Raw genomic sequence first — 1,070,723 nt, 5'->3', positions numbered from 1 at the left:
GCACCTATAGTGCTCAGTAGGGGTTGCCATGTTATGTCCCCCACTCCTCATCCAAGTTTGGAACTAATTGCACCCTAAAGTGTTTGGGGGCTTTCATTAGTTCAAATGATCTCCAGTAATGGAAGTCTGCGATTTCCCATATATCTTGAAGGAGAAATATTTTATTGCTGGGATTTAGGGGAAATATTTTTCTAAAACAATTTAAAGCCAAATTCTTATATAATTAGAGCATTTTAATAAAAATTTTCAAGACCATCAGAGGGTCAAGGCTGGAGGGTAAAGCAGTTATCTTATCAGGGATGTTTTTTCTGGAGAAGCAGCTTGGAGAAAGCTTACTGAGACACCACAGTTAAATGATTAGCCTGTACCTTTCTGATTAGGAATAGCCTGCTCTCTGCAGTTTGATTAGTCTTGCTTGTAGCTAAGGGCTTACAGCTTATTAAAACTGACAGTGCTGTGTAGGGCAGGAAGCCTGGAAGGTCAAACTTACATGCTGAGCCAGCCCCCAGGAAGGCTTTCCCTTCACCTAAAGGTTTGGTGTAATTGGGATTCGTTTTAATATTCTTTTAAAAATCTGCTTGTTTTTCAACCTTTGTGTTGTTCCTCATTTTACACGCTTTCCTTTCTTGTGAGATTCCCAGTTGTGACCCCCAAATCCCAAATAGCAATGAGCAACAACAGTGTAAACAAATTGACAAGGTGATCATATATCCTCATTGCTCAACAACGCTGGTTTATGCCTGTGGTCCAGGTATAATCACTTATGGCATCCCCACATCCTTTTTCTCTCAAAAGTGCACAGTTTGGACAAGTTATATGGTCACCCTAATGTGAGTGGTAGAGATGATCAAACCAGAGAGCAGGTGTCGCCATCTAAACAGGACAGCTGCTACCCACTTCTAGCTAATTGCTGCTGTGGGTCTGCTACAGTCAAAAACTCCAGCCTTTCCAAGAGAAGCCAAAAATCTGGGTTCTCACAATTTTCAAATGCTGCATCAATTTTTAAAAATACTCTATTAGCCAAACAAACATGGGGGTGCTTAGTTTTTAACTTCTGGCTTAAAATCTGGAGGAAAGGCTTTGTTATCTTTAGCAGTTAAAATTTTCTCAACTGATCACAATATGCAGAAAATATACTGATAATTCCTAGCCGATGTAACTGTACAGATTCTCACATTAAGAGAGCTCTATGTTGTCTCATTTCTACTTCATGATCCCCAGGTAACTCCTGGAACCATTCTAACTTTGCCAGAAGGAAGGTATGCTTCATCCTGTTCACTTTCTATTTTATGGATGAGAAATTTTAGGCTTAAAGAAAAAAGGACTAGTAATTAGTTGTGTCCTTTCTCTTTGGGAAGGGTCTTAGTTTGCTTAGGGTGCTATAACAAAATACTGCAGATGGGGTCTTACAAGCAACAAATTTATTAATTATAGCTCTGGAGTCTGGAAGTCTTAAGATCAGAGTACCAACATGGTTAGGTCCTGATGAGCTTGCAAACTGCTGTGTTCTTGGATATCCCCATATGGTAAAAAGAGGGCTGGAACATTCCTAAAGTTTCTTTTATAATAGAACTAATCCCATCCATGAGGGCTTTACTCTCAAGAACTCAAATTTATTTCAAATCTTATACCTTTTAATATTATGAAATTAGGGGTTAGGATTTCAACATATGAATTTGGGGGTGATGCAATCAGTTAATTCATAACAAGGACTTGAAACATACACACATTCCTTTTTAGTAATTGTGTTGGTTCTCCTACTTCTCACTCCTATTTTCTGTTGGGCCTATGTTCTTCCAGGGTCAGTATCAAATTCCCAGATTCACTTTCCACTGATCCTCTCTAGTCTCATAAAACCAGCTGGTCCAAGGACAGAGGGCTCCTAATACACCATCCAGCATTCATCCTGGCTGGCACAGTGAGATCTCAATGACTATCAAGTGAATAAATATCCTCAGGATAGTTGAGGCATTATCTTCAGATTTTAGCCAGCTGAGCACTGGTTGGCAGTGACTTGCACAGCAGTATATGGTAGACCCAGGATGACTGTCTTGTCAGTGGTGGTTTTATCTCACTTTTGCTAGGCAAGCTCCCAGTGACTTGACATGTTATTTATTTATTTATTTATTTTTTCCTGTTACTCACTTCCACTTTCCACCATCTTTTAGTGCTGACCTCAAAACAATTTCTCCTGCTCTAACAAGAGGAACTCAGGGTGATCTTTTCTTTTGTTCGCATTCATCACAATCCACTCTGAGATCAGGCTGAAGTTGCCAAGGAGTTCAAACAGCCTGTGCTCCCCCCAGTGTGATTCAGAGAGATTAGCCATCCTCTCTGCACTCTCTTCCTAGCGTTAGCCTCTCTCCCTCAACTCTTCTCCCCTGCTGTCTGTGCCTTTGTCTATGAGACACATTTTCTCTTATTATCACCTAGTTCCCTGCCTGCTCTGGATAGCTTCAGCTTGTCTCTTAACAAAATCAAGATGTTGCTATAATGGTCTCTTTCTTAACAGCTTAGAGTCACTTCCTTTTATTTAGTTCTTTTCTCCTTTCCTCCCAAATCACATAATCATCTCTGCTTCAAATAAAAGTTTTATAGACATTTCATAACAACTGCTTTATAGTTGCTATCAAAAAAAGCACAAGAGGAAGAGATAAAACAAGGGGAGAGAAACCAGAAGGTGAGGGGTTGAAGGATACCCCAATAATTGAGAAACAAGGTAAGCATCTTCAGGACACCTCTGTGAAGAAATTTAAGAAAGGTTAGCCTTTACAACTGAATGTTGCAAGCTCGGTCATCTATGAGGGTTTCCTTTCATTTTTATGGACAGATGGAAAGGTGGTCTCCCCTCTGAGGATCTGTTTTCCTTCCAAATAGTTAAAATCTTGCCTTAGAAGTCTCCCAGCGTCATTTATGTTGGTCATAAATCCTTTCACAGAATCTAATCACATGATAGATACAAGTTTTTCAAATCACATCCCCCCAAAGCTAAAATATTTACTCACATTTTCCAGCATTTTCCATTCCCTCCTCATTTATTTTTATTTTAGTTCAACAAACTTAAATAACATTTCCATCACAATTCCATTTATTTCTTCTCCATAATGCCAGCTAAAGAAAACACAAACAATGCAAATATGCTCAGTTTCCACATAGTAATTACACATCAAAAGAGAAGAGAGTGACAGTATGTTTAGTTTCTTTCTTTTTTATCCTGTATCTGATTTTGGTTAAACTCTCCATTTCCATGTTGTTTTTTGTAGAAAATCCCTTCCAGTCACACAGAAAAATCAGTTCTACTTTACTTTTCCACGTGAACATTCGGTCATTACCACTAACCCAATATGTCAAAAATCAAATTTACCATCTTTCTTCAATCAAACTAGCTCTCCACTTCAACTTGGCCTGTGTCAGTGGTGCCTCTCTTCCAGTCAAATGCAGCTGGAAGTTATTCTGTGGATGAATACTATCATACATAGAAGGACTGGATGCAAGATATTGAAAGAAAAGATCACTAAGACTTGGTGACTGGTTCAGAGGAAGCAGTTAAAGCATGATTTGCGGAAGATTACTACCCGTCCTGCCCTCATATCCTTATCTTCTCTAACTCCATTCTCTTCCTCTTGTACTATTCACCATAACTAGGCTAAGCTTTCACAAGTTCCCTTACTAAAAACCTTCAATGGCTCCCTAATGCCATCCAGACAAAGAACAGCTGAGAGCCTGAATTTCTTGGCCTGCCATCATCTGACCCCATTCAGTTGCTGTGGGCTTTTCTCCTTTTTCACAGTAGTTGTATCCTAATCCTACCCATTCTTCAACATCCAGCCCAAGAACCAAATCTTTATAAAGACTTGCTTTTCTAGAAGTCTAGACTCTTAGGACTAGTCTCTTTGAATTCTCCTGTTCACAAAGGCATTAGCAACCAAGGCTCTGGTCATTTGGTTTGCTCATGGCTTCAATTCTGTGTGCCTTATTCCCCAAGCAGACTATCAAAGTGGGAGGAAAAACTATTCAATATTCTTCATGCCAGCTCCCTACCTCCAATATTCTCCCAACTTCAATATACTTGTCCAATGAAATAAAGGAAGAATATGTAACTAGGCCTATAATATGCTCCTTCATTTTTAACACATAGCTTGTCCTATTAATATTTTCATAATAATTTCTTCTATACTTTCTTGTGCTTTAGCCTATTACCTACTTAATTGCTCAAGACAACCCTCTGAGGTTAATATCATCTTCTCCAATTTACAGAAGAGAAACTGAGGCTCCAGGAGGTTCAATGACTTACCTAAGGAAACAGGATCCAGAATTTGAACTCAGTATTTTGACTCAAAAGCCCAGAATTTTACCATTTCATTCCCTGACTTCCCTAAATTGTGTTTTTCTTATGCAGAACATCTGTTCTCCTTAAAGAGTAAAGGACAGAGTAGGTGGAGGCCTACGCCCGCCAAGTGGTGCATACTTTTCTGTGTGATCATCTGTTCTTGTTCTAAGGTTGTGCTTTGGCCACCCATGATGGCCCTGGTACCATAAGACTAGTAGGTCAGGATGGCTTAGAAACTGTTTCCTTTTCTCTTTTAAGTTTCAGAAATCCACATTGCATTTTAATGATGAGAGGGCTTATGAATGACCCAGAAATGGTGATTTTGTTTTGGTTAAGGCACATGCATTTACAAATAAAACATGAAAAGGACATTTAAATTGTAGAAAGGGGGGGAAATAACTTAGTGTCAGAAATGGGCTTTTTTGGTGACACAGAAAATATGAATTTAGAGCCGGAAGGATGGTACTAAACATCTAACCAACCCCATCATCGTTCTAGGTGGAATTTGGCCCAAACAGAGTGTGACTAACTTAAGGTCCAAGGGGAAAGGAGAGGCAAGGCCAGCTTCTTTTTCCACCTCAGTCTTCTGCATGTTTGACTCTTATTCTGCCTTTATGCAGCCCGGGTACTTCAACGTAGCTCCTATGTCACATACCAGGTGCTTTACAAACGTGATTATTGTTACTTTGGGATTCACATAACTTCTCCGCCTGCTGGGGTGATAGTGATTCTTGAATACAGAGGCCATTCTGCCTATAGATACATTTTAGGTGATTTCATTTGCCTCCTTTTTATGAATTCATGGGATTTGGCAAAAGATGACTCAAGTCAGGCATGGTGGTGGATGCCTCCTGTAATTCAGTGATTTGGGGGGCTGAGGCAGTAGGATCCCAAGTTCAAGGCTAGGCTCAGTGATATAGTGAGGTGCTAAGAAACAGTGAAACCCTGTTTAAAATTTAAAAAATAAACAAATAAAAAGCGCTGGGGATGTGGCTCAGTGGTAAAATGCCCCTGGGTTAATCCCCAGTATCTCCCCCAAATGTCTCAGACTAAGATCATATCGAACAAAACTTTTCCATGTATTATGCCATTTATAAACTCCTCCCTAGCATATACTCCTCCCAAATATACCTCTATATAATTTTAATGTTTCTGGTTTTTATCAGGAAAAGGGAGGAGTGAGCATTGATGTTCATCTTCCAAAGCTCCATCTAATAATTATATTTTTTTATAGGTCCTTGATGGTCTTGAACATCTTCCAGCCAATCAGCATGTCAAAATCAACATCTTGAACAGGGACTTTTTCATATCTTGGCCACAGGGATATTGCTGTTATTGCTGTTATGTGCATCTTCCTCATCCTGATGCTCTCTGATAAATGGCATTTGTTCATTCACTCAGTTGAAAAATTTATCCATTTCCAACTAAGGGTTGGTTGCTCTCTAGACACCTGGAGTTGAATGACAAATGCCTTGTAGGGAGCACCTACCTTCTCAGAATTTACAGACCAGGAGCAAACTCTAAAGTTACATATATATTTTACATAGGGTAGAATTTTCAACTGTTGCTCCCAAATTTTGCTCAGGTAGTCTACCGAATCATATCCCAACCACAAAATAACTTGTCCTGAGAGATGAGAGAAAGTGGAAAACCACTAGATGACAATATCTATAGATAAAGAAATTTAAAAATAAGTGTGAGTGTTTACTATTCATTATCTGTTACTAAGGAATAGAACTGCAGCCAGATTAATGAGTGTGAGTTTACTTCTTACCTGGCTTGCAGATCAGCTCACACTAATTCTGTTGTAGTGTTTTTCATTTTAAAGTTTGAAACAAATCTATAGCCCTCCCAAAAGTTTACATTCTGTAATTGAGGAAACAGGGTTAGAACAAACAACTGTTTATTCTTAATTTGATGTCAGGAATATCTGGTTCCAGAGGCTGTACTCTTATTTCTGTCCTCAACTTCCTCTTATTCACTGCTACTTGGCACCAGGACAAGTCACTGTGATGGATAGAAAAACAGTACAACCTACCTACTCTTATCATGTGTTTTCAAAGTCAAGTCACTGATTAAAAAAAAAAAACAATTTTGAAGAAGGTGATTTAATCTTGATATCTAGGAAAATAGTTATGGGGATACAGATCTTTTCTAATGATACTACTTTACTCAAAACATTTTTGGAGCAACTTTTGAAAATAAATTTCAGGAAAAGAGTTCCAACTGGGACAGGTATAGCACACATGCCTGTAATCACAGCAATTTGGGAGGCTGGGGAAAAATGATTACAAGTTCAAGGGCAGCCTCAGCAACTTAGACCCTGTCTCAAAAATAAAAAGGACTCAGAATGGAGTGGAATGGTCAAGCACCTCTGGGTTTAATTCCTAGTACCAAAACAAAACAAAACAAAACAAAACAAAACAAAACAAAAAAGGTGTCAGACTGGGTAGAACATTCAGCTGAATATTCATGAGAGCATTGTCTGTATGCTTTAAATTTCAGAAAACAGCAAAAATTCATTTAAATCCACATCTGAGGCTGGGGGTTGTGGCTGAGAATGTATACTTTGTATGCGAGAGGCCCTGGGTTTAATCTCAGCACCAAAATCAAAACCAAACAAAAATAAATCCATGTCTCATTAGGAGGTCAAACTAAGTAATTCTGGTTATAAACTTTCTTTTCTATGGGTTAAGAGTGACTGTAAAGTAAGTTATTGGGTTGGGGGAGGGTTTGTGTGATTTTGAAGTCAATGACAAGATATCAGCTAAGAAGCTGCATTTTGAGTATTCATTTGGTGGTCAAAGGACTTAAAAGAGTTTCCATTTCGTACTGTTAATCTTCTTAATAATATTTGTTGAGTGGATGACTCTTCATTCCACAAACATTCATTGCTTTTTACTATGTGACACATATTTTGAATGGTGGAAACTTAGTAGTAAAGTGCTTACCCAGAATCACTGTCCAGAGAGAGAGAGAGAGAGAGAGAGAGAGAGGGAGGAAAGAAAAGAAAATGTCAGGGTCCTTGCTTTGCTTTTGAAATCACAGCTTGGTGGAAGTAATAAACATTTCACTGAAAAATAGCACGATAATGACTTTGCTAATGGGATATACAAAGTAACATGGAAAGTCTTTCTCGACATGTTTTTTGACCTAAATAAGAGCATTCAGGTTGATGAATAAGAATCTTATGGGGAGAAGAGTGAAAATAGTTGACTTGCTAATTTAATAAAAGATGTGCAGAATTTTTTATTTCAGGCCAGTAATAAAATGGCCTGAGAATTCATCCCAGATTTTGACTGTGCTCTTTCCACAATGCCATGTTGCCTCTCACTAGCCTTCTGTCATTTGTTCTGTTATTCACAATTTGCTGGCTGACTGGTATGTGAATGATACAAAACAAAGGAACAATATCTGTTTGATGAAACAAAACCTGGACCTCCAAGTTTAGAACCAGAAAAAAAAATTGCACAAGTGAATAGTTAACTGACCCTAATAGCTCCAGTCTTCCCATTCTGTTTTAACCTCTTTGGAAGTCTCATATTTGGGCTAGTACTTCTCCAGCAAGCTAGCTTCTGCAGAAATACTCTGACTCAAATTGGTTTGGAAACATTTTTGCCTTCCCTGAGAGCAGCTGAACCTTCTTTATTATTATGTTTTTCCACATATCTGAGCAGATTTTAATCCACCATCTTTTTTTTTTTTTTTTATTTCTTCATCAGTGGGAGTAATGTCGGGTGGCAGAGACATTGCCCAGAGCTGCGAGTTTGCTTCAAAGGCAGGGAAAGCATTCTGACCTACCATGAAGCCAGAAGGGACTGACAGTAGTAATAGCTAATCCTAATTCCATTATCTCATTTGCAGTGGGTTCAATGAAAAAGGCCCTCTCTGTTTTTGACTGTAACACGAACCAGCAAGCAGGTGCCATTTTCTTAGTGTCAACCCATCAGCTCATAGCCAGTCTTATATCTTCAAGATTCTCATCCACTCTCCTACTGCCACCACTGGATTACTCTGAAGCAAATACCAAACGCTTTATAATTTAATTCATAAATATCACAACAAGTATCTCAGAAGGATAAGGGCTCCTTTTACAAAAAACTTGAACGTAACACTTTATTCCACTTAAAAATGAAAAATGAGACCTTAGTATAACCAAATACCTAGATAGTATTTATATTTCCTTTATTATCTCACAAGTTTTTTTTCTATTGTTTATTTGAATCAGCATCTGGTCAATGCTTGAAGTATGGCTAGTCTGAATTGTGATATGCCAAAAATGTAAGATATATAGCATATTTTAAACTCTCACTACAAAAGAATAAAAACATTGTTTTTACTTTGATTACATGTTTCAATGATAATCCCAATGATTTTTATATATTAGGCTACATAAAATGTTATTAAAATTATTTTGTCTGTTTATCTTTACTTCTTAATGTGGCTAGTAGAAAATCTAAAATTACATGTGTGGTTTGCTTTGTATTTCTGTTAGATAGTGATGATCTAAAGGATTGATCAGGTTTAGGTTTGATTTTTTTTTTTTTTGGCAAAACTATTTCATACGTGGAGGCACAAAATGGTTGGCTCCTATTTTGTGCTGATTAATCCGTGGTCCAATTATTCATCCTGATTCATGCAGGTCAGGTATCCTGGCAGCTCCTCCTTCTCCTTCTCCTCCTCCTCCTTCTTCTCTTTAAGAGTACTGTGATTGAACCCAGGGCTTCACACATGCTAGACAAGTGCTCAACCACTGAACTAACCCCCCATCCTCCAAAAGTTTTTCAGCTAACAGTTTTAGCAGCCATTAATGATTATTTCCCATGTCCTCTACTTCATTAAGGCATGCTATGTACTGAATGTTCTTGCCCTCCTCCTCTCAACCATGGGAGGATACAGCAAGCAGGTGACTGTCAGCACACAGGGAAGAGGGTGTCATCAGACACTGAATTTGCACTCTCCTTGATTTTGGACTTCCTTGCCTTCAGAACCAAGTGATATATATATATGTTCACTCAGTGAAATATATATAGGTATTGGAAAAGCCACTAAATCCTTGATATTCTGTTACAGCAGCCTGAAATGACTGTGATGGGGATTCTAGATGATGGTATATCATACTTTCTGCATTTATTAATAGGAATGTTTCTGTAAAGAAAACTTTTACATCATTAATTATTTGCTTATACAGAGATTCAAATTATACAGAATAAATGCTTGATTCTTTACTTGTATTCACCAGTTCTCCTACAAAAGTAAACAAGGATTTTTTTTGAAATATATTTTAAGTATTATACTTAAGCATTTTAAGTTGTTTTTTGTGTTTCCAAAACCATTCCAGTTATCCTGTTGACTTTCAAATTCTTTTGATGCCATCCGTTGTCTTTCTTTCTTTCTATTTCTTTCTCTTTTTTCCCTTTCTTTCTGGAATAATTAGATGTTCCAAGATCACATTTTACATTTCCTATCTCTAATAGGGAATTAACCATTTTCCTAAAAAATTCCAATCCCCTTTATTGGGAAATGCTTTTTAGAAGTCATAATCTGGTTTGCTAAACTTATGGTCATTGCTTCCAAGTTTTTTCAATAAACAGAGCAAAGAAAAACGTACTTTTCAAAAAGAAAATACATGGGTTGGCGATATAGCTTCAGTGGTAGAAAGCTTGCTTAGCATCCATGAAGCCTGAGTTTCAATTCTCAAAATAAATTCAAAATCAAATATAGATTTAAGTGTTTTGCTTCATCCATACCCACATACATATGTCACTGAATTCAAACAAGGTCAATATTATGAGTAACAGTGCAATGTCTTATAATACTTGAAAGGTTTATTATTCTTTCTTTTTCTTGGAGATGTGCCCATCTTGGAGATCTACAAATTACTGTGTTTTAATATCACTTGAGATGATTTTTCTCTGTGATGTAGCCATCAACTCTGATCACATTCTTTGATATCATTTTACTTTTGATTTTGGGGGGTTGCTTATTAACCATAAATATTTAATTAGGATAAGGGTGAGTGTTTTTCTTTTGACACTTTAAATGTTTCACTTTACTCTATTTAAAAAAATTATAGGAGGACACAATATCTTTATTTTACTTTATGTGGTGTTGAGAATCGAACCCAATGCCTCACACATGCTAGGTGAACACTCTACCTCTGAGCCACAACCCCAGTCCCTCACTTTACTCTTTTTATTTGCTTAATTTCTGAAGAGGTATTTGTTCTAATTCTTATCCTCATTCCTGATAGGTAAGGTGGTTTTTTTTTTTTTTGTTTTGTTTTTTTACCCTGTGGCTCCTTTCAAGATTTTTACTCCTCTTAGTCTTTGGTTTTCTTCTGTTTAAATATAGTGTGCCTAAATTTAGATTTTTTTATATTTATATAGATAACCAGATAGATATAGATATTTGTACTTCTTTGTGTTCTCTGAATGTCTTCAATCTCTCATTTGACTTCTATTACTAATTTTGGAAAATTCTTAGCAATTATTATTTCAAATATTTCTGCTCTTTTTTTTCAGTTTCTCTTGCTTCTGGTACTCCAGTGACTTATAGCTACACCTTTGAAATTGTTGCATAGCTCTTGACTATTGTGTTTTCTTTTCTTCTTGTGTTATAGTTTGGAATTCCTATTGCATATATCTAATCGCACTGATTCGAAAGACTGATAAGCCTATCAAATGCATTCTCCATTTATGTTATGGTGCTTTTGATTTTTAGCCTTTACTTTTCATTCTATAAATTTCCAGTTCTCTGCTTACATTACTCATCTGTTCTTGCATCCTGTCCCTTGCTTCTATTAAAACTTATAACATTTATTATAGTTATTTTAAATTCTCCTTCTGGTAATTCCAAAAGCAAGTGCTTGATAGTCTCTAGAGTTTTCTTGCAATAGAGTATGCTTTGTAACTTTTTGTTGAGGGCTGGACATGATATATCAGGTAATAAGAACAATAAGCCTTTAGTATGTGTTTGTATGCTAACCTGGTTAGGAGCTGGGCTGAGTTTAATGTTGGTGATAACTATAGCTGTTGAAGACTTCCAATTCCTCTACGTGTCTTTGTATTTTCTCCCTCTATTGTTTTGGGCTTTCTTTAGATTTCCATCTTAAGTAAAATCTGCACCTTGCAGCTCTTCTAGCTGCAATGCATAATAATTATATCAGAGCCCTGCTGATATGGTGGCTCAGTGTGTGGGAGGTGAAGTATTCTATAAGGTGATCATTGAATCTTAGTCTTTCAGTGTGACTATGTTCCTGAACTGTGTCTTCACAAGTGTTTCTTGGTTTTTTAACATTTACCCCCACACCGGTCTTGCATGAGGCAAGAAGGCGAGAGATGATTGGATTTGGCTAATGGTTCTTTCCCTAAGTTGATACAAGATTCTGATAAAAGTCTTTCTCCTTGCAATGTAGACCTTTGCTTTGAAGAATACTTGGTGTATTTCAAAATGATTGTATTTCCTCTCCCCAGAGGGTAATTTTTCTGACTCTTCCCTATGATGAGCTGGTTTGGGGGCCCTCCCAATACCAAGACTCCTGAGAGTTTCTCATTTTTATATTAGTTCATGCATAGCCTCCAGCAATTTGTTAAAAGTACCACTTAAAAGTTCCCACAAGTTTATGGCTCCAACAATTTTTGCCCTTAGTAAGCTGATAACAACTTTGACTTTTCTGTATTTCCCCATATCACCAGATTTCTAGGAGATGGTATGCCCAGAAACCTCAATTCTCTGATAGGTATGAGAGAAGTTGATTTTTCAGTTTGCTCAGATTTTTTTTCTTATTGTATGTATGGGAAAAAAGTCATCCAAGCTCTTTACATGTTGAGGCTAAAATCATAAGTCTCTGCACATTAATTTTTAAAATATATTTGAAATCATTCTATTTCCTGGTTGATATAGTCTTATTTTACAAACCTTTCATGTATGTACAAATCTTTTATGAAAATTCCATATAAGCATTATTTTAAATATTTTATGTATCTCTGCATATGTTCTGGCCCTGCTGTTTAATAGAACTTTCTGGGATGGTGGAAATATATTCTATGTATGTGTTATCCAATATAGTAGCCACAGTGGTTGGTGAGCACTTGAAACATATCTAGAGCAATTGAGGAATTAGATTTTAATTTTATTAATTTCTGTTAATTAAATTTAGATTTAAACAGTTGTATGTGGTCAATGGCTATAGTACTGGACAACTGCTGTGGACTCATCAGCCCTCTTCAGATTTTCATTCAGAGCTTGAACTCACACTCTTTTTTTCTTCTACTTGGGACTTTCATGCATGTTCTTTGCTTGAAACAATCCCTAGACTCATTTCAAGGAGAACTCATTGCTATCCTTGAGATCTCTTTTATTTTCTCAAGAGGTCTTTTATTTTTCTTTCTTTTCTTTTTTTTTGAAATCTCCGTTGTTTTTTTAAAAAATTAATTACTAATTAATTAATTTTAATTAAGTATATATGAGAGGAGAAGGCATTTTGATTCGTTGTACACAATGAAGTGAAGCACACTTTTCACGTCTCTGGTTGTACATGATGTAGCGTCGCACCATATGTGCAGTCATGCTTATACCTTGGGTAATGATGTCCATCTCATTCCACCATCTTTCCTGCCCCCATGTTTCCTTCCCACCCCTCCCTCCCCTTTGCACAATCACAGTTCCTCCATTTTTCCCAATCCTCCCCAAGCCTCTGTTATGGATCAGCATCCACTTAATCAGAGAGAACATTTGGTGGTTTTGGGGATTGACTTACTTCACTTAGCATGATATTCTCCAACTTCAGAGAGTCTTTTCTGGTTGGCCTCCCCTATTATTTTGCTCATAAAAACCTTTTTGTGCTTTTGATCATTAGTCTAATTTATAATTATAGACCCATGAGTGAATATTTATATAACATCTCCCTCTCTCTTTCCCACAAAACTGTAAGCTCCATGAGAAAAAAGACCATACTTGTACCATTCATCATTATATTTCTGGGGCCTAGAACAATGTCTGAAAAATATTAAAATTTTTCATTAAGAAATGGCAAAATAGTGAGGGGAACTGACGCCACAAGTCTGTGCTCTGGGCCTGGGAGCAGATAGTGATATCTGAGAGTTCCTATGCTCTAGATAAAGAAAATAAAATGGCTTGGCAGGTGGCTCGTGCCTATGGTCCCGGTGACTGGGAGGCTGAAATGGGAGGATCATAAGTTCAAGACTAGCCTCAGCAACTTAGCAAGGCCCTAAACAACTCAGTGAGACCCTGTCTCAAACTAAGCAACAAGAATTTGATTCAACTTGATGAGAACCTGGCTTAATGGTAAAAAGCCCTTGAGTTCAAACCCTGGTACCAAAATAAGTAAATAAAATAAAAAATATTCTGAGAAAGACAGGGAACCAGAGCCAGGGCCTAGATTTATTTAAGGCAATTTTGTTTGGAAAATGGCTTTAATTATCTCCTAGGGCAGGAGTGGTGGAAATAATAGGCCAAATCCAGATATTTTTCTGTTTTTGCTTTTGTTTTTGTTTTTGTGGTGCTGCAGAATAGAACTCAGGGCATTGAGCATGCTATGTAAGAGTTTTACTACTGAGCTACACCCCCAGCTTCTTTGCCTGTTTTTATAAAGTTTTATTGGAACCTAGCTATATTCATTCTTTTACATATTGTCTTCTTTTAAATTGTAATTTTTTTGTCTGCTTTTGTACTACAAAGAAGAATAGTTGTGAAACACATAGTATGGTTGGCAAAATCCAAAATATTTACTTAGTATCTAGCTCTTTAAAAAGAGAATGTTTTTAGCCAGGTGTGGTGGCCCATGACTGTAATCCTAGAGACTCAGGAGGCTGAGGCAGGAGGTTCACAAGTTTGAGGTCAGTCTCAGTAACATAGGCTCTAAGCAACTTAACAAGACCCTGTATCAAATACCAGATAAAAAGGACTACGGCTATAGCCCAGTGGTAAAGCAAATCCCCAATACACACACACACACATACACAAGAAAGTTTCTTGACCTCTCTTAGAGCTCAAGTATAAACAGCAGCTGTCGAAGTACTAAGAGGACAGATAGTCTCATAATGAGGAATCAAATCAAGCCTCTGCTGGTTTGGTGTATAGGTTTTTGGGGAAAAAAATCTCTATATTATCATTGGTCTGGAATTATAAGACCCAGAGCCTGGCTAGAAGTAAATGAAGTCTGCCAGACACAATGGGAACAAAACAAAAGTATGCTACCTAAAATGTGCCTGCAAATCAAAATTTTAAATCACACAAAGAAATAAAATCAATAAGAAGTCAATGAAAATCACTATTTATAACATGAATTAATTATAAATGAAAGTCATTTTATAGAACATCCTGGAAAGTCTCTAAAATACATGTATTTCGAAGGCTCAAAGAAAAAACAAAGAACTAATCCCATTGAAAAACTCAAGAAATTATGAAACAGAATAAGGAAAAGCAAAATAAGAACATATAGATATGAGAAAGAACCAGTTAGAAATCTTGGAAATAAAAAAATATATATATCATTGAAGACAAACAAGACACAACAGGTAATAATGTTGATTTGCCTGGGCTACTATGACAAAGTACAACAAACTGGGGGGCTTAACCAGTAGAAAGTTATTGTTTCACAGCTCTGGAGACTAGACATCTGCAATCAAGACATCAGCAGGATTGATTTCTCCTGAGGGCTGTGGGGAAAATCTATTCTATGCCTCTCTCTCTTAGCTGATGCTGGTGCTTGGCTGACCATCTTGACCTCCACTGGTGTGTAGTCATATCTTTCTGATCACTGTCTTTGACTTCACATGGCATTTTCCCTGTGTGTATCTATCCCCAAACTTCCCATTTTTATAAGGATACTAGTCAGACTAGATTACTGCCCACTCCAGGAATCTCCAGTTACTTCAAAATGAGGTAACATTCTGTCTAGAAAGTAGTGCTTCAACGTATCTGTTTATGCAGGGGGAATACACTGTACTTTATCAAATCGAAGAAAGAAAACCCCTAATCTGTAGAAAAATTGAAGACTGAATTAGTAAATTGAAGATAGTATTGTGAAATTCATTCAAAATATAACCCAGAGAGACAAAAAATGTGTGTGCATTTATTCAGAATATATACATGTGTAGATTTGTTTGTTGATCTATTTCAGTTAAGAGACATGAGGGATAGATTGAAAGGGTTCAGCATCCCAGCATGTCTAATACTGTAGAAAGCATTGCCGCCTGCCTGTTCAAACACCATTGCCTTTTTTCCATCCTTAATAGCATAATCTTGATTCTCCCTGAAGGGAGGCAATGTGCTAAGCTAAAAATGCTTGACTCCTTAGCTTCCCTTGCAACTGAGGTAGTCATGTGAGCAGTGAGATACCAGCAGAAGTCCCCAGATAGGCCATTCCTGCCTTAGTACAAAGTCAGAACCCCATTAGGAGAAAGTGTTTCACTCCATAGCATTTTTCCCAGGGCCCTCATCCTAGGACATAAGTCCCAGTCAATTTTTTTCTCTTTAACAGAGTAATTAAACAAATCTTCAACCTATAATCCCTATCTTTTGAAAAATAGTGAGGAAAAGCTATTCATTTTATGAACTTATTATATCCTTGATGATAAAGCCATTTAAGAAAAAAAAGATCAGCCTCACTTATGAACATAGATGGATGTTTAAAACATCCTAAATAAATCTCAATCTCTCTCTTCCCCTGCCACTTTGCTTCTAGCCAAGATGAATTGACCCCCAGAACGCAAATGACTTCATATCAGAAAATCTATGTCTATACAAACCGATTAAAAGGGGAAAATACAATCAACTTAGATACAGAGAAAAGCAAGCACATTTGGTAAACATTCCTGCATTCTCATATTCATTCAATTGAGGAAAAGAGACTTTCAGAGTAGGTGTTGGGAGAATTGCTGCTGTATATATACAGTATGTCTTTTGTAGGTGACATTTGAGTATAGCAGGGTAAGGAAATGAGGAAGCCAGCCATGCTGATACTTTAGGGAATAATGGATAAAAACTTCGAGATGGAAGTGTGTGCAGTGGATTTTTAGTTCACAAAGAAAACAAACAACTGAACTGTTATTAGCTATGGATAGGAGGAAAAAATGCTAATTGTCAAAAGATATCTATCAAAAACCTTGCAGAATGTTAATGATGAAACTTCCTTAAACTATATTGACACTTCTGCTCTACATTCTACTGGAAATCCTAGACAGTGCAATAAATGGGAAAAAGAATAGAAGGTACAAAAATTACATGAGGTACCTGCACAGATCTTATTTGTAGTTAAGCTATTTGACTATATGGAAAATCTCAGAGAATCTATAAACTACAAGAGTTACTCACTGATGGCTTGTGGATATAAGAGCAACATAAAAATTCAATTAAACTCTTATATACCAGGAATAGGCATTCAAAACTGCAATCCATAATGATACTAACAATCTCAATAAAACTATGAAGTGTCTAGAAATCATACCCATTATATTAGTGAGTTAAATACAGATGCTTCTCAACTTATGATCAGTTACATCCCAATCAATAAGTTTAAAAATATTTAAAGTAAACAATACATTCAACACACTTAACCTAACAAAAGGCTTAACAACACAGTACATTGTAGAATATTGGTTGTTCACCTTTATGATCAGAAATGACTGGAGGCACGGCTTGCTCCTACTGCCCAGCTCTCAAGTGAGTATTACACTGCATATTGTATATTGCTAGGCCAGGAAAGGATCAAAATTCAAATTTTAAAGTATGATTTCTACTGAATGTATATCACTTTTGCATGACTGTGAAGCTAATAGGTCACAAGTTGAATCACTGTAATTTAGGGACTGTCTGTATTTAACTTAAAAAATTAAAAACAACGTGGATAAATAGAAACTTTCATATACTAGAGATAGGAAACTTAGTTAATACAACTTCTTTGGAGAGCAGTTTGATAATATCTACTGAAGTAGGAGATGTGCAAGTAGTTCTACCTGGGATGTCTCTTATTGGTTTATAATCTACAGAAAATTCAACACACACACCCAAGGATATATGTACAAAGGTATTCATTGTAGCTTTTCTTTCTTTTTCTTTTGTGGGTGCTCGGTCACTGAGCAACATTCTCAGCCATTTTTTAATTTTGAAACAGTCTCACTGAGTTGCTGGCCTGGAATTTGTAATTCTCCTGCCTCAGACTCCCATTGCTGGAATTCTAGGCATGGTGACAAAATATCAATGTTTAATAAGACCATTAGGTATAGGTATTATTCTTTAAAATATTTTAAGTCTTTGATGTATTTCATAATATTTTCAAAAGTAAAATAAGAGAATTTAGTGTTTCTGCCAGTTGGACATTCCAGCTCATCTCTTAGCTCTCTGCCTCTCTTTGGGAATTGGAATGAGGTCATATCTGTGTAATCACCAGAGCAACACCCAAAACAACTGCTGTGTTTGTTTGTACCCTCCCCCTTTTTATTCTGACAGGAATTGAAACTCATGCTTTGATTTCCACCCCTACAGGGTTGCTCATCAATCAATATAATGAAATGAATAATCCAAGAACTTTGAAGCACCTCCTATATTTTCTCAGGGAAATTGATAAAGGCCTGGTGAAGGTTTGAAGGTTGTAATGGTGGGTGCAAATGGAAAGATGGGTGGGATGGAGTTCCAGGGAAGATTTTATCTTCTTCTTGACGGAAAGGATTTCTTCTTCTTCTTCTTTCTAACTGAATTTTTGCTTTCTCACTAACAGCATCTCTCTCTTTTTCTGGAGCAGAATTTAATTGATTTCCTTTGAGAAAACTTTTTTCCATCTTTTTTTCTACTCTATGAAAACCAGCTTCACTTACCTCATGGAAACTTTTCCCTCACTTTAGCTCCCTTGGCACTCTTAAGCAGGCCCTGCCTTTATTTCCACTCTCCTCCTAGACAACCTTGGATTTACAACATTTTCAAAGGTAAAATAAACCGGGTAAGAGGACAGTACCATTGTTCTCTCACCAAGCACTCCTACTTCCTTGGCCTTTCCTTCCTCCCCATGTGGGCGAGGAGGCCAATTCTTGATTTACAAAGCTCAGTATTCCTAGCTCAAAATCCTTCCTAAGGACAATTCATTTCTGCCTAGTGTCACACTCAAAAATCTTGTCCTTGATATTTTCAGGCAACGTATCTCTGATTAAGGACAAGTAATGTATACTCTTTTATCTAGGAATCATGCTTTTCAATTTATATTTTCTTACCTATCTTCCCCCAACAACTCTGTAACGTAGGCAGCACAAAGATCACTGTCCTCATTTTATTGATGAGGAATTAATTGTATGGAGAGATTTACCCCTTAAAGTTTGTTGACCGCAGAAGGTGGATTTAATCAAACTTGATAAAAGCAGAATAGTTAAGAAATGGAAATCTTCAGCTATCAGGGCTTACAGATACAGCCAATTTCCTCCACTCAGGATTTTATTTTTCTTTTTTCTGGAAGCAGGAGGTAGGTGGCTTTGCCTGGTACAAAAAAAAAAAAAAAGGTTTGCTCCAATACACGAAGAGAAAGTATTTCAGTTCAATAAAAGCAGAGTCTAGGAGAGAAACCCAGGGGGTTTACACCAATTCTGGAAGGAGGCAGGAGACAACTAGAGGTGAAAAGGACAGAAGGAAAATGGGAGGGGGAAGGAGAATAAGTGACAGAGAAGGAAAAGGTGTGAAATAATTTGCCCCCAATTTATCTTTATGAAAATTTGATATGTGAGAATTCTTACTTGAAAATGAGATAAATAAAGAAGTAATTATTTGCATTACAAATTAACTCTTCACTTCAAAAGAGTATTTACCACAGGTGTGATTCTGTGATGTGAGACTTTAGAAAAGAATATGACTTGGGAGAGGTGGGAGATTTAAACAATAAAATCCTGGTTATAATATAATAGGAAATAATTCCAGTGTATAAAGAGGGGGTTAGATTTTATAAAAGAGAGAGAGGTGGTTGAACAGGGAGCTCTGCAGAACTCAGGCTTTGAAAAGGACATGAACAAAAGGCAGAGGGAGGGGAATATAGATAAGCTTGAACACAAAAGACTCATGAACCTTCAAGACAGAATAAAGGAGGATGAAGTAGGGATGAGCTGAGCTCTACAAAAACTGCTAACAGCTGCTTACTTAGAGTAGGGAGAAGCACAAACACGGAACAATTTGCTTTGGGGGTAAGTATGGCAATGTTAAGAGAAGTTGAGTAATTCTTATCTCTCTGTTCATTTTGCTTCTGTTTTTCCCCAAGGTACAAAAAGTAGTTTTGACAAGATGAAGAAAATGATATTTCTCTTAGAGAGGTAGCATGTTTGAGGGGAAGGTATACACTGATGTTAGCCCTGTTGGGAAGGGGATGGAGATCCCCAGATGCCGCAGTCTGGCTGGGCACAAAATCACAAGTCACTCACACCTTGTAGATTCAAACAGCAACTCTTTATTCTCAAACTGTAACCGGCAGTCTACACACACGTTCTGGGCAAAATCCACATTCTGGGCAAAATTTACGTACTCCACCAGGCTCTGAATCCCAAATACTTTCTGAATCCCGAGAGAACTCAATGGGAACTCAAGGAGCAGGCGGGTGCTTGAGGCAACAGGATACACCTTATTCCCAGCAGGGTACACCTTAAACCTGGAACTGCCCTAAACCCAAGGAGTGGGATACTCCCTAATCCCAGCAGGATACACCCTAAACCTGGATCTGCCCTGGTCCTTGAGCAAGGTCACCTTACTCAAGCATACATGCAATGTCACTGCAAATGACCTGGGTCCAAAGGCAAGCCCATTTCCACAATGGAGAGTCCTTCCTCTAAGCAACATGGAGCAGGCTGACAAAGAAGTTGCCATGCATCATTCCTACTTGGCAATGGCTCTCAGTACCCAGAGTCTGGGCATCAAGCAAAGATTTAGGAGCCCTGAAGACAAATTTCAGGAAAAGGTGATGATAAGCAGACACAAGAGAGAGAAAATCAGGAATCACGGGATCTGCAACCCTGTCACCTCCCACTATGCTCAAATCTTAGAAAATTCCACTAAAATTCATTGATTGCTTAGTGTGAGCAGATTTCTTATGGAAATGGAAGATGGAACTCAGCTTGATTCCCTTAGAGGAACTGGGGAAAATAAAAGCCAACTTCCGCATTCAGGAGCCAGAGGAAAGGGACACAAGGCTAGACCTTTGAAAGGAAGGTGCAGTGAGAATTGAAGTCCCACACAGGTGAGAAGGCAAGAAAATATGCAACACTTGGAAATGGATATAAGCTTCTAGGACTAGAAGAACTGAATGTCTACAACAGCAGAAGCACTCTTCCTCCTGAGTTTCTTTGCCTGATAGCCCCAGCAGACTTCCCTCTTGTTTTACTAACCAGGATTAAATCACAATAGCAATCGAACCTGACACATGACTGGTTGAGGCTTAAATTAGCCTTTTGCAGTAGAATGGATGTCAGGACTTGCTTACTGATCTCTAGTGTCTAGAATCTAATTTGTTCCCTTTTGAAAAAAATCACCGGCCTTCAGCCACCTCTCTTATTTGCTATTAATCCCAACAGATTATTGATAAAGGCTCTGAGAGCGCCTCTGCACTATACATGATTACAAGTCCATAGCACTGAATTCTTCTAGCTCTAGAAATTTAAATCCACTTCCCAAGGGTATGTGCTTTCTTGCTTTCTCACCTGTGTGGGACTTCAGTTCTCTCTTCAGCTTCCTTTCAAAATCAAAGGGGTATAGCCTGGTGTCCCTTTCCTCTGACTCCTGCATCTGGAAGTTGGCTTTCATTTTCCCCAGGTCACCTAAGGAAGTCAAGCTGAGTTCCATCTTCTAGTTCCATAAGAAATCTGCTGATACCAAGCGATTAATAAATTTTAGTGGAATTATCTAAGATTTGAACAGAATGGGAGTTGAAGAAGGGTTGCAGAATTAATATATTAATATATTTCTGGTTTTATTTATCTCTTGCAACTGCCCCCATCAAAACCTTGTACCCATGGAGTTGGGGGGCAGTGGGAAACCAGCTTGAGAGCAAAGTAATCCTCTGAGGCTAACAGACAGGAGGAATGATGAAAAGAGTATGAATTCACAACTACATTGCTAAACTTCTACTAAAACTACCAGTCTGAAGCTCATTCCACCTTCAGACTTCTTCATTAACAGTAATAAACATTCTCACTGTTCAATTTTTTGAAGACAATTCAATTTTTTTTTTTTTTAATTTGGGGCAAAGACAGTCTAACTGATACAATCATATATTTTAATTCAATAAAACATTTTATGAATTTTTTTTCATAGTGTCCTTAATGTGAAGGTAACTAGTAGAACAGATAATAATAATAATAATAATAATCATCATCATCATCATCTAAAGTGCATTTGTGGGTGGCTGGGAGAGCAGTGATAGTATGTGCCTGTCCTATAAATATCATACAACTGTGACTGTGAGGATCCTGGCCTCAGTGTTTTATTAGTACATGACAACATTTCCTTTAATGTTTTCTTTCCTTTGAAGATAATTCAAATCTTGAGGGAAATCTAAGACAGTAGATATCAGAATTAAAATTTGAAGGGACTTAGCAGGCTAGAATGTTAGAATAAAACCAACAAGTTGAATAGCTATCAAAATAAGATGCAGCATTGGCTCAAAAATCTATTGTAAAACTTCAAGATGAGCAAGGCATGATTTAGCAGAACAGCTGAGAATTTTAGTTGTGCTATGCAGTGGATATCATGGTCTACTGCCTAGAGTCTCCCTTTAAGACCAAAGCAGTTGTTTCTCCAGTGGCAGGGAGTATTGTGGCCAGTGACCAAAGGTTCTCTGCTGAGTCCCTTTCTAGGACTGAACTTCAGCTGAAGAGAGCTATCACCATTAGTTTGTACCATCTCCTTAGAGATCACTGCTTTCTAGAATTGATCAATATGTGCATAGAAAAGCCTGATTTAAATACTTAAGGCATGGACAAGTTTGAAGGGCCATCTCAGATGTAGAGGCCCCTCTGGGACCTACTGAAGCCTTTATTATAACAGAGTTCCACTTTTTTTTTCTTCTCTTTCAGAGTTCTATTTCTTATCTGCCCAATCTTCCTTTATCCTACATAGGTGTTAATCCTGTTGATCCTAAAGTTCTAGTAAACTTTCTACATGGGAATTTCCAGCTCAGAGACTGTATTTGTTAGGGACAAAGTGTCACCAAGGTCCCACTGTTATATTGGGTTCATACAGAAGCCAGGTAATAAATGTAATACTGGTCTAAAAATGACTCACAGTGGGTTGATTCATTCGTTCCCAAATATTATACATTCTAATTTATAATTGGAATGGACATATGTGGTAGTTGGTAAAATCTCCACTGTTTGCTTGGCTTGTGGATCAAGAACTAGTATAGTGAGGAGGCCAAGTAAAAGCTCTCATCCAATAACGGGCTGTGGCCATAAATGCCCCATGCACACCCCTTCCCCCAGCTCCTTAGTGATTGTTTGAGGTTTTGGTGTGACTCGCATCACAGTTCAACTGCTGACTCCTACTTCCTTCTCTGTCCTATAGGTGTTAATCCCTAAGTCATATCCATTAAACTTCTCCATTCTGTAGGCAAATCCTTTCTTCAGAGTTTTTATATGAGCCCTAAAAAGTCAAGCAAGTGGAGTTGGGTCATTAAAAATTGATTATTCTAGTCATGGGGAATAATGAATCCTAAACCGGTTGAACAGCATTTAGAGAATTAAATTCTATTTGGGGTCTTTAAGAGAAACTCATAAATGAGGAAAGCAACCAAGATGAATAGTGTAAGAAAATTTTACTTGAAGTAGAGAGAAAGGAATTAAAACTTTGAGAACTGTCTTTAATCCCACAAAGGCCGTCATGGGGAAGATGGAAAGGTTTCTGTGTTGGAGGAGAGAATGGGAACAAAGGATAGATTCTATAAGGAGGCAGATTTTAGATTAAGTAAGGGGGAGGAATTTCTAAAGGGCAACCTGTCACATGTCTTGGGAAGAATGAGCGAGCGTCTCAATACAGTTAGATGATCATATGTCAAAAGTGTTTGAGGGAATTTATTCTATGACTTGGGGACTAGTTTCAAGTCCTTTTCATCTCTTAGATCCTGTGATTATAGGTTGTGATAAATTACAAGCCTTTTAAGGGTCCTTAGTATGGAGAATTATGTAATCTGCTCAAGCATAATGTAAGACTCAATTATATTAGTTTTTCTTAAAGGGAAAAAACCCTCTGTCACCTTCAGTCAGTCTGGAGTGTTATGCATGGAGTAGGATACATAGGTAATATTTCCATTTAGCTTTCCCCATCCTCAGTGAGCTTATAATTGAATTCCTTGTGTAAGATGCAGAAAAGAAAAAGACTTGTTTTTGAGCAACTTTGACTTTTATTGATAACCATGTTTACAGGGTTTTAGGACTTTGAAGATAATTTATATCCTTCTGGAATTATTTTTAGCCTGTCAGCATAGCCTTAGGAATGCAGACTTAACACTTTCACTGATAAGGAAGTTAAGCTCCCGGAAGTTTATAGACCCAGACCACTAAAGGAACTATGTGCCAAGGCTGGAATCTGGCCTCTTGCCTTCCGAATGATATAACTTTTGAATATTTTTCCAAGTTCTCCAAATTCCAAATCCTCTTGTGTTCCAGACCACTCTCACCATATTTTTATGGGTTGAATTTTGTCCCCCAAAAGATAAGTTAGTACTAAACTGCAGAACTTATAAATGTAATCCTATTGTCGGAATAGTCTTTAGAGATAGAATTAAGATAAGTTCATGTTGGATCAGGGTGGGTCCCAGTGTGAAAACGAGGCAGAGACTGGAGTTGGGCTGCCACAAACCAAGGGACAATAAGACAACAAGAGTTGCCAACCATCACCAGAAGCTGAAAGATGCAAGGGAAAGTCCTTCCCAAGAGCCTCAGAGGAAGCATGGCCTCTGAAACTTCTAGCCTCCAGAACTTAGAAAGGAATTCCTGTTGTTTTAAGTCTCCTGGTTTGGGGAAGCTTGTTATGGCAGCCCTTGGAAACTAACACACCATATCCAAGATCATTCCCCCAGGCAGGAAGAGGTGAAGTGAGAGGAAGGGTTGTCAGGTTCAGACATCATAAGGGACAAAGAGATGTCTTGCAAAACAGAGGACACAAGTAGCCTTCAGCAGGCAAGTGTCTGCCATTGTCAACCTGGGTGTTAGATCATAACATACTAGGGCACGTGACATGTAAACAGGAAAGGGTGTCCTCTTAGGTGCTATTCCTCTGTCTAGCAATTAACTTACAAAGTTGAAGTATCCTGGGTGCATTTAGGGAATAAAAGACAGGAGAAAAATCTGATTTCACAAGGTGGGGGGGGGCGCAAAAAGATTGTGTCAAATAACTTAAGAGGTTCTGAGTAGACTGAACCAGAGAGGTGTGACAATAGCTGCATAGGGGAAAAAAATAACAGCAACGATAATAATAATAATCTCATGCATTTGTTAGGACTTTACAGTTGACAAAGCACTTCCATTATGGCTTGAATGCTTGTGTCCCCTGCAAAATTCACATTGAAAGTTAATCCCCAGTGCAGCCTATTAAGAGGGGAAACCTTGAGGAGATAGATGATTAGGTCATGAGAGCTCTGCCCTCATGTATGGGATTAGTGCCTTATAAAAGGATCAGAGGGAAACTGGCTAGGTCTACTTTTACCCTAGGCATTTTGTCTACAAATGCCACAGCATTTGCCCATCTGGAGGATGCAGTCATAAGATGCCCTCAGAAGAAGAGACCCGGTTCTTGCCAGACATCAACCTTCTGGTGCTTTGATTTTGGACTTTCTAGCCTCCAGAACTCTGAGTAAATACATTTCTGTTACTGATAAATTACCCCATCTGTGGTATTTTGTCAACAACAGGAAGAAATGGAAGCAATGTGAATTTGTGATTTTATCTAATCTTCAGTCTAGTAAGAAAGGCCAGGTCTTTGGATCGTCATTTTCCTCGTGGGGAAAATGGCTCAGAGAGGTTGGAAACACTTACTCAAGGTCACTTATCTGTACTAGCACCAGAACTTCAGCCTTTGACTGTCTGCCAATCATTTTTCACATAAGGTGTCAGAGCCACCTTGGGCTCAGCCCAGCTCTATGTCTGGGGAACAGTTACCTTCAGACACTGTCAGCATCTCCTCCCTATACCCAGAAGATTCTATACAAAGCAGGGACTCAATGCACAGTCACAGGGGTGGGGTGATTAAGTGAGGTTGGGGGAAGCAAGAGATCCCAGGCCTTGTGTTTTTCATGGACTCTCGGTTCTGTCTCTGCCAGTGTGCTGCAGAGCAGAGCTGACACTGGCATCACCTGCAGTGAGTCTTTGTGTCAGGAGGTAGTCATGGAAACTCACTCCCTTCCTAAGCTGATGAGTAGACAATTAGGTAGAATGGAGGAATCAAGTTAATTGCCTGTCATGCCCTCTCTGCTCTCTGTGTATTGATTCAAATTAAGCTTTTTCAGTTTTCTAATGTCAGCAGATACCAAACGATCGGAGCACATAGCTGGGAGTTAGGACATCCAGGAAACGACCAGTTCTGAGTGAATCTCTTAACCTTTCTGCCTCTCTGTTTAGTTCTGACCCAAGCATTCACAAAAACAAATCTCTTTTCTGACCTCCCTTGGTTTTGGACCCAAAGACTCTGAACCATTAATGTCAACCATCTCTGAGGCCGTGGGCATTCAACTAGCCTTTCCCTTTCTTTCAGAGAAAAGATAGAATTCAAATTTAATCCTGCATTTGTTAAAACCCAGTGTAGCTCAGAGAGAAGTAAACAAATCAGTAGTGGATGTTCTGCAGTGTGGGTTGTCCATGTCGGGGACAGGCCAACAAGATGTGAAGATCTTCTGCAAGAGGTGGCATCATCAGCTCAGCTGCCATCTGAACAGACCTGCAGGAGGTCCTCAGAAAGGAAGCCTCTTCCTGTTGCAAGAATGAGTGGGTAGACAGAATTTTCTTACCAAGAGACAGTATAAGCATTATTATAGATAATAACATTTTTAAAATGCTAGAATTAAAAGCATTCCCAAGTTACAGGTAACTAACTTACTAGAGGTATATCTATTTCCTTGTTATAAACTTCAGGGTTAGAGGAAGAAAGATGGAGTAAGGGAGGCCTTGGATTCCCTGTCAAGTTCTTGTGCACTTTAAAATTTTAACAGTATCGCAGCAGGAATCTGTCATGCCTATATACTTCTTTTTCTTTTTTTTTAAATTTATTTTTCAGTTGTAGTTGGACACAATACCTTTATTTATTTATTTTTATATGGTGCTAAGGATGGAACATAGGGCCTCGCATATGTTAGGCGAGTGCTCTACCACTAAGCCACAACCCCAGCCTCACTAATACCTCTTAAAGGTAAATTTATCAAAGTTCAGGATGACAATATTTCATAAATTATCCATAAATTTTATCTTGAGTCTACAATCAATAAAAATAGCTTCTGTAGGTGAGATGGTAAATAGTTCCTTCTAAATGCAATTTTAAATGACATTTACAAATTATTTTATACTTTTATACTCTTATACTTTTTTATCTCAGTTGTTAGAGTGATGATGTTTAGGATCTGCACTAGGATCCTAAAGTCTGCACTAGTATCATGACTTTGGACAGCCACCCTGCCCAGTACCCTGGGTTCTGAGGTCCTCTGGCAGTCTAGGTGACTTCCTAACACCCTTAGGCTTATTAATAAATGAGCAAACACAGGAGCAGGCAGTGAGCTCCTTGAGGACAGGAGCTGTGTTGGTCGTTGATATTTGTTCAAAACCTGGGAGATGACTGTCACTTCACAAACACTCACTCCTTAGTAAGTCACAGGGTCTGAAATTATTGCATCTCTGTAAAGCAGCAGATGGAGGTGCCTTAGCTAGGAACCTTCTAGTGTTATGGAAAGTATGTCTAAAGCATGTTCAGAACCACCAAATTCAACAGTGTCACCACAGTGGGAACTGTCATTCCTTTCATGGACATCCCCATCTTGAATGACTCTGGATGTTGACATGTTGAGATTGCCCAGAGAAGAAGGGAATAGAGTCAAAGAGCTTCTTAGAACTAAAATATAAAGATACAAGGATAGCAAGGTTGAAACAAAGCTCAGGTCCCAATGTGGGACAGTGTCTCTCCTTTGTAGTGAGGAAGTCCCCTCATCAAACGTAGCCAATTAGAATCTACAGAGAGGAAGAAGCACTGGCCTTGCCTTTCAAATTTCAGGATACTGTAGAGGAAAAAAGCAACCAAGAGGGAAAAGTACACAGAAGTACAAGGTTATTTGAACTGACAGTTAATTAGAGGTCTGAAAGAAGAGAGATGGGCTATTCCGCAAGATGGTTTACTGGCTGAGATTTCAAGGACCCCTGGCAAGTTGAGAAGGATGAAATCTGTTCATTTTTCCTTCATTGCGATGAATCAGGCCTCCAGTGACAACAGTGTGTCTGTGTAGAGTCATGCTTTATCAACTTCTATGAATTATTGCTCATCACTTAGGGGCTTTCAACCATTTAAAGATTGTCAGAAGGAAATCAGATGTTAGCTGGGGAGGTAGAACATTCTATTTTGGAGTAAGCAGTTGGTTACACCTGCCATGCAGGGACACCCTAGTCCAGCAATCTTCCTTTTACCACATGCCAAGGACAATGCATGGTCTTTCTGAGCAGGCTCTGGTCAGGGGTCCAACAGCCTGGTGGTTGGAGGTGGATACAGGGAGTGCTGCTACCTCTTTTTCAGCAAGACAGGATCTTGAGGAAGGCTTTGCGGAACTCTGCATTGAAGGTGGTGTAGATCACAGGGTTAAGGGCGCTATTCATATAACCCAGCCATGTTGTGGCACTGTAGAGCTCTGGGGACACGTGGCAAGCTTGGCAGTGGGTATTGAGAACATGGGTCAAGAAGAAGGGCAGCCAGCAGATGATGAAGGCTCCTAAGATTGCAAAGAAAGAAAGAGTGGGTAAGGTTTTCGCTTACCCCTTTATTATAACATGAAAATGACTTCTGAGTATCTGCTTTATGAAGCTACTATACTAGAAGTTTTAGATAACCATCTGCAATTAGCCACTTTTCTTTCTTTCTTTTTTTTTTGTACTAGGGATTGAACTTGGGGAGTATTCAGCCACTGAGCCACATCTCCAGCCCTATTTTGTGTTTTATTTAGAGACAGGGTCTCACTGAGTTGCTTAGCACCTCACTTTTGCTGAGGCTGAACTTGTGATCCTCCTGCCTCAGCCTTCCAAGACGCTGGGATTACAGGTGTGCACCACTGTGCCAGCTGTGCCACTTTTTAAGATGAGAAAACTGCTAATGCCTTTGATTCACCTCAAGCGTATGTTACTAAACCAATTTTTAGTTTGGTGGTTAGGTAATTCTGAACTAGTCTTTTCTCCTTCTCAATTCAATTCAGACATTTATTCAGTGTCTACATATATGAGACATGATTTTAGGCTCTCATACAAAGACTAAAGATGTGGTTGTCACGGTTCCTGCTGTGGGGGAGATAACCTTAGGGGGGGGTTCTAGTCAAGTCCTTCATTGGGTTTTGGTAGTAACTCTGAACAGGCTGAATTGCTTTCATTAATCTATATGGCACTTGTGACTTAGCAATTTTTAACTTCATTATTTAAATAAAGTTTATACTTTTTCTACCATAAAATTAGCCTTGATTATATACATAATGGAAAACTTGGTAAATACAGAAAAATAGAAGAAAAATTACCACCTACCACTCAAAGATAATCACTTTTGACTTTTCTCTGAATTTCTTTTCAGTCTTTTTTCTTTGCATTAAAATAATCTAGATGTTATCTTACCATACAAATGACAAAGTGTTTTGCATCCCTATTTTTTAATTTAATATTTAAAAATAAGTAAGCATTTGTTAAATATCCAACATGTCTCAGATCCTTTTATTTCATTATTATTTGATTTATACATTATAATTCCACATGACAGCAAAATACAACTCAATTAGGTAGCTTGTTCAGCTTCATAAATTTCTTTTGAATTTCCACCAGTGTTAATATTTATACAAAAGTGTTTTTAATTGTATCATAACCATTTTATAAAATTATAATCATTGAATTTCCATTTTTTGTCAAATGTGGCTACTCTAGCACCTACCACCAACTAACTAAACCTAACCCAATCTAATCTTTCCCAACCCAACACTCACCAACTTACACTTACCAAGAACAATGACTACCATCTGGGTTGCCTTCTTTTCTCGAAGTGGCACTGCCCGAGGTTGCAGGGGTCCTAGCTTCAGGGATGTTGATAACCTGCCATTACTGAGTTTTCGAACTTCTAAGCTGAGCTTGGGTGCCATAGTGGGGCTGAGGGAGTTTCGCGTCATCTCCTCCTTTCTCAACTCTCCTTCTTCTTGGAAGCCTGGTTGCCTCAAGGCAGTATCTTGGCAGATGCTATAGTAGCGCTTCAGCTCTGAATGTGACTGGCCAGGAGAGAGGGGCTGCAGGTGTGAAAAGAGAGGGTTTTGAAATTTCTGAGAATATTTCTTAGCTTCTGTATGTTCCAGAAGGCGACAGAAAATGTGAAGAAGGTAGAAGAGGGCATCATTTATGAAAGTCACAGAAGGACTATCTGAGAGTATGGGCAGGACCATGGCAAGTTAAGGGAAATGGAATTTGCTTTTGATTTTACAACTCAAAAGCCTCCTCCCACATATAGAACATTGGATGATCATAGCAATCCCTTGAGGAGGGTAGCAGAAGACTGTAGTCTGGCCCTTTTGAGTAAGAATGAGCAGATAATACAGAGGAATACAGTAAGTGACCCCACTGGAATATAGGCAACAAAACATGGAATGTGGGAACTCTACAAGAGAAATGATTCCTTTTCTTCAATATTTTTGTAACAAGAACAATAACAACATTTAACCAATTGCAAATTATGGACCTTATTTGAATTATGATTCAAACAAACAAAAAAATGTGTAAGACAGTTGGGGAAATTTGAACTTTGACTGTACACTTAATGATATTAGAGAACTATTATTAATTTTTTTGGTGTCATGTGGTATTGGGATAATGTGCTTTGTAACTGAGTCCATATCCTTTAGAGGCTCTTACATAAATATTTTCAGTTAAAATAATGTATTTGAGATTCGCTTCACAATAGCCCAGGGAGGGGTGCAAACGTAGGAGGCAGCACAGATTTGCGAGATTGACCACAAGCTGATAATTGCTGAAGGTGGTTGATTGTGACTACAGAGCTTGTTATATTTGTCTTTCTACTTTTTAAATAAAATTGTCCATAATAGAAAGTTTAAAAAAATAAGAAAAGGAAAAAAAAACCCAAGGATTTTCATCTCAGATTTCTCACTTAGTAGATATTCTTTAGTAAGTTAATTTGATATCTCTGAGCCTCATTTATAAATAAAACCAAAAAAAAACTGGGAAAAATGGGTTTGAAATGAGTGGCCTCTGAGAGTAGAAAACAGAATGTGATTTTTTTCCGATATTTTGCCAGAGGGAGGTCAGTTTGAATATTGTGCTCAATATCATAATTTCTTTTTATGTTTGAAGAACCAGACATTTGTGTCAATCCTGAATAGCAGGCAGGAGTACCCAACTCTCATTACCATAAAGCCAACTATTCACTACACATCCTCTCTCCAGTCCTGCCAGGCAGCTAGAGCTCTGGTACATGAACCAAACTGGGGCAATCATAGATTTCAGACCTGTGGCTTTGAACTGGAACTAGTGAAGCAGGGAGACTTCAGGACTCCTCTAACAGTGGTGATATTCAATGTCCTATGTGTGAGGTCTTCTAACCAGATTATTCCTGATAATGAACAACATCTTTAGGAGCTCTTCTTCAGACATCTTACTGAGTCTCTGAACTGCCTGACCAGTTTTCTGATACATTTCCTTTCTACATAAATGGTCAGTGTTGGTCCCCCTAATCCTTTGCTTTTCTCTACTTAGTTCAAGAAATCATACTCATAAACACTGAGTAAATGCAAGGGGGTCATCAAGGTGATCTAGTGTTTTAAAAACTGCTTAGCAAAAAGGAATTCTAGGAGAATATATACTTTTAAAGCTGTTGGCTTTAAGCTGGGAGGGATGGCACATGCCTATAATCCCAGTGACCTGAGATATTAAGGACAGGAGAAATGCAAGTTCAAAGTCACTCTGGGGAAGTAAGGAAGACTGTCTTAAAATAAAAATGAAAGGCTTGAGAATGTAGTTCAGTGGTAAGGTAACCCTGGGTTCAATCCCCAGTATTGCCCCCCAAAACACAAAATAAAACAAAACCCTAAAACCAACCCCACCCCTGCAAAACAAAAAAAACAAAAAATAAAAAATTTCTGTTTTTCATGTTGATGGAATTTCCTAATTAATACGAGCATATTATATTTTGATAATTTATAATCAAGATTACACTTATGATAAAGCTGGCATGTATTGATCTTTTATAATAGCAATATTTAACTTCTAATGTAGTGTTCTTTTTTGACTACTGAGTCACATCCCCAGCCCTATTTTGTATTTTGTTTAGAGACAGGGTCTCACTGAGTTGCTTAGTGCCTTGCTTTTGCTGAGGCTGGCTTTGAATTGAAATCCTCCTGCATCAGCCTCCTGAGCTGCTGGGATTATAGGTATGTGCCACTGCGCCCAGCTAATGCATTGTTCTTGATACCAGGGGTATGGCATCAAAATCTTGGAAATACCTATGAAATCTAAAACTGGAGAACATTGGAAAAAAGTGATTCTTCCAAGATATTATGTTGGTGAGTATATTTTTCAGCTCTCTCTGCAAATCCTTCTTACTACCTCCCTGATCTGAGGAAAACACTGGATTCCTGTGTATGGCTGGCAGAGATCTCCAATTCCAGATGGCAGGACAGAGCCTAATTCTTCACACTTCTGGCAATGAAGCTGCTCCGCTTTTCAATCTCACCTTTGTAGTCAACACATCTCCTTTGGCCTTGGAGGCTCCTCAGACCTTGGATTTACAATGGGCCACTTCAAGCTGCTTAACTATTTTTCAGGATTTACAACAAAAGAGTCTCTAATTGCTACATCAGACCTGTGTAAAAAGTGGTTAATTAACTATAAAGAGACTGGACAAGATTCAAAGCTTTATGGATTTCTGACATTTTATCCCTATTGTGGAGTTCAGGGAGAGGAATACTGAATTATATTGAACACCTCCAGGCTCCATTCTGATTCTGGGAGATAGGGAGGCAGGCTGGCTTGAATTAGAAGGAGAACGTTCAGGTGACCATAAAATTTTCTTGGTCTTCTTCATGTTCAGTGGCAAATATCGCACTTGAAAGTCTCCTCTCCCTACTTTCTTCGGATCTGTTCACATGTGTTTCATTGACATCCTGTTTGCTTTAATGCAAGTGGCTGTGGCATCTTCAAACCACATCTAAGAGTCATTGGCTTCAGTCATTGGGATCTAGTCCAACAGCCACATGCTTTCTGAATATTATTTGGTGAATCCCATTCTGAAGCTTAAATCATGACTCTCAGATTTTGTCAGGTAGTGCAAATATATGTGTGGAATCAGACTAGATTACATGTTGAAATGGGAATGGAATCAAGACAAATCAGCATCTTATTCTTTTCCTATGATACACATCATGGCCTACTTACCATTTTTCCTGTGGTATCTGATGGAAACCTGGACCTTATTGAAAACTGCCGAGTAGGGTGTAGCTGCAGACAGGAAGACTAGGGTAAGTTGAAGGAGAGGCAGTCAGTTCTGGGCTGAGCTCTGCATAGTTGAGCCCTGTCATATGTAATCATGCAGCCCGACATTGCTTTCAATGCAACGTATTCATATCCTTGGGACTTCAACTTTGAGAGTCAGACTTTCATTTAGGTCATCAGAAATTGACCTAGACATCCAAATTGGTTCTGCCTTTAAGGTTAATCTCAGTTCTACTGTGTCTACGAAGATTTTTTCCTGAGAATTTTTGTCTTTCTCTTTTCATAACCTCCACAGCATTTTATACCTGGATGCTTAATTGGCTGCACCTCACATTTGGCAAACATCCCGCTCAGTTCTGAGCTGTTCATTGGTTTTAGGTGGAAGTGAGCTTTATTTGTTAGATCCAAAGTTCCATGAAGACAGAGGCCATATAACATTCCCATGATCCCTTCCCTAGTAGATTATAAGCAATTGGTATTAGTTCATTCATTCAGTGAGTAACTTATGCTAAGCTACCATGTGCCAGGCACTGGAATTAGCAGAATTTAAAATCCGTACAATTGCAAGATCAACCTTTCTTTAGAGCCTAGAAAGACCCAAATCATTCCACCAATTAGTCAGTGCCTTAGGCAGATCAGGAAGGAAAAAAAGTTTCAAGAGACCCCAGTGATTCTTAGATTGAGTGGTTTAGACAAAAAGTTGGTTCTGGGAACCCACCAGCAGTGCATTGTACAAGTGCCACACTAAACTCTGAAACCCTACTCTATCCCAGCCCTGCAAAATAAAACAACAAGATAAAATATAAAATAAATCCTTAATCCTTATTGGACATCTGAACTGCTGGCCCTTTAGAGGAAACAAAAGGCTCTGAGGGAAGCAGAAGGAGCCAGAAACTCTCCTATTATCTTGCCAAGAAAATGAGTTCTAGCAGAGCCTATTAATGCACGCTTGAGATTGAATTTGCTACCTTCAAAGCATAGATAATAATACCAATGGGTTGGAAGGTGGTACCAGATCTCTGTCTCCCATGTGGCAGGACAGGCAGGAAGCCCGGAATTGGTGTTGCCACCCTCTGCCCGCTCCAGGGTGCTCACTTGTCGAGGGAAGCCGGGCCTGACAGTGATGCACTGACTGTTCTGTCGAGTGAGGATCCGTTTCCGTCTCCTTTGTCTCAGCACCACATAGATCCTGGCATAGACGAGGACAGTCACCCCAAAGGGCACATAGAAGGACACCACTGAAGAGTAGATAACGAAATCAGGGTTGGAGATGGAGCAGACGCTGGGGTCCCCTGTGGGTGAGAGAAGGGGAAAAGCTAACAGTTGGCACGGAGCTTGGACCCAGGTGACCCGCACTGCTTCCACCTTCTAATGGAGGGTGGGGACAGGCAGTCTCAGACAACTATGTTGTCAGCTCCTTGAGGCTAAGAGGTCTAATCGATCTTTGAGTGTCTTACAGTTCACTTAAAAAGAAAATTCAGCCACAATTATATGCCAGGCACCACTCTGCACTGGGGCTGCAAAGATGAATTGACACTGTATCTGCCCTTGAAGAAGGTAATGCGCAGATAGACAAATGATTCCTTCCTGGTGGTGTGGTGTCACATAGAAATCCAGCCTGGGAGTCTGGGGGTGGGGTGCAGAGCAGGAGGGCAGAGACTCTAGGAGGGGTGTGGCCCCCAGCAAAGGGCCTCCTGGTGTAGAAGCAGGAGTGGGCTGCTGAAATCGGTGGAAGGAAGCAGCTTCTTTTGAATTCAGGATGTGGGGCAGGTGGTGGCTGAATGTAAGACAAGCATCTGCTTTTTTTAGGGCATCCTAGCACTGGGCAGGGTGGGTTAGGAAGAGAACTGGAAGTATATTGTCACAGTGGAGAATGCAAATTCAGAAGAGTCCTTGTCCCTGCCTTATGTCCAAAGTGTCCCTGCCACTCTCTTTAGAAGGTCCCTCTAGCTTGCCTTCTTCCCTAGCAGATGTTGAGGTTCCTATAATACCCAGGTTAGGGCCTGAAATGGGCTCCACTTTGAAAGGGTAGCCTAACTAATTTCTGCCAGGTGATGTGCCAAGAGCCTTGAACACATTATCTGACCTAATCATTATGGCAATATTATATGAGGGAGGTTCCATTACTCTCTCTGCTCCTATGGTTACATTAAGACTCAGATGGGTTCATTAAGTGGCTTAAGGCCACACAGCCTGAAAGATGCGTTTCTCTAGCCAGTCTGACTGCAAACCCCGTGTTCTTTCTGTAATTTTGGCATTCTACATCCCTTTACCATTGTGACATGGCTCATTTATGCTTTGTCCAGAACTGTTTTCGATAACTATTGGCACACTTGGCCCAATCTTCATAAAGGGTTGGGAATTCCCCGACCCAAATGTGGCTTTGGGAGGTAGAGCCTCTGATGTGAGCTGAGAGAAAGAAACTGACGGACACATGGAGGCCTTCATTCTGCTTCTTGGTCTTCTGAGGTAGATAAAGGCCAGATGACCTAGGCGTGAGACCTATGTCTGCCATATAGTAACTGTGTGACCTTGGGTATATTACCTAACTACACCAAGTCTCACTTTCACTACCCATAAAAAAAGGATAAAAATATTTCCTGTATAGTGATTGTGACAATTAATGAGAATAAATGGCAGTGATTATTATCTTTTACTCTATAGTTTACCTACCTGAGCTTTGTGAACTTGAGAGGGAAGGTATCAGTTGGAGTGGCAATGTGGAAAGAGACTTAGAGTGGACAATATTTGCAGGGAAAGGAAGGGAGCAACAGCTAAGAATTAAAATGACAAGCGGGAGTGTGCTCAGTGGTCAGTGAGGCATTTTAATGACAACAACACTGCCACCAGAATCTTTATTCTCCTGTGAAGCAGGTAAAGACCTTATCATCTTAACCAAAGCATTTCAGCATCCCTTAGGAAATGAGTCTTATGTCCTTAGGCAGTGGTCACCAAACTGGCATCTTTTGCTATTATTCAGGGTCTGATGAGGTTGGAGGAGGGATGGGGTGTCAGTTGGTGGTCTTTCTGAATCTCTAGGGAGCCATGTAAGCAGTGAACATCCCTTCCGTGAAATCAGCTCCCCGCTGTCAGCAGCTGACCATGATGGAAATGTGTCCTATAATGAGGAGTCTTGGCTGTTTTTTTTTGCCTGCGAGAAGCAGCCAGGCAGGTGGCAGGGCTACTTTCCCATGCTTCATTTTGCTGCCATCCTTGGTGAGCTGGATATTCCCTATTTGTACCTCCACTTTATCCTCTACTGTTCTCTGCCTTTGTCTGGGTCCTGGGAACCCAACTTCTAAATTTTATAGATGAACTACAAATTACTACTTTTAAAAATCCAGGGTCAGGATAGGTGGGTATAGGATGCTTCTATTTATGTAAAAATGGACACACACACACACACACACACACACAAACACACACACACACAAACACACACACACACAAACACACACACACACAAACACACACACTCGTGAGTGTGCTTGTTTCAAGCCTGATCTTTCAAGATTATTAGTGTTTACTTCTAGGGAAGGGGCTGAGGGAGCAAGCAATCTGGGGCAGGAGGGAGACCTACATAAACTTACGTATTATGTCGTTACACCTTATGAATGTTTTATCATGTGCAAGCATTTATTTTACTGTTAAAATACTGAAAGTGTGTGTATGAGAGAGAAAGTGAAGAGAGGGCACGTAGCTTCTTCAGGGTGGCTGATCAATGCAGGCCCTCTTAGACAACCACTGAACTGGCACTGCCAGCCCTTCCTTCCTCCCCTGGTTAAGTAAACCACTGCCCACCCTTTGATCAGGTTTTGTAGCCTCTCCTGGAATTTTCCCATGCTGTGTGGTCTTGGGGCTGCACAGAAAGCCCCCGAAGTTAGGGGCCAGGAATGTGGCTCCACCCCAGCCTCCAGCAGGACTGGCCTGGGTATGGATCCTGTCAGCAGGGCAGCTAGGGACAGCACACAGCAGGGATTCTGAAAGCTTCTCTGTTGAGTCCTGAAGAGGTGGTCTGGGCAGGGAACCCTCCAGGAAGCCGAGGCTCCCCAGGAGATGAAAGCCAAACAATACCATGCAGGCAGTTATTGAACAACTACACAAAGATGAATAAATGAGCAAAACGTATAAACGAGCATTTTATATCAGCCATAAGCACTCGTTGGCTGGAGGATAAGGGGGAAGGCCAGGTAGGTGTGAAGGATCTCCAATCTCAACTAAGCTCAACATTTAAGGAAGAAAGGATGATGGTGAAGAGTCGTCTATTTACTTGACAAACTTTTATAGAGCAATTACTATGCACGAAGGTCTGTTCTATCTTACAAAAACACTAGAAAGCTCTACTAAGGGCTCTAAGAGGATTTTGTGGACCAGCCTGGGAACTTGAGAGTCCCACAGAGATGTGAATAGCAAGGCCAAAAGAAGATTGATAAACCCCTGTAATCCCAGAGACTCTGGAGGTCAAGGTGAGAGGCAAGTTTGAGGTCAGCCTGGGAAATTTAGGGAGACTATCCCTGTCTTAAAATAAGCACTAGCTGACTTATAATAAAAAGGGCTGGGGATGAATCTCAGTGGCAGAGGGTCGCTGGATTCAATCCTCAGTACCAGAACAACAACAACAACAAAAAAAAGATTCATGAACTTAAACTCATTGCAGGATTTGACCTTAACTTGATTCCAAAGACAGGAGATGCTGATGAATCTGATTTTAGGATGAGCCATTATTCTTTTAACTGTATGCTTCTATTCTTCTTTTAACTTCTGAGCAACCAAGCTCGCCCCCATCCCTAGGGTTTCAGTGTTCTGAAAGTCAGGTGAGATGTTCTGTTGCCAAAATCAAATAAATAGCACTCTTCCATTTCTTTTTGAAAGGAAAATCAAGCCAGCTGATAGGATTTTCTTAACTTTAAGTTTTTCCTTCCTTGAAGTTTTCTTAAACCCTTGTCACCATCTATTGCTTATTCATTCTAGAATTCTCTTTTTTTTCTAACACAATAGCCATCTGATTTAGCAGAAATTTGAATGCTAGTTATTTTTCTTATCTGTGAAATGAAAGGATTGAGCTACTCCTTCAGAGATCTTTCAGGCTGCTTCTAGCACCGACACACTATGCTCTGCAGTTGTTAGGGCTGTTGATATGATGTTTCAGTAGACTGCTGGGCCTCTGCTGGGAGATGGGGCAACACTGGTCAGCCAGGCCCCACAGCTGTGGAAGTCTGTGAGCCCAGATCCCACCTCCCAGTGCCGTTTCCTCAGAGCATAAAAGCAGCTGCGAGTTGGAAAAGATTGAAGTTCAAATTTTCTCTATTTTGTGTTCTCTAACAATTTACAACAGCATGGGGCAGCCCCATGTCCTTAAAAGAAGAGCTCTGCCAGATATATTTTTGTATGTGTCTGGCACTTCTTAGTGAAAGTCCAGCTACTTCCATGATTAGATGTTATTGGCAGCATCCTGCCCTTTCCCCCTCTACTTTTCACAGAGGAAATAGAAAGAATGGTTGAGAGAAGTCATTTATCTTGGACTTTCTTTTGAATGAACTTGGGAACTTCCTTGTTGCCAGAAGAATCAACATCTATCAAGATAATGAAGTTTTGCTATAAAAGTCAGATAGAGGCAGGGAAGAATGGCTGGGATTCTCTGCTTCGGATTTTGTTCACTAATTCTCTGAACTGTGTTCTAAGAAGAACAACCGGTCTCCCCTACAAATGCCTGCAGAATTATCACTGTTTAGATCTTCCTTGGAGCAAATATGTCATTAAATTTTGAGGCATAGAAGTTGGCTACAGTGATGCATGCCTGTAATCCCAAAGGCTCCAGAGGCTGAGGCAGGAGGATGGCATGTTTGAGGCCAGTCTCAGCAACTTAGAGAGACTCTTGGCAATTTAGAAAGATATTATCTCAAAATAAAAATAAAAGGACTGGGAATGTAGCTCAGAGGGAAAGAGCCCCTGGGTTCCATCTCTAATATTAAAAGAAAAACTTTTTTTTTTGAAGAAAATAAAAAGAACTTTTTTTAAGAAGAAAACTTTTAAAATAAATAATAACAACAACACCAGCTATTATCTATTAGGCTCTTACAATGCACCTGGCATTTTGACAATATGTGAATAATTGGAGGGCTTACTGCAGTGTTGTTAATAGACTTAGAGAGAAATCTGGAGAGAAGCAAGAGCAACCAGAGTACATGTGCTTAGTCACAGGCCTTTTTTGCCTTCTCTATTCTAAATTTGAAAATCCTTTTGCAAAGATTTTACTGAGTTTTCTTTTTGGAACAATAATGATCTCACTGGACAACAACTCTGCAATTAGCTCATCATTCTTCACTTAGATGCTGACATGAACTGGGATATGTGTCTAATGTCAGAATCTGAGATGTTTTCATCTGTCCCCAGGGTGTGTGTGTCTATGAGAGTAGATGTCCCCCATCAGCTTCTGCACAAGTAAGAGTAAGTCGAGTTGCTTGTGGGTAGACTCTGGATAGACTCTGCTGGGGATTTGCAGCAGGTCCACAGCTATGCAGTCCCTTGGTCTAGAAATGGTAGTGAGCTCCCCACAGTAAAAATTTCCATTTAGAATGCATTTGTGCATAGGAACAAGGCTGTAGAAGGTGACTTGGTTATATGACTAACCCATAAAGCAGTCTTAACACTCACCAAATAGGGTATTTTAGTGGGGTCAGTTTCTTCTTCTCCTTCTTCCTCATCTTCCTTCCCCTTCCCCTTTTCCTCCTCCTTCCTCATGACACTGGGGATGGAAAGAGTGCTCTACTTCTGAGCCATATCCCTACTCGTTTTTTTTTTTAATTATTTTTTTTTTTTGAAACAGGGTCTTGCTAGATAGCTGAGGCTGGCCTTGAACCAATGATCCTTCTGTTTCAGTCTCCTGAGTCACTGAGATTACAGGTGTGCACCAGCACATCCAACTAGGGCCAACTTCTTTAGCAGCATAGGGGTGCTGTTTTGCAGTGATTATGCAATATGCACATGTCTTGTGTTTATACAACCAGAGATATGAAAAATTGTGCTCTACATATGTGTAATAAGAAATGTATTGCGTTCTTCTGTCATTTATTTTTTAAAAAATAATAAAAAACATCAAAATAGCAAATGATAACAATCATATTTTGTGAATATTCTGGGTTACCTAGGGAAATATTTTTTGGTTACTTGGCCACTTAACCTTTAAGTGACAGTGAAAGAAGATTTTGAGTAGGTGGTATATGCTTGGCATGTCTACGGATGTTATCTCAATTTAATCCTTTTTTTATCCCAAAATGTCTCTATGAAGGAGGTATGGTGAAGTTATAATGTATGTAAGGTTAGATTCTAAGGTCAATAAATGAAGTAAAAATTATATAGACTTGAAATTTGCTTTGAAAAATCCCCTAAATCACATATAAAGATATGCATGATTTTATTATAACCCTGAACAGTAATAAGTAAAGATGAATGCTACATATATTAATATGTCATATGTTATAGAGCTCATATGGAGCATATAATTTTAGAGATGAAGTCACTGGACTTATTTGTAGGGGACCAAATGTAAAAATAAATTTTGAAAACTTTCTGACGAAATATACAGACTGAATCTATTATATTTGAATTTACTCAAGTTTATACTCCACCGTATTATTATCCCAAAATTACCAATAAGGAAACTGAACTCAGGAAAGTAGCTTGTTTAAGGAGACATAGCTGATAAATAGAACTGGAGATTGAACCTAGACTTTTCTGACTCCAGAACCTATTTTCCTAATATGTTCTGACCGCTAAATCATTGTCCAGGAAATGACATTTGAAAAATTATTTTTACTTTAGGATTTGCATGTACTTGGATGTACTATGTTACTTATAATATCTGCATATACATAAGCACCTGGCTATGTGACTAGTACATGTACACTAGAAATTCACCAATCTGGAACATAGTAGGAATTGAATGAATCAATCCAGATGGACAAAATAAGAAATCCAGATGAACACAAGAACTCCAGTAATTCAGTTATCTCTTAACAAGTTATATTGTCATAGCTTTCATTCATCATATGAATTTCCTGAGGCTGAGATGGACATGGGTCAGACAAAAAAGACACTGATTCATAGGAGGTATCAATTTGGAATGGTGTCATATGCTTAAAATCTCAAACATCTCACATATACACATTATGCATCCAATCCATACATTCATGCATCTACTCATCCATCCATCCATCCATCCATCCATCCATCCATCCATCCATCCATCCATCCAGTAGAAGATATATCATGTGCCAACTATCATAGCCACACTTTTTGTATATTAAAAAAATACTTCAGTAATTTTGGAATCTATACTAGTTCCCAAGTGTCAGAAATGGTTAAAAGAAACATATACTATACCCCAGGACTTTTATGATGTTAACTTATATCATACATCTGTTATGAATTGTCATCTTTAGGCGAACCTCACCTAAATTGTTAACATAGATTAGTTGTTTTTACTGCTATATGTCTTCAAATGAGTACAATGATATGTCTTTCAAAATTATTTTTCTTTTCAAAGACTTTTTCATTAATCAGGGTAAAACTTTACCCTATGCCAATGATTGATGAGGTTTGGCTTTGTATTTATTTTATTTATGCCCAACAAAGGCCCAAGCTTAGCAGTCTATAGCATACTCAATTGATTCCAAAGTACACTGACCAGGGATCAGAAATGTCAGGGTTGGCCACCATTCAAAGTCACTCAGGTGTGCTGAATTTCAGGCACTGGATGTGAAACCATCAATCTCACCTGTGGTATTGAAGCCAAAGAGGAGAGGACAGGACACGGCAAAGGCCAGTACCCACACAGCTGTAATCATGAGAGCCACACGTCGGCAGGAGCTCTGCCCGGTGCCATGTTGATAGTGAACTGGCATGACCACTGCAGTATACCTGCAAAAGGGAAGGGAGAGAGGGTAGGCATGTTGAGACAGGAAGGGGAAGTATTGCTGAGAAGACAAATTCAAAGAGGTTACTAGAGAAAGAATTAGATTGATACATATGGCAGGAGAAGAACGTTTTAATTGGAAAAGTTAGAAAAGTGTTTGGATGAAAAGTGTAGAAAGGTCAAGGTAAGAGAGACGAAGAACATTCTTTTGGAGAAGATGAGCAAAGCAAGGGAATGAGAATGAAAATGTTACTGCAGCAACATGGAGCAGCTGGGGAGCTTCTGGTCAATGCCCAGCATAACCAACCTGGCAGCCACATGCCCTTCGCTCTGAAAGCTTAGGGTGCTGCTCTGGGGGCCTTTCCTTCTTCCCACACTTTTCCAGACTGGACTATGCCCAAAGAAGATGTTTATCCCTGCTCCTGTCCTAATATGAATTTTAACCCCTGGATTGAATAACTTTCCAATAATAGAGTTTTGAGAATAGAGTTGAGTTATATCCAATGAAGGCTAAATTTAAAATTCAGTTTTTATACTTTTACATGGTCAGAGCCTAATTCTTTACTCTAGTTAGAAACTGTATTTTCTGAGGCAACTCCTCATACGTATTTACAGCTGCTCGTTGGACTTGCCTGAATGACTATTCTCTAGTCATTGCAAACTCTAGGTGTCTGAAACATCTCCCTGGCGCCCCACACCCCTTACTCTCATTCCATGTTCTGCCTTCCTCAAGGAATCTCTACGCAATACCTAGGCCCTTTAACTTTCCATTGATCTCTCCATATTTTTCCCCATTCATTCACTTACCTTGCATTCAATTTTATTGAATTTCTACCACATACCAGACCTTATTCTGGAAATATAGAACTATGCGAAAGGAACATTGTCCCTGTCCTCATTGAGCCTAGAGTCAAGCAGAGCCAATGAAACATAAAAAGCAAAGAAATATAAAATGAAAAGTACCATGAAGGAAGCTGGTTGCCACATTAGAGAACAATGGAGGAGGTAAAGAAGGGACAAACCAACAACAACTGGGCAAAGAAAAGAGGAAGCTGTCCATTTACTGAGGGCGGGGGAAAATATTCCAGTAGTAAATGAACAGGCTGGTCATTGGCTACTTTTATACCCACAGGTCAAAGTTAATCTCCTTCAACATGACTTCATTTTTTTGCCAACCTAACCCCCACTGGTTCCTGACACGTCCTCATGCTCCAGACAAACAGGCCTCGTGATGGGCACTCAACAATTGTTGGAGACTGGTGTCTTTGTTCCATCCATTATCCTTTCTCCCTCCCTCCAAAACTCAATCTTGCTTTCCTTTAATCTCAGATGAGCTCTCTAGCAATCTTCCCTGGCCTTTTTACCTTATAAAGACCTCTCCCTCTGAACTCATACTACTCCTATGCCAATCAGTTACGTTGCCCTCTGGCTTGCAGGTCTTGATTCCCTCATGTGATTGAAGTCACTCAATGGCTCAAATCATTATATAGTCTTGGTATTCCCCATAGGTCATTGCACAAAGGAAGTAGTAAGTAGCTGTTGAATAATTGCCTCATGGGCCATGAGAACAGTTCTAATCCTAGCAAAGTTCAAGGGATCTAAGATATGTCTGGTCCTAGCCATGGATCAACATTTTTTGTCTTTGTTTTCAGGGAACTTGGGGGCCAGATTTGGAGCTGTAGCCCCCTTAACCCTTGTTGGGCACCTTAAGGCTTGGGACTGAGGGAGGGAAGGACAGATGTTGGTCTGATGGGTATTGAACAATGCTCTCTGATATTTCTCCTGTTTGTTCAGCTCCTGTGCTCCAGTGCTGCTGGAATCTCTCTCTTATGCATCTAATTTTAGAATGTTAACATCTGAATTCCTAAAAGAACAGCTCAAAGACAGTTGTGAGTTCTGAGATGAAGGCAAACTCTGCAAGAGTTGTCTTTGGCAGTGTTAGCTTTTTATTGATGTGATAAAGTACCTGAGAAAATCAACTTAAAGGAACAAAAATTTATTTTGGCTCATGATTTCAGTCCATGGTTGTCTGGCTCCAAGGCAAAAATATTATTGCAGAAGAGAATGGCAGAGGAAAGTAGGGAACAGTTCAGGGACAAAATATACCCTTCTATATCAAGCCCCTAGTGTTCTACTTCCTTCAACTGGGCCCCGTCTCTTAATAGCCCTTCAGCTATGAAGACACCAATGGATGTCTTCATGATCCAAGTTGTTTCCCAGAAGTGCCACCAATGAACACTACTGCATTGGGGGACCAAGACTTCAACTCATGAACCTTTGGGGGACATTGCAGATCCAAACCATAAGAGGCACCACAGTGCATGACAAAGGTGGGTTCTTTCTGAAGAGGGAGAAATAGAGTTTTTATTAAATAAGGTCAAATTGAGATCCCAGCACTAACCCCCTCAGGGAGGTCATGACAACCCAGTTCCCTTCTTCTGAAGCACACATGTCCTCTCTTAAATTCCTGCCTTGTATGTGCAGGAGTTGGCAAGTAGCACCATGTTTCTCAAGGCCTCCCACTCTTTTAAGGACTTTAAACTGCTGGAGTTTCAAGTCAAATATAGCTACCAAGGCCTTGCCCTTAGTGGTGACCCTGAGGCATCTGCTATCATGGCCAAACAGCTAGTTGAAGGCAGTGGAAGGAAAGCTGGGACCCACTTCCTCTGACCCAGATTTGCAGTTAGGCAAAGTCTCTCCATTTCTTTCACATCACATAGTGAACCTGACCATCCTGTGCATTCAGATGTGCTAGTAATGGCTAACAGCTGGTTCTCCAGGTAAAAAGGTCCCTGCTTTGTAACACTTGCATTTTCTATGATGTAGGTGTATCTACTATTGCCCATTTCAAACCACCACCAAAGACTTAATAACTGACTCAAAAATTCCTACAGTTTTACCAATCAGTTCTTGCTGCCTTTACGAGCTGGCTCTAGCACACCAATTTCCTCAATCTGTACACTTTATTGTCCAGCAACTCCTTGGAGACTCCATTAATTCACTGGACCAACAAATATAGGGAACCCCACCCGGCTCCATTTTATAAAGTAGGGATCAGAGATATAAGGAGGTTAATGCTGGACCCAAAGTTCAGCAGCCGAGTGGGTTGTGCTAGGCCACTGTGTCTCCTGAGTGCGCCCTTCCCTCTCAAGGGCAGGGACAAGTCTCTGAGGCACAAAGGGAGATAAGGACACCCTTGTTAGAGTGACAAGGGTGAGTTGTACTTAGCAATGTGGGTACCCAGAACAGTTTCCCCAATTAGCTGATTTTTTTAATTGCCTGGGGATAACTGAGAAGAGGAAGAAGGGAGGTCCTGTTAAAATGCAGACTTCTAGGACACGTTTGTGGAGATTTTGATTTGGTACTTCTGAAGTGGAACCTAGGAATATGTATTTTTAACAAGCAAATGCATCTTATGAATTTGAAAAAGTCTGCATTAGGGAAAGTTTCTGTCAAAGATTCTAACTTGTTAACATAGGAAAGAAGAAGTGAAAGATGAGACTACAATTCACCACTGTCACATTACACTTTGTTTTTTCTTTTTCAAACATGATGAAACAATAAAAGGGGGCCCAAGCTTGCCATAAGTGTCTGAGACATCGAGGCTGTTCCAGAATCAGCCATCGGAGGGCACCATAATGCAGCAAGAACCCTGCCGGTCGGCCGGGGTGAGAAGTTCATTGCTCACCTGGGGGCTCTCCAGGCTCCGTGGGGAGGCAGAGAGGGAAAACCCGACCCCTTGATTCCTGGACCCCTGCAGGGACCCCGAATTTCCACCACGGCAGACTGTTTAGCTTTTGGTGTCCTCTCGGCCGATCCGGACGACAGACCGTGTGCGAGCGCCAGTCAAAGCCCCCCCCCCCCAGGGTCGCGCTGCGGCACTTGGCCAGAGAGGGAGAGGAAGGCTCGGCCAGAGGCCACCTGGACGGTCAGGCCTGCAGTGCTCCAGGGCCGCAGCCCTGCCGCAGACACACTCCACACACTCGGCGGGTCGTCTCTGTCGCTCGCGGTGCCCAGGCTCCCTGCTCTGTGCCCTGGCTCCTAGCTCTCTAGGCCCTTCCTGGTGTGGATTACTCTGCAGTTGAGCGCTGGCTCTGTGCACCATGGTCAAGTGCAGCCGCAGGAGAGGCAGATTGAGTGCAGGGCCTGAATCTGGGCTCTGCGGCTTACTAATGGGGCCATGGCCAGTGGTTTGACTTTCTTGATTCAATTTCCTCATCTGTACAATGGGGATAATGATACTTGTCCAATAGAGCTGTTAAAAAATATTCAAGGAGGTTATCTGTAGCTTTTAAAAGAATTTTAGCACAATGCCTGTACATATTTAATATTCAAAAGACAGTATTATTATTATTATTAATTATTGTCATTGTCATTGTTACTGTGGTACCCTAAGAGATCAGTACTTGTATCAGTGAGTTCTTATGACTGTCTTACTCCTTACGATCAGTGAATATTAACATTTATTTATTTAATCAAACAAATGAGTAGATAGCATTTTCTGTGTGCTAGGCACTGTTGGAAGTGTTTTACAAATAGTAGTGTTTTACAATTCATTAATCCTTCTAAACACCTTTGAGGTAGTTTTTATCTCCACTAAATGGATAAAGAGATCGAGTCAAGTTAAATGACTTGCCCAGGGTCACTTTGCTGTTAAATGGTAGCGCCTAGACTTTTAGCCAGGCAGTTGATTCTATAGCTAGGACCCAGAGTAAGGTTCACAGTTCCATCTCCAAGTGGGGCAGTGTGCTATAGCAGGAGGAGGGTAACTGAATCTTTACCCTTGCATCCACCAGCTGTGTGATCTTCAGAGGCTTACCTACACATTCTAGTCGCAGAAGCTTTATTTGTAAAGTGGGGATAATGCACTCACCTGGCTGGATTGCTGTGAGGGTGGGCAATAATGAACAAAAAACTGTGTCTGGCACATAGCAACAGTGGAAATAATGGTAGCATTGTTACTTTTAGACTCATGCAAGTTAGGATTAGCACAGAACTAGCCAGGGTATTCTGTGCTAGGTAGATGGATGTGCTTCACGTAGTCCAAGGGAATGGAACCTATAGAGGTGGGCTGCCATAGCAAAGGGGCTAATGATTGCAACTCAGAGAATACTAGTGGAGGACTTAAAAGACCAATTTTTCTAATTTTGGACTACAGGACTGCTGCAAGGATTGAGCACTTTGGCTACAGGACTGCTGCAAGGATTGAGCACTTTTGTTTAAATGAATTAACTGCAATGTATCTTCTGACTCACAATTCCATCAGCAGGGTCTATGTGGCTTGTCACTCTACTGAAGGTCTCAGTACCCTGGCAGAGTTTGATTTCCACCCAGAGGCCAGTCCCAAAGTGGGCGATGGGGTGGGGGGTGGAATTGACGAGGGTGCCTCTTCAGGAAGCTGACAATGGGAGGAAAGAGGCTGGCCTGGGTGGGAGGGCCTGACTCTAACTCCCGCCTGGGTTTAATGAGCCCCAGAGCTATGTGAGGGCTGCTTTTCACCACCTTTTATTTGGTCAGACAGGGGGCTCAATAAATCTTTAGTTCCGTGGACTCCCCTCGTGGAGTTGTTGAAGGAGAAAGCTTTTTGCAAATGACTGGAAAGCCCTTTGCAAATATAAAGTGCTTATTTAGATGCAAACTAAAAATCCAAGGTGCCTGTGACTCATCTGGTACCTATTGTGCTCGCTGCAAAGGCGCGGAGGCATGCCTGTGTGATGGGTGCCATTTGAGAGCCACTTAAAGAACTCCCTGGTGAATGAATTTGGTTGCATTATTCCTGGGCTCCTCTCTGAGGACTCTAATTTTCACCGCTTGGTCGTGTCCTCCTCTTCTGACACATTCTCAGCCGTATCCCCTAGTTAGCTCTGAACCAGGATGCGGTGGGAGGGGGCTGACCTACTAGGAAGGCATGGAACCCCAGGGGAGGGGGCTTGTGCTCCAAGGACTTCCCACTCTGCTTTTTTAAAAAAAAGAAAAAGCGGCTTTAATCCAAGTATCCAGAGCTGTGCCTCAGAATCTAATGACAATAGTATTACTTGCTTTCAAAAACCCTTTTATCATTTCCTTTTCTTTCCTATCTCTCTTACCACCCTGTTATTACGGACTGGGGCTTCATGACCAAAAAATACTGAATCCATTTGGTCAAGTTTGTCAGACTGGTGACTGGCATTGTGTGAAGACCAAAGGTCTGTGTGAATGACTGCATCTTTAATGAATTGACCAGCTATTTGGCATCACATGAACAGATTTTAATGCTGTGTACAGCAAACTGCTGTGAAGGATAATGGAGACAGCTTTTCTGAGACCTATTTTCATTCCTAAAATTGGGAGGGGGCTATGTTTTGAGGTTTGGTGAGGATTGATCTGTAATGAAGTACAAGCCTAGAGGAGCCTCCTCTGCTGGGATTCAAGGCTTAGCTCATCCTTGCCAGGTTTCAAGTAGTGAGTGCTATGCATTATGGGAATTTTCCTATATGGGACAGCAGTCAATTCAAGGTTTATTCTTGATGATGTTTTCAGTGGCATGTGTGTTAAGCATGGCTGCTGCTAGCAAAATGGCGCTGTTGGTGCAAATTAGAGACAAGTACCCCCTCCTGGCTAGCAAATTACAGAAAGGCATCCTCTCATGGCATGCCTCAGGGCTTGAGAAGGGCTGGCTGCACTCTGTTCCCACACCCTTGTGCAGGGCACAGCCTCCTCGCTGCACCCATACCACTTGTGTGTGTGAATGTGTGTGGGCAAGAGGGGTGGGAGGGGCTGTCCCAGCTTCTCTCCAGAATTCTCTTTATACTCTCTTCTCCCTCCTTCCAAGGTTAATCTTCTCCCATCCTTTCATGTCCTTTCCAAAGATGCTTATTTGTGGTATGAACATGTCTACTCTCAGCCAGGGACCATTGAATTCAGTTTAATACTCTTTGTTCAAGGTTCTCCAATAGGCACAGCAGGGAGATTGACAGGTGAGAAGGACCTAGGGCTAAAATGGTGGAGGCCATGATAAAGCAAACCAGCTGCAGCCCACAATTTCTATAAATAATATATTCCCTAAAACATGTAACTACGTGTCCAGAAATTACACAACGGACTTAGATGTTCGAGCTAAAAATATTATAAAATACCTATCTCTTCACTTTTTAACAGCTTTATTGAAATTTAATTCATATAATTAATCCACTTAAAGAGTAAAATTCAATGTTTTTGGTATATTTACAGAATTATGTAACCTGTCTTCTATTTTAAAACACTCTTAAATGGCATTCTTTCGAGCATTATAGACTTGTTCTTTAATTTTCCTTCTCAGTTGACTAGTTAATCAAATGTTAAAAAAAAAAAAAATCCAGTTGGCTAGTTGGTTTGCGGTATCAGCATCAGCAGGGATTTTCATATCTGTTCTTTGGTTATTGTTCAAAGTTTCCCTTCAGCACACAGAAGCAAGTTGAGGGCCAGTGCTGTTGAGGACACAGCATTGAGCCATGTGAGAAAAGGCAGGCTGGATATGCCACAACAGTTACACAGAAATCATTATGAAGTCTCAGGGTGACTCAGTAAAATGATAGGAATTCAGAAGGGTTTTATGGAAAAGGAGGTTGTTCTGATAGACCTTGGAGCATGGGAAGGATAGAAGGAAACCCCAAAAGAAAAAAAAATATTGAAAAAGTGAATTGAGACCATATTGTGGAAAACTTTGAATCTTGGTCTGTGGAGATAATTTTAGTTTTTATTCCATAGATCAAGGAGACACTGAAAGATTTTGAGAGGGCAATGGAAATTAGGGCTCTACTTCTGGGGGAATTCTGATGGCATGAAAGACCAGTTAGAAAGCTGTGAAGTTCAGGTGAGAGGACATGGGTGTCTAAAGTAATTAGGGGGCAGTAAGAAAAGAAACAGAGGCAAATCTGAAAATTGTAGAGTCTCTACACATGGATTGCTTGATTATGGGAGATTAGGAAGAGAGAGGAGTGAAACAAAACCCAGGATTCTAGAACAAAGATGGTGTCAGTAAAGTCAGTGAGAAATCACTAAGTCAAGATGGTTTGGTGTTTTAGTTTTTTTTTTTTTTTGTATTATAGGAGCCATTGGGATATCTGAAATTCAGGAGAAAAGGTAGGGGTATAACTGGAGATTTGGTGAGATTAACACAAAACTTAAGAGTATTAATTTGGAATCAAAGAGACATGAATTCAAATTCTGGCATGACTCTAACTAGATGCAAGTCTTTGGCAAATTTTTTAAAAGAAGGAAGATTAGAATAGTACCTGAGTCATCATTAAGATGAAATAATGCTTGTGAAAACTTGGCACAATGTGGTAAATTCTCAATGAATGCCAGATCTTATTTGGGGTCACCTGTTGGAACTGTGGAGTAGATGGGAAAAAAAGAGTAGATGAAAAGAGAGGGAGGACATTCAGGACTCAGAAGAGAACCTTGGAAGCTCTTGACTGTCAGCATTGGGCAGAGGCTCAAAGACCACCTCCTTCCCACAGAGCTCTCAGGGGGCCTGCTAATGCCTGATAAATCTAAGGCTTGGGTGGGGGAGAGGACAAAGAGAAGAAGAAGACAGAGAGAGAGAGAGAGAGAGAGAGAGAGAGAGAGAGAGAGAGAGGAATCAAGGAACAAAGGACCCAGAGTGAGGGCAATGAATTCAGGTACTCTTAAGCATAGAAAGTGGTGTTGCTCAGATGGAATACACAGAGAGTAGGACCAAAATTCCAGCAGCCAAAATGCTTCTTCTTTTTTTTTTTCCTTTTTTCAGTGCAAGAATTTGAACCCAGGAATGCTCTGCCACTGAGCTCCATCCCCAGCCCTTTTTATTTTCTTGAGACAAGGTCTTGCTTAGTTGCCAAGGCTGGCCTCCAACTTGCCATCCTCTTATCTCAACCTACCGAGAAGCCAGGATTACAGGCATGTACCACCTTGCCTGGACAAACACCAAATCTTAAAAACCTATCGTTCTTTACTTACTTTTCTTAAACATTGTGAGGAAAATCTATAGGTCATAGCCCTGTTTTCTAAAATTCCCTTTCTCCTGCATCCACCTTTCTCTCCCTCCTGAAAATACTCCCATTCCTGCCTCTTCCGCCCATCTTCCTTACCTCTTTCACCAAAAACAAGTGAACAAACAAATAAGTCAGCTACAACATTTCCTACCAACACAGCTCACCTCTGTCCTTTTCCTCACTCCTCCCTCCTCCCTTTCCTTCCAACTACAAATCACAAAAAGCCCCCAAAGATGGTCAAAAAGCAAAACCTCTTTATGGGTCTGGAGGAGAGGAAAGGCTGGGAAAGCTTATAGAGTAATAATTTCTCTCTTGTTTCTTCTCACCTGCAAACCATAATTTAAAAGAAAATGAGCAGGCCCAGTTATACATTCCTGTAATCCCAGAGATTCAGGAGGCTGTAGCAGGAGGTTTGCAAGTTCAAAGCCAGCCTGGGCAATGTAGGCCCTAAGCAACTTATCAAAACCCTGTCTCAAAAGAAAAAATGAATTAGGGATGTAACTTAGTGGTGAAGCACTCCTGTGTTCAATACTAGTAATACCTCCCCCCCCAAAAGCCCCCAAAATAAAATAAAATGAAGAGATGAGAGGGAAAAAATGTCCCAGTGGCAAGTACTATTTGGAAGTAACCCCAGGACTTTGAATGCAAAGCCTGTGCCTCCTCCCCCCAATTTTGGGCACCTCTCTCCAAAGCATGGAAGGGGAGTCCCAGCCTTACCTGTCTATGCTGATGGCACAGAGGTTCAGGATGCTGGCTGTACACATCATGACATCCAGGGTAACAAAAATGTCACAGCAAATGCGGCTGAAATTCCAAACTCCACCTGTGACCTGGATGTCATAAATGAAAAGGATGTTAATTTTTCCAGTTTAAGGAACAACCACCCAACCAACTCTTCTGCCTCCCTTGTGTTTCTCAGCACAGATGCCCATATCCCTCCCTGCTCCCTGCCTGTTGTTGGTACCATTGTTACCGTAAGGCAGATGAGTGCCGAGGGAATGCCAGGCTGTCCAAGACTGGATGCTAAAGAAGGGACAAATTCACAGAATGTTAGGATGTAATGCTGGAAGTGATCTTCCAAATAAATTAGTGCATTGTGGTCCACAGTGAGTTACTCATTAAGGATGAGGATTTCTGAATCCTCCATAAACCTAGTGAATCAGAATCTATGGTTCAGGGGCCTGTGAATCTTCATTATTAAATAAATACTCTTAGACATACCAAGGTTTGAGAATCACTGATCAAGTCAAAAACAGGAACACTCCTGGTGGTTTAGTGATATGTCCAGAGATGCACAGCTGGTAGCCAAAGAGCTTGGCTGCTGGATGTGTGCATTAAGCCAATATTGCCTCTCTGAGCTCTCTACCCAGTAAAAGAGTTAAGAACACATTTTCGTAAAAGATAACTCCAAAGCAAAATCTGCGTGGCTTCTGGTTTGAAATCTTGGAAGCATCCTGAAACAACACCTATAAGAACCTATATAAACTAAGTGTATATCAGCATGGCTTCCTTTGACCCCCACTGCCACATCCCAGTCACCAAGAGGTGGGGGAAAAGGCTGGTCCAGGGAATTGGAAGGGAGCATGAATTCTCTCTATCCCTCGTGGATTTAGCAAGGATGGCTCTGACCTCATGCCTTTACATGTGTTCCAAGCTCCATAACCTCGCCTTCATACTTAACAAAAAGTCAGGAATTTGGTAATTTAATTTACATTCTAAAGAATTTCCATTTTACTTTTTAGACTTTTACATAACCTAGTTGAACCAGGAAAATGTGCCAGGAAGATTCTCATTTTCTAAATGTCCACAAACTGCCGCTCATGGGGCCTGAGGATTTGGGCATTTGCCATCTTCCTGCCTATTTGGGGACCATGATTCTCAAGGAGAAGCCCATGAGGCACGGTGCCTCTGGATGGCTGTGTGTTCATGATTCCCTTCCTGAGCATGCCTCCTGGCTTTTTAAAAGGGAGGAAGAGTAAAAAATAGGCATGGTGGCCTCTGAGATGGCTTCTCAAGAAAAAGAAAAATACTGACTGAATGTGAATAAAGATACTGCTGTTCTGCTCAGTGTTTCTCTTCAAGACCCTTCTGATATAACCAGTTCTCTTTACCCTTCATTTCTGTTTTATCCCAATAAAGCAAGGACCTGAAAGTCTATCCTTCTCCTTCCCAACAATTTCTTCCCTTTGGATTCATTTCTTTCTGAGCCTCCCATTTTCTCTATATTTGGTCATCTGCAGTATATTTTGAGAAATGCTGACCAGAGGGTTTTAGTTTAAAAGCAACAATGAAAAGTCAAAACATATGATGAAGTCATCATTTTTGTTCACTTTGGTTATGGATTTACTTTCTTTTAGTTCGGTCATTTTACTTTATATAAATAAAGTCCTAATGTGAATTTACAGGAATTCTGAGAATGAAAAACTTTTAGAAAGGGAGATGGAAATATTCTGATCTAAATAGTCATAATCATACAAGGATTTAAGTGAGAGAGAAAAATGAAGGATGGCTTTGCTTACCACAAAGGACAGTTACGTGCTATAAAATCTACTCCTCGAAGTTGAATTTTATATCCTAAATTTCATTTCAACATACGTCTACTAGGCAACTTAGGTCTTAAATGGGTCTTAAAACTACTTTTTCTCCCCATAATTGTGTTTGTGTGTTGGGGGGAGTGTTGATGAGAGAGGATAGTTAGGACAATACCCAACCTCAGAACTTGCCGGGTGCTCATTCATTTACTCATGCACTAATAAAACAAGTACCAGTAAAACTCCTAATATTTATTCTGTACAAGGAGGGGACATTATGTGTGTTAATAAGTTAAACAAAATGTATTACAGAGTCTCTCCTTGAAGAACTTCCAAGATAACTGGGAAGCAAGGCATTCTGGAATACAAAAACTATAGACCAGCGTGAAAGCCTTATACTGTTAATACAAACTTTACATTTATTGAAAAATTATTCTACATGAGTCATCCACCCACATGACCCATTCCAGGAATTTCTATAACTGAAACTTCAGATTTTGAAAAATGAATTTGTTTTTTTCACTGCATATGCTCTTAGTGCTTTTTGAAGAATGTTTCATTTGATAAGAGATTAAATGGCAGTTTCTTAACCATCTCCATAGTAGCAGAGACATTTACTTGTTTACTGTTGCTTGCCCAGCTCTTAGAGTGGGGCCCAGGCATGGGAATATATTTTGGAGGATCGAATGGTCTTGAACATACTGTGTATTCATTCTAAAAACTAACATTTACTGAGTGCTTACTAAGCTCCTGATGTTCTGTTAAGCACTTTCCATATATGGCCTCTAGTACTGAATGTAATCCCATGAGAGAGGGCCATGAAGCTGAAAGTCGCTGAAAAAGCCACATCTCTCTTAAATGTTCTGCAGACTGACCTTGACTGAGTAGAACATCATAATTGTGAATAGATGGAATGTTGCAGGTCAAAAGCTACATTATCTTGGACTATCTTAGACCCTTTAGAAAAATAGCCATTTACTTTCAACCTCTGTAACTGACCTAACAGTCTTGTGACTATTAGGTAAGCCTTTTGGAATGTATCACTAACCTTAGCTGACCTCTAGCCTCCATCAGCCATAAAACTAAAAAGCGATTACATCTGAAACCTATACGAAAGAACTTCCCATTTTATTTTAGCCCACCTAATGATGTTCCTACCAATGTATTTGTTGAATGTGTTGATTTGTGACCTTCTTCATTCTGTGGCTATAAAAAAAAAAAAAAGCGCATGTAACTTCTTCCACCTCAGAATGTGTCACTCATCGTAACTTGAATCCATATTCCCCGTGTTATGGTCACTCATTTTGCTCAAAATAAACTATTATTCCTTTAAGCAGAGTTGTTATTTTAAATGGACAGGACTATTATTACCTTCATCCTAGAGAAAGAAACTAAAGCTTAGAGAGATTAAGCACATTGGTTGTAAGGCCAGTTGAGGCCAACAGGGCATTGGAATGTAGATGGTTAGTATTTGCTATAGGGAGGCATCAAGCCCTGGCAGGCAGCTGTTGCAAAAGGGACGGAAGTGGGTAGACACGAGAGGTAAGGAGAAAATCAAGTGCTCCTCAGGGATTTGTGTGTGACAGACTGTATCATCTCTTTTCTAGAAAATGAGATGCCTTCCTCATTGTCTTTCTACGAGGGTTGCGATAAACAGTGTAAAAGACAATGGTGGCTGCTGCCTTTGGGAGCCAGGTGAAAGGACACTCACCACAGCTTTCTTTGGAACCCTCTTAGAGGCCAAACCTCTCACTGTTGTCCTCTGGCTTACAGGCCTCCACCAGAATGCAACTGGCATTCTGGCTGTCCTCTTTTCCTGTCTCCAGAATATGCTATCAAAATTCTAATTCTCTCCTTGATCTCAGCTGAGTGCCAAGAAGAAAACAACCTGATTAGCTGATTAAAGTAATTCCCACTAAGGTGCCATCACTTAGCCTTCCCTGGAGCTTACTCATTAAAATGAGCCTCTAATTGGTGGGCTTGTAATAGAAATATATATTTTACTGTAGTTCTCCATACCATGTAAATAATAGTAAGGCGTTAACAAAGAGCAGCAGAAACCCTCACACACATGATCTCATTGCAACCCAGTGAGCTCAATATGATTCCAATTTATAGAAAATGGAGACATAGAGGGGTTATTTTCCTTAGGACACAACTAGTAAAAGGAAGTGGAATTTACCCCCTTAATATCAACCATGATTCCCTTCTGCCTCTTGGAGATCAGCATCTTGGCACATCACTTCTGAGAAGTGTACAATTTAACTCCTTTCTAATATCACAGGAAGGAAAAGAGTTGACATTTGTCCATTCACTTCCTCATATACCCACTCTTTATTGAGTGCCCATTATATACTGGATACTTGGTTTGGGAAAGTGTATTGAAATGAATTAAAACTGTTTTTGTTCCCAGAGTCTCCAAAGACTGTGTGTGTGTGTGTGTGTGTGTGTGTGTGTGTGTGTTTTAGGGGGAGTAATGTGTGAGTGGGTGTGGGGAATGGAGGGCCTAAAAGATAGATACTAAGAAAATAATAATGATGTAATATGCTAAGTGCTGACAGTGAGATAAGTACAAAGTGTTGGGAGATCATGAAAGGTAAAGCAACACTTAAATTTAAAGCAGAAAAAAAAAAGTAAAAATCTGATTGATTTAAGTAAGGCTCTTTGGAGACCTGATGCTTTCTTCTAAATTCTAATGAATAACTCACTTCAGAATTATAGGCAGCCAGGTGGTGTTACTCTTACTTGCTAATGAATCTAACTAACTCCCTTTGGCAATACAGAAGGTGGGAGTAAGCAAGCAGAGTCCTCAGGTACTGAAGTTGGCTATTGATTTTCCACAGACACAGCCTAAGGCAGCATTTCCCAAATTTACTGATTATAAGGCAGCATTTCCCAAATCACCCAAGGCTCTTGTTAAACAAATGATTTCAGACCCCTCTCCAAATAATAAGTCCCTCAAGTGATTCTTACTGCCTGGAAGGTTTGGGAAACATTGGTCTGGGGGGGTATAACATTATCTTCAGAATGATGTCCCTATAACAGAGCTAATTATGCATTCCTTATGCCATTGGTCTTTTGGCTATATGATCTCCTCACAGGAATGTTTTTTAAGGCACAAAGTAAAAACATACAACGGATCACAAAGGATACCAATGATATCGAATACAATTACCACATAAATGTACTTTTAAAATAATTCACTAAATAACAAGATCTAGTGGCAGGCCCCAAATCCCTCTAATTTCAAAGTAATGATGAATCTAAATAATATTTTAATATGTCTGCAACAACCAGAATGTGATTTGAAAATGGAAATATCTGTGATTTCTACTGGTGACATCGAGGATTTCTTCTGCTAGGGGTTGATGCCTACATTCATAATTGAAGGAAGCACTCAATTTCAGCTTAGTGAGAATAAAGAAGTAATTTTATTTACATTCAAGTGGATGGCATCCTCAGGTTAAGAATCCCTTTTCTGAGGGAATGGAGTTTACTTGTTTTAGGGAGCTAACCAAGGGGCAAAAGATACAAGTGCTTCTCTAACTAGCCTCTTCACTCCATTTTTTTTTTTCAGAAAAATCTCTACCTTCTCCTTTTTTCTATTGTTGTTGTTGTTATTATTATTTTGAAATGGGGAAGGGCTTGCTGCAGGACAAAATGGGGTATAAATAAAACATTTTCACCTTTTTGAATTCTAGTTTTCTCATCTATAAAATGGGGTTTTATAGGTTAGCGGTTCCCAAATGTTGTCTTGGGAGATGACAAGCTGTCTGTACAAGTCATTTGGATTGGGACTGGGACTGGAGCTTATTACAAATCCAACAGACTTCTGGGGCCACCCTGGAACCCCTGTGTGGTAGATCTTGGGTAGACCCAACAGTCTCTGTGTTGAACAAGCCACTCCCACGGCAGCAAAGGGAATCCTGCAGGAGCTCATTGTAAGTTCAGACTCCAGGGCCCATCCCAGAGAAACCCTGTCACTAGGATGTGGCCAGCAATTTCTTGTGTTTGAGTCACACTTTAGAAAGGATGATAGAATAATCAGTAAGCCTTTCCAGCACTAACAGCCTGTAACTTTAATCAAAATCCAGAGTTTGGTGAAGAATTTGTGACAATCTCATTTTGGTTTTCCAGTGGGAGGTCTTCAAGAGCTATCATCTTATTTTTTTTTTTTAAACTATGGTAAAACTCTCCCTTTTAAAAAGACTTTGCTATTTTCATTAATATCATTACAAGCTCCAAAGGTGCCTCTGTTTCTAAACATCATTCTTTCCTGCATCTCTGTCTGACCTTGATCACTTTGTCTATGGTGCGTTTCTCTGACTAAACCCATCCTGTTCTATTTTGCATATGTACATTTCTTATTCCTTAAGGCTTTTCTCCCATCCATATTGAGTCCCAACTACTCTGAATTTAGTACAGATCCTCCTCAATTCAGGCTGGCCTTGAATTTGTGATCCTCCTGCTTCAGCCTCCTGAGCCCTGGGATTATAGGCATTGTGCCACTGTGCCCGACCAGAAACTGGAAACGTCGTAAGTTCAAAAATACTTAATACATGGCTGGGGGTATGGCTCAGTGGTAGAGCACTTGCCCAGCATGTGTGAGGTCCTGGGTTCGATCCTTAGCATCACATAAATGTAAATGAATAAAACAAGCACATCATGTCCATCTACAACTAAAAATATTTTAAAACATACTTAATACAGCCAACCTGCCAAATATCATAGCTTGGCAATACTGAACCCTGTGGGAGTAACAGGATCCTGTGGCTGACTGGGAGCTGGGGCTTGCTGATACTGCCCCCAGCATCACTGAGATTATTGTACCCCATATGGCTAGACTGGGAAAAGATCAGAAGTCAAAATTTAAAGTACAGTTTCTACTATACCTGTATTGCTTTCACTCTGTTATAAAGTTGAAAAATTGTAAGTTGAACCATTAAAGTTGGGGGCTGTCTATGTTTCTAATGTTCCCCTGGCTACTTATTTTTCCTTTCTGTTCTGATGTAAGTGCATTAAATATCACAAAAGGTGCTTAACCAAGTGGAACAAAATGGGATGTTTGTGCTTGAAGAGGGAGCTCCAAACAGACTGCAGCCTGTAAAGCAGGAAATTAAAAACTTGAGAGGAAATCTGAGATAGAACTATTTGGTATGGCATTGAAAAGAGTATTCCAGAAAATGCTGCAAACTGAATTAAACAGACAGACAAACCTTCAAACCTCTGAAATATAACCTGTGAAGTCTCCTGCTTGGTTTTTGTTCTGAACTTCTTTGCTAGGCCTGGGGACACAGAATGTTGAAGTGGATCAGCAACTGGCCCCTGTGAGTCCCCCATTATGTACTGCCCAAATGTGGGTGCCTGAGTGACTTAGTGATGTGAACACCATCAAGGACAGCTGACTACAGTTCACACTTAGAATTGTCCTATGCCTTCCTTTCAATAGTTTCTGGATTCTACTGAGAATCCATGAGATTCTGGAGTCATAGATATGATCTAAAGAAGGAACACATAACCTATGCTAAACTGATTCCTCTAACTGATGGTTAGTTCAGAAAAAATCATATGGCATAAACCAGTCCATCAGAGTACATCTTTACACTTATAGAAATTTTGGGGCATGTATTTTCTCTCTTGCTGTTAATGGTATAGTGTGCATGAAAAGCCTGTGGCTTAGCCTTTGCCTATTGATAAAGCTGATATATGCTTGAAGGCAAAACAGGGAAAATTATAGAGAAATGGAGTTTGGAACTCTGATCAAACTGTGCCTATAGCTCACTACACCATAGGACTTTTAAAGTTCCTGAGTGAAAGCCAACTCATTGTTTATAACATAAGTCAAATGGAGTTGTGCTTTCTTTTACTTACAGTTGTGTCTTAGCTGAGTTATTTATGGAGTACACCTTTTGGTTACCAAAGTACTTTCTCTATTAATGATGGTTGAGCCTAACATCACCCAATACAAGAAGTATTGTTTTTGTCTATTTTATTCACTGAATTTCATGTGATCCGAATCTCAGTTCTGAGTTGTTTTCATAAAATGACCCTGTATTGGAATGACATTCATCCCAGAGAATTCCAACTCTGTATTGCATATGTACATTTCTTATTCCTTAAGGCTTTTCTCCCATCCATATTGAGTCCCAACTACTCTGAATTTAGTACAGATCTTCCTCAATTCCAACTCTGTTGGAATTCTCTGGGATGTTATGTTGAATGTTATATTGAAATGCATTGCCGACTTCCCAGCTATTCCTCACCCCATCTTTTCTTTTTAAATAAAATCTGAATTTTAACATTTTCTTTTCTATCTTCCTTTGCTGCTAAAGGTAGCTTCATGATTCTGACCAGTCAGACTTAAGACTTCAAGGAGTGCTTCAAGTTAAAATAGAGCCCAGGGCTCTCTCTCTTTCTCTCTTCTCTCCTCTCCTCTCTTTTCTCTTTTCTCCCCATTCTTCTATTTCCATCCATCCTATCTTTGGATACTACTAAGATCCTGGGGGCTTTGTTATCCTAGGATAGGATGCAGAGATAGGCCACCTTGCCAAGAAGAGTGAAGAGGGTAGATGGAAGAGTATGGTCATGATGATACTATGGGGCAGCTAAATTAACACCAAGAACTACTTTGTTCCAGAATTCTAGTATTTGAGAAAAGTAACTCCCCTCCTTGTTTAAATCACAGCTAGTCAAGTTTTCCAATATTTGTAGTCAAACCATTTCTACCTCGTACATACTAGTATCTGGCAAAATGAACCATTTCCTTCATAGAAGATGGATGTATGCAAATTAAAGAACATAAGACTATGGACTTGGTGAATTATTTGGCCCCCAAATGGTGTTCTTCTCACAAATGTCCTGTCTTCCTGGTGGTCCTTAAACCCACAGAAATCTTTGTGGCCAACACTGCACCCTTTCTATCATTCCTAGCAGCTCCTCAAACTGCACCATCATTATTATAAATTAGTAAGAGTACCACTTTGCTCTTCTCTGAGGCACGTGGATTTATATATTCATAGTCCTTGTAAGGGCTCAAAGTGCTCTTATTTTCTTATTAAGGTACCTCATCTGCCTCTAAGGAAAAAAAGGAAAACATTTAAGAAAAGCTCAAACTGGTTAAGATAGGACTACCTGGTCTTCAGAACTAGAAACTTCTAATATCTTAACCAATTGTCCATTTATGGTATCTGCTCTAAGTCTTTAATCCAAATGGATCCTCAGTTGAATTTTGGAGAAAGTGATTTGAAGATATTGACTAGGACTTTGAGGAAGGTTCATTAAGACCCCAAAAGAGGTCTCTAAAATCCATTTTTCAGTAGAAAGATATCTCTAATTCCCATTTTTTTAAATGAATATAGATTTCTTTAACCATGCTCTTGGTTAATGAACACCTACACCAAATAACCTTGCAGTGATTTTCTTTTTTTTTTCTTTTTTTGGTGGAGGACAGAAAGAGTAGAATCAAGAGCTGCATCAGAGTTTTACTCATTATAGCAAACCCATAGACACTACTATCAATTCCATTAAGGCCTCTGGGCAGATTTCATGTAGTTCTCTGTAAACTGGGTTGCTCTTCTGGGTTCCACTGTTGAGAGCCATCTATGAGCTGTGTGTGGATTATAGAGCCCATCACAGCCTGATGTATAGGAGAATCTGGTGCCTGGGAACTTCTAGTGGACATTTCCTCTGGTTGACAGCCCAGACACATTGTGAGCTCTATTCATCCAGGTCCCACATAGCACAGGAGATGGGGTGACATGCTGTAGCCATAAAGTCTCTCTGAGATGCATGGCATGTGACTTGCCAAGATGCCAGTCAACCTGCTGACAGTAAGAAATCTCGAAGCAAGACTCCACCCCTGAAACCTTATCCCTGCTTTTGATGTACCCCTTGAATAAGCCACAGGAACCATTTTCTATTTGTCTAGCTGCAGCTCCTGTGTGGACTGGACCTATCAAGGTCTCCACCTTTTTGAAACTATCTTTCTGACTTTGTCTTTTTCACTAATTATTCTATACTTTAATTTCTTAAGTGGCTTACACCTTCCTTGGCAGGAAGAAGAACCCCCTAACAAGGTGCTGGCCACCTCCCCATATTTCTACAGTAGAATGCGGACATCATCTCTATTGGCAGGTATGTTTAGAAGGGAAGGCCATGGGTTTCTAGTTTGGAAAAGTCACAATGACTTTCTTCTAAGCCAGTACCTACAGGGGTTTCCAATGTGGTCCAACCACAGTCCTGGAGCAATCACAAATGGATGGCCAAAGCATGCTTCTGAGTGACTTTATCATCTATACCAAAACCCAGTTTTTATTTCAGAAGGAATAGAAATGATCATTGGAATGAAGATCCTATGCCTGCGTTTCTTTTTGATATTTATCCTTTTAGCCAACTAAAGAATCCCTATCATGTATAGAGACAGACAGGCATTTTGAGGTGGCAGTGGAAGTACTATGAAACACTGACCAATCCATGCTGGATTTTAATCTGGTAGTATCTAAAGTGCCTCCCTCTCTCTTTTTTTTTCTTTCATTATTGGAGATTGAATGCAGGGTGCTCTACGACTGAGCTGTATCCCCAGTCCTTTTTATTTTATATTTTGAGACAGGGTCTTGCTAAGCTGCCCAGGCTAGCCTTCAATTTGTGATTCTTCTCTCATCTTCCTGCTTTGCTGGGATTACAGATGTATCCCACTGTATCTGGTTAGTGCCTCAGTCTTGAACAGAAATACCACATGCTTCTAATCTCTTTCTCATTATTATTGGAGATATATATATATATATATATATACATATATAAAACTTCATTGCCCTCCCCACTAAGTTGGCCTGTAACAATGAATGTAGATGCAGATGGTGTAAGTAGAAATCGTCCATATGATATATACATATCAGAGCAGGTTCCTTTAATCATTCATATCAAATATTTATTTAGCACATGTTATGCACCAGGTAGTATGTTTGGACTAAGGAAAAGAAGAACAAAGGCATAGCCTCTGACTTCAAAGATGATTCAGCCTATTTGAGTTGACAGAAAACTCAAGATAATTACAAGATCCTTCACCATCAGAATTATCCTAACTGGGAGGAATAAATAACATATTTTCCCCCAAGTTTCCCCATAGCTTTTAGACCTCTTCCAATCAGCCTATTTATTTTTCTTCTTTTCCATTTCCTTATCTATTTTATTTATTTCTTTCCTTTATGTACCCCCCACCCGAGATCACAGTCTAATTTTAGTTCCAAGCCATTCTTTAATATGGGTACTAGCATAGCAGTCTATGTTCAAAGCTTTTGCTCTCCCGTGATATGTCATACTTAATTAACTGTCACCTTTACTATTAATATTAACAGAAATATTAATTTGATGAATCTTAATTTCTCTTAATCATAGCATCATTTTGATCCTTCATTGGATATCTCTTTAGGATGACACACAGAACAGAGGAGAAATATTAATAGCATATTAAGGAGTTTGAAAAAAACCCTCTTTAGTAATTGCATGTTTTCCTGGTAAGAATATCTATTTCTTGAACAGTTGTAGGTACCTGATTTCCTTGCTAGAAAATGGATGTTTTGTCTTGATCACCTCCTGACTCTATTTTGCACCTTTAAATGAAAATACTTTCAAATTTAAGAAATGTTTCTCTGCAGAATTCTCCAGGGTCTGTTGCATTCTGAGTGGGGAAGATTCTTCGCTATTAACAGAGGCACAGAAAACATAAATAAGCAGGTTTAGCCTGTTCCTTCAGTAGCAGAATCTATGGAGTCAGTACCCAGGAAGAAAGAGCCAAGAGGGAAGGCAGCTGAACCATGGAGAGAAATCTGATCTATTTGCAGACCATTCTTTCTCTTCTCTCATTCATTAATGCTTTTTCCTTCTTGCCCTGTATTGCTACCTCACACCCTCACTCCCATAACTGTTGAACCTAGATGAAGATTCACATCAGACTGCTTCCCCTAGCTTCTCACTTCTCTGAGATATGGCTGGCACAGAGAATCATTTTAGAAGAGTCCTACCACTTATGTCCAGTCATCTGGGTGTGGGACACACAGGAACTGAATCATTCACAACTCCCTGGTTCTGATGTGGATGGATGGTGGCCACCTTTGAGAGTTTCAATTCCTTCATTATAGGGAGAACAAGAGTTCTCCCTCCTTTTCCAGTTCCTAGACTATAGCAAGGAGTAGTTTGAGCCCTAAAGCTCAGGTACTCAGGAAAGACAGACAGACAAACACAGTCATTATCAGCAACACAGCCTGGAGCCTACTCACCTCCAGGTATACCACCCAGGGCATCACCAAGGTGGCCACCAGCAGGTCTGCCACAGCCAGGCTTACCACCAGGTAGTTGGTGGTGGTCTTCAGGGCTCGCTCCTTCAGGACGGCCACACACACTAGGCCATTGCCAAAGACAATGACTAAGATGAGCGCACAGTAGGACAGGGCATAGTAGGCATGTGGGCGGGCCCGGTTGGCACCTGTGGAATTTTCTGCCCCACAGGTGGAATTTATGTAGCCACTTAGATGGTTCAGAGGCGCCATAATCCAGAAGAAAGGATGTGTGACCCCAAAGAATTTCTGAGAGGAGACAGAAAACAATGTTGATAAAACCAGACTGTTTGAAACTTGGATGCTCAGATGTATTTTAAAATTTGTTATGTCAACAAATATTTATTGAGTCTTCTTATATGCCAGCCACTGTTGTAAGAACCAGAGTTCTAGCAATGAACAAGATAGACAAAAACTCCTCCCCTCTATTCAGAATAAGAAGGCAGATTAAGATAAAAGGTGTGATATATTCAATGATGGTATATATTTTGGCAAAAAATCAGAGAGGAGAGTAAGAAGTGGGTGAGAGTATGTGAGGAGTGGGTGTCTGACAACAGTTTTTAAACAGTATAATCATGAAGTCCTCATGGAAATATTGGCAACTGATTCAATACCTGGAGGAAGTAAGGGAGCAGATCAGATATCTGGTGGGAGAGTGGTCCAAGCAGCGGAAATATAGGAAGATCAGCAGGCTGAAGCCAATTGAGGCTGTGGTAGAGTGGAGGTTATGCAGTTCAGAGGTTGGGCAGAGCCATTGAAAGAACCACGCTTGGACTTAGAGTGAGATGGGAAGCCATACCAGGATTAGAATCCTAGCTCTGCTGTTTCTAGCTCTGGGACTTTGGGCACGTTTCTTCACCTCTCTGAGTTCCAGTTTTCTTCTGTATAAAATGGGGAAGAGGGGGGATAATGGAACTGGCCACATAGGGTTTATGGGGATTAAATGAACTGTCACATATGTAAGACTTTGAAAGCCATGCCTGGCACATAGAACACCATGCAACTGCTCTATTCACTAGTTCCCCTTATCAGTCTGTTTCTTTGTTTCCTTTCCCTCCTCCTGACCTCTGCAGCTGCACTTGCCTTTTCTATGTCTCCCTCTGACTTCACTTTCTTTTCTCCAGGTCTCTCTCTTAGACCTTACATAGGGCATGGAGGGTTTGGGAGACTAGTATGTAGAAGAAAATCTCCATTACTGGGGACGAGTACAGTGGTTTTTATATTTAGGGAAAAACCACGAATGGGATTTTATTTGAAACTTCCCAGTTTTTAAAGGATTGGTTTACTAACTGAAAATGTTTAAGCCCTGTGAAGTTCTCCCTTTCCGTTCAACTGAAATTCCACGTTCATGGGCCAGTGACCCACCAGTTTTTGACTTCTAACCTAGTCTAATGCCCATACTCTTCAAACAGGGAAACGGAGACCCAGGGAAATGAGTTAAGTGTTTTGAATCCAACAGCTTATTAGTGGCAGAACTAGCATGCAGGTCTTCTAGTTCTTTGAATACCCTCCTCTGGCATCTGAAAGCAATCACAACTCCACTGGGAAGAAATGGCCATCAAACTGTGGAGATTTGGGACATAGGGTGGGACAGGTATCAGAGCCAATCAACTCTACCAGTGACACCAGTCTGTAGGGTCCAGCCCTGAAGAAAGCACTCTGGGCTCTCAAAGCCAGGTTTGCAGGTGTTTGGGGTCACAGAATTCACAATTTCTAAGGAAAATGCATGTGTGTCAATGACAGTATGCACTGAAGTTACCTTCTAGGAGAAGACATGAATTCTGTGCCTTACAGTATGGCCCTGAAACCCAGAGAAGAGTGACTCCTTCTCCAGGCTCTGTGCTTTAAAGGACTCCACTCTGGTCTGAATGTCTGTATACCCTCAAGATCCATCTGTTGAAATCTTAACCCCCAAGGTGATGTGTTAGGAGGTAGGACCTTTGGAAAGGCCTTTGGTATTAGTGCTCATGTAATAGAGACCCTGGGGAATAAGCTAGCCCTTCCCACCACGTGAGGGCACAGTGAGAAGCTAGCTGCCTAGGAACCAGACACCAATTCTGCTGGCACCATGACTTTATGCTTTTCAGCTTCCAGAAATATAAGAAATATAATTCTGTTACTTATAAGTTACCCAGTCAATAGTATTTTAAAAAACTTATTCTAATTTGTTACTTATTCTAATTGCAGCAGAATGCATTTCAGTTCATATTACACATATATAGCACGATTTTTCATATCTCTGGTTGTATACAATGTAGAGTCACACCATTTGTGTCTACATACATGTACTTAGAGTAATGATGTCTGTCTCATTCCACTTCCTTTGCTACCCCCATCCCTCTCCCTCCCCTTTGCCCTGTCTAAAGTTTGTCTATTCCTCCCATGATCTGCCCCTATCCCCATTATGAATCAACATCTTCATATCAGAGAAAACATTCAGCATTTGTTTTTTTGGGATTGGCTTACTTCACTTAGCATTATATTCTCCAACTCCATCCATTTACTTGCAAATGCCATGATTTTATTCTCTTTTAATGCTGCGTAATGTAAATATACTACATTTTCTTCATGCATTCATCGGCTAAAAGGTATCTATGATGGTTCCACAGTTTAGCTATTGTGAATTGTGCTGCTATAAACAGTTGATGTGGCTGTGTCCCTGTAGTATTCTGTTTTTAAGTTCTTTGGGTATAAACCGAGGAGTGGGATAGCTAGGTCAAATGGTGGTTCCATTCTCTGTTTTCCAAGCAATCTCCATCTGCTTTCCAGATAGGCTGCACCAATTTGCAGTCCCACCAGCAAAAGTACAGAATAGAGGACACAGAGACAAACCCACATAACTACAGTTAAATTATATTAGACAAAGGTGCCGAAAACATACATTGGAGAAAAGATAGCCTCTTCAACAAATGGTGCTGGGAAAACTGGAAATACATATGCAACAAAATGAAATTAAACCTTTATTTCTCACCATGCACAAAACTCAGTCTATGGTATTTTATAAGAAGTCTGAATGGACTAAGATTCTCTCTTCTAGCCATATCCTCCTGATAGCACCTAGAAGCTGGTCCACTAAGAGTCCACACCTCCATGTAGACCACATTCCTGATGTCAAGATCACAGAACTCCCAGCTCAATTGCTTGATTCCAGTGAATCATAGGCCTCATTCTGGATCTGTCACCCTTAGGACACACAGTGATGTGAATGTTTGGGCTCTTGAGCCCAAGCAGTGATTCTCTGTTGGAGCTCAGATAAATAGTGTCAATGTAGCTGAGGTGAGGACAGAGGTGAACAGAGCTCCTAAGTGGGATGGGAGTATATTCCATTTTTAATAGAATTCCTAGAGGCCCATGGATACTAAATTTAAATCTAGCCTATTCGGTTGTTACAAATTTATATTTGTCAAGGTAGGAGGATAAAATTTTTATTCAGTGATTTATTGGTGTATAGGGACTGCCATGGGAACTCTTGATTCACATCCTAGCAGAAGCAGAGGCTGGCTTGGTGGCTAGAATTTGCTCACAACCTCAGTATTGGCAGCTTTCCTTGAATCAAGTGATTGGCCATCATTCTGTACCTTGTTTTGAAACATTTAAGCCTGGAATGTGAAAATGTTAAAATGAACAAATGATTGGAAAGGGGTGACCAACTTGGAATGAATTCAGAGAATTGTTTTTAAAAATGTTCTTTATCTTGGCACATTGTTTCTAGTCAACATATTTTAAACATAATAATAATTCTTCATAATAATTTTCTTATTTGGAGAAGGGTAGCCCTTACCCTGGAGGTAGCATTGTTATTGCCAAGAACTTTTGGAAAAATACAATGCTTTCTGATTGTTCAAGGATAATTTCACCTTTGAGGGGGACCCAGGCCCAGAACACCTTCCCTTTATAACCAGGCCACCTGGAAAGGCATGGCCAGAATCACTTTTCCTGGAGTCTATAGCAGGCTAGTGGTCTCTTAGACTCGCCTCACCTGTAAAGTAAAAGGAAAGCATGAAACATTGGAATGTGTATTATCATCTCCTGGTGGTTTCACAGCTACTTAAAATAATACAACCAAGGGTCAATGATTTATTATAAGAAGATTAAGTCCTCAACTCTGAAAATCAATTCTGAGCCTAATGTTGGAATCTCGATTGTATGAATTTCTGATTTATTTATTTATTTCACATTGTACTGTCTCGGGTCTTAGATTCTTTATAGCAGCAGGTGGGTAAGCAGTGGCTGTCCAGGCAGTGCCTGATGAGTTGTGGGTGTGGGAGATGAAAGCAGAGATGAGTGAGATGCTAGAATGCTCCCTACCTCTCAGCTAATTATTTCAACATTTTTTTCTCCTTAGATTTTTCTTTTAAACCAGAGTTACTTATATAACACAGAGCTGGGCTGAGCTCCCCCCCTTTCTTTCTGATAAATATGCTAATAGAGTAAACTGGTCTCAGGTAGGGAGAAGCTGAGAACCTAAAGAATTCATTAACTCAATAATCACTCTCTAAGAATTTATAATGATAAACTGTTTTAATTAGCAAAAAAGAGAATAAATCATTCTTACTTCATGGGGTTATTGTGAAGATTAGATTAAATTATATATGTAAAACCTTAGCATTACTGAAAATTTAGGCTAGATAATTACTGTGGTGTTGTCTTGTTCATTGTAGAAAATTTGGCAGCTTCCCTGACATCTACTCACTAGATGCCTATAGCACTCTTCTCTCCCCAAGTTGTGACAACCAGAAACGTCCCCAGACGTTGTTGAAGGTCCCTTGCGAGAGGGGGCAAAATTGCTATCCCCATTAGGATTACTTCTCCAGCATAAGGTCTGGTAGACAGCACTTGAAATATGGGAACTTTTATTGTTCACAGGAAAGTGTGACTAGGTGAATGGGTCAAATAAACTACAATTGCAGACAGTCTAATGGACTTGGAAATTAGCAGATTTCTGATGACCTCAGCAAAGAACATTTGAAATGAAGAGTGGATGGATGGTGAGGAAGTAAAGAAGGCAAGGAATAAAAGATTACTGCTGGCTTTATTCTCTTAAGATTCATTACATATAAACTTACTTACAAATTTTAAGTATCCTTTAACTTTCTCACAAAATGTTGATTTATCTTTTTTTAAAAAATTTTTTAGAATGAGTGCATAATCTAGTTTAAGAAGGAGACAGAGGGATCAGATCCCCATCAACTATGATATATGTCCCGTTCTGGTGATATTCAGTCCCTTAATGTTGAGTGAAAGTCTGCCTAAAAAATTTGTTTGACACCTCCATGGTATCTGGAAACTCATTAAGAGTTATAGGGCTTTAATTATTTGTTCTTTAAAAAAGGGTATTGAATTGAATAAACGCCCAATATAATGGAACCTAAAACACCCAGAGTCCTCAATCTCCTTCTGAAGACAACCACTTCTGGGCTACTTCTGTGTGCCAAGTACTAGTTCTTCACGTGTATCATCTCATTTTAATATACATAGCAGCTCTCAAGGAGGTTATCAATATTCTCCTTTTGTGGATTAAGAAATGGATGGAGAGAGGTTCAGTAACTCTCAAGATCCCACAACCTGTAAGGAATTGATGTGAGCCAACCTTCAATCACAGATCTCCCTGACTCCCAGATCACATGTTTAGTGTGTCTGTGCTGGGAAAGCTGATTTGGGGAGTCAATCGCAGGTTGATATGGGTTTTCCTCCACCAGAATAAAACACCTTGGTAGCAGGTTCCATGACACGTCCCCCCTTACATCACAGGCTCCTGGCTGTTGCCATCTATTATCTTTTACTCACTCCCATCCTAAATATCTGTAGCTTTTTGGTCTGGGATTCAATTCAGACTTGCTAAATTTCTTGATAAAGTTAATAATTATAAAAACTAACATTTATAAGCATTATCTTCTTTAAGTCTCACAACAGCCAGATGAAGAATGGAGATGCTATAATTATCCCCATTTTTGTAGATGAAGAAAGTGAGTCATGGAGAGATGAGGTCATAAGCCAGTAAATGATGGAGCTGATTAAACTTAAAATCTGTCTGAGTCTAGAGCTCATGTTCTTAACTACTTCACTAGTGGGATGAGGTGGACAAATCTGTGACAGGGGCAAATTTTAAGATCTTGTTTGTTCAGAGTATTTTGTGCACCTTACCTTACCAACTTCATTAAAGTCAATGCAGGTGCATTCTGCTCATAGAACCAGTGGGAGTTACATTGTCATTATTATTAGAGGTAGTTTTTAGTATTTCTCTGGTACTTAATTCTTGCAAATTGCTATCTAGTTTATTTTCCTAATGAAGATTCACAAGTGCAATGAAATAAATAGCACATTTATATATTTGTGTATATTTACATTGTTGGTAAGTATACAAAGAAGAACCCTAACTGGTAACTGAAATCCAATAAGTAAGGTAAGAAATTTTTTTTCCCTCATTAAACCTGCCCCATAAAGTTAAGCACCCTTATTTTCTTTGACAATCTCTAAAGACTGAGCATTCTATCATTCTAATCAGAGATAAAACAAGATAAGTCAATAGATCAAGCAATCAACAAGCAAATATTACTTGATGACAAACTCAATGCATTAGAAAGGAAATTTAATATTGGTAAAAACCTACTGGCATTTGCTTTAATGCATATTTCATTAAAATCCATATTATTTGGATACCATCAGTATTTTCCTTACTCAACCCCTCTCTGCTCACTACTAGCCACACAGACCCTTGAAGATATTCAACTAATAAGTAAATAATTTCTTGAGTAAGAATCTTTCTCAAACATTTACTCTCCTATTTGGTTATAAGAGATTCCAAGGCCATTTCAAGTAGCTATCCTGCACTCCTACTCAAGGACAGACATTTCACTGACCTGTAAAGTGCAAATAGGCATGCAGAATGAGTTTAAAATCCAAGTTCCATTTTGCTATTCTGCATGCATTTTGGTGGCATTTGATTAAACTAAGTGCCTTAACTGGAAAAATCACCTAATTGCAAAAACTTCTGTTGATTCAATAAACTACAATAAGTAACGGAAGTCTCACAATTAAACAAAAATACCCTCAAAATCATATACCCTCATTGAAGAAAATATACACAATCATTATCTCAAGTACTACATATCTCTGTTGGGAATAATTGGATTCTGACTTGGAAACAGCCTGACTTTAAATAAATCATTAAAAATATTGCCTCTCCAAACCCTCAGCCCTGTATTACTAGGGTGCTGAATTGGGGAGTTTCAAATAACAGACCTTTACAATTAAGTAAAATACTTAAGAGTAATGCCCATCAACTTCCATATAAATCCCAAGAATAATTGCAGACTGCTGTTTTCTATCTTTTATTTCTGTCTTGATACAGCTTCTAGAGCCCATGAAGATACAATTTTGGACAAAAAAGAAAATAAAAAGAGAGAGAACAGGTTTTTACTGTCCAACTACTTAAGAAAAATGAAAACAGTTTTTCAGTTTTTTAAATCAGAGTGGCATGAAATTTTGATATGTATTCTTAAAGAACCAAAGAACTCCAAGCTAATCAAATAATCTTCCAGTAAAATTATGTAATCAATTAGAAACAAAAAGAAAAATTACTTACCCTAAAAATTTCTTCTGATTTCTGAAGATTGTGAAGTTTAGTACGTCAGCTGCTGCAGCCATTTACTGACAGCAGAGAAACCCAAGCAATTCAAACTTTGCCTTTCCCAGGACACAGAAACTAAGGAAATGAACAGAAAGATAATCACCCATTTTTGCCTCTAAGGTGAAATTGTGTGCTGCTCTTTCAGCTTTCCTGTTAGACCTTACTGCATGTCTTATAGCTGCTTTCTAGTGCATCTGCTTCCCCCAGAGAAACTGAGAAGGACCCCCAACGGAATGCTGTTTGGGTCAGCTGCTCAGAGCCTCTGTCCTTGGTGCTGAAAGAGAGATGGAGTAGGCATAAGCAGGATCCTTTTCTACCTCGCGCTCCTCTTTTCCCTCTGTCTCTATCTGCTTCTGTACTGTGCTTTTTAGTACATGGTATTTTCCCCTCAGTTCTCTCTTTAATCTCAGTTTTTTTCCACTTTATTTATCTTGAATAACTCTCAGCATCTTCCGTTTACTTGCTTTTCCAGCTTTTGGTGGATGTAAAGATGATTGGTTCAGAAGGGCTAGATCATCAAATTGATACCACAAGTAGTTAATGGAAATGAGTACAATTTAAAACACAATTGACAGAATAATTGAACTTGGAGGTGTATGCCTGTCTGGGAAAAGAAGGTTAAAGGAAATATATTACAGTGGAAGCAAAACTGAGGCATGGAGTATAACTAGTGATAGAGATGAAATAAGCCTATATTATAAGAAATATTAAATTTTTATTTAGCAGCATTTTTTATTGTCAGTGACCTTTACAAATATTTGCCAAATTTTTTCTTACTGCTCCTCTGTGATATATATGGGTTTTATTAGTTTTAGCCTAGCTTTAGAACAGGCTAAAATGAGATACAACAGAGGGCCATGTCAGTGGAAGTCAATACTAAAACATAGACAATCTTAACCTGTGCTCGCCTGCTCATGTAAACATTTTACCATGGAATCCTGGCAAAATTGTCATTCCCTGTTCTCTTATTTTCAATTTCTTCTCCTACCTTTAGACAAGGCAGTGAGTCTTTCACTATTTCCTCTGCCAACCGTAGATGAGCTTGGCAGCTGCGATGCCTACTGTCATGAAAAAGCTAGTCCTCATTTGATTATGATGGGGACCTCTGCTGGCTGAGAAAGAGGCAGCAACAGGACCAGCAGCAGGGAGGTTTAAATGCGAACAATAACAATAACCATCATTTATTGAGCATGTACTATTAGCCAGCCATTCTGAAGTATTGCCTCTTTTAATCATTTCAAGAATTCTATAATTTTGGTACTATTTTTACCTTCCTCAATTGATAGATAGGGAAATTAAGGCTCAGGGAAGTTAACTTAATTTCTGGAGGTCACACAGCTAACAAATGGAGCTGAGCTTTGGATCTAGACATTTTAATTCTCTTAATCACTTTGGTATAATTCTTCCAAAGGTAGAATATTTAGATTTCTCAGGAGACTGACAATATTTCAGAAAGAATAATAATTAGAATGACAATAATAGTGTAACCAATAATACAATATTTGTGTGGTGACTTAGAGAGCATTTTCTAAGTCGTGTTCTTGTTTGCATCTTACATTAATCCTCATGTTTATTTTTATCAAGGCTGTTATTAACTGAGTTGTGCCTCCAAATTCATATGTTGAAGACTTAATCTTAGAATAAGACTATTTGAAATTAAGACTGAATTAAAATGAAGGCTTTAAGGCATGCCCAATTTCAGTAGGACTGGTGCCTTTATAAGAAGAGGTAGAGATACCAGGAATGCATAGAGGCCACATGAGGACACAGAAAGATGGTTTCTGTCTGCGGTCCAAGGAAAGAAGACTCAGGAGGAACGAAACCTGCCAACCCATTGATCTTGGACTTCAAACCTCTAGAACTTTGAGAAAATAAAATCCCCTTGTTTAATCCATCCAGCCTATGGATATATTGAGCAAATCTTTTGTTTCTATGGTATTTAGTTGTGGCAGCCCTAGCAAACTAATACAGAGGCGTAGAGAATTAGGTGCCGTATCCAAGGTGCTCATGATTTATTGGGTATAAATGTATTAGTAATGTGGCATAACTATATTGAGACTACAACTCCCCCGCTTGAGTGTAAACCCCTAGGATGTTCTCCCCCTAATTAAGGGACCAAGAGAATACACAAGGCTAATACATTTTGTCTGATATAAACAAGCAAGGAGGAACTGGAGGATAGAGTGCAAGCAGAATGAAGCAGAGGCATTCCAAGGAGTTCAGGGCCTCATTACACTTGTGTTCAGCTTCATGGTTCCAGTGTCTTATATTCATTTTCTTCATCATCAGAAAATATTGTGACTAATGATAATGCTTTCCTGATAATGCATTAACATAGCAGGAAAGGCTCTGTTTCTAGACTTTCTGTGTTGAGAATGCACAATGTATCCTGACAGCAGGTATAAAAGATGGCAGGATTTCCCCCAGCATTTTTGTAATGACTTTCTTTGCAAAGTTCAGAGGAAGATAAAGAGGGATAAAGACTCTTATTCTATGTGGAAGCACCAGGGAGGGAAAATAACTAATGTACCCTAAGCCATATACATCTAAGCAGACAACGCAGGTCCACCCAGCTATCTCTCAGTGGGCTCCTTGACACCTTGGGAATGAGAAGGGTTTGATACAGGAAATAGAAGAGGAGAGCGTGAATGAGGTGGCTCTTTCTCGCAGCACCTCAGTGTAGGTGAAGATCAGCAATTTCTTCTTGTAGCCTGTTACTGTTCATTCATACCACACTGAACAGGTTTCATTCTTTAAAGTAGATGGAGCTCTTATTCATGATTGGCATTGAAGATTTGAGATCTGCCTTCTGGGAAGAACTCCAGAACGCCTACAGAACAGACATGCCTGGGCAGAAACCAAGAAAATACACATCCTTTTTCCTCATCTTTCCTCCAGGAACCCAATTCAATAGCATGATTGGAACATTCTCATCTATCAGCCAGCGGTTGCTTCATCCCAGAAGTCTTTAACTTTGGAACCTGAAGTGGGAAGTCAAAGCTAGAGTGCAAAAATGATGGGATTCTGATACACAGGCATGCTTATGATTTTGTTTGAAAGAAAATGAGTGTAAAATTTGTGGTGGAAATAGCCTCTCTGGGTCTTTGAAATGCTGCCTCTGGGTAACAGCACAGGAAACACTGTTTGAGTACCAATCACTGAGTACAATAGGGACATTTTGTTTCCATGTCTCATTGTAACTAGCATTTCTCACTGTAAACTGGAAGATAATCGTGGTGATGGTAAATCAGGGAAACTGATTTAGTCTAAAGAACACCCCCCCAGTGTGTTTTTCACTGAAGCCATCTCAAATTTTAAGAAAGCAAATATAAGTTGGCAAAGTTACAGTTAGTGAATGAGTCAGTATGGCTACTTTTTCCCAACTCTAGCTCCCATCCCTCTCAATTGAGGTCTTGTGATAGATGAGAGCTGCCTAAGAAAGCCCTATGTTCTCCATTCAAATTCATTTTCCTGTTGTCATTCAGTTTTTGAAAGAAAAATAGCTCAACTCAGTTATTATCGTCCAGTACCTACCAGTCACCAATCTCACCTCCTTTTTACAATAGAATGGCAGCAAGTAACAAAAGGAGCTTCTCAATCAATCAGATTTGTACCCACCTACTCTTTTATAGGTAGCAGAGTAATATAGTAGGGAAGAAAATGAACAAATATTTGTCTTGATATTTATACATACTTTTTTGTTTGCTTACATTTTACCTCCTTTTTTTTACTTTTGTCATCATTTTTCTTCTTCCAACTTTTCTTCCATTTCTTATCTGTTTTATGTTTCTTTTCTTCTTCTCAAGATACACACAAATATGAGTGAGGATGGGCTAGAATTAAAGAATTTTATATCTTAACTGATTTATCATTTGTTCCCCCAAATATTTGAGGTTAATAGGTATAGCATATTGCATTTTTCTTTTCTTTTTTGTGTTTTGAACATGAGGATGCTTTACCAAAGCAATTGAGCTACATCTCCAACCATTTTGATATTTTTTATTTTGACACAGGGTCTTACTAAATTGCCGAGGCTGACCTTAAACTTGCAATTTCCTACCTTTTCCCCACAAGTCACTGGGATTATATATTGTATTTTTTTTCTGGTACTGGGGATTGAACTCAGGGGTCTTTGGCCACTGAGCCTCATCCCCAACCCTATTTTGTATTTTATTTAGAGACAGGGTCTCACTGAGTTGCTTAGAATCTTGTCAATGCTGAGGCTGGCTTTGAGGGGGCTTTGTGATCCCCCCCTGCCTCAGTCTCCAGAGATGCTGGGATTACAGGTGTGCGTCACCATGCCTAGCAACAGATTATATTTTTAAAAGATGACTTCAGTTAAATACCTCGTCTTTCATATTCTTCTAGAATTTTGATATTCCACCATCAAAATGTAGAGTCAGGTCTTTGTTCTTGAATCTGGTAAAGCTTTAAAATTGTATTAACAAAAAAAATATGACAGAAGTGATACTATATAATTTCTAAGACCAGATCATAAAAATGTCCTGTCTTTGTTCCCTTGAGACACTTGCTCTTGGAACTCAGTCACTATGCTACGAGAAAGCTTAAATAGCTGATGGAGGGGTGTTATGTAGAGGTACTGAGAATGTTGTCCTCCAGCCTTGGCTGAACTCACAGCTAAAAGCCAGCAATTTGCCAGCCATAAGAATGAGGCATTTTGAAAGTGGCTCTTCAGTCCCCAGTTGAGCTGTCTCAGTTGGTGCCATGTGGAACAGAGACAAGCTATCTCTGCAAAGCTTTGCCCAAATTTCAGATTCATGAGCAAAATAAATATTTGATGTTGTTTTAAGCCAATAATTTTGCTATGTAGCAATAGATAATAGATAACCTGAGACTCAATCTTTATAGAACTTGTCATATTTAGTGTTCAGAAAAGAGCACATCTCAAATTCTATTGCATCCCATCTCATTTTGAGGCAACTGTCATTTAATTATTTAATGTGTTTGGTTTGAATCTCAGATGCTGTCTATCTTACCTTTACAAATTTTATAAAACCTTGTTACTCAAAATGTGGGTCATGGCTCAGAATCAACAGCATCAGTTTCACTTTGGAAGTTTAGAAATGCAGACTTTGGGGCTCCACTCAAGACTAACTGAACTTACCTCTTAGCAAGATGTCTCATTATTTAATAAAGTTAGAGAAGAACAAGCCTATAAAGCACATGCAACCATAGATCCTAGACAAGTAATTATTTTCCAGTTTTTTTATTGTGCTAAAATATACATAACATAAATCTTCCATTATAAACATTTTTAAGTGTACAATTTATTGGTATTAAACACGTTTATAATGCTATCTATCCATCACTACTATTCATCTCCATAGCTCTTTTCACCCTATAAAATGGAAACTCTATATTCATTAAGCAATAATTTCTAATTCTGGGGGAGTGGATCTTTTCAATAAAAATAGTAGATTTTCTCAACTCTCTTTATTCTGTTTTGTTTATGTCTGCTTTAATCTTTATTATTTCCTTTATACTACTAGCTTTGGGTTTAGTTTACTCCTTTTATAGTTCCCTAAGTCAAAGAGTCAGGTTGGTGATTTGTGATCCTTCTTGTTTTTTAATGTAAGCATTTACAGCTATAAATTCCTCCCATAGCATTTCTCTAACTGTTTCCCATAAGTTGGTATGCTGTGTTTCAATTTTCATCTAAGTATTTTCTAATTTCCCTTGTGATTTCTTCTTTGATCAATTGGTTGTTTAAGATTATGTTGCTTAATTTCTACAAATTTGTAAAATTTCCAGTTTTACTCTGGTAGTGATTTCTAATTTTATCTTATTGTGATCAGAGAAAGCACTGTTAGGTAGGTCTAGTTGGTTTCTCTCAGTTTCTTTACTTATCTCCTATCTGGTTATTCTATGCATTATTTAATAAGTTGAAGTCTCCAACTATTATATAGAGCTATATCTCTCTTAAATTCTTTCAGTTTTTGCTTCATTTATTTTGATGGTCTCTTAGTGAGTGTGTAAATATTTATAATTTTTATGTTTTCTTAATAGTAGTGCAACTTTTGCTAACCTATAATGTCGTCCTTTGTCTTTTATAAACATTGCTGATTTAAAGTTCATTTTGTTTGGTGTTAGTATAGCCTCCTCTGTTGTTGTTTGGTTACTATGGATGTGAAATATCTTGTTAAAAATTCTTTTATTTTCAACCCATTTGTGATTTTGGATGTAAAGTGAGTCTCTTGTAGATGGCATATAGTTGATCATGTATTTTTTTATCTTTTCTGTTAATTTACACCTTTTGATTAGAGACTGTAACCATTTATATTAAAGTAACTATTGATAAGAAAGGGCTTACTTTCTGACATTTTCCTCTTTGTTTTCCATATGACATATATATTTTTGTCCTTCATTTCTGCCCTACTATCTTCTTTTGTGTTTAGTTGATTTTTGTAGTGTAGTTTAAACTCTTTTCTCATTTTTTTGGAATATTCTTCAGCTGTTTTATTTTTGGTTCCATAGGGATTACATTTAACACCCTTAAGTTATCACTCTAATTTGAATCTGTACTAGTCTAACTTCAATAACATAAAAATTCTGCCCCTTCATAGTTCTATTCCTACTCTTTTTGGTTGTGTGATGTCATGATATTAAATCCTTATATATTATGTGCCACAAATCATAAATGAATAATTCTTTTAAATGCATTAATGTTTTAAGTTATATAGAAAACAATATGTAGAGTTTCAAACTAAAGTTACAGTTATACTAACCTTTTAGACTAATGATTACTTTATTAAAAATTTATAAGTATCTTAAATTATACAGACAATAAAAAATGGTGTTAAAAACAGTTGTTACAATATTACTAGATTTTATAATTGTATTTACCTTTATTGAACTCTTTATTTCTTCATATGGCTTCAAGTTACTGTCTAGAGTCCTTTTATTACACTTTGTAGGACTCCCTTAACATTTCTTGCAAGGTAGGCCTAGTGGCAATAAACTTCCTCAGCTATTGTCTACCTGGTGATGTTTTAATTTCTCCCTCTCTTTTGGCAGATATAGGATACTTGGTTGAAGGATTTTTTTTCCCCCAGCACTTTAAATATATTGACATGTTGACTCGTTTCTGGTGAGAAATTTGCTGATAATCTTATAGAGATAATTTCTTTCTATTTCCAAGATACTCTATCTTTCAAAAGTTTGATTATTGATAGCTATAGAGGTACAACTTCCCTCCAGACAAAAGGACAAAAATAAAGAAAAAGTATATACTGTTCCACTGGAGTGTTTGAGACAGAGTGCTGGGGTATACTGGAGAGATGGAAGAGATGTTGAACACTGAGATACACGATGGCCGGATAAAGAAAGGAGCTAGGCACAACACTTACTGTCCTATCTTCTCAGATGACATCAATGCTGAACCAAGAAGGACTTTTCCTGGCAGAGTAAGTATATGTAAGAGGTCTCTAGAAATCCCCAGTAATGCCAGATATATCTGAAATATCTGCTTCTAGAAAAGTCTGTAGCTCTTACAGTCCCCGAGCTTAGTTTGGAGGAACTGCCAGTGCTAGAAGAAAAGGCCAGATGCTGCCCATCAGGTATCCTGTGAAGTGGTTGACTGGTCACCCCCAAAGCTCAACTCATCAGACCCTGTGATGTTCAGGCTTTATCAACCAGCTTGCTGGTATTACCCACTCACCCTTGGCTCCAGAAAGCAATCAGGCATCCCACCTTGAATGGCTTGATCCACATGAGGCCCCCAGCAAATGGGCAACCCCACTCACTGACCTTTGGCCCTTGTAAGCAGTTGGGAGGCCTTCCCTCAGCAGTTCTACCCACTGAATGTTTCAAGAAACAGCCAGGTGGACTCACCTACTCTTCTGTGGCCATGAGAAGCAGCCAGGCAGCCTATATTGAGAAGCTTGGCTCACCAAGGCCCATAGGAAGAAGCTGGGAAGCCTGCCTTGAGTGCATTGGTCCCCTGAGTCCCACAAAATCACCTGAGTAACCATAAGACACTGATGAGTGTCCCACCTGGGCCTACCAGTGTGTTTTAGGGTCCATTCCAACATGGCCTGTGCAGAATAACGGGATCCATTCCCATATAAACTGCACTCAAAACCATCAATTACAGTTGTAGAAGCTAGATGGGGATGATGCTACTGCACCCAAATGGAACCAAAGCCAACACAGTCTGCCAAACTGACACACTAAGAAATATCTTGCTGTAAAAATTATCCTATAAAACTGGTAGAGATAATGGGGCTGCTAGATGTTTAAATATCAATTTAGGGATATCAGAAGTTTAAAAGAGCAAGATAATATGACATCTTCAGAGAAGCACAATAATTCTCTAGCAACAGACCACAAAGAAAAGGAAACTGAAGAAATACTTGAAAAACAATGAAAAACAATGATTCTAAGGAAACATAGTGAGATCCTAGGTAATACAGAAGACAATTCAATTAAATTTGGAAAATAATTTGTGATCTGAATGAGACATTCAGCAGAGACAGCGATCATAGAAAGGAGAATTTTTGAACCTGAAGACAGGTTTTTGAAATAACCTTGCCAGAAAAAGGTGGGCGGGGAGAAGAAGGAGGAGGAGGAAAAGTTTTCCAAGTCTAGGGAGATACCATTTAGCAAACAATTAAACAATGAAATCATGTGCTTCTAAAGGAAAAGGAAAAAGTCTGAGAAAACCTATACAGTGAAACAAAGCTGAAAGCTTTTCAAAAGTTGGGTTCAGGAGACACTAAGGTTCCAAATATATTTGACCAAAAATGTCCTTTCTGAGGCATATCATAGTTAATTTTTTAAAAATAACCTTTTTTAATATTTAGTTTTTAGTTGTAGTTGGACACAATATCTTTATTTTATTTATTCATTTTTATGTGTGCTGAGAATCAAACCCAGGGCCTCGCACATGTGAGGTGAATGCTCTACCGCTGAGCTCCAGCTCCAGCCCCAGCCCCATAGTTAAAGTTTCAAAAATCCAAGACAAAGAGAAAATTCTGGGAACAGCAAGGGGAAAGCTCTGAAAGAAAAGACTGCCAACCAAGAAATGATACCCAGTGAAGTTATATTACAGACATAAAAAATAAATAAGTTCTTTCCAAGACAAGCAAAACTGAAGGAGCTTGCCACCGCCAGACCAGCCTTACAAAAAAATGCTCAAGGAAGTCCTGTATCCAGTAGTGGAAGGAAGATAACTACCAAAACGAAAACATGAGAAAGAAGAAAAGTTACCAATAGAGCAGATTTTCTTTCACACACACACAACACACACACACACGCACACACACACACACACACATATCCTACTAAACAAAAATATAAACAAGAAAGAAACAAAGGATATACAAATGAATGGGAAAACATTACAAAATAGGGAGTAAGACCTTCACATATAAATTATAACCTTGAATGTAAACAGATTAAATTCACCAATTACAAGATTTAGACTGGCTAAATGAATAAGAAATCAAGATCCAGTGCTATTCTGCCCAACAGAAACTCATTTCACTAGTAGAGACATTCAAACTGCAAATGGAGGAATAGAAAAGACATTCAGTGCAAATAGAAACCCAAACTGAGGAATTTGTACTAACATCAGATAAAATACACTTTAAGTCACATATATTTTAAATGGAAAAAGAGACAAAGATGGTCACTACATAATGATGAAGGCATCAACTGAGCAAAAGGATCAAACCAACTTACCTAGTGCTAGAACACCCAGTTATATAAAGCAAGCATTATTAGATCTTAAAGGAAAGATAGAGTCCAGTACAATAATAGTGGAAGACTTGAGCAACACCCCACTTGCATCAATATAGATTATGCAGACAGAATATCAATAAAGAAAGGTCAGATCTAAACTATATTATGGACCAACAGGACATAACAGAAACAGAACATATTGCCCAACTGCTACACATACACATTTTTCTTGCTAACACATGGAAATTCTCCAGAATAGACTCTATGTTAGGACACAAAATAAGTCTCAACAAATTCAAAAATTCTTAAATCCTATCATGTATCATCTCCAGCCACAATGGAATAAAACCAGAAGTCAACAAGAAGAACTTTAGAAATTCTCCAAATACATGAAAACTAAACAATATGCTTTCAAATGAACAATGAGTAAATAATAATAATAATAAAAACCACAAGGGGAATTAAAAAATTTCTTGAAACAAATGAAAATGGAAACATAACATGCCATAACATAACAGCAAAAGCAGAAGTGAGAGGGAAGTTGATAGCAATAAATGCCAAGCAAGATCTCAAATGGATAACCTAATTATAGGACTCAAGAATCTAGAAAAGCAAGAACAAATCAAATCCTAAATTAGTAGAAGGAAAGAAATAAAAAAGAGCAGAGAAGAAATAAACAAAATAGAGGCTAAAAAATACGAAAAAAATTAATGAAATGTAGAGTTGGTTTCTTGAAAAGATAAACAAAATTGACAAAACTAACTAAACTAACCAAGAAAAAAAGAAATGAAAAATAAGACAATCAATATAACAGAAGTTCAAAGGATCATTAGGGACTATTATGAACAATTATACACAAAAAAATTGGAAAACCTAGAGAAAATGGGTAAATTTTGGGACATATATAACCTTCCAAAATTGAATCATGAAAACATGAGAAAGAAGAAATTTACCAGGTTGAACCAGTAATTAAAGTCTCCAAATAAAGAAATGCCCAATACTATATGGCTTCACTGCTGAATTCCACCAAACATTTAAAGAAGAACTACAATTTTTCTCAATCTGTTTCAAAGAATTGAAAAGAAGAGAATTCTTCCAAACATATTCTACAATGCCAGAGACTGACTCCTGATGAGGACACAACAGAAAAACAAAATTACAATTAATACCCTGATGAAGATGAATGCAAAAGTTCTCAACAAAAGCTAGCATACTGAATTCAATAGCACATTCAACAAAACAAAGCACTACTACCATGATCAAGTGGAGGTGACCCAAGGGATACAAGGATGTTTCAACATATACAAATCAGTAAATGTAATACAACAGAATAAAGGACAAAAACCAAGTGGTCATCTCCAGAGATGCAGGAAAAAGCATTTGATAAAATTCAACATCCCTTCATGATAAAAGTCTCAACAACAAAAAAAATGTATCTCAACATAATAAAGACTACACAAGACACACCCACAGTCAATATCATATTGTCAGGGGAAAAGCTGGTGGCATTTCCTCTGAAATCTGGAACAAGATTAGGATGTCTACTTTTACCACTCTTATTCAACATAGTACTGGAAGGCTTAGCTAGAAAAATTAGGACTTGAAGAAATAAAAGGCATATAAACAGGAAGGGAGGAAATAAAATTATCTCTGTAGATAATGTGATTCTATTTATGGAAAAACCTAAATACTCCACAAGAAGACTTTTAGAAACTATAAATGAAGTCAGGCATTGTGCACATGCCTCTAATCCCAGCAGTTTGGGAGGATGAGGCAGGAAGATTGTGAGTTCAAAGTCAGCCTCAGGAACTTAGTGAGGCCCTAAAAAACTTAGTGAGACCCTGTCTCTAAACAAAATAGCAAAAGGGCTGGGTATGTGGTTGAGTGCTTAAGTGCTCCTCGGTTCAATCCCTGGTACAAAGAAAGACAGAAAGAAAGAAATGATAAATAAATTCAGAAAATTCCAGGATAAAAAATCAACATGAAGGGCTGAGGAGTTAGCTCAGTGGTGGAGTGCTTGCCTAGCATTTACAAGGTCATGGGTGCCCGGGTGCAACCCCCAGTATTGCAAAAAACAAAAGACAAAAACTAAGGAAATGAATGATATCTATAATGACAATTACAAAACACTGATGAAATAATCTAAGAAAACATCAAAAATATTGGAAAGAGCTCTCATTTTCATGGAACATAAAACCTAGTCTTAGAATGTTCAGCTTACTAAAAGCAACTTACAATGAAGAATTCTTTCATGATGGAGAAGCAGTCCCCATCAAAATGCCAATGGGATTTTTTTGTTTTTCCATAAATAGAAAACAATAACAGTCCAAAAATTCATATGGAACCAGAAAAGCAAAAAGAACAAATCTGGGAACATCACTGTACCTGATTCTAAGACATACTACAGGGAAGAGTAACCAAGACAGCATGGAATTGACATAGACTAATGAAAAAATGATATAGACTAATGAAACAGAATTGAGAACTTAGAAATAAATCTACATATATATATAGCCAATTGATTTTTGACAAAGATGTCAAAAACATACAATGTGGAAAGGACAGATGTGTCAATAAATAGTGCTTGGAAAACTGGATACCCATATGAAGAAGAAAGAAACCAGACCTTACTTCTTGCTATATATATATGGTGATCCATTGAAGTGGATAAAAGGTGAGACTGGAAACTATGAAACTGCTAAGGGAAAGCACTTTAAGACATTGATATAGGCAATGACTTAAAAAATACTCAAGACCCAAAATGCATAGGCAGCAAAAACAAAAATAGGCAAATTGGATTATATGAAAAATAAGAAGCCTCTGCATAGAAAGGAAATAATCAACAGAGTGAAGAGACAATCTAAAGAATGGAAGAAAATATTTTCCATCTATTCATTTAAGAACGGTTTGATATCCAGGATACACAAGGAACTTGAAAAACTCAACAAAAAAGCAAATAATCCAACTGAAAAATAGGCAAGTGGTCTGAATAGATAGTTCTCAAAAGAAGTACAAATGGCCAAGTGTATGAAAAGCAACATCAAAGCAGTATGGATATTCCGTAGAAAACTTGGAATGGAACCACCATTTGACCAGCTATCCTACTCCTCCATCTATACCCAAAAAGACTTAAAATCAGCATCATATAGTAACACAGCCACATTACTGTTTATAGCAGCTCGATTCCCAATAGCTAAACTGTGGAACCAACCTGTATGCCCTTAAATAGATGAATGGATAAAGAGACTGTGGTATATATACACAATGGAATATTACTCAGCATTAAAAGAGAATAAAATTGTAGCATTGCAGGTAAATGGTTGGAATTGGAAATGTCATGCTAAGCAAAGTAAGCCAATCCCCCAAAATCAAAGGCCAAATGTTCTCTCTGATAAGTAGATGCTGATCCATAATGGGGGCGGGCATGGGAAAAATGGAGGAACTATGATTGGACAAAAGGAAAGGAGTGGGGAGGGGAAATGGGGGCAGGAAAGATGGTAGAATGAGAGGAACATCATTATCCTAGGTACATGTATGACTGAACATATGGTGTGACACTACATTGTGTACAACCAGAGAAATGAAAAGTTATGCTGCAATTATGTACAATGAATCTAAATGCATTCAGCTGTCATATATACCTAATTAGAATAAATTAATAAAGAAAAATTTTAAAAGCAACAACATCAATAGTCACTAGGGAATGCAAATCAAAACCAAAATGATATATCATCTTATTCTAGTCAGATCACTGTGATCAAAAAAGGGAAAAATAAATGCTGGCAAGGATGTGGAGAAAATACCTGTATGTCTGTACTATGTTTATTGCAGCATTATTCACAGTAGCCAAGATATGGAATCAACCAAGGTATCCATTGGCAGGGGAATGAAACAAGAAAATGGGCTACATATTATTATTTAGCGATACATATATTATTTAGGAATGAAAAACCAAAAGCCTGTCATTTGTGGTAGAATGAATATCACTGGAGGATATTACGTTAAATAAAATAAGCCAGGAACCAAAAGACAAACATGCATGTTCTCATTCATATGTAGAAGTTAAAAGGTTGACCTCAAAGAGGAAAGTAAAATAGTGATGACTAGATTCTGGGACAAATAGGGAGGAGGGGAAGTGGAGGAAGGCTGGGGAATGAATTCTTGATTCTACAGCAGAATAGGCCAACCATAGTTTAAAACAACCTGTTATAAATTATAGGAAGAACTAGAACAGAGTTTAAAGACTCCAAACACTAAGAAATGCTAAAAGGTATAAGGAGATGAAAATGCTAATCATCCTGATTGGATTACTACGTATTGTATGCATGCTAAATTATCAGATCATAGCCTATAAATATTATAATTATCATGTGTCAACTAAGTAGAAAATAAATTTATTCCTTAGAAAAATGAAATATTTAAGAAACTTGAAAGAACAGATACCAGTTTGATTATAATATGTCGCTCTGAGTTCATCTTACATGGAGTTCATTGAGCTTCATTCTTGGATGTTTATAAACATGTTCTCTATCAAATCTAAAGTTTGAATTTAATAATGTGTAAGGGTGGAAATCAGATTCTTTCTTTTCCTTATGTTTGCTGTTTTTATTTATTAGTTTATTGTTGTTGCTGTTGAATGCTGTCTCTGTGTCCAGAATCAGCCTGAAGTGTAAATTGAGGATTTCTCAAGTCTTTTTATTTGTTTGTTTAGTTTGGTAACTTTCCTTAGCTATCTGCAATATGTATCTGCAATTGGTTCTCTACAGGTTACATTTTCTTTCTTTCTTTTTTTAATTTGTTCTAATTAGTTATACATGACAGTAGAATGCATTTTGACAGATTGTACCAGATGGAGCACAGCTCCTCATTCCTCTGGCTGTACGTGATGCAGAGTCACACAGGTCCTGTAATCATACATGTACATAGGATAATAATGTCTGTCTCATCCCTATAAATATTATAATAAATATAATTATAATTAATATAATATAATGTCCTTCCCATTCTCATTTCCCATCCCCTCCCCTCACTCTCCTCTACGCAATCAAAAGTTCCTCCATTCTTCCCTATGTCCCCGTCCGCCATTAGGGATCAGCATCTGCATCTGCTTATCAGAGAAAACATTTGGCCTTTGGTTTGGGGATTTGGTTTATTTTACTTAGCCTGATTTTCTCCAGCTCCATCCACTTACTTGCAAATGCAATAATTTCATTCTTTCTTTAAAGCTGAGATATATTCCATTGTGTATATATACCACAGTTTCTTTATCTATTCATCTGTTGAAGGGCATCTAGGTTGGTTCCATAGTTTAATTGTTGTGAATTGAACTGTTATAAACATTGATGCGGCTGCGTTACTATAGTATGCTTATTTTAAGTCCTTTGGGTATATATCGAGCAACGGGATAGCTGGGTCAAATGGTGGTTCCATTCCAAGTTTTCTGAGGAATCTTCATATGGCTTTCCAGAGTGGTTGTACCAATTTGCAGTCTCACCAGCAGTGTATGAGTGTGTCTACATGTTACATTTTCTAATCCTCAAAAATTTTAATCCTCATAAATTCAGTTCTCCTCAGCAGGTAGAACTTGTAGAACTGTGTATATTAAAGTATGGTCACTTTATAATTTTTCCATATATAGAGTTGGTTTTAAATTATTAGGCTTTAATGTTTGCCTCCCAAAAGAGGGGAAAGGGAAAAATGAGTGAGATCATTAAAAAAGGGCAATCTCCTGGAAGTTACCTCATCTCAAGGGGAAGGTGCAGCGACCATGGCTGTGTGCTCTCTGCACTTTGCTAATTAGACATAGGACCTAGTTATTTGGAGGAAAGGTACCTTTTGCTGACTCTGGTTCCTGTATGTGTGCTTAGCATCTTCAAGGACACATGCATAGCCATTTGCCGCAGCACTGGGGGTCAGGCCCAGGTAGCTGCTATGGTTTGAAGAGCTAAATGGCTTAAATAAATCTCAACTTATCATATAAGCCTTTCCCTGGAAATTGCAAGTCTTTCATAGGTTGCAGAGTTCCAAAATCATTACATCATACAGATTCTGCCAATGTAGGTAATGTTTAGGTGGGCAGACAGATGCCTGGTACTTCCAACTTCACCATCTTCCTTGAATAATCCCTTCTTTTTCACTGGCTTTTATTGTACCCCAGACATCAGAAAGCCATATGAGTGGGGGTTGGAGGATGAGGAAGATGAGGAAGATGGAGGAGATGACAGAAGTTGTAATGGCTAGAAAATTGAGAATCTGGGAACCCAAAGGTTGCCTGTAACCTCTAGTTTGGGTGAGGCCTGTTTCAATTGTTTTACTCTAGAGAGTTTGGGAGGTGTATCATAGAGAATGAGATGAAGGGGTAGAAGAGACACTTTAATTTTTTCATAGTTGACAACATTCCATCATAGAATAGGTTGTGTATATGTGTGTATTTTTAAATGGCTAAATATATACGGAAATATATGTGTTTATCTTGCAAATAAATAGTTTTAAAGCACTTTAAGGTTTCCTGGGAGGAAATGTTCTCTACAATTGGAAATTGACTATTATAATTTTTGCCACAGGTAGGGTTTGCATGTTCACACACTGTGCCTCTCTTGGGTAAGTGGCTTTATAATGGTTTGATTCCTGCCCTAGAGCACAAAGGAGTTGCTTTGTCGTCATATCTGGTTTTTTCAAGATACTCAGCATGTATAAAGTGTATCTGCAATCCGTTCTCTACAGGTTACATTTTCTAATCCTCAAAAATTCAGCTTTCCCCAGCAGATAGTACTTGTAGAACTTTGTATGTTAATGACAATAACCTTGAATTCAATGGAGATTCTGTCTCCTCCACAGTCCCTGTGCAATCTTGTCATTGATGCTCAGATATCCTACTGCACTGCCCTGATTGAAATATGGTCGCTTCTAGAATAAAGCAAAATGACAGACGATTACAAAGCAGTTGGCTTGAAAAAGGACAAATAGAACCATCCAAAGAAGGGCATTGGTGTCACTAGAACTCTTGGGGGAATTAACAACAACAAAAAAAGACTCCTCATATTAATTTGAATGACATTGCTCTTCTTGGTAATGCCCATTTCTTCCTTCTTCCTATTTTATTTTCTCCTAAGAGAGAAGGTCTCTCTCAAACTAGTCCTAACTCTTATGTTTTAAAGCAGCGTGTAAACATATTGGCATCTATCATGTTCTGGTCATCTCAGGGCACTTTATCTGGTAGCTCAGGCAAATGGATTGTACTCACATCATTACAGCCCTGAGACGAGACTCCAGAGCATTCAACATAGTCAGCAGCCCATGACTGAGGAAGAGGAAAGAACATATGTGAACATCTCCCCTCTCCATAAGGTATCCAAGTGTGGTTTCCAAAATACAGAGGGGAAGAATCAAGCTCATTATTTTGGCTGGGGCTTTGGCAAACAATGGAAAACTGCTTTCTGAACTGAATTACATGATAAGAAGTTGATTATCTCACACAGGCCCATTAGCAGGTGATTTCACATTAATTTGTTAGGGAGGCTTTGTATTTTTCTTTTCTGCTAATCTCAGTGTATAGGCCTTGTCTTCAGGCTAACTAACTTCATGGTCACAAGATTAATTTGTTAGGGGGCCTTTGTATTTTTCTTTTCTGCTAATCTCAGTATATAGGTCTTGTCCTCAGGCTAATTAACGTCATGGTCACAAGGTGACATGGTCACAGCAGCTCTAGGTGTTCATATTCTCACAGCAACATCCACAGGTGGAGAAAGAGAGCTGATTTTAAGATTGAAGAAACCTCTTTCTAGAAGTTTCCCAGCAAATTTTCCTTATGTTTTACTTGCCAGATTTATAACCCAAGCCAATGCTTGAACCAATAACCAGAGAAGGGAATGGGAACATTGCTACGTGATAGATGGATCAAAACATCCTACTGGACCACAACGGAAATGAGTGGATACCTGAACAAAACATGGGGTTTTTGCTAGCAAGACAAAAGTAGGAAGTGACCAATGGCTATCCTTGAGATTAAAATGAACCCCAGTAGTGTTAAAGTTAACTGAAATCCTCTAAAGAATAATATAGTAACATTAAAATGATTTGTAAAAGAATAACAACAATCACAACCCTCTAATTTTGTAGATTTCATTCGAGAGTTTTTGTCGACTTATGTACTTACTTTACATAGTTGAAATCTTTATTCTGTAGTCTATTTACTGTGTAAAATAATATTTGCACACATTTTACATTATTGATGTCATCTTTAATAATTCAGTTGTCTTAGAATTTGATGTAACATTTTAATCCAGCCTCTATCATTTGAATTTTTTTTTTTGTACTAGGAATTGAACCAGGGGAGCTTAGCCATTGAGCCACGTCCCCAGCCCTTTTTAATTTTTTAAAAAAATTTTATTTGAGACAGGTTCTCACTAATTTGCTAAGAACCTGGCTTAGTTGCTGAGGCTGGTCATTTGAACCTTTTACTGTTATTAATAATCATTGCAATAAACATTTAAAGAAGATATCTGTATTAAGCCACACTGAGGTTGTATTAGCATCCCATTAGGAAAAGCATTGGCAAGTGGCTGACAGACCACTTGGCCTGGAATTGTAGCCTGAAGTTTTGTCTTAACTCTCCTATATCCTTGCTGTATATGCTTTCACTGGTTGATTTGCCTCTGGGGCCTCGGTTTCCATATTTTGAAAAGATGAAGTTAAAGAAACTCTATGATCATTTCCAGCTCCAGTTGTCTCTGATTTTGTGAATTCTAGGATCTTTAAAACACTTGTACTTGTGTTTTAGGCTCAGATAGTGACTTAATAAATGCATAGATTGAAAACAATGGCCACATTATGCCTGTAGAAAACTTGTGCTTAGCCAGCACATTTTTATGTACAGCAAACATACAAGCTTTTTTGATAAAGCATGCACTATCCATTTCCACCACAGTGTTGTCCCCTCCCTGTTATTTTGTGCGAGCATGCTTCGTACTTTTATAGAACCTGTCTCATCCTTGAAGGGCTTTGAGATTGCAACCCCTGGAAGGTGGGATTGTGATGACTGAATCACTCACCTGAACCTGGCACCTAGGTTTCCATGGAAGTCTTCTTTCAGAGTATAGTTGAAAGGCAGCCTTATTTGTTCACAAGATCTAGAGATGGTTTCCATGTAAGGCACATAAACACCTTGTCAGGCACCAGAGACAGGTTGGAGAGGATGATTGATGGGAGTGGGCTTGTGAAATCACACCTGCTGTCACAGCAGATGGGGAAAAAGCCGGAGTAACCTGTGGAATTGCTGATCCTTTTTGAAAATTCACTCAGAAAAAACATAATTTTAGCTCTTTAACATACTTTAGAAATAGCCATTATCACAAACCAAACTCTAGGGGAGCAACTACTATCTGAGTTTTCAGCAGTGCAATTGCAATAAAATAGCAAGAAGCCTTCACCAAGTCGGGGAACTGGTGTCTGAACACTGGGGTGGTGAAGCAACTCTTTCTTTGCCAAGCAAAAAAATGTCATTCAAGCTGCAATTGCTGGCTGCCTGCCCAATGGGCATATAAGCCTGTCCTCAATGAATGTTATCCCAATTCGTGTGCGGCTACTGCCTTTGGAGGACAGAATGCATCTTAGGAAAAGACATGACATAGATTTTGAACAGAGGAAACCAAGAAATGGGCATTGGGGAAGATGGGCCATTTAAACAGCAGGGAATTCACATTCACATGAAGTGTTCTAAAGTCTCCATTTTGACCTCATTTTATTGTTGGTTCCATCCTGAACAAATTAGCAGCAAGTTATCCTAATATGAATTTTAAAAATGTATTCGAAAACTAGTTATTGAATTTCTACTGTGTTAGCTTCACTGTTTTACTAAAGATACAAAGAAGTGTGTTTGGGTGGGTAGAACATGTACATGTGCTAAACTAAAGCAAGGAAAGAATTCAATAGCATTAGGCAACAAGTATGAGAGAGGCTTCATGGAAGGGTATGATAGAATCTAAATGAACCCCTGAACAGTTGGAGCTGTGTGTAATAAAGAGGGAAAGTCATGTCAGCTGAGTTTTAGGAAGATTTTCCAGAGACCCTAGGAATTGATTTAGGTCTCACAGTGGACAGGAGTTAGATTCCTGCTAGGATATGGGAAGAGAACAGTTTCACCTACCAGAATCCAGTGTCTCCAATAGTTCAAGTCATTCATTCTTCATCAAATACTTTTTGGGAATTGCTTCTATGCTGGTCCTGTTTTAGGTCTAAGGAATACAGTGGATAAACATGACAGAAAGGTAGATTCCTGCTCTGGTCCAGGGAAATGGGGGAATAAAACCACCCATTAGGGGAAGTCTCAGATAATGGTGAGCGGTATGCAGAGAGGTAGAAGAAGGTGATGTGATAGTGAATGGGTGACTATGGTAGATTTGGTGCTTTCTTTGTGTCTTTGTAGAGAGGATGGCTAACTCAGATCTGAATGACAAGAAGCAGTCAGCCATGTAAAGATCAAGGGAGAGAGTATTCCCAGGAGGGGGAACAGCTGGTGAATTGGTTCAGAGGCTGTGAGATGGGAACAGGACTGGCACATTTGAGAAGGCCAGAGTTGTCCTGGTGTAGCAGATGACAGGAGGGCTGGAACAGGTGAGGTGGGAGAGGGAGAACACCAGATGGTGCAGGAGTTTGGATTTTATTCTGAGATGGAAGCCCTTTGAAGGTGTAAGCAGAGAAATGACATATTTGCTATGTAGATCCCTTTTGTCTGCTGTCATGAGACTGAATCACAGCAGAAGTAAGAGAGGAAGTGGTGACAATGAAGAGGCTACTGCCGGACAGAAGCAAGTGGGTTCTTTAGACGCTCCAGTGGTGTTACCAGAGATGGGGAGAACACACATTTGGGTTAGTTTTTGGATATAGAGTTGAGACGATTTACTGATGGATTGGCTGTTGGCAGGAGGGAAAGGACACTGAATTGGACTCAGTTGTTAAGAATGTGCTGTTTTTCTCAAAAAGCTTAAGGAAGCCCTACCAAAGCATTGAGCTTCACAAATGAAAATAAGCATGTTGTGGAAATGAACAGAGACAAACCAAATGAGAAAAACAAAGGCTTTTTACTCTGAGCTTGCTAGAACAAGGAGTAGGCTATCATCATTTGTGCTTTGGCAGAGACTCAAAGGCAGACAGGGGGAGGGAAGGGGAGAGCCTCACAGTGAGAACTGGAAGGCTTCAGGTGCACCCTGATTAGAGGTTGGCGGCAAGGGGAAGCCATAGGCGGGAGTATCCTGTGCATTTGGTTAAGGGTAAATATTTCACTTTCACTGATTGGTCCAAAGTTCCAGTGAGGACAAAATTAGGGAAGCTGCTATTATTAACGAAGTCCTGGTCATTTGGGACTGATTATTATGTAAGTCATTGTTTAGCTTCATGGATTGCCACTAAATTTAGCAATCTGGCTCCTTGCAGGTTGGCTCCCTGGGTTGTTTATTATAGACAAGGGGTTGGTTTCCTGGGTAGGTGGCTATAGGTTGTGGGTCAAGATTTTATTTTTGTATTCAATCTCAATGTCTTGATAATGTTTGGGTTTATTTTTTGAAGTAGGTTTTTACTTTTCTATAGATTTCTTTCTCTAACCTTTAAATCCATTCCTCATGACCTCTTCATGGTTCCCTGTCTCTATCTCTGCTCCAACCTTAGTTTCCATTGGTAACTGAACTTTCCTTCAGCTCTTACCTCTCCCAGGTGACCATTTTATGATAGACTGAACTTTCTATCCTAAGATCTAGGGTTTCCTGATGATATTTTATGTCTGTGTATTCCAACTGCTTAAAGAACATTTTCTAGAGTTTAAGGTGTAATTTGTCAACTGGTGTCAATAAACAAACTTTGTCACCGGTCTGGTATAAGATAAATAGAGAAACTGAAAGTAAGCATTCAGAGATATTTATTAGCACTCTGACAAAATGATTTTATAGATGTTGAGGTTAGTGTTTAAATTTTTGGCTTATACGTTCCTTTTTTCCCCTCTATCATCCGTGTATGCAGGTGGTTTAGAAATTTTTTAAAAATCTGGACCTTCATAATGCAGTATGAGAAATACCGTGCTAGATTCACACTCTCAGTGCCCAGCTCTAGAACAACTGGAATGAGAAGAGGCAAACAAACTATTAATGCTTACACTGGAGTTCAGAGGCCATGGCTGATGCGACTGAAGAAGCTGCTTTTGCACCTCTCAGAGAGGTTCCTTAGTCCAAATGGGACTACACTGACTTTTATCTCACCAGAGCTGATGCAGAGTATCTCTCCTGCTCATGTAATCTCTTCTGGTTACAGGATGGAGGACAGAGGGGATGAAGAGGAGAATCACACCTAACCAGATTTTTTTCCCCCTACACCTCCCCTTCTTGAATTTATGTGTATCTAATAATGGGACTTGAATTCTTGAATTTATGAGTATCTAATAATGGGACTTGAATTTATGTGTATCTAATAATGGGACTTGAATTCTTAAATTTATGTGTATCTAATAATGGTACAAAGGAATGGGATATCAAAGTCTAGAAGAGGAAATCTTAAAATAAGTCCCATAAATTCTATTTATTGACTTTTTCAAGTACCATTGAGCATACTCACATGGTTTGAATATATGAAAAATAGCTTCTGCCAGCATTTTTGTAGAGTAACTGAGGAGATATAACTTCAACTCTGTAATTTCCCTCTTCCATTGCTACTATATATTCTAGAGTCTCCTGGTCAGATCTAATTTACAATATTTCATCAGATAAGTAAATTCACATTTGGCAGATCATGTGTTCTGATTTATGATTCCTAAAATATGGTCAAGTTGCCAGCAACTTCTAGTCCTGCTCACGTCATGGATGGAGTTGGTATGTTCTAAATGATATCCCGAAAGGATGCACCCAAAGTGATTTCTGTAGTCTTCCAAGTCAGTGTTTCAGACTCAGTTTCCCCCTTCTGTTTCCACACAACCTGTGGTTTTCCTGTCTAGTACTTCTGAAGGCATACCCCAGCAAGACCCTCTGAATCCTGAATCCATTATATTTTGTATCCTCTACATCTCTAAAGATGTCTATTTTTCTGTTCTTCTAGAAGCATGGTACACTCTATCATCAGTTTTCCTTTTGATCAACTTGGACTTACTACCCTCTTTCTCTGTTACTTTGAAGGCAAGTATGCCACCTGTCTCACAAATGTCACTTCCTACCATTGCATCCTGCCATAGGAAAGGCTGATACAGACTTGGAGCATATTACAAAGGTTTTCTTTTTCTTTTTGAAACCACTTGAGCAAAACAAAGTCTTCTTTTACTTTCAAGTCATTTATCACTAATATCCAGAGCAAATTCTGCTTTTCTTAGTCCCAGACAGTGAATGAGGAACAACTTTCTCAAGACTTAGAGGAAGCATGTGGGCTTTCGATTCTTAAGAAATTCCCCCAGGCAGGTATCTCCAATCAGCTCTAATCTACTCATCAGTGATTTTCTTTCAAAAGGAACCACTTGAGGCTGAGCCAGAGGCTTGTCAAGTACTTTAGGCCTTGTGGGGAACTGGGAGGAATGGAAAAAGGTGGGTGAGGAAGGAGGGCTCTGGAGGAGCTTTCAAATCTGCTACTAAATATCAGTAAAACCTTTCTTGGAGACAATGCACCTGAATTCTAAGAGGGGGAGTGTTATTTCCTGCAAGTTGTTTTTGTTTTATTTTTGTCTTATTTGAAGTTATTGGGAAATATGTTAAAAAATATCTCCATAAAATGAAGGTTAGGTACATTCAGGTCTAGTCTAATTAAGAAATGTCAAGCTGACGTGATCCAAGGACACTGACATGCCCTTGTGAAAGTATGAATGTCCAAAAGGGAAATTGTCAGAGGTCTGCAATCACATAGCCAAAGAATTGTATACAATTTGGAAAATATTGCTATTATTCACAATTTAGGTAAGCAAAAGTAACTAAATTCCATTGCAGTCTTTAATATTCATGTAATAAGTAGACCAGTAAATAGAGATAAGACGTACATTGACTTATACAAGTTATTAATGTTGTGGTTGAAAATCGAGGTAGTTTTATTTTCAGGTTTGATGTGGATGTTCAAAGTGGAAAGGGATAACTAATATATTGCAATGTTGGGTAGTGCAATTGGGATTTGAAAGGGTTAAACAGAAAACAGTTATATTTACTACACCATGTAAGAGTTTAAAATTATAAAGCATCTTATTCCTGTATAAAACACCAATTTACATAAGTAGAAGTTGGGGAAATTTGGCTTGACAGTACTTATGGGACTAAGACTTTGGAGAGAATAGTTGATTGGATCTTAAGCTTAAAGATTTAGCAGTCTGATTAAAATAGAGGAAGCACTCACACAACTTCAAAGCTGTGCAACTTTAGGCTGTATAAACAAAAGTATACAAACCCAGATGGAGAATATTCCCTTTGTACTCCAGACTGTCTAGGTAACTTTTGCACAATAAAAGCACATTTTGAGCAGGATGGCCATGTTGGTGGAGGGATTGGAATCCATACCAAGGACCAATGAAGTGAGTCATGCTAACTGTGCCTCTCAAAAAAAAAAAAAAAAAGCTCTGCGGATGATTAATTGACATAAAATGCACAAAAAGTAAACTGCACATGCTTAAGGTATGTAATTTGATAAGTTTTGATGTGTTTGACACATTTGAAAACTTCACTACACCAAGATAGCAAACATATTCATCATCCCCAAAGGTTTCCTTATGCCCATTGGCAATCATTCCTAACTACTCCTTTTTGTGTCTTCTTCCCATCCCAAGGAAACCACTTATCTGCTTTCTGTCACCATAAATTAGTTGGCATGGTTAAAAATTTTATTTAAATGGAATCATATATTAAGACTGGCTTTCACTCAATCTGGTTATTTTACATTTATTCATGTTGTTTGCATCAATAATTCATTTATTTTTTAATCTTAAGTAATATTCCATTATCCATTTCTAGTTTTTTTATTATGACAAAGAAGGCAACTAGGAACGTATGCCTGCGAATCTTTGTGTGGATATTTGCTTCTTTCCTCAGCCACCTAGAAGAGAAGTGGCTGGGTGTTGTGATTTCTGTAAAACAGTATCACTGGGAATTCCAAAGTGGTTGTACTATTTTACATTCCCACCAACAGTGTATGAAAATTCCAGTTCTTCTACACTGATCCAGTTGCTTAATGGCTGCCACTTGTGTGGCTAGTACTTAAAAAAAAATCTTTGTTAGTGCACAATAGTTACACATATAGTGCATTATAGTGGGTTTCAGTTTGATATAATCACACATGCTTGGATATAATTCATTCCACTGCAGTGCCAGTGCTTGCTCTTTTCCTACCCATCTCCCTCTCCCTGTTCTCCTATGTTTACTCTACTGGTCTTCTGTCCATTTATTTATTTTTTAATTGATGCTTTGTAGGTATACATAAAGGTAGAATTTTTATAGATATACCTAATGGTGGTGTATTCATATATGTATGAAGCATAATTTTGTCAATTTCATTCCAGTTCTTCCTTTTCCTGTTCCTCCTCCTTCTCCCTCAATCCCTTCCCCTATTCCCCTGATTGCTCCTGTTTTTGCTGACTCCTCCTACCCACTCCTCCTTTTCCTTACTCTGCTGTATCTTGAGAGAGAAAACAATTCTTGACTTTTTGAGTCTGGTTTGTTTCACTTAGAAATTCTCCAGTTCTATCCACTTACCAGTAAATGTTACAGTTTCATTCTTCTTTATGACTCAGTAAAATTCCATTGTGTGTATATATATCATAATTCTCCATCCATTAATCTGTTGACAGGCAACTGGTCTGGTTTCATAACTTGGCTATTGTGACTTGTGCTGCTATAAACATTAATGTGTCTGTATCACTATAGTATGCTGATTTTAGTTGTTTGGGATAAATACCAAGGAGTGGGATAGCTGGGTGGTATGATGGTTCTATTCCTAGTCTTTTGACAGATCTTCATAGTGCTTTCCAAAGTGGTTGTAGTAATTTGCAATCCCACCAACAATGTATGACTGTACTTTTCCCCACATCCTCACCAACATTAATTATTATTTGTATTTTTGATGACAATATATACTTTGCTATTCTAACTGGAATGAGATTAAGCTTCAATGTAGTTTTGATTTGCATTTCTCTGATTGCTAGGAATGTAGAACATATTTTACTCGTGTATCTGTTGGTCATTGTATTTCTTCTTTAGAGAAATGTCTGTTTAGTTCTTTTACCTATTGATTGATTGGGGTTTTTTTTTTGGGGGGGATGCTAAGTTTTTTTGAGTTCTTCATATATTCTAGATATTATTCCCCTGTTGGAAGAGTAGCTGATGAAGACTTCCTCCCATTGTGTAGGTGTTCTTTTCCTACTCTTTATCAGTTCCTTTGCTGTGCAGAAATTTTTTGATTTGATACCATCCCACTTATTGATTCTTGGTTTTATTTCTTGGGCTTTAGGAATCTTGTTAAGGAAGTTGGTGCTTGCACCAATATGTTTGAGTGTTGACCTGTGTTTTCTTCTAGTAGTTGCAAATATTCCAGTTTAGTTCATAGGTCTTTGATTCACTTTGATTTGACTTTCATGTAGGGTGAGAGACAGGGATCTAGGTTCATTATTCTACATATGGATATCCACCATTTGTTTAAAAGGCTAACTTTTCTCCAACATACATTTTTGGCACCTTTATTGAGTATCGCATGATTGTAACAATGCAGATTTGTCTCTGGATCTTCTCTTCTATTCCATTGGTCTTTGTGTCCATTTTTAGGCCAATACCATGCTGTAGTATAATTTGAGATCTACTTTTGTGGTGCCTATAACATTGTAGTTTTGGTTATTCTGGATCTCTTATTCTTCCAAATGAATTTTAGGACTGATTTTTTCTAGTTCTGTAAAGAATGTCACTGATATTTTGATGAGGATTTTATTGAATCTGTATTACACTGTATTGACAGTATTTTTAATATTAGTCATACTAATGGATATGAGATAATATCATGTGCTTTTTAACTCATTTTTCTCTAGCGAATAATGATATTGAACATCTTTCCTTGTGCTAATTGCCATCTATACATCTCTGCATTAGTGAAGTGTCTATTCAAATTTTCCCTCCATTTTATATGGAAAGTTTGTTTTTTTTATTACTGAGTTTTGAATCTTCATTTTATATTCTGGATACCTATCCTTTAACCAATATATACTTTGCAAATATACTTTTCCAGTCTGTGCCTATCTTTTCATTTGCTTAATAGTGTCTTTTAAAGAGCAAAAATTTTCAATTTGGATGAAGTACAATTTATCAATATTTTCCTTTTAGTGGATAGTGTTTTGGTGTCTTATATAGGAAATTTTGCCTAACTCTATGTCACACAATTTTTCTTCTATGTTTTTTCCTGGAAGTTTCATATTATCAGGTTTTTCACTTAAGTTTATGATCCACTTTGATTTTTTTGTTTATGGAAAAAGACTTGAATAAAGTTCATATTTTTGCAAAAGGGTATCCATATTTCCTAACCCCTTTTGTTGAAAAAGCCACTCTTTCACCATCCAATTGTCTTAGCAGCCTTGTCAAAAAGGAGTGTCAATATATGTTTGGTATATTTTCTGAACTCTTCTTTTATTCTATTGATCTATTTGTCTACCTCAGTACCAATACTGCATGATCTTGATTACTATAGTTATAGAAGCTTTGAAACCAGGCAGTATAGAACCTCCTTAACAATGTTCTTCTTTTTCAAAGTGTCTGACAATTCTAGGTCCTTTGTTTGTCCATATAAACTTTAAAATCAGTTTGCTACTCCAACAAAAAAGTGTAGGAATTTTTACAAGGTTTGATGTATTTTATAGATCAATTTAGATTCTTCCCTATAAATCCATATTGAATCTTTCTACACACAAGGAAAGGTCTATCTCTTTATTAGTTTATTATTAGATTTTCTTCACAATACATTTTAGTTTTTAGCATATGGGTTGTTTACTTCTTTTATCAGATGTATCTCTAAGTATTTCATATTTTTTCCATTTTGTTATTATAATAATTATAATTGTACATATGGGAGGATCTATTGCTACATACATTATTTCATATTCTTAATGCTATTGTAAAAGTCATTGTTTTATAATTTAATTTCTGATCTAATGTTGTTAGTATATAGAAATAAAATTGCTTTTTATATGTGGATCTTATATACTGCTATCCTTGCTTAAATTCACCTTTTTTTTCTGTAGCTTTTTTCCCCCAGTATCAATACTTAATTTTTTCCCTATTTTATTTATTTATTTATTCTAATTAGGTATATATGACAGCTGAATGCAGTATAATTCATTGTACACAATTGCAGCACAACTTTTCATTTCTCTAGTTGTACATTATGTAGCATCACACTATATGTGTGGTCACACATGTACCTAAGGAAATGATGTCCATCTCATTCTACCATCTTTCCTGCCCCCATACCCCCTCCTCTCCTCTCCCCTCCCCTTTCTTCCTTTTGCCCAATCAGAGTTCCTCCATTTTTCCCATGTCTCCCTTCCCATTATGGATCAGAATCCACTTAACCAAGAGAGCATTTGGCCTTTGAATTTTGAGGATTGGTTTACTTCACTTAGCATGATATTCTCCAACTCCATCCATTGACCTGCAAATGCCATAATTTCATTCTCTTTTAGTGCTGAGTAATATCCCATTGTGTATATATACTATAGTTTCTTTATCCATTAATCTATTGAAGGGCATCTAGGTTAGTTCCACAGTTTAGCTATTTTGAATTGAGCTGCTATAAACATTGATGTGGTTATTCACAAAAGTATTTTGATTTTAAGTCCTTTGGTATAGACTGAAGATAAGACAGCTGGGTCAAATGGTGGTTCCATTCCAAGTGTTCTAAGGAATCTCCATACTGCTTTCCAGATCGGATGCACCAATTTGCAGTCACACCAGCAATGTATGAGTGTGCCATTTTCCCACAAACTCACTAACACTTATTGTTGTCTGTATTCTTGACAACTGCCATTCTGACTGGCATGAGATAAAATCTTAGAGTAGTTTTGATTTGCATTTCTTTAATTACTAGAGATGTTGAACATTTTTTTCATATATTTGTTAATCAACGGTATATCTTCTTCTGAGAAGTATCTATTCCTTAGTCCATTTATTGATTGGGTTATTTGTTTTATTGGTGTTAAGTTTTTGAATTCTTTATATATCCTGGAGATTACTGCTCTGATGTCTGTGTGGCAAGGTTTTTTTTTTTTTTTAGTTAAAAACTTTTATACAGATGATTATATCACCTGAAAATAATGACAGTTTTATTTCTTTTTAGTATAGTTGACTCTTCTCTCTCAATAGGTAAATGTACTTATTAATTTATAAAAATTGTATACATCGTATATAACTTAAAAAATCCTTACCATTTTATTTTTTATAGTTTCTGCTTTTATGTCAAGTTCACTAATCTGTTCTCCAGTGATTTCTAATGTGCTTTTAATTCCATCCATCAAATTTTTTTTATCTTCTATATCATAATATGCATGTCTAGAAATTCCATTTGTCTTCCTTTGTATGATTCTACTTAACTTTTTCAATATAAAGAATACATTTGTAATAATGGTTTTAATATCATTTGCCACTTCTAATAACAGTATCAGTTCCATGCCACTTTTGATTGATATTTTACCTCCTTTATGAGTAGTTAATAACAATTGGAATAAACCCCTGAATTAGATAAAAAGAAATCCTGGTGTAACAATTGATTAGCAGACCTTCAATTAAATAGTTCAAATTGTAATATAAAATTAGATAGTCCATGAAAAATATCTTCAAAAAGAAAGGTGTGTGTGTGTGTGTGTGTGTGTGTGTGTGTGTGTGTATAGTGAAGTGATCATTAAGAACTTGAAAATAGGAAATAATGGGGCACAGTGGGACAGGTCTGTAATTCCAGCTACTTGAGAAGCTGAGGCAGGAGGAGCAAAAGTTTCAGGACAGCCCAGGCAACTTAGTGAGGACCTCAGCTACTTAGTGAGTCCTTGTCTCAAAATATAAATAAAAAGGTCTGGGTATGAAGTTCAGTGGCCAGTGGTAGAACACTTGCCTGCCATGTATAAGTCCCTGGGTTCAATCACCCAGTACTATCAAAACAAACAAAACCCTAGAAGTACAAAGTACATTATTAATAAGAGGAAGGTGAAACATGAAAGAAAGACACCAAAAACAAACCACCAAAAATCTCTGTAAATGAAAAATAAAAATAGCAACAACAATAAAGAAATACAATTAGAAACTCAGAAAATTGAAAGTGCACATGAGAGAGTTGTGTTAGAAAAATGAAGTAAATTGTATGACATAATTAGAGCAATTGATGGAAATGAGAAAAGCAGCAACTTCTGAAATAATGAAACAGAACTTCAGATATTTCAGGAAGATGAAGAATGTTTGGCATTCATGTGTACTTTCTTTAGACTTGTCAAAATTAGTAATTTTAATCATATTCCTGTGATGTATTTAGTTTTCTTGTACTCTGAAATTAGTTTGTCTTTTTTTTTTAATAGGTTATTTTTCAGAGCAGACTGTCTCTATTTATTTCCTCCAAAGTTTTGAACTTTGTATTTTTTTTAAAGAGAGAGAGAGAGAGAGAGAGAGAGAGAGAGAGAGAGAGAGAGAGAGAGAGGAAATTTTTAATGTTTATTTTTTAGTTTTCGGCAGACAAAAACATCTTTCTTTGTATGTGGTGCTGAGGATCGAACCCGGGCTGCACGCATGCCAGGCGAGCGTGCTACCGCTTGAGCCACATCCCCAACCCCTTTGTATTTTTTTTTAATTAAAAAAATTGTTGTTGCCTTTTAGCTTCGGTGATATCTTCAGATACTTAGACAATCAATTAAGTATTACTTGTTGCAAACTTAAACTTATGCTCATTCAGAAACACATTTTGGAAAATAAAAACAAACTCACACAATCACTTAAACCTCCTCATGTGTTTAAAAACTTTTTTCTAACTTCAAAGAAAAAATTGGGGATGTAACTTGTTTCAAAGAAATAATTTTCTGAAGTTTACTGACACCTATGATTTCCTTTTAGTTAGGTTTTTTTCTCAGATTAAAACAATTTTGTATCGCATAGATTTATTTCAAAAGAAAAGAACAAATGCATATTGATGGTCTGTATGCTGGATAAAAAATTTATCATTCATTTACTTTCTATCTCCTCTCTCAGAACTTAGATTTCACTAATAAAATCTGAGATTTTATATAAAGATTATTTTTCTTATTTTAGATTATTTATCATCTTTCTAGTTAAAGAATTACATTTGGCATTATTACTACTGTTTTAAAACACTGTTTTAGTCAGCTCTTTTTGCTGCTGATTAAAGGATGGGACCAGAACAATACTAGTGGAGGAAGAGTTTATATCTCTGTTTCAGAGGTCTTAGTCCACAGAAGGCCAGCTCTGTTCCTCAGGGCTCAAGGTGACGCTGAACATCGTGGCGGAGTGTGTGGCAGAGGGAAGCAGCTCAGATCATGGTGATCAAGAAGCAGAGAGACTCCACTTGCCAGACACAAATATATGCACCAAAGCCACACCCCAATTTCCACCTCCTCCAGCTGCACTCTACCACTTCAGTTGATCCCATCAGGCATTAACTCGGCTATATAAGGCTATATAACCCAATCATTTTTCCTCCAAACCTTCTTGTAGTGTCTCACATGTGAGCTTTTGGGGGACACATCCAAACCATAGCAAACACTGAGCGCCATTATTTTTCAACATAAGTTACTGTACATAGTTTTCCCTGTGAAACAGAAAATGAGAGGCATCTCATTCAGTTTGTCCTTTGCCCAATCCTACTTTCTAGGACTATTATTATTCCCAGATAAGATCTACCAGTTCCACCCTCCTATGCTCTCCGGATCCCCAACAAATGTTATTGCTCTGTTTCTGCTAATACAGTGTTTTCAATTCTGTCCTTCAGTTTCGTGTAGTATTCAATCTATTACTCATTTAACAAGTCACTATTGTGACTTTTTAATTCTCACTATAATGATTTACTTATTATAATTCTCCATGAAATCTTTCCTTCTTTTATATTGCCTTTTTCTTATTTTTATTGGTTTTAATTTTATAGATACAATGTTCTTTCTTGAGAATTATAAAAGGAGCTAGAAAATTTGGGGAAAATTTCTCCTTTAAAGAAGATTTTTTGTTTTGTTTTATGTTTTCTTTTATGTTGATACCATTTTAGGAGATTCTTTACATTTAAAAATTCATTTGTATTAATTAGTTGTTTTTTTTTAACTTTGCTTTTTTGGTTTACATTTTAGTATTTGCTACAGAGTTTATAATATATATTTGTAAACTTTCATTGTCTCCTTAAATTTATGCTTTACATGAGATGTAGAAAACTTTAAATTATGTAGGTACATTTATTTCCATCCCTATTTTTGACACTTTAGTTTTTATATGTATCACCTCTACACACATGATAAGCCCTAAACAAAATGATGCTATTTTTTTGCTTTAGGTAATTTATTTAAAGAAAGCAAGAGAAATAAGTAGTTCTACGCATTTGCTATTTCTGCTGCTCTTTATTCCTTCCTGAAAATTTGGTTTCCATTTGGTTTAATTTTCCTTCAACCAGAAAAACTTCCTTTAATTTCTTATGTGCATATCTACTGGCAATGAATGTATTTAAGATTAAAATTATTGACCTCTTTCTTAAAAGATGTTTTTCCTGAATAGGATCCTGGGTTGATTTTTTTTCTTTTAGAACTTCAAAGTGATTTTCTCTTTATCTCTCCTATTTAATGATTTGACAATGATGTTGCTAGGCATGGCTTTCTTTGTACTTATTCTGCCTATGTAAATTTATATTTTTCATCAAAATCAGCAAAGATTTTGCTATTGTTTTAAAGTATTTATATGTTCCTATTTTTATACTTCCTCTCTCTAAAAACTCCAATCACACATGTCAGACCATTTGATATTGTCCCATAGGCCTTCGAAACTCTATTTTGTTTTCAATTTTTTAATCTTATTTCTTCAAATTGGACAATCTCTATTAGCCTATCTTCAAACTAATGGATTCTTTGACCTGTCATCTTAGTCCCATTAATTCCATGTAGTAAATATTTGAGATGTTGAATTTTTCAATTCTTGAATTTATATTTTATTTTAAAAACGTAGTTTCAACTTCTCTGCTGAGATTTTATATCGTTTCATTTATTGCAAGCATATTTTTCTTTACCTCATCAAGTATAGTTTTGATAGTTGTTAATCCAACACTTGGCTCATTGTTTAGTGGTCTCAATTAATTAGTTAATTAATTAATTTCTTTCCTTTGAGCATAAGCCATGTTAGTCTTTTGTATGTTGGGTAATTTTGCATTTTATTTTGGACATTAAGAATTGTAGGTGTGGCTGAGTGTGGTGATACACACCTGCTTAATCCCAGCCACTAGGGAGGCTGAGTCACGAGAATCCCGAGTTCAAAGGCAGCCTGAGTGAAATCGAGGCACTAAGCAATTCAGTGAGACCCTGTCTCTAAATAAAATACAAAATAGGGACGAGGAAGTGGCTCAGTGGTTGAGTACCTCTGAGTTCAATTCCCAGTACCAAAAAAAAAAAAAAAAGGTAGGTATGGATTTCAGAATATTTTCCAAAAATTTTCTTTGCTTTTGTTGTTAGGCAATTAATTGACCTGATTGCACTCAAAATGCTAACTTTGTCATTTAGGTGGCAACTTAAATCTTGGTTCATTTATTGTGTCTTTAGTTGGAACTTGCTCCATAATTTTGTGGCTCAGGAGTCAAACCAGAAATGTGGCAGGATGTATATATAGAATTTGAGGCTCCCACTTTCTGGCTTCTTTTGTGGGATTCACCTCTCAATTATCAGTGGCTATAGTTTCTCCAACACTATTCTCTGGTCCTTCAGACCAAGTGGATTGTGATTTTTCTATTGGAGGCTTAGCTCCTTTGAGCAGCTGTTAATGCAGCTTGCCTTTAGGCTACATGCCATTAAAAATGGGGGGAAATCCCCCATGCTCATTCCTGTTTACAATTTTCAACATTCCTTCAGAAGCTACCTGCTTTTGTTTATTCTCCATTACCTTCAGATGATAGTTTACTTTTTATATTTTGTACAAAGTTTATAGCTGTTATCTGAAGGAGAGTCAGTCTGGTGGGAACTTTCTTTGCTATTGAATTTTGAATTGCAGAAACTTTGTAAAATTCTAGTAATTTTCTTCTGCTTACTCATCCTTAGGAAGACAATTTATGTTTCACAACCATTAACATACTGTTAAATGAGAGTTAGAATGGGTTCATCAAGAGATTGAGACGGTCCATTTCTCAATCCTGCAGTACAAACTGAAAAGCGAAAACTGAAAAATTTACCTATATTGTAAATCTATAATCTCAAGGGAGTGGAAAGACAGCTGAAGCCAGGAGTGAGCTCTGTAGGGAATTTTGTCTCTGTGCCAAAGAGTTTCTCTTCTATATTTGAAATGGGATAACCTTGGCAGTGTCCCTGATTTTCCCTGGCAGGGCAACCTATGCCAGATGTTATGTTGGAACTAAGCCTCACCAACACTCAGCTCAGTATGTGAAATAACTTTCTAACAATTAAAGCTGACTAATATGGAGTTCAGTCTCTCCTAATTATTAAGTTGACTGTCACTGGAATCATGCAAGTGGAAGTTTGTGATGAACCATACTTTGGTTGTATTATCTCTCTTCTTACTTTGAGGAATGGTGGGAGAATCTATTACTGTTTTGTCCCTTCTACAGTAGTTACTTAATAAATAACTATCGCATGCATAAACAAGTATTTAATTCATTGTAAAACAGATTAAAAGAGAATTTTCTCTGTGACATATATGGGTATATTTTGCATTATAAAACATAGGAATTAAAGAGTTAAGGTAAATATTTTCAAATGTCTTTAATTGAGAATTATTTAAGTGGGAGGAAGCATGGGTAAGGTATTTGAATATTTTAAAAGAAATGTGACAATTTGGTTATGATCTATTAATATGAAAGAATCTGTGCATAGGACTGTTTTACAATCATTTGAAATTACATTTCTAGGAGAAATTTGAACCAGGATGGGAGGAGAAATGGTGGACCCTCAGAACCTAGGAGGGTTCAGATGTTCAACTTTGTGTTCTTAAAGACAAAGCTGCCTGTTAAATTATTGCAATTTGGACATTTAAACAGGTGTTCCTTTGCCTTTTCATCTAGCTACAAAATGATCATCATAAACAGTACCCAAATGAGTCTCACTTCCTACCAAGATGGGTTAGAACAGTCTTCATAATTAGTCATGCTCAGGAAGCAGTATGCATTTAAATATGTCAACACAGTAATATTGACTTTTCAAAACCATTTGTAACATAAGGTGAGCAGGACACTAGAGTCTCCCTGGAAGATTTTAATGACTCCAGGAATATCATCTAGTTCTCAAAATGATTCCATTTATGACTATTGTCTAGTTCTCACCTCCTACCCTGCTCTTACTTCATCCCTGGAATGAACCTGAGCACATAACAGAACAATGGCAATTACAAAGTACACGTCCCTTCTATAGTTGAATGGATAAATTAATGATCTATGTATTTATTGAATACCTGGAAACTAAAGTTAAATAATTCTTTCATATAAAGTTCATAGACATGTTTGTTAGGTTTGGTAGAAAAGTGACAGTGCTTTAAAATAATATCAACTGCCATTTAGTGCACATTTGGATATGTTCCAGGCAACTCCTTAAATCCTTTATATGGACGATTTCATTTATACTTTACGATATCCTGTAAGCCGGCATTGTTATCCTCATTTTTCAGAGAAGAAACTGAGGCAGAGAGAGGTACGGTAATCAGCTCCTGATCTCTCTCTCTCTCAAGAAGTGGTAGAGCTTACATTCAGCCTGAGTGCTTGGCTCAAGTGCTGAGCCTTTATCTGCTGATCTAGACAGCCATAGAAAAGAAGCCATTTTAGATGGGCAGAATACTTCAAGTCCTGAAGCGATGTGAGGTAGAAGGAGGATGATCTAACAAAGATTTTTGTATATTTTTCCTGAAATCACAAACATCTATCTCCCAAACTATCTCAGGGACTATGGTAATCTCTCTCTTAGTTTCTTCTCAGATTATTAGCACCAAGAATTTGTGGAAAATGTGGTATCCCAGAAATAACAACCAATAAAGAAACTATTAGTATAAGCAAATTTGACTTTCTCCACCCCCTTCACTATTTCTTTAACATCTCAGATCTGGCAGAGCCACAGTCCAAGGCATACAAACTAGTGCCTGCCTGGGTCTTTGCTGATGATTAAGTATGTAATCCTATTAATTATTTAGCATCTACTAGATTTATTATCTTTTAGAAAACTGTGGATACACACACACATACACATACAGCACAAAATTATATATATAACACCAAATTTGCTATTTTAATCATTTTTAATGATGAAATTCAATGGCATTAATTTCATTCACCATGTTGTTCAATTATGGCTATTTCCAAAACACTTGCATCATGCCAAACGGAAACTATTCATTAATTAATTCATTTCTCCTTTTTCCCAGTCCATGATGACTGCTAATGTGTCATCTCTGTAAATTTTCCAATTCTAGATCTTTCGTATAAATGAAATCATACAATTTGTGTGTGTGTGTGTGTGTGTGTGTGTGTGTGTGTGTGTGTGTGTGTCTGGTTTACTTAGAATAACGTTTCAAAGTTTATCCATGTTGTAGAAGGTGTCAGAACTTAATTATTGTTATTTTTGTTACTTTTTGATGTTGGGGATTGAATCCAGGGCTGATTTACTCCTGAGCTACTTCCCTAGTCATTTTCATTTATTTATTTACTGTTTTGGATGGGTTTTACAGAGTTCCTGAGGATCCCACCAAGTGGCTTAGGCTGGCCTCAAACTTGGTGATCCTCCTGCCAAAGCCTCCTGAGTCACTTGGATTACAGCCATGGGCACTTTGTTTCATTCTGTGGCAGAATAATATGACATTGTATGGATATACATATTTGTTTACTTACTTATCTGTTGATATAAACTTAGGTGGTTTCTATCATTGGCTATTGTGAATAATCCTGTTATGAAGCTGGCATAAAATTATCTGTTTGAGTCTGTTTTAATTCTTTGGTGAATATACTTAGCAGTAGTTTTCTGGGTTTTATAAGAAAAATTCTGTGTTTGACTTTTTGAGAACAGCCAAACTGTTTTCCCACAGTGCTATACAATTTATAATCCTTCCAGGGAGGCCCAGTATTTCTGTGGATTTTCTCTACATCCTCACTAATGCTTATGATTTTTCTTTTTAAAAAATAACCATTTTAGTAGACGTGAAGCAGCATCACATTGTGGCTTTGATTTGCATTTTCCTAATGATTACTATTGAACATCTTTTTTTGTGTACTCACTGGTCCTTTTTATATCTTGTTTGGAGAAATGCCTGTTCTAGTGTTTTGTCCATTTTTGTATTAAGTTGTCATCTTTGCATTGTTGAGTTGTAGGAATTACATTCATTATCTTCTTTTTTTTTTTTTTAAAGCTATACTGGCGAACCCCACACCTCAAACATGCTAGATAAGCACTCTATCACTGAGCTTGATCCCTGGCCCTTTCTAAACATTTTTAATTTTTTTTTTTTATTTTGAGGCAGAGTCTTGCTAAATTTCTCTGGCTGGCCTTGAACTTATTATCTTCCTGCCTCAGACTCCTGAGTCATTGGGATTATGGGAATGTATCACTGTGACAAGCTGTATTCCTTATTTTTAATTTTTACCAGGACCCTTCAAAGTAGGCATTGTTACCCTAACTTCATAGAGGAGAAAACAAAGGCTGAGAGAGGTTGAGGCACTTGCTTCAGGTTCTACAGTAAGTGGCATCAGAATTTGAACACTGTGTCCTATGCAGTCTCTGGAATGGCTCCCCACGATGTCCCACTCATGGTATTCATGCCCATGAGCATGAGCTAAATGTTAATGATTCATTGATAAGAAACAGAATACACAAAAGAAGATAAGGTGCCATTTCTGAGATTGAGCTATTTGAGATGGTGACTTTATCTGGCTTTCTTTCTTTCATTCTCTTGTTTCTTTGTTCTCGGGGAAACTGTCTTTCATGTCGTGATCTATGTAATAGACAAACTTATGTGGCAAGAAACTGAAGGAGGCTCTGGTCAACAACCACTGAAGAAATGAGACCTTCAGTCCAGAAGACTGTGAGGAACTGAATTCAGAAACTATGTGAGGAGTTGAGAAATGGATCCTCCCTCTGATGAATCTTCAGAAGAGATCCATAGCCCTGAACCAGCACTTTGATAGTAGCTTTGTGAGAGACTTTGAATTCAAGGCATTTGACTAAATCATGCCCAGATGCTTGACTTAGAAAAAACTGTGAGATAATGAATGTTTGTTATTTTAAGCTGCTAAGTTTCGGGGAATATAATAAGTACCAATAGATCCCAATACTCTGTGTTTACTGCTCTTTGGGTAAGAAAATTGAATTAGTTTATATGTCAGACAAAGATATTTTAAAACAATATATTGGGGCTGGGGTTGTAGCTCAGTGGTAGAGCATGTGTGAGGCACTGGGATCTATTCTCAGCCCCACATATAAATAAATAAATAAATAAATAAATAAATAAATATCCATCAGTACTAAGAACCTGTTTGGGTTTAGCTGCCAGGGGCCAATCTAAAGGAAGAGCTAAGTTGGGGAGTGGGACTGGTAAATCTTTCCATGACTATGATGTATTTTCTGGAAATGTCTCTGAGTATTGACCTATTGAATGGTTCTTGAGTTCAGAACCCGATGGGGTCATTGGGTTCAGTATACATTGTTGTTTCATCTAGGGGCATAGAACTATCTTCTAAAATATCTTTACCTTGTTTCTGGCCTCTTTTTGTTCTTCTACTGGGGGAAAAGTTACCAGGAAGAGGAATAAATAGATTATGACTCCTTCCTACTTTATAATTTTCTGGATTATTAAAACCATATTTTTACTTATTAAAGTTTCTCAAGCTTTGGATTTATACAAGAAAGTTTAATACATCATCAGCAACAATAGTATGTGAATTGGTAGTGCCTGTTGTTCTCAACCTTTAGTTCTGTATGGATTACAAGGGATTCAAAGAAGCCTTTAAAATTATAAGCACAATTGTGTTTATTTCTGAAAATGTACATTTTTTTTCTTCAGAAAAGGATCATACATTTTAAAGACTCTTCCTGGTTGCAATTGTACCCATATCTTGAATCTCAGGTCAGGGATGGACATTTTCTGCTGTTCAGAGTTTCCTGTTGCTAGTCCTACTATCACCTTACTAAACAGCAGCTCACCTTGGGCTCAGGGTAGCCGTAGCCTCTTAAGATACTGTGCTTAGGATGGCTAGGCACCCTTATAATGGGACCCCTAGTCCATTCAGTGTAGTTTAACTCCTTCTCTCTGGTGGCCCATTGTGAGCCTCCTCTGTGCTGTTATTTCTCTCAGAATAGTTTGCTCTTTGGCAAACTAATTAGAGAATCTTTGGCAAACTAATATCTTCTTTAATGTTAAAATAATAAATAACAAAAACCTCTAGTCTAACATCTATATTACCTTGAAACTCTCTCATGCTAAAGAACTTCTAACATCTTTGGAAGGAGTCCATTCCATTGTTGGGCTATCTGGTGGGAAAACTTTTTTACTTTTTTCTTCTCTGTGCCTTTCACTCCTTGATCTTTTTTCTCTCCCTAAAACAGGGTTATTCTACTTTTTCTTCCACATTGACAGCTGTTCCAATGACTGAAGACAGCTCAAGTTACTTTAACGGTTGTTCAAATCATGTTTTTTGAGCCCATCTCATTTAACCTGAGAGCATTTGATTGTCTACTATGAAGGAAAGGATTTTTCTCCTTATCTCACAAGCTTCTTGAAATACGTTTCATTCCCTAAGCCTGTCTTACCGTGCCACCATCAGTTGAACTCTTATTGGGGGACAGTTTCTAGTTGCTGGAGATGTTGCTAATATTATGTTTACACATTATATTTATATATGTATTATATTTATCATCCCATCCACAAAGTTGGTAGAAGGGAGAATAATGAACTTGTATTTTCTGGTCCAATAGGACATGGTTAATCCATGATTAATCAGAGGACATCAGAGAGAAATGTCTATTCTTGGAGTTGATCAGGATAAACCTAGTCTGACTGAAAGTGAATGTGCTGCCTCTTACGTCAGCAGAATCTTAGAATATTCTGATTATATAATCAGAAAAATGAGAGATATAACATTATTTCATACCTGGATTCTGTGGAGAAAGAAACATACCACTACATGTGGTTATTTAGTAATATCTTGTTTATGGAGATTTTCATACCAGATTTCCTAATTGGACTTTCAACACTATATCAAGGAGCTTGTCCCTTTTAGACTTGTGACTAAACAGTTATGATCTTTTTGAGATGGTATACAATCTGTATTCCTATAGCTCTTTGTAGTTTATATAATCATTATTTTTGTTTCCTGTGGTGAGCTTACAGTGTAGGCAGGGATCATTATCCTCCATTTTACAGATGAAGAAACAGAGTCTTGGGGTGATCATGGCACCTTTTAGAAGGCATGGTCTGATGAGTGTGGGCAGGGCTTCAGATGCAGGTGTTGAGATTACAAAAGAAAGCTAGATGCTCTGTTTCTGCACACAGTGGGATACAGAAAGCCAGGAATGGAACTTCTGGGCTTTCATTTTGTTAAACTAGAATGAGAAGGATAAGTTGGAGGTGAGGAGGGTTTGCATTTCCCCTCTCAAGGCCTCTTCTGTGAGAAATAGAGCAGCTTTTAAAAAATGGAAGTATAATTTATATACAGTGACGTGCACAGACACTGGTGTACAGTTTGATCAGATTTGACAAACACAGAGACACATATAAACCACATATGATCAAGAACACTTCCATCACTCCAAAAATATTTGCATCACTTCATGTCCCTTCTTAATCAGTCCCCACTCCTCTTCTGTTCTGCCAAATAACCGCTCTTCTGATTTCTGTCTCATGGTTTTGGAGAACTAGTTTCAAATGTTTCTGTTTGGGTTACCTGTGGGAAAGGTCAGGTGACCAGCAGTGACTATGTCATCCCTTTTGGTTGCCAGGGTCAAACTGGAATCAGGCTACATGTTAGCCTCTTGGATGGGTCTGCTAGCTGATGTCACTAAACAGAGGCAGTATCTGTGACAACAGCTCCCTTCTGCATTCGGCAACTAGTGAGTGACATTTGAGCAGCTTTAAGACCTTGCCTGAGGGTCTTGTTGGCTTGCACATGACATACTGGAATCAAGTTTAATGTTGACATAAAGTAAAACGGCAGCACCATCCCTTTCTACCTCTGGGGAGAAGAGTATAAGCACATAAACATCTACTCTGGGGTTCTCCCTTAGGGATAGACTCTCTCCTACACACAGGCCTGAGAAGACAGAGTCATGTCCTTAGTCAACAACATTATTGTCATAGTTTGGATTGGGATGTCTCCTAAAGGCTCTTGTGTTGAAGACTTTGCTTCCAATACAACAATGCTCAGAGGGGGGCTTTTGGGAAGTGATTGGATCATTAAGACTCTGGTCTCTCAATGGTACATCTATAATTGAATGAAATATTGAGAGATGGTGGAGACTGTCGGAGGTAAAGCCTATTTGGAAGAAGTAGATCACTGGGGGATGCCCTGGAAGGGTATAACCTGTACCCTGTCCCTCCTTCTTTCTCTTTCTCTCTGCTTCCTGGCTGCCTGTGGTGAGTAACTCTGTTCCACCACTCCCTTCTGCCATGATGTACTGCCTTACCACAGGCCCAGGCTTGATGGAGCCAGCCAGCTATGAATTGAAACCTCTGTAACCATGATCCAAAGTAAATATTTCTTTTTCAAAGTTGATTTTGTCCCATCAATGGAAAGCTGATTAACACAATTATCATCTTCAATGGTTATCACTCCATTTCCATTTATTTGTCACCATTTCTTTTTGGTGGCTTGGTAAAGATAACCTGTATGGGGCAGCCTACCTCCCCTGCTTTTGGAAAGAAATGGATTTGGGAAATCATACTATCACCAGGAGGTAGGCAGGTAATTGACTGGACTCAGAGTCTGAAGGCAATTGTAAGGAGAAAGACTCAGCTGCCCAGTACTGTGCCCCGTATCTGAACCCCATTTCTATTCAAGGGAAGGTCTTTCAGGGAGTGGAGCTACCTGAGATGGTCCACTCCACTCCCCTCCTCACTGAACTAACCAGTTCCCCGAAAGGCCATTTCTTGTCTCACACACGACTTCAACCCCTCCATTTCCCATTCTATGCTGAGATGGCCCTCTGTCTTGGTTAGGAAAAGGTGCTCAGAAAGGCTGCAGAGAGGAGCACACTGCCATCCTAGGTGGTGACAGCAGGGTTGGAGGCCACACCTTTGGAAAGTGTCTACTTCATCCTTCTTGCTCAAGCCAGTGAACTACAGGAGTGGGGACCAGCTCACCTTTCTATCCCTGGTCATGAAAGAGAGAATAGATGGAAACAATAACATGTTTTCATTTGTAACCAGTTCCTTTCATCGCCAACTGGCAAGCTAGAATGGAGTTGGCACTCCAGTGACAACAGTGGGGAGACTTTTCATAGATACACAGAAATGTGACGCCTCCTCAGGTCCGGGTCCAGCCAACCATGGCTCTAGTGAGACACCGGGATTTCATGATTAAAAAAAAAAAAAAGGGTCTGGATTTCCTGTTCTCCTCTCCAATGCCCAGTTTCCCCACTTGCTTCTTTATTTACCCCAATCTTACTCAAAACTGCACAAATCCACTTCATCTAAACAAAAGGCATAAAAAGAAATGACAGTCAATCTAGATTCAGCTTGATTAACATCCTGGGAGAAACCTCACATGAATCTTCTGGGATGAAATTAAATGGCTCTGAGCCTCGGCTGTGGTCATAAACCTGACCTTGTCACTGCCTAAGTGAGGAAGGAAATGGGAGGACTCAAGAGTTCTCGTGCCAGTGTGATTACAACTGTACCCTTAACGGGACATGGCAATGCTTTTTGGCATTCAATTATGTTTTGCGATATGTGTGTGCACACACTCACACACGCAGAGCTGGAATTGAAATCATCTCAAGTGAGAATTCTTGTGATGCATTTTAGGGGCCTGCATTTGACAGGTTGCTACCTAGTTATGGACTAAAATCTCACCAGGCACCCCATAGCTTATCGCCTGTCATTTCAAAACAAAGACATCCTGCTTCCCCTTTCTGTGTCACATCTCATCAACTCATTCTCAGCAGACTCTTACTTTCATTACAAGCTCCGTGCCACCTTCCTGACTTTCATCAGATGAGAACTTGAAAAAAAAAAAAAGAAAGAAAGAAAGAAAAAAATCTCATTCTATGTTTTGACTTGGGCTCTAGGTGTTATTCTCTCAGTCCAGCTTGAAAGAGAAAAGCCCACCCCACGAGGGGGCAGGCCTGCTTTTCTGTCTTCTGCCACCACACGGTCTCTGAAGTGTGTGAAGAAGAGAGGAAGAGACAATTAACACTCAGCACCAATCTGCATTTCCTTTTTAGCTGCCATTTACACGCTGCTCAGGTTTTGAAAACCAGCATTTCATGCTACTCCCTAGAGAGCCAGCACCAGCTTCAGCAGGATCCATCTGCACAGCAGTCACATTGCTGAAATCTTCAGCCAACCCAGAATTCATTTATTTATTTATTGGAGAGAGAGAGAGAGAGAGAGAGAGAGAGAGAGAGAGAGAGAGAGAGAGAAGCAAGAGAGCACCAGTGAGTGAGCAGGCGAGCTGGGTGAAAAGAATAGAATCTGGTAATATTTAACATACATGCTTGACCAATCTCTGGGCTGGTCCAGGCAGGGGTGAGCCAGTGGAGGTTTTCTTTGATCATCTTCTAGATTAGTGTTAGCAGTGAACGAATGAGCAAGAGCCCGGTGACAACAGGGGATGACAGGCTGTGAGGTTCCAGGCAGGAAGGACACACTCGATAAGTTTCGGTGCTGCTCATCAGCCTGTGTGTCAGCACGCTCTTGCTGATGGGGAACAGCAGGGAGAAAAGCCATACTGTGAAGTCACTGCTGGTGTGGGACAAGTTACAAGACACTTCTGGAGGAGGAAAATGTTTCTCATCAGCTCCTCGGTCTGGCCAACTGGCTTTATTTCCTGCCGACCCCAAAAGGTTGAGCACTGAAGCATAAAAGCTTCCGTAAACCGTAAACCTTTGTCATTTTATCATTATTATTTTTAAAACTGGATTCACCACCCCAGGAGGTCAGTGAGTCAATGGTCACAGCTGGCTTTTAAAAAGGGGTTGAGTCATTCTGTGATTGGTAAAACAGAGACTCAGCCTGAGATGAGGGCAATCAAATTTCCTGCTTGGAGGCATTGGTTGATCACTACAGGGGTCAGAAAGAAGTGTTTTTCTCATGCACATTCTGGCATGATAGACTAGGTGAATGAAAAAAAAAAGTTTGTTTTTTGTTTGTTTTTGTTTTTAAGAGTAAGCAGGACTAAAAAATCCCATCCTTACTTTAATAGACCAATGAGTTGTCTGATTCTATCTAGCTTTGCTCAGGTGGCAGACATGATGATAGGAAGATAGCAGTTCTATGAACACATTTGCTAATGAAGCAGTGTACACCAGCACTCTGCCTGGGCATAGATTACCCCTGGGTAGGCACAGGTTTGCTCAGATAGGAGAAAATGCCTTAGGGCAGGAGCAGGAGGTGAGGTGAGCACACAGCAGTTGGAATAGAATTTAGTGAATAAAAAAGACTCACAAGTAGCCCGTCTTATCTACGGATGCAGTCATGCAGTCATGCTAAGCCATGCCCTCTCAGCAACAGGAGCACTTTGAAGCTCTCACTGTAACACAGAGATATAAGTTTCTCAGTCCACAGAGACGGGGTACAAATAGTGTAATAATATATGACTTTTGTTTTCTGGCTTTGTTCTTACTAAGTATGATCTGGGATCTGGATCTTTCAAATTTTCAGCTCTGAGAGACCCTGATGATAAGAATAGTCTTCCTTTACTGTTAAGTTAATGCTGCTGGAGTATCACTGCAAAGGTTCAAATCCCAAACACACCTGTTTATGGAAATTATATTTAAAAGGAGCACCCAGTAAGAACTTGGCATCCTTCTAGAAGCTGAGCCTGTTGATTTTAGGAGTGAAGGAATACAAATATAAATTAATAAACAAGTAAATACATAATCTTCCAGATAAGAGATAAATGCTAGGGTGGGAACAAAAGCTTACCTGTGATGTGCTCAAGAAAAGACAAGGAGAATTGGAGGGAGAAAAGACAACCATTTTAAGAAGTTTGCTGTAAGAAAAGAAATGGAGTCATTTGAGTTAGATGTAGATTGAAGGAAGTTTTCCATCACTGCTGTTGTTTATGGTTTTGATTGGAGATATAACAGCATTGCTTGCATACTGCTGCATGAGGAAGGCAAAGGGATGATGTGGAAACAGTGTCCTTGCGTTGCATGAGGAGATAACATCTTGATCAAGTGGAGGTTCGCTTTAGATAGAAAATGAACAGGTCATCTGCAGCAACAGGAGGGAAAGCACAGGGCATGGACCTAAATGCAGAAAGATGGTAGAGAAATTCTTTTTTTCTGAACACTTCAGTTTTCTCTATGAAGTAGGAAGCAAAATTATTATCTCAGGATGCAGAGGAAAAGGTATTGGAAGTTTGAAGATAGAGGAGGATTATAAACAGTCCTGGACAAGTGAGTAGAATTGGGAAATTCAGAAGGCTTCCAGGCAGTACTGAGGGTCCCTGGAGGTGTGTGATGATGACTTTAAAGAGAAAACCATTCACATGATTATTTCCTTTGGTCAAGTTTAGGTGCTCGATTGCAGGCAGTGGAGTGCTGGCTTGAACTTGGCTCAGGGTTTTGTCCACTGAGAATGATGGAGGGAGGGAAGGTGAGACGGTTGAAGGTGTATGCAGCAAGTAACACATAATGGCCCTGGAATCTAAACCAGGGAGGGGGGAAAGGGTCAGGAATGTTGGGCAAACAATGAAAAGTTGCCAAGAACAGTGGTGTGTAGGCCCTGGTGTGGTCCTAGAAATGGGAAACTGGGAAGATAGTGAAGCCGTGCAGCCGCGGTTGCAGGTGGTCAGCTTTTTCACCACCGTGACCAAAAGAACTGACAAGAACAATTTTAGAAGAGAAACAGTTTATGTGGTGCTCATGGTTTTAGAGGTCTCAGTCCATTGCTCTGGGACTGATATGAGAAAGAACATCATGGCAGAACAGTGTGGTGGAGATAAGCAGCTCAGGAAATGGTGATCAGGACACAGAGTGTTCTGCTCACCAGGGACAAATTATATATGTCAAAGGTAACAACCCCCAGTGACTTATCTCCTCCAGCCACACCCTACCTGCCTACAGTTACCATCCAGTTATTTCACTCAAGTGCATTAATGCACAGATTAGGTTAAGGCTCTCCTAACTCAATCATTTCACCTCTAAACTTTCTTGCTTTGTCTCACACATGAGCTTTTGGGGGACACTGCATATCTAAACCACAACAAGTGAAGGAAGTAGAAAATAAATCCCTGGAGCAGAGGAGGTGAAATCATTGGGGGTCAGCACTTGAGGAGCAGCATCCTCCTGCAGGGCCTGAACATCTCCAGGGCTGCCTTGCATGTTGTGTTTTATATGCTTGGCGCCCCCTAGAGCCCAACTCCGGGAAGTCTAGATGGAAGTTGAAAACACTAAGAATTAGGATAGAAGATCCCACCACACTAACACCTTCAAGTATTCAGTGGGGAGGAAGCAGAGTTCGGTAGGTGACTGGAATAAGGGATGAGGAGAGACAATGGCTTATCAGTGATGAGGAACAGTGGGAGGAAGTCCAACTCATCCCCCAGCTCAGGGGTTCCAGAGGAATGCAAGGAGACACTTGAGTGGCGGCAGGTCCTCCATTTTTTAATTATGTGACTCTAGGGAAATTATTGAGCCTCCCTGTGCCTGATTTTTCCCAAACATCAAATGGAGATAACAATTATACCCCTTCACTGATGTGTCCTGTGAATTCTGTGACACAATGTCGGCAATGTGCTTATCACAGTGCCTGGTCCAGCGTGAGTATATATGTATAACTAAAGCACTTTTATCAGCTCTCTAGGTCACCAGAGATCCAGTCTTTTCAACAGGACAGATGAGCCCTTGGCAGGTGCTGAGGAGCTTTTTAAGGAGGCTGAGGCACAGGGCTGAGGCGCAAAGATGCTGACTTAGCGATGAGGCGCCGTTCAGAGAGGAGGTTAAGGAAAGCAGGCCCACAGCCAAGACAGAGTAATTAACTATGTAGAGGGCTGAGAGACTTGACAGAAGAAATGGAAGCAAAGCATGTTTCTAATCAGAGCCACGAGGAGGGTTGCCTGGAGGCTCTATGAGTAATTGATGTGCCTCTGACAATAATTAGAAACAATTTCTGGGGACTTACAGGGTAGAGTCACCTAGTGATATTATTTACCACAGAGAGTAATGTCTGGAGTGAAAATGGATGTTATTGTTTCCTGAGAACACATTAGAAGGTGACTTCACGGTGAATAGATTTTTCAAGATATTTGACATTCACTGACTTTCTGTTTAGCTCCTCTTAGTCACAGAGGCCATTACTGTAATGACAATACCTGGATTTATCTCTGTTAATGGCAGAAGACTTGTGAGAGATAAATCCTCCCTCTGTGGGCCTCCAACACATGGACGTGACAGCTTTGCCTCCCTGAACTATAGAGACACCCGAGGAATTCTGGGAGCGCAGTGGGCCCTGGGCACGGCTTCAGCCTCACCCTGTCCAAACTTACCAACCAATGCCTGAATGAATCACCATTCTAATATGCCTTTTCCTAATATGAGCTTTGTTTTATGCCACTTAGGATGAAGTAAGAAAAAGTACATAAAACACTTAACACCACTCATTAATTATTATTATTATTATTTTGGTTCTTCTGGTAGACATAGGGGCCTTTTATATTGGGCATATTCCAGGCCCTGGACATGGAATCAGAATTTGGGGAGAACCAGTCACAGTATTGGACCATAGTGCTAGAAGGCCATATTCCCCAGGGAAGCTTAAGGTTCTGGAGCTTGAGTTTTTCCTTGGGCTGGCTTTTCTTTAGGTATAATTCCAGAGGCAAGATGCTAAATGGGCACCACCTAGGGTTTGAAGTGAAGCTTTATAGATCAGATGGTATCCATTTGCCTTCTGCCCTTGAAGTCAAGTGGGAATTGAAGTAGAGCCCAGGGAAGAAAGTGTGAAATTGGGCATCTTTAACTATAACCTAGTCCGCAAGCCAATGGGCTGATAGGAGTCCTGATAGCTTAACCCATGCTCCAGCCCCAGTTCTCCCAGAGTGAACTCAAAGGCTTGCTGGAGTCTGAGTCATACCGATGGTTCCCAAATTGGCATTTTAGGAGAGATCAATCTTCACTGGGTGGGATCGTCTTAAACCGTGCAAGCTATGTAGCACCTATGGCCTCTGCACACTAAGTGTCGAGACTCTCACACCTCACAGGCACTATAATAAACAGAAAGACCACACGTTTCATAACTTCCCCAGGTAGAGGACCTTAGTATGAGTGACAAGGTGCTTGGAGTGTCCTCAGTGTGAACATAGTCTGTGCAGCTTTGTGTTCATACTAACTGGTCGGCCACCTGACCTCATCTGGGTTACTTCCCCATCCCTAGTAGGGAATGGCGGAGGCTGCAGAGTGATCTCCCAGGGATGAACAAGTATTCAGAGATTTCAGATCCTGGCTGTCCCCTCCTAGGGGTGCGACCCTTTCCAAAAGAGGAAATTGCCACCTCCAGCAATGCCTAAGTTTAGTCCTATTTCATCACATGCCACCAGCAGAGGGAGATTTATTCCGACTCTAACAAAGTTTAAGATTTGGAGCCTCTTCCAAAGTTCATATATAGGTGAAACTTGAGAAAATTACCAAATCTGAAACAATTCTAAAATTTTATATGACCTTACCAATAATGCCTCATCTAAGAAGTTTGGCTGTGGAATGATATTAAGAATAGCTACAAATTATTGCAAGTCTGTGTGTGCCAGACATGCTATACCAGGTGCTCCCAATAGTCCTATAAACTTGTTTTTTTTTCATTAATCCTAGTTTATAGTTGGCAAAATTGAGGGGCAGAGAGGTCAAATTTGTCTTACCTAAGATCACACAGCCAATGAGGAGCCCCTCATTCTCTGTGTGGTTACCCTGTCCCTCAGGCAGGGGAATAATTAACACACAGAGATTTTTAATTCAAGCAAAGGTCTAAAGAGCAGGGCATCCTGGGCTTGTCTGGGACAAGGCCCGAGTCCCCGAGGTAGTGGGCACTTGGCTAACAGTATAGAGTGGGAGCTGTCTGAGGAATCGCCCTGGAGGGCTTAGTACTCCAGAGGAAGGTAGAAGAGTTTGACCAGGAAGTGTCAAGCTATCTGTATTTAACCCCAGCTCAGTCTGGAAGTCACTCTTTCTAAAGAAAGAAGTGGAGCTGTTCTTGTCCTTGCCGACAAGAGGACACTGAGCCCTCAGATTCACAAGTTACAGAGCAGAGGTGCCAGTCTAGGAGGGCAGACTGAGATCAGCAGTAAGCTCTTTGCTCACTGTACTAGAGGGAGTGGCCATTTGAGGAGAGTTGTTAGCAAATACTTGGCATTTAAACTAAACTGTATTTTAGACATTTTCAGAAAATAGTATATAAATCACATACACAAGAAGGAGACACCAATGGGAAATGGTGTGGACAAGAGCAGCACCCAGCAGAGAAAAGATGTTATAGGAGGAGAATTCCAGACACGACTTTGGAAGGAGACATATTTTCTTATGCTTAACCAAGCAAAGGGTGTTTCTCTCATTTCTTAGTGAGAAAGAGTTTGAAATATACACGAGAGAGCCCACTTCTATCTTAGGTACATTTATGCTTAAATAAGCTACTTGTTTTTGGCATCACATTGTGGACCCATTATCAACACCCCCTTTCCTGCCATCATGATGTAAAGAGTTAAAGATGCCCTTGATAATTTTTCGGTTAGCAAAATGAAGAATGCACATGTCCTGTGAGTTACTTATTGGTATGTGTCTTACACAGCTTCTAGCATAGGTACATAAAGATATGTGGATAAAGGTATTTGTTTTAGTCAGCTTTTTCACTGCGGTGACTGAAAGACCTGACAAGAACAATTCTAGAGGAGGAGAAGTTTATTTGGGGCTTGCGGTTTCAGAGGTCTCAGTCCATAGACAGCTGGCTCCATTTCTGGGGGTGAGAGGTGAGGCAGAAGGGTGTGGTTGAGGAAAGCAGCTGGGAGCATGGCTACAGGAAGGAGAGAGACAGGAGAGAGAGAGAGAGAGAGAGAGAGAGAGAGAGAGAGAGAGAGAGAGAGAGAGAGAGAGAGAGAGACTGACTGACTGACTCCATGCCCCAGATACAAAAGATGTACTCAAAGGCACGTCCCCAAAGACCCACTTCCTCCAGCCACACCCCACCTGCCTTCAGTTACTACTCAATTAATACTATCAGGGGATTAATCCACTGGTTGAGTCAAGGCTCCCATAACCCAATCATTTCACCTTTAAGCTTTCTTGCACCAATTCACACATGAGCTTTTGGGGGACAACTCACATCTAAACCATAACAATATTCATTAAAGAGGTTGAATAAATTATAGTGTAGCAGACGGTGGATTACATGAACTCATTCAACAAGGCTTGGCTATTAAGTGAAAAGTCAATGTGCAAAATCATCTTGTGCAACATGCAGTTCTATTAAAAACATTATAAGGGTATGGATATGCATATACATATCTATGTAAACATCAAAGAAAAAAGTCTGGAAGGACAGTGTATACCCCTGAGAGCTGAAGTTAGAAATAAGAAAGGATTTTCACTTTTTACTTTATTCTCTTCCCCCAAAGCTAGAAGAGGAGGGATTTTTATTTCTCTCTCTTTTTTTTTGCCTTTTCAGATTTTTCAAAATCTCATATAAAGAACCTGTGTTGCTTTTAAAAATCAGGTCTCATTTCTTCCTGGGAAGCTTCCCAGTACAGCCAAGCAAATGGGTTCTGGAGGAGCACCTGACTCCCCATCCCAGCTGCATGGCCGTGCAGTGGACGGTGACCCTGGGTATGTGACCCCCACCTCTGTGTGCTGGTGGTTTCCTCATTTGTAACCTGGAGATAATAACAATGTGAAGTCTATGGGATTGCTGGAGGGATTGAGTGAGACCCTTTGTGTAAAGAATGTGATCGGGGTTCAGGAAGCCCTGGCCATTATTATTGGATGGGAAGATCCAGCTCAGGGGCACAGGTAGACAGGTTCATGTTGAGCAAAAGCCTGTGCTTTCCTGTCTTCCTCTGAAATTGGAAGGAAAGGCTGACACTGGAAGCACTAGGAAACCCCTGTGAAGATGAGCAGTGGCGGAACCCACTCGGCATGCCTTCCTCTCATTAGGATCAGGAGGGAGAGCCACAGAAGGTCCAGAATGACCATTTGTTTTGGCTCCTGCCCACTTTTCCTTGTAGCCCAGCAACCCTTCCCGCCTCCTGCAGGAAGGCTTTCCTTTGGCCTGATTTCCCGAGTATGAAATCTGAATGTGGATCAGAGGGCCTGACCACCTTCTTTCCCCCAAGGTCTGTAATTCCCTTAGCACGTCTGGCCAGGCTGGACTTTCCCCTGAATTTGTCATCAGCCTTTTTCATTCTGAGGCTTGGACAAATGATGACACTAGGAACTGGATCTGCCCACAGTGGAAATTGGTTTCTCAAAATTTACCGTTCGTCTCTAAAGCCGTGGTGGCTGAAAATGACTCATGGCCCCGTTTGTGACTCCTATTCAGATAAATCACAGGCCAGACAATGCAGCATGTTTGAAAGTCACAGCGGCCAATTCAGAGCTCAGCATGTTTTGGACCTTTGACTTGACTGTTTAATGTACCAGAAAAGGGCCTTGAGTAACTAGAAACAATCACCAGGTGGCCATATAAGGACAACCACACACTGACAAATAGCTGAGCATTGTGAAGCTCCATGTCTGAGAGCGGCCCTTCTCTCTAGGTTAGACCCTGCTGTGCCGCTTGACCTCTTGAGGTCACACAGGGCTCTGAGAAGTCAGGCCCAGACACATGAGCACCACCGCCATTCAACATGAGTAAGTCTGACCTCAGTTGTGTGTTACAGCCAGCCTCGCCTCCCACCAATCTCCCTCCCACCTCCCTTCTGCCCACTGCCCCTGTCCCCCAAGCAATCAGGGAAGACTTGCTTGGATCCAATACCAGTATTTGACAGCCAGGATACCTTTGCCTCTCCAAGCCTGCAGCACTTTGTGTTATTTTTCTGACTTGCTAATTCCACAGCATCCCTAAGGATCCAGTTCCACTGTGACATGCTCTCTAATGTCTTTCTAGAGACTTTTACACAGAATTGCTTGTCTTCAACTTTCCAACATTTTGCTCAAGTTTATCTTCCTTATTTTCTTTTAATATCCTATTTCTTTATTTTTATTTGTATAAACTTAGTTCCCTCATTGTGCTTTGTGATATAATTGGTCAGTAGCCCTCAGACTTCAGTGGGGATAAGATTTAAAAGCAGCCGGGAGTGGTAGGGCACACCTGTAATCCCAGCAACCCCCGAGGCTGAGATAGGAGGATGCAAATTCAAGGCTAGCCTCAGCAACTTAAGGAGGCCCTAAATAACTTAGTAAGAACCTGTCTCAAATTAAAAAACAAATTAAAAAATAAAAATGGCTTGTTAAATTAAAAAACAAAAATGGCTTGAGATGTGGGGGCACAGTTAATCCCAGTGCCTTTTTGTTTAAGTCTTCAGAACACCCTCTCCAAAAAAAAAAAAAAAAGAATTTAAAAGCAGCAGTGACAACAATCTCTAGACACCTGAGATATGCAGCCTAGGACTGCCAAATAGACTCAGTCTCAAACTATACGTTATTGTGTCCCCTCCCCAAAGTGAAATCTCTGATTTGGTAGCTCTACCATAGAGGCTGGGTATCTGCATGTTTTATTTCATTAAACCCTGAATGATACTCTTCTGATGTCAGAAACACATTCTTTGGGTAACAGTGTAGTAGCCTTATAGATTGTCTGAATGTAGTCAACATTTATAATATCACTATTGCATATCAGACATCAGGGGGAATAAGAATTTAAAAACAGTGCTTTTAAAGTGCTTTGAGCTGAGAGTGTAAGAGCCAATCAGTTAACTAGTAAGTGATGTTAACTAACCATTCGGAAACCTTAGCTGAATGACAGTGACAATTTTCTACCAGTTTTTGAATAAATGACGTACCAGCTCCTCAGTCAGCATACGGGAAAACTCAATTCTGCAGAATATTAATGAGTGAGCCACAAAAAAGATTAAACAAAGCTAAACATGTCTTTTTACTATTGAATTTGTTAGTCTCCGAAAAGCAACCTGGATCGTGACTCTTTGTGAGGAGCTTACTTCCCGCTTCACAAAGTTGTGTAAAACATAACAAGCTTTGAACATAAAGGCCTGAACTTGAGTCTAGACTTGGGTCTCTTCTTGTTCATTACCTACCTACTGAAGCTGAGATTTTTACCTTTCCAGACTTTGGGGTTTGTGTTCTGTCCAAATCACAGGCCCACAGTGACACTCAGAAGACCTAAATACAATGTAAATTCTTTATAAACTGTGAAGTTCTGTGCAAATAATAGTTTTGCTGTACAGGGGAAAATGTGCTAGGTGATATAATTGCAGAATAAAGTACAATTGGGCAACAGAGGGGGGATAAATTAATTTTGACTGGGATAATTAATTTATAGCTAGCAGTTGAATGAAATGCCAAAAGCAAACAAACACACACAGGTGTTCAGGATTGTTTTTCTGACACCATTTGCTATTCATTTATGTGTTGCTTGCTATGAGCAGGAACATGGGTGTAACTGGAGATCTGTGAATGCCAATCTTCAAGAGAAAGAGCTGCCAAGGACTTTGGTCAAAGATTTTATTTTGGATTTTAGAAATCTCACTATAATTATGCCTTAATAGGTAATAGTGAGACATACTCAATTCTAAACCCAAGAAATCATAACCAGGGAAAGAGCTTTAGAAAGATTATGCAATAATTTCCCTTTATAGAATTTTGACATTACCCAGAGAAAACGCGAGATCATGCAATTTTTATGTGATTTGTCAATTCCATAACAGTCTATTTGTCCAAGCTGTAGACTTTTGGCAGTTCTTGCTCTCCCTGTTGCAGGTTGGCTGAAAATTTAGTCACAGGAACTATGAACATACTCTTTGGATTTAGCAAGAAAACACCACATTTACACCATATATTATGTCTACATTAACATTCTAGATCTATTGAGCACCTACTATATGCCAAGCACTAGGAAGTCAATACTCCATAAAACAGGCCCTGACTTCATGTTAGACAGTCTAATGGAGTTGCAAGAAGCAAACAGGTTGTGATAACACAATGACAAACTATATTGAAATGTGTACAGAGTACTGTGTAGTACATAAGAGGGGCATTATCTACATTTTATGTGATTGGTAAAAGCAGCTTAAAACTTTGTTTCAAGGCCCAAGAAGTAGGGCTAAGGAGGATTTTCTTGAGATAACCATAAACTGACTCATGGGATCAATGAGAGAGAAAGTACAAAGTCAGTAAATAGGGAAAGCAAAAAAGACAATCAGAGTAGCCAAAGCAGGCCTGGCTTCTGGGTGAGATGACTCATTCTCAGGGAGTGATGCATCAGTCTGGTGTTGCTAAAGGCTGTACATCAGTTTGCTGTGTGGCCTTATGTCTTAAGGGAGCAGCCCAAAGACTCATGCTCACAATTAAGAAATGGCCTGGGCCTGGAACAAGATCACCAGGTAGCTGAGCAAGGCTATGCCTTATGCCCCAGAGACTTACCATTGACTCATGGAGTTTTTATTGGTGGATTCATCTTCAAACAACAGAAACCACTGTAGCTAATATAAGCAGAACAGGATATATTGCTAGATAAGAAGTGTCTATGAGGGATTGAAAGATCTGGCTTGAGGATGTGCTTCCAAGAATTCCCAGCTCCCAAAATTATGCAACCTCAGACAGACTCAGGATCATTGCACTTCTGCCACAGGAGGTCACAGGAGATGGATGGAAACTCCTGCTACAGAAACTGGTGCTTCTGCCTCAGTCCATACCAGCAAACCAATGCATGCTCTCTGTGTCTCTCCTCCCTTGATTTAGTTCTGAGTTCTGAATTCAAGTCTCTTTCCTAGGTATCAGGAATCTTTCTTCAATCCAAGCAACAAGGGAGTCTGGAAAATGGGCAAATTGGGCTTTCTGGTCTCTTCAGCACAGGATATTAGGAGGAGGTCACAATAAATTTTGAGGAAGCCAATCACAGTATTTGTCACCTGTATCCCTTCTCAAGTCTAATGAGGTGCTACTGTTAGAGTTGAAACCCAAAGAACATAACTGACTCCTACTCTTTCAACTAATAGGATGAGGGGTCTGGGTAGAACATTGGATCCTGCTGGACCTGCAGGGTTGGGGGGAACTTGAGTACTTCTTCAAAGTTTGTGGGAGCTGGAGAAAGACAGTCATAGAGTTGATGACAATATAATGGGAAGAGCCAGGCAGCCAAGAGAGCTCAGCTCCCAAGAGTAGGAATGCAGGAACGGTCGCCTCATTATTCCAATTAACTCTGGTAGAAATCATGATGCTGGCCCATTGCTGAATTAAATTAGGAGGGCAAGTCTCACCACCTGCCCCACGATGACAAGATGAGCTAGGTTTAGAGGAGCTGGCTGCAACATTAAATTAGAAAATGGTGAAGAGATCACACAACACACAGACTTGAGTTTCTCAGATCGAGGGTAGGAACAGCTCTGCGACCTCAAGGGTTACCTAGGAAAGAGAGTGTGCGCTCAGAATCTCCTTATTTTTATAGGGAGGATGCACAAAGGAGATTTGATGGAATGTTCTTCACCAAATAAGGCAGGGGATAGATTTCAAAAGTGGAGTCTTGCTTCATGATGTCTTTGGTCAGCAGATTGACTGACATCTTGGCAAGTCACACCCATCTTAGGTGCTTTGTGGGATCACAAGCAGAGCAAGAGGAAAGGTGCACTTATATGGCACAGCCCAAACAGTGTGCAATGCCAGACCTGTCCCCTCATATAGCTCCAATGTGCATAGCTCACACACACACAGCCCATGGATGGCTCGTGACAGGCAAGAGCACACCTAGTGTCTTTTGGGTTTTATGTTGATTTTAGCCTTGAGATTTCCTGAGATACGGATCACTCAGTATAATTGCCTCGCTAAGCAGTTTTCCTTCTTAAGTAGGTCTCATTCCCTACCCTGGTGGCACTGGGTCATGAGACGACCCGCAGGCCCAGGTCTGACCCAGATCCTGAGCTAATGTGGCAGAGGCAGAGGTGGAAGACTTCCAGCTGCATCATTCAGGAGCATAAGAATTACAACCAGACCTGGTATGTGGACCACTATGGAATTATTCCCTTATTCACCCACTTAACCATGTCTACTAAGCCCCTATCACATAGAAGGCACACACGCTCTCTATAAAGGTGAGGTAATGGCAAGCAGCCTGCAAGAGAGTGAGCCTCCCGCGGGTGAAGATTGAAGGAAAAGCAGAGAGAACAGTATGTGCACAAGCCCCGGGGCTGAAGTAGAAATTGCAAGAGGCAACATGGCTGGAGGGTGGACAGGGGATGGACAGGAAGGGCCTTGATGGCCCTATTATAGACTTTAGCCTTTGTCTGAAGTATGAAGAGAAGCTTTAGAAAGGGTTTTAGGCAGAAGGATGGACATAATGAGATCAGTGTTTAAAAACTGCTCTGGCACTTTTTCGAGCAGCCCATACTTTCTTTCTTTCTTGAGGGACTGAGGGCATGGGGTGGTGTGAGCAGGGATGGGCAGAAGTGGGTTCAGGGAGACCAGTCAGGCAGGCTTTGCAGTAGTGGTGGAGGTGAGAAAGAAGAGGAGAAAGGACAGGACTGTGACTCTGGGAGGGGGATGAGGTAATTTTGTCACTCCAAATTCCATTTTCACTTTTAGACTTAATTTTCTTTTTTTTTTCTTCATATTTGTCTTTTCAACTTATATCCTAGTATAAGAAAATCAAAGCGAATAGATTTTTTTTAAAAAAAGAAAATTTACATCACAATATGGATATGCTTACATATAACACATGCCAAAGACTTTAGAGTGGTTTAAAAATCTGTATTTTCATAGTGCCGTAGTCTTTTAAGAGCATAGATTTTTGTAGGGTATCATCTGTGTTGATAAGACATTTCACCTTTCCAAGCCACAGATTCACCTCTAGAATATGGAGGTGATAATAGTACCCAACTTGACAGATTTCTCTGAGAATTAAATGAGATGATACATCTAAAACCATCAGTATAGAGCCTGGTATAATGAGAAGACTCAATGAGTATCAACTAGTATTGTTGGTCAGAGCTCCTCACTGACCATCCTCTAGTCAGTTGCTTGATGCTCCTGAAGGGCTTCAGAACCACCACTGTGCTCTGTGCAAAAGTTACTGCATGACAGACTTGTGCACAGATTGCAAGGACACTGAAAAGATGGGTCTGCATATTGAATTTAATTCTGTCAGTTTCCTCCCAAAGCCAGGTTCTGCCTCAGGGACTGTACAGAACTTGTTGGAGAAGTCTGCATGGTGGAAATGATGGGGAGGAGGAGACGGGGAGACGAATGAAGAGGGGGAAGACTATGCAATGAAATAAAGGGTTTCTGCTCTTGCTGGATAACTTAGTTGTAATTTTATTTTGACTCAATTTGTTCTAGGGCTCTGACTTGTTTTCTTATTTTTTTTCATTTATTGAATATCTACAATGTGTTAAGCACTGTTATAGCTATCGGGTATAAAGCCGTGAGCAAAGCCCCAGCTTCCGTGGAGTTTAATATTTGGTGGGGTGATCTCTCTTGCCAGCAAATTTTATTCTCCTGAAATTCTTAGCTGGTCAAAACTTTTCTTCCTCCATGATAGGAATGAAAGTAACCAACTGAACACACTTCCTGTTCTAGAGTAAAACAGAAGAGAAAGTCCTGTTGTATGGAGTTTGGAGCTTACTCCTTTTGGGAGTCCCTCCCGCCTGGGGAGGGAAATAATATAAAAGTTAATAATCCCAGTGAATGCTTCTCTTATTAGTTCTCAAAATGTTCATAGGAGTGATATATTGTTTTTACACACAAAGAAATGAAGGCTAAGAGGTTAAGTGATTTTCCCAAATGGAGATGGGATTCAAGGCTTGGACTGTACATACCATACTTCTTTTACAGATTGAAAGTTATTTTCTTAATTATTAATTGTACACATATTTAATGGCTTCATTCCAGTTCACGTTGGCTTGATGTTGATGGCTGGAATCTTTGGTTAATAGATTTTACAGTGAAGTATATTCTCAGATATACCAACTGCCTTTCGTGGCATATTACATTGCTTAGTGGTTCCCAAATGCCAGTCCATGGGCCAATGATGGTATGTGGCAAACTTGTCACCAATCTCAGCAAAATGCAGAGTAAAGTAAATTTAAGTTAAAAGCTATTTCTTTTATGTCTCCCCAACTTTTCATTATGCAGTGATGCTGGTGACAGTGGGAGGTAGTTTTTGTTTTTGTTTTGCTTACTTCAGGGTAATTCTTATTTTTTAAAATAAAAAAAGGTGGCCATGCTATGTCTGCCAATTCTTTTCTGTTAAAATTTAGTGTTTGGTTTAATTCAAAAGGCTAGGGAAACTTGATATGCTAACTAAATGAAAAATAGAAGTTCTGTTTCTAGCAATATGAATATTAGATATTCAAAAAATCCTTCTGGTGCAAAGCACTTAAAAAGAAAGCAAGATTGAGAAAAAAAATGTATAGTTTTATTGGCAAGAAAGAAAAATTCTTAGAGGCCAAAAATGACAAGAAGGCACAAATTCAAAGAAAGCCATATTTGGCAGGAAGGAGACAAATTTCAGGTTTTGAGCAAGGTGGGAAAGAGGATCAAGGAACCTCCCCTAAAGCTGGAGCTCCTAACAGTTGACATCTGTGGTGAAAAAAGGAAATAAGAAAAGAAAAAAGTGATTCTCAAAGAGAGCCCAGGGAGTACAATTGTCTTACTTTTGGAATGCTGGGAAGGATAATTTTCCCCTGAGAAATTCATAATAGTGAGTTACTCTCATTGGATTTAAGGCTAGAGTTCCCATGACTAATATGAGCTGAGAAATCCCAAACTGGGAACTGAAAATATTCTGGGTTATGTAGTGCCTCCAGGTACCATATAGGAGCAAACACACATCCTCCCTCAAGGTAGGACTTAAAGAATTTCTAGGATATAGAACTTAAAGGATTTCTAGGACTCAAAGAATTTCTAGGATAGAATTCAATTAACCTGAGCACAAAATGGAAAAATATATATATATATATATATATCATGAAATAAATGAGGAAACAAGGGGTCATAGAAAGAAATAAAAAAGAAAATAACAAAAAGCAGAATCAGATTGCAAAAACTTTAGGTATTAGGAAAGTTGAATACAAGATATAAAATAAGAGAAGTCTGAGGAGTTAGATGGCAGATTTAGTCAAGAACCAATTAGAGCCTGTACAAATGAGAAATATAACCACTGCCATTTTAAAATCTCAGTTATATAGGTGAAGAAAAAGTTAATGAACTGGAAGATAGTTAGGAAGGAATTACTCTGATTCATGGAGGGACAAAGAGATTGAAACTATGGATGGTAAGTTGAGGGAAAGGAAGATCAACATATATCTATAGATGTACAATATATATCTATAGATGTATAGATGTTAACATTAAGTTATCCTCTAGCCAGTTACCTAATGCTCCTGAAATCCTTCAGAGCAACCACTGAGCTCTGTATAAACAGAGTTAACAGGAGATTTGTATACCTAAAGTTTCTAGAAGGAAAGAAATAAAGGAATCCTCACATTCAGAAATCTTTATGTATACTAAGCAGGATAAATTACAAGCCCACACTTAGACACAGCATATTAAAATTATAGAAAAATCAAAGATAAACAGGTCTTGAAAGAAGCTGTAGAAAAAATAAAAATTACTTGTAAAGGAATGAGAATTGATAGCTGTCTTTTCAATAGCATTAGTGGAAATGAAAGGATAGACATATAATCAAATCTTTCACTGAAAAATATTTAACACACCAAATAAAAAAAGGGATCATTTCTTTTTTTACTTTTTCTTTTTTAGCTTTAAGAAAATAGCTCTTCACCTGTAATTGGATTGAAATACCATACAAACTTGGAATTTAAATACAGACATTTTCCCCCTGCTTTTCAGTTAACCACATGAGCCCTTATGTGTCCTCCATGCCTTGTTATTGTGAAGCTTAGCAACTTCTTCAGACAGTTCCTATGCCCTGGATTGAATTATCTAAGAGCATTGGGCACTTAGTCCAAAGTGGTTGGGTCTCCTTCAAATGATAGATCCAGAGGAAAGAAAATTTGGCTAGTTACTTCTTCACTGCTATGTGTGTTGCAGCTGGATATTTTTTACTTTGAGGGCACTCTGACGAATTCAGGTCACTGCATAATCACACTGAGACACCACTTGGGGCCTCTTAAATTATAACTCTCTTGAGTTACAGTCATAATCTCCTAGGAAGCAGTGGGTCACATCAACCAACACATCACCCTCAAATGTAGAATCACTGACCTGATTTATTAGGGTGACCACCTTCTTTCTAAGATTCACAGGAAACACCAAAGGTCTTATATTCATCTTTCCCAGAACAAATGAAACCTACTATTTACATTTCCATAGCTTGGGAACACTACTCAATGACTCTTATAGGGAAGAGACCTTCTGAAGGAGTAAGGCTCTCTTGAACCAATGAAGTCTTCTCACTCACATTTCACTTACAGGAACTGGCCCCAAATGGGCAGAATAACAACATAACTGCCAACTTCTTTTGCTAAGGCAGGGACAAAAGACTCATAAAATCTATCTCTTGAAGGGCAGCTCTTTTGGTTAAACCACTACTGGAGTAGTTTGAGTAAACTACTACTTATGCCCAAATACAGTTTTTTCTAGGTGGGGTTGGGGTGGGGTGAGGTGGTGGGTGCTGGTACCAGGGATTGAAACCAGGAGCAGTTGAAAATTAAGCCATATCCCCAGCCCTATTTTATATTTCATTCAGAGATAGAGTCTCACTGAGTTGCTTAGTGCCTTGCTTTCTCTGAGGCTGGCTTTGAACTCAAGATCCTCCTGCCTCAGCCTCCCAAGCTGCTGGGATTACAGGCTTGCCCGCTTCCCAAACATAGTTTTAACTGGGTTATAGGTTTGCTTGTGTGAAAATCCTACTCCTTGCTCATTTCTAAATAGAGGAAGTATTTCTGATGGTATGTGATTTCCAATGAAACGATGTTAACAAATATCTACATTGTTTGTGAAGAAGAACACAGGCAAATTATAAGATACAATCTGTAGGTGTCAAACTTGTTTTCCTTACTGGAAAATAGAACTGAGGGCTTGGTGTGAATATGCTGGGAAAAAGCATCTATGCTTTTCTTCATTCAGACCATAACATACATCATGAAGTCAGGAAGCAGATCTAGTGTAACTAGTCCATATTCATTCAGTAGCAAACATTTACAAATCAGCTGTAGCCAGCAACTCCGTGTGTGTGTGTGTGTGTGTGTGTGTGTGTGTGTGTGTGTGTAAACACAAAATTCGTTAATGTTAGCAAAGAGGACTCAAAGCGCTTTCCTTGTGATCAACTACAAGGAGATAGAGACCTGACACTTAAAATCTAACCACTTGCAAAAGGATATTTTTAGGGCTGGGGTTGTGGCTCAGTGGTAGTGCACTTGCCTAGAACATGTAAAGAACTGGGTTTGATCCTCAGCACCACATAAAAATAAATGAATAAAATAAAGGTATTATGTCCACCTATGAAAAAAATATAAAACATTTATAAATTAGTAAGCTTTTAAAGGAAATGAAGGTTCACTGAAGAGTAGCCTATGCTGAACTCTCACTTTTTACATGTATTATTCTACACATACATTAGCTTATCATTTTTAAATTACCTTATCATTTATTAAATTTGCCAACTTCTTTTGCTAAGGCAGAGACAAAAGACTCAAAAAAATCTATCTCTTGAAGGGCAGCTCTTTTGGTTAAACCACTACTGGAGTAGTTTGAATAAACTACTACGTATGCCCAAATACAGTTTTTTCTAGGCAGGGGTGGGGTGAGGTGAGGGGGTGGGTGGTTTGGATCCTTGGTCTCAGTTATTCTTTTAAAGATATAAGACCAGAATTTTTAAAAAAATTCTTTAAAACTTAGGCTTTATAAAAGAAATAATGGAAGTCATTTTTATTCCTAGGTTCCATCTTTATTGAAATATTTTAATCATTTAATGCAAAAATAATACATGCTCTTTATTTAAAAAGCAAACAATACTGATGTAAAGTAAAAACTGAAAGATCCCTGTGTTAGTCAACTTTCCAATGCCTTGATAAAATGCCTGAGAAACACAACTTAAAGGAGAAAAGATTTATTTTGGCTGATAGTTTCAGAGGTTTCAGTCCATGGTCAGCTGGCTCCATTGCTTTTAGGCCTGTGTTGAGACAGAAACATTATGGTACAGGGTGTAGCAGAGAAAAGTTGTAGACCTTATGGTAGTAAGAAAATAGCAAAAATAAGGGACCAGGGACAAGATATATACCCCAAGGTCATATCCTCAGGGACCTACTATCTCCAACTAGGTTCTACCTCCTACCATTTCTACCAGCACCCAATAGGCCATTCAGCTATGAACTCCTTAATGGATTAATCTATCGACAAGGTCAGAGTCCTCATGTTCCAATCACTTCCCCAAGTCTCAGCCTCTGCCACTGGACACTGAACCTTTAACACATGAGCCCTTGGGGGACATTCAAGATTTCTATAATCCTATCCATAACATTCTGCATAGATAGCCATTATTAACAGTTATATGTATATCCTTTCAAATCTAGGTTTTATTTATTTATTTATGGGTGGTGCTGGGGATTGAACCCAGGGCCTTGTGCATGCTAGGCAAGCACTCTACCAACTGAGCTATATCCCCAGCCCTCTAGATTTTATTTATTCTTTTATGTAACATTGTATATTTTTTTTTGAAAATTTGTTCTTATTAGTTATATAGGACTGTAGAAAGCCTTTTGACACATCATATATAAATGGAGTAATAACTTCTCATTCTTCTGGTTGTACATGATGTAGAGTTACACTGCCCAGTAATCATGTATGCACATAGGGTAATAATGTCTGATTCATTCTACTATATTTCCTTCCTCTATACTCCCTCTCCTTGTCCAATAAACTTCTAACCTTTCCCTCCCTTGTTATGGGTTAGCATCCACACATGAGAGAGAACATTTTGCCTTTAGTTTTTGGGGATTGGCTTATTTCACTTAGCACAATATTCTTCAACTCCATCCATTCACTGGCAAATGCCATAATTTCATTCTTTAAAGCTAATATTCCATGTGTCTATCTAACATGTTTTCTTTAAATTCATTTGTTAAAGGGCATCTAGGTTGGTTCCATATTTTAGTTATTGTGAATTGAGTTGCTGTAAACATTGATATGGTTGTGTCACTGAAATATGCTGTTTTAAGTCCTTTGGGTATAAACTGAGGAGTGTGATAACTGGGTCAAATGGTGATTCCACTCCAAGTTTTCTGAAGAATCTCTATACTGCTTTCCATAGTGGTTGCACCAATTTGCAGTCCCATCAGCAATATATGAGTGTACCTTTTCCCCCACATCCTTACCAACATTTATTGTTGCTTGTATTCTTGATAATTGCCATTATGACTAGAGAGAGATGGAATCTCAGTGTAGTTTTGATTTGCATTTCTCTGATTGCTAGAGATGTTGAACATTTTTTCATATATTTGTTGATCAATTGTATTTATTTTTTAAAAAAGACATTTTTTATTTTTTGGAAGTAGTTGGAAACAATACCTTTATTTTATTGATTTATTTTTATGTGGTGCTGAGGATCAAACCCAGAGCCTCACATATGCCAGGTGAGCGCTCTACTGCTGAACCACAATCCCAGTCCCCAATTGTATTTCTTCTGTGAAGTGCCTGTTCAGTTCCTTTGCCCATTTATTGATTGGGTTATTTGTTTTTTGGTCTTAAATTTTTGAGTTCTTTATATATCTTGGAAATTAATGCTCTATCTGAGGTGCATGTGGTCAAGATTTTCTCCCATTCTATAGGCTCTCTCTTCACATTACTGATTATTTCCTTTGTTGTGAAGAAGCTTTTAGTCTGATACAATACCACTTGTTTATTCTTTTATTTTTTTGGTGGGAGGTATCAGGGATTGAACTCGGGGCACTTGAACACTAAGCCACATCCCCAGCCCTATTTTGTATTTTATTTAGAGACAGGGTCTCACTGAGTTGCTTAGTGCCTTGCTTTTGCTGAGACTGACTTTGAACTCATGATCCTCCTGTCTCAGCCTCCCGAGCTGCTGGGATTACAGGTGTGTGCCACCACACCTGGCTCCATTTATTCTTTTTTAAAAAAATTTAAAAAATTATTTATTTGTTTTAATTTGTTATACATGACAGCAGAATGCATTTCAATCCATAGTACACAAAGCAGCACAATTTTTTTATTTCTCTGGTTGAACACAAAGTAGAGTCACACCATTCATGTCTTCATACATTTACCTAGGGTACATTCATTGATTCTTGATTTTATTTCTTGTGCTTTAGGAGTCTTGTAAAGGAAGTCAGTTCCTAAGTTGATGTGGTGGAGATTTGGACCTACCTTTTCTTCTGGTATGCACAGGGTCTCTGGTCTAATCTCTAGGTCCTTGATCCAGTTGAGTTTTGTGTAGAGTGAGGAGAGATAGGGGTCTAATTTTGTTTTATTATATATGGATTTCCAGTTTTCCCAGCACCATTTTTGAAGAGGCTATCTTTTTTACAATGTATGTTTTTGGTGCCTTTAGTATGAGATAACTGTATTTATGTGGGTTTGTTTCTATGTCTCCTATTCTGTACTATTGGTCTTTAGGCCTGTTTTGGTGACAATATCATGTCATTTTGTTACTATAGCTCTGTTGTATAATTTAAGGTCTGGTTTATGTTGCTTCATGCTTCACTTTTCTTGCTAGAGATTACTTTGGCTATTCTGGGTCTCTTATTTTTCCAAATGAATTTCATGATTGCCTTTACTATTTCTGTGAAGAGTGACATTGGGATTTTAATAGGAATTGCATTAAATCTGTCTAATGCTTATGGTGATATGGCTATTTTGACAATGTTAATTCTGCTTATCCAAGAGCATAGGAGATCTTGCCATCTTCTAAGGTCTTCTTCAATTTGTTTCTTTAGTGCTCTGCCGTTTTCATTGTAGAAGTCTTTCTCCTTTTTTGTTTGATTGACCCCTAAATATTTTTATTTTTTTTCAGGCTATTGTAAATGGGGTAGATTTTGTAATTTCTCTTTCAGTGGATTCATCACTGATGAATATCAACACAGTTGATTTATGGATGTTAGTTTTGCATTCACTTTGCAGAATTCATTTGTGAGTTCTAGAATTTTTTGGATCTTTTAAATATAAAATCATGTCATTAGCAAATAGTGATAGCTTGAGTTCTTCTTTTCCTATTCATATCCCTTTAAATTCTTTCTTCTGTTTAATTGCTTTGACTATAGTTTCAAGGATGATGTTGAATAAAAGTGGTAAAAGAATCTCCATACTGCTTTCCATAGTATTTGCACCAATATGCAGTCCCACCGGCAATGTATGAGTCTACCTTTTTCTCCACATCCTTGCCAACATTTATTGTTGCCTGTATTCTTGATGATTACCATTCTGACTGGAGTGAGATGAAATCTTAGTTTTGTTTTGTATTTCTCTAATTGCTAGAGATGTTGAACATTTTTCATATATTTGTTGACCAATTGTATTTCTTCTTCTGTAAAGTGTTCAGTTTCTTAGCCCATTTATTTATTGGGCTATTTTTTGAGTTCTTTGTATATCCTAGAGATTAATGATTTATCTGAGGTGCATATGGTAAAGATTTTCTCCCATTCTGTAGGCTCTCTCTTTGCATCATTGATTGTTTCTTTTGCTGAGAAGATTTTTAGTTTGAATCCATCCCATTTATTGGTTCTTGATTTTACTTCTTGTGCTTTAGGGGTCTTGTTAAGGAAGTCAGATCATAGGCCAACATGGTAAAGACTTAGGCCCACTTTTTCTTCTTCTAGTTGTTAAGTCTTAAAACTCAGAATGGAACTACCATTTGACCCAGTTATCCCACTCCTTGGTTTATACCCAAAAGACTTAAAAAAAGCACACTGTAGTTATTCAGTTACATCAATGTTTATAGCAACTCAATTCATAATAGCTAAACTATGGAACCAATCTAAATCCCCTTTAATAGATGAATGAATAAAGAAAATGTGGTATATATATTCAATGTAATATTACTCAGCTTTGAAGAAGAATGAAATTATGGCATTTGCCAGTGAATTGATGGAGTTGGAGAATATTGTGCTAAGCAAAATAAGCCAATTCCAAAACCCAAAGGCAGAATGTTTTCTCTGATATGCAGATTCTAATTCACAATAAGGTGGTGGGGTGGGTGTTGGGAAGAACAGAATTACTTTAGATTAGGTAGAGGTGTGTGAAGGTAGGGGAGGGGTTATGGGGTTAGGAAGGATAGTAGAATGAAACAGACATTATTATCTTATGTACATATATAACTGCATGACTGATGTGATTCTACAACATGTACAATCATAAAAATGAGAAATAATACCCTACTTATGTATGAGATATCAAAGTGCATAAATGCACTCTATTGTCATGTATAACTAATTAAAACAAATGAAAAATTTAGACACTTAAAAAAAAGTGGTGAAAGAGGGCATCGTTATCTTGTTCCAGTTCTTAGCAGAAATGGTTTTAATTTTTCTTCATTTAGAATGATATTAGCATTGGGTTTAGCATATACAGCTTTTACAATGTTGAGGAGTGTTCCTATTATCCTTAGTTTTTCTAGTGTTTTGAACATGAAGGGGTCCTGTATTTTGTCAAATGTTTTCTGCATATATTGAGATGATCTTTAAGTCTATTAATTCAATGAATTACGTTTATTGATTTCTGTATGTTGAACCAACCTTGCATCCTGGGATGAACCCCACGTGATCATGGTGCACTACGTTTTTAATACGTTTTGTATACAATTTTCCAGAATTTTACTGAGAATTTTTGTGTCTATATTCATTAGGGATATTGGTTTGAAGTTTTCTTTCCTTGGTACTTGGTAACACTCTATAATGAAGATGTTTTAATATTAGTATGCATAGCACTTTTTATTGTTTCACTGTACTTCATTAGAACAGATGTACCATAATTTATTTCTTATCAATGGGCATTCAAATTGTTTTCAGTGTTTCACATATAAACACCAACTTGCAGTGATTATTCTTTGTACACAGATCTCTGCATAGTTTTGAGAATATTTCTCTAGGATAACTTCTAGAAATTGAATTACCTTGTGAAAGGATCTAAATATTTTACATTTGAATATATTATTAGTTAAAATTTAAAAAAATTTCTTGAGATTTTTAATGAACTATATCTGTGTTTTGCTTGCTTGTGTCCTAATAAGCTTCTAGAATGCAGGTGATGTGATGTTGGTGAAGTATGTCTACAGAGGGTCAAAGAAGCTGAGAAACCAAGGAAAGAATGGAAAGTCACCTGGGGAAGTCACACTGACCAGCATCCTTATGTCCTTAAGAAAATGAATCAAAACCAACAAAAATATCAAGGTCAAGAAAAAATGAGAATGTTGAATATTCAAAATCATGTGAAAAGATTTTTAAAAATCAAAACCTTGTTGAGCCTTAAATGATGCAGCAGAACATGATCATTTGTATGTGAAATACAATAATAATTTTATTTGACAGCATTTTTATAATCTCATTTCAGACAAGATTCAAGTATTTCATGATTTAAGCTTTCATTTTTCTCATAAAGACTTACACTCCTCAAGAGCAGAGACTAGGTTTGGAAAAAAGAATGCTTTAAATAAATTTTTACAGAGCTGCTCTCAACTGTCTCCAGGCAGAAGTGAATACATAAAGGACAAATAAATGGGTAGGTCCCTTTACCTTTCAGATATCCCCCAAATAAAGAAACAGATTTACATTTTCATTGGTTTATCTTTTAGACAGCTCACTGTATTTAGTGGCTTATCTTCCTAAGAGGGGTCTCCTTGTGGGAGATGGGAACTGACTTCAAATGTCCTCCCTGCATTTCCAACAGTCCTTTCTGATCCTTGTTCATGCCAACCTGGAAGACCTTTTTGGTTCCCTGACTCAGTCTTAGAACAAGACTCTCTAGGACAAGGTTTGCTGGTCTTGTCTGCCATGCGACCAGCACGCTAGCTTCATACTAGAGGTTCGAAACATAGAAATTAACTAGTGAGATCAAATTAAAGACACATTAAAAACACTCAATTTACCTTTATTCTTGCCCAGCTCAGAGATGGCCCCTCCCAGCTCCTGCCTCTAGCCACCTGGCTGTAGTGAGGTTTACACAAGAGACCAGCAAGAGAGAGAGAGGCACGCCAGAGAGGGAGCTTTTATTGGGGAACAAGAAATTCAGGGGGAAATTCCATCCAATGAAGGTCGAGGGGGACAGCATTCCAAGGTCAGGGTCAGTGATTGGTTTTCAGGTCAATGGTCAGTCACACCCCCACACAGACAAGCCCTCGCACCTGGAAAGGGTGGGGGAAAGCTCTGACACAGCTGGTCTGAGTGCCTCACACCCAGCCAGGGAGGTAGTTCAATCACGTGTAAGAACGGCTTCCCACAGTCTTGGGTTTTACTTTGTCTTTTGGACAGATGCTTTGGTAAAGGCCTCTCTTCCTTGTCTTTTACAGTGTGCTTCAGCTGGTAGATCAACTCTGGTTTGCATGGACCAGGGAGGAGTCTACGGACGGACCTCCAGTATCACATCCAAATACTATCTTCTGGGTCTGGTCTAGATGCACCTGGTAATTTCTGGTGAAAGTCACAGAAACCTACACTGCTGCCTCCAATGCAGCTGCAGTAGAGCAAGAGAAAAGATCTATACCACCTGTGCAGAGAATGCCTCAGAATATAGATACCAGAGAGCAATGCATGTTGCTGAGCCTGAGGACCTAAAAGTCCCAGAGGCCTCATTTCCATTTGGTCCATTTATGGAATTTTAACCCTCTATATAGTGGAAAGAAGTTCACACCATTGGTGTCAGGAAGAAACTTCAACCTTGCATTTGAACTTGCACGTGGAAAGTGCAATAAAATGAATTTAGTCATGCATGATATGGGGACAGGGAGCTATTAAGCTTTATTTTATTGACTGGCCCCACAATAAACTATACCCAGGGGCTGGGTATTAAATTTGGTATAGTCAAAATGCTGTGTGTGGAGAAGACATGGAAATTCAGGATCCCTTTTAGATCACTTGAATAAGTTTGTTCCCATCTCATAAAGGTCTTCTGAAAGCAAAGTTTTCCCAAGTGTACCAGGGAATATGAAGAAATACGAGCATAGAAAACTTAAATAGACCAATAACTAGCAATTAAAAAGAAATAGTAGTAAAAAAACACTTCCAAAAGAAAAGCCTAGGACCAGATGAAGTCTCACCTGAATTCTACCTTTAAAGAAGAACTAATGCTAATGTTCTCAAATTATTTCATGAAATAGAAAGGGATGGGACACTTCCAAATTCATTCTTTGGAGCCAAATATCACTCTGATATCAAAACCAGGTAAGGACACATTAAGGAAAGAAAAATACATATCAATATCCTTAATAAACTTAGATACAAAAATTTTTAATAAAGTATTGGAAAATCATATTTAACCACACATTAAGAAGATTTTACATCATGATTAAGTTAGTTTTATCTGAGGCTTGCAAGGATGGTTTAACATATGCAAATCAATAATTGACAGACATTGTTGCCCCAGATGCCGCTTTATACTAGAGGTCTCTTCTTTGGGCACAGTTGGTCACCTTGGATGCAAATTCCAAGGCTACCTCCGTGGTCACCACTGAACTGGAAGTCTCCTGTAAATAAATGGCTGCCTGCACTGCTACTGCTATTGCTGCTGCCTCTTATTCCGCTGATGCCAGCCTGAGATCACCTGGAAGTCTTCTTTCTGGGTGCTTTAGCCACAGAAGAGACCACTGCCCTGGATGCAACTGAAGCTGACACTGCTGCTGACCCTGGAGAGCACCTGGTAACACTGCCCCCACAGCTGCAATTGCAGTTACCACTGCAGCCACTGCTACTGCTGACCCGCTGCCTACTGCTAACAACCATCGCCACTACCATGGCTACCACCGCCTACAGGTCAGCTTCTGGGGAGACTCCAGGTTTGGTTGCACGTGGCTGCTGCACCCATTCTGGGACACCAGCCAAGGCCTGGGGCCTGGGTGCCAGCAGGCTTACCACCGCAAGAGCCTCTGTCTGGGGACTCCAGCTGGGACCTGCAGGTCCAGATTGGGGGTGCCTATGGGTTTGGAGGACCTGGGATCTTCCTGATGAGAGTGCTGGTGGCCCTTGTCTTGCTGCTGCATCTTGGGATTGCTCCTTTGCATGAACATATCCCTGATGGTCTCTCGGCAAGGAGAATAAGCATTGAGATCTTGGGACTTTAGTGTAGCTGAGCCTGAGATACCTGAAGCCCAGATTGGTGGGATAGAGACTGGGTTTGTGAGGGCTGATCTGGGTTTGGTACTCCCAAGAGACGTAGAGACAGGGCTCAGAAACTGTTGAACTGACAGATACAGTTTGATTTTCCAGCAAGATTTATTTATTTATTTATCTATCTATCTATCTATTTATTTTTTGATTCATTAATCTCTCTACCATATTTGGAACAGGATATTTTTTATTCGTCAGTATATGGAGGACAATGATCTATAAAAGGTATTTTGCATTTTTTTGTATTCTTGTCTTTAATTTTTTCTCTTTGTTTGTATTTTTTCTCTCATCTATTTTCTTTCCAAATTTTCTTCAACCAACAGCCAATCTCTGTTGGCTACTCTTCCACTGTTCCTGTGAATTTTTATTTCCAGCTTCTCTCTTCCTCCCTTGTGAATATTGCATACTATACTACCTCTGTTCTCTCATCCACCATTTGAAATTTTAAATCATTTAACAAATATTCTGTTTGTACTATAGATAGTTATTGAACTCATCATTTTGGTATAATTCAAGAAAGCAGTAGATGACTTAGTGGGAGCTATTAAGTCTAAGGCTATATATATTGTGTACACTGGGTGCTGTTGATATTGGTCTCACCAGTAAATGTGAAGCACTGGAAACCTTCAGGGACACTATAGATCTACAGGGTAGAATTTATCCTGCCTTAGATCCTGCTTTTAGATGGGAAAACACACTAACAATATGAAAAAACAAGGGAATAAAGTGCCCCAAACAAAGCAAGATGCTTCAACAACAGAAGTCACTGATAACACAGCAGAAGAAATGTCCAAGAAGGAGTTCAGATCATATATAGTTAAATTGACATGTAAAGTAAAGGATAGTATAAGGAGTGAAATCAAAGAAAAATCAGTAAAGTAAATTATAAATTCAATAGAAAGCTTCACCAACAGACTAGACCACTTGGAAGACAGAGCCTCAGACAATGAAGACAAATATATATAATCTTGGAAGTAGAGTTGGACATGGGGAGAAGATGGTAAGAAACCATGAATAGAACATCCAAGAACTATGGGATAACATGAAAAGCCCAAATTTAAGAGTTATTGGAATAGATGAAGGAGAAGAGGTACAAACCAAAGGAATGCACAATCTTTTCAATGATTATAATAACAGAAAATTTCCCAAACCTAAAGAATGGAATGGAAAATCAAATACAAGAGACTTTACAGGACCTCAAATGTGCAAAATTACAGCAGACCCACACCAAGACACACTATAACGAGAATGACTAACACAAAGAATAAAGATAAAATCTTAAAGGTTGTGAGAGAAAAAAAAATCAAATTACATATAGAGGGGAACCAAATCAGATGTCAACTGATTTCTCAACCCAGACCCTCAAAGCTAGGATGTCCTGGAATAATATATTTCAAGCTCTGAAAGAAAATGGATGCCAAACAAGAATTTTATATCCAGCAAAATTAAGTTTTAGATTTGAAGATGAAATTAAAATATTCCATGATGGGGCTGGAGTTGTGGCTCAGTGGTAGAGCACTTGCCTGACATGTGTGAGGCCCTGGGTTTGATCATCAGTACCACATATAAATAGATAAATAAAATAAAAGATATATTCACAACTAAAAAATTTTAAAAAATATTCCATGATTAATAAAAATTAAAAGAATTCACAACTAGAAAGCCTATACTACAGAGCTTTCTCAACAAAATATTCCATGAGACTAAAGTGAAAAAAAAAAGTGAAAACAAGTAAAGGGAGGATCTATACTAAAGAGACACTCAACCAAATGAGAAACTAAGACAAATCAAAAACCAGAAATAAATCAAAATGACAGGGAATTTAAATAATATCTCAATAATAACCTTGAATGTCAATGGCCTAAACTCATCAATAAAAAGACGTAGACTGACAGATTGGATTAAAAAAACAAGACCCAACAATGTGCTGTCTCTAAGATACTCACCTCATGGGCAAAGATGTCCACAGGCTGAAGGTGAAAGGATGGGAAGAAACTTATCACTCATAAGGATTATGTAAACAAGCAGGTGTTTCCCTTCTCATTTCAGATAAAGTAGACTTCAAACCAAAGTTAATCAGAAGAGATGAAGAAGGAGATTTCATACTTCTTAAGGGAAATATATATATAAGACGGACATAACAATTACAAATATTTATGCCCCAAATAATAGAGCATCTATGTACATCAAACAATTCATTCTCAATTTCAAGAGTCAAATAGACCACAACACAATAATACTGGGTGATTTTAACACACCTCTCTCATTACTGGACAGATCTTCCAAACAAAAACTATATAAGGCAACTATAGAACTAAATAATACAAACAATAATTTAGACTTAACAGACATATATAAAATATTCCATCCATCAACGAGCAAATATACTTTCTTCTCAGCAGCACATGGCTCCTTCTCTAAGACAGACCATATCTTATGCCACAAAGCAACTCTTAATAAACACAAGAAAAATCAGAGATAATACCCTGCATTCTATCAGACCACAATGGAATGAAATTAGAAATCAATGATAAAATAAAAAAATAGAAGCTACTGTAACAAATGGAGACAAAATAATACACAAATGAATTATGAATGGATAGTAGAAGAAATCAAGGGTGAAATAAAAAATTCTTAGAGGTAAATGAGAACATTGATACAACATATCAAAATCTCTGGGACACTATGAATGCAGTACTAAACGGAAAGTTTATTGCATTGAGTGCATTCATTAAAAGAATAAAAGTCAACAAATATGTGACCTACACTACATCTCAAAGCCCTAGAAAAAGAAGAATAAATCAACACCAAAAACAGCAGAAGACAGGGTATAACTAAAGTCAGAGCTGAAATTAATGAAATTTAAACAACAACAACAAAAAAAAAATTGAAAAAATTGACAAAACAAAAAGTTGGTTTTTTGAAAAAGTAAATAAAACAGATAACCCCCTGGCCATGCTAACAAAGAGAAAAAGAGAGAAAACTCAAATTATTAAAATACACAATGAAGAAGAAAATATCACAACGGACACATCTGAACTACAGAAGATAATTAAAAACTATTTTGAAAATTTAAACTCTAATAAAATAGAAAATTTGGAAGACATCAACAAATTTCTAGAGACATATGACCTACCCAAACTGAATGAAGAGGTCATACATGATTTAAACAGATCAATATCAAGTAATGAAATAGAAAACACCATCAAAAGCCTACCAACCAAGAAAAGCCCAGGATAAGATGGATTCTTAGCTAAGTTCTACAAGACTTTTAAAGAAGAATTAACACCAATCCTTCTCAAAATATTCCATAAAATAGAAAAGGAGGGAACCCTTCCAAACTCATTCTACGAGGCTAATATCACCCTGATACCAAAACCAGACAAAGACACATCAAGGAAAGAAAACTTCAGACCAATATCCTTGATGAACATAGATGCAAAGATTCTCAATAAAATTCTGGCAAATTGCATACAAAAAATATTAAAAAGTTAGTGCACCGCAATCAAGTGGGAATCATCCTAGGGATGCAAGGTTGGTTCAATATTCAAAAATCAATAAACGTAATTCATCACATTAGTAGACTTAAAAACAAGAATCATATGATCATCTCAATGGATGCAGAAAAAGCAATTGACAAAATATGGCATAGCTTCATGTTCAAATCACTAGAAAAGCTAGGGATAGTAGGAAGATACCTCAACATTGTAAAAGCTATATATGCTAAACCCAAGGCCAGCATCATTCTAAATGGAGAAAAATTGAAAGCATTTCCGCTAGCAACTGGAACAAGACAAAGATGACCTCTTTCACCACTTCTATTCAACATCATCCTTGAAACTCTATCCAGAGCAATTAGACAAAAGAAAGAAATTAAAGGGATACAAATAGGTAAAGAAGAACTCAAACTATTACTATTTGCGGATGACATGATTCTATATCTAGAAGATCCAAAAAATTCCACCAGAAAACTTCTGAACTAAAAAATGAATACAGCAAAGTAGCAGGATATAAAATCAACATCCATAAATCAAACACATCCTTATACATCAGTGATGAATCCACTGAAAGAGAAATTAGGAAAACTACTCCATTCACAATAGCCTAAAAAAAAAAAAAAAACACCTGGGAATCAATCTAACAAAAGAGGTGAAAGACCTCTACAATAAAAACTACAGAACATCAAAGAAAGAAATTGAAGAAAACCTCAAAAGATGGAAAGATCTCCCGTGCTCCTGAATAGGCAGAATTAATATTGTCAAAATGGCCATACTACAAGCATTGTACAGATTTAATGCAATTCCTATTAAAATCCCAATGACATTCTTCATAGAAATAGAAAAGGCAATCATGAAATTTATTTGGCAAAATAAGATACCCAGAATAGCTAAAGCAATCCTTAGCAAGAAAAGTGAAGCAGGGCATTAAATACCAGATCCTAAGCTATACTGCAGAGGTATGATAACAAAAATGGAATGGTATTGACACCGAAATAGACTTGTAGACCAACGGTACAGAATTGAGGACACAGAGACAAATAAAATACGGTTATCTCATACTGGACAAGGGTGCCAAGAACATTCACTGGAGAAAAGATAGCCTATTCAACAAATGGTGCTGGCAAAACTGGAAATCCATATGTAGGAAAATGAAATTAAACCTCTATGTCTCACCTTGCACAAAATCAACTCAAAGTGGATCAAAGATTTAGGCTCTAGAACAGAGAACCTGTGCCTAATAGAAGAAAAAACAGGCCCAAATCTTCACCATGTTGGCCTAGACTCCAAAAGTGCAAAAAGTAAAATGAAGAATCACTAAATTAGATGGATTCAAATTAAAAAGCTTCTTCTCAGCAAAGGAAACAATTAATAATGCGAGGAAAGAGCCTACAAATTGGGAGAAAATCTTTACCATATGCACCTCCAATAAAGCATTAATCTCTAGGATATATAAAGAACTCAAAAAACACCCCCAGACAAATAACCCAATCAATAAATGGTCTAAGGAACTGAACAGACACTTCAAAGATGAAGAAATACAATTGATCAACAAATATATGAAAAAGTGTTCAACATCTCTAGCTATTAGAGAAATGAAAATCAGAACTACTCTAAGATTTCATCTCACCCTGTCTTTAAATCAGTATATTATAGTGACTATAGGACTGTAAATCAGTATGCCACATCAATGTTTATAGCAGCTCAATTCATAATTGCTAGACTATGGAACCAACCTAGGTATCTCTCAATAGATGAATGGATAAAGAAAATATGGTATATATATTCAATGAATATTACTCAGCTAAAAAAAAGAGTGAAATTAATGGCATTTGCCAGTAAATGGTTGGATTTGGAAAGTATGATGCTAAGTGAAATAAGCCAATCCCACAAAACCAAAGGCTGAATGTTTTCTCTAATATGCAGATGCTAATTCACAATAAAGCAGGGGGCACCAGTAAAATCAAGAATCAACAAATGGGATGGATTCAAATTAAGAATAGCAAAACCTTAGATTATGTAGAGGGAAGTGATGGAAGGGGAGGGGTGGGTCTGTGGGGATAGGAATAATAGTAGAATGAAACAGACATTATTACTGTATGTATATATGTGACTACATGACCAATATGATTCTGTAACAAGTACACTCAGAAAAGTGAAATTATATCCCATCTATATATGATATATCAAAGTGCATAAATGCATTATACTCTCATGTATTACTAGTTAAAACAAATTTAAAAATTTTAAAAATATCAGTAATTCACCATATAAATAGAACTAAGGACAAAAATCACATATCCTCTCAATATATGCAGAAAGAGTCTTTGACAAAATTCAGGCATCCATTCAGGATAAAAAACACTAAAGAAACTAGGGATAGAAGGAACCTACATCAATATTATAAAGGCTATGTACAACAAACCCAAAGCTAAGTGATGGGGAAAAAACTGACATAATTTCCCTTAAAAGCCACAACAAGACAAGGATGTCCACTCTCACCACTGCTATTCAATATAACACTAGAATTTCTACCCAGAGAAATTAGGCAAGAGAAGGAAATAAAAGAGATAAAATAGGAAGAAGTCAAATTATCAATGTTTTTTCTGTACTTGGAAGATCCAAAGAGTTCCACCAGAAGACTGCTAGAGCCAAGAAACAAATACAACAAAATAGAAGTTTACAAAATCAACACGAAAAAAATCAACAGCTTTACTATACAACAATGAATCTGCTGAGAAAGAAATTGGGAAAACAATTCCATTCAGAATAGCTTAAACAAACAAAAACAAACAACAACAATAACCCCTCCAAACCAAAAAATAACACTAGGAATAAACATAACCAAGGAGGTCAGAACACTGAAAAAAGAAGTTGAAAGAGACAAAAGAGAGAAAGACCTCCCATGTTCAGGGATAGGCAGAATTAATATATCTGATAAAGGATTAATATCTAGAATCCATAGTGAAGTCCTAAAATTCAACAACAATATTGATAAAAATCCTGATTCAAAAACAGGCAAAGATCTTGAATAAACATTTTTTTCCCCAAAGAAGATATATAAATGGCCAATAATCACATGAAAAAAATTCTCACTGTCACAATCATTAAGGAAATCCAAGTCAAAACTATGAAAAGATGCCAGTCACTTCCATAAATATGGCTACTTAAAAAAAAAAGAAAAGAGAAACTATAAAATAATAATTGTTGGTGAGAATGTAAAGAAATTTGAACCGGTGAGCACTGTTGGTTAGAATGAAAAATGATGCAGTCACTGTGGAAAACAGATCCAGAAATTTCATTTCTGAGTAGATTATGGCCTGAAGAATTACTATTGTTAAAACGGCCACTTTACCAAAAGAAATATACAGACTCCATGCTATCTCTATCAAAATACCAATGGTGTTCTTAACAGAACTAGGAAAAAAAAACAGTCCTATGATTCATTTGGAAGAATAAAAGGCCCAGAATAGCCAAAGAATTCTAAGTCAAAAAAGCAATACTGGAGGCAACACAACCGACTTCAAACTGTACAGAACTATAGTAACAAAAACTGCATGGTATTGGCATAAAAATAGATTCAGGGACCAATGTTACAGGATAGAAGACAGAGACAAACCCACACATACAGTCTGTGTTTCTGTTGCCAAAAACATACACTGGAGAAGACAGCCTTTTTAACAAATGGTGCTGGGAAAAATGGTAATATGTAGAAGAATGAGACTAGATCCTTATCTTTCAACCTGCACAAAAGTCAAATCAAAATGGATGAAAGACTTAGGAATTAGACCAGAAACTATGTAAATTCTAGAAGAAAATGTAGGGTCAACATTTCAACATATAGGTACAGGTACAACTTTCTCAATAGGACAGAAAAAGCTCAGGAAACAATACCAAGAATTAAAAAATGAGATGACATTAAATCAATAAGCTTCTGTGAAGCAAAGGAAAAAATTAAGAATGTGAAGAAGAAATCTAGAGAATGGGAGAAAATCTTTGCTAGCTTACTCTTCTGACAGAGGACTAATATACAGAATACATAAATAACTCAAAAAATTTAACACCCAAAATCATAGAACCCAATTAATAAAATGAGCAAATGAACTAAACAGATACCTCAAACAGACAATATATAAATGACCAAAAACTACATGAAAAGATGTTCAACATCTTTAACAATTAGGGAAATGCATGTCAAAACTACACTGAGATTTCATCCCAGTCCAGTAAGAATAGCAGACTTCAAGAACACAACAGTAACAAATGCTGAAAAGAATGTAGAGAGAAAGGAACACTTTGAATCAGTATGGAAATCAGTATGGAGACTCCTCAAAAGACTAGGAATGGCATTATCATATGACCCATCTATACCACTACTCAGTATATATCTTAAAGAATTAAAGTCATTATACTATACTGATATATGCATACTCATGTTTATATGCACAATTTACAGTAGCAAAAATTATGGGATCAACTTAGATGTCAATAAATGCATGAATAAAGAAAATATGGATACACACACAAACACACACACACACACACACACACACACATATATATGAAATGATGTCTTTTGCTGGAAAATTGATGAAACTTGAGAACATTATGTTAAGAGAAATAAGTCAAACTCAGAAAGTCAAGGATTGTGTGTTTTCTTTCACATGTGGAAGTTAGAGGGGGACAAAGAATAGAACTGTGTATAAAAGTGAAAATTGACAGGAGATCAGTAGAGTAGAAGAAAGGGAAAAGAGGGAAGGAGGAGGGAAGGGCAAGGGAAAATGCTGGGGAATAATACGGATCAAATTATATTGTTATAGCATGTGCATCTTTGAATATGCAAAACAAATTTCACCATTATGTATAATTATAACGCACCAATAAAAATATGGGAAATATGAAGATGGCTTCTTACAGAATGCAACATCTTCTGCAGCCTGGAGTGCTCTAGTCCTCTGCTGTTCCAGTGGAACCAGGAAATCATCACAACTTACATTGCAGAATCTTCAAAAATTGAGATCACAGCAGTGCCGAGGCCTCTTTAACTGGTGAGGAGCAGAAGCCATCACTTGGAGTGATGAGAGGGATTTGAGCAAGACCCTGATCCACTGCCCTCTTCTGCCCCAAAGAAAAAGGATCTTCAAATTGACAGGCCAATTTGAAGGTTCTGGTGAATACTGGCAAAAGAGCATTGATTGATAGTTACGAACAAATGCTAGAACCTCCAGCCCTCTTTGCTCTCCTTAGCAGCTGTTTGAAATGTTCTTCTCTGAGAACCCAGCTGAAGAGGAGAGATGTAAAGTTATTGACACTGCAGTTCTCCCAGTGAGATAGCTGGCAGGTTAATTTTTGGTGAACATTTAAACTTTGTTTTATTTTCTGTCTTCTGTGCAATCATTGATTTAGGCAGCTATGCATGAGCTAATCTGAATAGCATTGGATTAGCTCATGCATAGCTGCCTGACATAGGTGCCCCCATTGGTCTTAGGATGCTTCACATTGGATGGCAAAGATCTCTTCATCAGTGACTTTCAGACTATGGTCCTTGGTCTCAATTGTATTCATGTTTAAGATGATATGTGCAATTACAAAAGGAGGTAGGTTTGCTTTCTGGAAAAGTCTATTTTCTTTAATGAATTTGTCTTTCAGTATATACAATCAATCAACAAGTACATGAAAAAATGCTCACCATCTCTAGCAGTCAGAGAAATGCAAATCAAAACCACCCTAAGATACCATCTCACTCCAGTAAGATTGGCAGCCATTATGAAGTCAAACAACAACAAGTGCTGGCGAGGATGTGGGGAAAAGGGTACACTTGTACATTGCTGGTGGGACTGCAAATTGGTGCGGCCAATTTGGAAAGCAGTATGGAGATTTCTTGGAAAGCTGGGAATGGAACCACCATTTGACCCAGCTATTCCCCTTCTCGGTCTATTCCCTAAAGACCCAAAAAGAGCATACTACAGGGACACTGCTACATTGATGTTCATAGCAGTACAATTCACAATAGCAAGACTGTGGAACCAACCTAGATGCCCTTCAATAGACGAATGGATTAAAAAACATGTGGCATTTATACACAATGGAGTATTACTCTGCATTAAAAAATGACAAAATCATAGAATTTGCAGGGAAATGGATGACATTAGAGCAGATTATGCTAAGTGAAGCTAGCCAATCCCTAAAAAACAAATGCCAAATGTCTTCTTTGATATAAGGAGAGTAACTAAGAACAGAGTAGGGAGGAAGAGCTTGAGAAGAAGATTAACATTAAACAGGGATGAGAGGTGGGAGGGAAAGGGAGAGAGAAGGGAAATTGCATGGAAATGGAAGTAGACCCTCATGGTTATACAAAATTACATACAAGAGGAAGTGAGGGGAAAGGGAAAAATAATACAAGGGGGAGAAATTAATTACAGTAGATGGGGTAGAGAGAGAAGAGAGGAGGGGAGGGGAGGGGAGGGGAGGGGGGATAGTAGAGGATAGGAAAGGCAGCAGAATACAACAGACACTAGTATGGCAATATGTAAATCAGTGGATGTGTAACCGATGTGATTCTGCAATCTGTATACGGGGTAAAAATGGGAGTTCATAACCCACTTGAATCAAAATGTGAAATATGATATATCAAGAACTATGTAATGTTTTGAACAACCAACAATAAAAATTAAAAAAAAAATAAATGATAGATAGCAGCTTCTAAGTTGATAGTCTCAGTCATTTGAACTGCTAGTAGTAATGCTTGAAAGTAGCTTGGCTATCTCAGCAGGAGTTGGTACAAATTGGGTTATAACAACAGTTCTACCCAGAATCTACAATCTTGGAGTTTTCAGGGGGCTTCTCATGAGGGCTTCTGTGTCAGCTAGGCTATTGCAGGTGACTTAGCATTGTGGCTGTAAACTGTTACCTTCAATTTTTGGTCTCTGGATTCACCCATGGGCAGAGTGGCCACCCTTCTTCTGCTCCCTTTTAGCCCTGTAGTTTGAACAGAGACCTGTTCTCTCATGTTAGACCAGCTATGAGTTTAACAAGATGCTGCAGTTGCGTAAAGCTGGAGATGGCAGAAGAGTTTCCACACAGAGTGAATTGCAACTGGCTACTAGATAGAACCCTTCATCTCAATCCATTTTTCTGGGCTCACAGCATTGCCCTCTTCTCAGAGCCCATTATTTCCCCTTAAGGAAGATGCCAGGTTTTCTCTGCCACCCAGAAGCACCTCCCACATGTGTCTAGGACCAAGGCAAGGCTCAGTCTGTCTGTCTATCTATCTAGTGTTATGGGTTGATTTTTTTGCCCCCACAAATATTGTTGAAGTCCTAAACCTTTGTACATGAGAATATAATCTTATTTGGAGATAGGGTCTTTGCAGATGATCAAGTTAAGATGAGGTTGTTAGGATATGCTCTAATCCAGTATCAATGTGTCCGTATAAAAATGTTTCAGAAAAAAAGAAGGCTACTTCCTTGAAAAGAACCATATGGTGAGTATTTTATCAGATTTTTCACTGCTGTGACTGAAAGGCCTGGGCAGAACAATTATTTGGGGGCTCACAGTTTCAGAGGTCTCAGTTTGTGGACAGCAGGCTTCATTCCTTGGGGCTCAAAGTGAGGTTGAACATCATGGTGGAAGAGTGTGGTAGAGTGAAGTGGCTCACATAATGATCAGAGAGTAGAGAGAGAGACTCCATTGGCCAGATACAAAATATATACCCCAAAGGCATGTCCCCAGGGACACACCTCCTCCAGCCACACCCTACCCACCTTCAGTTACCACTCAGTTAATCCTATCAGAGATTAACTCACGGATTTGGTTAAGGATCTCATAACCTAATCATTTCACTCTAAGTCTTCTTGCATTGTCTCACTCATGAGCCTTTGTGGGACACCTAATATCTAAACCATAAGAGTGAGGAAAGAATAGTGTTTTCAACATATGGTGCTGAGACAACTGGATTTGCTCTCAAAAGAAAGAACTTGAGTCCTTATCTCATAATATACAAAAAATTAACTGAAAATAGATCATAGATCCAAATGTAACAGCTAAAAATATAAAACTCTTAGAAGAAAACATAGGTGTTAATTTCTGTGATCTCAGCTTAGGTAATAGTTTCTTAGATATGACACCAAAAACATAAGTAACAAAAGAAAAATAGATGCTCTGAGCTTCATCAAAATTAAAAACTTGTGCTTCAAAGGAGACCATTGTGAAAAAACCTACAAGAGAAAATATTTGCAAATTATATATTTGATAAGAGATTTATATCTAGAATATATAAATAACTCTTACAACTCAATAATCAAAATGCCAATTAAATATTGGCAAAAGATTAGAATAGACATTTTCTCCAAAAAGTATATAAAAATGACCAATTGAGCATATGAAAAAGTCAGCTCATTTGCTATTAGTAAAATGTAAACCAAAACCACAATGAGGTTTCACTTCACATCTACTAGAATGATGAAACTGAAAAAGTAATAAGTATTAGCAAAGATGTGGAGAAACTGTAAACCTGGTACATTGCTAGTGAGAAACTAAAGTGAGGCAGCCACTTTGGAAAACATCCTGGCAGTTTCTCAAAAATTTAAACATGGAGTTACCAAAGGACCAACAGTTTTACGTACAAGAAAAATGAAAACATATGTCTATGCAAAGACCTGTATGTGAGTGTTCATAGCACCTAAACGCTGTGATACATAGATAAGTAAATATGGTTTGTGATGTAAATGGATTACTACTCATCCACAGGGAACTCAGCACTAATTCTACAACATGCATAAACCTTGAGAACATTATCCTATGTGAAAGGAGTCAGTCACAAAAGAACATATATTGCATCAATCCATGTATATGAATATTCCAGAATTAGTACTTCTATGGAGATAGAAAATAGGACTAGAAGTGAAAGAAAGAAATGAGGATTGATTGCTAATGGTTATGGAACTTCTTTTTGAGTGAAGAAAATGTTCTATAATTGGGTTGTGAAGATGGTTGGACAATTCTGTGAATATACTAAAAAGCATTGAATTGTATATTTTAAATAGGTGAATTTTATGTATGTGAATAAAATCTCAATAAGGCCTTTTTTTCTGTTATTTTGAGAAAAATATTCAAATGTTCGAAAGAAAATTTCATTTAGGCATATACACAATAATACAATGACTACCCATATATTTCCATGCAGCTTAATAAATAAAATCCTTCAGATGAAATGAAAGCTTCTTGACTCAATCTCATGCCACTTCTGAAAGAAACTAGAATGTTCATCCTTAAAGGGAAACTTGCTATTATCATTTCCTGAACATTTTTTAGTCTTTTGCCACATCTGTAACTATATATGTACATTTAGAAAACATATATTTACTTGCAACGTGTATATTGATCTTCATCTATTACTTTGAACTATCTTCATCTATTACTCTTCATCCATTCCTCTGAACTCTTCCAAAGTCTAGGTTGTTCTGTAATCCAGGCTGTATTTCCACAATCCTTGTGAAGATCTTCCAGGAAGATCCCAAGGAAGCTGAGGATCATTCTACTTGCAACTCTCTGAAGAGTCTAAATCCATTCTTATAAAAGAGACATTCCTCTGGAAGGGTCTGAGGAGGAATGTGCTATGCAGATCGAGTGCCACAGGATCACACAGAAAATTTAAGCTCTCTCACCTCTACTTCTTTGTGTTCCCTACTCTTTTAGGAGGCATTTCCATATGATAACTTTCCACCTGTTTTTTAAAAGTATGTGTTTTCAATAACCTAAAAAACCGGGTGTTAAACTAACCAAAGAGGTAAAAAACCTCTACAATGAAAATTATAAAACACTGAAGAACTTGAAGATGGCCTTAGAAGATGGAAAGACAACCCATGTTCTTGGATAGGCAGAATGACTAATGGTCAAAATGGCCATACTACCGAAAGCACTATGCAGATTCAATGCAATTCCCATCAAAACACAAATTACATTCTTCACAGAATTAGAAAAAACAAGTATTAAATTCATTTGGAAGAATAAGAGATCTAGGATAGCCAAATCAATACTAAGCAAGAAAAGCAAAGCAGGAGGCATCAAAATATATAATCTGAAATTATACTACAGAGCTGTAGTAACAAAAACAGCATGGTACTGACATCAAAATAGACATGAAGAACAATAGAATAGAATAAAAGACAGAGACAAATTAACATGCCTATCATCTGATATTTGACAAAGTTGCCAAAAAATTATCTTGGAGAAAAGATGGGCTTTTAACAAATAATTGGGGAAACTGAATAGCTATATGTATAAAAATGAAATTAGACCCCTATCTCTCACCCTGCACGGACAAATTATAATGGATTAAAGCCTTAGAAATTAGACCAGAAATGTTATAACTGCTAGAAGAAAACATAGAATTAATCTTTCATTATATAGGTGCTGGCATCAATTTCCTTAATAAGACCCCCAAAGCACAAGAAATAAAACCAAGAATCAATAAGTGGAATGCCATCAGACTAAAAAGCTTCTGCAGAGTAAAGGAAATGATTAAGAGTGTAAAGAGAGAGCCTACAGAATGGGAAAAAAACTTGGTCAACTCCTCTTCTGATAGGCGATAAATATCCAGAATCTACAAAAACTCAAAAAACATAATACCAGTCCCCGCCCCCGAAAAAATAACCCAATCACTAAATGGGCAAAAAAAAAAAATAAAATAAAACAGAAACTTCTCAAAAGAAGAAATATAAGTGGCCAACAAATGTAGAAAAAAAATCTATTCAACATCTCTAGCAATCAGGGAAATGCAAATGCAAATCAAAACTACATTGAGATTTCATCTCACTCCAGTCAGAATGGCAACAATCAAGAGTATTAACAACAATAAACACTGTGAAGGTTATGGGGAGAAAGGTACACCTGTACATTGTTGGTGAGATTGCAGACTAGTCCAACCAGTCTGGAAATCAGCATGGAGATTTCTCCAAAAACTAGGGATAGAACCACCATATGACCCAGCTATCCCACTCCTTGGTATTGTCCTAAAAGATCTAAGATTGGCATACTACAGCAATGCAGTCACATCAATGATTACAGGAGCACAGTTTACAATAGCTAAATTATGAAATCTGCCCAGATGCCCATCAATAGGTATGAATGGATTAAGGAAGTGTGGCATATGTATACAATGGAGTTCTACTCAGCCATAAAAAAAAGAATGAAATTATGGCATTTGCCAATGAAAGGATGGAAATGAAAAATATGCGAAGTGAAATCAGCCAAACTCAGAAACTCAAAGGTGGAATGTTTTCTCTCATTTGTGGAAACTAGAGTAAAATAAAGGAAAGAAGGAGGGAAGGGTAGAATACCATAAAGAACCAATCGAATAAAAATTAATGAATGAGTGAAAGGAGTCTATTAGAGGAAGGAGAATGTGGGAAGAGAGGGAGGTCAGGAGGAAAAAGGGGAAGGGAAAAGGGAGGATTATGAACTAAAATTGAATTCCATGCATGTAAGAGTTTGTTGGGATGAACCCAACTACCACGGGTAACTATAAAGTTCTTAAAAAAAAAAAAAGAAGTGTGTTTTTTGTTGTCTAGATTGTTCTGTTGCAAGTCAACAGAAACAGAATATTCCCATTATTTAGCCTTTAAAGCTGGTCTCTGAATCCAGCTACAGCTGTGAAGGATTCTGTTTCTGCAACCAAGACCTAGAGTAGGTCCCTTCTACCTCAGGGTGCTCTTGGACTTCTTTTCCATCCAGCACTAAGTCCTTCATGAGCTCATCTGTGTTGATATGCCTGGAGTCTTGCCCAAACTCATCCTATAAAAATGCTTATGTCAGAGAAATGCTCCCTTGTTTTCTCTGTTGACCACAACTGTATAAAGCACAGAAAAAAGGAAGGAGAGGGACTCAGGCATGAGCAGATATACGGCCACAGTTCCACAATGCAGGAAAGAACCATCTAGAAGACACACATACATGTAACCTATCTCAGGGTAGGTGGGGAATGTTAGAGAGAACATGCTCTTAGGAGCAGAATCTATGAATTTACAGAGCCATGATTATTATCTCTATAATTCCAATTTGAGATTTAAAACATCAGATGGAGACTGTGTTCATTTAAATTCAATGTATTCCCCACTACATTCAGAATTCCTCACCACAAAACTCTCAGGTCCCTTGCTAAAAAGTGAGATACAATCTTTGTCTGGATATGGAGGGTGATGGCTTCTCTAAGAACTTATTGAGTAATTCCTCCCGTTACCATCCTTTCCAACAAATTACTCCAGCCACAGAACATGGACTAAGATGTGGGAGAAGGAATCCTGCGTCTAAGCAGGAGATCTCCCAAACTGTGCCTTCCATTCTGGGCTCTCCTGGCTCAGAGCTGCTTCTCTCTCTCTCTCTCTCTCTCTCTCTCTCTCTCTCTCTCTCTCTCTCTCTCTCTCTCTTCCATTTAAAAACTGCTCCATACTCTTGCCCCAAAGCTCTGACGTGTCCAGTTTGAACACTCTTCTGTTAGTGACTGAACAGGTGTTGCTATTATCATTTTAGGACTTTAACTAAAGAATCTTTGAAAAATTTTTTTGGACTCCTCAGACAAAAGGGGTAAACAGAACTCATGACCACATATGTACTAGTGCTTTTTTAACCTTGATGCTGAGCTCTGGAATTAGCCTTGTACATCACAGACTGATTATTTCAGCCCATTCTTCCTCTCCACAGATTCTTTATAAGTGCTCAGTTTTATTGGTTTTTATTGTGCCCTACAGGTTCCAAAATGGAGGAATTGTACATCCTTCAGAATGCCCAATGGATCTGATCCCTAAGTATTTCCCAAACAGCCTCTTTTATTGATTCATTGAAACTTAATCGATGGACTCTAGTTCTAGTCAAGATTGAATAGCCCCATTTTTCACTCATCTTCCTTTTTACAACTAAAAACTCCTGGACATAACAAACACAAGATGAATGCGAAAAGTGGAGGGAAGAGGTGGACTGCCTGGAGCCTCTGGACAGTGGAACAATGCCCTGGTGCCCTTCCTGGGTTTTCTGTCACTTCCGATACATCCAGAACTACAGGGTGTTAGAGAGGTCTGCATTCTGGAACTGCCCACGGGCAGAGAGAAAAGAAACCCCAAGAGCAGAAAACCTTTTTCTTTTCTTTTTCATACCTTTTTGATAGCACCTGGTTTCCTCCAGGCAAATGCCAAAGTAAGAACAATGACTAATCTGCGGTGACAGCTGTATAAAGTGCAAAAGTAAAGGAAGGAACATGAAACTGATGACACAAGCAGGGCCCGTATTTGAGGAGGACCTGGGAACCAGATGAAGCATGACTGTTGAGCATCTTTGGACTCTGTTGTCAGATTAGGGGAACTATGGAGATGACTTAGGGGAAAAACAACAAGTTCAGATTTGAGTTTTAGGCAGATCATTTTAAGGGTTAACGGAGGCAATGGCAGCTTTCCAGGTGAGAGGTAGTGAAAGCTTCCATTTTGGCAGGGACACGATTCCAGAAATTGGCAGGCTTGGTAAAGATAATAGATGATGGTAAAGAATAAGGATGGGGTCAAGAATGACTTCTAGGTTTCTCCCTTGGATGGCTGGGTATAGGCGATGCCACTTAGAGAGAGAGAGAACACAGGAGAATGATATTTGGGGGTGGAAATGTTGAGTTCATCTCTGAACATGGTGAATTTGAGGTACCTGTGAGTCATTCAGGAAGGGAATTTCTTCCACGTCACTAGTGTCAAGTTTAGATGGAAGAAGTAGATTAGCACCCAATTATCATGTATTGACCACTTGGGCTTTCTAGTCCTACGCAAATGAGTCTGAGTGCATGGTCATGACTCACCCATAACTTTCCCCTGGAGTGTGGAGTCATTTGGTCTAACCAGGGTCTTTTAGTTATTTTCTTTCTATGGGCTACACATTTCACAAGAAGCCCAGGGCAGCCAGTATCTGCATAGTATGTTTGATTAGGGGAACTCTCAGGGAGCTCTTATTTTAACTTGAACCTTTGAAACAAAATGAGCTTTTTTAAGATCATCTAAATGGGATCACCTGAAATATCTCTCTAATTTTCAGCATGAGAAAGAGTGAGTAACTTTTGCTGACATCTTAAACAAAAACTGGAAAGGCCATCATGAATGAGTTACATGTGAAAGAAGTGTGGTAAACTTTGCAAACCCCAGGGCTCTCATCGCTCGGGATGGTGGGGACAGCCATGTCAATGTGTCTTTCTCTGAGGACCCTGGTCCTCTTACCAGATGATCTTCAGTTAGCTTGAATTAACAGGGGTCTCTGCAAAGGCATCCAGCAGCACACTGATCTGCAGCTCTGCAGACATCCAAAAAAGGAGCCCAGGGTCTCTGCATCTAAACCTTGTGGGAACTCTGTGCACAGGAGCAGGGAAAGGATGATTCAGACTCATAAACCCTGGTAAAAAGTCAGTTGTTGGGAAATGACATAGCCACAAGCCAAGTTAAGAAGAATGCCCCCACAGTCCCATAGAGGTGGTTGTGAATTAATGAAGCACTATGCTACACTTTAATTTGGAGAATAGATTAGGCAGGTTATGTATTTAAGAGATGCTTCCTGATGAGGGGAAATGGGGTAGGGAGATTTTATATTGTTGTTAATTAATGACTGATTAAGCTCCAATAATTTCTGAGGCACTACAGTTAGTGTGTTAGAGAATGTGAAGATCTTGATGAGACACTGTGCATACATTCAAAAAGTTTGCAGTGTGCTTGGAAATATACACACAGGTGGAGGTAAAGTCTAGAAGTTTTTGGTCAGTGTCTCCCTTTGGAGTCACAAAGGAGACAGTCAAGACAAATGGGAGTTAGAATACTTATGTTTATGCAGTGATCCTACTTACTTTAACTCATTTAAAAGTTTGGTTCAGACAGGTGGTGTTGCGTGCCTGTAATCCCAGCCACTCAGGAGGCTAAGGCAAGAGGATCACAAGTTCAAAGCCACCCTGGGTAACATAGTGAGACATAGTCTCAAAATTAAAAAAAAAAAAAAAAGAAAAAAGAAAGAAAGAAAGCTGGGGATATAACCCAATGGTAGAGCACCCCTGGTTTCAATCTCCAGGCTGCAAACCAAACCAACCAACAAAAAATTGGTTCTTAAAACAGCTCTTTGAAATGAATGAGTAGGTGGTATAACTTGAATTTTACAAATGAAGAATTTTAGTTCAGAAAACTCCTAGTGTGTGAGGTTTCCAGACTTAATAGTGGTAGGATCTAAGTAAGAAGGCATGCCTTCTCGACTGGGCCTCGTGGAAACAAGTTTGTTGTAATATGCAGCCATCCCCATACCCTAGGATGCTGAAGGAGAGAAAAATAAGAAGGAGCCAAGTGGTGACGTTTCTGTTGTTGCCTGAGTTTCCCAGGCCTCCCCTGTAGCTATAAGAAGAGGATGATTAATTTTATAATTCAAATCACATTTTCCTTTGCCCCTATCTGCTGATGTAGGCTTCCTGCTCTTGAACCATTCTTACCAGCTATTTCTTGGAGCCTCCACAAGGAGTCAGTATTCTTGGCCTCTATGTTGGTAAATACAGACATCTCATAGGATAGTATCAAAGAATGGAGTCCTGGAGCTCCTCTTTTATGGAGGGATTCATGCATGGAGGCGTAAAATAAGGAAGGGAAGAGATCTTTAGTTTTTATTTAAATCCCTGACTCTCATCAGGGTCCTGAATTCAGATTATGTCTGAAGGATGGGAGCTAGGATAGATCCAGTGACATATGTCATTCAGGATCTGACAGGAGAAGAGATTCTGAGAACCTAGACTTTGTTTGACTACAGGGTCTCATGGTGGCTTCTCTTAGAAAGACCACTCTTCCTGGACTTTACAGTCCTCCAGAAAACAGGGTTTTGGCAGGCCTGCCCCATCTGGGACACACATACCCAGATTTATGTTTTTATATCAACAACAAAAAAGGGGATGACAATGGCATTCTTTATAAAAATAGAAAAAGCAATCATGAAATTCATCTAGAAATATAAGAGACCCAGGATAGCTAAAGCAATCGTTAGCAGGAAGAGTGAAGCAGGTGGCATCACTATACCAGACCTTAAATTATACTACAGAGAAATAGTAACAAAAACAGCATGGTATTGGCACCAAAACAGACTGGTAGACCAATGGTACAGAATAGAAGACACAGAAACTAACCCACAAAACTACAATTATCTTATATTAGACAAAGGCCCCCAAAACAAGCATTGGAGAAAAGATAGCCTCTTCAACAAATTGTGTTGGGAAAACTGGAAATCCATTTGCAACAAAATGAAATTAAACCCCTATCCCTCACCATGCACAGAACTCAACTCAAAAGTGGTTCAAGGACCTAGGAATTAAATCAGAGACTCTGTGTCTAATAGAAGAAAAAGTAGGCCCTAATCTTCATCATGTGGGATTAGGCCCCAACTTCCTTAATGAGACTTCTATAGCATAAGAATTAAAACCAAGATGGATTCAAACTAAAAATTTTCTTCTCAGCAAAAGAGACAATCTGTGAGGTGAATAGAGAGCCTACATCTTGGGAGCAAATCTTTCACCCTCACACATCAGATAGAGCACTAATCTCTAAGGTATATATAAAGAACTCAAAAAGCTAAACACCAAAAAACAAATAACCCAATCAATAAATGGGCCAAGGACCTGAACAGACACTTCTCAGAAGAGGATATAGAATCAACAAATATATGAAAAAATCTTAATCATCTCTAACAATTAGAGAAATGCAAATCAAAACTACTCTAAGATATCATCTCACTCCAGTCAGAATGACAGCTATTATGAATACAAACAACAATAAGTGTGGGCGAGGATGTGGGGGAAAAGGTATACTCATACATTACTAGTAGGACTGCAAATTGGTGCAGCCAATATGGAAAACAGTATGGAGATTCTTTGGAAAACTGGGAATGAAACCACCTTTTGACTTAGCTATTCCTCTTCTCAGTCCCAAAGGACTTAAAAACAGCATACTACAGGGACACAGCTATATCAATGTTTATAGCAGCACAATTCACAATAGCTGTGAATTGTGCTGCTATAAAAACTGTGGGACCAACCTAGATGCCCTTCGGTAGATGAATGGATTAAAAATGTGGCATATATACACAACGGAATATTACTCAGCAATTAAAGAGAATAAAATCATGGCATTTGCAGGTAAATGGATGGATTTGGAGAAGATAATACTAAGTGAAGTTAGCCAATACCCAAAAAATAAATGCCGGATGTTTTCTCTGATATAAGGTGACTGACTCATAGTGGGGTAGGGAGGGAAGCATGGGAGGAATAGATGAAATCTAGATAGGGCAGAGGGGTTGGAGGGGAAGAGAGGGGGTAGGAGGTTAGCAATGATGGTGGAATATGATGGACATCATTATCCAAAGTACATGTATGAAGACATGAATTGGTGTGGACATTCTTTATATAAAAACAGAGATGTGAAAAATTATGTTCTATATGTGTAATAAGAATTATAATGCATTATGCTGTCATGTGTTTAAAAATAAAATCAATTTAAAAAGGGGGGGCTGAGATAGAAGGAGGGTGAGTGGCATGCAAGATACAAAGTGGTAGCTCTGATGTGCAGTAGGGAGGGGTCTGAGCCCAGAAAAATAGCTCAGGCATCACAAAATGTATTCTAGAACATGACAAGGAGATGGAGTAAGAATGGAGACTGTGGGAAGTCAGGACTTTCTGTGGCAGCCTCTGCAGCCAAGTTAGCAAGGACTGGTCCATAGTGTCAAAGTTGGAGTATTTGGACCACTGGGAAACAATACAAAAGATTAATGAGATCAGACCACAGGTGGGGCCCTGAAGGGGCCATTCAATTTTTATGGACTGGTCACCTCCATCAGCTCTCAGGAAAAGAGAGGTACCAGAGGATTGCAAGTTAATTGTAGTGTTCCTTGACCTCTTTTCATCTGAGTGAAGGAGAGTGAGTGGCAGGAAACTTCATGTATGCAATGACGTTCATCCAAACTGTAAACAGAGTGCACGAATTTAGAAAATGCCCCAAATTCCTTTAAGACTCCTTCCTCTGAAAGGTGTGGTCCATATCTCCTCCCTCAAATGTAGGCATGTTTGTGACTGCTTTGTAAAATCAAGCATGGTGGAAGTGGTGCTCTGTGACTTCTGAGGCTAGGTGATAAAATGTCAAGCTCAGTTTTCATGGGACACCAGCCACCATGTATAATATCTGACTGCCCCAGACAGCCAAGATGGAGAGGCCATGTGATAGCACTCATCAAGAGCCATGCCGAGCTAAGCTTTCAGTCATCCCCATGGGCACCAGACATAGGACTGAAGACATTTTAGATTCCCCAGACTAGGTCATCTGCCAACTGAGTCCCATTGAATGACATCAGTGAATGTCATGTAGGAGCAAATAAAACTCACCATTATGGGCTGAATTCTGATCCTTCACCCCTGCCAAAATTCAAATGTTGAAATCCTAAACCCCAGTACCTCAGAACCGTGTTTGGAGACAGGGCTTTACAGAGGCGGTGAAGGTAAAATGAGGTCATATGAGTAGGCGTTAATCCTATATGACTAGTGTCCTTATTAGAAGAGGAGATCAGGAGGCAGACACACAGAGGGCATGTGGAGACACAGGGAGAAGATGCCAAGGAGAGAGTCCTCAGAAGAAACCAATTCTGCCAGTACCACAGTCTTACACTTCTACCCTCCAGAACAGTGAGAGAATGTATTTCTGATTTTTGTTACTTTAGTTTGTAACTGTAGTACTTTGTTATGCAGTCCTAGCAAACGAATACACTCACCCAATTAAGACTTTGTCACCAATGAAATAGTAAATGATAATAACATGATTGCTGCTTAAGTTTTTGGGGTAATTGGTTACACAGTGACAAAAAAAAGGAAACAAGCTTGGATTTCTAAAGTTCCTCTTGCTTTAGGGGTTGGGTTTTCTGTACAGAATGGACTGAAGTGGGCAAACCCGGAAGAATGGATACAACCCAACAGAGAGGATGGGGCCAAAAGTCACACCTCAGGGCTTTTGTGGCATTTGAGATACAGAAAATTAAAAGATTTAAAAACATATTCTCATTAGTTTGAGAAAAATGGGGGAAAAACCTGCACACAATGCATCTTTATGCAGCTATTTTATGGATATGCCATTTGGTCAGGTGGGATTCCTTGGGAGAGGAAATTACAGTACCAGATTGCAGGCCCAGGGCCCCGGCTGACCTAGATTCTGGTTTTTTAAAAGAGTGATTATAGCTCTGGAGGTAGGGGTTAGGTCTCAGGGCCTCTACCAGGAAGCACTTTTCTTAGCCATGGGGGATATTACATTACAGCTAATTACAGGCTGTCTGCTAAGATTTTCTAATTACTTCATTTGCATTACTCTTATTTTCTTAAGGAGCCTATACGCTTTTTGAAAGCATCCTGAGGACAGGGACACACTTCTCTGGGTTTACTACTCCAGGCAGAGCCCACCTTTGTACCAGATGCCACAAAGACATTGATTGACTAGTAGAGGGAGGCAGTTGATCACCAGTCTTTATCATCATGAGTTCTGGGGTCAGCCTGGGTGGTTTCAAATGCAGATTTTACTTCTTTCTAGATATGGGACCTTGGGCAAGTTGTCTGACCACTCCACACAAGTTTCCTCATCTGCCCAATCGAGATATTAATAGTATCTGCCTCATAAAGCACTTGGAACAGTGCCTAGGACCTCATAAGTGCTTATACCATGTCATCAAATACTTATATTAATTAACGTTTAAAAAAATACCCTTTCATTTGGCTCTAAAAGTTCAGGAGCTCCTGGGGCTGGGGTTATGGCTCAGCAGTAGAGCGCTTGCCTAGCCCATGTGAGGCCCTAGGTTTATCCTCAGCACCACACACACACAAAGGTATTTTATCCATGTAAAACTAAAAAGATTTTTTTTTTTTTAAGTTCAGGAGCTCCTATATAGTCACCACTGTCCAGTTTGGGATTTGCATTTGGGGAGGAGAACAGTGAGGCAGGTAGGCAAGTTCTTCTGGAGTTGAAAGGCATGGCATTTGGAGAGACCTGAATCCCAGCTCCCCTTTGTATACAGGCTGAGAGAATTTTGCCCAAGCCTCTGTCTTGACACAAGTCCAGGTGTTGATTTCCAGGGCATGGCCATCACTGGTTCTCTCTCTCCCACTACACTATACCTGTCCCCAAGTGGACCAAACCCAGATGACCACCTGGCTTCCAGACCTACCTGGCTCCTCTGTCATAACTATCCGCATCCTGTGAAGACCAAGCATTCATTCTAGCCATTAGCAGTCATTCTAGCCATTTTCTAGGTTTTAGAAAATTAAAAGGGAGCAAGTTAATTAGAAAATACTTAATTAGAAAACCAGTTCCCTAGAATAAAGGGAATTGACTGAAAGGTAGACCTTAATCAAGAAGCTTTGGGTACCAGAATTAACAGGTGGAGCTAGCTTATACTGGACTAGGTATCACAGAGATGCCCATTTTTTTTCCAAACTCCATGTTCGGTGCTGTCATATAGATCGCTTGAAATTATCCACAGTAGGAGTGTTTACACCATTAGCATTGATGAATGCTTCAAACTTGGTATTTCTCCCCTGCCCCCCAGTGATCTAAGTATTTAATGTGACAACCCTATAAAAATCTGATTTAGACCCCTAGTCTGGAAGCCTGAATCTCTAGTGGGGCTACCTGTTTAGTAGATCCAGAAACTTATAGTGAAATCTCAGCCCTCACAATGTCTCAACTCCTTCAAGACTGATGTCTCCAAAGTGATTTACACGAGTCATTGTAGTGCATAAAGAAAATATCCCACATTTTTTTTTTTTGAGACAGAGTCTTGCTAAGTTGCTAATCCTCCTGCCTCAGCCTCCTAAGCCACTGGGATGACAGGTGTGCATCATGCACTTGGCAATACCTCACCTTTTATTTTACCATTTTTAACTTAATTTCTATTCTTAGTTTTTATAATATGTAAAATAGATCACCATGGACATATGTGTGAAATAAAAAGAAAAAAAAGACAGGAGATCATCATTTTAGGATAAGAAAACAGAATTAGCTCTAATAAATTCAGATAACACAATTCAAGAGTAAAGCTTATCTGTGTGTGTATGTATGATATTAGAAGTTAGAGGTGAAGATAAAAGGTAGAAAAGGTGTTTTATTTGCTATTTTAGAATGGGGTATTTTAATTAATATGCAAACAGGGAGCTGGGTCCCTGTAGCGATCAATGCAATGGATCAGCTGCTCTTCAGGGATCTTGGGAGGAGAGTCCTGGCTAGGTGCCTCATCAACTACTGAAATGGTTGGAGGCTTGTTACAATGCAGACACTGGGAGCTGGCCCAGAGATTTGGAGTCTTTGGGTCTAGGATGGTGTCTGAGAATTTGCTTCCAGATTATTTTTCAGGTTCCATTTAAAAAACTATTATTAGGATCAGGAATATAGATCAGTGGTAGAGCACTGGCCTAACATGACTAAGAACCTGGGTTCTATCTCCAGTTCTGCTGAATAAATAAATATTTAAAAATAAAATATATATATATATATTTAGCAGACATGAAATCACAGTCAATTTGCGATATACTTCTAAACCTTTTCCCCATTTATTTTTTCTCTTCTCTTGCCATACACTAGTAACAAACAGCTTGCTCCTAGCACTGATTCATGATGCTCACTGGAAGAGAGATGGGATGGGGTAAGTTTTGCTAGGGTCATAATGTGGTATTGCTTAGATAATCATTACCTTCTTTGGATCTCTCTTTCTCTCTCTCACTTTTTCTCTTTCATTCACTGGTTTTTATTTCTAAATGAATTGACCAAAAACATGACCAGATGGCAGCAGAGGGAGAACTAGCAAGTTTTTAAGTGATGTGATGTGGCTGGTCCAGGCTTACACTTTGACAACCAGTGATTTAAAGAAAAATTTGGAAATAAAAGAGATTTTTTTTTTTTTTGCTGATGACAAATTATGAGACCCAAGGGGCAGAATGGAGGGCATTTGGGGTAGCAGATTGGGAAGGATAGAAAACTGGGACAAATTAAAGTCACAAAAGTAAAGGGAACCCAGGTGCCCAGCATTGACTTAGGAGGCTTGGACTTAGGGCACTGCTTTACATAATCAGCAATGGAGCTCATGCTGGGCTGAGCCTGGCATGAAAACTCCCTGTCAGCATTAGTCTTTGTGGCAGATTGTGGTTGGGGGTCGGGGGAGAGGGGTAGGAGGTAGATTGGGTTGGTAGGACGGATGGGGAAAGGTCTTATTGGGAGACAAATGGAGATATGGAGGCCACACATGTACTTTGATCTGTGTTTTTTCCCCTTGGAGGATTCTACATGCTCTTTATTACTCATACCTCCGATCATCTCTCCCTTTTTGAAGCCTTTGCTCAGGTACTCTGAAAGAGTAGCTTCATTTGAATAAGGCCAAGAAGATGTGTGTCTGTTTTGAGAAGGACCGTTGTGGGACCAGAGTTTGACATCCCCTCTCTGTCCAGCCCACGAGGGTCATGGCTTCCCTATCCACTTTTACAAGAGCATCAGACATTTGCATTTACCACTTTCCCTGTCTGAGCAAAGGAGCAAGTTATGCACATTAATCCCTTTGGGATGAGGTGGGGGTGAAGAAACAGCCCTCTCTTTTACTGAACCTACCTTTCTTTGACCTATGACGCCACCTACATCCATGTTTTCCCCGCTATAATATATGTTTTTAAACATTCAGCCTAAGCATACCTGTTTTGTCCCATCATGTTTCTGAGATGTTGCCTAAGAGCATGGGAGACTGGATACGAGGATTGACACTGCCATCACAACCTTCCACAAGGATAGCCTGCCTGTCAACGGTCTTTACCACCTCCACATTGCTTTTATATTATTTAGGTCTATCTTCTTGCTCTGAGACTAGATATCTTTGCTTCATCCACACAACTACTTACTTCTCCTTTTACCTGATAAAAAGGACTCTCCTATAAATACACCTCCACTTGTCTGTATCATTCATTCACTCTTATGATTTACCTAATTGCTAAATTATTTTTATTTGAATATAAAATTTCTAAATAGATGCTAAACTCCTAAAGTTTTTCTTCTTTGTAACAACACGATGCCTAGTATAGAAGTTTTGCAAAGGAAGTTCTCAATGTTTGTTGATTGATTGACACGAAGAAATGTGTTAGGGCTGTTAAATTTGTTATGACAGAGAATCAAACAGTCTTAGCTCAGACTAGTAACTGCATATCCAATATCAGGAATTTGGCTACATATTGAAAAGCTCTTTTAATTGTTATGACATTTTAAATTAATTATATATTTCCAGCTGTATTTTTTAAGTTGTATGCATAATTATTATTATGCTAAACAGTATTTATACTTAAATGTTTAGTAGTTCATGTAAGCGACTGAAATGAGTAATGTTTTACTACCACTCCAAATTCATTTTAAATTGTTCTGCTCTCTCAGCCTTACCATTGGTAATTCCTCTGATGTGCAATTTAATTCTAATACAGATGTTTTAAAAGGTAGAGACCTTGAATCAACCTTGAAGCAGGCTGGACTTCCTTGTAAGGGTCTCTTCCTTCTGGTCTCTCTTCTTCTGTGCCCTCCCTGCCTGGATATCCAGCCTGATGCTCACTGTCTTTCAACTCTACTTGAAGATTTTCTTTCTTTTCATTTTGATTTTTTATGATGAATTTCAAATTCATAGAGAAACAGAAAGGTAATACCTGTATTACCAAATACCTGAATTTCACAATTAACATTTTATCACCTTTTCTTCATTTATTTGTTAAATATTTAAAATTTATAGACTATTAAAGTATTTCTCACTTAAAAATTTTATCAGAAGGCTCTAAATTTTTTTTCTGATATGCTGTGGTTTGTACATGGAATGTCCCCCAAAGGTCCATGTGATAAAGACTTGGTCACCAGCCTGTGGTGCTATTGGGAGGTGGTGGAATCTTTAGGAGGTGGGGCCTAGTGGAAGGAAGTTAGGTCTTGGAGGAGTGGCCTGAAGGGGGATACGGCCGGGGCCCTGGTCGCTTTCTGTTTCTCTCTCTTTGCTTCTGAGTCAACATGAGGTGAGCAGCCTCCTCTGCTGTGTGCTTCTGCCATGATTTTCCACCTTGCCACAGTCCCAAAGACAACCAGGCCAAGTGATTATGGATTGAAACCTCTCAAACTGTGAGCTAAAATAAACCTTTCTTCCCTTTGATATCTCAGGTATTTGTTATAGTAATGAAAGCTGTACTTCTGTCTTGGTGTCTCTCTGTGTCCAAATTTCCTCTTTTTTTCTAAGGACAATAGTCAAATTGGATTAGGACCCACCCTAAATCGTTCATTTTCCCTTAATCATCTCCTTAAAGGTCCTATCTCCAAATAGAGTCACATTCTGAAATCCTGGGGATTAGAATTTCAACATATGAATTCTGGAAGAACACAACTCACTACCCAACAAACAATTAACAAAACTGACATTAGTTTGAAAATGCAATTTAACAACCAATCCATATGTATTTCCTAGAATTGTCTTCCCTGCCCCATCTCCTTGTTGGAATCAAGGGACAACCAAGGACTGTGAACTGGATTTGGCTATTGTGTTTCCTAAATTTACATCAATCTAGAATAGGTCTCCCCCGCTCTGTTTTTCCCATGACATTGCCTTCTTAAATTAATTGCCCCAATTTTTGCTGTTTTCTTTCTGCTTTGTAGTGGTCATTTAGTTTATCTCTGCTACACTGAGTTTCCTGCAAACTAAAAGTTATGCCTAGAGAACTCATTAGATTTAGGTTAAACCTTGAAGGCAAGAGCATTTTATAGATGCTATTGTCCCTGGGGTCCCGTTAGAAGGCATCAAACCTCTAGTTGTTCAAGTTTAAGTGATGTTTCGATTAGTCACTAGGGGAAAGTGCTGACAGCCTGATCCCTCCTCTGAGCAGTCATGGTTTTGCCCCTGTGACCAGCAGGCAATCTGTGGGTGCTGCTTTAGTCCTTGGAACATCTATCCCACCATCATATTTTTGTGTAATGGTTTTGGTGTTCACTGATGATCCTTAACTAAGCCAACTATTTCATTAAGGCTTACAAAATGTACTCTGAATTTGTTAGCTGGAATTATTTTGCAAAGAACTGCTTTCCCTCATCAACTGGAGTATTTAGTTACCCTGAAATACAGTTCTGTCTGGTGAGTCAGGATAAATGATTTCTACCTTTACCAATTTTTAGGACAGGGAATTGGAGAAATACCACCTCCAGGGGGGACATACCTGGGTTTTTTTTATTTAGGGGGTATCATTCTTACATATGTCTTTAACATGTTCTCATAACCACTTTTCTTTTTCATGTTTGAATTGACCTGATTTTGGCCAGTTATGGCCAAAATCCAATTGATTTATCTTTCTGACATGCTCCCACTGATCTTTCAAAGCTTCCTTGTTTCCTGCAAGATGAAAAGTCTCAAGCTGGCTTTGTTTATTCCTTGCCCCAGACCTGGAGTGAGTAATTTCTTTAAGAAGCCCTGGTTTCTGAAATACCAGAATGGCATTTAGAAACCATAATCTGGCTCTAGTAATATTTGTTTCCACTACAATTTTTTTTCTCTTTTAATAGGCAGAGCTAGATTGTATATACATGTGTGTATGTACATACACATATATTATTTAAAATCATGAGTTTTGCAGTAATAGTTTATATTATAATTGTTTGGATTTATACTTCTAACTATTTTCTCTTATGCTGAGAATCTAACACTAAGGTAGTTATTTATTATATTATCATTTTAAGAAAAATACCACAACTGAATGAATGGAATAAATGTACATTTTTATCACAGATTACAAATGGACCCTATCTTAGAATGGTTTGATTTTTGATTTCTTGACTTTATGATGACATGAAAGCGCCACACATTTATCAGAAATCATACTTAGTATTTTGAATTTTGATCTTTTCCCAGGCTAGCTATATGTGACAAGAAATTCTTGTGTTGCTGGACAATGACAGGCTTCCACAAGGCCCAGTCAGCCTACTGAATCTTGAGAGCAAACCGCAGATACTGCACAGTGCTGTGTGTGGCTAGGATGTCATGTGGGGCAGCTTAGGGGTATTACAGCATTTTCAATTTATGATAGCAGGAGGTGACCCCCACAATAAGTGGAGGAGCATTTTATATCCCACCAAAGAAATAAAAAGAGCTAAGTTTCAATCTTTACTGAAATAATTATTATTATTATTTTTTTTTTGTGTGTGTGTGTGTGTGTGTGTGTGATTCTACTATTAATTTTATAGGCAATTAGATTAATTTGTGTCTTTTCCCCCCTTTGATTGTAGGGATGGTTTCTCTCTCTCTCTCTCTCTCTCTTTTATCTTATGTGTCACAGTCTGGCTGTTATAATAAAACACCTTAAACTGAATATTTACAAACAACAGAAATTTATTCCTCATAGTCCTGGAGGCTGGGAAGTCCAACATCAGGGCACCTAAAGATTTGGTGTATAACGAGGGCTTGTTCTCCATAGTTGGTGACTTCTAGCTGTGTCCTATATGGTGGTAGGAACTAATAACCTCCTTCAGGTCTTTTTAATGAGGGTGCTAATCCCACTGAGTGCTCCATCCTCATTACTTTCATCACTTCCCCCAAAGCCCCAATCTTCTTTCTGGTTTTATTTGTGTTTTTGTTTTTTGTACCAGGGATTAAACCCTGGGTGCTTAACTACTGAGCCACATCTCCACCCCTTTTTATTTTTATTTTTTATTTTGAGACACCGTCTCACCAAGATGCTTAGGCCCTCTCTAAGTTGCTGAGGCTGGCTTTGAAGTTTCAATTCTCCTACCTCAGCCTCCCAAGCTGCTGGGATTATAGGAATGTGCCACCACACTCGTCTTGTGGAGGTACCAGGTTCTACTCAACCATTCTCCTATGGGTGGATATTTGAATTGTTTCCTTTTTTTTTTTAATTGCTAGTATATATAATGCCTCAGTGAATAACCTTGTGCAATTATTTCCTTGGTATTCCTGGGTCAAAAGTAAACACAGCTGTGATCTTGACAGACATTGATGAGCTCTCCTCCAAAGAAGTTATCATTTTCCACCCTAACTACAATATATAGCACCACTTGTTTCTCTGTAGCTTTACTAATACAATATATTGCCAAAAATTTGACTTGTCAATTTGGTGGGAGAAAAAAAAAGGTTTCATAGTGTAGTTTTTATGCTCATCTCTCCATTTATGACTGAGGTTGAGGAACTTTCCATGTGTTTGAGGACCATTTGTATTTATTTTGCTAGATACACTATTAGTTTAGGTGTTTTGATGTGTTCAGGCTTGGTCTTTTTTTCTAGATTTCTAGGATCTCTTTATATTAAGGAGACAAACCATTTGAGTGTGAAGTAAGTTCCATCTATTCTTTCTTAGTTTTTCACTTGTCTTCTGTGCAAAAGCCCTTTAAAAAAAAAACTTTATTCATCACCAAATTTTATTTATAGATTCTTCTAGATTTTGATTCACAGTTTAAAAATTACTTTCCGGTTTTAAAGGAATTTATTCGTTTTATTTTAATATTTGTAGGTTATGTTTAAAAATATATATTTGTATATATTTGGATAGCAGATTCTTTAGAATTTTTTTCATGTGACTTTTGCATATTCCTTGTTAAATAAATTTATTCTTGTTTTGTGGGGGTTTTTGCTGCTATTATATATAGGGGTTTTATTCTAAAACAATTCTAACTGGTTGGATTACATATAGAAGGATTATTTATTTGTATTAATTTTATATCCTGACAATTCACAAAATTCTTTTATTGTTAATATTATTTTTACTATGGACTTTTTTTGAGATAAATATATAAACATATATATATATATACCCATAAGTGATAGTTTTATGCCCTTATAAATTCTTATAAAAGATGATTCTTATTCTTTTAACTGCTTCTCTAACTTAATTGAATTGAATCCAGTAAATCTTTTATTTTTGGCTTTTGTGGGAATAACTCTAGTGCTTTGTCATTAAAAGAGATATTAGATTTTGGATTAACTCACTCTGTGTGTGTGAGTGTGTGTGTTTGTGTGTGTGTGTGTGTGTGAGTATGTAGAGAAATAATTTTTTGATTCTTACTGTTTTTTTAAAAAAATTCAGTCACGGTTACTGACTCTTGTCAAATTTCTTATCAGAATCAAAAGAAATGACCACATCCTTTTTAAAATATAGATCTATTTTTTACTATTAATGGATTTCCTAGCTTTGAAGCATTCTTGCCATTCTGGAGTAGACACTACCTGGTCATTATATATATATTTTAATATGCTACTGGAGTCCGCGTGATGATATTTTATTTAGAATTTTTCTCAGTAATTTGGAAGCAAGATTGGGATCTGTTTTTCTTTTATTGTATACAATCTTTATCATTTTTACATCAATTTCCTTTTTGGGAGGGGCATTACATCAATTTTCAATTTACTTCATAGAACTAATTAGGAAGTTTTCCATTATGCTGTCTGTGTATTTTAAGCAACATTGAAAAGATCTGCTCTTCAAATGTTTGCTGTAGTCCCCGTGTGAAATCATCTAGGCCTGGCAGTCTTTCTCTTGATGATCTAGGGGTGATTGGAATGATATGCTCACTTGTACTTCTGTTTTAGTCCTCATTGTCCTAAATGACTGAGGGCTGCAGGTGTCAGAAAGTAGAAATTAAGCTTTCAAGGGTAGAGAGTACCTTTCCCAAGGCATATTGGGGCAGGGTTTGTGTTGATAATGTAAAGAGTTGACAGTAACAAATATTCTTCACTTGACCAAATTTAGTCAGGCTCTGAACTTCTAGGCCCATCTGTGTACTTCTTGTAAAATCCACTTTTCACGAGAAGTCCTGCTAAATCAGTTGAGCAAGAAGTCCCTGACCTGCTGGATCTGATCATGCTTCTCCTCTGATCAGGTCCTAACATTCACTATTTCTCAGGTGATGTCTGGTCATCCCGGCCTGTCTTCAGCAAGAATCCCATTAGGTTGGTTTATTTGGAGTTCTCTATCCCTGATGTTTCCTCTTAGTAATTTTTAATGCACCGAGTGCCAACCAGCTCCATGGTTATAAATTCCCACTTGCCCATGCTATATTGAGAGTTGAGCTCCATCTCTTTCCTCCACTGCAAAATCCCATTGCCTTGGTGCCTATACCCCTCATGATGAATAAAATCTGCCTTACCAAGTGTCATGAAATAAATTTTCCAATTATACAATAGTGTAATCCCACCTAGGATGGAGGCAAAGGATGGAAGCAATGTTGGTGGATGGGAGGTCTAAGAGGAGGCAGGATCAGCTGCTTTTTTCCCAGAGAGTTTTTATCTGACTCTACCTTCCAGCCTATCTTGGAGGACTCTGTCATGTTTTCACAGCTGGAAAGGCAAAGAAAATCTTCCAGAGTCCACTGAACTTCTTGGCAGCCTTTAGGGTTGGATGAGGTCCTCAGAGTCATATCATCCAAGGGAACTTGAACAAACAAAAGTCAGAGATCTGACCCCAAATTCTCCTCACTTGTTCACTGTGAAGCTCTGTTGTCCATAAGCCCTGCGGCTCACAGACTTATTACTACACCTCAGATCATAGGCATTCCTTATGGGTTCAATCTTTGGTTTGCTGAGACAGCTTCCTCTGTAGCTTTGGAACGACTGTCCCATTGCTGAGTTCTCTCTCTCCTGTGAGGTGACTCTGCAAGGCAGGTAGGGGTCAGAGGACATGGGATGACCAAATTTGACCCCAAAGGCTGGGTCCTTTTTCCTTCTTGGACTCAAAATTAAGTTCCAGTTGAGCAGTGGAGACTTTTTATTCTTGGCCAACACAGAAGAACTGGAAGATAAACTTAAAAATGAACTTCCTACCCTTGGGGGTCAGGAGGTTATTAGACATAGGGTAGCAAAATAAGGATGATGGATAGGGGAGGAATATCTTCTTATAATGAAGTTAGAGGTCGTCTGTGTCACTCTGGCAGCCATCTTAGATCTGACCAGTTTTAGCCGGTTTACCTGAAGAACTTGTGGCCTTCAGGCATCCTGTCCTTAATGTTAAGCAAGATTCGGCTAGTTTAAAAGTTCAGCTAAGGCACCTGGGTTGTACAAGATCAGGGCAAGGTAACAAGAGTGGCTTTGCTCTTCCTGGTGCCTAGAGTGGTCTTGTCCTCCTCGTTCCCACTGCTTCCTGTCCCCCATATTCCCTCAACCCTCTTTCTTGCTGCTTTCTACCACAAACACGCAGCCATCAGGAAGCACTGGTCTGTGGAGGGGGGGTGGGAGTGTGGGATGAGAAAGTCACTGCCCCCAGCAGTTGCAGGATGTCCATTCTCTGTTAGAGGCTTGGACGGGATGGAGTGGACAGCGTGAGAGCCCTGGAGCTCCTGCCCCTACTTCCAAGCCAAAGAGAGGTCTGGAGAGGCCGGAGCACATAAACTCTGAGAAATTGGTTTGTCTCATGAGAGGACACCGAGTTGCCCCCAGTTTTTCACAGGCCTTGTGGAAAGTATGACCAGACTCAGCCCTCTTTTCTCAGAACTGTGGTCCCTGCCAGCCACATGTTGTCAGGACTTGGCTTGAGGAGTTGGCTGGGGGGTCTTGGGGGGCTCTCAGCAGGCTGAGCTATGGAAGGGTGTCCTGGAGAGTGTTTTACATGCTAGGTGTGCACCCCTTCCCCTTTCTAGGCAATATGAAATCTGCTCTCCAATACCTACACCCACCCAGCTGCACCAAGGCTCACCAGGCCTGTCCAGCCCATAACCTCCAAAGAAAATATGAGTCAGCACCTGGCTGGCCTCAGAGGTTCCTGTGGTGTTGCAGGGGCTGCTGACTGGTCCCAAAGCACGGGATGGTCAGTCTTAGGTGCTCTCTGCCAGGCCACTTCTCAGAGCTGTGCTTCTCACTCTGGCTAGGTGGATGGATCCGCCAGCTCCCCACCTGGAGTCCCTGTAGGGGTTTCACAGAGGGCCTTGCAGAGGTCTCCATGAAGAGATGCTTCTGCTCTTTACTTTCCATCAGGGCAGCCTCAAGCTCTGACTGCCGCAGTGACTCCTTCCCTAAAAAAACATCGTATCATCTTCTTTTTATCTCAGATCCATAGGAATGAGAAGATGCTGCAGAACCCTGGCTTTGGAGTCTGGAGACTGGGGTTTTACTCATGGTGAAATACACTAGATAGAAAAAGGTTATCTTCCTCTGATTATCCTCAATATCATTTTCAAGGTACCTTACGGGACATTCATTTGTTGAATCCATATAACAACCCTCTGAGGGAAGTATTGTTATTCTTATACGCAGATGAGGAAACAGGGGTGGAGTGGCTGAATAATTTTCCCAAGATCACCAAACCAGGATGACTTTGGTCCCTGGTATTACTCCATACTCTGTTCACTGTCACCCTTGAAGGAAGAGCACAATGGATCAAAATGGACATGACCATATCCCTATGTGAACTAGTTGCTTAGAAATAAATAGGAAATTTCTTTAAACTTTTTTTTTTAATAAAGCAACTCTAGGTTTCTTTGGATTTCTCATTGTGTAAGATAAACCCACCTTTTTGGACCTCACCTGCTCCACTATAGAAACTTGGGCTGTGAATCTGAGTATCTACCTTTGTCTGTGCTGCGTTCCCACTAGCTGATTGTGGCTCTCCCACCTCTGGTACCTCTTGATCTGGCAACTGATTTGGACAAAATGCCTCCTGTTCAACCCAGCACTTCCCCTTGGACATAAGTTTGGCTTTATCACTTCTTCAACTGATGGCACTGTGGCTGTTGAAAGGTAGTGGAGATGTCTCCTGATGTGAGCCTTAAAGGAGGTCGAGTTTGGGTGGGCAAAGAGAAGCTGGTAAGGTGTGCATTGTAAAAGGGTCTGAAGGGGGCTGCGACGGTCATGTATAGAGTGAGGAATGGGAAGAACCCAGGGAGGGGAAGAAGCTGGTCTGAGTCCCCTGCAGGGGAGAAGGAGGGCTGGAGACTGAATGTGGCTGGAATGAAGGGGACAGGACTAGGCTTTGGATGTTTCCCCTGGAAGAGATGCAGATTTGGGGTATATCTACCAAGGAGCGTGCCCAGGATAGCTGTTCTGAGAGTCTAGGAAGCCCATGAATATGGTCCTCCATCTCTTCTCTCAAGTAGTTTCACCAGAGAGGAAGCTTTGTAAGACCATAATTTCTCACCTTGGTATCTTCAGAGCCTCCGAGTCTGGTACTTTGCAGGTACTCAGGGACTTTTAAATGAATGAAGGGAGGGGAAGACAGAGAAGGAGAGAAGAAGGAAGGGCTAGTCAACAGCAAGACCTAGTGATGAGCCAGGAGCCCCAGAAAAGCGTCAACCAATGCTTTCCCAGAGTTAGATCAGCAGGACTCACTCTTCTCCATACTTCAGACATTCATGGGGTCACTGTGGACAGGAGAACTTGCTCTTGTAGCGTCTCCTGAGTCTACTGCATCCGAGGAACTAATCCAAAGTTCAACAAGTCTCAATTCAGGTACACAAGACCAAAGGGATAAGATTTGAGGAGAACACGTCATTCAAGGGAGAGTTGCTCTGTTGGACCCTTGTCCCAGACCGTGTCTGACCTGTAAGTACCCACACTTACAAGTTTTCGTTAGGTTGCAGACTCTTCAGCAGGGCGAAGTCAAGGGAGCCTAGTGAGCTGTTCTGGATCAGTAACAGGTTCTCCAGAATCTTAGGTACTGCTCTGGTGCCCTTGAACTCTTTAGATACTAAAGTTTGATTTTTAAAAACTGCCTTAAGGCAGAATTTAAAGTAATCAGTTGACTAACAGTCACCAAAGACTAGTATACCTCTAACCACATTTTTGTTTACTTTTCACTGTGTTTCCTTCACGGTCTTTCTTGTGGCTCACCCTATGTAGATTGTGAGCTTATCTGTTTCTGACATTGCTTTCGTGAGCTCAGTTTTTCCGAGACCCTCTTTCCTCACAGGCTCGGTTTCATCTTGCCATCTGCAGTCGGCCAGTTTCAGTCACAGAAGAGGACACATCTGCTTCCTGTAGGCCCCCTGGGCAGAAGCATGCACTGGTGCCTGCTCCTGATCTGGGCCCAGGGCCTGAGGCAGGCTCTCCTCCTCGCCTCAGGTAAGGCCTGGAAAGCTATTGAACTTGGGGAGGAGGAAAGAGCAAAGTTGAGCTTGACCTAGAGACCAGGGCACTCTTCAGGGAACTGGTGCTTGCCACCAGTTTGAAGCAAGAAAACATGGTTCTCAGAGTCCTGTGTTCTCACTTTCGAGTGAGAAAAGACCTTTGAGAATGAGATGCACCTGTATTGGATGGCTGAGCCTCAGGGCTGTGGATCTTCAGGGTGGGGGGTTGCAACCAGCCAGCATTAGAACGGAGGCAGGAGAAGGAGAGGGGAGTAAGAAGGAGGGCAAAAAGGAAGAATAAGCAATTTGCTTTTAGAAGCTCTCTCCTGCTTCTTTTTCTATTTTTGAGGAATCTTCCAGGTTGTTGGTAGTAGTTTCCTATGGATCAATAATATCTTCCTCATAGATTCCAGAAGTATTGACCATTACAGACGTAATTTTTTGTTAAATTGATTTCTTATAGACCAAAAACCTTAGACAAATATTTCTGAGAAGGGGGGAACAGAAATATTTTTTAAAAACTGTAGTGCCAACAAATTAATGTTGCTTTCTGAACCTTTTAAGACTGGAGAGGTGCCCTGGGATGCTGGGGGTGGTGAGCATTGGAGAGAATAGTTTTGGTTGGGAGAAGCAGAGTTTCTGGCTAAGTCTCCTTTCCCCTGAATTTCTTGGCTTCCCCAAAGGATTTTCCAGAAACCCCCAATGTCCATCAATGAAATAGCCAGGCTTTGCTTCAAAGGAACCCAGCACGGGAGCAGGCTGCTGGAGTACACAGAAAAGTCAAAGATGTGGTGCTGTCTCTGGGGGAGACAAAATAAGGATGTGAAAATAATCAAAGAGCTGGTCATGAGGCTAGACGGCAGAATGTCCTGAGAGGGCGAAGTGCTAGGTCTCACAGCCTCAGCCAGGCCCTTAATAAAGTGCTAATTATACAACCGGGGCAGTGAGTGTGAAAGGACAAGGGAGGTGTCTCTGGGCTCCGGTCCTCAGGGATGCAGGGGAGGAAATGCAGATTTGACAAGGCGCTAAGTGAGTGGGGGCGGGGGGGGGGGGGGGCGGAGAGGTGGGGAGACAGAAGAAAGCTCTGGAAGTAGAGGTGATGGAGGAAAGGAGCCAGGCTGGACAGAATGGAGGCGTATGAAAAAGGGCAAGAGGACCGGAAGGAGCCAAGGGCTGGGGCTGGGAGACTTAATTGACAGTGAGGAAGAGGAATGCCTCTCGAAATGAAAACAGAAACAATAGTGGTCTGTTTAGAGGAGGGACAGGATGGACTGGAGAAACGATCATTCCTAAAACCAATTCTGGCCCCCTTGGAATTTCTATAGGGAGGTTATAGGCCCACGGGTGACCTGGAACTTACGTGTGCCCCTTTTCTCTTTCCTAAAAGTTACGACAGGCACAATAATGATGAAGGGGAACATTTCTGCAGAGGAAGGTGGCTCGGTCATCTTACAGTGTCATCTCTCCTTCACCATGACTGAAGTGACCCAAGTCAACTGGGAACAGCGGGACCAACTTCTAGCCATTTGTCATACTGAATATGGGTGGTACATCAACCCGGCCTTCCGTGAGCGGGTGGCCCCGGGCCCTCACTTTGGCCTCACTTTCCGCTCACTGACCACGAATGACACGGGGGAGTACTTCTGCATCTATCACACCTACCCTGATGGGATTTACAAGGGGAGCATCTTCCTGGAGGTCCTAGGAAGCTCAGGTATTTCCTCAGGAGCAGCATAGAAAATGCCATCCTGACACAGTCTGGGGAGCAAAGCTCGGTCCTGGAGCACATTCGAATCACTTGTGGAGTTTTTAAAGCATTCTGATACCAGGGCCCTCACACAGACCAATGAAATCAGAATCTCTAGGGGCAAACAAGGATGTGATGTGATCCCTAAGCATCCTGGTGATTCAATTTGCAGCTAGGACTGAGAGCCACTGCTCTTGAGTGGGAAGCAGAGCTTATCTATATTACAAGGAAGAGCGATTGGTAAGGTCATATGCTCATTTATTGATTTAGTGTCAATCATGCACATTATAATTAGCCCTTAAGTTTATAAAGATCAGAGCTAGTTATTGTACAATAATTGGCATTGGTTTTGCATTTCAGAGTTTCCAAAATTCCTTCAGTCCTTACCCCCTTGGATGCTTAAACCATTTCTCCCAAAGTTGGAAAGGATTATTATCCTATCTGAGAGATAGTATAGGGAGTGGTTCAGAGCTCAAACTCTGACACCAGACAGCCTGGATTCAAATTCTTCTTTGCTGTTGACCTCAGACAAGATTACTCAGCTCCTCTGAGCATCGTTTTTTTTTTTTTTCATCTGTGCAATAAGGATGTATGTAAGACCTTATGAGGTGCTAATGTGGGATTGGATTACCTACTGCAAGAAAATATCCTTACATCAGTGCCTGGATCATGGTAAGCACCATGTAAGCGTTGACTGTGAATGTGATTCTTATTTGACTGTTTGATGAGGGTGAAAACTTAGGCTTGTATCTAGTTGCACAGAGTGGTAGAGCTGATGTTAACACAGGTGTTCTACTTCCATGGACCTCCAAACTCAGAATGTCTACTTTCTGACATTGATTATGTTGGGGATTAATTTTCAGGAGTTTTCAAAGTATGTGTATATTGAGAAAATGAAAGTTTACCTTAAAGTTTCCTTTCAAATGTCACTTCTTGGCTGGTCCCAACTGAGGCCAAATGCCATGAGTAGTTAAGTGCCTAGGTTCCAGAATCACATTACTGGGGTTTGATATTGGAATGGGTAAATTATTTAGCTTTCTCTCAGTTTTCTCATTCATAAAATGTGGTGAACAATCTCATGAGCTGTTATGAATCAGGTCTTGTAACAGTGCTGAGCACATAATAAGCTTAACTTAATAAACACTTGTTATTATACTATTTATTGCCTTGTGGTTAGAGGAGATCTAGACAATAACAGAGCAGAGGACCAGCAAGCATAACCACCTGATGGTCTTTACCATTTTGGGCTTTTGTCATAAGCCCAAGGGCTCATCAGCTACTGCAGGACTGGGGATAGGGTGGGATCCACACAGATCACCTCCTACCCCCATGGCATGGAGGCCCCAGGAACTGGAGCCCACAGGGGAACTATATTATGTTTGCTCATGGCTAAAACATGAGAAAATATAATATAGGCTAAAACATGTCCAGGGACTGATGCTCCTAGCTAGCATACTTGTCCCTGGCCACAGCGGCACAGCTATTCTCCATGGGAAAATGGAGAAATGAAGGGGCAAGTGTCTTCCCTGTATCTCATGGGCCTTCTGGGGAGGAGCATTCAGAAGACATTCTATTGGACCCCTGATCCACTCCTGCCCAAGGACCACACATTTCCACTCTTTTTGCCCTGGCAGACCTCAGGGCCACCACTGGTCACATGTAGTTTTCCTCCTGTTTCTCAAGGGCTTAGTTGCTTATCTGGATTGCAAGACCTTTATAATTACTCGCACTAACTCCAAACCTTAACTTTTTTCTGACCCTAATCTCAAACCTTAGTCCAAGTTTCTAGTAACTACCACATGTAAGCTATTTCTAACCTTAAAGCTAGAACTAACCCTACAGCTCACCTGATACTAAGCACGAGTCTTAAGTATCCTTTTTCAGAGTCCACCCCTGCTCCAGCTGCATGTTCTGGTGCTTGCTCTATGGCTGCTTCTGTTCCAAAGACCTTGAAGTCTTTGATCATTGAATATGACTGTGAATGGAAGAATTGGAGTTTTAACTTCAAACAGAAATTTCCAATGAAGGTGATATTCTTAATATCCAAAATACTTTCTGGTCCTAATTATATCTCTAAACCTAAACAAATTCATTATCATAACCTCCCCTTAAACGTGGCCGTGGTATTAACCTTCTGCTTCTATCATCAAGATGGAAGAGAATCCAGTCTCAATCCTGTCCCCCAGGCTGGCTCTGACCTCAGCTATGAGCACAGATCTTATCTGGGCTCTGTGGGTAGCCCTCTGCAGCCCACCCTGACTCCTGCAGGGTGTCTGATATCTGGTTCCTATCTGCCTTCTTTCCCACTGTGTGAACTTCATTGCTGTGGTCAGTGATGCCTGGCTTGGCCTATGGAGACTGAGTCCTCAGAGTGGGAGGAGCATGGCATTTGGCTTTTGGACAGATACTGCCCTTGTCCTAGGGAATTGGAGACCTTAGCAGCCATTCTAGCAATTTCAGACCTTAGAAGGTAGCAAGGCCAGGCCTCTGCTAGACCCTTGTTTTCCAAGTCTGCCCTGGACTCTTAGGTCCTTCCTAAGGTCCTGGGGTGGAGGTAGAAGAGGGATGAAGTGGCCTGGAAACTCTTCTACCCATAGCACAGCATGCATCAGGACAACTGTTTGGGTTCTCTCATATTCTCCTTAAATCAAATACCACTCATGTCTTCAAAACTTCCCTCTTGCCTCTTTTTTCTTTCCATTATATTTTATGTCTTAAAGAGATTGGCTTGTTCATACTCTCCTTCATGCTACAAATATTTCATATCTATTATGTGTCAGGTGCTGGTAAAACAGCAAAGGATAAGGCTCCAGAGCCTTCCTCCCTCCAGAGTTTCACAGCTGAGCTGGAAATAAGGGTTAAGGAGAAAAGTCACATGGCTTTTCTTTTCATAATTTGATATTAATTTATTGCATTTCTAATTAAATGGATTTTAATGATATGGTTATGTATATGAAGTGTAATGCAAGAAATTGCTCACTTTTTGGATTTTCTTCTGATGGTATTAATTCTTTCATTTCATGATTACTGAAGATGATCTTGTGGGATAGAGGAAAGGAGTGCTAAGAAGAACTTGCTCTGGTTCAAATACAGGAGGCATGACCATACTTGGAGATGAGTCATTGATTTCCTGATAGTCCAGGTGGACTCTTTGCTGTCCAAAGAGTTGGACTTAAAGATTCCAGGCCTGTGGTTGGAGAAAGGCACTTGTGTGTCCCTGGGCCCTGAAGCTGAGGTTTCCCTGGGAAGGCAGCTTCGCTTTGGGTCTCTGCCACTCACCTCTATTTTGTCCTCCCTCTAGAGCGCAGCGTCGGGTTCCAGGTCCCATTGCTTGCAGTGCTGGGGGTCATCGGCATAGCAGTCATCGGGATGGTGGCAGTGGCTAAAAAGGTAATGACTCTGGCTACACACTTCAGTCAAGAACATCTCTGTCCCTGCCACCTGGTGCTTTCAGTCCTTTCTGTCCAGAGAGAGACAGAGAGAGCCAGATGTGACCTCCCCTGTTGCCCCTTGTACCTTTTTCTTGGCATTGTTCTGCCTTTGAATGCATTTAGGTTCTTCCCTTGTCCCTCTTCCAGGCTGGAAGCTCCTGGAAGGTGGAACCGAATCCTACCTGTCTTGCTGTCTGCAGTTGCTGGTTCCTGCCTGACCCTTAAGCCACTACTCTGGGAGTTCATCTACTCTAAGTTTCATGCATCTTAGAGGATGTCTACTGTGTGCTAGGGCTTTCTTTATAGTAGCTCATTTAATTTTTCACAACTCTTAGCTGGGGCTGAGTAGCCCAGCACTTCTGTAGAATGGGAAATGAACACTAAAAATCTGGGGACCACAGATGCACGGCAAGATCAATGGGTTGTAAATCCTCTGCTGCTTCAGGTTAGAGGTCTTGTGGTGGAAAGAGTAATAGAGGGAGAATTGAGAGATCTAGTTTCTAGTTTGGCACTGAGTGTATGGTTTTTTCCAGGTCTTCGCTTCTTCATATGTAAAATGGGGTTTGTCATTCTGTGTGCTCTATATCACAAAGTTGTGATGAACGGGTGGCGTATGTCACGTGAAAGCTTTGTCATGGTGAAGAACCATGTCAGTGTCCTTGCTGTTACAAACTGGAAGCTCTTGCTTGGAATGAGCAGGGGAGTCCTCACTCCCTGGTCTGGCTGATCTCTTGGGTTCTTCTGGTAGCCCAACTCTCCTTTATTCAGTTCACTACACAAACTTTTTGGGGAATGCAGCCTGTGTTCCCAAACTGTTTTCCTTCTTTATCCCAGAGCTTCTTCCTAGATTCTGACCCACTCTTCCTCCAAGGATGGTTGTAGTCAGTTAATAACTCATCTCTGTAGTCCAAAATTACTCCCTCTGGACTATGTACTTGGTGCTGTTGTTACTGATGTGTGTGGATTTATACCTACCATCTTTTCTTCATGTTTGCCTTCCCCCCATTCTACCTGTCATCTTTTGAATTAAGGTTCTCTTTAATTCAAAATAGTTTTCTTTATTATTAAAAAAAAAAAAACTATTTGTAGTCCTACCAGCAATGTATGAGTGTGCCTTTCCCCCCACATCTTCATGGAAAATAGTATGGAGATTCCTTGGAAAACTTGGAACGGAACCAACATTCAACCCAGTTATCCCACTCCTCCGTTTATACCCAAAGGACTTAAAAACAGCAAACTACAGGGATACAGCCTTATCAGTGTTTATAGACGCACAATTCACAACAGCTAAAATGTAGAACCAACCTAGATGTCCTTCAGTAGATGAATGAATAGGGAAACTTTGGTATATATACACAATGGAACTCAGCATTGAAAGAGAATAAAATCATGGCATTTGCAGGTAAATAGATGGAGTTGGAGTATATAATGCTAAGTGAAGCAAGTCAATCCCAAAAAACCAAAAGCCGCGTATTTTCTTAGATATGAGGATGCTCACTAACAATGGCCATCCAGGGCTGGTGGAGCGGGGGTGGGGAGTAGGAGGGGTGGGGTGGTGGTGGGGGGTCATGGGAGGAATGGGAGAACTTTAGATAGGACAAAGGGGAGGGAGAGGAAAGGAAGGGGCAAGGGGGTAGGAATGATAAGTTAGACATCATTACTCTAAGTACATTGATGAAAATATGAATGGTGGGAAAAATAGTTTGTGTACAATCAGGGACTTGAAAAATTGTGCTCTATATGTGTAATATGAAATGAATTGCATTCTGCCATCATTGTATAACAAATTAGAATAAAAAATAATTTAATTTAAAAAAGAAAAAAGTTGAAATAGTGGGAAAAAAACCTATTTGTTAGCTATGTACCCCTGACTAATTAATATCTCTATTAGTACTAATAAATTAGTGCTTTTATCATCTCCTAGGTTATACAAGAATCTTAGAGCATGTTAACTCTTTTTATCTCCCCCCTTCTCCAACTTATTGCTGTTATTACTATGCCTTTAAATTATCTGTACATTTTTTTTTTGTATTGAGGATTGAATCCAGGGTTGCTTAATCATTCAGCCACATCCCCAACCCTTTTTTTTTAAAAAAAAAAAATGTTTAATTTTGAGGCAGTTGCTGATTCTGGCTTTGAACTTGTGATCCTCTTGCCTCAACCTCTGGAGTCGCTGTGATTATAGGTATATGTCACCACACCCTGCAGTTTTGTCTACATTTTAAATCCCCAAAGAAATGGGTTTTATTGTTTTATGAGTCGATATTCATTTAGATCCACCCTTTCTGTTGCTCTTTACTCTGTCCTGTATGTCCTGTGTTGTAACTAGGATCATTTTCCTTGTGCCTGAAGTAAGTCCTGCAGTATTTCCTTTACTGCAGGTCTGTGGGTGAGGAGTTATTTTGGTTTTTGTTTGTCTAAAAATATTTTTCCTCCGAATGTAAAAATAATACATTTGTTTTGCCAGGTATAGAATTCTATGTTGGCGATTATTTTCTTTTAGGACATGGAAAATATTATTCCATTGTCTAGCTTCCTATATTTTTGTTGAGAAACCAGGTCTTGTTTTTGATACTTTGAAAATGTCTTTTTTTTTTCTTTCCTTTTGGTTCTTTTAAATTTCCCTTGTCTTTCTTCAGCAATTGTACCATGATATAATTAGGTGTAGTCATCTTTGTATTTATTGTTTGGAGCTGGGGTGGAGTGCCTTTTCAATCTGTGTTTTGATGGTTTTTGTCAGTTTTAGAACAATCCTGGCCATTAGTTCTTCCTATCTTCCTTCTCCAATCTTGCTTTCTTCTGCTTCTGGAGCTCTAATGACAGGTATTTTTAGACATTTTCACTTTTCTCCTACACTACTCTGAGTCTCTCTCTCTCTCTTTTTTTTTTTTTTTTTTTTGTATTTTCCATCCATTTGTCTCGTTATATTTTATAGTAGATGTTTTCTTCTGACATACCTTCCAGGTTCCTAAGTATCTCTTCTGATGTATCTATTCTTTGTTTAAATAGTTCATAGTCTGTCAAAATTCCCAATCTTGTCTTTTAAATTATTTGAAAATATTAATCAATTATTTTGAAGCTTGTGCCTGATCATTTTATTAATCGGATCCTCCTTTAGTCTTTTTCTATTGCCTATTTTTACTTGTTTATGGGTCATAACTTATCTTCTTAACTAGTACTTTTCATTAAGGGTGGTGAATTCTACATGAAAAACGATAGCAATAATTCGAGGCTCTGGTAATATCATCTTCCTCCAGGGACTATTCCCTTTGTACCTGGTGGGTGGCAGGTCTAGAGGCACTAACAATCCCGGGTCACCCTAATTAAATCAATGTTGAGGGGCTTTTGTGCTGGATTTCAATTTCGGCTACTCTCTTGCTCTTGGTCCTTTGGGATCCACTTAAAAACCCATAATATTTTCCAAAGTCCTCCCTTCCAAGGAGGTTTCGGAACCCAACTTTTGTCCCTCTTGTCAGAAGCTCTCTGCAGCTTATCTGCCTCTCAGCTATAACTTTCAGACAATTCTCTCCAGGGGAAAATGTCCCCACATTCTCACCATCTGTCTCTCTGGGTTTCTTCTTTCACCCCTAGATTCCTCATTGATCTTTCAGATCTCTAATTTCTTCAAGCAGATGTTTCTAATATTTCGTTGATCTTTTCTAGTTTTTCTCAGGAGAAGGTTTGGTTCAAAGCAACACAGTCAACCGAGGTCCACCAGAGGCAGAACTCCTCTTTAGGATGTCATGTTTCACATTTGCATTTGAAACTTGACTCCTACAAGCAGGCAGATTCAGCCGGCTCACCTTTGTTATGCCTTGGGGTCTTTGGGGCCAAGATCCTCACAGGAGTCACTGCAGCCCCTCAGTTCCTAATTCCTAACCAGCCACTTTCCCTCCATCTGACTAGGTCTTCGCTAATCCCAGTGAGAGAGGAATTTGGTCAAACTTTGTGTCCTTAGTCTCTGGTTCCATTTTGTTTTCCTGTTGTGAGTTCGTTCTTTCTCTCTCTCTCTCTCCCAGAAAAGAACCACCCTCTAATTTTTCTCTTTTTTTCTAATTTAACTTCTAGTTGAATTTTTGTTTTATTTTGCTTTTACTCATGTTGATCTTTTGAAGACCACACACTTGATTTTCTCCCCAGGTCTCAGATTTTGGATGAATTACATAAATAAGAATTGCTTAATAAGAAAGTATCATTATAATATTCTCTAGCTTAGACCTCAAGGTATTTTGCATTTTAAACAGTCTTAATTTTATATCCTTGCCTTGACCTCATTGTATATGTTTTTCTACTGTTATTAATGCTACTGATGAGATTACACTTTTTCCTGCATATTAATATCTGTTATCAGGGACTCATCTTGGACTTTTAGCTTAATATTTAACATCTTAAATTCTGACAGTTTTCATAAACCTACTCTGTTTTTCTCAATCTACCACCAATATCAAGGGTATAATATAAAAAATTACATGTTCTATTTGACATATGTTGTCTTCAACCTGATTCATAAATGATGAGAGCCCAGGACTCCTCACCCGAATCTTACCTGACCAAGAAGAGATTGAAATGAGGATGCAGAAAGATATTTTGGTGGCAGAGCCAAAGTCATGCATCCTCAGAGAGGTTCAAATTGCCCAGGTCTTCCCTAGTCACAGGTCCAACAGTTCAAAGGCACCTGTAGGGACCTTGCTAATTTGGTCCTTTAGGAACTAAAGATTCTTCAAAGGTAGGAAAAGCTCACACCATGGTGATTTCCCTGTGTAAATTACAGGAGGCTTTATATTACAGTTGATTTCTTGGTACATTAATTTGTTTGCAAAAATCTCTATTGTGTCACAATTCAAACCCTCTCTTTGTGGTTATAAGACAAGCTTTGAGGTTACTGATCTGCCTGGTTCACAGGGATGATGCCATGTATATTTAATCATTCACCAGAGCTGGTCAGCCAGACTGTGGGGGACCCAGTGGGGGCTGAGATGTGCCTGGTACTAACAAGGAAGCCCACAATCTATAGTATTTTCATTTATGTCACAGGTGTCACAACTGACATGGTCAAGAAATGAAACCTCTAAGGGAAAGTGAGAACGAGAGGAGTGATAGGCTGGTGGGAGAGGAGGAAACACGACATTGATCTGCAAGCTGGGAAGGGAGCTGCTATGGTGGCTGGTGAACAGATGTCCTCTGCTGTCACCAGCATTCTGCAGCTCTGGAATGGAAGGATTAAAGCCTCTTCAGAGGCAATGGAACACGTTTTTTTTCTGTTAAGTATTCAAGGCTGGTTCATTTTCATGCCAGGCACCCAGATTAACTTTGGTCAACATGGAGATCGAGAAATAAGAAAATGTGCAAAGACAGTATCTATCAAGTCCCGGTGTTCCCTGTCTGCAGTGTTTTACTTCCCAGCCTGCTTTTTGACGTTTCTACTGCTTCCTCTTTAGTTCAGGTCCTCTCTGCTTTTGTCCTGTGTGTTGACTGTAGTCTCCAATGCTCTCTCTCTCCTCATTCAAAACATTTTTTGCATGCATTATTCAAGCTTCCCCATGGAACACATAGTTTGAAATTGGGTTGTTCGAGGACGCTTATTGTTGTGATTTGGATGGGAAGTGTCCCCCAAAAGCTTATGTGTGAGACAATGCAAGAACACTGAGAGATGAAATGATTGGGTCATGAGAGCCAATCCCCTGATGGGATTAACTGAGTGGTAATCAAAAGCATGTAGGGTGTGGCTGGAAGAGGTGCATCAGTGGGGGAAAGCCTTTGGGTATGTATTTGGTGAGCTGAGCTTAGTCTCGCTCTCTCTGCTTCCTGATCGTTATGTGAGCCACTTCCCTCCACCACACTCTTCTGCTATGATGTTCTGCCTCACCTCGAGCCCCAAGGAATGGAGCTTGGTCTATGGACTGAGACCTCTGACACTGAGCCCTCAAATAAACTTTTCCTCTTCTAAAATTGTTCTTGTCAGGACTTTTAGTCACAGCAGTGAAAGAGCTCACTAAAACACTTATTAAGGGGACTTACAAAGGAAACTATAAAGGGGGATGTAGCAGTGTGTTGTAACCACCTCTTATACTTTAGGGGAGATCATAGGGCACTACTGGAACTTGGACAGAGAGTTATATGGAAGGGCTGCCTTGAGAAATGCTATAATCAGTAATTGAGTGTCACAACCAGTCCAAGGCCACCCTGCAGAGAGAATGCAGGGAATAGAAACCACTACCTCAATCTCTTTTCTTCCATCTCCCTACTGTTCAACATTGACTGAACCCAAACTTAAGATGGAGGCCAAGAGAACCCACTTATGCAGTATATGTAGGGCAGTTTTCTTAGGGCACAGAAGAGGGTGGAGAAGGTTGGAGACCAGAGCTCAAGGACAGGTGGACCTTATCTATACCAATACTGATTAGATAGCTGGAAACTGGGCAAGGGATCTAAACTTTCCTCAGGGCTGACTGACGTCAGCCTTCTCTTGTATATTCTTAATGTTCTTTGATTAAATATCTAAGCAATGCTCTTGTTGGCTGCCCATCTACATTTCTCCTGGGAATACTGTGCTCCGTTATCCATCTTAATATCCCCTGAAACAGGCTTCTTTGGCTCCCCCTGCAGTAATTACACCCAGTTCGTTTCTAAAGTGCTGCCATCTGCACCTTCTTATTTTGGGGTGTCCGCATCCCATTGCTATTAGGGATCCAGTTCTGCAAAGCATCTCCTACTTCAGCCCCTGCCTGTCGAGGAGAGAGATCGTGGACTTCTCAGTGATGCTAGTATGGCCCTCCCTGGCACATCCATTCCCACCTTAGGACAAGAAGTGCTCCCTGGATCTGCCCTAGGAGATCCAACAGAATCAACTCTTGGATTTTTGAAATTACTTACTACAGGAATTGGCAAAGTTTCTCTGTAAAAGGCCAGATAGTAAATTAGGCTTTGTGGGCCATATGGTCTCTTGCAAAAAATCCAACTCTGCCATTGTAGTGTGGAAGCACTATAGATAATATTTAAATGAATGAATATGGCTTTGTTCCAATACACCCTTATTTATAAACACTAAAATTTAAATTCCCTGCAATTTTCATGTGTCATGAAACATTACTTATTCTTTTTTTTCTCTCCCTAATCACTTGAAAATGTAAATACAATTTTTTGCTTGTGGACTGTACAAAAACCAACAGTGGGCCAGATGTGACCCAGGGATTTTAGCTTCCTCCATCTTGAGTTTGGTAGGTTCATTGTACCATTCTCCTTTTTCTGAGCATTTTGTTTTCTTCTTGCACTGTCTGCTGGAGCAGTGTTAGCATCTCCATTGAAAACAGTATGCTCTTACTTTTCTCTTGTGGCCCTTGTGAAGATGTTAAATCTTGTGTCATGAGATATGTGCCCATATTGGCAAATTAGCCTTTATCTAGTCCATATTCTCACCCACCTCAGGTCCCTCACCTTTGGGATCCACTCCCAGGCAAAAATCTCCTAGTTCCTGCTAGTAGTACATTGAAGCCAAGTCCTTTTCTGTATAACCTTTCCCTTTCCTTAGCAGAACCATCACTTCCACCATGAGTGTAGACCAACATTTTACCCTGTCTGATGGTGGAGGTGGAGGCAGATCCGAGCAGGGATTATATTCAATCAGGAAAAAGGGGACCCCCTTCTGTAGCTCCTGGTGGTGCAAGTGAAGCAGGTGTTTCAAAGCTCTCACTGCACCTACCCAGAGATCTACCTCCCAGGACTCAGAGTCTCCTCCTTTCCTATTAAGACCTTGGTTTTGGCATGAAATCATTGCCCAGTCTGTGAGTCCTTTGAGGTTCTGTCACTCTTAACAATTAACTCCTGGGCCTAGTCTTCAGCTGCTGAAGACGAGTGTCTCTTTAGATGCTGCCAAGGAAGAGCTTTGACTTCCACACTTGGTTGGAAGTTGGTGATGTGTCTGAGCCTGTCACTTTCTCTGTTCAGTGTATCAGAGGACCTTATCAAGATCCAGTCACTCCCAGAGTCCTAAGAATTTCTGTTCACCCCATACTTCTCAAATACCAGAGCTAGTGCACCAGCTCATAGTCCCCTTCCGTCTGGGTCTCACCCCATTTCTTCACAAGTCTTGGAGTCAGCATTGCCTTCACCAGGAAGTATACCCTCCCCAGTCCCCTCCCTATGGCTACCTTGCAGCATCCTTCTCAGGAGCAACTGGGAAGAATGATTTACTGGGATGGGCCCTCAGATGAAGGGTAGTGAAGGTAACAATACAGGGTAAGGGAAGAAAGCTCAGCATGAATGTGACCTCAGCTTGAGACTTGACTGAAGCAAGAATTATATACAAAATTGGTTGCCCATTGAAGGAAGGAGCTGGCCTTTTGAAAACCTGCTTCAGCCAATGACCACTGACTGCTCACCAGGAAAGGCCAAGAGCAACTCACCAGAGAAGAGGCAGCTCACAGCCCAATGCTCCCAGTTTCTGGGGAATGGAAGAACCATTCAGATGTAGGAATCTGAGCATGACATCAACGACATTTCCTGCAGACCCTAGAAGCCAGCAGGTTGCACTCTTTGGGATCCTAGTCTTTGGAATCAGGCAGAACTAGGTTTGGGTCCCAGCTCTTCAGTAACTTCAGTAGCTGAGCCACTACTAAGCCTCATCTGTAAAATCTGGATAATTATGGCTTTCCCTTATAAAGATGTGGGAAAACTTTAGTCAAACAATTCATTTAATAAGGCATTTGGCATTTTTTTACTGGCAAATATTAGTAACCATTATTTATTAGGTTCTTATAATTTTTATAAATTTTATTTACCACAGTACTTCATAATACCTTGTGTTTCAAACTGTTTACAGTCTATGGATTTAATATGAATAAATGTTTTAGGCTAGCAGATACTGGGAAAAGTGCCCCCTGGGGAGTGAGAGCAAAGAAAGGTATATATGTCCAGATCCTGTGCAATGGCTCAGCCAACCAAGGTGTTCACTCTCACATTCTCCTCGAGGCCAGTGTTTGTCCTAGAGGGACTCAGCTGCCATCTCTCTAGCTCCCTGTGGTCCTCTAGGACAACATCAATGCATTAATCCCAGACCTATTTTTTATACCAATTGTAATTATAGATCCCTCACAGAGGACAGAATGGAAATGGAACAGCTGAGGGACCCAGCTCAGGAATATTTGCATTTCTCAGAGGACTCTGGAACTCAAAATAGTTTTAAGATCAAAAGGCAAGGGTGGCCATTCTTACCAAGAACACATAAGCATAAAAGGTCATCATTAATTCTTTGAGAAAGAATTAAGGGTTCATATTTTTAAAATGGATTGGATTGCATCAAGGGATGTAGTAGTTCTTTTACATACATCATGAGCACTGATAACCATCTTCTTCATATTTATGTTAAGGTTTAGCAACTTCTACTGGAAAGGAGTGATCACTGATGTGTCTTTGTGCTTCTGAGACTATGGCGTCTCTAGGTCCAACTCCTTCAGGCCTGCAGTGAGTCACCATCCCTCATTATTTTTTCCCTTTATTTTATTTATTTATTTTTATGTGGTGCTGAGGATCGAACCCAGTGCCTCACATGTGTGTGGGAGGCACATGCTCCACCACTGAGCTGCAACCCCAGCCCACCCTCCCTCCATCCCTGATTTTTGACATTTGTTCACTGTGCCCATCCCCACAGCCTTTACCCTCCCTCTCAGCCTCGCAGCCTATATTTGTGCCCTGCTGGGCTTGACACTAGATGATGCCTGGGACAGTATTTCCCTCCTTGGAAACAGTGGTTGTGGGCAGAAGGAAATTCGGTGTGCATTTGTTGCTGTTATTTTCCAAGTCTGTGTGGCTCTTTGTGATCCTGTCATTCAGACATATGGTGGGGTCGGTGACCTGCATTACAGCACTCTTCAATAAGGCCGAGGGGGTGTCAACTTTGCACTGAGATGTCAATAAGCATTTCTTTTGTCATCCACTTGTGCCTGCTAGTCTTCAATTTCCTTGTCTTAACACAACCTTCATCTATGATGCTCTCACATGGAGGTAATGGCTGACTTCACATCCCCGATTTTACTAAACAAATGTCACTGTTCTGCCCTAGTGTCCATAAGTATAATTGTAGTTGTCTGGTAATGAGACTCTGCTTTGATTTAGAAAATCGGGTTCTTTTAGATATGAGACTGTAGAAGTGTGTGTGTGTGTGTGTGTGTGTGTGTGTATGTGTGTACATGTATGTGCCCGGGGCCTGCATCTGCATTTCAGTCCCTAAGACAAATATCAAGCATTTGTTAGGGGCTCTGAGGTTGCCAAGAATAGAGCCAGACCCTTCCTTCAGTGACGTCACATTTTGGAACATGGAGAAGATAGAAGGATAAATAGATAAATCTGAGAGAGTATTGAATGTTACAAGAGAGAACACCATATTCCAGCTCACGGGATGAAGCGGGTCAGAGAAGGCTTCTTGACAACATGGCTGCGGAGCTGAGTTGGGGAGAATAAATAGAACTACCTGGGAATGCACAGTGGGCACAGGGTACACAAAATCGAGAGGCAAGAAAGAGTGTCTGGCCCTGTGCAGCTGTGAGAGGAGAAGCCGTTTGGCTGAGGAGAAAGCATGGCCTGGAATCAGACTAAGCAGGGTCAGTGCAGGATTCATGCTGAGGCACAGAGCTTTCCCTTGTCCTTTCAGTGCATCCCAAAGTAGACACGATAGAGTGGTTTCTGAGTTCCATGCATGACCTAGTCCAAGTGGGGCTCAAAGAAGATTCTTAATAAGTGGTGGCTCTCTGGCACCTAGACCCCAGGAATTGGGGTATGAGGCAGGAGAAGAAGCTGGAAAGGTGGGTGTGACCAAGTCACAAAGGTGTTTTGGAGGAATCAGTCTCCAGTGGGGAAGGTTTGAAATTATGGATATTCTTCCCCAAAGAATGCATCTTAAAATAAACTTTTAAAAATGTTTTATTAGTTGTTGATGGACCTTTATTTATTTATTTGTTTACATGTGGTGCTGAGATGGACCTTTATTTATTTATTTGTTTATATGTGGTGCTGAGAATCAAACCCAGCACCTCACACATGCAAGGCAAGTGCTCTACCACTGAGCCACCACCCCCAGTCCCCTAAAATAAACTTTTTAATGCAATTTAAGGGTATTTGCAAACGCCCTAAAGTCCAACTGTGCATGCCAGGTGAAGCACCCCTGCTGTAGGCAGTGGGTGCTATTGAAGAGTCTTACACAGACGTATGGATGGATCCAATTTTCATGTTCACAATATTACTGCTGGTGGCTGTGTGAAGTTGGGTTAGAAGTAATAGGGAGTCTAGAGTCAGGAAGGTATGAAGTGCAGTTGGCAGAGAAGACCAGAAGCAGAAATGGAATCAAGTTGGATGGGTTTTATGGATGATTCGAGTTCAGCATTAGCTTCCAGGTTTCTGGTGCCATAAATCAGAAGAAAAAATGTAGGGGCAGGAGCAGTTTGTTGGGGAGGGAATATGATGGTTTCTTCGGGACAAGATGAGTCTAAACTTGCCATCATCAGCCAGTGATGCACACTTAGCAGGTGGACATTTTAGAATATCATTTCCATATACTCACTTTTTAATTTGTTTGTTTCTAGAAGACATCTTTCAGAATCCCTTCGGTGGAAAGTGACCTCAGGAGATCACCCCCTGCACAGCAGGAGTGGAGCCCCAGCATCTCCTCATCCCCTGGAAACTATGTACTGGCAGGAGCTACCCCTGCTGTCCTCTGCAGTGTGCAGAGGGAAAATGACTATGCTGAGCCTCATGACTACTTTAATGTCCTGAGTTACAGAAGCCTGGGCAGCTTCAGCTTCCTCACAGAGACTGGTTAACAATCCGAGGCATCTCCTGGGAGATATGTTCCTGGCTTTGTATTATGGATGAATGTGTAAGCCTCTGTTCTCTCCATCCATCCTCTCTCTCTGTCTCTCTCTCTCTCTCTGTCTCTCTGTCTCTCTTTGTCTCTCTCTGTCTCTCTCTGTCTCTCTCTCTCTCTCTCTCTCTTTCTGTGTATGTGTGTGCTCACTTGAGTGAATAGATGTCATCCTCTTCTCCACCTTCACTTCCTCTGTCCTTCCCTTCCATTCCCTTATTGCAGACCAGAGGTGAATAACTTGCATCTTGGTCATGAATGTGAGTTTAAACAAAACAGAACAAAACAGAAACCAAAAAACACACACACCCCAAAACCCTTGACCTGGCTTTGCATCTAACATTTTGAGCAGACCCTGTGACTCCAAGAAACACACTCCTCATGATAGTGCCAGGCAGGATTTTGTGCTTCAGGGTGTGTGGTAGATGATGAGAATGAGTCAGGTACGAAGCCACCCTTGTAGCATTTCTCCTTGTCATTTTCATAAATATTCATTCATTCAAGGCAATTTATGAATGAGACATGGTACCAGCCTCGATGGTGAGGCTCAAGGGTGACTAAACCTTGTCTCTGCCCTTAGGAACATACAGTAAAATGGGGATACAATGTTTACATTAAAAGGTTATAAGGAGATGAAGACACAGGATGCAGGTTTTCAGGAAGAGATATCGGGTCTGGGTGAGGTGTTAGGGTGGGTTTAGCTGTGGTGAAGTGGCTTGGGGCACAAAGGGATCAATGAGGCTGGACTGGTTGTGGAGGACAAGTTTTCTAGGGAACGGGCAGGAACTAAAGTCTATGCAGGTAAAAGTTCCAGGCACCAACGGAACCAAGGCATCTCAGATTTTATTCTCTGGGCAGGGATTCAAGTCTCCCTTTTTTTGTGTGATATATTCAAAGTCCGAATGTGATAGCCTGATACAGAGGACCCCAGGCTCTTTCAACCCCATGTGCTGGGAAGCCCCCAGGCAATATGTGTCCACTGAAGAAACTGAGTCCTGGCATCTGGGTCAAGATACACCTTTTCTGGACCAATCTACCAGTGATCCACTGAAAATAGAACCCGTTTCCCACCAAAAGGAAAAATCTGGGTAAAGAGGGGGTAGATAAGAGTATGTGGGTGATAAAAGGTTTCAAAAGTAAACACCATTAAAAACCGGCTTCTTTGAACACTTTTATCTACTCTCGACTTCTTTGTGTCAGGGATGGGGCATCTGAGCAGTTCATTTCTGTTGAACTGTATTTAAACCAAATTTAAAAGACTTGATCCTTCTACCAACTCTTCGAGGGAATTACCAGTGAATGATTTCCTTTCATGGCACTGGAATTGAGAAAGACTGTGAAACAAGGCTGTCTCTCATCAACGACTAAAACAAAGCATATCCTGCTCTCCTAAGAAACAGCCTGGGGTTAAACAAAAAGACAATTCAACTCCTATTCCTCCTTATATTTGTATTTTTCTCACCTTCCTTCCAAATGGGTTTGTAGTCAGAAGCAGCGGATTGGAATCTGTCCCAAGCTCTGATCCTTGAGAAGAGAGATAAGTATAAAATGCTGTTGTTTTCTGTGGCAATTCACAGTATTTTTCTTGCAGAACTAGGAATGAAAATTGATTGGGAGTAGAACACAATTCATGAATTAGAGATGAACTAAAATGACTTGACAGAGAGGGAGTGGTGCTTCATTTTGGAGGAGCTGTATATTGAGTGGAGGTTGGACTGAGAGTTGGTCCTTACTTAACATAGTTTTGGTCATTGGGAGATATTTCCAAACCATTGAGATGGTGATAAATTACCAAAGAGCCTATAGATGTTGGAAATGGGTCAGACTACCAAATGAGATTCAGTTGGATAGAAAATCAATTTCAAAATATAATTCACTAAACTAGATTGTCCTCTGAGAACACAATCCCCTCACAGACAGATTCCTGGGGACATGTGATGTCTAGGACAGTAGCCATTTTCTATGTGTAGCTTTCCAGCTCTTGAGGGAGGTTAATCCAACCTGGGATGAGCTGTGCGCATGAAACACATGCCCAATTTTGAAGACAATAAGAATCATAAAGATATAAACTATCTCATTTGGATTTTAAAAACACCGATTACATGTCAAAACAATAACATTTTGGATTTATTGGGCTAAATAAAATGTATTATTAAAAGTGATTTTTTTTGTGTTTTCTTTTGTTTTTTAAATGCGGCTCCTGGAAAATCCACAAATGCATATGTGGCTGCCATTATATGTCTATTGGACTCTGCAGCTCTCGACTCTAAACCCAAGCCATGCTCGTTTCTGGGAGGGTATCTATCCATGTCAGTTTGTCTCTGTCTCTTATTCAAAATAGTGTTTGGCGAAGCTTTTCCCTCTTATTGTCTTCTGAAAAGTACAGAGGGAAGGATCACAGGGGAGATTGAGGGAGGGGACCACTAAGGGCTGACAAAGACGTCCCAACATCTCCTGAATTCTTCTTGGGATCCATGACAGGAAGTGAGAAGAATAAAAGAATGAAGGAGAGTTCAGGAAGTTATGCAGTTACTGATTCCCTGCTGACATTCTGAGCCTGGGCTTATAGAGTATGAGCTATAACCCAGAAAATCATACTTAACAGATGTGAGAAATTTCACCATGGAACTTTGAGATAGATGGTCTTCAATGTGGACAGGACCTTATCATAATACAACTTTGTTTCAAAATTTGTTTCTTCTCATTCTCTGAGCCCCAGAAATAAATGATCACAGACTCATGTTTATACAGAGGCCATCTGATCAAGGCCAAGTATGAAGTCAAAAACAGGCTGTGCATTTATTTTCTTCCAGCTCTTCCCAAAGCTATCTGAGGTAGCTTAATGGTCCAACTCATGTAAACAAGGCTGAGCTGGACAGGCAGGAGGCTGTGTATGCTAAGTGGGAATGGAAGTATTCTGGAGAACTCATCATGCCCCGCAGAGAGGAGACAATATATAGCTTGGCTGTGGGGTGGCTGCCAACTGTGGTGTGTGAGTTTTTTTCAGTCGTCTGATTCTTCCCAGTCCTGCTTACTGAGTATAGTAGTAGTGCCCCCCCCCGCGCCCCCCCCCCAAACTCCAAAGCATAACTGTCAAGAGGCCCAATGGCAAAAGCCCACGTTTCTGGAAGTCAGAACATATGTGATGTTTGTGAGAATTATTTGCATAAGGTAGCATATAGGATGGTGGTGTCCAGTAGAACTTTCTATGATTCTAGAAAAGTTCTATGTCCATGCTGTCCAATATGGAAGTCACTAGCCACATGAGGCTATACAGAACTTGAAATCTGGCAAATGTGACAAAGGAAATTCAGTTAATTTTAACCAACTAAAATTTAAATGTAAATAATGATACAGGACCGGTGGATAGGGATATCACAACAATAGTAACTACCTTGCATATGGAAAGAAACACAGATAGCTGTGTTTATAGACATTTGATGACTCGACAGTTATTAAGCTTTTAACAGGGTACCTAGCAGGAAGAGACATCAAAATTCCCTTATTCTTCTGTGTCCTTTCTCTGATCAAGACCAAGTATGAAGTCAAAAGCAGGCTATGCATTTATTTTCTTCTAGTTCTTCCCAAAGCTATCTGAGGTAGCTTAATGATCCAGCTCCTGTAAACAAGGCCAGGATTGTTGGGAAGTTTGCAATTCAATGGTGTTAGCAGGAATATATTTTCATCATAGGACTTTTGAGGACAGTAGTCATTCTGATTTCATGTGGGTTGTAAAGAACATCTTTTCTGGAACTAAAACTCTAATAGATTATATAGAGATCAAAAAGAAACCACACTGTATATTGGGCTAGACACTGGACTACTTGGTCCAAATACGGATCTCTGCAGTTTAGCTTCATGAGTTTGGATGAGTTAACCTTTCAGAGTCTCAGTAACTTCATTTGTAAAACGGTAATCATTATACCTACTTTATAGGGTTTTTAAAAGGATGAGGTTAAGAATGTGGTTGACTGCTTTGTAAGCTATAAAATGCTACGTTAATAATTAGTATTGTATTGTGAGCCAAGGGCATGTGCGTTGTTCATGCTATAGAAGTTTCCAAGGGGCAACAAACCTTTTGGGAATAACCAAGGAATCTGGAATCAATGTCCTTAAAACCTGGGACTTAAGGAAACCTAAGAGTTTCACATAGAGCATGGGTTCTAGAGGCACCTGTAAGTATTTACAAATCTTGTTTTTTAAGTGAGATGATGATCTTTAAAAAAAAATCAAACATATCTTGACTATCGATGGACTTCTTATAACAGGGTGCTGCATTATTTTCAGTCTCTGTGTTTATAATCAAGTTGATTTCAAGGTGCAAAGGCGTCATTCATAAATGATTCACTTGCTACAGGTGGTTGGAGCAGGGAAAGAGTTTGCAGTAGCTGACATACTGAGAAAGTGGAGGGAGGATTGTCTTCACTTTGCACACTGTGGAGGAGGGATGCTGAATTCAAGAAATATGTCAAGCTAGCAGCACACTTTGTGAGCTGTGATGGAGTCAGCAAAGCATCATCTAAAGCATTAAATTAACTTTATTGAGAATGTAAATAATTTTATAGCTTTACTTGTGTTTATTTTGTAACTTAGGTTATAAAATTCTGTTTGAGCTATAAGCATAACGGGTTTATCTGATATCACCTTTGAGTCAATTTAAGAATATTTATAATAAAAATATAATTATGCATTATATTATAATTTATTAGTAAATAACAAAAATAATCAAACTTCCTCCCATGAGTTCTTGGAGAAATTTTTTTCCTAGAAGTATATGTATTTCTCAAGTTTAAGAAATACTGGGGTGTGTAACTACCATTGATTTCAGAAAAATCTTGGTTTAAACTCTATTATATAATTGTTTTACATTAGCAAAAAATATTTCTGAACCTCTGTCTTAGAAGTTGATATAATAATAGTTCCCTTACAATGTTCACAGTGTAGTTACGACTATGGATGAAATTATAAACTATTATTAATTTATTAAATTATAAATTATTACAGTGCCATTTGAATAGTGTATGCATTATTTACAATGACCATAGCCCATGCCTAGACCACACCATGATGTGTTCATGTGTAGAAGAGGTTTCCAGAGATCTCTTTTGGAATTCTCTGCAGGCCCCTGAGCTCAGATCTGGAGATTGTTGTGCTCCTCACACCAGGGGAAATGGCTGACCACACTCACTTCCTCCAACTCAAAGCCTAATGTCCTTCTGAGTCACCAAACTAGATTGTTTATTTCTTAGATACGTCCTTGATTTACTCTAGACATTGTCATCTTTTGTTATTTTATAAATTCCCATGGCACTGAGAGTCTGAGAGTATAATATACCTCTTGATTTTATATGAACCTGTATTTCTAGCTGCTAGATCTTAAGGTTTATTAGAATGTAATAATTTCTTCCTTTGCATTCATGCACTGCATGGTGTTGAGTGAAATACAGGTGCTCAATGGGTTGTCTTCACCAGAAACAAATAAAGATGTGTTTGCCTCCTCACATTAGCAATTTCTATGAGAACAGGAAGACTAGAAAGCACCTATGGGGATAGTCACGTATAGGAAAGGGTGTAGGGAACAAATAGGAGTCTCTTAGTCTCTTAAATCTTTGAATAGAGATATACTTTGTGCCATAATGTTTCTATTTTGCATATAGATCCAAGAACCCCAAAAGATAAAAAGGAGGCTCTGTGATAGATTCTCAGCATAACAGTGATGAGGGGACATGAGGGTAGGGGGGCATAGTGCCATGTGGGATTGGTTATTTCCACAGCAGATAGATGCTGGTTTTCATGTGAGAAAAGACAAAAATGTGAATGGGTTTATACAGTAGTAAATGAGCCTTGTCATCATTTTGAAGTTTGGACTGGTGTAGGATGATGCCCAAATTTGTCTGGTATTTTCCCAAAGTGAGTTCAGTATCACCAGTCCTGTGATTCCTACTGCTTGTATCAAGAGGACTGATATATTGATTTATTTTTTTTGACCTTCCAGGTACAGTCCTCTATTTGCATAATCTCAGACTATAGCTAGACCCAAAGTGTAAAAAACATGTGGAGAGCTGCCCCAAACAGACTATATGCCATGCCCACCACATGAAGAAGGCACCAATGGAAACCAGGAGAAGAGTTTTTTTTTTTTTTTTAATTATTCCTTCATATTCAAACTTCACAAACAGTGTGAACTTGTACAATACCTCGGAAAGTGAAACTTACAAAAAAAGTGCTGGTAACATTTAAAAAAAAAAACAACAAAACCCCAAAAAACAAACATCATTCTTAGCAACATCAATTACTCTTCCACACAAAACAGAAACCTTGTAAAATTTATTTTCGTATTTTTAAGGCGTAATACTTCCGTATAAAGTATATGCAAGAGATAAAACTTCACAGTATTCCAAAATGTCACAATAATAATAATAATATAATAGTATAATGAAGCGCTACAGTTAATTTTTCTTTTTTTTTTGAATGTTTTTTTCCTGTTTAAATAACAAATACAAGTCACAGGTAAATATACGTGAGAAAAATACGAGGCTAATATTAAATGGCAGGTAAGGATACTGTCACTGTAAGAAAAAACTGGCAGGATGTGTGTATTTAGTCTATATTTTAAAGCACTTGATAGAAAAGGCGTATGCAAGGTTTTTCAAAACAATTTTTTTTTCTGTTTGTTTGTTTGATAACTGACAACAAGAGTATAATGAGAAAAAAAAAAAGGAACAAACTCCCTCTCAAAACTATTGACCTGCTCATCCCAAACCATGTACATATTGATGGATGGATGTGTGAGTTCATGGATTTATACAGCACACAGATTGGTACCAGCAATGTTCCATGCCCGCCTGCAAAGATTGAAGGGTAGAGTCTGCAGTCATTCAGCCCAGCCTCCTCTTAGAAAATTATTCTTTCAATTTAAAGCTCTCTTTCCTTTCCTCTCTTTCCAAACTCTTCCCCAATTCGTTGTTGTTCAGTCTGAAAAGACATTCTGATTAGAAAAGTTTCTCTCCATTCAAAATGCACTGGGAAATGGAAGCTGCATATACAGTGCCACCCACACGGACATTGGAAATATCACTTGGACGAATGAATTGTGTATGTGTGTGTGTGTGTGTATTTTAGGTCTGAATATACAGTGTGTGTGTGTATTTTAAGTCTGAATATACAATGTGTGTGTTTGTGTGTGTGTGTGTGTATGTGTGTACAGTAGCAATTGCAAAAAAAGGGACCATATTCCATTTCATACTAAGATACAATGTGACAAGAAACATTTCTGTGCAGGGAAAAGAGTTTCTTTGAATCTTATCACAACACTGTGGTGGGAAAATCAGGAAATGGGTTCCCCTTTCAGCAGTCACCACAGTAACCTTCATTGAGAACACACATGCCCAGGTATCTGGTCTGTGCACATGTGTATGTTAACAGCTAGCCATTCAGCCAACAGGTAACAGAAAGACAGCAGATAGCAAAACACGGCGATAAGGTGCTCAAAGAAAAAAGTGGCACCCACTCCTCAAATGGATGGCCACATTAAGGTGCTTCGAAAAGTTTTTTTTTTTCTTTTCAGTTTTTATTTCAAACATTAAGAGAGTACTGATTTGCACATGGTAGTTCTGAGCCAGGCCAAGGGTTTTGAGTTTTCTGACATCTTCCTCTGAAAAGGGCTTTGACTGTAGTTGTTTTGTTCAGTTGGTTGTGGTCACTTGAGTTGATAACTTTTTTTTTTAATAGCCAAGAACTGAAATCAAATCAACATGACTAAAAGAAATAACTGATGAAATGGTATAGAACATTACTGCATTCCCATTGGATCAAGATGGTTTCGCCCATTTTTCCTTTTTCACTAACACTGTTCCTTTTTTCTTTGTTACAATCCATTCCTTATGAACCTACAGAAATGACCAAAGTCACTGCAAGTAGCTGTTTTTATTTTTTGTGATCTGTTGCAAGAGTCCAACCTTGTTTCCTCTGCTGCTGTTTGTGTAGCATCTGGTTTTGTAATGAGCATCTGGATTTGTAATGAGCATCTGATTTTGTTATGTGCATGTGTGTATATATGCACATATACACACCTATACATGTATAATATATACACTATATATATGTGGATATATATAGGAAATGTGTATACATTTATACATAATATAGTGTATACTGTTTCAACTGGAGATAAACTGAACTGGGTTCAGACACTAGCACATGGTTATTTTTCCCCTGCTCCCTCTGTATATTTTAAACAGTCTGGAGCTTTTATTTATTTTTTTAAAGTGCATTTTCAATGCAGAATAACTGTAATCCACTGATTCCTTGGAAAACATTTTTGATGAGAAAAATCTGAAAGTTCTCAGCCCCAAGCAAGAGAAACCTGGGTTTGTTCATGCCAGGGGCTGACGTGGCAGTGCCAGGCTTGTGCCTGAGTGATTACTGGGCATTCTGGACTTCGGGCACCTTAGTAGCAGCAGCAGCAGCAGCAGCAGCACCTTTGTGAGAAGGTAGAGATAGAAAAGGAAGAAGGAAGGAAAGTTTAGATGAGAAAGAATGAATGTGTTGTGTGTGCACGCTGGAATTGTGAATTCTGACTGTAATGGGTTTGTGCAGTCCCTGGTTGGCTTCAGCTAAGAAAGGCCTTTTAGCTTCTTCCCCATCAACTGACACCAACCTCCTTGTGGCCCCCCGCGTGCTCTAGCATCACCCATAGTCCCCACTCCCGAGGCTGACTTCTCTGTCAGTTTCCTGTGGGTATGTGAGTGCCAGCATCAAGTAGGAATAAGGCACCAGAGAAATCAAAATGTCACAAAAAGATGCAAAACCCCATTTCAAAGAGCCTCTCCCATTGCTCCATTTAAATATTGCATGTGATACCATTCATTTGTGTGTACTTAAAGTGTGTCGAATACAGTCTCTGAAAGGAACTTGAGGCCCTTCAGCACCAAAGGTCTTAGGAATGCACCCTTTGTCTAAACATACCCACACTCCCACTCCCCTGCCCACCCCACCACAAGCAAAAGCACCAAGTCGGGAGAACAAGGCAGCCTGCCATTGCTCGCCTCATTTTGATAAGATTAAAGTCTATAAAATAGAAATTTCAGGAATTGCTCTAAAATCAAATGGATTTAGGCTATCGGGTATCTGATTACTTGATGCTCTAAATGTCCAAAGAATGTTGTGAAAGGGTTGAAATGTTTGTGTTTAATGTGCTAAACAGAAATGACTTCTCAAATGATGCCCAAGTCCTCCACTAACACTTCAATCTCTGTTATTAAAAAAAAATTTAAAAAGACATTGTATAAAGAAAGAGGTTCATCTAACTATAAAAGGAAAAAAATGAAGGCACGTGATTTTATTCGGTCCCACAATCCTTAAGAAAAATGGTATTTTGCAAGTGTGTGTGTGTGTGTGTGTGTGCGTGTGTGTGTGCGTGTGCGTGTGTGTGTGTGTGTGCGTGCGCATGTGGAGGGGTGTTTGCACACATGAAGTGGGAGGCTGAGGGCCATTGGGACAGTAGTCCAAAGGAAGTTGGAAAAGAGAACAAGAGAGAATTTTGAGACAGAGAGAAGAAAGGAGAAAGGAGGAAATGGAGGCCTCTCTTCAGCTTTCTGTCATTGACAGTCTCAAGATTTGGCTGCTTTAGGGTCCAGAAAGGAATTTGTTTGTCTTGGTCTAGAAAGTGCCCCAGTTAAATATCTCCAGTTAATCATGTTACAGCTTTTGGTGTTTCCCTTTTCCCTTCCCTCCAGCCAAATGATTTTTTAAAAAAATATCACAGTTTTTAAAAATTATTTTTTCAATGTTGAAAAAATATGGAAAAGCTATTGTTCAACCGAAGGCCCACTGCCTCTTCATCTTCACAGTGAGCAGATGGATGGACAATCTACAGAATCAAAGGGGAAGCCGGCAAGGTCCCTTGTGCTGAGTGGTCCCTTGCCTTGCCTCCCTTGGGCAGGGGTGCTTTCACAGCACCCACCCTTCTTTCATTTGGATCCTTGCCCCCCTCCCATCCATGGAATGTGGGTTAGTGAGAAAGGCAGAGCCATTCTAGAGAGCCATGGTGACAGGAGAGTCTTAGAAGCAGAAGGTGAAGGAGCCTGGTTAGCAGTGCGCTCTCCAGCAGCCTCATCTGGGGATGGGACAGCGTGGCTGCTCCTGAGGCTGAGGTCCCACTCACATTTTACTTCCGGAGACCTCAGCTCTCAGGTTCACCACCTTTATGCCTCTCTTTGTATCAGAGCTGGCCCCAGTCCTTAAGAAGGCGATGATCCAAGATGAAGAGGCAGAGCCAAGCGGCTGTGTCATACAAAAAAAGGGCTATGGACAGTGGGATTTCAGAAACAAATTTAACTTTGGTTTTCCAACTTTTTCAAACCATAAAAATTAAAGCAGGGCTTCGGTGGCTTCGATCATCTGAGAGCTGTTATATTTTTCTCATTTGGCAAGGCTAAGGCGGAGGGGAAGAGAAAAGGGGTTTCCCATAATTGGTTGAAGACACAGGGTGGTAAATGCTTCCACACTTAAACTCACAGTCCAGTGTTTTTGACATTTCATAAATAGCTTTTTTTTTTCTCTAAAAAAAGAATAAAACAAGAACAATCCCTTTACTTACTCATCTGAAACAAAATAAACAGCAGTGGGTACAAACTTCTTCTTGTAACAATTACAAAAAACAACAATATAATCCCAACTTTTAACACGCATCTTGAATCAGTTATTTTTTTTAACCTCAAAACTGCAGCATATCCTTAAGGGCAAACTTTTCGATTAGTTTTTTTCTTTTTTTTTTTTTAAATAATGTCTTCACCAAAAAAACAGTCTTGTACCAATAAAATGCATTCAAAAATAGAAAATATTACACAACAAAAATATGTATCCTTCCTTTCCAAAAAAGATTCTTCACAAAAAAATGTAGAAAAAATTCCAACAATTATTTTCCTCTCCTAAACATTAACTTTCAGTCTAGGGCACAATTATTTATTGATTTAAATGTCTGTTTTTGCATAAAACATGGAAGATGCAAAACATTTACTGTATTAAGATTGTGAAGTTACATCCACTCCCACCCCTATTCAAAAACAAAACAAAACCCAGAAAAACCCAGCAAACATTAAACAAATAATGTAGCTGGTAGATTAAGAGAAATATCTCTGTCCTTCCTTCCACGGCACACTCATATGGGTTATCTAGCCCTGTTGGTATTGGGGAACGCTGAAGAAGATCAGGCTAGATCAAGAACATCTTTAGCATATATCAATGCTCAATGAGTCATTAATGGTCTCCCATGTTGCAGGACCTTCCTCTGCAAAATCCTCACAAAAGAGAAATGTGTGAGGTAGTGCATAGGCAGTCAAAGGACTGAAGTGTGTCCGTAGGTGTATGGTACACATACATACAAAATACTTTATCACACATTGTATGTGTATGTGTGTGTGTGTGTGTGTGTGTGTTGTTGTTTTCTTCTCAAAATGGAGCTGAAGCTTATGATAAAAAGTAACTCAGAACTTCAGTGGTATGAGGAAGGCTGAGGTTATTTCCTTCATAATCTTTTCCACATTTAATCTGTTCAGGTATTAACTGGAACAATGACAAGATTTCTGATTGCAAAGGAATGCCCTATTTTCTCCACTCCCATTGAACCCAGGTTCCTTTAATATTTTTAGCATTGTAGTTTAGACTATGTGGTTTTCTTTCTTGATGATATTTACTGCATTCATGTGGGATGCAGTTCATATGCGTATTCAGTACGAACAGATTTTTTTTGATACCTTTCCCCCTGTTGCTTATTTGCTTGCTAGTTTTTTCTTCATGGTTTTGTTTTGTTTTGTTTCTGATTTTTAAACAGTGAAATGTGTCCAATTTTATTTCCAGTGCATTAAACAAATTTTAAATTAAAGAAGAAATAAAATGTTTCCCCTCATTCTTCTAAAAGAAATGACTTGATAAAAGTACAATATAATAAAATCAGGCATTGCCAAAAATAGCATGATGTACAACCTCAATTACATCAAAGAAAACAGACAAACAAACAAGAAATTATAGAACATAAGCATGAAGAAGCCAAGATAATATACTCCCAACTATGGTATGATTGGCAAGCACTGTTTAAAAAATAGGTAAGGCTACTCTTAGATTTCTAACTCAACATAGTTGACCACTGCTCTTCTGTCTTTTCTTTCAATCCTTAATCTCTTACTCATTAGTTATTTATATCTTTAAAATGAAAAATTTTGTTTTTATATTTTTGGTCTACAGTAGAATTACATATTAATAATATAATAAAAAGATATTTCATTAACAGGTTGGTACTGCATCCATGTGGGGAAAATAGAAAAAAAAAGTACTCAAATAGACATAGCAAATGGACTCTATTCTTACAAAAATAACCACAAATGTAGTAGAAATGATGATCAGGGCAACAGATTAAACCAAAAACAGGTATAGAAGGATATATTTTGGATAATATAAACTCCTGACACGCTATGCCCTAGAATTGCAGTCTCCAAACCTTTCCCATGATTCCCACCCTTCCATAGCCTCACTCAAAATTCAAATAGAAATGAAAACAAAATGAAAATAAAGTAGACAGGTGGTTGAGCCTGTCAAAGCTTCCAAGTCATCTTAGCTGAGATATCCACTGCTCAATGAGACCAGGTGGATAGTATTTGAGAAACTGGCTGGTCATGGGGAGCTGCTAATGCTATTTCTTTTTAATTTTGGAGGAGTTCCCAGCCCACTGATAAAGAGAGAAACCAAGGAACCAAAGAATTTTTCTGGTAATACATATGAGATGAAACTAAGTGTGATAGAGAGGGCACTGTGGTAAGATGGGAAAGAACACAGAGGGGGAAAATGGCCAAACCTTAGGCACTACCTTCATCTGTTTGCTTTGACACATTGTTTTCCTTCTTTATGAGCATCTTTTAGGATGAGTTATAGGCCCCAATGTCTTCTGACCAAATACGTGTCCGCTCAGCTGCTGACATAATATTCATGCTTGCTGGCCTCCTAAGAACGGGATGGCCATGGGTGCCTGCACTTGATGAGCAAAGTTGTAATGGCAAAGGCTCTTTACACTAACTCATTCTAATTGGTGGTTGATTCACACTGATGGAGCATTGCAGGAAAAAAATAAAAGAAGGAAAAGAATTGGTAAGAATTTAGCTTGGTAATCAACAAATGTGAAGTTTTCTTCCAGTAGAAGGAGAAGGAAAAGAGAAAGAAGATGAGGAGAAGAAGGCGAAAGGGAGGAGGAAGGAGAAGAGAAGAGGAAGGGGAGAAGTGGCATTAGTCAGAAAATACTGCTTTTGGTATTTTTAAACTTTTGAGTTGTCCTTGGTTTTTCTCTCATTCAGTTGCTCCAGTTTAAAGGAGAGTTTAGAATCTAGTGCAAATATTAGCAAATCACAGCATTCCAGGAGCAATATCCTATCCCTTCATCTTAAATGGATACTATCCCTTCAGACCTCCTCAGAAGACTGGGGGCAATGGTCCAGAAAAGCATAAGTGAATAAATTATTAATCTAGTACTTGCTACGACAAGAAAGGCACTATCACAACAGATCAGCCTCCAAGCATTTCCTTGCCACGGGCTTGGGCATTTCAATCACTCCAGCAACCACACCAAAACCTAGACCCAGGTTTTTCAAGACTTGCATTCATTGGCCACTACTATTGGCCCTGACCATGCAGAGCCTCGACCTGTACATACGCACATGCTGCCTTATGTTTCACTAATGATCCAAAGATTAAGTTCACTCTCTTCCTTGGAAGTTTCTTTCTCTCCATCAGTCTCCAGGTCATGACTACTAAAGACAGTGAACAGTGTCAAGTACTAGCTTGTTTTTTTTCTTCTATTTTTTTAAACCCCTCACCAAACCCTAAGTCATAAAGACAATTCAGTAGCTCCTCCAGTGACAGGGTCTCCTGTTAATAGCACTATGAATGAAAGGAAAACCAAAGTAGTATCCCTTGACCACCAAAAGCCTATCCCTTGAGCCTACTGTAGTACTTTTGTCTGTGAGAGAGAAGGTTGGGTTCTGGAGATTAAAATCTTTGGTGACAGAACTGGAGTGGGTATGCAAGATTCAAGGAAGAAGTTATTCCCCAAAACCTCAAGAGAAGTATCCTAGAACAGTTAATATGAGTCTATCTTAAAAGGTCAACTATTTCTTTCCATAGCTTTGGTTTGGTGTAGTCATGTCCTCTTAGTGCTTACCCAGTACGTATTTGTTAAGGGCTCTGAATTGAAAGTTTCTTATTTAAAACTGAGATAATGCCTTGAATTCTTAAGGGGTTGCTAATGTTAGTTCTGAAAGATCTCCAGCAAGGCTAACAACTTCTTTAAATTTTTTTTTTAACTTGGAATGGTAGACTTGGACGGAAGGTAAGAAGGAGAGAGAAAAAGACAGATATCAATGTTGTTATTTTAGGAAAAAGGCCTCAATTGAGAGTTTTCAAAATTGATGCCTTCCCATGTGATAGTGTTCAGAGAAATTCAATGTTAGCTGTCAATACAGGTTGTGATCTTTTCTTCCAGAACCAGAAATTCCCAAAGCTGCCACCCTGGGTTCTGGAAGAGTCCCTTAGCATCTTCACTCTTGTATCATTATTCCCCACACAATCTATTGCTTTTTCTGTGATGAAAGATTCTTTTATTAAGAATTACTAAAGAGCTGTCAAACTGATTGCTTCTAAGATTAAAAAAGCCAATAAAAATAAATCCAACAAAGAAAAGTTAGGAAAAAAAGGAAACCTCAAAGCTAAACTTTTAGGCACTGTTAAGGTCTCTTCTTACTAAGGATAGTCTGTGATGGAGCATATGGTTGGTTCTGATCAGTCCTCCAACCCTTTCTCCAATATTAAAGTTGGCCTAGCTTGTTTCAAAATAAACCTTTCACCTCACTGTTCTCAGTGTTTATTGCACTGTTCCCTTACTGTCATCCTAAAGGACTCTACCACATGCATGACCTTCCTCTTTGGTTAGCCTAATCTAGGTTTCACCCAGGGATGGAAAAGTATGCTTAGGGTGAAAGGATATCCTAATGTGAACAAGATTATTTATTTATTGTAAGGAGCAGGTACCACTGCCCTCTGTCACACTGAAACATGCACCAGCCAAGGCTTCGTGATGAAGACTTCCACATTCAGCTGGCCAGCTTCCTTGCTATCTCAACTCTTAATGAAAAGCTTAGCTGGAAACAACATTGGGTAAATTTCTTCTTGAACACCCTCCGTTTGCTGTACAAACCAGCTTTTTTACAATCAGAAAACAAGTTTTTATCAGTGTGGCAGTTTCTAGGCTTGAACAAGGGTTGGCAAAATTCCACAGATTCTCACTAATCCTCCTAAGACCAAGCATGGAAATAACCCTCCATTTTTGCGATGTTTCTCACTTTATACCTTTCCTCTTTCTTTCCTAACACACTTTCTCCCAGCACAAGTAAATACATTTCAGTAGTGCAGTGCAGTGCAGTCAGTCATACTTAGTGCAAAAAAAAAAAAAAAAAAAAAAAAGGACTCAAAGTTCAACCCAAAACAGCTCTTCCTAAAAGATATCAGTGCTACAAAAGTGGGAAATTCAGACTTCACCTTACACTTCTGTGAATCATCTCTTTTGTTGTCCCTGTTTTCAGTTCAAAAGAGAGAAACAACTAGCATGAACCTATGTATTACTCTGTAAAACATGAAGCTGATAGCCAGAAAATAAAGGGAAGTAGTCAAATGAAATCAAGGGTATTATTTAGAAGAGGAAAAGAGCTATTTAATGCAAAGGTCAGTAGTGGTTTTTATTTAATGGTTTTTATCATGTCAAATGGCTCCAATACTAAGGGAAATGGGTACAGAAAAAGACAAAAATTTCCTGTTTCCCAAAACAGGTGCTAAATTTAACAATGCTGGGCTCTTATTTTTGAATAGTGCAATCAGCTCCTCTTCAAGGGTTATAGGCAACAGTCACCTTACCTAACACAGAGAGCACTAGGAGTGCTCATTTTCCTACATTGACCACTTTTCCCCTTGTTTAATTCCCCTTCTATTCACTTTTTTCCCTGACTACACACAGATATAGATACACACACATACACAGAAATTCTCAAGTCCCCTCTCAGGATAATGGATTGAAAACTGGTTCAAATAGCTCAATGACACACTCAAGCAAAAAGTACAACTATTAAATATGAAAGAGAATTATTACACCAAAACGAAGATATAGTATTGTATCACTTCTTGTATTTTTTAGCAAGAAAAAAAAAAACATTCATAGTAGGATTTCTTAAGGAGCTTACTTCTTGCTTAAGATGAATCTAGAATCAGTTTGAGATGTGACAATATGTGTGATTCTGGAGAAATGTTTTGCCTTTGACTCTGTCTCTTCACTTTATCTGAATTGCTACTCTGTGAATGTGAACCTGCTTGTCTACTCAGACCCACACATGTGCTGGGAGTTTCAGGTGAATCGTTGTGCAGTTTAGAATAGATTGTACAAACAAAGGAGCATGGCATACTGGGGTCAGCAAAGTATCACTGATTTTCTCTATCATCAGCTTCTCAACTTCGTTTGCCACACAGGATGAGGATTACTAAAAGTCCTTCCTTTCATGTACTCTGAAAATACGACTCTTTCAACAATAGTGCAAATGCCAATTTTAATTAGATATATGCAAATTACCCTTAATTTATAGCTTAACAGTTCCCTCAGGAAAATTGAAGTGTAAATCAATGGGACTTAAGGAAGAAATTCAACTGCTGCAAATACCTTTGAGAATTTTCTATGACAAATCTACAGGTGATTCCAAATCAAGATTTGTCCCAAGGATAGCAAAAGTATAGTAACTATCTTTGTTTTGCAAAGATTCTTCTAGAATACACCAAATACATTTCAGTTTATAGCAAAATCTTACTTCAAATTTAAGCCATTATTTTCAGTTATCTTCCTGAATGCTCCTCATGTACCCTGGAAAGCAGATTAGGTATAGGAATAGTCAAGGGTTTCTACAAAATTTTTAGATGAGTTTAAAAGCATTCAGAGAAGTCTTGAATCAATTAAGTGTAGTTATTATACTAACTCATCATACCATGACAGGCAGCCATGACAAGGAAGAGTTTCAACAAGTTCCTCTGGTAATCCTGAAAGCTGGCTTTAGCAATCCAGGATGGTATAGAATTTGATTCCATCACACTGTCCTGCTTCTTCTCTTTGCTTTGTCTCTGCTCTATTTTAAAGATTGAGCCAAGAATGTAAATTATAGAACAATAAACAGGTTATTAAAATGTTGTCAGCCTATTTGTAAACTGGGTTGAAAAACAGTATGTATTCAAATGAAGACTAAAATTTCCTTTTTTTAAAAAAAAAATAGTTTCTCACTTGAATGTTTCTTCTTCTGGGATGATGGGATGTGGACAGGTGAAGTACTAGTGATGCAGTTACAATCTCCCTCTTATGACCATCTCCAGTGCCTGGGTGGTGGGTGAGATGAGAAGCAATGGAGAAATGGAAGTTTCTATTTCAGACCTCATGAACACACAGAGTCTTAGAATTAAGATAAAAGAAATCCATATAATTATAAAAATCTATAGATCAACCAAGTTTGACATTTTATTAGCACCCTTTCTTTTTCTTTGCTGGGTATTCTGTACTAGTTGCTAATAAGAAACATCTGCAGGGCAACTGAATTAAATTAATTTATCTCTATCCTTATTCCAGAAAAGATTTGAGAAGGCAAGAAGGATTTGTAGTATAAAATGCATGACCTTCATCTGCAATCAATTCTCATTCTTTGGCGGGAAACCTGTTAGTTTGGGCAAAAAGGATTTCTTCCTCAAGGAAGAAATAGTTTTTAACTATTCTATGCTCAAAGCATAGAGAGAATTTCTGTCCTCAAAGTTCTCAAGTGCCATTAGAAAAACAAAGATTTTTCATGGAGGAACAATTCCTTGATGGTAAGATGGAAGGCTTTTTTGCTAAGGGGAAAATAACTATGGTGGTGGTGGGGATTCATTAGACTACCCATGGACAGTACCAAATTAAAGGATCAAAATTTTTCACTAACTTGAGAAGAAAAAGGTAAAGGAAAAGAAACAAATCAACAAACAAACTTTACTAAAATACACATTCCTCCAGTTTCAGAATCTAAAAAAAATATAATTATGCTTAAATCAAGGTTTAGAGATAGCAAACAACTGTTTTAATGTGTAGAAGTATTATCCCTTTGCTTTACCATGTTTCACTTTCTTTGAAGGAATTGTATCTGTGCACACTTGTCCTAAAGTCCAGTGCAGAAAATAAACTCGTTTGCTACCAGTCTCAATCTCCTAAGCTATATTTGCAAATACTAAAACTACATATCTGTAAAATGAGATGCAGACTTTCTGAAAGGCATTGGGGGGGGGCGGGGAGAAGCAAGCTTTTTATGGGGAAAAAAAGAAAAAAATCCCTCCCTAATCTCCCAAACACTATATACTATAGTGTTTCTGACCATTATTTTGCTGCATTAGTTAATGTTAGGGCTGTTGGTGCTCCTGACAGGTGTCAGCTTGGAAAAATAGGAGGCTCACAAACAATATGAAATTCACATCTTGGAGCTCTAGAATATTAAAAGGGATTTAGACATTAATCTTCGGCTAACACAGGGTTTGTGGTGAGAAGTCCCAGGTCTCAGGGTTGAAAGTTTTCTTGGGAAGATGGAAGGAATAATGTCAAAAAGGCAACCTGGCTTAACTGGACCAGATGGGATAGATCAGGACCAGATCCCTTCCTACTACACATATACATGATAATAGTTAAGAATTTAGAAAAGAATCTTTTGTTCCTTCACACAGCAATGCCTGCAAAGAAGGGTAAAGGGTATTTTAGATAAAGAACATTTTAAAAACCAATACTAGGAGTCAGAATGAACAAAAGAAGAGAAAAGAGATAAAACTGGTTAGAAGAACATGACAAATCAAAGGCATAGTTTTAAGCAACTTCAATATTGGCTTTAAGAAACATTGTTTTCTTGCTAGATGCATGCCTCAGGAGGTCTTTTGGACCTTCTATTCATTTCCTTGCTCTCTATGGTGAGTTGATACTACAAATTAGTTTGATTAAGACAAAAGCTGGGTCAAGCCTAAAGTCAAGTAAGAATACATTTATCATATTAAATCTTGATTCTGTTTATTAGTGGGTCAAGCAAGACCTGAAACTATACGCCCTGTACATTTAAAACCAGGCAATGCTCTACCTGTCACAAGATTTGTCTTTGTATGAGCTGAGGGGCAATGTGGTACCATGGCAAGGACATCAGACTGAAAAGGGAAGACTGTTAAAGGGCTACTGTGAAGAAGATATTAAAAGCATCTGGAAAGGGATATACACAGAATGGTATCAGTCTTCTGGAAAATGATCTGAAGATCAAACAGTTAAAGTTCATTGGAATGAGATCTAGCACAATGATAAAATTACATGGTTGAGTATTTCGGAATTGGGCAGTATATACTGTACAACCAACCCTTAGAGTATCCATCCAGCCTTATTAATATTTTCTTTAAGTACATATTAAGTGTATGTTTAAGCCACCTCTGGTTGCAAAATACACTTAACAATCTTTATTGATCTTTTCATACTTAAGTAAATTACTACTCAAATTTCTAGGCTAACTGATAATTGTTTTTTCAAAAAGGTAATAAGTAAAGAAATTCTTCCTAATTTTTTTCTGCAATACATTTAGGTAGAAGTGGCTTTACTTGTTTGAGAAGAGCTTCAACAGTTACCAAAGTTATTTTGAAATGTTACCCCTTTCTTTAGATTCCTGTAAATCTAGTCTCTGATAGACATGATGTTTGGCTAAGTATTAGCAGGGGTTGAAATAGTCAACATTAGTGATTTTTCTCTCTCAGAGATGGTCTACTCATATCAAGAATTTGAAAACTGTGGTATTAAAAAGAAACACAATAATACTTTTCTCTTTATCTTTGGCCAGATGTGAAGGTGAGAGGAATTAATGATCTCAGCTAGTACAGTTGACATTTAAAACTGTGACTCAGGTCCTCCCACTCTCAAAAGAATATTGACAACTTTTAAAATCTGGAGCTAAAATGAAGACAGGTTTCACTCTGCCTACGAGTTTCAAGTTTATGAACTCATTGCAAGAAGGACACTCAGAATGGGTAGGGGGAAGGAAGAGAAATGAACAGTTAGGGATCAGAATTTAGTACTGGAGTTTTTGAGGGGTCAGTGATGAGACAAATGGTAATTCATAGTAGTCTTAAAAAGAAACAAAAAAAATAAAGCAGGTTAGGAAAAGGAAAGAGAAATATAATGTGATACAAATTGGATACAATTTGGAGAGTATGTGCTCTCTGGAGAATGAACAGCTTCACTAATGGTCAATTCATAATCATATTTGTCTAGTAGAAATGTGTTTAGTTGAAAATGAAGAACACATTGTTGATTTCACTCTTAGACTCAATGTACGCCCTTTCAAAGCAGACTAAGAGTGGGTGGTGCCTTAATGCGTTTCAGGACACTAGGGAGAGCTTGGGCAGGGTAGGGGAAGACACTGGCTGGTCAGGTATGGCAGGCTAGGATGGGATCAGAAATAATCTCTGAGGGAAGACAGAAGAAATGAATTGGTATGCTCACACTGAGAAACCTTAATGTTGGTCTGAGGAAAGAGTTTGATGAATAGCTGTTTTGTTTTGTCCTGAATATAGAATGGCAGGAATTAGACAGGTCTCATGAGCCCAAGATAGATGAAAAGCTGATCCAACTCTGACATTTCCCAGCCATTGGGTTGAAGAGCTTAGGGAAGCTGAAGGAACTCTTTAATCTCAAAACACTATCTAAAAGTAATTCTTATACAGGAAGACAGGATGCCTGACTTCTGAAAGTTCCTTGGGCCTGTTCAAGAGGAAAGGCACCAAATCCCCATCTTACTGGGCAAGAGGAGATTCTGAGGACCAGATACCCAAGAGCCACTATTTTATGGATTCTGAAGATGGAAAAATGTGATATATATTTCTGAGCTCTGTATTAGCCTCTGTCAATAAAAAGTTCCTCAAAGTCTGGCTTTAGTTTAAAAAGAAATCTCCTGGGAAGATGAACACTATATTGCCAAACTACCTCCAGGGAAATGTTGAAGACTTGTTAAAATAATTGTAAGCATATTGAAAACAGAAAGTAGTCAGTAAGGAACTGGTATTTAAAATCAATGTTTGAAAATACAGCTGAGACAACTAGGCATTTCCCTGTCCTGTGCTTCTCACAAGAGCAGCCCTTTGAAATGCAGCCTGTGTTATTTGGTCAGGTTATTGAAGGTTGTGCAGCCCCTTGGTCATATTTTTAGAAGCAAATATAGACAATGACAGTCCTAGAGGGGAAAATCACAGATACATTCATATGCACTTTTGTTCTTCAGATATTGAGAGGGTCAGCTCAACAAGATCACTTAGAATATGAACCCTCTTTGCATTAGCCACACACAAAAAAAAAAAAAGTTTTCACTTTCCTACATTTTGCTAAGTCTGAGCTTTAAAAAAATCCTAAAATCCTCTAAAGACAATACTGAAGCTGATAATATAAAAAGCAAACTAGAGCAGTAATGATTATTATTAAATGCACCAGATTAACTGCAGCAGGTTGGTGATGGGTGATATATGCAAAGAAATAATATGTCAATCAACTCATGATCATAGGCAGATTCAAAAGTCAAAATGAATATAATGTAATATATATTTCAATATAGAGTTGTTATATATAGTGTGTATGTTTCTAGGTTTCAGAAATACTGCAATGTAGTGTACTGTACTTAAGTAAGCATACCTAAATAGTAACTCATATTCTTCCACAAAGTCACTAGTACTGTTAATTAAAAACAATAACAAAAACAAAACTCATTTTTTTTCCAGTAAAAAGAAATACCTGTGGTTACAGTCACAGACTTCTTTTGGATATAGAAAGACAATATACATTTTTTAATAACAAAAAAGTTGCAATTGTAAGTAGCCTTACTTCATGGGGTGGGGGAAGTCACCAAAATAGAAGAGGAAAGAAAAATGTCCTCTGAAATCTGTAAAGTAAAAATAATCTACATGTCATAAAAAACAATAAACCATCTAGTAAAAGGAGGGCATGAAGTCAAAAAACTGAATCTGACTGTTTCCAGACCACCAAGCCATAAGAGTCAGCTACAAGAGCCAGGTCCATTTATCCAGTATATTACACTAGAGTGACATTCTACTTTAATGTTTGAGATGGACAAGAGCCATCAATTCTTAGAGATTTCCCTCAAATATTCCCCTGATAGTCTATTGGTTTGCTAGACATGGTAAACAACCCACTCCTGGAAAGACTTTGGCAAAGGCCACACTGGTTTCAGGAGACAGTTTGTGAATGATGACAAGATCCTGCAAATGCAGGCAGCATTAAGAAGGTTTCATCTGGGAGTCAAAATGCACATGTGGGCTCTTGTGTGTGAGTGTGTGCATACACTGGGTTTCAGAAAAGAAAGAAATGGAGGCCTCTGAGCCATGGATGGCTCAAGCCAAAGTTTGCATGGGCCTTGCCTGCCTGACTCCTGCTCCAAGAGACCTGGTAAGGTGCCCTCATTGCTACTCCCTCTGTTCTGCTCCCCAGTTGGGTGCTTATGTTCCTGGAGGAAAACAGCATGTCCCTGTGGGTTTTCTGTGGGTCAACAAACTACTTTTATTTCTTCCAATTCCAGAACACTGCAAAAGGCAAGAGTGGGCAGGTGACTACTTCCTGGGAAGGGAGCCACAAATTTGGGCACAATAGTGGGAAGGGACAACTGCATCTATGTACCAAGACCTCTGCTTGTGTGTGCTTCTTTTGAGAGGTACACACACACTCCCAGACAACAATAAATATAAACAAACACACACATGCACACACACACATCAGTAAATCCAATAGAAGTATAGCATTTTTTTTCAAGTTTCTCATCAAAGGGCTAAGTAGAAATTATTGATGGTTGGGCTCCTTCAGAATGCCCTTAAGCCTCATCACAGATACTGATGTACCCAACTAAGGCAATAGAGCAGAAGAGAGTATGTGAGATATGTTAGACCTTTGACTTCTAACTGGAATTCCAAAATCTCTCTGGCTGTCACTAGAGAATATGAATGTGGAATAGTTTTGAACTAAGAGCACCTCACACTGCATATGCACATGCATGTGCACATGCATGATGTACAGACATTCTGGACAATAGCTCTGCCACACTGGATGAGTTAAGACCCTTTCATTACTAGAATCTACATATAAACTGCAATGATGTTGTGGGTACCTGTTGAAAATGGGGTTAATTTTTTTTTCTGTCTTAGGTGTATCAGCCTCTCATTGAGGCATTCTGAACCAAGGAATCTCTGAATCTGAAGAGGGTTAAGTAGGGACTCTTATATCCCAAACAGATATCCCAGAAGCTGAGACTCTCAGGATGGTGGCTAGATTTTGTTCATGATCTGCAGATTATGCTCTGTCACTGAAGATGTGCAAGTTCAGAGTTTGCACTTACAAAGAACCACCAGATAAAACAGATGCACTCCAAAACCCAAAGGAAAAAGAGTTGAGAGATATACACCAAAAAGAAAGCTTTTTGTTGGGATTGTTCTCCCTGTTAAGAAAATATTTGAAACCGGCATCCCAGGGACCTGTGATCATGCTTTATGGGAGTCACTATTTAACAATATGATGTTTGTTTTACATTCAGTCCAGACCTATCAATGAAAATGAGTAGAGAGAAAATACCAGCCACTTCCTGAGAATGGCCAACTCTGGACAACTTTGGTGCCTTCCCAAGAAGTCACTGCTTCTAGAGTCCTCAGTCATGAAGAGGGCTTATTTTTGCCATAATGCAACTACTAACAAGCAAGAAATGTCCATTTCTTCACAGTCTTCCAATTTCTGTGTCTTTTGTCCTCTTCCCTGGGAGTTCTGACTTAAGGCAATAATTCTGTACTGTAAGTGGCTACTTGTGAAAATACCTTAACTGAGGTCACTTCAGATTAGATATTTCAGTCTGAAAGTATTCCGTCTAAGGAGCAACAGGTGGGGCCTAAAGAAGCTACTGGAATGACAGATTGTTTCAGTGGTGTGGAAAGATGATTTCTCTTGTTTTGACCCAGGGCATTTTTACCTCTCATTCAGTGAGGAAACACTTAGTTCTGGAAAAGAACTAGTGCTATGCAGCAGTCAGCTTCTACCTATTTGCCCTAAAAAGAATGGAAAAATACTACTGTTTCATTGTCACTTCCTGGGATCTGCTCATATACACCTCTGACTACTATGGATTCAGTGTTCAAGGAGGAAAAAAAGGTCTTCTGAGACTTAAAAATCTTTGGGGTATTGTGGTCAGGCTGATCATCTTGATACCCAGTGCTAGAAATGATGCTTTGGATTAATAGTTTCCACATGCTGTGTTTACAGGAACACGAAGTCACCACAACCTTTCCTCTTGGAGGGGTTTAAATGGCATCAGAAATAAGAATGTTATACAGAAAGCCTTTGGAAATAAAAAATATATATTCTCTCCAAAGGCCTCTTTTTTTGTGCCCCCTTTCTGTCCTCCTATGTAGTTAGAGCACTGGGCAGAGATTGCTTTGGAAAGTTTGCCCCACGTAATCTATTTTCTGTGTACCTAAGGAAACAACACTTTTCTTTAGAAAAACATGTAAAGGAGAAAAAGGTTGTGATGGTCCCATTGGGAAGTGCTGTCTAGTTTCAGAAAGCCCCGTGACTGGGTCCATTCGAGGCTTTCTGATTCACTGAAGACTGAGAGGGGGAACCTGGGCCACTGGGTCATTTTGCTTTCTCTGTGGTCTTAAGGGGTCTATTGAAATTCTCGTGCACCCTCTTTTGTTTGTGACTATGTCACTTGGTTCTGTCTCTGGTGTTCTATTTTTTTCTCCCTTTCATTATTATTTTTTAATTTCTTTTTTTCTGGGGAACAAAATTGATTATTTAAATAATGTTCTTTTCTAATGAGTAAAGAAGTTTTTGAGTCAGAAATCACTCAAAAGTAACTCTGTTGACCCTACCCAAGGAAAAACCCAGAGATTTCTCTAAGTACCTCTTGCCAAATTTCCTAGTTTTGCTATTGGATGTTTCCTGGTTTAGTATTGTCAAATTCTGAATATATTTTGCAATTCTTTTGTTCTCTTCCCCAGAGCTTCCATTACCCTGGACTTCAACTCATTACTAAATTAATAAATTCTTTTAGAAGATTTCTTTTAAGAATCAAGTCACAACAGAAAGAGCCTCCTCCTGTTCTCGGTCCCCAGGGCATCTCAGGTTGTGTCTGCTTCTGCATGTCACCTTCCTTTTGTTCCCTGTCTGCAGCATACACTAGCTATATCAGAGGCAGGTCTGATGCCACCATCTGATGTCTTTTCTGCAGAGTCATATATCCCCTGCCCCCAGCCCCAACTAATCAAATAACATCTTCAGAAACAACAGAGGAATGTTCCAGGAGGGGCACATCTATTCTGCCCAGCCAGATCTACCTCACTTCCCCCTTTCCTAAGGGCAAAAGGTGTTAGAAGCATCACCGAGTTTTCTCTACAAGTAAGCAATGTGAGCCTTTATTATGTTTTCCTGGGGATCTGAGGGATTTGATAAGGGACACACCTCATTTTTGATTGTGTGATGAGAGAAAACACTGATTTGGTGGCATGAGCAGGGTACATAGTGCTTATGTGTTTGCATGATGGAAGTATTTGTGGGGCAAGGTGTTAGAACTTAAAGTGTCACAAACACAGAGGAAGCCTCTTCGTTTTTCATTATCAGAATGCACAAATTCTCCCTGTTCATAGGTTTGAAAAGGTTTTCTTGGTTCTTATAGAATATTATGATGATACAAATGAAACCTCTGTGACTTCTTAATAAAGAAACCCCAAGTCTTTCTAAGGCTAAGAGCTACTGTTACCTCTTAAGGTGGCTAGGAGAAGTGAATGGTCTGCACCTGTGAATGAGCTGGGAATTCACTGCGCATACTCCAGTGACACAAATAAATTCAAAGTATTAGGAACTCGGGAAGGGAGAGGTCTATAAAAGTATTATAAGGAGTGAAAGTTTACAACTCAATTAAAATATATAGTAAAAAATAATTCAATTTTTTCTGGGGGGAGGGTGCTGGCTTGTTTTTCAATCTTTCCCCATTGTAGAACCCATGTGTTATAATTATTTCATTTTTAGGGTTACATTTTATATACTTAGGGGGTCTTTTATGCACAAATATTGGTATTTAATAGGAAAAAAAATTGCCCACTATACTGAGATACTACCAATGTTTTTGGTGCGAGAAGATTTTATTTTTCATAGAGTATATCTTAATGTCTTGAGATAAACACTCCCTTTGGACTTTTTCCCTTTCTTTTGTCCAGCAAATTCTTTTCAAAACTATAAATTTCTAAAAAAAAAAAAAAGTTCTTTCCATGCCAGTTCTTGTTCCCTGTACTCCTCTTAAGAGGTCTTAAATTTGGAAGATCTGCTTCAATCTTATCTTTTTCCTGGCTATTAAAAGGAATTTTCTTTTCTTTTAGTACTGATAGCATTCTAGGTTCAAGGTCTAAATGTAAGAAATTATAGGATTTAAACTAAAAAACAAAAAAACAAAAACAAAAAAACTAAAGAATCCATAATGATTCTCTGATCTTGAGGCCAAATATGTTTTTCTATTGCCTGAGATATTTGTGATGGTTTATTTGTGATTGTGGGTTAGCAATCTGAAAGCATCTACATTCTTTTGAAATAGGTACAGACTCGTTTATTTTCTAAATGTGGGTCAATCTGGAAAGCAGCTCTTTAGAGGCCAGACATACAGTAATAGCCTCTCAGAAGCTTCTTTGCTCCCCCAGGATAGAATTCCCAATCCAATTTAGTTTCCTCCTGTTCTCAAAGAACAATTTGTCAATTATTTTAGGCTGCATGTTTGGGAGGAAAAGACACAGTGGGAACAAGTCCATGCCATCCAAACCTGGCAGTCCATTTTGTGGTGATTAAATCACCTCACTAACAATTCTTTTGGGGCCCCCAATATTTTTTTTAAAGAGCTACTTTCTTTACCAGGAAAGAGTGAACATTAGGGCTTCAAGTCACTTGTAGTTTTTTCTTTACATGCTCTACAACAAAAGGTGGATTTTAACCCACTTGCTTACCTTTTTTAGAACAGCAAATTAGCATTAAGGCAAATGGGTCTCCCCCAGATTTGAGAAGCAGTCAGCTAAACATGACCCAAACAGCACTCAAAATCAGCTTTTCTGGAGATATTATGATTCTGCCTACTAAGGTGAGCATAAAGACACTTTTTAAATCTATTACTGTCAAATAATTGAAAATATTTTAAAGTGTCTTTTGGCCTTCTTTCATTTGAAAGATGCTGAATGATTTCACATCATTTTCCTTTAAAAATTTTTCCCTTCAATTTTAATCTTTTATTTTATGGGTTGAATGACTTGTTTTCCAAAATATCAAGCAATTCCATGGCATAGTTAATTAATGCTCCCTCTATTGGTGGCTAATGGAAATATTAGAGTCAATATTGATATTTTAAAAGGCAAAATTGGCAATAGAAAAATGGACTTTTCATATATCTGAAGCCGTTTCTCATGGACTTTTACAGGTCGGTTTTAGATACAGTGTCCTTGGTAGAATTCCTCTTAGAAATCATAATGGGTGATTCTCAGTAGCCAGTTTACCATCCAAGTCTACTTTAAAACTTCTAGCAAAATGTCTACTGTAGGACAAATCAAACTCACAAATATTCCAGTTGCACGAATTCTACTAAACATCACAAAGAACTTATGGAAAACATCCAAGTTAAACAAATGTCTAAAATATATGAATAAAACCAATTTAGTCATTATAGAGTTGCTTGCCTTGGAAGATTTCCCCTCATGTGCTGCATGGACTTTGTAAATAAAACACAGGAAAATTAGAAGAAAAATTAAATTAAAATGTAGAGTAATTTTGAATCTAAAATATCCTCCCCTTTCTTTTTAAAGTTGTAGTTTAGTGTTTTTGCTTTGTTTCAAGATTGATTTTTCCCTTTAAGTATGTTAAAATATGCCTGTTGTTCACTTGGGAGTATTATTAGGTTTAAAAAGTTCTATAGAAAACCATGGAAAAATCTACCATGGAAAAATCTCTATGATGATATCTTGATTAGACCGAGGAGAGAAATCCCAACTAGGAAGAGAGAGTGGCACCTGGAAAGATGCAGTAGATTGGTGGTCTTTTGAATGGTGGATGTCGGCATCAGGAAAATGGTTGATTTCCCTAAGACTTTTCCAAAAAGCAAAGATTAATAACTCATCTAATGAATTATCTTCTTATTTAGCCCTCGTAGCCATGGTGGAAAGAGTCAGAAGGTGACATCAGAAAGGAAGAAAGTAATTTTGGCATCAACGTATCATATTTTGTAACAGGCTTCTCATAGCGGTGCTTGTAAGATTCTGAAGGGGGAAGGAGGTATGGGCTCTGTGAAGTCCTCCTCCTGGCTGACCACAAAAGAGACAAACCCATTTGTCAAGACATCTAGACTACTAGTGTTTCATCAAAGAAAAAAGCAGTCAACAGAAACTCCAGATTCATAAGAGCTCAATGAAATATTGGAGAAGCAAGAAAACTGCTTCTAAAAGATAAAGTCCCTCCCATGAAAGAGAACAGAATTCTAGATGGATCAGTGAAAAAAAATATTCAGTGGAGCAACTTAAGCTTGCTAAAAGTCAAAAAACTACATATCAAAATACAAAGCAGCAGTTCAAATTACAGCAGGGATGGGCGGGCTACAGAGGCCCTCATCAACCCAGGCAATACTTAAAATAATAAAAATTAAGAAAAATAAAAAAAATATGAAGAAAATAACCTTCCTCTCTTTCAAATATAACTTTAGTTGCCTTTAATTCTTTCTATCTGGAAGCAGTATCGCTAACCTTAACAGTCTTGACTTACCAAAAAAATATATATATATGTGTGTGAAATAAAATAAAAGAGAAGGGATTGGTGGCAGTGTATGCAAAATCAAAATGAAAAACAAAATTACTTTTAACAATCTTACTTTTTTGTTTTTTTTTTACACAAATACTGTTGTAAATATATTAAAAAAATCAGCATTCTATCTGGTAAACGTCACTTTTGCCCCTCTATAAAATTTTGAATTAAAAAAGCCTCGAGAACTTTTTATTGTTCCCCCCACCCTCCATTCCTTTCTTTTTCTCTTCCACAAGAATATATCCTGACACTTTTTCTTTTTTCTTTTTTTTTTTTTTTTGCAAAGATTGTTGGAAATAATCCTTCTCTTGTACCTAGAAACATAGGTGCAAATCTCTGATATCTTTGTTTTATCTGCATTTCTGCCTTTCATGAAAGTCCCTCTTGATTGTGCTGAGGCTGAGGCTCAGCGAAGACACTGAATAAATACGATAGCCACTGTTGCTTGTTGCTTCTCCAAGTCTTCCTGGCTTCTGCTGAGAGGGGGGATGTGGAGGAGGTGAGCCAGGTGTGTGGACACGGCAGAATCTGGGGGAGAAGGCTGCCATTCCACGTTCTTTCCCACACTCCTGAACCCACTTCCCCCTGCCACCCCCACAGCCCTTTTATGAAATCAGACAACGTGGTAGGTGGAAAACAGCAGGGCCTTTCCTCTGGGTTTTCAACCAGAAGTGATATTCCACAGTTTTAACTGGTTACTGTAAAGTCCAAGCGGCCAGAATTGTGAAAATGTCCACTGAAACACTGCAAGCGGTGTACTTAAAGACAGTAGGCCTTTTAGATTTTGTTATATATTTTGTAGTGCTCTTCACAAGTGAAAAAATTTTTTTCTTTTCTTTTTTTTTTTTTTTTTTTTTACTTTTTTAAAAGATTTTTTTATTTTTTTTTTGTAAAGAAGGGTTGTATTTAGAGGCCAGTAGCTAGAGATCCAACCAGTGGACCTCCTGAAGTACTACCAGGCCTTAAGGCCACCATCCGAGGGAGACTGGGAAAACTATTATTCACCCGGCCTCCGGAAATGTAATGTACCAGCAGGCAAAAAACAGTTCTTCATGTAGTACAAAATGAAAAGAAACAAAAACAAAAACAGAAAGTAAAAACGAAACCAAAACATTTCTTAAATTCTAGTGCCATAGCTTTTTTGTTTGTTTATTTCTTTTTGTTTGTTTGTTTGTTTTGTTTTGTTCATAAGAAAGAGAGAAAGATACTACTTATCCGTCAGACACATGCATCCTCATGTGGTCGTTGAACTGCTCGATTTGGTCAAACTTTGCTGGGCAGACGGAGCAGACGTAAGTGGTCCCCTCTGTGCAGGCCACCACGCCTGGGGGACCAGCACGGACACCTGGGGGTGTGCCCGCTGGAGGGGTCCCGTTGCTGGCACTGTGCAGGGCCACATGTCGCTCCAAGAGGGTCTTGTGGGAGAACTTCTTTTTGCAGATGTAGCACTCATAGGACTTCTCCCCTCGGTGGAGGCGCATATGCACATTGAGGGAGCTCTTCTGGGTGAAGCGCTTGTTGCAGATACTACACTGGTATGCTCTCACTCCTGTGTGTGTCACCATGTGCTTGATAAGGTAATCCTTTAAGGAGAAAGAGCGCCAACAGATGCTGCATTGGTGGGGCTTCTCACCTGTGGGTGTGGGAAGAGACAGCAAGCAGGACAGAGCGAGACACAGCCAAGGTAGGAGAATGAGAGACAGAAAAACAAGACAACAAAAAAGAAAAATAAAACAATTATAAAAAATAAAATCTGATTGTCGAATGGGTCATCCTTGACTGGAAAGATCCAGGCCTTCCTGGGCTTTCCTGTTCAGAGAAATCTTGTGCTAAAGGATGCCAGATCACCAAATAAATTTTCCATGTCCCCATGCCAAAAACCAGCTGTCTTGGAAAGCTACAAGATACTCCCCACTAAAAGTCTTCAAAGTCATTCATTCTGTGGAGAAGAGGGAGGGTTGCTTAATAAGGGCTCATTTTCAGTGTCATCATTAGGGATTTAACTGTTTACCCTTTAACATTATCAAACAAATATAAGAAATAAGAGAAAGATTCTTGGAACAGGGGGCTCTAGAATCTCTGGGAATTAGAAATATTGATCATATAGTTTGGATCTTTTGGGAAAGATTCCCCCTCTCCCCTCTCCACTGTTTTGCCTAGTAAATGTTCCTATGACAAATGTAAGTCTGGAAAAGATTTGCCAATATAGGAATATGTTGTTCTGAAGAGTTAGGCTTTCTCTTTTATCTCTTTTAAGGCAGAAATGTTCCTAAAATGTAACTAAAGAGTTAACTGGCTCTTCTGCACTGACTATACTGAGCAGAGATTGGCTTTGCCAGGGGTGGAAGTTGAGGGGGTGCTGGAGAACACCATGATCTTAGAGTCAAATGGCCCTGTTCAAATCTAGGCACCAACACACTGTATGCCACTTGACAAATCACTATATGCCTCCGAGGTATACAGTTTTACTTACCTCATTGTGCTGGTGTTGACATAAAATACATATGAAATCACTTTGCAGACCACCAAGGGTGGTGTGGGAATACTTGCATGGTATTCTTATTACAAGGCCACCTCCTTCCCCATTAAATGGTTCCATATGCTTTTTGAACTCTTAGGTCAATTTCTAAAATAGTTTTTCTGTCTCTTTCTTTTTTCTGAGCCTATTGGCAGAGGCTCTTTCCTCCTGTGTTTACTGCTTTGGTTTGTCATTGGCTTAGAAACCAAATGATCAAGCTAGTTAAAAATAAGGTGTGTAAGAATACTCAGTCACTGAATGATGACATGAGGTATTCTTCTATAAGTAAAGTCCATGGGTCTGTAACATCTCCTTGGATCATTACTTAAAGACTTGTTTTTGTTTGACCATTCTCAACTCTTGTTCTCTGCTCTTAACAGGTAAGATAAACTGCACTACGGTGTTCGATCTCTCTCTCCCATCTCATTTCCGATTATCAATGTGGGCACCTATCTCAGAGCAGAAAGTTCCTTCTACATACTCTTCCATGACCCAGTCTAAGGCCCAAAGCCTGAAACTCACTAAGGTAATATTTTTACAACTAAACTATGTAGCAGGACAAGGAATTTACTTTTAAATTTGAGTTAACTTCCATTTATAATATATGTCTTGATTGTGTTTCTGTTTTCTCCATTAAACAAGACAGGAGGTTTGACGTGGTAATAACTGCAATAAATACAATCACCATATACTGAGTGCTTACTATGTGTTAGGTTTGGTTTTTGGTGCTTTATGTTCATGATCCATTTTGTGAAACTTTCTCTCATTGGACAATTTGTTGTTGTTGTTATCATTGTTGTGTTTTCAAACAAAAGTATTTGTTTTGATGCACACTGATGGGATAAATATGATGCATAGGATCTCAGGGTTAGAAGAGAAGAATTTCAGACTAAAATAGGAGAAGTTAGGGAAGGCTCATTGCTAATAATCTCAGTTTGCTAAAGAGCTCAGTCTATGCATAGTGTTTACGTTGGTAAATTTTTTTTGAAATGAGAGATTCCCTAAAAGAGATAGTCATGCATGTTATTTTTAGTTGAAACATTTCTGTCAGCTGTAAACATGCTTGGAACTCAGCTGGTCTTTGCTATCCTTGTGCTTTCAGTACAATTTATAGCAGCTATGATAGGCTGGCCAACTATCTTTTAAAACATGTCCACCTGTCACCTTTAATGGGAAGCGTGCCTTAAGTTCCAGATGGTATTTTGGCTGCTAGGAAGCTGAAACTTTGTCTGTGTTAAAACGCTCTTGCTATTTGAAACTTTCACCTTCTAACTGTGTGCTTTGCCTCTAGGCAAGGTCACTGGTGAAAGCTTTTTACTTTCACACCCTTCTAATCTGACTATAAATTGATTCTTCACAGTTGTCATCTTCCCTCTATAGCATATATGTGTATGCTGTTTGTATGCTTGTAATATCAGTTCTGCCATTAATTATCCGCACGACCCTGGGCTTCTTAAGTGTTTTCATCTCTCTGGTTTTGTTTTGCCTTCTGTAAGTGAAGAGTTGGACCAAGCACTTGCATGGCCCTTTGCCAATTTCCTGGTCTTCTGCTTAGAGTGGCCCACAACCCCTGGAAGAATCCAGTTCTGGCCTTGTCATTAAATGACCTGAGGGCAACCTGTTTAATCCCTCAATGCATTTGCAGCCCCACATTTTAAATAGGACAAAGTATTTTGTTCCCTTCCCTGCACAGAATAAAACGGTATGCTAGTTAATGAGGAAAAATGTTTGCAAAGCACTTGGGAGCTCCCTAAAGGAAGGTGCTCTCTATAATTACTAGGTGCTGTGTGATGGTGAGCATAGGCATTTCAGGAACTGTCTTACTAAATGGAGTGTGTTTTCAGATTAGTCAGGTGCCCACAATTTCCTTTTCCAAATATATAGATTTGAAACAATATCACTCAACAGGAATGTAAATATTTTTCAGTCTCAATATTTTTCTGTATGTGATAATGCAGTCCCTAGAGGGCTTTAGACACTATACACGAAATGGATGTGGCCTGCTGACTGTTGCTTTCCAAATGAAGAAATGAAAAGTGAAGACAAATGGTAGTAGATGGCTTTCCAGGTTTGAGCCTATTATCAAAAATGGCAAGTATGGTTTGTAGAAAGGGACACAAGGTACAAAGTGGATACTTTTGAATTATAACACGAAAGGCAAGCTCATTCGAGCCCCTTCACTTTTAAAAGATCCATTTAGGACCTATACAGATGCACAATCCAGATATGAAATCCATTTCCCTGGCTGGGTGACTTGGGCATGTTATTTACCCTCTTTAATCCTTGGTTTCCTTATCTATAACTTGAGAATAATGCAGAAAGTACCTGCCTTGAGAAGTTGTTTTGAAAATTAAAGAGATAAAGTACTTTAGCACAGAGTATGCAGCATTTTTAGAAAAAGTAAACTGTTCCATTCTGCACAAAGAAACTGAGGATAAGTGAAACCAACTGAGAAATGACTTGCATGACATAGGAATCCAATCCAGAATTTAAAAAATCATTTCTGATAATCAATAATGCAAGTCATTAGAAAAAAGAAGAGGTACCATGAATAAAATGTTAGCAAATAACATAGACAGAGAATTCTCTAGCAAGCAGTGAACCGAACAGTGGAGGCAGACAAATTAAACAGCAGGTGAAGAAATTGAGGGCAGAGGCTGTGTCCTTCACTGCCTTTTTAAGGATGAGAGAGTGGTGAGAGTTTATATTTTTCAATACCTGCTCTACAACTCCTCATGGACCAGCTCTGATACTTACTTACTTGACTATAACTGACAAGTGGGGGGAAAAACAAAGAGGGAAAAGAAAGACACTACTTAGGTTAGTAGTTGTAGAAGGCTCTGCCCAAAGCTCACAAAGTTCTAGTAAAGCCATCCTGATGGGCCAAGACATCCTATTGGAGGCTCAGCAAGAAGTCACTTATTCTACTGATTCTTTCTTATTCTTTCCAGGTTTCTCCTGGGCTGTAAAAAGGACAGCAAAGGCTATTATCAGGATATTTTTAGAAATACTGTTTCTACCTGCCTCTCCCACTCTCTCTGCCTCTCCTCTGTTGTAGCACAATGCTGTCCTCTTAGGATGAGCACAATGAGGGGTCAGAAGACCAAGACAGGGTGCTTGATGAGGTAGCAGGGAGCAAGGAAGGAAGAGGAAGAGAAAGGGGAGAGTAGGGGTGTTCTTGAAAGTGCAGGTCCTCTGAAAGGGGAAAATCAATACTGGACCAGAGAATGAGAAAGGCTCAGCATCAACAAAAGAAGTCTACCCCAATGGAATTATATGCAGCTTTCACTGAGTTTGCTCTCCACCCAGAGAAGTCTGGTCAGAAGAGGGCCCACACTCCTGAGATACAGATAATATGATTGCCTGCCAGCTCTTCTGGCCTGTTATTGGTGAGACTGTCTAAGGGGGATTGCCTACTGGGGACACACTGCATTCATAAAACATCTGTGGCTTCAGTGATAGCTAAAATATTTTGGTGGTAAGCAGATGTTTAAAGATCTCATGGAACTCCATCCACATCACCTGACCTCTTTTACAACTTTATGCATGGGGTAGATTTTAACATCCCCAGAAAGTGGTAGCTACAATTAGAATAGTAGTAACATCCTGAAGATCCCCTGACAAATAAATCATAGCAGAGAGTAAGATGCTAGCCCCACTAGATTATCTCCTTCTCCCTGTTAATAATTTCTTGCTTTCTAGTTTATGTTGCAAAATATATCATGTTGTTGTGACATAACATATATATGTTCCTAAATGGCTTTGATAACTTTACACTATTTATACTTAAGTGCTTTCACAAAAATTACTTAATTCTAAGAGCAACCATATAAAATATATACTATTTAAGATATGAAAAACTGAGGTTCAGGTTGAACCTAGATTTTTGTCTAATGTCTCTTGCTCAGAAAATGGTAGAAACAAGGCTTTCTTACTCCAAAATTTAAACTCACTCCTTTAGCCCCAATGGTTTGATAAAACTAATAGTGCACGTTCTATATAAGGATTATTATTGTCTTGGCATCCCTATTATTATCCCCCTGCAAGTACTGTTTTGCTACTCCTACAACTTTATCTATTTACACTGAATTCATGACTGAAATAGCCAAGCTTCTCAAAGCAACAAGCAAAATTATGTTATGTGCAGAGGGTATCAGTAGACTAAAAACTATTAATAATATGATTTAGAAAAAGCAAAAAAACATCTATCTTTTGTTGCGGGGGGGCAGTGGGAACAGATATCTGTACAATATATTCTGTAGTTAATTTTAAAGAAAGAAAAAGGGAAATTAAGAAATCTAAGAGTCTTTCTGAGAAAAGAATGCATTTATGTATAAGTCACTTGAATTAAGTTCTCCTGGAAAGCATGCCCACATTTTTAAATAGTCATTTACATACTCACTCAACAAACATTTGCTAAGTAACTACATATGCTAGCCCATATTCATTTATAGATATTTATAGCAGAAAGTCCAAAGTTTGGATCTTAAAAGAAAGTTCCACCTGCAAAGGGTTGCCAGCTAAAATATATGACACCTTGTTAAATATTTATTTCAGATAAATTGCAAATAATTTTTAATATAAGTACATCACAAATTTTGCAAGAAACATATTCTAATAATCTACTTCTTGTTTATCTGAAATTCCTCTTTAATTAGTTGTCCTATTTTTTTTAAAGTCTAGCAATTCTATATCCAGAGGTTAATAAATAACCCAGATGCCATACTGGTTATTCTGATTATTACATGTGCTATTTTATTACCTAAAGCAAGGTAAGAATAAATGGAATATGATATCTGAAATGTATCTAGGCCCTTGGAAAAAGTATTTAATATATAAATCTGCAAGGTATTTTCTGCACTATTTCTGTGGAGGTACATCATAAAATAAATAAACAACTCTGTGGAAATAGACCACTAATACTTTTGGAAGTGGTTAGACATCATTAGAGAAGGGTTTGATTCATCCATTGACTAAGTATTATTAAATATTTTTTTTATTTGTAAGGTATTATTTACATATATATGTATATTGTGTGTGTGTATATATATATATATATAAAATGTGTGTATGTCTTTCGGCTCTCACAGAGTTTACATTCTAATGAGAATGTTCAACAATGCCCACATAATGATAAAACAGGTCAGTACTTCTAAATACTAGAGGGTTATATTTGCCATGACATCTATGCAGTTTGAAAATATGAGCTCACTGCTCATATTTGAGAGATTTACTTTTCTATGCACACAGGTTCTTCTTAGTTGAATTTTAAAGAATAATGTTATGTAATAGAAGCAACCAAATGCTATCCTAATCACCCAGGCTCAGTCCTCCATAGGAATGATTCTCAACTTCAGCAGGAATTGGGGCTTGTTACAATGCAGATTGCTGGGCTCCATCAGAAACTCTGATTGGGGAGGCATGGAGGGCGGAGAGTAGTTGGGAGAGACTCTGATGCTGCTGGAATGGAGATCACACTGCTGGAGGGTGATTTTTGAATTATCCTATTGTGTGCCTTCCATAACCATGCTGAAACCCTGCTATAAATATCTAATATTTCACTTGTATTCTTTTATTTTGACCTTTGTTTCTTGATGGTGGAGACATATGGGAGAGCCCTACTTTGTTCCACAACAGGAGGGTTTGTGTTTTATTTTTCTAAGATTCTCTTGCTTTCAGACATGTCTTAAATTTTTGGTATCATTTTTTCTTAACTCTTAAAAAGCTGCAGTAAGGGACCATGAAAACTCCTAAAGTAATGTCTTACCATGTTTTGTTGGGCAGTGGCTAAAGAGTGATTAGGTGATGTTATTTCTTTTCACTCTTATAAAAATTGTTAAGGAATGAAAAACATTCTCATTATGAAGTTCAAGAGAAACCCAAGGAATTTCACATTACTTAGGTATGTGAATCTCATAGAGAAAGGAAATGTACTCAACATGTATTACTCAAAAATGAGAATCAGAACAGAGAAATTCAATGTCTCCTGGGTGAGGGGGGCTAAAGTAATAATGACAATGACTCTTCAAAATGCTTTTATGAAAGCTCTCACATGTGTCAAAACTTTCAGCTACTCAAAAAGTAGAAACTTATTTTCATTTTGAACTCACAGAAACTGAGGGTAATGGAATCGAGTTACTTGGTTAAGGCCACACTGACATTTAGAGGACCTATATATTCTCTAATTCCAGTACAGTCATCTTTCATTCATGTACTTGCCTTAAGTTTTTAGTGTTACAATAATTATGGAATATGCTTCCTAACTAGGGCTATGTCAAGCATACCTCAAAGTCAAAATGATGAACTATTTATTGGTCTCCTACATTTCCTAGTATCATCTACCTTAAACTTCAGAGTTAATAAAATGCAAAGCCAGTTACTATAGCCTATTTGTTTGCATAGTAGCTGTGATGAAGAAAACCCAAATTTATTTCCTTTCAGTTCTGCCAAGCTACTCTTTCTTGGTAGGATTTTTTTTTGGTTAGCCTATGAGTAAAAACATCAAGTCTATTTCTGCTCTTCCAAGTATCCTAAGTACTGTCTAGAATCTTCTTATACCAACATCTAGACTTTTTTTTAATCCCTTTCCCTGGGCTCCTGTAAAGCTGGGAGGCTGTCCTTTTTTTTTTTTTTTTTTTTTTTTATGTTTTCCCAAGAAAGTGAAAAGATCTTCAGAAGTGTGAGCCACAGCGAACCAAAGTCTTGAATTGCCTCCACAAGCTCAGGTGGTCTTTTCTTTTGAAAAGAAGGATCTAGGCCAATTGTTCTTAAACCTTGTTACTTTAGAGACTTTTTTTAGACAAAAGTTTTGAATACTGATGGCCATTCCAAATTGTCATTGCCAAATAATTGTAGCATGCAAGGGAATGTGCTGCTTTTAAAAATTGAGGCACCTAATTGATTTATTTATGTGACTAGTCATTTACAGATGTGGCCACACTATGAACACTAATGCAAACACCTGCAGAAATTACTGAGGATCTCAGTAATTTATTACCATTCTGAAGACCACACTGTGAGCATAATGAAGATTTATAAAATAACTTTACCTATAAATTTTGCATCTATGAAGTCTTAAGTGTACCAGTCCATTGCTGGTTTTCTTGTGGGCAAACCTAGTTATTTGGGTTTACCACAGAATCCTTTGGAGACATATATATCAAAAAGATAATTTTTGGCAGTGCGCTGAAGATTTTATGTTAATTTAAAGCTTTGTTCTACTATGTCATCTAATAGAATGTATGAATTTAATATCTGATAGGTCTAGTGGAAGAGATGCATCAAAGGGGAAAGTAGATATGTTTAGTGATCGAAGACGGGAAAAGTCAACTTTGGTTATGAAGCTACATCCACAAATAGTCTCTTTTTTCCTATTAATCCTTTATTTGGTTGGCTTATAAGATGGCTGTTTAGAGATAGAGGTTATAAGCTATTTGAGAGTATTTTGCCATATATTGCTACTTGATTAATTAATCTTGATTGATCTCAGGTCTTTATTGCATTCATATTTACCCTCAGTAAACATAGTGACTTACCACTTCCTGAATTCAGAAGTGAGTCATTGTGTTTATCTGGAGGTGTGAAAATAGAAATCTTTAAGTATAACTGATTTGCATTTGGATGCATACATTGATTTACATAATGTCCTGACTTACTCTGAACTGCAAAGAAGACAAAGTTCATCCTCAAAGTTCAATAGTAATTTGTTCTTTCAGTTATTTACTTCCATACTGCTATCATATCTCTATGTCTATTGCTTCCCTTCTTTTCTAGTCCTCAATTTAAGTATGTTTTATGTTTTATGCCTTATCTCTCAGATCACTTCTAGCCTCACTTGAGAAAAAAGGCTGCTTTGAGAAACTAAATTTTTTCCCATGGATTGGAATTCAAGTTTGTAATTTTACCTCTGGCAAATTATTTGTTTTTTAGTAGAGCTATTCTGGCACCAGAAGTTATCAGAAGACTCTCATTACAATTTCAAATATGATGATCACTGCAGAAGATATTTTTAGGTATAAGAGAATCTATGTGAAATCTTAGTCATATAGTTGGTCACTTATATGGAGGCATATCCATTGAGTTCCCACTTCTAGGTCTGTCCCATTGTGGAGCTAGGAAAAAGTACCAGTGGAGATGTCAGGAGAGCTTTGCTCTGGAGTCATAGAATCCAGAGAAACACCTATCCTGCCCATCTTAGTGACTGAATCCTCTCTACAGCATCCCTGTGAAATGATCATCCATTCTGTCCTTAAATAACTCTCACTACAGGAACCAGTTCCTTCGGAGGCAGTCTGTCCCATGTTAGGGATAACTATATTTCTTTTTCTAGTTAGTTGAAAGACTCCTTGGAGCTTTCAATCATGGGCCTAGTTCTATTTTTAGAGCTGAAGAGAATAAACTTAATGTCTGCCTCCTTTGAGCCATCTTAATAATGCTAATAATAACTACCAGTTATATAGTGCATATTTTGTGCTAGGAGTTTTTCTAAGAATTTTATATATACTAATTAACATAATCCTCAAAAAGAAGCACTATAAGGAAGGTGTATTGATATTATTCTCATTTTATAGACAAGGAAACTTTAGAATAGAAGGGGATAGGAAAGGTAGCAGAATACAACAGTCACTAATAAGCCATTATGTAAAAATGTGAGTATGTAACAGAAGTGAGTCTGTATTATGTATTTGGGGAGTACAAAACCCAATTGAGTCAAATGTATGAAAGATGATATGTCTTGAGCTCTGTAATGTTTTGAACAACCAATAAAAAAAAAAAAAAAAAAAAAAAAAAAAAAAAAAGAAAAGTTATTTTTCCAAAGTTGTCACCTTTTAGTGGTGGCTAAGCCTGAATCCAAATCCAAGTGTTCTGGCCTCAGAGCTCAAGTTCTTAACTACTGTATTATGCTGCCTCTGAAACTTAAATACTTGACTATGGTCTATATTATGTCCTGATTCTTCTCTTGTGCAGGCTGCACATCACTAGGACATCCCTACTATACCTAGAGTTTCTGTGAGTTTGTCTTTCAGTGGTAGAGTACTTCATTTCTATGTTTGGGCACAGCTAGGGCTTCTAGAATGGGCTTGTGGTGGAGTTTCTTTAAAATCTGAAAGATGACTTCAAACCTTCTCTTCCACCTCCTGTCCTGTCCTTCCATTCCCACAGCTCCCTCAGCCCCCCTGTTGCTAGGCCTCCAGGCAACCAGCACTCACCTGTGTGTACGAACATGTGCTTGACGTAATTCTGTTTGGCGGTGAAAGTCTTGTTGCAGAGAGTGCACTCATAAGGCTTTTTTTCGCCTTGCCCACTGGCTGTGCTGTGGCCTGCAGATGAGGCCAGGGGCTGTGGCGCTGGCAGCTGTGCAGTAAAGGTTGACAGACCAGGTTGGGACACTGTCACAAACTGGGTCTGCTGGCCCGCCAGGGGCTGTGGCAGGCTGAAGAGGAAAGGCTTAGGGCCACTGCCTGCAGGCTGGGTAGTGAAGAGGGCCGGCAGATAGGTGTTGCCCGCTGTGCCAATGACCTGTGTGTTGCTGGTCAAGGTCAGAGGCATCCTCAGGTTGCTGGTGAGGGTTTCTGTCTGGCGTAAGTAGAGCTGGGTACTTGGCAATGGCTGCCCGATGGACGTATTGACTGAAGGCTGTTGCAGGACACTTTTCTCTGAGCTGTTGCTGACAGTGATGACCCTGTTGTCCATCTCCACCTCATTGCTTCTCTCTGGAGAGGAGGCACCTGTTTCTAGCTGGTTTGGCTGTGGGCCGCCATCAGCGGGGGTTTCTGCGACCTGCTCGGGTTGGGTGGGCTCTGCCTGGCCATCCCGGGCCGCCCCTGGCCCAAACTGCTGTTCCACTGAGTCTGGTTCGGTGCCTATGGAGGAGCTGACACCAGAGTCGAAGCTTTCTCCTTTGGGTTCACTCTCGGTACCCTCAGCCTGGTCGGTGTCTTCTGTGCACTCCTCGGATTCATTGCGCTCCAGGATCTGCACCCTTTGCTGCCCATAGTAGTCATAATCGTCCTCCATCTCCTGCTTGATGTGGATGTTGCCCACCAGTGTCTGGATGCGCACAGGCCGGGGTTGCTTGCGGCAGTGCGTGGTCTCAGGGGTGGTGGACAGGTAGCGCTCCATCTGCTGTGAGCGCTCATGGATGCGTGTGATCCAGCTGGGGTCTTCCATGTGGTGGTCGCGGGGCAGGCCCAGCGCTGTCTCATGGTGGCTGACCACTGCACCGCTGTAGAAGGAGCGCTCGCCGCTGCCGTTCTGCATGGAGCAGGCATAGAGTGCGGAGTAGATTCTGTCCACACTGTGCTGTGAGTGGCTCTGCAGGTAGCCTGATTCCGTGTCACTGCTCTGGCCTGACGTGCCTGACTCAGGAGTGCCCCGTGGTGTGTCTTGGCCCGAGTCCTGGATGCCTGGGAACACATCGCCCACATTCTGCGACACGATGCGTGTGCACTCATCTATGACTGTTTTGATCTGTAGGATGCTGGCCGCTGTGAGGATCTGCAGAGCTTCTGACTGCGAGACTCTCAGCACGCCGCTGTACATGAAGTCAATGAGCTTTTGCACTGACTGCACTGACACTACCGAAGGGATCTCAATGTCGCTGTAGCCCAGTAGCAGCTTGTCCTGGAAGAAGGGGCTGCCGGCTGCCAGCACGCAGCGGTGTGCCCGCAGCATGCTCCCGTGGATGCGCACCGTCACGTCACAGAAGTGGCCACGGTTGCGCTGCTCGTTGAGGGTCTCGAGCACGGAATTGCTGAAGTTGTGAAGGTTGATGCTGTGAATGCGCTCGGTCATCCCCTTGCAACTGATGTCACCTGCAGTACAGCAAGGCAGACACAAAACAGGGCACGTGTCAGATCTAACTTAATGGTTTTCCTAAAACCTAAGTCTCAGGTGAGAAATGCTAAAATCACCTTTCTTGCAGACACAGGCAGAGTGATGAGCAGACTGTACATAGAAGCCTAAAGGTACAAGGCCTGGAGCTCTTTCCCAGGTCCTGCCTCAGTGCCCTAGATATTGGATATTGAATCCATCTTGGTCCAGAGCTTCAGCTGAGATTGTGAGTTGAATAATGGGATGCATCTTTTGACTGCTATTTCTATGAATTCAGCAAGGAAGAACTGAGAGGCAAATGGAAGACTTGTTCTCAGGGAACACTCTACTTTCATTTTAGACAAGTCTAAGCCTAGGTCCTTCAGAAAAGTTTCTGTTTCTGCCAATTTCTCAAACTTCCTTTATTCCTAGACATACCAGTATTCATAGTTTAGAAATAAATCCCCTTCCTATTAGTTTATATGTCATATACTATAGCCCACAACACATAAGTGAAAATTCAACCCAGGCTACAATGTCTACTGAACAGCTGCCACCATGTTTTCTGTATGATGGATGATTATAGAAAGTAATCTGCTAGCTAAAGGATCATTGTTATCTCTGAGAACCTGTCTGAGCACTCTCTAAGATGGTTATGTAGAATATGGGTGGTTTTCTGAGGCTTAATGTAAAGGGAATGTTAAAAAAGTAAAAATTGGGTATGCTGATCTGGAAGACAGGATTATACCAGGTGATCACATTTACACTGGGCATTTTTAGAGTGAAGGGGAACATTAGAGTACTTAGGCCAGAACAGCAAGAGTAAACAATGGGTGGGATATACATTTGCCCTAGGTAACAGAGTACCCTATGCATATGCTCCAGGGAACTATTAAAACTACCTGAGGAAGACAATAGTCAGCAATGTGGAGGCCATGGTAAGCCTGATCCATTGTTGCCCCTGTATTTTCAGGTTGTGAAAATGAGGGATAATGATGATAACATTTAGATCCACATTAATGGCTTTCCTATTCTTCTATACCACCTCTCAGATGGCTCTCAAGAATTCCTCTCTCCAATTCATTCTTCAGATTCCTCATTCTTGGAACAATGTAAGAAATAAAACAACTCATCATGATACTAAAATGTAGAGTTTTCTATATATAATTTTACTATCACTAAGGTCTTTTTTTCATTTAAAATAGTAGGTAGTAAAATCATCACCTCTGAGTAAAATGGGCTAATTAATTTTTTTTTTTTTTTTGGTGATACCAAGGGTGCTCTACTACAGAGCTCCATTCATTTTAGTGTATTTCAACACAGAATCTTGCTAAATTGTTAAGGCTGGCCTTGAACTTGCCTCAGCCTCCTAAGTAGCTGGGATTGCAGGCTAAAACAGATTTATCTAAACAGGTGAGAACAATCTTTAAATCATAGCATAACACTGGAGATGTTGAGATGTCATGTATGACTGAGATGACTTCTTTCAGATAATTCTGGGAAGTGTCTTTATCACAATTATTTTAACAATGAATGCCATGTAATATTTTGGTGTATAATCTTATTTACTTCTGTTATGTTTTCAGGATATGTCTTATTATTCCTATTTGCTATAAGATGAAGTTGGGTTCTCAAAATGTGTAAGTGACTTGCCCATAGTTTTACATAACTAATAAGTGAGAGGGTTGGGATTAGAATCCATTCCTCTTGATGCTCTTTTCACTGCATATACTGGATTCTGAGTAATGGAACTTGAATTGACATTTAGATTTAGAGCCGTCCTTATCTCAGTAGGATAAAAAAATACATTGAAAGTTATGGATATTGCTTTAGAGACAAGAAATGGTCAACATCAAAAGCTGTTGTATCACACAGATACACACACACACATACACACACATTCCATGAGAAAAATTCAAACTGCTTGTTTGACTAAATCAGATTGTAAGTCAAGTAAATCTAAACAATCAAGTTATCTGCTAAATATTCTGAGTTATGATTACTGCAGCAATGTTGTCACCAACTTCATTAAAAACTACAGAAATGTAAACTTATATACATATACATGCTGATCTGATAAGCCTAGCTGGATTTTTGCAGACATAATTCTTAAACATCTTCCTAAGTATTCTGGCCCCACACTGCGATGAGCAGCCATGAAAGGCTGAATCGCTTTTTGCTGATATGGGTACAGATGTGAGGGAGGGACTCTGCCTCTCCATTCAAGCGCACCTCGTTTCTCCAGCACACAATGTGGAGGCAACTCCTTTCCCAGGCTTTCTTTCATTTTTAACACTAATACAGTGGGAAAAAGTTTCTGCCACAGCAAGGCAAAGTCCAGGCTTTTGTGAACATGTCCTTTTCAGCCAATGGGCATTAATGTATAGATTCCAATGGAATAAATCTGAAATACTCTACTGTAGAAGATTTGTCCCCATTGAAAACACATCTTGATTAGATGGTTATTCAAGGTCTGTATAGGAAGGAATGGTGTGAAAATGCTAACTCTATTCTTTCCTAGATTGGCACTGAATAGGCATTTGAGCTATTCAAAACACACACACACACACACACACACACACACACAAAACAACCACCCCCCTCCCCCAAAACCCAAACCCTGTCAACTCTATAAAGCTACACAACTTTACATACATTTTGTGTATTTGAGGATGCCTCCCCACCTTAAAGAAAGAAAAACTTGGAAAAACCCACCATAGTATAAACGTGAAACTGATGCAAAGTGATAAAAGAGAAATTGTGTTTTAAAATAATAACCTACTCCTTTCACCAGAGTAAAAAACATGAAGTCAGCCTGTGATGGCATTCACTAGAAACATGCTGAATGTGGTGATGTATTCTAAGTGACTATGTTGTAAGAGGGAGCACAATGTATGGGGCTGAAGCAGGGGTTAGTACTGAAGGGGAAAATCTGCCTGGTGAAGGTGGGAGAGGGCCTGGCTCTCTGTTTTGTAGGAATTCAGCTCCTGCCAGTCCCTTAAACTGCAGGGGTCCAGGGATAGGACTTAGCATGAGAATAAAAAGCTGCCTGGGCATAAGAGAAAATGAACAAGAAAGGAAACAGCAGGCAATACAATCTCTTTTAATTAGGTGTGAAATCTAGTCCTTTCTCAGTCAGGAGAGCAAAAGGATATATAAAATGAGACTAGTGCAAGAATAAGGTGCTGCAGAGGGGGATGGAAACTGGAGTTTCTATGACTTGGGAGGAAACTCTAGCTATCAAAAATAAAACCAATAGGAATTTCGGTCAAGTCAACAGGTCTAAGTCAAATGGCAGGTCCGAAAAACCCTTGGGCTTTCAATCTGGGGCACCAGGCTCAGATGAGGTAAGTAGGGCAGCACAGGAAATAGGGCTAGGGTAGCCAGGCCTTCACAACCCAGTCTCATACATCACACTCTTCTCAACATTGTATCTTGATACCTTTAGCATGCTGAGGTTGATCTTTCATATATGAGGTCATTAATGATGACCTTAAGCTATTACTTTGGTGCCACTTGCCAACTTGGTCATACTAGGAACAAGTCAGTGGACTCTGGGGAATGCAGATAAGCATTTTGGTCACTCAGACCCCTTACTCCTTAAATTTCCTGCAAAGAAATTCAGTAATGCCTACCTCACCTAAATGCCAAAGGGCCTTTCTGAGCCCTTGTACTATAGGACATACAGAGGTTTTAGCTCAGTTTCCCCATCTAGAATAAAGGGCTCTGTGCCTTCCCATCCTCTCTTTCTATTTCACTGCTATTTTCACATTTTTGGAGGGTGGCTGGGAGCACTAGGGAAATCAGCTGTGCAAGAGGAAGGCAGCAGGCAGAGCAAAACCTCTTTCTCCTACCTGGCTTCTACCTGGTAACCTTATTCCTATAGTGGGACCACAGAAAGGCCATCAGTCTGTGGGAAGGAGAGTTGTAGGGTTTCAATTATCCATTCTTGGGCCAAAAGGGGGAGGCTTGGGCCCTTTCCTGATGAGGGTTCTTCTCTGTCTTCCAGGGTACCTAAACCCAGTGTTCAGAAACCACCAGGGATTTTATTATTATTATTAAAATTATTAACTTTAAATTATTTATATAAGCATTCTACATATGTTTTTACAACTGTAGTTAGGAATGTCTTTATTATTACTTGAATTTTAATTCATCTATGAGACATTTTTAAAGAGTACTAAATATTTAAGAGTATTTAATTTAATTGGTGGGTATGGATAGCATCTACAGTCTTCATGAATGGACATGTTTTCACTTACATAGAAACAAGATTAGTAGCTTTCATTAGAATATCAAAAAGGTATGCATTCTTCCCAAATTAATACTCATGGATTGAGATTCAAGTATCCCTAAGCTGATCTTTACTACTTTCAATAATCAGAGCCCTGAAACTCATGGCAGCCTTCATGATTCCATCTAATGCAATAGGATTTTTGATAAGCTGATAGTTCCCACTGCTTTAATTGATATTATTTTATAAGATAAGGTAAATAATTTAAATAAAAATTTGGATTGAATCTAGGTTTTATCAGAGTAGATTCCATTTGATAGTTAACACAAATCCACAGAAGAATTAAGGGAACACCTTTTAAATTTTTTGACCATTAAAATTAGATATTGTGGCATATAATTGGAAAAAAACCTAAGTACAAATTCAGTACACAGTTTTAATCCAGCCAGCAAAATCTGATTCACTTGAGAGCTCTGCAGGACTACTAACAGGTACTCTTTCTTTTCCCTTACTGTCCTTGCCTTCCTTTGCCTTCTCCCTCTCTCTCCTTTCTTTTCCTCTCTTTTCTTTCATTTTCTTCTCTCTTTCTTCCCTCTCTCCATTTCCTTCTGTTGTTATACCTTTAAATTTTATTAAGTTTCAAGTATGGGGAACAAGAAGGCAAAATTTGAACTAGGAAAGCATTTGCCCTATGACCCTCAGCCCCATTCACAAATCTAGATTTAACATCCATCACTGGCTGCGTTTTCTTCTCTTCTCTCTTTATATTTTGTCTGAATGCTGAGGATACATTTACATTACTAGTGGGATTTTCAGGTCCAAAGGAAGAAATAATCCCAGGGAAGACTTTTACAGTTGGCCCTAGAGACTCTTGCAGAGTCTAAAGAGTCTAGAGACTCTTCCTGTCAGTTATCGCAGGTCTTTGGCTTACCAATTTCAACTTAAGTCTGCTGTCACATCTAAGAAGGAAGAGGACATGCCTAGTCAGATGTCTAAAACTGCAATATAACTATCTTGTGGATAAAGTTGCTTTTAGGGTTGCTTGAATTGTCAACAGTTCATTAATGGAATGTTTACTGTGACTACTTCAGTGTAAATGGACCTATAAATAATATAGAAGAACTGAAATCTAAAAAAAAAAAAGAACAAGAAGAAAGAAATTCATCCATAAGGACGTTTGATATTCAAAACATATTAATCAGTCAACTTCTACCAGAACTCAGTGCTCAGGAAAAGCTGCATTCTGCTATTATCTTTTTGGATCGTACAAATAACATAATTGATCATATTTCTTTCTTGGCTTTGTTTACTAGGGAACTCTAAATTAAAATTTAGTCTACATTTTAGCAACTATATAGACTTCCTGATTTTTTTTCTATATAAATATTTCCTCAGTTTTATTCTATGGTTAATTCCTTATTTCACTTGTACACTGTTTTCTTCATTATAATTACATAAAATATATTTCCTCCATATTTATTAATAATTGAATATTCTTTTAAGTCACCCCATACCCTTTAGTTATGAGGTGAGGGTATAATCAAACAATTAATCAATTAGTTATTCAGCATCAACTTTATGAAACCAATTTTGCATATAAGTTATAACTTCATTTTGAAGTATTATCAAGCTACATATATATTAGGGTTATCTAGAGAGAATCAATAGGATGTGAATATAGATACATGAGAGGGGATTTAATACGGAAATTGGCTTATGCTATTATGGCATCTTATGTTATAAGTCTTATGACAGATAATCTGCAGGTTAGGGACACTGAAATTCCAGTAGCAAGGGTCATTCAAAATACAAAGGCCTTAGAACCAGGGAAGCCTAGAGTGGCATTCTCAATTCAAGGCTGGAAGCCCAAGGGCACAAGGAAGGAGCTATTGATATTAAGTTTCGGGGTCCAAATGCCAGCAAGTCTGAAGTTCTGATATCCAAGGCAGATGAGTCTTTCTCAGCTCCCAGGTGGAGATATCAATTTGCCTTCTGTATTTTTCCTCTGTGAGCCCTTAATGTATCAAAATGAGGCAGAGTCTTCCCTACTTGTTCCACTCATGGGCTTGCCACTTCTCACAGACAAATCGAAAATGATGCCTATCTGAGTTTCTAGGGGTTCCCTAATCCAGTCAAGTTGGTATCCAAAACTAACTATCACAAGTCCATCCTTTGTCAACTTGATACTCATACACATATCCTCAAACCATTCTTAATTTTCAAATAAAGAAAATAACAAGGTAATAGTTTTGCCTTACAAGATACAACGGAAAATTCCCTAATTCCTTCCCCAGAAGAAGAGGCAAAAATTCCTGGGTGATATTTACTCATCTTTTGATATTCTATGATTTAAACATTAAAATGTACAATGAACAATAAAGAAAATATCTCTTATATGATAAAGAAAAGAGAGGAATGAAAACAAAGACATTGCTTAATATATATGTGTATATATATAAAATATGTGTATATACATATATAAGAAATAGGTATGTGTGTATATATGTATATGTATATACATATACACATGACAATTACAGTCTCCATTTCTGTAGTTGGTCATGTAGTTCTAACAGATAATTATTGTATTTTCTACTTCCCATTTTATATTGCCTTTGTGTTAAACAAATACCTCAGATGGTCATGGTTCTTTGGGATGGCTCCAAACTTCTTTCCTGAGAAATCTGGGCCATTTGTAATCTTTCTCAGTTGTTGTAATTTCCCATTGACCTTAATCATAGGGCATGGTAATACTGAGATGTTCAAGAGATCTCCACTGTTTCAGACATGTTTTTCTTTACCTCCATCATGGAGTAGTAATTCAACTTCCATTTGGTTGTTTAGATCTACTACCCCAATCAACATCATAATTCCCTTCTTAGCCTGTTGACTCAGAGGCATGAAGAAATCAAAGTGGCCACGTGGCAGTTTTAACTTCTAATTCAATGGAATCATTGTTGTGTCTCTTGTGGAAGCATTCTTTCTTTTGGAACTAAGACTTCTAGGCTAGCAGAGCAAAAGTTGTTGAAACAGAAATAAAATTTTTTTTAGTCCATCACTAGGATGATACCACTCCCATTTTCATTTTTGATTTCTGGATCCATGAATCCTGGCTCTTGTGGAAACAGTACCATACACTGGATGTTGATTTAGAGCACATACTGCATTCTGGAGAACCTTGCCCCAGTCCTGCAAGGTACTGTCACCTAGCTGGCACTGTTACTGCAACTTTGAAAGGCCATTTCACCATTCTATCAAGCCAGTTGATTTAGGATAATGGTGAAAATGGCAAGACCACTGAATTCCATGAGCATGAGCCCATTGCCATACTTCTTTTACTGTGAAATGAATTCCTTGGTCAGAAGCAATGCTGTGGGGAAACCATGCTGGTGGCTAAGGGATTCTGAGTCCAGAGACTAGTTTTGGCAAAAGCATCATGTGCACAGAAGGCAAATCTATATCGAGAATGTGTATTCCAATAAGGGTAATATGCTGCCCCTTTCATGACAGAAGCACACCAATGTACTCAACCTGCCATCACGTTGCTAGCTGATCAACTTGGGGAATGATGCCACATCAGGGACTCAGTGTTGATCTCTGCTGCGTGCAGACTGGGCACCACAGCTGTAGCCATAGCCAGATTGGTCTTGGAGAGTAGAAGTCCATGTTGCCAATCCCACATATATCTTCCATTCCTGCCATCATGGCCACTTTGTTTAGGAGCCCTTTGATAATAACAGGGGTGGGTAGGGAAGGAGGCTGATTACATTCCCACATTAAGTCATACTATCAAGCTGATTATTAAAGTTCTCTTCTCTGAGAACACACTTTGGTGGGCATTCATATGGGACACAAGTATCTTCATATCCTTTGCACACTCAGATAGGTCTATAACTCCTTCCTAAATCTCTTTGTCATCAATTTTCCAATCATGTTCCTTTCAAGTCCTTGACCTTCCAGCTACTGGCTACAGGTCATATACTGCTATATAATCAAACATCTAGCCATTTCTTCTTTCAAGCAAAGGGCATAATGAGGTGCATTGCCTGAAGTTCTGCCAGTGAAAAGATTTCCCTTCAGGACTGTCCTTCAGGGATGCTCCAGAAAAGGGAAGTAGTGCTGTAGCTGTCCATTTTCCAGTGGTACCTGCATATTTTGAATAACCATCTCTAAATGAGGCCCTAGTCTTTTTTTCCTCACAGAATACTCCCCATGAGGCCATGTACAGGTTGGGAGAGAGTAGATGGTATAGTAGGAGGAGGAACTATGGGCATTTGGGTTCCTTGTTCTTTAACTTATTTGTTCCTTCAGGACCTGTTCACTGGGAAAAATCCAAATAAGGCCTTTTAGGCACTGTGCTTCTTTCTTGGCTATAGGAGGTGCCAGATGCAACAACTTATCTTTTACCTTATATAAGGGATATCTCGACATGCTCTACACCATAGGACCCTTAAGAATTTCACTGAGGCATAAGACCCCAAATTTTAGATTTATATTCTACCCTCTGACACACAGATGTTTTTCCAGTAAGCCCAGAGTAGTTGCTATTTCATGCACACTAGGTCCAATCAGCATAATGTCATTAATGCAATGAAACAGTGTGATATCTTTTAGAAAGTAAAGGTGATCAAGATCCTTGGGAAATAAATTATGATGTAGGGCTGAAGAGTTGATATACCTCTTAGATAGGACGGTGATGGTGTATTGCTGGCCTTGCCAGCTGAAAGCAAACTGCTCCTGGTAGGCCTTGTGGACCAGTTTGGAGAAAAAGCATTTTCCAGATCAATAGCTACACACCAAGTACCAGAAGATGTGTTAATTTGCTCAAGCAATGAAAACACATACAGCAACTGCAATAGGAGTTATCACCTGGATAAGTTTATGATAATCCACTGTTATTCTCCAGGATCTTTTTTTTGCATAGGCCACACAGGAGAGTTGAATGGAGATGTACAAATCACCATACCAGCATCTTCCAGGACTTTGATGGTGACACTAATCTCTGCAATCCCTCCAGGAATGTGCTATTTTTTTTTTTTGATTTACTATTTTCCTAGGCAAAGGAAGCTCTAATGACCTCCATTTGTCTTTTCCTACCATATCAGCCTTCACTCTGTAGGTAAGGGAACCAATGTAGGTATTCTGCCAGTCACTAAAAACACCTACTCTAATTTTATGCATTTGCAAACTGGGGAAGTGGCCACAGGATGGATTTGGGAACCCACTTTAAGTCAGATCTGAATTAAAACTCCAATAACCTGATTTCCAAAAGCCTCTACTCTGACTGGAGGGCTACAATGATGTTTTGAGTCTCTAGGAATCATTGTTAGTTCAGAACCACTGTCTAGTAGTTTCTGAAAGGTCTGTGTATTTCCCTTTTCCCAATGCATACTTACCCTAATAAAAACCATGTGTTCCTTTGGGTAAGGATGGGAAAAAGATTAAATTTTTGACATAAATTTTTGGTAGTGTACTGGGGTCCTTTTTCAAGGGGACCCAACCTACCCTTCATTCTAGCTCTGGATCTCTGAACTGGCTCATATTTGGGAATCAATTGAGTGGTTTTTATGCTTTGAGTTAGATTTTTGTTTACTTCACCTGAGTTTTCTGTTTATATGGATCAAGTAAGAATTTGGTAGGCTTTCTATCCAATCCAATTCTAGAAACACTATTATGTGTAGCCAAAGTTATAGATTATGTGAGTCAGGTTATTCTGATTGTGGCTTTGACCCTGCTTTCCGTTATGGTAACTACACCTACCTTGCCCTTGGCAATAGAGTAAAACCATTGGCCCTGCCACTGCAGAATCTAATTATTCATTGCAGTAATTCTCACTACAATGTCTGGGCTAAGAAGAGGAGCAATCACAGATCTTTTCAGGAATGGTGGGGCTTCCTTCACAAATTTGTTTTGCAAACCCCTGTTGAAAGGTATATTTTCAGATGCTGCAACTGTGGAGGAGTAGGTTTTATGTGGAAAATCCATTTAACGTTCCAACCTTTGAATTCCTTCTTCTATGGTAAGCTAAAGAAGATTGGGCATCTCCAAATCACTCAGATTGGTCCTCTTTTGATCCATGTTTCAGCCAACAAACCAAACAAACCTTAAGGCCTTTCTTAACTCCTCAAGCTGCAATATATAAATGCTGCTCAGTGGGCTCAAATCAATAAATTCAGCCTATGGTAGTCAGGCAGACATTTCACAAAGGTTCTTGGCGCACCAATGGCCTACAGGTACCCAGCACACACCATATTTGTTGCCAAGGTGCCAAGAGAAAGATCAGCTCAGTTGAAGGGGTGGTGAAGGAAAGATCCAAGAAGAGATCAGTGAGGCTGTTGGCTAAGCCTGCTTCTGTAAAAGTGAAATAAAAGTCAAAAAGGCAGTGGGAACGGATTAATCTTCAGACAGAAAGTGCAGTCAAAAGGAAAGAGGGAGCAAAGGGAAAACTAGCTGACATAGCTAAGTAAGAAACTAAAAAAAAAAAAAAAAAAAAAAAAAAAAATTTACCCATAGAAAACAGAGAAACTGAAAACCAGCAGAGTCCAGCCTCTGATGAAATAGAAGAGAAAGAAGCCAACTCTGGGTAATGGTACACTATGTCATGTCACTGGTCCTTGTCTCCCTTCTTATGTAATCCAAAGGAATATTTTGATCAACTATGTTGTAAACACTGATTTTCTGACAGGAAGGAGGGAATCCCACTTCATTCCATTTTTAAATGTAAATTATTTTTTAAAGTGAAATCCTTTACTGATTGTTTAGTTTTTGGTACAATCAGAAAATAGGGGGACATTGAATATAGGAAGCTTAGACTGTCTAGGGTATCAGCTAAATGTTCCACAGGTGAGGGATTAATTTTATATTCTATAATACAAAGCATAAATCGCAATTTGGAGTCACAGTCATACATTTAATATGTCTTAAACATTTTAAATTACTTCCATTCCCATATTTGTAGAATTGTTTCCTAGGAAAACCACTCCTCTATTGTTGCCCTGTCAGAACTGTGTGCACTCTGCAACATGTTTGGTTGTGGTAATCCAGTTTTCCTAATAATTTTGTTAATGTATTGTGAAAGATTGAAAATTGGGGTATGTAGTGTATATGATTTAAAATTGTAAATTGGTGGGACTTATGGGATTCAAAGACATTTGAACATATTGGTACTTGATATCCTGTTTAGGAAAATTTGCCTTCAAAATCAAAGCTGGAAAGTCACTAGAATAACTATTTAATAAGGAATCACAACCCAGGGACTCTTAGATTTTTGGTATGTAAGAATTCTGGTATGTACAAATTGAAATGTCTGTGTACTGATCCTCAACACAATAAAATCTCAATTATGAAAGAAAAAAGTAAATTCAGGCTAATCCAACTTTATGTCCCTTCCACCACTGTCCTATACCTTTACTATCCAGACTCACTATGTTCCCCAGATTTCTGAATTTATAAATTAGAAAACTCGTGTAGTCTTTTGGAATATAGTGTACCTCCTTATGAGTCACACTTTACATGTCATCTTTATGGACCTTCTGGGACTAGTGAGAGGTCTAGAAACCAATAGGGGTGGCCCAGGAGAATCAGAATTGTCTTAGGGGAGGCCATTACCCTTTCCCAGCACAACAAATGCTGAGTCAGTCCCCTCACACAGAGGTGAAAGATTGGTACCACTGTGAGTGGGGCAACCATATGCAGGAAGAGATGTCATTTCAGCAGAATGGTGGTGGATGGTAGGTAAGGAGACCCCTTCTGCTGCAGGGGGGAAGGAAAAAGAGAAGACAAATTTGTTTTTGTTTTTGTTTTTTTTTTTGGCATGGGGTGGACACATTTTCACTGTCAAACAAGTCTCATTAGAACTTGGGCCTTAATGTCCCCTGCCTTATGAGGATCTTCCAGCACATTTCCATTTCAACTTACAGTGTCCCATTCTTTCTCAAACAGTGTCCTTACTTTAATAATAGGAAATACCCAGCAAGGCAGAGACTTCAATGTTTTTTGTGATTCAACCAGTTGCATGATGACAACTTGTTTTGGCTTTCATCAATTTCAGCCTTGTGGCTACAAGAGAGAAATTCTGAGCTGGGACACTCTTAGAAACTCTTTGGTCATTTAAATGGAGTTGGAGCCAATAAACCATATCCTTGATCATTTTTGTATTTTATTACTTTTTCCAATGACAATTAGAGCAATTGATCAGCATTATTATATTTCTTGGTTCTCCCTAACTGTTCTAAATTATAATATATAGAGTCACTAAATCCATTGTCTCTTATGGTGATGAGTCAGGAGTATCAAACATGTTTATCTTTCTTATCTCTAAAAAGAGTTCTACCATGGATTATTGGTGTTTTCTGTATTATTAGAAGTAGAGTCCTTAGCATTTTTAGATCTAATCAGATTACAGAGATAATTCTAGAAACCCCAAAATCAATTAAAGAAACTCATCTTTAAAATTCTGCTCCTCTGGAACCACTCCTGGTCCCCAAATCTATATTAATCAGGGTTCTAGAGAGACAGAATCAATAGAGAATATGTATATAGATACATGAGAGGGGACTCATTAAGGGAATTGGCTCATGCAATTATGGCGGTTGAGTTCTGTGACAAGAAATCTGCAGGCCAGGCATACTGGGATGCCATTAGCATGGCTGGGAGCAAATCTGAAGACCTCAGAACTAGGAAAGCCTACAGTGTGATTCTCAGTTGGAGGCAGAAAAGTTAAGTCACAGTGAAAGGGCTGATAAGAATCCAGGAGTCCAAATTCTAGCCAGCCTGAAGTTCTTATGTCCAAGACAGATAGATGAGCTTTTCCCAGCTTCCAGGTAGAGTTATCAATTTGCCTTCTACATTTGCTATCTTGGACCCTGAGCCAATTATAAGGAGGATGGCTCTTCCTTATCTATTTCACTCAGACTTATAAGCTTACCTCTTTTAAAAATACCCTGACAGACACATCCAAAGACATACCTTTCTGGGCTTCTTGATATTCCTTAATTCTGTCAAATTGGCCCCTAAAATTAATCATCACAACATGCTTTATGAAAGTCTATACTTTGAGCATCTGATTCCAGTAGAATAAAACATTAAAATCTATTCTCATATACTGTAATTTGTGAAGTTTTAACTCTGTGATCAAAGGTATAGACAGAAGATTCCAGACAACATTCTGAAAGATACCTACACACTCATTCCAGAATTGAAATGAAATGGCTTCTTGAGAAGGAAAGATCTGCTGGGACTAAGGATAAAAGTCAATGCAATTGGACTTGATGCCTTTAAATCATCTTACATTGTAAACCTTTAGAGACACCTTTAGGAGTTTCTTTCTTTCTTTTTTCTTCTAAAGATTTTTCTTTAGATTTAGTTGCTGCCCTATTGTAACCTTTTCTTTTGTTCACTAAACTTGGAGAACAAAAATACAGAGATGCTATATCTGTGGGTGGGATACAAAAATGAACAAAAGGATCTACTTAAATTCAGAGTTATGCAGTTTGAACTTGGCTTTGGATAGCCCTTAAAGAGGGCTGTATATATTCAAATGTGCAGTTAAGTTAGGTTCTTTATTTTGCTTGAAAATAAATTGGAAATTTTAAAAGTGATTATATTAAAAAACTATTACCTTCTTACTATTCTGTTCTCCTTTTGGTCTCTACATAATCAAATACTTATTTTTTGGAAAAAAATTAAATTTTAACATCCAACTAACTAAAAGATCCAACTAACTCCCAATAATAGCATTCCTTTGGAAAATATCATCAAGTAGTGATGAAATTTAGTTAGGTAAGAAATTATTTTTTTACTTTGGGGAAAACTTTTGCCTGAACTTCAATGAGTGAAAAAACAGAACTCTGTAGTACCACTTAAAAAAACTTCCTGACTAAAATTATCATGGAGTGTCCCAATTCATAGAACTCCCCTCCATTCTGTGTTGCTGTGTTGTTCTGAAACTGCTTTTGATGCAGGTCTTCAGATTCATGCTCAAATATTTCTGTGCTTGGGTCTTCTTGAAAAAAAAATAATTAAGTTGGTTCCAGTGTGACAACTGTTGGCAGGAGACAGCAGAAGACTTCTTTATGGAAGGTATGGATCTGAACATGACAGATTGTTTTACTGAGGAGTAAAAGCCTTCTATTCCAAAGGACAAAGGATATGATCTATGCCAGGGTTTCATAAGTCTTGTACAAATCTAGGGAGAAAAAGGGAGCCCTGAAACTTGACTGTATTTTTTACTAACTTGGGGGCAAGAGGCCTCAGGTTTAATTTTCTTTAGAAAAAGAAGAAAATGATTCTTGTACCTGAAGTGTGAGGGTTATATCTGAACTTTCTGCACATTTACTACGTAATTTATTACTTAACAGTATATGAATATCTCATTTTTCCATTTGTGCCTGTCTATCTTTATAAGAAGACTCTATGCCTCCTGAAAGTGAGTACCTTACCTCATTGTATTCTATAACTACAACTACAAATACATACAACTGGATTCCTGACACTCCCAGCATTTTTCTTAATGATGAGTAAGTTATATCTGAGAACTCATTTGGCCACTTCTCCATTGTAGTTCCTAGACATATGTACAGTTGTGGGAATGTCAGGACATGTTTTTTCTCTGAGGTGTATCTACAGGTTGTCACAAGAGATCTTTCCATGCACTGAAGGTCTATGTAATGTTCTTGTCATTTATTACTCTATCCCTCCCCTCTTCAGGAAACAGCCATGGTTCTATTTTTTATTATAAATTTAAGGCCTAAGGCAATTTATTTTTTTAGGTGTTCATTGAGTTTCCCATAAACCATATCCATTCATTTATGATTCCTGACCTATGCTACATTGTCCCCTTCTCCCTAATTCCATTTCTTCTAAGAGACTGCTCACTGGGTCCTCCTGTCAGTTGATTTTATTTCTTGAGCTTTAGGAGTCTTTTTAAGGGAATTGGTTCCTATGCTGATATGTTGAAGTATGATATGTTTTCTTCTAGCACTTTCAGTGTTTCTGGTTTGACTCTTAGGTCTTTGATCTACTCTGAGTTGATTTTTGTGCAGATTGAGGGGATGTAGTTCAATTTTACATGTGGATATACAGTTTTCCTAGCATCATTAGTTAAAAAGGCTATTTTTTTCTTCAACATGTTTTTGTCACCTTTGTCAAGGATCAAATGACTGAGTTGATGTGGATTTGTCTCTGTGTCTTCTATTCTATTCTGTAGGTCTTCATAACAGCTAAAGATTCAGTAGAACCCAAAGCTGAGCCACACTTCGTAACCAAATATGAGATGACCAATCTGTGATGTGATATAAAAATGATCAAGCCAAACTCTCATGACTCTTGCCTGACCTAGGGAAACTAAACTGCTTGGTAACAGATGCTACAGATGTGTCTATCCAGCTGATAATTGGTATTTATATTTGTGTTAACACTGTCAGGGACTGTTTAGAATATTTTCACTTCGTGGCCACTGGGTGTCCTCATTTACAAAGTAAATATGCAATATTTAGTGCAGGTCTCTGAGAGAATGAAAGACACTAGATTTCTCTTTTGGCCTTTCACATATTGGCTATAAATTTATTGCTAAACTCACAACCAGGTTATATATTAGTATGTTTTAAAAAATCTTCAGGTCAAACTGTTAAAGTTTATAATCCAAAGTAACCTATTCAGATTTCAGACATGAATTTAAAAAGCTGTACCTTCAATAGAGGGGACTGTGACCCAGCTATTAGAATGAGCCCTTATTCATTTGAAAATTGGCATGGGATTTTGACTATCTGCAGTGAGAGCCAGCAGAGAGGAGCAGAGAAGGTCTTAATTTATTCTTGAAAGAAAAGAGAACACCAAATATCTCCATGGGATATTTGTTATATTCTGTTTTTATCTCAACTTTACTGAAAACTAATTAAAAATAATAATGAGAAAGATAAAATATATTCTTTGCCTGGAAACCCAAAATAATGTGAAAAATAGTATGATAAGCTGGGTCAGTATAATGATTATCAATCATTTTACATTTAAAGACAAAGAACTAAGCTATTTTTTGGTGGACCATTTATCCCATCTATAAAATGAAGATGTTTATGCTTCACAGGAATGTTATAGGGATAAAGAAAATAGAATATGGAGGCAGGCATACAGGGTTCCTTAAAAGATAAACCATAAAAAATAAAGATTTAAAATATTATCAATACTCTATGGTGGAGTCACAGTTGTGTGTGACTTGTCCCTAATGGCAGGCAAGAGTCAAGGCCAGAGCTCACACAGTCAACGAATATTTACTGGCTTGATCACTCCAAGGCACTAAGTGTGACACACGGCTTGGGAATCATTTTGTTCTCCCTACAGTGACTTTCTGCATTTCTAGGATTGTCATGGTCTATAAATTTATACTTATATACATCTTGGATGAAATTCTTTTCCCATGTGGCAAAAAAGGATTTCTTCCTCCCCACCTTTCAAATTCTTCAAACTTGAGTTACAGAACTACAAATGAATACATATTTGTTTTTAAATATTATACTTAGCAAATTAGCTACTCTTTTTCAAAAGCAGACTTTACTGGAAGAATTTTTTTCTTTTTTTTTTTTTTGCTCGTGTACATACCAGCTTAATTATTATTCTCTGGCAGGTCGTTTCACTATATAAATTATCAACATGATTCAGTGCCATAACCAATAATTTATACAGATAATATCAGGGAACTAGGAGGCTCTGTGAGCTATTCACCTTTCAGAGAGTTCTATGGCCTGACTGGCTTTGCTTAACAGCCTGTTTTGTTTTTAAAGGACCACCCACCCACCCACGCCTCCAGTACCGCAATCTGTACCTCTTAATCAACAGTAAATCCGTAACAATGCACAGTAGCCAGGTCACTTTCACCCTGAGATTGTACAAAAGAATCACAATGCATTTTCAGTGTATGGAGAAGTGTCTCGTTTCTTCTAAAGATCCTTAAGTTCCTGGGATTTATAGTATTTTCCAACTCTTTAATTAGTAGATTCAGTTTTGAACTACTGTAACCCCGAAGACTCGAATCTACAGAGCCTTTCTGATTGTATTTTACCCTAAGCTTTTTCTCCTTTTGGTTCCCTCAGTTTGCTCCTTTAATTTCACTTTGAGAACTTCTTGAGGCTCCGTGGCTGCACAACTACACAGCGCAGGCCTTATCTGATGTGCCGGCGCCTGGTGTGGTCTGAGACACACTGGTGTTTTGTTCTTAAAGTACAGGACTGATGTTCTGAAACCTAGACTCCAACACAAAGGAGATCATTAGCTCATTTTAAGTGTCTCTTTTCTTCCCTCCCGCCTCCTCCTACCCACCCCAATACTTCCTCAGTCCTGTGCACTGGCAGCAGATGGCAACCATATTCCAAAGCTGAGTATATACAAAATCGTGCCATGGAGAACAGAGTGGCTTCAAAGTTAGCCTTTCTATTCAAGTGGGATGGCGGGGACTTCTGGAGGAGTGAACTCATCTCTCATTCATTTAGTTCTCTGTTCATTCAGCCAGGAATATTTTTTTCCCCCTCCACATCCTTCTACTGTCCAGCCAGTTGAGGGAGGGTGGGCGAGAAGCAACTCTCTTGAGGGCCCTTCCAGCAGGAGGGCACTAAGATTCTATGCCAAGCTCCTGTTTCCCTGGGCCAGCTCTGCCTGAGGCTCATCAAATCCTGCCTTTCCCAAGGGAGGAGTTTGGGAGCACTGTGTGGGGGGCGGATTTCTCAAGAACAGTCTCCTTGCTAGACTGACAGTCACATGCTGTATTCCCTAGACAGAGATTAGACTCGGGAAAAGGATGAAACAAGGAGGAGGGGGTGGGGTTGCAGAAAACTGTGCAGGATGCTGCAGTAGTGGGAGGTGGGAGTGGGAAAACCTTGCCTTGTTGTTGTTTCAAGGTTTGCTGGAGCTTTCACCTAATCATCTGTTTGAGCATCTTGAAAATAAGTATCTATTTCTATGATATCTATCAAAAACAGGCACCAGATTATACTACAAAGTTGACCTTAACCCTGCCATATTGCTATTAGAATCAAAACATGTAGCAGCCTACATGCAACAGAAAGCTCTTCTGTTTTCCCAGCATACAAACTGGAGGGTATCTGTGATGCACTTTGTTATGTAGGTTTGCTGAATGAAAAATCATGTAAGAAATCAGTAGCTATAATTTTACAAATGGACAAAACACTTTCAAATGCACTGTAATTGTATTTTGCTTAGTTCTTCCTAACACATTCATTCATTCAACAAACATTTGCTGAGAACCTACCATGGCTAAGTACTTTTCTGGGTACTCTAGATTCCAGATTCATCAATGGACAAGACAGACAGGACTTTTGCACTCAGAAACTCAAAATAAGCATCTAATGACTTAAAGACGGCTGGGAATATAGTTCAGTAGTAGAATGCTTACCTAACATGCAAGAGGCTCTGGGTTCAAACCCCAGCACTGCCAAAAAGGTAAAAACAAAACCAAAACTGCTAGACTGTCATTTGAGGAATAGGAATAATTCATTTTACCTTGTATTTCTTCTGACTCTTTCTCAAACATATTTCTTCAAGGTCCAAACTCCTTTAATCAAGAAGTTCTGACTTAAATATCTCTTTCTACTGTTATACTCATTCCCTTCTTGGCTACAATGTTGACAGTTCAGATTGCAACTGCTACTCTTTTTTGGGGGGGCGGGGGTGGGACTTTAACTCTGAGGATCGTTACTTTTCAAGCTACACATATATTTTCTCTGTAAATATTGTACCATCTAATTTGCGTCTTTGGATTCTGCTGATTAGCCATCAACATGTGATTTAAGGAATACTGCATATGAGATGCAGAAATCATGACTCAGTAAGTTATCATTTTAAAGCTCTGACTTGGGATTTATACAGACTTGCACACAATCTAGTTTGGCTTTCCATCTGCAGCGATTACTAGGAGACTTGTAGATCAAGTTCTGTAACCATGTGTCTCTGGAATTCTGTTCTCAGCAGCAAAAGTGCTCAAGAGTTAAGAGAAGCAAATGTCCAAAATTATCTCCATGTATCACCAAAAACACGGACAGGAAAGGCTTACTAGGGACAAAGAGCCAGTGAAGAGACTTCACTGAGTTTCTTAAGATTATATCTTTTCTCCCAACTACTGAAAACTGCTTCAGAAAAGAAGAAGGAAAGTGAGCCAGGTGACTAAGAGCAGTCCTTAGGGCCAGGTGCAGTGGCACACACCTGTAATCCCAGTGGCTAAGGAGGCTAAGGCAGAAGGATGGCAAGTTCTAGCCCAGCCTCAGGAACTTACTGAGGCCCTAAGCAATCTAGCAAGACCCTGTCTCAAAATAAAAATAAAATAAAGGTTAGGGATGTTCCTCAGTGGTTAAGTGCCCCTAATTCAATCTCGGGAAAAAATTAAATATATAATTAAGTAAATAAATACATAAACTTAAGGAGCAGTCTTCATCTGTAGTGAAACACATTACTCTTCTAACTTAACCTCTACTTTGAATTCTTTCAAAATACTCTTTAGTCATCAGGCAGAATATCTTTCAAAAAGATAAAAGACTTTTTATTTTTTTAACTTGTGCTTCTTTTTGGAAAGGCCTCTCAATGTGATGGCACAGCAGTCTGCCCATTCTAAGGACCTGATGTTTTGACCTCTTTGTGTCTTTGGGCTACAGAGAAAGGACACCAAAGGGTGTACATAGGGAAATATAAAGATTTGACAACCTTTTCTGAGGTGAGATCTTACACAAATTCATTCTCTACGAGTTGAATATCTCTTACTGATTAGAATATACTTCTAGACAAGAGAGACCTTAATTGATTAATACTATAATATTATAGTATGAAAAATACTTTAAACCTTCCCTTTGCCAGGAGGAAAACATAGCAAAGGTTTTTTTTTGTTTTTGTTTTTTAAACTTCTCTGAGCTCTAGTTATTTCTTTATCTATAAAATGGGGTGTTCTGTAAAAATAATGACAGAGTATTTGACACGGAGTAGATGCTCACTAAATATTTGTCCTCTTCCACTTTTAGGGGAAAAAAACCCATGACAAATGGGGGTATGAAAGAATGCAAAAAGGTAATGGAGAGGCTTCCCCGTCTACTCAGGCCTGAATCCAGAAGGGACAAAGGAGAAAAGAGGAGGGCACTGTTACTCTGAAGTGAAGCTGGTAACTATTTGCTACCCCCTATTAGATCTATAGGGCTTTTGAATCTCAGTCATTCTTTAGAGGGGTAAGGGAGGGTGGACACCTGCTAAGGCCATTATTTATGTTGTATCAATTTTAGTTTAACATTTACTTCATGACTTAAAACATTTAAACTGGAACTAATGCTCAAATTCACTGAGTGCTGGCTGTTTGGCCCTGTTTGGGGGCTTCACATATAGTATTCCATTTAATCCTTATACTAACCCTATGAGTTAGATACTATTTTTAGTATTATTACATATATAAGGAAATGGAAGCAGAGGGACATAATTAAAAGTAAGTGTAGTGCATTCATAGGCTGAAGTTCACATTAAGAAGAGCAAATAACTAGGCTATGGGGGTGAGACAACATTTTTGCAACAACACAGGGTCCAAATCTTAGTCCATTATCAACATGTTCAAGAAATAGTCTTAGGAGTCTCTTATCATATCTGTCCTGCCCTGCAGGCATACTAAAGGGGCCTGAAAGGGCATGGGGAATCGGTCTGCATTTGAATGTTGCTCATGAGATCTCTCTTCCTTGCTTCTTAATTTACTCTTGGAAGTTAGGTTTGAGGATACAGATTCTGAGTGGCTGTGCCCTGGGGATGCCAATCTTTCTTTCTTTTAATTTTCTGATCCAAATTTAATGAAAGTTTTAAATCTGTGTCCCAGACCAACACACACTGTCAGAAATACCAATATCTTTTCAGGAGGTTCACAGACTCTGGGAGAGGTCCAGTCACGGTATCAGTGGAGTCTAAGTGGAGTCTAAAGCTTCCAGGTCAAGACTTATTCTGGAGTGAAATTGGGGACCCTGGTACCCTCTGTCTAAAGCCCCTGCCTATATCACTGCCCTAGAACCAGGCATACCTAATGATACTTCTCAGCATTGACCCAGGATTGCTGAGGCCACTTTAGGAGTGTCAGGATTCAGACTGTAATACCTTTAGGCAGGTATAAAACAAAATAGACTTGATTCCTGTGGTTTCCTCAAAATTGGAAGAAAATATCCAGGTCTACATCCAAAGACCTTCAGAATTTCCCTGAGAAAAGAACAGTCATTCTTTTCCCTGGCTTTAACTTTTAAGGGTTTAAGTTCAGAATCTGCTTGTGTTTGTTTTTTTGTGTCTGTGAATCATGGCATACAGGGTTACATCTTGTAGATTAAGTGCATATGCAACTTTCTTTCATTATTTACTTTATATATCCAAATACCTGGTCAAGATATAAAGCTGAGACAATGAGAGTATACAGGACAGGAAGTGATTCTAGCTAAAAGATGAATGACAAAGATGACAGATATCACTCCTAGAAGTTCTTTGTGTGGTATTATATGTGCTGTACCACACTTTCTTAAAAATTCAATATGTACTGACTCAATATTGCATGAGATCTTGGTAAAAATGTGATAATATGAACCAGGCTGAAACTACTGGGGATACATGAGTAGGAAGAATTTCCATTTTAGAAATGGAAAAGAAAGGAAGAACTTCTCAAGGTCAATTTGGTACCAGCTATGAATTTATCCTGCTCTATGATATTATAAAGACTCATGTTCAAAATTCTCTCATGTGGTTGTTCATATAATTTTTAGGACTGATAAAATATAAGTTTTATTCATAAATTAGTAGCAAAGTAATATATGCTTTAGTTGGTTCCAGATCGTCATCCTGAAATAGAAGCTATATCAGATATTGTATATGGCAATGTCCTTTGGAGTGTCTTTAAACATTACAGAAAGTAAAATAGTCTAAGTAAACAGGTTTAAATCCCCAAGACCAAATAGTGAACCTGAACATGTCTCATGACGATGAAGAAAAACATCAGAGCAACACACAGCTACCTGAATTGGACCTATCATGAAAGAAGCTCACAGAATGTGGCATTTTAAAAAAAGATTACACTTTGAAATGACTTGTTTTAGAAATTGCTAGAAAATTTAAATGCTGAAAGTATGCTGTCTGTCCTCTGCTTAATGTTCAGAAATTACTGAGAGTAATTGAGTGAATATTTATGAAACCATCCAAAGAAGATATGTAACAGTTCTTATAAAGCATTAGTTCTTGTTAGCTAAAAGTAAGATAAAGCAATGACTAGGGGAAGTTGGGAAAGAACTAATGTAATTCCTGATTCTTCAAGTTTCTTTTATATATTTATTCTATTTCTCTCCTATGAAATGGGAGCTCTAATTCCCTTTACCTTGCCTATTTAATCACAGAGTCTCTCTTAACACTGTTTTTTATTTCTCAGTTTCTAGATGGGCTTAACACTTCTGTATTATAAAAACATTCAAGATATTACTTTTGCATTACTCATTACTGTTTCTTTTGAAACCATTAAACTTCTTTTAAAAAGTAGTTTGCGATTATTGCTTTCAGAGCCATCCCGTTTGAGCTCCTCTGGATGGTATATATTTGAATGAATGTATGTGACACATCTGTTTCTGCTTTTATGACAACCACCAGGAAACTACCTATCCCAAAACCTAGGTGAACTTTCCCAGTCCTCTCCTCCTTGTGTCTGCAGCACCTGACACTGCAGGTCCTTTCTCTGTCTGATGGCTTCTCAGCACTATCTTGGTTTCTCTTATCTCTTAGATCTTCTTTTCTTTTTTTCCTTTGATGGTTCTTTCTTCTCTTATCAATCAATGTAAACATTCCTCAGGGTTCTATTTTATGTTTCTTTGTTAAAAACAACAACAAAAACCCCACAAACTTTTCTTTGAAGTTTATTCCCATGTTTATGGTATAAAGTATGGCCTCTTGGCCAAAGTGTTTTCTGGCCAAAAATTTCCAATGCTCCTGTTGTCCTAAGTACCCTACTGATAACTTAATGTTAGTTGTCTCCATTGGAAATGCCTGTAGGATATTATCCTCAACACAGTATAAAATGGGACACTTTTCCTCTGAATTCTTACTTTTCATCTTCCCTTTTTTTGTACCTCGGAGTTATCTTTGATAATTTTCCTTCTCTTACCCAGCAGTCAGCTCCTGGAACTGTCAATCTTCACCCCCAAAGTCTGTTGAAACTGCCCCCACTTCCCTTCCTCCTGTCACCAGCCCCCTTCAGATTACCAATAGTGTGAAGGAATGACACTTCCTGAACTGTCTCCTTCCTCCATGCCCTCTCCCATCCATGCACACTCTACAGATTTGCTGCTAAATTAGATCTTCCCCACACAAAGTTTGATCATGGCAGGTCCTACTTAAAGCCCGTCTACATCTCTGAGGCAAAGTGAAATTCTGTCTTTCAGAAGAGCTCAAATGGAACTTTCTTGATAAACTTAACCAGATGCTGCTGTTCACTGGGTTATAAGTATTTTAAAAGCTTTCTAAATTCCAAAATAATGGTGACTTGAGCACATGTACTGAGTTGTGGGATTCTTGGTGTTAGGGACTGTTTGTTTCTACCTTGGTGCACCCATGAACTCAGTGTTGTGTGAGGTACGTGGATGTACTCTACACATTTGCCAATTGTGAATTGAGTGAACTGGTGGGTCCTGGTGTGTGGAAATCCTTAACCACCCTGCGAGGCAGCTGTTTGTGAATGTGTCTACTCTTCTCTATTAGACTCTTAAATCTCTGAGCATAGGGCTCCAGTTTATAAAACTGCATCCTATAATACCTATCCTGTGGTCCTCCATTTTCAAAGCATCCAGTAAATTGATATATGAATAGTCTTGACTCCTTTCTGTTCAGAAACAGACTCAGAAAAGGCTCCATGTACAGTGGGAGCAAGAACAGGATTCTCTTTTTGACTCTGTCAATCACTGTGTTGGAAACCCTTGGTATGGTATTTGCTCTCTTTGGACCTCAGTTTACTCATTTGTACAATAATAGGTTAAGAACAAGTAACAGTGCTGATAAAAAGTTCCAACTGGCACATGAAGGGGGGTCGGCAGAAGAAAACAAAAAAGGAGCTGATTCTACTGATGAATGATAAGGAGTTTGACCACTGCACCTAGTGTGAGGTGACTGTGGAATGACAAAATTTCTTTAAAACCAAAAGTCTTTAAAGAATCCCTATGCATGCTCTCAGTTGATCCTCAATGATTCACCTTCAAGGGCTATAATGCATGTGTGCTTTCTAATTTTTTTTTTTTAAGTTAAGATGTGAGAAGCCATGACAGATACTGAGAATCACTAATTTCATACAATGAAATTTGCCATGAGCAGAGGAAGCACATGTAAAACTGTTACTAGCTGCTACAGATAAAAATTAAGGATATACTCCAGCAAGGATGAGATAACAAGATGAAGAACAGGACCCTGGTCATCAGCAGTCTAGACTTGGATGATCATAAGCATACCCATGCAATGTTTGGGAGGACAATATCGCATGGTGTGACTTGAGGCAATGAGGAATGAGAGCAGATTTACCAAGGAACCTGGGAGGATTCTATAGAACAACAGATTTCTGGGGCCTATGGAGCACAAGAGTCAGTAACAGAGATCCAGCAATGACATGTATGGGTGATTCTGTGGCCCCAGAAATACACCTTTCTTAATAAGAAAAGTTATTTTGAGATGCTTTGAAACATCTTCAGGTCTCTTAGAATACTATCTTACGTCTACTGACTATGTGGAAGGAAGGGCACTTTGTTTATTAGAAAATAAATAGGGATCTTGTTTGATTATTTGAGAAGCAAATTCTCTAAAAGGATACACAATTCATCCCAGCTTAATTACAAGAACAGGCAATGTTACCCAAATACAAACTTAAAGCCTAAGAAGCTGTCAGCATCATAATGAAGTTCCTGGTTTCTGAAAACACGGAGTTCTTTGTGGCCTCTGTGGGTTGCTTCTGTCCCTTCTCCTTAGAATGCCATTCCTTCCCTTGTCTACTTCACATGCATCCACTTCTTCTGATTGGTTTTAACATCATCTTTCCTGTGGAGCCCTTCCTGCTGCTACAGGCTTCTTCCTGGGGAGCCATATAGCATTTTGTGCAGAGGCAAACATTTCCATACTACATTTGTGTTTACCCGTTTACCGGTTAAGTGGAGTGTTTATGTAAAGTATTTGGGAACACAAGGTTCCTAAAGTGAGAGACAGGTTCATAGCTTTCTCACTAATCCTAGTGAGGATTTGGGCCAGAAGCAGGGGTTCTATAGCATTTAATCAATGACTAAATTAATGACTAAATAAATGAATGTAAAAATGGATGAGGTAAGAGTGAATACCAGAACTTAGTGTATTCTGTGGCTATGGAAGACACTCAATTAAATTAGCACTTCAGGGAAAGGGCAAATTCTATTAAAAGGGACCAATGTTATAAGATTAAGACATGAGACTTCAAAAATTTTGTTTTTAAAAAATAAATGTGGTCACAAATACACTACGTGGAAACTAGGAAATTAGAGCAAATAAAAAAATCAGCTGGGCTTCTAATGTATGCACTAAGAACTCAGATCTGTAAATAAGAGGGTATAAAAGGTAATAAATATAATTCTAAAGAGATTATATATCAATTAACTCAGAGGCAGAAATCTAACTTTTTAGGAAGAGAAATAATATAAAATCCACATTTAACAGATAATAAGTTTTTCTGGTTGATTGAAATGGCAGAAAACCAGTTGAAACTGTTAGCAATAGAAAAATAGATATATAATTCCATATAAAACTTAGAATGAAAAGGAATGCAAGACACGTAGGAGGCAAGAAGAGCACCTAGTTATATGAAAGATGCTCTATTTACTGCTTAACTCACATGGAGTTTATTAGAAAATTAATTTCCAAGCCATAGGATCTTAAACGTCTGTGATTATTATTCCATCCCATTTGGACTATATTTCTCCTGCAAATTAGTGTGACCCCAAAATGTTTTCAGGATTGTCCAACTTGTCCTAAATTCCATAAATAAACTCTTTCAGAGGATGCTGTTTTTTGCCATGTCTCTATTACGGTTCTACACAGATGGACCATTTTTGTCCTTCCAAAGTCTAAGAATAACTCTTTCAGTTATCAAGACATACCAAAATCCAGTTCAGCTGCTCCTGTGGGATTCCAGTTAGTTTAGACACATCTGCTGAGATACATGCATTTGAATCCAAATGAAGCTTTTGTTTGATTATACATTTTGAACATTTATGGAGGTTTTTTGGGGCCAAAATGTTTTTCATTTTTTGGCACACCAAACAGAGATCTTCAGTTATAAACACTGCCTTCTGAGCACCTCCAACAGAAATTCAATCTTTTCATGTGAACAGGTGCCTCAGGAAGTTTTTGGAAGGTTTTACACTGAATCAGCTTTCCGATTGGAAACTTTCTGAACGCACAGTCAAATTTGCCAAAGAGACCTTCAAACTTGCTTGAGCAGTTTTCACTCAGACAGACATACATTCACACATAGAGACAGCCCAAGGAAAAGCAAATCAGAGCTCTGTAAAACTGAAGTATCTTTCTTAAAGGTTAAATACCATATGTAGCCCAACTGAACAAAAAGGAATGCATGACAGAGGAGAGAATGAACAAGTAGCAAGAGGATCTTCATGAGCATGTCCCGCAAAAGCCATATCAGAGTTTAAGCTACACATTCCTTTGGTAAAATTTTTATCTCACTCAGTTTCTGAGTAGATACTCAAGCATTTGCATTTTAAAACACTATCTCAGAGTACCTCTACTAATTCCTTTCAATTGCAAACCCATTGAAGCAGTTTTGAGACACTTCCTTCTCTAACACAAATGGGTCAACCAGATTCAAATGTAAAGGAAGAAAAAACACTATTCTGAAGTCAGGGGTTCTGTGCTAAAGTCCACATCTTACCTGATTTCCCTGCAAGTTTTCCTTTCCAGTTTGAATATAAACTGGAAAGTTGTTATAGAGTAAAATAACTTTTTAAGCAGTAAGCCTAAAAAAGTTATTAAGGAGTAAAACTGCTCCTCCACTGGGCATGCCTGGAATTCATGGGGAAATCTGCTTTCAAGTTGTTCTTATGGCCCTAGACCAGATGCTCTAAGGTGGCCAGAAACCTTTGTCTACACCCACTTAGCAGATTTCTGGCTCTTTATCAGGGACTAAGAGGTTTATTTGCAGAAATGAATCATTTCCTTCAAAATATCCCTTACCCTATTTACATGCTTGCATATTCCTTCCATTTTGTTTTCCCCCTACAGCTTTACTAAGGGAATTAATTATCTAGAAGAACAGGAACATACAGTAAGTACATCTGAGATACAGGATGAGACACAGTATGTCATCTATTAGGCCTGGCTAAGACCAGCAGCTGATGCTAAATGGGAAGGAACATGCACCAAATGTTTTTTAATCACAAAGTTAGTAATTAATTGCTCTTTAAAATACATTTTATGCTTCTTTCTGTCTGTGTACATGAAATGCACATTTATTACATGCCAAAAATTACAACATTATGGTTTAAATGTGACTGGCACGGAAGTCCGGAAATCAGAGTTAATGTTCCCACAGCAACTTTAATTCTGTCCGTGTGCACATGTAGAACTATAATAGTCTTCCGTTTCAGGATAATACATATAGATGGTTTGGGGAGAGACGCTAAGGACCCATATCTTCAACTGTAGTTACAGGAAAGAAACAAAGGATAAAAGCCCTGCTCCTTTCCACATACGTGGATAAAAACAATGTCCCCACGCCCCATGTTGTGTAATCAGGGAATGAAAGACTCTGCTGTGATGCCGGCACTCAAGGGGACAGTTTCTGTTGCTGTGGGAACCTGAACTTCGCATTTCCTGACTTGGGGGTAATTAAAATGTCAGCCTTAATGTGGCATTAATGGAGTTTGCCATAAAAATCCTCTTTGTTTTGTTCTCTAAAAAAATGGCTTAAAAGTTCAAAATGAGCCAAGTGTACTAAAATTTTTAATCACAGGGAGTTGGACGGGGGAGTGAAGGGCTGGGAGGGGGAAGGACAACAAAGAAGGTAGATGGGAAGAGATAGAAAAGGAAGAATCCACAGTCTCCTCGACAGCCTTCAGCCCTGCAGAACCACACTACCTACAGAGCTAAAGTTAAACCCACCCACATAACAGTTTGGTAATGTGTAAAGGTTAAATTAAAAATAAATAAAAACTGTTAATGCGTAAGTGCATCTTGGCAAAGACACAAAATATGAGACAGTCTGATGAGTCCAGCGCAAAACACAGGGGAAGTAACTACAGATAGCAGCTTCCACAAAAGAAAGACATCAGACTAGGTGGATCTACCGCCAGAAGTAGGGAGGACCTCCAGGAAAGCAGAATCAACTTCTCCCTTCAATGGGAGCCTTATTTGGGGGAAAACAAAATGGAAGAAATATGCAAGTGAAAGTTCTGGTTGCGTCTATCACATGAATATGACTGTGATGTGCTACAGCTTGGTCGTTGTCAAGAAAGGTTTTTTCATATGGAGAGCTTCGTCTGCTCTACTGACTTGGTTTAGTCCTGTTTAAGCATTTATAGGGAGAGTTTGGCTCAGCTCCTACTCAGCCTGTCAAGCACCTAGGATTTTTGTGCCCTTTGCATTCCCGGACTCATCTTAATGCCTTCCATTATCATCATCTGAATCTGTTTACCATTAGGTTTAAGAAATGGCACAAAGGTGACAAGCTAGGAGGTAATGGGGGAATATTGCTGAGAGGAGATTGTGCTAGTGGGTGCACTGCAAAGCAGCACACATTTCTGGAGCAATATGAACTGCATCAGCTCACACAGAGAGCCTATCTCGACCATACTCATGCTTGTTTTGAATATCGTGGGGGGAAGTTTTGCTGAATGTGAAGTGGCTCCGCAGGTTAAAGAGCCAACTGAAAATTTAGGGTGTCAGACTTAGCATCTTTGCTCTAAAACATGGCCTCTGTCCTTCATATGCAAAAACACTGTGGCTTACCCACCCTTACTAGCAGAGCAGACTTTTCTTTTGTGGGATGTTTCTAATCCATCCTGTTTTATAATCCAATCATCAATACAAGTAGTTGCACATATTCAAGATGTCTGTTTAGAGCTATGAATGCTATCTTTGGGCTTTGATCAGAGAATTCTGGCTGCTTACAATGAGAGCAAACACATAAACACCCCTTAGTACTCAAAATGGGTTAACTGCAGGCAAGTCATTCATCAATCTGGGTGTCATTTTTCTCAGTTTTCTCATCTGTAAATTGGGAAGAATCCTATTGAATGATAGGAAACGGGCATTAGGGTGAGACAAATAAAAAGGTGCTATAAAAATTCAGGCACTTGTGAAAGCTTCGAATACCACACACTAGTGGAATGTTTCTGAAGTTAAAGAGACTAACAAGTCAAGGGCACTATTTTTAAATGTCCCAAATCTGTTGATTCTAAATAGGAACTGAATATTTTACCTTAAAGAAATTAGGCTTTTAAATTAATCTATGGTAAGAATGACATTTGAATGTAAAAAAAAAATCCTCTTGAATGCAAGAAGAGCATCCAAAAATTTTAACAGCTTAAAATAAACCTCTTTCCTGTCTTCTCTCAAGCAATCTCCAAATGGACAGATTTCTGTGAATCTTTCCTAAAAACAATTTTCTTCTAAGTGTAGGCTCAAATCAGGACAAACTACAATCCAAATATATTTGGAGAAAAGTATAATCAATTTAAACAACAGGTTGGAGCCGAGAAGACTTACACATCTTAATGGCAAAATCAGAATGACTTTCTAAACAGCTGGAGATTAGGATTCTCCTCCCAATTCATTCTCCTTCCAAAGGCATTCAGACACCCTCCTGAGCTCAGATCTGCTGGCTTCCTCAGGGTCACTGAGGAGCTGCATTGTGACCCTATACTCCCACTGCTCCTTAAGTCCTTAAGTGCCATGCCAGTGCTGAGGCCAGACGGGAGGATGCTTGTAGTAAAGGACAATAAATGAAGCTCAATGCTTTTTCTATTCAACAAACCATTCCTTTTGCTCTAATAGAAGATTTCTGGGCTAAGGCCATTCAATGTAATCTTCCCCATAAGGTGTGGCAGAAAGCCAAGCAATGAAGGTCTGCATGCAAAAGCTCTAGGCCCTTCACCACAGGAACAGGCCACCTTCCTGGTAGGTAGGGACAGTGTGCACATGTCTGTGGGCATAGTGCCATGCCATTTTCCAGTTCTTCCTGTAATTACTATTAGGCAGGAGACTACCAGGCAAGAAAGTCCGAGTCCAAAGTCCTATTATGATAGTTCACAGAACACAGTCCCTGCTCTGACCCCTTATATTTCTCTACAGAAACTTCAACTTTGTACAAATCACAATGGGACTACAGAGATTGGGATCTTGTTATTTCTCTTTTCATTTTCTAATGACAGCTAAAGGCAGTCACAGCCCCACTATATGTAGAACAAGCTCTCTGCACTGGAGCACCTGCCCCCTACCCCAAGGTCTTATCCCTTTATTTAGAGACAATTAGGATGAAGCAAGCAGGGAATGGAATCTCCAAGACCCACCCTCCTCTCTTACCTTCTTTGCAGAATTTTACATTGGTTCTATCAGAAAAATAACAATAGACGGTATAGAATCTCATTCCCCAATTAATAACATTTGTCTGTGAGAGCAGGATAAATAGAGTCCCTTTCTTGAAATAAAACTTTCTTGGTTTTATCTTATTTATTCTGTAAAAGAACATGCCAGCTCTTTGCCTGTAGCCATCCTTTCTGGAAATCAGTTCAGAAGAGTTGCTGGGTATCTTAAAACCAAAAGGAATAATTCTTGGACCCCAAATTTACTACAATCCTTTCCATTGTCAACACACATTTCTCTGGTATCAGGTTACGTTTTAGAAAGAAAGAAAGAAAGAAAAAAAAAACCTCCTAAACATGATTTATCAACTTTCTTAAAATAGACTTTGAAGAAGTGACTTCCAGATTAGTGAGAAGACAGCAAAAATAAACAGCAAAGAGTGGTTTCAATAGTGACGATCTCATTAAGCTGCCCATTTCCAAATTTAGCCCTTAGGCAGTTTTTTTTAATTAAAAAATATTTTTAACCTGAATTCTTATTGGCTATGTGAAGTCTGGGTGGCTTTTGAATTCTTGGAAGCCATTCTCTTTTCTTCTGTAAATTTATGCTATCCTTTAACCACTTCAAAATAAATTAAAAACTGGAAAGACAGAAATTCAGCCAAGCTACAAGAGACTCCAATACTAATGTGAATCTGACTTGTGTTATGTAATTTCAACATGCATGTTTTCTTGTGTCTAACTGGCCTTCTGAGGTCCATGTTTTGTTGTTCCATTTAGTAATGGTGGAAGAGCTGTTATTCTGATCAAGAATAATTAGAAAGCAGCAATGCAATTCCTTTTTCTGAGTTACTGTTAGGAAGAAGAATGTGGCTCATGTCATTAATCAGTCTTTTGAGACCACATGGCTAGTTACCTGGCTTCAAAATATATTCTAGCTTTGAAAATAGAGAGATGTTGGCTGAATCAAAATGGTGGCGCAGCACTTTTGGCTACTTCAGAAGACCAAATGCAAACAGCTTGCTCCAAATGCAAAACAGCCAAACCCAGGGGAGAAAGCACTACTCCAAGCACCGCGGAGACACCATCACCGCCTCACTGGTGTACTCACAATCAGATGACCCGGTGTGAGCGTGAGAGTGTGTCAGTGAATGTGTTGAGTGGATGAGGGTTGGGTCTGGAGACAAAACAGCTTCAAAGTTCAGGCAGGGAAGGCCCGGCTTGGCGCTGGATCCACCCGGCTGAGTAATCTCATTCTCCTCAGATGCCTTCTGGTTTTCAGCTGTCTTGGGTTTCTTCCTGAAAATAAACAAAGGGCCCTTTGAAGGAACTGACTGCATATTTGGGAAAAGGCATTTTTAGAATCTGTTAAAGATAACTTGATTTTTTTTTTTCTGAAGGGGGATGGGAGGGAGTCCAGTATGTCCCTTGTTTTAAAACAAGCTGATTCTTGTTTCTTTCCCTCCAGTAATGGCCTAACTGGGAACACATGAAAGCATATGGGCCAAGCAAACAGCACCACATTTGGACTCTGTTGGCTGTATAAAAAGACCCTGTCCCAGAACTTTAGACAGCTTGAGCTACGTATGGCTGACATTATCCAAGAAAGCATCCTTTCCCCCCCTTAAGAGTTTTAACATGGTCTGGAAAAATACTAGTGGAGGTTTACCGTTCTAGCATTTGTCAGGAAGCTTAGACACAGGACCCGTGGAGTAATGGGAGGAGCACTGGACTGGGAGTCAGGAGACTTGAGCTATGGTACTAGCTGTGCCTCTAACTTGCTGTGTGGCCTTGGGCACCTCACTTCACCTCTCTGGGCTTCAGTTTCCTCATCTGTAAAATAAAAGCTTGGATTAGAAGGCCTTAAAGGTCCCTTCCAGCTTTAAATTTCTATTCAGGAACCCATTATGGAACATTTGACTTTCTTAATGTTTAATTAGAATTCATTTTAAGTCAATACATAATTTCAAGTCACAATCTAAACTCAGCAGTCTGTACAGATGAGAGGGGTAGTGATGAAGATTGTTGTTAAAATAGAAAGTGAAAAGTGACCAGAAGAGCTTAGGTTCCAGTAGGCGGAGAGGGAAGGTGTCACATAGAAACTCTTGGCCCTGATTTTTTACTCATCCTATGCTTCAGATTCTCAATGTTTTGTTTTTTTTTTTTAAATTTTATTTAATGTATGCTCCTGGAGTTCAGGAGTTTAACTGTGTGTTTGCTGTGGGACGAAGAGATAGGTGAAGGGAATCAAAAGAGACCATAACTAATTGTTATTTGGGGTCAGGAGTAGAAAGTCAAATGATTCTTCTATCACTTAACTCATGACTCCTCTCCCCAGGACAATACAATTGATGTTAAATTAATAAATTAGTTTGTAATACATGTACACTAGACTGAGATTACTAGTCCCCGACAGGTCCCTAGTTTCTTAGATTTTGTGTCTTTTCCTGTCATTGTGTGGACAGTAACCAGATAAAGGTTATTTTTGTTTGTCTTTTTGCAGTGTAGGGGGCTGAACCAGAGCCTTCCACATGTGAGTCAAATGCTCTACTATTGAGCTATATACCCCAAGCTCTAGAACGCCTTTTCTTTTCTTTCTTTCTTTTTTAAAAAGAAGATTATATGTGGTGCGTAATTTGTTGTAAGTAGATTTGTTTCCATGCTTCTCTTGTTTCTGTGGGCATGGCTTTGGACTTGGTATACAGACTATTTCATATTGAAATTTGTTGTACTGGGTAGTTAAATCTGCCCTCGCAGAATATGGTGTTATGATTAGTATGCTGTGTTTTTAGTCCAACAGGTTGTGAAATCAAATCTGTTTCTTCAGAGGGCAGAAGGCAGAAATAGCATGGTGAAGATTAGAATAGAGGGGGAAGCTTTTTCAGTATGGAGAAAGTCAATATAAGACAAACTGTAAAATTACAAATCTCACCCATTGTTTGCTGAGTGGGTACTATGGGACTAACCCCCAAATCTTGTGTGTACCCAAGGAATTGGCAGTCTGGTTTTCAGTGGAAGAAAGTGTCCAAGATCAAAGTCTACCAAGTCCAATTCCTCTTCTCCATGAAAACGAATGCTTCCTCTAGCATTATTATCTCTTTGCCTCACTGTTTGTCAGGTTGGAAAACTCAGGCTCATTATACACCTTTATCTGCCTTAAAGCCATCATCACCACTAAATTCTGACAATCGGCTTCCTTCATAGTTTTCACATCTGTGATTCTTTTTCAATTCCATTGCAACTGCCTTATCACTTTTTTGTTGTTTTTGTGTTTTGGTATCAGGGATAGAACCCAAGGGCGCCTTACCACTGAGCCACATTCTCGGCCTTGTTTTTATTTTTTATTTTGAGATGGAATCTTAGTAAGTTGCTTAGAGCCTCAATAATATTGCTGAGACTAGCCTTGAACTTGCAATCCTCCTGTCTCAGCCTCCAGAATTACTGTGACTACAGTTGTGCACCCCCATGCCCAGCTTCTTACCACTTTTTAAAATCTGTGTGATTGTTTATCAGCTGGCTTCCTATCCTCTGATTCCTCTGGTCCTGTTCTTTGCATTCACTAAAGCTGAGATGAGTGTGTTAGCTGGACACTTGAGGTCAGTTCCTTAGCTGCTCCTGCTTATCTCACACATCCTATATGTTGGCCACATTGGACTTTCCAAAGTCCTAACCATTCCCAGAAAGTCATGGCTTTACATCCTTACTCAAGTAATTTTTATTGCTCTGATTACCCCTTCTTCATCTCTGCCTATTGAAATCAAACTTATTCTTTGCACTTATGCTTTCCATCTTGATATTGTCTTGATTCCTCTTCACGAGACAGGAACTTCTCTCCATTTCTTTCTCTAAAATCTTCAGTTTTTACTAATCTTATTTTACTCACCCAATTTTATTTCAAGAATGGCTATTTATGTGCTTATTCCTTCTATGAGACAGTAACTTCTCTGAGGGTAAGGAAATATTTGTTATTTTTATATTCCCTGTGTTCATCTACTTTTCGCTTCTTCTTTCCCTCACATATTCATTTTACAAATATTTACTATGTGCCTATGATGTGCCAGCACGGGTTAGGGAAGTGAGCCTGGCTCCTGTCCTCCCAGAGTTTACTGTCTAGTCTATTCTGTTAAGCAGAGTAGCTTATATAAAGCTGTCACTCAAGAATTATTTGTTGATGGAAAGAAATGGAGCTGAAATCAAAGTGTATTTGAGAACAGTCACAGTCTGAATCACAATTAAGTTTCTACCTCTTTATGCAGCAGTGAAATCTACCTTGATGGGCTGCTTTTCCTTTGAATCCATGAAGGGCATTTAAAAAGAAGGGGACCATTTTGCTTAGTAGAACAAGGCTGGTCTTCATGTTTCTTTTAAATATAGCGAAGAAACACCAATGACAAATAGCACCTAGCAGAAAAAGTTTATCTCTGATGCTTACTGACAAGGCATTCACTAGTTTAATATGAGTGGTTCAGAAAATTAAGGACACCCTCTTTCAAACATGAGTACATGCCCAAACCACCAACATTATCCTTTATTTTTTGCATTGTAGAAACTGTATTGTTCTTCATGTCAAAATCCTTTGCATCCTGTCCTAGATTTGATTCTGCTTCCTACCTGACATCCTGCACCACACCCTGTTTGTCATCTCAGGGGTCACCTCTGGAGACCATTCTTGGCATAAAGACATTGGAGCCACCTCTAGAAACAGTAATTGCTGAAAAAAAACCCCTTTTTGGCTCACTCTCTCATTTGCCTAATGTCACATGTCTTATCCTTTTACACCAGCCTGCTTTCCAACTGCACAAATAACAGTCCTTAACTTCCCATCTCATTCTCTCTCAAGAGTTCATTTGGATTCCTTTTTTTGGAGTTGAGAAACAGTAAAATGCAGCACCAGTTTATGTCTGACACACAGATGATGTTATTTGGCCCATTTTTTTGCAGTTCATAGTTTTTTTTTTTAAGTAGGAAAGAGCAAGTTTTGTTGTAATTAATTGAAAATACCTTGTTTGGTTTTGGTAAAAGAATTCTATAAACATGGCCCATCTGAGGCCAGACTCCACAAGCCTCTGCTGCTGTGCACTATTCCCTGGAGCCTGCAGAGGGCAGCAGCGCACTGGCCCACTCCAGGCAGCACTTGAGAGGGGCGAACTCCCTACCAGAACCTTCCTCCTGGTCACCATGCCAAAGGTTGGTTTGCCAAGCTCTGGCCTCTCAGGCTCTTTCTTTCTTTTCAGTTTTCATTCTCTATTTCTCTCTCTCTTTCTTTCTCTCTCTCCCTTTCTCTTTTAAAATTATACACTCTGATGAAGTCGCCCTTCAACCGGAAAATGAAAGCTCCAATGAAAAAGTTAGAGAAGCCAACAACAACAAAGAAAGAAACCAGGGAAAAGGGGAAAGGGGACTGGCGAGGGGGAAGGACTTAAGGAGAAGAAAAGGGCAGATGTTTCGTAAATATATGCAAAGCAAAACTGGGTGTACCCTGAACACTTCTACAGAGGAACAGACCAATCATTGTGCACTTCCTCCCGCCACACTGATGGAGCTCTGCATTCAAAAAAGAAAAAAAAAAAAAAAAAGTGTGGCCACAGGCACCGCCTTTCAACGGTCAGTTTTGACATTCTGACTGAACATCTCCCAATTGTCCACAGAGAACAAAAACATTTTCATCTCCCCACTGCGAACATTTCTGTTATTAAAAAAAAAGGGGGGGGGGCTTGCTTCAAGAACTGGGAAGGCACTTTAAGGTGACTGGAGGCTGAGTTAGCCAGAAGAACCTTCTGGTTTTTAACTCTCCTTGTGCTGGCCCCAGCAACAAGTTTTGGGCTGAAACATAGCAGTGAGTAAGGCTGAGGAGGATGTTGGCTCTTTCCTAACGAGACATATTGTATGTGGAAAGAAATATGCATTAAAACATATGGATGAGATGGTAGGTATTAAGCATGTTATATGCATGGAAATTAACCAGATCGGTGGCATTTGATGTATATATTTCACACTCCTTTGCACATATTGCACACATACAGTGATGGCAATGCTTTCTGCAACATATGGAAAAATAAATATTTTATCTGTGTGAGCTCTTATCAGTCTCCAGGGTCTGTTGAAAGGAGAGTGCTCTCTTCTATCTCCCTCTCCCAATTTTCTCCCTTCACTGACTGGGCTCCCACCCTCTCCTGCACATTAACATGCTTTCCACTTATCAGCCTGGTTGGATAGGAAAGAATTAGTCAGAACCTCCTTTTGATAAATAATTACTCAGTCATTGGATCAGGATAATTTTGAACAGTGACGCCTCCCCCACCCTTTTGGAGTGGGAACCATTTTCCTACACTACTCTGTGGTAGTATGAGAAAAGGCTTAGTTGAGCATCTGGACATGGAGAAAGGGGAGGTGGTGACAAAGCATCCCAGCCAGAGAAGGGTGGGGGGCATTACAGAACTGAGCTCTACTACCTAATGGCTGTGTGTCTTAGGCAGTTTGCTCTGTATCTCTGAGCCCCATTTTCCTCATCTGTGAAATGGGAACAATAATATTTACTTCCTTCTGTCATGAGGAATAAATGAGATCAGCTCTGTAAAGTGATCAGCATAGTGTAGACACTGAGGAAGTACTCAATAATGGTAGCTTCTTTCAGAGTACTACTTTTCTGTTTTCAGCATATTAGCTATATAATAGGACATTTTCTTTATCTTAGTAATCTTTTTAATATTTAGAATTGGGGTGGAGACGAGTGGGTTGTTATTGTAGCAAAGGCAGGAAGAATGTGAGGATAAGTGATCTCATCTTCCACACTTTGATCTCTCTGCAGCTCCCTCCCGATGCCCTGCTGTTCACATGTTTGTCATTGCTGTGGCTGTCCCAAGAGCTCCTTGAAGTTGAGGGTCAAGCAAGCTATACTTGGCCTACAGAAGCTCATCAAGCCTGAACACTGCAATCCATTCATCGAAACCAACCTTCGGCCTCTTGTCTCTCGTGTTTTCTTACAATTTATCCTTTCACTCCTTGGCCCAGTGTTCTCATATCAGTTTAAAATGTTTTCATGATCAAAGCATTTTTTTTTCTTTTAGTCTTGGCAAGGCTGGTTTATAGTGTTTTCCAGTGTATTCTCCCTCACGGTATCAGTTAGAATTAGATGGCACATGCAAAAATTTTAATCAAAGAGAGTTTAACAAAAGGACTTATACAGTGGTGGAGATGAGGTCAAGGGACCTTCAAGTACCACGGACTGGCAACCATGAAGAGTTGTGAATTTAAATAATTTCAATTCTAGGAGCGAGGGAAAAGATGGGGTTTTCTACGACTACTCAGAATTGAAGTTGGGAAGGAGGGTGGAATCAATAAACACTTGACCTTTCTCCTTCCATGCTCACATCTTTTGCTGCTGTCTCTTTTTGTGCCAAATTCAAAGTGAAGTCAAAAGACCAGAGAGGCTGGCTGAGTTGGTCCAGAGAGGTTTCCTGGGCCATGTGTCAGGGAGAGAATCATTCTGGGGATGGGGTGGGGTGGGGTGGGGTGGGGTGGGGGAGTGGGCAAAACTCATTAACGTACTTATTCTTTCTCTTTTCCATTTCTTTCACTCTTTACTCTCAACTTTCTGGAAGGAAAGAGCAAAATAAAAATAAAATTAGTTATCTCTTAGCTTCCATGAGTAATATTGTCTATTTGCCATTTATAAATCAAGAAAATTGAATGTAAGCTTATGAGAATGGGAATTTTTATTTTGCTTGCTACCATATTCCTCATCCCAGAACAGTCCCTAGCACATAGTAAATGCTCAGTAAGTTTTAGTCATTGAGTGACTATACTCTCCTCTGCTGTGCCTGACACTATATAATTATCTCATTTAATAATCACATCAGTCTGGGTAAGTAGGTAGAACCCCTGAGCAGGCAGTGAGATAAAATCAAACACTTGCTCTTACCCCTACTCCCAGGCCTTGAAACAGGCCTGGAACATTGTCAACCCACAGGAAGGGACACACTCTTGCAAACAGTTCACATTTTTTATACTTTCCCCACCTTATTGATTTGCCTTGTATAGCAAGTCCCTATACATTTCATTAAGGTTTCTCTCTTATGTGTAAGGAAGCTTGGTTTATGAATAACAGAGACAATCTGTCCATTTTCTATACCCATGAGAAGCCAAGGAAGGCACTGGAATTGCACAGGTGAAATGCTTCCTAGGCAGAAGCTGATGCTCACTTGAGGGCTTCCCTGAAGATTTCAAGATCCTGATTCCTATGTCAGGATCTTGGTTGCTCTGCAGCACCAGAAGGAAGGAGTGTTAAGGACTCTTGCCTCCCAAAGGACACAAAAGGACTGAAACCAGTTTGCTCCCTGGTATGGCTGTGCTAATGTAATGTACCAGTATTGTTACTGTGGAACAAAGAAAAGCACAAGAAACTATTCAGATGTGAAAATTCCTAAGGTACTTCTCACACTTGAACTTCAGGATGAATGATGGTACCATATAAGTAAATTCCTTGTGATGTATGGACTAAAGAAACTAGGTTTTTTTTTGTACTGGGGATTGAGCTCAGGGGTAGTCAACCACTGAGCCACATCCCCAGCCCTATTTTGTATTTTATTTAGACACAGGGTCTCACTGAATTGCTTAGTGCCTTGCTAAATTGCTGAGGCCTGCTTTGAACTCATGATCCTCCTGCATCAGCCTCCGGAGCCATTGGGATTACAGGCATGCACCACCATGCCCAGGTGGAGAAACTAGTTTTGATCTTCTCTCATGTCTTTAGTTCCCAGTCCTTTGGATCCTGTTTATATCGAAGAATACCCTGACAGTTACATCCCATCATGGCCTGGCAGGCCTGTCTATCACCTATACATCAGTTATCATCAATTACCCCCAGGAGACTGGAAGCATTAGGGATACAAAGCAACACAAAATTAAAAAACAAAAACAAACAAACAAACAAACAAACAACTTTGGCTTCATCCCTTTGGGTTCCATTTATGCCAGAATAGCTAAAAACATACAAGATATGAATGTGAAAATCCTACCTGAAGCCTAAGAGGGATGTTAGTCTCCCAGGTTTAGCGTTTTCCAGTAACAGAGAAGTCTGTAAAACACCATCCCATTACCTGCCTCACATCATATAGGAAAATTTGTAAATACAACAACTAGAACAGTTTTCATTTTTAAATGTATAATTAAGGTATTTTGCATGCATAACTAAATTCACATTTCTGGCTTAATTCTTAGTGGAAAAAAACACATATTCACCTGTTAGTTTTAGCAATGATTAATTGTCTATCAATCTTTGTCATTATTTTCCTATAAGTATTATATCTCCTACCTCAACTTATGTCTGCACCTTTCCTTTCAAGGACTATATTTCTCCTACATAAATACAAAATATGGAAGGAACAAAACCAACTACACAGAGCCATGCACCCAGAGGCTTGGAGATGTAGTAGAAGGAACCCAGAGCCCCCAGGGGAGGGCCTTAGCTCCCTATACTATCAGAGAGGCAACAGCATGAGATGCAGCTCAGACAACAGGTAGACATGGCAAGCAAAGCTGGCTCACAGATTTGGCCAGGGTGACATGAAATGACAAGCTTCCATGAGATTCAAGATTGGCACAGAAGGGTGATGAGAAGCAAAAGTTTGGGAGGAACTTCCACCACTTTGGAAAACAGTGACCAAGGTGACCAAGCAGAACAGCATCAGTCCTTGCAAGATGTGCTTACATCTGGCTCTACACAGCCACCAGGCAAGGAGGGAAGGACGCTGCCCAGAGCATGCACTACAGGCTGGAAGCCGAGAACCACTGCAGGCACCTCAGGACTAAGGCTGATTGCTTTGTGACATCCAAGAGATGAAGCCATCTATAATTCCACCTGCTTTTACAAGTGTGAGTGTGTGTATGTGTGTGTGAGCATGTGTTTAAATTAAGCAAAGTAAACTAAGGAGGCTTTTATTGGAGGCATAATATACTCACAGTAGTTTCCAAATCAATGGTGTCACTCTTCAGGTAAATCACTCCAAGGCTTGGGCCTAGTGCTGATGTTCATTGGGGCAGGGAACAGAGAGCGGCTGCATCTAGCACAAACAACAAACAAACAAACAAGTTTGTTAAATGAGCATGATGGTGATGTGGTCATTTACTTTGATGGAGTCAGAAGTGTGGGACAGGGCTGAGAGGCTAGTTCTGCATCTCTGCACCAGATAGTGCCAGGTCTGGGGATGGAGAACAGAGATGATGTCATATGGGACTCCGTATTCAGTGTTCTTTCCTGACTGCCCAAGCACTCTGAGACACCACAGCACCTATCTGTGGCTCTGACCTGGAGTGGATGAAGTGGGGACAGTCTGCAACCTGGCCACAGTTTATTCTCCTGATGCTGTCCCTGATTTACAATGGTTATTTGTTCATTTTTAATTGAAAAAAATTATACATATTTATGGCATATAGCCATATAGATTTTTTGATATATGTCTACACTGTACAGTGCCTAAATCAAGCCAGTTAACATACACATTACCTCACATATATAACATTTTTATCATGAGACTACTTAAAATCTACTCTTCCAGCAATTTTGAAGTATACCATATTTCATTATTAATTATAGTCCACATGCTAAACAATAGATCTCTGAACTTATTCCTCCAGAAATTTTGTTGCCTTTTACCAATATCTCCCCAGCCTCTGTTAACCACCATTTTATTCTCTGCTTCAATGAGTTCAATTGTTTTGGAGTGAATCATGTGGTATCTGCCTTTTTTTTCTTGGTTTATTTCACTTAACATGATGTTCCTTAGGTTCATCCAAGCTGTGGTGAAAAACAGCATTTCCTCCTTTTTAAAATTAAGCTAAATAGTATTCCACTGTGTATGTACATCACATGCCTAGTATTTTTTACTCCCTCCCTCTCCATTGCTTAGTTATTATTCTACGCTCTGACCTGGTCATGTTCTGAGTTCTTGCCTTCCCTTTGTTCTCCCTTGCAAAGTTTTTATTTCCTTTCCTATCTTCTGGTTCTAAGGAGTTCAGCCTGAGAGGCTACAAAGTGACTATTGTCTGCCTCAGGTCCCTGATTTCACTGGTCTTTTCGTAGGCCTGTCATTTTGGCCACATTGGGCTTCAGTGACCTTTGTGTTCCTGAAACTCTCTTCCTTATACAATGGGTGGGACACTTTATTATTTTGATTTTTCTCCTACAATTCAGGTTGTTCTGCCTCCAACACTGATTTGTTTTCCTTCTCCCATTCCCTTAATATCAACATTCCTTAAGATTCTTCACTCGGGCTTTGTTTGGTCCTGTCCTCCAGGATCTCAACAAGTGCTTCTCCATAGAGAGTGTCCACATTGCTATTTCTAGTTCTTGCTTGTCTGAAGAGTTTCAGACCCACATTTTACATAAGAGCTGGTTACTGGTACATTCATTTTTTTGTTCATTCTGTGTTCATATAGCGTATATTAGACACCTGCAAAAGCTGAATAACTTCTAGTCTCTAATTTTGAGAAGCTTACATCACCATCAAATATTAGATAGGTTCTTCCAATACAAGTCAAAAAAGATTAAGACAGAATTCATTGCCTTTCTCTCAAAATTTGTTCTTTTGCTAGTCTTCTCATGTCGTGTCATTGGTTCCATTTCATCCATTTTTGGGGGACTACAATGGAGGCATCATTTTTAATTCCTCCTCCTCCTTCTCTCTCTCTCTCTCTCTCTCTCTCTCTCTCTCTCAATACACACACACACACACACACACACACACACACACACACACACCTCAGTTGCCAAATCCTGTGACATTTTATTCTAGTCATTTCTTCAATACTTGTTTTCTATACCTAATACATATGTATCCCTTTGCCACCCACTACCATGACTTCAGTGAATTGCTCTTAACTGCCTTCATTTTTCCAATTTCTCTTTACCTTTATCCCATCTTCACACCAGCATTACATTAATTTTCTAAAGTACCAGTCTAAACACATTCTTCCTTTGCTCAAAATCCTCTTTGCCTGGCATTCAAGGCTGCTGTATTGTGTTCCCAACCTAATTTTCCATTCTTATCTCTGCAGTCCAGTGATGGCCCACTCTTTTCCACCATGTTTGTGGCAACTTCTTTCATTTTCCAATGTCTATGAACATCTTCTTTATGGGCCATTTAAATTCCAATGCCTTTAGGAAGCACTTCTCAAAGGGAAGTGCCCTTTTGAACACTTATGTGTACCACTCCCTTTGCACATTCTATAAACTCTAATAATTATTTGTGTAATTTGAGTTCCTTTGAAAGCAGAGATAGTTTTTACTGTTTTCTGTTGGGGCTCAGTAAACTATACCCCAAAGTGAAGGCCTCCAAAGCAGCCGATGAAGCACGGTTTCCCTTTGAACCCCTTCTTTCTACCTGTCTCCTGCTCCTCTTTCTCCCCTGAGGCAAGCCACAAGAACTAGAATTTCTCTTCTATGAGGTAGATCATGGAAACCAGAATCCCTTTTCCAAAAAGCAAGCTATAAAGCCTAAAATTATTACTCTAAACTCCCCTGCCTTTGTGTCTTGGAGCTGGCCATAGAGAAATTTTCTGACCTACCTTGTCTGATAGTAGATCATAAACCCCGAACTCAAGAGGGGTCCTGTCCATGCAGAGGAAGGACTGCTGCAAAGAAAGGCCAACAAGAATCTGAACAGACAGGCCTTGCGGGGTTTCTGCTCTCAATCTACTACCATTAGGTCATTCCCCTTTGTCCAATCATATTCCTACACAGCTGTCTGTGCTTCCTTGAACCTAAGCATGAAAATGGACACCTTACCATGAGTCTTCACATCTTTAATCTGAAGGCTCCATGTCATGTTAAGACTACGATCAAATAAATTTCTTATGCTTTTTTCTTCTTAACCTGTCTTTTGCTATAGAGGTGTTGGCTATGTTGCTTTATGATGGTTGGGATAGGAATCACTTTTCCCTGCTTCTATCATAGTACTCTGTAGTGTGCACGAGTTTGTGCCTAGCTGATGTCTGCTGAACTGCATTAGAAAGCAATAAAGAATCTTGCTTAGAGTCATGGAACCTAAGGATAAAATGGAGACACCTTAAAGCTCACCTAGAACACCATCTTAATTTTGCAGATGAAGAGATTAAGGAAACAGGCTTGCTTAAGGCCATATTCTTACTAGTGGCTGAGCAAGGAAAACTAAAAGAAAAGACAACATGCCCTAACTATCTATCAGTGTTTACTTGGCACCAACAGGTGGAGCAGACCATCAATAATGACGGGACCAGAGAGAGTGAGAGGCTTGGGTAAGTAACCTGCAACAATATATTAGCTACCAAGAAATAATTATTTTTCATTTATTTGCTTTGATAAACTGAATAGACATCTTTTTTTTCTAAAGAGAGAGAGAAGAGAGAATTTTTTAATATTTATTTTTCAGTTTTCGGTGGACACAACATCTTTATTTTATTTTTATGTGGTGCTGAGGCTCGAACCCAGCGCCCCGCACATGCCAGGCGAGCACGTTACCGCTTGAGCCACATCCCCAGGCAGCCCAATAGACATCTTTTTATAGTTAAATAATGTCTTAAAAATGAGGGTGGGTTTAAAAAAACAAGGAAGCAAATTTTTCTAACATTACCAGCAGAAATAATTATGACAATATTGTAAATACCACTGGAGTGATAAACTCAGGCTGAACATCAGAATGAAATTTCTCATGCTTTGGGAAAGCTGTGGATTCAACTGCAGCTCTCAGAGAGAACAGGCTGCAATAATTCTATGGATAAAGTTGTTAGTTACTTAAAAACATAGAGGACTGGCAATCTTGCTATTTGTCACATTAATTAACACTTCGTTTCCCACCTAATTCTGCTCAATAGTCATGCTTTAGGTTTATTTGGATTTTTGCTTTTTATTTCCTTATTATACTAATTTCTGTAGAAATATGCAGATGACTGCCCCAAGTCTATTCTTATTTTCTTGTCTTATTCTCCTCTTGCGATGGAAGAAACATTAATTGTTTAACCTCCTTTCTATCCTTATCTTCAAACAGAATCATTTTCTCTTACTTAAAGATGAAAAGCCCAACAGAACATGCCTTGGGATAACAGTGTTCACCTGAGTGAGGAAAACTGACTCTTCCAGGGATCTCAGTCATTTTTACTTCCCAGAAAAGCTCCCCTTCCCCCTTAAATGCTAGCCTACAGTTCAGACTTCATCTGCCTCTCCCAGGTGAGCGCTTGACTTGCTGTGCTCCTGGGGAAAACCCTGGTGGTATTAATCAAACTCTTTTTGGCTGGTGTGGTGGAGCCATGCTATGCATTGAGACATCCATTAAAGAGCAGCACCCCAGCAGCCACATAAACAGCAAACTGGGCTTCAGAGCTCGTCATTGTTCTTTCTAACCCATCATGTAGCTGGAGATTATCAACATTTCGTCAGACAGAACTTCCTTCTCTTCCCCCCACCCACCCCATAAGTCCACTAAAATGATAAAGGGAATCACTGATCAATATGTCTAATACAGTATAATGAAATGTTTTCTGGCAACATACTAATACTGTATGTAATTAGGCAAGCGGACATTTTAAATATACCTAACATTTTATTTAACTTGTGCATTTTATAATTAGAGCCACACTCTTTCTGTCCTTTTAATCAAACACTTCTTTCTCGCCCCCCAACCTGCTGCTATGATCTTACTTCCATTTTTGGCTAATTGTCACCTATCCTCACTTCTTATTTCTCCTCTTGCCTTAGTACCCACCTGAGGGTCTGTTAATCAGCGCTACTGTATTACTGCATGGTGTGGCATGTTTTATTGCTTAAAGGGTTGTTAGACTCTACAAAAGACCCAGTGGAAATGACTTCATGGGGTTTCATATTTATTTCCTTTTAATGACTTTCATATCCAATGTAGTCAGTTTTTAAGTCAAAAGATAATTTTGAGGGGCTGCTGGTGCCACAAATCCTCCCTGGAATCTGGAAATCCAGCTGTCCTCTCTGCCTCTTACATCATCACTGTAATAAAGAATCTGCTCTTGGAACCCAGCTGGCAAGTTGCTCGATGGTGTCAGAGACAGAACAGACAGAGGGTCACTTCTCTTCAGCCTGTTTCATTGTTGATGTCTCTGTAGATCTGTCCCGGAAGCCCTTAGAGAGCAGAGCTGTTATGTAACACACCACCACATATCACTGTAAGGAACTTTCTGCAGAGGTCTTATTTCAGCATGGCCTTTCCCATTCCTTAGAAATTACACCAAATCATTCTACAATTAGAGGTTGCTTTCATGATTAAAGCCACACACACACACACACACACACACACACACACACACATACACACAAATAAAATAACAGTGACAATAATAGCTAACACTTATTTTTGCCTGAATTTTATCAGGGACTGCACTAGGTATTTTTATATATAAATATATTCTAATTTAATCCTCATAGCCATGCATATGTGTTAATATTATACCTGTTGTATAGATAAAGAAGAGACTCTGAGCTCATATACCTTAAGATTAGTAAGCAAGAGGATGGTGAGGCCAGATTCTAAACCCAGATCTTTCTGACTCTAAACCTATGCTCTTTTTACTATATAGTAATAGTTCCAACATGGCGGGGGCACATTGCTAGTTCCCACTGTGATCTCAGCAAAAGGAAGATGCTTAGTTAATTCCATGATAGTTCAGAGCCACCAGGAGGATTTGGAAGCATACAATTCAGGTGAAGGAACAGTTTCAGAAACTATCAATAAGTATATTTCCTTCCTACTTCCTTTCTAAATGAAGACAAGCATGTCTTCTATCAATCTTAAACTCTAATAAGCAAATGAATCACTCAGGATTTCTGATTCAGCATGTCTGGGGTGGAGTCTGCAATTCTGCATTTATAACAGGCTCCCAGGTAATGCTAATGCTACTGGTCTGGGTACCACAGGTCTTAGGTCTGACACTCTCCTTCCTGTTGGGGGTTGTTTTTGAAGGAGTTGAAGCCAAATAACTTGGATAAAAGCTGACTGACATGACTGGCTTCTGATTCTGGGCCAGTTTGTCAGGTCATGAAACATTAAACAGAATTCAAGGAGTTTCTGGTTTTGAGCACATTATGGGGGGAAAAAGTGTCTAGGTCCCCTTGGGTTCCCACCAATCTTTAGAAATTCAAAATGAAAATATCTCTAACATGCAAAGTACCTATTTTTTACATTATTGTTATTTTTAACAATAATTATCTGGTAATAATTCAAATAACACCTTTCCTCTGAGAAATTCAATGAGCTTTACTAACCTTAATTGTCTAACAGCAATTCCCAGGTGTAGATAAAGCTGTCTCAAAGATCACAGTAAATTTAAAATTGTTCCACTTCCCTCATTTCTTTGCCCCAAATGTAGTGGCGAATTAGTGGTGAGGGGTTACTAATTGGCAAAGACCCTCCATCTCATAATTGGAGGCACAGGAGATTTCATAAAACAAGGGTAAATGCAAGAAACATTAGCAGAGAGGTAGTTGTGGGGAATGCAATGTTGAGGGGGGAGGAGGAAGAGTTAAAGGGAGTAAGACTAAGAAACGGGAAAATTACAGAACTAGTTAGATGACCTTAGACAAGTCATTTAACCTCTGTTTGGCTCAGCTTTTCCATCTGTAAAAAAGAGGAGGTAGTTTTTATAATTTTTAAGGTCCTTAAAATTCTAATAGTCCCCAGAGAAGAAAATTGTGGGCATTAAGTAGCTCATCAACCTGTTAAACCATTAAACCTGTTAAAGAAATCTATTTGACTTTTCACTTTTTAACTAATTACCTGAAGCGAATTCCCAAGTCTCAATCACTAATCCCACCTCTGGTGAAACTGGTGAAAAACTATTTAATGAATAAGGCAGCAAATGCATCATGACCAGACAAACTAATCAGGAACCCGATCTTCAGCTCTCTGATGCTGTAAGAACTGTTTCACTTTAAAAATTTTAGTTCCTTAATTAACCACTGGTTAATACCCGTGTCCAGAAGAAATACCTCTGCTGGCTTGAAGACCCCTGGGATGGCCCTGCCAACAGAAAGTGAAATCATCGTCCTACTGTTTGTCACAATAAATCTATGTTAATTTTCTCCATAGAGACCTCTTGATTCCTTTTTGACAATTCACAAACTCTGTTAATAAGAGTTGCACATCCCAAGAGCCTTAGCGTTTCAGGTACAGTTGATTCTTGCTTAAAATAAAAGATCTTGGGGACCAGGTGATAAACAATGCCATGATGATTTCTTGGTTTTAATGAACACCTGGGGATGGGACATGTCCAAGTCATTTTACACTGAAATCATCCCCTCCAGAAAGTCTGTCGAAGTTCCTGATTATAAGGTCACTTTATACTTTGTAATAAGGATTCCAACATGAGTATGATTTATGGCCCAGTATATTTTCTGGTATTATCAAAATTTTCTGTTCCTTGCTCTTTGCATTGGGTATGTGTCCTGGACTAAACATTACAGTTTGTGGCTAAATGGAACAACAGGTGCTGAGAAACATCGCAGTGGTGTTGCCCCTAAAACTAACTCAAAGTGAACTTTACTTCCCTTTTCCTGATTGTATTGGCTCACAGACATTTGGGCTGCCATTAGCTGAATGTTTGCTATGTGACAGACATTGTGCTTTTTCATCGATTGCTTAACTTTATTTTTTACAATTACACTTTGAAGGTAGAAATTACACTGCCATTTTATAGATGAGAAAACTGAAACTGCTTAGGAAACTGATATAGATCATGAAGCCAGAGGGTAGCAAAGGAGGGATGAGGGCTAGGTTTTAATCACCATGCTCTAGCGCTTGACATGTACCTATCCTGAAATCACTAAGCCATTGACCTGCCTTCATTCTGTTCCTCTTCAATTGAGCTACTCACCATAGGCTTGTACCAAATTCTCCATCGTGACTATCTAATGCCTTCTTGAGCTTTTTTGTAATTTCTCAAAACCTTTAAGTTGGGTGCATGGCACATAACTGCATTCTCAGTGGTTTTGGGAGGCTGAGGCAGGAGGATCGAAAGTTCTAAGCTAGTCTCAGCAACTTGGTAAGACCCTGTCTCAAAAATAAAAAATAAAAATGGGATTGGAGATGTGGCTCAGTGGTTAAGCCTCCCTGGGCTCAATCCTCAGTACAAAAAATAAAAAGCAAAGACAAAAAACCCTTCAACACTTGACCTATGTTTTCCTATTTACATTAATAATTTAATCCAAAGCCTCATTACTAGTTCTTTCAAACAGATCTTTAGCACTCTTTTTCTTTAGCTTCCACTAAGTCCTCATCCTCATTCTAAATTACTCTTCTCAGGCCTCACATTTGACCCCAAGTGTTTCATCCCCAGTTTGTAATTCACCTTCCCCAATGCCTAAGAAGCCTACTCATTTTTACTCTTTTTTTTTTTTTTTTTTTTACCCTGGTTGGCTTTCCCAGATATCTTGGTCCAGTCTGTCCTGAATAGCCCTTCAGATTTCATTTCTCCTCTTTCTATGTGCAGGGTTTTCTCTTAATTTCTTCAACTGTGAGTCCATACTACCATTCTCCATTTACTTCTCTGCTCAGTACAAAACCCTACATGCATGCTATCTTGACCCTCACTTTTGCCCGTTGTTTCCAAGTGCAAGCCTGAGGTAGTTTTTCTTAGTATGTTCTACTTTTATCAAGTCCCATTTTCTATTTTCTTTTTTAGTTGATGAGCTTGCCTCCCACTTTAGTAAGAGAAACCTGTGCTATGCTATGTGGTAAGCTTATTAGTTCTCATCTTCTTTAATAGCTCTGAATTTTCATAGTTCTGTTTCCTCAAGCAAGAGCTGTACCTGTCCTACACTCCCTTTTCTTTCCTAGAGGCTACCTATTTCTGATCTTTTATTTTCCCGTGGCTTCCATCAGTGGCTCCTTCTCTGAAATTGATGGCATGTCCATTCCTAATGGTACTAGCTTAATTATCACAACTTAGTTTAGTATCCTGTTTTCAACTCCTGACCTTCAAATTTCTTTCAGATGGTATCTCAAATTGAGTTTTATAGGATACTAGAACTTTAAGCTGCATCTCAAAGTTCTCTGGTCAAGTAAGCTTAAGAAATATTCCATACTGTACCTTCCTCTCTCAAACTTAAAATGCATATAAGGATATTAAAGGTCCTGAAGACCTCATTGCTGTCCAAGTTTATTGGAATACAGACTCTTTCCCACCTCCCTTTTAATGAATGATTATTAATCTTAGAACACACTTAGGGAAAAGATAGTTTTTAATGGCTCTCCCCTGGTTCCAAATTCTTTAGCCTGGGCATGCAAATTCACTGAATTTATTTTAGGTAAGTCCTCTCAGATTTCCTTTCCATCAATACTGCATTTGGTCTAAGCCAGTTAACCTATAGGGTATCAGAAAGACTAAGAACATTTATATCTCTGAATTCCTAGTCATACCATTTAGGTAGCTACTAAAACTTTAGGCCTTTATCACCTTCCCCCCGCCCCTTACCTAGGGCTTTCTTCTCATTCAAGATCCATATGTAATAATGTATTTATTATAAAACTTTTCCTTGTGAATACTGTCTTGGCCTATATTGACCTCTGTCACTCATTTAACACTTAGATAAATGGTTATCATTTAATACCTGTTTTGGTGAGAGTGTAAATCTGTTAGGGCACAGACCTTGTCTTATACATCCCAGAAATGCCAGTACTTAGTGAGTGTAGCCCTTTGTTAGGACCATCCATAGACAGAAATGGATGACACTGTAGCATAATGAAAATTTTATTTCAGGGTTGGGAAGAGTGTTTAGAATTGCAAAAACTCAGGTGGAATGTCCACCGTTTTTTGGGGGGAAAAAACACCACACACCCATCACTATTACCACCCCCATGAATGCTATCATGTATGCCTAAGTCTTCAGAAAAATGCTTGACGTGGAAGATCAAAGGCAGTTCTGCCCTTGGGTGAACTTAAGAATCTTCATTACTTGACAAAAAATGGGCAAAAGGGCAGAATAATCTAGGAACATCAAAGGACCCATGATAGGAACCACTGGAATAAATGTCTCTGCCCCAGTGATGAAATTCCCATCCACAATCATTAAATAGATGGTAACTGGATAGGGTCGGGGAGAAGCCATTCTCCTACGCAAGGGAATCAGGCAGAGTTTTGTGTGGGATCTGTTGCTTACTACCATGCCTGGTATGTAGCAAACATCTGCAGAATGTGCTGCTGCCTTCCACCCGTATTCCAAACCTCTATCTCTTTGAATCAGTCTGGAGACACATCACATTTAATAAGTCAAGATAGCTCTCCATTAGCCACTTGCACAACATGAAATCCCCAAACAGCAAATTCTATCTTTTCCATAAAAATCTTTTATGCCATAACACAGAAGAGCAAGAGCAGGTTTTCTCAGGCTAGTGTGCAACGACTAGATGCTAAGGGGCTTTAAATTTTTCATATTAGATGTTATCTGAAGTTGGGACTTCATAGGCTCTCTAATAGTGAGTTTGTAGTGATATTAGGACTAGAAATTTAGACTCTTGATACCTCGTAAGGGAGTATTATTATATGCAAGAAAAGAGTATAGCTTTCTTCTTAAAACTACAGTAACAAATGACTTTTATATATTTTAGCAGAAGAGAAAATACATTTCATTGAAACATAGTCTGTGAGATATTTACAATCCTCTGAGATAAAAAGAGGTATACAAACAAAAGAGTTAATTAAAAACTATTTTGTAAATGAGAATGTTTGCTTATATTTACCTTAAAATAGATAGGAATTGTATTATGTAACATATGAAACTGTAGGATCATTTCAAAAATAAAATAAAGAAAAAATTATATGCCTGTCCTTAGTTAAAATTCAAAACAACATATCAGAATATTGATTATTAGTCATGATCAATAGGGAGTATTTTTAAAACTGCAACTTTTATTGCAGGAGATTACTGGCTTCATAATGCTAAATGGCTTAGATATTTTTCTGTCATATTTATACTTAGAGTTATCTTTCTGGACAATTTACACATTTGAGAGTGAAAATGAAGAATAGTTTGCCTACTGGATGTGTGACAGGCTACTGGGGCACTGCTGCTGTTTTCTGAGAGTCATAGGCAGTTTTTGCAATAAAATATCTGAGTTTCTTCTTTTACTTTTATGTTCTGGGTGAAGTCTGAGATTTCTGCATCTTGTTCTGGGATGTCACCCTTGTAGGGACAGGGAGATAGTACTGGCAATGCTTTGCATTGGTTTAGACACTTGAAAAGTTATGCGGTATTTTCATGGACCCTCTCTAAAAATATGTTCTCCCCATCATGAATCACACAGAGGAGAAGCCTGGGGCCTATGTGGGCCAGTCAGGGGGAGGAGAGGGAAGTTTAAGCTGGCCAGCTAATAAGAAGTAGAACTTAATTTAAAACCAAGGTTTTCAGCAGAAAATTCCATTTCTTTTTTTAAAATGCCACTGTTGGGGATTGTGGCTCAGAGGGAGAGTGCTTGCCTTGCACGCGTGAGGCACTGGGTTCGATCCTCAGCACCACATTAAAAAAAAAATAAAGCAAAGATATTGTGTCCACCTGTAACTGTCTTCCAGGCTCTGGGATGACCTAGCTGTGGTCAACTCACTAAATTTTCCAAGTCTTGTTTTTCTCACATATAAAATCATGGGCAAGCAATCAATGAATAGCATAATACCACCAAGCTGTAAAATCTGTCACCTGTAAATGGTATTGATAATAATGTGTGCTTTGCCTAACTCATAAAGTGGTAAGGCTAAAGTAAGCTGATGCATGTGGAAATGCCTTGAATATTACAGAGCACTGAGTCAATGGAGGGATCAGGAAAATCTCAAGTGTGTGTGGGAGCTGACAGCCAGTCCACTTCCATTGGGGTTTTGGGAGAAGCTGTAATAAAGCTCTGGCACCAACTCAAATCTCACCCATCCTCTCCCAGCATGCTGCAAAGCATCACTTGAGGAAAGTTACTTGAGTGGCTAAGCCAAACACTCAAATTCTATCCTTTCTGAGTAGAATCACAGAAAATTCTGAGGCTCAATGCAGGTGGCAATTGCTGTTCTTCCAGGTGTGTCTGAACACTGGAGAGACCTTAGGGAGAGAGGTCAGACATCACTGCCCCTGAGGGCCAGCTTTCCCCTATACACAGCTCCAGCCCATATGACTTCACCTGGAAGCCTCAGGAGACAGAAAAACCCAGAATTAGCAGGAGCCTCCTCTCCTGATAACTTAAGTGCTCTGATGGAAAGGCAGAGGGTATCTGGAGAACGGCTGTACTGAGTCGGCATTGATTTCTCCAGCCTTTGTCTGTGTCTGGTTTCTGTCTCGTTCAGAGGTGGTTACTGTTACTACAAGCAGCATGAATCATGTCTCTGTTAAAAAACAGAGCTTCAATTGTCTTACATAACCCCTGGTAACTGAATGTCTAATAATAGCAAGCCATTTCCAGGTAGGGAATCTGTCTACCTCCCAGACACACACACACACACACACACACACACACACACACACACACACACACACACTACTCTTAATGCCTCACCATAGAGTACGGTAGACAGAGAGGATGCAGAGAGAGAAAGGAGCAGCACAATTGAATTTTCTGTATTTTAAAATGTATTGTACAATCATGCATCATAGGCTCTGATGTCCAATATGTTTGAACTAGTTTAATAAATGGTAAGAAACAAGTATTATTCTTTAAAGTATTTAAAACAGCAGAGAAGTGCAAACACTCCAGACACTTTCTCTGACACTTTACTACTGTATGAAAACCCAACCCAAAAGATAGAGGGGGTGGTCATTTCGCTGGATTGGATACTAGCATAGTGCCTAGATTTAATTTTTGAAGGACTTTTTTTTCTTCCTTTTTTTTGTTTGACCAGAGAGCATATTCCAAAGGTTCATGACTACAGTCATTACACAAAATTCCAGTCAACGAGAAGCAACTTAAAACATGACTGCAATGTCCCACTTGCAGGCTAGTGTCAGGCACTGTTACCTGAGCCATTTCTTTGAGGGAGATGACTACATTTGTGCACATGTGTTTTTCCCATGAGTGTACTCTCTGACTTGGCATACCTGATGAGGCTTTTCATACACCCTCTCCACTCAGCCCTCTGTTAAGGTGATTATCAGAAAGCAAACTAATAGAAAAGGTTGAGCTATGCACAGTGGCGCATGTCTGTAACCCCACCAGCTTGGGAACCTGAGGCAGAAGGATTTTGAGTTCAAAGCCAGCCTCAGCAAATTAGAGAGGCCCTAAGCAACTCAGTGAGACCCTGTCTCTAAATAAAATACAAAAAAGGGCTGGAATGTGGCTCAGTGGTTAAGTGCCCCTGGTTTCAATGGCCAGTACTGGAAGGAAAAAAAAAAAAAGGCTGAAAAAGAACTAAGAAAAAAAAAAAAATCAAAAGGTAAGTTTCTCTTTAAACCACTCATTTGATTGAAGAAAAAAAAAAAGATAGGGAGTGCCATAGAAAAAAAGGGATAAGGAGGTGAGAAGAAGGAAAGGAGCAGGAGCAGGGAAGTGCTGAGAAGTAATATTGGCCAAATTATACTGTTATATTGTGTGCATGTACAAATGTGTAGCAACATATCCCATCATTATGTATGACTATAATGCACAAAAAAATGTGGAATAAAATAAAATAAATATATGTTACATAGTTAAAAAGTGTTTATGAGGAAAAACTTAAATGTATAATATATATGCCTCCATTTCTTCATTGTCTCATCACATCCATCCTAAGCCCCTGCAAGACCATGTTTTTGAAAGTACATTCCCAGGAGCCAAGTAGCTCTAGAAATCATGTAAATTAGATAAAAGGAGGGCTTTATAGAAAAATTACAGATGGAGGTTATATCCTGCCACTCATTTGGGCAAGGACCACAGAAGGAAAACTTCGGTTTAGATTGTTCAGTAACATGAAACAGTGGACTAGACTAGTTCCAACCAAAGAATGTCCTAGGGTACACCTACTCTGAGGACCCACACCTACATGCTATCCTACATGGTCCTCAATTGTTTAGGGATATAAGAAAGACCTGATGAGATAGATATATGTCAAAGTGATTGTGTGTTCCCTCAAAATAGAATTTACTCTATTCCTTTTGAAATACCCTCCAAATCCATAAGCAAAAGAGTTGTGATTGGGCAAGGAAACAGTAGAAAGAGAAAGAATAAATGAGAGAAGAGGAAGGAACAAAAAAATCCTAATGTCCTATTTTTTTCTACCTGCAAACCTGGCTGGATTTTATCCCCAAACCTCTACCACTGTTCTCTGATGGTCTTTGCTACATGATATATGGACAAGACTTTTAAAGGAAATAAGTCCTTTAAAAGTCCCCTCCCCCCACAACACACAAATGCAGAACAGTAGGGATGGATCCTGGCCACTAAATTACCCTGCATCACAACAGGATCACAGAGGTGGAACACAGCTGTTGGGATTGGATTCTTCTGTTTATATAATGTGCTTTATGAGTTAATTTGTTCTTAGAGCTGGTATACTGATGGACTAAATGTTTTAATAAAGACAGCCCTGAGATGCCACAGTTTTCTTTGTAAAAGGCTTTGTATGCCTTCTAACTACTGAGAATATATTGCTAAATGGTTTGTACTTATGGAAGAGTAGGGGATTTGCCTCTTCCCCTTCTCTTGGCCTCAAAAACTAGGCTTTTTCTAAGCATCTTGGAGGTGATTATACCTACCTGGAACTTCAGGGCACTAGTCAGCCAGTTCCTTCACAGTTGTGTCTTTGGCACCTGAGCAAGGATTTGGTGGTTCAGACACATTTAAAATGTAAAAATGGGTTATTATGTTATTTTGCATTGCAATAATAAAGAGTATTTCTGGATTGTTGCTGACAAGTAGATCATAATAACCATATGTGGTACAACAAACCACATGATACTGTATCAGAAGCGTGCAGTTAGTTTTTGAATGACCCAGATTGTTTTTGTTGTTGTTGTTATTTTTTCCTGGCCCTTTCACAAACCCCTTATTGAATGTCTATGGTCAGTGATGGACTTTTTATTCACAAAAGGGAGCTGGGCAATGCCATCCTCTCATCAAGTTCTTCCTTCTCTAACACTGAACAAAAAATATTAGTAAACACTAAGTGCAGCTGGTTTTGAACCTGGCAGGTGAGCAGTTTGTAGTAACTAGCCATACTGACAACAGAAGGAATTGGTGACATTGCTGGTGGTGAGAATGACTTCCTTATAAAGGCACAGCCCTTTAAAATATCTCAGGGATAACTTGGAGGAAATGAGCAATTATGGTGTTACCCATTCATATGTTCCAACAAATGTCTGGAACTCTAGATACTAGAAAGTCAAATATTATTATACCATTATTATAGGTATTATAGGATTCATATAAAAAGGAAGCATTTTTGTTGACCTAGTGAGCTCCTCTGTATTTATAGAATACTCAGGATACTTCTGAGTACCATCTTAATTTTTAGCATCATTTATAGGAATCCAGCAATTATAAAATAAACGTCACTCAGAAGCAATCAATTGAGAAGTCACTTGGTAATTAAGATGCAAAAGGCAGGGATAAGAAAAGTTAGAATTTTCTAAAATGATTATGGAGAAACTGATTACACAGTGGTTTTGCTGAAGGCACCTGATTATTGGTCGACAGAAGATCTGGATCTCTAGCTGTGTCTGCCAACTGCTGTGAGCCCTTAGGCAAGTCACAGAACTCATGCTGGATCTGATGGTTTTTAAGATTCTTTCTAGTTATAGCATTTGCTAATTCTAAAGTAAGAGACAAGAAAAGAGTGATTCTCCCTTTTTCTTGTTTTGTTGAACATTTGTTTTCCCCTGATTGGTGTCTATGTGGTTTGCATCAGGAGTTAAGTTTAGGGGCTCAAGAAGTCACAGAGTAAATATTCAGGTGACTTTTCCATGCATACGTGGGAAAATAAGAGAGAGATATTTTCCCTTTCTTTCACATTTCAATGTTTTTTCTCAAATCAGACTTATATATAAGATTCTGGCATTGATAAAGATCCCCCTACCCCCAAAGGAGCTCACCCATGCTCATACAAGCTTATCTGATTGAGTTATTTATGTCCTGGCTATTTTTTTCTCCTCAGACTTGTTTATAAAATCACTGGTAAGCATAAAGCTACAAAAACAAAATAAAACAGCTCTGTTTGAGTAATTTACTTCAGTTAAAGCAGTGTAAGAAAATATCCTAATGCTCAGGTGGAAAAACCCTTTGAAAAATACTCAGGTGTCTTAGAAAAGACTAAATGAAATGTTGTATTAGTGATAGTTTCATATGTTGTTACTGTTTTTCATTGCTGGAGTTGTGGCTTAGCGGTAGAGTACTTGCCTAGCAAGTGTGGGGCCCTGGGTTCGATCCTCAGCACCACATAAAAATAAATAAATAAAATAAAGATATTGTATCCATCTTCAACTAAAAAATAAATGTTAAAAAAAAGTGAGCTTACATATTGGCTTTATAATCTGGTGTGCAGATGTGGATCTTTTCTCCAGATAGCTCAAGCCAGTACTTCCTCAAAGTAAAGAAAGCCCAAAAGCCTGGGGAGCTAGCTTTACATAGACAAAGGGGCCACACAGAAAATCCATTATGTGGGGCTTATATCATATGCTGAACAGGCACTCGGGTTACCCACGACTTGCTCCTTTCCATCTCTCCCCTGCTTCTTTGCTGGTTTAGTTCTTTTTACCTAAAATGACCTCTGTTTACTTGCCTTTACTGCTCAAAACCTCATGGACTCACCTAGTGTAAGCCTCATTTCTAAGAAGTAATGCACACTGACCCAGTTTGGGACCCAGTGATAATTTTCATGTACAGCAAGTGACACTTAGTTCTTGTAGTAACTGCAGTCATTAAGACTACATATCTAAAAGTGTCCAGAGTCCACCAGAAAGAGTGTCAAAGGTTGCAGGGACTTCATAAAAGAAAAAGTGCTAGCTTTAAGAGCAGGCTCAATATAGAAGTTGTGGTATGTAAAAAGAAAGTTGTGGTCTGTACAGAAAAGCTGTAGCCTTGTACTGAAGGGTTTGTTTTAGGATGGTCTTTTTTCAATGAAGGAAAAAAGACTGTTTCTTAAAAGGAGTTGAGACATGGGTTGTCGTGACATACGGTGTCGTCAAGTTTGACCGTATTAATTAAGGAGGTAAAATATTAAGATTTTAGTAGGGAGAATATGGGGCACAGTTACATGAAGCAAAGTCAGAGGTAAGCATATTGAATCTAAATTTCACTCCTTCTAAATTCTTCAAACAGAGTGTCCCTTGCAGTCTGATCATCCTACCATGCATTATCACAAACTCCAACAATGCCTAACCAGGCTTAAGTGAAGGGCCAGGATATATCCTGGTAGTAAAAGATGAAATGAAGCTCAGAAATGCTGGATGCTGCTATATATGTATATAATTTTATTTATGTGTATATTTATATATCAATATATATAAACATATACATTTGTATGATGTTTGGCAACCTCACTCATGGTATTCCTGTGAAGTAGGCATGTGGTAAACATAATTAGCCCATTAAACAGATGGTAGGGCTCTGGCATATCTCACCATATTCTAAAATGGTGGAGCTGTGAGCAGGGACTGAAGAGAGAGTGCAGTTTGATATGCGGCTAACTGCAAATCTCTGTGAATTGCTACTTTCCTAAAGACAATCTGGGTAGGCTGCATTTGGCTGAGAACTGGGGATAGTTTGGGAAGCTTTAAAAATATACAAAGGGACAACTTTTCACATTCATTCAGATATAGTATCTTCATTTTTACTTACTAGAGACATTTTTTGAAAAACAGCTTTTTATCTTAACTCATCTGTGTTCCAAGCAAACTTCCAAATTGCTGAGCAGATTAGGAAAAAAAGAAAAGAAAAGAAAAGAAAAATACACACAAACACACACACATACACACACACACACACACACACACACACAACAAAAACCTACATGCCAAGTTGAAACATTGGGTAAATGTTATTATACATGTATTATAAATGTAATAATAATACTACTAATGATAATAATTTTAAGAGTCCTAAGAAAGTGCACTATTGGAAAATACAAAGTTGAAAACAGGTTTGGCACCATAAACAAAACAGTTTGCACAGCAACCCAGTTTATCCAAAGTGCTTGTGATGAATTTTTACCTGGCTGAATTATATAGCAATGACATTGCTGCTCTATGGTAAGTTTGACTTCAGAGGCCCTGTAATTAAATATTTGAGCCCATTTCTTTGTCAGTTGAAATACAACCTAGCAGAAATGAAAGGGTTACTAAAACTAAGACTTGAATTTACAAATGTATTTGAACTGGCTTCAAGAAGACATGAAACATCAATACATCTGGAGAATAGAACTTGCAATTGACTGTTCTTTACCATCTGGTCTCAAGAACATTTTCTGCTTGGAAGTTGCATAAGCAATGAAAAAACACACAAACAACTTCCTGTACCATGTTTTTGGTCACTCATAATGACGCATTAACAAAGTAAACCAGCTAAATATGAGCAACCGTGCCTTACTCCAGATGACAATATACATTATATAACTAAGATCAATGAAAAAGGACATCTTTATTTTAAGAAAGCTGGACTTCAAACAAAGTATTCAAGAATAAACAGACTTCCAAGGTGTTTATCCTGAGTAGTTTGGGCTATAGTGGTTTTTAGTGTCACTACAAAACCATCCCTAATTTTTTCCAAATTAAAAAAAGACCAAAGGAAAAATTGAAACTCTACTTAGGTATGAAATGTTCCATATATTTTTAATGACATAAACTATAAGCACTAAAGTACTTTCTATTTTTTTATAGCAATCTTTTATGTAGGTCTGTTTTCTTAAATAGCGTATGCTAATACCATTTAATTTTTTCCTTATGCTACACGGTCATCTTTGTGAATATCCTGATTTTCAAAAACACTTTTCTTCTTTCTCTTGAGAACTGACCTCCTCCCTTATCGTTCAGTCCAACAGCCATAGACTGAACTGTATGTAGCCCTCTATCTCCTGCCATTGCTAACTAGCATCACTGTCTCAGTTTTTCACAGCCATTTCCTCTCAATCCTGTGTGCTAAATGTATTTTCTAATCTACTTTGGATTGAAAAACCAGATAAATGAGAGATACTAGAGATAGTACTGTCTGAAAGCAGGTTGGTTGGAGACTTGGGGGAAACCCATTTGGACATTTGAAGGTTTTCATTCCATTTTCAGGGTTGTCATTCAGAGGTGTAAACGGCCAGAGTCAGGCTTCCAGGTATTATTGTGTAACAAAGTGTGTGACATTTATGCACTTTTATTGCAAGGGCTCTCATTTTAAATGGGGCTGCCCAGAAATTCATTCTTGATTACTTTACTTGGTAGGTCTCTAATTTATTACACTTCAATCCCTTTATTTCCTGAGGCAATGTAACTAGCAGATGACACTGAAAAGTAAAAGCACATTTTTTTAGGATAGGGTGAGAGAATCTTGGCAATTGACTTGGTTATAGGGACAGAAGCAAAAGTATGTGGTAGTAAAGTTAGAAAATTTCTCTGGACTTGTATTTTTTTTTTCCTTTGACTTTTTTTTCCCCTTCAACTTTGAGCAGTATTCTGGCCTTACTGGACACTGGAAAAACAAAATCAATTATAAAGATATTTATATTAATTGAAGTGTTCACAGAAGTAATATCTGTTTGCCTTTTCTCTCATTTCCCCAAAGGGGAAACTAGCATAGTTCATGCTCTGTGATAGTTAGGATAGGGGCTGTATTGAAATTAACCTCTTCACCATCTCTGAAAATGAGATTTCTAAGCAAACTAATAATGTTAAGACTTTTATAGGAAAAAAAGAGGGAGGAGTCATGTTTAACCTAGAAGAGGGTGAAAAAAACAAAATATTTTAAGTTACTAATAATTCTTATTTATTTTGAAGTTATTGATAAGAAACCATAGGTTAACACTTTGAAATCTCAGTTCAAACCGCATAAAAATATTCCATGATTCATACTTTCAGCTAATTCAGCTCAGTTATTTCTTTCTCAGTTTGTCCAAACCAGTGGAGTTTTACAAAACAAACATTTTTAGCTTCCTAGAGTTATACTTTTTTCTTGTCTGACTTGTTAATTTTTGTAACTTGCTTATGTGATAAAAAATACTAAGTAAATGCTAGGTCTACTTTGTATATATTATTTTTTGATAAAGAGTTTGAAAGAAGCTGTCAATTTTATATCAGCAAGGTTACTGCAGACTAAAGCAAAAGTTCAGGCATAAGCTGGTCTCCTACCAGTTTCCCACAATTTGGGTATCAACAGCATCTGAGGACATGGTTAATGAGTTCTGAAATTCATTCACAACATCGCTGATCTTTCAGGAATCTCATAACCTTGCCTGCCCTTTCCCCAATCACGAGAGGAAAACCTTGACAAAATTAGAACCAGTCCTCAGGCCCTCTCTTCCTTCTTGTACTTATCCACATTTTTTATTTAAAAATTTTTTTTTTTGGTATTGGAACAATTGAAATACCCCATGTTTTTAAATTCCATAGAAGACTAACGATTGAATAATTTTCTCACATCTCTGTTTGCACTTTCACAGTCTGGTTGCATTGATTTGTGTCTCATAAGTAGACATTTCCTTTGTTGGTCACAAATCAATGCTGCAGAACAAACCTGCCAGTACATTCCCACCCCCGACTCCCCAACTTTCCTGTAGACTTTTTTTTAAAAGCACCACTTCCAGTTTTTTCTTTTTAAAAATCATTTCATTGGTTGATAATATGCTAAAGAAGAGAACGCTTCAGAGTTGAAAAAAAAAAAAAAATCTCTGGGAAAAGCAGCTCCTCCTGAGCTGGTTCTGCTTTTCCTGCACTGCCTAGAGCACAGCCCTGCCTAGGGGGAGAGCAGACCTCCTCCACCTCGTGCCCCTGGTACGCTTTGTTAACCCAATTAAGATCCTCGCTTCATACATCACAAGGTTGCCCAAAGCAGCACACTGTGATGTCACAGTCAGATATGATTTCATGGCAGGGAAAAAACAAAAAGACTGAAACGGTTAAATGTACTCTGCTTTTATTCAAATCTTCTAAGAAGGGGCAAAGAGGAGATCTCCTGCCCCCCAGAGGGAAAAAGCACAAGCTTTCTTATGTGAATGTGAAAACTTAGTTCTGAAGATACCCTGGTGCTTCTACCCAAGTGGATAAGCATGAATGAGAAGCACAAAGAAATACTATCATCAATCCAAATGCTCTTGCCTACATTTAGCTACAGGTGGAAAGCAAGCAGGCATGGTTTGATTTACCTAGATTAAAAGAGCAATTTTCTATCCTCTTTTTTCCTTTTAAAAATAGCCAATCGATTTTGGCCTAGCTATTGCTGACTGTACCAGGTCCATTTTAATTCGCCACTGATTAAATGGTGTATGCGGGGCTGAAGGCTCTACAGCTGGAGCAAGCAAGGCTGCAGAGGGGTGTGGGGGACCAGAAGCCAGAGCTCCAAAAAAGCCCGCAGGCTTCCGCTTGTTCTGCACTCTGAAGGCCACGAGTCCTTGGCACTCACCCTGGACTGTTGATAGCACATTTTAAGGCTCAAACTGGATGAAATATAATTCTGGAAGTTTAAAGCTTAGAATTCATTAAGCTTTTTAATTCTGACCTTAAGAATTAAAGAAAAAAAATCAAAGTCCTTTGATTTTTGTTTTTATACATGGATGGGGGAAATACTGTGTGCTAAATTGCAATGACATCTGAAATGAAGATGCTGTTCAGAAACCAGCCTGTTTTACTGTTATTATTTTAAAAAGTCAATTTTTCATAAGTTACAGAGTTAAGAGTCATCTACCAAAAGGAGATGGAGTTTAGACATCTTGTTTGGTAAAACCTCATGAAAAAGAAATACAGAAATAATACAGGACTTTTATATATAGGGTGACTATGTTGGAATTCCCCAAGTGGCCCCCAGAAAAGTGAAAATATCCCTGTTGTGGGAAAGAACCTTCTGGATTATTATAAGAAAGTACAACCTTAACCAAAGTTTCTGTGGCTATAAAAACAAACCAGGAAGGAACTTCCTCATGGCATTCTTAGAAAGATCCCAAATCCACAGAAATTTCTTCAGAAAAAGGCAAAGTCCATCTGGCAGGTGAGGCTATAGTCCCACATATGTTCTAGGCCATGGGAATTCAAATCTGAAAATCAGTGAACTTACTTTAAAAAAGTGATCCTAATTTTTTCCCCTTTCATTTACTGCTTCCTCTTTTTCCTCTCTCCCTTTTTCTCTCTCCCATTATCATTTACTTAATTTGCATCCTGGCCTTAATGGGGACAGAAGTGTATCCAGAGGTACTATTAAGATAAGAAATTTCAGGAAGAAAGATTTAATGAGGGGCTTAGGAGTTTTTGGAGGAAGAGTAGGAAATTATTTAGAGAGAAACGAGAAAAGCTAAGAAAATTAAATATCAGAATCAGCATGGTGGTTGTGGAAGAAAAGCGTCTGAGAGACACAGATGGTCTGCATTCTCCAGAACAAAACAAACAGGAAGTAACAGGGCCAGAGCCCCTCTCCCCTTCATCCCTCCCTCCAGTGTAAACTGGAAAAAACCCTGAAATGTGTGCACATCAAAGTTTTCCTTCAAACACTGGAAAGTGACCAAAGTGAAAGAAACAAGAGATAACTGGTTCTAGCAGGTAAAATGCCAAAGGGACATCTCTTTGTGGGAGTGGAGGAGAAATTAGAGATTAAACACGCACTGTTTGGAGAAAAATCCGTCTCTGGGGCTCACTAATGATGAATGTAGCAGACAGGTGGCAGATCTGCAGCCTGAGGAGAGGGAGGGCTTCCTATTGAGCAGTTCATTTTCTGGAGGAGGATTGCGGGGGCAGTGCTGTGCAAAATGGCTACTCTTGGGGTGCAGAGGAAAACCAGGGACTTAGTGGAGTGCAGGGGCCACTTGCAGGTATAGTGAGTTTTTTGAGTTAGAGATTCAGATGGAGTGATAAGAAGCTCTTAAGAAATGGTCTCTCACAAGAAATGTCGCTGAAATGGATCGCTATTTACAGGGTTAAAAGCAAATTAAGAGCTCTTCTGTTTCCAAATCCAAATGCCAAAATACTGCCTAGAACAGCAAGCATGTACACGCAAAATGTCAAAAATCTGCAAAACAGGGGTTCAGGGCCATAGAGGGGGGTGCACTATGTACCAGTCTCCTCCTTCCCCATTGCTTGGAGGGTACAGACTTCTGGCAGGGTAATCACAGTCAAATCAGAGACTTACAAGCCATCCCCACAGAGATAAACTACCCAGATACCCTATGACTCTGGGAACCAATAAGAACAGTTTCCATGTTCTAAAACTAATTGGACAGTAAGGAGTGTCTGTAAGAATAAAGGGGGGTAGGAGTGGAGGATGGAAATAAAAGGGGGAAAAAAAGTTGAAAGTTTTAAATTACAGGCTCAGTAAAAAACTGGCATTCCACCACATCCGGTCTAGTTACCAAATGGAAAAATAGGGTCATTAACATGTTTATTTGAATTACATTAGTCCTTCTCTTTCATATTTAATTTATTCTGTTTGGGAAAAAAAAAAGAAAGAAAAAACGGTCTGAGGCTGGTGAAAGGCAGGGGTGTAATGGATCCGGAGCTGAAACACAGCATCTTCACCCATTATCTACCCTGCCAGGGCTTTTCACAACTTAGTGGATCATCAGGGATTCTTCCCCTCAGGAAGAAGGGAAGGGCAGGCACAGAGAGATGGAAGGTACCAATGCCACAAGTTAGTTAAAATAACACGGAAGCACATTTGGATTAAGGAGTGGGAGGGCTATTTTAATATGGAAAGGAAGTTCAGAAAAAGAAGGTCAAGATAAATGACCTTTTTTGACTGAATGTCCAGACACAAGGTTGGTGTTAGGCTTATTGAACATTCTCCACGTGATATGGACGTTGTGGGACATAGGGAAATCTCTGTGTTATTAGTATTCTGGGTATTAAAAGGCCAAGTCTGCAAGATGATCTCATGAGCCTTGCTGTCATCCAGAACAGGTCAGATCAACTTCAGTACAAACAAATATAATACATTCTGGGAAAATGAAAGAAGGTATATTTTTAGGAATATGTCTGGAAATGACCTTGTTATTGTTATCTTCAAGTGGTACCATGAAAAGAACACAATATGGTATCATAAGACCAGTCCCTGCCCTAAAGTTTACAATTAAATTCATACAAGCAATTTAATCAGTTTTCTCATCCATGAAATGGGAACATGAGCAGTTCCCATACAATTGTGAGGATGGATTGAGGTAATCTATGCAAAAGTGTTCTAGAAAACACCGTACCACTGTAAGACATTTGTTTTCTGAAGATGGTGGTGTCAAGTGCAGGCCGAACAGTGTGAATATCATCAACAGAATTGCAAACAAAGCAGGGAACATTGTGACAATGGTGAGGAGGACAGGGATCTCCTTTTCAGTGCTGACTGGCTGTATCACTCACTACCTGAAGGATTTCTCACTGGGATGTTGACCTTGGGTTCACAGATTGCTTCCACAGTAGGTTGCCACCCACTCATAATGAGTCACTTAAAGTTCAAATCTTACTTCGTGCTAGCAATGCTAATAGAGAGGCAAGCAGTTTGAGGCTCTGAAGTCACAGATCTGCTGTACTGTCAAAATGGCAGAACCAAACTTCTACTGTTGCACAGGCCAGCTAAGGCAGCCTTGGTGGGTGGGTGTGGGTCTGGGCACTGCAGTGCTCCAGTTCAAATCCAGGTCCAGTGTGACAAGCTGGCTAGGAAAGCGAGGCTTTATGCTCATTCTTTGGGATCTCCAGAATGCGGAAAAATTTCAGTCTCTATTGCTATTCTTTACAGCAAGTTTTTCACTTTGCTACAGACATAATCATGCTTTTTGTTATGATTCTTCCTCTTTGGTCCAGTTTGTTGAACGTTTTGCCAGCTGTCTCCAAGCTGAACCTTGGCTCAGATACAACTGCATTCACATTAAGATCATTCTGTTTGGAGCCCAGAGAGTACTTAGAACGTAATTTTGACAGAGGAAGGGGAGAGTTAAATCACAACAACTCGAGTAGACGATAATGGCAACACATGTGTGGGATATTGTTTCTGGATAAAGTACTCCAAAAATAAATAAATAAAAAAGGAGAGAAAATTCAGAATCAAATTAATCATGATATATGATGATTTCTGTTTGTAGTGATTTGATAAATGTCTGTAAAGAAGTAAAAGATCTGGGAAAGTGAAGATGGATTTCTTTATCATATTCTAGTATGAATAAACTATAAGTCATCTTACCACTCTTCAAAAAGAACAAAGCAAAGAACTACTTTACACAGTAGGCATTAAACTTAAAAATTTCATTAAAGGTCAATGAGAGGAATATTATTTAGTTAAATTCATGGATAATAAGACCATAGTGGGTTATTCAAAGAAACCACAATATCCGAACTCTGATTCTTGAAGTTAGCAATTGTATCTGATATAACAATTTCCTGGTCTTCTGGTTAGAAACTGAATGCTCAGCTGAAAGAACTTTAGGCCTGACCCAGTGGGGCTTTTCTTACAACCATATGCTCATAAAAAGTAGGAGTCAAGTGTAGTACTGATACTAGGCATGTTGGGGCCAGAGGTCTACAAATTCTCCAATCTGCAGACACACGTCATCCTCCCTAAGCCTCCTTCTATGTAGCCACGATATGGGTGAGAGAGCTACAGATCAGAGAAAATCAGGGAGGAAAAGTGAATTCCCAAGATCACAACTGGTAAGTGACAGGTCTAGGATTTGAACTCAGGATATCTGCTTCTAAGCTCTATTATCACATTGCTGCAGTTTTTGCCCAGTAGCCTGATATTCCAACAGTTTTAAGATGACCAGTTTAACATGTTGAAGTGATTTGAGGTTTTGTTTTTTTCATTTCTCCTGATATCTAAACTATATAGCAAGCACATAGTTTAAATATCAGGAGATATCAGGAGAAATATCAGGTGCACATCTATAGCTTTACATTAAAGATGTCTACAGTTCTCAATAAGAAGGAACATAGGCAAGCAGATCATGTAAGGTAACAGGCAGATGGCTAGGAACAAAGGATGCTATGGGTTACTAGAGTTCTGCAGACTAAAATGTGCACTAATGGCAAATCCTTCTTCTCTAGCTGCTAAAAATTCAGTCTCAGTTTTTATAATCTAAACTCATGTCTTTCAATACAAGTAACATCTAAGAAATGAAGAAATATCATGGACTCCATGTCTTATCTTAGTAATTCTAATGTTGAATGGATTAACAAAATAGAAGGTAAGAAACATAAGAAATATTGTGGTGGGTAGAAACTTGATGAGGAAGAGAAGAAAAATTTAAAGAAAAACCCAGAATTTATTTTCCTATACTCTGGTGATTTAATCGGAATGAGCTTGGTTTCCTCATATTTTCCAGAAAGTTCAGTTTCAGGTGATCATGTGATATCAGGATGTTGCTGGCCTAACAGCTATGATAATAGGTTTTAGGAAGTTTCTATCTCTTATAACAAAAATAACAAGCCTATCAAAATTATTTGTGGCTTTGAATATGTTACCAAGTATCTGTATCTTAATGTCTGTCCTTATAATGGGGTTAGTTACTTTTATATATTCAGATTTATTGTGTATGTTTCAAGTGAATAGGAGAAATTTATGAATATTATTTAAATCTAAGTAAAAAAAAAAGTAAAGACATACACAACCCTTTTTCTAGGATTCTCTTCCTTTTCCTTTTGTACATTTTTGTTCCCTTTTCTTTCTTCCAGGATTTTAGCCAGGGGTGTAATGAGTTTCTGTAACTCTGTTTGGCAACTTACAGCTCTCGCAAATATTCCCTTGGAGATGGAATACTCAAAAAGTGCCTGCCATTGGCCAATGAAAAACTCAATATGGCTTGCTATCATTAAGAAAGGGTTGAAATAATTCTCTAAGCAGAAATTTTCTTATTATTGAAGACATGCCCTACACGAAGACTTACATTCCCTCCACGCCAATGTGACAATCTTATTGCAAACAAGGCCTGGGGATATGGCATTACTGAATCTGGCAGAGACATGTCATTATTTAATTGAACTGAAGGAACTGATCAGTGCTTGAGAAGAGAGAGGATTAGAGAAAAAGTCAGGGATGATTGTCTAAGTCCAGAGAAAAACTTCTTGATAAAGAGGCATATTGTGGATAGCATACATCATAGAGAGATGACTGGCAGCTTTGAGTCTGGTTCTCGCTCTTGATATGAATTAGATGTGTTAAGTGACGGAAAACAGCTAAACTATCCAGGTCTAAATGTCTACATCTGTAAAGTGAAAGACACCTTTCAAAAGTAAAGATTTTGTTTTTGATTCTGTGAGTTTATTCTGGTGGTTTACTTAGTTAGAACATGGGTTTGATGTGTTTAACATCAGAGAGTCAGTTCACAAACAAACAGATGGCCCTGTATGGTGCTTTGCATATAGTACCTGCTCAGTAAATATTTGTTCAATGACTAAATATCTTGGAATAGAGAAAACTATTTTTTTTCCCACAGCAAAAGTTCTAATTTAGGTTAAAATGGAGAGTGGCCAAAAGAAAGTGTGATATTTAGTACCAATCTATCTGAGTTCATGGGCAAAATATTTCAAAACATGGGACTCACTCAAGTTGAGGCCATGAATTGCTATAGCTAGCTGTGTTACAAGAACCATATGACCATTTGGCATCCTCACATCTGCTGAGTGTTCTTCCCAGTACCCTATTACTAAAAGAGATGATTGATCCTGAGAGAATTCCTTGAATCTAACATTACATAAATAGTTCATCAAATTCTTACAACATTCCACTAGGTTATAAAAATTATAAAATTTTTCCTCTCCATTTTTCATATGGGAAAAGAGAAATCTGCTTTTATTGCAATCACTCCAGTTCCTAGAAGGGTAAAAAACAAGTTAACCAGTACTACAGCTTGAACAACTTCCTCTTTGTAAAATATTGAGCATAGACTTTGCCCATGTGTGGGATGCCCAGTGATTTAGATGGCAACACATGCTGGAATTTTATTTCAAATAATGAGATTGTGTTGTAAAGGAGCACATAAAAATATAAACCAAAACACTTCATAGTATCAACCACCTGATCATATATACCATAATTTGAATTCCTTAGTAATACTTTTTTAAACTAACTAAAAAGATCGATGAGAAGTTAGAAAACAAAGGATCAAACATTAGAACAAGTAACCTGGGGTCATAAATGTTCTTTAACATCTTCAACTTGCTTCCAACATCTGGGGTTTTGTTTCGTTTTGGCTTCATGAGTGTATTGTTATCCTTTTCTCTCTTCTAGAATCTGGCCAAGTCTAGAAGCAGATGGTGACAGCCAATCACAGAGTGCTGACAGAGCTACTCTCATGGCCTCCAGAACAACCCATGGAGGCTCACATCTCCTGGTCAGTAGTGACAAGTAAACACTGGTTTTATTTTAGTAGCTCAGTTATAGTTCCATGGGCAGCTGTCCTTACTGCACATAATCAGTCCCTCTTTTCAGGGGATTATAACTCAACCATCAAAATACCAAAATATGCTCTGGTTTGTAACTTGGTGTACAGAGTCCCAGGTCCTGGAATTACTGTGGTTTACTTCCAAATTTAAGAAAATATTGAGTTTGGTAGGTTATTTATTTACTGTTTTCAAATATGTTTGAAGAGTCTTCTAAACCTTCCATAGAAAAATGTAGTAAAATGACACACCATTCTATTACCTTTGGTAATTCATTCTGTATTTCTGCACACCAGTGAAAGGACTAAATGACGCGGGGGGAGCAGTTTGTTTTATTTTCTTACCAAATACAGATGTTTTGACCACTTGGGTCCTCATCAGTGTTCAAAATATTGGTGTTGTAACCTAATGAAATAAAGCATGAACTTCTTTGTTGTGTTCTTTTCAGTGATGTGCAGAATGGATTAATGAGTTCTTGTTTTTGGCCTTTGTATAACTCAAAAACTCATTTCAACTTAAATAAATTAAGTAAGTAATTAGTCCATAATATGGCCTAATCACCTCTGGTATTTTGAAACAAACAAAAACACAAAAATGGCTGTTGCACATTTGCACTTAATTACTTCCATATAAAATACCCATGTGGATTTTATTACAGGTGACACAAATTTCAAATCTAAGCTTTGTTTGTGATATAAAGTCTAAACTATTGTGTTGGTTAGACTCACATGAAGATTCTGTATACTTCCCTACTCTTTTGTTAAAAAAAAGTCTATAAAGCCACATTCTTGCCCTTTTAATTGGCAAAAGCAAGTACTTTATTGCAAAAACTCCAGAGAATAGTTTACTTCCCAAAGGCTCAAAGGAGGTTAATAAAGAAAAGTCAGTAGTATTTCCAGAGTTTCTGCAATGTTCAATTTTTCTCTTAGGACAGCCTTATGGAAATCCTTCCAGTATACCCAACAGGGAAAAAAAAAATACTATGTCTCTAAAGGTAAAAGGGACTTTTTAGCAATTGTGTAATTGTGAGTTCTAGCCTTAAAGGAACTTTCTTGGCATGGGTTTCTTCTACACTCCCCTTCAGATACTTAATAATCAAAGTATATGCCAAGAAACTAATGATGCAAACCAAAGTATCACATATGATCTTGGATTTCTTTCCCATTGTATCGTGCATGTAGCAGGACAAATTGAATCCAAAAAGTCAATGACAGAATAGACAATGCATTCTGCCTGAGGTGTACCTATCTTGGGGAGACTTATGATCCCATTTTTGTATTCTTCATAAATATGTACAAATAGATTTTGAACTTCCAGGCTAATCTGACCATCGGCTGCAAAAGGAAGAAGGACTAACTTTCATTAGTGAACATCTAGGTCATCTGCTCGGCAAGAACTTACTGCCATGTCAGCTCCATACTTCACAGATCTTTGGGTGATAGCTGACATCACCATGCATTCTAATACCCTTGGGATTTCCATATAGAAACTGAAGTGTGACTAAAGATTTTCCCAAGTTGTGAGAGCTTTATGGATATCAGTCATTTTAGAACTGAAACCAACATTGTTTTTTGATGTTTGATCTGGAAGAGCTTCTTCTTAGCTTTCTAAGTCATGGGAATCCATTCAAATATAGTGTAGGTACTCTGTCAGCTGTAGACATCATCTCCCTCAGTGTTGTCTTAAGGACAATAGGCACTCAATAACCACTGGCTTTCAAGAATGGAACCAGCCTTATTGGAAGGAAAGAATAGAGTATGAGTATGCACTAAAGTGCTAAATGAACCTGAAGGCAAAAGATGAATCTAGATCTTGAGTGTTTTTGTTTTTGTTTTTTTAAATCAAGCCACCAAAATAAGTGGGTTTTGATAAGCTTTCCAAGGGAAGTAGTAGAAGTTTTCATTATTCAGGGCATTTTAAACTAGAATAGACAAAACACTAGTGGGATATGTTGAAATAAAAATATGTGTAGTCCGTCTGTGAATTAGTGTTTACTTTCAATATAATTATAAGTGAAGCAACACTGTAATGGGAATTTTTCATACACAGGAAAGCTATGGCTACTATGTTTCCACATCGACCATATGTTGCACATATTGGTTGGTGTGGATGCGTATCCCTACTGCCCTCTAGTGGATGAAATGTAAGACCTACCTGATCAGAGAGATCTATCAAGCTACTGTGGTTTGGGGGATATCAATCCTGAATCATTTGGGGTAGAAAGAAAATAACTGTGTTGATGCATTTTCCATCAAATTATAAAATTGAAGGGCATTAAAAACAACAGAGTCAAACTCTGTAATTAAGACTGCCATTTAATGTTTGTTCGCACGCGGTATTCATTTCTGTGTATCCCTGCCAAAGATCCATTGTGTAATGTTGTCCTCACATGACATTAAAAACACCAGTTCCCTGGAAAATGTAAAAAAGAAACCGTGCTGCCTTGAAATACATGGAGTTTACTTTTGGAAACAGAAAATTAATACAGACACAGTAAGATAATTTGGAACACAAATAATGACTAGAAGAAACTTGAAAATCAGTACTGCTCCTTAAATCTAAGCATGCATATTAGCAATCTATGGGTTGCTGGCTGAAACTCAGAAAAGGGCAGACAAAATGGGCTTCAAAGAAGGAAGATAATTTAAGGAAGGGCTGACCAAACACGTTCTTTTAGTAATGGGGCAGGAAAATAAGTTCAAACAAACATTTGGTATTTAGGTATATATTTAATGCTATTAAGTTTAGACTACTTTTCAGGTATAGAATCCAGTTGCTCTGCTCCAAATAAAGAAAGATATAAATCTGTATAGTTCTTTAGCATTTGTCATTAAGTTACAGGATAAATCTGAAGGCACTTCTCTATGTATAACTTTAATTATTTAAAAAGATTTAGAATTTAATCACTAATCTTGAGTCTCACCCATAGCATGTTAAATAATTCCCTTAAAATATCTAGAAGAAATAATTGTACAACCTGTGTTGCCGAAACAACTGATATTCCAGGTAGAATAAATAAAATTTGAACAAAGAAAAGCATATTCAATGCCCACTGAGTGCAGAAAGCCAATGACTTACTCCAAATGTGGGGAAAGAAACTGACTGATGTCAGAAATTATTAGACACTGGTGATATGTGAGTAGATGTACATTGAGGGGAGAAGGATCTGTGGTGGGTATGGCTCAGAGTGAGTGACAATTTTAACAGTACACAAGTTGGTAAAGATGTGATGGTTTAGCAATCAAATGTAGATTCTAAAGTACTTCCTTTCAACTTAAGTGAAGCAAAAGACCTACCTAGATAAAGGTACAAACCAAATGAAATCTCTCATTGCCTGAGTGATTGAGAAGAAAATCTGACCAATAAATATCCTGTAAATTTTGTGTTCATCTCAACCAGATGTACAGTATAGCAATTAGCATCTGTATAGATAGATGACTGGAGGACTCAGGAGAGTTGGGAGTAAGCAGTATGGGCCTCAAGGAGAAAATACAGATAATTTCCTACTTAGCACCACGGACAGAGCTGTCAGAAGAAAGAAACATCCTTGGAGTTATCCTTGGTGTTAAAAAAACACAAAGAAATCAGTGCTGCATTTAAAAGATGCTTCTTATCCCTATTATGACTGGCAGTTGGGTTGAAATGTGCTCTGCTGCCTCCTCACAGGGAAGCCATTGGAGCTGAACAGGACTAGCTATGAATAGAAAGGTGTCTTGCCCACCTGTGCACATGGAGGAAGGAAAGGCTGAAACAGAGAATGGTGTTTCCTTGGCCTCTCTCTGACAGTTCTCTGGTTTTTGAAAAGTCACAGTATTCCAAGGAGTAATATTCAGACTTCCCTATGACAAGATGGGTCCCTGTGCAATTCAGCTTTAGGATCTCTAGGGCAAAGAATTTGCTCTGGGGCCTAACTAGGAAAAGAACAAGTAAAGGCAACTTTCAAAATAAGTCAAGAACCTCTATCTCATTCCTGTTAGAGAAGATTTCGAATCACACTTTCTTTTCCCTCTTAGTTCTTGTCTTTACAGGGTGAAGTCTCTTTAGATTATGTAGCTGAATAACAGATTCTGGGGAATCAGAGCTACCCCCTAACATTTGAGCAATGAGTGGTCCTTCTTTTCTGTCCTGCTGAAGCTTGCTTTACAAAACAAGTCTGATGAAAAGCATCTCAGCACAAATTATGTGGCATTAAATCTTACTGTCACTTGCTAAAAATTTGAAGTCAAAGTTTTTCTCATTTGATCTTTAACAAGAAATGTCATTTCTGAAAGAACTTGAGGGCTGGTGGATGTGGCTCAAGCGGTAGTGTGCTCGCCTGGCATGCGTGCGGCCTGGGTTCGATCCTCAGCACCACATACAAACAAAGATGTTGTGTCCGCCAAATACTAAAAAAATAAATATTAAAATTCTCTCTCTCTTTCTCCCTCTCTCTCTCACTCTCTCTTTAAAAAAAAATTAAAAAATAAAAGAACTTGATTGTCACAGAACTTCTGGATCTCAGTTTTGATCAATTTTAAGGTTTTTCCTTTCAGTCTTTTGTTTCTTAGGCCTCTATGTCCACAAGAGAGTTTAGGGAGAGTATGAGGTGAGTTGAGATCTAGACTTTTTGCCAGCTCACTACACATGTTCACCAAATGGTAAAGTCCTCACTTTAAGCCCCAGCAAGACAAGATGAGCTCTGTCTGCCCAGCAGCCTTTCAGAGGCATTAAGGGTAAGAGAGAAGGTAAGTAATTCACTATGCGTCCCCATTTCTATAATGGGGAAGGACGTCTTGATACATTTACAATACTCCTCTGGGGATATTTCATCAGTTATACCTAAACTCTAATGGACAATAATTGATTTGAACTTTCCACTTAGCACAGAGCTGTAAACAGCTTCACTGCAGACAGCAGCAATGAGCCGACGTTTTGTAAAGTGGAGAGAGATTCAGAAAACTTTTGTACTGGGTCATGCCGTAGCCTAACAGCTTTTGTATCCAGGGAAGAAACAGTTTGTCCTCCTGGTTTTAATAGCTGGGCTAATAGAGTTTCCAGCCTGCAGTAGGTCTAGGTTATCTTTTGAAGGCATTCCATTTTAACCCCTCACTATTATGATGGTTTGTAACCCAGCCATAAAGATGCATTCCCGATTTAGATGTACATCAGGACACATTCAAAAACATAACTTTCTGAATGCTGATTTTCTGAGGAAGAGAAAAATAAGGTATTAAAGTCATTTTAAGACAATAGTTCTTTTTTTATTAACTCTTTGTGGTTGTTGAACTATTTTTTTTAGGAAAAATATTCCATCTCTGCCAGTGTCCCTTATCTGGTTGACACCTCCCATCTATCCCACTCCCCAAACTTTATTTCATTTCTGGAATATTTTATTGCACAATCCTATGGAATGACCTGAAGACCAATCTGCCGTACGGCATGGACTGAGCATGAATGTGAATCTGTTCCACAACTTCCTTCTGTTGTACCCTCTCCCTGGAAGTCCTGTTGATCATACAAGGTGAATGAAGTTTAGAGGAATCTATAGTCCATTTAAATCAATTTCTCTGTCTCCCTCAGGTATGACAGCAGGATAAAGAATGAAAGACTAGCTGTACTTTACTCAGATTACTGCATCTTCTGGTCAGAATGTGGTTTTCCTACCTGTCTCATGCTCCTGGGGATTAACTAGCAATGGGATGGATACAAAGCTTAGCCGGCAGCTGCTTTTAGACAACAAAAGACAAAGGCCCCTTTGGAGTTGTTGCTGACACTTCTCTGGTGTCAAAGATCTATTAACCTTGTGACTGTAAAGTAGGACCTTTTGCAATAATCAGAAAGAGCTTTGCCTAATGTGTGAGGAACACACAATAAGAAGGTACATTTTATGAATATATTACTATTACTGACATTACTCACCTTATGGGAATTTGACACAGAATATGAATTTTCTGATGAGATTATAAGAGCAAAAACATTTCATTGTCAGAAAATAGATTTACTCTCTACCCCCAATTGTAGCACCCTTTCTAGAAATCTACAAACAGATATTTTATAAGATTTTGTCCAGATTCCAAATGCATTAAAATCAAACTGAAAAAGACTTGCTCCACTTAGTTCTGAAGATTACATTCTGTAGATTCTTGACATAAATGTAGTTATGGTTTTGATTCTGCCACTGGTTATTTAGGCAACTCAAAGCAAGGTAATCAACCTTATGAAATCTCAACTTTTTCATTTCTGATTTGGGGAGAATGATTCTTTATATTCATATTTATTTACTATTGATATGGATGAAATTTTATCATAAGATACTGGAAAAAATGGTGATATATATATATATATATATGTGTGTGTGTGTGTGTGTGTGTGTGTGTGTGTGTACACACACATTATATATTTGAGCCAATTATCTTCACTGTTATAGTGCCCTGACCAATGCTGTACAACAGTTGAGGTGCACTTTACCTCACTTGGATAGAATGCAACAATGAAATGGCATTTTCTATTATTTGGCTAGAAGGACCTAGACCTATTCATGTTCTTCTCTGGGCAAATCCCTTCCCCCAAAGGTCAAAGGGCAAAATTTTAATATTTGATCTTTAAATCAAGTGTGACATCTTGAATTTGGTTTAAATAATGTTTAAGATTTATTTAGCTTTCAGTTAAATTACTATGGACTCTTGGAATATCCTTTTACCACAAAGTTTGATGCTATGGTACCTTATGACTTCAAATTATTTTTTCAATGATGAACAGATGGTTATCAGTCTGAAAGGTGTTTGTTTTGCAGACCACTACTCCAGTGTTTGAGGTTCAACATTCATAAACTTTATCAAGCATAAAATCAACTTCAAATATAAAATGATGACAAAAGTTATCAAGGAAGCATATACCTTAAATTCACTCCCTCATTTCATATCAATCTTGGGTTTCAAAGTTCCATAATTAGTGAAAATGGGAAAATCTTTGAAAGGGTTCAGAGCGAGGACCAAAGAACCTTCCTTTCTTCCTTGCCCAAGGTATTGAGAGGTAATATGGTAGTAAAATGGTGTTTTAATAGATTTTTCCTCTCTATAACAAACTCAACATTCTAAAAGGGGGCTTTAGAAGCCTGATGGATTAAGTTTAGTTATAAAATTCTGAAATACTTCAGGAGATGCTAAATACTCATATGAAATACTGTGATGCTGTATCATAAGTTTATAAAATATATTTGATCCCCTTTGTCTGTGATAATTTAAGTGAAGTGCTGCTAGAAGGCAGGGCAAGTGAGCCAAATGAACTCTAGACTTCGGCTTTTCATAAAAAGTAAAACTAGATTGTAGAAGTTATCTTGAAATACTCTTTCACAAAAAGTAAATGTAGGATACAATGACAAAAATATCCCACATGATATGTCGACTATTGTCACAGGGAAAGAATCATACATGAGCTGTTTGGTCTCATTATTGATCAGTCTTTATAAATGCTTGACAGAGGTCAAGGAAGCAAATCTAACACCTATACAGCAAATTAGAGATTTTCTGACTTGCTTTTGAAAATGTCATTTACCGAATTTTTTCTCTATAGTAGTCAGCTGTATGCAGCCATATTATAATTGTCATATAAAAACGATACATTCAGGGACACCTCTTTTAAAGCAATGTATTATTCAGTAACCTTAGGTAAACATGCAATTTAGGAGTGGAAAGGATGCACACAGAGACAAGTAATCATAGATAAAAAGCATGGTGAATTTCTGTGCCACGCACTTCACACCCCAACTCATCTCGCAGGGAAACTAGAGAAGGGGCAGAACCATTTCTATTATGATAATTCACAAAGGGAGGCCATATAGATATGCATGCAAAGTCTCTCCCCACCTCTCCATTTACATGCCAGGATTTCAACTCTGCGACACTGAGTCCCTTCATTTAGCCAATTAGTCCTTCCAACTTCATGTAATGCACGCCAAGAAGAAGGAGAAATAGAAGTGCTGACGTTCACTGCTTTGAAAGTTGCTATTCTAATGCCAAAGCTGCCTCTTGAGCAATTTCCAGAATGTATTAACATGGGAGCAAAGCTCTATTCCTAAAGACAGGGATCACATTATGCAGGGGAGCCCCCTTCAACATGTCACAATTGCACAGAATCTCCTCCATGCCCTGCAAGATCTTACAATTGTAGTTAGCATGGTTCAAGTTTATGGTCCTTAGTCAGGCAAAACCTAGGAGGTCTTCTTGAAGCAAAGGGGCCAATTTACTGATATTTAGCAAGCAGTGCATGGCACATTTTCTAGACTGTAACATTGGCCAAGTCTGCACTGTTGTCCTGACGAAAACCAGTCAAGTCCAAAGCAAACTAGTATCTCAGTCTAGGTTAAAATTAAGAATTCTTCAGTTTTTGTTTTTCTTTTTCCTTAATAAACTAAGTACAGAGTCAATTTTAATTATTTTTATTCAACAGACACCGCTAGAATTTTTCCTTAATATTAAGGACCTAGCTGAAAAGAGCTGCAAATTGTGAGCTATATGTCTCTGAATGTCCTCTTATGCAAGTAAATCTGATACTTAGCGAGCAACAAGGCGTTGCTCTGAAATACTCACATCCATTCATTCTTCTGCTCACCATCATGTCCACAGCTTAAATGGTGGTAGAGATCTGAATCTCTCTCTTACTCTCAGCAATGGATGTAGGAGTAGAAAAGATACAAGCAGAGACAAGTACTCATAGATACAAAGTGTGAGGACTCTGTGCCATGCACTTCACACCTCAACTCCCACGGAATTTGGAGAAAGGGCAGGGCTGTTTCTATAAATAAGTTTGTGGAGCCTGGTGACTCAAATTCAGTCATTCTTTGGTGAACTCAAGATATTTGCAAGAGGTTTTTGGAGTCCTTCATTGGAGGAGTATAGCACAATGGAAGGAGCCTATGGTCATGATCAAAGACCCCCATGCCTGTGTCCCAGTTCTTCTGTGAGTTAGTTCTGCTTTCTTGGACCTATCAGCCACTTCTCTGTACTAGGTCTCCTTTTACCTTATCCACAAAGTTTGGGTGTTAACTGGAGGGGACCATGCACTCATTCACCTTTTCTCATAACCTACCATTCTTAGTCAGTATTAAGTAAGTTAATTTCATTAACACTTCCTCTCCAGAATATCTCTGATTATATGTTCTGCTAGCATCTTGAAGTCCATATAATAAAAAGAGCATTTTCTCTTTTCAATCATTCTGCTATTCAAATTCTGGATAATCAAAGGCCATGACACATTCAATGATCAATCCTTTGCTAGCATTTCAAATTAAAAAATATTACTTCTCATATATAGCCAATTATCAAGTCTAGAAAATTTATTTGAATAATCTTAACTCAAATATGCCTTTTTATACTATTATTCCTGGCTGATTCCTGATCACATTGTACCTAGGATATGAAAATTGTCTCCCCACTTCAAACACTTCTCAGTAGTAGCTTGACTGTCACAGTTCCCTTGTTAGTCCTCCAGTGAACTTCTATCCTATTTCAGACTCCCTGCACTGAGAGCTTCTATAGGTCTGTTTGTTCATCTAACCTCTCAGCAACTGGTGCCACCAGGCCTCACCTTAATCCAATAAGCAAGTCACCTTTGCTTTTTGGCTTCTCCCCACTGATAGTCCTCTTTTTCCATGTCTGAACTTTTCTCACATAAGCCTGAATCTCTTGAATAATTCCTCACGCACTGAAGAATATTTGTCATTCAAATTATAATTTAACCTCACTTGTGTGGAGAGATTTCCACAATTATTGCTGCTAGTCTTCTAAAGCAAGGCAAGAACTATTCCACCTACCCTTCTACATGATTAAAAAATTCTTGCATTATAGATGTATATTGGAGTTGCTTATAAATTACAATGATAGTGGGAAAAATACAGTGGATACCCAAAACACTTTATTATTTTAATTACTATATAAAATTCCCCAAACTGTCCTGTTTCATTATCTGATGTACAAAGACATTTAAGTCTCCTGATTTTTGAGAATTTTTAACCGCTACACACATTGTAAGTATCAGTTAACACTTGTTGAGTTGAGGAGGAACTCTCTTACACAGTTTATTCATGAAAGAGGGAATAATTAGAAGAAGGCTATTAACATAAATATTCCATAACAGCATCTGAGTGCAATAAAAAACAATACTGAATTAGGAGTTTCTCAAATTTCACCCACCATCTTGATTGTTTAATACTATCTTGATAAAAGTATGTTTTAAAAAATAGCTTTGATTTTAAAACACTAAATTTACACACCAAGAATTAGACACAAGCAAAGTCTCACAGTTTGATTTATTTCTCTGTAATATATCTGTCTTGAGAACATCAGCAGGAATACACCAAAGAAATATTTCCCTCACGGGATCAACTATATAAAAAGACAGAACACATCATCAGCTCAAAAATCATTATCCATCTAATTTCTCCCATTCTAGATGGCTCCGGTGAGCCCGTTGATCATTACTGACTAGGGTTAAGACAGACCTTAATGGATTAATTAAGCTAAAGCAGGACTGCATTGCAGACTGAGGAGGAGGTCTTGACAGAAGAAGCAACACCTCTGTTCCTCCTTCATTCACAAGTGCAAGACTTGGCTACCCCCAGGTGCTGTACGTTTATGCTATAAGGTAATCTCCAAAAATAAGATTTGTTGCCTGTTGCCTGGGTCTTCCCCTTACCACTCATCAAAACCTAGTACTTTGGTGTTTATCAAATTTTATCATGTAAGACATTACATGTTAAGAATCTCCTTTCTTTTCTTCAGAAATGTGGGGAACATTTGAGAGACAGGTTCAACAATAGAGGCAGTGGGCTCATTTTGGTGAAAAGAAGCACCAATCAGGGGAACAGGGTGTGGATACCAAGGCTAAAAGGAAGAAGTGCCCACAGCCACAAAGTGGCAAGTGGGGTGGGGGTGGTGCTCAAAGGCAGATGATGTCTTGGAAATCTTGGGAAGGGCTCTTTAAGGAGGGTTTTCAAACTCAAATGAAAAAGTGAACAGAATAATCCAAAGGACACAATTTTGTAAAAAAGAAGAGAAAAACAGGAGAGGAAGACCCCAGCAGCACCACACTACTGCATCATACTGTCAGTTTTCTAGCTCTCTCATGAGCCACATCAGCACATTAATGGCATGAAAACCTACTTATATGATGGAGACAATCAAGCTCTATCAGACACAGTGTTAAATATGCAGGTATTAAAAGAGAAACAAACAACCAGAAACCTCTCGCTAGAAATGGTGAGGCTGAGTAAAGCAGACAGTGTCATCTGTATCACACACACACCCTGTGAGTCCAGAAAGCATCTATGGAGCTAGGCTGGGACTGGAATCCTCATTTCCACCAAAGAGGACATACCCCAAGGATTCCAGAAGGTGGAGACTGGGAAGATTTTTAGCCCTTTTCTTTTTTGGAACAACCGAAAAGGGGCAGACTTCTCTAGCCATCAGGGTGGTCCCACTATGCTGGGTCCCAGTATCTAAATGATAAGTAATTGAAATGGAAAGACACCTATTTCAATGGTTGCCCCAAAAGAGGTTTAAAAGCAAGTACAAGTGCCTCTGCCCCAAGCAGATTTCATTTATGATTCTTATATTAGGAGAAAACTTGCATTAATTTCAAACAATAGCATACTTCTCAAAAACACATGCCATTTCTCATTTTAGAGAAAGAATAGAATTACAGAATTGAAAGGGTTTCCAACCTTAGCAATCATTTAATATAGTCATTTTGTAAATGAGGAAACTGAGGACTTGCCAACGGTCACAGAGGTAATTATGCAGCTGGCAATTTTAGCAGTAATGAGCCCACAGATAGATTTGGGGTTATCAGTGATCCAATAGAATTGAGTCCCTTAAGGCATTCTATTTAAAAGATCACACACACACACACACACACACACACAAAATACCTACACAAATGCAGAGAGAGGGAGAGATCTATTGACATAGATGCTGCTAGGTAGTAAAAAAGGATCCTATGTTGTACCATTGTTACTATAATGGTCAAGAAATCACTGACTAATTTCATTTGATAAACATTTATGGAGCCCCAGCTGTGTGTAAGTTTTATCAAAGCAAAAGTATATGATTAGACATAGTTAGTTTGTGCTGTTTCAAATTATTTACAATATAGTTGTTTAACACCTGCAACGTAACCACCTAAAAGAATCAAGTAGACAAACTCATTCCCACTGGATTAATACAAATCATAACCATTAATTTTCAATTACAAGAGAAGGCATTAACCCTATATTATATTTTCATCAGACATTGAAAATTCCAGACTGTGAATGTTTCTGGTAGCTCAAATTCAAAAGCTGAACTGTTGTTCTGTGCATTTGGACATGCTTCAGAACCTATTCATGATCGTCTGCCCTAACTCAGTAGCTCCAGAATAGCTCTCTGGGTCTTGCTGCTCTCTTGCCCAGCCTCTGAGAGGGCTTTAGGTCAGTGTGGGAACAGAGCTGGGAGCCCTGTTTCTATCAGCTCCAACACAGTCCTCAGTCTCCACACTATTTTGCTTAGTTATACCTTTATATGTGGCAGATGAACAAAAATCAAAGGGTGCAAACCTAATGAATAGGATTGTCTCAAGTAATCTAGTTACTGAGAAAAATTAAAAAATTGTGAACTTAAGATCAAATAAGTGACCATGTTATTCAAGTATTCCTCTGTAAAAGAAGGGAGAAGAAAAATAACTTGTGAGTACCTATCATGTTTTAGGCCTCATGCTCAGTTCTTTACTTACATGATCTCATTTAATCCTCATAAAACCTTCCACGACAGAAATTACCATTTCCATTCTTCAGGTAAAGAAACAGAGGCACAACAAAACATGCTTTGATCAGACTACAAAACTAGAATGAAATTTATGGCACTCATATTTAGATTCAAGTTTTTCCATCTACAAAGTCTAGTTCTTTGCCTAAATCCACTAAAAGGGAAACTTAAAGATGAAACAATGATAAATGACATTGGCAATATTTTTAGCTAATATCTACTACATGGTGCTAAATTATGTGCGGAATATAAATACAAACACACATTTTCTTTCACTTTGGCATTTAAATCTGGTAGCACAAATTAACACTGGACGCACCAAACAGAATATTGATGTAGAAAATTCAAATGATTCATGTTCAAAAGATTATTTTTCAATTATAGTAGACTAACAGTTTAACTGACATTGCAAAGTTATTGGGCAATTAATACCTTAAAACAACAACAACAACAACAACCACAACCTCCTCTGATCCTCTTTCAACACCAGAAAAACAGTGCACTATCTTCACAATATTCTGGCTCAGTCAATTCTTCATGAATTACCAACAGATAGGATTTACTCTCAAAAACATTGAAAGGTAAGTACATAGTCTATTACATTTTAAATTCAGGGTTGACATTCTCACTGCCTCTACTTACCTTGTCCTCTGCAAAGTAAGTAAAGGAAAAAAGGTTTGAGTTTTTCTTCCACATATGAAAGTCTGGGTCCAGGAAAAGATCATTAAAGAAAAAAAATCCTGATTTTCTTTCCTAGTGATAAGCTGGGGCATTTGGAGATCCTCTCCTCTCTGAGTCCCTCTGTCCACATCCCCCCCACCTTAGTTCAAAATTCCTCACTAGATCCATGCAGGGTAGCAAAAGAAAGTGAAGAGGAAAAAAAGCAGGAAAGAATATAGAAGAAAAAAGAAAGAGACAGGGGAAGAAAGGTAGTAGTTAATTCTCCAGAGTGTTCTAGAAAGTGAAAAGATTAAAAGAAACCAAGACACCTTCCAGCAACCCAGGATGGTTCTCTCCAACAGCTCCAGAACTAAAGTCCTCTGTGGCCAGGAAGGTGCCCAAAGAGGAAAACTCAAGACAGGGGTAGAGATTCACACTCCAGAGTTTTCCAGTCTCCTCTATACCCCATATAGAAACAATTATTTCAGAAATACTATAATTTTCCAGAACATATTAAATGTAAGAACAAGGTGTGTTCTAAGATTATATGTAATATGAATTAATTTAATTTTATTATAAAGCTTATTATTTATTACTATTATCTAGGAAGCCAGTCTTTCGTTGACACTTGATAATCAAGAATTGACAAAGTATCAATCCAGTCCTTTTTCTAAAGAAACAAAAAGGACTGAGCTAGACAGGAATTGTAACCTCTGATAGTCAAAAGAACACATGACTTGATACCCAATATCAATGGCAAAAACGTCAATAAGAAGGCCCTAAAACACTAGGTATTTCTCTATTTTTCTATAATCAGACAAAAGATGACAATAGCATTGAAAAATAACTACTGTAGTTTAGTCTTTTTGAACAAAATGTGTGGCTGGGATTCCAAAGATTCACCATGTTGAAAATAGCATTCACAGTTGCTTTTTGGGCAAGCTGTACCAGGGAGGGAAAGGGTAGAAAAGCATACATCAGCAACAAAAATCTCCAGTCATCTTCTACCATCTTGAGGTGGGCCAGCTGAAGGCTGTGGAGAATAACGAATGTGCAGTTTTCTCTTTCCTACACAGACAGTGGGCGGGGGTGGGGGGGGAACCACACACTTGTATTTTGCTAATGTAAAAGTCCCAGTGGAAACATTAGCACTCAAAGACATTAATGTGGATTTGGGACACTCCCTGAAGGATTTTGATTCCATTAGAAAAAAGAAAAAAAAAAAAAGACAGTGACAGATATAATCCTGCTTTGATATGTTTAATGCCATTTAAAGAGAAACTGCACCCATTTACCTCAGGCCAGGACACCAGGAGTTCAAAAAGTGAAATATCATTTCTCAGTGCAAAGAAAAGGCTTGGAAAATATTATGTTAAAATTAATTTGGCATGCGTCTTTGAAATTTTAGATTTCTGGGATGAGCAAATGGGTACAGTTTTCTTTTAACTGTTTTTGAACACCATGTGTTGAGAAGAAAACAACAGAATGGCAATTGCTCATCCAAAATGCTAACTTGTGGCATGGCACAGTCAAGATGGCCTGCCACAGCCAAAAAGCAGGTGTATGCTATGCCTCTCACTTCAGTCTCATGCACGCCACATGTCCCTGCATTCGGCAACCTCTTGCATTTGCTTTTGGAACCTTTCAGAGGGGGACAGTAAACATGACTCAACAGAACGTCTAGCTGAGGAAGGACTGGCTGTCTGAGCTTGCTGTGAGACAGACTGGTTGAGAAAGAACCTAAGAAAATCTGGAATAATGTATCTATTTTGGAATTCTCTGCTATCTCATTTCCTGTGACCTGACACTGGGGTGACTGGTTTCAGATCATTTTGTATGGATGAAATTTAGGATCTAATCGGTTGGAGAGTAATGGTGAAGCTTTTGTGTGACTGGAGAGGCTCTGTTAAATTAGCTGCCTCATTTGGACTGAGGACACAGTTAATAGCTAGTATGAATCGTATGCGCCTAACCTAAAAGCTCAGAGTAATAAACCCCTCTCCCCTCAGGTCCACTGATGAGCATGAAAGAGAGGATATACAAAATTATTTGGGGTGCAGTGATGCCAAAAGCTTTCTCAATCTGGCATTATGAATATAATATGCATTTATTCTGAGAATTAAAAGATTTTTGTACAGATACAGGTCTCATTCGACTCTCAGCAATCCTAAGACAAAAACAGACAAAAAAAAAAAAAAAATTTCCCTTCTTCCCTGTAGAAGCCTGTTTCAGAAGCCAAATTAAAACTCATGGCCACTTCTAAGCTCAAGCCAGGTGTCACTGGCAAGGAAGCCCCAGGGTGTCTGTGTCTCAGGGATAGATGAGGTCTGCAGACAAAGAAGTAGATGAGAATCAAAATGACTATTTTAACATAAAGAAGTGGGGGAATGTCTTATTTATTCCATGACTTGAATTAATAAATATATAACCATTTATTAAAAACCTACTATGTGCAGATGTCAAGGGTGAGGTAGATCATAGGATATGGTGGTGCATACTTATTATCCCAGCCACTCAGGGGGCTGAGTCAGGAGGTTCATGTGAGCCTATGATTTCAGCCTGGCCTGGGCAACACAGTGAGACTTGCCTCAGAGGGTGAGAAAGAGAAAAGAATAAGAGGAAGAGGAAGAAGAACAAGAGAAAGAGGAGGAAAAGGGAGGGGGAGGGGGATGATGATGATGATAATGATGATAGGGATGATAAAGAATGATGATAAAGAAGAATGAAATCTGTAAATTCTTTTTTTTGAACTCAGAGGCACTTGACTGAGCCATATACCCAACCCTATTTTGTATTTTTATTAGAGACAGGGTCTTACTGAGTTGCTTAGTGCCTTGCCATTGCTGAGGCTGGCTTTGAACTCAAAATCCGCCTGCATCAGCCTCCCGAACCCCTAGGATTATAGGCATGTGCTACCGTGCCCAGTAAAACCTGTAAGTTCTAAACTGAAAATTAAAAACCCTTAAATTTTAAAAATATAGTTGAGTGATGTTCTCTGTAGGCTAGGATCTTGGTAGGCATAGATTTCAGAAAAGATAGTTTTGCCAAATATTCACATGCCACTGTTAATTTCATTTATTCAATTTCCAGCATTCACTATGTACCTTTATTTCTGAGAATACATTCTAGGTGGTGTGGGATACAACTGTGTGTAAACACAGGCTCTGTATTTATGAAACTTACCTTGCAGTGACAGGAGGGATGAGAAATACTGACATACTCTGGTATAGAACAGTATGTAGTCAGTGCCACATGAGATATATAAATAAATGCTTACAGTTCAGAAGAAGCAAGTTCTCCTGGGTATGGAACAACTCTTCCACAGACATACTAAAATGGCTCTGTATACAAAAGTAAGTAACCATCAGTGTGCATGGCAGGTGGGTTGGGGGTAAATAAGCTGTGAGGAAAGAGAAAGCACTCTGTGTCCACAGCACCTCCTACACTGTGTTGTCCCATAACTGATGTTTAGCAAAGCGTGCACACATAAAAGTGCAAGCCAACTGAATGAAAGGCCAGGCCAGTACAATGTCTGCATCAGCCCTAGATATTTAGATGATTATTAATACCTTGTTAGAAGTTGGCATTATCATGACATCATTTTCTTCCCATACTAGTGTGAAAAGTTCATTCTTTTACCCATTCCAGAATGATGGGAGGAATAATTCAGGGCTTCATCTTTCCAAATGAGGCAAACACTGCCCACACAAAGTGCCCCTGGTACAGGTATCAGAATGTCTTTCAAAAAAGTAACAAATGTATTCCCCTCCCCTAAACCCTAAGGAGAATGAGTTAGAACCCATGCTCCCTGAAAGGAGTGACAATAGGGCTGGGGATGTGGCTCAGCGGTAGCCCGCTCACCTGGCATGCATGCGGCCTGGGTTCGATCCTCAGCACCACATACAAAGATGTTGTGTCTGCCGATAACTAAAACATAAAATATTAAAATTCTCTCTCCCTCTCTCTTTAAAAAAAAAAAAAAAGGAGTGACAATAGAGTTAGGGAGGGGCAAATATCCTGGGATGTTCCCACTGGTAGGAAACTAAATTTGGATGCTCTGACTTCTAGTTCTGGGTTCTTTCTACAGAATCACCATCTTTTTCAATTTTTACTCCTCTTGGACACTTTGGCCCTAATTTACATCATGAGTAGTAATCTTCTATAGTTGTGTGTGTGTGTGTGTGTGTGTGTGTGTGTGTGTGTGTGTGTGTGTGTGTGTGTCTTTAAGAGAGGATGGCATTACTGATGTGCTTTTGTAAAGGATTCAAGGTTGTCTGGATCCTCAAAGAATGCTATTTAAAAAAAATATTGTTTCTTTGATTCCATGGTGCTTACATTTGGGCAGAGTTTTCTTTTTCCATCCTCAAATACGGTATTTGAGACAATCTGCCCACAATGGAAAGCTTTTAGAGCGTCAAAAGTGTAGGCGAACCAAATCAGAATTAATCTCTGTGAAAATGGAGACACAGGCACATGGAAAAAGTTTAGAGAAAAAATCCATGCAGGAGGCAGTCCCACAGAATGGTGTCTGACATCTCTCCTGACTCAAGGGGGAGGTGGAGTAGGGCAGGTAAAGAAGAGAAATGAAGATTGCTCATTGTCTCATCTGTGGCCATGCAACCTGGAACTGTTGTCAGGGGCTCCAGTTGACTTGGCTACAATGGACACTATGTTGTGATTGCACGAACCCAGAAGAGACTAATACAGGCAAGTCTAGGCTTCACTGAGGCTAAAATGAAGTGGCTGACAGCTATTCACTTAAAGAGGACTGAGCAGAGCAGTCTACAGGGTATCCAGCAGGGTTTCCCACTATTACCATATTAAAAACTGTACATTTTAATGGAAAAATTAACTACTTAAAGCCGGGCACAGTGGGGTATGCCTGTAATCCCAGCAGCTCGGAAGGCTGAGGCAGAAGGATTGCATATTCAAAGCCAGCCTCTGTAATTTAGTGAGGCCCTAAGCAAGTTAGTGAGACCTTGATACAAATTTTTAAAAAAAGGGAAATAAAAGGGGCTGGGGATATGGCTCAGTGGTAAAGTGCCTCTGGGTTCAATCCCTGGTACCAGAAAAAACAAAACAAAACAAAACAATCCCTTACAATAGAAGCAAAAAGGGAGAACAATGACCACTTTTGAACACTTAGTAGATGCCAGCAGTGTCTAGTCTCCATATGTGGATTTCTCTATACATTTTCTCATTTGAGCCTCATACCAACCAAGAATGATTGATATTTGCCCATTTTCTATGAGAGGAGCCTAAGGTTCAGAGAGGCCAGGTGACTATCCTTTGGTCACAGAGCTAGTAGCGGCTAAGTGAGATTCAAATCCGAGCTGTAGGACACAAAGCCTGTGCTCCTCGACATTCCTTGCCAGGCCAGACTTTGCGTGCTTTTCATGGCATGAAATCAGTGTTGGGGGAATTCTGCCCAGCATCTCTGGTTAGCAGAGTGAATCGCTTTTATCATTTGCCAACATGTCATGGAAAAAAAACAAAACAACAAAAAATTTTTAAACTCCTGGCTCTAGATTTCCTATCAACCACCTGAAGTTTGTCTTGGTTCCATATTATTTGAATATCTGACAATCTTATAAAAAGTCTAATGAGAATAAAGAATTTTTCATTTATACTAGCTCTACGTTAGTTAAAAATCTCCTACTCCTCTGTACAGTGTGCCGAGGGACTCTCTCACAGCCAGAAAATCATCTGAAAATGCTGAAAAGTCAGAATTTGGGGCCTATATACTGAATAATGTTACCAGCTGTGAGTCAGCTCGAACATCAGTAATACGATATTTCCCACTACAATTTGATTTGGTTAAAATGTGTTTGAAGCTCACCCTTTTATTAACTAGAATTACCACCTCCTGTAACTGGAGGGCCCCTGAGAACAGGCTGCTAGTGCAATCTAACCTCCCACCCGCCAACGGTGCACTTCCTGGCAACAAATATTATTAAATTGATAACTACAGAAATAGGTCAAAATGTCTTTTCAATAGTTGCTAATGTTCCCCTAATGCTCCACAGCCTCCCTTTGATTTTCATGCTAACATTTTCTGACTGCAGGAACAACAACTAGTAAAGTGAAATGACTAGAAAGGGAAAGGGAAAACTGGTTGTAGTAGATGGAAGTGCTCTTAGGATTCCCCCTCACTACGGAATAGAATAGCTAGACTTCTCTGGGGTCTGAAAGCCCCAAACTCAGCTCCACTGTTGAATTGAGCAACATGAAAGAAAAGCCACATCCCATCTGAGCCTTCAGAGGACTCCAGACTGCTTTTTCAAATTTGCAAAATGCTCAGAGTTCACAGGAGATAGAAGCCTTGACTTAACACAAAGTATCTCTGGATTTTAAACTTATTTACATTACTCTTATAACCTGACCTGTTAGGAAGGGCCTTGGCTAGCCAAGATAGAATATATATATATAGTTTTTATAAGAGAAACCCTGTGCAATCATGCAATCATCCTGGGCTTATTATTCACTATGTAAACCTATTTTTCCTCCCTCTCTGTCTCCCAGGAAATAGTTTGCTTCTCTGAGTTTGTATCACATGTGTGACTAGAGCTAAAGAAAGGGGATCAGGTTGGTCCAGCCACATTGGGGACCCATGGCATAATTCTAGGCAGACTAGTTTGGCTCAGAAGGAATAGCCATCTATTGTAGGAAAGGAGCACAAGAAGCCCACTTGTTAATGAGGTACATTTCAATTGCTGACATTCTGACATGCAAACATCCCATAGAGTGCTTAAGTATTCATAACTTGATGCTGTAGTCACTGAGTTCCAACAAAGTTACCTCAGTAAGCAGCAATTTTGAATTGAAGCTGGGGGAAGGGAGAGGGACAATTTTGGAAAAAGCGAAGTTGAAGGAAGGGATACGATTAGTACAGGACCATGGCTCTGCTGGCAGAGAAGAGGGTGAAGGGGGTGGCCAGGACTGGAAAGAACTTGGTCTCCTTTTAAATTTTTGCCCGTGGCCTTGTGTGGGGTTGGTGAGCCACTAAAAATTCCCTCAGGAGATGCCATGGTTCATCAGTCATGCTTTTGGCCCCTCTGCTGTGCCACGGTGTGCTTTACTGGACAGGAGGTTAGCATTCATTTAAAAGCTTGCCAATTTCAGCCTACTTGGTTCAGACATGGGTAGGTTAATCTAATCTACAATTTAAACTCACAAAGACTACCCAGTCTGGAATCTTTCTATCAGGTTCCTCTTGTTTTCCTTCCTTTTCTAGAGAAGAGAGAATATATGTGTGGAAGGAAGTGAGGGAGAAGGATGAGAGGCAGGAAGAAAAAAGTTAACCCTTCGTGAGCTTTCCAGTGAGTGAAACATCTTGTCAAGTGAGCATCTTTCCAGATCTTCCCTCAACCCTGGAGATATTAGTAAGAGGAAGTGTTTCATAGGTTCAGAGAGGCCAACTAACTAACTCGAGTTGACCAGTCAGGCTTCTTCTGGCACAGGATTATTTTTCCTAGCTCCAATAACAAATTTTCTCCTCCTCTCAGTAAAGAGTGCTCAAAACCTGTTTATGGACCAGTTTTGTGTAATTTAGCTTTCGGGAATGAAGTCATTGAAAACATACCTGAATAGTAGTAAGGAGACCTGTATTCTTCTTGTTAAGTCTTGGTCCTGACAAAGTGTCACTGTGGACAAGCCCATGCACCTCCATGGGGTCTGGTCCAGACCTTACAACTCTATAATTTACACTCACCACAGTGGAGGCAGGGGTAGGTGAGTACACTCAAAAGGCAGCAAGAATTATTCTCATTAGTTGTCAGATGGTTCCCTAATGATAGTTATTTTGAGTAAAAAGGATGATAGGATTGATTTAAACTGAAGGCAGAAGGGACAATAAGGGGAAGGACACAGAACACATAGACATCAATAGCATAGCTAGGAGTCTAAGAAGCACAGAAAAGCCCAGGGCTGGGGCTAAGAGATCAGTTTGTTTTTAGAATATGCTGATGTATTTGATTACATGATGATCAGGAAGTACCAATACTGAGAAAATATGAGTGCTGATGCTCTTTGAAATCTCAATCTAATGGCTGGCACCTATTTATAAAGATAGAATAAAGGGTAAAGCTCTCATTACTAGGACATAACTATTTTTCCCAACTATTAACCTCTAGTAAAAGATATATATATATATATATATACACACATTTGTGTGTGTGTGTGTGTGTGTGTGTGTGTGTGTGTACACATGTGCGCACGCATGCTAGGACAAGCACAGAGTTTTTTTTTAATTATAAAACAAGATCACCTCAATTATAATCATCTCAAGGTATTTGGAGGAAGGAAGGAGATGGGTTCTTTTTGTCCCTCCCCCCTCTTTGTTTTTTGGTACCAAGGATTGAACCCAGGGATGCTTAACCAGTGAGCCACATCCCCAGCAATTTTTATATTTTATTTTGAGACAGGGTCTTGCTTAGTGCCTCTCTTAGTTGCTGAAGCTGGCTTTGAACTTGTGATCCTTTTGTCTCAACCTCCTAAATTGCTGGGATTACAGGCATGAGCCCCCACACCCAACTAGGAGATGGGTTCTTTGAACACATTTTTTTTTTTTTTGCCAGAAATCTTCAGAGAGTTTAATGGAGGAGTACGTTTCTGAGGAATCAAAAAAGGAGATCATTTTCAGAAAGAGAAGACATGTGAGTGACACCTTCCGTTGACAGGGAAAGATAAATTCCAAGGAGGACCTACAAACATAATTTGTGGAGCTCAAAAAAAAAAAAAAAAAAGAAAGAAAGAAATAAAGAAAAGAAAAATGTGGATCTCTTCATTAAAAATATTAAGAATTCCAAGAGGGCAATAGGAATGCATTAAGTCAAGCACAGGGCGCTTCCCAGCAGGGGACCCTGTGCAACTGCACAGGCTGAACACTACTGATGCAGGCCTGATTCTAGTGGTAATATTTACCAAGGCATTGCAGTCCCACAGTTCCCAAGACCCATGTACCACTACTCCTGTCTTCCTAGAGTAAGGATACAGATGAATTCTGCAACAAGGACCAGAAAAATATGTGGACTGCCAGCATCTTTGATAGATTGTGATTGAACTGGTTTCTGCTACATTTGTCACATTCACTAATCCCCACTTCTCCTACAACCTAAGGAAGCCCAGGATATCAATGTCTAGGAATCAAAACACATTTTCTAAAAACACAAATTTCCCTGAAGAAACAAAACAAGCAGAAGTTACTAAAAAGAAGTGAAGTTTCCTGAGTCTAAGTCCTGCCCTGCTCTTCTAGTCTTACCTTGAGCTGGTCTTGGGCATGTGCACACAGGTTCAGAAGCACAGGTGAGTTACCACAATAATGCTTTTCAGTTTGGGAGAAAATAGAGGAAATAGGAGAACCTGGTCTGAGCCCAGCAGAAACTCACTTGCTTCACCAACAGAATGCCTGCTTCCTCGTTTGCCTCTCATTATGCTAAGTTGGAGCTATAATTTCACTATCCAAGGAAGCCAAATTTCTTTTTCCTGGATGCTTGGAAGGGGCCAGAGAAAAAGCTATTAGAGGGTAACAGTCATGTCTAAAAAATCACATTTGTTTATCTTCACCTGCCTTCTTTGTGTCATTATCATTCCACTGAGCTCTCTATGGAGAAAAGAGAGATTAAAGAGCCAAGACCAACATCAAAAGAATGACAGCAGTACAGAGTAAGATGAATGTGGCCTCTTTCCCAATGATCTAAGGGCCTTATATATACTGAGCCTACTTCTTGTTGAGACAGACCAGTAGCTAGTACAGATGCCTAGGATGTTTGTATAGGCTGAAGCTTATCCTGTCCTTTCTATATATGTATGTCCCATTTTCTAAAAATAAGTTTCTAATGTAGAGAACCAGTTTACTCCTACAGCCAGAATTACACTTTGGTACTGTACTGGACCAATTGCTACATCCTTGATTTATCATTTTAAAAAAGATATCTATTGGCAAACCTCTTCTTTTATTTTCCTTAATAGGTTTGTACTGCTTGAGTAAAGGTACTGTGGTCCTTATATATGTAAATGTGTTTGAATCTCTATAACCATGCTTAGATTTCAAAAGCCTTCCATTTTTCTGAGGTGATAGAGCCTTGGTCATCATTTTCAAGTATTTTAACAATTGGTAATTAAAAAGGGAGGTCTTAAATTAAAAAAAAATATGGTGGGGACTGACCTTCACAACAGATGTATATATCAAACCCTGATTCACTTATTTTAAAATCATTCTCCCCTGCTGTAAATAGATAGCTATAATATATACATTTATATATGTGTGCACAATCAGCCTTAGTAATACCGCTGTGAAGTGGATGAGGATAGATGGTTTTCTATTTATTTGACAAATACACTATTACATAGACAGGTTAAGCAATTTGTCCTGTAAGGAAGGGTGGAGTGGGGAAAAAACCTGCCACTTCTGCTCTACTGTTATACCACTCTGGAATTGGGGAGCCATTATTGCTTCTACTGATCTAAATGTTGGGCAATGCAATTTTCCTGAAAAACATTATTTCTATCTCTCCCTGTCTCTTCTGAGATTATTATAAACTATTGGCAAATGTGACTGCTCTCAATTTATACTTGCTCTTCATGGGCTCTGATGGATTTTAGCTCTTAAAGAGAGCAGAGAAAAAAAGATGATATCTGAAATATATAATGACAAATAATGTTGGGAAAGTTAATTTGAGTTAATGTCACTATAAAGTTGATGTTGGTACCAGCAATGTTTTGGACCCTTCTCTCACAAGAGCTAGCCCATTGGCTCTGAAGTGAAACAGTGGGAAGCAAAGGCTTCTCTGAGGCAGATCCTGCTCATCAATACCCGCTGTTCTCCTGAGACCTCAGACAAAGGTCAGAGCTTTCTGTTGCACCTTTTTATGAAACTGCTTTAACTTGAAAATGTTCTGTACTGCACATTCAGGCTGCACTCTCTTAGCCCCTGACCTTAGATGTCTTCCTCTATTTTGGCATGTATTTGCATGTCACTTATGGTGTTATATTTAATAAATAATGAGCTCCACTCTTATTTGACCAGGGAAAGGCTATTTTGGTATTATGTTAGCTCCTTATTATCTCTTTTGTCAATTATCTAACTTTAAAACAAAATCCTAGGTTTCTCACTTTTTACCATGCTTCTGGTTAATTTTTTCCAATGATATCTAGCAAATACTTAGGAAACAAAATTTTATTTCAATAAATCCCAAATACAAGGTAATTAGGAAGAAAAATAAGAGGCAAAAAGCATAAAATGAAGTTTGAAATTGTATGTGGTAAATATGTAGTTTTGATTTTTTTCCAACTCTTGCTCACTTACTTCTGAATACAATATTATCAACAAATTAGTGATCCAACATTTTTTTAAAAAAATAGGAGCAAAATTATAAATTTCTGATGACAGGAATACCAGTCACTGCAGCATGATTGGATTTGAGTAATGCCTGCTATTGTGCAACTGGCTTTGGTGATTCCTCATAAAAGAGACTGCATTATCAATACCTTCAATAAAACAGATTCTGCTTAGGACCCAGACTCCAATGTGAATGTTTCTGTGTCCGTCAGAATCTTGGCTGGCTGTCATCCCACCAGGTACCCTGTCTACAGTTGCCACTCAGACATGTAGAGCGTGTGTTTGGGGATGACACACAGTGGAATAGGAAAGGATACAGAGCTCTGTTGTACCAGTACATGTATTGTAAGGAAGCAGTTACGCAGCAACTGCTTTGCTCTTTTATATTCTAGGCAACACACTGGTGAATATAATTCATAATGAACATATTCAACATTTTTCCCCATCAGTTCAATACATTATTCATAAATATTAGAGATGGAAAAGACTTAGTAGATCACTGAGTCCAGACCTCCTTTTTTCACCTCCCTTTCCCCCAACTGTTGATGCTAGCTCAAAAACCAAAACCAAAACCAAAACCTTCACCGATACCAAACAAAACAAATAAAATCACACACAGAAAACAACAAATTCCTAAATTTTAAAAGTAAAAAAGGGAGTTTGAAAGTCTGTATTGTGGCAGCAATAGGGGGTGTTGCTGTATTTATGATGATAGAACCTTTCTGAAGACTATAAGTATCATTAGTGACCAGCTCTTACTAAGGAGGCAGGCCAAGCCAGGGCAATGCCAGTTTCCTCCCTAGAGATGGCAAGTCAACGTAAAGCCCTAAGAGGCAATGTTAAGTTCTGGGCCGGGTGTTTACTATTGGACTGTCCAACCTGGTGTGGACTCAGGATACAGTAGTTTGTCTCTCCAGTTAGGACTTGAGATACTGGTGTTACTGATGAAAAGAAAATATACAAATGAATAGAGAGTTAAAACTACTAGAGAATGCTCTCTGGGATTATCTGTACTATCAAGATAGGAAAACTTTGCAGATGCTACTGTCTCTCTAGAGGAATAAATGCTTGCATTTTAATATTCTCAGCAGCTGGTTCCTGTTGAATGCCATCAGGATGATTCAGCCACCCACCAGGAACACCAGTAACAGCAAGTGCACACACAGAAATCTGCAAAACTTTCATCTCTTGATGCCAATACCATTACGCTGGCAAAGTCAAAACCCTTTATTGAATTACCAGTTCTACTAAATGTGACTTTATTCCCTCACAAATACCAGCTCAGTACAATTAATGGAACTTCTGGTTTATTAAAATTCAACACTCTTCCTGACTTGAGCACACCCTGCTGTCACCTTCTCCTCTGCCATGTCCACATGTAATCTACATCTTTTTTCTTTTTTTTATTGGTTGTTCAAAACATTACATAGTTCTTGATATATCATATTTCACACTTTGATTCAAGTGGGTTATGAACTCACATTTTTACCCCGTATACAGATTGCAGAATCACATCAGTTACACTTCCATTGACTTACATATTGACATACTCATGTCTGTTGTCTGTTGTATGTTGGTGGGACTGCAAATTGGTGCAGCCAATTTGGAAAGCAGTATGGAGATTTCTTGGAAAGCTGGGAATGGAACCACCATTTGACCCAGCTATTCCCCTTCTGGGTCTATTCCCTAAAGACCTAAAAAGAGCATGCTACAGGGACACTGCTACATTGATGTTCATAGCAGCACAATTCACAATAGCAAGACTGTGGAAGCAACCTAGATGCCCTTCAATAGATGAATGGATTAAAAAAATGTGGCATTTATACACAATGGAGTATTACTCTGCATTAAAAAATGACAAAATCATAGAATTTGGAGGGAAATGGATGGCATTAGAGCAGATTATGCTAGGTGAAGCTAGCCAATCCCTAAAAAACAAATGCCAAATGTCTTCTTTGATATAAGGAGAGTAACTAAGAACAGAGTAGGGAAGAAGAGCATGAGAAGAAGACTAACATTAAACAGGGATGAGAGGTGGGAGGGAAAGGGAGAGAGAAGGGAAATTGCATGGAAATGGAAGGAGACCCTCAGGGTTATACAAAATTACATACAAGAGGAAGTGAGGGGAAAGGGAAAAATAATACAAGGGGGAGAAATGAATTACAGTAGAAGGGGTAGAGAGAGAAGAGGGGAGGAGAGGGAAGGGGAGGGGGGATAGTAGAGGATAGGAAAGGCAACAGAATCTACATCTTTTTCATTTTCTCACCATTCATGAAAACCTCAAAGGATCAACAAAATTCATATGAAACTGGAGTTCACCTTCTATGCCATCCTGCCTACTCTGGAACCCATACATTTAAAGTTATATCTCTACTCTTATCTGTCTCATGTTATTATTTCATTTTTTAAAAAAGTATTCAATTTCCACAGAATGTGGTTTTATGCCTGGAAAAATAGAAATGTGAAGAAACTGCACTGACCATAGACAACATTTATACAAAATTACCATGCCATATTATAACTCATTAAAAATTCTATACCTGCCCCTTCTTCAAGTCTAGACCGGATTAGACACTTAAGGAGAAAATGCCAAGGATGAAAGCTAGCTATCAAAAATGTCTTGCTGTCTCATTTTCAGGTCTCCAAAGCAAAATCTAAGGACATTCAACACAGATTCAGGTGCTCTCAATGGCCATGAAAATATATGGCTGAAGAGGGAATCTATAAATGTAATGAATACACAATTGGCTTATAACAGATGCAACCAAAATTAAATTCAAGATCTTGACCTGCTCTCTAAAGTGAAAGTTTCTAGTTCAGGCTACAGAGAGAGACATAACAAGCTCATTAATCACATAAACTAGGAATACAAGCTGACACTTCTAGGGATGCTGCAGAGAGCCATCCTAAGTGGTCCACAGTCTGTGGGGAACCTGAAAAATAATGCAGCACTGACAGTCTACAGTGAGCAACTCTGATGTTTTTCACATCAGGCACTGGCCATGACCAGTCCATATTATGTAAAAGTTATTGTGCTCATTTCATGAGCAGGTACTGAACTCAACTAGGTCAATCTATGACCTCCAGAAGTATATTAACAGGAAAGCACTAGAGGCAGGGGGCTATTAATAATAGTAGTAAAACAACAGTAATGATATTGGGTGATAACCATGAGTCAATTATTGTACCAAGCAATTCTATTTCATGTAATTCCTTTAGTATTCCAGCAAGGTAGACATAACTTTCCTGCTCAGAGATATGGAAAGTGATACCTAGTAAAATCAAGTATATTACCTAAAACTATATAAAAATATTCTTTATATTACAAATAAATACACAAATAGCTGATCCATAAGATAGAATATGACAAGGGTCATTAAAAGATACAAATTAGTGTACAAATAAAGGAAAGAGAATTGGAAAAGGAATCTGAGGGGTGAAGAAAAAATGGGAAACTGCTATGCATGCTTAGGGAACAAGAAATAGTATGTCTGAAATGTGTGTAAGCTCGTGGAATCAGTACCGTCTAATTAGAGTTCATGCTTTGGTAAGATAATAAAATACACTGATCTGTACTAGAGATTTCTGGGAAGGATTTCTTTCCAAAAGAAAATTCTGACTACAATTTCTTTTCTTTCTTATTCTTCTTACTTTCTTTCTTGTTTGGGGGTGGGGTTGGGAGAAGTAAAGAGAAGAAGAAATACAAGGATATGGAGTCAGAGAAGCAGTGTGAACTCCAGAGAGCCTCCAGGGAATGCAGAGAGCTCCCTGCAATTTCTATCATTCCTCAAAACACCTTACACCCACCACACAAACTTGCCTCTGCCCCATCTAAGCTGAGGTTATTGATACAGAAATAGGAACCCTAAGATTTGGTTCCTTTGTTCTATTCTTCAGTAACTCCTGGAATATCATTTACTTCTTAGTTCTAGAAATCTGTTTTGGGGTCAGCCTTATAGTGTAGGAATATACTGCAGTTAGAAAATGACTTATATTTCTAATTTTGAATTTCTTATCTTAAAGTTTTGTCACTTAGTTCTGTGTTTTAGTTTTCTTATTGGTAATGTGAGTGGTTTAAGCCTGGTAGTATTTCTTAATCTGTTAGCCATCCTACTTTTGACAAAATAAAACCTTTCGATAAATTTTCCCTATTTTGAATTCCTGGTTCAGAGAAAACAATGTACAACACCACTGGTCCAGATAAATTTATACAGCTTTAATTTCTCTGTTTAATTTTTCTCTTAAATTCTGTTTTCCAAATATAAATTGTTATAATACACACAAAAAATATCTGTTTCAAATTTTACATGGTCCTGTACCAGATATTTCAATATTCTTTTCTGGAGAGCAGGTTAATCCACTCATCCATATTGAGATATCTAAGGCTATTTCAAGGTTTAAGATGCAGTGATTATGATTCTATGATGCTGACATTTGCTTTGTTGACATTTAAAGCAGAGCTTTTCAACTTCAAACAATAGCATAAGTTGCTATAATAGATACACTTATATGAATTTTAAGCATTATCACACCGGACAATGAAAGTTTATGATGTTGTTATAATTCCTGTGACAGTGATTCTATAGTTGATTACACCCTATAGAGAAAAAATACAGTTTTCCTATCAATTTTTAAAATTGATCGGCTCTTCTTTCCTATATCTGCTAATTTTGCACCCAGCCACAAGCTTTAAACATCTCCAATAACTAATCATTAGTCCCTACTCTGTCATGGCTTCTCTGTTGTGCCCTTCTGACCTTGCCTACTGAGTTCACTCTTACTGATGTAATCACACATGCTTCAATGTAGTTACATTCGTCACAGTGCTTGTTAGAATTATCATCATTGCTACTGCACCTTAGTTCAACAAAATTAAATGTGCTTATGCAATTTGTTGTCATTTTAATTTCTTCAGCTAGGATTTATTCATCTAGACAATTTTATTTTATCTGATCAACAAATACCTAGTCAGCCAAATGACTCTGAAAAATTGGTAGAAAATCATTCATTGGAACAAAATCTTAAAGTTTAGAAAGATTTTTGTAAAGCTAGATAGTGGCATTTCACTGACCTTGAATCCACAGGTTAAAAAATTATTAGTGTCCACTTAGTATGTCAAATCAATCTATTAAAAAATAGGCATAAAATAGGTATGATTTGTATTTATGTGTTGAATTTTATAAATTAGTGAAGTCAAGATAGTTTTAAAGAAATATTAAATTCAATCCACACTGACCAATTTGTTGACTTTCTGATCTATTCTAAAATATTCTTTTGCTGTAATTAGAACCTTTTATTTAAATAAGGAAAGTACACAGATTGTAAAGTGTCAATGTAGTTCACTATAATGATCTATATATCCCTAACTTTGCTCTTTTATGGTCATAGCATATACAAATAAGTAAATGCACAATAGTTTAGCTCCATGATTTTTTTGGCTAAACTCTGAAAACAGAGCTTAAATAAAGAATTGAATGCTTGGCATCTCATCATTGTTGTTTATGCTATACAATGTCACTTCATAAAAGATACATTCGTTTATTTTCATGTTCAATCAAAAGTGTAGGATTTCAGGACTAGGAATGGGTTACAGATTGTTCTCTCCTGGTTATTTTTGGCTTTAAGTATATTGATCATTTTATCATTTTCTTGTTTTAAACTGCTTTAAACACAGCACAAATGTTATTCTCATCATGCCAGAAATGGGTTTGGAATTGATTTTGAGTTTCCATCAATTTTACTCTTTGCTCTCTGTGAGAAGTTTTTCACTTGCTTAAATTCGAAAGGATAGTTTTGTTCAAAATATGTGAGAGCAAAACATTTAGAGAGCCTTCACTGGCCAAGAAAACTCAGATGTTCTACTTTACAAAAGAATAAAAATCATTGAATTTATTACCACGGACTTTACTGAAATTAGTGAAGAATCATTCATACGAATGCAGTTTCAAGGACTTCCTCCCTCTTTATCTTCATGTAAGTGTTCGACAAAAGCATGTATCTTCTGAGAAGGCGGCCTGATTGGTCCAGGTTGGCACTGTTTCAGTGTTTGGCCTACGGCGGCTGCTTAGGAATAATTTTCGTCTCATCCTCTCTATTTTCCTGGACTGTATCGGACTCAGACACGTGGTGTGCAAAGGAAATCCAAGTTCTTTAAAAATGCTATTTCTTTTGGTACTAAAGCCAAGACCAGTTCTAGTTTGGCTAAATGATCTTATCAAGATTTAACAATAGATAGTTAGTAATATCTCCAATCTGTGAGAAGACACTAGACTAAAGAAGATAATTTATCACATATAGTATCATATATTTTCCCTTCTGGCACCAGGGAAGGGCACCATCATATTTATTCTATTGGTATTAAAAATAATATAATGCTGACAGAAATTTGGTGGCATTTATTCATTATGATAATTTTAAAAAGAAATAAACAAGTAGTTCTTTCCACAAACAGATGCTGGAAATTTATTTCAGTGATTGTTGAAAATATTTTGGCTTCTAGAAAGGCACCTTACTAACAGCCGCTTTGCCCTCCACAGCGTTGTCACAATTCAGAATTTGTAACATTTCAGCCAGGTTCTCTAAACTAATTAGGTGAAACAATTGCATTAAGGTATTAAGATTCCTTTGCAGAGTCAAATAGAAAGATATTTGCATAGTTCAGATAGCCTAAAAGATTTGCCATGCATACAAACATTTTATGTGCTGTATATTTTTCTATGTTTACAGTACTCATCACTTCTATGATAACTGCTAAGATTTAACTTCACATTGAAAAATATCAACAAATACAGGCAGAAATCTAGATAGGTATACTGCATTTCCCACTCTACCCTTACTGCTCCCCTGCAGTTTTGTGCTGCAGAACAAATGCTTCATGTCTTTTGAAAAGTGCCAGGAAAACCTCTTTTCTCCAGCTATGTGGGTCTTGATTTTATATGTGTAGTATGACACACCTTAAAACAGAGAGCCCACAAAGTAGAGTGGGACGTTAATTTAAACACAGACTTAGGGGGAAGAGCTCCATCTACTGAATCAGTTAGATCATAGTTTGTACCCTATAGTTATCCCATTCACTACTTTCAACCACTTAGAGGCCCTGGTGAGAACAGAAAAGTAATATACCTGAGCATCCACAAAAAAACAGCTATGAGCCTGATGCTATTTGGGATATTTTCCAGATGCCCTTAGCCCATTTTCCTTTGCTTTTCCCAATTCTCAAAGCTTTCCATGTTTCAACATAAAAGAAAAATAGGATGCTCTGCTATATGTACCATCCCTTGGAAGAAGCAGAGAGTCATTGGTTATTGAAGAAAATATCTCAGACAGTTGAAGTGGAAAGCTTCAGAAAGAAAATCTTTCTACCTGGCAGGTTGAGCAGACTAAGAAAGATGCAAAGGGAAGAAGAGTAGCCTAATCACTCCTCCTACCTTGTATTACTGCTTGGGCAGTCTGCAGTCACCCAGGATCAGCTCTTCTGGGCTCTCCCTGGCTGCACAGTGTTGTTGTGGCATTGGGAATTTGCTGTGGCTTTGTAAGATTATGGGGATATGCTTCAGCAAGCCAAAAAAGTCACAAACAAAATTCAGGAGAAAAAAAAATGTACAAAAACAGCTGATCTTACTGGAGAGGCTCTTGGTATTTTCATACATATGCCACAATTTTCTTTGGTATTTCCTGGTTTTGTGATCAGAAAAATTATCATATTATGCTTATTACTGTTGTTTCTTTTTAGGATTGCTGGTGGGTGGTACAGTAATGGCAAATAGACCAGGGAGAAGCAAGGTAAAAATTACTTCTCCCACTTGTTTGAAAGCTTTCCAGGAGATCACAGGTTAAAAAGAAGTTTCTTCTTCAGAATACTGAAGACATATAGAAGTCATATAAAGAAAAAGATGGCCATGCTCTTCTAGAATAAAACAGTAAAAAATTTCTTAATACATTCACAGATACGAAACAAAGCAAATTGTGTCTGAATAAAATTGAATGTCGATAAAGCAGCGTAAAATCCAGGAGTGTTTAATACATACAAAATACTTTAAAAATTAAGATGACTTATTAGAATAAATATATAGATGTTCATAAGAATATTTACATTAAATAATGGAATATAAGCAATAGTTTATTGGGTTTTTAAATTACAGAAACATATAATAAATTAACAAAAGTTTTGCATTATTGCTAATCTTTATTTTTGTGTAAAAATATAATTAATATAAATGTAAAGTGGCTTTGTGTCTTTCTCTGTGCATGTTTATATGTATGATATATACAAATACCTGAAAAAAGATATTTATCTATTTGTGCAAAATAATACTGACATTGAAAGGTGATGTGTTGAATAAAAACTAAAACTTTGAATTATTCCAAATTGGGAATTTAAAATACCAGCATTAAACTAGCAGGACTTGCTCCCCTCCCTTTCCTATTTTTTTAAATACATTTAATTTTCAGGTTCTGTTTTAAAGCATGAAACGAAAAACAAATTAGAAGAACATTGCATATCAATAAGTATTTTGTAAAAAAAATTCATTTGCATTTATTAGAATATTTAGAGCTCAAAAACACCCCAGTTAATTGGATTTTCTTAAAGCCTTTTCAAGACAAGTTCAGTTCTGAGTCAAGAATAACTATGAGAAATTTTACCTCAAAAGGTAATTTGTTTGGATAGTTATAAAGACCTGAAAAACAAGATTATCTCCACCATAACTATAACAAAACACCTAATGAAGAAGTGTATTCTGGCAAGAATCAATAAGAATTGCAAAGCCTGAGAGGGTCATCGCAGACCTCAGAAAGGTAACTAAGTGAGGAAATATCAAACGGAGTTAATGGCGATAAAGCATTCTGAAAAATGGAAAGTGTTAACAATCACTGATAGGAAAGAACATACTTCAACAACGATGACAACAAGTAGACAAAACAACCATGAACAATTGGAAATATATATCTGCAGAAGTAAAGTAAGACTACTTATTAAGCAAGAGGAGAACCTACTTCTTTGTCATTCCCTTTGGAAGACTGGCTAAAAAAAAAAAAAAAAAAGCTTGCACAAAAGATACATGTGTTCCTTTTCTGGTGTTATTACAGGCCCACCTAGATTTAGCTTTCGATTCCAGATGAGATCAGGCATGTTCAGACTAGCATATCTTTGCTCTGTAAGCACAGAGCTGCTATCATTTCACTGGCAAATTCTCGTATCTCTAAATTTATGCACAATAGATGCCCTTAAAAATCTGCAAATTTTTTTGTTTCAGTCAAATACCTCATTGAGTTAAATTTTTTTCTTCATTTACTCTGCTAGTAATAAGCCGAAAAGTTAAGGCAGGCAACTCCTTTAAGAAAGGAAAGTTGAATAGTACTTACCCTAAGTATAAAGTGCAAGCCTTCATGGGGCAATTTACTTTTGCTCTATGATATTTAGTAGGGTGTCCAGGTCTGAACTCAGCTCTTGTCTTTTTCCCTTCTGGAAAACTGAGTAGACTTACTGAAGGTGCCTCAGAGACAGATCATACAAATCAACAGCCTTACCTGTGGCCATTCAGAAGACTGCACTTTGGTGTGTGTTTAAAACTATGAATAAAGTCAGAGACAGCGCATGCTCAACAGGCAATTTAAAAATATTTATAACATTGTTGTTTCAAAACAAATTTCCTCAAACAAAGCAAAACTCACATTTCTTATCCATGCCAAGTTTAACATTCTGAGACAAAGCTGTTTTGGAGTTTTCCGATGGGGGGGAGAAAGGTTTCTAAAATTATTTGTTGAACGAAAAATAGTTCTCCCTTCCTTTTTGGTACTCTTAAAGGGGTGGAATAAATTTTCTTCCAAGTTTTAACAAAATTCACCTCTGGCTATGATAAGGCATTACAAATTTAAGGTCTGCAAAAAATAATTTCAGAGAAAGTAACAAGAAACTAAAAACTATGGATTTAAAGAACGCAAGGCAGTCTTGTAAGTTGCTTTACAAAAATATATCTTGATACAAAACAGGTTATATTATGTCATATGTAGACAAGAATAATGTATATGCAACCATATGTACACCTAGAGAAGTTATGGTTTTATCTGCTAATTAAAGTTTGAACTCTTCTAAACCGAAAAAGAAATACATCAACATTTTAGGAGAAAGCCAGTAATAACTGTCAGTATAATTCATCTCTTTTTCATAGCAAGCATGGAGGGGAAGGCAATTACATGTCGACTGGTTAAATTTTGAGATCTACAAAGTCAAAATTTGATTTAAGTAATATTTTAAAAGTACTAATTACAACAGATATGCCTGTGAATTTCCTGTCTGGAAATTTCTCTTTTTCCTCTTTAAGAGCCTTAACTATTCCATTTTACCATCTATCACCAAACCCTGAACGGCCCACAGATCTCACAGATCTTATTTAAATCTCTTACTTAATTCTTAAGTCTCTGAATGAATTTCAGCTCCTGTTCTACTTTCCAGGGGTACTCAGCTGGCCTCACAAAAGCTCCACAGACACATCGTTCACTATCTCTGATGTTTTCAAGCTCAACAGAGGGTGCCAAAAAAAAAAAAAAATCAAGGATTAAAAAAAAGTTTATTAAAGTGAAACTAGGAGTACAGATTTGAAGAAGTTGCCTCTACTTTTATTTCCCTCTTAACTCAGCACAGGTGTTTCCTAACTTACACTGCTGTGCATGCTGAGGAGGAGGAGGGTTAAATTAAGGTAAGGGAGTGGGCCAAGGACTGGCCAGCAAGCATTTAGGATCTCTAGTCTCATGTGTTAATGGATGTGTTTAAAAATGAACCCCCCAAAAGCCTAGAATGAGGTTTCTTTTTGGCAAATGATTAAACCAGCATTCTGAAATAATTAAAGCTTTGTCCTTAAATAAAGCATCAGATCAACAGAACAAAAACAAAGATAAAAATTGCACACACATATGCATGCGGGCACACATACTCTCTGACACACACAGATACACAAAACTAGCCGGTGAGGGGAGAAGGAAATTAAATAAAAGAAAACAAACAGAGTCCTAACAGGCCATTCTCCGAAAAAGAATCTAAATAAAAAGTCATATGATATCTGATAGTGCAGGACATGTCGCCAAGAACTGGAGCGGATTGCCTCCAGGAAGAAAGGGCCAGTGTGTTCCAGCTCAAAGAGCTTTTCTTTCCTCCTCCTCTATTTTTTTCCCCTTTTCTCCTCGACTGTGAATGTGTTACTCTCAGGTCAGATCCACGAAGAATCCCAGAATGACAGCTATCACCTTTCACTGGACTCTTGGCGGTACAACTAGCTGATGGGAGCTGCCTGAGCTGGGATCAAGAGAAGCCACTGCAAGCTCTCAGTAAGAGCCTCTTCTGGTCACACTGCCCCTTTTGAAAACCCCCTTGGTCACATAAAAAACAGACCAAGAAAAAACAAAAAAGAAAAGAAAGAAAGAAAGGAGAGAAAGAAAAAGGAAAAAAAGAGGAAAAAAATAAAACAAAAACCAAAAATATAAGCACCAACAGTCACACAACAAACAAGTTCAAGGGGAAAAAAAATTAAAAAGGGGGGGGAAAACCCTCTTGGCTTCAACATAAAACTTTTTAAAGATCCAGGTTTTTTTATTTTGACGACTTTCCTTTTAAAAGGGCTTTTGCTCCTTAAGCACTATTAAAAGCATTAAAAATCCTACAAAAATGTATAAGTCTAAAGACAATACAGGGATTTTCCTTAAGAAAACGTAAAATTATAACAAGTGAGCCCCTCTAGAAAATTTTGAATTTGCCAAAACTTGCCCTACTTCTAGTATCTTTCAGTGAGTTCAAGTGCTAGTGCTGACCACCTAGTACTTGTTTTTTCTTTAAGGGTCATTACTGAGGCAACACATACATGGTAAGATTTCCGAAAAGACTCCTTGTTATCAAGTTACTTTAAATATTAGGCATTCACACCTCCCAACCAGAAGGGTTTCCTGGTGAGGAATTACCCTCTACCCAGATAGGTACAAATGCATTTCATAAATATGGAAAAACATATACCCTATAGTTTCTTCTAATAGTTTTCTTCTCCAGGGATAGGAATAGAATATATTTTCAGTGAATAGAGAGGGAAAAAAAGAAAGAAAAGAGTTTCTGACTCTTGAAGGAATTGTTATAGCTGTTTTCCACTTAGCAAAATAGTTATCTGCAGTTAGGTACTGCACATAATATATATTTAAGCATTTTTGTGGTACTTGTGGGTTTTTCCCTTTGCTCAGTTTAGTGTCTGTTATGTACCTTAAAAAGATTTCCAAATGACAATCAAAATACAAAATGCGTTAAGAGAACTTTTAGAAAGAAAACATTTCCTTAGGTTTATAATTCAAGGATATTAGTATAAAAATATAAATGTACAGTTGGTACAAAAGATAAAATTGCTTACTATATTTTACACATAGTTTACATCTTGATTTCTTTTTTCTTTTGTTGAAATATTATTTAAAAATGATAAACATTCTGGAATGTTTGCTACAAACACAAAATTCATAGTAAGAATATACATGCATAGGCAAAAAATCAGAGAACACAAAGCTACGTGGCAATCAGAATTGTTAAAAAAATCTCCGTCTAGACTATATTTTGCTTGAATTAGTATATCATAGATGGGGTAAGTAATCTCTCTGGGGGTTTTGTCATTTACATAATAGAAACAAAAATAAAAAACAAATATCCGCTCCCTTACTACCTATTCTTAATAACTGACAAGTGACACAAGTGGTACCTTTTAAACAGATGGATGCAAAAACTTGTGAGATCGAATGAACTAATGTACCCTATTGGCATTTTGGGAGCCCAAATTCCATAATTAACTTTTTACCCAAGTGGCAAAAGTAGAAGGTGTTCTCGCCACTAAATTGATTGTTCAATGGACCCTTGTTCTTTTCTCCACAAGATTTTTGGGACCCCCGAAATGGTAAAGAGATGATAAGAGAAGATGCATCCTGAACAACTTTTATTGTAAGTAGAAAAAAAAATAGCACAGAGTGAGCATAAGAACAGTTGGATTTAGAAAGATTAAAAGAGGAGAAAAGAGCAACACATCCAACTTAGTCTTTTTCCTTTTAATTTTCATGTATACATATTGGGGTGATGGGGAGAAAAGATAACTGGATTTCTTTTGAATGTCTTTGTGTCTTTATAGAGTGAATGTTCTGTTCCTGTCTCTTTCTTTTTAAGCGAAAAACTAATAAAAATAGAAAAACATATATCAGACATTAAGCTCACTCCCCCCCCCCCTTTCCCTTTGTAAAGAACTCTTTGTTCTCTAGTGAAAATGCTGAAAAATCCCCGGGCAGCTACTCCCTGAAACAAGTGCAAAACACTTAGAGGCTTTTGGGCTGGCTAGGAGCCAGGAACCCTCCCGCTGTCTGGTTAGAAGAGGAAAAAAAGAAGAGAGAGGGAGAGGGAGAGAGGGGAAGAGGGATGGGGGGGGCAGAGAGAGAGGGGGAGAGAGAGAGAGAGAGAGAGAGAGAGAGAGAGAGAGAGAGAGAGAGAGAGAGAGAGAGAGAGAGAGAGAGAGAGAGAGAGAGAGAGAGAGAGAGAGAGAGAGAAATTGGAGCTTCCTTTAATAGACATAGGAAGCAGCGTTTTTTTTTTTCTTTTTCTTTTTTTCAAAACTGGCGGTCAAGCGTTAAGTAACTCCCGTCTAAATCCACCTGCTAGAAATGAACTTGGGTAACCCCCCAGGGGTGCACAAAGACAGGGAAGACAGTAACATACTCCATACTCTTTCCCACCCCCGTTGTACTGCTTCCATTCTTTCTGCTCCCATACACAAATGCCCACAGCTTCTCACGCCGCCCCTCTTACCCCCCAACAACAAACACAGCAAAATACATGCTCTCTCAGTCTCCTAAAAAAAAAAAAAAAAAAAAAAAAAAAAGGCTTTTCCATCTCGGTTGCGACACAGTGATAAGGGGTAGCGAACATCTCATACCTGGTGTGAATGCTAATCAGTCAGGAGTTCTCCTTTTCCCAAGACAGGGAACTGTTTCCTTCCAAATTTATTAGAACCTCCTCCACTGCCTCTTTGAAAAACCTTCTTTGTCACCCTCTCCCAAGTCCCGATACTTCTTTAAAAAAAAAATGGCTTCGGAGCTCCTTCTATTCTTGATATTGATTCTCTCTCTCTCCCCCCACCCCTCCTCCTCTCTCCTGTCTGTGTCTCTTCTGAGTGGTCTATTGATAAGTCCCTGGAGGCACTGGGTCAGCCTGCCCGTAGGAAACCAGACACAATGCACAAATCTCCGAGTGCCATTCTGCCATCAGCAAGCAGACCACGTTTAGGAGAGAGAGAGGAAAAAAAAAAACAGTAGAGCAAGAGACAGAGAGGAGAGAGAGAGAGAGAGAGAGAGAGAGAGAGAGAGAGAGAGAGAGAGAGAGAGAGAGAGAGAGAGACACCAACCGAGGGAGGGAGAGACTGAGAGAGAGGAAGAGGGGGGAGAGGAGAGAGAGGGAGGGAGAGAGAGAGGGAGAGAGAAAGAGAGAGAGGGAGAGAGAGACACGGAAGGAGAGAGAGAGAGAGAGTGTGTGAGAAAAAGACTGATTGGAACAGGAGGGAGGGAGAGAGAGAAAGGGAGAGGGAGAGAGAGCGAGCGCGAGAGGGAGAGCGACACTGCCAGTCAGGTTAATCATCCCTACTTTAATTAGCTGTTCGGCTTAGACATAAAACAATTGAATTTGAATGATCTGTCAGCAGGCTCGGCTGAACCAAAGGGGAAAAGCGAATATTACAAAAAGACTGTTGGTGTGTTCTGATAAGCAATACTGCTCCTACTGACAAATCCTCAAAGGGGGAACTATTAAAACTTACAACTAAACAAAAAGTGCAAATACAAATGGCACTAGATAGAGGTCTTTTTTAAAAAATGGAGTTTTCTCCCCTAGTTTTATGAACCGTAGATGTTTATGTGCAGGTGCCAACATATTAGGGGGTTGCGTGTAATGTGTGAAAGTTTATTAACGATGGTCTAGGAGTGTAGCAGACAGATGCTGCAGAGAACAAGACAGGTACAGTCGGATGCCGAATCTAGATCTTGGAGGGAGATGGATGCTGGAAAAAGAGGCACCATGGCAAAAGATCAGCACAGACAAAGTCAGTGGGCAGACAGGCAGACAGATTTTAGGCACGGCATGATTGTGTCTAAAAAGGCAAAAGTTCTGATGCAATAATAGGTGCAAAACAATCCATCCATCCTCCTCTCCCGGGTGCACTCCAAGGTACAGTTAAAATGGATTAATCTTTGTGACAAACAGAGCTGGCAAGGCAGACTATGGCAGACACTGAAGGCGATTTGCAGACCCAGAGAATACAGCGCTAGAAAAAGCCCTGGAGATCAGTCTTTCCAGCCTTTAATTTGGCAGATGAGGAAACTGAGGCCCACAGACTGAGAGCAATACATCACAAAGGCAATAGCAATGTCAATACTGGAACCCAGGGCTCTAGCAGCCCAACAGGCTCTTTCACATACCAGCCAATTTCTAGTATTCTTTAAAGATTATGGCCCAATAGGTATAGAAATTACCCTTGTCTCCAGAACAAGAAGATTTCTAAGTCTATATGACTCGCACACAAACCTCAATTTTTTTCTCAAAATGTCTAAATAACCAAGTAGAATAATTTTAGGAGTCCATTTTGAATGCTAAGGGTAAGGGATTTAAGTGCTTAATTCATCCTCAGTGAAAAGCAGAAAAATATAACATTGTAGAGGTCCCTTCTCAACCAAGTCTAGCTTGTGCCATGTTCCAAGAGAAAGGCCAGTGAATGGATTAATCTATGAAGAATATATATATGTGTATACATATGTGTGTGTATATATATATACACACACATACACACAATATATATATTGTGTGTATGTATACAAATATGTATACACATACACACATCACCATATAAGAAGACGTGGCTTTCTCATACAACACATTTCTAAAATATAGGCACACTGTGGGTGAAAGAGATTGAATATTTCAGTTTATGATGCAGTTTTAAGTCACTGATGAAATTTTCTACCTGGAAGATTAGCCATGGGCAACTTTCCTGATAGATTTCAATTGAAAATGAGCTACTAAAATAGAAAAGGGAAATTATATTATCTACCCATGAATTTGATGGTATCTTTTTGGGGACATATATGATCACATTCAGTGAGGAGCTTCCTTTTCACAACAGATAATTGAGGGTGCGTTTTCTTAAAGAAGGAAAGAAGTGCTTATGAAAAGAACAGTGCCATCAGATGCTATTGGAAAGATTAAGCCTCTTGTCCTAAAACAAGAATCATGGAGTACGTAAAAGCAAAAACTGTCAGTCATGCTCCAGCAACAACGTTGCTACTTCTGGTGAAAGAAGAAAACTGAAAGAATTGTCAGGCACCTGGGAGCCCATTCAAAGGCAAGTAATCTGAGAGAAGTCATAGCCAAAGTAATTCAGTTTATCTACCGACCAACCTCTATAACAATGGCTGCTGTAACATGCCTTTAACACATGGTCCATGTCAATCAATTTGGGAGTTGGGAGAGAAAGCAGTGATTTAGGACATTGACAGATCCTCCAGCAAGTCCAAAAGTACACCTGCTGGGACACAGCCCAAAGCAGAGAAATGTTTACAAATGCACGCTGGTGAACTGACTAAAGAGGGCATGAACTTGGAACAACAAAATTGCCTAAGTCACAGCTACTTTCAGAGCCTCAGTTTCCCTGTCTCTAAAGGTGATAGTGTTGATCCCATAAGTAGTTTTGAGGATGACATGAGCTAACATATGCAAAGTACATGGCTAGTATTACATATAAGGAAATCATAATATGAGAATGTAAAAGAACAAAATTGCAAATTATGGATGTGCTGAGTGCATTACATTCAAAGAGTGCTACTCAAGGAAAAAAACATATATATAGTAAATCAAGGATTCAGTATACAGATTTCTATTAGAAAGGTCTTACAGAGAGATTATAAAGTTTAGGACCCCAAGTTTCTAGACACTAAACTTATAGGTTCTTAAATCATCTGAAGGTTGTATTATCTTTTTGTTCACAAATTTGAGAATATTTACTGGCTCATAATAACAACAATAGCCAACAGCCAATATATTACTGAACACTTGATTTGTATTAATCAGTGTACAAAGTGTTTTGCATTTTTTAATCCTACTTTTATGTCACAATCCAATACCCCCATTTCATAGAAAAGGAAACTGAGGTCTAGAAAGGTTATGAAACTTGCTCAAGATCACCCAGCTAGTGAGCATGGAGCCGGGGGTTTAAATGCAAGCAATCTGACTCTATATCCTGCATACTCTATACTGGCACATAGTAGATATTCCTTAAATGTGTGTCATAAAGGAATGAGCAAATGAATAAAACACCAGTATTTGGATTTCATAAGAAATTAGTAAAAATTCATGTGTAATCACTGTGAGAGCCTAGTGCTTGAATTATATAATCTGTACCTCTTCTGTAGTTTACTTTAGGTGTGGCCCTTCTTCAGAAGCCAGGTGAGCCATGTCCCTGAATGGTGTTGAAAATGGATGAGGCAAAGATTGCTGACCAGGACCACCCAGGACATTTAAATATCTGACAGCATTTGCAGCACTTTGAGGGCAGTGTTAGCACACGGGTTATTAATTGGCTTAATTCCAGTTCAGATAATTACATCGTGTCTCTTTAATTTTTCCCCCGACTCTGCTATTCTTCACTTCCCATCACACATGTGCTCTTTTAAAAAGCATATGAACACACATAAACATATTTAAGGTCTGCATAATCATTTAGGGTGTTTTTTCCCCTTAAACGATTAGTGTACAGTAGCCACGTAATAAATGAGTGAATGGGCAAAAGGATTAAAGTCATTGCAAAATAAAGATAACTAGTTGAGGCTAAGATTTTTGTTTGGCATTGAAATAAACAGATATTTAAACCATTTCCTTGGTGATAGGATTCCAATCAAAGATACATATTTTCTTATGGACAGATATTTCAAGAATTGATGACCTGCTTAAACCGATTTTTTTTTAAACAATGTAGATCCAAGAATAAAAAAAAACAGTAAAAACTCTGATCTTTTAGAGTAGAAAGGAAGACTAGTTCCTGAGTGGCATAGCATGCAGAACTCATGGGTGTTAGAATAGTTATTAATCCAGTTATTAGACCCTGACTTATTTGGCAGGTTTTTTCATCTCCAAACATATTACTAGAATAATCTTCAAATTATAGAAGAAAGGATAAAGGATCTTAATTTAATAAGCTTAGGAAAGTTTGACAGTCATAAACAGACACAACTCCTCTCCTTCTCCCAAAGAATCCTTGGTCCAAGAAATACTGTGTCTACATCATACCGAAGAAATCCTTGCGGAGGCATGCATGCTAATTATGTGAACAAATAGATGTGCCTATGACAGAGCATGTTTTACTATCCTACATTTTTATGAACAAGTCACCAAATATAGGACGTATGCAAAACAAAAGAACACAGGATTAATTTATTTACTATGCACGACAGTTTCTAGACCTTTACTTCTTCAACTTTTAGCTGAAAATTCCATGCATATTCTACACATAATAATAAATGCCATAATTCAATATATGCCATGATTTGATTTACTCTCAAGCACCTTTTCTGGTTTAGCTCTCATAGCCTTTCTTCCTATAAACTTCCTCCAGAGTATTTTTTGTTGTCCTCTGTCATTTAAAAGCTGTGTTTATGTCATTTAAGAGGTGTTTATGGACGAGCCTAATAGTACTGAGAGATTTGTATCAAACTAGTCCTATTTCCTTCTGAGAATCAACGGTCAAATTCCATGCCCTTATCTGAGAACAATCCAAAATAAATAAATAAAATCCTTTCCCACTACTTTGACCCCATTAATGATGACAGCAGTCATTTGGTGTGTGTCCTGTAGTTTGAGAATGAGCCTTGAGTCTGAGCTCTTTGGGGACAAGGTCTTTCCATTTTTGCTTGGCATATTTAATATACTGTTCAGTATCACACCTGCCTGTGGTGGTAGATGATATCCCAGAAAGGTTGAAGCCAACAAATATTAATTTTCTTGGTTCTACATGTAGACATGCAATTTTTCTTTCTGTGCCTCAATTTTCCAACATGCAAAAGGGGTATATATATTATCATATGACTAATGATTTGGTGATTAAAGAATATAATTTGGTAGGATATTTAAGAAGTAGATAGTAAAAAGTGCTTGTGTTGTTTATGTTCACAGCCTCACCATTATTTTTACAATAAGAAGTGCTTGGATAATACATTCTAAACTTAAAATTTAAGTGATTTTTTTTAATTCAAAAGAAAAGTGGACAAGATTTATTCTGAATATTAGAGATGTAAGTAAGCTCTTGGTTTTAAAATGCCATCTATAGCCTTGTAAATTTTATAGAAGCAAAAGGTTTAGGAGATTTTCTGATTCTTTCAATTTAGAGAGAAGACCCAAGTGGTAGATATTTTATCTCATATGCTTAAGGTCAAAAAACTAGGTAGAAGTCCTGATACTGAAATTAGTTCACTCTTCCCACCCATACTTTGCAAATGGCTTTCACATTCTTGCTTTGCATAATCCTGACTACCCCAACCCCCACCCTTTTGGATAAATTTTATTAAAGGACCTCTTAACTGTGGTGCTAAAGAAGAAGGACCATATTCCTAATGTAGTTTGATAAACATACCATAGATGAACTGTGGTAGGCAGAATAACCCTTCAAAATGTATCCATGTCCCAGTCCCCAGAGCTATTCGTTATCCCTAACCCCTTTACCTCCTTTGGCAAAGGTGTCTTGTGAATATGATTAAATTAACACTATTCAAATGGGAAGATTATCTGGATTTCCTAGATAGACTCTATATGTAATCATGAGTTTTTATAAGAAGGCAGAAGGAGGATCAGAGTCAGTTGGAGGTGTGCTCATAGAAACAAGAGGTTGGACTACTTCAAGGAAGGTGCTATGAGCCAAGTACTGGAGGGGCTTCTGGTAAATAAAGGCAAGAAAACAGATTGTTTGCCAGAGCCTCCAAAAGGAAACAATCTAGTCGATACATTGACTTGAGTACAGTGAAACTGATTTCAGGCTTCTGGCCTTCAGAACCACATGAGAATTCTGCATTTTAAGAAAGCAACTTCTATGTGGTAATTTATTATAATGGCCATAGGAAATTAACACAGGAACAATCAGCTACCTGATCTGGATATTATCTTTCAACACAGTTGAATATTTCTTACCTCTTTATAAAAAAATTTTTTACTTTAGCAGATCAGATACATCACTTTGTTGGTTGAAAGTGAGTTTGTGATACCAGACCCTTACCAATCTTCAGAAAAATAGTGCCAAGTTGTTAAGTCAAGGGTGAGTCTTTCCCTTTTCCACTAAGAACTTCTTTCTAGGTTGACAGGATGTAATCCACCTGAAGATTGTTGGTTAATGGATCAGTTGCCTGTACATTCATCTAATAACATTTGCCCACATCCAGTTTTATAGCAGCTTTTCACTGGGGGTGGTGGGCAATCACATCTCGCAGTTACCCTCCAAAAATAGTTCTAATTAGAAGCAAACTGAAGGGTTTCAGTGCCCAATTCTTAAATGCTGAAAGATCTGAACTCATTCAAAACACTGAGGTTTTTTATTGTTAGCTCTTCACTGTACACTAGTTTTCTTTCTTAATGGAGGTCAGAAATGGGAAAATGAGCAGCCTGAGGTAGCATCTGCAAAACAAACTTCCTTCATAAGACCATTTTGCCTTCATGTGTCATTTCCACTCAGTTATTCCATATGATGTTTAAGGACAATGCTCCTCAAACAGTGCTCCATGGACCAGCAGCATTAATATTACCTAGAAACTTGTTAGAAATGTAAATTTTTTTTTTATCTTACTCCAGACCTAATGAATCAGATCTCAGAGGGTGATATCTGACTGCCTGTATTTTAACAAGCTCTTCAGGTGATTCTAAAGCTCAGCTGAGAATCAGGGCAAATCCTCGAGGCTCAGCAAGGTTAGTGAAAAAACATGTTGGACCATGAGTGAGATCATCTGCCTGCATAACTGTGGCTCTGATGCCAGCTACGTTACTTTAGGTCATGTTCTTAGTCTGTTTGTCTCCTCATCTACAAGATGAAAACAACAGTAATAATAATAGTGATAATAATAAATATGGAAGAAACATCAGTTTGGATTGCAAGTGTCTTAGGACCATGGCATTAGGGACATCTCTTTGATATTTTGCAGTAACTAGTAAAAAAATCAACAGGCTTCTCATGTCCAGTACTTGTAAACCTGGAAATCTAAGACATTTAAAGGATGTGATATTGAATGGAAGACCCATTGACTCTATTAGTCTCTAGAACCAAGTGCTGAATCTCTTGATATGAAACTCTACCTTTCTATTCTTGTGGTAGCAGAATTTAGTGACAGTTTTGGATTCCATGCCACTGAAGAAACTCTGTGGCTTTTGGGATTCAGAACTACAATTCTTTATAAATTTCCATTGACACTGAGTTTTATAAAGTGGCTCATGATCTCTCTCATTTTCACACCACATTCTTAAGTTTGTAAAAAGCTCCAGGAAAGAGGCTGGGGCTATAGCTCAGGACTTGCCTGGGGTGTGTGAGGCACTGGGCTCAATCCTTATCACCACATAGAAATAAACAAAATAAAGGCATTCTGTCCATCTAAAGCTACCAAAAAAATTAAAAAAAAAAAAAAGCTCCAGGAAGGTAGCTCAATGACAACTGAGTATATTCACATAACTTTCAGTGGAAAAGATATAAATCCTGGTAAGCAAGAGGACTGTTCAAATCAGGATTGAGACCTTTTTAGGTTCTAAAGTCCACATTCTTAGCAGGCTGAAAAGAACTCTGGTGCCAGATAGATGCAACCGTGATTTTCATGGAAAATCATCAGGTTTTTCTCCAATCTCGGAGTAAGAAAATTCATAGTATTTATTAAGGGTTCTATGTAAGCAAAGGGCGTGGGGAATCTCATACAAAATAATTGACCATCTTTTTTCCTTTTTGCATGAAATTGTAGTGTGCATCCCTTTTGGCTCAAGGGCTCTTCTTTCCACTGAAGAAAGATTAAATCTACACATCACATTTTGGTACCTTCTCTGTGCCTTGTAGGAGGTTGGGGTAAGGCAAAGATTCTGATGGCTGTTTCTGCTGAGCCAGTTACAATATGTGCATCAGGAGAAGCAGCTGCACCTTTTAAGAGCTCTATGTCCTTAAGTAAGTCATCTGTCCTTTTAAATTTCATAGATTTTTTGTAATTTGTAAAATGTGTATAAAATGTACCTAACCAATCTTACAAGTTGTTCTGAGGATCAAAATGGATGAAGTATCCAAAATGCTTTATAAACTAAGGACTCCACTAGCTTGGTGTTACTGACGTTTTTATTATCTACTCTTTACTCTTTGGTAGGAGAGTAAAGGTATAGCTTACATACTTTCAGACTTGTAAATCACACATAACTCTATAGTATACCACTAAACATATATTTTTTTTGCTAGATTATAAGTAAGGTGGTGCTAAAGTTGTTATTTCCTTTAAGTTCCTATATAATCTCTATTTCGATCATGATAAATTACACATTCAATAGACACTGTTGCAGAGCTTCCTATGGCTCTATTTTGGCCATTGACTTGACTTTGAACAGATTCCCTAAGTAAGAATGAATTCAATATTTAAAAACTAAAGAAATGAAGGCACACAAAGCTGGTACTAAGGAGGTAAAAAAAATCTTTAGAGTTCATTCCTTGCTCCCTTAATTCCATAAGATCTACGTAGAAATGCCAATTAGTTCAACAAGTATTCCCAAAAGAAAATTTGTTGCAAATCTATTGGGTATTCAATATTTAAAGGAACAGGAATGTGTCCTCTGCCACAAAGCAAAGTATTATTGCTTGAAAAGCTCAAACTTTGTTTAAACAAATCTGTGAGTTGAGTTTAGGTGAAGAGCTCATGTGTTACTGCTATTTAGGTAGTCATAAGAATACATGGTACCTACTTCGTCCTGTATATGAAGGGAAATTGTGATATATATATATACATACATATATACATATATAAAATATACACACACATATTTTTGGTACTAGGGATGGAACCTAGGGCACTTTACCACTGAGCTTTTTGTTATTTCTTTTTCTTTTTCTTTTTTTTTTTTTTTTTGAGACAGTTTCACTAAGTTGCTTAGGACTGGCTAAGTTGCTGAGGCTGGCCTTGAACTTTTTTTTTTGCTCCCGAGACACTGAGATTACAGACATGCGCCACTGCATGTAGCTCTGTGTGGTATATTTTAAAATAAATCTCTAAAGCAATTGTGCAAAGAATACATCTGAATATCTTAAACTGTTTTTTTGAATCTTCAATTGTGTATAAAATTCCACCTTTTTGGCTGTGCATCCCTAACTGGGAGGATAAACCCTGGCTTAACATGTCTCTGGATTTTCCACTGCCTCTAATATAGTGGTTTATATCTAGCATTTGCTTCCAAACTATCTGCTGTTTAATTGGATTCATTTCTTATTGGCTTTTCTTGGGGGCAATTAATGCACATAAAATGTCCATAGATAAATGCATCATTATCACTGAGGTGAAAGTTGCATTTCTTAATTTTTTAAAAAATTATGCATTGGGCCACTTATTTTTCCCATGTGACACTTAACCTGACTAATTATAGAAGTGAATGGAAAACATGATTCTCTTTTAAAAGACTCACTTTACATGCGCCATTTTTAGAAATTCAGTTAATGTGTCAAGTAGCGTCATTCTGCACGATGATGGTGAAGATGAGGCTTCATGTATTATAATTTTGATGGAAAATATTTTAAGTTAAAATAAGCTACTCAAAAAATTACATAAATATGTACTTTTCACTAGACATAAATTTCCACATTCCTAAACTTAAAATAATGCAAAGGAAATATACATTCTTTTTTTCTTGTGGAATACAAATGATGAAGACTAATAAATGAATAAATAAAGCACAAGGTAACCAAATCAATGTCTGTTCAATTCTGGTCAAGGAGGTGAAGTGAAGTTTCCCTTTGAGTCACAGAATGTAGTGAATAAAAAGGACGTGAATAGCTGGGGGGATTTCCTGAGGCCATTGCAGACCAGCTCACACGCTATTAAGAGGCTCATTTTCATGAGACTTTTGGTTGCATTTGTAACACTTGCTCTGGGTCCCCTAGAGCATTAAGTGCCACATCACAGCACTACAAGAACACGGCTAAACTGAGAAGGTATGTTACAGGGTACTTTTTCTTTCAGATCCAAATGTCCTGAAGTTTGTAGATATTTTCAAGACTGCTTTTTTTTTTTATGCTTTGTTTCTCCTTTTCCTCAAACCACCAAATATTCCTTCAAATAGGACTAAGTACAAAGGACTTTTTGTTTTCAATAAAAACCTAATTTCTTGTACTTTAAAAAGTGACCAACTGTAAAACCTGTGGATTAGTATAGTTAATGATTTCCAAAGATAGAAGACGTTTGATTAAAAACAATCTGATCTGACTGGGAAGTTTGTTCTAGATTAAGGATTTAGCTACAGTTTGGTGAATATTTGTTCTCCATTAGGCTTGGTGCATATTAATTGGTACATATTTTAACATTTCACTATTATATTAAATTATTAATAATTTGAAATTAGTAGCTGGTACTGCTACCATTTTTTTTTTCTGAAACAGTGCCAGTAGTTTCTTCTAAGTTTGTTCAGAACAAAAAGTCTAAAACCTAATTTGTTGAGAAAAGAAATGTGAAGTTCAGGAAAAGGACAGGAATCACCAAAAAAAAAGAGGTCCAGTCTTAGAACAGATACAGAGAATAGAAGCTCATTTAATCAAAACAAAAGTAAAAGACAGGTGTTCTCCTGTTTTACAGATGAAGAAGCTGAGGCTCTGACAGGTGAGGTAACTTCCACAAAGTACATAGTTAAGAATGGCAGATCTGTGCTTCAAACTAGGTCTGTCTGATAATGCTTGAGCTCTTCTCTTTTACAATCTCTATCCCAACATTTAGGGTCTCTGGATTATCAAAAAGTTTCTTTGGAATCTGCCATTAGGTTCATTGGTGAAATAACAACCCAAACCATTATTAAATAAATATAATGTGTTTATGCATGCATTATATATTAAGTATAGATTAGCACATATACACTCTATATCCTATATATGTATGTCATATATAAAATACTTAATAATAACTGACCATATTATTCAAAGTACTTTTAAACCTACTTAGTTAGTCCTCATAACATCTTTACAAGGTAAGAAATTATTATTATTATCATCCAGTTTTACAGATGAGAAAAGTTAGGGCACATGGAAGTGAGTGGCACAGCCCAAGCTCCTATGCATCACTCTAACTCTTTCATGATCCTTTTCTCCCTCTTGAGAGCATAATTCGATTTCCAGCCTTTTATTTTATTTTTTTAAGTCTTTGCTTCCTCTTAAGGGATAATGACTGGATCTTAGAAGGTAGCAGAACCCATATATTGCCCAGCCAATAGTTTACCTTCTAGGGAACAAAAAGACCCAATTTTGTAGAAAATCCCTACATCTATAGAAGAAAAAGTCTCCAAAGCAAGATATTATGGACTGTAAAGTAGGAGAGATACTTGGAGCATGTGGACGTTTTGCACTCTCAAATCATAATGCATGCACAACCATCAAAACATAAACCCAGTTCAATTCAATATATATTTAATGACCACCTACTCTGGGCAAAGGATGCTTCTAGGGCAGAAGCTCTAGAATGTAGCCCCTCCTCCAAATAAGTATGATGCCATAAACCTAGTATTTGGAATATGGGAGAAAATAAATACCATGTAACTACAACATAATGTAATAGAATGAATAACATAAAGGTTACTAATAAAGTTCTGATTTCATTGATACAGTGACTTGAGGAATACTATTTGATGATGGACACTGAAAAAAGTTACCTAAAGAAAGCAGTGTTTGATGGACGCTGGAATATAGGAAAAATCCCAACATTTAGAAATGGAAGCGATAGGCTTTAGGCAAGGGGTACAGAATGAATTAAAACATGGGGATCAGAAAGCACAAAGTGCATTTGAGATCAATTTGATTACCTTCTGGAATACTTAAAAGAGGTGACCTACATGGAACATCCAGTTGGAAATCTTCAGTCTACTTCAGGAAAGTACCAGGGTCTAGAGGTCAGAACGAGATACTCAGTCTCCAGAGAGGTGATCCAAAAAACTGCCTATAGATTTTAAGAATATAGCAAGAGAATCATGAAAACCGAGGTTATGGAGCTCTAAGGTGAAGAATGCTTCCAGAAGTTGAGCAAGTTGGTCAAGACAATGAAATCACAGTGAGGCTAGTGCTTCTGGGAGGAAGAGGTACAGTAAGAGCTGGAGTTTTCACAACTCTTCCTTCCTTGAAAAGAACACCTCTTATTCCTTTCTGCTTTTTCCCTAAACTCACACATGCACAAAACCACACACATAAACATTTTTTTCCCTAGGAAAAATTATGGTATTATTAACTCTGAAGCAACTACACTGAAGTGCAAAGAGCTAATCAGTAAAATCCTAACTTTATTGTTTGGCTTTTATTTAAAAGACAAGTGAATTTTTTGATATGCAGGTTAATTATTCCTTGGTGGGAGTGTGAATTTATTCGAATTTTATTCAACAAGTATTTTTTTTTTTTGAGCTTTCCTATCTGCCAGACATTGTGCTAAGTGTTGGGATCAGAAGAATTTCCATAATGCTTAGATGATGTTTACCTGGGAGTCTTGCTTCCTACAGTTGACACAAAGTTGATGCCTTTGTAAGGATGAATTTCAGTTTCAGCCCCTAAGAGCCTCTGTCTGTGTTAGTGCAAAATTATGAGTAATTTTTCAGTTCCAAGATGTTTTTAAAAAGATTTGAATATTTTTGGTGTCATCAAAAGGTGCTTTAAAAGAACAAACCATCTATAGGAAATGGATCTCTTGCTTTGACATGGTAGCAGTCTAGCATGTGGGAAAGCAAGGATGTTTTTTAAAAACATTTAAAACAACTATTGAAATCTTGACTGTATACTCTAAAGAATAAAGGCAAGAAGGATAACCAGTTTTGGCCAGAGAATTGAAAAATAGCTTCAGAATATGTTACAACTATTAGATCAGAATGAAGTAAGGAAGCCAGACAGAAGGAGACCTATGAAAGCTACTCTTGAAACTTATTAATTTTGTGTATGTATTTATGTATATGAATATATTTTCTGATATTGTCCTATTATATCACTTTATTTGCCTTTTCTCATATGTATATATATATGTATTTTTTCTCCTACAAAATTGTAATTCTTGCTATATATATTGTTCTGTAACCTGCATTCTTTCCAGATATATTTTTAAATCCTGTAGAGTATACTTTCTATGTATGTATCAAAATATATTTGAACAATCCCTTATTTTTGGATATATTGGCTATATTCTGATTTTCATCATTTTCAATAATGCTTTTGTGAATATCATTGAGTATAGATAGCCTTTGCAATGCTACCCATTATTGGAAGGAGATTTTTGGAAACTTTAACAATAAGACAAGCAAGGAAGCAAGGGAATGTAAAACAACTACCACAAGCAAAAAAAGAGAAATCAAATGTCGCCTTAGCCATGGTGGTAGAGTAAATGAGTCTAGTCGTGTAGCATAAAATGTGGGGTGATAGGGGAGTTGTCAAGCTGAAGAGAACATGGTTTGTCTGAAGGGAGCAGCTGCTACACGGTTCTAGTACTGGTGCCACTGAAGGATGCAGGTCCAAAGTTGTCAGATCGCCAATGTTTGAGAGGAGCCAGAAAAATCTGGATTTTTTTTTTTTTGTGTGTGTGTGTGTGAAATTTCTTTCTTTAAAAAAATCTGGCTCAGATTATTTAAAATTATATTACAAACAGTAAATAAATACATCATTCTATGAGCTAGCTAGTTGCAGCACACAGGCCACTTATTTATAACCTTCACATTTAAGAAAGGAAAACATGGCATTTGGGAACAATGTATATAGCAAGATTTCTATTTTGTAGGAGAAAAAATATACATACATATAAGAAAAAAGCCAAAAAAGTGATATAGTAAGGAAATATCAGAAAAATATATTCATATACAAAATTAATAAATTTCATACTAAGTATGCTCAGTAGTTTGCTACGCAAATTTTCGTATTAGCAAGGAACTCGATATGAGAAACTGAATGTCAACGCACAAATCTTGGAAAATGGGTAAATATTGCTTCCTACTTAATACTAACTAAAAGAAGTAACTAGAATAGGCTTCTAAAGTGTTTTGGACTTCTCAAACATGCTTTAATGATATAAAACTTTAACCTACTGTACTGCATGTTGACATCTAATGATAATTTCCCTTCATTTTCCATCTGAACAAACATTTCCCATTAGCACCCACCTGCACTACTTCCTTTCATAAAGAGGAGGTGGTATTTGGCTATGTACTGGTTCTGATTCATGAGAAATCAGCCCAAGCCCAACATTTCTGTTCTTAACAGATTTTGGTTTTTAAATCTGTAGAACACAATGTTTCCCTGGGCTGAGTTCTAGCATGCCAAGTTTTGGCTGGCCACAGACTTTGACATCTGAGTGAAAAATCTTTCAACAATGGCATTTAAACTGAAGAATCAACAGACCTTTAATTATAACACTGCTTGTAATTCCCCCCCTCTTATCATGATGTTCAAATTGCCTCAAATCACTAACTGCATGGACAGCATGTTATTTCATTTGCCATTGGAAATATCATAATTTGGAAACTTAGTGGCTTGAGAATATGTATTAATTTTTGAAAAATCTATTACTTTATTCACCATAAATTAAAGAGGCATATGGAACGAAGGTCAAAATTACTGATTCATTAGAAATAAGAAACAAAAAACACTCAGCACATAATTTCTCAACTTATCTAAAATGCTCAAGATTTATTTCAATGGAAGCAATATTTCTACTTGGAAATTCAGAATTGAATATTTTGAAATAGGGCATCTATTTAGTGAGGTTTTAGTAAATGCCTCTGTAGTTCTTCATAAAATGTGAGGTGATCATTTCTTATGGCTTTTTTTAATGACACAGCCTCAGATTACCCTATGTTTCCCTTACATAATAACAAAAGACACTTCTATACTGCTAAAGCACATTAGGAATCCTTTCAAAACTCTCTCTTTAACGATGTTGAAAAAAGTATTTGATTTACATCCGACCTGCCTATCTGCATATATTTACTAGACAAATTGGGATTAAAATGGCAAAAGTGGAAAATGTTTATTTCCATGTTCTATAGTGATTAGATAGGCTTTTGTTTGTTTTTAAATTATAGAGCTTGGTTATATGTGGAAAATGGGCATAATTTTAGTTCCTTTTTTCATCTTGAAGAGAAACTTGGCTCTAGACTTCCAGGAAATACATTTATTTAGACCAAACATTATGCTACTCTTTTATACATAATTTCTAATCTACATAATATGTCTGCAAGGTGAGTATCATTAATCTGTTACTGATAAGGAAACTAAGACTCAGATAAATTAAATAATTCGACCAAGGCAATTAAGCTAGAACCTTTTTATCCATGGATTTTAAGTGGTGTTTGCATACAAACCAGATAACTTCAAAGTCTCTGTTGTTTCCTTTAGCAGGGAAAAACACCTCCCTGAAATGGAGACAACTTTTCTCTGTGTAATCGACCGTGCTTTCTTAGTACAATGAGTTATCAGAGAGATCATATTCTTAATTATATTTAGCGTTGCCTTGTGACTGTGAAATTCATCTTTGTCCAGTATAGAGAATTTGCATTCTAAGAATAGGTACAGGAGCCATAAGCCTCTGATTTCCTGGAACAGACATGGTTTCAAATCTTACCTTTTATTATCCCCACAAATCTGCTTGTATTTATAAAATTGTCTTCTAAGTCTTTGTTCAGAAGATATGCGGTCTCTGTCATTACCTACTTTGTATATCAAATGCAGCTGCAAAGGTCACATCCAGAAAATTAGTCCTGACCAGCACACACTCAAATTATTGTCCTCTTAATTCTGTAGAACCAATAGAGGGAATCCAAATCAAAGTCATTGAGGGAAGGGGAGATAATAAGAAATAGTAGCAATTATAGTTTATATGTGTTGAACTCTTAATGAAATGTTCCTGATCCTGTTTATGTATCATATTTAATTTCACAATACTCCCATTTTACATATTAGAAATCAGACACTTAGAGATGACAAATAACTGGCCCAAGGTCACATGCCTAGTAATGGCATCTATGGAGATGGCTTATGCTTCCTCTGTTTTATTAAACTATCTCCAAACTATGGGAACAAAATCTAAAGAGATCAATTCAAAGAGCAGTATTAAGATTATAAATGGAAGATGCATCCAAGACTTAGGAACTAGAATGGGAACAGATTAGAACTAAGGTGGTGGGACCAGGATGGAGGAAGCAGTCAGGTGTATGGTACATAGGCGTGCTGTGTTACATGCATATCAGGGACATAGAGCTGAGAAGGGGATGGTAAGAGAGAGGGAGAGGAAGAAGTGAAAATATGTAGGAGTGCTAGATAGAGGGATGCTTGGCTGATTTCATGTTTTTCTCTTTTACAACTGTAAATATAGTTTTGAGTGTTAGGAGACCAGGACAAAGTGGATTTGTCTGAGAGCCCAGCTAAAAAGCATCTCTTTCACAAGTCATTCATTAACTGAAAGGGGAAAAACATGGTTGTCTAGCAAGATACATTTTTAAAATATAAATTTCTCCAAGAAGGTAAAACCTCATTCACACATGGGAATAAATTACTTTAATGAGGTTACCAGACCACCTAACTGAATGCAATTAAAGTAAAAAATCCACAGTTTGACTGGGGAAAGGAAATGGATAACTGTGGAGTTGAAGACTGAAAGATGGGTGATGGGGTAATACAAATGAGGATGAGGGCAGGGTTTCCTTAGATAATGGGAGGGTGCCAAATATAATTCAGTGAAAATACCATTAAGGGCTAACTAAAGGTGAACTAACTAAACTAACATGATTACCTTAGTCCTATTCAGCACTTATGTCTAGAAATTGGTAGTACCACTACAATTGGCTTCTAAACCCCGAATTAAAAAATGAGCAGAATTTTCTACTCATGGTACCTCCTCAATAAAAACTTGTTGAGCAAACAGGATATCAAATTATTTTGGAAGTTGGTAACTTTCAGATTTCTCAAATTCTAACCTATCTTTACAGTCTAGGTTAATCCAGTCCAATTTGTCCAAATTGTCCACACTGCATCATCACTGGAAAGAAGGGAGAAAGAAAAAATACCTCAATCCTCACCTTCCCTCCAGTCCAGCATACTCTAGATTCTGCAGGGTCTTCAGAAAGCACATTCTATGAATATTGAATGTCGAAGGACTGCTGTCTCATGAAAGCTATGTAAAAGTTAAATTAGGAAATGTATGATGGAAACTGAACAAAACAAACAGGGTGTGTTAAAGATGATCTTTCTTTAGAAAAAGCTGATCTGCCCTACTGGAATCTTAATGGGATCTTTTATTCCACTCTAGACCTATGCTGGGTTCACACAGAAGTTCTTCTGAAATATTGATATATAAAATGTGAGAGGTACAATCAGAAGCAGCACAAGGACACTGCAATAAACTGTAGAGCACAGGCACACATGGTTGTGGATGTTTCTGGGTACGACTGGGAAAGAGGACATGTGCATGTGTTCCACCTCCTCGACTGCCTTCTCCTTCCACGCTACTCCAACAGCTTTCTCACATTTTATAACATCACAGGAGGTTTCTAAATTATAGTGCTTTTCAAATATGCTTTAAATATATAGATCATCCTTTTAACCTAAAGGGGAGAGGGGGAGTATTTTGTTATAAATCAACTGGATTTGACAGTAAATTTGCATTTTGGATATGTTTTCTCACTGATAAGTTGTGGAAAAATGCACATTTGTCTAAATATTGATATAACTTTAGAATGTAAGAGACAGAATAAAATGAACTGAAGAGGCTATGTAGCCCAGTGGTTTCCAACATAGGTTCTGTGTCAGAATCATATAGGGAGTTTTAAAAAATACAGGTTCCCTAATCACGATCCTCTTCTTCTCCCCCAAGTGATCCTGGCTCAAAGTTGGTCTGCTGTTTGTAGCCAGTTATGGTGTCCAGGATTTTAGTGGACTTCTTTATTTCTCTGACTATAGATCTAAGAACCAGAAAGGCAAGAGGCAGGGTGAATTTTCTAAGGTCATGTAGGAATATATTTTATGGGAAAACAGGGACTATATATAATGTGAAATTGATACCATTAGCTATATTCTAAGTTATATTAGAATATATTTTGTGTTTGTATGAAACAATGCTTCTCTTGCCTGAAAGCCACTTGTGTGGCATTTCTTTCTGCTAAGAATGGGGAGGGGGTGGGGGGATTATAAAGAGCCAAAACAGGCATCAACTAGGCCACCCATAAATCCTGAAAGTTACTTTGATGAGATCTGCCTCTTGCCTCTGTTCAATGAGACAGAGACAACTAAAAAATCTTCATCTCCAAGCCTGGCCTTTCTATTGCACTGTAGTCTCAGGTCTGCAAAAGCCCAATGGGCCTTTTCCAAGTACCCAGTCAGCATCTTCACTCAGTGAGTTCAAAATTAAACTGGTGCTTTCCCCTCCCAAACCTGCTCCTCCTCTGCTGCCCTATGTTTCTGTTTATGGCTCCACTCAGGTTCAAAACATGAAGATGTCTTTGGTGCCTTCCTCTCCCTTGCTCCCAAAATATAATGGATTAATACTCTTCTCCCATGCATCATAAATCAGTTCACCATCTATTCAGTCCCTCTGCCCCTGCCCTAGTTAGGGTCCTCATTGCCTTTTACCTGGACCATTGTGTAGTCCCTACATGATCTTGTGTCCCCTGGTCTTTTGCGACTCCAATCCATTTTATTCACTGTTTCCAGATTAATCTTTTGGAGGCACAGCTCTGATTATGTTACTCTCCCACTAAAAACTTCCAATAGCTCCCCATTGTCTACTGCATGAAATCCAAATTCCTTGACCTGGTAATCAAGTCCTTTCCCTTTCTGGTCCCAATCTACTTTAACCACTTTATTTCCCACTACTCACCTTCCCACACTCCATGCTCTAGTTAAACTCAACTACTTCTTTGCAGATTCTTTACCCTTTGATTCTTCCAGGCTTTGCTTAAGGTTTAAGAAATGTGCTTCTCTTTTATCTTTGTGTGCTCAAATCCTCCTTGCCTTTTAAGGTCCAAATTCAGTGTCACCTCTTCTGTGGAGCCCTCAGCCCTCCTCTGAACTCCAAGAATACTTTATTTGTACTTCTTTTATGGAGCATGTATCACTTTCTATTGTAGATTCTAGCAAAGCAGGCACAGATTCAAGCTCTCTTGCTAGATTAAAACTTCTTTGAGGACAGGATTTGTGTCTTATTTACCTGTATCCCCCCCACTCCCCCCAGTGCTGAGTAAATACACAGCTACACTGCTTGCAAGTATTTGTCAAGGGAATGAGTTAATGCATGCACTTTATACACAACCAAAACATAGGTGTTGTTTCCTGTCCTTGCCCAAAGCAGATTAGAAGTAAGCATCAGAGAAGGAATGAGGAGTTTAGATTCTTGCACAACAAGAAGTAACTTGATAGCTAAAGAAGAGAAATGAAAACTATAAAAAGAAGATATGAGAACTAAAAATATTATAGCAGTTAAGTGGTAAATAAGCACAGAAGCAAATAATCTTATAGAATAAGGACCAAATGGTTAATGCCACATGGAACAGCTTGGAAACCACAAAATAATATTCAAATATATCGGACTATTTTTATACTTCCACACCCCTATCAGCAGCAGCAGAAACACAAAGCAATTGTAATTCAAGATGATGACCCTAAGTCAGTCAGAGAAGTTTGCAGGATAGTAAAAAACAACAACAACAACAACAACTAGATATGCATACAAATTTAATATATGCATATCAAAACTTAAAATTAATAAGATGAAAATATCTCTTGATAGTTAAGAAGAGATAATAAAAGAATTTTATGTAAAACTGATTTCCATGAAAAAGTCAGGTAAGTAAGTTTCCCTTTCATATATATTTTTCCAAATATTAGGGAATTATTATTTTTTCCCAGTAAAATATGCTTATGATATGCAATTTAGAGAATACAGGAAAGTAGTAAAACAAAAACTAAAATTCCTATATTTCTAAGATTCATAGTCTCTTATATTTAGAAACTGGCTATGATTATACCATATGCATAGTCATGTATGTTTTCTTTTAATTTAATATGTAATGTAAATTATCTATGCTATTATAAGATCTTCATAAACATTTTAATGTCCCCCAAATTATATCTAATGGATGTTATACTATACTTAGGCAGTCCCCTGAAATTGAGCATCTAACATTTTCAATTTTATAATACAAATATATGTAATAGGATTTGCCATGAGCAGTAATAATTGTTAAAGCACAGTGAGGAACTCATGAGGGTTCACTATGATATTGTTTCTGCTTTTGTGTATGTTTGAAATGTCTGCAACAAAAAGGTGAAAAATATGTATCTATGATAAACATCTTGCATACAATGTTTTTTTTGTTTATTTATTTGTAATTATTTTCTTCTGTTATTGTTGAGGACTAGACTCCCTGATTCAAAGTGTGATCCCATTTGTACCTACTTATCTAACTGTGGGCAAACTGCTCATGCTGTCTTGGCTTCAGTCCCTTCATCTGAAAAAAGGGCATATTAATGGCAAGGTACAGGACTTTTATAAGGACTTGATGAAATCCTGTTCACTGAGTGCTTTCCACACTGCCTGGCACATTGTCAGTGCACAATAAATGTCACTTTGAAGAAGCAAAATAACTGCTGTTTGTGTAATTACATGTGTTGTAGTTATATAGAAACATCACATATAAACAAAACATGCCAGAAATAACATACTTAAGCATGCCTCATCTTTATCTCCAGATTAAGCACTGATTCCAAGGATACTACTAATGCTAGAAAAGTTTACATTCACTACTTCAATCAAGGAGCACTGTCATCAGAGTTACTATTCATTTTTAAAAATGTAAACAGCGTAGGAAACTGTGGCTTAAAATGAACTAATTTGCCCCAAAGAACAGAGGAATAAGCAGATCCTATTCTCAAATGCAGGTCTGAATTTCTGGGATTCATCCCTGAGCAACTGGAAAGAGCCTTGTAAATTGTACTCCTTGACATAGACTTCAGTCTACCTAATATTTATCCCTAAGAAGCAGATTTAAATTTTCAACCAAAGTTTGGCTCAAGTTTGGATGTTTATCTGGACCTTTGGAGCATCCTTTTCCTTTTTTAAATTTAATCAGTATTATTCATTAAACTTTTTCATGATAGAAAATAATTTTTTCAGAAGAAAAAGGGGTACTCCATAAAATAAGCTTGCCCTTTAAAAATACATATCTCATGGTTCAGGAAGATTAGTATCATATTGACTTTGAACAATGATATATATCTGGTTTGATTATTTTATGCCTATTGTGAAAGAATTCATTACTAAACACAGCCAACCCCCACATTTTAGAAAACCTTTAAAGAAGAGGTCTAGATTTACATATTTCACTTAAAAAGATGTAGTCTGTAAATGTGTATGCATGTGTATATGTGTGAGAGTAAGACAGACTCTGGAAGTCTGTATTTGGAAGAATGCTAAGAAAGTCTGAAAATGATAGTTTTCCACAAACTTTACGAAAAACGAAGTCACAGAAGGCCACAATTAAAAAAATATATGGTCAGATGGCAAATTAAGTCTTTTATTCTGGGGTTGGGAGGCTACTCCTGTGCAATATACTTACGACCAAGACAGTCAGGAAACACCAAAAGGGGAGGCTGCAATTCCTCTGCCTCAGACAGTTCATTTATGCATCTGTATTATAAAAAATGTGCCAGCTCTAGCAAGCTCACAGTACTGAGCAAAGCGCTAGAGGTACAGCTGGGAATTTGTCTTTCAGGGCTGGCTTTATTTACTTGTTGGGTTTTTTTTTTTTTTTTTTTTTTGGTCTGCTCCTCCCTGGTGGTGGTGGTGGTGGTGATGGGGTGGCACAGTGGGATGTTTCTTGAAAAGGGGCTAGAAGGAAGGAGTTTTTGTGAGTTCTATTTTGGTTATTGGTGAATAGAAAAGCAGGGAATTTGCCAGCCGGTTACTCAGTTATACTGAAACATGAGGCAAACTGACTCAATTTGGAGCACAGAAGGTGCTGAAAATTTTTTCTAAGAGGTCTTGAAATATCTAAAGCTGTCTTCAAGGAAGGACCTATAAAAAGTTACCACATCAATACCAGAGGTAAGCCATTGCCTCTGCTCTCATCTATGACCCCCTAAGTCACTACCCATACCATTACACTGTCAGAGTAGTTAGAATGATATTTTAAAAATTGCTTTGTGTCCTCTGTCCCCAGGAGAGTGTTAAGAGGAACATGCTTGTGTGTAGACACACACAGGTGGGTCTTCTTTACAAAGTCATTTCCACATGTATACCCTGTTGGGAGCACAGGTTGTAAATGTGTGAACAAGTTATATCCTTCTATTTGTACTGTCCAACCTATTTTCTTCTTATTTTCCCCAATATGCCTGAGCATATGTGACCAGTACAAACATCCAGCTGCGTGGATGTGTTTATGTGTGTTTCTAATTCCATACTATCTTGAAAATGGTTCAGCTTTCTAGAAACACAACCACATAATTTTGTTTTGATTTGAAAAACTGCTCAGTAAATGCACGCAGGTCATAATGGCAGGTAACAGACCATTTATTGAAGTGCTGAAACAAATAGAAAACAAAGTCCAGGACACTGTCTCAGAGCAGCACTTCCCTTGTGAGACACTCTCAGCTAAGTAAGGACTAAGTGAGACAATAATAAAACAAATACCCGTAGGCTTTTCAAATTATGACAACCAGCTCAGGGTTAGCTGTTATTCCAGACCTTGATGATACAATGATGTCCTCAACTTTTGCTTTCAGACACTGGATCACCGCTTAAGTAGCCTTTATCTTCCCCCCTAATTTTTGTTGAAGATGCCCTTGAAATTAGGTTTGATGAAAAATCCTTTGTTCCTGACAAAGCATATGTATATTGTGGTATCACTCTAAAACCCACGATTGGTTTTAGCTCTATGAAGAGAAAAAAAAAAAATTCCAACAACCTTTCATGCTGAGATTTCTCATGCTAGTTCTCAGCACAGAAGTGATTTTTTTTTTTTAAGTTGCATAAAGCCTAGCAAGGTTTAAGTTTTCCCAGCAAGGAGAAAGTGTTTTTCAGCTGTTAAATTTTTCAGATGCTTTTTTGGAATTTGGATAAAACTCAAAAACATGTTTGTTTTAAAATGTAAACCTTTTTATGTACAGAGGTTTGCATATAGAGAAATGCTATTACTCTGTTTAAAGGTGCTTGCTTTTGAAGGAAGTCACAGGCATTTAAATATAAAAAACTACATGTTGCTTTATGAATGTCTTATTAAGCACTAACATAAATATGATGCTCTGGAGGATCACTAATGCACACATTTGCTGAAAGGATCACTTGTGACACTGCTAGTGGATGTATTTCCATGAGAGAGCAAAGGGTGGCCAGGTTTGAACTAAAGAGCATCCTTTAGTCAGCTAATATGCTTCCTAAAGACCTTTAATTCTAGTTGCAAGACACTTCTTTGCCCTAAGCCTGCTTGATTCTTTGGCTTGTGGACTGGGCCAAAGCTGATACAACATCTGATACTTCAAGCACAAAAATGAGAGCCATGGTAGCACATGCCTGTAATCCCAGTAACTCAGGATGCTGAGGCAGGAATATCACAAGTTCAAGACCAGTCTCAGTAACTTCATGAAACCTTGTCTCAAAATAAAAAATAAAACGGTTAGGCACTAGCTCAGTCCTAGAGCAACTCTGAATTCAATAACAGTACTGAAAAACAAAACAAAAAAACCCCAAAAACACATCAGTAAAGAGAGAGGAGGATAAGTCATTAGAAGGCCTGCCATTTATAATGGGTTAAGTCATTTTCAATTTTAAGAAAATTGGGGTTAGAAATGTAGTTCAGTGGTAGAGTGCTAGCTTAGAATGTGTGAGGCCTTGTATTCAAACTCCAGCACTGGGAAAAACAACAACAACAACAACAAAAGCAAAACAATTTTAAGCCAATTGTAGAGATACTAAGTGGAAGAAGATCCTATCTTGATCTACAATTTTTTTTGTTTTCATCCATCTTTATCATAACCCACAGTAGAAAGTATATTTTATTTTGTGATCGAGTGTCCATTCACATAAATGTGTATGTGTTCCAGAGGCAGAAAGTAACTTTACCCAAATTTTAGATCTTCAGAGTTTACACAATTCTATGAGTAGTTTACTATTTGGAAAGTTGAAGAGCAACATCTAGAAATCCAGTAGACTTCTAAATATTAGAAGGAGTTTTCAAAATCAAGAAAAGAGTGCCTACTTTTTGCTTTGATCTTTGAAATGCCAACACAATTCATTCTTTTCTTATTCTTTTATAATTTATAATTCTTCAAATATTTATTGAGATTATACTATATGCCTCATAAAACTGCAACACACATCTAGTCTAATTATTATAGCATTGTTTTAGGATTTATGACAGCATTGGTCTTGAAAAGGAAAAAAAGCCTTCATAGTACAATAACCTGTTCAGGTTTTCTATGGAGCTACCAAGAGCCCTGATAGCATATTTTTTAACCCTTTATTGTGGTCCTAGTATAGAACTGTAAATATTTTATTTACTTTTCATATTTAAGCTTAATTAAACATATTATGAAGGCAACCATGAAATTTTAATGCCAGACTACTTGAAAATAATCTTTCTATAATATGGAGTTCCTCACATCTTTCATAATAGAGAGAATATTTGCACAAAATTTATCTTGATCTAGAAATATGGAAAACTGACCATCACTTACATTATGGTGATTTTAAAAATAAATATGCTATAATACAGTGTATGGAAATGCCACAGTGAACCTCATTAATTTATATGGACAATGTGATTGAATAATTATAATAAAGGAAAGTTAATGCACCTCATCACTTGAAGTTCTAAGAAGCAGAGTTAACGACCAACCTGTAAGTTCCATCTGAGACAGTATGGCTGCTCTTGCCTAGGTGGACATTGTGTATGTACCATGAAGAAGAGAGGTTCTAAATATTCATTACTGACCATATTTAGGTGGATGGGTTCTATTCCACTGGACAGTGTTATATAATTGTATGCTGAAGCCCCACTCAATTATTTACATGGCTTTTCCAGAAAATAACTAACAGTGAAAAACAGAAACTTAGAAAATCTAGAATATTGAATGATATCCAAGTAAGTAAGAATATGAGACTCTCATCACAATGTAGGACATGTGTCAAAGTCACAGAAGTAATAGGAGGAGTTTCTATTTTCTAAGAGTTAAATATTTTCAGGCTGTTTGAAGAGAATTTTAAATGCTTGAACTTTTTATTTTACAGATTATGATTTGGACAGTATTAAAATGTTACAATTGGGCATTGTTTCATAAACATGATTGTAGGCCACCTTTTCAAAAGAGCTTAATAACTCTTTCCATTTTTATGAGTACAGTTAGTTGTCTGCATAAAGTTATTCCATCTTCCAAAGCTTCTTACTGTCTCCACAGATGACAAATTGGCACATGCACATTGGCACAGGGAAACAAATAACTACTAAGGTCACTTAAATGGGGGATATTGTAGTCTTCAGCTCTGGAGGGCAAAGGTACCAGAAACATAAACAGACAACTTAAAACCATTTCTCCTTATACTTTTGCATAGTTTCTATATGGAAAATTACATTTCTCTGAGAGTATATGTGTAAATATGCATCTGCTAGTGTTTTGGCAACTCTAAGTAACCTAAATTAGTTTTGATCAACACTGTCGGATTTTCAAACCCACCAACGTAATAAAGGCAAGTTTAAAAAAACACAAACAAACCCTACAGTACATTGTGTGCTCTTCTGTTCCAAGCCTAGGCTTCAAGACAAAAGGAGAGCGAGACTTTGTCATTTGCTAGCTGTTAATAATCAAGAGAAGATCTGCCAGACAAGCTCTTCGAGGGCTCTGTCTGTCTGGACCAGGTATATACTGCAATACACAAAGGGCTTTGCAGGGGGAGAAAAATGAGTGTTCCTGGACAATGATGCAGCTTTCTTAATTAAGATTTTCATTACTGATACATACATTAAGTTCTGCAACTGCAAGAGCCAAAGCACTGTCATGTGCAGGTAGATGTCCCTGATTCCATCTTTAGGCAGTAAAGCTAAAACATATTAAATGTGCACCCAGCAAATGTTGTGGAAACCAGGAGAGCTCCAGAAATATTTCTGTCAAAATGCAGACAGGCCCCATTAAAAGAGATTTTTAATGCATCTAATAGGCAGGGGGAAAATCCATACTAACAGACTGTATGTGGGTATTCCTATGTGGCTGCATGTGTGTTCAAGCGTGGTTCTTTGAGGTCCTGGACCAAATCTGACCTAGGGATAATCCCTCTATAATAATATCAGGAGCTCTTAAAAGGAATTTTTATCTTTATATTTACTAATGCCTGTTGTTGAGAAAGGAAATAAATGACTAAACTTGGATAGCTTTTGGAAGAGGGCAAAGACTCATGTACACAGCTGGCCCTGACTCCACACCTCCTGGGTTACTTAGTCTGTTTCCCTGGTCCCCAGGCAGTCTACATATCAGTGTGGTCAGACAAGGCATCCATAAATCATTCCCATATAATAATCTGATTGTGGTGTGGGGAAATCTTTCTTCTTAGACCAAGTTATTTTTACAAAAGTAATTTTACTAAAGTTAAAAGAAAATGAAACCTTAAACAATCTTAAAATAGATAAATAATTGGCGTGCATGTTTTTGATTCCATCTTAACTGATGCCTAATTCATTTTAGGGTGACTGATGCAGTTAAGGTACACACAGTTCTCAGTTGTTTTTCTGGCTTCTATTTGCATCTTTTTCTATTTCAAAGTTTATATCCATTTGGGGGGTTACCATATAGAGCTCCTGTTTCTCCTCTAAAGAATACCCCTCTCTCTGTCTTGTTACCAGAGCAGAAAAGAGAGATGGAAGAACGTAATGAAAGATTATTTTATTACAAGAATTAAAAATTATAAATTCATTTCTTACTTTGTGCTATGGTCTCACATGTCTGCCTGAACTCATATATTGAAACTTAATAGCCAATGTAATAGCATTAAGAGGTGGGGCAATCAGGAGGTAATTAAGGCATGAGAGAAGAACCCTCATGAATTGATTGGCATGCTTATGAAAGAAGTGAGAGGGATCTGCCTCCCTTCCTTTTGTGTCTCTACTTTATGCCACATGAGGATATAGCATTCACCTCTTCCATCTTGGGAGGACATAGCAAGAGGTACCATCTTGGAAACAAACAAGCTACATCAGACACTGAACTTGCTGGTGACTTGATCTTGAATTTCCTAGCCTCCAGAACATTAAAAAATAAATTTCTTGGGCTGGGGATATGGCTCAAGCGGTAACGCGCTCGCCTGGCATGCGCGAGGCGCTGGGTTCCATCCTCAGCACCACATAAAAATAAAATAAAGATGTTGTGTCCACCGAAAACTGAAAAATAAATATTAAAAATTCTCTCTCTTTCTTTCTCTCTTAAAAAAAATAAATTTCTGATTGTGAATTACTCAGTCTCAGTTATTTTGTTATAGTAGCAAAAACAGACTAAGACACTAGATAAAAGTATTTATCTGGAATTTAAATGTAACCCTCCTCACATTCTATAAGGAGGAATAAGCCAGGATCCAACATTAAAATGGCTCAAAAGGAATTATTCTTGTTGATTGGATAAAGGGAACAACTCCAAATAACAGTAGTCAATAAGAGTTCTCTTAGATCCTGAACTTGGATTCAGCTCTGTGAAGCAGATTTCTGGATATTAGCCTATGTGTCTGAAATTCTCTTGCTGGGTGTAGCAGAGATTTGGGATGGAATGGCAAAGAAACAACTTCCTGTAAAGTGACTGGCCTAAGTACCTATTCTAATGATTGATAGTATTAAGATGATAAAGCAATTGGTTCTTTTAAGTAGATGGATAGGTAGTATATAGACACCCTGTCAACAGATGCTTCATGCATATTAGAAAAGCTGAACAGTGTTAAGATTCTAATCTTCAGTAGAAAGTAATAGTTATAAGACTGGAAGAGAAATACTTGGAAGCTATTGGTAAAGGACCAATGTAGTAGACATTATTCAAGCTCAGCAGTGATGGATAAAAGCAGGGGGGGAAATTTCAGAAAATCATTGTGACTGTAGACTTCTTATTACTTCTCTTCATGTGCCCTTTGTCAGCTTGTAACAACTGACAGAAGGACACTAATAAAAAATTTAGGCATATCTTTTACTCATATTCTTTCATGAGATATGTGCTTCTTTTACCCCAAATATAGAGCCAATTATAAATTAGAGGTGATAATTATTTTCTTTTTACCAGTAAGCCTTGAAACTTATGAGGAAGAATAAGGTAGACCCCATTTTATTTTTCCACAATGTAAAAGGCCAGAAGGCCTCTTCTAAATAAATCTGGAAGTGTCTCTGTGGTAAGGGTAAAGTAAGGTATGCCTATTGCCTAATTTGTATTTAATATTCTACACTAGAAGGAATGATGAAGAGTATATAAAATAAGAACCTAATGAATCTAAGATCTTAATTTTATCAGTATAAAGACTTCTTATACAACTTGGCCTTAGTAGAATTACTTTGTGAATATGTAGATTGCTTGTATATGGGATCTCTCTCTCTCTCTCTCTCTCTCTCTCTCTCTCTCTCTCTCTCTCACACACACACACACACACACACACACACACACACAGCTTTGAACAGTAATCATGTTTAAGGAAGAAAAAGAAATGTGCAAAAAGAGCACTCATAATGTTATTAACACTCAACATTTATCATCTCTCCTGTGTTCCTATTTGGCCTATGAATATCAGCTATGTTATAGAAGCACATACAAAATATGTAAAGTTTCCAAGGGCATCATTAAGAAGTGAGACATTCAGCACTTGGAGCCCTATGTATCTTGAGCCAGCCTTATGGTCTCTAGCAGTACCACTAGCAGCACTAAAGCCTGGCTCCTGACCATATCCTCAGACCTACCTCATAGGGCATTTGACTGCTCAGGTGGAGAACAAGTCACTTGCTAAGCTTGGCTCCTACCATTCTCACCAGCCTGAGGTTGGCCTGAAGGTTTTGCCACAAATCTTTGACATGTTTGCTTCTCTTCTGCTTCTTTTCTGGACACTATTTTAGGAATTAAGGTGTACACTTTCATATATATATTTTCCTAAATAATTTTCTACCAAAAGGGGGAAAGAATGCCCCGAGACTCATTCCACCCCTTATCATCAGCAACTGAACTTCTTGTGCTAAAGGAATGCTTCAATTACTATTATGAACAGCTTTGTTCAACAGCTCCTATCCCTTTGAAAAACTCAGAGAAATGACTCTGAGAGCCCAGATGCTCGCTTCCTAAAACACAAGGAAGATGCCCTGTCACAGTTTGTCCTGTGAATGCTAGGGTGATGCTGTCAGTGCGGCATTTCTGTTTCTCTAGTGTCTTTCACTTTCCCTGAAGTTGCTGAAAAATATTCTATTTCATTAAGTATGTAGTAATACACATGGGAGTTGGTGGGGGGAGGTGGAGGACACTGATGACATGGCCTCTAGCACTTTATTTATGAGAACATTCAGAAATCTCTATCTACATCTGCTAGAAGAATAGCGTCAATTCTGCGTTGGAGACAGGAATCAGGCAGAGTTGCCAGTGCGTATTTTTCTCTTCCTGGTAATTTACTGATTCTGGAGTCTGATGGCAGAGTGGGAATAAGCATTTTTACATACACATGAGTGAACAATTCACCTGCTTGTTTGGAGGATGGTGACACCAGATAAACATAACCATACGTAACCAAGAAGCACAAACTACCCTTACCCAGAAATTCCATTGGTGCCTCCACCAGCACATTGCTCCTCACAACACTCCAGGGGAGGGCAGTGAGAGTGGTTGTGGCCATAGAACATTAGAAGCAGAGCCTGAGATGGTCTTATAGGACTTAAGGGAACACTGTTTTTGCAGTAAAGAATGTGACTAAGCAACCTGGTGCTTGTTAGATTGCTAAAGTGTTCTTTCCAAGTTTTTATTTTAAAAATTTGTATTAATAAACTCATTTAAAATGACACTAACAATTAAAATTATTTTAAAATGATAGATTTAATAATCAAAATAACAGAAATCTACAAATAACTGAAAATACTAGTAACAAATAATAAAATTTTGGGTGGGGGCTATGGCTCAGTGGCAGAATGATTGCCTTGCACGAGTGAGGCACTGTTTTTCACTTCTCAGCCCACATAAAAATAAACAAATAAAATAAAGTCATGCTGTCCATCTACAACTACAAAATTTAAAAAAAATTTTAATCTTTTCATTATTGATTTAATAACCACTCCTAAGGTATAAGGGGTATGTCACAAATATTTTTCCCAGTTTAAAAAATATTTTCTGCCATAGCAATTTTTATTTTCATGTGATATAGTTTAAGATAGTTTTCTTTAAGTTTTCAGGCTTTGATTATATACATGGAAAATGTACCTTTATACTTCCAATATGAAAATATTCATATGTATGGTAAAAATTACAACTGAGAATTACAGAATTAGTAAAGATGTGGAGAGCTGGCTAGTCCTTTTCTTTCTAGGGGAAATGTAAATTGATACAACTTTACTGGGGGGACGGTTTAGCAATGCCTGCATCTTACGTTGGTAGTTCTACCACTTTAAATTTATTCTGAGGAAGTAACCAGGTAAATGTCTTTTAAAATACACACAGGAAAGTTTCATATATAAAGATGGTCATTGTAGCATTATTAAGAAAAAAGTTCTAAGTGTCCCAAATGTCCATCAATAAGTGATCAAGTCAATATATTATCTATATACTGGAGTACAATGTTGCTGTAAAGATGATGCCAATGTATATTTATTAATATGAAAAATGGCTATTACAGTGTTAAGTGAAAAGAGCAGATTATAAAACAGTAGGTCCCTTTTTATTTCATTTTAGAAAGAGAAGGAGGGAGAAAAAAAGAGATAAACAGAGAAGTATGCAAATATATTTCCCAACTATACACAGTGCTTATCTCTAGGCTGTGAGATTTTGAAGGAATTTTCCTTTGTTCTTATGCATACTATCATTGTAACAATTTCAAGGAAAACTAAATGTATAGCTTTTGGAATTAAAATTTAGAACTTTTACTTTTAGGGGAAAAAGAGCTTTAGGTAGAATTCCAATATGATTTTCAAAGTCTTTCACAATTAGTAGCTCTCTTAAAGAATGCTATTATTGCCTGACCAGTTTTTTTTGGGTGGGTAGCATTACTGCCTCGTTTAAGTTTCCTTCAAGTTTGACAATTTGATGTGCTGTATAGTAGTTCTTACTCTACAGGATTTTAAAATATAAAAGTTTAATTACTGGAAATAACCTAAATATTTATAGGACATAGATCAATTCTAGGAATTTTATATGACAGAATACTATTCAGAGATTACCAAGATATTTACAAAGAGTTTATAATTATACCAGGAAGTATTTATTATACAATATTGAGTTAAAAATAGGACACAATCTTATACACAAAATGTATGCTCCATTATGTTATTATCTAGAAAAGAGACGAGAGTTATCTAAAAATTTGTTAATAAGTTTCTATGTGGTGGAATTGTGGATGTTTTTGGCTTGCTCTATACTTTCTTAATATTTTACAATAAGTATGAATTATAGAATCATGAAAGAAGTAAATATTAAAAAAATACAGCTGCATCACTCAACAGCTGCCAAATTTTACCCCAGATGTATCTGCAATTTAGTTTTGAGTCAAATGGTCCTAATGTCATTTCCTAAGGGAATCTAATAGAATGGAATGTGCTTAAATAAAGGAAAACTGTAACTGCCACCACCTCTTTATAAGCTACTATTTTATAAACTGGACTACAGGATCTGATGTCTATGGGAAATTAAGAATTTCCACCACCTTTAGGTTCTCTTTACATCTTCCTTACATTGCCAGCAGCTGGGACTTAATTAATCCTTAGGAATATAGGTCTGGAAGCTGTTTGTGGAAGCTGATGGTATAGATCACCATTAGGGACATAGGCTAATATATTTATTTCAAATGGGAGTTCCCTTGAATATCAAGGATTTGCTGCTACCTGAGTTCTTTCTAATTAGTTTTCTTTCCCTTCTTCTCCACTTTACCTTCCTTCTTCTTCCCTTTCTCTGTAACCCACCTACTCTTCCTCTATCCTTCCCTCATTTAAATAACTGACCTTTCTATAAAGTCAGACACCAACTCTTACCATTTAGGGAAAATTCACACCATACCACACTTCAAGTTGATGATCTGATTGTTCCTAAATGATCATATTTTTTTGCAAAATGATAATGAAAGAAATCAAAATAGTCACTCATATGTGTATGATGCATATTAGAGGCTTGGTTGGCAATAAGGCAAAGAATAGTCTTTTTGGGGAAAAGCAACACAGTGACGGGCAATGAAGAGATAAGATGGGGAGAGAAGGGAAAGGAGCTGGCGAAAGAAAGGAATAATACAAGTGTCCTTGTTTTTTTTTTTTCAAAGTTTATCTAACCAACTGTTCCTGGCCTTTTGGACCAAATGGTAGCCTTCAAACCATCCCAGACTGGGAGCTACTTGAGGCAGGGATAGTGTTTTATTCATTTCAGTATTTTCTGTACCAAACACAGAAACAATGCTCAACATGTGCTTGAAGAATTTAACTGACCCCTTACACGCTCTGCTTTCCCCTTCTATATTAGTCTCAACCAGAACAAAAACAAACAAACAAACAAACAAAAACCAGCAGCAGCAGTTACACCTGTAATGCTGTTTTACAAACATTAGGTAAAACTCTATCATAACTTGAACTCAAATACCCATTTCTTCTGATTTTCCACATTGGAAATGCTGGACATATGGGTATCAGTGTTAAGCTACCGGACTCACCTGAGCCTTTCACACTGCCAAAGAAAGAGAATTCTACTGTTTCTTTGATCAACTTGCTGCTCCAGTTGTGCTCAGAGCTATTTTAAACCACTATTTTCATCAGATCTTCCCCTCCCCACTTATTCTTGGCAAGACCTTGCACTTTAGGAGTTATCACATGAAAAATCTCATCACCTGCTAGTACCAAACCTACATGTAGACCAGCATCTGCCTCTATTCTTTAATTTTTCTTCCTTGTAAGGATGGAAGAGGTGCCCATTTTTCTATGCCTCCATTTATACTTATGATGCCATCTTTCTAGCTTTATCAGGAATCACCCACTACCAATCATCCTGTCTTCCTCTCTCTTGTGTACACTGAATCTCTCTTCCTCTATTGAATTCTTCCCACAAGTGAACTAAAGAGTCAAAAGTTCCCATTTTTCCTCAAACTTTCTTTTGACCTCACTTCCCCTCTCAAGACACTATGTAGCTCATTTTCCTTTTCTTCACAGGAAAACTTCTAAATTGGTCCATGTGTGCTGCTCTATTTTTTCACTTCTCACTCTCTCCTCAATCCATTATAAACAAGTTACTGCTTCTACCACTTCAACAAAACAGCTTTGGCTAACCTCAACAATAATTTACAAATTAATATGTTCAATGGACATTTTCTAGACTTAGTTGGCCTCTCAGAGCACTTGACACCGCTGACCCCCAAATGCTGTCTTCTCTTGGTTCATGTGCCTTTGTTTCCTACTTTTCCTGTGACCATTTCAGCTAAAATACCCCTTATTTTGAGGGTATTTTACAGATTTCATTTTTCTCTAGCAGATGATTAGATATTGAGAGTTCTTCAAGCTTCTGTTTGGGTCTTCTTCTCAATCACACCTTGTCCCTTGGCAGTGCCATCCATGCCAATAGATTAATTTACCACTACATGTTAACTACCCTGAACTTATCTTCCCAGCCTTCATTTTATTTCTGAATTCCAGTTGTGTATATTTTAACATCTATTTCAATATGCTCACTTATATCTATCAAAAGCATCTCAGACTCAACATCTCAAGAATGGAACCTACAATCTTCCCCTCCACTCTAGTCCTCCTTTGATATTTTATATGACTATAGATGTCACCATCTCCACAAGGTTTTGTAAGCTTAAAACTGGGGTCAGAGTTGCCCTTCTCTCTCCTCCATCTACCAGAAACAACCCACAAGAAAGTTGTGCATATTTTACTTTTGAATTATCTCTCAGTTCCACTTCTTCTTCTTCTATTTCCTTTGTCATGTTCCTAATCTGACTCCTGTGTGGTCATGATAGCTTCCATACTGGTCTTCCCATATTCACTTTTTTTTTTTAGTTATAGATGGACAAAATACCTTTATTTTGTTTATTTATTCTTTTATGTGGTGCTGAGGATCGAACCCAGTACCTCACACATGCTAGGAGAGCACTGTACCATTGAGCCATGACCCCAGCCCACATACCCACTATTGATCTTTCCAAATCATTCACCACAATGAAGCTTGTTAGATCTATTTCTGTCTATGGCATTTGATTTCAGATATGTAGATTAACATATGATTATAAGAGACAATACAAAGAGATCTGTTATTCCCTTTAACTACTGTTTTCTAGTGGTAACATCTCACTTAACTGCAGTACAATATCACAAAAAGGAGAGTGACTTTTGTATAATCCATTTACCTTATTCAAATTTCAACAGTTTTATATTCACAGGCATAAGTGTGTGTATGTGTGTGTGTGTGTATAAAATTCTGTGCAACTTTATTACAGGTATAGATTCATATGAACACCATCAAGTCAAACTACAGAAAAGTTGTTAGGATCTGTGGCTTCCCTATTATCGCCAGTCACCTTGACTTCTACCCCAGTCCCCTAACTCTGTCAACCAGAAATCTGTTATACATTGTTAAAATTTTTCATACCAAGAGTGCTATATATGGCAGTTTGTAATTTTGGGATTTTTAAAAACTCAGTGTAATAATCTTGTAATTAATCCACACTGTTGTGTGCCTCAATAGTTCATTCTTATTAGTGTGGAGAAGAATACCATAATATGGATGTATGGTGGTTTGCTTAATCATTAACCCACTGAAGGTAACTGAGTTGTTTTCAATTTTGAGCTACTACCAATAAAGCTGCTATGAACACTGGTGTACATGCTTTGGCTATGTTGCCACCTCTCTAGAATAAACGCTCAACAGTATTTTGGGGGTCAGGACAGGTACTGAGGATTGACCCAGGAGTACTTTACCTCTGAGCTGCATCCTGGGTCCTATTGTGGCTCTTGCCTATAAATATTTGTTGTTTTCAGGTGGTACATGCCTGTAATCCCAGTGACTCAGGAAGCTGAGGCAGGAGAATTGAAAGTTTGAAGCCAACTTCAACAATTTAGCAAGACCTAAAAGTATATATTTTAAAACACTAAATTGATCACGCCCACTCCTTCATAAGTTTGTTTCCCATTGTCCTTAGGATAAAGATAAAAATCTTTAATATGGCTACAATGGGGCCAGCATCACAGATCCTATGTATCTCTTTAACCTCAACTTGGGCTGCTGCTTGATTCCTTCTTTCTCTCCAGCTGTATTCAGGGCCTTCACCCATACTGTTCCCTCTGCCTGGAATCCTCTCCCACTTCCAACCTCATTTCTTCTTTTTTATTTTCAGATGTCAGCTCAAATGTCACTTCCTCAGGGAAACTTCCCCTAAACTTCTAAACTCCATTGGATACCCATCTTCTATTTGTTCTTAGAGCATCTGCTTCTTTTATTTCATAGTGGAAAGCACAGTTTGTGAATTTAAGTTATTTTATGTGAACATTTTATTAATCTCTCTCTTAAATTCCCCAGGTTGTAAGTTTCAGGAAGAGGTAGACCACGTTTGCTTCTCTCACTATTATCTTTAGCATTCGGTAGATACTCACTTTGTGTTTACTGACATTTGGCCAAGGTTTTTAAAAACAGTCTTGCATTCAAGTTCTATCTCTACCTATATATTAAGTGTTCTTGGAAAATTTACTCAAACATGCTAAAATCTCAATTTTCTCATAACTAGGACTATAACAGCAACAGCATCTGCTTAATAGGACAGTTTTAAAAGTACTTATACTTCAGTATCTAAAGCAAGGAAAACATTCAGAAATATTAGGTCCTATTATTATTAGTTTAAGAACACGTACAGCTAGGTGAAGGTGTGCAAACCTGTAATCCTAGCAACTTGGGAAGGGGAAGCAGGAGAATTTTAAGTTCAATGTCACCCTCAGAAACTTAGTGAGACCCCCATCTCAAAAAAAAAAAAAAATGGAAGGCTACAAATGTAGCTCAGTGGTTAAGCACCCCTGGATTCAATCCCTGGTACCTCCAAAAAAAAAAAAAAGAATATAAGTGTTCATATTTTTATTTCTAATATTATCTTTATTTTTTTCCTGTTCTTTTAGGTTCTGTCTCTAGAAACTTTGAGACTCTTTAAAGGACCCCTTAGTAGAGATCATGCATAAACACTATGACCACCATAGGAGCATCCCCTTAGATAGACGAGAGTTTTGTCTGGCCTCTTGGCTCAGGTTCCCACTTTGATCTCACTCAGTAATTTCTCCACTTATTTCCAGGTAGAGATATCTGTGTTGGTAAGAATGCATCCTTTTCATTCTTTGTGTCCAGAAGGAAGATTTTTAAACACTCTTGCTTCATTTCTTATACTTTCCCATGGAGATGAATTATCCTGTTTGTAAGGCATCTATTGGTTCATATTTCTCAATTAGACAGAACTGATTTGTCAAAACTCCTAAGTGCAGGAGTTTATACTTTGTCTTCTTCCTTTTCTCTGCAGACAGTGGAAGTTAGTGACCTCAAAAAGTGTTGCACCTATGCTGATACAAATTTTCCTTGGGAGGGGTTTCCTAAAGACCAGAGTGAAGGGAAGGGTGTCCATGGGTGCATTTTGCCTGTAGCACTAAGCCACACTCTTCAACCAGCATTTATAAAATATTTGGTTTACTTTCTATGAATTATTTTGTCTTATTTTCAAATGGGTTCATAACTTGGGTGGGGAAGAAGTGTGCTAGTTATGAACCCCTTCAAAGATCCCAGCACTCAGGGGCATACTTTTACTTGGAATATGATCCTCTAACTGGATGACCCTCTGTCTTTCATACCTTCTAGCCATTTTTCAAGACCCAGATGAATCACAATTTACATGAAATTTTCTAGACCTCAAGATTCTTTCAAGGATGAAATCCTATAGCATTTCCTAGACTACATCATTCCTTTTGGAACTTAGTCATTTATTGTCTTATGTGCATATAACACTCAATACTATAACTTGACTAAGTTTTAAGTTCCTTTAGAGCATGGAAGGGAAATATCCTATATTTTATGTTTTAACTCTCCAATAAGCATGCTCAATAATATCTTCCAGGATAAATGTGGTTGAGGTTGGTCTACTGACAGGATGTGATATGATGCCCCATGTTATAATTGATATGGGTTGGTAGCTGGATGGTTCCTGAAGGGGCTGTGGCCATGGCCAGAGAACACTGTGATTGTGTCCCTGAGGTGTTAATCAGTGGAAGTGTGGGTATACACATAGGTAGTGGAGCTTGTTACTATCTTGTGCTGGGATTTCACCTTAGTAATATACTCCTCTTTCTCTTATGAAAAATATCTTGAACCCATGGTTGGATAGTTTGGAAGACTAAGAGAAATGCAAAAAGACAGAGATAAAGTTCCTGGCTCGTTGGTCTGCAGAGTAGTTAGATTCTCTGAATTAGTTAAAATAATTTTTTTTAAATTAGCCACTACTGTCATAGGGGGAAAAAACAAACAAAGAGGAAGGGTCCTGAAAATGATGTCTGAGCAATGAAAGACAGTGAATATTTTAAAGATCACTGAATTTAATTTATTCAACCTAAATGCATAAAAGTACAGGTGGGGACATTATTTATGCAGGTATATGCAAATCACTTTATAAAATAGGCAAAGCCCTTCTGCTTTTTATAAGTTGCCAAGGTGGTTCCTGATATTTTAAAAGCTATGCACCTTTAATGTAATTTCCTAAGAGCTGGAATCCCTTGTAGGAATCACAGTCATTGTCAGAGCAAGTTTATTTTTTCCCCCTCTCCTCCAGGACATTTACAAGGCTCTCATAACCATCACAAAAAGACTGGTTTCCACAGAGATGTGACTGGAAAAATCCCCTGGAAATTGCTGAGGAGCAAGTCACAGTGTTCAAAGCGGAGAACATAGGCTTTGAAAACATGAACCCATCTGACCTCCTGAATTTAGTACAGTGAATTCCTGAGCTCTGAAACATGGGGCCCGGCTGTGCATGCCATATTGGTGCTATAAGACTGGCAGTAGGTTGGCTGTGGCATGGTCTATTTCAAACTCCTTCACAGTGCCCAGTGTTGCATGTTCCCAGATGACATTTGGTTGGCAGAAGCTGGGCCTCCAAAGCTGGCAGTCTGGAACGCAGCCCACTGTGTTTTGACAAACACATAATTGACCATCTGATCACCAGCCTACGTTCTGCACTCAGGTCACTGGGGGACCTGGGCTTTCAATAGGTCCCTGCTCCTCATCTTGTTCATCTTCTCAAACCTTTCTCTAGAAAGCAATATAGAGAAGACTTAAACACACCCACACAGATCCTCCCATTTGCAAAAAAGAACATGGTATGTGAAACATAAGCTGTTGAAAATTTCCTTTAAATTGTCCTGGCAGCCCAAAGTGAACAAGAGAAAAGCACACTTATGGTGAACTCTAATTCAGAGAGAAGAAATGAATATACTGAATTGTTTCAACACCCGGCTGTGCATAAGTTGCAATTCAGTTCAATGGCTTGGAAATGCTGCTTAGAAAAAGGCAGCAATGGGAAAATGATAGGAAATTGGGACATTGATTGACTTTAGGGAGACATTATTAAGAAATGATTTCATTTTTAGGCGAACAAAAGCAGGACACTGTCAATGTCATTTTCTTTTCTGCTCCCTTTCTTCTTGCCCATGACTGTTGTGGGCAGGAGATACACACCCCTGGGGACCAGTAGGCAACAGATCAGTGTAGGGGCAGATTCAAATCGAGTTCTCCAGTGAAACTCCCATAAGGATACGTTTTGGTCTGAAATTTATTGGCCCCACACAACAGCCTTTCTCCTAAAAGGCAGGGATTACGAAGTAGGCCAAAGTATGCTGGAGTTATGCAAATGTCAGTATTTCTGTTTGGGTTTGGATATGAGATGTCCCCTGAAAAGCACCATGTTCAGCAATGCAGGAACATTCAGAGGTGAAATGATTATATTATCTGAATAGTATCCTCATCAGTGGATTAATCTATTTGATGGATTAATAATTTGAATGGATTACATATGGTAACTTCAGGAAGGTTAGATTAAATAAAATGCTGGGGGTATACATTTGAGGATTATATTTTGCCCCTGACTCCTCTCTCTCTTTCTTTCTATTTACTGGTTTCTATAAGCTGAGCAGCTTTCCTCTACCATGTCCTTTCACCATGATGTTCTGCCTTATCTCAGGTTCTAAGCAATGATATCAGCTGACCATGAACTTAACCTCTAAAAACACGAGCCTAAATAAACTTTTCCTTTTATAAGTTGTTCTTGTCAGATATTTTGGTCATAGTGACAAAAAGCTGACTAACCCAACTCCCCACTAGACTTTCCTCTCCACTTGACCCCACTGCACAGCTAAGGCCATTGTTTTCACCTTGACCTAGTTTCTCTATTCTCAATCAGCCATCTCTATCACTGGAGTGTTCTTTATAAAACACAAAGTTGGTTAAATTATTTAAGATCTCCCTAAGTCTGCAGGAGCAAGTCCAGACTCCTCTGCAGGACCTACAACAGACCTGTGATTTGCCTCTTGCCTACTTTCCATCTTTCCATCCCTGTCTCTCATGTTCTTCTTTTAGTCCCCATGCTTTAGCAGCACCAAACTGCTCAGCCCCCTGAATATGGCTGCCTGATGTCTCCTGACTTCATAAATGTTATTGCTTTTTTCTTGATTATGAGCCTTTTTTCTTTCCCCACCTTTTTTTAATCCACCTTATTAACTGTTCTTAATTTTTTAACTTTAAGAACAAACTTGGGTGCCTTTTCAAATATAGTTGAGCATTCTTTTCTCATTCTTCTCTATACATCTTATACCTGTATTCATTCCAGTGCCTACCATGAGGCAATCTTCATTTACTTATTTATATTCCCTATCAGACTATGAGATTTTTAAGAAAAGGGAGCATTTCATATTTATTTTGGAGTTCTCAGAACTGAGTCTAGTAAATGTTTGTTGACTGAAAACTAAATAAAGAGCTATAAATAATAATTAATCAAAACTAAGGTAAGCAGTAGTATTAGCTTTTATAAGCATGGTAGGAGACTATTAGCAATCTAATGAAGGCAGGAGATCCCAGCAGTACTGCACTTTCTGATGGTTATCACAGGGGCTGATGATTGGCTGGGCTGAGAGTAAGAGGGAGGGAGGGGTGCTGTGATGGAGGGATGTCTTTTTAACAGAGAATGTCACTAAGGCAGTAAAGTATCACGTTTTCAACATGTAGTTTTCAGTACTGAAAGGTATTGTCTTGAGAATGTATTTGAGTTCGATTGTAAAGAGGCCTAACTTACAAGAACTGGATCTCCCAAATAGGACAAGTGTGTGCCACCTGCTTCAAGGCATCAAGGCATCATGAAGGATCCTTTTTGTTTCTACTAAAGAGTAATGGAATGGAAAACTCTTGGGGGAAAGTCTGGAAGCTATTCAATTCCTATTGAAATCTGGGTCAAATCCAGATTGGGGCACTGGATTAAACACAGTGCCAAGGAGAGAAGGTCAATTAGGCTGGATTCTGCACCTGTCCAGAGGAGGCCATTGAAAAGGCACTTGAAGCTAGATGGAGTGAGGAGATAATGTTCTGATCTGTTCCCAAGGAACTTTTCCTTTCCTTTTGACAGGCCTCTGAGGCCCCATTCTTAGGGGCATCAGCTGTGTCCGTGGGGTACTTGAAGACAGCAGAACAGTCATAGGCTCTGTCACCCTGCTGATACAAAGGCAGCCTCAGGATTTGGAACAAGCCTAAACAAGCAGAAAACCTGGCTCAGGGGTGGGACAAGATCATGGGCACATGAGTGGACTATTAGCTCACTATGGGTCTTTTCCCTCACCTTATCTTTTGGTTGAAAAATAGGATCTCTTTAGAAGCTGCTTGATTGATGGTTGATGTAGCATAGAGTCAGTTTCATATTTTCCTATGAGCCAGAGACAGCTTTTTAATTACGTTTTTATCTCAAAGGTCTCCCCTTTGATTTCTAATAGGTGACACAGGTTTCCTATACTGCTTATGTCTGAGCCTTCCCCTCAAGCACTGACGTCATAATAACTGAGCCGTGCAGGCAGGAGTGCATGGTGCTGACTCATCCTGGTGATGTGGGATTAATGCCTTGTCTAACACAGAGCTATTATGTGAACTGTTTTTACACAAAAGAACTGTAACAAAAATGATTTGCCAGTCAGAAGACTAGAAATATGCAGTGCTAGGTAACTGAGGGGAAGGATGTGAAGACATAAAGTGGTAACCATGAACAGGCACATCGACATCCTCCAAAGCATCAACAGACATACCCTATCAACACTGAGAACAGGGAATAACCAGACTTGTCAGGGACAGAAAGGACCCACCCCTGTTGTATAAATGCATTACACATAGCACCAGTCTTTGCAGAGTTTAATCAATCTCCTTTCTCTGTCAAATAAATGTCACATTTGACTTTAGTCTTAGCCTTCTTGGAAGGATTTTGTCCCCCTATATATATTTGCCACTAGCTTCTAGGAATGTTAGTGAAAGGCACACACAAGCAAAAGAGCCCTGGAGTTGCCTTTCTGTGCAGATGATTACAACACAATAAATACCTTAGGTCAGTGAAGTAAGATATAATGTTGTAAATAAGGGACATTGTGCACCAGAGAGTGAGAAGCAGTCAGAAGGATCATGATTATTTATCATAATAGGTGACTGTCACTCCCTGCCAGATTTCTTGGGTGGTGTCTCTTGTAGTGACTTGATTATTTGGTTTCACTGCCCCCAAATCTCTTTCAAGCAGCTCAAAGTAATATTTATCTAAATCCACTCAGTGCAGACTGGTTTGGTCTTTAATAAATGTTCTCTTTTTTTTCATTTGAAATCAAGCTCCCTCTGCCCCACCAACTTCCCATCTTTTCTAAAAAAGAATGCCACCTTCTATAAATCTCATGGAATGTGTGAATCCTAGATTTCTTCCCCCCACCAGACTTAAATTTTGCAAAAAAAAAAAAATTAGCCTATTTACTTATCAGTCTTGTATTTCTTAGTGAAAGGATATTATAAATTTAGTCAATAAATGAAAGCTGTGATCTAGAAGTTAAAATTAAAAACTGTTGGATCTACGGAAGGGTGAATAACTAAAGAATAAACAATTGCCATTGATTGACAGCAGATCAAAAACCCAACTGTTGCTGAAGGCTGGCTGAAGAACATAAGCTATAGTTTAGAAGAGCAGAGAGTTTTGCAAATAGCAGCTGTGGTCAAGTAAAGGGCAGTCTTTACATAAACATGGTGGCTGGGGCTATGATCTTTTCAACTTTCTCATGAATGGCCACTTACCACTATGGCCAACAGCATTACCTCCAAACAGGAAAGAAGCTAATGCATACTAAAGAAGCACTAGAAACCATAACAAAGACATCTAGAAAATATGCCAACAAAGTCCAAAATATTCCAAACTTGACGATTTTTTTTTAAAGGTAAAAAAAACCACTTTTACTTACCTAACGAGAAGGGGCAGGCAACAGACTGATGGTCAAGGAACTGAAAATTAAAGAAAAAACATGGAATTAAATGCAAATTTAATTATATAAAGAAATCTAAGATGGAATTTTAGCCATTTTGTCCCCTATTTCCTCAAATGAAGGAGACCCAGACTCACAGAAATTTTCCAATGGGCATGACTACTTGTTATGATGACCAACATAGTACTTCTCAGCACAAGGGATGGCAAGATCTTTCTTTGTCAATTTCATCCTGATCTGTATCATATAGAATTTTCTGGAGCTGTACTATTTTTCAATACAATAGCCATAGCCTTGTCTATTTTGATATAAATTATTTAAAATTTAACAAAAAATTAAACTTTTGGTCATTCAGTTTTACTAGCCACATTCCAAGTACTTAATAGCCACATGGTGGTGAGTGTCTTCCTTACTGAATTGCACAGGCATAGAACATGCCATCATTATAGAATATTCTGTTGGGCAGCACTGATAAGAACAGTTTTATTACATAGTGTGTCACAAATTTTAGCTAATTCTGGCAAAGATAAGTTAAAACCTGAGGACTTTTGGCTCTTGCAGTATAAATTTAATGTGCTTACTGCCTGAATGTCCCTTTAGACAAATTTCATATTTCTATGCATTGTTGAACTTCAGTAACACAGAGAAGTCAACCAAATCAGGCTCAATGCCTTGACTTCCCTTTCTAATACTGTCTCCTCTACTCTGCTGCACCAGTTTAAGAATGTCTCTTTAAAGCATCTCCCCCCACCCACAACATATCTCTAATGATGAAAAAGTTAAGTTTGGGGGAGAGTTGATCTCAATAGCTCCATATTCTATGTTTGCAATGTAATGATTCTCCTTTACAATTTTTCAAGCACATGCCAAATAAACTATTAGAGGACTGGTTTGTCTTCCATTATTTTGATACCTGCTGTTAAAGAAGGATAAAACTAAATTAAGAGAATATCCACAGAAATTAATAAACCAAACAAGGATGCTGAGAAAACAAAGGCAAACCTCCCTCACAGACCCAACTAGAACATATCAAGGATTTAATATATGCTGAATAAATTCTTGTTTCTGACAGACAATTTTAACCACTTCACAGAAGTCCTCCAGAAATATGCAAACAAACTTCACTAAAGGAGCTCTAGTAGAAGGGCCTGATTGAATATCTTTATATTAGGGCTAAAGGAGCACACCCACAATTATTCAGAACTCACATTCCAGACAGTTTTCTGGACAAATGCATAACTGCAGACATTTTCCCAAAGAAATGGTTCCTAATATGTGGTGGATGGGAAACCTATCCATGTATATGTAGATGTAAAAGGTGGTGGTCCCCTCCTGGGACATGAAGAGTTAAGAAGAAAATCTACAGCCTTGATCATAATGCATGCTAATGCAAGAGAGGTTGGGGGTCTCCCATGCTTTCAAACCACAAAATTGATGAGTTTAATGAAAAATTTAAGCAAGATAATTAGATTATGTGTGATTTATTGAAAGTATGTACAAATTTGAAATACAAAATAATAACTGACTAGTCTTCACAGATCTTAAAGTTCTAAGTTTTACTACATTCTTTTCTTCCCTACAGGCCAAATTCTAGACTATTGCCCTGGTGTATCTTTTTCACCTTTTCCTCTCCCTCCCTCTTTTTCTTCTTTCCTTTCTTTCTGCTGTGCCCTCCAATTCCCTCCACACACCAACACATACTCTTTGAGCTTTCTTTCTTTCTCAACCTCTGGGGAAAATGGGAAAAAATTAGTGATTTTCTATAAAAGTGTCCAATTACACTTTTCTATTGCACATTATAACCCCAATTATTCCTCAATAATACATGGTGCTCTTATTATACTATACCTAGTGCTTCTGTTCTTATATCTATGCAGGTAACTTTCCTACTTAAATTTAAAGGAGCATTTATTCACAAAATTAGTCAAAATTAAATTTTTGATGTGACCAAAAGAGATCAATGGAAATTTTACCCAGATTGACTAATACATCTGTGGTCTGGAACAAAAAACTATCTTTCCTGATGTCAAATGACACATAGGCTGTCAAAGACAGTAATCGACTACAGAGAGAAAAATCACAGTGTATGTTACCATCTAAGATAAATTAAAGCCAAGTGAAATTGAAGATTTAATTGAATATAATTACTGTCCTTAGATATTAATGCTAAATAATAATACTGATCCTAAGTTTAATACTAAGGCTAAAAATTTAATCTTATAGTTCTTATATAATTCATAAATGCTTATAAATGTCAAAAGACCCTTGCATCTTGATTGACTTACAAACTGCTATGCAATTTTGAGAACACATATTAATCTACATAGATTTATTTTTGTTCAATTCAAAATGCTATGTTATTGATACATGTCCCTTCTACCTCAGTGGTATTTACCTTATATGTTTGTACATCGTTTTTGTCTAAAATGAAAAGAATTATCTATAATCATTTTGCATAAGAATGAAAGCATTTACATTAAGCAAATTCCAGGTCCAATGTACAAATATGTAGCAAAGAACATAAAACTGTAAAGCTCTCCATCTCCAATTCAGGATACTGAAACAGTGAGTGGGGGTATGAATATAAAGAGGGGCAAGAAGGGTGACATGTACTGAAATCTATTCTTAGTTTCATGATTCCTTAGTGGAAATTATTACCAAGTGTCAATCTCTAAGGAATTGGAAGTGTTATCAATTGTAACTTTAAAGATCAGTCAGTTCTAATTTCAATTTACATAATGTTCTAGGGCAGTGGTTTCCAACATTTGGAGGTGATACAGATTCCTAGAAGAAACTCTCTCTCCAGAAAACTCCTCAAAAAACAGCAAGTTTCAAGGAGCTCTGGGACCCCATGAAGGCTAAGAAGGATCTCAGGTTACTTATCAGTGGCCTTGGCAGAAAGGAGAGAAAACCCTCCTTAAATCCCACTACTTATAACTTCTAGGAATTTTAACAACACACGAAAAGCTGAAGCTAGGAGCAAAGAAAACCTATAAAAAATAGATTTCTAAAGGGTGTTTGGCTAGAGATAAGTGGATTCTTTAAAATCTTCCAGACTTGCATCTTCCTAGTCCTTTATAATTTATTTTAAAAAATGTCCATAGAGCCTTATTCACACTGAGGTAAAAGAATACAGAACAGAAAAATGATAATGCTAAGAAGAGTTACTATTTTCAGGGTATCTTTTATGGTTTGAAGCATCTTGGTGAGTAAAATCTCCATTTTGGATATGGGTATAACTGGGGTAGTGGAGAGCATAAAACTGTTTACACAAAGACACAAAATACTAAGACAGCTGTCTTCCTGGAGGGCTAGTTTTCCTTGTGGGTAACTAATTTAAATTTTATTTGTACATGCATTCATGTATCTACTAACTATTTCTTGGATGCTATAGAAGATATATATGCTATAGAAGTTGTTCTTGTCCTCATGGAACTTCCAATTTAGTGAGACAAATGAAAATATGCTAGAGATTGGAAAGCAAAATATGGATGCAGTTTTAGGGTGACACCTGAGATGCCACTGAAATGTTTGTGGCAGAGAGTTTCCTGTAATGCCCCAGCAGGGACACCAAGTATTGGATCATTCTAGCTTGAGAATCACATAAGTAGGAGAGTTGGAGAAGCACTAGTAACAGTGCTCATGTCATCCTTACTATAAGAGAAAAAACACCATGACTTCCTATTTATATGAGAGAGAGAGAGAGAGAGAGAGAGAGAGAGAGAGAGAGAGAGAGAGAGAGAGAGAGAGAGAGAGAGATATTTGAGAAATTAGGAAACTTATCCTTATCCCAAATCACACAGCTTCTGGCGTCTGAGTAAGTGTGTACCATTCCAAAGTCTACATACTTTGACCATTAAATTATACTACTTCTAGGTGTTTCCCACTTTATGTTTCCCCCTGAAATTTAGGCTCATTCAGGATTCTGCAGGCTGGTTTAAACTTCTCTTTGGAAGCAGACAGGTTTGGCTTGATTTGCATTCTTAATATTTTACAGTGGTAAGGGAAAGCTATTATTATACCCATTTTATGGTGAGGAAGCTGAAGCTTGCCAGCTGAGGTATTTGGCTGGGTTAAAAACAGAATTCAGATCCTTGGTCTCTCATTCCTTTTGACTAACCCCAAACCTAGGCAGTATGAGTGTCCAAGGGCTTTTCTGCACATGGAACTCACACTGGATGATAAAGAGTGAGATGAACTTTGCCAAGAGAAAACAATAAGAGTGCAATAAAAAAGTAAGTAATCACAACCCATAAAATTGGTTACTTTAAGCACTGTGAATAGAAAAGGGAAAGCTTATTCATCAAATGAATCAGAAAATTAGGATGTGTCACAGCACTGATGACAGAGCTGAGGAATTTAGATGAACTGAAGTTCAACACTTCTACCTGAAGACGTTAAAAGGTATGACAACAGGACAGGAATGACCCCTTAGGCATGCCTTTAATTTTTTCAATTCTTTCTCTTTAACTACTTTCTCTAGAAGTTAGGTGGTTCTTATCTTTGTTTTTTCTGAGTCAGGAGATAATATTTTAATATTCTAGAAGTATTGTATTAGTTAAATCTTAATGTGGGAGTCATTCTAAACAGTAGAATGAAGATTTTTACCTTACTGATTTTCTTAGTACCTTTCTCACTTCTAGTATTTTCAAAGGCTGAGGCACTATTGGATTTTTGGATTCATATGTCTTTCAGAATACGTGTCAGCTTCATAGATTCCTGTCAACTGATATTCTGTCTTCACTCTGGATACATGATTTCCTTTATCTGACAGATTCAAGAAATTTTATGCTAGATTTAATGACACTTCATGCACCCTACATTTGGGAGGTTTTAATTCTCTATTTTCTATTCTGCAAAAGGTTTATAAGTTAAAGTCAGAATGAAAGGTTGTTCATATGTGCATATAGAGCATTTGCAGTCTCTCACTAGGTCTTTTGGAATCTCCCATGGATCAATCTATTGTAGTATTTTTATTTCTTTTGGTCAGTCACCGAAGATTATAAGTACTACCTGTAGTCATTCATATCTTGAGGTCTGCTTTTTAAGATCATATTATTTTGGATCCATCTCAAGAATGACACAAAACTCATGAAAATGTTATGATAACAACCCTGAAAGAAGTCTACGTTCAAAAGTTTAATGATGAAATTAGATAGTGATCAATAAGAGAGAATATTTTGAAATTAAAATCCACCTATTTGGTCTGGGACCTTTTCTGAGCCTGAGCTATTACCAAGACACAATTGAATACTCTACCATGCCCATGCAAGTCTTCCTGACCTTTCCTGATTCTTACAGTTACAGGTTCTGAGAAACATGAATGAGGTGAAAGCAGTGGGCTGGGAAGAGTGGCAGGGTGAAATTTTTTTACATGTAGGATGGTTTCTTATAGCTCTACAAGTAGACTCAACTCTTCAGCATTGTAATTTTTAGGAATACCTTAAAGTCTGCTTCCAAGTAAGTCTTCCCTACATATCTCAAATTCCTGAAATTGTAGCTCTATAGATTTAAAATGGGTTGAGGAATTAGGACTTTTGGTCTATAGTAAACTGATACTTCTAGGGGATCTGAAAAGGTCTGGCACTCTTATCATGTGGTCTAATCAGAGTCACTTGGTCATAATGCTGCTCAGAGCCTATCATTAATGTCAGAGATTACTTGGTGTGTGAACAAGAAAGTAAACAGAGGGGCTTTGGAATAACTGTAGGTATGGAGGAATGAGAAAGAAACTTCCAGATTAGTGTGAACAGAAGGCCATCTTTACTTAAGTGGTTAAAAACCAATAAAAGAGAAAGATTATATAAAGTTATGTATCATAAGATATAAGTTAACCAGGTAATTCTACCTAATGATCTGTTAGGTATTAAATCACAAGGATAACATGGGCAAGTCTGAGTTTTAGAGACTTGGAAAGAGCTTTCTGTAATATAGACTGGAAAATATTACTTTTGTCCTTGTCACTACCAACTATTATCTTAGGAGAGTCCAAGACCTTTCACAATCTGGCCCCAACCCATCTCTCCAAGTTTTAAAAATGTTTTCCCTCCACTGTTTCTCTATATCCTGTGATAATCTATTATTTGCTCCTCCCTGAGCATGCCTAGGTCATCTATGTCTTGGGGCTTTTGCTAACAGTTCACACTTGAATTTTCCAAGCCCAGCATAGTGTGTTAAACACAGCATGACACTCCAATATTTGTTGAATAAATGTCGTCTATTTTAGGAGACAAAGATGATAGAAAAAAAGTTGTTAAATCAGTAAATAAATAGCACCAGAGAGAGGTCAAGGAAAAGTTAATTTTAGTTCATTTTAGGAGTGGGGGCAAGATGAGCTTTAAGATTAGGAAAACTGATGCTCTTTATTCTTGGGTCTCGCCAATGCTATGAGTCAGTTACTTTTTTGGGAACAAGTTTAAACCTCAAGGTTAAATGAACACAAATGCTCTGTCCATCAGAATATAATGAAAAAGTTGTGGCTATTTCCATATCGGCACAGTAAAATTCAAATATGTAGTGCATATTTCAGAGGCATCATATATGGACAAACTTTTTAAAACAGTCCACTTTGCAACTTGGGTACAGAAAAAGCTGTTGAAAACAAAAGTAAATGTTTAAAAAACTGAAATGATTTGGTTTAGGGAAGTAAAAACTGAGGTGCCTTCTTCATCGTTTTCTGACTATAAGAAAAGTCTTTGCAAAGGGAATAATGATCGGCATTTTTGTCCTAGGGTAAAACAATATTAAACTGTACAGTGAAGAATTTAAGACTTAAAGATGAACATCCTGAATATGCAAGGGGTAAATAATCAAATAGATTGCTAAGAGCAGTTATGAATTTATTTCTTCATAGCTCTTTAAAAATAGGAAAGATTCTTATCTATTTTGGAAGGAATAAATGCAGCTCTGCCTCCAGCCAGGAGGATGAATTCAATAACCTCTCTAAACTTGCTTTGCTCTATATGATTCTACAAAATCACATATAAAGTTGACCCTAAAAATCATTCAGAATCACAATACAGTTTAGTTAAATACATTCTAAAGAGAAAATAGGATTAGGCAGTACATATTATAAGTTATTAAATTTGAAAGAGTATATATGATGCCTATATATTGATTCAATTTGCCAAGTGCACATGACACAAATAAAGTTAAAAAAATGTACTTAAATCTACTATAGTTTTAGCATAATAATTAGCTAGAGAAAAACATTCTAACAATTCATTCCTTTACATCTAAGAAATGTAACTGAATATTTCATAGACTGGGTATTGAATATGCATATAAACTCAATTTCCAATTAAAGAAAAAGTTAGAGAAAAGTTCCAAACATAATATAAAAACTCACTATTGTTATTCCCAGGACTGTCTTCAAAGACATCAGGAGAACCAGTGAACGACTCCTTTAAATGACCAAACTGGGCCCCATATGATTAAGAATACACATCTAAGAAAAGAGACTCAAGGAGAAGCTCCAATAGGGGTGGCCAGTCAGTGGCTGGCTTTCTCATCTATTTACCTTGCAGCTTTGGAGCTCAGCAGAAGTGTCCATTACATACAGCTCACAGGGTCAGATGAACAGTTCCAGTGACCTTGTCTGAACCAAATTCATTTAAAGCAGTTTGCCACATTTCTTAAATAGAAGATGAGCCCATTCTATCTATGGCTGGGATTTGGACTGGATCACTAAACTATTGCCCAACTCTTATAAGCAAAGCACTTGCATGTACCAATCAACAGGCAGTCCATAGCAAAGGCTCCAGGAAGGTCAAAATACACACACATAAGAAATTGGCAGTACATTATAGAAGAAAGCTATTTCTAAAGATGGACTTTGGCTACTGAAACCTTTGAGCATTATTCAACCTTTGTTAGGAAAAAAACCAAAGCTTCAGTTCCAATGTAACTTGTAAAGATCTAGTTTTTTTTTTTTTAAGAGATTGGGAGAGAGAAATGTAGTTTTATTTTTCAACCCATTATTTTCATAAGAACATGAATCAAACAGACAAACTATGCCAATTTCTTCATAGCTGACTTGTTATAGGAGGTTTTTCTAGTCTTTACTAATGATTTCTTGAGGTTGGTTATTACTGTGATCAGGAGTTGGGTGGATAGAGGTCTAAGACCTTTCAAAAGAAACATTTTGCTCAGTATCACTACAGAAAATAAAGTCAGCATTAAGCTGACTTTGACAACCTAACTAGAATAATGGTTAGTGCATGCATCCATTGCTTATGCTGTTGAAATGACAGGAATGAACTGAACAGCAAGGGTGTCAAGCTAACCAGCAGCCTGAATTTTAAAAATCTGTGCAACAATAAGCTGATAAGGTAGATTGCTAGTATTTATAAAGTTTGCCCGTGCCTCCCTCCTGCCAGCCTTCCTTTTTATTTCCACACCCACATTCCCGTCATCAGGCAGTTGAAAGAAAAGGAACAAATATTACTAGGACTCTTTCTTCGGGGACATTTTCAGCCTGTTCCCTGTCCTCCCCAACCACAATTTGTGTTCAGTTTTCTAAAAATATATTAATTTAATTGTTTTAATACTTCCTCTTAGGGGAATTTGCATTTTCTTAACTGTCTCAATGAGGTTCAAATTTAGTTCCCCCTCCTCCCCAGGTAATAAGGGAGGTATCTGATGATTTTTTTTTTTTGTGTGTGTGTGTATGTGTGCGTGTGTTGTGATGGTGTAGGTTCTGTCCTGAGTCTTCAAATTTACCAGAGTTGTTTATATTGCTTCCCTACCTCAAGAAGCCAATTTTGCTTATAATCTTTCAAATAAAATTATCTACATAGATATGTATACATTTTATATATATGTACATACATATATATTATATATACATATGTGTGGGGTATATATATATATATATATATATATATATATATATATATTTGTTGTTGTTGTTTCTTTTTAGAAATTAAAAAACATTTGGGAACTTTTGGTCCATACATTCTATGAGGACCTATTCCTAGTAATGTCAGAGTAATTTAGGTAGAAACAAGAAAAAACAAATTGGTTTGCACTGAAACTTTATTAACATATTCATCATCAGTGTTTTCCTCACTGCTAACCTCCATTGGTTCCTGGCTCTTTGTTAGCATATTCTCACGGAGACTTTATAATATCTTTCTGCCCTAGAAAAGGTGGCCTGAGAGACTTCCCTCAGTTCCCGTAGTTACCTATTAAGGATCTAGGAAATGAGAATGTTTTCTGTCTGCTCTTTAACCTCCCACTTCATGAAAGGATTAGACTGTAAACAACCTGGTGGGAATCCTTCAGGCCAAACTACAGCCCATCTCAGCAGGCAGAGTACCCCTAGCAGTGTGAAGCACAGTGATGAAAACATAAAGGATTCAGCCATAGCTTCAGAAAGAAATTATATTCCAAGATGAGAACTAGAAAATAAGCCACATTAAAAGAAACTGAGAAGATAAAATTTTTAAAAGTGTTGGCAGAGGTAAATTTTAAAAAGTACCTGTTTTCCTAGGGCTTTCCCAAACCATGGATTCATTTCTCGTGTCTGACAGTGGCCTGCCCATTTGTCTTTGACCAATGAAGCCCAAAGTATTCCTTGCACAAAAGGGTTCCTTTCCTTTCTTGTCTCCAATTTGTGCCCAAAGTGTGAGGGTTCATAGCTTTCTTTTGATTTTGTACATGTGCACTTGCATGTTTCCTCCTGTATGATTTGTTCCTAAGGAAGTGACCCACCTACAACTCCAGAGTTAATTACCCCATCCTGAGCATTTTTTTTCTCATTTGGCATATCTACTCAATGCTTTAAACAACCCAGTAGCAGTGTGATTATATGATTTTTCCCTCTCAGCGAGGAAAGCATGGTGTTGGGAGGAAAGGAAATATATCTGCCCTAATTCAGAACAGCAGTGTGACCCTAAAACATTGTCAAATAGCATATTATCCAAGCGTGCCAAGAGTCAAAATCCTTGAATGAAATCCTTTCATATCATTTACTCAGCTATTGCAATGTCTATTTTAAGTAACAAACAGCACATAATAAATACTGAGATAATGAAGTTTGATCTATATTCAGAACATTTTTAAAAATTTCCATTTTATTGGAGGAAAAAAAAATTAGAAAGAGCCATAGTCTCCTTCCCTATCTTGAACAATTTCAAGAGAAGTGCGGAGGAGAATGACATTACTCATTTTTTTTTCTTTTGCCATTTCAAGGAATGGAACTCATGTTTTTCTGGATTTATTTTTTTGCTAAAGTGAATGCCTTGAAAACTCTATGATCACTGTTTTCCAACTTTTCAAAAAAGAAGAAAAAGAGTGAACATGATGATGGTGGGTGATTTAATGGAATCAGCTTGTCAGTGTGATGAAACTGAAAAAGATTTTACAGAATGTCGAATACGTGCACATGCTAAAAAAAAATAACTTTAACATAATGTATATAGTGTAGAGTGGTTTTTGTCATGGGAAAGAAAGGGATATCATTAATTTAGATGGTAAATGTAAGTTTCTGCTAAAAATCTCCTTGGATAAATCAGAAATGCATCCTGGCCAGACAAACACCGTCAGGCAAGTTCTAGGCCTATGTCTTGGCAGAAGCTTTTGAAAGAGTCATCAGATTTTTAGTTTGTCATCTCTATAAATGACAACAAAAAAATTCTAGGCTATTCCCCTTGGTCCTATTAGTATATGATTTCAGAGTTTTAAAGATTTAGACAAAAAGAGATGAGAAAATGACCTCTTCTGAATGTCCCATCTTTGACAAACAATCAGATCTCTTCTATCCTCAAAAGTATCTGTGCTTGGTCAAAGAGTGAAAACTAACTGTCTGCATGGTGCAGACAACATATGTTATGGAGATGAATTCGGAAAAACAGAAACCACAAAGAATGAAAACAGATCCTATGTTGTATCATGGGGTAATGGTTTTTCACACTTTGAATAGTGAGTGACCTGTTGATGATTTATGAAATCAATTTCATGGATTGCAACTTTATTTTTAAAAAAACTGATGAGCACAGAAAAATTAAAAATAAAAAGGGATATATGCTAAATTGGTTTACTTTGGTAGGACTTGGTCAGAGAATGTTCATGTCTTGAGTGAACTTTCTACCTTTATTTTCTGCAAAGTGACTTGAGTACACAATATTAAGGGCCCAGGGATTCTATTATTGGACAATTACAAAGAAAATCTACCTAATATATAAATTTTTTTTGAATTGTCTAAATACAGTATTTTAGACTGAAGACCTTATGAAAGTTCTAAAACTCACTTGCTTTCTTCATTCTCTTAAGTATGGCTTGCTAACTGGAAGTGCCAGGTGGGCAAAACTGGCTCAGTAGGCACAAAAAGAAGGTACAGAAAGGCACAGTTTGTTTACTGGTACAATGGTCAGAAATTTCACATTTGACACATATCCTAACTCAAGTTCTTACATCTGTGCCTCCAGCCTTAGGCTAAAATGCCCTTATCTGGTCATTCTGCAATATCAGGGTTACTGGGATTTCAAAGACCCTCCCGCCCTTTAGAATTGTTCAGGCTCTCTGATGCTTGGGATTCCAAAGCCCATACCTTTCTGTCTTCATCTTCCATTGCTTTCTTGCAAACTTGTTTCAATTGACAATAAAATTTAGTTACCTATGGGGGTGGACAGGATTGGCAATGTGAATAAGAATTTAAAAAAAGGAATATATTATAAAAACTAGTGACTTTATGCTTTTCTTATTTTCAAGTCTATCTTAACTGAGCCTAATAATATTTTGGAAGTTACCATTGAGAGTTGGTTTAGGTGAGGGAGAATATGAAAAGTATTTTTCAGAGGTGCCATGTATTCATTCATTAGTTCAACAGATAATTTTTCAGAGCCTGTTATTGATTAGTCTGACAATCAGATTCTACTTCTATCTTCAAGGCCATTTTTTGTCTCCATGAAAGTAGCTCACCTCAGATGAGTTATCACAAGTACAACCTGCCCCAGAAAACTCCTATTTCTCTTACTTATTTTCTCTTTTTCAATTACCCTGTGAAAACTAATCTCTCACGGATGACTTGACCTTTCATGGCCTAAATTATCAATAGAGCTAATTTGACATAGATAATAAACTTCTTCCCCACTCTCAAATACTATAAAGGTCTACCTAGAATATTTAAATTTTTTGAAATGGTTTCTTACAAATGAATCTGAAATGCCATTTTGTTGTTGTTGTTATATTTTCTCTTTGAATAAGCAGGTTTTAGCTCTGAGAAGCACATCTCAAGTTATAGGCAAAGTGAATATCATTGGTCTCCCTGACACAATATGCCATTCTCTATGACAGAACAATTTCAGCATTTAACAGAGGATCTTAGTCTTACTCAAGTAATTTTTTTTTTGTACCAGAGATTGAACCCAGTGTCACCTAACCACCATTCCCAGCCCTTTTAATATTTTATTTAGAGACAGATTCTCACTAAGTTGCTAAAGTTGAACTCAGGATCCTCTTGCCTTAGCGTCCAAAGCCGCTGGGATTACAGGAATATGCCACTGGTTCTACTCAAATAATCTTAATCTCAGACAGCAGTTTCTGAAGTAAGTACATGACCTCAGTCCCTATGTTCCTTTATAAGGAGGTAACCCCTCCATTATAGTTTAGTATTTTCTGAGCCTAGCCACCTTAGGTAAACATCAGTGAACATGATATAAAGAACACTAACCTTTTCTCAACTTGTTAAACTTGTTTTTCTTCTCACATACCTTATCAACAAAAATAGGAGAATTAATGTATGTAGAGAGCAGCAAATGTTCTCTTTTATTTCTTTTCAGATGTTTTCATCTTATATAAACAGTGGTGATGAAATTATAAATATCATTATTCCACCTCCATGTTAATACTCTTATTATCTTGCATAAACAAATACGTACATGACACCAATCAATCCCTTTTTAAAAAATGTAGTTTTCATATTTCTAAACAGTGGAGGAAGAATTTAATGAATTCAACATGTAGTTTACCTGTTTATGTTTTGTATATTAATAAAGTAAAACCAAATTATTGCTTAAGTTCTTTCAAACTTGCATCAGCCATTAACACTCTCCATGCCAGCGTGGGGTAAGGGGTGGGCAGAAATAAAGGCAATGGGTCCAAGTGCCCTAGATCTATGAGTAAGGGGCTAGGCAAGCTGGAGAGAATTCTAAGATTATAGGGAGGAGCTTTCAACCTGCTGGGCAGGTAGGAGATTATTAATGGTAGTGAAAGGAAAAAAAATATATATGTGCATATATACATACATATATATATACATACATATATATGTATATATACATACATTATATATAATATATATATGTGTATTATATGTATTCATGACTTGGAATATATGTGTGTATATATCTACACTTTTTTAGTAGAACAAATTGCTAGGAAGAAGAAGAGATTATTTGAGGGCATTAGGTAAAATAAATATGAAAACCAAACCTAAAAGTGTTCTGAGGGGACTAGCAAAAGGGAAATCATTACTTTTTCCACTTAATTATTGGTTTCCCTTGTTTCCTACTGTATTTTCTCTTTCCATTTTCCATTTCTTCAAGCTCTTCCCCTATTAGTCGGGTTCTTCTTCTACCTTTTTATAACAAGAAGCATTTAGGAATAATTTTAGAAGACAGACCAGAAAAACAAAGAATTTAGAGAAAACTATGATAATACACTGCGCGTGCACACACACACACACACACACACACACATATTACCTATATTTGATTGATGAAGAAGGAGAAACTGGGACTTGAGATTTAAAAAATTCATGGTATGTCTGGTCATATTAATCTCTAGACCAGCTGGGGTTTAGCATTGCTGGAAAGAGCTATAATAGGATCAGGAGTAGGGGGAAAAGCAGAAAAAATGGAATTCTACAAGGATTTATATTTGCAAAGAAAAAAGGACTTCTTTAGAATTGCTTATTGAAATTCCCCCAAAGCTATTTTTTGAACGTATATATAGACAGCACCAAGGGAAGGAGCTTAGGAATTCTCACAGGGTTTAGAAAAACTACTAAACCCTGCATATTATGTTCATCTCAGTCCACTCAAGCAAGTAAAGGATAACTAGAGCATGGTATCTCACAGTAAATAACATGGTTGGTTACTTTGCTAGGCTGACATATGGAGACAGGACCCATAGGAACAGAGTTCTCCTCATGAATGTCATAGAGAGACACTCAGGTTCATCTGAATGCATCCGGCATTGGAGATTAGCTGTATAGGGTCATCTGTGAAGCACCTAAAAATATTCTCTAACCAAGCACCAACTTCTTAGCCCAGTCTTCTTGGAGAAAAAAAGAACCAATATTTGGCTTATGGGAAACCTTTATTTGGTCACTGGGTAGGGGAATGTCGCTGAGACTTAGGACAACATTCAATGCCTAAAGATAGGAGGAAGCAAAGAGGAAGAGGAAGCACAGAGAGAATGAAGGCCAAAAGCAGGGTTCCAGCTCTGGAAACTCTTGATAGAATAAATTGAGAATCTTAAAATAAAAGAAAAAAGAGAGCATGCCTTTAGGGCCATATCACTAGACTTTTGGAATCCACACAAAAAGTAAAAACATTTGCCTGTTGTCAAGATGAGTGCTATTGCCCCAGGGGAGGTTACATTTCTTCCACTCTTACATAACAGGTAACATTCTTTCCCTAAGGATTAGCAGTCTGTGATAACAGTGGTAATGATAGCTGCTGCTATAGTTTGGATCTTGAATGTCCCCAAATCATCCATGTGTGTGGATCCTAATCTCTCCTCTTTCTCTCTCTTTGCACCCAGCTCTGAGAGGAACAGATCTTCTAGCATGTACTGCCTCCTTGATATACTACCCTCCAGAGGCCCAAATCAATGGGACCAATTAGTCATGGATTGAAAGCTCCAGAACTGTAATTCAAAGTAAATCTTTCCTCTTTTAAAATTGATTATCTCAGGTAACTCTATCTTCTTACCATGACTTTTTGGTTTTCATATATATGCTCTTTTCTTCCAGACTCTTTATTTTCAATTTTTCCCCCCAATCATCATTGTTAAATCTAAAGGAATGTACCATCTCCATCAATTCCTTCATCTCAATAGTACCTTCTTAGCTCTTGAGCTCATTTACACTTAATCAAGTGTTTTTTCCTCAGCTCCTAGACTGCTGAGCAATGCTAAAGAAAAAATCACAAAATGGTACAGCCTGGTGCTCCTCAGAATTAGAGTTTCCAGCTTGAGCTAGAGCAGCAGAACTACTTTGCAAATCTTTATTTTTTGTTGGTTTCCTTTTTCATTCCCCAGTTTCATTTATTACTGTAATTCCTTATAACCAGTCCCTACCCTCCCTTCATTTCCAGCTATTAACCTTGCCTACTTTGACAAAGAGCAAACTTAAGTCTTCAAATGGCACTTTGCAGCACTTCACCTCTGATGCTGAACCCACCCACCACATCTCAGAGACCCTTCTCTCCTGCCCTGATGATCTCCTCCAGGATATTATTGTATCAATTTCTCCTTCTCCCTTTTGTATTTTCAATTTTCCTACTGCCTGTCAACATGCTTTAGCTGCTCTCATATTAAGTAATGAATACAAAAGCAATCGTAATAAACTGACAGGCAGGAAACTTTCTGTGGACCTTAGTTTTCCCTGCTCTGTGCCAACTTCAAGATTCCTAAATTTCCATTTATTCCTCTACCCATTAAAATCTGATTTATCTAGCTGTATTGCTCATTAAACTGTTTTTGCCAAGGTTACCCCAAACTATCTCTGTTTTTGTCTCTCTTTTGGCAAGTAGAAAATGCTTGTTTTATTTCAATGACTGATCTATGTAATTACTGAGACCTTTATGTGCAGGCAGAAAAAGGTTTATATGGTCTTTCCCTCCTTGGGCAGGTTTTGGGGAGGCCCTTCTTCTTGACTTGTGGGTGCTTCTCACTGCATTTTCAGGTTTTTTTGTTTTTATGGGTCTTGTCTGCCAGCCTGTGTATGTGTTCCATGAGAATGTAGTTGCTTTTGAATATGTGGTAATCCACTTTCTTAGATTATCAGTATTTTTTAAGCAGCCAGGTTACCTTCTCTGACTGGCATCAGGTACTGGTCAACCCCTTGTACTTACCTTGCTTTCCCAGTAGGCCATGGTGTTTTCCAAAATCATGTATAAAATAAAGAGTCACAGGCTTATGGATGATCAGCCTATCTTTGATCAACTTCCTGATCTGATAAGGGGAGATGGCACTGATAATTTCATTGGTCTCACTGGGTCCAATCAGACTTTTTTTCTTTTTGCTACAGGAGAAGACACTGGAGGTGAGCCCCTTCTAAAGTCTGAGCAGACTTATGACTGCTGCTGAGGGGGCAAAATGGCACCAAAATTCTGAGTTGCTTTTCCCTAAGGTCCATTCTTGGACTGCATTGTTTTCTTTCTTTCTTTTTAAAGCTAAGTTCATTGAAGCATAATTTATATCCAATAAAATTTATCCTTTTAATATTCTTTTGCCATTCAATAAGTTTTGACTTCTATGTTGATTCTCTGAGGTCTTTTAAATAAAACCCAAATCCCAAACCTCTTTGCTTCATATAAAATCCCTCTAGGATCCCTCTGCAGTCTTCCCCACATAACCATTTTCCAGTCACATCAGGCCACTCAGCATTCAAGAAAATATGCTCTGTATATCCAGGCCTCTTGGACTTTCTTCATGCTTCCTCTCTATAAATGTGTGAGTTTTTGCCTTCATAATACATGCTATTTAATGCTACCATATCAATTTCCATATTGAATCATAAAACTAGATGTTATTTTAAGAAGCTGATGTTTTTCAAATAGAAGTCATTCATCAAAATATTACTACCGGAAGATCTCTATTATTTTAGTATTATGGATTGAATTATGCTCCCCCCTTCATATGTTGAAGCCTCAAGTACTTCAGAACGTAACTATATTTGGGAATAGGGTCATTGTGGATATGACTAATTAGATGAGGTTGTAATGGAGCAGAGTGAGCCCCTGATTTAATATGACTGGTGTTCTTATATAAAGGAGGAATTCAGACATAGATGTACACACAGGGAGAAGTTCATGTGAGGATGAAGACAGAGATCATGATGATGCTTCTGCAAGCCAAGGGGTATGAAAGACTGAAAACAAGTCATCAGGAGCTAAATGAGAAGCATGGGACAGAGTCTTGCCCACACACACACAAAAAAGGTGTAGCTTAAACTACCCATTTTGTGATACTTCGTTATAGTAGTTCTAACAAACCAATATGCTTAGTAAAAAATCCATCCTTGAGCATACTGGATTAGTAATTAGTTCCTTTACTCATCAAATACTTATTGAGTGCCTACTGTGACCCAGGCACTGCTCTAAGATGTTGAATAAATGAAGAAGAACTTCATCATGTTACTGCATTTGTAGTTCACTTCGAAGCTATTAACCTATCATCAACATAGAATTGATGGAATGCCTACCATTTAATCATTCAACAAATATTTACAAATATTTGCCTGTTTTGTGTCATGCACTATTCTAGGCACACAAGATAGCATTATTGACAGATCAAGTTCTCCATTTTCAAGGAACTCAAATTCTAGTAGAGGAAACAAACATTAACTAAGAAAACATGTAAATAGTTTTGCAATTTTACTCTGTACCTCCCACAGATAAACATAAGCATATACCTTCTAAATACTTTAACTCTTGATAAAAGCTCATGTCATTAGAAATACTTAGAAATATTCACAAATCTCATGCCCTATTATTTCACTTACATTCTTGAAATCTCTGTATAAGCCTGAAATTGCCTTAAGATTAATGAACCTAAACTATTCTCTAGAATTTCTGACTTTGGGAGTTTCATTGGTACTAAAAAGCAAATATGTTACTTCATACTCTATAAAATAGTGATCAGACCAATGAAGACCCAGAGTTGGGGCAGGATAAACCATAGGCAGCTCATAGGTTAAAAGTGTTTAGGCAAGACATCTTCAAAGCTGGGTTTCTCAGTCATGAGACATTCAACATGTATTCTTAAACACTTCCTGTGTACTGAAAATATTAGAATTGTGAACAGAGTGGATGCAGTAAGAATCTCACTAAGCTTACATTCTGAAGAAAAAACTTGAACAATGAATTTCACATTTGGCTCCTTAATTGCAACCAAGATGGGGCACAGGGAGTACGCACAGTAACGATATTCGAAGAAGTACTTAGAGAACACCTGGGTCAGGGGCTTGCTGAAGAGGGGTTTCTGAGGAGGCTTTCTTGAGGAGGTGGTATTTGAGCAGGGATCATGTAGTCTAAGGTTTTTTTCTTCCTCATTTTCTTCACCCACGTGCACACATTGCAAGTACTTAAAAGCATTCCTTAAATATAATAAGAGCACCAAAACTAATCAAAAAAGAAGGGCTCTCCAGAGGAAAGGGGCCAAAAATAGAAGGGGGGAAAACCTGTAATCTCACCATTTGTTTTGAAAACACCCAAAATGATTAAAACATACTATAAACTAAAACATATGAATTAATCACTTGCCAAGCTTCATTCTTAAATCAAAGCCATTTTTGAGGTTCATAAACTGAAAAAAGGGTTTTCAAATATGAACTTGTGTTTTCTTTCCTTGGTCCTTAGTTGGTTTAAAGCATTTTCTGTTTGGCTGTTTGGAGGGAATGTGATACAGCTGGTTAGAAACATATGGCAGACATCCACTAGAATGTAAGTTCCATGAGATCAAGACTTGCTCATTGTCCTATTCCTGATAAACAGAAGAGAGCCTGGAAAATAGGAGTGGCTCAATATAGACCTCCTGAGTGACTTGTTGAACAAATGTTTTGGTTTCTAAGGAATTCTCAAACTCATTTCTTACCTAAGCCTCACCTTTCTTTGGGCCAGTGGTTCTCAAACTGGACCTGTTTTTAACCCCACCTGGGGATGTTTGATTTTTCAGTTATTATAGTTGGAGATGCTACTGGCATCTAGTGGGTATATGACAGGGATGCTGTTAGCCATCCTGCAATACACAGGATGGCCCTGTACAACAAAAGTTTATGTGGCCCAAATGTCAACAGGGCAAAGGTTATAAAACCCTGCTTTAGGCCCTGTGTTTCTATTGGGAGTCTGTCCTGGGAGTCTGTCATTTCCTCTATCTGTAAGGAAGGTTCAGTTCTAGAGGAAGCAAACCAGATGAGCCTCACTGCTTAATCTTCACTCCTTCCTGACTCAACAGGACTGCCTCTGTTCTCAAGCATACTCAGACAGGGCCAATTTTGCTTTTTGACCTTACTGGGGCAATAGCTAGTTGCTGGAGAAACCACCTAAAAAAATTGTGTTCTTAAAATGCCAGTGAATAATTTTTTTTTCCAGTGAATAATTTTTACTGTGCACTGGTAATTTCCTTGAGCTTACTAAGAATATATTCTAATTTCAGTAAAATTAGATTGTTTAGAGACTAGTCATGTATCTGTAAGAAAAGGAACCTTCTTCTTGAATTCAACCAGTTTATTCATGTATGGTCAAGATCAGCACACCAGGCTGACTTTCTTCATGAAAATAATATCAAGAATGCCATCAAATCCTAATAATATGGCTTTAGAGACACTGGATCTGTAGCCTCTGCCACCTTGTTTGCCCTGCTTATTAAAATACTAGTATCTGATTTCAGTTTCACCAGGGAAACCTGCGTGGTGCCAGAGGAGGGCTTGTGCCAATTTCCCCACTATGATGGTGGCTCCAGTAATCTTGGTGTTGTGGCCTATAACCCAGTTACCATAGAGACTGCATACACTAACAGTGTAGCGTTGTGATTGGTGGGGAAGACACGTTTTGCATAAGCTTTTTTGGCGAAAGACAGGTAAGACACAAGAAGGAAAATGAGACTACCAATAGAGAGGCATAGCAGGGGGAAGTCCCAGATGATCACAGATTCTAGAAAACTGGGACTATAGAGATTACAACTACTATGATAAAACCAACTAAACCTTCCACTCAATGGCTGCCTCTGTCAGGAAAATTTCAAGTATGGGAGGACAGAACAGTTATAAGATACTCTAAAATTAAAAAGTAAATAAATAAATCTACTAAGGCATAGGGGTGAAAAAGGGTATATCTAGAAAACATGTTTAAAATGATTCAGGGCAAGACAAAAGAACTTCAAAGAACATTAAAATGAAAGGTTACATTCTGTAGGCAAGCTGACTTCTCAAAGGCAGAAACTTAGAGAACTACTTCTCAGTGGGCCTCTGTTTCTTTCCCTGAGAGTGGAAAATAAAAAATGACTCCCCATAATTTAATAGGGTTCTACTTAAATTTCCCAATGATTTGACATTATGAATGAATATCATGCACAACAGAAATGAAAACTGATTGAAATCCTTATATAATAAATTAATTAGGGGTACATTTTTGAGGGTGCAAATTCATTTCATAGTTTCTTAAAGTAATGAAATTTTATAGTTTAGTAAGGGTAATCTTATGTAAATAAACTTTTCCTGCATACATTTTTGAAGTACACAATTATTACAGAAATCAAGGCATATCTATCTACAATATAAAAGGTCCTGGTGGTGAAGTTCAGTTTTTAAATAGAAAGGAAGACAGAGAATAGGATGTGTGTTAGTGCGAGGGAATTTAAGAGAAAACTAGTTGACAAAAATATCAGAGAAGTGATTATATAAGTTCCTGGATATCCAGGACTGTATCTTGTAATGTTGCATTACACATACTTCAGACTAATGTATCTACTTGTCTACTGGACACTCATATGTCCCTGTTTTAAAATGCCTTCTAAATCTATATCTTGAGTCATCAATTCTCTCTTGACTTCTAACATTCTATACAAAATGACCTATTGAAAAATTCCAATTGGATGTCTAAAAAGCATTCGCAATTCAACATGCCCAAGGCTGAACTCATGTTCTCCTCCACATTTTTTCATCTTCTTTTGGTCCTCGACTGAGTGAATAGCATTACCCCTCATCCTCCTTTTAGATGCCATTCCTGGGAGTCATCTGTTGCCCCTTCCTTTCTTCCTGCTTTGTAATGCTGAGCATTGAACCCAAGGCTTCACATATGCTAAGAAACACTCTACCCCTGAGCTACATCCCAGCCCTCATCTGTTGCTTTTTCATCACTCTTCAAATAATCATCAGCCCATAATGATTTCCAATTCTAATGAATTTTCTTTAATATCCAAAGAAGACTTTTGTGTATAGAAAGCAATACTTAACAGTAAATTGAGTTTTAAAGTAATATCAACTTATTAAACATACAAATTTAAAAAAGCTAATTTTCTTCATAACTTTACTTTTTTTTTACAAGCACACACATACACACACACACACACATATATATATTCATATATTTCTTACAAAATTCTTTAGATAAAATAAGAAAAATTGCTTTCAGGAAGGGTAAGATTACTTTCTAGGTAGAAAATTTGGGAACTTAAACTCTTTCAACTGTCATTTGTTGGAATGGAAGAAAAAAAAAGTTAGGGTTTAATGTGGGAGCATCTTCTACAATAATTTTTACCAGGGTCAGAAGCAAGCATATTGAATACTTTTATAGTCACTATGACAATGAGGGGTTTTTAAGTCTATATACTATAAAGGGAATTTTACAACCCATGTCCTCTATGTTCAAGTTTCACTCTAATGTTTTATAATCACTTTCCACTTAATAGCCTGATAAAGGTAGACAATATTTTGTGTCTTCACTAGTCAGGTTTCTTGATAATGATGACCTTTTACTTCATGATGTTTCTCACATTTTCACCTCCTTTGCCCCACTGTACTACATCAGCACCATTAGCCGTCACTTGTAATATTGCAAGTCAGTTGCAGCTTCTTCTCTACTGCTTCTGAGCCCTTGCACATGTCACTACATGTGTCTAGAGCACCCATATTCCCTGGTAAACATTTACTGAATGAAAAAAGATAATAAATACTTTGGATGTTGCTGCTTTGGGTACTGAACAGAAATAGTGGCCTATCTTAATATTCTGGATATATTTACATAAGTGTTCTTACTTTCAAAATTAATTTTAAAAAAATCTGAAAATTTTGCCATGGAGAATCTTAGGGCCCATGCCACAATATTATGTTTTGCATTTAATAAAAATACCAGGAAACTCAGTGAAAGGAGCATTCATTCTCTTCTTTGATTTACCCTACAACTATTTACTGAACACTATGTGGCAGGCATGGATTTAAGCACTGGGGGTTTTTCAGAATACAAAACAGACAAAAAACAAAAACAAAAAGCTCCTACAATCAATCAAAAACAAAATCAAAAAGCTCCTGCTTTCGTGGCAAGTAGAAATAAACATGTAAATGAACATATAATGAACATATATCATGTCTGAAAGTAGTTAAGTGTTATAAAGCAAAGGAGGGGGCTACAATTTTAAATATGGAGGTTATGAAAGGCCTTAATACTTAGAAGTAAAAATTGAGCAAAGGCTTGAAGATGATGAACAAACAAGCTTTTTCTTGTTTGTAAGAGTCACAAAAATGTCTATAATCATAAGAAGGCTGTAAGAAAAGCAAGTGCAAAAGGCACAAAGTGAAAGCATGCTTGTGGGGTTTAAGGAAAGCAAGGAGGCCAGTGAGGCTTGAGAGGAGTGAGTGAGGGATCTAGAATTAAATGAGAACACAAGGGTCATAGGGGAGACTAAATGTGGATGGCCTTGTGGGCTATTGTGAAGGTTTTAGCTTTTCTTCCAAGTGAGATGGAGAGTCATTAGAGTTCCTATCAGAGGAGTGATATGATCTGATGGCAAGTACATTACATACATTGAAAACAATCAATAGCTACCTTTGGAGAATAGATTGTAAATCGTAAGGTCAGAAGCAGGAAACATAATTAGGAGGCTACTGCAATAATCCAGGTTGGATATGACAGTACTTTGAAACCAGGTTGTAGAAATGTTGAGGATGGAAAATAGTAAGATTTTGGATATATTTTGAAGGCAGAACTACATAAGTTGTTCATTGATTGTATTTGTGAGAGAAATAAAAGTAAGGGAGGAAAAAAAAATTTTGAATTGAGCAACTCTAAGAATGGAGATACTAAGTTACCAAGATGGAGAAGTCAGCATATTTATTGGGTAAAATAGGATTCCATTTGTGGTACATTAAGTTTGGAATACTTAGACATTGTGTTAGTTAGCTTTCTGTCACTATGTCAAAACAGCTGAGAAAATCAACTTAGAGGAGAAAAGATTTATTTTGGCTCATGGTTTCAGCACTTTCAGTCCGGAGTGGCTCCATTGCTCTGGGCCTACGGTAAGGCAAAGCATCATGGTGGAAGGGTGTCACAGAGAAAACTATTCAACTCATGATAGCCTGGAAAAAGAGAGGAAGGAAGGTGCCAGAGATAAAATATAGTCCTGAAGTTCATGCCCCCAAAGACCCACTCCTTCAACTAGTTCCACCTCCTATGGTATGTAGGACCTCCTAGTAGTCCATTCAGCTATCAGAGTCCTCATGAGCCACTTCTCAATGCACCACATCTGAACATTGCTGCATGTGGGACGGAGCCTTCAACATGTGAGCCTTTGGGGTATACTTTATATCCAAAGCATAACAGAAATAGTGTAGATGGTCAGTAGGCCATTGAATATGTGAACCTAGAATTTTGAGAAAGCTGGGACTAGAAACACAAGTTTGAACCATAGTTAGGGTGTGAATCTTTAAAAAAAAGTACATGGAGAAAAGAAGGAAAGAGGTTCAAAGATTGAGCCCTAGGACCCTCTAATGTTTTCACAATGAGAAATGAACTACATGAGCAAATAAAACTGAGAAGTAGTAGGCTGGGAAGAAGTAAAAGGAAACAGGAGAGTTGGTAAACTGAATGCCAAGCGAAGAGAATGTTTTAGTGGTAAAATAATAATGAGCCAAGTAAAATGATGCTGAGAGATCAAGAAAAATGAAGACTACAACATGGTTAATGGATTTGACAACACTGGAGACCTTGGCACGAATAGTAATACTAAACTGGTGGGTGAAAAAGATGATTGGAGAAGGAGAATTAAAGAAAAGGATTAAGGGAATGTCTATAGTGACTATTAGAAGTTACCTTGTTCATTTATTTGTTAACTTTTTTGTTTGGCAGCTTCTGTTTTTCTTCATTGGAACATAAATTCTGTAAGGTGTGTGTGTATGAAAAAATATGGAATATACTACATATTTCTTGTGGAATATATAATTCCATAAGGGGGCAAGCCTTGTCTATTTTGTGCCTTGCACATAATAAACTCTCAATCATCACTTCTAGAATAAATGAGTGAATGATCCCATAATATGTCGATAAGCTCTTACTTTCTCAGGTTCACACAATATAGCCTCACTCCACCATCCTACCTGTTTTCTTCCTATGCTCCTTTTCAAACCATCTATTTCAATCAGGGAAGTCATTTTGATGCTCCCCCAAACCACCATACTAATTTCTGTATTGATGAATTTCATCATATTTATAATGTTGATTCCCCATACACCTCTTCTTAAAGTACCAGTGGTGGGCCTTACTTCCTGAATGGGTTTCCATCACTATGTGGGGTCTGCTGATTTCCCCCTTCTCTAAAGCCCTGCCACCTGTCCTCAACATCATCAGCTGCCTTATATTTCCTAATTGTTTCAGGTGTGTTAATCTTACCTTTTACTTTAAATATGGGTTTAATTTTGGCTCAGGGGTCCTAGCTCACATCTATAGTAATCAGTATAGTTGTCAGTATTACAATAGTGTAGACAGATCATGGATGCTTGAAAAAAAAAAAAGAAAGAAAAGTATTATGGCCCTATTGGATAGCTTCATTGACTTCCATCTTTCTCAACAATTTGGCAAATTCTACTCCTTTCTTGCCTTTTATTCTGCTGTTAGCTAAATCTATTCTTCTAGCTCTGTCAATACTGTCTTCAATACCAAAACCTACCACTTTGTCCATAACACAAAATTCTACACACTTGTGTTGCAATTTCCATTATTAAATCATTGTCCTTGCCATTATTGTTCCCAGATTCTCTTGGAAAATTTAATGTATATTTAGAACATAGCTGCCAAGGTCATCCTTCTCCTTGGTTGTTTTTATTTTTTATTTTAGTTTTTTATCTCTGCATTTCTTTTCTTTCAAACTTTATATACCCTCTTTGGTTTTGTTTTCCCTTGGGTCCTTCCTTGGCCTGGTTCTTCTCTACTTTCTTCTCTTCACCTCATTTCTCACTCAGTTTGCCCTTTGTCTTTTTAAGGGAATTGGCTTTCACACCTTCTTTTAAACTACCCTGTATATTTAGAATAGTTTCTCAAATAATATAAAATTTATAATATTTATGAATAAATGACACAATGCCAAGATATTCTGTCTCTTCTTTCAAATAACATCTGAAGATGCACCTGCACTACTGAATTCTATATTTAAGATATTGAATAAGTATCATTCACCCATCTGTTTTCATTCTGTCTTATATTTTCCAGGACTTGCTTCAGAGTTGTATTGTGAGGTCTTTTGGACTGGGGACTGTCTGGCATAGTTCACAAACTGGCCTTTGCTCTGTAAATTCATGTTTCTTTGTTAAATAATAAATAATAATAGTAGCCCACTGTGCATTTTTACGTTCTATGAATAAACCCCTGGTAAAAGTAAAATGAACAACCAGGGATTATAATAGAGAGAAAAAAAGAGAGAAAACTAACCTCTTACCAGGTTTTGCTATTGTAACATATATTTCCATAGACCTAAGTTCTAATACATTATTACCTACTTAATTCATTTGTAAATTGTTCCTTTGCCAACACTATGCATAATATCAAATGCCTATGTGGTTTATAGGACAGGGAAAAACAACTAGAACATTACAGCTATGTGGGGGATCAGAGAAAAGCAGCAAAATAAGAGGTTTACTCTGTTGGGTGCACAGTTTGTAACAATTAGTCTCACAAGTAGAGCTACTTGACACAATATATGCCTACTCTCTAGCTTCCCCTTCTCCCCCATCCCTTTTCCCTTCACCACTCCAGATCTTTAGATAATGGAAGACTTTCTTTTCTTCCTTCTTTCTCCCCTGCCACCCTTTCAATTCAGGTGCGAAGTGTATCATTTTGCATGGAAAAAAAATCTGTTTTTCTTGCACATAAACAAATGGTCTGATTGAAGCTCCTCTATGAAAGTGGCATGTATCTAGTGAAAGAGGAGGGGACTACAGCTTCATCAGTGGAGCACCTCCATATTTACAGATGAACTGCATTTAAACCCCAATTCTGAAATGAAGACCAAAATGTAATGATTGCCTTGTTATTTCAGTGGCCACTAGATGGCAGGTCCAAAAATCTGATTGGAGTCTCACAGGAGGGCAAGTCTTACATAGGAAGTAGAATGTTTCTGGCCCTCAGTCCAGAAACATTGGTTTATCATAAGCCTTTGCTGTTTGCCAAAACATCACTCAAACACTGTCATATACTCTGTCTGCATCCACTATTACCTCTGTTTGGGCCTATAGTGATGGAAGCCCTTTGAGAGTTGTAGAGCATTGTCATCATATACACAACCAGATACAGGGGCATCATTTTCAGAGAGACATTCTCAAAGATGGGTTTGATAAATGTTCAACTGTATTATATACTCATCTTTGCAATACCTTGTCATAACCTTAGGGATATAAAACATAGTTGACTAATCTTCCATGAAAACAAGTGGAGGAGTCTGTCAGGTTGTAGTGAGAGTACAGACAGGTGTACTTAATACAATCATTTATCAGTAATTCTAATTTAGTATCATATGTGTTTATTTCCTATCCTGGAGGACTTCATATTCATGAATTGTTTTGAAAAAGAGAATGTTGACATATAAGAGACCTATTATTTAATAGGAAAAAATAATTAATCCCTGTGATTGAAAGTAAAATGAGTAAATTTAGAAGAAATTCTTTGTTATGCATTGCAATTTTCACTTTCTTGTACTGTAATGGGAGATACCTAATAATGGGTCTTATGAAACTTTAGAAAAGTTATTCTTGGATCGATTATTATGAAGATAAGATGGTATCTTCTTTGTCTCCTATTTATTTATTTATTTATTTATTTATGTTACTCGATTACCCTGATTCTAACTATATGACTGAGAACTTTTCTTTATCTTTTAATTAAAGAACTGACCTTTGATTTTTAAAAATAGAGAATGATGAGCTCTGAGATAATTTATCATTCTCACTAAAGAAAATGTGTTCCAAAGTTAAATTTATTTTTGTTTGAAAGCTGTGACATGCATTTTGATATACATTTAAGTATCCATGCCAATTAAAATTTTATAACAATGAAATCAACACACACTCAATTATAGCCATGCAATTCACTCATCATTCACCTTTTGTTCTCTATTTCTTTTTAAATTTAGGTAAAAGAATAATAGTAAACACGTTGATTTCATCCATCCTTGTTCTGTATATTTAGACATTAAATGCCTACATGAGACATCAGAATAAGAGGGTATATATACTGGTCTTCATAGTAAGAAAAAACAGTGTTTTTGTTCCAAAAAATAAATATTGCCTATGTTGATTACCATAGAAGAAATTTTAGATCAGCGTTGACTGAGTTCCTTTAGTTTGAAGGTAGAACTTAAAGTAAGATGACCAAAATAATTTATGATGAAATTACACAGTTATTTCTATATAATTGTGGTTTTAAAATGTTCAATCTTGTACTTTCATCACAGAAAGAGCACTGGAAGAAAAGCCAGAAGACCTGGGTTCTGTCCTAGTTTTGACACTGACTGTGAGATTCTGAGAACATGACCTCAAAGATGAGAGCCCAGGGAGGTCATCTCTCTGCTCTAACAATATCTAATTAAGTAAATTGAAATGTGTTGCAGACTTTTTCTTTGAATTAGACTAATATTGTCAGGTGAGAGAACAACATTATCAAAGAGTTTGTGTTCAAAGCTAATGTGATCCCACCAACATGGGAGGTCCTATTCAAGCAGATAAAATAGTATCGGTTCTTCCTTGGACACCAGTTCCCAATTCTGCAACATTCTCTTGCATGTCCTCATTATCTATAATTCTAAATCCTACCCAAGAGGTCCTCACTGGCAGGTAGTCACTGGTATCACTGGCTAATTATTTAAAAATTCTTTGACCTTTCCTCTTGGTATATAACTGAACTCCATTTCTCAGCCTTCTCTGAAGATAGAGTCTTGTGACCACATTCTGGCCAATGGGATATTGGTAGAAGTGATAGGTACTGCTTTAAACCTGACCCATAAGAAAGCTCCTGTACTCTCACTAGTCTCTCTCTTTGCTGATCTTCTAGCTGGATGTCATACTCAAGATGTGCTGTGGATGATGGAGTCTCTGCAAACCTGGATCCCAGACCACTCTACATAAGCAAAAAAGAAACATATTATGTGAAGCTATAGAGATTTGAATTTATATTTTAGAGAAATTTGTATTGCCTTAACTAAGATCCCTTCTAACCCAGAGATAATTTTTCCTTCAAGACACCATTTCTATCTCTCTCACCATACTTTCTATCTTGTATTGATCTCTCTGTAAGGTACTTGAAGATAGCACATGTATTTTACTCATTCCCCACAGAACTTTAGTTTGTTGAATAATTGCAAAATAGAAAATAGCTAGTTTGGAACATAGAGAAGGTAGTAAAAGCAGTTTTAACTTAAAAAAGTCATTCCAGGTTTTTTTTTTTTTTTGGTCTTTAAATATACAGAAGATAAGGATGATGAGTTTTATTCATTCATTTTTTTGTGTGTGTATGTGTGGAAATATACTGTGACAACCATAGCCCTTTAATATATTTCATGCACTACCATGTTCTCAAAATAAAATACAAATTAAATGTTTTGAAAAATTGTGAAATAACAATTGAAAGAATAAGTGAAAAGTCAAATAGAGAAATAGAAGAAGTATCGGACTTTAAACAAGTGTTTTTAGTTTACACAGGTCTTCTACCACCACTACCACAACTTCAAACTATTATCTTAAGTAGATCACTGCACTTGTGGTACTTTACTTTTAGTACTTTACCTTCAGTATCAGTATTGGCCTCTTTTGAGCCAAATCCTTAGGACATTTTCAGTTGTGCTCCCCATTGCCCCTGCATCTTTGATTTCCTCAATATTGGACTGATTTTTCCTTTTTTCTGTCTATCTAGTCCTTTCTTATTTTTTCTTTGGCTCCCTTTTCTTCTGGTATTGGCATTTCCTATTATTTGTCCTAGGTTTTCTTTGTTTCCTACAATTTCTCCTTAAGCCATCTCATCTGATCTTATGGCTTCACCAACCTTGTCCTCACAAATAACTCCAAATTTGTATCCCCAGCTCAGACCTTGCTCTGGAGCTTCAGAGCTGTATTATCTATAGTCTCCTACACTTTTTTGAAAAATTAAAACATCTGGCAGCCATCTTAGATATCAGTCCCAAACCAAGAAGATTACTGGCCTTTTTAGAAAAATCCCTTTTTCTTCCACTGGTATCCTTGTCATTGGAGGATAACATCAATTTTGAATCATTAAACTCTCTTTTTCCTCTCTTGTGTCTTTTTTCAAAATTAGCTAATTCAATTCTAAATTCTACAGTGTTTTAAAGTCCTTTTGAGCTTTTTAGCCTAAGTTTGAGAATTAGTGAAGGCAGATTAAAAATAGTATTTCTTTTAACTCAATGTCAGAGACCTACTAGTAAGAATTTCTTTACACAAGCATGTAAAAAAGATAAGGATTACAGAATGAAAAAACAAAAATGATTTTCATACCCTTCTATCATACCAGAGTTCCATTCTAAGCCTGCAGAGAACCATAAGAGCTATGCTGAGAGGGAACATTCTTACATTATGTTTCTCAGAATCAGGACTGCTTTGAAATACAAAGAAATCAAGGGAAAGGAAGAATTTTTCCGGAAGTGAGAGGAGCTTTTTTCACTATTGGTATGTCGACACTGGCTAAACCTATAAAAACTTCAGGCTTGCAGTTTCCATTCTTTCCTGACTATAATTACATGAGCTCACATTTATTTGAAGTGTTCTATTTCTCATTGATATATGAAGGAGAACCACACCCCCATCTAATCATTTGCCCTAACATTCACTCTTCAATGTTTTTCACAATTCTTTAACATTAGCAATAACATCCTTTAGCAATTGTGGTCCTTTTTCTTTCTGTAATGTGATATATTTATCATCTATTACACAAACCTCCTCTTTTGCTTCTTCCCTTTCCACCACCAGCTCAAACATCTTAAATTTTCATTTGACATACTGCTTACCTAAATTATTTCATGTGTGTTCCCATCCATGGAAATTCATTTTTGTGTGACATAAATCCCTACCCTATTCTATTTCACAGTAATAAAACTTTATACTGAATTGCCAAAGAGATAGGTAACCAACCACGCAGTTTAAATTAAGTGCAAGATACACATGTTTGAATATTCTGCTCTCTTAAGATGTGTAGAGACAGGTCCTGTTTGTGTCTGAGCATTCTGTCATCTTACCCAAACTGTTAGAGTTAAATCACCTAAGAACAGCTTTCTCACTTTGAGTCAAAAGTAACTTCTGCTATGCAAAAAAAAAAAAGCACAGTTAAGAAATAATGTGTGTGTTAAAAAAGTCTCTTATAAATAATGATTATGGTCGGGTTCAGTCTGTGAAAGAAGCAGCTCCATCACTTGAGCACATGCCAATGAGATTAAGCCTCATCTGGGTCTGGGTGCCCTCATTGATTGTTGTCCCTTAGTACCTTCAATGGTTTCCAGTTCTTGTCCAAGTTAACCTTTGCTAGTTGTTGTAGCCATGGTAAATATTCTGTTTATTGGATTTTATTAGCATTTTAAATTTTGACATTTGAAAAGCTCAATCCTACTTCTTTCTCCTCCTGTCATTTTTAATGTATAAGTGTCCAGGCTCTTTCCCATTTTAAGTTTCTCTCTCCTAGCTTTAGAAGATTATAATTTTGGAAAGATGCAATTATTCTGCTAATCTGTGTCCAAAACATATCGATTCTCATGACAAAATGTTAGTCACAGGCATCTTTCATACAATTTAAGCATCAACATTTTACTTCTTCCACAATTATTTGGCATTTTTGGTGAATGAGTTTTAATCTGCATCACCCACTTAATTAAGTTGATTCTCCACCATTTTTGGTGATACAGTAGTAGTAATATCAGACTTCATATAGTGCCATAGTTTTTAATGCACTTTCACATACATGATTCTTATTTGATGCTCAGTATACACTGTGGCAAAAGCAACATCACTGAAGATAAAGATAAAGAAGGACACAGAATACTACTTTGGATCATGCTTGGTAAGCTGCAAGGCCAGACCGAACTTCCACCTAGTCTTCATTCCACAGTATCACATCACTGCTATGATTTACTTAATAACATGGGGTATTTATTGCATAGTGCTTTGTAAAGATCCAGCCATCACTTCCTCCTCTGCACCACTCTGATATCATTCATGCCACGACTGTACTGACCCACCCAGTTCCCCACAGTCCTCATTAGAACACGAGCTGCTCAAGTACAATAATCTGTCCATTTTGTGTGTTTAGTCCTAATAAGATTCTACATATGTGTGTTGAGTTCCTTGTGCTATAAATGTTTATTTTCTTTTCCTTGCAAACTGTTTTCAGCCATGATTTTAAATACTATATTATAAATATTAGTATTATCTTAAAGGAAGGCATTTCACCCAGAAGTAGAAGAATGAAAAAATCAGGGGAGCAAGTGATTTATTTGAGAGAACCTAGTTTGTTAGTGACAGAGTTATAAAACAAATCCAGACTTTCTTATGCTGAGGCTATATATGTACCACCACAGTCAAATGTCCAGGGACCAGACTGGCTCTTGTGGGAGACCATGTATGTAGCATGAACAGCATTTCCACATGCATGTGCAAAGTAGAATTGTTTAAAGGAACTGTGGAATAATGGACATTTTGTTCCATTCTAATTTATCAGTGTTCTTGTAGCCAAGTCTCCACTTCTAAACACTAATCACTTCTCTAGGTGAGCTTAAGTGCCTAATTATTAAGAGCCCTCCAAATTTCTAGTGTCATCTTCAATATAGTTAGTGCCCTTTCTGTCCCATTTGCCCCCTGTGCTTGGAACTGAATCAGTGTAGCAAATATCCCTAATGAAGAATCATGATACAGGGTTAAATTTACAAATTAAGCAATTCCTTTCATTTTTGTGTCAATTCCTTTTATCGTTGAATCTCCACCCTCCATTTGCTTAAAATCCATCCCACTGTGAAACTAAAAAAACAATGATATTGTGGCAATTCAAATAGAACTAGGATATTTTCAGAGGTTCTTGTTACCTGTGAACTCTGACATAGAGCACAGGATTACCTGGTGTCCAAGGAATAGTCGGACAATACATTAACAGATTTAATGTTAATCTCTAGAATCCCAGATTTATTTCCTGTTCAGGTTAAATACCCTTTTGATTACTACAGCAAAAATAAATAAATAAATAAAAACCCCAAATAAAAAGTTGATTATAACCATTAATGGAGGCTTAAAATATTAACTTCCATAGTTTCAACCCAATATCTATAATTAAATGTGAAAAAGATAGGTTAATGTAATGTTAAGGTTGATCTTTTAATTGCACAAAAGTCATGAAATTTAAAATTAATGTTTCTAGTGCTACAACATTTACAACATTCCTCAAATGGTTATCTACAATATATGTTTAATTTAAATGTCTGTCTCAAAGTTCCTGGAGAAAAATATAAAGCACAATAGGTTAGAACTCACTAACTAGTTTCATATTGTCAACAATACCAGAAATGTATAATTCTTTTTAAATTACAATGCCCTATTTGAGTGATTACCATATTCCTGTTCAGTCATTTGCCCATTTCTCCCAAAGTCCTATAATCTTCACCTCTGATTACAAACTAATCATCCTATGGAAAATGGAAGAATATTCATGTAACAGATAATACAAACAAACAAACAAACAAAAAACAAACAAACTGTAGATGGTGATAGATGGGACTATTCTTTCAACACATGATGAAATAATATTCTTTTGAAATTAATACTTAGTAGAATAACTCAGAAAATGTGTTGGGTTTACAGGTACATTCAGTAGAACAAACAAGGCTTTAGAGACAGGGATGAACAGGGATTCAAATCTTATTAATGGTACTTCACCAAGGTGGTTTTTACCTTAACCTCTATGAATCTTTTTTATCAGAGTAGTAATATCCATTTCATAGGGTTGTTATGAAGATAGTATGAAGTAATAGATGTAATATAGACTCTGCAAAGCTCTCTTGGAGTTTGTAGTAGTATATCAACTATTACCGTTGAAAAATGAAAAACCACAATTTAACCATCATTCAGTTGTCTCTAGGTGTTTCTGAACCACAAAACAATGATCATTTGAAATTCAGTTTGCTGAAAGGTATTTATTTATTTTTTTCCATAGTAGTTCCCTAAGTTAGGCATTTGTCCACAGATTATTGCAGAATGCTGGTATGTCCAATACGTGGTGCATTGAGGTATATCAGCAAACAAGGCAGGTGATTTAAATGAATTCTACCATGCCAAATATTTTCTTCAAATTTTATCAAACATTTGTGTCTAAACAAAAAATGTGCTTGAGAAATTCTAGTTCAACATGCTATTTAGAGAGAAAGTTATAAATCATAAATACAAGGGCTTAAACCTAAAGTGCCACCTCATCCATAACTATAATAAAAACTTCTAAGTGCATTCTGGCAGAAATAAATAAAAAATGGCAAAGCCTGCTGTGGAAGGTGCGGAGCCCAGGAAGGTAACCAAGTGAGTAAACAGCTGAGGCAGGATTATCCTCATTTGAGAGAAATCCATTCCAGAAAGGAATTAAAGGGGAGGGGTCAGGGAGGGTGAATGGAGATGGGGGTAGGCAGGGTTTTCTGAAAGCAACTAAATTACCTTGTAGAATGAAAAGGGAAAAAATTTTTCCTCTGTCAACAGTAATCTCATTTGAGGTCTAGCAGACAGGTACACAAAAGGTACATGTGTTCTACTTACTTGGTTTTTCTCCTCTGGCAGTGAGGTACACAGGCAGGGTTTAGGGGAATCGGACCCACTTAGAATAACTGCCAAATTCCCTTCCAAAGACATAAGTACCAATTCTTTAACAATGTTCTTCAATAAACAGATAACTTAATACATGGTTCCTGGCAAATTCACAGCCAGGATTTGTTCCTGGGAGTGCTTCAATGCAACAAAGGGATTGAAGTGAAAGGTGGAAAACTTTATATAGAAACTACGAATCACAACTGATAACTACTGAAACCAAAATCTCACACATATGTGGTACCCAGAAAAATACATATAATCAATAATTTTGAAGTCCTATTTTGGATTCCTATGTTATGTTAAATCGGTGGCACAGATGAGATTTCTCTGACCAGGGTGGGACAGCTGGGCTAGTGAGCTGGATATCATGTAGGAGAATCAGGACTATCTCCACTGATCCAAGATTCAGTTGCCTCCTTCTCGATAATTTAGTTTCTTAACAACTATGAAATTGACTAGAAAGCTTTTGTTATTAAAAATTCTACTAGAAAATGGGCTGTTTCCAGCATGAGCCAAGAACCCTAGCTTTCTACATGCAGAGAATTATAGTCCCTAAGCTTCTCAACAACAGCATGTATTTATCTAGTTTACACTTTTAAGACCAAGCAAAAAGTTAGGACTTCAAAGGTCATAAAAACTAAAATGAAAGCAGTTGCATTTTTTTTTAGGATGGAAAGAGTTCTTTTTTTCATAATAGCTTAAATTTAAAAACTTTCAAAGTCCTTTCTTTAAATTTTACATGCAAAAATTACCTTTGAGAGGAGTCTGAAAAAAAATCTCAAGAAATAGATAAATATTGTGAAATTAACACCTCCCTTTCACTTCAGGAAACATCAAAATGAAATAACCAACAAATTATGTATAATTCATTCAGTAACTATGCCCTCAGCACCTACTTTATTTCTGGCACTGTGTTAGGCCCATGCACTGTGAACAAGAGGGCCCAATTTCCACTTTCACAAGTATGAACAATATTCTTATCTCTTATTACTATTAAGGAAAAACAAACTGGAGTTAGGTTTTGTGGATTTGGTCATAGAGATGAACAAAATTCAAAACAGTGATCAGTTAAGTCCAATTTCATTTAAGGAACTTTTGAAACAATAGTTTATTTAAATCATTTAAGTGTTTGTTTACGAATTATTGCTTTCTTGCTAAAATGCTAAGAATTGCCAACTAGAGTCATTTTTGAAATTATGAAAACAAATCAATAAAAGCACAATGATTTGGAGAACAAATCTATTTTACATAAAAGGCATATTACCTAAAGCCAATACAATTACTGTAGTGCTCTTAAAAACTAGATTTTTCTATGTGTAGAATATCTCCCAGCAATGTCAAAAATCCTAACCATGGCTTCTTCATTCAGTCTGTATTTACTCAGTGCCAACACATAGAAGATAGTATTTCTAGAAACTAATTTTACTCTATCAATAAATTTAGAAGAAGGACTACCTATTTCATGTGGTTGTCACAAAGAAACCCTGTCAGAAAACTAAAATGAAATGGCTCATGAAGTTGATGCATATATTGAAATATAAGAATTCTGCTCACATCTCTTATTTCTCCTTGGGATGGCATTATCCATGAACATTACTGTATAGGAAGGAAGGAAAACCTGCTGTGGATATTTATGTTCCTGGCTAGGCTAGTCAAATAGGAATATGACCACTGTTGTTTCTGGGTGCTTTTGGATGCCACAGAAGAATAACTTATAGATGTTTGTATGACTAAAAGAGATGCTAGAGCCTTTAGAGTGTTCAAGATAAAAGCCATTTATTCCCTCTTCAGGGTGATCTGAAAATTGCCCTTCCCAAGACTTCCTGTCTCCCACATAAACTACAATTTGTATAACATTTTAGAGTTTCCAAAATGCTTTCACATGCATTATGCTATTTAGTTGGAAGCCAGCAGTGCATAGGGATTAAGAGGTCTGGCTGTGGTACTAGGGAGACCAGGGTGTTTACCCAAACTACTTACTAGTTGTATGTCATTCCACAAGCCACTTGATCACTTTAAGCACTGATTTTTCTCATTTGTAAATTAGGGTTAATACCCACCTTGCAATGAGGTAGAGATTGGCAATAATGTAGTTAAAGTGTTATTATCATTAATAACCCACAGCAGGGACAAGAAGGACTTCTCAATAGTCTGTTTCTCCTCATCAGCTTGGAGGAGGAAGGTCTCCACAGTTACTTAAGAGCACATAATACAAGCTTCTGGTTAGAGTAATGGCCTATTTAAATCTTAGATTCAAACTGTCTTCATAAAATGGTTCTTAATTCATGTCCAGCAACAACAACAACAACAGCAACAACAAAACCTTTCTAGACACTCTTTTGGAGAAAGATATAAAATTTAATTTTAGATCTTCTTTGGCCCTTAAAGTATTTTCCCTGAAGCAACCCATGTGCTTCCATCAAATTTTATTAGGTGGGCTAAAATAGGGTCAGAAGGGGAATTTTACGTAATAGCTGTCCCTCAGGAACCTTGAATTTTCAAGATCCGTAAGCGCAGGAAAACACTTGATGGTCTCTCTCTCCTACAGACTCATTGATAATTCTCAAACACAGGGCTGACACAACTAGAGCAAACTGGTACATTTTGCACAGTGTAAAGTGGTGGGTGTAGATGTTTTTGAAGCCAGTCAGTCTCTGGCAGCTGATTGACTCACACTTGTGCTTTGTTGCCCACTTATATCTTCAGAAAGCAGCCTGGATGAGGATACTCATCAGATGTGCTCATTTAAGGATCAACCCATTTGAATATTATAACAACATTTGGCAAACTTCCTCTACCGAATGGTGAACCTGGCCCACTGCCTCTGAAAAGAATTGCTTGGCCTGGCATCATAGGTTCTTTGACTTTCTTCACATGGTGGGGAACACACTCAAGACCTCCCACTCAAATACCCAGTATGAGTCCTGGCTGCTTAACCCGTTCCTCAAATGTTCTCAAGCTCCTGGCATGAACCAGTGGGTTATGGATATATCACGAGTCCTTTTGCAACATACAACTGCACTTTTTAAATCAGGACTAGAGATACAAATGTCTTGTTGATATCTACTGATCACCTGAGTCATGAAGAAGTTAGCAAATATTAACTGAAGAAATTCTACATGGACACTTCCCTACCATACTTAAAGAGATGCTCTCCATTCCCTGAATATGTTTACAATCTTTGCTGCAAGAGAAGAAAAAACAAAACCTACATAAGCAAAACTGCTTAGCAGTCACAGATGAAAATGCAAAGAGGTATGCACAGAGTATGGGCATAATAAATAGAATAATATAAATAATTTGGAAGAGAGTGATGGTTAGAGTGAAGAGTTTCATAGAGTGGTGAAACAGCATGAGCAGAAACATGGAAATGTTAAATGGCAAGGGGACTGGCTTGGACAAAGCAGAGAAAACAGGGCAGTGAAGAGTAGAGGGTTTCTGCAGGCGTGTGGAATCTTAGGATCTTTAAGGGGAACAAAAGTTGATGAAAACCCTGGAGGTAAAGGAGAGACCAAGGAAAATAATTGCTAGGTTAGCAGAGAGGGTTCATAGTCAGATGAGGAACTTGAATTTTAATCTAGAGGTGGCAAAGAGACAGAATCCTAGGCTGAGAAAAGAGTTGTGGGAAATGATGGGTGGGAGCAGTTATTACAAATAGCCTAAAGGAAGGGTGGCCTGTTCCCAGTGGTTCAGAAAGGAGATAAGGACCACCCTTTTCAAGGCCACTGAACATAAAGGGAAGAAAGAAGTCAACTGAAGAGATACTGTTGGGAGAGAACTGGCAGAATTTAGGCAATGGCTGAATAGAAGTAAGAGCAAAAGAAGAAAAGACTTTTCAAAGTATCCTAGTGGTGGAAACTGAGGTAAGGGTATCAAGGGTAACTGGAAAATAAAATGGATAGCTAGAGTAAAAGCTGCTTTAGTCAGTATGTGTGTGCTCACACACACACACACACACCTTTGTCAACTACAGACATGAGAGTTAGGAAGTAATGCCTCTTTTGCCTTAATGTTATATAACAGCTTACAATTTTATTCAATTACTCAATTTTTATTATACAAGTATTCATTAAGTGTTTACTGTCAATATGATTTACAATAAGACTATATGCAAGATTTACAATAAAGAAACATAAAAGTTCTATCACTGAATGGAAAATAGTTTAAATCCCATTGTCACATTATTTATATGGTACATTTTCATTTTTATGTTAATTTTCTGTTTTTAACTCTTAGGTCATTGCTGATACAGCAATGCTTTCATCAGTGATAGATATGCCATCTTGACACAATTTAAAATCGAGCCATTTTTCTTAGTATATTTGTATATCTTCTGTTTTTTTTCAAATAGCATTTATGCATTTAGTTGAAGCCAGGGAATAGGATGACTTTTGGTTATGGCGAGTTGGAATTTCTGCTCAGATTGGTCTTGATGGAAGACCACATGGTTCCCTGGAAGGGATACACATACAGGTGCATTTTCTATGCCTCCCTCAGATTTTGGCCTTGTGGCCATGGCATCAGAACCACAATAAGTTGTATTTGGATTCCTTTTTGTTTGTGAAAGAAGAAAGGAAAACTCATAGTTTATTTTGCACAAAGCACTGTGTAGGAATCCAATGACAGTGGCCTCTGTTCTGCTCTCAATTTAGGTGCAATGGAAACCTATGGGGAACTGATCATCAACACTGACCTCTTACATCATCTCAGTGTTCCCATGCCACTCACATCTAAGGAACTGAAGAGACATAGAAGATTAATAAGTTTTAGAATTAAGTTCATCTATAAGTGTGTCAAAATGTATCAAATTTGAAAAACATGGCTGGGCTATTTCTTAAATATTAACATGAAGCAAAGGGAGCACAAAAATGGATGTGGTGATGTCATTTCTCAAATTATTAAGCTGAATGCCAACTTTAAAGAACAATAATCATGGATAAGAAAATAACTTCTTCACTGTGGTTAAAGAACCAAAGTACCCAAAGAAATAAACAAACATATGAAAGCCTCTTAATATACTAAGGTGTTACTAAATTTATTTCTGACCTTTGACTGCTGAGAAAATATGAAGGATGACAATTCTATAGCTATTCTATCTCATGGCATATGTTCCTTTTAACTCAAAAAAATAAAACACTTTTGTGAGATTTCACTAAGCATCTATTCAACCAAGAAGTACTTTTTGTGCTCACTTTAGAGAATTTCATTTACCAGTTCTTACAACTTAAACTAAGACCTCTATTACACAAGCACTTTGTGTATTAGGTATGATTAAATATTTCCTTTGGGATGGATTCAGTGATAATTTTGCAGTGCATAACAATTGAGTGGGACAACTATATACAATAATTCATCTATCACATTTATATTTTTCTTCATTTATGGGGGAAATGTTAAAGATAATAAATCGCTAAGTATGTTCCAACTTTCTGAGTAATGCTTACTTTGGGTTGTCTTCACTTGACAAGAAGAAATTTAAAATTTCTTGTTTTCTGGTACCATCCTTGATCTCTTCATTTTCTTTCAGTTTGTGAATTTTTTCTACTTTTTGAAAGTCATAAGTTATAATGTATCTTTTGAAAACACAGAGCCTAAAAATTTTTTTAAAAAAGAACACTTGGAGTAAAAGATGTTTGAGCATCTGAAACAAAGATAGTTTATAGACTCATAAGGACTAAAAATTATTTTAATTGTCTTCTTAATTTTGAATAGTGATGCTTTTATTTATTGGCCTATTTTTCTGTAAATAATATAAGAAACTCTGAAAATAATCCTTGTTCACAATAAAATAGATTCAATTTGAGTAACAATATTTATTGAGTATGTACTATGTCCTAAGGTACAGTGCCAAAGTTCTTACACTTGAAGAATTCACAATAGCAAGATTAGACAAAGTTATAGTGATGCAAACTAAGTATTAAATTTTATGAAAGAAGTGCACAAAAGCTTATTGGTAGGCAGGTCGGGGGGCTTCTAGGAAGAACCAATGGCTTTCCTTGCCTGGAGAAGGTAAGCATAAAGGGCTTCATAAAGGTAGTGAGTGGCATTTGAGATGTGCCTTTAAGACAGATAGCATTCAAGAAATGGACATGAAGATAATGATACATAGATAAAAAATGAAGAAAAGTGTGTTGATCAAGAGCAAGACATTAAAAAATGCTTTCTGTGGAAATCATGGATAGTATATTTTATTTTCTATTCTTTTAAATTGTTGTGGGTGAAGTTGCCACTTATCATGATCCTTGATATAAAGTATTGTCTCACCTATAAGATACTTGTGACTTTTTCAAGTCAGAAAGAATGTATGTACCCTGATTGTGCCCTAAATGTTTCTGTAGATTTATCAATATGGTCCTCAAAGAAATAAAGCTCCCCAAATTTTATTGTTTAGGAACACTTTTAATTTTGTAAATAAATGGCAACTCATCTTCAGCTAAAAACATGGAGATTGTAGATATCAAGTTATCTACTCACTGTTACATACCTTAGCTATATTTCCTCATTATTTGTGTCTATCTGAAGTTGTCTGGGAATGGTCATCAGTGGTCATCAAGGATGAGGTCAAGAGTTATGAAATCTAGTCCAAAAAGATCATGAAATCAAGGACAATGGCATTCTTTTTTCACTTGATTTTCCTGGTTTTTATTTTCCGTTTTTTCCCCCTTAGTCATTCACTAATCAATTCTTCTTTAGAATCATTAAAAATAACAGAAAAAGTTACTAAGATTCAGGAAACGTTCCAATGGCCTGATTCCTTCTAAATAACCCAAAATTAATGGAGAAATGGTTAAAGTCAAAAGAGCTTTTCCTCTGACATAGATTTCTAAACAATATAATTATGGTTTGCTCCATGGTTATGAGCTTTGGGAGCTCCCACAAAAAAGTGTTCACTGCAGATGTGGCCACTGGCTGCTATACCAAGCAATTCAATCTGTGTTTGTCATTGTTAAAAACAATACACAAAATCCTCTTGTGTTTGGTAGATTAAGATGAAACTAATACCATGCTGTTTTGGGGTACTGGCACCAAAATAGACATGTAGACCAATGGTACAGAATAGAAGACACAGAGACAAACCCACATAAATACTGTTATCTCATATTAGACAAAGATACCAAAAACATACAGTGGAGAAAAGATAGCCTATTCAACAAAGGATACTGGGAGAACTGGAAATCCATATGCAGCAAAATGAAAATAAACCCCTATCTCTCACCATGCACAAAACTCAATTCAAAGTGGATCAAGGATCTAGGAATTAGTCTTGATACCCTGCACCTAACAGAGAAAAAAGTAGGCCCAAATCTTAATCATGTTGGATTAGGTCCTGACTTCTTTAACAAGACTCCTAAAGCACAAGAAATAAATAATTAATAAATCAATAATTAATAAATGGAATGGACTCAAACTAAAAACCCTCTTCTCAGTAAAAGAAACAAATCAATGAGGTGAACAGAAAGCCTACATTTTAGGAGCAAATTTTTTCCACACACACGTCAAATAGAACATTGATCTCCAGGATATATAAAGAACTCAAAAAACTTAACACCAAAAACAAACAAACAAACCAACCCCAAAACAACCCAATCAATAAATGGGCTAAGGAGCTGAATAGATACTTTTCAGAAGAAGATATGCATTCAATCTACAAATACATGAAAAAATGTTCAACATCTCTAGCAATTAGAGAAATGCAAATCAAAACTACTAAGATTTCATCTCACACCAGTCAGAATGGCAGCTATCAAGAATACAGACAACAATAAATGTTGGTGAGGATGTGGGGGAGAAGGCACACTCATACATTGCTGGACTGCAAATTGGTGCAACCAATCTGGAGATTCTTTAGAAAACTTGGAATGGAACCACCATCTGACCCAGCAATTCCACTTTTGGTCTATACCCAAAGGACTTAAAATCACCATACTATAGTGATGAGGACATCTATGTTTATAGCAGCTCAATTCACAATAGCTAAATTGTGGAAGCAACCTAGATGAATGGATAAAGAATAGATAGAATGGATAAAGAAACTGTGGTATACATACACAAGAGAATATTACTCAGCATTAAAAGAGAATAAAATTACAGCATTTGCAGGTAAATGGATAGAGTTGAAGAATATCATGCTAAGCAAAGTAAGCCAATCCCCAAATACCAAGGGCCGAATGTTCTCTCTGATAAGTAAGTGGATGCTGATTCATAACAGAGAGGGGGAAGACATGGGAAAAATGGAGGAACTTTGCTTGGGCAAAGGGGAGGGAGGGTGCATGGGGACAGGAAGGATGAGGGAATGAGATGGACATCATTACCATAGGTACATGTATAACTGCACATATGGTGTGATGCTACATTGTGTACAACCATAGAAATGTAAAGTTGTGCTGAAATTGTGTACAATGAATCAAAATTCATTCTTCTGTCATATACACCTAATTAAAATTAATTAATTAATTTTAAAAAAGATGAAGCTAAGCGAAAAAGCCAGGTATTCATACATGGTATCTATTTGCTCATCCATGAGCAGGGTGGAAGTTGAGGATTTGTGATGCACTTGAAGAGTGTGTCTAATATTTTTCTCTGACATTTTGCCCTCAAAATTGTTTTCAGCCACACTATTTTGTATAAATACATGGAAAAAGAGTCTAAACTGGACTACTGTTGCTGGGGCACTCCAAGAAGTATCCCCACTATAGCTTCAAAAATTCATCCTCTCCTTTTCAAATCTACATGTTTTTCAAATCTACATGGGACAGTTACATGGCACTTTGCCAAGAGAGCATCTGGGAGAAATACCTTATGTGTAATTGGGGTTTGAGATTTGAGTGACAATATAGTACATGTCTTTACTATAACACTATTAAGACAATTGTGTATTAGTGACATTTAAAGTGGTTCAACAACTCCACCATTTTGCTTCTGTAAAAATACACAGTGTAGTACATACAGAATTAATACTTTATGAGCACAGTAGTGAAACCTATGGTAATTTCTGGCATGTGTGTTATTTTGTAGGAAAACTGTAATAAATAAAAGTACAATTCAACTTCTACTTCCTCACTTAGCCTCTTATTACCCTTCTTCCTGAAGTATTTCTTCTGTCTTTAAAAAAATCAGTAAAAAAACAAGACTTTGTGTTTTCTGTCTACATCTATTATACTTACACAGGGATTCTCTTTTAACATGCTGTAGAGATGAACTATACCTTTTCTAACTCAGTCTGATTATTAAGACTGATCCAGTTTACATTAATTAAAATGAACATCATATGTTTGAAGTTTGAAAATATAGTTTGAAAGTATACTGTTCAGGACTGAAATGACTCAAATATAATCAGATTTTATTTCTAGAAAAACAAAGTCTAAACTTGTAAAGTTCTGTGACCCCATCAGCAATTAACTCTGTCCTGGTGGAATTAATATAATGCATACGTACAGGATTTGGGTAGAAGAGAAGGAGGAGAAGAAAAATCATTCATTCCTTTGCTAGGTGCTGGAAAATAGCTTCCTTATTCCTACAATGTGATAATTTATCTTCCTTATTCTAGCATAAATCTAGCAGCTTAAAAAGTTTTTACCAAAAAGTTTGTGTCTTTTCCTCTAGAAACATACATACAAGCTTGTGATAAAAAGACTATGTCTCCTGCCAAATTGTAGCATCACATAGACCAGATCCCATGCAAAACAGTGAAGAGGTAATCATAGCTTCACACTCCCTTTCTATCCCTGTCAGCCTCATAGATTTCAGGATGGGGGTCACAGCTAGTTTATCCCTTTTGGTTAGAAAGCCTTTGCAGTTGAAGTCATCATTTTCATTACTCTGTTTCTTTCTCTCCCACTAGAGTGTCTTTCCAAAGGCAACAAAGGACCACTTCTGTGAAATATTGAAGGCAAGGGATGCCTGAAAATGATTAAAAGAAACAAAGCTTTCCCATAGCACTTGTCCTTTTCTATGTAAGGAGATGAGGTAATATAGAATCTCCTTCCTATGTTACTACCACAAGGGCAATTTGTGGGAGGAAGAGATGGATTTCTGGGAGTGAAATCTCACTAAATAGATTCAGAAGGGCATACCTCAATATCCTCATTTCAGAATTGGTCTCTGCTCAGATCAGTACCTTGAGCAACACCAAGACCCTGCCACCCCACATCTTTGCAAGGTAAGAATAAAAGTTATTTCCTTATTGTTGGACTATCTGATGAAGAAAGAAGATAAAAAAATGAGATTCTGCTAATAAAAGGCAATGCATATGAATAAATGTCAAGTCCTGCTGTTTCTCATGTGGTTTGTACACAAGACTTCTATTTGATCTTCTGCCCCTTAATGACCCATTTATATAATCTGGACAGACAACTTGTGTGCTTATATAGAAATTAAATAGCCTCTAGTGCCAGTAGACCTCTGTATCTCTCTAATACTCCAATAAATGCTTCAAGTATGAACTGCTACAAAGAACCTTACAGTAGGACATGGAATTCACACTTGCCAAAGAAATCACTGCACGTGTAAATTAGAAACTAATCATCACTTCCTCTCTGTATACAGTGGCAGCTTTGCCTCAGAGTTTATGTTGAAATATACATTCTTATAAAATATTTCTCACTGTAGTCAGCATCAGTTTAGGATTATCAAACACTGATTCCCAGTTCCAGCTCAAGTAAAGTAGAGAGAGGAAAGAACAGAAAAGGGGAACTGACAAGGGCCTTAATTTTCTCACATTATTAGAAGCTAACTGTATTTGTAAATTCTTGGTTAAAAACCTGACAATTACCAGATTTGCCACTGCAAGGCTATTCCTGGGTTTCTTCATCATATATTTTTCCCTGAAGTCTCTCAAAGAACTAAAGGGTTTCCAGAGATGAAAATGAACTTGACAATCATGTTGCAACTCAAACTGATCCTGATTCTTTTCGTCACTTTTTAATTCACTGCAGATGGTGTAAATGGGATGTTTACTGGCTGGCAGGTAATGAGTCCTGTTGCAGATAATAGTGATGGACAGAATCTCATGCCTGTTGACATCTTCACATCTCAGCAGCTATATATGGCTCGCACCATTTGCTTTGCAGCACATATAATATCATGACAGGATGAAAAATCCAATACATTTCCCCATAGAAATGCTAGTTGATACATCTGAATCTCACTAGTTCACATGTGAGTTGTCCTGATTCCATCCTCACTGTTCATATGGGGAGACAGTCTAAGATGTGATCTAATGTCTACTGCTCTAAAAGGAAAATGTAATCTGTTTAAACATCCAAACACTTCTCTTCCCAGGTAGCACCATTCATCACAACTGTCAGTGCTTCTGTGGAAGAGTAATGACCCTCAGGCATGGGATAATGCTCCATAGGGGACTTATGAATGCCACTGCCAAGTGCAGAAATTGATCGGTTTTCAGTGGGGCGGGTATGCTCATCATGAAAGACCTGCACTTACTAAATTACAAGTGGCTGTTTACCCCATATACAATAAAGCCTAGGTTAGGTAGATACAGACGCTGCTGACTTTAATTGTTCTAAACATGTAAGCACCAGATTTGGACCTGTCAGTGAGAAGGATTTAAGAAGCTTGAAATGATAATCTGGATCAGAATCATCCAAAAATATTGGGAAATAACATAGGTATTGTTACCTTCCACTTTTCTTTTTCATCATTTCTATCAATGGAAGGCAGCAACATCCCATATCCAATATTCACACTTTTTTTTTTTGAAATATCAGAATAAGCATGCTAGTTAACTGCTTGCTTGCTTTCTGTGGACTTCTCTTCATCTCTGGATTTGTTCACACATAATTTCTGTAAGGTATGATGAAAGCTGAACATCCGTGTGGTATAAACTCATGATTTCCAAGTATCTCCCAAGAAGTCTATTTCTTTGTGTAACCAATATTGACTTTTGCTCTTAAATCTCCCCAACTTCTCAGTCTCCTCTCATTTACTATTTAAATCTTAGGAGATAGAATTTCTTATATTCTGTGGATTGTTCATATGTTGGTAAATGCTTCATTGTTATGAAAATTTCATCCATTCTCCTTTAGTTCTAATAGCAATGCTGTATGTTTAGGGCTTTTAAATTCTAGAGGGGAATGCCACTGTATTTGTTTCAGCAATATACTTTTCTAATGTACCCGTGATTTTCAATTTCTGTTCCATCTTTTTTGCTAATGACCTTGAACATGAAACATTTAGTAACTATACTATTTTCTTTCAGTAAATAAGTTTTGAAACTTCTGTGACCCTATTTAATCACAATTTTTTAAATGCTTTTCTCCTTTAAGAGTGCAGAAATAGCCAAAACTGAAGGGAAAATAAAAGATACAGCATCCATACTAACTCACAAAAGACCACTATTCTTTCTGTGGAAATTGTTTTTCAATGTACATAAGTTGAATGATTCAATGCAGAGAAGTGAAAGAAACCCTATCCTTTATAGTGATTCATTTCATTTTAAGAAAATTTACTGGGTAATGATTGATCTTCATGAAATCATTAGAATTAGGAGAGCCCTTTCCACTTAGGATTCCTCTTTTCCTTTTGCAGTTCTGGGTTATGCCTGAACTTAACCATACTTAACCATACATTTGTTGTTCCCAATATTCTGATTATTAATATCACTAATGATGGGACTTAGATACTTTTCCTGGGAAGAGAAATTTACAATTGGATAGATCTTAATAATTAATGAAATATACCAATGAGATAATGAAATTAGAAGTTCTTAGTATATTATTGTGGAGGAAGGAATCCTTTTAAGAATTAGAAATGTTCTAAAAAATAATAAAAAAATTAGATAGTGGACTGAGCAAAATGACCTTTGATGTAAAGTGTCAGCTAGAAATGTCAATCCTATTCAGGACTCACACAAAAGGACATTGTGTCTCTGAGCAGAGAGGTATGAAGTTACCTGATCATCTTTTCTGAAAGAATGCATTTACGGTTTAGGCACTTTTATTATTTGAAAGATGTAGACAAATTGGGGAAGAATAACAACCAGTTTTATTGGAAGTTAGCAGATGAGCTGGTGTGAATTGTACTGGTTGGTAAGAGTTCTGTATTCTCTTGTCAGCTTCCATATGATTTCACATGGGAATAGTCATTCTTGAAATTTAGATAGAATAATTTATGTGCTGTTTCCCAGAGGAAGGGAAGTTTGGAAACAGAAAGGAGGGGGATGTGTTTAAGTCAGCATCAGAACCTAGGGTAGCAGTAGGGGAGGAAATGCTAATATGGAATTTTTCAACTTCCATTAAAGCAGCAATAACCAGTTGTTAAGCCTTCATTAAAATTAAGCTTATTACATTTAGTATTTGCAATATGTTTTTTTATATATAGTACTTAATTGTTTTTGGTCTACAGAATAAGGCTAGTCCATGATACTGTACTTTTATGGTCATATTTCCCTAGAAATATTATTTATGAGGTCTTTCTAGGAACTCTGATTATAAAATTCAAGACCACTTTAAGTAAGTTACTCTTAATTCTAATGTAGTCTTTCATCTTTTCATACTTAACCTGGTTTGGTAACTTGTAGTCTCACAAGGTCTCTTTGAAAAAGGGTCCCACTCCTTGCCTTCTGAATGATTGTTTAGATACATTTCATGTATAATTGTGTACTTTACGAATTTGTATTATTTATGAATATCACTGAGAAATGTTTAATACAATTTTTTTAAGTTTATTAGTGAAAAATTATCTATAAGCTAATAAAAAATCACTATTTTCACATAAGCTATTATTCCTGGCTTTTTTTGTTATAACTTACCATTTATTAAAGCATTTCAATTGAGCTGACAAAGAATAATTGAACTGAGTTTCTTTTAAGTAATATCAGTGACTCACTAAAGCCCCAACTTTAATGAGTTTGAACTAATAGGTATTGCATAAATTGCTATCCCTAGACTTAATCTTTTAATTCCATTGAGAAACACCTGTAAACATAACAAAATTTCATTTTTCCTGATGTTTTTTCAAATTATATGACATATCCCTACCATTTACTATAGTGATCTTCTCCTTGGACTACTTTGAGGGGTGGATGGTGTTGAAAGGACAGAACATTTAAACCTGTATTAAAAAGACAGAAGAAGGATCTAGATGACACGTGATCTTAGATAGGTTTTAGAAAACAAGAGTAGATAGATTAGTGATGAACCTTAGTAAAATGGGCCTGTCTTCTCAATAATTCTCTTACCTATTGAGGTTTCTTCTGGTTGCTGGTGACTTTCCTCCTTCTTCCCCCTAAATAACACTGCTTCATTTGCAAATATCATTGGACTTTGCTCATATTTCCTTTTCCTTTCAGGAAGAACATTTTTGGAACCAAAACAAAAAGCTATCCATGACCAAAAACATAGGAGACGTTACACTTCATAGATCAGTCTCTGTTCTTTTGGCTGCTTAACATGCCACACCTCAAATTCTCTACAAGGCAGTACATTACCTTGCCATGAGTCCATCTTCAGCAATAGACTTTTTAAAAAGCTCTTAGATGGGATTGCTTCCCTTTTGATCCTTGATATCTCATTGTCTATACAGCAACTACAATGATTTCTTTAAATGTGAAATCAGATCTTACTGCATAAATCTCAAAAGGCTGCCTATAACTAGAATGAAATTAAACTTCTCCCCATGACATCTGCACAGTCTGTCTCCTGACTCCTTTTCTGACTACATCTTCAATACACTGGTTGGGTAGCTTTGTTCTCTTCTTCAGCGTCAACTCTGAGGTATGCTGGGCCACACAGGTTGGCCAGCCTCTCTTGGAGTTCATGGGGAAAAAGAAATTTGGATCAATGAAGAAGAAAAGAAGAGAGAATTATCTTTGTAACCATATCTAAGTTAAAGGGAAGTTCACCGTGTTCAGTTAACATTGGTAAGTATTCTTAGTTTAATTTCATTTAGGTTATTGTAGTCTTGATGATTTTATAAAAGTCAGAAAAACTGATTGTTAGGTACTAGATAGACAATGTGAAAGAAAATATATAATTCTTAGTTGTAGGCTTTATATTTATCAGCTTTGATGGAGTGTTTTTGTGTTCTTCTTCTAAATTTGTTTTCCTTTTTCTATAAAAAAGCAATGAATAAATGCAATAGTATTCTAAACAAGTGGTTAAGACATGACTGATACTTTCCCACACTGTCAGAGCAGTTAAGGGTAGATTTTAGCATTGGAAATGCCATATTGCTATGGTAAGTACAAAGATAAGTTTTGTATGCTTTTCTAAACTTCCTAGTTAATAATAAACAAGGCCCATTTTCCTACATAAAGTGTCTATCAAGTCTGTTAGGTGATGATAATGATGATGATGGTAACTGCAACGGCACTAACATTTGCTATGCACCAGGTCTAATTCTAAACACTTTAGGTTTATTATCTCATTTAATCTTCCCAGCACTGAGTCCACAAATTAGAAATTTTTATAACCAGGTTAAAGATGTAGAAAGTGAGGGACAGGAAGATTATTTAACTTTCTAGTAAGTGGTAAAACCAAGATTTGCATCCAGACTGTCTGATGCTAGATCCAAGTCTTTCATGACTATGCCACCCCATCTTCCTCTGTAATATTATTGCACTTTGGAATACAAACATACTAGGGGAAAATTTCAATTATATTGCTATATTTGGTTATACTCATTTCCCTCTACAATTTTCTGATGATTTGTATACTGTCACTTCTCGGGATACATACCTACATCCTATAATTTGCTATAATGTTGGAATTTAATCCCATTTTTAACTGAATATGTTGAAAACAAAGTACTTTTTAGCTTAGTGTCTTCATAACGCTAACATTTATTAATCTTAGGAAAAAAATTAATCTTAGTTCTAGAATCCTCAAGAAGGGTCTTAGAAGTAGTCAGATGTTAACTGCTACTATTTTTAGAGAAATTATTCATACCCCACAATACTCTCTCCTTGGAAATATTTATACTCATGTGGAATGTTCTACTGGTAAGTGCTACAGAAGGATGGGATTGAACTTGCCCTTGATTTTACTTAAAATACACAGGCTTTATTCACACTTATCATAGCAGTTATCTCCAAATGATGCCTCAAAGACAACCTGAAAAAATGGGCCTTAGAAGATTAAATTCATATAACTTTGCTAATTCTCTCATACCTGGATGCACTTTTAACTAGGCAACTTTTAAACACATTTACAAAGTCTGTGAAGGAGGAGACTGTATTAGTTTCCTACTGCTGCTATAACAATCACCAAAAACTAATGTCTTAAAGAATACAAACTTGTCACAGTTTGGGGGGCCAGAAGTTCTAAAATCAAGATGTCAGTTGGGCCAAAATTTTTGGAAGAACTAGGTAGGGGAGAATCCCTTTCTCTGACTTTTACAGCATCTAGTGACTGCCTTGGCTCATGCCTCCTTCCTCTATCTTCAAAACCAACAGCGTAGCCTCCTCAAATCTTTCTCTCTCAGATCCTTGCTTCCATCATCACATTTCCTTTTCTGACTCTACTACTCTTTCCTCCCTCTTTATTTTAAAAAGACCCTTATGATTATATAAAGCCTATCCAGCTAATCTGGGATGACCTTCAGACCCCAAAATTCTTAAGTAAATCACACCTGCAAAGTTCCTTTGCCATGTAAGGCAACAACATATTCACAGATTCTGAGGTCTAAGATGTTGACTTCTTTAAGGGCCACTCTATTCGATCCATCACAGGGACCAAAATATTAAAGGTCCCAATTTCAAATGGAAAGGAAGACAGTATCTTATTTCTTTAAACCTCATATTATAGTAAGTTGAATAGACATTTTTACAAATACCCTTATAATATTTAAAGAGATAATAACTTATAACTCTAGTTTCTCTCTTGGCAGAAGTATATGAAAATCATAAATCTTAGCTTTGATTTATAGAACTGTTACCCCTTTGCCCAGTTTTACTTAATCCCTTTTATATTTGAACTTTGCAGAATTCACTACTGCTTTTCACAGCCACAGAACTAAAAACATGGTAATGGCTTTCAGCCCTTCCTTCTACCAACTCTAGGAGTAAAAGGCATGTGTTTTAGCCAAGTCCCAACCAGATCAGTGTTCTGGCTCTTCTCACCACATCTTTCTTGTGCCTTCCTTTCATGCTCTGTATACAACCTGTCTTAATAAGTAACTGGCATCTGCAGGTGCTGACATGAATGACTATACTATGAGAAATTTCCTGTTAGCTCCTTGGTTGGGTAAATTAGTCTCAAATGCTTTTCTTCTTCCACCTAAAATATCTGCTTCTCTGACCTAATCTCCCCTGCCCATTGTTTCTGGTGAATGTTAGCCCTTAAACATTTATGCCTCATCAGCACAGGCCCATCCTAACGGCGTAACATCCTTGTCCTGCTGGAAACTATTCAGCATCCAGAGGACCATCTTTATGCTGATAACACTAAAATATAAAATAATGCCAACAGCTGGTGCTACAAATGGCTTTTAAAAACGATGTTCATTCACTAAAATTCCTCTTGCTACTTTTGACATGAAACACGCAGTCTCTAATTATTCTGATCAAGACGGTGAAATACAAAAACAAACTTTAATTGTGTTTAACAGATATTTAATCAGGACTCACTGAACTACAGATTAAAGCTGAAATTCATAAACCATAATTACCCGATTGTCGCAATCTTTTGGTCCACATTCTCCTTCCGTCTGGGCGTCTGGCACCTTGCCCCGAATTTCTTTTACTGTCTTCTCAGCTTCGTTACTGTTCATGTTTTCCAGCAGAGATTTAGCACAGATTACAAAATATCTCTTCTTGGCAACTTTCTTCATTAGCTTTTTTTTTCCCCTTGCAAAAAAGTTTATTTTCCCCCCTTACTAGAGTAGCTGGAACAAGCATACATTTAGGGTGATGACACAAACTGATTATATAGTTATCAGGAGATAATATAGTAGTGATAACTAGAGTTACTGTAGTTATCATGTTGGTTTCATGCAATTTTTCCAGTATACCATGGGGTATGTACCAGTCATCATGTAATTACCTCAGGTCACTAGTGCATTGTTTTATGGAAAATGCCCATCTCTTACCCTAAGAAAACAACTCTAGTTTTTCCTGCCATATTTTTTGGGAAAAAGTGGAATTCTGAGTTCTCATTTCCAGTGCTGTTTATTCTCAGTAAGATGCTACATGGGGATTTAAGGGAAATACCTGTCCTCTCCGGAAAAATGTTTTAACAGGGGGCAAAAAGAGGGATTGTTTCTTTTGCTTCATCCTCCCAGGTGAGACCAGTGATTACTAACAATACATACATTTTCCTTTCCTTTTTTTTTTTTTTTTAAAGCAAAGACTGTAATGAAAAACTCACCACCACCACCCCCAAAACCACCCTATTTACTTAGGATTTGTTTGGTCTGGCACTTCCCCCCTACTCTTTCCTTTCAAATCTCAGTCACTCACATTTGTTTTTCCTAGAATTATGGTGTAAATCATTCTTAACAAGCTAGCTTGAAACTTCTCTCAGTAGAAACACAAAACGCCACTATAATTGAAAGATAGAACTGCAAGCATGAAACTCTTTCTAACCAGTTCTTTTGGGCCACTCTTCAGAAGCTCACGTTGAGTTTCCCTTGTAGTGTGTTAACCCCTAGGTCACACAGTTTGGATAACATCATAGACCAAGGCCAGAGGATAAAGAGAAGGCATTGGCGAAAGAAGAGGTGGGTGGTTCCTTTATTCCTCCCAGAGGTGCAGACAACCCTCTGAAACAAGGAGTGTAGTTGCTACTTATTTATCTCAAGTTGATGGCTTGAAGTCTGACCTCACTGAGACCTTTAGATATGACATTGCTGAGAGTTCCAGTTTAAAACAGGATGTAGTGGCTTCCTTTGCAGCACTAGTTGAAAGCTATTTCCAATTCTGCTTCTATTAGTCACCTCCCAATCTGAGAGCTACCTATTCAATTGTACGTTTCACTCAAGTTGGGGTAAAAATCACCTCCAGATTTAGAAGGGCTAGAAAAATTGCTATCCTACCCTGGAGCATTGTTCTTCAATCACACAGTTCCTCTAAATACAGTTGACAGCCTTTGAGATGCAAAATGCATCACTTTAATGTAGGAGAGGTCCCCTTCACTGCATTGCCAAATCTATTTAGCAGAATCTTCTTGGAATAATCTGTCCCTAGACCTGAGGATGCGCAGTGATTTTAAGCATTTTAAGCTAACGATAATGGTTAGTGCTGAGAACAGATGTACCTGGCTGTGATGTGATCTATTCCAGTAGGCTTTTATGAGCTGTTCATTCCTATTGACTTAGCATTTTATGTCTGTGCTTTTGCCTGGTGTGATGGTTGCATAGGGGTGTCATGTGTGTATTTTCCTGATGTGTAATGGCTGCACAGGGAGCTATGTGTATTTTCTCAGTGCAATGGCTACACAGGGTGCTGTGAGTGTGTGTGTGTGTGTGTGTGTGTGTGTGTGTGTGTGTGTGTGTGTGTGTTTGCCTGGGGTTATAGCTGCACGTGTTATTGTGTGACTCTCCTCCTCCCCATTTGATGCTTGCTTGCAGGGTCCTATGTGCATCTTTTTCTTAGTGCAATGGTTGCATTTGTTGCTGTGCTAATGATGGACATTTCTAGCAATTATCTATCTACAGGGTCCTGGGGAAAAATTGCAGTAAAATCAATAAACAGTGCTAGACAGACCCTTGTAAACATGAAATGACACCCATGCATAAATGCCTTTTCCTACTATCACATGTTAAAATCCAAGTGCTGTTACCTTATTGGCATTAGGATAAAATTTCTATGGTCTCTCTATCTCTTTCATATATTGCAATCGTTTGGGAGGGATTGAGATTACTGCTGGTTGGAGAGCTTTTACAGAAGAATCTATCTAATAACATTTTTCACTACATTGTCCTACACATCACCTCTTAAACTCCATCCTGACTTGCTCTGGTATAATAGCTGATGTTCTGAAAGTGAATATGCCTTTCATTTATTCCTGCAGTATCACCAAGCTTTCCCTACATGCTTTCTACATCATACACACACACACACACACACACACACACACACACACACACAGACACACATACACACACACCCCACAACCCCCTCTCTTGATTTCTCTAGTCTCTCTGTATCCTTCCTGTATTCACCAAATGGAACTGACAAAGGAAAGAACCAATGAGGTTAAAGTCTTTTGAAACCCCTGGAATACAGATGAGCTGGGAGGCATCTGGAAACAAAACCAGACACTTGAAATCAAAGAGACAAGTAAATTACTATCCTAATCTAGGAAGAATAACTAAAGGTGTCAGTGGGGTTCCATTGATAGCATTTGGCCCTGGGCCAGAATGCCAAGGGTTCAAACTCCACACCAGCTTTGGGCTCAGGCCCAAGACTTGCCACTGCAGGGCGCAGCAGCATGTGCAGCAGTGTTAAAGGTGTCAGCCTTCTGCAGAGAGGTGATGTCCAACTCCTATTTGTCATTGTACCCTGCAAGGATGCAGATATCACCCTAGCTTCTTTGCTGGTGCCTTTCTCAATAGGACAGATTGTAGAGAAACTAGTGCTCAGCATCAGTGCTTGCTAATATCTGTATCAGACAATTACTCCTTTTCTGATGAGACTATTTGAAAGAATAATATATGTGCAAGACAAGCCAACTGCCCCTCCCCTGAGAGAGAGGGGGAGAGAGAGAGAGAAACAGAGAGAGAGAAAGAGAGAGAGAGAGAGAGAGACAGAGACAGAAAGAAAGTAAAAGAAAAAACCTGATGTCTGTCCTAAAGATTCTTCCATCAATGCAAAGAGCTAAGTTTGGAAACCTAAAACCATGTGTCTAAAAGAAAGGAAATGTTTTCATTGGAACAGCTTACATGTCTGGTACACTTGCATAAAAACTATTGCATAGCATTTTAGAGCTAAAATTGCTATAAAATGCTTAATACAGTAAGAATAATTATGAGATTTTGCACGCACAGCTGGTATACAACTAAAATCTAAGCCACAGATTCAATGGAGCATGGGAAAACCATTTATAAAAATTCCTGGTATGCCAGTTTAACTCACCATCAACACCCTATCAACACTTCCTCCATTCTTTAGGTGGGTAGGGAAGATATTTACCTACCAAATGCTGTATTTCTTCTCTCATAAATGACATTAGTACTTGATTCAGGGAATTCTAATTATTACTTGATAGTAGCAATGTTAAGTTGTAACAGGACATGAGCAATGTGGATACAAGGTTTCCTTACTGGGCAAAGGAATTCTGAAGAGATTAAATGATGCACTGAATGACCAAATAATTAAATCTACTGGTACTACCCACCTTCTATTTATTTAACCCTTTCTTTCTTCTATTTATCCACTTCTTTTGACCTCTTCTCTACTTTTCTAAGATCCAAGTCCTTATGTGACTTCCTGCCACACAGCCCATCCTGCTTTTCCTTCCTCTGGGTAGCACACTGAAGACAGAACTCTCCCTTCACTTATCTCTAATCAAACTATGGCATCCTCCATTCCTTCTAGATCTAGTCAACAATCAGTTGAAAAGGAGTTAAGCAATTTGTATGAGTTGCTAATGGTTAATAATAATTTGATATATCTCTTTTTTAATGAAAAAAAATGAACTTGATTCAAGTAAGCCTTGTTGGCTCTATGGGAAATGCCATGACTGGTGATATGATTACAATCAGAAGCATCCCTGGATGCTTTGCTGCACCCTTTTGGTCATAGGAAGAGAAGCTACTTAAGTCATATGGGAATCCCCAGGGCACCATACAGCCTGGAACACAAGGCAGCATGGGACATACAAAATGAACTAGACTGGAATCAGAAAACTCAAGTCTGAGAACCATCAAACTTGACCACCACATGTTTTAGCATTATTCAGTTTCTTCAGTTGAGAAATAAGGCCCTCAGAGTAGAAAAATCTCTATAGTTCCTTCCAGCTCTGATATATCATGGTTCTCTGACTAAAGATCAGTCACATTTAGTGGCCTTGCTGCTTCTTTTAGTGAGGAACTAGTGGCCCTGGAAAAAGATGGCTATCATTTCACATGGAGTCAACTAACTAACAAGGCATTGGCTCCTCCAGAGTGAAGTTTTGAGCTCTCTGCTATAGTCTGCATAAACTATTTTTTGAGCTAGCTCTTCTATGCTATGTAGATAATTTCTTAACATTTTGTTATTCCTCATTTATTTAATAGGTGCTTTCTGTATATGAAACACAGGGGTGAACAAGCACCCTCTCTATTTCCTAAAAAGTACAAATCATTCTGTTATTCTTGTTTCTGTCTCTCTTCTTCACTTCTATGAATAGGCATGTATACTTCTAGAACTATCACAATGTAAGAAAATAGAAAGAATTAGGACTTACTGGAGCCCAGTAAAAAGCATTGTTTTTCTTCAACAAAAAATATGATGATTTTTATTTGCAAAGTTTACTCATTCCAACTGTACTTGAAAAGTATAAAGGGTATTTTTCAATGTGTATATTGAGGTCATTAATTTGTACTAAAGGAAATAATTTGGTGGGGGAGAAAAGATAATAAAAGTCCTACTTCTGTAGGACTTTTGATAAAGTCATAGGATAAAATTTGTGACTCATGTAAATAGCCTCTGGGAAAGTGAGATCATAGAATATTTTTGTTTAGTTATGTTTCCTTTTTTCTCTGAAGATTTTGAGATCTTTTATTTTATTTCCTGAATTAGTAATGACAAGTGTCACTTATTGAGTATATATTAAGTTCCATGCACTTCAAATATATTATTACACGTTGTTACAACAACTCTGCACTATAGATATTATGACCCTCACTTTATGTATGTGAAAAATGAGGCTTATAGAGGTGAGGAAATTTGTCAAAGATCATTCAGATAGTATGCAGAGTTGGGATTTAAATTGTCTGTGTTTGTTTATGCTACATAGCTCCATGACCATTTCTTGGTTCTGCAAATCTAACTTTATTTAAAACATAAATAATCTTGCTTGAAATGCTTTGTTAGCAAGGAAAGAAAGCACCCTTTATACTCTTTCTTCACATTCCTTCACTGCATTAGATATAATATAATGAAAACAGGAGATGGTTAACATTTTTTTCAAGTAGAATTTGCTTTCTTTTTCTATATATTTGCATTGAAATGAATAATTAAATTTGGGGCTCTCAATCAAAGTAAAAGAATGAGTTATTTGCTATCTGAGTATTTGTTATTAATTGATCAGACATGGATAAGGTATATTATTACAACTATATTTGTGAGGTATAATTTACATTGTTCTACTGCATATTGCTCTGTGCTGGTTTTCATTTTCTTGCACTTTGGACTTTTTGTTTTGTTTTTATGAATTTAGTCACAGTTGGTTGTGTTTTGAACTTTGTAAAAATGTAATACTAAGGAAATTAAAAAAAGAAAAAGAAAATATTTTCAAAATGATGTAAAAATCAAATCTACCCCTCACTAATTTGATTTGTAGGAAATGGAGAACAAAGTATTGCAAACAGAATGCTTTTAAATACGTCCTAATTACTTCAATGTGCAAATGCATTGACTAAATCGAAACATGCATTTAACACTTTGCACTTCAATTGTGCTTATTCATCTATGTTCTATAGATAGCAAGTCCATAAAAAACAGGAGACAGACTTCACTATAGCCAGGCTTTCTACAGTTATAGGGGGAAACGATTATTCTAAAGTTCAAGCTTTCCTCTCAAATCAGCACACTTTTGGACTAATGCAGATCATTAGTCCAAATAATACAAAATAACTGATAATTGGCTGTAGCTACTCAGGTTTTCTCAGTTGACCCTGTCTTCCCTTTTCTTCTCCTCTGTTTTCAATGGGTTAGGGCGAAGGGGTGGGGCAGCAATGCTTCCCATAGCAAAGCCACACAGCCCTGAGCAGGGTGAATTCTGGGGAAGGAGGGTATGGGTTTAGAGATGATTCATGATCAAGTTACCCCGATGCCAAACCTTGGTCTGGGACTAGTCACACCAGAATTACCTGGGAGCATGTTAAAAAGATGTATATCAGTGTATTACCCCTGAGAAAATCGACTGAATTATTATCTCTCCATGTGGGACTCAGAGGGCTCCATCTTAAACAAGCTCCCCAAGTATTTCTTGTTACTGAAGACTGAAAAACACTGGTTTATGCACTGAATCTGTATCAAGTGAGTGATATACCTGTTTGCTCTGTACTAGTCATCAAGATGTGTGTACAAGTACAACCATCTGTCCTGGAAGTTATTAAATCTAGTAATAATAGCCTTATGGCTTAGCCAGGTATGTTGCTTTTGGATGTGCACTATCTCAGCCAATCCCCACTGCAAAGTGCACCAGGTAAGGATCATTACTATTCCCATCTTTCAGATGAGAAAATTGAGATTCAAAGAGATTGAGTAACTTGTCATGGTGTGACACCAATAACTAAAAGAGTTCTTAAGAATTACACTACTTTAACTCTCAGTCTTGCAGAAAAATAAGTTTTTGAGAGATATTTACTCCCATAGCTTCATATCATTCTAAAGGCACTTACCTAAATGCTAGTAAGACTGGTTATAATACACAGAGAGAGGCGTTTATCTCCAAGTAACTTTTTTTCTTATATTATTTTATAGATACTAAAATCAACTAAACTAAACTGCTTATCCTTCATCAATACCTTCAAAAATCACTCACTTTGTCAGAACCAAGGTAATAAGATACATAGTCTCTGTCTTCATGAGACTTACAGTTCTGAAAAAGAGATAAGCTTGTGTAAAAATGGTTCTGAATTAACTTTTGCAGTCAGTGGAGGGGTGAAGAAGGGGGACTGGTTCATTCTCCTAGCAGAAAGGAAAGAAGGTGAAGTCTGGAAATTTTTACTCTAGCACTTTGCCACTGGATAGTGAAAGGAATTTGGATTTTAAAGATTATGTTTTTACTTATACAGATTTTTAGAAAAAAAGCAGACTAAAGTTATTGTTTATTTTGAACAATTAAAGTTTATGTGATTCATTCTCACCAAGTGGGTTTCTTTTGTCCAAATTTCTGGATACAGAGCCAGGTAAGTTATTGTTTATTCATTTTTACATAGAAAAGCAACAGGCTGAGAGTCTATTTTGAGAATGGTACTTAATAAATTTATCGGTAGTACCCAATTCTACCCAATATAAGTGATTTTAAGCAACATATTGTCCGTGTTTCTTGCTTCATTTTCATCTTTTTCAATTACTAAAAATGCTATTAAGATTAAAAATTCTTTATAATCGGAGAAATTAAAAAGTTAAAGACAATTGGAAACATGGAATTATCTAGAAAGACTACTTCCTGTGTGATAAGACAAGATGATCTCATATTCGTGCAAATATGGTTTGAGCACATTAATGGCAGAAGTGATAAAATGAAGTTCTAAGGAAAATGAGGTTTTGGAATGTCAGAGTGGAAGCTGGTCAGTATGGTGCTGGTACAAAGATCCAAAGAAGAAAATGAGAGACTAAAAAATCAGTAGGCTATGAAAACAAAATCATACAGTTTAGGTTGGGGAAACTGAAAATCTATATATCCTTCTATTTTAGAAGCTGAATAAATTGGAATTTGACATGTATTCTTTTCTCAAATTGAATTATTATCAAATTTGGGATTCATTATTTAGATTATTTGCTGTTTGCTGAAAATTTTCTCACCATTAGGATATTTTTAGAACATCTAAAAGTCCAACAAAAGAAGAAATAAAATATCAATTCCACCATTAGAGATAACTGCTGTTCATATTTTAATGTATTCCCTTTCATCATAGTCAAATTCTTTGATTTCTGTAACTTGAGACCATGTTATATATACGTTTGTTTCTTTTTAACCAGGTATTTTACTTACATTATTTCATAAGCATTTCCTAGTAAAAAAAATTCTTTAAAATATGTTTAAGGACTATCAAATTTATGTATAAATGATGTGCAATGATATATGGATGGACAATAATTTGCTTAATAATACTTCTGATTTTGGATATTTAAAATTATTTTTCTCTTTTGAATGACATTGTGATGAACCTTTTTGTACATAAATCTTTGTTTGACATCCCTTTTCTACAGATAGGATGACTAGAAGTGAAATTATTGGGTCAGAAAATGCATTTTTAAAGACAAGTTCTCGATAATATAATGCTGGATTAATTTGCAGAATTTTGTGTCAATACATACCTCCCACTATTATATGAGTGCCGGTTTTACTGCACACTTACCAGCATTGAATTTTTTTTTTAAATAAATCAAGTCTGAGTGCTAGTGAGTTATGGTACTTTTTCATGTTTGTTAGAAATTTTTATTCTTTCATAATTAAAAAATTCTATTTGAGCTAATACGTATCACAGTTTCTTTGAATCTTCTGATTCTACTTCATCTCTGATTGTAACACTATGGACTGAACTTTCCTTACCTTACCATGAACCATAGTATCAGGTCAGCCTGGTTTGTATTTCGGATTTCTTCCATTGTGATCCATTCTACATAAAGGTGCCTAATAATGCTTTTGAAAATAATGCTCTTATCATGTCTATTCTAATCCCAGTTATTCATTTTTTGGCAAAATTCAATCTCCTTGTTCAGAGAAACATTCATCCCATTCTTTGGTATGTCCTTATAAGTCTTGTGGAATAACTTAGGTTATTGCTATATTGGACCTATAATCAGTTATGTTTTTATATGTGGGCATTTCTATATACAGACATACAGACACAATGCAGAATAATGAAACACAAATAATGGAAGAGGGTTTACAAAGCATGAATACCAACTCTACATTTATTAAAGAAAAAAACTGGTCTAAAGAGTTCAATATATTACCCATGGGTACAGAGCTGGTTAAATGACGGAACTAGGACTAGAAACCAAGTTTCCTGATTCTCAGTTCAATGGCTTTCCAGTAGAGAATAATAAAAATCATTTTTATAATTTAAAGAATAGAAACAGCTAGAAAGACAGTTTAATTTCAATCTGTTGTTATGTATAAAAGATCATTAAAATCATACCACATAGAGGCTTGAGTGTTCTTATAATACAAATAATATGTACTTCTTATAAATCAATCAATCAAATATGTCATGTAAATTTCCATAAAATCTGCACATCAGCAAAAGACCCAGTTTATACTTTGCTTTCCCTCAGTCTATACTGTTGTATTTAATCTATTTTTGCTACAATAAAAGCACAATATTTTTATTCTAGCATATTATAGATCATCACTACATTTCTCGATATCAATGAAAAACTCCATTTTCAAAAAAAAAAACTCACATAAAGAATTTCCTTGGACTATAGTTGAGGATTTAAGAACTATACTCAAAAATAAAACAAGAATTACTTCAAATGATTCTATTTAAATAGTAAGCAACATGAGCTATTCCAGAAGAATACGGGCTAATAGCCATTTAATTATACAATTATTACTATTTAATCACGACTTCATATTCAAAAATCTCATAGCATTTGCCAAATGAAAACTTAACAGTAAGCACTAATTTGGAAATGGAACTCACTAAATATATTTATTATATGTGGGGGTGGGGTAGGTGCAGGAGGAGCAAATGTAGAAATAGGTATGCATGAAATTAAATTGAATGGAAGGTCATTGATTACAGAGGACTGGCTCACAAAGTATGTGTTTGTCTGATGAAAGAATTGACAGAGTATTTATTAAATTTTATGGTGGTTCAACATTTTACAAAATACAAGTTTTAAATAAAATGGTAGGTTGTCCAGTAAAGACTAAAGAGATTGTAGCTACATTCTCATTCTCTGTGTGCATGGGTGTCTACATGAAACATGTCCATTCATTTGAAGTTCAATAAATATTAAGCATCTACTTTTTATTGGAAGCTCTCTACTATCACAAAAAGTGACCTATCATTTTGTGGTCATCCTCTTTATTGCTAAATAAATAAAATTTAATAATATTTTATACCTGACATGATGTATTAGAACAAAAAATGAGAAGTTGCGTGATAGGAGGAGATGAATGAAGAAACACCATTTTAAATTTCTCATTTAATACAGTATACAATTTATTTAATGCTGAAAAATAAAAACCTAGGCCTTAAGTAATTTTAAAGAAAAATAACAGTAATCATTACTAGAAGAATAAATTATGCTTTAAAACTTCCAGATCGTTAGACTGATAGCAAACAAAAAAAAATAATTACGGTCATATACTAAAAGCAAAAGATGAGAGCGCAAAGGAGAGTTGGAAGAGAGAGAAAAAGAAAAGACCAGTGAAGCATCAAGGCACAGAAAAATATAAAATAAAATTTGAGGTAGAAGTAGATATAGTTTTTAACAAAATAGTAATAATTTAGTAATTAGTTCATTTAATTTATCTACTAAATTCAATATAAGTTAGACACACACATGCAAAGACATACACAGAATTTCATCATAGGCTAGCAGTGAAAGGGAACTAATTTTCATAGTAGGGAAAACAGAACTGAAATGTTATTCCTGCCATTTTCTAGTTATAACCTTTTTTTTAAATTATTGGTTGTTCAAAACATTACAAAGCTCAGCTGCTATGTAAATTGAGAGGTGGAAAGTTAGAGATACATCTTAAGATCAAATGTTCTTAAAGAAATGAAGATGAGAGTTGCTGCTATTAAGATTTGGATTGGGCCTAGGAATTAAACAATACAAATACAAGCAACTGTAAATCACTAGAAAGGGATGTGTGAATAAAGAAAAGGGGAAAAGGAAATAAGAGACAAAACAAAAAATGTCTTATGATCAACAGTAACTGTAAGATATATTTTTTTCTTTTTTTTTTTTTTGGTACTAAGGATTGAACCCAGGGACACTCGACCACTCAATCACTGAGCCACAACCCCAGCCCCTTTTTTATATTTTATTTAGAGACAGGGTCTCACTGTGTCGCTTAGCACCTCACTGAGTTGCTGAGGCTGTCTTTGAAAACATGTTCCTCCTGCCTCAGCCTCCTAAGCTGCTGGAATTATAGGCATTTGCCAGCACATGACTACACCACTTTGTAAAAAAAAAAGTTCTAAAATATAGCAAGAAATCTAATGCTAAGAAAACCAACAAAATCAATAAGCAGAACATTTACTCCTAAGGAATTTGATTTTAAGAAATTAACTTGAGTATGTTTGAGATGCTAAGAGATAAAATAATCATACCTATAAAATGTTATTATTAGACAAAAATAGTAATAAAATAAGAATAGGCAATTAAGACCAATCAATCAGAAAATTTCAAAGGATGTTCCTTGACATTAAAGGTGCAATAATGGGGTAACCTAAAGTAGTTTCAAGAAGAGAATTGAATTAAAAAGTAGTTTAAAGAAATCTGTTTAGAAAAATCACAGAAGGTAAACTAGATTTTTAGAAAATGAAATAGCTATTGAGATATGGTAAACTGATTAGGAAACATCCATATATATTTTATCAGAATTCCAAAAGAAGAAAATGGAGGTAAAGACAAAGAAACAATCAGGCAAAAGACAACAGCTTAGAATTTTGCAGAATTGGAGTGCTGTCATTCACAAGTATATCCTGAATACATGACTAATAATCCTAAATAAATTTACAACCAGTCACATTTAAGAGAAACTACACGACAAACTCTTAAGAGCTTCCAGAGGAAAAAGCAGATTACCTATAAATAGATAAGAATAGGTTGATAGCAGATTTATCTAAGGTAAGAGTTGACAGAGTAAGGGTTACAGATAAAATTGAATATCATCTTCAAAATTCTGAACAAAAATATTCATATAAATTGTTATTAAAGATAAAATACAAAATAAAAGTTTTAGACATCCAAAAAGATAGTACTACCCAGGGTCCTCACTAAAAAAAAAGGGTAATTTAACAATAAAAATAAGTGGACCCTGAAAAGAAGCTATAGGATTCAAGAGTAACAGTGGGCACAGTAATACCTAAGTTATGTAACTATATAATCAAGCGTTGATTTCAGAAATCAATGATAACCACTTTTCTATATGATTAAAAACAAATAGATAAAACTAAAGCTCCAATAATTATTTGGACAACATTGATATTTAATAGGCAGATAAAAAACCTAAGCATCTTGTTTATATTGAGTGTCCAAAATATTAAAAAGTAGATTTAATTTTTATTAGAAATATACATAATTAAAATACATATAAATATTTTATAATGAGCATTACAGGAACAAGTAAGCCACCTAAACATTTCAAGACCAACAGTAAAATGTAGATACTAGATAAAATCATAAAAGAAATTTCAAAAGACATTTTCTCCAATTAAAACCACATAAAACACATTTTCTCATTGCAATGCTGTATTTTTCCCCACCTTTTGGTACTACGGACTGAAACCAAGTTTGTTTTGCCATTGAGCTATGTCCCTAGACTCTTATCTTTTACTTTGAAACAGGGTCTCACTAAGTTGCCCAGGCTGACTTGAACTTTGGATCTGATGCTTTGCCTCAGCCTCTTGAATAGCTGGGATTTTAAATATGAGCCACACTGCCCAGCTTCATTACAGTGCATTTAAATTTAGAATCAATAATAAAAATTGAGCAAATATGTTTAGAAAGCAAAAAATACACTTCCAAGTAACTCAAACATTAAAAACAAATTATAATGGTCAATAAAAACTATTTAAAATATAACAAAACTACACATCAAAATACAATATACAACCAATGAGAAACTTAGAGTAATATTTCTGAAGTTCATTTTAAAAGCTACTAACACGTATTGAAATAAATGAGTAATAATTCAACGCAAGAATCTAGAAAAATAAAAATGATCTAAAATTGTTATAGAAGAACATATGTTGATAAAAGCAAAAAGTAATGCAAAATCAAATAAGCAAAATCAAAACCAGTTTTTGAAAAAAGTAAATGAAATATAAAAATATCTATCAATTAGATAAAGAAGGGAGAAGTTTCAGATAAATAATATTAGGGATAATATTTTTACTACTTTAATCTCTAATTATGAAGCCCCTCTTATTGCTAGGTAATCCCTGTAGTGTAAAAATGGTTTCAAAATTATAAAAAACTGAAATGTTACTCAACTTATTTTAAAATGCTAGTATCACCCCAACACCAAAATTGTTCAGTAATGATTTTTAAAAATGAAAATTAAGAGATAATCATCAATGCAAATATACTATGTAAAATATTTAAAAATTATTTTTTTTCAATGAAAAATTCTTCCAAGAATGTAAGAATATAGGAATGTTAATATTAATTTTCTTAATATAGAAAATATATTAATGTACACAATATTAGCATACTAATGGAAAATATTTTATATTATTGATGTAGAAATGTATTTGATAAAATTTAATTATTATTGCTGATTAAAAATTTCTAGCAAGGTATAAATGGATTATGGGTTCTTCCTTCACCATAGAAATTTTGATTTCTGTTTCACAATGTGGAGGAAAAGTGCCAAACAAACATTACAGTTCCAAAATAGTTCCATTAAACTAAGAAACAGAATAGATAGCTCTAATATTACTACTTTTATTTAATAAAATGTAAAAGTTTAATAATGTAATATGACAGGAAAGATAAATTGAATATTTATGAATTGGAATTTAAGAGAAAAGTTGTCATTATTTGTTAATGATATACATGTTCATGTAGGATACTTACAAGAATTACCAGAAGAAATAAGATTGCTGAATATATACCAATAATAACCATAATTAATAATTAGTGAAATGGAAAACTGATTCTGTACATAATAGCACAAACTTCTAAGTTATATAGGACAACACTTAACAAAATAGGTTGAACACCTTTATGGTGAAAATTACAAAACTTATTAGATAACATGAAGGAAGATGTGAATAAGTACAGGGATGTAGTCAATGGGCAGAAAGAGACATTACAAAAATATTAATTTTCCTCTCAAATTATTCTCTAAAATTAATGTAATTACAAATAAAATTCAGCAGGGCTTTTGACAAACTTGACTGACTCTGAATTCATACCAAACAGCAAATTACCAAGAGGAGCTAAGAGAACTTTAAAAAGAAACAAGGTAGAGATATCTTAGGGGATAGGAAAGGTAGCAGATTACAACAGTCACTAATATGCCATTAGGTAAAAATGTGAGTATGTAACAGATGTGAATCTGCTATCTGTATTTGGGGTAGAAATGGGAGTTCAAAACCCAATGGAGTCAAATGTATGAAAGATGATTTATCAAGAGCTCTGTAATGTTTGGAACAATCAATTAAAAAAACAATGCAAGAATATTATAAAATAATGGTAACCACGGCACTATGGTATTAATACAGGGATAGAAAAACAGTACAATGGATGAAATAAAGATCCTAAATATAAAGTGCAAAACTTAAAAACTGTTAGAAGAAAATATTGGAAGTTTGCTTTATGACCTTGGCATATGGAAAGATTTCTTAAATGACATAAAAGTACAAACCATAAAGGAAAATATCAATAACCATTAAAATTAGAAGTTTTTAAAACATTAATGTTATTAAAGATACATTTAAAATACAAACTACAAATTTTGGGAAAAGATATTTGTCCTCTCTAAGGCCTAAAGGAAAAAGAATCTGGAATACTATAACAACAACTGATGCCAAAACAAAACAAAGCAAAAACCTTCAAAATAGTGACAGCAAAACTAATAACTCAATAGAAAAATAAGCAAGAGACATACATAGGCAGCACATAAGAGGAAATCCCAATGGCTTATAAATGGAAAAAAAGACACTAATCCCTATTAAAACGATAAAAGTTTTTATATCTGACCATTTCAGATGGGAAATCTCTCAGATTGCTAATGAGAATATAAATTGGTACTATCCTATCACTTTGAAGAGAATGTTTTAATACCTAGTAAAGTTCAAAAAATGCATATTTCTTAATTTTTAGCAATCCCACCTTGCTGTATATATATGCATAAAAATATTAATTTGTTTGTCAACAGAAAACACTGAAAATAGTGTCCAACAATGAGAGAATCAATAAATTAATTTTAGTAATATAAGTATAGCATGTAACTTACATAAAACTAACTCATGATAATAGAGATCAGAATAGTTTTGCTTGTTTTTAACTTTTTGTTAAAGCTTTGGAGAATATCAAGTAGAAGAGAGCACAAGGACTCTTCCTAGGTATTATAAATGTTCTATATCTTGGGTTTGGAATTGTCACATAGGCATTATCTTAAACTCAGCAGTCTACACATTTAGTTTGTCACACTGTAACTTAGGATGGAATAATAAAGGATGGAAACAGATTCAGAAACAAATATTCCAAATAATTAAAATTTTTTGAACCTGGGTTCTGGATCTTTATATGATTCTTTATACTTTTATGTGTTTGAAATATTTTGTGTTAAAAAAATATTTTTTAAGACAAAGACTGCATTCTTCCTTACTAGAATTAGGTAAGGAAAGCAGTAGTGTCATCTTTTCTCTACTGTCACTAACAATAGATCCAAAGTAATAAGTACTTCACAGCAAGTATATTTACAAAGTGAATCAAAAGCAAAAGTTTCAATTCATTTCTTAGCATTGTATAGAATTTTAGGCTTTCTTAAACAAGTGACCAGAAGTGTAATTTATTGATATAGACAGATGTTACCACTACACAAAGATCATCTATTTAAGTTTTTCAATTGATGATATCGGAGATGCATTGCCAAGGTCTTTTCTGATATAAATCAACAGGTGAATTGGCATTAATATTTCTGTTTGCTCATGGGTTTCACCTCTGGGTTCTGAGAAGAAAAAGAGACGATACCTTTTCAATGCTGCATTTCAAGTTGACCATATGGAAAGCAAGGTTTTATTCCAGCCAATTCTCTTTCTCTCACAATGTGGAGGAAAAGTGCCAGCCACTGCTACTCTTGCCACCAGCCACAGTACAGATGTTTGGAAAATGCAAAAACAGAGAAATGAAACAAAAAGAAAACCCTCAAAAATAAGTTTTGCATAAATTAAAAATAGAGTATATAATTATCATAGCTGTGATAAGGTAAATGTGTATTTTATTTTCTTCTGGTGTTAAACAAAAAGAACCTAAACAAACAAACAAAAACATTGATGTTTTGACTTAATCAGTGTTTTGTTGAAACTAACAATTACAAGGACCAATTCAAACATAGCTAAAAGTGGGAGAAATAAACACAGATTTCTGCTAATCTGATAATTTTTTTTATCTCCAAGAATGTTAGAATATGACCTACTTAAATGAATACTTATTAAAAGAACAGACCTATTTAAAAAAATGTTTTCTTGTACAAGATGGTAACAGAATAAGTGTTTCATTGAAGTCTTTTAAAAGAAAAAAAATAATTGAAATAATAAAGATTCCTTACACTACTCAGATAAAATACAACTAAGAAAAAAAAAAATCTTCAGTCTGTTCAAATGTACATTCCTTAGCTTAGCCGGTACCAAGTCCTAGTTACTGTAACAGCAACTGCCCTATTAGACTTAAGCACACAATGCAAATTACTGAAATGAGACTTTGTTTAAAAGAAAGGTTTAAAAATGTAATGTAATCTCTGAGGGGTGTTGCATGAATTGAAAGTCAGCCCTTGTTTTAGGCCTTGCTTTGCCACAAGCCTATTGTATATGTTGGTTCATTTTATTAAATATCTTTGGATCTTAGTATCCAGATTTCTCAAGTCAGAGTGTGATATAAAGTCAGTCTGCTCAAAACACTTTTATGCCCGAAATTTCTATGAATCCAATGAATTTACTTTAGTATAAGAGGTGTTTTTCTTCTTTTCTTACTTTCTTAAAATAAATACATAATCAAATAAATAAATAAATATTAAAAACACAAGCATATACACTAATTAGCTCTCCCCTGAATAGGAAGAGAAAACACCTCCCCCCATTATCTATTTCCTAATGTGTATTTAAAAAGAGAGTTCCCATAAAAAAGATTTTTGTTTATTTCTGAATCAAAAATAACATATCATTTCTTTGCCATTTAAGTTCTATTAAGAAAGAAAACACAAAATCATTATGGAAATCCTATTAGGAACTTTAAAAAGAAAGAAAAAGTCAGTAAAACTCTATTTAAAATTCAAATTGTTCATTCACATATTTTCTTTTGAGAAACCTTCAATTGCTGCCTCGAACTATCCTCACTTCCTTTTCCAGAGACAATGTCCTTAACTGTATGAAGAACTGGGCCCTCTTCTCACACCCTTTCCACCTGTCCTTTGAGGTAGTTGTTCCATAAAGCGGAGGTATAGATTACAGCATGAGATATTTGGGATGGGAGTAAAGCATTCATCTGGGAGACAGTATTGTGGTCAGTTTGCCAAGTCTAAAAGAAAATTAAAGCCTACACCACTTTGGCAAGAAATTTGGCTCTCATGGCTGAACAATGATAATCATTTTTACACAAGACTTTTAAAAATGAAAGCATCTGTGGTACTAGCCAAAACTTAAGTCAGAGAATGAAAGTTTTTCATGTTAATATTTAAAATAGACCAGACAGCATCAGTGTACCCTGAACAGACCTGAAGGGTCTAAAAAGAATACAAGGCACCTGACACCCTGGTGAATAAGAGAAGCTCAGTATTATGAAAAGGCCACAGTCTTAGGGCAAATGCTCCATTGTTCCAAGTGCTGATATCCTATGGCACCAACAAAAGCAGAATGTTTAGCAGGGTGGGCCATAGGCAAGCTCCTATTACAGGCTCCAGCCAGGCTCTGTAGGTTGATAAGGCTGGGACCCACTGAGGGTGGGTCCCCCAGGGGAGGAGGACTCTTCAGACAAGAGTCAACAGTTACACAGTGTGTGAGCACTCCCTGCTGGCAGCTGAGGTTGGGATGAACTAGGGAGGTCTTAGGGAGGGCTGCCTGAGGTTTCTGTGAGGGCGCTACCTACTTGCCTTTCAGGAGATAAGGGCATGTCTCTGATTAGATTAAGATGTTCTAGATACTATGCCAAATGAGAAGTAGGGTAGGGGAGGCCACCAATAAGGAGGAACAGCAAGAACTGGCAAAACAATGTATATAGTGGGAATATACAATTTTCATTTAAGTGTCCCAGCCATTAACATTTGATAAATGTGTATGTGCATGCACTTGTGTGGGGGTATGGAGTAGAAAGAAAGCAAAAGAAAATGAACTTTTGTGTAGTTGATTTTACCCTTCCAAGAGCAATCCTTGGGATAGTCCAATGTATTCAAAACATCTATATTTTACTAGGAAATCCCATTCATAACTTGATGGAATTGCCTAGTATGCTCACTATACCACCACACCTATGACCAGATAGGTGGTCTTTGTTGACCTGCACAAGCCTGGGCCAACAATGCTGGTATCTTCCCAGTGCTTTGCTCTGTTAAGGTTCTTCTTTATAATAAAATGAAGGTCAAAATGGCAGCCTGCTAAAAAGCAGCAGTATTTCAATTGCAGGAATAACTTGCTTGTCATCAACTTGTTAATGCAATAGTCAAACATTTCTTTGACATGTACAGTATCAGCTAACTTCAGCAGATAAAGGGTCTAGAACAGGAAGATGCTGCAGATGCTTTAGCTTGGAGGAAGGCTTAACAGAGCCAAAACGTCAGCAGGGCCTGTTTGTTCCATACTTTCCGTCGGGCTCTGTGAAAGAAATGTTAGATTACTGCAATGACAAGTTTGTGACAAGCAAGTCATTTGTGCAACTGGTGCGCTCCTGTTTTTATCTGTTTACCATTCAGACTTGTGAATGCCATTTCAAGCACTCATAGGATTTCTGGCTCCCATTAAGGGGAAATGGTTCCTCCATGTTTAGAATTTTCTGCCTCAAAAAGAATTACTAAGCAATTATTTATCCTTGTGGTCACAGTGTCACACAACAGCACTCTTGAGTTGTTTTGTTGGACTCTGAATCATGAAATGGAGTCCTGAACACTGGATGGCTTGGAGCATCAGAAATTTCTCATCTAGTTTATTGGAACAACTACAAAGCAAGCTTGTGAGAGTCAATAAAATTGTGGCCAGCTTGAAATACCTTGCTCTTTTGCTCTGGTATCATATATCAAGGCCATATGCTTCAAGGCACATAAACTCACTTGTAACAAGTAGATCCTGAGAGCTAAGGCCTGGCTAGGTTGCAGACACTGACATGTGATCTAACATATGATAGTTTTGGTGACAGGATGGCTTTGGCTATTGAACAAGGAATTACAGATTTCTCCCTGTGTTATAAGGGTAATATTAGGGGGTCAATACAAATCCAGAAAGCATCTTAGCTGTGTAATAAAAATGAACATATAAGAATAACACTTAGTATCATCCTCTTTAGGATGACTTTGTAAAATGAAGGGAAAGGAGACCTGGCAGGTTTGGAATCAAGAATTCAAGATTCTTGGGCTGGCATTTTAGCTCAGTGATAGAGCACTTGCCTCACACGCATAAGGCCCTGGGTTTGATCCTCAGTAACACATAAACTAAATAAATAAAAGTAAAGATATTGTGTCCATCTACAAACTAAAAAAATAAATATATTTTAAAAAGAATTTAAGATTCTTCATGTTAGGCCATCCAGTTACTTTTGCTAAGTCATTTTAACCTCCTATGAGGCTAGAAAACAATAATACAATCCTTGTTCCCTCTTCACTTGACATGCATAGTCTCAGGGTTAGTGTCATAAAGGATAAAGAATATCTTTAGAACTTAAGAACCGTGCTCTTCAAATGTCATGTATTCTTTTTTGGATTTAAAATTTTTGTCTATTGTTGGTATTGAATTTGCAAATAATTCTAGGTATAACAAAGAACATAGGAGCCAAGAGTTTTTGAAGCAGGGGCAGTATTATCTGGGAAGCAAGTCAAACTGGAACCCGAATGTGAAGAAACAGACAAAAAGCAGCAATGTAAGATGAGGCAGAGCTTTGAATGGATGATTAGAGAATATTACAGCAAAAACTAATAGTCCTTATTGAATAAAATTTTTATTGTTAATAATCCTTTGCCAGATACCACACATGCTGCACAATCTACATGTGTAATTCAATCTTTTCACAACAGCTTTATGGTATATCCATTCTCATTTTTTTTTTCAAATGTGGAACTAAAACTTAGGGATTTAAATACTTAACTATAAATATGTGAGTTGCATAGATTCAAAACTAGTTTTCCCTCACTCCAAAGCCCATATACTCTTAACCACTAAAGAACTAGAGTGATTTTCACTGCCTTCAGAAGCTTTTCTCTTGGATTTAAATGGAAAACATTTTAATTTGTAAATGTAGAAATTAAAGAATTGGATATAAAAAGGCCAGCAAGAAGAACCTGGCTCTATCTGTGTTGCCCTCCTTCTTAGGCCTCTGGAAAAGCTGAGCTTTAAGATGTCAGGCCTGATCCATTCCTCTCTAATGCACTGGGGAAGGGGTAAAGTGACTCTAACCTGATCACAAATCTCTGTGCAGGGTGTTGGGGGCATTGCCTGTGTCCACAACAACTCTCTCCTCCCTCTTTATGTGTATAGCATTAGTTTACCCTTCTCTTAATTCCCATGTTACCAAGAGCCTCCTTTTGTCACTTGTCTGCTATTCTTTTTAGGTGGTAGTGGTGGTGGTGAGGTGGACATCTTTCTTACCATGACAAGGACCCTTGAAACAGTCTAAACTTCAAACTTTGCACAGAATATATCCTTTGTTCAGTTTTCTTCTTTGTTCCTCTTTAATGATAGCTTTGCCATCAGTCCCATTTGTATAACTCAGAGTTATGCAAATCAAACTGGTAGGAAAGACTTTGCAGCTATCCCATCTTAAAATGAACATGTGCCCAAGTGGTGAAAACCTCTAAGTGAGGCATGTCTCCTGAATATTATGTGTCTAGAGGCTGTTTACCTTGTATGAGTGGCAAATTATGAGCTCAGTGAGATCTGCTTTATGTTCCCTGGATGCTTTTTAATGTGTGTTCAGAATATATAACAAGAGATTTTAGCTCAAGCAGCTTTTTTTTTTTTCCAATGGCATTTCTTCATTTTTAACTTTTGGAGTCTCTATCCCAAATACAGAATTTTTAAAAGCTACTTAAAAATACCTGATGCGTGTAGAATCATAAACTCACACGGTAATGACATGGCAAAGGACATTACATAATCAGTGGTCTGAGTCATGATCTGGTGCCCAAGACTGCTCCATTCAGCATCTGCTCAACATTACCAAGGGCATGGCATTCCATGTCACAGGTAGTTCCATAACACTGTCAGACACTTCTCTTTGTAAAAACTCCTTTTCCTTATATTGAACCTTAATTTCTCCCTGGCCCCTTATTGCTTCTAGTTCTTTCTTATCCTACTTTTCAGTCTTGAGCACCTCAGGGAATTAATAGCTTAATTGTTCATTTAATGACAATCTTTGTTCATACCACATATCAAAAACTGGGTATAGATGTCCTGTCTTCTCCCACTCCCCTTACCCAATCTGTGCCAAATTCTGACTCTACCTCTCTCTAAGAAAAAGGAAAGCTAGTCAGTCTTCCCTTTTTCTCTCTTCTATTTGGATAGAGGGAATGTATATGGCAAAGCATTCTTAATATTTTTTATTTTTGTCCCATTCTGCAAAAAATCTTCCCTGACAACCACAGGCGGATTTTTATTTGATATGGCTATTTATAGGCCATATAATTTATTGTTCAATCAGGGACATTTTTGAAGTTTGCAAGGGCCTTATGATGATTTTACCAAGACTATGAGGCTTAAGCCAGAAATGTTCCAGGCAATCCTACACAGCATCTTGCACAGATCTCTTTCTATAACCAATCACTCTGTATGGTAATTATCTGTTTCCCCATCAGTTTCTCCTCCTAATCAGTGAGCACTCTAGCAATAGAAATGTATGTACCTGTGTACCTTCAATTCCTGGAAAAGAACTTGGCAGTTTAGTCTAAATAAATATTTGAATTTAGGCTTTTTCTCTATTTACAATCTGTGGGCCTCTCTCCTTATTTTATAGCAAAATACCACCAACACAATTGGCTTCATAGTTTCAGAGATAAATAAAAAATATTTAATGCCATAGGAAGGGAATGGTTTGAGTATAATGGTAATTGGTTTGACTCCAAATATTGACAACAAAAAAACAATGAAACATGATGAATTTTCCACTAAAAGTCTACTGCACATTTTTTTAAAAAAAATCTTAAACAAGATGTTCTAATCCTTTCTTCATAATTTTTTTTTTTAGCAACTGCAACTACAATTTCATGTTTGTAGAAATCAATTATTGTGGGAAACGATGGAAATGGTGTTATTCTCCACTAAAATGTTGGTGGCATTTCTATTACCCTCACTGTGGTTAAGTACATTTAAAAGTCCTGGTGACTTTGGGCAATTTTTTTGCTTTTTAATAAAGTGGCTTTAGGGAAGACGGGGAAGAAAACAAAAACACTACTGAAAAATGTCATTTTTTTTCCCTTCTCCCTGCCACATTTTAGGCCATTCCAGAAAGATATGAGTCTATCTTCTTAAACTAAAGAATTTCATAGAAGACAATCCCACCACTCTCCTTTTGGTGTTTAGAAGCCCAAGTACCCACCTCACTGTCAAATTTAAAGTTTTTCTGTTGCAGTATAATAAGCACATTTTATTACTATGGAGCTTCTATGAAGAAGAGAGAAAGTCTCATTCTTTCTTTCCATAATTTGCTTGAAGGTTGGGAGTAGCTCACTACCTTAAGCCTCTTTTTTTTTTCCTAAGATAAAACAAAAACAAACAAAAAACCCTCAGTGTCTTTGATTCTTTCTTAAAGAACAGCATGATTGTGTCTAATCTACGTCCAGATGAAACAGGAGAGATGTCTATATTCTGTATGTTTCTTATACATTCCACTTTTGCAACTGTTATTAAATTTTAGTTTTACATATCATACTCTTGATTAACCTTGTGCCCTATATCTAGATGCTAACTTGCCCTCAGAGCTAGATACACTTTATTTTCAATTCATCAATGACATTGACTAAGCCATCATGGGCAGTGGAAAGTACAAGACTAGCAAGAAGATTCAAAGGAAACAAAAATACATACCTACTCTTGGAGTGTCTTAAATTTGTTGAAAAAGAAGACAATCTCACATAAAAGAAGCAAAGTAGGCAAGCATGTGTGGAGTTAGTTTAGCAGCTATTAGCACATATAAATCAATATAGCTATATGAATTTTTCTACATAAATGATAGTGAAGTAGATGAGTTGCCACTTTTGAGGTTTTCTTTCCCCCAAATAAAACTAACAATAACTCTTATTTAACATCGTTCTGTACATGCCCCCATCTCTGTTTTTACTGAGTATTCATTTCAAATAATTGTCCTCCCTCATTATTGCTATTTGAACATTGTGCATAAGAGCACTGCACTTTGGAAATGTACATTCCCTATGGTCAACATTTAAAATTGTGATTTACAGCCCTTTAGGCATTCTGTTATCCTGTTGTTAATGTGATTTTGTGTCACTCTTCCCTCTCTGCTCCTTAAAATATAATTTCAAATTAAAATTAATTTTGTTTTGTAATTTTGAAATGCCACACCAACGATTTAAAATACATTGGGTTCGCCAATGTTGGACAACATGTATCTAGATCATCAAGGTAGAAAATGTAAGAATCCAGGATTGACTCCAGTGGTATACCACTTCTGTATTTCTCCATATTGATTCTGATCCACTGCTAGTCATTTCTTGAGCATTCTGAAGTACTTGGCATAAAATAAGGAGGTAGGGATTTTTTAATATATTTTGTCAATTGAGGGAAAATTAAATTAAAACTCTGCTAGTGGTGTGGGGAAAGCTCACAACCCTAGCTTTGCCTCAGTTCAGTTGAGCTCTTGTTGGGCTAAGAGAGAAAAAGGTATTAGCAGGGCATCATGCCCTGGTATTGTCAAAGGACTGGCAAGTCAGTTTTACCAGGGCTATCCTAGGATACTTCATAGAATGGGAGCAATATTTCCGTGTCTTTAACTTGCAAGAGAGGTTTTTAAATGGTTATATTTGGGTGTATTTTCTCATATAGTGAAGTTCCATTCGACAGAGAAGAGAAAATCAAAGTAATGTGAACCACAAACTAGTGAGCTGAACTTGAGCATGATAGCAACCCTTCCTGGGTACTTAGCCATACGGCATCTTTGAGGCATGAGTTTTGATTTCTATACTAACTTATCTTTAAATTGCATTGAATTTGAACCCAACAGTGCTATTAATAAGCACTATTTATTAATTTATAGAGCACTTTCCTCTAAAGACATTATTTATTCCAATCTACTTTTTTGTCTAAACTTTCTTCTATTTTTGTCCAGTGTAGTATATTTTCTATAGATTTTCTATAAAAATCCATAGTATACATTTTCTATCAGGTTTATTGGTTCTTATCTTCCCAGTCTATTTTATTCACAGTTTTATAATTCTAAGAGACTCACATATCTAACTCAACCATCATTTTTCTAGTAACTGGATCTATGACTGGTTAAGCAGATGGTTTCCAGGCTATTATTACATCATCAGAAACTGAAAAGTATAGATTTTACACTTATTGGGGGGAAAAGGGATTTTATTGTAGGGAAGTATATAGCTGTTTTGAAGTTCATTTCTTCACAAAGAACAAAGGCAATGGTTTCTATTGTAAGATATGTGCATCAAAAATTTAGTTTCAACCTTTTTTACAAAGTAAATCTTAGTTATTGTTGGTTCAGTGGATCCAAGAAAGAGACATTAAGAGTTACAGGATATTCTCTTAGATATCTGGAAACCTAGGTTACTTGGTATGAACATGACCTGATGTCTTAGATAAAACTGGTATCTCAAAATTAATAAACACTTAGCCACACTAATGAAGAGAAAGAAAACACAAATTACTAAAATTTGTAATGGAAAGAAAATACCACAAGGGACATTATTGGAATACAGAAGATAATTAGAAACTATTTTGAAAATTTATACTCCAATAAAATAGAAAATCTTGAAGATGTAGACAAATTTTTAGAGACACATAACCTACTAAATCAGGAGGACCTACACAGTTTAAACAGCTCAGTTTCAAGCAATAAAATAGAAGATGCTATCAAAAGCTTACCAAACAAAGCCCAGAACTAGATGGATTCTCAGCAGAGTTCTACAAGACCTTCAAAGAAGAATTAACACCATTGTGTATATAAATATCACAGTTTCTTTATCCATTCATCTATTGAAGGGCACCTAGGTTGGTTCTACAGTTTAGCTACTGTGAATTGAGCTGCTATAAACATTGATGTGGCTGCACCACTATAGTATGCTGATTTTAAGTCCTTTGTTTATAGACCAAGAAGTGAAATAACTGGGTCAAATGGTGGTTCCATTCCAAGTTTTCTAAGGAATCTCCACAATAATTTCCAGAGTGGTTGTACCAATTTGCAGTGCACCAGCAAATGTATGAGTGTACCTTTTCCCCCACATCCTCGTCAACACTTATAATTGCTTGTACTCTTGATAATTACTATTCTGACTGGAGTAAGATGAAATCTTAGAGTAGTTTTAATTTGCATTCTCTAATTACTGGAGATTGGAACCAACCTAGATGCTCTTCAATAGATGAATGAATAAAGAAACTGTGGGGGCTGGGGTAGAGCGCTCGCTTAGCACATGTGAAGCCCTGGGTTCTATCCTCAGCACCACATAAAAAAAAAAAAATAAAGATTTGTGTTCACCTACAACTAAAAAAAAAAAAAAAGAAAAAAAAGAAAAGATTTGTGTTCACCTACAACTAAAAAAAAAAAAGAAAAGAAAAGAAAATAAAAATAAAAAAGAAACTGTGATATATATATATGTATAATGGAATATTACTCAGCATTAAAAGAGAATAAAACTATGGCATTTGCAGATAAATGGATGGAGTTGGAAAATATCATGCTAAGCAAAGTAAGCCAATCCCCCAAAAACCAAAGGCTGGATATTCTCTCTGATAAGTGGATGCTGATCCATAATGTGGGGAGGGGGCATGGGACGAATGGTAGAAATTTGGATTGGGCAAAGGGGAGACAGGGGACATGGGGTAGGAAAGATGGTGGAATAAGAAGGACATTATTACCCTCGGTATATGTATGATTGGACAAATGGTGCGACTCTATATCATGTACAATCAGAGAAAGGAAAATTTGTGTTCCATTTGTCTACAATGAAACGAGATGCATTCTGCCATCATGTATAACTAATTAGAACAAATAATGAATAAATAAATAAATGATAAATGTTTCAATAGATAGGTATGTTTGTCCTGATTTAAACATTACAGAATGTTTGTGTGTGTGTATATATATACACTAAAACATCACATGGGTATCTCATAAATATTTATAATCTTTTTATATATCAGCTAAAATAAATTTAATACAAATACAAATTTCAAAAAAAAAAACAGATTAGGCAATGATGCACACCATTCTGAAAGTTTACAAATACACATCACTTGGCTATTAAAATATTATGAAATAAACAAATTAGTATAATTTGAAAAAAATAATTAACACCAATACTCCTCAAATTATTCCATGCAACAGAAACTGAGGGAACCCTTCCAAACTCATTCTGAGACTAGTGTCACCCTGATACCCAAACCAGACAAAGACACATCAAGGAAAGAAAACTTCTTTTTTCCTTTCTTTAAAGTTCATATACTTGATGTATTATCATATTGCCCTAACATTGGTCTCTCTATAGAGCTTGAAAGGCCAATACACTGTTGTTATCTATCGCAGTTCATGGGAAAGTTGATAAAATAATACCTTAAGGATTCAACTTATAAATGTGCCATTTCAATGAAATATTAGAAGAACAACTGAGAAATGTCTAAAAATAGTAAATAGTTTTGTTTCAGAGAACAATTTATTTTTCTTACCAACTAATATTTCTTCTTCATGCATATAAATCATTATTACACTAATCTGAAACTTGAGCTAAGGATACATCACCTGAAAAGTCCCAGTGGCTTAAGAAACATATAAAATATGTTAAATCATAAAATACAAATAAAAATTGGCCCAAATATCATAGCCTAAGGAAGAATAAAAACAAAACAAGCAACAAATAAAAACCACCTAGAATATAATTTTAAAATGTTTTCCTCAAACCTGTTTTACTATATGCATACTATCTTTCCTAACCTCCCATATGTATAATTGCTGAAAGTCTTATTATGTTTTCTATTTTGTCCTTTATTAGTTTGCAAATTGGAAAGGCAAAAGTGGTTCTCTCCATTTTGATTATTAAAAATGAGACTTAAAAAATATGCTGCCAATAATCCATCACCTATGTACTATAAAATCTACCAAATGCAGATTGTATAATGTCATTTACTTCAGTTTTTGTAAGAGTACTTTAAAAAAAAACTCTTATTTTTGTATATAGTTTGAAAAATGACATATAAACGAGGCAATCAGAAAGGTGGAGACACATGTAAGATGCCTATAAACTGTCTACCAGGTGTTGCCACTTGTGAAAGGATCTGACATGCTAATATCCACTCATTGGGACCTGTTACTGAGGCACAGAGAGCATGAAGGCTGGCAAGCCCCGCATTTAAGTGCAGTTATCAAGGCCCCCAAATATTGACAGAGTGCCAGATTCTCTGAAACTATTGATGTACACAGCCGGCCACAGCTCCAGACACCTCTCAGACAGAGTCTTTAAATGTCACAGATAAATGAATTTTCATGAAACGGGAAGAGAAAGATTGAGAGAGGGTGGGGGGAGAGGGAGGGAGGAAGGGAGGAAGAGAATGAAAGAATAAGAATGGAGAAAGAACATAGAATGAGAGATAGGAAAAGAGAGAAGGCAATCACTTCCATAATTCTGATTGGGAAGGGCCTGGCATCTTGCACCTAAAACTCAGTCAGAGATCCTTACTAAGGAGGTGAGAGCTAGCCTTCATGAGGCCTTGTTACCTGTGTACTCAAGTACCATTAATCAGTTCACTGTGTTGTATTAAAAAAAATTAAGGTAGATACATAATACAGAATAGCTTCAACAGACTTTCTGAACAAAATGTGGTTCAAATATAAACACTGCCTAACTCAGTCTGAAAACAAATTCAAAATAAAGTAAAGTAAGGGAGCCACAGACACAAATAAACATGAAGAAAGTCTCCTAAGCAGTTCTCCAAGTATATTCAAGGTTAAAAGCCAAAGAGACATGACATCTATTTCTTGCCAAGGCACAGATGTGTCCTCTGACATTTTCTTTCCAGTCCCCCTGAAAGTAGTGACATCTAGTGGGTTTTCACAAGATACTGAGGAATGCCTTTCTCCTTCATTTTTTTGCCAGCATTTCTACAGAAAACACCTGCCAGGCAAGTATGTAAGAGGTAAATCAGTTACTTGACACATGATTATATTAGATGTGAGCCATGGTTATAACTAGAACAACCAAGTAGTCCTTAGAAATCACGTGTAACTCGGTGTATTTTAAATGTAAATGATACTTTTTTTTTTTTACTTTAAAAGTCTTCCATCTGCTGAGAGCACCTTGTCTTGACCTTGATACACTTTGTCATTAAAAGCAATCATTCTTTCAAGGTTCAAATATGGCTTAGTTGTGCGTTGACTTTTCTGTATTAAGAACTATATAATCTCAACATTTTATATACAGTAATCATGTCAATGCCCACAAACAAAATTTTTCCTTAGATTTTAAAGTTTATGGGTAAATAAAAAAATCTGCAGCAAAATGGTTTCACAAAGCCCTAATTGACTTTTTATTAGAATTATAATAAGCCTTGGTATAAATTATTTTTCTGCATCTGGCCCTCTGTGTCTTGGGTACTTAGGATATTAACAGGTACTTCAAGAAAAAAGTTCCATAGATCACACATTCAATAGAGCTTTTGTTTTTGCATCAACTTTTCAGAAAATCCTTTCCTTTTTTTATGTTAGGAGATAAAATGAAAGGATTTAGATTTCCTGCCATAGGAAAAAATAATTATTTTCCCTTTTCTTAAAGGCTTTTATTTTGAAGACAAAATCAGTTTTAACTCAAATGGAAATTGCAGTAAAATCTCAGACACTGTAATCAGTAACTGCATTAAAACTCTCAAGAAGTATGCCAACTTCCATGTGAGGCCACAATTCAGCCAGGATCACAAAGAGACATTATCCACTTTGCCTGTGGCCATACTGCCATTTTATACTGCAAAATTTTTATACTGTAAAATTAAGGTTCAAAGCAATCTTCTCTAATATGTTACACACACATATGTATACATCCATATGAACACATATAGTGACTTTTCTCCTGTGAACATATAATAAACAGAAAGGTTTTGAGTTACTTTAGATTAAGGTCTAGCAAACACTTTAAAAAGGCTGTTAGAATTCATCTATTCCTCCCATGCTCTCCCTCCCTACCCCACTATAAGTCAGCCTCCATATATCAGAGAAAACATTTGGCATTTGATTTTTTGTGATTGGCTAACTTCACTTAGCATTATCTTCTCCAATGCCATCCATTTACCTGCAAATGCCATGATTTTATTCACTTTTATTGCTTAGTATATGTGTATATGCGTATTTTTTTTAACCATTCATCCACTGAAGGACATCTAGGCTGGTTTCACAGTTTAGCTATTGTGAATTGTGCTGCTATAAACATTGATGTGGCTATGTCCCTGTAGTATGTTGTTTTTAAGTCCTTTGGGTATAGACTGAGGAGAGGGATAGCTGGGTCAAATGGTGGTTCCATTCCCAATTTTCCAAGGAATCTCCATACTGCTTTCCATATTGACTGCACCAATTTGCAGGCCTACCAGCAGTGTATGAGTGTGCCTTTTTCTCCACATCCTCGCCAACACTTATTGTTGTTTGTATTCATAATAGCTGCCATTCTGACTGGAGTGAGATGGTATCTTAGAGTAGTTTTGATTTTTATTTCTCTAATTGCTAGAGATGATGAACATTTTTTCATATATTTGTTGATTGTGTATCCTCTTCTGAGAAGTGTGTGTTCAGATCCTTGGCCCATTTATTGATGGGATTATTTGGTTTTTTTTTTGGGTTTAGCTTTTTGAGTTATTTATATACCCTAGAGATTAGTGCTGTATCTGATGTGTGAGGAATAAAAACTTGTTCCCAAGATGTAGGCTCTCTATTCACCTCAAAGATTGTTTCTTTTGCTGAGAAGAAACTTTTTAGTTTGAGTCCATCCTATTTATTGATTCTCAGTTTTAATTCTTGCGCTATAGTAGTCCTATTAAGGAAGTTGGGGCCTAATCCCACATGATGGAGATTAGGGCCTATTTTTTCTTCTATTAGACACAGGGTCTCCGGTTTTATTACTAAGTTCTTGACCATTTTGAGTTGAGTTTTGTGCATGATGAGAAATAGGGGTTGGGGCAGGGGATTAGCAAGGATGGTGGAATGTGACATCATTATCCAAAGTACATGTATGAAGACATGAATTAGTGTGAACATACTTTATACATAAAAAAGGTATGAAAAATTGTTCTCTGTGTGTGTAAGAATTGTGATGCATTCCACTGTCATGTATTTAAAAAATAAAACCAATAAAAAATAAAATAAAAAGGCTGTTAGAATTTTGATTATATAAGTAAAAGTGTTCACCAAATATTCCATAATTAGTTAAAACAAACTGTGATAAATACCTACAAAATATTGTGAAGTTGCTAAAAAACAATAAGGCAGATTTAAATGTATTAGATTATAAGGTAATAAGACATTATATATGGTACAATCCCTCTTGTATGAATACAATTAGGAGATACCTATATGTACCGGCATACACATGAATATATTTTTTTCTGCCAGGAAATGTTGAAGCAGCACTTTCTACATGGGCATTTCTCAAAACTGTACATATTCCTGTATTGTCCCTATAAAACATGATCTCTTTGCTACATTATAATAGAACATGGCACCTCATGATGGAAGCTGTGGAGTTGGAGGCCAAAGTGGCCTTATGATATCCCACAGCAATTATAGTATTTGCACTTAAATAGTTTCTGAACACTCAGAAATGTTCTCTTTTGAGTGCAATAGAGATGCTTCCCAGTAAGGTGAGCTGCCTTAGATGTTCTTAAAATACTACAAAAATCGAAGGAAGAATACAGACAGGTGATATAGTTGGTGTTGTATCTTGGGGAACTGATTTGATTATAACACCTTTGAATACTTGTAAGATTTGTTAAGCATCATTTTCTGAAAAAAGGTAAAAGTCCTCACAGCTCAGCCCTACTATTCATTTTTTAAATATCATATTCTCTTTTCAGCAAATTTAAGAATTTCCCATCATTGTTATTGCTATTATTGAAAAGAAGATAAAAAGGATAATAATTTTATTGACTGCTTTTTGTGGGTTGGGTTTTACTTCCATTATTTTCATTTAATTCCCAAATGCCTCTATTATTATTATGGTTGTTGTTAGTATTACCATTTTATAGATGAGAAAACCTAGGCTTGAAATACTGAACAACTCGTCACATGTTACAGATCTAGTAAGAAGCAGATGAAAATGTGTATAAATCAGGCTGATTCCAAAGCTTTCTTTTCCATTTTTATTTTCCAGATTAGGTTTATAGGGCTCCCTACTTTGGGGTCCCAGAGCTTTCTTATCTTTTGTTAACCATGTGTTTGAGAGAGAGAGAGAGAGAGTGTGTGTGTGTGTGTGTGAGAGAGAGAGAGAGAGAGAGAGAGAGAGATAGATAGAGAGGGAGAGAGAGAGAGAGAGAGAGAGAGAGAGAGAGAGAGAGAGAGAGAGAGAGAGAGAGAATACAAATTCAAGTAAAATATCTCTAGGACTCCATTTTCCTCACCTCTGAAATGGATAGCACCTTTCATTGCGAGGACCAAATGAGATAATGTAATGAAAGCACTTAGTATACCTAAAATAAAACATTATCATTATTGCTATACAAGTTTCCCTCCTTTGCATAATGGATGTGTTCTGAAGAAGGTGATTATGAAAATGTATAGGCTTAACTTCTATTATCAAATCACAGAGCAATTACATTATAAAATAACAGAAAAAGATTCCTAACAGATAGAGATGAACACTTGACGGAAGGCAGGGGTTTGGGTGGAGGCTGAGTCTGTGGGGGCTTTCCTGGGAGCAGTCTGTGGGTTGGCAGCATTTTTAGATCCTCTTATCTCCCTCTCCTCAGACTCCCTGTTCCGCAACTCTTGAATTCACTCCAGCAGTTTCCAAAGATGATTCCCTTCTTTTCCTTTTGTCTGGTTTTGAGGTATAAAGGAATGTTTATGCAACAGCAGTACTTCACCTGAAAGCCCGCACTTCCTATATAATAGTTAGAAAATTTCTCTTTGATGTGGGATTCCCAATTAGGTAAATTAATCAGTGCTCTATTTACACTCCATGTCTGGTTACCAGTTTCAGTTATATGTATTAGTAATAATACTGGCATTAGCTGCAACATATTCATTACATGGAAAGGTTTCTGGGCCAGGAAATATGTCTTCTAGTTTCTTGGAAACCCGACACTTACTAGTGAGGCCTATAAATAAAATGAAAACTTAAATAGTACTGACTTCACCTTCAACTCATAACTAAACTAAACCTGACTCTGGGACTGAAGAGCTATTTTCTCCTTCTGGTCTCATCAGCTACAAGTGTTACTAACTGAGGTCAAGCTACGTGCTCCCACCATGCATATCAGGCCAACAACCTGGTGCATCTTGGGGTTTGCCTTTTCTTGTGATACCAGAGCTTTTACTTAAATTAGTGCTATATTTTTTTCTCTTAGGACATCCTTTTATTCGTGGAAAATATTCAGAATGAATGGAATTTTTAAAATAAACCATCTGTTGCCCAGACCTTGGGAAAAGCAGCAATGTTTGAAAATACCAGATTCTACTAATCAGGGGAACAAAAGCCTTATTAAATGTACTCATTTTCTTATCTGTAGAGCTCAGGTTGGAAACCAGATCCAACCTCAGCATGCCAACAGGTATCAAGTAAGAGAGGTCAGCATAGTCTATACCCTTATAATCTAGTCAGGGCACATCAGCTCAGAAATACTCTTCATAAACTTGAAAAGGAGACCTTGTTCCAGATAACATTGCAAATGCTTGGAGCCTGGGAAGCAACCAGGCATCCTCTCATCTTCATTTATATTATATTTATAATTTGGCCATAAGCAGACTATACGGTCTACTCAAAACTACCTTAATCTTACTGTTATGTTTATTCCTATTTTTGTCCTCTATTCCCCCACCTTATTATATTTTTCTCATTTCTAAAGATCAGAAAATTCATTAATTCATTTACTTATATAATAAATATCCAATAACCTAGGGAAAGATGGATAGATGATAGATGATTGATAACTAAAAACAGACAATAGATAAATAGCTATGTAAAACAAATTGAAGTCATGGCCTCACAAAATGGTTAAAAGAAAGAGATTCCAGATGGAGGATGCTTTAAACTAATTACTTGGAAACACCTGAGATTTCAAAGTATAGAGAGTAAGGAGAAGTCATTTCAAGCAGAATAAACAGCATGAACAGAAAGGTTATCATGCATTGGAAAAAACAAAATCATTTGGTTTGTGAAAGAGAGTAATGAGAATAAAAAACTGACAAGGGAAATGTGGTCTTGATAGATCACTAGAGCATGTGAGTATCAACCAAAGAATAGTATTCTGTCAATAATTAGGTCCAAAGAAAGTATAATCCACAACTCCCTGACTTTCATAATTTCAGTAGAGAGTAGTATAATTCATCACAATCTCTGATTTTTTAGGCTGTACAGGGAAGATGCTACATTAGTGGTGGAGAATAAGTCCTCTTATATATCTAAGATCCCCACTCCAGCTGAGATTATCACAACTCATCTATTGAAATTAATGATGTCATGTGATTTAGACAAGAATTTCACCAGCTCCTAATCATATCAACATTGGTTCTTCATTCTCAAAAGTACATTCTAGAGTTGCCTACAGGCTGATACTGAGTATGGCTAATATGAAAGAGGTACCTTGAGCACATTCGAGATGGCTATAAAAGTTTGATAAAAGCTGTCATTTGATTTTGACTAGAACCAACATGTTCATTAATGGTCAATTTGGTTCTCCCTATGATCCAGAGGTCATTTCAGTATATGTGGAACTATGATATTTTCTTACATATCCTTTAAGGTTTTCTGATAAATGTTTAGAATTCTGTGACTCTAGTCATAAAAGAAACACACCTTTCCTAGCATTTCCTCTCAGGCTCCCTCTTTATTGTTCTCTATTGCACCTATCAACTTCTGGAATGCTTTTGGTTTCATGTGTGCATTTGTTTATTTTCTGCCTCTCCTCTCCAAATGGTAGCTCTTTTAAAACAAGGAAGATTTGTATGGGTTTATTTTGTACACTTTTTATCCCTAGTACCTAAGACAGATACTTGTTGAAAGACTGATTTTGAAAATGAAGGCAAAATATAGAGAAGGGGAGTTTGAGGGAAAAAAGCTTTCTACATAAAACTCTCTCCAAAAGCTTATTATATAATTCGAAAATATCACTAATTACTTCATGAACTAATTTTCTATAGACTTCAAAACACTTTTAAAAATCTATCTATTTTTTTCTTACCATTACTGAAATAGCAATCCTATTTTTTTTCCGTATTCTATAGATAGGAATAATGGCAGAGGTGTGTTTTGGAGCTCAGCAGATGAGTCCAGGTCCCCTGATAACAAGGGCATCTTGTAGGCACTATTTCATTTCAGTTTGTATCTCACAATCAGTGAGCTTTTAGTGCTGAATTGTTTAGGATACTACAAGTTGAACAAATAAATAATATCATTAACTTAATGCCCTTCCTGCTAGCATATGACCTTCTCACAGAAACAAATAAATAGGCAAATAATTTAGCAAACAAAACAAGAAATATAGAAACAGAAAGAAGAACAACATAGAAGAAAGGAGAATATCTCAAAGGGCTGAATATGTTTGTTCTTAATTTTATTTTTTAAACCCAGATTATTCTTTTCCCTTGTTATTATGTTGCATCTTACTTGCAGAAAGGAATGAGATTTAGTGCACTGTCAAAATGATAAGTCAGCCACAGCTCATTGAACTTGGGAACATTATGGCTTCTGTCTCTTCAGATCCTCTTTTAACCTGAAAATATCTTTTGGATTAAAAATTGAAACTATGAAAATACTAAAAGAAAACATTGGTGAATTATAAATTTGGCATCAGAAAGGACTTCTTCTAAAAGAATATATATGTAGAAGTCATATAGAAAAGACAGGTAAATCTAATTATACAAAAAACTTCTATATGGCAAAAATTACAGGCAAAGTAATAAAAGAAGACAAAATAGGAAACATTTTTTTGCAGCTGATGTAGATAAAGTAACTGTTGCTTTAATATATAAATAGCAGAAATCAATAACAAAAGACCCACAATCCCATAAAGAAAATGCAGAAGAGATAGATATCTTATAGAAAACTAAAACACTAATACCTATCAAAAGATACTTAGCATCACTTATAATAAGAAAAATTCAACATAAAACTGGACTGAGACACCATCTTTTACTGATAAAATTGACAAAAATCCAAAAGTCTAACAAAAATACTATTTCACTTAGACTGAGAGTAAAATGGTACTTGCATATGTTACTAATGAGAATGTTAAATGATACAACCCTTGTTGAAATCCATTTCTCAAAATCTAAGAAACATGTATCCTTTTAATCAATAGTTTTGCTTCTGTAAATTTATCCTGAAGATAAACCTGCAAATCTATGAATTGATTTATGGACAAGGTTCTTCACTAAAATACTGTATAAAGTGACAAGAAGTTATTTATTCATAGGGAGTAGTAGAACAAACTATGATATATTTACATAATGAGATAGTGTACAATGGAAAAAAAGATGAATGCACTAATATGGAAAGATTCCCAAGATATACAGGAGAATGCAAGACTGAGATACACTGAAAAGGTATCAAACAATGAAAGATTGAGAACAGTGTACAAAGTGGATAAACTTTCATGTGAGAAGGTGAGGGGAAAATATAATATTTGTTTTTCTGCATAAAAAGATCACAGTAATTTTCCTAAAACAATTAATTAACACAAGTGCATACTAATGGGGAGAGAGAAGTGAATGGAGAAAAAGAGAGAAAACTGTTTTATGTAGATTTGTTTTTTTTTTAATCCTGGAAATCTATTGCCTATGTAACTAAACAAATATATTTGAAAACTAATTCAGGAACAATCTCATATAAAAATGAAATGAAAGACAAAGCAATGATGAGATGGTTCCTGAACCCCATAAGCTTCCTTCAACTTTTAGCTACAGGTATAGTCACCCCTTTTGGACAAATGTGGTAAAACAGTTTGGCATCTTTAGAGCACAAATGCTTCAGCATTCTTCCATCTCTAGCTTTGTAGCTGTCTAATGATGTTATTAGTGGATCTACCAGTAAAATGCATTAAAATGTTGCAGCTGTGAACTAACTGGGAGGAATCCTCTTGAAAAGAGAATGGTGATTCCCTTATGTTTCCTTTCATTGTTGCATGGAGAGGACCTAGTTGTCCATTCATTGCTAAGAAGAAAATGCATTTGAGGAGTTTAAATGTATGCAGTTATTAAAAATAATAATCATAATATCTTCCTTCATTAAAAGATATTTATCAAGATCCTAAAGTGCTCAGGTGATAGATTTCATATGCGTAAGATTATTAACATGAGGCAAAATAGGGAATTAGGCCGATGATGTATATTGAGTATTTAGGAGTTTCTAAAGGAGAAATCTATATAAATAGCACATCATAATTAGTAATATTCTAGCGGCATCCAAAGTTTTATAAAATAAGCCACACATTCATTCACTGATCAGAAACTGTAGTGCAATAAATCCAATTGGACTATTGGTCCAATAAGTTGTTTCTGCAAAGGTTTATGTATGTTATAGTCAGAATGCTATCAGGAATGACCTAGAAGTCACACAAAAGAACATTAGCAAAAGCTCCTAAATCTCATTTCCCATTTCTTTTGTCTCACTGCTTTTTTTTTTTTTTTTTTTTTTTTTTTTTTTTTTTTTACTAAACAGTGAACCAGTGAGTTAAAAACTTCGTGCAAGAATTTCTTCTTCTGGATTCATTATTTACTTTAGGCAATGGTTTTAAAACAAGAAAGTAAGTAGGTTGAGAGTGTTCATCCATCCATCCATTCATTCATTCATTCATTCATTCATTCATTTATATTAGCAAAATACTCAATATGTTTTGCATATTTTGCCACAATTAGAGATACAGAGATAAGAGACACAATCTCTATCCACAAATATTTCTATTTCAGTCTAGTGGGGAGAAAGGCAAGTAAATATTCAACTAATTATAACACAGGGTGATAAACTGCTGTAATTGAGTTAAGCATAAATAACTGTGGGAGAACAGAAGCATGGAACCCTGACTTTTAATAAGGAGACTCCATCACAAGTTTAAAGGAGATGATGTCATACCTAAAAGTTGAAAAATGGAAGAAGTAAATCAAACAAAGATCATAGAGAATGGAAAAGGATATCAGGTAGAGGTAATAGCAACAAAACAAAACAAAAAACAAAAACAATAAAAAAAAACCCAGTGATATTACAGAGGTCTATTTCAGGAAATGGCAGGTAGAGCTCAGGGTGCTATTTGAGAATGACAGTAATTGATTTTTTTTTTGGCTCACCCATGTTGGTATGGAGGTGCCCTACCCCACTCTAGATAAGATCATTAAGAAAGTCTAAGAGAAAGATTAGCCAAGCAGAGCTCAGGGACAAGAATATTCCCAGCAGAAAACTGCATTTCTTGTACATATATGCCTATTTCAAGGAATGGTTAAGAAGCTGGGGGCACTGATTCCTGGTTGTCAGAGAAGAGCAGAACTATTCCAAATACTATTCCCCTGACTATTATCTAATCTCTTTTGTTGTCTCTGGAACCATGGCTCTTTCCCATCAATGAATTCATTCAGTCCCTGTAATCAACTCTGATTAGTGTTGTTTAACATCAATCTTTTCTACTTTTTTTTCAAAGAAAGATACCAATCAGCTGCTGCACACCCCTGCTTGTTAAAAGCAGCACCTCTCCTGCTGACTTACCGTTCTCTTAATCAAAAGGGCAGGAGGAAGCAGTTGGGATTCACTTTTCTTTTTTTTTTCTTTCAAAGTACACAAATGTCAACTTCCTCAAGGATGTTTGGCATAGCTGAGTTCAGTCATGGAACGTACAAAGTCAGCTTGATCAAAAGGTTGCAGGCTGCCCACTGCTAAAATGGAGGGAGAAAAGGAAACCACAGGCTTCCCTGAAGTGTGAATGAGTGTATAGGCCATTGCCACATGTGTATTTACACTGAAGACATGCTGAGCTGACAAGGGAGTTTAGGAAATGTGAACTCCCCCCACTGTACTTCTCTATCTTCACTTTTGAGCTCTAGGAGCAGGGATTTCTTGTATTTTTTCTACTGTACCCAGCCAACTGGTTACCACATAGATTTAGAGCAACCCTGAGTCATGGCCGTTTTTGTGTATTTAAAAAAATATTTCACTACTAGTCTCCCACTATTTAGCTCAAGAATACATTCATCCTTTTCCCCATATACTTGAAAGTATTAGTACCTAGAACAGGTACAGAAACACACATTCATTCATTTTCTTACTGTTTTAAGATACCAGTATTTACTATGTGGCTGTCAATATGAGAAACTTTTGTTAATAATCCCCTGAAAGACACTTCTAATAGTCTGATGCATAAAATAAAATTTCATAAAAGTTATTTTAAATTGTGAGTCACATTGATTTTAGAAATAGGAAACAATCTGTAAATAATACTTATGGACTCATCTCAGCCTGAATATATAGTCCATCATGCACAAATGTCATCATATATGGTGATCTACAAACAAAATTATGGAAGATATTTGGTATTTGTAGCAGTGTACAGCTGGCATGGTTAAAAATAATATTTTTTTACAACTTTGCATTGTACAAATGAAAACTGAGGTGATGAGAGGTAAATATTAGTATAAGGTCACAATGAGTTCTGGCTAGACCCAGGACTCAAGAATACAGAGTCTAAAGGCCACTACTATGAATGGACAAGGAAAGGGATGAGATACTTTAACAAAGACAGGGATACACATCTAGAAAAGACTCTTATTTCACTTGAAATGCCTCTGAATTCCTGGAAAGAGAATAGGCAGAAATACATCCATAGGAAGACTTGTATATGGAATAAAGTAATACATAGTATCTCTTCTTTATGTAGTCTAAAAAATTTTATCTGAGCAGTGTTTCTCAAACTTCCTAATCATAATGACAAACTTCCTTAATCATAATGAGATTTCTTGTTTCAGATCCAAATGCCAAGGCCCTTCCATGGAAATCTCTGATATTTTCTAGGTCTGGGTAGACTCAGGAATGTGCATATTTCACAGGTGACCCTGACAATTCTTAGGATCAAGGATGTTCAGTAAACACTGTCCTAGAGAAACTTGGCCACATTGGTTTAAATAGTCTTCATTCCTAAGGAATCCTGCAGTTTCAATGTTTCTATTGTTCCTTTTAAGCAGGTGCAGACTCTCACAGCAAACCATGAACTCTATATTCCTTTAAAACAACTATAGGCAAATTTACTGAATTTTAGGGAATTTAGCATTAGCAAAAAGTCAAAAGGAGCATTAAGTAGCTCATTCCCAAAGAAACCTTAACCTGTAACTTTCAAGTATCCATTTCTATTTTTTAAAATATAGGCTCAGTTGACATTCTTTAATTGCATGGAAAGTTTTATTTTTAATTTTATTTCATTGTCTTTCAGTCTGGTTAATCAGATTACTAATTTCTGCCCTATTGAAGGTAATCTTCAAAAAAATAATTTGCTTTTCTAAATCCAAAGAATATTAATATTAATAATAATAATAAGACAAACCAAACAAAAGTAATCAAGAAAAGATACCTCCACATTTGAGCCTAGCCCTTCTCTTTCTTACTGAAACATCTTGTACCATTTAAAAGGTAGAAATAAGTCTATTCATATTATCAAATCTTTATTATAAGTTAGTCACTTTTCTTACAAATTCAGTCTGAGGCAAAACTCTTCTGCTCTTCCATTTTCCTCTATTGAAAGACACTATGATGAACTCACTTCTGGGTGTCCTTCGATTAGACTCTTTTAAATGAATACCAAACAATCTAACCAAGAAACAAAAAATATTCTTGTTACTTCTTTTACAATAATTCCATAATCTGGAAGAAAACTAAATTTTGTGGGAAAGAATTGCCCATGCCCTCATATAAGCATAAGAGAAGGGATAATAACTACAAAGAATATCTGTCATTTGTGGTTGTACTGTAGTTATAGTAAGAATTGCACAATTAATTTCCACTATCAAATTAAACTGGTAAATGGGCCTAGATTAAATAAACAAGTGTGCTCTGCTTGCTTTGCTCTGTTATACACAAAGTAATCTTAAATTCAGTTTATCATCACCAGCATGTTTTCATTTTGGGGCAAAAATAATCTTTTTCTTCATAAGGAATATTGTACAGTGAGACAATGAAAGTCAATGATGTATATAGTTATAGGAGAATGACTGCTGCTAAAATAAGCACCTAGTTTAGTAGACTATTTTTCTTAGAAGCTTGAAGCACAATAATTTTTCCCACTGGGAGAGAATGTGTCTCTTGAGTGGGGTAGAGTCTAAGTGACAGTGAATGGTGTAACCCTGCAGCAGGAAATATACTCTGCAGGGCAGCATCCATGAGAGTTGGAAAGCATCAGCAGAGTTTAACAGACATTTGGAAAGAGCAAAGATATGTACCCTTTGAGGCACAATTGAAAGATTACAGATTATGGTTAAGTGAGCATAGTTTTGAGAGTCCATCTCTGTTGGCCATAAGAACATTGGTACTCAACACTTGATAGGTCTCTTTAATTACATCAGAGACCAGGGCTATTTTCCCAGGTTAGATGGGAGCAACAACTAACAAGCTGTCTCCAGCTTCTATCAGGACCCAGATGGCAAAGTCCCAGCAACCACAGCAGCAGAAGCAGCAGCAAGAGCATGGTTTTATCCTGTAGTTCCTGCCCATGGAAGAGCTGTGCCCTGTCTGCTCCCACTGACAAGCAGATAAATACAGAGGTCTGTCAACAAGTACATATTTATATATATCTACAGCTCCCTCATGCAGACCTTCACAGAATGCAGAACAGCTTCCATTTTTATAACACATGAACCCGCTAATGGGGTGAAACCCATTTCTCACAAGTGGGTGAAAAGAAGCATCAATATGCAGTCTTAACCCCCATTTGTGGGCAGAAACCTATTATTCCATTGTAGGCCTATAGGTCTCTTACTCACACAGTCCTTCATTTATTTTCCAAATATTCTTCCCATAAATGGTGCTACTCTGCACTGTGCAAGCAGTTTTGATAGGCAAAACTGTCAATTTCTCACTCACTATCTCATGGGCAAAATTAAGTCTAGTATATACCTGGAGTTGAGTGACTGGGGAGACAGGATATTTTCTTATTTAGGAGGCATTTTCCATGTTAGAGACTCATAACTTAGAATGAAAAAAATCATAGAAGTTTGTCCATGTTAAAAAAATCCTTGAAATCAGGGGGATTCACTACTGTGTACTATAGTCTACTGTGGATAAACATTTTGCAGAGCTCAGAAGATAACGAGAAGAATAAGGCATGATCCTATCTAACAGGAGCTTTGAGTAGGCACAGAGTAAAAAGCACTCACTCAAATAATCATATAATAAAATGGGTTACTTGCCTTAAGAGGAACAAAGCAAAGTATATATGCAATTCATGGTCAACAGGAGGTTGAATATAGAGGTGGTATATTGGCCAAGTTGTTTTCCTTTAAAAAATATCAGAATTGTCCAAAGAAGGGTCAACTGTATGCATGTAGATAATGATGGTTGAACTAAGCATAAAACAAAAGCAAGTCAATATAAGCACTATTTCTTATAATCAAGGTCCAGAATACCCTTGGGATGTCTGTCTGTAACTATTTTACAGGGATAAACAGAGCTTGGAATGGTCTTGAAATCTCAGCTGAAATATAGCATTCCTGAGTTTTCTTTTTGTTGCTAATCTGGTTGAATTAAAGAAAGATGGAAGAAAATGTAGGGGAAGATTCTATAGTTTTTTAAGATACTGACAGTAGCATTAAGAACCTTGAATGAATGCCCCTCCAGAATCCCTCTGTGCAGATCAGTACTCTGATATGTGAGCTCTCCCATAGATTCTTACATAACACGAGCTCATGGGTGTCCCTTGTGTTTGTGCTTTAAGATGTCAAATATCGAGAGTTGTTTGGGAACATGTAATAAAGCCCTCACTGAGTGGAGGCTTGAGTAAGCCTGAAAGCCTTCTCCCAACCTCACCCTGCCCAATAGGAGTAATGGACTTCATTAAAATCACATTAAAAAGCAAATGGGATCAGGAATGTAGGAGATATTTTCCAGTTAAAGTTACAGTTAGGTAGGATTAGGGTTGGGAGGGAAAAGATATGGAAAGTGCTATTAATATTCATTGAAATATCTCCTTTTATCTCCTCAGTCATGACTGAATTTTAGTTTTTCTCACTTTACATCTGAATAATTGCAAGTGCTTCTCAGTCAGCATCTCTGACTCATCTCAACCCTCTCAATCTGCCCTGCAAACTGTAGTCAGGTTAACTCCTAAAACACCCCTTTCATCATTTTTCCTTAGCTCTAATATTTCAATTATTCAGTGAACCCTTGTTGCATTCTAACTGTATGAAAGCCATTGTTCTCATCACCCAAAAAGAATAAATTCTGAACTCCACCTGACTTTCCAAGTTCATATTCTAATATTCTACAAAGAGGATCTCATTTCTAATTTTACTACTTTGTCTACACACCAACTTCATTTCCACTGATTGAATTTTCTCCATCTTACCTACTTTTTCCCCCAAATCTCTCCACTGGATGCCATCTTTGCTTTTCTCCAAAGAATTTTTTCTTTCATCCTTTAATACTCCAGCTTTTAGATCTATAGCTAAAGTTCTCTTTCTATTATCAAGCCTTCAATGTACCATTGCAGACCACCATGACATGGATTCTTGGAGTGCCATTTTTTATTATTCCTCTGGTACAGAATAATAGACTAATAATTTTCATCTATTTAGTCTTAGGATGTAGTTATTCATCTCAGTACTAAGACTGTAAAAACTGCATGATCCTTATAAGCAAGTATTGTGTCTATGATAAGCAGTAACATTGTTAACTATCATGACAATTACAAAGTTTAGTGCCATACTTTTATCCTAAATAAATTTAAGTTATATTTCTTTTTAAAATCTTGTCTCACTTTCTCCATGAGTCCACAAAACAAGCCCCTCCCCCCCAAAAAAAGGGAAAAAAAGAAGAGTGACAATAAAAGGAACACAATACATATCAACATGTCAGTCTTTTACTGACTACAACAATGGTGCATTTTGCTGTTAGCTCCTCTTTTACACGTGAGATTTGCCATTACACACTACCAACCTGATGTCAACTTTGTCCAGTTAACTGATATTAATTTAGCTTTAGATGCTTTTAGCACCAGCCTGTCATTCAAACAAATATAAGGCATCAGAGATCAAGTTTAGGAGACAAGATCTCTGATATTCATCAAGGAGCTAATATAAGACCATTATGGGAGGCAAAACAAATGGTACAACAGATAGTCTGCCACAGTAGCTCAATGCTATTGCTTACAGCTAGGACTTGATTATCAGATTCTACTTACTCATTAGTAATATATTTTCTGAAAATATAATAAATGAAAAAAGAGGTATCGAGTAACATGGTATGAAGATCTGAATCAAGGTTAAGCATTTTATTAGAGATGCAAATGGATAATGAACCACCCGTAAGACTAAAATGGAAAGAAAATGGGTTCTATAGTGGGGTTCATGGTTTCCTGAAGGAATAGATGAAGTAGAGGGTAGGCATACTATATTGATTGGGTATTGGTATTTAGGGTTCATCTCAGGCAAGAAGGCAAAAATAATGAAAAGAGTTTGGACTGGAAGACTGAGAATGATAATTAAGAATAGTGAATGGAGTGGCCTAGATGGACAATGAGGTCAGCATTTAGCACACCACCCAGCTAGGACTAGGACTAAGACTTAAGTTGAGAGTCTAGAAATGAAGAACGTTCATTCATTCCCTCATTCACTGTGCATTTATCTATTGAGCTGGAAACAGAATGGTGAACTTATCAATGAACCTAAACTGGACCACAGTTTAACAGAATTTTCAGCTTAGACGTAAAATAGGCATGAAGGACTTAGGCATTTGGATGAAAGCAGACAAAGTGAGTAGCTAATAGGAATGAGGCCCAGCAATGCAATAATCTTGTAAGAAACACTTGAAACCTGTGCTGAGACAGAACTCAGCATGAAGCCCACCTCACCAAAAGCATGGATGTCTTATATTGAGAATAACATATACCTAAAGCTCAAGATCTCAGATGGGCCAGGCAAGCATACCTAGGTGAATAGGGTATATGCCTGCGTGTTTGTTTGTGCAGGTGGGATTTTTTTTCTAACAGGTACAAACCATGATTCTCTAGCATAGGAATAATGATGATGAGGAGGAGGAGAAAGAGGAGGAGGATAATGGTGATTATGGTAAAGGCAGCTGATGTTGATGGAGTGCTTATTATATGCCAGGTATTGGTTTAAATTATTTACATTTACTAGATCATGCACTCTTCACAGTAACTTTACAATGAAAATAAATTTCTGATTAGCATCCTGATCCTTCTTCTGTTCTCCTTTACAGACAAAGAAACAGAGACACTGAGAATTAATTTTCCCAAAGTTAAACAGCTTGTAAGTTTTAGAACCCAGGAAGTCTGCAGGTCTAATAAAATTGCTGTGTTAAACTCTGGAGAGCAACAGCAGAGTTGTACTCCCTCATCTCAGAGGTATCTATATCCGAATACTATATATGGTTTACATTCCCATGGGTAGAAATGATATTCTTACCAGAGAAGTATCCCTTCTCAGAAACATGAAAATAGCATATTATGTTATTTAGACATATAATGAAGGTTTTTAGGGTAACAGATGAGATATTTGGCTTTTATAAATTTTAATTTCTAATTGTACTAATTAAACAATAAAAAGTATCATGATGAAGCACTAGAACAATAGACAGGCAAATATGGAAATTAAAACTCTAGCCTCAAGTTGATTCTGTCTTCACTTGTCTAAAGGATAGTGTAAGGATTAATAAAATTACTATAAAATAGTTATCTTATGAAGAATCATATATTTCATTATTATGATGATTTTCTGAACCATGATAATTCTGCTGGGACTTCTTATTAAAACAGTACATAAACGTGAATCCAAAACCCAGGAAAAAGAATCACCAAGTTAAAACATCAGAGGTGGGGCTGGGGCTATGGCTCAGCAGTAACGCACTTGCCTGGCATGTATGAGGCACTGGGTTTGATTCTCAGCATTGCATATAAATAAATAAAAATAAAGATCTATCAACAACTAAAAATAAAAAATATTTTTAAAAAATCAGAGGTATAATACCTGAAGAAGGTTGAACTGAAGTATCCAATTTTGTAGTATCCACTTGAGACAAAGTTGATTGTTCACATGGAGGGATGAACATGAGATTTTCATTTAAATCCAAGGAGAAACATGTTTAACTTTGACTCTTTCCATATTGGTCTCCTGGAGTCATGTCCAAAGCAGCATCTAGTAAACACTATTTGACAATATGAAATTCTATATAAATGTATTTTCCTAAGAGTATAAACATTCAACTTGGGTTCCTGTTTTCAGTTTGAGTGTATCTCAAGATAAAATGCCCCTGTTAGATATCTAGGAAATCACTTTAATGGGGTGCTGCATTATCTGTATTTTACTGAACACCAAGACTATAGTTTCTGTTATTTTCACAAGTAAGCATGTGTCAAGGTAAAGAGGGGAAGGAATGGGGCAAGTATTTACAAGCTGTAACCCTGTTGTACAGGTAAATATAAAAGGTACTTCTTTTTCTAGCTTCAGAATGCTGGAAAATCCTGACCTGAAATTGTTTTAAATCAGAAAAACAGGAACACCTGTACAGTGAATTTGGTTGGGGAGAGGGAGGATTTGGGGCTCCTTTTATCATTTGACCTTCAACGAATAATATAACTGCTTTTAGCCCTTAAGCCTGTAAAAGGTGACAGATACCTGTCATATTTTAGGACAGCTTATCACTTCAGCCCCTGGAGTGATAGAGTATTTATAGACACAAAGATAGAAACATAAAGCATATATGTATAGGCAGGAGTCCCCTGGAGGTGGCGATTAGGACCAGGCAGTAATTTTAGCTTGAAGTTCCTATGACTTAAATAGCCACTTGAGCTCTGCTCTTGCAGTTTACGATGTCAATAGAGCCCCTAAATGAAATTACAGCCTTCTGATACGCAGCAGGATATCCTTTCTTTGCCATGCAATGTACACGGCCAGGAGAAATTGCTCTGTATATGGGGTTTCACTAAAGCAGAATTTATCATAAGGCTGCTCTGCTAAAATATCATTATGCTGTTATTCACTGGATAACACATCTAATGACTCGGGGTGCACTTGATAGCCATGTTTCAGTGAACACAGACGCACGCCCTGATGTGAACTGGGCACTCCAGTGCTTCAAAGTGCTATCGATTTCAATTCTACCATAATTTACACCTGGCTTGTTTTGCCAATAGCTTGAACCCATGCTAACACTGGAACATACACATACAAGCATTAGAGAAATCAGAAATGAACTGTATAGCAAAAAATTCATGCAGCAAAACTTTCCAAGATTCTGCCTTTATAATAATCTCCCTTGACGCTAATTAAATATTCTGCACTACTTTCTCTGTTACACTTGGGCATTTCCTCTGTTAGCATCGCCCTATGGTCGGTGGTGATAGTAATAAAAGCCTCTTATATTTGTACAAACTCATCTGGGGCCAGTCATTTTGGCTCCCCCCACCACCCACCACAGTGACTGGAACATAATAAATAGTTGTGCATAATGATCTTCTCTGAAGTCCCTTCTTTCTCTCTGTTCCATAAATGTGGTGTACTCTAAGGATCCGCTCCCTTTTACCTTCTTTCAAAATATTTTCCTTGAGAAATGTTTACTCCCTAATTCTAACTACTAACATACTTCAGAAGCCAAACTTATATATATATATCTTTACTGTCATATCTTTAGTATACCTGACTAAATCTAACTACTATCGGTCATCAGTTGGATGCTCCCTTAGGTAATTAGATTTAGTCAGGAACACCAAAATTAAACACATTAAAAAGCAAATTTATTGTCTTCTTCCAACCTGCAAGAACCTAGTTCTCTCACAGCTTTTCTAGCTTACGTGTATCAAAGCAGAAGTCTGTGAGCAGTCCAAAATTCCTTCTTCTCTTGATGCCCAGTCCAAAGGTTATTAAATTGGGTCTATTCTGCCTCTTATCTCTTGAAGATGTCTCCTTCTCTCTTTCTATTCCCATAGTTATTGTCCTAGTTCAGGGCTTCATTGTTTCCTGTCTGCACAATTTAAGTGGCCTCCTAACTCATTTTCCTGCCTCTATTCTCCCATTTTTATAATCTATCCTCCACTCTGCTGCCAGGGTGATCTTCTGTAAAACAGTGTGATCATTAACCTTCTCTACTTAAAACCTTTCAATGGCTCCCCAAATGCTACAAGATGAAGTTAAAACATCTTTGCATGGCAATCAAGGCCCAACATGATTGTTCCCTGCCTACATATACAGCCTCATTTCTTCCCACTCCCCTACTAAACATCACGGATACTGTTCCTCAATTCTGCCATGCTATTTCCTATTTAAGTGTCTTTGCCCCTGCTGTCCCTGTTACTGAATTCTCTTTCTCCCTCTGACCATTGGGGAAAATCCTTCAAGGCCCAGCATGGATTTATTGTCTCTTCTGTAAAGTTTCCCCTGACTCTTCATTCCAAGGTATAATCATCTGAATGCTCACTCTTGTGTGCCTCTAAAGCTCCTTGAACAACCTTCAGTTATGTTATTTAGCCTATGGCATTCTCCCAACCAGTTTGTCTATCTGTCCTTGCTGTAGTGAGGAACTTAAGATCCTGTCTTATTTAATCTTTGTGTTGTCAGGACAAAACCAGCTTCTTCACTATAGTACATAAGGGTCCATGTGATCAGGCCACACTGCCTCCATTACCTCATCTCCTACTGTTCGTTCTCCTGCTTGCCTATTCTGATCCTGCTACACAGACTTGCAAGATGCATTGGTTTTTTGTGTGTTGTATAGCATTTATTTTTATTTTTATTTATGTAAGGTGTAAAATTTATTTAAAAATTTAAATTAAATTTAACAAATACTCTAAAAGATAAAAAGTGTACATATTAATGGGGTACCATGTGATGTTTTGATAAATGTATAAAGTGTATTATGTTTCAATCAGATTAAACATATCTGTTTCCTCAAACATTTATCATTTCCTTATGAGGAAAAGAGTCAAAAATCCCTTCTTCTAACTTTTTAAAACACATAGTACATTATCATCATTTATAATCACATTACTGTACAGTAGCATATCAGACCAATCTTTCCCCATCCTTCCTGCCCCTCTACTCTTTCTGGTCTCTGGCAACCATCATTCTATACTCAACTTCTATGAGATCAGACACAATCTTGTCCAAGGCCTTTGCTCTGCATGGGTCTACAGACAAAATGTTTTTGCCTAGACAAAACTTGCTTTTTAAATCTCATTAAAGAAGCCTTTTCTCAAAAGTCCTTTCAATGAAGCTCTCTCTTTCCACATATTTAAATTTGCAAACTTATGTCTCTTGCTCTGGCTCTCATTCTCTCTTTCCTCCTTTAATTTTTTTCCCCGAGTACTCATCACTATCTAACATGCCTGGTCTCTCCTAGAAAAAGTACTATAAGAACAGAGATTTTTCACTTGTTGTTTACTATAGAATCAATCCCCAGCCCAGGGAATAGTATCTGGTACATAATTTGAATTTCTCAATAAATATTTGTTACTAAGTAAATCAATGATTAGCTTCTAAGATAATAACTGACACAGAGTAAGGGTTCAAAAATGTTTCATAAATGAATGAGTAACTGAATGTTAAATCCATGTTCAAAGAATGTAATGAAGAAACAGTCTTTGTACTCTGATCCTAATAACAAACTGGAAAGTCAGTCAAATGGTACTATTATCCTTCTTAGACAAATGAAGTATGCTCCTTAATTTAGGAGTCTAAATAATGTCTACATGGGTAGTTTAAAGTTTGCACTTCCCCACCCCCAATTCACTATTGAAAGATACAGGCAATTCTTTGCATTCTGATCATGATGTAGCTGTAAATTTTATTATATTATATTGGTTCCTCTTGACTGGGAAGGCAATTAGCAGAAGGTGCAAGGTGCTAATACTTTTTATTACAATTTATGTCTTTCCATATTTGGTACTTTTCATAAGAGATCCTTTTCTTTCATTTTCAAAAGTGGATTAGGCACTCATACAATTTTGCCCCTCAGAGTGATTTGTACATGACTACCCAAGAGGACATCATACTACAAATCCTGCCAGAATGAACTGGAAGGTGAGTGTGGCTTTTATAGCTTGAGGATGAACAGGTTGTTTGGTGCCAAGTTTGTGCTAATGAAAATGTCCTTTATGTGTTAACACCCAGAAGAGAACAAATTCAGCAACAAACATTCCACTTTTTGGCATGTCTCAGAGAGTTAACTTTCCATTGTTGAAGGGTTAATTATCCATTATGTGAACCACGTCTTTGTCCCTGTGGCTGCTTACATCTAGGAATTCAGTTTACTAGAGAGTGAGTAGGAAAAATAAAAAGAGACAAAAACAAACACTTCATTTATCTATCTATCTATCTATCTATCTATCTATCTATCTATCTATCTATCTACCTATCTATCTATCTATCTATCTATTGGAAGCTCAGGAAAAGAGACAGAATCAGAAGTAGTTTGGAAATTGGCAAGTTGATTGACCACTGATATAGATGAGATTAAAGCCCAGTTTACACAATATTTTGGTTTCTTTTCATTATTGTTTATTAGGTCAGTTTGTAGTCTACGAAGTTATTTTCTGGATGCGATTTCTATCCACAGGGTATCATTTAGAGTGCTGGAATGGGGAGACTTTGCAAATGGAACTTTAGGGGTGGCTCAACTTAATGTCCCTCTCCTCTGAAGATGTCTTAGTTTGCTGCAGCTTAATGACTGAAGCAACACCAAGCAATTCCACCAGTTTCTCTACTCATCGATCAGAAACAATTGAACTTGGCTATTTTCAGCTATTATTTACCTCATCCAGGGCATTTAATTAGTACTCGTTAAGACAGCAAACGATTTGGCTGCCTGTCTTCTTGCCCCTGTTCTTTGTTGAGCTGTCTGTCTGCCCCTTCCCTCCCTTGTCTACTTCATGGGACATTCACAGCCAGGTTTCATGCATTTCTCCATTTGACATCAGCCCAAGCTCCTCAAATGTTGAGTTTGAGAAAAGGGAAGAACCACTAACTTACTGTAAGCAAACAGTTGAGCTGGAGAGGCCTCCATTGATATGATACATTTAGGTCAGAATGGTATTTTCAGACTGAACGAACTAAGCACAGTAGGTGTTGGGTCACCTTCATAAGTCTTGGAAAATGAATGAAATTACAGCAAATTTGACATTCTAGTGTCCCATCAGAAATTTCCCATTCTTTGTGGTGATTAGAGAAAGCACCTCAGCAAAAGGCTGGAGATGATGTTCAGCTAGCTGGAAGATCTAACATAGGGGGTTAAAGGCTCAGATACAAAAAAATTTATTGATTTATTTTATGAACATGTTTCTTTCATTATGAAAAGCAAGATATGTTAATTGTCAATGCACTGACATGTAGATATTCATTCCTTCATTCATCATCTATTCATTGATCCACCACTAAGATTGAGGCAATTTGTTGGAAGAGAAAGAAATAAACAAACATAAAATATAATACCTGCCCTCTAATCACTTTTAGTTTCATATATACAAAAAATTTCAATTCAAGGCAATGTATGATAAGAAACATACACTGATTTTAAAAATACTGTCAAGGTCAAATCACTCTTAGTTTGGATAATCATTGAAAGATTCAGAGAAAAAAGTGTGACTTCATAGAATATGATTTAACTAGATATTTTGAAGAGTATCTGATGCTCATATGTAAATGCAGTATCAAAGTATTTAATACACAACTAAGTAGCTGAGAAACTAGAATAAACTGGGTTATTTGCATATGTATTAATTCTTGCAAAAAGTAAATTCATTAAATATATTCTCAATTTTAAGATAATTATTAGAAATTTGATTGCCTTCTATTTAATTTTAAACTACTTTATACATATAGCAATTCCTATTTTGAAGTTGTGCATAATAGAATTTAGTTTTATAAACTGACATGTATATTTAATGAAGGACAATAACCAAAGTTATCAGTTAACAAAATCTTTCCTTTTGAAGATACTGTTCATAAATGTTTGTACAAACTTTCTGTGTTCTCAGTGGATAAAATATCCACTTTGCTTATAGTCAGTTAATAAAACATTTTAGTGAATGAAAAGGCAAGTAATTCCAGCTAGTATTTGGTCATATTTTTAATATTTGAATATAATCACATGACTTGCAAATATATACATCTATTATGCGTATTTGAACAAAAATACATACCAAACAAGGAGTCAACTCCTTTTAAAGTTTTTAAAATGTGCCTTCCTTGGGAATCACAAAAATACCAAAATACATCTCTGTATAAATAATAAAAACCAATTTCTTAATAAGATAATCACAATTCTGTTATTTAGTAATTTCATTTGTGTATAACTGTGACTGCCTAATTAAATGAATATAACATATAGGAAGTATTTACATCTAAAATTTGTGTGCAAAACATATATATTTTAAATTATGCATATTCATTAATTTAATAAAGATAGAATTTCCAGATGAGTACTGGAAAACTGAATTTTTATAAAGATACTATGAAGGCTTGTAACACAGGTATTGAAAAAAAATCAGGTAATACTAATACTAATACAGTCAATTAAGTTAAAAAAATACACTGTTTTGTCCTTCTATCAAATTCCAACTTCTCATATTTCTTAACTTAGCCACAGAGTTCTTCTCTGGCCATGAGAAAGTCCAGATCTTAGCAACTATAAGAAAAATCTTTGGCAGATTAGATTTTTTAAATGTCATCTCTTGGGACATACTCTTAGATATTTGTATTTTTCTAGAGTCAATTATAAAATTTTATGACAATTATAGTTTCAGAATAAAGTGTTTTCAAAGTGTTAAGAGATCCAGATTCCCTTCCACATAGTCCAAATCGACTGTGAGTTCTTACCTGACCATAGAAGACCTTTCTCCTGGGAGTTTGTGTAGTCTGTTAACCAACAGAGGCAGAGCCTCCTATATAGCTCTTGGTGGTAATGGTGTAAGAGCTAGGTACATTTTTTATACCATGTTTTAATTTTTTTTTTAACCATTTACCCCTTCAAATTCTTCCTTAAAGAAAACAAGAAAACTGATGGATAGGCCTATAAGCCCAGTAACTCAGAAGGCTGCGGCAGGAGGATCTCAAGTTTGAGGCCTCCCTCAGCAAGTTAGTGAGTCCCTAAGGAACTTAGAGAGACCCTGTCTCAAAATAAAAAATAAAAAGGGCTGAGGATATGGCTTGGTGAGTAAGCATCCATGGGTTCAATGTCTGGTACCAAAAAAAGATAGATAGATAGATAGATAGAGAGAGAGAGAGAGAGAGAGAGAGAGAGAGAGGAACTCATGGGAAATACCCAAGAAACATTATTATATATATGAACAGTATAGTAATAACTAACATAGGCTAACTGAAATGGGCAAACTTTACTATTATATAAAGTTAATATGCTTTAAGCATGTTGGCCCTAATAAAATTCTGAGATTGCTTCCTATCATAATGATGGATGAGGAATTTGATGAGTCTCAGAAACTATAGGAATTGTGATAGGAAGGTTTATCTTTTTCCAAGGGATCCCTGACAAATCTTGGTGCGGCTATAGCAGTGGTTAGTCTCTGTAGGGAACTTTAGATATATAAGTATGCATGAAGTATATGTTTAAGAATCTGAACTGTCTAGAGTAGCAAACAAGATTCCAAAGCTAAGTATCAATGTTATATGTTGGATCACTGTGCCAGCTTGGACAAGAGTACACACAACAGGACCATTCAATACACATCTGGTTAGATGTAAAATCAACTACTGCTAAAACATTTTTAACTCTAGGAGGAATCTACTGGCAACGTGTTAATAGCAAAGACAACTAAAACAATAAAATAGCATCTCTTTCCAAATATTTAAGAACATCGAGTAACTGCCCCTTAGGCTGGGTTGTGGTTCTGGGAAGTTTTAGCCCATGAGAACCATATTGGGGACATCAAAGATTCCTTCTCTATCCAAAGAGCAATTCACTTCAGATGCTGCCACACAGCCAAATGCTTTTATGGCTACCATGTTTTTTTGGTTTTCATTTTTTTTTCTCCCAACTCAGTATTTCAGAACATGCCAGATTCTTAAAATTAGAAAGAAGATGAGAAAGTACAGTGAGATCAAATACCTGTAGAAGAGCAACTAAGTAGGGATCAGACGGCAAAGGATGAAAATATATTCCACCTGAAATTTCACTTCCAAGAAGAGTGTGAGTTAATATGAAGGACATGAAAGGCTCTCATTGGCTCTGAAAGCTGGGATGGTGGCTGATATGATAGTCTCACTATCAGATAGGATGCAATCTCCCCACTCCCACACCATTCCTTCGACAACTTCCCAGAGTCTACTCAATCAGAATCTTTTATATTGAGGACAATACTATATTTGGGTTTAATACCAGGACAGTCATCTAGTTTTCCTATGTCAGGATGATGAATTTCCCTGGAACCAAATAAGGATTGTCATTGAATTCTTCTGCTCCATACCATGAATACAGAAGAATAAAGAAAAGGGTATGACAAATAAGAGTGGGTGAGAGGTTTCCTAACATTTAAAAGCAGCAGTTCTTAGCAAAGTGATCTTTAGAAGAACATTATTAGCAATATTCTTATGCTAAACATCCACTGTAGAATTTCTTTCCTGCTTATCTGGGTATGTAAGCACTGTGAGTATAACATAAATGCTCAGAACAAAGTTGCATGAAAAGTTGGTAGAGGGAAACTTCAAATGAACAATTAATTCCACTTTCATTTCTCCCACCTACCACCCTGGATACTACTTTCCTGCCCCCACTCAATCACCTATCTTCCTCCTCCATAAGCATGTTTGCTAGGTATGTCAAGGCCAAAAGCCATCTGTGGAGGCACAAAACTTATGCCTACAGGCTCCTCCTGAGCACAGACCCAAGGCTCTGCCATTGTCCATCGGGTGCTCTCAGCTGTGCACACTGAAAATCTTCATCACTCTGATTGTTTGGTAGCTTTTTTTTAAAAAAATGTATTTTTTGTTGTTGTTTTTTAAAACACCCTTTATTCCCTGCCTGCCTCAGAGACACCAAGAATAGAATCCTTGACACATCAAATTCTGGAACCTCACCACTCACCAGGACTGTGGTTCCTGATCCAAGGAGTGACGATTGAGAATCAGCACAGTCTCTTGAGAGCGTCCAGGCCTGGCTGTTAGCTCCCTGCTCTGATTAGTGTGTCGAGTTCACAGTGTTCCAGAGTGCTGAAGCACAGAAATTAGGGAGGGGAGGTGGAAGGAAAATCACTGGAGCCTCTTACGATCTAACTTCCACTAACTGGGAGGAAATGTCTTATAAATAAACAACAGCAAGAGAAACAAAAAAAACCCACCCCGTCCTGCCAGAGGAATGTACATTATTGTCTCCTGACGGAAAACTTTACACCACACCAGAATGCGGCCATGTCTCCTGAAACTACCTCCCTTAAAACAGAAAGAAAAAAGAGGATCAAGAAAGAAAGGAGAAGAAAGAAAAAGGAGGAAAAAAAAGCTTTTCTCATCCTCTTATCCTCTTGAATTCTGTTGGGAAGTTCATGTGAGTTCCCAGTAGACAAACTAAGCAGTTTCAGCAGTGTTACTGTTCCAGGGTTTCTGGCGGAGGCTGCTTATTAGCAAAATTTCATTTCTGCCCAGATCATTGCTGTACCATCCGGACATTTTCAGAAGGGAAGTTCAGGGAAGGGGGGAAGGGTGCAATTGTGAAGGAGAGGAAGAAGAGAGGACAAAGGAAAACTCCTGATGAACCGGAATGCCCTAGCCACGGCCATGATAAAGCAAGCCCCCGCCCGCCACCCGTCCACTGCGTGTTGAGGACTTGGTGATGCGGTGTGTTTAATCTACTTACTCTTTCTGCTCGGGAGGCTGAGGTTCCTACATTTCCAGCTCATGCTGGACTGTACTGTAAGCAACAAGTGAAATGAGTTCAGTGATCTCATTCTAGTCCTTCGACTCCTGTCCACATCACTAAGCGACTGCACAGCTTGGCACAGGCCAGGATGAGTCAGCAGTCTCTGGTCATGAGAGGCCAGGCCTGGAATAGCAGGGGGGTTTAGGTCAGGAGCAAAATGAAGCAGAAAGGCAGTCTGGATGGCAGGGCTCAACTCTGCAGTCCACAGGGATCCTGCAGGTCAAAATGTAAATGCTTCATCAGCTCTAGGGGGAAGATTGTAGGACTAGAAAAAGGGGTAGCAAGGAGAAAACATGCTTGCAAAACAGAGTACCACAGTCAGAAAAAGAGGATACTGCTGGAGCCTTGGAGGAGAAAAGATGCTCCTTATATTTCTGGACTAGCTTTTCTCCCATGTGTTCTCAAACTTGAGGTAAGAAATGGTGGTGATCAATATACTCTTCTGGCATCTTGGTATTGCTTTCTCAATTTGGCAAGTAGCAAAGCAAATAAAAAGCAAAGCACTGCAGTTAGATAGCAAGAGAAGTCGCATTCTTCATAAATAATATTAGTAAGAGCCTAATATCTCAAAGTGGTGGGTCAGTAGCATGCTTGAATAATCTGCATAAAATGGTTAAAAAGGAGCACTCTCTAAGTAAAACTTGGGAGAAATATGAATGATGAAACACAGAGGAACTTTGAAGTTGTGTTCACATTTTACTTAGTGGAGTCAGTACAGGCTTCCATTAAGAAAGTGATGTTTACCACCAATAGGATTTTTAAAACTCTCTCCTTGTAATGTGTACTGCAATATAGCTAGAAGAGAGTGGAAATGAAACTCTGAGGGAAATAACCAGGTTCAACATACAAAAAAAAAAAAAAATAGTGCCACACTTTTTGTTTCAGAGGAGGCAATTGCCCTGTAAGTCAAGTTACAAAAACTCTTGGTATTTCAGTCATAATTAAAGGTACCATTATCTAGCTAACGATGCTAGAGTGGAGACTGAGAATTATTGCAAATAATGGTGGTGACACTGAAACAGGGAAGAAAGCAATACCCAATCAAATTGTATGAAGAAGAGTGGCTTGGAAAACAGAATAGGATCAACAGATCTGGAAAGATGGGTACAAGAACTCTTCAATGTTCTTTGAAGAGAGATAACAAAAATTTATGATATATTTCTAATTGTCATCTTTGGGATGCATAAATATATATGTTTAAGAAAATCTAACTTGACTTAATCATTTGGTTTTCATCCCATAGTACTGAATCATCTCAACATATCTTTATTAAATGTTTAATGAACTTTCTAGTCTCAGTTGCCTTCTCTTTGAAATGTAAGTAATGTTCTCATCATCACTGAAGTATTATAAAGACTGACTCAAGGTTTATCCATCTCTGTCATAGCAGTATCAGTCTCATAGTGAATACATCATGAGTTGCTATTATTGTTATTGTTTGATTATTATATCATCTTTATAAGTTCCCAGTAAAAGAATCCCTTGCATTGTTCCATTGGATTGAGTGGAACCAGTTCAAAGACCAGTAACATCAGTCAAATAACACTGCTTACAACACTGCTTTAAAAAGCCTATTTTTGTGTGGTATGTTAATCATCATAATTGAACATACAGGATGGTGATAATCTATTATGTGAAAACCTTGATTTGGGGTCTCTATGCTGTCAAAGCAAGTTGGAGCCTAACAATGTCCAGTAACTAGAGGCCTGAAAGAGGAATTTTTAGAAGCTTCTCCAAAAGCAACAGGATAAAAGTACTATTGGCCTTGACCGCATGATGAGGGTTTTTTACCAAAGGGGAAAACTTAGTTCAGTTGATCATCCCAGCCTAATTGATTAATTGTGGGTCTGACCATCTGGCTGATGAATGCTGACACCCAGCAGTGATTACTGTGTAACACGAGTCCGGATGTGTTCTCCCTGATGCCTCCCACAATAATGGCAACTCTGAACTTAAGGTTAGTTTATTCAGGCCTCTTGGCTCAATCTCTTCATGGAACAGTGGTTGTGGCAGAGAATATTTTACTAGACCTGGTCAAGCATTATCTTCTCTTGTTTCAGTTACCCCTCCTTTCCCACTCCATCCCTACCCACTCCTCAGCCCTCTTTTGTATATAATCACTTTTCATGCAAAGTGTTCCATCTGTAGTTTTCATCATATACTCTGATTCTCTCATTTCTGGTTGCCCTATTCTGAAAAATATTTGACTGGTTTGAAAGACCTGTACTGCTATTTCACAAGGAATTCTATTGAGACACTTTTATTGTAACTTCTGTGGTACTGGTACTTCAAACTACTCTATGCTTCCAAAATAAAGAAAAATTATTTAACCAAATTCATGAGCCTGAGAAAAACTCCGCAAAATGTTCCAAGTTATTCAGGAGGCTAGCAGAATACAAGGGTTAAGAGAGGATAATTCTTACATCTTAAAGCTACTCTGATTCACAAGAATGTCTCATGGAAAGAACAGCTCCCCCCCAACACACACACACACACACACACACACACACACACACACACACACACACACCACTATGACTCTGAAGCAATTTCACAGCTAGAGAAAGAAAGTCTCAAGTAAATAACAGGGATCAATAGCAATGCCACCCACAAGCTAGTCTATACCTGGAGGTAACTGGTATGTAGAAGAATTCTCCAAACAAATCAAACCTGAACACATACTTATAAACCTTAGGGGATTATAACTAAATTCTTTTCTTTCATGTTAAGGGAAGGCCTGGAAAGGAAACTGACAAAATGGCTTACATAAGTTTGGCCAACTAGTCACAACTGATTTCCACTTTTAAATGCATTTCTTTTTCTTGCTCCCCACAGATGCTGGATTCTTCTATGTTCCAGGCTGGGTTAGTGTTAATTTATAGTACAGGATGGTAGTAGCAGGCTGAACATCAGAGTTCCGGATTGGGAGTTGGGAAATGTTTTTGGCATGACTGTCAATAAACAACTATGTGTCTTGGGCAAGTCAAGTCCCTTAACTCCCCATGTCTCAGTCTCTTCATTGAAAAATGATAGGGTAGGACTGCATGAACTCCATGGTCTCTGCCAACACTAAGATCTGATGGTTCTATAGCTCATTTCCTCCCCCCTCCTCTGGCATCAAATGTTCAACAACTCAGCTTATAGCAATTTTTCTGCTCTTAGTTACTGATGGAAAAATATCTCCTTCATTTACTGCTTGGTATTTTGTATTCGTATCCTCTCTCTCTCTTTTGATGCTAGTAGTTTGAATCATAAACACTAACATATCCAGATAGTGCTTTAAATTTGAAGGCATTTAAGGAGAATAGCTTTCCCACATAGAACATTCAGTGTAGCTCTGCATGGAGGAAGTCAGCCATCCAAAAGTGGAGCAAAGGGGCCAATTCACAAATGAGAGGAAGCCTTTCATAATAAGAGTCTCCAGACTCTTCAATTTAGATAAAGCTCAAAAGCTATCAACTTCTAACTACTTTTCCAATCAATCCCAGACACCATCACAGACACTTAGGACTACAAATTTGAGGACCAGCACTGGCAGTGATGCAGTTCTTATTTCACCTCCACCATCCATTGCCAAGTAGGATTTAGGATGGCATAGTAATAAGAGCCAAGAGGACAATCTGTCATTTATTTTCCTCCAAACTTTTTGAAATTTCCCATTTGGGCTCTGTTTCCCAGTTTTAATTTGGTAACTGCCATTTTTCAGCATTTCTTTTAACAGGTTACTAATAATTTCTGATACAGGATCTCATATTTCATTTTGTGCTGCTAGAACTGCTGTTAATATTTCATCTGCCTTCAATTCAGCTCTGAATAAAGGCTGCTTCATTTCTGATACACTGTTAACACTTTGATTCTGGGGATTTGATAGCCAGTGTTCACTGTTTGTCCATATCTAGTTAAGTAAAAGTAATAGGCTAGCTAAATCAGAAATATTTCAGGGATGCTTCAGTTTTGTTTTGGTCTAAATCTTTGATGAAAACAAACAAAAACCGAATATTCTGTGTTTATTTTTACAAGTATCTTGTCATTTGCTTCATTTTCTGGAAACAGATACTTACGGTCGAGGACTTATAGGTAGATCCATGTGCAAATTGTGGCTCTAAATATTACTATATGTATTACCTTAGGTCACTTCTTTAACCTTCCCAAATGTCTTTTTTCCCATTTATAAAATGGGGGATGATAACAGTATCCATTTGTATTGCTATGAGGATCCAATAAATTAAAGTGCTGAGAATTTTCTGGGTTCTCAATATATGATGAATATCATTCTTACTCTAGCATTAATAATCTACAAATACACTTTATATAATTATTATTACACAGCACATTTTCAAGATCAACAAATGATTTGGAGTTCATACTTTTGCTGTTTAATTGGCTTATGTTTTAACAAACACTGTAAAATCAAGTAAAATATTTTTAATATTTATTTTTTAGATGTAGTTGGACACAATACCTTTATTTTATTTATTTTTATTTTTATGTGGTGCTGAGGATGGAATCCAGGGCCTTGCACATGCTAGGCGAGCACTCTACCACTGAACCACAACCCCAGGCCCTCAAGTGAAATATTTTAAAAAATAGATCTTTAAAGTTATATGTAGGGCTGGGGATGTGGCTCAAGTGGTAGCGCGCTCACCTGGCATGCGTGCGGCCAGGGTTCGATCCTCAGCACCACATACAAACAAGGATGTTGTGTCTGCCGAAAGCTAAAAAATAAATATTAATATTCTCTCTCTCTCTCTCTCTCTCTCTCAAAAAAAAATAAAGTTATATGTACAGCTAATATATTGCATCATATTATCTTACTACCATTAAATCTAGTATCAAATTCTCAAAGCATTTTGTCATCGAAGAGTGCACTCTAGATAAAGCACATTGTACCATTACTAACCCGTTTTATTAAGACATGACTTGTCATATTTACTTTCTCTTACTCCTAAAGAATACAGATTGTTTTAATACTCTTTTGGTATATATCAGCCAAGGTCCATCAGGAGGGAGAAAACACACAGCAATGTGAACATAAAAGTTTAGTTTAAAAATCATTAACAATAGGGGGCCCGCGTTGTGGCTCAGTAGTAGAGTGCCTGCCTAGCAAGCATGAGGCACTGGGTTAGATCCCTGGAACCACATAAAAATAAAAACAAATAAAATAAAGGTATTGTGTCCATTGACAACAAAAAATTTCTTAAAAATTAAAAAAAAACAATAATAGAGTATTAAGGTAATGGGGGAGCTAGTAAGAAATAGAGAGAACTCTAAACAATATAAGAAAAGCAAATAACAAAGAAACTGCTACTTGTACTTCTAGCCCTGGATGGGGATCCAGACTTTGAAGGACAAAAAGAAGAGCCCCTGCTATCTCTAGGCTGGAATCTAGACCTTGTTGGATAAGGCATGACCATAACTCATTGAATGCCAGAGATGCTGCTGGGAAGCTTCATCAACAGAATTTTCTGGAAATCTCTATGTAAGGGTGCAGGAAAAGCTATCTAAAGGGAGTTATCTCACACATGTACATACCCTGGTGTGGGTGGATGTCTGCATGTGAGGTAAGAGCTAGGGGAAGCTGCTGAGTGCCAGATACTGGTGATACTAACTGAGCTTTAGCTGCTAGGCACCAGGGTAGCTTGTGTGGTAAGGAGCTGGATGCCAGAGAAGCTGCTGAAGGTACAGAAGCCAGGCTCTGGATGAACCATACGCACTGCAGGAGTCTACCAAAGGAGAACCTGGGAACTGGGAAGGAAGATCTTTTCCTTCTACATCCTCATTCTATGGCCTGTACTGACAAGTACCCTCATGCCAGCTGGCAAAGAAAAATACTTAAAAGACTCAAGATACATTTTTATAGAGCAAAAAAGGACTGGCAAATTTAGTCCTGAGAGACAAGACACTGATAACTGGCACAGGAATTATAATTTTCTCACATACTTTATGAAATAACTCACTTTGGAAATTACAATCCAGTGTTCTCAAGTTATTGCACTGTTGTTCACCTTTACTAATAAATTAACTCTCTTTGCAAAAGTCAGAATTAAGGATAATAATAAGAGGCTATTAAACAAAAATCTACTTAAGACATTTTAAAAAGTCACAGTACTAATATTTGTATAATAACCCTTTCCCCTAAGTGCTGCTTACATATGTTATATTTAAATGTTTATAATGTACTTAAGAAAAAGATGTACAGAATACTATTGACCTAAATTAATGCATCAGTGATCCTAGTCCAGAATTTCAACTAAGTGGATAATCAGTGGAGTTGTTACAAATACCCCCAAATTTTGAGAAAAGTAAAAATTGCCCCAGTTATCATTTCTCTTTCTCTTTCTTTTAAAATTGACTCTAGAACCACTATTTGCTTGTTTTATGACTTTTTCCCCCAGAGGGCTTGGGAGCTGTTAACTATATGTTACTATTTTTTAAATAAATGTATCATATATTTAATAGTGAATTTTTCCTATGATGCCTCCCAATATTGTTTTACCCTCAATATTAAATAAACAATCATCCCTGTTGTGATCAATTTGGCTCACAACTCAAGGTACATAGTGATCATTTCCAGAATTAGTTTTGTATATACAAGTGGGGAGGTATACTCCAAAGTACCTCCCTCTTTCTGCCCAATTTCTTTATTCTTTTAAGAAAGAGACAGAAACTTTCATTATATAATTAGAGGTAGATTTAAAAACACAAAGCCCTTACTAGAGAAAAAATAGGCCAAAATCTCCTTCATGTCAGCTTAGAAACAAAATTCTCCCACAAGACTCTGAAAGCGCAAGAAGTAAAATAAAAAAAAAAATCAATAAAATGGGATGGTATCAAACTAAAAAGCTTCTTCACAGCAACGGAAACAATCAAGAACATGAAGAGAGAGCCTACAGAATGGGAGAAAATCTTTGCCACCTGAAGCTCAGATAGAGCATTAATCTCCAGTTTATATAAAGAACTCAAATAACTTAACACCAAAAAAACCAAATAACCCAATCAATAAATGTGCAAAGGAATGGAACAGACACTTCACAGAAGAAATATGAATGGTCAACAAATATATAAAAAAATGTTCAACATTACTGGCAATTAAAGAAATGCAAATTAAAACTACACTGAGATTTCATCTCACTCCAGTCAGAATGACAATTATCAAGAATACAAATAACAATAAATGTAGGTGAGGATGTGGGGGAAAAGGTACATTCATATATTGCTGGTGGGATTGCAAATTGGTGCAACCACTCTGGAAAGCAGTATGGAAATCCCTCAGAAAACTTGGAATAGAACACCATTTGACACAATTATCCTAGTCCTAGGCACATACCCAAAGAACTTAAAATCAGTATATTATATGGTCACATCAATGTTCATAGCAGATCAATTCACAATAGCTAAACTATGGAACCAACCTAGGTGCCCTTCAATAAATTAATGGATGAAGAAAATGTGATATATATGAATGATACTATAGCACTGGTGATATTACCTGAGCTTTAGCTGCTTTGGCACCAGAGTAGCTGTGTATACATATCATACACATATGTGCGCACGCACACACACACACACACAATGGAATATTACTCAGCCATAAAGAAGAATGAGATTATGGCATTTGCCAATAAATGGATGGAAGTGGAGACAATAATGCTGGCTTACAATGTGCCAGGTAGGAGGAGTGTAGGTTCACTGGACTGAACAGGGGGGAATGAGGGGAAAGGAGCGGGGATTGGAATGGGAAAGACCGTAGAACAAATCATACATAACTTTCCTATGTTCACATATGAATACACAACCAGTGTAACTCCACATCATATACAACCACAAGAATAAGAAATTATACTACATGTATGTATGATATGTCAAAATACATTCTACTGTCATGTATAACTAAAATGAAAGAGTTTAAAAATTGATATTTAAAAAATAAAATAAAAACACAAAGCCCTGAAATTAGACAAGGATGGTGGTTGTGAGAGGCTGAGAGCATAAAAACTAGTTGGTAGAGAATAGTTAGGGTTAGGGTTAGGGTTTGGGTTCGGGTTAGGGTTAGGGTTAGGTGAGGCTCAGATCATTAAAACATCTGTCTTACCCATCTATCCATCTGCACCTAGGCCTGGCCTCACCATTTAGAATGGATCTTCTTGTTCCACACAATTGTGCTTTCTGAAAACTAGTGAAATTCCCCAGCAAAGCAAGTCTTACTGGTTCATCTCGAGATCTTATTGTAGGCTCCTCTGCCAGCTGCAGGTGGTTGTCCTTAGGATTTTCTTTTGTTTGTTCTGCATGTGAGCACTGAGGACAAATTTAACGACCCTACATTTGATCCCTCCCTCCAAAACATGCACATGCCTCTTCCCTTCAGTTGCTGAGTCCTAAAGGAGAAGATGACAAAGGAGAGTCATAAATCCATGTAAACCAGGCAGGCAAGTCCATTTTATTTTAGTTCACCCTTCTGTTCAGCTGGCTTTTCTGCAATGACCCATTATACTTACCCTGTCGGCTGCTCTTACTAGCAACATGCCTTTTTAATCAGCCTTCCTGGGGTCTGCATTTGATTACAGCATTTGTGTTCTATTTTGATTCTTTTGTACTGTGCCCTGTGGTGTTAGCTTGAAAGGTGTTATTTATAAAATGAAATTCTATTGTATTGCCACTTGGATTCAAAGAGGACATATAATATTAATGCAGAATGTATTTAATAATATCTTGAACCTATTAAATCAATTTCTTCATGAGAACACAGAGAGGAGGGAAGCAAGTGGTTTGGTAACCAGGTAAAAAGACTTAAGCATCACCTGACATTTCCTTCGTAAGCACTCCTGAAAGTTGGCACAAGAAGCATTCTCTTAATGTCGAAGTTTTCAAAGGAGAAAACTACCTTTCCAGAGCCAGGCCAATGAGGCACACACCTGTTTAAACATTCAACTGTGCAGGCAGAACATTTTCCTAGGCTTTAGATGCAAATTTTTTGACTAAGGAAACCACAAGACCAAACACAAATATGACTTCTTTACTACCCAGGAAGATTTAGATAAAGAATAAAACATAATATCTGATTTGTAGGGATCTTCTTTCAAAATTTGTAAAAAGAACTACATTTGTTCTCTTTCTGATGCTTTTCAAAAACAGGCTAAGAAAATTCTAGTGATATTGAGAATTGATGCAGTTTCCATGTTGGCATATTTAAAATGATGTTCTCACCTAGCAAAAGAGCAGGTTTATTACAGTTGCTAGGTCTACGGTCAAATATTTATAGATTAGACTGATAAAGGAGTACATAATTTTTTTTCAAACTGTAACCTTAATATAAACCAAAGACTGAAACATGACATCATTTTATCACTGGTTGCATAAGCACATCTGTTGTTACAAACATTTCATTCTTCCACTCTTTTTTTTCCTATTGAAATCATCAATGGGTAGGCTGCTGTTTGGACAGAGGATAAGAAAGGATCAACTGTGAAAGATGCTTTAGCAATCAGATCTATAGAACTTGCTAAAAGAAATAATACTAATACGCAAAGGAAGCTGGCTAAGCAATCTTGGAGGTATGGTTCCTAGATTTTCACCTGTTCTCACTCTCTGGAACATCATCTAACTCCAAGAAATTCAGGATCAAGATTTCTGAGGAATGACTACATAAAGAAAGTTATCCTTTCCTAGCTGTACTTGGTTACTTTTGGGATGAGTGAGATTAATGGTTCTAGGATAATTTAAATTATTGGCAATGAAGGTAAGATACATATGAACAATATTATAAAAATGATAGTTCAGGCACCATGTTTTCTTCTTCAAACCTAGATATAAGAAACACTAACAAAGGAGTGAATTTCCTTCCCTTTAGGAATAAATCATATGCTCTCATTCCTAAATGATACATCAAACATAAGGAGCTAGGATGTTTTGGGGAATACCTATGTCAATCTTGAATGTATCAAATTATCAGCTATTTGCATGAAAAGATTACATTATGCACCTCTATATCCTTTCAGGTTTTACCTCCTTGGTTTGCACTTAGTAAGTATTCCATTCATTAATATTTTATTGAAGTGAACTGAAAAATGAGATCATACAATTTAGAGCTGAAAGTAGTAACTAGAGACCATGTTCAGTTACCTCATTTTGCAGATGATAAAACTGAGGCTCCAGTAAATTAAGAAACTTATCGAAGTTCAATATTAATAAGTCTTTGGAAGAGTGGTTGTAAAGATCTACCACTGAAAATGATATATTTTCATTTAGAACAAGATATATTTTCTTTTGTCTAAAATAAGAAGCACTATTCAGCTCAAATTATCTGATATATTCTAACCTAACCCAGAAAGTTGAAGTCTAAATTAACAAGTGAATTTCACTAAATGTCTATAGACCATGGGTGTGCTAGAAATGTCAAGCAATGGAGGTTACACATCTCAATATTGTGCCTATTGGCTAGTTATTGGCATATTTTTCAGGTAAAATTTAGTTCTTACAAACAATAGGGATGACATTAGGATGATGGAGTAGTACAAACTCTACTTCTCATTCTGTCACAGAAATACATATACAATAATGATATTGAAACTAAAATATCCTGAAAAGAAATTCAGATTCTAGCTAAGAAGAAGTACTTTAGAAGAGACATACCAAGAGCAGATGCATTTATATGCATAAAAAGAGCAACATCACTATGTTATGTCATTACCTCCTCCAAACCAGTTTAGCTCAATACTGAAAAGACAGCTTCAGCCCATGATTTCTCATATGGGGCAAAAAGTGAGATTTGAGTGTGTGGCCAGCTGTTCTCCTGGCATAACCAGCCAGAGAACTGCTATGGAACTGATTTTGGTCTTCCCTTAATACAGAGCTGACCCAGAGATTCCTCTCCTGGGTCAGTTAGGGACAAAGGAGAGGGAAAGTGACTTTCTACAGCTGGTTCTACTTTGCAAGATTTGGAATATGTGCAAAAGTAAAGCTTTTCACTCATGAAGGAGAGAAGGAAATGAGTGGATCTCATCTCCAGCATTTTAGAGAACCCTCTGTGGAGTTCCGTTTCCTTTTCATCCCATAGTGATCCCTGAACAACCAACCATATTCAGTCCCCTGAAACAGTTAGCAACAAAGAAAAGGGACAGGCATCCCTTTAGAGATGACACTGCACTGACTGACTGGAGGAAAACGAAGAAGCAAGAATTTCTTCCAGAAAGGAAGTGAAAGGGATCTCATTCTAGCTTTAGAATATGCTTCCTGAGGGGCTGGTCTCTACTTTGCTTTATATGAAGCACTGCTGAATGGTCAAGGTATCTCCAAGTCAAAACTGGTCCATAAAGACTGAGAGAGATAGCTGTTTCTTCAGATGCTGAAATTACAAAGCAAACCTACAAAGAATATCAACAATAAAGAAAACATAACACAAGGCAAGGAAGAAAACAAATCTCCAATAACCAACCTGAAAGAAATGGAAATCTGTGAATTGACTGACAAATAATTAAAAATGATTATCTTAAAGTAGCTTAGTGAGTCAAAAAAGAATGAAGATTGATAGCTAAATAAAGTCAGGAAAAAGAAACATGAACAAAATGAAAAATCAAATAAAGAGATAGCATTGATTTAAAAAAGATCCAATCAGTATACTGGAGCTGAAGAATACAAAAATTAGAAAAATTCACTAAGGTGGTTCAAAATCAGACTTGAGCAAACAAAAGGAAGAAACTGTGAACATGAATACATTTGAAATTATGTAGTCAGAAGTGCAAAAAGGAAAAAAGGGTAGAAAAAAGCCCAAGGGACTTATGGAACTCCATCATGCAAACCATGAATACATAATGGGAGTCCTGGAAGAGAGGGAGGGAGGCAGAAGGAGAAAAGGAAAGAGGAAAGGCAGGAAATAGATCTATACCAAAGCAACACATAATCAAAGAGAGAATTTTGAAAGTAGTAAGAAAAAAGCAACTCCTCACATTCAAGGGAGTCCCTGTAAGAAGTTCAGAGGACTAGCTCAGCACATATCTTCCAGTCCAGGAGAGAATGGGATGATATATTCAAAGTGTTGGAAAGAACAGTTGCTAACTAAGAATACCATACCCAGCAAAGGTGTCCTTCCAGAACAAAAGGGAGATATGGCTTTCCCAGACAAACACAAGTTGAGGGAGTTCATCACCACTAGGCCTGCTTTATGAAAAAATGCTAAATTTTTTCTTTAAGTTGAAATGAAAGGATGATAATTAGCATGAAAATGTGAAAGTTGAAAACTCACTGGGAAAGGTAAGTAGAGTAGGTCAAATACTGAAGACTGCTAATACTATAATGGTAGTATGTAAATCACATTCATCTACAGGATAAACACTAAAACACAGAAGTATCAAATAACCATAACTACAATAATTTAATAATAGATACATAGTAGAAAAAATCTAAATTGCAACACCAATTATGTGAAGTGTGGAGAACTGAGACATGAAAGAAAAGAATTTTTGGATGAGATTGAATTAGTTATCAGCTTTAGAAGTAGAGTGACATAATTTATAAGTTGTTTTACATAAGCCTCATGGTAAATACAAATAAAAGACTGTAGATACACAAAATACAACAGAAAAGAAAGAAAGCATACCACTAAGAAACAATAGCAACAAACATAAATCCCATCACAACGGAAAACAAGAGAGGAAGAAAGGAACAAAGGAAGAACAAAATAGTCAGCAATTAACAAAATGGCAAAAATAAATCCTTAGCTATTAATAGTTAAGTGGAATTAAATTTTCCAAACAAAGACTGGTAGAATGGATAAAAATACAAGATTCAACAGTATGTTGCCTGAAAGAAATCACATTAGCTTTAGGGATACACATGGACTGAAAGTGAAAGGTTGGAAAGTATATTCCATGAAAATGGCAACTAAAATAGACTTAGTAAATCAAATGTCACAAGTGAGAAAGAGCATCATAAAATGATAAACGGATCAATTCATTAAGATAATAGAACAATTTGCCTACCTAGCACCCTCTTGATTAGAATTCTCTGGACTAAAACAGAAACTTGAGTAAATGTAAATTTCAATTATTGTAAAGTAGTAATCTGCAACAGACTGCTTTTCATTTTCCCAAAGCTCCTTTTAACAATGGGAATCTCTAGAGATTACAAAGAACAGAATATGGAGAAAGGGGAGAAAGTGACAGATACAGGCATGATGCTTCTAATGGCTGTTGGGCTTGTTGGAGGGTATTCTTGTGTATTAACAAAAACTTGATTCCAGGAATATAATTGGGGTTTAAAAGATCAAGTTCAAATTACTAACTTGGTATCCCAACCTTTATTCCTCATTCCATCTTGCTTAGGCATCCTAAGATCGAGTACTTCCCAATAAGTATTCTGGGAAGTAATGCCAGACTACATTAGTTTCTCTTTATCATGATATTTCCAAGTATGCCCTAGTTTTAAGTGCGTTGTCCTATCATTTCTATGATTTGTTAAATCATAGCTTAACTTCTAGATTGGAATCTCACTTATAAACTTATTATGATTTAATAAGTATCTACTATGTGAGACAGTAGGGGAAAATTGGAATAAACCTTACTTCCTATCTCTGAAAATTAAAGGAATTCAAAAACTAGTGGCTACTTATTATATATAACAAAGGTGTTTTTGCTTTTAAGCTTTTATTATTCCCTCAGAGTGTACTATCATTATTCTTTTATCAAGCTGATTGTTTTAGTTATGTTGTAATCCAGTTATGTTCCACCTTCCTCTAAATTCTATTTTAGTTTTTGTAGTACACAATAATTTCCATTTTTTTAATTATTATAGCTGGAGTAGACAGTATTGTCTACAGAATATGTATTCTTTCCAATATTCCTAGCAACAAGACTTTTTTCTCTGTTGCTTAAAGGGTTGTGTGATTGTGACTCACCCAAATGCTACAGACTCCTTAGCAATGCTAATTAGCTTCCAAAATCTCTCACCTGAGGTTTGAACCCATGAGTGAGGAAACTATTATAGCATTTGCTTTTGGAGAAAAGACTACATAAGTTGAGACAGAAGCTATTTTCAAACCTTCCAAATATTACAAGTACTAGGGAACTGTTGAGGAGAGAAATAAGTAGCTTTGGGTCATTTTAGGTTAGTGACCTTAAATACAAGGTGTGATTTAATCAGAAGCCAGAGTAATCATGGCAGGAGGTAGGAAAAAAGACTCAGAGCTGCCCGGAGTTAGGCAGGACTTTGGTGGCAGCATTTAGCTTGAGCTAAAACTGCAGGATTCTGTCAGAACCTCCACAAACAAAGGGCTGTATTATGTAACACATCTTGTATTCCTTTGTGAACTATTCCACAACAAAGTTTCATTAGTCCCCTCACTCCCCCCCTCCTCTCCCCTCCCAGACATTTTACTACTTCCAGGATGCAACTTGCTCTCCAGCAGGGAATTTTTCTACCTGGAATAAAAGTTAAAATTTCAAGAAAACTGACATTATTTTTTTCAGGAACAAACCGAATTAACTTGAACTTTTCACCAACTGAGGAAATACTTCTGAAGTTACGTGGACAAGGAGAAGTAATCTTATTTGAAAGACTGCCAAATAATTCAGCAATAGTTAGCAATAATTGGTAAATTCTTTATCATTTTTCTGATAGTGTTACTCTGATAAGTGTAACACTCCTGGGTCATCTTTCAATACGGCCTTTTATAGGCAGAGTTGGAAGACAGCATATTAGATGAGTGGCACACAGCAATATGTTCTCACAAATAATATCTGTTTTCAAAGAAAAAAAATGTTTGTTATGAGGACATTAGAAAATTAAGCACAGTTGGGCACTGTCAAATTTAACTTTGAGGTATAAAAACCCATTTTTAAGCAGTTTAATTCTTTTTATCAATTACTAATTTAAGAGTCTCCCATTATAAAATATTTTTCTGGTCAGCTGTAAAGATAGTTTAACTACCTGAATGCTGAACAGATTTTCCTTTCTAACATTTCAAATACTGGTTCTATAGTTTTCATGGAGATCCCTGTGAAGGTGACTGAGGTCCCTGGGGAATATTGTTTAGAATGTGTCTTTTGGTCTGAGAATGTGGGTTGTGAATAATCAGTTCTAATTGGAGTCCCCAAGTTGTACAAAAATCTGGGGGGTTGATTCTCAGCAGGTGGCACTCTTCCTTCTGATTTGATCTTGAATAGATGCCCCAGTATTCTGCTATCTTGTGGGCAGAGCATGGAAATGAATTTTAAGATTGTTCACAGTGCTTAGGAACCACATTCAAAGGGTCTGTGGAATCTGGGCAAGTTACACAGAACATATGGATTTTCATCCTATTGAATTTACTTCACTTGAAACAACCTCATTCTCAGACACAGAATTATGTCTTTTAAGTTGGGTGGTCAGATCTCTCAGTTTACCCAGGATAGTACCAATCTCAGTTGTAATTGCCCAGGCACACTTATTAATAGTGGCCACTTTCACTCACAATGCTATGCTGGTTTAGATGATAAATTATGAGATTACCCTGTTTACAAGCTCAACAAAAGTTATTTATAATAACATTTACACTGATAACCTTCTCTTTAGGAAAAAATCAAAATGCCAAGATTGGTCACCTTTGTAAATAGACATAAGCTAAAACCTTATTACTTTAATCCCAATATTTTAAACTAGGAGAATCTCATCATTTAAAAGTTTTAAGATTAGAATAATTCCGGAGAATCATAGTCTATGAACTCTCAATATCTAGGATTTCTAATTTTAGGTAGTATTTTTTTAGCCCAATTTCATACAAGCAGGTATATCTTCCCTTAAGATTTGTTCTAATGAGGAAAGAAAGCACAAGATTTGACATGAAATTCTTTCTAGGTTGTGGATCCTAATTCCATTATTTGTTGGCAAATTCAAATTATCTCTGTGAACATAATTATGGTTAACACCTAAAATGACTTTAAGGACATTTTAAAGACTAGAAATGAAAGAACTATGTACTGTGGAAACTAAGTCACTAATGGCTACTATTATTTCTTTTCATAAATAAAGATAACTTTTCCCTTTTCAACTTCTAAGAAAACTTGTATGAACAGAAGAAAGACTTAGCCAAGCATGGGGGACTAGGGGTCTTTCACTATAGCCTTCTTTTAACACAGATACAGCATATTTCTAGGTGACACCAGTGTGTGGATATTGGTGGCCCACAAATTCTAGAAAAAAAAACTATGAATGTTCCGCTTTGAGATCAAGGGATAAAATATCGAAATTTAAAGTACAAAACTTTGTCAAAAATTAAAATAGTCAACATATTATGGTAAAGAGAAATTCATCTGTAAAGAAAATTTTTGTCAGCAAATAGTGCTAATTTGAGTTCTTCTTCTTTCTCTATGTGCATCACTTTAATGTCTTTCATCTGTCTAATTGCTCTGGCCAGTGTTTTAAGAACTGCATTAAATAGAAGTGGTGAAAGAGGGCATCCCTGTCTTGTTCCAGTTTTTCGAGGGAAAGGCTTCAATTTTTCTCCATTTAGAATGATGGTGGCCTGGAGCTTAGCATAGATAGCCTTTATGAGGTTGGGATATGTTCCTGTTATTCTTAATTTTTCTAGTGTTTTGAACATGAAGAGGTGTTGTATTTTGTCAAATGCTTTTTCTGCGTCTATTAAGATGATCATGATTCTTTAAGTCTACTGATGTGATGAATTACATTTATTGATTTCCATATGTTGAACAACCTTGTATCCCTGGGATGAATCCTACCTGATCGTGGTACACTATCTTTTTGATATGTTGTGTAATTGATTTGCCAGAATTTTATTAAGAATGTTTATATCTATGTTCATTAGAGATATTGGTCTAATGTTCCCTCCCTCCCTCCCTCCCTCCCTCCCTCCCTTCCTTCCTTCCTTCCTTCCTTCCTTCCTTCCTTCCTTCTTTCCTTCCTTTCTTTTTTTGATATGTCTTTGCCTGGTTTTGAAATCAGAATGATATTGTCCTCATAGAATGAGTTTGGAAGTGCTGCCTCTTTTTTATTTCCTGAAATAAATTGAAGAGTATTGGTATTAGTTATTCATTAAAGGTCTTGTAGAACTTGGCTGTGTATCCTTCTGGTTCTGAGCTGATTCTATACCTAGAAGACCCAAAAAGTTTCACCAGAAAACTTCTAGAATTAGTAAATGAATTCAGCAATGTAGCAGGATATAAAATCAACAGCCATAAACCAAATGCATTCCTGTATATCAGTGACAAATCCTCAGAAAGAGAAACAAAGAAAACAACCCCATTTATAATAGCCTCAAAAAGTTGAGGAATCAATGAAAGAGGTGAAAGACCTATATAATGAAAACTTAACAACCCTAAAGAAAGAAATCAAAGAAGACCTTAGAAGATAGATCTACCTTGCTCTTGGATAGGCAGAATTAATATTATCAAAATGATCATACTACCAAAAACACTATACAGATTCAATGCAATTCTGATCAAAATCCCAATGACATTCCTCATAGAAATAGAAAAAGCAGTCATGAAATTTATCTGGAAAAATAAGAGACCCAGAATAGCTAAAGCAATCCTTAGTAGGAAGAGTGAAGCAGTGGCATCGCTACATCAGACCTTAAACTATACTAAAGAGTAATAATAACAAAAACAGCATGGTATTGGCACCAAAACAGACTGGTAGACCAATGGTACAGAACAGAGGACACAGAGACTAGCCCACAAAATTACAATTATCTTATATTAGACAAAGCTGCCAAAAAACATGTATTGGAGAAAAGATAGCCTCTTCAGCAAATGGTGCTGGGAAAACTGGAAAATCATATGCAACAAAATGAAATTAAACCCCTATCTCTCACATGCACAAAACTTAACTCAAAATGGATCAAGGACCTAGGAATAAAACCAGAGACCCTGTGTCTAATAGAAGAAAAAGTAGGCCCTAATCTCCATCATGTGGGATTAGGCCCCAACTTCCTTAATAAGACTCTGTGGTGAAAGAATTAAAATCAAGAATCAATAAAGGGGATGGATTCAAACTAAAAAGTCTTCTCAGCAAAAGAAACAATCTGGGAGGTGAATTAGAGAGCCTACATCTTGGGAGCAAATTTTTACTCCTCACAATCAGATAGAGCACTAATCTCTAGGGTATATAAAGAACTCAAAAAGCTAAACACCAAAAAAACAAATAACCCAATCAATAAATGGGCCAAGGATATGAACAGACACTTCTCAGAAGAGGATATGCAATCAATTAACAAATATATGAAAAAATGTTCACCATTGCTAGTAATGAGAGAAATGCAAATCAAAACCACTCTAAGATTGCATCTCACTCCAGTCAGAATGGCAGCTATTATGAATACAAACAACAATAAGTGTTGGCGAAGATGTGGGGGAAAAGGTACACTCATATACTGCTGGTGGGACTGCAAATTGGTGCAGCCAATATGGAAAGCAGTATGGAGATTTCTTGGAAAATTGGGATTGGAACCACCATTTGACCCATCTATCCCTCTCCCTGGTCTATACCCAAAGGACTTAAAAACAGCATAGTACAGGGACATAGCCACATCAATGTTTATAGCAGCACAATACACAATAGCTAAACTATGGAACCAACCTATATGCCCTTCAGTAGATGAATGGTTTTAAAAAAATGTGGCATACATACATAATGGAATATTACTCAGCAGTAAAAGATAATTAAATCATGGCATTTGCAGGTAAATGAATGGAGTTAGAGAAGATAATGCTCAGTGAAGTTGACAATCTCAAAAAATCAAATGCCAAATGTTTTCTTTGATATAAGGAAACTGATTCATAGAGGGCTAGGGGAGGGGAAGCATGGGAGGAATAGAAGTATTCTAGATAGGGAAAAGGGGTGGGAGGGGATGGGAGGGGGCATGGGGTTAGAAATGATGGTGGAATGTGATGGATATCATTATCCAAAGTACATGTATGAAGACATGAATTGGTGTGAATATACTTTTTATACAATCAGGAATATAAAACATTTGTGCTCTATATGTTTAATATGAATTGTAATGCATTGTGTTGTCATATATAAATAAAAAATTAATAAAAATAAAGAAAATTTTTGTCAAAATTTTGTGAATGGGTCATGGGTTCCTGACATAGATAACTTTTTTTTCTCAGAAGGAAGGGATGGGCAGAGAAAAAACACTAGTTATTAGGTTTGCAAGATTTTCCATTTACTAGCCATATTTTAAAAATAGATTCCATAGAAGGGAGACTGGTAGATTAGAAGAAGGGGCTTGGTGAGCACGGAGGAGAGGGAAAAAGGAGGTAATGGATGGTGAAATTTACCAAATCATGTTATGTGCATGTATGAGTATGCTATAATGAATCCATGAATCCCACTATATGTATAGTTAGTATGAACCAATAAAAATTTACTTTAAAAAGTAATTAAAAATGTTGAATTTTAGTTAGATGTTAGTGAAAATAACTTGTTTTCTAAAACACAAATGAAAACCAGATTCTTGGATCTCAATGCTCCTCTTTTCTTGCTAATATATATATATATATATATATATATTTTTCCTATCCTCTCTCCCCAGAAATCCTAAATTCTTTGGTTGGAACCAAATCTGGGTAGTCAGACTTAATTCTCCTAGTCTACCAGACATCAAAAGTAATATGGAACATAATTTTAATTTTTCATATATAACAAAATAATTTTATTTAAAAAGAACTCTATGACATTTATTTAGTATTTTTGGTAATTATGAGAAAAATTCTCATAAACTATACTTCATCCAAATAATTAACCAAGTAAAAAAGCTAGTCCTATTACATATGGCATTTTTGTCTTTTTGAAGTGACTATTCTGACTAAAGTGACTGGCTCTAGACATAGGTTTTGACAAAGGTAAAAAGTTCTATCACCTAACTCTTATCTGATGAGCCTGCTTTTGAAATATACTCCCATGGCCAAGAAGGTAAGGTAGATTGGTTGGCAAGAAGCTGTGAGGGAGGGGGTGTGGGGCAGGGAGAAAACCAACCAGACTGTACTTGATGTCTCAACAGGGCTGGGGAAAAAAAAAACAAAAAACAACTCTCTCACACATTCCATCTATTAGAAGTTCATTTGTGCTTAACAGGCCCCTCTTTAAAAATGCAAATTTCCCTTGTGAACCTGTAAACCTCATTCACACCTTATTGTTAATTACTTTGATGTTCTAGAATATGATCAACACTTAACTGATATCGGCAATCTAGGAATGACAAATAGCTCAGGGTGGAAAAAAGGAAATTTTGGAGAAATGTGGCTGGAGATGGTAATGTAGAAACTTCATTTGTGGGAAGTAAGAGCATAATGGTATTCTGAAGTTTGTCTAGGAGAGTGGCAGTAGCAAAGGTACCACAAAATGAGCACTTTTTCTGATTGACAATGGCTTGCTAAGATCAGAACAAGTCTGGAATCCCACAAAAGTCAAGTTCTTAAATATTTAGCCATGACTAGTTAATTGAGCTTACTTCTTTTTGGAAATCTTTCTAGCTACTTTCCAGTACAACTTGATGACCCTGGATTCTTACATTAATCTAGTTCAACCTCCAAGGTTTGAAGCTCAGCTGGTAAATAAATTCCAAGAGGAAGAAGCAAATGTGGCCCAGTCCATTTTCATTGTCTCACTAGTCATTCACTTCAAAGATTTTGGAATATAATCCTAGAACATACTGTAAGCAGTTTCAGAAGAACATACCATTTCTCCACATGTCAGTGTCATATGACTTGACATCAAAAAGTTGCTGATTCAACCCTTTAGACAATGTATACAGGTATGGAAACATCAATACATATAATTATTATGTATCAATCAAAAATAAAATTTGAAAAGGTTGCAAAATTTGTATTAGACTTCAGTTGACTTAAGTTACACATCTTAGCTAGGCAGAAATTCAAGGAAAAATATTTTATGACATCTTGTAACTTTATTAATCACCTCTCCTTTCTTATGAAAAATAAATATGCTAAACTGTTCACTGTTAAGGAAAGGGGTCATCTTTGCCGCCAAATGGCTAATTTTAGTTTTTATGTGGTTGAACACATTTGTAAACTATTACATGAAAACATATGGTTGGAACATGCTTATTCTTTTAAGCATGTTCCTCCTTTGAGGCTGCAAAATTTTCCTTAGTTGTTCCATGTGCTATTTTGTTGTGCTGATGGCTTCTTGTTCTAAATAATTTTCTTCCTTTTCCATTATTAGTAAAATGAGTCTAATAAGGAAAAAAGAAGAAAACAAACAAACAAACCCAACCCTCTGCAGCAAACTTCTTCCTTGAAAGTGTGGGCTGGCAACTGACATAGGACCCAGGGGGGGCAGTGAACATTATGTTGCACATTCTTTAATCAGTTGATCCTTTGGGGTTTATTTACCTGAATGCATTTTGACAAGTAATAATGCAACAGAGGGAAAGGGATTATTTGTGTGGCAAATTTTCAGTTACCCACAAAGTACGAGGTAAATTTTGCTTATTGTTAAACATAAATCTACATACTTTTAGATCATATTTTAGGTCACACATTAAATCAGTTGAGTCACCATTTTAAGGTATCTCACTCATAAGGAGGAGCAAAGAGTTTTCCCAGAGGTGTTGAAATTCCATAACTCTTTCCTTAAAGACTGGGCATTTGAGTCTCAGTTGATCTCTGAGTATAATGTTCAATTATTAAATTGGCATGGTTGAAGCACAGTTTTTTCAAATTGAAGGGCATTTTTTTTAACAGATGAGAATCTTTCCAATTCTTTAATTTGGTTTCCTATTTTATGTTTTGCCCTTACCTCCTCTTATAAGACTTCTTTCTCTCCACATTTTTACTACTATTCCTTCCACTTCTGCTTCTTGAAAATGAGATTCTACCGTTCAGGCAAATGATTGGTTCTCTATAAATATTTGTGGAATTCAAGATTGACCATCTGGACAAATATTAAGTGAACAATATAAAAACTTTAGTTATGCAAATTGATAAATTTACTTTAAATTATGCAAATTAATAAATATTTTGGGAAAAAAATCTATGACAGTAACAAAATGACTAATAATTCCAAGGATATTTAGGAAAAATGAAGCCTAGAAAGGTAAAAATGAAAAATTCTAGAATCTGAGAACAAAAATAAAAACCAAAACAACTCAACAAATTGAAAGCACATGCAGGAAAAAGCTAATGCATTACTTGTAAAAAATTAAATGGAAAGCCTGAAATTAGAATGCTAGTGTTTTATTATATCAAAAGCAGAAAGTCATTCTTTTCTATTCCAACTCTAGAGAAGAGCAAATTTGCCAGTGCCATTAAGAGTAGAATAGGAGGGCTATTTGGAATTTAAGAGGTAAGTTAATAAAAAGACTAGATGTTCAAGGTAAGGTGAATTGGGTTCTACGGTAACTAGCTTCCAAGGTGTCCCAGATTATCCATTTCTTGTGTTTGCACTATTTTGTAATCCTACCTACATTGTATAAGGGTCAGTCTGTGTTGATGAACAAAATACAGCAAAAGTAGAACAGAATACAGAAAAAAGTGATAAAATGTTATGCCTGATACCAAGCTACTGAATACATTACTGCTTCTGCTTTACTCTTTGGATCACTCATTCTGGGGAAAGCAGAACAAATGCCATGAGGGTATTTAGCCATCCTATGGAACCAAAACCAACAGTCAACACTGACTTTTGAGCCATGTGAATGAGACATCTTGTAAGACTACTTCAGGCCCCATTGAGCCTTCAGAAAACTGAAATCTCAGATCACATCTTGATAGTAACATCATGCCAGATCCTAAACCACTGTACCAAGCCACACTTGAATTCCTAACTACATGAGATGATTTCTGAGTGATAACACACACTTATTTTTTAAATCACTAAGTTTTGAGGTAATTTATTTTTTCTGTAATAAGTAACTAACATATTGAGTGTGGCTATTTTGTTGTTGTTGCTGGTACTCTGAGTGCAAAAAATTGGATTATTCATCTTTGGTACCTGTTGCATAGTCATTCTGTATTCATGTTTGGCCCACTTTTATTCATGCAGTTTTTTTTAAATAAAGTAATAAATACCAGAAAACTAAGTCCATGAAATAAGAGCTAGGAACTCTACAATAATCTAACTGTATAGTTTGTCCTACCTTATATTCTTGCCTCTCCTCATCTAAAGTAATCATCATCCTGTCTCATTTTTATTATTTCTTTGTTTTCCATTTCATGTAGTTTTATCACTTCTATAGGTGTTCTTAAATTTATATTTTCGCGTATACATACATTATGTATTGTATATGTACATGTATTTTGATTGCTTTTAACTTTATAAAAGTTATGTTCTATGTGATATTTTAAAATCATTTTTACTTTATATTGTTATGATTCATCTATATAGTTGTCTATCATTGTAGTTCATTCATTTTCTGTCTAATGATTGATGTTTCTAAGGTGGTCAGTAATACATAAAGATGGGACTAATAAGCCCTGATATCACAGAATTATGTAGTTGTGGGTGGGCAGAATAAAGCATACTTAGGAAATAATTTAAATGATTTAACTAGCTCTGGAAATGAAAGAATATACCAAAACTAATTTAGAAATTTAATTTTTTTCTTTCCCTAAGGATAATGGTTATTAAATAGCATACAATAAATAATATACATTTATTATTATCATAATACAGTGTATTATGTATAGAGACATCATAAATCCCTAAGATGTTTGTTGAAATGAATATTTAAGCTCAAATACCTGTGAAAATACAGTAAGAGCTGCCCATATAAAAATAAAATGATATTATTTGGAAAAATAAATTGTGGGAGACTACAATGGTGAGTGAATACCAAAGATTGTCCATTGTTTTAGGAATTCATGTATTTTTATGTAATTCATATTTGCTTATAGAAATTTTCTTCACTATTCACTGTTCTCTAACACATATATATATTAACAAAGCATTCCTATAAGTGTTTACTTACTATCTACCTCAAAACTGTAATGATAATCTAAAGCATTACTAACAAATAGAGTCAATTATACAGGCAAATGGTGAGAATAGCATTATCCAGAAACTGGTCTCATTTGTTAATTCCAGAGAAAACTATAGTTTTAGCAATTTCTCTCTTGGTATCTTTCTGGCTAATATCAGCTTATAATGGGGAGAACTGCTGAAGATCAAAGTTATTTTAAATATTTTGACTGAAGGAGAAATAATGAGTCATGTAAATGCAGTGTGTCTCCTTAAACTAGATTTTGAATAATAGTAGACTATTTTACAATGGATAGTATAACTGAAGAACCAAACCATTTTATTTTGATATTATTATTATATTTCCAATATATATTTATTCTTATGCTTCAATATTATTATATATGGAGAAATCAAATTATTTATCCATTAAGTGAGAATTTATTTACTTTTTGTCTTTACCTGGCAATTTCCTTAGACACAACAGTTTTCTTTGACTTGACACAACATAGAAAATTAGAAGAATTAGCAATGGTGATGGGAAATATTGATAGAGGAGAATCACCTTTTGCTCCTTAGGCACCAGCTGAGTCCCTTTATAAGAAATAGGACATAAACATTTTAGAAATGAATTATTTTTCAAATTTTTTAGATTTCTAAAATGTCTCCATGAAAAAGAAAGACTATATGAAAAGCAGCAGAATGGGAATCAGGTAGGCATCTGAGTGACAAAGAAGGCCACCACTGCAAACCCTTCCCTGATACACTATCAAGAGGATTGTGTTGGGTCAAAGTTTGGAAGACTTTTATATGGGAACAAAAAAGTAGGATGAAAAGAGAATGAAAGACATATTTTTTCCTCTCTTATACTAGAACTTGTATTTGAAAGAAGGAACAGGTTCCTTCCTTTTAATGAAAACTCCTCTTTTCTGGTTATAACTCCATTTGAAATACTTGGAATAGAACAGGCATAAGGTGACAGTGGCTATGGCAATGGGAGGCAGAGTTTAGACATAAGGTTTGTTTGGGGGATTGAACTGAGGGAATGTAGTGAAAACAAGACTCATTGTAGATTAAGCCAAAAAATCTCTTTCTTTGAGCACACTATATAATGGAGAGCTAGTTGACTTTTCTACCGTAAACCTAAAACAACAAAAGTTTCATTCAACCTCCTGTAATGATGCCAATCTAATTTGCTATTAAATTTCCATTCGAAAGCTCTATTTTCTTTAGTTATAAGGGATTTCATCCCCTTAAACTTTCCCAAGCAGTTTGTATGGAAAGGCAGTTGCTAAGGTATTCCTAAGGGAACTTGCAAAACATAGGAAGATAAATAACCTCAGTACAATATGCAGATGAAGTAGAAGGGAAGGTTTATGAATTACCTTTTTAAATAAAAAAAAAGGATTCTGAATACTGAGATAGAGTTACTAGTTAATCACTGATTTACAGGTACTTGGTCAAGGTGGTTTTTATATTTCCCCAAAAGGAAGAACTTATAAAAATCAGACCTCACTATTTATTTATTATTGGTGTGACCTTGAACAAGTTAGTTCACCTCCTGAAGCCTCAGTTTAGTCATCTCTAAAATGGTGATTACTTATAGAATCTGTTACATATAGTATATAAGTACTCAGGCACTTACTATGTAACACATTTTGCTTAGCATTCATGTGTTTTAATAATTAATATTTTCAAAGATTTAATGAGCTAAACCCTTATTAGATAAAATGAGAAGACATGGTGTTCTTTTCTTATTAAAGTAAAATTCTCTATATCCAGTCTTCTAAAGCACTGATAGAACAGAACAATAATATCTTATATTTAGAAAGTGTTGTTTATAAAAGTGTACTGTTAACAAGTAATCTGTGCTATATAAAATAATAATGTTACATTACACAAGATAGTAAGGTTGTCCCTTAAAAGATAGCATTTGATAAATTATAAACAATGATCCAGAGGAATAGCAGCCTAATAGCAGCCTAATGAAATTTGTTCTAAAATACAGAGAAAATTTAGAAAAACAAAACACCCTAGCCTGACTGGAATTTAGACCAATGTATTTCAAAGTTCAAGATCATTGACATGGTTAGGAGATTATCATTAACAATTCTAAAGGCAGCAAACTTGAACCATACAGATAGAGAAAGTAATGCCATCTGAAAAAAATATTAAAAAAAGGATTAATTCCAGTTCCTATTTTTTGACTATTCAGCAGGCTCAGAAATTAGATACTCAAAGACTTAAAAATAATACAACTTTAAGTAGTAACAAGTGTCACTAAATGGTCCATTTTAAGTTCAAAAATTTAACCTATGCCCATCCATTTCCTATCCAAATAATGCATTAAGTTAATTATGTGCTTATTCTGGCAGAGAATGCAAAGAAGATACATGGGTCGTTCATTGTTAACTTTATTTCAGAGAGAAAAATAGAAAAATGTGCTATAAACTATATGGGAAACTTTTATTTTTGTGTTTGCCACATGCTTTTACAACAAACTCTCAACTCTTTACTAAGCCATTCAATCAGATGAGTCTCCACCAAGTTAGAAACATTCAAGTGAAACTCATAAAATAAAGAAGATAAATAGACTCCAGAAATTCCAGTTCTCGAGGAGCTGATTACGCACAAAAGGGCCATTAAAAGTGAAAGGGTCAGTAGAAAACCTTCTGGGCTCATTTAATAGAAGAATGTGGAATTCCAAGCAATTCTTTTCTAAAGAAACCACTAACAATGTAGATCTACAAAATCTAAAAGGGAGCACAGTGGGCTCAAGTCTCTGCTTTGTGACTCACAGGTGTACTTCACTGGGATGTGCCGCCTCTCTTAGAGGGTCATATATGTGAACAAGCCCACAAAGTATTCAAAAAGAGAAATTCCACATGCATCATAGAGATAAAAGTTACTTGATACATATAAAAAGAGTTCTTCCTACATAGAAAAAGCTAACTCTAATACAAACCTTAATAAATTCAGTACTGCGGGTGGCAGTTGGCCTCTAGAATGTGTTTTTTCACTCATTTGAATTACTTTAAATTTACTCTCCATGAATTGTTTATTTCCTAAATCTTTCATAAAAGGATAGACTCAATGACATAAGTTCTAATAGCTGATGGGAGATTTTCTTTTCAAAGCAGTAATAATAACAGTAATAGTAATAATATACTGATGATAAAAGAATACATACAGTGTATCAGTCACCATACTTGGGGTTCATATACACTAATAAATTAATAAAGCAATCAGTACTCTTGACAGCATCTTCCAGACCATACAAATTCTGTTGTGTGCAAAAACAATTTTAATTATACAACAGAGCTAGAAAATAAAATGGATTCAAGTATCCTGGGTGATATTTGGTAAAGCTGAATAGACCTTTTCACGTTTCTCTCTTTGAATCTCTCCAAACATCCCCAACATCTGCTTTTAAAAATAAAATGAAAAAAAACTACAGCTTAGAAAAAAATTATTCACAAAAAATATTCCCACTCATTTTATGAATCACTGATTTTTAATTTATTAAGATAAATAATATTCTATACTATTTCTGACTACTATTTTTGACTAGCAGCCTAAAAATAATTAAAAACAAGCATGGAAAAATAAGCATAATTGACTAGTAGCCTAAAAACTTAAATTATAACTGAAAATAATCTTCAGAGATCAACAGACCAGGAAAAGTTCTCAGCATATGCATTGGCCTCCACCCACATTTTTTAATGCCATCTATGTTTATCTGTCAACATTTTCTTCTGTCATTTTTCATATTCCTAGACTAATAAAATATTATCATCTATTTACAGAAAATATCCTGAGAGTTGTTCATGCAAATATATATTCCCATTAAGATACCAAGAAAACATGAACTAGAGTCAGTATTCTGGGACCTTTTAGCCTTCTTCCTATCATTATTTTGGAAGCATTCCACTAACTGAACTATACCCCCCAGCCCTTATTTTTTAATTATTTTAACCATAAATACTTTTAATTTCCTGAATATCTTTAAGTCATCTACATACAAACATATTTCTTTACCAACATGATTATGTCATTGGGGTCAAATTTCATGAAAAGTTATGAGGGAAATTAGTATATTATTAACATTAAAAATTGAGCAATATATATGATATTCATAGGGCATAAGATGTAGTCAGGCCTTCAGAACTTCTGATGCACCATTTAAAAACATCATTTATCACTTTGATAAAGCTGAGGTCAAGTTTCTAAAAATGCAACTTGTTAATAGCAGGAACAAATGAATGAGAGATGAGTCAGCTCATTTGATGGAAAGGGTATAAAAAATACTTCAAAAGCATACCACATGACTTGGTAAATATTCAGTGTATCAAAATGTAGTTGCCATCTGGCGTTGAGAGACTGGGCTAAAACATGTGTTAAAAAAAAAAAAAACAAGAAAGGAAATAACTCAGCCAGGTTAATGTGCTTGTGTCTCCATTTCATAATTTAGGTATTAAGTGCTTTAATAAATATTCACTATGAATGAAAGCCTCCATTACATTTAGACTTGGGCATTATTTGTTGAGAGTGAGTTGGGAGGAATAAAATAAGACCTGATGGCACCTAAATAAGCTAAAAACAAAAAAAGTGTTTTAGGTGAAGCAGAATTTTCAGTTTTAAGATAATCCTGCCAGAACACCAGTTTCACAGTTAAACACCGAGAGGTGGCAAGCCTACATTTAGGAAGAAATGGAAATCTTTTCTATTTTCAGCTTTTGATATCCTATTATTCTTCTCTGTGGCTATGACTATTTTAAAGTATAGAGAAAACCAGGGAATAAACAAAAACACTGGTTGCATAGTGGAAATAAGGAAAAGGAAAAATTTTAAAGTCCTGACATTTTTTCAAGTTTTTAAGCCAGAATTGGCTATTAATTCTACAAACAATAATCAGACAAAAAGTAAATGTGAAGGACTTCTTTTCCTCCTTGCTCAAGAAATGAAGCATATTTAGAAAACATTATGATTCACAAAAGAGAAAACTGAACATGATCAGTGAAAACTTGCCTGAAGTAGCAGCCCCTATCCAAGGCCATCTCCAGGCTTTTTTTTTTATTGGTTGTTCGAAACATTACAAAGCTCTTGACATATCATATTTCATACATTAGATTCAAGTGAGTTATGAACTCCCATTTTTACCCCAAATACAGATTGCAGAATCACATCGGTTACACATCCACATTTTTACATAATGCCCTATTAGTAACTGTTGTATTCTGCTACCTTTCCTATCCTCTACTATCCTCCCTCCCCTCCCCTCCCATCTTCTCTCTCTACCCCATCTACTGTAATTCATTTCTCTCCTCCAGGCTTTTATTAGGCAGTTCTTGTCCTTAACATTGAACATCCCCTGAATTTCCAAATCCTGACAATTTATGTTCTATCACATTTCTTGGAGTCAGAGCCATAAGCAAAAAAAGAAAAGTTTTAACACAGCTTTCAAGGTTAATTAGGACAGGGTCCAGAGAAGCTGCTAGCGAAATGGATGAAGTGCTTCAGGTGAGAGTTGATTAGGTTCAAACATGCACTTTAAAAAAAATTGTGGTAAATTTGTATGCAGCAAAATTCATAGATTTTTTTATTTACACATAAAACATGCATATTTGTGGTGATATTTTAATATACGCATGCATACACACATGCACATTCTATAATGTTCAAATAAGGGCAAGCATATATATCTCCTCAAACATTTATCATTTCTTTATATTGATAATATTCAAAATAATTTCTTCTAGTTTTTTGAAATACAAATTGCATTACCATTATCTATAGCCATGCTACTGTGCAATAGAATCCCAGAGCTTATTTTTCCTATTTAACTGTAACTTAGTGACCTATTGACTAATCTTTCTCCATTCCTGCTTCCCCCTTCTCTTTGCAGCCTCTGGTAATCACTATTATTCTTTGAAATTCTATGAGAACAACTTTTTTAGATTCCACATATGAGTGAGATAATGTAGCATTTGTCTTTCTGTACCTACCTGATTTAATACATGGTCCTCCAATTCTACCCATGTTGTCACATATTACATTCTTTTTTTAATAACTGAATAGTACTCCATTGTGTATATACCACATTTTATTTATCTATTCATCAGCTGATGGATCTTGTGTTAAAATTTCTTGGTGACTGTGAATAGTCCTTCAACAAATCTGGGAGGGCAAATGTCTCTTCAACATGCTGATTTCATTTCCTTTGGATATATACCCAGTAGGGAGATTGCTGTATCATATGGTAGTTCTATTTTTGAATTTTTAAGGAACCTCTAATACTATTTTTCCATATTGATTGTAATAATTTATATTCTTCCAACAGTACACAAAGGTTCCCTTTTCTCCCCATCCTGGCCAGCATTTGCTATCTCCAGGTTTTTGATAATAGCTCTTCTTTCTGGGGTGAGGTGCTATTTCCTTGTGGTTTTGATTACATTTTCCTGATGATTAGTTGAGTTGAGCATTTTTTTCATAGACTCATTAACCATTTTTATATCTTCTTTTGAGAAATACTGATTTACGTCTACTACCCATTTTTTAAATTGGATTGACTTTTACTATGGGGGTTTTGGAGTTCCTTATATATTCTGGACCCCCTTGTCAGCTGTACAGTTTGGAAATATTTTCTCCAAATCTTTAGGTTGCGTTTTACTCTGTTGATTGTTTCCTTTACTGGGAAGAAGTGTTTTAGTTAGATGCAATTTCATTTGTTTATTCTTATTTTGTTTCCTAAAATTCACATATTTTAAAATGTACATTATAAAAATTTTGTTAAATATAACCAACACCTTGGTAGAGATAGAAGTTTCTTTTTTGCCACTTCCAGTTAATTCCTACCTTCCATAAACAACCAGTATTCTAATTTTTTTTATCAGCATAGCTTAGTTTTGTCTTCATGTAAATGGAATCAGCAGAGTGTACTGTTTTGTGTCTTGCTTATTTTGCATATTTCTGAATTCATCTACATTGCTGTGCATACATATTCCCTTGTTCTATTTGCTTATCAGAATCCTATTCTATAATATTGCACAATTTGTTTATCCATTTTCTACATTTGAGAGCTACTTGCTTTAGACAATTATCAATAGAGTTTCTATAATCATTCCTGCACAAGTCTTTTCAAGGGCATAATTTTCATTTCATCTTGGTAAATACCTATGAATGTGATCACCAAGTCATAGGTATATGATGTTTAAGTTTATAAGATAGTGACCCAGTATTCCAAAGTGGTTGTACTATTTGACATTCCCACTAGCAAAAGAAGATATCTCCAAATATCCTATATTCTTGCCAACACTTGAATGTATCAGTCATTTTTTATGAGTCAATCTAGTAATTATGAAATATAATTATGCTATAGTTTTAAATTGAATTTCCCTGATGTATAATGATGCTGAATACTTTTTTATGAGTTTCTTAGACATTCCTAGACCTTCAATTGTAAAGTGCCTAATCAAATCTTGTTCACTTTAAATTGTTTGTCTGTTAGTTACTTGCAGGCACCACTCATGTATTCTGGATTTGAATTATTTGTTGATATATGTATTGAAAATATTTCTTCCTAGTTGTTTGTTTATCTTTTCATTTTTAACAATGTCTTTTGATGAATAAAAGTTTTAATCTGGATGTAGTCAGATTTATCATTTTTTTCTTTTATGTTTAGATTTTTCTGTGTCTAAAAGATGCTTGCCTACTTCAAGGGCATGACATTTCTTTCATTCTTTCCTAGAAGTATTATAATCTCCTTTTGTTGTATGTACGTATTTAATGTATCAAATTAATTTTAAAATGTAGTGGAGAGACAGGTAAAAGTTCAATGTTTTTTGATATGTTTATCTAGTTGATTCAGTATCATTTGTTAAGAAGATTTTCCATTTCTGAATTAAATTGCTTTGGCACTTCTGTTTGCATTAATTGGCTAGATATTTGGAGTTTTTATGTGGACTCCCTGTTCTGCTGTAATGACCTATGTTTTGGGGGAACAGAGAAGTTTATATTGGTTTCATGCTGTCTTCATTACTGCATATTTAGAGAAGAAAATTAGGCAAGATGAGTCCTTCAACTTTGTTCTCTATCTAGGTTCTTTGCAACTCCTTATAAACTTTATAACCAACTTGGAAATTTTTCTAAAAATTGGAAAAACAAAGCTAATTAAGATTTTGACGAGAATTGTGTTGAATCTATAGATTGATTTGGGAGAAATACCTTAAAAACATTGTGTTCTCCTTTTTAGTTCAGCATGTAGAGACTTTACATTCCTTTATTAAACTTATTATTAAGTAGTTCATACTTTTATGCAATTATTAATTGATTAATTTTTTAAAATTATTTGCTATTACATTCAATACATTTAATAGCCAGGTGCAGCGGCATATACCTGTAATCTATAGGCTCAGGTGGCTGAGGCAGAAGGGACTGCAAGTTTGAAGCCAGCCTCAAAAACTTAGGGAGTCACTAAGCAACTTAGTAAGACCCTGTCTCAAGATAAAAAATAAAAAGGGTTGGGGAATTGGAGCTGTAACAGTGGTAGAGTGCTTGCCTAGCATGTGTGAGGCTCTGGGTTCAATCCTCAGCACTACATAAAAATAAATAAAACAAAGGTCCATGAACAACTAAAAAAAAGTTGAAGGAGGGGTGCTGGGGATGTGACTCAGTGGTAAAGTGCCCCTGGGTTCAATCCCTGGTACCCACCCCCCCAAAAGAAAGATACATTTAATATTTTATATTGATCCTGTGATTTTTCTAAATACATTTATTAGTTTCAGTAGTTACTTTGTGTATCCCTTAAGATATTTCTAATAAAAACAATCATAGTGTATATGCATAAAGACATTTTCACTTTTTTCTTTACACTTTTGTTTTCCTCACTGAATTGTTCTCTCTAGAATCTTTAGAACAGTGTTGAACAGAAGTAGTAAGAATAGATATACTTGTCTTGTGCTACATATTAAGAGTAAAGCTTCAGTCTTTCATCATTAAGTATGAGATAAATTATAGATTTTTCATAGAAGCCCTTCATCAAATTGAGGAATTTTCCACATTTCCAATTCTCTAACAGTTTTTATTCTGAGCATCTATTAATTTTTTCAAATACTTTTTCTGTATCTATTGAGACAATATTTTTTTCTTTTATTCTAGCAATTTGGTCAATTTACATTGCTTTTTTTCAAATGTTAAATTACACTTGCATCCCACTTGATCATAGGGAAATATAATTTACATATTTCTATATTTTTGCCAATAATTTATTAAAGATGATTGTATCTAGAACCATGAATCTAGAGACACTGGCCTAATTTTCTTTTCTTATAATATCTGTCAAATTTTGTTAATAAGATTATACTGATTCCATAAAACAAATATGGAAGTGTTTTCACCTCCATATTTTCTGAAAATGTTGGTAAAGGATTAACATTTTCCCTCTTTAAATGTTTTATAGTATTTTCCAGGAGAACTATTTGGGCCTAGGGCTTTCTTTTCAGAAATGTTTTTGGTAACAAATTCAATTTCTTTATTCTTAATTTAGATTTTCTGTGTTGTCTGTGTCTATTGTAATAACATTTTTAAAGCAATTTATGTATTTCAAAGTTGTTTAAATTAATGCTACAAAGTTCTTTTAACACAGGTCTAATTAAACTGCAATGATGAACTCTCTTTCATCACTCATCAGTAATTTGCATCTTTTTACTTGATCTTTTTCTTAGAGCTTTATTGATTATATTAATAGTTTCAAACAATAAAGTTTTGCCTTTGTTGTATTCTACTAATACTCACTTTAGCCCATTTCATAAATTTTAGCATGTTGCTTCAACATGTAGTCCATTCCATAAACTTTAATATATTGCATCATTTAACTTAGCATATTTTATAATTTTCTCTTGACCTTTCAACCATGGATTATTTAGAAATTTGATGCTCAGTTTTTTTCTAGATATTTTATCATTTTTTTATTTCTAATTACGCTATGATTTTTAATTACACTATAATCTAGGAAAATATTCTGTAGTATCTCAATCATTTGAAAATGTCTGAAAACTCATTTTATGGTTTAGAATGTGGTCTACTTTTTTTAAAAAAAGTTCCATGTCATGTTGTAAAGAATGCATATTCTTCATATAGGAATAGTGTTCTATAAATGTCAAGTAGGTTGAGGTGGTAGATGGTGCTTTTAATATCTTGAATATCCTTATTGATTTTTATGTCTATTTTTTCTATCAAGTATTAGGAGAAGAATGTTAAAATTCCCATTTTTTTATTGTGGATTTCACTTTCTCTAGTTTCTTGTCATTTGTACCTACATATTTTTGGTGTATATTCATAATGACTTGATATATATATATATATATATACATATATATATAATTATGAAAAAGTCTACTTTACCTCTTGTAAAACTTCTTGTCTTATAATCTGTTCTGTATACTACTAATATTGTCAATCCATTTTTTCATGCTTGTATATATATGCCCATTCTTTTTCTCTCAAGATGTTGTCATTATATTTAAAATGCATATCTGCAGTCCTACTTTTTGATTCTCTCTGATGATCTCTGTCTTCTAATTGAAGCATTTACACCAATTACACTGAATAGAATTATTGCTATAGTTGGATTTAGATTTAACATTTTATTATTTGCTTTCTAATTTTTCTTTTGCTTATTTTTCCTTTGCATTTCATCCCTTTTTAAAAAATATTTATTTATTTATTTTAGTTATTGGCGGACACAACATCTTTGTTTGTATGTGGTGCTGAGGATCGAACCCGGGCCGCACGCATGCCAGGCGAGCGCACTACCGCTTGAGCCACATTCCCAGCCCTCATCCCTTTTTTGAATGGGTCAAATTAACAATTTACTATTGCATTTTAATCTACTATTGGCCTCATTGTTTGTCTTAGTTTTTAGCAGTTGTTCCAGGGATTACTACATGCCTGCTTAACTTACCAGTTAAGTACTATTATACCATGATAAATTATTATAATTCATGCACTAGTCAGTTTTTCTTTTAAGGAAGTTAAAAGAATATAAAGATATTTTTACATGTACTATTGGATATTTGAAAATTTTAGTGCTCTTTATTCTTTCTATAAAACCAATTTCCATCTGTATCATTTCCCTTTAGACTCAAAAACTGCCTTTCACATTTCTTGCAGTTAGTTCTGCTGACAACAGGAATTATTTATTTCTTTATAATTGGAAGATATTTTTGCTGTATATTCAGCTCTTGTTAAGCAGTTGTTTTTCTTTTTTATCAGTTAAAAGTGGCATTTAATTTATAATGAGGCATCAGTTGATTTTTATTTAATTGTTTCCCTATAGGTAATATTCTTCCTTCCTATTACTCAAAGCATTGAGATTCTTCTCTGTATGTTTGGTTTTTAAAATTTGAACACAATGCATAATGATTTTCTTTAATTTATTTTTCACCAAATTTGGGACATTTTCCAGCTATGATTTATCAAATATAATTTCTACCTCATTTTTTCTTTCTGCCACCTATAATCTGCTGGTAAGTCTCTACAACTATTTTTATATCACATACTGCACTTTAACCTTTGCTTCTTTTTAATATTTGTATTTCTTTTTTCCTATTATGGCCAAAGACTCTTAATAATGATTTTTTAATCCCTCTGCACTTATTTACTCATTTTATTTACTCATTTTTCTGTGTTTTTTTTACATTATTTTCTATTGATCTGTATTTAGGTTCAGTGGCATTTTCTTCTGCCATCGCCAATCTTTTCTTTACGTGTCTTTCATGATTCCTTTTTAAATTGCGGGTATTATATCTCAACTTTCTGTTTTTTTTTAATAGGTTCCATTTCTTTGTTTATTTGTTCACCTATTCTCTCAGGATAACCACATTTTCTTAAAGTTCTGAACATATTTGTATATTTGCTTTGAAGTCCTCATCTGATAATTTCAACTTCTAGATCATCTAGGGATCTACTTCTATTAACTGCTTTTTTTGTTTGTTTTCTTTTCTTTCTTTCTTTTTTTCTTTCATTACAGGTCACATTATCTTGTACCATGACCAATAATTTTTTAATTGTGTTTGAACATTGGGTATGATATGATATGTTGTATAGACTCTGGATTCTATTATCTTTCTCTTCATATAATGAAATTTTATTCTAGCAAATAATTAAATTACTGCTTGACATCTTGGTAGCTTGGTTGTATATTTCAGAGTTTCAGTTTTTCCCTTATTTTTAGATTAATTTCTTCATCTTGGGCAATAATTTATATTTCTGAGGTATAACCCTTGTAAGTCTTAAGGAAAGCCTTGAAACAGTTATTAAACCAATGTAACTTAGTAAAACTCAAATCCTTTTACTCCCCTTTATCAGCCTTTTTAGCCTCTTAGTTGTTTTGTTTCTCCAGGTCTTTATAGTACTTAGAAATCGATACTGAAAATTACTTTAGAATTAAAGTGCCCATAGATTTTCCTCTCTAAATAGACTGCATGTTCCTTATGAAACTTTTTTTCCATTATAAAAAAGTTCACTCATAACATCTAAGAAAATGATATCTATTGCACTCACTAAATATAACTAAATTGAACTGAACAGTTTCTGTGTTAAATAGTTATAAATAAAGAAAACAACTTTTAGGAATCTATTTGGGAGACAAAATAGCCAAAACAATTCTAAGCAATGCTGAGGGCATCACAACACCTGACTTCAAGTTATATACAGAGCTATAGTAACAAAACTGCATGGTACTGGTATAAAAACAGACACACTCAGTAACAGAACAGAAGACAGTCAAAAATCCACACAGATATAGACATCAAGTGCCCAAAACATACAATGAAGAAAAGACAGCCTTTTAAACAAATGGTGCTGTAAAAATAGGTTATCCATATGTAGAAGAATGAAACTAGATCTTCATCTCTCACCCTGCACAAAAGTCAATCCAAAATGAATCAAAGATCTAAGAATTAGAACAGAAAACTGAAATTCCTACAAGAAAACATAGGATGAACACTTCAACATATAGGCACAGACAATGATGTTCTCAATAGGTCCTCTAAAGCTCAAGAAATAATACCAAGAATTAACAAGTAGAACAGCATCAAATTTAAAAGCTTCTTCACAGCAAAGGAAAAAATTAATAATATGACAAGAGAACCTACAGAATGAGGAGAATATTTTTGCTAGTTACTCTTCTGACAGAGGATTAATATCTAGGATATATAAAGAACTCAAAAAACTTTACTCCCCACCTCCAGCAAATAACACAATTAGTAAATTGGCAAATGATCAAAAGACACCTTTCTCAAAAGAAGCAATGCAAATGGAATCAGTTTGGGAGATTAGTAGTATGTGATATTTTCAATTGTGATAGAGCCACTGAACATGAGGTAAAGATAGAAAATGAATAACTTCTTACTCGTCATTTTTTAGGCCTATTCTAAGACAGGTGTTTGCTAAGTAACTTACATAATTTTCATGGCAATTAAAAAATAGATAATATCATAATCTTGTAGATCACAAAATTACAAATCTAGGTAGTTGAACTCCGGGTTCAGCTCTATTACTCCCTACTCTCAATGAGATCAGATTTATTCACAGTGCTTATCACTTATTTTAATAGTATGCATCTTCTTAAATGTTCTCTCCTATCTCTCACATTAGCAACTTGCTTTCTATGTCATATCAATTTGTTTGACATGACATCCTTCCATAAAATTCTTGCTCATTTCATGGAACAGCAGCAAAATGGAGATCAACAATGGAAGCATTGAATAATCAAAAATATTTCTGGAATCAATGAACCTGAAACCAACTGCCCAGTTCTAACCATCATTCTTGCCCTTTAGAATTATTTCCAAATTCATCTGTTCCAGAAAGCCTCTAGTGTTTAACCTGGAACCACCTATCATTCCACTGGGCCAATTACCCTAGCAAACTTGTATAACAGACCAAATATTAATTATTTGCTTTTATGTCTCAACACTCTAGGTGTGGCAAACAAATGAAGAGCAAGACAAGGTCTTTAGCTACAAGCACATTACACTTTGGTTAGGAAGATTCTTATCTCACAGTTGAAAATCATCCAATGTATGCATGCATATATTCTGACACACTGTTTTGCTTTCCTTTCTTCTTCATAATGATTTCAGGCTATTAATTTCAAGAATCTAACTGACTTCCTATTGGTACCCAACCCTTTAACGCTGAGAACTCCTGGCTGACTGAAGCCCTGTGACTTGTGGCTGTGTTCTTGACTATTGGGTCCTTTTAGACTAAGTCCTCACTGAGTCTTATCCAACCTTACTCACTCATCTTGTAATCAACTTAACTTTTATTAAAGTCTTTGTACACATTAGGTAATATTTGTCCTCCAAGCTCCCAGGGGGCTGTGGTAACTGCCCAACGAGGAAGCCCTACCCTTCATTATTCAGCAACAGCTTGAAGAGTATTCTAATTCTAACCTTCCGCCCTCCACAGACCAGCTGCATCAAAGGCTGTGTTCCCCTGTTTGTTTTTTTCCTGAAGCAGAATCACCATTTCGAAGTAAATCATTATTAGGAAACTAAGGACATTAGGTCCAAATTTTTAAAACATGTCTTTTCTATGAACCACTGTGAATCAAAGCTGGATAATGCCTTATACAGAGTCAGGACTCATGTGGTCCATTTTTCTTTACCCTCTGGATCCCTCCATGCTGTTCAGGGGAAGTTGCTGGCTTTTGAACTGACGGTTTGAAAATGAAGGCATTTTTCTTTTAGGAAGAATAGTCCTTCAGTGATTTAAACAACGAGGCTTGTGATCAAAATAATTCATAAAGGAAAAGATTTATGAAGTGACTTCACTAGCACACAATGCATTTTTTAAACTTTGTTTTTTAAATAAATCTGTCAGTACACAAGCCAAGACAACACATCTGAATGCAATATCAGTGGACACACCCTGAATCTCTTCTTCTTTGCTTGCCCAAGACTGTGGTAGAAAAGGGAAATGCTTCTCATTGTCTTTTTATTTAATGTAAGTTAAAAAGTATTTTAAGTGTTAGTTCTCTGAAAAGACTTTAAAAATGTGTGCATACTGCCCTTTCATACAGGAAAACCTGCCTTTAAGAAATGCTCTTTCCATCTACCACTTGTGCTTCTTAAGAAAATAAAAAATAAAGAGCCTAACTTATAATGAATCCCTCTGGCATAGGGGAGCCCGTTCTAATCTGCCTTTATCAGGTTTGAGTGATAGTTCTGCTCAATGAGTATTGACAGGCCCTCCTGTTTCTCAGGCTTTCGTTTCCTTCAGTTGGAGAAGGATACAGTGCATTTTCACATTCTCAAAGTCTGCAGTTGTTTTTATATAAGAAGCAATTTGCTTGGGTCACGTCAGGTCGAATGGGATGCCTGCCCAGCTCTTGGTTTTAAAGGAAAAACATACAGAAAGACACAAAAACACAGCAGTTTCCTTCATTAAATTCCACTCTACCTGCCATGGGCTTCTAGCCACAATGGAATTTCCCACCCTGGCCTAGCCTAACTTTTATTTTTAGGGATTTTTTTCCCCTTTAAACATTATGAGCTTTCTTTCAAGTGAACTTTGAGGTAAGGTTTATTAAATGATAGAGTAATTGCCTGATTTAAAAAGAATCAGATGCAAGAAACAAATGCCTAGTGACCTTCCACAATATTGCTGGATAACCTCCTCTTGAATAATAGCTTTCCAAAAATTGTTCATAACCATTACAGCAACACCGGTCACATGATTTAAAATAAAAAAAAAAATGAATCATGAATAGAATAGGGCATGGCATCGTTTCAGCAGTACCTCTGTTTACCTAATCACATTAGATAGAATTTTGGAGGGAAAAAAAAGAACTTGAATAACTAGACAAACAAAGAAATATAGAGGGGAGTAGGGTGGGGGGAGAACATACACTTTTGGACTTCTCTCTCCTGAGAGTCATTTATGCTTTTGCCCATTGCCTAGGGGCAACTGATTTAATCAGGATTGTTCATGTGGATTATCTAAAGTATGAAAAGCAACAGGAGAACTTCCCAAGAAATCCAGGCTGGGTCTGCTACAAAATACTTGGTTTGGGGCCTGGAACTAAGTAGACTGCTCACATTGTACTCAGGGTCCTAAGAAAAGAAAAGTGGCTGAATGCTTTTATAATTCTTTGTCCCTTTGATCTACTTCGACATTTGGTGTCTCTTGGCATTGGGAAACTCATGAAAATGACCCTGCCTAGTTAACTGATTCATAGTCTGGAGGGAAAAAAAAGTAAGATAAGAAAAAAAAAAAAACAGGTCTAGCATGAGAGAGAAAAATGTGTCTTCTTGCTATCTTTGTTCCACATAAATAAAGATAGAAAGATGTGATTTTGGGGATGTGAATCCCACCCTCTCTGAACTTAGTAATAGCCTTGTCAAAGCCAAATGGAGGCCTAATGTCAACATATTCTCTTTAAGATAGCTTGTTGGCTCCCTCCTCATTATTTTCAAGCTCTGTTTTGCATAATTTCACTTTACATGAAGAAGTTTACTTCTTAGGCATATCATTTGCTCTTAGCACACTTATTCTCTTTCACCTATTTCAACTTCTTATCCTCAAAACTCTGATTCCTTGTTAAGGTTCATTGTCAAAGCAGCCATTCCATGAGCATCACGGCACATTTATAAACCAAAGATTAAAGATTAGTTCACTCTGCCTGGCTTCCAAAACTATTTGCTGCTTGAGACCATTCCTTGAGTATTCTACTCTTGAAAATAAACAAAAACTTGCCTCTAATGTGAACTTAGAAAAGGAAGGCACAGCTACATATAACAAATTCTACAGAGGCCAAAATTACTGTCACATTACAGGCAAGCTTTTCTTCATGGATGCTGCACAAATTCTTCTCTGCCTACCATGGGCTTCTGGCCACAGTGGAATGGCTTCATGGATTTCATGGATGCTGCTCTTGCATATGTTATCACTCTTCATCTTAAGTACAGGACTTTGCTTTTTAAATGGATGCCAATTTTCTTCCAGTAAAACCAAATGGTTTACCCTGACATTTAACTGTGATTTGGTGACTTTAGGAATTCTTTTCAACTCTAAAGTAAATGTTCATGAGACTCATGAACTCCATATCTAGACAATTAACCTAAACATTTCAGCCATTCCCGGAGGCTGCATGTGATCTCTCAGGATCCCTTGTAAAACGTGAGATATTTAAACCACTGTTCAGTTCAGTTTGTGGTTGTGCTGTGAGTATAAAGCAACATCATTACTTATGGTGACTCCTCCTCAAACATTTCAGTGAACTGGAGTACAAGGAAACCTTTATTATACTTCAGAGAGAGCATTAGGATTACTCCTAGTAACCAAAGAGCTAAGAGCCTGCAAACACACCAACCTCCAGAAGGAAAACTGGATTAGACAGTACTATAGTTTAGCGATAACAGGAGTACAATGCCAATCTGTTACTATGCAGCCAATCATTTTAATAAAAATGAACAAAGGACACCCTCAACACAGAGAAGCTATATTTGTGTATCATTTTCCTGAAATGGAGCTTGAACTGAATCAGTTGGGAATATTTCTCATAGGTCTATTATTCGTCTCCCTTGCCACACACACATACTCTTACACATACCTACACGTAAGCGTACACCTAGATATACTATGTTCAATTGCATCTATGAGCCACAGCATAGTTGCTTTATTTCTTCAATGTACAGAGATAAAAGTGAGAAAACTAGGTAGCTATAGTTTTTGTGTAATGTCATACACACAGAAAAAGAAAGAAAACAGGTTTAGAGCAAGTAAAAGATAATGGACAGTGGTAAATATACAAAACGACACAGGATTACTTAAGAACCTGTAATGGTGCTAATTTTGACTACTAATCTTATAAATTATTCATTTACCCTAAGTTTTTACACTGCCTGGCAAAGAGTAGTAGCTCAACTAAATTTGGGCTGAAAAAAAAACAATGGAGAACAAGCTTGAACAAGAATCCTTCAATAAATTATCCAAATGTGTGGACTGAATTAAATTTTCTGAGCACAGAAAAATTAAACTGAAAGGGCACAGTGTTTGTTCAAGGATGCAGAAAGGTGGTAATGTAAATGAGTACAACCAAAATATTAAAATACATGAAAAGAATACTTGAAAATCTTAAACAAAAAGCGATTTGAAGGTCACAGTCTTTAAGGTAAAAAGGCCTTCAGAATAATGAAATAATAAAAATAAAATTTGTACTTCTTTATGTCACCCTTTGTACTTAAGTAAAACCCTCTGTACTCAAGAATACTATGTTCCAGAAACATAATAGCCCAGGGTCTCTTAAATGAGACAGTCATTAAATAATTCAAACTAGATTTAGTAGAGAACAAATTATTTTCTGATACCATAACAATGCATTGAAAGTGAGAAAATACCAATGAATGTGGTTGTCAATACATTTTATTTAGCAGGACTGATGCTGCCATGTCTTAGCAACTGGCTGCTATGGCAGCTTGCTAATATGTCTAATCTTTCCCACGATCTGAGCTAGTGATCTTAGAACTTTAGATATTTACACTAATTTATCCACTCAAAAAACTTTCATTAAGTGCCTCCCCCAGCTGTACTAGTTTTATAAGCTCAGACTGGATCCTTTAGATACTGTGACTACCCTATAGAGACCCCAAACTTCCTTTGTCCCTTGTATTCTTTGATCTTCACTGGAGGTTATCTACCCTGACCACACATCCACAACCCTGATCCTGTCCCCTTTCCCACCCATTTGTATTGATTAATTTCCCTTCACCCTAGGGTCTATCTCCCTGAGAGGAGCAAAGAGGTTGTGTCATTTTAGTAGTGGTCATAGTGCTCCCTGGAGTGAAGCTATATCAGTCCCAAACACATTGTCTTGTTTAAGAAGTATAATGTGCTTTCCATAAACAAGAAACGGTTTGATGTCCCTTGCCTCAGTAGAAATATTACAAGTTAACAGCGGTTCTTCTGTTATAAATCACAATATTTCTATAGCATCATGAAAGAACTCTAACATACTTGTTAGACTTTCTTTCTACAAGTAGCCTATTTCCTCTGAATATATTTCATTCACCTGGCAACAATGAAGATTAACTATTTCCTTTTATATTCAGACAGAAAGAAGTGTGATCTTTGCTTACAAAAATTTGGGGTAAGTGATGATAGGTTTCAACCACCTATCATCTTACTTGGCAACCATGGTTCAGTTATCAAGAACTCTAAGTTCAGAATTTAGGAAAATGATTCTTTAATCCTGTGATTTTACCAATGTTGGGGATCAGTAAATGTTTGAAGATTTCTTAAAATAAAAGAGAAAGCAGTGTTCCCTTCATTTGTAAGCAAAGAGTCAATATATTAAAAGGGGTTTTAGAGCACCTGAGTACGTGAAAACCATTGGTTTTATTTTTAAAAATTTTCCAAGACATTCTCTTAAGAAATGAAACAGACTATAGAGAATATGGTGTCTCATATTCTATATTTTATTCATGTTCTATAGAAATTCCATAGAACAATGCTTTGCTACAGATATATTACCAAAACCTTTTCCTGTGAAATGTAAATTCTGAAAGTAGATATAGAATAGGCAAGATAATTTTTAAAAATTTGCAGAAAGCAATGCCAGCTTCTATAACATTATAGATTATGTATGAAATGTGTAAACTTTAATAAAATGAATAGTTGTCTACTTTTTAAAAGATGTGTTTGAATTTCCCTCCTAAACTGTAATCATACCTCTTCAAATGTGTATTAGTTACTTAGCTAGATTCAAGCATGGAATAATTTTAAATAAAATAATTTTAAAACAATGAGTAATATATATAATTATATATATATATATATATATATTATTTTATAATTTTTAGAAACACAGTGTCATTAGACTTGAAGACAAACAGTGGATTGAATCAACTTATTATAATATTAACCATAACAGGATCACACCACAAAAACAAAAGACATTTAGAAAAAAATGGGTTATCCTGTATTTCTTAAGCTGACCAGCCCTTTACTTCTCCTCTACAATAGATTTAGTGGAATCTCACCTGTAGTCAACAAGCGAGAATATAAAGTGAGATACCATTTTGTCATTATGTTACAAAAGTTTGAATAATAAAAAAACCAACATAAAAGCTTTAGTGGATACTATCACAGTATAAATTAAAATTAAAGGTATTTAATGACCAGCTAATATTGATGCTCAGAAAAATTTAAGTGCCAAGAATGCTCTTTCACTGCTATTCCAGCTATGAGAATTTATTAGTGGGCATAATAAAAATGTGCTGAGAAATAATATTCTTTTTGAAAGAAAATAATGAAATTTGATTTGTTTATTATCAAAGTTATTGTGTTTCCTGGAAATTTCATTAATTAGAGGTAGCATTATCTGACACCTAATGAAGAGAAGGAATCCTCTGTTGCAGGCCAATCATGCTTATGACCAAAATAATATCTCTCAACATTCAAATAAAAATGGGATTATAAAATACTTTGAGATTCTATGAACATACATGACATATCTATGAATATTCTGTAGTGTATATTTTAAGTTACATATTGCAATTATAACATAACTGAATATTAAATATGTGAACTCTCCTTTTCTCCCCAGACAATTCCCTTTCCTTAAATTTAAAGGGTAGATTATTTTCTTCATTTGTATCTATTCATAGATGCTTAAAATCTAGGATATCAATTTCCTCTTAAATTCTAACATAATTTAAAGGACTTGAAGGGATGATGAATTGTAGAGTGTGACATGATATGGCTTTCACCTTTTACAGGCTGTGGCTTTGAGCTAGCTACTTCTAAGTCCCCCCGTTTCCTCATCTGTGAGAATGAAATAATAATAGTATCTATCTCCTATGATTACTATGAGGATTAATGGGTTCCTTTTCCTTTCTTTCTTTCCAGTGCTGGGGAACCCAGGGTCTTCCTCATGCTAGGCTAGGGCTCTACCATCTCTTGCCCTGGATTAATGAGTTTCATGGTCAATATTAAATTGTTTTTTTTAGTCTTTGGAAGTAGTTGAAATCAAAAGTTTAGCAGAGCTTTGGTTTCTTTGTTTGGCAAGTAATCTCTAATTTTTATTTCTGGGCTCTGGTCCTTTAAAATCTGAAGCCTTGTTTGGGTAACTGCCATCTTTCTGCCTCAAAGCCCATATGGGTTTACCTGTTGGTTTTAGTTTTCACAAGGTCTCTCTTCAGCGAAGTGCTAAGGGTAAAATATCAACTCTTAAACTATTTGAGGCAGGTAAATGTTGAAAGGGGAATTTAGTCAATAGCAGTGTGCTGGCATGGTCTGCCTTTCAGAAAGATCATCATAAGTAGACCAATCAATAAATAAAATGTATGAAAAATACATCTATGCAGAATCTTAGAATCCTTTCTCTAAAACAAAAGTTATTAAGGGAAACTCTGAAGCCCACCTATGTAATTTGACATTTAAAAACAGAACTCATCATAGTTCTTGGGAAGACCTTAGCTTTGTTCTCAGCTGGGAACTACTGACTTTCTGCAGGCCAGATTTAATTTTTCTCTACTTTACTGAAAACAACAACAAGCAAACAAGAAAGTGAACAACAACAACAAAACAACAATTCATGTTCATGCCAGTAATGTCTGCTAATTCAGTTGGGTACAGGTCACATAGATGACAATACACAAGAATTATTTACTACCAAGTCAACAAAGCATTATCAGACCCAAAATATCAATACTGCTGCTATTTAGAAACTCTGCTAATCAGATGTCCCAGAATTACAGGCCCTAAACTATGGAACACATGAATATTTAAGGTACCCAACGTATGGGATGGTCTGAGTTGAAAAATATGCCCTAGAGGGAACATAACTTCAAATATCTATCCAGAAAAATCTGTATACAGTAGCTAGTTATGCTAAATAATACAAACAGATGATTTTGCATTATTTAACCATCCAAACTTTTTGAATTGCAGGGAGTGTGTGTCTAAAATATGAAGTCATGGACTATGTAAAATTATCCTGTTATGGAGATATTTTGAAACGCTTTATAAAAAGCAATGAACACATTAAAAAAAAAGAGCTAGCCCAAATGAGTTATGAAAAGTTACAAGTCCTTTTTTTTCAGACATATTTTTTTTCCACACATAGAATTTTCCATATGTATCATAAACATTCATGTGTGCAGAATATAACACTACACTTCTAATATCACTCCTCTCTGAGGGTGAATCAGGCTAAAGCTATGAGTTTCAGACCATTTCTGTACAAGTCATTTTTAGCTAGGGGAGTAAAGTATAAATTCTAAGACAGGTATGAAATATATGTTTTAAATAAGGCACAGCTATTCTGTGAACATTGAAACTAGCACCACTTCACTGTTAAAGAATTTGGTTATATATGCAAGGGAAGAAATTGAAAATCAAGAAAATCCAACTTGTGAAAATCATTATTAATATGGCTAAAATTCAAATATGTGACATTTTATTTTCTTAAGGGTTTCCCTGAAAAAGGCAACACATATTTTCCTGATGAAAGAGGATGCCTGAAACTGACATTTAGGAGAGCTTTTGGACACCACCAGTGTATGATGATGCCACAGAGTTACTTATCTCTCTGCAGTTACCTTTTTGCTTTTGAATTTTACTTCAGTTAATGGTATCAGAATTTAAAATGTATTGAGGGCCGCAGAAAAATTGGCTTTTATTTTGTTATACATAGAACCCTTTGAAATTGCTTTTAGGTGGGCACTATAGATACATGTCTTATTTAGTGGAAAAAGAGGTACAACACCTGACTTGGCCACACAGGGGATGGAATCTCACAAATTTCTGAGAGGCCAATATCTTTTACCCTCTATTTTTCCATTTAACTGTCTATATTTTAGCCCTAAAACATCTGCTACTTTAAGGGGGAGTTCTAGTATCAGAGGAATAGGGTTAGGGAGGGTAGAGCTAGGTTTAAGTTTTCAGAGCAGTTCAATTCAAAACAGTTAAGCACCTCCTACCAGGAGATCACCACTAAAAATGATTTCTGGGCCTAGATACAGGGAGAGTTTCAGAAAAAGAGAAAAGAAAATGAAAAGGAAGCAACAATGCTCTGGCATTGTGAGAGATTCAAAAAAATTTTGATTTCTGTTCTCAAGATGCTTACTTACAATCTTGTTTTAGAGAGAAAGATTAATGCACTTAACTAAAGAACAATAAGAAAAAATATTAATGGTAAGGATGGGTGGTGGAGGCAAAATGCTGTGGAGCAGCCATGTCTCTTACATATTTTCCAACTAAGAGAAAAGAGACAATAAAAGAGACAATGGGTCAATGCAACCTACTCTAGTTTCTCTATTAGTCTCATAATACAGTTACCATCCCATTACAAAAAACTTCAAGGAACTTTTGACATTTTTTGCTGCCACAGTCTATTGTCTCAAGTATAGCTCGAAACACCAGGCTCCACGCAGAGATGTCTGCTCTAATGGTATTTGTTAACCTGCATTATGTTAGTCTTAATAAATGAAGATGAACACTACAAGGAATCGGTTAGATTATTGGTAAGTAGTTGTCCATTATTTTCACAATGTTTTGATTTTTTAACCTAAAGATTACACATTTAAAGTAGAACATTATCCTCAAATAATCTTGTTACTATATAAAACAATAATATTTATTAAAAGTGCTTCTTTAAAGCCCCAAATAAGGATATGCAGAGGTGGATTCACTGTGAATTAATTAGAGCAGCAATGCTCTGGCCCTGTGAAAGGGCCCTTCACTTCAGGGGCTTTCAATTGATAGGCCCCCTTCAAGAAGGCTCTGTACTTAAATTTAGAATCATAGTTTTACATTCTTTTTTTCTTTTTTAAAGGGGGGCCAACCAGGTAGTTTAAGCTTCTGGAAAAATCTTGACCCACTTGGATGTGAAACAATCTGCAAGGGATCAACTTGACAGTTCTGAAAGGCCAATTCTGAGGATACAAAATTACTTTCATAAGGATACTTCAAGTATATTTTACAAAAGTATTCCCCTTATTGTTACCATCCCCACCTCTGCCAATGAATAAATGCTGTTCCCTTCACTGTTACAAGATTGTTAGACTCTTTAAATAAAATCTGCTATTCATTGACTGGGAAAAATCATAGTATTTAGAAAAAAAAATGTTGAAAGACTCAGAGGCAGAAGACAATTCCCAACAAGAAAAAGGAATACTAGAGAAACTCTCAAAATGTTCCACTAGAACAGCAACAATTAGTATCTGCAGCTAAGGAGTACATGCTTCTGAAAAAAGGAAGAGCATAGAAATTCTCTCAGCACCATTTATAGTAGTACTGACTGAAGAGTGTGGTAAGTTTACGCAGAGTGTGGGAATTTTTACCACTAGTAATACCACGTATCTGTTTTTCTGGTTTCTGAAAACCCCAAATAAATCCCACAAGCACCTCTAAATCCCACCATGGAATTCTCACACTTCTGAGTAAGAAGTTCAGAGAAGAACAAAAATTTGGATCCATTATGTCCGAGTGCAGTTTTTCCTATAATGCTTTGCCCCAATTTTTTAAGAAAACTGAATAAAAATTAATTCAAGAGAAAAATGACTGAAATTGCATCAAATGGAATATTCAATTGAAAAATAATAGTTAAATTGTTCATAACCATTTCCTGTTAAATTTTTTCCCCTTAGAAATGCAGTAAGAATCTTTAAAAAAAAAAAAAAGTAAGCCCCATTCCATCTCATAAGGGATCCATCCTGTAAACAGAAAGCTTATTAAAGAGAGAACTCAGTTGGGAGGTAGAGTGAAGAATTAAACCTTACACTCTACCTGTGTAAGGTTACAAATCCTGAGAGTTACATTTCCTTGAGGAACTTGTTAGCTAGAGGGAGAAGGTGGCTCTGCAACCTAGGAATAGGCTCAAGAAATAGTTCACCTGCTTTGCAGGTGATGGTGTTTCATGCCCAGGCATCGCAAATCAACTTAAGTCTTCAAAGAAGCCAGGGGATGCCAGTCCATAATAGGGCAGTGAGTCGCATGCATGTTCAATTATTTTCTCCATTCCTTCACATTTAAACCTTGTTTCATTTGTTTCTCTACTTGCCTTTCCTGGAAGCATGGTAGTATAACAAGATTACAGGTTCTGGGCTTTTCACATTTGGTTTCAGGGTCTAACAAAATAGTGTGACTTGTTGCCTTCTTGAGCAACTGTTTTTGGATGTATAGAATATGTTAACAATTCTTCCTTAGCTCAGATTTTTCAAAGCATGAGTAGGAATGGCCTGGGGTGAAAATACAGGGTCCTTTCCTGACCTATTACATAAGAAATCTCTATGGGCTAGAAAGTCTTGGAAACTGCATTTTAAATATACTTCTTAGTGATTTTTGTACACATAAAAGTTTTAGGACTATATCTTCACTTGTCCTGTGTCAGACTAAATAAAATAAGGAAGCAGAACTGACTTTTGATCTGCACATCAACACATATGTCTACCTGCTCCCATTAGCATTACTCTGCAGGTAACTCAAAGCACTTAAAGCAAGGACACAGGATCATTTTTCCAAAGATCTTGCTTCTAGCCATTCCCTACCAGCATTCCACTTTATCTTCAGGTAGGCAGGACAGGTTCAGTGGGGGCTAGGACAAGAGCAGAGAGTTGCAGCAGAGGTGAGATTTCTGTAGAATTTCATTTATGTAACTGTGCCTAACCCCACAGGGTGATATAAGGATTAATTCCTATTTGGTAATTTACTGTGTGTAAAATGCCTTGAACCCCTTGGAGGAAAGTGCTATATAAATGTAAAATAATAATTATAATAATAATAACCTCGACTATTTAACTTATCAGTGAATTAGCCAGAAGATTTAGGCTGCCAAGGGACAAGGCTGAAACCATTATAAGTAGAAACACTTTACATCATCATATCTCATAACTGTTATCACAAAAAGGGGAAACAAAGGGTGAAAATTAAGATAAATCCATGTTCTCAACTGATTTAAATGACAGAGGATCACAGTAATGTTTTATGAAAGCCAGGAAATGCAAAAATGACAGCTGCATTGTAATTCTAACTCAGCCACAAGTCCTGAGGTTTTATATACTTTGCTCTTCTATTTGTATGGAAAATATCTCATCAGTGCAACATCTAAAATTTAGCAATATTAAAAAACTTGACTAATGCTTTTGCTTAGTTGAAATATGTTCATAATTTACTCCTATAGTAGATAATGCTTTTTCTGTCTGAAGAATGAAGTTCCAGGTAGTGTTTGAATTAGTTGTTTATAATCAATTTGGCTTCCCAGGTATATACCCTAAGAAATGCACGCTAAGAAAACTGGGTGTATTTTTAAATCTGCATTTAGGAAACTAAACTAAAAAGTACGAGAGATACCTTTTCTCTCCAGGAAGAAAAGATGTTAGTACATAAACTCACATGTGTTCAGCTGTCCTCAGTTCTTACATTATTTGTTTTATTTATTTATTAGTTCCATGGAGATCCTTCTACCAAAATCTCAAGGGGCTGAACCCAGAACTTTCATATACTGAATGTGAATCATTTCTTAAACCACGAAAAGCAAAAGAAAAGGCTATAGAAATCTTAATGGGAAAGCTCCAGATGCTCAAAAGCAATTGTTTAGTTACTCTACTTAGTTATGCATCATTCAAAACACTTTCTAACAATCCGGCAAGAAAGGTTCTTTTGTAAAGAACAGGCTTTGGGGCCTTGGACAAGTTTTAATTCTAGTTGTTTCATAGCTCACATACAAAATAGTCTCGGTGTGTGTGTAAGGAGGTACTGTATTTCCATGCAGTAACGTTTGCAGTTAAGTATTTTTAAAGGGAAAGAAAACAAAACCACAAAAGCATGTGGTACCTTGCTCTATTTTAAATTATTAACTCCTAGCTCCAAAGACTTAATTTTTAAAAATCCAGTCTTGAATGAGTAAAAACAGGTGTAAACCAACATGAACGAGTATTAGGAAATAAAGTTAATCAGTATAACTCAAATTATCGTATAAAATCGAAAACTAAACTTTAACCTGTCTATTAGGTTTGGTGATGAATGAATATATAAAAGAATGAAGTGGGAAAATAAAAAAGCCACAGCTGTAACTGATTTACTTTGCTTGAAATAGTAAAGATTAGAAGTGTCTTGGTTTATAGAAATCTGGCATGGGATACATAATACTTAACACTGAAAAGTATTCCAAATATGATGTATATGCATAAACACACACATCAAAAATACAAAAATATGGGTGTTCTGGTAGAGTTTTCTGGCTTTAAAGGATCTGTGAGAGAGAAAGAAGCAAATGGGCATCTGATAAACTGCTTCTGTGGGGGTCACTAGCAGAGAGCACATCCACTTAAGTGCTTCCATAATAATTTTTATTAAAAACATTTTAAAAAGCCATCTTTCTTGGCAGATAGTTTTTCTTCTGTATCTCTAATACCAAAGCCAATGCCCTGGTCTTCTAGTCACATTGGAATTTCTTGCCCTTGCATCACAAACCCAGCTGTACTCATCAAAGTGGAGAAACTGACAGCATTGTCTGAAAGACACAGCTTGGGATAATTGCTCCTTGTAGTTCCCCTGTCAATGAATATTATCATATTCTTCTCACGAATAAGGTTTACTGTACTTTTTGGGGGGAGATTTCTACACACTTAGCTACTAAGCACATTACAGTTCCTTGAATTAAAGGGACTAAATGTGACAGTACAACTACGGCTTAGCATTCCCAACATTCTGTTTTAAAGCCTCTGTGGGCATCTTTTAAAAATAATTCTTTATGTGTCCAGAAGAAGTAAAAATTACAATAATTTTTTACTTGACATTACTGTTTTTATAAGAAGGCTAACTGGGAAATATCAATGACAGTCACAAAGGGAAATTGAAAAATCACATGAAGCTACCAAACATATTCTCTTACTGAATTCCTTTCACCTAAGTATACAATAGAATCCTCTGACATAAGGTGTTTTCCATCACGATAGGCTGAAGCATAGTTCTTAGGTTGAAAGAAGAAAAACTATGCTTTAAGTGTGCTAGTGAGATCCAAATCTTGACATATTAGATTCTCTTTAAATTTCAAATGTAACTCAAGAAGGAAAAAAAGCTCAAAGTATTTTGGTCACTAATAATAACAAAATTAGCAATGAAATGATAATATTAATGTCAACTATCTTTTAACTCTTAGATATCCTAGGTACCATGGTAATTGCATGCATTAATTCATTAAAACGTTATAACACTCTGCCAGCTTATACTATTATTGCTCCCATTTTATTGATGAAGAAATAAAGGCACAGAAGGATTAGAAATTTGCTCAAGCACACAATGAGAACATGGGGGAACAGGTGCAAGCCCAGGAAGCCAGCCTCTGCAACATGATGAACACAGTAAGCAGTCCCCTTTATCTGTATAAAAGGAAAAGTCCCCTTCACCTTTTATGCTCCAAAACCCTCAGGGGATAGCTGAAACTACTGAATGTGCTAAACCCTATATATACTACTCTTTTCCCCTTATATGTACCTACCTATGATAAACTTTCACTTAAAGGAATCACTTTATGGCTTCTCTTGGAATATCTGAATTGCCAGCATCACTACTTTTGTTCTTTGGGTCCCTTATTAAGTAAGTTTTACTTGAATATGAGCACTGAGTACCAATATTGTTGATCTGATAGCCAGAGAGCTACTAAGTGACTAACAAGTAGGTAGCATGGATGCGCTGGGCAAAGCACTTCCTAGACAGGGCACAGTGAAGCAGGATAAGATTTCATCACATTACCCAGAATAGTATACAATCAAAAATTTATGGATTTCTCATTTAATATTTCCTGATAACTGAAATTACAGAAAACAATAGCACAGATAAAGGGGGACCTACTATATTTGGATCCTTGAAGATCTTGGCTTCCTTACATCCCTGAAGCTCTTCCCAGCTGATTAGCTTGTGGTGTCCATTATTTTCTTCTGAACACTTACATACACTTGTTAGCATATAGCTTACTTTGAATAATATAGTAGTTAAAACTCATGCTCTGGAGTCAGATATATATAAAAGTTAAGCTCCAGATATTAGCAGTGTTTAACTCCTCTATGCCTGAGTTTTCTCTTGTGTAAAATAGGAATAGTAACACAAATTTCATGTAGGTGTTGTGTTAAATGAGATAATGCATGTTAGAGCTCAATGTAAGATTAACGATTAATACACTTTAATTTCATTATTACTGATTTTTATCTCTTAATACATATAATACCTTCCCCAGTTAGACTACATTTCTTCTTTGAAAATCTAACAATATGTTTCCTTATTGTTTAGTGTAAGGCTTGCCAAATGTTCAATATATTGTTGAATTCTTAGGTATCAGCACAATAATGTATTAATTACTTTCATCTTTATCACAACTCTATCAGGCAATACTTATATTTATTTATAATATTATGAATAATATAATATTTACATAGATATCTAAAATTTAGTAAGCATTTACTACATGCCAGGAACTCTGCTAAGTACATTATGGCATTATTTCCTATATTTCTCCCTACCAGTCTTGGACTTAGTAGACTCTAATAATCACCACTTTACGCAGCAGGAAATAGAGGTTCAGAGATGTCACTGGGCTGATAAGTGTTAAAAAATGTGATTCCTTAAACTCAACCTCATAATAGCTGCTAAAAAATGAATTTATGGTAGTTATTCAATAAATATTTGGTTTGATGATGAATCAATCAAATTCTTAATTATTTCTGTCACCATAAAATCTGTGCTTACAACAAATTAAGGTGGCCTATTCAATATCTTATATTTATTAGTTAACTTTTAAAAAGAGACTATTGTAAGCCAGACACATTCCAAGTCCTGGGAATTAAAAAAAAAAATACTATGAATCTAAAACTTTTTCCTCAAAAGCAATTAAGGATTTAATGTCATTTCATTTACTATCATTTTTATGTCTACTCTTACAAAAATCAAACATCTTCCTTTCCCTGCCCACTCTTTCTTATTTCTTTTTTTAAGCCCCTATTTTATGGTATGAAATTTTTTATACAGATTTTTGCCCATAAGAAGCTTATATGTCAAGGCAAGGAACTGTTTTAATTATATTTACTATTCATTTTGAGTATATTTCTTTTTCATATCTGACAAAGACTTTTGAAGTGACTAAAGAGAGGCAAAGCAACCTGATTTTTTTTTTAAAAAATTCTTTCTGTACAATCTTTTGTCTGCAATACTCTCATAATAGCTTAGAAATTTTAAAAGAAGGTTTTAGCTGTTTTTGTTCTTTTCAAATTGGCAAAATTTGATTTTTTTCTTCACGTTTGGATTGGCTTTAAAAATTAACAAACAAGAAAATAAAAACATATTCAACTTAAAAATACTGTCTTCATTGGTTCATTGGCATCATCAACTAATATCAGCGTCACTCTGAAAACTGTTTTCATTTTTTTAAAAAAAAGGAGTTTAAAAATGAACACACAGAACTTAGAAAAAGTCAAGACTGCTTTTTAAGCAGAGAAAACGTTCAAGGGTCTGGGATACCTTAGCCATTGTCATAATCACCTCTCCAGTCAACTATCAGATCCTGTTAGGGGCTCCTTCACTTATTCACTGATGGGATGAGTGGTATGTTGTCTGTAATTTTAAACAATATCTATTTAAGCATCTGGAGTGGATAATTTCAAAGTATGTCTGTAGTTTTCAGGTACATTCTACAGAATCCTTATATCTTACATAAGTTGTGTTGAGTAAATAATTTCAAAAGGAAGGACTTGCAATAAAAGAAAACTTCTGAAATTCTGTTAAAGTCCAAATTATGTGAAATTTACGGTGAAATTACAAAGATTATTTGTATTTATCTGGAATACATGAGCTTAAAAATGATTTTAGAAAGTTAACATAATTTATAAATTCATTAAAGACACATTTATTACATACCTACTATATACTAGGCATTAAAATCGATGACCAAATTACAGAGAACTATAAATTCAGTCTGAAAAATAGTATTGAGGGTGTAGTTAGGACTAGTGAGAGAGAACAGAGACAAAATAATAAAATGATAATAATCATGAGTTGAGACCCTATCATCCATGTAGACAATGTATGAGGTGTTTCACATGAGCCACTTCTTAATAACTCTGTAGGATAGGTAAATTTTTGTCTCAAAAATGATAAAAGTCCATTTATAATAAAATAAAACAAAGACTAGATCTTATTGTATATTCTTATAAAATATTTTTAATATGAGGAATGATATGATCAATTTTTTTTTGTTTATTTCTTTGGTGGTTGGTGCTGGGGATTAAACCTTGGGCATTTTCTTTTTTCTGTTTTAGAAAGGTAATGTTAGTGTTGAATTCATTTTAGATATAGTACATCTTGGCTATAGTTTGGATCTATAATGCCCCCCAAAGGCTCATGTGTTAAATGCTTCTTCCATAGCTGGTGGTGTTAATGAGAGGTGGTGGAAACTTCAAGGGATATAGCCTAGTTGGAGAAAGTAGGACACTGGAAGCCTTTGAAGACTTATTTTGTCTCAGGCCCCCTCCTCATTTCCTCTCTCTATTTCCTGGCCACCATGATGAGGTGAGCAGTTTTGCTCCACCACAGCTCCTACCATGATGTTCTACCTCTCCAACAGGCCTAAAAGTAATGGAGTCAGCTTACCATGGACTGAAACCTCAGAAACTGTGAGCCAAAAGAAATCTTTCCTGCTTTAAGTTGATTTTCTCAGGTATTTTGTCACAGTAATATAAAGCTTACACATTCTTTCACTGACTAAAATGTCTATCCTATAAAGATGGGGTTGAATTGTTTAATACTTCAAAGTATATCTCCAGTGGAATCCTACAGGAATAAAGTAATATCTGGTTTCTAGAAAACAGACTAGATCATGTCACTGTTTTCTAAGTTTTAAAAGACATTTTTAGTGATTCCCATTAACTAACCAATAAATTTCACACTGACGTGACCATGATTCGCTCCTGAAAACTGAAGAGCTTCATTTCCTACTTAATTCTACCATATTTTACTCCCTTAGTGTCCTCACCATTCCTAAAGCTCATCAGATTTGATCATAGTTTCAAGCTCCTATTCTCTTGATGTTCTCTCAGCCCAGACTGACTCACCTTTTTTCCACCAATTGAAAAACCCTATTCATTCATCAATATCTATTTGAAAGGTTACTTCCTTTCCAAAGTTTTCCCTCTCAATTGCCTTAAAATCAACCATATCCTCTGATTTCCTACAGCACCTTGACTTTTCTTCTATAATTCTATAACAGCTTCTGCTGTTATATTGAAGCTGTTTGTTTCCAAGTCTTTCTCCTTCTAGAATCTACATGGTTAACAATCTGATAGCATTGGCCTTGAATGGTTCTTCTGAGTTTTACCAACAAAAATAAGAAAATCAGCACAGTGTTTTGATGGACTTGGCAGGTAATGATGTTCAAACATTACTCTGCCATAACCAATTCTCAGCAACTGTAAGATAAATGAGAGAGTTATTCAGTCATTTGCTCCTCACTTTTATTCATTCAATAATTTTATATGCTTATAGAAGGAACTAAAGGCTGCTTTACAAAAATGTTCTCTGTTCTTCCAAATAAAAGTCCTAAATCAATGGGATAATAAAGCAAAATCTGTTGTATGACAATGGCTGTTATTGAATAAAACAAATAATGGGTACATGTACATACAAAGTACAGATCATGCTAGAGTCAGGAAAACTGGTCATAAACTGAGAAACCTGAGAAATGTACCAGCTCACTACTTAGCATCACTGCCACCATATAGTCTTTAGGTATTTATTGATAGTCTTACACAAGTGTATGCCTCCAGTACTAACAAAACATATGCATAGCCTGCTTAACCATAATTGGTGCTAAAACAAAGCAATTAAATAGCAATGAAAGGGATAAACACCTAACAAACATTTAAAGATAAATTGAGTGTCTAGGCAAGGTAGAAGATTTCAAACATGTATTTTCTCATTTAAATCCTCATAAGATACTATGATGGCTCATGTTTATTCACATTAAAGAAAAACGTAGCTGAGTCTGAGAATACTGACTAAATTCTCAAGGGCCACATTATTAGGAAGCTGGGGAAGTAGGATTAAAAAATGTAAAATCATAATTTTTTTGAATTTATAGTACCTTGCCTGTTCTTAGATCCCACTTGTACACTGAAGTTAAACCCAATATGGATTTGTATTTTAATGGAAGGGCTAATGGGGAAGTAGAACTTTAGACTTTGAAAGATAGACAATCATAGCTATCATTTATCGAGTACTTACTACTATTCTAAACAGTTTGCACATATTCACTCACTCACTCCTTACAAAAATCTTTTGAAGGACAGTGTTGTTGTTATCATCATTATGACTTTCTAGCAGAGAAAGGAAGCCAAAGGGAAGACAAACTTTCACAAAGTAGCAAAGCTAGTTAGCAGCTGTGAGGATGGACTTCACAGACTGAAGGCCACAGAGTTTAACCATTCTGCCATTCTGCTTCTGTGTTTTCTCTGACACCTATTTTCTATTCACTGGTTATCATTATTGAGGAATTAAAAAGTAATCCAAGAAGAAAGTCTGTGGAGGAGGTTAGAGATGCTAACTTCAAATGTGCTGTTAGCCTCTACTGAAGAGTTCCTATCCCACATCATGCTTCTTAAGTTGTTCATTCAGACCATTTGTTTCTGAGTCAAAACCAATACATATATGGTAGATTTCATTGTTTCCTGAAATTCTTTATTTGCTCTGTATAATAGAACTTTACATCCATACACTTTACCATATGACTTTCCTGTAACTCTCAAGATAGTATGTGTTCGTGTGTGTGTGGTGGGGTAGGGGTGGGGGTAACATCTGTCTCCTGGCTTGGAGCTTAGTTTAGTGACTTCCTTTGACAAACAGAATATTAGACATGGAATGAGCAGACTTTTAGATACTTTGGTGGAAGACAAATTCTGAAATTATCAATAATTTATGTTCCTGGATTAAGGATTGATAAAATTTTCAAAAGCAAAAGAGGAAAAATTTTTTCACAGAAGAATACAGCTAGCACATAGCATCGTGTATTTTTATACAAACCTGGCACCAAAATAAACTACTCAAAAAGTTAAGGGGACTTTCTCAGAACATTTCTAATCCTTCTCCTTGTTCAATCCAAAGAGAGACATTATGTAAACAGGAGGATGCTTGTGATGTCAAGGTGATCATCTTGGTCCCCACACCCTGGAAATAACCTCGACATATCCAGTGTTAGCATTAAAAAAATTTAAAGTTTTAATTTTAATATTTAAATATAAGTTTAAATTTAATGTTTAAAGTTTTCAACTTTCTATATCTCATTGTCATAAGCATTCTGGAACTTCATTAGTCTGTTTCATTGAAGGTGGACTCTTCCTTGGTGCTAGTTATGGCTAGAGTGCATAATATATTCATCTTAGAAAACAGGTACAAATAAGAATTCATCATGTCATTCCAGGTTAGCTTCATACAATCATAGCAATACTCAGATTGAATTTGATTTAGATACTTCAAATGGTGGAAACCACCATCATTCCAGCATTATGACTCTATAAGTTCCCAACCTCTTTTTCCTTGTCTTGATGTATTTTAACATATTCTCATGGTTTACCCAGGGTCATTTGTAATTTCTGGAGTATGAACTAAAGTTTTACCCATTTTCTCTCATAAGGCATATTAGAAAATGCAAATATGTAAGTGTAGCTTTATTGTAGAAATAATCTTGTATTTTTTTTTTTTTTTTTTTTTGCACCAGGGATTGAACTCAGGGGCACTTAACCACTGAGCCACATCCCTAGCACTTTTTATATGTTGAGACAGGATCTCACTAAGTTGCTCAATGCCTTGCTAAGTTGCTGAGGCTGGATTTGAACTTGCGATCCTCCTCCTCAGCCTCCAAAGTCTGGTATTATATGAGTATGCCACCGTGCCTAGCTGTTTTAAGTTTTTTTTTTTAATGACTTTATTTATTTTTGTATGTGGTGCTAAGGATCAAACCCAGTGCCTCCCGAGTGCTAGGGAACCTGCTCTACCACTGAACCACAATCCCAGCTGCTGTTTTAAGTTTTAAAAGAGTAACCCATATGCACATACTTCAGAAATTATTTCTAGTAAAAATGCTTGTAACACATTTCACAACTGATTAATAACACAACAATGTTACTTATTATTATAAAAAAATCATTGGTTTAGAGACTATGTATGCATCTATTCATTCTTCCATCAAACAATTGAGCACTTACTATGTGTCAGGACAGTGCTAGATTCAGGAGACTATAGATGAGTAAAATGCTGTTTCTCTTTCCAAATGTTATAACAATTGAGGTGAGCAAATGGGCTATCTATCCTTGGGAACCAGGCTTCTAATGGGCAATAATTCACTAGGAGTAGTAAATAGTAAAGATGAAGGTGCTATGAAGTAACTGATATAAATAAACAAACAAACCTGAATACTTAGCTCCTTTGGTGTTCCCTCCCAAGAAGTTTCAGACAAAGAGCTGAGTGCAGGTAGTAATTCAAAAGGTGAATTCAGAAGACAGGAGTGAGTAGGGAGATTGAGTCAGAAAAGAGGAAAAGCTATAATAAGGATGTGTCAATAAGCATCCAGTGTAGCAACTAGGGCTTAATTCTCCTAAAATCTCTGAGTCTTGTAACAAATGCCTCAGAGATTTCCTTCCAAAACAAATGGACAGTAACTTCCACTTTTCTAGATCCTCCTTCTCTACCCACTATTGACTTATGAGCTCTCATAGCACTGAAAAGATGCCATACACCTGGGGTACAGTGCATGGAAACATATATCAGTTAGGAATCTGAGATAACAGAGAATTGCTTCAGGGGCTGCTGAAATTAGAGGGGAACTGAGAGACTATGCCAGGAGCATCAAATTCTTATGCCAGAATAGCCTATAAAGGTCTAGTAGGAGTATAATATGCAATTGGATGTATGTAGCACCATCACAGGCTGGTTTAAGGAAAAAAAGACTGCCATCTTCTTGACTGAATTATATTCTACAAAAGGTGTCTCTGACTTCTGCAGGAAGTAAATTCTGACACTGTTCAGCTAAGAAATGAAGTTCTTAGGAAAATCCTGACATTCATTCACCAATTGTTATTCTCAAGAAGTCCTATATTTATTAGTCTTCCTGTGTTTCTAGGAAGAAATGTTTGAACAGCTTTAAGGAACATTTCCAAAAATGGTGATACATTTTTGCATCATTCTGCCATGATTGGGCCTATTGAAAAATTTCCTGAAATTCTGAATTCATGGCAATGAGCTTTTTAGTTTGTATTTTTTTGTTTTGTTTTTATTAAAGCAGAGGAAAAACTGAAACCATTTAAGGGTTGCACCTAAATGTATTAAGCTTGAAAGCTATCAACATGGAGTCCATTTTCTAGAACGTTATTAAGACTTTTAAGCTTCTCTAAACATTTCATCACTGCTGACAATTTCTACTTTGGAAATCCCTGCTCAAGCAACTCCTGTGTTGCTATTGCAGGAAGGCAGCTTTATTTTGTAACTCACCAAGCCAGCAGATAAGTTTTCTAGACAATGTTGTTTTGGGGGGTCAGAGCATCAGGCTGAACAATAGATACTTTTATGGTGACAGAAGAAGAGTTGATGAACTCCTCATTCTTCTACTATAAAGTATAAAGGAAATGATTGTATTATTAATCCCTAAAAATGTGATGAAGACAGCATTGGGTAGGTTACACCTTCTTGTATGAATATATGTGGCTTCCTTATGACAATGAGTGGGAAAGTCTTTTTAAAAAAGGAAATAAAGAAAACCTAAAAAAAAAGTCATAATAATAATAAAGAGCTTCAGGGGCCATTTAAGTTCATCAGTGAGTCCCATCTCCTATCCTGAGATATCAAACTCAATAGGACAGAAATCAAATGTCAATATTTACAAAGCTCTTTCCATCCTATACCCTGCTTCCTTTTTCTTTTAGGTCCTTTCTTCCCTTTCTCCTTCCTCCTTATTCCCTAGATCATCTACTTCAGTCTTTCTCCCATTTGCTCTCATTTCCCAATGCCTCCCATCTGCATTAGTCAGTCCAAAATCTGTTCACCCTGCAATAAGCTTCAGTGCTGGAAAAGAAAGGGCCCAGACAAAGGCCCCGTCCAAGACAAGGCCCTTCGAATGGTGGTGAATGGTGAAGGGGTACAGCCTGAACTGAGAAGCTCACTGCTCTGGAGGCTCTCAGCCCTGCAAGCCATTAGGCTTCAGCAGGCTTGATAGCTGTATCAAGACTTGTGATTTCAAAGCTTTCATGGGCTGACAAGGACTTGCTAATTTCAAACTTTCTAACCAATTACAATCACAAAGAACTCAGGACAATAATCAGTGAGCAAAATGAAACTGCTGGAGTGAAGCAGCCCTCCGCAGGTTTCACTCTAGTGGCTCTGCCATGCAATGTGCAGCTGGGACTCTGCTTCAATAAGTAAATAAAAATACATTATAAAACACAAACATACACAATGGATTCCACTTGCTGTCTTGTTCCTGGTAGTGGGGTATGTTGGAACCCTGTCTTGCATTCAGCCCATTAATTTTTGATGGTGTTAATTAAAAACTTTTGATGCTGGTTTGAATGGAAAATACCTCAAACAGTGTTTCCTTTATTGAAACACTGAGTTCCAAGTCTTGGATTATTAGGTTAAGCTCTGTCAGCAGTGAGACCAACATAAATGCTTTTCATACCATCTGCTTTGACAAACATGAATAGTAATAATAATAAATAAATAAATGAAAAGGAAGAAGAGAAACCATTTAGGTTGAGAACTCCCTTATTTCAATTTGTTTTTAAGGACTAAATGAAAAATCCAGGTCCCTGAATGTAGAACGTATGATTTTCTTTTTTAAATCTTTTCTCAAATCCTTTCAGAACATTCAAATCACCCAATGTTCCAAGACCTGAATTTTTTATATTTTAAAATGGGGAAAGCTGCTTAAAATAAGTGAATCTGCTGCTAAGTGATTTCTCTCTGTCTTTTCCTCTACTCTCTTTCGAAAGGCTGAAAAAAATGCTTAAAATGGTACATGCAATTGATATGTGTGGCTTAAGAAGCTTAATATAATTACTGAGGACTCAGACTTTCTATTTAAAAAAAAAAGATAGGACAGGGTAATAGAAACACTGAGTGGTGAGTATTCATCCCTTGTGAGACGTGGGAAATGTTTCCAAATGTTTAATCCACTAAGCAAGGTAAGGGGTACAAAGCAGTTATTTAGACATCTCTGCCTTCCTGGAAACCTAGAGAAGTCTGGGGAATCCAGAGTCACGGAGAGGATAGTGTGAGAGATGTTGTGCAGGAAATGAGCAAATAAAACATTCCTCTCCTCTCTCCAAGGCGTCTGTGAAGGATTAAACAAACCAAGGAAACATTCTCCAGTTTTTTGATTTAATCATTCCTTCCTTGTGTATGAATGGGACCTGAGGCTTTGGGTATCTATTTTTGAGAATCCCAAAATGTCTCACAGATTTCCTTTTCTCTATTGTGTTTTAATATACATACATTTCTCTATCATTTTTCATTCCCCAAACTTGTTTATTCACACTGCAACATCATCTGAATCCTTGAAGACCACAAGACTTTCCTTTTTCCCTCAAGGTCTTCATCACTCTCATTCTTTTTTTTTTAAATATTTTTTTAAAGTTGTAGTTGGACACAATGCCTTCATTTTATTTATTTATTTATTTTTATGTGGTGCTGAGGATCAAACCCAGCGCCTCGCACGTGCTAGACAAGCGCTGTAACGCTAAGCCAAAACCCCAGCTCCTCTTTCTTGTTTTGATCTACATATCTTTAATAAGGAGAAAGAAATTCTCCAGAAACGCTAATCAAATCATTTTATTTAGCAGGTCTTCTTTCCTCCCCTCCCTAATGACAGTGACAATGACCCCACTCTCTTGAAACAGTTTATAGAATTTAATGTGACGTGATAGTGATCTAAAAGTGACAACATCAGCAATAACATCAGAAAGACCTCATTACAAAGCTTGTGAGCAGAGTATGCAGAGTCATATAGCTGAAACTCAAGGGAAATAGTTCTGAGCAAACCACAACAGGAACATATTTGTTCACAAAATTTATGAATTTCCTCCAGAGTAAATTGATAGGTGATATTGCCTACAAAGTACCAGCAAATGTAAATTAACCAACAGATAAATAGCAAATGAATGCATTTAAAGATGATTTCCAGCCGAAATTATTTTTTTTTTCCTAGAGACCAAGTTTTTGTTAAACTTAATCCTTACTCTTTTCCTCTCCAGCAGCAGAAACATCTGGTCGGTTTTAGATTCCCCTTGGATTTCCAACTTCAAAGGGAATTATAAAGAATAACAAATTCATGTACCGGCACTAAAAAAAATTAGAGCAGCAGGAGAGAATGGTAAAATTGTCCTTATTTGACTGCTAGTGACAGGCGCCACAGGCAGAACTATGAGAAAAGACAAAGGCAAGATCACTGGTTGACAACCAGATTTCCTGCAAGGGACAGAATCTTTGGCTACATGCAAATATGCACAGAGCTCTTAGCAATCCATCAGGAGATTTTCCCTTGCTTAAATGAAAAATAATAAAAACTAAATTTAAAAAATGAAACAGCAAGTGCATAAAAAGAAATGATTTATCTGTCACAAAATTTCCTAAAATAATAATAGATAAATCAATAAAAGTTTGTTGAAACAATGACCTGGAGATGATCTAAAGATCCACTTAGGCATTGGGTTTTTATTTGATCAGAGAACATTGTGTGTGGGTTCTGACTCTTGGAAAGGCTAGATAAAACATTCAGAAATAATTTAGGCTCCCAAAGCCACTAGGCCCTTCATGTTCTGGTAAAAGCTTGGTTCTCCAAGGGCCTCAAAAGTTGTTTCTGTTTCTTTCTTATTACCAAAGGATGAACAGAAATCAATGTCTTGCTTGAGAGGAAGAATAGGATTTGACGATATTGTTGATATATGTAATTGTGTCAAGTTGCATTTGACATTACTCTATAAAACTAAGTTTATTTTTCTCCTCTATCATTTTCCTAGCAAATCTGAAATACACTTCCTAGAGTGCAGGTCTTGATGTAATCAAACACGAGAAAATGAGAACAGCTAAAGAAAGTACAATTTTGCCATTGTAATTACCTCTTATAAACAGCCTTTCCTCTTTTGAAACTGTTTTATGTGCAATGTGTACAGCAAAAACAATAAAAATAAACAAAGGCATGATTAACCAATCAACTTGTTTGTGGACAAAGAAAGAAATAGTTAAGGGCTAAAATGTCTTTAAATAATTAATTACTAGAGTCTTTGAACTTAGTATTCAGAGGTTACAGATCCCCATACCACAAGTATATTAGGTTGATTCACAGGGTGGCCATCAACTATGAAGAAAGCAAATTACTTTTGACCAAAAGGTCTACATCAGCAGCATGTTCAGAAATTTTTTAATGGTGGAAGACAGAACACAGACCCAGGCCTCAACGGATCTAGTACTCCTATGAAAGAATGCCCAAAGAAAACACCATCTTCAAATTATATCCTACACACTATAGACTGTAGTTAAAGAGGAAAATATGAACATTTCTCCTCAGCATTCTACCATGTAAGGGATGAGCTGGCTACAAAATCATTTCCTTGAATATCTGCCTTGATTGGGATTTTCATTCCTCCTTCACCACTGCAAGGGAAGTGGAGTCACTGCAGTTACCTCAGTGAGGAAATGTCTTGATTCTTATCCGAGTAGTAATAGAGCATGATGATGTGTTACATGTGCAATACAATTTAACCAGAAAACATCCTAGCTCCATGGAACAGAGACCTGATGACTGAAGAAGCTTTTTTATTATTATTATTATTTCTTAATTTTGTGAATATCAGATTCTTTAAATCTAAAATGAAAATTCTGACTTGGTGAGGGTACTTAAAAAGGATTCCCTGCTCTAAATAAATAGAATCATCCAACTATTGTTCTGAACTTACTGAGGAAGAGGAGGTAGTGGGTGTGGATTACTAGTTTATTCTAAGAAATGGTTTTTTTTTAACAGTTTGAGGATACATAAAGTCACAAATGTAATATCAATTGAAAAAATACTGGATCCCAAATAGGCCAACTCCAAGGAAATGGGTGTTTTTCACACACACCTAGAAGAAAATACTATCTATTATTATTATTATTATTATTATTATTGCTATTATCATGATAAGGTTTTGATGTTTCACTTGGATATAGTGTGTAATGCACAGGTAGAAAGAATCATTTATTTTAAACAGAACAGCAAACTATTTTCTTTAAAAGGCAGTTAATAGTCTAGGTTTAATAACACAAGGCACACAATCCAACACCACATATAAGAAATGAATGCATGAAGAAGTAAAGGAGCATTATACCTTTATTTTAGCCATTCTGTTGATAATATTAATCTTACAGATAAAAAGCTTAGTTGTTTTACATATAGACATTTGGAGTAAAATACCTTGGAAGCTTTAAAATAGTAAAATATTAGCTCCTACCTATCTTTCCTTGTGATACCTTCCTGAATGCCAAGAATTCATATATTTCTGACCTTTTGCTGATATTTTAATGATGGTGATGCTGAATCAGGGTAAAGGATAGACAAAAATGGTTAGAAGAATAAGGGGGAATAAAAACTGAAAAGAAAAAAAAATGTTTGTATTGTTTATATCATTCAGTCTACCAAATTTTACAGATGCTCTCTGTTTGCTTGGGATAGTTTATTGCTTGTGTTATTACTTTCTTTTTTTTCCTTGTGCTTTTCTCTACCAGCTTTTGCTGAAAATATTTTGTATGTGTCCATACTGTAAACCGTCATATTTTTCTAGAGATTTAGTGTGGTGGAGAAGCTCTTTTTTTACTTCCCCAAGGGTTAGACACATCAATATTCTAGCTACTCAACTTTCGAGGCCAATGGAAAATGTGCTGCTAAGATTAAATAGACCAGAGTAACACATAAATTCAGTTTATACCAAGGCAGTATGTTACTTAGTTACTCACATCCTGAATTTTTGATGAGTGTAATACACCTGTTGGACAACACATTGCTACTGAATAGTCACTGACCTACAATTCAAAGACAGTGAGACAAGACCAAATTCTGCAGAAAGGTTTTTTACAAAGAGCCTCATTTGAACAGAGAATTCCTCATCTGTGGAGTTCTTTGTGTGAAAGACCTGGTTTAGCCATGGCAAGCTGGCTATATATAGGGTCCTCTAAAACATTATAAGAACACACTAGCGTGATATACTCAGGCATTGTTCTACCATGCACTTTCTCCTTCTCCTCAAACATGGTGTTTTTTAAAGAATACAACTCAGACTATTATTATATAATTCCCCTCTTTACAGACTTCCTAAAAGTTCCATGTACCCGATACATATTTTTCATTTCTATCAATAAATTTAAAAACTATAAATTTTTGAGTACGCAGTACATTTGATTTAAGTATGTTTGTTATATTTAGTATGGTTTGGCTGCAGGAAGACTGTAGTAATCAGAAGACTCCTCAATAGTCAGAAGACTACATTTTCCTTTTATCTCAGACAAAGAATTGTACACATACATGCATATGTCTACTAACGAGTATAATTAAGGCAACACAGGTTTGGCATGATAATTCTCATCTTAAATTTGAGTCAAGTTAAAGAAGTACCAAAAGAAAGACAGTTCTTTCCCCCAAGAAACCTAGCCAAGTCTGTGAAATGTCTCTCTAGTCAACCAAACTGCCTATTGGCTTACAGATGTGCCTAAGAATATTATGAAACACACAAATGAGATTTTATAATCAACCGTTACACATTAGAAAATATGTAAATAAGAAGGAAAAATACTGCTGTATACAATGATTAAAATTATTTATCTGAATGTTTGAACATTAACATGTAAATATGTCCTGATGAGCCTGAAATAGTAATGAATTAAATGCCATGATGTCTGGAGTTGCTTCAAAATAACTTTGTGGTATAGCAGGAAACTGATAGGTCCTGAGTCAGTCACTGTACAGGAGTTAGTTACAGTACTCTGTTTACATTCATGTATTTGAAAATTTTCATAAAATAAACATAAGTGTATTTACTGATTTGAGCTTTCATTTATTTATTCATTATTTATGGACTCATTCATTTAGATTAATTTTGGGGGCATAAAAAGTAAATAGCAATAATAACACTCTTATTGGATATTTAGGTTAAATGAGCTATTCCTCTTCAGGAAAAGTAAAAATTTCTATAAGGTATATGTAATTACTATAAAATTCTTAGGTTAGATTTTGAAATAAATACAAAATTTATATAGAAAGTATGATTATGGCATGTTTAATATATATATATATATCCTCAGGGAAAAAGAGAGTAAAAAATAAAATAATTTTTGATGACTGAATTTAAATTATAGAAATCATTACTTTAATTTTTCTTCATTTTATTCCTATGTATTTTTCCAAATTATTTTTAATGAGCATGTATCATCTGAAAATGAAAAAGATGTGGAAAATATGTGCTCTCCTTTCCCAAGGAAGTTTTTGTTTACTAAAACAGAGAAACTGCAAACACACAGCCTTGCCCTGATAGCTTAAATCTTCATACCTCGAAGTGAAATACACCCAGAAGAAAAGAAACATCGATACAGATTTTATCTGATCATAGAAACATAAGGAGCTTTCTGTGCCTTGGAAGAAATAGGAGAGGAAATGGCTTCTTTGCAAACCAGCAAGAGGGGGAAATTCAGGCCCTTTTGTGATGAGATCTTTTTTGTGATGAATGCAAAGGGAGTTACAAATTAAAGTTACCAAAATAAGCCTGTCCCTTGAGTTTCTGAGGCTCCCACTGATAGGAGTTTCTTTCTGGGCAGTGTAACAAGTAAAGCATGGGAGTGGGGAGAGAGAGGGAGTTAAAATCCTGAAGCCTTGTGGCCTTCAGTGGCGAGATGGATATGCTCAGAGAGTCAGAAATAGATGAGCAACAGAATTATAAACAGCAACATAGTGACAACTATGGATCATGTGCAATGGATATGGAAAGTCCTTATTACAAAGCTATCTTTATTACCCTAAGAGATTATTTTCCTCATTTTATGCACATTCATATAAAATGAAGTCAAGAGTGTAACATTTAAAGGTTTGGATGAATATGATGTTCATGACAAAATAGCCCTGGTTGGAGCCAGGCACAGCATAGTCAGATGCCAGGCAAGTCACTCCTTCCCTCCTTTTCCCTCTCCAGAATATTTGCCAGTGCATTTCAATGCAGGCCAAGCTCTAGCAAACTTAGATCTTCAGGCTATATCTAACTTGAGGATGATTTACCAATATACCCTCAGTTTTGACCAGCACTTTCCTCCTAGTCACTGAAATATCAAGAATTCTAGGAAGTCACAATGCCAACCTTTTTGAAATTTTACAAATTCTCACTAAAAGACAGACAAAACCTAAAAGTGATGCTTACTTGCAGCTCTGATCTTGGTCCTCTTCCTTAATTAGTAAAGATTGGTGGTGTATGTGTGTGGGGGGGTCTTATTCATGTCCCTAAGGGTATTCTTTCCTTCTGTTTGTGGGCATATGTAAGAATAATCATATCTGCTTTTGAGACTGAGCCAAATGAAGCAAATGCACTTCAAATTTTCAGAATATTATAGAATATTAATGAAAAGTTTAAAGAATCACACTTTGGAGGGGTTTGTGTGTGTTTGTTTAATGCCAAAACATTCAATGTTCTACATAAAGATCAGTTCCCATATTCACCCTCTCACCCTTCCTGCCTATAGGAGTCTCCTTTGAAAAATATCTCTCTGGAGAGACTTTAAACAAGTCCTTTGGCTACTTCCAGCCCTGTGTAGCAAAGTCATTCAAAAATTTTTGCCAGTATCTTTGACAATGGTTTTGGGGATCAAGTTTCTTATCTTTCTAAATAATCGTATTTCAAAATACAGCAGGATATAAAAATTCTACCTGTCAATAATGCCAAAAGGTGTTCTGTTCAAATTTAGTACTTAAGGCGGTAGATGCACCACAGCCATTAGGTTTCATTTTTTTTTCTGAAATTGGTAGAAATATATTTTTCTTTTCACCTCAATATTTTGGACTACCTTCTAAAGATAATGAGCATTACTTACCAGCCAGCAGTGTTGTGAGGAATATCCAGTTAGTGATGATAGAAGATTCTGAAATGAAAAGAAAAAAAACCACAATTTAAAAATAAAAGTAATACATTTTAATAAATTTTAATAAATGTATAACAACATGGCAGTCATAGAAAATAATCCATTTGTTACTTGATTTCGGACACTGACCCAGTGATATTTTATAGAAAGTAAAAGATGTTTCTGTTTGGAAGTGAAAATAAAATTGTGTACTAAAAAAGTAGCTTTTGTAACCATCTGCATGGTTAACTTGAAGATCTCTAACCAGTTGCAACCAGTTATGAATGACTTGCTGCCCATTTCTGCAATTCACTGTAACTTGTGTTGAGAAAGTTATGTTTTATGGTTAATTATCCATGGTCTGTTAAAAAAATAAATCAAACCATTGTGAACCACTAGGATTTGCAGCTCCATTTGAACTCTACTCTACTTTTGATTAAACATTTTATAAATAAAAACAAACTGGTTTTTCCTTGTTTTTGGTTGTTTGCTACTGTGTTCTGGATATAAATATTGTGGCAATGGTGGGAGAACAAGCTATGGGTTATTTACCCCTGGTTTCATGAGCTGTGAGTTACTGGCCTTATCCTTCTTCATGAGTATAAATAAATGTATAGTATTGTATTCTGAGTTTGGTAAGACAAATGGAACGAGTGAACTGAAACCTTTTAAAACTAAAACCTTTTATGCTAAGTCACAGAACAACAAAACAAACTCCAAATTAACATTTAAAAAGCTTCTACTGTTGAGCAACAAAGTCCTCCAATATTATATAATCTGCATTTTAAAAATTGCTTGGCTAACAAGCTGCAGCCTGTTAATAATTCCCCAGGCTTTGCTTTTCAATGCCTTTAAAATTATGAGCCACAGGTGGTTTTACCAAGCGATGCCCCCATCTTCCTATACTACCACCACAATGGAAGTCTTGAAAATGAATAACAAGATGACAAAACGGATTTAGAAAGATCAGGAATTTCTGTAGCTAAAAGTAATGAAATACTATGTAAAAGAATCAATCCACATAAAATTTCTGTATAGATATCATCCTAGGACCTATGTAAATAAAAGAAGTCCAAAAATAATTGTTCAGAGGAAATGAGAAGAGCCAAGATTCAAAGGACCCTGTGGCAGAGTGCAAGAGGAATATATTTGAGAGCCAGAATCTTAAGTATCTAACGCATTTGCATATGAAATTTAATGAGGATAACCAAGATAGCTTGCCAAAAATTATTATTTTAAATGAGCCAGTAGTCTATGTAGTACTGACCGCTAAAAAGGACCTTTATGAAAGATGGAAAATTGCCGTCAGAAACTCACTACTTTTATGAAGATAAAGATGAGATAAGGACTTAATCATTAAATGGTATAACATGTCCACTTCTAGGATCTGAAGACCTCCATATCCAATTTTCACTTACCCTTTTATTACTCTAAGGGCTTACTGCTTACCTGCTATAAGCTCCGAGGGAACAGCCACAGCAGGTCCCTCATCAGCTCACCAAAACAGAAAATATTTATGAAGCTGCTACTATGTGTCAGGCACAACTGAAATGATCCTGCTTGAGAAGGGAAGTCAGTAACTGAGGTTCTTGTTGAAACATTAGGAAACATCTATCACACTGCCAAAAGCAAGGAGGAGGGAAAGGAGGTTTGAAGAGTTTTGAAGGACTGAAGAAAAATTAGTGTTTAAAGCTCTCCCTAGCTTTTGAATGCTTTGGGAGGAACAAGTAACCTATATGTTCCCAGGATTGTGGTTACAACAGAATGAGGGCTGAATTTGTGTATAATAAATTGAAGGGCATTCTGCTGTCATGTATAATTGATTAGAATGAATGAATGAATGAATGAATGAATGAATGAATAAATAAATAAATAAAGTTAACTGCCTCTCCCCCCAAAAAAATTAGGGCTGAGTAGATGCTATTGCCATACATTGGATTTTGAAAGGTCAATCCTGCCTTGTCTGCAGGATCAGAGTCTGAAAAACAATTAAGATGGAAATGGAAGATATTCTGACAAAGGGAAACAGGGGATAACTTCAGATATTTCCTCCTCATCTTTAATATTCAGATGCCTCCAACTGTTTTTGATAACCACAAAAATGTGGATCCCTTTGTTCTTTAGAAATCTAGGTTTGTTTTGTTTGTTTGTTTCAAATCTAGGCAACCCATTTGAAAATTAGGGTACTTAGAATAATTTCCTAAGTAGAAATAATTTTGTATGTAGAATTACACACAAAAATATAAGACCCTATTTAAAGATTATTAATCATGGTAAAATTACATAACAGAGAATGGATTTTACATTTTCTAAAACACAAACATATTTATTAAGGTACTATGTATGTGCCAGGTACAACTGAAGTGATTCTGCTTGAGAATATAAGCCAGTGTCCAAGGTTTTGTTGCAACATTAGAAAGCACCACTATGCCAACAGAAATGAAAAATGAGGCTGAATTTTTTTTGATAATCAGGTGACAACATAAAAAAAAAACATATTGAAATCCAAACTAAGCTATATTACATGTAGAGGGACATTTACAAAAAATACATGTATGAATATGATTTCCTGGTTAAACACTAGACTATTCTGACCAATATTCATTTCATTATTTTTCCACAAACAAATCTCTGAGTTATGTATTCTGTTAAAAAAAGGTTGAAAGGAAATAAATTAATAAAAAAATTTAAAGCATACGCTAGTTTAGTTATTATTCATATTAAGGTGACAAAATATGTCTCTATATCATCATAAATCAGAGACATGATAATCCCAATGATCTTGAATAGTCAGTTGTTGGAAGCCAGAGCCACCACACTACATTGAGGCAATGAAACTCATAATACCAGATAAAACTATTTTGGCTTTATAGCTAACACATCAGAAAAAGTTTTTAAAAATTATGAGATAGTCTAGAACTTTAAAACAATAAAGGAAAAACACTTCACACCTTCAGAAAAATTAAATTAATTTCTCACAGCTTTAATGTCCAGAAGTAAAGTACGATTTTAAAAAGTGAAGATGATCCCAAATACAAGGAGAGGAAGTACCTCAATAGTTCCTACTCATACATGAATGATTATATTTATCCTCTTTTCCACCCACCTTCTACTTTCTATGATTGCATTAAAAATAATCGAAACCACTATTACACACAATTCCTTCTAATAGATCTCTACCAGTGCCTAGTACTGGGTTCTGTATCATTTTATATCCATTTTATAAGCAGTCAATAGATAATAGAAAGGAAAAACAAAACTAAACCAAAAATTTCTCCAACCTTCTTTATCAGACAAATGCCTGGTTCCCAGAGGACACTATTCAGTTAAGTGAAACAAAATATTATAATAGGGAAGAAAGACTGATAAATCTCACAGTGTTCCCATTTAAGCTGGGAAGGGAGTTACTTCAGTGAAAAATAAAGTGGAGATTGTGAGAAGGGGGTGAAAAGTTAGAGAGAGAGAGAGAGAGAGAGAGAGAGAGAGAGAGAGAGAGAGAGCACTTTTATTATACATTTAAGATTTAAAGAAAGTCAGTATGAAGAATCTAAAGGTGTTCCAGGGAATAGAGTGACAGAAAGTTCTAAATGAGAATTCCAGAAACCACAGGTTCTTAGATAGAACTGTCGTTTAAGGGAGGAATTCTATAGGGAGTTTGAATTAAGTGTCCCTGTTGTAGCATCTAAATGTTTTCTCTTTCATTAAGGCTTTGGGGTTTGAATGTACTTTGCCATGAGAAAAAAACAAAAATAGAGCTTTATACAGAGAAAGTAAAAATGCAAGAGAAAGACGAGTTTATATAACTGCCTTTTTACATAAATATTACATCAGGATACATTTCAAGTGAAAACTCATGCGCTCTCACTTTCTCTCTCTCTCTCTCTCTCTCTCTCTCTCTCTCTCACACACACACACACACACACACACACACACACAGACACACACAATCTTTCTTATCCTCTGTTTTAAAATTAATTTCATGCTTAGCATATTTTTGATTTTTCATAAAATAAATGAAAACACCTCAAAATTATTTCAGTCTTATATTACCTGGAAAATCCATCACATCACAGAGGGTCAAAAAGTCTTGTTTTAAAGCCAGTTAAGGCACTGACAATTATGGGATGTTTTGCTGCAGCCTAGGGCAACTAGAAATGGCCCTAGATGTTAACTAACTCCCTTCTAAACAGTCTGAGAAAAGGGAAAAAAACTGTAAGTTTCCCCATCTGTTATTTCCTTTTTTTTTTTTTCTTTTTGGCTGTGGAAAAGTGAAATTATGCAAGAGCTCGTGAATGTAAAGGCTGTGTGTGCTTTTTCCCTTTTTGTCTCTGTGTACCGGTTATGCGATGTTGCGTAACTGAGTACAGAGTAGGCGGTTAGCGTTTACTATTGATTTACACTATGCTATCTAATGAATTCAGAACACTAAAAAGAACGGAATGGGGGGTAGAGTAAAATGAAAAAGAAAAGGACAGGGTGAGAGGGGGGGATAAAAAAGGAAAAAACCAAGGGGAATGAGAAAGAGCTTACTTTGAAAATTCTGATGTTTGGGATAGGTTTATTTTTACTTCCTTTAGCTCTTACTTTGGGTTATTATTCAGGTCTCAGAAAAATGGATTTGAGCTGGTGACCCCAATATTCCAATCCTATTTCTAATGAGGATTACTGGCTGGTAAATGTTTGAAAGTATAAATGTGTCAAATTTCTTGAAAGCAATTCCACTAAACTGTCAGACTTCTCCATATGCACCTATTTATTATTTGAATGCATTTGTGAATCTGTCTCTGATAGCCAATGCTTTGGTCCAACTAGTTTACCTATTTGCAAATATTGTTTGAGAGATACATAGGGCTATTGTCAGGGCAAAGAAAAGTATATTTTATTTTACCTGTAAGAATACATAAGGAATATATTTAGAAATCTTTGAATAAATCACATACTACTTTGAAGGAAATAATTATTTGGCTGATCAGAACAACCCAATATAGGATAATAAGACAGAAATGGAAAAATTAAAGAAGAACCCTAAACTAATGGACAATACTTGTACAATAATTTCTTATATTTTGTCTATAGAGGGCATTTAACTTTTCCATCAGGACCAGTATAGATATTCCCAGTCATCCAAGGATGAAGTGCTTCCTGTGCTACAAACTGACTTTTCAAAGGTCAGGCCAGAAAGTAGAGGAGAAGTCATTTCTACCTCTAGGTCTGGATCTTCCTATATAGAAGAGCCCTCCTAAGGCTGAGAACAAAAACAAAAGTGAAGGAAAGAAGCACAAATTCTCTTTATTTATCAGCTAGCTACAGAGATAGATAAGAACTTGTTTCTTTTCTGAACATATGTTATAAATAGTGACTGGGGAATATCACAGGAGTTAACCTAAGGAAAGAACAAGAGTTTAGTTTTCTCTTTTTACTTATTTCAGTAGAAAATGTTAAAGGAATGCCTACTCCATCCATTTGCTAAACATGCTTTAAGTGCCAATGGCAATAGCACACATTTGTATATCTAGCATCCAATACTAGCTGACCCCTTTTGTGCTCAATAAATATTTCTTGAAACTGTTGAGTGGTTCTGGAAGAAACATCTCTGTTGGAAAGGTACTCTAAAAAAGTCTCAGAAAACATATTCCAGTATTTTACAGGAAATCTTACACAGTACTACTCTATTCTTAATCTGCAGGCAAAATAATGATGTAAAGGATATTTCAGCCAGTTATTTAGTAGGAGTCAGTTGACTTCAGTTCCATTTTGTTAGGAAAAAATGCTTAACAAAAATTATAATACTGATAACATCAGCAAAGTTTTATGTTCATTTCCACCTGCCATTTTGGGCTATGTTTTTCATTTCAATCCTGGGCACAGAAAAGTCCATTTTAATTTCCATGGACACATTATAAAGGAAACATCATGGGATATCAACATAATTCATCTTTTAAAAAATACTGAGAAGAATGTAGCCATTTAGTAATGGAAGATAATATGGCTTTTGTCGAGGGGCAAGGCAGGTTGAGTTTTGATTAGGTTATGCAAATTTAAATTAATAGAAGGGCAACCGAGAATGTACTGATTTCCATTTTCTTGGTCAAACAGGAGTTTTATGAGAAAAAATAAATTCTGAATTAGAAAGTGTCTTCTTTCGGTTAACTGAACAATAAGACCTTTAGAGAAAGTATCACAACTGCTATTTCTCAAAAATTTCAGCTGAAGATTCAACTAAATATGCTTGACAAGGTGACCATATTACTTTTTACAAAGAAGGGCCATCATTTTGTTAATAGTCTAGGACTAAGTATTCACATTTCAGTCAAAACTTTAAAACATTTTTTTTTAAATTTGGCCATCCATTTAATGTAATCAGATTCAACAACTTCAATAAGCATTCTGGCAATATGTCATCAAGATCATTCCATGTGATTTTGCATCTCAAGGATTCTTGAAACTGGAAGAGAACTTGCCTGTCCCCCTCATTTTATATATGAAGATCATGAGGCTCAGAATTAATTTTATCAGGATCATATATATATATATATATATATATTGATATAGAGCTGGGACTAGTATCTAAAGCTTACAGTTCATTATTTCACAGCCTAGACTAAATCAAAGTATATAAACTGAATCTTATTTTAAATGCCATAGGGAAAGATTTCAAAGGATTCTTTTATAAGACAAGAAGTCCTTACATTATGTAAAATGTTCACCTCAAAGCTATCATATACTTAATTTTTTATCTTAAATGTGAGTCTGCTGTTAAAATTGTTGCTTTTCCTCTTCCTCCTCTTTTTTTTGGATCTTTGACTACAATCTTTGCCACCTGATCTTGAACTTCCTTATCTAGCTCATATCTATCTTCTTTTCCTGACTTCAAATTCTTTCTTTTCTCTCACTTTTCAGCTGTTTAGTCAATTTTAGTTTTTCCTTTTTCTAATAATAATAATTATTTTTTTGCTAATGTGCTTTGATATCCTCAGAAATTATAAGGGAGGAAAAAATTGTAAATTCAGTAATATATAATAAATAGGCTTTTGATATGTACTAAAAATGAACAAAACAATTGCAGCATGATATTGATGACTGAGGGTGAACAACAGCTATAGGATTCCTTCTAGAATGCTCTAGCCATCTAGACCTCTGTGTTGTCAATAAGGGCACTGTGTAAAGTATCTTATCAAGGAGAACAAAGGCTCTCTAGATCACTCATTTTTCCACTATGCCAGGTCACCTATCTTTTTCCTCTTACTTTTTTCCCATTGCATGGGTACACATATTTGAGACTGATTATGCCACAAGAAGAGACTGGCAGAAATCCCAATGGTTTAATGTGGCTCAATGATACAGGCCAAACTCTCAATTCCAAAAAGTCAGAAAAGACATGTACACTAAAATTGTAGTGGGCTGGGGATGTGGCTCAAGCGGTAGCGCACTTGCCTGGCATGCGTGCGGCCCGGGTTCGATCCTCAGCACCACATACAAACAAAGATGTTATGTCTGCCGAAAACTAAAAAATAAATATTAAAATTCTCTCTCTCTCTCTCTCTCTCTCTCTCTTAGAAAAAAATAAAATTGTAGTTACATGGAATATGAAGTCTGAGAAGGGTAAAGGGTACTCAGATCTGAGAAGTAAGTCTCTGGATAGCAGGGGCATTGATCCCAGAATCACTGTTTAAGATTGCACATTCTTTCCATTAATGAACCTTACTAGTATGGGATTTAGAATTTAGTTAAAATGGTCAGCTCTGGGCTGAAATGCACCTCCAAATATCTTACAGTAGGAGGCATTTCCCCTTCCTATTCCATAAAAAAAAATACAGCAAATATTCATCAATGTCAATGACACTTCTAAAAGGATTTTTTTTTTGTAGTTGTAGATGGACAAAATGCATTTATTTATTTATTATTTTATTTTTATGTGGTGCTAAAGATCAAACCCAGTAACTCACATGTGCTAGGCAAGCGCTGTACACCGAGCTACAGCCCCAGCCCTCAATGACATTTTCATTTGGACCTCACACCTTTCCCTAAAGGTGGCAGGTGCTAATCAACAAACAATCTACAGGAACCAGAGTGAGCAACATATACTCTAGAATAAAGGACATTAACATATAACCTGGTATATGAATGGGCAATAAAAGGAATTCTTATTATTTTAAAGGCTTCATATACATCACTTCATTACACTCTACTTTGTTGAAAGCTCCTCCACTCCTGTTTGCTAACTCATTTTGTAGAAAACATTACAATTACAGGAGAGAGGAATTTCTGATGGTTTCCTTAGACCTTCTTTTCCTCATAAGCCCATTCTCTGGTGTGTATTAATCTTTACAATCTCTTGCTTCTATTTCTCTAGCATTGGCTACAGGGTCTAACACCTCCAGTATGACACTCTGCCATAATGGTGAAGAAAGGAAGTAGGAAAAAATCACAAACATATGTTTCATTAGTAGACTAGAGGAAACAAGTATTTATTGAGTATATACTACATATCACATATTCTGAATAATATTTCATTTAATGCAAACACATTGTGGATTAGCACTGGCCCAAGTTTTATAAATTAACAACCTAGTGCCAGATCTGGTACTATTCTGTCTAAGGGCACATAGCTAATTAAAAAGGTGGGAGTGAGGTCTGAATCAGGGTTTGTGTCACTCTGGGACCCACATGTACTGCAAATATACCACAATGCCAGGAGCAGGAGATAAAGCCATCTAACCTGAAATTCTCCATGCTGATGGTAAGAATTACTGAGTCTCCAAATAGGTGGTGGGAAGGTAAAGGACTCCTAGGAGAGAATTAGTCCTTGTTTTGCTCTTGGTTTTGATAAATCCTTGTTTATTTAGAGGCAAATACCTGAACCCTTATTTGGAAAATATTCTTTGTCTTGGAAAAGGAAATACACAATCTCCTAGGACTCTTTAATTTTAGTGTTTTTAAAAATTCCTTTAAAGATTTATACTAGATAAAAATTTTAAAAATATGCATATAAAATCACAAATGATTGATACAACATTAAAATTTCAGTCTGTGTGTGTGTGTGTGTGCACATGTGTATAATTTTTTTCTCCTTGCCAAAATTTCTGGCAATTACTATAAAGTACTAGACTAATGTAAATATGTTAAGCCAGGAGAAAAGGAAGCAAATAAAAAGCAAAAATATGTATGTACATAATTTCCTTATACTTTAAGTTTAAAATATTTCTTAAGCAAAATAGGTCATAGTGCTTTAGTTGAGATTGTGTGTGTCTGTGTGTCTGTATAAAGATAAAAAAGTTTTACTCTCTTAATTTGGTAAACAATTATTATTTTTTCAGAGTTTTCTTCACTTGCTATTTAATATATTATTTTATAATATTCTCTTATATATAAACACTTGTTCCAGATAATATTAGAACTCATCTGGTAAATAACAGAAGTTTTGAAAAGTCTGTAGTCTGAAACCTTGTACAATTTATAAATTTACATCTTAGTAGAAAGCATTCTTTCAAAATAACACAAAATAAAAAGTATACTCCATTTTATTCACACAATGAAATTTTGAGGATGAATCTTATATAGCTGTGTGTGTGTGTCTGTGTCTGTGCGCACGCACAGGCGCAGTATATTATGCTCAAGACTACTGGGACACTTTTTTAGAAAACATATTTAAAATCATAATTTGGCAAAGAAATCCACAACAAAGTAACCATAGCCAAAAGGATTTGAGAAAAGAATGAACAGGTCTTTAGGCAGTACCAATTCATTCACCTTTCAGGGAATTCTTATTGCTTTGGCATTTCTTCCTCCCCCTCCCTCCTCCCCAAAGTCTAAACTTGGATTCTTAGCAGGACAGTAGAAACATTAACTCCTGATTTGGAAGACGCATCAAAGAGAAAACTGGAACACACTGCTGTCTCTCTTGTCCCATCCCATCAGGAAAAGCCATGGTAAACTAAGCAACAGCAAACACTCTGTAGTACTGGACAAAAGCAGGCTATATATCTGTACACATCTAGAGATCACTTCAAATTTTAGCCTCCCTGGGTGCTCTTGCAACAAAGCCAGAAAAGAGAGAAAATCTGTCAGAGAAATAGATGTAGGTGAGAGGAAAAGAGGGGATACTTTCCTCTTGAAAATCAAATTTAAACACATGAGTAAGATATAACTTGCAACATTAAAAAATAAATTATCCAGTTTACTTGAACCAGCTAAAAATAACTCACAGTATCCTCCTTACTAAAACAAAACAAAATAGAGCAAAACTCACAACCAATTATTTTGACTGGTGAGAACAGACAGTGATATGAAAGTAACAGATGGGAGCCCATTTTTACTCACACAACACACTCACTGAGCACAACTGCAAGCGTCCGCTCAACAATAACTTAACAATGGGGACTCTAGCCTTATGCTTCAAAATATCTCCTTCAGGTGGGTTTCCTTAAAAACTTTCGAGGGGCTTGTTCTGTACAAGCCCCTCTGAAGAATGTAGAATGAAACCAACCCATCTGTCCAAACCTAGAAACAAGAAGAGTTGCAAATCATAGCCTGGGGACAAAAGAAATCCAGGTGTCACCTTTGCCAAATCTTTTCTCAAGAATGAAACAGGTTTTCTTTTCTTATTTATTTTTGTTGTCTGATAGTACTTTTCAGGAGAAGTGGTATATCTATACTCTTAAAAACACTACCTGATATCTAAAAACTTTCATAAATCAAATAATTAAAAGTAATAAATCTCCCTGCTAATTTCTCCTCAAAGTTGAAAGAAAGGTTATTTTCTTACCTTACATAGTGCCTTCTGATCTGTCAGTGTCATTCAGTCAATAATTTCAATGTCAGTTACTGATTTTCAACTCTTTTATTACAAAGACTTCAAGCAATAATGAAATGGTGCTGATCTGCTTGCTTTCACGCTATATAACGTCTATATTTATATGCTTATGCTTCTATTTGGATCTATATTTATCTGCTTTATCTGCCTACAGTGCATCTGTTTCTCATACACACAGACATATATTTATATATATACACATACTGTATATATATATATATGTGTTATATATAAACACACATACCACAAAAAAAGTATGAATGTATGCTAGTGTGCTTACTTCAACAACCTTGTAGGTGCATAAATTCTCAGACACATGACAAATACACGAAGCACATAAATGTACATGTAAACATAGTTGCATGGGGAAAAGCATAGCTTAACCACAGTCCTGTCTGCCAAACTTGGCTGTTGGCCTTGAGACTTATACACTGTTGTACGATGTGTCATTGACTACTCTGAGAAAAGAAAAGCCTTCTGAAAGCAAAACTGAATGAGTAAATAGAGACCAGGCATTCTCACTCACTCATTTTAGAGAGGAGGAAACTGAAATACTAAGAGGTAAAATGCAGAGTTTACAGCTTTATAGTTGCAGAACTGGAAGTAGAATCTAAGAATTGGCCTTCTAGACAAAAGTTCTTTCTATCATGCCTAGTTGAAGTGATGAAACATCATTTTTTTCAAACACAATGCTATTATTATCTAATTGCTATTCTTTCCTATTTTCCCTTTCCTTGCTACGTATAAGCAACCAATGTTCACTGAGCGTAAGATACTAATCTAAGTAATATACATGTACTATTCCATTTAACCCATACTATATATCTATAAAGTACGGATTATTACTCATACCTATTTTGCAGATTTAAAAAAATAGGTGTAGTGACTTAAATAACTCACCTGAAACTACATAGCTAGTAAGGAGAAGCCATGAGCTCCTGTGATGCTAAAGGGCCTACTTTTCCAACTAGACTAGGATGTCTTCTTAATATGCATTGGAATGTCATATCAAACCCCATACCACCACCACAGCCTAACAATCTTTTTATTTTTATTTTTTGTACCAGTGATTGAACCCAGGAGTGCTTAACCACTGAGACACATCCCTACCCCTTTTTATTTTTATTTTGAGACAGTGTCTCACTAAATTGCTGAGGCTGGCTTTGAACTTGGGATTCTCCTGCCTCAGCCTCTCAAGCTGCTGGGATTACAGGTGTGCACCACAGTGCTTGGAGTAACAATTTCATAATCTGACATCTGATCTGTTTCAGGATATATAACAAGCCTAAAGCAGAGGCTCTCTCAGACTGAGGGGGGGAAAAAAAAAGCCATGAGGGATGCATAAGCTACCTATGCCCAGAAAGTATCCCATGCACTCTAGAAAACTGAAATATGCAAAATTCAGGCCAAAAACCTTGCTCCAAGTGTTGTCTTATGTGATTTAAAGTCTTAATCATTTGTAGTTTATGAACATTTTATGTCTTTTTCATTGAAGGATCAGAGTAAACTGGTAATACTGATTCAGATGGGAAATCAAGGCACAAGAAGTCAAAGAGAAAAAAGCAAAAGGAACAAAGAACCAAAGCCCAGCTCTTCTTCTTCCTCTCTTAGAGCAAACGAACACCCATGGAAAAAAAGTACAAAGCCCATTTAGTCCCACTCGAGGGTTAAGGACATATTCAGAAAAGAAAAGATATCTACATATGGCATGTAATTTTATACAACTCTCTTCAGATAGTAACAAGTTGAGTCATCCCAACACAGGGGAGTTTTACACTTTGGTCGGCTAAAGCAGAACCCAGTACCAGGAGATGCCATGTGGATTTGTGAAACTCCCTGGGGCACACTGCAACCATAAGCCAAGGCTGGGAAATTACACTGATCCATACATGCAGCTCTTCATCTGTGACATATTGATAATTACTCTTTATTTGTGAATTAAATCCAAGTTATAAAAATAATTTTCAGACATTTGTCACAAATGGTACATTTTACTTAACTCTTTCAGATCATCATCTAACCCATGTCTATAGGAAATGGGAAATATCATGCTATAGGGCCTGAGAGTATCGAAAGATTATGACCTTGAGGGAGAGAGACAGGTTTCCCACTTATTTACTATATAGCTTCAATCATGTCACTTAAATTGCTCTGAATCTTCATTTCATCAACTGTGGAATAAAGAATAAAAGCATGTATTTTGCAAGAACATCATGAAGAACAGAGATAGTCCCAGCACAATGTCTTCCTCATAAAGGAGAGCATTAAATATTAATTGTTATATGTTTAGGAAGGCCACTTGGCTGTGACTTTCTATTATAGAAAGAGTATGAAACTCTCCCAGGAGTAACATGAGATGTGAGGTACTTTTTATCCTGGTTTAATCAAAGATGAACTTTTTGGTGATCAGGTATGTTGCAAGTAAAGGCAGAAATAAAAGCATTTCATAGTGTAACATTTTCAGTGGAAGATCTGAAGGCACTTTGCTTTTGTGAATACTGGTGCTATCATTTAACAACAATTGGGTAAAATGAAGCTCAGGGATAGATTCCCCCAAATCAATAATAGTAATAATAAAAAAGTCACTAGCAGGGGTGAATAGAATTTCTGTCTTTTAACATCTAAATCCCATAGTGTCCAGCTGAGTAATAACTGATTCAAGGTCATAGATATAAAGGGCCATGTTTTCCCTGAAGCTCTGTGAGATTATTCACTGAGGCCAAAAAACATTAGGTAATGCTGTGTACATCTGCTGAGATAACGAGGGCAAGTCAGGGTTAGGTCAGGGTTTAGGTTATGGGGTGGGGTGAAGAGTGGCTTTTAGATCAAGTGATGAGAGCAGTTTAATTTAGGACAAAGAACAAGCTATACAATATTTAATATAAGAGGAAAGAAAAGGGGAGATAACAACAACCAAGAGAAGGTGGGTGGGAACTGAGACCCTGTGGGGCTGAAAGGGGTAACCATGCCTCAAAGAGGCAACCCTCCCACTTCACATACACTGAGAAGTGAACAAAAAAGCCCAGGGTGCGGCATAAATCCTGCTACCCCAATAACACACACAGATGTTCCACCATTGTTTTCTTTTATGCACATTTTAATTAAGAGATCAGAATCAAGCATTAAAATGTTATTAAGTGGCTTGTTTACATTTTCACTATGTCATTTATTATGAATTTTCAGGACTATTTGAAACTTTTGTGTCACTGCTACAATTGTCCCACTAACTTTACATCCCTTTAGCCAACTAAGTTAATTGTGGGAGAACCTTTTCAGTCAAAGCACTAGAATAGGCACACACATTCAGTCAATTCCCAACTACATCCCCTGGAAGCCTGACAAACTATAGTCAGTTAACACAGCCTCAAGTCCCAGGTCCATGCAACCTTTTAAATTTTTCATTCCAAGCCCAATCTCAAATATTCTCCCATTTTCCTCCAAGAAAATAGTCTGCCATGCCTTTTCCTAAACAGTCTGAAAATCTTAGGAACTCCAAGATACAATGGAGGAACCTGCTAGGAGATTAACAGACTCCCCCAGAGGGCACACAGTGGGACAAGAGGTAGAATTTTTCTCCCGCCACCCCTTTGTTTATTTCTAGTCTACATATTGCCCCTGTTTATGCCCCTCAGAATTCCCTTGCCTTCTCTGTGTTACTCTAGGATTGAAGTAAATACTCACACTTCCCCTTCTCCCAGTTGTCAGGGATATCAAGACTTATTCAGAGAATCCACATGCATGTGTGGATCACAGGTGTCCTGTAATCTGTCTACACCACATGACTTAAATATTTAACCATAGGGCATTGTCCTGAAAGTCCACAATTATTATTAGGCCTTATAAATCATGAGCATGGGATTGTTAAAGAGCTCAGAGGACAGGATTCAAGTCTCACGAATGCTCAGTTCAGTGCCTAGCATATTGTGAGTTCTCAATTAGTTCAAGTTAGAGAGGTAAAACTTTTTCTTTCTTTCTCTTGTCTGTGATCCAGGATAAGCAGAATGCTTGCACACAGCAGGCATAAGAAATGAACACATTTCAATCTTACTGTCACTTTATATTACTTTAAACTGTCTCAGTTACAACAGTGTTTTGGTAACTCTAGGTATAACTTGAGGTAGGAGTAAATTAAGTTTCTGCTACAACTGGTGGCCTAAACAGGACACAGAAAAGAGCAATAGTTTTGAATCAGTTCCTTTGGGAAACATTAAGATGTTATCATAGAAAGAATAAAATTGGTATAGAGCTCTGGAGAACATCTTATCAATATGTATCATAAACTTAAAAAGATATGAATACTGTTGACTAGAAATTTCACCTCTAGGAAATTTCACCTCTAGGTACTAAAGGACATAATCAAAGATCTTTGCGAAAATTTACAAGCAAGAAGATTTCTCATGACATTAATTGTAATGGTGAAAAACTGGGTATCTTATCTGACAATAAAGGGTTGATTAAGTAAATGATAGAACATTAATCTACTGGAATACTATGCAGTTATTAAAAATAATATTTTGAGTACTGCTTAGTGACGTGCAGACTTTTAAAAATATTGCTAAGATAAAAAATTTATTTATTTATTATTTATTTGGGGAGGTACCCAGGATTGAACTTAGGGGCACTCAACACTGAGTGACATTCTCAACCCTATTTTGTATTTGATTTAGAGACAAGGTCTCACTAAGTTGCTTAGTGCCTCACCATTGCTTAGGTTGGCTTTGGACCTGCAATCATCCTGTTTCAGCCTCCTGAACCACTGGGATTATAGGCAAGTTCCACTGCACCCGGCAGCAAAAATGTATTTATACAAGCCTTCCTTCCCATAAGGTTTAAAAAGTGACTTTCTCTAGGCATTTTTGTTCCTAGCAGTCTTCCTTCTCCTGTTTTTATAAAAAGTCAAATTCTAAAACCTTGAATTTTTTGAGTATGTAGTTATAATAGATACTAGATCTCTTAAATAAATAACACTTCAATAGCTCTGTATTTTAACTTTAGACTTACCCTACAAAAAAATCAATGGGCTGTGAGTTAATAATAGGGAATATTTTAATTTGGAAAGGGCTTCTGAACCTATTTTTTATAGTCCTAAATTTTGCTTTTAATTCAGGCTCCTTAGTATAGATTACTATTAATATTAACAATATGTTATATTATTTAGGCCCACAGCATAATATTTTGGCTCTTTAAAATTTTCAAACTGTTGGTTTCACTAATGTTCTATCACTTAATAGGTGTTGATGCTATAGAGAATAAACAAGGCACACAAAGTTAGTCATTCAGGAAAATAAGGATGAACTTAGTTTAATGCAATCTAATTCCCTGAGTGGTATTTGATGTAATAATCATGGTACTTTTCATTCCTACAGTTCCTTGTAAGATAATCACTCCTTTCCAGGGTTCTTACTACCCCTATACTATATCCACCCATACATGATTGTGCAGCAGACTTTAAAGCAGAAAGAAAATATAGGAACCATGACAAACTATAGGTGGTCCCAAGTTATAAAACAGGAAAAGGATACATAATAAATTAGTACTAAAATAAAATTAGGCAGAGATTTGAAAAAAAAAGTTGAGCCATGATTCTTCAGAATGTGTTAAAAGTCCAGGGGCTCCTGCTACAAGAAACAGCTCTACTTATAGCTCCAGGATATGTGGGAATATTAATCCTAATAAGAAATCATAGCTTTAGGAAGGAAGAATGTTCTGAAACAGGCTGCCTGTGGAAAAAACAAATGCCATGGCCACTCCAAGACCTATACAAAAGATTTCCAGAATGATACTCAGACATTTGCAGTTTGAACTCCAAAAGTGATTCTGAAATACACTAGAGCAGAGAACCAATGAGCTACAGAGCAAGTTCAAATCCTTTAACTCTAGCAAACTTGTATAAATTCATGCTGAACTTTTACTTCACAAACACAAATTCTGATCATGCTGGGACATCTTTACTTTCCATCCTTGCTTCTCCACAAAGAGAAAGCTAGTTTTTAGCTTTGTATATCTGCTATGACTTCTCCTTTTCTGGGATGCCATAACTGCTCCTACTTCAAATCTTCCCCAACTTCAACTTTTACTTCACTATAATGCATATGGATTTCCCCTACATTTAAAATATAGAATATTTATCTTCCCCCTGTCTTATATTATTATGCAAATAATAATATATGTCTGTTTACAGATCATAAAACATGTGTTCTCAGGAAGTAGTCCTCTTGGTACATGTTTGCCATACATACCAGTGATTTTCCAAGAATGGCAGAATGAAATAGCATTTTCACATCCATTAAATAACATAGGGCATGTGTATTTATATACCCAAACTGCTCACTGTCCATTCTTTGCTCCCTGCACCCTTACATTCTAAATAAAATTCACACACAGAAATAAAAACACTGAATCTCCAACTCTAACCCCTCCTCTGAGTTCCTGTGTCACATATCCAACCACTTATTACATCACTTCACTTGAATAAGAAGCTCCAAGTCAATGTGCCTGTATTTTAGTCAGCTTTTTCTCTGCTATAACTAAAGTCCTGACAAGAACAATTTTAGAGGAGGAAAGTTTATTTGGGGGCTCACAGTTTCAGAGGTGTCAGTCCATAGACAGCTGGCTTCATTCCTCAGGAGTACTCAAGGCAGAACATCATGGTGGAACAGTGTGGCAGAGGGAAGCAGCTCAAGTGAAGATCAAGAAGCAGAAAGAGACTCCATTTGCCAGATACAAAATACATACCCAAAGGAACGCCCCCCAGGGACAGACCTCCTCCAGCCACACCATACCCTCTTCCAGTCTCTACATAGTTAATCCCATTAGGGGATCAACTCCTTGATTGGGTTAAATCTTTCTGAACTCAATTATTTCTCCTTTAAATCTTGCCTTGTCTCACACATGAGCTTTTTGGGGACACCTCACATCCCAACCATAACAGTGTACTAGATCTAAATCATAATTATCTCTCCTCCCAAATCTGTTCATCCCCTCCTACCTCACATACTCCATGAGTTAAAGATTTGCCCTTTATCCAGTGGCTCAAATGAAACACATGAGACTCATTGCATCTCTTTCATCTGCATCACATCAAGTTTTTTTAGCAACTGTTATCAAGCCTACCCTCAAATAAGGCAGGATTGAACTACTTTCCAGTCCCCACTGCCATTGCCCATGAAATACCTGGGCTACCATAATAATTCCTAACTTCTCTTCCTGCTCCACCTGTGACCCTGTTAGTCTCTTCTCCATAGAGCAGCCACAGATCTCATTTGATCCATAAACAAGAACACATAACCTTTAAAAAACCCTCTTATGGCTTCCTGTCAGTCTCTGGGGTGGCCTACGTGTTCTGGTTCCTACCTAGCTACAGGATCATTTCTCACTTCACTCGGTTTGAGCTACAGATTTCTTCTTGCTCTTCCTGGAATATTTCAAATTTTTCTTACTTCAAGGACTTTACAATCTCCCTTTCTTCTGCCTAAAATGTTCTCCTTCCTGGTCACCACATGCTTAGCTTTCTCTCATTATCTAACCTTTTTTAAATTTTTTCAAATATATTCTGCTCAATACTATTTTCCCTATCTCCTCTATCAATTTTTCCATAGTTTATCCCTATTTTCTATCTACTTACCCCGTGCTATTTTCTTCCTAGATCTAACAATTTCTTAGGATGACTTTTTTATTTACTTATTTTTTTGCTGTCTTTCCTTTATTATAAATTTTCATAGGAAAATTTGTTTAATTTTTTTTACTATATTCCCAGTAATTAGAACAATGTCAGAAACATTATAGGTGCTTGACAGCTACTAAATAACCAAATGTATAAGTTATTTAGCATAATGTGTAAGTGAATGAGTAAAGTATGGCAGCACTTACAAATCTCATCCCAAGCTCATAAACTTTGATAGAAAATATTTTTTCTTCATAATGCATGGATCCTCTGGATTGTTCCAGAGGCCTATATTCTTTACATCTGACAGTGTTGGAAACAACCTAGATAGTATAGCTCAAGTCCTAAAATACAATTGTTGGAATGGATAAAGTCAAATTCAACAGTTATAAATGCAATCTCCTTCAATTTTTCTAAAGGAGAGGTTTTCCCATGCAAACTTTGGTCCTGGTAAATTAGGGTATGAGCCTGTGCTTAAAAAACTCCCAATCTTGGGGTGGAGGGGGAGGATAAGTTATCTTTTTGTGCTATTTATTTTGTAAAATTACCAAGTATAGCTCATCTTTGTATCTACAATGTTCAGAACATTGCTGAGCAGAGAGCAGAACTTCAATAAATGTTTATTAAATAAATGAACAAACTGATCCATGAAACAAACAACAAAATTTTAAGTGCTTTTCTTCTATCCCTAAGCTTTGTGATAGTGTTAACTAATCTCAGTGAATAAAACAACTGCCTTGATTAGACATATATATATATATATATTTCACTGAGATTAGTTAACAATATTATATATATATATATATATATATATATATATATATATATATATATATATATAATTAATCCTTACTGATTTCTTTTATAGATTGAATTTAAAAATCATGGTGAAGGAACATTTATTATATCTCCAGGTTTTAGTACAGTGTCTGGCTGTAAAAGAGGGGAAAACTCCAAAGCAAAGTAGAGAAAGAAGTTAGAAGTCCTGGCATCAATCAGTGAGTCTTGAAGAATGCCAGTCTGCCATGATTATCAGATGTTAGGTGATGAAAATCATGCCAGCTAACATATGGATTCTTACCGTTTTATGTAAGACTTGAGCTCTAAAATTATTTTCTGAACACAGAGGATCAGAGCTGATGGTGATTATTTATTTACTAGGAGACTGCTACTTTCTGGAGTACTGCTAATCAAAGCGATAGATAATGTATGAAAATCTACACCTTTTACTCAACCCTCTCTCTCAGAGTTAGGTAAAATTCTTTAGCAAGTGGATGTTATGCAAAAGGGTTCCCAGCACCAGTTTGTTCACCAAATATGAAATTCTTTTAAATATAAGAAGCAAACACAGAAATGATAAAATATATAACATAAAAATTAATTCAATATGCCTTGTGAGGATTCATCAAAGTTAGAGCCATCAACTGCCAAGGTGTGCCTGAGACTGAGGAGGCTCCTGGGACATGGGATTTTTCACAAAGTTCCAGGCCAGTCAAGACAAGTCAATCACCTTAATAATGGTATAACTTGCTAAGTTAGTTATTGAATATTCATATTTATATATATGTAAGTTCTTTAGCTATATGTAGAATACATAACAGACAAGTAAGCATTACTAGGCTATAAATAAAAGAAGATTAGGAATTAATCTGCTGTGTTGTCTTAGTACCATATGAAGTACAAATACCTTCTCCTTTCATTTCCTCTCCATTTCCTCCTACATTTTAGACTTCTTATTTATGTTTTAAATCTGTTTGCTAATATTGATTTTATTATAGTCAAAGACATTAATTTGGGGGTATCAAGACAACTTCCTTTTCTTCAGAGGAAAGGGAAAAGTGAAAAGCAGTAGCAGAGGCTGGTCTCCACACATAGGTTCATCTATTTTTCACATCTTCCAAATGTGGTAATTTATGATGACGATGTCATTGTGAGGAATTAAAATTTTCCTAATTCAGAACTAAACCCATGCAGATTAAGCTCCAAAAGCAAAGGCAAGATATATGATGCTATCCCAGCCTGAATTCTTCTGAGATACTTATTATTATAAGAACAACTGTGACAGACACTTGTGGTCTCCTCATGATTCTTAGGCACCCTTACAAGCGTCATCTTGCTTTAAGGGGTTTCCAGAATAGTAGCTGGTCTTTGGGTAAAGAATAACCTTCAAATCTGTATTACTACAATGTAGAAAAAAATACTGGATTTTCCAAAGAGTTTACGATGCCAGATTTTAAACAGTGAAGGATAATATCTTTCTAAATAACTCTGGTCAGTTGTAGCAACCAGACCTACTTTTGAGGCTCCATTTCTTTCATGTCTTTTAAATTTAATGATAAAAAAGAAATATCTAAATATATAATACACATGAAACAGTGAAATTAGGAAAAATATTCTATTTGATGTCTGTTTTTTTTAAGCTCTCATGACTAAAAAGATCAACAGTTAGCTACATTTGTAATATTTATGCCTCCCAGACTCAGTGTAATGAGTTTCATCTCTGATCGAATTTTTATAACTGACTTTCATTTACCTGTGAAATAGGTAATAGAAAGGCTTGGTAGGCTTTTGTCCTAAAGAATCAGATGCAAAAGTTAGTTCCATCACAAGGAATATAAGGAGCAAAAAAAAAAAAATTGTTCCTCTAATATGCTTTTTGCAGCAAAGGAAAGCTACAGTTCTAGATACAAACACTGAAATAAATGAAGTATAGAAGACTGATTAATCAAAACCTGAAACTTATATTCTTTAGCTTTCTGCTTCATGAAACCCTGGTGTGTCCTCTTAACTTTGGCCAAGTGCCCAGCTACGAGAATTCTTCAACAAGATGAACATGTTGCAGAGCAAACCTTTATCCTAATTGATGGTTTTTAAAAAACCCAACCCTAAATGCTGTTTAGGGCTTTGGTTAAATAGGTAAGCAAAACAGAGAAGACATGACTTCCTCCATTAAACTGGCTGGAACCCAGGTTGCACAAATTCAGCCTAAATAGAAAACCTCTGCTTTTCAATCCCTTTGTTCTCTTGGATGTCACAGCTTCCTGCTCTATTCGCTTCCTTTTATAGTCTTCCCTCACCAAGCATTTCAGGAAAAAAAAAGCTAAATAAAGATCACAGCCTGTTCCATTGTGTCCCCTTCTTCTTCATCATCTTCTTTTCCATTTGTGCAATGTTGTGGCACCTATTAACTACCAATGTTTTCAGAATGACATTATACAAGGTGCAGGCTGTACCACTGTGCCCTAAAAATATCAACAACTGCATTAGTCTCACAATAATTAATGGCAGGCATTATGCAAATGACAACTTTTTCGCTGCAAAATAATGACATTTCTTCATTTTGAGCAGAGTTATGCAAAACAATGAATTTAGGATGATAAATCACACAGGAGAATTAAGAAAGCCATAACGTTCCTGCCCAGGCAGGCAGAAAGATAGACAGACCAACAATTTAGAAGACATTGTTTGTTCTCACACCACTATAAAAAATCATAGCCAGTCGGCCATTAATGTGTGTGAGTTTTTTTCCTTCTCCCCTTTAGGCAACAATGCATAAGGGGATGCTAAATTCTAGCAATTGGATCATTACAAGTCACAAGCAAATTTTTCTTTATTAACCTTAATAAGTCATTCACTCAGAGACTATAGTCATCAGGCAAATAAAAAGTATCACATGCCATTCTGCTACACATTAACTAATTCCTTATGCAAACATCACAACATATAGCAATTACTGCCGCTCAAAAAAACAAAGTCATTTTCAATTTATTTTATTGCTTTTATACTTGGCCATTTCCTGTAGCACATTATCGTTTCTTTCCATAACAACCCGAGGTGGAATGGAGAATTTCAGTAGCAATGAGCCCTTCCTCTAGCCATGTTTGTCATACCTTTTTCCCCACATGGGGCTGCTAAGGAAAGTTAGGGATAGGGTATTCTCCTTCACAGTAAATCTTTAATAAGCTCTAACAGGAATGGCACATTCAGCCCTTGTCCCTCTGGCAAAGAGTGTAGTGGGGGTAGGCAGAAAGGCCCAGGTCTGACTGTCTCCTACATTTGCTACCATAATGCTGGCAGGTTTCCTGGATTCAGTAAAGCAGGGTAAAAATGCAGGTCTAGCTCTGCCACTAACAGGTGAACATTACAGTCAATACATGCAATATTAACTTGAGAGATGCACATTATGGGCTAATGAGAATTATGAGGCTAGTTCGTCTTGCTTCACTCAGCACATAACTTGTCCCTTCCAGAATTTTAAGTGAAAAGCAATAATAGATATTGACTACCTCTTGTCTCCCCACATTGTTAAAGATAATCTCTTTTTTATTTTGTGTTTAATTCTATACCATCCTTTATCCAAAACTCCCAGGATGTGAAACAAACACTAAATGAAACTTGCACATCACCAGTAGATTTTTTTGGCCCATTTTACAGACTGATAAATGGATTCTGAGTAACTAGGGGCTTTACATGAAGTTGTACAATAAAACAGATTAGATCGACTGTCTCTACAATATTCTAACCTCGGAGGCCTGTGGCCTCTTTCTCATAATCATGAGCACTCTTTCCTGCTGGTAAACAATTATGTTGAAAACAGCCTGTACATGTCCCTTTTCACACAATAGGATGATCATCTCCCCCTGTTCTCTTACATTCACAATCCATTCCCTTTTTAAGGTAGAACATTTCCAAAATACACACAGGAAAAGCTCCCTTTTCAGTTTCTCTTCCTGAAGGTAATAACATTTTGCAGTTCTCCTTAAATAAAATCCAGCCCATGCTGGATCAATAAGAATGATGCCCATTTCCCTAATGGCAGCCGATTGCCATTTGCTATTCAAATCAGACTAGATAAATTACAGTACATGCCAGGGAACAGGCCAGTGAATTAAGACAGGCCTCCAGAGGACCAGCGATATTATTAATCTTTTAAGACACTATCATATTTCTTCTTGACAGTGTGCGTAGACTCACAGACACACTGCACCCAGATTGAAATATCAGCTGCTGAAAAAAATCAATAGTGTTAGAAACACAGTAATTTTTGGTCTGCAGGGCCTACACTTAGCAACACTTGTACCCTTCTGTGCCATTTCTTCTCCCACTTCCCATTTCCCATTTTCCCCTCCTGCTTCTTTGCTCTTCCCTTTCTATTCTCTGGTTTTAAAAGCTTATAAGCCCAAATGACAAGATATTATGAAGGAGTTTCCACTGCTAATACTAGCCATTGTGGTTAGAGTGTTGGTTTGCTGTGGGTTGTCTGAAATGCAATTTCACTAGTGTGGTAAAATGTTTTGGTATGGGATTATTCTTCCTTTGCCCTTAATACACACCCCCAACTCTTGTGTGCTTGGTTCTGCTTTATAAAGACTTACAGATAATTAGGGAAGTGTTCATAAAAAAAAAATTTCCAGGGAAAATGGAATTCAGGGAAGAAAATATAATGGAAACCTGGATCAGAAATGAAAAGGGGATTCATCAAAGAATGAAGGGAAGAAACTAAACAAAGGACTACAAGGGAGGTGGATGGAGAGCAATCCAGGCTGAGAAGAAACTTCCAATATATTAGGAAACTTGTGTTGGACTTTGTCTCTGCTGTCTGCACACTGTGATTCTGCCAGTTGCTTTATCTTTTAGATTCTTGGTTTCCTTACCTGTAAATGAAACAGTATAACCACCTATTTGATAGCGTTCTTGTGAGAGTTAAGAGTGTGCTTTCTAAATAACACTGTGCTTTGTAAATGGAAAAGAATGACATAAATTCTATTTCTACTAGAGAGGGATTTCTGTAATATGCCTTATTATTTCCTTTCATAGCACTAGAATTATCATAAAGGAACTTTAGATGTTATCAGTAAATAATAAAACTGATAAATGTTACTTACAGACATACTACTGGTATCTGGTAGAACCTTCACTAGACCAAGAACTGTTGAATCTTAGCCAATATCCTTTATATTTTACCAGATGGATTTTACCTTTTCCATATCTTTTTCTACTCCAGAATTGAAGCTTTGATTCCTGCTCATGTTATTTTTCAACTGGAGAAGCAGATTAAACAAACAAATATAATACTCCCAAATAAGTAAAAAATATAAACCCCACCATTCTTGGTATGTCTTCATAGGAGAATCTCTTGATCTCATGTCTTTTACCATTTATTTCCCATTTTTATTCTTCCTTTCATAGCAAAATTCATTGAAATAAACTGTCTGCATTTGCTATTACACCTTCACTTTCTATTCTTTCCCCAACCTTCTCCAGTGGGTCTTTTATCCATTCCACTCTGCCATATCTATGATTGCCAAATCCCATGGTCACATTTTTATTCTCATCTTACTGAGCTTCTCAGCAGCAATTTAACATGGTTAACCACTTCCACTCACTTAAGGCACTGTGGCTATCTTCTGGGACACCTCTCTTTCCATTTTTTTTCTTATCACCTTACTGGGCACTTAAAACCTATTTAACTCTCATCAAATTTGAAATCTCTTACTAGTAATTCATTCTCAATATACTTCTGATTTGGGAAATCACAGCATATTTGTCAAAACAATGATTTCTTACAAAGTGATTATGAGATACCCTCATTTTGAATGTCTAGCTTTAGGACTTTCAAATACAGAATAGAGCAGAAAACCCAGTTTTGAGTTGATGGTTTGGATTGATGCTTATTAATTTCACATATCTCTTGGCAAAATTTATTAACTATCTCTGAATAAGTGGTCCATTATCTGGAAATTTCCCAAATGGATGTATTTCTACATATAGGCAAAACAAAGTTATCTACCATGTGTCAAAATACAGTGAGGACACAGAGTACCTTTATGGTATAGAATATCAGAGAGATGTCTATATTAAATTTGATACATATATGTATCTCTTTGTAGGTCTACCGGATTTAATTAACTCCTCTATCCAGTTTCTTGCAACAATTATTCTACATGGCAAGAAGTCAAAATGAAAATCATTCCCAAGTGAACCAAAGTAATCTCATTACGTTTTCAGGGCTAGGTTATACCCTTGACTTCTGGTGAAAGCATGAATACTTATTTTAAGAACACAAGATGACCACTTGTATTCTGTCTTCTCATGTCAGATGGAGCTAAAGTTCATTTTTGTCTCAGGAGAAGAAACAGTCATTCCTGACTTAGAAAATGAATGGAGAGCATTACCTGAACACAGTGATTTCTTCCCCTATGTCTGAATCGGTTTTGATCACTTTGTAACACATAAAAGGTCACTGACATAATAAAATATCACAAGCTAGCACAGGGCTGATCAAAGACAAAAATTATCTATACATTGCAGAGAATCCCAAGAACTTATTTTCAGTGTGATAATACCAAGAAAACAAATAAAGGCCATTTTCTTAAGAACATTGTCATCATTTTCATGCTACTTTCCACCCAAGGGTAGATTCTAGCTTTTTTCTCTGCTTAAGTTCTTCCACAGAGTTAGTATGCAAGGCCCCTTACCCGAAGTTTTCTTTTATCTAGACTAAAACAAATATTTCATTTGAAAACCTATCAGCAAAATTACCAGAATTAATACTTCAAATACATATGTTGTTGTTGTTGTTGTTGTTAGTTTATTGTGTGAGCTGTTCACCACATTAAACTTTAACCATATTAATCCAGGGGGGAAATTCTCTGATTATCAACTAACAGTTTTGTAAACAGTTATCTCATGGGTTAAATATTAACTCAGAACTCCAAACAAACAGGCGGGGCCAGAAAGCCAGGAGGAAGGAGTAAAGATTTTTCTGCCTCTGGTTATGCAAGATAGAAACCCAATAAAGAAAGGGAGAATTTTGGTGGTAGCTGGAAGATGCATAGAAAACTAGGGATAGGTCGAGCGCAGAAAAAAGCAAGAATGGAGCCTGAAAAACACTGGTTGCTTATAATCACAATCTCAAAACAGAACAACAAGGTCAGATATCATGGGAAAGAAAATTTAAGGAGATAGGATAATGTCCATAAGAATAAAGGGATAATAAAGGTGTGTGTTTCAAGAATAAGGACACCTCTATCATGTTTTAAACCAACAAAGACACTCCTCCGCTGCCTACCTTCTCCTGAACCTCACAGGTAGCATTCTAGAGTCACTTTCCTACTAAAAACAGTGAAAGGAAAGCTCATCTGCCTGGCTTGTTTCCATTTAATAATAAGACAAAGTCAAAATGTCTTCCCGCAGTCATGGCTTGTTAGAGACTATGATTTCAAGTTCTAAACCATCATCTAACTGTTCATCAGTTTATAGAACTACATCACCTAAGGAGAAAAAATAGTTATAGGTAGTAGGCCAAGTCAGAAAGGCTTTCTGTACCTTAATTGCTTTCATAAATATTGTCCTCTGTGTAGGAGTTTTGATTCAGAATTGTTAAAAAAATCCACATATGTTTAGATAATTTGCACAATCATGATATCTTTGATGTAGTATATAGGTGATCTATTTTCAATGCTGTTTCAGATATGGTTAAGAACTATTAAGATTCTTGCTGTCAGTATGTTAAATATCAGAAAAAAAATAATTTAAAAAATCCCAGTGACAATCTTTTGAGGAAGATTCTCATTTTCTCTATAAATGTACAGAGTGAGGCCAAATAATATGTTACTCATGAAAGAGGTGGTATTAGAAGAAAAAGAACAACAACAGCAACAAAGATATATGGTTATAGCTGGAACAATCCTTAGATATATATGCATATATATCTAAAAGCTTGACTATGATGAAGACTGTGTGGTTTAAATTTGTTTAAATTCAAGAAGTATGATACAATTCATCATACAATTTTCATATTTTCCCTACATCTTTAATACACAAATTCATACTTATTAGAAAATATTTAGAAAATACAGACTATACCTTACACTTGTAAAACTTTTCACAGTTTACAAGATGTTTTCACATAGTTACCATTTTCTTTCAGCAGGTCCTATAATCTTTGTTCTATAGATAAATAACTATCACTCTAACATAATAGAAGTAAATGTTGCAGAATGAACTTGAACAGAGGACATGGGACCCATTAGCAGTCTTGTTATCCAACTGAATAGGCCACATATGATAGACAAGCAGGGTGAAAGGATTTATGAAGTAGTAATCAGAGGAGAGAACCACAGAGGGAGAAATATCAAAATAATTTGAAAGGAAATATAGATAAGCATTAGAAAAACAAGGCAAGATCCAGAGTAATTCATAGGATAAAAAAATGATTTAGAACAAAGAAGAAACTCCAAATTCAGACTAACTATGCATTTGACATATATTAATTGTATACCAACTATGTTTATGCTTCTCTAATAAATGCCACTGGGCAAATAATAATGTGTATGAAGATTCTGATCTGTGCTTGAAGTACTAATTATTGAGAATAATTATAATACAATGATATTGAGATCTTTAAAATGAAGGTTTAGAGAACTATCCATCATTTCTACCTAGGCTGACAATGGAAAGTTTTACTATGAATGATGAAGACTGTGTGTTTGGAAGTTTGAAATTGTGTAAGATCTGGGAAATGGTGATATGATTCAGGTTGTGTGAAGAGCATGAGAAAAAAGCATGGAAACAAAAAACTAGAAGATACATTTGGGAACAAGAAATAAGCAAGTTTTTTTGGAATTGTAATAGGAAAAGTACTGGAAAGATAGTTGGAGTGGGGAATGTTAAGGGGGTTCTTGGTACTGGACTGAAAAATCTACTTAGTTCTGTGGACAAAAGAGTCCTATTAAAGTCTCTAAGTAGCACTCACTTGATCACAGTCATATTTTGGTATAAATAATGGGAAATGGTGGGGAGAGAAGGAAAGAGAGAGCACAATATATTGCAATAACTCAGGAATCACATGATAAATATCTGACCAGTTAGATATTGTTAGTTTAAAAGTAAAAGAAATTACATGTTCTAGGAAAGAAATGATAATATTTATTAAACTTCTAGTTTGTGGCAGTCACTAAACTCTGAGCTTTACATAGGTTAACCCACTTAATTTGCATACCAATCCTAAGAGTTAACTTTATTTCCATTCTACAGATGAGTATTAAGCAATTTTTTTCAAGGTTATATAGTTAATAAGTGTAAATCCAAGTTTTAAATCCAGGTAATCGGACTCTACAGCCTGTTCTCCTTTTCCCTATGCTTACTGTTTTTCCTACGCCTAAAGCCTTTAATGGTAGGTCTTCTTTGACCTAATTTTATAGAATTTGATGACTGATTATATGAGTCATAAGAACCTCAGATTCTTGGAATTCTTGATTCCGGTTTTCTTTTTTGGGGAGTAGTGGGGGGATGGATACTGTGAATAAAAATGAGAAAATTACAAAAGACTTTCTTGAATTCATACTATACATTTGTTCTTAATGGTCCAATTGCTTTTTGGAATGAAAATATCAATTTGTAACAGAATTGACAAAAGCAACTGAACAGTCGAACTTCAACACTTCTGAAGACAGATACTGGCAGACTCTTCCTTCCCAGCTTTGCTAATGCTTATCTTGAGTACAGCGTAGTTCTTTATATGTAAAGGATGCTCAACAATAATGTATCAAATGACTCAATTGAAGGGATAATAAGAAAAAAAATAAGTGAGAATAAAGTGGTCATGGGTAGTAGAGTCAAAAAAGTATAAGCCAGAGCCAGACAAATCTTGGTTCAAATTCTGGCACAGCTACCTCCCAACTGTACAATTAGGGAATCCAGTTGCTTTAAACATTCTTTATAAGATGAGGTAATAATTCATAGAAAAGTCATATTTTCAGATTCAGTGCTTCTTTGTAAAGGCAGTGCATCTATGAAAACCTAGAAAGCAATGCTCCCAAAAGCTGTTATCTGTGACAGAAGAAAATCTGCAACTCTCTTTTCTTTTTTTAATTTGCAAAAACTACATCGAGACCTAAGGAAAAAAAAATCTGCCAAATAATTGCCAGTTTTAAAAGAAAAATAAATTATGTTCAGAGAAGCAAAAATATAGAGTTAAGGGAAGATTTTAATTGCAGGGAGACATATCAACTGAATGGTTTAGCTTGGACTTGTGGGATCAGTAGCAGCCAGTGGGACACATATTAAAGAAAAAAAACAAGTTTAATTAAGCCTTAAGATTTTATACAGTGTGGCTCTTCCCTCCCACACCCTGTCTGATTCCAACGGGTCATCCGCCTTTTCAATCAGGCTCTCTCCCATCCTTTTCTCAGCTGCTGTCATGACAAGCCAATGGAAGAATGACATACAGATGAAAACAAGGTTGAGTAATTACTGCACTGTGGCTGGTTGTTGTCTGAGCATCATTTTATTTCTTCCAATCACACAGGTCCTTGGACTTCACAGCTCTGTGTTTCAAATGGGGGTGATGCTGATTATATTATGACATTACAGCAAAGACAGGCAGATCAGACAAAGTGAATTTCACTAGTAATTAAACTGCAGTTTCTTTCGTCTAAAGTCCAGGGCAGGATTAATCGAAAGGTAGCTCTTTATCATGCCGATTAGTGCTGGGATTTGAAGAGTGAGCTCTGATTTGATAGCTAGCCCTGTCTCAGGCTGACTGGTGGCCCCACATCTGTCTAACTTGCAATAATAACATCAGATCAAGATATATTTACAAGGTTATGCCCTTCACTTTTATTTTCTTTTATTTTTCTAAAGGAAATGCAAATAGATTCAGAAATGCTGCCATTTCCATTACTCCATTTTCTATTAAAAAACTGTCTATTAAAAAGAACAGGTCCTTCCACATCACACAGCATTTTACAAATGGTTTTCCATAATTCCACTTAGCACCATGCTCTAATGCTTCTTATTTTTTGCCTTTTCATTATCTCAGACTCAATCTGAATATTAGGATGGCCCATGTAACAGCTTTTCAGACTGCTCACAGGTTCTACTTTTGTTTCAGAGGACTCATTGTAGGACTTACAGCAGGATTTGGCTTCCTTCAAATGCTCTTTTAATGTACAAGATATCCTCAAATTCTTCATCAAATAATGGGTTGGTCCACAGATTCTCAATCCTGGAAGATTCTTATAGAAGCAACTGTGAGGCTTTGTAAACAATAAGCCACCTAGTCCCAGCTGCAGATCAAATGAGTCAGAATCTCTAGGATAAGGAGGCAAGAATCCATATATTCTTTAATCAAGGTGATTTGAGTGTATAGCCACATTTGAGCACCATTGAGTCAGCTACACAGTATGCCAGCTGTATTTGCAAAAAAATTACCAAAACAAGCCATTGTTGAGGGAAATTATGCCTGATATTTTGTGGGAAATCTCCTAATAAAAAGATAAAAAACTTACTCTAGTAGCAGTTGCATAGAAAAATATATACTCAGTTCTTTAAAGGGCAATGCAAAACAGATCTATATTGAGGATACTTCCATTGTTCTATCTGATAATCTTGAAGATGATGGTTTACTGATTGAGCTCATCACATAGTAACACTATAGCTACCAAGCATATAATTTAAGATGACTATTGCCTAACATAATAGAATCTCAAGAGTTTGGAAACAAACTTGGAATTAGCTTTCATCTCTTTTAACCCCTTCTTTATTAAGGTATGATTTTAGAAAGAAAGAGGTAGGATTGAAAGGATCTGACTTCAAATTCTGACTCCACCTAGTCTTAGAGTTTAAGAATATACATTCTAGGATCAAATTGAATTTAATTACTAGTTGGGCAGCCTTCAGATATTTACTTCTGTAAGCCTCAATTATCATATCTTTTAAATGGGGTCAAGAATATGTACGCCAGAGAACTATTTGGGTTTTGTGTTAATTAGTTTAGATGAGTGCCTGGCACACATAAGTGTCGAACTCAATAAAAGTCTGTTTAAGAAAAATACAATAATTACTTAAGGATGTCATTGAGTCTCTCTGCCTAAAAATCATTAGTTTTAGGTCTCACAGATCAGTTTTCTGGAAAATCTGATTCACCAGGGAAATAGAGAATGAATCCAATGAGAAAGGGCTTTCAAATTTTATTGAGCATAAGCATCACCTGGAAATGATCATTAGACATGCAAATTATTGGGCTCCTGTCCCAGAGATTCTAATTCAGAATGTAGGGGTGGAATTTAGGAGTATGTACTTTAGCAACCATCCAGGTAATTCTGACCAGGGTTGAGGAGCCTCACTTTGATAAAGACAGCAACATAGGAAGAGAAAGTAGCCAAATACTTATTTTTAGAATAACCATACAGTGTTGACCTGACCTGGAGGAGACAATGCTTTCTATTCCTTAGGTCAGAATCCATTTACATGAATGTAAGTTATGTGCAAATATAGTGTGTTCACAGAACACAATTGTGTTCAAAGTAACAAATCTATATTTCTTCAATTAAATACAACCCTAGAATAACTATCATTTAGTTACCAATGTTATCTTCAATTTTTTTGCATCATCACTAGGTACACTGTAGTATATAGGTATGGGTCAGATTAATTATCAACTCATCCTTTTTACTCTTAGAAAATGATAAGTAGCTTTCTGAAAATTGGTAAATTCTTTAAATAAATAAAGAAGCTATTTATTCCTTTAAATGCATTGTAGAATAAAGTATTTTCAAAATTCATTAATGAAAATCAATAATAAAAAGGTATAATTGTGAGTTTAGTATTTAAAATGTATTGATAAATTACTACAATGAATATATTTAACCTATTGATAGAGAGTTCTGGATCTAAGGAGAAATTTAAACATTTAATTCCCATGATTTTCCTGAGAAAAGAGTGGTGAAAAAATGTTTAGAAATGTGCTTAGAGTTTGTAATACAATTTGCCAAGAAATATGCCATTATCCATTAAAGAAAAGAAATAGTGTGCCAACATGAGCTGAGATAGTTTGTGAAATATTGGTCAGTCAGTTAAGTGTCACCCAAGTTCCAAATGGGTTACTATTAACTATTGTCATATAGTTATTAACTATAATCTAAAAGCTCTTGTGTAAGATACAACAAAGAATTATTGTCTCTAATTTCCATTGTATATACATTTAAGCTGGTGGGGCAGGGGAGAAAACAGATGAGAAAAGTTTATCACCATTACAAGGCAATATAGCCTAGTGGTCAAGTGTAATGTCAAAGAAAATCTTTTTAGTACATACTGCATTAGCTATGATTAGCTATGTAAGATGTCACAAACTCAGGTGCAGTAACTGTCTGAGTAGACTATGATGACTACTTTGGGTCCTGAATAAATACATCCTATTGTTTATTATAACAGTTAGAAGCTTATTACAATACACACAAGATATATTACAGGTAAGACTATATAACAGATAAGACCAAAATGAATGCTATAGACACTGATGGGTATAGGAAGACAGAATTAAACAAATGTTGGTATGACTAGTAAGGGTTATGCAAGGGGGAAGTATTAGAGCTGGATAATTCAGGTTGAGTTAGATTTGGCTACAGAGCAACACAAAATCATTTTCAGTAAAGTGAGGGATGGTGCTATGGGCTATAGGTTAGTGTTCAAAAGTGTTTAGGGACTGTTAAATCAATAGTTTATGATAAAATATAAAGATAAATTTGGAGTAGAGCAATATCAGATTCTGAAACTTGAAAATCACTTGTAATTTTATGGTAGAACTTTTGTCAAAATATTTTTTTTCAGTGGAATTCAACATCTCTTTAGTAACAGTAGATCTCAAATTTTAGCATGCATCAGAAGCACCTGTACAGCTTGTTAAAATACATATCGCTGCTCTGTGCTCCAGTTTCTTTTCAGTAGAACAGAGACCAGAGAATTTGCATTTCTAATATATTGGTAGGTAATGCTAATGCTGCTGGTCACTTTGAGAACCACTGCTTTATATGATGGTAAAACAGAGTTGGAGGATTAGGGAAATTCACTACAAGTAGAAAATAAATGAATAGCTGATAAATTTCATCCCCACTTTCATATTAAGTCATAGAACTGCCTCCATGGAGGTTACCTAGGGAAAGAGAAAATCTTACCTTGACCTCTATTGGGTTCAAGCCCCTTAATTGTGGGAATGTGCAGACACGTGATGAAAAGGAGCCCAGACTAATCAACTTAGAAACTTAAAGACAACTTAATCACTATTAAGGATAATTAAGAATTGAAGATAATAGTGCCCAGAGACTGAAGAAAGAGGGTGGAGTTTTTATTCCAAAGGGTCTCTATCAATTTGTGCTGGACATTTGGAACTTGGGTGACACTTAACTGTGTGACCAATAATTCACAAACTATCTCAGCTCATGTTGGTTAACTATTTTTTTTTATTTAATGGGTAATCATGAATGAGTAGGGGATTAAGATGTCTCTGCTTAAGAATAGGCCACAATTTACCCATCTCCACCTCCTGCTTCTTTCTCTAAAACAAACTTCTACTATATAGTAACTATATTGTAAAAGATATTTTAAAGGGCAGAGAGAAAAAATAAAGTGCTATGATAAAATTAAGTACCTTACATGTTGGTACTTTATTTTAATGGAAAATCAAAAGGGTATTTGAAAATTCATGTTCAAGTCTTTGTGAAAAGGGGTCAAAAGTGGATTTAAATATTTGAAATTCCAAAAAAACTCTCAATAACAATGACTTGTTTATTTCCTAACCATTTATCTTTCCTTAAAATAAGAAGTTATGTAATAACAATTTCTATAAATACAACAGAAATTATTATCATAAGCACCATAGGCTCAGATCCCCATAGTTACAAAGGATAAAAAATTTGTCTAAGATTTTTTTGTTGTTTGTTTGTTTTTAGTACTGAACCAAGAGCACTCAACTATTGAACCACATCCCAAGCCCCCCATTTTTAAAAATGTGAGACAGGATCTTTCTAAATTATTGAGGCTAGACTTGAAATTCTCCCTGCCTCAACCTCCTGAATTGCTGGGATTACATGTGTGTGCCACCTAGTTTATCTAAGTATTTTTAAGAACAGAGATCAACCTAATGATACAGAAAAAAAAATGGAAAAAAAAAAACCTTTCTTACGCTCTCTAGAAAATAACATGGAAAAAAACAGACATGAACTCTGATATGGTTATTAAATATCTTCATTTTGCTGATCAAGTCAAACAATTTAAATACACAAGAACATGAGGCTTCTAATGTCTTCAGCAGTTATCAGCGTTAATTCCTAACTAGTCCCAATTCCACTTCTAGTTAAACATCCTTATCCACTTATAAGCAGAGAAATAGCATTTGTAAAGTGTTTTACAGTTTTCCAAGTATTCTCATGAATATGGTATATTATTAGATTGTCTCAAAAATCCTGAGGGGTAAGTAAGCAGGGAAAGTATCAATATTATTCCCATCAAAATGTGAGAGAACTAATGACCAGAGAAAAAGAAAATTAAGTAAATCTCTGCTAAATATTCATATTGGGTCAAACTATACAGATATGAAAAGAAACCCAAGTATAGAGGTTTATATACTATAAAATAGGCTCAGATAATTTAATAATTGCCCAAGGTGGAAATGGCAGAGCTAGGACTCCAGTGCAAATAATCCAGCTCAAACTTCCAAGTTCTTTCCACCAAACCAAAAACTAAATTCTCAATTATAAATGTCTAGCTACAGGAACTGCCTCTCAAGAGGAGACTTACTGAATTGCCAAGAGTACAACCACTAATAGTATTTGGGTTTTTTGTTTGTTTTTAAATTAATTAATTTTTTTGTGGTGCTTTGGATCGAATTCCAGTTCTCATGCATCCTAGGTAAGTACTGTGCCACTGAGTTACCCCAGCCCTTTTGTTCATTTTTACTTGTCCTTTAGTTAGTTCCTTAAAATGTGCATCTTTCTAATATTATTTAGGCAAGACAGTAAGAGAGAGGATGTATTATTTCATTAGTTTAGAATACTGACTAATACCTACCGAATACCTACCTCACCAACAGGAGAGCCAACAGCCCCATTTTCACCAGTATACACTGCAAGAAAGATAAACTAGAAGACTAACTAACCTCAAAGGCTAAATTCTGGCATAACCTTATAAACTATTAGTTCTAAGTGAATGGTAACACACGTTACCATTAAGACAAGTAGTAATAATAGAGTGTACAAAAAAATAAGTTTTCCATTCATTTTTCTGAATGCAAAAAAATTTCAAAGCTGTAAACTTAGACTTTTCAACCCTTTGGACAAATTAATATACCTCTCTTTTATTTTTACTTTTTACATGCATTTACTTGCATGATTTGTGGTGCAGTGCTTTTTGTTTGTTTTTAAGATAATTATTTTCCCCTCCATTTTTAAAATACAACTTCTGACTTAGAGCATTTACAATTTTGGCAAAGCAATATCTTCCCACAAGAGACAGAGGTTTCACCTAGAAGCCGCATTGAGAATTTGGGCTGTAGAAGTCAAAGGAGGTCTAGTACATAAGTAAATATTCATAAAATTAAGTTGAAATTTTGAATCTTAAAAAAAGATTATTAAAAGAAGATTGTTTTACATCCTGAGCAACTACCTTGCCTCTGAGCATTTTTAGAGAATTGCAGATTTAGAGTTGATGCCATATAGAGGACTTTATTTTTATAATGACAGAATATAAGTGTTAGCAGAGTTACCAAAATTATATATTAAAATCATCTAAGGCTTGCATATTCTGATAAACATTCCTGTAAAGTCGTTATCTATGCTTAAACACCTTGGTCTTAGGGAACTGAGATTTAAGGACATTAGGTTCTGTTATCAATTGATTGTGTCTCCCAACATTCATATGCTGAACCCCCAACCCCCAATGTGACTTTATTTGGAGATATGGCCTTTGAAGAGGAAATCAAGTTAAATGAGGTCATAAGGTTGAAGTCCTAATACAATAGGGCTAGTGTCTTTATGAGAAGAGGAAAAGACACCAGATGTGCTTGTAAGAGCACAGAAAGAAAAGGGCATTTGAGGACACAGCAAGCAGAAGGTCATCTGCAAGCCAAAAGACAGTCTGCAGGAGAAAACAAACTTGTTGACTCCCTGCTCTTGGACTTTCAGCCTCCAGAACTATGAGAAATAAATTTCTGTTGTTTAACCCATCCACCTTGTGGTATTTTATTATAGCAGCCCTAACTGATTCATATAGACTCTAAAATTCTCACAACAGTCTGCAAGATAGGAAATGTTTAAAGCAACTTTACAGGTACAGAAACAGACTATGGAGTCGGGGGATGTTCAGGAAATGTCCCAAGAGACAAAGAATCAATAAACAGTATTTCGAAAATTTAACTCCTATCTATCCTCCTGGGAATTATTATTTTTCTTCTGTTTTCCATCTTTCAGCACATAGGCTGTTACAAAGTTAGTTTTTATACTGACTGGACTATTCTGTAGATTTATAACTGCCTCATGTTCTACTTGTTGCAGTAACAGAAACCAACATAATTTATCTTTTATATAACCATTATATGCTTGAAGATAGCTATCACATTCTTTCCTTCTGAATTTATAAACAAATCCCTTTACCATTCCTCATATCACATGGTTTACTTTTCTAACACCTTCCTCACTTACCCCTTAAGATGTTTCTATTTGCTATATTTCTTGTACTGAATTGTTTATTCATAGTTAATCCCATATCTTTTATGAGCAGTCTTCTTGAAATATATTATTTCATTTGTTCATTTAAAAGAATGTTTTCTGGTTAGATGGAGACCATCATTCCATTCTTCCAAGATGTCTTGGGAACTTGATTACTTTGTTTGTTTGTTTGTTACTCTTTTCTGTATCTGAATTCATGACATCTGCAAATCTGATGAGCATACTTTCATCCAAGTTACTGAAAAAAACTGGTGAGAAAGATAAGGCCTAGGATATCCACATAATATGCCATAGTAATCCTCTCAACTCTGAGTGATGTTTTTGCATCTAATAGTCTAGTCATTCAACCAGTTCCCAATCTATTTGTACTTCGATAGTAACTAAACTATCTCTACACCTAACCCAGGAGAGATCAAATCACATGTTGTAGATGTGTTTTCATCGAAGCCATTCTGCTTTCTGGCAAGCACCTCTTTTTTCAGGAAATCACAATGCATTGCTTTAAGCTTTATTTCTTTTATAATCAATTCTAGACTTTTGCTCAGGGCTGACAACAAGCTGCTTTGTCCTCACCAATTGCCTTTTTATACTTTCTGAAAATTTGAACTATTTCACATCTCGAGTTGTCTAACATTTTTCTTTTCATCCCAAATACAGTTGTAATAATTGATGATCTTATGACAAATCCTCTCACTATCTATGAGCTCTTTTTCTTGTTACCTTCCAAGGAGAGTCACTCGTGTGTCATCATGAACTGCACCCAGAGATGGCATGCTCTTCAGAGATAGATCTGCAAACTGGAACTGTAAAGAAGAGGTGCTCTCCTGAGTCCCTGAATATGCTTGTAGAGAATGGATTGTAAGGACATGAGGCTGAGCTCTCATTGACACACACATGTCTCTGCATGACTTTAATATTTCATCTCTAGCAGTGCTCCTGGAGAGGGTGCCATTTTCTTTTTTTTTTTTTTCTGTTTACTCTGGACGATTTCCTTTGCCAAAGATTCAAGACAGCTTTGTGTTTTTCAGTCTTTAGCTGAAAAAGGTTGAATAATATATAAAACTTTTATTTTTCCATGAAGATTTTGTCTGAGGCTAGTATGTCCCTTGACCTTTACCTAATCAAGAAAAGTTGTTGGGTTGTGGGGGATGGGGAGGCAGGTTGGACTTTAAATGCACAAATCAGTTCTAATAAAAACACTGAAATTCAGGTGCCTGGGGTTAGAAATACTGGAGGGAATTCAATTACACTAATTAATATTTAAGAAGGGCTAGAGAGCACATACTGAATGTGGGAAACTAGGCCAGTCAGACATGAGCATATGGGGAGGGCAAGATCAACAGATAAAAGTAACAAACAAATCATACATAAATGCTCCAACAGGAATGAAATAGAGAATATAAAATAAATGTTCCAACAGACACTGAAGAGGAGGTAAAGTAAATGGTCTACCAGACATAAAAGCAAAATGTTCCAACACACACAAGACATTTTATTGGTTTTATGTAAACACATATATTATAAAAATGATTTTTCCAAATAAGTTAGTAGGAAATGTTACCCATTTATAAAAACAGACTTAGTCTAGGTTGTGCGTATTCATAGCATACTATATTTGCTCTCATTTCCTCACTGGCTCATCACATAGGAGACCCAATATGGCTTGACTTTCACAATAGGTAGTTCTTAATAACTAAGCCCACATGGATACTCAAAACTTGAAAGAATGCCAAAAAGCTGTAGAGAATTCCTGGTTCAACACAAGTTTTTCTGGTTCTGGCTGTAATGTGATTTAGTTGGTGTCACAGCTTATGCCACATTCTCTCTCTGGACCTGTTTTTTCATTTGTAGCCTAGTCAGTCAATTGCAATTTTTGGTCAGTCTTTTATGTACTTGAAAGCTTTCCAGAGAAGGTATAATAGTGCCAGAACTATGTTGCTTCCACTATGTGAGTGGTTCAACTATCCTTTCTCATCTCTTTTCTACCTCAGCCCTCTCTCCTTCCTCCATCATGGGAACTTTAAAAACTGGAAGCCAAGAGATTTCACTGAATTGCCATTTTATATTGTGTATCTTCAGGGTAAAACATGAAGTTTTGATATATTTCTGGTTATTTTTGCTATCAACATCATCACACAGAGGTGGAAGTAGCAGCATGGAGTAGATGAAGGAGGATTAAGACTGAGAATTGAGCTCCTCTTCAAATTCTCTAATACACAAATGGTAACAAGTAACTTTGGACAAATCCTCTGTGTCAACCTGTAATATCAGGCTCACAGAACAAAGCGAAAAACAAAATTCTTGCTCTTCAGAATCTTAGCTTCTAATTGAAGAAATATTTCAGGTATGCCAAAACTCAAAAGACAAAACATCCATAAGGGTTTAAGTTATTCATAAATAACAAAGGAACAAAGAGAGAACATAAGGCCATTTCTTGAAAATTGACTTAAACCATATTACTGGTTTCCACACTGTTATATAGTCCCTAGACTTACAAAGATATGGTTATAAAGAGCTACTTGAATTGTTAAATATTTAATTAAAATGTACTTTAAATTTTTATTTTAATTTACAATTATGATTCAAATGGCATACAGATTGATATATGTAACTTTTAAAGACACATTGGATATCAATGTGTTATTATAAGTTAAATACATATAATAAGGTTAGCTAATTTTCATGCAGGCCTCAAATTAAAGCTCTGAGTTTGGAAGACAAAGTATTTGTTTAAAAAAAAAACTAAAAAACCCAACTATTTCTACATGTGTTATAGTTTAGATGTGAGGTGCCCCCCAAAAGTTCAATGTGAGACAATGCAAGAAGGCTTAGGGGTAAAATAATTGGGTTATGAGAGCCTTAACCGAATCACTGTGTTAATCCCATGATGGGATTACCTGAGTGGTAACTTTAGGCAGGTAGGGTGTGGCTGGAGGAGGTAGGTCTTTGGGGTGGGCCTTTGAGGTACATATTTTATTCCTGATGAGTGGAGTGTATCTATCTCTATTTCCCCCCCCCCCTCTCTCTCTCCCTCTCTCTCTCTCTTTCTTTCTCCCTCCTTGCCTCCTTCCTGGCACTATGTTCCCAGCAACTTTCCTCAGTTACACTCTTTCCCTGTGTTCTGCCTTGCTTGGGACCCTGAGGAATGAAGCTCCATCTATGGACTGAGACCTCTGAAACGTGAGTCCCCAAATAGACTTTTCCTACTCTAAAATTGTTCTTGACAAGTCTTTTTGTCATAGCAGCAAGATAAGCTGACTAAAAGAATATTCAACTGCTATGTGTCTCATGATTTTTCTGATACTGCATAGCACTGCATTCCCCACAAAAATACACAGAATGCTGCAGACGATATAATAATTCAATAAGTTTTCATTTCCTTATATATTCATCATAATTTTCTTACTGATTAATCATATTCAATGTGATAGCTTGAATTTATAAATTAAATATATTTTAATAAAATAATACTTATTATTTATTTTTAATTTTTTATTGTTCCTTTTAGATATACATAATGGTAGAGTATATTTTGACATATTATACATACATGGAGTAGAACTTAACCTAATGTAAAGGCTCAATAAAATTTAGTTAGAAAAGAGAATTTTCCTTATTGTAAAAGAAATATGACAAATCTCTAGATCAAATAATCCATATGACTCTTCTAACTCAAGGCAGTGTGATTCTCATGTTTCTGTCTCCAGGCTGCTCAGTTTCTGAATTTATTGATTTGCTGGCTTAGGCTATTACATACAACAGATGTACTGGGTCCAAACTGAATTTCACAGACTGTTTACTAATTCCTTTAGGTTTAAGAATGATTTTTTTCTTGAGGCATAGATTATCATAAAACTATCACATCAAAAGAGATTACCTTGTTTTAAATTTATGTAGTACATGAAATTTATCAGAAATTAATATATTAGTCTAACTGGTCATAACTAAAAAATAAATCAATGGAAAGTCCTTAATCACCTAAGAAGGACACATTGTTTACATTAACAAATAATTTGGGGCATACTCAGATAGTTTTTCATTTACTCAAAATAAATTACATTGAAGATTTCAGAAGACTTTTTTTCCTAAGGATAATCAACCATTACCTAAAGTTAGGAAAAGAGTAAACCACAAATGGCTTTCTACCATTAAAGAGACTGAAAATTGCAAACTTAAAGAAAGATCCATTTTCCAAACTCTGAGCTCCTCTTTTCTATGGTAACATTTAAAGGATTCATAACTGATGTGTAAGCCAGGACTCAGTTGAGTGAGGTCTTTCACGATTTTTCTGTAGAGTAGTTCAACCAGAATTATATGTGTATTTGCTTATTTTTTAAAGGTTGTCACTCAAAAAGTATCACAGTGTGAAGGTTCAGAATACACCTGAGTTTCCATTCCAGCTCCACATTCTTATTTACATAACCTGGGCAAATCATGCAAACTGGCTAAGCCTTAGTTTTCTTTTCTGTAAAATAAAGGAAATAATACAACACCTATTCTCCTGGATTTGTAGAAATAAATAAATGAATAAAATTGTGATTTAATGTTGCTTACAATGTTGACTAGCAAATGAAAAGTTCTCAATAAATATAAGCTGCCGTTATTAAAAATTTTAAATATCTAAAAGCCAGTTGTTTTCTTCTGGTTAATTTATCTATGATCTAATTTTACTCATGACTGTATGTTCTCCTCATCTGGAATGATGTTCTATTAAGTTTTATTTTTCTTACGTTCTAGAATGTTCTCAAATATTTCTTCATCTATGCTTCATCCATCAGAATTATACTGCTTATGATATTTTCTCATTCCTACTCAGCAGTTTAAGAGAAAAACTCAAGAACTAAATGCTATGAGAATTTATTGGGAATAATGACTACCACAATTGGGCAAAAAAGGACGTTATTAAAAATAAATCACACCAAAGGAGAGCAGTTGATGACAACAGCTGGAAAATTCTGTACATGGTGGGAATCAGTAAGCCCCAAAGAAACAAAAGAAAACTAAATGAAAAGCCATGAAATGTACATGATTTACAAGGGAAGCCCAGGCTTAATGGACAGGCTCTGAAGACTACAGGAGCCAAGAGAATCACTTTTGGATGAAAGTCTTGAGAGGACAGTAATACAAAAGGAACTGGTGTTCTCTGATCAAATGGGAACTACAATTAAGAATAGAATGAGACATAAAATAAATTAAAATTTTTATTGTATTAGATTTCTTTATTGCATATCCTTAATATTGCATATTAAGGGGACAATACCTACTTATAGCAGCATAGATGGATTGTTTAAAAAATCCTTTGTGGTGATGGCAAAAGTAATGAGGATGATATGTTTTTAAGAGTCAAAGTTAGAAATTCATGGCCAAGACAAATTAAAATTAGAACCTGTGTTGTCAGACATAGGGCCAAGTTAATTTATGACACAAACATTTCTCTTAAATAGAGTACTAAGAACTTAGTGGTTTGAAAAATATTTCATGCAGGTAACAAAACCAAAACAGTTGGCTTAGTGCAAAAATGACTGCAGATCAGATGTGTAACTTTTTGTCTTTTGCCTGGCTGGATATGGAACTCTCTCAACTTCCATGAGCACTAAATTCACTTAAAAACTAAAACGAAAGACACTGCCAAGGAAATTGAGATGGTAATGTAACATTACGCTTGAGAGTATAAACTATCAAGACAGGATGAACAAAACCAACTGAAATGGAAAAAGCAAACTTAACGCAAGTCAAGGAAGTTTTCTACAGTGTTAAAATAAAATACTGCAAAACAGAACCCAAACTGCTATTCACAGGAATAGCAAAGAATTTTTCTCAGAATATATGTAGGTAACTTCTGTGAGATTATTTAAAACATGAGGAAATTTTTCATAATTGCCTTTTGTTTCCAAATAAATTTTTAAGACATTTCCTAAAACAAATAAAACTTTATCAGATATAAAACATTTAAATTACCAAAAACAAAAAGCTAATATCTGAAGTATCACAAATGGTGTGTGCACACGTGCACACACACACATCAGTCACAAATATTATGAAACTGTCCTCGGAAGACAAGGCGAAATATTTTCATGATATTCCTAACACCTTAATTTCTTGAGAATAGATCACTCTACTTTGCCAAAAACCTGCATTTCATTATCAACTGATACTTAATGTGTATTTGTTTCAAATCTTTATTTAGGAAAAAGAATTCATTCCCATTAAAATATAAACTGTGCAACATTCTAAAAGTCCTAAAAAGAAAAACATCATCCTTTCTACTAATTAGGTGCTCTTGCTTTTTCCAGCAGTGAATATTTGAAAAATAACCTATTTAGGAGTATGATGTTATAGTGAATATAGTCATCAAGTAAACGTGATAATTTAATATATGATTTTAAAATAATGTTTCCATTTTATGCTACTAGTCTGTAAATAATTTTTAAATTTTTCATTAAAATACCTTTTCATCAACTTTGATATTAGTTTACTAGATATGGTAAATATATTTGTGATTTAAAGTAACAATAATGCATTTCTATGATAAAGAATAAATCATCCCATTTTATTTTGATAAATCTTTTTAGTTGATATCATTTCAAGTTAGGCTTTTTTGTGCTGCTTAATTTTATAATTAATAATTCATATTTTTGTCTTTCTTCTCTCACTCTGACAACTTTTATTTTTAATCGGTGGGCATGTGCCAAATTGGTTTGTTACTTATTTATAAAGTAAAATGACAAGGGAATTGAATATGTGGAATAAGAGAGAGATTTTCTTTCAGATGACAAAATTTCTTAGTAATGGGGATGTTTCTTGATTATCCTTATGGACTCAAGAATTTTAGAGCAGTTAGATCAGATGTCATAATCTTTGTATGACAACATGTGATAAATACATTAAATGAAACTGTTCATTTGTTTTTAAAAAAATTCATTTTAGTTTTGCGAGGACATCTGGGCACATGCAAATAAAAGAGAACACAAAATACCAAAATTTGTAAGATTATCTATTCTAATAGACCCTATAATTCCAATTAAGTAAAAATTCTGACAAAACAGATCTATATTTGTGTTCTTTCCTAAAAGCTAAAGCATGCAAATTTAGTAGGAACAAATCGAAAAAAAATTCAAAGATATGGGATTTCTACTGAGAAAAATAAATTGTTTTGCCTGTGGGGCTTTTTAGAATATTAAATAATGTCTTCAGTTCTGCCTATAACCAGAAACCACATATCCTGAATGATAGTGCAATGAATGACCATGACAGAAAATTCATAGTGTGGTCTCCAGAACATCAGCAACCAAAGCTTAAGGGAGCTGGGTCTAAAAAGAATCACAGACTGCTCAGGAATTACCATGGAATAAGAATCCACAGGGATATGGCCCTAGAACCTGCACTTACAATTACATTTGAGAATTAGACTGTCACCACAAAATTCTTCTATCCCACCACAACTTCCCATTGTCAGAAAAGCTCCTTAAACCCATCCTTTGTGTCAAACACAGAGAATTCAAGTAACATAGCAATTTTGATCATGATATTTGCTTCCTCAAAAATTCCAGTGTCTCCCCTCCCTTCTATTAGTTTAGTCCACCATTACTGGGCCCTACTTAAGTCAGACCCTTCCCTTAGGCTCTGTCTTTGTGGTAAATTTGTGCAAATCTTTGAAGCTTTCATATTGTTTTGGCAGTGTTCAGATAATATCCATCATTTGGAACTAGAGAAATTTTTTAAATAATTGGCTCCCAAATCCCACTTAAAATTTGACCAGTATTTAGAGATTCTAATTGTAATATACTATTTAAGTATTCAAAATAATTTTATAACCTTAACTATTTTTATAATTTTTAAAAATTAGGAGGTTGTAAGTTGTCATTGAGTCAGATGTGGGAACTGGTGCATAGGGAAGTAAACCATTTAGTGGCAACTCAAATTTGAAGGCAACCTGAACTAGAACACAGGCATTCTTTTGTCGAATGACCAAGCCTTTCAACCTTCTCCTTGAGGAAACCTTCCCCTGCCTTGTGGAGCATGTGCACTTCATGGGCTCTTTACCTATGAGATGTTTCATCTGAACTTACGCACACATGGTATTTATCTTTCGAAAACAGAATACAGAAAAACCTAATTGTACAAGTGTGTAAGATTATGCAATCTGAAGTTGTTAAGTTAAAAAATAGTAATAATAACAATGCTAATGCCTATCTTGTGATGTAATATTTCTGAAGTGGTAAGAGTTATTTTTTAAAATCATTTAAAATTTTCATAATTCATTTTAAGATTTGGTGTTAGTGTAGGCACAAAGAAGACAATTTACTACATATTAAAATTTACTGCTAAGCATGACTACTACTTGGTTAGCTGTATTTCACTATTTATAACAATGATGGCAAATGCCTTTTCTAGGATCTTATACATAATAATTACTATATCATGAAAGAAAATAGAAACAATTAGAATAGAAATAATGCTCATAAAAATGGCAAATTTTCAATGGAACTTTACTGAAAAGATTATTTGAAAGATGTTCCCTGTGGTTAGGAAGGATACACACACACACACACACACACACACACACACATGCACAAACACACATCAAGCATGCATCAAAATGTGCATATTTCAGTTTTTAAGGAGGAATTCCAATATATTTAGTAAGCACTTTCACTTAAACGACTTTATTGGATTATTTAAAATTGGAAGCTAATTTAAAATTTGTGTTCTGGGTTTCCAGAATTTGGAATGGGGAGTGAGCAGAGGGAGAGTAGAATGATGGAGGATATATGTGTATTTGTGTGTGTGTGAATTTAAATGCCCCAGATTTAATGAAGAAAAATGTTAACATTCTGTGTTTACATATTTTTGTTTGTAAAAACTATTTTTCTGTATAACTGGAGTTTATGTGGTCTCTATCATGACATCTTTTAAGAATCCCTGTAAATACCAACATGGATTTTTCCAAATGAAATCTTCCATGATTTAGGCTTATTAGCATCTAAATGAATGGTTTCCATTGATTTGTCTAGGAGAAGGAACTTGGTACTGTTTAGAGAATGATCTTTTTCATGATGATTGCCAACAATGTTTCCCTATCATCAGAAAGAAAACTACAGAAATACAGTGCATCAGATATGCACCTAGATAAAAAATAATATCATAGATTCCAACTGGTATCTGAGAGGTGAGGACAGGCTGAGATGGACTCCTTGGTTTCCTTCTGTCCAAAAATTTCCTGTTTCCCTATTTCCTATGGTTACCACCACTGAACATGTTAAAATCTCAGTAGGGACTCTGTTTCAACTTTTCCTTTCAAAACAGAGTGAAAAAGTTTAATGGAAAAAAATGTCCTTCTATCTCCATGCCAGGCACAGCGTAAGATCCACAAACTTAAAAGCCAGGCAAATAGTCTTTTATGTGCCCTAAAGCTCAGCAAATGACCTACTGCTACAAAAATCCCCAAATTTCAGGCATGTGACCTGACTAATGTGTGTTGTGAGATGAGTCAAGGAAAATGGAACCATCTGTATTATTGGACAGTCAAATAATTCCTTTCTGTCCATTCAAAAACATAATTTTTACTTCAAGAAAGATACACAGTGTAGTTTTTTTTTTCAAAAAGGAGCTGAGTTTTTAAATTGATAATATAGGATGATATGAAGGTATAACCTAGCAAAAATGAGTAGAGATAATCAAGCAGGCTTATAAAACCACAATTGCCTGGAAAAAGAAATGTTACCTACACATCTGTGCACAAAGACTCATAGGAGAAAATCAGGGGGAAATGAAGGAATTAGCAGGTTTCAATCATCTTTAACCAGTAGGGTGTGGCACCTTTTCTTCTCTTGTATGAATGCTATCAATAATTGAACTCTTATTGTGGATAATGACAATAAAATAGCAATCAAATGTAGCAACATGTTAGTTTTGAACACATTTGTAAAGCTCTGCCTTTTATTTCTTAAATCTACACATTAACTACCTATCATAGGGAGATTTCAGTGGACTTGTTGTATTTTACAAGTTTCCAAATTCATGGGCAGGTGAAAGACAGAGTAGTAACAGTTGGTAAAATATCATAATAATGGTTGAATCTGTTGATGATTGTACTTAACTTAAGAACATATATGTATGAAGAAGGACAAAAAGGCACTAAGCAGGATACTGTGGACAAGGTGACATAAAATTATCTATAGAGGATCCCAGGCTATTTTTCCTCCATTTCATAAATTAAATATTCCCCTCACTTTACATAGAAAAATTGAGATGAATAATAATAGAAGCTAACATGAAATGGATGCATACCATAAGCATACCTACTACTATGTCAAACATTGCAATGTACCATTTTATTTAATTCTCACAAATATCCTGCAAGTGTTATTATTTGATTTTTGCAGATGAGAAAACTGAAGCCAACAGAGATGAAATAACTTGAACAAGTTATACCTACATAGTAACTAAGTAGAAGAGCTAAGATATAAACTTAGGTCTGATTTCAAAACCCAGACTCTCAAACACTAGGCCAATGGTTTTTAATTCTGATTCCACATTATAATAATCTGTGCAGCCTTTTTAAAACTCAAACCCTGTCCCAGGACAATTAATAAATCAAAGTTTCTTATACATGGGCCAAGACATGGATATTCATCTCAAAGCTCTCTGGGTCACTGTGATACCCAGCATAGGTGGGAAGCCACTGCAGTATGTGTGAGGATGCAATAGAACCTGATTGTCCTCAGTTCTTTGCAATAGCTTTTCCCTAGCCCTACCATGTTCACCTTTTCATGCTTTTTCATTTTCACTATATGGAAAAGTAGTATACATGGGGAAAATTTTTACAAAATTTTATCAGGATTTGGTCACAAGTCCAAGAAAAGAAAAACCTGTTCACATTCAGCTATAGACTATGATGAATAAGAAGATTCAGGTTAAATCTTCTTATTCCCTACAGGGAAGTATAAGGCTACCTAAACTAATCACTAAAATTTGGAATAGCCTCTTCCTCTCCTTTCAAAAATCCAATAAGAGTAACTACTAGTTCTAAGAAGAAGAGACCCAATTACCACTCTCTGCAGTACTGTTCTACTTAGGATCTCAATGCAACTGACAGTCATCCAAAACACAAAGGTAACGTGAAAATGTCTCTAGTAGAAGTGAAGAAAAGATGTCTGAAGTGGGAAGACAGTAAAATTTGAAGTCAGAAGGTCTAGGTTTGTGTCTATACTCAGCTATTTTACTGCCATGACATGAAGGAACACTAAACCTTGATTTCCTTTTCTTGTACATCTCCCTGAGGGCAGTTATTCAAAAAGTGTGGTCCCTGTCAGACTCACTGGGAACTTGTTAGAAATGAAATGAGCAGTTTCTATCCTAGACTTAGAATCAGAGTATGTGTATGGAGGCAGGGGTCGTAATGTTCATTTTAGTAAATCCTCCAAATGATTCTGATGCATTCACTTCCATAGGGTTGTTTTATAAAGATACAATGAGATGGTACATAAAACGTTAGTTTTGCTTACTATCTACTTAAATCAGAAATTTCAACTTCTCTCCTAGAAATATTTAGAGAACTAATGTCACAGCCTACTTTCGTTAGTTAATAACCTCATTTCTGAATTTCACTTTGAATGTGTAGATGAGGCACAAGTCAACCAGAGGTTATGCAATTAGCTTGGAGTCAAAGAGAAAGCAAGGAGTAGAGCTGAGAAAGAAACCCCATTGTGAACTTGATTTTAATTCAATCAAATTGTTAAGGTACCAACCACTCACCTTCCTCTATAATCACAATGAACCTTTTAATAAACAGTTTCTATCCTCCATATCCTCTTAGCCTAAGAAATAAAACAGTAGTCCCCCCCCACCCCTGCCTCAAAACAGATTAACTTCTGTAGCTCTGGACTAAACAGCTCAAGAGTCAACAGGAATGACAAGCTCTGACAGTGAGAAGGTGCAATTGCCCCCACACCTCTGTATATGAAGTGCAGACAGTATCTGTTCCTGACCTCCCACTCCTGATTACTGCAATTGTGGAAACCATGATAAATAAAAGTGCTTACCTTTGGGTTGAGTTTCTGTTTGAATATATAGACTTCTATAATATTATTTGGATACTATAAAGCATAAACTGAATTTTAGTAGATGCTTTGGGATGGTTTTCCCCCGCTCTCCTGTCAGAAGCACTCTATCTTTTTACTGTAATTTATCTGATATAGCTACTAAGATGCCTGATACTTTTACATGCAAGGGTGCCGAAAAACAAAGAGCAAGAGAATGGGTTGTTAATGAAATTCTCTGATTGTAAAAAGCACTTTGGAATGATCAGGTGGTAAATAATAGTAAGAGGAAATAACATAAAGTGCTTAGGTGTTACAGCAATAGACACCATAATAAATGCAGAAGAGATCAGACATGAATAGAATTTGCATTTTATGCAGCTGCTGTGTGTGTATATAGAATATACAGAAGCTAATTTTTCAATAATACTGGTAAAATATTGTACAAAATCTATTCTTGCTGTCTTCTCACTTTAAAAGGCATTATATAGAAAAACACCCATCTGTCCTAGTGAAATGGTGAATGTGTGTAAAGAGGCTGGAAAAAGAGCCACTTTGCATGCATGAAATAAAGAGCTCAAATAAAAGGAGAGAATGAAGAAAATAGTAACACTATTAGAACAGCTATGCAGACATGCACAAAGGCGATCTTTGAGAAACATCACAGATAAATAACTCGGTTAATGTGTGACAGCAGAATTACAATAAAGATATATGATCATATACTAAAAATACGGACATGTGTTCTCTCTGTTTGCTGGGCTATTTTTATAGTGTTGCTTGTTTTTTTAATGGAGACAGAGGAGGAATAAGAAGTATGGTTTTGCTGTTTGTTGTTACTGTTGCTGTTTAGTTTAGCTATAATACTAACATTAACTCCATACCAGACTCTTCCAACAGTTCCATGAGCTAAATATTTACCATAAATTGTCCTCAATTTTCTTATTTTCAATGTTTGTTCGTAACCCAAGTGCCTGTTCATTAAGTATGCTAGTACCTAGTCCATGGTTACTCCCCTTTGGAAGAGATGAAGAATGTGCTGAGAGTCAGGGAGATTCCCTTAACCATTTGGGAAATGTCTGATTGGGATTCTGAGAAAATAGAGACACTATAAAAGACTATCAAGTAAATACAATAACACTGAATACTGAAGATCGAATCAGCCAAAAGGTACAATTCTTTCCCTTCCTTTGTTCTGTTCCTTTATCAAATAAAAGATCATGTCCAGATTTTTTCTATAGTTGGACTAGCACATCCAACTATATTTCAAAATATCTCAGATTCCTATCTTAGAAGAAGAAACAAACTTCCTTAGAGAAACTCAGAAAAAACAACTCTGCATATTCACAAAACTTTCATGTATTTCTAGCATAGGAAAATGAATAGAGAACGACTAACAGATGAAAAGACTAATAATATAATAATAATAACAACTACATTAATAACAATGCTTTGGGTTCTAGAGCATGATTATCACAGATTCACCTGTATTGGAGACTCCAGGACAGAAAGGCCATTAAGCTATATTTCCATTTTCAGGATTCCTCCTAAGTCAGACTCTCCGGAAAGCTGTAAATACTCTCAGAACAGACTTCAGTAATGAGATTGGAATGAAAACTGGGACTATGGTATAAAAGCATCTCCCTGCCCCTTGTTCTAAAAGTTAACTATTAAACCATGTGTCGTTCATCCTGATTTGGTTTACTCAATTCTAGAAACAAGGACTCCTTGCTCATATTGCCCTGGGCTATTGAACACCTAGTGAAGCCTTAGTGAAGACAATGTTCTTCCCAGCAGCCCTACCAAAAAGGGCTGCTATTATCACACCATCAATCCTCTGCTGCTAGTGAAGGAAGGATGGAAAGCCTCTTCTTTTGAAGAATAGGTTCTTTCCCTCTTCTAGATTTTTAAGTTTCAGTACACTCAAAATTTTCAGGGCTTAATTATTTTTCCCTCCATTCTGTTTTTTCTACTCTAGTTTATTCTTTTAATTATTTACAGGCATGCCTGTCTGGACACTTTCGTTCTAGTGGAACCTGGCTGATTTTTTCAACACCTTTTAGTGGAATGTGATAATAGATGCATGGAGAAGGGGAGCTGGTCTTAACAGTATTTTTTGGTTTCATCTGTGACAGAGCTCTTTTCCCTTTATTGATTTTTCTCATGCCCTGTCCATTCTACAGCTTAAAATGCCTTCAACAGGGTTTGAAAAATTGGTGGTTAGTCACTGTGCAAACCATTTCTCAAAACAGTTGTTGCAAGCTTCATTTTACTCTGTTACAAAGAGAGTTTTGTTAGGATTGGTTTCGTTTTCTTTGTGGAGTCATGCTAGCAGAGAAACATACTCTAGAACATTGCTTCTAAACGTGGTAAGATTGGGACTATGATCATATTGAATCTATATTCAAAATTTATTAGTTCAGCCAAGTGAAGATAAAGGGAATAAAGAAGTCGTAAGTCTTCAATATTTTTCACAAACATGATCAATTCACGCAAATGTTAAAATTTACCAAGCAAATGATTCCATACTTTTGGAAATATATATATATTTTTTCTTGTCAACAGTTCAGGGGAGTGGTGAGGGGATGGGACATATATGTAGAATTTTCCTACATATTTTTATAATACTATCTTATTACCTATACAATACTTGTGAAAAGAAAAGGTTACAAACAGCATGACAGGAAGTCAATTTTGAATAGATTCTAGAACAAAAAAATTTGACTTTATCTGCTAATTTTTAGATCTCTTGTCAAATTTCACTTATATTTCTAGGACTCATTATTTTTTTTTCTCTAGTTTGGTACTGGGTATTGAACTCAAGGGCACTTTACCACTGAGTTACAACCCCAGTCATATATATATATATATATATATTTCTTTTCTTTTTCTTTCTTTTTTTTTTAATTTTGAGACTAGTTCTTGCTAAGTTGCCCAGGTTGGCTGTGAACTTGTTATCTTTCTGCTTCAGCCTCCTGAGTTGCTGGAATTAGAGGCATATGCCACTGTGACTGGCTCAGGATCCATATTTAAAGAAAAGAATAAAGGTTGATGATATTTGGGATTAAGAGAAGAGTGAAAATACCTAGTAAAATTCAGATATGTAAAATATGATTTTTTTGTTTAAACATACATAATTTGTGGCAGTTCCACAGTGATTTTTTTCTTTTCTTATTTTGACACAATTAAAAAAGCATGAAATATATTTAGCTCAAATTCAGTCCACAGCATTTACTTAGTATTTCCCCTTTCCTCCTCCTTCTTCATGTTCTCTGTCCTCTTCTTTATTGAACTTTCTGCTATTTACTATTAGAGTTTTTTTTATTGGCTTGTATCTTGTGGATATACATTATAGTGAGGTTCACTGTGGTATATTCATATATGTACATAGCAGTATTAGTTTAGATTCATTACTCTCACAGTAATTTTTGATACATATACAAGAAAAGTTTTTGAAACTTCAAAAGGTGAAAGTGAAAAACATCTAGCTTACTTTAAATTTAGAGCAATAAAAAAAATAGGAAAGACATATCAAAATTGGTAACTGTCAAAATCTGAGAGAAGGAAATTGAATATTCATTGTGACCAGAGGAAGGGTGAACATGAGAGATGCAGCCCAGGAAAAACATTCCTGATGTGTAATCCAAAAGCCGAACATCTCACAATAAAGGTTTTATGGTTTTCTTTTCAGAAGACTATTTGAAGAAAGATTGTCCCGGGATTTTTGTTACAATTTCTTTCCTGTCTTTCTTTGCTTTCTGTTTTTTCTTTGTCATAGTTAAAATTTCACTCTAAATTCCATAGAAATTTCAGGACACAAATGAAGTAAACAGTAGTGACAAAATTACAAACTACGGTAATTTATACAAACTCCCAGTAGTCCTTGTTCAAAGCAAAGCTCTTGGGATCTGGAGTGCCAACTGGTGAATTCAATGGTGCCAATGAAGAAAGGCAAAGCAGGACCAAGCACTATCATGGAAAAATACTTCCGATTTGAAGGACAGTCTCATCACTGCTTTACTCTTTGTGGCAACAACTGATGAATGATATGTCCCTTTTCTCAATCACCCTGAAGAAAAAACAATGATTCTATTTTTTTTGGCATGTGTTTTCTAAACTATAAAGTGCTATATAAAATGGCATTAATGCCCCATAAGAGAAACACATAGGTTGATGCTGAATGGATTAAAAATGTATTGTGTTCACTTTAAAAAAGTAGTGAACAATTATAATAATTATAGTTCTTCATAAAATTTGATGGGAAAAAGGTCTACAGGGTGCATTTGCTGTTAATCATGAGAATTTAGTTTTGGAATAAAACATGGAGACAAATGATAGGAGGCTCTTGTAAGAAGGAAGAAACCCTTGGTTTTGGAACCAATCATTTCAAGTCCCAGTTTCTTCAAAATTTGTAAACATGTTCCCTGAAACCAAAGGGAGAAGCAAAGGAAGTTGCCTATTGTCATTTGGAGATCTAGTGAATCCAAAGCTGTGGATTCATAGTTCAACAAAATGACAGCACAATAAAATCTCACCGTCAGTTTGTTTTCTTTATTGAAATGCGCTATGCTCCTTACTAAATTATATCACAAACTCCCCACAGCAAATAATGTAAATCCATAACCAGACATAGGCCTATAGTAATGGAGAAAAGAAAATCTTCAGAGTCTTAGAACTTTGGCATCCACCATTTAACAAGTCACATAACCTCTAAAGGTAAAGATTTTCTGATATATTAAATGAAGATAATAGTAACCATTTCACTGGATTGTCTTAAGAATAAAATGTAAAACTCTTGCCAAAGAGAGGTCACTCAACAAATGGCAGCCAAATCACCACATGCAGTAAAATCCAAATAAAAAATATTTAGCCAGGACTGTTAACTTGTGAGGTAGATTGGGTATCCATGCTACAAAATCCATTAAGGCTAAATAATTTGGTCATTTCAGTAACAGTCTTTAGAGACTTTTTTTTAAATGACATTTCCCAAAGGTCAAGCTAGCTTACGGTTATGTGGAATTACTACATTTAAAAGGAAGCTTTATTCGGTTCATAAAATAAATCTGGTTCCCCAAACCCAGGATCATAAAGACCTTCTACCATAAAGGATAAGAGTGACATTTGAAAAAACAGACTTTAAAGAACTATAGTAGGAAATGAATGCAAATTATCAGAATGACAGCAAGTGCCCCAAGTCAAAGCCACATGGAGAAGAAATATGTCCTATACAAACAGCCTGCAGATCAAGAAGAATGGAGTGACACTTTAAACACTCAAGAGAAATGGAAGAGTAAAGAGAAATATAGAGCTGAATAAAAATATTGGTTAAAAGTATTAAAAGCTTGGACTTTATAGTGAAAAGTTAAAAAAAAAAGTGATTCAAGAATAAACATTTGTGGGGAGAAAAGCAAGAACAGAATTCCTAGGCACTGAGAAGCATTTAGGAATAAAATTCTTAAATAATATATTACAAGGTGGTGCTAGCTACAGAAAATACAAATATTGATGGGTTAAATCAGGACTGAGGAAAATATGAAGCCAAATACGGGCAGCTCTGAGGGGAAAAAAATAGGCAGCTTGGTATTCAACTGTCATCACAATTCATTTGTGTTTCACATCCCACTGTTTGTGACATTAACAGAATTTCGAATTTAGCAATGAACTATTTTTATATTGTGAATCTCTGCAGCCATTTTCCATATGTAGCTACAATTCCAACTAGCAATAATAGCCTTTGATCTTTAAAATGCTTCCAATTAATACTATTCAAATTAGAGGTCACCTAAGAGTTTTCCAAGTTAATTCCCTTTTCTTACTATTTGAAGTAGAGTGTGGTCCCTGTTATTTATTTGCTTTAATTCCATATTATTTGGCCATTTTGGTAACAAATCCTTGGGCCATCTTTGCTTTTATTGTCATTTTTCAAAAGATTAAGTTAGTTTTGGATTTCTGGATTGCATTTTCATTTAACTAGAATAATTAAAGCAATCTTTTCATGCAGGCATTTAAATAGATCAAATTTATATACACACTTCCTACTGTGTGTCAAACATTAAGCAATTTCAAGTGTCATTATTTACATACTCATATATATTAATGAGCTTATGGTCATTGTACACAGGGCTTTTGTATTGTATTGTTGTGGTTACTGCTGTTGGTAACAAATATCATTTATTGAGTATTATATACCAAGAAGCCTACTAGGGGCCATACACATACAACAATGAAGATATTATTGATCCATTTTCCATTTTAGGACTTAAACACACACATACATACACACCAACTTGTCTATGCTTATGTAATTTGTAAATGGCAGAGCAGATAACCAAACATGGAGCTTACTCTACGTAACTAGCGTCCATGCATTTCTCATGATATAGTTGTGCTTTCCATACCAATGTAAAGTTGCAATTCTGAAAAGTTAACAGAATGTGTTGTCAATTGCTTTTTAAAAATACATCGTTATGGGCTGGGGTTGTGGCTCAGAGGTACAGCGCTTGCCTCTCACTTGTGAGACACTGGGTTGGATTCTCAGCACTGCATATAAATAAGTAAATGAAATAAAGGTCCATCAACAACTAAAAAATATTTTAAAAATATAAGTCAATTTAATAAACTAGTATGTGGCACCAGCTAGGTTAGTGATCTTCGACTATCATGAACAAGACACAGATCTGAAATTGAAACTTTTCCTGAAGATGTTCTCCTAGATAAAATTATATTTCTAAACTATCTCATCATCAATGTATAATTAAAGGTGTGGCACTATCTGAAAAACATTGGGCTTTGGATTTAAAAGTTTCTTTTAATATAACAAACTTAGTTAATCATGGATTATTGAAACAAAATCTGTGACATGAAGGGCATTGAAGTCAGATTTAGACATCATTTCTACCAAGAAACACGAATGTAGTCTGCAAAATATCATTAATATACTGAGGTAAATCACATTATAATTTTCATCTATAAAATGAAGATTCTTAATATGTATTACAAAGACAATATCTCTGACCCATTCTTAGTAGAAAATGTGTTTTGAATTGTTTTGTCAGTAGTAATAATGGAGTTGTACTGGACAAAATATATTTTCAGCAAGTTTCCCTGGTAATAAAGTAATTGTAATAGTAATAATCAAAATAGTAATCACAGTATTAATGATGACATTTATTGAATATTTTGCTATCCACCAAGTACTATGATTAACACTTATATGTATACACTGTTTTATTCATTTCACAAAATATTGCACACAGTAAGTACTATTAATAATCTAATTTTATAAAGAGATACACTGAAACGTGGAAGCCCAATAACTTGACCAAGATCACAGATAGAAAAGAAGTATAACCAGGATTTGACCCCAAGGAGTGTGACTCTCATGTCTACTCTTGTGACAGGTGTTATGATGTTTGCTCAGAATACTGCATTCCTACTCTTCAATCTACATCAGTGGAGTTGGGGCCTATGTAGTTTGAAGCCCAAATCTGAAGACAGCTTAACTCAAAAGTTTGAGTCACTGCTATTCATATTTTCTGCCAATTAAAATGCTCCCTTCTGAGAAGCACTGTCTGGCTGGCTAAACCCTAGAACATAATACATGCTTAAAAAAAGTGTCTGATGAATGTTAGCAATGGTTTTGCTAAGCAGTGAGTTAACAAGTAATCCTCCTCCCCTTTTAAAAATATGTTTTCCTAATGTCTAAAATATTTTCACCATGGTTATATATTACTTTGTTGATCAAGGGAAAAATTAGAACTTTACTTCAAAAAAATTTCTTTTTGTTTTGTTTTACTATTAGGTTGTTAGTTTCACTTTAAATCTGCCCTGGGAAGCCTTTCCTGTTGCTCTGTTGGCTAGCCCTTTCTGGCTTCCATGTAACCTTATCAAAGCCATATACTATAGTTAATTATCAGTTTTCTCTATCATAGGTTAAGTCCCATGAAGACTGCATAAATTGCCTCTAAGACCTCTCTGTGTCTTGCATCTCCACCACTCAGTTCAGTGAAAAAACCCAGAACATAAATTCACTAGAACAAGCAAAAGATGAAGAAAAATCTTATAGGCAACTATGCATGCCTTGTTGTCCTCCAAAGTAACTTTTGTCTTTCCCTTATATTATCTTCAGGTCCCCATGATAAGGAGCTGTGAAATACCACAGTGTCCTGAATTGACTGGTCTATATTTGGAGGTCATTACTGTTGGGTAAAGGAATGTATATATTTATACACACACACACACACACACACACACACACACACACACAGGAAACATGTTTCAAAATGAAGTACATCATTTTTATACTTATATTATTTTGTCTTTATTTAGTAATTTTATTCCCATTATACTATCAATATCATGAAACTAGAAACTTTATTTTGCTACTACATTATTACTTCCTAGAAGAATTATAGCATAAATTTTCAATTAGTATATATTGAAAAGAAAAAAAGGAAGGAAATATATATAGAAGTTCTCACAATATTTCTTATATTCTGGAAATTAATTGCTTCATATATAATATATCCCTGTTATTCTGTCAGTACCCAATTTCTTGCACTTCTATAACCTGTGGAACACAGTTCCAAGTCAGATGCTTGGGCCCCTGCATACTGTGAGTCATCTGCCAACTAGAAAGGATGCCACCATTTAGGCTACATACAGTATTTCCTATAGACCAGCTGAGCCATCAGAAGGGCAAGGGAAAGAAACATGTAAATCCTCATAATGCCTACAGCACCCAGATATTTCTCTTTTCTTCTCAGAAAGGACCCTGGTAATACACCACTGATGGATGATGGGAGAAATGGAATTAGAAGGTTTCATGACACTTCCCATTCCAGCTTTTGGGGATAGAGTGTCCCATTGGGGAAATGGAATTTCTTATGTTTTGCACCTTCCACATTGTAGTCGGGAACTACAATATATACTGCTATCAAATGTATACTTGTGATGATATATGGAACCTTGAATTTTACTTAAAGAGATTATGTGGCAATTCATAGTTATTCTAATTTAGATAATATCCCAGCAATAAAATTGTCTTACTTATGAGTTTATTAAAACAAGGAACGGGTACTCTTTATCTTTGTAGTTATATTACCCAGATCCAACATATAACTTAGAAAATAATAATTTTCAGTAAATGATCGGTAGAACAATTAAGAAATATTTTTATAAAATGGCGAGATGTGGCTTGAAGAGTTCAAACAAATCTAGAATACTTTGCTAAGCTAGATTATTCTGTTTTTATTAGCAGCGATCATAATATATTATTGAATATACATTAGTGTTTTACTTAGTGTTTATATAATGAACCCTCACCAACTGTGGGAGGGAAATCCTACTGTCTTACATTCATGTACTAGATATGTACATGAATGTAAGACAGTTCCAAGTCAGATGCTTGGGCCCCTGCATACTGTGCATTGAATGTAAGTCACAATTTAAAAACACTGGTTTTCTAATTTTGATGTATACAAATAGCATGAGTAGTTTCTAAACTGCAAATCCCTAGGTTCCATCCTCAAGGATTTGGATTCAGAAGTTCTCAAAAGGGCTCCAAAAATTTTTATTTTAACAAGTGCCCTAGAAATCCTGATATAGGTGGTCCTTGCATTACTTATTGTGGATAGACTACTTATTATGGATTAGATAATGTAGAAAAAATATTTATGCTTCACTTTTTCAATGTGGAAGAGAATATTATTCTATTAAATGTGACTTAACCAAAAAATTACCCCTGAAAAGACTAGACAGTATGCTAAGACTTCTGAAAGTGAAGCAAGGCAGGATGCAAGGGTGATAAATTTTAAATATTATTATGAGAAAGGACTCTTTTTAAAACTTCAAAAAGACTGACAGTATGCTTGAAGTAAAAGTGGAATAAGAATGGCAGCAACACAACAATCTTTTGTGTACAACTCAGGAAAGTAATGTTGATTTGAGAATTTTATTTGATAAAATGTGTTTTACTGGTTATTATAAAAGTGGGGGCCTTCTAAATCTTTGATTTGCTATTATAATGTATATGTATATATTTATATGAAGTAGTTTTGAAAATTACCCCTTCACTTAACTCCTTATTTTTCATAATATCTTGGTGTTGTCAACAGTTTAACACATATTTTTTCTTTTTCTTCTTCTTCTTGTTCTTCCCCCCTTACCCCTGAAGTGTATGCCCTAGAATTAGAAAGAGATTGCTCTAGTCTACTCCTATATTCACATGCCATGGAAGGTGATGTTTCTGTGTCTGACCTGACCTTTAGGTCTCTAAAGCCTATAATTATTTTCAATGGGAGTTGTTTTAATATCTTAGCACAGACTTCCCCAAAATTCAGAGTCTATCATTTTTCAAGAGCTTTAGTGATGAATGATGGAAATTATTTTATTATTCTTAGGGATGTTGTAAACTGCATGACTTCTATCACGATTTTCTTTTTGACTTGGCTGTAAGAAAGTCTAAGGCAACTCTTTATTGAACTTAGTGTGTGTGCTGACCTCATTCTTGATTGCATTTTTATATATTTTTTTAAAATAATTATTTTTTAGGTGTAAATGGACACAACACAATGCCTTTATTTTTATGTGGTGCTGAGGATCAAACCCGGGTTCCACCTGTGCTAGGCGAGTGCTCTACCACTGAGCCACAATCCCAGCCCCATATTTTTATATCTTTATCCTGGCTTATTGCTTTGTTTTATTTTATCTTCACTACCTACTTACTTCCAATTCACATATTTTCCTTTTTTATCTGTTTATTTTTCTTCATCAGCCATTTTAATGCTTTCTTGAAATAGGGTGTCAGAAATAAACCTACCCCCATAAAAAAGGTGTGTGCATGCATGCACATTTGATATATATATATATATATATCTCATACACATCCCAAATCAAAAATTAAAACTAACCTTATAAAATAAAAGAGATATCTCATAGTTTTGGGGCTAACACATTATAGATTCACCTGACTATTTATAGTATTGTAATTCATGGCAGAACAAAATTAAAATACCATCATGAGAAGACCCATAGGTAATCCAACCCAGGCATTCACAGTACCAAATAATTTTGACATCTTTTAATTCTGAAAATCAACTGTAGCTATTTAAAATCTTTGTTTTCAAAATCTATACTAAAAAATTCTTGTCTTAATCCATCTATCAAAATGTATAATTCTGAAAATATTTATTACAAATTATCTATACATGATACATATTTTTTTACTTAGATTCTTCAAACCAAACACATCAGTTCTTAATTTACTATTTTCTTTCAATAAAATAATTTTCACTAAACAACAAAATCTGATGTCATCTAAATACTGAAAACTTACATTGTGTTTGAGTTTGTCTAGTTTCTGCATTTTCTTCTGATAATGAACCAGCCAGTCTCAGGACAATTCTAGTAAAACCCAGATAAGATAGAATAATCCTCCTAGGCACTAGACACCTTACATATAATAATCATCTTGAATTGTTCTCAAATTACCATTCTGGGGCTAAAATGTTACTATTTGGGACCTAAATATGATTTTTGTTCTTTTATTAATTTCTGAATTGCATATCCTTCCAGATACCAAAGGAATATTATAGTGCCACCTCGGAATAATGCCAATTTGCACTTGTTATTTGTTTTCTGTGACCCTCCCCCACCAGTCTGGGCAACCAATAGCCAATTCATATTTCCATTACATCACAGTTGGATTACAGAAGTGCTCTTTACTCTGGCTTCTGCATGTCTTTTGCAATTCATTTGTAGATAGTCCAGAAGCTAGCAGCTGGACTTCATTTTTGTTCCAACAGTCACCATTTTATTATGTTTCCCTAAGTCACTGTGAGTTTCACTGATGACAAGTCCAAAACTGTAAAAAGTATTTAGATATAATGGGTTAAATTAGAGAGAAAGGATTACCATTAACTTGCCATAGATTCATGTCACTCAACTATCCATTGCCATTTATTCCCTATATATCAAAAAGGGTAATGATACTATTCTCCCACAGAAGACCAATAAACTACATTGCAAAAGTAAGTGACTGAAAAAATATGTTTTAAAATCAGAGTGCTGTGTTCTTAAAATCTTTCATAGGACTTTGTTCAGTGTTTGAGCCTTTCCAAGTTCTCATAATTCTGTGGTATTCATAATAAAGCAGGCAGATGGTTTAGTCTCTGAACATATGCTTTAAATGCCCCTTTTGCTATTTCAAAATAATGGACCAATTTTTGCCCTCACATAGTCACAAAAACCTTTAAGAAGGCTTGCCTCTTGAAATTTGAGGACAGAATGTAATCCAGTGGGAATTAAACCTTTAAAAATATATTTTCTAAACTTTCTTTGGAGCTCTATTCTACATATTAAGACAAACTTATTTAATCAAATAAAATAGAGTAAGGAGAAACTACTAACTCCTACAATATTGTATGGTTCAAAGGATAGATTAGAAGGCAAAATGTTTTATTTACTTATACTTTAAAATTCTGATTTTTTAAAACCTTATGAGAGTCACCTAACTTAATTCTGTGATTGTCCAATTTTCCATTTTTATTATGATTCCTATTTTTATTACTATCATGTAGATGTTTTATTGTTAAAGTACTTTGCAATTATTAATTAGTTAATTTAGTGTAAATTATGTTTATGCCTTTGTTTTAAATAGATGCTATTCATAGTTATTACAACCCTACCATGTTATTTCACCAGCCAATTATTCTCATTTCAAAAGCAGTTTGTAATTGATAAATGCACATTTTCTAGGTTTTCACAGAATATGTAATTCATCCTCAGAGGATATTTGTATTTTGATAATGCTCTTCACATAACCTAACTGTACTTATAAAAGTATCCCTGTTTTTTAATGTCTACATTTTATACATGAGCCTTCATTTCCATACTCATATTTTTCTATGTATTTAAATTTAGTTTTGAAAAAGCCTCTAAACTAGTCTCTCCCATCTTACGATACCCACAAACTCAGTATTCTGATCAACATTCTAGATAAAAAGACCACACAACCGACAGTAAGGACACTAGCTATTAAAGAGCCAGAAGTTTAAGTAACTATTCTAAAACTTTAATGCCTCTTTACAAATTGTTAACAAGGACTAGCTTCATACTGGTGTAAAACAGTGTTTACTTTTAAAAATAAATGCATTAGTTGTACCCAAATGTGTTTGAGACACTTAAGACGCGTCATAACCAACAATGTTAAAAATACAGATCTTAAAGCAAGTGACCATTTTTACATATTAACATAAATACCTGAGAAAAGTTGAAAACTATTATTGAAAAAAAGTTGAAAGCTATTACATATTCTTCAACTGATAAATAACTTTTAAGAAAAACCTCTCTCCTTCTCATGTCTCTAACTTTCACAATAAATGCAGCACTGAAACTAAATTTTCAACTTAGAAATATGCTGAGCAGTATTCCAATAAACAAGTTGATTAAAAAAAAAAAACTCACCAGACTAACAGTCATGCTTCCCCCCTGTCTTTCCCCTGCTTCCCCTTGTTCTTTCACTTTCCATACACACACAATCACACTTACCTGCACAAGTCTGAAACATCAGTCTATGTATTTTTTTTGAAATGTACTCTGTACCGATGCATTTTTCTGTTTCTTTCTAACCCTCGGGAATGTTAAGAATTTAGGAAGAGAGCCACAGCTTAAGAGAGCAATTATTTGCCAGTAAATACTCAATTTGCTTGTCCTGTGATTTTTCTTCTAACTTGCATATTCAATAATCCGTCCCTGACTGCGTCACGAACACAAAAAGTCTTTTCTCCAAAGAAGAACACTTTCGCCAATCAACCTTCAGCCATGCCAGGGCACAGCTCGTCAGGGTGATTTGTTAGCTTTAATTAATAATTCCTCATGCTGGCCATTTTCACAAATAACACAGTGAGACTGGGACGCTGGATGGCTATGATTCAGGCTGATAAAAATACAGTGGAAAGGGGGTGGGGAGGGTGTGGGGGAATTCAGACGCCGTTTATAAACACCTCTAATCATACTCTTTCAGTTTACAATATAAAGGACATCGCAGCTGAATTACCACGTTATGTCCACCAATTTGTCTTCAGATGGAAGCCATATGTTCCTCCACTTTATCTTCTGGGGCCTCCCTGGTGCCAACACCGTCACTGGGCAGAAAACATTTACAAAAGAGGTCTCTAGCCTCTGGATTGCAAAAGTTTATTGCAGAGTGAAGTTGAGAAATCAGACATATACGACACTTCTCAGTGAGCTTGTGTAACAGTCTGGAAACACAGAAGTATGAGTTGTGAGTGTCAGATTTTTCTCTTATCCTGCTGTTCGATACTGGACATTTCACTAAGCCTTTAAAAAAAGTCTCAAACCTCATCCTCAAAACAATGAGTAACAATGTCTCATTTGTTCAGGCATTCCACAAACATTTACTGACACCTACCTATATGGCACATACTATATTAAAGGCTGAGAATTTTAACTGAAAGTAAGACTTTTTCTGTTAATTGACACAATCCATCCACTTTAAAAAAATCTATAGATTATGTGCTTGAACAAAACCACCAAACAGGTAGTGTGTAAACAAATATAAAGATTCATAACACTTTCTGTATGATTCAACCAATCAGTAATCAACAGCACACTTGAGTCCACTGTGCAAAGGAGACTGTCAAGAGTGAAAACAAAGAACAAAAACAAGTAGGAAATTTGTTTTTCCAAAGATTAGAAAATGTTCCTCAAAGTGTCTAGCACACTCAGAAGCATGTTAATATGTTCAGAGACATTTTACAAAAAGTTCTCAAGCACCCGAGAAATATGTAAAGACTAAGAAATTGTATACATCTCCCTGATCACATGTGTATGTGATTGAAAATTTATTAATGTATTGGATACATATTTATTGAGCACCTACTCTACCTCAGGAACTGAATAATACTAAGTATGAAGAGACGCATAATGCATGGCTTGTCTTCAGGAAGTTCACAATTTAATCACTATCCTTGAAAAGAAAAAATTACTAACATAGCAAAGCAAGGGCAAAGACATGAATATTCATGAAAGCATGAAATTGGGCTCCTAGAAGTGATGTATGAACTATTTATAAAGTAAAGCAGAAGCTCTGGTGGTAGGGAGAATATTCTAGGGAGAGGCAAACCTTTGAACCCTTTCTAAAACTATTACTAGAATCAGATTACAAATTCTAGGAAGTAGGGGGGTTAATGCACGATAATTTCAGATAAATGTTTCAGGTGGCATATATTTCAGGACCTAAAAACAAGTTTATTAAGGAAAAAATGCCTCCCAAAACTATGTCTTAACATCATTGGAAAAGTATGTTGCATCACATCATGAGTGCTGGCACAAATAGTGACATACATTGTCTTTTTCACTTTCAGTATGTTTCTGTTGTCTCAGACAAATAGGAAGCATGCAGGATACACTCTGCCTTTTTTATGTTTTCCAGTCATTTATCTTCTTTTTACCATGTGCATACTTGTATAGCTTCTTTTTTTCATAGCACCATAAGATAAATCATATCTGTTTGACTATTAAAAGAAGCAGAAAATCGATATCTATTTAGTGGTCACACATATATCTTGAGCCAGAGAGAACAGTATGCAGTACTAAGGGTGCAAATGATAAGCAAGGAAAGAAATGATACCCCTAAATTCCCAAAAAGTGTCTTTAAAGCCAGAAAGTACTTTTGGAAAGTGAATACAGCTCTTAATCATATTAAACATTATGGTGTATATTATATTCAAAGTATGATGCAGCAGGCAGAATACTGCACTTACCTTAGATCGGTCACACCAAGCCATTTAAATAATTTATATACTTCATTAACCCATTCAATATATATTTATTTAGCTCCTGCTATTTAGTAAGTACTTATCAATAATTATATTTTTTATTCCTGTAATGCTCATGTTAACTATTATTAATAGCTAACACTTTTTGAATGGTTACTAGATGCTATATACTATCTCATTTAATCTTCACAGTGACATTATGAGGCAGGTATTATTGCCATTTGCATTTAATAGATTATGAAAGTTACAAGTAGGAAAGATGAATATGCAGTGTGCAGATTCATTTTAAATAATGAGACACTACAACTAATACCGTCCCAAAGCCAGTTTCCTTACATTATACTTACATAGTCACACATAATATTTATGTTATTATTTTTAATTTATGAAAATTCAGGTGGTTTGAGATTATTTTGAGAGTTAAGCTAAACATCTTTATCTCATAAGAGCTGTGTCTCACAAAATATGTCTGGGAAATAATGTCACATGGTGTCAACAGGCTAGTAGGCTATGTTGGGAGACAAGCTGACAACTAGCTTGGGCTATGCATATTTTTAGGTGACAAAAACTAGCACCAGACAATCACATGCTATGGCAGTCCCCTTTCTCCTTATTCAAGCTAAAAGACTTTTCAAAGGCAATTCAGAATCCACATTGTCAGAAGCAGAATGAATATGATTTTTTTAATTTTTATTTTTTTATTGGTTGTTCACAACATTACAAAGCTCTTGACATATCATATTTTATACATTAGATTGAAGTGGGTTATGAACTCCCAATTTTTACCCCAAATGCAGATTGCAGAATCACGTCGGTTACACATCCACAATTTTACATAATGCCCTATTAGTAACTGTTGTATTCTGCTACCTTTCTTATCCCCTACTATCCCCCCTCCCCTTCCCTCCCATCTTCTCTCTCTACCCCATCTACTGTAATTCATTTCTCTCCTTGTTTATTTCCCATTCCCCTCACAACCTCTTATATGTAATTTTGTATAGCAATGAGGGTCTCCCTTCATTTCCATGCAATTTCCCTTTTCTCTCCCTTTCCCTCCCACCGTATGTCTCTATTTAATGTTAATCTTTTCTTCCTGCTCTTTGCTCATACTACAGGGATACTGCCACATCGATGTTCATAGCAGCACAATTCACAATAGCTAGACTGTGGAACCAACCCAGATGCCCTTCAATAGATGAATGGATAAAAAAAAAATGTGACATTTATACACCATGGAGTATTACGCAGCACTAAAAAATGACAAAATCATGGAATTTGCAGGGAAATGGATGGCACTAGAGCAGATTATGCTTAGTGAAGCTAGCCAATCCCTAAAAAACAAATACCAAATGTCTTCTTTGATATAATGAGAGCAACTATGAATATGATTTTAAAAGAGGAGAGGGAGGCCAGATGCAGTGGAGCATGCCTATAATCTCCATGACCTAGGAGACTGAGGCAGCAGGATTTCATGTTTGAGGTTAGCCTCAGCAACTGAGCAAGACCTTCAGCAATTTAGTGAAACCCTCTCTCAAAATAAAAATTCTAGGAAGGACTGGGGATGTAGCTCATTGTCCCTGGGTTCAATCCCTAATGCAAAAAAAAAAAAAAAAAAAGGAGAGGGGGAATCTGAGTCAGAAGAGGTAGCTTTGTCACTTACTAGCTGTAGGACCAGGGTCAAATTAATTAGGTTCTCTGAGGCTTAATTTTCTTCTCTCTAAAATGGCTTGTTGTGAAGATTAATGTGAAGACTAAAGGAGCTATCATTTTAAAGGTGTACAGAATCTAGCCCATGCCAGAAGAGGTGTGCAATATATGGCATTTAAAGCACGCACAGTTAAAGCTTAACACATATGGCCAAGATTTACTATTTCTGAACCAAATGACACATATACTATCTACACCTGCCTTCAATAATAAACATAAATAAGTCTTAAATAAAGCAAATTAGACTTGGTAGTCTGGTCAGTTTTCCTTTTAGGAGAGTTAATAGTATACCTGGAATGGTTATGCTCAAGAAGACAGAGCTGATGGACAAAACAGAGATATACAGCATAGGAATTATCAGTTAATAATAAATAGATTCTTACTTTTCAAGTAACTGATACAATGTTGGACTTTATTTAAAGGAGACGGAAAAGATCTTTTGGAATTCACTGGAGAGGCCACCACACAGGACTAGCTAATGCTCTCCTCAAGTAATCCCTGCTGTAACTTGGCTACTAACTGTAAGTACTTATCTAACTCTGGGCACTCTGATGTCCTCTCTGATGCCCTCTCCATATTCTTCTTTCTAGACATTGACCAAGTCCAGCTATCTCCAATTCTTGACCTAAATCATGAGTGAATATTCATGGAACACAACATTTACTTATGGTTATAAAGATACTTCCTGGTGAAATGGGGGTACTTAATCATGGAGGGATCATTGGAGGACTTCATGAAGGCACTTACATGTGTATGTAATTTTATTTTATTTTATTTTAGATTTCCTCTGGGAGAGGGACTGCCTGGACTCTCCACAATTGGTCCTTATTCTATGGCTCTTGGCTGAGATTAGTTTTGATGGGGATACCAGCAGATGACTAAATGAGCATAAGTATTGTCTGAGGGACAGTCACCTAAGTGGGTCTCATTGGTAGCTGAAGCTTTATAGGATCTGCTTCTTTCTCAACTGCAAATCCTAATTGGTAGAAAGTAAAAGCATGTAAGACTACTCTATGTCCCCTTTCTCTAGGATACCTGGATGGGTAATAACAATTTAGTAAAACTCTGGCCTGGTTGGGTATCTCTTATTTATTAGCTTTCTCAGTGTAGCATTATTTAGGGAAATCTCATCTTGGTTGTTTTTTTTTTTAACCTTATTTTTTTGTTTGGTGGGGTTCTTTTTTTTTTTTTTTTTTTTGTCTTTTTTGGAACTGGGGGTCAAACCCAGGGCTTTGCAAATGCAAGGCAGACGCTTTGCCACTGAGCTATATCCCAGCCCGGAAATCTCCTCTTCTAGTCAAAAATAATGACAAGCAGAGGCATTTCAAAGGAGAGTAATTTTCATAACTTTTTCCCAGAAAAATTCCATAAATCTAAAAATTTTCAAACTCATGTATTTTCATATATATTACATATATAAATATCCAGCAGTAAATGTTTTACTAAGTGATATATATACACACATGTATATATACATATATACACATATATATGAATATCTAAGAAAATGCTTTACTAAGTGATACATATACACATATGTATATGTATAAATATGCAACAATAAATGCTTTATCAAGTGATAATATATATCTAGGTAAATGCTTTACTAAGTGATATATATTATATATGTATACATATGAATATTTAACAGTAAATATATATGTGAATATGTATGTATGAATAATTGTGTATCTGTGTGTGTATGAATATCTAACAGTAAATGCTTTAACAAGTGATAATATATATCTATGTATCTAATAGTAAATGCTTTAATAAGTGATACATATGTCTATATATATACATATGAATATTTAACAGTAAACCTATGTGAATATATATGTATGAATAAATGTATATCTCTGTGTACATGAATATCTACAGTAAATGCTTTACTAAATGATACCTACCTAAGAAAGAAAGAAAAAGGTAATTTAAAGCCAGTTTCAAATTTAGATTTATGCCTAAACAAGAATTTTAGAGCTCGAAAATTCAAAATTGTTAAGTGGCAATCAAAAAACTTAGCTGTATACTTAATTGAGGGTTAAAAACATAAACTTCAGAGTTCCTCTTGAGGCATTGCTTTCTTAGTGAAAGTCAGCAAGCTTCACAAATGTGAATATCAGAATTCTCTAAAAGAGAAAAAATGCTCCTTGTCAAAAAATTAGTCACGGCTAGTTCATAGGGTAAAGAAGTCCAGATTGTATCAGTTTCCCTGTGACCTTGCTATGTGTTCTGGTACAAGTCATTTAATATCTTCTTACATTTCAGTTTTCTGTCTTTTATCTATGATCCTTAAATGATATTATCAAGAAAATGTGGATCAAGTATTTTGATCATCTTATAGAGCATATGCTAAAGCGCTAAATTCCAGAGTGTCAGAATGAAAAATTAAGAAGGTAGAATGACACTAATACATTCTGGGATCTTAAGTAACAGATTTAGCACTTAGTATCTCCATTTTTTAAATTATAAAGTGGGAATAGTCTTCTTTATGTTTTTTGTTCAATAGTGTATTGGAATGAATAGAGAATATTGCAAAGTCTATTCAAAAATTTCAAAAACATTTCCTATAGGCAGGTGATGTGATGGATATATTAATTAGCTTGATTGCATTTTCTGAAAAACTACATGGAGATAAAAACAACGAATTGTACTACCAAAATATGTACAATTAGTCAATTAAATATAAATAAATGAAATAGAAAGCCACTGAAGGTGATTTTCAAATATAGTAGTGAAACTGAATTGAAAATGCCCAAGTATATGATAAACTAATGCTTCAAAACATATTCAGATAGTTATGAAGTAAGACTACTAAAAGGTGAAGGTGAAGTACTGCCTTTTATTTGTGTGGCTGGCTACATTTTATGGTGGATCCAAGACCCCAGTAATGAGAAAACATAATCAGGAGAGATGATTTAAGTAGACTATTGAATGATATACAAGATAAAATGCATTCATTAATGAGTTGGCAGAAATGCTATATATTGCTCATAGAAACAGAATTGTTGAAGCAGCTTTTCATACTTGGCAGAGCCTTGTTCCTAAAGTGTGCCCTCACACCCCGCCCACCTCTCCATTTTTGTCCTGTACTTACAGGTGGGAGTAATGACCAAAGGGAGGGGCAAAACAAACAGAGGCACTGACTGTGGCAGGAGCATTCCAAGGATCAAAGAGCCCATTAGGCTGTGACTGCCAAAATCAGAACTACAGTGGGTGGCTCATCAGTATGGTGCCCTCAGAACTACATGGGTCACCCCCGATAAGTCTTACATATAAGATCACATTCTGGGGTGCAGGGTACTCTTTCTTCTAAGGAGGACTCTCTGCTAAGAACTGAATGTGCACATTTCCTGAAGCCACTCACAGTGTTTGATTTTACTCAATTCTGTGCTAGTACTGTGTTTACTAAATGACCTAACTGATAGACATATAAGGTATAATCTCTGATAGACATATAAAGGTATAATTTCTGTCTATTCCAATCATACACCTTACCAAATTCTAAGAAAAACTATGGTTTTCCTACATTAATGTGTAAAATCCTGGGCAACTGGTAGAAAAGATAATTAATTCCTAGCATTTTAATCAGATATTTCCTTAGTATTCATATTTGTCATGTGAAAATAATATACTAATACCTCAAATAGCATTCTCATATTCACTTTTAGGCTTATCTCAATTTAACATGATCAAGATCCCAGAAGAGAGAAAATAGAGCTTTTGCAAAACTAAGTGAAATACGATAAAGTACACACTATTGCCCAAACTGATCTTTACTTATCAGGGAGACTTTAACGTGGAACCAATTTATTCTTCCTTAATATGTGATAACATCAGTGACCTGGTCCCTCCATTCATGTTACATGGGAGGGTAGAACACTTTCAGAAGAAAATGACTACTCCTGTACCTCAGAATGCAGAGGAGACACAAATTGAGGTAATGATAAAGTATCCAAGGCTGAGAACTCTGTACAGCTTGCAAATGGCTTATAATTGAATCCTACAGAAATCAATGTGATAGAGATGTGCTGAAAAGACAGTATTCATGATTGTATGGGTTGGATTATGGCCCCAGAACCTCAGAATATGATCTTATATGTAATTAGTTAAGATGAGACCATACTGGAGTGGAGTTGGCCACTAATCCAATACAACTGGTGCCCTTGAAAAAAGGGGAAATTTGAAAATAGTAAACACAATACACAGGTACACATCTTTACTTGTGAAGATGAAGGCAGAGATCGGGGAGCTGTTTCTATAATGCTGAAGATTGCCAACGAACTACCAGAAGCTAAGTGAGCAGCCTGTGACTAAGTTGTTGTTCTTAAGGCTTTCAGAAGGAACTAATGCTTCTAACAACTTGATCTGAAACTTCTAGCCTTCAGAACAGAGAGAATAAATTGCTGTGACTTAACCACCAGTTTGTGGTACTTTGTTACAGTAGCCTTAGGGAGCTAATACACCAATGATGATCAGGTAATCTGCATGTAAAGACCAAATCAAATTCAGAACACTTGGTATAAGAAGGTTGAAAAATATGAGATTCACTGAAAAAATTTTGTCATCAGTATGCTTTAATATATACATTTGAGTGGTATCTGGATAATTTATTACACAGAGCATACATTTTCAAATTTGCTAATTCAGTAAGACCTTTACAAAAATGACAAGCTGATATGCACTCTACAAAACGTATCAAAGAGTCTTCAGCCTCTAAGAAGCAGTGTAACTAGGAGAAAGATAAGTATGTGCTTTTATTTGCTTATTTAAAATGTATAGCTTTAGTAAGGGTGAAATAACTAACAAAAGTTATCAGTAGAGAAAAGGCTACCTCCTTAGAAGAAAACCACTAAGGAAGGGGATTTGTGTCTAGATCATAATTAAAAGGCAATTATCCTGATGAGAAGTTAAAGACAATTTTAAGTATGAGGAATTCTGGAGACAAGTTTGAGGACTGAGGCAAAGTGAGAATAAGAGATGGTAGAAGTAGACACAATGGGAAAGAAAATACACAAGGTGAGCTGGTACTGAGAGTGAGGTCAATCTGAAATGGGCAGAGATAACGACAAAAAGTGCTGCAAAAGGACCAGGTGCAGTAGCACATGCCTGTAATCCCAGGTTTAGGAGGTGGAGACAGGAGGATTGCGAGTTCAAACCCAGCCTTAGCAAAAGTGAGGCACTAAGGAATTCACTGAGCCCTGTCTCTAAATAAAATACAAAATAGGGCTAGAAATGTGGCTCAGTGGAGTTCAGTCTCCAGTACCACCCCTCTCCAAAAATAAATCCCGTAAAGACTGGGGCTGTAGCTCAATGGAAAAGCTCTTGCATAGCTTGTATGAGGCCCTGAGTTCTATCCACAGCATGTACATAAATAAATATACTTGCTTATATTTTCAAAGGGCTCTTATCCCTATACCCACTTATCTACATTAGCTTACTGTGAAGAACCATTGCCTCTAGAATTTGGATCAAGCCAAAATAAGTGGGTGGAAATAAGCATTTGGAGAAATGAAAATAGGATATAAAACCAATCAACCAACCAACACACAAACCTAAAAAAAAAGTGTTCCTCTCCAAGTCAACCTTACACTTCTCACTCTCTTCATTGTTTCTGGAACTTAGAACAAGAAAAACCATGATTCGACTAATGACCTATTTAATTAGCAAAAGTAGAGAAATCTATAAAGCAAGAAATGTAAATTACATAAAATTTTAATCATTAACTTAAAATTCCTCTATGTTAATTGCTTTGATGGGACACAGATACCTAATACTGTTCTGACTTCTTTCTTTCTTTCTTTCTTTCTTTCTTTCTTTCTTTCTTTCTTTCTTTCTTTCTTTCTTTCTTTCTTTCTTTCTTTCTCTCTCTCTCTTTCTTTCTCTCTCTCTCTCTCTCTCTCTCTCTCTCTCTCTCTCTCTCTCTCTCTCTCTCTCTCTCCCTCCCTCCCTCCCTCCCTTTCTTTCTTTCCTCCTCCTCCTCCTCCTCCCCTTCCCCTTCCTCCTCTTCCTCCCCTTCCCCTTCCTCCTCTTCCTCCCCTTCCTCCTCTTTCTCCCCTTCCCCTTCCCTGTTCCCTTCTCCTTCTCCTCCTTCTTTTTACCAGAGATTGAACCAAGGACCAAGGGGCATTTAAAAACTGAACCACATCCCCATCCCTTGTTAAAAATTGCTTATTTTAAGACAGGGTCTCACTAAGCTGCTTAGAGCCTTACTAGATTGCTGAGGCTAACCTTGAATTTTTGATCCTGTTGAATCAGCCTCCCAAAGTGCTGAGATTACAGAAGTGCAGTACCATGCCTGGCCTGTTCTGACTTTAAACATTAGCTCTAACACATTGAAAACCACATGACTTAATAATATGATTAGTGATTCATCACATATATAAGAAATGACATGGAGACAGCAACATAAGAATAAATTAATTTCAATATTTTAACTAGTTTGCATGTATCTGAGGATGCAGACCAGGACTTAACTATAGTAGTGGGAATTGCTTATAATTATTTAAGACATAATGATGTTTTTCATAGTATTTCATAATCTTTAAATGTACTACATTATCTCATTTGATTTGGATACCAACCTTGGAGTGCAAATGAGAGAGATAGCTTTATCTGTATTGTACTGATGAGGAAACTGAGGTTATAATGATTAAATAATACTCTTAACATTATATAATTAATATGTGGCAGGGCAAAGACTAAATCTCACAAATCCTAATACCCTGTAATTATTTATTTATTGTTTTGCCATCCTATACTTCACTCAAATAGTTCATTACACGTAGCTTGTTGAGACACTCATATTATCTTATTTTGGAAATCAGGATAATACTATGTATCCTTGAGGGAATTCACACTTGTAAAATGTGTCCTCCTACAACAAGGCTTTGCACATGGCACACAATCAGACTATATTAAGAGGCACAAATATATATATTTAAATTTATATAGCAAATGTTATAGATAATTTGTATATATGCATGCATATGTATGTGTTTCCATGTCTAAGAATTCATGTGCATTTATTCATGCTGTTAGAAAAAAATGTTAAGTTTGTACTTCACTATTAAGCTTGCATTTTGTAGAACCACGTATTTGCAAATCATTCAGAAATCAAATCAACAAAAATACATGGATAGCACAGTAGAACTTTTTTTTTTTTTTTTTTTTTTTTTTGTACCAGGGATTGAACTCAGGGGCACTTAACCACTGAGCTACATCCCCAGAACTTTTTTTGTATTTTATTTAGAAACAGGGTATCACTGAATTGCTACACCTCTCTATAAGTTGCTGAAGCTGGCTTTGAACTCATGATCCTTCTGCCTCAGCCTTCCAAGCTGCTGGGATTACAGGCATGTGCCACCACACCTGGTAGCAGAACATATTTTGTGAAAAATATAAACACACAAATACCTACCCTCAACAATTTTCCTGTTAGTGGATAAGTGAAAATATAAAAGAGGCTTATTAAATAAAAACTATAAACTGACTTTAAAAAGTATATGAGTGTATTTCCTGGTTTATATTATAATTAGAGGTGTTAAAAATTTGCAATTTGTCCTTACATCTCCTGTTTTCACTGAGAAATCAGTCTGTGCTGCAAAATTCTCCTTCCTATTTTTTAACTTCTGCAATGTATGTAGTCTTATTTTAGTATGTATAAAGTAGTAAATTGCTGGGATGAGTCCATTACTTCTTCAAAGAAGGGATATAACAGAAATTACAATTCAGTAGATTTACCTATATTTCTTTCTTAATATTTAAAGTTACCCTACATCTGAAATGTTTAAACCAACCTTGAGCAAAAATTGTGAAGTGTAGATGAACTTTATCCCAATTTCTCTCTTTATACCACCTTTGTTCATGTTTCCTTTTGACCTTCTTGGCCCTCTCTACAACCTTATCTCAAGATTTATTTCTGGTCTCTTTTCCCTGGGTATTATTACATAACTCTCTTTAATTCTAGATGTAAACTGAGGTCCTTGTTCAACTTGCATACTTAACTATTGCATCTTTATCCCCTTTTGTCAACTCCTGAAGTGTGATGTTGTCATCCTTCTGTATGATTTCACAATGTTTTGTATAATGCCATCATATACCAGATCATGATCTCTTCAACATTAGTGAGAGACCTGAGAGTTTGTTTCCTGGGGTGTTTTAACAGCATTTATTTCAGTCCTCCATGTGAATTACCTCTAGTAATATTTTAATAACCCCCTTTCTGGTTCATTTGATCTTGGCTTATTTGTCTTTCCCAATTGAGTTTCACTATGTATGGATATAGTATTCTTTGTAGGCAATGAAAGTTATTGGTGAAAAAAAAATCTCTACTATATGCCAGAAAACCTCTAGCCTAGGTCAGGCCTTAATGGTCAACTTGATTTTCCCTGTGTCACAGATGTTTTATTTATCAAGTGGAAGAGAAAATAATTTTTACCAAGTTCATATTAGGAAAAAATAGATTGGTGATTCATGTGAGTGTTCATACTGTGTCTTTTCTTCTACCTTTAGACTGCTACATCCCAATTAAAAAGGAACAGAGTACTCTGGAAACACATAATGGAAATGGTTCATTCTTTGGAAATTCATCTGTGATAGGCAAAATAGCTGTACCCATGTGTGTACTTCCTAATAGCCAGAACTTCCAGTACATGATAAAATGCTATGTTACTTGGAAAACTAACTGAAATATAAATAAGTTATATTTAAATAGGGGTACTAAAATTACTTAAATTAGGGGTACTATCCTAGGTTTTGCAGGTGAGTCAAATCAAATCACCCCAAAAGTAGATAAACAGTTTTGGCTAGAGTTTGGAAATGATATGTGGTCAAAGAAGTCAGAGAAATTCCAAGTGTGATAATGATTCAAGGAGGCATTGCAGGCTTTGTGATGTAGGGGACACTTGCAAGGAGCTGAAGATGGCTTCAAGGAATGGAAGGAGTTTAAAAGTGAATTCTTTCAAGTCTACAGTTAAGAGACATCTGACATCTTGATTTCAGTCTTATGAAACTTGGAGCAGAAAAACTGTTATAGCCAATTCAAACTTCTGATCTATAGAATAGGAAAATAATAAGTTTGTGTTGTAAGCTGCTAAGTTTGTGGTAATTTGTTATAGCACTAATAAAAAACTAATATGCCATCCAATATGCCATTCCATTTCAAATGCCAATAGATACAATATTTTAAATTCATACAACAAAGAGTTGGACCAAGAATCATTATTATAAAAGCAGAAAATTCTTAGTACTATAAATATTTTTTTCCGAATTTTCCTTTTTCCATTTTTTGGCATGTTCCCAGAAAAAGTAAAACAATACAGGACTGAGAGACAAAGATCATGATATCTCTAATAACCTTACCAAGGAACTTCACATATATGCCTTTCCTTTTTAGACAAGAATACTACACTAATAGTGCTACATTATTCACCACCAACTAAGTCCGGTTTGAAAAATAAAAATAAAAATCTGAAAATACTTCAAATAATTAAAAATGCATTGATCATGGACATTTAAGAAATAAGGAAAAGAAGCCTCCTCCCCAACCCAAGCAAATGTATTCAAATTCACAAATCCCTTGTATACTAGGGTGTCCTTTTCCAACTCTACAAGCTGCCTTATAATCATACATCTGAAGGAAATACCTTCAAAACTTTCAATTACCTTTATATAAATATATTTGGCATCAATATATACCTAACGGGATGATTTTCTTTCTTATTCACAATTTTTGCACAGTCAGATTCCAGCCTTAATAGAAAAAAAAGAATATTGGAAGAAAAGCAGTTGTTTTCAATGATTTTGGGGGAAGGTTTACAGAACTTGACCTTTGAAGATTTGCATAAGTTCAGAAACTAAGACTTTTTGAAGTATAACCAATAACAACATGCAGAAGATAGATACTTTTGTAATCAACTAGAAATAAATTTTACAGTAAAGGATAAATTCTCAGCAGGTTGTACATTTTCTACTTTATAATTATATCACAGTATGAAATAATACAAAAGAAAATTTAAAAAAACAAATATAGTTATTAAAAAGTCTTAAAGAAACACAATAAATACAATTTTTTTTCTGTAGAGTCAGAAATAGACTTGAGGTAAAAATTACCAGCACCACACTTTGTATATTTCTTGTCTTCCATGAAGCCACAAAGAAGGATAGCTCTTCTGGCTAGGCTAAGGGCACAGGATGGAGAAGGCCATATTAGAAAAAGCACTTAATTTTCTCCACTTTTGAATACAGTTTTCTGCTTCTTACAGGTCTCTGTAAACTTACTAAAAACTTCAGTCATTTTGTAAGGGGATATCATAATTTTGAGAGGCTTTAAGGCTCATACATAGCAAATTAATCCCCATTTTATGTCTGTCCCCATTTAGTATTTCTAAAGGGGGTGGATAATAAATCCCGCCAACTCTATTTTTAAGGGCTATTCAAATACTAAATAAACCAAGAACATTTTAAAATGCAATCTCACAGAAATCTGCTTTGCTTAACCTTCACTCCTTCTTGAAAACATAAGAAAGGCATGATGTTCTTTTTTTGTTAATTAATTCATTTTAGACAATTCCTTAAATTTTCATTTTAATAAATTTTTGTGTGGGTGCATTAATTACTTTCAAAGATGCTTTACAACTGTTACCTATTAAAAGCCTTTGTTAGTGAATAAAAAAAAAAGGAAGAAAAAAAAAACTTCCAGTATGCCCCCTCCCTTCTCCATTCTAAGCAGGTCCTTGCTATCAACTGCTGGAGTATGCTCGCTTTGCACCTAGAGCTATAATTATTTTGCTTTAATTTTACAAAACCTTTTGTTCCATTCCCACGAGCCCACCTGATCCTTATATTACACTCGCTCTATTAAAACACTCATGCAGAACAAAGCATGACTGTACTGATTCATAAGTAACTTTTTTTTTTTTTCAGTAAAATGCCACTGGCTAGGGTTTGGGACACAGTCCTGGGCTTCTTCCTCCTTTGCCAGTTTTCATGTATTAGAGCAAAGAATTCATTGTTTCAGAGTGCTGTATTTTTTCCCAACACCCTTCCTTTGCCCTTCTTGTTATTTTTTTATTTTAAAAATATTGTGTGTTAATTTTACTCTGGGGCAATAAAAATGTTACAATGTTGAGGATGGTGAGTTTATTAAAAGATTGTAGTCACATTGTGATTTCTTTATTCATATGGTAAAGATTTTTTTAAACTGCTTTTGTTGCCTTCTTTAATTTTCATTCTCTCTCCTTACTCCACCCTTTTCCTTGAGATCTTGCAACACATGTGGGCTTTTGGCAGAAAAAAAAATTGCAGTGACTCATCAAGAGAATTGTTTGTTTGCTCTAAGGAGCACCCTGAGGACCCTCTGGGCTGCACACGGAGCCCTTTGATCCTAGGAAATTTATTTCTTCCAGATGTTTTCCCCATGGCCACCTTTCTGCAATGTCCCTCTTCATTATGTAGCATAAGAATAAATACTCAAGACCCACTACTATGGCATACAGTTTTCCTGAATGTAGAGTGACAGGGAGTTGACATCTGATTGAGCCATTGGATTCTCCTTGCCTTAGGCACAATGATGGAAGAAAGTTAACACAGAGGAAGGCAGAGCTGAGTCTCTTCAGGTGAGTGTCTTTAATTAAGATGAAAATTATGTGAACGAGGTCAAAGAAAATACATAAAATATATAAATCTGTAGACCACTGCTCATAGATCTAGCTTATCTTATCATATAAGATCTTAAAACTTGGATCTGTCATGTTATTTCACCTAAATACAAAGTGTAGATAGGAAAGTGAAGCCTTTGGACACCTCTTGTTTTTTATCGATCTGACACTGCTAGTGGAAATAAGATGGAAGGTCAGTCAAAGCAGGAGATATAGAATAGGTACAGAGGTAAAAATTCTGTGGTAGGCTGGATCATGCCACTCCCAAAAGATATTCACAACCTAACCTCTAGTGTCTATAAATGTTATTTTATAAGGGGAAGAAGAAGATGATGATGACGATGACAGTGAGAAGGAGGAGGAGAAGAAAGAGAAGGAGGAGGAGAAGAAAGAGAAGGAGGAGGAGAAAGAGGAGGAGGAAGGGAAGGAGATAGACTTTATAGAGATGTAATATAATCAAGGATTCTGACATGGGGAGATTATTCTAGATTATCTCTATAGGCCCTAAATACAACCACATGAATCCTTATCAGAGGAAGATTGCACACATACAGAAAACAGCAAGTCAATATGACCATGGAACGTGAAAATGAAGTGATGCAGCCACAGCCCTAGACATATTGGTGGAGAGCAGGGCTGGAAATGTAAGGAAAAGGACTGTCTTCCAGAGGCTCCAGAAAGAATGCAGCACTGCTGATATCTGATTTTGACCTAGTGATACTGATGTTGAACTTCTGACCTATAGAACTATAGGAGAATAATTTTTTAAAAAATTTTTAAGCCATCCAGTGTAACAGCTTATTACAGCAGCCATAGGAACTAATACAGATGGTAATTGTTCCAAGAGCACATTGCTCATATCATTCTTAAAATAATAAAATCTCAGCTCAGGCATGGTGGTGCATACCTGCAATTCCAGTCACACAGGATGAGGCAGAATGATAACAAGATCAAAGCCAGCCTCACCAACTGAGTGATGCGCTAAACCTGTCCAGCTCAGTGGTAAAGAATCCTTGGGTTCAATCCCCAATTCCCCAAACCAAAAACCCCGAAGTCTCAAGTTGAAGACAGGATGGAAAATAAAGTGCCAAGACTTGAAGACAAAATTTGATTTGAAGTGGCAGTATTGGAGTTATAAAGGGAAACTATAATCTAGAGAAAGTTGAGAAGTAAAATAAACAGGACAAAGTAGTAAATGAGGGACTTGAACAGAAGAATAAAGATTGTAAATGTGAATGTCCTAATTTTCAAATGCTAAATTGTGAGGTAGAACAAATCTTTCATATTTTACCTTTAAATGTTTACATATAATGTATTTCCAGCCATTTCTCCTCCAAATAAACTGTCAGTACAATTAACATTAATAGCAATTGATTTGGCATATATATATACTGTATTTCACATATACTTGTGATTATATGAAAGCTAAGATCTTCTATCTGTACTTCAAGAAACTTTCCTTTAACTATTCAAGAGATAATCTGTTTTTAAACATTTAACCCAAAGATAACGTGAATCCTAAACTCAGGACCTCTTTGTTGAATTTTTATCTTTAAATTTTAATTAACATGTAATAATTGTACATATTACAAGTAAAATGTGATCATTTGATACTGAATATAATGTGTAATGATCAAATCAGGGCAATTAGCATTTCCATTTTAAACTTTTACTGTGGTTTTGTGTGTGTGTGTGTGTGTGTGTGTTTGTGTGCACACATATGTGTTGAAAGGCTTTAAACTCCTCTCTTCTAGTTCTTTTTTAAAAAAATCTTAGTTGTAGATGGACACAATATCTTTATTTATTTTTATGTGGTGCTGAGGATTGAACCCAGTGCCTCATGCGTTCGAGACAAGTGCTCTATCACTGAGATACAACCCCAGCCCTCTCTTCTAGTTCTTAATGAAGTTATGTAATAAATTGTTGTGAACAATAGTCATCCTATTGTGCTGCAGAACAGCAGAACTTATTCTGTTATGTAACTGTATTTTGGTGCCTTTTACCCAACTTTCCTCAATCTTTTCTTTCCCTTCTCTTCTCAGCCTATAGTGATTGATATTCTATGAAACAACTGTTTTTTAAGCTTCCATATACAAGAAAAAATATGTGACATTTATCTTTCTGTGCCTGGCTTAATTAATTTATCAAACAATCCTAAACCCAATAATTCTTAGATGTATTAAAATAATAAATTTAATCTGGAAAATTCCCATAGCAAAGTGACTCTAATGTGACTAAATCACTCATTTTACCTTTTTCTCTAGTATCATTAAACATATGTAGCAGATGTATCATTTAAAAAGGACAAGGAAGACACCTGAATTCCCATGATTCTTTTAAGCTATTGGTCTTTTCAGAAACCAAACCATTATTTTGATGATCAACATGAAACCAGTAAACAGATGAAGAATCAAAGTTCTGAATGTTTAAGAGATTGGCAAATGAGAACTGAGAAAACCAATTAGAAATGCTGACTATCTCTAGAATTTGAAAAGCAATCAGAGATAGTGTTCCTTGTTGGAAAAAAACAGGCTAATGACAGAAGATATCAAAGATGATTGTTTATTTTTCCTACTTTCTTATTAATGCAGAACATTGATTGAATAATACACTGAAAAATAGAATACTTTTTAATATAAAGAACAGATTAACTAATGAATAGTCCAACTATATTGCACCCAAAGGAATCTATTCCAAGGCATGTTCTGGTAGGTATAGCTATGCATCTTCATTTGGGGAACCATGAATCATGAGAATCTTGGTGTGTTGACTTTTCCATTTTTTCTACTACCAGCCTGAACTAAGGCAAATATGTGACTGTAGAGGCATTTTGAGTTCTACTGTATGATATGAAAAGCAGTCTATGTAAATTCCACTGTCATACTTTCTGTGTCTAATTATTTTATTTGCTTTAGCGATATATGTAATTTACCTGTGGGAGGATAGAATGCTTATCTATGCAGGTTTCATGGTGCCATATAATTAGAGTTATTCCTTACCTATCAACCATTTTAATAGCCCAGGAGGCAATGGTTAACATTTCCATTTATCAACATTTCACCCATTTCTAAGTTCCTAGAGAACAAGAGACATGTTTTTCCTTAACTATCTTCCTTTAATATATCACTCTCACTAAATATTTAAGAAGCAACTAGTTAACCTAGAACTCAAGACATAAGGGAATGGGTGGAAGAATCAGCTGGGAATGGTCCATCTGGGTTTGCAATCTAGGTAATAAAGCACTTAATGCTGAAGAGATGAATCACAGAAAAAGTTTTAAACCCTAATACAAAAGTGCCTTAACTCCTTCAGCATAGATTATGATCCTGAAAGCATCTGGACTGTGCTATAACAAATATAGAAGGATTAATTTAGTATGATATTGTTTTCTATGAAGGAGAAATGGTTGAAATGAATGCGGCTTTAAAAATCAATAGCCAAGGACATTTGGGAAGATGTAAGACATACCTGGGTACCTTATAAATGAACAAAGACTTGTCTCTAGCTTTTAGTCACTATGTTTCTGAGACTTGAATTAATCAAAGTTCCAGGTTATCAGTTACTCAGTATAAAATTTCCAATAAACACGCCTTGATTATGTACTTAGGTCTTCAAAGTCGATAGATTTATACATCTTCCTCCACATAGACAAATTAAATACACAAAAATATGGAGTTCAGTTTTTCCTTTGAAGCAGTTTAATGAATTAAAAAAAATCGGTAATGAAGAAAACTAGACTTTAAATCCTGGATAAAAAATATTCTACATCAATTACTATCATGATGTGTTTTTGTTACAGATTACTAAAAAATATTTCTTAATAAAATGGAATCTCCATCAAACATATGGATCATAGGCTCTCTCCAAAGTAATCTTTAAGATCATTTAATCCAATCTCTCATTTTACAGATGAAGAAACAATATGTGAGGGTTTTAATAAAGACTACTTTGGGATTTTCATTGAGACAAAATGGCTGTTACATGAAGAAAAATGGAGTAAATGAATTAACAGTAGAAGAATGGTAAGGTAGGGAAAAAAAATAGAAGTGAAAGACTAGAGCACTGAGCAGAAATGGATTCTCTAATACATATCTAGGTCATTATTGGAAACTAGTTTAAATATTATAAACTTGATAACATCTATTTTTAAAATACTTATTAGATTATAAACACAGAAATAGGCTTGCCTGTAGGAAATCACATGACTTCTAATAAAATAAACAAGTTTGTCTTTATGACATGATAATTCTCCACTCACTCTTACCCACCTCTCAGTTCCCCAGTATATACAAATTGAAAGAGAAAACAAAAACCATTATAGTTTTGATCTGGAATATCCCCTAAAGGTTCATGTGTTGAAGGCTGAGTGCCCAGCACGTGTTCTCTTTCTCTCTCTCTTTCCCTGCTTCCTTGCTACCACCAGGTAAGCAGCTGTTACTCTACCGTGTGCTCAGCACCATGATGTTTTGCCTCACCTCAAGCCCTTAGGTAGGAGGCCAACTGATAATGAACAGAAACTCTGAAATGGTGAGCCAAAATGAAGCTTTCCTCAAGTTGTTTTCTCAGGAATTTTGTCACAGTGACAGAAAGCTGACCAACACAATGCATATCATTTGTATCTATTTTACAAGAAAGATTATCTTATAAAAACAGAGAAAACATGATTGCTTCAAAAGTATAAAAACGAACTTTAATTTGGATACTTCTTTCTAAAGAGTATGTAAACTCATTAAAAGTACAGGTTCTGGAATTAGAAACTTTAGCACTTAATCTTGACTTTGCCTAACATATAATCTTGGACAATCTTTTTTTTTTTTTAATCTCTGTGCTTCAGTTTTTTCACCAATAAAATCAGGATATGATTGATTATTTAAAGATATGTTATAAAGATGAAATGATATTAACTTTATAAATCTCTTAGAACATGTACCTGGCACATAGAAATTGGTTAATAAATATTAGCTATTATTATTAACATGTAGAAATCTGTTAAATATTTTTGAGGTAAGGGTTTTCTCACTAGTAAGACATGTTTAAGCATTCAGATTTTCAGTTTGTTGCCTAACAATTCATGCCAAAAGTCTATCTCAATATGACTAACATAATAGTATGAAGAAAAGTTTGTTTGTTTTGTTTAGTATGTGCTTGAGACAGAGATTATCATCCTTTTAAAAAGAATAAGCTAAAATGCTTCCCTTAGACCTGGCTTAAAACAACTTTAAAGTTATCTTAAAAGGCAAAGGAGAAATAAGGAAGCAGGAGAGGCTTAGCAGGATGCAGGCAACTTCTTAACATAAGAGAACACTCATGGAGGAAAGTGAAGGTGGTGACTCTTCAGCAAGCAAAGCACCTATGTGCTCTTGCAGAATCATATGCATGTCTCAAAGCAGTTAGCTTTGTTGCTAGGTAATCATTTGTTTACATGTTCTTTCTCCCCTATCATACAATGATCTACTAGGGAACAAAAATCATCCCACTCCTTTCTAGTCAATAGTTCATCAGTAAAATATTCACTGATTGAATGTCTTAACTGGTTAATTAAGGGAAGCTACAATAATGGGTAATACAGGTTGGCAATCCCCCAAAGGACTTCCATTTAAGACTTTGGCAGGCATGCCTATCCAGTGGAGAGCAGTGATGAGATAGAACTAACTGGACATTATGTTACTAGCAATGGATCCCTGAACTCTAGAATTGGGACAAATACACTAGGTGAGTATATAATATTTTTATTGGTTCTTTATAGTTATACATAACAATAGGATGCATTTTGATATAATTATAAAAGCATGGAATATAGTTTGTTCTGTTTCAGGCCCTAGTACTTCCCCTTTCCTTTCCCTTCTCCCTCCCCCTGTTTTCTTCCCTATATTCTACTGAGCATTCTACTGTTTCAGATTATTTTGTTAATTAGTGTCTTCTGGATGTACATGGTAATGAGATTCACTGTGGTATATTCATATATGTAAATAGGACAGTTAAGTCAGACTAATTTCACTGTGTTTCCCTATTTTATCCCTCCGACTTTCCCTTCATTCCCCTTTGTCTAATGCACTGCTCTTTCTTCTATCCTTTTATTTGTATCCCCCTTATTTTATATTAGCTTCCATAAATAAGAGAAAACAGTCAATCTTTGGCTTTGGGGTACTGGCTTATTTCACTTAGCATGATAGTCTCCATCGAAAACCATCAGTTCACTGGCAAACATCATATAAAGTCATTCTTCTTTATGGATAAGTAATACTCATTGTGTATGTATATATAGCACATTTTATGTATCTATTCATTTGTTGAAGGGCACCTAACTTGGTTCTATAGCTTGACTATCATGAATTGTGTTGCTATAAACATTAATGTGTCTGCATCACTGTAGGATGATGATTTTAAAACTTTTGCACATGTATCAAGGAGTGGGATAGCTGGGCCATATTGTTTGGGGGATCTCCATAGTGCTTTTTAGAGTGGTTGCACTAATTTTCAGTCCTACCAACAATGTATGAATGTAGCTTTTTCCCCACATCCTTGCCAATATTTATTGTCACTTGTGTTCTTGATAATTGCCATTCTGACTGGAGTGAGATGAAATCTCAATGAACTTCTAGTTTGCATGTCTCTAATTGCTAGAGATGTTGAATATTTCTTCATATATTTTTTGACCATTTGTGTTTATTTTTGAGAAGTATATGTTTTAGTTCCTTCTTCCTATTTATTGACTAGATTTTTATTTTGATGTTAATTTTTTTGAGTTCTTGGAGCATTAAATATTTTTGAAGTTTAAATAAGTATTATTTGTTTTCTTTAACCATAATACTTTTATTTTAAGAAATTAATCAATATTTGAGAATTTAGCACTTTATAAGACAGAAGAACCAAGTAAGACTGATAAACCATGGAAAAAAAAACCTGAAAGTAAATTCAGTAAAGAGTCTTAGATAATATGTTATGAGCAAGCAGAGAAAAAGCAATTACTTATATCTGGGGAATAAAGGTAATTTTAGTGGAGGGGTAATATTTAAGCAAGGATCTTGATGCAAATACTTAATCTCTATGAAAACAGAACATTATACCCTTAATTTGGAAACTGACTGATATACTAAGTGCAAATATCTATAAGTGAATGACATAAGCATCAAAGGCATGGCCATTCTGATATATTTGAAAAGTTAGTTATTAGTTGATGCTTGTTACTGTAATGACAATCAATTTGATAAATAAAATAATAATGTGCTTACAAAATTATATGTTTACGAATATTTATTCATCTATTAATTCTTTCAACCTAAGGTAAGGACCTACTGCATATCAGATTTTGAACTGTGATGAATGCATTGGATACCTAGGTAATGAAGACAGAATAAGCCCACTACTCAAGAAGTAGATTCAGACAATAAGTTAATAATAATTGCAGTGTGATACATACTATGTCAAGTGAAGTATTGGATGCTATGGGAATACATAATTGTAACCTATTTATCCTTAAATTCATTGCAAAAATAAGGCAGAAACAAATTTCGACAAATACAGAAAGCTAGTGGTTTTTATTGACCTTGAATTTCTTCTGATTTGGTTTTGTTTATCTACGGAGTAGCCTGCCACATATGAGTCTGCCTTATACTATTTCCTATTTAAAAATTTGCCTTTTGAACTACCTATTTAATTATGTATGCATCAGGAACAAATAAATTTAAGTTCTTAATTTCTTTAAAACTAAACATGGCATCATTTTCCCCTAACCCAGGATTTCTTTTTCTGTTAAAATAAATCTTTTATTTTACATGATAGAAAGCTCAGGAAGATGATGGTGAGGATATGAAGCAGAAAAAAAATGTTCTCTTTTGTGAAATTAGATCTACAGGACTGAGGAGAGTAAAATCTTGTTTGGACCAGTAAATTGAGCAAACACAACATGGGAGTCAGAGAGGAAGCAATTACAGGCAACACCAATTCTTATAATTTTATAAGTGAAGGTTAGAGTTGGTCTTTTCACTGTGATTATTCTTTAAATCCAAGCTATAACCTCTAGCCTTAACAAACACTTTCCTAGAAATTGTCAGCCACACAGTGGGTCTTCTTGAGACCCAGTGAGAAACCCAAACTCTCGATTTCTTAAAGCAAAAGACATGCTGTATTCCTTTATTTCAACTCTTTAGGATAAAAAGGTGAATAAAACTGCCTTTTTTTTTCTTGACATGAAAAAATACAGTTAACTAGAACTGCCACAGACTAAAGGACTAATTGGGTAAAATATTAAATGATGATATATAGGACATTTATCTCACTGGATTTCACCTAGTGCAGCAAGATGATTTTGTAGTCTCAGTACTGGATAAAGATTACCAATAAACTGGACAAATAATTTCATTTCTTAATCATTACAAGTAGTTTTAAAAATGGTAGACATGGCCTCAGGATAGGCAGGACTATAGAATTGGAGGGTTTTAACTCGGGCAGATATGGAGGTTGGACTGTTATTTAAGGGCTGTTTCAGTTTTCCCATGGATATTATAAATTATGTATGCATTTTAGAAGTGTATAATTTCTTTGTATTAGCTTGTAGAGCTATTATACAGAAATATGAACAAACTATGGTACAAAAATGAGAATGTTGGGCTGGGGATATAGCTCAGTTGGTAGATTGCTTGTCTCACATGCACAAGGCCCTGGGTTCAATCACCAGCAGCACAAAAAAAAAAAAAAAAACAGAATATGGATAAATGCCAAATGCCAATTTTTCCTCAGATTTTAAATGAGATAACCTTACTTCTAATACAAAATAAAATGAGAGACCGGCTTAGATAGGGATCTTCATCCCTTCTTTTTAGGATATTCTATAAATTGAACATATTGACACAATTATAATAATAACTGACAATTACTAGAGCACTACTCATGTGCAAAGCACATTTCATGTATGTTATCTCATTTAATGCTCACAAGAATTCTATAATTTAAATAAGGGTAAGGAAAATAGAGGTTAATTCACTTGTCCAAGGTCATCAGGCTAGTAATAGTTATGATTCAAATCAGAGCTCATACAACATTAGAAAATTGAGATCCAAATAGAGGAAAGGAATATAGTCAACACCTTGGGAATATCATTTCCTGAACTTCAATTCTTCATCTAGAGTAGATGTTGATAAACTTTTTCTATAAAAGTCAAGTTCATAAATATTTTAAGCTTTGTGGTCAAGAGAGAAAATCAGAATGTTATGCTATGTATATATTTATATAACAAGAAAGAAGAAATTACACAAAATTTGTATGAACAAATTTTGAAATATAATAATAAGCACGTTTTTGGAATACAGGTCTACTAATAATAGGACAATGTTCTTTTCCAGAGACAATATTTTGTAAACTGAAATTCGAAGGCAGTGTCCCTGTTATAAAACCAAATGAAATGTTCACCTATAAAAACCATATTTAGCTCACAGGCTTAACCAACAGCAGGATGGCTTTGTCTCAAGAGCCATCGTTTACCAACCCATGGTACACTGATGTCTGAGAACTCTTCCAACTTCAAGATTTTATGGTACTGTCTTACTTTATAAGCATAATAATTTTGATTTTTCAATGTCTTCAGTATATTTGGATTAAAAATAAATCCATGAACCTCATACTCCATATGTCCTAATAATTAAAGGAATAGATGAATGTAATTGTAGCATCAAATATTTATATTCATCTTGCAAAATTTTATTTTTTAGGATAATTTAGATTTTATTGCACTTCTGCAGGCACCTTTGAATGTCATAACAGAGGAATGATTTATGTTGAAAAGACAATTATGGATGGTATGTCAGAGGCAGGGAGGAAATTGGATGGCCTTAAAGTGAAATAAGGCAAGAGTCTATATAACCCACAGTCTCCCTACTGAAGGAAATCTTTATTTGACTCAATTTTACATTCTATCCTAATATTTGTACCTTAAACTTAAATAGTGTCTACTCACATTTCACATAAATTGGTGAATTTGCAAACCAGGGCTTTTAAATCACTTTATCATTATTGTTGTTGTTCTTGAAATTCCTATGGTTAGTTATGAGAGTTTTACAAGTAGCTCCTAAATTCACTAAAAATTTTCATAGGATGTGGTGAAAACAGGTGGCTTCCAGCATACATAATTTTTTTCTACACATACAAACACAAGTAATTTTTTTGTTCTTACTTAGAACATAAGTATCAAGAAATTATTTCTATACATTCATATGTACCTAACTGCCTACTTTTAAAAATATGAAAAAGTTCATCTAATTAAAAAATTTTTTTTTTAGTTTTTGATGAACCTTTATTGTATTTATTTATATGTGGTGCTGAGAATCAAACCCAGTGCCTAACACATGCAAGGCCAGAGGTCTACCACTGAGCTACAAACCCAGCCCTTCATCTGTGATATTTGAAATCAAATATCACATATTTTATCTATTATGTGAGGAAGAATTGAACACTTTTGTAAATTAAAGTAATAGAAAATACACTAAGATCTATAAAATAATGTCATTACACAGATTCCTTGATGGTCCTAAATAAGGTTGATCCTAGTAAAATTGTTAAGCAGGTATAATTGTTTTCCAAAAGTCTTACTTTCTCCAAATTATATTTTATACTGTCCCCAAATAATAGATTTTATTTTCCAAGTTAAGAGCAAATCAACATTTTAAGTTTTGGCAAGGGATTTGCAATGCTACATTTTTAAAATTGAAAAATGATAAAAAGTTGTTGAACATCACTAATCATCAGAAAAATGAAAATCAACAATCCAATGAGATATCACTTCATACTAGGATGACTATGATCAAAAAGACAAGGGAGGAAGCTGGGGTTGTGGCTCAGCAGGAAAGTGCTTGCTTAGCATGTGGGAGGCACTGGGTTCAGTTCTCAGCACCACATAGAAATAAATTAATAAACAAAAGATCCATTGACAACTAAAAAAAATGAAACAAAAATAAAAAAGGGGGATAACAAGTGTTGGTGAGGGTATGGAGAAAAGGGAGCCCTGTACATCACTGGAAGGAATGTACATTGGTGCACCCACTATGGAAGACAGCATGAAATTAAGAATAGAACTACTATGTGATCTAGCAATCCCATTTCTGTGCTTACATCCACAGGAAATAAAATCAGTATGTTGAAGATACAACTACCACATTCACCACACCCATATACAGAAAAATGGAAACAGCCTGAGAGTCCTTGAATAAATAAAAAAAGTGAGATAGAGATCTCATATTTTATGTGCCTGTGTGTGTATATATATATATATATATTCATATGATTATATATATAATCATATATACATAATTATATATAATAGAATATATCATGGCATTTGTATAATGGGATGTATTATATACATACACACATATACATGTATTATGTATTTAAAATGGAATATCATTGGGCTAAAAGAAGGAAATCCTGAAGTGTGTGATAACATAAATGAACCTAGAAAACATTGTGCTAGAGTAAGACAAATATTATATAGCATTCAACTTATATGTGGCATCTAAAAATGTCAAACTTATAGAAGTATGAAGTAGAATGTGGTTACCTGGGGCTGGAAGCATCCTGGACAGGATGTTGATTCTGGTCTCTACAATGTGGTGTCTATAGCTAATAGTAGTGGATTGTATATTTCAAGCTTGCTAAAAGAATGGATTTTGAATATTCACACCACATACAACACACAATACAAAAGGTAACTATAGGGTATTATGGATGTTTTAATCAACTTGATTTTGACAATAAATTCACATATACCAAACAATCACATTGTACATCTTAAAATATATAATTTTATTTGTCAGTTATACTTCAACAAAGCCAGAAAAAAACCCTTAAACAAAACAAGTTAAAAAGGAAAATAAAATAAATCACAAACAACCCATCTCTTAAAAATAAAATTTAAGGAGAAGGGAAAGATCTTCCCTGTGTCTCTGCAATCTGTAACTACCTAAGACAACCACCGTCAACAATTTGGAATGCAGTGTTGCTAGCCCTTGTAGATGGTGTTTCACTCTGTATCAACGTAAGATAAGACAATTATCTACAACTTCCTACAGTAATGTAAAATATATTATGAAATTCTTTTCAGACTTGTTACTATATGTATATGGATCATTTTATTATTTGTGGTAGCTAGATACAGTCTAATACAGCAATGTATTAAACCATTTGTTTCTTGGTAGAAATCTATAATGCTTTAAAAATTTTGTTACTATGCATAAAGCTGCAATAAAAATTGTTGTAATACATGTGTACATATTTATTATGGGATGATTTAGCATACATTCCTTTATTTGAAAGGCAAATTCTTTAAATATTTAAAATATTTAAAATACTAAGTAGTTTTGTTAATAAAATAATTAACATTATTGAGCACCTAACATTCTAGGCAATGTGTAGGCCCTTTAATTATAGTATTCAATACTATATATAGTTGTTATATGTAGAAATTCTGATTGTACAATTATGAAGCACCTTAGTTGTTATACTTTGACCAATGTAGAATCATTTATTGAATGTTTCTGACTAGGGGAATAGTCCATCTTTCCCATCTGAGTAAATCATTCCTAGAGAAGAAGAAAGGAGATGATCTATTTTTCCACAATAAACACATTGAATAATATCTAGAAGACTTGGGCCCAGACAATGGAGGGCAATGTTTGCATTGGGCTAACATCAGAGCAGCTTAACACAGAGCCACCTTCTTCTGTGTCCAAAACTGAAGCAAAGGGGGCAACCTAAGCAGGATATTAACATCTCCATTCAAGTTTTACCTGTCAGACAGAAAATGGCAACCTGTTCAGAACAAGAGAAGATTAAGGACATGCTTTCCCACACTATTGTTTCAAGTGGCCTCAAGGCAGTGTAACTATTAAATAAAAGGAAGTATAGATAGGAAATTCACAGAGTCAGTTAAAAAACAAACCCAGAGTTTTAGGCCTTAAAACTATGTCTAGCTCAGAATTTTTGGCTATGGTTACTTATATATGGTAGTGACAAACAGACCAGAAGACAGCCATTTAAATAACTAAATTGGCAGAAATATAAGAATAAGACAAAAAAATGTGAGAGAATACTAAGGGTAGGGCTCTTCCAGTGTGATGGTGCTAATCACACATAGAGAGAGTACAGAATCCAGATCTTTTATTAAATTTAAGATGCCCAGTGGACATCCAATAGACAACAAGAAAATTGTTGCATTTATAAGTCTGGATTCAGGCAATAAGTTAAGGTAATCTATGATAAAAACCTAGGAGTCAACAGAGGAAAATGATAATCTGTTGAGGAGCACATATACAAAATTCAATAGAACAGAGAAGGAGGAACTAATAAAAGAGACTGACAAGTCAGTAAAGTAGGAGGAAAACCAGGAGGTCATTGAAGTTAAGAGGTGATATTTTCACAAGAAAAGGCAGTAGATATGATGTGCTTCTGAGAGGTTGTGTAAGATGAAAATAGGCCTCTATGTCAGGGTATAGACAAAGTTCTGTGGCAAGGAAGGATAATGTAAATTTTTAAATTGTAAGGAATTGTAGAGATTATCTAGACCAATTTTCTAATTTTATGGAGATGAAAACAATAACTTGCTTGAGCTCTAATGCAAAATGGCTGAAATGGGGCTCTGTCACAGGTCTAACACCCAGGACAGTGTTTTCTTCTGAAAAAGAATGAATGTTCACTGCCACATATTTATTTTAATTGAGTCAAAAAGCCATTTCAAAGTAGAGACCATTCAACACCTAATGTGCTAATCTCAAAGAATTTTCTTTCAACTACCATAAGTTCAATATAAATAGCTTCAACATTAGAAACACATAGAGAATTATCATTTAATATTTTGCAGATTGTGTTGTATTATGTATTTTTCACTTAACTGGCCAAGCTACTACATGTGTTCAATAAACATGTATTGAATAAATACATTAATTCTCTTATACCTGTTATTTAGCATTCATATAGGTATATATACCACCATAAGCTATATTAGAAGGTAGACATAGATGATGATTTTAGGTCTTTAAGAAAAAAAAACATAAAAGATGAAAAACTAAATACACTAAAATAGTAATTCTGAGAAGGTTGGGGTGGGCAGGGCAGGGGGAAGCAACAGCGTTAGAAAAACAAAAAGAAATCCCATTTTCCCCCCTGAGGAAAAAAATAACATAGGAGTAGAATAACTCTAAAAATGGGAGTCAAGTAAGATTATAGTCTCAGAACCACATTATTTTCTATAGATTAAAATAATGAAAAAAATGTTTTCATCACATACCTATTACAATGACTAAAATAAAAATACTGACAATACCAAGGTGATGACAGGGATATGGAACAACTGGCAGTCTTACATTGGTGGTAGGATGCAAAATGGTACAGCCACTCATCAAAATAGTTGGGCAATATAAAGTTATACATACAGTATCTGACCCTTGGGTATTTATTTACGGAGAGAAATAAAAGCATTTTTACACAAATAAATACACAGATATTTAAATCATTTCTATTCATAATTGCTCAAAACTGAAGGAAAAAAACCAAATGTCTTTCAATGGGTGAATATATAGACTTTGGTATATTTGTTTACATATAGTCTGTGATATATATTTGTTTCCTTGTATATTTAAATAAGGAAATGCTACTCAGCAACAATAAGGAAACAAATCATTGATACATATAACAACATGGATACATCTTAAAAGCATCACACTGTAAATAAACAGTCTCAAAATGCTACATATTATTAGACTCCATGTTTGATGACCATTTTCATAAGGAAAAAACCATAGTGATAAAGAAGAAACCAAGTGTTTCCTGGGTTCATGGTGGAAGGAGGGATAAAGAGAGAGAACATGGGTTCTTTGGAATGAAGGATCTATTTTGTTACCCAATAGTGGTAGTGGTTGTTATGTGGATCTGTACATGTGTTGAAATCCATAGAACTGTATACCAGTACATTTATAAAAGTCAATAGAAATATTAGAAAAAAGGAATCAACTGATTACACATTGAATTACTGGAAAACAAATATATATGTTTCATATATGTATATATTTTTATACATGTGCATACATACACACACACACACACACACACACACACACACACACACACACTCTTTTAGTCTGCTTGTCATTGTGGTGGCCCAAACAAAATACCTGACCAGAACAACTTGGAGAAGGAAAAGCATGTTCTGGGGTTACAGCTTCAGAGTCTTATTTAGTTCATGGCCATCCAATCCAACACTCTGGACTGAAATGAGGCAGGACATTGTTGCAGAAGGGCATGGAAGAGAAAAGAAGCTCATCTCATGGTGGTTAGGAAGCAGAGAAAAGGGCAGGAGGCAAGAGTCCACAAGGAAGATGCACCCTTGCAGGGCACACCCCCCGTGACCTATCTCCTCCATCTACACCCTACTTGCCTACGGTTACCACACCACACAGGTAGCTCATTCTAACTATTATAGCTCTTATAATCAAATAATTTTACCTCTTATAATTCCTACATTAACACAGGAGCTCTGGGGGGACTGGTTATATCCAAACCACAACAACCACATTTTGCTTATTTGTCCATAGATGGACATTTGGGCTTCTTCCACCTTTTGGTTTTCAACTGTACATTCCTTTTGACATTGTTGTCAGCCACGTTCTGCCCCAACTACTAGTCAGATTCAAGGCATATTTTGATACCCTTGAGAAAATTTCATTTAGGAGGATATTTCATTTACCATAGTTAAGTTTAAAGAGTACTTTTTAAGTTTGGTCAGCTGCATATAGAATCTGATTACTTTGTAATAACAATTCTATATTTATCAAATCACCTCTTTATATGTGGTCATTAATGTGTGTGTCAAATGAGTGTCTGTCTGTGAGATGATATATAGAAACATATTGGGTATAAGGTTAAAGCCTTATTATTGTCTGGTTAGGAAGTCAGTCATTACCCCAAAACACGGTTTTCCAATACGAAACAACAAGTTAAATTTTAAATAACTGAATTAAAAAGTTTGAGGTTTAAATAAGAATTTAGTTCCCATATGGATCTACCATGAATTTTGATTCTACCACCCTTGATGAATTAAAGCAGACTATGTGGATGAGGCCAATGCAATGATATTTTTTAAAAAGATATTTATAGATGATTTTATCGTATCTATAATAAAATTAGGGGAGATCCTGAATTAGGGGAAGCTAAGAGTAAATAAATGAAGGTAATTAAAAAAGGTAGTTACAGCCTGGGGCATTAGAGAAGAGAAGAGAAATTTAGAATGATAGATGGCAGAACCACCAAAACCAGAAGAAATTAAAATCTTTTTAGAGTTAGGAGCAGAAAGTTATCAATTATATGGATTATTAACACCTAGAGTCTAAAGAGCTGCTATAGAATATAAACTAGAATATAAACCATAGAAATGGTTAAGAAAGTCAGGTGAGAATAAGATGAAAAGGTAATCTTATAGGTGCAGATTATAGAGTCCTGAAAATATGAAATTTCTTGATTTATGTATTTTTATTCAAGTTAAACACTTGTATTAACTGAAGTTTTAAGTGCAATATGAAGTTATTATTTAAGAAAGCATTTATTTCATATATATACATATAAAAGTATGGTTGGCTACTCCTACCTGAAGTGACAATAATTTTCTTTGGGCTATCCTAATCTACCACCAGTAAATCAACAATGAACAATTTACCCTACAACTTCCTTCTTCCAATTACTCAACTAGAAATGATGGGCTACTTGAGCATAAAAATGCCCAAAACATTGCACCATAATAGCAGTATATAAAGAAAAAAAAAGAAATTCAGCAAGAACATCATATCACATCACTCAAATGTCAGGTTTAATCTCTTCACTACCTATTTAAAAGAGATTCCACTAAAGTTAATTCACTGATTCAAAAGCAGAATGGGGAAAGACATCCCAAGAGATAATTTCTTTCATTTTTCTCTTTTTATTTATTTGTCTTTTCCTTTCCCTTCCCTTCCTTTGACTTGCCTCCTCCTCCTGCCTCCTCCCCAGACATTATTGAAAATACAAAAAGAATGGAGCAGAAATTGGCAATAACTATATATATATATATATATATATATATATATATATATATATATATACACTTTTAATATTTTATGTAAGTTTTATCTTATTTGTTCACTTTATATTATGCTAGCATTTTCTCATCTCATTAATATCTCTTCATAAACATTCTTTATTGTTCCAATCACACCCCACTGTTTGACATCTTTCTAGCTTAAGTTTCAGTTCTTGCCACACTATTGGGGCACAGATAGGAGTCACTAATATAAACAAGGATGTGCTCTTTCCTGCACAAGTCCCATAATCTGAAGACACATGGTAGAGAGAGACAGGGACCTCCACCTTTGGCAAGCTTGTCTGGATCAGACACTTACTGACTTCCTCAGCTCCTTGGAGTTAAGAACATCATGTAATTATGATATATTCTAAAGAGTTTCCCACAACTGTAAATGGTTTCCTCTGAGTCAGCACTTTCTCAGTGGAAGGAGATAATAGCTAGCTGGCTGACTACAAGTGGCAAGCCTACCTGCCCCACCCAGGGAAGAAATCCTGAGGAACAAGGGAAGACTTGTGAAATGTAAGGAAAGAGTTGAGGTGTCAAAATGGGTTTTCCTTTTTCTATCTTTTTTTTTTAACTTGGAAGGAGAGATGCTTTTTCTCTCTTTCCTCCCCCTTCCTCCATCTTTCTCTCTCTTTTCTTAAAGACCTGTTCATAACTGGCTGCAACATGGAAAAAAAGTATATGGGTGGTGGGTGGGGGGGCATAGTTAGATATGTCTGGGCACATTTGGATCATATTGTTGCCCCTGCAGGATAGCAATCAAATATGCATGGAAGTAGCAGGAGCAACCCTTGATCTCACACAGAGGAAAGGCAGTGGGGAGTACAGTCCTCCCTCTGTGTCTATAGGGGATTGGTCCCAGGATCCCTGCAGACACCAAAATCTATGGATGCTCAAGTCTCTTGTATAAAATGATGTGATATTTGCATATAGCCTAACTATAATCTCTTTTTAAAAATTTTTTTAAATTTATTTTATTGTTTTATTCTGATTTGTTATATATGACAATGGAATGTATTACAATTCATATTACATATATAGAGAACAATTTTTCATATCTCTGGTTGTATACAAAGTATATTTACACCATTCGTGTCTTCATACGTGTATTTTGAATAATGACGTTCATCACATTCTACCATCTTTTTTTTAATTTTTTATTTTATTTTATTTTATTTTTTTATTGTTGGTCATTCAAAACATTACATCTAACTTGATATATTTCACAGTTTGATTCTGCTTGTGGTTATTATACTATAATTTTGCTGTGTTTTAATTTCTCTGTCTTCTACTCTATAAATATCAGGTCATTGTCAAGATTACTCTGTGATGGATCTAGAATTTGTCAACTCTGTAGTTCCTCAAACTCTATGGGCTTCTCTTGCCAGACTCTGGTTTAGATGTTCTGCATATTTCCTTGCCTCAAGTCTATTTGAACAGGGGACATTTGATAATTGTTTTTAACTTAAGGCTCTGGGTCTGCCCCTTCGGTTACATAAACTCTTGTGAATCTTCTACTGGGAATATAGTCCTCCTGAAATGCCTTTCAGAAATGTTCCTTTTTTATTTTCCCCATTTTTTTTAAGTGAATGAAAGAAGAAATCAGAAAATCTTGTGATTTACAACAGAAAGGAAGGTGAAAAAAAACACTGATCCATCAAAGAGATTAGAAGCAAACAGAAAAATTAACTGACCTGTGCTGCAAAGGGTTAGTGGGAATTCTTAGATAGGAGGATGAGAAAAAGATAGGAGAAATATTCCTGGTAGTTATAACTGGGAGATAATTTTTTGGTTAAGAAAGATAACAGGGGCTGGGGATGTGGCTCAAGCAGTAGTGCGCTCGCCTGGCATGCGTGAGGCCCGGGTTTAATCCTCAGCACCACATACAAACAAAGATGTTGTGTCCGCCGAAAACTGAAAAATAAATATTGAAATTCTCTCTAAAAAAAAAAAAACAGATAACAAAAAAATAAAGAATTTTGAAAAAGTTTTCTTGTACATTGTACAGGTTGTATCCAGAGAAACTATAGTAGTCAAATTTAATTACTTTTGACTGTTATACACATATGCTTATACACCCATCCATACATATTCTATATTTTGTTCACGAGAAAGCTAGCATCAGCCTAGAACTCAGGAAATATCTGTTGAATAAATGAATCAATCTAGACTATGTACTGTTACTTTGCATTAAGGAAGTAAGGTAATACAAATTAAACTAAAACTTCTATGTGCTGATTATTGTTCTTAGCCTATTTTCCCAAGAAATAAATTTAAAATATGTATTTATTCATATTTAAATGTCCTTAGTAATCAATGTTCATTGTAACTAGTAAAACAATAAATATTATATGAAGAAAAATTTCATAATTTTTCATAAGTCCTTTCACTTTCCAATCCTGTCGGATGACCAAGGTAAAGAACATCGTATGGATTTTTGTAAGCTTTCTTCATATTTATATGATCATGTAAGACATATTTATTCATAAATATTCATTATGATGAAAATTTGCTCTTTTCACTTAATAACTTATGATCATTCTTCCAGATCAATAGCTGTACATATAATTCATTCTCCTTCTAGTCTTTGTATAATCTTTAAAAATATGCAGGTTGTCAAATTCATGAAATCAGTATTTTTACATGTTTTAGCTAAAATTTTATTAAAATTTTACAAAATTTTTACATAGGATACTTAGCAAGCACTTACTAAGTGAATATGAGAAAAAAAATTGGGATAGGACCCCTAAAGAAAGTCATTGTCTAATATAGGAGATACAACAGTTAATACTTTCAAAATTTTGAGATAATCCCCTCAGAGAATTTATAGTAACAAATGCTTTAAAAATTGATCTTTAAAAGAAGTAATGTATCACTGGCAATTCATTCTTAGTCATTGTTTTTAATGTGTGAACAGTCCCTCTTAGAAACTCACAAACAAACTAATTTTAAACCATTAAGAGCTCTGATAAAATAAGTACCTTATTTCTGAAACTTCAAAATGATTTATTCTTCTACTAATACTTGTATGGTAATACGTGGTATGTGCAAACTGTCGGTATTACATGGAACTTCATATATGCAATTTGCATAATATGTCTGTACAATGGGAGAAAGTGTCCTCTACCAATACAGAAAATGACCTTAAGAAAAAACTGTTTACCAATGTTGGAGTCAAGTGTTCAGAGAAGTGTCAGTACTATACTTTCTCCTTTCCATTACACTTGCTATCTCCCTAGTGGTTACTACAATGACAATAATATATCATCAATAAGTGAGTCCCATAAACTTGATAGAGTCTGTTATTATTCAAAAATAAGAATTTTTTTTGCACACACTATTTTTTCCTAGCCCCTTAAAGACTTTGTGAATAAAACTTCACAAGATTTCTAGGGAAGATGAATCTAAGTCAACTTCCTGAGCAGCCAGCATGTCTAGTTAGGCCCTTTGCACTTTCCAGTGCTACAGGAGACCAAGACAGATGTAGGGTGAAATGTGTAACACAGGATCATAGTTGTTCCCAACAACTCTAATTTACACATAAACAGAATGTTGAAAGTAACATGGCAACAATAACAATGCTATACAGGTACTGATTATTTAATAAAATCCTACAATGTTCAAATTATATAAACTACAATTCAGCAAAACTGTGGCAAAAGTTAGGGACTTTTATATGGATAAGTTAGTACATCTGCAAAAGTAAAAGATCTTGGCAAAAATCTAAATCTAATAGTAACTTTCTTGTAAATAGAAACTTTGTTGTAAATCTAATAGTAACTTTCTTGTAAATCAATTTGTTTGCCTTTATCTTTGAAGGCAAATTATCTACAAGAGCTTCAGAACTCTGAGAATTTGATACCAACGAGAATACTGATCTTTCATTCTGTGTTCAGTGTCTCATGTGCCCTGGCAGAATCTGATCTCAACATGGCCCCTTCTTTTTTTCTGTTGTCTCAGAATGGTAGGCTTTCAAGATGCCTTTTGGGATACTGAAGGGGTGCCTTGAGAGCCAATGCACAGCAACCTGAAGTGTAAAGCTCTATTGTTCTTTCAAAATGTGAGCTTAATTCCTTGGAAATTTACTGTATCAAAGAGTCACAATGCTCCTTCCTAATTGTTTCTCATCAGTCTTGAAGAGATTAGATAAACTTCCTCCCTCTCACAAAAAAAAAAAACCAAAACCTTTTTTTTTTAATTCAAAATTCTTTTGAGAACAAAAAATTGAACCAGAATTGGATTTTTAACAAAATACTATAAAATTGTTTAAAATTTTTTTTTCCTCCTGAGGAGACCCAATTCAAAAGATCTATTAATGCATTTTCTGATTTAGTGTTACTGGCAACATACTGCAAAGAGCAAGACTGACCCAAAGAACAAAGTCCCCTCTGCCAAGCAGAAGGAATAATTTCAACTTATTTTAGAAGATTTGAATGGACTGCTAAGGGCTTTCACAGACAGACTTGAAAGTCAAGCTCAAGAAGAGGGGGTAAGAGGTGGGGAGGACAACAACTTCAGAACCCTGACAGGTAGAGTTGTTTCTAATTATAATAAAACTGGTATACATACTGATGTCCCCCTACGTCCCATTCCCAGATGCAGCTAATTATTCTACAGTGACAATTGGTTTCAGGATAGTTGTTTAAGTGTGTCAATGATAGAAAATGGCCTCCTCAGAAATGGGGGTGTTTATATGCTCTGATACTAAACTGATACATGGAAGGAAATTCAAAATCATGTTTGCAGTAGGGTCTGTTATCAGCAAGAGGGGTGTGTGTGTGTATGTGTGTCCTGTTTTACCAAGGATTTTATTCATTTCTAATGTAGTCTTCAGTGGTCACTGGAAAACAACACTAGTGACTTGTCAATGTGTTTGGATTTTCCAAGTTTTACATTTTTATAGAAGCAATAAGATCAATCAACTTGGGCAAAATTTTACCTCTGGTCTTGTTATAAGGCTTCAATTAAGTTAGTCTCGAGAAGGAAAACATAAACCAAATCTCAATTTTAAAACATGTAAATTATTCCTTCTTATAGTCTAATAGATACAATTAGTTTATTTCTCAACTACTTTTTGAAGGTATTTTAAGTGTGATCTACATTACTTTCTGGGACCATTACATTTGATATGATTGGGATCTTGTCTAGCACAGACATTGTGAGTCAAGATAAGGCATAGACTGGATTTGGACACTCTTGCTAGTTCCTAACTTCTCAAAGTGACATATAAAGGACATTATATTTATTTCCAGATATGAAAACATAATTCAATTGTAAAAGTAATCTCTCAACACAGTCTCTTTTTTCTTAGGAAGTTCATAAATGCATGTATTACAATTCTTCTTTGCCAGTTTAAGAGCAAGATGTGTGGACCATAGAAAACTGTGTCAAAGAGCAGAGCAGACTTGGTGGTAGGTGGATCAGTGGACAGATCACTTGAGATCAGACAATGTTCGGATGCTGGAGTTGACTTTTACTAAGATTTAATTTAATTTAATCCCACTGAGCCTCAAATTCTGAAACTATAAGCTATGCATCATAATTTTTATCTTGGGATAATTTTATAAAAATTAAATGTAAAGAGACTTAGGCACGGAAGGCATCTGCTAAATATAAATTTTTTTTCTTACTTTCCTGAAATTTTTTCCAGTTGTGTAGACATTTAGGATATTAAAGATCTAATGACCTGCATGATTCCATTGGTAAGAAGATAACAAAATGAAACAGATAAAAACGTCAAGCAGGATATGGCCTGGGAGTTAAAATGTTTGGTCTGGTAGCAACATAAACTCAATTTGTGATCTTGGATGCTACTTAAACTTTCTAGGGTTCAGCTTTTTTCACAATAAAATGGAAATGATTCCTATACTGCTGAGCAGTTGCTGAGTGTGGGTAGCAAGGATTAGAGACAACTTTTATAAAGCATCTGGTACATTAAGTAAACAGATTGTGAGTAATATATATTGTTCAGATATTTTTTATTAATTGAAGCTTGTATGCAGACTTCTTTTATGTACTTAATACTCTTTTTCCCACCCAAAACCTTCAAAGGGTTATGGTTGGGACTTTGATCACCAGTTAAGTGATCTGGCTTTATAATTTGGCTGAGACTGGGGTTATAGTCTTAGTCTTGCCATTTGGGATATTAATTATTTAATTGTATGACTATATAGTTAACTGTTTAATGATATGACTTGAATGTGAATTCTAGGCCAAATTTTGTTCACTTGAAAAATAAGCAGGTTTGAATATGTAATTTCTAAGAGTCTCTGCTCTTATAAAATTGTGATTCTAGTGTCTTTTTACTGAGTTACAGCAGATAAATTCTCATATCTTTAGAGCTTAAACTATTACTCTGTGATTTAATTTTCACATTGCCTTTATTCTATTTCTTCTTTAATTGCAAAAGGGGATAATTTTCATCACTTTGCAAACAAACCAATATCTATATTCTGATGTAGTGGCATTTCGGGATATTAATGCATCATACTTTAAAACAGTCTAGATTATACGTCAATCCAGAAATTCAGTAATATTGTATCTTGTAAAAATGAGAATATTAATGATTAATGATAAAGCTTCCTAAGCCTACAGGCCTCTGGTCAATTAACATAATAAAATACAACAAAATTTAAAATAAAATAAAGATTTAAGAGTTCAAATACAGTCTAAAATATCACATTTTTATATGCATTCCTCCCTTCCTTCCATTATGAGCACTTAAAAATAAAAACAAAAGATCCATTAACCAACAACAGGATTTTAATAATTATTAACTAGAAATGAAATAAAATTAATTTGACCTTATTTTAGAAGGTTGTCAGAGATCTACTATTCTATTTATGCAGATGGGAAATAAGTTCTAATGCATTCAACCTCAATTTCAGAAGTCTAACCACTTAAAACTCAGAAGTAAACATTTAGTGAGGATTCAAAATAAATGTATGGATTCCATAGCATGTACATACTATTTATCTTTTATTTGATCTTCATCTATTCCAGAGTTATCCTTCAATTGATATTTTGTTAAGTATCTACTATGTGCTTTCTCAATGTATTGGGAATGAAATTCAAATTCCTTACCCTGGCATTTCTCTGTTGTCACCTCCATTCACTCTGCTTCTTGGACCACTTTGCCTTAGCCACCCTGGAATGCTTTTAGTTTATTGAATACTCACTTTTTGTACTTTGTATTTGAATACAGGGCTTTGTATGTGGCATTTCTATTTGGAACTTTCTCCCTCCTAATACTGCTGTCTGCATCTCAAATTCTTCACCTGGCTGATTATTCTTGTCCTCCAATTCTCAACTCAAATGTTGCTTTCTTTGAGAATTCTATGCTCAGCATTCAATGAATATTACAATAAATTACCACCACCCATTGTTGTCTTTCATATATAGCTCTTTTCAAGGGCCAAAATTGATAATTTTGGATTATTTGTGTACTTATTTAATATCTGATAGTCTGAGGTGACTAAGTAAGGCCTTAGGGATCATTTCTACATTCCCAGCAGTAAGCACAGTTGAATAATAAAATTAATTATTCCATTGTAGTAGATTATTTAGGGCTCAGAAATGTCAATTAAATGTGGACTCTACCCTAAAAATTTATTTTCCAGTAAGGGAATAACACATGCACACAAATAATGTCATAAAATATGGAGAATAACTTGCATCTCAAAAATTGTATAGATGAGTGATGTATTAGTTTTCATAGAGCTTCTTTAAAAATTTAGAATAAACTTTGGCTAAAAATAACACAAATTTCTTCTCCCACAGTTTTGGAGATTAGAAGTCCAAATCAAGCTTTCAGCAAAGTCACTACATATGCCAAGTGAATTTGGTGGTTAGTGGAGAGTGGATATTTCTGGATATGTCAAGTAGGGAAGAATTCGTGAAATTAATAGCCTTTCAAACAGATTTGCATGGACTGATTTGAATATTTTTAAAAAACAGAATTATGCAAAACTCAGATGTTAGAAAAGATATGAATAAAGGTGGGTATAAGGATTTGGCCTGAGTATATGGTATATCCATCAAAAATGGGGTCAGGGTTAGATTTTAGAACCCCATGATATTGAAGAATTTTTTGGTAGTGAATATAAAATTATTGAAAGTTTTGTCTGAGCAAAGGAGACATAATTTTAGTGTTTCTGCTTCAGGAAAGTTAATGGGGCAGCAGTATTTATGATGAGCTGATACCCCTGCCTTGTTTCTCCCAATTAAGAAATTTCCACAAGTAAGAGAAGATGAAAGCCTCACTAGAACAGAGGTATCAAAGAAAGAGAATTAACAAGACCTAGCCACTTACTGGACATCTAGGAGCAGGAAGAGGTACGAATAATATATTTTGAGTCAAGGCCCTAGAGAGCTAGGGTAAGGAAAATTAGGATAGTTGAAAGGTGGATGATTTTTAACTAGGAGAATGAATTCAGTTTTAATATACAGACTCCAAGAAAACAGTGTGATTTCTATTTGAAGATTTAAATACAGATATTGAAAATGTAGGCCTGGTGTTTGGAGAGGTATTAGAACTAGAGATATAAACTTGTGAATTATCAATGGTGATATACTTGAAGTTCTATAAATCTGGAAAACAGTGTCAAGTCATGGGAAGAGTAGGCATATAGAGTTTGACAGACATGTTCACATTCTGTATCTAAACCTATCAGTCACATGACCTGGGACAAATTGCTTAATGCCTCTACTTTCTCATATAGGAAAAGGGGAAAATAATTTTATCCTTAATAAGGATTACATGAGTTGAGTAATTAAAGGGTCTTTTTATCTTTAAAGTTTCTTCCATGGGCTGGGGATGTGGCTCAAGTGGTAGCGCACTTGCCTAGCATGTGTGAGGCACTGGGCTAAATTCTCAGCACTACATAAAAATAAAATAAAGATATGTGTCCACCTAAAACTAAAAAATAAATATAAAAAAAGTTTTTTTAAAAAAGGTTCTTCCATATTTGGAGGACAAAGTTCCTAGTAAGAAAGCATTTATTTATTTAAAAGACTTGTTCTTTTAAAATTTTTTAGTTGTACATGCACACAATAAACATATTTATTTTTATTTATTTAATTTTATGTGGTGCTAAGGAAACCCAGTGCCTCACATGTGCAAGGCAAGTGCTCTATCACTGAGCTACAACCCAGCCCTGTATTTATTTTTTAATCCACTATCTTAAAAATATGTGATTCGCTGTCTTTTGATATTTAACTTTCTTTGATTGGACTCCATGTTGCAATCCCTACTTTTGTAAAACTGATGCTCCCATACATTCTGCTTCCCTTCTACTTGCTTCTCTTTAGTCACTGACACCAATAAGCATTATACTGTCAAATCACACTATTAGTATTCTCTGTTCCATTGGCTTTCATTTCATTTCAATTCCTGATGGCCCAGAAAAAAATGGTAACAATTTACTCCTTGTGCTTTCCTATTTAACATTTTATTTATAAGAAAGATGCATCCATTTCCCAAATAGTTTACAAATTTCTTAATGACAGGAAATAAGTATTATTTTGCTATATATCCTGATGGCATTTTGCTTATTGGTGGCATAGAACTAATATGCATTAGTGTAGAGCAAAGAGACAAAAGGTTTGAGGAGTAAGTCTTGTTGAAGACCTCCATATGGGATCCTCATTTGACATTTCTATGCCTCAATTCCCCATTTTTTTCAATATGCCAATGCTTCCATGTTTTTTGTTTGTTTGTTTTTGTTTTTTTAAGGAAAGATTAGTCTCTTTATATTTGTGCCATAAAAACTTGGCACTTTTGTACATGGTGACTTGAATTTCTTCATGTGAGGAAGGGGAACGTTTAGATGGAATAAAATAATTTTGAGGAAGAATTTACACTATATCCACGACTTAACTTTGGGTAAAATAATACAAAAAAATTCTTACACTCACTTCTCTGGATTTCTAAATGACAGAAACCAATAAAGGCAACATGAAATAAGTTATCAGGGAAATAAATTAATTTTAAATTATTAAACTTTATTTCATTTTTTTTTCAGACTCTGAAAAACTTTTCTCTGATGGAAATGACCCCTTGCTACAGTGACTTTCTGACACCATGCATGATGCACACTCTTGGAAAGTCTGAATTCCATGTCACAATGGCTCTGTTCAGATTACTGATTTCATCATGCCTGTAAGCCCAATTAAACTACTGAAGTTTCTAATGGTATGGTCCTCTGTCTACTCTGTAAATCATCATAAGAATCATAAAGAATATTAATTCAACCAATAAATTTGCCTCTGTACCATTCACTGCACCACCAAAGGCATGGTATCAAGAATACAGGAATAATTTTAAAAAATAAATGTTTTGATAATAGTGTTTTCAGAATAGCCCTTTAAGTATGAATTTTGGATAGCTTGGTGAAGGGGACTGTAGTTCAACATGTCTCAAAACTGAGCCCCAAATGATTTGCTCTTCAAGAAATACTGCTCATGCCATAAGGATAGAGGAAAGATTGAAGCCTGTGCATCTGCATTTGTGTCTACTCTCAGGTCTACATGTCTAAGGATGATTTGCATGGGTGGTCAGTATGATTTGTGTAAATGCATGTGCCAAACTAGACCTCAATTTATTTATTTCAAAGTGGGTTGATGGGACTTTCAATTCCTACATCCTTTGCAGTTGTAATGTTTGATGATATTCTACCCTTAAATCCTTTCCACCTCAATTTTTCAATCTTAAAAAATGTGAAATATTCTATAAAGTTCTTTGATGTCCTTAAATGTTACTCAACATGGTAACAGTCCAATTCACTAGGCCTAAATTTTATCATTTTAGTTTTGCCTCAGAGGCGAAGTTTTATGAGCACCTTAATTTGCATCACCAGAAGCTGATTTAATAAAAATGAAAGGATTCCTTTTGGAAAGAAATCTTTAAAAGTGTTGGTGGGAGGAGGGACAGAAAAATTTATGTCAAATAGTTCTGGGTTCTAAAGAATATTGTGGACTTATTGTTTAGAAACTGGTCCTGAATTTTTACGTAATGAAAATAATTTCTGCTTATAGTAACTTTCTAATTTTCTGCTCTTGTGAGCCAATATCTATTCTACAACTTGACCCACTTCCTTGAAGCACAGTCTACTGTATGACAACTAAAAAAACTTAAATGGCAGAGCACTGTCCACCTAGAGTCAAGTCAAGTTTAGGAGACATAAGACACAAGTTAAATGGAAAACTACTGAAGACCATTTCACAGACAAAAAGGATGTGGTATGAATAGGTACTCCTATTTCGTCAGGAAAAAGAAGAGTAAAGTCAATGAGGTATATGATGAAAAGAAGATTTATCTTTAGAAAATTCCTTCATGAGTGTCTTCCCCTAAAAAACTTTATTCAATCTTTCTTTAAAATAAATATTCTCTGGATGAATGAATCCTAAATTTCTGAGTTTTTACAAATGTAATGGTACTAATAACAATAGCTATTTTGTGATCACCCATTATTGTATCAAGTACTGGGGAATTATAAAAATGAACAAGGAGGGATCTTGCTTTTAGAGACTTTACAGTGGGTTTGAACTTTTGTAGATATGACAAAATCACAATAATCATTTATTCTCTAATGCCAGCCAAGAACTGTGCTGAGTTGGCAACACACATAAGCTGCCAAAGTCCCTCTATTTCACCAGATGCCCCGACAGGGTGGTGATCTTGGTTGGCCCATGCATCATCCCACCAAAAAATAAATAAATAAATAAAATAGAAGAACTTATAAAGAATTTAAACAAAAGACAGAGACATTTAAAACACTCCAGGACTGTCTACAGTCAACACACAAGAACTACAGTCAATAATGAAAGAGTGCAGTTAACCAAGGTAAAAATGGAAGAAATCACCTTTAAGGCTCTCTGCTGGACAATGACTGTGGCACTCTGAAAACCACGATGCAGCAAAAACCGCATCTGGCATTCCAACAAGGAAAGTTAAGTGTTCTAAGACTCTCTAGCAAAAGATCTTGCAACACATTAAACTTCAAAACTGAGGAAGATGTCATAAGCTTCTGGATTTCATTACAAGATACACATTTGGACCTAAAACTTATAAAAGAAATGATTGACTTTCCTTGTAGTATTTCACAACCTTTGAGTACAGCATTAAAATGATTTTCCTTTTTTTTTTCCTCCACCAACTATAAGCTTCTGTTTTCTTACCCTGGGCATCTGAATCTTTTATGTGCTCCAGTTCTATTCACTGCCTGTTATTCAGACATTGAAATCCCAAATGTTAATTGTTCTTCCAAGTACATTGACAAAACAGCAGCTAAATAAGGGTAGACCAGACTGTGGTAGACTCTGACATGCATTTATGGAACAATGGGGCTCTGAGAGACAGCCTTGTAGCTCACGGGAAGACAGAAGATGTGCTATTTTGACTGCTTTGTAGCAGAATGGGGAACACGAGCACACAAGGGAATTATGCATTTTACTTAGTTTTGCCCAAAGTCCTCAAGGCAACAGGATCTTGTGATGTCATCATGAACTTTCCATTTCCATTGACACAAAGGCTAAAAATTTCTAATGACATCACAAAGGAAAATGGAATCTACTTAGATTCAACAAGAAATCTTCTTTTACCTTTCGTGAGTCTGGTACAAAAAAATGCAAGAGTCTTTCCAAACAGGGTGTATGTCACTGTGCTGAAACACTGTGGGTGACACCCTCCCTAATGAAATTCAAACCAGCCAAAAGAAAGAATCCATACTTTCGGTTAAATAAAAAAGATATACTGAATATTGAGCCCACCAACTTTTTTTTTTCTTAAAAGAAGGAAAATTATTTAAAGATATATTTCTTCAGGGACTTTCAAAACCAATATTTTTGTCCGTTTTTGAGGATAGTCACAGAAAAACAGAGGAAGGTACAGGAAGCTTCTACTTACAGGAATACAGTGCAGCTCAATCTTTTGTTTTTAAGGTGCAGTGATTTCAGTCTCTAAATGTAACTTCAGGCAGTCTGAAAAGAAACAGGTTAAAATCTCTTTCAGTTATAATTGGTATTTCAGATTTAATTAAAAATTAAACTTTCATAATGTTTCACCATCCAAAGCAATGCATTATCAGTCAAGCGTGGCTTTTTTTTTTTTCCCTGTTAAGGAAAAAAAAGAAACCTTCTTCCCAGAGTAGTTTTTTAATGAAAAGAAAAGGATCTAAAGAGTGAAGAGAGAAAAAGCAATTCTGAAAAACAAAATATGCCTCCATGTTAAGGATTTTGTAATGATATGAATAGAAACTTAGTGTTTTTGCATTTTAGCTATATTTTTATCTGATATTTTAGAAAATATTCCTAAACAACAACTTTTCAAAGATTACATAAAATTAACACTCAGAGAATAAATAAGAAAATCTATGGATTTGAATATACACATTAAGAAAAAGTATGAGTTCAAATGGAATTGGGAAAAATGCTAGATCTATTTGTTTCAAATGACTGAATTGAATGGGTGGTGGGGCAGATGGTGAAGTAGAGGTAAATGAACATATTTAGTAACACAAAATGGTCATTGCACTGTATTATGGGTTAGTGTGCCTTATTTCACATCATATTGTATATCTTGTCAATGCAGTCCCGAGTCATCATGAACAGGAAGCATCACAGGAAGATCACCAGATTTTAAACCAGACCTTCTGATTTAAACTCCTGGTTCAAAAAACATGTATCTTTAATCTTCACATTTAAGAGTACATGAATTAAGATCTGAGCTTAAAACATCATACTATATTTTTCAGTCCCTTTCTTCTTCAAACAATATCATCTATAAATAATAGTTAAAAAACAAGTACACACTAGATTAAGTCATGTTTATTTTTAGCTTCAAATTGTTATTTGAAGGGATTTAGAAAAAGTTTTTAAAATGTAAAGTGGAGCTATTATAATTATCCTTCTTTTATTTTACAGCAGTATTTTTGAATATATATTTGTACCACTAAATATGGTATGTTTATGTTCAACCTCATATAATACAAAGTAATATTTTAATATTTCCACATATGAGAGTATAATCATAAATTACCCCTGAAACTGCACCTATTATTAGAATATGCATCTGGTTCTCACTTGTGAATCCTGTTTTCTTTTTCCTTTGGAATATATGGAAGAATAATTTGGGTAATGCGTCTATTTGATATACATAGATTTTAAATGCAAACTTGCTCAGCTTCACACTAAATTCACCCATGAATGGATTAGGCTTTTAAAAAATCACTGACATTGACTAACTAAACTTTTCCCCTGCTTCTCAAATGCCTGAATTAGACTGAAAATGCACCAGTGTAAAGACAGAAATTATGGAGGCGTCACCAGGGACAACTGAATGAGAGGAGGGGAGTGCACATATATCCTTATAAGGCAACAAAACATTCGTAAAAGAAACTGACAAAAATAACTGCTCAGAAATTATATGGAATAACAATAATCCCTGATAAATGATTCCAAAACATAAAAACTGCCCACCTCTACATGAATCCAAATCACCAACTAGTATTGTTCTACTCACCAATAAAATATGGTTAGTGAAACTGATTCATTGTCTAGCTCAGACAAGAAAAGGTGATAGAAACTGGGCTGGATATTTATATATGAACTATTTAACTGACAACTAGCAGTTCAGTTTAATCAGTCAGATCTCCTTTTTCTCAATTCACCAGATGTTGACTGAATTGAACTATCAGTTCAAAATAATAAAGTCTATTCTGTGAACAGTCTACTAAGTTACATTTCCCCTGCCCCTTATGTCCTTCCTCTTTGTCTTCTTTGACCTTTGTTTTCACTCCATTTCTGTGTGTTTCCTCCCTACTTTCACTTCTTGATTTCTCCCTCCCCCTTTCTCTCTCTGTCTCTGTCTCTTTCCCCCCTTGGTGAGGGTAATGAAGCTCAAAAATAACATCTTGTATCCTGTTGAGGAAAACTTGGTCACAACTATCCTTCCAGATGACAAACTCATTCTTAAATGTCTGTTTCTCAATCCAAAGAAAACAGAGCAATTGAGAAAATAGAGACACAACGTCACTTACCACCATCACCACTACCACCACCACTACTTTTAATTCCTATGCTGCATTCATCACAAGGGGGACGAAGTTTATTTACATTTTACCTAACCTCTAATAGGACCACAAATAAGACTAATAACAGGACTATTCTGTGGCACTCAGGCAAACGGCTGGGCAAAACAGATGGATCTTACTTTGCGCCAGGACTCAAAAATACAGTCGCCAACTCACTGTTGGCGACTACGTATCTTGGCCCAAAGATGGACCTGGAAATGGGACCAGTTGTCTTTGATATGAATTCTGCTCCTCTTCCTATCTGCCTCATGAACAAGTCATTAACTCTGTCACTATGTAATGGGACTCAGTATTGGGTAAAAACTGCTTGGAAAGCAGGTCATTAAGGTGGTAAAATATTATGAGGACATGTTGATAAGATTAAGGAGTAGAAAGTTAGGACAAGGACTTTCTTACTGGAACTACTATCTACTTTTCAACTTTCTGGTTTTTGTGTGTTTTATTTTTCCCAAATTCACACTATGTACAATGAACCCACTTTAAAATAGCAGACTAACAGAGTATGTGTTATCAATAAGAATAACTTGCTCCTGACATTTCAGGTTACAAAAAATTTTATTTTATTTTTGTTGTTGTTGTTGTTTTGTCAAACAGATCAATCTCAGTCATTATCAGAATTGATAACTAGTACCAGACTTCTCTAATCAGGACAAAACTATATAAGGTTTTATAGATTACAGTCAACATCCAATGATGCACTGAAAAACAGCTCAGTAATCAATGCAAATTACAAAGCCTGGAAGAATACTTCCTTCCAAGAGATCCTCTAGCAAAAGAGTTCTACATTTTGCACTAGTTAAAGATTCTGAATGGCTTTCCAGAGAAGTAGCAAAAGCTTTATATTACTGTAACCTATCCTGTGCTTCACAAAGCGACAGACAAAGCCACCAGTCAATTAAAAAAGAACTGAAGGGGGCGAGGAACTATAGATCTGAACATTGAGTAAGAAAAAAGGGTTGGGTTGTTTTTTTTTTGTTTGTTTGTTTTTTTGTTTTTTTTTACTACCTTCTACTTTTAAAATCCTCGCTTAGGAGTTTTAGATATCACCAGGTCACAGAACTTCAAGGAAAGAACAACAATGCACTCCAGTTTAGGAGGTCTTTTAATTCAGGCACTCCTTTTCCTTTTCTCCCAACCATTCAGCCCTAATTATATCTTACTCAGATTATTTTTGAGAGTTCATTCACCTCTCTATGATTTATTCATGTTGACACTGTTCAGATTTGATATTTAAAAGATACAAGCTCTGTCTGTGGTCAATATAGAAGGCTAATTATAATACTTTGGGGTTTTTTAGATTTTTTTCTTTAAAAATCTTTATTACGGAAAATTTCAAACATATGTAAAGGTGAAGTACATAGTAAAAATGAACTCCTACATACTCACTACCCATAGTCAATTTATTTTCTAGCCACCCTTTTACCCACTTTTTCTTCTACGAGATCATTTCAAAGACAATCATAAATAGCATGTCATTTCATCTGCCTTAGTATGCTTTACTGAAAGCTAACAACTTTTTACAAACATAACTCATTTCATCCAATTTCAAAACTAAAACTAATATTCAATACCTCTTCAATGGTATTGAACATTCTGTCAATGTCAAAGAATTGACTTTTAAATATTTTTATTTTTTTTTCACTCTCCCTCCTTTCCTCTCTTCCTTCCTTCCTCACTCTTTCTTAAGGTAGCTACCTAGAATCAGGATTCATGTAAGATCAACATATTATATATGGATGATTTCCCTTTAATTTTTTATTATTTTAACTTCCTATTATGAAACAATTTTAGATTTATGAAAAGAAAGTTCAGAAGGTTCTCATATTTCCTTCATCAACTTTTCCTAAAGTTAATGTTTTATATAACTAAGGCAAATTTGTCAAAGTTAAAAAATTAACATTGATACAAAACTATTAATGAAACTGTAGACTTTATTTAGAGGCTACCAGTGTTTCTACTAATATCATTTTTGTGTTCCAAGAATCAATTCAGGATACCAAATTGCATTTAGTATCATGCAATCATGTCTACTCTTCTCATCTGTGACAGTTTCTCAGTCCTTCCTTGTTTTGCATGACCTTGAAAGTTATTGGTCAAGTATTTCATGTTACTGAATTTAAATTTTTTTGATGTTTTCTCCTAATGAGATTGGGATTATGAATTTTAGGGAAGAATACAGAAGAAGCAGAAGTTCCCTTTTTATAATATCAGATATTATGATATAACATCACACATCACTGTGGATGTTAATACTGGCTCCTTTGTTATGATGGTCACTGTCAGGTTTCTCTATATTTCCTTCAGTTTTAATAAACATAGCTTTGTTTTTAATAGCATGCTGATGTATAATTTATATAAGATATAATTCACCCTTATTAATTATAATACTCAATAAATTTAAGAAAATTTAGAGTTGCATAGCCATTATCACAATCCAGTGTGAGAACATTTTTGTCAACCTTACAAATCTCCTTCCTAACCTGAGGCAGTTAAGCCCCACTTTCAGCCCTAGACCCATGCAAATAATCTGCTTGCTCTCTCTAAAACTCTGCCTTTTATGGACATTTCCTGCAAATGCAATGATATAACATGCATTCTCTGTCATGTAGCTTTTTTTCATTTATAATAGACCTTTTATAAAGATTTATTTCTGCTGTTGCATGTAGCAACAATGTATTCCTTTCTGCTGATGGATGGAATTACATTGTATGGATGTAGCACATTTTGTTTATCCATTTATCAGTTGATGGACATTTGGATTGTTCCCAGTTTTTATTTCTGACTATTATGAAAAATACTGCCTTGAACATTTACTTGTGTACAGGTCTCTGTGTGATGTGTTCTCATTTCTCTCAGGTATATAACTAGAAGTGGAATAAATAAAATTTATTTTAATTTGTAAGGAATTTGCAAACCACTTTCGAAGAAGCTGTACTATTGTATGGTCCCACCAGCAATAGAAGAGGATTCCAATTTCTCCATATCTTCACCAACACTTGTTACTCTCATTTTTAAATTATTGTTGCTATATTGGGTTTGAAATAGTATTTCCTAGATTAAATTTACATGTTATTAAGTATTAATTATGTGGAGAATCTTTTATCTGCTTGTTAGCTATTCCTACTTTTTCTTTTCTGAAATGACTAGTCAAAAAAATTCCCAATTTTAAATTGGGCTGTTCATCTTTTTATTATTGAAGAGGTCTTTGTATGGTATGGATAGAAACTCTTTATCAAATTATGATTTACAAATCCTAATCTTGAAGATATTTTTTCCTGTCTTCAGACTGTCATTTTATTTCTATAATAATAACTATTGAAATGTAAAAGCTTTAAATTTAAAAAAAATACCCTTATTTTTTTTTTTTTAAATCAAGTTCTTGGCATGATGTCTATGAACTTTGTTTATCCCCAGGTTGTGAAGATTTCTCCTATGATTCTAGTAATTTTATAATTTCACTTCTTATTCTTAGGTCCACAATCCACTTTTAAGTAATTTTTAAGTATAGTGTGAGGTAAGAATTTAAAATATTTTTCTCTGTATCTTAGTACATGAATATAAATATATATTTCATATAGTCCTAGCACCTAAGAACCTAGCACTATTTATTGTAAATGATCTCTTCCCCTTGGTACTTTTGTCAGTAGCTACTCACCAAAAATGTAAAGGTTACTTTTCTGCACTCTCAGTTCTATCCCAGTAGATGCAAGCACCACATATTTTTCCTTACTATACTTTTAATTGTTAGTTTTAAAATTAGGAAGTTTACATCATTTGATTTTGTTTTATTTTTTCATAGTTATTTTAATCTGAGTTTTTTTGCTTCTCCATTTAAATTTTAGAATGAGTTTTTTTATTCTGTAAAAATGTCTTTATTCTTTCTGATGTTATTGAAAACGAAATTTTTTTCTTAATCTCAGTTTTGTTGCTAGTATATGAGAATAAATGATTTTTGTACAATGATCTTTTATCTAGTTAACTCACTAAACTCACTTATTAGCAAATAAAAAGAGTTTTATTTAATTCTGTTCTATCTTCCCTTTCCTTCTCTTCAGTTTCTTTTCCTTCCAACTCTTCCCTTTACCTTTCCTTTCTTTTTTTAAATTAACCTCTCTCTCTACCTCACTCTCTCACTCTTTCTCTCTAACATTCTTGGTAGACATTTTATTACAATGCTTAATATAATAGGTAAAATCTGATAATACTGTCCATTTCTCAATTTTAGAAGTAAATAAGACACTCTTTCATCATTATTTATACGTTTTTCATAGATGCCCTTTATCAGGTAGAAATCCCTGTCTGTTACCAGTTTATTGAAATTTCTATTACAAATACATATTGGATTTTCTCAAACTTTTCTGCATCTATTGAGATGGTCAATTTTTCCTTTTATTCTATTTCTATGGAATATTACATTGAGATTATTGGATAGCAAGCACATTCTATGTTCCTGGGATCAATCCTACTTAATCAGGTTGTTTAATAATTTTCAATATTGCTCATATTTGATTTTTGAAATTTTTTGAGGATTTTGATGTCTGTTTTCATGAGGGTTATTAATCTGAAGTTCACTTTTATTGTGATGTCTGTGTCTGGCTTCAGTTGCAGGGTAATAATCCTCTCATAGAATGACCTGAAAAGTTTTATTTTTCTCTATTTTATTAAAATTTTGTGAAAGATTGATTATTTTTCTTCTTTTGGATAGAATTTACCAGTGGAGCAATCTAAATCTACCATTTTTTAAAAAATTATCTCTTTACTGTTATAGGCCTATGCAAATTGTCTATTGTTTTTCTTGAGTCAGTTCTGTTAATTTGTGCATTTCTAGTAGAGTTTATTTTGTCTAAGTTGTTGGACGTCTTGGGATATACATTTTACATTATTGTCTCACAACTCTTTCAATCTCCATGGCATTAATAATTTCTATGTGACTAATAGCAATGTCCCCTCTTTCATTTCTGATTTTTTGATTTTCATTAATTGTCATCTTCTCTCATTTTTCTTTAGTCAGACTAGCAAAAAGTCCAACAATTTTGTTAATCTTTCAAAAAACTAACTTTTGATTCCATTGGTTTTCTATGTTACTTTGTTTTCTATTTAATTGTTTTCTGTTGCTTAGTATTTTCTTTTTTTAAAATTATTTTTAGTCACATATTTATAGTATCTATGTTTACATACACGTTAGTTACCTTTCTGTCATTATAATGAAGTATCTAAGGCAATTAACTTATAAAGAGAAAAGAGGTCTATTTTGCCCCACAACTCTGGTGTTTCCAGTCCAAGATTGAGTAGCCTCATGGATTTGGGATTTTGTAAAGGGCAACACAGCAGGTTGGAGTGTATGATGGAGCTAACCACTCAGGTCAGGAGTCAGGAAGCTGAGTAAAAGCAAGGATCAGTAGAATCCCATCTTGTTCAAGAACCCAACTACCATTAGGTACCACACTCATACTAGGCTCCATTTCCTAAAGGTCCACAGTACCTCCCAGTAGAGTCACCCTGTGGATCAATTCTTCAACACATGATCTTTGGAGGACACTACCCATATTCAAACCATAACACTACATAATTACATAGCCAGGTTTTCTTCTATCCCCACTGCTTTGAGTGAATTTTAATTACTATTGGTTGTAATTTCTTCTCAGTTAAAATAATTATCTGCAGTATTTCTTTAAGACAATTCTATTAGCAATAAATTATTTCAGCCTTTGTATATCTGGGAAATATTCATTTTTATCTTCATTTTGAAAGAACAGTTTTGCTGGATATAAAATTCTCGATTATATCTTTCTTTTCCTTCAGTACTTTGAATATGTTATCCTTCTACCTCTGGTTTTAATTGTTTCTACTAAGAGGCAAGCTGTTAATTAGAGTGTTGTTCTTTCTGTCTACTAAGTCTTTTTTCTCTTGCTGCTTTCAAGATTTTCGGTTTCTTTGGCCTCCAAAAGTCTGAGAATCAAACTCTTGTGTTTGACTTTTGTGTTTATTCTACTTAATGCTTTTGAGCTGGAATATTTAGACTGATGCTATTCCTCATAGTAGGGAAAGTTTTGTCTGAACTTCTTCAAATATTTTTTCTGCCCCTTGTTTCTGTCCTCCTTTCCTCCTATTTCATTATACATGTTAGTGTGTTTAATGATTATCTCACAGGTCTCTGAAGCTTTATTCATTTTCTTCAATTTTTTTTCCTTTGGATTAGATAATTTCTGTTGCTTTATCTTCAAGTTCACTGTGTCTTTCTTCTGCCATAGCACATCTGCTGCTGAGACCCTCTAGAAATTTTTTAAATTTCAGTCATACATTTCAACTCCAAAATTTCATTTCTTTTCAAACAATTCTTATCTTTATAATGAAACTCTATTTGAAGAGTAATTATAGTAATGCTTTTATTTAATAATTTAACATGATTTCCTATTTATTTGAACACATTTATAAGCACTGATTTCATGTCTCTCTGCTAAATATTCAACATCTGCTCTCCCCACTTCAACTCCGAGTCTGTTTCTTTCAACTGCCTTTGTAACTGGGTATGGATCATACTCATATTTCTTTAATTTCATAATTTTCCTTGAAAACTGATATTTTATATGATATGACAACTTTGGCTTCTGATTTTTCCCTTTTAGGGGTTGTTGCTGTATTGTTCTTTGTTTCTTTGGGAGTTGTTTGATCTAGCTCTGTGGAGTCTGTATCTTCCATGCTGTGCAACTGCTGATGTCTCTGTTTAATTTTTGTAAAAACTATTTTCATTTTTTAGGTAGGACTTGCTACTAGGTCCTCATACTTTATAGGCCAGAAACTCATTCACCAGACTTTGTGCACAACCACACTGAATCAATAAGGTAATATACCTTGCTGATGAATATGGGTATGGGGAAAGGAATATATTCAAAATTCAGATAGTTTACAAGTCTTCCTTGACTTTTACTTTTCATTTGGGTTCTCCACTACCTCTTCTTTGTATGCCCAAAGCCCTTAGGTACAATCAGAAATATATGTAAATCTTGCCCATCTTTGGTCTTCCTTGACTAAGTATGTAATCTTCCAGAAAATTAGTGCTATGTGGCAGCTTATTAAGGCACACTATGGTAGTCTCTTTTCCCAATTCTTCTGTTGAATTTGTGGCTAATCTGCCTTTCTATTGCCTGCCTCATTATGAACTGCAACTTTGTGCTAGATATAATGGTTGTTCTCCCTGTTTGTTTGCCATGGAGATTGCTGTTGTTCTGACAACACATAAGATCATGGATTTCTTCTATATTCTAGTCTATCTAATCAACCTCTTTCAAAAGAGAATTTGTGAGATTTTTCCATCCTGCATTGCTCTGGTAGAACTATTGTTCCAATGGAGTTTTGGGGAAGAGTGAGGGATAGAAGAAGTTGTGGCTAAAACAACACATAATCCAATTATGATATTTGTTCCATCACCCTTAAAAGTACCCAGTTTGGATGATAAAATTTATGATCTTTTCTATAGTAAGCATAAGCAACTTAATAATTTCTTCAATAAATTAACATTGTCTAACTTTTGTCCTTGCAATGCAGGAGTCAAAAGCCCAGTGGCATGCATGTTTGTGGGTGGGGTGGGGTGGAGGGAATCTGATTGCCATTGAATGAAAACTTTCATGATGATTATATGTATATAGGAAACTCTCTACGGAATATCCTGCTACATATATAGAAAGTTTTGAAGTTTGGGGGGATAAAGAATGTCTATCAATCCTGAAAATCTTTAATTATGTTGACTCATAGAAACTGGGAGGTAGATGAGGTTGCCAAATTTCTCCCATGAAAGATAAAAATTGTGCCTTTCTTTACAGAGATGAGAGAAACCAATCAATGAGAAAGAGCAAGAATTACATTGGTTCATAATTGGTCGACAAAAAATTTGGAGCTGGAATAAATAAACTTACTCCAAACAACTATGGAGATCATGTCACCTAGATTTAATCTCAGACAACACAACAGTCAGCAATCTCTCTAAATAGTTCCAAAAACTTCTTTGGATCACATGAGTATTCACCATTTTTTTCTCTCTCAGTTCTTGTGCTGGCCCATGTGATATTTCCTCAGAAACATGCCAAGAGGATAAGCTCCTCTATAAACTTAAATAAGTCTTGTCATTTAGAAAGTTCCCATATAGAAGCAGGGAATAATAGTCACTGTAAAAAATGATTTGTCCTTTACATGATGATAGACAATACAATTCTCTTGAGAACAGACTTTCTTAGAGCATTTAAATTATGAACATTTACAAAATCACCCCTTTCACACAAAATCAAATAAACATGTAGTATCTGTTTCTAGAAATTTTAAAACTTCTATTTTTCTTCAAAGCTACTAAAAGAGATAGGAAAAATAAGCAAACTTTTTGTCATAGATATTCAGAGTCTATGAAGATTTAACTGTGAATATCTTACTAATGTCACTGTATCAACATTAATGGTTCACATTTGTAAGGTGTCAAATCAAACTATTCACCAACCTTCATCTTACTGAAGTGTCATAAGAAGTCACCTTTAGCTTATGAACCTACAACAGGCAAGGTTACTGTTTCTATTTAGAAAATAGAAGATTTGATTCATAAAATAAAACCCTGAAGCACCATGTAAATTGCTTAAAGACAAAAGTAAGCCTGATCATGTAGTCTAATGAAACTCCTCTCACCTTGCAGTATGTGTTTATCACTCAGACAATATCCAGACTGTAATGAAGAAACTTAGATTCTTCACCTCCCATTTATCTTTAAATAAGAGTGGATTTAAAATAAATATTTAAATTAATTTTTAATCCTATGTAAGGGTCCTTCTCCAGCTAGTCTCTCAACTGAACACATGAATATTTTTTTGGCTGTGTGTTTTGGGTGGGCTTTACAATTTATAAAAGAGGATTCCAACTCAATTCCAATGTTATTACTATGTTTGCTATTAACAAAGAATAGCTGCATTCCAATGATATCTAGAATTTGCTGTCATGCAATAACAATCAAAGGCATAACTTAGAGAAATGTTATATATGAAAATTTCCTGCAGGATATGCATTCTTTCCATTTGAATTGCCTAGATAGACTCTGAAATTCATCTTGGACAATCACAGTTTGATTACCCATTTCCCCTGAAAAACAGTGAATTGCCTCCTTTTCCTACTACTTGGTATGTGCTCAGCAGCTGAAAGGTATTTATAGTAATTATTTTCTCCAAAATTAATTTAATAATTATTCAAGTAGTATTGTATATCACTGGCTTCCTATTAACCATTATTCAGTTTCTTATTATCCTTGTAATTGCTTAACTTTACATGAATTTGGTCTCACCAAATTATTTCCTATTAGGGTTTTCCATTATATTCATAGTAAAATCTGCTATTATACAGGTATTAGACCATCCCTCTAAAAAATTAAGAGATTATAAATTGCTTCTAAAAAGAAACAGAATAAATTTTATGCCAAATTGTAAAAAATAAAAATAATGTATATCAAGGGCAAAGACAAATTATTTTAGATAAAACCCTGACTTATTTAATTTTATTTTTACTATTTCTACGCTAATACTATGACATGAGCATTAGTATGAACAATTAAGAGTTAGATATGCTTATAAAGGTAAAGTACCTTAAAAGCCACAATGCATATCTCTCAAGACTCTAATCCAATTCTATCTGAGGAGCTATCCTCTTTCTGTGAACTCTGGCATGTAGAATTTCATTATCTCCCATAGCTCAGATTATCTACAATTCATAAAATACTTTAACAAAAACTTATAAAGTGAGTTCTGTTACATATCCATATAACTGTATCTTTGGTTTAGTATGGAAATGCACAATGCATCAATATGTGTTTCATCAAGACAGTTGTTTTAATGTAGCACAAGGCTGGGCAAACAGAGGAAATGTGTTGGTGTAATTTATTTACATTTTAATAAGACTTCATATAAATGATACCACACAGGAAGCTCATGGTGAGGGTTAGGAGAAATGGTGGCTGAAAAATGCTTTGAAGTTTGAAAACTGTATTACTTAATCAATAGTATTGTTTCTGAATTAAAATAGGATAATAGTTCCATAGAGACACATGTTGTGGTCTATGACAAACACTCTTCAATATAAGTATTAAAAATTGGGAGGGAATAAAAATTTCACAGAAGAGGTTAAATTTCTAAGGTTGTAACTTAGAATATATACTGAATGCTAAAGTTTAAAATGAAAGGACTCTATGAAAGAAAAATCTCATGAAAGCCCAAAGGATATGAATCCTGTCCTTTAATATACCAAAATTTACTGTTAAAATTCCCCTTTCGTAGATATGCTAACTATGTGTTAGCGTTTGGATTTCTCCTACTTTGCATATTAATTCTTTTGTGAATGGTTTTAAGAATCTGGACAAGTTCTTTAATAAAATTGTCTGAGGAGATTCAGAAAGCAATGATTTTTAGTCCACACTTGTAGTAACTAGCACTATGCCTGTTTCCAAATTCTGAGCAGGGTCATCTTTGTGTAAGATAAATTACCACTGGTAATATTTTACAGATTAATGTGCATGACATTTGTCTATCCAATGTGTTCCAAAGAGAATTTTGAAAATATTGCAAAAGAAAATATAATTTTTAAGCAGCAAGTGAGGAAATTTTTGTAAAGGCACAAACGTGGTAGGAAAAGTATGAAGAGGCCCAGGGTGAGATAAATAAGCAAAAGATATTTTCTAGGTTCTAATACTTTTGCTAAAAGAAAGAACAAGAACATGATGCTGTGTATATATATATAATATATAATATTATATATATATTATAATATATATTATACATGTTATCTTCTATAATATTTCATTAAGATTTGTTATTTTGCATTTTTCCTTGTTCATCTCTATCTACAAACCAGAAATCTGTTCTTTGAAAGTATGTGACATAAGCTTTTCTGTACTATTATTCATAATAACTAGCATAATATTGAGTAGAAAAATTAATTCTCAGTAAATATTTGTTTGATTTGCATAAAATACAAATAATCTAGTCAAAGAGGGTATGCAATAAAAATATTAAGTGTTATTCATCCATACTGTGTAAAAGACCCAAGATAAAAAAAGGATTTCAAAAAATAAGATATTATATCACTAGATAGGAAAAGCAGGATAATTATGCTGAACTACAATGAAACCATAATGTTAATTTTTTTAAAAAACCTTAATTGAAAATAAATCTATATAAATAGATACTGAAATCCTACAGATAATTAGACTCTCAGAGAAATAAAGATAAAATGACAGCATAATAAAAATGATTTGCCCCAAAACATTTCAGTCATATTATACAAGAACTGATAAAGTATGATTAGACTTTTCAATTTCCCAATCATATGGAATACAAACAATCTATAATATTGAGGTCTATAAATTTCCTGAGGCATTACTAAGTTTTATCGATGTTCTTAATTAGAATTTGGACACTATTATTTTGATGGTAAAACTCATAATTTCTATTATAAATCATCATTTTACATTTAAATAATTTTTAAAATTCATACTGTGCCATGATATACAATTAGTTTTTTAAAAGTCTTCAGGCTGGCACAGTGCTGTACACCTATAATCCCTGCAGTTCAGGAGGCTGAGGCAGGAGGATTAAGAGTTCAAAGTCAGCCTCAGCCAAAGCAACTTGTTAAGGTCTGTAAACAAGTCAAAAATAACACCTGGTATTTTGCCAGGGGAATGTTAGAGTTCATAAACAAGTCTGGATGGTGCCTAGAAAAATGTCAGAGGGAGTGGTTTGAGAAGTAACAAAAGCAAGCCATTAAGTGTGGAGATTCCTTATTGGTTGACAGATGTATCTAGTTTATGCTAATTAAGATAAGCTGTGCAGAATGTATAAATAGTTCTGTTGTCCTACAATAAATGGCTCCCATTCCTGCTGTATGAACGCGCACAATTTAGTCGTCACCACCCCCCCACTCTCCCATTCTGCCGCAGCCAGACTGCAACTCAGTGAGACCTTGTCTATAAATAAAATACAAAATAGGGATGGGATGTGGCTCAGTGGCCGAGTGCTCTTGAGTTCAATCCCTGGTACACCCTCTTTTTCCCCCAAAAAGCCTTTAAAGTTTTCTCAATGAAATCCTAAACATAAATTGTTTTCTAATAATGCAAAAAGAATTTAATAATGAAAAATCAAGTATTTTAAATCTTTTGCTGAATTGTCATGCTCTGAATTATTCTAAAACATTTTTAAGGGCTATGCAGCTGAATTCTAATGCCTAGTGAAGAATGTCTGACACATAGCAAGTGTTGAATAAATGTGTGCTAAATTGATTTGAATTAAGAAATATATTATAAGAAAAATTCTTTTTCCTCAGTTAATTGGACAATGTTTACCAAAAAAAAAAAAATGCACAAAACTTCAATGCTCAATCCTAGTAATCAAGAAAGTAGAATTTTAATCTACTTTATCAACATAACAAAGACTATCTGCCTCAAATCAGCAGTTAATATCCAACTTAACTATGAAAACTAGAGACATTACCACATAATCCAAAACAAGACATATACTTCCTTATCACTGTGATTATTTAAATTATTTTAGAAATTCTGGTCAATGAAATAGGACATTAGACAGAATTAAAAGGGAAAAAAGTAGGCAGATTTCTTTGTTGGCAAATAACCTAATAGTCTTGAAAACCCAAGAGAACTTCTAAGAAATTATTAAGAGAGTTGAGTAAAATAGCTAGATAATAAATGTTATAAAGAATAGACACAGCTTTTCCACTGAATATTTAAAAAGTAGAATGTAACTAATCCAAAACAATAATGAGAACATAATATGCCTATAAATAAGTATAGAAAGAATTTGTGAAGACAGGCAGGCATTGTGGCTCAGTGGCAGAGTATTTGCCTTGTACATGTGAGGCACGGGGTTTGATTCCCAGCACCACATACAATTAACAAACAAAATAAATATGTGTCTATCTATAAGTAAAAAAAAAATATAAAAAAGAATTTGGGGACTATAATAAGATGACACAATTTATGAATGAAAAATTATGTAAATAAAAAACCTGTGTTTCTGATTATGAATATTGAATATTACAAAGATACTAATACTAATTTATAGGTTTACTAAAATTCCAATGAAACAATTTTACAAACTAAATAAATTAAATGAATCTTGAATAATAAATAGGTGATAATTGTAAAACCATTTTTGATAAGAGACAAACAAGGAAGGATTTGACTTAAAATGTAGATAAGGTTACTGTGATGCTGTAATGGTTACAATATGGAACAGTGAAAAAAAAATAACAATAAAACAGATCATTAAAAGATAAAAGATAGATTCTAATGTTAATAAAAATTAGTATGCAAAAATAAAAGTATCAGAATTAGTGAGGAAAGGTGCTAAAACACTTGGTTAATCACTGGAAACAAAATTAAGTAAGATGCTTCTCTCATACCTTAGGCTAAGATAAATTTTTCAAGGAATAGAAAACTAAAAGTACAAAATAAAACTACTATCATACTAGAAAAAAATGATGATTATTTACCAAGTTCTAAGTTAAAAAAAATTAAGATAAAAGCAAAGATCAAAGTAATTGGGAAAAAAATAGAATTGACCATACAGATATTTAAAAAGTTTTACACATTTGCAATAGCAAAGTTAACTGGTATATGAAAACTAGGGAAAACATTCTTGCAACATGTTTGACAAAATTAAGGACTTAATATTTAAGAATTTTTACAAATCAGTTAGATTATATGAATAAAGGACATAAGCAAACAGTTTGTGAAAAGAAGAAAACAAAGACAGATAAGTATATAAGAGACATTCTAGCTTATTAATCAAATCTGTGCAAATTAAAACAAAATAAACCAGGTTTTTGCCTGCTAAATAGACAAATATTTACGATACTATTCAGAGCAATTGAAAAAAATATTTAGAAAAGTACTTTCATATACAATTTGTGAAAAGTTACCAAAAGAACTGTGAGAAGTTCACATTTTTTAATCCGGAAATTTAGTTTCTAAGAATACATTCTAAAAACACAATTCAAGATGCATATCAAAATTTCTATGTAAGAATGATCTCCAAGAAAATAGGTTATATATCAAATATGAAGGAGTTGATTAAAATTTATTGTACATAAATAAGGTATAATATTACCCAAGTATTAGAAAGCACATTTTATAAATATAATACAATTAAAGTTGAGTGAAGAAGGCAGATAACAGATTATATGATCCAATATTTTGTTTAAAATACATATATCAATATATAAATATACACATATATACTTGAGACATGCACATAAAACTGGCAGAAGGCAGAGTCAAGCCTTGGAAATTTCATTCCTTGTTTGTGGCAATAACTAATTTAAATTTTACCTACTATTCTGAAATTCTTTTCAATAAGCATACTTTACCTTTTAACTGGAAAAGAGAGTTACTTTAAGCTGAAAATTAATTTGCATGCATTCAGAATCCATTCAAGGTAAAAGATCAACACCAATAAAAGTCACTTTCTCAGGGGCTGGGGTTGTCGCTCAGTTGTACAGTGCTCACCTAACATGCACAAGGCACTGCGTTCAATCCTCAGCACCACATAAACGTAAATTAAAGATATTGGGTCCACCTAAAACTTAAGAATAATTTTTTTTCAAAAAAGTCACTTTTCCTATACATATATAATTACTGTGTTGTTTAATCTGTGAATACTCAGATTTTTGTCTCTACAGTACATCTACTAGGATATTTCCTTTTCTTTTTCTGAAGAACAAATTGTTATCCTAAATTAAAAATCAAAGAAAATAAGGTCACTCTTAAGTACCATCTTGGACCACAATGTTCTCTGTGGTCTGATGGCCCTTTTTCTGTCTATTTGTAGATAAAATTAACCTTAATAATAAAATTAACATTAATAATAAGTATTCTGGTACCACATTCAAGAACATATAATCTGAGGATGTTTATTTGATCCATTTAGCCAAAATCAAGGAAGTCACTCCAACCAACTGTGCCTAACACAATGAACAGTGCATTTATTGTTTTTAAATTTTTTCTAATTGGTTGTTCACAACATTACAAAGCTCTTGACATATCATATTTCATACATTAGATTGAAGTGGGTTATGAACTCCCAATTTTACCCCTAATGCAGATTGCAGAATCACATCGGTTACACATCCACAATTTTACATAATGCCATTTAGTAACTGTTGTATTCTGCTACCTTTCCTATCCCCTACTATGCCCCCTCCCCTTCCTTCACATCTTCTCTCTCTATGAACAGTGCATTTATTTTTCACATTTCTTTTACATGGAACACCAACCATGTCTAGTATTCCGAAAGTAACAATGGGTAGGACTTGGATTTTCATCAGTGCTTAAAAAATAGCTGCCAAAGTCAAGATGTGCAATAACCTTCTAAGTAAGTTTGCTGGCTCCACATTGTGTTTGAAGGCACACCCCCTCCAAACGTCTGCACTCACCATCTGCTACTCAACCACAGAATAATGTACTCAAGTCTGGTATTGCTTGGCATAGGCAAAGATCGTCAATGTCCAACTCCATTCAGATATGTGCACCATATCAGGAACCTTATGACACAGTCCTCAACATCAATGCAGCACATTCAAGCTCTACTGCAAATCAATCAAATGTGTATGACAGTCAAGCTGATAGACAAAATCTAAGCCAGCCCTGAATACCTACTGAGCATGGATCTCTCCAGTTTGCCTGCAGCTCACCTTCTATTAAGATGATAGCTTTGGCCTAGTCTTCCATGCCAAAATAAGTCCATGGAGTCACTCTGGCAAGAAGAAGGGTCTATATCAATGTCAACAACCAACTTCCTTGCTGCCGACCCTACCATCTGTCCTCCCGCTTCCCACCTACCTTATTTTATGTGGACCTTGATGAATGGGATTCTAATAGTCCAAGATTCTAGTTTAGCCAGCCTTTGCAGATGGGGTCAACATGACTGCCCTCTGGCCAAACACCCAAGGTGACAGAGCTGATGGAATTACTTGGAGAGTGTCTTTACGCAAATCTGATACCATAAATAAAACAAATGAAGGAATTTGGAGTTTTGAGTTTATGAAAAACAGTATGTGTTCAGTAATTTAAATAAAGAGGATTTCTTTTTAAATTATTTAAAATTCTTATATATAAAGATAAATTCCATTTCAACACTGGTTTAGGGAAATAAAATGAATGGATTAAAAACAAAAGTCAGGTTGTTTTAAAGTATTTTCAAAGTAGGTTTGAGAGAAAGACTTGAAAATAATCTTAAAAATATGTAGAAATAAGACTTTATAGTGTAACATTTCATTCTACATTAGATGCAACAGTGTTAGAGAATATAGCACATGCTAAATGGAAAATAATAGCTTTTATACCTATTCTCCAAATGTTGTATAGCACTTACAGACTTCAAGTACAGCAGTAGAATTTAATATAATCTTAAGTATAAAGAATGAATAGTTTAGGGAGGAATAAAATTTTCTGGTCACAAAAAAGACATATGAAAGGGAATAAATTAATATTGCTTTAAATGTAGTAAATAAAATTATTTTGTTTGGCTGAACATATTGACAAACCTTTTCAATTAGGTCATTAAAAGTGCACTTAAGACTGAGTCTAATGGAATATGAAACAAAAAGAAAATTTCAGGAAATGTTACTGTTTCCAACCCAACTCAATTAAATATGATGATATGTCTTTATTTTTCCTGCAAAGGAAGCTAATTGTATTTCTAGAATGGTGTCTGAACTCACCAAAAATAAACAAAAACAAAACAAATCTCTATCCCAAATCTGAAATATATCATCTGAAACTCCAGAAAATTTAAATAAGTAATAATTAGAAGATAAATCTTCAATGCAAAGATAAGAAGCTGTGAAAATACGGCATATACCATAAAGCACTAAACACAGAATTATTCAGAGCATCTGCTGTAGTGTCTTGTACATAGTAAAAACTTACTATATGTTTGTAAGATTACCATAATTTAATTGAAAGAGATATATAATGAGACTTCTATAAGTAGAATTTAGATTCTTTCAGGACCATGGGAAAAAGTTTCAATCAAATTATTTTACTAGGTATATCAGTTGTCTTTGATGCCATGAATTGTGATGAGTTTTTATTGTGTCTAAAGAAAAAATACCATTGAGGTTTCTTTGGAGAAATTATGGTGGAATAGAAAGCTATATTTAAATTTCTAAATATCTCCAAAATTTCTAGCATTATTTGGTCAACTATGATAATGCTATAGAAATCCTTCATAAAACTTGAACTTACAATGTCCTGGCTTAATCATCTGACTAATCTCTTTGAGTTTTCCTGAAATATGCTCCCATCCCATTTTCTATGGGAATTCTCCCACTGATTAACACAGAGAATGAGAATTTGGCCTGTGATCTATAGGCACCATTGAAATGTGGCCACCTGAGGCATGTAGGGAGGGCATCCAGCTGGCACACCACATGTTGCCCTGGAGTAGTGTACAATGAGAGGGATATTTTGGCTAAGAATACCTGGGCAATCTCTACAAAGGTTCTGATTATGAAAAGGACTCCAGCATCATCATTGTCTCATGAGTGTAATGTGAGCCAGGGAGACTTCTATTTCTAAGTTTATATATTTTCAAAAGAGAAAATCTCTTACAAGAAAAATCAAAGAACTGTATAAAAGAGAAAAGCTGGACCACTAATACTAGATTTTGAGTGTTTTCCATATCACTGAAAGAAAATGTTTTGAAAACTCCAGATAGTTTTAAATTGATGCTAAAGCACATTGTAGACTTGACCACAAACTAAAATGTAATAAACTCTGTAAAATATAGAAAAACACAGAATGAAAATTAATATCTGTAGTACAATTTTACTGTATATTATAAAAATAAATTAAATTCATATACTACTCATTTTAAAAATCTGCTGTTTTTATTTTTATTTTACTCAACTTGTGAAAAAGAAAATCCATGCATTTGAACTGTAATGCCAATGAAACAATTTTGTCAATTTTGAGCCTAGTTTTTCAAAACACCATACGTGATTAGAACACATAATGCACTAGTATTTTTGCCAATTTTTGTTTTTAAACTAAAGCTGTTTTTGAATTACATAAGAACAAAATCAGAAATTCAAAACCAGTAAACATATTTAGGGGTGAATTTTAAAATAATCCCACTTGATTCTTTGTTAAATCAACTTTGTGCGCCAGGAACATTTTTTGTCAAATTCCACTGGGGTAAATAGGGTAGCTAGGAAACACTCCTCCTGGTGAAAAAGCAGCATATGCATTATTTGCAATAAGTTTTGTTTAGAGTTTTCACCCTCCTCCTGAGTGATTATGATGATATTTACAATACAACATGAATATATATCTTATGATTTATGATGTCACCAAATGTTAAGAAACAATTACAGCTGGGTTTTACACTTGTGTTTATATGTTATTTTGCATATAGATTCCAAAAACGAATGAAGAGACAATTTGATACAAAACACACACTGGAACTGAAAGACAGATTCTATCTATCAATATAACCAGTTGATAGTATTTCTAAGACAGAGTTTGACAGTAAGTGAAACAAACAAACATAATGGTTTAAATATGCCACTTCAGCCACTGAAGCTGTCATTCAAGAGTATCTTCTTTGTATCATTAATTCAGTGCCACATGAATAGGAATTCTGCTTGCATGAATTTTTGGTGATAAATAGTACAAAGGGAACTAATACTTACATGTAAACTTTTAATCTGTCATCATATATGTCTGTTTGAATTTTCTTAAAATATTATAATTGTATGCTTAATTTACATGTGTTTTTTTTTTCTAAAAGCTCAAGAAAATCACAAAGATCACAGTGTCCCAAGACTAATGAGACCCAATTTATACCAGAGAAAATAGAAGCTCAGAAACTAAAGAGTATTGGCAGAAGATCATACTGCAAGTCTAGCAATATATTCAGTGTGATCACTTCAATGACAATAAAACTAAAAATTACTACCTCATGTTTTTTACAAAATTACCTTTTTACTTAATTCAAAATATTTTGCACAAGACTCTTATTGGTAGCTAACTAACTATATCATTTTTATTAATTAGTTTTGGTAATATGTGATCAGTAATAGTTTGGCTTACATCATGTAGTTTTTTTCAGAAATTTACATACTTTAGAATCTTAATTTCCTAATGTTAATTTAATGTAAGAGGCCAGGAAATACTAAGATTCAAGTTGGTCTCTTCCATCTTTATTGATATAGAAATCCAGAATGCCACAAGCCAGCACTGCTGGTTGCTGATCATATCTAAATATTATTCTCCTAAAACTTGTATTTTGAAACTTTCTTCATTTTAGAATTACAGGTAGAAAGTCATTTTTCTTTGATATAAACTGCATGCAATAAAAAAGAGGCAGTCCTACACAATAAATATGTAGGGAATGGTTTTCCACCTCTGCATGCTGCAGAAAATCCCACTGAGTTAAGTAGGGTTCTACCAAGGCCACTTAAACATATTAGCCTATTATGCTCCACATTTCTTTATTGTTCTCAAAAAGCTAATGAAATGTTCCAGTGTAATGTTTATGCTGGAGTACTTTTAAAGGCATTTTAGAAGTGATGTTTCTCTCAATACTCCAGAAGGGGGTTCCACTTCCTAAAAATATTTAGTAGACCATGCAGAGACCATGCAGTCTCATTAATGAGACTGTTTCGACTCATAGCTGGAGAAGAAAATCTTTAAAGATAGTCACATGAATATTTCAGAGTGGGTCATCATTTAAAAGTAACAGAAATTAGAAAGCTGACAAACATACACACTGTACTGTATTAATGAATAGTTTTAAAATACTGTGTATAGCCTATTCATAGATTCATTGATTTTTATTGGTCAATTATTTTACAATATCATGTAAAATTGAGCAAGTGTTTCTCCAGATGCAACTATTTTTCGAAAAAGAGAGAAATATGACCTATCACTGAAAGTCAGTATGTAGAATGAAACATGGCCGGTTTTCTTCCACATTGGTGTACCTGTTTCTTCATCTTAAAGATGAAGGGATGAGATTTGTTGATATATATGATCCCTTCTAGCACTAATATTTGCTGACTTTATAACTCTTAATATAAACAGTGTATTTTGAAGAATGGTACAGTAGGCAAAGACCTGGGAACAAAACTAACTAAATTACTAACTTTTCATCAAAATTAAAATTGTATCAGTGTGCCATAAATTGACAAAAACAACTACCTTGCCTTCTGAACATAGACAAGGAATGAATAAATGAAAGGTTGGATACTAAGGTTATATGTAGTAATAATATGGTTAAAGGCTAAACTATGAATATAGTAATAACTTGAGAAAAGAAGGAATCATGTACTTCTATGGAACTAATATGTGATTTGCCTTGACAAATGCCATTCTGTATTCAATGATTCTCAACTGGAAGCAATAATGACTGGGAAAGGCTGTGGGATAATTGTCTATATTTTTAAAAATTTGACAATAATCAGAAAAACTTTTTAATACTTAGTTCATATCTCTGACCTCTATTGCTTAACACCAAGAATGTGTGTTCTTTTTTTTCCCAATATTTTATGCAGTATAGTTATACATTCATTTTGACGTAGTCATAAAGGCATATAAAATACTTTTCTCCATTTCAATCCCCAGTACTACCCCTTTACCTTCCCTCTTAGCTCCTCACATCCCCTGTTCTTTAGGATATTAGATATACCAACATTCAATACAGACACTGCAGTTAATGAATGTGCTTTACTTGCATTTGCTTATGTAATCCTTCTATGAACACTGAGAGGTAAGTACTCTTAGAACACAGACATAATTTTCAAGCACAGAATCTTAGAAGTGATAACTAGTAATATTAGAAAATCAATCCAATTCATGGATTCCTCTAATTTTTGTTAGTGTATAAAGTAAGCACAGTATGACACAGCATTTTAATAATAAACATGTCTCATATCAATTGAGTATGTATTCATTTTTTTCCTAATAAAGTAATCACAAGAGGATGCAGAAAGAAAAAAAAAGAGATGAAATTGGAAGGTACACACTTGCCTTTCACTATAAATATAAGGACATGTCCCTAAATTATTACAGCTCTAAAAACCAGTAACCAATGGGAATGAGACTGTGAAACTATATTACAAACTCTTTAATAAGAGGGTCCTTGTAGTACATTGAACACTAGAATGGGCACAAGGGACCTACATTGTAACCCCAATGCTGCCATCATCCAGATTTGTCTTCTTGAGCAAGTTACTTAACATTAGAGTTTCTGTTTTTGTTTCAAGTGGAGAGATTTAGATTTCCAAATTCCTTTGCAACAATAGCGTTTACTTTTAATGATTTACTTTGCTTCATTTATTAAGTAATGGTTACTAATCTAAGTGGCATTATATTCAAAGGTTTAACTGACTTAAGTATAAGACAAAGACTGCTTTGTAGATATATCTCTAAAAACCCAGGAATGCATAAATACTATGGCCTTTTCACCTTTCCTACTTTTAAAAATTATTTATTAACATATATTAATTGTACAAGCTAATGGAGCTTTGTCTGATATTTCAACACATGCATAGAACATACAATGATCAAATACAGCCTCCCTTAATCCATCCCCCACCCTTCCCAACCTTTAATAATCACCTGTTACCTTTAATCTTATTCTATTCTTGCATATATACCAGTACAGTTCCTGGATGTTATATACATGATCCAAGTGTGAGAAACATGACAAAGGTAGAGACAGAGGCAAAAGTACTATAATTTAGTTACACACTTTTCATGCTTCTCTCCCTTTAGTTATATTAGTTCCAAGAATTATTTTAACAGATAACAACAGCATAGGTCACAAAAATGATAAATTACCATTATTTAAAAAAGAAAAACCAAACCCATGCAAATAGTGTGATACTAGACTTCAGCACTCAAGCATTTATACCACTAGAAACACTTGACAAGCACACCACCTTCTTTGTGGTCTGGAAATTGTCTGAAGATAAGACCAGATGCTTTGAAATCAGCTTCTATATTTTGGGCAAACAAAGGTCATTTGAAAGGGACAAACCAGGTCAAGAGCAGGCCCTTGGGTCTACTCCAGAAGTTTCACTAGAGGGTGCTCTTGGGCTTTTATGAGGTCTCCATTCTCCAGTAAAAATACCCAAGAATCTTAGAAAATATATTCTGTCTTAGCATAATTTAGACTTCATAACAGAACCTAAACCTAATACTTCAATATAGATATAAGGAAACCTCCAGCAGACCTTGGGCCTACTTCTTATTTTCCTTTGTAATTGCTTCTTTCTACTGGTAGTACAAATGCAGGCTCTATAAATTTAAGAGCCATAGAGACCTTATGAGTTCTACAAAAGTCTACACCCAAATTAGATAAGCATAGAAACTTCCTGACACGAAAGTGAGATTAAATGAGGCTAACTGATGTAATTATTTTTTTGCAAACACATTTTAATCTTGTAATAGGTTCCTCATATATACATCTATTGGGAGAATTTTCATTATTACATAGGATCCACACAGGTAATCTTATTGTCAGTAGGTCCAATATAAAATAATTCTTTATGTAAATCATATTATTCATGACATCAATTATTGAATTCTCAATATGTGCTCAATAATTTTTGACCCTTTACTGCATACAGAAATCTTTTTTTATCACGTTCCTCACAGAATGGCATACAATGTATTAGAATATCCATTCTATATGTCAGAAGTATCTTTTATAAATTATTTCACCTGTCTTAAACTTATATTTAATGACTTCTTCTAATTATTTTACTGATAGTTGTTTTGTGCATGCTTCCTAATTTTGCTACAGTCTTAAGAGAGAATGAAACATTGAATCATTTTTTATAAAAATCAGGAAGTTTTTTTGTGTATACATTAAAAAAGTGAAAATGGCATGTGTCCATGAATATCGTTTTCTTAAGAATTGAAATGAATAACTGAGTAAAGTTCTTCTTCTTTAGGATGTAAAGATTCTTCTGAACCCCTTATGGCCACTAGTATACATAGCGCCACAGTGACCTCCTCATTGTTCATGCTTACAAACTTGATTGCTTTTGGGTCCTTAAGTTTCATAGTATATTTCTTAAGATGATAATTGAATACTTATCTTTGGATGGATTTCTAATTTGGTTATAGTTTCATTATTCCTTATTTGAATTAAGTTTATGAGTTTCTCTTAAAAATTAACTTGAAGTTTTTGACAAATAACTCAGGACCTGAATAGTTGCCTTTTACAATGCATAAATCTACATAGAAATGTTTTAAATTCTCATTTTATAAATGATAACTCTGGCCATTTATAAGTTTCAGTTCCATTCCGTTTAATAGCCTATGTGGAGTGAAACCAGCATGAAAAAATTGGGAAAATTCAAAGTGATCTCATAACTCTTATAAAGTAGTCACCTGAGCTCTTAAGAAGCCCTCTTTGAGAAGCAACATATAGGTTAAGTGCGCACATCTGATACATGTTATTCCCCCATTCAACTTACAGAAGATTAAGTCACAAGCATATATTCAAAGTGTACTTCATCCAAGTTAGTTAAAAATGAGCTTAAATCGCTCTATGAAGAATTGGCAAAATTCCCATGGATACTGTGAAAATAAAAAGAATCAATGAAAAGATATAATTATTTCAGTCCCAGATATAATTAATTCGTGGAAGAGGTCATTTTCTCTAAAACACATTGAAGTTTCTCCAAATACAGGTCAATGTTTGCTGGCTAATGGAAGAAAAGATTCATTGGTTTGAGTTTACCCATGTTCATATTCATCTATATCATAGCTAAATAAAATGTTTTCTAAATCTTTACATCTGTAAAAAAGAAGGTCAAGTGAAGGCAGAGTGACAAGCATTGTTGATTGGGATAAGAAAACCTCTTAACTATTCATAAGTGTTCTTTCTATGATTTCCTGTTGTAATCTTTTTATTGGGAGAAAGAAACAACAGTTTCACCTCATTTTATGAATTAAATAATTAAAATTTTTAGCTACAAGCTGAATCAAAGATGCAAATCTGACTTGATTATTTTACAATCAGGACATGAAGGAAGAGAAAAAATAAGCAAAACCCTACCCATGCTGGGCAGTTAACAGGTAGCAGCTCTTGGTTATTGAGTTTCAAGTTCCAAATACAATTTTCTTTCTACTACATAACTTCTCATATTATTTGGATTTTCTTGGAGGATATGTATGGCATGTCATAATTTCATGTTGATTTTCACTGAAGTTTCAAAGAAGAAAAGGTGACATAACACAAATTGTTCTTCAATATCTAACTCTTCAACAGGCAACACTCTTATGTGCAATGATCTTTCCTGTAGTTTAGATCAACTGACCTGCATGATTCACAAAGTACAATTAATGTTTAACTCATGATAGGGATCTTGTGTGTTTCGACAGTTACCTGGCCTATGCCATCCTGAATCCAAGAGGCACCCTGTATTTCTCTGAAAGTCAGCTCAGCATGAAAGTACTGCCTGCCTTTAGGAACAAGAGTGCAGGTGTACTCTTGGCTTTAAGAAGACTCAGTAAGCCCAATTCTGAACTTACCAAACAGATAAATTAGGGGGTGATTATTCACATTATAAAAGGATTCACCACAGGATGCTTTTAAATCATAAGCTGCTCTACTGCATGCAAAATCAGTTGATTTACAAAGCTTCCTTTATAAACACTTTTCACAATTCGGAGTTCATAGTCTCTTATCCAAAGGCAGTGAGAGATTGGTGGGGATAAAGTCCTATTCCTTATTACCTGCTAGGCCCAGTTTTGTTTTCCATATAAGAAAATAGTTAGCACTATAGCCCATTTTTGAAAATTAATAAACCTCTCACTCCTGAAAAATTTAACATCCTTTGAGTACTTATTGTACCTGGCACCAGGCTAGAATTTCACGTATTGATCTTATTGCCACAACTCTAGGAGATTAGTCCAATTATCCCAATTATAGATGAGAAAATTGGGACTCAGAGAAGTTAGGGTTAAGTAAGTTGACTAAATTTACGAGGCTAATAAATGAGGGTGTCAGGATTCAAAACTGTCTAGAGCTCTGGCCCTTGCCTGGCTTACAATATGGTTTCAGATTTAATTTAATGATGTCTCTTACCTCTGACCTAATTGAGCATAGTTGTGCTCCAATGTGCTACCCAAGTGCAGTAATCCTGTCTATACCAACAGGGACCATGCAGCATGAATGCACAAAAATAGAGAACACACTCACCAGATTGCCTAGTCCGATTCCTGCACTGCAAGAATAAGAGAGGACTTATCTCCATATAATCCCCACTCCATGGGCCTAACTAGCTCACAATCATTGAGGACAATTAAAATTCCATTTTCCCACAGCTATCATATTTGTTTCATGGTTTCTTCTTTCACAGGTAAAAGTGTCCAGTTCTTCCAACTTTTTATATTGGGTTTGTCTGCTATTCATATATATTTTGTACACTCATGAAACTTGCTTTTGTGGAGCATAGAGAACTTATCCGTGTCACTTCTTAGTGATTACATAATTTTAAAATGACTAGAAAGATGAATAGCTTAGTGATTAAGGGTACAAGCTGTAGAACCCAGATGGCTGGGTTTAAATACCAATTTTACTGTTTTATGATTGATTCCTCAGTAGATTTCCTTAAACTCCCTGTGCTTCAGCTTTCTCCTTCAACATCAAAATGAGGATAACAATAGTATCTAGTTCATAAAGCTCTTAGAAGATTTAAAAGAGATGCTATTAGTAAAGCAATTAGAGTAAGTACCATATGAATGATTCCCAACATTATTGATGCTATTGGAGTGGATGAAGACTAAACTGCCTTAAAAAATGACCTATTATCATTTTATGAGATTGATTTTAATGTTCACATATAAAGAAGTCAAGTTTTACTAGAAAACACACTTGATTTGAGACCAGAGATTTTCTTCTAGTCCTAGCTTTTCCATATGCCCTAACTGAAAGGTCCTGGGCCCGTTGTTCTACCTACGTCAGCTATTAAAGAGTAGAATGGACCCATATTTCTACCTCCAAAATGAAATGATTCTAGAATTCTGGGATTCTATGATCCTATTCCCCTAGGCCCTGCTTAAATTTCATTACTAATTATGTTTGAAGACTACCATTAAATGACTAACTTTTTATCTGAACGTTTATATTAAATCTGTTGAGATTTCAAGCAGCTTAACCACATTATTTCCATGAAAGAGAATAAGCCTCTGAGAGTCAAAGACAGATCTCCTGGAAAATGAAAGCCATTATAATTGCATGGAGAGAAATTTAATGTTACTATTGAGGCAACAGCCCAAATCCTATTCCACCAAGTCAGCAGAATTCTGCTCTCTGTCTGCCACACCTGGCCTAGGCCTACCTATCTTGCTGAATCTCAGTGCAACCCATTGTGTAAACATGAATTCCAGGTTTGGATAGAATGCCAGATTGATAAAACAATCACTAAGTGTTTTTCTATTTTCCAACAAAAGTATATTTAAATTGGACTACTTTTTCCCTACCAAATTTATCTTTTTCTTTGAGATACATGTATATGTGTATCTATATCTGTTTTGTATCTGCATTTATATCTGTATCTAGATACTTCAGGTAATTTTATTATGACTTAATGTGCTAGGACTCCTCATGTCCTTTATTGTCTATCTCTAGATCTGATGAAGGGATAGTGAGTGGTATCAATATTAAGGCAATTATCATCAAAAGTATGACAATCTATTCTTATAAATTCCACAAGGGTCCAAATGGATAGCTACCCTAAATTCATTAATGATAAATTTTTGCCATTTTATAAGCATAATGCTTTATTCTATAGAATAAAATGGCATTACTGTATTCCTAAAAGCTACAAAATATAATCTTTTCTATTTCTAAAATTCTCTATGCCCAAAGGCAACATATAAATTTAATCTCTTAACTGAATAGACTGCTATGATGTTTAAATCTTAGATATTGCATTTTTGCATTAAATGAACTTGCTTTACCCCATTTTAGATATGATCATTGTTGTTCTTACATAAAAAATAATTATTTAAGATGAATATTCTGCATTTGATGATTGACTTAAAGAATCAATCTGAGTAGGTGAAAAGATGATTAGGCTTATTTTAGGACTTGCACACTTTCATAATAATAATATGGGCTTAACTAATTCTCCTTATATGATGTTTAACTTTTCCTCTATCTATCCCTTGCCTTATGAAGAAAAGCCTAATGCTGAAGTAAAGCTAAGATTTTAGTAAACAGAATCTGAGCTTTATTTTCTAGAAGGTAAAACATCTTTAAAACATCAAAGAAATTCAATTAGAAACTTTGGAATTTCTTGTTCTATTTCTTTCATTTTTATTAGGCTTCTAAAGTGATATGTCCATTTTATACAGATGAAAATACTCTGGCCCATATACTTTGATTGATAAAATATCCTTATAATATAACTCAGGTTGTCCATATAATATAACTCAGCATTGCTACATATACCAACTTTGTTTTGATTAATGTTTACATTGCAATTCTGTTTATATTACAGCAAAACAGCAGAAATTAAGTCACTTTAAAACATATTACATTACATATGCAAAGCCACCCCTTAAAATACAACGTTGCCTTTGCAAAACAGTATTTATTCATTAATAGGATAAATCAACACTTTTATATCATTCTAAGCTTTCCCAAACTTCCCTACTATTTCAGTGACTGTTAAGATAATCTTAGAGATGGGTATTGTTAACCCCATTTTATGGGTTAAAAAGAATAAGACACAGGAAAGTTAAAATTAGTTCTACAAGTTCAACAACTTGTAAGAAGAATTCAGCTACATGTTGAACTCAGTCATTCAGTATTGGAATCTCAGTGCTCTTTCAATTATTCCCAAGGCAACATTGCAAATGCCCACTTTAGACAGCACCGACATACTAAGGATAAAGGAAACCCATGATCTCTTTATATCTTATTGCCTCTAGAAAGTGCAGAAAGCTACTGAAAACACCTCTTGTATCAACAGTTTAGTAACACCTATTGAACAATTTAAATCTCACCTATATTGTGTTTTATATCTTGAAATGTTACATTAATCTCAGGTCCCTCAAAATTTGTAAAACTTCAAAATCTAAAGAAAATTTCTAGCTCCTAACTTATAACCTATTAAGATGGAAACTTATAACAAAATCAGAGACAAGCTCTTTGGACAGTGCCTATAACATTGTAGTTATACAAATCTACCCCATTTTACACTGCACAAAGAGGAGTGGAATTTAGCTGTTATCAGAGATAATAATAAACTTCTGCTGGTGAGTAAATCTCTTAGCCTTGATTTACATTCCCACTGTCAGCAAGAGTTTTAAAGGTAAACATTTTTTAAAAGTATAAATTCAATAAATAACATTATTTTGTTACTAAGAGAATGTGTTTTCATTGCTTTGGGGGCAAAATATTTAATTCTTTAGATTTTGCTCCCTTTTCTCTCCTTTGCTCATCCCTAGTTCCCTACCTACAATCCCTGATGATTTCCACATTTGTTCTTTCCCTGAAGCTTCAAAAAGGAGGACAGCAAACTGCCTGGGTACCTGGCCCCCTCAAACTCTGAGGGTAAACCCAGAACTACCCACGGCACAGGTCCTGTTCTTTGTCTGATTTGAGTCTGACATAGAGTTATTATCACATTGAACTGCAAGCTTGGATTTTTTTTTTACTCTTGGTATAAAAATAGGTCTGATATTTGTATAAAAATGTCCCACAAAAAAACTCTCCCCAAAAAATAGTTTCACTATATTTTCACCTTACTTTCTTATTCCACTCTTAAAGCCAAAGTGAAAGGAAAATTGTTGTGGTGACTTAAAAGTATTCTTTTTCACTTCTACTCAAGCTCTGATTGGGACAAAACTAAGCATTAATTTTTAGTTTGTATTTAAGGATAAGAGTTACTGTTTACCTAGAAGTGCTATTTAGACTAATAGGGGGTCCCTGAAGTGATACTTAAAGCTTGCCACTTGGTTGGCATTATGTTGTAGGTATAAGGAGGGTTTTTATAAAGTTAATTTTCTCCCAGTACTCCTTTTCTCCACAGAAAGTCAACAAGATGGGAGGGTTCTTTTTACTCAAAATAAGGCATAAAGCATTGACCAGGGCATTTAAATGTATCTTTACAATTCTCAACTTGGTCTCTCAGGAGCAGCTTTCATAGATTTAGAATTTTTTGTCATAAAGTATTCTATTTATTTCCTAGCAGCTGGTGTCAAAAAAGTTGTTGTTGTGTTTTTTTAATATTCCTTTTAAATAAATAAAATCTGTTTTCATATTGTGTAAAATTAGTTTTGCCTGCTGTGAGTTTGTGGCATTATGAAGTGATCATTTCTCCCCATGAATTATTTAAAGTAAGGATATCAAAATTTGACGGAACAATGCAATGAACTATACAATACGTTTTAATTTTATAATATACCAGTTCATACTAGTTCATACTAGTATCTCACAATGCAACAGCAGTTGCAATACATTAGCTCAGAATTAGCACATCAAATCTAAGCCCCTTCGTTTCTCATGTTGTTATATATAAATTTCCCAGTGGGTTAGAGAATCACTCATATTTGGCAGCATATAGATATCTAAAGACATTTTTAACTAACTACTCATGCCGGGCACTGATGTTCAACTAGGTGACAGTGACATTAACCTTTTTTTTTTTTTAAGTTTGTTGAGACATTGAGTTTGACAGCTGTTCATTCTCTTATTACAAAACCCTATTGGCATCCAAAGCATTTCCTCTGGAATTTTCTGATCAGAACAAATGCACGTATGTTACCATAATTATTCATACTAATTATTCTTGCTATAAAGTAAGTAGAAGAAGGGAAGTAATGATCCACTCAAACTCCCCACTGCCTTTCTAGGACTTGTATGGAAAGGTGCCACAAATTTTGAATGAATGAATGAATGATCTATTAATGATTAGGGAAAGGCATAATTAGAAGTACTAAAAAAGTCTAAATAAAGAAACAAACAGAAGTCATCTTATATTTGATATTTATGTCTTAAGTATAATCAAACTCTTTAACTTTTTCCTCAATGGATTTTGTAGTTTTCTATAAGAGAAATTATACATGACTAACACAAATATATTGAATAGAGAAGGTCAGTGTGCATTATTTAAACATTCAAATAGCCTCCCAGCATAATTTCACCATAAAGCTGAAGAAACTAGAAGAAACAACATACTATGGGATGTCAGAGATGGTTTTTCAAGCAGGAAACTATCTCAAAACACAGAATCAGGATTAATGAGCACTTTATTTGCAAGTTCTCTTATTAAAGGCTAACATAACATGCTGTGAACAACAGTCTGGATTCCATAACACCCATGTCAACACTTCTTCCTCCAATCAAGTTTTTCTTCCCTTATCTCAGTGAAAGGTACCACCATCTGCTAAGTTGATTAGGGCAAAGCACCAAGGGCTCCTTTTGCTTCACCTACCATATCAAATTCATCAACAAACACCATTAATCCAACTTGCAAAGCACTTCCCCAAACCAACCATCTCATTGTATTGTTGCCATCATCAACCCAAATCACAAGGATCTCTGGATTTATCTAGTCTAATTGATTTCTTTGCTTCCATTTTTGCCCTTTATAATCCATTATCTAAACAAAAGCTAGTGTATTATTAACCTACATACAGGGCACATCATATCATGCCCTTGCATAAAATCCTACAATGTATGTATAAGAATGAAACATTAGGGGCTGAGGTTGTGGTTCAGTGGTAACACACTGGTCTGGCATGTGTGAGGCACTGGGTTTGATCCTCAGCACCACATAAAAATAAATAAATAAAATAAAGGTACTGTGTCCATCTACAATTAAAAATATTTTTTAAAAAGAATGAAATATAAATATAAAACCATAACCAATACATTCCTTTATTAACTATTCATGCCCATCTCTCTTATCACCTGTGCCACTTCCCTTATTCACTGTACTCTGCCTATTTTGTACCTCAAAGCCAAGCCTATGTCTTCTAGTTGCTGTCTAACAATTGCCTCTGCCTAGACTTTCTTGTTCCTATATCTTCAAATGCTTCTTAGCTCAAACATATCCTCCTCTTAGAAAAGTCTTTCTTTGCTTGATTATGGTATCTAAAATATCCTTAACTTATTCTATCCTGCTTTATTTTCCTCTTAAAACAAATTTCCAGTATCTTACTCATTTATACCTTGGGTATGTATGTTTGTATATGTGTACTGTCTCTATTAGAGTGTAAATTGCATGAGGATAAGTTTCTTTTATGTATTACTATATTAGTTTTCTATTACTAAATAATAATATACCCCAAAAGTTAGTAGCTTAAAGAAACAAACAATTATTTTATAGTTTTAGTGGGTCAGAAATTGGCATAGAAGAATTGGGTGCCTCTGAATCAAAGTTTCTCATGAGGTTGTGTTCAAAATGTCAGACAGAAGAGTGATCTCATCTGAATTATAAATTGGAGTTGAGAATACATTCCAAATTTTCTTTCTTAGTTATTGGTAGCCTCAGTCTCTTGCTCTGTGAATATCTCCTCAGTGCTGCCTCATGACTGGCATTTGGCTTTCTCCAGGGAAAGCAATCAGAGAGAGAAATTGAGAGAGAGAGGCACCCAAGATAAAAGCTAGAGTCATTTGTTTAAGCTTAAACCTGAAGTGACATACATCATTTTTATTCTTTATTAGATGAGTCTCTAGGTCTAGTCAATAATAAAGAATAAAGCACTCATAAGAAGGTGTGAGTATAGGATGTGGAAAGCATTGGATTCCATCTTAGAAGCTGCCTATCATAATTGCTTATCAGTTTATAAAATAATTTCTGGAAGTTAGTAAATAAATCAACAAAACATTGATTATAATCAACATTAGTAAGTCATTTGTATTTATCTATATCTATACATTAACAAAATTTTAGTTTTCTGCAGTTTATTAAATAGTCCAAAGATATGTCTACAATGTATCTATATGTCTACAATGTATCTATATGTCTACAATGTATAGATATGTCTACAATGTATAGATATGTCTACAATATATGAATGGTAACGTTTTTATGGATTAGTATTTCAATTGGGACCCTTAAGTGTATTAAAAATAAGCTAGAAAGGAGTTTATTAATTTGTATATAGAATTTTCACATCTTTGAATGGGTATAATGATAATTTTGTCTCCATGATCTGTGATGGTCTAAACAGAAAGGGATGTGTATAACTTTGGAATTGGAAGATCCACAGGGTAACTTACGGTTAAAGTCTAAAAGTTAAAGAAAGATAATGCATTAAATTCTAATATATTATGAAATTTATAATGAAATTTAGGGATGGGTAATCACAGAACTATTTATAAAATCCTAAAATAGTAATGTTAGGGGTCAAACTTCAAATTCAGAAAAGTACAACTAGGATCAGGGAAGGAAGCACTATTCCATATTTTAAAGAATGCCTGCTTGATAGGTAGCAAAGATTAATCAGTTGGAGAAATACATGGGATATATACCATAATAACTGATGATGGATTTAGAGACTTGAGGTTGTCATCAGGAAAGAAAACAGAGATGTTTTCAAGTTTTTTAATTGATGTTTTCATTTATAAACAAATAGGCAGATGGATCTCAGTTAATGAAGCCATTCTAGGACATGAGCAATTTTCCTATAAGATGTTATCATTTCTGTCCTAATAATGATAGCATGACACTCAATGATAGTACCTATTATAATCAACATTAGTTAAGTCAATATAGATAATTCAACATTAGTTAATACAATATAGTCAACATTAGTTAATACAACATTAGTTGTATTTATCTATATATATATATTTAAAAAATTGAGCTTTCTGAAGTTTATAAATATTTCAAAGATATGTCTACAATGTATAGGAATCTTTCAAAATGGTTCCTAGACAATTCAGTATAGTGGGTTGAATGGTAACCCCAAGGGTAATGTTCACATCTGAACTCCCAGAATCTGCACATGTAACCATTTTGTAAAAAGTCTTTACAGATTTTTTAATTAGGTTAAGGATCTTAAGATGAAATTTTCAGGTGGGCTCCAATCTAATGATAGAAAAGAAAAAGACACACACACACAACAGAAAGCCATGGGAAGATGAGGCATTACTTGAAGTCATGTAACCACAAGCTAAGGAACCTATGGAAAGGCCACTTAGAAGAGCAAGGTAAGATTCCTAATGAAGGAGTGTGGCCCTGACAGTGCCTTGATTTTAGTCTTATAGCTTTTACTATTTTAAGAAAATCACTTTCTATTGTCTCAGGTCATCAAAGTTGTAAGCATTTGTTAAGGCAACCCTAGGAAACCAGTATACTTAGAACAAGGTCATGCTTCTCAGAGAGGTAATGGGATATAGCAGAAACAACATTCACATGAAATAGATTAAGGTTTAGATCTGGGATTTCACAAAATTATTTGTGTGTCTTTGAACAATTACTTTATATCTCTCATCTTCAGGTTCTTCACAAATAAAATGATGGTAAGCTATCTTGTAGAATCCCTGTGTGATATGAATATATGTAAAATACCTCCATTATTGTAAGGCGTTCCATTAATATTCTGCTCAATATTCAATACCTGATCAACCTGTTAATAATAAATTCAGAAATGTGTTATATGTCTATAAAAGTTAAAATCTGTTGTTTTTCTTGAGAATCAACAAATATTTTAGCCAGGTATCAATTAAAGTATAAAGGACTGATTAATATGGAAGCTAGTTGTGTAATTCCAAATGTTTCAACAAAACTTTCTTTCAAACTGATTCTTTTTTAAAAATTTTTAAAAATTCTTTTTTAAAAAATATGTATTATTTTTAGTTTTAGGTGGACACAATACCTTTATTTTATTTTATTTATTTGACCTGAGTATCAAACCCAGTGCCTCATGTGTGCCAGGCAAGCTTTCTAACACTGAGTCACAGCCCAAACTGCTCAAACTGATTCTTCATGACATTTTTAATCAACCTCTTGGTTTTTTGTGTAAGCACATTCAGAATGATCCTTTTAATGTGTCAGTTTTAATATTCTAGGTGGTTTTTTTACAGACAAATAATGAAAAGAAAGATAAGAGTGGAAAATATTTGCAACTAACTTGGGCTTAAGATAGCCAGATATATAGAAGCAATAAGATTTCTCCTAAATATTAGTCTCAGAAAACTAAAAACAGGCCAGGCATGGTGAAACACACCTGTAATTCCAGCAGCTTGGGAAGCTGAGGCAGGAGGATCACAAGTTCAAAGCCAGCCTCAGCAATTTAGTGAGGCTGTAAGCCACTCAGGGAGACTCTTTCTCTAAATAAAATATTTTTTAAAAGTTGGGGATGTGGCTCAGTGATAAAGCATCCCTGGGTTCAATCCCTGATACCATAAAAAAAGAAATAAAATAAAATCATAATCTCTGCAACAAAGTAGTCAAATCCATAACAAGTAAGAATACCATCAGCTATAACTAACATTAAAGTGTCCAAAAGCTAAAGGTGGCTCTAACAATAATTTTCCCAGAAAAATAATATGTAGAAATAGAGTAGTTCAAGTATTTCTTATTCTAGGATAAATCTTAATTGTAGGAAGTTGTGAATCTAATGACAGATATTTAAAATATATACCAGAAAATGATAAATAAATTTTCAAGAATATTATTTTTTTTACTTTTCCAGGAACAAACTGAAAATATTACAATAAAAAATTAAAGTTAAATTGTCACTGTTTACAGATGACCTGATCTTCATATAAAAAAACCCAAGGACTATACCAAAAAACACTATTATATCTAATAATGAATTCAGAAAAATTGCAGGATGCAAAATCAGTATGTAAAAATCAATACCACTGCTATATATCAATAGAGAATTATCTGAAATAGAAGTAATGAAAGCAATCCCATTTATAATAGCTACAAAAATATCAAGGGATAGATTTAACCAAAGAAGTTAAACATATTTATAATGAAAATTATAAAATGTTGGCAAATAAATTGAAGAAGACAGACAGACACACACACACACACACACACACACACACACACACACACACAATAAAAAGATATCCCAGGATTGATATAATTAATATAATTAAAATGCTATAGTACCCAAAATAATCAACAGGTTTAAGAAATCTTTATGAAAATGCTATGACATTTTCTACAGAATTAGAAGAAACAGTACTAAAATGTGTATGAGTAAAGACTTGCTCCCAAAATGTAGGCTCTCTATTCACCTCACAGATCGTTTATTTTGCTGAGAAGAAACTTTTTAGTTTGAGTCTATCCCATTTATTGATTCTTGATTTTAATTCTTGTGCCACAGGAGTCATTTTAAGGAAGTTGGGGCCTAATCCCACATGATGGATATTAGGGTCTATTTTTTCTTCTGTTATATGCAGGGTCTCTGTTTTTATTGATAGGTCCTTGATTCATTTTGAGTTGAGTTTTGTGCATGGTGAGAGATAGGGGTTTAATTTCATTTTGTTGCATATGGATTTCCAGTTTTCCCAGCACCATTTGTTGAAGAGGCTATCTTTTCTCTAATCATGCTCTTGACACCTTTGTCTAATATAAAATAATTAGGGGAGGGGATATAGCTCAGTTGGTAGAGTGCTTGCCTTGCATGCACAAGGCCCTGGGTTCAATCCCCAGCACCACATTAAAAAAATTGAGGTATTAATATGAGATAATTGTAGCTTTATGGGTTAGTCTTTGTGTTCTCTATTCTGTACCAATGGTCTACCAGTCTGTTTTGGTGCCAATACCATGCTGTTTTTGTTACCATTCCTCTGTAGTATAGTTTAAGTTCTGGTATAGTGATGCCACCTGATTCACTCTTCCTGCTAAGGATTGCTTTAGCTATTCTGGGTCTCTTATTTTTCCAGATGAATTTCATGATTGCTTTTTCTATTTTTCTGAGGAATGTCATTGGAATTTTGATTGAAATTGCATTAAATCTGTATAGTGCTTTTGGAAATATGGTCATTTTGAAAATATTAATTCTGCCTATCCAAGAGAAAGGTAGATCTTTCCATCTTCTAAGATCTTCTTTGACTTCTTTCTTTGAGGTTCTGTAATTTTCATTATATAGATCTTTCACATCTTTTGTTAAGTTGATTCCCAAGAATTTTTATTTTTTGAGGCTATTGAGAATGGGGTAGTTTCCCTTATTTCCCTTTTTGAGGATTTGTCACTAATATAAAGAAATGCCTTTGATTTATGGATGTTGATTTTATATCCTGCTACATTGCTAAATTCATTTACTAGTTCTAGATGTTTTCTGGTGGAACTTTTAGAGTCTCCCAGGTATAGAATCATATCATCAGCCAATAGTGCCAATTTGAGTTCTTCTTTTCCTATATTTCCTTCTAATTTCTTTCATCTGTCTAATTGTTCTGGCCAGTGTTTCAAGAACTATGTTAAATAGAAGTGCCGAAAGAGGGCATCCCTGTCTTATTCCAGTTTTTAGAGGGAATGACTTCAGTTTTTCTCCATTTACAATGATGTTGGCCTGGGGCTTAGTATAGATGGCCTTTAGGATGTCAAGATAAGTTCCTGTTATCCCTAGTTTTCTAGTGTTTTGAACATAAAAGGGTGCTGTATTTTGTCAAATGCTTTTTCTATGTCTATTGAGATGATCATATGATTCTTTTCTTTAAGTGTATTGATGTGATGAATTACATTTATTGATTTCCGTATGTTGAACCAACCCTTGCATCCCTGGGATGAAACCTACTTGATTGTGGTTCACGATCTTTTTGATAGGGTTTTGTATTCAATTTGCCAGAATTTTATGAAGAATTTTTGCATCTATGTTAATTAGAGATATTGGTCTGAAGTTTTCTTTTTTTTGATGTATCTTTGCCTGGTTTTGGAAACAGAGTGATATTGGCCTCACAGAATGAGTTTGGAAGTGCTGCCTCTTTTTCTATTTTCTGAAATAAATTGGAGAGTATTGGTATTAATTCTTCTTTAAAGGTCTTGTAGAACTCAGCTGTGCATAGGTCTTGTAGAACTTGGCTGTGTATCCCTCGGTCCTGGGCTTTTCTTGGTTGGTAGGGTTTTGATGGTGTCTGCTATTTCGTCACTTGAAATTGATCTGTTTAAATTGTGTATATCATCCTGATTCAATTTGGGCAAATTATGACACTAGAAATTTGTCGATGCCTTCAATATTTTCTATTTTACTGGAGTACAGGTTTTCAAAATAATTTCTAATTATATTCTGTATTTCTGTAGTGTATGTTGTGATATTTCCTTAACAAATCTTTACCTCTCACACATCAGAGAAAGCACTTATCACTAGGGTATATAAAAAACTCAAAAAACTGGACATAAAAGAAATAATAACCCAATCAATAAATGGGCCAAGGACCTTAACAGACACTTTTCAAAAGAGAATATACAATCAATCAACAAATATGTGAAAAAATGTTCATCATTACTAGCAATTAGAGAAATGTAAATCAAAACCAATGTAAGATTTCATCTCACTCCAGTCAGAATGGCAGCTATTATGAAGACAAATAATAAGTGTTGCCGAGGATGTGGGGAAAAAGGTACACTCATACACTGCTGGTGGAACTGCAAATTGGTGCAGGCAATATGGAAAGCAGTATGGAGATTCCTTGGAAAATTGGGAATGGAACCACCATTTGACCCAGCTACCCCTCTCCTCAGTCATACCCAAAGGACTTAAAAACAGCATACTACAGGGACACAGCCACATCAATGTTTATAGCAGTACAATTCACAATAGCTAAACTGTGGAAACAACCTAGATGCCCTTCAATAGATGAATGGATAAAAAATGTGGTATATATACACAATGGAATATTACTCAGCAATAAAAGAAAATAAAATCATGGCATTTGCAGGTAAATGGATAGAGTTAGAGAAGATAATGCTAAGTCAAGTTAGCAATCTCAAAAAAACAAATGCCAAATGTTTTATTTGACATAAGGAAGCTGATTCATATTGGGATAGGGAGGGGGAGCATGGGAGGAACAGATGAATTTTAGATAGGGCAGGGGATGGGATGGGGAGGGAAGGGACATGGGGTAATTAATGATGGTTGAATGTGATATCAGTATCATCCAAAGTACATGTATGAGGACACAAATTGGTGTGAGTATACGATGTATACAACCAACAGTATGAAAAACTGAGCTCTATATATGTAATAAGATTTGTAATGCATTCCCCTGTAAATATAAAGTTTAAAAATGTATATGAAACTATAAAAACACTGGAATATCTAAAGCAGTCTTGCACAAAAATAACAAAGAGGGTGGTTTATGCTACCTAAATTCAAAATGTACTGTAAAGCTATAGTAATCAAAACAGCATGGTATTGGCATATAGACACAAAGATCAATGGAGCAGAATAGAGAGCCTAGAGATAAATCCATGTTCTTTATTAACTATTTTTTACAAAAAGACTAAGAATATGCATTGGAGAAATGGCCTTCTTAATAAATGATGCTGGGAAAATTAGATATCCACATATGGAAAAATAAAACTAAAATAAACTCAAAGAGTTTAAAACTCAAATGGACTTGAAATCATGAAACTACTAGAAGAAAACATAGGTAAAATGCTTTTGGACATTGGAATGGGAAAGGAATTTTAGGGTAAGACTACTTAAACAGAAAATAAAAGCAAAATAGATTAAGTAGAATTATACCAAACTAAAAACTTCTGCAAAACAAAGGAAACAACCAATAGAGTGAAAATAAAACCTACAGAAAGGGAAAATATTTGCAAACTATACATCTGGTATGAGGTTAATATCTAGAATATATAAGAAATATTTAAAAAAAACCTCAATAGCAAGGAAAAAAATCTCATTAAAAGATGGGAAAGAGACCTAAATAGACATTTCTAAAAAGAAGATATACAGATGACCAAAAGATATTTGAAATAAATGTCAACATCACTAATCATCAGGGAAATGGAAATCAAAACTGCAATGAGATAATTACATCATCCTAGTAAGAATGGCTAGTATCAAAAAGTGCTGATGAGAATATGGAGAAAAAAACCCACTATTGGTAAGAATGTAAATAAGTATTGCTGTTATTATAATTTCATGGAAAACAGTATGGAGGTTCCTCTAAATATTAAAAATAGAACCACCATATGATCTAGCAATGCCACTACTGGACATATATCCAGAGGAACTGAAATCAGTAGAACAGAGAGACATCTGCACTCCAATGTTTATTGTAGCACTATTCACAATAGCCAAGAAACAGAAAAACCAAAATGTCCATCAACTAACGAATGGACAAAAGAATGTAATACATGCACAATGGAATACTATGGAGCCATAAAAAAAAAGAAATCTGTCATTTGTGACGATGTAGGTGGAAATGGCGATGGTTATGTTAACTGAAAGAAACCAGGCATAGAGAGACAAGTATCTTGTTACCTCATTCATTTGTGGAATCTAGAAAGTCTATCTCATAGAAGCTGAAAGCAAAATGCAGACTTCCACATGCTGGAGAATAGAAGGGAGGGAGGGAAGGGGAGAGGTTGATCAATGAGTATTATAGTTAGGAATAAGAAGTTCTGGTGTACAGTAGGGTGAGAATAGATAAAAATAATCTTGTCTGTGCATTGAAAAAAAATAGAAGAAAGAATTTTGAACATTTTTACCATAAAAATGATAATTATTTGAGAAAATAGATATGTTTAACATGATTTAAACATTACACAGTGTATAAATATATCTAAACATCATGTTATCCATTCATGTGCATATAAATTTTTATATTTTCATGTGAGTCAAAAATGAATTTAATTTAAAAAATCTGTCATCTTAATTTTTTAATTAAGTAAAAAATGTAAAACTACTTAGTCATTTTCATTATTTTTATCTATAAAAATTTCCTTTTTTCCTTCATTCAACAAACATTTTTAAATGCCTAGTACACATCAGGCATTGTGTTAGAAACTAAAAATAAAATTTTGAGCAAGATATACTATCCCTACCTTCAATGGGATTTTGGCAAAACAATCAATAAAATAAAACACACTTTGTAGAAGTATAATGTAAGAAAATTTTAATTAATCAGAGAAAATTGAGTTTTAAGATGAGACTTGGTAAATTGGTTTATTTCCATGAAGATAAGCAAAAAAAGGGAAGTAGGAAGTAATGCAGAGTGTTGCAAATAAAGAGAAGAACATATGCAAAGATCAGAAATAAGAATGAGCATGGTGTACTAAAGGCTGAAAAGAAGTTCAGTATGATTGACAGGGGAGAGGCATGAGTCAGACTAGAAGAGGAGACAAAGACTAGATTGCAAGATTAATATTGAGGATATCAGGAAAATATTGCAGGAATTTAGGTGAAACAGGATGGCTCCCTGGAGTGGAGTGATAACTTTGGTATAGACAGGAGTGAACAGATTAAAGAAAAACTTAGGAGGAGACGAAAAGAATAAGGTGTCTGACTAGATATGAGACAGTAGTAGGTATGGAAAAGCTAACGCCAGGCTTCTACTGTGAGCAATTGTGTGACAACATTGGAAGGAAGAACAAGCTCAGGGAAAAGAATTTAGTGTGGCATATACTGAGTTTGGGATACCTATGTGTTATACAAGAAAAACATCTAGAACTAGAAGTCAGTGTTCAAAAATAAATCTGAACTGGAAAAAGATGTGGCAATCATTTAGATAAAGATGCTGATAAGGCTATGGATGAAAAATAGGTTCCTAGGAAGGATCCAAAGTGAGGAGGAAACTTAAAAGAGAGTCCTGAGAACATTTACTTTTAATAAGGAGAGGGTAAGGAAGACTAACTTTATGGGCATTTTAACCCCCTTCAATAACAAATACTTTTTTTCTTCTGCAAATAAACACTCATATACTATAATTTCTCTTTTGACTAATATGAAAACCTAGGTTTCAAAAGGTTAGGCCTGAGGTCACTGCACCCTACTAGTTAAGACTAGAAATTGGGTCACTATTTCCAGTTTAGTTTTCTCTGGTCCTAAGACTCAGCTTCATTCGGTGTATTCATTGCCAATAACCTCTGAAGGCAGTCAGCACTTTTCCATACATCATATCAAGAATCTCTCCATCTGGAACTACTCTAAGGAGAGAAAAACTAATTGTGAAGATCGAGAACTGTTTGTTAGAGCTTTCCACCTTCCCCATTTACTACCATTCTTTAAAAATATGTGCTTATTTTCTCAGTGATAATTATTATGATAGATACCTTGCCAAAACAAAAGAAGCCACACCCACTCTATTCCCTCATGGAGCACACACAACAGTAGGGTAACACTACATAATAGCTAAGTCACTAGTGGTTAAGAAAGTGTGGAACTAGAGGAGCACACAGCAGGCAGACCAACCTACCCTAGAGAGCCTAAGGAACATTTCTTGGAATAAGTTACATTTAATCTGAGACCTACAGGATGGTTGAAATCAATTCTTAGTCACCACTATAATGAGCAATTTAGTCAAGTGATTTAGAAAATATTAAAAGAAGCATATAGGTTAATGCGCCACCCTTTTGTTTTTTTTCAAAAAGAAAACTTCAGAACTTGTAATGCTTGATCCAAAAGAATGAACCATTTAACATCCAAGCATAGGAGACAGAGGGCATTGCTCTCACACTTGAACTCATGTAGGTAGGCACTTAATCCATCTCCTCCCAAGGCCAGACCTGAAGGCAAAAATTTACTTAATACTCAGAACTCTAAAATTATGTTATCCCCATTTTACAAGACAGAAAACCAACTGGAAATTTGGGTAATCTGTCCAAGTTTTCAAACCAGTAAATGGGGAGCTAGAATGTCAAACCAACGTGTTGCTTTCCAAAGTTTCTGATACTTGCAGTAAACGGTGGTTCCAAAAACATTAAATGGAAAATTCTAAACATTTTAATAAGTTTTGAATTACATGCCATCCTGAGGGTTCTTGAGCCTAAGCACTGTGAGACATTAGCAACGATCTTATAACCAAGATACCACTAACTAATTGGTTCTGGACATATCCAGAACTGCTGTCTGAGGATCTATGGAAGTTAACTGAAGCTTAACGCTAGCTCACAATGCCTATACCATCCATCTTACTTCCTCTCATCACATACACACTGTATCATCTCACTTTATCACAAGAAGAAGAGTGAGTACTATACAATATTTTTAGAGAGACATGTTCATATAACTTTTATTACAGCATATTATTACAATTGTTTTATTACTAGTTTCTTTCTGTGCCTAATTTATAAATTAAATTTTATTATAAGATGTTTTATATTCTGGGAAAAAAGTAGTATACATAATGGGTTCAGTACTATCCATGGTTTCAGGCATCCAGTGGAGGTCTTGGAACATAGCTCCCACAGATAAGGTGCAACTACTGTAATTGCTATGTGCTTGTGGAAAAACTACCTTGGGAGAGGTTTCTTTCACCAAACAGTGTGGATAATGCTTATGAGTTTTTAAACCAACTTGACTACCCTCTTGAATTTATTACCCATTCATTTCTAATTTATAATTTTCATCTATTTATCTTTTTTCTTTTTAAAGATACCTTTTTGTTGAGGTATAATTGACAGACAATAAATCACATGAAGTATACAATGTGATATGTTCTGACACATTAGACATAAAACAACTATTATAAAATTATTCATCATCCGCTAAGTTTCCTTATGCAATTATTGATTTATTTTCTAACTATACTTTTCCTAGAATTTTACATAAATAGAATCTTATGGTATATATTTATTTTGTTTCTCTTCTTTTACCAGTATACTATCTTTGAGATACATCCACATTTATCAATAATTCACTTCACTTTATGGTTTTGTAGTAATCCACTATATGGATACACTGCAATTTGTTTATCCATTCACCTCTGGATGGCTATTTGGCTTGTGTAAAACTTTTAGCTAATACAAATAAAGCTGCTATGAACATCTGTGTACAAGTCTAATAAAGACATGTGCTTTCATTTCTCTTGTGTAAATACCTAGAAGTGAATTTGCTGAATCACATGGTAGATGTATATTTAACTTTTAAAAAACTATCAGACTGTTTCCAAAGTGACTGAATCATTTTACTTTTTGCCAGCAGTGTATGAGGGCACTAGTTTCTTATATCCTTACCAATACTGTATGATCATTCTTAATTTTGTACATTTTAATAGGTGTGTGTAGTTGTATCTCATGGTTTTAATTTACATTTCCATCATGACTAATGATGTTGACTATCATTTCATGTGTTCATCAGCCATCTTTATATCCTTTTTGGGTGAAGTTTCTGCTCAAATCCTTTGCTCATTGTATAAAAAAGTATGGTTTATTAATGATTGAGTTTTGAAAATTCCTTATATTTTTGGGATGCAAGTCCTCATCAGAAATATTCTTTGCAAATATTTTCTTATATTTTTTTGCTTATCTTTTCATTCTCTCAATAATGTTTTCAAAGAGCAGAAGTTTTTAAATTTGATGAAATATGATTTGTTGTTTTTATGGATCATTCATAAATTAGTCATGCACTAATGCTATGTGATTTATCTTTTTCACTGATGAATTCCAAGTGCCTAGAGTAGTACCTGATACATTGTAGGTATCAATAAATATCTGATGAATAAATAAAAATTTCAAGAAGTGAAATGAAAATTACATACACTGAGTTCATTAAGAACATAGAAAATAAAATAGCCTAAGTGCATATTCAATTTTGTTATCTGATCCAATACAACATTTAATTGATACAAGGACACAAATTTATTAAATCCTGTTGGCTAAAGAACCTGATGTTCTTTTTCTAGACACAATTCTTTCTCCCCTAAAATAAAAATTTGAAATCATGTAGAACTTAAATTTTAAATAATAAATCTCCTGCACACCTCTGTCCCCATCTCCCTCCTGACTCAAGTCCTATATGAACCCTTGTAAATAAATCAAGGCTGCTGAATTCTCGAAAACCCTAATTGTGCCAATTATAAATAAGCCTCAGGATGGATTTCAACCAGCAGCGTCCCCAAAACCATTATCTGCTACTATAATCCATTATTTTTCTTTCATAATTAATTTTTCTAAGTAGGTCAGTACTATCATTTTAAGTGCTGTTCCAGCAATTCCATTTTCCCAACAACCAAAGTCAACTGTAACCATATATGTATTTTCTAATAAAGACACCAAAAAATTCTTAGGCAAAAATACTAACTTAGGAAGTGAAAGTTTTTCTAATGAGTAATAATGCAATGCGCTGTACTGGTTCTGCACACATCTTGACCATAGAAAGTAAAAGTCTAATGTAAACTTAAAAGCACTTTAAGGACTTCCAAGTACATCATCAATTCCAGAGGTACTTAAAAGCAACAGCAATAACAAACCAAACATTGTTAATTTTCATAAATTTCAGCATCTAAATCACTGGGAACAATACCAGAGCTATAGATTGGTGCTAGATAAACACGCAACAGACATGTATGTGATAGTCACATATATTACAGAGTATAGTGTAATAGTATTTTATGCACATCTATAGATACCTATTGTGTGTGTGTGTGTGTGTGTGAGAGAGAGAGAGAGAGAGAGAGAGAGAGAGAGAGAGAGAGAGAGAGAGAGAGAGAAATTAAAATTCACCTCACTGGAAGACGAAAGACAAAATGGTCAAGCAACTGAGAAAATTAACCACACTGATGATGTTTACTTCTAAGCAGCTTGTTGTTCAGGCTCTCCTCAAAGCTTATTTATTCTTCACTTAGACAATGCTATAAGCTTTTGGAAATCTGTGTTACCATTCATAAAATACTATAAAAACTCAAGTACACAGGTGAGCTTGTGAGTGATATTAGCTGTGGCAACCCAACCCAAAAAGAAAGAAAAGGTCAGAGAGCTTTTCTAGGGCATGTTTTGGTGGGACACTGAGACCTGTTGGTTTGAAGGCCAACTGGAAACAGGCGAAATTGCTTTGATGAGGGGAATTCAGTCTAAGTCTAGTTCCTTTGGAAGAACCTTTTATAACTCTGTGACATGGGATATGGATTCAATAGGAAACTATGAGTGACTATGGATTCATTATTTTATTATATAATGCTTATTATTATTAAAATAATTATTTTCTTTAAATTTTACAACTACACTATTCTGAGTAAATTCAATACAGTCTGAATTTTTAAAACCATTTTTGACATTGTAAATTAACCAATTTCTCCTTCAAAGATGCTGAGAAGATGGAGCCTTGCATTCCTCACAAAAGGAAAACGATGAACAAAAATGTGTCCATTACACATTGGTGAGGCACAAGTTCAGGGAAAATGAGGACAAATATGAGCTTGCTACCCGAACTTTTGAAAAAAAATCCTGGGCTGTCACTAGAGTTCTTATTTCAAATATTTACTCTTGATCTAAAAATATCCTAGTCAAAGAAACTGAATGATTATGCTAAAGTTAAGAGCCTATTTAGCGATCTGAGAAGGAAATTTCATTTCACTCAAGCAAATGGTTTTGGTATCCCAATCAACGAATAGCTTCATCATGTGGGAACCATCATTATAAAGGAATGCGACTGAAAATTTTTAACAAATGGGTTATAACAGGCTTCTAACAAGGGCTATTTTTCACAGTGGTCACCTTGGAAGAAACTTACTCCGGGAAAACTGTCATTATTTGAAAGTTGGACTGAGGCCTTTATAGTTAGTTCATAAGAAAAATCAGTCTTTTTGCCTCCTAGTTACCCTTTCCCTACCACCACATAGTCCTGATTTGCCCTACTTGAGTGCCTCATTTTCACTAATCAACCAAAAGTTCCCTTTCAGAGACTGGTATAATGGCTTTGCTGGGGGTTGGAGAGAAGTTTTGGGAATTAAGATAGTCTATTTTTGACCCTTGCATCTGTGTAACATATGAAATTTCTTTGGCGAATAAAGCAGCATAAAACTGAAATTATCAAGGGCTTTACCCTGGGACCAGTGAAATTGGGAAAAAAAAAATTTCCATGACCACATAGTGGACTTTTACAAATCTTTGTTTTTTTTCTTCTGAAGTGTGTGTGTGTGTGTGTGTGTGTACGTTTCTGGTTTGGCTGTTAATTAAATGGTTCAACTATAGTAATTTGGTATCTGGAATCTGAGAGAAAACTCTGACCTCACCCTGGCACTTGTCACACAATTACACAGTGCAACACACCAAGTCGAGTGTAAGCACCTGCTCCAGAGTTCTTTGTACCCTGTAGGCAAGTAAGTACTTGTGGACTGACTGAATGTCTGACACACTATCAATGTGAATAAACCAAATACATCTTTCAGTAGAGTAAAACAATCAATCAAAATACCTTTTAACTTCTTGAAGTAAAGCATTTAATTGGCAGAGCAACTCTTATCCTCCCTAATCCCCATTCCCTCCAAATCCAAACCAATTCAAAGGAAGAGAAAGAATATGAAGAAGAGAAAATGAACATAAGAAAAACAATTAGCTAGTGCACTCTGCAAAGACTGTAATATTATCTAGAATGACAGCACAGCCATTGTTCCTGCAGCCCAAGCCCCTCATGTCTGCGAGCTCACCCGAGGTCCTGAGAGAATAATAAACTCAGCAGATTAGATGGAGACTGATGCCTCCTCGCCACCAGCACCTCACCCAACACGCACACTGTTCTGAGTATCTGAACACATGCGGGCAGGTAAACCCAGAAAATGGGCACTCCATGTTGGCAGGAGGGGATAAGGCTGCCAACAAACAGGGCCTGTTTATTATTTAACAGTTGGTACTGCTAGAGGCCTGGCACGGCTATAGAGCACTCTCTGTTTCAGTGCAAGTCAGCCTGATTATGAGAGCGTGTGAGCCAAATCGTGTTTACCATAGTCTGTGAGAACCTCAGTGCCCCCAACAGACATGGAAATTCTTACAATAGCTCTCATCCAAACAGAGAAAATCATTCCTGAGATGGAAGTAAAGGGCTCCATGTGCTTAAATCTTGTCTGATCAGCTGGCTTGGTGTCTCTACATGTATTTGCTTTTCCCCTGCTCAAGACAAGTCATTCCTTTCTAATGATATAGCTTCTAATCCTCTGCCTTCCGTTGCTTTAATTTGGGATCTAACTCAACCAAAAAACGTGCAAGTCACCCATATACTCGTATTGCTCATGCTGTCCTGCACGCTTTGGCTTTCCAGCAAATGAATTTGCTGCCCAGGAGGCTGCCTCCTCCTCCTACGCCAGGGCTGCCTCTGCAGTAAGTCTCTTCCCTGCCAACCTGGGCCACAGGTGGATGCCTTCCTACAAATCCAATCAGCAGGATAATGCGCTACTATCACAAGAGTGGACCTTAATGACAGAGAGCCCTGCTTAGATGGTCACCCCATTAACTTTGATTTGATTATTCTGCCCCAGCAGAACACTTGGCTTCACAGCCACACATGGCACCAGCCCAACAGAAAACCTGTAGAGAAAGTACTCACATTGGGTTCATACATTTTCAAAATATTAAATTTGGTGTACAAGAAGTATTGAGATAGTCCCTAGGAAAGCACTGCATTTTTTAAAAATAAACTGAGGTCAGAGCACATGAGACAATTGTGATAACTAGGCAACATGGAAAATCTAATCAATTCCTTTGAAATTCAACATAAATCAACATTTCTTTTAAGTGTAAGAACTTGGCTTTTATCTTCCATATACAATTCAGTCAGTCGGTCTTTGATATTTTTTATGACTTATTCTATACAACTGTTTATAAATTCAAGATAAAATTGACTATAAGCTAGTTCAATTTTTGAAATTGAATTGTACCTCGGACACATTTTCTCTTTAACCATTAATAAATCACAAAAAAGCTCTCTACAAAATGAGGATAAAGGCAAACTATACATCATACTGAAATCACATATGCATACATACACACATATACACACGTGTGTGTGTGAATATATATGTGTGTGTGTATCTATATCTATATATAGATATATATAGATATATATATATACAATTGTTTTCTAATTCACGGTTGATATTTATATGTGACATCAAAATACTGATTGTTTTTATTAATTTCTCAACTTCAAATGCCACTCAAAGTAAACAATATATGCTAAGAATTGTTGACATAATTTTATACTTTCAATGTTATTGTGGTTTTCAAAGAAATTAATTATTCATGGGTTGTAAATTATATAATATACATAATAAGCAAAAGTTATAAGAACAGGAAAAATAAAAAAAAAATAATTCCCAAACTAGGAACAAGTTTTTTCACTAGTTTAACTGGTCCACTTCCTCTACTGATCAGAGATGCTTAACCTCAAATAAAGGTAGTTAACTCTGAAATCAGGATGCTTCTCCCAAAGCATCCTGCATATAGCAACACTTATAATTACAAGCTTATAGTAGAGCAGTGGACCCAATCAGAGACTCAGGAGTGGAACAATGATACTTTAGCCATGACCAAAATATGAGCAGGGATCTTTCACAGTAAGTAGATTAAAGACAGGCGAAACATTTCATCTTTGTGCTACGACACTTCATCATAGCCATTAGAAGATATTAGTAAATGCTCACAATTTTTGAGCATTCTTCTAAGACCTCTGTACGTATATGCACATTTAACCTTCACAAAATCCCATGAGTACGGTTATTTTTTCTCCATTTTACAGAAAAGGAAAACGAAGCACAAAGAGGTTACTTAGGTCCTGCCATGCCCTAGGTACTGCAGCACGTAAATAAAGGGGCTGAAATATAAACTAAATTGATGTGAATCCGGAGTCTAATTGTAACCTCTGTGTTCTGCTCTCCACAGTGATGATCACTGTGTCAGATACTTCTGTTCAATTTAAAACTGTGGGGTCCTGAAGCTGTCAAATATTAGAAATAACATATTAGAAGTACTGAAGTTCATGGCTCTAGAACTACAGGTGAGAGAGGAGGTTTGGGAAGATTGTGTAGTCTCATAATTTTATAGGATAGACTTTTCTGGGGAAAAAAATATGAGCCACCTATCTAGTCCAAATGTTTCAGCTGAGAGGTCAAAAAAAAAAAAAAAAAGAAAACCAGTAATAACTGTAAATGTCGAGATTATGGGTAAACAGAGAAAGAACTAGGTGCAGAAAACATGGCTCTTCTCATAATTCTTCTTCCCTAATTCTCTTAGGTGGTTTGCCTTGGAGGTAGAAGATATCTAAGTGAGGGACAAAGATTCCCACTTGACCTCTGCTTGGCCCCACAGGACTAGGTAAAGCAAAGCAACAAGATGTTCACTGATGAAGAGATGAACAGAAACTTTAGTGTCATACTGTCTTGACTGCTCACATCAGAAGAGAAAACATTGGGGACACATTTAAGAGGTGAGAAGAAATAAAACTGTCTCTTCCAAGGTTGAGCCATTCATTCATGTAGCAAATACACACAGGTAAGAACATACTCACATACAAACTATTTATTTATTTAGTGGCAGCTTTGAAACTTTTTAAATTTCTTCCTGTTTCTACTGGGTCTCTTTTGGCCATGTATATTTACCAAGAATTATTTCTCCATTGTATTTCTAATTTTGTGCATTTGTGGGCTATTTTGTTTATAAATTAAATCATGTGATATGGGTATGTTTATTGCTTCATTATTGTTCTCTTTGAAAGAAAACCAATTCTGATTAATTAGTATGTTTCCCTTTTGATTTTCTAATACAATTACTTTCTGACCTTACCTTTTACTAATTTCTTCTAATTTGTAGATTTTTAAAATTCTTTTAACCAATTTCTTGAGATAAATAGTAATATGTTTGCAGTAATTTTTTTCCTATACTAGTAGTTAAAGCTATGGATTTTCCTCTAAATGCTGCTTTATCTATGTCCACATGTGGTTATTTTCTATAAATTCTGTAATGTTTCTGAAATAAAAAATAATTTAAAAAGTTTATCTTTTTGCTTAATTTGCACAAACCCTTCTTTATTAGGAAGATGCATATTTGTATAAAATATAAGTTACCAATCATAATTTTCACTTTCTCATATCATTTTTAAAACAATTAACATTTTCAAAAATTTTGTTCAATTTTTCTCATCCATAATTTTGTTACTGCCCTCAGTAACTTATTTCTAGTGTAGACTTTGGTCCTCTAATAGTTTTATTTTCCTCTTCTATTCCTTTTTTTGTTCTCTCATAGCCAATTTTATTTCTCCTTTTATTACCTTACAATCCCTTTGATCCTGCATATCTATCTTTTGTTCTTTTATTTTAAGGAGGTCACATTTCTTCTATTCCTTTACAACAGTGGAAAATATATACTATTCTCTGATCAAATTCTGGATTTTATCTGATCTGCCTTTTTATATGTTTCTTGTGTTTTGTTAGTTAAAGATGGATCCAATGTAGGTTCCTTTCTATTTCTCATTTTTCAGTGAATTAATTCTCTCAGTTGTTTGGCAAAGAAAGAACCTGGTAGAATTTTGAGGAACCAAGGAATTTTCATTTTGGTACCATATTTGCTAGAATATTTTAGCATTTTTTAAAACAATTTTTTTATATGTTGATGGACCTTTATTTTATTCATTTATCTATATGCAATGCTGAGACTCAAACCCAGAGCCTCACACATGCTAATGCTAGGCAAGTGCTCTACCACTGAGCCACAATTCCAGCCCTATTTTGGCATTTTTAATCAACTTGACCATCCATGTTGCTTAAGGAATTGCCTCTGTTCTGTGATCTCAGTAACCTGCCTTCCCCACTTAGGTTAGTGGGAGTTTTAAAAGATTTGCATGACGTTTAGTATATCATAAATTTTATGAATTCTGATCTGATTTTTTAATTTTTTATGGAACCTAGGGCCTCACATGTAATAGGTAAGTGCTTTACCACTAGGCTAGACCTCCAGTCCTCTAAAATTTCTTCATTTCTTTTCCTCTGAATGTGATCAGTTGGTGCAAAATCTTGTTTATTTTATTGTCTCGGCCTTGCACTCTCACTCCTGATTCTACTACAAGAGCTAAACTGGTGTCAGTCCTCATTCATCTTAACCCTTCTGTTACCCTTTGTTATACAATAAGCTCAGCAACTCTTCCTCAAACCACTTATGGCCTCAGCCTTTTCCTGCTTCAGACAATTAATTGCAGCATATGCCCCCTTAGAGTCCATTCAGTCTACTTCTGGTGGGTCTGCCTATTACCTATGTTTAACATACTGTCAGTGTCTTCCTTTGACTTGGACTCAATTTCACAACACTCCATAGTTTGTGATTTGGAATTATACCTGCCTTCTAAAGGAAAAGGGTTTCAATGTGTCTCACATTTGATTAATTGTCATACAGGAAGATGTGGGAAAGAATTGCATTTACTTTTCTATTTAGCCTTAATTGGTAAAAACAGAATAGTACTTACTAACCTTTCTCCATCCACCCTCAGTAAAGTGCTTGACCCTGTATCCTTCTTAGATCTGAGCTAATCCATTGTAAGGTAGAACTACAACACTCACATGCCTTGACCACTGCATAGCTCTCCTCATAAACATATTTGCATTTAAATAGAGGATTTTTAAAACTTCACCTTCCAAATGATGCTACAAAATGAAGATGTGATTGTAGAAGGACAAGTAATAAAGTAGATGTAGGAAAGAAGTTAGAGGACCCCAATTAGTATCTGTAAATTACCTCATGTGAATAATAAAGTCATGTCTGACTTACTTTACTCTCTAGAATTTACTATTTCAATGCCTTATTTTTTATAATAAGAGAGTTATAGGAGAACAAGGCATCCTACATAAGTAAATTTTCTAGTTAACGATTTAAACAATATTCTTTTAAACATTAAGTTGAAATCTTTAAAATGATTTCCTATTTTTTTTAAAGAGAGAGAGAGAGAGAAAGAGAGAACTTTTTTAATATTTATTTTTTTAGTTTTTGGTGGACACAACATCTTTATTTTCTTTTTATGTGATACTGAGGATCCAACCCAGCGCCCCATGCATGCCAGGCAAGCTCGCTACCACTTGAGCCACATCCTCAGCCCCATGATTTCCTATTTTCTAAAAGAAGTGATTTGATATAAATACACACTGGAACAAAACATTCTAGATTCTTAAGCTTTTTCTACAATTATTATTAATAAAGTTTTGGCAAATCATTTAGTCTACCCATACCCCAGTTCTCCCATCTCTAAAATAGGAATAGTAATATTTCCTTTATTACCATATTGATTATCTGCAAGTTGCCAATGAAATAATATATGTCAAAATGCTTTGTGAACAAATAAACAGAAAAGTATAAGTTTTTAGCAATAAAATATGATCCAAATAAAATAAGGCATTGTGATACTAAAGAAGATAACAGAATTTTAAGTTTAAACTACTCAATATGGTATGCTTTCATGATTCCTTTTTTGTGTTTTTCTAGGTGTTCAACTAAGCTCTGAACTGCTAATTCAGTTCTCACTTCTTTCAGTAAGTCTTCCAGGAACACTTTCTTCCCACCTCCTCATCCCCAGCACTTTTGTATGGTCCTTGGTTTTTGTTTGTTGCAGTTTATATTACTTTACTTCTGCTCTGAAAGATCCCATAGAGTAATGAAAAGAGAAAGCAGCTTTAGAATAAGAATGGGTTTAAATCTTGGCTTTCTGTCATTGTGTTCATTACATAACATCACTGGATTTGTTTCCTCATCTGTGAAATGAACTGTATAAATATTTTTATGAGAAAAAATTAAGACAGCATTTAATACACAATCTGGGCTCAATAAATATATTTTAAAATCAGAGTTAACCTGAGGAGTACCTAATATATGAAATTCTTGGATTTCCTCACATCTCATTTGCCTTCTTAAAGGTTCCTTTTGCTGGGCTTGGGTTGTAGCTCAGTAATGAAGCAGTTGCCTAGCATGTGTGAGGCAATGGGTTCAATTTTCAGCACCACATATAAATAAATTAATAAAATAGAGGTCCATCAACAATTTAAAAATATTTTTTTAAAAAGTACATTTTGCTTACTTCTATATTCATAATTGAGGTTTTATGGCACTTGACAATTGGTATACTTTGATTGATAATTCTTCTAATTAATTAATCATTTCACTTTTTTTCTAAGAGCTACCATAGGATATACCTTTTAAAAATTTACTTTTTGTTGATTTTCTCTACTAACTTATAGTTCTAACAGTTTCTCTGTTTCAATTAACTTCTTTTAATCTTAATTAAGCTCTTTTGTCTTATAGAATAATATATCCTAATTTTAAAACTTCAGGACAGAGACCATATTTTCTGGTCATCATGCACTGAATAATTTGTAAAAACCATACTACTATTAAGTAATGAGTATGCATGTGAATATTATGGATTATATACAATTTACACACTTTGCCTGAACTCATTCCTAGATTGCAGATTACTGGTATTAAGTTGTATTTATATAACTTTTTATCATTTACAAACATTTCATAATTATTTAATGGAGATCTTCAAAATATTAGATTGATCTTCTTATTGCTATTGGCAAAAAGAGAAAACAAAGATGAATAATGAGAATTTATCAGATATCATATCCCTTGTCACCAGGAAAATCAGAACTGACAATCCATCTCCCATTCTCTGATCTGCTATTATCCTGTTGAGCTAGAGTTGTCTTAGCGTTGAAAGGAAACACCTATTCACTTCCAAGCATTATTATATGGAAAAGGTAGATCAGTACTACAGGTTCTTCTCTCTATTTCCATGCAAATAAATAGTAAGACCAGGTGATTTCTGAGACTTGGTGGTAGTAGGATCAGGAAAACCAAGGCAAGGTAGGGGCCAGAGAGGAGGAAGAAGGGAAGAGATAAAATTCATGGTGGGTGTGTGCTCATCCACCACGACCCCAGAGAAATATTTAAAAAGGGAAGGCCTCTGTCTCTCACATCTGAGGTTTCCTCCAGAACCCTGTAGGAGAGGAAGATACACTGCTGAGTCTTCATTTGGGGAGCAGCAGGAGAAGGCAGTATCTCCTATGCTAAATGAACTCTTTGCTGACAGCTGTGGGAATATGTGTTTGTGCCACTAGGCCCCATAGAAAATTTTCCCTAAAATGACTAATGCTCTGTCATTCAGAAAAACAAAAACAAAAACAAAACAACGAAAAAAAATAACATTAAAAATTTAGTTTTAAAAAGAAAACAATGTAAGGAAGTAAATAATTTACCAAGCTTGATGTGATATTTCTGGTACCTTTTTAAGGTAGAAGGGGGGCATTAGGATAGAGTGGAAAGCTCCTTGTGTTGGATTTAGAAGTCTTCATTTGAGTTTCAGTAGTTTCACCATCTGGCTGTGTAGCCTTCAACAAGTGGCCTAACCTCTCTGGACTTTGGATCCTTCATATTTAAAATGAGAGGGTTGATTACTAAGTGATGTCTGAGAGCCCTTCTAGAGATAAGAATTCCCCAATCTATTATAATAATAATTAACATTTGATGGTGCTTTACCACCTACAAATGATTTCTACATGCATTATCTAATTCGATCCTCATGCTAGTTCTGAGGTAGTATTATTATGATTATGCCTGTTTTTAGAGACGAGATTAAGAAACTACAAAATGGTAGAGTTGGCATTGAACAGATGTTCCCAAGAGGAAAATACCCCTTCAGTAAAAGAAGCAGCTGATGCTAACAAGGATAAGTAACAGCAGACAATTTAGACTGTGAGCTCTTCTTTAGAGGTACAACAATTTCTGGATGCAGCGCTGGGGTAATGATAATCCACCATGTGGAATGTTATCTGATGATGTATTTATCAAAAAAAAAACTAATAAAAAGAAAATTAAAAAAAGATACAATAATTGTTACTGCACTACACCCTAATGAATTATTGTGTTCAAGGTTCCTACAAAAAAAAAAGTAATATTATACTCGGCTTATGTTTTAATTGATTTATTAATATTTTATCACAGGAATGTAATTTAAGCTCCTCATGATTTAGATCTCATAAACCTTTAGCATTTTGCAAATTCAAATTCCAATTTAAAGCCAGGGCGAGCAATTAACTTTTCTATCATCTTGTCAGGGGAGAAGGTTCGTGTTTAATTTGAGACAAAGTGACAGAAATATATATACACTGTATGTATTACTCCAATTTAATTTATGAGTCAGCACCATCCACCTTCAAAATGTAGATTTAATAGAAGGGGAGGAAGAAAAGGCCGTGCTGTCATGATAGGGCTGTGATAGCTGCCCTGAATTTCTTACATAGAAAAAAAGTCCCTGGTTTGTTGAAATACCAGGCTAGCTTGATTGCAGGCCTATTTTCAGTTCTTTTGTTTTAAAATGCATTTACTAATTCTCTTTTCACATAGCACATGATCTCATAGATATCATAGGGACCTCCTAACCCGACTCCTACCCTGTCCTCCACTGTCAGCTTTATGCACAAATGCCTCCTCAGACTCATCCTAAATCTAGACTAGTGAGATACACTATGGTAAACAGTGCTCTGAAGTCACTTGTTATCAGCATTCTCGATTTTCCAAAGCAATCATTTAAGAGCTCTTTACCTAAAAGAAACAAATAAACAACAACAACAAAAACCTCCCCACAATTTGCAGGATATATACAGCAAATTAAAACAGTGGCACTTTCCAGTAATCCTTCAATAAATATGTAAGGACAGGATAAGAATGAACGAGCTAAAACCGAGAAGGTAGTCAGGTAAACTGTAGGGAAGTACTTCCCCTTGGAGGTTATTAAACACTGGAACAGGGCTGCAGAGAGAGGTTAAGGAATTCTTCCTAGCTCTGTTATCCTATAATTCACCAAAGGCGCACAATGCTCTATGCTGATGAGATGAGTTACATGACATCTCCTCCCTGGTTCAATCAAAGGGAAGCAATTTACATCTCAAACCAGTTCTCTCATCAGTGGGACATAAAAACTGCAGAACAGAGACACAGCAAATGTGCTTATTTATACAGCATCAACTCAGTTGCCACTGTTCTTTATTATTTTCCTTCGCTCCCTCCTCCCCGGTATGGTGGCCATTTTGAATAGAATGCTTTAAATTCTAAAGTGAGAAAAAAGATAGGACTAAGAACAATTCAGGAACAAAATTAAGTAAAGATTCTATGATTCTGACAATCACTGGCCCTTGTGGGGCTAGGCCAATTCCTTTGTTCCATTTAAAAATAAAATCAGATTCCCTTTGCAACACAAGAAAAGAATTAGAATACGGTTAATGGAAAATTCTGGAAGGTAGCCTGACAAATGTTTATTTGCTTTCCAGGCATACAATGCTGTGCTACGTAAGTGAATATAGTGCATTTGTCAAAGGAAGGCTATGTTGAATTAGTGTGAGGTCTTCATTCATAAAACAAGCTTATTTTACTAATAGTCTCTATTAATCTCAGATTAATTATGTCATGCATTTTGTACTTGCACAAGACAGTGAAAATGGCCCAAAATGCATTTACTGCACCTGCTTAAATGCAGTCATATCCCTAAAAACTATTGCAGGGAAAGGGAGCAAGCTCTTATAGACATGGCTTTTAGGCAGAATATGAGATTGTGGCAAAGGGGTTTAAATGCAGGAGGTAAAAATGGTAATCATATTCATCAAGTACACAAAGAAGTAAAAACAAGAAGCTCTAGATAATTCTTTTTAGTGGACTCACTAAAATAACAATAACAGCTTGATGAAGAGAACATGATTGTTGAAAGCTTGTCCATTTTACATTTTCTCTTTATATCATGCAATAAAAAGGGAGCACCTGCAGTTTCTACTTGTGAGTGTGTGTGTGTGTGTGTGTGTGTGTGTGTCTGAGAGAGAGAGAGAGAGAGAGAGAGAGAGAGAGAGAGAGAGAGGGAGGGTGGGGGGATGTTAAATGCAATTGTGGGATATCATATTTGCTTTTGGAGCTCCTACTCTAATCTCGAGTACACACTCCCTACCATAAAGCCACGTTTGAGCCCTCCAGGAATACCTGTGCAATGCACAGACACTCTTCAGCTTCCAAAGCACAGTCTTTCTTCACACTCTTTTTCTTCATTCAAACACATAAACACTTTATCATGTTGGACAGTCATGTAAAACAGATTTCTTTATCTTGAGTCTTTTAAGACAAATTACACCAAAATATCTTGTACTTTCCATGACTTGGTGGCAGCTACATTACTGACAGATACGCCCCTCCTGCACATTGCTACAACATCACTTCTGTGGTGTCTTACAACTTATCCAAAAAGAAAAAAAAAAAAAAAGTCACTACACATTGTAGTTATTTGAAGTGCATAAGGAAACCATAAACTTAATTACATTGGAAGACTGATGTGATCTCACATGAAATTTAAGCTATCATTATTAAAAATAGAAATTACATTTACTAAATGCTTCTAACAGTAAAGCAGCCAACTTAAAAATTTCAAGGTTGTGTGAGGTAAAGAAAAATTTTTTTAAATGCAGAAAACAGATGCAGAAAAATGCATGAAGAATTTAACAGAAGAATTCCACCTGTCAAAAGAAATAGTCTTCCTCCTTCACTCCCTATATTCCTTACCTTCCTCCTTCCTTTTTTTCTCCCTTTCTCCCCCTTCTTTCTCTCTTTTTTCTCTCCTATTTCTTTTCTCTTTTACCCTCCCCATCCCTCCTCCCTCCTTCTCTTAAATTTGGAGGAGGAAGTAATAAAATTTGAGGAAGGAAATATTTTTGTTTCAGAATCCGGATGCTTTTAGTGCTCAATCTGCTAAATTAGGGGAAATTTTTGGATGATATTTCATGGCCCTTTTTTTAAATTTTGTTTTCTTGTCACGCTATTCCTGAACATTTCTATAATGGCCTCTGATATTCCTTCCATTCTACAGTTTATAACATGCTCTATGGAAAGGTCACCTTATAAATAATTGCAATATTTAGTAAATAACTATTTTTAAGTGATTTTTGCAAAGACACAGGGTAGATGACAGTATACTATTCATATAGGTGGAACAAAGAGTCGGACTGTTTTACAACAATGTCACCAATAGACACAATCTTCCCTGTAATTCTAGATATGGATATCCAAATCTGAAGCCTGAAACAATCTTTTACAGATAAAAGAAACCAAAACAAGACAATAAAATGACTATCATATTCCAACAAAAATTATTGTAGAGAAATTAGATTACTACAGGTCTTTTTCACTATGAATTTCTGATTTATAAAATTCCAAAATTACAATAAAGTTAGGATCTGATTATGTGATTTATAAAATCATTTGCAACAGGCCTCCATTGAGGAGACAGCAACTCCACATATGTCAAAAGTTGAGGCTTAATTTTTTTTTTAATCTTCCTATAACTCTTCAAGAGCAGTTCCCATAAAATAAGAAGTGTCAGTGTATCAGAACAATTAGATAGTTCCATAGGCAGAACAACATTATGAGTTACAATATTATAAGAGATATCTCTCTATATCAATGCATCTGATGGGATCAGTTAAACTGAAGAGTGACAGGGACAAGAGGTGACTGAGAAGTGACCAAGAGTGAGTGCCTTCTAGGCAGAGGAAGCTGACAAGAAGGACCACCCAGGTGCTTCACTTTCCTTTCTTGCCCTTGCAGCTTTACACTGCACTCTCACTAGTATGCTCGATTTGTCTTCTGTCTTAGGACATTCCCACTCAAAAGCATTTCTGCAGAGTAAACTTCAGGTCTTACTAAAAGAGATTGAGTCCTGTGCTACTAGACTGAAGGCATTTATACATTTTATGATTTTACAAAAATCAAAAGGGTCAAGAAAACATCTTAAAATCTTAAACTAGTAATTGCTTTGTAAGAATAATGTCCTCCAGCCCTACAGGTCCTATGAGGCAAGTGTGTGTACACTGAATGCCCCATCTCCACCAAGTTCTTCAGGGCTTTAAAGGTTTCCAGAACTCATAAAGTATTTCTCTTTCCTGGAACATATCATGCAAAGTCCCACCTCACAACTATAGGTCTTCTTGTTTCTCACGCCTGGAGTGCTCTTTATCAAGAGTTTAGATGCTTCTTTCTTTACTCAGATCTCTATTTGAATGTCACCTTAGCAGGCACTGCCCTGATCACCATATCTAAAATAGCTTGCCATCTCCACCCTATCATATTCCATTTTGTGCTCTTCATAGTGTTTATTCTTACCTTCAATTATGTACTTATCATTGATTATCTTTCTGTTTAAAATAGAAGCTCTGCAAGCCAAAGACTTTGTCTTATTCCATATGGTATCGTTACTGTCAAGAACTGTGCCAAATACATGGCTGGTGCTCACTATCTGTTGAGTAAATAAAACTTAGGGTTAATTTACTCTTCCCTAAATTTTACAGATTAAACTCACTTTATTTTCTTCTAAGATGAGAAGGGATTACACACAATGATTCTTCACATTCAGCATGATATATGAAGTCAACATGTAAGGATCATATACTAAGAAGATCCTGCAGACCTGGTTTTAAGTCACAGCTTATCGTTATGCACCATTTACTATCTGCCATTTTAATTAGAGCACTGAATGGATGGGGTTAACCAAGGAGTAAATAAGAAAATTCACACACACACACAGAAACACTCCCAAAATGAACATTTCCTTTAACTTCCCACAATCCTCCTTCATCTTGGATTTGGAGTGCACTGCTGCTTTACTCCAAGCCAATCACAAGCTAAAGAAGACAGGCAAAAATCAGAAGAACTCTGGAAACCCTTTCACTGGAGCTGCCACCTGTCACTTATGTAAGAAGATGCAATCATCCATCTGTCCAGACTGGTGAATCATAAGGTCTTAAATGCCATTTACCTTCCCCCAAATAGTGATTATCCAGCAAAATTTATATCACATAATAATGAAATGACATAATCTTTGTTTTTTCTTTAGAAAGACATAGAACATTTTATTCAATGTGCATACAACTTTTAAAATACAAAATTCACTGAGGTCCTTTTTTTTTTGGTAGAGAAAAAGATGTCTATCATCATCATTTTAGTGGCAATAATAGTTCTGTACACTTCTCTTAGCAATTTCAACCTCCGAATTCTAAGCACTGTGCAAACATTAATTTACAAAGTTCTGCTGTATTGTCTGTGTGAATTAGAATATTACCATATCTTCATTATTTTTAGGTGAGCACACATAGCCATGACTTGGCAAGGCCACATAGCAATCTTTTTAAAAAGAGAAAGATACTTCCTTTTGGAATGTGGGTGCCTAGGAAGGATTATATCTAATATAGCAGCTGTTTTTCTTACCTGGTACTTTCAGCTGAATTTTGTTTTGGGAAGTGAAATAAGCTGATCACTTAGTTCAAAAGCTAAGGGTTCTGAATAAATATCACCAAAAACAATTGGGTCATTCTCTAAAAATATTAGCAATTATTGATTGCAAACGGTGTGTCTTATTCTCCATTGTCTCTATCTCCAGTGACTAGAACTGTCCCTGGGCTGTAGTAAGTGCTTAATCAGTATTTGTTGAGGTAAATGTTTGAATGGGAGAGGTACTCATGGTTCCAAATGACTAAACAGCTTAATTTTGAAACAGAATCTGTTTGTAACTTAGGGAGATCCTATTACACATTTGCTCTTGGAATTAGAAGAAAAAGGAAGATTCATGATTTGACCTGGTATATAACTGATTCTAGGATAATAGTGAACCTCTTTAAAACACAGTTCATTATTTAACAAATATTTATTGAACACCTACTATTGCCAAGTATTGTAAGAAATTCTAGAAATAAAGAAAGGGTCCTTGCTGTTTTGAAGCTTAAATTGTTTTTCATGTGTCTGAGAGGAGGGTGTCTTTGCAATTGTGAGCAAAGATTTTTTTGTTATTCTGTGATTTGGGTTTGTTTTTACTACTTACCATCCTAATTTAGCAATACCTCAAGGATTCAGTTTGTTTCTGACTACTCATGAGGAAAATATAGCAAAATGTAATCATAGTGATTAATTGAAATATATCAATGGAGCAAAGTGGCTATCTGACAATTACATGGATAATCCAATCAGTTGCTCAGGAATTAATTTCTGTTTCTGGGTACATTCTGAAAGTTCTGAGTTATTTATTTTAGTTATCCATATTGTCAATTATTGTCTTCTTTTATACAGCCATACTCTTGAGCTTCATCTAGGCTGACTCAAACTGGAATCTAGTTATACATCTTGTTAGATAAGTTCAAGAATGATGTCATTCAGTGCAAAAGATAGGAAGAAGTGCATAAAGTATTTGAATATAACTAAGGCCTTGCAAACTCCCTAACATGGATGGGTTAATTAGAAGAGGCATTGCTGCAAAAGTTTGATGACCTCATCTGTGGTTACTCTATGGGACTGTAAGACATGCTTACACATACACTGCACAAATTCTCTCACAACATAACTCATAAAAGTATGCCTTGTTGGGGAGTATTCATATCCAAATTTATTTTATTCTGATAATCCACCTGAGATATATACTTACTCAAAAACAACTTCAGTTTTTTTGCCTTTACTTTTAGGACACAAAATACAGCTTTTATAAATATTTCTGCTTGAAAAATTATTCTTCAGACATGCTATAGTGGCTTCATTTATTAGAAAACGAAAGAGGTTAAGGAGCCCTAAGTTTGATGCCAAACCATTGCTAGCAGTGCAGTTAAGTTTTATTCTTCTTATAAATATGAAGCTGAAATATATATCTTTTAGCTGGGAGTTCAGCAATGTTGGGAAAACATTCTGAACACTTATCGGCTAAGGAAAAACATGATACCAATATATTTGATTTCCTAGTATATTGAAATAATGGTACAGCTGACAGATCTACCAACTATGTAAATTTATACAACTAAAATTTGACATCTGAAATCACTAGTATATTCAGAATTACTTTTTAGCATTCCTCTTCTGTTTTTGCATGTTCATGACCATGATGCAACAGTCCTAGACATCCCACTAACAAACTCCATGTATATATCCATTGACACGGTCTCTGTGGAGTGCAATCCAATAAGATTAAATGGAGTTAAATAATAGAGTCTTTTTGAACCTCAGTATTTCTCACTCATCATATTGTGCCTTTTATTATTTCTTATTTATTTAGCCAACGCAAAAATGGTTCCCAGACTCAATTACATTTTCCTTCCCAACATCTTACTTCTAAATACTTTTTTCTTTCAATAATGTTGTTCATGTTGATTGCCAATAAATAAAAATAAAAAAGAAAGTAATTCTTGTGACAACAAATTAAATGTATATAATAATTGCCATCTTATAGAAAAGAGGACATTTCTATCTAATGCTTACCAAAACATTTTCATCTGACTCTGTTTTTCTATATTAATATCCGCAGCTGCTGCTTGCTATTAAGAAGATTCCAAATTGCAGGAGGCAGATAGGCTATTCAGGTAATTCAGGGAGGAATATGGAATGGACAGCGGAATTCTAGGTATGGAAATCATGAATTTCAAAGGAAACTGAGGTATATACACAAGTGTTAAAATAACATATATACCATTGGCTTATGATTTTTTCCAATACTTTTAGGCAAGAGGGTAGCTACATTTCTCCCCTTCATTACCACAGTTCCTTCAGCCTACGTTTGAATGTTATGTTTCCTCATCAAGTCTACCCTTAATATTAATTTTAACATTATTATATATGTATAAAATTTTTTGGAGGGAAAACTAATATATAAACTATGATTTTCTCTGGAGATGTCTTTCCATAATCAACAGCCAAATGACAACCAACCTCTCATTAATCTCTGTAAAAAATCGGTAAGTTTTTTGACTTTCCTACAGAATCATGATTATTATAAATAGCTCTGAAAGACCCTACACACAGCAAACTGAAGCATGTGGCATTTAATCCATCACACAGAAGGATCAAGGACTGAGTCAACACTTCCAGCACTTCTACACCCCAACTATGAATTTCCATGGTGCCTATTTCCATGGTGTTTAGACCTTCAAACAAACACATTTGTCTAAAAACAAATACATATGTAGGAAAACAGTTCTCCAGGGCTCTTGCCTTTTCAGCTGCTCTTGGTTGGCAGATGAGAAGTCAGATAAAACATTCTGAAATTCTGGTCCTTCTCATTTTACATACTAGAGAGGGTAATATTTGAACCTGGGTAGTGGTTCTTATATTGTTTATATTAAATGGGCGAGAGAGAATTACAAAAAGACTGAATGTTCTTATTCTATAATGGATTCCTCCTTCTCCTCCTTCCATATCTTGTTCATTACTTTTAACTTCATGTTAAAGATATATACAATTATTCTGGGCTAAAAACATTGTTTTCATTCTCTCACTTACAGACTGTATGACCGCAGGCAAGACTCTTAACCACTATGAGCCTTTCCTTCTTTATGTATTAAAATAATAATTATCCTTCATTGAGTACTAAGCAACAAGGTTTCTGGAGAAATTTGTTGCAAAATAAGACTATCTGTAACAATGAGAATATGTTAATATATTTTCAATACTTCCCTGGAGTTCACAAATTTTGCTTATCTATCCCAGTACCAATCAGTATAATTTGAGGGGAAAATGAAACGTTTCAATTCTGTCTGAAATTCTATCATTTAAAATTCATGGATGAATGCAATATATCCCTAGAAATCATCTGATTCTGCTTTACTCTCAGAAAGGTACTATTTTATTTTTTATTTTAAAGATTAATAAACAAAAGTACAGAGACGTTAAGTAACTTGCTTAAAGCCTTTTGGCAAGTGATAGAGTCAGGACTTTAATCCATGGAGTCTAACACTGGAGGCTTAGCCCTTAAATTATACAGCTTCCCTGTGGAGGTTAATAAAGGGGAATTATTAAATGCATGATTCTGAAGACAACAGCACAAATTCAAATCCCAATTTTACCACTTACTGGTTATGTGACGGTGGAAAAGCTTTTAACCACTATGAACCTTTACTTCCTGAGTATTTAAATCGTGGCTTGACTTCACTGAGTAATAAGCTAGGTTCCAGCCATCAATGATAACCATTTTACATGCATTATTTCATTTAATCCTCCCGATAACTTAACATCCAGTTTTCCATAGCCTTAGGTTCTGCATCTATGAATTCAACTAATAAATTTAAAAATTGAGAAAAAAAATTATCCCACTGAACACATACAGATCTTTTCTCCTTGATATTGTTTCATAAACAATCCTACACAACAACTATTTATATAGTATCTATATTATAGGAGGAAGTATATAAACAATCTGTATGCAGGCTACATGCAAATATTATGCCATTTTATTTAAGAAATTTGAGTATCAATGGATTTTGGTACTTGTAGGAATCAAACCGATGCCCCACAGATACTGTATGAAGTATTATTTGAGAAAAATGAGATTAAGTAAATTACCTATTGTTAAACAGTAAGTGGTAAAGAAGGAATTTGAATAAGAGAAATTCCACCTCAGAAAACATACTGTTAATGTTTAAATTGGTGATCATAAACAATAGCATGTACTTTATGGGGTTTTGGGTGTTTGGTTAAAATTAAGAAATACATGTGTGGTGGTTAATTTTGTGTCAATTTGCCTGGGCTACTGGGTACCCAGACATTTGGTCAAACATTATATGGGGTGTATGAGTGAAGGTGTTTTGGAATGAAGTTAACATTGGAGTCAGTAACTGAATAAATATTGCCCTCCCTAATGCCTCTGGGCCCATCCAATCAATTGAAGCCCTGAGTATAGCAAAAAGGGCCATCTCTTTTGCAAGTGAGAAGGAATTTCTCCTGCTCAATGGCCTTTGAGCTGAGATAGAACAGTTTTCCTTTCATCTGCCTCAAACCTAAACCTTAGCTGTCCCTGGGTCTTGAGACTGCAGGCCTTCAGACTGGAACAATGCCATCAGATCTCCTGTGTTGCCTCTGGACTAAGACAAGCTCTATACCATTGGCTCTCCTGAGTCTCTGGCTTGCTGACTGCAGATCTAGGGACTTGTCAGACTCCATAATCATGTAAGTCAATACCTTATATAATATCTCTTTCTATATATATATATATACATACCATTTTTTCCATTCTCTAAAAAACCCTGAGCAACACAGTATGTGAAATGCATTGTGCTTAACAGAAACAGTCAATTCATGTTTCTTCAAGAGAATGAAAACAATGTTTTTCCTAAGAAAAGCCAACATAAAAGAAATTACAGGATGACAAAGCCTCCTTCTATAAGAGTAAAGAGAGGCCTAGAGGAGGACAATAATATTCTGAGGGCACTGGATTCTTGAGAGAGGAGGGAGCCAATTTTAAAACATAACCCTCAGTTATGTCAGATGATCATCTTATTTGTGTAAAATAAGAGGTAGAACTATGAAGTTGACCTGGACATCATAAAGAAAAACAACTTCATCCTCCTTGACCCTTACCCAGAGTGGAATTTTGTTTCTTTCCCATGATGGTGAGCTCACTGAGAATACATGCGACCTTCCATTTTGAGAGGTAAGAGATTAGAGAGGAAATGAAGGAATTACCAGGAAAGGTCAGGCTTGTTTAATGCCTTATGTGCAGTAACCCAACCAATTCCAACTCCTATATACGTCCTGACTTCCCAGCTATAAATCACTGAGGAATAAACAGAATTCTCTACAGCACAGGCTGGGTCCCCAAAGTTTTCAGCTAAAAAATATTCCAAGGGTAGCAAGTTAAAATTTTCTAATACATACGAGTTTTAGTGATAGCCCTGAAATATTGATTCAGTTACTCCAGTTTATCACCCGTAGACACACTCCCCGCCAAATTGCCTTCTGAATATCTTTGTTTAGTTAGGATTAGGGTCAGTCTCATGACTTCAAGAAGTTCACATAAGAAAAATATTAGTGAGCTTTCCTCTGCATCTCAGTGAACCTGTGTTTCTCTCATCATCTGAGCAAAAATTCAAAGAAGCTGTGACAGCTGGCAAAGGAAGAAGAACAAATTTGATTCTTAAAGAAAATAGAAAATAAAAGCAATTTGTCCAATTCCAATGTGTGGTATCTATGCTGATTTTTCTCAAGGAAAAGTGCTTATCATTGCCAAAATCCCCAAAGTAACCACAGCTGACATACTTCTCAGCATCAGAGCACCAAGCAACTGACAAAAATACCTGCTTCTTACTCAAGCAGATGAAAAGCCAAGCACTCCCCCACAAAAAACCAACGTAGCTTTTCTTGACTCTTAATTTGTCTTCATATCTCCTAAGTACAGATTGTGTTTCCTGAAACTAGAGGTTCAAAGGACAAGTCTATTTTACCCAAAACAACAAAGCAAACACAATGAACTTTTATATTTCCTTCTGGCCACATTGACAGAAAAAAATCTCCCCTCATTACACACCCAAATGTATGCTAGTGATGTGTACATTATAATTGTACAAAGGTCTAAGGAGTACCACCAATAAGCAGAAATGAAAGTCCTATAAAGAACATGCCAACATGCTAATAAAAACAAATATAAGCCCTCTACCATATACAGGAACTTTGTCTACACTATAGTTGCATATAATCAATGGAAGAGGATATTCAAAACACTCTTTAGTAAACAAATTGCTTTATTCCATTATCATGTACCAACAGGATTCTTCAAATTATGTGTAGATTGGTTTGATTATTTTTTTTACTCTTATTATGGCAACTCATAATGAAAATATTGTGCAGGTGAAGAAGGAAACAAGAGAAAGAGGCAAAGTTGCAAATCGCCAATTTAATACTTTAACGGTCTCTTTTTATGCAGTCAAAAGTCTGATATACTATGAATGATCTGATTAAGTATCTGTATTATATCATTGTTAGGTGAAACTTCCTTCAGTGTGAAGCTAAACTGCTTCTGAGAAGCTATTGTTACCTGCCTTTTTTGGGGGTTGGGGGGCGCCTAGAGATATCTGTGCTCTAAAAAACTGAAATGATTTCTGCTTAGGAGGTTACTGAAGATATGTCAATGTCAAAAAAAAAAATAAACAGAAGATTTATAAATTCCCAATTTCTGCTCATTTTGATGTAACTTAAATACATAACTAAAAGTTAAAAAAAGAAAAAATTCCCCAAAGCTCCTTAGAATCAAGCTCAAAATCTTCCTTTAATTAAGTCTACTGAACTCAAATCAAGTTCTGTTGTATATCTCCTCAATATTTGTCATGATTTTTCACTCAGAATACTAAAATAATCCTTTATTCAGCCTTTCATCATAGTTTTCCTTGACTACTAAATCAAATCCAAACTTTTCAGCTTCATTTTCATCACTATCATTTTATCAATTCAACTTCACTTTGGCTGATACTAATCTTCAATAGAATGGCTTATTTTTCTCATACAAAGAATATTAATAACTTATAGATTTCTTGTCATTTTAAATTAGATAATATACATGGAGAGTTTTGCAGAATGATTCTCACACAATGTTATTTATTACAATTTTAAACCCCCTCCCTTTCTTGTATTCATTCATACTTTTGGTTATAGGATCATAGTAGGTGCCTTTCAAATATTCTTAACAGGATGCCTATTAAGATAGAAAACTATTCTCTGGGCTGCACTTTATTGGTAAATGTCTCTACCTCAGAATATAAGATAAAGTTCTAGAAATTGAAAATGTGATTTGAATTATATCCAAAGAGTGTGAATATCAGAAAAATGTTATGTAATGGCTTGAGTAAACACCTAAGACATGGGTAAGACCAGTGACAGTTTCTCTACAGTTTTAGAGATATCAGACTATCTTGTCCTATATTTAGGGTAAGATGAAGAAAATTAAACCATTCCCCATCAAAAAATCCCAAATAAAAAACCCCAATAAAACCACCTAACTACAACAAAACATCCACAACTATGCTACTCTAAATCTATATAATTTGTTGCTTATGTGTTTTTACATTATGGAAGAGTTTGTAGCATAATACAATCTGCTATTAGGAGATACTTTATTGATTTAAAATATGTGTTTGCCACACAAGGTTAATCCAGTAATACTAGACTAACTACTGTTAAGAAGCATAGGAAAATTTTCCTCTAACTTAAGTATTTACTCTAAAGGGGAAGCAGAAAGTCAAATTTCAAAGGCTACCATTTTAATATTAAATGTCATTTATATTCCCATTAAAAAGCCAGCCTATTTTCTTATCTAAGTTCTTTACAAGTCTTTTTGCTTTTCTCACAATAAACTATATGTGTGAAATTCCATCAGTGTTATTACCAATATTTATTCCTGATGGCCACAGCTTTTCTAATCTTTGTGTAGCCATATGCTTAATATTGCATTACCCACTCACAGCTCCATTTTAAAAACAATAACATGAATGTAATTTTATGAAGTATGCATTTCTTTTTTTAATGCTAACATTTAAATAAAAGAAAGTTTTTAAATGGACATTCAATGATATATAAAATCTGTTTCATAAAAAGTGTGTAATTAATGTCAGAAAATCTTCTAGCACTGGGTTGGCACCAAGTTCCTAGACATACCAAATGAAGCATATCTACATATTGATAGTAGTTGATTAGTCTTACAGAGAATAATTTCATGATCCAAGAGCTATCCTTGCTGAACGTTAATTACTGAATAACAATTTTGGCTCATAGTGTTTTAATGGGTAATGTTTTAGTTGCTAACATTTCTTATAGGAATCTTGACTCATTGGACATCTAATATTCTCTGAAGATTATTCTAGAACATGTCATTGCCTGAAAAATAGAAGTATTTTTTTCTAACCTCAGCACAAATTTGTCATGGTTAATATGAAATTCTCATTTGACCTCTAACAAGTAAAAAATATCATATAAGTTAAGATTAGCATAGAAATGAAAAGCACCAGAAATTAGGGCCATCTTGAAAGGACTGTCAAGTAATATGGTGGTCCTCCATATTTTTGTGGGCTTAAACTTAACATCAGGAAAGGCTGATAAATGGAACATAAATCACAGAAATCTATCAACTACTTATGAAGCTTTGAAGATTAAGGAGCTTCACTTCTTCACTGCATTGTGTTGGTGATGGTGGTTGAAGTGTTAGAATGGAGTTTTTTGTTATTTTATAATCAAGACTATCTTATTTATCATGACTACAATTAATCAAAAATTAACTCAGAATACGTAGGGCAGAAGTCAAAGTATGTAAGAAGAATAAGAAGAAATAAAACTGTGACAATGTACTGGGAGAGAAAATACTGAGTTAACTGAAGTACAGGCTGAATGAAGGAAAAAGCAATCTGAGAAAAGGAAGCTGAATTTATTCAGGACATTTCTCCTACCAGGATCAGGTACCTACAATTGCCAGAAATAAAACAGAACTGAGTATAGAGCAAAGTATGGGTTCTAGTGTACCACTGGATGTTGAGCTCAGTGATTTATATGGTTTATTTCAAGTAAAACTCATAGCTACCATTTGAGGTAGATATTACAAGGAAACAGAGTATCAAAGAAGTTATGACTTGCTCAGCTAGTGACTGAAAGAGCCAATGTTCGAACCAAAGGATATTCAAAAGTTCACCCTTTCTACATTAAAACAGGCCTAAATCCAAGGAGAAAATGATTAGCCCCCAAATCACTTATTTCTGAAAAAGATCAAAGTCTAAAAGAACTTTGTATAATTCTAAGGCTTTTCAAATATTAACAAAGATAAATCATTTTATGGTCAAATCAGCTAATAGACTTTAGCACAGTGTTTATGAGATGAAGACACCTTGGAAAGTTTCTATTTCAGCTTTTTATTTCTTTAAATAATTGAATACACTGAAGCCCAGAGTTGAATCATGTAGAGTCAACCACATGAAGATAAATTCTAAGGACAAGTAAAATATAAGACTTTGTTCCTACAGTTGAAGATCATGAGAATAATACAGTGTCATCCTGTGTGGGTGAGCTCCATGATGTCAAGTAAGTACCTTCTGTCATTTTGGGCTAACTGTATCTCCAGTACTGAAGAGAGTCCAAGGTACTGTTACTAAGACATAGTACACATTTTAGAAAATCAGGTGCTTAGGGCTGGGGTTGTGGCTCAATGGTAGAGTGCTCGCCTAGCATGTGTGAGGCACTGGGTTCGATCCTCAGCACCATATATAAATAAATAAAATAAAGGCATTGTGTCCATCTACAGCTAAAAAAAATTGTTTAAAAAGAAAATCAAGTTCTTCAATAACATTGGTTTAATGAAAGAAGTAATTGTGTCCAAGAGAGTCAATTGTGTGGGTGTAGATGTGTAATTAATCAAGAAACTGGCTATGTTAGTTAGTTGTTGCTAAATTAATTTTCACTTGCATTTTGGATTGCATGATTTTCTTCCTGAAACTTTCCAGTAACATTATAAAAGCTTTATGTAGTAAGGTCTTTGGCTTCAAATGACTATTAGGAATCCAGAATTTAGTATTCCCTCTCTGATATGTGGATACTCACTCACAATAGGTGGGTGGCAGGGGGGAGGGAGTGGAATTTCACTGGTTGGATAGAGAGGAGTGAGGGAAAGGGAGGGAAGATGAGAATGGGAAAGACAGTAGAATGAGTCAGACATAACTTTCCTATGTTCATACATGAATACACAACCAGTATAACTCCACATCATGTACAACCACAAAAATGGGAAGTTATACTCCACGTACATATGGTATGTCAAAATATATTTTGCTGTCATGTATAACTAAAAAGAACAAAAAAAATTAAAAGAAAGAATTTAGTATCCCATCAATGAGTGGAAGTTACAAAGTGTTCTTTTGGTAGAATCACGAAGAAAGCTTGTTTTTCTTTTTGTTGTTGTGTTGTTTTGTTTTTAGGTAGTGTCTGTGGATATACATGATGGTGAGATTCACTGTGGTATATTCGTACATGTACGTAGAAAAGTTGGTCAGATTCATTCTCCTGTACTCCCCTTATCCAGTCCCTTCTCCCTCCCACTCAGTCATCTTCATTTAGTCCACTAATCTTTTATTTTGATAAAACCTCCTTCTCTTTTTTCTCTCTCCTTTTCTATCTCCCTTCCCCCTATTTTGTAAGAAAGGTTTTTAAACTTATAAAAATAACTTAAAATATTTTTATAAAGTGTTAATATGAACATTTCAACTTTATCTTAGGTTTTGGGGGGGTGGGGAACACTGAAGCAATGTTTCATTTCTAAAACCATGCTTTCATGAAACTGAGCAGAAGGAACTGCTTATAACAGAATTTTCCAGCCAAATTCCCAAAGGGCCCCCAACAGGCTTTCTCAATTTGTGGGCGCTGTCCTCTAACAATCTATTTCTTTCCAGACTTTCCTTGGAAACCAAAGATTTGTCATTCTCTTCATATTTTAAATGAAATTGGTCTTGGCTTTAAGGAAAAAAAGAAAGAAAACTGAAAGCCTATCTTTATCCAAGCACCAATGCTAGCTGGACAGATAACTTGCATGCCCTATTTTGGAGACACCACCAATGACTCTGCCTTTGAAGTACTCTTATCATTACTTGAACATTTCCAGAAATCAAGTTCACTTAAGGCATTTTTGAAGATGATTTGTACTTAGAAATAGGATTAAAAAAGGAAAGGAAGGTAGTTAAACACGCTGTCATATTAGAAAGGGGGAGGCTGACCCTCTTTTTATAAATGATATAAATCTCCTGCTCAAATTCCATAGTAAAGGAAAAATGACATAGGCTGAAAACATGTCTTTAAAAAATGAATATTCATTTAGTATCCCAAAATGTTTTCTGTTCTTTGAATACATTCAAACAAGTAGGTACTGCAGTATTCCATTGATAGCTTATCAAACCACAGACGAGAACAGGAGGACTGAATAAAAAAGGATTTCCTAGGGGAGATCCATGGTCATTGTTCTATAAAAACATATGAACATATTGCTATAAACTCATCTTCACAGGAAGTCACCCAGCTTAATAAGCACAGACCTGCAAGTTAATATTAAAATTCACTTTGATTTCAGCAGCAACAAAGCTGATCCAACTAGGAGCTATTACATAAAACCCTTATTGTCATATTCGTCATCACCACTCTCAGTAGAGATCACTGCCAGCACCAAGAAGCCAGCCCTCAGTTCACTTCAGGAAATATGCTACACAGACGGCCATCCCAATAACAATGCAGTAGTGAGATGGCCCTGTTTATTTTATCAGAATGGCACTCCTTTAATTTTTCAATTCTCTTTTATTGATGTCCTCTTTCATGTATAGGTCTATTAGATTCTACTTCCTCTACTGTCCTCTCAGGAATTGGTGCTTGCCAACTACAATAAGTTGTTTTGACAACTTGTCTAGCTATACAATACTCTGTTTCTTTCCCTCTGCAGTCTTTTTGGCTTCAAATGAGTGCCTTCAAAATATAGCAGAGACTATCCAACCAAACTCTGCAACAGGGGGAAAAAGCTTTCTATGCATAAGTGTTGTCCTGCCAAAACCATAATCTTTCGTGAGGTCATAGTTCTCTTTCTTTTCCTCTTTATTTTTATGATAAATCCCCCTTGCTATCTTGTCTACTTGTATCTTAATAAGGAATGACTGCCGTGACTACCCCCATCTAGCTACGCCATTCACTGCCAGCACCTCTGCTCTCCTCGTGTGCTTCAAGAAGAACTGATTAGCACTTTGCATAATTAACCTGATTAGCACTGTGCATAATCAAACTGATTAGCACTTTGCATAATTAAAAAGAAATAATAATAATAACAATAATAAGCACTAAGTAATATCAAAAGCTGTTAGTCCCACAGCCCTTTGGTTACCTCCAAGATTAGTTCAGTGCAGTGTATTTTGCACCTTCACATTGAAACCTTTAACTTAAAAGTCAAGAAAATATATTAAAAATTCTTTCAATCCTTAGACCCATATGGTTTTTTATATCCATCCTCAGCTACCAAAATAATCTGGTTTTGGTCTATACATGACTCCCCAAGTTTTGGTCTTAGACATCTTACCCATGCAAAATGGAAAAAAAGGAGAATCTAACACCAAATCAATAGAAAATTCTAGTAAGAAAATTACAACCCAAGACATGTGCTGCTTCTGTAATTATATAACTATTCCACATGTTGCTTCAGGGTGACAATGAGGTAAATGGAAAGAAATGGACAACTTATCAGAAAAACCTGCCTTGGAAAATTATTTTGTGACCCTGGCTAAGTGATTCAACTTCTCAGAACCTCAGTTTCCTCATCTGTAAAAGGAAAATAAGAATGCCAGTTATGTTACATCAAGAACTATTATTAAAATAACATAAAACAAAAGAATAACTTAGGAGGGTGCTCTGTAAAATGTAAGATACCACATGCACACACGAGGTATTCCAGTCTAGGTTCTTAAGCTTCTTATCCCCCCCCCATTTTTATTTCACACCATGGACAACTTTACAAATTATGAATAATAATAAAGTTTTGTATTTACAATGCCTTCAAATTAAAAACTTATAAAGCCCTTTCCATACTTTGCCTTATTTCTTATTCAATGGATGAATATGATTAAAAATTTCATTTGGAGTTATAATTTTACTTTAGTAATTATTGTATCCATCACAGCCCTCATTTGTGTTTCCAGAGAGGTTAAAATCAAGCTGTTGCTGGAAAGTCACAAGAGAATAAAAGAAAATCTAGCACATTACTATTAATTTGGGCCTGCAACATAAAGAATTATGCAACTCTGCTTTCCTCCACCTTACCATAGCCAAACATCCATTCCTTACTACCTCTTAGTTCAATTATATTTTCCTCTAAGAAAACATCTCTGATACCCTACAATCAGAATTCCTTTCTCTCTTATGCTCCCATGATACTGTATCTGTAGCCCTATTTTTTTATAGTTTGCCATTTATTAGGTATCTGGATATCCGTTTCCCTTAGTAGACTAGTAACTCCATGAGACAGATTACTGTGTCTAGTCTTCTTTTCCCTGAACATAGCTGCCAAGGGAGTGATGCACGTGATGAGTGCACAACACTTGTTACAGTTGACTTCAGGAAATTGGACAGCAAAATTTTTATTTTCATTATTCATTTGCCATATGAATGCTACATGCAAGCCTGAGGAATTTCTTCACTAACTCTATGCAGGAGAGCACAAAGGCGTTTGAGATACCCATAACCACTTTCCTGACCATTAAAATAAATTATTCACCTAATGGTTTATAAAAACAAGTCTAGTAAATGCTAAATATTGTGTTATACATTGAATATAGCACTGATCAAGTTCAAAAGGAACTGCTGATTCTTCTTAAGGAACTTACAATCTAGTGTCTTTTAAGGAACTTAATTAGCCTATAACAGGCTGGGGTAGAGTAATATGGAAAGGGAACTTTAAAGTAACTAAGGTGACCACTTGCAAGACACCTACCATGGAACCACCAGGTCTTAATCAACCAGAGGAAAGGAACTCAAATAAGCAGGCAGTGTTCCTGGGGCAAACATCCATTTTACAATTCATTTAATTCAAGAAAGAAAATGCTGCTGTGGAGATTATTCAAGTCCAAATGTTCCTGGTGAAGGTGCTTCCAGTAATTCTGGGAAAGAAGCCAATCCCCTAGTTTTATATGTAAATATTTTAAAACACACACATATATATAAGCACAAAGGAAAGGTCAGGGAGACGTAAGTCTTTTAAAAATCTATTTTAATATTTTTTTCTATAACTGTCCACAAAAGTTTGGGCTTTTTTGTAGCCTTACATTTTCTTTTACACAATACACCTGCTTTTTTTTCTAAACTAAATATTTCTTCCATCTAATGACTCTCTTTATTAGACAGCATCTAATTTGCATACATTTACATACAATTTAACTGCTAGCTTGTGAGAACAAAGAAATGGCTCTGTATTGTACTGAAGGACAATACTCAGTAAAGGAAGGTATAAAAACCAACCAGCTCAGTAACTGTATAAGCTCTTTGTTTCAGATATACCAAGCACTCCCTCTCTTTCTCTTTCTTTTTCTCTCTCTCTTTTAACATGCTTCTTAGAAGGGGCAAAAATTATTTCATCAAACAATGAAAGAAAGAAACTGTTTTGTTTAACTGTCCATCCCCACCCCCAGCATGGTTACTACAATTCAGGGGTCCAAGTTTCCTGAATCTACCACAACTTTATTACATTTGATAGATTCAATTCCTTCACCTATTTTGTTTTGTGCCTTATTCCTAAAACAACCTGGAATTCTACTGTGATAAAGCTCTGTTCTAATGCTAATTTGTGCTGCCACTCTTTCTATTCCTGAACAGACAGAACAGATATCCTGAACAGATATGGCATACTGTTCTGGAGTGAAAAATGCATGCCCTTACCCTTAACAGGTTAATAGATTTTACTGAGATCTCAGGTCTTCATCATACAAACCAGCTCTTCAAAAAGAAATGTTTTTCAGTGTCCACTAGGGAGTGGATGGAAAAGAAATCCTGAACATAGGGAGGGAGTATCTGGTAAAAAAGAAGTTGAGGTAAAAGAGTACTTGATACAACTGTTTCTTCACTCAGCCATGCTTTCCCTTTGTAAGGCTCCAAACCTGCATGACTCATGGGAGATTAAAAAAAAAAAAATAAGCAAACCTGAGAAGCAGGGACCCTTGATTTTCTTATGAAAGTGAATTCACATACTCTGTGACACAGGGTGAATCACTATGCCTCCTTTCTCAGTTCCTCTCATCCTTAATGCATGGAGGGGGAGATTATGGAAAGCAATCTTGAAGAGTTTGTTCAGTGTTTTGTAAATATTAACCATTGAAAACACATGAAATAAGTAATAAAGCTGCGGTCAAAACCAACTGAAAATAAATACTAGGGGGATTCAAGTTTCTCAAATGTCACGTGTAAAATAACACCCCCCAAAAAAAAAGTATGGTATACAAAAATGCTTCAGAAATGATGACTTATGATATGAATATAAGGTGGGACATGAGGGCAATTAAAAAATCATAATGCCACATATAAATTGGCACCACAGGCTAAATGGAAATACCTCTCACACCCAGGTACAAAAATGGTCATGGAAAATGCATTGCCTAAGAAATATATTTCATATCATTAATTTGGCCTGTTTTCTGCATCTGATAATGCATATTTACAATTTTAATGACCAAAAGAGGTGTGAACTTGTCAGTGATAAGTGAAGAAATTCTACCACTCTGTGGGACTGCAGAATGCCCACATGATTTGGAACCTTGCACAGCCAAACAGATTGCACAATCTCTACTAGCGATCTTGAAGCATGTCTGATTTTCCACCTGGTGAGAAGAAGCCTGAGTTAGAGACAGTATCAGTGCTGGAGTGCTGGCATAGACCAACTCTGCCAACTTCTTCTTAACCCAGAAGCGATTATGAATATTGATCAAAAATAGCCATGAAAAAGAAAAGATTACATACTGTGCTTTAAAACAACTCTACCTGTTGAATAGATCCTAGGCAATGTTCACTAGAGTATGCAGTCAGGAAATCAATGACTATTTAAAAATTCTGGCTTATTTCTAAAAACATGCTTAAATTCTAGAGAACCTGACCAGGGGACCTCTGACTCCATTGCTCCATGAGGAAATGAGATCACTACCTCAAGACTGCTGTAGTGTGTGCCATTCCAGAGATTGTCAGTTAAGTTTTACATGGAATTTCTGATTCTAAAGGTTACTGGACTTTTTATTAATACAGATTTAAAGGAGTACTTGTTTTCATGTTAGAGTATTAACTGTTGGTACCCAGAACCAGACTGATATTTTACATTCAACATATTAATTTCTATTGTATCTGTTTCTAAAGCAGCTCTTAATACTAACTCAGCCAACATCACCTGTGCTGGAGATGGTTAAGATCTACCTCCCCAACACATGTTACCACGGTGACAAAGTAGTGACCTAATTTACACACACCTGCTGGATTAATTGGGCCAAAATGAAAGATGATATATATGCTCAAAATCCAAAACTGATTTTTTCCTCAAAATTAAATATTTGATTTTTTTAAATTAGCAATTTCTAAAGCTAAGTAACATATTCCAGGTGTGCATTTGCCAGTTAATATACCCTGAATGTTTCATGACACTTGAGTAGCAAAACATAGTGAGTGATGAATACAAATCTTTTATGTATTTTCTGTGTGCAATGATTAGTATGAGTAAGTGGTTGCAATCAGTGAATACATGGGGTGTGCTCGAAGGGTTAGGCCACTGCCTTAAAGAAAACAAGGATATTTCATTTGTGCCAAGCTAACAGGCAGGGTCTGGGCCATCTTTGAAAATACTAGTTCACTTTTGAGAAAGCTGTTCTTCATAGCCTGCGGCAGCCTGCAAAAACATCACTTACCTCTGCTTGACCTCTTTCCACCTCTTTGTACTCATTACCCTCAGACCACTGAGAGCTTTTCTTTGAGCCACACAAAGTTTTATGCCCCAAACTGATAGGGATATGACCAAATACTTTCAGAGACTGCTGGCACGGAAATAGCAACATGAAAATGGTATAGCTTAAATGCATCAAAGGGCTCAAAATGGACTTATCTTTGACCCATCTACTTATATAAATTTATACAAAAGATATGACTAAGATATTTATAAAAATGTTTTCACAATGATATTCCTCAGAGGTTATTTTTAATGGAGAGAAAAAAAAGGAACCAACTCTCATGGGCAAGAATAAGAGACTGACTAGGTAAATTTTAACACATCCGCTCTATGGAATACTATATAATCAATAAAAAATCAGGTCACAGAATATTATTAGTATACTAACAGAAACAAATGTTCATAGTATATTGCTAGTTGTAAAATTCCAATTCACATCCATGTGTGCAGCATAGTCCTATGTTTTTCCATGTATACTTACACATACACATCAAAATGTTAACAATAAAATTTTCAGTGATTCAGTGATATTTATAATATCGAGAATGGTTTCATTGTCTTCTTTCTGAATTTTAGGATATCCAAATAGTGTTACTTTTAGAATATAAAATCACTCATTAAAAATAAAGTGAAATTTATAAAAAAAGTTAAATGACATTCTTTATCTCTTACCCCATCATATTTCACTTATCCTTACTTCCCTCTTTTATCAACTGCAATCATAAATATAATAGATATTAAGCTGGATAATGTTCTTTCGTTGCTAAATATTAAGCCTTTCAAATGAATGGAACCTTCACTTATTTACAGCCCTTACAAACACATCAGTTATCAGAATCCTTAGTCTCTGAGCTATTTTTTAAGCTAACAAAAACCATATGAAATAATTGCCTTTTAATAATGATGACTACTTGAAGTGAACTTTTCAAGATAACAAATAAATTTACTTATCACCTGGCTATAGCTTCCTGCTTAAATTACCAACTTTCACACTTTGATTTCATTTGTATAGTTATAGGGTCTCACTGATAAGTAAGTGCTTCTCTTAAGTAAGTAAAATTAACATTAACATATGAACTGGATTTACTGTTAAAAGTATCTCACTAGGGGTTTGATTTATTCTATGATGCTTTCACTGATTTAATCATTGCTTAGACAATCAAAATATAATAATTTATTCTTATAAGTAAGAGAGTTTCTTGGGATTTTCCTATGTCTTAAACAATAGGCATTAGTGATTGATAAATAAAGAAAAAATATGTCAATTTTGACATTTCAGTTCTCAGTCTAATACTTTTTTTGGCTGATCTCTGCCTTCCAAAGGAGTTCATGGGATAATAAAAGAATTATTTCAAATAAAAAAAGAAAATTTTTCATTTTAATTCTCAAAAAAACCCTGTTAATGATTTTTTTAAAAAATATGCAGCATACAAATTAAGTTGAATCAAAGACACAATTACGAAATGAGACTAAACCATAAATGTGCTAGAAGAAAACATGGGTTTACTTTTAATATATATGATTTTTAAATTCATATATAGTAAATGCTTGACAAATGCAACTACATAAAAAGGCCCTAGAAAAAGTTAAATTGCAAATTAATCACAGAAATCTTTTAACACATATTACAGAAAAAAATTACTTTCTATGCCAGGCCAAAGATTACAAATCAATAAAAAATTTAAAAACAGTTTAAAAAATCAAAAAGTACTTAACAATCAACTTATAGAAAAAGAAACAAAAATTGCCAATGAATTTTTAAAATGTTATTTAATCTGATTCATAATAAGGAAATCCAAATAAAAACAATGAAATATAGTATTCATTTTTCCATATAGAAAAATACTGGTTAAAACTCACTATTGATGAAACTTGGGAAAACTGCATATACTATTGTTAGAAAAATATATTAGAACCAATGTTCTTAAAAGCCAAATTTTTATAGCTATCAAAATTTTGATTATATAAACATGTAAGAATTATTCTATGAACATATTAAAATAAATACAAAGCTATTTACTGTATTTTTTGAACAGCAGCAAAATTGGAAATAACCAAATGTCAATAAATGAGACAGTGGTAAATACATTATTTTATATCCATAAAATAGAAATATTAGGCAGTTGTTAACAAAAAGAAGATATAATTTGCTATAGTATAAATCTCTATAATACAGAAAATATTTAATATACAGCACTTAGAAAAGAAAATAAATCAAACAATTTGATTCCTTATTTTTAATATAAAGTAGATAGATTTCTCTACATGCATACTCTTGAACCTGTCTATCTCTGTTGAATTTTATTATAAGTTCATAAAGACAATATTTTTTATTTTATAACTTTGCATATCATTTAAACTTTAAAAATAAAAACGGTAGGCTGGGATTGTGGTTCAGTGGCAGAGTCCTTGCCTCAGCACCACATCAAAATAAGTAAATTAATTAAATAAAGGTATCGTGTCCATCCACAACTAAAAAATATTAAAAATAAAATTAAAACATCAAAAAACTGTTTGGTGTAATGTTAAATGGTGAAGAGTACACTGTAGAGAAGTAAAAGGTACTCCACTCTTCACTCTGTAGCTTTAGAAATTATTTGACTTCACTGGGTTCCCACTTCCTTATCAGTGAAATAACTGAATTAATTGAAAATATAATCTGTAAGTTTTCTTATAGTCCTAACAGTATATTCTTTCATGTATAAATAATCCAACATGGAATGTTTGAAACATTTTTGGGGGACTTAAGTATTAATTTTGGGCAAATAGTAATTTTTATAGCTACTAAAATGAACAGATTTCTATTTTGTATGCAGGCTATAGCCATGTCTTTAAAACAAAAAGCAAATAACATATTATTGTGAAATTTTAAGCAAGCTGAATATATTAAATAAGGACAATAGCTCTGCACAAGTAGTGCTTCCAGGTCTCTGCAGTTTAGCTTTGTTAATGTGTTGAAACATGCAAACCACGACTAAATAGAGAAACTTTGCTTATATATTTCACTCTCTGACAGTTCACAAGCACAGCCCAAATCAGGGGCTGATTCTATTCTTCTGTATGCTCTCCTTTATATGACATAATTAAAACAATAGAACAATATGTCAAAATTACTTTATAATTCAGATATATAATTAAGGTATATATTGCCACAGCACACCTAAAAGGTTGATGGTGTTCTTTCTTACATGTTATTAGAAATACTCAGTATCTTGTGTTTTGTTGTTGTTGTTTGTTTGTTTTGTCATATTTGAGGCTTTGGTGTAATGGCCTTTTTTCCATTTTGAGTTAATATTCTTGATATATAGATTTAAAAAAACACAATATCTCTCAGTTACAAACTGGATGACAATTTTTATGGCCATCTAAATTACATGGTGGAAATTGTACATTGTGGTATTTTTGGGAAAGCAAATAGTCCTTTCCTCCATTTCTGTTTTCCATTTTTGTGATAAGAACATAGTCAAAGGAATTTCCTTGGTAAGATTCAATGGCGTAACTTTTAACAATGGTGTGTTGTTAATAACTCCATAGTTTGGTTTGTAAATTAGTATGTCAGAGAACTTTTTAATTTCTCTAGTGAAAGAAAATTAAAGCCTCTCACCTGAAAGCTTAACCATATCTGAAAATGTTATTCATCTCTGTTTTTCAAATGCTTACTAGACTGTCTATTTACTCATGCACTTCTTCTTATAGTACCAGCTAGGATCATAGTAATACTGTCATCTTTTATAGCATCAAGAAATCAAAAAAATAATAACAAGGTGAATGCAATGTTGATTAGATATATTAAACTCAAGAAAATTCAATAAAATTTCATCAATTTCAATAATTTACCACTACATATTTTTGTCTAGATATGGATAAATAATTTAATTTTGAATGAAGCATTTGAAGAAATTTCTGTTTAAGGATGAAAGTAGACATGGTGTAACAAATTTTCTGTGTTCAATTCAAATGGATAGGTAATACATGTTCCTAAAGTATGTTGAATCTTGGGCTACTATTAAGATTAATACTGAAAAACACCCTACAAATTAAAAAATTAAAATAAACAAAAAGAAAAAAATCCTAAATCAAATAATATTCTATTGGTCTTTCAATTTTCATTTTCAGTCTTGATATGCATTAAAAAGAGAAAAAAATAATAATACTATTACTTTAAAGGATGATTTACCTTAGGGAGAAAAGATGATTCAAAAATCACTGTGGTTCATCTAACAATTCCTGGTTTCAAAGTAGACAACAGAATTGCCATAGAGAGGTAAGAATAACAATTAATCCAATCCCACCATTTTGGTCAAATTTATTTTGCTTTCACAAATAAGAAGTTCATAATATTTCAAGGAGATATGGCTAAGCATCTTTAATCCATGCCCACTTGCTTATTATTGCCATGTTTACCATTAGGAAAAAGAGGAGAATCAACTGTTTGCCCCAATGTATTAATCAACAGATAGGACATGCCTCCTTTGCCACAGATACTCTAACACATGCTCCTTGGATGTACAATCCCCAACCTGTGAGAATCTAGACATGAGATTTCTTATATTCTAGACCTTCCCTGGCTGGTTAATTTATTTATTTATTTATTTATTTATTTATTTTTTTAGAGTGAGAGAGAGTGAGAAAGAGGGAGAGAGAGAGAGAGAACTTTAATATTTATTTTTCAGTATCTGGCGGACACAGCATCTTTGTCTGTATGTGGTGCTGAGGATCGAACCCGGGCCGCACGCATGCCAGGCGAGCGCGCTACCACTTGAGCCACATCCCCAGCCCTGGTTAATTTATATTATTCATGTTGTGGTGTTTGAATAATATTTCCTCAGAAAGGTCAGTCATTATTTCATTCCCTATTCCCAGTAACTCTCTATCCTGTTTTTTTTTCTATTGTATTTCATGACTAGCACCTACCACTGTCTACACATCTTATTTATAAATTTGTTAATTTGTTTAGTGTCTATACATCCATTAAATGATCCCTGGAAGCCTATGTGTCTACAAAGGATTGGAAGGGCAAGGCCCATCTCAGAGAGGTTACTTTCTAACTTGATGTAGCCAGGGAACAGCTGAGACAGAATTTAAATTCAGTTCTGCCTAGCTCAAACATACACACGCCCATATATACACACACTACCATCCCTACCACCATATTAGCACTATAGGGTACAGTATCTTTCTTCTCTTTCATTCTAGAACAAGAAAACTAGAATAGGTCAATTTCATTAATGTGTTTTGGGTGCAAAAAAAGTTTTGTATTAAGAAAATCACATTTTCATATTTAACTATACTATTTCAGACATTATTTAATTTTAATTTTAATTTTTGTTTTATTCAGAACAGAAGTGCACCAAAAGAGCTACAAACCTAAAGGAATTATTCAGTAGATAAGACTTATAATAATTCATATAATCACTTTATTAATTATCTATTTAAAAATTCAAATTATTGGTTTGTTTTCCATTCTTAAAGGAAACACTCTGTAATATTCCACAATCATGAGGGAAAGGGCCAACAAATACTTCCAATTATGTTCTAATTATTTTAGAAATGATTCTACTTCACTCTGTGTTCCTTCTGACCATCTTTGTCCTAATAGAAGTCTACTCATTTTTTTTATAAGACAAGAAAACATTTCCAATAGATTTAGAATCAACTTTGTAGAAGTAGAAATCATCTTTCAGCCATTCCCCTGGCTACATAAAGTTAGAAAGTAACTTCTTGGAGACAGGCCTGGCTCTTCCAATCTTAAGTGGACACATAGGATAGGCTTCTAGGGATCATGTAATGGATGTATACTTGCTTATGTAGTCTTTAATAAAGACCTGGCTGGTACTAAATACAGAGATTAGGTTACCTCATTGACTCAACAGGCAATCCTATAGAACAATACTTTTGACAACAAATTTCAGTTGCATAAGTTACAGTATCAAAAGATCATTATGAAAAATATTTTCTGTAACTTATGATTTAGGTAAAGTTATCTAAAATACTATGGACTATAAAAGTATATTGAGCGTCTCAACACACATGAAGTCACAGAAAAGCTGGAGAATACCAAGGTCAGTTTTTAATTTACCACTGCATTGGCAGAGTGACTAGAACTCTCTTAGTATCTCTTTGATGTCTCAAGTCTATCACCTGTGATGAAAAGAAGTTTCAGTAGTTTTAAAAAGTATTAGGGAAAATGACTCATAATTCGATTAAATACACAAAAAATACCAAGGTTATCACACAACAGGTATTCTGTAAACACAAATCAGAATAAGCTTTTCTACTATAGAGAGAAAAATGAGGTATTAGTATGTAAAGAAGTCTTCCATAGTTAATTACTATAAAATTAAATTACCCTTCAGAATAGGTTGAGTGTGACTAGGGTTCTAAAACTTGCATATCCACCCTGGATCTCATAATATAACATTGTTGTGAAATAATGTCTTTGCAGATGTGATGAGATTAAATTATTCTTGATTTAAGGTAAGTTCTAAAGAGAACTTACCTTAAATCAAGAATTTCTAGTTTGCAAGTTTCTAAGAGAAAGAAGAGGACACAGAGACACACATTGGGGGACATTCATGCAAATGTGAAGGCAGAGTTTGTAGTGATGGTGCCTAAGGCCAATAAAAGCCTAGAATCACCAAAAGTTTAAGAAAAGATTCTCATCTAGAGTCATCAGAGGGAATGTGGCCCTACCGTACCCAGATTTTAGATTTATCGTATCTTGAACTATGAGAGAATAAATTTCTGTTCTTTTAAACCACTCATTTTGTGATAACTGATTCCAACAGTCCTAGGTAACTAGTGCATGCTCAATACATTCCCCAGGGCCAAAAAAATAGGAAGAGGGTATAACATTTTCATAGGTATGACTGGTGACCTCAACTTCTCCAACTGATCTGAGCACACAGGGCAAAGAGCAATCAATGAGAAAACAAAGAGGTTGTACTGAGAGGTTGCTGGCAGTAGTAAGTCAGCCTTGAAAGGAGTGTACTGCCCTCTACTTGGAGTTGTTCCTCTAAAGACCAATAGAGATGTCCTCAAAAAGTGATATAACTTCTTCTAATTGCATATTTTCAACAAAGCAAGAATGTGTTCTTAAGCTAGTATTAGTCATTTTTAAAAACTTTTATAAAAATAGATTTATATTTAAAATACCCCAAGTTGCACATTGATGTGAATAATTAATAAATATTTTATAATGCCATATAATCAATAGCAAAGTTATGCCTGAAATTATTTAATTGGACATAATTCAAATCAGTCATCAAATGAAAAATTATTTATGTTGCTGAACGACTGTACTGAAAAGTGAATACACCTGTTTTTGATCAATAGAAATTTAAATATGATATCAAATGACAAATTAACAGGAGAAGAATCAATTTTTTTTTTGGCCTGGGGTATACACTATCCTGACACTGGCAAAGGCTCTAATAAGTATACATTGCTTTGCCTGGGGCATCAGACTAACATGATTAAAGATTATGCTTGAACTGTTTCCTGATGTACAAAATTAACCATTTCTTAAATAAAACTGAACTCAGCTATCCTACTTGCTACATAAATTTAAGGCATTTAAAAGCAACATTTTAATTTAATTTTCAGTTCACCTATTCATGTTCTATATTTATCATAAATATCATCATGAGACACAATCACTTAAATCTAAAAATTTGGAAGGTTTAAATTTATTTAATTTTTTAATCTTTAAAAAAAATCATCACCTACCTAGTATAACCCTGTTTTGATGAGTGTAATCAAAAAATGAGTAAGAGTGTGAAAAGATAAAATATTTTAAAGAAAATATGTTTTGTGCGAAGAAATATCTAGTCACACATTTTTACCCTAAATATATAAGAATTCATGTAATTTAGAAAATTAGAAATTTATTCATAAAGTTTCTTAAATATCCCCAAATCACAAGGATGATAGAGACATTCATAATTACATATTATATGTTTAAAGAAGGAAAGAATGAAAGAAGGAATTAACCTTCTAGAAAACTACAAATATCAACTATTATTTTTTTCTCTTGGCTTTTTAACCTAAGAGGTGACTATTAATATGTGACATTGTTTCTGCAGTTAATAAATTTTAGTCAAACTTATGATCAAGTCCCCAAATACTGTGAATGTGGGAACAAATAGTTCTTACAAATCAGAGAATGTAATCAAATTTTATTTTATTTTTCTGAAATATTGATCTCCTAACACTTTGTAAATTCAGTAAGATGTGGACATAGGCAATTGCCAAAGTCATATATACAACTAGGTGGAAAGCGAATGCAGTTGTGTTAAGAGCTAGAACAATTTGCATTAAATGAAGAAGTGAATGAATAAATAAATGAACCACAAAAGGCAATATTTTAATTTTGGATCAGTTTAGCAGATACATTAAATATATAAATTATTAATATTCAGCAGTTATATTACAAATGAGAGAATTATTATTGAGGAGCAAATGACTCAAAAGCAAATATTAGCAAAAACTAGAATATGGAGTCTTTTTTGAATTCTTTCTTCCTTCATTTTAGCTATGTATATTGCTATATTCTAAGTGAAGAGTAAACCTGCAATAGCTAGAGAAAGTAATAAAAGTGATAGTGAAAAAGGATCTATACAGTAGACAATATTTTATTATATGTTTCAGAACCAAATTATGATAATGATTGCAAATAGAAGAGAAAGAGTTAATTTTAACATCAGAATGCTTTTGTATAATGTCACCTCTAATTAACAGATGAGGAGACTTAGCCTAAAAGAACAAAGAGGGCTGCTTACCATTTCATAGACATTTTGATACCTGGTCTTATTCCTCAAAACAAGGGATATGTAGAAAATTCTTATAAACTATGGTTAAATTAGACTTTATCCCAAGTAAGCGTTGCTAGTGCCATAGTATTCATAAAAATACAAATCAGCTTTTAAAAAGATTATTATTTATATAAATGTATAAAAGCACAAAATCCTCCTTGAATTCCCCATCAGTTCTTCACAAAGACTATTGGCAGTGAGAAGATCCTACCAAATTGGGAGGTGCATTGTCTACAGAAAGGAAAGAAATAAGAACCTATAGAAACACATGGAAGACCAAATTCAGACAGTAGTCACTGATAATGATATCTGAAAAGAGATATTTTATGTAAAAATTAATATAATACTTCACAAAGTTTATAATGTAGCAGAGGAAATACTGAACTAATAATTACATAACCATTTATTTATTTACAAATGAGACCAATTCATTATCTTTGTACCATACAATTCCCATCATTTGCTTATATTTCTCCCTAGCTTCACAGTGCTTAACCTTCTCCTTTCTAATAGCTTAAGTCCTATATTTCCATGTATATTCAATACATTTCAATGTATTCCACCTCAAGGTGATTCACTTACAGTGGTTCACAGAGACTTCTGCTTCAACTAAATAATTCTAGCACTTAATGATTTTTTTAAGCAATAATAAATGAGCTTCATCTTACCTGGAACGTCCATCAATTGATAATGTTGTTGAAAATATCTTCAGGATGATTCAGAGGTCCAGTTCTATTTTAGTAGCAGGGAGTAGGGAAAATCACAATGGACTGGTCCACTCTCCCTCCCTTCCTTCCTTCCTTTCTTTCCTTCTTTTCCTGGTAGGAGCTATTGAACCTAGGGCTGCTTAATCACTGCGACACATCCCCAGCACTTTTTATATTTTTATTTTGAGACAGGGACTCACTAACTTCCTAAGCCTGGATTTGAACTTGTGATTCTCCTGCCTCAGCCTCCCCAGCCACTGGAATTATATGCATGTCCCACTGCTGGTGCTGTCTTTCATGAGCAGTGAAAGGGGGGTGGTACCATCAGTTCTAGGGCATTTATTTAATTAAATTGCCTTATTTTCCTATTTTAAAAAAAAATGTATATCATGTGCCTTCAAGTATACTGTAAAATTCTTGTATCCAGGGACCACGGATTCTTTTCTATATCCATTGCATCTAGCCATGCCATGCAAAATAGGCAGCTGCTTTTGATAATGAAATAACCTTTGTAGAGTTTGCTCTTATTACTATTACTTAACTTTTCTCAAAATATTATCAATAAATTAAAACCTTTTCATAGAAACTTTGTAACATAAACCATAAATTTCAGTAAATATGTTCTTTATCATCCTAATTCAAATTAAATATTAGGATACTGACAACATTAAGAGTTAAGTATTTTATCCTATGCCATATGACAAAATGTAACAAAAAGAAAAGGTGGTTTTAAAATAGATTTAAACCTTTTTCAAAAAATATGTCTTTTAAGATATATCTTACATATTTACATTCTTGGATTATTATCCCATTTTATAATATTGTATCTTCTTTCACATAGTATGTGTTGAAGAAATCCATGTCAATTAGTTTTGAGCTTGCATTAGAGAAACAGGTCCATTTTACATTCCCTCCTGCTAAAGAAGTGTATTTATCATATTCCACAACAGCTCACAGTTTGTTATACATTAACTACTCATTCTCTGTGCCAATAAGACTGTGCTGGAACAGCAAATGAATTTGGTGTGTTCATTTAAATGATTCTGCAAACCACAGGCTATCCAGTTGTCTAATGATAAGAGAGCCCCAAAGCCACCTGATCATCATTATACTACTTATTTATTTATTTACTGAAGCATGGTCAATACTGTCAGAATTTGAATACTGAGAAAAATGGGAAGGAGAAGTATACCTCAGACCTAACTATAAAAAGGGGGTTTTATTAATTCAGGCACCAGGATGATGTGGCTAGACTGGGAGGAGAATAGAATGTAAGATATGGAGTGCTTTATCTGCTCCAAGACCAATGCTGGTTTTGGCACTTTTCTCACTCTAGTGAGTTGCAAAAAAACAAGCAGGTGCTAGCAATCTGAGAGACCACATGCCAGCTACAGCTGCTTCAAACTGATTCAATTACATCTGCCTGAATAGTCCCAGGACATCAAACCAGTTGAAGAGATCCATAGGTTGCAAGGAAACATAGTCTATCCTGATACACAACTCTCCCTGAGATAACTACATTCCAATCTCCAGGTTTGATGTAAGTGATCATTCCATTGCCAGGCATAGGAGAAGACGGGGGAAATACAATTTTTTATTCACTGTAAAATTAAAAATTGGTTAGAAAGAGCACAAAAGTTAACTTTGATTTTTTTTTAATGTTTTAAATTATACAGGGACTGAGGTCTTCAGGACACTTTGAAACAGCCTGATTTTGTAAGAACGTTTCCCAAATCATTGGGTACAGCACATTTACAGAACATGCTCTTGGGATCCGGACTTCGCTCCAAACCTTGTTTGTACAAAAAGGGGCCAAGCAGCTGGGAAATTCTGGAGTGGAGTGTGTCCTCATTAGTTCCCATCTGCCACCAGAACTCAGCTCATGGCAAGTTTGGCTAAGTCCTGGTGTACTCAGGTCCAAATGTGGGTCAGTTTTAATTACACTATACAGAATTCAGTGTGCAGTTTTTAAATCCTTATTATACAGCACAGAAGAATGGGCAGTTCTCCAGCTAATCAATTTTTTAAAAGTACATATATAAAAATTTTAAACCAGGCTAGAAGACAGTGGGTGGAAAAAAACCTTATAAATGAATACAAGGGTTACTTTAGAGAATTATTAGTGAAATTGGGTCATGAGTTGGTTTCACTTTAAAACTTAAATGTGAGAAAAAAAAATGTTTGTAAGATGGCAAACTTATACAAGATACACAATGCCCCTTGTTCCTTAGAGCAAATGAGTAACAATAAGGCTGTGGCCAGGTGATACACCTACAAGAGCACTAGCTTGTGCATAAACAGAGATTTTGTCATTCACACCCATCCCCTTTCAATGTTTATCACTGTGGCAAGAATTGCATAAAAGCAAAAAACACAAACTACCTGGTAAAAGTGAAGAAATAAAATAAGATGACGGTAGGAGGAAAGAGAGAGAGAAAGATTGGGGGGAAAGGAGAGCAGAAAGCACATGTGCTGAGTAGCAGACTCTGAGCATGACTTGGCTCTCAGTGCCATCCACATAAATGGGGGCCAGAATCAACTCATGCAGTCTATGTTCAGAATTCATCCTATCCAAAAGCTTCCTCAGGTGCAGGAGAGCTTAAACACTAAGCTTTCAAAGATAACTGTCAGCAAACAACAACAACAACAACAAAAAAAAAAAAAAACATTAGGAGTGAATTTGTAGAATTTATAGGCATTCAATGATTGGGCATTTTGGCAATAATGTAATTTATATAATGTACCATTTTTAAAGGGTGAAATGTGCTTTGGCACAGCCCTAATAATAAAACAAAACAAAAATCCAAAACACAATCTTAAATATTCGAAATATTTTTTCCACTTTTGACTTTGGACTTGTTATGAAGCTTATCCATTAAAAAAGCAGCATGGAATACTGGGTTCAAATGCCAACATTTAATATTTACTAGCTGTATGACTGGACAAATTGCTTATCTTCTCTGACATGCCATTTTATCACCTGGAAAATGAGGGAAATAACATCTAACAAATGTTATAAGCATTATCAATAATATATATAAATGTCTGGAATATAAAAGTCACTCAAATGTTAACTATTAACCCAGTCATTATGTATCAAATCGCACCCTACACCCCAAAAAAGTGCTGGAATCCCAATCCCCAGTACCACAAAATGTCATTTTATTTTGGAGAAGGCAGGCCATTTTAGACTTAATCAAATTAAAATGAGGTTATTGGGTGGACCTTAATACAATATGACTGATGCCCTTATAAAAAGGGAGATGTCTGAACACTGAGACACTAAGGGAGAAAGACAAAGGGAAAAGACAGCTAACTACAAGTCAAAAGGAAAGTCCTAGACCAGATCCCTCTCTCTCAACTCCCAGAATGCTGATTTCAGACTTCTAAACCCAAGAAAGGATGTGTCTATTTAAGATGCTTAGTTTGAGGTACTGTAGTACACCCTTAAGACTGTGATAAAGCTTTAGCATGCTGATGCCCAACTAAGTAAAAATTTAACTATCATTGTCTGTCTTGGTTCATCATGTCAAAAACTGTTGATTTGACATTATGTACATCACCTCTATAACTTTTGGTAAGTAATGATCAGATCCATGTACCTAGTGCTATTCTCCTTACTTTTAAGGAATCCTTTTCTGATTGCTGTTCAAGAAGGTACTGCTGCAACTTAAGCAGCCTGGCAGAGGAAAATGGTTTACTATAATTTAGATCATCTAGATTTTATTAAAGATAATTAAGGGAAAATCATACATATAAATTCACAAATCCTTTCTCCTGTTAAGGGAGTTTGCGTTGTAGGGCATCAGGATATTTTACCATGCTAATTTCCTTCTCAAGAAAAAAGAAACCTTATATAGCTATCTAGTCATTGGCACTTAAATGCACTAAACTTGAAGCTGCTTAGATTGTGACAACCTTGCCAAGAGAACCATATTTAATGAAAATATGGGTTCTTTGATTGATTATTTTTAAGAGATTGGTTTTGAGAAACCAAAGAGGGGTGAAAGCTATCTGGGGTTGCATCAACAGAACTTCCATTGGAGGATATTCTTCCATAGTAAATAGACACTGAGGTGAACACAAGCATAGCTAGACATTATGAGTCTACATGATGAACTGAGATATTCCACAGTATTTATAAAAGCCACAACATTACCAAAATTAACTGCCAAAAAATGAATACCAAATTTCCTTCAAATTCCTATACTGCCTATTATAACAACTTAATATTTTAACAAGAAAGAGAAAAAAATTATCATGCAGAGAATATTAGTAAATATTGCACTACAAATATTTTTATACCTAACTACTTTAATCCTTACATACATCAATATAAAACAAGTGTTTTTCCTACCATATCATAAATCTGAACACTTGAAACTTAGTAAGCTTAGGCAACCTTGATCAGGTCACACAGCTAATGAATTTTGGAGCTCAGATTTCAGTAGCCAGTTAGAATTCAAAACTCCTAAGTTCAAACATGATCAAAAGAGTTAAAATCCAGATATTCTAAAAACATCATTAGCATTTGAGATGTTGATCTATTTAAGGCATTCATAGGCTCCTTTAAAGCATGAGCTCAGCTAGTAGATATTTTCTTGCTGAACCTAACTCATTCTATTTTCCTTATGAAGAAACCAATGTCATTCACAGACACAAATTAAAATATTCCAATCAATTGAGATGAAAGTAATCTCAGCATAAGAATACATGGGAAAGAGAATTACCATATGATCCAGTAATTCCACTTCTGGGTATATATTTAAAAACCACTGAAAGCAGGTTCTCAATGAGATATTTGTACACTTGTGTTCATAGAAGAATTATGCATAATCAAAATGTGGAAGCAATCCAAATATCCACTGACAGATGAATTATAAGCAAAATATGGAATATCCATACAATGAAATATTATTCACCCTTTAAAAAGGAGGAAATTATGACTTGTACTACAACATGGATTAACTCTGAGGATATTACACTAAATGAAGTAAGGCAAATACAAAAACATAAATACTGTGTGATTTCCCTTATTTAATTAACAAAAGTCAAAATCATTTGGATGAAAAGTAGAATGGGAGTTGCAGCACACAGAGGGAGGCCAGAATTGGGAGTTATTTTTAAATGTGTATAGCATTTTCGTTTGACAAGATTAAAAAGTTGTGGAGATGGATGATTGTGATGGCTGTACAATAGTATGAATGTATTTTATACCATTCAACTAAACATCTAAAAAGGATTAAGATGGTAAATTTTCTGTTGTGTGTATTTGACCATAATTAAAATTTGGGAAAAATGACAAAGAGAGTATATGAGAGTCTTTTAGATTTAGTATACTGATTGACAATTTCTAAAATTTCTTCTAAATCCATAAAAGCAGTTGTAACTTTGGGCAGAATTTTGGAGGCAATCTATGCAAAAATGTTCAGAATACAATGTCTGCTCCCAGACATTGGATGGAACTCTTCAGTATCTTAGAGCAGTCTTCATGTTGGTAGTAGTGGCAGTGATAGAAAATTTAGCATAGCTAAGACTTATTGAGTGTTTGCTATGTGTCAAACAATGGATTTTACTAGTAGCATGTTATCTATCTCTCGAGACATTAAAATATACGGTAGATAATGTTTCTAGTTTCACAGATGAGGAAACAAAAGAACAGACATGTGACCAGTTCCATACTAAATAATAATTGGTGATGCTCAAAAGAATCCTCTTGACATATCTTTGTCTTTCTCTAGACTGGTTGATCTTTGAGAACAAGTACTTTTTTTATTCATTTAGCCTGTCACTGTGTCTAGCAAACAGTAGGCATCCCGTTTACCTTATACAGTAAAAGAAAGACAGGAAATGAGGCCAGGAGGGAGGATGGAAGGAGGAAAGAAAGAAATTATATTTAGGCATGCTATGTTCTCAATAAATGTGGATTGACTTCCTTTATTTCTTTAATCCTGAAGTCACACAGAAACCTGCAATTAGGCTGAGGAATTCTAGGGCTTGGCAGTTTATCTTTGAGATTCCACACAGTTATTCTGGTACAGACCACTGAAGCAGCTGCTAATATTTGTCTGGTTTAATGATAAATATTCTAGCTAATACATATGGTGGCTTAACTGTTAAATTCTCATGTTGAGACTAATATAGTGATATAGCTTAATCAACTACACTAGAATCAGAAGGAAGAAATGATGTCCATGATATTGACTTCTTGCCCACTGGTTTAAATTAAGGGTAAAAGAAAAAGTGTTCCCAGAGGAAAGGTACTTCCAAGCATAAAAGTGCTCATGATTATCATCAGTCAATGGTAGAAAAATTTTTGAAGCCTTAACAAGATGTTTACCTACAGTAGTTATTGCCTCATTTTGCAACATGGGCCATTCTTAGGAGAGTGAATCACGCTACCAAAATGGAACTCTAGAAGTGCCTATCTAAAGCAGGTCTTATACATTTATAAATTTACCTTTGTATGACTTTATGTATTTATAGTTGGAATTTGGTGTATAATTAGAAACCATAATTATAAATATGTATACTGTAAATAAAGGATACATTATTTCTGCTTAGTGAAACAGCTACAAATGTTTTATATGTTCTGATCTTACCTAATCGAGAGAGTCAACACGGATTTTATTTTTTGTGTTTTAGTAAGACAGAGATAAGGAGAGGAAGAAAGCAGAGTGAGTGTTCAGGAAGGTTAGGGCATTAGTCACATAACACAGAAGATTTGTTTATCCCTATGCTGCAAAGAGTTTCCAAGGTGACAAGTAACTTAACCATTAAGGCCTCAGCCTTGTGTGTATAATAGGGATAATAAAAAGGCTTTTCTCATTCTGAGTAAAAATGAATATAAAGCAAATATTATTATTCTAATTCTTTATAAAAATAACAAAGGATCAATTCTGATATATTAATGACTCATTTTAAGAACAGGATTTATCAGTATTTTCATCTCTATCTATCCACCAGTATAAAAACTAAAGTAAGTCCATCAAGGCTTATCCAAAATGTATAACAAGTAATAAGTTTCTAGGACATTATCCCTCTATTTCTAATAGAACAGCAGAAATGTTTTATTCATATATGCATTCATTCAACATTTATTGACCAACTACTATGTTCAAGGCATTGCATTAAGGGACTATGGCCAATACTCTTTACTTTTGTATCTCTATTCTTACTTCCCAAGAGGTTAAATTCATATCATGGTTATTTATTAAAAGAATTCTAAATGGATCAATGAAAGTAAAAAAAAATATCAGCTTCAAGAAAGATTTCTGTTACTAAATGTTGATAGGAAACTGTTAGTGTTTTATAATAGGTTAAGGAAAATAATGCAAACTGTCTAAACAAGTTTTCGCTATCTGGAATATAGGACTACTGAATAAATTTACTAAGTATTTCATTTATAGAATTTTATCTAGCTAGTATAAAATGTGGCCTACAATAGCTTGCCTGTTTTGAAAATACAGATATTTGTCAGAAGATACATAAAACCATTAACAAATAATAACAATCTCACCACTAGTAACACTTAGGAAAAATACCAGGTATCTAGCATTTGATCCAAGGATAATATCCAATTCTCAAAATCTGCATCTGGATTTTTAGCCCCTTTTCTAGGATTGCTGTTTAATTTCACTTTATTTCTCCCTCACTTCTGCCCCAAATGCAATAGAGACATGCACAAATCAAGAAATCATCTTACAATATACCCTTAAATTTTCTGAATATTCCCCATGTGTCCACTAATATCCAAATGCTTTCAAATCTGTTCAGCTAAATGGATCAATAACTACATCCAGCCTCACATAGTGGGGCTGCCAACATGATGAAATCGAGCCAAACACAAAATGTCTCTACCAGGACAAAGATTATTATCAACACAGTCATCACAGTTATCTGGAGAGATCTAGTCTCCCAGGTATGCTTTGAAGATGCCAGTATACACATTATCTAGGGCAGGGCAGTCATATATATATGACTATACACACATACACACTCACACACACACACACACACACACACACACACACACACACACACACACACACAGAGGATTCAGAGGAAATATTTTGGAAGCCCAAATTAGTGAGTTTTAAAATAAATGAATGTACTAGTTCAAGGTCTACATCAAGGAAGTATCTTTCAAAATCGTAGTACAAAAATACAAATACATAACAGCAGAACCAAACTGCTAACAAGCTTCTCTGTGCACTTACTCATCTGACACAGCTGCAAGCAACAATTGAGCAGGTGCAACCAAGCTTTTGAGAATTCCTGCCTGTTGCCCAGGAACCACAACACCGTACGGTTGAGATTTTAAACAGGTGCAAACATTTTTTTTCCCATTTGTCTAGTGCTTGAGACAGTGCAGCAGACAGTACATCTGCAACCACTCCTTACCTAAAGCAACCTCCATGGAAAATGAATTTGAAAACAGCAAAAAAGTTTGAAAAACAATAATGTCAAAAACACAGTAGTTCCGTAACAGTCTGTTCCCACATCATCAGTTGCTTTAATAGTTCAGTTCCATAAAATACTATCTAATCTTCAAAGATGAAAGCTTTGTAATTAAAATTATTCTGCCTCATCAAATTTTATAAATGTTTATTTGATTCTTACAATAAAATGAAATACAACGTATGAATGAAATATAATGTTCTTTGAAGCTGTGAATATCTGTACGTACAATATTAAAAAATTAACATTTTCATATTAGGAAATCTGTAAGAATTTTAATAAACAAAATGTAGTAATTTTTCAGTTAATACACAGATTTACTTAGTTATAGGTAAATCATATACATACCTGCTATGGGACACAACAGACTTGCAATTTATCTGGTACTCTGAAATGCAAAACAAATATGTCATATAAGTAAAATTAAATTACTGAGTCACATCTAGTATCTTTGTTGAGACAATTTATGCAAAAAAGTAGGAAAGACTGCAGTGAATAGAAAAGGTAAATTATGTATGTATATATATATTTCTCATCAGATATTTCAGATCATACTAAATTCATGTGTGTGAATACACACAAATACATATAGCCTCTTAGAAATGTTATCAAAAACAGGCACCAGCAAGGGACTGAGACTCACCATGGCCTCTGAAACGCAAATGCTTTCACTAGAGGACGAGGCAAACACTTAAAAATGATTTTTTTTTTTTTGGTATTCATCCAAGACTATTGCCTTCCTAATACAAATATGACTGCTGCTCTCTAAAATGAAACTACTCTGACTCATTTGCACTCAGTTTGGCTAGAATATTGGTACGGAATGAAGGTGCTTTTGTACAGCAGTCCACACACAAAAAAAATGCATAAATAAACATAACTAAATTTTGAATGCTCATTAAATTTGTTACAACAGAGAAGAGAAATGAGACAGATTGATACAAGAAGGAATGTTAACACTACATCAGATATAATGCCTAATGCCTCAACCCAAAACACTGACTGACAAAACTTCCAGTGAAGTAGTTATCAATATAGAAAACTAAGTCCAGTTTAAACAAAAGTATGTAGTTTATAATCAGAACCAAAAAATAATTTGGTTTAGGAGGAAACTATTGTAAGCTGCAGCCTCCAAACTGAATTCTCTAAAGCAAGAATTCCATAATTCTTTCTGAAAGCAAAATACAATATTTAATTTATATATTTCTGAGCATAGTTGTCAAGAGCAACGTATTAAAGTGAGTATTTCTACTTGACAACACTTGCTTAAAAGTACAGATAGATAAATGATTTTGACACTGGCTTAATGAAATAGTATTATATATACTTCCAATGATAGTGCAAATTGTAAGTTTCTAGAAAGTATATACATATCAAGACCTCAAAGTTCAAAATTTTTACTCAGTAATTTTAGTTCCAGGAATCTATCTCATGTAATATAAAAACAATAGAAATATCTATAAAATGATAATTTTATGATAGGGTATTAATTGCATAGACAGTATGAAATTATGTAGATTAAAAAATTAAAAACAGAAATACTAAGGGTGATTATATCTGGATGATAGAATTATGGGTGTCTAATTTTTTTCTTTTTACTTTCATATACAGTTAATTACTTTTATCATAGGAAAATATAAGTTGGCGAGTTAAGGGTAAAAGATAAACTTATAAAGTGCCATATGGAAATCATAAATCTAACCTTCCTAAGAGAAATAAATTAATTCAATCACACATAAAATCCACTAGGTGTACCTACAGTGAGAAACACACTCTCATTGCTTCCTCATAGGGGTATATTCAGGTTCTTTTTTATCCCACTGCTTTAGAATCTACACCAGTAATTCAATAACACATTTTTAATCATCTCAGTAAAACTTCTTAATTATGCAGAGTGAAATGATGGCAAGAACAATTTAGGACTGCAAATCTGTTCAATCTAGTACAGACTAATTTATTCATCAAGCCAACAACATTCAATGAGCATCTACTATGTGTAAGGTCAAGTTTGGCACTCTGATACACTAAAAGATAAATTAGGATACAACTTACCTTCATCATGTTAGCAATTTAAAAGTGTTAAAAATATGAAGAGATAAACATAATACAGTTCATGGAATTTGTGAAAGATCTGATATGTTTTCAAGCAAGAAAATACATGTCAGGTTTATTCTTTTATTTAAGATTGGACAAAAACTTATATTTAGGTAACACTGAAAAAAGATTCAGACTTATTAGTCTGTATCACTTATACAATATACTGGTAAATTATTTTAAATACTTAAGCTTTTCTTTATGTGATTTACTTTTTGTTAGTGGAAATATAGTAAAATAGAAGGTTAAGTATAAAGGAATATTGATCCCATCTAGGATGCCAGAAATGTAAGATTGTCTCAAATATACACAGCCACATAAAACACATGCACAATTATTAACAGACTACAGTTATTTATTGGCAACCAAAGTAAATAAATTAGTTACTTGTTAATCCTGTATAAAGACACTGTTATGACAACACTACCAGTTAGACAAAAGGAGATATGGCAAACCCCTTTGGTTGTGCAGATAAATTGATACAGCATACAGATTCAATAGCAGGTCTATTCTTTGTGATCTATAGCCATAATCTTTGCCCTTCTGAAGTCAGTGCCACAAGATGGTTGTGAGGTTGAGGTCCACAAGGTCAGCCTGTGTGAAGTGGTGACAAGCACTAAGAAAAGCTATTCATGTGATCAGTGACCCATAGACCAGGCTCTTTGAGTTCTAGGCAGCCGTAGTTATGATGTAGGATAACAGTTAAGTGCTTAGGTTTTGCCATCAGACAATTCTAAAATAGAAGTTCAGCTGCTCCTCTTCAATTTCTGATCTTGAACAAGTTATATTTTCCCTGTCTATAAACCATGATCATGTTACCTACCCTACAAGGTTGTTTATGCAGAGATCAGGGTCATAAGAATGTAAAAGAATTAGAACAGTTCCAGCCATTAAAAAAGAATTTATGAAAAAATAATTATGATCACATTAAGCTGAGAGGATAAACTAATCAGGTGGTAAGAAAATTAAAACTGCTTGCTCACAGTATCATCCAGTACCTCATCCAAGCACCAGTCCTGTACTGGCTGTTCACAGGACATGTCTGAATCAAGAAACACTCCACAACAAAGGTAACAGCCCCCATTAAGAACTCTAACTTTAAAGTATTTTTAAGCACCATTCCAATCACTAGGCTGTAGGATCTAAATAATATGTGTAGTTATATTGACTGACTTTTCTGGATGAAAATGAAGGATCATTAGAAAATATTTAAATATTTCCTAATTTACAGAAACAATCAGAAAAAGGAAAGTAAGGAGAAATAGATGTAATTACTCAATAAATTCAGACCAAGGTGTCATGGGCTCCTTAGCAATCACATGTACACAATATCAATTTTCTATGTATTCTAAAAGGACCTGAAAATGACTGGAGTTCCCACATAATATAAGTTTGCAAATATAGTGAAGGATACTACAGTCAGTTTTTCTCCTATGGCTTGTAAGACAGAAACAGATATATACTGATTTTTTTTCTATATTTCATTTCTGTTTTGATCTGAAGGACAGCAGAAATTCCAAGTTGTTAAATGATATGTCTTCAGATTCTCAAACAGATTATTAATACCTAAAGGTGTTTTGGTCATGTGGGATGAAGTTACTATCAGTACCATTATACATGGAGATATCCTATCCTATGGAGTGTTTTGTTGTTTTTGTTTGAAGACTAAAAAACACTTCCCCATGACTAATGAGCATCCTAAGGAATGCTTTTTTGGGGGGGTGGTACCAGGGATTGACGCCAGAGGAACTTAACCAATGAGTCACATCCCATTCCTTTTTAATATTTTATTTAGAGGCAAGGTCTTGCTGAGTTGCTCAGGGCCTCCCTAAGTTGCTGAGGCTGACTTTGAACTCATGGTCCTCCAGCCTTTTAAGAAAAGCCTGTGATACAATGTAATATTATTATTATTATTTGTTATTATTATAGTTTTTATATTATTGACTTTAATCATGAATAAAGCCAATTTTATTTTTGAAAAGTGAGGTGTTGTAACTGCTGTAATTTATTTGAACAAAAAGTACTATAAAGAATAAGAGGGAGCTGGGGTTGTAGTTCAGTGGTAGAGCTCTTGCCTAGCATGGATGAGGCACTTGGTTCAAATCACAGCACCATATAAATAAATAAATAAATAAATAAATAAATGAATAAATAAATAAAAAGGTAAATTCTTTTAAAAAGGGAGTAAGAAGAATTATAATTTTAATGTAGTCTTGAAAGACTAGTTAATTATTATTTTTATGTAAATTACTGAGTTAGAATAGCCCTTTTGTGCTTAAAAACTATCAATTTATCAAAAAGAGGAAAATGAAAAGCAACAGTTATCTATTTATCAACACTGTGAACTGCAAACAAATAAAGGGCAATAAGTTAAAAACAAAATTCGTAACAACAGTCACCGGTTAGCAAAGGCATGATTTGTCTATCCAGATAAATCACAATAAAGCTATAAAATGTATGAAAACCAAAATTGATATTTTTTAAAATGTGCTAAATTTGAATTTTCTAATATTGATGGCCACTAAAATGAAACAATTTAATATAAAATTTTATGTGTAACGTTAAGAATTTGCACTCTTATCTAGAAAACTCATCTACAATACAATGGATGCTTTGTTTAATAATCAACACTTCACAATGTATTAAGAAGGAAATCAAAGTTGTTTCTATAGATGATTTTGTTCAAACTTATCAATGAACCTTTAAGAGCTACTTAAATGAACATTTAAGAGCTCCTAAGTAAAATGACCAAAACCAAAATTTATGTTAAGAGAATTATTTTCAAAATACTGTCAAATTGAATTATGATTATTGAAATGAATTATTCCCAAGAAATGTGAACATGTCTACTTGTACATAAACCTGTGGTCTTAGTTTATATGCTACCTTTTCCAAAATCTGATTTCTATTCTTAAACTTGTACTAATAATCATCACATTGCATTGTAATTGTCTTTCACAGAGTCTATAAACTTGAGGACAAGGATTTTGTCTTATTCGCCTTTACATTTTATTCCTTAACATAATATCTGATGTGCAGTAGGTATTCCTTAAATATTGGTCAGAGGAATCCTTAGTGAATTATTTTGCCATCTATTCTTGATGATTAAGAAAATTCACATTGCATAAAAAATTAAGCAATCACATTCCTAAACAAACTCCTTCCAATCTTTAAAGGACTAAATTTCCAGTTTCTTTTCTTGTGCATTTTCCTCCTGCTTTTCATCTTCAAAAGTTCAAATCTCAATTTTCAGAATCTGTGTCCAAATGTTCACACCAGGTGAGAAAACCTAATTGACTTGTGCCTACAATGGGCAAACCTACACATTAACAGATATATAACATACTAGAAGTTATGACATAGAGTTCATTGAGCTAATTCTTCAGTACCTTACCAGGTCTCTCTCAAAAAGACCTCTCTGACTATAAATCTTGAAATAGATCCCTTCATTATGTTATTTATTTTTTATTCGTGTCAAATATAACAGTTTAAATTATCAGTATTGATTTTTGTATTTATTATCTCTCTTTCCAACTAGATTTTATACTAGATAGAAGCCATGTAATTTTTGTTCTGCATTCTATACAAAGGGTCTGGTTTAGTGCCTGATATATAATAAAGAGTATTTGTCAGATGCAGGAGATTAGGGGTAGCAGCTTCCATTCAAAAAAGACTAATATTGGGTTGCAAACAGCTATTCCAACTGATGTTTTCTTCTTATTCCAACTATCTAACACATGGAAACCTAAACAGTATGGTAATTTTACTGTAAATTCCATTCAATCAAAGGCAAGCTAAGAAATTTTTGAAATTAATTTTTGGTAGGTTGAGGGTAGAATATATAGGAAAAGCAATAAAATCATAATGACAATAGCAACCATTTCTAATCAGAAATTTGAAGCTTGAATTCCAGCTTATTAGCTATGTTTACTAGGGAAACTAATAAACCCTTCCTAATATTCATATTCATCATATTTAAAATGATAGGCTGTTATCTAAACATTTAGGTTCTTATATTGATTCAATGGGATTCTATATGAAAGCACATGATAATATAATTTATGTTATTTAGAAGAAAGAGCTCACTATACATTAGTTCCTTTACATTGGTCAGTCAAGGTCTGCAGAAAAAAAAAAAGACCTAATATTACCCAAAATCAAGGATCAGACATTTTAGGTAGGGAATAATTGGAGAAACAAGGGCTCAAAGGCAGAAAAACAGTAATCAGGTGTTAAGGATAATCAACTTTCAAAAAAAATGTTTAAGGCAGAGTCGTAGGACTATCACAGCAGTTAGACATGGGAAAAGATTTCAACATGATAGAAAAAGAAGTCTAGCTTTCCTCTTGAAAAGAGCTTCTCCTTACAAAAATAAAACAATTGCTACTATTATAATTGGGAAAAATCAACTTAAATGTACATTAAACACACATACTAGAGGTTTAACATTCTTCATATGACTTCACATACTAGAAACACAGACTGTGTAAATATAGCTATAAACTTTATTATTTACTGATAAAGTAAAAGCATATCATTCTCCATGAACTGCCTGCAGAGGTATAAAAGGCAAATGTGTACTTGCTCATTAAATTACAAGGCAACAGGATATAAACTTAGGGTAAATCTTTGCATTTTGTGCTTATCAGACAGTTCCTACTAATAATGGAAGAAAATCTTGGTACAGGCTGAGTATCCTGTATCCAAAACACTTGGGACCAGCAATGTCTCAGATTTACATTTTTTTTATGTTGGACCATTTGCATATACATAATATGATATTTTAAGTATGGGACCCAAGTCTAAAAACAAATTTCATTGTTTCAAATACATCTTATATATGTAGCATAAAGGTATTTTTATACAATATTTTTAGTGTGCTTGTGTTTTGACTGTGTTTAGGTGTGCGGTTTTCTATTTGTTATCATGGTAGAGCTTAAGAAGTTTCAGATTTTAGAGCAGTTTGGATTTTGGATTTTCAGATTACAGATGCTTAACTTTTATCATAAAATTTTTACCAGAAATTTTTTCATATGTAGTTGCTTTCAGGAGTCAAGTTAATTTACTCAAACATATTAGCTCCCTTATTAAAATTATTTCCTGTCTAAATCATTATCATGTATGTGAATGTGCATGCATGCCTGCATTATTCAGTTAGTTCTTAGAATAAATCTTAGATGCACTACATATCAAAAGTAATCATCATAATTCTTGGAAGAATACTTCCTGGTGCCAAAAAGCCTATCAGGAATTCAACTGTATAGCCTTTATCCACCAGAGGTGGGAAACTACCTTTTTAATAGTCTATACTCCTCCCAGACCGTGGTCATCATGAAGGCTAAAATACTATCAATTTTGTTTCTTATATCATCATCACCTAGTTCAGGGACACACAACACACAGTTATTAAAGATTTCATTCATTTATTTCAATTTCAGTACTTATGACTTATTAGGCATTATGCAAAGTGATGGACTTACAAGTAAACAAAGTAGATGAAGATTTCTAGCTTATGAAGATTTTATTTTTCTTTGAGGGTGATTACTGCTGTTTCAAAATTCTTTAGCAAGGATATATTTGGAATGATAGATAATGTTCTTTGCTAAAGAATTTTTAAACAGCAGTAAAGGGGAAAGGCATAGGCTGAGACTTAGAAGTAAGGGTTCAAATTTTATATAGTGTTATGATTTGAATTTGGAAGGTTCAGAAAAAGCTCATGTGTTGAAAGCATGATCCATTGTGCAGCAAGATTCAGAGGTGGAGCTTTTAGGTAATGATTGGATCTTAAGGGCTCTGACCTCATTAATGGACTAATCCATCCATAACTGAATGGAGTACTGAGAGATGAGACTTATTTGGAGAAAGTAGGTTATTGGAGGCATGCCCTGGAAGGGTTTATCTTTTCCCTGTGCACCACCCCTCACACCCTCATCCCTGCTCCCATGAGCTAAGCAGCTTTCCTTCACCATGCCCTTCTGCTATGGCATTTCTGTAATGAAATTGTCCAACCATGGACTGACACCTCTGAAACTATGAGACAAAAAATGCTCTAAGTTGTTCTTGTCACCATATTTTGGTCACCATAACACAAAACTGAGAAATACAGATAGGATGATTAATGAAGAAATTATTAAAAGATGACATTTTACTGAAGTCCTAAATAAAAGACAGTGAGTTAATGGCTCGCAGAAAAGGTATTTAAGCCAAAGATACAGGAAATACAAGTTTATCAAGCAGGAATATGCTCCTTTATTTCCTATAAAATGTCAGGCTAGATTCACACAGAAATATCACTACTGAAACATTGAGGGCTTATATTAAAAAGAGAAAACACACACACAATGTTTTAAATGTTTGATCTCATGAAAAAAATAATAAAATTCTAAGAAGACAGAGACAAAGCATTTGGCATCATTATGAGGTTACTGTAACACCCCTTGGAGAATTTCCAACTCAGCAATCATCAGGGAACCATAAGTGGAAAAAACAGGTTTGCAATAACTGCAATAATAGAGAATGGCAACCTGAAATATCTAGAAGAAGCAAATCTACTTTAGCAAGATACTTTCAACAATGAAATACATGTGGGAGTCTCATAGAAAAACAAACTCCAATGTAGAGCTCCAAAAACAAAAATATCAAGTACATCAGGAAATGTTCTTCATCAAACACTTTAAATTAAATATGAGCATTAAGTTAAAAAATGAGCCCTTAAGAATTGAAGTAACAGAATATTAACCTCAAATTTTTGTGGGAATATGTTAAAAATAATAAGAAAAAATTTTAAAGAAAATGTAAAAAGTAATTATGAAAACAACATTTGATTAGAAAAGATTTATAGAAATAAATTTGTCATTAAAATTAATGCTAAAAGAGACTACAGTACATTAAATGTAGCTAGAGGATAAATTACTGAACTGAAAGATAATTCTAAGGAATTTATCCAGGATAAAAGGAGAAATAAAGAAAATATTTTAAAAGATTAAGAAATATAATCAAATTAGAAAGCTGTAACACATGTTTAGTACTTGAGAATGAGAAAATACAGACAAAAGCACAATATCTGAAGTAATTATGGATCATTTACAGAGTTGGTGAAAAATATAAAACCTCAGATGCATAGTGCACAAATGTCAAGTGAAATAAAATAAATACAAATCTATATACATTACAAAACTATAAAATCTATAACACTATATCATTCTGGATCCAACTGTAGAATCATAAACCACTCAAGAGTGTAAGACAATTTAAAGTGCATGGTAGAAAAGTTTGATAAGCAAACCAAGGGACAGCAACACAACTTAGAGATTAGCAATAGTAAGAGACAGAAGAGAAAAATGAGAAGTTCTGGTGGTCAAGATCAGCTGGAGCTGCAATTACAGAAGACATGAGATTGTCATCAGATATGTCACTCAGGCTGACCTTGGAGAAATATTTTCATTTCTTCTCTCCTTCTATCCCTTGATCAATCATTAATTATTAATATTGGCTGAACCTCACCAGAAGAAAACAGATTTGTGGACCGAATAAATTCAGATTGCAACAAAGGCAACAAAGTAGAATAACACAAAAGAGTAAATCTGAGATCCAAACAGTTCAGAACTTCTATAAATATTAAGACAAAGAGGGAAGCTTGATTATCTACAGGGGAAACTCAACTAAATAATTAGCTGACTTCTTCAGAGCAACACTAATATACAAAAAATAAATAATATCCTCACAGTACTAAAATAAAATAAATACCTTAAGTTATACATTCAGCTAAACTATTACGAAAAAGTGAGAATGAAGTGCAGTTTCAGGTAAAGATTGTTTGCTTATCATTGCCTGCATTAGAAGAATATTAAAAAATAATAAGTAAATGTAACCCAGAATAAAATATTAGATTAAAAATGAGAAATAAGGATACTGATAGTGGTGTAATGGTAAATATTCAATAAATTAGTTCCTTAAAAACATATGGCAAAGAAACAAAAGACTCATTTGTAGTGTTAACTGAATTCAGTGATATAAGTTCTCCCATCAGGCTAATTTCAGCTACAAAAATTGTGTAACTGAATGTGAAGTTGGAAAGAGACACACATAATTAGCTATTGCTTGTTAGAGCTCACTAGTCAACACTAGCTCACTAGTGAGCTCCAACATATCACTGGATATGCCACTGGTGTGGCACCACCTATGAAATCTTGAATAAGTTTTTAGTATAAAATATTAAATAATATCAATTATTAGAATGGATATAAAAACAAGTTAATACTAATATTAGATAAACTAAGATGTAGGATAGGGTCAGGTGTCATTGAAAGAACAGAGATACATGCTCAAATAGAATTATTAAATAAAGGATGATTATTAAATATTTAAAGGTCATTATTTTTAATTAGAAATTAAACTATAATATTTGATCTTTAAGAGAGTAGTGAACTTGAGCAACCCCAACTATACAACAGAGGATAATAAAGAATGAAAAATTAAAGAAATAGCATATTAACAAGAGGAACAAAATAAATTTTTAGTAGTGAAGTGTATAAGTAATCACAATAAATAGAAAGCAATTAAATTTCTGATTAAAAGTAATAGTTTGGATTTTTAAAATGTCAGTGGCATGCTCTCTACAGGAGAGAGAGCTAAAATATAATAAGAATGTTTTCATGAAAGTACAGGAACAGGAAAACTGAAGTAGTTATATTAAAGTCCAATAAACTGCATTCTACATAAAAGAATTATTAAGGAATAAAGATAGTCATTAAATAATAAAAATGAAATAATTCATCAATAAGATTTAATAAAATGCCTCTCTAAGCATCTAGTAGCATGAATATAAAATATATGAAACACAAAGAGCAAACTTCTCAGTCATAATGGAAGGTTTTACCATATTTCTATCATTAAATGCCAGAACAAGTGGCCAATAAAAAAGTAATAATAATAACTTAGCAACTCAATAATGTAATTAACAAATAATAAGGCTCTAAAAAAGCTATGCATCTAATGACTATAAGATATACATGCCTTCCAGACATGCATGGAAAATGTACAAAAACTGATCTTATATCAAGCCACACAGTAAGTTTCAATATACACCAAAGAATTAGAATCATTTTATCATCTCCCCTAAACATAAGTTAATTTAGACCTTAACAAAAATATGTCCCTTTACTAAAAATGTTCCAAGGATATAATTTTTAAAACCTAAAAAAGTTATATATAAATCAGGTCAAAATTAATAAAAATTTGAACATTCAAATACATACAGAACTGAATGAATGACAATGTATATAATACATACCAAAACTCATGGAATGTAGCTGAAGCAGTCTTAGAAATAAATATCTTTAAGTTACACCAAAAAAGACAAGACATAAGTTAAAACTAAGTAACACTAAAAAATGTGGTAGCAGAAAATTAACAAAATAATTAGCAAATATAAGTGAAATGAAGGATGCAAACATAGTCAACAAAATAAAATGTTATATGTTTTTGAAAAATCTAATGCAGTGGATAAATCACTGGGAAAATTAATCATTAAAAGAGAAGGTAAAATAAACAATCTTAAAAAGAAAAAAAGGAAAAAATCAATTTGGACATTTAAAATTATTACTGAATACCATGAACAACTTTATGTTATTTTAAAACTAAAATTAAATGGATAATTTTGCAAAAATATATAATTCAGGAAGAACTAACAAATCTAAATAGTTAAATGCACGCGTGCGTGCACACACACACACACACACACACACACACACAATCAGATCCAGAAAGATTTAAATATAAATTTTAATAAACCTTTAAAACTCAGTTAATATCTACATTAAAAAACTGGACTGTACAAAATAATAAAGCACTTCATTTCTTGTATAAGATCCTTGGATACTGACATCAAAACCAGATAAAGGATTATAAGAAAGGGAAACTATAATAAATAAGAGTAAGAAGAGGCACAAGCCAGCAGAAACACTCAGAAAAATAAAATATCTATCATTAATTTAGCTGCTATTAAGTGCTTTACTAAGTTTATTATTTGTTAAAAAATAAACTGCATTTTTTATTTAATTCAGTATATATATCAGCCTTGTGAGGTAGTTTTATCTTCAATTTTATTATAATTTTAGTGATGCTCAAAGAAAGGAGATGGGCTCAACCCCATGGAGTTAATATGAGGCATAGATTGATATATTTACTCATATATTTAAAGAGTATGCTCATACATACAGGAAATCATGCAGACTGTCTAACAAATTTAATTTTGAATGTAGCATAATTTTTTATTTCTAGAAATTTAATTATGATATTCCTAGGCATTATTTTCTTTAAATTTACTATGTTTGATGTTGATCAAACTTCAATATGTGTCACAAAATTTGGAAAGTTTTTACTTCAATTTTAAAATATTTATTCTTGTTCTTCAATTATTGATACATTAAACTTTCAATTACTGTACAAAGAAGGTAAGAGGTTGGCTAGTTAGTAGAATAAGAAGTTCCTGGTTCAAATTTCCCACCATACCAACAATAATTTTGCAGCTCTGCCTGGAAACAATGTTCCATGAAAACATTGGGATTCAGATAGGAATCTGTGAAGCCACCATGGAGCCTAAGATTTAAGAATATCGGGCTGGGGTTGCTGCTCAGTGGTACAGCAGTTGCCTAGCATGTGTGAGGCACTGGGTTGGATTCTCAGCACCACATATAAATAAATGAATAAAATAATAATCTCAACAACTACAAAGTGAATTTTTTTAAAAGAGAGAGAGAGAGAATTTTTTAATATTTATTTTCCAGTTTTCGGTGGACACAACATCTTTATTTTATTTTATGTGGTGCTGAGGATGGAACCCAGTGCCCCATGCATGCCAGGCGAGTGCATTACTGCTTGAGCCACATCCCTAGCCCAACAAAGTGAATTTTTAAAAATATAAAAATTTCAATATGAGAAAGTTGAACCACACCCAGGTGGCAGACCTGCCAATGGTAGTCTCAAATCCAACCTCAGCACATTTCCCTGTGAGTTCATTACAACTCTGTATTGCCTTGGTCCTGCTACCAAAACCATTTAGCAAGAGACCTTGGAGGAGTCAGGTACAATTAATGCCAACTTTGGTCTTAGTGTTGATCCTGAAAAGGTTCTGGAAATTGGGTTCTACCTCCTCCCAGCTACAGTGTGAGAACAGTATGTCATCATCATAAATAAATAATAAATAAAACAATCAGATTAAAGAAGCCCAACAATGTGTAGAAATACATAGATAGTTAATTAAATTAAATTTTAAAAATCATGTACAAAATGAGGATTAAAGAAGTAGAATCATAGAAGAAAACTAAATAAAAATTCTGGAAATGATTAGTACAATGACAAAAATTTTAAAAAATTCAACAGTAAGCTTCAATATACAATTCAATCATGTAAAGAACTGGTGATCTCAATGATGGTAATTTAAAATTATCCAATAAGAGGGAAAAACAGAAGATTGAAAAAAATAAAGAATGCTTAAGGGGTCTATATGACAATATCAACTGTATGAATACAAGAATATGAAAGTCTCAGAGAGAAGAGGTAGAGAGAAAAAAGGAAAGAAATATGGACTGAAATATACCAAATCTTGGGAGGGAAATGGACATCTATATTCATGAAATAGTATACTTCAAGAGAGATCAACCAAAAGAAGACTACTCCAACACAAGTTATAATCAAATTGTCAAAAGTAAGTAATAGAGAAAATCTTGAAAGTTATAAGAGAAAAGATAAATGCCACATATAAGGAAATGACAATAAAACTATCAGTGATTTCCATTCTCAGACCAACAAAAGGTAAGGGGATTCATCCCCATAAAATATGTCTTACAAAAAATGCTAACAGGGGTTCTTTGAATGTAAACAAAAGGCCACTAAGTGACAAGAGAAAAAACATGAAAAGATAAAACTAACTGGTGAAAGTAAATACTGTTAAATTCAGAATACTCAAATATTATAATGCTGGTGTTTAAGTAACTTTTTATTTTAGTATTAAGGTTAAAATACAAAAATCAAAAACTAACTATAATAATTTTTGAATGGATACCCAAAAATAAAATTTACAAAATATGATATTGATAGAATTAAATGTGGAGATTGGAATAAAAGTAAAGTGTAGAATACTAATATCTAAGAGAAGTTCAGTTGTACCCCCATACTCATGCAGCATTATTTACAATAGCCAATATATGGAAAAAACTATCCATTGTAATTTTAAAAACTGTCCACTATAATTAAAAAATACACTTACAAAATTAAATATTATTGAACCACAAAAGTAAGGAAATTCTGCCATTTCCAAGAACATGAAAGAACCTGGATCACAATATAAGTGAAATGGGGCAGGCATAGAAAGACAACTGATGTATGGTGAACTCACATGAAATCTAAAAAGGTTAAAAAAATAAAACTTCAAAAAATAAAATTAGGATGGTACATTCTAGGGCTTAGGGGTGAACTAGTTCTGGGTATCTGATATACAGAATGGGTGGTAATAGATACAGGAATTAATTTGATCATGATAATCATTACTAAATGGATATATCGAATCATAATGTAAACATTGAATGTATATAGACTTTGTCAAGGGAATATTTTTAAATCAAAAATAAATGAAAACATAAATGAAATTGTACTTCAGTTTTCTAATGCCCTACTGTTTGTTTTTGTTTGTTTGCTTGTTTGTTTTTGCTGCTTTGAGATTGGAGAATTTCTATTGATCTACATTCAAGCATTCAAGTTTACTGACTTTTCCTTCCAACCCACATCTATTATGCTCTTAATATTATTAGGTAATTCATATATTTAATAATACATAGATTTTTATTCTAAATCCATTTGGTACCTTTTATATTTTTTTTTCCTTTCTCTGGTGGGATTTCCTATCTTTTTATACATTTTGACCATGTTTTTCCTTCCCCTCATTAAACACAATTTTAAAACTGTTATAGTTGAGATATGAGGTGTTCCCCAAAAGTTTATGAATTTTCAGAGTTGAAATTATCAAATTATGGGAGACATAACAATCAATGGAGTATGCACTGATGGATTATGGGTGATAACTGTAGACAAATAGAGTGTGGCTAGAGGAAGTAGGTCACTATGGGTGTTCTGTTTCTTGTTGTCACGTCCAGATCCAATTTCCTCCAGCATGCCCTTCTACCATAACTTATTCCCAGGGCTATGGAGTCTGCTGACTATCCACTAAACCTCTGAACCCTATGCCAAAATAAACTTTTCCTCTTCTACATTGTTCTTTACAGGTCTTTTGCTCACAATGGTGCAAAAACTCACTAAAAAAAGGCTTTCTTTAATTTTTTTGCCTCATAATGCCAACATCTAGTGATTATGGTATTGCCTTCTGTTGATTTTCTTCACCCATGATAAAGGGCAACATTTAAATAGGGTTTTATACTTGAAGTAATTTGGGATTTTTTCTCAGACATTGCTGATATTAATGGGAATTCTGTATACTCTGTTAAATTTAGCCAAGTAATGCTGATATTTTTGTTGTAGCAGGCCATCATCTTGGCTACTCTCATACTACAAACTCTGACTGTTGAGGTTTCATTTTGTATAGTTTTCAGTCCACCCTGCACATGTGTGGTTCAGGGGTGAGCCAAAGACTTAGATAGAATTTATACTCACAATTTGAGCCTCTCCATCTCTTTATCTTTCCTTTCTGTATTGCCTCTCATTCTCTAACTGTAGGTATCCTGCTTTTCAGGGTTTCTTTCAGAATTTAAGTATGTCATGTCACTACAATTGCTGATACCTTCAGGAAAAGTCACAAAAATGTGAAACTCACCCACCTCATTCCAATTTTTAATAAAATTTTGAATCTCTAATGTTTTCATAATCTTTGTCATTCTCAAAAATTCTCACATAGTTGTGTTTTGTTCTGTTTGTGCCCAGTTTATAGTTTTGGTTTTTTTTTTTTTGCAGGTTTTTTTTGTGTGTTTATTTTGCCTGAAGTTTATTTTTTCTACAACAGAGCAAAAAAACCTGTCTTCTTATTAGTTCTGGGAATAGAAGGCTATAAAGAAACAGAAAAAAGAAAGTTCTAAAAACATACCAAGAAATAGAGTTTTTAGTGGAGTAAAAAACTAGAAACATACAATCTGCTTCTGAGAGAAACTTGGACAAAACAGATGAAGGAGCAATGAATCAGGCAAAAAATAGAGTTACAGAAATACTTGCCACTAAATAGATAAGAATGCAAGTGAAATTTACATATACCAACTTCTCAAGAGTTTCAGAAATGAAAAATCAAAACACTGGTCAAATGCTTAAAGACCATAATTCTTCATCAGATCACATAAGTAAAGTGGAAGAAAATAATTCTCTGTCCAAAATTTTTTGCCAAGATTTATGGTAACTTATACTTCAAGCTTGAAAAATTTTCTCAATAATAGACAATAATTACATTTCAGATTAAATTATAATTTCTGAATCAAAAACAAGCACACACTCATATATAAAATAAAAGTGAAAGCACATCTAATTTATGGATAAATGTAGAGACCATACACCTCCATCACTATAAATGTTTTCTGGGTTGATGCATTATAGGACATGGTAACCTCAAATGGTAGGAAAAACGTTATTTAAAACAGTAATAACCTAATCTCTGCAAGACATTCATCACTTGAAATTATTCCATTAGACAGTCTTCTCCTGTGATATACCTCTATATATAATGTTGTTATATTATAGTGAAAAACATCCTCATCATTAGAAGGTAAAATTCTACCAATAAGTAACTATGAGACTTTTGAACAGTCCCTTTATCCACCCAGCTTCAGTGTATTCATGTAAAATATAAGGTTAGACAGAAAGCTTCTACTTTCCAATTGCAACATTCTACACAAATATCTTATTTCTGAATTCTTCAATGTCTGAAGCCTTATTATACGATTTCTGCAAAATAGGTCTGGCAAATTCCTCTGATTTCAGGTCCCTCCAAATAAATAAGTACGTAAATAAAGAAAGAAAGAATTTTGGATAGCGAGGTTATATCTTTAATAAAAGTACAAAATAATAATAATAATAATAATAAAGCAGACCCCTTCACACATAATCTCAAGTAAGTTGTTTAACTGATATCTGAAATTGTCTTTCTTATGGAGATAAGAAATTTTTTTATATTAGTAATTCAGGTGAATGGGAATTTTTTTAAAATAGATTGTGGTAAATTATCTTAAATTTGAGGATTAAGCAATAAGACTTTTGAATTTCAAGAAAAAAGATGCTAAAATATTGTCTTTTAAAATTCTTAGAACTATAGATCTATCTTATAAAAACTTCGGCTCAGAAATGAAAATCAGGGTAAGTAATACAATACTTTTTCCAACTTCCTGGGATGACATTTATTCAAATAAGCTTAACAAACATTTCTTAAGCACCTGGATAGTACAAGGTACTGTGCTGTCCACTGTGAGATACATAGATATAAGGAAGAATTTTGAATCTGCTTTTAGGTAGTTCATAATCTACCATAAGTTAAATGTACTAAAATACATATATACATGAATAACAATAATATATAGTGGGAAGAAGCAAATACTATGAAAGAGGAGCAGAGAGAACCCTGTCCTTTGGGCAGTAAACTATGCTACTTTGAATCACATTGCAGGAGATTAGTAACCACATAACAATTAGCCTGGGAAGCAGGAGTAAGGATATGGATTTAGAAAACTAATAGTCAATTGAATATCCAACATAAGTCCACCTGGAAAATAGGATCTAATTTCTGAGCTAACAGCCAGGACCCAAAGATGGTTCTGTAAAACTGGGAGAGAGGAGAAAGAAGAGAAATGGAGTATTTTGTTATGGGAAAAAAGGTACTTCCTGGATGACAAACATCAAAGGCAAAACTCAATCAGAAGGAATTCTGAATGTTCCCATTTCATGACCATGTGAGTATAAAAAGAAATTATCCAAAAATACTATAATTTATATTAGTTTAAATATAAACTGGTAAACTAAATTAAACACAAAGATGAGGAAAAAAATTACTTTCCATTTCTTACTTTCAGCTTCTGTCATTTAAAAGGTTACACATATAGTTCAGATGTACAACTGTGTTGCAACATTTTAAAATCATTTAAAGTATGAAATATTTGAAATCAGGTACCACCAGTCTTTATTTTGTTTTGAAAGGCAATAAGAATGAAACAATCTATGACCATACTAATGATAAGGATTTTTACTTTTTCAAGTGAAATTTTTTTTAGCCAAGAACTTCCAAGTTTCATTCTAGTAAGCAAAGAGATTTTCCAGTAGCTGGTTTGGAGCAACTTCATTCTGCCAGAGACTTTGCCCTGACTACATTAATGACCACCTCCTCTCCAGATTTAGCATCTTTAACTTGAAAAGCTGTAGAAATGTTCACCTAGTGTAAAATCCACAGAAATTATTTCAAAAGTGGCAAGTCTGAATAACAAGGTGGTAGCAGCAGGCTGTCTGTATGCTCATCAACAAAATATTTGTTCTAGTGGCTTCTCTTTGTCATTCCCTAGGAGCATCACACCATTGCTGGATCTATGACCATAGTCTCTTTTCCTTCTAGGTTTCTCACTTAGATAAACTTCTCATATCTGGTTCTTTAACATTATGGAAGGATTTTTTCAATATCTAGGCCTCTCTAAGTTTCTGCTCTTTTAACTCCTCTTATATTATATTCTTTCTCTCACCCAATCCATATACTCCAACCCATCACTTTATTCTGTTAGTAATACTTTCAAACACTTCTTGGTTTCCCTCTGTCTCACTCACCAATATCTCTTAGTTTAGATGTTTGGAAAAAATTTATTAAAAGTAGTTAATTTGAGAGATGACTCTAGGAAACACCATTCTTTGAGAAAGAATAAGAGGCAAAAGGGAAATAAGATAGAATGTCTACAAAGAACCATCAATGGTGCCATGGAACACTGTTCTGGTACACTGTCCTTACCATCAGAAAGCAGAGCTTGTTACCCACTCCTGAATCAGGGCTAGCCCTGAACCATTTTTTGCCCGATAGTTGAGGCAGAAGTAACTGTATGTGAGGTTGGAGTCAAAGAGTTCTGGCAGCTTCTTCTTTTTTTATCTTGGGATGCAGACAACGTCAAAAGAAAGTATGAATGCTGAGAAGGCTGAGAATGCTGAGAAGCTATGTGGAGACAGAAAGGCCCTAGAGACCCCACCATGCCCCTCATTGCATTGAAGCTCGAGGCCTATAAGTAAAGTCATCATGGACAGTCTTGCCCCAGACAAACTTTCACACAAGTGCAGGTACATAAGTGACCCCAGCTGTTACCAACCAGAGTAGAACTGCCTAGTTAAAATTGGCCACACCACAGAAATGTGAGAAATAACAAATTCTTGTTATTTTAAGCCATTGAGTCTTGGAGTATTCTGTGAAATGGCTATAAATGAAACAGAAACAAAGTCATTAAAGAGAACATTTATTAAGCAATTTACTGCTATTGTAAACTGGAGTTCAGTCCTACTGGGATGTTCTGAGAAACATTATAGAACATGCTTCAAAATTAATTATTCCATGTGAAAGCTAAGTAGGCTAAGGAACTTATCCACTAACTTCTTACCAGTTATTTTCTCAAGGCTTCTTCTAGTGACAATAACTTTTTGTCAGTTAAAGCCTGATTTAAACTTGAACCAAACTTTATCATCAGCCACCCCTGCCATATCCTCAAAGAGTCATAAGTATCAGTCTAATACTCATTCTTCAGACAAGAAGTAAGTGGGGAAAATAGGAAGAACACTAGCCAATCCTTGAGCAGTCTATCTATGTGCCATTTCCTCCATTACAAAAGCTAAAGTGGATCAGACAAGCTCACAGAAAATAACTACTACACATCCACAACCTTCAAACTTATCTGGGTCCTAAAAGTTGCTTACTAAATTTTTCTAAGAATCCTCTAATCAATTCTCTTTTCTTTTATATTGGACATCTATTTCAAAACTTCCTTCTTTCCTTATATATTCTACTCCATCATTCATCCTTTGCTAGGAGCAAAGAAATCTGCTATCTATCCCAATGAGATTATAAAGGCCATTAGACCATCTTTTTGCTAACTCACTTACAAATAACTCACTTACACCTTCTCTATAAATACCATTTTTAGAAATCAAGTTATTAATCCAGTGCATCTCTATCACTGGAGCACCCTTCAGCAATTACCCCTATCTCTCAAAGTCTCTGACACTTGAATCTGATCAAGCTATTGCTCTAATGAGACTATATTGTTGGCCCTTGAATGTGCTATTTCCCATTGCCTAAAATGTGCTGTCTTATCTCTCTCCATTCCCAGATTCTTCCCTGGAAAACCCCCTTTACTCTTTGGTTGTTAACTCATCAGGAGAACCTTCACTAGCTTTGCTGCCTACCACTCCTCAAATCTATGCTGACTTCTGTCACAGAACTTTACTCTGTACTGAAATTGTCCATTCCATTTTCTAATACCACCAAACCTTTCCTCCTACTGAATATAAGTTCTCCTAAATCAGGTATTTGTATTATAAATTTTTGAGCCAAAATTTCTATGTCTGTAACACAGTAGTACTTAACAAATATTTTTCAATAAATAAACAATTGAATATCCAACATGAGTCCACCTGGAAAATAGGATCTAATTTCTGAGCTAACAGCCAGAAATCTTCCCAAACCCTACTCCTCATTCCAGAAGACTTCGGTGGAAGCTACCTGCAAGATTTACATGACACCTTTTATGTGTCCATCCTCTTTTTTCCTTTCAGTTCTCTAAGGTATTATCAGACAGGGCATGATAAACTGAGTCCCTTTTAGTTTTCCATTTAGTTTAGTAAAAAATAACAGAACAAAATGTACTTGTTTAAAAGCTTAGCAATTGGTTGCTAATTTGAAACTTCTTTTTTTACCTTGTTATAATACTATGGTAAAACAGATTTTGATATTGACTTTTAAAATAAAATTATTATTCTCATCACCAAAATGTCAGAATTTTTTGTTTTAAGGGAATTTCCATGGCAAAGCACATTACGTGCATATGCTTATATAAATCTATGTAAGCATATTTGTATGTTTACTTAAGAAAATATTTCTAGAAATGCAAAAAAACCCCTCTTTTTGTAGTTAGATTGATTGACCTATCAAAAATCAGTTTTTATGGATATAAATTTTACTTTCATCAAAGATGACCTGTCAACTTTAAGAGAAATGAAAAACATCAAAAATTTGGGGTCATGGTTACTTCAATGCTTTACTACCCAGAACTAGGATCTTTAAAAAAGTGGGGGGCAGACTCCCCAAGAAAGTATTTGAAATAAATAATATATATTTATTTGTCTCCTCATGTTCTTAGTAACCAGAGAAGGTGGGGCATTTTAAATCTTTAAATAAAATTCATCCCAACATCTCAGAATACTAAAATCTGCTCAGAGTAATTCCCACCCCCCTTTCCTATCATGCTGTCTTGTGGAAGAGGTGACACAGAGGCGAGGGGGCTTTAGAGGGTGGTCTTCAAGGGAAATAGGACATTAAAATTCTACTCCAATTATTTTTTATTTCCTCTCACCTTGAATCCAGAATATACAATATGTTATGAAGTCTTTGTGTTCTTCACTAAAAACATCCTTCCAATTAAGATTGTAAACAGTTTAGATTAAAGAAGGATGAAATTAGATTATCTAACTATCTGAAAAATACTGCACTTTGTAAAATTTGGTAAAAATGTATAGAGAAGCATGTTTTCTGGTCTTTTTTCTTGGCTTGTGAATAACCTAGGACATAATTTCGTTTGCCATCCCCTGTTCCCAGATCAGTTCACTCTTTGTTCAGCTCCTTCTTCAGTCTGGCATATAATTACTTCTTCAGCTCCTGTGCTATTTGGTTTTAAGCACCTCTTACCCCCAAGGTCTCATAGCTCTAAGGGCTTGTTGAATTTAAACAAGCACATTTAAATCTTTGTCTTTAAATGAGTAAAATAAAAGTCTTAACACCTAACACAGAGTACTCTTCTATCCAACTACACTCTAAATGTGCATGTTATAATTGTCTACCATATCATAATGAGTGTCTATCCATCCTCAAAATCAGAGCAAAGAAGGACTCATTCTAGAGGTAAATTTACAATAAATGGTTTTATTCTTGATTAGCTATGTGTGTTTGGGGACACAGAGATTGGCACGTGCATAATTTAACTACCTAATAAGAATTGGATGATCAGGGACACCTTGGAAATGAAGGTGGAGAAAAGAAAGTGGAGGAAAAACAAAAGAAAAAAAGGCAAGGTTGTTAACATAAAATAATATAATACAACAAAGAGAAGAAATGCCAATCCTTACCTTTCAGGCCACAAACTGAAAATTCACACACATTCTCATGTGATATATGTGCATTTTCATACATACACACACAGGTTATAATTTCAGGAATGTTAAAACTACCTGACTTCCTGAGGAGACAGATGATAAGAATTTTTCTATTGCTGCTACTGGCAAATCATAAATATTGTCTATGCTATTAGTTTGGATGGAGTAAATGAGTGATCATTATATGTGTTCTGCACATCATTTATTGGTGGGTTTTAAGAGAAAAAAAAGAAATACGCATAAGCTAAATAATAGAGGTATGCATCACATCTTGTATGTCATTCAAATAGACCTGGAAAATGCGTTTGTCTAGTTAGGGAGCATGAGTGCAATCTATGAAACCTGAGAAGGTTTGGCCGACTAAGGAGGATTCAGGAATCTTTCCATGGCCCTAAGAAAGTCAGAAATAACTGGATAATGTCCTTATTTTTTAATTTACATGAATTAATCCAATGGTAATCAGACTTTTTCATTGATATGTGAGCAGATAAGTCAAAAAAAGTAATGAAATGCCCTTCATCAAAGGACAGGTATTTTTAGGACATGGCACATTCTAGTTTGAAATATTCACTCCTATAAATGATTTGAAATAGATGGCTAAACCATAAGTCTTATCCCATTACACTGTGACTTTTGATTTGCTTGCACAGAGCCTAAAAGTATGGTGACATTCATAATAACTATTCAATTTTATATTGAAAGATGAACACACTAATGAACACACACAGTACATAGGCAGAAGTCATACCTTAGAGTGTTGCTAGAATGTGTATACTCAATAGTCAGAGAAAAACATATAAAGCATCAATTTCTATTCAGAAAACCTAGTACCAGGGCTATGGTTGTGGCTCAGTGGTAGAGCACTTTCCTAGAATGTGTAAGACACTGGATCCAATCCCCAGCACCACATAAAAACAAATAAGCAAAATAAAGGTATTGTGTTCATCTACAAGTTAAAAGAAATTAACAAAAACCCAGTACAATGAATAAAATGTTTTTTTTTTCTTTTCCATTCCTTCCATTGGCTCTGTTTAATGATATGTTGCATTTATAAAACTGGTTTTCAGAATTCTTAAAGATAATATGTTTCAGAATTTTTGTCTTATCTTTGTTTTCTCTGATGTATCTGTATGTTTCTATAACTTACTGTCCACTCTAACATATTTAAATATTTTATTTCCTTTCATTTTGAATACTTCATTTTCCAACTAAGGGTCATATATTTTATTTAAAAATTGGAAAGTTCAAAAAACAATTTTCTAAATTGATTTGCTTTCTCCAATCCTAAAAAAATGAATAATTTAAAAGCTTTTCTAAATATAAACATCTATACTTTGTTAAACCTTAATTTTTTATTTTACTTAAAATTATAATAACTAATTTTTCATTTTAATAGATGCAGTATTATCTATGGAACAAGACACAGTTTTTAATCTAGTCTTATATTTGGACATTTACATTTTTCCAGTTTCCAATTATTTTTTTAAATATTTATTTTTTAGTTGCAGTTGGACACAATATCTTTATTTTATTTTTATGTGGTGCTGAGATTGAACCCAGGGCCTTGCACATGCTAGGCAAGCACACTACTGCTGGGCCACAATCCCAGCCCCTCCGATTATTTTTTTAAGAAGATTACAATTATTCACACACAATACCTTTATTTTATTGTTTTTTTAGTATTCATATTATTTCTTTTACATGAATTCCTAGATTCAGAATGCATGTAATTCCCTAAATTAGAATGCTTCCTTTCAACTAGGGATAACCAACTTTCTTTTAGAAAATAATATTATTTTTGGAAATTTTTGATTTCAGAACCATATAGTTTTTCTGGGATGATGAATATTAAATTAAAATGGAGGCTAATCCACTCATTAAAGAGAAATCAGCTTCAGTAAAAAGCTCTTCTTGTATTTTAAATACTAAAGAATAATATTTATGTCCACATATATAGAGAGAATTCATATAGAGGAAAATATAAAATATATATAGAAGAAGTAGTATGTCTTTAGAAATTACTTTGTAAAGACTCATAGTAGTAGTTAACTACCACTCTCCCTCACATATCAGGTTAATCAAATTAGAAATGATAAGAAGACTTCCATTTCTACTATGATAGAGTAGCTTTCAACAAGGAGAAAAAACTTTAAAAACTGAATAAATTAAAATAATTTTAAAAACTGTTTGAAGACACAAGGTTCTAACCAAAGTATTTCCAACTTTAAATTCAAAATCTTATAAAGAATGAAAAAACAGTGACATAAGCTTTATATTGTTTACCACTTTTTCACTCAAGACATCTGCTAATTCCTATGCCACATCAGAAAATGAGCCTGAGCACAAAGCTTAGGATGAGAGCAATAAGAAAGTTCTTCCAGAGAAGACAAAAGTTGTGCTTTGGAGCTGCATCAGGATAGCTGATTTTGGACAAAACCTAACTAAAAGTTAAAAAAATACAATTAGCAACATAAAAGGAAGAAATGAAATAAAAAGACTAATTAAAAATAAAGAAGAAAAAAGAAATAGTAAACATTAAAGAGCCAGCAAAAGTAGAAAAACAGAGAAAATGATAGAAGTAAATTCACAAATACCACTAACTAAATGCACTACAGATTGACTAAATGTGCAATGAAAAATTTAACGAACACAACAACATTATGACTGTTTACAATGATTACACTTGAAATATGACCATCCAGAAAAGGTGAAAGTTATAGTATGAAAAAATTATCTATGGAACATCAACCAAAGGAAAAATGGTATAATTATAGAATTTACCTGTGCAGGTCTACATCTTTAAAAGAAACTGAATATCTTATCTAAGTCTTTCCACAAAGAAATCAGGTGCAGTGATACATGCCTATAATCCCAGTGACTTAGGAGACTGAGGGAGAAGGATCACAAGTTCAAAGCTAGCCTCAGCAACTAATCCAGGCGCTAAGCAATTTATCAAGCTCCAATCACAAAAAGAAAAAAAAAAAAAGAAAAAAGAAAGAACCATAAAAGGACTCAGGATGTGTCTCAGTGGTTAAGCATCCAAGAGTATACTACTACTAAAGGCTTTTCACAAAGAAAATTTCTAGCCCAAATAGCGTGCAGGTAAATTCTTTCCAACATATAAAAGAAAAATAATATAAACTCCCGTAAGAGAAGAAGTAGAGTTGGGCCAAGTGGCACATGCCTATAATCCTAGTGACTTTAGAGGTGGAGGCAAGAGAACCCCAAGTTTAAGGACAGCCTCAGCAATTTAGGGAAAAAAATAAAAAGAAATAGGGATGTAACTTAGTGGTAACGTGTCCCTGGGTTCAATCCCAAGTACCAAACAAAAAGTAAAAGTAGAGGGAATATTTTATAACTCATTTTTAAAAAGTATAGCTATTTCACCAAAAACTTTAAGATAAGGAAAAAATAATAGGTCATTCACCCTTTCTAATGGACATAAAAAATACCTTAAAAATGTTAACAATCTAATTCTTCACAAAAAGCATAATATATCAATAACAAGTAGAATTTATTTTAGAAAAGTAAGGGTGGTTTAACATGCAAAAATAAATTAATTGAACTTACTTTGTAAACACGGTAAAGGAAAAATTTCTATAATCTCAATAGAGAAATGTAAACTAAAGCCACACATACCAAAAAAAATTAAAATGAAAAAGAGAATATTAAGTGTTGTCAGATTAGAACAATTAGAACTCTCATACAGAACCAAAAAACTAGAAATTGGTATAAAAACTTTAAAAAAATGTTTGACATTATCTTTTAAAACAAAAACTAATCATATCAACAATATCACTCTTTAGTTCATGTTCAACAGAAATGCTTAGATTTGTACAGCAATGTGTATTGGAAAATGCTTATGATCACAATTATTCATAATAGCCTCAAACTGAAAGCAATCCAAATGTTTATTTACATTAAAATAGGTTTTTTTTTTAAGTAACAAAATTAAAATGTGTTTGTTGTGGTTTGGATAGAAGGCCTCACCTGAAAGCTCATGATCAGATTATGAGATTTGTGACCTAATCAGTGATTCGTTCATTTGATGGATTAATAACTTGAAAGGACTGCTCTAGTAGGTGATACCTGTACACATTTAAGATACAAAACAGGTTGCTGGGGGGATGTCCTACCTTTGAGGTTTATATTTTGCCCCTACCATCTTGTTCTGTCCCAGTGCTTCAGTGATATGAACAGCTTTCCTCTACCATGCTTCTGCCAGGTTCTGCCTCACCTTAGCACCAGAGCAATGGAATCAGCTGATCATGACTGAACCTCTGAAACCTTGAGCCCTAAATAAACTTCCTCCTCAAAGTTGCTTTATTCAGGCCATAGTGACAAAAATCTGACTTTATATAGTGTTAATATATAGGAATATTATAAAATAGTGATTTTTAAAAAAAATCTGCAACTACACACAGATGTGACACAATACAAAGGAATCTCACAAGCATAATGTTGAGCAAAAGAAACCAAATACAAAAGAATATATACCATATGATTCTATTTCTATGTTGTTCAGAAATAGTCAAAACTAATCTATTATATTAGAAGTAACAACAGTGGTTATCTGGTGGGAATCAAGACTGGTAGAATGGATAATGGGTAATGGTCTGGTATTATATTGTTTCTTGGTCTGGGTGCTGCATATACAGGTATGTCCACTTTCTGAAAATTCACTTATTTGTATTTTGTGATTTCTAAACTTTTTATGTGTGTGTTTTTTTCAATAAAATGTTTAATTTAAAAAATAGTTTTAAAGATATTTAGGGCCCATAAGGGTTGGATGAACTCCCATTGGTTATATTTCTCTCTTTTTCTCTGTCCTTCAGCAACTTGGCCTTAAACATGAGAACAATCGCAAAAAAAAAAAAAAAAAATGTGCACCAGAGTAAAGTAAATAAAGCCACAGCTTGCTGACTGTAGGATCATAAGAAGGAGTTTCAGGGAACTGGAAAACTCTGGTGACATCATGGAGGAAAGGGGGGCTCAAGAAAGTGACCTTATAGGAATATAAAATTGAGGACTCACCTTGACTTGCCCATCAATTGATATGATGTTAATCAGCATGTAAAATACATCACAAACTAAATTAACAGAAAGACTAATTCATAAGTTCTAGGCTGGCCAGTGACATAACACACAAGGCAGCTCTACATAGCACTGAAAACAAAACTGACACTGGAACTACAGACAGAAATTTGTAACTTGCAACTAGAACTTCATATCCATTGACTGTTAAAACAAAAATATCAACATTCTCTAAAAAATTTAAATAAGACTCAAAAGTCTCTTAAGATAACATTAAAAATGTCCAAGATAACAATTTGAAATTACTAGGTATATGAAGAACCAGGAAAACCACAACTTGCATGAGAAATTATTAACAAAAGACACAAAAACTGAAATGACATAGATGTTAGGATCATTTGGCACTTTAAATTAGTTATTATAAAAATGCTCCAATAAGCAATAAAAAAGTTTGAAACTGAAAAATGAAACAAAGAACAATGACAGAGTCACCAGATATTCTAAATCAACAAAACAAAGATAACAGAAAAAATGATTCAATGAACTTTAAAGTAGATGAATTGAAACTATTCATGTGAACAAGAGAAAAAAACTAAACAGTGGTTCAGGGACCTATGTGACAATATCAAGAAATCTAGCATTTATGTCATGAGACCAAAATAAAGAGTATGATACTGAAAAAAAAAACATTTGAAAACATAATGGCTTGAAACTTTCCAAATTTTTGTGAAATTTTTGTTTCCAGAAGCAAACCCCAAACAGGATAAAAAACAAAAAAACAATCTATGTCCAGATACATTACAACTAAAATCTGGAAATTGTGGACAATGAAAAATATCTTGAAAACCTTCAGAGGAAAGGTTCACTCATTATCTACAGAGGAAAATGATTCAAATGACCATGGATTTCTCATCAAAAACACAGAAGTCAGAAGGAAATGACACACCTTTTTTTATAAAGTGCTGTGAGAAAAGAACTGTCAACATAAAATGCTAAGTTCAGTAAAATAAATCTTCCAAACAAAAGCTGAACAAAGAAACTACAGAACTCAATAACACAATAAATAACTTAGACTTAACTGACATATATATATATATATATATATATATATGTATATACACATAATATATCGTCCTTCAACTAATGAATGCACTTTCTTCTCAGCAGCACATGTATCCTTCTCTAAAATAGACCATATATTATGCCACAAAACAATTCTTAGCAATACAAAAAGTAGAGATACTACCCTGTATTATATCAGATCATAATGGAATAAAATTACAAACCAATGATAAAATAAAAAATAAAAGCTATTCCAACCCCTGGAGATTAAAGAATATGCTACTGAATGAACAATAGGTTGCAAAAGACATCAAGAAGGAGATTAAGAATATCTTAGAGGTGAATAAGAACACAGATAAAACATATTAAAATCTCTGGGACACTATGAAGGCAGTACTAAGAGGAAAGTTCATTGCATGGAGTTCATTCCTTAAAAGAAGAAAAAGTCAAAAAATAAATGACTTAACATTACATATCAAAACCCTAGAAAAAGAAGAGCAAATCAACACCAAAGGTAGTAGAAGACAGGAAATAATTAAAATCAGAGCTAATATCAATGAAATTGAAACAAAAGAAACAATTGAAAAAATTGACAAAACAAAAAGTTGGTTCTTTGAAAAATTAAATAAAATTGGCAAACCCTTAGCCATACTAAGGAAGAGAAGGAGAGAGAAAACTCAAATTACTAACACATCTGATGAAAAGGGAAATATCACAACAGACACTACAGAAATACAGAAGATAATCAGAAATTATTTTGAAAACTTGTACTCCAATAAAATAGAAAATATCAAAGGCATTGATAAATTTCTACAGTCCTATGATTTGCCCAAATTGAATCAGGATGATATACACAATTTAAACACATCAATTTCAAGTGATGAAATAGAAGACACCATCAGAAGCCTACCAATCAAGAAAAGCCCAGGACCTGATGAATACACAGCCCAGTTCTATAAGACCTTTAAAAAAGAACTAATATGAATAATATTCAATTTATTTCAGGAAATAAAAAAGAAAGAACACTTCCAAACTCATTCTATGAGGCCAATATCACTCTGATACCAAAACCAGGCAAAGATACATCAAAGAAAGAAAACTTCAGACCAATATCTCTAATGAGCATAAATGCAAAATTCTCAATAGAATTCTGGAAAATCAAATGCAAAACATATCAAAAAATAGTACACCCCGATCAAGTGGGGTTCATCACAGAGGTGCAAGGTTGGTTCAACATACAGAAATCAATAAATGTAATTCATCTCATCAATAGACTTAAAGATAAGAATCACATGATCATCTCAATAGACGCAGAAAAAGCATTTGACAAAATACAGCACCCCTTTATGTTCAAAACACTAGAAAAACAAGGGATAACAGGAACATATCTCAACATCATAAAAGCTATCTATGCTAAGTCCCAGCCAACATCATTCTAAATAGAGAAAAATTGAAAGCATTTCCTCTAAAAACTGGAACAAGACAGGAATGCCCTCTTTCACCACTTCTATTTAACATAGTTCTTGAAACATTGACCAGAGCAATTAAGACTGATGAAAGAAATTAAAGGGATACAGATAGGTAAAGAAGAACTGAAATTAGCACTATTTGCCAATGATATGATTATATACTTAAAAGACCCCAAAATTTCCATCAGAAAACTTCTAGAACTAGTAAATGAATTCAGTAAAGTAGCAGCATACAAAACCAACACCCATAAATCAAGGCATTCCTGTATACCAATGACAACTCCTCTGAAAGGGAAATGAGGAAAACTACTCCATTTACAATAGCCTAAAAAAATTAAAATACTTGGGATTAACTTAATGAAGGAAGTGAAAGACCTCTACAACAAAAATTACAGAATGCTAAAGAAAGAAATTAAAGAAGACCTTAGAAAATAGAAAAATCTACCTTGTTTGTGGATAGGCAGAATTAATGTTATCAAAATGACCATACTTCCAAAAGCAGTATACAGATTTAATGCAATACCAACCAAAATCCCAATGTCATTCCCAATAGAAATAGAAAAATCAGTCATGAAATTCATCTGTAAAAACAAGAGACCCAAAATAGCTAAAGAAATCCTTAGCAAGAAGAGTGAAGCAGGTAGCATCACTATACCAGACCTTAAATTATACTACAGTGCAACAGTAACAAAAACATCATGGTATCAGCACTAAAATAGACTTATAGACCAATAGTACAGAATAGAGAACACAGATACTAACCCACAAAATTACAATTATCTTATATTTGACAAAGGTGCCAAAAACATACATTGGAGAAAAGAGAGCCTCTTCAACAAATGGTGCTGGAAAAATTGGAAACCCATATGCAACAAAATGAAATTAAATCCTTATCTCTTACCCTGAACAAAACTCAACTCAAAGTGGAATAAGAACCTAGGAATTAAACCATCTAATAGAAGAAAAAGTAGGCCCTAATCTTCATCATGTCAAATTAGGTCCCAACTTCCCTAATAAGACTCCTATAGCACACGAATTAAAATCAAGAAACAACAAATGGGGTGGATTCAAACTAAAAAGTTTCTTCTCAGCAAAAGAAACAATCTGTGAGGTAAATAGAGAGTCTACATCTTAGGAGCAAATTTTTACCCCTCACACATCAGATAGAGCACTACTCTCTAGAGTATATAAAGAACTCAAAAATCTGAACACCAAAAAAAAAACAAATAACCTAATCAATAAATAGGCCAAGGACCTGAAAAGACACTTCTCAGAAGAGGATATACAATCAATCAACAAATATATGAAAAAAATGTTCAACATCTGTAGCAATTACAGAAATGCAAATCAACTCTACTCTAAGATTTCATCTCACTCCAGTGAGAATGGCAGTTATTAAGAATACAAACAACAATAAGTGTTGGTGAGGATGTAGGGAAAAAGGCACACTCATGCACTTCTGGTGGGATTGCAAACTGGTGCAGCCAATATGGAAAGCAGTAGGGAGAATCCTTGGAAAACTGGTAATGGGACCACCATTTGACCCAGTTTTCCCACTCCTTGGTCTAACCCAAAGGACTTTAAATCAGCATACTATAGTGACATAGCTACATCAATGTTTATAGCAGCACAATTCATAATAGCTAAACTGTGGAACCAACCTAAATGCCCTTCAGTAGATTAATGAATAAAGAAAATGTGGTCTATATACCTAATGAAATATTATTCAGCATTAAAAGAGGATAAAATCATGGCATTTGCAGGTAAATAAATGGAGTTGGAGAATATAATGCTAAGTGAAGTTAGTCAATCCCCCAAAACCTAATGTTTTCTCTGATTTAAGACTGCTGATTCATAATATGGTGGGAGTAGGGCATGGAAGGATTAGATGAACTCTAGATAGAGCAAAGGGGAAAAGGGGAGAGTGGGAAGGGTGGGGGGATGGGAGTAGGAAAGATGGTGGAATGAGAGGGACATCATTACCCTAAGTACATGTATGAAGACACAAATGCTGTAACTCTACTGTGTACAACCAGATATGAAAAATCATGCTCTTTATGTGTAATATGAATTGTAATGCATTCTGCTATCATATATAGCAAATTTAAAAAATGAAGAAAAAATATGGATAAAATAAATAGAAATGAAGACATTGTCAGATGAAGGAGAATGAAGAAAATTTGTTGCCAGGAGACCTCCTTTAAAAGATTTGCTAAAGGAAGTTCTCCAGACAAAAGGAAAAAGATACCACAAGGAAACTTGAACTTCATCAATTCCTCCCATGCTCTCCCTCTGTACCCCCACTATGAGTCAGCCTCCTTATATCAGAAAAAACATTCGGCATTTTTTTTTGGGGGGGGTTGGCTAACATGGGGCAAGGGGTGGGAGGGAAAGAGAGGGGGAAGGGGATTAGTAAGGATGGTGGAATGTGATGGACATCATAATCCAAAGTACATGTATGAAGACATGAATTGGTGTCAACATACTTTATATACAACCAGAAATATGAAAAGTTATACTGTATATGTGTAATAAGAATTGTAATGCATGGTGCTGTCTTTTATTTTTAAAAAATATCAATAAAAAATACAGAACAAAAAAATAAAAGTATAAACCTTGACTACAAAAAAAAGGTTTCAAAGAACTTGAGGTTTCATTAAACATTAAGAATAAGGAAAGAGCAAAAGGAATAATATAATAAAAATAATATAATAAAAAATATCACATGAGTAAACATAAAAAGTACTTTTCTTGAGTTCTTTAAAATATTTTGACAATTTAAAGTTGAAAAATTATAGCATGATCTAATGGGGTTTTCAATGTATATACATACAACATAGAAAACAACTCTAACGTAAAATTGGGATGGAAAAAGGACTTACATGGTGATGAAATTTGTGTATTCTACTTAAAGTGATAAAAAATTGTGTATTCTACTTAAAGTGATAAAATATATATAGTGAACACTATAAAAAATTAGGTACATATATTTCAACTTTAGAACAACTCCTAAGGAAAAAAATCTATACAAAGAGAAAGAGTCAAAAGCATAACAGACAAATTTAAATAGAATAATAAAAAAATCAAATACATTAAAACAAAGCATGAAATGGTAAATAGAATGAAAAACAGAAGGCACAGACAGAAAATGAAATATAAAAATTGTAGACATAAATTCAAACATAGCAATAACAACTTTATTTATTTACTTTTTTAGCAATAACAACTTTAAATGCAAATTGTCTGAGCATATCAATTAAATACAGAGATTGTGGATAGATTAAAAAATTATCCAACTTATAGAGTTTACCAGAAAATACTTCCAATATAATGATATAGTCAGACTAAAAAAAAAAGGATGAGGAAAGATATAAATTTATTCCTTGATATCTGCAAATGATAAATTCCAGGACTTCCCACAAACATCAAAATCCATGGATGCTCAAGTTCTTTATATTAAAAGACTTAGCATTTGCATGGAACCTAGACAAATTTTCCTATACACTTTGAATCATCTCTACATTACTAATAATACTTAAGTATAATATACATGCTATGCACATGGCTGTAATACTGAATTGTTTAGGAATAATGACAAGAACCATCTATACATGTTCACTACATATGCAAAATACATAAAGCACAAACTGACAAAGCTGAAAGGAGAAAAAGACAAATCCATATGTATAATTGGTAACATCAACACTCCTTTCTTTGAAATAGAACCAGCAGATTGAAAATTAGTAAGTATATAGAAGAACTTAAATATTGGAGTTATACAGAGGCACATGACCATTTAAGAAAATCCATTGCATTTGTTTTACTATATCATGTTTTTCACCAAATTTTTATTCAATATGGGTACAATTAGTGATCCATTAATATAGGCAACTACAGTTTTCAAAGAGTAAAGGTTACTCACTTAAAGATAATACCTTTATTAGCAAAGGCAGAAAGGTGAGGGTAGGAGTAGATCATACCTTTATAAAATGTAAATTGGAAATAAAACTTTGCAGAAATAAAGTTCTACTGATCTCACTGTGAAAGTGACAATAGTTTATCATAATTTTAGGAAACAAGCTTGCTACTTTGTTTAAACATCTGTATAATACAAATAGTTTTCACTGCAATGAAGCTGAGTATTTGCTTTAAATATTTGTTTTGAAAACCCATATATTGATATTTTATATTCTATATAAAATATGATTTGGGGTTAGGAAAATAATAAAAAATCAGAAACTAATCATTTTTTAATTATGTAAAAGGATTTTATAAACAGAAAACAAAATTTTCTTGCAAAATTAATAAGGTGATAGGTAGGTAGCTATAAGAATGTTGCTATTAAAAATTCATCCTTAAATCAAGAGGTGAGTTTGAAATAAGTATAATATCTGTCTTTTTTCTGTTTTACACACACACACACACACACACACACAATCATATATGCTAAGGAGGAAGCATGTAACTGTGAAATTGATTAACAAGATAGCCTACATTACATAGCATGATCTGAGGAAATTGGTTTAGAGAGATATAATTTAAGAAGGACCTAACAAAGTAAAAATGAATTGAGAAGTGTCAGCATCACTGGAATATTATTCATCCATAAAGAAGAATAGATTCTTGCCATTTGCAGCAAGATGGTTGGAACTGGAGGACATTATGTTAAGCAAAACAAACCAGACATAGACAAGTATTGCATGTTCGGTCTTATATGTGGAAGCTTTGAAAAGTCCACCTGAATGTAGAACAGTGATTAACACTGATTGGGAAGGGAAGGGGCACAAGGTAAAGAGTAGGAAAACAGTGATTGAATTTGATTACTGCATGCTCTATGAATGAATTGCAATATCACACTGAAGCCTATTAAAATATATAACTAATGCATGTTAATAAAATATGAAGCAAATAACTATTAGTGCCAGCATGCTCCAATAAGAACATTGAGAGTCAGAGAATTGTCATAGGTTTCTTCCAAAGTAATAGATATGGGGCACTTCAGGTGCATTCAATAGCAAATACTATTAGAGGCCAATAACCCTCTAATGGAAATATGAGAGGCACAGAAAACTTCACTGGGTATAAAAACCTCTTGTGAACTAGATAGCTCCCATCCTACACCAGGTGGTATTGGGGAACAAGCTTCCCTCATTGCAGCTGCCATTGCTGGGGAGCAATCTCCTCTACCAATAAATGGGCTAATCGCCATTCCAAAGGAAATCACTTGACTTCCAAGCCTAAGTCTCAGGTTCTGCTTCTCAAACACAGAGCAAGTGTCTCCCCAAGTCAACAGCACTACTGCCACTAAGCTTGCCTGGAAATTGGAAATCAAGTTTTCAGCTTCTTACCAACCCAGAATAACCAGCTCAATTATGACTTTTGTGATTATGATTATGAATGAATTTTTAAAATTTCAGGTCCAGAGACTCTGTGTAAGTTCCTAAATGGCAGTAGACAGGAAGAGGGTAGCTGTGCCTCCTACACCTACCTAAGGACTCTAGCTAAAGTCAGACATATCTATACATGTACCAAGCATCTTAGGACCGAGAAAAACTAGATACAAATGCCTGAATTTTGTTCAAAAAGCTCACTCAAAATTGTCTAGTTTTTTCTCTCCATATTCTATTGCTACATTCCTAACCCTTGGATTGAACTCATTTGTTAGTTGCACTATTGTGCAAGTCTTCTGATTTGGCCTCACCAACTTAATGACAAGCACTCCCTCAGGGTTTCAACAAAAAATAAATAAAACATTGTTTAGTTTTGTTTCTACTGCCCAGCTCAAGTGGAACAAGTCCTCAAATCTTAGCTCTTGTACTCAACTCTGAAATCAACCACTGTGATGTCTTCCAGGTGAGGTGTTTCTCACTGAAAGGGAAGGTCAGGGCACTGGTAAGTCATCCTCTTCAAAAAGAAATGATGGCTCCAAAAGAGGAAATGAAAAAACAATCACCACTCCACTACATCTCTGACTTTAGCTTTCTCAGAAATCTGTTCTTATGGCTAAATTTCAATAAAAAAAATGGAAGTAGGAATGTATTTTATTTGTTTAGTTTGTTAAGGAAATGGGTCTATTTCAATAGATGGAATAATAGGAGTGGAAAATAACTGGGAGAGGGTTCCAGTAAAAGTGGACCAAGAAAGGGAAAATTTTGCAGCACATTTGTTTAGATACATTTTAAAGTTCAGTGTCAATTAGTGGGTTTTTTTTTAATGTTTATTTTTTAGTTTTCGGCAGACACAACATCTTTGTTTGTATATGATGCTGAGGATCCAACCCGGGCCGCACGCATGCCAGGCGATCGCGCTACCGCTTGAGCCACATCCTCAGCCCTCAATTAGTGTTTTTTACATTTTATATATATAATGATTTAATACTAAATGTTTTCTACTACTGGAAAAAAAGATCCAAGTTTCTGAACAACCAGATAAGCACATGCTGTATTGCAAAAGTATATATAAATGTTCATCAAATTCAGCTCATAGGAGGAGATTATTGAATTACCTCCCAAATATAAACTTCCAACTCATTACTGAGGGCATTATGCAATTGTTACTGGAACAAAAGAAGAAAGAGAGTATGAAGTTAAGTCCTGTTCTTTTCAGACTAACAGTTGGACAAATACTCAAGAGAAAAACACATGGACAAAGATGATGACACTAAAAAATTTCCAATGCTCAGTTCACTTCTCTGACTAAACCTGGTTCTGCAAGTCTGATGGCATAGATTTTAAGAGAACTGGGTAAGTACCAAGGAGATATGCAAATAATGGTCCTAGGAGTACCTACTGAAATCACCAGGGAAGTTTCTTTCAAATTAACTTTTGCCTCTCTCAACTGAGAACCATGGACTAGATTTAATTGTATAATCCTTTCAGTTTGAAGTAGGTGAATGGTGAATGACATGACAAAAATTAAAGTATAATGTTAAGCTTGCCTTCAACAAGAATGCTCCTTAACAACACTGTAACAATCCAGTGGTCTGGAAATGTTCTGACAAACCAAAAGTCTTGGTTAACTTTGTACCACCATGACAAATTGGGCCCTACATCAAAATATGCAGGCTACTTGATTGTGCATTTAAATCAATCAACATCATGCAAGGGAGAGGCCCAATATGGCAAATCACCCTCCTGAAGCATAAGGATGACTCGTTTCGATAGGAAGTGCAGTATTTCAGTGTAATCTCAGTGAACCTTCTTCATTTTGATATAGTACCACCTTGTTCCTAATATGAACCATGAGAGGCAGCCCTGAGTCATCAGATCCAAATTCTATCAATTTCTCTTTCCTTGTTGTCTTTGCCACAGAGGGCAAAGGTGGCAGTAAGGCCTTATGTGGGGTCTGATGGCATATGGTTCCACAAATCTCTCAAAAAATAAAATACAATAAAATAAAATTTGGACCAGCTGTACTAGGAAATTTTGGGCTTTGATTAAGTTAAAAGAAAACTAAGTCATACTAGAGGCAACACTTGAGTCATTTTCTCTTTTATTCTGTTCTCACTAGGATAGGTAAATAACTATAAAACTGTTTTGCAAACTTCATGTCATAGCATTGACATTCTTGAAATTAAGATATTAGGCTAGAGACTTTGAAAGAGAATGAAGGAATTTCCATCCCTAAAACCCCCATTCTCTCAAAAAGAAATAATTAGGATAGGATGGGATATGATAGCATTGGTATTGTGATGCCTCCTAGTTCACTCTTCTTGCTAAGGATTGCTTTGGCTCTTCTGGGTCCCTTATTTTTCAAAATGAATTTTATGATTCCTTTTTCTATGTCTGTGATTAATGTTGTTGGGATTTTAATTGGAATTGCATGAAATCTGTATAAGGTTTTTGGTAATATGGGCATTTTGACAATATTAATTCTGCCTATCCAAGAACATGGGAGATATTTTCATCTTCTAAGATCTTCAATTTCTTTCTTTAGTGTTCTATAGTTTCATTGTATTTGTCTTTCTTCTCTTTTGTTAAATTTATTCTCAAATATTTTTTTGAGGTCTTTCTCTTCTTTCGTTAAATTGATTCCCAAATATTTTTCTTTTTCAGAGGGTTCATCACTGATGTATAGAAATCCATTTGATATGGGTACTAATTGTACATCCTGCATCACAATACCAGATTTTAACATAAACTATACTACAGAGATATGCTAACAAAAACAGCATGATATTGGCACCAAAATAGACATGCAGACCAATGGTACAGAATAGAATACAGAGAGACTAACCCACATGAATCCAGTCATCTCATACTTGACAAGTCATGGAAAACATACATTGGTGGAAAGATAGCCTCTTCAACAGATGGTGATGGGAAAACTAGCAATCCATATGCAGCAAATTGAAATTAAAGTACTATCACTCACCTTACACAAAACTCAACTCAAAGTGAATCAAGAACCTAGAAATTACACCAGACACCCTGTGCCTAATAGAAAAAAAAGTAGCCCAAATTTTCATCATATTGGATTAGGTCCTGACTTCCTTAACAAGACTCATAAAGTGCAAGAAATAAAATCAAGAATTAATAAATGGGATGGATTCAAAATAAAAAGCTTCTTCTCAGCAAAGGAAACAATAAGTAATGTGAAGAGAGAGCCCACAGAGTAAGAGAACATCGTTACTACATGCACATCAGATAGAGCATTAATTTCTAGAATATATAAAGAACTCAAAAAACTCAATACCAAAAGAATAAATAACCCCATCAATAAATAAGCTAAAGAAATGAACAGACACTTCACAGAAGAAGATATACAATTAATCAACAAATATATGAAAAAGGTTCAACTTCACTAGTATTTAGAGAAATTCAAATCAAAACTACTCTAAGATTCCATCTCACTCCAGTCAGAATGGCAACAATGAATGTTGATGGGAATGTGGGGGAAGAGGCACACTCATACACTGCTGGTGGCACTTCAAATTGATGCAACCACTCTGGATAGTGGTATGGAGATTACTTAAAAAAAAAAAAAAAAAACTGGAATGGAACCACCATTTGACCCAGTTATCCCACTCCTTGGTCTATATCCAAAGGACTTCAAATCAGCAATACTATAGTGACACAGCTACATCAATGTTTATAACAGCTCAATTTCACAATAGCCAAACTGTGGAACCAACCTAGATGCCCTTCAAAAGATGAATGGATAAATAAACTGTGGTATATGTACACAATAGTATATTACTCAGCTTTAAAAGAGAATAAAATTATGGCATTCACAGGTAAATTAATGGAGTTGGAGAATATCATGCTAAGTGAAGTAAGCCAATCCCACAAAACCAAAGGCCAAATGTTCTCTCTGATAAGTGGATGCTGATCCATGAGGGGGAAGCATAGGTAGAATGGAGGAACTTTGGAATGGGCAAAAAGGGAGAGGAGGAGAGGGGACAGAGGGTGGGAAAGACAGTGGATTGAGATGGACATCATTACCCTAGGTACATGTGTATGACTCCACATATGGTATAACTCTGCATCTTATACTACCAAAGAAATGAAAAGCTGTGCTCTATATGTGTACAATGAACTGAAATGAATTCTGCTGTCATGTATAACTAATTAGAACAAATGAAGAAAAAAAAGATTGAGTGATTTGGGGTAGAATGAAATTAAAGGGGTAGAATAGAAAATGTGCATGTGCAAGACCCTTAGGGTAAATATTATCTTATGAAATTATTTGTTTCAATTATATATGACTATATGAGTACTATCATGCTTTAAATGTATTTCTCTTTGTAAATTTTTATGAAAATGTTTGAAAATTAATGTCAAAAAGGATATCTCTCTAACGACTCTAATAGTTTCTCCACAGGAATATTATGGACTCTAGGGCTAGTCAAGTCTTCTTTCTAACGAATCCACCATTCATTTCAGGACATAATGTCATCTTTTACCACCATCACTCAATTCCTGTAGTGCTTCCTGCCCACTATGACAACCACACATTTTAAATGCTATGTAGGAAAGAATGAAATCACCTTCTAAAGAGAGTATCAGTCCATAGATAAAAGGTTACTACCTATGAGAGGCAAATGTTTCCAAGTATCCTTTTGTATCCAGAGATTGTCTTCCAAGTTGAAATGGAGGTCAGCTTCCTAGGCCCTCATCTGACATGAGTACACTGCTCCAACTCCTTGTTCTGCAAATTGTCTTCTTTCCTAGCACCCATCAATCTGATACTAAATTCATTGGCAAATGAAATCAAAAGTACACAACATACATTGCTATTAATGGAGTTCATGCATATCACCCCCCACACAATGTACTAAAAATGGACTCATCTCTGAGTGTCTTCACACAATTATCTGCTTTTCAATACACAGAATTTTAGGAGGGAGGTTTTCCTTAAAGCTACAAAAACATTTACTTGAAAAACAACTCCCACTTCAAAGAAAAGCTTTAGGAATTTTTACCATCAATTTATGTTGATTGAGTATTTACATTAGATCCTCTGTTCTAGAGATAAGATCCAATAAGAAGAATCCCCAATTTCTAGTCTAAAGAATTTGTTTCTTAATATTTGTTAGAGTCCAGAGATTTCTTAATTGGTGTGACTTATTTTGTGTGACAGCAATAATTATTTCACAGGTTCACAGTACATTATCTACCATCTTCATCCATAGAATCTGGGAAAAGTATGTGTGTGTGTGTGTGTGTGTGTGTGTGTGTGTGTGTGTGTGTGTGTGTGTGTGTGTGTCTGAGTGTGTGAGGCGGGTGGGGGCAGGGAGAGAATGAATATGTGAATTTCTAAATGTAGACAAAATTAGCTGGTAACTTTCTATTGGACCACAATATTCTCACTGCATTTGAATGGGGTAATATACTTCACTCAGAGCAGAAGAGTTTCTTATGGATTTCAAAAACTCTATCTCAAGTTTAAAATAATAGATATTTTGATGATACTGAGAGAATAGCCTGAACTGATAAATTACCTAAAAATTGTTAACACTGTACTTACATTTTTTTTCACATGTAAACTCACTCATTCCTGGATAGCTTGGGAAAATTGATATATAACCAAGATTTGAGATGATTAAAACTTAAAATTTATAATACTCTGAATTACTCAGCTATTTTCATGCCAGAACTCCTCTAAGAGAAACTGATTTCTTACTTTTCTAGTAAGCCCTAATGACAAAGATGGACAAGCAAACCTTGAAGATGAGTTTTTAAGACAGATAATCACACAGATTATTTAAGGTAAATTTCAAACATATTTATTGAATAAAATGTAAAGATTTTTAAAAATAGACATGAAGGAAGGAAGAAAAAGTAATAGAGTATATCATACAGTATGTTTAAATACTAAAAATGAAGAAACAAACACAAGAGAAAAGAACATTTTTTAAATGCAGATTCTTTAAATGAGGAAAGAAAGGCCACATAACTGTGGAAGAGGTGGGGATGCAGGTTGTAAATATTCAGTTAAATTTATCCAAAGGAAGAAAGAAAAGCTGTTAGATACAAGGTAAATTAAATAAAGAAAGAAGAAAAATTAATAAAGACCAATTTCCAAGGAACACTAATAGTAAATGTTTTTTTTTCTTCTGTTTTTGATGTTATTGTTTTTGTTTGACAAAGTGGATAAATCAGCTAGTAACAAGTAGGGAAATTCAAGCATTAGTTTTACTAAATTAAAACTGAAAACAATATGCAAGTGCACATGCGCACACACGGCCATGTAAAACAAAAACATTAAGGAATTTCCCATGCTTCATATTTATTTTAAAGTGTATAAAATGTTAGGTTCTAGATTAAAAACAGTGACAAATATAAAAGTACTTTATTAATAAGCTAAATGCATATGAATCATTAGCATCAAGTGGGCATTGATCAAATGTAAAACTGTGACCTAGATGGCTAACCTGTCTTTTAAAATAGCCCATTTTCATGAAATAATGAAAGACTGGCACTGTGATCAAAAAGGGGTGGGGTTTAGAAGAAGTCTTTTTAACCAAAGGCAAACAATGGGAATATGTGTAAAATACTCATTTATTTTTTGTTGAATATCCCTGAGAAGCTTATGCCTACTTGGTAAATGAAGTCTCTCACATCTGTTTCTTGTGAAACTAAATAAGCATCTGTAAATGCAGTAACAAAAATACATAAAATATTCAGATTTTCAAAAATGTTTTAATTGCATAGTAAATATGACCAAAATTTTTGAGACATAGAATATATATTAATAAGCATGAAATATGTTGGATATAGAAAATAAAATACCAAGAGTAAAGGTGTAAAAGATAAATAAGTTCTGTATTAATGTTTAACTTATGGAATTGAAAGTGTCATGTGAACATCCTTTGGATTTTAGTAAGCACTATCTCTTCAGAGAGAAAAACATCAAAGCACAGCATCATGAAAACATAAAAAGTGGGAAAGGCTCTCCATGTACTACAGATTAAGAAACTGAGATTCAAGGAAGATTAATAATACAAAAGCATCAGAGAAAATTTATAGCTTTACAAATCATAACCAATGGCACCATAGAATTCTTCTGTGGGCATGTGTTAAGTATTATATATCACTAGTGAAACAAAACATAGACTATGTATTTAAATATAACCTCTGAAACATAGCTTAAAAACAATAATTATAGTATATTTCCTATAAATATCTCCATGTGTTGTGGCTTTAAAGATTCTAAAACACTAGGCATCATAAATATTTTGACTCTACCTTGAGAATGTCCAATGTTTAATGGATATCAGGGAAAATGACTGCTAAGGACATACTGAAGAAATGTCAAATATATAGTAAGAAAATCAGTAAAGCTTGATGCTATGAAAAAAAGAACACATTTCAAAATGGAGAAGTATGCAATGTCAAATGCTCCATGAGGTCTCAATGAGGTCTTGGATGTAGAAAGGGGCAAACTGGTGAATGCATTGGGAGTGGAAATGAAAATAGAGTATAAATACCTCCTTGGAGACATTTGAATGCATAAGGAAAAAGAGAGATGTAGTAGTAGCTAATAGCATTTTCTATGTGTAAAACTCACCAGCTGAGTCATTCATGATTCTGTCATTATCTTCTACATCTATTTGATCATTATGTAATGTAGATTATATTTTCAAACTATTGAATTACCATTCTAAATGCATCCTCTGATTCTCACCAAGAGTGATGGCATAAAATCCAAGCTTGTTAGCATAGGATTTATAGCCTTTTGTAATATGACCAACCATACCAATTCTGTCTTACTTCTCACTTCTGCCTGATTCAGCAGCCATAGTGATAACTACATGCCATTTCTGAATGTCAGGATTTCATATTACTCTAGGTCTTCACATATATTTTTACCTTTTCCTAGAACTTTCTTTTTCAGTGCAACCATTTATTGAACTCTGACTCCTCTTCCAGTTTCCTTAAACCATTATATTCTCTTCTGAATACTTTATTAATTCCCAAAGTAGAATTAATGTTCCCATAGTAACTTCTTTTTAGGCATTTATTAAGGCATTAATACTTATAAAAACTCATGGTTTGAGATCCCTGCAGCCTTGTAGTTTCTTGAGATTAGATATCCTGTATTTTTATTTGTATATTTCTAGGCTTGCCACATAGTAACACTTATGAATGTTTTTAAGTGAATGAAAGGATAGATTTGTTACTAAAGACATAACATAAATCCAAGGTATAACTAGCTTAGGTCATAGGTAGTACATACATAATTGACTATTGAGGTTATTAAGTGATTTGTGAGTCACAGGTACATTTATTTCTCTGAAAATAAAGATGAATCAAATTCTGATGTAAGAAAGTCTACTGAATTACTTTCCAATGTGATGACTCTTCTCACTTACTGCAGCTTGTCCACATTTAAGAAGAATTACCTTAAAAAATACGTTGAATACAGGTAATATCTAAAGCTCTAAAAAGGATATGAAGATATATTTCCTGTTCCCATAGTTCATAATCTGACAGATGAGTCAAGATTTTAGTGTTATTTGGACAAGTACGTTTTAAGTAGCAAACAGTATATGGAATGAACTTTTCTTAAATGGTTTAATTAATGCCCTAAAGTAAGAAGATACAGGATTCAAAGTCAAGGAATCTTCTGACTTTAGAACAGGATGATTTTTCTCTCCAATTTAAAATATATTATTAGTGTCCACCTATTTAAAGACAGGATAAAGACCCCAAATAAAATCACTTTACCTATCTAATGTCCGATTAAAAATGTGTACAGCAATAAAAAATTAGAAATTAAAGACAAATAAGCAAATAAATAATTTCAAAAATTTTTCAATTTATGTATTTCAAGGTACAAAACAGTTTTGATTTTTCTTATTGCTCTTCAGGAATGAATGGTTGATCAGAAGTTTAATGATTTTTCATGACTCATTAGAAAATGTAGCTTGCTTTTATGTGCTTAATTCCAATCCTGACGGTCTTTTTGGAGGATTTATTTGTTTTTATTTAACTATCAAACTGTGTATCTTTTAACATAAAACTTGAGAAGATTAAAATAGGGGTACAAAAAAATTCTGCAATTATCATCACTCCATTGGCACCTTAAAAATTAAAAGCAGCTAAATTTTCAGTGGTCAAACTGTATTCTAGTATCTTTTGCTCTTAGACAACAGTCTACACTAATGCCTGTCATCTTAGAGGATACCAAACAAATATGTGATATTGGTCAATCTCTGAAAGTATAAGGCCAGCATTTGTAATAAGAAATTCAAATTATCCATGATCACACTTGTTTTTTTACCATAATTTCTAGCCAGATTTCTCATAAACCTGGGAAGAAGAACTCAATGGAACTTCTGTTAGCTGTTCTCTTTTAAAACAAAAAAAATAAAAGGCATCTGGTTTGCAGTAGGGTTGTAGACCTTGTAAGATTCCTGCATTTTGGTGTAATCAAATATTTACCAGAAGTCTAAAAATATTATTCAACTTTGAAAGAAATAAGCAAACCACACAGCTATCTAGTTCTGGAAACCAACAGAAAAACAATTACCTTAAGAGATAGCGTATGAGGCCATCGTTTTGCACCATAAAACAAGCAGTTCAGGAGGACAAGTCTGGGTTATAAGTCTTGGATTACTGTAATTGTTCTAATTGATGAATCTTCTCAAGGAAAAAAGTGGGCTCCATTTCTGTTTTTAAAAATCCAGAGTGTCTTTAATAGTGCAACTAATGACAACCTTCCCGTTGTTCTCACTTAAGAGGAAACCCTATAATAAGAGCTTCCCAAAATGTCAAATAATACTTGTCTCATAACAGGGCTTCTTTGTTCATTCACCATGTCTCTTTTGATATGCACAGATAATAAAAGTTCATGTAAAACTAAAGGTAATATAGAGCAGAAGCCAACACTAATTCTGTATAAATATGTCTGATTAATAAGAATGCCATTGTTATGGTTATTTTGTCATGTCAGGATTGTTAGGAGAACAGAGGATAGAATACTCTTACTCTGACTGTTTTTGTTCATCCTCTGTCATCCAACCAGTTTGAGAATTTTTGTTCAATGGGGGAAGTGAAGGATAGATTTTTTTTTTTGTCCATTAACTATTTTGGTTGCATTAGTTCATATCAAAAGCTGTGAAACTAGCCTTAAATTCCGAAGAAAAAAAGTAAGAGTTTTAATATAAAATTAAACTATGCATTCATTAGAAAAACTGAATATATGTTCCAGGCTTATTTTCTAGGCTCCCTTCTTCACATACACAGTTATAATGCTACCCTGGTGCTTTCTCATGATCATTTGAAAAATAAAATTTATCAGATTAGCACTAAGACCTGGGTGCCCCAGAAGTTTGATCTCTGTTTGGTTTAATGCCTTAAACATATGCAAGATTGTATTTGTGATTTAGTCCCCCTTGGTGGAAAGTAATAAGACAGTCCATACTGAGTATATGGTTTATTATTGGAAAGGAAATATCAAACAAGTCATAGCTAACAGCCTACATTCACTGAAAACAGCCTGATAGAGTTGGAAGAAAATTGTGAGGCTAGTAGATGTAGGTATTGTCATTACTTTGCTTTTCTCTTTAAATTCTTATCTTCTAGATCCTGGCCTTCCCCCTTGGGGTAGGATACAATATAAAAACTTAACAGTGGATCTTAAATTTAGCTGACATTTTTATATCCTTCACAACATACTCTTTAGATTGCACCCAAGAAGGAGATTATTAAATAGTAGCAGGAGACCAGTTAGGGACCATTTTGATTGAATAAAAAACAGCACTGTGCTTCTGGCTGACAAACCAAACAACATTTATACAACCATTATAATCAATTTCATAAATAAAGGGCTATTAATGACTGGGAGAAAAAAGGAAAGAAATTATGCTTCTCCAAAGTCTCTGCATCATCTCTCAAATCCCATATTACTTTCAGAAAGTGGTAGAAGCTGTGCACGGAAAGGAGTGTACTCAGCTGAGCTGAAGTGGCCTGTGAAACAGGTTCAATCCCTTAGAAGACAAAGATATATTTCTGTAATTATTTTAGCCTATTTTTTGTTGTAATGAACCAGGGTTCCATTTTGTTGAGGCTAGTACCACTCACAGCTCACATTTTTTTGTCTAAATTTTTTTTTTCATCTTATAAAATAAATTTACATATTTTCAGACTCTCAATTCCTCCTATGTTTTATTTATGAATATAGCCATTCTTGATAGTAACTTTAATGTGAAATAGGTAGTAATTAATGTCCCAATCTGCTGGGTTAATCCCTTTCTACACTCTCTACAGAGAAGTTTAAGGTAAGTAACCGTTTACAGTCAATATTAGGTTTAATTATGCTTAATGAGTCTTAGTGTCTCTGTTTACTAACTGCATTTAGGTGTGTGGATCCTAGATGAGTTTTCCCTTGGCCTCATTCTGATTTGTTAATAGTGCCACTGTGTACCATACACTCAGTACTTAAATCTATAAAGCTGTTTCTGCAGAACAAAGCAAGTAAGGCACCTGTTTCAGTTGAGACACTATTAAAAACAAGTAAGTATAGTCTTAACACAACTGCAGCTTTCTTTGGAAAGGGAACTATCATTTTATACTTTTCAAACAGATCCACTTATGAGGCTAATTATTGCCTACATTCCAGATTCTGGGTATCTACAGCAGTCAAGATATGAAAGCAACCTAAGTGCCTACCGGCAGATGAACAAATAAAGAAAACCAAGTATACATACACAATGGAAAACAACTTTAAAAGGAAAGAAATGTAGTTTATACTGTTTCGAACTAAGTATAATCATCAGTTGTAATTATATCAAAATATAGAGCATTAGCATTTCTATAATATCCTGTATTAATCATTCAAATTACCATTTCAAGTACTAAGATCAAAAAAACTACTTCTGATAAGTTATTGTCATTGGTTTAGTCCTTTTTCTTTTGGGCCTAAAAATTCTCTATTAAAACTGCATTCAACTTTATTGCAGAATATAGGGCAAAATTTTGTTTCCTCATTGCTACTATAAAAACAAGCATTAAAAATATCCAAACATAGGGGCTGGAATTGTGACTCAGCAGTACAGCACTCACCTAGCATATATAAGGCACAGGGTTAGATCCTCAGCACCATATGTAAATAAATGAAATAAAGGTATTGTGTCCACCCACAACTAAAAGAATATATATATATATTAACAAAAATATCCAAACCTATAGGAAATCAAGTAGTGAATCAAGGAAAATTTAGTACATCTTTTTAAAGAACCTCTCATTGCTGTTTTTGTTATGTGTATGTCCTGTGTACAGTTGATAATGTAGTTTCTCTAAGTCTATTCATAGTCTAATCAATTCTGTAATTGATTAGAATTAAATAAATATAACATATCAAGAAATAAATAAATTACATTTATTTATTTCTTGATATAAGTTAAGCACAGAAAGAAAGAAAATATATCCCCTTTCCTCATCCAGGAAAACAAAGCAAAACCTAATTGTGACACCATATGGTGAGTGTATGCTTATGTGAGGAAATATTAAGGGGGCACTGAGAAAAGATCTGTTGATTCTGTATTAGAGGATAAACATGTCCTCAACTACAGAGTAGAACAAAACAAAATCATTAGAACAAAACAAAACCTGGCCATGGTAAGACAACAGCAGGATAACTATTGTAAACAAAGGCACAAAGTGTGGCAGCACACAGAATGTTTAAAAGAGCAAGTTATTAAGAGGATAGAAAGAGCTATGTGCATAGGGAAAAAGGTAAGAACAGTTAGGAAGAGAGGTGAGAAGTTTGGAAGTTTGGACTAAAAAAGTAGATTTGGGACCAAATTAAGAATTTTCTATGTCATGCTGTATTAACTTTAAAGTAATATGAGGAATAAGAAAATGAGGGCTGGGTTGTAGCTCAGTGATAGAGTGCTCGCCTCAAAAATGTGAGGCCCTAGGTTCAATCCTCAGCACTACATTAAATAAAAATAACGATATTGTGTCTGTCTACAACTAAAAAAAAAATTAGAAAAAAAGAAATAGGAAAGAGTGAAAAGGTATCTTTAACAAATAAGGATGACATCTATATAAATCCTGAAAATTATACTGAATTTGTCTAATCTGTTGATCTAGGAAAACTGTTTTCAAATTTCAACACTCCATAATATTAGTATTTAAAAGTTCTTACATTTATAACAAAGAATTTGTTTGTTTCATGAGGGAAAAAATCTAGAAGATTGGATGGTATCATAATGGGAGCTAAGGAAGACAAACCATTTTATTTATACCTCAGGGAATTCTAGGAAGTCTGAAAATGTTTAAATGTACTTAGTGAAATAAAAATTTATTTACAGTTAATTACAGAAACTTTCTATTCTTTGAAAATCCTACCTTAGTATATCCTGAAATTACTTTTGCTTTAAGTTTGTTAAAATTAAATTTATGTAACTGACAAGTAAAAACATTATGTAGTTATGATGTAAAACACAATGTTTTAATACATGCATTATCTCACATACCATTTTTGTGGTGAGAAGACTTGAAATGAATTCTCAGCAGTCTTCAAGTATATAACATTAACTATAATCATCATGATATACAATATATAATTTGAATTTTTTTCTCCTAACAGAAATCAACATTTCCTTCTTACTCTGTATTTCTGAGTTCAATATTTTTGGATTTCATATATGAGTGAGATCATGCAGTACTTGTCTTTCTGTGCCTGTCTTATTTTTACTTACTGTAATGTCCTACTCATTCATGTTTGAAAAAGCATTTTAAATGACTATATTTCCTTCTTTTTAAAGCTCAATTGTATTAAAGTGTATATATTTATCACATTTTCTTTATCCATTCATCTTATGGACACTTATGTTGCTTTCCTATCTTGACTGTTGAGACTGGTGTTGCAGTGAACATTGGAATGCAGATACCTCTTCCACATACTACTTTCATATCCTTTGGAAAACAACTGGTTATACTATTTACATTCTCATTCACAATATACAATGGATCCTTTTTCTTTACACTCCCACCAACACTTCTACCTGGAAGATGACAGCTCACTGTAGTTTTAATTTACATTCTCCTGATGATTACTGATGTTGGGCATTTTTTATTTATCTTTTGACTATTTTTATGGCTTCTTTTGAGAAATATTTATTTATGTCCTTTGTCCATTTTAAAATCATTTACTGGTTATTGAGTTGTTTGAGTTACTTACTTACTTTGGATATTAATGCCTTATCATATATATAGTTTGCAAATACACTATCCTGTTCCTTAGGTTATGTCTTTAGTGTGCTGGTTGCTTCCTTTGTTACTTTTACTTTTAGAAAAACAAAATACAAACATTTCTTTAAAACTCACAAATGAATGAGTTTAAAAGGAAAATAATGCAATCCAAACTATATAATCAGAAAAAGACTTTCTACTGTTTGTTTTAATAGTATTTTAGAAATGACTAAACATATGGACTAAGATAAAATTTTATTCTTTTTGGAACATCAATCACTCTCTTGTAACAGTACACTGACATCCTTTTGGGGAGCAATTTCTTTCCTGTCCAGGGTATTCTGGATGCAATGGTAATTCCAGGTGCAAAGATAAACATGGGAAAATTAGGTAGGTAAAATAGAGAACAGAGAAAAAGAATGAGCACATGAGGGAAATGAAGAAAAATATAGTAAATTTATCAGAAAAATGTAAATAACTAGAAAGATATGCTTTAATTTTTAAAAAGTGTTTAGCTTTGTTCCAATTTAAATATTAATTAACTATTAATAGCTTTCTATATGCAGACACTGAATTCAGGATCTTATTATTAATATCCCATGAGACAAACAGTATTTTTACATTTTCCTTTATAAGTGTATTTCTAGACTTAGATTCAAAGAAGGAAAGTTACTCTAACTCACTTTAAGAAGTTGAGCCAAGACTGAAACTCAGTTTAAACTTTAAATTTAGTGTTATTTCCATGTGGATAGTACAAAATATATATGTCAAATAAACAAAATTTCCTATATAACCAGGCACTCCAAGTCATGCTAACTGCTAATGACACAAACCATTTGAAACTCCAGAGTTAATTAAGATAATAGCATGATCCTGAAAGTAAAATGAAGATATTTATATAATGTTAATTTTTAAAAAATTCTTAAAATAGTATACTCAAATAAACAGGGAAATATTTTTCATAGGGAAAACTTCAGGAGCAATACTATCTATTCTAGAAAAGAAGAGTTGCTTTCCTATGGTTCTTTGTTTTTAATTCTGTAGCCTAAATAACTTTTTGCTAGTAAACTCATCATGGTAGAGAATAACACATTAGACTAGAGAATAATTTGAACAAAACCAATCTAATGTTTCAGAAATACTTGAAATACAAAGGGAGTGATTATGTACCTTTAAGAAAATTACTCAGACATTTTTAAGTCTTCATCTCTCCATAGTATTTTAGACTTAAATTTTAGGAATTTAGTAACTAAGAATACAGTTGAGCACAAAATGAAGAAACTTGCTTTATAAGTTAATGGAAAATCTAAATATTATTAGATTTGTATTAAGCAGCAACAGAAAACTATGTCCTGAGTTATTTTCAGCTATAGTAATATCTTATTTTATCCAATAAAAAACACATTAAATTCCTCAAATTATTCAAATACTGATGAATCAGCAAAGTGTCCACACATCTGGATGTCTTTCTGAGCTTACCCAAACTGACCTTTTTCCAATGGATTTCCTCCAGGTACCTCTAGATGCACATTTGCAAAAATCACCTGAATAGTTTACATTCTCCCATGCCATTCAAATTCAATGATCTGTCTACAGGACTTTCAAATTACTGACAGACTCTAGCCATTCTTAGGCACCTACTTTGGTTTCTTGCTTAAAGGAAAGAAAAGGGAAAAGCCTGGGTTCAAACACTAATAAAGAAATTTTCTTCCTGATAATTAATATTTAATCATATATCAGTTATATAAAATAAGTATGATCTATGATCTAAGTGTTAACTCAGACCTTATAGTAAAAAAAAAATTCCATAGGTATGTCTAATAGATATAATGTATGCTATAAATGTGCATAAATACCTTTCAATATAATATGCATGTGCATTCCAGATATCATTAAATTTTAATGTACATATTACATATAGATAAAGATGCGTCTATATTTATGCATTTACATTTCAGCATTTATTCCTGAAAGTTAAAGGGAAAATACTTAAACTGTTTTCATAACACGAACTCTAACTGAAATAAAATGTCCTTTAAAAACTATAATTAATGGCTGTTGTGTCAAAATGTGAACCAAAGGGTCAAACCTTATAATTCACAGTTTGAGAGGTCATAGCTCAAATTATAACTTTAAAAAAGTGATTATCTGTGAGTAATTTGACAAATCCATCTACCATAGACTGAACACATATAAAATATTTTTGAGAGTAAAAAGAATGTATGTCCAAGTGGACAGCTGATGGAGGAAATGGCCTTTTACTGAACAAGGATGAAGTCCAGCATAATGACTTGGAATGCCTTTGAATGAGCATACAGGTTGGAAGGCCAAACAGTATGCACATCCAAAAGGAAGCATAATGAACAATCTGATCAGAAGACAAAAATATTCCACACACATGTCCAATGAGAAAAAATATATATACACTGCTATCAACTGCTTTTCATTGAGCATTACTACAATCCAATTCAAAGAAAAAATCGATTAATTAGAAATCGTGAAGAGAAATAATTTTCTGTAACTTAAAAAATACTAGATATTCTTATGATATTTCAGTCTGAGCTTTGATACAAAAGACATATATAAACTCTACAGGTTTGAAACACTTCTTTAAACTCATCTTACAAGCAAATATTATTTCATCTATTCTCATTCAGAAGTCATTTAAACATATTCTGAAACAATTTGGCTTCTCTAAAATTTTTTCATCTAGAAATAACCCACCATTAAGAAGGCAGGCCATTGAAGATAATTCTTCCACTGTACCCCAAATTTCTTTACCTTTGAAAGAATGAGAAAGTCAGCAAAATAAATCATTTAATTATGTACTATATTTGTAATATTTATTTGTGTGTTTATTATATTTCCCTATCAGATTATCAGTCCTATAAAAGTAAGGGCTATATCTCGTGTTCAATAGTTACATCTAACACCTGCAAAGTTCCTGGCACAGAGTTGACATTCCACAAATATTTGCTGGAAAATAGAAAGAAATGATGAAGGGAAGAAAGGCAGAAGGCCTAAAGTTAACCATTCTTGTCAAGCATTATTTGTATGCCTGTGGAAAAAAAACTTCCAAAAATATATATACCCTAATCAGTTTACCTATCCAACAACTCATTAATCCATGTATCTATCATAGAAACCCAAATGCTTTAAGTTTCCCAAAGTAAGAAGCTATAAAATAAAATAAATTAAAATAAATGAAAAATATGGAGGAAAACCAGGATAGGAAAACAGGATGGATATATATATATTATGTATAAGATATATATAAATAATATGTGTAATAAAATATATATTAATATATATATATAAATATAAAATAAAACCTGGTACCTTATATCATGAGTTATGCAGTCTATTGGAGGAGACAAATACTCAATGCAATAAAGTATAATAAGTATTTTGTAATACTACAAACATAGATTTTTAATTTTTTTGGGGGGGGAAGAGAAAAAGACAGCATTCTTCTCAGAGCCATCAAAAAATGCTTCTTTGGTAAATTCCTTTATTTTGCACACCACCATGTCAAATGAATAGTCTTTTTTGATACATGTTAACATACTTGGATTCTGATGCATAAGGGTATGGCTCTCAAATAATGCTAGTGTAAATGTGACTACCCCACATGTAAATCAAAATACCATCACAAATTACATTTGAAAGCATTCCTTTTTTTCTAAGTAAAAGCTTAACTCTGGTTTCACTTAGCCTGGTAAACGTTTCTGTCATTCCGTTGGGCCAGCCCACACGTACTGGGCGTTTGATAGGTCCTAGGCTCAACCATCTGGCCCTTTATTTACTTAATTCTTTTTTAATACTGACAAGTGTATTAGTAACACTTCCTTGATCACTAGTAAATATAGAGCTACCACACAACTAAGATCTTCTCTAATTCTGAAAGTCACTAATTAGTTGTGGGTAGGAGTTAGTATTACAAAGATATGTTGAGAACTACTACAATAAGTAATCTAATCCCCTCTTTCTCCCAAAAAGCATGTTAATTTACTTCCTACTTCATTAGGGGAATAAAAATCATCTTGTCATCAATAAAGGATACAAGAAGAGGACCTTGATATTTGTAGGAATGGTACATATGGAAGAAGAATAAATGCAGCAAAAACAAAACAAAACAAAACACAAATTCTTTATATATTAAACTTTATTGATATCTTTGTGCTATTTTTGTGATTCATTATTACATTTTATTCAATTAGTAAACACAGGTTTTCAAATGTAACAACAAGGCAAATTACTCATGCTTTCAAAGACTAATCATTCTACTGGTACTTAAGTTACACATTAGGGAACTTTAGAAGTCACATTGATATTTTCATGTCAGGAAGACCTGGATTCCTTGATCTTGTGGAATAAAATATAAGCTTTAAAGTGAGAATTCACTTTATAAATGATTACCTTTTGGTAATTTAGAAAGAACATGTAGTCTATATACAAGAATCACAACTGAGTATTTAAGTTCAGTACAATACATTCATTTTTAGTTTTTTCCTATTGGAAAAACTAACACTGTTTAGTTTTCCCTAAGATTTAGATTCTTTAAAGAACATCAGCGGATTGTTATGTGTGTTAATTCAAGCATCAGGTTTAAAATATCACAACTCAACTTGCTGCAATTAAAAATTCTATGTAAGGTTGACTCAATTGTCCTCTTTTCTAAGACCAAACAGTATAAGACCAAGCAAATGCCTTTTTGAGATCATTTTGGGTTTCAGTCTCTCTCCTTTGTTTATAGACATTTTTGGGGAAGGACAACTTTCTCTTAAATACTACCCCCTCAATGGAATTTAAACTAAAAACTTGTAAGGCTACAGATTGTAAAGTATTTAGTAATTCATTATAAAATCTTGTAACTAAGGAGAAATAGTTAACTGATCTATGTGTAGAAGTAAATTGGTGAAAGGATAAAGTACAGAAAAAACAAGGGGAGAAAAGCACTTTGTTTAATAGTAACTTAAGAACAGTCAAAAAAGTGGGGCATGTCTTATTTACTGTTATATAAAAAGAAGAAGAATGGACTATTTTGCATACAAGGGAGGTATAGAAATATAATATAAGCCTTGTATTACAATGGAACTTAAATTCCTCTGGGCAGTGATTAGCTGAGATGGAACAGAGACAGTTACAAAGCAATGATTAACTAGCTGACAGAGCTATTATTCATGGCAGGTACTGTAAGCAGTCAGGGCAGCAATGTTGGTGGTCTCTATCATCAAGCAGCTTTGCCAGTACAGACTGGATGCTTGGAAGCAGGCAAGACATAAAAACAATAAAACCTAGAGCCAGCTAAGAGAAGATTCAACACAATCCATTTCCAATTTTAAATATCACTGGAAATCTATACTGATGATGTTTCACCTTGGGATTGGCATATATTGTGTTTACAGAATGTTGATGAATACTTACATCTATTTATCTTACTTGTAGAGCAATATGTTTGAAATACCTAACTAAAAATACCAAATATATTATAAAAAGAAGTGATTCTAACATTAGTTGGCCAAAATTTCTGTTGGTAGGTATGACCAGCACATCATGTGGTTTCATGAACAGATGGTCAAATTGAGTCCATTTCACTGACATTATATTATGTGGGTCTTTTTATCCTGGACAATCAAGCAAAACAAAAGCACAACAGAAGAGGTCACTTAGCCCTCCTTCATTAGGTTGATAGTTTTATAAGTGAAATGTGAAAATAGAAATTTAACACAGGATATAATTATGCATGGTACCATTTCCAAATAACATTTAAGTTAATATTTAGATATTCATGTTAAAAATCCTGATACTTGTGAAGATAAAAAATTACACAGGATATTATTATACTTCAATCCATAACTTCTAGTAAAAGGAGTAAAATAAAATAGTCATATTTATCATTCTTTAGTTTTTTGAGCTGATAAATTGTTTAAAAGCAAAAAGTAAGGCTATAACATGTATATCTGTACTTGGTTCTTTTAATGAAAACTCAGAAAAAAAATATAATTTTTTTTTAAAAATCCTATATTAAAATCATTCTTTGAAACGCTATGCTCTTGCTCTCCTTGTCTCTTTCTCTCTCTCCTTTCTCTCTCTGTTATAAAAAGACATATATATATATATAAATTATTATATATAAATTATAATAAATTATTATATATAAAAATAATAAATTATTTATATACATATATAAATTATTCAGTAAAAATAATATATATGTAATTGAATATACTGAAAAAAATTAAATTTAAATATAAAAGCCAAAATACTCATAACCAACTGAATTAGTAGTCTAGCAGATATCAAGTCACCAATTACTAAATTTTACACCATGATACTTCTTGAAACACATATAAGTGTTGGTGTGTTGGCACATGCTCACGCATTGCTAACTGTATTCTTAGTATGGTAACTTCATTTCTACAATAATCCCAAAGTATAGTTTACTTTGATTTATGGGGCAAAAGAGATTAAAATTATGAATATATTTCTAATATATTAAAATATATTTTTAATATACTACTAACTAATAGTTGGTAGTAAAAACAATAGCAGAAAATTGCTGAAAGTTGTATCACTTAAACATATGACTGTGAAAACTTAGGTGCAGAAAGCATTGTGGTTACCTATCTTCAAGAAAGCACTGATAAAATATGAGGTTTAAAAATACATCTTTATACAAAACTCAACTCAAAATGGATCAAGGAGTTAGGAATAAAACCAAAGACACTGTGTCTAACAGAAGAAAAAGTAGGCCCTAATCTCCATCATGTGGGATTAGGCCCCAACTTCCTTAATAAGACCCCTGTGGTGCAAGAATTAAAATCAAGAATCAATAAATGGGATGGACTCAAACTAAAAAGTTTCTTCACAGCAAAAGAAACAATCTGTGAGGTGAATAGAGAGCCTACATTTGTGGAACAAATCTTTACCCCTCACACATCTGAGAGGGCACTAATCTCTAGGGTATATAAAGAACTCAGAAAGCTAATCACCAAAAAAACAAACAACCCAATCAATAAATGGGCCAAAGACCTGAACAGACACTTCCCAGAAGATGATGTACAATCAATCAACAAATATATGAAAAATGTTCATCATCACTAGCAATTAGAGAAATGCAAATCAAAACCACTCTAAGATTGGATCTCACTCCAGTCAGAATGACAGCTTTTATGCATAAAAACAACAATAAGTGTTGGCGAGGATGTGGGAAAAAAAGGTACACTCATACACTGCTGTTGGGACTGCAAATTGGTACAGCCAATATGGATAGCAGTATGGAGATTTCTTGGAAAATTGGGAATGGAACCACCATTTGACCCAGCTATCCCTCTGCCCAGTTTATACTCAAATGACTTAAAAACAGCATACTACAGGGACACAGCCACATTAGTGTTTATAGCAGCACAATTCACAATAGCTAAACTGTGGAGCCAACCTAGATGCCCTTCAATAGATGAATAGATTTAAAAATGTGCCATATATATATATAATGGAATATTACTCAGCAATAATAGCGAATAAAATCATGACAATTCCAGGTAAATGGATGGAGTTAGAGAAGATAATGCTGAGTAAAGGTAGTCAATACAAAAAAAAAAAAACCCAAATGCCGAATGTTTTCTCTGATATAAGGAGGCTGATTCATAGTGGGATAGGGAGGGGGAGCATGGGAGGAATGAGGAATAGAGGAGCTCTAGAAAGTGAGGGGAAGGGAGGGGGCATGGGGGTTATAAATGGTGGGATGTGATGATCATTATTATTCAAAGTACATGTATAAAGACACGAATTGGTGTGAATATACTTTGTATACAAACAGAGATATGAAAAATTGTGCTCTATAGGCGTCATAAGAATTGTAATGTATTCCACTGTCATACATAAATTAAAAAAATTAAAATTACTTCTTTATTATTTCTGTACCTTAAAATATTGCCAAGTATTAATTTTTCATCAAGTTGTCATTTTCTCTGACATTTGGTTTTATTAATCAAGCCATTTATCATTAATTTGTAGAAAATATCATAATTAAGCCAAATAAAATAAAGTCCTTAAAAGGTTAAAATTAGAAAACAGGTGAATTAGAACTTTGACATTACCCTGTTGACATACAGAAGCTTTTTGGAAGTATGGGAATCAAGTTTTTTTTCAGAGTTTGGTGCCTACATCTTAGGGCTGGCTGGTTTTTTTTTAAATGTTATAAAGATTTGATTTAAAGCTCTCTGACAGTTTTGACATTCAGGTGAAAGTACTGCTGCTGCATTTGGAACAATTTGCATATCCCACAGCTAAATGGAATGTTTGAGGTGTGCACTGGTGTAAAGAAATTAAAAACAAGCTATCACACATGCTTAAATGTATGTATTCACAAAACTGATAGTTGGATTGCACCACCCCATCCCCCTCCAATGTAATCTGTGATTTATTCTTCTATAATAAATTACCCTACCATGCTATTCTCACTGGAAGATCTAACCATGCATGTAAGAAGCAAAGTAATTACAGCCCCCTCTTGTCTAAGAAACCTCCTTCAAGCCCTATGAGCTCTTTATACACAATGCAGCAACACAAATCTATTGTAAATCTCTTACCTGAAAAAATCTGGATTTTTGACTATCAGTAGCCATTAAACATCTTCTGAATAGTTTCACTGTCCACAACAAATGTATTTTTATCTCTTATAGTAAGGTGTTAAACTATTCCCAAGGAGGAATATGTACTGACTTCTTGCCAATATGTCTACTTAAGGAAACGACAAGTTTTTAAATTTAAAGAATTCTAAACTAATTCTAAACTAACAAATAATGGCAGGAGAGGGATGATACATTCCTACATAGAAATAAGAAGGGGGTGAAAACAATATCCAACTAGACTGAAATAGTTTGAGATGACATAAGGTTTCTTCCCTTTTATTTATCATTTCAGGTTATTTTTAGATAGACATAGAAAAGTTATTTAATGTGCTAGGGAATAATAACAATAAAGAAAAGACGATGTAATAAATTCAAGGCCTTAAATATTATAAAATATTTCAAGAAGATAACCCATTCAAGAAAATGTCACTGGTCATTACCTTTGGCCTTCAGAGTCTCAATGGGCAATTCATAACACTTCTTTATGCATACCTTTAAAAAAGAAATACTTAAGATTAGAAATATGCTGAGGAAACAATTTGTATTTCTTTGATGTCTTTATGATTAGCTGTGAGAAGTAGGTAACGAGTTTGTTTATGCCAACTGATGTCTGTAGTTTTAAAAGAAAAATTAAAGCTAACACATTCAAATGCATATATGCAGCAGAAGTATTCAATCTAAACCACTGTAAGCACATTTCTGAGAAGTATGTCAGATAGCAGGGTATTATTAGACACTTTCTTAATTCATGCTAATAATGTATTTATATTTTTATTTTCATATTTTTAAAAAGTTAATCCCAAATAGCTTTTGACCCATCAGTTTGCTTATCCTTATTTAATAGAAACCTTGCAAATATCTATAATATATAATGGATTGATAAGCATGTTCAGTTAGGAAATATAAACAATAAGACCAAAGTCCTGTCCTCAAAATAGTAGGTAAAATTGAAAATTCTGCACAATCACAGATAATCCAAAGAAAATGGGTAGAGAAAATTAAGGGAGCAGAGGGCAATGTTTCCAGCATAGGGTAAACTGGTCTATGGCAGCTAAGGCATTGACATTAGGACATTGCTTTATACTTTCTGTCTTAACAGCAAGACTATACAGATCTGGAGGCAGAGATACAAACAAATGGATTAGTCACTATCAAATTCCTTTGCATCCAAATGCCTTTGTTAGTACACAATCACAATCAAGGCTGGCAGTTGTAGAGCAGGAAGGAGACTGAGATGCCTTTGCAGACAACTGGTGTATTTGACTTTAAAAAGATTTAACTATAAACAACTTTCCCATTAAAAATTATTGGAGGAATCTCCATACTGCTCTCCAAAGTGATTGCACCAATTTTCAGACCCACCAGCAATGTATAAGAGTACCTTCCCCCTACATCCTTGCCAACATTTATTGTTACTTGAATTCTTGAAAATTGTCATTTTTACTGGAGTGAGATATAATCTCAGTTTAGTTTTAATTTGCATTCTATAATTGCTAGAGACTTTGAACATTATTCCATGTATTTGTTGACCATTCATATTTGACCCAGATATCACACTCCTCAGTATATATCCAAAAGGATTAAAATCAGCATACTACAGTGACACAACCACATCAATGTTTACAGCAGCTCAATTTACATGAGCTAAGCTATGAAACCAACCTAGATGCCCTTCAAAAAAGTAATGAATAAAGAAAATGTGCCATGTATACACAATGGCGTATTATTTAACTATAAAGAAGTATGACTGTATGATATTTGCCAGCAAGTGGATGGATCTGGAGATGATTATGCTAAGTGAAGTAGCCAGTCCCAAAAAACCAAAAGTCTTATTTTTTTTTTTGATAGGTAAAAACCAACTCACAATAAAGGTAAAGGATGAGGGAAAGAATAGAACCCCAGTAGATTAGACAATGTTGAATGAGAGAAGGGAGAGGGAATAATCAAAGACAGTGGAATGAATCTGACATAGTTTTCCCATGTACATATATGAAAACAACACAGTAAATCCCACCACCATGTACATGCGTAAAAATGGGGATCTAAATAGAATAAGATATATTCCATGCTTGTATAATTATATCAAAATGGATTCTGCTGACAAATATAACTAAAAAGAACCAATAAAAAGAGAAAGGAAAAAAAATAAACAAAAAAGAACTAGGGATGCGGTTCAGTGGTAAAGCACTCCTAAATTCAATTCCTAGTATCAAAAAAAAAAAAAGAAAGAAAGAAAAATATTGTATGATTCCTTTTATATGAGACATATAGAAGAGTCAAATGCATAGAAATAGAAAAGTGAGTATGGTTGCCAGTATTTGGGGTATAGACAAAGAACAAATTTTAGTTATGTAAGATGAAAACTTCTGGTTATTGGTTGCTCAACAATGTGAATATACTTAACACTGCTGAGTTGTATTCTTACAATGGTTATGATGTTAAGTTTATGTTATTTCTATAACAATTAAAAAATAAAATATATCTCTAAAAGAAAAACTAAAAATAAAAAAATTGTGTTTGATATTGTATGATCTTAGAAAGTGATCTCTCTAAATTTGCTATGAAATCCAAATGATGACCTTGATGTCATATTTATTAATAGTCTCCACAGAGATTTGGCCCAAGTCTCAATAGCAGTGTTACTAACGGAAATACAATACATAAACATAGCTAATCCTATAAGCCAGTACATTCACAGTGAGAGACACCCTTAAAATATTTTTTTTAAGTCTGAAGATTTTGATTGACTGGATTTTTAATGTGCATATGTAATGTTTCTGCAAAGGGAAAACAAAGTAACAAACATCAAACCACACTAGTAAACCAAAACAAAAATTAACTTTAAGCTGTATCAATAACCAAATGAGTTCTAGAAAAGGAAAATGACTGTGCTGTTTTATTCAGGGTATTGGCAATATCACACTTACTCTGCAAATGTAAACTTGAGGAGAGGAACTGAAAATTAGAATCAGGTGACATAGAATCTGAACCAATACAGATGAAAAAACAGAGGGTGATTAGGAACAAGAAAGAAAACCATGTCCAGATTGTAAAGATAAGGTGAGGAATGATACCTTTGAGAAATTTTATTTGGCCATTATAACATATATTTTAAAATAATTTAATTAAATTATTTTCTGTCCCACTTATTAAAATGAAAGTACCACCAGGGCAGGCAGTTGTTCTTTTTTTACTGTATCTGCATTTCTATGACTATAGCCTTCCATAGACTAAAAGATCAATGAGTATTAACTGAATAAAACAATGAACAACCTAACCAAACTATAAAACAAGAACTTAGTCAAATCTATGTAAAGAATTAAGTTTTAAGCTATTATGCATTATATATTAATATATGGAGTTTGCCCTTTTTCAACTTCAAACTCTCATGACTTATTATTAATTCTTCCATTTAACATTCATTCCAGCAAGGGAAACAAATAGTAAACAAGGAAATTACTAGAATTATAATGTTATGTAAGTAGTACAAGGAAGGTAAACAAAACAAGATGGATAGACACGTGGGCTGATAGTTTAGATAGGCTTGCATAGGGAAGTTTCTTAGAAGAGGTGACAATATGAAGAAACCAGGACGAAGTAAAGGAAAAGGTAAAAAAAAAATGGAACTATCTGAGCTGTTGTAGGATTAAATGAGATAACACATATTACCTTGCCTACTACAATGGCTAGTATCAAGCTACAATGTACACAACAACTATTATTATAATGTTCTTATTCTTACAAACTGAGGATTTCCCCATTAGATTATGAATTTGTGGAATGTATTCATTTTTATCTTCCAAAGGCTTCTCAAATAGTGCCTAGCATGAACTCAATAAACATTTAAAAAACTGAAAAGAGGAAGACATAATTATAAGTTCATTAGTTAGAAAAACCAGACTATATAAACAAGAAAAATGTCACCATATTTCATATGCCAAAATCAACCTATCTCTGTTATGTCTGTATCATGTAACAATTTTTCCTAGATTAAAAGGAAAATATATATAAAATTATTAGGACCAACAAATCATGAATAATAAAAGAAAAAGAATGAATCAAAAAAGAAAAAAAAAAGAAAGTTATTGATATTAGTCCACTACCTCAATGATTTACATATTGTGTTCACCTTTATCAGACTAATATATTTCTAGAGCACAGAGGTTGATCTATTAAATATTAAAATACTAATATTAAAATATTAAAAACATCTATTGAATGGAACTAAAATTATCTTTAATATTCTTGATTTTTTAAAGTTATCTCAAAAGAACAAAACCAAAAGGCCAGGAGATTGACAAACTTAAAAACTACATTTAAAAAGTAAAATTATCAAGTGTTAGGTCTCAGCCCTTTGACAAAGGATAAAGAATAAGGCAGATTTTTACCTATGATTGAAATACAAATTACAGTATGATATTATCACTGAAAGAGACAAATAAGTAGGACAAGCCAAAACAATTCCATTATAAGGTACATACTACAGGCAGCATTTCCAGGGACCATGTTGATATAACTGACTGATTATATGGGGAAAATTCAATTCCATTTCCTGTCTCTTTTCAGGTTAATATTTCTAAATATAACAAATAAAGTATTTAAAGACCTCTAGATATGCATATGGTTTTCTGAATTCTACAATGAGAGACTTTTAAGGCATAAACACAGTGGCATATAACATAAAGATTTTTAATTTTACTATTTAAAATTAAAAATTTTCACAAATTAAAAATGTCTTTAACAAATGTAAGAGACCAACAACAAATAAAGTTAAATATTTTAGTGTGAATGATGTTCATATAATTAATATTCTTTATGTGTAAATAAACGAATCATTCTATTTTTAAAATAAGCTAAATATATGAATGTGAAATTCACAATAGAATTGTAAAATATAACATACATTAAAAAATATGTTATTATTTATAACATATATTTTAAAAATATATAAAACAACAAGATTAATAATGTAGTGATAAATAATAAGCTAAAATATAGATGAAATCATATCAGTCTGCAATAGTGATAAAAGAAATGCAAATTAAAACTATAGATATTCCATAATAATGAACAGGTTAAATAAATTATATGTGATATTAAATTAAACATAAGTGAAAATTTATAATTAATCATTAGGCTTAAAAATAGGTAATAAAATGACAATAATAATTTTAAATTTTAACTAGTTTTTAAGAATTTGTATATATAAACATAGGAAACCACTAAAACAAAATACCTAATATACATTTTGAAGACAAAATTTAGATGTAATATTATTAGTCTTCTTGAATGTTAAAAAAGTCAGTTGAGAATGTCTGAATGTCCCCAATTTTGGTGACTACTTTCTCCATTAACAACAGTATTTTTTTTTAAGAAAAAAAAAAGAGGAAGGAAAAAAAAGAGCAGATGTTGTAAGGAAGGAAGGAAAGAGAATAAATAAGAAAGAAAATGGGAAGAAAAGTATAACTTGTCAATATAACAGCATCTACCTATAATGATAGTGATTAGGTTCCAAAGAGACAAAATTTAACACCTTTATTTAAACTTCCAAAGGAAGCATGTATGTAGAATGTTTCACAAGTATATAGTAAGCACAACATAAAAAGAGAAAACAGACAAAATATCCACCAATTTTAATTATAGAGCCACTAGGGAAAGACAAACAAAATATACCCATGAGAAAAACTGACACTGCTCCAAATAAGTTTTTAAAGTAGGACTGGTATGAATTTCAAATAAATAAAAGTTAACAATAAGTAGATTTTGATTAACTATCAACTCATACTGTCTGTAACCACATAAGAAATGTTTTCTCAATCCATAGTATTTATCATGCCATTTAAAAGTCACCTACAACAAATGAACCATGACTTTTCTGGTTAGTCAATCAGCTAGTATTAGTATTTTATATGGGCCCTCCCAATTGAGGACAAAGTCAATAAAACTGCTAAAGGCCTTTCTTAACTAACATTTATAGAAAACAAAGCATCTTTATTAAATAAATATTTAAATAGGTTTAGTTTTAGCTTATTAAAAATGGATAAATGAAAATCAGCTTATGATCCTCAAAGAACATCCAAAAGAATCTGCATTTATGTGATGAAGATAACTTAAGATGCTTTCCCTCTTAAGTCTCAAAGAGAATAACTTAGTTCTAGTTTACCACAACACTGCAGGTATTCATTCTGGTGCAGGTATTCATTATTAGAGTTTTTAAAACTCCAGAGAAATCTGATAAGTTCTGTTGTAGACTTCTCAGATAATCCTTCATAAAAGTGGCCTAGCTAAATCATAACTAAAGCCATCTAAAATCAACTCAAATTCCATTGAGCCAGAGCTCCAGGGCAACAACAAAAGATGGTTCACTTAACTCAATTATACTTGTTAGTTATTGCAGTTTCCTTTCCAAATAGAGGGGAAAAGTTCAGAAGGATTGTGTACTTAATACTACTTTTAACCCTAAAATCCAATTGATTTATTTTTTTTCTTACTTGTCCCTTTGGAGCAACCTAAACCCTTCCATTTATTATGCAGCTTCACTCTGGTTTTATTTCTCAATAGCAGAATGCCTTAAATAAATTCTTAAAACCAACAAACCAACAAATAAATAAATTAAAACTCAATGACTATAAAAAGTACACAGTCGAACCTGCTTAATTATTAACAGGTAAACAGAATGCATTTCTGAGTAATTTACTTAATCTCCTTAAACTAAAAACTTTAAAGTTTTTGAGTTTGGAATGTGTACCTTTTCTAAGGATCCAAAAAAATTATTTAAAAATATTCTGTTAAGCCATTTAGAAATATCCTATTAAGCCATTTTAATAAAAGCAATTTAAAAACACCAAATAAATGTGAATGTAAATATTTGCCAAAGAATATAAAAAACAGAACACATTTTTAAGATTTCAGAGGTCAGTGAAATTCCTCTCCTTTCAATTTTCCCTGTCCTCTTTCAAATAATTTATTTCATACTATATTTGGGCAAAAAGAGTGGAAATATTCAGTACCAAGTTATATTAATTAAATTGATATAATAATGATTTTAAGCAAGCATTTATAGAATACCTAAGCAGACCATAAGAAATATACAATTATGAAACTATAGAAAAATATTAAAATCCTGAAATTAGAAGAAATAAAAGAACGAATGAACAGTAGACAAATTCACCATTTTCTCTGGTTGAAGCACTAGCTCACTGGTATTGAAGAATGATTGTTGCTTAACACAAGAAAACATCAATTACCTATAATGATGGTCAATTTAATTTTCCAGTTAGCAAAGGGTGTTAAAAGGTTTTGTTTTGATCCTTTTTTATTCGAAATCTAAGACAAACTAGTAGATTTTTCTGCCTTGGTAAATAAGGTATTATAATTTTATCTTTCATTAAAGATAAAAAATTCACATTGCCTTCAGGAAGATTCTTAATCTTTGTGGGTGAATGCTCAAAAGACTCTCTGGGAAGATCATAAAAACCAAGAATCTTTTCCTCTAGAAAAGTGTACATGCTCACAAGAACACCAGAGTATAGGGACCCACATAAAATCCCCTTGCCTTCTGGTTTTGCATAATTCTAAATTCTTAGACCCAGAGATTGTACTGACTATACAGTGCTCTGAGGACATAAAAAGGATTTGAATTTTCTTTTTGAAGACATTTTTAATATGAGTTATTTTTTGTAGATTTGTCTCTTCTAAAGGGGGAGTATAAAACAATTCTGGTTAATTTAGTCTTTGTTAAAAGTTAAATATCTCCTTTTGGACAACTGTATGTACTACCAGTTCTTTGAGCTTTAACATAAAATAGTGCTGCTTTCACATCATTACATATTTTAGAAGAGGAAATAATATTTTCTTAAATGTTCATAATTCTCAGAGGAGACAGAGTCAGAGAGAAAGTTACTTAATTTTTATCAGTAATTCTAAAAGTTTTAAAGATTATGGAGGCGCTGGGGTTGTGGCTCAGTAATAGAGTGCTTGCCCAGCATGTTTGAGGCACTGGGTTTGATTCTTAGCATTGCATATAAATAAACTAAATAAACGTCGATTGACAACTAAAAAAATAAAAATTAAAGATCAAGAAAACACAAAAGTACTTGCTATAATCAAAATCTGTTCTAAGGGCTTTTAAAATATTTTTTATTTATTTAAACCTCAAACTCTGGGGGATAGATAATATCATAATACCCATTGTATTGATGTGTAAAACAAGACACAGAGAAACTAGGCAATTTGCCAATGGACACTCCTCTACTGAGTGGCAAAGCCAGGACTCACACTCAGTCAATCTGGCTGCAGAGTCTATACTTTTCATAAGCCACACATTTCCAGTTTCATTCTTTCATGAACCGAGAGGATTTCATTTGTGATTTGGTATTGAGCACAAGTTCACTTCTTCACAACCATGCAAGAAACATTCATATCATTTTGCCCAGACAAATTTATGTGGGGAATTATTTGTAAGTTGCTGACAAAACTGGCATCACCATTGGGTAGCTGGCAGCTATATACCATCGTAAATTTCCCAGAGCCAATGCCCCAGATGGAAAAATAAGACACCACTAGCTCAGTAAATGTGGAACCATACAATAGAAGCTGACCCCTCATTTCCTTTTTGGAAATAGTTCTGATGGGATTGAAAATTGAATGATTATACATTAGAAGGGCCAACTAACACAACAATGCAAATGGGCAATATTATCATAATAACAGTTCCCAAAGGTGGGAATGTCTGCTATTTCTGATTCGTCTGAAGAGAGGTTAAAACCACTCTATATAATTTTTACTTTCTAGACTTAAATCATTTCCATGAAGTAAAATATTAAAGTAAAAATTCATATTTACTGAGGGCAGGCAAGTTGCTTCAGTGGTCAAAGCTGGAGCAATATGAACATTTTCTTGGCATGTCCATCTCTCTGACAGATTGAATGTTTCCAGAGATAGCAACCAATTTGTAGTACAAGATTTGCTTTTAGTGTACCAACCTTTATATGTTGAGCAGTTCCAAAAAAAGCAAAGGCTGACACCAAAGATAAATAAATAAATAAATAAATTAAATCCCATCTTTATATTTTGTATAGAAGAGGTTTTAGTTATAAATTCATCCCATTTAATTTTTATTGAGTTACTCCCTATATGTAAATGCAAATAAGCAGGTACTAGTGAGATACAAAAATAAAAGGCCAAAAGAAAGCTGAATATTCAAAGTAATGAAAAACATTAAGGAGGGCTCAAGCCAAATAGATAGACAGATGCAAAACAATAAAAGAAAGAAACTTGATAACTGAGGCAGCTCTTCTACAATAACACCTGGGGATTTTTATGGCATAATTGATTATAATGCAGCCAATCTGGGCTGAGAATGAGAACCTGCTTATAATAGCAGATTCATTGGGTATTCAATGTTAACCTTTAAATCTGACTCTAAATCATCCTATACACTATAATAAAACAAATGTTTTGAAACTATCTAGTTATTAGCTGATTCCCTATAATAATTTTCAATCACTTATAGCATTAAGTCTTAAATACTTCCTTTTCAAAGTCCTCCACAATCTGGTTCCATTATGTATTGCCACTTGCATATAATGCACAAGTTATATTCCAGTCCAATGCGATAAAATTTTAAACAGAGTGCACATTGATTCAGTGAACTATTGTGTCTATAACAAGTCGTGCAATGTTCATGTAGCCAAAATATTTTTACATGTCTCAAGCTTTTCCTAAGTCCACAACATGTCCTCAATTATGTCTCTTCTATATAGTGTAACATGAGGTACTTTTGTCTACTCTGTCATTTTCTATTAAGTTTATAGTGAATAAAAACTAATTTTAACTTGAGAAATTCCAGATAGAGAAATTAAATTCTGATGTAATGTAGTAACGGGACAGCATTGCTACTCAAGTTGTTCTGGTCACTATATTTCAGGGATGTAGTCAGGGTTGAAAATGCTGATAAAAGTTAATAGTAATACCATAAGTCTGTATGTGACCAAAGCACCTGATTAGCACTTGATCCAAGCAAATTGAAAAAAAGAAGAAGTTTGTATCAGCTTAATTTTGGGCTTCAGATTATTATCAAAGGCTCTCTCAATTAAAAGCCAAGAGTGGCCTATCTACTATATAAAACATTTTAGCAGTTAAGTAATAGACTAGGATTTTTTATTTTCTAACCAAAATATGGCTAACAGAGTTTAAACTTTAAGTAATTTGTTGAATTAAGTTAATCAAGTTTTCAATTACATGTTTTAAATGCTTAGTAATTTCCTATGTTATAGATCTCCCATTAGTCTCTAGTTTCAAAAATATATTTCTCTCTGCATAAACTCATAACTTTCATGTTTTTTTTTACTTTTGCTTCAATTTCCATTTAAGTAATTCATTTTCTAGGGTGATTATTTCCTTTGCTATTTTATTGCCCTGTTGACTCTTTTCCAGAACTAGTTTTGCTCTCTGAATCTGCCTTTTTTTCTTCTTCCAAAAGGTGTATTGATGTGGAACATGCTCCTTTCATTTCTTGATATTCTAATTTCAACATATCATCCTTCCACACATTATCCAGCACATCTTCCTACAATGCATTTTTCCCTCTGTGAGGCTGGCACTGATGGAGACTGTGGAGTTTGGGATGTCACTTATCACTTGAATCTGGACATCCCCAGTCCTAATCTTCTTGTTAAATATCATTATTTTTTAAATCTATATTCTATTCTCAAATCATGCCATCAGAATGATTTGAGAATAGAATATAGATTTATATGACACTGTTTTCTTTAAATGTTCCTGTTCATTCACTGCTTTCTGGGTGGAAGCTTCTGTTCCATCAGGATGAATGACAGACCTAGCCCCAGATAGTGACATTGCAAGTAGCTTCCTCTTGGTCTTGACGCCAAAGAACCAACTACAAATCCTCAGTATCTCCCAAAGTCTCACAATCTCAATGCCATCTCCCTTCTCACTCTTCTCTTAACTCTTATCCAGACACCTGTGCAGTGGCTTCTCTTTCATTCACAGCAATTGACTTAGAGATAATAAGTTCAATCACTCAGATACCTACATTTCTGTTTAGAAATATATTGACAAATTTAGTAATTAGAAAAATGTATAGGGAAGTAATCTTGTGCTCTGTTCACACTAACACTATCACACAGAAACAAAATATGAAGATCCTAAATTAACCAGCACCCCTACCCCATACACATAGACACACACACACACACACACACACACACACACACACACACACATACACACACATACACACACACACATACACACTATTTTACTAAAACTCAGCAACACTGATCTTCTTTTCTTTTATTTATCAGACCACACTTGTTTGAGGCTTCTGGAATTGCTCTTCTAGCAGTCTCTTCCCCTAGACCACTTTATAATGAGTTTCCCTTCTCATTATTCAGTTCTCAACTTAAATGGCACCTCATTACTCTTTATCCCACTACCCAATCTCTTTGAACCAAGTCACTCATCAGTCCACTCTCCAGATTTTTTTTTCCTCACAGGTTATCACTATCTGAAATTATCTTATTCCTATATAAACTATTCACTATCTATCTCCTATATTAGATACACTGTCTGTCTTGTTTACTGCCAAATCACTTAGGTGTTATGCCTGACACACAGTAAGCACTCAAATTTCTGAGTAATGAATAAATGAATACATAGAAATCATTAGGAAGTTAATATTCAAGCCATAAATATTTATCAAGCACCTACAATGCAGTAGGTTGTTTTTACTTAATTAGGCTGACAAATCTACTATCCCTAACATAAGTATATATGAGAGAAAATCCAAGATTTTTCTGATGACATTTATTTTGAAAGAGTTCTAAAAACATAGATTGCTGTAGAATTACACCTAAAGTGTCTTGATGCATTAGAGTAAAACATGGTTTTCTCAGCCATTGTTTCCTTCATGTGCCCCTACTAAGCCCTTGATGTGTCATCATCTCCTTTTATGATAACAAAAACAACTGAATGAAAGCAGTGATGTTGACACATCTTATTTAGAAACTTTACTACCAAATGGATGGGTTAATCCCCATGAGCAATGTAATATTACAGGGGAGATGATTCCATCAATGTAGTTACATGTATAAATCCAATCCTTCCTTTATGCCATATAAAAATATTCTGCTTACCTAGACTTAACATTTCAAATGCTTCTACAGGTTTAAAACAAAAAGAACCATTCTTTTAAACCATGGTTCAGTAAATTTTATCTGTAAAAGGCCAAATAATAAATATTTCAGGCTTTGCAAGTTCTATAGTATCTGTCTCAACTATTCAACTGTGCCTAAATAGTGTGAAAGTAACCATAGGTAATAAATACATAAACAAATGAGCATGGTTTAAATTAAAATTTTGTTTAGACAAACATAAGATGGGACAGACCTGTGGAACTCTTTATCGTATCAGTGAAGACTACAGAATTTTTCTATTGGGATTTAATGATAAAATTTAACTAAGTGGGAGTATTGAGAGAGTCTTTATTAGAAGCTGCCTTCATGTGATATGCATACTGTTTTATATGAATTATATGAGTGTTATGGTTTGAATCTGGAATGTCCCCCCAAAATTCCTGGGTTAAAAACTTTGATTCCCAATTTAGTAATGTCCAGGGTGAAGCTTTGGGTAAGTAATTGGATGGTGATGACTCTAACCTCAATGGTGATTTAATCCATTTGATGGACTAATCATTTGAATGGACTACTGAAAGGTGGTTCAAACTATTGGCAGATAGGGCATGGTTGGAGGAAGTAGGTCACTGGGTGGCATCCCTTTGAGGAATATGCCTTGACTCTGGACCTTCCTTGCTGCTCTGCTTCCTGGATGACATGAGGTGAGCAGCATTTCACTGCTATGCTCTTCATCACAATATGCTGCCTCACTTCAGGCCCAAAGCAATGGAGCCAGTTAAGGATGCACTGAAACTTTCAAAACCAGGAGCCAAAACAAATCTTTTCTCCTCTAGGTTGTTTCTGTCAGGTGCTTCGGTCACAGCAAACTGACTAACACAATGAGTATGTGGGGGTTGGATGAGATTATGGGGAACTTGAACTCCTCTGGTCGCCCTTTTCACTGCTTAATCCCACAATGAAGTTGAGACTCAGTTACTGAGTATTATATTTTGTCCTTACATAGATTCATTATCTTTCCATAAATATTCTATCCATCACATTATTTATATCATAATTTTAAAATTATTTTTGAAAAGCTACAACAAACATTTGGTTGAAGTTCAAAAAACACATTCCCTTTATCCATGTTAATTCTGCAGTTCTATTTTAAACAACTATTAATTTTGTCAGACATGATTTGTTTGTAATGAACTCATCTTGTTCACTGCTCATGATTTCTTTGTCTTTAAGATGTTTACTGACTTCTCTTCCAGTGTTTTTCTGAGAATGTTGTCAGATATCCTGTAAGTCCATTTCAAATTACATTTGCATTATATCTATTATAAGAATTGTTTTCCTTCAAAATCTTTCAGGTCTTCTAAATTTCCCAGTTAGAATATACCTTTATATATACAAAAATAGACTAAATATCTCTTTCCTGTTTCTCTTTGATGGCTATTTTCAAAGGTATTTTAAACTCATTACATGCTTTTCAAAATTGCATTCCAAAACCAAAACAGCTACACAATTAAACTAAAATTTTGTAAAGATTCTAAATGATAGTGCATTGATCCACATTGTCCTGAGATACATTATTTATTAATTAGTAACACAATCATTTTATATTCTCCATCTTACAGTTGCTATAATAAATTCTACTGCCAATCAGCTTTCATTAACAAATCAGCCTATCTATTCATGATAACCAATAAATTGTACTCCATGTTTCTGACATCCAATTCTGCTTTATTTGCTCTCATAACATAAATCTCTAAAATGTATATAGTCAAAACATGTTTTTTTTGCTTCAATTAGTGTCTTGCAAAAATGCTAAAACTATAACATCTAAGTTTACTATTAAGTTACATCAGCATATCATACAAACAAGATTTTTAAAATAAAATAAGGATATAGTAAGTTTTTGATAATATTATAATGTCTGCTTCAGTTGTATTCAGTGTTCAACAAATGAAAACACTTGAGAATCCTAGTAAAAGTAAACCTTGAGATGGCTGAAATATCCATTCTAAATAATGGGAACATTTAGGTAATTGTCTGCACAAAACAAGGATCGGGCTTTTTGAGGTCATAAAATGCTTGACCTTCCCAGGTATGATGAATGCAAAAAGCTTACCACTACACCACACAATAGGGATAACATTGTTGAACCTATCTGAAAAATAACATTTTTCAGAAGCTCCATAAAGTAACTGATTCATTAAAGAAATAATTATAAAGATTCTTTCTTTATCCTGATATGAAGGAAAATAAAAAAATGTTGCAACATTTGCAAAAGAGGATGAAGTGTTCACATCTCACTTGTGAAGCTTGAATAGTTTTATTACCTAGGCTCTTGCTATGTATTCAGCATGCCAAAGAAAAGTATTTCCAAAAGAACACAGCTTTGCTGATCCTGGGTTCCTGAAAATATCACGTGATAGAGCAAAGGCATTCACACACAATCAAACTGACAATAACTTACTCTGTACTCAGAAGAACCAAACTACAGCACAAAACAAAGTGCCAAAAATTAAGTGCAAGTGTAAACCTCTCAAATTCACTTATATTTCAGCAAACAGTACTAGTTAAGCTACATGTTAAAAAAAAAAAAAAGGTTGAAGGGGAGAGCAGATTGAAATTGGAATAATGCATCTACCTCTGCTACAGTTCAACTGCCTCAATGAAACCAAACTTCCCAAAGATTTATCTTTTCTAGATGCAAGCTATATTACCGATGCAATTTCACTACTTCCCATCTTCTTCCTATTTCTCATTTCCTAAACTACTTTTTCTTTGTAATAATCTCTCTCTCTCTCTCTCTCTCTCTCTCTCTCTCTCTCTCTCTCTATCTATCTCTATCTCTATCTCTATCTCTATCTCTCTCTTCAACTCCTCCCTTGTAAAGTGAGAACAGGCTGATTCATTGGATGTGGTTGTATCTCCCTTTCTTTTCAAATACACAGATATTCAGGATAATTTTGCTAATTAACAAGTGAACGAAGTTAGAAAAGATAGAAAGGATAATCTCTGAGTGTCAGAAAACAGAGCTCAGAGGTATAGCCCATGGTGCACTGGTGACTCATGGCCCCAAAGGACATCACACACACATATACTGAGATACATTTGGATTGATATATAGAGCATTAACACTAATTGGACAAGAGACAAGACCTGAAGCCTTTGAAATGGATGAAAGTACCTAAGAAAAATGTTTTAATAGACACCTCGCCCATAAAATTTGAATTAGGAGTCGACAGACTAGCTTAGAAATACAGTAAGAAAGCTGATGTCTACTTAGGACTCTCTGGTGAAAAATAGTCAAACCCAGTAATATATCATAGGCACCTGAGGAATCAGCATTTAAACTATCTAGTTGGGTCAGAAAACCCAAGGATAAAATTAATATCAAAATAGTAAGGTTTTCTGTAGACTAGAACAAATTCAGATCTTGGATCACAGGATAGAAGGAAGTGCTACATCACTCTGGAAGAACACACAGAACTCACACAGGAAACAACCTCCTTCAATTGAAAATAAACCCAACATAGTATCAAAACCTGCTATTGTTTTGTTCATGAACTTAATATCCATAAAATGCATGTTTTAGGTAGGTACTATATTGGACCTTAAAGATATAGTAGTCAATAAAACATATTACTGTACTCAGAAGTTTATATTCCAGTAAAGAAAACAATGGACACAAATATAAAACATAATGTATAAATGCCATAAGGAAAGTGCAAGATACAGGAATATAGAGTAAACAGAGAAGTGGTATTTAGAGACATATTTTTGAAGAAGGTAAGACTTGAGCAGAACCATGAACAAAGTAAAGGAGTCAGAAGGCAGAGATATAATAGTAAAGAAAAAAATACTAAAGACACAAAAGTTTTAAACCATATAATTAATAATTTTAAACTAATCAGTAGAAATTTTTCAACTCAAAACTAATGTCATGTATATCTAAAAGGAACAAATACAAATTTTTTGAAATGAACTTATTATATTTATATAATACAATAATTATTGATCTAAAAAGGAAATCTCAATATTAACCAAAGAATTGGTATTATAAAAACAAGGTATTTGAAAATAATGCAATAAAATCAGAAATTAAGACAAAAAGATGAAAAATTCCTATATATTTGTAAACTAAAAATACATTCATAAATAACCTATGAGTCAATAAAGAAATCATAATGGAAATATTAAATATTAAAACTGAACAGCAACAGCAATATATATCAAAAACCTGTGGGATATAGCTCAAGTGGTACTTGGGGGAAACTGTATGACATTCAATACATATATTAGATTTGTAAAATGTGTAAAGTTAATTGGTTAAGGATCTAAATCAGCAAGTTAAAATATAATTGGAGTAAAGTAAAACAAAAAAAAAAGGAAAAACATACTGATTAGAACAAAAATTAATGACATGAAACGAATATACCATGGATATGATCAACAAAATAAAAATTTGTTAAGAAGATGAATAACATTAGATACATGAAAGTGCCAGGATTCAACCTAATGGTAAAATTTATGCTAATCAAAAATTAATCATTAAAAAATTTGGCAAGGAAAATGAGACATTATTTTAAAACTTTAGGAATAAATAGAATGTATCTCTAAAGATACAAAAAAGGTTTCAATTATCACAAGAAAATATACTAAACAACTAAATGGTAATCCATTTACAAACACCAATGAAGTGGGAAATTTCCTGGAAAAGTGTATCATAGCAAAGCTGAAATAATACTAAAATAGAAAATCTGAAAAAATGATTAATATTGATTGTGAAAACAATTTACCTACAAAAGAGTTATATCTCATATGGTTTAAAAGGTAAATCCTTTCACACCTATTTAAGGAATGGAAAATTCCAACTATATGAACTATTCCAAAAAGAAAAATAAATATCCCAAACTAATTTCTTGAAACAAATAAAATCTTGATACTAAAATCTAGAGATCATGAGAAAGGAAATCATATGAAAATCTCACTTAAGAATATAAATTTAAAGATTCTAAATAAAATTAGAGCAAATCTAAAAAAGGCAAAGCATGTGTGTATATATATAAATGTAAACATATAAGTATACAATTTATCCCAGAAAGGTAAGAATTATTCAGCATCAGAAAATACGTCAAGTGATATAATAATATTTAGAGATAATTTTTTAAAAAAATCAATTCTCTCAATAGCAGGAAAAAAAACCAACAATATAAATGTAGATAAAAACCACGCAATAGACTAAGAGAAGATATTTACAAAATAGGTAACCTGTGAAGTATTTATATTCAGAGTACATAACAAAATGAGTCAAAATAAAAAGCCAAGTAATATTATTTTAAAAACTGCTGTGAGAACAAAAAAAATAAAGAAAATTAAATTTCATTTGCCAACAAGACTATGAAGAGATGTTCACCCTTACTGAAAACACATGAATAATTAACATTAAAACACTATCTAGATACATTTTACTCCATTCTTTTGATAAAAAAAAACGTATAATTCTCTCAATATATAAAGCTGGAGAGAGTATGGAGAATGGGAAACTCAGATACATTTGGAAAGCTCTTTTGTTATATTGTAAAGTTAAAAAGTACATTCCCTAAATCACGTAATTCAAATACTGAAGCTCTCCCACATTTATAAAGGTGTTTACTATAATATTGACTGTAATAGGAAATTTTCAAAGAAAGTAAGAAAGAAGATAGGAGGAGAGAAAAAATAAGATGGAGAGAAAGGGAAAGAAAGAGGAAGAAAGGGGGTAAGATAAAGAAAAGAGCAAAGGAAGGAGAGGGAAGGAAAGAAACATCCAAATGCTCAATATTAGGAAGTGGATGAACTGTGGCTCAATCACATAATGGAAAAGCACAGAGCAGTATATGTTTCAGCTAAAATAAAGTACCTGAATCTATATATACTAACATAAAAACTTTGAATGAATGTAACGTCAAGTGGAAATCAAAATGTGTTGCAGAATGACTCTAAATTTCTCAGTTCTCAGAGCCCTCAGCATTTTATATACACACACACACACACACACACACACACACACACACGTCGTTTTACTTATTTATTTTTATGTGGTGCTGAGGATTGAATCCAGTGCCACACATGTGCTAGGAAAGTCCTCTACCACAAAGCCACAACCCCAGCCCTCAATAAGCATCTTAGTAACTGTTTTCAACACAAATTTGGCTTAACAGATCGTTTATTAAGTAGGTAGTTCCAAACAACTCAGTAAGTATCTTAGTCCAGCAATATAGCCATATAAAAATAATAAACATAAATTAATACAAAAACATTGTTTTCATTTTGTTTGTTTAGCCTTTTTATTTGGATGTGGTGCCTGGAGGACACTGCCACTCTTATCCTGTTCTATATTGTTTTCCATAGAGTACATGCATTTTATGACAGCAACCACCAAACTCAGCAAATGCAGGTACCATTAAGAGAAATATATTGAAATCAAATGTTGAAATTGTGAACTACTTCAAATTAATGTTTCTGACAAATGTTGAATATTGCTATGTTCCATTTGAAATTTTTAAATATCTTGTGGCACAGCTGTGGCACTCCTTGGGATACAAATTAGAAACCATGGAATTATGATGAGATATGATTTATGTGTATTTGTAAGCATACAAAAGTGCACTAAATGTTTATGTGTGTGCCTGCATGTGTACACATGCATGAAATGAAATTAAATGAAAATATAACAAAATATGGACTGCAAGTATACATATTAACCTCAAGAAAGTGATTACCTCTAGGAAAAAAATGATGAAATTGTAAACAGGAGGTGACTTCAACAATTTCTGCAATGATTAATTTGTGTAAAAAATATCTCGACTAAATATGTCAGATGCTAACATTTTAAAATCATGTATAATGGATACTTGGTGTTTATTTTATTAATTCTGTGCTGTTTATAATAAATGACAAGCAATATGCGTTTTCAAAATCTTTATATAGGTTGCTAGTTTTAGCATGCCATTCTAAATTCCAGGACATCTGGTTACTGTTAGACCTACTTTTACACAGTTTCCATTTAGAATTACTGAACTATCCAACAGGACTAGTCTAACATTTAAAGAAAAACAAAAATAAAACAACAACAACAACAAAAAAAAATTCAGTGCAAAGACCTCTATTTCAAGACAATCTATCACTGTATTTCATGGAACTGGAAAAAATAAGAACAAACCCAGCCCCAAATTAGTAGAAGGAAAGAAATATTAAAGATTAGAGTAGAAATAAATAAAAAGAGACTCAGAAATCAACAAAGCACAGAACTGGTTCATTGAAAAGATAATCCCTTAGCTAGACCATCAAGAACAAAAGAGAAAGATTCAAAATCAGAGATCAAAAAGAAGATATTATAACAATACCACACAAATAAGAAGGATAATTGGAGATTATTATGAACAACTATATGCCAACAAATTTGATAACACAGAAGAAATGGTCAAATTTCAGTACACATCCTGCTACCAAAATTGAATCATGAGGAAATAGGAAACGTGAACAAACCAATAATAAGTAACCAGACAGACTCAGTAATAAAAAAGTTTCTTGTCAAAGAAAAGCCCAGGACCACACACGGGTTCACTACTAAGTCCTACCAAGCATTTAATAAAGAATTGATACCAATACTTCTTAAGTTATTCCACAAAAATGGAGAGTAGGGGATTCTTCCAAAAACATTCTATGAGGGCAGAATTACCCTGATATCAAAACCAGGAAAACACACACAAACACACCAAAAAAGAAAACTATAGGCCAATACCCTTGATGAACATAGATGCAAACATCCTCAATAAAATAACAGGAAGCCAAATTCAACAGTACATTTAAGAGATTATTCACCATCATCAAGCAGGCTTGATCCCAGGGAAGCAAGGATGATTCAATATATACCACTCAATAAACATCATACAACACATCAACAAGGTGAGCGTATGGTCATCTGATATATATACAGAATAGGCATTTGATAAAACTACACACAGCTTACTGATGAAAATAATCACAAATAAGATATAGAGGGAACATAACTCAACATAAGAATAAAGTTGAACAAAGTTTGTTATGTTCATGTCTGAATATAACAATTCATTCTGATTTATTGATTGATTGATTGATTGGGGGGGTACTAGGGACTGAACCCAGGGATACTTAACACTGAGCCACATCGTCAGCCCTTTGTATTTTTTATTTTGAAACAGAGTCCTGCTAAATTGATTAGAGCCTGGCTAAATTGATGCTGAGACTGGCCTTGAAGTAGTAATCCTGCCTCAGTTACCCAACTCACTGGGATTATAAAAAAGGCCACCATTCCAATTTTATATTTAACAATAATACACCAATATTAAAAAAATAAATAAATAAAAGAAAGACCTGTAGAATATAGATGAAAGAGATCAAGGAATCTGAAGAGAGGAGACAAAGAAGAAATACTGGAATTGAAATGGAACAAAAACTATGTTATATGCATTTATGAATATGTCAAAATGAACTTCAGTATTATGAATAATACTAAAATTTAGTAATAAAAAATTAACAAAACGTATGTATTACTCTAATGCCACAACAATGTTGCAAGTGAAAGGCTAAATGCCATGTAATGGGTAAGAAATGAAATAAATGTTGGGGAGGACAAAAAGGCCATACCCAATAAGCCAGCACTCATATACTGAAAAGGGAAAAACTGAAGGCTTTCACTCTCAATTCAGGAACCTAACAAGGATATTCACTTTCATTCCTTGTATTCAACATAATGCTGAAAGTCCTAGCCAAAACAAGTAGGCAAAATAAAGAAATAAAGATTGATCAATGTATACTAAGTTACAGTTAGATAGGAGTAAAAAGTTCTGGTGTGCTGCCGCACAGTAGGGTGATTATAGATAGTGATTGGGTTCTGTATATCTCAAAAAGCAGGAAGAAGGGACATTGAATGTTTTCCATAAAAAAAGTGATAAATGTTTTCGTTTTACTTTTTGGAATATATTTGAGGTGCATAACATGTTGTTGTCATATGCAGGGTGAAAATGATTACTTTAGTCAAGCAAATTAACATCTTTTTATTTTGAACTAATTATAAAGACACATGAAATTGCCAATTAGTATAGATAGGTCACGTACACCCATTGCCCAGCTTTCCACATTGTCAACACCTTATATCACTATGTATATTATTGAAACAAGGAAATTGATATAGGCACAATAAAATTAACTAGACCACAGACTTCACTTAATTTCATCAGTATAGGCATACACTTATTTTCTGGTTTCTTTTTGTATATAACTCTACAACTTCTTACCATATGTATGTACATAACCACCACCAAATAGAGATACAGAACTGTTCTGTCACAAAAAAAAACTATGCAACCTTTCTATAGTCATATGCTTCTCCTTTTGAAACCCCTGACAATGACCAGACTTAATCTTAAGAGTAGTAGGGGTGGAGGTCAGGTGGGCTGCTACTGAAAAGTATTAAGTGATAAAGTCATATTGCCAGATTCATATTTCATCTCCTTATTCCCTCCACTTCAAATAGGAACAGAAAAGTATAGTACTAGAGAAAAAAGAGGCATTAGAATACTATTACAGTAATGAAGGTAACAATAATGTAGTGATAAAAAAGTAACAAAGCATATGTATTACTCTACTGTCACTACAATGTTGCAAGTGGAAGGCTAAATGTTATGTAATGGTAAAAAATAAAATAAATGCTAAATGTTGTAGAGAACAAAAAGGCCATACCCAATAAGCCATACCAAATAAATTCAAGGATGTAAAAACAAAACAATCTGATAATTGATCTAATAGGGAATTGGACAGACAGGTGGAGTATAAAGAAGTCATGAGATTATCTGACTTAGATTTCTAGGCAGATGGTAGTATCATTCGCTGATATGGGGAAAATTTGTTTTTGTTCTTACTATTTTGAATTACTTATGGGTCATCTAAGTGGAGATATCTCATAAGTAATTTGGTACTGGAGACTGAAGTTCAGGAAAAAGGGTCGTGATTATGACTGTTAGTAACTGAGACCATAAGAGTGGACAGAATCAATAAGGAGAATATGGGGTAGAAGACAAGACAGTGAAGAAAAAGGAAAGGAAAGGAGAGGAGAGGAGAGGAGAGGAGAGGAGAGGAGGGGAGGGGAGGGGAGGGGAGGGGAGGGGAGGGGAGGGCAGGGGAGGGGAGGGGAAGGGAAGGGAGAGGAAAGGAGGAGAAGGGAGGGGAAGGGAGGGAGGAAGGATGGAAGGATGGAAGGAAGGAAGGAAGGAAGGAAGGAAGGAAGGAAGGAAGGAAGGAAGGAAGGAAGGAAGGAAAGAAGGAAGGAAAGAAGGGAGGGAGGGAGGGAGGGAGGGAGGGAGGGGATAAATGATGCAGGCAGAGAGCGGGGATGGAGACAATGAACTTGTTGTACACTCTGTACATATATGAACTTCAAATGTCAACTGACAAACATAATTATTGCTAAAGAAAATGTAATGAAACATTTCTTTCTTTTTGAAACTTTTGGTTTAATATAATATCCAGTTTCTCAAAAAAGAACTAGGTTACTCAGAAAGAACTTGCTCTAATACTTATATTTTGAATATTTTTTTCAATATAAAGCATTTATATTTACTGTCTTGGCCCAAGAAACATGGTAACTATGTTGATGAACTTAAAAACAGTAATATGTCTTTGTTAGACTAGGAAAAATAAAGTTGGAAGTATTCTTTTTCCTATAAAGTTCCCACCTGCATTTAAATTTTCTCTCATCTAATACCCACCCAACTAGTCTTTCTATTATTGCTTCTTATGTGCCTCTACAATACATGATATACAACCAAACATTTGGAGGTATTTTGGTGAAAAGCTATGTTAGCAACAACAACAACAAAAATAAAAACTGTCCAAAGATAATTAAAGTTATTGTGGTAGGGCTGGGGATGTGGCTCAAGAGGTAGTGCACTCGCCTGGCATGGGGCCGGGGTTCGATCCTGGGCACCACATACAAAACAAAGATGTTGTGTCCGCGGAAAACTAAAAAATAAATATTAAAATTCTCTCTCTCTCTCTCTCTCTCTCTCTCTCTCTCTCAAAAAAAAAAAAATAAAGTTATTGCGGTAATTAAATAAAACATAATTGAAAAAGTCAGCTTCAACTTTGAATTCACTGGTATTTGTTAGATTGCAATTTTAATTTAAGGCACAATGCTGAGTTCATTTAATGACCTAGACTATTTCCTGTTAAACATTTTTTAAAAAGTACAAACATTCTGACCAACATTTCCTTCTCCCTTCCTCCCACTATTCTCTCTAGTCTAACAACACTGGTTATATTTTCTGCTTCTATAAGATCAAATTCCTTAGATTCCACTTATGAGTGAGGTCACATTTTTTTTTTTTTTGGTTTGGGGGTATAACTTATTTCACTTAACATAATGTCTTCCAGCTATCCATGTTAGTGCAAATGACAGGTTTTCATTATTTGTATGGTTGAATACTATTCCATTGTGTATATGTGTAACACATTTTTTTTTAGTTGTAGATGGACACAATGTCTTTATTTTATTTATTTATTTTTATGTGGTGCTGAGGATCGAACCCAGTGCTTCGTGTGTGCGAAGCAAGCATTCTACCACTAGAGCCACAACCCCAGCCCCTAGACCACATTTTCTTTATGCATTTCACATGAAGATGGACTATTTGATAGGAGGAATAAGTTTTGGTTTTATGTGGGATTGCAAGGTGAATATAATTGAAAATAATACACTATACATATCAAAGTAGTTAGAAGAAAGGAATTAGAATGTACTCACCATAAATAAATAGTAAAATTTTGAGGTGAAGGATATACTAATTACCCTTAGTTGATCACTACACAATCTATACATCAATCAAGACATCACACTGTAACTCATAAATATATACAAAGAGTATTTGTCAATCAAAATATTTTAATAAAAAATAAATAGTACAAAGTGCTATCTCAAAGATGGCTACTATCTATCTGAAATCCATCTGACAATATCATCTACTATTTAACTTGGAATGTATTGTTACTGAGCAGTTACTCTAAAATGCTTGTAGGAGGCAAAGCCTTCTGTTTTTACTTATAAAGTAATATTGTATTTCTAATGATTCTAGGATAACAAATTTGAAAGTACATAATTTAAAATGTCAGCTGTATATTATTTTATATTTTAAATATCTACTAATTAATTTTTTAAAGTTTTGTACATTAGCAGATATTGAGTTTACAAAACTAAGTATCTCTAGTCCCCCATCTCCAAAAAGGCTTTTAACAGAAACGTTAAATGAAAGATTATAATTTTTAAACATAAGATTGAAGTAGAGTTTAATTCTTAGCCTGGTGGCCTGTTTTCTTCTTCAGTGAAGTTTTTTGTGAGCCTTTACTTATCAATATCCTTTCAAGTTTTAAAGCCCTGGGAAACAACACAATACTTTTTTTCTCCAGGTAGATGGACTAAATTCAAAAGAAAAATTGTCCTGTCAAGGACCATTCAGTATTGAGCTTGTGAAGATTCCCAAAGAGAAGGCAACACTTTGGAAATAACTATACTCTACCTTCTGTGTAACTCATAATACTTCATTCACATTCAAATTGGTGTCACTAAGGGTCATGATGCCAAAAAGAATTTACCAGATTCCAAATGATATATCCAAGAGTGAATGATTCTCAAAGAAAATGTACTCACATATTTCTAAAGAAAAATATAGACTCTACAAATAGGTCAATAGAAAATTCTGGGGATAGTTAGCAAAACCTGTGATTTCAGTCCCCAAAACTGTGGCACAGGAAAATAGAATCAACTTCCTCCAGTGACAGAGATCTTCTATCAATACTAGCAGTGACACACTTATGTATACATTTAGGTGAGCTAGCATAAACTTTCATCTTACATTTTACTAATGCTTGATCATTACTGGGGGGAAATTATATTTAAAGTGACACTCTCTAAGCCAGATGTTTTTTCTCACAAATCAAAAAAAAAAACCAAACACAAGATCCTTCCCCAAAATATTATCAGTATGTGGGCTTCTGGTAATTTTTTATACTCTTCAGTGTTTTCTAGGTTTTTTTAAAACAAGTTCCTCAAAAAAAAAAAAACAGATAAAAATAAAATATTACCTGATAAATTCTAACCTTCTAATCTTAAAGAAAAAAACAGAACTACTCTTATTTTCAATGGACTAAATGAAACAGCCTTATAATTTGGTAGGGAATTCTTCATAACACATTTGGTATACATTCCAGAAAAAACCTTCAAAGAAAACACACTACGAGTTAATAACCAAAAGTAATATTATAAATTTATTTTGGGGAACTTTTTGTTTTCCAATTACATGTAAAAAACTGAGAACCATATGGAAGCAAAGAGCAATTTAATAAATTTACAATAGCTAAAGGGTTTTTTTTAAAAAAAAAAAAAAGAGAAAGTGACAGGCATTAAAAGTAAACAAATTTCATTGCTTTCTTAAATACTAACAATTAACTTGTGAAAATTGAAATTAAAAGCACAATACCATTTACATTAGCACCAAAAAATTAAATAAATTTTAAGACATAAATCTAACCAAATATGTATATAATCACTGTAAAGAAAAATATAAAACTTTGACCCAACATATCAAAAAGTAATTAAATAAGGAAATGGTCCATGTTCATTAACAGAAAGACTTAATATTGTCAAATGTTAAGTCTTAGATTGATTCCCATTTTTTTTTGAGACTATTGCAAATGGGGTAGCTTTCCTAATTTCTCTTTCAGAGGATTCATCACTGATGTATAGAAATGTCTTTGGTTTATAGATGTTGATTTTATATTCTGCTACTTTGATGAATTCATTTATTATCTCTAGAAGTTTTCTGGTGGAATTTTTTGGATCTTCTAAATATAGAATCATGTCATGAGCAAATAGTGATAGTTTGAGTTATTTTTTCTATTCATATCCTTTTAATTTTTTTCATCTGTCTAGTTGCTCTAGCTAGAGTTTCCAGGACTATGTTGAATAGAAGTGGTAAAAGAGGGCATCCCTGTCTTTTTCAAGTTTTTAGAGGGAATGCTTTCCATTTTTCTCCATTTACAATGATGATGGCCTTGGACTTAGTATAGATAGCTTCTACAATTTTGAGGTATTTTGAATATAAGTGGTGCTGTATTTTGTCAAATGCTTTTTCTGAATCTATTGAAATGATCATATGATTCTTATCTTTAAGTCTATTGATGATGAATTACATTTATTAATTTCCATTATGTTGAACCAAGGTTGCTTCCCTGGGATGAACCCCACTTGATTATGGCACACTATCTTTTTAATATGCATTTGTATACAATTTGTCAAAATTTTGTTAAGAATTTTTGCATCAATGTTCATCAGAGATATTTGTCTGAAGTTTTCCTTCCTTGATGTATCTTTGTCTGGTTTGGGTATCAGGATGATACTGCCCTCATACAATGAGTTTGGAAGGCTTCCCTCTTTTTCTAGTTCATGGAATAATTTGAAGAGGATTGGCATTAGTTCTTCTTTGAAGGTTTTGAGAAATTTGGCTGAGAATCTGTCTGATCCTGGGCTTTTGTTGGTTGGTAGGCTTTTGATGCTGTCTTCTATTTCATTACTTGAAACTAATCTGTTAAATTGTGTATGTTCTCCTGATTAAGTTTAGGCAGATCATATGCCTCTAGAAACTTTTTGCTGTCTTCATTATTTTCTATTTTACTGGAGTATAAATTTTCAAAATAGTTTCTAATGTATTTCAGTAGTGTCTGTCATGATATTTCTCTTATCATCACAAGTTTTAATAATTCAAGTTTTCAGTCTCTTTCTCCTTGTTAGTGTGGCTAAGAGTTTATCAATTTTATTTATTTTTTCAAAGAACCAACTTTTTTGTTTTGTCAATGTTTTAAAACATTTCTTTTGTTTCAATTCATTGATTTCACCTCTGATTTTAATTATTTCCTATCTTCTACTACTTTTGGTGTTGGTATGTTCTTATTTTTCTAGAAATTTAAGATGCAATGTTAGCTCATTTATTTGTTGACTTTTTATTCAGCAAAGTAGCAGGATATAAAATTAACACCCATAAATCAAATATATTCCTATATATCAATAACAAATTCACATAAAGAGAAGTTAGGAAAACTACGCCAATCACAATAGCCTAAAGAAAAGAATTCACTTGGGAATCAATCTAACAAAAGAGGTGAAAGACTTCCACAATGAAAACTAAAGAACACTAAAGAAAGAAATTAAAGAAGACCTAAGATGGAAAGATCTCCCCTGTTCTTGGATAGACAGAATTAATATTGTCAAAATGACCATACTACCAAAACCATTATACAGATTTAATGCAATTTTTATTAAAATCTCAATGGCATTCTTCAAGTAAATAGAAAAGGTAATCATGAAATTCATTTGGAAAAATAAGAGACCCAGAATAGCCAAAGCAGTCCTGAGCAAGAAGAATGAAGCAGGAGGCTTCACAATACCAGACTTTAAACTATACTCCAGAGCTATAGTAACTAAAATAGCATGGTATTGTCACCAAAGCAGGTGTGTAGACCAATGGTACAGAAAGAAGACATAGAGACAAACACATCTAAATACAGTTATCTCATACTAGACAAAGGCGCCAAAAACACAGGTTGGAGAAAAGATAGATGCTTCAACAAATGGTGCTGGGAAAACTGGAAATCCACATTTTGCAAAATGAAATTAAACCACTGTCTCTTACCCTGCACAAACCTCTACTCAAAGTGGATCAAAGACTTAGGTACTAGAACAGAGACCCTGAGCCTAATAGAAGAAAAACTAATCTAAATCTTCATCATGTCAGCTTAGGACCTGACTTCCTTAACACAACTCCTAAAGAACAAAAAACATAAAATAAAATAAAATCAAGAATCAAGAAATGGGATGGATTCAAACTAAAAAGCCTCTTCTCAGCCAAGGAAACAATCAATAATGAGAACCTACAAAATGAGAGAAAATCTTGACTTACATGCACACCAAATAGAGAACTAATCTCCAGGATATATAAAGAACACCAGAAACACCCAAGAAACAAATAACCCAATCAATTTATAGGCAAAGGAACTGAAAAGACAGTTCACAGAAGAAAATACACAATCCATCAATAAATATATGAAAACAAGTTCAACATCTCTAGCAATTAGAGAAATGCAAATCAAAACTAAGATTTCATCTCACTCTAGTCACAATGGCAATTATCAAACATACAGGCAACAATAAATGTTGGCAATGATGTGGGGGGAAAAGTACACTCCTACATTACTGGTGGGAATGCAAATTGGTGCAACCACATAATGGAGATTCCTTACAAAACCTAGCTATCCCACTTTTCTGTTTATATAGCATACTACATTGATGCAGCCACGTCAATGATTATAGAAGCTCAATTCACAATAGCTAAACTATGGAACAACCCTAGATATCTTTCAAAAGATGAATGAATAAAGAAAATGTGGTATATATACACGATGGAATATTACTCCACCTTCAAGAAGAATAATAAAATTATGGCATTTGCTGGTAAGTCGATGAAGTTGGAAAATATCACACTAAGTAAAATAAACCAGTCCCCCAAAGCCAAAGGCTGAATGTTTTCTCTGATATGTGGATACTAATCCACAATGGGAAGGGGACTAAGGAAGAAAGGAGGACCTTTGGATTGGACAAAGGGGAGTGAGGGGAGGGGATGTCAGGGTGGAAAGAATAGTGGAATGAGACGAACCTTATTACCCTATGTACATGCATGTTTGCATGAACGGTGTGACTCTGCATTATGTACAGCCAGAAAATGAGAAGTTGTCCTTCACCGGTGTACAGCAAGTTGAAATGCATTCTGCTATTATGTATAACTAATTAGAACAATTTTTTAACAAAAAATTAATTCTTCCCAACTCAATCTAGAGATTGAACATAATCTCAATAAAAGTTCCATTATTTTGTGGATATCAATAAATTAATTCTAAAGTTTATAAGGAGAAGAAGAAAGACCCATAGTAGTTATCACAACACTGAAGTAGAAAAAGTCCAAATATTGACACTACCCAACTTCAAGACTTACTTAAAACTACTATAATGAAGACAGCACACAGCACTGGTGAATAGACAAATAAATACATGGGAGTGTCCAGAATTAAACCCACACAAATATAGTCAAATATTCTTTGTCAAAGGAATAAAAGCAATTCCATGGAGTAAAGACACACTTCTCAACAAACATTCCAATAACTGGATATACACATGCAAAAGGAAAAAAGAAAAAGAAACAAAGAAAAAGAAATTAATCTAGCCACTGACATTATAGCTTACACAAAAATTAACTCAAAATTGATCTCTGACCTAAATGTAAAATGCAAAAAACATAATATATGCAAAATCTAGGTGATTTGGGGTTTGCCACTGAGTTTTTAGCACAAAACCAAAAGTCTGATCCATGAGAAAACTGATAAGTTATAATTTATTTTAATTTAAAATGTCCATTAAATTTTTATAGGCTGTTAGTTGGAGTAAAGGGGAAGATGCAGTCATGGACTGCAGGGTTTTTGTCTTTTAGTTATTTTTTTTCTACACATTAATGGACAATTTACATCTTGTGACCAAAAGCAACCTTAAATTTTATATGCTACTTGAGTCTTTCCTAATTTTTTTACAATGCTATTTTTAATTTACAGTATTTTAAAGGAAATTCATAATTATTCTTTTTCTGAATAATAGCTTGATGAGTTCACAGAACTTGATATTTGATGAATTCTGCCCTTTACTCCATCTAACAGTCTATACAAATTTAAAAGTAAAAATTTAAAGTAACTAAAAGTTCTGTAGCCAATAAGATATCCAACCATACGAAGATATGCTGTATCAAGAATGCTCTATTTTATTCTATTAAAAAATTTCATTTAATAGAAGGAAATTTTTCATTAGCAATAAAAACACTTGATGTAAAATCAATATTCCCCCAAAATAGTTCAACTAATGTATAAAAGACCATAATATGAGAATAAATGGAAGAGGAAATTGTGTATAAAGAACATATATTATACATAAAATATGTTTTTACTTCAAGAAAGGGATAAATAAGCATGCAAAGACAAATTAGATTTACACACTGGACAGAGAATATAATGAGTATAGTCCAATGAATTCCCTAGATTTCATTTTGTTTATCATCCTCAAAAAAAGATGATTAAATGTTTTAAAAAAGAAAAGAAAAATATTTTTTATTGAAGTGCATTTAAGATTCCTTTACTCATAGTTAAAGATTGTGGCTGCCATCAACTAGTTGGGTTATTAATTTATCTAAATCTGTCTACACCTGACTACAATGTGTCCCACTGTATGTTTCTGAAGTCATTATTATTTGCAAAGATCTGAAACCTTTGTTTGAAAACTACTTTCATGGGATTTAACAAAACATTTTTAAGTGTTTTTAAAATACTAAGGCTAAATTAACTATACAATGGTTGTTATTGGCCTTAGTTTCAGTAATCTATAGGTGTGGCATAACCATCCTAACAAACATATCAATTTTAAAATATAATTTATCTTTTTTCATGTAATCACTAAAACTCTAAAGGTAATGTGGTAACAAAAGAATGTGGGTACTTCAGGTGGCTCAAGCACAAGATATTTGGCTTTCAGCTTTTGCTTAAAAATACATTTGAGAAAATGTAATTAATTATTGCAGTGTCCTGCACTTCAATTCTTGTTTTCAAGTTTTTATTTGTTTTTTTTAGTTACACAAAGCAACAGAATGTATTTTGACATATCATATAGACACAGAGTACACCTTCCCATTTTTGTAGTTGTACATAATGTGGAGTTATGCTGGTCGTGTATTCATATGTGAACATAGGGAAGTTATGTCTGATTCATTCTACTGTTTTCCCATTCCCATCCTCCCTCTCTTCCCTTCAACTTTTATAGGAAGGAGCAAATACTTCATTTCCAATCATACAGTATCTTTGTTGCACACACAATTTGAAAATGCTTTTCTGTCCTCTGGGTTGTTAGGCATTAAAATATCCTGAATTCTTGTTCCTATTTTTGTTGAGACATTTCATTTCTTCTCTAATTATTTCTAATTTTTCCCTTCTTTTTTGTATTTTTTTTCTTATGTGTTCATTTTTTTCCTTTTACTTCTTCAGGATGTCACCTCTTTCATGCTCTCTAAAATTTTATCTTTGCTGTTTTATATAACCAAGTGACTTTCTGAAGCTTTTGGATGCCTGTACCTTAGTAAGGAGAGACTGCACTTTGTTGCCTTAAATTTTTCCCAGACATCTTCAACCTACATTCAGTATATAACCAGAATTATTTCACTTTCCTTCAAACTGCCTTTCTACCACTAGTCCATTAATTTTGTAATATAAATTTTATATGAAACTAATGTTCCTAGGCACACCAAAAACTAAAAGAATGAATAAGGTACTCAGATATTCTCTAATTGTTCATGAATCTAATGTTAATATGGACATTTATATTTCTATTAAGTGTGTAACTTCTTATTTTTACTGCATATACAGCATGAATATTTGCTGGTGTAAAAAAGTTTAACACAGATAGGGCATGTACTAAATGCTGCAGGGAATCCCATATTAGGTAATTTCATACACCAAATGCAAGGCAATTCTCAGCCTTATTTTGTTTAAAATACTATAATTTCATTTGGTATATCATAATTTTATTTTCACGTAAACTATAAGCCTTGAGTATGACCATAATTTATGTTAACAAACAAATTATGTTTAAAAATAACCAATCTAAAATGATTTTCTCTGTCAAGAAGGACATATTTAAATTGTTATCTAAATAGATACACATAATCAAAGCATTAGGAAAAATTAGACTTTTTGTGACTGTACTTGTAAAATATTTAATCAGGGTAGTTGAAATATAACAGCAAATGGCTCAAGTACAAACTAACTGTAATTTGACCGCAGCCACAAAGGACAAAAATCACACAATCTTGGGGGGGGGGAGAAAGTTATCACTACATTAAAATTGTCAAGCAACTTCTAAACTAGATCAATTGCCTTCATAATATTCTGAGAACAAAATGTTCTTTAAGAGCAGATCTGATATGAAGAGCCAAAAAATTGGAAAACATTCGCTACCAATTTACTGCAGTCACCCATAAACTATTACAAGAACATTATGTATCAGGGTTCAAGCCAGCAAGCTATTAAAGCACACTGCCCTGGTGTCTTTTCATTTTACTTTAATGCTACCGAAACATTAATAAGTCTTCAGGGAACTGTAGTTATGTTGAAATGATCTTATCATGTAATCAATTTTTCAAATATTCCAAGTCTTTTGAGGAGAGCTGTATTTCTTTTTGTTTCCCCTTGGTCACTGTTATTCCACTTTTACAAATGCCATTATCATTTTTTTTTTGTTTGTCTGGTCCAAATTACGCTTTCATCTTGGAAATATATCAATCTAAGTGGTGCTAATTGCCATAGTTAATGAATGCCAAGACATCTAGCACCTTTGGCCCCAGTGCTACTTTACTTGCCTCTGTTCATGTGGAGATCCGAGAATAAAGAATGCAAAAAAGAGTCATCTTGAGAAAAGTAAGATGATGCTATATATATATCTTCTGGTCTGTTTTTAGAATTTTATTTGAAGGCATAAGTAATCCTGTTGAAATTACTTTCCTTCAAAGCCCTGATAAGTTTTACTTGTTAAAGCTTTCTAACTTGACCTTTTTTCACTGTCCTTAAAGGACAGTGATGATACTCTGGAAAAATGTGATTAATCCAATGATGTAAATGCTACTTCTATTTTACTAATCACTGTTTTCCTTGGTGCCAATAAATCTCTGGCAACTGAAGCATTTTTCAATCAATACTTCTAATGGAAGATATTAGTTCATAAAACTTTTCAAAAAATAAGGAGTCCTAGTAACATTTATGGGGACAATTTAGCAATTTTTAAAATTTTAATTGAAACTCTTAGAGAAAAATGAAAAAAACAAAAAACTTTAAGTATATAAGTATAAACAGGATTACATTTGGTAAAAGTCATTGAACTATGTAGATCAATGAAACAGATACTCTTTGCCAACAGCAAAGTAACCATAATTTATAATTTATAGCATTACTTGAAAGTAAATATTTTTATATTTGTGATTTTTGGTATATGCAAATGTGTGTGTATGTATGTGTATGTGGGAGCAATGGTGGATGGATATAGAGAAAAATTTCTACTTAAATTGGATTATAAAACTCATAAGCCATTCTTCATTTCATTATCACAGTATCCTCAAATCCCAGCAGAATCTATAACATAACATTTGCTCACTATATATTTATTGAAGAAATTATAAATTGGGGATGATGTAAATGCAATAGCATATAACTTAAAATTTAAATTCTTTAATATGAAAGAAATCACAGGAAGGTATTAATGTTAGCATATTTCCATACTTTCTTAGGTGTAGTTCAATGTATATCTTTCTGTGACAGCACATTACACTGTTTCTATTTCTTTATCTACTACAATAAAAATTACCAAATTAAACTATTAATTTGTATCATAACGTTTCTTGAAGCTATTTGTTGACTACTCAGTATAAAGTAAATGTATTTACCCATTGTATAGTAATAAAATAATGTGTTTCCTTATCTTTGCAAAAATCATCTTATTTTACTTCATACTGTTTATATAAATTTACAGATCTAGAATATTCCTGTTCTGTGTTTCTTGTATAACTCTCCTATGTAATTAGTTATATTCCAATCAAACTTACTTTAAAATAATTAGCAATGTTTTATACCTGCAATAGTGTATGAGGCACCTCAGACCCATCACACAGCAGGTAAGCAAACAGAGTCAGATCTCTTCCCACTCCTTACATGCTGTGTCTTCACAACAGAACTACAAGATGTGATGTCATTAAAACAGCCAATAAGGTTTTCATTAAAATGTTTTTTCTCAGGCTCTTATAAAGTGACAGCAACTTTATAAGTTTATAAGTGAGGCAATACAATAAAGAGCTTGCTTTGTATTGTCTTATCTTGTTTTGTTTTGCCAGAATCTTTGACATGATGCTTAAGCCAATGTTTTGATGAGCTCACATGAAAAAACAAAAACAGAAAGACAAAAACTGAAAAAAGACACTTAGATTTACAGACTTTTCTTTCTTTCTTTCTTTCTTTTTTAATAAACAGATGCTTTGAGTTTAATATAAACCCCTTATGGCAAACACTAGACTGTAAGCTCTACAACAGCAAATTTTCAATCCACTGCTGTATCTCCTGGCAGACAGAAAGAAGCTTGGGAAACTGTATGATTCACAGAAAAAAATTCATTAAATACTTATTGAGCAGAATTAATTTGCATAATACTTTAATAACAAAAATATAATAGACCAGGGCCTAAATGAGGCAAGCAGTTTGAAACTTTGCAAATATGTTCTGTTCCTATACTTTTGTTTTTCATTAAAGTCATAAAACAGTACACAAATGAATAGGAGAGGTAATCTAATTTACAGAAAGTCAACAAAGTTTCTATAGAAACCCCTTCTTAGGACCAAGAGAAAACTGTTAAAAATATATCAGGGGACTGGTTGTATAGCTAAATAGGAGAGAACTCGCCTTATATGCACAAGGCCCTAGGCTCAATCCCCAGCATTACAAAACAAATAAATAAATATAAAAATTTTAAAGTGTATGTATGTGTATATCTGTATATAAACATAATATGTAGGCTATACTGACATTTTTGTGAAGATAACTTTATGTATCTTGAGTCTGCTTCAGAAAACTGGAGTAAGAGTATGGTCTATTGGACATCTATTGATAAGAAAGCTGAGTGATGACAGATTTACTATATTATTATCTCTTATGCAAACTTGAGTTTTCCCATTAAAATTTAAATAAATAAGAATATAAACATATTCTGTATTTTATTATTTTCAAAATAAAATAAATAGAATTCTGATGGAATTTTTCTTATTTTATCTTCCTGCAATATCGTTAGCAATAATTAGTAAATGGAAGGGTCACATCTTCCCTTCATAACTTTAGAATCATCACAGGAAATAAAGTAGAAATACAATGAAAAATCTAACTCTTAATTTGCAAGATTCTCTCCCACTAGAAATAGTTCTTTTAAAAAGAAGATTGGGCAAAATCCTTTAAAAACTAAAACAACAAACTTTAGTCCCCAGTTTGAAAAAACATTTACCAAAAAAGTATGACAATCTTAAATCTTAATATGGGAGTAGAAGTTTTCTTTTTTTTTTTCTTTTTTTTTTTTTGTTGTTGTTGTTTAATACTAGAAAACCTTCCATGCTTCCTTCCTAGGGAAAGGTGAGGATCAATGCTCACTGTTTTGTTTATTCTTTAGTAGGTGAAAAATTTAAGAAGGAAGACGAAAACCATGATAACTTACCAAAGTAAATAACCCTTACTAATAAATAAACAGTAAAATGTACAACAAAGAAAAATAAATAATACACAGTCATCTAAGGAGAGAAAAGGCTAGAGTAAATACTCATACAAACATGCACACATTTATTCTGTATTTATCAGCTCTAGACTAGTACTGTCGCAGCAAACTCTAATGACTTTACTACTTAAAAGGTGGTAAGAAAGCAAGGAAAAAATAGACAAATAGAAGAAACAGCACCTCAGCTGATTCGCTCTGTTAAAGCAAAATTTTAATCCTTAAATAAAAGCTCAGAAGGAAAATTAAACTGTATTCAGATGGGGTGAAAAGAGTGACAAGGAGCTTTTTACTCATAGTCTTTAAGCATATATTAAAGGCTACATAGTGACTTACACAATCTAAATGAAATTAAACAACTATGTATAAATACTATGGAAAAATATTATTTAGTACAAAAAAATATATCTTAAGATTACATTCCAGAAGAAAACCTAATACAATAAATAAGAAAAAAATTAATCTTAAAAATAAAAATAACCCAACAGAAAATGGTCAAAGGAGGGGCTGGGGTTGTGGTTCAGCACTAAAGCCTTTGCCTAGCACATGCAAGGCCCTGGGTTTGATCCTCAGCACCACATAAAAATTAATTTTAAAAAAAATTATAAAATTTTAAAAAAAGAAAGAAAATGGTTAAAGGATAGGAAAACATGATGCATAAAAGCATACATAATGTTTCAAGAAATGTATGAATATTTTTTTCATTTTTATATACAAACATACCATTCTATTTCACCAGATTGACAAACTTAAAAATTAGATAATATTCAGGGTTGATGAGCATATAGGAAATAGATACAATACATGGTTGGTGGAAAAATAAATAATAAAACATTTTGGATGGCAGATTAGAAACAACTCTTAAATTTCTATATAGAGGGTAAATTCCACCTGCAGAAATTTATATTATATAAAAAAGCATATAATTTATAATGCATTCCATGTCATAAATAAACTAAAAAATAATTAAAAAGATATAATTCCTTATATATTATCTGATCATAATTGAATGAAATTAGAAATTAACACTAAAATTATTACAGAAACTATATAAACACATAAAAAATTAACAATATACTTTTGAATAATGAATGGGTTATAGAAGAAATAAGGTGATAAATTAAGAAAATTCTTTAAATCATATGAAAATAGGGATACAATATACCAGAACTAGATACTAGGAAGATAGTTCTAAGAAGAAAGTTTATGGCTATGTATGCCTGCATAAGAAAATTAGAAAAATCCTAAATGAAAAAAAAAATACATCTCAAGAACCAATTTAAAAACCATTTTCAAAACCAATTGAAGAAAGAAATAAGATCAGAGCCAAAATCAGAAAATAAAAAAATACAAAGGGTCAATGTAATAAAGAGTTGGTTCTTTGAAAAGATAAACAAGATTGGTAAGCCCTACCCAAGCAAAACTAACCAAAAGAAAAAAAGAGATGACCCAAATTAATAAAATTGAAGATAAAAAGGAGAAATCACCACAGATATCAGAGAAATTCAAAGAATGATTAAGGACTATTTTTAAAACTTATACTGTAATAAATTGGAAAACCTAGAAGAAACTGATGCATTTCAAGACACATATGACCCGCCAAAATTGAATCAAGAGGACCTAGAAAACCTAAAAATGTAAATAACTAGCAATGAGACAGAAGCAGTAATAGAAAGTCTTCCAATTTAAAAAAATTCCAGAAACAGATAAATTCTTAGCTGTAATCTACCAAACCTTTAAAGAAAAACCAATTCTAATGCTTCTCAAATTATTCCATGAACTAGAATAGTTTGTAACTTTCAAATTCATTTTATGAAACCACTATCACCCTCATACCAAAACTACATGAGGAAATATTAAAGAAAGAAAATTATAGACCAATATCCTAGATGAACATAGGTGTAAAAAAACTTAATAAAATACTAGAAAATCATATTCATAAACATATTAAGAGGATTGTACATCATGACCAAATTGGTTTTATCCCAGGGTTTCAAGGACAGTTTAATATACACAAAACAATAAATGCAACTCACCACACAAATAGAATTAAGGACAAAAATCGCTTAGTCATCTCAATAGATAGAAGGAAAGGCTATGAAAAAAATCAGCAATGATTCAAGATAAAAACATTGAAGAACCTAGGGACATAAGAAACATACCTTGATGTCACAAATGCTACATACAACCAACCAAAGCAACATCATGGCAAATATGGTTACTGGCAGCATTTCCTTTAAAATTTAGAATAAGACTTTTACTCTTTTATTCAATATAGTATTAGAAATTCTAGCTACAATTAGAGAACAGAGGAAAACAGGAAAGGTAGTCAAATTATTATTGTTTGCAGATGATATGATCCCATTCTTAGAATATCCAAAAAGCTCCACCAGATAGCTGCTAAAACACCTAGGAATAAATCTAACCAAGTAGGTAAAAGAAGTCTACAATAAAAAACAGAGAATATTTAAGAAAAAAAATTGAAGATATGAGACGGAAAGACTTCCCATGTTTGTAGACAAGCAGAATTAATATTGTTAAAATGGACATGTTGCCAAAAGTAATATACACATTCAATGAAATCTCCATTAAAATACTAATGACATTAATCATACAACTAGAAAAAACAGTCCTAAAACTTATTTGAAGAAATAAAAGAAAGACCCAGAATAACCAAAGCAATTCTAAACCAAAACAGCAATGACTGGAGGCACTGCAATATCTAACTTTAAATTCTACAGAGCTAAAATAACAAAAACTACAGAGTACTGACATAAAAAAGGACACATAAACCAATGTAATAGAATACAAGACATAGAGATAAAGCCACACAGACATAGACACAGATCCTTGACAAAAGTGCCCAAAACATAACTTAGAGAAAAGATAGCCTTTTAAACAAATGGTGATGTGAAAACTGGTTATCCATATGTAGAAGAATGAAACTATAGCCTTATCTCTCACTCTGAATAAAAGTCAACTCAAAATGGAACAAAGATCTAAGAATTAGACCAGAAACTGCAACTCCTAGAAGAAAACATGGGGTAACACTTCTAATGTGTAGTTGCAGGCAACAACTTTCTCATAAGGACCCCTAACACTCAGAAACACCAAGAATTAATTAATGGGATGACATCAAATTAAAAACCTCCTACACAGCAAAGGAAACAATTAAGAATGTGAGAAAAGAGCCTACAGAGTGGGAGAAAATCTCCATGAACTATTCTTCTGACAGAGGATTAATATCCAGAATATATAAAGAATTAAAACAAACAAAAGATGCTTAACACCAAATAAATAAATAACCTCCTTAATAAATGGGAAAATAATAATTAATAATAAAAAGTAATACAAATGGCCAACAAATATATGAAAAAAATGTTCAATATCATTAGCAATTATGGAAATGAAAATAAAAACTACAGTGAGATTTCATCTCACTCCAGTTAGAATGGCAGCCATCAAGAATACAAAAAATAATAAATGCTAGAGAGAATGTGGAGAAAAAGGAACATGTTTACACAGATCAAGGGCAGTAAAGAATTAGCTGTTTTAAATATCTAGGAAATTCAAAACATATTTCAGAAGTAAATCTAGATTTTAGTTCATATTCTTTCATTGACTTGCTTTTATATTGAATACTGATCTTTCTTCATAAGGAAGATTAATGTTTGGGAATTTTGGGACATCCAAGGATACTTTTACCTCTTAAATATTGTTACTGAGTTTTCCTTTATTTTTCAATCAGGATCATTCAATGGCTGTTTTTTCAATATCAGTGGAATACTGATAATGCATTTCATATACCAGAGATATATATATTTTCTCCTAGCTCTGCCTCTAATCCTTTGCAGATAGAGCTACAGGAAAACTCTAAATGTATAAAGGTCAAAGGGCTTGAAGTCAAGATTCTTCCAGACTTTCATGGTAAATGCTGGTGCCATTTACATAAGTAGGAAGAACAGGAGAAATAATCATTTTTAGCATGAAAAAATTGCAATTTAAGACATGTTAAGCTTGAAGTGCTTACAGGGCATTCAGTTGTAGACAATCAGTGGTCATCTGTGTGTCTGCAGAGATATAAAAGTGCTAAGAAATGGATTGAAGCTACATGTCTGAAAGTCACCAAAATATAGATTATGTTTAAAATCAAAGATATAAATATAATCACCCAAGGAAAAGTATTATGTGAGAACAAGAGACAGTTTTTAAAAAGAGGAACCAGCATTAGGGACAGAAATGAGAAAAACCTGAAAAGGAAGAGACCCAGTCAAGAGAAGAACCCACAAATATCATGGGCCAATTGGAAGAAAAATAATTGTAAAAGAAAGTGGTGATCAAAAATGACAGTACATCCAAGATACAAACTAAGGTCAAGATGAAATCTGTTTCATCAAATTTGACAGCCGTATGATTTGTGGATGGAAGTCAGTTTTCAATGGGTTGTATGTAGGGAGGTTGAAAGGTAAGGAAGTAAAAATTATTATCAAGGTTTTCAGTAGGAACAAGGGAAGAAATGATAACAGAGTAAATATTCAAAAAGAATTATCTTTGGTTTTGTTTGTGTGTGTGCATGCCTGCACATGAGCATGCGCGCACACACACATACACACACACATAAAGAAAGTATATTTGATGAGAGATATATGTGCATGTTTTTTCTAAGAAGGAGCAAGTAGAGAAGAAAATATTGAACATGTAGGCAAGAACAAGAAGACAGAACAAATGTAAAATAAGTATTCATTAAACAGCTTATTTTAAGTTTGCAAAGTCCTAGAGAATATAAGCATGATGGCATTCAAAACACATGTGATATACTTTCCTTAAAATTTTCTCTAAAATTCCTTTTCTTTTCCTTTTTTGTTGTCTGATTACAGAAAATTGTATTCCTCCCTTATTCAAAATTAGCAGCCATTAATTGGTAAATTTAATGATGATTTACTTGTAAGACATACACTTCTAGAAGTCAAAAATGATATTTCACTTAATTTGATCACTAAAATTGAACGGTTTTGCTTGGCATGCTGGTGCATGCCTGTAATCCCAGTGGTTCAGGAGGCTGAAGCAGGAGAATCATGAGTTCTAAGTCAGCCTCAACCACTTACAGAGGCCCTGAGTAACTTAGCAAGTCCCTGTCTCTAAAGAAAATATATATATATATAAAAAAATAAGAGCTGGGAATGTGGCTTAGCTGTAAAGTAACCCTGTATTCAATCCCTGGTGCCAAAACAAAAACAAAACAAAACCTGGAAGGTTTCTTAGAAATGTCAAGGATATAATAAGATAACTGGATTTCAGAATTTTACTTAAAACATTATACTCTGATGTAAATATAATGTCTAGCTGAAAGAACAGAATTGACACAAAGAGAAAGGGAAACAAATAAAAATGGAAATACTGTGCAGAAAAATCCCAGGTTCTCCTACTCTCATCATTAAGGTTACTAGTAATCTAAAGGACTAATCCTAAAAGGAATTTTCTGGCATTGCTATATCAATTTGGAGAGGAAAAAAAAGTTTCCGTGAATTTCTAAATAAACAACAAAATCAGGCTAAACATATATGATTTCAAATGAATTCAAGGGAATAAAAAGTGAAAATTCAAAGGACAACAGAAACTTGGAATGCACTAATAACTAAAATTCTAAACATATACAGAAGGCTGTTAAAACACATTAATAATTAGATATAGTACTTTAAGAAAGGTGGTACTTACTTCCTTGAGCCTGGTAATGTTTGACTGACTACATAAGAGAGAGAACAGACTCGAGTCTCAGATAGGTAATAGGAATAGTTGAGGTCTAAGGTGCCCTTGACCTTTATGATGCTATGATTTTATGATTCATTGATATACTTTGCTTAATACATAAGGCCACAATATATTTTGAGTTGGTCAAGCAGAAAGATGAGATGTTCTGACCAAGGAGAATATTCAACAGAAATAAAAACATTTTACATATTCCATACTTCAATAAAGGACAACAAAAAATGGTAAAGAAGGATATACATTGCCATTTGGATCATTTTTATGACTTCAACTAATTAACAGAAGACCATATTAGAGGCTTCGTTCATCTATCCATCAAGCATTTGCCCAGTGCATATAGTGCTGGACACTATATGAGAGTAATGAATGAAGTATAATATTTCTGTCCTCATATATATTTCAGTTTACTACAGGGAGGGAGTAGGTAATAGATGGTAAACAGTAGGCAAAATAGTTTATTGCAAATTAAGGTCCTCTGACATAGCTAACAGAAGTCTAGGCAAGGGGAGAAGGTGATAGTTATAAAAAGTAATTGAGACTTCAAGAAAAAGAAGGATCCAATAATGCAGGAAGCCAGAGCAGGGACCAGCACATATGAAGTCCCCAAAGAAGAAAAGCATTTGACAATATCTGGGAACAAAAATTACATCAATGTGGCTAGAATGCAGTGAGAGGAAAATGGATTGAGATAAGGTTAATGACAAATGAAAAGACAAACCATAGAGAATTTTACTGTGGGTGAAATGGGAAGTTGCTTCTTCCTAAAACATGGACTGAATACAGCAAGATAGTATAAAATCCAGTTATGGCCCAAGATGGCTATCTCAGTGACTTCCATTAAGAAGGCAGTGGTTTGTGGGCTACAGTTGTGGCTCAGTGGTAGAGCACTTGGCTGGCACATTTGAGGTACTGGTTTGATCCTCAGCATCACATAAAAATAAATAAAATAAAGGTATTGTGTCCATACTCAACTAAAAATGTATATTTTTTAAAAAGGCAATAGTGTGGAGAGAAGTCAACTGAGAGATTTTGTCACTTCTCTCATGAATTTCTTTGGTTGTTCTAAGCTCTCTGAGCTTTAATTTACTGACTATAAACTAGGGTGAATTGTATTAATGCAAAGAGATGTTCAGAGCATTATGTGAGACAAGACATGGAAAGTACCAGACATACGGAAAACTGCAATAAATCTCATTTCTTTACAAATATTTTATTTTAAAATAATGTCCACTCCAGTGATAGCAACTAAATATCTACTGATATTAACTGTTTGGTTTTCAAAATGTATATATAGTTATTTACATAACCAAGTGAATGTTTGGATATTTGATTTATGAAATATTTAAGATTATAAAAACTAGATCTTAAGGCAGTATCCAATTTACTACAACAAAAAAACCTACAAAACATGAAAAATTCTATTTAGTTTTGAGTATATTGTATTAAACCTTTTTAAAATGTATTATTATTATTCTTTTGTGTGTGTGGTGCTAGGGATTGAACCCAGGGCCTGTGTATGGGACACAGGCACTCTACTAACTGAGCTATATCCCCAACCCCCCTAAAAATGTATTAATTTAAAAGTGATGAATTAAAAACAAATTTTTCAGAATAAAATCCTTCTCAGTTAAAATGGGACTACTGACTTAAATGCAATGACTACTGCCTTTTTCTGTGCCTACATGCCTCCTTCATATGCACACACACACAGCTTTTAGCAACCCTGTTTAATATTTGCAAAGGAATTACTGAAGAGAAGAAAGAAAGAAGTTTCATGGACTGCATATAATTGAACATTCTTCAAATTCTTTAAACAGAAATTTCAATACCATGGAGATCCTTGAAATGAAGACAGATAAATGTGACCAATTATAGTGAAGCATCTCTTGCCAAAATTATAGAAAAACCTTCCACAAAAATTATAAATAAATAAAAATCTTACTTTAAAATTATATTATAAATATGTGTCCTCAGTTCAAAAAGTATCATAACCTTTAAAATAGAACAAAAGGAAAACTGGCTGAGTGTTCTATGTAAGAACACAGGGAATCTTCACTTCTGAACAATGGAAGGAATGGCATTTAAGGAAGGAGACTGTGGCAAATGAAAGACTCTTTTGTTTTTGTCTTCCCTTTATGCATGTATAAAACTAAACAACAGCAACTAAAAATTACAAATCCCAAGGCTTAATTAAACTGCCGAAAACTTGTTTCTGAGAGTTATTGTCAAATCTTGCTCTAAGTCTCCAGATAGCTATCTTTTAAAGGAAGACTACTTACTCCTTCCTTTAAAAAAAAAAATGCACAAAAAACAATCAACTTAAATATTCTCAAAAGAGGAAGTATAAGACTCTCGATCACACAATATTTCTATATACTGGTGTGTTCAGTCCTGCATATACAGAGATTATATCTAAAGCATTTTAAAAATAATTTAAAACCTCAGTGATGCTAATATTTTGCTTTCTCACTCATTTCAGAACCAAATTTGCATGTTTTGAAGGCGGACAACCTAAACTGAGATTTGATTTTGGGAAAAAGCACAGAATTTAATGTCTTTGGAAGACTAAGTAAAATATGGACCCATGATCCAGAGACTGATCCCCAGATTCTTATTATAATCAAAACTCTGCTGAAGTACTGAAATAGGCTGTGTGAAAACTATAGGAACTCTTCGCCTTCATCCCAACAGCAGCATGAATTTAAAATGAAAATAATCCTAGATACAAATGCATCCCTAAAACTTTTTAAAATAACTATAATCCTTTGGCTATGTCAATACAAGTAAGAAATAATATTGATAGACAGCCTTTGGCTATGTCAATACAGCAATGAAGAAATAATATCAATAGATATAAGTTAATGGTCCAGACTTTTTAAAAATACATGTTGATTTCCAAAAGGTTCGTTTCCTCTATTGAAAGAGGAAATTGAAAACACCAAATTATTCACAATAAGTAAAGTTCAGCCACTTATTTATCTTTAATTCCATTAGGCAATGCTGAAAACTAAAAAGATGCTTTCAATCAGACATTTGAAAATACTTCTCCTAGACAAACACAAATTTGAATAAAATCTCATACTACTTAATTTTCAACAACTCATTTCTTTCTTTGTACTTCCTTCTTTCCTTCATTATTTTTCTTCCTCTCAATTTCTTTGTACTCTCCAAATTTTATACATCACCTCTGCTTTCTCCCTTTTCTTCTTCTCCATTTTTTGATTTTTACATTACGCTACTGGTAGACTCATAGGAAAAAATAATGCAAAAATACAGCAAATCTTTTTTCATATCAGAAAAATTCTTTAACTAGTATTTCCAAGCATAAGTAGTTCAATCACCATAAGTTCAATTTGGATTTTAATGGTTCTAAGTTATATCTCTTTACCTCTTTTCTGAAACAAATATTAAGTGACTGGTAATTGGGAGATGAATATATTTTACTCTATAATTTCTTAAGAATAGTAGTCATTTATATTTGATATCTATATCTTATTTCCCTATTATATTACACAGTCTAATTTGTAGTGCATGGGATGTTTTGTAGCTCACCACTTCAGCAAGATTAAATCAGAGGATTACCATTAGCAGAAGGCAAAGTTGGTCCAGGCAAAAATGGAAATTGTAATATTTTTTAGTCTCCCCTTCTTTTCTTCCTTGTAATAAACTCAGACTATTAAATTCCATTTTTTCCTTTACTGATTCAATAATTGTTTACTGAATACCAACAATTTGCTATGAACAATGGTTAAGTGCTATTGATAAAGACATGAATTAGGCTTTCTCTGACTTGGAAGAGCTTACAAACTAGGTGGAGCAGCAGAAATGTAACTGCAATATAATGTGATAAGGCCCACATAGGAGTAACAACAGATAGCTGTTCTCATTATACACCTGCTGCTCAAGAGTCCTCTACTTTATTCCTTGAATTCTCCCTGTAGTTACAACCTCTCTCTCTATCCTCTGCATTAGAACTTACCTGTCAGTAAATCCCATTTTCCCTAAGGCCTATCTCTTAGATAGGTGTCTTGGGAAAACAACCTACGAATTAACTTACATGAATATGAAAAGAATAAAAGCTACACATTACATCTCTTCTATTTTAACAAGTCACTTCATTTAAAAAGAACCAATTGCCAGTGGTAGGAGTTTCAAGAAGCATATAGTACATACAGCAAGTTGTTAAAAAAAAATTTTAGTCAGTCCCTAAACACCTTTAGACAGTCCTTACATACCTTATATACCTTTAGATTGTTCTTATACACCTCAAAATCAAAACAGGGAGGAATTACTATTCAACAAAAAATTTCCATTTATATGTCTGGATATTATTATTATTAATATTATTATTATTATTATTTAAAACAACACGGCATATTATGTACTTAGTAAGAAAATAGAAACTAATTTAATTACTTCTGTTAGCAGTAGCAGTTGCTATGAATAACTAGTTATTGCATTGATTTTAAATTATAGAAGTTTGTCTTATTCATTAGTTTATACAAAGATTTGCCTCAGATACATAACTAGGGATTATTTTCTAGTTGCAAAAGCATGATTCCCATAATTAGAAGACTAAAATATAATCAGAAATATATACATATATGAAGAAAATAATTCATGGGATCAAAAATTGCAATTGTATATACTGAGGAAAACAGATTATTTAATAAAACCTTTAAGAAGAAATTAATATCTGTAAGACCTGGGTTGCCTCCCATGTAAAATGAAGGGTTTAAATCATAATAAACTTTGCCTCTATTTATAGGCTTGATATATATGTGAATAATTTATATAAATATTTCCCAATTTTCCTATCACATTAAACTTTACAAATTCCATCATAATTAGAGAGTATGCATAGATTAAAATCAGCTCATTTTATACTTATTTCCTCAGACAAATGTTTAAGCCAAAATGAGGACATTAGTAAAAATTTAGTTGGCTGTCTATATGGATTCAAGATTGGATAAATAAAAAATCACATTGATGCAAATGAATTTTATGAAGTCATGGGCATATCTATGTCTCTGAAGATTGAATGAGAGATAGTGAAGACCTAGAAATAAGGAATGAGTGTTTGGGGTTTTATGTATGTTTTTTGCTTTTTTAAATCAGATTTTGAGACTCTGAAAAATTAATAAATAACTAGTATTTATTAGGGGAGTCAAGAAAAAGTTTTAAAATGGATTAAACTGAAGTTAAGTTGAATAAAATCCATTTCAACTAGGATAATTTGTGGCATTTCCCTTTATCTACTTTCTGTAGATTCATGAATGTTCTCTAGCCTATGCTTACTGATTTACTCTGTCCCAAATTATGCCCAGCAGTTTGAAATCATTTCATCTATAATATATAAAGATTTTGCTTGCTTCTATGATACATATCCTAGATCTTTATCTCACAAAATTTTTCTAGAAATTAATTTGTTCACCTTACTTCTTTAAAACTCAATCTCCTTACCTATAAAACAGTAAGATCTACATTATAGAGTCATCATGATAATCAGACGAACTCAATGCATGACATAGTTCCAGTTATTTATCTACCAATCCACTATCATCATCCTTCTGAGTTCAGTTCCTCCACTTAAGTACTGGATTTTGTAATCTTCCAAAGTTTCTGCGATGTTGCTTTTATCAGTTACCATTTCTCTCTCCTTATCTTCAATGTTTATAATCTTCCATACTTGTCACCTCTATTGCCTCTTTATTTTTCAAAGCATGTAAATCACGTTCATCCTAATATCAACTGCCTTTGGCTCTTGTATCCTTCATTAGCAACAACTCTCCCTCATTTTCCCTCCTGTCATTGACTAAATAAGAAAGAAAAAAAAGTCAAATTATTTCTTTTTCTACATGAAAAAAACTTGTGATTTTTTTAAAAAAAAGTATAGAGAATGAAATGCAATAATAACAATATAAAAATTACCTGTTTTTAACCATGGGCATTTATTTTCTAGCATAATAAAATTATGTAAATTGTACTCATCATTTTAAGTTTTGAAACTCAATATTTCTACTGACAATATTATACTTTGTGAAAATTATACTAAAATAGTATTTTAATGACTGCATAATAACACTATCATCTGAGTTAAATATAATTTATCCACTGCTACATTTAGATATTTGGGTTGTTTCAAAATTTTTGCTACTAAAAAAAAAATGGTTCAAAATTTTCACTACTAAAAATGGTATTTAGGCCTGGGATGTAACTTAGTTGTTAAGAATGCTTGCCTTCAATGCACAAGGTCCTGGGTTTAATCCCCAGCATCACAGGGGCGAAAAAAAGGAAAAATGGTATTGATAAACATGCTTCTACATAAATCTTTACAAATCTCTTATAGTTTTTTTCTATAAATAATCCCCACATATTAAAATTACTGATTAAAGATAAACAATGTAAATACATTTTATCTTTTTAGACACAAGCTAAAAACGTATTCTTTACCCAAGCGAAATTTGTCCATTTACATTTGTATTCAAAATTCTGTGTTACTGATGAAATGAGTAAAGAAAGCAAATGATTTTTACTTAATCGGGGTACTTATACGTATACTCTAGCCCTTCCTATTCCATACCTTATCCTCTGCCAGTCTCCTTATGAGCTTCACAACTAACCAATTTATTGGTGACTTTCAAATCTCTGTCTTCAGGTTTGACCTCTCCATTGAACCTCAAAGTCTGATGTCTAAATACTCCTTGACTGTATTCTATCAAGTGCCACATAGCAATGTCAGATTCTAAGTGAATAAAAAAGTAAACTATTCTTACCTCTCAACATGCTTTGAATTACTACATATTACCCAATCCTCTGAATCACGGTACAACCATACCCTAAATCTCCCAGGCTGGAAAGTGAAGATTGATCCTCAACAACTTTTTATCCCTCACCCTTATATCCAAGCCATTAATAACCATTAGCAAATTCACTCTCTATGACAACTAAGATAACCATGTGTTACTGGATACCTGATTCTAAATAGACTTTTAAAATACTTTTCCATACTGGTACCGGGATGACATATTTAAAATATAAATTGCCACAGACTGCTCTTCTGTCTTAGAACATTTAATGGAAAAAAAAAGAAATAGATATGATAATAGTATTTTAAAATTAAGCTTAAAAATCAATGATAGTTCTAACCAAATAATATGGAAAAATGCTTAAATACACCAAATAAACAATACATAAAAGAATGAAAAAAGAAGATAAAGAATAAGAAAAATACTATTAATGTCCATAACATATTAAAATACTTGAAAATAGCATTGAGAAATATATACTAGTAAAATTGAAAATTTCAATGAAAGGTATAACATCTTAAGAAAATAGAAATTTTCAAAACTGATTTTATAAGTAGAAATTTTAATAGACCAGAAACTTAAACAGATGGTTTTCCAAAACTAATAATTTTAATGGTGAATTCCTTTAAATTTTTTTGTTAATTGAACAGATAAAATTATGTATATTTACCATATACAACATGGTAAGTATACATTCATTGTGCAATGATTAAATCTACCTAATGAACTCATACATTACCTCACATGCTTATCTCTGTTGTGTGAGAATACTTTACGTTCACTCTCTTAGCATTTTTCCAATATATTATTAAACATGGTGAATATGTTGTAAGATGAATCTCGTAAATGTATTCCATTGATTTCACCCAAATTTTGAAATTTTTGACCAACATCTCTCAAACCCAATTTTAATGGAAACCTAAATGCCATTAAATTTTCAAGAATAAAAATAAGTCAATAGAATTTTTTGAAAAGGCCTCCACATTCATTTTCTGATTACAGCACAACTCTGATGACACAACCTCACAGAAAAATATATGAAGCTATTAAGCAATGCAGGGTGGTTCCTCTGAATTGAAATATGATGAAAGTGTAAAATACACTAGGTTGTTAGAACTTATTATAAAACCAAAAGGAAAAAAAAACAAATCTGAAGTATTTATACTTTATATTATTAATAATAATTAATCAAATAATTATTTATAATAATAATTTATAAAAATCAATAATTAATAATACTTTTATTCATAATATGTTAAAATGATATAGTTTGGCTTTATTTTTTAAAGAAAATATATTATTAAAATTCATTTCATCAGTTACATTTTACTTTTTAAAATGTCACTACTAAAAAAAGTTTTAAATTACACGTGTCGCCAACATTATATTTCCAGTGGACAACTGTTACTACAGACCATCTCATTTATAAATAAGTATATAAAACTCCTATATAAATTAATATAAGCAAAATATATAATAATACATAATGACCAAGAATGTTTAATATGGCTCACCATTTCAGATATTTATTCACATAATTTTTACATAATAAATTCATATATAGATATAAACAATGATATAGAAGAAAACCAAGCATTTTTAAATGCATCTGATAAAAATTAACCAATATACTTGATTTAAAAACTCTCAAAAACTGAGTAGAATAAAACCTTTCAGCATAACAAAGAATATTCAACTAACAAATGGTTGACACTGCACTTAGTGGTGAAAACACTAGACATTCTCACTCAAGCTGAGAGAAAGGCAGACACTTACTTATAGCTATTATAACATGAAATCTCTAGCAATACCATACAATAAAACCTGAAAATTGTAAATATGAGAAAGAAATCAACAGAATAATCATTACTCAAGTAGATACAAGTTATATTAGAAACCAAATATAATAAACTAAGAAACCACTATACTAAGAGAAGTTGCTTATTTGCAATATATAATATATATATATGCTGTTTGACATCTATATATATGTATATATTTTCCACTATACTAAGGGCAGCCATATAAAAATATAATAGAAAAGCACAGTCTTTTATTATTATTATGGTAACACATTAAAACGATAGAAAAGAACACTAGAAGTATTGAACCTATATGGAAAAAATTTCTAAAAAATGTTTATGTGTCTTAAATATATTTAGACATCCTGTAAATAGAAAACATATATATTAATTCTCCCACAGACACACACCAAACAATTCATAAATTTAATGGAATTCTTTTCAGATGTCAAGTGAAATTGAAGGCAAGTTAGGGTCAGGGGTCCTTGGTTAAATTATTCTAAAGTTCTCATGAAAGATTCTACAAATAAGAATAGCCAATAACCCTTTAAAAATAATAAAAGGAAACTGATTATGGGTTTAAACTGCATTGCAAAAGTCACAATAATCAAAATAGCATAGTCCAAGTAAATAATATAGAAACTGGTAGAAATTAAGAGGAAAAAATAAAAAGGCTGGAAATCAAATAGAAAGGCTAGAAACAAACCAATTTGTAAATTCACTATTTAGCATATGATAAATAATGCATTTCAAATCAGTGGGGAAAACATAGATTTTTCAATTGATGGTGCTGGGACAACTGGTTAAATATTTAGAACAGAGTAAATTTAGAGCCTATCTCATACTGTATATCAAAATAAAATCCAGATGGTTTAAAGAGTTATATGTAAACAATGAAACCATAAAAAAACTAGAAGCAAATATAGGAGAATTTTTAATCTTATCTTGAGTTAGAGAAGGTTTTTCCTAAGCACAAAAATAAAGGTAGAAGTCATAAAGGAAAATGTAATAGATTTTTAGAAAGTAGTAAATTTGAACATACAAAAAAAACAAAAAAGGTCTATATAGCAAAACCAAACAAAATTTAAAAATATGCAATAAATTCAGAAAAACACTATTTGTAACATATAACAGAACACTATGTATCAATTAAAAATAATGTCTTTTGAAAAATAATTAATAACCTCAGAAATATTATAACCAGATACTGTTAGATGAAGAAAATTTTATAAAACAGTGTATATATATACATATATATATGAATATAGTCAACATGTATTCACTAGTTTTAAGTTTTTGAGGTTATTAGCCAATATATAGGTATACATATTTTGACAGTGTATATAATGTTTTTTGACAATACACCCAAACATACATATATGTACATATTCATATAAACATATAAGTATGTGTGGGTATAATGGTGTCCCACATACATCATACTGTTTAAAATCTCCATACTTTCATGCACTCTCTATTGACTAATGAGATCTGTCCTCTCTGGATGTCTGTTCACTTCCTATTCATCTTCCAGTATCATTCCAGACATCTCTTTAGGCACCAAGAAGTTTCTCCTGAATTACCAGGCTTGAATATGTGCCCTTCCTTTGTTTGCCTATAGTACACTGTTGTACACTTTGAAATTAGTACTATATATTATTAATATTATCCTTTTTACATATATTACCCTACCCTATGATTAAAGTTTCTCAAAAGAAAATATATTACCTCTCTCTATATGCCCAATTTCTAGTACTATATTTGTCAAGTAGTACACATTCAAAGGATATGAGTTTGAATTATTGCTGAATTATCTTCTAATTAAAATTATTCTAAAATGGAGCTATCATCAATAGAAAGCCAAACAGTGTAAGAATGATCAAACAGTACAAGAATGCTGAAGGAGAGAGAGAGAGAGAGAGAGAGAGAGAGAGAGAGAGAGAGAGAGAGAGAGAGAGAGAGAATAAGAATTCCTTCTTTCCTCATTTCCAATATATACCGAAGCTTCCTTCAGGATACAGCTCAGTCAGTTACCTTCTGTAGCCTGAGTTTGTAACCATCTTTTCAAAAACCTAAAGACATATATCACTTAAAGACTGTGTCCCACAACTTAAAATATATAGTTAGTTAATCACTTCTCATCTATGAGTCTATATATGAGTCTTTTCTCTCATCACCGGTTGAACTGCTTTATGCATTGAGGTCACCACATGCATAATCTGGGTAAATACCTTAATCTTTTAATATTCTATAAATACATATATTACTTATAGCATTGGATAATCTTCTGTGTGTATGTATATGTTTGTGTGAAGATATATATCTTCATAATTCCTTAGGACAGGGAGGCTCAACTCCAATTTCCTCCTTTCCCCATCATCATCCAGAATGGTAGATAGGTACCAGGTATTATAGGTATCACATAGTAGAACAAAAATACTTTGTACTTGCTGAATATACCCAATACTACATAATTATAAGAACTGTTTTGCCTGTGCTTCTTCTAGCTATGCTAGTTCACAGACCTATCCCAATTTTAGTGCAACAGAGGAGATGATGTTGCCCCACTTTTCTAGTAAGAGTATATATCAGTGAACTCATTCCTCCACAAAAGATAGAACAAGTTTCATTACTCTCCAATAGTCAGTCTTCTGGAGCTAAATCAAGATATGTTAAGTTTTTGTTTTTGTTTTTGTTGTTAGTCAAACATTTTCTTCATGTAGCTTAGTCTATACAATGTCCCAAAACACATAACCCTATTTACCACTAATGTCAATTTATTACCACATTGCTTGTTATAGTTCAAAGTTTTCCAATAAGATATCTGACCTCCTTTAGATGAAAAATAAAAACATTAGAATTGAATTATTTAATGCCAAGAAGGAAAGTCCTCTTTTTCTCCTTATGTCTTTGTTTCACAAAACTATTATCAGACAGTCATCGCAAACAACTAAAAACAAAAAATTATATGGTGTAGTTAATTGAAAAAATGCTTTTGCTGCACAAAGAAATTGACACTAAGTGCTGTATTAGCAGGAAATCAGTGATTTTCAATTGACATTGCACAGGAAATCGTTTAGTGTCAATTGATATTAAATGGGCAAAATTGTACTGAATTAGTACAAAATGATTTGGTAGAAAAAATGTGCTTCCATTAGGTGACTTGATATTAAGTGGGCTCAAATGTAATAAGTTTTAGAGGTCACTAGTCAACAAAAATTAGGGCATGCTATCCAACCCTGAGTACATCAGACTGCTTGCTCTTAACACCCTTATCAAAAGATAAGTTAGTGTCACATTATCATGACAAAACTGTCTTCCTTTGAGCTTTCAGGGGATGTGGGAAAATTGGAATTGCTTAAACAAGCAAAATTAACCAGTAGTAAAAACCATGACTTCTTGGGACTATGTAGTGGTCCTGATCCTTCAAATTATTTTTTAACAGGGAAAATAGGGAGTAATGGGGAAAGAGAAGTGTGTACATGCAGGGGACATGGGAAGCAGAAGAGGCAGGAGTGGGATTTATGAAGTATAGAAAACTATGAAACTCACTTGTTAGTAACATAAAAAAAAAGGTGCTTAATCAGACATACAAAGAATAGTCTACCTAACGATGTAATACACATTCTTCTCAAGTACACATGGGATATTTACTAAGATAGACTATATGTTAGGTCAAATAAGTATCCATAGATTTAAGATATCATAAAGTGTCTTCTCTTACCACAATAGGATATAGTTTGAAATCAGTAAAAAGGAAAACAAAAAAAATGCACAGATTTGCAAAAATTAAATATATTAAAGAAATAATGATATAAAATTACATATAAGAGAAAATGAGGGAAAAGGGAAAAACAAGGGAGAGAAATGAATTACAGTAGATGGGGTAGACAGAGAAGATGGGAGGAGAGGGGAGGAGAGGGGGGATAGTAGAGGATAGGAAAGACAACAGAATACAACAGACACTAGTATGGCAGTATGTAAAAATGTGGATGTATAACCCATGTGATTCTGCAATCTGTATACGGGGTAAAAATGGGAGCTCATAACCCACTTGAATCAAATGTATGAAATATGATATGTCAAGAGTTATGTAATGTTTTGAACAACTAATAAAAAAAGAAATATGTTACTATTCAAGGGTACAGCATTTTAGTTTTACAAGTTTAAAATAATTATAGAGATAAATGTTGGTAACGGTTTCACAATGATGTAAGTATAGTTATGTCCACTGATCTGAACATTAAAAATGGTTAAAATGGTGGTATCCCATACGTATGTACAATTTTTATGTTTTATGTATCAATTAAAAATGAATTTAAACTTTAAAAATTGTTAAGATGGTGAATTACACATTATATATATTTAATTACAACTTTAAAAATTAAGAAAAATTGTCGGAAGGATTTATGACTTTTTACTTACCTTTGTCCCACAATATACATTTGTGTGTGTGTATGTGTGTGTGTGCGCACGCACGCACATGCTCGCATAAATATGCTTTTAAATTTTCTGGGGAACTCATCATGGTAATCACTGGGCTTGAAGAAATAGCAATTACCTTTCTTTATCTAATTTTGGCCTTGAGACTGAAAAAAAAAATTCTCTGCAAGACCCCTAGACCTCAAAAAACCCATAGCCCACAAAGTAAACTAAGAACATTCCTTAGAATCAACAGAAAGCATTTTAAAATAAAATCCAGCTTCATCCGCAAAGGAACTTAAAATTAGTCTAGAGCTACATTATGGAAAACCTACGAGAGAATGATTTTGCTTATTCAGAAGAATAACAGGAAAGACTTTGGTTGACTAGTAATGTATGTTTTAATAATTACTATTATTAACTAATAAATACTAATTACTCTCATTATAATAAGCATAACAATCATCTTACATATGACAGTTACTTAACAATCTGATAAAATTCCTCTATTTTAGAAGCAAAGATCACAAGATGAAGAAAACTGACCAGAACCAAAAGTAGTAAGTGGCCAACTGGATGTTGGCCACTTACTTAGTTAATAAGTAAGTTTTTCAAAACTGGGAAATAGTTAGTAGTTTAAAATAAAAATTATCTCACCAAGAATATTTGAAACTAAAATATTCTCAAGCTCAATGAAGCTGTAAACAAGGTAACAGCCTGTAGGAGGAAGTATAAATACACTGGATGAATTAGGATTCAGTGAGAAAGATATTTAAGCAGTGATCAACAGGTAAAATTAGTTAAAACAAAAACAAAAAGACACAACTGAACCTACCTTTAAATTTTGCTTTGAATGTTATTTTACAATGAGCTTTTAATTTTATTTTACAATGAATATGCCTATTAGATGACATTTATTTTTGTGGTCTTAATAGAGAATTCTATTTGCATTTCTAAATAGCCTAAATAAGTTGAAAAATATCATTAGAAACGATCTCACTTAACCTAACTATAGAAAACTTAACTATTCAAACAATGAAGTTTCACACAAGTACCACTACTACCTATATAGTCACACATTACCAAATTATAGTCATAATTTGTTTTGTTTTTAAAAAAGCCAGCTTTTTAGCATTAAACTTTCAGTCTCAAACAATCCATGATGATAAATGGTCACAAGGTTGAAGACCTACAAGGAAAATCTATGTAAGCTCTCAGGTGGGTTATCCAATATGCATAAATCTAAAATATACTCGTTAAGAACAAGACAAATATTATACACCCTTAATTCTGAAGCTACTCACAGACACCCAATTAACAATTTTTAATAACAAAGCTTATTCCTTGTGTACAAAGCTCTGAACTGAAATCTTTAATGTAATTGAGCTGTGGATATTTTTCTGATAGTACCTCATATGTGCATTATTACCAACCTATTTATAATCTGATTTCTATTAGCAAAATATTAAAATGTTGTTCATTTTACAAATTTTATTTCCCTCCAGCTAATTCAATGTCCATTGCTTTTCAGAAGTTGTTTCAAATGGTAATTACCATACTGTGGTGATTACCAGGGACTAGGGTAGGAACCGAGTAATAGATATTAGTCAAAGGGTACAGAGTTTGGGTTAGACAAGAAGTATAAGTTATGGAAACCTATTGCATAGCTTGGTGACTATAGTTAATAGAATATGTTATATACTTCAAAATTGCTAGGGCCAACTGATTGTAATTGTAAATGTTCTCAACAGGGATAAAACAAGTATATTAAGTGATGGATTAAATATATTAATTATATACTTATATTATTTAATTATATTAATTAAATAAGTATATTAATGGACTGGATTTAATCATTTTCAAAAGTGTATGTATATCAAAACATCAAGTGCACACCATAAACATACATAATTTATATTTGTTAATTAAAATAATACCAAAAGCTTTTACTTATTTAGTACTGGGGATTGAACCCAAAGATACTTTACAACTGAGTTACATTCCCAACACTTTTTAATTTTGAGACAGGGTCTTCCTATGTTGCCCACATTACCAAGACTGGCATTGAATTTATAATCCTCTTGCCCCAACTTCTGGTAGGTGGGATTATAGGCATACACTACCACACCTGGCTAAGAAAGACAATTACAAAATTAGAAGAAGAAAATTTTAGTACATTAGGAAAAGGAATGAAACAGAGTGAGGGTGATGGGTGTTGGGAGCTCGCGACCGCACCCTGAAAATGGCGCTGGTTTCCTGCTTCTGCTTCTTTAGCAGTTAGAGTTGTTAGAGGTAAACAACTCCTTGTAAGGCTGTGGGGCTGGGCTCTGGCCTGCTTCCGCTGCACTGTACCTATTAGACTTTTCCACGTGGTGCTAGTTCATTGGCGGGGCTGGGTACTTAAGCCAGGGCAGACCGACCACTCGCGCTCTTTCCTGTTTTCTTATCATGCTTCAAGGGTCCTGAATAAACTGCTGAAAGAAGAATCCTGTGTCGTGTTTCCCTTGCTGGCGAGGGGTCGCGACAGATGGGAATAGTAAAGACAGTAGAATAAATATAACATAGTTTTTCTATATATACTTATGAAAATACCTAAATGAATCCCACAATTGTGCTCACCCACAAGAATGGTGTACAAATTAGAATAAGATATACCCCATGTTTGTATAATTTTATCAAAATAGACTCTACTGTAATGCCCAAGTAAAAAGAACCAATTTTTTAAAAAGTTGCTATAAGAAAACACATAAAATTAAATTATTTTGTACATCTTTACTCTAGGTTTTATAGCTAAACCAAGTGCTGAATGATCCACTGACCACATTAATCAATGACTCATTCCCTCAACAAACATTTATTCAGAGAATAATATGTGCTAAGGACTGCAAGGCTGCAGACTAAATGGGACAGGGATGGCAAGAGAGGGCCTATACTTGTAATCTTTTGGGGGAAGTAGACACACACAAAAATAATGATTGTCCAAGTACTGAATCTTATTCCAGAAGCTGGTGCTCTGGGAACACGATGGAATGGTGTTTAACTACATAAGGAAAACCAAAAAGACTTCGCAGAAGAAGTGATAGAAGTTGGGCTTTAAAAGAAGAACTAGATTTTAACAGACAATAAGGGAAGAAAATAATGTTTCAGGTAGAAGAGTCATGCTAAGAGGCATGAAAATACAAGATGTGCTTTGGAAGAATAGCAAGATACTTGACAAAACCCAACTGTAAGCATAAGGAAAGAAAGAAAATAAGACTGAGAAAATAAACTGATCAAACACATGAGGTCAATATATAAACCGTACTAAGGTGTTTGGGTTTAACCTTGAGCACAAAGGGAAGATATTTTCAAATAGAAGGGTGAAATAGTTTGCTGTGGATTTTATAAAATTTATAGACACAAGTGTGAGAAATTTGCATCTGTAAAATGTTAGTTTTTGCTTTAAATTATACTTTGGGGGAAGCTGAATCCTTCAGCTATTGGCATCAGTAAGCATAAACTCATAGGTACCTAACAGCAGCATAGAATGCCTAATTATTTACAATACCAATTACTATTTCTGATCCTATATTTTTTCCCTTAAAAAATTTCTTTACTAAAAAATTCACTTAAATGAATAAGTACTATTTTCACTGATTATCATAAAGTAAATTACTGGAAAGGGCAAACACATTTTTTAAAGAAGTAAGCCTATGTTGATACACTATTGGGAAATGTTAGCTCAAGGAAGGAGAAAATATTTGAATAAAATTAAAATTACAACTTTGAGTTCAATGGACTTTTATATTTCTCCATTTTTCTTGGAATAATATTAGTATATATGTGCATGTAAGACCTAAAATTTACAGTCATTTTATATTCCCCATCTCTCCTCTCTGCCTTGATCTCTACCATGACCTTATGAACATATCCTCATTTTACCAAGAATAAAACCAAGGCTCATATAAATTAAATAACTTGGCTACTTTCTATGGTACTTTTAACAGATGATAGTGCCTAAACCAAAACCTTAATTCTTTGATTAGAAATCCAGTCTTGGTTTATTGTGTCATGTTGAACAACTGAAAAGCAGTTAAGAATTTGAACAGATTAAGAAAAGGAGTTAAAAGAACCAAATAATTCCCATGCAACTCTGTGGAAAATGGTGAGAAAGAAAAGACAAACACTAAATCAAATCGCATATTCATTAAGTGGATGCTTTTCTGAGAATTATTTTGAAAAAAACTTGCATCCCAAAGAAAATAACGACCAATATTTATTCAGTTCCACTAAGGAATTTACATTGGAGAAGTTCTGAACAATTTTTATGATTAGGTTTGTAAAATTTTTGACACGATTATTAATAAGAAACACAAAAGCAGTTTGTAATTGAGAACCTAAAAAATTCCAAATGACTATAATTTCTTATGGTGAAATCAGCTCTGCTTATACCATGTTATCATACCTTTAAAATTAAGCACAAAGTTCAAAAACTGAATTAAGCACAAAGTTCACAAACTGAAAATTGTTTATTTAGTAGTTTGGAAGGTCTCCCCCCATTTCCTATGGGGAAGGAACTATAATGATCCTGCTTGGATTTGGAGAATTAAGACCTTCTGTTTTCTCAGAGTTTACTTATCTTTCCAGTTTCCATAAGAATCCATTGTTTTTGTCTCCATTTTCCAAAAAATGGCATGAGTTCCCTTTGCTTTTTAGTTAAAAATCTTCACCAAGATATCCTTAGGTAGACTGAGACCAAATTGTTCAACCATTATGAAACAAGAAAGAGGGCAAAAATCTCAAGTAGAGCAGTACAGAAATTTGAGATACACAAAGCATTGAAAAAGAGAAACTGATACCAGCAGCCTCTTAGAGCTCAATTTATTGTCCCAAATACTTAAAATCCTATCTCAATATTTTTTAGGCCATCAGTAAAGTAAAAATCAATTTCAAAATATTATGTTCACATTTTATAAAAGGTAAAACATGCTACAGTCCATATGCTAAAACATTTTAATGGAGGAGTTCATCTGCAAATTAGTAGCAGAAGTCTGTCAAATACAATGGAAATTTATTTAAATATAAAGGGTCTTCAAAAAGAATAGAGTTGATTTTAAAACATCTTTATTTATGCAACAATGAGTCTAAAAAAACAAAGTATCCAGTGTATTTTCCTAGAGCTAAAAGAAAACTCATTTTCATTGAGCTTACTCTATAAACAATTAAACATTCTTTCTTCCTCCTTCATTCCCTGAATCTTTTACTAGTTTATAAACTGGACAGATTCAGCATATATATCCACACCTGTACAAAAGACATTTCAATTTTCCCGTTTGGACCAAAACCTAAAATTGTTTTTTATAATGAAAGCAAAGTTTGTTAAGTAAGATTCTGTAAGATCAAGTAAGAAGGCCCTATATTTGAATTTGAAAACAAAACAAAACAAAACCAAAAAAAAAAAAAAAAAAACATGAGATCTTCACTAGGATGCTGTTTTCCATGCTTGGTCATTATACTCCATTTTTTAAAGTTAAGCCAAAAAAAAAAAAGTATGAAAATAAGGTAGACTAATATTGAAATCCAAAGTTAAAACTAGAGATATTTGGTTTTAACATAAAGGGAGAAAATAATTAACTGAAGACATGTAATTAGTAAAATTTTCATTAAATTCTGTCCAAAGAACTTTCAGTTTTCTCTGTTTTGGGCTGCTTCTATCTAGAAATGAATGTCCTTTTCCTTACCTTAAATCTGAAAATATTGCTTCATACCCCTAAAGTCTCATGTTAACAATGTTTTAAATAAAATTGAGTCATAAGTTCTCTATAATATCAAAATGGATCAATACATTTAATGTTTTAATTCTGAAAACATATTCTGTAAAAGACTTTATAATTTCCTTTAAAAATTATTTTTAAGAAAAAAACTGGAAGCAGTAAAGAATAGATCATTTACTACATAGTAACTGAGTTTTTAGATACAAAGTTTTAATTCTTGTTTTCTTTATTATTTCTTTATTATTTTTACTTCCATGCATTCATATACATTTATTTTTAGGATTCACTCTCCAATTAAATTTCAAATTACTTAAGAATAAATGGTAGCATTCTCTAGTGAGAAGAAATCACTAAATCCTTACAGCTGCTTTTTATTTTTAAATGAAAACATTCATTGTATTTATAGGTATCATTTTTACTTTTTTTCCAAAACTTCAACTCTCATTTGAGAGGTGGCTCATCCTATTACTTGGCTAATCTAAAAGGCAAAATTAATGATAAAAATAGATAAATAAAATCTAGATAAACAAAAATGATGTTGCTTTGTAGATTTCAATGTTCATTTTTTAAACTTTTGTAAAAAATATATATACCTAGTAATTTTTTCTACATCAGTGATTTCTAATCACAGCAAAGCATAATAATCTCTTGAGAACCTTCTAAAATATGCCACTGCTATAACCCTACCCTATACTGATGAAATCACAAATGACAGTCCCAATTTTAAAGCATACATAGTATTGCACTTTTGTTTAAATTGTTTAGCTAGTTACCAAGAAAACAGGTTACTTTTATCTACCTGCTTCTCACTTTCCTCATCTCCAAAATGGGCAAAATAACTAAGTGTATGTGGATATTATGATCATTGGAATAATACTTGCAAAGAACTTAGAACAATGACTAGTCCACAGCTGCACTCACACATTTGTGTTCCTATTAGAATTCTTACTACTCTGCATGGATGGAACCTTATGTATTATAAAAGGGAGATGGTATGTCTGTGAATATGGACAAGGGAGAACATTCTTCCTACATTAACCTCTGCCCACAAAGTGAGAATAGGAAAAAATCAGCAAATGATATATTGGCTTCCTCTTATAGGTTTTAGTCTTAATAAAGTGTATCCCTATGCCACATATACAGCACCACAATGGCTCTGATGGACCCTACAAAGAATTTCCTGGAAGGATTTATAAATCTTATTCATTAAGTTAAGTCATATTGAACATTCTTATTCAATTTCCTTAGATCTAATTCCAATCAACTGCAAGACATGTACTCTATCATTCAGTTTACACACACACATACACACACACACACACACACACACACACACACACACACCTCTATATCTATATGCTACATATATTTATTTAAAATACTAAAAAAAACTAAATGATTTTCTTTTGTTGATATAATTTCTCTTCAAGGGCTGAGTTTTGTACAATAAGCATTCATAATTTTTATGATGACTAAAACTACATAGGTCTTTTTATTTGAATTAGACAAAAAATCATGTGCATTAAAAAAGTACAAAGCTAATTTATACAGAAGTTTGTTTTTTGATATTGTTATTGACATTACCTTTTCTTAAAGGAAAAAAATGGAAACAACTAAAATGTAATCAAGTTGAATTCATGGTGTTATAATGTTTTCCAAAATCACCAGCAGGGAAGAACCTTACAATATGAAAGGAAAAAAAATTAGAGGAGACATGAATATAGGTATTTATATCCCTTTCAAAAAATGAGGGGAAAAAAACGTCAGTATAAATTATTTATTTTTCTCTACTACTTATTTTTCCTAAATTCTAACTGTTCTCTCTACTTTGTTTTCTTCTCATATTCTAACAACTTACAATTGTTTCTCAAATTGTTTGTATCTGCTAGATTACTTGAGAGCTCAACAAACAAATGCACTACCAACTTCATTTGGAAAAATGCACTTGTTTGCAATTTTTCATCAAGGTATGTCTATCCAGCTCAATTATATCTATGTAAACCACAGATTAGGGAAACTTTTTAGTCAGGAAAAGAAGTGTTTTAAATTCTTTGTTTTTACTGAATAAAAAACCCCTAATTTATAATATAAACCTTTGAGATTAGTAGTAAATTAAAGGTGGCTGTGTAAGACAGTTCTAGATAATTTGCAAAAAAAAAAAAAAATACTGGCCCAGAGTTATGAAAAGCTTTCTTGTTACTTACCTTCAGTATGTGCCAGATGCTAGGTCAACAATTATACCAAACACATACCTAAAATCCTGAAGGTTTCAACTTAAAGAAAATAGGTTCTTAATCCTGCTACCATGGCAAAATTCAGTCCTATAAAGTCATTACAAGAAAAAGCATTTCTTTATGTTCTGCATGTGAAAATCATTTTCAAATGGGCTTAATAACATAGCATCAGTTCCTTGTCCTTAGAATAAATAAACACACCAAATGTTGAATAAGAGTCAAATTCTTAAAAATCACTGATCAATTTGCAGAGTTTATGTTCTAAAGAAATCATACTATTTTATTCTCAATTAAAAATTACATTGAACTTAAATAAATAGGTCAAGTACTTAAATTTACATATATGTTACATATATATTACTTAATACACACATATTTTCATACATATGTGTGTATATGACTTGATGAGGCTACTTAAATTATAGAAAAAATGTTTCAGGTATTCTAATTTTTATTTGAAGAAATAGTATTTCTCTCTTTCCTCACTTTCACTTGACAATGTAGTTTTCTCCCTTTGCTCTGGTTGGGTTAGGCTGGCTCTCCATACTGTAACAACTACATTCTTTCAGCCAACATCACAACTCAAAAAGGAATTATGAAAAACAAATGAACAGCCCGGTGCTGTGACACACACCTGTTATCCCAGCAGCTGGGGAGGCTGAGAAAGGAGGATCACAAGTTCAAAGCTAGCCTCACAATTTAGCAAGACCCTAAGCAACTCAGGGAGACTGTCTCTAAATAAAATACAAAAAGAGCTGGGGATGTGGCTCAGTGGTTAAGTGCCACTGCGTTTAATTTCTGGTACCAAAAAGAAAAAAAAAATGGACACAAATGTCTATTGTAAAGTTTGGGTTTTTTGGTGAAAAGCAAGATAAAAGTCATCATACATATTTCTCAGTTATTTACAGCACAAATACCAAGAGGTGATTTAGACTTTCCAACTTAAAATTTAATTATCACTAGCACATACATTAAATGGTATCTATATTTTCAGAATGCACTAAAAAGTCAATATGATAAAAAATCCAAGAAGGTGGTAAGATAAATTTTATTAGTAGTTTATTTTGCTTTTTCCTTGGACATTTTTGCCATCAACATTGAGGTTGATTTCCCAGTTTTGAAACTATCTTAACAATCACTTGTATCAGGTTTTGCTATGAGGAATAGGACTCTGAATAAAGACTTGGTAGTTTTGATCTTTTCACCTTTGGCAACAAAGTCATCTATTTAGTATCAGAAAGCAGTAAAAATAACAAAAAAAACTTCAATAGCTCCCTTTGATTATTCTACAAGGTTTGAGAAAAGACAACACATTAGAAGCTAGGAGGAAAAAAGACTGCTGGTATTCATCACTGGGCTTTATGTTTGTACTTTTTTAAACTGCTTATATGAAATCCTCACATTGAATGTTCACTTCCCCTAATACATATTAAATGTACACTATATTGCTCCAGAACATTGTTTACTATTTCTAACACTACTGGTAATTATTTAGTTAAAATTTCACCACTTCTTATATATTTCAATGAATCTATTTTTAACTATTAATGCATTTTTGTGAATTGGGACTATAACAGAAATGTAAAAATGAACAATGTAAAATTTAATAAATTACATGATCTGTAATTTATGTAAAAACATGTTAGTCAAATTATATTACATACCATATCCTGTTAACTAATGTTGGTTGAGATAGTCTTTGCAATACAGGTGTGAACTTTAGTTATAAAATATTGTGGAAAAAAATTATCTCACACATCGAAAGATTAGAAATAAATGAGGACAAAATTATTTCATTGCTTTTTTTCTCCCTAAAAACACCCAAAGCCATGGAGTTCTTCCTAAATCGCCAAAACCACAGATAATTGTGAGAGAAACTGTTACACTGGATAAAAACAGAAGTTTGAGTTAGGACAGGTGATAAAGCAAGGTAGTTTTATTACAAATAGGCAAAGGGTCATTATTTTGAGCAACAGTTCAAACAAGTAAAACAGAATACCCCACTGAAGATATGATTTCAGTACATTTTCTTCCTAAATATTAGAAAAATTCAGGTATGTGTGAGACACTTTAAGATAAAAATCTTTATGTAAATCTCCACCTTTTAATATCCATATACTGTATTTATAGTACCACAACTTCTTGAAGCATATGTATTAGTCAGCTTTTGTCACTGTGACTAAAATACCTGATGAGAACAATTTAGAGGAAGGAAACATTTATTTTGACTCTTGGTTTCAGAGGTTCAATCCACGGTCAGCTGTCTGAGGTAAGGCAGAACATTTGTGGCAGAAGGACATGGCATAGGGAAACTGCTCAGCCCATGAGAGTCAGGAAGCAGAAAGAAAGTTTCCAGGGACAAAATATAAACCCCAGAGATATGCCCCCAGTGACCTACTTCCTCCAGTCACACCATATCTGCTTACACTTATCACCCAAAACATTAGTTCTTTCAAATTATTAATCCATCAAATGGATTAAACCATGTTAAGGGCACAGCTCTCACTCATGATCTAATTATTTACCTCTGGTCATTCTGCATTGTCTCACACATGAGCTTTTGAGGGACTCCTCATATCCAAACCATAACATCATATTTAAAAATGAAAGGCCTAGGGGAGAATTCAAGATGGCAGGCCAGAGGGAAGCAACATTCTGTGTCGCTCTGTGACCTAGGTCTCAACTAACTAGTGGGAATACTGCTTCTCTGAAGTAATAGAGGACCCCTAAAAATGCTCTTATGCAGAAATCACCAGGACTGTGACCCCATGCAGGGCTCTGGGCCTCAACATTCAAGCAGGACTCCCCACTCCCAACACCCAACTCCCTAAGTTTTAGCCCACACAGGGCTAGGGATTGCCTTAGCAGGATTACCTATCAGCACTGCTACAGAACTCCCAGGTACTGCTCCACTCCCATACAGGACACTCAGCTGATAGTTCCTGTGGGTAGCCACAGGAACTCTGGCCTCCATTCCCCTGTAAACCCCCATCTACCAACGAGGGGCTCCCTCAGTTGCCTACATCTTGTGACTCGACTATGCAGCTACTGCCATAGTGCCCTATGCGATGATCTTCCTGCACCTGGAGGTATCTCACAGGCTGTGAAGATAGCCAAAGCCAAAGTACTGAATATTACAGAGCTCATCGCTGAACACATTGCACAATGCCATGGTCCGGATCCCCCCACTCCACCCGACACCCCAGCGCTGGAAGCAGACTTCCTCCAACTTAGCTCACCTTCCTCATCATATTTGGTGGGGGCAGTTCCATATTTGGAACTTCAACTGGTCAGGTAGACAGTTTTCAACTCCCCCCTCTCCCTGGTGGCAGTTACCCAGCACAGTAATGCCCAACACAAAACAGCTCTCAGTGGGACTGGTGCACAATGCCACCAGGGCACCCCCATGGGAGACCTGGTGAGAGAGATCTCTCAATTGGAACTGCTAAGGGAGAGGGAGATGGGGCAAAGGTTTAGAGACTAACAGAGAGATCAGGAACTGGGAAATCTTCAGGCAAGATAGGGAGAGAGATGCTCAAGTCATATGAGGGGACCCAAAAAGAGATCTTTGAGGTGCAGTCTCCCTGCAAGGACTGGCAGGTGCCACACCTCGCTTTCAGGCACCCTGCACCAGGACCAGCCATCCCACCCTGGTTACCTTCACCATCCTGAGGGCAGAGATACCAGCTAACAACAGGCAACCCCACCTATTAGATGAGAAGGGAAGCAAGAAAGTAACTGATCTCTAAAACTATCAATAATCCTAGTTTCTTCCTTCCAGACTTTTGTTTGTTTGTTCATTTTTCTCTTTTTCTTCTCCCCATCTATGCTCCTTCCCTCTCATTCCCAACATATGTGAAACCAAGTACTTTGTATGAATTATGATTTTTGAGGACGGGAACATTTGAATAATACACTGGGTATTATTATATGACCCCTTTTTTCTTTTCTTTTTTTCTCTTTTCTCCTCCAATTTTTACTATTTTAGCATCCTTTATTTTTCTGAATACATATGTGTGTTTGTTTTATGTACTCAACTGTCTTTCCACGTACCCGTCTACCCAAAATTGCTTCCTATGTATTCTATTACTACTAACCTTCTTCATTAGATTTCTCTTTTACACTTTCCAAGATGTATTAACCCTGTATCCTCACATCCTACCTCATCAGCAAATCATAGTATGGCTCATGCCCAGTTCATTGTCTACCATCAGAAACTGTAAACCCTTTTACAAACCTACTGATTACATTATAGATAATTATCAAATTCAACATTTCTGTACATTGTGACAAAAGTATAAATGTCCTAATAGCAATGAATTGTTCATAAGTAATATATAGTTGATTTTGGGATCTGTTAACATTATCCTTCCTCACAAAGAAGAGGTGTTAGAACCATACAGAAGTACTATGTCTATGGGGTAAAAACAATAACACCCTGGACCCACAGAGCTAGAAGGGAAGACACAGAAGAAACATGAAAAGACAAGGGAAGAAAGTGCCCCAACAAATCAAGATACCATGGCAAGCACAACAGAAGAAATTACAGAGAAAGAGTTCAGGATGTACATGATTTAAATGTTTTGTGAATTAAAGGATCATATGAAGAGCAAAAATAGGCAGCAAAAGATCATTTTGACAAGGAGCTACATATACAAATACAGGAAGCAAAAGATTACATCAACAGGGAGATAGAGGTTCTAAAAACAAACAAACAAAAATCCTTGAAGTGAAAGAAACAATAAACCAAATTAAAAGTTCAACTGAAAACATCACCAATAGAGTAGACCATTTGGAAGATAGGACATCAGAAAATGAAGACAAACTATATAATTTTTTTAAAGAGAGAGAGAGAGAATTTTAATATTTATTTTTTAGTTTTTGGTGGACATAACATCCTTGTTTGTATGTGGTGCTGAGGATCAAACCGGGGCTGCACATACACCAGGCAAGCGTGCTATCGCTTGAGCCACATCCCCAGCCCCAAAATATATAATCTTAAAAAGAATGTAGAACACATAGTGAAAATGGTAAGAATCATGAACAGAACATTCAAGAAATATGGGATAGCATAAAAAGACTAAATTTAAGAGTTATTGGGATAGAGGAAGGCATAAAGTTCCAAACCAAACAATCTATTCAATGAAATAATATCAGAAAACTTTCCAAACATGAAGAATACATTGGAAAACTAACTCAAGAAGCCTACAGGATGCCAAATGTGCAAAATCACTACAGATCCACACCAAGGCACATTATAATGAAAATTCCCAACATACAGAATAAGGAGAGAATAGTAAAAGCCCCAAGAGAGAAAGGAATCAGATTACATATAGGGGTAAACCAATTAGGATAACAGCAGATTTTTCAACACAGACCCTGAAAGCTAGAAGATACTGGAACAACATATATCAAGCGCTAAAAGACAATGTATGCCAACCAAGAATCTTGTATCCAGAAAAATTAAGGTTTAGATTTGATAATGAAATAAAAACTTTCAATGATGAACAAGAATTTACAGCTAGAAAACCGGCACTACAAAACATCCTTGGCAAAATATCCCATGAAGAGGAAATAAAAAACAATAATAAAAATCAGCAGAGGGAGGGAGTATCCGAAAGGAAAAACTAATCAAAGGAGAAAACAAAGTTAAATAAGAAAAATAAACAAATATGACTGGGGATACAAACCATGCTTCAATAGTAACCTTGAATGTTAGTGACCTAAACTCACCAATCAAAAGACATAGGCTAGCAGATTTGAGAAAAAAAGACCCCACAATATTCTGCCTCCAGGAGACTTGTCTGATAGGAAAAGACATACACAGACTGAAGGTGAAATGTTGGAAAAAATCATACCACCACATGGATTGTGGAAGCAAACAGGGGTTTCTATCCTCATATATTGTACACTTCAAAGTTAATCAAAAGGATAAAGAAGGGCATTTCATACTGCTCAAGGGAACCATACACCACAAGACATAACAAATATAAATATATATACCCCCAAACAGTGGAGCATCTATGTGTATCAAACAAATTCTTTTCAAATTCAAGAGTCAAATTGACCACAATACAATAATCATAGGTGACATTAACACACCTCTTTCACCACTGGATAGATCTTCCAAACAAAAGCCAAAAAGAGAAACTATAGAACTCAGTAATATAATCAATAACTTAGACATAACTAACATATATAGAATAGTTCATCATGCAATGAATGAATACACTTTCTTCTCAGCAGCACATGGATCCTTCTCTAAAATAGACCATATATTAAGACACAAAGCAACTCTTAGCAAAATAAAAAAAAGGAAGACATATTATCTTGCATTTTATCAGTCATAATGGAATGAGATTAGAAGTCAATAACAAAATAAAAAAAGAAAAATTACTCCAACACCTGGAGTCAAAACAATATACTATTGAATGAACAATGGGATGCAAAGGACATTAAGGATGAGATTAAAAAATTCTTAAAGGCAATATATATATATTGTGTCTATATTCTCAATCTGAGAATATAGACACAATATATCAAAATCTCTGGGACACTATGAATGCTGTACTAAGAAGAAGTTCATCATATGAAGTTCATTTCTTAAAAGAAGAAAAAGTCAGCAAATAAATGACATAACATTACATCTCAAAGCCTTAAAAAAAGAAAAGCAAATCAAAACCAAAAGCAGTAGAGGGCTGAAAATAATTACAATTAGAGCTGAAATCAATGAAATCAAAACAAAAAAATGAAAAATTGACAAAACCAAAATTTGGTTCTTTGAAAAATTAAATAAAATTGACAGACCCTTACCTATGCTAATGAAGAGGAGACAGAAAACTCAAATTACTAACATACGTGATGAAAAAGGTAATATCACAACAGACACTACATAAATACAGAGGATAATTAGAAATTATTTTGAAAAATTGTACTCCAATAAAATAGAAAATATCAATGGCATTGACAAATTTTTTAAGTCATATAATTTGCCCAGTTTGAAACAAGATGATACACACAATTTAAACAGACCAATATCAAGTGATGAAATAGAAGCTGCCATTAAAAGCCTACCATCCAAGAAAAGCTCAGAATGGGATGAATACACAGCTAGGTTCTACAAGACCTTTAAGATGAAATAATACCATTACTCATTAATTAATTTCAGGTATTAGAAAAAGAGGAAGCATTTCCAAACTCATTCTATGAGGCCAATATCACCGTGATTCCAAAACCAGGCAAAGACACATCAAAGAAAGAAAACTTCAGACCAATAACTCTAATGAACATAGATGCAAATTTTTTCAATAAAATTCTGCAAATTGAATACAAAAATACATCAAAAAGATAGTGCACCACAATCAAGTGGGATTCATCACAGGGATGCAAGGTTGGTTCAACATATGGAATCAATAAATGTAATTCATCATATCAATAGTCTTAAGGATAAGAATCACATGATAATCTCAATAGATGCAGAAAAAGCATTTGACAAAATACAGCTCACCTATGTGATCTAAACACTAGAAAAAAATAGGGTTAACAGGAACATATCTCAAAATCATAAAGGTTATCTATGCTAAGCTCTAGGCCAACATCATTCTAAATGGAGAAAAATTGAAGGCATTCCCTCTAAAAAGTAGAACAACTCAGGGATGCCCTCTTTCACTACTTCTATTTAACAGTTCTTGAAACATTGGCCAGAGTAATTAAGACAGATGAAAGAAATTAAAGGGATACACATAGGAAAAAAGAAGAAATTAAATTTGCACTAATTGCTGACAATATGATTCTATACCTAGAAGACCCAAAAAGTTCCACCAGAAAACTTCTAGAACTAGTAAATGAATTCAAAAAGTAGCAGTATATAAAATCAACACCATAAATCAAAGGGATTTCTCTGTATCAGTGAAAATCCCATGAAAGGGAAATGAGAAAGCAGCCCCATTTAAAATAGCTCAGAAAATAACGTAAAATACTTGGGAATCAACTTAATAAAAGAGGTGAAATATCTATATAATGGAAATTACACAGCCCTAAAGAAAAAAATCAAAGAAGACCTTAGAAAATGGAAAGATGTACCTTGTTCTTGGATAGGCAGAATTAATGTTATCAAAATGATCATACTACCAAAAGCACTATACAGATTTAATGCAATTCCAATCAAATCTCAATGGCATTCCTCATAGAAATAGAAAAATCAGTCATGAAATTCATCTGGAAAAATAAGAGACCCAGAATAGCTAAAACAATCTATGCAGGAAGAGTTAAGAAGGTGGCATCACTATACCAAAACTTAAACTATACTACACAGCAATAATAACAAAAATAGCATGGTATTGGCACCAAAACAGACTGGTAGACCAAAGATACAGAATAGAGGACACAGAGACTAACCCACAAAATTACAATTATCTTATATTAGACAAAGGTGCCAAAAACATGCATTGGAGAAAAATAGCCTTTTCAACAAATGGTGCTGGGAAAACTGGAAATCCATATGCAACAAAATGAAATTAAACCCCTATCTCTCACCATGCACAAAACTCAACTCAAAGTGAATCGAGGACCTAGGAATTAAACCAGAGACCCTGAGTCTAATAGAAAAACAAGTAGGCCCTAATCTTCATCATGTTAGATTAGGTCCCAACTTCTATAGCACAAGAATTAAAATCAAGAATCAATAAATGGGATGGATTCAAACTAAAAAGTTTCTTCTCAACAAGAGAAACAATCTGTGATGTGAATAGAGAGTTTACATCTTGGGAGCAAATTTTTACTCCTCACACATCATATAGAGCACTAATCTCTAGGGTATATAAAGAACTCAAAAACCTCAACAGCAAAAAAAACCAAAAAACCCAATCAATAAATGGGCCAATTACCTGAAAAGACACTTCTCAAAAGAAGTGTCTTTTCAGGTAATCAATCAACAAATATATGAAAAAAATGTTCATCATCTCTAACAATTATAGAAATGCAAAGCAAAACTACTCTAAGATTTCATCTCATTCCTGTCAGAATGGCAGCTATTAAGAATACAAACAACAATAAGTGTTGGCAAGGATGTGGGGAAAAAGGTAAACTCATATAAAATCAACACCATAAATCAAAGGGCTTTCTCTACATCCGTGAAAATCCCCTAAAAGGGAAATGAGAAAGCAGCCCCATTTAAAATAGCTCAGAAAATAACATAAAATACTTGGGAATTGTTGGTGTTGGTGCAGCCAATATGGAAAGAAGTATCGAGAATCCTCAGAAAATTGGGAATGGAGCCACCATTTGATCCAGTTATCCCTCTCCTTGTTCTATACTCAAGGACTTAAAAACAACATACTACAGGAAAACAGCCACATCAATGTTTATAGAAGCACAGTTCACAATAGCTAAACTGTGGAACCAACCTACATGCCCTTCAATAGATGAATTGATTAAAAAATGTGGCATATATACACAATGGAATATTACTCAGGAATAAAGAGAATAAAATCATGTCATTTGCAGGTAAATAAATGCAGTTGGAGAAGATAATGCTAAGTGAAATTAGCCAATCCCCAAAAAACCAAAAGGCGAATGTTTTCTCTGATATAAGGTGACTGACTCATAGTGGGGTACAGAGAGGGAGCATGGGAAGAATAGATGAACTCTAGATAGGGCAGGGGGTGGGAGGGGAAGTGAGGGGGCAGAGTATTAGCATGGAATGTAATGTCCATCATTATCCAAAGTATATGTATGAAGATATGAATTGGTGTGTATATATTTTGTATACAACCAGAGATATGAGAAATTGTGCTCTGTAGGTATCATATGAATCGTAGTGCATTCCACTGTCATATATTTTTTAAAAATTAATAAAATAAAAAACAACTTGATTTACCTCACCCCCCCCCTCAAAAAATTGAAAGGCCTAAGAAGATTTATGGATGGAATCATGGAAAATAAAGTTTATAGGTATGTAAGATAAGTATTTGTAATACCTTTCACTAGTTTTTTATTTTTTTCTATTGAAGCATTTAGATACTGCTCAAATGGTAATAATTTTGTGTCTATTCATTAAAGGCATATTATAGGGATCTCTTCCAAAATTGCCATATATTTCTGCCCCAAATATGTATCTTCTACAGGTCTGTATGGTAGACAAATGTGGCATGGAGAAGTTATCCTCTGTTTCCCAGTGGAGCTTTTTTACTCTATACATGTTGCAAAATTTATTTTAAAGACACATTAAAATGAATGAAAGATGATATTTCTCGTTATTATATTTTGAAGAAAACAGAATGCAAAGAATTTGAAACTGTCTGAATTTTGCCACAAATTACTAAACATAAATAAATCAACTTCAGGATTTTTGGTGCTGAAGAACTCTCTCCAATAAAGTTTATTCTATGTGTGGTGAAATTAATTATTTACAAGGTTTGTTCTCTGCACACTTTACCTGTAATTGTGATAATTCCTTGATCCAAGAAATGGTATGACCATGATGCTGTAATAAAATTAATAATTATAAGGGCTGAAAACCTTTCCATATTAAATACCAACTCTGTTCTTACTTGGATTACATCTTCACAGAAACAAAAAGCATAGATATAATATTGCCATGACTGAAAGATATGGTAATCAATTCAATTAACTGCATATATTTCTGAATTGCCAAAATAAAAAAGTTCCACAGAAGCCTGCAAAACATACCATTTTGAGAAGTTCTCAATGTTTTCTATTTAATGCGGTTTAAATCCTATGCTAAAGTCAGGGTCTTGGGTTCATATGATTTATTTTGATAAATTATAATGGTAATCATAATAATATCCCAACAGAAGTGTCTGTCATTTCAGATAAGATAAATAATCTTGGCTGAATTAAAACAAATGTTGAGGTGATTATTACTGTGTACATTTCAAAGCAACCATAAGCTCCACAAAATGAATCAAATTCACAATTGCTAGTCTCACAAAGTTTATGTAAGGACTACTATAAAAGGTCATCCATCAGTCTTTCCTTACACACATAGGAAGTGAAACCAATGATCTGTCCTTTATTTATAAAGATGTGACTATTTTTGAATTTTTATTTACATTTAAAATGGGCATTTCTTCAACATTTGACTTAAATAGTAATTTTTGGATGATCTACAAAACTGTATTTATTAAAGATTTCTATCTTTAAAAGGATTTATAGTAATCCATGTATGTTCTAGCTTACTTTTACAACTTCATCTTTCATAGGTACAATATACACACTTTCACCAGTCATACTGAACTGTCTGCAAACTTACTCTAGCCATACTGAACACATGGACTCATTAGCCAGTCACACAGTTTTTAAAAAAAAAATCTCCATGCTTTTGGACAAGCTGTTTTTCTACAATACTCTTAACACTTCTCCCTTTGGCTAACCTTACCAGTGCCATCTTGTCCTATGGGAAGCTTCCATCAACTGGGTTAGGTATCCTTACTATCTGCCTCTATACCTCCCTATAGTAACTTGTTTTAATAGCAATTCCTGTATAGTCTGAAAATTCTAATAGTCTGCTTGAATCCCCCTGCATACCACATGTTCCTTGAAGACAGGGAGTATTGGATGACTGCTTTTCTATTTCTAGCTCCTAGACAAACATCTAGAAATAGATATTTAGAAATAGATATTTTGCATTAACTAAATTTAATATTATCAAAATATAAAGGCATACAATGAATCAAAATGCATTCTGCTGTCATAGATACCTAATTAAAATAAACAAATTAATTTTAAAAAGATAAAGGCAAACTGTTTATTCAGTATTATTTTCAGGGAAAAAAGGCTTTCATATTATGGGGCATATACCCTATTTATTTGGAGTAACAAAGTATTATTTAGAAATGATTTATTAGCTAGAAATGACCTATATCAGTACTGGTGTTGTGTAATCTTTTTGGGGGGTGGGTTGGGTGGTACTGGGTATTGAACTCAAGTGCACTCAACCACTGAGCCAGATCCCAGCCCTTTTTATATTTTATTTAGAGACAGAATCCCCTCGCCATTTCTGAGGCTGGCTTTGAACTTGCAATCCTCCTGTCTCAGACTTCTGAGCTGTGGAGATTACAGGCATGCACCACCATGTCTGGCTGGTTTTGGGTAATCTTAGAGGATGCTCTACTAAAAGTAAAAATAGAGACAAAACAATTTAATAAAGTTTAGATTTTTCTCAGATATAACTTATTTATGTTCATATATAAATATACAACTAGCATAACTCCACATCATGTACAACCACAAGAATGGGAAGTTATACTCCGTGTATGTATAATATGTGAAAATACATTATACTTCATGTATTACTAAAAATAAAAAAATAAAGTTTAGATTCTATTTCTGATAACTTTATTCACAATTGTAGGTATAATATGCCAATATAAATCAATCTTTCAATGATCACACAGAAAAGCAAAAGATTATATGGTTACATCACAGAGGTCATAAACATATATTTAAGGAACAAGTGTTAATTCCTCTAGTATTATGCAAATGGTATTGTATCTTGTGATATCTTCAGTGATAATATCAAATGTATTTAAAACATGTTATGATGGACCAAAGATGAAATGATGTGTACTAGTTTAAAAAAATGTATGTTAAGTATCTAAAAACTTTCACAGAATTTTAAAAAGTCAATAAAATATTATTTTATATAACTTTAGTTTTAGTTATGCATGTATTAACAAATTAGTATATTAAATAAGTAAATGTGCCCATCTTAGGTTACCCCAACAGCTTTGTTTTTCATTATAAAATATGAAATATATTGACTTAATAATTAGAGTTAACTTATTTGTAAGTATATATGGAATCTGATGTATGCTTGATTAACTGAGTGAGTAAATTAATCTGTATTCAATTTTCTCTTTTTTAAATTTGTTCTTTTTAGTTATATGTGACATTAGAATCACTTTTGACATAATCCTAAAAGCATGGAACACATTTTGTTCTAATTCAGGCCCCTTCTCTTAGAAGGCAAAGCTGGTATTACATTATCAAACACTTGTTGGAAGAGCAATTTATAAGACATTTTCCAAGTTAAGATTCCTTGAGAATATGTGGTTTCTCTAGGATTGGTCAGCTCTATTTGTCAATGATTTCTGAAGTTTTATTTCACTTTCTATAATACCTACCATAAATATATATCATCTCAGAAATATAGGCTAATTAGCATGTAAACTTAGAGAATTTTTCAACATTTTTTAACATACAGATACCAGTTCAGATCAATATGGCTAGAATATCACTATGTAGTTTTACCTACAGAAAATGGTAACAAAAGAAGGATGGTAATACAAAATCTACTATAAAACTCAATTAGAGTAACAGAAAATTAAAATCAATGCAAAATAATAAAAATATAAAATTATATAATTTTATTTTTAAATGATGAGCTATTTTTCAAGCATTCTTCAATTTTAATTATATTGTCCCAGGATTCAGAAATTCCAATCGGGCTATACCTAAATTATTATTGATTTAGTTGAAATTTTATAATGCTAGAGCATCTTTAAATAATTTTTTAAAAATATTCTTGGTTGTAGATGGACACAACATCTTCATTTTATTTATTTTTTATTTTTATGTGCTGCTAACTATCAAAACCAGTACCCCACATGTAAGAGGCAAGTGTTCCACCACTGACCTATGACACCAACCCCATCCTATGCTTAAGATATCCCAAATTTTCTACTGGTAATATTTATTCAACAACTTATTCTGGTATTGATTAGATACTAATTCATAAATAAATATTGAGAGCCTACTAATATTTTAAGTACTATGTTAGTTCCTAAAATGACAATGAGAAGAAAAAAACAGAAACAATCCTTGTTTTTATATAACTAATGAATAATGAGAGCCAGGCTCTTTATCAATAGTCACAGAAATGACTATATAACCACCAATAGATTTTAGAGGGGAAAAAATGAGATTCTATGAAAGAATTTGAGGAAAGACTTATATGCATATGAACATTTCATTCAGGAAGTGATGTTTTTAATCTAAAATGTGATGGATGGGCAGGATAGGGATCAGCAAATAAAAGACAGTAGGGGGCCAGGATTATGATTGAGCTTCTGTTTTAAAGGAATACATATGCTAGTGTGTTAGTCAGCTTTTTTTCCTTATGGTCATACCTGACTTAGAGGGGAAAAAGTTTATTTTGGCTCATAGTTTCAGACATTCAGTCCATGGCTGGTTGATTACATTGCTCTAGGCCCAAGATGAGGAAGCCACACCATGGTAGAAGGGCATAGTGGAGGAAAGTTGCTCAGCTCTTGGCAGATGGGAAGCAAAAAAAACAAGGGAAGAGCTGGTGGGACAAGATACAGTTCCCAAGTGCACACCCCCAGCGACCCACCTCCTCTAATCATGCCCATCTGCCAACAGTTGCCACCCAACATAGAAGTCCTTTCAAATTATTAATGCATCAAATGGATTAATCTATTAATTAGGAAACAGCTGTCATAATCTAATTATCTCACCTCGGAAAATTCCCACATTAACATAGGGGCTTTAGGGGAATAACTCATATCCAAATCATAAGAGCTGGTTAAGAGTTACTTGTTAATTAATTATTGGAATAGACATTAATGATGGTGAGGTAATAATTTAAGGATAGTTTGTTCTCTTAAGTGTTAGATTTATTCTAGTGATGCTGGTCATAATATCAGTATGTTTCAAAACTCCTTTGAATAAAACAAATTCCAGCAAGTTCTTTTTCCAATTATAATACATGTAGAATTAGTGATAATTGATGAGACTTAACCTAGATTTGATTACAAATAAAGTGTTCTGAAAATTAAAGTGCCTAGGCCACAGTATTATCCTGTGTCCTGAAGAACTATGTAGTCAAAGAGATAAGAATTATATTGTACTAATAAAAGAAAATCCATTACTCTTTCTTCTACAAAGTTTAAGTAAAAGGCAAATAAACTTGCCTTTTAGGAAAAATCTTGTCACATTTTTATTCCTATCACTGATTATCCTATACAAAAAAAAAACAATTTAAAAATTAACAAATTTAAATTACAAAGAGTTTTATTTTAATTTTGAAGTATATTTAATTTTAAATATCCATCTATAAATTATTTTGTAAGAAATTGGAAAAAGAAAAAAATGAGGGCTGGGGTTGTGGTTCAGCGGTGAAGCACTCACCTGGCACGTGAGGGGTGCTGCGTTCGACCCTCAGCATCACATGAAAATAAATAAATAAAATTATTGTATTGTATCCAACTACAACCAAAATAAATATTTTTTTAAAAAAAAAAGAAAGAAAAAAATGAAAATTTCAGGTCAACTCATTCAGAATTCCATCACTGAAAAATGAGGACTATAAACATGTTGGTGTTTAAATTATTTTAATTAATATTAAAAGTAATTTTAATTCTTGAGTTTTTAGTAATTTTTAAAATATTTGTAGTCAACCAATCTCTTCAATTTTTCTTACTCTATAGTAAAATCCACAATAAAGACTCATATTAATGCTAAACACTCTGCTCGTGATTCTCTCCTTTGGGCTAGCCAGTTTAGCTCCCTTTTCAGGATAGCAATTTTTCCCGAACTTAATATTTTTAAAACAGATAAATAACTACTAAACAAAGCTTATCTTATTTTTATGTGAAATCCAAACAAGAAAAAAAAAGTTTTTAAATTGCTTCATCTATTCCATATTGTAGACTATATATCTTTTCTCTATAAGCCCAATAGAGTTTTTCTTTTTCTTCATAATTAGAACTATGGGGGTTTTGTCATTTATTTTATTTTTCTTTCAATTCTATACCACATAAAGTAGTTGGGTTGGTTTTTGATCCTATGCTATATTTCTTTAAAAGCTTCACCAAGTATTAGAATCATTCAGAATAGTAAAACATTCACTTCCTGAAAGGTAGACAGGAATGGAAGTCAACCATGTTTCATCTCTCTCAGAGCGATGAGTTTGTATATGTGGAATAATAGCAAGGGTACTTATCCAATTTTTATGAATTAGATATGCTTATTTCAACTTATATTTATTGGTGAGATTCCACATTTCATCCTTTCATGAGTATATTTATTCATCCTATAATTCAAGAATTTCCATATTGAAAACTAAGAACATTTTCTTTTTCATTCTGCTTATATCATCTCTAAGCCCTGGGAAGCAGTGTATCATTCTTAAATTCTGAATCAAACTTCTAAGAGATAAAACACCATAATACCCACAAAAAAACAATGAGAAACAAAGCATTACATAATGTATCAATATTGGGATATATTGCAAGTTTTTATTTGGATTAGTTTGTGGTTAGTTTGTAAACACACACTTTTTTCCCTAAACTACTAGTTATTACAAGTTTAATTAAATTGGACTTTTACATTACATTGTTTAAATTAGTTATTTAATCTGCAGGCACAATCATAATCATTTTCTCCCATTAGTCAATATCTGCTCTGCAATACTAAATATTCAGAATTTTAACATGAGGCATGAAAATGTAGTTTTCCACATAACCAAAACATAAAATCTCTGAGTCAATCTTTGAAGGAACAAACTGTAGAGAAATAGCTATGAAAGAAAATATTTCTCACTATGAAAAAAATATCAAATGATCTTTTCAGAATGAGCATACAAAGGTATTTTCAACATAGGATGTCCTTTTTTAATGTGTTTTTCCAGAAAGGGCTGAAATAACCAAGTATAATTATTCCTTAAACTTTGTTAATTTAAGTTCAGTGGTTGAAATCATAGCAAGTTTGTAGCTTCTCATACAAATTCCTAATGTTAAAAATGAAAAATTAGCTTCAGAAAGAGTGTATAAATTATCTCATATTTTTACAGTTATTCAATGGAAGCCTTACAACTAAACCCAAATCTTTTCCCAGTCAAGCACTCCATTAGAATACTACAATGTTCTAATTTTAGTCTCTCTGAGCTAAATCAACACAGTTGAAGTGAAAATTAACAATGCATAATTAATTACTTGCCAACACAGCAGTGATATTTAATATTATCCATATCATGAAAGCAACAATTACTTAGATAAGTCAAAATTGGTTGATTTGACACTGATCTATACAAATCCTAAAACAAACAAAAAACTAGGATATGATCCTAGGTTGACTCATAGCACTACAACTATTCCTAAAAGTAACATTCATGTTTTCTTATCATTTTATAATTTTTTGCAATCAATAATTTACTCTCATAATGCACCAGAAAAATGTAGAAACAATTATAAGAATTATTACAACTACCTCAGTTCTCAAGCTAATTTATGTTAAAGATCTTTAAGTCAGATCTCATAGAAATCAGATCTTTTACTAGATTTTATGTTTTCCTCACAGCACACATTTCACAGGTTCCCTGAGACCAGAGCCATGTATATAGTACAGGACTCAGGTACTGAACTTCCTTCTGTAATTATTACTATCTACAGTCACAGAATAATTTTAATCCTAATAAAGAAAACCTTTGCTGCTTCTTTGCATGTTTTCTCTCCCTATCTCTCTCCCTCTTTCTCTCTTCCCCCACTCCCTCTCTCTCTCTGATTAGGGAAAAACAAGAAAGCACAAGTAGCCCTGTGAGAGGCCACAATAGAAAGAGACCAATAGGCAGCAAGGAAATGAGACTCCCTACTAATCATCCTGAGAATATGCCATCTTGGGAGCAGGTCTTCTAAGATTCAGATGACAGCTACCTTGCCAAATTTTTCACTGCAACCTGTAAAATACTGAGCTAGAACTCTCTAGTTAAGCCTTTCCTTTAATCTTGAACAGTGAGATAAATATTTCTTGTTTAAAGTCACCAAGTTTAGGTAACATGTTATATGTAGCAGGCAACAAATATCCAATATGAGAAATTATTAAAATAATCTAGTTATCTGAATCTGTTTCTTCACTAGTACAAAGGGATAATGGAAAAATTAATATCTAACTTACGCTGTTGTAAAAATAAACAATGTAAAAAAATTATTCCTAGTAAACAACAAAAGATCAATAAATGTCACTTATTATTTCCCCATTAACATTGTAATCAAGTAATATTATTAATCACATTACTTTAACATGTTTCATAACTTTTTTGGCTTATGTTCACTTCCTTAGCTAAGTAGATGAAATTCATACACTAAAAAAGTACAGAAAATTAAAATTTATATAAAATGAAACAATAAAAGTATTAAAAGAAGATACTAAGAATAATTTCATAGTCTTGGATAGGAAAACTTCCCTTACCATAATGCCAAAGTTAATTCAACAAAAAAATATTGAAACACAAATTTTATAAACATTAAATATAAAATGGAAATAATACACAAACATATTTTCTATAGGTAGTCCTATAGAAAATATATGTTGAGTAAATGATTCTGTATGTCAAAAATCAAATGCCAAAAGGGTGAATAATAATAAGATAGATAGATAGATAGATAGAGATACATACATACATACATATGTATGTGTATTACAAAAAAGAATATATTAACAATACACATAAAGATTTATATGTGAGTTGTAGGGGAGCAGAGGGTATAAAACAGAGTTCTTACAGAAAAAATAATTCTTTTAAACAAGTAACTAATAGAAAATTCACAAACACTTAAATGATTAGAAAACATCTAAAGAGATGCTCAAAAATAATGGAAATTTAAAAATCAAGATGTCATTGTGGATTTCTTTTTTACCTAGCTTAACAATATTTCTCCTGAAAATATCATGAGAGAGTAGAAAAACAACCACAGGAATGGTTGAGCAAGGATTTCTGAAGTATACTCTGACAATATATCCTGTAACTTTGTGAACCACCCCTTATCTGGAAATGTTTCTATCCTAAAGAAATAATCACTCAGTGTGCAAAGAGCCATGTACAATTATATCCATAAGTTCTTAAGAAAAATCTCTCTTTTATATGCTATATCTTTAAAGTTAGTTGTCATTTTTGTTTTTTAAAAGTATCTTCTCTTCAGTGGTTATTACAGGACATTTAGAATTATAAATATAAATATAAATAATAAATCATGGGTATGAAGAGATTATTAGGGCTATCCCAAGTTTATAACCAGATAATAAATTATAGAGCTATTTTCCTCTAGTTTCATTTTTCAAATGCCAATATTTTGAAATATATTTTATATTTTATTTTCTTTTGTGGTTCATGCTTTTGTTAGCCTGTTCAATAAAAATTTGTCTATCCCAAAATTGCAAACAGTTTTTCCTCTCTTTTTCAAGAAAATTTATAACCAGTTGTACAAGTACCATTTGTTAGGAAAACTTTTCACACAAAAACATGCTGAATTATATGGGCACCTTTTAAAAACATTTACTCATGATAAATGTGAGTCTATTTCTTGGCTTCTCTATTCTTACATATTGATCTGTAGGGTTAATTCTGCTTTAGAGTAAATCCTGTAATCAGATAATGTTATGCTCCTCAACTTTGTTCATCATTTAAAACAAATTATTTGGACTACTCTAGATCACTTAAATTTCCAAATAAATTTTGGAAATATCCTGCCAATTTTTATAAAAAGATCTTTTAATTTCCTGTGGTGAAGAGGATTGAATTTCAGCTTTAAAGATTAGTACACATCCTAATTTCTAAAATAAGTAAATATTACCTCAATTGGAAAAGGGTAAATCTTACTTTATAGGGCAAAAGATATGTTAGAGATCTTGAGAGTAGTTTATTCTAGATTGTCTAACTGGGCCCTAACTGCAAACACACTGACACAAAAATGTGAATAAGAAGGACAGAGAAATGGCCACAGTCAAGTGATGTCAACAACCTCCAGTGTCTAGAGCCAATGAAGAATAGATTCTTCTTATGAATTTCCATGTATGGTGAAACCCTGCAAACAACCTGATTTTGGTTTAGTAAAACTGAGTTAGGACTCTGGTTTTATGAACTATGAAAAAGTAAGTTTATATTATTTTAAGCCATCCAATTTGTGGTTAATTGTAACAGCAGTGCTGGGAAAATAGTACAACTACTTGTTTGACTCTTGATCTAAATCTATAGGTCAAAATATATATAATCTATAGGTCAAAATATAAATAATCTAATTTAGAAATATGTTTTTATTTACAAATATTTGAAAAATTTCCAGATTTCTTTATGGTTTTGATTTCTAACTTAAATCTGTTGTGTATAAAGAAAATATTTGAATTGTTTCAATCATTTAAAATTTATTGAAACTTGTTTTATTAGTATTTGTTCATCTTCGTGAATGTTCCATGTGGACCAAAAGATAATATGTATTCTGCTACTGTTGGATATAGGAGTCTATAGATATCAATTTAGTCAAATTGGTTCAGTTTTAAGTATTCTTTATCTTTATTGCTTGTTTTGCATATTCCTATCGCTTATTAAGAGCATTAATAAGTAAGGGGAATTTCTGTCTGTACTTGTATATTTTTCCTTTTCTTTTAATTACTTTTTTTCTAATTTTAGAGTTCTATTAATAAAGGTAAAAAATTTTAAGTTGTGTGTCTGTTAGTGTTTGGACTGAGGATTGAACCCACACATACTTTACCAATGAGCCACATGCCCAGTCTCTTTGGCTTTTTTATCTTGAGACAGGGACTCAATAAGTTGTCCAGGCTGGCCTAGAACTTGAGATTCTCCTGCCTCAGCCTCCTGAGTTGCTGGTATTACATGTATGCATCATTGTTTCCAGCTATATTTTCTTGATTAATAGACCTTTGGGTTTGTAATTTATTCCTCTTTATCAATGTCACAAAGTATATTTTTTCTGATATTAAGATATATCCAGCTTTCTTGTGATTAGCATTTATATGACATATATTTTTCCATCTATTTATTTTAAATATATCTCTATTTTATACATAGCATATAATTGGGACTTACATTTTTATCCAATCTAACAATCTCTATGTTTTAACAGGACTGTTGAGTGTGTTTAATGTAATTATGGATACAAGTGAGCTAAATTCTACTAATTTACTATTTCTTTTCTCTTAGTCCCATTTGTTCCTTCTTTTTCTGACTTCTTTGTAATTAGTTGAGTATTTCATTTTACCTCATTTTGGCTTATTAGTTATATCACTTTGTTTTACTTTATAATGATTGTTCTAGGGTTTAAAATATGTAACTTTAAGTCAATTAAGTCTACCATGAAATACATATGCTCCTTAACTTAGAGTTTTGCCCCCATAAACCCATTATAAATTAAAAATATTGTAAGCTGAAATTGAATTTAATATACCTAACTTACTAAACATCATAGCTAGGAAATACAGTACACTGTAGAATATGGGTTATCTTCATGATCATGTGACTGACTTGAAGCTGCAACTCACTGCCACTGTCCAGCATTTACAAAAGAGCACTATACTATGTATCATTAATGCAGAAAAAGATCAAAATTCAAAATCTGAAGTTTGATTTTGATTGTCTGTGTATTGCTTTTGCATCAATGGTGAAGTCAAAAAATCACTAGTTGAACTATTATAAATGTGAGACCGTCTATAATATTAATTCATAAAGTCAGAACCTTTCAACAACATATTTCTGTTTCCCTGCTCCTATTATTTATGCAATTCATCTCAAATATCTTATACATATACCTTATAATACTTTGGGTTTTTTAATTCGTTCTTTTTAGACATGAAAGTACAGTCCATTTTGATATAATTATAAAAGCATGAAATATATCTTGTTCTAATTCAGTCTCTAGTACCTGTCCTTCCCTTACCTCCCCCACCCCCTGCTCCCTTCTCTATAGTAATCTTTTTGCCATTTACCCATTTATTTTTTATTTAATTTCATCTGGATGTATACAATGGTGAGTTTCAATGTGGTATATTCATCCATACATGTGTATAGAAACTTATGTCAGATTGATTCCACTGATTTTCCTTTTCCCATCTTCCATCCCTTCCCCTTACTCCTCTTTGTTATGTTTACTCCATTGAACTTCTATTCCCTCCTCCACTTATTGTGGGTTGGCTTCCACAAATCAGAGAAAACATTTAACCTTTGGGAGAATTGGCTTATTTAATTTAGTATAATACTCTCTAGATCCATCCATTTACCAATAAATGTCACAAAGTCATCATTCTTCATGGCTGAATAATACCCCATTGTGTATATATACCACCTTTTCCATTCATCTGTTGAAGGGTGTCAGGGTTTTTAAGTCCTTGTTCCCTCCGACCTGCAGGAGAGATAGGGAGAACATGCCAGGGCCAGGATGAGCCAAGACAGGAGAGGGCCGACTGACACCCCTCCCACCCCGGGCACCCAGCCCTCCCTTACCAGAGGACAATCAGACACCTTAGGAAGACCAGTCAAGGCTGGAGCTCTTTATTGAGGAAGCATACACAGCTAATATAAGGCACAGGAGCCAATCAGGATAAAGGTCAGCAGGGTGAGGAGAGTTCATGTGTACACCCATTCTACAGGGAGTCAGGGGAGACACGAGCTGTCCACGAGAGCAAAAGGGTTCTGAGCATATCCTAAAGGTGGTCCGATTTTTCATCACAATCCACAGTACCGCTTTCTGGCTGATTGCCAGGTGCCATCTTAGCCATGTGCAGCCCCAAGACCAGTCTGCAAGTTAGGTTTCCTTTTCTCTATTTCTCTGATATGACGTGCCCTACAGAAGGGCACACAGGTTGCCCTTCAACCTAGCTTAGCTATTATGAACTGCACCACTATAAACATTAATGTGGCTGATTTACTGTAGTATGATAATTTAAAATTTTTCAGTTATTTCCTGAGGAGTGGGATAACAGGGTCAAATGGTGGTTCCATTCCTAGTTTTTTGAGGAATCTCCATACTGCTTTCCAGAGTGGTCACATCAGTTTGCAGTGTAGTTTCAATTTGCATTTCCCTAATTGCCAGAGATGTTGGATGTTTTTTAATATATTTGTTGACTATTTTTTCTTTTGTTCCTATTTTTTGTTTAGTTCCTCTGCCCATGTATTGATTGTTTTTAGTATTTTTAGTGTTGTTTTTTGTTTTTCTTTGTTTGTTGTGTGTGTGTGTGTGTGTGTGTGTGTGTGTGTGTGTGTGTGTCTGTTCTTCATATATCCTGGATATTAACATCCTATCTCAGGAGCAGGTGGCAAAGATTTTCTCCATTCTGTAGGCTCTGTCTTCATACTCTTGGTTGTTTCCTTTGCTATGAACAAGCTTTTTATTTAAATGTCATTGATTATTAATTTTTTATTTTACTTCTTGCACTTTAGGAGTCTTGTTAAGAAAGTCACTTCCTGAAATGATATGTTGAAGTGCTGGGACTACATTTTCTTCTAGAAGTTGAAGGGTTTCTGGTCTAATTCCTAGGTCTTTGATCCACTTTGAGTTTTGTGCAGGGTGAGAGATTGGGGTTATATTATATTCTACTATATATAGATTTCCAGTTTTACCAGCACCATTTGTTAAAGAGGATACCTTTTCTCCAATAGAAGGTTTTCGCATCTTTGTCAATTAATGAAATAACTGTATTTATATGGGTTTCTCTCTGTGTCCTCTAGTCTGTCCCATTGGTCTTCACACCTGTGTTGGTGCCAACATCGTGCTATTTTTTATTACTATAGCTCTGTAGTATAATTTAAGGTCTAGTATTGTGATGCCCACTGCTTCACTTTTCTCGATGAGGATTGCTTTGGTTATTCTGGGCCTCTTATTTTTCCAAATAAATTTTATGACTGCTTTTTCTATTTCTATGAAGAATGTCATTGGAATTTTGATGAAAATTGCATTCAATTTGTATTTTGGTAGTATGGTCATTTTGACAGTATTAATTCTGCCTATCCAAGAACAGGAAGATGTTTCCATCTTCTAAGGCCTTCTTCAATTTCTTTCTTTAGTGTTCTATAGTTTTAGTTCTAGAGTTTCAGTTAGTATTCTATAGTTTTCATTGTAGATGTCAAACACCTCTTTTTAAAATAAACAAAAAGTATATGGGTCTCATTTTAAAGCTCTATCAAGGCAAGCCTGGGATGCTTGTTAGGTTCTACTGAAAAAGGGTGATCCATTTGGGGTCTCTCATATATATATAGTTACTTTAAATAAATTTTAAAAGATAAAAAAGTATTTATCTATCTATTTACCATTCCTGATATTCCTTTTTACTTTGTCTTATTACAACTTTCCATCTCATCTGGTATAATTTTTATTATTCCTCAAGAAAGTTTTTAACTCTTCTTGTAGTAAATGTCTGTAGATGATTTTTCTGCTTTTCTTAAACTTAAAGAGCCTTCATGTTATAAAATCTACAATTTTTTTTTCTTTCAACAAAATAAAGAACCAGTGTCATTCTAGTTTCTTCTAGTTTGGACTGGGTTTGGCAAGAGGTCTTTCATAATTATCTCTTCTCCATATATGTAATGCATCTCTTCCCTATGTCTCATGTTGAGATTTTTCTCTTTATCATTGGTTTTCAAGAATTTCAATATGATATGTCTTGATGTGATATCTTTGTTTTGTCTATGTTAAGATTCTCAGATCTTTAGACATATAGCTTTATTCAAATAATAATGGCAATACATTTAGGTAGATTCATAGCTTTTTGAAAAACTTCATCTGATATTCACACTTGATTTTGTTTTCTTAAACAAATATTTGTTAATGACCTACTAGACATAAAACAATTTACATGTACTATGAGTAATTTTGCTAAAACTAAAAGTGAAGTATGTAAACTTCCTTTAAGGACCTCACTGGTTAGTACAGAATCTAAGAAAAAACATATATACCCCGTGATGTGTATTTTAAGAAAGCATACTCTCAGGACCTATGTGACAGCTTCCTGTAGAGGTGACATTTTAATTGGAACTTAAATTATGATTATGATTTGCATATAAAGAAATAGGAAAAAGGTCTATAAGTGATATCATTAGCTCACATTAATTACTTATGTACTCTGATTCTTTTATTCTCTAAAAAAATCCTGTTGAGGTGTATTTTGTATATATTATTCCTAATTTTAAAATAATACTATGAAGGCCCAGGTGGTCCTAGAATAACTTGCTCTATGAGTTAGAGTTCAAACTTAGGCAGTTTACCATAAAGCCAATCTAGTCAATATTTCATTTGGAATTTTATGAAAGTTTACACTGTAGGTTGCAGAATTCATCTTTATCTTAACATTTTATATAGTTGCTTTTATCCATTATTTTATATCTTTCAATTCTGCATATGTGAAAATTATGAGGTTCAGTAGAAAAGCATAAGCTTAGTAACAAAAATCCTTAATATAGGATTTCAGTTGCTCTGATGGACATCTGAGTGGCTTGAAAAAGAAACAGGTAATTTTAGTTTAAAAATCTATAGGTGAAGATAATGTTATCTTTTGGGAGTATGATAATTGTTAAATGAATCTAAGTGATACTGCTCTTTAGTTGCCTGCTTTTCTGTGTCCTCACCTATATGAAAATAAATATCCCTCCTTAACTTTCAGGATCATCATTCGAATCCAGTAAAAATGTATATTGGTATTGCTTTGAAAACTGTTGCCTAAATGTGTAGGTATTTAAAATTATGGTTATTATCATTCTTGAATAATGTTTGCCAAATTCTGTGGACTTTGATTTTAAATTTGCCAACCAATTCATCAATTCCCATTCTTTTCTTTTCCAATTTGAAGACTATTTTTCTTAGCAGAAAAAATATAAACAATAAAATATTAAAAATTATAAATGTTTATAATCTCTGCCTTCTACATATTACCTCCTAACATTATGTCATAGCTCCCAAGTAATTCAGTAGAATATGAATTTTCAAATTACTCTTTTGAAAGTTAAGAGTAAAAGAGTACATATATAGAAGAGAGCTAAAAACATTGAGGGACATGTTGTCAAAATAGCTAAAAGAATTTGATATGGGTATCCTTAAAAACAAGTATTATGAACAGCAAAAGCCAGTATTTTCATTTTATGATGGAACTAATTTCAGAGTGGTTACATCTTGAATTTATTTTTTTAGTTCAAGCATTGTTCCTTTCTACCAAGCACTAAACAAAAACTAAATAATATGCACCCTACGCCATAAAAAGAAAATATAAATTATATATTCCCATCTGCATTAATTAACAAGAAAGTACTTTCTGACCCTCAGCTTAGACTATCCACAATACAGAATTTATCATTAAGTGTTCAGTTCACACACATATACTCAAAACTGGTCCAACAACTTCTATTATGCCAGTTACCAGCGTTGCCAGCCCTTTTGCCCTTCATTGCCTGGAGGATGTCCATCAGAAACAGGGAAGCAGAGCAAACTGCCACAATGCACCATTGATGTTTGAGCAAGCCTGCCCAAGCAGCTGCAACAACAGGGCAACTCTTCAAAGTGTAGGCATTGAAACTTACAATTCTCCCTCCCGTGCTCTATCAATGAAAACCTTTACAAATCACAATCAATCACAAAATAAATCTTTGAGACAAATCTTGCTCTTTCTTTATTTCTCCTTTTCTCCTCTCAACACCAAATGTCCTTGGCTAAAACAGAGAGTGAGAGCGAGAGCGAAAGATTGAAAGAGAGAAAAAAATAAAATAAAGGGGAAATTTCTCCCTTTTCTACTGTGGTCTCTGCCTCTGCATCTGTTATGTTCTAAAAAATTCTCTCAAGGAGGTTTAAGGATGTCTGCTAAACACTTTTGTTTACAAGACCTGTTTTTGGCTCTTTTTGTTTGTTTGTTGTTGGTTTTTTACTCTGGAGTTGTTATTTAAAACCTTCAAAAGGCACTTGATATTTTGAGCACACTCATACAGAATTTTTTTGGCAAAGCATGTTTCCGATTATTGAAGGATAATATAAATTCTGAACTACATGCACTGAATCACATAACCTCCATAATTTGTAAACCATAAGAAAAGTAATTTATATTAGCTATAGATAAATAGGTAATGGGTTAGTGAATAGTTAAAAGCATTTGATGAGAAAGCATGCACTTACCATGTGAAGTTTTGATAGAAAAAAAATTCAGTATTTAAACATTACTTAGAATATGGGGAAGCTATCTGTTTAACAAATGCACCATTTGTTTTACAAAACTATACCTACCCAAATCAAAATTTATCAGTCTTTTTCTATTTCTTCTTAGATATCAATAGTTAATGCCAGTCTTTTACTTGGAACACATACTTAAGATCTGTCTGAGAATTGCAGCAACAACTTTAGATTCCTCCGATTGCATTTAACATGAAAGCAACCATGTGTACCTTATAGGAATAAGAGGAAATCCGTTCAAATAATATTTCTTTTCAAAAGACAGAATGTCCAAATTTCAGCAATGTCAACCTATAAATCTAATTGCTCCAGATAACTAAAAGTGGGACATTTTATCAATAGTCACTCTTCTAGCTGAAAAATCAAAGTTCAATATATTTAGCATCTTAGACAATTCAACTAAAACAACAAAAACAAAACTCCCATAGACTGGTTGGTTTAAACAATAGAAATTTATTTCTCACAGTTCTGATGTTTGGGAAGTCTGAGATTAGAAGACAGTGTGGTAAGGTTCTGGGTGAGTGCCCTCTTCCTGGTTCGCATATGGCTGCGTTCTTGCTGTGCCCTCAAATAATGGAGAGCAGAGAAGCACAGGAAGCAAGCTCTTATCTATAAGTGCACTTAGCCCAACATGAGTGCTTCACTTTTATGATTTAATCACCTCCCAAAGAACCCGTGTCCAAATACCACCACCCTGGGGATTAGAGTTTCAGTGTATGAATTTTGAGGAATCCCAAACACTCAGTGCATAGCAGTCATGTTCTTAATCTGTTAGAATTTTTAAACTACAAGTTTTCATTATTGTCAAAGCAACACATCTGTATAGTTTGAGTTAAAAAGTAATATAGGTCTATATGAAAAAACAGAATCCAATATTCCAACCTTTAAGGATTACTGCTAAAACTAATTATAGGGTTTATCTCTCTTCTAAATTAAATGCTTATAATGCTATTATTATTTGTAAATTTTTGACACATCTATTAATTTCCTATCATGAAAGATAAAGACTTAGCTTTCTTAACTATATCATTCTCCTTCCATCCTCCCAATATTCAGTCAAGTAACATATTTTGAATACATTTCTTACCTTAAGTAACAACTTTTCCTTCCTAGAGTTATTATCATTTTTGCCCTGCCATTCCTCAAGTCTATAGGAGAAACCTAAAATTAAAAATATTATCTTAATGTAATATTTCACAAAATTTTTAAACTTGAAGAATCCTTTCCATTTCTTTCCTCTGAGGCCATCCTTTCCTGAAAGTTTTCCATCTTCCAGCTCAATTTAAGATCAATGCATGGCTGTTATCCAGGAATTTCCTTTCACCTTTTTCTTTTCATTTTCAACATTTATTTTCTGAATACTCTGTCTTACCCTTTTCTACTTGGTTTTCCTCATTTGTATATAGAATAACCTACAAATAATTCCTGATAAAGTAAGTGTAGGAGATATATGTGGTGGGACACACATATATCTGATTGTTAGGCTGGGTAAAGAATCATAAAAGTAATTTTCTCTCAAAATTAATTTTAAAATCAGATCTTCTAGTTTTGAATGTTGCTATTAATAAATCAGATCCATTTGGATTTTCTCTCTAGAAGTTTCTATCATCTACTTCATTGATGACATTCTAAAAATTTCTAATTATGTACCTTGGTGTGAATTTGCTTTGCATTTTTATGGAAGCAGAATCTTTCAAGTTAGAAACTCATATCCTTCATTGCTAAAAAATATTACCATATAGTTTTATAATTTCTTCCCTGTCATTTTCTTTACTGTCCCTGTTTTCTTATCCTACTAGTCAGATCTCCAGCTTACTGTATTGTTTGTCTGGTTTTATCTTTTCTCCCCAATACTCCATTTTTTACTTTTTACTCTACTTACAAAGAAAAATTTAACTCTCCTATAAATGTATTATTTTAGCTATTATGATCTATTATTTAGCTATTAATAATACTACTTTAGCTATTAATATATTATTTAGCTTATTCTTTGATTATTCCTTCTTTATATTGTTATATTTCATTGAATAGTAATTCTACTGAAAATGGAAAGAAAAAGGTAAAAGGAAACCTCTGGATAACAGCTGTGTATTGATCTTATATTGAGCTGGAATCTACTAAATTAATAATTCTAATTGTAATTTATTTATTAATTATAATTTATTTTTATGTAAGCTATTTTCATCCATGAAATATACTGCCTCTAATTATTACATAATTTCTGGAGCATGAATTGGTTTGCTTGTCATCAACACAACACTCTCCAGTCATTTTATTCAGTTTCCTCAGTTACACTAATTGCTCTTTTACATCTTTCAAAAGTTGTAACTCTTTCATGTTTCTTCCTCTTCCTTGTGCTTGTATATTCAAGTATTGTTTTAGTCTTTACTTAGATCTTTAATACCTTACTAGAAAATAAAAAGAAAAAACATAAGTTCAATCATCAAGTTTAAATAGAAGTCTGCCATTAAAATTTTCAAAAGATATTTATCCTATATGTATAACCATACTTTCATAGGACCATAAAATCATAGAGCTTTTACTATCAGAAAGCATCACAGAGATAATCTGATTCAATCTCATTTAATAAATGAAAATCCAAAAAATTATGTCATTTGTGCAAGGTTATTTAATTTAACAATGCATAGATCTGGAATTTGATATTATCATCTTTATCATCCTGGCTCCTCACATAGAAAATCTCTTAAAGCAGCTACTTACCCAGTACTCCCAGACTCATCCTAAGGTTAAAACACTAGAGTTAGCCAGTTTAGTTTGGGATAGCAAAATGGCAGAAATCTGCCATTAAATAAAATCTGTTAAACAATAACTTCAAAAATAAATATCAAGGGGCTGAGGTTGTGGCTCAGTGGTAGGGCACTTGCCTCACATGTGTGAGGCACTAGGTTCAATTATCAGCACCACATATAATTAAATGAATAAAATAAATGTTCATCAACAACTAAAAAAATACTTTAATAAATAAATAAATAAATGTCTGGCTCTGACCCTCCTATTTTCTATAGAAATCCCCTAATTGATACTCTCCTATGAAACTCACTCTCCTTAGCCTGCTTCAGCATGCCAGACTTACCCTAATTTTCAATCTTTCAGACTCCAGGATAGCCCAATGTTTTCTCAAAGAAAAGCATATTTTTGTTTGAAATTCAACTTTTCCCCCATCTGCTCATGGATCTCTATCTGGTTAATAATGTACTTCTAAAATAAACTCTTTCTCTCTGAATGGCATTATCCAGGTACATAATCAAAAAGCTTGATAGTAATCCTAAATTTCCATTTTCCTCAACAGCATTCAACTCCTACCTTTCCACCTGAACAGTCCTCACAAATCTAACTCCTAATAATCTCTTAACACCATCTTTCATAACCTTCCTCACAGATTCACAGTCACCATTCCAATTCAGGCCCTCAATGTATTTCATCTGGATTACTATTAATTGCCTTCATTACCAAAAGCACAGACTTAAGTCTAATTTCTTCATACCCTTTCTTCCACACTCTATGGCTGAGTGGTGTTTTGTTTTGTTTTATTTGTTTATTTTTTTCCTAAACAGAACTAAGGAGAGATTTCCTTACTTTAAACACTTTAGTGGATCCTATGTCATTTGTAACACCTTAGTATGTCACATATAAGGAACTTCATGATAGAAACCTGTTTAATCCCTTCAGCTTCATTTCCTATGGCTCCTCACTTTGCATTTTATTGAACTAGGAATCAGGTAGAAATCAAAAGTCTCCTGTTAGGTTTCTATTCCAAATGGATCTTCACCACCAAATGTCAATTATCCTTTTCCTTCTCACAAATAAAGGCAGTCAAATGAAAAAGAATTATATGATTAAAAAACAGTATTGCCATATAAAATCATTAAAGTTCTTTTACCATAATTTATTTATTATTTAAGTATTTTATATTATGTTTTAGAAATTATAATCTTTTTAAAGGTACTGGCAATACGTTAAACTAATTATTCAGAACACTGAAGATGCAAATTAAATATGTGCACATAACAATAATAGAATGTTAGGGTATAAAATAGTTTAAGGATAATATATTACTATAGTACAGGACAAAACAAAGAATGCTTTCTACAGTACCTCTAGACTATACACTTTTAGTGAAAAGATTCCATGTTCTAATCATCTCTTCTTTCCCTACTGTGTCAAACACAACCCCCAACATAATTAAGTTCACAGTGAATGAATGAATGATCAAATAAAATTATAAATAATGTCATCTACAAACTCAGGCTCAACAATTATGATTATTTTGATTATTATATTATAAGCTCAACAATTCCATTACATTTATTATTGTAGCTATTAAACTTAGTCAAAATACCATGTGTACATATTCTAAAATTTGTAGACACACATTTACTCATCAGATCTTTATTTTAGCAAATTCATAGAAAGAATAAACATAACAGAAAAACATAATATCTGTCAATAAAATATTTTAAATGAAAGAAAGATGTTCTCCTGTTGCTAACATTCTTTAGATTATCCTCCATAGCAGATCCCCCCATAATAGAGAAATAAAAACCTTTTTAGCTAGAAGTTTGGTCAAGTTACTGCCTTTCACACCACTGTATTGCTATCCAAACTGCCTTCTAAGCAAAACAGAATAGCACCATGGTACCCATATATGTACCAGAATTGTAGATTTCTCCTACTGCAACTTCACATTTTGCAATTGATCCGGGGCCAGAAATGCCTTAATCACAAACCAAATCTCAAATACCAAGGAGATGGTCCAACACAGAGATATAAATCAAGAATAGAGAACTCTGGTTAGATATGGTGGCCCACACTAGCAATCTCAGCTACTCTAATTGCAAGGCTGAGATAAGAGGATCACAAGTTCGAGTCCAAACTAAGCAATTTAGTAAGACTCTGTATCAGCATAAAATTTTTTTAAAAGGAACAAGGGATGTAGCTCCTTGGTTGAGCATTTGCCTAGCATGTGCAAGGTCCTGGCTTCAATCTCTAATGCACAAAAGAAAAATAATTTACTAATTAAATAATAATTTTAAAAACACAGAGAACTCTAAACATCCAAACTGAGGCTCTTTTCTTTCTCTGCTGAGAAAGCTGATTAACAAGGAGTTCTGAATCAATTATGTTCACTGATAGAAGTCAAATGAAGGAAATTCTCCTGACCTTTTCCTCCTTAAATTTAACAGATTTAACAAAAGGGTATTATGGGTAGAGACTCACTATGTAGAAGCCTAAATAATCTATCCCATTGTCTAAATAGGAAACAATAGTATGTAATATCATCGAAAAACATGAAGATTGCTATTTTCTGGGATATTGCCTACTTTTTCTAAGTTCTAGAGTTATCCTCATATTCAAAACATTTATAGAAATGGTATATCTAAAGAAACAAAATAGCTGAATTTTAAATTGGTAAACTAAGGAATAAAAGTGTGGGCTAAAACGAAGTATACAGGTTAATAAAGGATGTCATACAGAAAAACAAAGAAAGTATATGAAGAAGCCATATCTGACAGGAAATGGCTGAGGAGAGTCAAAATTAATATAATATATAATAAAATGAAAGCACAGCAAAGACAGTAGATGAAAAATCTGTTATACATGACAGTAGAGTATATTTTGACATTTTTATACAAACACAGAGTACAACTTATTCTAATTAGGATCCTAGTCTTGTGGTTGTACATGATGTAGAGATTTAGTGTGATATATTCATACACACACACACACACACACACACACACATATACACATTCACATAGAAAAGTCAGACAATATTTCTTTTATTCAGAGTTTATGATAGGTAAGTACACACTAAATGTGAAGAATAAACAGACCTAAATTCTACAATAAGTATAGCATGTAATCAATGATGATACATACAATATTTAAGAAAACAAATGAGTACTTAATAACTTTCAACTACACCATTCAAAATTGTTTTACAACATTACAAAATGTCTCAAATTCCACTTTGCTAATGACTTGCTTTATTTTTGAAGATTAAGGAAGTCACGTAAACACCTATAGATAGTAGATAGTATCATTTATTTTTTTTTAAAAAAGCTAAAAATGGCTTATACTGCATTCATTCTTATGCTACCAGCAATGAGTACTATACCATTCAACTAAGGGGAGACTATCAGCTGTACCAATGTCTCTAACCCTGAAGCTTGAGCCTCTTACCACTGGGGAACACATTCCTACTGGAAAATAGGAAGTGAAATTATATAAAAAGGTCTGTGCCAGAATTCAGAAATATGGCAGGTAAAAGCTTAATTATCTACCCAAATATCAGTTTCTAAATAAGGATTCATTAATGAAAACTTGTAACCTTTCACTCAGCAGGAGCATTTAGGAATTGAATGCATGCAGTATAATGTCTACCATTACAATCAGTATTCTAAAACACAACTATTGCAGTTTAGCTACCAGGATTTTTGTCAAGATCTTTTTTTTTCTTTTCCTTTATTTATTTTCTACTTATAATTGGGAGCAGACTGTTGAAGCTTAGTTCTCATTTTAGTGAAAAACATTTTAACTAGATCTAGGCTCAGTGTGGGCGGGAGTTGAAGGGGTGTGTGAACATTCTACATACCTCTACCTATATACCTTAAACTGTAGATCCCAATATTTTTGATAGGCTTCAGCTGAGAAAATCATAGCTGTTTCACTAACATCTCACACACTATTTCAGATCTCAGAATTTCCTGAGAACAAACAGTGTTGGTCAAACTTCCTGTTCTCATGAATACTGAAAAAAAAAAAATGAGAAAGGTGGGGTGAGGAAATAGAGATTCTCTGTTAACCCAAATAGAAATAGTTAAATCTTGGTGCTAAAATATTCTAATAGTAGATGACACTGATCTATAATATTATAATTTAGAATGTATATCTTAGAGCAGATGATCTCAGATGATGATGACTGTGACAACAAACATGTTTTAGTACTTATGCAAGGCATTGTTCTAGGTGCTATACATTTCACTTAATCCTCATACACTCAAAAAAAAAAAAGATCCTTGCCAGGCAAATTTTTTTATCCCCATTCTACACAAAGGGATATTAAGAAAGAGAAGTTGGCTAAAACAATTTAAACATATTTAGCTTATTTAAAACTGAAATATAAAACTTTATACTTATTTACCAACTTTATGATTCAAGACCAAGGGCTATGAAATTTCATATTATTTTTATTTCTTAAAGCATACCATATCATCTATTATTTCCAGTTTGGATTTATTTAAAATCTGCAAAAGCATAAAGGGACTTGGAAAGCAAGGTGAATGAAGAATTTGGAGTTTTTACATTCATCTTCCACTTGTACCCAAGGCAATCTTTCACAGTTGTATAGCCCATATCTATCTAAACTGTAATTTGTTTTCATGATTCACCTTTCAAAAGTCTCTCCAAAGCATTCAACTTAACTTGCATAAAATAATAACCCTTTATATTTGTACTCATATTTCATCGATTTTCATATTTAAATTATAATTGCACATTTGGCACATACAAATTTGAAAACAAATTTGAAATACACATCATTCTTGGTAAACACACCAGCAAGTAAACAGATAAATAGAAATGTACCATATTTTCAGAGCATATACCACTGCCCTGAAGCAGTGGCTAAGAAGGCTTCTGCAGTATTATTATAATTTCCCAAATTACAAAGAGGACAATTTAATAAAAATATTAAGTTTCTGACAGAATAGATTTATAATTTAAAAACAAATGTGATAGAATTATAATGACACCAAAATTCTTTACAGAAAAGTAAAACATTCCTTCTTATCTTTCTTTAAAGAAATTCTAGGAAAGTCCTTCACTGATAAAAACCAGATCACAAAACTCTACCCCTAACTCAATAAAGCATTATGTGACACCTTCTCAAAGCATAAAATATATACTCACATGCAGATTGAGCATTAATTAAAGAAGAAACTTACGTTTTTAAGGAAAAAAAAAAACACTTTCTCCTTACTAGGGGAAACCACACCTTCTATGAAAAAAGATCTGAATTTAAGATCCTGGTTCAGCCAGTTACTATTTACTTCATGTGGGGTATGTTGTTACTCCACTTCTCTAAGCTACAGTATTACTTAATGAAAAAACAGACATTAATACCAGTTCTCTCCATTTCACAGTTACATGATCAGAAATGCATACAATATATGAAAACTCTCTGCAAATGATCAATCATCATATATACGTATAAATTAATATTACTGGAAGTCCTGGTTTATATTTTGGACACAGAACTTTAAAATCAAAGAAGGTCATTTTTAAAATTACAAGACTAAAGTTTATTTGTTTGTTTGCTGTACTGAATATTAAACCCAGAGCCTGTGCATGCTAAGCAGGGGCTCTACCACTACATCTCCAGCCCAAAGCTATCATTGAAAAGCCTAAATTTAGGGTTGGAGCTATAACTTACTGGTGGGACATATGCTAAGCATAAGTAAAGCTCCTAGTTGAATCTCTAAGCACCAAATAAAAGGAGAAAAATAAAAGCTAAATCATTTTCCTCCTTACAGTGGCATCAATGACAGAGAAGAAATAAAGAATTATTGATGGATCAATAAAAGAATATCATAGGCACAGAAGTGAGATCCATTGGAGATTGAAAGAAGCAAAAGTGCCCAGAATGAACTAACACTTAATGTAGACTGTGAAGAGAGATAAAATTTTGACATCATTCAATTTCATACAAAGAGTCTTCGCAGTGGCTTTGGCAAAGATATTAAGGAAAAGACAAAAATAGCTTAAGGAATAAAGAAAAATTTCAACTATAGTATACCTAACAATCCATGTTATTAAAAAATTTTGATAGTTTTAACAAACTAAATAAATTAGAAATTTTAATGTAATTGTTATGTCTATAATATTCCTTTCTACTAGTCAGAATAATTAACCAAAGGTTAGGAAGTTAAGAAAACAATAGGATGGACGTCAGTGAAGTTCAAGTACTTTAATTGGATTCCTTTGGGAATAGTTTATTTCTCTTTTTCTCTGACCATTAATCCAGCAGGGGAAAGTGATCTACACAGCACCATGGCACGAAGGGACAGACCCTGAGAGCCTGTCTCTCTATGATGACTATTCTTGTGCATCCAGGCCGCCTATTGAAACTAACAATGCCTGCTGCTGCTGCTGCCGAAGAGGATCATCCAAACTCTGAAAATGAAACACATCACACAAAGGGATGAAAGAATTCTTATTCCACAGGGTTTAGCTTGCAGCTGGTCATGCATGCCAGAGGGATGTGCCATGAGGATGACAAAGAAGCTTCCAAAGAGAATGGCCAGGGCATCCAGCCGGACATTTTGAAATACTTAGGAAACTATTCTTTTGAAACTAAAGCAATAACCAGTATTCTTTACTGCAGAACTTGAGAGATTCGGTGTTCTTTAATCTCTTCAGTTCACCCAGGTGTGAATATTCTTGCAACTAAAATACACTTGGAGAATTTCTAATTGGTTATGCATTTTAAGGATTTCTCCATTTATGGTAAGAAATGATATTATGTAATTGATTTTCTTTTCTGGGTTGGAGCTCAGTGTTACTCCAGAGTTTAAGACTGGATGAAAAACAGGTGTTGGGCTTTTCTGTAATAATAAATAATGCTTGTTAAACAAATAGCACACTGGTTAAGACCACATACTTTAAGGCCAGATCAGTGGTAAAACTGATGTCCATTACATAGCTTTAGGTCTCATGGGATCTCACTATCTAATTTAGTTGTGCCAGATAAGAGTTTGTTGACAAAAAGTTCTCAAAATATGGGGTTGAGATTGTGGCTCAATGGTAGAGCACTTTCCTAGCATGTGTGAGGCATTGGATTAGATTCTCAGCATCATAGATAGATAATAGATAGATAGATAGATAGATAGATAGATAGATAGATAGATAAAGGCCCATCGATAACTAATAAAATGTGCTCCAAATAGAATTTACAGCCAAAAGAAGCTTCTCTGAAACCACCATCACTTCTGGCCCCTTAATGGGCCACAGCAAGGCACAGTCCATTTCTTCAGTTCTATCTACAGGGGTGTCAACAGCAGCATCTAGGTATTTAGAATGGTATGCCATAATGAGGCATCAACTTCTCTAATAATCACTCCTCAGTCAAAAACAGAAAAAATTTCTCTTCCTCCCTCACTCTCTCACACTCCTTGTCTTCCTCTATTTACAGGGTAAATATGAAAGAATGTTTTCATTGCCTGTAATGGTGCACATATTAGACTTAGCAATCACTTTTTCGATTGTATCACTGATTCAGATGAACTCTGCAGTAACTAGATGTGTGGGCTTGTAGAATTGAGTTAATCTCATTTAGCTGTGATTCCTTGCTGTTAAAATGGAAATAACATTTGCCTTATGAGATTGTTGTAAAGAATCATAATATTTACCACACTATTTAGATATGAGCACAAAAGGTGGGTGATTCAATAAAGGGTAGTTATTGTCTGTGCCATTCTCAATAACAAAGAGTTCATATAAGAAACTGAAATGATAAATGGAACATAGTATCAAAAATATCCACCATCCTTCCTGGATGTTATTATTGATTCAAACACTATATCATATACTTCAGGTTAGATTATACTTTAAAAGAACCATTGCTTCTTTAGATTATGCCAAAGTGAAAAAAATCCACTGGGAGAAAGATTTCTTTTTCACATATTTACTCCATTCATTCCAATTAATCTCCTTTAGAACACTGAAAGTAAGCTCTTCTCTGTTTGAAAAATTAAGTGTTTGAACTTATAAAACTTACTACAAAAGCAAAAATAAAATATATTTGAGAAAAATTAATTCTCACTCTGGCTTATGCTATAGGTGCTAAAAGTGAACTTTTAGCCCTAAATCCATTATCAACATATTTAAAGACTTAAGGAAGCAATCTTTCAGAAAAACGTAAAACTAACAGGGAAAGAAAAATATAAGTTATATAAGTATATAAAATATAGTAAGAAAGGGGAAATAATGAAGGAAAATATATGACAATGATATTTGTAATGTAATTGAAAATTATAAAACCCAGAATTCATTTCTCCTAAGAATTATAAAATATTTTAAATTCAATATTTTAAAATAAATCCCTATCACTATTTACTTCTTTTCATTATGAAATTTTGATTTCAAGTATTTATGCTAAAATACATCATTTAGATGGAACGAAAGACAAAAGAACCTCATAGCTCATTCCAAAGAAACTGGTCAACAATTAGTGAAAATATGGGTCATCATTTTGTTCACCTTTCCAATTAACAATCAGTCACTAAATCCTGTCAATTCTTCCTTCCTTTTCTCACTATTATATCCTATAATCACAAACAATCTATTATACTCCTTATTTTTAAAGAATCCAGGGTAATAGGAAGCAGGTAAGTAAAGTAAAAATTGCAGTGCAGTGTAGAAGGAAAAAAGTAACTGCAGGGTACTAATAGATAAGTACCAAACTCACTGAAAGCAAAAGTATTAGTGACAGTTTAGTCTTCTGCTTCTGAAAATGATGGAGTAATAAAAATAGTATTTATCCTCTTGCCTTAAACAGCAAAATATCTGAATAAAATATATGTTGATTTGCATACATTGGACAATAGGCAGCACAGAAGAGCAGTCTCTCATAAAAGAAAAATGAAGAGTTATCCCCATCACTGCTATAGCTTACTGCCTGGAAAGAGTTAGCAGATCATGGTTCAAGGGGAACCCAAATAGGAGCTGTTTTACCCAAAGCCACACAACTAATAAAAGGAGTAGAACTGGGCTTTGCCTATGAATCTTTTTTAATACAAAGCCCCAGAAGTTTTAATTTTTACTCACCTCTTTACTTCTATTTTTTCTTTTACCTGCAGAAATCATATTTCAAGGTTTATTTTAAACATTATTCCATAAGGCTCCTCTGATTCCATTGTACCCAACCACATTAAAAAACAAAAAATAAAACAAGTTATAATTCTCTATAATACTGTATTGCCTTATTTTTATTGTTATTATGGCATTAAAGTTATTCTACTTTATCTAATACTAATACTGTTAACTAACATTTATTGAGAACTTACTATATTATATGTGTTTTATATTATTTTGGTAAGAATACTTAATACGAATTTTACCCTCTTAGTGAAATTGTAAAAGTATGATTTTAAGTACTTATGACTATAGCTCAATGTTGTATAGTACATGTCTTGAATTTATTCATCTTGTTTAATTGGAACTTTATGGCTATTGATGAGTAATTCCTATTTTCTTCTTACCCCCAGACCCTGGAAACAGCTACTAAACTCTTAATTTCAATGTATTTGACTATTTTAGATATTCCATATAAGTGGAATCGTGTATAATTTGTCTTTCTGTAATTGATGTATTTTAATATACTTAAATTTCATATATGTAGTTCCACATTGCAAATGTTTCCTTCTTTTTTAAGGCTGAATAATATTCCATGTGTGTATATATATTAAATTTTCCTTATCCCTTAAAGAACATTTAAGTTTTGTCCATATTTGACTGTTGTGAATAGCACTGTAATGAACATAGGAGTTCTGATATCTCCTCGTGATACTGGATTACTGATCATTCAATAATTTTGGATAAATAACCAAGAAAATCATCTCAAAATAATACAGGCCATATGTGAAAAATCATGTATCAGTTTTCAACAGTGAAAACCTGACAACTTTTCCTTTATGATCAGGAACAAGGCAGGGATACCCACTCTCACCACTTCTATTCAACATAATACTAGAAGCCCTGGTCGGAGCAATGAGGGGAGATAAAGAAACAAAAGGTATCAGAATCAGAAAGAAAAAAGTAAAAATGTCCAGGTTTGCAGATGACATGATCTTATGTATAGAAAATGCTATAGAATTCATGCTGGGTGTGGTAGCACACAACTGTAATTCTAGTTGTGTAGCAGATTTCAAGATCCAGGCCAGTCTGGGGAATTTAGTAAGACCCTGTCTCAAAATAAAAAATAAAAATGGCTTGATATTTAGCTCAGTGGCAAAACACCACTGGATTCAATCACCAGCATTAAAAACAAAATAAAACAATAACAACAACAATAAAAACAAAAACAGCACTAATAAAGTTAGTGATATTTCAAGACAAAAAAAAATATAAATACAAAAATCAGTTGCATTTCTATATACTAACACTAAACTGTCTGAAAACAAAATTGAGAAAATGATTCAATTTAAAATAGAATTCAGAAGAATAAAATGCTCCAGAACAAACTGAGATGACAGACTGTGCACCAAAAATTGCAGAGCACTGATGAAATTGATTAAGGACACACCTAGCGAAAAGATATACTATGTCCACAGACTGGGAGTCTAAATATTGTTAGCATGTGCAAATTAACCAGTGATCTACATAGACCATTCTACAAGTTTACAATTCATATGCAACCACAAAACACCATGAATATCAAAATCAACTTTGAGAAAGAAGAATAAAGCTGCAAGCATCACACTTCCTAATTTCAAATTATATTACAAAGCCATAATAATCAACAGTATGATACTGAAACATAAAGACAGACATAGACCAAGGCAATAAAATAGATGTCTAAGAAATAAATCCACACATATATAATCGACTGATCTTTGATAAGGGTGTTAACAATACACTATGGGGAAAAGATAGTCTCAAAAGAATGAGAAAGAACAAAATTGGACCATTGTCTTATACCATACATGAAAGTCAACTCAACTCAAATTTATTAATGATTTACATGTAAGACCTGAAGTTGTAAGGTTTGTAGAAGAAAACTTCTTGACATGATACCAAAATTATAGAAAACAAAAATTAACAAATGCAACTGTAACTGCATATCAAAATAAAAATCTGTACAACAGAAAGGTAGCAGAATACAACAATTACTAATTGGGCATTATGTAAAATTGTGGATGTATAACCGACGTGATTCTGCAATCTGCATTTGGGGTAAAATTGGGAGTTCATAACCCACTTCAATCTAATGTATGAAATATGATATGTCAAGAGCTTTGTAATGTTGTGAACAACCAATAAAAAAATTAAAAATTAAAAAAAAATAGAAACAGTCAAAAGAATGAAAACCTAAAGAATGAACCTATAGAATGAACAAAAATGTTTACAAATCATATAGCTGATAAAGGTTAATATCTGAATATATAACAAATATAGAGAAAAAAACAGAAAAAAGTGAAAAACTAACTAAATTTTAAAAAAAGGAGCTAAAGACTGTTTTACTCTGAATGTTGAAACTTAATCACTGATGCAATAGAAATAAGAGGTGGATTGTTAGGAAGTAATTGAATTATTGAGGCACAGTCCTTGAGAATGGGGAATTTATAAAAGAGGTAAAAGGGTTTTGTTGTTGTTGTTGTTGTTGTTGTTGTTGTTGTTGTTGTTTTGCCTCTACCACCTTGTATGAATACAGAAAGTTCCATCTATGAAGAACAGGGACTCAAAAGAAAACAGTAAATCTACTAGAACTTCAATCTTGGATTTCTTAGAGAACTGTAAACAATGAATTTTCGTTATTCACAGATTACCTGGTCTAAAGTATTTTCTTATAGAAGCCCAAACCAATTAAATGACTTCAACAGACATTTCTTCAAAGAAGACCAACAAATGGCCAACAGGTAGATGTCACTAACAATCAGGATAAAGTACATCAAAACCACAATGAGATATCACCTACCACCTATCAAGATGTTCATTAATGAAACAAAATGTTGGTGAAAATGCAGAAAAATTGGAACCTTGGTACACTATTGATGGGAGTACAAAATGGTATGGCTGCTAAGGAAGATAGTACGGAGGTTCATCAAAAGACTAAAAATAGAATTATCACATGATCTACCATTCCCACTTCTAGGCATTTATCCAAAATAGCTGAAATCAGGATCTCAGAGAATTTAATATATTATTTCTTTAAATGCTGTACATGTACCAAATTATTTGATCCTCATAACAACCTCATAAGATAAGTATTGCTTTGAGACTCACTTTGTAGATAAGGAAATTGAAACACAGACAAGCTAAATAACTTGCCTGAATTCACACCACTTGTATATTTTAGAAAACAAATTCAAACTAGAGAATCTGTCTCCAAAATCCATGCACATAATCTAGTGGTTTTCCTGTCTGAATCATCTACTAGAATTCTTAAATTGAGACAATTCATCTAACTAATCTTGCTATTTGTATATGCCACACAACCCAGAACAATGCTTTATGTCTCATAGATACTCTACATTATTTTTGGTATGAGTGAATGAATGAATGAGCAAGTAAGATAAAGTTGAAGAAGAGTACTTAGATCAAGTGCTAAATCAGAACTCTGATAAATCCTAAACTATAAACACAATGTACCTACAATTCTTTGACATAAATTATTTTTCATCCTCACAATTCCTCAGAAATTTCATCCAGATGCCACTAAATCTTCCACATATTCCACTGGTGTAGTTTCATTTCACTTTCATCTGATTTCAATATTAGCAAATTATTGATGTATTTTTTAGATCTATTTTTAATGAAAATTAAGAGGGATATTCACATATTTATTCTAAGCATACAACAATAATATTAGAAATATATACAGATGCCAGACATGGTCATAATAAAGAAAGAGAGAGCAAGAGAGAGAGCTCAAAGGAAGAAGGAAGGAAGGAAGGAAGGGAAGAAGGGAGGGAGAGAGAGAGATAGAAGGAAAACAGGAAGGAAGAAGGGAAGGAGTAAGGAAGGAAGGAGGAAAAGTGGGGAGGAAGGAAGAAATGAAGGAAGAAAGGGGGAAGGGAGTAAGGAGGGAGAGAGGGAAGGGGAGAGAGGAAGAAAAGGGTAGAAAAATGTCTGTGTAGAGAGGAAATGAAGAATTTGCAATGGTAATAATAAAAGAATAGAAACAAAAACAAGTAATATTTATGAAGTACTTAAAATGAGCTAGGCACCTTAGCAGGCATTTTAAGCACATTATCTCACTTAACCTTCATCACAACCATGAGGAAGGAATAAAATGCACCCTGAAATTCTGGAATTCTTATTTATAAACAGTAGATTATGTCAAATGAATTAAAAGAATGAATTTGCAGAGATGATATCAATTTTAGTAAATTAGAGTAGAAGCTTAAAAGTCATCAACTACTATATTAGAGTATCTCGTTATTAGTTTTTTCATTAACATTATCAAAAAATCTTATAAAATTTCCTGACAAGAACTATTATTCTACTGACATTAATAAAACCAAGACTTCAATATTTAATTCACATGAATCCATTTACAAGTTAGTATTTTATTTACCAAGAAACTATAGTAAAGTTTCCAGATTCTTGAGTTAGGACAAAAGAGTTACAGGACCATAAATTAATGTTCACATCCACTTATGTAGTTAGCAAATGCCTAAATCAATATACTTTAAGAATTGCTTTGAATAATCCCAAAGTGATCAACGAGTTCCCTCCACTTACTCTCCAGAATTAAGAAATGTTGCAGACAATAATCATGCTTAAAACAGAAGTAATGGAAATGTATGTGCATGGCTATAAAATAACATAATCTTAAGATTAATTTTCAATTGCTAGTATCTTAAATCACAAATGCTTATCATAAAGTTTACATTTTTTGTTTGATTCCCTTCATCTTAGCAAAAAGTCTGATACTTTAAAATAATAATGATAATGTCATATTACAAAACATCACATTATATTACATTATTAAGAGTTACCAATAATGAAGTGCCTATTATGTGCCATGTAAAATTAGATGCTTTACCATGTAATATCATTTATTCTCCATAATTCTGGGAGTTTGGTTTTGTTATCTGCATTTTACAGATGAGGAAAACAGTTTAGTGTTATGAACTTATAATTTGTGTGTCCCCCGACAAAAAAAAAATCACATTTGAAACCCTACCTCCAATGTGATGGCATTATGAGATGGGGCTTTTGAAAGATAATCAGGATAAGAGGAGGTCATGAGGTTGAGCCCTCAAGAACCGGGACAGTACCCTTAAAAAATCCCAGATTTTCTTCTTCTACTAGGTAAGGGCACAAAAAGTTAGCTATCTGAAAATTACAAAGAACACTCCCCAGAACCTAAGCATGCTGACAATCTGAACTTGGGCTTCCAGTTTCCAAAACTGTGAGAACTAAATTTCTATTGTTTATAAGCCTCCAGATCTATGTTACTTACTTGTAGCAGCCCAAACTAAGACCCTCAAAACAACTTATCTATAGTCATAGATACAAAGCACCATACTAGAATCAGACTCAAATTCTGGGCTAACACAAACAATAAAACTATTTTGCAAAGTAGGAAGTTGCAAAATTAGCACACAAAAGTCAACAGCCTCTGACATAGAAGAAAAAGCCAGTTAGAAAATAATATGAAAGAAAAGACTCTGATTAGGATAGTAAGTACATAAGAAAGTAAGCAAATAAATGAATAAATGAAAGAATACCCTGGAATAAACTTAATAACAAATGTTTAAACCTATAAGAAAACTATACAACACCTTTTAAAGACGCAAAAGTTCTTTAAAAATGGAAAGAAAGAAGGTTCTCTTAATAAAGATGTTAACTGCCCCTATGTAGATTCATGAACTTCTTACAATTCCAACAAAAAATACCATCAGGATTTTTTCCCTTAAGGTCTTCTAGACAATTATAAAGTTCATTTAGAATAATATGTAAACAAGAAAACTCAGGGAACCCAGGAAAAAGAAGAGTAATAGTGGGAATGGGGAAAGAGGATGATAATCTTATATATTAAAACATGTTATAAAGCCTCTATAATTAAAATAATATAAAGGCATATGAACAGACTAATGGCACAGAATATAAAATCTAGAAATATATCTATTATTAGAAAAATTTACTATAGGATATCAAGAAAGCACTAGGAAAAAAAATTAATGCTTTTCTTTACAAAGTGAAAGTAGTAAAATTGTTCCTAATTATGCTTCAATGTAATAAGGCCTAAGAAAGTCAACTAAATAATATTAAAGGAAAATGTCCCTTTTTAGACAGAGGATCGTAATTCCCAGAATTCTATGGAAAGTAAAACCTAAAATACCTCTGGGAATCACAGAAATCTCAGTATTGTTGGAAAGCCTAAACCACACTTGTAGGACTAGTTAGAAGTAAACTACACTGCCTCGTAGCTCTATTCAGATCCAAAACTTTTCTTTGCGTTTCAGTATAATGTTTACTTTTTAAAAAGGATTACAACCTTCAAATATCTCAATCCACAATTTATATTAAAAGGCATAAGGTAGCACAAGGTCCCATAATAGATATTTAGATACATCCCATAATTAAAAATAATAATAATGCAAATATATGCCAAAACTCTGTAAACAATATTTTCAAAAAATTTGTTGTAGAGAAGGACCCCTGGTGTCCAGCTGGATTTAAGCCAGTCTAATGATGTAGCTGTTGACTGCAAAGCATTTGAATTCATTGTGAGATAGCATCTTGCCTACTTGGAAATATTTTACTTTATCATACAAGACATCAAGCCTTGAAAATTTCTAAAGATTATGTTTAGGAAAAAAATTGGTCATTTTATATCATTTCAAGAGGCAAAATACATATTTTTTGGACACCAAATATAACATCACTGACTGGCAGGAATGCATCTCAGACACAATAGTTACACTGTCTGATTGGTGTCTCTGGAACATATAGATAGCATCTACATTTATAAAAATAATTAATGTGTCCACAAGTGGCTTCTGAAAAAGATTTTTTAAAAAACAGTAAAATGGTACATTGGCAAAAGACATCACAGCATTACTGTACACTAACACTGCCTTGCAAATGAAAACCTGCACTATTCCTTATGATCAGGGTTTCACCCATTTATTTGGTTAATCATTCAAATGGCTAAACAGACCTCTAATTTGAAAATAAAAACCAATTGATGCAATCACAAACAAGTTCTAAAATTGCGGTTTATAAAAATTGAAATCTTGTTCTAAGCCAAAACACACACACAGTTACCTTTTCCTAATCAGAGCATTCATTTCTCCTCATTATGATCTCACAAGCACATTAAAATCTTATTAACATTAATTACTTCTGAGCGCCTATGCATGAGCAGTGACAGTCGTGAGCGTGCGCGTGTCTGGATCATATCTACATTTATATACCTTGCTGCACTTTGCTTATAAAACATGTGAAAATATTTCTACTAACACCAATTAGCTAATTTCACACACACACAGATAGTAAACTGCTGTCTCACTGCACAGCCTATCAGAGACCAGCAAACATATGGACAAACGGACGGGAAAGAAGGCAGAAATACTTCTTGAATGTGAGAATTGAAATGCTTTACACTTGAGCCTTCATTCTTGGGGCAAAAACAAGCTAAGGAAAAATTTAAAATAAAAAATAATTTTTAATGATAAAACCAAGCATTCCATTTTCTATACAGATGGATTCAGTAATAAAAAATGATACAGACAAAGAAAAACTGACAAGGAAAAGGCATCAGACACAGGAAAGCTAGAGACGACAGTGTGCTTCCTTAGATGTAGGCACACACATGCATGCACACACATGGACAAATACATGCGCCCCACATAAATATACTCATAATAATATTTGAATAAAAACAATATATATTTTGACCATAGGTAAGAATAATAGCATGCTACACTTTAAAATCAAACAGGTCTATCTTCATAAGCAAATAAAATGTTTGCTCAATCCAAATGATTTATGGGTTATATTTAATACCACAAACATTATATAAGAGAGCCATTCATCCCTACAATAGAAACTCAATGTAAATGCAGAAAACTAGACAGTTACAGCCAGTTATATTAAACGACATATAATCCTTATCTCTACCCCATGCTCTCCTCTCAGCATCCTTATACTTTATCATTTGTACATATACTCCATTAAATTATGTCCTTTACTCCCATCGTATCCTTTATTAGAGAGATTATTTATAAAGAATAAAGCACTGGGCCTAGGGATATAGCTCAGTTGCTGCAGTGCCTGCCTTGCATGCACAAGGCCCTAGGTTCAATCCCCAGCATCACAATAAAAAAAAATAAAGAATAAAGCATTGATCATTACATCAACATTTTCTCCAATTCATGTGCCTATCTTCTCCTTAGTCTATAATTTATATTAAATCCAAAATTCTGTGAGATATTAATGTATTTATAGCCACATATGCTAGTCTGAATTCCTCTGCCATCTTTAATTATTTATTTCTGTTGACCACTATCCCAAACCCTACATTGTTTTCACAAAGAAAATATTTTAAAGCCCTTTATGAAAAAGACTAGGCGTCAGCCAAAAGAGTTTGTGCTTAATTCCATAATGAAATTTTCAGTGAGAAAAATACTTAACCTCATTGGGTCAGAATACCTAGATTTGAAGAAAACAAGTAAAGAATAAAATTTCATCTTAAAAGTATTTTAACAATTGATTAAATTATTTGAGAATATTTGACGGTGAATGAAATAGAGAATATGAGAATATCAGCCATCCAGAACAATTAATGCTCAAGTTGATTTAAGCAATTATAACTTATTTTACAATTCCAATTTTCTATCTTTTGTCCAACAGTCTCATCATCCTATATGGCAGAATAAAGGTCAATAACCCATATCAATACAGATGTGAACCTTTACAGATGTACTATGTAAGAACGGTCTAAGTGTTCTCTCCTATGTATAATAAGTATTAGAGAAGAAGTGGAAAGAAGACTTCTGAATACTTATAAAATATGATTTAAAATATATGACACTGATCTCAATATAAAGTTTAAATGACAGTCAAGAATACACTAAATTTTTAAAATTTAGCATTATTCAACATACTCATAACTGGACAAAATTTAGCAGACATTCTCTGTGAAACCTAAAAATGCTAACAGGCATTTTTAGCTAATTGAATGTCAAAAGTTGTTTTTAAAATATAACCTAGAAGATATACTAATGTTATTTAAAATGAGCAATAAAATGGCATTTCAAATAAGCAAAGTTTATTTCAAATAGTTCTTAACCCTCCACACAATTTTTAATAAAACAAATTATCATTTTCATGGAGTTTATATAGACTTCATATAGGTAAGTAGCAATTATTACAGTACTACTTACTACTTGTAAATATTCTAACATAACCAGATTCATGCAGAACCAAAAAAAAAAGCCTACACAACTATGAAAATTTAAATTTGAAATCATAATTGTGGGTAACTGTCATAACACACAGTACTCTAACTTTAAAAATATGTTCATTTTAATTTGTGAAAACTTAAATAGTTGTTTATAGGTCATTAATGGCTTAACAGAATTTGGAAAGTAAAAATTAAAGTGTTAGCAACTACTGCCAAATGAAGAACAATCAGAAATTTTTAAAAATATCTAAATTTGTAGATCTGTGAAAAATAGAAGATTTCTTTTAAAAATTAATTTACATTGACAGTTTCAAGAGTACATTGTGTATAAATACAAAATTATGGAAAAGGAGAAAACAACAAAGAAATATCATCAGAATCACAATGTTAAATTTTCAGTTAGTTACATTATAGGTAACTTCCCAGAAATCCATTGACATATGACCACCAGAGAACTAGTAAAAAGTGCAAAAATAGGTTGAGATTTAGAACCCATCTACCCTCTCATAAATACCACATCAGAAACTGCAAAGATTAGGTGTCCAAGATTTCAACATCAAAGGTGCATTGGGCATTTGAACTAGATCTCTTAAGAATCATGGTCTTTATTTTCCAATAAAAACTAATAAGCTAAGGCTTACTTAACTCTTTCCTGGTTTTTTTTTTTTTTTAGCTTCTCAAGGATTACTGAAATTGGAGACTACACATGAAAACGATAGTTTATCATTTCCAAAAAAGATATTCATCCAGATTGCCCTCCAATCCGTGAAATCTGAGATGCCTAAGGATTCTTCTTTGTGAAAGCCTTACAAATATATCCAAAGATGGTGAGTCCCATATGGCTCTGATAAATGAAACCCGTTATTGTGAATTTCAAGCTCTTCTTTAAAACAAAACACTACTGGGTGAATTTGGTGCTCATGAAATAAAGCACTAATTGCGTGGCCTAACAACATTGAATCCTCTGCCTAGCAGACATTTTAAGTTGTGCCAAATTGGTTTTGGGATGTGAACAAATATCCTGGAGCCAGACTCTCTCACATGCACGCACATCTCCCTGGAAGGAAGTTGGGCACTCTTGGAAACTGCATTAACTCTTTCAGGCCACCAGGGAACCTAACTCTTACTAAAAGAAAGACCTCTTTTAAGATGAAAACATGTCTTTCCTCCAAAGTTAAACCTACTTGGTTTAACTTTTAAAGGTAAAATAGTGCAAAGTGATTTGGGCTAGTTTAGCATTAAAGTGTCTTTACATAACAGCCCATATACCTCAATGAATGCTTTTTTCATTGTATCCAGAAAATCTTATTCTCTTTTCCTACGTGTGCATTATTTCCAAGACATTAATAAGGGTTGTGTGCATTCAGGAGAGGAGAATTCATTTTAAGCTTAATATGCCACATTTGCCTCAGGCCAAGTGACAGGAAACTTGTTTCTTTGTTAACCACTTTCACCTTATTATGACAAGAAACTTCTTAAGGTTTTTGTTTTTTTGTGTGTTTTTTGTTGTTGTTGTTTTGTTTTGTTTTAGCCAAATGAAACATAATTTCCACACCAGGTCTTTCCATCCTGATTCAGAATGATGCCTACAAACCTGAAGTTACACATTTAAATGGCAATTAATCGGATCCCCCCGTCTCTGTCTGTCTGTCTGTCTGTCTCTCTCTCTCTCTCTCTCTCTCTCTCTCATATGCAAATTTAGGAATTAATATAAACAATTTTTAAAAATATTTAGATATAAGAAAAGTTTATAAGTACAAATTGTTTCTTTTTTTCAGTCTCAAATTCTTCACAAGTAATTTCTTAGAATTAGTTGTTGATTTTTCTAGGGAATTTTAATTAAGTACTTTATTTACAGTAGGTGAAAGCACAGTCCTTTCTCATCTAGTTCACTGATAAATATCCCAGATTATATTTGTCCCTAAGAATACCCAAATTCCACCTACTATAATTTTACACTTTTAGGTTCCAGTCATTTTGTGGTTGTCACTCTTGTCTTCCATTTTAAAGGTTTAATAAAGATATAAATAAAATGGAAATTACATTTTGGGGTAGAAAATAATAAAAAAAAACTGTAAAGATGTTATTTTTTTAACCACCCCTAGTGGTTAAATACTTCTTGACAGCCATATTTAATTTCCTGACAATTGCTGTGAATTTAAGTGGACTACCAGAAGCCTGTGTTCATTTTTTTCTAAAGCCTTATATCCTAACAATTAGCCTGTGCGTGGTTCAGCTATTGACTCTATTACTAAGATTTAAAAAATAGCAACAAATTTATCAGACCCTATTGCAAGTAGACAGGACACATTTGGTGAAATCAAAAATATAGCAGCTTCTGGCCTCAATTAATTCTGTCCCTAATTAATCACAATTCTTAAAATGTAACCCCAACACTTCAGATGTGTTAATATAAAGGTCATCTATCTGATCTGCATTGGGATTTTGGAGCTCTGAATAATAATATAATTATAATATTTTTCCTAATCAAAATTTAGAGGATCTGTTAGTGCACTAGACTGTTTATATCATGCATCACCTATAAGTTCTGCTGCATGTTCATTTACTTAGCTACTAGTAATCAAATTAAACTCATATTCTAGTTCAGTTTGTTAGGTTTCTAGAATCTTACTAATAGCATTAAGAGGTAAATGGAAATGCTAACCAGATACCGCAACACAAATAATTTTCACTATTTTTTAAAGCAATTATATATTCTATCAGTGAGAAACTGACAAGACTACATACAACTTTGACAACTAAGACCAAGAAGCAATTTTTCTAGAGGCTCAAACAAACAGGATGCTAGGCATAAACTATTTTTAGAAGACAAAAGTTCTGATTAGTATTTCTACCATGGTCCTCCTTCCCATCCTAAATCTAAATGATGACATCAAATTAGCAGAAAAGGTACCAAATTTAGTTTATTTTCATTTCAAACCCCTCCAATCGACTGTAATTAGGATGTAAAAAATAAATGTCTATCTGGACCCCACAATATTTTATGTTTATAACTTTGCCATGAGCTCAGAACCAATTTATTCAATACCATTTTTCATTTCTGGTTCTGTTTATTACATAATCCAAATAAAAAAGAGGCAGAGGCTTAAAATGTGCAAACTGTCCTTACAGCTCAACTAATTTCAAATTGTGTGAATAGTCAAAATATATTTGCTAATCAGACTCTAAATCTGAGGCTATCATCAGACTAGTTTTTTAGATGTTAAGACAGCAGTGAAAAATGAAAATGGAGGATAAAGTGGTAAGGGGCATTAAAGGAATATCTTGATGGACAGAGGAACTGGACTACCTAATTTTATTATAGAAACACTGAGTAGACTAACTTCCAGTACCAAACCAAACCCTGAAAACTTCTGGGTAACTTTAGGCAAGTTATTTTCCCTCTACTGGCTTCTATTTCTTAATCTGTAAAACAGGGAAATAGTTTCAGACACCTATTGCTTTCTGCATCTCTGTACTAGCTTGAATTTTTTAAAATTTATTTCCTGCGCCAAAACCTCACTCACATGCCATCAGTTATTTTCCCTCCTTTTTTCCTGTCTCTTTTGCTCTGCAAGGAAATAAAATTAGCAGTCAAAGTTAAACATGCCCAGTGGGCAAGACAGGCTTTGGTTTAAGGAATGAGATGAAGTAAGTTGTGCTAAAGTGCTTATTTGGCCCCAAAAGGTTCATTGTTGGAATATTACCTCCCACAACTAGCTCTACTGGAATTTTTCTCAGGAAAATGGAGAACTGTTTTAAGATAGACATGCCCTTTAAGCTTGTCTCAAATCAAAATAAATTTAGGATATTCAAAAAACACCCTACAAGATTTTCCCTCTGGAGCCTAAATAAATCACTGACCAAATTTTCCAATCCATGCTCTGCTGCTAAATGGGACTTTCTACAAAATCATGTTTTATATTCTACTTCTGAAAAAGGAGCATAAGTAAATTTCAGTTTATGTTTTCATCTTTATCTCTTCACTTGATAGTATTTGAAAAGTATGCCATGTGAGAAAAGATCACTTTTTTAAAGTAGAAAACTGAAAAATAACCCAAATGTCCAAAAACTTTAACAAGAAGTCTGCTAAAGATAAGATTATATCCCCTGGTTAGTGATTTTGTGGATCTTTTTAAAAATTTACTTTTTAATACATGATTATATAGCTATATCCCCCAAATGTATGTGTTTCTTAATTTATAAAATCATGATTATTTTCACACCTCAGGTATACATTTCAGAGTTCCTTTAAGTTGTGAATAGCCCTACTTCATATAAAATATTATAATATAAATATAATAAACCTATAAAAATAAACATTACATTTTTAGCTATTTATTTATATTTATATATATGAGTGTGAATTGCGTTAATTTGTACCCTATAGTTTATGCATAGGCTGTTATTTTATACTATGTGTTTTTTTCTTTTCAAACAAGATTAGGAATGATCAAGAATAAGTTTGGGGATTTTATAAAACAATAATACATTGATTCTGATAACACTTTCATTGTATTTTCAATGCAAACCAATTATTTTAAGACTCATAACAATTGCTTATTATGAAATTCCTGTGTTTCATGGCATGTTATAATAGATAGGAGTGAAGATTTTCATTCAAATAATCTGTCTCAAATAAGCTGCAATATTATTAGAATCTATGAGGTAGTTTTTGTACTATACAGAAGCCCACATACTACTCTAGATATTCTGATTTAAGATATCTGAGAGTAGAACCTAGAAATTTGTGCATTTGATTTGTGCATCACCCAGCTGGTGATGATATATAAGAACTAACTAAAGTTTCTAAAGTGTATGAATCAGCAAAAACTTGGGATTCCTGAGTTCCACATAATACCTACTAAGAAAGGAACTTAGAAATTGAATGTTAACAAACACCCAGGGTGATTCTTTTTTTCTCCTTTTTCTCTCCCTCCCTCCTTCCCTTCCTCCCTCCCTCCCTTCTTTCCTTCCGTTTTTCCTCTCTCCCTCCCTCAGAGGACTTAACCTAGAGTTACATCCCTAGTCTTTTTTATTTTTTATTTTGAGATAGGGACTCACTTAGTTGCTGAGGGTCCTGATAAATTGCTGAGGCTGGCCTAGAACTTGCAGTCCTCCTGCCAAAGCCTCTCTTCCTCAAATTGCTGTAATTACTACATGTGCCACCACATCCTGCCCCCTAAGGTAATTCTTAGGTACACTAAAGTTTAAAAACCACTGAATTAGTGTATAATGCCATGATATTTAAAAGAAATGTTTTCATCTTTGATAATTATAAAAAATTTAAAATTATCATGGTCAAAATGAACATATACATACATAATAGATCAAAATTGTTATCTAAAGAAAATACTAGTTTTAGTCTAAGTATTATAATTATTAGCAAAGGTTTTAAAGCCAAATATAGGAAATTGAGCTACCATTTCAAATCATTTCCAGAGACTAATACCATAGAGAAATACTCCAACTAAGAAATGCCATAAGTTTTAATAACTTTAAATTTGTGTTTTGCTTTTACTTAGATTTTATTATCCATTCTATCTTTAATTACAGCAGTACTAATAAGTAGTTATAATATTTGTATATTTTGTATACATTTAACTCATTTAATCTTCATAGTAATTTTGAGAAACAGAAAGGTGACATTTATTATTACCTTTCTGCAAATTAGAAAATCAAGCTTAAAAAGTTAAGAGACTTGCCCAGTCCTAAGTTTGTTAGTGTTTATAATCATATGTGGGCTAAAACTCCCAGAGGTAAATTTCATGCAAACAATACTGAAATTAAGTTAGCCCTGAAAATGCAAGTAGTCTATAGTTCTATACTAAAATATGGCTCATCTTGCTATTTAAATTTAGTTATTTTATGTTCAAAGGATAGAAGTGGAGCTCAATTAATCAAACACATGCAAAAAATTCCAAAAATAAAGAAAAATTGGAATACCCCTGAATTTTAATACTATCTACCCTGTCTATATACAATTCACCTAGTACAAGAAAATCAATTTCTAAAACATGAGATAACAAGTAGTACTCTTAAAGGCTAGCAATTCAATTTTCAACTACAATGGTACTTTAAAAAAATGTGAAACCAAATATACAACTAGAATAATATTAAGATTAGTCCAGCCTCCACAAAAACCCTCAGTCAAAACCACCTTCAGATCAAGTAGCCCAGAGCACTCCTTTTATGCACAGAAAACAGACCTAGGAAGGCAAATTATCTTCCCAGATAAGAAAGCAAATATGCTGTAAAGCTAGAATTAGAAATTTTGAGTATCTTTACTCCAGAGTTAGCTACAAAACACACTGGTGTACAGATAATACATTGTTTTCCTAATCAAATGAAGAAAAACGTCATTTTAATGTAAAAGGAAGTAAATTTGTAAAGAAATGTTTGGGAAAGAGATGGTATTAGAAGATATTTTTCCAGAGAAAATGCTCTAAAATTTTAATATATATTGTGTATGTACACACAAATTATACAAAGTATTTATATATAATTGTAAATTTGTACAGAAATATACATGTGTGTATGCACACATGTATAGTTAAGTAATGAATGAAAATGTTTAAAAACCAGTCAGACATAATCATTCATTCAGATCTCAAACATTTGAGTGATTCGTAGCTGAATGCCATAGAAAATTCTGGAGGCAGAAGGATGAATAAGACACAAACACTCCCCTTGAGCTCAAGGCTTAGTTGGAATATATGCTTAGAAACAACAACATTATCATGTGAGAAATGATATTACCAAGTATGCATATAAAAGTTGCTGTGAGAATCTGAAGAAAAGAAGTACCTCACTGTCTGCAATGACTGAGCTGAGGTTTTATGAGTGGTAAGAATTAGGTGAATATTTCTGGTGATCCTGCCTTCTCCATTTCCAATTCTAAACTGAATACATCTCTGTTTGTGCCTAGAATTTTTAAAGGATTTTTAATATTCACTGTTATGAAAGAAGGGATAAAGTACACACATCCTAATTTTTCCTTGAGTAATAGAATTTCCAAACACAAAAGTATTTTATAGAATTTTTTGTAGAACAACTGCAAAATCAGAGATTAAACCAATTTGTCAAATTATTGCAAATGCCCTGTTCTTTCCTTTTCACTGGCTCATGCATTAGTTACTCTCACAGTAAAAGGGACACAAGGTGGCACTGTCGTGCTGACATTCATTTCAGGGCCCTTTCTAATGGACAAAATTGATAGAGGCAAAAGGCTCTTTTGTGACAACTAAAACCAGAGTTCTCATACTGGCCTTCTCCTCCCATTAATAGTGGCCTAAGGAGAAGCAAAGCATTTTGCATTTCATGAATATCACATTCCTTTATAAAAGAGAATATAGTTTCTGATGATTTATCCAAAATGTCAGGTGTGTGTTCATAAAATGTTCAAAAGCATATAGTTCTACTTTGCCAGTAGAAACTCAGAACTGTTTACTGTGGGGCAAGCTGTGGCATGGACCATCTCTCCATCTAGTGGCCAGGGGGGAAGAGTGGAACCATAGTAACCATGTTCTGCTTCACTTAGTTAAAAACAGTCTTTTATCAAATTCAGTAAGTAAGTCTGACAAACAATAGGATCATTAAATAGACTCAATAATGTATTGTGACATCTCCTTACACATAGAACAACCATGTCAGAATTAAAGTGCTTGTGCTCTCTCAAACCATATGTACTCTATTCCTCTATATACTAGCCCAAACTTCTCTCCATAAGTTTTAACTCGTAGGTAGAGAATGCAAGCAAATATAACTACATATGTAGCTATATGAAATCATACATTGTTTAAGGTAAAATCTGCTTTCCCCCTCATTTTAGAGGCAAAGAAACTGAGGAAAGAGGGATTATGATTCACCTAAAGTCACATAGTACAAGAAGCCAGATATTTAAATTTAACTACTTCAAATTCTTTGAGGTATTAAGTAATGCCTCCTGATTGGCAAGACAATGCTTTTTGTACTAAACCATAGGGTTTTTATCAGCCTGGAAAATAATTAATATTGAAAACTTTTGTTCATATATTTTCATACTTAGTTAATATGACTGTAACTTTATGTACAGGTCCTAGCATATCTTTATATTCATGGGTATATTATTTTGTTGTTGTTGTTTTATTGGTACCCAGGAGTGAATTCAGTGGCGCTTAACCACTGAGCCACATCCCCAGCCCTTTTATATTTTTTATTAAGAGACAGGATCTCACTAAGTTGCTTAGGACTTGCAAAGTTGCTGAGGCTGGCTTTGAATGAACTTGCGATGCTCCTGCCTCAGCCTCCCTAGGATTACAGGTGTGAGCCATTGCACTTGGCTCATGGATATATTCTGAATGTAAGAATATAAGTTTTTAATCCTAAAAATCACTTATATTCATTCAACATTTAGAAAGTAAAACATCAAGGGGACAGGTAACTGGATAGAATGTGCTATGTACAAAATTGGTTTCAGAAGGTCATGTGAAACCGAATGTGAATCCATTCTGATAGATGAAAAGTTTTAGAGTTTTCTGTTTTGTTTTATATAGAAATTATCTGACTTTAAAAAAAGAAACACAAACTTACTCGGTTGAACATTTCATCCTTTTTAATTCAGCTGATGATGCTGCTTTGGCCAGATTTTGGGAATGCTTTGTTAAGAAGGCTTCTTATCAAAACAAATGAAATCTGCCCACCAACTATGAAAATCTGCTCACAACTCCAAACTTAAGGATTAAAGGGCAAAAGTTATGATAGAAACCAGGCAGTACCTGTACCACTAATGTGAGATGTTTTGACCTTTTCTTCTGTTAACTTTTGGTGGTGCAATTGTGTATCTGTCTTGAAATGGAAAGGGAATTTAGAGTTGCTTTAGTCAGATGAAAAAGTTAATGCTATATAGATAGGTCAAATGGCTTTTATTGGGGGTTGGGAAAAATCGTTTTCTTTCATTATACTTCTAAATACAAAAGCCTCAAAAGTATCCTCCTTTCCTCCCTTAGCATTATTCAACTTATCTCCAGTTTTTTTTTTTTTAAAGAGAGAGTGACAGAGAGAGAGAGAGAGAGAGAGAGAGAGAGAGAGAGAGAGAGAGACAGAGAGAGAGACAGAGAGAGAGAGAGAGAGAGAGAATTTTTAATATTTATTTTTAGTTTTCAGCGGACACAACATCTTTGTTGGTATGTGGTGCTGAGGATCGAACCTGGGCCGCACGCATGCCAGGCGAGCGCGCTACCGCTTGAGCCACATCTCCAGCCCTTAACTCCAGTTTCTTGTTAATTATCTCTCTACTTTTTCCCTTTAGAAATAAAATCTCTATTCCTCTACATCACTGTTGATTAAAGAATCAGAAAAAGTTGAACTATTCCAGTTCATTTTGTCCTACCTAAAGCCAAGGAAATAGGTACAAGTGATCAAGAAGATGGAGACTTTAATAAACATAGACATGACCAGAGTATATTTATTGGGCCAAGTGTGTCCAATAGCAAAAAAAGAAAGTCAAAACAATCAATAGACAAAAAAACAGTATAAAATTACCCTGGTGATACTATTTGCTTAGTTTCTACTTAAACAATAAAAGAAACTGCTTATTGTTTAAATATCTTGTTAAGTATTTTTGTCCAAACTAATAGTCTAAGGAGTTTTCATACATGTACATATATCAAACAAAATTTAATTTTCCTTTAATTTTCTTCAGTTACATTTCATTTACCTAAAAAAAGCTTAGAGTGTTAAAGGAACTGCAATAACAAATCACAATTTGGTTACAACAGTAATTCATGGAACATTTTTTAAAGAAAGATAAAAATTGTGAGTATCCAAGCTAATTTAGGGGAAAAAATTTTAAACTTTGAGAAAATTAAATTTTAAATAACTTAAATTTTACTGTTTAAAGAAGTTTAGATTAAGAATTTCCCTAAGAATAAACAGTAATAATTATTGCCATTTCTATCCTTCTACCTTTAGAGTTTTAATTTATTGGGCATCTTTTTAATTTCCCCAAATCCCCAAACTCCATCACACAATTTTTTTATTATACAATTTGTATTTATTGAATGTAAATCCTTATATTAGTAGTTTAATATGGAAACTTTACAAATAAATTTTTAATATTTAAATGCTTAATGTATAAATTCATCATATCTTGAGAGCCAAAATTTCTTTCAAATATCAAGAAGGTAAACATATAATTGCCACTCTTTCCATCAGAGTTTCAAAGGTAATGCTAGATACTCAGAATTAATATTAATGTATTCCATTTCCATCTGAGAGCTAGAGGGTCAATGAGAAAGTCTTTGCACCTTGTCTTAATATTCCCACTTGTATGTCTAACTTTGTCTAAGTAGCTAACTTTGTCAAAGTTAAAGTGATTATATAAGGGTTGAATTGATTAAATGGACTATAAAACACCTGTCAAGAGTTTCAGTTGAGTATCAAGATATTCCAGAAAGGCAAGCTTCATGTCCTCAAGCTGATTACTTTCAAGTGAACTGGAGAATAACCAAAAGGCTTGATCCTGGAGTAAAAGAGAGGTTAGGAAGCCAAATTCAAGCATGATTTTTTTCCATAATTTAGTGCAGAAATAGCACATGACTTATTCATTATCACAGTTGAACAGATAGAGTGGCAGAAAAGCCCTTTTTTCTTCTAAGCCCTTGAATGCTGTTTCCATCATCTGCTATAGTGGTTACTACATACATAAGAGTGACAATACATTGCATTATTTCTTTCCACAGCCTCAGAAACTTGCTTGTGCTGTAATTAGAAGAGAGTTTAAGGATTTTTTTTTGGCATCAATATTATTTCATGATTAATTGCATAATATATACATAACAAGAAAACATGAATTCAGGCATTCTCTAGAATTTCTAGGATATGGTTATTGCCTCCAGGTTTTTGGTAAAGAATGAAAAGGACCTACTAGTTATTTGACATTGACCATAGTTTCTTGGAATTCTGCAAAATTCTATAAATTATTTTAAGGCATGAAAATATATGAAACAGTTTTCAGGAAAATTGTAAGTTTCAAGTTTTCTAAAACACCTATGGGTAGATTTGACTTGAAGATTTAAAGACAAGTATCAAGTGGTCAATGCTGACTCCGGTAGCATTGTAAATACTCCTTAGTAATTGTATAGGACAGCCAATTGTAAGGACACAATATGAAAAACTCATTTAAAAGTGTTTGGTTTCTAATTGAATAACACACTTGCACAACTGCTAGAGTTTTTGTCCTTGATGTAGGGTAAACCGTTCCTTTATAAGGAATAACTGATGTCTATAATTTACTTGTAATAAATAGTTACATGGCTATGCAAATGAAAATACAGATTTCCTTTTCAGAGCTTTGTGACTTCTTACACTAACTCACTAGTTAAGAAAGATAAAAGATGGTCATACTATTTTACTTTTTTTGCATAAGTTTAGAAAAACGTATTTTCCACTTAAAAAACACAGTTAATTAAAATATACTTCTACAGTGGCCTCCAAAATAAGTCACTTTTAATGCCCATTGTCAACATTTATACCTAAGAGGGCACCTTTGGGGTTGAAGAAGGCTGGAACTAACAGTATTCAAAGAATGTCAACACCAGTCCTTCCTTTGCCAGAAAAGATCATTAGTTAGCAATGAGTCAGATGCTGCTTCTACACACCTTGCCAGACCCTGAAGCAACACATTTTCTCAGAGCCTGAATTTGGCTTCCTATGTGGCAGCATGACTGGCCACTACTACTCAGTGTTGGGCAAGTCTATGAACACATCCACTGATAATTTCTATATTTATAGAAAGCCAGAACATGTGTAGATAATCACACAATTGGATATTTATGTAGTGCCAGATTTTATGAATACAAGAATTTGTTAATTAGCACAAGGACTAATCATTAAAATTCAAAAATAGATAAATAAACAGGAATGCCATTTATTTGTTAACATTTTGGGGGAAAGTATGCAGCTGCTATCCTTTTGATGAATATAGGCTTCTGCAGAAAAATAAGAAGAAAATGTATCTGCAATTTTTGAGACCCTAATGAGTAAGATCCAAGAAACCACTATATTGTCTTTGCATTAAAAATAATCATAGTGATTCGCCCCTTAAGTTAAAATAAAAATAAAAAGTTTAAACTGGCATGTGCTTAGCACTTGAATTATACTGTTTGGCATTCCACTGTTTTGGTCCTTTTCAAAGAGCCAAAGCTGATTTTCATCGGATAGGAGTTAAAAAGCATACACACGTCACTCAGTACCAAATTGTTTTAGCTACAGGGCATGGCAAAGCATGAAATAACTGCTTTAGAGCACTTCCTCATGTGGGTGTGTTAGATAACTGTCTGCTCCAACATTAAAATGAAACACACTGTGACCTGACCAAAGCTTCAAGAATCTAAACAGGCAGATTTCATGTGCTGATAGGAAGAGCCCACCATAACCAGCAAGGCTGGTTAATGAATTTTTCTGGCATCCTATAGCCCTCCTGTGACGCAGGCCTTTCAGCTTTCCAAATCCCTATAGAGCAGAACACACTGGTTTTAAGTTTACTTATGCACATTTTACAATGTCCTGCTGTATTTGGATTGTGATAGTTCCTTCCAGAAAAGGGCAAGATTACTTTTCATACTAAAAATATCTTAAATCTATCCAAGGCTAAGAATTATGATGCAAAAGAAAATATATACACATTCTGAAAATTAAAACAACCACAAACCAACTAAAATCTTGCTTATTATTTCTAGAAAGTTAAAATAAATTTTCATTTTCTCATGAATTATCTCCATTTTGTTTGCTTATGAGTAACATAAATATACTTAATGTGAAATTTTTAAAAACTCATATCAGCAAAGAATCTGTGATTCTTTATCTGTATACACATCTATGAATAAAGGCACAGAAATGCACACCAATATTTCTACACATACATGTGTACAGAAAAAAAAAACTTAGTCAAGATATGTAACAATTTTCTTTAAAAATATGAACAGAATCTTAGATAGTTTTAACATATGAATATAGAAAATGACAGGTGCAAGAAAACATGTACATTTTTTACCTCCTTAGCTTTGAAAGCAAATTTTTGGGTCAGAGTCTGAAATGGAAGAAATCAAATTCAAAACACCATTTACTGTGTGTCATATTAATATGCAGTTACAAAAAACTTCCCCCAAAGTTCCCCTTAAACCTTTGAGGGGGAAAAAAAGTCTCTAGCAGGACCTGATTGAGTGTACTTTGTATTTGTACTATTGTTGGTCAAATCTGGTTTTCCCAGCTTAAAAGACACTTTAGGAAAAATAGCAAAAAATCTAAATGTTTTTTAAAAAGTGGTAAAAAGGACTACTAGCAGCAAAAGTTCACCACCCTCTTGCAATAATGGATTTTTAATAAACATTTTACTAGATTTGAACCTTGAGAATGTGTTTGGGAATCTGTTCTAGCCTCCCAGGTGGGTTAAGAATATTGCTTATGCACTTCTTTGTGTTGTTAGAAAGGCCTAATGGAATTAAGAAGGTGGGGGGGAGTCTGCCACTTATATTAAATAAATAATTTATTTTAAAAAAGGTGTTATTATCAAAGATCTCTACAGATGAGCATCCATTTTCTATCCTTAGTCTTTTACATACTGAAAACATTCACTGTGTCTTAATTTTTATCAAATGAATAGCAGTTTTGCTTTCAGACAATCCAAATAAAAATTAAAGAAGTCTGTTTCAACTGGACATTACATAACTACTCCTTTGAATTTTGGAGAATACTGTTCTGGGAAAACTGATCAATAATATCAGCTAGTTTGAAACATAACTTTCCCTACCACAAAAAAAAAAAAAAAAGGAGAAAGAAAAAGAAAGCACCTCAAAACTGTATTTGAAATAACAAATACACTATTTATGGTCCCAAAATGTTAATGAATACTTACAGTTGTTGCACAAGATGGCCTGATACACTTCATAGCTTCCACTTTGTAAAAAGATGGCCAACCCCCCTCCCCTCTTTCCCCAAGCATAAATAAACAGTAACATACTAAAAGGAAACTATCCTAGGATAAAAACTGCTTGTTAAGAAAGTTTTCATTCTTCTAACCACAGTGATAGTCCTATAAATGCAAAAGTCCATTTGTAAACTAAGAGTTAGAAAACAGAGCACCCTATTTCTTTCAAAATGTAACCCTGGATGAAATATTTCCATGTATGTGATGATAAAAACAATTACTTATTTCTTGCCTACCCTCAGCAACTACTACTCATTTTATATACGACATCAAATAAACATGCTGGCAAAAGTATTCAACCTGCTTCAAGGATTTAAACTGTAAATATGGACTTTAAACTTCAATGTAAAACAAAGAACAAGTCTCACTTTAGTAATACCCACACTGGCACTGCAGCTAAAACTCACTGGCAAATAACTAACAAAACCCAGTTAGCAATAAATAAGGACAACATGATATATAGACAGACAGATGGAATTGCATAAACAGACAAGAAAAGCAAAGAGACAAACATACGGAGGAGTCTGTTTTAAAAAGAGTGAAAGATTCTGATTTGTTTGGTACTTTAGTGAGAAAATAGGTTTGCAATTATTTTTAAAGTAATAAAACTGAATCACAAGGTCACACCCTTAAATAAGTAACAAGAAAATTAGTAGAGGTTAGGCCTCCTATGTATGTTCCAAATTTTAAGCTAGCATTAGCTCTGTCAAATTTAAATATGGAAATTAAAATTCAAGGAAGAAAGGATAAAAGCATTAGGAACTAGAAGATGATAGATGGAGAGGTGATTGAGGCAGCAGGATTTTTTTTTTTTTTTTTTTATGAAAGTTGTCTTCCCTACCTTCTTCCCCAGCGCTGAGTTTCTCTTCTCATAATCGGTGTCTCCCTGGAAGTACAGTGTGAGTGGTAATGACTGCCTGCCTCCCTAATGAGTCCATTTTCCTGCTCTTGATGTTGTGTATATACACACACTGCAACCTACCTTACAAACCACAGAGACGGGAAGAGAGAGAGAGAGAGCAAGAGAGAGGGAGGGACAGGGGGGCAGAGAGAGAAAGAGAGACAGACAGCAACCAAGCGAGTGAGAGAGGGAGGAGAGAGAAAGAAAAACAGAAAGAAACAGAGAGAGAAAGGCACAGACAAAGCCCTCCTACCAGACAGCAGACAGCCCTCCTTCCCCTATCCAGTAAAATGCAACTCGTCTAATGCAGCAACAGGTTCAGTATTGCTAGGCTAACAGAGTGAAAAGGTATATTCTCTATATCATTACTGCTTGCAAATAAACAGTTTAAGAGCAGCTGGCTCCACCTTCTTTATTTATGCTCCATTATGAGGAATGTATTGTTTCAGTTCTGGCACACAGTACGTGTAATTATCATAAATACATTTTTCACATATTAGCAAGAAATAGTGAAATGCACAGCTTATTTTTGCAATCTTTTAAATTTATTTTTTAATGTGAGAAAAATGTCAACAAATCTGTTCTGACAAAAGCCTATTATTAATGATTTTAAAGTCAGGGCAGTCTTAAAGGAGACTCTGTGAGAAACAGACTCATACGATAGGAAAACTGATCTCAGACAAAATTGATAACTGCAAAGAAGAAATCATTGCTCAGTAAATAAATCAAGACCATATAGAAAATTGCAGACAAAAACAGAATTAAGTTTAATTAAGTTACTAATAGGCTAGTACTCTAGAAGAAGGCAGACTGGCTTCTCATTTGAAGGATCTAGCTATACAAACATCACAATGCAGTGTACTCTGTATGAACAGGTGCGATGCAAATAAGTACATAGTACATAACAACAAAAATCCCTTAAGAAGATACCATCACAGGCAGAAAAGATTTCTTAGAATATGGATCTGAAACTATCATAGATATAACTTGATCTTTTATTAGGAGGAAAAAATTAAAATAATCAATGCTTCTAAATAAACTTCCCTTAAAAGAATAAAAATGTTTTGTCTGACATCTCTAATCAAATGTTTTTTCACATTCGAGCTCCAAAATAATGTTGTTGTTATGTTCCTCACCTATCACATGTTCCATGCCCTTTCCTAACTCCTAGGTGCCTTTTTTCCCTTAAGTGACATATTTGCAACTTCAGAATTACAAACACCAGAAAATAGAACTTGTTTCAAGCCATTCTCCTCCTCCTTCAATTTTTCAAAACTAGACTCTGCCTGATGAGTTGCACTTCATTCTAGCACTGTATCAATCTAGACACCCACCCTCATAAATGTTTCTATACAGTTTGCTTGTGTGGCATTCAGATAGGATTAAGGAACATTAGAAAAGAGGTAAATTTTTCTAAAGAAATTTTTTAATAAATAAAAGAGTACATTTGAATTATTCCAACCCTGCATTTGGGCACCAATAATCTTAAGTATATTGATTATAAAAATCATCCTTTTATATATCTTGGCATATTACTGTGCTTCAAAAATGTGTTACTTTGTATAATCAAAACTACCATATTATATTATGTAAGCTTCAATTCCTTTGCTTAAAAATTAGTTTTCCATTAAAAGGTAAATATCTTAAATACTTCAATATGTAACTCAATTCACTTTCTTTATAAATCTTTTAGAATGTCAGGTAAATCCTGGATCATGTTCAAAACACAGATTAAGAGTATTTGAGCTATTTTAATGGTTGAGAACCTACAACATAAAAAATTAGAAGTTAATGTCTACCCATACAAGTTATCCTAAGAAAACTCTAGTGAGAAGCCAAGTGTTCAGGACCCCTAGTCTCATTGTAAATCCAATTCTACTTCTCTGATGCATCACTAGCATCTTATCCTCTAAAGAGTGGCTGCTTAAAAAGGAAATAAACCCACGCTAAAATTGACTACCAGACCCCTACTTTGGTGAAATATCTGGAGAAAACCCTTTATAAAGGACACTAGGTGTATCCAAGGTACCTGCATGCTTCTCACTTCTTATTGTTCTGGTAGCAGCTCTGTTTTTCTATATTGCCTGATTGTCTCTCTGAAGTTTTATTCAAATGTATCAAGAGAAATTATGTTAACACAAGTACACAATCCTTATTAGTTTGTATGTTTTGACTTTTGAAAATAAGGTTCAAGGTTTTTGTTGCTGTTGTTTTCTATTGTTTTAATCATAAGAAAACAAGAAGACAGTATTTGACTTTTGAAGGTAGGAATCAAAGGAAATGTAAAAGACCAAGAAGGCTTTTCACCTTTTCTAATGAAAAACTAGAGAGATGAATTTAAAAGAGAAAAACAAGCATTTTGGCCTAGTGAAAAAGCACAACATTTCCAATACTTTCCCCATATCTACATACTTCCAAGTATAATAAGTATAAAAATAATAAACTTTGTTACTATTTTCTGGACCTTCACATATGCTCTTTCTTGCTGAGACTAGAGAGTGGGAAGACTTCAATTAACCAGAATACTAAGTGAAATGATATAGCCTTCCCTGGGTATCTGAGAGGAATTGGTTCCAGGGCCCCTACAAATGCCAAAGATGCTCAAGTCCCTAATACAAAAATCATATTATTTTCATATGATCTACACATATCTTCCTATACACTTTAAATTCTTCTCTAGATTACTTATGATACCTAACATAATGTAAATGCCATGAAATAGCTATTATACTATACAAAATAATAAGAAAAAGTCTGCACACAGTAACAATGTGATTTTTTTCCCCAACATTTTTTTATCAGCTCCTGGTTGAATCTGTAGACACAAAACCAATAATATGGAGTACTTACAGTAATCTTGATTGACTCTCATACTGTGGAATTTATAAACTTATTTAATTTTTTCCTATGTAAATATGTCATGCAGGCAATTTGGTTCTGTTAAAATATCCTAAACAGGGATTTAAAAACTAGCCCACTTCTAAATGGACTTAAGATTCAGTGCAATCCAAACCAAAAATCCCAGAAAGCTATTTTGTAGACATTGACAAATTGATTGTAAAATTTATATTGAGAGGCAAAAGATCCCAAATAACCATATGCTATTGAAGAAGATAAACAAAGCTGGAAAAACTACAGTGATCAAGTATGGTATTGGCAAACAAAGAGACAGAACCATGGAAAAAAATAGAGAGGTGAGAAATAGATGCACATAAATCTAATCAGCTGAACTTTAACAAAATAGAAAAGGCAATACAATGGAGTAAAGACAATCTTTTCCAACAAGTATTGCTGGAACAACTGGACATTCACATGTACGGAGAGCAGGAGGAGGAATCTAGAAACAGACCTTACCTCTTTCACAAAAATTAACTTAAAATGGATCACAAGCCTCAATGTAACACACAAAACTCCAAGACTCCAAAGGTATTAAATCTAGATGGCCCTGATTTTGGCAATGACTTTTTAGATGATATACCAAAGACATGGTCCATGAAAGAAAGAACTGGTATGTAAAACTTCATTAAATTAAAAAATGTCTTCTCTAGATTACTTATGATAAGAATTTTAAATTAAAAATGTGAAAGACAGTTTCAAGAGAATAAGAAAAGCTACAGACTGGAAAATATAATTGCAGAAGACATATACTAGAAAAGATTGATCCCAAATAAGCAAAGACCTCTTTAAATTCAACAATTAGAAAAAGAAAAAACCTGATTAAAAAGTGGACCAAAGAGCTTAACAGACAGCTTACCAAAGAAGATATATGAATGGCAAATAGGTACATAGAAAGGTATTGCATATCATATATCATCAAAAAATGCAAATTAAAAGAATGAGATTAAAACACTGACAATACCAAATACTAGTGAATATGTGGAGTAACAGAAGCTCTCATTCATTGTTGGTGGGAATACAAAATGTTTTAACCACTTTGAAAGACAGCTGATTGTTTCTTAAAAAACTAAATAGACTCTTATCATGTGATCCAGCAATCACATTCCTTGTTATTTGTGTAAAGGAGGTGAAAACTTATATCTACACAAAAACCTGAACAGAGATGTTTACAGCAGTTTTATTCATAATTCCTCAATCTTGATGTAATCAAGATGTTCTTTAGTAGATGGATAATAGATGAACTGCAGTACAGTCAGACAATGGAATATGTATTCAATACTACAAAGAAATGAGATACCAAGCTCTGAAATGACACGGAGAAAACTCAAATGCATATTACTAAATGAAAGAAGCTAATGTGAAAAATCTAAACACCATATGATTCCAACTATCTGACTTCCCAGAAAAGGCAAAATTATGAGAGAGTAAAAAAGTCAATGGTTGCCAGGGATTAGGGTACAAGAATGATGAACAGAAAAAAAATCATACAATATTTTTAGGGCAGTGAAAGTACTCTGTATGATCCAGTGGTGGCAGATATATGTGATTATAAATTTCTTCAAACCCATAGAATGGGGCTGGGATTGTAGCTCAGTGGTACAGCACTTGCCTAGCATGTTTGAGGCACTGGGATGGATCCTCAGCACCACATAAATAAATAAAGCAAATGTATTGTGTCCATCTAAAACTAAAAGTAAAAAAAAAAAATTAAACTCATAGAATGTACACCCCCCAAGAGTAAATAAATCTAGATGTTAAATATGGATTTGGGGTGATAATGATGTGTCAACGTAAATTCATTCATTGTAACTCATGTAGCACTCTAGTGGGGGATATAGATAAGGTGAAGGGGCGATGGATAGGTGAGAGCAGGGAGTATGAGAAATCCTTGTACCTTCCTCTCATATAAGCTATGAATCTAAAACTCTTTGAAAATGAAGTCTATTATCAAATTTTTTAAAAATCCATTTCAATCCCTACATTGCCACTAAACTTTGCATACCCTGGCAAGTCCTGTAACCACCCTCAATCAGCTTCAGTAAATATAATAAAAAACAAAATAACTAAAAGTAGCTCAATGGCAAAGCACTTGCCTAGCATGTGTGGTGCACTGGTTCAATACTCAGCACTACATAAAAAAAATAAATTAATAAACAAAGATATTCTGAGTCCATCTACAGCTGAAAACATTTTTTTAAAAAAGAAAGGAATTTGATTGGATAACATAGAAATAATGATGATAGACAGTGCTTACGTGCTTACTATGTGCCAGGAACTATGCCTAGTACTTTTCAATTATAAACTCATTAAATCCTAATAATGACCCTATAAGAATTTTTTTTAGCTTCATTTCCAAAATGAAGAAACAAGAGAGATTAAGTGATTTGCATGAGATCACACAAATTAGCTGTAATGGAATCTGAACCCAGACTCTCTGAGTTAGACCTCATGTAGTTAATACCTATACAATGATGTTTCCAAATATCTAAGGATAGCTAAGGCCCCATCCAGTTATAAGAATCTGTACCTGTGAGTCAAATTCAACACATCCTAATGACTCCTCCTAAGGAATCATTCCTAAGTTGCTTAATAATACAGCACAGTCTAAGGAATCATTCCTAAGTTGCTTAATAATACAGCACAGTCTAAATTCTTTAGCACCCAGAGATTTCAATATATTTGGTATAAAAGTACAGCAACTCTATATAAAATATATACTCTTATCAAGTATTCTTAAAAGTTGTATAATTCAAGCATCAAATATATAATACTAATGTGAATAATTTTTTAAAACTAAATAATACATAAAAATACAATAAACCATTTTTTATTTTTATAGCCTGAGAAAGGAATGGAAAAAAACAAGTATTTAATTATAAAAAATTTATAAGAGACACTGAATGAATAACACTATCATGTGATTTTATACAATAGGTTTAACTTTGGATTATTTAGAGATATATTCTGAATTACAATACTAACAACTTGTTCTCAAAGAAAAAATTTACCCTGGTTCTGATTTTTAGCATTAACATGTATTGTATGACCACTATGGCATCATACTCTATAATTGGGATTCAAAGTGAAGATAAAAAGTACAATGTAATTACTCCCCTTGAAAACCTCAGACTAGTGAAGGACAGGCATGTAAATAATCTAGCAAGTGCAAATAATCTTGCCACAACATAATGTGACATTTGACATAATGCAGTCCCTTAAATTTTGTGTTCCCTTTTCTGATAGCCAAAAATTATATCCAACAAAACAAATAAAAATTCCTAAATTTTAAATATGGTTTATGGAATAGTGTGCATATGCATTTGTGAGGGAAGGGGTAGGTACTAAGGTTAGAGGTGGAAAGAAATTCTCTAACAGTGTGGTTTATAGATGAATTGAGTATACTTTATAAACTTTCCCCAAAAGAGCACAGTACATTTACCTAGTTGGCTATAGAAACCAGCAAAAATATTCCCCTGGAGTGGAAAATTTCATTATTTTTAGATTTACAATATACCTCATCAGGGTGATGTTGACAAGTGAATACTTCCAAAAGAATGTGAAAGATGAGACTTTTTTAATTTTCAAAAGGAAGGAAAGTAAGATAATTTCAAAAGCATCTGCTGTTATCCCAAGTTATACATTTACTGAATCCATTAATTATTAATGTTCTTTAATGTTTTTATAATATACAAAGCTTAACAAAAGAACAATATTGTTATATTTAAAGATTGTTTACAGGGCGTTTTTCAAAACATACATTTTCTGCAAAGAAGAAGATGGAAGGGAAAAAAAGTCATGTTGCAATAATGGACAGTTTTAGAAATTGAGTAGAAAAGTAGTGTGTGGGACTGATAGGTCAAAATGAATAAAGAGTACACTAAGCAGATGACTCTGTCATTGAGGCCACTGTCATAACATTAATTCTATGTGCCTAATTAGATAATAATCCTTATCATATCTGTTTAAAACTTGTGTCCCATTGATCTCAAGAAAAACTGAGACTGAAGTAAATCAGAATTTACCAATACCTACCAGTAGTATGATCCTTAGAGGAAGAGATACATATCTAATTTTAATTTTAATGTTAATCAACAAATATTTCAGTTTTTAAAGTGAAAACAAAGCATTGCATGTAATCTATACCACTGGGAGTACCTGTATTATGGCTCTTTGCAGCACTGCAGGATTTTATACACCTACCCTCCACGCTCGACACAGAGACCCCCCACAACAAATATCAGAGCAGGGGCCCTACTTATTATGTTTGTTAGTCAAGCACCTGGCAGTACACCTGTTATACAGTTGAAGCCAATAAAGTAGTTTTGAATGAATGAATAAATGAATGAATGCATGATTACACATAGCAAGGATATGTAAGGTTTTCAAACCTTAGTTAATTAAAACGTTAATAAAGTCCATTAGGATGATATAAACAACCTATTAAATAGTACTTCTAAAACTATTACATATAAAACATATCCTTTTTTAAAGGTCTTATAACAAAAATTGTTAGGTAAAAAAGTAATAACTTTTTGATTTTTCTGTTTTTAAAAAATTTTTATAATAAAATAATGTTAAATGAAAAAGATAATGCCCTATAACTAAAAGAATTTTAATTCACATCAACTCTGAGAATAAACTCCAACTTGCATTTACATTTCATTTATTATTTCTTTCACATCTACAATGTTAAGTGTTCAAGTAGATGTCAAAGTTGGCCTCAGAGTTCTTCATTGGAATGGAGCTGTCTAAAAAAAAAAAAATACCTTGGAAAACAAAGATATGAGGAAGAAATGAAAGAGGAGCAGTGCAGAAATTCTAATGTTCAGGTAGCTAAAAGATTAAGAGTGATGCCTAATATTGAATTCTAAGAATTTGAATTTTTGCAATAAAAATATGCTCCTTCTCTCTAGGCCTTTGGGAAAATATTTTCACTTTTGGGAAAGAGTGAAGGTACTGTCCCACATTCACTCACATACTGTAGCCTTTGCAAACATGCCAGTTTTTTTCTCGAGAGAAAACACCAAGAGTTCCAGGAAGTAACCAGTGGTAGTATAAGCAGTGGCCAGCAAAATAGTGAAAAGCCAGTAAACAGTGAATAGTAAAAAGTCAAAAAAGTATGTTTAACATAGAGTAACTCAGATATGGAAATGAGTCAATCACCTTTGTCCACAAATATTCAAGGACAATTGGAAAGAGTTAAAAAGATTAATGTTTGGATTATATTATTATTATGTTATTATTGTTGTTTTTACTATTTCTATAAACTGATCCTAAAAGATATTATTATCTGCAGAAACATAGGGGAAGAGTATACCATCAATCAATAAATGTAAAAATCAATGAATTAAAAAACAACAAACATCATACTATGCATACCCTTCCTGATCCCTGATCAACACTTTTTACTTAACAATCTAGGACAATGCTTGTGACTATATTTGTTACAACATGTACATAATTTATTCATATGTGCAGCTTATATTCATTATACAAGAAAAAGAAAAGAAACTACAGAGTTACATTCTATTGCAAAAATGAAAGCCACATAAAATACATAAAAAAAGGTATCTTAATTACAATAGATATTGTTTGTCCTACAGACTGGTTGAGATCCCCACTATAATGCCTGGTGAATGTACACTCAACAACTCAATTGTCGCCTGATGCAGGGACACAAGCATCTTGGGAGGCTGACGCAGGAGGAGTGTGAGTTCAAAGCCAGCCTCAGCAACTTACCAAGACACTAAGCAACTGAGACCATTTCTAAATAAAATACAAAATAGGGTTGGGATGTGGCTCATAGTTAAGTACCCCTAAATTCAATCCATGGTATCAAAACAAACAAACAAACAAAACAAAACAAACAAAAAAAACCCCTCAATTGACTACCTGTCTCTCTAGTTGCTTCTATTGACAAGGATACTTTTTAATATTAAGTTATCACTGCTATATGTTTTAGGTCTGCTAGCAGAGCTAGCACTAGTATAATATCCAGAACACTATGTCATTTAAATTCTCCTAACAGCATTATAAAACATTTAGGAAAAAAATTAAGATAGGGAAAAGATTGGAAAGCATGTATGTTTCCTGGAAAATTGCAATCCTTATTTCAAATATGCTTGAAGAAAGGTACATTAAATCTCTAAAGATAAAATTTAAAGAAAGTAAAAAGAGAAGTAGCATATAAAAATAATTTTCAAACATGACAAAGGAAACATACCATGAACCAGTTTGATTAAAGAGTTGGAAACATTAATAACAATCTGTCCAGTAATTCTGAAGCCAGTTATTAATAATAGAGTCAGCATGATAGCAGCCTGCTAAGTCCTCTGAGGCAACAGGCCATAGTGATGATTCAAAATGGGTAAAATCTATCATTTTTTTTGTTGTTTAGGAAAATTTCATTTAATGACAATAAGTTGTACATATACAGCCATAAATTTTTAAAATTGTATAAGTTAATAGAAAAAGTTATAATCTAAGCTTTCAATCTCCATGTCTATTAATAAGTACAGAAAAAATAACATTAGGGTATATATATGTTCAAAATGTATATCAGATACCTTTTTACAGTATTCTTATAAAATAAACATTTGAAATAAATTTTAAATCAATCTAAATTTTAATCTGAAGTAATTTTAATAATTATATTGGGTATTTCAAAATTATAGTTTGCTTAATCTTGACTAGTTTATAAATTTATGTGTCAATTAAGAGTATTCTATACAGGGTTGAAGTTATAGGTCAGAGGTAGAGCACTTGCCTAACATGCACAGTTCCTGTGTTTGATCCCCAGTCTAGGAAAAAGTATTCTGTACAGAACAAATTCTACTTCATAAATTTGGACTTGTCATCATATTAACATGTCATACTCTTATTTCAAATTGATGACATTTTGCCACTTAAAATGTAATAATGGTACAACACAAATAATATCCAACATCATTTAAACTTTTGTGAAATAGAAACATAAGTATCTCACCAGTTAAGGAAAGTTTTATCAGTAATAAATAAGAACACCGCCCAAAATGAAATCTGTGTTAATTGCGAAATGAACTGTGAAAGAAATAAATCATCATTATTTAGTTCATTTTAGAAATATAAGTGTCTATACACTGACACATGCCTCTTATGATGTCAGATCTAAAGGTATAAAATTGAAAGTTACTGCAAACCACTCTAAGGTAACAATCTTAAAAAATTCATGAAATTTTTGCCTAAAATAACAAAGATTTTCCCCCTCATATCCCTCCACCAATAAATACATTTAGTTTAGCATGTCACCCATAATTAACTTATGCTTTATCAGTTGAATTAATGTGTAAAATACATGATCAGGAAATATTAGATATTATAAAATATATAATATTAAACATCATATTTATTATCATATAATAAAAATTTTAAAATTTTCCAGATGCTACACTTTCACTATTACTATTACTTTAAAAGTTACCTTAAGAAGTATATATAAGCAATAAATTTGAGAGTTTGAGAGAATGGTGATAGTCAACATACATATAGCTGACAAGGCATAGGTATTTACCAGTAAGAAAGGTTACTAAAACCTAATCAAACCAGATGCTGACTGTAAGCAAGTGATACATTACCAGTGAACACTCCCTGAATATTAACTCAAGCTATAGTAACAGAATTCACCTCCTAAAATAAATTAATAAGAATTGAAGATGTACTTTTACCACTGTTACTTCCTCTAGAGCAATTGATTCTCCAATTGTTAAAATCTGTACCCTCCATCAGTAAAATAATTGAAGTCTGCACAGATCTTTATCTGTTGGTTTTAAACTTCATTATCATGCAAAATTTTAGTTAAGATCTTAAGCTTTTCCCATACGTGTTTGTGTATTTTCTATTAAATTTTAAAGTTGAATTAAAAATAAAAAGCCACATCCATGGTATCCTAGAATATTTGTGTGTACCTTGGCTTCAATTCATTTGCTAAAATAACATGCCTATGAATGATGAATGAATTCTCTTTACATGCTTGATTCTGTGGTAGAACTTGCAAAATACGTTTCTGAAATTGCTTTGCAAGAATGGGAAAGACTGGGCTGGGGTTGTGGCTCAGTGGTAGAGCTCTCACCTAGCATGTGCGGGGCACTGGGTTCAATCTTCAGCATCACATAAATGTAAAATAAAGATATTGTGTCCACCTAAAACTAAAAAATAAATAAATATTTTTTTAAAAAAAGAATGGGAAAGACTGGCATAATATTAAAGACAAAGTGAGATTTTTTTTTCCTCCTCTTTTGGCACTGGCAGGCCCAGCTATGGTGCTCCAGCATCCTCTACAACACAGAGCTCTTGGGAGTTAGCTCTCATGACTGCTAGCTACAGCAATGGTATTGTGAAAATAGACATCAGCAGCCACCACAGTGGCTTGACAAGCACAATAGCATCAGTGGAACAGTGGACTTCTGGGCTCTTGGAAGGTCTGCAAGAGTGAGGCACCTAACTGCTTGCTAAATAGTGATAGTGGTATTCTAACAGTTGCAGCAGCAGCACTTCAGTTGCCTCAGAAGCACAGCACTTATAAACTTGACAACAAAACTTTTCCCTGCTTTCTGTAGGCACCTAATGTTAAATAACATTGGTATCTTGTTTTTGTTTATACCAGACCTTTAGATACTTTTGTATCCAATTCCCTGGATTAGAATTCCTGTTTTGAGTCACTTCCCGTTTGTATAACCGGTATTCATTACCATTAAGCCCACATTCCAATATAGGCATAATTGTTTATAACTTTCACAGACATATAATACTATACTAAATACATTATAGAACACATACTAGTAGATATTTTGAAGGATGAGATCAACAAGAAATAAACATTTTAAAATAAATTTTAATTTGTTCTATTTATCAACAATTTAAAAATACATACTCTTAACAAATAATAAGACAAATTAAATTAAATATGTATAATTCTTTATGTCTTGCCTTGGTATTGCATTTTGTGAAATGGTCATTTGAAAAATGATACTATGTTTGTTCCTACAATATTTAACTGTAATGGTTGTCATAAAGGGGTGAGGGAGAAAGTCTCAGAAAATAGGACCCAAATGGAAGAAAAGTATAACTTCTGCTTACCAAATCACAAAACTCTATTTTCAACCCCAATCCCAATTATGTAAAAGAACTTTGTTAAAATTTGACTGGTAAATTTCTATCTTCCTACCAATCAATAAGTCATTCTGATAAACTAATAAAAAATTTATCTTTCATATTATTTTTAACAAAATATCTTAAAACCTATGTAAAGGTTGCATTTAGAAGACTTTAAAACAAGTTATAAAATTAGGTTGCAAGTTTTCAAAAATATGTGGATGCATTCTTTTTACAGTTTTTAATGTTTACAGAAACCAGTTTCACAATGAAATGGGTTTTGGCAACAAAATCTCATTATAATGAAAATAATTAAAAACATTAGAAATAAAATGCTCTCACCATGCCATGGGTCTTTCAAACAGCAATTACCTTTTTCTTAATTATTAGTACCATTACTTTAAAAAGAGATATCAAATACAATTTTTTGGAAAAAAATGTTAGAAAGGACCAATCACCTGACATTTCAGAAAAGGTATACAGAACGAGAACCCTTGTCACAAAGTAATAGAAAAATGTATAACTTCCATAATTTGATATTATTTCACAGTACTCTAACACTGGATAACCAATGAACCTCAAATGTACAAATGAAATTCATGACCACTATCTCTTTATAAGAAGGTATCATAATGCCTCTACTAAAACATTATGGTTTTTCCATATTTGCTAATATATTTTCTCCAAAATTTTAAAGATTTAAGTAAAAAATAAATTACTACATTAAAGACATCCTACAACCCTTGTGGTGAACTTTTGACTTCAATTTGTTAAAATAGTTTGTCTCTAAATGGTGAGTGAATGACTTTCACGTTTATGTAGTTGTGTAACATGACCCAGAAACCTCTTCTCTCTTTCAATCAAAACAACCACTCCAATACTCTAAAATTATGTTAATACACTTAACATAGATTTTCCACAATGCATCATTTAACTAAGAGAGTATTTTACTTCTTCACAGTCATCTTCTCCAGTAATCCCTTAGTGATTTGTAAAAACACAGTTCTACATCTTACTGAAATTGAACGTAGCAAATACCATTGACTGAAATATTAGAAATACTGGGACTCGAATTTAACTACATAATGCATAATTTATTCAATATTTGATTCTTCAAATCTTTAGCAATTTTTTCTATGCATCTTCTAACAGCATTTTCTGACAAATGTGATAAAGTTTGTTGACATCATTTTTCAGCTATGTTTGCTCTGGAAGGAAAAACAATGTTTTTAATGATATATCTATAATATATATAAATGATATAATTACATGCAAATACATATTTATATATTTACTATTAATTTAAAATCCCCCCAAATCTTCTAATCATTAATTTAATGACTCTGTAAAGTCCAAACTGAGTATCACATAACATTGAACATTATTTGCTTCATGATCTGGGTAGTTACATTTTACTGCATTATCAATGAGATGGTCTTGTGTCATCATTCAAAAATATCTCAAAGTACACTATATATCTAAGTGAGATTCCTTTGAACAATAGTGAGTATTAATCAACATTTAAAATAAACTTCTCGTTAGTTATTTTGGGTTGACCTATTGCTAACTATTATTATACACAATTTTTATATTATAACCAACAAAGTATCAATGGTATGCTTTAAGGATATTCTTGTTCAAATGTGCTAGGAATATTAGTATTATCTTATGATTTTTATTGAGTATGACTTTGTCTATTTTATAAGTTAGCTAAAACTAGATAATATAATCCATGACTCCTTATAACAAGGAACAAGTAAAATTAAATACCTTCAACTCTTCAAGCATATGAACTCTAATTCCCCCTTCAGTATACTTTGCATAATTTAAAATGCATGTAAATGATATTCTGACATTGCCAACATATATCTGCATGTTAAATATTAGTATTTTATTATAACTAGTTTTTAATATATATATATATATAAACATAAAAGTTTTGATTTTTTTCTCAAACTCTACTATTCCCTAGAGTACATGGAATCTATTTTTGAGAACATAGTTCTATAAAATTGGCCTTGGATCCAGATTTGAAAAATACTTACTAGTTCTGTATTCTTAAGCAAGTTACTTTTCATCCAGTAATAGCTATATCACACAGCTATTTTGATGATTATATTAGATTGATAATGTGACAACACTTGTTATGAACACACAAAGTTAAAGGCACTGGACAAAACACGTTAAGTTTATTAATTCTTGAGTCTAGTTTCTAGATATAATGAGCACTTGATAAACATTAGTTTTCTTCCCCAGGAAACAAGGTTAATTGTACAAAATAAGGAATATCTGTTATGGTAAATACAGTGGGCTGTTTACATATCTATGTCTCACAAAACTTCAAGGATTCCAAAGCAAAGCTGTTATAGTCATCCATATATCTTAATAGAGCATCAGTACAATTTTCTGAATGTATCAAGTGCTCAATAATTTTTAAAATGTTAAGTGAATGTACATAGGCACCACCATAACTTGCTTTTTATTATATGTAAAAATTACAGCAACCCCTGGATCGACATATATAATCAATTAACTGCACAAGCAATGCAAAACATGTTATTATTTTTATACATATCCTATTATACCTTTGCAGGAAGGATAGAACTTTTCAGAGCTTTTCAAAGTGCAATATCTCTTTATTATTTATACTGGAGAAATTACAATATGGAAATCCAAATAATTTATAATTGAATTTGAAATGTGTTTTCATATTTATATTTGCATACTGGCATGTCTAATCATTCTATAAGAAAGAATATACTTCAAACAAAATGAGCTACTCTATTAAAAACTTATTCAGAAGTAGTTGAACACAATATGTTTATCTGATCTTTACCCTTATTTAACACCTCTGTATAGCCTACACTACTATGATTATTCAAACTACATGGAACTTGCCTTTTCTCAGATAAAAATTCTTTAAATGTTGATTTCCATAAGGATATTTTGCGTAGAAAGCCAGGGGATTTTTATTAATGAATTTGAAATCAAGTTTGCCTAGGTATTCTCAAAAATCAATTGAAATATATAATGAAACATAATATATCATCTGCTTCACTAAAATTAAGAATTTTGATTTTTGTTAAGTATTTTATTGCTATAAATAATAGGCATTTTTATACCTATAATAAAAGGCATCATTGTATCTTAGTGAGAACCTTATTATTTCATCTAATTTTTAATTATTCATGGATCATATACTCCATCTTCAGGTATATGGAAAGCAGAGTGAATTGGCAGGGGGAAAAATGGGCTTTAAAATCAAATAAACCTCGATTTGTATCAAACATCCACATTTCTTAGTTGCGAGCCTAAATAAGCTAAATTTTTCCCTGAATTTCAGTTTCCTCATTGGAAAACAAGGGGGGAAAGCATTAAATGTGAATAAATACAAAGTGTTTGATCCATAGCAAAACTCATTAAATAATAATACATTTACCCCTTCTCTTCCCAAACCTGAAATTCTCAAATTTTACTGTATTATGAATTTCTTCTAACTAGTAATGATCTGCATCAACAATTTACATGTATCAAATAACAGCTTAAAATTTTTTTCACATAAACTATTAAATTTAATTTGTCATTATCCTAATTTTTCATAGTAAGAAATTGAGCTTCAGAGAAAGTAAATGATTTTTCACAAGATCTTGAAAGTAGGATATTACAAAACCAGAGTTTAATCTAGGTCATCTAGTGTCTTCCTATTCTATCCAGGCTGCTTCACTAACTAATAATAAAAAAAAGTTCCCACCAGGAACTTTCCTAACAGAAAGTTTTAAACTAAGAAAGTAATACCTAATAAGAATATTATTAAACTATCTGACTTGGCTCAGTGTGAAGTAAGAAGTAAGAACATAGTCACAATATTATCATCAGCAATTCTAGATTTTACTTGACACAATATTTTAGTAATATATTCCTAGAAAATATCTTTTTTAAAGAGAGAGAGAGAGAGTTTTTTAATATTTATTTTTCAGTTTTCGGTGGAAACAACATCTTTTTATTTTATTTTTATGTGGTGCTGAGGATGGAACCCAGCGCCCCATGCATGCCAGGCGAGCGCATTACCACTTGAGCCACATCCCCAGCCCATAGAAAATATCTTTATATGAAAAATATTAAGAAGATATATGCTTGTTCAAGATGGGGAAACATAAACAAACAAAATTTAAGAGTGTAATTTGTATTCTTCTATGATAAATTTCTCAATATCATTCTATTTTTTTGAAAATTATATCAGAAAAATAGGAATGTCTAAAATATTTGGTAGTCTATTAAAACAAGATCCTCACTTCATATAACTAATTTTGAAAGAAAAGTTGATTCATCATTTAGATGACCCCAGGAGCACTTTTCAAGACACAACTGAAGAATCTTTTTTTTTGAGCACTTACCTTCTTTTTTATATATTTTTTATTAATTAGGAGAAAATAGAGCATAAAAGTTAAAGGTCTATGGATTCCAGATAAGTTCAAATCTTGGCTCTACTACTTTTGACAAATCCTTTAATGTATTAAAACTTTTGTCCTCATCATTAAAGAACCTATATCAGGGGCTGGGGATGTGGCTCAAGCGGTAACGCACTCGCCTGGCATGCGCGGGGCATTGGGTTCCATCCTCAGCACCACATAAAAATAAAATACACATGTTGTGTCCGCCGAGAACTAAAAAATAAATATTGAAAAATTCTCTCTCTTAAAAAAATAACCTATATCATATAATTTTGTGATGCCTGAGATAATCTAAGTATTTTTAATATAAGTAGTTTACATTTATCAAGCATTTGACCATATTCAAACACCATGCTAAACATTTTATAATATCTTCTACTTTCATCAATCATAAACCCTTAAGTAATATTATAGTATTGGTATAGCCTTTGTATGTGTGTGATATGCTGGGGATTGAATACAACTCCTCTGCACATGCTAGGCAAGCAGTCTATCATTGAACTACATCCTTAGCCCTATTTTTATCTTTTATAGATAATAAGAGTTCTAAGGTCCCCCAACTAAACTCAATCCAGCACCCTAATTATAGACTATAAGCTCTTAAGATGCTAGGTATGTGTGAAGTCAAATGTCTGGCATGGAGAAAGCATTCAATAAAACTTAGCATGTATTTGTTTCTATTTTATCTAAATGTCAATATATTTAACTGTTGTAAACTGAATAAAGTAGTACTCAAATACGTTAATTTCATGATTATTTTCTACATAACATGATCATTCTAAGTCAGAGAGAAAGAGTAAGCATACTAATTGTGAATCACTTATTTGGGATTACTATTAGGGACCAGATTGTAAATGGCACTTAACTAATAAAAGTTAATAACTAAGGCAACTTAAATACAAAAGAAACCAGTCTGAAAAGGGCATATAACCTATGATTACAACTATACTATATTCTGGAAAAGGCAAAACTTTGGAGACAATCAAAGAGTCAGTGATTGGGGGAAAGAAACAAGAATAAAAAGAGCACAGAGCAATTTTAGGGCATACTCTGTATGTATACTACAATGGCGGATACAAATCATGCATTTGTTCAAAACCACAGAAAGCTCAACACCAGATGTGAATCCTAATATAAACTATGATTCTGAGTGAGGATCATGTGTCAATGTATGTACAAAGATTGTAACAAATGTACCACTGTAGGAAATGTTATATGTGGGAGTAGAAGACATGTAGGAATTCTCTGGACATTATGCTCTTAAATCAAAATCTGCTCTTTTTTTAAAAATCATCATACAATAGATCTTGAATAAAGTCTCACTAAATCTCAAAGAAACAACATCATACTAACTAACTCTCAGCACAAGCATTTAAACCAAAACTCAATAGTAAATAGATTTTAAAAAATTAATGGGAGTTGATTTGGGAATGTAAACATAAAAAGTGAAGACACGAGTGGGATGAAACCATCAAGATGCACTGAAGTCAGATGAGGATAAATGACAGAATGTCACAGTGCCTTAATCTAGGAAAGACAAAAAAACTGAATGGTTACAAATTCCCAAATGAGAAACTGGAGATAATTTAAAATTAGGTTTTAAGGGGTGAAAAGAATTCCCCAAAGGCCTTGGTTCTAAAAACTCAAGCTTAAGACTAGAAACTCATGACTCCCAGTACAGAGCTCTTTTCACTATAACAGAATGGCACAGTCAAAACATGTTTGACTCAAAGCAGTAAATGATATTTGGCCAAGGAAAAAGTAATGGAAAGTCTTTGAGTCAGACTCAAGTATTCTAGCAGGTATGTCAAGGGATATCTATAATTTCAAAAGAGTTTTAATTAGAAGACAAAGAAATTTAGGACTTGAAAAGGAATAAGATTCTAGAATTAATGAGAAATGACCAGACTCTATAGCATAAATAAATTTATGTAGAAATCAATAAATTACTGAAATAAAGTCAGTTTTACAATACATGTCCTAAAATTTCCTAAATTCACATCTAGTCCTAATTGGGGAATGATCCCATCTCTTGGGACTGATTTATTTTATATAAATTTTTTTCTGACTGGATTTTAAAAATCTTTTTTATGATGAAAAATTTCAAATACAAAGATAGTATATAATGACTTAATTCTTTTGTACTCATTATCCATTTTCAATAATTAACATTTTACCATGACCATCATTTGTTTTTTTTCTGGAGTGGTTGAACTGACTTAAGATGAAGAACAGAAGCATCACTGTGATAAGGGAAAAGAAAGGACGGAAGAAATATTTTTGGACTGTCACTGAGACTTGAACCAGGAAGATTACAGATAATGAAGTCTAATTATCCAAGAGGCAGGGATAATAAGTGAAAATCTGTTAATGACATGGTTCAGATGTTGTTTGACAATCATTAGAACTATCTATGGAGAAGAGTGTTTTATTATTTTTAAACTTATTTTAGTTTCACACCAAGTAATATGGCAGGAAATGTTGCAAAGCTTGACTTATAGAGATTATAGTTTCCTAAAAATAGGTTTATCTTAAAGGAACATATAGGTTAATTTTATCATGTTTAAATTCATATAATAACTAATCTACCTACTCCAAAAAGTACCCATTTAAAGAATAGTTTATACTATTTATAAAATAGCAACATCACCAAGTCTCAATTTATTTTTAATGCTTAAAATTTATTTTTATGCCCTATGTAGTTGTTTTTGTGTACTTAAAAAACCTTCCCCATTTTTGGTTTTGAAATTTTAAATAAAATGTAAAGTTCCTTTTATTAAGTTCAATGTTTTTTGTGTTTTTTTTCATCTTTGTCTTTGTTTTTTTTTTTTGTATTGAATAAACTATTTTTCTGGATCTTATGGAGTCTTTTGAGTATTTAGAATCTCACTTCAATTTCTGATCTAAATGTTGAAAGCAAAGGCTGCTAGAAGCTGACTATGCAGCAAATACAACTATATCTAAAACATGTAGATTAAAAAGAAAATGTAAAGAATGTCATGCTGAATTGTCTCAGTTTTCATCATGAAACAAGAGGCAAGAATTGGCAGGTAGAGATAAGAGAGATGAACTTCTAATTGGCAAAAGGGAGTTTAAAAATGAAATAACTAGCAAGGCTCAATTCGAGTTTTAAAGCATTAATTTAAGTACCAAAAACGTGTTCTTTTTTTTTTTTCTCTATTTGGGTCCTCCAAATTAACTTTCAATTGCAAATCCAATGAATGGAACCTAATTCTTTCCTCTATCTTCTGTAGCAGATGTTACCATAAAGCTGTTTCATGCTCTCCATTCTCCCTCAAATATAACAATTTTCCTCTATCAATAATATTCCCACTTGCAATTGATGTGAATCAAGCCACATAATAACTATACAATCCTATATCTCTGATGAAGTCCTTCATTCTTCATGGATTTTTAGTTCAGTCAAAAGGTATCACTATCCCACAATGCCTTTATTTGCCCCACTTTTACATAAGATCCAAGATCCTACTTTTCCAATGAACATTTTCTATAAAATTTTCTACATATTGATTCTATTCATTTTCTGACCAAAAATTTCTAAAATGGCTATTCCTCCTGATTACTATATTTCTATTATAGTTACTCATTTTAAGTACCTTGGTGTCCGCTAATCCTCATTCCCATTCACCATCATCTTCCCACAAACCTGTATTCACACAGCTAGATCACTTACCAATTACCACTTACCTGTCCAAAATTTACTTTCTCTAATTTCCAGTGTCAAACCTCTGTCTTGAGACAAATATATATCAGTCAAAAGGTCAGAACCTAGTAATTTATTGTGATACTCCAATCACTAGATGTAGGTATAGCTCCTTTCCAAATGATGTCATAGCCTAGTTCTGTGTGTTATGGTAACACACATCCCTTTCTGTGAACACTCTAGGTTCATGATTGTGTGAGGGTCTCTCATCTACTTTCTCGATTTATAAACGATCCTAAGATATCTGACCAAGACACAAAAGAGTATTAGGAGTCTTATTATATATAAGTTTTGTCATCATCTCTTAATTTTGAGAGCACCTATTTTCATTACATTCATAAAAACTTCTTTCTCCTTAATGTCTGCCCTTCACAAAGCTTAACAATTAATATCTAGGACAGATTAATAATTGAAGATATTCTAATATATAACTTATGAAAAGAGCAATTATTAACTTATCTGATCATATTAATTTATTTTAAAAATCAAAATAGACACAAGAGATTAGAAAACAAGAGGTAAGCATTCTAGAAACACAAAAGATTAATAAGGGAAGCAGATTAAATTGTCAAAGAGTGTTTCTTTACCAGGAACATTAAGCAGAATACTTGTCAAAAATATACCATTATTCATGCTCTGGACACCTGAGAAGAGAAAAAGGCAAATCAGTGAGGGAGGTTCCTTCAGCTAATGCTACATGTGATCTGAGACTTAATGTTTGTCACATACATAATCAATTACTCAAACCAGTAACCACACATTTAATCCACCATTTCCAAGGCAATTTTACATACTTCTCCAAGATTATCTATTTTATATTTTTTACTCCCTTTCAAGATTGGCTGTGATGTTAATGTGTAACTTTATTCTCCTGAATAAAACTATACTGGGACAGGATACATGGAAGGCTGAATTCTGTAAGTGATCACAAAGTTAGTTCTGTTGAAGGATAACAGTGAAAATTTCACAAGGCAACATTCCTTAGCATTATCTGCATATACCATCTGAACAACTCATAAACAAGCTACTTACCCACTCTCAGCCTTTGCTTCCTCAACTATAATATGGGGATAATGAACTATCTCAGGGAGTTGTTAGAAACAAATGAGTGAAAATATGTTTAAGTATTGAGTTGTTTGGCAAATAGTGGTAATATAAAAATAAAAACAAAAATTTCCTAAATGGATAGGATTCCATTGGGTAATTTATTTTTAGATTAACAAAAAACGACTAAAGGTGATAAATTAATAGTACATGTTTTGCATTTTGTTAATAAAGTATTTATCAACTTTGAATCAAAATAAATAAATGGGTCAAATTTGGTACACTAGTCAAATTCCTTTGAATTTTATAACATTCACAATATATTTTGTTTTCAAATCTAACAGACTGGTATCATCAAACTGCAAGCCAAAATAAGCAGTTACTATAAGATATGCTTTGGATGAACTTTTAGATATTAAAAACATGCACCAATAAGCAGTAGTTTTTAAATTAAAAATTAGCAGTCGGGGGGGGGGAGAACAGACATTCAAGGAAAAGATAGAATTAAAAAGATAAATTCTGGGGGACTTGCCCTACCACACACAAAGTTTTATTATAAAATTTTACTAATTATGAAAAGGTATAACTTGTATAGGAATAGTTAAACCAATCAAAATGTATAAGAGAGAGTTTGAGCAGACTGTTACCTAGATAACAGCCTAGCTATACAAAAGGTAGGATGGCAAATCACAGGAATGACCACAACATATAAATATAGCTGGAAATTTATTACCCTTCAGAAACAATTTGAATTTTTATTTCTATATAATATAAATTTCAGAGAATAAACTTCAATGAGTGATAAGTACCAGCCATAAAAGAAAATAATAAACATAACCACATAAAATTAAGATTCTTCTCCTCATTAAAATAATAAAAGAAAGTGAAGAAGTAAGGTACAAATCAGGAGATAGAAAAGGTATCCAGAATATAAAAAGAATTCATGAAAATCAATAAAAACAGCCATAAAAATTAAAATAAAAAATAGTTAAAAGAGATGAACAGTCATTACATACACACACACACACACACACACACGTTCACAACTTCACTGCAAGAAAATTCAAATCAAGACCACAGATTTTATTTTTTATATCAACTCAGGGAAAAAATTTTAAAATCTGACATTATGCTAAATAGAATAGAGATGAACAGGTATAATATATTCATTGCTTGTGGAAGTGCATATGAATAATGTTATTTTAGAAAAACAATTTAACAATGTCTTGTGTGGTTAAGCATTAACGTATATGACACGCCAAGTCCAATCTAAATATACACCCAAGAAAATGTCTTAAGTCACCAAGAGACATATACATGAATGTTTATACCAGAACCACTGGTAGAAATAAAAAGGGGAAGAAATCCAATAGCAAGAGAAATTATTAATATAATATGGGATAGTTCAAATATTATATAGAAAAGTGAACTCTATAAATTACAGTTACAATGTAAGTAAACCTTGATAACGTATGTTTACAAGCAAAAGAAATCCAGATGATGATAAATACATAATAATTGTATGTACACATGTATATGTAGTAAATCTGTATACAAAAATTTCATTTTTTGAAAGAACTATGAAAAATAAACACAAATTTTAGTTTAATGGTACCTTTTGTTAGGGCATATTGAAGAGTACATAGATTGACGTAAATAATTCTTAATGTTCAAATTCTTTGAGACTGGAGTTCATAGGTATTTATTTTGGTTTAAAAGAATGGATGAATGAATAAATGAAATGAGGATAATGCATAAAACAGTGACTATGAATCATGTTATGATTAATTCTATGCACTCAAACTTTAATTTTTTTAATTGACAAATGTTTTAGAAGTACTTCTCAAATTTTAATGTAGATATGAATGATGTGGAATTTTGTTAAAAGGAATACTATGATTTATTAGACCTGGGATAGAGTTTTAAATTCTGTATTCTTAGCTCCCAGGTGACATGAAATGCTGCTCATCTCATAGAATCTATATTATCCAGTCAATTACAAATATGAGGTCGTAAAAAAACTAAAAAGAATCAAAATAAGGGAACAGTATAAAACCTCATTAATTAAAAGTTTTAAAAAGTATTTTATTTGGATAGCTTAAAACTTGGTTAAAATAAAAAGTAAGAGAAAAAACCCACCACCATAGTTTTAAGATTCAACATCACTGAGTCAAGAAATTCAAAGACTTAGGGCTGGGAATGCAGCTCAGTCATAGAGTGCTTCCCTGGCATATATGCAGCCCTAAATTCAATCCCAAGTACCTTAAAAAAGAATTCAGAGACTTGAAGGGCAAACTAATTAAACAGAACTGAATACTAAATAAGATAATAGAGGCTACACTTAGAGAAATTTATTTTAGTGCTCAGAAATGATGATTTTGTTATAGCCCATTTCAAAAAGAAGCAAATTTTGATAAAAGATTTTAGGTTTCAGAGTTAACTTTGAAGTAAAAGTTCAATCTTTTGTAAATTACAAGAAACTAAAAGGATATTAAAAATAAAGAACGATAACTTTGTTTTTTTGAGGATCTAAATGAACAGATCACTTGAATTTTCCATTTCCTTGGTGTTCACTAAAAAACTACAACTGTTTAGAGAGAAAATCACTGGTGGTTAGAAATTTCTTTTAAAGAAGGCATAAAAGGAATAGAAGAGATGACTGACAATGACATATGTATCCAAGAATGTATGTTGCATATAATAAAAACACTACTACTTTAGTAACATTACTATCTTTAAACAGGAGTCCAAAAATATATTAAAAATACCAACACAATTGCTATTAATTTCATATTTAATAAAGGTAATCAATACACAAGAAAGTGAAAATGAGTTTATTAAAAAGATTTTAATAAATGTACAACATCAGAGAGAATTAATTCAGGTAGTTTTTACTATTTAAAGAAATGAAAAAGACTGTTGTCTTTTAAAATATTTTTTTTACTCTCTTATAACATCATATCCAGTAGTAGAAAAAGAATAGTTTAGTGAAAGAGCAAGTTTATGATGAAAGCAAAAATCAAATAGGTGAGACAAGAAAGTTTGTTTTTTGGTGGCGCTTGGGATTGATCCCAGGGACTTTTGCATGTGAGGCAAGCACTCTATCACGTGAGCCACATCACCAGCCCCCAGATAAGAAAATTTCAAGGTAGGGGTCATACTATGATATACTACTGGAAAAAAGAGTCAAGTATAATATAATTTATTAGACTTAAGACACATTTGTTTATTCTACTTTCTCCAAACCAGAATCTAGGTACCTTTAAGAGTAAGGTATGTTAATATTCTATCCATTTTTGTAATAAAATATGTTTTAAATCTTTTTGTAGTGGTGCTCTTAAACTACTAAATACTATAGGTATTTCCTGGTTTTCCCACATCCAGAAAACTAGCCAATGGCATATTTGGTGTTTGGTAACTAAGATATTATAAAAGATTTTACTATATAGAATATTCATGCTGTAGTCACTATTAACTGTAGGTATAAATTAAAGAATATCCAATGAAATATAACAACAAATTACAAAATTGTGCTTAACTGCCCAGGGCCATTTGTTATGTCAAAATAATACAGCATTATCATTGTGTCCAGATAGAATAAAGGCCTTGATTTCCCCTCAAAAGATTTCCATATTCCTATAATGGAACAAGAGATCATCAGGAGATGTACCTGGATGAAAAATGTCCTTCAATGACCAGGAAAAGAAATAAAGAAATTCTAAAGATCTTAGACTTTAAGCAATGGACCATATTCATAACTTCCATAGATTTCATTGATTAGTTTGGCTGAGATTTTGAAAGCTTCATTAGTAATATTTTCTATTTCTAATATGTTAAGAGGTTTAATATCAAGCATGCAACTGGAAATACAGATAAATAATCATTAAGGGAAAAAAATTACTCCCTTCAGAGTTTCATCATCATAATTCTTTGTATAATGCATTATGCTTTTTAAAGCACATCAACATTTATTAATTTAATTTGACCCTCACATAAGTTGTGTGAAGTAAGCAAAATACAACTATGAAGATTTTAAAGATTAAGAATCTGAGACACAGAAATCAAGCATTTTGCCTACAATAATATTACATTTACTTCTATTTTTCCTTCTGATACCTTTAATTTCTTCATTTTTACATTTTATTACCTTGTTGAAATCACTATTATACCTATAATTTATGGAGTCAAATCAGCAAGTACTTAACAGCTAAATTCTATCTGCAAGGCACTACTTCATGTACACTTGGCATTATAATTAATTTGTAATATCAAAAAAAATGAACACTGAACAAACTGAAACTTACGCCTAAAATTTTACCAAGGATATCGGCTGCATGTCAGCCCTGATACAGGTTTGGCCTATAGAGTTTCATCTGATCTCAAACTATACATCATTTGTAGATAAGTTTTTCTGACATGAAAGGCTAAAAGATCATCTGAAGATTTAAGAGAACAGTAGAGATGTCTGGTGGCAAGTAATACAAAATTAAAGAAAATGTAAATGTAAAGGAAAAAAGCAGTCTTCCTGGATGCCAACAACATTCAGAAATAAGAACTCATTAGCTTCAAAAGTAGCCATAATATTTTAAATACTTAATTTATTCACAATATATATTCAAATATCCTGAATTTTATTATAATCCATAAGTAGAATTTTTATTGTTCTTAGTATAACTTGTCTTTTGCATTATTTGCTTGGCATTTTTACTCTCTTTTCACAATTCCTCCCACAGTTAATCCATTTTAACAATTTAGTGTGTATCTTACTATATTCTTCTCCCTTTGCAAATAATTCTACTATAAAATGGACACATACATAGATATCACATATAAATACACATATTTGGGAATTTTGTCATTATTATTCAAAAACTGAATGTTTCACATACTTTTCTATCCAGGGCTCTTCACACTCAACAGTAATTCCTGGAAATTCTTTCAGATCACCTGAAAGAACTTTAATTCACATCTTTAAAGACTACATTGTATTCTATGATCTGATTTTGCTCATAAATACACCATTTATTATTATAGTACCACTTTTTGTCTCTTTTCAAAACTTTTAACCTTAAATCCTATCTTGTTTGATATCAATGTTACCACTCATGTTTTCCTGTTTTTGTTTGCATTGTCTTTGTATCTTTATACCCATCATTTTATCATCTTTTCTTTATAACTTTTTCTTGTAATGTCTGACTTAGGTTTTTAATGTAATCTGACATCATCTTTTAATGGGAGAATTTAGTCCATGTTTATTAAATGTAATAGTTTATAACACCTAATTTTATAATTTAAGACAATTACTTTATTTTTGTTATTGTTTTCTCATTCCTCTTTGTTTGAAAAAGTGCTTATGCATTCTATTGTTTTCTTAATATGGAAGTTCTAAGTGATTTTCTATTATCTTCCCTTTTCTAACTCTATAAACAGATATATGTGTCTGTTCATTATGTGACAGTTTTCTTCCACCAAGATTCCACACCTTCATTTTCTCCTGTGATCTTTAGAATACATTCCTTTCTTTTTTTCTTCCTTTCTTCCCATCCTTATCATTTTCCTCCTCTGACACTTCAGCTACCCAGCCCCTCCTGTTTCAATAGGACGTGTACTACACTTAAATTTTTTCTTACAGAAAAAGGATTCTTTTATTTCGAGGCCCTGAAATTGCTTATTTTAAATATTGCTTGATACCTTTTTAAGATGAAATTTTACCTACATTCACACATGCAGAATTATATGTAAATGTTCATTATTATTCACTATTTTCTTCATTGTCTTCATCCTGAAGACTTCGTTGAGGTTCATTTGTTGCTTGCTTATAATCTATTCTCAGGCATTTTCTCAGATGGGGTGTAATCATTATATACTCTCAGCTCCTGCATATGTCTAAATGTATTTCACCTTAGGTCCAATTGATGACTGAGATTTTTGGATTATATTTATTTCCTTTTTGAAATCTGCAGTATTTTATCTTCTAATTTCCAGTATTGTGGATATGTAGTCCTATGACCCTTTGGTATACTATTCTTTACAGGAATTTGTTCTACTTGAGAGTTATATTTCAACTGACATGTAGAATTCCGAACTTTATCAGGATATGCCTGTTTTTTCTTTTGATCAAGACCATAAATTAGTAAACCCTTTAAATTCATGAACTGATTTTTCTTAATCTCAGATAAATTTACTTTTAACATTTTTAATTATATTTCTCCTTATTCTAAGTTCTTCCTCTGTAATTATACTATTATTCATGTTTTGATTTCTATATTTGCAAAAATCTCACCTTTTTATTCAAGATATTGTTTTATTTTATTTTGTGCTTTGATATGTTTCTTGCATTTGTCTTTTAGTATATATTAATTCATATTTCTTCACCTTTTCTTTTCTTTTTTTTTCCAGTACAGGGACTCTCTACCACTGAGCTACATCCCCAGTCCTTTTTTTCATTTTTTAGTTTGATACAGGGTCTCACTAATTGCCGACATTGACTATGAATTTGCAATCAATTACTGGCATGTGCCACCATGTCCACCATATTTCAACAGTAACCATGTTTTCCTTCCAGTGTCCACTAAGTTGTTCAAATGAGGGTTTTTTTGTTTTGTTTTGTTTTGTTTTTTAGTACCTTAAGTTCTCCTAATTTGTTTATTTACTTGAATTTCAAGTTCCGGTTCCTTCTGTATTAGTCAACAATAACTAGATGTCTTGGGTGTGTATTCTGATTTGCCTAGATAATCTTTCTATCTCATTTTTCACCTGGATCTCCACAATGGATTGTTAAGTTTTCATTGGTAACTTATTGGAGCTCAGGTATGTTGTGAGAATCCTAAATGAAAGAAAGCAGGTTGTACAAAGCAAATATTGACTGTCAATTCCCTGCCAAGGCACATGAAGGAAGAACTCCATATTGTCCTATCTCTATTTCTTTTTAGCCGCAAAGACAAAAAGGAATCCATTCAGCTATTTTGACTTTATACCTATTTGGGGAGACCTGGATTCTTAAAATGTGTAAATATTCATCTTCTTCCTTAGGGTTAACAGACTTCTGAAGCCCAACTTCATCCCAATGTCTGCTGCTTTCTGATGCTGACTATGGACTCCTATAGTTTTTTTCCTAGTTACTTGCCCAATTGAAGGTATAAAATTTCCAGAGCAATATTTCTCTTTCAAGGTTTCATGTTCACAGATTGCATCAGCCCTTTCATACAGAAAGGTAGGAAGCTTAGAATCAGAAGTAAAGGGAAAGAGAACAATATATATATATATATATATATATATATATATATAAATTTGTTTTTAAAATCCTCCATTTTAAAATAGTCTGTCGGTGGGATGAGGTATATAGGTCTATGTTTGAACTTTATTATTATTATTCCCCAAAATCAACAGTTTCTTCAGAAGACATATTCCTGAATACAGTATATAAAAATTACAATATTTTTGTATGTTCTTAGATACTGATCTCCAAATAAACTACAGCTATTAATCACTTTATGTAAGCTTTAATGCAATTCCAGTTTTAATTATTTCAGAACATAATTATCTTTTTTTTACACAATTTCAAATAAATTTGTTTTAGTTTCAGTTAGTAGAAAAACAAATTATGATTTTGGACAATCAAGTAAAATTCCCAATATGTACCAGCAAGTCCTATAAATATGAAAATGATGTCACTATTATTCAGGGAAAAAACATGTGTCCAATATGTGGTTTACATGATATTGCCTTTAATATTGTTTATAGTCCAATTATCTTTTTTACTTTCTAGAAGAGCTATGAAAATCATTAATATTAAAATATTTAACTTGAATTGTTTTCTAAATAACTCAGATGAGGTAAAATTAACGAAATATTTTTAATGATGTTAAATTTCATGAACTTTTAGGAATTAAAAAGCTCATATGAAATGTTCAAAATCTCAATTGCAATCTACAAGGTACAAAAAGGACTGCGGTTTGTTTGTCCTAGTATCCAGATAGGAATCACATAGGATATGAAATTTGGGTTTCATCTTTGAATCAGTAGGTAATATAATTCTGTGTACTCTATTCAACACAATATCCTGAATTGATTGTAGTAGATTTGCTTTACCATTGATAGATGATGTCTGATATATTTCTTTTCTGAATCACAATAAATATACTTTTTTATTGAACTTCTGCCATGATAGAATTTCATTAAGTATCTAAAAGGATAAAAGATCATAAGCTTGTGTAAAAATGTTTGAGTCTTGGAAAATTACAGAAAAGTCTAAAACAGGTAATAATTTTCACAATACTAAATCTGAACCAGAGTTAGCTGAAAATAAGGAAATGTTTAGGCTAAAAAGCAAAAACTAAAATCATATTCCTCAGATAGACTTGAAAAACAGCTTGACAACAACATTTATTGAATCCCTCCTGAGTGACAAATATCATACTAATACCATAGCCACCAAGATGAGTAAATTATGGCATCTGTCCTTAAAAGACCACATTTAGGGTTGGGGTTGTGGCTCAGTGGTAGATCGCCTGCCTGGCATGTGTGAGGCCCTAGGTTCAATCTTCAGCACCACATAAAAATAAATAAATAAAGGTATTGTGTCCGTCTATAGCTAAAAAATTTTAAAAAAAATAGTGTGGTATAAGTCTGTTACGTTTCCTAAGTGAAAAATCTCAAAGACTTTGAGTTGTGAGTTAAGCTGCACACAGAACACCAAAATGAATCAAATTCACTTTATACTAGAACCATCTATTTTTGCATAATAAAACTCATCATCACACATAAAATAGAAAGTGTCATCATTACACATATAAAAGATATGCATAACCCAAATGTACAGAAAAAACACTACTATTTATTTTTGCCTCATATACACTTTGTTTCAAATTGTAACTTTGCTACAAATGTTGAGACTGTCATATAGAATATGTGAATTGGAAGGATCTGGAATCCTGTTCACTTTTTCCTGTTTTGCTTCTCAGCTCAAAAGACCCCTCTATGTCATGCTCTAGAACAAGAAAGATTAAGAGTACAAGTTTTCAAGGGACTATATCTAAGGGCCACATATATAAAGGATGGTGAGATATAAACAACATAGCTGTTAAGAAGACTAAGTACCATAGGATATCAAAAGAACAAAAATAAAGATTAGATCTAAAAATGAACCTGAAGAGGAAAACTTATCATGCTAGAATTGAAAGTTGATGACTTTCACAATATAAATTTCACAATATATTTTTTCAGTGATATAACCATATGAAGCCTGCAAAATCATCCTTGCACTATATACCACAATGCACTAAAAATAAGTCTGAATAAAATATCAGAGATATTGTGACAAGTAATGTAAGTGATGGTAAAGCATTTTCATTCTTTCATATTAACATATGTAACATAGTTCAAAAATAAATATTATCTCTTAAAAACCTCTGAAATCTTTAGTACCTTGTAGATAAAGGATACACAACTATAAATACTTGCTTTGAGATATACTATCAAATAAAATTAAACTTTTCTTTCATTATAGTAACATACTAAGTTTAAAAAAAAAACTACGTGAGCAAAGTCTAGACTATGTTCCATGCTAATCTTGGAGGAGCCTGTTTTAAAATCCATACACAAGGGAAGAGATCAAAGGCTAAATTACATAATGAACCAATTAAAATTAAGATATAAGTTATTTCTTCCTCATATCCATCAAACCCTCAGGAAAGCTAACAAATATTCTCTTGTATTTGAAAGCTAAATTCCGAATAGACATTTTTAAATGCCCCTAAGAACAGTTCAAAATTGGATGGCACAAAATAGGCACTCAAAAATTGGTTTACCAGTTTGTTGTACTAAATTAGAGACTTTGTAATATGCTTAAACATGCATAAATTTAGGCTACTATTGATTCTTGTGTTTTCTGTGCCAAAAGCATAGCAATCTCTGTACCACAAACACTACATGGCCCATATTTATGCCAGCTCTTGGTTTTTGAAACAAATAAAAGGGCACAAACAACAAACAATAAACATAAGGGCCTTCCAAAGTCAGTAGGATCTACTAGTTTGAATATGCTATTTCTGTTCTACCACATCCTGTTTCCCTATGATACTTAGTTCTTGATTATTCAGTCTGGTTTGATTTAGTTTTTCTTTTTGACTTCTACCTTCCCAGTACTCCCAGAATTTAACCTTTCCTTTGACCTGCTCCTACTCACAATTTCCATAGCCTGCTTTAACATGTTACCCAGTTCTACATTATCTATGGCACCACATCAGAAGGCAGCTACTGAATCCATTCTCTGTAAAACCTTTGCACAAATTCCCTCAGCATTTTTAAATCTAGACTGGAGAGTTAAATTGTAAAAACCAGACTCTCCCATAGCAACCCTTCTTCCTCCCACTTTAAACTCTCTGACTTTGTGCCCTTCTCTAGAATCTTCTCCAAATCAAATATGCCTTTCTTTAAATAAAATTACCAGTACTAATCTGAACAAGTTCTGAGGGAAAACAGACCCAAAATAGTGTCTTGATTGGGAAGTAATTAAATTTATGTCCTCTAGAGCTGGTCTTGAGTTTGAATTCCCATCTGTTACATACTAGCTATGTGACTTTGAATAAGACATTTAATTATTCTTTCTAAACCTTAACTTATCATTGAAATTGGCATAATAAAGGTATCCAACTACTATGATTGTGGAACTAACTTTAAAAAATACAGATATAACCAATATTTTATTCAATGTAAGCTCACAATAAAAAGTTGACTACTGTTTAAATGCATTTAATTTTCTTTTCACTGTACTTCCCTCTAAAAATGGTGCTAGTGTTTTTGACACCAAAGTCTGTAGAAAACAGTCCACAGGAATTCCTCAATACACATGCTAGGTTTCAGTCAACACTCCCAAATCAGTTTCACTTAAGCTCATTTAGAATATCTTTCTCATTATGTGCATGTACTGAAACACTCATACCACTTTTTGTCCCAAATGAATTGATCTCAAATTTTTTGCAACTTCTATTAACTAGACACTTAATAGGCTAGTTTTATATTCCCTAATATATTATAGAATTTACAAAATATTCTGTGGGGTGATTTATAAAATGTTGTATGATCAGTACCAGGAACATCTGAGGCTGTGGGTAGATGTCGGACAGATGTAGGAAAGGCAGAGGATCCAGATTTATATAAATTTCTGCAGATTTCTGTTTCTACTTGTGAATAAGTAGCATTTGATACATTTTAGCTTCTCATAACCATTTATAATAGTAAAAGAAATGAATCAATTAAAATAACCTAAGTGAAACTTTAACTGAAAACATTGAGGTTGTCATAAATATAGATCCATAAAGTATGTCCACACAAATTGCATACAGTTGTTTTTTCTATATATGACAGGACAGTGTGTGCAAAGTCTATTCTAACACAGATTCTTTCCAGTATCCCATATCAAAATAAATAGGCAAATTTGTCTGCATTACCATTCCTTCTAAGAGAATCTACTTCTGAATGGGTATAATATAGAATCAAAAATCAAATCAGTAGTTAAAATTCCAAATTCCAAATTTTCTAAGATCCATATAGAGATAGTTCTTGATGACTCAAAGTATATTTACTTACCACCTAAACAAGAGAGGTACAAAAACCAAGTTCACTTTCTTCCTTTGGAGACATATTTATTGAACTATGTATTTTATGGAATTATAAAATGAGTGAATTCATTATTATCATTATTTTCCTTAGGCAACTTTATGCTGGATGAGATGCAAAGTATTAAGTTTATAAATTCAGTTACTAATATAGCTTCCTGAGTTAAGGTGAGTTGGTGAAAAATTCATGTAAACTAATAAAGTTATTATATTTACCAAATGCAAGGGATTATAAGCACTTAATATTGTATCTGCAGTGCATAACTATAGATAGTTATAAATTATGCTTACTTTATTTTTTATTAGTTGCTCAAGACAATACAAGGATCTTGACATATCATACATTTGATTCAAATGGGGTATGAATTCTCATTTTTCAACGTGTACAGATTGCAGGATCACATTGGTTATACAGCCACGTTTACACATACAGCAATACTAGTGTCTGTTGTATTCTGCTTACTTTAAAAGCAGGTATCATTAAAATAAAAACTATCAAAAAAACTAAAAGAAAAAAGCAAAGTCAAATATTTTACATGTGAATACTTTAGTTTTTCCTGATAGTCTAAACTTCACCAACCAGTATCACTGCCTGCAACTAAAAAGATTCAAATGTTGATGAAAACATCAGGGACATATAGCAGAGATCCACACAACTATATGACATGCCCCAAATCATACCACTAGTTAGTGGCACCACTCAATTTAGATCAACCTCTACTAACTCACTCTTACACCCAAGATTTTGACAATGTGCAATAAAATGAAAGAATTCAATTTAATATATGAGATTAAAAAGATGTTTTACCCTCAAGTTAAAAATTTACGTAAAGACTTCTACCTCTTTAATTACATAATCTTAGGAAAGTAAGTTTAAAATACAATAAAATTTTTTTTAAAAAAAACTGATTAGAAAAAATAAAAACTTAAAAGAAAATTTGAAGTTTTCCTTGAATCAAACTATGGTAAAGCACATTTTTTCATATCTAAAGGAAGCCAGTGATTTATTTTGGTGTGTGTGTGTATGGGGGGGAGGGAGAGAGAAAGAGAGAGAGAAATAGAGATAGAGAGAGAAGGGAAGTAGAATATGGTAGCTATGTTTTTTATTTTGTAAATTGTTAGAGGTTCTTTTGCAATGGTAACCTGTGTTCCAAGAATAAAGGTACACATAAAATGAATTTCTGATAATTTATAAAGCAGTGCAGTATAAATAAGTAAATCTTTAGAAATTTACCAATGACAGTAAGATAATGGATCCCAAGAATTTTAAAACTACAAACCCAGATCTTTTTAATCTTATGTCGAATTAGAAAGAACACCTCTAAAAAAAAAAAATGTCAAAATTGAAGAGATTAAATCAGTACACCTAACTCTCTAAACTGTGTGTATATTTTTCCTGAAGTGTATATTCATGAGCTGACAGTAAAGACAGGCTGCCTGCTTTGACTATAGCTTTGTTTACCTTATACTGTCAAGAATGGATTTTGACACAGTATTAATATTGCTATTTTTATTGATATAATTAGCGCTGCTATAAATAATTCCATGGCCTGCCATATCTAACTATATTATTGCAATCAGCAATATTAGAACTTATTCTTGTTATATAACATCTTAGAAATAAACTTCTGGCCCAAAGAACCAAAGTAACCTCATAACATGGAAATTACTGAAAAAACAACAAAAAAATTGCTCTGTCAATAGAGACTACTGTTTTGTGTACAACTTCACTAAACAAACTAGTTTATATTTGTTTGAAACTAAAGTTTCTCACCAATCTGCTGTTTCAATTTCACATCACACCATATTGTACCTAAAACAGGCAATCTGGAATCCTGTTGCTACATTTTTTCCCCCCAAACAGCTCAGGAATGAGACTGAAATATAAGGCTTGAATCTATAAAGCACAAAAATTAAGACACCCAAAATCAAGAATGGGACGATAAAATAAGCTTGCCTGAAACTGTATAATTGCTAGTGGGTGGTCAGTCCACTTGTGAATTTTTGATCATTACATGAAAGCAAAATCAAAACATATTTTAACTTGCATCTAGAACCCATCAGCTGTGACAATAACCTTATCTAGACCTTGAATCGTTTGTTCATTAAACAAAGTGGGGTGACTGACCCAGTGCATATTCAACATAGAGTATGAAGGCCAAACAAAATGACAATACAGTTCAAAACAAGTTTGTGGACATTTTAAACTAGTATATTAAAACCTTTCTTTGTCTCTATCACCAGTTGACAGATGGTTAGCCCTCACACAGCCTAGTATCTCTGGCAAAGAAATGACTGTGTCTAGCCAATAACACCCCAAATTTTGACTTAAAATGCACTGTACACATGCTTAGACTTACCTTACAAATATGAATATTAATAGAATTAGTCATGCTTATTTTATTACTATAAAAAGCTTGACAGATGTCAGGATTTTATCTTTTGAACTATGAATAACTCGTTTTGAAACATTCATCTATCTTATGTGGATTCAGGTACTATGAACTTCTCATTTCAGATCGTATTTATTTATGCACAGCTTGGTAATCACACTTGAAGAAAACTTCCAAAATAGCATGCTAATCATCCTCCCAATAAAAAATTTACAAAGATTTTACTAATTTTTGTTTTATGTTACTCATAGGAAAGTTCTGGTAACAAAGCATGTTAAACAAAATTACCTGGGAACTTTGAACACATTCCATATCAAGGACCACAGGGCAGAACTGAAATTATTTATTCAGTACCAAAATATCTTTATTTAGAAACTGCTCATTTATAAATATATTCTCATACATACATAAACACACATTGTTTAACCACCCTTGTTATAATTAGGTAACGTTCTTAGTTTTTATCATTCTATTAACCATTCTTCCACTTTGCCTTTTAAAAAAAAAATTCAGCTAAAGCAATTCATTTCATGTTGTAAAGTCTTCATATCCTCCTGAATCTTCATATTTATAGCTTTCTTATGATGACAAATCCTCTAAAATTCATTAGTATGGAGGTTCATTCTGCTACATATTAGCATAAGGAGAGATCCTAATATACACATGGAGATACAAACCCAGCATCAGAGGATGGGGGAACTGGGAGAAGGAAGAGTGTGTATAAAATAAACTATCCCATTTAAGAACTAAACTTGTATTTGGTTAACAAAGTAAGACTCTCAATGATAGAGAAAAATAAAAATCAGTACTTGTTCTTTAGGAAGAGTGAACTACTGCCCTGCATGGTGAATGCCTGTAATCCCAATAGCTCTAATCCCAGCAGCTCTAATCCCAGAGGCTCTAATCCCAGTGGCTCAGTAGGCAGAGGCAGGAGCAAGTTCAAAGTCAGCCTCAGCAATTTAGCTGGATGCTATGCAACTCAGTGAGACCCTGTCTTTACATAAAATACAAAATTGGCTAGGGATGTAGCTCAGTGCTCAAGTGCACCTGAGTTCATTATCCATTAACCAAAATAAAAGCATGAACTAGGTTTTAGAAAGGTGAGATACCCACTACATGAAGCCACAAACTCACATACACTCATTTGTGAGGCACCAAGTTTCCTTCTGTTAGAACCTAGGATTTTTCCACCTACAGATGAAATGATTAAAGTAATGCTAAAATCTTCTGTAATGTTCCTCTTGCATTACAAATGGTCTATTAAATCAGAGATGTGCCAATCAAATGCTTCTGGAGTTTTTTAAAAAAGGTTTAAATAACAAAGTTTCTTCTTTTTTTTTTTCTTCAGTCTCTCTTTTTCTAGCTCTTTAATGCCAACTGTAAATTAATTACAATTTTCATCTTATTTTGTTTAAACCACAACTAAAAAGATTGAGGCATTTGATTTTTCAGATATATTCCTAAAACAAATCTTAACCAAAAATTAAGATATTGTAGCAGTTGTTTTACCAAACTTTGCTAACAAGACAATGCTACATTTGAAATTTACAGTAAATTTCAGGACACAAGATATTTTTAAATATAAAGCAACATTTTTATTTATTTTTAAAAAATGGTTAAAATTGTGAAAAATATAAAACCCCTATCTGTCAAAAAGACTTACTGAAATATATGGAGATGTTTCATGACAATAACAAAAGGTACAAATATAAATAAACTAAACTCTCCCTTTCCTATAATTTGCAATTGGTATACACCTTTCTCTCCTTGAAACTTCTCTAAGATCTTTCAAATCATAGTTCCTAAAATAAGAAAGCAGCTAGAGTTTAAAGTTCCACCCAAAAACCTCACCTCCTAGCAAAGCAGAGTACACAAACTGTATGTAATATTACAATGTAAGTTCCACAAGGGCAGGCAATTTCTGTATTATTCACTGTCAATATCCCAAGTGTCTAACAATGTCTTTAACAATTTGATGATTTAACCATCCACTACAGAAAAACATGATTATTTCAGAGAATAAAACAGAATCCATTTTGTTACACTTCCACATTCCAAATGTTTTAAAGTGTCTCCTTATCACTTATTCTGAAGATATTTGGGATAATTTGAAATTCATTCATAAATTATAGATCCTTCACAGGAATTTGGTTATAGTCCTATTGCTCTTCTAAATTAAAGTAATTATTTGGTCTAGCCATTTTTCTAGGAAATCCAATTTTATCAGAAAGCCTTCTGAAGACTTTCGCTAATGAGACAAAAATAATTCATTTAAAATTGCTTTTCCCTTAGATTTTCTTCCTTATCCAAGTAGTCAAATTCTTATTAAACTGACAGAAAGAGGAGCTGGATATTGGTGGGTCTCAACTTTCCATCCTAACTATGTAGGAAACTGACATCACAATTATCCCCCACCACCACCACCAAAAAATTTCTCACATGCAAATTTTCTCCTTCCTCAATTATTTACTTTAATTTCATCTTGCTTCTCATATAGCTAGTGGTGTAAATGATCTATATTTGTATCTTCTTGGTATAGTAGTAGTCTTAAAACACTGGCCTAGATGGGTAAGGATTAAGACTTCTTCCTGGAAATGAATAAAATTTGACAATTTTTAGTCTCAAATTTTCTTTAGATCTGTTAAAATTGGAACCTCACCATGAAAGGGTATGCTGATTTGAAGGCTGTTAGACAGTAAGTTTGCCACCTAATCCTCATATGCAAAAGCCTGTATTTCACTGTCTTTTAAGATATGAAACCACAACACCAGAAGTATCCAACTGCCCAACTCATTTAAATAAGCTATTGCTTTTCTTAAAAACTCACTTTTCTTCTTCTCGCTTGATTACTTCAGCACCGTGTTCTCAAATCTAAACTTTTTCAAAACTGAGCCCAATGGAAATCACACCCCCAATCTGGGAAATTTTTTTTAATATTTATTTATTTTTTTAGTTCTTGGCAGACACAACATCTTTGCTGGTATATGGTGCTGAGGATCGAACCCAGGCCGCACGCATGCCACACGAGCGCGCTACCGACTGAGCCACATTCCCAGCCCCCAATCTGGGAAATTAAAACTTGAGCAAAGAACTGTAACATCAGAACATTTTCAAGGACATCTTCAAACCTTTCTAGGGAGAATAGAAGTCAAGAGATGGCACAGGAATATTATCATGTACTGTTTGTGTTTTGATATGTGATTCTGATATATTCTGGCTAAGAATGACAAAGATTAAGTGCATGAAAATCAACTTAAGCAGTTTTTTTTCTTTTCCTAGAAATATAGACAGTCCCAGTTGTAAAGCAAAAATACACAAAAGTCAAATCTTGACTGGTCAAATCTACACGAGGGTAAGTAGGGTAAGGGTGGAGTCTATTTCCACAAGATGGCAAAGAGATTAGGAGCAGAAACAGAATGAAATTGAATCGTTTACGAATTTAAGTTAAATTCAGTATTTGCATGTATAGAATTTATTTACAAAAAGATAGTTATGTGCCTAAAACTTTCAATGGCAACAAGTTACAACAGTAACTTTAGAACAGAGTTCACTTGAAAACACTGGGGGAATGAGTGGCCTCCAATATTAACAGCTGAAATTTACACTTGGCCTCCAGCTAGAAAATGCCATTTCAGCATTTCTGTATTTTTAATGATAAACATAATGAAGATAATTTTCACATTTCTAGAAAGGTAACACGTTCAACTTAGCTTGGGCCAATGCTGACTCTCAGAACAGAACTACACCCACAAGCTTCAAAATTACTTCCTGTTTCATTCAGATTTTTATTGTGAGAGCTGTCATCCTGCTACTGACCTCTTTCAACCTGGTTGAGAGTAAGAGATCAGCGGATTACCGCGCGCTAGGTAGTGTAGCTGTACGCCATATTGTGTTTTTCGCTAATGTTTATAGTTTGTGTGTGTGCCTAGCATATGCTTCTGCAAGTGTGTTTATCAATAGAACTTTTAGAAAATTCCTGCCTCCTGCCTCTCTAGCATCCTTAAAAAAGGGTAACGGCTTCGCGATTGGGGAAGGACCTGAAGAGCCACACAGACAGGAATGCATTAAACAATGTAAGGGAGCGCACAGAAACTTTCAAAAGCCTTCAAACCGTTTTATCTCAGATATCAAAAAGCGTCAACGTCTTTTAATGTTTCCAAAGTGGCCCAAAGAAGGAGAAAAAGGAAAGATGGGTCTCCCTTTCCCAAGCCCCCTCCACTCTCTAGTCCTGGAAGCGAAGCAGGCGAGGGCCGGTAGCTCCGGCGTCTGGAGAGGCGTCCAGCCGCTCTGGGGCCAGGACACCTCCCGCCCCCCAGTTCTCTGAAGACGCTCCAGAGACCGCGAGAGCCACGGCAAGCGGGGGAGGGCGAGGAGGGAGGGGACGGAAGACAAGCGGGCGCCTCTAGCAGCTCCGGAGCCCTGGCTAGTCCCCCTCAGCTCCTCTTCTTGGAAGCGGCAGCTCCAGGCGCAGGGAGTAAAGAGAAGAAGGCAGAAGACACGTTTCCAGATGCGGGACGCCCCGCCCGCTCCAGGCACCCAGAGACCCTCCCCGCCGGGTCGGGTGAGGCCGCAGCTGGGCGCGAGGAGGGGCGTCCGGAGGAGGGGGCGCGCTCGGGGCGGGGCGCGGGACGCGCGCTGGGCCGGCGGACGGCCCGCAGGCTCGCTGCTCCGTAACTCGCTCCCCCCAGCCCCACCCCGCTCCCTGCCTTCTCAGTTCCGCCGCCCCCCACTCCAGCGCCTAACAGACGCCTGGCCCCCCTCGGCACGCACACACCCATCTCTCCCCCCGGCCCCACAACAAATTAGAGTTTTTGGCGTTACCTCCTTGCGCTCTTTAATCTTCTTTCCTCAACTCCTAAACTTCCCCCCGCCCCTACTTCTTCGGCAGAAGGCCCACATTGGGCGCCTCATGCCGCGAACCTCTAGCTTTCACCACTATTTGGTTGCGCTCATGCCACTCTTAGCTTCAGTGAGCCAATAAGAATAGGACGCCCCTCGTGAGGTTGCCGCCCATAAACAAAATGCACTCTTCCTCCTCCCCTTTCTGTCCCCGCCCCCAACTACCCCTTCCCTCATCTCTACCTTGTTCGATTGGGCTAGGAGAGACCCAATCCGCTATCTTAAACATCCATTGGGGAGCGGAAACTTCGCTCAAAGTATTGTTAGTAGACGATTGGCAGACAGTCCTCCCACTCCCTCCCCGGCTCTGCCGCACCTTCGCCCACTCTGGAGAGGTCAGTCGCATCTCGTCGTTCAGTGATCCGACAGATGGAAAACTATTGGTCGACAGAGCCCGTCAGACGGGACTGGAGTGAACCCTGATTGGTCAACACTGACACAATCAAGTTTGGTTGTTTACTCCTCCGCCCCGCCCCATTTTCTCCACGCCCCCACCCCCTCCCAACTGCTTTTACTTTCTACGCATTTCTATTTCCTCCTTTATTTATTTATTTGTGATAAACTTAAATGACCCGAGGATGGAGGCGGGACTCGAGGAGAGGCCCGAAGATGACGAATGACGGCCTGGGGCCAATTGTCGAGGGGACTGCGGGGTGAGGGGCAGCGGCGGTGGCCAGTGAGAGGCAGGTGTCTGGAGCGCTTTAGGCCTACGGAGCCGGGATGCCCCGGCGGAGGCGGCGGTTACCCGCTGTCTGGCGCGGCGAGACGCGCCGAGGGGGGAGCCGCGGGAGGGTTGGAGATTGGAGGGGATGTCGCTGTCGCAGACGGCTGAGGCAGCAGGATGGAATCCTGATCCTGAGTGGTGGAAGGGAAAGCAAGCTAGAGGGTCTGGCGTGGTGGCAGCATTACAAGGCCACACTGGGTCATCTGGATTCTTGAGAAATGGGTACGGGTTGCCAAGGCAGGTCACCAGAGGCCGCCTTAAGCAACAGCAACGCCAGGGCTCAAAGGGAGAATTTGTTTAGAAAAATACTATGTAAAACACTTTCGAATTAGCCACCCTTAATATAAATGAGGATTTATCATCCTACCGGAAAAAGCAGATTATGTTTCTTATTACCAAACGCGTGAAGTTCCAAAGACCCAACTAAAGCCCACAAAATTCAGTAACCTGAGAGCTACAAGGAACAAATAAAGCGGACACGAAAAATTAAATGCAGTTCAGATGCTTCAATAAAACCCTCATTCTCTATGACTTGTCACTCAACATAACACTCCCCAGAGCCATATTCTTACAAATATTGCTCCAGTACTCAGGCATTGGGGTGAACAAATGAGTCTCAAGGCCAACAGGAAGGCCTGGATAGGTTAAAAAAAAAGTTTTTCTTCTTGAAAGGACTAAGATGGAAAAAATAATTGCCCTTCAGTTTATAAAGGAAAATAATTCCTGCCAAAATAAGAAGTTGAAATGTTTAGGGAACTTAAATAGTAATCTATCACAAAAAAATAAAAATAAGAGACTTTATCAAAAATACAATGCATAAAGAATGTACTGTATTTTCAATTTGAAAATGACATTGTTTATAAGACATGAATCTGATATACAGTTTCTAATAGACTTTAATTTAAAGTCTTGTGGATTTTAATTTATATTTCCTTGGCACGTGCAGCCTGCTTTCCACACTAGATGCCTTACTTTGACTAGATAGAAGTCTTTGGCAGAATCTAAGCAAAATAGGTTAGTCCTAATGAAAAAAAAAAGCGTAAAGCCTTGACCTCATTAAACTTTAAAGCTACCTTAAGGATGATATGTAAGAGACGTTCAGAATTAAGAAAACTATTGAATCAGGTATCTAAACACCAGTAAGGTGTACAAATTGCTATAAACATGGAAGCGGAAACATTTTTAAATTTATACATGAATCTTATGTAAAGTGATGTAGCGACAACTAATAAGTATTCCATACAGATCAACTTCACATAAGAAAAATAGTACAGGTTAACAGTGTTCCAATAGTTAATCACATATATTCTCCAACAAGCAGTGGCCACTCGAAATAAAGATGTTGTGTCCACCGAAAACTAAAAAATAAACACTAAAAAAAATTACTTCTTAACACTTAACTCTTTCAACACATTTTTAAAGATACATTTCCGCAAATTGATATAAATGTTGTTGGGGTTATAAGGCATTAGTAGTAAAGTGAGGTCTTGGGTTTAACTGCCCCTATTTAAGAGTTGTTATGCTCTATTCTGCCAGTATTAGAATGCTTAAGTCACTAAGGAATGCCTCAGTCTTCATATTTACATTACACCCTACATATCTTCACTACCTTACCACTCCCCCCTATACAAACACTCCAAAAGATGTAGCAAGAATTTCATAATTATGATAGAAAGCAAGAGATTTTTTTTGGTTAGCAATTAACAGAACTGAGGAAAAAGAATAAGAACAGCATGATAAGAAAGTATGGGAGGACAATGGGAAAAGCAAGATAGAAAAGGAAAATAAGAGCAGTCATTGCTTAGAATAGGATTTTATGAAAAACTTCTGTTCTATAACGTGCTTTCAGAAATTTAAAGGATAATCTTCCTACTTACAAATGAGGACACTTAGACTTTGAATATACTGCATCACAAGTGACAGACTTGTGTTCGAACTCAAGTCTGCCTGCCTCCTTCCTTTATACTATACCCATTCATTCAACAAATATTATGTGTATATTTTTCACAACAAATATATTTGATGGACATTTAAAATCAGTAGGTTCTTAGAAACTAAACAACCAAAAAGATTTGACAATTTTCCTCCAAAAAGTTCTCTGTTTTCTGAGAGATAAATAAAGGAATAACTTACTATGTCGAGTATACATGTGTCATGTACAGTATTAGAATACAAGAGAAAGAATGCCTAACTCCTAAGAAATTGGGAATATTTATAACACAGTGAAATTATCACTATACAGAAATAAAAAGTTAATCAAATCAGATTCTGCTCTCAAGGAGCTTAGATTCTAATAAGGGAACTAATTATATAATGACCATATATAACTATATTACATATATTTATATATATAGAGAGAAGTAACTTTTGGTTTTTAGAGACTGTTTTTAGAGATCCATTAGAGAGCTTACCACTTTGCCTCACACAATCACGTGCAATATATATCACTTTATATTTTTAGCCATTTGAAAACTGATACTATTTTTCTATAAATGAACTCCCTAATAACTTGGGAAAATAATAACTAGTGAAAGAATGTTAAAATAAAATCTCTTTTATAGTGAAATAAGTTGAGTTAGACACCAAAATTTGTCAGGATAATATGCAAAGAATTAAGGTTAAACAATTTACATTCAAAGCAACTTGGGATTTTTGTAAATCCACATGTAACCCAGATGAGAGGCAAGTTATTGTGTCTCTGAAAACTTTATATAAAATTTGCCTTTAACCTCCAAATTTACAGTATAGTAGAATTCTGAACCCCTTTATAATATTTCACTGGGATTGCAAATCCTTGTTTTCCTGCTATGCATATAGACTCTCCATTGCCTATTCTGTTCTATACTAAGCTTTGATTGGAATAAGAAACTCAAACCAGAACCATAAGAAGTTTTCCCAAAACATCACTCACTTAATGAGAATATAAGAGTTTTAACTAAAGAATATAAGACTAGAGAAATAGTTGGAAAAAGGGGAAAGAGGAAATCTATTAATGGTGTAATTAACTGATTACTGAATGTAACACAGGAACACAAGAGAAACCAGAAAGAAGCTCATGCAAAAAAATTTAATTTGAGATTGGCAATGCAGATTATGGGGAAAGGGGAATACTCAGTAAATGATATTAAGGAAATAGGGGGGGAAGAAAATGGATTTCTTTTTTTTTTTATGCCCAATACACCAAGTCAGAAAGCTACTTATTCACAAACAGATGCTAATCACACAAGCACACTAGAGTATACAGTACAAATTAGTCATATAAATTTAAGTGGTAGTAGAACCATTTTGAGTCACATTATTTTAATGTCCATGAGACTCCTTCCAGGGTCAGAAGGAGTGGGCACCCTGAGTTCCCGCTCCTCAGTGCTCTGCGTGCTGACATAGTCTTATAGAAGTACCTGCACCTCTGCCCCGCTGGCTCATCTTGGTGGCCTTGCCCTGGAAGCGGCCTTTCTTCCCTGCTCTTTTTGCCTTCCAGGACCTCAGCCACCCTGGACCTCAGGTTTCCACAGCCTCCGCTGGCCCTGCCAGTAAGAAGAGCCCAGCACCTTTCTCGTCTCCCACAGTTAGGAAGAGGAGGGTCTCCTCTGACCCAATTTCACTGGCAATGATATTCATGAACTCTGAATCTCCCTCCTTCCTGTATTGTATGACCGCACCTCCCTAGTCTGGGCTATTCCTGAGACAGTGAACAATGTGCACAGCCAGGTCTCTGAGCAGATTCAGGTTATTTTTCTGCAAGAATTTGGAGTAGTTCTGGAGCTTTTTCACTGCTTCCACATGATCTTATGTTCCACACTTAAGCAGAGTGGTCAGTGCATTTTCAGTTCCGTGACTTCTCTCCATTCACTTGAGCACCTGGTTCCCAGCCAGAAATATCAGGTTGGTTTTATTCTTTTTCCCCTTCTCAGTAACCAGAATCTTTATGATCTGAAGGTAACTGAGATTGTTTACATGAGTCCCACAGCACCTGTTAGAATCAACACCCTCAATGGTAACATCTTGAATGGGTCCAGCATGATCATCTGGTAATCCTGAGCCTCTCACCTTCTCCACCTCAGGATCATCCAGGCTCAGTTCTTGAACACTCACAGGCAACTGATCTCTGATTTTTTCATTGACACTCTGCTCAATGGTAGCTACTTGTTCTGCAGTCACAAAGGGGCTGTCCAGCTCAATTACACTCCAGAGTCTCCCTAACTCCCATGATGTTGTCTTCAACCCAAATAGACTATCAGCCACTGCTGTGATGAGATGCTGCCCTGAATGCTACTGCATGTGATCAAACCTCCGCTCCCAGTCAACCTGGACCTGAAACTGGCTCCCAGGGGCCAGAGATGTCCCTGTGAAATGATCAGCCTGGGCTCCCCGGCAGGTCACTCTCAGTACAGAGATGTCATTGATTGTGCCATGGTCATTAGGTTGTCCCCTGCCCTTAGGGAAAAGTAGCATGTCTTCCAACACCACATGGAAACCGCTCAGCCCTTCTTTCTTGCCATTGCTCCCATGGGTCTGCATCTCAGCTGGCTAACAGGAGACCATGTGTTGAAGAACTCCTGTGCATAGCTGTCCCGCTGATACAGGAATGCCATTCAAGAAAATGGATTTCTACACAGTACACAAACATTTACTTCAGGTATTTTATGAACTACATTTTGTCCTCAAAATGCAAACATGAGGTGAGCACTATGATTGGTGGTTTTGTTTGAATTACACAACTGGATTTAGGGAGGAAGAGCAGTCCCCAATAGGAGCTCAAGACAAAAACAGTAGATGTCCAACATCATGAAAAACCCAGGAAACTTCTTGAATCCCTAGGCCCAGTTGTACCTAAACCCAACTAAATCATTCTTAGTGCATGAGCCACTGATTTTAATTGGTTAAGATAGCTTGAATTAAATACGTGTGCACTTGGAACTTGGTATTTATAGATCGTAGGTGATGTTCATAATTTTGTTTACATAGATCCACAGAATTTTATAATTATTATGAGAAGTGATTTTCAGTTTCTTTTCACAATTGTAAGAAGGGATTTTTTCCTATTTTCTAGTTATTATTTCTCATGTGTAAGCAAACTACTTGTTTTCACATGTTGACTTTGTATCTGTATATCTTGGTGAACTCTATTATTACTAACCATTTATTAGTTAATTTTCTTATATTGACATTCATGTCATCTTCCAATACTGAGGATTTTTTCCCTCTTTTTAGTGTTTGTAACCATGGTTTATTTTTTAAATGATTTGCCCTTTCATTCATATATATATATTTGTAGATGGATGCCACACGTTTATTTATTTTTTTAAGATTCTCTTTTTCTTGATAATATTTATTTATTTTTAATATAATATGTTATATATGACAGCAGAATGCATTACAATTCATATTACCCATATAGAACACAATTTTTCATCTCTGATTGTACACAAAGTATAGTCACACCATTTTTGTGTTTATACATGTAATTAGGGTAATAATGTCTATCTCATTCCACCATCTTTTCTAACCCCATGTCCCCTCCCTCATGTTCCCACACCTTTGCCCTATCTAGAGTTCACCTAATCCTTCCATGCTTCATCACACCAACCCCATTATGAATTAGCATCCTTATATCAGAGAAAACATTTGGCATTTGGTTTTTTGGGATTGGCTAATTAGCATTATATTCTCTAACTCCAGAATTAGCATTATCTTCTCTAATTCCATCCATTTACCTGGAAATGCCATATTTTTATTCTCTTTTGATGCTGAGTAATATTCCGTTGTGTATATGTACAACATTTTCTTTATCCATTCATCTACTGAAGGACATCCAGGTTGGTTGCACAATTTAACTACAGTGAATTGTGCTGCTATAAACATTGATGTGACTGTGTTCCTGTAGTATGCTGTTTTTAAGTCTTTTGGTTATAGACTGAGAAGAAGGGATAGCTGGGTCAAATGATGACTCCATTCCCAGCATTCTAAGGAATCTCTATACCACTTTCTATATTGACTCACCAATTTGCAGTCCCACCAGCAATGTATAAGTGTGCCTTTTCTCCATATCCTCACCAACACTTATTGTTGTTTGTTTTCTTGATAACTGCCATTCTTACTGGAGTGAGATAAAATCTTAGAGTAGTTTTGATTTGCATTTCTCTAATTGCTAGAGATGTTAAGAAATTTCATATATTTGTTGATTAATTGTATATCTTCTTCTGAGAAGTGTCTGTTCAGTTCCTTGGCCCATTTATTGATTGGGTTATTTGTTTTTTTAGCTATTTAGATCTTTTTTAGTTCTTTATATATCCTATTGATTAGTGCTCTATCTGATGTGTGAGAGGTAAAGATTTGCGCCCAAGATGTAGGCTCTCTATTCACCTCACAGATTGTTTCTTTTGCTGAGAAAAAGCCTTTTAGATTGAATCTATCCCATTTATTGATTCTTTATATTTTAATTCTTGTGCTATATGGGTCTTATTGAGGAAGTCGAGGCCTAATTCAACATGATGGAGATTTGGGCCTACTTTTTCTTCTATTAGACACAGTGTCTCTGGTTTAATACCTAGGTCCTTGATCCACATTGAGTTGAGTTTTGTGCAAGATGAGAGATACTGATTTAATTTCATTTTGTTGCACATGGCTTTCCAGTTTTCCCAGCACCATTTGTTGAAGAGACTATCTTTCTCCAGTGTATGTTTTTGGCAACTTTGTCTAACATAAGATAACAATAATTATGTAGGTTACCACTCTGTTTTTGTTACTATTGCTCTGTAGCATAGTTTAAGGTCTGCACCTGCTTTACTCTTCTTGCTAAGGATTGCTTTAGCTATTCTGGATCTCTTATTTTTTCAGGTGAATTTCATGACTGCTTTTTCTATAAGGAATGTCATTGGGATTTTGATTAGAATTGCTTTAAATTTGTATAGTGCTTTTGGTAGTATGGTCATTTTGACAATAATAATTCTGCCTATCCAAGAACAAGGTAGATCTTTCCATCTTCTAAAGTCTTCTTCAATTTCTTTCTTTAGCATTCTGTAGTTTTCACTGTAGAGGTCTTTTACCTCTTTTGTTAATACCCAAGTATTTTTTTTTTTGAGGCTACTGTAAATAGAGTAGAGGAAAGAAATTAAAGGGATACAGATTGGAAAACAAGAACTCAAATTAGCACTATTAGCTAACAATATGATTCTATACCTAAAAGACCCAAAAAATTCCACCAGAAAACTTCTAGAACTAGTAAATGAATTCAGCAAAGTAGCAGGATACAAAATCAATACCCATAAATCAAAGGCATTTCTGTATATCAGTGACAAGTCATCTGAAAGGGAAATGAGGAAAACAATACGTTTATTTATTTATTTGTATGTGGTGCTGAGGATCAAACCCAGTGCCTCACACATGCTAGGCAACTGCTCTACCACTCAGCTACAATTTTTGACATTGCCCCTCTAAGTATCTTCCTTGCTGAAGATTTTCTTAAAGGTGATACATATAGCTTGCAAAGTTCTCAAATTTAAACTTTACTAATGATTATACTTTCATATATACCTTTTCTAAATGTATAATCACTATATTTTTTCTGTTAACATATTGTTATAATGATAAATTTACTGATGTTCAAACTTCTTGCATTGCTATATTGTTTTTTAATTTTATTGTTATTTTAATGAATATGTGTTGTTTTAGTCAGCTTTTTTATTGCTGTGACCAAAAGAACTAACAAGAACAATTTTATAGAAGGAAAAGTTTATTTTGGGGCTCATGGTTTCAGAGCTCCATTTCTCAGGGTCAAGTTGAGGCAGAACATCATGACAGAAGGGGTTGGTGAAAGAAAGCAGCTGGAAATATGGCACCAGGAAGCAGAGCTAGAGATCTGCTCAACAAGGACAAAATATAAAACCCAAAGGCACATCCCCAGGAACCCACCTCCTCTGGGAATACCCTACCTGCCTGCAGCTACCACCAATTTTATCCTATCAGGAAATTAATGCACTGATTAACTTTTTATAACATGATCATTTCATCTCTAAGCTTCCTTGCATTGTCTCACACATGAGCTTTTGAAGGAGGCCTCATATTGTAATCACAATGTGTTTACCAATATTTTTGTCTTGGAATTTTCTAACTTCATAATTGAGATCAATATTCACAGCTGGATGAACTTTATGCAACCTTCACCTTTGGGATTTGTATTAGGCTAGCTTCATAGAATTAGTTGGGTAAATTATTATTTTTTTTTTACTGTGCTCTGAAGACATTTTGTTCCATGATAGAGCTTATCTATAAAACTCTCTTGGCCTCTGTGAATTTTTTTTTCTTTTTAAGACTGAAAGTCCTGGGGTGGGAGGTGAGGGGTATGGGTTCCCTCGGTAAGAGTGCCACTAACTGACTCAAGCCTCAAGCTCATCTAGACTCAATTGAACTCAAAGTGGAACATGAGTGGATATCTACTAGCAGATATGATCTTTAAGTTAACCACATCTGCAAAGTTCCCTTTTACAATAAATACATTCACAAGTTCCAGACATTAGAATGCAGACATCTCTACAACCCAGGAACTGAACTGCTGAGTTTCTATAACTGAAGGACTTCTGAACTATTTCCCAATGTATAGACCTTTGAGGAGTTGAGATGAACAAAGCAGAGTTGGTAAATAGTATTTGTACATTACTATATGTTTTTAAGAGAACAAGCCACAGTCTTTCAAAAATCATTCAGCATGGTTCACTGTGTAAATAACTCAGTATATTAAAACTTAATTACATATCTCTTGTACACAAAAATACATGATGTTTCATCAAGAATTATAGTTAGCATTAGAGAATAGGCAATTAACTTTTTGTCTCCCTCCTTAAATCCAGAAAGCCCATTCTCAGAGAGGTATTTTATGTCTATTTGAAATTAGCAGAAAGGAGCAAAGTACCTTTGGTGACTTTTTTTTTTTTTAGGACTACAACTTCACATGACAGAGGCTGCTAACTTTATGAACTATGTTAATCAGCTTTTCATCACTGTGAACAAAACACCTGACTCATGGTTTCAAAGATTTACTCCATGGTCTACCAACTCCACTGCTCTGGGACCAAGGTAAGACAGAATATCATGATGGAAGAATTTGGCAAAAGAAAACTGTTCAGCTCATGACAGAGGGAAAGCAGAGAATAAGTGAGGTACCAGGGACACAATGTAAACCCCCCCAAACACACCCCCAGTGACCTCCTTCTTCTAGCTATGTCCCACCTTCCTATAGTTACCACCCATTTAGTCCATTTAAATTATTAATGCAGCAAATGGATTATTCAACTGATTAGGTTACAGCTCTCAAAACCTAATCACTTTGCCTCTTGCATTAATGCAGGAGCTTTTGGGGGTCAGCTCATATCAAAAAGGGATCATCCCTCTAGGTAAAGAAATGGTCTTGTCACATGACAGGGGAAAGCATGAAAGAAATGTGAAATTAGTTCAATTCTGCAAATTGTGTACCCCAAACTATTTATACAAAAAATTAATCTGTTCTGTATAGTTTACAGAGAAGATTTAAAACCTCTTAATAACACCAATGTTTTTTTTAAATCTTAGTTAAAATTTTAATTTTTTCAGATTTTTTAAATTTACCTAAATGAATGATATGCTAAATGCCAAGGACATTTAAAGTTTTAAAACAGAATGCATTCCAGAGATTCAAATTTAAATAACTATTCTCAAAAATGAAAAAAATACTAAAGCCGTAAGAAAAGAATGACAATTAACTTTTAAGGATATTTGAGGACTGGACATTTTGAAAACATAGGTAGTATAATGACTATTTTCACCTTTTGCAGAATTTAGCAAATAGTTTGTTTGAGAATATATACTATTTTTAACTTGGTTTTCTTGGCATATTTAGAGATCATATGTTTTTTCCTTTTCTTTCTTTCTTTCTTTTTTTTTTTTTTTTTTTTGTACTGGGGATTAAACTTAGGGGCACTCTACCACTGATCCACATACCTAGCCCTATTTTGTATTTTATTTAGAGACAGTGTCTCACAGAATTGCTTTTGCTGAGGCTGGCTTTGAACTCTCAATCCTCCTGCCTCAGCCCCCTGAGCCACCACACCCAGCATAGGGTTTTTTTCTTCAGGTTTAACACAATTTATTATGAAAAATTTTAATTTTGCAAGACTTCATAGGCTATATACTTTGCAAATAATATTTAAAATTGAGAAACTATAGTTCTGTCATTTTGAATGGAAAATTTTTATTGGATCTATATATATCTGTCATTTTGGCCAATACTAATAAACTCATTATGAGACAAAAGGCTAGTTTTGGTGCCCAGGAATTTAAAAGTGTCTTATGAATTGATTTAAAGACTACTACTGTTGAAAGCATGTAAGAACTAAGCTTTTGAAATAGGTGGTTATATTCGAAAGAAATCAAAATGATTTAGGTTTGGTGGATAATCAAGGGAGTGGTTCCTTACAAATAAACAGATTCAGGAGTATATAATCATCACCCTTTCTAGCTATTCTTTTTTCCAATCCTTGTACATTTTAGTGCTTACCATACCGTGTAAGAGAACATATGCCTGAAGTAAATTTGAGTTCTTCCATGGGGGGAAAGAAAACCATGGGAGATAAGGAAAGACCTTAAACCTACATTCTAATTCTAATTATGAGCAACCTGATCTAATTTTTACATAATGAATGAGTGCTTCTTTTCTTTGTTATTTGTGCTGTTTGCCCTTCATGTTCAGAGGTAATATAAATTTTGGATTTGTTGGGAGTACAGAGCATGTATCTTGAAAAGTATAATTTCATTATATTTTTACTATTTGTACTTATATATGATGATTTTAATGTGATTTTTATATGTTTTAAATGTTTGTAAGATAACACTATTTTTCCCATTCTACCTTATGATCATTAGAAGTTTCAACTCTGATGTTAAATTATGGACATATTGAACATTTTAAATATTTACCAAGAACTTATTAATATTGCTAAATATTTAGTATATAAGGACAAATTGGGCAGGGCTCCTGCCCTTATGAATCATGTAGTCTGCTTAAAGAAAGATGATAATTTTGTTAAAATCTAAGGGCCATGATTGAGGTATGTTTTGATACATTTATTGAATGCTTACCATGTGTCTATGTATACAATTCTTAAAATTACTTTACAAGTTGGTATATTTATTTTCTCCATAATGCAGTGGAGAAACTGAAACTTAGGATAAATGCATAGTGAATTCAGAGACCTTCAAGTAATTTACTATGACTGACATCTAAATTATAATAGAAGTATCTTTTGTTATAAGACAGAATTGCCTTATGATGTTTTTCCTATTGGCTGGTAGAAACACCATTAGTATGGCTACTCTCCATTTCAGTGTCTTATTTTAACCATTATACCTGTGGTCTGCTAGTGTGACTCCACTGATAAAGTGCTCTGTTCATTTGTTAAGGCCTAGAAGTAGTAGTGGTGGGAGTGTTGGGGAGATATGGGAAGGGATAAGCAAACCTCTGGAGTTGGGGATTGATAACTTCTACCCAAGCCTAATGGCTGCTATATAGTGGGTGACAAGCGATATGGAAACTGGAAAAGTTTGATTGCTCCATCTCCAATACAGAATTGTCATTTAGTCTTTGTTGTTCCATTTGTAGAACATGGGCAGAGTAGTTTAGTATAATTCTTAAGGACTGCAGGGTTTTCAGACTAGTAAATGATCAATGGCTTTAAAGTCACCAGCTATATTAGCCTATACCAAAAGAGAAGAGTTAGCCTATCCTTGAAACTTTGCAGCCAGGCATGACTTGTTCCTAGCTATGAAACCTCCTAGATAACATCTCCCAATATACATCTACTTTGTTTATATTGTCTATACCTTTGTTTAGTTTAGTCTCATTCATCAAGTCTATTAGCTAGATCTGGAAAATTTGCTGCAGCTTTTACATTAGCACTTGCTGCTTCACCTTGCACCTAATTTTTGTTATGTAAATTACTTCTTACACCTCATGAAGCAATCTCTGTTAACTTTAAACTTTTCCTTTGAATCCTCCTCACCCCTCTATCTTTATAGAATTGAAGCCAGTTAGGCCTCTTTTCTAGAATAGATTTTGGCTTAAGGGACCATTGTGGCTCTTTATTCTGTCCAGACCACTAAAGATTTCTTCATAAGGACAATTAGGTTTTTTTGTTTTCTTATCATTTGTGTGTTTACTGGAATATCACTTTTAATTTCCTTCAATAACTTTTGCATTCACAACGTGACTGTTTAGTACAAAAGACCTAGCTTTCAGGCTATCTTGGCTTTTGACATGACTTTCCCACTAAACCTAATCATTTATAGCTTTTGATTTAAAGTGAGAGATATGTGACTCTTTCATTTGAACACTTAGAGGCCATTGTAGGTTATTAACTGACCAAATTTCAATATTACTAAGTCTCTGGTAATAGGGAAGACTGAGAGATGAAGAGAGATTAGGGGGGCAGCTGGTTTGTTAAGGAATCAGAACACACACGAGTTTATTGATTAAATTCATCATCTTATATGGGTGTGGTCCAAGGTGCCTCCAAACAATCACAGTACTAACTTCAAAGATCAACAATAACAGATTACCATAACATATAATAAAAATGAAAAGGTTTGAAATATTGATAGAATTGCCAAAATATGGCATAAAGACATAAACTGAGCACATATGCTAGAAAAATGACATCAATAGACTTACACAATGCAGAACTGCCACAATTTGTAAAACAAAACAAAACCATATAATAAATAATAAATAAAATGAAGTGTGCCTATAATAAGCTTTTAAATCACATCTATAATTGTCATACTTTATGTTCTCAATGGAAATTAGTCCTGTTTACTATCATATACACATACTGAAATAATTACATTTTAGAATTTTTGAACAATAAAAGCTGAATTTTAATTTAGAGTATAAAAACTTTAGATGATATTTTCCAAAGGGCAAAAAATTTGAGATTTATAGCAACAGCCCTCCACAGAAACAAACAACATTTGCTTTTCTGTAAGTGAAAGTGCAAGGGAATAAATCACATTTGGGGAGAAACTGATAGAAAAAAGACAAGTTTCTCCCAACCTTTTCATAAAATGTAAGATTTAGCATGGTTTTCAAAGAACAGAAATACAGTGATATGTCAACTTAAATCTAATGAGAAAGAACACACAGGATAGTCTCTGGGATTAGAAAGAATACTTATGTAAGATTTTTAATTAGAAAAAATACTATGAAGCAATTTGATCTTGAATGCATTTAAAAATATACTATTACATTTCTTAAATCTTTACTAACCATTTTAAAAGTTAAGGTTGAAGCTTTAAAATTTTGTAGAAGTTTCAGATTCAAGTATAGACTTCTGGGTAAGGATCAAAGTTATGAGATATAATTTAAGAATATTGCTAAATAAAGTACTTCCAAGATAACGGCCTTTGATTTATCTTTTCTATTAAAGATTAATAGTTTGAAATGTCAAAATATCACAGACTCGAGAAAAACTTGAGCCTTGTAGTGTTACTCTGTATACTTAAATATAATGAGTCTTAGTGTTCTGTCAGAGTGTCATATGTAGATAAAGACTGAGAGATAACACCACATTTCCCATTTCACTACCCTAAATGAGTATGGGTCGTGGAGGGGAGTATATATACTGCAATATGCTTACCCAAATTTTTCTGGCTTACTGTCATGTCCCACTGTGACTCTTCATAGTTTTGTTGTTGTTGTTGTTGTTGTTGTTGTTTGTTTGCTTGATTGTTTCTACTTACAGGTATAATTTTATTTGGACAGAAACTCAGGAATGAAGCATTTTGCCAGCAGACATTGGTTTTGTGAATACATAGCTGTGGTTTAAGGAATTTCTGGCTGATTCTTCCTCTCTAGAGAAGGTAAATCAAATGCTAGAGAAAATAATAGATAAGCTGTTCTGTTCTTTTTGCTGTGTTAGAAGACATCTTGTAGAACATCCACATCTGAAATTTAAAAAAAAAGAAAAAATCATCTGTCATTTCTGAAGATAGCATATAGCAAACATATTTAGGTATAATGTAAAATTTGATTTTATAAAGAATATTGGGACTAGCATCAATTCAATTTATTATTTTCTTCCCACCACTAGATATCAATGATTTACCCATAAGTTGGCACTTTGCCTGTTGGGATAATAACCGGAAAAATAATAGGAAGAAGCAGGAAAATAATAGGAGGAAACAGAAAAAGAAGAAACTAGAAACAGTTTCTTTGGGAAGAAAACTAGTTTCTTTGGGAAGATACATAATATCTCTAGCCTTAAAGAGGGAAAAGAGCTGATAGTCTTGCTAAATAAACAGACATGCAACATACAAAAAGACACAAAAGAGCATAAAAATGGCTGCTGTTACAAGTTATTTTTATTTCCAGTCATGTAGACTCACTGGGAGTTTTCATTAGAATCTGTGTACTGTTAAGAGATGAGATCCCTTGGAGTTCCAGGATGAAGATGCATATTATGGCATTATAAAAAGATAGGAGCTGGAGGCTTTTTCTAGCAATGTAAGAACTTCCATACCAGTATTCTACCATTTTTGTGATGCAACTACTCTTTGTGTCTATTTATCTCTGTAAGTTATTATGGCAATGAGGGATTTGAACTTTCATGAATGAAAAGCAATAACCTAGTTTTAGAGAACAAGGAGAGGATAATCTAATATTAAAAGTGTTGACCTGAAAATAGCCACAAAATAGCCTTTATCTTTATACTTTAATGGCTGGGACAAATTTTTAATGTAACTCTTAATTTTGATCATCCTCCCTAAAATTAAACTGATTAAGGACTAATTTTCTGGTTATAAAGGTGATTCCAGTAGCAGATTTTTCTGAGTAGGTCTTAATATAAATATATGGTCTCAGGATGGAGATAAGAATATACTGACTATATTGCCACTTCCAATGCTCATACAAACTAGAGTAAAAGGAGGGAGAGGATCCCTAGCAAAGAGAAAGAGAAAGTATAGTTTCTTGACCTTCTAGGAAAGTTACAGATTAATTTCCTTTCCTTTCCACCACTAGAAATCAATGATTTACTCATAAGTTAGCACTTTGCCTGTTGGGATTTGTTTAAACATCTAGACAGAAGCACTTCTATTTATGTCCCTTATAAAACTTTTCAGGATAAAACTTATTTTTCCAAGTAGAACAAGGTTTTCAACCCAAGAATAAATCTACCGTGGTAAAGAAATTGGTCATGTTTTAGAAATGGGGCATAATTCTACAGACTGATGGTGGGCAGGGTTAGGGAAGATAAAATTTGGAAAAGGGGTGCTGAGCAGACCCAACCAAAAATTTTCTGTGATTCTTCTCACACAAAATATCAAGACTTTAGAGAAGTGCTTAGTTTTGACTTCCTTCCTTCCAACTCTGAATTGTCATTATGATTAGCCCAAAGTTCTCTAGATTTAATAATAAAAGTTTACAAAGAATCCTAGACTGTAAAGGTTGGATCTTTAAATTGGTTGTAGTTGTAGAATCCCCCCTCATACACACTACAGAAAACTAGTATATACTTGGTAGGCAAGATTCTGTATCATTCCTCATCATTTCTTCAAGGGAGATAGGACTTCTAATATAAGGACAGGGATTATTTATCGTCCATATAGATTCCCAGTTTCTTCTTTGGTTCTTTGGTTGCCAGAGAAAACCACCATCTATTACAGAAGAAAATAACTAAAACCAAACATTAAAGCCCTTTGGGGACTTTAATTCCTCAATTATATGTCTGCTTATTCATACTTATGAGAATATATAAAAGTAATGTTAAAAATAACCAATACTTAATCAAGTACTTATTATGTGCCAGATATGTTCTAAACCATGGGTGACAAACTATTTAGAGGCTTGGGTCAATTCCATCTTACCACCTGTTTTTGTAAATAAAATTTTATTGGAACATGACTACTCCCATTTGTTTCCATATTTTGTGTGAATACTTTTGTACTAAGACAACAGAACTGAGAAGTAAAAAAAAAACCCATATGAGTCACAAAGTCTAAAATATTTACTCTCTGGCCCTTTATAGAAAATGTTTGCTGATCACTGTTCTGAGCACACAATATGTATAACAACAATTATACAAAGTAGGTGATATTTTTCCCACTGCTATTTTACATATGAAGCTGAACAAACATAAGAGTTTTAAAATTTCCTTAAATTCACACAGCTATTGAGCATTAGAGGGCTAGTCTTACATCTTCTCTCAAAATTTTAAAATATTAGTCAAAGATAGTATACATCAAGACTCTGGTAATAATAGGAAATATTAATAAAGAATAAATATGAAGGCTGAGATGCTATATCATTTTGATCTAGAATGTCTCCCAAGGTCCATATGGTAAAGGATTAGTTCCAAGAAAAGGTGCTATTAGAAGGTGATAGAACCTATAAGAGGTAGGGTCAAATGGAAGATCTTCAAGTTATTGGTGTGTGTGCCCTTGAAGGGAATAATAAGAATCTGGCACTTTCCTTTTCTTCTTTTTCATTTCTTGTTCATGGCATGAATGGCTTTACTCCACCATGCACTTCTCACCATAATGTGCTGCTTCCCCATAGGCCCCAAAGCAATGGGGCCAAGCAATCCTAAAACCTCTGAAACTAAGCCAAAAATAAACCTTTTAAAAAAAATTGATTATTTTAGGTATTTTGTCACAGTAACAGAAATCTGACTAATGCAGTAGAATCCAGTAGTTCTCAACAAGGGGTGATTTAAAATTCCCAGGAAATATTTGACAATATTTGAAGACATTTTTGGTTGTCATAACTAGGAAAGTCAATGCTACTTGCTTCTAGTGGACAGAGGCCAGGATACTGCTTAATATACTATGATGCATAGGAAAGTCCCACTTCGATCAGGCTCCAAATTCCTTAACAGGACACCCATAGCACAAGAGTTAATAGCAAGAATCAACAAATGGGACTTACTTAAACTAAAAAGTTTTTTCACAGCAAGAGAAACAATAAGAGAAGTAAATCGGGAGCCTACATCATGGGAACAAATTTTTACCCCCCACACTTCAGATAGAGCCTTAATATCCAGAGTTTACAAAGAACTCAAAAAATTGGACAATAAGACAACAAATAACCCAATCAACAAATGGGCCAAGGACCTGAACAGACACTTCTCAGAGGAGGACATACAATCAATCAACAGATACATGAAAAAATGCTCACCATCTCTGGCAGTCAGAGAAATGCAAATCAAAACCACCCTAAGATACCATCTCACTCCAGTAAGATTGGCAGCCATTATGAAGTCAAATAATAACAAGTGCTGGCGAGGATGTGGGGAAAAGGGTACTCTAATACATTGCTGGTGGGACTGCAAATTGGTTCAGCCAATTTGGAAAGCAGTATGGAGATTCCTGGGAAAGCTAGGAATGGAACCACCATTTGACCCAGTTATTGCCCTTCTTGGGCTATTCCCTGAAGACCTTAAAAGAGCGTACTACAGGGATACAGCCACATCGATGTTCATAGCAGCACAATTCACAATAGCTAGACTGTGGAACCAACCCAGATGCCCTTCAATGGATGAATGGATTAAAAAAATGTGGCATTTATACACTATGGAGTATTACACAGCACTAAAAAATGACAAAATCATGGAATTTGCAGGGAAATGGATGGCATTAGAGCAGATTATGCTCAGTGAAGCTAGCCAATCCCTAAAAAACAAATACCAAATGTCTTCTTTGATATAATGAGAGCAACTAAGAATAGAGTAGGGAGGAAGAGCAGGAAGAAAAGATTGACATTAAACAGAGGCACGAGATGGGAGGGAAAGAGAGAGAAAAGTGGAATTGCATGGAAATGGAAAGAGACCCTCATTGTTATAAAAAACTACATAAAAGAGGTTGTGAGGGGAATTGGAAGGAAAATAAGGAGAGAAATGAATTACAGTAGATGGGATAGAAAGAAAAGATGGGGGGGAGGGGGATAGTAGAGGATAGGAAAGGTAGCAGAATACATCAGTCACTAGTATGGCATTATGTAAAAATGTGAATGTGTAACCTATGTGATTCTGCAATCTGTATTTGGGGTAAAAATGGGAGTTCATAACTCACTTGAAACTATTGTTCGAAGTATGATATGTCAAGAGCTTTGTAATGTTGTGAACAACCAATAAAAAAATAAATAAAAAAAAATAAAAAATAAAAAAAAAAGGAAAGTCCCACTTCAACAAATAATTATTTGAACAAAAATTTTAATATTATGTAAAATTTTATTCTGATCATCAGTACACTATAGGTTAGGTCCTATTTTATTATAATAAACATGGGCTCAACTCAGTTTACCTCACTTAACTGACATTTAAGTATACATAGGGAACATGTATAATTTTGGCAACTAAGGTAAAAGAATCTTTGAGAAATGGAAGGTGTTTAGAGTACAGAGTACTGGTAGAAGCATAAGTTTTAATGCTTTCTATACTAATGAAGCCAGAATTAGACCTGAAGTCAGTATAGATAGGTAAATTAAATCAGGTCAGATGAGTCAGGCCAATTTTGAGTGAGTCCTGGGAGGTTGGAGACTGTCCCCTGGGGGATTTAAATGCTAATTCTTTCAAAGCCAGTCCTCCACCCTTATCAAGAACCTCCCCCTGCTCCAACCTGTTGCTAAGGTAAGCTGTCCCAGGAATTGCCCCTCCCTACAGGAAGCTATAAGGTTGTTAATTAATGTGACCTTGGCTGCTCCATCCTGCCCTTCCCCCCTCAGCCTACCTGTTTCCCACATTTTGGCCATTGTGCTAGAATTTCCAAGGCCCAGTCAAATGCCTAATCAAGTATGCAGGAAGGAGAAAGATACAGGGTAGAGGGCAAGAGAACAAAGGAAGCCTGGGACATATGGAAATAGAAGAAGATCTTAGAAGATGGAAAAATATACCCTGTTCACTGATAGGCAGAACTAACATCATCAAAATGGCGATATTACCAAAAGTTCTCTATAGGTTTAATGCAATGCCAATCAAAATCCCAACGGTATTTCTTATAGAAATAGAGAAAGCAATCATGAAATATATATGGAAAAATAAAAGACCCAGAATAGCAAAATTAACTCTTAGCAGGACATGTGAATCATGCAGTATAGCGATACATTTCAAACTATATTACAGAGCAATAGTAACAAAAACAGCATGGTACTGGTACCAAAACAGGCAGGTGGACCAATGGTACAGAATAGAGGACACAGAGACTAATCCACAAAGTTACAACTATCTTATATTTGATAAAGGGGCTAAAAGCATGCAATGGAGGAAGGATAGCATCTTCAACAAATGGTGCTGGGAAAACTGGAAATCCATATGCAACAAAATGAAACTGAATCTCCTCCTCTCTCCATGCACAAAAGTTAACTCAAAATGGATCAAGGAGCTTGATATCAAATCAGAGACTCTGCATCTGATAGAAGAAAAAGTTGGCTCCGATCCACATATTGTGGGGTCAGGCTCCAAATTCCTTAATAGGACACCCATAGCACAAGAGTTAATAACAAGAATCAACAAATGGGACTTACTTAAATTAAAGTTTTTTCTCAGCAAAAGAAACAATAAGAGAGGTAAATAGGGAACCTACATCATGAGAATAAATTTTTACTCCTCACATTTCAGATAGAGCCCTAATATCCAGAGTATACAAGGAACTCCAAAAATTAAACAATAAGATAACAAATAACCCAATCAACAAATGGGCCAAGGACCCTAACAGACACTTCTCAGAGGAGGACATACAATCAATCAACAAGTACATGAAAAAATGCTCACCATCTCTAGCAGTCAGAGAAATGCAAATCAAAACCACCTTAAGGGGCTGGTGATGTGGCTCAAGTGGTAGCATGCTCGCCTGGCATGTGTGCAGCCCGGGTTTGATCCTCAGCACCACATACAAACAAAGATGTTGTGTCCGCCGAGAACTAAAAAATAAATATTAAAAATTCTCTCTCTCTCTCTCTCTCTCTCTCTCTCTCTCTCTCTCTCTTTCCTCTCTCACTCTCTCTTAAAAAAAAAAAAACCACCCTAAGATACCATCTCATTCCAGTAAGATTGGCAGCCATTATGAAGTCAAACAACAACAAGTGCTGGTGAGGATGTGGGGAAAAGTACTCTTGTACATTGCTGGTGGGACTGCAAATTGGTGTGGCCAATTTGGAAAGCAGTATGGAGATCCCTGGGAAAGCTGGGAATGGAACCACCATTTGACCCAGCTATTGCCCTTCTCGGACTATTCCCTGAAGACCTTAAAAAAGTGTACTAGAGGGATACTGCCACATCGATATTCATAGCAGCACAATTCACAATAGCTAGACTGTGGAACCAACCTAGATGCCCTTCAATAGATGAATGGATTAAAGAAATGTGGCATTTATACACAATGGAGTATTACGCAGCACTAAAAAATGACAAAATCATGGAATTTACAGGGAAATGGATGGCATTAGAGCAGATTATGCTAAGTGAAGCTAGCCAATCCCTAAAAAACAAATGCCAAATGTCTTCTTTGATATAATGAGAGCAACTAAGAACAGAGCAGGGAGGAAGAGCAGGAGGAAAAGATTAACATTAAACAGAGACATGAAGTGGGAGGGAAAGGGAGAGAAAAGGGAAATTGCATGGAAATGGAAGGAGACTCTCATTGTTATACAAAATTACATATAAGAGGTTGTGAGGGGAATGGGAAAAAAAACAAGGAGAGAAATGAATTACAGTAGATGGGGTAGAGAGAGAAGATGGGAGGGGAGAGGAGGGGGGATAGTAGAGGATAGGAGAGGTAGCAGAATACAACAGTTACTAATATGGCATTATGTAAAAATGTGGATGTGTAATCGATGTGATTCTGCAATCACAGAATTTGTATTTGGGGTAAAAATGGGAGTTCATAACCCACTCAAATCTAATGTATGAAATATGTCAAGAGCTTTGTAATGTTTTGAACAAGCAATAAAAAAAATTTAAAAAATAAAATAAAAAAATAAAAACGGCAGAACACCTCACTTCTTGGGATATCAGGATACCAGCTATGGCTTCCTTCTCCCTCCCAGGAGTTTATGTTACCCCTTTTTAAATAAACTCTTCTTTATATGCTTGCCTTGGCGTGCTTCTCTAATGTTCATACTTCAACATGTGAGGAAGCAGGACTCATCACCAATAACCATTGGTATCACTAATGTCCTACTGTAATTACCCAATTAGTCCCTCTCAGCTAACTACTGGTACTAATTAGTGGGTTCTCTTCCTCTATACTCCCTTATGTCACAAAACCCTTTCTTTACTCATGGATTCTGTATTAGTTTCCTCTTGTTGCTGTAACAAATTATGTTAAATTTAGTGGCTTAAAACAACACAAATTTATTCTCCTTCAGTCCTGCAGGTCATAAGTCCAAATTCAATCTCAATGGGTTAAATCAAAGTATCAACATGGCTGGCTCTTTCTGGGATCTCTGAGGGGGAGAATCTATAACCTTTTGATCTTTCCATCTGCAAGGCAGAGCACTCTAATTTATGCTTGTATGTCTTTTGTTTCATTCTTTTTTGACTGACTTCTGAACCATTCTTATTAGGACCATTATATTTACATCAGGCCGATATGAATAATCCAGAGAAATTTCTCCAACTCAAAAAATTTTAACTTAATTACACTTGAAAAGCCCCTTTTGCCATGGAAAGTAATATTCACAGGTACTGGTGGTAAAGGTATTAAGGCCATTTACCTTCTAATGCCTGATGTTGCCTTCACTTTTTGTATTATATAAGTTCTACCTATTTTTCTCTACATATATTTCAAACTTTCTCCAGACAAATACCTAATTGGATCAGTTAGTAACCCTCCAACTTTTTGTTGCATTTTATTGGGCAGAACTCTTGTGTTTGGTTAGCTCATAAATGGATAGCCACAGTAAATGGCTGCTCTTGGATCAGGTACTGATTCCTAACCCAGTCAGTGATGTGAAGATATACAGCAAGGTGATTCATGGATAAGGGTAAGCTTGTTGCAGTATGGAAAATCTAATTAATGGCCCCAGTTTTTTACCCTCCTGAATCCATGCCACTTGCTATGATGAAGAAGCAGAACAAATTTTTTCATCCTCCTATTTTGGACCTTTCCATGTGATTTATTTTGGTCAAAAACTGAGTAGAAGTGATGGGACACTCATGTGGAACCTCTGTCAAGAGAACATGCATTTCTTCTTTTATGCATTTCTACCATTGCCATGGGAAGAACAGGTGTGGAACAGCCTGCCAGACCCAGGAAAAGAATGAGAGACTTGTAATGTCTAGGAGTACCAGCTGGTTCTCTCTCATGGGCTCATCCTAGATCAGCTAACCTATGTTCAGCCTACTGATTCATGAACTAAATAAATATAGTACTACCAAGACTTGGAGGTTCTTTGTCACAGAGCAAGAGCTAATGGACATAGGCAACTTTCTTCAAAATGAATCTGTAGATGTGTTAGCTTTTACCAGAATGGGGCTATGGATATGACAATCAATCAAGGTGCCATAGGTTTCCCTGTGAAGAGGTGGTGGGTGCCCTTAAAGCCCAAGACAGACTGACCAAACCCAAAACTCTAATGAGAAAGAAAGTTATCTCTTTTTGTGAGTTCATATTCAAAAATTTCAATCCTTGGTACTATTGGCTCTGATTATGACTGATAATTCCAACATAATAGGTAGAAAAACAGGTGTTAGAATGACAAGGGTAGAAATCCCAGCCATCTATTACAAGAACAGAACGAATCGATTGGTAGCTGAGACTTTCTCATACTTTTCCAAAATGTCAAGCAACATTCATGAAGAACTATGGAAAATACAGTGCAGCATAAATATTTGACAGGATCAGGAAATTCACAGGTGTATCAAGTGTAATGTGGATCAAAATCCAGAATCCAAAATCAAGACTCCTTCTGGGGAAGAATCTTGGCTTTACAAAACTAGTGAGAAATGTCAGTGTAGTTATTACAGTATCTTAGAGAAGGTTCAAACGACAAGAGATTCTTTTTATCCACCATTTCTCATGGCACAGAGGAAGAATGGGGCCATTAATATGTTTGGGACATTTGTAAATATGGCAGTCACTGCTGCAATTTGCCTGTCAAACTATTTAATAGTTTTGGCCTTATTTTATTTACATAACATTTTCTTTTGGTACTCTGTCGTTCACATATGTTCAAAGAAAAGAGAAGAATATATGTAAAGCTTCTCAAGATATATATATTTCATGAAATTTCCTAGAATATTTTAGGGCTCAAGACTACAGAAGTATATGAACTTGGTGATATAAAGAACACCATACAATATTTTTATCCATCCTCTTTTTGTTTACCCTATGGTTAAGGAGAAAAAAATTATCATATAAGAGTAATTATATAACTGAAAAAATGTTAACTAATAAACTTTCTAGCAAATATTTTATCCTGTAAAATATTTTAAGATACTATTTTGCATAATTTAGATAAGATTTTTACATAATAACTTTTTTATTTTTACATAAGTAAAAATAAAAATATTTTTACTGTCTGCACTGGTAAATATATAAGAAACAGTAAACTAGGTAATATTGTGGGACAAATTGTACTATTAATTCTTGCCTTTTAATTTAGGAGAAGGCAATGGTGAACTAGTAAAATAAGTGAAGAATTATAGGTATGAGTCAAATAATCAAATATTATTCTTCTTAATCTTTTATACTTTTATGACCATAAATATAATTTTAATTAAAAATATTAAATTTATGATAGCAGAGAAAAGACTTCAAGATGCTGGATCTGAAAATTTTAGGCTCAAGTAACCAATCCTGACAATTTCTAAATGGGTAAGTTTTCTTGGCTTTTTTTTTATGTTGTTAATATATGTAACATAATATACCACTACAGAAGTGTCTCTTCTTCAGACATATAAATAACAACAAATACTCCTATAATAACTACCTTGAAATGAGTTTTTAATTGTTTTGATGACTATAGTAGCAATTCTCAAAATATGTTAGCTCTGTTTACTTCCAATTTTATTCAGCATATGGGCATAGGAAAGCATTAGCATTTTCCAATTCCAAGGATAAATGTTTTCAATGTTAAAATAGCTCAGAACAGTTTTATGTTTTTCATCATGAAGTTCAAGCAAGAAATATAAATACAGAAACTTGGGTCTGCTGCTGTTATTCTCTGAATAAATTTGGTCAAACTGACAAGGATAAGGTCATAGTGCCATGAATCAACTCTTTTAGCTGCCTGTAACTACCAACTCAGTTAAATACATAATGCAAAATTAGTTCTACTGGTAGGCCAGCTAAATGAAAATGTTCACACTATATAGGTATGTATTGAACCTAAACACTATCCCTCACTTCTAACTATTCTTTGCATGGAGGATGGAGACTGGTGATTACTGCCATACCTGGTAGTAGAGTGTCTGAAAATGACAGGAATTTGGGCTTGAGTCTTTGTTCACACAGATTGAAAGAAATAAGACTTTCATCACTAGTTTTCAACTGAAATTAATTTTAATCAAGACCCTATTCTATTCAGGGGTAGAAACTAGATAACATTGCCATTTATTCCCCTGTTCTCCCAGTATTGAGTTCAAGGCCCATAAGGCTTATAAAATGCCAAGGCATGGGTAGTGGGGGTAGAGGGAAAATTTGATATAAGACAGTGTTAGTCTTGGCATCAACAATGACAGCTTCTTTCTATTCTATCTCTCAGAACACATCCAAGTTTTTATTTTTTCTAACAACAAGATTCTGTTGAGTTTGCTCCATACAATTCTAGTGCCCCTGTTAGATGTTGGGGTTCATCACGTTACTCCTACATCATGCATCCTCATGAAACTTGCCAAATCTAGTTTAACATTTCACCATTTTCTTGCTTCTCATATATGTATTAGAATTATCCTATTGCTCCTATGCTGTGTTCACTCTGACAGAAAGAATTGAAAGGGTCTCAGACTAATCTCTCTGGACATCCATATGACCATTGCTTCACATGCATCCTCATTCTTCAAGTCTCTTCAACAAACATTAGCTAATACTTCGTTGTGTGCAATTATGCTTCAGTCTCTAATTGAAACCCTAAGAACCTCAAGAAAGAGATATTTTTAGCATTTACAGCTTAGTTTACGTCTTAAAGGAGGATTTCATAAAGAGGTATTAAGTCAAAGTGATCCTAGGAATAGGAATAACAGGTTCTAAGATATGGGGGCTGATATAATGAGACATGGACAAAGCAGTTGATTCAAGGACAATGGGAAGACTGGCTTGATTATAAATTTGGATTCTTGCTGGGGAATAATGGAAAGTAGTCAAACACACAGGATGGGTCCTACTTCATGGTGAATTTCCTAAGGCCAGAGCTGTGTTTCTTGTGCAATAAGGAGTTTTTCCTCAGAATTTTGACTGAAGGCAATTTCAGTGAAGTGCAGAGCAGAGAAGAATAATCCTAAAATTTATGATTATAGAATGATATTTTGATTTTAGTATAGTCAATATTGCTTATTTTTCACCGTTATACCACAATACATTTTTTTTAATTTTTATTGTTGGTTGTTCAAAACATTACATAGTTCTTGACATATCATATTTCACACTTTGATTCAAATGGGTTATGAACTCCCATTTTTACCCTGTATACAGATTGCAGCATCACATCGGTTACACATCCACTGTTTTACAAATTGCCATACTAGTAGTGTCTATTGTATTCTGCTGCCTTTCCTATCTTCTACTATCCCCCCTCCCCTCCCCTCCCCTCCCATCTTCTCTCTCTACCCCATCTACTGTAATTCATTTCTCCCCCTTGTTTTTTTCCCTCCTTTCCACTCACTTCCTCTTGTATGTAATTTTGTATAACCATGAGGGTCTCCTTCCATTTCCATGCAATTTCCCTTCTCTCTCCCTTTCCCTCCCACCTCTCGTCCCTGTTTAATGTTAATCTTCTTCTCATGCTCTTCCTCCCAACTCTGTTCTTAGTTACTCTCCTTATATCAAAGAAGACATTTGGCATTTGTTTTTTAGGGATTGGCTAGCTTCACTTAGCATAATCTGCTCTAATGCCATCCATTTCCCTGCAAATTCTATGATTTTGTCATTTTTTAATGCAGAGTAATACTCCATTGTGTATAAATGCCACATTTTTTTAATTCATTCGTCTATTGAAGGGCATCTAGGTTGGTTCCACAGTCTTGCTATTGTGAATTGTGCTGCTATGAACATCAAGGTAGCAGTGTCCCTGTAGTATGCTTTTTTTAGGTCTTTAGGGAATAGACCCAGAAGGGGTATAGCTGGGTCAAATGGTGGTTCTCTGTTGAACTTGTGACTCTTGTGAGATAATCTTGCATGGGCCTCTGGGATAAAAGTCTATAAGAAAGGTGCCACAGACTTACTAATAAATAAGCTCCAACCTGAACCAAATTCAGGTGTGCAAGAGTCAGTTGTTGAAAACTTCTTTCAAAGCCAAGCAGAGCAGAAGTTTATAAAGTTTCTTTCTTCTCCATTCTATCTTCAGGGGGAAATTTCCTGGGGCAAAAACTGCCACAGCCATACAAGCACATCTGTATTTTCTTTTAAAAGTGAAATCATCCTTTATCCTGTACTGTTTTGTCTCAATCTGGCAGTCATGGCTTGACTCAAACCATGCAGTATGCAGTGGGTAAGGCTGCTAGAAAGGTGAAGAGCTCTGGGCCCTGACTGTTCGCTGGAGTATCAATCTTGGTTTTGCTGCTGGTAGGACTTTTGATTTACACCTTTGCAGAAAAACATAAACTGTTTCTGCTAAGAACCACAACACCTTATAGAATATAGTGTTTGGCCCTAAAACTAACTATCTTACAATTGTATTTTGTGTTTGTGATTCTTGCGGATAGAGGGGAGTGATATAGGGTAAATGGTGATATGGTCTAAATTTTTATGTTCCCTCCATATTTGGATGTTGAAACCTGATTTTTATATGATAATAGTAAGATATGGGGCTTTTAGGAGGTGATTAGGTCATGGAGGCCTCATGAATGGGGAATGGACCTTTGAAAAAGAAGCTCCAGACTTGCCCCTTCTACCATGTGAGGACACAGGGAGAAGGCACCAAACATAGTAAGAGAAAAGGTTCCCTCCAGATAGTGAATTCTTGGAGTGCCTTGATGTTAGACTTCCCAGTTTCTAGAATTGTGAGAAGTTTCTGTTATTATAGATAACCAGTTTATAGTATTTTGAGATAGCAGTCTAAATGGACTGAGAGAATGAATCAAGGGGTTGGTGCAGGACACAAAGGAGAAAAGGGGAGGTTTTTCTAGTAATATTAAATTAGAACTATAACAGCTATTTCTTTTTTTGTGACCAATTTAGAAAATTTCCTAGAATGTCCAATGCTAGGATAGAGTAGAATAAAGCTGTCCCTCTGGAACAGCAGAGAGATTTTTATAAATAAAGCCAGTATCCATCAAGAGTCTTAAATATATCAGTAATTCTATTCTGTTGTTTTTACAAGAAATATAAAATGGGTAATATTTTTATGTACAAAAATGTTCATTACAAGATTACTTCTAATAAATTTTAATTACAAAAGGGTAGGAATTATTGACTAAAATATGATTACATTTATATATAATGCAATATTATATGTAATGCAATAATGGATCTCTTAAATGATGTTCAAGCCATGTGTGGTGGCACATGACTATAATCCCAACTACTAGAGAGGCTAAAGCAGGAAAATCTCAAATTTAAGGCCAGCCAGCAACTCTGTGTCTAAATAAATTAAAAACAACTGAGGATATAACTCAGTGGAAGTATGTTTACTTAAAATTGTGTTCACAAATAATTTTTAATCACAAGGTTTGCAATTCTGATCACTAAGATTAAAAAAACATATTGCAAAATTAAATGTGTAATATGGCATTAATTAAGTAAAAATATGCATTAAAATATGAGAATTACATCAGAATGACAGCTTCTGAGTGGTGGGTGATTCTATTCTGACATTCTCAAAGGTCAGCATATTTTCAGGCTGTGACCCTCTGCAAGAGATTTTCTATAACATCATTTCTAATACAAAATATTATACTTCTATAAAGATGTTGATAATTGAATCACATATGTCACAATATGAAGCTTACTTCCCAATAATCCAATACCTCTCTATTGTAGATGATCTCTTTAGGAAGTATTACAGATTTATATTTTTTAATAGTAGTCTATTTTAACTGCTTAAAATGTTATGGAAGCAAGGTGCAGCGGAAATGATAACAAATGACATAGACTAGGGGTTTCTGAATAAGGTATGTTTCTGAAACCAGCAGCACTAACATCACTTGTAAGCTTATTAGAAGTACCACTTCTCTAGTCCTGCCAGAAACTAGTTTAATTAGAAGCTCTGGAGATCTGGCCTAGTAATCAAAATTTTAACAGGTCCTGGTGTTCTGATTCCTACTCAAGTTTAGGAATCACTCACCTAGAGCACGGGTAGGTTAAAAACGTGACCAGTTCTTGCATATAAAATGTTAATGGAATATAACCTTTCTCAATGTTGCATGTTGTCTATAGCTGTTTTCATACTACTATAGCAGTGAGTAGTTTTGATAGAGACCTTAAGGTCCACACATCCTAAAATTTTTTCTGTTTGAATCTACAGGAAAAAAAAATGCCAACCTCTAGTCTGGAGGTTAGAAATCTCTTTATATTTACTTTATATATTTTCCACTATTGAAAATATAAATAAATATTAAAAATTTACCCTATGACTGGTGTTCTGTGACAGTGTCTATGAACTTAAAAGTTTAATTGACTATGTTAATGTGAATTTCATTAATGTAGACATTTTTTGGAGCAGATAGAATGACCATTTATATGAAGTATCCTTAACTTCTGTTCTATAAATAAATATTAAATCAAAGAAAAATAATTCTTAAAAATGAAAAGAAATCACAAAAGTTTATATATTGCTGAGACAAATAAATCTAAAGGGTTCCACCTGCTGGTAAAAATAAAAAATGACTACTAGTTAAAATATGCATTCTAAAAATCATCTGGTAGGTCAGAAGTGATAGATAAATTTAAACTGAAAGGATGATTGTCTTGTTCTGTATTTTAAAGAATAAATTAATATAATTAATAATTATGATATTTCTAGATATATATAATTCTATCTTTAGTTTTTTGAGGAAGCTCCATTTGTTTTCAAAATAACTATACTAATTTATAATACCACAAACAGTTTACAAGGTTTCCCTTTTCTCCACATCCTTGCCAACACTTGCTTTCATAGTTTTAATGATAGCAAGTCTAACAGGTATGAGGCATATCTCATTGTGGTTTTAATTTGTATTTCACTGAGAAATAAAAAAGTTATGCATTTTTAAAATGTATTTATATATATTCAATTTTCCCAACACCATTTATATATATATGTGTGTGTGTGTGTGTGTGTGTGTGTGTGTGTATCTTTTGGCCATTAAGTCCTTAGCCCATTTTTAAATGGGAGTTTTATCTTCTTATTATTGGTTGTATTTCCTTATATATCCAATTTGCAAATGTTTTCTCCAATTCACAATTTGTCTCTTGACTTAGTTGTTTCCTTTGCTTTTCAGAGCTTTTTAATTTGGTAGATTACCATTTGTTAATTTTTACTTTCATTGCTTATGCTCTGAGGGTTTTATCCTTGGATAAAAAAAAATCATGGACCTTTTTCCCATTTAGTGGTTTTATAGCGTCAGGTCTTATGTTTAAGTCTTAAATCCATTTTGAGTTGACTCTTTTTTATGGGCAAGATGAGTGTCCATTTTCATTCTTCTGTACATGGATATTCAATTTTCCCAACACCATTTATTTTAAGAGACAATCCTTTCCCCAATATGTGCTCTTGGGAATTTTGTTGAAAACCAATTGATCATAGGTGCATGGATTAATTCTGGGATTTCTGTCCTATTTTCATTGGTTGCTGTGTCATTTTCATACTAGTATCCTGCTTTTATATTATTGTGGCTTTGTAAAATATTTTAAAATCTGGTAATACAATGCCTCCAGCGTTGTTCCTTTTGTTCAAGATTGCTTTGAATATTTGGGTTTTTTTAAAGGCTTTATACAAATTTTAGGATGGTTTTTCTATGTCTTCGAAGACAGACATTGCCATTTTGATATGGATTGCACTGAACCTGCAAATCACATTGGGAAGTATGGACATGTTAACAATACTAGCTCTTCTAACCCATGAACATGGAATGTTTTCCCATTTATTTATGTCATCAATTTCTTTCATCAATATTTTATGGTTTTCAATATGTCAATTTTCACTTCCTTTTTTGAATTAACTCTTAATTAATGTATTCATTTTTGATACTATTATAAATAAGATGATTTTCTTAATTACTCTTTTCAGAACTATCCTTGTTAGTGTATAGAAATATAGTATAGAAATACTGCTGATTTTTGTATAGTCTTTGATTTTGTATCCAGCAGCTTTGCTAAATTTATAAGTTCAAACAGTTTTTTAGTGTAGACTTTAAGATTTTCTACATAAAAGATCACATCATCAGCAAACAAATTTACTTCATCCTTTCCTGTTTGAATGTGCCCTTATCTAATTGCTTTGGTTAGGATTTCTAATACTACATGGAAAGAAGTGTTGAAAATAGCAATCTTTATCTAATTCCTGATTTTAGAGAAAAAGCCTTCAACTCTTTATCATTGAGTATGATGTTAGTTGTAGAGTTGTCTTTTATGACCTTTATAGCATTGAGGAAAATTCCTTCTATACCTACTTTGTAGAGAGTTTTTATCAACAAATGATACTGAATTCTGTCAAATGATTTTTCTGTACCCAGTGAGATATGATAGTTTTTGTCCTCTATTCTATTAATATGATCAAACACAATCATTGACTTGCATCTGTTGGATCAGTCATATATTTAGAAGTCTATCCAACTCTAAGGTGAATAATTTATTTAAGGTACTGTTGAATATGGCTTGTGAGTATTTTTTCTGAGAATTTTTGCATCTCTGTTTATCATTAATGTTGGCCTGTAGGTTTATTTTTCTTGGGGCTTCTTTGGCTTTGGTATCAGGTTGATGCTGGTCTTGTAAAATAAGTGAGCAGTTATTCCTTCCTCTTTAACATTTTGAAGAGATTGAGAATTGCTATTAGATTTTCTTTAAATGTTTGGCAGAATTCTGTTTTGAAGCCATTTGTTTTCTTGTTAGGAGACTTTTAATTACTTATTTAGTCGCCTCACTTTTTATTGGTCTTATCAGATTTCTAGTTGCTTCGTGATTCAGGTTTTGTAGGTTATATTTCTAAGAATTTTACATTTTTTTTCAAAATTTATTGGTATGTAATTGCTTATGTAGTCTTTTAAAATCCTCTGAATTTCTATTATTCACTGTAATTTCTCCTCTTTCACTACTGATTTCATTTATTTGAATCATCTCTCATGTTTTCTTCAGTCTGAAAATTTCCTCAGTTTGAAAATTTTGTTTAGCTTTTCAAAAAAACTAATTTTTAGTTTCATTAAACTTTTTTTTCTGTTTTTTATTCTCTATTTTATTTATTTCTGCTCTAATCTTTGTTATTTACTTCCTTCTGCTAAGTTTAGCTTAGTTTGTTTTGCTTTTTTTAGTTTCTTAAGGTACAGTATTAGTTTTTTTTTCCCCAATATTTTTAGATGGACACAACACCTTTATTTATTTTTATGTAATGCTGAGGATCAAACCCAGTGCCTCACAAATTCTTTGATTAAACTTATTCTTAGAAATTTTTGTAATTATTTTGAATAGCATTGCTTTCATCATTTCTTTCTTAGCAAGTTCAATATTGGTATATAAAAATGCTGAGTTTCATATATGCAATGTATTTATTAGTTCTAAGAGAATTTTAGTGGATGTTTTGTGAGTTTTTTGGTGCCCGTTATATTGAACCCAGATGTCTTTAACTACTGAGCCATGTCCCCAGCCCTTTTATTATTATTATTATTATTATATTTATTTTGGGACACGGTCTCACTAAGTTGCTTAGGGCCTCACTAAATTGCTTTAAATTGGCTTTAAACTTGCAATCTTCCTACTTCAGCCTCCTGAACTGCTGGGCTTATAGGTGTATGTTTGTTTTTTTAAGGTATATAGAATATGATTATATGCAAACACAGATATTTTCACTTCTTCTCTTCATATTATTATGTCTTTTTTTTCTCTTGCCTAATTGCTCTGGCTAAAAATTTCAATACTATGTTGAATAAAAGTAGTGAAAAAGAACATCCTTGCTTTGTTTCAGATCTTGGAAGAATCTCTTTATTTAGCTTTCCTCATCCATTATAATGTTGGCTATGAGTTTGTCATAGAAAAATTTATTATGTTGAGGTACATTCCTTATATGCTTATTTTTCAGGGTTTTTGATAATGTAGGCATATTGGTATTACCAAATGTATTATTACATCTATTAAGATGATCATGATTTTTGTTTTGCATTCCGTTGTTGTCATGCATGATGTTTATTCATTTATAAATGTTGAGCCATCCTTGCATCCCTGAATAAATCCCACTTGATCATGGTAAAGATATTTCTGATGTTCTGTTAAATTCAACTTGCTAGTATTTTTTTGAAAATTTTTGCATCTGTATTATTCAGGGATATTAGTCTAGTTTTCTCTTTGTTTCATTTTCTTTCTTTTTGCTGTGGTGTGTGTGTGTATGTGTGTGTGTGTGTGTGTGTGTGTTCGTGCGTGTGTGTGAGAGAGAGAGAAAAGAGAGAGAACGCGAGTTTATGTGCATGCATCCTTATTTGGGTATCAGGGTAATAATACTGGCTTTGCAGATGAACCTGGAAGAATTCCTTCTCTTTTAAATTTTTGGAATAGTTTGAGAAGAATTGATGTTATTTCTTATTTACAGATTTGGTAAAACTGGGCAATGAAGCCATCAGTCCTGGGCTTCCCTTTGTTGGCATACTTTTTATTACTGATTCAATCTCATTACTTGTTATTGGTCTGTTGAAGGACACCATGTCTTCATGGCTACATTTTGGTAGGTTACATATGTCCAGAAATGTATTCATTTTCTGCTAGATTTTCCAATTTTTTGGTGTATGATTGTTGATACCAGTCCCTAATGATCCTTTACATTTCTGTGGTAACCATTGTAATGTTTCCTTTTTCAATTCTGATTATATTTATTTGGATCTTTCTTTCTTTCTTTTTTTTTCCTGGATAGACTAACTGAAGGTTTTTTTTTTTTTTTTTTATCCCAAATGTGTTTATTGGGATGTTTTCCCACTCATCTTGATTCAGGCTGCTTTTAGTGCTGCTTCCTCCTGAAGGAGCATCCTTCTGAAAGCCTTGCTTTTCCTCCCGTAGGCTGGCAGAGGACAGTGGAGCAGCCAACACACAAAACTACTGTTTGTGCATGGCTAAAAACTGTGGTGATTTTGTAGCATCCTGGGCATTTCACATCCATGAAATAGGAGTTGGGGCTCTGCACCAGGCGCTTCTTCTTGTGTTTCCGCTTCTCCTCTTCCGGAGAGGGATGAAGGAGATCCTTTGCGAGAGGCATGTTCTCGTGGGGAGGTCGTCACCGCCGGAAAGCTGAAGGTTTGTTAATTTCATTTATCTCTTCAAAAAGCTGACACTTTATTTCTATTATCTTTTGTATTGTTTTTAAATCTCCATTTATTTCTATTCTGATCTTTGTTGTTGTTTCATTCTATTAATTTTTGGTTTGTTTTCTTTGGGCTTTTTAGTTCTTTGAAATGTTTAGATTGTTAATTTGACATCTTTCTTGTTTCAATGTAGGCATTTATTCCTGTAAAGTTCCCTTTTGGTGCTGCTTTTGCAAAGTCTCATAAATTTTAGTATGTTGTGTTGACATTTTCATTTGTTTCAAGAAATTTTCTATTTTTCTGTTTTATGACTCATTCAACAGCATGTTGTTAGTTTCTATATAATTATATAACTTCTAAAGTTTCTATTGTTGATTTCTAGTTTTGTTCTATAGTAGTCAGATATGATAAATGATATGGTTTTAACTTTTTAAAATTTGTTGAAACGGTTTTGTGCCCTAACATTGTCTCTTCCAGTGAATGTTTCATATGCTGATTAGCAAAATGTATATTTTATAGCCATTGGATGAAAACTTTTGGAAATTTCTGCTGGGTCTATTTTTCCTATAATATAATTTAACTCTGATATTTATTTGTTGATTTTTTTGGGGGGGGTGGGGATAGTCTGGATGAACTGTCCAGTGATGAAAGTAGAATGTTGAAATTCCCAACTATTATTGTATTTAAACTTATCTCTCCCTTTAGGACTAATAATGCTTGTTTTATATAATTAAGCACTGTGGCATTACATGCATATACATTTAAAATTATTGTATTTTCTGTTGAATTGATCCCTTGGTCATTTTATAATAACCTTATTTGTCTCCTCTTACAGCTTTTCACTTTCAATCTATTTTATCTGGTACACATATAGCTTCCCCTACTTGCTTCTGGCTTCTATTTGTGTGTAATCTTTTCACATCTCATAACTTCAGCCTGTGTCTTTAATAGTGAAATGAGTTTCTTATAGACAACATATCACTGTTTTTTTTTTTAAATCAGTCTGTCTATATACTTTCTTGGCAAGAAATTAATTCATTTACATTCAAGATTATCATTAATATGGAAAGACTACAGTATTTTGTTTATATTCTTCTGATTGCTTTGAATATCCTTTTGGTTTTGTTTCTCTCTTGTTTATCTTTGTGGTTTAGTGTGGTTTTTATCATAAGTGTAATTTTTTTCTCTTTTCCTATGATGTATCTACTCTACTATAATGTTTTATTCTTTCAATTTTTGTTGTTGTTAGTCAGCTTTTTCGCTCCTGTGATTAAAGAACCCAACCATAACAACTATAAAGGAAGAAAAATTTATTTGGGGGCTCATGGTTTCAGAGGTCTCAATTCACAAACAGTAGGCTCCATTCCTTAGGGCTCAAGGTGAGGCAGAATATTATGACAGAAGAGTGTAGTGGAAGGAAGCAGCTCACATGATGATCAAGAAGCAGGGAAAGACTCCACTTGCCAGATACCCCAAAGCTACACATCCAATGCCCCACCTCCTCCAGCTATACCCCATCAGCCTTTAGTTACCACTCAATTAATCCCATCAGGTGATTAATTCACTGATTGGGTTAAGGCTTTTGTAACCCATCATTTTTTCCCTGAATGTTCTTGCAGTCTCACACGTGAACTTTTGGGGGGCACTTCACATCCAAACCATAACATTTCACTCATGGCCTCCCAAAACTCATATTCATCTAACAATGCAAAATATGTGTAGATCATTCCCGAGAGTCCCCATAGTCTCAACAATTTCAAGAGTGTTCAAAGTTCAAGTCCAAAGTCTTCTCTGAGGCTCAAGGCAATCTCTCATTGTGAGCTCCTATAAAATTAAAAGCAATTTACAAGTATCCAATATATAATGGCACAGAGTAAACATTTCCATACACAAAATTAAGGGCTTAGAAAGAAGGGATAGGGCCAAAGCAAGACTGAAATGCAGTTGGGCAAACAAGCCCTGTAGATCCATGTGTAGCACCTGGGGCACATGGAATCTTGATGTTCTCTCCAAAAGGATTATTGTAGCTCTGCCCCTTTTGCCTTGTTTGTTGTAGTTCCAGTGACCTTTCTTTTGGCTTATCTCTGCTCAATTCCTGAAGCTTTCCTAGGATAATATCCCACTTTACTGGCATTTCTTAATCTCCTAGGTCTCCACTGCAGCTTTGACTTCCTCCTCAAAGTCCACACCTTGCTTTTTCAGGGAGTTCCCATAGGAACTCAAACCCTGCTGCACTTTGTCTGGCATCCCAAGTCTTCCTTTGAAATGTGGTGAAAGCCTCCATGACCCCTAACTTCAGCAACCCGCATTCCTGCAGAACCAGCACCACATGATTGACGCCAAGGTCTACCACTATCTCAAGCAGTAGCCAAGCCTCCAGGGACCCTGGCTGCAGCAGCCTCTGAGTGTCTGGGTGGCTGAGCACATTGAAAAAACTACATAGTCCCCCTTGTGTAAGAAGGATTCCCACTGGCCTCGTAAGAAAATTTTCACTTTTACTCCTTTGAAACTGAGATGGGTGTGGTCTTGCCAGCTCCTGAGATGCCCTAAAGCCATCTTTGTTATTATCTCTAGGCAAAGCCTTCAGGATTTTTTTTAGTGGCAGTAATGTCCAAACAACTGCAACTTCCTTAGACCCAGTTTTACTCCTGCCTTTCAAGTCCAATTTTTTACACATTTTTGCTCTGTTTTCTCCTTCTGAATAGCACAATAGGTTCGGCTAAAAGCTGCCAGCAATATCCATGAATGCTATACTGCCTAGACATTTTATTAAGAAGTCAATCGATTTATTTTTTATTTGTTCTAATTAATTATGCATGACAATAGAATGCATTTTGACACATCATATGGAGTATGACTTCTCATTCTTCTGGTTGTACATAATGCAGAATCACACCATTCAGGTAGTCATATATGCAAATGGGATAATAATTCAATTAATTCTATTACCTTTCCTATCCCCATGCCCTCTCCTTTCCCTTCACTCTCCTCTGCCTAATCTAAAACAACTCTATTCCTCCCTAACCCCCACCATTTCTGAATTAGCATCCGCATATCAGAGAAAACATTCAGCCTTTGTTTTTTCTGGGATTGGATTCCCTCACTTAGCAAGATATTCTTCAGCTCCATCCATTTATTGGTAAATGCCATTCTTCTTTAAGGCTGAGTAATATTCCATTGTGTACATATCACATTTTCTTTATCCATTCATCTGTTTAAGGATACCTAGGTTGGTTTCATAGTTTAATTTACTGTGAGTTAAACTGCTATAAACACTGATGTCCCTGTGTCACTATAGTATGCTGATTTAAAGTCCTTTGGGTATAAACCCAGGAGTGAGATGGCTGGGTCAAATGGTGGTTCCATTCCAAGTTTTCTGAGGAATCTACATACAACTTTCCATAATGGTGGCACCAATTTGCAGTCCCACTAGGAATGTATGACTGTACATTTTCCCCAACATCCTAACCAACATTTATTGTTGCTTGACAATGCCATTCTGACTGGAGTGATATGAAATCTTAGAATTGTTTTGATTTGCATTTCTCTAATTGCTAGAGATGTGGAACATTTTTTTACATATTTGTTGATCAATTGTATGTCTTCTTCTGTGAAGTGTCTGTTTAGTTCCTTAGCCCATGTATTGATTGGGTTATTTGTTTTTTGGTGTTAAGTTTTTTTTAGTTCTTTTTATATTCCTGGAGATTAAAGCTATATCTGAGGTGTGTGTGGTAAAGATTTTTCTCCCATTCTGTGGATACTCTCCCATTCTGTTGGTAATCTCTTCACATTATTTACTTTGCTGTGAAAATTTTTTAATTTGAATTAATTCCACTTATTGATTCTTGATTTTACTTCTTGTGCATTAGAAGTCTTCTGAGGAAATCAGATCCTAGGTTGAAATGGTGAAGATTCGAGCTTACTTTTCTTCTATTAGGTGCAGGTCTCTCTTCTAGTGTATAGGTCTTTGATCTACTTTGAGTTGAGTTTTGTGTGGGATGAGAGATGGGATTTAATTTTATTTTGTTACATATGGATTTCCAGTTTTCCCAGCACCATTTGTTGAAGAGGCTGTCTTTTCTCCAGGGAATGTTTTTGGTGCCTTTGTCTAGTATGAAATAACTCTATTTATGTGGGTTTGTTTCTGTGTCTTCTATTCTGTACCATTGGTCTACATGTCTGTTTTTGTGCCAATACCATACTGTTTTTGTTACTATGGCTCTATAGTATATTTTAAGATCTGGTATTGTGATGCCTCCTGTTTCACTCCTCTTGCTAATAATTGCTTGGCTATTCTGGGTCTCTTATTTTTCCAAATGAATTTCACAATTACTTTTTATAGTTATGTGAAGAATATCATTGGGATTTCAATAGGAATTGTATTAAATCTGTATATTGCTTTTGTTAGTATGACTATTTTGGCAATGTTAATTCTGCTTATCCAGGTACATGAGAGGTCTTTCCATCTTCTAAAGTTTTCAATCTCTTTCTTTCATGTTATGTAGTTTTCATTGTAGAAGTCTTTCACCTCTTTTTTTAGATTTATTCCCAAGTATTTTATTATTTTTAAAGCTATTTGTGAATGGGGTAATTTTTCTCTTTCAGTAGATTCATCACTGATTTTAGGAACACATTTGATTTATGGAAGTTGATTTTATATCCTGCTACTTTGCTGAATTCATTTATGAGTTCTAGAAGTTTTCTGGTGGAATTTTTTTGGATCTTCTAGATATAGAACCATGCAATTAGCAAACAGTGATAGTTTGAGTTCTTCTTTACCTATTTGTATCCTTTTAATTTCTTTATTTTGTCTAATTGCTCTGGCTAGAGTTTCAAAGATTATGTTGAAAAGAATTGGTGAAAAAAGGACATCCTTGTCTTGTTCTAGTTTTTAGTGGGAATGCTTTCAATTTTTCTCCATTTAGAATGATGCTGGCTTGGGTTTAGCATATATAGCTTTTACAATGTTGAGGTACATTCCTATTATCCCTTGGTTTTCTAATGTTTTGAACATGAAGGTGTGCTGTATTTTGTCAAATGCTTTTTCTGCATCTATTCAGATGATCATATGATTCTTGCTTTTAAGCCTACTAATATGATGAATTACATTTATTGATTTCTGTATGTTGAACCAATACTGCATCCCTGGGATGAATCCCACTTGATTGTGGTGCACTGTCTTTTTAATATTTTTTGTATGCAATTTGCCAAAATTTTATTGAGAATTTTTGCATCTGTGTTCATCAGGGATATTTTGGTCTGAAGTTTTCTTTCCATGATGTGTCTTTGTCTGATTTTGGAATCAGGGTGATATTAGCCTCATAGAATGAGTTTGGAAGGGTTTCCTCTTTTTTCATATATATTGTTTATCATTCTAAATATATCAGCAGTATGTCTTATTGATCCAGACAAAATACTTTTCTGCTAAAATAAATAGGCACAGATACTCAAATTACATTTTAAAAATAAAATAAAATATATTCAACCAAATATTTAAGCACATTATAAAAAGCTAAAAGTGTACACTGCTAAGAAAATACACACTCTTTTTTTTTCTTTTGATGCATCCTATTTATTACAGTGATAGGCACTGAGGCTACAATGTTAAAGAAGTTTTTGTTGACTTTATGAGTTTACAGTTTGTTGGAGAAGACAGATATTGGTTACAGCAGTTATAATATGATGTACTGAGTGAATTATGCAAGACTTAGGGAAGACTCACTAGGGGAAATTGCAATTAAGTTAAGACAAAAGGATGTCAGTTAGATGTGAGGTAAAGAGTCAAAAGAACATGGTAAATCAGATTACTACTTTCTGGTCTAGCATATACAAATCTTGAAAGTTCTAACAAAAGTGAAAAGATGAATAAACTGAAAGTCAACAATTCTTTAGATCTGAAATAAAAGTGAGGTCATAGGGAAAAACATTACCTCCAAAATTGGAAAGACCTGCAGATGAATATGGAGAATCAGAACTTACCAGAGACAAGACTCTTGAAGAGAAACCTCACAGGAACCAATGCAAAAAATAAAGAAAAATGAACTATAATTGATGAATTGCCAGCAGCTCAGTGTAGACAAATCTAAAAAAATAAAATCTCCCAGGTAATACAGTCACCAGGGAACCCCCTCCTGTTTATGAATTTTACTCCAGGGTTGTCTATCAGATTATTATAGTGAATATTAGTGAAAATTCCCCTTATACTTCTAGAAGGGGGAAGAGAAAAGGACACATTTTGTAATATGCCAAGAAATTCTGTTTTGTCTTTTCTATTTGGGAGGGAGGGGTTGAAATATATTCAAAGTCACAGCCAGTTGGCACAGTTCCACTAAAAACAAAAACAGGAAAAACAAACAAACAAACAAAAAACCCCACAAAATTTAATCATATGATTATAGAATAATTCCTCTTGCCCACTCCTTCCCACCACATCAACAGGTCTTCAGCATACTAATAATAAATCATAACTGAAACAGCTAGAAGACTCAGATTCTATTTAAAGAATTCTAACATAGTGCTAAAGATAATTAGCAATTAGATACAAAGACACAGTTGCAGGAGGGACTTTAAAAAGGTGATTAGAGGGATGATGTTGCATCCATGGAAATGAGGAAGTTGCTGCACGGAAGGCAATGAATAATTTTCTAAATATTTTGAGTTTGGGCTGGGGATATAGCTCAGTTGGTAGAATGCCTGCCTCATGTGCACAAGGCCCTGGGTTCAATCCCCAGCACCACAAAAAAAAAAAAAATCCCTAAATATTTTGAGTTTGATGAACTAATGGGTAACAAGTGGAGATCTCCATCATGCAGTTGAATGCAAGTCATTCAAGGAGTCAGCATAGAAAAACAAACTGATGCTAGAACCTTTGAAGCTGACTCTATCAAGTGATAAATAGGAGGGGTAAATGAAGCAGAAATGAAAGATCAGGAAACAGGAAATCAAGCAAGAAAATTGTTTTTAGTGTGAACTTCACTGTATACAACATTTATAATTTTGGCCTAGTTTAGATCATGGGATTAAGAAAGAAAACTTAAAAATTAAATAGAATTTTATTTATTTAGGACTTAATATGGTGGTGACTAATGTAGGATGAAAATGTGTGGGTAGCACAGGTCCTAAAATTGTGGTTAAAGAAATGTGTGAATAAATAAATGTTTATGTTTCCCTATACTTTCTCTTTTTTATCCTCTGTCAAACAATCTTTTTTCCTTAATATTAGCCAATTGTACATATTTTTTTCTAAAAGAACAAAGGAATACGGTATTCTATATTTTATAATGCCTAAAGGCAAATATGATATAAGGGAGTAAGAACAGACTTATCTAGCTAATATATTTTACCTGTAAAATGGGAATAATAATACTTGCTATCAGCTTATCTTGAAGAATTGTTCTGTGAGTTAATTGAAAAGAATTGTACATCATTACAATGAAAATAAATGTAAAATGATGTATAGCATAATTGGTATTTAAAGTTTTTTGTGCTTCTGCTCTTATGCTGGTAATATTGTTATTACTTTAAAGTCATAAATATCTATTTTTTGCTATCTTCAGTAAAAAAATTCTCATTTTTCTTTTATACTTATATAAGTATATAAGTATACTTATATACTTTGTTTACTTTTGAGCTCTGTACACCATAAATAGATACAATTTATAATTACAAATTTACTGTAATTTTGCCTTCTGTGAGATGTTTGCATTTATCTTATTTTTGCCCACTTCTAATCTGGCAAATATGTGACAAATAAAATGTTAATATCAGCAAACAAACATTTTTCTTGGGTGTGTCCTCACTGTCCAAATGTTTGTTTTTAGCCAGAACTATTTGTTTCAAATGCTTTCATGAAACATGCATTTGTTTTTGGACCATCCTAAAATATTCCTGTCGATATTTCCTCAGGTCACCTTGTTTCCAATGCTTCTTTCTTATGAGTTCTCCTGTTGGCCACATTTTTTTTCTGAGGCTTCAGTAGTTGCCTGGCAGGAATGTTTGTAAAAACATTTGCGGATAGCCCAAACATTTTTTTAATAACATTTGCTTGGAAAAAATTTACTGGCAGTCAGGACACATTATTTAAACATATTTCAAAATATTTATGCATCCCTGAAATACTTTGGCTGTGTCTGTAGAGTAAAGCTGAATTGATGGTTTTTTAGTTAAATCTTTTTGTTTATTTGTTTTTGGTCATTCATAGTGGTTGATTGATGAGTGCTTGATAGAATTTCCACACAGTTATTTGATTAACTCAATAGTAAGGTGACTATACCACCAGAGGTTTTTGAACTTTCTAACTTCTCAGAGAAATGAACTTAATAAGCAAATTGGATTAATTTTACTATAATCTTGTCAGATGCTGATTCTCAGTTGATATTTCAGCTCTTTATTTCCTTTTCAATAGTAATTAATAAAATTATGGATATTTTTAGTATCATTTTGGTGTTAGTATTTAGTAATAGATGTAGCTTTAATGAGACCTATTGCTCTTTATATGGGACTTACACCATTTTTAAAAATTATTTTTTTTATATTCCATGACTACATCTAAATGAAAAAGGAAAATAGATAGATCATCTGTGCATTTATGTGGAATGGCCAAATAAAATTTTATTTTACATGTTTCTAGGAGGGTTCATTTTTGCATTTTTTCCAAAATAAACAGAAAAATTTAAGTTTATGATTATATCTGGGCCTCAATTTTAGCTTATCTGTTGAGGAAGAACAAGAAATATCATCTTAATTTTGGTTTCTGGGGGAGACAATGCAATGAAATTTTAAGTTTTTAGTATGTTTATTTAAAACCACCATATTATGAGGGTTTTAATTCATGAAAGCCTCTTTCTCACAGACTTATCTAGCTAATATATTTTACTGAATTTGCCCATCCCTGTGTTTTAGTCAGCTCTACTATGACCAAAACAATTGTTCTGATAAGAACAATTTAAGAGGAGGAAAAATTTATTTGAGAGCTCATGGTTTCAAAGGTCTCAGTCCATAGATGATAGCAGGCTCCATTTCTCCTGCTCCAGGTGAGGCAGAATATTGTGGTTGAAGAGTGTGATGGAGGAAAGCAGCTTATATGATGATCAGAAAGCAAGACAGAGACTCTACTCACAAGACACAAAATATATACACCAAAAATATGCTCCCAATGATCCACCTCCTCCAGCCACACTCTACCTGCCTTTAGTTACCACTCAATTAATACTGTCAGGGGATTAATTCACTGATTGGGTTAAGGCTCTCATAACCCAATCATTTCTCCTCCAAACCTTCTTGCATTGTCTTACTCATGAGCATTTTGGAGGCTCACATCAAATATCATAATACTTTTGTGTTCTTACATCTGTTTTTCTACAACATATTTTCTTGTATATCTCTTTGGAAATTTTTTGTCATATTTTTAATGTTTACACTCTATTTTTCATGTGATTTTTTTGTATAGCCCAGTATATATACATCTAATTATGAGTAAAATTGTGGCTATGTATGTGTGATTTTTTCACCTGTGTTCTATTTTTCTTTGGGCATATCTGTTTACTTTTGATCTCTGTTAGTGCTTTTATAAGTGCACATCTCAGTGTGTCTTTGTGTCTGAATATCTCTCTTCCTGTTTGGATGCATATGTATTTTGTGCTCTTTATATCTATATACTTTTGATGTAGTCCTTTCAAGAAAGGACTGACTTTGTTCTTTCTCTCTTTCTCTATCTTTGTGTTTCATTTTTCCATGTCTTTCTCAATTTTTATTTGATTTCAGTTTTTTACTTATGTCATTCTTCTTTTATGATGCAAAATATTAGAGTTTTGCTGTAATGTAATATTTACTAATTAGAACTTATATTTCCTATTATGTAGATATCAAGAGGTTATATTGTACACCATAAATAGATACAATTTCTACATGTCAATTAAAAATATGAAACAGAAGGAAGTCATTGAGCTCAGGACCAAAATTAAAACATAGTTTCCTGTTTTATTCCATTAAAAAATGAGTTAGTATTGCATTAAACCTATAGAAACATTTGGTAATATTGCCATTTTGATGATGTTAGGTCTGCCTATCCATGAACAGGGTATATTTTTCCATCTTCTAAGATCTTCTTCTATTTCTCTCTTTAGGGTTCTGTAGTTTTCATTGTATAAATCTTTCACCTCTTTTGTTAGGTTGATTTCCAAGTATTTTTTTTTTTTAGGATATTGTGAATGGGGTGGTTGTCCTCATTTCCATTTCAGAAGATTTGTCACTGATATACAGGAATGCTTTTGATTTATGCATGCTGATTTTATATCCTGCCACTTTGCTGAATTCATTTATTAGCTCTAGTAGTTTCTTTGTAGACCCTTTTGGGTCTGCTAGGTATAGAATCATGTCATCCATAAATAGTGATAATTTAAGTTCTTCTTTTCCTATTTTTATGCCTTTAATTTCTTTCCTCTGTCTAATTGCTCTGGCCAGTGTTTCAAGAACTATGTTGAACATAAGTGGTGATAGAGGGCATCCCTGTCTTGTTTCAGATTTTAGAGGGAATGCCTTCAATTTTTCTCCATTCAGAATGATGCTAGCCTGAGGCTTAGCATAGATAGCTTTTACAGTATTGAGGTATGTTCCTGTTATCCCTAGTTTTTCTAGAGTTTTGAACATAAAGGGATGCTGTACTTTGTCGAATGCTTTGTCTGCATCTATCGAGATGATCATATGGTTCTTATTTTTAAGTCTATTTATGTGGTGAATAACATTTATTGATTTCCATATATTGAACCAGCCTTGCATCCCAGGGATGAATTCTACTTGATCATGATGCACGATCTTTTTGATATGTTTCTGTATCCAATTTGCCAGAATTTTATTGAGGATTTTTTCATCTATGTTCATTAGAGTTATTGGTCAGTAGTTTTCTTTCTTTGAAGTGTCTTTGTCTGGTTTAGGAATCAGGGTGATGTTGGCCTCATAGAATGAATTTGGAAGTTCTCCCTCTTTTTGTATTTCCTGAAATAGCTTGAAAAGTATTGGTATTAGTTCTTCTTTAAAGGTTTTGTAAAACTCTGCTGTATACCCATCTGGTCCTGGGCTTTTCTTAGTTGGTAGTCTTTTGATTGCTTCTTCTATTTCCTCAATTGATATTGGTCTGTTTAGGTTTTGTATATCCCCCTGACTCAATCTGGGCAGATCATATGACTTAAGAAATTTATCAATGCCTTCACTATCTTCTATTTTATTGGAGTATAAGGATTCAAAATAATTTGTAATTATCTTCTGTATTTCTGTAGTGTCTGTTGTAATATTGCCTTTTTTATCTTGTATGCTAGTAATTTGAGTTCTCTTTCTTCTTCTCTTCGTTAGCATGGCTAAGGGTCTGTCAATCTTATTTATTTTTTCGAAGAACCAAATTTAATTTTGTCAATTTTTTTCAGATGCCCTTCAATAGATGAATGGATAAAAAAAAAGTGGCATTTATACACAATGGAGTATTACTCTGCACTAAAAAATGACAAAATCATGGCATTTTCAGGGAAATGGATGGCATTAGAGCAGATTATGCTAAGTGAAGCTAGCCAATCCCTAAAAAAAATGCCAAATGTCTTATTCGATATAAGGAGAGCAACTAAGAACAGAGCAGGGAGGAAGAGCATGAGAAGAAGATTAATATTAAACAGGGACGAGAGGTGGGAGAGAACGGGAAATTGCATGAAAATGGTAGGAGACCCTTATTGTTATACAAAATTACATATAAGAGGAAGTGAGGGGAAACTGTAAAAAAAAACAAGGGAGAGAAATGAATTACAGTAGATGGGGTAGAGAGAGAAGATGGGAGGGGAGGGGCAGGGAGGGGGGATAGTAGAGGATAGGAAAGGCAACAGAATACAACAGACACCAGTATGGAAGTATGTAAAAACGTGCATGTGAAACTGATGTGATTCTGCAATCTGTATATGGGGTAAAAATGGGAGTTCATAACCCACTTGAATAAAATGTATGAAATATGATATGTCAAGAACTATGTAATGTTTTGAACAACTAATAATAAAAAAATGAGTTAGTGATCATGAAAGGCAATTCATAGAAAAGATAAAAGTTGGTTAATAAAAGATAAAATTGGTTAATAAAATAGAAATATTCTCACTAGTAGTTCAAGTACATATAAATTAAAATAATGAAATTATATTTACTGAATATCAGACTAGCCATTAAAAATATCCATTGTAGGAAAATAATTATAATGGTAGATATTGAATCAACATTTCAGGAGGACCATATATATGAAAATTATACACACACACACACACACACACTTTGACTCACTGATTTTGTTTTAAGCATCTGTCCTAAGAAATAAAAGGATAATTATGCAACTGCTTATTTTGAAATTCCTTTTAGTAGTATAAAATTGAAAACGTTCACCAACAGAGAATTGGATGAATGAATCATGGTACCTCCAATAGAATATTATACATCTATTATTATAAAAAACTTCTAGGACATATTGATAACTGACTATATATATTTTATTTCTATGATATTTATAACAAAAAGGATGCAAAATGGACATTTTATATGCCATTTATTTATTCAAACAACATAATATTTTGCACTGACAATGTGCTAAGTACTGTGGAGGCATTAGAGAGATATCCATACAATTTTATATGGGGTATAAAATAATGACAGAACCACTTTCTCTGTATCTTGAACTTAACAAGTAAAATGATAAAATTACATCAATTCAAAAAGCTATTATCTTAATTTTTAATCAGATAAATACTTTTTATTTTGAAATATTAATTTAAGTTGGTCATTTTTCAGTTTTTCTTTGTGATGATATTTGAAAAGTAATTCTCCATCCCAGCAAGGCAATTTTCTTGAATGTTTTGGAAATGTTGTTGCTTGATGCATATTATACTAAGTTGTTATTGTTATAGTTTGGCTATGAGGTATCCTCCCAAAGCTCCTGTTAAGACTGTTCAGAGGTGAAATGATTGGATTATGAGAGCTGTAACCAAAGAGGTCCATCCAAGTTTGAATGGACTCACTGGCTAGTAACTATAGGAAGGTAGGATGTAGCTAGATGAGGTGGGTCACTGGAGCATGCCCTGGAAGGGTGCGTTTTCCCTATGGTCCCTTTTCCCTCCCCTCCCCTCCCCTCCCTTCCCCCCTTCTCTTCCCTTCCCTCTTCCTCCTCCTCCTCCTCCTCCTCCTCCTCCTCCTCCTCCTCCTCCTCCTCCTCCTTCTTCTTCTCTCTCTCTCTCTCTCTCTCTGTCTCTCTCTCTCCTTCCAGATTGGGCCAGGAACTGAGCAGCTTTCCTCTGCTGGACCCTTCCTCCATGATGTGCTACCTCACTCCCAAGGATATCTGCTATCTATGGACTGAGACCTCTAAAACCTTGAGCCTTAAATAAACTTTTCCTTCTCTAAGTTGTTCTTATCAGTTGTTTTTGGTCATAGCAATGAAAATGCTGACTAAAACACTTGTCAAAGAAAAATATTTGTTTAAAGCCTTTGGGAAAATAGAAAAAATCAAGCAATATATGTTTCAAAATGTCATTTCAATGTGAAGTTCAGACAGTCTAAGCAAACACAATGTAAAACAATGAAGGTGTGAATGTTTTGCTCAATCAGGAAATTGACACCAACATAAAAACAAACAAACAAAAACAACTAAAAAACTAAACTTGAAAATGGTAATATTTAGCATCATGATTCTGTAACTTTAGTATACATGAGACTTACCTAAGGGAATATTTTAAAATTCATATTCCTGAATTCTACCCCCAGAGATTTTGATTTGAAAGTTTTAGAGTGGACACAGAATCTTTATTTCAATCAATTCCCAAGATATTTCTGATGTAACAGACTTAAGGGCTGCACTTTAAGAAATGATGTTCATGGAAAAATCACAATTGCTAGCTTTTCTTTCAACAACTTCTACTAGATTCATTTCTAGAAGGAATTTTTAGACAAGGTAATTTGAGGCATCATAGAAATTACTTAAGGGACTGGTGAGTTCAGAGTCAGATATACATTCCATTTCAAGACCTCTTGGCTTTCCAGATCACAATTCTAAGCCAATATTTTAATGAGCTGCCAGTCTTTACTTAGATAAAACGTGGCATGCTTTTTCATCAAGGGCATTAATATTTATAAATTTCCTTTGTTCTTATTATTTTATAATAATAGATAATGTGAATGCCCAAGAACATTGTCATAAAAGTGTGAAAAATATCTAAAATATAGAGTGCTGCAAATGCAGAATTCTGATTAATGAAAGCAGCTATGTTATACAAATAAAAGACTACTTTGGAGCACTTTGACACATCAGAATATCAAACCTATGGGTCTTTAAAGATTAAATGAAGTATAATAAGTCTATCAGCTACCTGAGCAGAAGTTTTCCTCAAAATTTCCAGAAGATCCTGGAAAAAAGGATCATGGGATGTGTGGCAAGGAGTTTATAATGTTTCTGTAGTATAAATTCTCTCTGCTGTATACTAAGCAAACAATTTCACTATTTTATGATAGTTTAATGTAGAATTATTTGTAATTCTCTTTAAGGTAAAGTTTACAGGTAGGAAAAATTCTATAGGTAGGAATCCAGACAGGCTTTTATGATATAACCGATAAATGAAAATAACAACTTAATCCAGGTAATAATAGAATTTTATGTCTAAAAAACTATTTGGTTCAGTGTTTCCCAACTTTAGTTTGCATATGAATCAGAATCACTTTGGTTTGTTGTCAAAGTGAAACTATGATTGACAATTAAGAGTACAACCTGAGATTCTGCATTCCAACAAACCATTGATCCAAAACCATACTTTGAGTAGCAAAAGTTTATTTTAGTGTCTTTGCTTAACAGAAATGGATGCTCAACACTGCATTACCTGAGTTTATATGGCATCAGTTTGATTCTGGTGGACTTGAAGCTGAATGTTATTAATGCAAGCTCCTCTAACACTTATCACTAAGGTCTTTGTTGAGGCTATGGTTGCTATACTTCCTTAGGCTTTCTTTTTTTTTTTTTTTTTTTTCATTGTGCAAAAGAACTGAAAGATTTCTCTTAACTAATTTCTTTTTCACTTGAGCTATCCAGAGTCAGTTTCTATTGATTGCAATCAAAGTAATACCACCTATAGGTTATTAGTTGGGAATTACACTGCAAACAAATATTCCATATTTGCTTCACAAGGAATAAATCCTTCTTCCCCCAGAATGAACCAATAAATCTATTTATGTATAAATTTTCCCTAGACAAGCATTGACTCACAAATCTCTCTCCAGCATGAACTCCCTTCATCCTGGAGATTTTGTCCAAATTCCTATTTGGTGTCTCCATTGGATATCTTATAGGCATCTCAAACTGAACATATCCAAAATTTAAAGTTGGACTTCCCAAACCTGATATTTCTATGTAGAATAACACCTGTTTTCATGCAGTTGCTTGGGTGAAAACCTAGGCATCAATCCTAACTTCTCTCTATCTATGTTCAACCCATTAGCAAATTCTGTCAGTTCTGCATTAAAAATCTAGCTAAAGTGATTTGGCAAAAGAAAGAATTAAAGGGATATGAATAGGAAAAGAAGAGTGAAGTTAGCCAATCCCCCCAAAACAAATGCCGAATGTTTTCTCTGATAAAAGGAGTCTGACTCATAGTGGGGTAAGGAGGGGGAGCATGGGAGGAATAGACAAACTCTAGATAGGGCAGAGGGGTGGGAGGGGAAGTGAGGGGGCAGGGGGTTAGCTATGATGGTAGAATGTGATGGACATCATTATACAAAGTACATGTATGAATTTGTGTGACATGCTTTATATATAGAGTTATGAAAAATTGTGCTCTATATGTGTAATAAGAATTATAATGCATTCTTCTGTCATGTAGTTAAAAACTAAAATCAATTTTTAAAAAGGAGCTCAAACTATTTCTGTTTGCTGATGACAACATGGTTCTATATTTAGAAGATCCAAAAAACTCTACCAGTAGACTTTTAGTACTCATAAACAAATTCAACAAAGTAGGGATATAAGATTAACACCCATGAATTAATTGCATTCCTATACTCCAATGATGAATTAAATGAAACAGAAATTCAGAAAATCATCCCATTCACAATATCCTAAAAAATACTTAGGAATCAATCTAACAAAACAGGTGAAAAAGCTCTACAGTGAAAACTATAGAACACTAAAGAAAGAATTGAGGAAGACCTTGGGAGATGGACAGACCTCTTATGTTTGTGGATAGGCAGGATCAACATTGTTAAAATGGCCATACTACCAAAAAAGCACTATACAGAGTCAATGCAATTTCCATCAAAATTCCAATGATGGAATTTGTACAAATAGCAAAAGCAGTCATGACGTTCATTTATAAAAAAATAAGAAGCCCAGAATAGCTAAAGCAATTCTTAGAAAGAAAAAAAAGTAGAAGGCATCACAATACCAGATGTGAAATTATTCTGCAGGATTATAGTAACAAACAGCATGGTATTGGCACAAAAACAGGCATGAAGACCAATGGAATAGAATTAAAAAATGCAAAGACAAACCCACGTAAATATGGGTTATTTCATTAATTGACAAAGGTATGAAAACCTTACATTGGAGAAAAGATAGCTTCTTTGACAAATGGTGTTAGGAAGACTGGAAATCCATATGTAGTAGAATGAAATTTAACTTCTATCTCTGACCCTGAAGTGGATCAAAGACCTAGAAACACTGTATCTTCTTGAAGAAAAGTTAGGCCCCAAAATTCAACATAGTAACACAGGAACTGACTTCCTGAATAAGATTCCTAATACACAAGTAATAAAATAAAAAATCAATAAATAAGATGATATTGAACTAAAAAGCTTCTTCACAGCAAAAGAATCAATGAAGAGTGTGAAGAAAGAACTTACAGAATGGGAGAAAATCTTTGCCACCTGCACCTAAGATAGGGTGTTAATTTCCAGGATATACACAGAACTCAAAAAGCTTAACACCAAAAACAAACAAACAAAAAAACCCCACAAATAACTCAATTAATTAATGGGCAAAGGAACTAACTGAACAGATTCTTCTCAAAAGAATAAATATGAACTATCAAAAAATATTCAGCCTCTCTAGAAATTAGAGAAATGAAAATTAAAAGTACACTGAGATTTCATCTCACTCTAATCACAATGGCAATTATCAAGAATACAAGTAAAAACAAATGTTGGTGAGGATGTGGGTAAAAGGTTGTACTCATACATAGATGGTAGTGCAAATTGGTACAACCACTCTGGAAAGCAGTATGGAGATTCCTAAAAAAAAAAGAAAAAAAAAACTAGGAATGGAACCACCATTTGACTAAGTTATCTCACTCTCTGGCATATATTCAAAGGATTTAAAATGAGTATACAACAATGATACAGCCATATCAACAGATGAATGGATAAAGAAATTATGGTACATATGTACAATGGAATATTACTCAGACATGAAGAAGAATGAAATTATGACATTTGCCAGTAAATGGATGGATCTCGAGAAAATCATGCTAAGCAAAGTAAGCCAATCCCCCAAAACTAAAGGGCAAATGTTTTTGCTGATATGTGGAAGGGAAATCTCAATAAAGGTGGGGGGAAGGAGAAGAAGAGAAGTTCAGCAGATTAGACAAAGAATGAAAGGGAGGGAGAAGGATAGGAATAGGAAAGACAGTAGAATAAATCTAACATTATTTTCCTATATACACATAAGAAAGTACCTAAGTGAACTCTACCATCATGTCCACCCACAAGGATGGGGTCCTAATTAGAAGAAGATATATTCCATCTTATATAATTTTATCAAGATGGATTCTACTGTGTATAATTAAGCAGAACAAATAGAATAAAATTTAAAAATTTAAAAAATCTAGCTAGAAATCCACTAATTCCATCTTAACCACCTCATCCTAGTCATAACCACCTTAGACAGCTACAAAAAGCTCACTAATTCTACCTTGTGCTTTCACTCTAGCTTTTTCACATGGCAGCCCAAATGATCCTTTAAAAATACAAACTCATTTACGTTAATTTCATGCACAAAGCTAGTGAGTAGATTTCTCATTCCATTGAGGATAAAACCCAGACTCTGTACCATGAATGTGATCTAATACTTATCTTGGCAGGGAATTTAACTCACTGTTAGATTCCTAGTACCTAGAGTAATGCTTGGTACAAAGTAGATGTCAGTCAATTGTTCTTAAATGAGTAAAGGAAGAAATATGTAATCAATTCCCAGCATATCCTACCACCCCCAATAAATAAAGAAATCTGTAATCACTCAATTAGATATAGTAAACATGACAGACCCAATCACTGTCACTCTGGTAGGAGATGGGGTTGACCACAGGGGACAGAATCTCAGTTATTCCTAGTAAGTACCTATGATACTAATAACCACTTTTATCACTAATCTACCTGTGAAATTCTCCCCAATTTTGAAGTTCAAGGTCCTTCTCCATAAGCTTAGAACATCAGTAAGATAGGTTGGCTGTTCCTCAAACTTTTTGAGGAATGTAGCACATAGGTGGCCCTCAAGTGACCTTTGCTGAGTGTAGTGGAGAGATGCTAAGGTAAGCAGACAGACAGATGTTATGTTGATGTAGTGAAACAAACTGAATATCCTGCAGTATACCATGTAAGCAAATGAACTGCTTATAGTTCACTTTTAAGTTTGTTCTTAGGACAGAGAAACAAGTTATTCATAAAACCTTTGTATAAGGTAATGTAGTTAAGAAATTTTATGATTAACAAAATAATGTGGATATGTTCACAAAGATAAAGGATTCTTTAAAAAAATAATAATTTGGGCTGAGGTTGTAGCTCAGTGGTGGAGTACTTGCCTAGCATGTGTGAGGCCCTGGGTTCCATCCTCAGCACTACACAGAGATAAATAAATAAAATAAGGGTATCGTGTCTATCTATAAATAATAATAATAATAAGAAGAAGAATTTGACACACTTATGAGTAGAGAAAAGACATTTTAGTTTTTATGGAGTGGCATCTATGACTACTGCTCTTCTAAAAGCATGCAGATGTCTCCTAGTTGTTTGGTCCTCATTTTCTCAGCAATAATATATTACCTAATTCTTTACTTTTTCTTATTCTTTCCCAGATACAAGGCCAACAATCTTTCTTCTATAAGCTTAATTCTGCAACTTCCTGAACTAGTGGAAACAAAATTTTTCAGCATTTTAATTGCTGAAATTTAAAAGTAGTTGAGGTCTGTAAATAGTCTATGACTTCCAGTCTAAATTTCAGTCTAAATTTCAGTTCTCAGCGAGGCCCTTTGCCACCTGCTTCTGCAGTTAGGGGCAATATGCCCAGTAATGCTCAACATATGTAACTAGTCCATGTGCCATGGTTTCTGCTTCCTTTCTGGTGTGTGGTCCAGCTTCCTGCTGAGCTTGCCAGTGTGGCTTAACCTCCTTGCCATTTACCTAAAGTTCTCATTTTCTTCCTTTTCTCTTTCTCTTTCTTTTTTTGTCCTCCCCTCCTCTTCTTTCTCTTCCTCCTCCTCCTCTCCCTCCTGCTCCTCTTCCTCCTTCTTTTTTGTTAATCTTTTTTCCCTGTGGGGTTGATCTTAATTTCAGGCCTCTTTCAAACTGGACTAACTTAACTTCAGGCAAAATATATGCCCAACAATGAGTGTAGCTACTATACAAAGAGTCTTCCAATATTGTCCTGCGTTCTTAGGTGGTTTTCACTAAATATCATCACAAGTCTGGACTGAGTTCAAATTTATAATCTTCATTGAAGACCATCCCTACTAACAAGTTCATTCCCTTCATCCCAATTCTGATGTTTCCAGTTAACTTTCTCACTTTTTTTTTTTTTTAATATTGAGAGCATAGTATGCCTAAGCACAGAGTTCATGTATGTTAGGCCACATTCCTGAAATATTTATGAAGTTCTGAAAAATAACTTTTTTTATGAGATAATAAAGATAATTGTGAATGCTGCTGGGTCATGGGATTAAACCTATTACATAATGCTATATCCTGGGAAAGTAGGTAGAATATTGATGGAAGTGAAAGTCACAATAAATAGAACCGTTATAAGAGAGGTAGTATCTCTATTCTCAAATTTGCAGAATAAGAAAACTGATTTGTGGAAGGACTAGAAATCCTTTAGTTGAAATGAAACATTATTTTTTCCTCTTGTAGTTAAAAGGCCTTATATTCATAAAGGGATTATTCCTGGACTAAAATATGGTTTAATATTAATAAAAGTTTTGAACATAGTAAATTCTTTGTACCTTCTATTGGGATTTTTTCACTTGGAAAGGATAGGAGTAGAATCCAGTTACAGTAAACCCAGCTTTACTAATTTACTGTCAAAAATGAAATGATAAAGAGACAGGTCAAGGATGGACATTTGTTGTAAAAACATAGAAAAATCCAGGATGCAATAGATACATTCATGGATTAGGACATGAAAAGGGTAAATTTAATAACACAATTAAAAATAATTGGTTGATAGTATTATGGAAAATAATTGGTTGACAACATATATTCCTCCAATTTTAATAGAATTGCTATAGGAAAATGCATCCCTACAAGCCAAGAAGCTGAATCCTATTAACAACTGGAATGAGTTTGGAAGAACAATCTTCTCCAGGCTCGGATAAGAACACAGACAATTCCTTGATTTCTGCTTCATGAAGCAGAGGATCCAGTTGAGCAACTCTGTGCCCAGATTTCTGACCCACTCACTGACCTAGTAAATGAGCATTTTAAGAAGCTAAATTTATGATAATTTGTTATGACCACAGTGGAAAACTAATATACAGCAGAAGAACTAGACGAGTATAATACCAGAAAAGCCAAGGTAGAAAGTAGCATTAAATCATGGACTTTGAGAAAATATTTCCTGCCTCAATGTATATGGTATACTTAGGACTAGGGGGCTATTTGTATTAACTATGTGGCTTATATAATTCAAACTTGAAATACAATACTCAGTAGATTTAGCCTGACATTTATAATTTTTTATGGATAGCATTTTATTTTTTCCATTGCATTTAAATTATTTCATTTGTGGACAGGGTATTTTCCTAATCAAGATCGCCTGAGCTATAGCAATATGAATTCTAATAAGAGTAATTTTGAATGGAATTTTGCTAGGCATTAAGGGCCCAGAGGTAGAAGTAGGAATTGAATCAATGAAGGAGAACAGGAAAACATGGGCAAGGGTTGAAGCAAACCTTTGGAAGGAAGAATGGGAAGCAAAAGAAGACTGTGGGAGCAGAGAACTGTGACAGGAAGAGTGTTCAAAAGCCTACCTAAAGTAGAATGCAGAGATTTCACACTCCTCACTTTGTACCCAATTGCAGCTAGTATGTGTATTCTGAGGTCTCAGAAGAGTGGCAGGAGGACAGCCTAAACATGATTGGGTGATTGCTGAATGCAATGATTCTTAGGTTGTAGTGGGTGGGTATACCAATAGAAGGAAGAAGAGCAGTGCCAGCAACACAGGGTGATAACAAAGAGGCCCTGTTAAATCTTAAGATAGAAGCAGCTATGAAGGAGAGGCCTGGGCATGGAACTGCCTGGTGCATATCCACAAATGGAGAATTTATTTATTTTGGGTACTGGGGATTGAATCCCAGGGGCACTTTACCATTGAAGTACATCCCTAATCTTATTTTATTTATTTATTTATTTATTTATTTATTTTGATTTTAGATAGGATCTCACTAAGTTGCTAGGGTATTGCTAAACTGCTGGGACTGACTCCAACTTATGATCCATCTACCACAGACTCCCAAGTCACTGTGATTACAGGAGTGTGCCACCTCACCTAGCCACAAATGGGGAATTTAATAGTGTTGTTCAGGAACTACATCTGAGCTCCTCAAGAGGGAATTTGAAAAGACTCTTCATGGATGAGATTAATGAAAGTCTGATAAAGAAAACAGTTTGGAGTTCCTGTCATGAACCATATACCCTAAATTTTAAAAAATCTGATCAATGCAGCATCTGTTACGTATTAATACTATTTTTTCTGAATCCCTTTCCAAGATATTCATTGCTTAGTAGTTAATTAATATTCTCACTCTTTCTCTAAGTAGTTTATTCTTAAATAAGCTTCACTTTTATTGTGTATTTAAGACAAGGATTTCTTGGTGTTAGATTACAGAAAATGGCTGCTTCTTTACATCCCATCTTTTTCTGTGTCAAGATAGCATGTGATATTTCCAAAGTCTTTTGTCTTAAAATTCTAGTTCATTTAATGTATTCTTTCTCATTATTACCTTTTTGCTCAAAACTATAATTACATCATTGATACAAATTAAGATGATTAATCTAAAGCTGAATGTGGTGTCATGAGCCTGAAGTACCAGCTACCTAGAAGGCTGAGGCAGGAGGATTCCTTGAGCCCAGGACTTTGAGGCCAACCCTGTCTTAGGAAGAAATAAAAAGCATGATCCTCTGTTAGGTGGGTTTTGGAGAATAAGCATGGAAGGAATCTCCCTTCTTTACTTGAAACTTTCTTTCTTGAGTACTTCTTCTGGTACTTTGGTTTGGACATTGGCACTTTACTTAAATACATATTTCTTAATCTCTCCTCCATCTTTATTCCCACAGATGCTGGTTTATTTCAAGCCTTCATTATTTTTTGTTTTGATTATTAAAAGAGTGTCCTCACTTCTCTTTACAACCAGTTATAGCCCCATGCTCTATTCTGTAGCAAGAAGGATTTTTGAAACACACCAATCTAAGGATGTCACTTCATTTTCTTCAATGGCTTAACATTGCTTATTAGATCATGTCCAAAATGCCATGGAGATGGAGAACCAGGCTTTAGTGACCTACTAGCCTCATTTTCTTGCTTCTTCTATATAAATTCTCCACTTAAGCAATACTAAATCACTTGCCTGGCTACTGGGTTTTTGTACAAAGCCATTTCCTGGTTTTTCTCCCACATTGATGTGGGTGTACTCATCTCTGTACTCCAAAGCACCACAATCATACATCTGTTTTCATGCTTGGTCATGTAGACAGCTGCAATGCAATGTCTTTACTTCTGGAGGGCTAGAATTATATCTAATTATCATTGTTTATTAAATGAATACTCTCTAGCTAGAATTAGTGATATTCTGGTACATGTCTCATATTGTGTTTCTTTCCCCTTTTAAAATCTGCATGTTTGTTTTGTTGCACAAAATATATCATCATCTGGGCATGAGCATTGCCTGGGTAGGAGTATTACCCAGGAGCTTCTTAAATATGCGGAACCTCAAGATCCAGACCTATAGAATCAGAATCTGAAGTTTAGCAAGATCCCCAAGTAATTCACATTTATAAAATAGCTTGAGGGCTGAGGATGTGGCTCAAGTGGTAGCGCGCTCGCCTGGCATGCGTGCGGCCTGGGTTTGATCCTCAGCACCACATACCAACAAAGATGTTGTGTCCGCCGAGAACTAAAAAATAAATATTAAAAAAAAAATTCTCTCTCCCCCCCCCCCTCTCACTCTCTCTTTAAAAAAAAAAATAGCTTGAGAAGCATGGGTCCCAGAGATATGTGAGAATTCTATCTGCATTTAGGATATTCAGGAATCCTTCATTAGTGTCTTACACATGTACTTCAATGAAACATACAGTGTTAGGTGTTGATAAGTGCCGCAGTTCTGGCTGGGCACAAAATCACAAGCCACTGACAACCTTGTAGATTCAAACAGCAATTCTTTATTCCCGAACTCACATCGGCACTCTACACACACGTTCTGGGGAAATCCACACTTCCACTGGGCTCTGCATCCCAAAATACTCTCTGAATCTCGGGAGAACTCAACTGGAACTCAAGGAGCGGGCGGGCACCTGAGGCAGCAGGATATGCCCTATTCCCAGAAGGGTCCACCTTAAACCTGGAACCGCCCTAAACCCAAGGAGCGGGATACTCCCTATTCCCAGCCTACATCCTAATCCTGGACCCACCCCAATCTAGTAGGATCCTCCCTAAACCCAGATCCACCCTGGTCCTTGAGCAGGGTCACCTTACTCAAACATTCATGCAATGTCACTGCAAATGACCTGGGTCCAAGGCAAGCCCATTTCCACAATGGAGAGTCCTCCCTCTAAGCAACATGGGGTAGGCTGACAAGGAAATTGCCCATGCGTCATTCTTACTTAGCTATGGCTCTCAGCAGATAAGAATTTCTCATCAGCTATAGAAACCTGGCTTTACACACAACAAAGTCAAAGTCAATTTCTCTAAGAAATCTTCACTATTTATTAATGAAATTTCTACACTTGAATCTAGATGGTGTTCATACTCTGGATTCTATTCCTTAAGAGTATGCTCATGTTGAGTAATTTCTCTCAGTTTTTCTTACTGTCTTTGAAAGTTAACTCTAATTTTGTATTTTCTTTTTTCTCATATTACTTCTTTGCAATTATTTATCCATTACTCTATCCTTAAAATGACCTAATCTTAATTTTAATCAGCTCTTGTTTCAAGAATATTAATGAGATAAGTATGAAATTTTGCTTTTCAACAATTTCATAACCTTTTGTTTTTTTCTTTAGTTTTATTCCAGTTGTCATGAGTCTTGAATAGTACATAATAGCATCATTCATTATATATCTTTCAACACCTTTTAATGTGTTCTCATATATTCCTTATTGCTAATTATCTAAGTTTGATCATAAATATATTTTCTTGAGTTGTGCCCATCTATCTCTGGCAGTGTTCTTCCTTACTTTGAGGACATGATTTTTTTAGAAGCAGATTTATATTTGAGGTCTAATCTTCTGTTTTTCTAGCTAGAATTTCTTCTACTGAAATTTTCCACAGATTTTTCTTGACTAGCATCATCTGCAGCTCATTTTTTATAACAATTGGTTTTTATTGTTCTTGTTTGTTTCTGCAAAGTTAATAACTGACATCCTTCCTTTTAAAATATCCTCTCCCTACTCCACTTTTCAACACAGGCCAAACCTTTTTTTTTTTTTTAACTACCATAATTTTCATCTAGTGTGTCAGAAGATGTGTTCTGCTAGCAGAGCTAACCAGTCACAAAGGACTCCTCAGATTCTTTTCCTTAGAATTTCATGGTCTAACAGCATAATGTGGTAATGTAAGGTAAAAGGAAGGCAGGGGAACAAACAGGAAATTATACTATCCCAGGAAATTATAGTAATAAAGTGAAAGGCCAAGGTAGCAACTGGCCAGCAAGTCATAAAATTCTAATTATGCAGTAGGGATAAATTGAAACTCCACTCACTGGCTAGCAGAGTTTTGTTTTGTTCTGTAAGTCTTTATTCACTAAATGTATACCTTTGTGACATGAAGCCTATCTGTTTATTTTATAGTTGAAGTAACTAAGATATGGAGAAATTCAGTGACTTTGTTAAATTTGCACCACAAAGACTGATAGAACCAGGTTAGAATGTGGGACTTCTAACCCCTAGAGTAGGACATTTCCCCTGAATAATTGAAATTCATTAAGGGTCATCAAATTTCCAGGTCCTGACCTCTTCACATTTAAATGTAATAAGTACTCCTCACAAGGTCTTACAAGGCCATTTTACAGACAAGAAATCTGAGTCTGACATACACAAACATGAAGTTTCTCATTGTGAAACCACTTTTCTTTACCCCAGAAGATAAACTCACATGTATGAAATAACTTTCCCAAGTGAGTATTAATGTATTAGGGAGCAGAGAAGGGCAGAAAGATGAACATGTTCCTTCTCAAGGAGAATAGGTACCCTGTAGTTGCCATAGCAACTGAAAACCAATGTTCAGGCCTTCTGCTAGAAAAGTTCCATTTATTGAAGAAGTCTTACTGTCTGGCTGGTAGCTGAAACAGTTTGATTAGTTTCATTAATTAAAGTATAGGTATGTAAAATGGGGTGCTTGTACCCTAGGAAATATGTGAGTCTGTTTCCTGAGTTTGAGAAAGATATGGTTTTAAAATGTTTAATTGAAGTGTAATATATACAATGCACATAAGTGTATAGCTTAATGAGTTTTCACAAACTGAACATATCTGTGAAGTCAACACCAAGATTAAGAAATGAAACATTATTAAACTTCTAGGAGTCATTCATGTTCTTCCTTCTGATCAAAGATAATCACTCTCCTGATTCTTGACACTATCCATTACTTTTGCCTGCTTTTGGGTTTTATATCAATGGAATCATATAGCATTCACTCCTACGTATCTAGTTTCTTTCACTCAGTGTTATGTCTGTGAGTAAGGTAACCAAGTTTTTCATCTTGTTTAATTTTTATTCTTGGTGATTTTTTAAAACATATATAGTGTAACAGCTCATTGGTGGGTGTATATAATCTATAAATGAACAGGGACATGTGCTCAAAGTCTGGAGTTCCTTAATTAAAATATGACAATGCTGTGTGAATAACTTGACTTTAAAACTCAGTTGAACTACTAGTTCAGAGAAAACTCTTCATAACTCCAGACTGTGATGGTCTCAGCCAGATATTGGTCTTTAAACAACATTTACTGTTGAGCATCAATGTGTATAAGCCATTGCCTATACTTTGATGAGCAACAAAACAAAAACAAAAACAAAAAACCCAAACAAATAACAAAAATGGGACAAGTTCTTGATCTATCACTAGAAGAGAAAACAAGCAATAAACTCAAATAATTATTCCATGCAGAATTAAAAGTCTCTAAAAGAGCCATGACTGAAAAGATGTAGAGTCCTAGTTGAAAAATGACCAGTTGTTCAGGAAGTTATAGAAGTCCCATTGAGAATGTTACTTGATAAACTCTTATACCCCCTTCTATCTGCCAGTTTCCAAGATTTAATCAGATTTCTCATTACAGAAGTAGGATCTATCTGTCCATTATTGTTTCAGGCTTATGAATGTGCAGAATATACAGCTCTTAGTCAAAAGGGGGCAGCATTCACCCTTTTTCTGGAAATCAGAGAATCCTCTGGCTACATCCCTTTCTTTCTAGGAAAAGAATAGTTTTATCAGAATTTTAGAACATACATATATTTTAAGCCCCCTGTTTTAATTGTTTGTTTATAGAGATAGCAAATGATTTGCACTTTCATGTCACTGACACCAATACATTACATGTCTATAAATAAAGTCGAGCTGTTTCCCCTGCCCAGAGTTCCCTTTTCTCTGCCTTTGTCCCTTTATTGGGCGTGGCAGTCTTGCTCAGACACAGATTGCTAAAGGGCGGTGGCTGAAATGAACAAAAGGAATCAGACCTTTACTTTTACCCTGAGAAAAAGATTGCCAGAAGAAGCATGGGAAGAAAGAGGAATGCTATATTTCTTCTTCATTGCTTTAATTACCTAGTGCTTTTTTTCCTCTTCTGAATTTTTACCCTTTTTGAGTCTATAAGCATAAAAATTGTATTAAAGATAAATAAGTAAGTTATGTGCACACTGGGGATCTATGACAGCACTCTATCTTAGGGGCTTTCTTCTTATTAGCCAAGTAACCTTTAGCATTTAAACAACGCACAGTTGCCTGCAGTTTTTCCTTGCTGGTGCAGTAACTGACGGTGTGGTGGTAAAAATGAGAGAGGTTTAATGCTGAAGCTATCAGACTGTGTATCGCTGTTACCTCCAACAGCCAGGCCACCAGATAACTGATTCCATTTTGTTAGTGAAACACTGATTTTTATGACAGACTTATATCCCCTTTATGTTCCACTGGATTGACTTTGAGAAAATCAATGTTGATGGCCAAAATTTCAAATTAACTATCATGGTAGATTCATCATTCTGTGTACAGCCCTAAATAGCCCTCTGAGTGACTTTTTTTTTTTTTAATTTAAAGAGTGGAACTTAACCAAATGTCCCTGAATGAAAAAGGGGAGTTGGTCCACCCATAATTAGCTTTCATAAATATCAAGCCAAAGGTCAGAGCAAAGGTCATCTGATTTTTCTTTTGTGAAGAAAACAAGGAGTTTTAGTCTCTATGACTGATTTTAGAATAGTAGCAAAGAATGAGGTCATTGGTTTCCTTTTAAGCAGAGACTACAAAGGAATGGATTTGGAAGAATCATAGAAATAATTGCATTAATATGAATATAAAGTAACAATTGACAATTTGTGTAGCAATTACAAATACTGTGACTCTTGGTTTTAGACTTTGCTTTGCTCTGCCAGGTAAATGATGCTGGGAGAGCAGCTCTTGAAAAGACTGCTGATGACATTATGTCACTGTGCTCAGAGACCACAACACAGTTGCCATGCCACTCAAGGTCAGAATAAACAGTTGATCAGATCCAAAAAGTTCACAAAGGAAAAAATCCTTCAGCTATTAACTCTTTCATCATTCATTTGTCTGAATTAAGAAACACTGAGCAATATACAAAGTCTAAAGTTCATTTGAGAAATGAGGTGTTTCCACTGAAATTAAGCATTATGAGTTTAAAACTATTACTATTTCAACTAAATGGTGAACTTAAATATTTTTTATCTAGTAGTAGTTAGGACTTCCTCATGTACTGGGGAGTAAAATAGGATGATCAACTACCCTGGGATGCCCAAACACCAGAAGATCTTTAGGTGGGCTAGCCAAAAGAGATTGGATCAAAGATGATTGCCAGAGTGACCCATACCACTTCTAACTTAATTATCATTCCATTTACATAGTAAATGACACCTCCCAACCTTCATTGCAACATGACAATTGAATTGCCAAAAATGACCAAAAAGAACCCTAAAATGGGTTTAGAGATGGCACCCAAGTTCCCAGAAAATCTCCACCCATTTCCAGAAAACACATGAATATCCATCCTCTTTATTATCCCTCATTTCTTTTGCCCTATATCTATAACCTCTCGACCACCATCAGATTGAGAAGCTGATCTGTAAGAATTTCTCCCTGTTTTTTCTATTTTGGGTCAAGAAAAAGCATTATTTGACTGTTCAATCCATGCTTGATTTTGTTGTTAGTTCCACAATTCCAAGAGGGAAAAAAGGACCCAATTTGGGATCAAAAATTGGTAGCAATCTAATCTAACTACCTTATTCTGTAACTCAGAAAAGTGAGGCCTATACAAATTACAAGATCCCTAAAGAATTATTTTTCTCCCTAATTATTGCAAATGTTTATTCTTTTCCCAGTTTCTCAGGAAACATATTAAATTTACACCAGTGAATTGTGCAGTAGTGGCCATTCTCATGAGGTGGGCTTAGGATTGGGTTGAACATGGGGATGAGCAGCTCCAAGTATAACTGTCTCAGATCAGAAAGCCATTTGTCCAACTGTAGGAATGCCTGGCTGCTTTTCTAGGAGAGCAGAGAACACCTATCATGAACACAATTCTGTGTGACATTGCAAAATACCAAACATAGGAACAAAGTATTTTCAGTACAGAGGGGGACAATTAATATTTTAGTTAGTTTAACATGCTGTACCAAAAGAAAACATACACTGGCTAATTTACAAACAAAAGAAATTTATTTCTCATAATTCTAAGGGAAGTCCAAGGTCAAGGTGCTTCCTGACTGGTGTCTGGTGAAGTCCCACTTCCGGAGTCATGGAACTCTATACACATCTCACATGGTGGAAGGGGAAAAGTAGCTCAGTGAGGTTTCTTTCACAAGGGTATTAAAGAATTAACACCAAATCACAATAGTTCCTCCCAAAGGCCTTACTTCCTAATAATCACTTGAGGATTAATATTCCACACACGAATTTATGAACTTATGAGACTTAGTCTATATCAGGGATTCGATCACTAACTTTCAAAAGTGTGGAACAGGTTGCTGACACTTGTTCTTCTGGGTCATGAGGAAAGCAAAAAATGTGATTAAATCGTTCAGTCTGATTTAGAGACTTCACTTATAGGTACTCCTAGGAGGATTTGCCTTTCTGAATAAGGAACATAGAAAGTGGGAATTAAGAGGATGAGTGGGAGTATTCCATATCTTTGTTTATTGAGAAGTTAGGTAGTAAAGTGAGACAAAGAGTGCTTTTGGTGTTTTTTTCAAATCATTCCACAGAGTTGACTGCCTGTACCAGAAAGAAAATAAGAACCAACACCATTTGATTTCCATTTATCAAGAAGAATAATTTCAGAATTGAAAAAGAGAAACATGATAAAATATGGTAAAAATTAAATAAACAGTACTTAAACAGAGTAGATGGAAGCAAAGGTAGTAAAATACATTTAGAACCCTGGTACATAGCTGTTAAATAGAGACTTGCCTCTGCCATCCCTGTTTCATTCACTTTACATATTACACCTTATTTCACTGCACTCTTTTATATTCATCTTTAGTTATTAGCTACAATGTCATTCCCTGAAAATCTCCCTTAACCCTCTGACTCTATTTTAGGTTCCCTTGTAAGTGCTTTGCAGAATAATTTGTAAATACTTTTAAATATTTGATACAAAAATGATAGTTGGCATGGATTAAACTAAAATTAAATGTGCAATAATTTAATGTCTATACTCCTACTAGACTATCAATTTCTTAAAGGTACAGATCTTATGTTTCTTGGACATTCTTGGAGCTCTGGGCACACAGTAAGCACTCAATAAATGTTACATGCTGAGTTAATGAACCAACCATTTGGAATGAGTCCAAGTTTTCAAATTTTGTGTATGATTCCTATAGTGTAGATCTGAAATATGTGGAAAATCAATAAAATGTACTATATACAAAAATGTTTTTAATATAATATTACTATTATAAGAACTAGTCCTATAAAAGATGACTGGATCCAAATCTTGGCTCTCATACTATCTCTGGGAGGTTACCACTGTGAGCCTCAGTTTGTCATTTGCAAACTGAACACTTAGTGTGTACTTTAAAAATTTATTCTGAGGAATAAATGAAATAATGTAGGGCAAACATTAGGAACACCTATATGGAACATGATATTTTCTCATAATTATTAACTTATTAATTTCAGTCTCTAAAAGTGTAGAAACAAGCAAATGCCCCAGATTTCTCAAGATGGTGAAAAATATAATTGACCATATGACTAGAGACAAAGATTTAGTCCTTGTTTTTCCATTGAGCCATGATATGACCTAAGGCAAATTACAAATATCTCTGGGCCTTTCTTTTTCTGCAAAATGATACAGTCAAATTGTTCTCTTAGGTTTCATGATAAGAATCAGAGTACAGTGAATGTTCTAAATTTACATGAACTTGAATGTCTATGAGGTCATTTTTTCTAAGTATAGCTATATCTTTTATTAGATTCTTACTAGTCAGGTTACTGGGAGTAAGTTTTTTAAAAATGTATTTGTTCTAATCAGTTTTACATGACAGCAGAATGGTCTTTGATTCATTATACAATGAATCAAAGCACAATTTTTCAATTCTCTGGTTGTACATGAAGTAGGGTCACACCATTTGTGTAATTATACATGTACCTACGGTAATGATATCTATCTCATTCCACCATCTTCCCTACTTCCATGCTGCTTCCCCTTCTTCTGTCTCCCCTTTGCCCAATCCAAAGTTCCTCCACCCATTTCATGCCCTCCCCCATTATAGATTAGCATCCACTTATCAGAGAAAACATTCAGCCTTTGGTTTTTTGGGATTGGCTTACTTAGCATGATATTCTCCAACTCCATCCATTTACCTGCAAATGCCATAATTTTATTCTCTTTTAATGCTGAGTAATATTCCATTGTGTATACATACCACATTTTATTTATCCATTCATCTATTGAAGAGCATCTTGGTTGGTTCTGCAGTTTGGCTATATTGAATTTTGCTCCTATAAACACTGATGTGGTTGCCTCACTATAATATGCTGTTTTTAAGTCCTTTGGGTATAGGCCAAGGAGTGGGATAGCTGGGTCAAATGGTGCTTCCATTCCAAGTTTTCTAAGGGATCTCCATACTGCCTTCCAGATTGGCTGTACCAATTTACAGTCCCACCATCAATGTATGAGTGTGCCTTGTCCCCCACATCCTCACCAACACTTATTGTTGTTTGTATTTTTTATAACTGGCATTCTGACTGCAGTGAGGTGAAATCTTAAGAGTAGCTTTGATTGCATTTCTCTAATTACTAGAGATGTTGAACATTGTTTCATATATTTGTTTATTGATTGTATATCTTCTTCTGAGAAGTGTCTGTTCAATTCCTTATCTCATTTATTGACTGGGTTTTTTGGTATTTTTGGTATTCAGTTTTTTTAATTCTTTATACATCCTGGAGATTAGTGCTTTATCTGAGGTATGTGTGGTAAAAATTTACTCCCATTCTGTAGGCTCTCTCTTCATCTCATTGATTGTATCTTTTGCTCAGAAGAAGCTTTTTAGTTTGAATCCTTCCCATTTGTTGATGATTTTATTTCTTGTGCTTTAGGTGTATTGATTTTATTTCTTGAGCTTTAGGAGTCTTGTTAAGGAAGTTGCGGCCTAATCCAACATGATAAAGATTTGGGCCCATTTTTTCTTTTATTAGGTGTGGGGCTCTGGTCTAATTCCTACTTTGAGTTGAGTTTTGTGCATGGTGAGAAATAGGGATTTAATTTCATTTTGTTACATATGGATTTCCAGTTTTCTCAGCACCATTTGTTGAAGAGACTATCTTTTCTCCAATGTATGTTAATTGTACCTTTAAGTAGGGAACACATAAAGTTACTAGTATCAAAAATGACAGAAGAAACATCATTATTTATTCTATGGATATTAAAAGAATGGTGGATTACTACAAACAACTCTATATGCCCGAATATACAAAAACTAAGATGACATTGAAAAATTCCTTGAAAGATAAGAACTACCAACAGTTATTCAAGAATGAACATATAATCTGAATAGCCCTGTATCTTAAAGAAATTTAATTCATAGTTAATTTTTTTTGCTAAAAATTATGAAGGAAGATAGATCCAGAAAATAGAACAGGAAATACTTAACACATTTCACCTTGATACCAAAACCAGACAAAACATCACAAATTAAGAAAATTAACAATCAATGCACTATATGAATAGATGCTAAAATCATCAATAAAATATTAGAAAATAGAATACAATAATATGTAAAAAGAATAGTACATTACAACTAAGTAGGGCTTATCATGGAAATAAAAACAAACTTGTTTAATGTTTAAAAATCAATTTATATAATTCACCATATTAGTAGACTAATAGAGAGCAATCATATAATCTTTATAATACAAACAAAAATCACACATTTTACAAAATTCAATATCCATTCTTGGTTTAAAATAACAACAATGACAGCAGCAGCAACAGTAGCAAAACTCTTAGCAAATTAAGAATATAAGGAGAATTTATCAATCTGATAAAAGGCATGTACAAAAAATTTATGGCACATGCCATGTTTAATGGTAAATGATTGACTACTTTCCCCCTGAAGACTGGAAAAAAAGTAATGATGTCCATTTTTACCACTTGTATTCAATATCACACCAGAGGTTCTAGTTAGCGCAATAAGGCAGGAGCAAGAAATTATGAATGCATGGAACAACATGGATAAATCTCAAATATACTATGCTCAGTGAAAGAAATGACATGAAAGACTATGTACTGTGTGATTATATATGGTATTCTGGAAAAGGCCAAATTCTGGGAACAGAAAGCAGATTAATAGTTGCCAGAGGTGGGGTTTCAGGGAAAGTTTGGCTATAAAGTAACATAAGATGCTGGCGAGGATACGGGAAAAAGGTACACTCATACATTGCTGGTGGGACTGCAAATTGGTGCAGCCAATTTGGAAAGCAGTGTGGAGATTCCTTGGAAAACTGGGAATGGAACCACCATTTGACCCAGCTATTACTCTTCTTGGACTATACTCAAAAGACCTAAAAACGGCATACTACAGGGACATAGCCACATCAATGTTTATAGCAGCACAATTCACAATAGCTAGACTGTGGAGCCAATCTAGATGCCCGTCGATGAATGAATGGATAAAAAAATTGCAGCATTTATACATAATTGAATATTACTCAGCACTAAAAAATAACAAGATCATGGCATTTGCAGGGAAATGGATGGCATTAGAGCAGATTATGCTAAGTGAAGTTAGCCAATCCCCCCCCAAAAAATGCTGAATGTCTTCTCTGATATAAGGGAGGTGACTCAAAATGGGGTAGGGAGGAAGAGCAAGAGAAGAAAATTACCTTTAATTAGGGAAGAGAGGTGGGAGGGAAAAGGAGGGAGAATGGGAATTGCACGGAAGAAGGAAGGAGACCCCCTTCATTATACAAAAAAAAAAAAAAAAAGAAGTGGGTCACATTAGATTGGGTAGAGAAGTTATGGAAGGGGAGGGGAGGGGAATGGGGGAATGGAAGGGCAATAGAATAAAAGAGACATTATTATTGCTGTGGGTATATATGTGACTGCATGACCAATGTAATTCGGCAACCTGTACACTCAGAAAAATGAGAAATTATATCCCATCTGATTCAAATGTATGATATTTCAAGATCATTGTACTGTCATGTGTAACTGATTAAAACACATAATAATAAAAAAACATTTAAAACAAAACAAACAAACAAAAGTAACATAAGGGAATTTTGGAGAGTGATAACATTATTCTATATCTTGTTTATGATAGTCATTACATGACTATGTATGTTTGCTACAACTAATATATTGGTATGTGAGAAAGAATATGTTTTTCTATATGTAAATTTTACCTCAGTATATCTCATAGAAAAAGGAAACCCCCCAATGAGAAACAGAAGTGGATTTGTCTTTGCTATGAAATTCTGGCAGTGTTTTTGTCAGTGGCTATAGTTTTCTTCAGAAATCTAGATGTGTCTGCTCTTTTTGGAGTTCAACTATTTAAAAAGATTATTTGTTTTATTTGCTTTTGATAAAAGATGGAAAAGAGCTACCTGAATATATTTTATAAATTACCTGAGTGACTCAGAATATTTCCAATTCAATCTCTATATTTTGTTTCCAAGCAAGTTCAAACAAGGTTTCTATCTTATGAGACAGTCCTTAGTATTTATGGAAATAGACACTTGTTATATAAAGAATATGAAAAGTTATATAAAAAGTATGAAAGTAGAATGGTTAACTCTTGACTGGGGATATCAAGGATAGATAGTATTTGACTTGACCCTCAGGCCTTTTTCAGGTTGGAGTTGAGAGAGCATAGCATTGAGGGAATAGCAGGAGCACATGCAGGGTACATGTTTAAATGGCTGGCTGGATGAGTGTGTGGTGTCTTCAGAGATAAAAGGTCCAGGAAGGCTGAAAGGTAGAGACTGCTGGACCTTGCCAGTGATGGAAGGTGAACTTGAAAGGGTAGATTTACCAAACAGCAGAGACTTTCCTATGCTCAAGTATATGAACTTTATCCCATAGAGTCCTATAAAGAGTAGAGGAGTGGCATACTCAGATAAGAAGTTTTGAAAGTTAATTTAGAAGCAGTCTGGGAGTTACCAAGAGGATTATCAATAGATCAGTTGGGAGACTGTTGCTGTAGTTCAGAAGGCCTGAATTGTTAGAAATGGTAGGCTGCTCTTGTTACTGTTGTAGCAGTTAGCCACTTATTCATCACTTCCTATGAACCAGGTGTTATATTAAAGAGCTTTGAATATACTTCCTGCTGGTTATAAAGTAGGTATTCATGTACCAATGTAGTACCCAAGGATTTTTCACTTTGTCTATGTGAGGAGGGATGATACCACTGCCTTTCCTATCCTCTTAAAGAGGGAGATATTATGTATGATTATGTGTCCCACGCCATGTAACAAGCACATTCTTTTTTTCTCTTGGCATAGCAAATGGTGAGGGACAGATAAATAACTCATTGTATTTATTTAGATTTAGACTTTTGTACATGTTGTAGAATCATATTGGTCATGCAGTCACATGTATACATAAAGTGATAATGTCTGTTTTGTTCTACTATCATTTCTATCCGGATATCCCCTCCCCACCCTTCCCTTTACTTCCCTCTACCTAATCTAAGGTAGCACTATTCTTCTGTAGTACCCCCACCTTATTGCAAATTACCATCCACATATTAGAGAAAACACTTGGCCTTTGGTTTTTGGGGATTGGCTTATTTTGTTTAGCATGATATTCTCCAGCTACATCCATTTACTGGCAAATGCCATAATTTCATTCTTCTTTAAATCTGAGTAGTACCTATTGAAAAAATATATATATAATATATATGTGTGTGTGTGTGTGTGTATATATATATATATATATCACATTTTATTTATCACTCATCTATTGAAGGACACCTAGGTTGGTTCCATAGTTCAACTATTGTGAATTGAGCTGCTATAAACATTGACATGGCTGCATTACTGTAGTATGCTGATTTTAAGTCTTTTGGGTATAAACTGAAGAGTGGGATAGCTGGGTCAAATGGTTCTTCCATTCCAAGAATGATTCATTTGTCTGCTTTTGATAAAAAATGAAAAGGAGCTGCCTAGCATGATTTTTAATTGATATAAATTCTATACTCTGTTTTCTCAATGATTTTTTTCTTAAATTTTAGTCATGGGAAATACTCCATGGACTTGTATTTTTTTTTTACAGATTAACTAGGAAAACAACTTATACAGGTTGGGGCTGTGGTTCAGTGGCAGAGCGCCTGCCTTACACATGAGAGGCACTGGGTTTGATCCTCAGCACCACATAAAAATAAATTAACAAGGTAAAGATATTGCATTCATGTATAACTAAAAAAATAATTTAAAAAAACATACACTGTATCCCCTTGAGAACTTACTAAATGTTTAGAAATCCTGCAATCAAGAAATATATTAGCTTTGTGTAATTCAACTTTTGTAAAGGTATGTCATGGAAAGTCTTTTAGATATTTATTGATTACTATCTACCACATTTTGGGAAATACAATTGTAGGCCTTTATCTACCTTTTTTAGCAGGATACATAGCACTGCTTATCTTATCTCTCATATTTTCTGAGGTTAATTTATAAGCTTTTTCTAACACTTATAAAGATGTGGATCATGATTTGAAAATAAGTCATAAAATATTAAGATCCAGGGGCATGTTTTGGTCAGTTTTAAGTATTCCACTGCCTTGAGTAGAGTCTGGGATACATCACTTGGCGACTATGGAAAACTGTGTCCCATTGGAATTATTACCATCCTGATTCTTTCCAAAAGAGACCCAACAGATTACTTAAGAAAAAGTGGGATTTTGATTGGCATTGCATTAAACCTATAGAGAACTTTTGGTAATATTGCCATTTTGATAATGTTAGTTCTGCCTATCCATGAACAGGGTATATTTTTCCATCTTCTAAGATCTTCTTCTACTTCTCTCTTTAGGGTTCTGTAGTTTTCATTGTATAAATCTTTCACCTCTTTTGTTAGGTTGATTCCCAAGTATTTTATTATTATTTTTGAGGATATTGGGAATGGAGTGTTTTTCCTCATTTCCGTTTCAGAAGTTTTGTCGCTGATATACTGAAATGCCTTTGATTTATGCGTGTTGATTTTATAACCTGCCACTTTGCTGAATTCATTTATTAGTTCTAGTAGTTTCTTTGTAGACCCTTTTGGGTCTTCTAGGTATAGAATCATGTCTTCCGCAAATAGTGATAATTTAAGTTCTTCTTTTCCTATTTTTATGCCTTTAATTTCTTTTGTCTGTCTAATTGCTCTGGCTAGTATTTCAAGGACTAAATTAAATAGAAGTGGTGAGTGGCATCCCTGTCTTGTTCCAGATTTTAGAGGGAATGCCTTCAATTTTTCTCCATTCAGAATGATGCTAGCCTGAGGCTTAGCATAGATAGCTTTTACAATGTCAAGGTAAGTTCCTGTTATCCCTAGTTTTTCTAATGTTTTGAACATAAAGGGATGCTGTACTTTGTCGAATGCTTTCTCTGCGTCTATCGAGATGATCATATGGTTCTTATCTTTAAGTCTATTTATGTGGTGAATAACATTTATTGATTTCCGTATATTGAACCATCCTTGCATCCCAGGGATGAATCCTACTTGATCATGGTGCACGATCTTTTTGATGTGTTTTTGCATTCGATTCGCCAGAATTTTATTGAGGTTTTTTGCATCTAGGTTCATTAGAGATATTGGTCTGTAGTTTTCTTTCTTTGAGGTGTCTTTGGTTTTGGAATCAGGGTTATGTTGGCCTCATAGAATAAATTTGGAAGAGCTCCCTCTTTTTCTATTTCCTGAAATAACTTGAAAATTATTGGTATTAATTCTTCTTTAAAGGTTTTGTAAAACTCCGCTGTATACCCATCCGGTCCTGGGCTTTTCTTAGTTGGTAGTCTTTTGATTGCTTCTTCAATTTCATCCATTGATATTGGTCTGTTCAAATTGTGTGTATCCTCCTGACTCAGTCTGGGCAAATTATATGACTTAAGAAATTTATCGATGTCTTCACTATCTTCTATTTTATTGGAATATAGGTTTTCAAAATAATTTCTAATTGTCTTCTGTATATCTGTAGCATCTGTTGTGATATTGCCTTTTTCATCCCATATGTTAGTAATTTGAGTTCTCTCTTCTTCTCTTTGTTAGCATGGCTAAAGGTCTGTCGATCTTATTTATTTTTTCGAAGAACCAACTTTTAGTTTTGTTAATTTTTTCAATAGTTTCTTTTGTTTCAATTTCATTGATTTCTGCTCTGATTTTAATTATTTCTTGCCTTCTGCTACATTTGCTGTTGTTTTGCTCTTCCTTTTCTAGGGCTTTGAGATGAAGTGTGAGCTCATTTATTTGTTGGTTTTTTCTTTTTTTGAGGAATGACCTCCAGGCGATGAATTTCCCTCTTAAAACTGCTTTCATTGTGTCCCATAGATTCCGATATGTTGTGTCTGTATTTTCATTTATCTCTAAGAATTTTTTTATTTCCTCCTTTATGTCTTCTATAACCCATTGATCATTCAGTAATATATTATTCATTTTCCATGTGATGTAGGATTTTTCCTTCCTTATTTTATCATTGATTTCCAGTTTCATTCCATTATGATCAGATAAAAAGCATGGTATTATCTCCACTCCTTTATATTTACTGAGGGTTGCCCTATGGCATAATATATGGTCTATTTTTGAGAAGGATCCATGTGCTGCTGAGAAAAAAGTATATCCATTTGATGATGGTTGATATATTCTGTATATGTCAGTTAAGTCTAGGTTATTGATTGTGGTATTGAGTTCTATAGTTTCTTTATTCAACTTTTGTTTGGAGGATCTGTCCAATGGTGAGAGAGGTGTGTTGAAGTCACCCATAATTATTGTGTTGTGGTTTATTTAATTCTTGAACTTGAGGAGAATTTGTTTTATGAATGTCGCAGCACCATTATTTGGTGCATAAATATTGATAATTGTTATGTCTTGTTGGTGAATGGTTCCTTTTAACAGTATATAATGTCCTTCCTTATCCCTTTTGACTAACTTAGTCTTGAAGTCGATTTTATTCGAAATGAGGATGGCCACCCCTGCTTGATATCGAGGACCGTTTGTGTGGTATATTTTTTCCCATCCTTTCACCTTCAGCCTGTGTATGTCTTTTCCAATCAGATGTGTCTCCTGGAGGCAGCATATTGTTGGATTTGTTTTTTTAATCCATGAAAAGTTCTCTATAGGTTTAATGCAATGCCAATCAAAATCCCAACAGCATTTCTTGTAGAAATAGAGAAAGCAATCATGAAATTCATATGGAAAAATAAAAGATCCAGAATAGCAAAAGCAATTCTAAGCAGGAAGTGTGAATCAGGCGGTATAGCGATACCAGATCTCAAAGTATATTACAGAGCAATAGTGACAAAAACAGCATGGTACTGGTACCAAAACAGGCGGGTGGACCAATGGTATAGAATAGAGGACACTGAGACTAATCCACAAAGTTACAACTATCTTATATTTGATAAAGGGACTAAAAGCATACAATGGAGGAAGGATAGCATCTTCAACAAATGGTGTTGGGAAAACTGGAAATTCATATGCAACAAAATGAAACTGAATCCCTATCTCTCGCCATGCACAAAAGTTAACTCATGGATTAAGGAGCTTGATATCAAATCAGAGACTCTGCGTCTGATAGAAGAAAAAGTTGGCTCCGATCTACATATTGTGGGGTCAGGCTCCAAATTCCTTAATAGGACACCCATAGCACAAGAGTTAATAACAAGAATCAAATGGGACTTACTTAAACTAAAAAGTTTTTTCTCAGCAAGAGAAACAATAAGAGAGGTAAATAGGGAGCCTACATCCTGGGAACAAATTTTTACTCCTCACAGTTCAGATAGAGCCCTAATATCCAGAGTATACAAAGAACTCAAAAAATTAGACAATAAGATAACAAATAACCCAATCAACAAATGGGCCAAGGACCTAAACAGACACTTCTCAGAGGAGGATATACAATCAATCAACAAGTACATGAAAAAATGCTCACCATCTCTAGCAGTCAGAGAAATGCAAATCAAAACCACCCTAAGATACCATCTCACTCCAGTAAGATTGGCAGCCACTATGAAGTCAAACAACAAGTGCTGGCAAGGATGTGGAGAAAAGGGTACACTCGTACATTGCTGGTGGGACTGCAAATTGGTACGGCCAATTTGGAAATCAGTATGGAGATCCCTGGGAAAGCTGGGAATAGAACCACCATTTGACCTAGCTATTGCCCTTCTCGGACTATTCCCTGAAGACCTTAAAAAAGTGTATTACAGGGATACTGCCACATCGACGTTCATAGCAGCACAATTCACAATAGCTAGACTGTGGAACCAACCCAGATGCCCTTCAATAGATGAATGGATAAAAAAAAAATGTGGCATTTATACACCATGGAATATTATGCAGCACTAAAAAATGACAAAATCATGGTATTTACAGGGAAATGGATGGCACTAGAGCATATTATGCTTAGTGAAGCTAGCTAATCCCTAAAAAACAAATACCAAATGTTTTCTTTGATAAAATGAGAGCAACTATGAACAGAGCAGGGAGGAAGAGCAGGAAGAAAAGATTAACATTAAACAGAGACATGAGATGGAAGGGAAAGGGAGAGAAAAGGGAAATTGCATGGAAATGAAGGGAGACCCTCATTGCTATACAAAATTACATATAAGAGGTTGTGAGGGGAATGGGAAAATAAACAAGGAGAGAAATGAATTACAGTAGATGGGGTAGAGAGAGAAGATGTGAGGGAAGGGGAAGGGGGATAGCAGGGGATAGGAAAGGTAGCAGAATACAACAATTACTAACAGGGCATTATGTAAAATTGTGGATGTGTAATAGACGTGATTCTGCAATCTGCATTTGGGGTAAAATTGGGAGTTCATAATCCACTTGATTCTAATGTATGAAATATGATATGTCAAGAGCTTTGTAATGTTGTGAACAACCAATTTAAAAAAATTTAAAAAAAAAAGAAAAAGTGGGGTATGGAATGATAATGTGAGGTAGAAGTAGAATTTGAATTCCTGTCTGGTGAGTCACTTGCGGATCTCATTTCTGAATGTGGAATGTGAAACAGCCCTAAAAGTAATTAAGAAAATGCCCAACATGACTGGCATAATGCTGGGTGTGGTAAATAGGCCCAGCCATTGTTATCTTATTGCTGTGCTAAAGAAGGAAAATTCTTATTGTGGCTTGAAGATTTCACTCAAAACTTCCCATCAAATTGTATTTACCTC

At 35.3% G+C, this 1,070,723-nt stretch overlaps 5 protein-coding genes, 1 non-coding gene and 1 pseudogene across 37 annotated transcripts; 2 read left to right on the top strand and 5 right to left on the bottom strand.

Moving 5' to 3' along the window:
• Positions 1-23,703: 23,703 nt before the first annotated feature.
• On the bottom strand, positions 23,704-71,942 carry Drd3 (dopamine receptor D3). Its single transcript, XM_078044201.1, has 8 exons — positions 71,373-71,942; positions 63,731-64,036; positions 51,643-51,755; positions 41,795-41,937; positions 34,114-34,310; positions 32,962-33,039; positions 29,528-29,807; positions 23,704-28,268 (listed from the first exon to the last, which is right to left on the bottom strand). Exons 2-8 carry the CDS (start codon positions 63,998-64,000, stop codon positions 28,072-28,074), a joined length of 1,278 nt encoding a protein of 425 aa, XP_077900327.1. The 5' UTR covers positions 64,001-64,036; positions 71,373-71,942; the 3' UTR covers positions 23,704-28,071.
• A 62,229-nt stretch (positions 71,943-134,171) lies between these two features.
• Positions 134,172-134,245, bottom strand: Trnaa-agc (transfer RNA alanine (anticodon AGC)). Its single transcript has one exon. It is a non-coding gene; the product is annotated as a tRNA-Ala (tRNA).
• Positions 134,246-178,449: 44,204 nt separating this feature from the next.
• Tigit (T cell immunoreceptor with Ig and ITIM domains) lies at positions 178,450-196,246 on the top strand. Its single transcript, XM_005327607.4, has 4 exons — positions 178,450-178,513; positions 179,906-180,249; positions 183,569-183,655; positions 195,270-196,246. The coding sequence occupies exons 1-4, from the start codon at positions 178,450-178,452 to the stop codon at positions 195,504-195,506; spliced, it is 732 nt and encodes a 243-aa protein (XP_005327664.1). The 3' UTR covers positions 195,507-196,246.
• A 5,426-nt stretch (positions 196,247-201,672) lies between these two features.
• On the bottom strand, positions 201,673-994,899 carry Zbtb20 (zinc finger and BTB domain containing 20). 32 transcript variants are annotated; one of them, XM_078044182.1, is made up of 13 exons: positions 994,760-994,897; positions 829,685-829,736; positions 771,282-771,321; positions 673,578-673,651; positions 565,359-565,406; positions 486,419-486,596; positions 388,866-388,905; positions 278,629-278,729; positions 277,686-277,744; positions 276,217-276,262; positions 269,780-269,967; positions 236,247-237,851; positions 201,673-226,152 (listed from the first exon to the last, which is right to left on the bottom strand). In XM_078044182.1, the coding sequence occupies exons 10-13, from the start codon at positions 276,234-276,236 to the stop codon at positions 225,731-225,733; spliced, it is 2,235 nt and encodes a 744-aa protein (XP_077900308.1). In that variant the 5' UTR covers positions 276,237-276,262; positions 277,686-277,744; positions 278,629-278,729; positions 388,866-388,905; positions 486,419-486,596; positions 565,359-565,406; positions 673,578-673,651; positions 771,282-771,321; positions 829,685-829,736; positions 994,760-994,897; the 3' UTR covers positions 201,673-225,730. The 32 variants fall into 32 exon arrangements, with proteins under 32 accessions (XP_077900308.1, XP_077900306.1, XP_077900307.1 ...); XM_078044180.1 differs by lacking the exon at positions 486,419-486,596 and adding an exon at positions 456,653-456,752; XM_078044181.1 differs by lacking the exon at positions 486,419-486,596 and adding an exon at positions 440,554-440,647.
• On the top strand, positions 992,599-1,016,662 carry LOC144375743 (uncharacterized). Its single transcript, XM_078041176.1, has 5 exons — positions 992,599-992,633; positions 994,255-994,499; positions 1,004,495-1,004,633; positions 1,009,348-1,009,445; positions 1,015,606-1,016,662. Exons 1-4 carry the CDS (start codon positions 992,599-992,601, stop codon positions 1,009,409-1,009,411), a joined length of 483 nt encoding a protein of 160 aa, XP_077897302.1. The 3' UTR covers positions 1,009,412-1,009,445; positions 1,015,606-1,016,662.
• On the bottom strand, positions 995,382-1,000,153 carry LOC101966620 (alanyl-tRNA editing protein Aarsd1 pseudogene; annotated as a pseudogene).
• Positions 1,016,663-1,028,817: 12,155 nt separating the features above from the next.
• Positions 1,028,818-1,029,135, bottom strand: LOC101971714 (small ribosomal subunit protein eS27). The gene has a single exon (XM_005327611.4). It carries the CDS (start codon positions 1,029,100-1,029,102, stop codon positions 1,028,848-1,028,850), a length of 255 nt encoding a protein of 84 aa, XP_005327668.1. The 5' UTR covers positions 1,029,103-1,029,135; the 3' UTR covers positions 1,028,818-1,028,847.
• Positions 1,029,136-1,070,723: the final 41,588 nt, after the last annotated feature.

The sequence above is a fragment of the Ictidomys tridecemlineatus genome, chromosome 3 (genome assembly GCF_052094955.1).
Source record: "Ictidomys tridecemlineatus isolate mIctTri1 chromosome 3, mIctTri1.hap1, whole genome shotgun sequence".
In the NCBI taxonomy this organism is placed as follows: Eukaryota; Metazoa; Chordata; class Mammalia; order Rodentia; family Sciuridae; genus Ictidomys; species Ictidomys tridecemlineatus.
This window is presented reverse-complemented; position numbering and strand designations above follow the sequence as displayed.

Bases quoted from the DNA above. Each gene is read 5' to 3' on its own strand.
- Drd3 (XM_078044201.1), bottom strand. From the start codon at position 64,000: ATGGCGCCTCTGAACCATCTAAGTGGCTACATAAATTCCACCTGTGGG. The intron at 33,040-34,113 runs GTGAGCACCCTG...AACTTACCCTAG, and splicing joins GGCCCGGCTTCCCTCGACAA to TCTTCCTGTCTGCAGCTACA. The intron at 28,269-29,527 runs GTAAGTGTAAGT...TTGCAATCTTAG, and splicing joins GATGGTAGTCATTGTTCTTG to GAGCCTTCATCATCTGCTGG.
- Tigit (XM_005327607.4), top strand. From the start codon at position 178,450: ATGCACTGGTGCCTGCTCCTGATCTGGGCCCAGGGCCTGAGGCAGGCT. The intron at 178,514-179,905 runs GTAAGGCCTGGA...CTTTCCTAAAAG, and splicing joins GGCTCTCCTCCTCGCCTCAG to TTACGACAGGCACAATAATG. The intron at 183,656-195,269 runs GTAATGACTCTG...GTTTGTTTCTAG, and splicing joins TGGTGGCAGTGGCTAAAAAG to AAGACATCTTTCAGAATCCC.
- Zbtb20 (XM_078044182.1), bottom strand. From the start codon at position 276,236: ATGGAAAAGAGAAAGAATAA. The intron at 269,968-276,216 runs GTACGTTAATGA...GTTTATTTTCAG, and splicing joins ATGGAAAAGAGAAAGAATAA to GAAGAAACCCAAGACAGCTG. The intron at 226,153-236,246 runs GTGAGTGCTGGT...CCACACCCACAG, and splicing joins GCACATGTTCGTACACACAG to GTGAGAAGCCCCACCAATGC.
- LOC144375743 (XM_078041176.1), top strand. From the start codon at position 992,599: ATGAAAGGGTATGCTGATTTGAAGGCTGTTAGACA. The intron at 992,634-994,254 runs GTAAGTTTGCCA...CCCGCCCCCCAG, and splicing joins GATTTGAAGGCTGTTAGACA to TTCTCTGAAGACGCTCCAGA. The intron at 994,500-1,004,494 runs GTGAGGCCGCAG...TTTTTTTTTTAG, and splicing joins GACCCTCCCCGCCGGGTCGG to GACTACAACTTCACATGACA.
- LOC101971714 (XM_005327611.4), bottom strand. From the start codon at position 1,029,102: ATGCCTCTCGCAAAGGATCTCCTTCATCCCTCTCCGGAAGAGGAGAAG.